This window comes from Equus asinus, chromosome 29 (genome assembly GCF_041296235.1).
Source record: "Equus asinus isolate D_3611 breed Donkey chromosome 29, EquAss-T2T_v2, whole genome shotgun sequence".
Lineage (NCBI taxonomy): Eukaryota > Metazoa > Chordata > Mammalia > Perissodactyla > Equidae > Equus > Equus asinus.
In genome coordinates, this window is record NC_091818.1 from 28,493,750 (window position 1) to 29,611,255 (window position 1,117,506).

The window sequence follows — 1,117,506 nt, forward strand, 5'->3', positions numbered from 1 at the left end:
TTTTTAATTTATTTTCTCTCTGTATGATCTTCTTCTTCTGGAATTCTAATAATGCATAGACTGCTTCTTTGAATGGTGCCCCATAAGTCTTAAAGACTTCTTCATTCCTTTTCTTTCTTTTGTCTTTTTGCTCCTCAGATATGATAATTTCAAATAATCTCTCTTTCAGTTCACTGATTCTTTCTTCTGCTTAGTGCTGTCTGTTGTTGAAGCTCTCTATTGAATTCTTCAGTTCATTCATTGTATTCTTCAGCTCAAGAATTTCTGCTTTGTTGTTTTTAATGTTTTCTATGTCTTTGTTGAACTTCTCATTTTGTTCTTGTATTGTTTCCTGAACTCATTAAATTTTTTATCTGTATTCTCTTGTAGCTCTCTGAGCATCTTTAGCACAATTATTTTGAATTCTTTGTCAAGTAATCTGTGTATCTCCATTTGTTTGGGGTCAGTTACTGAAAGTTTACTATATTCATTTGGTCTGTCATGTTTCCCTGATTCTTTGTGATCTCTCTAGGCTTGCATAGGTATCTGCACATTTGAAGAAATATCCACCTCTTCCAGAATTTGTGAACTCACTTAGGTAGGGAAAAATCTTCACTCGTGGCTCAAGGCATGTTGGAGCATGCTGTGACCATCACTTTAGTGATGTATGACACCAAATGCAGGGGCATGTGGTGGCTCTGGGTCCAAGGGTGAGTATGTGATGTCTTTTTCGATCAGATCACTGTGGTCCATTGTGCTGACAACTGCATGATCCTTGGCAAGAGCTGAGGGGGTCCACATTGTCTGCAAGGGCTATTGGAGTCCTCAGCAGCACCTCCAGTTGCAGCAGCTAGAGACAAGGGCAGCCAGCAGTAGTGGCTGGAGCTGGTGGTGTGCACATGATTTTCCATGGGCACCAGCAGTAGGGGATGGCTGCAAGTGCCTATGTAGTGGCAAGGGCTGGCTGCAGACACACACCTAGTGGTGAGAGTCAGGGCCAACAGCAGGGGCCAGGGTCAACTTCGGGTGCACTGGCAGCTATGGGTTTCCCTGGCTATCACTGTGCACTCTTGTGGCTGTAGGGTCTTGCCATGGATGTGCACATAGCAGTGGAAGCCAGTGAGGGGTGTCAGCCCTGCAGGGTGTATATGCACAGCTGCAAAGGCTAGTAGTAGGTGAGCTCAACAGTTCAGGCCAGTGGAAGGAATCAGGGCTGAATCTGGGTTCATAAGCAGCTGTGGGGACCCTGGTTGTCCGTATGCATGTCTGTGGTTGTTGGGGCCCAACTCAGGCATACACATGAAAGTGGAGGCCTATGACAGGAGTCAGGCCACAAGGATGCAGATGTACAGCTGCAGAGGCTAGCTGCAGGCAAGCCTAGCAGTGCAGGCCAGTGACAGAAGTCAGGGCCAGATCCAAGTCCACAGGCAAATGCGGGGGCTCTGGCTGTCAGCATGTGCTTGTGTGGCTGTAGGGGCATTCCAGGGGCATGTGCCTGGCAGTGGAGGCTGATAGCTGATGATGGGAGTCAGTCTTGTGGCGTGCATGTATACAGCTTCAGAGGCTAGCCACAAGCATGTGCACAGTGTTGGGGGTCAGCTGTAGGATCTAGGCTGGCATCTTGTACATGCACAGCCACAGAGGCCAATGCTGGCTGCAGGTATGGATCCTGGCCTCCAGCAAAGGGGAGGTGCTAGAATGGGGAAGGACTCAGGTGTCAGGTATCTGTAAATGTGAAAACCTGTGGGGAGTGAAAGCTGCTGGAGTTCTCTGAGAGCAGTCTGCTGGGGTCTGCGATATGGTCATCAGTGATGACTGCTAGCGGGGTCTGCATTGCCTGCAAGGGCTTTGAATTCTCCACCAGTGAAGGCTGCTAAGGTCCTCTGCAGAACAGACCACTGGGACCCAGGTTTGCTCCTGCTGTGTGTCTGATACTGGTAGCCCCTGCCCTTCTTCCTCGTTCCTAGCCATCTCTAGATGCCTTAGCTTTGCTGGTCTCTGGGTGGGGTGAAAGTAAAGCAGGTCCATTGTGCAGTGCCCTAAAAGCCTGGGGAAGCTGGTACTTACCCTGCTCTCCCTTTTCTAGCGAATGGAATTGTTTCTAACTGGGGAGTTCCCTCTCAGCACTAATCAGTGCCAGCCTGTGGGATGGGATGATGCAGGCAAAATGAAGCTGGTCTTCCTTTCCTTTTTTGTATAGTTCTTCCTCAGGCTCTTTGTTCCACTGTGTTGGTAAATCTTCTTAAATGGGCTCCAGAGCTCTCTCAGAGCTATTTTCTTTTGCAGATAGCTGTCTAATTATTGATATTTGTGGGGGGATGGAGGCTGGGGTCTCCTACTCTGCCATGTTGGTGACATCGCTTTACCTTTTTCCTTTTTTAATGTAGGCATTTATAGCTATAATTTTCTCTCTGAAACTTAGGGATTCGAAATTTAATTCCTAAATTAGCTACTTAGGAATGTGTTGTTTAATTTCCAGATACTTGTGAATTTCCCAAATGTTCTTCTGTTATTTATTTCTAACTTCATTCCATTGTGGTCAGGGAACATACTTTGTATGATATTAATCCTTTTAAATTTATCGAGACTTGTTTTATTGCCTAATATATGGTCTATCCTGGAGAATGTTCAATGTGCATCTGAGAAGAACGTGTATTCTGCTGTCATTCTACAGATGTTCCACAGATGTCTATGTATGTAGAGTGCTCTGCAGATATCTGTTAGGTCTGGTTTATAGATTAGACATTTTATAGTGTTGTTAGACAGTTTATGGTTTTGTTCAAGTCTTCTATATCATTGTTGATCTTCTTTCTAGTTGTTCTATCTACTATTAAATGTGAGATAGTGAAGTCTCTGAATACTATTGTTGAATTTTCTATTTATCCTTCGATTCTACCAGTTTGTTCTTTATGTATGTTGTGCTCTGTTGTTAGGTCCGTATATGTTTATAATTGTGTAATGTGTTATGGATTCTTGGTGGCTTTACTCATTTATCGTTATAAAATATTCTTTTATCTCTAGCTTTATTCATTTATCATTTAAAAATTTCTTTTGTTGGATATTATGATAGCCTCTCCATATCTCTTGGTTGCTGTGTATATACTGTACCTTTTCTCATTCTTTTACTTTCAATTTACTTGTGTCATTGAATCTAAATTCTGTCTCTTACAGTCAGCATATAGATGAACCATGTTTTTAAAAATTTATTCTGCTAACTTCTGCCTTTTAATTGGAGAATGTAACTCATTTATATTTAAGGTAATTACTGATAAGGTAGGATTTCACATTGCCCTGTTGCTATTTGTTTTCTATGTCTTTTTGTTCCTCTATTTTTCTATTACTATCTTTTGTTTTTAACAGATATATTTTCTAGTGTACCATGTTAATTGTTGTATTTTCTTTTACTTTATATTTCAAGTTGTTTTCCTCCTGTTTTCCCTGGTAATTATAATTAATACTTTAATATATAACAATCTAATGATTAATACCAAATTAATTTCAATAGCATACGAAAACTTTGCTCCTAGATAGCTTTGTTACCCACCATGCTGTTATTGTCATAAATTAAATCTTTATTCATTGTGAACCCATCAACATAGATTTATAATTATTGCTTTAGGTATTTGTCTTTTAAATAAGATAGGAGAAAAACAGTACAAACAAAAATGCATTTATACCATCTTTTATATTTAACTGTGGTGGCCTTTACTGGTACTCTTTTTAAATTCAAGTGGATTAGAGTTACCATCTAGGATCCTTTCATTTCAGGCTGAAGAACTCCCTTTAGTATTTCCTGTAGGGCAACTCATCTAGTAATGAACTCCGCCAGTTCTTGTTTATCTGGAAATGTCTTAATTTCTCCTTCATCTTTGAAGGACAATTTTGTCTTATATAGAATTCTTGAGTGACAGGGTTGTTTTCTTTTTCGTTCAGCACTTTTAATATACCACGATATGATGATGGTGCTCTTGCTGCTCTCAAGATTCCTTGTTTTTGCCCTTCAACAGTTTGATTATGATGTGTCTAGGTGTGGTGCTCATGAATTTATCAAACTGTGAGTTCACTGAGTTTCTTAGGTGTATAAAGTAATGTTTTTCATCAAATTTGGGAAATTTTTATCTACCATTTCTTTGATATTTTCTGCCCCTTTCTCTCTGTACTCTCCTTCTGGAATGATATTGTGCATACAATGGTGCACTTGATGTTGTCCCACAGCTTCCTGAGATCTGTTCATTTTTCTTCAATCTTTCTTCTCCATGTCCCTCAGACAGGTTTACTTTCAATTGACCTATCTTTAAGTCACTGATTCTTTCTTCTGACTGCTCAAATATGCTGTTGAACTCCTCTAGTGAATTTTTTACTTCAGTTATTGTACTTTTCAAATCCAAAATTTCTATTTGGTTCCTTTTTTCTACTTTCTATCTCCTTACTGATATTCTCTCTGGTGAAACATCATTCTCTTACTTTTTTTTTTGGTACTTATTTTGACATGATTTCTTTTAGCTCTTTGAACATATTTAAATAACTGATCTAAAGTTTTCACCTAGTAAGACAAACATCTGAGCTTCCTGAGAAATTGTTTATATTGATTGGTTTTTCCCTATGCACGGACTATGCTTTCTTGATTCTTTGCGTGTCTCATAATTTTTTGTTGCAAACTGAACATTTTAAATAATATAATGTGACAACTCTGTAAGTCAAATTACCTCCCCTCCCCAGGATTTGTTGTTGCTGCTGTTTTCTATAGCCATTGATTTTTGTTTAGTGACTTTCCTGAATTAATTCCATAAAATCTTTGCTGTTTGTCATGTGTAGCCATTTAAGTTTCTATTGTTTACCCTAGTGGTTGCTAATAATTGGACAGAGATTTCTTTAAGTGATTGTAACCAAAAATTCTCTGTCTTTGCCAATGGGCTCTCTGCACATGTTGTATGCCTTCAGAACTTAGCCAGGCAGTTGACAACTCCACCATAAGTCGTCACTTCCTGCTGTGCATGGCCTTATGGTCAGCCAAAGTGCGCCGTTATAGCCTTCTAAGGTCTTTTCTCAGTAGGCACACAGCTCTAGACATGCATGTGGGTTTCTAGATTCCTAGGAATGTGCTGGAGCTTTTCAAAGCCATATTAACATATCATTCTCCAGTTTCTCCTTTTCAGATTTTTGGTTAGTCTATTGTTTGCACCAATAGTTATCAATCTCCCCAGACAGCTGCAATGATAAAACATTTACTTGTAATTGTTCTCAACAGATGCCCCCTCACCCACCCTCCATCTCGCCATAAAGGAGAAGGCTTTTAGTGTTGGGAGTGTTCCAAGTTAGCCTTGTAAGTGGGTCTTCTAGGGACCCTTCAGACAGATAAGTTAATGACAGTTCTTTGGAAATGAAGCTTTTAGAGATATCCAGCTCTGTTTGCTCACTCCAGTAGCTGCCATATTGAACCAGGAATGCAGACTGTTATTTTTCATGGCTACCACTGAGCTTGTGAACAGTGGATGAAACTTGAGCATGATAAAATGCCAAAAAATCTCAATGTTCTTGTTGAGAGTCACCCATTATTCTTGAATAAACACTCCCAGGGTTGCTGCAATCCTTTGGTTAATTTCCAGAATTCTGAAAAGATTCTTCTGATGATTTTATCAGTTGCTATTATGGAGGAGCAAATTTTTGGAGGTCCTTACTCTACTATTTTTGCTGCGCTTTTTTAAACAGTCTGAAAACTTTTGGGATTAAGGAGGGCTATAAATAAATAAATCTGAAAGAATTAGTTTAAAGTATGACAGGAAGAATAATATTATGTAAAGTTTAAAATACCTGATTAAACTTTAAAGTAAGTTAATTCTTTCAAAATGTGGGAGAAGAAAATAGCATTGCATTTATATATTCTTTTTATTTAAAGAAATTTATTAAGAGATTTACAAAATACACTGGCTCTCTCTTACCTTTAATACACTTTGCTTTTACAAATTTAATATATGTCCTAGCACAAAATGTACATATCTTTAAACTCATTAACCTCATGGAGCCTGCTCTCACACAATGCAGCTTTGCCATCTACTGCTCAATGCTCTCTTGAATAATTTTTAATTAGTTATTCACTTTTAATCTTTAAAACAGAAATAAACTCCATATATGGATATTGACTTCCGTGTTATTTGAAATATCAGCATATAATTCAACTAAATTTGTAAATTTTCTTTTCTCATGTGACTTCTTCTGAAGGTATCTTTGTAAACAAATAAAAATCTGTTATTAATCAGTCCGGTTTCAACAAGTAAACAGATAAAGAACACAATACAGTAATCTGAACATTTCTTAAAAGAGATAAAAGTTTCCTTTTATGCAAATGTTTACTAAAATGGTTCATTAACTTGATCAATTTTATTAGTCATTTTATAATGCTATTTGATGTTGACCTCAGCCCATTCTTCTTTTCTTCTCCAAACCCTTTTCTAGTTGGACTTCATCATGTCCCAGAAGTGGCTCTAAGATCCCAAATGGACTCAAGATGTTTCCAGTTCTTTACTTCTTCTTTTTTTTTTAAAACTCTGATAAAATATGTATAACATAAAATTGTCCCTCTTAACCATGTTTAAGTGTACAAAGCAGTGGCATTCAGTGCATTCATACTGTTGTGCAGCTAACACTATTATCCATTTCCAGAATTTTTCATCATCCCAAACTGGAACTCTGTCTCTATTAAACAATAATTTCCCCAGTCCTCCTTTTCCACAGCCCCTAATGACCACTATTATACTTTCTGTCTTTATGAACTTGACTATTCTAGGTACCTCACTTAAGTGGAATCATACAATATTTGTCCCTTTGCATCTGGCTTATTTCAATTATCATTATGTCTTCAAGGTTCATCCATGTTGTAGCATACATCAGAATTGCACTGTTTTTTAAAACTGCATAATATTATTAATATAATAATAGTCTATTCTATGTATATAACACATTTTGATTATCCATTCATTGCTGAAAGATATTTGAGACTCTTTCAACAAGAACAATGGCATTTAATAAGTCCATATGCATAACCAAGAACTCAGTTGGAAAAAGGAAAATCACATGAACAAGTGAAATAAAGATCACACTAACTTTAAATCCTTTAGGACACATGCATGTCTTATGATGCCAAAACTACGTGGCTAGTACGTAGGTAAAATCGAAGTTTTCATCTATTAACTTGGACACAGACCCAGTACTGATTACTAGCTGATTTTAACCTTTCCTTAATTTTTTGTTTCATGTTAATACACTCTGTAAAAATCTCTAATTATTCTCAACATTAAGATTCATTAAAACGTAAACACACCACAAGTCTTAAGAACTACTTCGTAATATATCCTGTATGGCAGTGATTTTGCAATAAGCATGTTTTGTTTTGTAATTTGTTAGTCTGGTTTTATCCTTTATTCTAACCTAGGCTTCCACTGTCACTTGTTTCAGAATTTCCCTGGCAATCTGGTTTCCCCTGAAGCTCTGCTTTACTTCCTTAAATATTACTACTATATTTTTCCTACTAGAGATTGTATTTCCCTTTCTGGTTTCTCTTTTCTCTTATTCGCCAATAAGAAAATATCATAGAGTGGATTTACTACAAATATGATATTACTGCTCTGAAGAAAAATTAGACTCAACACAATTACAATGCACTATTTAAATTTGAGAAATGTTAATAGGTTATCACAACTACAGCAACTTTTGTTGAGGAATGAAGACCAGACCTCACAGGAGACATGGATGATTAAAATCAACATATGCAAGAGGCAGGATTGCTCATGCAATGTGATGTAAAAGCTTGAGAAGTCAAGAAAGGGTGTGGTGAAAACTGTCTCAGCTGTACACTCAGTCAACTGAAACTTGATGGCTCCAGCAAGTTTCTACACACCCACATAAACAGGCTAATGTCAACCAGTCATTCAAGGTTTCTTAACTGTGCCCCGTTTTTTGCTCAGAAAGAAAAGATAAACCCAAAATTTTATGAGATCATGCCCACTTCACATGTAATCCTCAGGATATCTAAGCTAATATTTCTAAAATTAAATCCAATATTTCTGTTCTCTAAATAAATACTAGATACATTCTATTTATAGAAGAGGATTAGTAGAGAGATATATAGGAAATTAGTTCAGAGTAGTCTAATGGGCAGTCTCATTTAAGGGAAAAGAACTTGAAAATAGCTTTCAAATAGAGTTGATGGAGATGGTATGATCGTATGGTCAAGTTGGGTACAAGACTCCTTTTGCAATGTTTTAAAACCAGGTAGATATAGCCAGCATCTTTCAAGAGAGGAAGATGTAAAATCATGGTCGAAAGGCATTCTGTTCTAAAGGTCCAAGTCTGTCATTTTTCATTTTTAACTTAGAAAAAATATTCCTAGAGCATATATATTGTGATGTATGCTATGAGGTATGTTAATACCATAGTAAGTTGCCAGGACAGTCTAAAATACCTTTTTAGTTCATAATACTACTGAAATTGTATTCATTTTGAAAGAAAAATTGTCAAAAGAAAAGCATACAATCATTAGTATTATATATTGAATGCATATAAAAAATATCCTATTAATTAACTAGAAACAGAAAAGGATGAAGGATATTTCAGAGAGCTGCATGGGATAGGAGTACAGTGATCTAATAAATAATATTATACAGTAGACCATGAGAGCAACAAAAGTAACCTTCAAGTAATATATTATCATTCATTTGAGTTTTCCTACAGATTCCTGTTGAGTTTTTCAGGGAAAGGTACTTTCAATATATAGAATTTTGTTGCCGCTGTGCTTTTGTGGTAGACCATCAATAGTATTTAATTGTGGCTGATTCACTGAAATACGCAGTTATTTATCGAAATTCTGCAAAAACTGAGGGAACATTTAAACTCAGGTATTCTATGACCTACTTGACATGACAGAGAAATCGCAGTATAATTTGTGTATTCAAAGGGAACTGAAAGCTTTAGAATCTCTTATGGCATCAAATTTTTTAAAATGAATGCTAATGTGCTATTGCTAATGAATGTCTTTTGCACATAACTGGAAAAGTCTATTAGTTTCTTTTAATACTTAAAGGATTCCATTTATTATTAATGAATCCAATAACCTTTTTTTTTCTAGCTTTACAGAATTTGGTCTGACATATTTTACTACCTGTGTGCCTCCTCTCCTTCTGATTTAATTCTAGTTGTTCTGATTAAATCATCCATCATTTTTAGGAAGAGTTTTCTCCTTATTGGTTTTTTGGTACTGCCTCACTAGTTTTAGCTATTTCCTACTTTCTCTTCCTGATATGTCACTTTGAAAATATTTCAGTGACTTTCTTACATTAAATTTCCTAATAACATTGCAGTTTCAGTTCATTTTTCTATTTCTTATATTTCATGCTTTTTATATCTTTTTGGTGTTGAAATTTGAGATTTCTATATTATTTGGAGCCTTCAGTAAAACAAGCAGCTCCCTCAAATAAGAAATGTTACCCCTATATTGTCAATATATAGTTTGTAAATATTGCATAACCCCTAAATCCTGTGACACCTAGGAATAAGAGCTTTCTGGCGTATTGCATTTAGTTGATTATATTAGCTACTTACATTTTCTTGTTTTATGGACTAAGAAGTCTTTTATATTAACCCCAAAAAGACCATTTAAACTGTTTGTTTTGTGCAGCATGGAAAGTAAAGGGATATACTTTATAGGGATTGAGGATTAACTTTTGAACTTACCTGATGAAGGTCAATGAAGATCAAAGTCCATACAAGAAATGTTTGCAGTAGAGAACAGAGGACATCCATGACAGTTACCGTGACAGTATCTGAATAGGAAAGTAGAGAATGGGTGGAGGCAGGAGGAGCAAAGGACCTCCATGCTTGAGTCGGGGGAAAACTCAAAAAATCTTTGAGAAGCTGTGAGGATGGAGCACTGTCCAGATAGAGATGTATATTAGCAAATGATGACCATGGCTAACTGGCATGTGCAATAGTATATAGAATTTCTGGAGACAGTGCCAAAGAATGATTCCAGATAGAGGACAGAGAAATACAAAGAGCAAGCATCATCAAAGGACCGTCATGGAGTTCCGAATGCATCACGATCTCTTTCTCCCTTACAAGTGATACCCCAGAGTCCTAGCATCATCAGTGAACTTATGACTTGCGGAGTTAATCTTGTAAACTGTAAATCTGGGCCCAAGATTAATAATGGCAACTTGAATCAACATCTGAATTTTCATTCTAAGCATGATAGTACTTATATAAATGTGATTCTCAGCAAGATGAGCTTATTATTATTTCTTCCAGGGCTGAGGAATATTTGGGGAATGGAAGCTGTGTAGACAGAAAAAAGTTAACGTTCTAATTTTGTGTTTGAGAAGCAAAGAAAATCTACTTTATGAAATATGAACTACAAAAAATAACATCTTCTCAGCTAATGGGAATATGAAAAAATGATAATCCTGAACAGGGGTTGGGGTGCAGCTGGCACACACTGGCAAGGGTCACACCAGAATCTTCGTGAAAAGGGAGTAATGTTTTCATGTTTATCAAAGGAGGACATGAAGTAACGCAGAAAATAATACCAGTATTGTACTATGACCAGCTCAGTATTGTCACTCAAGTGTCTGTACCAGTCAACATTTGAGTAGCTTTGAATGGCCTATGATGAAAGCAGAAATTGGGCTAATTTAGTGATTTTAAAAATCCATAATTATTGCCATCATTATGGGCAGTTCCACAAATTATTAATCATCAATTTAAAAATAAGCCCTCACAAAATATACTATAGATACACATCTGGCATTATATAAAAGTATGCTTTAAAAAGGATCTATGGAACATAACTTCAAAAAATGTGACATCAGCCCCTAAGGCAGCATTGCTTTGAGATCACTCTGTCAGCTATCTCCATCAGAATCGCCAAGCATGCTTGTTTTGTATGCATATTTCTGATCCACACCCCTGCCTGGTGATTTGATTCAATGAGTCTGAGTTGGGGTGGAACGTGGGAAAATAATTCTTTAACAAGCTCTTCAGGTGGTTAAATGATGCGAGTCATCCTAACACCACACTTGGAGAACACAGTCCTAGAGTAAAGCCATGACACTAAAGACCATTTTCATCATACCTATGTGTATAAATGCATTTGTTACTCTCTCTCAATTGTTCATGGTGAATGACAGTAAGGTTAAAAGAAAAGAAAATGTATCTTTATAAGATAATAATACACGACATTTTAAAAAAAGAAACCTCTAGCAACTAAATTTCAGAAGCCAATTTTATTAGTCAGATTAGAAAGTAAGCATAAATTAAAAATTAAATATAAAGCACATTCCTCTAAGATTAAATCCATTTATATAATGAGGTGTTGTAACTCAGAATTGAGAAAGTAATAGCGAAGTTGAGGACAAGCCCATCTCATTAATCAGCTCTTCCTTCGTTATGAGTTTACGACATCAGTCAGAGCTTAAATCCTTTTGATTCTAAAACAATAGTTTCACTTTTAGGGCTTTTTAGAGATGTTTATGGACACTTTTCTCCCTCCTTGTTTCCTTGATGAGAATAAGTAAAAAATATCTATATGAGGCAGTCCATTATTCATATGTTCATATTTAAAGAGGGATATAATTTCTATCTAGGAAAAAGACTAGCCATTTAATTACAAATACAATCTCTCATTGTGTGTGTGTATAATATATAGACAGATATCTACTATTTAATTATTATTCATCTTCATTCTTCAGAAAATTCTTATTTGTTAAATACGTAAACCACATTATTTATAGCTTTATCTGAGAGGGTGGTACTTACTAGTTATCTTGTGAAATGTAAGAAATAAAATATTTTGTGTTTTGCACAAATAGTCGTTTTTTTGCCTTACAGTAGTAGGCTTTTGCTTACTTAAGGTTTTTTTTTAGGAATTAATTCAAAATGTGTACCATTTCAATGGTAGTAATTCATATCTTGTGGTTCTTACATTAATTATATTAACTAAAAACTTAACTGTTAGAATATATAGATTGACCAGGGTAAAAGAATTGTTCTTCCAAAGGAATCAAAATGATCATGTCAATAAAGACAGATAATGTCGTATATACAGTTTGGATTGTAAAGACTATTATAAAATTACAGACCATGAGGAAATCTTATATTTGAGACATTTTTATTTGGTGAGTCCATAAGTCAAACTTCTAGTTTTGCGATATCCTACAATAGGAATGAATCTTCATCCTCATAATTGAGTCGTGTTCTTCTTAAGTAGAAGGTTAGTCTAAATTATGACCAAGCTTGACAAAGGCATCTATTCTCAAACTAGATTGTAAAGTAGCCGCTGGACACCCTAATAAAACAGTAGAGTTACAGTAAAGGAAACAATATCCTTTTCTTCCCAGTTCAGAACACAGGCCAATCTGATTAATTTGGGAACAGTGACAAAATTAGTAACTGCTTGTAAGTGCGTAATTTGAAGATTTCATACGTTTAACTTATATCTTAATGCTTTGGATGTGAGATAAAATAAACAGAGAAAATCAAATGCACATCTAGAAAAAAATAGCTACAATTCGTTCATTATTCATTTTAGCCTTTTTCTTTCTTACTCTTCTTTCTCTTAATGCTTATATTTGCCTTTACCTTTCTATGAAGATTCATATTTTTGAATCTAAAAGCGTTATTGTTATAAGAAAGCTAGAATTTGTAACCTTGGTTATGTTTCTTCGAGTTTGTTTTTTTTTAAGATCAAAAGAAAAAGCCGGTGCTTGCTTTGTCAATATGCATACTAAAATTGGAATAGCACAGAGAAGATTAACACAGCCCATGTACAAGGACGGTTCACACATCTGTGAATCGTTCCCTATTTGTCAGTCTTTGCCTTGGAAGAGATGGGGTAAGGAAGCAGGATGGCAAAGGAGATTGAAGGGTGCTTAACTTCTACCCCTTGTATTTTATTTATCGTATTATATAAAACATTAGTGTTAATGAAAGTTAATCTTGGTGTGTAAATATAATTTGTTGTACAATTCTCTCTTCTTTCTCTGTATTTTAAAATACAAAAACCAGTCATTCTATTTCCAAAACCTAAGAAAATAAGCAGAACTACATGCCAAGATTTATTCATAAGGATATTCATTTCAGCATTATTTATAATAGGGAAAAGTTGGAAACAATCTAATATTTGAACAACACAAGAATGATTAAGCAAATTATCAGATTTTCATATTTTTAATCATAGAGTCATATGATTATTATGCATTTATGTGGAAATCTTATCTTCTGTATTAGTTTCCTGTTGTTGCTGTAAGAAATTACCACAGACTTACTGGCTTAAAACAACACAAATTTATTACTTTACAATTCTGGGGGTCAGAAATCTCAGATGGATGTTGCTGGGAAAAATCAAGATGTCGGTAGCATCGTGCTCCTTCTGGGGAGAGTCCTTTTCCTTGCCTCTTTTGGCTTTTGGAGGCTGCTGCATTTGTTGGCTCTTGGCCCTTTCCTCGAATCACTCCAACCTTTCACTTCCATCCTCACATCTCCTACCACTGACTCTGACTTTCCCACTTCCCTATTTTAGCGACCCTTGTGACTACATTGTGCCCACCAGAATAATCCAAGAGAATCTCTCTATCTCCAGATACTTAAAATAATCACATCTGCAAAGTCCCTTTTACCACGCAGTTTTTCAGAGGTTCTGAGGATTAGGCTGTGGACGTCTTTGGGGAGCCATTATTCAGCCAACCATATTTTATAAGCAAATAAGGGCATGCGAATATTTAAAGTACTTAAAAGAGTGCCTGACACAAAACACCCTCAGTTGTGATTTGTAAAATGAATGAGCGGACGAGTGAACTTCTGACTGCTTTCACAGCCTGATCTAAGCCACTATCAGCTCTTGCCTGGAAAATTCCAACAGTCTCCTCAAGGCCCCTGCTTCTATCCTTGCCTTCATCTATTCTCAGCACAACAGCTAGAGTGATCGGTTTACAGCATAAACCAGATTATGTTTCTTCTGTTTAAAATCCTACACCATCTTGTCTCCCATTTTTCACTCAGAGTAAGACTCAAACTCTTTGGGTGGCCTTGACAGCCCTACTCTCTGTGCTCCCTCTAATATGACAAACCATTTCAATAAACCTCCTACACTTCTACTCTGCCCAGGCTACACCAGCCCTTACTGTTCCTCCAAAACACTAGTGTTGTTCCCTCCGTAGGACCTTTTCACTTGTGGCTTCCTCTGCATGGAATACTCTTCTCTCAGATATTCATGTGGCTCATGCCCCGATTTCTGTAAGTTTTTGCTCACATGTCACCTCCTTGAGGCCTACCTGGCCACTCCATTTAAACTCTCCCTTTAAAACCCCATCATTTCTATGCTCCCAATGCTTTTTATCCAGCTTTGTTATTTTCCGTAGCATATCTCATTTTAGCATTCTAAATACTTATTTATTGTGCTTATATTTTCTCACCCCCTACTGAAATATAAATTCCAAGGGACAAGGAATGTTACACGTTTTGTTCAATGACATATTTTCGTTTCCTCTAATAGTGCCTGACATAGTAAACCCTTAATAAATAGCTGTTGAATGAGTGAATAATAAGATCCTATTATATGTCAGCTTCTGTCATAGGTACTGAGGCCACATCAGCAAACTTGATGGAGAATTTCTCCCCTTTTGGAGCTTGCTTTGAAGTTCTCTAGTCTACCAAAATCCACTCCCCTTGAGTCCTCAGGTTGACTGAGATAGAAGAAAACACTTGATGAGAAGTAGTAAGACTGGAAATCATTAATTAGCCTTGCTTTCCTTACACACCACCCCACCCTGACCACTCCTATACTTTCGTCCCAATTACAGGATATTGTTTCACTGATGTTTAGGAGATTAATTCAAATGGATGTAGTTATTAGTTGAGAGTGCTGTGAAAAACAAATAAGAAAACAACATGGCAATCTGTCCAAGGGGCACAGAATAAACCGGTGGGAAACTAGGATGTCACCTTAAACATTATGCCATTTCACACGCAAATATATAAGATACATGCACATATTTGGGTAGAATTGCCTATAAAGTAAATGAGCCCTTTTCAAAAATTAGTTTTTTATTGACTATCATTTTAAAACTGCATAAGTCTAAACCTGTTGGAAATGCATCCTTCAGTATGTTATGTGAAGTTCTGACAGTTACCAGGTGACTTCAGGCTGGGATTATTCGATTTGTTTTGCTAGACACCACACATATGGTTGTCTTTAGAAATTAAGCAAAGCAGAGAAATCATTTATTCGTGAAGTCAAGGTTTTAATGTGGCTGATTTATACTTTGCCATTTCCTTCCTGTATATCAAATACTCTTAAATTTTGAAAGAAACACGCTGTTGCTGCATCATTCCAAACTGTTTTAATCAGAGAGTGCAGAACCAGAACACACCAAATGGTTGACATGCAGTTTCCAACTTTCTGATCTCAACTACCAGGCTTCCCACAGATGAGATTAACAAGAGTGGAGAAGTTAATGTACTATTCTACTTGATTTTAGTTTTTTCTATTACAACGAATATTTTATTGAAATTGCCAAGTGTAAGTCTTTAAGAACACTACATTTTAAAGCTTCATTAAAAAACAAAACTTAGAGAAATTCAACTACATGGGTATCATGACCAATCATGTCCACTTGGTGGTTTAAAACACTCGCAGACACTTGTTCTTCCCATTTTGTGATAAAATATACGGAATCCAAATTTCTCCTCAAATACTAATCAAACATTTGGAAATAATGTAATCTTTCAAAAGGCATCCATTGTTTTATATATTTTTTTGTTCTGTGACAATCTGTTAATCATTTTTCTTCATTATTTGGAGGACTTTTTAAAAGTAAGATTTGAGAAGGCATCTATGTTTTTGAAATGTTGGTAAATGCTGGCTAATTCCATCATCAACCACAAGTTTAGTATTTTCAGATATAGATAATTTCTGAGTATAGTCCTAAAACAATAACGTGAATTATTGAAGTACAGTTAACTACTCATCAAATAAATTAAAATTACTTTTTTACTTAGAAATATTTTATAGTTTCATGGAAATTGTGTCTTGCTTGAAGCCAGAAATGTTAGACTCCACATTTTTTTAATACCAAATCATTGATATTGCTAAATAACTGATAGTGATTATTTATTTGTTTGTTTCTTACATTTCTAGTTTCAATCAAAAGACCTGAGACCTAAGTGTAACTTATTAGCTATGTGTTCTAGAGCAAGCCACCTAGGACTTCTGAATATCACTTTTCTCATCTGTGTAACGCAGACAATTCCTGCCTTATATCACAGGGAGGCTGTGAAAATAAAATAATATAGAGACGCATTGTAAACTCTGAAGCCACTAGAGATAGAATATTGTTTTCTAATGGAGACATTAAGTGCTTAGACAAGCATTCTCAGCTTAAGTGTAACTAAAATGTTCTCCCCCCACTTTTTTTTCTTTTTTCTTTCATATTACCTTTCCTTAGTAAATAGGGGCTGTGAGACACAGAAAGATAAATATTACATGATTCCACTTATATGAAGTATCTAAAATCACCAAATTCATATAAAATCAAAGACTGGAGTGGTGGTTCCCAGGGGTTAGGGGAAGGGGGAAATGGGGAGTTATGAACCAGCAGGCATAAAGTTTCAGTTAAATAAGATCAATAACTCTAGAGGTCTGCTGTGCCACACTGTACCTATAGTCAATGATAACATATTGTACATTTAAAATTTATTAAGATAAATCTCATGTTAAGTGCTCTTATCACAACAAAAATTTTTTAAAACCCTATTATGTGATTGTATGATTCCACTGATATAGAATAAGCAAATCTGTAGAAGCAAAAAGTAGATTAGAGTTATTAGAGGCTGGGAAGCGGGGAAGATAGGAAGGTAATTAGTACAGAGTTTCTATCTGGGGTGATGAAAACGTTCTGCAAATAGTGGTGATGGTTGCACAACTCTGTGAATGTAATTAATGCCAATGAATTGTGCATTTAAAAATGGTTAAATGGTAAATTTTATGTTATGTATATTTCACCTCAATAAAAAAAGAAAATGGGGCCATGAAATTCCTTTTTTCCCCTGTAGATCAATAATTAGACCTTAAAAAAATTCATGAAGCATGCATGCATTCAATCAACAAATATACATTGAGAGTCGATCTTGAGCTGGCCTTATTTTAAGGATATCTTAAAGGGTTATTGTCTTCCTGTGTGGGGAATACAGATGTTTTAAGTTAGAAGATATTCATAGATCCTTCTAACTCTTGCGTAAAATTCAGAACTTCCTAGTTTGATGTTGCCCGTGTACTTTTAATGATTTTTGAGGATAGAGATCTATGCCCCCACTTATTTTTTGCCTCACTGTTGCCTTTCCTGTGATTTTCACAGTGGAGAAAAACGTACTGACTCTAGCCACAAAGCTCATCTTCACCACATAGGAAACAGAGAATATGTTTATATCCTCTTTTTGCCATAAGTCTCCTAAGACCTACGTCCCAACTGGTTATTTTGTTGACATCTCAACATCAATATGACTCACACTTAACTTATCTTTTCCCTTTCCCACCCCTAAGTTCCTCCTTCTGACGTTACTATTTCTATCAATGCCAATACCATTCCTTAAGGGCCCCTATTTGAGAAATGTTTATGTCTGTGACCTCGTATTTTTTTATTTCATCTTCTTTCTATTCTACCACTAACGTTGTTCCTCACTTTGCAAATTTCATATTTCAGGCACTTTAAATCTTGGGTCTGGATTGTTTATAACTATTAGTAAATTCCACTTCTGCCTATGATTCTTCTCCACTCTGTTGCCAGAAAACTTTCTTGGAGCTCTTATGCTCTTTCCCTTCTCAGAAACCTTCACTAGAGTTCACCCTCCTTAGACTGTCATTCAAAGCTATCCTCAGTATTGTCTACCATTCTAGCCTCCTCTTTCAGTAGCCCTGAAACTCGATGACTTGATCTTCATGCCAAAACCAGTGTTTTTTCTATCTTTGTTTATTTCCTCATGCCATTAACTTTACCCAAAATGTACAGCCAATCCCTTGTTGCAGCTTCACTTCTTATCCTATTACTCCAGATCTAACCTCTTGCCTTAAGAGAGAAACCCTTGTCCAGAATGTGATCTTTCCTCTATGTGCCCATTGCTTTTTAAAAGACCAACAGTGTGCATGGTCATGATTGGCTCTTCAGGGCTCATATTTTATCTGTTTAAAATGTTGGTACTAAGCTCAGGATGCTCTTGAATTGTCTTTCTATCTTATAGTGCAGAATCGAGACAGACTACAAATGAAAAGCATCATGAGAGATAATGAAATGAAAGAGTGGAGAGAAGAGTTTTGAGATCTTGGGAAAAAGAAGTCACTATCCAGGACAGAGGAGGAAAAAATAGTTTTGGGAGAAGAAAAAGAAATATGTTAAGGAAACCAATAAGTGTATTAAAGACGCGAAATGATTCACATTCTTCCCTTGGCTGCTGGTCTGTCTTAGTTTTAATGGCTACTCTTTGTGCTCCTTGTATTTAAAGGCCTTTACAGGGCTAAATAAGTGAAAGAAGTAGACATTCAATACTGATTCTTGCTTAATTTTCTGATATAAATTCTTTGAATTCCACTCTTTCTGGAGAGTTTTCTTGTTTCCCTAAGTAAGGATATGAGAATGGTCATGATTCAGTACAATTTTGGTATCTCTGTGTTACAGGAAAATCTATAAACGTCTTGTTTTCTTATTTCTAAGAAAGGTATCTGCTTTAACAATTAATTTATTTATCGTCTTAATTATTTTAGTATTTGGCACTGGTTCCTAAGACTCCACTGTTGAACATTTAGGAGTTGATTGACACTTTCTTAAGGATCAGATAAGAATACAGACAGGCAGTCAATTTTGCTTTTGATATTTAAGGTATTTTGAAGGAAGAACCTTTAATTTCATTAAATTGTATTCATGTTTTAAACATAATAGTAATTTACTCCAATATAATAGAAAAAATAAGCAGTATACTTAGCATCATGACAATAATAATAATACTTATTGAATGTCTACTCTACTCCAGATGCTTCATATACATATATGCCTAATCTTCACAATAATATCAAGTTACCAGTATTTTAATACACATTTTATCAATAAGGAAAGTGACTTTCTAAGTGGAGTAACTAATTCAAGGTTATGTGGCTGATCAATGACAAAGCCGAGTTTTTAATCCAATGCAAGCACACATACTCATTCTCCATTATGTCATGCTGTGCTGGTCAAGCATTTCTAACGGTAACAAATCTCCTTAAACTCTCTGGAGCATTTTAAAAAATGAGAGAAAAAGCAAACAGGTTCCAGAACCTCTGAATATTTAAAATTCGTAGTAGAGGGCAACCCACTTCGGATTCTCTAGCTCTTGAGGTGTGCAAGGCCTGTGGGTACTTTTAGGTCTCACACGTAGGCCTAACGTATAAGCAGAGAAAATGCACGGGGGAGCAATAAAGGTGACAGAAGAAGAAAAACAAAGGAAAGGGAGAAATAAAAGGCAGGGATGCATTTGGTGAGGAGTGAGAATACTGCCACCACTGGCTACCAGGTGTCACTATTTGTGGGTCTGTACTTTCATACTTAGTGCGTTTCTGAAAACGTGTGTGAAAGTCTCATGCACAGTAGTCATATAATAGTCAAATATAGGAAGATTTTCTCCTCCCAGATTCTTTAAAAAAAAAAGCTATCTCTTTTTTGTTAAACCTAATCTTCAATAATAAAATTAAAAATTCCATACATGTTCTTAAATTTGTTTTTTTCTTTTAATTTGACAATCAAATGCACAGTAGACTTGCTGAAATCTAATGGGAATCTGGTTATGATTTGATTTTTTAAAACTTTAAAAATTTTCCACTGTTATCTAAAATGTATTAGGTTTATGAGAGTCATACTTCTTGTCAACTGAGTCAGTGTGTTTTGTTTTCCAGTTTTCCTATTTTTCATAAAGTGATAAGGCCAAAATGCAGTAACATATTAAAATAATTACAAAAACCGGTACACATAAATGGTGGTATTACTGAAAATGAACTAGAGCCTGGGAAGAGTTCCTTTTGTGACAGCTTGAAATGTTTGTCAGCTGATTATGAAGGTCTGAATTCAGAGTCCTGAATGTTGTTTAGCTATACTGATGTATAATTTGTGAAAATAAAATGTCTGAGGAAGACGAACTCATAAAAAAACAGAAACCACCTATCACCTACCTTTTGTCTCCTTGGCTCAATCTCTCTGAGGCCACCTAGTGTTCCTTTAATTATGTAGTTAATCAAGGAAAGCGCTGCTTTTTCAAACCTGAACATGTCAAAAGTTCTTTCTTTCTTCCTTTCCTTCTCTTTCTTTCCTGCATTCAGTAATGTTTTTTCCTTAAAGTAACAACAGAGTAAATGCCCTCTTTTAGGCACCATGGAAGAACATATGAATGAATCAGGCAGCGTCTTCCCTCGAGGGACTGCAAACTCTGAATTCCATGAGAACGCAAGGACTTGGCTGTTCCCTGCTTGTTCTTTCCTTGTTCACTGCTAAATCCCACTAAACACAACAACGGCTGGTACTTTATCAGCGGGCATTCAAGAAATATTTGTTTCATGGATGAATGTATCTAAAAATGGGAAAGTGTGCTCAAAGATACAGAAAAGAAGGGAGAGAGGGAGGGAAGGATCGGGGAGGGAGGACGGAAAGGAGTGAAGGAAGAAAAGGAAGATAGGAAGGAAGGGAGGAAACAAACTAAAGGATTTATAGCCAGGGGGAACCTTATCAGTTTAGTCTATGAAAAACCAGCCAGGGTATTCCATGTAATAAGTGATAGAGTTGTGAATAATATTTTCATTTATAATTCCCATACAGTGTTTTCTCGACATTATAGTAAAACAAACAAATATGCATTAAATACTTAGGATGCACCCAGCTAGGATTGGGCTTTATAAAGGATATAGGAAAAATAAGATATTAAATATCTTTCAATCTTTGCACAGCACTGTGTTTGCACAATAAATGGTATCTATTATTATATTATTATTAAGTAGTTTATATCTAGAATTCTGAGGATGGCTCATATTAATAAAACTATAGCTAAAAATACCTTTCAAGAAGTAACTATGAAAATAAAAGATAAAGGAATCATCAAAGTGAATTTAAAATAGCACCATAACATTACTAAATTTTGCAATGCTTAATATGATATTAGTCTTGGTTCTTATAAATACACAGCTTACTGGACATCTCTCAATGTCATGAGGCATTTATTCTCTAAGATAAACTAAGGCCAGTAAATGTTTCCCTTTCTAATTCACTTATACCTTATCTCTAAAGTTCTTTGGTGGCCTTAAAGTTTTTCCTGCTTTGATTTCCTAATGGTGCGTTTCCCTGAGGCTGTTATCCTGTGAAAAGGCAGATTAATCTGCTTATATCAAGTATGCTACACATTTTCTCTAAAGTCAGCTAAGCAGCATCTCTAAGGTAGGCCAAGCACTGTCCCATACCCGGAGAGCACTGGCAGGTACCCTCGGAAACTAGCTTCAGAGAATGGTGGTTTTCCTTGTTAATTATTTGTTTTGTTGGTTTTTTCTTAGTTCTTTTGTTACATTTGGTTTCGATTTGCTTTTGGAGTAAACAAGGACAAAGATGTGAATCAGGACGGAGAAACTTTTTGCTGTAAAAACAAGCAACGACTTGAATTTGTCTATATAAAACCTGCATGGGAGGCCATGTTTATATAGTATAGTACAGTATACTAGCTGCATGAAGTGGGGGGATTTATATAGTAGTAACTCTTATCTAATTTATGTATCTTTGTTAGTAATTACCAAAGTCTGGGTTAGAATGTAGATAGCTATGCTTATTTTTCCATTCCCATTTCTGAACTGTAAGCTCCTTGAGGTCATATTGAGTGCCTGAGTTGTTTGATAGCTGACATTCCTAGTCCATATCTTACATATTGTAAATGCTGCTGCAAAATATTAGGAGACTCTAATTATTAAACATTATTTAATGTTGCCACTAAAATAAACCTTTTTAACATTCAAAAGCAATCCATATTTGTTAAAGAATATTCAGAATATTTAAAATATAGTGTAAGCCATAATAAATAAGAACTTCTCATAGCCTCAAAAATAAGAGGTGTATTTGTTCATTCAACAATAGTATGCACTACTAGACATTAGGCAGGTCCTATTCCAGGTGTGGGTGAAATGGATGAAGAGTCCTGATGAGGCCCTGCCTTCATGAAGCCTGTGTTTCATTAGTGGGAGAGAAACAGCAAAAAAAATAAATAAACAAACAAAACTCAAAACACTTGAAAGGAGCATGTTCTGTCATAGATGTCCTGAAGTGGAAAGAACTTGACACGTATGAAGCTTTTGTGGCTGGAAAATGTGAGCAGAGGGTGAGAGTGGTATATGTAGATGCTCATGCAGGCCACTGTTAAGAAGTTGAGTTTTTATGTTATGTACAATAAAAAGCCACTGAAAGCTTTCAGGTAAGGAGCTGATGTGACTTTATGGAAAAAAAAAAAAACAACCCAGCAAGGAAAAACTACATCGGACTGCACTGGCATGCTGGATGCTATAAGAAGGTTAGGTCAAAACTGGAAGAAAAGAGACCCGATAAGGAGGCCATTGCAATAATACATCTACCCAAGAGATGACAATGGCTTATATTAAGGGGACAACAGAGGAGAAACAGAGAAGATGACAGATTCAAGGTGTGCTCTGGAACGAAAACTAAGAGGACTTGCTGATAGATGGGATGTGGGAAGGAATCAAGAATGACCTAAGATTTTTACTTGAATCAATAGGTAGACAACAGGTCTGTTTACTGAGATGGCAAGGAATGAAGGAGAAATAGTGTGGAAGAGACCTCTACTTGCCACACAGTGCCAATTCTCTCCTTCTTTGGTAACAGAATTCAGATTTTATTAAAGATGGAAGGGGTCCTGCTAAAATCCATTTTTGTCTTCCTTTCCTTGTAGCTAGGTGTGTGCCCATTGGGTGGGATCTGACCAATGAGATATAATTGGAAATGTTGTGTAAGACCTCTGGAAGTTTGTTTCAAGCTCAGTGATGTGTCCTTTTCACCCTTCTATCTTTCCCCTGTCTTCCTCTTTGAAACCTGGACGTGATACCTGGTATACCAAGACCACCATGGATATCAAAGTGATTCGAAAGGTGGAAGCACCTGCCAAGATGATGAATCAGAAACGTAAAAAGAAATCTGACAACCAAGGAGTCTTCGTAGCAGATCTGAATGCAGATTTTCAGTCCTCTTTTGTGTAAGAGGGAGATAAAGTCGATATTTTTATTTAAAGAAAAAAAATTTTTTTTTGGTTTGGTCATGTAAAATTTTTTTATTGAGTTCATAATAGTTTACATCAGTGTGAAATTTCAGTTGTGCGTATTTCTTGTCTGTCACCACACAAGTGCTCCCCTTCACCCCCTGTGCCCTCCCCCTACCCACTCCCCCTGAACTGTTTTCTTTGTTCATGTGCTTGTTTATATTCCACATATGAGTGAAATCAGATGGTGTTTGTCTGTCTTAGTCTGGCTTATTTTGCTTAGTATACTACCCTCCAGATCCATACATGTTGTTGCAAATGGCATGATTTTGTCATTTTTTATGGCTGAGTAGTATTCCATTATATATATATACCACATTTCTTTATCCACTCATCGGATGATGGGCACTTGGATTGTTTTCATGTCTTGGCTATTGTGAATAGTGCTGCAATGAACATATGGGTACATATGTTACTTTGGATTGTTGGTTTCAAGTTGTTTGGATAGATACCCAGTAGTGGGATAGCTGGGTCATATGGTATTTCTATTTTTAGTTTTTTGAGGAATCTCCATACTGTTTACCATAGTGGCTGCACCAGTTTGCATTCCCACCAGCAGTGTATGAGTGTTTCCTTTTCTCCACATTCTCTCCAACATTCGTTATTTTTTTGTCTTAGTAATTATAGCCATTCTGACTGGTGTAAGGTGATATCTCATTGTAGTTTTGATTTACATTTCCCTAATAATTAGTGATGTTGAGCATCTTTTCAAGTGTCTGTTAGCCATCTGTATATCTTCCTTGAAAAATATCTGTTCATATTTTCTGCCCATTTTTGGATTGAGTGGTTTTTTATTGTTGTTGAGTTTTGTGAGTTCATTATATACTTTAGAGCTCAACCCCTTGACTGATCCATAATTTGCAAATATTTTCTCTCAGTTAATGAGTTGTCTTTCTGTTTTGTTGATGGTTTCCTTTGCTTTGGAGAAGTTTTTTAGTCTGATGTAGTCCCATTTGTTAACTTTTTCTTTTGTTCCCCTTACCCTAGTAAACATGGTATTCGAAAAGATGGGGCTAAGACCAATGTTGAAGAGTGTACTGGCTATATTTTCTTCTAGGAGTTTTATGGTTGTGGGTCTTACATTCAAATCTTTAATCCATTTTGAGTTAATTTTTGTGTATGGTGTAAGATAATGGTCTACTTTCATTCTTTTGCATGTGGCTGTCCAGTTTTCCCAACACCATTTATTGAAGAGACTTTCCTTTCTCCACTGTATGTTCTTGTCAAAGATTAACTGTTCATAGATGTCTGGTTTTATTTCTGGGCTTTCTTTTCTGTTCCATTGATCTGTGTGTCTGTTTCTGTGCTAGTACCATGCTGTTTTGATTACTATAGCTTTGTAGTGTGTTTTGAAGTCAGGGATTGTGATGCCTCCAGCTTTGCTTTTTTTCCTCAGGATTTCTTTGGCTATTAGCTGTCTTTTGTTGTTCCACATAAATTTTTGGATACTTTGTTCTATTTCTGTGAAGAATGTCATTGGGATTTTGATTGGGATTGCATTGAATCTGTAAATTGCTTTAGGTAGTATGGAAATTTTAGCTATGTTTATTCTTCTGGCCCATGAACAAGGAATATCTTTTCATTTCTTTATATCTTCAATTCCTTTCAATTATGTCTTATAGTTTTCAGTGTACAGGTCTTTCGCCTCTGTTTAAGTTTTCCTAGGTATTTTATTCTTTTTGTTGTATTGTAAATGGGATTGTATTCTTGGTTTCTTTTTCTGCTAGTTTATTGTTAGTGCATAGGAATGCAACTGATTTTTTTAAGTTGATTTTGTACCCAGCAAAAGTTTATATTTTTAAACCACTATCTTTTATTTGCTGCTAAATTAAATCTCCACTGATGCCAACTGGCTTCAGGAGGTGGGTGGAAAATCAAGAACTATGTTTTGAAATGCTAATTTGAGATACTTATTAGATATCCAAATGAGAGTGTCAAGTAAACAATTGGATATAGAAATCTACTCCTAAAATGGGAGACCTAGGCAGAAGATATACATTTGAGAGATAAGGGGTGAGTTAAAGCTATGGACTGATAAGATCATGTGGGAAGAATATGCAGGTAGTAAAGAGAAAAGGGCCCAGAGCTGAGCCCTAGGGCCCCCAACAATTAGATATCAGCACAAGAGAAGGAGCCAGAGAATGAGGCTGAGAAAAGGAGTCCAGTGAGGTAGTGAGAGAATTCAAAGATTGTGGCTTCATAGCAGCAAAGAAAGAAAAATATACGAAGATATATGGAGTTGTCAACTGTACTGAATGGACTGAGCAGAGAACTGAATTGAATGAACTGAATAAGGAAAGTGTCTGTAGGACTGGCTAACACGGAAAACATTTTATCTTTGACAAGAACAGTTTCAGTGGCACGGGAGAGGGAGACTGGAACCTGGCTTGGGGAGGGATAGAAGGAGTGAATGGGAGGCTTTAGTTCCCTGCAATGTGGAGAATGCATATCCTGGAGAGCCTCACAACAGAAAACTTACAAATGCTAGGCAAAGTATAACAAACACCTTCTTAAACGTATAGCTAAGCTATAAGAAACTAAGGAGAATCCTAAGGAGTAGAAAATGAATAGGGGTGAAGAGGGACTTAGAAACCAGAGGGATAAGCTGAAACTAAAACTGTACAGTTATCCTTGTATAATTTGCCAATCACCCTTTAAATTTTTTTCCTCAAACATTGAACAGATACAAAAATATTTATTATTTGTAATGTATGAAAATAATCATAATAAAATGAGCACTTATAAGTGCCTTTAAAGACTCCTCTGTGTCCCTTATAATTCTTCCATTTCCTGAATATTTTACTACTACCCTAATGTTCTCTATGGTTTCATCAAAACTGTGACCCCAAACAAGTAACTGTTTATATCTTGTTCATAGCAAGTTTCACTCTATATTTAAATAAATTCACAGTCTTTATGCAACTTGGCTTTTTTGGCTTAATAGTATTTTCCTGATGTTTATCAAAATTGTTGCATGAAGGTATAATTCAATAAGTGACGATGAATGTAATACTGCAGAGCTGTGGGGAAAAGATGGTTTTGTCAACAAACGTGTAGGCCAATTGGAAAATAAAACTTAGCCCCTACCTCACTCAACTCACAACAAATAGAATGGCGGGTTCAATAGCTAAATGTAAAAGGTACAACAATCAAGGATCTAGAAGATAACACAGGAGAAAATCTTCACGAGATCAGGGTACAGATATATTTCTGAAATTCGGTGCAAAAATCACTAGCCATAAAGGGCAAGATTGATAAAGAGGATTATATTAAAATTAGAAATTTTTGTTCATCAAAAGACGAGTAAGAGTAAGAGAGTAGAAAAACTATTTGCAACACATATATCCAACAGTGAGTTTGTAATGAAGACTTGTCAAAGTATTTTTACAAATCAATAAGAGAGTCTGACAACCTGATAGAAAAACTAGCAAGAAATCTGATCAAGAGCTTCATAAGATAAGGTCTTGACCTCACTAATCATCAAGAAAATGCAAATTAAAACCATATGAAGTACACAACAGAATGGCTGCAATTTAAAATAACAATTCCAAGTGTTGGAGAGGATGGGAGCAACAGAAACTGTCATCCTGGTGTGATAACAAATTGATACAGAAACTTCAAAATGCTCATTGGTAGTTCGCATTAAAGCTAAGCATACATTTATCCTCATATGTAATGTTTCCATCCTTAAGTACATTCCTAGCAAAACTTCATATATATGTTTACCAAGAGGATGTCCAAGAATGTTCATAGCAGCATGATTCATATAACCCTAAACTATCCCAACCAGAAAGAGATCAAAATGTCCATGAACAGTAGGATGGATAAATAATTTTTGGTATATCCACATAATCAATACTTTACGACAATGAAAACTGCTGCAAAATGCAACAAAATGGTGAATTCACAAATATAATGTTGAACAAAAAACAAGACACAAAAGAATACATACTTATGATTCCATTTATTTAAAAAAGTACAATAACACACATATGGTGTGACGAGTCAAAAGAGTAGTTACCTTCAGGAAGAAGGCAGGGGTAATGAGTGGGAGAAACCACAAGGCAGGTTTCTGAGAGGCTAGTGATGTTCCATATCTTGATCTGAGTGCTCTTTATATGAGTTGTCTCACTCATTTCTGCAACCCTAGGAACTAAGCGTAGGTTTGAATATTATAGGTGTTAATTAAATATGTTTGTTAAACGAGTTTTGTTGAATTTAAAGTGAGAAGCCCCATCAATGAGGTCACAGCTGTTGCGTTATTTCAGCACTCCATAATATATACCCTCTATTAAAACCAAGAAACCAAAAGTGGTTTTGTATATCTTTTTTAAAGCAAGAAAATGTCTGTCAATCACATATATTTTCAAATTTTAAATATTTAAATTAGTAAATTCATAATTTCTCAAAAATTTCTTATTCTGATTATTTTTTCCCTGACAATTCCAGACAAATTAGGTAGCGGGAGTGAAAACATACACATTTGGTCACTAAATTGGTTTCTAGCAGGGATAACAAAGACATAAATGGTTTTTATGGAATTTCAGGAATGCAATGTTAATATTAACTCTGAAAGTTGTAGAAGGTGCCAGGAGAGAAAAATAGGAACACTTAAAAAGGTCCCTAAAATAATAAGGCTTCCCACTTCACACTAGTAGGTTCTAAAAGAATAAATTGGAATGCTGAGGAAGTGTTACAACATAAATGAGAGTTAAAGTATTTCCTTCTTCTAAATGCTCTCAGAAAAACAAACAAACAGAAAAGATAAACACTTCCTAAGAACTACTAAGCCATAAAAATTCAGAACATTTCAAATTTATGAAATATTAAAGCCAGGAAGTATTGCACATGAAAGAAAAGTTTTCTAATAAACTTTCATCTCCATAGTAAAAGAGGAAGATGGATTTCAAAGGGAAGGGGAAAAAACAAGTTTGCACTTTTATGCTCTCCTTTCTATAATTAAATTTTAGGTTTTCTATTGCAGGTAAACAGTGGATTCTCTTCTGTATGATAAGGTTGAGGAAGAAGGAAATCACCTGAACCTTCAATTATGCTTTGAAGTAGATTCAGATTGTAATAGTACTCTATAAACATTCAAACATCTAAAAAGGCTATTAATAACTTCCTGAGATTTAACAAAAAAACTTAATGCTCTATAGCTATAGACCACTCTTCCAGCTTCAGGCAGCCACCTCCATGTGGGCGTTCCTATTCAGAGGAACCAGGGTTGAGAGTGTAAGTGATCTGGTTCTGCGCAGTCGTTAAGCTCATTGAAAAATAACTCAGAGCACATGTCTTATCAATGGTATCTATATTATAATTTATTATTGTTAGTATTACTATAGAATGCACATGGTGAGAGGCAGCTAAGCCTTGTACAATTTCTAGAGTGTGAATCTTGCCTCCACCAATTATTAGCTGTGACTTTGGGCAGGTTGTTCAACTACTCTGGACCTCAAAGCCATTAACTATGAAAAGGTAATAAGAACGTATCTACCTCATAGATGTATGCAGATTGTGATGGTTAATTTTATGTGTCAACTTGACTTGCCACAGAGTGCCAAGGTTAAATTTTATTTCTGAGTGTGCCTGTGAGGATATTTCTGGATGAGATTAGCATTTGAATTGGTAAACTCAGTAAAGTAGACTGTCCTCCCCAGTGTAGGTAGGCATCATCCAACTCATTACAGGCCTGAATAGAAGAGAAGGCAGAGGAAGGGGGAATTTATTCCTTTTTCCCCCCTGCCTTACTGCTTTAGCTGGCACATCTCATCTCCTCTTCCCCTGCCCTGGGACTAGTTTTACATCATTAGCTTTCCTATTTCTCAGGCCTTTGGACTTGAACCAAATTACATCACTTTTTCTTAGTTTTTAGCTTGCAGACAGCAAATCATGGAAATTCTCAGCCTCCGTACTGAATGATCCAATTTCTCATAATATATATATTATGAAACAGAACCAATAGGAGATATATACCTGGAGAACCCTTACTAATATAGGGGTTAATGAGTTAATACATGTAAAATGAAATGCTTAGCATTTAGCACCTAGCAAGTCCTCAGTAAATGTTAATTACCATCATTATTTTATTACTATTACTGTGTAATTTAGAAAGTAGGAACAGCTCAAAGACTTACAAACTTTGCCCTAAGAAAGAACAGACAAATTATAACTAACTGGATTCAAGAAATCAAAACATCCTGGAAACTAGGGCTGCTGTGGAGGTTGAGTGTGGAAGAAAGAGTCAGTATCCAGAAAGGCTTTCTCCATCACTTGCTATTCTTTATGGGAGATAGTCTACTAGCTTGGAGGCAATCCGAACTCTTTCTTGTGCATAGTGAGAAGTCTCTACCTATGAGGCTGAGAGGTAATGCCTTGAGGCCAGGTGGCATGAGAGATGCTCAAAGATGATGAGTGAGCTATGGGGCAGAGGACGGAGGTGAGACCAGTGGGGAAAAATGGGGCCACATGTTCTGAGTCGGGCATCCCCCTAACAACTTTAAGGAGTTTTAACAACATTTTGTCAAACTTACACAATCTCCTCTCCGCCTTGTCCCCCATCCCGCATCCCCAGGTGAGGGCAGATGCTTCAAGCGTTTCATTGGTAGGGTAGCTATGGGATTTAAAGCCAACATCCGTATCTGCTTGAGTTCCTGACTCTACTATGCAACTTTCCCCAAAGACTTCAGGTTAAGGACTTATGACAGGAAAAAACGCCTCATCAGGAGGAAAGCTACAAAGTGTGTTGACTTAATGAAGTTGGACTTTCACTAAAAGTAGTGGCACACGGGGAATGTGTGCAATTTGTTTTTGAGCACTTGGGACACAATATCTTCCTTGGTTATATATTACTGAAAGGACTTACAACCAGTGGAGGGCGAAGAGCAGGTGTGAGGGTAGAGGTCCCGGCGCTGGCCCAGCGTCTGCTAAAGGTCTCCCTTTTTGGTTCAAAATGTCAGAACATTTTGTGAATGTTTAAAATCAAACACCTCTTTTGGATACAGATTCAAATAAACGACCTTATTGCAGAGCAGTGAGTTCTTCTTTGCCAGTATTCCCTCCCGTTCTCCCTGCTTCCCATACACTTCCAGGTTCTTTTGTACGCATTGATCTGTGCCCCAGTTTCAATAGAGTATAGCTATAAATATAGTATTTTTCTGGCGGGGTGGGTTGAGGAGGGAGGCATGAGGTAAAAATATGCCTTTTATCTTTTATAAAAAATTGTAAATTAACCCACTTTTCTAGGCTCCCTCTCTCCTTTCCTATGTGTATTGACATAGAACTTGTTTTGTCAAATGAGTCGGTTGTGGTGAGACTGTTAAACTATATGAATAGAGTGTTGCCAAACAGCCTTTGAAAAAACAAGTATTTGTTCACCACATGAAAGCACATTTTCACAAACATCTATCAAATCACTGAGCAAATTCTTAAAGTCTATAGTGAGATGTATGTTTTACATTAAGTTTACAACAAAACAACAATAAAAAAGCCCAAATGTATTATACACAAGACACCACGTTTAGTGTGGATGAGACACAAAGACAGGCAAAGTCCTGTACTCCAGGCATGCAGTAATGCAGTGGCCAAACTAGGGGACAAGAGATGTTTTCATGACTGCTATTTAAAGACGTCAACTTGGGCCATTTGCTTAATCCCTCTGGGTGGGCTTCCTTTTCATACAACAGAGTTGAATTGACTCACCTCTCTGGTTGTTTCTATACTTTAAATCAATCTAACCAGAATGGTCAAATGTATGCACAGGAAATTTAGCCAATAATGTCAAAATCCAAAGAACGTCAAGTGTGTGATGAGTATTATCGCCTCTATGAGAGGTCAGAGGAAAGAGTTCGCTGGAGGGAAGGCTTCTTGGAGCAGGGAGGACTTCAGCTGGATCTTGAAGACAGAGTAGGAATTGGATGACCAGTAAAGACAGGATAGAGAGTTGTAATCAATAAACATGGTGGTGCGATTGTGGGTGATAAAGACTGGATGCAATAACATGAAAAGAAAGTTTTGCAGATAGCACAAGATAAGTTTGGGGAAATATACCGCAGTTTGGCTATGATTCATCCATTCCTCACTTTTCTTTTCTGTGAAAAATCTCAAACTAAGGAGCATGTAGTGCCCTGTGGAGCAGATTCATTCTGACAATGGTGTTAATTGGTTATTTTTGTAATTTTCTAATTGTATTACGTATTTAATACAATATGAAACTGAAAAATCAGCTTTTATAATATTTTCTATTTTGGATTATTTTCATACAGTAAATAAGTGTTAACTTTGTATTAATAAACCCCCTTAAAGTACTGGTAATATTAAATGTCAAGTGAAAATAACTAATAATTATTTTGTAATATATCATTCATCTGTCAATCAACAAATATTCATTTAGCACCTACTGTGAGCCAGACTCTGTGGTAGGTGCTGGGGCAGATAAAAATAATAAATGCTCTCTGAGTAGGGTAAGAAATGCTGGTTTTGGAACCAAGAATAAGTCAGTCAATAAAAAACATATAAATAGGTCTTTCTAATAACTGAAGAGTGTTGCAACTTATAAGCCCTATATCCCAAAGAAAACTGAAAAATATTTTTTACCTTGAATTATTAACATTGACTCTGTCTTGATATATAATTGTTAATTTCATTCAACAAATACATTTTTATAATTGTCAATACAGAATACTTAAATTATCTTGATTATTCCTAGCTTATACAGGTGACCAAGCTTATCATAAAACTATTTCAAAATATCCATTTATTAAAAGGAAAGAAGTAAAAACTTTGGAAGTCTCATAAATGTCTATGAATGTCTTTTTCCTTATCTACAAAATAAAAAGGTGGTGATAGAATTATGAACTTACTTCCAGTGAAAAAATTTTATATGGTGAATTTCACAGGGCATAAATTCAATCCCATCAATTTTCAGAGGGCTTTTGGATTTTCCTTGTAGAAACAAAAACGACAGCAGCCCGCACACCTAAGGCTAGCTGCAGTAGTTTCTTCTCAGCAAAGAATCTCTTAAAGGTGATAGACTCTAACGAAGACATGGTCCTTGCACTTGGTCCCTACAATCCTTTCCTCCTCCACTTCTCAAGGACTTTGCTTCTGGAATTAATTTCTTTCAATCAACGAAAGTGTCCATCAGTTTTCTCCTGTAAGTGATAAAATGTTCAAATTCTAATTATTTAACCAATGTGTTTAATGTTAGCATTAATAATGGCGGCGACTTGCGGGGCGGGGGGTGGGGGGTAGGCAGAAGAGACCTGGAAGATGAGAGAAAGGGGTGCAGACTCGGCAGCTAGGAAACAGAGATGGAAGGGAGACTTCACTACGTGTCTTTTGATGCATTTTGGTGTTGGAAGCACATAATTGTAGCCCCTTAACAAATAAATAAATATCTAACAACATCAACAGTAACATAACTGGAAAGAACAAAATTGCTGCTTCAATCTCTATAGGATAATTAGGGTGGAGTTATGTAAGAGTTGTAACACGGGGCAAAAGTTGCTGGTTATGTATACATAAATTAAACGAGATATTTCAATTGCGGTCTTTTCCATAAAATGTTTAGCTTACGCATTTTTAAAATTTCTGCTTATCATGTTTTTAAATGTTTACTTATTTGCCATATCAGCACGAGCCATCTTTCCTCACGCCAAATGCCTCAGACTATATGGCTGTCATTCTTTATATTTATAGGAGAAGCACCAACCCACTTCTCCTGGCTTGAATTAAGGGTATAGACTGCAGTGCATACTTAACTGCTGTCTGCACACTGGTTGGGGCGCTGATCAGGCTCCTGGGATCATGGGCATCAGGCCCTGAGGACATGGGGTTCCCTCATGTGACTACTGCCACCTCCCTGGCACAGGAACCCTGGGCACCGAGCATAAGAGCTGTCTGGAGAGGTGGCTTTCCACATCCAACACCAGCTACAGGGAACTGTGCCTCACAGAGGTGCAGTGGAGAAGCGGTCCGGCCCCTCAGACACTGGCTGAAGGACCCAGGGCCTCACACAGAGAAGCGGAAGTTGTGCTGCGCAGCACCAGGTGTGCTTCCGGTTCATCATGCCACTGGCTGCCATCTTGGAAGGCTGTACCTGCGCAGGCCCCGAGGCTACGTCTGGCTCCACAGTCACTTGAGGCCGCGGAACTTATGGCCTTCAACGTCATCCTTTTCAGCATCTGCGACCTCTGGACGCTGGTCTCCTCCCACTGTCACTTCCGCCTGTGCTCCGAGTGGAGAGGGACCAACCAGAAAGTGCCCTCAAAGAGCAGGAACGCAGTGGCTCTGAGGGCACCCAGCACACCCTGCTGGTGGCTGGCCTCCTGAAGGAGGTGGCAGAGGAGACGCCCGGGTGAAGGCCGGGCTGGTGGGGCCAGAGGCAGCTGGTGATGCCCCGGCGTTTGGCAGGACCCAACCTGCCCGACCCTTTCTGCACGGCAGAAATGCTTCTCAGGCCAACAGACGTCAAGCAGGGCCTGTTCTGTGATCCCGTGTGAAGATGTTTTCAGATTTTCTTTGCACACTCTGGGACATGAGGAGGACAGATGGACCTGGTTCTGAGCTTTGGACGGAGTGAGCACTTTGATCTCATTCTGAGGTCCATTTGGCCCTTTCTCGGCCAGCAGCCGGGGCCATAGATGAGTGGAGGGCGCTCATTGGGCTGGGAGGCTGCGCAAGCCTCCGGCACTTCTCCGCACATGGCAGGCTGGCTTTCCTGGCACCCTTCACTTTCTAGGTTACACCGCAAAACCCACTCCAAATGAATAAAAAGATCTCTTTCTGGACAAAAAAAGTGTTCAAAGTGAAGGGCGCCCGTACGTCACTCAATATGATTTTACACGTGATAATTCACAAAGGAAACGTTTTTCAAGTGTTTTCTATTTAAAAAGAAGGTCTTTTTCAGTGCTTTCTTAAAGAAGGAAGGAGTCCTTCTCATCGTCTTGTTACATATTCTCTTTCTAGTAAAGAAAACATTTTAAGAACTTTTGCCATTCCTGGGTTCAAAGGAATGTGGGAGATAAAAATCACTGGGTTTTTGTGGTTAATATAGTATCTTACATCTCTAGAAAGTCTTCTGTAGGAACCTTCGGCTATATTGCATTTATAGTACTGTAGTACTATCCTTATTTTATGAATAAGAAAACAAAGGCTGACGGTTAAGGGGTCATCTACGATCACAGAGTTGATAGGGAAATGAATATTCAAGAGTGGGCCTTCACTCAGGCACATTGCTGATGACATCTAACCGCAGGGTAGAGAGAATGGTTTATGCATATGTGAAAATGAGTTCATCTACAAAGGGTTAAGCAGTGATCTTATTAATTGAGTGGCTTTCCTACTGAAATGTACATCGTCTCAGAGCTACTCTATTCAAGCTGAATCCTGTGGCTGGGACGCCTTCTCTCTGGTCAGGATTTTCCATTAGGTTCTGCAGGAACAGTGCTTAGAGACTATGAGTTTTCCAAGAGTCTAAGAAAACGTCAGACAGTGGGGGAAAATACTGTGCTAATTATATGGAAAAAAAGTCACAAAATTGAAGTAATAAACATTTAATTCAGTCTGGAAAAATGTAGCATTACAGCATCTTGTCAGATACAATCCAACTTATATAATTATGTATAAATTATAAAGTACACTTTAATGTCTGATATGGGCACGTTTTAAACATGTTTGATGTGGCACTGAATGCTTCAAAGAGGGTCTAGAGCTTACGAGGGACCTCTTCCCCAGGCCTGTCTGGAGACTGCTATTCATCTGTCCAATGCCAGCTCAAGTGCCACTTCCTCTGAGAGGCTGTTTATTATTCTGCATTTCTACTTCCTCTAGGTTAAAGAGGTAAGCACTTATTTCTCTGTGTCCTGATGATAATTCATTCATGTTACTATTTCAGTAGTTTCTTAGAGTTTTTCACGGTTGGTTGGTTGGTATACTTTAACATGCTACCTGTATTCTTAGTTTATCAAGGGCAGGGACCACGTATTACTCATCTCTGTATCCTAAGTATTGAGAAGAGTGCAGGTAATATGGTAGGTGCCCCACCATTGTTTACGGATTTAAATTCCTTTTCTGTGCAGACACCAGAGCATCTGAAATTCTACCAGTACCATTATACTTTTTTGAGGGTCCATGTATGCTTACTATAAAATGTATGTAATCTTGGGACTTAGATTGGAGTGTTCTCCTTGGTTCTTTTTGCATACATAATAGTGTTTCCTATGACTGGGCAGAAACAGAATGTTAGAATTATATTTGATCATTTAACTCTTCCTCAAAGGATGGCGACTAGCCTGAAACTTCCCCCAAGCGCCTATCTCCTCCATTCTCTTTTTCTGTTTCTTCTCTCCATCATAGGATATTTTCTTTCTTTTTACTCCTTCCATTTTTGAACCTGTCAATAAAGGTTTTACCGGGAATCAATTTTCTTGAGGGTTATTTATATAAAACTCCAAGGACTCAAGATTTTCTTTCATATAACCCTTTTCGTAATTCACTCATCTTTCCAGGATGTTTGTTTTCTCTTTTAGTGGAAGGGAAAAAAAACGAGAGAGAGAGAGCATGCTTATCCTCATACTTAGTGTTTTTACACTTACCCATTCTTGATTAATTACAATGACATGCTGCAGATGTCCAGCATAGACTGGGTCATTTAATGTGTAATTATACCTTTTAGATGAATCCCAGATCTATTGCTGTTATTTTCCATGGACTGAAGCAGTTACGTGCCTGAACAGAAATAAGTTTCCATCATCCTGTGCCATGGGATATTATCTCAGGGAAGATGAGAGTGAAATAGAAACGAGCTTGAGGAGAAATTGTTCTTATAATACCGAAAGTAGCACTTTGGGAATGCTTTGAGGTTCCTGAAAAACAGGAAACTCCCAAATGCCACTATTAACTCAAGTAAAAAAATAAACTCCAGGGGCCGGCCCGGTGATGCAGCAGTTAAGTTCTCAAGTTCTGCTTCTTGGTGGCCCCAGGTTCACTGGTTTGGATCCCGGGTGCGGACATGGCACCGCTTGGCAAAAACCATGCTGTGGTAGGCGTCCCACGTATAAAGTAGAAGAAGATGGGCATCGATATAAGCTCAGGGCCAGTCTTCCTCAGCAAAACAGGGAGAATTGGCAGTAGTTAACTCAGGGGTAATCTTCCTCAAAAAAAAAAAAAGAAAGAAACTTCATTTTACAGATGGTGAAACTGACGGTTCACATGATAGTAATATTGCCACAAGAGAAGTAGGTTTTCAAGAAATATTATATCATAGATGTGGTACCAAAATACTATTCATACCCTTCAACTTTCTTCATATAACAAGAATACTTATCTTTTAAACCCAAGACAAAAGTTTTAGTGTTGAAGGGATAAAAAGATAAAAAAAAAAAAAGTAAATACCATATTTTTTTGCTTCATTTTAAGCTTCATATTGGTATAGAGCTAACAAGATGTGTGTTTTTCTATAAGAGTAACATTATTGATGACAGCACTGAGTATATGCGGCTGAATTTTTAGAGATAAATGTAAGCTTTTAAAAATTTGATTGGTTTAATGGTTGTAACAGCATCAGAATTTCAACACTAACTGAAAAAATCAGTATCACCTATAGTATCTTCAAATTGTTTAATTGAATTTTGCGCTTAGTACCTTAATTTGGTTGTAGGTTTTGAACTTTTGTCTCTCTCGGAGATTTTTTTTAATGGGATGATAAACTACTCAGGTACTTTCAAGGTTAAAAAGATTGTACATCAGAGCTGCCTTCCAAATACGGTATTTCATAGAGCTGTTTTATTGAGGTCCACGGTAAGTTCCAGAACAGGAGGATGGATGTCGAGCCCACTGAGTGGCAGAATTGGTATAGCAGAGCTGGACAGTAAGAGTCAGAGCCGGACTTGCAAGATCAGTTTCATAACTATCCTTCTGACTGACCTTAGGCAGGCAAGTCATAAGCTTTATAAAATTGGGATGATAATACCTGTTTCAAAGAACGACTTTATGAATTTGATAAAATGATATGTGGGATTGCACTTTGAAAAGTGCAAAATTACTCAAATCTGAAACTCTCTTTGGGTTTTCTCCTGCTCTGCTACCCAAAGTATCAAACTTGCCCTGAAGTTGAAGTATTTTGTTAACCCACAAAAATGTACCTTGAAGCACTTCTTCAGCCTTAACTTCAAATACAGTATATACTCTCTCTGTATGATTGAATTCATTTATAGTAATCCAGATAATTCCAAAAATAAATAGCAACATAGCTATCATTTATTGAAGCACTATGTGTATGTCATTTAATTCCACACTAAAAACTCTATGATGTATCTAATATTATCTGCACTTTAAAAATGAAATTAAAATAACTTGTTCAAGAAAACCAGTATGTACATTTTGTTTTCACCTTCACATTGGTTTGGAGCTGCACACCCATATTACTTACTATTTATTAGAATCTTTATTGGGATAGATACATTACTCAAATTTAACATGTTTAAATCTAAACTCATTATTTTCCTCTCAGATAAGTTTCTCTCTCTTGCATCCCTAATTTAGTTAATTATATCAATATCTACTTAGTTTCCCAAGCCAGAAACCTAGGGTCATTTTACACTCCTTTTTCCCTAACCCGCTATAGCCTAATAGTCAAGAAATTGCCAATTATACCATAAAAGTGGGTCTCAAAATCTTTCTATGCAAATCCAAATAATTGTTGGTCCGTATGATAGCCTTTACATTGGTCTCACTGCCACCAGTTATTCCCTATCCAAAACCATCTATCACATTGAAACCAGAGTTATTTTCCTAAAATAATAATGATAACAATAAAGTGTGGTCATGCCATTTACTTGCTAAAATAACCACCATGGGTTTTCTGGCTAGAATCCAAACTCCTTGTCAAGACACAATGTCGTTTATTAATTTGCCTTAACTTATATTTCTGGTCTTATTTCCTACCTCCATATCTTGTATCTCATGCCTCACACTCATTAAACTCTTCTAGAAATTGTCCAGTGTTTCTTTATTTCTGTGTTTTTCTTGTTACTTTTACCTCACTGGACTTTCCCAATATTTCTTGCCTTAAAAACTCTCATTCCAGGGGCTGGCCTGGTGGCACAGCAGTTGAGCTCGCACACTCCACTTCAGCGGTCTGGGGTTTGCTGGTTTGGATCCTGGGTATGGATGTGGGTACAGGGCATATAGATGCATTTAATAAGTTTTGCTAAATAAATGATTGAATTAATAGTCTGTTTCTGAATACACTGGAAATTCAAAGGACTATCAAAAGCATAGCTTGTTTTAATAAAGTCTGGGCATGTTTGTACTCAGTATTATTGTTTAGATATAGAAAGCTTAGGATAATTTTGTTATTTTCTTTTCTCAAATTCTACCTCCTAAACTGCACATGTTGTAGTTTTACCATCTACACAGTTGGAGAGTTAGACAATTGCTACTGAATATGAAAAATGAAAGCAAACTACAGCTTAGGATATAGAAAATCTCAAGGAAATGTCACTCTCAAGCTAATAATGAGACAACCTATAAAGTTGTAATTTTTTTAAGCCTATTAGAGAGCTGAGGCTGCAAGGTAAACCAAGTCAACTGAAGTCCTTAGTTGTCTCTCGAAGGACAAAGAGGACACAAAAACTGACCCACCATGATTGAATACAGGAGAAAGAGGTGGCCACCATACAAACAGGTAAGAGGACATCAGGTGATAGACATCGAATGATAGGCTAAGAAGCTGTGCTTCCCAGATTTTTAGTGAAACTGGCAAAAATTATTTAAAAAAAAACAACCCCAATAGCAACTACTTAAAACTTCTAGAAATGGTCCCAGGGTCAAAAAGCAAATGAAGAAACATCTATGAAATTTCAGTGATAAAGGTGAGAGTTGATAGTGTTCAAACCAAGACCACTGCCTTCCTTCCCTCTCCCACTGCCTTCCTCAGTGAGGCAGAGACTATTGTACACTACTGCCCCCAAGAACACAAGGCTCCCTCCCCCCTCAGCTCCCAGAGGGAGGGCTCTATTCCTAGGGGGGGCAGGGCATCAGCATCTCCCATTTTTGCCCTCAGCTACCTATTACTGAAGCTAAGTCCTGCAGTAGTGCAGTTGAGAGCTGGGGACTCCCTTCTTCTACTCAGCCTCCATTCGTGGAACAGAGACTAGTTTGGCAGCAGCACACTAAAATACTGGGCCCTGATCACTCTTGCCCCAACTGGTGAGGTGGTGGTTTCATACTAGGAGAGTCAAGCCAACAAGACCCCTAGGCTCCTGCCCACACTCACTGTGTCACTCACAGAAAAAATTGCCATCGTCTCCACCCCTAAATTCAGAATACTGGCTCAGAGATTTTGCCTGGGAGGAGAAACAGGTCAAAAAACAGATTGCTATTAATTTCCTTCTGAGAAACTGACTTAATTTGCAACAGAGTGAAGAAATTCCAGCCTTAAGGAATTCTCAAAAATAGTGGTTTTGGTGAAGGCAATTTGGAAGAGATTCAAGCCAACAGGCTAAACTGTATGTCAGCTAGTTTGAAGAAGAGAACTAGAGAATAATACAGCTGGAAAGAGTCCTCCTGGAATCAGAACAGAAATCAAAAGCTTATTTCAGAAACTATTCCTTCAAAGGAGTCACATTTCTTTGGATTAGTTTGTAGAACAATATATGCCCAGGACCATTATTAAAAACAATAGAGCGATCAGTTAGTAATTGGTGGGTAATCAGGGAAAAGAGATGAAAAGAGTCCTACTGGTATCACTATCATCCTAATGTGACGGTGGGCATACCCAAAGTTGTACCGACTGGAAGAACAGCATCAGAAGCTGACACTGAGGGCGGGGAAATGGACTTCACTAAAACAATCCAGTCAGTCACTAGACAGATAAACAAGCGCTTCGAGTTGCTACAATATAAAATGGACATTATATAAAAATGTCCAGTTTCCAACAAATAAATTATGAGCTATGTAAAAAACAGGAAAGTATGACCCATACACTGGAAAAAAAAATTAAGCAACAGCCTGTGAGGGAGACCAGATGTCAAATATATTGGAAAAAGACCTTAAAGTCACCATTATAAACATATTCGTAGAACTAAATGTAACTATGATTAAAGAATTAAAACAAGGTATGAAGAGACTGTTACATCAAACAGAAAATAGCAATAAAGAGGTAGAAATTATTTTTTAATGGAAATTATGGAGTTGAAAAGTACAACTAAAATAAGACATTCACTAGAGGAGCTCAATGTTAGATTTGAACCAGCAGAAAAAAGAATGAGGAAACTAGAAGATAGATGAATAGAAATTATGCAAGCTGAAGAACAGAAAGAAATGAAGAATGAAGAAAAATGATGAGAACTTGAGAGAAATGTGGTAGAACATTAAGTATACCAACATACATGTAATGGGAGTCAGTCCCAAAAGAAGAAGAGAGAGAGAAAGGAGCAGAAAAAAAAAAAAAAGCAAAATAAATAAATAAATAAATACATAAAAATAATGGATGAAAACTTCTCAAATGTATCTAAAGACAATATTATACACAATCAGGAAGCTCAGTGAACTCCAAGAAGATAAACTCAGAGCCACAAACAGACATGTCGTAATAAAAATGCCAAAAGTTGAAGACCAGGAGAAAATCTTGAAAGTAGCAAGAGAAAAACTACTCATTACTTAAAAAGGAACCTCAAAGAGATTAAAAAGAGACTTCTTGGCAGAAACAATGGAGACCAGAGTGTAGTGAAACGCTATATTCAAAGTGCTCAAAGAAAAAACCATCAACCAAGAATGCTATATCCAGAAATGCTGTCTTTCAAAAATGAAGTTCAAATAAAGACTTTTCCAAAGAAACAGAAATAGAGAAATTTGTTTTTGACAAGTCTACCTTCTATGAAACACTAAAGGTAGTTCTGCAAGCTAAAATCCAGTGATGCCAGATGGTAATTTGAATAGATGTGAAAAAACAGAGTATCAGTGAAGTATCAGATTATATGACTAATTATGTAGTTATAATAGATATACGTATTTTTTCTCCTTTCTTATATTAAGTGATTTAAAAAGCAGTTGTATAAAATAATATTTATATAATATATTATTGAGCTTATACATATATATAAATGTGCCAATAACAGGACAGAAGAGGTGGGTGGGAGTAAAGATGTGTTGGGATAAGAAAATGACTAGATTGTAAAGCAATAATTATAGCAATGTATTGTTGGGTCTGTAATACTAATGGATGCAATATTCATAAAAATAATACCACCAAAAGGGGAAAGAGAACAGAACTATGAAGAAATATTTCCATAAATTGCTAGAAATAATCTAGTATAAATCAGAAGCTAATTTAAGATACATGTGGTAGATCCTAGAGCAACTAAAAAAGGTAATACAAAAAATGTAGTGAAAAATCATTAAAGAAATTAAAATATTGCATTAGGAAATATTCACTTAATGCAAAAGAAAGCAGTAAAAGAGGAATAAAAGAGGAAAAATAGATATGTGATAGAAAAATAGAAAAAAGAGAAAAATGGCAGATGTAAATCTATCCTGATAATCAGCAATTACATTAAATATAAATTAATTAAACTCTCCAATTAAAAGGTAGAGATTGTCAGATTGGATTTAGAAATCTGATCCAACTATATACCATCTATAGGAGACACATTTTAGATTCAAAGATCCAAACAAATTGAAAGTAAAAGGACGGAAAGAGAGATATCAAACAAACAGCAACCACAAGAAAGGTAGAGTGGCTATACCAATATCAAACATAATAGATTTTAAACAAAAACATGTTACTAGAGATAAAGAGGGACATTTTACACTAATAAAAGGGTTGACCCATCAGGAGGATATAATGATATTAAACATTTATGCACTCAATAACAAAGTACTAAAATACATAAAGCAAAAACTGAGAGAAATTCAGATAGAAATAGACAATTCAATAATAATAATCAAAGATTTGAATCTTGCATCTTCAGTAATGGATAGAAAAACTAGATGGATCAGCAAATAAACAGAAGACTTGAACCACACTATAAACCATCTAGACCTAACAGGCACTTATAGAACACTCTACCTAAACAAAAATAAAATACACATTCTTCTCGAGTGTACATAGAACATTCACTAGGGTATTCTACCTGCTAGGCCATAAAACAAATCTCAGTATCTTTAAGAGGATAGAAATAGTGCAAAGTATGTTCTCTGACTACAATGGAGTGAAATTAGAAACCAACCACAGGAAAAATTTTGGAGCCCATAAATGTGGAAATTAAACAGCACACTCCTAAATAACCAATGGGTCAAGGAAGAAATCAAAAGGGAAATAAGAAAATACTTTGAGATAAATAAAATGGAGAAAATGTACTAAAACTTATTGGATGAGACTAAAACAGTGCTCAGAGGTAAGTTTGTAGTAGAAAATGCCTATACTACAAAGAAAGAAAGGTTGCAAATCAATGACCTAAAACTTTCCCCTTTAGACACTGAAAGAGAAAAGCCAACTAAACCTCAAGCAAACAGAAATAATAAAATAAATATTAGAGCATCAATTAATGAACTAGAGAATAGACAAACAGTAGAGAAAAATCAATGAAACCAAAAAGCTGGTTCTTTGACATGATAAAATTGATAAATCTTTATCTAGATTGACCCAGAAGAAAAGAGACAAGACTCAAATTGCTAGAATCAGAAATGGAAGAGGGGACACTACTGCTGACCCTACAGAAGTAAAAAAGATCTTAGAAGAGTAATATATATATATATATACTTGTATGCTAACAAATTAGACAATTTAGATGAAAAGGAAAAATTCCTAGAAATGCACAAACTACTGAAACTGACTCCAGAGAAAAATAAGCAATCTGACTGGACCTGTAACACACAAAGAGCTTGATGAAGTAATTTTCTTAAAAAATCCACAAAAAAAGCCAATATGGCTTTTTCACTGAATTGTACCAAGCATTTAAAAAAGAATTAAAACCAATTATTCAGAATCTCTTCTAAAAATTAGAATAGGAGGGAATACTCTTGAACTCTTTCTGTGAGGTTAGTATTACTCTGATATCAAAATCAGACTAATACATCATAAGAAAAGAAAAATACAGACCAATATCTCTTATGAATATAGACATAAATACCCTCAATAAAATACTAGCAAGACAAATCCATCAATATATAAAAGAATATACACCAAGACCAAATGGGATTTACCAGGCATGCAGGGTGGTTTCAATGTTTGAAAATCAATGAATGTAATACATTACATCAATACAATAAAAAAACAAAATCACATGGTCATCTCGATAGATGCATAAAAGGCATTTGACAGAATCCAATACCTTTTGATCATAAAAGCACTCAACAAACTAGGAATAGAAAGGATCATCTTCAACTTGACAAAGGGCATCTCTTGATAAGCCACCCTGAATGTCACACTTATTGATGAAAAACTGGATGATTTTCCTCTAAGATCAGAAAAACAGTGGGCCGACCCCGTGGCTGAGTGGTTAAGTTCATATGCTCTGCTTTGGTGGCCTAGGGTTTTTCCGGTTCAGGTCCTGGGCATAGACTTGGCAGTACTCATCAAGCCATGCTCAGGCAGCATCCCACATAGCAAAACTAGAAGGACCTACAACTATAATATACAACTATATATTGGGGGGCTTTGGGGAGAAGAAGAAAAAAAAGAAAAGAAAAACATAAGAATGTCCTCTCTCATCGCTTCTGTTCAACATTTTACTGGAGGTTTTGTTCAGGGCAATCAGGCAAGCAAAAGAAATAAAAGGCATGGAGATTGGAAAGGAAGAAGTAAATCATCTCTTTTTGCAGATGATGTCATCTTGTGTATAGAAAATCCTAAAGATTTCACTAAAAAGAATTATAGTGAATAAATAACAAGACAAACAATTGAACTAAACAACACAATTAGAACTAATAAACAGCTTTAGTTAAGTTTGCAGGATACATGATCAATATACAAACATCAATTGTATTTCTATCTACTTACAATGAATAACCCAAAAATGAAATTTAAAAAAATTTCATTTATGTTAGCATCAGAAACAATAACATGCTTAGCAATGGGTTTAACAAAAGAAGTACTAAACTTATATTCTGAAAAATACAAGAAAAAGTATAAGAAATTAAAGAAGATGTAATAATTGGAAAATTTCATTTTCATGGGTTGAAATATTTAATATTTTTGTGATGGCAGTACTCCCCAAACTGACCTACAGATGCAATGCAATCCACATCAAAATTTCAGCTGAGTCTTTTTTATAGAAATTAATGAGCTGATTCTAAAATTTATATGGAATTTCAAGGCATCAAGAATGGCCACAATAATTTTGAAATTAACAAAGTTAGAGGACTCACACTTCCCTATTTCAAAAGTTACTACAAAGCTTGAGTAACCAAGACAGTGTGGTACTGGCACAAGGATAGATATATAGATCAGTGGAATATAATTCAGAGTCCAAGTATAAACTTGCACATCTATGGTCAACTGCTTTTCAACAAGGATGCCAAGACCATTCAATGAAAAAACAATCATCTTTTCAACAAAAATGGCTGAGACAGCCAGATATCCATATGCAAAAGAATGAATTTGGTTCCCTTCCTCTCACCATATACTCAAAGCCTAATTGTCAGAGCTTAAGCTATAAAACCCTGAGAAGAAATTATAGAGGTAAATCTTCATGACCTTGTATTTAGCAATGGATTCTTAGATACAACCCAAAAGCAGGAGTAACAAAACAAGAAATAAAGAAATTGAACTTCATCAACATTAAAAACTTTTGTGCTTCTAAGGACACCATCTGGAAAGGGAAAAGACAACCCCTAGCATGGCTGAAAATATTCACAAATCATGCAGATGTTGCAGAACATGAGGGTGAAGCAGGAATACTGAGAATAAAACCTCTGGTACCTCAGGCCTCATTCTAAACACAAGGTAATGATAGCCAATTGCTCTAGGTATTTGAAGTCTGTGGCTAACAGAAGATTATGAGAGTAGCAACAAAACCCCAAACAAGCCAAACTCAGGATTAGAATAACAACCCCACACACTAGAAGCATGACTAAAGAAAAGGTTGCTCATGTTCAGGCATAAATATCATTTACCTCAGTCTCTACTGTTTGACATATGACAGTCAGCATTCCATAAAAATTGTCAGACAAGAAAAGCAAGAAAAACCACTCATAACTAAGAGATAAAGTAATCAAAAGATCCAGTTTCAAAATGACCCAGATGTTGAGGTGATCTTATACAGAATTTAAAATAATTATAGTTAATAAGAATCTTGTGGAGGGGCTGGCCCCGTGGCCGAGTGGTTAAGTTCGCGCGCTCCGCTGCAGGCGGCCCAGTGTTTCGTCAGTTCGAATCCTGGGCGCGGACATGGCACTGCTCATCAGACCACGCTGAGGCAGCGTCCCACATGCCACAACTAGAAGAACCCACAACGAAGAATACACAACTATGTACCGGGGGGCTTTGGGGAGAAAAAGGAAAAAATAAAATCTTTAAAAAAAAAAAAAAAAAAAAAAGAATCTTGTGGAAAAAGTGGACAACATGTATGAGTAGATGGGGCATTTCAGCAGACTGGAAGAAACTATCGTTAAATATCAAATGAGAACACTAGAAAATAAAACATACAGCATCAAGGTGAAGAATTCCTCCAACGGGCTCATCAGCAGACCAAGTGCAGCTGAGGAAAAATATTTAAATTTGCAGGTAAATCAATAGAAAATATCCAAACAGAAACTCAAGATAAAAACTATGAGGATTAGGGCTGGCCCAGCGGCGCAGTGGTTAGGCGTGCACATTCCTCTTTGGTGACCCAGAGTAAGCCAGTTTGGATCCTGGGTCCGGACATGGCACTGCTTGGCAAGCCATGCTGTGGCAGGCATCCCATGTATAAAGTAGAGGAAGATGGGCATGACTGTTAGCTCAGGGCCAGTCTTCCTCAGCAAAAAGAGGAGGATTGGCAGTAGATGTTAGGTCAGGACTAGTTTTCCTCAAAAAAAATCTAAAAACAATGGGGATGAAAATAACCCATAACAGAACAGAGTACCCAAGAGCTTCAGGACGGTATCAAATGGCCTAACATACATGAAATTGGAGTCTCAAAAGAAGAAGAGCGAATGAGACAGAATCAGAACATGAAGAGATAATGGTCCCAGATTTTTCCAAAATTTATGAAATAACAGCCACAGATCCATGAATGCCAAAGAATGTTAAACATGATTAATTTCCTAAAACATACTCATACTCATCATAGTCAGTTAAAACTCAGTGATAAAAAGAAAAATTTGGAAAGAAAACAGAAAAAACAAATTACATAGAAAGGAACAAAGATAATTTCACCAGACTTCTCATTAGAAATTATACAACCCAGAAAAAAATGGAGTGACATCTTTAAAGTAATGAAAGAAAAATCTTTCAACACAGACTTTGATACTCAGCAAAAATATCTTTAAAAATGAATGCAAAATACTTTTTTCAGGCAAAGAAAAGCTGAGAGAATTTATTGCCTCAGACCTTTGCTAAAACAAATGTTAAAGAAAAGTTCTTTGGAGGAATATGATCTCAGATGATTGAAATTGAGACTTACCCAAAGAAATAATGTCATACAAAGGGTAAAAATAATGTTAAATATGATAGACGTTTTTCATAATTTTAATTCCTTTAAAAGATAATGCAGAAGTAGTAAAAATACACTGGAGTTTTGACATATATAAGTGTAAAAGTATACAAAAACAGCATATAGGATTAAAAGGGAGGAAATGGAAGAATGTAATTGTAGGGTTCTTACACTATACTTGAAACGATATTTGAAGGTTGATTGTGATAAGTTAATGAAGCATATTGTAAGCTCTACAGCAATCACTTACAAAAATAACATATAATATAGGAAATCTTTAGAATAAAAAGTGCTTTAACAACATATTTTTAATTAATAAAGACCTGATGCTCTCTTCTTATAGAACATTTGTTATAAATTGAAAATTCAAATATGTCTTAATGTAAGTCTTTAACCCTAAAACCAGTAAACTTTATCTTTTTTCATGCTGCATTCTTTGTGCAAATTCAAGCATAAAATAACTAGGTTTAACATAGTAAAGAATCTAGTGGAAAAGGTTGACAATATTTTGTTCTACTGTTTATGCTCACAGCATTATCAAACATAATAATGGAAATTTACAAGTACTTCATTCGAAACAGTAAGCAATAAGATGAGGTCCTCTACTTCCCATTCCTTACTATGGTAGGAAAAACAATAAACATGTATTATAGAATCACCTTCCAGGGCATCAAAATATACCACCAAAAATCTATAGTGTGAAGAGCCCCAGGCAATAAGAGGAATTTTAAATGTAGAGCCTTTTTAATGGGAAGAAAGAACACTGTTTATTTGTTCTGAATGTGTTTTACTTCATTTTTGCTTAGACTGATATTTTGGATCCAAAAGACAGGGAAAATACAATATTTGTCTTTTCACTTGCTATAAAACACATTTAGTTCTAATAAAACATAAAAAGGAAGTTGAGCTTTTAATCCTAAAACAAGCTTTCCTATTTTTTTCAACTTTCAAATTATAGTTATTGCTGTATATGATTCATAGAAACACATCAAACACTGGCCATTTTCTTGCATTAACTGAACTACATTCATTCTAATCTTTGGCTTGGTGATGGTTTTCTGTTCTGCATGGGAATGAGCAGCCACTAGGCTGGTTTTCTGAAATCTCTTTCCATCCCCCTTCCTTTCTTTTCAGTTCTGCCTCTAGATGCTGCAGTAGATCAAAGCTTTTCAAAAGCAGCAACATGCTCATTGTCTTTCGAGTCATGGTGTGATAGAGAGTGACGAAGAGGAACAAGAATGTTTGGAACAGCTACAATAGTATCTATTATGCATCAATCATAGAAGGACGAGCTGAATTGTGTGGAATTGATATGTGCCTATTGTCAAAGGTTTTTCTGTAACATCAGATAGAAATAATCATTCTGAGGCAGGCTTTCCTGGGAAAGATCACCTCTCTCTTTTGGACATGCATTTTCAGTGTCGTAGGTGGTTCTGCAGTTAATGTAAGGCACATCAAATGAGTGATTCAATTTCAAAGAATTGATTGTAATTACTGTGGCGATACTAAATGATCAAGCATTGAAAAGAATAATACCAATCACCGAACTGGCGTTTCTTTGAATTAGAAATTGTCTATTTTCATATTTATATCTGGCAAGCAGCTTAAGTGTGCAGAAATGCAAATGCTTCGGGGAACTGCAAATGAGAGTCTGCCAAATAGCTATCCATTAAGAGCAAAATGTCTAGTGCTCTTGAGAATCTTGAAATTCGTTTTCAGAAATCTCTAGGCCATGAAAATCCTACTTGGCACACACATCATTTGTCTTGTTTCCATATATAGGGCTCAGGCTACTTTGCACCATTTTCTTCTGCTAGCATTTATAATTTTAAATGAAAATGTTAAATAATTTCCTCTAAATTCATAGTACAATATGTCTGATTATGATGTCCTTCTTCAAATTTCCTTCAAAAACTGAAATCCAGGGTCTTTTTCTATCACAAAGGTTGGGGGATTCATTTTGTAGGAAGATGTAAAAGTTTATTAAAAACAAGGGGGATTTTTGTAGCTTTTAGGCACTACAAAAACATATATTTTCTAATAGGCATGTTATTAAGAATGTAAATTGACCAATTTTAGACTAAAAAGAAAAAAATCTGTGAGAAGTTGCTCTCTGGTTTCTCTATAAGTTCCTTAATATTTTTTAGACGTAGGGGAAATATCTGCCCTCTAGACTGTCACGGTGGATCTTCTCAAACAGCAGAGCTCCCCGAACCCAAGAACCATGCAGACCTGGAGGAGGCGACCTAAGAATTTGACCACTAGGAGCACTCCCTGTCTTAGCACAGCTGCGCAGGTGTGGGGAGGTGACTTCTTTCCATGACGGCCATGGTAAAGCTGTCTTCATTAGACTTGGATAGACTAAAGAGAGGGTAGGAAAAGAAAGCATTTAGCCTCAATATTATGATTTGACACAAACCAGAATGATATGATCTCTTTCTCTTTCTCTCTGTCTCTGTCTGTATCTATCTGTCTATCTCTATATATACATACATACATCTATATACACCCATCTATATCGGTATCTATATCTATACCTATATTTACCGACATCTACATCTCGGTCTATATTGTTCTTGAGAGCCCTAGTTTCCATAAATAGTTCCATCACTGCAAAGCTCTCTACTGAACTGCACATTGTCTGGACATAAGGACTTTCCCTTTCTCTCCCTGCAATGTAACATATGTGACACGGGATAGAATTATTCACAGGCTTGAGTATGCTACTTACCTACAGGGACAGAATTAATGTCATTTAAATGAATACATTTCCTACTTACTACAGCTGGAAAATCATTACTAATTTGCAGGCACACTGACATAAATTATTATCATTCTTCATATTAATGTGTTATAATGTCGAGTTCTATCATAAGTCTGCTTTAATTTGGCATTAATACCTGCCACTTCATGAAAATTGCTGCTTTGTTCAGATTAATAAGGAATAGTATTGAGATCTTTATTTTATTTGTTTCCACATTTAAAACAGTTCAGTACTTTGCATATTTGCATCTGAAACAAAAGTAAGGCCCTGTTAGTTGATTTCTGGAGAAATAACATATCTGCAAATCTTCGCCACAGAATGTTTATTAAGAAAGTCAGAGTTTAGTGGAATTGTGTTCTTTGGGAACAAACTTCATTTGGCAAAGTTAAGTGGCATTGTGTTCTACTAGATCGAATCTATGTAAAATTTGGCAAATAAATACTTATTGTGATTCTTCATGCTTTATTTCAAAAGAAGTTTTAATAACTTCAACCCTCTGTTGGTTAACCTTCTGTGAGTTTTCATTTTTAATGTAGGTTCTAAAGAAAGTTGCTTTTATCCATCCTGCTCTTGTAGTTTGTTCTTATATCACAGAATGCTTTCTGACAATCTATAAAAATAATGAGATTTTCATGTTACTTTAATGATTTTTTTTAAAAAATTAACTTTTAATTGATATGATTAATTCCTAATAATGGACAAGATGCAGAATATATCTGTAAAGAAGAGTGAAGGAGTTATTAGAACGCTGAAGGGAGAAATTTCCTAATCTATTCTTGGCCTACCATCACAGGTCACTGTCTAAATCAAGATCTGAAGTTCACATTCTTATTCTATTATATTCTCAGCCAATTCTTAATATGTTTCCCAACCCTATTATCTATGAACTAACAACGTCACAAAAAACCATTGCAGCTGCCATGTAACAGCACTGTTATGGGCTGAATATTTGTATCCTCCAAAATTCACATGTTGAAGCACTAACCTAATATGATGGTATTTGGAAATTGGACTTTGGGATGTAATTGTATTTACATGAGTTTGTGAGGGTGGGGCCCTCATGATGGGATTAGTGCCTTTAATAGAAGAGATTCCAGAGAGCTTACTTCTGCTGCTCTCTCCCCTCACACAAGGCAGAGGTTACATGAACACAGAAGGAGAAGTCAGCTGCCTATAAGCCAAGAGAAGAGACCTCAGAATGAAACATACCTTGCCAACACCTTGACCTTGGACTTTACATCCAGAACTGTAAGAAATAAATTTCTGTTGTTTAAGTCATCTAATCTAAGATGTTTTTGTCATGGCAGCTTGAACTGACAAAGGGAAGCCCCTATTCATGCTTCAGTTAGTATTCTTTGGTTGTTGGCAACAGAAACTGACCCTGACCAGCTTAAGCAAGATAGAGGGATGTATTGGAAGGATACCAGGGGGCTCTCAAAATTAAAGACAAAGCAGAACAATCAGAATGTGTGAAGGATTTGAAGAGTTGCTTTGCATACTGTAGTAGCAGGAGTAAGGTCACCATCTTGCCAAACATTGCCATCAGGTGCTTCAGCTTCTATTGCCTTCAGTCTAACCATCTTCCACTCTCAGGTGTCTTTGCTTAAGGTGCAAATTACCATCATAGAGAACTTAGTTGGCCTGCTGGGAGTTGGTAAAACGTAAAATCCAGGATTTTTGTATCAATTTTTATAAGTAACATGAGTCGAAATTATATTTTTCTTTGCTATCTTCTAGTTTTGTTAACAGCATAATGCAGGTATTATAATTGAAAAGGGGAATGATGGCTCAGAATAGTTTAAATAGCATAGAAATCTGTTCCCAGAAGATTTGAAATAATTTCCTTTGAAGTCATTTTTGCCTTCTCAATTGCTCTATGATTATTACTCCATGTTTTCTATCATCTCTTGAATCAATTTTTGTAATTGGAATTTCCCTAGAAAATCAGTAATTTTACCAGATTTTCAAATTTGTTAGCATTCAGTAATACAAGTTATTATTTTTTATAGTGAAGGAATTATACTTTTTTGTTTTATTGAAATATAATTGATAATACTGTGTTAGTTTAAAGTGTATAATATAATAACTTGCTATATGTATGTATTGTGAAATGATCACCACAATAAGTTAACACCTATCATATGATGTAGTTACAATTTTTCTCTTGTGATGAGAACTTTTAAAATTTTCTCTCTTAGCAACTTTCAAATACACAGTACAGTATTATAGACTATAGTCCCCATGTTGTACATTACATCCCAAGAATGAACTTATTTTCAACTGCAAGTTTGTAATTTTTGACCACACTTATCTGTTTCCCCTTCCCTCTACCACCCACCTCTGGCAGCTACCAGTCTGTTCTCTTTTTCTCTGAGGCCGGTTGTTTTAGATTCCACATATGAGATCATTCAGTATTTATTTTTCTCTGTCTGACTTATTTCACTCAGCATAATGCCCTCAAGGTCTATCTGTACTGTCACAAATGGCAGGATTTTGTCTTTTTTATGGCTGGCTAGTATGCTACACTGGGGGCTGGCCCTGAAGTGATTTTAAATATGTTCAAAGAGCTAAAAGAAACTATGTGTATAAACTAAAGGAAAGTGTGAGAGTGATGTCTCATGAGATAGAGACTATCAGTAAAGAGATAAGCAGCCGGCCCTGTGGCTGAGTGATTATGTTTGCGCCCTCCGCTTCAGTGACCAGTGGTTTCGCTGGTTCAGATCCTGGGCGGGGACCTACACACCACTCCTCAACCACACCGAGGCAGCATCCCACAGAGCACAACCAGAGGCACTCACAACTAGAATATACAACTAGGTACTGGGGGGCTTTGGGGAGAAGAAGAAGAAGAAAAAAGAAGATAGGCAGTAGATGTTAGCTCAGGGTTGTTAATCTTTCCCTGAAAAAAAAAAAGTTAAACGTAGTTACAAATGATCCAGCAATATCACTCTTTGATATACACACAAGAGAACTGAAAGCATGTGTTCACACAAAAACTTGTACATGAATGTTTATAGCAGTTCTATTCGTAGCAGTCAAAGAGTGAAAACAATCCTAATATCTATCAACAGATGAATGGATAAACAAATGTGATATATCCATACAATGGAATATTATTCAACAATGAAAAGTAATGAAGTACTGATACGTATGACATGATGGATAATTTTGAAAACATTATCCTAAGTAAAAGGAGCCAGACATAAATAGTCACATATTGTATGATTCCACTTGTATGAAGTGTGCAGAATAAGCAAATCTATAGAGCTGGAAAGTAGATTGGTGATTTCCAGGGGATGCGGTAAGAGGGGAATTGAGAATGATTGCTAACAAGAAAAGTATGAGATTTCCTTTGGGGCTTAGAGAGATATCCTGGGACTAGATAGTGGTAATGGATGCATAGCATTTGAATATGCTAGAAACCTTTGAATTTTACAATTTAAAATATTGAATTTTATGGTATATGAATTGTATCTAAATTAAAAACATTTAAAAGTGGATAGTTCATGAATTATCACAAAGATCATACTTGTGTAACCTAAGTCAAAAAAAGGAGGGCATTGTCAATATTGTATATCTCCTTTCATAGTTTTACCATCTGGACTTGCGTAATTAATAATAATTCCTAATATATATGATATTTTTGCATCTACCCTCTTTTAGTCCACATTACCCTTGTGTGATTCATCATTGTTGTTGCAGGTAGCTGTAGCTATTTCACTTTCATTGCTATATATTTTTCTATTTTATTACTATGATACATGTTATTATATATATATATATACACACACACGACAGATATTTGGAATTTTTTCTATTACAAGTAATGCAGCAATCATAATTCTTGCGTATGTTTCTCAGTGCACATATGTATGCAACTTTGTTGACTGCACATTTTATTGAATGCATATGTTTATCGGATGCATGTCTGTATGCAATTCCTGAAGGGGGTGAATTGCTGGGTTATGGGGTATGCATATGCTCAGCTTTAGTAGATAATGACAGACAAATTTACAGCATCACCAGCAAGTGTGGAGGGTCCAGTTGCTTCATTTCCTTGGTATATGCACTTTGCATATGCAGCATCCATGCTGTTTGTTCCTGTCGTGGTCAGCTCCAGCAGCCATAACAAAACACCACGGACTGGGGGGCTTAAACAACAGAAATTTATTTCTTAGAGTTCTGGAGGCTGGGAAGTCCAAATCCAGGTGCCCGCAAGGTAGATTTCATACTGAGCCCTCTTCTCTCGGCTTGTAGGCAGCTGGCATCTCGCTGTATTCTCTCATGACTCTTCTTTGTGTGCTTATGAGAGGAGAGAGAGTGCAAGCTCTTCCTGTAAGGGCACTGATCCCACCAGGAAGGCCCCATACTTATGACCTCATATGGAATGATCTTCTGAAGGCCTCATCTCCAAATAACATCACATTGAGGATTAGAGTTTCAACATATGCATTGTGAGGGGAGGGCCACAAACATTCAGTCCGTATCAGCAACATTTGGTATTGTCAGTCTTTTTTAAATTTTAGCCATTGTGTCTGGCATAGCAGTAGTAAAAATTAGTAGTATATTTTAACTTATTATCTAGTGATATCTACTGGTCATTTAATCTGTATTTGCCTGATGACTTATAACGTTGAAGATTTATTCATATGTTTATTGACTCATTTTCTTTTGTGAATTTCATGTTCAAGTGGCTTGCCAATTTTTCTGTGGCTTTTTTCTCATTGATTTGCAGGGTTTTAAAATATATTTAATGTGTAAGTACTTTGTTGGGTTTGTGTGTTGCAAATAACTTCTCCACTCTGTGCTTTATTCTTTACTGTCTTTTAATGGTATATTTGTTGAACGGAAGTTTCTACATTTAATGTCCAATCTTTTCTTTTGGGATTACTTTTTTGATTGTTTAAGAAGTCTTTCCCTTCATACAGATAATAATCACATTTTTCTATATATTCTAGTTTGGTCTCGGAGGTGTATTAATGTGCCTTTCACCTTCACATATACAACAAAATTCACCTAGAATTGATTTTCATGTAAAGTATGTAGTGGGAATTATGTTTCACTTATTTTTCTAAATGGAAACAAAATTTTCAGCCCATCATTGAAAGTGCACTACTTTTTGCGCTGTTGCACAGTGCCACGTGGGTAAATCAGGTACCAATATATATGTATATCCTTTTCTGGAATCTCTATTCTGTCTTATTGGCCTATTTGTCTTTCTTGATGCCAACACAACAATGCACTAACTATTCTAACTTTATATATGATATCCAGTAAAGAAGACCTCATGCCATATTCTTTCAGGGTTTCTTGGCTAAATTTGGCCTACTGCATTTCCATAAAAATGTTAGAATCAGCTCTCACATCTTAAACATCTGGCAGGAATTTGATAGGATTTGACTTTACAGATCAATTTGGGAAAAACTGATCTGTATGTCTATTTTAATCTCTCTCAATATTTTAGGTGTATATATTGTAAGATGTATTCCAATGTATTAATTTTTTAATTTATTATAAATAGTTTCATTTAAAACATTTTCTCTTTGTTCAAGATATATAGATACTCAGTTGAGTATTATATATTATTCTTGTTATCTAAAGAACTTGTTAAAGTCAATACTTAATTTTAATAATTAACCTGGAGCATATTCTAAATTTTCTATTACATAATTATACTATCTGTAAACAATCATAATATTATTTTTTTCTTTTCCAATATTTACATTTTTTGTTTCTTTTTTCATGTCTTATTTTCCCACTAGGAGCACCAGTAAACAGTTCAAATATTTTGAAAGAAGTGGTAATCGTACCTATTTGTAGCTCATTCCTAATATCAAATTGAAATCAATATTCCACCATTAAGAATGGTTGTGAGTTTTTTGTAGCTGCCTTTTATCACATTAAGAAAGTTCTCTTCTCAGTTTTCTAAGATTTTCATTTTTGAACAAAACTTTTATTTTGTGTGCTGTCCTGGTCAGTCCACAGCCACAGTTCAGTGGAACCAGAAATAATTGGAAGGAAGGCTGGAGAGGGAAGCATCCGCCTTGAAGCAGGAGGAACAGAGAAGGGTTGGGGGCAGGAGCGAGGCGAGGCTGAGGAGGGACCCAGCTGGCTGGGTGTCTGCCCGTCTAGAGAAAAAACACATCTCTGCCCGTCAGTCCACCCTAAACTGGGGGCTTCAGTCCACAGCTCAGACCAGGCTGGTTCGGGGCCCCCGTGGCCATCCCTGGCCTGGGCAACCCCACCCCCATCCAGGCAGAGAGGCTTCCCTGGGGGCTTAATGCTCATGCCGGGACTGGAAGAGTCTTTTTCACTAAGATATTTCAATAAGATATTTTTATTATAAACAGATTTTGTATTTACCAAATGCTTTTAATGCATCTATTAAAATGATCATGTGCTTTTTTCTTATTCTGTTAATGATTTTAATTTATTTATATTTATTTTTTTAATAAATTTTTTTTGTTTTTAAAGATTGGCCCTGAGCTAACATCCGCTGCCAATCTTTTTGTTTTTTACTTCTTCTCCCCAAAGCGCCCCAGGACTTGGTTGTATATTCTAGTTGTAGGTCCTTCTGGTTGTGCTGTGTGGGACGCTGCCTCAGCGTGGCTGGGCCACCGAATTGGAGCTTGTGAACTTAACCACTCGGCCATAGGGCTGGCCTCAATTTATTTTTAAAATTAAAGGAAACTTACAACATGGAATAAATATGAAAACAGTAATATAGTATATTTGTAGTATATTATATATATTTAGTACTTCACATCTGTGTTTATGAGTAACATTGACCTAAATTTTTGCTTTATTGTGATGTCTTTGTCAGGGTTTGTGTCAAAATTCTGCTATACTCACAAAATGTGTTAGGAAGTATTACCTCTTTTCTTATTCTCTTGAAGTGTTTGTGTAAGTTTGACATTATTCATTTTTTAAATGTATTATAATATCTACTAGTGAATCTCATGAATCTAGAATTTTGTTTGAAGGAACATTATTAAGTATGGATGAATTACTTTAATTATTATAGGACTACTTAGGTCTTCTGTTTCTTCTCATATTTGTTTTAGAAAATTGTATTTCCCAAGAATTTATTTCCTCTGAAATTTGATATTTTGGTGATAAAACTTTTTGTTTTTGTTTTTTATAATATCTTCACTATCTTCTTGTGGTTCCTAGGCTCTTTGGTGATTATATGGTTTCCATTTCTGACATTGGCCATTTGTGTATTATTTTTTTTCTTTGATTTGTTTCTTTAGTGTTTATTTTAATTTTGTGATTTATTTCACCAAAGGTTTATATTTTTTGTTTCATCAGGTGTCTGTTACTCTTTTTAAAAGAACCAACATTTAGGTTTATTGATCCACTTCATTTTATAAACATTTTCTATTTTATTAATTTCTGACTTTATATACTTGAAGAAACTGGAATGCTAATAAGTAGAGAACGTTTTGAGGTCCGCATCCAGGGGCGGGTGAGGCCTCATGATCTGCAGTTGTTACTCAGCTCTCCTCTCACTATCCCATTGCCTGTCTCACTGCTTCCACTGAAAATGTTGCTTCAGAAATATTTGTTGAACAAATTAATGGCAAGTGTAATTATCCCACAGTGACTAATTTTTTCTTTAATCATTAGTTTATGGTTAGTAACAGATTAAATGGTTACCTCATATCTGTTGTCAAAAATAAAACTGGATAGAGAAACTGGTTTTTGATTCCTGATCCCTTGTGTTAGCATTTCTTTTATTGGCCCCAAATTATATTATACTCACTGCAAATAATTATGCTAATTTCCTGAGCTTCTTTCTTTCTTTCTTTTTTTTTTTTTTTGTGAGGAAGATTGGTCCTGAGCTAATATCTGTTGCAAATCTTCCTCTTTGTTTTTTTTCCTCTCCAAAGTCCCAGGACATAGTTGCACATCTTAGTTGTAGGTCATTCTAGTTCTTCTATGTGAGATGCCACCACAGCATGGCCTGAGGTGCGATGCATAGGTCTGCACCCAGGATCGGAACTGGCAAACCCCAAGCCACCGAAGCAGAGTGTGTGAACTTAACCACTTGGCCATGGGGATGCCCCCCCGCTTCTTTTTTTTGTGAGGAAGATTGCCCCTGAGCTAAGATCTGTTGCCAATCTTCCTCATTTTGCTTGAGGAAGACTGTCACTGAGCTAACATCTGTGCCAATCTTCTATTTAATGTGGGATGCTGCCACAGCATGGCCTGACAAGTGGTGCCAGGTCTGCACCTGGATTTGAACCTGTGAACCCTGGGCCACTGAAGCAGAACGCATGAACTTAACCACTATACCACTGGGCTGGTCTCCTCCTGAGCTGATTTCTTAGTAACACAACTCTGGACAAAAATATAAAACGCCAAGGAAATTGTCTCAATAGGGGCCAGAACCAGGCCTACATAAATAAAATGTTAAAAAAATTGTAAAAATAGAAAGCTCTTTATTGTTGCTTCCACATTCTGGAGAAGAAAATGTGCTCTTTAGAGCACTTCACTCCCTCAGAATGTTTAATGACATGTATTAGTCTGAATTTTTAAGTGGATCCTTAAGTATTATAAGCATTTATTTATTTATTTATTTTCATGCATACTTTGATTCATAGTTATAGAGTTTTTAATTCAAGATATGGTATGTCCCCAGTTTCACTGAAATTTCACAAAATGCGTGCTTGTAGAAAGTGGTGCCTTTCCACTTGTAATTATTTAAAGAGCAAGTTCTTGAGTTTGATGATTACTTATTTTAGATATTAACCCTTGCGTTGGTTTGCTAGACACGTTAGAATGAAATGCAAAGTGTTTTGCAAGTTGATACACAGAAAAGCATAGTAACGTTAAGATTCACAAAGCTGTCATTGGTCTGATAGTGAAAGATATACTTGAAATCTTATTTTTTAAATGACTTTTTGGAAAAAAACCTCATAGTCCTTTTATGGATTTTCTCTAGTTTTTATTTTTAAGAATGAAGTTTAAGACTACTTATTGCAAAAGACATTGCCATGAATATAGTAGTTGGTTTATCTAAAGTACATGCCATTAAGTGCTAAACACAGACAGTCATTATTTAAAGGATTCGCAAATCATTAATTTTTGGTGTGAAAAATGATTGACGGTCAAGAAGGTGAAAAGGAAAAAGTGAATTCTTATACAAGTTTTTCAAGATTCCATCTAAATGTAGAATAAGGAATAGGCAAAGATGATATGGGTATAATAGAAGGATATATGACATTTATATGCCAAGAAATCACTGTTAAAATGTACTTCTTTATCACATATATTTGCTAGTCTGTCTCACTTGTAATTATTATTATGCTAAAATTAGCTGATTCTATTTAAAATACACATACTGGGCAATATTTTTAGTGGTTATTAGATTTATAGAGATTACTGCTGTGCTATTTATAGCAAAATATTTCAACATTGTTCTAAGCCAGTGCGTCCGAGAGAACTTTATGTGATAATGGAAATGCTCTCTGTGTTGTCCAGTACAGTGGCCACTAGCCACAGGTGGCTATTGAGCACTTAGAATGTGACTAGTGCAACTGAAGAAACGCATTTTTTATTGTATTTAATTTCAATTAAATTTCGCATTAAACATCCACACGTGGCTGACTGTCATATATGGCATGCTATTTACATTTACCTGAGTTAAAACATGTAAAATATTTAGAACAGTATATTTGGCAGATAATCAGTAATTATTAGCATTTGTTGTTGCTGTTGTTATTAATATTATTACACGCTTAAAGCATATTTTGGGAAATAAGATGTTGGTCACATGAATCCAGTTAACAAATATAGTCTTAAAGATTTGTGCAGTAAAAGCCCTGAGAATCTGTCAGCAATACTCCTTGGGATCCATTCTCCTGACATCCACCAGCTTAAAAACAAAAATTCAATGGATTTCCAGTCCAGTGTGAAATTTGAGATGTTTTCCTGACTTAAAACTGAGTTATATAATTTATGAACTTGGTGTACTTCTTCTTGTCCCGTCTGCCTCTATTTTTCTTCTTCCTTTGCCTATTTTAAAAATCATAATTGTGTGAATTTGAACTTATATCAAAAAGTTTTCAGAGGAAGAAAGATACACATAAAAATTAGTTTTTCATTTCTGAATCTCACATTAAGTTATGAAAACAACATAAGCACATTCCTCTTCTACTTATTGGATAAGAAAAATCTATTTCATTCTTTTAGTTTCACAGAATTGCCATATGTGTTGATGAGACCTCACAAAATGTTTGATTTAAACATTTTAGGAGGCATGTAACTTAAGTTGCACCTCAAAAACATTTTAAATACTCTTAAGAGTACTCTAATTTCTAGTTTCTATTGATTTTCTATCATTACTTGCAATCTGGAGCTACCTATATGTCATGAATTCCCTCAATATTCCTATGAAAAAAGCCAATTTAAGCTGGAGAATCATTTTTATTATCTCTTTTGGAAGAAATTACACTTTTCCCACATTTTTCATGTAGTAGCTTCAAGGTCTTTACTAAGACCATATCTAAATTTTAACTCACTGCTTCTTTAACAATCCTGTAAGCTTAGGCAAAGATCCTGAATATATTTGGATGATAGTTTTAAGCTAAAATAAATGCAACTGCAAAAATGCATATGTCCCACAGTGTTAGCAGCCAGACTTAAACAACAACAACCGATCCTCTCTCATCTGAATTTTTCTAGGATCAGAAATTTTGGTGTCAATAGGAAAGCAGCTATTAAAAAAAGATAGTTGTAGAGAGCAAAATTAGAATGCAGTTCACGGGGTTCAAGAAATTAACTCGGCTAAAATTTGAGATTAATTTATTGCAAGGTTAATGAAAAATAATATTTTTCTCCAGTCTGTACTCTCACAAAAGGCACTAATATATTGCTAGCGAAACTTACCCTGTGTACAACTGACCTTACATTGAGCTCAGAAACGTCCCAAAGGATCTTATGATAGTGACTCCTAAAGTTTTTCTTCCTCTCTCCAAACTCTTGAGAACAGAGGCTGGGATAGACTCACTAATCACATTCTATCTGATCTATTGGGTTCCAGGGAACATTATCACAGGAGACAGGAGCATTTCCTTATTATTATTTAGAGCAGATGCTGACTTGCTTATCTAATAGCTATGTTCCCCTTCTTGTTCCTAACTGACTCCAACTTCCTTTGAGTAGTTACCCTTATCTACTTGACGATAAGCTTCATAGGTCTATTCTTAGCCCCGGGGTATAGTGAAGGGTGTCAGCCAATCATGGTGGTCTTATCACCTTTACAGGGTTGCCTTGACATGGGCTCTTTGTCTAGGAAGAAGGGTTTTCTTGCTGGTAAAAAGTGACACAAGGAGAAATGGGCCCTTCTCTGCCTCTGAACTTTACTGTGAACCAGATAATGCTGCACCTTGTGTAGCCATCATCTAACCTGTAGGGGAGCTAGCCTGAGGACAGAGCCTAGGAACTGAAACTTGTAAGAAACCAGAGTCCTGGCTAAAGACATGGAGCCGTTACAATAACCAAAGTGGTGCCCTATTTCTCAATTTCCTGATTTGTGGGATAATAATTGACACATTAAACCATCTGAGTAGGGAATTTTCAGTTGCCTGCATGCCAAAACTTCTTAATTCATATATTTTAGCATTATTTTTATATCTATATAAGGTGGGTGTTAAAGGCTTATTTGAATGAAAGCAAGTTTAGGATGATAATTTATCAAACTTTTTTCCAAAATTCAGAAATACCTTTTAACTCATGGTTATGTTGATTAGGATTACTATGATTTGTCCATTCCTGCTAGTTTGTATATTGTCAGTTCACCTTTGTTTCTAAGCTCTAAGGCATACAAGTAAGTATTTTAAAACTTCTTTATATTTAGGATATGAAACAATTTGATTCACCACTAAAAAATAATCATGATAAAATCAAAGGAAAATAAGAAAGTTAAGTGGAACACTTCATTAAAATATTCAGATATACAATGAAGATAAGGTTCTGATTCAGATTACATGAAAATATTCAATATATCAGTACAAAAATTTATTCATAAATGTAATAATTACATTAATGTTCTGAATCCCTTCTAGTTTTACTATTACATGAGTTTCTATCAGATTTCACAGACTAGAATTTTCTATAAACTACACATACTGGATCACACTTGATCTTGAGGGTACTATTTGAGATGATTAGATATGGTCTCCAGCCTTCCTGATGTTGTGCCATATGACGGATTTGAGAAGGAGTATACAGAACTCTAAAGAAAAACACATTGAAAAGGTTAGGATTTTAGGCATTAAAATAAGATACTTCTTTCCAGATCATGCAGAATGCAGAAAGGTTTTTAATGGATTTCCATCAGAGTAATAACTGGAGCATCCCCAACTCTCTCCAACACCTCTAGTCTACACTGCCTGAACCGCTAACACAGGGCTAGTTGCAGTGTGTGCCCAAGGTCCTCTGGGCATAGGAGCCACTGCCTCATCCTCATCTCTGGTGGGATGAGGGAATGCAGTGGCCAGTATCTTGACTCTCTTTCTATGGGCTGGTTTCTCTAAGCCTACTGCATTGATTATAGGTAGGTTAAACAAAACAAAACAAAAAACATTAAAAAGAAACCAATAGCCTTCACTTGGGAGAATTATATTTTGTAGAGTATATTAGAAAATCTAAAATGTGGAAGTTCTAAAGGACAAACCATCTGATTTCTTCAACAAATAAATTGCAAGGAAAAGATAACAGAAAATGGAACCTAGAGATTAAAAGAGACTTAAGAGATACGTCTACCAATTTGGGTGCATGTACCTTATATGGATCCTGATTTTAAAAATACAGCGACAACAACATCCTCAACGAAAAATATAAAACCACCTACTTATTCATAAGATAATTGGGGTTGGTTGAACACTGACTGAATATTTGATTGGTATCAAGGAATTATTATTAAATATTTAGGTGTGATACTGTGGTTATATTTTTAAGAAGTTGTTATCTCTTAATGATACAACTGAAGTTTTACAGGTGAAATTAAATGATACCTGAGATTTGCTTTAAAAAGTCTGTTTGACACGAAGATTGAATCCTACTGTAAACTACGGACTCTGGGTGATAAAGATGTGTCAATGTAGGTTGAAACAAATGTACCACTTTGGTGTAGGATGTTGATAATGGGAGAGGCTATGCATGTATGGGAGCGGGGGACATATGGAAACTCTCTGTACTTTCTGTTCAATTTTGCCATGATCGTAAAACTGCTCTAAAGAAAATAAAGTCTAAAAAAACACCACCACCACTCTGGTGGGTGTAAGGAATGGGTGACAGTAGAGGTGAAACAAGAATGACCCTGGTTAATAATTGTTGAAGTTGGCTGGTGGGTACATGGTGGTTCATTATACTATTTTCGCAATTTCTATGTCAGAATATGAGAATTTTCGCTAAGAGTGTTTAGAAGAGTATTTTAGAAAGTCTATTTGTCTGTTACAATGCCAGGGAAGGTGCACTTAATTTAATTAATACATTTGTCTCTAACACAATAGAAATCAAAATAGCAACAAAAGTCAAGAGCTATGACAAGATTTCTTACATAGCCATTCTTAGTGGAGGGAAAATAGAATGTGAAAGAGGGATAATTTTTTTAATTAGAATAGAAAATAAGAAGAAAGTGCTTCGAAGGTTCTTGAGTGATCAGTTGCACTGCTGTATGCACACATAATAGAAAGTGTCTTGAAAGCACGTTGTAAGGTGGGGTTTCAATATGGTCCTCCTCCTGTGCACCAGAGAAACCATTTTCTCCATAGAAAGTAAAAGATGCACAACACCTTCCTAGCAACATTTTAATTACTACTGGCTTATGTGATATTAATACAAAAATGTCAATTTTAAAACATTATATTTTAACTCCTTACATCATTTGTATCTTTCAGACACTAAAGTTAAACTAAGCTAAAGATAAAAAGATTAAATTTTCTTTTCTTTAGTAAAAATGAAAATTAGTTTATATTACACCTTCCTACTTTGCCAAAAAGACACATTACACTTACGTCCCTTAAATATGCATCTGCTTATTTATTATCCATTAAGTAGGGCTACATTTTTGTTTTTACTCTAGGTCTTGATTGACTTGACAAATCATCTAAATTAATTCTTTCTGTACTCTGGGAAATATCTTACTTCTTGCTTTTATTCCTACTAAAACAATATGAAAAGTTCGTATGACATCATTATTAAAGAAAACACACAGGCTGGCCCCGTGGTGCAGTGGTTAAGTTTGCACATTCTGCTTCGGTGGCCCAGGGTTCGCTGGTTCCGATACCGGGTGCGGACATGGCACTGCTTGTCAAGCCATGCTGTGGAAGGCGTCCCACATAAAGTAGAGGAAGATGGGCATAGATATTAGCTCAGGGCCAGTCTTCCTCAGCAAAAAGAGGAAGATTGGTGGCAGATGTTAGCTCAGGGCTAATCTTCCTCAAAAAAAAAAGGTAAAAAAGGAAAAGAAAACAGAGAAATAGAAAAGTTAAGCATTGTGTTAGACTTCTATCACATCACCAAGCTTCTAAAATGACTAGAAATCATCTGATTTGACACCTTGTTACTACTAATTTTCAATAACAGTAACAACTGTTTATGGCCTATTTTCATTAAAAAAATAATCCGGGAAAAGTAAAACTTTAGCTTTCTATGTGCTCACTTTGACAAGGGAATGAATCTGATATAATATTTCTAAAATCAGATGGAAGGAAGCTTTCATAGACAGGAAGTGATGTGTCACGGCTAATCCTATTTACACCCAAACGAATGCTCATATTACCTACTTAAGAAAGGAATGAGAGAAATTTTACCTGCCATTCTCTCTCTAGCCTACTGCTTTTACACAAATAAAGAGTAGCCCTATGGCCAAGAAAGATATAATGCACTTTAATTTCTCCTTTCTTCTTCTGAGTTATCAGGTAATGGCCCTCACTGCCACACTTAAATTTAAAGAGAACACCGAATGCGATCCTCCTTTTTGTCTTTTAGAATAAAATATGAAGAAGAGTCAATGAATAGTTACTGTGGGTAGCTGACTAATGGGTTAAACTGATGCTTTCCAGATTTGTCAGCTCTCTCTGAGTGTGAACAACTATCACAAAGCCATTTAACAGTGAACTGATTTTACAAGCAGATTGAAACTGTCCTGGAATGGAAAATTCTCATCACACATTTAGAGAGAGTGAAACTCCTTTCCTCCCTCAGATGGAATAACTCCAGTAAAACATTCCTCTTAGCCAAGATGTGGAAACATGTCCAGACAACACTGTGGTTGGTTGCGTGCGTTTCTGCTTCTGAAACAACATGGTTCACCATTACCACTTACCTCTGTTTTCTCTGGGTTGCTCCAATTCGCATAAACTGGATTAACAAATGCAGAGTTGACACTTCCTTTAGTTTTCCTTAAATCACAAAGGGCCACAGGAAAAAAAAAAAAACAGTAAGTATTGAAATGTACCACAGTACATTTTCATGTTATTTTCTGGTAGAAATCTTTGAGAGACACATTGTCTAGCCAGCATACTTATTTCTATGAATGTACGACCGTAAGTAAAGACTTTCTTGTAGGACACCAAAGCAACCAAATTCTCGAAAGTAAATGTAATTTTACCTCTGAATATTTAGATTCAAATAAACCCAGGCAAATAAAAAAGTGGCATAAATTGGCCTTAAAATTTATTTCTTAAAATATTAAATAATACAAAGGGTACAGTGTTAGTAAGAACAATGTAATATAAGGCTGAACTGGTCACAAGGAAAGGCCACCTTGAAGTCCCTTAGATTTGAAAAGTGCCAAATTACCACATCCTAAAGAGCATTTGTCATGACAGTGTCTGTCATATAGATCTACAGCACATGAGTCTTACTCATTAACATTTTAAACAGCAAATTTAAATAAGAGTGCTTTGAAGAGTTTTTTATGTTAGTGTTTCCTTTCATGAATCATAAAGAGACGTGTCTTTGGTAATCTCACATATTGGTCTAGATCTGCATAATTTACTCTGATTAACTGGGCCCCTAATTGATGATTTTCTTTTTATGCTTTAATTACTTAAGAGTCAATAGACTAATTAGAAGACAACTAGCCCTAGAGTAGGTGATCACAACTGATGAAGAAAAATGCCCATCACAGGAATGAAAATAATATGACCGGACAAATAAATACAGCCTTTTAAGATATAAGGAAGGATCCCATCCATGCACACACACACACACACACACACACACACACACACACGATGAAGATTCTCCATCACGGAAGGATGATTGCCAATGTCTTGAGGGCAACCAAGAGGAAAAAATATATAATGCGAGAATATTTTTGCCTAATCAGAGTTTAATGACAATATGCTTATCAATACTATTTCCTTAAATCTTAAAAGAAAAGGTAGTAAAGAGGAAGCTCTTATTGATTTGCTTTTTGAAAAGAAATTGTCAGAGGTATGACCTCTTATTTCATCTACCAAACCACATGGTTCTCTTCCAAAACTTAGCATTATTAGTGAGCCCAGCAGCATAATCTGGGTAATTGTGTTTGGCTGGCAATACATCCTCCCTGTGGATTCAGCATCTTCTAAAATTTCTGACCTCTGCTGTTTCTTTGCAATTGGCTTAAACACTCAGTAGCTTAACCAGTTCACCCTCACTGACTGTATTTTGTTTATCAATGAAGAGGGCTATAGTAACTATTTTTGTGGGTTATTTTTTGGGGAAAACCCCCATAAATATACTCTCAAATGATGAGGCAACAAGTATCTGTTAATTCCTTAACCACTAATTGAATGCTTATGAGTTGTTCCAATTAAATTGAATATGTGATGTTTGACTCTTTGCCTTTTCTTCCTCCAAGACCAGTCAATGTTAAGTTCCCAGAGGAGTAAGCTCAGTAAATGGTATAGTTGGGCATGAGCCTAGGCAGGGCTGCTACTGGTTGATACTGGATAGGGAGTGAAGGGCAGTTTTAAAAGGTGTCAACGTGTCAAAGGTAAGGTTGGTACAGGAGAGACTGAACATGGAGTAGGGAGTATCAAAACAAAATGGAAATTAGGAACTAGGTAAAGATGGGACAGCCACAGACACCGATAGCTCAGAAAAATTAATCTCGGCTGAAATCAGGCATGAAATCAAGAAGCAGGAGGAAACCCAACCGCAGGACTAGACAGGACAGATGGTCCAAAGGCTGGGCAGGCAGCCAGGACCTGAAGGGACAGGCTTGGCAGTCAGTGGGATAGAAGTGAGGCACAAGCAACACAAAAGATCTTGCTATGAGGCAGTTGTTTTTGGCTTTCGACTCGTAGGACCCCAGATGACTTAGACCAAGATTGGCAGGACGAAGTCAGGCAAATTGATCAATTTTCCAGTCCTGTTAATTCATACATTGAAGCTACTTCTCCTCTGAAAGGATTTTAAGTCTTCAATAATTTTCTATTAAAATGAAAAGAAATTGTAGGTGGCCTGCCTTTGGGGGTTGGGTGACTATAAATAGGGAAGGGTGTTACTTAAGGGTAAGAATGTGGATTTGTAATAAAAGAGGAAAGGGCCACAGCATGAGTAGTGGAAGGTGAGCAATGGTAAATCTTTCCTACTTCAAATTGTTTATTAGCAATCCCAAACTACTTTTATTTTTCCCAGATCAAAGGCATCTCTCCCAATATTGGAAATCTCTGAATTGCTAGGCTTAGTTCTTAATGTCTTTCCCATTTATAGGATAAAATATTACACACCATCCATAGATACTTCCATTAAGTAAATTTCTAGTGTCTACTCCATTCATTTACTATTTCAAGTTCTATGATATAATTTTCCATCTTCATCAATTATGTAAGTTTGACATTCAAACATAAACAGTTTACTTAAAATGATGGATCCTGATACGACAAAAACAAAATGTTTGCTTGATTAGAAAGTTTTCTGCCAGTTCTAACACTGCATGGTGCAAGATAAGTCTGCATTAGGCTAAAAAATGATATGTTTAACTTACGGTATTTGTCAATAGACAGATGGCTCTTAAAGAGCTGAGGTTTCAAATAATCTAACCATCTCTAGTAATCAGCAAGGAATTGACTTGGAAGTTTGGAGTTAGAGGAAAAAAAGCTGCATGGATCACATGAGTTTTCCACCCATAACTTATCATGCACTCATTTATATTATTATTAAATTCCTGCTACATCCCATTTGTGCAGGATATGGGAATTTCCAATTTAAGTTTAATGAGCATATGCATACCTCTAAAAGAATTCCCTTCATGACTTATTAACTAATGAAATTGTTGTAGTGTTGACCAAAAACACAGAAGTGTTTATAACAGATATCTGAAATTACTGTAAATGGGCAATGAAGAAAAACAAAAAGCATAAAACAAAACTCATCTATGTTGCATCCAGTAAACATGAATTTGAGGTAAATGTTTGTTTTATCTTATGTACATTTTAACAGCTTTTTTGAATTATAATTCATACCATGCAATCCACCCATGTAAAGATATAATTCAGTGCTTTTGCAGTATTAACTTTATTAATTTAATTATTAATTTCAAAAATTGTTGTAAAATGTATATAACATAAAATTGTCATTTTAACCACTTTTTACTGTACAAGTCAGTGGCATTCATTGCATTCACAGTGTTGTGCAACTGTCATCACTATTTCCAAGCTGTTTTCACCGCCAGAAATGGAAACTCTGTAGCCATTAAAAAATACCTCCCCATTCTTCCCTTCCTCTGGCCCCTGGTAACCTCTAATTTACTTTCAGTCTCTACGAATTTACCTCTTCTAGATAATGTGTATGGGTGGAATCCTACAATATTTATCTTTTTGTGTCTGGCATATTTTACTTTGCTTAATGTTTTCAAGGTTCATCCATACTGTAGCATGTATAAGAACTTCAGTCATTTTTATGGATGAATAATATTCCGTTGTATGCATATGCTACATTTTGTTTATTCCTTCATCTGATGATGGACTGGACGCTTGAGTTGTTTCCACCTTTTTGGCTCACTGCTGTGAACACTGACATATAAGTATCTATCTGAGTTCTCATTTTAATTCCTTTGTATATAAGTAGGAATGGAATTGCTGGGTCATATGGTAATTCTATTTTAGCTTTTAGAGAAAACAGCAAACTGTTTTCCATAGCAGCTGCACCATCTTACATTCCTACCAATAACATGTGAGTGTTTGTTTCTATTTCTCCGCATCCTCACCAACGCTGGTTATTTTCTGTTTTATTCCTATTATTATTGCCATCCTAATAGGTGTGAAGTAGTATCAATTGTAGTTTTGATTTGTATTTCCCTAATGACTAATGATGTTGGGCATCTTTTCATGTGCTTATTGGCCATTTGTGTATCTTCTTTGAGGAAATGTCTATTCAAGTCTGCTTATTTTTTTAATTGGGTTGCTTGTCATTGAATTGTAGGAGTCTTTATACATTTTTCATATTAAGCTCTTATCAGGTATATGATTTCAAATATTTTCTCTCATTCTGTGGGTTATCTTTTCACTTTCTTGATAATGTCCTTTGATGTGGGACAGTTTTTGATGAAGTCCAATTTATCTATTTTTTCTTTTATTTTTTGTTCTTTTGGCAGCCTATCTAAGAATGCATTGCCAAATCCTAGGTCATGAAGATTTTACTCCTGTTTTCTTCTAAATTTTTTATGGCTTTAGCTCTTATATTTAGGTCTTTGATCCATCTTGAGTTAATTTTTGTGACTGGTGTGTAACTTCATTCTTTTGCATATGGAATTCTAGTTGTTCCAGCACCATCTATGGAAGAGACTGTTATTTTCCCATTGAGTGGACTTGGTACTCTTGTCAAAATTCAACTAGTCATAAATGTATGGGTTTATGTTTGGATTCTCAATTCTAGTCCATCGATCTATATGTACATTCATATGCCAATACCATACTGTTTTGTTTGCTGTAGCTTTGTGGTTATGTTTTGAAATCAGGAAGTGTGAGTTCTCCAACTTTGCCCTTTATCAAGATTGTTTTGGCTCTTTGATGCCCCTGCAATTCCATATGAATTTGAGTATCAGTTTCCCATTTCTACAAAAAAGGCTGTTGGAGTTTTAATTGGAATTGCATTGAGATTCTGTAGATCTGTTTGGGTGGTATTGATTGACACGTTGACAACATTGTCTTCCTATCTATGAAGTCAAGATGTCTTCCTATTTATTTAGGTTTTATTTAATTTCTTTCAGTAATGATTTGTAATTTAAAGTGTTGAAATCTGTCACATCCCCAGTTAAACTTATTCCCAGGTATTTTATTCCTTTAGATGCTACTGTTAATGTGATTGCTTTCTTAATTTCTTTTTCTGATTATTCATTGCCGGTATGTAGGAACACAACTGATTTTTTTGTGTTGATCTTGTATCATGCAACTTTGCTAAATTCATTTATTAGCTCTAATAGTTTTCTTGTATTCTTTGGGATTTTCTCTCTCTATATATATATACACATGATTACGTCATTTGAAAATACAGATAGTTTTACTTTTTCCTTTCCAATTTGGATGGCTTTTATTTCTTTTTGTTGTCTAATTGCTCTGGTTGAGGTTTCTTATTGATAAACACATTTATCTGCAGCTTATTAGGGCTACAAAACCTTCTCTAGTTTAAAACTAAATTGTAATACTAGTGTATGGGGAAAACAATTACGGCAATGTTTGGACAGTTTTAGGATAGAGTTTGATTGCCACTTAATATGAACATCTTTAGACTAGATAAGTGATTAAAACTTTGCCTAGGTTGAAAGAAAAACAAGGTGACAGTGAGCATAGGTATCACTTTGAGTATTAAATGGCTATCGGGAGGGTGACAAGGAAAGAATGACAGGACAATGCCTAAGTTGCTTCTATTGACAACTCTATACTACAAAATAAGTATCTATTTACACACATTGTTTATTAATAATTTTAATCCATTTTTATAATTTCTTTTACTGAGTGTATCCTATTAATTGATTTACTAAATTAATTGCTGTTTTGGTTATCAATAGGTAATTTAATTTCTTTTTGTTAACAACAGACATATTTTTCTCTAATTTACTAGTATTTCATTTTGTGTGTCTGAGGAACTGCTCAGCCTTCTTAGTCAAATTCACCAAACACCCATTCCCCCTCCCATCTCATGGGAGTAAAGCTGCCACAGTGTGTTCACATTTAAAGATAGCCTTGGAAAATGCTCAGAGAAAAACGAGTTCAAAACTTTACTACAAATGACAAAAGTAAGAGGGAATACCATTTGAGAGAGCCATGCATGATGGTTCCTCTTACATCTAGGTGGATTGTATTATAAAACTCTACTGTAAAAACTGTCTACTAAAAAGAATGGAGAGCTACAGTTGCTGAATTTGGGATAACCATAATGCAGCTATCAACGTGATCTGAAGGGATAAACATGATAACTTATTTACCAAAAGATATTTGCTGTGCATGTACACGTGGAGGAATTTGCTCTCATGCTTCCACTAATGAAATGATTTCTATGTTTGTTTCTAAATGCTAAGGAATATTCTAAGATCCAAGAAATGACTGTTCTGAATTAAGTAGCCTGAAGGAAAAAGATGCTCTACAATGTAGTGACTCACTCCTTAAGAATGATAGAATGTTGGTTAAGTTATTCATCATCTTTCATATTTATTTATTTAAATTCATCCAACTTTTCTAGGACGCATACTAAGTACTAAACACTATGTTAGACCCTGTGCTTAAAAAGTTGATCAGCATATGGCTCCTGCCTCTGGAACTTCTTTTGGAGGGTGGCAGCTGTTGGATTTCTGTCTCTTAGATGAAATTACATCTTTATAAAGTGCCTCCCATAAGTAGATGCCCACTAATAGTTGAGTGCTATTCTCTTTATCTTCTTTTCTTATTCTTTCCTCCTTTTTCCGTTTGTAGCTTCTTTTAAACTTCCCACTTCTTTCTCCTGACCCCAAAGCCTGGGATCAATGAGGGATGTTGGGATAAAGAAAAAGAATAAGGAAGTGTCAAAATTAGTAATAATAACAATCACTGTAGTACGTTCTGTCTGTTAAAACAGCTTTGTTAATTTAGAGCTAGCAAGGACGTTTGTAATCATCTTGTTCATGGCTTTTTTACAAATGAGGCAACTTAGATTCTTCCCGCTCTAGAGTGAAAGTGCTCTGGAGGATAAGGACATCGTCTGGTTTAATCTTCTATCACAGCACCTACTACGGTATCTGGTGCAGTAAGAATCAACTGAGCATTTATAGAAAGAATAACTTGATGAATGTGTGTAGTCCGAAGGCTTAATGATGGAGCAGAATCCACTACAACAAAGGAACCCACTCCGTACTCTGTTCCCCCACACCCACTCCCAGCAGTAAACTTCAACAATACCCAGAACAGACATTCATTTTTACTACTGCTATGACGGAGTCACATTTGTGTTTAGCCTTCTGTTCCACTTAGCCCAAGACTTTAAGTGGGCCAGGAGCCTACTTTTGCCTTCTGTCTCTTTCCATCCTCTTTTTCAATTGGTTAAGTGCCAACCCAGAGGACTAGCTTGGGGGCTTCCCTGAAGATGAGCAGAGTAGAACAGAATTGGCATGGTCCTTCATCTCTTTCTATTACACAAAACCTGAAAAAGTCGTATGACTGGAGAAAAATTAATTTGGCCCAAATAACTCATTTTACAATATTTGAAAATTAAAGGTCTGTATTCCCCATATCTCATGTGCATCTCTGAAAAATGTAAGGTATGAAACATCCATGTACAAACATCAGGGTCTTGAAGTGAATTTTCAGGCTATGACGTATTTTATTTGTTACAACTGCGGAAAAACATTTTCTAGCCATTAAAGTACATGTGATATATATATTTTTAAAAGGATCCATCTAAATTATGAAATACAATCCTTTCACTGTAAATAGAATTCATTTATTCTGGGAGTCACGCCTTTTATATAAATTTTGCTTAGTCTGATTAATGTGAGTCTGGGGTGTCCTAGAGAAGTAAATCTCGATTCTACTCCCCCCATTTCCACCTCTGTCGTTTTAAACTCTCCAATTAGGTTTTCCCAAATGTTTTCAGTCTTCAGACTTTGAATGAAGCCTTTCTGAGTGTGCTAATCTTTCAAATAAAAGAAAAATACACTGCAAAATCCTAATAAAAATATTTCTGGGTTTCCACTTTTACTCATATCTGTTTTTCATATTTATTAAACATACCTATCTCTGTGAAGAAGAGATCTTTTAAGAAATGTCTGCTTTTTAAAAAAAAATAGAGTAGTTATAATTTTTTCAGCCTCATTATAAAAATTAATAAGTGATGCTCTCTTTTTTCTTTTTTTGCTTCCTGATTTTAGAAACTAGGGAAATGAGTTTTTCTGTTTGTTCTTTTGGTTTTTTTTTTTTTTTTTTGAGGAAGATTAGCCCTGAGCTAACATCTGCCACCAATCCTCCCCTTTTTGCTGAGGAAGCTTGGCCCTGAGCTAACGTCTGTGCCCCTCTTCTACTTTATATGTGGGGCTCCCACCACAACATGGCTTGATAAGTCTGCACCCGGGATCTGACCTGGCAAACCCCGGGCCAACGAAGAGGAACATGCAAATTTAACCTCTACGCCTCCTGGCTGGCCCCCGTTTGCTCATTTTTAACTTGTAGTAACAGGAAGAGATCGGTGCACTGTTTCCTATGCAATTTTCAATGCCACATGATTCACATATATCATCTTTCCTTTCTCAAAACCTTAGGTAAGTTTTATTTTACACCTGTCTCTGATCATTTCCAATCCAAATTTTAGCCTGTTTGAATAGACTATTTTTAAGGAGAGTTATCACAAATTTTTAAATTTAGACACTCTTTTGTCTTTTTTGTAATAAGGACAGATTTATGGCAGTTTGCAAGGATAAGCACAATAGAAGAACATAAAACAAATAAGAAGTAGATAGGAAGTTGGAGAAAGGGATTCGGAAAACTGGAAAATAGAGTTGAGCCAGAGGTCACGAGATGGACAGGACATAAAATGGGTATCATGAGAGTCTATATATTTATTAAATGTAGGATACAACCTAGACTTTAAGATTCTCGAATTCAAATTTAAGCAGGACAATCAGCTACATTTGTTACACTTTCAAAAAGAAACAAACCGGGTGCTTAGAAACATATCATCTCCAACTCAGCAGAGAAGACATACATTGTGTGCATCCTGCTACCCAAAGTAACAAGTCCCCACAACATTATTTTAGGAAAAGCCACAATGAGTTTCACTAGGTTGTTTCAACTAGTATCTTTCAAAATATCAGACTGAAACTGTGCCAAAGAGTGCTTCAGGACGAACTACCCAGGAGAAGGTGGCAGCAAGGAAAGAGATGGATTTTATGGAAGCCTTAAAGCACAACAGTGCCTCAGAGAATTTGATTTGGGGGGTATTTGCATATGTTTGTGTTTATCATAAAAAATGTCAACACCAAGATTACAATTTGTAGTGCATAGTTATGGTGTGACACTTTAAATTTGTTATAAGAATCTATAGGTAGAATTAAATAACACTATGAGGCATTATAAGAAAGAATAAATTGGATCTATTAAATCAACCTTTTCTCATTGAACGCACTCTCCTGTAAAATGCTATATAATCTGACTACTGCTAAAGAAAAAAGGGAAGAAATCTTAAGAAGTAGTCAATGGAAATACAATGGTCTCTACTTCTGGCAAGATGATGACTTTTTTTTTTTTTTTTTTTTTTAAAGAAGTAAAACAAACAATCTGGAGAAAAAGGAAGGAAAGAAAAGAAGCATGCCAATTTGAAAAAGCAGGGGTAAATTTGGGGCGGGGGGAGTGTCCAAGAGCTCAAGTTTTCATTTCCAAGTCCTTAAGGGACAAGCTGAACCAAATGTTTGGGTGAAAAAGTTCAGAGAGAATTGGGTTTGCAAACATAACAAGAAATACCACAAAAGGGAGAGGAAAGGATTAATCATCCTGGGTCACAAAACCAAACAACTGGGACACCAAATTTTGCTAAACTCATTCACATGATACAGCAGCTGCCATATTTTTCTCGTGCTCTTTTCAGGCAGGAAATAAATATCGCTGACCACAAAACCTGTCAGTGTTTAATGTGATCTTACTGTGGCAGAGTGCTTAAATGGGAACATGCCCAGGAATATGGATGCAATTAGTGTGAATAAAGGCAACCCAGGTTCCTGTAGCTTAACCTTAAGGAGACCCCATGCTGCCAATGGGAGCACAGTCTCCTCTCAGCTTCTCCTCCTCTGAGTGCAGTGTTAGCACATTCACGACTGCCTAATGTGGACCAGATGCAGAGCCAGAGAGTCCTTTGGAAATACATTTGACAGCACACTTTGAAATTTTTCTTGACCTAGTAAAATTACTAGGCATCAATCTTTAGGAAACAATTAGAGAGGAAGACAAAGATTTATGTAGAAAGAAGCTCATCACAAATTATTAATAATAATGAAAAATTAGATACAACCTACTGTCTAATAATAGAATGATCAAGTGATGATGCATATACTTGAAAAAGAGCATTGAATAGCCATTTCGAGTAATGCTTTAAAGAATATTTAGTGGTGTAAGGGCAGCATTTCCAAAGTGTGGTCTGTGGACTGCTGGAGGTCCTAAGACCTCTTCAGGGGCTGTAGAAATTCAAAACTATTTTCATCATAATAGTAAGACCCATGGGTAAAAGATTCCTTCAAAGTGCAAGCTAGATCAGTTAATTTTTATTATAACAGACTTCTTCACTGTGTTGATATTTGCAGCACTGGTGCAAATGCAATGGTGGGTAAAAACTGCTGGTCCTTTAGCAGGAATCAAGACAATGCTATCGAGTTGTATGTTGTATTTGTCACCACCATGTGCTTGCAGGAAATTTTTTAGCAAGTCAGTTGCATTTAAAAATGACCTCGAGGAGGCAGTAAAAATTATTAATTAACTCTCAACTCTTCGGTACAAGTCTTTTTAATTTTCTGGGAAGTATGCATAAAGCACTTTTGTCCCATATGGAAGTATGTGTTGTCTTGTGGAAAAGCACTATGAGACTGAGTTGCATGCTAAACTAACCACTTTTTCATTGACCAACATTTTTATTTGAAAGAATAAAAGGCACACTATGGTTATTCAGACTAGGGGATTTGGCAGACATTTTCTTACAAATGAATGAAGCAAGGCTCTTAACATCAAAGAACACACCTGACAGCGTCTCTTCCCAATGGTCAAATTCACACTTTCAAACAGAAATTAGAATTTTGTAAAACTTTGGTCCACAACATCTTCCCAATTCTTTAAAAACTTGTCTGATGAAATACTTTTTGTTATATTGCATATTGAAATGTTTCAACACTTGACAAGCTGCATCACTCACCAAATCAATATTTTCTAATTGAAAAATTCATGATAATACAATCACACATGGGTAAATGACCCATTCAAAGTGCAAGATAGACCAATGAATTTTTAATATAACAATATAGAAATTTTACTGATACAGTTTCCAATTCCACATTACAGCTACACTTTAAGAAACTACCACAATATCAAGTTTTGGTGTAGTATAAAAATATCCATAAGTACCTAAAAATCTATGAAAATATACCTCCCTTTTCAAAATATATATCTGTGTGAGATTGAATTTTCTTTATTATACTTCAGTCAAAGCAATATAGCAAAGGTTTTAATGCAAAGTACGTATGATTATCTCGTGCCAGCCCTCACTAAAATTTTGTTTCAGTGTATCTCTGTACTACCCAGCATTGCAGCATCAAATATGAGTAACTACTCATTTATCTGGCAAACATATACTTTTTAATAATTTTTTTCTAGCTACCTCTTCTGAATTTCCTTTCTTTTCTTTTCCCCTATGAATGTGATACCTCAAAATTCTACAGTTGGTAAAGGTCATTTTTCATAAAATGTTACCCATATTTTATATATGTTTATATTATGTATTTATATATATAAAATATATTTTCATAATATGTTATGTTTGTTAACATGTAGTGGATTTATTATTATTTTTAAATGAACTATTTTTAAATGAACTGTACTAATAGTATAATTTAAAATATTTCTTAGTTTTAACTTTTAATATGATAAATTTTGATAGTTCCAACCACATTAAAAAAAGCTCTTTGGGGTCCTCAATAATTTTTGAAGGTAGAAAGTATCTTGAGAGCAAAACTTTGAGAATGATCAGTATAGGGAAATAAGGAGAAAAAAACTTCATAGGTAACAATTCAAATTTCAAGATGAAAAGGCTGTGTTTCTGTGTGCATGTTGATAAAAGTTTGGAATTTGATACATCAAAATGGTAACAGTATACATCTCTTGGTTGTGACATTAAATATAATTTTAAATTCTTTCTGGCACTGTGTTGCATTTCCCAAATTCTATTCATTAGGTGGTTGTATATCAGAATCCTAGGGTGGGGTGATGGTTTTACAGTTTGGAAAAGATCACAAGGGATTTCTCTGCTTGAGCTCCTCACCTCCATCCTGTCCCAGCTCCTTGTAAATCATTTGCCTAAAAGATAAGATCCACATCCCTCATGATCTTCATTTTTTCCATCTTTCCTGACTCCCTTCTTTTAGCATCTCTTCCCAAGGTCTATCTGCCAGTCCTGCTGCTCTACTTCCAGTTTGTGGATGGGACATATTTTTCCATAACTCCTGCTTCCACTCTCAAATGCCCACCTCATTGGCCAGGACCTTTGTTAGCTCTGGAGCCAGATAAAGCACTTCTCTTCTTTGTACTCCACTGTGTATTATGCATCTTCCTATCAGAACATGTAATACTTTTGTTAATTGGAATGAAATACTTTTCCATGTAAATTGCTCCATATGAAAACTCACTCTAAATTCCTTATTGAATTCTCTTATACACATAATCTCTTTGGTTAAAAACTGATTGCAATATTGAAGTTAATTATCAGTCGTCATGATTTCCCATAGCAATCACCTAGCAACTTGCTGCTTTTTAAACCTTTTGACAATTTGAAGTTGACAACCCTATGTAAGAATCTGTCTAGAAAAATGGACTTAGTTGCATCTATTTATTTACATTCATGTCTCTCCCACGTGAATGTTAACTTCTTATTGCCAGAGCTAAAGTCTTTATTTTATAATTTATTCAGGAAACATTACTTCAGTCCCAAGTATGTGCCATGTACGCTATTACAGAGCTACTCAGAGTGTGATGTATGATGGTTCTGCTCTTCTGTTTATCGTCCCATGGTGAGATAAATACAAGAACTGAGAATAAGTGTCTAGAAACATCTGTAGCAATTTGACAGAGTAAGCTTATGCCTGTTAATGCTAAGAAGAAGAAATTTGGACTAGTATTTTATGTGTCTTTTAGTTTCATTTTCCCAATAATTCTTACAAACGCATTGGTATGTGATAGATTGAAAACAAAAGAAAACAGAGCCGGTCCTTGGCCACACATAGTTTGAATGACTGTGCTACTAACACTGAGTGTTCAAATATGAGTAAATACTCATTTGCCTGGCTGACTTCTGCTTTTCATTCCATAACTTTTTCTAGCTACCTCTTGAAAATATTCTTTCTCTCCTTTTCTCCTTAGAAATGTGATACCTCAAAGTCTCACAATTGGAAAGGGCCAAGTACTGTATAACTTTCTCCTATCAGAATGAAATATTTTTTCACATAAATTGCTGTATATGAAAACTCATTCTAATTTGCTTACTGAATTCTCTTAGACACATAATCTGTTTGATTGAAACTGATTGCAGTGTTGAAGTTAATTATCAGTTTTCATGATTTCCCTTAACAATCGCCTAGCAACTTGCTTCTATCTAAATCTTTTTAGACAATTTAAAGTTGACAACACTATATGAGAATCTGTCTAGAAAAATAGACTTAATTCATTATGACACGAATATTCACAAATTCATTTAAATATACCGTATTTTGGATTTATTAATATATTTAGCTAGAGCTCTCTTGGATCTATGAATAAGTTCATCTTATAATGGTTAAAAAATTTAAAAAAATCAATAAAACATTTTCTTGTAGTTATTTTAAGACAACCTATTTTAAAAATGTAATTAGAAATTGTAAGCACATACAAGCACATAATTAGAATTCTATCTATCTAGATATCTTAAAAATAATCGTTCCCTGTTGACCCTCAGTAAATTTCCCCCCATTTTTTCTTACCTGGCCTATGTTTTATTCACACTAAGCCTGCTGTCTCTGTCACAGCTTGTGCCTTTACACACGTTGTTGCATCTCCCTGGGATGCTCTTCCTCCTTTTCATCTGGTGGATTTCAATCCATGAATTCAGACTTGAGGGAGGTGGCACATCCTCACTAAATCCTCCTTCTGCCTCCCTGCCATATTCTTCTCCCTCTGAAGCAAAGTCTGCTTCTCCTTTACCAGTGTTTTTCTCCAGTGCTTTGTAGGAAGCGACTGTAACGTGCTTAACATATGCTTGTTGAAGAATTGCTATTATTTGCTTTTCTATTTGCCTTCTCCACCCAAGTGTAAATTGTTACTTGTTTTTGTATTTCCAGTCCCTAGCACAGTGCCTAGCACATAATATGTACTTAATAAACGTTTGTCAGCAAATACATGAATGAATCACTAAGAGTTTCTGTTTATGTGTTTCTTTTTGACAAAGATGAAAATAAGCTTATGAAAATAAGGTCTTTTAGATTCTGTTGTCATTTTGTTCTTTGATTCATTAATAAACTAGAAATTCCAACAAACAGACTGTGATACTTGTAAGAGTGTCTTTAAGGATACTGTTAAGGAGAAATTGTATGAAAGATGACTTGAAAGCAGAAAAGAGTGTATCAGGAGGATGACAAAGCAGTTATTGAAGAAAAATTATCAAGCTGCTCTTATCCTCTTTCCTTCCAAATTCCCGACCCTTTAGTAACATGAATAAGACAACATTTAGAATTCTGATTCTCCAGTCAAAGGTGCTGAATGTGTTTGCTGCATGCCTTGGCAGAGCTACGCGATTCACTAAGAATCCACACCTCACTTGCCTTTACTGCCTTAACATCCTTCCTCATTTAAACAGGTTACTGCTTTCAAGGAGCTACTCTGATTTCCCTCCAACACTTTCATCTACTCTGATTGCCTGGATACAAGGAAACAAATGCAGCATAGAAATATGCCAGAGACTGAAATGCTGTCTTCTTGCTGTGTAAGAATTATAGTGAGCAGAGACAAGATGCTGAAAAGCACCTTGAATCCTGCCCTGGGGACTATTTCTGCCAAACAGTCACCTGGATTAATATGGTGAAATGGCTATCAAATAATTAGATCAAATAATTAGAACATGAGGCTATATACAGTAAAGTGCTCTTTACAATTTTTACACAGATTTTATTTCTTAGACTATTTGAAGTCCGAGTCCAATGACAACAGATTTGAAACAACGTGGGATAGTCAGCAACAACAATATACACACGTACGCACCAATGAAACTTGCATTATTCAAGACAGATTCCTGACACATTGCCTGTAAACTGATTTTGGATTGTCAAATAGTATCTTAAATGATCAGGGAATTGGCTATTTAAAGAACCACTAGATATTTACTAAAAAAAGCAAATCATTTTGAAGTTCATGTGAAATTTCTAATTTTGTTCTTTTGATAAATATAAATATCACTTTCTTGAAAAGAATTCATCTATACACTCATATGGAAATGACTTCTCTAAGAAAAATAAAATGAAAGTAATAATACCCTTTTAAATAAAATTGGTAATTAGATTACCAATCAGGTTGATTAGATTAAGTTGTCAGATGCCAGGTGCTGTTTTCGGAAACTTCAGAGCAAAATCTGTCACACATATAGATACCCAAATTAAATGGTTTAGTGTGAGGACAATATCGGGGAGAGTGAACATAGTCACTCTTTTAACAAAATTCAATTTCCTGGCTCCCAGGTTTTTTGATGCTCATTTTTTTCCATGGATTATGAATGCTTATACTTGCAGGTGTTTGGTACGCTTTAATATCCTTTGTTAATATTCTAGGATTTAAGCTTCTGATTATGTGCTGATTTTGCAGCCCATCATCGACCCCAATAATGACTCTGCCAAGGGTCGTATTTGTAGGCATCATTTGGGATTCCTTTATTTGCTTTCAGCTTCCATATATGAAATGAAGGTCATTCAAGTCGGATGGAAGTTCTTCAAGAATACCCAACAAGGATATCCCAACTTTCAGAGTCATCTGCAAGGATTCTAGCATGAACAAATTCTAGAGAATTAAAGCCAAGTAAAATACTGCTCTGGAATATAAAATGTTCATTTGGGCTCCAACATCCTATTGTAGACAGGCTGAGAAATTCAATTTAACAAATATTTACTGAGATGAACTCCTCACTGCTATCTGTTGAACTCAGGGATATAAATATGAATAGGACAAGGATCCTGCCATCATGAGCTCACAAACCGGGAGACATTAAACTGAAAGGCAATGTGATGAGTGAAAAGCAAGGCTGAGAAAAAAGTGCTTTGGAAGCTCAGAGGTATAGGAGTGGTTACTTCTGTCCAAGGTGACCTGGGAAGATTTCCAGAGGGCACCACCTTTGTGGTTAGCCTTTGTGAAAGTCTTCCCTTTTTTTATTTTTGATAGTGAAGGAAGAAGTAAATCCAGCATTTCTGGAAATTCGTTTTATCTTCTTTGACCAGTCAGTCCTTCTTGGCCATTATAGTCTGGAAAGATGGCAGTTGGCATAATTCATTCTGTCTTGGGCGTATTCAGCCCATAGAGTCTGAATTCCAAGGCTTTGATGTGTTATTGCAAATCCACAGATCCCAGCCATCTGATTTTCATCTGTCCTACGTTTTATTTATGAAATACATACCATGTGTTAGGCAAGGTGCAGCATAAACAAACAATGCTCTCCCTGCTTCCTGGAGATTTCTCAGTGAATAGAATTACAGCTGAGTCCCAGACATTATTGTTTTTAACCATCAGTAAGTTGTGTGGTCAAGACCACGAGACAAATAGATTTGCCAAGTGTCTGGTCTAATATTGAATTGTAAGTTAGGCACTTGTTTATTTTTTAAGACAAGCATTAACTGTCTCAGGGAATTGTAATGCAAAGATAAAGTTAGGACACCCCTCAGTCAGTTAAAAGGCACCCTCATAACTGAAAGGCTGCAAGCAGTTATATTCCAACCAGGGGAAAACTCAGGGCCCAGAGAAGCAAGCTCGATATTCTATTTGAATCATGCAATTTTGAACCTGGGAGAGAACTTTAAAATAATTAATTTATCAGTTCCCCTTTATGTAGTACATGTCACATTGTTTATAAGAAAGATTAATTTAGGCAACAAACATTTTAATTTTATAGTTACATTTGATATTAAAGGTATAATGAAAATATATAAATGGCACATCAATTCCATGATTTCATGAATATTGCTTAGGAGAAGGCTAGGGGGAAAAAAGTCTTTTTAAAGATAAATAAATAAGAAAAAAGATAATAAACATAATACATAGTTATGCCCGAAATTGTGGGGGGTGGCCTATAAAATGATAGAAGTTTGGGAAAAACTGACTTAGTTCAAGTTCCTCATTTTATATATAAGAGAATGTATAATATCAAAATAGATTTTTCTCCCTATTTCCCAAACCTGTCTTTCTTCCTGGGTTTTAGTATCTCTGTTAGTGGTGCCATCAACGGTGCAGTCACCTGAGTACCATACCCTCGGATCAGCTTTGACACTCACTTCCCCTCATGTCCTGTATTAAAGTCAGTCACCACTGCTCAGGTCCGAGTGCTCCTCCTCTCTCATCTAAACCTCTTGAACAGGCTTATGTTCTCTAGACAGGCCAATCTCTTAATCTTTTCTAATCTAGTCTCATGCTATGCATTCTTTTTTAAAATACAGACATGATCTTATCTTTCTTCTGCTTAAAATACTGTCCTGGCTTGTATCAGTTAATGCCCTAGCAGTCAAATTTGGAAATTTGAGGAGTATTTGATAAAGTGACAATTTACAAAGAAATGGCCAGAATGTAGAGAAACCACAAGGGTGGTGCAGTCGGCTGGGCCAATGATATCAGGCCTATTACCACCCTAGGCTGGAAGGAGGAAGAAGGAGGGGTATGGGAGAAGGGAGCTGTAGTGACCGTAGGGGCTCCCAACAGACTTCTAGCAGCCAGCTGGAACTTCACTGAAGGGAGGAGCCAGGGTTATAAATACCCGGCCACCCTCTCTTTCCTCCCTCAAGATGACCCACTTTGGCCAAAGGTAACATAAATTCAGATGACAAGGGAGCCTGTTAATGCAATCCATAAACGTCAAGTCTCCGCATCCATCTCCCACCCTTCTCCATCTTGTTTGGTGGAGAAGGGTGGAGGGTGGATCTTGGAGAAAGACAGAAGATAGCTAGCACTCAGCCCTATATTTTGTAATGAGTTGAAATTTCCTTAGTAGGCATTCAAAACCCTTAACCACCTCTCTACAACATACTTTTCTAAGTGTAATTTATTGCTTTTCCTCCCATATTCCATAGCGATGTGAGTCATTTTTGAAACCATAAGTTTCCACATGCTCTGTTATTTTCCTCAGCCCCCTTTCCTCATCTCTGCCTGGTTTCTTCATTTTTTAAGTCTCAACACAGATACTACCTGCCCTTTGCAGCCCTCTTACTCCATCCAAATTGCTTGCTCCCCAGAATATATTGCCTGCATGTGATATATCAAGATCTGCCTGTGCATCACTCGCTCCACTCTGACTAAGAGGAGCTCTGACTTCATGAAGTCCCTGGTCACAGGGTAGGGAGTGGGACTCTTCTGAGAGAAGTGGAAATGTGGCTGGTTTGGGACAAATGCTCCTTTTCCTTTGAGTCCTCTCTTACGGGCCTTTTCTACCATTTCAGGACAAGAACACACAGGTGAGAATTAAAGGAAAAGTATCAGGGAACAGGCTGCATAGACTTCTCTTTAAAACAGAGAAAAAGCAAAAGGAGGAGGAGAAGGAGGAATCATCACACGTGTTCTAATCCCACTTTGAAACCCTGTTTTAAATTTCCCTTTTCTAGCTTGAATGAACATTCAGCAGGATTGGCAGAGCATGGCCATTATATGACAGGGGACTGACACTGCAGAGTTAGGTTCATGGATCCTAACAGCTGTACTTTTTGTGGGCAAATGCACAAGTGGAGAGAGCAAAGGTTTGCAAGTATTATGAGGCGAACTTGGTCATCGCCGCTAATGGAATTCCAGTTTGCTGAGGCTCAGTATTCATTTCTGGGACCAGGGCAGGCTCACTAGTGACACTCTAGCTGAAAATGCAGCTGAATGCCTTGAGGCAGAGAGTAAGTGAGGTTTTGATTTTTGCTAAGGATAAATATTCATTGCTGGGCCCAGGTTAGGCCTATCCAGAGATTTCAAACTAGAAATACGGCTGAACTTCTGCCTCCAAAGCTCCACATTATTATACAAGGGTCTGGTAGAGAGAATGTGATATTATTGGGATAGATATTTTATTTGGGAACAGGGCCACTCATTCAAGAATCTCAAACAACAAGAACATCTGTACCTCCCTTGGGGTTATAGGCTGCTGGTCCGGCTTTTGAGATTCTAATTGCGGTCTTCCTTATCACAAATATAAACAAAAATCATTCTTTCCTTCCATTTTACCCCCAAAGTATTTTGGTTTACATTTCTCCCCTTACCCTCATCATAGTCAAACATATTATAATTGAGTACAGGTCTGAAAGAAGGGGTATCATCTTATATATCTTTGAGATCTCTCAAGACTACTACATAGAAAGTGGTAAGAAATATTCGCAGACTCGAATCATGGGTGATTCCCAAGATCACACTCAGGCCTTATAGTTTCTTACTCAGCAGTCTTTCCAGTGGTGCACCCACTTACTTACAATCCTATGAAAGTGGAAAATTTTGGGAGCTAAATTAAAAAAAACAAATATTTGCATAGACATATCTTATTTCTCAGCATAACTAAATGAAATATGTTTGCTTATTTTTAACTTTTGTTAGTATATTTATTAAACTAACACAATCCTTCAAGAGCAAGTGCCATAGTGGTGTGTAATAAACAGCGATTTATTGCCAATTTTCCCCAGGCAAAGAAGATATAATCTAAAATGGAAAGCAGTGGGTTTTATGTGGCTTTAGGCAAGGTAAGAATAAATAGTTTACTATTTATTTGTATCCTTTCATCTTGATTTCTAGGTATAAGTTTGATTATCACCTCTACTTTCTAGTGCTATAAACAACTCTAGAAGGCTGCCATATTTATTATTTCCTCTAAAGTGTCGAGTGAAGATATGATGGGTTTTGGAACATGGGTTCAGGTGTAGTGGATACCTTCCAGACACTTTTTATGATGACCCCCATGCCCACCACTACAGTGCCTTGTATGGGGTCCCTACAGCCATGTTTGTACTATTGACCCTGCCCCATATCTCACCCACAGTTAATTTGACCAGAAAAGGGATCGTGACCCTTTTCGTGGGCTAATCAGAAGGTCTTCCTTTGGAATATGGAACAGGGACAAAAAGACAAAGAAGATGTCTCTTCACATTTCTGGAGACATAATGAGTAACTACCATCCGTCCTTTAGGCAACACCATTTTTAGACAGGGAGCAGAGGAAATATGTCCTCAGAGAGAATCACCAAGCAGAGAAGCAAAAAGAAGCAGAGACAAGAGGCAGAGGAAGAATACTGCTGGGTCCAGGCCTTCCTGAGGCCCAACCTCATTTGTTCTTACCCTTGAGCTCTGAGAAATGTGCATTTTTACACTGAATTCCTTATTTTGATTAAGCCAGTTTGAGATGCTTTCTTCCCCTGCAATCAAAGTGTCCTCACTAATACATTAGGTGGCAAGTAGCTAACAGAAGGGTCAGAGAATGTATGATAAAATCCAGGAACCAAATCTCTAAAAACAACTTTAAGAGGCTCATTGCTGTGGTTAGTATTGTCTGAGCATGCAGTGCACCATCCTGTTTTTTTAAAAAATTAATAAAAAAAGTTTCTTTCAAGTCGCTGAAGGGCCTCTTATGCTACAGATTCTTTTTATAAAATCTAATGAGAAATCTTAAGGTTAAGGTTTATTTAGAGAGGGTGATGAATTTCCTGCTTACATTAATTCCTGTGTATCTCAAAGTTTTGGTATTATTTTCAAGGTGAGTCACTGTTATTTCATTTAACCGTCTCTTGGCCCAACATTATAACTTGTTTTAGGGCTTAAATGATTTCATGCAAAAAGACTTTTTAAAAAATTTGACATGCAATGTTTTCATTTAAATGTAATCAGTAGACATAAGCAATGTTTTTGGTGATGCTCAGAAGTATTGATAATATTCAATAAAGTATAGATAGTCTTTTGTAGTCATGCATTGGGGACCAATTATGCATTGAACTAGGGATGTTAAGATACTGGAGATGTAAGGAAAAGGACTGGTTAATATGGAAATAGTTAAGTAATAACACTACGTAATAGCTCTATAACTGTCTCTTGAGGACAACATTCTGACAACTCAGTGACTAACCCTGAAGGGATGCCAGGAAATTTTTGCCTGGTATCAAAAATATATGCCAGGCAGAGTGTGTGAAAAGCCATGTGTTTTGGGGGAATGGTGAGATTTTTCCCAAGGGTAGGGTGTGGAAATTAAACTCGGTGCGGTGGTCTTTAAACACTGCCACTTGAATTTTTCCTAAAATACTTTAGAAACACTATGCATCTCCTTTTACATTTTCAAGTTAATATCTAAAGTTTTTGTTTTAAGTTTAGTGGTTTCAAAGGATAACATTTTTGAAATTTTTTTATATCTAACTCCTTAAAATTATGGAATTTGTCTCACATCTAACCTAAATAAGAAAGCTAGTCGTGCTATCTATGCAATCAGCCTAATCAAACTTAATTTTCAGAAAATGACTCACTTCATTGTTCAACTCTAATTGATATGTTGAAACGTGTCCCAAGGCAATCATCTCAATTAATTGTGATTTCAAATTCTAAGTGGGAAAGGAGAGAGAAAGGGAGAGAGGGGGAGAGAGAGAGTCAGAGAGAGAGAGAGGGAGACGGGAGAAGAAGAGAAGGAGTAGGGAGGAGAGGGGGCAGGGAGAGAGAGAGAAACCTGGCAAAGATTTATCTCTAGTTTCCTTTTCAATATTGCTTATCCCAAATCTCTTCTTCTGCTACATGAGTCTCTTTTTTGGGGGGCTGCATTCTCAGATTATCCCTCTATTTGGCCTCCCCAAGGGGATTTCCCTGCCCTCTCCCTTGTAATGTATTTTGGTAAGATTCAGGATAGGTGTGAGGTAAAGAGGACATCTGTGAAAGGAGAAATGAGAAAGGAGAAGCAGCAGGCCAAACATTCTCAATCAGAAGAGAATGTAAGAGATTTGAGCATCTGTAAAAGGATCCTTTGAGGCTCTTTGTGCAATACACCCTTGAGAAGTCTCTGAGGCCTCAGGGTAAGCATCTTCCGTCTGAAGACCCCTAGTAGAGGGAAAGGTGGTAGCTCTGGGTTTGGCCTGCCCCAAATTTGGGCTGAGGCTGGTCTGGTTCCTTTGAGGGACACCTCTTGTCAGCCCTGCTAGTGGGAACTTCATCACTGTGGCCTCTGGGCAGGGTGTGCAATGAGCGATTCAGGACATCACTAACAGAATTGAGAGTATAGTCTTGAGTGATATTTGTTTGGGGCAGTAATAGGGAATTAAAACCTTTTGTTTTGAGATTTTAGAAATCATAAGAGAAGGCACCAGGGAGAGGGAGGAGGACAGGGAGGGGAATCAGAGGGTCAGAGACAGAGATGCCATCTTGGATCTCGTGCATTGGACCTCACTTGTCTCTGCTGGGGAGCGGAGACTAAGACTTGGGTAACTGACGGACTGAGGCATCCCAAGAAGGTGGTTGCTTTTTTCTTACAATCATTTATTTATACCATGTTCTATCAACCTTCCTTCCTTCCTGGTCCAGTTCACATATCTTGGGCAAATTTCATAAGTGTATGGTCACTTTTAATGATTAAAAGTTCGTTTTTAATGGTTAAAACTTAGTCCAATCCACTCTAAAGCTGCCAGGTAATATCAGATTCTAACCGTATTTGTCTCCCGCTTTTTCCCCATTTCAGACTTGATATTTGATCATGGCTGCTGCTTGGAGTAGAGTGGAGGATGAAGGCTATGGTCTGCCTCTGAAACACCTCCACCCCAACCCTCTTCAAGGCTTAACTTTGAGGTGTGGATACAGAAAAGGGGAAATGGAAGGCTGGAAGCTTCTTATGTAACTAGTCACCTGTCCTTAGTAGGGAGGCACCCCCCCATTGCCCAAGGGGTAGTGTAGTTCAGACCTTAGTGGACTTTTCATTTGGTTGTGGCCTCCATGGTGATAGTGTAGGGATTTCTTGTATGTAAGTGGTGTGTATATGTGCGTGTGTGTGTGTGTGTGTGTGTGTACATCAACTTCATTTGGGCCGCCTCTATCACTGAATACATTTTAAAAGAAAGGCAATGTCAACCTTCAGCTCAGCCCTGCCTCCAGTGCCCTTTCCAGGAGGGGCATCACTTCACCTGAACTGGCAGCTGCCTGTACAACTCTGTGACTGCAGTTTATCTCTATTCTCTGTGCTTCTTCATACGGACTGAAGAAGGAAACCCCAGGTTCTCTTCCACGCCTTCAGAGGGTCATGCATGACTGGAATAATTCCCACTCTACCTCCCGCCCTCCTGTTGTTTCCAGGTACATTGTACCATAGTCCTTTTAAGCCCAGCTGATACAGGATGCTCCTATGGCCATCCACTTTCAGAACACTAATGAAAAATGGTCTTTATGTCTATCTGCTAAGGGTACATGTGTGCCAAATACTTCTAAGAACATTTTCTACATGCTGCTCTCAGGCAGCCCAGGAAACAGATTTTGCCCCTTTCTCCTAGGCATCACCAATCTTAACTACTGATTCTCTTGGGGCCCTTCTATCATTTGACTTTTGATAGTGCTGGTGGTGGTATCTTCCTCTCTTTCACTGGGAAAAGTAAAAAATTCTCACCAGAAATACTGTATTACCCTAAAGACAATGACTTCAAGAACGCTTTCTCCTCTTTTCTCTCTGGTTCTCTCCTTATATAGACTGGAGAGATGAAAGATTGGGTGATGGCAAGAGAGACGACTCTGCTTCCTTTGGCAAGCCTCAGGGGGTTGTGTCTGACCCCAATTATTGGTGGTCTCTGGCAGTTCATTAAAATGTGTGGTTCTTGGAGATTCTTATTTGAGGAATGTAGTCAATTTCACTCAATTTCTTGTGAATCTTGTGTAAGAGGGGTTTTTATTGTCAAATTAGAGTTCTGGTTGTTCTAGTAGGAAGATAAAAGCAGCTATATCTAAGCTTTCCATCTCAAATAATGAAGTTACCCTTTATTCCTGAGACTTCAAAGGTAGGTTCCAGGATACGGAAATGAAGGGCACAAATATCTCATGTGTTAAAGTCAATGTATCTAGGTAAAATTCTATGGAGAATTCTAGCAAATGGTTGAAAGAATGGAATGGATCTGGAGATTAGAAAAGAATTTCAGTAAGAGAGAGAGATGATCTGAAGCCACCAACATATGGATGGCACTTGAGACCATGGAAATGAATGGCATGTCCCATGGAGAATGTGGGGAGTGGGAAGGGAAGCAGACACAGAGGCAAAGCTGGGGAATATCAGTAAGGGATGGGAAGAAGGAGAGAAGAATACACTAAATTTTTTTTAAAAAGGGAGAGAGACAGAAGGAAGATTCAGAGAAGATGGACAAAGAACTCAGGAGAGGGAAAACAGAAATAGAGTTTAGCAAAGAAAGAAGTTGAACAGTGGAGAGGAAGGGAAAGTGTAAAATTGAAGAAGAATGATAGAACTGGAAGACAGAAAGGAGAGGTGGCTTGTTAGTTTGTGACAGAACGCCATCAACATTTGCCTGAGAGGTCTCACACCAGCCCCAATGGTGTAGTCTGTCCAATACGAATTTGGAGAAGGTGTGGAATTCAGAGTCTTTCTGAGTACTCTTGCTGGTTGTGTTAATATGACAACGTGTTCATATGTTGTGATGATTAATTTTATGTGTCAACTTGGCTAGGCTAAGCTGCTCAGTGGTTTGCTCAAACACCAGTCTAGACGTTGCTGTGAAGGTATTTATAGATGTGATTAGTATTTACAATCAGCCAACTTTGAGCAAAGCAGATTACCCTCCATAATGTGGGTGGGCTCATTCAGTCATTCAAAGGCCTTTACAAGTCAAGACTGAGGTTTCTGGAATAAGAAAGAATGCTGCCTAAAGACTGTAACATAGAAACCCTATCTGTGTTTCCAGCTGATAGCTTCCCTGGTGGAGTTTGGACTCAAGACTGCACCATCAGCTCTTACCTGAATTTCCAGCCTGCCAGCCTGCACCACAAGTTTCAAGCTCACTAGCTCTCACAATTGCATGAGCCAATTCCTTAAAATAAATCTCTCTCTTTCTCTTTATTAATATATTATACTAATATTATAAATAATATTATTAACATAAAGTAGTAATTATTTCATTAATGTTAATAGATATAATTTGTATAATTAATATTATATAATATATTAATATAGAGTATTAATATATCTTATTATTTATACATAGAGATCTATATGTTAAGCTTAAGATTTCTTTTCTTTTTTTCTTTTTTTTGGTGAAGAAGATTGGCCCTGAGCTAACATCTCTTGCCAATCTTCTTCCTTTTGCTTGAGGAAGATTGTCACTGAGATAGCATCTACGCCAATCTTCCTCTATTTTATCTGGGATGCTGCCACAGCATGGCTTGACGAGTGGCATGTAGGTCCACACCCAGGATCCAAACCAGTGAACCCCGGGCCACCAAAGCAGATGAAAGGAAAATATAGAAAATGAACTGTTTCAGAAAATTGGTCTGCCACAGTATATTTTATTCAGCGATCAAAGGTATCACTTACCTTCCTGGCACTTTTCTGTTTGCAAGAAAACACAAGACCGAGACTGTAATATGAGCCATCAGGAAAGCTAACCCAATCCCCAGGAGAGTCCATATATCTGGAATTTCAAACCAAGGAAAAAGATAAATATGCAGTGAAAAATGTTAAAGACTCAAAAATCAAACAGTTTGTTTAGTTACAATGTCACCTACCATTCTGAGCGTACGGAAAACCTGCAGTAGGAGGGTTAACCTTGATGTGGCATCTATTTCCTTTCCATCCTTGTCCACATCTGGAAATGAGATAAAATGTGATAGTTGAAAAAAAAAGGAAGTGGAAACATATTTTAGCAGTATTGTCATGGAATAAAATGATGAAGGCCAACAAACAATGAGATACCAGGAATGTATCTCATTCCTGGTAACTTTGATAAGAAACCAAAAATGTTAAACCAAACAAAAACAAAATTAAATTTTATTATTTTCACATTATTGTGTAAGATGATATTTTTCCAATATTTATCCTCTTCTTGACTTTATCTGTAAAGTGGGAACTTAAGCTCCTTTATTGATTTCAAAAATTGAGCTGCTTTTCACCAGTGTCCAATATTACTTCAATTATTCATCATTAGTCTCAAACGCAGAGCTGGCACATTTTTTTTTTCATTGAGTTAACAACAAACACCTAGATACAGAGAACAGGTTGGTGGTTACCAGAGAGGAAGGAGGGGCTAGCACATTTTTAAATGTGAATGGATTTAAGTTCTTTCAGATACCAATGGAGAGTATTTAAATTATAGATTAACAGAAACATAAATCAGAGAGCATATTTATTTCTTACTACAAAGGTATCATCCTTCAAGTGCATAGATTTGGAATCAGATTAATAATCTCATTGGATACACCCGCACTCCTACTAGGATTTCATTAGCTTTGCTTTATTTAAGACCATACATGATGAAGCTTGTAACACTGGGAGCATCCCCTTTGATATGGATGGCCTTCAGAAAGATCAGAAATGGGGACCATCTTGTGCCTTAAAGGGACATGAGGCTTATTTCTAAGCAGTAATGTGTCAGAATTTTTGTGGTTTAGTATGTGTTTGCATATGGGCGTGAAAGCTTATAGACAGGTTCTTGTTTACCGGAAATAACAGGATACACATTAAGAAGGATTTGGTTGAATTTCCTGTCAAGTTCATGGTACATGCTACAAAGTAGGATTAGAAACTAGCTTTTGAATATGCGTCTTTAAAAGCCGTGTGTGAGAACCAATGCTTCTCCAGCACATGGTTATTGTATTTTTCCTCAATGTCTTGAATTTGAAAATTTCAGTGCTCAGTAGCAATTCCTTCACAAAAGCAATGGCCTCTTTAAAGATAAAAAGTTTTGAGGTTCAAGGAGGTCCATAAGGATGCCTTCTTTCCTAAATAAATATTCTTTAAAAAGTGGAAATTTAAGACAGTTTGATTTTTTTGATGTCTGAAATAAAAGTTAAAATAAATTAAATTGTTGAAGATTAGGGTATTTGTTTTTTATTCTCACAGCTCTTAGTCTTTGTCAGTCCTCGGTTGGCAGTGTGCTACATGTCATTCTTTCACATGTGCACACACTGGTGTGGCCTAGAGAGAGGGGACACTTTTTTCATTCTGGGTAATTTGGCTCCTTGAGATTTTGAAAGTGCCACCTCACGGGATCAGGATGGCAGTAATCTTCACCTTAGGTAAATTGTAAGGATTTGAATGTGCCTGTTAAGATAAATTCCAGTGGGAAGTATCTTGGAATGTCAGTTAAAAAAATAACGGAGGAAAACCCAAACCAAATGGTGAAACAGTATGAATGCCATCTATCTATCTATCTTTCTATCTAGCAGCTATCTACCTATCTTCTATTTGTCTGTGTGCACGTGTTTATTTATATATCTAAAACATAGTGATGAACAAATAGAGTTTTGACAGTTCTTTGGGGAATTCAACTATACTGAAAAAGTTTTTAATGTTAATTTTACAGAAAATAGGTATAGAGCCTATGGATAAAAGGAAAAGTAAAGACAGGCAATTTGTTTAGTTGATAAAAGTTTACCCGTAAAAATAAAAATAATAGGAAATAACCTTCCTTCCAATAGGTACATATATACATATCACTCAATTTTTATTTATTTATTATTTTACCCAAGAACAATTATGTTAAATAGATCAAAGTGATATAATCCTATCAGCTAACATGACAAAAGTAATATGAAGGAATGCAAAGAAAAGGCTAGTCATTTTCTTTATTATTTTTCATATGCAATCTGAGTAGGAAAGCTTAGATATCTCATTCAACTATTCATTTCTTATTAGCAAATTAGCAACATTAGCATAACAAATAAAAAATAAGAGAATATCTAATCCTGAAGAGATAATGCAAAGATTGTCATTTTTAGTAGTAGTGTATTGGCTGTTTTCATAGTTGTTGGGGGTGAAGGGTTAAGGGTTAAGGCTCTCGTGGGGAGAAATAGAATAGGGAAAGTGGATGAGATACTGGGAGGAATTCAGTGTGCTTTGGTGAGGTGGAGGCCAACCAGAAGCCAGTCCAGGGGAGGTGTTCTAGGCACAGCTACATTCTAGGGGAGCTGGCTGGTGGTTAGAGTGGGGTGGGTGTGGGGAGTGCTGATAGTTATCTGGTGCCAAGAATGAGATTCCTAAAAGAACGGGGCCATGAGACTCACCTTATTTGCTTGACAATTAAGTAAGGACTAAAACTGCCCTTTCTAGGTAATCTCTTAGTTCTTTTATGACTAAACAGGCTGACTGCAATTGCAATTTTACCTCTTGTATAATCCAAAAGGATCCATAAAGACGGTAAACATTATATAATACTTGTGCTAAGTCTAAAATACATCATCTAAATTAAAATGGTTGGCTTTTTTGTTTTAATGTCAAGAAGACGGAAAATAAATATTTGATGTGATGTCACTATTTTGGAGTTCTGATATTTTCATAGTGAGTCATTAGCAGCAGTTTAACCAATAAAATTAACTGTTAAGCTTAACAAAAGGGAAGAAAATCTCTTGTTTTTATTCAAAAAGCACCCATAAGCAAAAAGCAAACGAGGAAAATCTGATTATTTTAAGCTAATATGGGGCTGAGTGTTTTATCCTATACCTAGTGAGTACAACTCTAACATTGGAGCATTTCAGCCTTATTTTTGGAACTACAGAAGTTCCAACTACTACCCGATTATGGCGCATGTTCGGATTGCCTCCTCCAAATTCATTTAACCACCCATGCTCCTTCCCTTCCCTCCACCAAATCGTAAACATTTCTATGGTTTGGTTGGGAATGAACCCCAACCTGACCTTTAGGATTATCTCATTCCCCTGCTGTGGCATTTTGCCTCAGGACCCTGTCCATCACCACATGGCATTCTTAATCAACAAGCATTGATTCATAGATTGACATGGACATAGGTTTTTCCAGTAAGAATTTCATTACCAAGGGATACATTTTGACGGATATTTGTGGTAAGAGACATCCTCTCTCCAACTCTAATGTGAAAGAGGAAGCATGCAGCCCTGTTAAATTCAGGTCAGTCCTCTTGCTGCCATTTTGCTACAAAAGCTAGCTTGAGGATAAAATAAACTAATAGGAAGACAGAGCCTAGGAAATCATTGGGAAATGGAGGAACAACCTTAATGGCATTGCAAAGTTCTCAGTCAGTTCATGTTCCAAGCCTGCTCTGCATTTAGACTTTTTAGTTACACGGATCAATAAATTCCTTTATCAATTGAGCCAGTTTGGGTTGAGTCTTCTGTTACCAGCATGCACAAAAAAACTAGTTTTTCTACTCTTCCATTTAGATTCCTGAAGTTCTCTTCATTAAATAAATAATGCTTTGTTCATAAAATATTTATTGAATATCTACTATGTACAAGGTACTCTGTTAGATATACAAAGGATGGACAAGACAACTCTGAGAATTTTTAGGAGCAAAAACTTAAAGAAGAAATAAAAAGCACACTCAAAAATCACTAAGATACAGGGGCTGGCCCCGTGGCCGTGTGGTTGAGTTCGCGCGCTCTGCTGCAGGCGGCCCAGTGTTTCGTTGGTTCGAATCCTGGGCGCGGACATGGCACTGCTCATCAAACCACGCTGAGGCAGCGTCCCACATACCACAACTAGAAGGACCCACAACGAAGAATATACAACTATGTACCAGGGGGTGTTGGGGAGAAAAAGGAAATAATAAAATCTTTAAAAAAAAAAATCACTAAGATACAAAATAGAAAATAAAATATATGAAGTATGAGAAAGATTTAAAAAAGTGTCAAAAGAGAGGATGAAAGAATTGCTTCAAGAATTTTTATTTTTCAAGATCCAGAAAGTGAAAAATGTACAATCTCAACTAGACATGTATGGAACAGGTGACATATTAAATTATGTTTATTCCAGAGAATGAAATGTTTATATCTTTGTATTATATGACAATGTTTCAGAAATCATGTATACCTGATGGAATCTGGAGAGAGACATTCAAATTATGTTCAAATTGTTAATGGGATCCTAAACTAACCTCTAGATTTCCCAGTTCTTTACTGCAGTATATTTTTTCTGCCATACTTACTCTAATCTTTTAGTGGTTTTTTTTTTTTCTTTTGGTGAGGATGATTCACCCTAAGCTAACATCTGTTGCCAATCTTCCTCTTTTTTTGCTTGAGGAAGATTCACTCTGAGCTAACATCTGTGCCAGTCTTCCTCTATTTTGTATGTGGGATGCCTCCACAGCATGGCTGATGAGTGGAGTAGGTCCACACCCAGGATCTGAACCTGTGAACCAGGGTCACTGAAGTAGAGTTCATGGACTTTAACCACTCGACCATGGGGCTGGCCCCTAATCATATACTTTTTAAGGACCTAGAAGGAAAACAACAGAAGCAGCATACATTTTTAATATATTCCAGATTAGATTTATAATTTAGCATTATAGAAGTAGACCTTTTTTTTTTTTTGGTGAGGAAGATTGGCCCTGAGCTAATGTCTGTGCCAATCTCCCTCTATTTTGTATGTGGGATGCCGCCACAGCATGACTTGATAAGTGGTATGTAGGTCTGTGCCTGGGATCTGAACCTGTGTGTGAACCCTGGGCCAGCAAAGCAGAGTGCATGAACTCAACCACTATGCCACAGCGCTGTCCCCAGCAGTAGACTTATTTTTCTTTTTATTAGGCATTTTCACAGGTACATGTTGTGATTATTAAAATCATGTATACTTTTTTGTTTGTAGGAGTCAGTATCATTCTACGTTTACATTCCATGCTTTGGAAAACTACAATATATTAAACCCAATGGGAATTAGGACTGAACACTTGCTATGTGCTAAACAGTATTCTAAATGCTTTAATATATCATTTATAACACAATAATGTTACAAGATAGGAATCATTTCCCCATTTTATAGTTGAGGAAATAACGGTTCGGAGAGGTCCAGCAGTGAGTCACGGGAGGACATTCTGAATGAGATGTTAGCCTCTGTCTCTTTGGCTCCTCAGGCGACACCTGTTCACTAAATGGTTTGATTTCCTGTAGTCTTCCTAAAGTGGAATACGGTTGTTTATAAAGGTAGTTAGCTTTACCATTTTGTCTGTTAGGAGAGAAACACTAGGAGAAACTTCTGGTCTTACTGGTCTGAAAACGTCCGTTTATCACATTAAGCTTCGCCCTGGAAACGTCTCTAGGGGTAGAGGAGGCAGAGGGGGTGCTGGGAAAAGACTAAGTAATACAGTCAGGACGCCTGCATTTCAGGCTAGACTCTGCCTCTTTCTACCTAGGTGGCTTTGGGAGGGGCAAATCACTTTTGTTTCCTATTTGTAAACAGTAATAATTACAACTCACCCCCCAGAATGTCTATGAGAATTAAATGAAACAAAGCACATGAAAGCACATTGTTAACTGTGGAGTGTTATCTCTGCCAAGCTGTTTAATACCCAGTCTTTTGCTTTCTAATATAAAGCCTGATCGCGATGTTCCCTGCTGGCCTTATGCCCCCAGGCCCTAACAGACTGGCCCTCCAGGGAGCTGGCATCCCATCCTTGCCTGAGCATCACTTAAGACTTCTGCAGCAGCGAAGAGGCATTGCCACAGCTTCTATTTTCACGGCTTATTAATTATTCCATTTAAAAAAGGTCTTTACATATGAACATGCCTGGAGGTCCCTGATCCAGTTACACAGGTAGGGAAGAAAGAGCAGGTGTTGAAGATGCCCACTGCCTGCGATGAACGTTGCTCTCTCCTGCATCCCCTGCAGTTTGTCCCCACAGGAAGTGCTCCAAGGGCGAGAAAGTAGTGCTGTCTCGACTTAGCATGAAAGCATTATCTGAGACCAAGTGTTTTCCGGACCCTGGGCTGAGCTTGTGCCAGTGGAAGGGGAGGAGGATGACTGAGGTAAGCCCTTAACGAGCCAACCTTATTGTCATGGGTGAATTCACTTTAACAGAAAACGCGAAAGGAGGAGAAGCCACTAAATAATCTCTGAGCCACAAAGCACTGAAATTCCACATTGAGTACCAGTGATTAATTTGCTTGGACTAATTTCCTCCTTGACTAATTAGCTACAGCATATTTTATAACGTTGAGAAGTATTAGAGAGAGCCCACCTGAAAGAGAAAGATAAACGTCCCACTCCATCCATGCATAAGGACCTATTTTCTTAACACAAACAGGAGAAAGGGAGGAATAAAATATAATTAGACTCTTTCGGCCAGAGTGTACACCCTAACCTTTCCTAAATTTGAACAGGTCTTCTGCTATTAGTAGGTCATACTGGAGGAGTTAGGAAATAACTGATTTCTGGGTGCGTTTGGTAACACCCATCCATTACTCAGGAACACCTGGAACAAAAGGCCTCCCGTCCTTATTGTCATCTGTGTGCAGGCTCCGGCTCCTTTGTCTCATTGCCAGGAAAAACAAATGAGGAGCCACACATTTTCTAAGCATATGTTCGTGGATTAATTTGGTGGAAACCGGCAGAGGGTTTACTCTGCTTTTTAAAACTACTTGAATTGTTCAAATAAGTCTAAAGTAGAAAAAGACAAATTAAGTGCGTATGCAGAGGCATGGTTATTTCATAAAAATGTTGGTATTTGCATATTCAAATTTAGAAGATATTATAAATGTAAATTAGCTGACCCGATCCAGTACTTTTCACCGATTCAGGATAATAGAGAGAATACATTTGATTGCATTTTTCCTAACAATTATGAAACTAAAGGGAATCTTAATCCTATGTTGAAATACGACATTCCAAGTATCAGAAAGGGAAAAGAATTTTATGTTAAAAAAAGACGTATAGGCTAAAAACAATTTCTGAATTTTCATATCCATTCCTCTACTTCATCATCTCAATCACCAAAGTTCCGTCACTTTTCCTCCTAAACATCTCTAACATACTTCCTTCTGCCCCATCCTGCTTCGGCCATGTGACAAAAGGCCCTCGTCTCTCTAGTACTGTAACAGGCTCCTAAGTGGATTTCCTTCCTCCAGGCTGATGTCACATTGTATAACTTCCCCGATTCAAACCCTTTACTACCTTCTCACAGCTTTCAGAATCCTGTCCAGATGAAGTGGTGTTACACAGAAGCTGTTTTCTGATATGGCGTCTTGATGGCACACCTGGTTTGATCTCTATTCTCCTTTTGCTCACAAACTCTTTACTCATACTTGAAGCCACTTCACTTGAGAGAGAGAGATTCTTTCACACTTCTAGAACTTTCCACGTCTATTTCCATTGGTTGGAAGATGGCTTCTCTCTCTATCAAGCTGGCTAACTCATATTTACCCTTAACGACACAGACCAAGTAACATTCACCCCTGGAAACCTTCATTTGTGCCTCTGCCTGACTTAAATATACCATCTTTGGTCCCATGGTACCCTGCAAATTCCTTTGACAGCACTTAGCACACAGTTACTGCAATTGTCGATTTCCTTACAAATCTTTCTAGACTATAAATTGTTGAAGGGAAGGGCTTTCCATGTTACACTCTTGTATACTCCAATTAGCACAACCTTGCTCATAGATATTTCCTGAAAATATTCATTATCATCACAATAACGGTAATTAACATATGGATAATGTGTTAGAATTATCAAAGCACTTTTATTTTGCAAATATATTATCTCATTTAATCATTAGAACAGTTATTTACAATTTTAGCATGTATCAGAATCACCTGGAAGGTTTGTTTAAGCACAGATTGTCGGGCCCTTCTCCAGATTTTCTGAATCAGTAGGTATGGGGCGACCCAAGAATTTCATTTGTACCAGTTTCTCAGGTGATGCTGACTTTGCTGGTCTGGGGTCACACTTTGAGAACCCCTGCCTTTAGAACATCCTGAGAGGTGAAGTGTTATTATTACCAATTCACAGAGAGGAAATTGAAGCTCAGAGAGCAATGGCCTGGTAAGTGGTGAATTCAGGTTTCTGAACTGCTTAGCTTGTGTTCTTATTGTACCATCTGAATATTTGTGAAATGTTATATTCCCTTCCTCACAGAAAGCAGTGTATATCTTATGAGATTCTGTCTTTAGAGGATGGTCATTTCATTTAAAAATGCAAATCCCAGGACCCTGGGTTGCTTTTATTGCAATTTCTGCTTGAATTGGTAGTCAAGTTGCACAGAATTACAAACGTAGGAGGAAGCACGTTCCATTATTTCAAAAACTATTACAGCACCGTAGAAACAACTTTAATTACTTCAGAGTGGAAACAAAGCAGATAAAATTGTTCCTCTGCTTCCCTATTGTTCAGACAGGTTGGTGTGGTGGTGTGGCTGATGTTGTACTAAAAAAATTAAAAAGAAAATTCCTGAAGTTGATGTTTTGAGCTTTCCACTTCTTTTTCAGCTGTTATGAAGTGATATTTCCCTGGAGTTGGGTGGGAAAAAAACGGAAGAAGAAATAGCAAAAAAAAACCAAATAATTCACAAACTGGGCAGTTGAAAATGGGCTGCAAGTCAATAGAAACGAGGCTTGTTCTAAGATGAAGAAGGCAAAGGCATTAAATTTTTGCTGTGCAGTGTAGTACCAGCAAGAAATAGGCTTTTGAAATTTTTCTTCTGTCATCATAGGAAGTATGAAAGAATTTTCCTTTAAAACATAGATTTTGACCTCTTAGTTCTAGGAAGACCTTATTCATTCATGCGTTCTCTCCTTCACATTAAAATACACACAAAAACACACTTGTAAGCACAAAATGATAAGGCTGAAAATTAGAAAGAATAAGCAAAGAACCTCTGGGTTCTGGAAGGAACGTCCACTAAGCACAGGACCCACAAAGGCCAGGGTGAGAATCCAGGGGTGTCTAAGACTCAAGTTGACCTTTTGGGAAAGTAACAAGGCTCTTTACTTGCTCAGTACAAAACAGGGAATCTTCTACTAACTTTCCTCAAACTGAGAAAAAAATCTGAACTCTGCACTCTTTGTCCATGAGTATTTATTGAGCACGTTCTATTCGCTAGGCCTTGTTCTAGGTTTGCCTAAGTCTATTAGGCTATATGCTGTCTGTAAATTCACTTACTCACAATTTGATAAAATATGGTAATACTCTTATTTAAACACACTAAGCTTGTTCTTGCCTCAGAGACTTCATGTCTTCTGCCTTTTTTGACAGTGAAGCAGTTTGCCCAAATCTTGGAATAGCTTGCACTTTCATGGAATTGTGATCTTGGCTCAAACTACACCCTCTCAGAGACGCCTTAGTCAACAAGTCTGTCTAAAATGTATCACTGCCGTTGTCTCTTCCCCATCCCTTTCTAGCAATCTGCTTACCCTAATTATTTTTCTTCATTGCATTCGTTTCTACCCCCATTGTATGTACACATGCATATGCATCTTTATGAATATATACAAAATAAATCTGTATATATATTGTAAAATATATATACATTACATATGTATATATTTAAAATACATTTGTAAGTGTAAACATTAATTTGTAAATATCTATAGATTACATATAAAGTACACAAAATAAATTTGTGATAGAGTGCACTTACACAAGCTTAGTTGGAGTAACCTACTACGCATTTCAGCTGTATGGCACTAATCTAATGGGACCGCCATGGTATATGTGCCCTGTCATTGACTGAAACATCATTATGTGGCACACGACCATAATATAAGCACATATTGGTGCAAAATAATGAAATACATGTTTTTATTTGATTCACATCATATGTTTATATAAAAAAAATCAAAGGTTTTTTAAAACATAGGTTTAAAAAATTTATTCAAGTAATTGTTGCACTGTATGTTCCATACTGTGAACCATACATTATGTACTAAAGCATCTTTTAAAAATCATTGTGTTGTCTTGAAATAAAGATTATATACTTGATTCATTTATTTAAAAATATTTATCGAGGGCCAAGTGCTAAGTCCTAGGTGTTGGGATGGCAGCACAACAAAGTCCTGCCCTCATGGAGTGTACATTTTATTGAGGAGGGGGAGGTCATGGAGAAAGACAATAAGCAAATATATAAGCAACTATGTTTATGGTGGAATCAGAGAGGTTGCAGCGCCAATAAAGGACCAGGTTGGAGATAGTGAGTGTGGACAACTCTTTTGAGAAGTTTTATTATGAAGTGGAGAAGGTGAATTTGTTGGGAGCTAGAATAGAAAGGGAACAAGTGAGAGTTATCTTGCCATCTGTTTTAAAGGTATAGCTACAAGAGCATGGTTGTTGACAATTCAGTAGATAAGGAGAGGTGGGTGTCTGATAAAGACAGAGGGAGTGAGGGAGGAGAAATTCTTGGGATGAGGAGAACAAATGGGTTCCACAACCCATGGGGGACCAGGATCTCTTCTGAGAGAAGACAGGGAACATGAGAATGGGTCATTTGCTGATGGAATGACTCGGGAGTTCTCTGATAATGAACCTCTTAAAAAAATTTGAGGGGAAGCAATTGGCAGAGATGGTGCTGTGGCATGAGGGGCTTGAGGAAGAAGCATAAAACTGGAGTAATTTCTTACTCTCAGAAAGCACTCAATCTAGAAATATATAATGGCATTTTCACACAGTGCTGAATTGTCCGTTTGATGCCATAAATGTGTATGCCTCTCTGTGTGTGTATGCATGTGTATGTGGATGTGTGTGTCAACAGGGGACGTTTTGCTATATTTATATTTTCATTAAAATATCACATGCATATTGTTCAAAAACTCAAGTTGCACTAGAAGTCTTAAGTTCCTAAGACAAATTCTATCAATTTCCTTAATTGTTTCCTCTAGTGTGAACCTCCATTTTTATTAATAATATACATATGTGGTGTTTTTGGTTTATCTACTTTATTGTTATAGCTACAAATTTCGCTGCACCCCATAACCAACAGCTCCTTACTCACTGTCTCTTAGAGGCCTCCCTCCACCACTCAATGTAATTAAATCCATATTCAGAGTTTATCATATTATCACTACATAAATATTACTGAGCCAATGCTACACAAAGATCAACCATCAGTTACATTGTTTTTGCTTTTTTTCTGGAGTTAATTATCAATTTGTCTTAATTTGCTAAATTTTTTATGCTTTGTGGCTAAATCTTAAACTCTCCAACAACTTCTCAATACAATTTTCCACCTGATTAAAATATCAAATAAACTATTAGTAGTCTTTCTCTTTTTGAGACTTCCCAAGGTCCCCTGTCCCTTTGCGCCAACCTGGACTTCTCGTTCCCCAGGCCTGCTCTCTGAGAACTTCAGCATGTGTCCTGGAGCCCATTTTATCCTCTTCTTCAGTTTCCTCCCTCATTTTGCTACATTGTGTATGAGAGGTTAATTTTGTGAGATCTTTTGTTTGAAATACTACACTCATATTCAATTTGAGTTTGGTTGGCTTTGGAACTCAGGTTTGAAAATCACATGGTCTAATATACCAGTAGATTTATTATCTTCTAGCCAGCTCCGTTATCTCCTAGCTTCTAGCATTTCTCTGATTATTCCTCATTCTTTGTGTGTGAACTGTTACATTCATGGTTAGTGTCGTCATCCCAGGTTTTCTGAAATTTACCCTTGGGGAGTATTTGTATGGTTCTTTTTTCATTCACTCTCCTTGACACTCCATCAATCTGGGGAAGTTTTTTGCATTATTCATTTGACAGTTCTCTCCCTGCTCTATTTTATCTGTTCATTCTTTCTGGAACTCTTACTATTTGGATATTGAACCTCCTGAATTGATCCTTTTATTATTTTTATCACATATTTTCCTTGTCTTTATATTCTTTTTTTTTTTGACAGCATGATCTGATTTTATTTTCCACCATTTTTTATTAATGTTTAAAAATTTTGAGAGCTATATATTAAATTTCCTAAAGCTCTTTTCTCTCTAATTATTTCTTTTTCATAGATGCCAGGTGTAATATATTTCCTAACTCTATCGGCACATTAAATAGAATTAAAATTTTTCTTTAGCTCTCTACATTGTTTCTGTTTCATATGAGTTCTATTTCTCTATTTGAATTTGATGATTTATTAGTTTTATCTGTCCTTCATTTTAGTGTCTTTCCTCCATAGTTGTTTATTCTTAGCTTTTTAGGTGTATTTAAGAGTAAAGCCCCACAAAGATCATCACATGGGGACTGGTTGTCAGATGAGCTACATTTTAAGGCAACACGCCTCCTTTTCTTGGTCCTGCCCATTCATAGAATTTGTAGGTCTTTATTCTGTCATTCAGCCTCTCCATTGAAGGGGACCTCAATCTCTCCCTTTGTGGTTGGAGTGGGAGTTTGGCATGGGGAAGATATAACACTAACTGCTGGCGTTCTGGGAGCTGTGAAGCCAAAGGAAAAGGAAGCTAGGGTTTTCACCATTAAACATGCAAACAGGCAGTTCTTGGAGCAGCACCTCATGGCTGCCCTCTGCTAACCTGTTCTTCCTGTGTCCAGAGTCTTCAGCACGATTTCACTGGAGAATAGATCTCCCGAATGGGTGGGTGCAGTTAAGTTTGGAGATCTAAGACGTCCTTACAGGTTTCAGCAAATTATTTTCCAGCCTAGTGCTCCATTCCGCCATTGTAGGTCTCAGGACCTCTAACTATTGGGCCTTCCAGGGTGGCTGTAGGGTGAATGCTCTTCTGCCTCACTGGAAGCCCCTTCTGCAGGTGCTTGGTTTTAGCTTGTTCCACTCAGATAAGTCACCCTCCACTTGTATCTTATCTTCTAAAACGTCATCAGCTTCTCCTGTCTTCTGTTGTCTATTTTTCATTGCCTTACCCTTGTAGATTTAAATGGCTTTTATTCTTTGTTGTTGATATTTTAGAGGGTCTGGAAGGGAGATGGGGTAAATGTATATGCTCAACCTATCAACTTTTATAAATTCCTTCATCTACATTTAGCTGCTCTGGTGTATTCACAGAAAAGACAGGTAATTGGGTTCATTCAGAAGTGGATGTTTTCCCAATAAATGATTCAGAGATAAATGTGAAAGGGAGTTGATAATATCACCCAGAAAATATTTGTGATAAAGACCACAGAATTTAAGTTTGGTAAGAATGGAAGCAAAACCATGAGGAAGATGATGAAGAATGTAAAAACTAGTTTGGGGTCAAGGATCTGGGAATCTAAATAAGAAGAGAGAATATCACAGTGAATATACTAGCTAGATTACGTGATCTGGAAGCATAGGGCATGGCACTCAGAAAGTGTCATTTGAAATCTAAATAACGTAGCTGTAGGTGGTGACAATGTTCAGAATGTGACCATGAGAATGAATAGAATCTGGAAGTGTAGAAGGAAAGCTAACCAGGGAGAAGTCAGAGAATTGAAAGGGCCAAGAGAATTTTGATGAAACACTCATTGACCCTTAGGTCACTAAGAATGATTACAGGAATGGAAATGAATACAGCTGCAAACCAAAACCAATGAATGCAGGAAGACAGATGCCAGGAACAGTGAAGAGTGGCAAACGGTGTGGCCAAATAGTACAGTTCGCAAGGGACAGCCTGCTTTCTGTTATGGCAAGGAGGTAAAGGAAACCATTCTAGAAGATGTTGAGGCTATTGGAAGCTTGTTGACCACACATCTGGAGATCAGGGGACAGAAGGAAAGAGTCTGGGAAAATGGACAGAAGTGGGGGATTGATTTAGGTTAGCAAATCTATTTTACAAAATGGGATTGAAAATCCTTGGTCATAATAGATGGCCTAGAAACGAAAATGTAGAAAAGTTAAAGTTTGAGCGAAGGCCCTGAATGCCTAAGTTTTGGTAGAGTTCAGGGCAGCTGCTACATTCAGTAGTGGATGTCTTGGGGGAGGAAGGGAATTAATATAATCAATCCTAAATAGGTGACTGTTTATCTACCAAGACTCTCAGTAATAGCCTTTGGATTAAATCTAAATGCTTGATGATATGTCAATAATTAATATTATTTAAAAATAATTTTTGCAATGAAATGCAAAAGTGAAAAGTCCAAAAGAAGCATTCTGATAGTACACGGTACGATCTTAATTTTAAAAGTAAAGATACAGCAACATATTAATTTTGATCATTTCTGAGGTTTTTCTCTTTGATGCATTTCTGAATTTTAAAATTTTCTATAAAAAATATGTTAAAATATTACTTTTTTATAAGGAAGAAACAACAAAACTCTTTAAAAATATACCATGATACCATGATTTGAATCTTTTCTTTTACTTAGATGTGGGCTTAATTTTCCAAGAGGCGGTTACTGTATGACACCTTCAGATTAATAAACCAGTTCACTCTGAGGTACACAAAGGCCAGGACACTTTAATCCTAAAACTGAATTAACACTTTAAGCCAATGATTTCCAAACCGGACTTCTTATCAGCATCACTAAGAAAGCTATTTAACAAAAGAAAAATAACAAAAAGAGAGAGATCTTGTGGCCCCACCTGAGAATTCCTGGAATGAGGGATCTTTCTGATGATTAGACAGCATTTTGCAACCGCTGTCATAAAATAATATAAAATGAAAATTATATTAGATCTAATTAATTAAATTAAGAATCTAATTAGCAGCTAAACTGAACTACTGACTATGTTTTTCCTTTTTTTAACTTTAAAATTAAAGTCTCGGATGGAGTAAAGTCATTCCATTTTACTCCTCCAGCTAATAATAAGAAAAAAGCCTGGACAAAATATGGAAGTCACCTTCTAGAAGATTCTGAAGGAAGAGAAAAGAAGCCTGACTGGCTAGGGACCTCAGGAATGGAGGAACCCCCTGGGGGTGAGTTCCCTGTTGCTTTTGTTTGTTTTTTCCTTGCCTTTCATATTTCCCAGCCTGGGCAGTAGAAAAAGCTGCAACTCACAAACACCCATAGGTATAGTCAACAAACGCTCCTGCAAAACCTACCCTCTCCATCCACACAACTGGTCAAAGGTGGCCCAGAAGCAAAACAAACCTTTCAACCATACAGACCTATTGTCCAAACCAATACCAGGGAAGAAACTGTGCCATTTCCCCATCCTAAAGGGTGAATTTTTCCAAGAGAATCTGAAGGCAGTTCATCCTTCTCTCAGATTGAGAGTCTGAGGGCCGGTGTCTCTCTGAGGGTTGGGGAGCTTTACGGGGGTTGCGTGTAATCCTTACTTGTGGAACCGGGGTTCTGCTCTCTCTTTTGAGATCCCATTAAATATCCTGCTCTGGAGCCCACTGAGCCCAGCCGTGATCATACAGCTCTTTGGTGGGCAAACATCCCATGGCAGATAAATAAAGGACTCTTCGTTTGAGGGTTTTCACCTTGACTTTTTCTAGAACAACCCAGTCACCTCTTGAACCTACTGATCTGCAAATTAAAGAGCTCTCTGGATAATTTTGACCCACTTCCTTTACCTTCCTGCTTTTGCGATGGAGGTGACTTGAGTGACAGGCAAAGCCTCACTGGATAAACCATAAACAGGAATCAAGTTTTACTAAGTTATACACATAACTGCCCAAAATAGTGCTAAAACAAGAGCAGTTGGAAATTTAAAAACTTGACTTTTCTCTTTCCTTGGATAACTGGGTGACCTTGAGGAAATCATTTAAACTCTCAATATCTCTGTCTGCAAATATTCACAGTATACTCTGTAAGTCTCAGAAATACTATGAATATATAATTGTTTAAAGTGTGGGAAAATATTTTGAATTCATCAAAAAGAATGATAATATATAAACACAACAATAATGTTTGATTTTGTTCAATGACAAGTGACGAATAAAAGGATTATTTCTCTCTTTGTTTTGTTGCTTCTGGAACCTGCTAGTCTGAAATGTACCTGGTGTGCCTTGTCATTCTCTTTCAAAGAGCAGGTTAGGTAGAGACCAATTAATACTTTCCTCTTAAAGGTCCTTTAATTTCCATTCAAGCCTCCATGTCACTGTATGCTCTTTGCTTCAAATAGTAAGTTCATCTACATGTATTCAATTATAAACACAACATAATGCTGATATTGAATAGTACCTGATCAATAGCAAAAATATACAATAAAGCCTTGTCCACCTAATTTTTTTTCTTCTTAGGGTAGAAGTGTATGTTCTAATTACATTCTTTCATATTAAAGTAATCTGTGATTGTATTAACAGATGCTACATTTTTTGGATACATTAAAATAAAGGAAAGAATGAAGGAATGACTGTTACATTGAACCCATTTGTGTGTTGGAAAGTTAATTCAAAACCTCAAATTTTCCATCTGAAGCACCTATTTTGTCCATCTTGGTGCCAACCATGGTGTTTATTAATATGTGCATAATCATTTCTTACAGTAGCAAGTGAGGCTGTTTTCCTTGGTTTACTGTCCGTGATTATATTGTTGCTGATATTAACTTGTTATTTGTTTTCCGATTTACCAAAGAAAAATTGTCAAGTGTGTTAGGAATGATGACACCGGAATGTAACAGAAGTATCTACCAGCTTCTCCCACATGGAAACAAAAGAACCTGGCGAACAATAGTTTAACAAGAAAGTCCAATTGTAAAACACTTCTTTAAAGAACCACGATCACTGTAGCTAATTAGGTTTCTCTTTTGTGAAAATGTAAGGAAGTAGAAAAACCTTCTAGAATTAATGCCGCTATTTTGACAGCACGCTATTTTGTTTGATTGGATGCTTATGGGAGAAAATATTCGATAATTTCAAGTGATTACAATTGCCGTGGACTCTCAAAAGCAAAGCAAATCAAAAAAAGAAGAAGAAAGAAAACCAGAGCTGTTTTTTTTCACATGGAGAAAGGTGAAGGTAGCTGATAAAATAATTTAGGCCTTTTGAAATGATACCCGACTACTGTAAATATGCCTAGTATCCTGTTCTTCTATTTTCATACACTCATCATGCATGTATATAATCACTTGTTAAGAGTGATTTCCCTCCTAACCTCTGAGGCCCATGAAGGCAGCAGCAATGTCTGTCTCATTCAGTGCTTTTTCTCAGCCTGGGACAAGAGGCCCTTCTTGGTCCTTCAGTATACACGTTTTGAATTAAACTGTGCTGAGTGCTTATAACTTCTTGTATGGATAGCTCTGATGACCCAGAAGAAGAAGAAAACTCAGAAAGCCAAAACTAAGATTGATGTGCCACCCGTTGCCAGAGACTGGGAGAAATTTCCTCAAATAACAAATCAGGCAGATTAAGACAAACATACCCGAGCTTCAACATCTTGTATAAGCAGAATTTGATTTTTAAGTTCAGAGTCTGTGCCTGGCAGAGAACAAAGAGTCATTTTGCTACTGCCAAGGTGTGCTTTTCTGTATACGTCTTTTCAGTGGGGGAAACCCCTGGAGCCAAGGATATTGATCAGGACACATTATGTTCTGTGAGATAGAGTTCCCACAGCTCAAGTCACTGAAGGTGGGGATGGAGTTAGGGAGAAAGTCCGCAATAGAGCTCAAGCTGTTCATTGTATCTTACACAATTGAGTGTCTGTTATTCATCAATTCTGTGGCTCCAAGGGCCAATTAACAGGGATAGGAGATTCTCCACCTTAGCACCACAGGGTGGAGCTGAAAATGGGACTGCTTGTGCCCATCAACATACTCCCCATTCCATTTGAGATGGACTTCAGATCACCCGGGCATACGTAGAGGAAAGACATGGGCACATTATATACTCTCTTTATTGGCCTCAATCCACAAGGAAAAAGAAATATGCCATCTTAAAAATTATGTTAGGAAGAGCTGAAAAGAACTTTATCCTAAAGACCCAGAGAATGATCTACCGTAAGAAGAAATAATTTCTATGAAGCAGACAAAAGATGAAGAGAGAGAAAATGAAATAAATACGAACAGGAGTAAGATAAGGAAGATTATGTGGAAATTTAAAACAACAGAGTTAAGAAATTAAAATATATATTGGATGTAGTGAATATAGAAATAAGCATTTCAAAAATAGTTTATTGCTGAAGAGAATAAACTTGAGAGTCTCAGCCAATACGTAGAAGATAAAGGTAATTATTCAATCTATTTGTGCTTTGGTTTTGTCATCTGTAAAATACATAAACATTAGAACATCTATCTCTTAGGGCTTAACTTACTTAATATACGTCAAAGTGCTCTTAATTGTACCTGCTACATATTAAGCATTCTACGAATATTAGCTATTGTTAGCATACAGTGCTAATTATTAGAAATGTAAAGGCTTAAGCAACTGACATATTGATAAAAAGTTAATGAAATGACCAGCAGAATAAATGCCAGGTGAAATAGATAGGAAAGAGCTCCCATCCTAAAATAACATGGATGGCTAAAGAGCCAAAAGTAGGAAAATACGTAGATGAGTCATTTTTATGGTCAGTTCAGCAAATGGGCAGTTTTCTACTTTGCCAATTAAAACACTTACAAGATATCACACCATTTGTCTTCCAAAGTAAACCTTTGGCTCAAGTGATTTTGCATTTCTTCTTTTAAAAAATCATGATTGTTTTCAATGGCATCCGTTTAACAAAATCAGTGCAGCAATATGATTACTTTCAGAGGTAAACCACCAAGAGAGACCCAGAGTGTTTTTCCACTGTGGCCAACATCACAGTGAAAAATAAATGGCATGAAATTAGAGACTATGCCAAGCATCATGGTAGGTAAATAGAAAAGAGTGGTAAAAATTCACACTGAAAGGGCCCTTGTTGCTCTTCTGGTCCACGTCCCTGTCCCTAACCCCATACAAGAAATTGGAGATCAGAGAAGTTAATTCACCAGACATAAATGACCCAGTGTGTGACTGAGCAGCCATCAGAGCCCTTAACTCTTCAGAATCAGGATCTCTCTGATATGCCAAAATGCTGTGTGTTTTAATTGTCCTGTCTGAAAATGGACTACAAAAAGAAGAAAGTTTCAGTGACTCCTTCTAACACTCATTGCAGTTCATTAGACTTTTACCTCTCAGAATTAACAGTACCTGTGATGTTTGTACTCTCAAATTTTGTTGTGAACTGGCAAAAATGTCAATCATGTATATAAAGATCCCTGAAAACTTGCCATACACATATAAGCTGGTAGTATTATTTGGATTATGCATACGACTGTCAAATCTATTTTGATCTTTAATAAAAAATGTAATATCCCATACTTTACCTGAGGATCAAAATATAGCACTCACACCCTGAGTGTGAGCTTTGTTGTCAGTGCATTGAGTGGATTTGGCGCCTAAAGACCCTGTGGAACCCTGCCCCGTCTTTCTGTGCCATCCTCTCACCTTCCAGTGCTGTATCAGACAATGCTCTCTGCTATTCAGAGGATTTTCATGGCCAGTTTTTCCAGAAGTAGGTGGCTAGGGCCTTCTTGCTAGTCTGTCTTACTCTGGAAGCTCCACTGAAACCTGTCCACCATGGGTGACCTTGCTGGTGTTTGAAATACCAGTGGCATGGTTTTCAGCATCACAACACACACAGCCACCAACCACAATATGACACCTGATGGACGGGTGGTGTGGTTCCCTGACTGGGAAGTGAACCCAGGCCATGGAGGTGAGAGTGCTGAACCTTAACCACTAGACCACCAAGTGTGATTTCAGTCAACAGATATTAGCTGAGCACCATGAGAGGTGCAGAACAGATACCAAAAATGATAAGAAATGGACTCTTCTCTTTCAAAACCTACCATCTATTTGATGCCTTATATCTAACAATAGAGTTTTCAAAGAACTTCTATACGCGTCATCTTATTCAGTTCTCCGAATTGCCCTATGAAGCAGCCAAAGCAAGCACCGTCATCCCATTTTAAAGATGGAAGAATCATTGTTTATAGAAGTCTCACGAGCAGTAATAACAGAAGACAGGAAGTGTCACCTAAGTTCTTAGTGAGGAGATCATGGAGGTTTTTAATGATTCACGACTTGTACATTTTGAAATTAGTGATATCCTTAACCAATTATTGAATAAATGTGTATATGATCTGTAATATCTGATTCTTCTTTCTTAATTCCTTTATTTCTAAAGTAAAAAAAAATAACTATACTTTACTGTCCTTGCAATTGTTTCTTGGTTCCTAGGCAGGGCTCCTCCTCAACTAGGTTTGCCAGACCACCAGATACAGTGGCCCCTAATGTGGACACAGGAACATGCTTTCACTGGGTTCTTCTGGGGAAGCTGCTCTGAACTCTGCACTCTTAAGAAAGAGAAAAGCAAAGGCCTGAGGACTGCATGAGAGAATGCACATTGTAAGAATGTGGAAGAAGGAAATTAATCCAATGAAGAATATAAATCCAATTAGTGTAAAGGCAAAAATCAGTCCACAAAGCAGAAGCTGAAGGCAGGTCACAGAGAAAAAGGATTGGATTAGATGATTGAGATGAAATCCTGTGACAGTACACCAAGATAGAAAGGGTCAAGGAATGAAAAAATTGTGAGAGAACGAGGATGGCAGGTTTAATCTACAAATGGAAATTTGTTGATGGAAGGTAGTCAGTGTTCAAAAACATCACTAACCATTTTGGCCAAGCTTTGTTTGACCCATGTCTATATTGGTTTAATTATATTGATTTGGCAGCAACTCTTCTCTTAGATCCTATAAATTAAAAAAACATTGGGAGAGATATTTCACAATAGAATAGAACTGTTTGTAAGAAGAGTGAAGAAAGCCAATTGAGGGAAAAAGATTGAGGATGTCATAAAGAGAAGAGTCCCAAAGGAAAATGTTTCATGAGCACAAGGTCAAAAGCAGTACTGGGCAATTTGATGGAGAATCCTAATGAACAACTTGTGGTCTGCTGTAAAATCATCATGCTACTCATAAAGCAGGTATACAGTTTGCAATCATTTCCTAGGATACCAATTTTCTATCTATTTGGGAAGTTTTTATAAGATTACATGGAAGCTACAGATAAACAAATGCATAGAGCTGAAGGTTAGTTTGGGTCAAACCTAAAAAGCAAAGTTCACTATGTGAAATATTGCTGGAGTTTTCTGGACCACAATAGCAAAAAGAATACTGAGAATAAATGGTGGCAATTCAGGAAGAAGTAATTGGCCCTTAATATCACTTTAAATTCTATTTAATAAAGGAAAACTTTTATTTATAGAATTAGAAACTCAAAAGTTTAGGTGAATATATCTGATCATTGTTTTCACAAAACATTAATTATAACAACAATATATTGGAAATGGTGAACAATATCAAATAAAGCACTTTAAGATAATTATTCTTTTATAGATATTTTCATATATGAGGTTACAAATGGTTAGTGTAATTAAACACAATAATGAACTGGAACCCTTAGACACCCCAAGATGAATTAGGTCTAATATATCTGTGTCAAGACATCAGATACTCTGCTTTTTGATAAGCTCTGTAAAATGGTGGAGCATTTTCTTAGTGCCGACTGACTAAAATAATTATAATAGCTGCAAGAATTGAGTGCTTGCTATGTACTTGGCACTGTTTTAGGTGTTTTACCCATATTAACCCATTTAATCTCCACCCCCACACCACGAGGTGGCTTCTATTACAATCTACAATTTACATATGAGAATATTGAAGAGAGTGTAACTGACTTGCCCAGGCTCATGCAGTCAATTAGCATCAGAACCAGGATATCAACTCAGACACCTTGAAGCCCAAATTCTATATAGTTAGTCATGACACTACTGTCTCAAATCAAAATCATACATGATTAAGGTAAGTGTGTGGCCCTCTAGTGGAGCAGAGATATGTGGAAACTGTGAGAAGGTAAATCAGAGATGTGGTAATAGGTCTTCCTATTAGAGTCACTCCTTCCTTAAAAACTAAAAACTAAGTCTTCAGTTTTAACCTTAAAAACTAAGTCTTCATCCTACTGGTATTCTTTTCAGCAATGGGTTTGTCATATGTCTAGAAATATCTCACATACCAATCATTCTATCTCAGTTAGGTACAGTGGGAATAATTTTGGATAATACTGTTGTTTTATCTCCACAAATATTCATGACTTCCTAGGATCTATGGCTTCTCTGATATCACTTGTATCTTCAAACCATCAAAGTTATATTGAAGAAGTCAGGATCAGAGTGCTAAATAATATGGAGATATTGGGGCCAGAAATTGTCTACGAAATCACTTCTCTCTTCCTGAGTACAAAAGAGAAAACTCCTAGAAACAGACCATTCTCTCAATCTTACTGTAGAAATTTAAAAACTCTTCAATTTGCATTTCACTTTTAAAATTAATTTGACCACAGACTGTGGGAAAACAACGACAACAAAAACGCAACTGATACCTACTTTCTTTTTGATCTCAAATGCACTTTCTATAACTTTTGCACCTTTATTCTGTCTAAAAATTTCCACTATCTGTGGTTTTTATCCCATAGAATAGGACCAAGTATTGACCAATTGCATTGTTTCCTGCTCTCTAAAATGAGTCTTTAGTTTCACATAAAGTGTGATTAATTTAAAGTTATTATCAGAGGAAAGAAACTGATTCCTTTCTGTTAAATAAACAGGAAAATTTGGAAGTTCTTTACTCTCTACTGAATCCAAATACCTCAAATCTTCATAAGACTTTTATGTAGCAGGTGGGGTGGGAAGCTGAAACAGTCCATAAATATTCAAGGCCTCAGCCTCAGCACACACTGCTGTGTCTGTCTCTTACATTTCTGTCTTGTGTCTAATTCTCTTGATAGTCACTTCCTCATTTCCCCTCCATATGTGGATATTTTCAGCTCCAATTTTCATTCTCTCTCATTTTCTATTTTACTGTATGCAACGACAAAGGTAGTTTCTTTTGGGAACTTGGTTCCTTAACTTCTTTTTACTTTAAGAACGCTGAAGTTTAGATTCAACCAAAAGTTATTTGTTTGCAATCAAGAGTAAGTGAAAGCAAAGAAATGCAGCCATTTGTTACAGCAAAGGTTTCCTTTTGAAAATATAGTGAGAACAAGAAACTGCACTATTCAATATGACTCTCCTTTTGCATTCTTCTATGTAGAGAGACGGATAATGATCATTTGTCCCAGCCAAAGACAGCCTTTATATCTGTTTTCACTGGTTCTTACCTTATAAATCAGCAAAGCATTGATAAAATTAAATGGGCCTTTGCTTAAGGGCTTGTATGATGACTGTGTTTCGTGAAACGTGTTATGCTACACATCTTGTTAATAAGATGCATTGAAAAACCAAATTTTTTTAATAAAATGTTTTCTTTCCCTTCTCTTAATCTTTGTTTAGTCTTTTATCCATCAGAATTGTTTGTTTTCACGGAGGGAGCCTGCCAGGGGAAACTTTACTCCTGCCAGGTGGATGCAGTGCATATGGGAGGTGATAAATCATTTTGTTATTTCAAGAAAATCACAAATTCATCTGTTCCCACAGAAGACAATATTACGCTATAAAATCTATGTTTGCCTATTCTTAATGCTATACATGTCAGGCTGCCACTCAGTCTATCAATGATCACCCTGCTCATTGTTAACAAAGGGCTTAATTAAACTGCTAACATGTAATTTAGTTTCACTTGGATTTACCCATCTGGGTGACTGCGAGAATCTAGGATCCTTTCTCAGCAGCAAAGGAGTGCTCAACTCATGGCTCCATCAAGGGTTCAAAAAAGTAGAGGAAGGGGGAAAGACCTAAGTGATATTTAAGTTTCCTTCCTATAACCCATAGAAGGCTTTCTTGTTCCACGCATTATAAAGTTAATTAGTCAATTAATTGGTTAATTCAACCTTGGAATAAGTGTGAGAGCTGTAATGGTGAAAAAGAAGCAATGCTTATCCTCATGGTTAGGTGGTACTTCAGTGAATCAAGAGGTACATGGGTTTAAGGGACGGATGCACATAATTTGTGGAATAGCCAAAAAGAGTCACAGCAAAATAGACTGAAGTCTTTAGACAACTGAAAACTTTATCTTGCATAAACTTCCATACACATATTCACAATGACAATTAGGAGCCACAAGCAACAGCGTGGAATTCAAAAAATTTTATTAATAATGAAAAAACTATATTAAAATGGACCACCTAAGAATAACTGAGAGGTTATTCTGAAATTTAGATAGATTATTCAGACGTTGCCTTTGAATTGTCTGCGTAGAAGTAAAGAAGAGCAAAGTCCCTGAAAAGTACAAAGAAAAAATTAGAAATAAACAAGGAAAACTTGAATAGAAGAGGGCAAATGAACTTTAGTCTCTCTCTCAAGAATTCCTTTCCGCTACTTTTTTTTTTTTTGCTTCTAAAATACGGAAAATGTAACCTTGATCTGAGGAAAAAATTATATTTGGTGATTGTTTAGATTTAGTCTTGCTAGGGATCCAGAGATTCTTTGCATTTTTAAACTGAAAATAATTTTCATGACTCCCATTTTTAAGAAACAGCACTAGCTTCTAATATTTACCCCATACTTTTTATTTTTGAAACACTTACTGTATCTATAGCCCATGTTCCTTCCCCATGCACTGAGACTGCTCTAATTAAGGTTGCTGACAGCATTCCAGTTGTTCACACGTGGACGTTTTCCATGCCTGACCTTCCTGGGCTCCTCTCCTGACAGTGCAGACAACCCTGGTTAAAGTTTTCTAGGATTCTCCGGTTGAATCTTCCCTAGGATTTCATGACACTAACTCTCAGTTACCTTTCTTGCTCAGATTCTTCTTTATATCCCTTTCTGCACTCTGCTCATTCCTTGCATTTATATACTGATGACTCCAGAATTAAAACGTCTACTTCTACATGTTAAGAGCTACCTGCTTAGGCAATATACATTGTGACTGATAAACATTATCTAGCTCTTTATATATGTATGAACCCTAGAGGTAGAAGTTATTCCCATTTTATAGTGGAAAAACTGAGGTTCAGAGAGTTTAGTTAACTTGCCTAGATTATACAGCTTGGAAGTAGTAGAGTGGTGACTCAAATCAAAGACAGTCCGACCAAAAGCTTCAGCCCCTGCCACCACACTACACTGCTTCCAATCAACAATCTTATATAAATGCCAGACACTCACATTGAGCTCTCCAAAGGATATCTCCGTGTGGATGTTCTACAGGTGCTTTGGGGTCCCGATATTCAAGGTTGAATTCAACAACATCCTGCAAAACCTTCTAACACATCTGCCTCTCATTTCAGAGACCAGCAACCTCATTGTACAAATCAGCAACATGAGTGCAACCTTAAGCCATTCATTTTCACTCACCCCTATATCTGATCAGTTTTCAAGTTTTGCTGATTCCTCTTTTACGTATTTTTATTTTTGGATCTTCTTTGTTCCCACAGCCATAGCCTTCATCCCAGATCTCATCTTTCCTCATCTTAATTTGATTCAGTAGCTTCCTAACTGATCCTTCTTGCTTCATTGTAGTACTGCCCCACACCCCATTCCCAGAGCATCCTCCATTGTGCACAATGATTTTTATAACATTCTGACCCAAGAATGCCCCTCCCCATTTCTTCCGGGATAAGGTTTGCTTTCTTTATTGTGGCATACATGAACTTTGATGATTGGATACTGTCTGCCCTCCATGCCTCTCTCACATGGGTCACATACTTGAGCAGCTCATTTAAGGAATATGTCTTTGCACATTTGGTTCTTTCTTCTTAGAATATTTAACTCTTTGCCCATTTAGTAAACATCTATTTATTTTTCAGGATTCGGTCAAGCCCACATCCCACTATAGAAATGGAGCACTCTAGACACTTGCTTTTCCAGTTTCCATGGCAGCTAAGATGTGAGCATATGACTTAGGCTCTGCCCAGGAGAGGCTGTCACCATAGATTATGAATTTGGAGCTTGTGATGCATCATGGGCCTCCTCACTGGTAGTGTTGGCAGTTTCACCATTTCTCAGTTTCTGGGACAATACTGTGGTATAGTGCTACGAACTTAGCGCTAGTGTTCTGTGGCAGCCACAGTCATGCTCCTTCACCATCAGTTCTGGGACATGAATTTGGTCACTGTTCCTGGCTTCATAGCCCCTGAGCATTTTTCTCCAGCCCTCTAGGTGTTTCTGTGGATTATGCAATATTTAAAAAATAAATTTCTTTTTACTTAAATCCACCAGTCATTTCTGTTGCTTGCAACTAAGAGCATTGATTGTCATGCCAAGGCAAGATTAAGTGAGCCCTACTCTCTGATCTCATAGCATCCTTTTTGCGGGGCTGTTGTGCACATCTCTCATTATATTGTAGCTCTATTGCCCATCTATCTTTCCCACTATGTTAATCATTCTGAAGCTAGGATAATTGTCTTCTTTGTGTTTCTGTCCACATCCTATCACAGGTCTTGACACATAACAGTGCTCAGTAAGTATTTGTTTGTTTGTTTTGAATGAGGAAACTATTTAATGAATAACTAAATAACTGTGATTCTTAAGTAGTCTGCTTTTCCACATTATGCTTTTTCTCCTTCAAATAATGACCCGTTTTTAAAAAATTTAACAATGAAGCCTAAATAGGCTCAATTTGCCTACATTGAATCTGATGATTTAAAGTATTTTCTAAAGACACATAGTTGAGACATGAAACTATACTCTTGTGCTTATCTGGTAAAAATTGTTTCTGAAGTTAAGAAAGATATAGGTCACCACAGGACATCCCAAAATATTCAGGGATGTCCTAGTCCCAATCAATTTTACTAAATAACCTTCAGTTAAGTAGAAACATCAATTTCCTGACTATGATCATTAACTAAAAAATTACTCTAACTAAAACAATACCTAAATTCTTTGGGCTTGTGACCATTTAATTCACCCAATATATTCCATTTGGGCCAAGAACAGAGATTATCCTTTGATATGGACTATGGGTTCCAGAGGGGATGGGGAGATTGGTTTTCTACTGACCACTCAGTACACTTCAAAACAGCACCAGTGCATGCTGACTTTCAGTACACTCTCCCACTGTCAGGGTAGACCGTCAGGCTGAACTGACACCAATTCTCATTCTCAGTAGGAACTGCTGCTGCAGATTTAACCTAATGGGAGACACAGGAGGCAGCTCTTGGAGGCCCAGCGGAGGCCCAGCTGACTTAAAAGATGCACACAAATTGGTTAGATATCTGGAATGTTAAGAAATACTAAAAGGCTATTATAGAGACATTAGTTAAGGCTGCAATATAATTTTATTGATCATGCAACCATGTATTACAATAATAAATTTACGTGTCTATCTCCACCACAGTTTCCCTTGAGGATAAGAACTTTGTTGGACTTCTTTATTATTCATCTTCATGCCTCTAAGAACAAGCCCTGTGCTTGGCACATTTTTAAAAGTAAATAAGTCATGACAGGATAAAGCCCATAAGCCAATTCCCCTCTAAAACAGTTTAAAAGCTGCTTTCTGCAAGTCAACTCAAATTTTTCTATGACCCATGTGATGGTTTAAAGAGACTATTCAGGAATATCCACTTAATCCTTTCCAATGATTTCTATATTGTTTTAGTCAGTTTCTCTTCTTTATTTCTTCTAAGAAATGCTAAACGATACTCTGCTTTGGTTTTGTAGCATGTTTAAAATTTAACAGTACCATGATCATAGTTGATGACAATAATAAACACATGTAAACTTAAAATTTTAATTAATGCTAATAGATGTGATAATATCATTACTTATTAAACATAATAAACATCTAAAATATTTAATTGATTTTCCAAACTGTCTTCCTCAGATTCAAATACCATACAGGGCTAACCAGATGAAAAGCAAAGAATCCAAAGAATGAAATGTTCAAAAACTCCATTTTTGTAAGAAATCTGTATCACAAGGTTTTTGAAGTAAAAATAGACAATACTAAATGGCCCTTGTGAATCTTGAGCCTAAATTGGGTCAGAATCCTGGCGTTGCTTGCTGCTAATATTGTGACTCGAGATAAATGATTTCACTTCTTTAAGTTTCAATTTTCTCATCCATAAAATGAGGATATCTATAGCATTGTTTCATAGGTTCATAGAGTAGTTTTGAGGATTAAGATAATGCCTAAAAAGTGCCCAGCAAATTGCCTGGCACTGAAAAACTCTAAAAAAATTATACCATCTAAACCATATAGATAACCTCCATGGAAACAAAAATGGGTCCACACTTTGAGGTCAAGATAAAAACCTATATTATCAGAATGGTATTTTATAAAAATTCATGTAGAAAGGATTTTTTATCACTCTTAATAGAACATTCATAATAATAGTGAGAGTGCTTACCCTAAATGGAAAACTTACTATTTAGGAAGAGCTATGACCAAATTCCTGTTGGCAATAAAGTGCCAAAATATAACTAAGAATATACAGATATTCACCATCTACTTATATTGTTCATTTTTTTAAAATAGAAAAGCAAATTAAACCTTTACTTTAGTAGCTTGGCTAGAGGTTTACTGGTTTTATTGATCTTTGCAAGAACCAGGTTTTGGTTTCATTGATTTCCTGTTTTCAAATTCATTGATTTCTGCTCTAATCCTTATTATTTCTTTTCTTCTACTTACTTTGAATTTAATTTGCTCTTCTTTTTCTAGTTTCCTAACATGAGAACTTATATTATTGTTTTCATATCTTCCTTCTTTTCTGATATATTCATTCAGTGCCAGAATTTCCCTCTCAGCACTGCTGGCATTGCATCCCACAGATCTTGATGTTATTTTTTCATTTAGTTCAAAATATTTTTCAATTTGTCTTGAGATTCCTTCTTTGACCCATGTATTATTTAGAAGCATGTTATTTAATCTTCATGTATTCAGGGATTTTCCCGTTATCTTTCTGTTATTGATTTCTGGTTTAATTCCATTGTGGTCTGAGAGCAGACATTGTATGATTTCCATTCTTTTCAATTCATTAAGTTGTGTTTTATGGCCCAGAATGTGGTCTGTCTTGGTGAATGTTCCATGTGAGCTTGAAAGAGTATGTATTCTGCTGTTGTTGGATGAAGTAGTCTATACATGTCAATTATATCCAGTTGATTAATGGTGTTGTTGAGTTTGACTCTGTCCTTCTGATTTTCTTCCTGCTGGGTCTGTCCATTTCTGATAGAGGTACTGAAGTCTCCACCTATAACAGTGGATTCACCTGTTTCTCCTTGCAGCTCAATCAGTTTTTGCCTCACATATATTTTGACATTCTGGTGTTAAGTGCATACTACAGTAAGGATTTTGATGTCTTCTTGGAGAATTCAACGCTTTATCAATATATAATTCCTTTCTTTATCCCTGATAACTCTCCTTGCTCTGAATGAAGTCTTCTGTGTCAGAAATTAATATAGCTGCTCCGGCTTTCTTTTGAATGGTGTTAGCATGGTATGTTATTCTCCATCCATTTACTTTTAATCTATATGTGTCTTTATATTTAAAGCGGGTTTCTTGTAGACAATATATAGCTAGGTCTTGTTTCTTTTTGAGGAAGATTAGCCGTGAGCTAACTGCTGCCAATCCTCCTCTTTTTGCTGAGGAAGACTGGCCCAGAGCTAACATCCATGCCCATCTTCCTCTCCTTTATGTGTGGGACGCCTACCACAGCATGACTTGCCAAGCGGTGTCATGTCCGCAGTGGGATCCGAACCAGCGAACCCCAGGCCGCTGAAGCAGAATGTGTGAACTTAACTGCTGCGCCCCATGCCGGCCCCAGGTCTTGTTTGTTGATCCACTCTGACAATCTCTTTCTTTTAATCATTGCATTTAGATCATTGACATTCAAAGTAATTATTGACATGGAATAATATCTACCATATTTGTTACTGTTTTCTACTGTTGCCCTTAATTTGTTCCCCTATTTTTGTCTTCTATACTTTTCTTGCCTTTTTTAGTTGAGCATTTAAAGGATTCCGTCTTCTCTCCTGTCTTACTATATTGGTTATACCTCTTTTTATATTTCTTTTAGCGTTTGTCCTAGAGTTTGCAGCGTACATGTACAGCTAATCCAAGTTCACTTTAAAATAACACTATACTACTTCACTGGTAGTGTGAGTACTTTATAATAACAAAATAATTCTAATTCTTGCCTCCTGTCCCTTGTATCATTACTGTTCTTTATTTCACTTACACATGTGTATATATATATAAACAGTCATGTGTCGCTTCACGATGGGGATACATCCTGAGAATTGCATCATTAGGTGATTTCCTCCTTGTGCAAACATCATAGAGTGTACTTACACAAAGCAAAATGGTACAGCCTGCTACATACCAAGGCTATATGGTACTAATTTTATGGGACCACCATTATATATGCAGTCTATCATTGACTGAAACATCACTATGCAGCACATGACTATATATATATATATATATATTGGAATACATTGTTGCTATTATTGTTTTGAACAAAATTTTATCTGTTAGATCAAGTGAGAACAAGAAGAAAGTTTTTATTTTAGCTTAATTTATTCCTTTCTTGATGCTCTTCCTTGCTTTGTGTAGATCCTACCTTCTGACCTATATTATTTTCCTTCTCTCTAAAGACCTTTAACTTTTCAGACAAATCATGTCTACTGGCAACAAATTCCCACAATTTTTGTTTGTTTGAGAAAGTTTTTATTTCTCCTTCACTTTTGAATAATTTCACAGGGTACAGAATTCTAGTTGGTGGGGTTTTTTCTCTCAACACTAAATATTTCACTCCACTCTCTTCTTGTTTGCATAGTTTCTGGGAAGAGTCAGATGTAATTCTTATCTTTGTTCTTCCATAGGTAAGATATTTTTTTCCCTCTGGCTTCTTTCAGGATTCTTGCTTGATCTTTGATTTTCTATAGTTTGAAAGTCATATGCCTAGGTGTAGGGTTTTTTTGGCATTTATTTTGCTTGAGGTTTTCTGAGCTTGCTGGATCTATGGTCTAGTGTTTGATATTAACTTGGGGAAATTCTCAGCCATTATTTTTTCAAATATTTTTTCTGTTCCTTTCTCTCTTTCTTCTCCTTCAAATTATGTGTATGTTACAGCTTTAGTTGTCATCCCACAGTCCTTGGATATTCTGCTTTGTTTTCTTGAATCTTCGTTCTCTTTGTTTTTCAGTTTTGGACGTTTCTATTGATTATCCTTTAGCTCACAGATTTTTTCCAGTCTACTAATGAGCCTATCAAAGGCATTTTTCATCTCTGTTACATTATTTTTTTTTTTATTTCTAGCGCTTCATTTTGGTTCTTCAGATTTCCATCTCTCTGCTTACATTGCCCATCTGTTCTTGCATATTGTCTACCTTATTCATTAGAGCCCTTAGCATATTAATCAGAATAGTTTTAAATTCCTGGTCTGATAATTCCAACATCCCTGCCATGTCTGGTTCTGATGCTTGCCTTGTCTCTTCAAATTTCTTTTTTTGCCTTGTTTTGGTATGGCTTGTAATTTTTTCTTGACAGCCAGACATGATCTACTGGGTAAAAGGAATTGCTATAAATAGGCCTTTAGTAATGTGCTAGTGAGGTGTCGGGGCATGGGAAACCCCTATGATTATGTTTCAGTCTTTTAGTGAGCCTGTACCTCTGGACTGTGAACTTCACAAGTGTTTCTGGTTTTTTTTTCTCCCCTAGGTGGAATAGGATGGCTAGAATGAGCCAGAGTTAGATATTTCCCTTCCCTCAGTTCAGTTAGATGCTAGTTAACTAGTTTCTCCTGAGGGCAGGCCTTCTTACGAAGAACAGAGCACTCGAGAGTATTTCAAGAGTTCCTTTGCTCCTCCCCCTGCTGGAAGCAGGAGGGACTTTTCTGCCAGTATTTATGGTGGGAACCTTGTTGAGCTCCTGGAGGTAAATCTGACAATATTGTGGGTGCCCCCTATGACTGGATCCCTTTGCAGTTTTCAACTCTCAGACTTGTTCACACTGAGCCTCCAGCAATTTGTCAATTAAAGTTTTCCTCCTCCAGGACTTGTTCCTGCAGTGGTTTCTGCTCACGAGTCTCTACTTCCTGTATTTGCCTCTCTCTCCAACCTTGGGAGCAACAGTTTGCCCTGTGTCCTCCCCACTCTCACAGCTCCAAGAAGAGTTGTTGATTTTTCCACCTGTGTAGCATTTTACTTGTTGTTCTAACCTATTCCATCTCAAATCTTTAACTTAGTCTAGGTTCCAAATATGTGTTCTGCAGTTGTTGGGTATAGTGTTCTATAAAAATCATTTAGGTCAAGTTGATTGATAGTGTTACTCAGATAATCTTTATACTTACTAAACTTTGTCTACTTTTTCTATCATTTACTGAGTGGTGCTTAAAATCTTCAACTATGATTGTGAATTTGTCTATTTCTCCCTTTAGTTTAGCTACTCTTTGCTTTATGAATTCTGAAGATTTGATATCAGTTGCATACATATTTAGATCAATGGGTCTTCTTACTTAATTACCCCTTTTATCATTACAAATATTCCTCTTTATTTCTTACAGTACTTTTTGTCTTGAAGTCTACTTTATCTGATATTAATAGAGCCTTGCCAGCTTTCTCATTCTTAGAGTCTGCATAGTATATCCCTTCCTATTCTGTTATTTTCAACCTATTTGTGTCTTTAAAACTAGTGAGTATCTCTTGTAGACATGATACAGTTAGGCCATGCTTTTTATCCAGCATGAGAATCTTTGTTCTAATTTGAATGTTTAGTCCATTTACATTTAATATAATTTAATGCAATTAAACTTCTGATTTCCAACTTTGCAAATGTAATAAATTCACAACAGTGTAGGTCCAGTTACCCATCTCAAGTGGTCCTTCTACCGTTATTCCTCTCACTCTACATATTTCTTATTTCCTACCTTACAATCTTACTGTTTTGCTTTAAAGAGTCAGTTGACTTTTAAGGAAAAATGAGAAAAAAACATTGTTTTTTGTATTTACTATCTATTTGCCATTTCTGATGCTCTTATTTTTTGCCTATAGATGCAAATTTCCATCTCATATAATTTCTCTTCAGCCTGAATTATATTATTTCGCATTTTTTATAGTACATGGCTGCTGGTGACAAATTTTCTTAGTTTTTGTTTATCTGAAAGTGTATTGTATTTCACCTTTGCTTTGAACGACATTTTTACTGAACAGTGTCTTTTTCCTTATTCACTTTATATTTTGGTCCACTGTCTTTTTTGCTTCTATTGCTTCTGATAGGAAGTCAGCCTTCATTTGTATTACTGTTTCTCTGTATATTATTGTCTTTTTTTTCTCTAGCAGCTTTTAAGATTCTTTTCTTTTCCCTTTAAGTTTGGTTTTCAGCAGTTTTACTCTGATGTATCTAGATGTGTTTTTCTTCATATTTATTTTACTTGGGATTTGCTGAGTTCCCTGAGTCTATGAATTGATGTTTTTCACTAAATTTGGTAATTTTTTGGTTTTATGTCCTTGAATAATTTTCTGGTCAATACTGATTCTCTTCTCCTGGGACCCTTATTACAGAAATATTAAACCATCTTGTATGTCATACTATCTAACAAGCCACTAAGGCTGTGTTTATTCTGTTTGTCCATCTTTTTTCCTCCATTATTTTCAGATAGGCTCATTTCTATCCTCATGGTCACTGAATCTTTCTTCTGCCACCTTTAATCTTCTCTTAATCCTATCCAGGAAATTTTCATTCCAATTATTGGACTTTTCAGTTTTAGAATTTTCATTTTGTTCTTTTTTTATAGTTTCCATTTCTCTATTGAGATGCTGTGTCTGTTTACAAATTAAGATCATATTTTCCTTTAGTTCCTTGAACATATTATAACTATATTAAAGTTTTAGTTAAATGCAACAACTGGAGTATTTGGGTGTTGGTTTCTATTGATTGCCTTTTCCCTTGACTACGGGTTACCTTTTTCTTCATCTTTGCATATCTGCATACTGGATGTTGTTGTTTATATATTACAGAGACTCTGGTCACCTTCCTCTGAAGAGTATTGATTTTTTTTCTGGAAGATGACTCAATTATTGGTTGATTACCTTGAAACTTGTGAAGTTTAGGTTTAAGCTGTGTTAGGGCTTATCTGTAGGAAGCTTAAGGAGTTCCCCAAACTCCTCTAACTTCACATGACTCACCTTTCAAACTTTCTCTCCTTGGCACACTTGTCAAGGTTTAGTTTTACGTTTTGTTAGGATGGTCTAGATTAGGCATTATTCTGGGATGTAGTCCTTAATCCTAAATTGAGGCTTTATCTCATGTCTGATTTTACGTGTCTCAAATAAATGCGAGTGGTGCCAACAAGGTGTTAATGAGGTCTTTCCACTGTGGGTGATGTGGACTCCTAACCATCCCCTGCTCCCAGCACCACTTGACCTCTAGAATGTCTCTTCCATTTTTGGCCCCATAACCATTGTTCTCTGGTAATCCTTGAGTAGTTTCACACTGTGCCTGTAGAGCCTAATCTCCACAGACTTCTGGACCTCTCCTCTTCATAGCCTCCTCCTATCTGGTGCCCTGCTTTGAAACTTCCAATACCTTCAGGTGCCCTAGTCATCATGCACTGCTTGGACACCTGCTTTCTGTGCCACACTTGGGCATTATGTCCAGGCAGACAGTTTATAAAATCATGGGGTTTACCTCACAAGTTTCCCTTCTCTCAGGGATTGCAGACTTCTGCTGCCTGTTGGTTCAATGTTTGAAAATACTTAATTATATATTTTTCCCAGTTTTATCATTGATTTGAATGGGGTGGCTATTCTGGTATCAGTTACTCCAGAAAAGCTAAAAGCAAAAGTCCTACTATTTTGCATTGTTGATTAAAATATTCCATTTAGTCTACTTCCTGCCAGTCTTTTGGATACACAGATGTCTATATCCCAAGCTAAATCCTTCTTAATTCACCAGTTCCACAACTTACTTAGAATTTGCATATATAAATTAGATTACTGTAAAAAATACATGTTTTCTCTTTGTCCCCATTTCCTGATACCTTTGGAATTTCCTGACTAATAGGGTTTAAGGGGTATCTTTTGGTATGCATAACAAGCCCCTTTCAATTATATTTGAGTTTATGCTAATGAGGTGACTCTTGGTGGGGCCCTAGATAGCTTCAGCATGGTAAATGGTTGCCAAAGGAACCAACCACGTGATTAGAGACTTGGAACTTTCAGCCCTATTCCTGGACTTCAGGGGAGGGGAGAAGGACTGGAGATTGAGGCCAAATGCCAAAGGCCAATGATTTCATTAATAATGCCTATGTAATACAACCTTGATAAAAGTTCCTAAATGATGGGGTTTGGAGAGCTTCTGAGTTGGTGAACACATGGAGATGCTGGAAAGGTGGCAATCCCACAGAGAACACGGAAGCCACATGACCCTCTCCCATTCCTTGTCCAATGCATATCTTCTATTCTCCTGTTCCTGAGTTGCATCCTTTATAATAAATGGATTACAGTAAGCAAAGTGCTTTCCTGAGTTCTGTGAGTTGTTCTAGCAAATTACTGAACCTGAGGAGGGGGTTGTGGGGAGCCTCAATTTATAGCCAGTTGGTCAGATGCATAGGAAGTCCAGCACTCGTGATTGGTACCTGAGGTGGGGGCAGTCTTGTGGGACTCACCCCTTTAACTTATGGGATCTGATGCTAATGCCAGGTAGATAGTGTTAGAATTGAACTGAATTATTGGAAACCTAGTCAGTGTTCTGAGAGTTGGAGAATTAGTTGGTGTGATGAAAATACCCACACAGTTGGTGTCAGAAGTGTTGTGAGTACAAGCAGTTCAGACCTGGTTTACTTGAGACAGTCTTGGCTAATTTGTCCTGCCGAAATTGTGCCCCCTTTCACATTCAAACATGTTCCACTTATGAGAATAAATTATATGGTCATTTTACTTACCTATTACCCCTGCTCTGGAGCAGCCCATCCATAATAGTGACTTCTGTATGGAAAGCTTAATTGCCATGTAGGCCCAGGGAAACTGAGCATGTGAAACTCCTTTAGGTAGGTTTCATTCAAACAGGTTGACATAAAAGTAGAAGGCTAAGGAGTATGCAAAACATGATAGAATTGTCATACCTAATTTTGGGGCATCTGTTATACTTAAGGAGTTTTGAAAACCATTATTATGTAGAGACAAATACAGATACAACACGGTATACATTGCAAAGTTTGCTAACTTTTTTAAGATAAAGTACAAAACTATCAGGAAATGTTGCACTGCTGTTAACTGCTTCAAGCTGCCCTCTGTACTTCTCCAGAGATAAGCATTTGTTTCTTTCTGCTACCAGGGCTCTTTTGGTGAACAGCAGTTTGAGGAACACTTACTTCTAGGTCACCTGAGGACATTTGTCACATTGTATCCAGCTTTTAAAAGTTTTCTCTGTCTCTTTCCTCTGTTTGCCTGATCACCTCTCATAGGTCTTTTTTCAGTGAGTGCCCCGCACAGCTGTGACAACTTTTTTGTTAAGGACTGCATATATAGAGAGAGCACATTTTATGTCTTAAACTACAAAGCAATGCATACTTCTGTCCCTTTTACTCCTGAACCAGGAAAAGTGAAAGGCTGTACATAGGTCGTCTCATTCAACACACAAAGCAACTTTATTAAAAAAAGTATCATTATTATTTGCTGTGTTATTTTTTTTAAAGTACATATGTGTCAACCAGTGTCCTGAGTCCCAGAGACACAGACGTAAACAGCACTCAGCTGTGTAACTGAGAAACTAACAGGTGAAGCTTTAAAACCTACTTTAAACCTAAAATATTTTATATTCTACAAATATTTTGGGTCACTGGTTAACCAAAAGTTGGAAGCAATCTAGTAGATGAGACAGTGGAATGAGTTTTCCTATTAATAATTCCAGCCAGCAGCCACATGCCAGTCCCCTCCCTAATGAACTGCTGAAAAAGGAAATTGTAACCTTTGGATGTATCTCAGAGAAAACAAACAAAAGGGGAAACAATTCCATTTTAAAAAGAAAAGAAAAGAAAATTGTGGGGAAACTGGATCCACATTTAACATAGCAAAACTGTGCTTTTCCTTATCTACATGAGCTATAAAACTTGCATTTAGTCAACAAAGAAAATGCAAATGTAGGAAAACCAAAATTTGTTTCTGTGGGACAAAAGATATGCTTTGTTTAACATACTATTTGGGAATTAAGAAAATAATTTGATTCCTACGCATTTCTCATGTATGGAATTCAAAGATCATTGTCTGAGATTTCACAAGATATAGTGACACTATTAAACAAACAAAAAAAGAAAATTATCTGATAATGTCCTTCAATTAGAATTAATACATAGTTTATTCCAAGTTCTAATCAGTACCAGATAATTGTTTATATACCACCATCAAAATATAACTAATTTTCATGAGATCTGTTACTTACCCCAAATGCACAATGAATAGCTTTATGAACTCTTGCTTTTTACATATAACCGAGAGGCTAATTATGAGGGCTAATAGTTAAAAGAATATTATTTATAGTCAGACAGACTGGGTTTATCTTCCAATTTTGCTGCTTATTAGCTGCATGACTTTGGGAAAGATACTAAATATATTTGATCCTTAGGTTCATCATCTGAAAACAACACCTTCATGGATTTTTTTTTCTTAAAATTGAATGAAACAGTAGTAGCTGACCTATGGTGTTAAAAAATGATGGCCGTTGATATTATTAGATGATACACTGCCTACTACCACAATTGTTTTGATCTCATCACGGGATCTTGTTATGAGATAAGATCTTCTTGGAAAATGGTAATCTTTAAGATGATCCTCAGGTAAATACTCCATTTTATTGCTTAGAGACAGCTGCTGTCTCGCATGTGCACATAAAGTCATATAGGCATATATTTACACCAGCATAAGTGACTCCCCATCACTGCACGTGATCCAATGGAATGAACTGCTTCTCCTTGTCCATCTCCGATGTCCACAAGCAAAGCATTTGGAAGTACAAACGCCTTTCAACCAAGCAGAGTGATAGGGCGGTTGTGGTGAGCATCTGCTGGACCTTCTTGATACAAACTTCAATATTTCTTTCAAATTCATAATGATGGCGTTTCTTTACCTGATCAGGTACCTAAAATGAGTTCAGGAGTATCTCACAGTAGCCCTGGTTCCTGTACTTTGGGGATCCAGAAGCCTACACAACATTCCTTTAAGTTTTCTCCCTTCTTAAAATCAAGAGTTTGGAGGGGAAGTGTTCATTTAGGGTTCCGGCAGAAGCTAGTCAATTTGGTTTATTGAGGAGGGTTCATTAAATGGAATTTTTACAAAAATGAAGGCAAGGCTTAGGCAAAGCAATAAGGGATGGAGCAGTATGTCTGGGTAAGTAACAGTAGGAAGTTGAAGGGGCAAGAGGAGAGAGCTCTTTCCTGAGCTCAGAAATAGATCAGTAGAGGAAGAGGAGGCCCCCTGTTAGAAGCTCGGTCTTAGAAGGATACAGTCAGCCTGCAATGGCCCAGGAGGGAAGGGGCCCGGGAAAATACTCTCATTCTCCTTCTACCCTCTGATCTCTAGAGTGCATCCCACTGGCTGAATTCAATTAGAAGCCAAAGGGCAAGGGAGCCTGTTGATGCAGTCCAGGAAGGTCAGCATCCCAGGCGCAGGCCGTGGGAACAGAGGGTGGAGAATAGATACGGGAGCAAGCGGAATATATGCTGCGAGGAGGGACAGAATCTGCAGTATTCCTGCTGTTCACACTGCATACTAATAATTACGCTTCTTTTAAGAAAATCCTAAGGTCAAACATTGAATTCAATCTGCTAGTGGAATCAGGGGCTAAAACTAGAAGAAAGGGCACTGATTTTTTCCCCTCTATCGTCAGAATTAATATAAACTTCCATTATAAAAACATATTAAAGTTACTGGACATTTTACTTAAGTACAATTCTGGTTAACTGAAGAAATAGTAGCACAGTTTTAATTGTGTATGCTTAAACAATGCTTATTTTGCCCAGAATTTATTGTACTAGTTGGCATACAAATTTTTCCTACAATGGGGAAAATATACAGAGGAAATGCAAAGGCAAGCTGAACTTGATCATTATCCACAAGAGGGTGATAAGGCAGCTATGTTCAAACTAACTATAAAATTACTACAGCTACGAAGTCATAATATGAATCAAGTTCAATGAGAGCCTGAAGTAGAGGGAGCTTTCTGGAGCCAATGGGAATACCCTGGTTTGCGCATCTGTCTGAGACCACGCCCTGAAACCAATCAGAAACATTTTCTCTCATGGCCTCCCTCCAGACTCACAGCCTCATCCCCTCTCTTAGTAATACATGGATGCCAGTAATCTTTGATTCTTTCACTCTAGCTCTCAAACTTGAGGTATCTAACCTCGACCTTCACATTTTAAAAGATCCCTCTCTTCTCATAGGAATGTTACCTAAACTGAACTTGACAGTTTCTTTGCAGATTGTATTTTTGTTCTTAGATCTTTCTAAATTATCCAGAGTATTGCTCCTAGTCTTAGGAATAGGTTTGTCCAGTTGAAAGATCTATGTATTTACAGTGCTGATGATTTTGATCGTTTTTCCCCTACCAGTCTAGTCAATTATTTTTAGCTTGTTTTTATATTATTTATTTTACTTTTTAAAAATGTCTTTTACTGAGGAATGGGAAGTAACAGTGTAAGTGAGTCAACTATGCAGGTAGGCTGAGTTTTAAATAAAAAAACTCGATATTCTTGGTTGGTTAGGTTAGCATTTCATAAGTACTTTCTGTACCTCTAAACGGATTTTGTTTTTTTTTTTTGAGGAAGATTAACCCTGAGCTAACATCTGCTGCCAATCCTCCTCTTTTTTTGCTGAGGAAGACTGGCCCTGAGCTAACATCCATGCCCATCTTCCTCTACTTTATATGTGGGACACCTACCACAGCATGGGGTGCCAAGCAGTGCCATGTCCACACCCAAGATCCAAACCAGTGAACCCCAGGCCACCAAGAAGCAGAACATGCACACTTAACCGCTGCACCACCTGGCTGGCCCCATCTAAATGGATTTTAAAAATAGGGGCACAGAGTCCCAGTCAAAAATTTACCCCTCATTTTGCTGACTATAGAGATCGCAGAGTCTAATACACCTTCACAGAAGAGAGAAAAGATTAACCACTAAGACAATTCAATAAATTTTTCTGGAATTGTCTGTTCTGTTTCCACAATGATTCATGCCAATATAATGAGTTGTATAAACAAACAAAAAATGGTTTTGCTGACATAATCCTTAAAAACAAAATATGTTGTGAATTTTTGATAAATTTAGTTTGGGGGTGAGTTTGAAATATATCATTTGAAGACACTTTTTAAAAGTACTACGCAAATGACCAAGATTAGCTTTAATTTTGAGGAAAGTGTGTGTTAATCTTTATTTCACTCTAAAATAATCTCTAATTCCTACCATTACAAGCCACTTGTTATTACCAATAATAAAACAGGGTTTAGATTCATGGATTATAACACAATTTAGGCCATTTAACATATATGAGCGTTGAATTTACAGTTTAACTCTGGGGAAGTCATGTCTAGCAGTTGGGAAATATTTTTTAAAGCACACTTGTAATTAGGGGCTGTCTCCGTGGCCGAGTGGTTAAGTTCACGCGCTTCGCTGAGGCGGCCCAGGGTTCGGATCCTGGGCGCGGACATGGCACCGTTCATCAGGCCACGTTGAGGCGGCATCCCATATCCCACAACTAGAGGGACCTGCAACTAAGATATACAACTGTGTACAGGGGAGGTTTGGGGAAAAAAAGCAGAAAAAAAAAAAGATTGGCAACAGTTGTTAGCCCAGGTGCCAATCTTTAAAAAAAAAAAAAAAAGCACACTTGTAATTAAATTTAGACTGCTTATACCAGCCATTAAAAATCAGCTAATAAGCTTGCATAAGAGATAGGCAAACTCACATTAGATTGTAAATAGAGGAACATGGCTGCAATGCTAATTCTCTCCTAACAAAGGCTTTTCTCTCCAAGAATGTAGCAAATGGTTTCTATCATTCCTTGAAGGTCTTACTTTTTTCATAATTTGTTGGATCTTATAATCTGTAATGGAGAACCAGAACACCATAAACAAAAAGTTCTAAACAAGGTCTGACATTGTACTGGGGAAAAAACATTTGTTCAACAAAATTATTAATCTGCCTCAAGTTGATGTATTTTGCTTGCAAGAATCATACTCTCTTATAAAGTATTATCCACTACCATTTCCCAGAATGCACCTTTTCCTTTTGCATGTAAAGCCTTTGTCTGATAATCAAAAGGCAATGAGTACACACATAATTATTGCTTGGTACTCTGATATGTATAGATTATTTATAATATCTTTAGTGCTATTCATTATTCACTTAAACCATTTTATCTAACAATAAGATTTTGAATGTTAATTCTAGAATGTCATTGTGTATTATTTGCTGTTTATCAGATTCATAATACTGTATATGCTGTCACATAAAAACATAACCCACCATCATAGAGCCTATGTTACATTAAACATACCTTTTGGATGTTTAAATCTGATAATCTTAGGCTTTTTCTCTCATTTGAGCCTATTTTTTCTTCCATGGGACCATTAATAAAAATGAATATCCAAGATAAATAAATACAGATAGCATTAAGATAATAATATGAGTAGAAAGCAATTTCTAGATGAGTTTTAATGGGATATGAAAAATGTGTAGCACTAAAGTTTTTTCAAAGACAAAACTCTATTATTCTGACAAATTCCCTCTCTGCTCCTTTTCTTTTCATTTGAAAAACAAAAAATGATTATATAATTTCCACATCTCAGCTATCTTGCTGTGTAATACCATGAGTACAGTTATTTCTGGATTGTGTAGAAAGGGGAAGGGAGGAAACTAGATAAGTTGAAGAAATGAAATGAAAGGAACTTTTTAACCACAGTGACCCAGAGAGATACAAATTAGAATTAGATGCTATTGGACACCACATTTTCCAAAATAGTCTAGTGCTGTGAGACTCCACAAAATATTTGATACAGAATATAGTTAGGGTATAAAGGAACACTAATAAAATGTTCAGTGTTCAATTTTAATTGCATTTCTTGAAAGACCCTGTAGACATGTATTTATTTAAAAAAAATTAAAACATTTTCTTTTCCTCCTCCTTCTGCCTTTTCAGGATTGGAGACACTCTTGGACACTGCAATGGGAGCGCAGGGAATAGCAATGAGGCAGTACCCCCTGGTGGGCATCATATTCAACGGGGAGTCACTGCAATACTTATTCGTGCGGGGGAAGGGGGGTGACTTGAACTAATTTCAATTTAATTTGCCCAGCTTTGCTGTGGAAATCACTTCCATCTCCATTACCACCACTCCTGAAAAAATCCCATATATTCTGACATATGTGATATATAGACATAAAACCACACATCGACTCTTTAGGGCAATAGCAACTCTGAAGTTTAGTTGATGGAAACTCAAACTACATCCTGTCTTGTTGAGTTCAGAACATTCAAATTATCTGTATGCTGAAAATGATACAGTGGTTAGCTTCTGGCCAGAGGTGTATACATTGCAAATATGACTAGAGAAAATACTAATGTTCAATTCTTATTCATTCATACTCTTTTATTTAACTCCCTCTGCCAATAAAATAATTTGTATCTGTCATTTTTTTTTTTTTGAGGAAGATTAGCCCTGAGCTGACTACCGCCAATCCTCCTCTTTTTGCTGAGGAAGACTGGCCCTGAGCTAACATCCGTGCCCATCTTCCTCTACTTTATACATGGGACACCTACCACAGCAGGGCTTTGCCAAGCGGTGCCATGTCCGCACCCAGGATCTGAACTGGCAAACCCCGGGCCGCTGAGAAGCGGAATGTGCAAACTTAACTGCTGCAACACTGGGCCCACCCCCATATTTGTCATTTCTTACCCTGATTTTATGGTGGAAGACTAGAGAGGTACGCTAAAGTTCCTGTGCACTAAAAGAATGGAAAACTGAGATTCAAATGACTCCTTCAGGGATTCTGTGGAGAGCCAAACTCTGTGAAACTCTGAGATATATACATAAGTTTTTGTATTTCCCAAAATGTGTAGTGTGAGCTGGGAAAAACTTGCTTTAAAGGATATGGGAACCTGCATGTGTGGTGGCCAGAGAGTTATTTTACAGGATTCTTGTGGGGATCAAAGAGATGTGCCTGTTGAATTTGAACTCCTTCATTTCAGCCGTTTGCTTAATCAAGACCGTTTAGAGACTGACTGTATCTTGCCGGTGTTCTAGACTCAGATAAGCAAATGAATTTCGTCCATCCACCTACACAGTTGAACCCTACTTGGTGGCGCAATGGATTCTTTTTAGAAGTACAAGCACATTATCAAGACTAAACTTTTTTCTTTGCTATATAATTTTTGTTTTGGAGGATAAAAATGTTACACATTTTATATCATCACTATCTGTCTCTTTATTTGAACTTCTGGACCATTCCTCACTTACATGTCCTCACTTTTACTTTCTGTTTAGTTCTATGTCTTATGGAGCTCTGAGCTCTTTCTTTTTTTTCTTTTTGGATAAAGCAAAATTTAAGAATTTCATTTTCATGAGGCTTTAATTAAAAAGAAAATAAAACCTAGCCTTCCTTTTACTCCAGTCACCCACATGACAAAAAGGAAGTTAAGCTGTTTGCTGACATGTCTCTTATGGTTTGAGTCTGGGCTTCCTTCACTAGGAGTCTTGCCAAACACTCAGCTTCCACAGACAATCTTTTGTGGGAGGTGACCTCATTGGAATCTGAGAGCAAAGGCTAAAAAAAATGCCATAATAATTGCAAACAAACCCCGGGTCTGGTGAAGGATGGGTTGGTTCACATTCCTGAAGTAGCTGGAAATATACTTGCTGGATAGTTTAATAGAATACTGGGTCTCTTCTCTTGAAAACAACTCTTCTTCCAGACATTCAAGTTCCTGCCTACCTGGACCACCATTTTCCAAGCTCTTAAAAAAGCCTGGAGTAATCTCTGATTCTTCCTTCTTCTTTATCATCCCTCATTCATATGTAATTAATTATTAAGTTCCAAAATCTCTTTTCCAAAATTAATTTTCTGCTACTCTCTTAATGCAGTATCACTTTAATTGTTGACTTTCGTTGTGCCTGTAACTTTTATGATTAATTTCAGTCTCTCTAAGCCGTCTCCCCCAATTTGCTTTATCCTGTGCCTTTAACACAGTTGACGTGTTTTCACAATCCACAAAGAGAAACCAATAAGGAAAAAAAAAACGTCCTTTGGCATGTGACCTTATTCACTGCTTTTGTTTAAATACCTATGTCATATATCCTTGGCATTCCTTTTGTTGATCTGTTAGGTCTAAAACGTTTGCTATCTCTCCTGAATCCTTTGATGTGTTGTGTGATGCTCTCTTTCTAAGTACCAAGTGGTTCCTTTCTGGGAAAGTGATCTCAAACTTGTTTTGGAGACCGCATCTAGTTCCAGGCGTACCAGTACTGTGACTTAACCCCACGTGCCCACCCGGTCATGTGGCTGGTATGTGTGCTGATTCATTTCTTATTTCTGTAAAGGGAAGGGGACCTTAACGTTCTAAAAACAGAAGTTTGACCATATGACTGATGTGGTTATACATCATTGACATTCCAGACTCTCATTCTGGAATCAGGTAGCTCTGGTATCTGGGTTTGTCACTCACTAGCACTGGGCAAGCTGCTGAACCTCTCTATGACTAAGTTACTTTATCTGATAATTGATAAATTCAGTTCGTGAATATTTTAATTTGATTTTTCCCTTTGTATTTAGAAGTAAAATTGGCCTAAACTTCCTTTATTCTCTCCTTATCCATTGTTGGTGTCAACATTATCCTAAATATGATAAAATGAGTAGGATGGTTTTCCCACTTCTTTTCTTTGTTCCCTTTTCTGAAATAGTTGGTACAAAATAGGGATTATTGTTCTAGGAAGATTTGGTAAAATTCATGTTTAAAACCATGAGATATAGGAGTCCAGTTTGAAATTATTGGTTATATTAATTTATGTGTTTTCTTCAGTTTTCCAAATGTATATTTCATATTAAAAGATGAAAGAAGGGGCCAATCACATGATGTCGTGGTTAAGTCTGGCACACTTTGCTTCAGCGGCCTCGGTTCACAGGTTCAGATGCTGGGCACAGAGCTACACACTGTCAAGCCCTGCTGTTGTGGCAATCCACATATAGAGTAGAGGAAGATTGGGACAGATGTTAGCACAGGGTTAATCTTCCTCCAGCAAAAAAAAAAAGAGGAAGATTATGTTAACTTCATGGGTATAGAATCTTGCTTGCACACTTCGTTTCATGTATTCTTCCTCTAAGCTGGAAGTACTTCTGGTAGTGATTTTTCTATAGGAGTCAAATGTCTGGCCAATTTTGCCTTCTTTTTTTTAAAGATTGGCACCTGAGCTAACATTTGTTGCCTATATATTTTTTTCTTCTTCCTCTCCCCAAAGTCCCCCAGTACTTTGTTGTATATTCTAGTTGTAGGTCCTTCTAGTTGTGCTAAGAGGGATGCTGCCTCAGCATGGCTTGATGAGCAGTGCTAGGTCTGCAGCCAGGATCTGAACCAGTGAAACCCTGGGCCACTGAAGCAGAGTGTGTGAAATTAACCACTCAGTCATGAGGTTGGCTCCCCAATTTTGCCTTTTGTATAGTTCTGGAATGAAATAAGTTTCTAGTATCAAACTCTTCTAAGTTTTTATAGCTTACTTACTTTTTATAGTATATTATTTTTTATAGCTGTGCAGTCATATTTGAGGACCCCTGGTCTAGCTCATCCTGCTCACTTTGCAGATGAGTTCTGTGGAATAGACTTCTAGGGAAGTAGCCCATATCCCTTCTCTCCTCCTTCCTTACCAAAAGAACCCTGAAAAATGCCCAGATGAAAGACTATTAAACCTGTACACTGCAAAGCATAACTCTTGGCATCCAATAAAAATAAAGTCCATTTTGTTTTCCATGGTCTTTAAATCTGCTATACCTAAATGAAATTCCAGGAGAGCTCATGACTTTCCTGCTCACTTTAGGTAAATAAATAATGTGATGGTCACTTAAGTCAAAATCAGCTTCATTTTGGTGATTTGAATGCTCAATCTTATGTAAAAATAAAACCCCCAAACTTTAGGTTGCATTTCTTCCACTCCCTTAGCAGGAGGCAGATTTAGGAGGGCTGACCACAGTCTGAATATAGGTGAGTTGGCATTTTTCTTTTTCCCTCAGCTATTCCTCTCCCAAATGCTTTTAGTCCATCTGGAATTGTTGTCTAAGGAAGGCAAGGGGAAAGTGGATAAAGAACATGCTTACTTGAGTTGTGCTTCTAGTTCTCTGGGCCCTGGAAGTGTTTAAAGGAGAATCTATGGATTTTTCAGAAGGCGTTTTTAGGGTCCTTTTGCTTTAGGGTCCACCCAATTTCAGGGAAAATCATTTTGGGCAAAACTCTTATAAAAACGACCAAGCTGACATTACTAATATGAATAGAACATTCTGTCTCCAGGACGTGTATACTTTCGACCTACTTCTAAGGGGAGGCATGCAGTTGTTTTCCAGTGCCCCAGCTACTGTCTCACTCTGCCTTGCCACTGTAGGCCAATAGCCACAGCCAATCACCTTCAGATATGTCACATGCAGGGCAAACACTAGTCCGACCAGCTCTTACAAGTGTAAGAAACATACCAGTGCTCTTTGAGACATCTCATTGAGGCCAATTTCACTGTTTTCCCTTGAGGAGAAGAGTGGGACTCAGCGTGGCCAAGAAATCTTCATAAATCCACTCCCTCAAAATTGCTCTCTCAACACCTTTTAATATCCTCAATGTTGCACAAGAGGTCTACAAACCACGATCTCTTATAACTTGATAATCTTATTGATCATTACACCTTAATCTAAATGTCCACTGAATATCTCATCACAGTACATTTCTTAGGAAAACAAGATACATGTGGAAATTGTTGGGTGAGACTTCTGGTTAAGCTCCTTTTTTCCTTTGGCCCTAGCTTTTTTTGAGTTGTCTGGAGAAAGGAATATGATATAGTACCGGGCCAAGAATATAATTTCAGGAGAATGACAAATTTGGTCTTGGCATCCTTGAACAAGAAAAACAATGCTGGTAATCATTTATCTCTAGAATTTTTATTATAAGAAAAAGAATTTTTCCTTAAGTTTTTAAGTCAGTGTGGCTGGATGGGCTTTTAATTGATACATATACTAAAATAGAGAGAGGTTAAGAGACTTACCAAGATCACTCTGAAGGCCTGGAACCCCTTCTATGTCCTGTGCTGTGACCTGGGCAAAAAACTGCTATGGATTATATCCTTATCTATGTTCTTTTGTTGGTTTTCTGTTGGATTTAGCCAATGGGAGACAGAAGCTGGAGTTTGGAGGATGGGAGGAGAGAGAATTTGGATGTGTTTTGTCTGTCTCCTCCAGTTTCTCTACCACGGCAGCAGCTGCATGCCTCCCCAACTACCGTTTCTGCCATGAGGCCCTTCCCCACTGTTCCAGCTCTCACTGGGAACTGGTTATCCACCATCTACCTCTTGTCCTTCCAATTTAGGCTTTCTACTCTTGCTCGTCTCTTAGAGTCTCAACGTTCCTTCTTGTTCGTTAACCTTGCTGATACCTTCCTTAAAGTAAGTAGTCACTTCTTGGGAGTTTTGTTTCTTGAGCCCTCTTGGGTGAATTTTCTGCTTGGTCCCTGACTGATACTGCTACTTAATTGTTAAGTATAGTCAAACAGATCTTCTAATTCCAAGCCCAGACTTCCGTCCCTTGCACCTCACAGTATTTCATATACTTGATATTCAATGAATGACTAATTAAATTTTACATATTGTGATGTTTTACCATAAAAACAAAGAAACGTAGGCAAAATACTTGTCAATATGGAATATATTTGTTCACTAGGGTGACTTATCCTAGTGAACAATAGACTATAAAAAGAATATATTATACACCATTTATCAACCTCTATCTTTTCATGTATATAATTTGCATTCCCTCAACATCATTAAAACAATAATCACAAGAAAAGGACAATGCATTATAATTTACATTGCTACAGAGAATATTCTTATAAATCATTTTTAATTCCAACAAAATGGAAAAGAATATATGTAAAGCCTTACTTCCTTTATGAAAGGCTTTATTTAAACTAAACACATTCTCATTCTGACACTCTAACAAGAAAACAATGTTTTTCAGTTTTTATCTACAAAATAAAAAACATAATTATTAGAAACTATTTTTATTCCAAATTTAGAATTCTCCAGATATATTCAGAAAGCATGCCATGTTAGTCTTCAACATCGTTAGATGGTGGTGACACTAAAATGAAAAGATTTGCTGTGAAGTGATCTTACATGCCTTCATCCTGGATCCCCAAGTCATAAATTCAGAAGGGATGCATTTCTCTTTACTTAATACCAAAATGCATCTTCTCTCCTTTTGTCTTTCTTCTTGCTGCTGCTGTGCTATTTGCTCCAAGGCATTTGTGTGGTCAGTCGTTGCCCCACACATAGGGAATGAAAACACAAGTACTTCCATCAACACTGTCACCATAATTCCGAGAAAATTATGTTTCTGTATTGTGTTACATTTTCTAGTTTTCCGTGTGTGACTCTCACAATTCTTTATTTTTCACTACACAGTAAACAGAAGGATAATACAGACCTAGAGACTTATAGATTATATAAAATCTAGCCACTGATCATTAATAGTCATAATTTATTCTTAAACTTGGAGACAAACAATTTCCATTACCTCCTTCTTCCTCCTGGTAAAAATAAGGAAAATAAACTAAGTCTTTCTATGAAGGATACAAAGGGATGCCCTCCATCTCAGAGTTACAGATGGAGAGCAGATTAAGGCAATGGCAAACATCAACTGGGGCTTTCAGAGGATAAGAAAAGTCCCACGGGGGTTTCAAAATTAAAATGCATTGAACTACTTAGATCTGTCAACATTTCACTAGTAAGAGGGATAAGTTCAAAAAGTTCTACCTCATTTGCTAGATTTTGCTTCTGTAAGGCAAAGATCAGCCACCTAGCAACAGCACAAAAGATTCTACTCTGACATAGTTAAACTCATGCTGACTGAGCAGGAAGAAAAGCTATGTAGGATCAGGGCAGAGCTGGATGGCCTGCCGTTCCAGCGCCACTAGGGAGCCTGGTTTGGGAAATTGTGAAACTCAGTCTGAGGACTGACTTTTTGTCAGCATTCTTCGAAGCTCAGGTCTCCGAGCGCCTCCACTGGGCTGTGTCTCTCCCAGTCAGTAGAGTGCAGTGGACACACACACACATCATGCACGGCAAAGGAAGAAGAGATGTCATTTCCAGTCAACTGCTACCCCGTTAAAGTTCGGTCGCGCACATGCTAGGAAAACTGATAAAGTAAAAACCGTGTAGATTAAGGAGAAACATTTTCCTATGTAGCTATTTTAGGATCAGTGAAGTAGCGAGATTTTTCAAGCTCCTGCTCCTTCTAATATCGACAGCTATCTCTTGTTCTCTCTTTTAAAGCAAGTCCTTTGGCATTAGGTACTGCCCCAGAAATAACCCACCACTTTTCTTCCAGGAGGAGAGAAATATCTACTTAATAGTCAGGTCATACTACAGACTTTGGAAAATAATCTGGATCACAAATCCCTGTCAGCAATGACTAGGGAACGAAATCTGGGCCATGGCCTTCCTCAGAGAATGCCCTCCCTGGAGGAGTCAACAGGTCATTCAAGAGGCACTTCCATCAAATGGGCAAAGCGATGCAGTTTTCAGAGGTGAAAGCTTACGGCTGGCATGGAAAGTCTCAGAGCAATTTTACAGCTAAGTGTACAAACCCATCACGAGGCTTTCTTTCTGGGAAAGGGGCAGAGAAGGGGAATGAGGTATTACCGTGCTTTTCATTTTCATGACTCTTTTGGCATACGTGCTGGGAGAAGAATCCAGCTTGGGGAGGGAGGCAGGGCGGGAGGCTTGGGGAGAGGGGTTGTTTGCTTCATCTTCAATCACATTCCTGGTCTGTCTGGCTTGTTTGGCTCTGCACGAGGCAGAAAGTGTGTAATGCTTCCTGACAACAGGGGAGGAAAAGCGAGGGACAGGCACGTTCATCTTGGAGACACTGTTAAAAGCCGTCAGTGGCTCTGCCTTGTACTGTAAGGGACGTTATTATTTTTTAAATATTATAAATGTTTTAAGATCTTTTTAAAAATATGCTTTTCTAAGTTACAAAAGCAGTTACTGTTAAAACAAAAATGCAGAAACTAAAATATGGAATTTCCCCTCCCCCAAAGCCAATCTCCTAGAGAGAGCACATAGAATTCTTAATACTTTATGTAGACTTGTTTTTCATTTTTACATACACACATTTATACACTTCCTCCCTCTGCATAAGATTTTAATATGCCACCTAACAATACTTTTCTGTCAGGATTTATAGCTTCCATTTTAAAAATTATACTATTTTGCACATTGTTTGTTTGCAAAATAGGATTACAAAATCAACACATTTATCCATTTATTTTTTGTGAACATGTCAGTAGGCTAGATTCCTAGGATTGACATTGCTGTGTTAAAGAGCGTGACTATTAAAAGCTTAAACGGATGTTGCCACTTTGTCTTTCCTAAAAGTTTCTCCTAGATGTTGTATATTTAGTTTTCTGAACATATAAGTTATATTCCCATAACTTGCGTATAAAAGGGCTAGTCTTCTACATTCTCACAAATAGTGGACATTACTAGTTTTTTCTTTTTCACTTTGATAGGCAAACCAGGATTTCAGTGGTTCACTTTGCACTTTTAATTAATGAAGTTGATATGTTTCAGATATGTATTGACCACTTGGATCCATTTTTCTGTGAATAATCTTTGTCTAGTTATCTATTGCATAATTTTTATTGCTTTGAGGAAACGTTATATATATTATAGCTAATCCCCGTCTATAGTATGTACTGTCTATCTTTCCTGTGACCTGCTTTTTTAAAAAAATTTTGTTTGTGGTATCTTTCACCATACGGCAATTTTAAGTCTGTTTCAGAACCATCCGTGTGTTCAAATCTGTTGACTTTTCATTTATGGCTGCTAGTAAGCTTATAAATGACTTCCATACTTTAAGATTTTAAAATATTCCCTTAGTTTATATTTTCTTTAAGAATTTTTTTTAGTTTTTTCCTTGTTTCTACCTTTAATAAATCTGGAATTAGTTCCTTGTATATAATGCCAATAATAATTTACATTTTAAATAAATGGCCAATTTTTGTCCTAATACCAATTATTAAATAAAGCAACCCATGTATTCTTAACTTGAAATGCCACCTATCTTATACTAATTTTACATAGCTACATTAACCTATTTGTAGATTCTTTATTGTCTTCCAATACTCTATTTGTCTATTACTGTTCCAGTTCCACAATATTTATTAACATGACTTTATAGCAAGTTTTAATATTTTTTTTTTAAAGATTTTATTTTTCCTTTTTCTCCCAAAGCCCCCTGGTACATAGTTGTGTATTTTTAGTTGTGGGTCCTTCTAGTTGTGGCACGTGGGATGCCACCTTAGCATGGCTTGATGAACGGTGCCCTGTCCACGCCCAGGATTCGAACTGGTGAAACCCTGGGCCGCGGAAGCAGAGCACGCGAACTTAACCACTTGGCCACGGGGCAGCCCTAGCAAGTTTTAATTTTAAATACAGCAATACCAATTCCTAATTTTATCTTTAAATCTTCTATTTATTTTTCCAGGTGAATATTAAATTCCATTTGTCTATTTCAAAAACAAACAAAAATCTAGAAGCCTAAAAGCTTTTTTGGGTAATTATCATTTGTTCAATATTGAATATTGCTAATTCTAGAAAGTAAGTTCATCCATTTTTTTTCTATCCATGTAATCAGATCTTTGAGCATCCTTCATTTGAGCTTTTTAGTTTCCTTTATGTGGGTCTTAAACATTTACTAAGTGTAGGCCTCTCTATTTTATAATAATTGCCGCTATTTCAGAACGGAGCTCTTTTCCTATTATCTTGTTCAATTATTGTTCCTACTGGTGGTAAGGAAATTTATCTAGCCTTGCATACTTATCTTGTATCCATCTACCTTGCTGAGCCCTTTTTATCATTCTAATAGTGTCACAGTTAATTAGCTTGAATTTCCTAGGCTGTGAATATCTGCAATAATATTTGTCTTCCTCCTTTTTCAATATGTTTAACTCTTACCTCTTTTTCACTTGTTCCTTTGGCTAAAACCTCTTGAGCAAATAGAATAACCCCAGTTCTAGCAGACGTTTCTTTTTCTTATTCCTGACTTTAAGGGAAAATGCTTTTAGTTTTTAAAACAGATACACACATTTAAAGTTTTGGAAGGGAGGGACTACATCTTTGACTTTTAAAATTTCTATGGGCCTGCCTGGTGGTGCAGTGGTTAAGTGTGCACGTTCCACTTTGGTGGCTTGGGGTTCGCTGGTTCGGATCCCTGATGCGGCGTGGCACCGCTTAGCAAGCCATGCTGCGGTAGGCGTCCCACATATAAAGTGGAGGAAGATGGGCATGGATGTTAGCTCAGGGCCAGGATTCCTCAGCAAAAAGAGGACTGGCAGCAGATGTTAGCTCAGGGCTAATCTTTCTCAATAAATAAATAAATTAAATTAAATAAAATAAACTTTCTACTATGTCATTCAACCTACTCAACTTTAATACCACTTCCTGGGCCATTATTGGTAATTTATATCTTCCTATAAAATGGTGTCTTCCAGGTGTTAGATTTGAAAAAAATACACCTGCATTGCCTCTCAAGTTTACTGCATAAAAGATATCTAAATCTCCTCCTCTTTAAATTGGCATTCTGAAACTTTAATGATTTTCAGTCACAAAACATTCAAGTGTTACTATGAACATGTTTGTTAGTCCTTTGCACTTGAACATTACCCTTGAAAAAATAACAACAGAGGCCATGATCTTAAATTTTGATGATTCGTTCTGTATTCCGTCTAGTGAAGAACTATTGTTGGTTGCTATGGAGATGATTTCAATGATGCTAAACAAGAAATTGGCAAACAGAGGACTAGTGCTTCCCACTTAAATACAACATTTTAAAAATGTTCCTAAGTAGATAAAACAATTACAAATTATGCATTTCAGCAATACAGAACCTCTTTTCAATTCATAGCTCCATCACGGCAGAGAATGTTGGTTTCTTAGCGAACGTCCATATTCTTCCTCTTCCTTAAAAAGAGTTTAGGTAATTTTTTCCAAGTCATGGAGTTAGTAAGCGGTGGATGATGCTCATATCCAAACTCAGGTTTACCTGTTTTTAGAGTCTTATCCTTGTCCTCTTTTGTACATTGCATACGGATTCAACTCATAGGCATGTGGGTTCAAGGAAAGTTCTAGAGAGGATTTTACATGACTTGGGGCATAAAAGATGAATCCAGAGCTTTGCAGGCAGTCAAGGTGGAAAAGTATAAAATGGGCAAAAAGGAACAACAGGAACATTCATCAGAATAACAGTGTGTGAGCAGCAAACAGCCAAATGTAAATAAAGCTTAGTTCTAGATTTTCTTCAGGCATTTGATTCAAATCTATATTTATAGAATCAAGCAATCTTAGAAGCATGAGCCACCTAGCCAAATCTCCCAAGAGCCAACATACCACAGTGATTGATAATCTAAAAGTATAGTCTCTGGTCAAAAGATTCAGGTTTGAATCTGGATTCCACCACTTTCTTGCTCTTTGTCTCTGGGAAAATCACTTAATTTCACTAAGTCTCATCTCCTTACCTGGCAAATCATACACTATCATTTGTCCTATAGGGTTATGTGAAGGCCAAAGGCATGTCACACACTTAAGAGGTGACTGACGTTATTATTAACAACACTCTTCAGATTTTTAACATTTGAGTCAGATGGAAGAAAAGCTACAGAACAGTTCTAGTGACTATAACTTTGTTTTTTCATTTTCCTTTAGCCTGCACCTACCCATGGCCAAGAGACCCTCCTTAACCGCTCCACATTCCAGTTGTCCTCCATTTGTGTGCATGTACCATAGCTCATCTCAACCACTCTCCCACAGGTTGTTTCCAATATTTTGAAATTGCAAAAACGCTGCAGTGAGTAACCTTGTGGATATGTATTCTACATAGTGTTGGAGTTGCGTCAACAATATAAGTTATAGAAATGGAACTGTTATGTCAAAAGGTAAATGAATATGCAGTTTTGTTAGACACTGCTAAATCCACCTCCATAAAAATTATACCAATTTGCATTTCCACCAGCAAAATGCTTGTTTCTTCATATCCTTATCAATAGAATATGTTGCTCTCTGCAGAGGTGGGAAATAGCATCTTAGTCTGGTTTTAATTTGCCTTTCTGTTATGAATGAAATTGAAGTTTTTTTCAAATGTTTAAGCATCATTTTAAATTTTTGAAAATTAGTCATTGTCCATTTTAAATATGATGTTTAGGCTTTCTCCATATTTTAAAATAGTTAAGTATTACGGATATTTGTTCTTTTATGAGATAAATGAGATAAATTTGTTATTTTATGAGATATGATATAAGCATTTTCTCTCAAATTGCCATTTCTCTTTTGATACTGCTTATGGTGTTTTTGTGCCATGCAAAACATTCCTTTTAAACCAAATTTTATGTAGTCAAATTTATCAGTATTGTCTTTGATTGCATTTGGATTTGAGTCATTGAAAAAAAGCTTTTTCCTACATCCAGATTATAGAGAAATTCACCATGTATTTCTCTAGCATGTGTATGGTTTCACTTTGAATTCTGAACCACCTGAGTTAATTTTTGTGTGTGTATCATATGAGGTATGGTTCTAGTTTTATCTGTTTTCCAAATAGCTAACTAGTTGCCCCAGTAGTTCTTTTTAAAAAGTCCATCCTTGGGTCTGGCCCCATGGCCTAGTGGTTAAGTTTGGTGGCTCTGCTTTGGCAGCCCAAGTTTGTGGGTTCAGATCCTAGGCGCAGACCTACACCACTCATCAGCCATGCTGTAGCAGCAACCCACATATATGGTAGAAGAAGATTGGCACAGATGTTAGCTAAGGCCTAACCTTCCTGAAGCCAAAAAAAAGAGGAAGATGGGCAGCAGACATTAACTCAGCGCTAATCTTCCTCAGCTAAAAAAAAAGGCCATCCTTGTCCAGTGAGTTGAGACGCCATATTTATCATTTACTAAATTTTCATATGCACTTGGATATATTTCTAGACTTTCCACTCTACTCCACTGGTCTGAAATGTCAATACTCGATGTGAGGGTGATCTGGCTGTGACATCTGTCACCCCATTGATCATCAAGTTTGAAATGTCAATACTGTCTATTCAAGTACCTATAACACATTGTTTTAATAATAAGGGCTTTATTCTTTTTATGCTAGTAGGGCTATTCAGCTTCTTATAGCTTGTCTTTTTCAATGTTTAACTGGCTAGTTCCATGTTTATTTCTCCATATGTACTTTAATATCAAATTGTTCACCCCCACAAAAAGCTTCTGGGTATTTTTATTGGGATTATATTAAATTTATAGACTAACCTATGAAGAACTAAGATCTTTATGATGTTGAGCCATCTGTCCAGAAAGGGAAATGTCTCTCTACTTATTCAAATCTTTTGGGACTGTTTTTATCATATGAGTTTGCTTTTATTTTATTAAATTTACTCCTAAATATTTTACCTTTTTGTTTTTATTGTGAATCGAGTTTCTCTTTCTCCTCTAATTTTGTTGGTGTATACAGACTATTGATTTCTGAATGCTAATTTTATATCCTCCACTCTTACAGAATTTTTAATTTTTGAGTTAATTTTTATAATTAATTTTCTAGCGTTTTCCAGGTAAACTGTCATGATAATTAACTTCTTTTCTAATCACGTGCTTCTGTTTTTTTGGTCAAATTGCATTGCCTGCTCTCTCCCATATGATATTGAATATCAGTGAAGATAGTGTTCACATGTGTCTTATTTCTAATCTTAATGGAAATGCCTTTTGTAATTTCTATTAAGATGCTGAATTTAGGAATAAGAAATTTATATTTTATCATATTAAGGAAGAATCAATTGGATATTCATATTTTCTTTAGTGCTTTATTTGTTTTTTACTCTGGAATGGATATTGAATTTTGTCAAAGACTGGTTTACAATTCTAAAGACAATCACAATAGGTTTCTCCGTTTCTTTGCTTTCAGAATCTAATGCTAGAGTAACCCCTTGTCCTTATCATTTGGTCTTTTCCCCTAGAGGCCATGAGGATATTTTTATTTATTTATTTATTTATTTTTTTTTTAAAGATTTTATTTTTTCCTTTTTCTCCCCAAAGCCCCCCGGTACATAGTTGTGTATTCTTCGTTGTGGGTCCTTCCAGTTGTGGCATGTGGGACGCTGCCTCAGCGTGGTCCGATGAGCAGTGCCATGTCTGCGCCCAGGATTCGAACCAACGAAACACTGGGCCGCCTGCAGCGGAGTGCGCGAACTTAACCACTCGGCCACGGGGCCAGCCCCGATATTTTTATTTATTTTAAAGTCTAATATTTTTACTTGGAGTTGCTGGTTTTGTGTCACACTTCCTTGGTAACTGTTGGCCATTTCATTACGTAAATTCAGGTCTTCTTTCATTTCTGACAGTTTTCTTGGATTATAGTTTTAAATATTAGTTCTGTTCCATTGTTTTGTTTTCCTCTTTAGGGAGTTAAATTATATACATGTTCTTTATCTTCGACTTCAACTGCTTTCTCTTTGACTCTTTTTACTTTATCTAATTTTCATTCCTTTGGTTATTTTCCCACCTTTGTTCAAAATTCCTTAATAAATTTAATTTGAATCTATCCTCCCTTGGAAGAATTATATCTTAGTCTTTCTTTTTTATTTCATTTCTTTCCTGGGTTCAATCAATTCTTATTTGAGTCTTACCATTTTCTTATCCATTTGTACTTAGACTTTCAATATCTCAATTAAGATTTTTTTCCATATCCCTAAACATTTTTTCTGACAATATTTAATTTAGTTTGGGTTGAATTTTGAAAATGCTTGGAGTATTTTCTTTTTTGCTCCATTTTTTTTTTGGTGGGGGGTAGGAGAGTTTTTAAAAGTTGAATTTTATTTTAAACAATGGCTTTGTATATATGCAAATTGCATTTACCTCTTCATTTCAGGGCTAGGTTTGGGGATTTGGAGTAGCTTACAAGATTCCTAGTTTAAGAGCAAATTCTTCTGTCATTTTAGCAAAGTAGAGTTTCTTTAATGGATATTTTTCTTTTTCAGTAGCCATTCTATCCTACAAACTGGAGAGTAATTTCTTTTTAGTATAATGAGCACACCATGTGCTCATTCAATATACATCTTGATGCCTACATAGAAAGTACTCAAAAGTTCCTTTGTGATTGGTAGTTTGGATTATGGTGAGAACATTTTCTCGTATCTCAATACATATAAGAAAATATTTAAAAGTACTGATATTTTCCTTGAAATTTTAGGACTTTCCATTTATATTCATTCACTCATTCTTCATTCAGTATATTATTCAAATAGGTCTTACAGTGTCAGGTATGTCTTAGGTACTAGTTATGAAAAGGTATGGAAAACATGACCTTTATTTTCTAAGACAATGATCTTCAAAATTTTTGCCTCCACATTCTCCAAAAGAGTTTTTGAAAAACTTTGCAGTCCCTTGAAGTTTAAGTCAAATTGAAAATGTTTCACTTTAACATTAAGCAATTGTGAAGGGTACGCTCTCCAGGCTACTGTAAACGAAACTCTTACACCACTGTTTTAAATGTAGACATTGAAATGTAAATACTATAGTGATAGGATACACATCATCTTCCAACAAAAAATATGTGAAGCAGTTCATCTTTAATAGTTAGAAATGTTAACGGTTCCTTTTCCTCCTTAAACTAATCTTTTGATTTCTTTTTCCAACAAATTTTTATCCTAATTTAATATCTTTTATACTTTAAAGCCTTTGATTATGCTTTCAAACTTTTCCGCAACAAAATACGAACATAGTTTATTTCTAAATTTTCAATGACCATAATTATCCATGAGTTATCCTTACAAATAAAACTAGTAAAAATTGGGAAAAACAAATTTTGATAGCCACAAAGAATAAAATTTTATTGGAAATGTATTTCTTAATAGGATAAATAGGGCAGGTTTTCAATAGGTAGCTAGTGAAACAACTACTTATGAAATAACATGATGAGGGAAGCAACAGAGGAGCTGGAAAGGAGGAATGAGTCATTCTCCTTGGTTGATCTAGGAAAGTTTTTGCAGAGAAAATGCCGTTTATAGTAGATCTAAAGGATTAAAAGGCATCCTTTGGGCAAACAAGGTAGAAAAAGAAAACTGCAAGCAGGACAATGAGCGTACAGCTTGGAGAAAGAGAAAAACATGGCCGGTCCAGGCAACAGGTTCTTTTGGACATGTTAAATCTGTGATGCCTATTAGATATTCAAATGAAATCTGGGCGAAATCTGGTATCTTGTTGGCAATTGAATTTAAGAATGTGGAGATTAGCGGAATGGGTTCGGGCCACTGTAAGTTATTCAAACTCTCTAAGTTAACCCAGGCTTAGATGAAATCATGTAGTAAGAGAGGGTAGGCAGAAAACAGAAGCATTTCAAGCACTGAGCACTGGTGCACTAAGTATGTAGTCATCAGGGGGAAGAGAAAGAACTAGTAAAGGAAAGTGAAAGGGATGGCCAGTGACACCCCAGACACCAGGTAAAGAGCAAGACTGATACCCTCTTAAACACTGTCATGTTGAGAAGCTGAGAGATGAGGAATTAACATTTTTATTGCCTTTTAAATTCCACATTAAAGTGCCCTTCTAATGTAAGGGCTTCCTAGAAATGGTATTTAAAATTTCCAAAAGGTATTTTTTTCTTTTGTCATCACTCTATTTTTGATTTCTCATTTTATTGGATTAGTTAGATAAATTGACTGAGCAAAAACTTCTAGGATTTTATTAGGGTTTTCCTTTTAGTTAAATACCTGATTACTTTGTCAATGTGTTCTATGGATATAAGAAAATAACATATATTCTTTGTTTTATACAAAGGATGCGAATATATATACACTTTTTTATATAAATAACATTGTATATGCTACATATATAAAATAACATATTATCTAAAATAACATATACTTTGTTATTTTTAACAAAGTGATATGAATATATATATGCACATATTTTTAGTTTTGTTTTGTTTTGAGTTTTTTTAAATTAAATACTCTTAGAATATCTAGGAATTTTTCCCTTGTGTATTTTGTCACTATATTGTTTGATACACAGAGATTTTCCCTGTTGTAACTTTCTAGAGTATATTATTTTAATTTAACAACATAGCCTTTTAAAAATGTGCTTATACTATAATTTTGTGCTTTTTTGATATTAATGTCACCACTCTTTATTTTTATTTTTATTTGCCAAATCTATTTGTTCTTACCTTTTGTTTCAGGTCTTCTTCTAGACATATTTCTTGTTTATAATTAAGTATATATGAAATAAATTATATTAAATTATTTATATAAGCATACATGTATATAATTATATATGCATTTTAATTTGATGCTACTTCCTATTTCTCTCCTTTAGCCTTGCTCACTTGATTTTCTTTTCTTTCTTGTAACCTCTTTCCTGTCCTCCATATTAATTTGGAATTTATATTACATAGCTCAGTCTATTTTTCTAACAAACATATTGATATATCAAAATAACACAATAATCCAGCTTCCTTGGGTGAGGGACAACTTTCCTCTTTTGGCTCACGGTTTGCTTCTTCAGCCCTTAAACTTGCCAAGCTGTTGGTGTTTCTTAAGTAATGGAAAACCATGGTTCACTTAGCAGTTTCTACTCTTGTGGATAATTATAAACTCCCAGCAACCCAAATGACCTTCTTATAAAGTCTCTCTTCTCTGGGATCATAGGTGGAAGCGGGCTTTGGTTTTCTCACCTTACTTCCTTGGGTGACAAAGACAAAGAATCTCCGCTCCTGGGAATGAGAGAGTAGGCTTTGACATAAAGCCAACAACTTCCCCCAGTGCCCTATAGTTACTCTACAACTCTTTTCTAAAGCCATCTTCATTTAACCTTGAATCCAAAAATGAATACCTATATGTAACAAATGAACTGGACACTAAATTTAATTGGAAATGAATTTGACACTAAGTGCAACTAGAAATCATTTACATTGTTATTTGGCATTTCAGTAAGACAAGTTATGCTTCAAATAAGGAATTGTGCAAGGATAAGTCAAAGGATGGCTAGTGCAAGATTGTTTGTGAAAGCAAATATTTAAGAACTAAATAACTATTGGTAGCATTAACAAAGTTAATTAAATGATGACACACCCATTCATTAAATATTGTATACGATACAGTACAAAAAAGAATGATATAATAATATGATGGCTAGCATTCCTATAATGTCTTTTTTGTGTCAGGCATTGTACATTGTCTTACATATATTTAGCCCTTTAAATCTCACAACAACCCCATGAGGTAGGTACTGTTACTTTCTCCATTTTACGAAAGAAGAAGCTGAAACACAGGCAGATTGAGGGACTCACCCAACACTACATATCCAATAAGTGGTGGACCTAGAGTCACATGTACTGACGTGGGAGGACAGCATGATATTTCATGAAGAGGAAAAAAAAAAAAACAAGGTACAAAGTATATGTGTAAAGTATAACTCACATTTCTGTAAGGAACAAATATGGGCTTGTGTGTACATGTATTTGTGAAAGAAAAACCATCTCTAAATGGATATAAACCAAGCTACCAAAGAGGAGGATTTAGCTGTTGGGATTTCTAACATTTTGCCTGATACAGTACTGTATGTTTTTAAAAAAATTATTACAATACACATATATTACTTTTGCAGTTCACAACTTTAAAGAAATAAAAATTTGAATGGAGAAACTAATATGAAAAATATTTCAAATGTCATTTTTTCACACCAATATTGAAGATAGCACTAATTTCAAACATTTATGTATAGTGATGGTAAGTACAGTTATTTAGCTATTTGAAAAGTATTATTTACTATCAAAAATAATATATTAAAATATGTGATTGACTTTCCAGTTAATGAATTCCTCTCTACATTTTGCTATGTTGATTTCCTGTCTTGAGTGCATTCCCTCTCGATCCTCTGGTTGCATCTTCTCCCTCAGATTAGAGTTTCCTCATTTGACAGAAACAAATTTTGGATGTCACCATCTGGATTTCAATTTTTAAAGTTTTTTTTTTTTTTTTTAAAGATTTTATTTTTTCCTTTTTCTCCCCATAGCCCCCCGGTACATAGTTGTATATTCTTCGTTGTGGGTCCTTCTAGTTGTGGCATGTGGGACGCTGCCTCAGCGTGGTCTGATGAGCAGTGCCATGTCCGCGCCCGGGATTCGAACCAACGAAACACTGGGCCGCCTGCAGCGGAGCGCGCGAACTTAACCACTCAGCCATGGGGCCAGCCCCCAATTTTTAAAGTTTTTAAGAACATGAGGATGTTGCCAAGAAGGCAAAACTCTTTGCTTGCTCAGCTGAGACTAGCCACAGGCAGAGAGCTTTCTTGTCTAACCATCAGGGCTAGAGAAGACAAAAATTCAAACCTTCCTGTAAGCAGTTGACACTGAATCACATTACCCACTCAGCCGACATTCAACAAACTATTTATGGCATCATTCTCAATTTCTTTCAGATTTTAGAAATTAATATTATGTATCTCATCTTTCCATTGAGTTATAGTTTGTGATAAATTAATTTGCATGGAAACTGATACAAGAAAAAATATGATTTTGTTGAAATTCTGTGAAATAAATTATGTAATGAATTTGAGAGACAAAACACTTTGAGAATTAATAATTCAGTTTCAAGGTTAAAACGGTGTCTCAATATATCTCATCATAAACATTTTTGTTGTTATAATTGGTAGAGGTTTCTGCTCTTTGTAGGGATAAATAATTTTTCTTAAAATATGAGTGTTGACTCAGAAGGATACAAGGATTTAAACAACTATTAATCAGTGTTTTCCAGAGACGTCTATGTTTTTTTGTTAAGACTTGGCTATCAACATGCAATCAGTTGTCTAATAAGCAAAGTAATATATCCATTGGTCTGCTAGATTAAAAAGTCACAGACACAAATATAATGAAATATGCATCATTTCCTTTGGAATTTATGAAACTGTTTTGCACAATTCCCTAAAGGGTAAGAGAAAAAAATCAAGCAATCTTTGATATGCAATATAAATAATTCCCAAAAGAAATCACAAGGACTGTTTTTGTTTATTTCTGCTGTAAGTTTGCAAATGTATTCCTTATCTGTACTTTAACTTTAGCTACTCATAAACATCGACTGCATGAACCAGAAAAAGGTCTTATTTATGAATTAATTTTATTCTTTGTTGTTAGAAAAAAGAAATACAGAATTTGAAATAAAAAGGGAGAAAGGATATACAGATACTAAGTTCATCTGAAATAGGATGACACCCTTATAAAAAATCTTTTCATAACCTGATATAAATATTAAAAACAAGGAATAATGAGTATTATTAACACTATATATCCCATATAATATAAAATGTTGAAAGACATAAAATCATGTTAAATAATTGATATTTTTGTAAAATACACTCACATCTTCCTTTCTCTTATTCAGATGGATAAATGTATATAGTGTCATTATCCACTATTTTTACCTTAATAATCACATGTTCGTTCATGGTGTATTATATCAGCCTCAAGAAAAATAAGTAAGCCAACTGCCATAAATATTAAAAAGATAGACAATGCTCCTTACCGACACATAGGACCATTTTTCTTCACTACACAAGCCCCACCATTTCTGCAGTAATTTATTGGACACTCTAAAAAGAAGTAACACAAAAACCACAGTTAATTACAAATATTATTAGAAAGAAGGAGGACATACTACTGTTAGTCACTGCATTAAATCTAATCACTGAGAGTAAATTGCTTCCTAGTTGCTAAAAGCACAAGAATTCTCCCAGGCTACTTTCCTGTGCCCCACACATTTGTTCAGTGTCTCCTGCTGCCCTGGATGTGTTCATTCTCTTCACAGGCCGGAGTGGTTGACCACAAGAGAAGACTTTTTTCTCCCCTGGATTAGGTACAATCTATTTATTTAGAATGTGTCTACACGACATATTTGTGATCATACTGAAATTTTTTCTTTAGTGAAACATTCCTTCAGTTCCACACAGTAGTCACTACATCATGGCAGACCAATGCTTTGCATGAGTGGCCTTGTCTTTTTGATAAAATGCCGCTCATGTGCATGCGCATGTCCTACCTCTGTGTTGGTGACAGATGTCAGCATAGCTCAAATCTGCCCTGGTGCTGCTTTTTTGCTGCTCGCATCATTCCCTAGCTCTGGGTTAGCATGACATTTATTTTCATAGGTAGTTTGTTTAGAGGTTAAAAAGAAGCGTAATATTTTCATGTAGTTATGACTGTGGAAGTGGTTATTGCTTTCAGCTCTTCATGGTGCTTTCCTTGTGTCCCCATTAAACAATCCTGATCCATTAAGGCCTGTCACCTAATCCCCAACTTGGTCTTCTTGGTTTTTATAACACCTCCTGTCTTATGGGCTACCATTCTTCCCTGGTTGGCTGTCATAACTCCAATACTTGATAGAAATCTCCACTGCCTTTAATTAGTAATTCAACACATCTATTCTGAGTACTTATGCAATGTCTAGCACTGGGCAAGGCACTGGATATGTAATGGGAAATAATACAGGAAGTTTACATAGTTGTTAAGGCCATGGGCACCAGAGCTAGACCACTCTGGAACCTCAATTCAACTTATTGGCTGTGTAATATAGGGTAAGGTGGTTAATCTCTTTGTGCCTCAGATTCCTCTCTGTCAAGTAGGGTTGAAAACAGTACCTATCTCCTAGGATTGTTGAGAATGTTAGAACATCCAGCTCATAGTATGTGTTTAAGAAATGTTGGCTGTGTACAGTGATGGATGGTAATTTGTCTTTGGGTCATGAACATGATGCAGTCCATACAGAAATTGAAATATATTGATGTAAACCTGGAATTTACATAATGTTATAAATCTTACCTCAATTAAAAAAAAAGAAATGTTGTTTTAAAAAAGATACAGGCGCAGTCTCTGCTCTCATTGACCTTCCAGCCTCATGAAGCATGCAAAAAAGTGACCAGGGCATTAAAATATGGTATTAAAAGTCATCTAATTTGGGATGGGTGTAATAAGGGTGATGGAAGCACCAAGGAGACCAGCCAAGTGAAATTTAGGGAATAAGCAAAAACTTTCCAGAAGAAATTCAGTAGCCACTTATTTAGGCAGTATTGTGCGTGTCTGTGTCTGTGTGTGTGTGTGTGTGTGTGTGTGTGTGTGTCTGTAAAGGTCAGCGTAAAGACCCAGAGGCCCAAGAAGAGAGTGGGGGGTATTTGAGGAACTGAAAGAAATTCAGCCTGGGTGGATTGTTGATAATATGAAGAAAATGTGAGAGGAGGTCATAGACATGCAGGGGCCGAATCCTATAGGCTCAAGTGAGGTTTAAAGTTTAACCTAGGAGAGCAGGATTTTAAGAAGGGAAGTGATATGCTTTGTGCTTGAGAAAGATAATCCTGCATCCAGTGTAGAAAGTCAACAGAAGGGCCAATACTAAAATTTGGGAGCACAGTTAAGAATCTTTTGTAATAATCCAGGAAGAAACTATGGTTGCCTGAATGAAAGGGGCGGAGTGGGAAGTTGAGAGTTGTAGGAATTTATGAGATATTTAAATGTTGGCATTGAAACATCTTCATGATTATTTGGAAGAGTCGAGGACGAAGTTCAAATTTCTGGCTGGGCCACTGACCAGTTGGGGTTTCATTTACTGAGCTGCGGTATTTATGGGAAAGGAAGATTTTAAAGGGAAAGATGGTAGCGTGTTTTAGATGCTAAGGAACATCCAAGTAGAAGGGTTTGGTGGTCAGGATTAGCAGGTCTGAAGCCCAGATGAAATACAGCCTAGATATATGGATTTCAGGAATCAGGTACCTTCCTCTGCCTTATACATATCATCACTTTCTAGGCTTGCACCTCAAATCATTTTGAGATCCTTGTGTTAGGTGCTACGAGTCACAGAGGTACAGTCCCTATCTTTGAGGAGCAGACTGATCTTAGCAGAGAGAAATGATTCACTTGGGCACAGAAAAGATGTTGATGATGTAGGAGAGTAGAAAAGTAAAGAAGAGAAGCAGAAACTTTATGTAGGCAACATTCACTGAAGGAAAACTTTGAAGGAAAAGGCAGCTAGAGAGAGATTGTCAAGTCAGTCATTGAACATTCAGAGGGGGATGGAAGAGGCACCGTGAAGGAGGAGAGTTGCCATGTGGGAACAAACCTGAAATATACTACATGTCTGGTATGCTTTTCCTTTTTAAAAGTTTTCGGTGATCTGCTGTCCTAGAAGTATCTTTCCCATCTTGCCTTCCCTTACTCCTCCCTATTTAACTAATCACAACGGGGGAGTAGGGTCCCGAAGATGAGAGTAGAGAGCGACACTCCTCAGGCACTGGGGGCATGCTCAGCTGAACAGAACAGATGTAAAATTTCCTTTATAAATAAGAAATTAGTTTGTTTGACTAGAAATAGCCCACCAATATGATAAAGCATAAATAGACACAAATCTTGTTAGATAAACAGTTTTAAGGTTATTTTTTGGTCTTATGTACAATTTTAGACTTCCTCAAATAAAAGTTTTGTTTTGGGAGAAAACCCAGCAGAGAGTCTGATACTGCAGAGCATCAAAATCCACACAGCTGCACACTTTTTTCTGGGGTCATTAATATTTACTTTGATTGTCGAGAGTAAAACATAGGCTTGTTTCACATCAGAATGATTTCGTGGGAATCTAAATATATATTTTCTTGCAATGGATAGTGCAGCACAGTGGAAAGTACACAGGCATTGGCAGGAACAAAGAGGGAATGCTGGTGTTTTGGAAGACAGATTTGTGGACTATTTCTAAGAGAAGTTTTTCTAAGTTTCTGTCTTAGACCCAGGTTCTTTACCTAGAAAATAGAAAGACACAGTACAAAGTGTTTTCATCTTTAATTTACTAGGGACAATTTAGAGCTGAGAGCAGATGAAATGGGAAAGAGGATGGATACCACTAGTTAGTAATGAAGAGACTACATATTTCCAGTAGATAAGATAAGTAGAAAGTTCCCTAGATGGGAACTAGGAGTCCAAGGGGGTGACGTTAGAATTAGCGCAGATTCCCAGGCTCTTTAACCACATTAACGTCTCTCTGCCTTGTACCCTCTTGTGCTTGTTATTGTGACCTCATGTCTGGAGGCCAACACAACTCACAACTGACTATGAAGAAATATCATTCTGGAAAGAACCCACAATCAATTCCACTCCAGTGTTTCATTTTGGACAAGCAGAACACACATATAAGATGGACAAGTGATCAATATAAAAACAGAAGTAACTTTTAGGTTTAATTCTAAATAATTTGCAACTAGGCAACTATCTTCTTTTTCCCTCTCTCTCTCTCTATGTATATAGAGACTTGAGAAGTGACAGCTATTACACGGTGGATTGTTGGGAAGAATGATAATCACACGAGTCCTGGTTTTCCCTCCATGATACCTGGCTTAATTAATGAGTTGTGTGTCTTTGGGCTAGGTAGGTTAAGGACAGAGTTCTTCAGGTTTAAAGTAAGGATTGTATCACCTTCCTTATAGGGCTGCTGGGAGAATACAATTAAATTTATAACATTTCTACATAGTAAATGGCAGGCATAAAGTATTAAATAATTGTCCTCATCCATCTCTGTATATGTGGGGGTTCTTTGAATTTCCCCTGAAACTAATTTCCATTACCATTGCTCTCTCCAATTTCTCCTCTTTCTTTTCTTTTTCTCCTCTAGCATCGTGATCACCATCACCACTACCATTTACTGAAGACGTGTTCTACGTCAGCGACTGTCCTAAGAGTTCTAGCAGTGTCACCTCATTTAATCCTTATAACCTTATGTGCTATATCCCATACTTATCTTCATTTGACAGAGGAGGAAACTCGTTAATATAATTTGCTCTAGTTAATAGCAAGGAAGCAGCAGAGATTAACTAAATCCTGGTACTCTATCTCCAAAGCCTGTTAGTCTAAAAATGTCACATGATCTGCTATTCAGTTCAGATTTCTAAAGTCTCCAGGAGTTCTTGATATTATGGGATCATGAACCCCTTTGAATCATGTGGTATTTATGCACTGTCATGGATTATATATGCATATACACAATAAACCGCACGTAATTTCAGGAGCCGATGGCTTCTAAGAATCCACCAGAAAGCTTGTGCGGCAAACCACGTTCCCACTGGGCAGTGATTCTTCTTTTTATCTTGAAATCCCAGCACAAGGACTGCAGGAGAGATTAACACAGCTTGGAAACTTGAAATAGCTCTACAGTAATTGCATGGAAAGTTTTTGTGGTCTGTTTTGTTTGGTTTTTAAAACCTTCTGAAACTTTATGAAGCTATATATTATTGTTATTATACCTGTATTAAATTATATTCATAATATCCCAACCTATGATATTATATTTTTAGTGCCTTTTTCTAATTCTCCTTCAAATGGATGATTATCAGAATCATAGTATCACCTTAATATAACCGTTATTAACCTCTATTACTGCAAGATGATGGGCAAAAAAGTTCAGTTTACATTAAGCCAGACAAATTCTGTTCAATAATTTTCTGTTGCACAAGTGACCAAAATTTGAAAATAACATGGCTTTCTAACATAACTTGGGAATGGCTAGGACTCGCTGAAATATGCTTAATCCACAACACTTCTGCTGTGCCTCAGCTTGATGTTCTTGTTGATGACTTGAACCTCGAAGTGAGAGAAGACCAGATGCTCACCATCTGTTGTGTGACCACTGGGAGAATTACTGGATGCTGTAAGGATTGGGCTCATAAAAGTCTGTGAAATGCTGACCTTAAAGGAATATGGTGTTCGGAAAGAAAAAAGAAGGTACAACGTGCATTGACAGATCTTAACATGGATTAGGCTTAAAGGCATTCTTGAAAACAGAAGCACTGACTTTATCATATTTGATTGGCATACTAAAAAGCATATAAAATATAAATGGAGAACACATAGCATAATGTGGATTTTATTTCTGAAAACTGTTTCGCTACTTCTTTATTTTACTTTAACCCGAGAGCTGTGGCAGTATGACCTATACTTTGTAAATGAACTGTAAATGAATTGGTGAGTGACTAAAATAAATAGGGCAACAAAAATATGCTCTGTATTATTACCTACAGGTTGTCTATCACTCAGTATGAATGGCAGGTCTTCTGTTTTCCTGGCCATATCTTTAAAGGTAGAACATGTCAAAGCAGGCAATAAAACATAACATGTTATAACATATTTATTCTCATATAGAACTATTCTGAAGAAAACCTCACCTTTGTGTAAATAAATTTGGGTACTGGACATAAGTGCTGTGTCTTAATAGTTTTAAAGAACAGAACTATCTCATTATTATCTTTCTTACTCTCCGGAAATAGAGTAAGAGTATTTCCTTTTGGGTATCTAATCTGATGTATAGGCATTCCTAGTTGACAAATAACGTGAAACAGCATTAATCTTTGCGTATTTTATGGGGCTAGATTTGCTCACTTCTTGATTTCCTTGTGTACTCATAAAAGTCAGTGCCGTGTGAGTATTCATTTTCAGCAGCATAAAAGATATTTTACATAACTACGATTTCATTATAATTATCATGATTTTGTCACTTATAATGTTCTCTCTTAAAAGATGCAGAGGATGTATTCTTACCTAGTTTTGATTGAAACATATCCAATGTATTTGGAAAATCTAACATTAAATCTATCTTTCATCACCAATTTATGTTATCTTTTAGTTGTGACAAATTTATATTGCCCTCAACTATCTATTATTTTATACATCTCCTGCATGAAACAAAAATTCAGTTACCTAGGAGAGATGTTAAAAATGGACTGTAACAAATTAGAGAATTTTCGAGTAGTTCTGGTAAAAGTATAATCATAAATATACATTATCAGCACTTATAGATGTTCCAGGGCAAGAAGAAAGAAAAATGTTCAAAAGTCAATCAAAGTTCAACAAATTGACTTTTAAACATGGCTAGATCATGCCAATAGGGAGCTTTTATAAAGAAATGGGAAAAAATGACAATTTTTAAAAAATTAAAAACATAGATTGTGTAGGGTTTCCTTATAGAAACCAAGAGCCTAATAATCTTAAATTATATTGCAATAAATTAAAATTAAGTGCTTGATTTCTCTTTATTTCACAAACATTGTCCATACAGAATAAGCAGGAGTTTCATTACATTATATATTTGTAAGCTTTTTATAAATTTAGCAGTTAATGTTAACATTTTTCCTGACCCCAAACCAATAATAGAAATTCAATTATTCCCTGTTTGCCGTTATTTAGAATTTCAAGTTTTAATATTTGTATTGCCTGCAGGTTAAGTCACTGGCTTATATTACAAAGAATATTTGAATGGAAATGCAGTACCTGAGCAGCTGGACTCATCAAGTTGGAAATCCATGCAGTCAGCAAAACCATCACAACGCCAGTGAGCTGGGATACAGCTATTGGAAGAGGGGCACATCAAAGCTCCATTAGAACAGCTCTCATTGGCTGGAAAAAAGAATAATGGTCATAATTACAAGCATGTCTTTTTTTTAGTGAGTTTCTTCTAATAAAATAATGACAGTCTATTGTATTTCCCCTCATTTTTCTAGGTGTGCATTATGTAGTATCATTTCCCAGGTGTGCATTATGTAGTATTATACATGTAATGAAATCCATTCTATGTTAGGAATTGATTTTAGATTAGGGATCAAGTTTTACTTCAAGGCAGATGTCTGTGCTTCTGTTGCTCCCCTAATGTCCCTGATATTATGTGCAGCTGAACTGACAGGGATTATAACTTGTTTGAATGTTCATCAATTTCCAACTGGGTTTTAAGTCACGGGTAGTCACTGGGTTCCTGTTGGATCTGGGTGATGATGTAGATCATTGCAGCTCAATGTACTATGACTATGTGCCTTTATAGCATCGTGTTAATGCCTGATGTAGGTATTTTACTAATTCTAGAGATTCTTGTTGACCTGACTTCAAGGCACAAGCATAAGTCTTGCTCATAAGACTTTGGTGGTTTCATAAAAATGTCTTTATTAATGACCATTAAGAGTACTGACAGTTCCATGGCAGTCTAGTGCTGCGATGTACTTGACCTCCCTCAGATGGTACTCTTAGTCTTGAAACCATATTCCTGTGTTCTCCCATCTCACTTCCTAGTCTCTTTAAGATTACAACTTCCTATAAAGCAGTAAGCTATGTTTCAGATTCTTTTTACAATTTAGGAATGAACCAGAACCCTTCATTCCATGCTGCCGTCATGTTTTCCTATTCTCCTGATTGCTTGAGAACCTGGAAACCAGCCAGCCTGGGTTTCAGGCTTGATCTCTATTCTCTGCTTCTACTCTATGTTTTTTTTTCATGCCAATATTTATCATGTCTCTGAGCCATTTTATGTGATAGCTCTTCTATCTAGCATTGCTATGTGTTTGGAGTAAAGGAAAAGTGTCAAAGCATGAACCCACTGCACAGCCTGTCAGGAATTCTGGACAGAGTTTAAAAGCACTAAATCATAATGATATTGGTCCATACTGCTTCTCTAACCCTGTTCCTTTGAGGCCTAGGGTTCTGCAGAGATTTGACGAAGCAGCAGTGAACAACCAGGGCTTTCAGGTGCTTCACCTAAGTTCAACGAGAAGAATAGTTCTGCTTCTTTCTCATTTACTTAATTGTGTCATATACAATATCTTATCTGAACATTTAAACCAAACCTGCAGCTAAAAATTTACAAAGGATTGATCTGGGAAGTTACTTCTACTAGAATAAAGACAAGTTCAAACTCCTCAAGATAAATGGATAATTTAGAAGACCCTGGAATAAAGGTCCCTATATATGAGTCTTGTACAGATGTTGTCAGTTATGTCACAAATTCTTCTTTTCTTTAAGTATATTTATGGGCTGGAAGGAATTGTTTATTTCAGTTATCATAGGTTATTGACATAATTTAGTTTGAGTACTGCCTATCAAAATCTATTTTCAAATTGGACATAAAAATAATGTTTTTAAGAGTATATGTTTCCATTGACTAAAAATGCTCTCTCTGACTAATTAAAATGATACTCTTCATTCAGCAATCCTTCCTAAGGTGCTAGAACATCAATTCACACCAATAAGTATTATTGGGATGCCACTACAAGTAAGACACTGTGCTTAGCACTTCAACTGGAGAGCACAGGAGAGAAATTTAAAAAAACAATGGCCAGAACATACACAGCAACAAAAAGAAGGGAGCAATACAAGAGTGATTAACAGTTCAAAATAATAATAAAAGAAATGCCATATGGCCAGACTTAGTTGGCAAAGCATTGGTATAGATAGATACTATACAAACAAGAGATTCCTTTAGTGTAGGGAGGTCTATAAAGGCTGAAAGTAAGAGTAGATTCTTGAAATATGTTTTAAATTTTAGTTTTTCCAGAGAAAAGCCATTTAGCAGAGTAGGAATAAAATCTATAGATGGGGAATCAATATGTTTGATATCAGAACAGTGAGTAAAACAGTTTGTCTTTGGGGATTTTGTGTAAGCAGGTAGTGCAGATAAACCTGTACAACAAGGCTGAAAGCAGATAGGAATGGCTTGGGTCCCAGGAGAAGAGATGATCTTTAAGCTTTTCCAAAGAATTAAATAATTTTAGGATATACATTGACAAGATAAATCAGATTGTAACTAAGTGAACTAGGAAATAGAATAATATTCCAACTTTCATAAGCTGAAAGACGTTTGTAAAAAATGACTAAGTATGTATATATCTGTATATACATGCATCTATATATCCATGTGTATATGTGTGTGTGTATGTGTTATACACATATTTTTTTGTCATCATTGTTCTTCATTGCAAGGGGCTGAGAGATCATATAAGATGATGGTTTAAGGTTTTAAATAATATAATATGTTGAAATACAAATATGATACAAATATGATAGATATTATCCATCTACTTGCAAAGCGTTATTTTTTTAACCCTTCTTCTCTTGGAAATATGAGTTCATCCATGTTCTTTCACCCATTTTCCAGTGTGACTGATAGTTTATTTTCAAGTTGACTGTACCATGAAGAGCTCTAACTTGTAAGGGATATAAATCCTCAACTTTGGTCCAACTAGCGTTGAAGCACATAGAAGATATATAAGAAAATAAATTGTTTCAATTTGTTAAAAGTTTTACTTTCTATAGAAAGTTAACAGTTTAGACTGTTAGAAATTGGCCTTTTGCAAACCCTCATACACTGCTGGTGGGAATGCAAACTGGTGCAGCCACTATGGAAAACAGTACGGAGATTCCTCAAAAAATTAAAAATAGAACTACCATACGATCCAGCCACCCCACTACTGGGTATTTATCCAAAGAGCTTGAAGTCAGCAATCCCAAAAGTCCTATGCATCCCAATGTTCATTGCAGCATTATTTACAATAGCCAAGACATGGAAGCAACCTAAGTGCCCATCAACAGACGAATGGATAAAGAAGATGTGGTACATATATATAATGGAATACTACTCAGCTGCAAAACAGAACAAAATCATTCCATTTGCAATAACATGGATGGACCTTGAGGGAATTATGTTAAGTGAAATAAGCCAGCTAGAGACGGATAATCTGCATGTGACTCCACTCATATGAGGAATTTAAAATTATGGACTAAGAACAGTTTAGTGGATACCAGGGGAAAGGAGGGGTGGGGGGTGGGCACAAAGGGTGAAGTGGTGCACCTACAACATGACTGACAAACGTTAATGTACAAGTGAAATTTCACAAGATTGTAACCTATCATTAACCCAATAAAAAAAAAAAAGAAATTGGCCTTTTGCTTGATGAAATTTGAAACTAAAATCTTAGTTCCTGTGGCATTTTAAATAGTCTAACATTAAAGTTAATGGATATTTATCAACCTCCTTTTAAAATTAGGTGGCAAATAAATTATGAATGCAATTAACATTTACTGACACCCATAGAACAAAGGACTTGTACTGAATGAGAACAAAGGACTTGTACTGCATGTAGCAAAACAAATTGAATCATTACTTTCTTTTCCTCACCCATTACTAATACATATACAACAAAGAAAAATTCCTAAATTAGTCCAAATAAGCTATGCGTATATAAAATTTATATGAAACTCAGATTTGAAAATATTTCCTGAGACAATATGTACTTTTGCCACATTCTCATTCAAATGCTATGGTTTAATGTCTAAAAAAATATTTATCTCAAATTCATCATCATCCTAGGGGTTGATACTCTTTCTTACCAAAATAAGCTAAGTAACACAGAGCATTTTGTGGCTTTTAGCACATTCAGTCAGATAGATGATATGTTAAAGATAAACAATTCATGAATTTTTCATTGGAATTACTTCTCTAAAGCAAAATTCTTTTTATAGATTATGGTTGCTGCATAAGAAATATACACAAAACTAAAACATGTATAATGATGGATATGTATCCATTTACTATTAAAATGAAAACTCACGTATGCTGGGGATCAACATTTCTAACAGAGTAACGGTAGTCTTCTGCCATGAGAATAAAGGCTACAAGCCCTTAAAAGCATACACGCATCTAGCATTGAGCAGGATGGATATTTACTCTATGCTTGAACTAAATCCAATCATTACTCTTATTGAAATATCTTAGTTTAAATAATTTTGAGTAAAACCATAAAAATAATTTAATGGGGAAAGGATAGTCATTTATTATGTATGTACTATGCACTTTACCATATTAACTCATTTAATCCTCCAATGCCTCTGTAAAATAGACTTAATCAACACAGTTTTAATGTCAAATAAACTGAGGAACACTTTTGCTATAAAAGGAGCTGTCAAATGCACAGGGATAATGTTTACACTATCATTGAAAAGCACATAGGACTCTGAGATCATAGCTGACACATTTCAAGGCCAATAGTAAAAACGTTGATGATAAAGGTTGATCCACAAATCCGTGGAGATGACCCATTCTAAATCTTCAGCAGTGGCACTGAACATCATAGGATCCAGTGAATACTACTGGAAGAAGTTAAAGTTAGTGGTTAAACGATCCACTTCTCTATCTGTTTTGCACAGTTGTATCTACCATTGGTGGAGAGCTTCCATGTGCATGTGCTGATCCAGCCTCTACCTTCTCTACTGCTCTGGGCCCCAGGAGGCTGAACTGGAAGGCAACATCAATATGCTTCTTTGCCTTCTAGTTTATGGTTGGCTTTGGCTGATGGGGAGCATCAGCAGGAGATTCATGCAGAGAGAAGAGGCTGTAAGATCACCATGGGCTAGCTGCTCCCCTTAACTAAATGTTCCCCTTTTATCAAGTAGCCCTCTTTGACTCCAGGTTCAGGCAACTATTCCCTCCACTCAGTCCTTTGAACTAAGGGTGAAAAAAGCCCCCACTCTAACTTTCCTTTGTGGTTTCCCTATGCATACTATTTCCCTAATAGATAATCCCTTTATTAAAGCATTCTCAAATTATGCGATATCAATGTACCATCTATTTCTTGCCAGGACATTGACTAGTACAACATCTGATGAAATCTTGAAATCTCCTTGGTGAATAGATTGCTATCAGAGGAATATCAATGAGAATAATATTCCCAGCTTTCTGCTATTTTCACATACAGTTAAACCATAATTATTTTTTCCCTTTTTAGGGAAAGGGAATAGTTTTGATAACACAAGTATCATTTCAGTTTATTTAAAAAAAAACACTTCCAATGGAAATATAATGTTAAATATGAATTATTTTTAAATGTTGAACTCATCAAAGGTTTGTCTAAACAGTCTGGTCACCAGAACATTCATTTTTGCAAGAATAAAAGGGCTTCAAATCTCAATTGCTATTGATTTCTCTGCCTAAAATTGTAAACATCTCGGAACCCTTATTCCTACAATATTTAAACATGTGCAAGCCTCTCAAACCAAACGAAATAAAGGATCCTCTTATTTTGTCCTACATCCCACTCTAAATGCCAACTTTTTGAAAGTTGTCTACAATTGATTTCTCTCTTCGCCATTTTCCATTGTCTCTACAAAAGACTGACTTCAGCATTCTGACCTTCCACTCCACAGCAAGTTCTCTTGCCAAGATCACCAAAAGCATTTTCGCTTTTCCCCAACTGTATTTTTTAGGCCTAATCTTACACGATCTCTCAGAAATATTCCAACCTGTGAACACTCTCCGATACTTAAGGCTTTCTACTTTTGATTTAAGATCATCACTCTCATTGTTGTCCTCCTTTGACCACATCTCAGTGTCTTTCAATGTTTAGCTTTTCTTAACTGTCCTTTAGATGTGCCCTAGGATTCTGTCTGTACTTTATCTTTTTCCTCTCTGTATTATCTCATCTACACCCACAGCTTCAGTCATCGGGTGCTGATGGCCACGTATCTTTATATGCCTTGCTTTACCTCTCCCCTGAGCTCCAGTTCTATTTCTAAACACATTCTGAACATTTCCATGTGGCTGATTCACAGATAGCACAAATACAACAGGTCTAAAAATGAAGCCACAATCTTCCCCTAAAAGAGCCTTCTCCTCCTGTTTTCCCTAGCCCAGGAAATGGCACCTTAGCTGTCCTATTGCCCAAATCAGAAACTTGGAAATTATTCTTGATTACTTTCTCTTCTTGTTCATTTAAATATTTCTTAAATCTATTTATAGTCTTTGCCTCACATCATTATCTAATCAATCCCTTTATATTTCAACTGCAACTTCTCCTAACCAGCCCCCCTTCCTCACTCCAATCCGTTCCACGTACTACTTAAACAGTTGTGTAGCACTGGCAGGATGATAGGTGAGGATTCTCCAAGATCTAGTCCCTGTTTATCTCTCCAGGCTTATTTCTACATTTCTCACCACGAACTCCACTCTAGTTATACAAAATATGCTTCAGTTAAACAACTTTTCATCTATTCTTGGAACATTCTTCACTAGAATCAAATATCTCTACTTTACTTGCCTAATGACTACTTGTCTTTCCAAATTTGGCTCTGCAATCACTTTTCTTACTAAAATTTCAGACTCCCTGGCACCATAGTTAGGGAGTACCCTATGGATTTAATAACACTGTGTTTATCTCTGTCACAGAGCTTATCACACGGTGTTCCTACCTATCACTTACTAATCTCCTTCAGTAATACATAATGCATCTACAACCTGAGCTGATGCAACTCCATATCTTCAACAGGTGAGCCCAGAAAAAAACTATCATGCCTTCATTTGTTCAGTAAACTGTTATCATTGGATGCCCTTATTCTATAATTTTGCTCTAACATTTTGTCCATAGTTTATTTTCACACAATTTTCCCTAGAGAGTCATAACTCAATTAAATATCTTAGAGATGGATAGAAGCAATTCTTTCACGATACCAGCCTATTCCTAATGTGGGCTTATTTTCCTTTGGGAGCAGAACTTCATATATTACTGACTCATCAAATACCAATTTTCTAACAAGCATCTAAAAGTATAAGATACAGTACTTTCCTAAGCTTCTCTTTAAATAGCATCGTTATTTGAAGTCAAACATCATATGACTACATTGAACTTAATATGATTTCTATCAGCCAAATTACATTAGAGCTCCGATGGGAAAAGGGATAAGTAATTTGGCAGGCTTTCTCTTCTTCATTCACTTCCATTTGTTTACCTTGTCTCTTAGAAAATATTATAAGACCTGACAAGTTCACTTTATTATAGAAAGAATATACAGGTAAGAAATAATAGGGAGATAAAAAGCCAATCGCTAAGCCTAAACCAGGAAGAGAAGTTCACTGATTTGAGGCTAAACCTTTAAACATCCAAAAACTGTCTTCCTTTTTCTTCACTCATCTTCACTCCTTTTCCAATAGTTATCATAATTCCAGACGCCCACGCCAAACAGCACACTGAAATAGCCTTATATTTCTTTCAACGTTTCCTTCTTACAGTTACATTCCAAACTCCTCCAAAAAAATGTGGTCATTAACATATGGCTTATGGAGCCCCGTTAACATAAAACCAAGCAAATAAACAATTAAAAAAATGTCAGTGGTACTTTGACTCCACCATGATTATGTGCTCACCTTAAAGATCTATCTAATTGCTTCCTAACTAACACTCTTCCTTCCCTTATCTGACATAAACTAATCATAATAAAAATAGAAGGTATGGAATGCAGGGTTGGGATGTTACATGTATTCTCTCAAACTCTCTCAGCCCTGTAAGGTAGGTTTTACACAGATGATGAGACTGACTCCAATAACTTTCCCAAGACTGCATAGGTAGCAAGTGACAAGGATGAGATTCAAACCCATGTCCCTAGGATTTACCATTCCATGTACTCTTAATGACATAACATCTACGCAGGTAGTTGTCCAGAGCCAAACTCTAATACATCTATTCACTAAAATGGATATTTGCCCATAGCACTTTTCTTGAGCCATCTTCATAAACATCTATGGTGGAAAGAAAGTAAAATTACGTATCTTCAATCCATTTCCACAAATATTTGTTAAAAAAGATAACAAATACATAGGAGCCTCCCCCATATGAAGGATCCAGCTACAAATAAAAAGAAAATCAGTAAGTTTAATAGAGATTAGTATGACTACAAATAGAATGTTCCCAGAAATGTTAAGCAAGGGCTACATGCTTTGTTTAGTAACAAAACACGAACAACTGTGTTATTGATGATACAATCATGGTAAGACTCCAGAGAACTTTGTTTTATCTGTCAAGCTCTCTCTATCATTTCCAAGTGGTGTTTCTTCCCTGGCACACTGAGTTAGTGAAAATAACTCACAGCAGCTGGATTCATCTTCATTAAAGTGACAGTCAGGCACTCCATCACATAGCAGGAGGGATGGGATACACTCGTTGGTAGAGCACTGGAATTCCATTTTCCCACAGAGCTGAGATGGGGGGCTGAGAGAACAATCCATCTCATCAGATCCATCTATGCAATCTTCCTGTCCATTACATTTCCTGGAGAGAGGGACACACTGGAGTGTGTAGACACAAGAAAATTGATCAGCTTCACAAGGTGACGGCTGTGTGGTGACAGGACCTAAAAAGAAAGCAAGTCAAGTCATTGTGGCATTAGGAGAGTTCTCTTTCTGTCCAGTGTTGAAATATAACAGGAGACATTTATTTTGGATAAGCATGAAATATTTCGGTAATTTAAGTAAATTAATTTCCAATTACCAATAATATAAACTCTATAAAACATACAAACATGATTAGAGAATATGCCCTATCTTCTTAACCTCAGAAACAACATTCTTAGAAAGGGCATCATTGTCATGAAAAATGATACTTTCAAATTAGAGAAGAAATTTTGATTCATGTGTCTTAAATTTGACCACTAAATCAAATTTTCCTTGAGAGTAAAGATACTTTTACATGGTAAGTTAGGTACTTTGGAAAGCTGCACTAACAATTTTAGAATTCAAGGGAATCGTCATTATGTCAGTATACAGTTTATTAACTGCCTCTTAATGGCCTCCGCTTAGAGAATTTGGCTCCTGAGACTCTGGTCAAGGTTGAGTCGCAGAAGCAGAGGTCTGCTATGGTTTTGTTGCCCCGCACTTTGCCTTTGGGTCTTGATTACAGCTCAAAGGCCATGTGCTCTCATATCTGAAGTGCAGATAAAATCATAGTTTAAGCCAGAACATTGGACTAGCAGAAATCTTGAATAAAATGTTATTCAAACCCAACCAACTCATTTTACAAATGAAGATCCTGAGCTCCATACATTTTAAGTGTCCAAAGATACAATGCTAGTTTAAATAAACTTTTGTCACATGAAACTACTCTTCAGCAGTGAGTTAAGTCAACTTGAAGTCAAAACTTCCAGCATGAGCAAAGAGTGTTGACTAGCTGCTGTTTGTAGAGGTCAGAGAATATATGTGAATACACAAGGTTGCACTAATTTGCTGGAATATTAGTGGAACTGTTTGTATACTCTATATTGTCTGTCTCTGTGACAGTTGTTGATGAGCTCATCAAAATATTAAGGGAAAAAAATAGTAGTTGGAACCAGTTGAGGAATAGTTTGTTTTTCATTCTTTACATTTTTAAACTACTTTTATTTATGGATTATATGAGAATGATTTTATACATAAAGATGGTGTTGTGAATTCATTTTAAAAAAGAAATTTGAAAGTTCCTTTCCCTCCCTAGTGCTGATATATCTAGAATAGATTTAGACTCAAACTCTACGATCAAAGCCATGTATCTGAGATATATGTGGTGGTGCTTAGAGAATATTTGTTCATGGAAACCAGTATATTTAACTGGGGGAGGGTAAACACTTTGAGGTATTAGTACCATGTTCTTATCTAAGTCCCTAAGATCATAGGAGAAAACACAGCTGCAGTGTTCCAACGTAAACATTCTAACTTCAAACTAAGAAAGTAAAGTGGATTTAAATTTATATATATATATGTAAATAAATATATATATTTTTTCGATGTTTAACCATGGTCAAATAAATAGTTTCTCTTCATTCTTTTCATCAGATTAATCTCACATTTAAGGAAGGTTAGAGATGCTTAATTTTATTTTTTTCTAAAATATTTTATGCACTAAACTTTTATCTTATGAAATCACCAAAGGTAGCAAAGGTTGAATAAACTTTTTGCATGTGATTAAAATCTAGAACCTTTCATTAACCATTTCGTTAGTAATACACCTATTACTTAGCTATGTTATTAACCTTTTCCTATAAACGAGGGAAATAATTTTCTCTATTCCAAACAGCACAAATTCCTCATGTTTCTGACTTTATTCAAAATGGTGTGTGTGTGTGTGTTTGTTCCTTTATATTTTTTTCTCATATTAGATATGCAAAAATAAAATTCTCTCTTTTATTTGGAGGTAGGAATTCCATTAAATTCCACGATCATTTATATCAAAAGGTATTCAGAACTCACATGTTCCTGGCCCTTCTTTACAAGGAAGCTGGTGGGCTTGTACTGCCTGTAGTGGATTCTGTCTTGTGCTGCCCAAATTCTTCTATCAAGATTAGGAGGTTCATTCTGCCAGCTGCTGGGAGGTTACCTGAAGACAGCTTACAGCTGAGTCTGGCTCCAGGAATTTCCCTTTAAAGTTGCATACCTCTCTAGGAACAGCTCCATTCATTGACTGGTGAACTGGAGACAAGATGGCCCAGTCTCCGTGCTTCAATTTGGGACGTCTATGAAAGGGCCAGTACAGCTCCAGAACTCCCCATGGCATCAGCTGAGGCCCCCTATTGCATCTGCATCACAGCTCAGCCCTCCCCCTGCCCAATCCTGCTTCCTTCACTTCGCAGGGTGTGTTCTGGGGAGAATTTTCGATACATCTGGTACATGGGAATCTGTGCCACAGAGTCCACTTCCCTGGGAACCCGACCTAAGATACTATCCAACTATAAAAATGTATCCTGTTTTAATTCAATTCCCCCAGAATCACTTCTCAAATTTTCCACCGAAATATTTCTCATGTAAGAGGAACATGAACTTGCACCCCCAGGGAGAGTCTAAGTTGCCCCTTAGCCAGAAGCAGAGCTCCATAAGTTCAACATTTCTTTTAAGTGTCTTGTTTTATCTAATTAAAATTCCGTATTCTACTACATAATGCATGCAAGCTTTTTAATATAAAAGACTTCCTCCAGGTATTCAAATAAAATGGATACTCCTAGAAGATGTGAAGATGCACTATGTTTATCTTCTGAATTGAATGCATTCTGCTGCGTGTCCTCTTTGAGAAGTTAAGAAAGTTTTCCTAAAAATTGAATATCAATGTATTTACTCTTGGGTGTCATCCATGGAGTTACCTTATTATTACAGATAATGTCCTTATCATATAATTCTATAAAAAATGAACAATATTAATTATTCTTTTTTATAACCTAAAAAATCTTAACACTACCTTAAATGCATATTACTAACTGAAAAAAGTCAATCTTAAAAGGCTACATATTGTCTGATTCCAACTACATGATACTCTGGAAAAGAAAAAACTATAGATACAGTAAAAAGATCAGTGGTTGCCAGGGACTGGGGGAAGAAAGAGATGAACAGGTGGAACATGGGATTTTTAGAGCAGTGAAACTATTCCATATGACACTGTAATGGTGTATACATGCCATGCCACAGACTGAATGTTTTTCCACTCCCAAATTTCATAGTTGAAACCTAATTCCCAGTGTGGTGATATTTGGAGGTGGGGCCTTTGGGAGGTGATTAGATCAAGAGGGTGGAGCCCTCAAGAATGGGATTAAAAAAAAAGTGGCTGGAGAAAGTTCCCTTGCCCCTTCCACCTTGAAAGGCCACAGCAAGAAGGCACCATCTATGAGAAAGCAGTTTCTCACCAGACACCAAATCTGCCAGTGCCTCGATCTTAGACCTCCTTGCCTCCAAAAATGTGAGAAATAATGGTTGTGGTTTGTAAGTTACTCAGTCTATGATTTTCTGTTATAGCAGCCCAAACAGATTAAGACACACCACTATACATTTGTTAAAACTCATAGAACTTATAACACCAAGAGTGAACCCTAATGAAAACTACGGACTTTGAGAGATAGTCATGTGTCAATGTTGGATCATCGATTGTAACAAATGTACCATCTGATGCTGAAACATTCATCATGGGGGAGGCTATGGGTGTGGAGGGAGATGGGTGTACAGGAACTATCTGTAATTTCCACCTAATTTTGCTGTAAACCTAATACTGTTCTAAAAAATACAGTATATATGTGTGTGTGTGTATATATATGTATGTATTTCTGTAAATCTAAGCACCAATATCCCTGAGAACCTATATTCTATCTTGTACCTCATATTTGATGCTTTTCTTTTGAAATTTCTGTTCTAGCTTCTCCAAATCCTTTTTAAATTCCAATATTTAAAATACACAATGTTTTAATAAATGGAGTTTATATTGGTCAGGTATGTTTCTCACCATGCTGAATGAGCTGCTTAGTTAGGTTGTTTAAAACCAATGGAATTGATGTGCAAGGGCAGTGAATGAGGAAGGAAAACGGCCTGAGGCCAGTCCTAACCATAGTTAGCTTCCTTGGATATACACGTTGTTGCTCATTTATACGAGAGAGTTACTCTACGAGACAATGCAGCATGATCACTGCAAAAGTAAAACCTACCTCGGAAAAGCCAACTGAAATAGCACAGTCAGCGTTGGTAGTGTCGTCTTCATATACCCTAAAGAGCACAGTTAGAAGAGAAAGGATGAAAGAAAGAAAGAAAGAGAGATTGAGGGACACTCAAAAATGGTGACTGCAACATAGGAAGAGAGAGAAGGAGGAAAGAAAGACACACCAGGAAAATGCAGATTCATTTTGACAATACGAGTCATTATATAACTTAAAGGTGTTTTCTTGTTGTTCTTAAGTCAATATTTCTTAGACTGTATCTGATCAGGGGTACCGTGTAGAGCTGATACTGGGGGCAGGAAGAAGAAAGAGACTGCTATGAAAACTTAGTACACTTACACACACACACACTAATACATTATATCATATTAGCTTTAGGGGAATGTTTCTCAAATGGATCACAAGTCTCAAGTGTGTTGGAATCAACAATACTGTGTATCTTATACTATAAATTTGCAGTTGATTTACTCTTTGTATGCTGGAGCTGATTCAAGGCTGTACCAACAATAAAGTTAGGCTGACTCATTTGTATCCTACTAAACGTGCTTCCTCCAGTAGCTATCATCTGGAAATTGTACATCCATCACTGCTCTCTTGTCTATATTGCATAAGTCATATGACGAGCGCATGAGTGTTACCTCTCACGTGTTTCAACAGAAAATAGGTTAAGAAATGCTGCTTTAGAGTATAGCGGATTTGTATGCAAGTTAGTTTTGGGAAAAGTTACTCAATCAAAGCTATACTAGTGCCATCAAGAAACTGCAGCTGCATCATGGCAACAGAGTCTTTGCCAGGTCTTTACCCATTTTTTTCTCAGAGCTGTGATCTCACATTAAGTTTGGACTTTCCAAGTCAGAGCTGGAGAAGTTTTAACTTCCCTTTGAGAATACAGTGACATCTTAACACCCAGCAGAGTTAATGGCACAAGGTGGGTGTTCAATAAATATTTCTTAAATTGATGGATAATTAATCAATGGTTTAAATAGTACTTTTACTTTCCCTGATAATTAATATGTGGTTAAATAACCAAAATGAATAAAATAAAGAATGTATTGAGTAATTCACTATTTCCATTGATTTAACAAACCTCCAAAGTAATAGGGCAGATCAGAAAAGTAGAAACTGTAAAGCTCTTTTAAAAAGTAATTTTCTGATGTATTTGAATATTAATCTATAATTTAGTATCTAAAGTTATCATTCTTTCATATCAATACTGTGGGATTTTACCAACTGTTTCAGAAGTTTGATGGAATTTTACATGAAGGACCTTTGCAAACAAAGCCGTATATAAATGTATAAGAATAAATTTGCCGTTTTTGTTTTATAAAAAATCTTAGGGAAGGGAAAAGGAAAATAGTTTAGAAAAAACTCCAGCAGGGATAAAAGGTTTAGGAATTGGCATTGTTAACTCACTAATTTTCTCCTTCCCAGTAACCAAGACATTCCTCTGATCACCACATTCTACTTCATTTTGTACTACGTCCACTGTTATGATTTCTGACATTATGGGTGTTTCTTTGTCCTCCTACAAGAAGTTGAGTTTCATTGTTCACTTAGTTTGGGCAGCAGTTGAAATATCTTTCTTATAGCAACAAAAATTATTTCATACAGATAATTTACAGTGAAATGCAATGAAACATTCTCATGAATTTCATATAAGTTCAATAAAAGCCTAAAGTGTCCAAGGACAATCTGATGGATTTTTATCTTTATGATTAATATGTTTAGTGAAAGCAAAATTGATTGCCTTTTTTCAAAGGAAAAAAGTATGTGCAAGGAACTTCAGTTTTAAAGAGCGGGAGTTAAGCTCTTGCCAAATATTGCCATACTCAATGAAGTATATGATAAAATGCTCATTGTAAAATATAATGCATCAGCTATAAATAAGTAATTGTCTCTGGCAGGTATTTCATCAAAAACATTTAAAAATATCACAAAAAGCTATGGGGAGGGAGAAGATTATCATTTTTCAACTTTGATTCCTAAGAACTCTTGGTTTGAGGTTATTTTGTATTATAATTTTTTCTTTATATTTTCTTAAGTCCCTTCATAAAGTATAAAAATATTCCTTTTCAAATGTAAAAATTAGTCATTTCTAATGTGGAGTTATAAGAGACTCATTCTGATCTTCTTATTTAATTTCAAAATCTAATAGATTAAATATTCCTGGAAAGATGGAATGTGACCTTGTTTGGACAAACAGCAATAGAAGAGTCCGGTATACATAGAGAAGTGTGGGGAGTAGATGATGAATCAGGAGGGCTTGTGTGTCTTGTCAGAGGGGCTCTGCAAAAGAGAAAAGTCGAAAGTCTGATAGAAGGGATCAAAGTAAAGGAAATGTAAAAGCTTCCAGAAGTTGAATCCAGTGAGGAAGCTGATAAATATCTGAGAACAGAGGCCAAATAGAAAGTGATAATGATTTTCAAAGTGAATAGCTGCAGCTAGCCAAGGCTAAAGCTAAAATAAATGTAGGAGAGAGCTGAGAGAAAAACAAAATTCATGTAGACATATACATAGGCATCTATATACGTACATATATGTACAGGTACACACAGGGAGCTTATTCACTAGCAATAGAAAGGTTGGAGGCTGGACAGTGGACATTGGGCAACATAAGTGGGAGAAAAACATGAGACTGTGGTGGAGGGATGTATGAGTTCTTTCTCCCCTGGCACAAATGGAGGCTGCAGACTTGAAAGAAAATCAAGAATATATTTACTGTATCGGGGAAAATTAAGAGCTGAAGAAACAGAATTGTGGTAAGAGGCCCCCAAAGAGTTATCACTTTTATTCAACATCGATATTTGCGATGATGACAGGAATTCCTTCCCAACTAAAAATAGTGATACCACTGCAAATGGCTGAAATTGCATAAATGAAGAATTTTCTACCTTCGTATAACTCAAAGTAATCTAAAACTTCAGTGAATGTGGAAACATATATAAAAGTATGAAATATTAGAGTGGTTGCTGGTCATTTCTTTCTTGTCATGAGGCCTAGAACTCAGAGAGACCTCAGTGGATTACAGATTCATTCCTGTTTTATCATTTCCAGCTGTGGCTATGCGGTTCCTGGTCTGACATATCTATGCTGGTGTGGCCTCTAGTATATGCAATGTTGGACCAGGTTATGTACTTGGCCTAATTTAATGCTATTGTTCACTGATAGCCCTATTCCATATTAACTGCAACTTTATTTAATACTTAAAAGAATTTCTTAAATGCTGAATTCTTGATTTCTAACTTTGGGGACAACATTATTAAGTACATTCTTCTTTTTATTTATGCTTTGCACTGCTTCCAGTATACATTTCCCAAAAGAAGACTACCGCTCAAAAATAATTCTCCTGTAAGGCTACAGGATTAAGTCCCTTGTCCTCACAGGATCACGTGCCATTGTCCTGTTGGTATTCTGTGACCTGATACCTGATTCAGCTTCACCTAATATTCTCCCCAGAAAACCTAAAACTGAAGAGGAAATAATGAATATTTCACATATGATGGTATTATACACTTTGCTGGCTGGGATGGGGCCAGGAAAAAGAACATCATTGTCAATCCTATGGGTGGGAAGCTTGTACTCACAGAAATTATGAGTGGGTGTTTTGGCGCCAACTAGTAGATCTTTGTCTTACTGCAGAAGGCTCGAGAATAAAGAGTGGGAAGCAATATCTCCATCACACACTGTGAATACATACATTTGGAGGAAATCTAAAGAGTTTAGGCAATCTGTCTGTGAGGGAATATTATTCAATTTTATGCACACTTTGGGAACATCCATTCTACGTGTCTCAGGAAGGTCAAAGAAGAGATACATGATTTACTGAGGCAAGAAGTAGAGAAGACCACACAACAGTCAAATATAATTCTATGGTGGTCTTTCAGAGACATCTCAGATGTAATGTCTTGACTACCTCTAAGCTCCAACCAAACAGAGAAAGTATCTGTGATACCATAACTTTCATTTAACAGAGCACTGGCACTAAACATAAGGACAAATATAGCTACATTTAATAGAATCAATATTACTTTTGGGGAATATGAAGAAGTAGCTTTACCCAAAGTTTGGAGTGTTGCATATGATTGTATCATTATTATTTTTAAAACCACGTAGCTTTTAGGACTGATTTCTGCCTTTCTTATAAAATAATTAAAAGTGGTTATTTTAGCGTTTGGGTTAACTTGACCCATATGGAATCCTATAGGAGCCATGCCTAACTAATACCTAACTAACATTACATTAATTATATTACAATCAGAAAGAGCAGGAAGAGCAAAAAGCAAGGTCTAGATATTTTGGAACTTGGACGACCTCCTAACTGATCGATCATGTCTCCAGCCAGCAGAGATGACCCAGCCATGGGGTCATTCCTTTGGACTCCTTTTCAGCAAAACCTGGTTATTTCTCTAACCCTGTGTTTTCTATTTTGAGCAAGTTAATATTAGTGAAAATGATAACTCATACATATAAACCCATTTACTTTTTGTCAAGCCAAGCAAGCTGCTTTTTATTTTCTATTTTCCCATTTCCAACTATTTCCACAAAAAGCAACCAGTCTTCTCTGGGTCAAATGTTCTCATATGTCAATAAGATGCTATTAGGAAAACTGGTTATTCTGTTGAAGTCTTTTTCAATTAAAAAATTATTTTCTTAAAACAGATTTTTTTTAGTGAAGCACTGTCACTTTCTCATTCTATTTCTTAGGCAACAAACAAACAAGGTTATTTTCATAAAGTCTGGATGTTTCCCAGATAATAACATGTTCCAAGGAATCAGGAAACCCATAATAAAAGTACACTCTAATCACCCAGGAGAACAAAACAGGGCCAGATTGACCTTGGCTATGAAAGCTCCCAGAATCTCTCAGGCACACTTGGCCCGGTGAAACATTTGGCCTGCTGAGTATTTCTAAGCAAAAAGAAAAGAGTCAGAAAAGGTGATGATAACTTCCAAAACTGACTAGGAATTTAGGAATTGATTATTGTTTCCACATGGTAGGGAAATTCTAAGTCACCATCCCGTGTTTTATTTTACATATATACTACATTACATATAAAGTATATATTAAATATATATTTACGTGCTATATATACATAAATATGTATGTTTATATGGTAAATATTGTTCGCATAATAGCATTCACCTTTCAGACAGAGTGTTGGGAAAATGATTTGTGGTTTATTTTCAGGTCCAGTATGAGGCACTTGTCTAATCTAGGCTAATGGAGTATAGTTCATACTGGGACTGTTTTTTCCATGGCTGTCATTTGGATTTATCCCCCCCAATTCAACAAAATTCTTTCCAGCCTGATGAAAAGAAGCAAGTAAGAACCGCCTCACAGCGCTACAGTTAAGCTTCTCTAGAGGTAATCAGAGGGAATCCAGGTCTTGCTATCATAAGCCTGCTTGGTAATAGTTTTTAATGCCATTTTCTGGTTCTTCTGTTTTTTCCTTCAAATTTAATATTCCTTCCAGGAGTAAAGAGGAATTGTCCCATCCTTTGACAAACTGTGAGGACTTCATGACCTGCAATAATAGATTTAAAACCTAATAATATTCTATAAGCCAATAAGTAAATCAAGATTGACTGGTAATCATTTTCTTTCGTCTTTTGGACATTCATCACTATTCATTTTAATATGAGGCCCATGAATCACTAACTGAATCCAAAGTATCAAAATGACCCATGCATTAAAACTACGTTTTAAATAATATATCTACAATTGCTATAATGTTACTTCTAGTATAAAATGGATATCTACTCTGTATCATATACGGACTTGAAATTTATTTTAAAATTTTTCTCAATCAACCTAAAAGTTAAAGATCATTCATTCCCACTAAAATTCTTTTAAAAAACAGAATAATGACAGTTGGAATTTTTCAGTCTAGGGGAACTAAAAATGACAGAAAGCAAGCTCCACATATCACAAAATACCGTGGAAGATATGTTACAGGAGAGCTGCAAACTTAAGGCTAAGAGAATCTGGAACAGAGCCTGGCTTCCTGTGGAGAGGATTAAGAATAAATTCTTGAAGAAGGCGGCTTTTGCTCTGCCCTTGAAAGTGGAGAAGGATTTACACAAGAGGAGATAAAGGGCAGGGCGTTCCCAGCCGGAGAAGCTTTAGAACTAAAGTGATGGAGATGAGAGAATATGGGTGTGACTGGAGAAAGGCAAGAGGTTCTATCTTAAGGGATCATTTCACAGACAGAGACAGATAGGAGTTGTACTGGAGTGTAAGAAACTTATTTAGTAGGCAATTGAGAGCCTCTAAGCATTTTTCTTCTTCTTTATAACTTGTGTGAATTTGTGTATTTTGATTAGTTTCTCTTTTATTGGCTCTCACCAGTAGAGTAGAGATAGAGAATTTATTTTTCTGGTCAACTTTATAATTTGGTCCATATATTGCAGACTATTCAAACTTGATTATGATAAAAAAGAGAAGAAGAGTAATGGCCATTACCCAGAGATGGATAATGTGGAAACTAGATATGAAAAAGTAACTAAGGAGACTTTGAAATGTGAATGTATGACTGGAGCCTGGTCAATGGTATACTTCCAACTAGCACTTTTAATTTTGAGAGAGTGACACAGGGATAATTAGAGGTTGTTCATAGTGATGGCAGGGGAGTAGATAGCCCAGCTTCTAAAGCAAGTATTCAAAGGCAGTGGAATTATCAAGTTTTACCTTCTGATTTAGTCAGTCTTACTTGCTGCTCACTCATTCTTCTGTCTTTGATTCTCAGTTTTCCATTTGATTTTCAGAGCTATCCAATATTTTTTCAGTAAACTTATTTTCTGCTTAAGGTGGCCCATATCAGATTCTTTTGCTTGCAATAAAAAATTATTTTTGTTATTGTGGGAATGAGATGCAAGGTCTACTATTCTGGAACTTATGCTATAATAGGGCCTAGAACATTAATTTTGCTGTTATATATATGTCAGCAAATTAGGTAAATGAATTAGGCAGCCATTATAGAGATTTCTATAAGTAATAAGAAGGGCTTGAACCAGAATTTGAGCAGTAAAATGGAATTGGGGGGCAGGCAAAATCTATAGAATTTGCTGCCTTAGGTATGTTTAGAATAAGTAAATGGAGGAGTAAAATAACTGGTTTCAAAGTGGATATTTAATGGATAGATGATCCAAACAGAAGATCATAAGGAAACATTGAACTTAAATGACACATTAGACTAGATGGACTTAGTAGACAGATTCAGAACATTCCATCCAAAACCCACAGAATACACATTCTTTTCAAATGCCCATGGAACATTCTCCAGGATACATCACATATTAGGCCACAAAACAAGTCTCAATAAATTTAAGAAGATTGAAATAATACCAAGCATCTTTTCTGACCACAGCTGTGTGAAACTAGAAATCAACTACAGGAAGAAAATTGGAAAAACCACAAGTATGTGGAGATTAAACAAAATGCTACTGAACAATGATTGGGTCAATGAAGAAATCAAAAAGTACCTGGAGACAGATGAAAATATGACATGCCAAAGTTTAGGGGATATAGCCAAAGCAGTTCTAAGAGGAAAGCTTATAGAAATACAGGCCTACTTCAAAAAACAAGAAAAATCTCAAATAAACAATCTAACAGAGCACTTAAAGGAACTGGAAAAAGAAGAAAAAAGAATAAAACCAGTAGAATGAAGGAAATAATAAAACTCAGAGGAGAAATAAATGAAATAGAGACTAAAAATATAGAAAGAATCAATGAAACAAAGAGCTGGTTCTTTGAAAAGACAAAATTCACAAACCATTAGGTAGACTCACCAAGAAAAAAGAGAGAAGGCTCAAACAAACAAAATCAGAAATGAAAGAGGAGAAATTACAACAGACACCTCAGAAATACATAAGATTATAGGAGAATACTATGAAAAGCTATACATCAACAAATTGGATAATCTAGAAGAAATGGATAAATTCTCAGAATCATGCAATCTTAGAAAACCGAGTCAAGAAGAAATGGGGAATTTGAATAGACCAGTCACCAGTTAGGAGATTGAAAGAGTAACATCAATGCAAAAATCCTCAACAAAATACTAGCAAACTTACTACAACAATACATTACAAAGGTCGTGCACCACAACAGAGTGGTATTTACTGCAGGGCTGCAGGGATGGTTCAACATCCGCAAATCAATCAATGTGACATGCCACATTAACAAAATGAAGAATAAAAATCACATGTCCACCTCAATAGATACAGAGAGAGCATTTGACAAGGTATAGCATCCATTTATGATAAAATTTCTGAGTAAAATGGGTATAGAAGGAGTACCTCAACATAATAAAGACTATATATGACAAACCCACAGCTAATATTCTCAATGGAGAAAAACCTGAAAACTATCCCTCTAAGAACAGGAACCAGACAAGGATGTCCACTTACGCCACTCTTATTTAACATAATATTGGAAGTCCCAGGCAGAGCAATCAAGCAAGAAAAAGAAATAAATGGGATCCAAACTGGAAAGGAAGAAGTGAAACTGTTGCTATTTGTAGACGATGTGATTTTATACATTGAAAACCCTAAAGAATACATCAAAAAACTTAGAAATAATAAAAGAATATGGTAAAGTTGCGGGATACAAAGTCAACATATAAAAATCAGTTGTGTTTCTATACACTAACAATGAGAAATTAAGAATACAATCCCATTTACAATTGCAACAAAAAGAGTCAAATACATAGGAGTAAACTTAACCAAGAAGGTCAAAGAGCTGTACACCGAAAACTATAAAACATTGTTGAAAGAAACAGAAGAAGAAACAAAGAAATGGAAAGATATTCCATGCTCTTGGATTGGAAGAATTAATATGGTTAAAATGTCCATACTTCCTAAAAGAGTCTACAGATTCAATGCAATCCCTATCAAAGTTCCAACGACATTTTTCACAGAAATAGAACAAAGAATCCTGAAATTTATAGGAACAACAAAAGACCTTGGATAGCCAAAGGAATTTCAAGAGAAAAGAACAAAGCTGGAGGTATCACACTCCCTGATTTCAAAATATACTACAAAGCTATAGTAATCAATGCAGCACAGTACTGGCACAAAAACAGACACACAGATCAATGGAACAGAATCAGGAGCCCAGAAATAAACCCATACGTCTATGGACAGCTAATTTTTAACAAGGGAGCCAAGGGCATACAATGGAGAAAGGAAAGTCTTCTCAATAAATGGTGTTGGGAAAACTGGACACCCACCTGCAAAGGAAGGAAAGTAGACCATTATCTTACACCATACACAAAAATTAAGGCAAGATGGATTAAGTAATTGAATGTAAGACCTGAAAACATGAAACTTCTAGGCAGTACACTCTTTGACATCAGTCTTAGCAGCATATTTCAAGTTCTGTGTCTGACCAGACAAGGGAAACAATAGAAAAAATAAACAAATGGGACTACATCAAACTAAAAACCTTCTGCCCAGAAAGGAAACCATCAACAAAATGAAGAGACAACTTAACACATGGGAGAAGATATTCGCATACCATATATCTGGTAAAGGGTTAATATCCAAAATTTACAAAGAATTCATACATCTCAACACAACATAAAAACTAACAATACAATTAAAAAATGGGCAAAAGATCTGAACAGACATTTTTTCAAAGCAGATATAAAGATGGTCAATAGGAACATGAAAAGATGTTAAACATCACTAATTATCAGGGAAATGCAAATCAAAACTACAATGAGATATCACCTCACACTCATAAGAACGGCTATAATTAACAAGACAGGAAATAACAAGTGTTGGAGAGGATGTGGAGAAAAGAGAACCGTCATCCACTGTTGGTGGGAGTGCACACTGGTGCAGCCTTTGTGGAAAACAGTATGGAGGTTCCTCAAAAAATTAAGAATAGAACTGCCATATGATCCAGCTTTTCCATTGCTGAGTATTTATCCAAAGATCATGAAAACACGAATGTGTAAAGATAGATGCTCCTCTATGTTCATCGCAGCATTATTCACAATAGCCAAGACTTGGAAGCAATGTAGGTGCCCATCAAGGGATGAATGGATAAAGAAGATGTGGTATATATAAATAATGGAATACTACTCAGCCATAAAACATGATGAAATCTGGCCATTTGTGACAACATGGATGGACCTTGAGGGTATTATGGTAAGCAAAATAAGTCAGAGGGAGAAAGTCAAGTACTGTGTGATCGCACTCATAAATAGAAGATAAAAACAACAAATAGTCACATAGAGACAGAGACTGGATTGGTGGTTACCAGAGGGGAGGGGTGAGGGAGGAGGGCAAAAGGGGTGATTGGGCACATGTGTATGGTGATGGATGGTAATTAGTCTTCGGGTGGTGAACATGATGTAATCTACAAAGAAAACAAAATATAATGATTTACATCTGAAATTTATATAATGTAAACCAACGTTACCACAGTAAAAAATAAAATTAAAAAATGTGGATATTTAGAAAAAGATACAAAAGAACTAAAAAATTAATGACATTTCCTTATGGTTATTCATAACCAAGAGGTTTTTGAGGTTTCTTTATCAACTTACGCAAAAGGTAAGAATATCCTTATTATGCAATAAGTTTTCATTAGTAATATCCTTATCCATAACCCTGAGTAAATGTGCCCATTCTTTGCCTTGAACCACAGCCTTAGTTTTCATTCCACTGTCCACCTGGGAGGGAGCTGGCACCATTAACACTGAGGCTCAGTTCTCTGTGCACTTCAGCCTGTTGTACTGGTTCACCAGAGCTGACCGAGTGAATCTCTTCCCAACTCCACCTTCAGTGATGTCACACACTGGCAACCTGAACTCAACCATGCTGGGAGTACTTACACCGAGAAAATAAGCAAATGCCACAAATTAGGGCTTCTTTTTTTTGACAGTTAGTTTACCAGCACATAAGGAAAAAGAAAAGAAATTATTTCTGTATACTTGATGCTGCCTTCAAGTCAAATGAAATCTTCTTAGAACCACAGTTCTTAGAGCTGAGAGCAGTTTAGATACACTTTATACTACTTTAAACTTCGAGGTATGCATCACTATCCCAACATTTCCTTAGATTGTAAACTCCTAGAGAACTGGGGATATTATTGTATTCATATCTGTCCTTCTAATCCAAACCCAGGCAGCACACAGTAGATTCTCGACAAATATTGACTGAATGAAGCACAGACTTAGCCAAGTTCACAAATAAACCAAGTAGTGAGAAGTCTTCTGTGTCTAAATGCAATGACATTTCCTCTTTACCTGTGTGCCCCAACCCCTACAACCCTTTTAATTCCTTCGTCCTTCTCTCTGGATTCTCTCCCTTTCTGTGTCATTCTCTATGCCCTCCTTCTGCCTTCTTGATCCTCTTCTACATATCCAGCCCCATATGATCATAAAGTAGCAGAGTTGGAAGGAACTTAAGAGATCATCTATTTAATTTTCCTGATGACAAAACACGGCCTAAGGAATTAATATACACAATCTCAAAATATACATGTATTTAGTGGCACAGACATGATTTAGACTCATGTCTCCAAAATTTTAATCCAGTTGTCATCTTTCTACCACTCAATACAGCCACACGGACCCTGTTGGACAATTCACTAATCTCTCTCTGTCTCTATCTCTGTCTCTCTTTCCCCCCCAAACAAGGGTTTGAGAACAAGACTAAAAGCAGAGTTCATTGGTGGTAGTAAAGGGAGGTACCATATAAATTCAGTGGGTGACAACTTTTACTTATTCATCTATTCACTTAATGTATTTATTTCTCTGTTCATAGGACAAATTCATTGTGTATCTATTCTATAACAAGAATTCTTCCAGGCACGTAGAATACATCATTGAAGATAACATAAATGATGAAGATGATAAAAACAGATAAACATCTCTACCTTTAAATAATTTGCATTCAAGAGAATTCACCTGTCCTGGAAATGTTCCAGAGTAATACTTGCTGTTCAAGTCCAGAGATGTGAAACAAAAATGAGAATCTGTATTCAAGAATGAGGTGAGAGCTATTGTCATATAGCAATAATAATATAAACAAGGAGAACTTGAGGCTGCCTATCCCCCTTGAATTCCTTATGAATATTGTTCTTTATTTTGTTTGGCACCTTGCTAGTTGCTGTCATTTTATATTAATCAAATCAAGATAAAAAGGATGCCCTAGGATATATTTCTTTTCTTTGGAATCTGCATTTACTCCCTGAAGATCTATTTTCTTTCCATTCAACAAAAAGAATCTAGTTAGAAAAATTGTTCATAAAGTTAATCCCTAAAACTGGAGTTTTCTCAGCTTTTGAACACAAGGTAGCATCTCTTGTTATTTACTGTGTATTTATATAATGGAGCATCAGATTCAGTATATTTCAATTAGGAATGTTAATCAGTGGAAGACAAGATGTCTTAATGTACTTAAGAATTATTCTTAGGTTGTTCTCAATGATTCCTCATTTGTTTGAAATAGTTAATGCAACTCTTTTAGGAAAGGTACATTTCCTAAATCTTGACAATAATCATTTCATAGATGAGAAAAATCAAGTCAAATGGGTTGTAAGTGGTTTAAAGAAGATTTGAACCCAGTTCTTGATTATAAATTAGACCTCACTGTTCTCAGTTGCATTAGTTTCCTAGGGCTGCCCTAACAAAGTACCATAAACTGGAGAGCTTAAAATAACAGGCATTTATTCTTTCATAGTTCTGCAGGCCAGAAATCTGAATTCAAGGTGTTGATATGGCCATGCTCTCTTTGAAGTCTCTAGGGCAGAACACAGTCCATTCTTTTCTCTTAACTTCTGGTTTTGCTGGCAATCTTTGTCATTCCTTAGCTTGTAGATGCACCACTTCAATCTCTGTGTCCCTCATCACTTGGTGTTCTCCCTGTGTGTCTGTTTCTGTGCCTCTTCTCTTCATATAAGAACACCAGCCTTATTGTATTAAAGGCCAAGCCCACACCACTATGATCTCATTTTAACGTACATCTTAAATACATCTGCAAAGATCTTATTTCCAAATAAGGTCACATTATGAGGTGCTGGAAAGGACACAGATTTTGGGAGGACACTATTCATCCACAACACCAGTAAACTCCTTTGCTGAGATAATTTGCTTCCTACCTATCACTCTCCCTCCAGTTGTGTCTATTGGCATTTGCCCTCTCATTAGACTCCTGACAAAACTATGTAGATACGTTCCATATCTTCAAGCATCTTATAATTTCTCACTCGTTGTTTCAAATATTTTACAACTTCTTAGATAGATTTAAGAGCAGCAGTGTCCTAGCGGCCCTGTAAAATGTTTCTTCACCATAGAGAAAAATGTGATCTTCCTTGTCTCAAATTATAGAAGAAAAATGGAAAACACCTCCACTCTTGGAAATCCACGTAGCTGAAGAAAACAGACTGTTCTAAAATAAATACATTTCTTTGCTGACTCAGAATTGCTGGAAATGCTTTATTGCATTGAGGATGTCTCCATTTAGAAAATGTTGCCTTGGGAAATGTAGGTGGGGGAGGGGCTTCCATGATAGGGCGATCCTCTAAATGGAAAGAAAATTGTAGGTAACGTGTCATGACAAATGCCATGGTTCCATATTCCTTCACATTACGAGAGAGTGTGGTTTTTTGGTGGGGGATGCAGTGGGTGGTTAAAACAACAAACAACTTAATATGAGGTTGAGATGAAGTTTAATTAGCTGTTTTTAATCTTAAGATGTTAATCTGGACATATCAAAAAAATCTAGTCTGCTAAATGTAGAAATCTGGATGTCTTATTATTATGGAGAACATTATCTAGTTAATTTGGCTGCCTTAGTTCATTTGAATCTAGACTGAGTTAACTACGGAAAGATGGAAAAAGCTAGTAGTTTCGATGGTATAGAATTTTTCACATTTTCTGGGGGTTCAAGGAAGAACAACACACATAAATGAACACTTGAAAAATATATTTAAACTTCTTTCTCTTGCTTTCTTCAATAAGCATTCATTGTATCAGGTCCTGTACTGTCAGAATTTTTGCATTTTTTTACAACTATATTTCACCAGAAAATTCTGGGCATTGTCATTCAATAAAAATAGAAAATTTGAAGAGAAATTTATTGAAATTTGATCAATTTTAAATTGTATGTGAAAATAATGCTTCCTTTAACCAGGATTACTAGGAAATGAAGTTTTCCTTGCTGAGTGCAGACATTTAAAAGATGATTTCTACTAAGTGTTTCGGAGGCATAAATATATAATTGCTAATTTTTTCCTCCTTGAAATCTTTAAAAATTCTGCACGAAGAGTGACATCAGAAAGATGTTGGAATAGGAAATCCCCACTTTATATCCTCCCCGCTCCCAAACTATGGTCTGGCAGCCATCCATGGACAAAAGTGCCTTTGAGGGAGCTTTAGGATCCAGGTAGAAGGTTGTGAAAACCTGGGAAGCCCAAGACTAAGAAGAGCTGCTTTGAGAAGGCAGGCCCACGCCCTGGTGGCAGGTTCAGCTACAAAACAAAAGTAGCCCCATCCCTCAATGGACTCTGCTCAGTCCCATCTTCTGAGAGACCTGGGAGGAGCCAGCCAGTCTGTATGCCTAGTAGCAGGCCCACTGACCTTGGATTCAACTGCAGTCCTGGAAGCACCCCTGTAACCCAGCTCCAGCCCTGCTTTACTTCAGTCAGGAGTCAGTCCTGCCCACACAGGGACCAGAAACACCCATCTGTGCCTCTGGAAGGAGGCCCACCAACGTCAGCCCCCTGTGGACCCTGAAGCTGTCCTGTGACTCAGTTTCATCCTTGCTCTGCCACAGTCCAGGGGCCGTCCTGCTCACCTAGAAACCAGCAGGAGTCATGCCTGTCTATGTCCCTGGTCATAGGCCCACTGAGCGCCACCTGACTGTGATCCCTGAGCCATCCCTGTCACCTGGCTTGAGCCCTGCTGTACCATAGTCTGGAGGCAGATCTGCCCCTTCAGGGACCTGGCGAGTGCCACATGTATCAGTGAGCCCAGCAGCAGACTTGTTGGCCTTGGAACTGACTGAAAATCCTGAAGCAGCACTGTGGCCTGGACACAGCCCTACTCTAATGATCCTAGAGGTAGTCCTGCACACCTAGGGGCCCACCCAGAGTTCTGTCAGGAGACAAACCATCCATGCTCCCAGCAACAGGCCCACCAATCTCAGATCCAACTGCAGATCTCGAAGAAGCCCTGTGACCCAGCTATAGCCCTGCTTTACAATGGCCATAGAGGCAGTCCTGCACACTTGCGGACCCACTAGAGATCCAGCAGAAGCCTACTGAGGGACCCAGTGGGAGTCACACATATCTGCATGCCTGGTAACAGGCCTGCCATCTGCAGACTCAATTGTGGATTCAGTAGTGGTTCCATGACTTGGCTCCAGTCCTGCTGGACTGTGGTCCTGAAAGCAGTCTCATATTCCTGGGAATCCAGTGGAATCACACCTACCACACCTCTGGTCATAGGCCTGCTAATAGTTGACCCAACTGTGGACCTGACAGCAGCCATGTGACTCAGCTCCTGCCCTGCTTGATTATGATCCTGAAGGTAGTCCTATTAGTGCAGGGACCCAGCAGGTGAATGCTTTTACCTGCCAAAACTGGTCTGTAAAGCCAGGATGAGATGTTTGCTCCTTAAATGCACAGACATCAACACAAAGCTACATGGATCATGAAGAATCAGGCAAACATGATGTCACAAAAGGAAACTAATAAATCTTAAGTAACTGGCCACAAAGAAGTGGAGATATACAAATTAGCTGACAAAGAATTCAAAATATAGTCATGTGACACATAATGATGTTTTGGTCAATGACAGACCACATATATGACACTGGTCCCATGAGATTATAATAGAGCTGAAAAATTCCTATCACTTAGTAACATTATAGTGTTGTAGCAAGAGAAAAGATAGGAAAAAAGAAAACTGCAGAAGAAAAAGAAGAGAAACCCAAAGAAAATTCACAGGTAAGCGTGTAGCAGAAACTTATAAAGGCTTCAACAAACTCCTTAAAAAGTTTGAAAATATGGATCCTAACACCAAGAGGTTTTCAGTAATAGAGAAGAATGTTCATGGTGCATTATCCACTTACAAGCAAAAATATGATGAAAAAAAGAAACAAACCAAGCAAACCACCATGGACATATTTCTGAAAAGAATGCCACCTCTTCAAGAAGAGCCTCAGGCAGGTCCTTCAGGAGGTGTTCCAGAAGAAGGCATTGTTATCATAGGAGATGACAACTGCATGTGTGTTATTGTCCCTAAAGACCTTCCAGTGGGACAAGAGGCAGAGGTTGAAGAGAGTGATATTGTGTAGGCCTAGGCTAATGGGTATGTTTGTGTCTTAGTTAACAAAAAAGTTTAAAAAGTAAAAAAAACCTAAAAATTTAAAAATAATAAAATGCTTACAGAATAAGGATATAAAGAAACAAAATATTTTCATACAGCTGGACAATGTGTATAAAAAGTTTAAAAAATCAAAAAAAGGTTATAAACTAAAAAAGTTATAATAAGCTAAGGTTCCTCGAAGAAAGAAAAATATGTTTAAATTAAATTTAGTGTAGCCTAAGTGTATAGTGTTTATAAAGTCTACAATAGTGTGTAGTAATGTCCTAGGCCTGCACATTCACTCACCACTCACTCACTGACTCACCTAGAGCAACCTCCAGTCATGAAAGTTCCATCTATGGTAAGTGCCCTATAAAGGTGTACTATTTTTTATCTTTTATACTGTATTTTTACCATACCTATTCTATGTTTAGATGCATAAATACCTACCATTGTGTTACAACTGTCTACTATATCCAGTACAGTAGCATGCTGCACAGGTTTATAACCCAGGAGCAATAAATTATACCATATAGCCTAGATGTGTAGTACACTATACTATCTAGGTTTGTGTAAGTCCACTCTATGATGTTCACACAATGGCGAAATTGCCTAATCCGCATTTCTCAGAATGTATCCCTGTTGTTAAGTGATGCATGACTGAAATTATTTTATGGAAACTCAGTGAGCTAAAAGAGAACACATACAGACAACTCAACAAAATCAGGAAAACAACGCATGAACAAAATGAGAGGTTCAACATAAATTATAAAAAAGAACCAAGAGAAATAAAAAAAGAACCAAATAGAAATTCTGAGGCTGAAGAATATAATAAATGAAATGAAAAATGCGATAGAGAGCTTTGACTACAGATACGATCAATCAGGAGAAAGAATCTGTGAACTTGAAGACAGGTCATTTCAATTATCCAGTAAGAAGAGAGAAAAAAAGAGAATGAAAAAGAGTGAAGAAAGCCTACGGGATTTATGGTATATTATCAAATGAATCAATATCCGCATTATGTGATTCCCAGAAGGAGAAGAGAATGAGAGAAAAGTAGAAAGCTTATTTAAAGAAATAATGGCTGAACACTTCCCAAATCTTGGGAAGGATATAGAAACCCAGGTTGACAAAGTTGAAAAGTCCCCAAACGTGATCAACTCAAAGAAGACTACCCAGAAACACATTATAATTAAATTATCAAAAGGCAAAGGCAAAGAAAGAACTTTGAAAACAGCAAGAGCAAAATGATCTGTCACATACAAAGGAAACTCCATGAGGCTACAGGCAGACTTCTCAGCCAAATCTTTGCAGGTCAGGAGAGTGTGGGATGATATATTCAAAGTGTTGAAAGAAAAAAAAAAACCTGCCGACCAAGAATATTTTACCCAGTAAAGCTGTTATTCAGAAATGAAGAAGAGATGAAAACTTTCTTAAACAAAATCTGAGGGAGTTTTTTCTACCAGTAGACCTGCTTTATAAGAAATGCTAAAGGAGATTTTTCAAGTTGAAACAAAATGATGCTAATTAGTAACATAAAACCATATGAAAATACAAAAATCATTGTTTTATATAGTCAAATTCAGAATAGTCTTATACTGTAATAGTGGTCCATAAATAACCTTTAACACTAGTATAAAAGTTAAAAACTAAAAGTATTAAAAATAACTATAGCCACAATAATTTTTAATGGATACATAATATAAAAGGATTCATCTTGTGACATCAATAACATAAAATGTGTGTGGGAGTAAAGTAATATTGTAGAGTTCTATATACATTTGAAGTTGTTATCAATGTAAAATGGATGATTGTAACAATAAGATGTTTCATGTAAGCCTCACAGTAACCACAATGCAAAAACCTATACAGGCATATCTCATTTTATTGCTTTTCACAGATATTGCATTTTTAAAAAATTGAATAGCAACCCTGCATTGAGCAAGCCTATCAGTGCCATTTTTCCAACAGCATTTGCTTACCTCATGTCTCTATGTCACATTTTGATAATTTTTGCAATATTTCAAACCTTTCCATTATTATTATATTTGTCATGGTTATCTGTGATCAGTGATCTTTGACATTACTATTGTAATTATTTTGGGACACCATGATCCATGCCTATATAAGACGGTGAACTTAATCAGCAAATGTTATGTGTGTTCTGATTGCTCCACCAACCAGTCACTCCCCCATCTCAGTCCCTCTCCTCAAGCTTCCCTATTCTCTGAGACCTAACAATATTGAAATTAGGCCAATGAATAACCCTACAATGGCCTCCAAGTGTTCAAGTGAAAGTAAGAGCCTCACATCTCTCACTTTAAATCAAAAGGTAGAAATGATTAAGCTTAGTGAGGAAGGCATAACTAAAGCTGAGACGGGCTGAAAGCTAGGCCTCCTGTGCCAAACAGTTAGCCAAGTTGTGAATGCAAAGGAAAAGTTCTTGAAGGAAATTAAAAATACTACTCTAATGAACATAGGAATGATAAGAAACTGAAACAGCCTTATTGTTGATGTGGAGAAAGTTTTAGTGGTCTGGATAGAAGATCAAACCAGCCACAACATTCCCTTAAGCCAAAGCCTAATCCAGAATGAGGCCCTAAGTCTCTTCAAGTCTATGAAGCTGAGAGAGGTGAAGAAGCTGCAGAAGAAAAGTTTGAAGGTAGCAGAGGTTGGTTCATGTGGTTTAAGGAAAGAAGCCGTCTCCATAATATAGAAGTGCAAGGTGAAAAAGCAAGTGCTGATGTGGAAGCTGCAGCAAGTTATCCAGAAGACCTAGCTAACATAAGTAATGAAGGTGGCTATGCTAAACAACCAATTTTCAATGTAGACAAAACTGCCTTATACTGGAAGAAGATGCCATCAGGGACTGTCCTAGCTAGAGAGAAGTCAATGCATGACTTCAAAGCTTCAAAGGATAGGCTGACTCTCTTATTAGGGGCGAATGCAGCTGGTGACTTTAAGTTGAAGCCAATGTTCATTTACCATTCTGAAAACCTTAGGGCCCTTAAGAATTATGCTAAATCTGCTTTGCCTGTGCTCTATTAATGGAAAAACAAAGCCTGGATGACAGCACATCTGTTTATAACATGGTTTACTGAATATTTTAAACCCACTGTTGAGACCTACTGCAAAAAACAAACAAACAAATTGATTCCTTTCCAAATACTACTGCTCATTGATAATGTACCTGGCAACCCAAGAGCTCTGATGGAGATGTATGAGATTAATGTTGTTTTCATGCCTGCTAACACAACATCCATTCTGCAGTCCATGGGTCAAGGAGTAATTGACTTTCAAGTGTTATTAAAAAATAGATGTCGTAAGGCTATAGCTGCCATAGATAGTGATTCCTGTAATGGATCTGAGCAAAGTAAATTGAAAACCTTCTGGAAAAGATTCACCATTCTAGATGCCATTAAGAACATTCATGAAATCATGGCAAGAGGTCAAAATATTAACATTAACAGAAGTTTGGAAGAAGTTGATTCCAACACTCAGGGATGATTTTGAGGGCTCAATACTTCTGTGGAGGAAGTAACCGCAGATGTTGTGGAAATAGCAAGAAAGCTAGAATTAGAAGTGGAGCCTGGAAGCGTGCCTAAAATGCTGCAATCCCATGACAAAAACTTTAACGGATGAAGAGTTGCTTCTTATGGATGAGCAAAAAAGAGTGGTTTCTTGAGATGGAAATCTACTCCTGGTGAAGATGCTGTGAAGAGTGTAGAAATGACAACAAAGGATTTAGAATATTACATAAACTTAGTGGATAAAGCAGTGGCAGGGTTTGAGATGACTGATTCCAATTTTCAAAGAACTTCTATTGTGGGTAAAATGCTATCAAACAAGCATCACATGCTACAGAGAAATCATTTGTGAAAGGAAAACAGAACTGATGCAGCAAACTTCACTGGTGTCTTAATTTAAGAAATTGCCACAGCTACCCCAACCTTCAATAAGCACCATCCTGATCAGTCAGCAGCCATCAACATCAAAGCAACACACTCCACCAGGAAAAGATTACAACTTGCTGAAGGCTCAGATGATGGTTAGCGTTTTTTAGCAATAAAGTATTTTTTAATTGAGGTATGTACATTGTTTTTTAGTCATAATACTATTGTACACTTAATACATTGCAGTATAATGTAAACATACTTTTGTATTCACTGGGAAACCAAAAAATTCATGTGACTCGCTTTATTGTGATATTCACTTTATTGTAGTGGTCTGGAACCAAAGTTGCAATATCTCTGAGGTATGTTTGTAGTAGCTACATAAAATATAAAGAGAAAGGAACCAAAGCATACCACTATAAAATAATCACAAAATCATGAAGCAAGACAGTAAGAGAGGAAGAAAGGAAACAAAGGTATTACAAATCAACCAGAAAAAAATTAACAAAATGACAGTAGTAAATCCCTATGTATTGATAATTGCTTTATATGTAAATGGCTTAAATTTTCCAATCAAGTGACATGGATTAGCTGAGTGGATTAAAAAAGAAAAAGCAAGACGTAACAACATGCTACCTACAAGAGCTCACGTTAGCTTTAAGGACACACATAGGCTGAAAGTAAAGAGATGGAAAAAGATATTCCATGTAACTAATAACTAAAAGGGAGAAGAACTGGCTTAATTCATGTTAGGCAAAATAGACTCTAAGACAAAAATTCTCAAAAGAGGAAAAATATGTTATTATATAATGATAAAAGGGTCAATTCAACAGGAAGATATAACAAGAATAAGTATACGTGTACCTAATATAAAACACCTAAATATATCAAGCAAACATTGAAGATCTGAAGGGAGAAATATATATCAATGCAATAATCATAAGAGACTACAATATCCCTATAAAGGATTGATATTCCAGACAGAAAAGCAATAAGGAAATAATGGACTTGAACAACACTAGAGACCAGGTAGACCTAACAGATATATACAGAACTCAAAAGCAGAAGAATACACATTCTTCTCAAGTACACGTGGGACATTCTTCAGGATAGATCATATGTTAGGCCACAGAACAAATTCAAAAGATTGAAATTCTAAGTATTTTTTTCCAAACACAATGGAATGAAACTAGAAATCAATAATCATAAGAAATCAATAATCATAAGAAATCACAAATACTTGGAAATGAAATAATACATTCCTGAACCATTGGATCGAAGAGGAAATCAGGAGGGAATTTAAAAAATATCTTGACACAAACAAAAATGAAAATACAATGTACCAAAAATTACAGGATTGAGCAAAAGCAGTATTAAGAGGGAAGTATAGCAATAAATGCCTACATTAAAGAAGAAGCGCAATCTGAAACCAACACCCTAATTTTAATCCTCAAGGAACTAGAAAAAGAAAACAAGCTAAGCCAAAGTTAGCAGAAGAAAAGAAATAATAAAGATTAGAGCAGAAACAAAATAGAGAACAGAAAAACAATTTTAAAGAATCAACAAAACTAACACTTGGTGTTTAGAAAAATTAAACACAAATGACAATCTTTTAGCTTCACTTAATACGGAAAATAGGAGGAGACTCAAATAAAACCAGAAATGAAAGAGGAGACATTATAGCGGCTGACTCAGATATAAAAGCACCACAAGGGACTATTATGAACAATTATATACCAGCAAACTGTATAATCTAGAAAAAGCGGATGAATTTCTAGAAACATACAACCTACCAAAACTGAATCAAGAAGAAATAGAAAGCCTGAACAGACCAATAACAAAGAAGGAGATTTAATCAGTCATCAAACCCCCCCTCCCCCCCCCAAAAAAGAAAAGTTCAGGACCAGATGGCTTCATAGGTAAATTCTCCAAACTTTCAAAGAAGAACTAATACTAACCCTTTCTACACTCTTTCAAAAAAGAGAAAAGGAAACACTTTCAAACTCATTCTATGAGGCCAGCATAATCCTGTTATCAGAGCCAAAGATACCACAATAAAAGAAAACTATAAGCCCATATCCCTAATCAACATGAACGCAAACATCCTCAATAAATTACTAGAAAACTGACTTCAACAGCACATTAAAAGGGTCACATACTATGATCAAGTTGGATTTATCCCTGGGATGCAAGGATGGTTCAATATACACAAATTTATCAATGTGTTGCATCACACTAACAAAATACATGAAAAAACCCTCACGACCATCTCAACAGATGCAGAAAAATCATTTGACAAAATTTCACATCCATTCATGATTAATACTCTCAACAAAATGGATATAGAAGAAATTTATCTCAACACAATAAAGGCCATGCATGAAAAGCCAACAGTTAAAATCATAATCCATCAGGAAAAGTGGAAAACTTTCCCGCTAAAATCTGGTACAAGGAAAAGATACCCACTCTTATCACTTCTATTCAACAAAGTACTTACTGGAAGTCCTAGGCAGAGCAATCAGACAAGAAAAAGAAGTAAAAGGCATCCAAATTGGTAAGGAAGAAGTAAAATTATGTTATTTGCAGATGACATGATTAGATATATAGAAAACCCTAAAAACCCAACCAAAAAAAACCTGTGAGGAATAATAAATGAATTCAGTAAAGTTGCAGTATACAAAATCGACATACAAAAATCAGTTGCATTTCCATATACCAACAATGAACTATCTGAAAAGGAAATTAGGAAAACAATCCCATTCACAATAGCAACCAAAAGAATGAAATATTTAGGAATAAACTTAACCAAAGAGGTGAAAGACTTGTACACGGAAAACTGTAAAACACTGACGAAGAAAATTAAAGATGATACAATAAATAGAAACATATCTTGTGCTTATGGACTGGAAGAATTAGTATTATTAAAATGTCCATATTAACCAAGGTGATTTACAGATTCAATGTAATCCCTATTAAAATCCCAATGGCATTTTTCACAGAAATGGAAAAAAAATCCTAAAAGTCATATGGAACCACAGAAAAATAGCCAAAGTTATCATGAGCAAGAAGAATAAAGCTGGAGGCATCATGTTCCCTGATTTCAAAAATATATTACAAAGCTACAGTAATTAAAAACAGTATGATAGTGACATAAAAACAGACATGGATCATGGAACAGAATAGAAAACTCTGAAATAAATCCACACACCTACATTCAGTTCGTCTTCAAAAGGCATTCCAAGAACACACAATGGGGAAAGGGCAGTGTCTTCAATAAATGATGGTGGGAAAATTGAATATCCACAAACAAAAGAATGAATTTGAATCCTTATCTTGTCATAACATACACAAAAATCAACTGAAAGTGGATTAAAGAGTCAAATGTAAGACCTGAAACTATAAAACTACTAGAAGAAAACATAGGGAAAAAGCTTTTTGACATTGGTTTAGGCAATGATATTTTGGAAATGACACCAAAAAGGACAGGCAACAAAAGCGAAAATAGACAAGTGGGATTGAATCAAACTAAAAAGCTTCTGCACAACAAAGGAAACAGTCAACAGAATGAAAAGGCAACCTATGGAATGGCAGAAAATATTTGCAAACCATATATCTGTTAAGGAGTTAATATCCAAAATATATAAGGAATTCAAACAAATCAAGAGCAAAAGAACAACCCAATTAAAAAATAGGCTAAGGTCCAGAATATCCATTTCTCAAAAGAAGACATACAAATCGCCAACAGGTACATGAAAAGGAGCTCAACATCACTGATCATCAGGGAAATGCAAATCAAAACCTCAATGAGATATCACCTCATGCCTGTTAGGATGGCTATTATGAAGAGGACAAACGATAATGTTGGCAAGGATCTTGTGAACTTGGCAGACTTAAGCTAAGTGAAATAAGCCAGACACAGAAAGACAAATACTATCCACCCTTACTTCTATGTGGAACCTAAAAAAGTTGAATCTTAAAAGCACAGAGTAAAATGTTGGTTGCCAAGGACTAAGGGATTGAAGAAATGGGGAAATGTTCATCAAAGTTTCTGTTATGCAGGATGAATAAGTTCAGGAGATCTAAAGTACACATGGTGCCTATAGTTAATACTGTGTTGTATATTTGAAATTGGCTGAGAGATTTGATATTAAATTTTCTCACCTCACACACAAAAAAACCATAACTATGTGAGGTGATGGATATGTTAATTAGCTCGATGGTGGTAATCATTTCACAAAGTATATGTATATCAAACCATCATGCTATACAGCTAAAATATAAACAGTTTTCAATTGTCAAGTATATACTTCAATAAAGCTGGAAAAAATTCTACATGAGTTTGTTGGCTGTGTTCTAGAAGCTTAAGGAAACTGGAAGAAAAGCGCTAATGCATCACTAATTCTCATGACTCATTCTCACACAGTATAAAGTTTTTACCGTAGCACAGTTATAGGAAAATCAGATGACTGAACTACTAAAAGACCAGCTCACCCATAAAGGTTAATCTGCCTGATGTTTCCTAACCTTGGCAAGTAAAAAGAGCTAATGTGTAATCCATTTTCACATTTCTAAAAGAGTTTCCAAAACTGGGTTATTTATTTTCATAGCTATTCGAAAAAATGCAGAATTGAAAGTAATAAAAGAAAACAGTCCATGCTATAGCTCCCATATTAATTCCCACAAATCAGTTCAGTTATAGAAAGGTTAAAACAAGTAGTCCAAAAATATTTAGCCTTAATTATACATATCATAACTTTATAACTTTTTTATAAAGTAACATTATTATTTTTCCCAATTACAAACAAACAGTTCTGAGCATTCATGTATAACAACAGAAAAAATACCAAGAAACAAAAGATCATTTATATTTCCATTTCTCAGAGACAGATTATATTTGAATTTTCTTACAACCTTTATAGACAGACAGCATTTTGTTTTTCTTTCTTTTTTTTAAGATTGGCTCCAAGCTAACACGTGTTGCCAATCTTCCTCTTTTTTTTCTTCCTCTTCTCCCCAAGCCCCACTACACAGCTGTGTATCCTAGTTGTAAGTCATTCTAATTTTCTATGTGGGAGGCCGCCACAGCATGGCCTAATGAGCGATGTGTAGGTCTGTGCGCAGGATCCAAACTTGCGCACCCTGGGCTGCCAAAGCAGAGTGCACGAACTTAACCACTTGGCAACCAGGCCGGCCTCTACAAATAGCATTTTTAAAATAGATATCTTATTAAAATTGGTTTCATACTTTTCTGTATCATTTCTCTACATTTAGTAATACATGCTTGTGTGGTTTATGTCTTTTATTGATGATATCTTTTATAGTCACCAATATATTATGAATATTGTCTATTCTATGGCACATTTTTTCAATGGCCAAATCATCTATTCAAAATCCGTCTCCAATTTTTCCATCCTAGTACCACAAAGCACAGAGAAGAGGGCATTAGTACTAGCCCTCATAGATCAAAATTTATCGAAAGCTTTATGCTTATCCTTGGCATTCCAGTCTGTAAGTAGATTTGTGTTTACTCCAAATGTCACATAATACTTTATGTAGCTTTTCTCCCCAAATCTTCAAGTAAATCCAATGACGTTGCATCAGGTTTATCTGGTGGTGTTGCATACTCCCTGGCATATCACTATGAGGGTCTGCATACCCTAGTTTGAGAAACATTGGTTTAATTGATGATTTTCTAAGAGAACCTTGCTAAATCAACAGTGAAGCACTGCTATAAAAACTATGCTAGAGACTCTGGACTGTGGATGGGCGGTTGGTGGAGGCAATTCTATTACGTAAAGTTACAAAGAGAAGACAGTTCATGGTTCAATGTCAAAGGTCTTACTGGTCTTTTGAAACCATCCTCGGCAGTCGATTCTATTCTATAAGATAGTGGGCAAGAACTAGTTTACACTTAGGCAAATGTTAGTATTGCTATTCTTATTATTTTTATCAGTTATAATTGTTATTTGTATTATTCAAAAGAATACTAATTTTTCAGCCCAAATTTCCTAGTCCTTCCATTAGGCTCCGGAGATGAAATAGACAAGCACTTCTTGCTCTTGAGGAGCACAAAATTAGTGGGAAGTTATGTATGTGCGTGTGTGTGTGTGTGTGTGTGTGTGTGACAAGAGCTAAGAATGAGTAGTGAAAGGAAAGAAATTGAAGATAGAGCACAGAGAAGACTTTGATGGAACAATAACTGAGAGAAGTTGAGAAAGGAAATGGGAAATGAGCAAGAACAGACATTTACTTTTGGAAAGAGGTAGGGTTTTTTCTGGAGGCAAATGGTGACAAAAAGTGATCTGTTGCAGGTACAGGCACATTTGGAGAGGGAAAAGAGAAAGTTAAGGGAGTTTGTTCCAAATGGCTCTATTTACTATTCAAATGATAGAAGAACGACGGCTGGGTGAAGAACATTTTAAGGGGCCGCTGGAGGATTTGAGGATTGTTATAGGAAAGCAGTGCCAGGAAACAGAAACACATGTGCCTAGAACCCTTGAGGGCCTAGCTAAGGTGATAAACTAAAATTTTTAGTAGTCCCAATGAGCATGACCAGAAGCAGTTTGGAAAATACAGATGGTTATAGTAACTCAACTTCAAAGATTGATAAAGCCATTATGACTGAACAGTGGATACTCGTATCTATTCTCAGGGATAGTCTGATAAATAAATGTGTTACTACATTCAAAGTACTTAGTAGAGTGCATGGCACATATTTAGGACTCAAATTTATGTTAAAATGAAAAAATAAGACATAATAGAATTCAAAGTGCTGATTGGGAATAAAATTGAGATGTTAGATCATTAAATCTCAGTTTATTAGGAAAAAAGTATTAAAAGCTAGTTGTATGGAAAAAAGCAGGAAGCATTGGGAATCCAGAATTATATTTTATCTTTTTAATTATGTTGGAAAACAGGTTTAGGAGGACTGATCAAGAAGTAGAGGATACAAGTATTAGATGAGATTTTTCTTTCTTTCTTTTCTTTTGTTTTTTTTTTTTTTGGTGAAGAAGATTGGTCCTGAGCAAACATCTGTTGCAAATCTTCCTCTTTTTGCTTGAGGAAGATTGTCACTGAGCTAACATCTGTGCCAATATTCCTCTGTTTTGTATGTGGAATGCCGTCACAGCATGGCTTGATGAGCAGTATGTAGGTCTGTGCCCAGGAGCCGAACCGGCAAATCCCAGGCCACCAAAGCGGAGCAGACGAACTTAACCACTATGCCACAGGTCCGGCCCCTAGATGAGATTTTCAACCCTAAATTTTCAGAGAGGATGATAAGGTCTAGAATGTATTCATGGGAGTTGGTTAAGGAGGAAGCATATTTATGAAGGTCACAACATTGAAGAGGTCAATGTTTGCAAAGGATGAATCACCTGGAAGGTGAGATTGCTCACAGTTTGATCCAGAGGAAAACCATCAGCAGAACAAGAACCCAGGTGTGTGGCCTTAAAAGAGAAGACATTTTTGAATAAGGTTCCTTTTTTATTTTTTGGAGGAAGATTAGCCCTGAGCTAACTACTGCCAGTCCTCCTCTTTTTTGCTGAGTAAGCCTGGCCCTGAGCTAACATCCGTGCCCATCTTCCTCCACTTTATATGTGGGACGCCTACCCCAGCATGGCGTGCGAAGCAGTGCCATGTCTGCACCCAGATCCGAACCGGCACACCCTGGGCCACCGAGAAGCGGAACGTGAGAACTTAACCACTGCGCCACTGGGCCAGCCCCTGAATAAGGTTCTAAGGACAAAATTTTGAAAGACGCATCGAGTAACTAGAAAGACAATGACCCTACTATCTAACATTGAAAATTTGAAAACTTTATAAGGGAATAAGTAGTCACTTAAGTGGAAGCATCTTAGGCTGTAGAAATTCAGATTTCAGTTAAGAGGATGATTTCTTAGAAAAGGAGTTAATGATAAGGCTTTTGTTTTCTTTATGCAATAGAATAAGAATTCTAGATTGTAGAGTAGAAACAGTTAGTAGAAGGGAAATGGCCCAGGGAAGGGGAAAAGCTAACATGGATGGAAAAGACAGTCTGGAAAATGATAGACGACCAGAGGGATCTTTACCTTGTGCAGTTATTGCAAATCTTTGGAAATAAAGTAGACAGTGAAGCTACACTAATGCAACTAAGTTTCCTCTGGGATTTTTAAAGAACTTTAGTCAAAGCTATTTTGTTGCCTAGAGGACATGAAGATTTCATGGTAAAGGTTCACGGGCAGAAAAACTTTACCTCCTCCAACATGTACAGCTCTTTCTTCAATGTATGAGTAGGACTGGACCCGGAAAGAAATGCAATTCCTCACAATTCCAAGTTCCTCTATATTTAGATATTAAAAACAATACTTGAACATCCCATTTTCTGAAGAAATCACTTACCTCCAAATACACATCCTGGGGTAAAAGAGATATCATCAAGGGCAATAAAGATGTCCTCATTTCCGCTCAAATCAGCTTCAAATGCCACCTTAAATGGACTGTTACTGGAGAGAGGTGCATATCCGTACATCCAACCAGTTCTTTTATTGCCAATCACTGACCATTCCAGGATGTTTAGTCCAGATTCCTCAATGATATACACCTAATAATGGGGAAAAGCCAAAACACAGAAAAAAGCAACTCTTTATGGTTTGGATGTTAGAGGTATGTGAGCATCCAGGTTGTTATTGAAAGAATAGAGTCTGGCAGTGTGACAGCTCAAAATCTTGAGTATAATATTTTCTATATGTACAAACTGTGGTTATACAGTGAGCCTGTGGATGTTATGTTTTATTTGGTTAATTAGATCTTTGTTTGGTTTTCTTATATCAATTTCTGTGTATCAAATTGGACATAGTCAAAACTAACTTGTGGGTCCAACCCCGTGGCCAAGTGGTTAAGTTTAGGCGCTCTGCTTCTGTGGCCCAGGGTTTTGCCAGTTTGGATCCTGGGCATGGATCTAGTGCCACTCATCGAGCCACGCTGAGGCAGTGTCCCACATAGCAGAACTAGAAGGACCTACAACTAGAATATACAACTACGTACTGGGGGGCTTTGGGGAGAAGAAGGGAAAAACAAAAAAAGATTGGCAACAGATGTCGGTTCAGGGCCAATCTTTAAAAAAAAATAAAAACTACAACTTTCTTAAGCAACTGAAATGCTGGAGGAGGTAAACAACCAGAATTTTTCATTGCTAAAGAACTTTATCCATGTTTAAATAAGGTCTTACTGGAGAAAAAGAAAATCCTTATAGTAAATGAATAAGAGAGTATAGAAGTCATTTCAGAAAGCAAAGTAATGTGCAAAAAATATTTACCACTTTGACAGAGAGAACATCTTCCTGAATTAAATAACACTAATATTCAGGACTTTTTAAAGTGCAAGGACTAAGAGATTCAACAAACAAGAAGTGAAACAGAAATAAAGTTAGCTTTGAAACCAACCACCATGCCAAGTTCTAACTATTTTTTAAATAATCGAAACAATTCAAACAAAACAAAACTATCATTTCCTAGTGCTCTTCAAAAAATCTGTATTTAAACAACAACAAAAAAGGTAAAGTAGAAAAGATATTTTTCTATATTCTCTTTCTGCACCAAACTTTTACAGTTATCATTGCCCTAGACGCAATATACGTGTATATATATGGCTTACAATATGCTTCAGCAATCACTTATACAACCCTTTTTTCATATGAGAAAAAGAAGACCCGAAAAAAGAAAACACATAGGTACTAATTTTCCTCTATTGTAGTAGTCTTTTTGTCCAACGACATTTCCTTCTACTGAAAAATTTTACTTTCTCACTTTTTTCTTAGTGGCAAAATTTATCTACAGATAATTTATCCCATAAAAACTTATCCAAAATTTACACTATCAGATGGAGAGGATAATACCACTCGTCCTAGTAGATATAATATTATATTGACATTCTAGAAATACTACCAAAAACCACCAAAGAACCCAGACCCAGAAATTAAGTGCGCTGCCAATGTTCACCACTACAAAAAGTCTAAGGTTGAGCCAGAAATCCAACTGTTCACAGAAGATAAACAAAACACCAAAGGCAAATCAAGATGATAGATCAAATAAAAACAGAAAACTTTCCCAGAGTTTGGAAACCTGAAAAGTGAGATTTTAACATCAACATTTGGAAAAACAGGCATTTCCTAAGCAAAAATCACTTTTTATACTGATTTCTCAGTAAATGGAATAAGCTAAGATTCAAGATGCAAGTAATTTGGGTCAGTTGACTGTTTCCAGTTTCACACAGAAGCAAATACTCATCCCAAATAGTCTTCAGCTCCAAGATTTGGTGGATGTGTAGTTCTCAAATTCATGCAAATTTTCCCCATTTAAAAAAAATTAAAAGTAAAAAGGTATGAATCTTCCAATTCAACTTGATAATGGGCCAATGCTACAAAATCAAACTAAATTGAGCTCTCCTTTTTGCACAAGGCCTAGGTTACATCACAAAGATTTAAAAGGGGATAGCTTTCTTGTATTTATTTTGTAATTCTTTTTCTGGCAAAATCGGTTCAGAAAACCAAATTACATGAAAACACATCTCAATATCTCCTGTTTTTCCCCCCTGAAATCCTAGCATATATGTATTTTTTTAATGTATCTATTTTTATTGTTTTTATACTTCATTTTATTCTCTGCTCTCAGTCTTTTTAATCTTTAATCAATTCTACATGCTCTTGCCAAATTCCCTTTCCTTCCAATCTCTTTTTACTCTACTTCTCAAAACTCTATGTGGTCTCCTGCCCATCCCCCCATCGTGAGCATTAACTCTCCAACAGATGTCAATCTATCTTATACCATTGTTTCACACTACTACGATCTAAACGAATTCTGGTCAACCTCCCTAACTCACTACTTAATTTCAATGAAACGTCTTGACAAGCTCACAGGTTGCTTAATAGTAACACGTATTTATAATACCACCAATGTATTAAATTGAACAATTGCTTATTATGTCAAGTGTTTCTATAGTCCCAACAGCTAAAGGAAAAACTAAGAGGCTCATTTAAGGACTCCGTTTAATGCTGGGTTTTATTTATGGCCAATAGGAAACCCACTAGAGGCTACAATTATAGCTTATTATTTGAAATAGCTTTCTAAAAATCAACTGCTAGAAGACTAATTTGGCTATTTCTATTTTAATATTCTAAGTTTTGGTTGAACGCATACCCATTAATTTAATAATTATCAATATTATATATTATAAAACTATTATTTTATCACAAAAACAATATAGATTCAAAGAATATATAAGTAATTATGTATCATAATGAAGTTTATATATTATAATCAGTTATTTTGTATTCAGAGGTGATATTATAATCAAAGCTTATGCTGTAGGGTGGAAAAAACCTGAAGAGAACTTGCTAAGTCAAAACATAGTCAGAATAGAGGCCAGCACCCTGGCCAACTGGTTGAGTTTGCACATTCTGCTTCAGTGGTCTGGGGTTTGCTGGTTAGGATCGTGGGTGTGGACCTAGCACCGCTCATCAAGCCATGCTGTAGAGGCATCCACATGGAAGATCTAGAATGACCTACCATGAGGATATACAACTATGTGCTGGGGATTGGGCAGAAAAAAACCATAGAATAAAATATTATCTAAATATAAATATTATAAATAATATTATCCAGTTAAATCTATGTCAAGTCTTTTGAGGAAGCAACTCTTCAGCATTTATTTAGAATGAACATTCCTTTGGAAGCAAACATTCAACAACAGACATGAAGAGGTAGTTGAAAATATGATTGTTAACGATTAAATCCCAGAATTGGATGAATACTAGAAGCCAGCTAGTTCAATAATATCCGTGTATCTAGGCTGTCCAGGTAAAAAATAGAAAGAACTTGATTAGTAGCTTTTCCTCAAGTTCCTCTTCTGCAGCTGGTCAGAATCTCCAGGTACCCACATCACTGAAGGCAAATGACTAGCACTTATTTAGAGAATCTGAATGGACACTTCTGGATATCAGAAATACTTTACCCACTTCATATGTATCTATCTCATTAAAGTTACTGTGTGAAATGTATCAGTGGGTGGAAACATTGGCTTTACTTTGCCCTCAGATTCTCTAGCCTGTTCTGCTAGGAGTCTGCTCTTTAATCACCCCTGAGAGGGCAAAGCAATGAACTGACCTACAATTAATCCTTACTAAGCACAGGTTTTCATGGTTTCATTTGAAAACACTCAAATTTTATATAAGAAGAAAGAAAAAGTCAAAACTAATGGAAAAGGAAATTTCCCTCAAACAAAAGCTTATAGATTTTAAATTAATTTAACAAAGGATAGACATAGCTACAATGTTGCCCACATTAATAAAAATTTAGCATATTCACATATATTATGTTATATGAACCCTACTCCCTATGTGGGCATAGGGTAAGATTATTGACTGCCCTGTACAGATCTGGAATCAGAGATGTAGAGAGAGATTAAGCAATTCACTACACATATAAAGCACAGACTTTCAGTCTCCACTATGGCATGTAGTGGAGGACCATTTCTGGTCCTCAGGACAGGAAAAAAGCTGAATGAATTGAAAGTCAAGAACTTTTCTTAGATCTATCAGAGAATTGAGGTCATAGGGCAATAATGACAGCAACTTCCAAAATTGGAGAGAGAGATCAGTGGACTCTGAGAACCACAATTTACCAGAGCAGAAGCCCAGTGATAGGAACCCCTGTAGAAACTAGTGGTGAAGTGTAGTTGATGAACCGTTGGAGCCTTATTGTGGACAAGTTTGAAAGTTAAACTTCTTGGGGGGATCCAACACTTTTCTGAGTTTGACTTTCAGGAGCCCAGCAGGTTCTCACAGTGAAAGTAAGAGAAAAATTCTGTCAAATTATTGGCAGGAGGTGAAAAGCAGCTATTTTGAAACATAACCAGAGCATTCTGTTCTTCTTAGCAAGACCTGCCCTCAAGACAAACTATTTAAAGAAAGCCTAATTTACTAGGGTTTACCACAGCCCAATCAAATTGGAGGAAAGAAAGTACCTAACTCCAGTCCCTGATAGCTTTCCAAGTGGGGGAAGGGAAATAACCAATTCCAGCCACCTCTAGCCGTTCTGACTTATCTAAGGAGGGAAAAGAAAAAAGAAACCAAGAGGTAACTGTGAAGGATACAACACAGGGGCATAAATGAATCACTAAAAGACAGAACTAACCATAAGCCTACTGAAAGTTTTCTCTCACCCTACAACTTCCCAACACAAAAATAAGGCTTCTGTGGCATAATAGGGAAATACAACTGAAAGAACAGCATGTTTTAGACCTTATTTAGGAAGAAATTTCTCTGGAAAGACAAAGACAATGGGGAAGATGCACATACAAAAAAGATAACAGAGGAAATTATAGCCTCTGATACCTAGAGTTACAGCAAAGAGTAAATACAGCCTAACCTAAAGCCAGATAAACATAAGACCTCATACTAAAAGCCCAAATCCTTCCAGCTAGTACATCATGTCAGGCTGTGGAAAAAGTTACAAGGCATACTAAAAGACAAAACACACACTTTGAAGAGACAGTGCAAGCATCAGCACCAGATATAGATAAGGTAGAGATGTTGGAATTATCAGACAGTAAATTTAATACAAGTATGATTAACAAGCTAAGGGCTCTAATGGAAAAAGTGGACAACATGTAAGAACAGATGGACAACGTAAACAGAGAGATGGAAACTCTAAAACAGAATCAAAAGGAAATGCTGGAAATGAAAAACACTCTAACGGAAATGAAGCATGCTTTTGATAGGCTCCAACAGATTGCACACAGTAGACAAAAAAATCATTGATCTTGAAGATATGTCCATAGAAATTTTCAAATCTGAAATAAAAAGAAAACAAAAGCTTAACAAAATGGAACAGAATATTCAAGAACTCCAACCTGGAAGTCTGTATCCAGAAAAATTATCGAGAAATAAAGATTTTCTCAGACAAACAAACATTGAAGAAAGTTTTTGTTAGTCGACCTGCCTTGCAAATAAATCGAAAGAAGTTCTTCAGAGAAGATAAATAGTATCAGTCAGAAAATCAAATATACATAATGAAAAGAAGAATGTTGGAGAAGGAATAAATGAAGGTAAATAAAATCCTTCTTTTTTTCTTACTAATAACTGATCTAACAGATAACAGTTTTTTCAAAATAATAATAACATTAACGTATTCAGTGATTTTAGTTTTGGGGTAAGTGAAATGAATGGCAGCCTGTAATAAGAGATGGGAAGGAGGAATTGAGAATACTGTCTTGTAAGTTACTAGCCCTATTCGTGAAGTGGTACAGTGTTACTTGAAAGCGGACTTGGATTATTTATTTGTAAATGCATATTGCAAACTCATGGGTCAACAATAAAAAACGTTTAAAAAGAAGTATAATCGACATGTTAGGAGAGGAGAAAAAAGGAATCATAAAATGTTCGGTTAAAACAAAAAAGGCAAGCCAGCCCTACGGCCTAGTGGTTAAATTTCAGCACTCACCACTTCGGTGGCCTGAGTTTGCCTCCCTGTTGCAGAACCCCACCACCCATCTGTCAGTGGCTGGGCTGTGGTGGCAGCTCACATGGAAGAACTAGAATGACTTACCACTAGGATATACAGCTATATACTGGGGCTTTGGAGAGGAAAGGAAAGGAAAAAAAAGAGAGGAAGATTGGCAACAGATGTTAGCTCAGGGCAAATATTACTGCAAGCAAAACAAAACAAACAAACAAACAAAAAGAACCCAGAAAAGACAAGAAAGAATGGAGAACAAAAAAAAAGAGAAAGAGCAAGGTCAACATATGTAAAACAGTAACAAATATGTTAGATATTGATCCAACTATGAATAATCACTTTAAAAAATGTCAATTTTCTAAATACACGAATTAAAAGACAGAGATTGTCAGAGTGGATTAAAAAACAACACCCAACTATACGTTGTCTAAAACAAACCCACATTAAATGTAAAGGCACAGATAGACTAAAAGTAAAGAGATGGAGAAATATATACCTTGCTAATATTAATGAAAAGAAAGCTGGAAAAGATATATAGTTTTGGACACAGAAGACTTCAGAGAAAGGGAAATTATCAGGGACAAAGAGGGTACTAGATAATGAGAAAGTGCTCAATTGTCTAAGAAGACATAGCAATCCTGAATGTGTACACCTAACAACAGAACATCAAATATTTTGAGGCAAAAATTGGTAGACTTTAGGAGAAATAGATGAATCTACTCTCACAGTTGGAGACTTCAACATCCTTCCATAACTAATTGACAGATCGGGAGGCAGAAAACCAGTAAGGGCATAGCTGAATTAAACAGCATCAATCAACTAGATCTAATTTGCATTTATAGAATGCTTCATCCAGCAACAGCAGAATACACATTCTTCTCAAACTCACAGGGAACATGCAACAAGATTGATGACATTCTGGGCCATAAAATACATTGTAGTGAGTTTAAAAGAATAGAAATCATATAATATATGCTCTCAGATCACAACAGATTTTAAGTGGGAATCAATAACAGCAAAATAGCTGGAAAACCTCAAAATACTTGGAGAGTATACAATATACTACTCAATAACACATGGATTAAAGAAGTCACACGAGAAATTAAAAATATTTCCAACTAGATGAAAATAAAAATACAAATGATCCAAATTTGTGGGATGCAGTGAAGCAGTACTTAGAAATTTTATGAAATTAAGTGCATTTAATAGAAAGCAAGAAAGATCTAAAATAAATAATCTAAGCTGATTCTTTGAAAAAACAATTGCTAAACTTCTAACCAGGTTAGCTAGGGAAAGAAAGAGAGAAGACACAAATGTAAACATCAGAAATGAAAAAGGAGTCATCACTATTGATTACTTGAAAGGATACTAAAGGATTATTATTAACAACTGTATGCCCACAAATTTGACAATCTAGATGAAATTGACCAATTTCTTGAAAGGTACATCTACCAAAACTCACACAAGGAGAAACAGGTAATCTTAATAGGCCTACATGTATCAATGAAATTGAATCAAATATTAATAACCTTCAAAAACAGAAAGAACCAGGCCCAGATGGGTTCACTGGTAAATTCTACCACATATTTGAGGAAGAAATTACACCAATTCTCTACAGTTACATCCAGAAAATTGAAGCAAAGGAAACATTTCCAAATTTTTTCTATAAGGCCAACTTTACCTTAATATCAAAACCAGATAAGACATTTTAGAAAGGATAACTACTGACCAATATCTTGCATGAAGATAGATGCAAAAAATCTCAACAAAATATTAGCAAATTGAATCTAATAATGTATAAAAAGAGTTATACATGGCCACCAGGTGGGATTTATTCCAGGTATGCTACGTTGGCAAACATTGGAAAATCAATTAATGTAATCTTTCATATCAGCAGGATATAGAGGGAAAACCATATAATTTTATTGATAGAGGTGGAAAATCTATATAACAAAATCCAACATTCATTCATTATAACAACTCTTAGGAAACTAGGAATAGGAAGGGAACTGCCTCAACTTGATAAAGAACATTTACAAAGAACCTATAGCTAACCTCATTCTTAATGGTGAGAAACTAGATACTTTCCTGCTAAGATGAGGAACAAGAAGGATGTCTGCTCTCACTGCTTCAATTCAATATTGTACTGGTAGTTGTAGCTAATGCAATAAGAGAAGAAAAGGAAATTAAAAGAATACTGATTGTGAAGAAATAGAAATGTCTTTGCTTGCAAGTGACATGATTGTCTATGTAGAAAATCCCAAAAAATCAACAAAGAAAAGACTTCCAGAAAGTAATAAGTGATTTATAATGAGGACACAGGATAAAAAGTTAATAATATACAAAAGTCAACTATTTTCCTATATTCCGGCAATGAACAATTGGATTTGAAATTAAAAATGGAATATTATTTATATTAGCACTGAAAAAAGAACTATATGTGTATGCATGTAACCAAGAAGTACATGATCTATAGAAAGAACACCACAAAACTGATGGAAAATAATCAAAGATCGACATAAATGCATGATATTCCATGAGGAAGACTCAATATGTTCAAGGTATAAATTCTTCCCAACTTGATGTATAGATTCAATTCAATCCAAGTCAAAATCTCTGCAAGTTATTTCAAGGTTGACAAAATCATTCTAAGATTGATGAGGAAAGACAACAGAGTCAGAATAGGCAACACAATATTGAAGGGGAACAAAGTCAGAGGACCGACACTACCTGACTCTAAGACATTATGTAAGCTACAGTAAACCGAAGGCAGAGCGGTATGGGTGAAAGAATAGACAAATTGATCAATGGAACTGAGTAGAGAGCCTGGAAACAGACTCACATAAATATAGTCAACTGATCTTTGATAAAGGAACAAAGGCAATTTAATGAGGAAGCTTAGTCTTTTTAATAAATGGTACTGGAACAACTAGATCGACATGCAGAAAAAAGATTCTAGACACAGAGCTTTCATGTTTCCCCAAAATTAACTCAAAATGGTTCATAGACCTAAATGTCAGCTGCAAAACTATAAAATTTCTAGAAGATCACACAGGAGAAAATCTAGGTCACTTTGGATTTTGCAGTTACCTTTTTTAGATACAAAACCAAAATCATGAGCCTTGAATGAAAAAATTGTAAGTTGGGCTTCATTGAAATTAAAAATTTCTGCTCCAAGAAAGACAGTGTTATGACAATTAAAAGACAACTCAGAGACTGGAGAAGATATTTTGAAACACTTATCTGATAAAGAACTTGTATCCAAAATATACAAAGAACTTTTAAATCTCAAAAACAAGAAAAGAAGCAACCCAATTAAATAACGGACAAAATATCTGAACAGAGACATTGCCAAAGAAACAATACAGATGGCAAATAAGCATAGGATACAATGCTTAACATCATGTGTCATCGGGGAATGGCTAAAATCCAAATCACTGAAAACACCAAATGCTCGCGAGGAGCAATAGGACCTCTTTATGGTTGCTGGTGGGAACGTGAAATGATACAGCCACTTTAAAAGACAATTTTGCAGTTTCTCACAAAACCAAACATACTCTTACCATATGATCCAGCAATTATGCCCCTTGTTATTTACCTAAAGAAGTCAAAAACTTCTATCTACACAAAAACCTGGACATGAATGTTTATAGCAGCTTTATTTATCGTTGTCAAAACTTGGAAGCAACCAAGAGGTTCTTCAATAGGTGAATGGATAAACAAACTGGTACATCCATACAAGGGAATCTTATTCAGTGATAAAAGAAAAATGAGCTATCAAGCCACAAAAAGACATGAGGAAATTTAAGTGTATATTTCTAAGTGAAAGAAGCCAATCTGAAAATTTCAAGCTATAAGACTATAAAACTTCTAGAAGATGAAAAAGGAGAAAAGCTAGGTGACCTTGAGTTTTGCATTTTTTTAAAATAAGAGATCAGTTAATGGATAACAGTATGTACAGACTGAGAAGATGCCAGGGTTTGTAGTGATGAGCTTCCCAGGAATAGACCAACAGACGGACAGGAGTGGCCCACACAGAGGGACAGGGAAACAAAGGCAAATGGATAAGAGGCCCAGGTCCAGCCTTAGTAGCTCTGTCTGGGCTTCAGATCCAGTTCTGCCCTGGGGACTGGGAGATAAACAAGGCTGGCAGGGGCCTTGGTTCTTGTAGAGGCCCCCTCTTCATTCTTTCTTGTCCCTCATCAGTAGGCTGCGACCTTTTGCAGGTGGTATTTCTGGGGCTAGGGAATGGTTAGTCTGGGAGTGAGCAGAGGGTCAAGGCTCTTGGAGCCTCCCTAGAGAGGTAGGGGCCTGGGTGGTATGGGGTCAGGCACCAGGCATCTGGGTGGGGCCCTGCTGAGCAGGGCAGGCCCCTGACCCTGCTCACCATACCAACATGGTGCAATAAATAAGGTTTCAAGAATGATTCTAACCATATGAATTTCTGGAAAAGGCTAAACTATAGACACACTAAAAAGAATCAGTGGTTGCCTGGGGTATGGGGAGGTAGGCAGGGATGAATAGTTGAGCACAGGGGATTTTTAGGGCAGTGAAGCTATTCTATATGATACTATGGATACGTGTCATTACACGTTTGTGACAACTGATGGAACGTACAACGCAAAGAGGGAACTCTAATGTAAACCATGGAGTTTAGTTAATAATAAAATGTTAATATGAGCTCAATTGCAACAAATGTGCCACAGTAGTGCAAGATATTAATAACAGTGGAAACTTGGAGGGGGAATATGAGGTGCTATATGGGAACTGTCTGTACATTCTGCTCAATTTTTCTGTAAACCTAAAACTGTTCAAAAAAATAAAGTCCACTAATTTAAAAAGTTATTTAAGAAAATCCAAAATATACACAGAACAGAATGATGGAGCTACGATGGAACTTTCCTTCTTTGCTTTGATTTACTCAATTGCCTATTTCGTTGGAAAAACACAAATGTATCATCCATTTCAATGCCAATTAAAACAATTATTCAAATAGTCACTTGGTCCTCTAAACACATTTATTCACTCTCTCTTTCCTCCCTTCCCTCTTTCCATCACACTTTCTATTTCTAATTTGGACATTTAAAAAAGTCAGGTGGCACATCATCTCTAACTTTGCCAATATCAACTACTTTCCCCAACTCCCTCTTAAGAGACCAAGCGTCTTTGCCTGATCAGAGGCAAGAATTATAAAAGTACCAGGTACATTAAGCTATCAAAGGAAACATTTAAGAATTCAGTTAGTAATAGGAATTTTCTAGAATTGGGCTCCACAGCAGAGGTAATAAGAATGTCCTTACAATGGTATAAAAGTTTCTTCAAGATCTCTCTCCTCTCCCCCTTTCCTCCATGTCTTACTATTCTCTCCCTCCCTGTGCTATAACCACAAAGCTCCCTTGCCAATCCTCCTGAACACCAGGGACACCCCCAGCTTGGGGCTTTGCACTGTTTTTTCTCTTATCTGAAATGTTCATTCATCCTGGCCCCAATGGCTCACCACCTCACCTCCTTGAAGTGTTGGCTCAAAGCTTACATTATTAATGGACCTGCTTTGACCACACCCAGCCCCACCAATCCTCTTACTTTGCTCTACTTTGTTACATAATCTTTAAAAAGACTACTCAACTTGCTCATTCACCACATTTCCTGTTTACTGTCTGTTCCCCTATTATAACACAAATTCTGTGAGGGCAGGGAGTTGGTCTTTTTTGTTTACTCATGGATGCCTCTAGGCATCTAACACTGCCAGGTATACAATAGGTACTCAGTTGCTGAAGAATGAAAGAATGGAAAAGTTAAAGATTAGAAACTTTAGCGTTGGAAAGGATCTCGTTAATTTTCTAGTCAAAAACTTGACAGAGGACTAGAGATCAAGTGACTCGCTAGTCAATGATGGAAGCAGAGGAAGAATCTCGTATTTCTCACTGTGCAATTTCTACTTTAGGAAATTCATCATTTTATTTGAAAAAGCAATTTAACTACTTATAAAAGTCAGGATTATTCAGGTCCCAACAAGAGCTAATGCTTTAATCACTATGTTTACAAATAATTGACACAAAAACATTACCACAACTTTCTGGGTTTCCATGTCACCGAGTTAGAAACAAGCTATGGTGTTGTAGGGAGGAGGACTTTTCCTCTACCTAATGTGGGCTCATCTGGCCGGGGAACCAATTAAATTCACATGAGACAGAATAGCAAGAGAAAATTAAACAAAGCTTTATGAGGACCATGGCCTGGGGCCTTTCTTCCCGAAGGAAGAAAGGGCACTGAAGAAGTGGGGTGCACATAGTGGATGTCTTGGGCTAAATTATTTAATCTCTTCTAACTTCAATTTCTCCTCTACTAAATGGAAGACATATTAATACCTACCTGATAGATCTGTTATTAGCTTTAAATGAAAATAATGCATACAAAGTTAGTATCAACACTAAGGACATTTCCTTTTTACTATTATTCATGTGTTTGCTATTTCATATCATACATCATCTATTCTGAAAAAAGAGTTAATGTAATAGGATGAGCCATGTTGATGAGAATAACTGGGCCATTTCATCATGAGTAGCTGACACGCTTTTGTAGGATTTAAAAAATGATTTCAGGGTGCAATTTCAGGTTTTTCAGATTTTTTACAAAAGCAGTGCCAGTGTCCTTGTAAATAAGGAGAATGAGAACCAGAGAGCTTTAGAAACTTCGTAAGTCTCTGGTCACTAGTCACTTAGAAAGCTGGGTCAGGACACAGGTTTCCTGCATACCAGTCAATTGCCTTTCCTGAACATCACTGGGTCTGCAATAAACATCACTGGCTGTACCAGCGGAGGAAGGGCTGAGAAAAAATTACAGCTACTATGCACGTGGAAATTGAAATGGCTGCTTTGTATTTAGCTCTACAACATTAACCTTACATTCTTTGAAAGACATAGACTATTTAGGAGTAATCAGAAATAAAGCACCAACAAAATGTGTCTTAATAGCAGAATGACCTGTGTAGCACTCGATGTTAGCCTGCTAGTTTTTTTCTCCCAACTAATAATATCACCATCCAGACCACCTTCAAAATGCCTCAAAGGGAAGGAAAATTTAGACAGTAAAAGAGGAAATAGAAAAAAAATAGAATCACGAGTTGATTTACTTTTCTTTCAGTGTGTTCTGCAAAATGGTAAATATTTGGAAAAATGGTTTCTGGTTCTAATGGCTTATTGAAAACACATGTTTACCTATACTCCTCAAAAATGTTCCACCTCAAAGACAGGAAAAATACCGAAGTAAATTCACAGAGGCACTGGAAAATCAGGAGCACAGCTACCAACATACAAAAATAGTAAAGACTTCCTGGAAGTTTATAACCAAATGGAAACTGTCTGATGAAAGTACATCAACAAAACTCAGGAACTTGCAAACACCTACAGGTGAAAGAAAAGACCAAGAAAAAAACTGACCATTACCAGCAGAATTCTGGAATAAGTCAAAGAAATGGAAAACACAAAGAAGAAGCAGTACATGTGTCACTAGCTAGTAATTAATTAAAGAATGCCATAAAAAGCCAGGTCAATCCCTTGTGTTAGGAGTTGCTGATTCTAGCATTCATACTTGGGGACACACAGGGTTGAGTAAATATTGCTGAAGTGGGAGATCTGACACCGGAGTTTCCACGAGTGGCACTGAGACGAGAGAAGTGAGGTGGTGTCCCTGGTACCTCTTTCAACAAATAAACAAGCGACCAACACATCATAAGTGTAAGCCCACTAGAAAACACAGCTCCTCCTTTATACCAGAGCAACATAAAACCAGAGACCTTGAATTAGAATTACATTCTCTGTAAAGGGAATGAAATTTCATACTTGGTCAGAGGCAATAACAAAATACATATAGTAATATTATTCCATCTAGACTCATCCACATATAGAAATGGAAAACCAATAGTAAATAACCAGACAGTTGAGGAAAATACTAAAAGAGAGACATTAAATTGAACAGAGTATTGAACACCATGAGGACTATTGCTAATAGAACAAATGGGAAAATAAATAAAGAAATATAATTAATTCCCTTGAGAGACTGGAGGGTCCTTCATTTCTAACAAATAGAATAGACTAATATGGAAAAGAAACATTCAGAGTTCTTGGAAGTTAGCATGATTGTTAAAATAAAACTCCCAGAGATGACCTGAATGGCAGAATCAATACAGATTAAATTCCAGAAAGTGAAGTGTAAAACTGAACCAAGTCGTCCTCCCAAGACCACAGTGTCAGAGAACCAAGAGATAAACATTTTGAGAATATATGTTAGGGGATATTAACGATAGATCCAGAAGCTTCCACAGATGACTAATAGGTTTTTAGAAGGAGATAATCAAACAAATTACAGATGAAAATTTCCCTTAGGTGAAAAATGATGAGGTCTCATCAAATTTCCACAGGAATTTATGAACTCCAGGGATATTTTACCAGGAAAAAGAATATTTTACCCACTTCCCAAGAGAAAAGTACAATATGTAAAAATCCGAAGGAGAAATGATCAGACCGACATCTGTCTTCTACAAGGCTGATAGACAATGGATGTTAGGGTACAGTGCAACAATGCCTTCAATTACTTAAAGAAAAATAATTTTGAACCTAGAAGTTCATACCTAATCAAACTATCTTTCCAGTATGGGTACATGATGTTTGTTTCAGTCAATCAGGAACTCAAACAGCTTACCACATATGCACTATTTCTGAAATGTATATGAGCCAAACATGTTGTTATGGGCTGAATGTGTCTCCATCCCCCAAGTTCACATGTTGGACCCTAAACCCCAGTACTTTAAAATGTGACTATATTTGGAGATAGGGCTTTTACAGAGGTGATTAAATTAAAACAAGGCCCTTATGGTGGGGCCTAATCAATCTTCCTGGTGTCCTCATAAGAAGAGGAAATTTGAACACAGGAAGACATAAGGGGAATGCGTGCACACAGAGGAAAGACTAAGACCACATGAGGACATGGTGAGAAGGCCACCCACTCCAAGCACAGGAGAGAAGACTCAGAAGAAATCAAACCTGCCACCACCTTGATCTAGAGATCCAGAACCGTGAGAAAATAAATTTCTGTTGTTTAAGCTGCCCAGTCTGTGGTATTGTGTTATGGCAGCTCTAGCAGACCAGCACACATATCAAACAGAAAGGATTCAGTGCAGCGGGCTGGATAGGAATTAATAAAGAGCAGTGAGTGAAGGTAACTTTAAAACATACAGTTTTACTTGATAATTATATACTGGGAGGTCTAAGGCATTTTTAAGAATATGATTGCCAAGAAAGTAAATGAATTATTTACACACCAATTCTAACGTTCTAGCCAATTTTAATACGTCATAGAGTTGTTTGAGAGGATGAGTGAAGTCAATAAAATCATGCCAAAGCTCTTCTTTAATTTGAGGGGTGGGTAGGTTAGAAGTATGCAACTAATTTTCAGTGATAATGGATAAAGCGTTTAAATGGATTTACCAAAAATTAAGCATCTACTTAGAAAAAGAGGCATAGCAATTAAAACTTATAAATACTGGGAATAAGCTGGAAGGAAGGATATCCAATCCACCCAAGTAAAGACAGAGGTGAAGGGGAAAAGAACAAAACAGGAAAAAAGACAAATAGAAAACATACAAAAATAGGTCTATATTACGATGAAACAGTAACCACAATACACGTGAAAGGACTGAACTGATTACAGAAGCTCAGATTATGGAGAAAAAATTATCCAGCTGTTTACATAATATGCTGTTTATAACTTGCATAATTAATGCTAAGTATCATGGAATAGTAAAAATAAGGGAACGGGTAAGGTACTAAGGAAAGTGTTTAAAAGATGGTAAGAACGTCCATATTATTAACAGAGAATAGGATCTGAGGAAAAGTATAAAGAGGGATATTTAATATTGATACAAGTTATAATTCCCCCAACAGATATAACTGTCTTGGATCTTTACGCGTTCAACAAGATGGCTTTGAAATATAAAGAGCTGAGATTGATAAAAATAAAAACACAAGCTGAGACTTTTATAATTATGCTGGAGGAATTTAAAATGTCTTTTTTCTAAAATGACTAAGTAGGTAAGAGTGAGTAACGACGTAGAGGATTATGATTTATCTCTGCATTTCTATCATCTCTCTATGCATCTATCCATCTTTGTTTCCAACTGAGAAGCAATCATTCTTTCACACGGCTGTAGAAAATTTGCAAATGCATATACAAATTTAAGTATGACGATGAAAGCATGTCAAATAAACAGCGGGAGGACACAGTATTGAATCAATGGTGTTAGAAGAACTGGCTTGCTACTTGGAAAAAATCATGAGCATCTAACCTCTCACCATATACATGCAAGATAAATTACAAGTGGATTAATTAGTTAAATCTACGAATAAAAATTATATAATAACTGAAACAAATAAGAATATTTTATTTTATGACAGGAAGGGGATTCCTAAGCAAAGCATTTGAGCCAGAATCTACAAGGAAAATAGAGACCGACAGATTTCATGAAATAAAAATGCAGAAGAAAAGTTGCTTTAACTGAATATGTTAAAATTTTTTTTTTTTTCTGAGAAGTCATATTCAGCTTGGGACCCAGACTTCCAAGCAAAGCTGATTTTTGGTTCTTTCTCAAGGTGACTTTGCACCTAGCCCATTTGTAGGCAGGTGTAAGAAATATCTTCTTTTGCAAATTCCCACGTCTCTGTCTTAAAACTGTGACTTGATTTTAATTTTTAGCAGCATAACTGTTCAACTTGAGGTCACTTTTCTTTTCCTGCTTCTATTAGATTCTAAAGGGAAAGTCTATTTTGAAGGTCAAATTAGACTAGCTCCTTCTCTCGATGGTTGACCTTTGCATTTCATGTGGTGTCTTCCCATCCCGCCTAAATTTATCATTGAATAGCAACTTATAGCAGTATTCTTAACATCCTATGGTTCACCCTTCTATTATCTACAATAGAAGATATAGAGCACATCTCAGTATAGTTATTTTCTACCTGCGCTGTCAAAGTATCTCTTTGTTGTCAAGTTCTACACACCCACCTTTGCTAAGCTGTTAACATAAGCCCGTGATGCTTACTATGTGATGATGTTATTTGTGTGTTTGACACACTCTCTGAGGTGCAGCCTGGTGCAGGGTCCTGAGTGTCACGCAAACCGCCTGGCAAAATGCCTGGCACGCCAGATGCAACCTTACCTTTCTCTTTTATTCAATAGGACCTATCAGATTAAAATAGGAGACACTGACGTTATATAGGGAGAAGCTTGAATTTATTCTCAAAAAGGGAAGAAATCACTAAAAAATATTTTGGTTCATTTTAACTATTGTTATCGCATATTACTTGTTGTCACCTCTTAAAATGATTGCAAGGGACCAGTGTGTGACACGTCGAGAACTGCTGCCACAGTACATTGCTTTCCATATTTCTGCTTAAAATAGTATGAAATGCTCAATTTTGAGGATAAACTAGGTCTTCTGCAAGTCTGCTTAGAGGGCAGAAATTTGCTGAGTATGCTCAACAATGCCTACACACATCTCTCTACCTTTTATGCATGGGGATATTTGCATATATTATTGTTTCCTGCCTTAAACACAATCTAGTATTATTCTCAAAAGCTGCCCTTGATAGCAGTGTGCCACCGCTTGTGAAAACAATGACCATGAAGTTCCGCATAAATAGGAATGAAAGAGATCCTGTTAGTTTGGAACAGCAGTTAAAATGTGCTTTTAAAAAAGAAATAAAATTACAGCTGGAACACTGATAGGGCTTCTCAGCCTTCATAATAACATAAGATCGTAAAAGTGCATTTTTAAATTGAGTATTAGTAATAAAGAGAACTGATAAAACAAAATAGTCTGATGTGTAAATTGCCTTAAGGATATGCTGTTCCAACTAGTAGCTATTTAATTTTTGAATACATATTTTTGTAAATATAAGTATATATTAAACTTTTTTGAATATTGTTTTCCCTTTTGAAAGTTAACATTTTCTCTCATTTCTCTTTTTACTCAACGTATGCCTGGAAGAATTTCTGCTGCACAAGTGACAATTACGAAATGGGCCAGGTCCTCATCTAGGTGGTAGCATCTCGTGGTAATAACCAGAGCCTTTTGGGCAAATCATTAATACCGGTTTTCATTTTGTAAGTTATTACTTCATGGCACTAAGTGGTAACCTAGTGCCCTGATTAAGTGTCTATAAATCTAAAATGCATTTCCTCTATTCCAGGGAACTGTTTGTGCACCATATTTCATTGCTTCATGATTCAATCACTCATCATTATCCCATGATTATATGTGGGTGGTGAGGCTAGCTGCTGACTGGTGTATCAAATGTCCTTTCTGGGGTCTCTCAAAGTACCCGGCCATTGCTGAGGCAGTGTGCCTCGGCGCCACGCCCCAGAGGGCCCACGGTCATTCTACATTTAAGAAACAAGGCTGAATTGGGGTGAGGCTCTTTTCCTTCTTTGCTAAACTTCTTATTCTGGAGTTCAGGGGTCTGGGAGCATCACAGGGAATAAACAGAATTTCCTCCTGCATTAGCCTAGAGAGGGCAGCCCCCGAAAGGTCCAACTCTTCTAACAGGACAGCTGTAAGGCTAAAGACAAACGCGAGAGGATTCTAACACTGACCAAGGAGGCCTCAATCAGTTTGAGAAAGATGTAGTCTTGGTGGCTCTTCCCCTTGAACTGCTCGTTCAAAAGTTAGTCATCAAAAGAAGTAGAACAGAAGGACTAAATGCTATGTCATATAGGCAATCACAGGTAAAACAAACACATATAGCATCCCCCACAGCACCTCACACACACTACACATTTGGGGACACATCTGACTAATTAAATAACCATTATACCATTTTTGTTGCTGTTATTTTTTGCAAAATTTGCAATTCAAACCAAATTATATGAAAACTACAATTTGTACAACACAAAATATGCAAAGCATATTTAAAGAACTAGCTTTCAATAACTATTGGTAAAAAAATTTTGAATAATAAAAGTATTGAAAATAAAATATGCCATAAAAATAACCATTTATTTCTGAGAGGCAGGAAAGCACGGCAATTTAAAAGCACAGACTGGAGCCAGTGGATGTGGGGACATCCAGGCCCGCCACCTCTTAGCTCTATGACCTTGGACAAGTTCCTGAAAATTTCTCTGTCTCATTTTCCTCATCTCTTAAAATGTAGATAACGTCAGTACTCGCCTCATTGGACGGTGTGAGGATTAGATCCATCAATATATGCAAAAGACTTGAAAGAGTGTATGGCATACAGTAACCATCTGAAATGATTCTCAGTTGTTTTTTTTCTCTGCTCTTACTATCTTCCTAAATATCACATTAAAACAAAACTCATAAGCACTGGGCCACAATAATGACTTCCTGAATGGAAAGTTTACGTGAAAAATTCCATAGATTTTAGCAGAAATTATTTAGGTCTAAAAACTCCTAACTCTAAGACAGAAACATTTCAACATGGTAGGCCAACTGTTCTGAAATAAGAACAATAGGCTTCTAGAAGCCCATTGAGACATATTAATTCATCTGTTATCACTGAGGGAAGTTGTAAGAAGTAGCTCATTTTTTTTTCATGAGCAATTAGAAATTTCTATAAATTACAAAAAAATGTTATGAAAAGCATTAATTATAAAAGTTAGCTATTCACTTCTTTTGGGTGTCTTTTAAAAAATGAGTCTGGAGTAATAAAAGGATATTGGTCATTTTTAGACAGCCTTGGTGGTCTGGTGGTTAAGATCTGGTGCTCTCAGCACTGGGGCCCAGGTTGGATTCCCAGGCAGGAACCACACTGCCCATCTGCTGGTTGTCAAACTGTGGCAGCTGCGAGTTGCTGTGATGCTGGAAGCTCTGCCACCGGTATTTCCAATACCAGCAGGGGCACCCATGGTGAACAGGTTTCAGCGCAGATTCCAGACACAGAAAGACCAGGAAGAAGGACCTGGCCACCTACTTTTGAAACCATTCAGAAGCCATGAAAAGCCTCTAAATAGCACCAGAGAATCGTCTGATACAGCACTGGAAGATGAGAGGACAGCACCAAAAGACTGGGCTGGGTTACACTCTGCTGTCCACAGGGTTGCTAGAACCCAGACTTGGCTTGACGGCACTAACAACAAAGTCATTTTTACTGAAATTCTCTTGTTCTGTGCTAAACTTTACCTCTTTACATAGACATTAATGAACTCACTTGAGTTAGCATTAAATATTAGAACAAACCAGAAGCTAGAACTACCGGAACTAAATAATTTAATGGGAAATTAATTTGATTCACTAAGGGCTCTTTTGGTAATGTGGATAAAAAAGTGACCAGCACCATTTTGAGGAGCGCTTTTAATTTTATATATGGGTAGATAACAGAAAGACAGAAAGAAACCGACCCAGAAAATAAAGTGTGCATTAGCATTGTTCTATAATTTCCTGAGCCATTGAATCAAAGGATACTGATGCCTATGTGAACATTTTATTATTCTGAATACTATTCATTTACTATCAGGCTTCCCAGGCCCTATAAAACAGTTGCCTTCTTTATGCAGGCGACTTTGTGTACTTCGCAGGCTGGGGTAAATCTAAATTGTTCGGATTTTTAAGATAAAAAGTAATAGGAAAATTACAATTGAATTTTACTTTGATCTCACCAACTGTACAAGTCCTCTTTGACTGCTTTAGCTTTATATGATGCCCTTTGTTAATAGACTGATAAAATTAAAGCATGCTGTATTTAGAAAGTAATCTTACTATCCCAGTGAATATTTAAGTATTGTTCACTATTTGCAGAAATTGCTTTCCAGTTTACCCTTAGTCTCCACTTTTTCTTTTTTCTCCCCAAAGCCCCAGCACATACTTGTATATCCTAATTGTAAGTACTTCTAGTTCTTCTTTGTGGGTTGCCACCACAGCATGGCTTGATGAGCCGTGTGTAGGTCTGTGCCCAGGATTCGAACCAGTGAACCCTGGGCCACCCAAGCAGAGTAAGTGAACTTAACCACTACACCACAAGGCCAGCCCCCCTTAAACTTCACTTTAATCCAAGCCATATCTTCTCTGCTCTGGACTCCTGGAAACCATCTTCTAACTTGTCTCCCTGTTTTACTTCTACTTTTGGCCTCCTCCTACCCACTAGCCCCTATTCCTGTTCCATATAGTAGCCAGAAAGATCTTTTAAATTTTCAGATGAGGTTATGTTATTCCACACTTTAACACTCTCTGCTGTGGACTGAATGTATTCCTCCAAAATTCATATACTAAAGCCCTACCTTTGAGACTTTTCATTAGCTTGTTCCCTCTACTGAGAACTTTCTTACTCCAGATACTCACAAGGCTGGCTCCCTCTTGTTTTTCAAACCCTCTTTCTCAGAGAGTTCTTTACCATTCAATATAAAATAACTCTCAGTGGACTATGAGTAAATTATTCATCACAGAAAACTGTTTTAATTGCTCTAGAGTATTATATCATAAATCGAAGTTTTCATTTTGTGTTTTTTAAAAATTTGTTTGGTCTTTCTTAAGTAGAGGATAAGTTTTTAATAAGTCTATAGAAGGAGGAGAAATTTAAACTGACTGGTGCTCACTCAAAATTTTTTATTGTTTTACAAGTTAACATCTTCAAAAGACTTGTGCTTTTTGGGGTATGAGCACTTATATCAGAGAGGGTCAAGCTAGAAAATACAAATTATTCTAACATATTTCAAAGAGAGAAACTTTTATATAGGGAATTGGTTACAAAGTTTATGGAAGAGAGGAGAAATCACCAAGGAAATGGTGAAGCATCCTACAGATTAGTATGTGCAGGAAGATGTTTTCACCCCTCAAACTAGAGAATCAAACAGAGGTAGTCACAGATGTTGAGTTGCTGGAAGACGGAGTTTGGCAGGCATACTTGGTGGAGGACCCACTTATCTGGGGCATGCTGAGTCACAGATAAGATGCAGTTAGAAGCTCAGTGCAAAAAGAGAGAGAGAGAGAGAGAGAGAGAAGAGGAAGGCTTGTTTCCTTTTCTTGTCCTCAGGTCTTTGGCCAATGCCTTCCATTAGCCAACCCTATCCAGGAAGCCAGAGAGCAATGGAGCCTGGGAAGTGTAGTTCTCTGGGATACAGAACAGAGCACAGAAGGGGAGGGAATGCATAGTACTGAATACAATTTCATAAAATTTGTGCTGACAAGGAAGCATACTACCACAATCTACAATCTGAAATCTCTTTGGAATGCCTTGCTATTTTTAATGCCTTCTAGACCCTCTACTATGAAATTTCGCCTTAGGTACTTTCTTTGCCAAATGCTTTCTAAAGAATTTATGTAATCAATATAAGAAAGAGTTTCAGATTAGCACAATCATAATCTACCGTGTGCTCCAGAACTACATTTGCTGTTTATTAACTCAAGAAATCACTTGTTTATGGCACACCCTAGAGCAGTATCTCTCAACCTGTTCAAATAAGAAGATCCTTTAGAAATACATATTTTTCTTCTTAGAAATGTAATGCATGCTTAATGTAGAAAAATTATGAAATAAATACTAGTAAAAAATAACAAAAAAAAATTTTCATCTCACCATCTGGAGATAATTACTCTAATCATTTTAGTGTGTAGTCATCCACATATTTCTTTTCTCATATATATGAATACATATATACACAGATATAGATATTTATATAGATTAAGAAATAGATATAGGTACATTAATACACACAAAATTGGATATATTTTTAAAATAGCATTCTAAAATACATATTTCTTAATATCTACTTTGGTTATTAATGAATCATAAACACTTCTCTTTATCACTCATTATTCATTCACAGGATTAATTTTTCCATAGTGTTTCATTATAAGAGTGAATGTACTATATTTCACCAATTCCTAACATTTGACATTCAGATGGTTTCAAGTATTTATTATTATAAACAATAATGAGATGAAAAACCTTATAAATAAAACATTGTGCATATCTATCTTTATTTCCTTATATTTCTAGAAGTGGAACGTTTTGGTAAATAATAGAAACATTATAAAGCTTTTAATTGCCAAAATGCTCTGCATAATTGCATATTGATAGCAATGAATATCTAGCTCTTCACACCTATACCACCAGTGGATATTATCATTTATTTTATTCTTTTAAAATCTCTTTTTAATATAAAAATTAACAGATTCTTCCTCACCACAAATCCAGATAATATTAGTTGGACTTTTCATGTCAGTTACTTTAGAAAAAACGTGCACAAATAGGAGTTCTCAGACCTCTCATAGGAGTGGTCTGTCTACCAAACTTGCCCATGTGATAACTATAGACAATCTTTTAAACTGCAACACATCAGTTGGAAATTCTTGCCCTAGAAGATGTTTTAAAATATGGCATTGTTATGCCCAAATTGGAAATTATAAGAAAGAAAAAAGTTGCATGGGAAAGAATAGCATGAAGCTGGAAAGCCTCCATTCAAAGGCTATTTAAAAGCTAGGGAGAATGGGTTTCCACTTCATTGCTTCATTCACATATAAAAATATTGCACACTCAGGAAGCTTTTCAGTCTGGAAATAACTCAAGATTTTCCAGAGCAATAGTTGAGAAAGTGAGACTTGTCCCCGTTACTGTGATCCGTCAGTGACACAGGATACATCATGAAAACAGTTTTCTCCCGAGTTCCTGTAAAAATTAGGACTTTTTCAGTAGCAAATGACAAAAAGAGAATTTTACTGGCTTAGGCAAAGTGGGATCCAGGATTTAAACAGAGCAGGCCCCATTCTGTTTCTTCCTCTTTCTTTAGTTCTGAGGCCCTGTGTGTGTGAGCTTCTTTCTCAGATAATCTCTCTCCCCATGTTGGGAAAGGTGGCCTCCAAAAGCCCCAAATCTAGCTTGCATCCTTACAACTTGTAATACAGAAGAAAGAGAAGTCCTCCCATGGTCGGCATCAAATGCTGGAGAAGACTATGATTGGCTCTGCTTGGGCCACCTGTGGAGGATGTAAAAGAAAGCCATGGTGACAGCCAAACCTACCAAGACAATTTGCAGTAGGGGAGGGCAATTCCTCTACAAAAATATATGTATCAGGTTCAGCACCAACTCCCCTCCACCATTCTTCCCAGTAGACCTCTCTGAAGGCTACCTAGAGTGTAAAAGCATTGCTACACTCGACTGCTCCCCTCTAGTTAGAAAAACCAGTAATCACCAAAAGTAAGGTTATCAGAAATCAAGACTTGAGGCCAATATTTCTGTTTCAAAGGCTGCTTACAGAAACATGGCTAAAAGCAGTGGGCCATTTAACTGGGTAACCAAAGCAGCTGACTGTCTTAGTTAGGATCTAACATACAAATTTGGGGTGACAAAAACATTCAGTCTCTAGCTCTGACTGACCAGCTGGTGAATAGCTAAGGGATATATGGATGTTCTTTTTGAATTAAGAAAGAATCATTTTGTTAGCAAGCGACTGAAATCTGCTTGCGTTCTGTTGAAAGGTCTGTTGGCCTTTCCATTGGTATTTGCTTCCATGAGTAACAAATAACCACTGACTAATGTCCTCTTCAATTGCAGCAATCTACGTTTAAAAACATCAGTAGAAATAATGCGTTGTGGAGTCTTTTTAACGTCAGTGGTTATAAATACCCTGGATAAAAGTTAACGTAAGCAATAGGCTTATCTACTGAATATTCACATACTATATATAAAAACAATGAAAAAAAATCCAAAATTTTCACATGATCTTCATTTACTTACACGTTTCTAATCTATTAATGAGTCTCTTTCTCTGTTGTTTTTACTGGCTTTTCTTTAGGCAAACAGACTTTCATGTAGAATCAGTATAAATTCTCGATTTTCTTTACATATTTATATTTTTACTTGATCAATGGCTAGAATTGATAAGGCCTTTTTCTTTCTCTCCTTTCCCCATGGTTCTCCTTAGGCTTCTTTGGTGAACTGCAGAAAATCTGACAAAGAATGCTGGGTAAAGGATAGGAGATTTTTGAACTCAGATTTTTTGCTAATGGTGTCATCATGGAAATCTTACTAAGCCACTTTGAGTCTCAGTTTCTTTATTGCAAAGTTGAGAAAAATATACTAACCCATCAGGCCATCAGGTAAATGTGAGAATTAAAACTGATAACACATACAAAGTTTATAATCCATGGCTGGAAAGATAAGAATCACTCAATAATAGCTGTTATTGTTTACAAGGGACAATGTTTGAGATAAAGTAAAACATTCTGATTGTATTTGTTCAGACCACAAGTGATTGTACAATTTCAAGGCAATAACATTAGGAGTTGTGTTCTGATATCCAATCCTCTAATTAGAAATCAAGATTTCAAAATGGGTTCATGAAAGTTGAAAAGCTCATTGACCTTTCATACAATGAGAAGTATAAATGCACCAACTTGTTTCTTTAAAGACATTTGGGTTGGTGCAGACTCTTGTCTTAAATTAGTTAAAAATGGAATAGGCATGTTGCTTTTAGAGTGAGCTGATATATACCTACAATCTTAAATTTGCTTTGCCTTCACTTTGGGGAATAAAACTCTCTTCATCATTATGCCTCCCATCACATTTCTTCATTGCCCCATCTAAGTTGTTATTAGAAGGTGCACATGGAATCTGCCCCTACTCTTTTTTCTCTAGATAATCTTTTAAATAGCATGTGCCATAATTGAGTTCAGGTGGCAGGATGAATGAGATAAATGTTGAATGAGATTAAGATGAATGACAGTGCTGCTTGCCAAAGTCCCATTGCCCCAGAAAGGAATGAGAAATTAATGGAATCAGCATTGGTGTTGCGCGACTACCAAAAAAAAAAAAAGTTTAAGCCCATGCTGTGAATATTTCAGTGAAATACAAAGCTGTTTTCCTTTTGTACCTTTAATATCCCCAAACTCCTGGGATCGACCATGTAGAACCAGAAGCGGACAGTACACATTCCAAGGCTTGCTGGGAAGGATTGGGAAGTAGTGACTCTTGCCGTGAATCCTTCTTTGGGGCCAGATGAGTTGACATAGAGGAAATGCCTGCCGCTACCTTGAAACAGATGAATATAACATTTTCAGTGCAATGAAATGTTTTATAGCATGAGGCAGAATGTATTTAAACTATGTAAAAATTTCATTTTTTCCCCCAAACACACACACACAATTAAACACAACTCATTTTCTTTTTTGTGAGTGTATATTAATAAAATTTAATTCTTTTGAACCAAAGAAAAGAGTGTCACTATGATTCTGTGATTCACACGACTCACCTGGGTATGTGAGTTGTGCATAAAGTGATCAAAGTTTTGCGTTGACTCTGAAGGCGTAGTCCTTTTCTCCTAATTTGCTTAAAGCTGTCTGTCAGTTTCAAGTAAATAAAATATTTTGTATGCTGTGTGTAGACCAAGTATGCCGGGTATTGGAGGCTGAATGATATTGTATCTCATTTTTAGTTACTCTGATTCCCACACTGAACAAAGTAGTAGTGAATGGCAATAAGTGCAAAGTGAAATGTAATTCGGAAAGTCACCACATTATTTTTTCCAAGAAATGGATAACTTCTATTCTCCTTAACGGCATTTGTGAAAGATCTCTCCATTTAAACATAATTGCATTTTTTTTCTGCAGACATCATCAAAATTCATCATGGCTACTATTCCCTTCATGGCTTTTACTGAGGGAGAATGAAAAAAAAAAAATATATATATATATATTTGAACACTTTCATGGTTAAATATTTATTTGTAGTTCTAAATTGAAGGTATTAAAATATTTTCTAATTAAAAATATTATTTTTTTCTATGGCCTTGATTATTGTCACTGAGATATATGTTTTTAAATCATTAATTGTGTCAATAGTTCCAGAAGCTTCTTTTATGAAGCCTTCCCTTTCAAGACCTTGTTGTCAGGTAAATTGAGTACCCTCCGATGAATTGGCATATGTGTTAGTTACCTTTATCTCCCCCAGCATTTAATTCTTCAATGCAAGGAAGACTCATGCATTATTCCCTTGGACAGAGTTGAAAGCAGAAGTGGCCAGAGTAAATTGCAAAAGGAAGTTAGGTGATCACATTCACAGCAACAAATGGTGTGGCTTTTTGCCTTTTCATGTTTATAAAGATTATTTCAACAAACGGATTATTGATAAATACAAATGGGTGGCAAATAAAGATATAAATGAATAAAGCCTGGTTGTAGTCCTCATAGATCCTAAATAGAGATGAGATTCTAAGGGATTATTCTAAGGAATTATTTGATCTTGTATCTATTTTAAAAAAATTAATAGACTTCATTTTTTAGACCAGTTTTAAGTTTAAAGGAAGTTGAGAGGGAAGTACACAGAGTTCCATATACCCCCTCACACGCCACACCACACACAATTTGCCTGTTGCTAACACCTTGCATTAGTGTGGTACATTTGTTACAATTAATAAGCCAATATCGATGCAACAATGTAAGCCCATAGTTTACATTAGGGCTCACTCTTTCTCTTGTACATTCTCTGGGTTTTGACAAACGTATAATGACGTGTATCCACCATTATAGTATTGTACAGAACAGCCTCACTGCTCTAAAATGCCCTGTGCTCCACGTCCTCGTCTTTTCCTCCCCATTTCCCACCCTGCCTCAAACTTCTGGCAGCCACTGATCTTTTTACTATCTCCATAGTTTTGCCTTTTCCAGAATGTCATATAGTTGGAATCATATAGTACATAGCCTTTTTATATTAGTTTATTTCACTTTTCACATTTAAGGTTCCTCAATATCTTTTCACGGCTTGATAGCTCATTTCTTTCTATCACTGAATAACATTCCCTTGTGTGGATCCATCATGGTTTGTTAATCCTTTCACCCATGAAGAACACCTTGGTTTTTTCTAAGCATTAGCAATTATGAATAAAGCTCTTATAAGCATCACTGCGCAAGTTTTTGTAGTAGGTTTTCAACTTATTCACGTATACACAAGTAGCACAACCGCTGGATATTATGGTAAGTGTATGTTTAATTTGTAAGAAACTGCCAAACTGTCTTCCAAAGTTGGCTGTACCCTTTTGCATTCCCACCAGCAATGGATGAGAGTTCCCATTCCTCCTCATCCTCATCAGCACTTATTGTCAGTGGTTTGGATTTTTAGCCATTGTAATAGGTATATGGTGGTATCTCATTTACATTTTAATTTGCATTTCTCTGATGACATATGATCTTGAGTATTTTTTCACATACTTTTTTGCCATCTGTATATGTTCTTTGGTAAGTTGTTTGGATCTTTTGTCCATTTTTTAATTGGGTTGTTTGTTTTCTTAGTAAGTTTTAAGCATTCTTTTCATATGTTGGACACTAGTCCTTCACCAGATATGTTTTGCAAAGATTGTCTCCCAGTTTGTGCTACTTTATTTTTATTTTTCTGAACTGTGTCTTATACAGAGCAGAAGTTTTAAAAATTAACTCAAAATAGATCAAAGAACTAAATGTAAAATGTACAACTCTAGAACTCCTAGAAGGCAAAATAGGAGAACATTTAGAGGACTCTGGGTTTGGTGAAAAGTTTTAGATACAACACCAAGATCATGAATCATGAATGAAAAAATCAGTAAATTGGATTTCTTTAAAATTAAAACTTCTGCTCTGTATAAGACATTGTTCAGAAAAATAAAATACCACAAACTGGAAGAAAATCTTTACGAATACGTATCTGATAAAGGACTAGTGTCCAAAATATAAAAAGAATGCTTAAAACTTTATAAGAAAACAACCAATCAAAAAATGGACAAAAGATCTGAACAACTTACCAAAGAACATATACAGGTGGTAAATAAGTATGTGAAAAAATACTCAAGATCATGTCATCGAGAAGTGCAAATTAAAATGTAAATGAGATACCACTACATACCTATTACAATGGCTAAAAATCCAAACCGCTGACAACATGGTAAATGTTTTCATTCATGACTCATGGTCTTGGTGCTGTATCTGAAAACTTTTCATCAAAGCTAAAGTCATCTAAATGTTCTCTTATTTTGTCTTCTTGAAGTTTTATAGTTCTGCATTTTACATTTAGTTCTAGGGTCTATTTTTAGTTAATTTTTATGAAAAGTTTAAGCTCTGGGTCTAGATTTTCTTTTTTTGGCATACGGGTATCCAGTTGTTCCAGTACCATTTGCTGGAAAGACAATCATTTCCCCACTGACTTGCCTTTGTTTCTGTCAAACATCAGTTGATCATATTTATGTCGGTCTATTTCTGGGCTCTCTATACTGCTCCATTGATCTGTCTATTCTTATGCCAGTACCTCACTATCTTGATTACTACAGCCTTATAGTAAGTCTTGAAGTAGGTAGTGTAAATCTTTTGACTTGTTCTTATATTTCATTATTGTGTTGGCTATTCTGGGTATTTTGCCTCTCCCTACAAACTTTAGAATCAGTCTGTTGATATCTACAAAATAACCTTCTGAGATTTTGATTGGAATTGCATTGGACATTAACTTGGGAAGAACTCCCATCTTCAAAATATTGAGTCTTCCTATTCATATACATAGAATATCTTGCTATCTATTTAGATCTCCGTTGATTTCTCTCATCAGAGTTTTGTATTCTTGCTCACATAGATCTTATATGTATTTAGATACCTAAGTATTTCTCTCTTTCTTTCGCACTAATGTAAATGTTATTGTGTTTTAAATTTCAATTCCAATTGTTCATTGCTAGTCTATAATAAAGCGATTGACTTTGTATATTAACCTTGTATTCTGCAACACTGCTCTCGTTGCTTATTAGTTGCAAGAGTTTTTCTTGCATCATTGAGATTTTCTACATAGATAATCATATCATCTGTGAACAAAGACAGTTTTATACCTTCCTTCCAATCCGTATACGTTTTATTTTCCTTACTTGTCTTATTGCATTAGCTGTGACTTCCACAATGATGTTGAATAGGAGTGGTGAGAGCAAACATTCTTGCCTTGTTCCTGATCTTAGCAGGAAAGTTTTTCTCGTTTTTCATCATTAAGAATGATGTTAGCTGTAGATTTTCTTTTTTTCTCAGCTTTACTGAGGCATAATTGACAAATAAAATTGTAATATATTCAAAGTGCACGACATGATGACTTGATATACGTATACATTGTGAAAGGATCCCCACAATCAAGTTAATTAACATATCCATCACCTCACATATTTACTTTTTTTGGTGAGAACACCTAAGATGTACTCTCAAAGCAAATTTCAATTATACAATACAGTATTATCAACTGTAATCACTATAAAAATATAGATTGTTTCATGAATTTGTGTGTCATCCTTGCACAGGGGCCATGCTAGTCTTCTTTATATTGTTCCAATTTTAGTATATGTGCTGCGAAGTGAGCACTGCAGATGTTCTTCATCAAGTTGTGGAAGCCCATCTCAATTCCTAGTTTACAAAGGAATTTTATCCTAAATTGGTGTTGGATTTTGTCAAATGGTTTTTCTGGATCTATTGGTAAGATCATATGATTTTTCTGCTTTATACTGTTGATATGATGGATTGCACTAATTAAATATTGAACCAGTCTAGCATATTTGGAATAAATCTCACTTGGTCATGATGCATAGTTCCTTCTTTTTATTGCTGGTTTGGATTTTCTAATATTTTATTGAGGATTTTTGCATCTATGCTGATGAGAGATATTTGTCTGCAGTTTTCCTTTCTTGTAATGTATTTTTCCGGTTTGATATTAGGATAATGCTGGCCTCATAGAATGAGTTAGGAAGTGTTCAATTTGCTTTTATTTTCCGGAAAATACTACACAGAATTAATATAATTTCTTCTCTAAATATTTGGCAGAATTCAACAGTAAACCCATTTAGGCCTGGTGCTTTCTGTTTTGGAAGGTTTTCAATTATTTATTCAATTTCTTTAATAGACATAGACTTATTCAGGTTATCTGTTTCTCCTTGTGTGAAGTTTTGGTAGACTGAGTCTTTGAAAGAAGTAGTCCATTTTGGTTATCAAATTTATAGGCATATAACTGTTCATAATGTTTCTCTAATTAACTTTTTAGCACCCATGGATCAGTAATGATGGTCCTCTTATTTCTGATATTAGTAATTTGTGTTTTCCCTTTTTTTTGGTGGTTAACCTGGCCAGAAATTTTTCTATTTTATCAATCTTTTGAAAGAACTACCTTTTAGCTTTGTTGATTTTCTCTATTGATTTCCTGATTTCAATTTCATTAATTTTTGCTTTAATTTTTATTATTTGTTTTCTTCTACTTATTTTGAATTTAAATTGGTCTTCATTTTCTAGTTTCCTATACTGAGAATTTATATTGCAGATTTTAGATCTTTCTTCTCTTCTAATATATGCATTCAATGCTAAAAATTTCCCTCCAAGAATTGCTTTCAGTGAATCCCACAAAGTTTTATAAGCTGTATGTTCTTTTCCATTTAGTTTAAAACACTTTAACATTTTTCTTGAGATTTCTTCTTTAACCCATATATTATTTAGCAGTCTGCTGTTTAATATCCCAGGGTTTTGGGCTTTCCAGTTATCTTTCTGTTACTGATTTCTACCTTAATTCCATTCTGGTTTGAGAGCTGATGTTGTATGATTTCTATTCTTTTAAATCTGTTAAGGTGTATTTTATGGCACAAAATATGATCCACTTTGGTGCATGTTTCGTGTGAGCTTGAGAATAATGTGTATTCTTCTGTTGTTGGATGGAGTATTCTGTAGAAGTCAATTAGATTCAATTGACTGATGGTGATTTTCAGTTTAACTGTGTCTTTCCTGGTTTTCTCCTCCCGGATCTATTGTTAATAGAGAGATGTTGAAGTCTCCAACTACAATGGGGGTTCATCTACTTTTCCTTGCAATTTTACTAGGTTTTGCTTTGTGTGTTTTGACGTTCTGATGTTAGGTGCTTAAGTATTAAGGGCTGTTTTGTCTTCTTGGAGTGTTGAACCCTTAATCATTATATAAGTTTCCTTTTTATTTCTGAAATTTTCCTTGCTCTGAAGTCTTCATCTGAAATTAATATAGCTACTCCTACTTTCTTTTGATTAATGTTAACATGGTACATCTTTCTCCTTCTCTTTACTTTCAATCTATCTGTGCATTTATATTAAATGTGGGTTTCTTCCTGACAATATATGGCTGGGTTTTATTTTTTTAATCTGCTCTGTCTTTCAATTGGTGAATTTCACTAACAACTTTCAAAGAGATTATTGAGATAGTTGGGTTAATATCTACCATATTTGTTACTGTTTCCTATTCATTATTCTCTTCTTTGCTTCTTTTGTCTCTGTTACTCATTTTCTGTCATCTCTGTCTTCAACTGAGCATTTGATATAATTACATTTTTTATCCCATCTCAGCAAATTAATTAGACATCTTTTTCTTTTTTACTTTTTCTAGTGGTTGACCTTGAGTTTGCAATATATATTACAACTAACTCAAGTCCTCTTTCAAATATCACTATACCACTTTACAAGTAGTGCAAAAACCATATAACAGAATATTCCTAATTAATCTCTCTCATTGCTTACAACACTGTTGGGCATTTCTTCCCCTAGATTAATTATGTTCTGGTAAAATAATTTCTTTTGAGGGCAGGCTTTGTTAAGAACAATAGAATGCCCTGGAAAAACTTCAAAATGACTATTTTCCCCCCTCTTGCTGAAAGTAGGGAGGAGTTTTCTCTGATTTTCACTGTCAGAAACTGGTAGGGCTTCTGAAGTTAAAAACTCACAAAAGTTTAGGGCCCCACCTAAGACTGAGTTCCCCTGGAGTTTTTATCTCTCAAACTTGTCCACAGTGAGTCTGTGGCAATTCATCAGCTACTGTTTAGGATTTCCTATCCCACTACTGATTCCTGCAGAGTTTTCTGTTCCTGGGCTTCTGCTCCAGTAAGTTGTGATTCTCTGTTTCCGCCTGTTTGTCTCTACAATTTTGGGGCAGTGGTTTGCCTTGTGACTTCAATTTCCTAACAGCTCTAAAAAGGGTTGTTGATTTTCAGTTTGTTCAGCTTTTTTTATTGTTACAAGGAGGGGAATGATGACTTCCAAGTTCCTTACACGCCACACCAGAAACTGGAAGTGACTTGCATCTATTTAAAAAATATCCTTCACTGAAAATGCTTCTCCTCACTTAAAACACTTTATAAAGTCTGGCAAAACAAAAAAAATCTTAATCAAGAAAAGTAACCAAGGAACATGAATGTGAATTACTGCAGCAAGATTTTCCTGAATATAAAAGAGTAGTAGCAGAAACAACTTGAAAAGTTTCTTGCTGTATCAGTGAAGTGTCTTCCATCCTCATTGTCCTATGAAATATCTTGTATGCTAGCAAATATTGGATGAGGAAAATTGTACAAAATGTTTTAATTCAGCCATGGAAAAGTTTTCTAAGTTTTCTTTCACATTTCTTTCCAAGAATGTCACTTGTTTGTTTTCTTATTTGGGAAATAAAGATATATATATGACACACAACCAAGATACACTAGACTCCATCTGTCAAATCTGCTAACAACTGTGGCTTATTCATTAAGAACATGTGTTCTTTAAATCCATGCTTTGATAAAATAAGAACGTCTAGGTTTTCTCTCATCTTCTTGACTTTTACATCCTTGAGGATGTCCAATGAGTTTAGACTAGACTTTATCAGACAAGCTTTAAAACATTATTCTGAATAAGAAATATATAGTATAATCCAATTAGCTATAAAAATAACTTTTCTTATACAGTTAAGACTTAATTGAAAGTATGGAATCTATTAATCCTGTATTGGATGTGAAGAAGTTGTCTTGACTCATTTCCAGATAAGGTAAGTTAACGTTAAGTATATTTGTATAAAACTAGGGGCAGGCCCTGTGGCTAAGTGGTTAAGTTTGCACGCTCCACTTCGGTAGCCCAGGGTTTCACTGGTTCGGATCCCGGGCACGGACATGGCGCCACTCATCAGGCCATGCTGAGGCGGCGTCCCACATAGCACAATCAGAGGCACTCATAACTAGAATCTACAACTATGTACTGGGAGGCTTTGGGGAGAAGAAGAAGAATGAAAAAAGATTGGAAACAGATGTTAGCTCAGGTGCCAATCTTTAAAAAACAACTATTTCATATTTCATAGCTCAGCTCTTAAAAAGCATGACATACATAATGAGAACTAATGTACTTCTATCTCAAGCCAGACTTTAAATAGATCTCTTTCCATGCTTTAGTGCAGACCTGAACTTGACAGTCAAATATTTAGAGCAGTGGGAAAAGAAGTAATTGTGTTCAGAGATACAAATTTAACCCATTTTACAAGGTTAAGAATCCTGATTTAAAATCTTGTATTTTAGTAAATTTATTCCTCTAATGGCATGAATACATTCAAACTTCACTAATGCAGATTTTCTTTTGAATACTTTTAATCATATGATATTTATCTTTAAAAGGTAAGTTCTAAGTTTGCACAGCAACCTGCATTCAGTCTAATCAAGCCCTCTATTCACAGTCATTGCCTGTAGGCTAATGTAACTGAGGTCACAGTGTCCTTAGCGTCCCAGTAACTTTTCACAGCATCCCAGACAGGAAGCAATATTTTAGTTTTATTTACCCAGTACATAAGTCCAAACAACTTAATATGTATTAATACTCTAACAACACTGCAGGCAGTTGAAAAACTAATACATATAATTGAAAAAAATTTTGTCATTCTTGAATAGCCACAATTACTTTCTATGAGGTTATCTGCCCATTGGACACTGCACAATTCTCAATCCTGAAATTGGTTGACCACCACCACTTTCATTTCCTAGTCCACATTTACTTTCCCCAGGACTTACTTTTTTCACAGCAACTGCTGAAAACCAGCTTAGCAAAAATATGACATCACTGAAAAGAATGTAGGACAACCTAATGTTTGCATTTTAGGGCTATATCGTGAAACTCAATGTAAAAAAGATGATAATTCACTGGGGATGGTAACAATCTACCATTTTACGGCAGCATATTTATTTCAGTACAAGACAAACAACGTTATGTAAGGCTCAACCTCAAAGCTAGCAATTCCAATTATTAGGAGACTGGGTGAGTTTTCAAAGAATACCCCACCTAGCCTCTTCTAATTTGCACATTCAATTTATGTGTTATGAAATCCTACAGTCAACCACAGAAAGCAGAAGGGCAATTCCTGGCTGATATATTAAGGCAGGTAAATGTGTGGAAATTTTATCCATTTAAAAATTTAGGAACGCAAAACTATGACTGGGAATTTAGAAGCTACCATTGTTAATTGGGTCTTTGGGAATTTATAAGTCTGGAACTCCAGCAAATCTACATTCGACTTTGTAAGAGGAACAGACTTGTTGCAGTGCCATACTTTTTCTTGAAAATTAGAAAAGTGCAAAGTTGCTTAGCCTCTTGAAATTATTAATAGAAATATATGACTTATCCAGGAACTGTGTACTGTATCACAAATATATAAAACCTTACATTGAATCATGTTTTCAGAAATAGACTCATTCTTTATCTAGCAAGCTCAGACTAGACCCACTTTCAAACATTTATAAACTTTCAGTTGCTTCATTGAGAACTACCTATTTATATCTAGCAAAATCCTTGGGGAAGGTCAATCTAGCCTTCCACACAAAGTTCAGAATTTGTTAAAGCAGATAATAAAGCTTAAAAGTCTCAACTGCCTCAACATATTTACAATTTAATGGTAAATCATTGAACCTGTTCACTTTATTTATATGTGACTCTGTGGGATGATTAACAACATTCATGAGACAGATTTTTATAGAAGAATTTTTTTTGTTTTTTGGTTTGATTTGGACTATTTCATAGCTTTCTATTGGCCATTTTAAAAGTTACTTAAAGCTCATATATTAGAGTAGAATGCCTTCAATTAGGCTTGTAAAATCTATCATACTTTAATTAAATGCAACCAGAAGTAGTACTCTGGAATGTGGGCATTTATTAAATATGTCTGAATTTTGTCTCCCTCCACATTCTCTGATATTTTCTGTATACTTTCTATTTAGTACTTTAATTTTACTTGTACAGGTTTTATGATTACAAGTTCTTAAGGTTCTTGGGCACACATTTTATATTCCACATCTTAATTAAGTCAAAATCAGGCACCGAATAGAAGTTTCTCATTGATGTTCAAGTTTTGAAGAATTGCACACATTTTCAAAAATTGGGGCCACTTAGTGGCAAATAGTATAAAGTCAGCATCAAAGTGAACTTTGTTCAAATCACCATTGTTACTTGACATTAGAGTCCAAAATATATCAGCTACTTTCAGAACCCATCATTGTGATCACAGACATTCTTTCTTGCTTTGGTGTCGGCAGAGAGGAAAGATTCTAATTTGTCTTTTAGATGTTATTAGCTACAATCTTGAGTTTTTGAAAACGTTTCATTGAGTTATTATGCCATAAGGTAAAAATTTTGACATTTCTTTTTTAAAAAGACAGACAATACGTTTAAAAGACAGCAATATTTTTACAGCTTCCTTCGGTTTTCCCAGTTCCCTCAGAAGAATCGTATTCACTTGCACTTGGGTCAAATCATAAAAGACAATTTCCCACTTCAAGTAATCTGAATGCACTCCGTGCTTTAAATTGTGGGCAATTTTAGTCTCTTTTTCTTGTTCATGAAATAAAGCTGCCTAATAGTTTTTTTAAATGTGATGCAATATGCCTTTCTTTCAGAATAGCAAAATGCTCCCTTCTTCAGAGTCAGACTTACTTAGCTTGGCACTACATCTTCTATAATTTCTGCCCGTCCCTCACTCTAAAACAGAAGGGCGCATAATGCCTATCAGTTGAAATGCCCTCAAGCTCTTTTACTTTCATTTTTTCCCCCAGATTTTCAAGGTGCTGGCTATTTGAAACTGCAAGTTTTAAAGACCGTGAAACGTAAACATGTTCAGAGAGAGAACAAAAGTTTCCTCAAATTGTCAAAATGGCAACCACAGATACAGGGCCTCTGAAGTCAGATGAAATTTTCTCATCATATTTGATAGAAAAGTCTGTCATTACATCACTTCTTTTTGCTTTTTGAAGGGCTGCACAATGAATAGATTTGGCACTTCTTTATTTCTATCTTTTTCAACAGTTTATTCTTTAGGCATTATTCTCTTTTGACAATAATTATTACCCATTTAAAAAAACCGCTTTTCAACAGACTGTCTCATTTTAATACTATTTACTATGACCAAATTCAGTGCTATAAAGTTTTCCCCTCAGTATGCCTTGATCTGATCTGACATAAAAATGAAGCTTCTTGCTGTGACATGCCAACACAGAGTAGATTTATCTTATTTTGAAAGCTTCTGATTTGCTCAGCAGCAAGTATATTACAATCACACGGAGATGACATATGAATGGAATGGGTTGGCACTTCCTGTAAGTCTAGGTAGAGACAAAGGATTCTCAATCTCTTAATCCTCATACTGGAAGAACCCTGAAAAAGCTCTTTATGTGTCATTTTTGCGTCAAGATGCCTTTGGAAACACGCATTGGCTTAACAGAGTTTCTGTAACTTGATTTCACTGCCAAATTGAGATTAAAAAAGGGAACTTGTTCCTAGCCATAGAGGAAGAAAGAAATAATCAAATAAATTATAAACCACTTTCTTTAGGTGATAAGAGCTTTGACTTTGTTTACATTTCAGATCTATTTTACCTGAAAGGATGGGGAAAGCAAATAAGAAAAGAATATTTATTGTCATTGAAACAGAAAATGATATTATCAGATTCTTTGAATGAATACATAATGAGCAGAAACTGTGGGCAAGATTGCCCACTGGTTAAGCCTGCAGCCACTGGAGCTATAGGCTCTGATTCAAATCCTGACTCTACCACTTATTAGGTATGTGACCTTGGGCAGCCTATTTAAATTCTCTAGGACTCAGAAGCAATAAGAGATAATTATACTAGGTACTTTAGCCTCATGGGGTTGTGGTAAAGACTAAATGATATACCACATGTAAAGTGCTAAGAACACAGTTGCAAATTAGTGAAACTCTCCTGGGATATTTAGAGAATAGATATAAAAATGAGTCTAGTAGTAGAATTAAGGCAATCAATCGCAAGTTATTGATTGCTCAACTATTATATGAAGGCACCAGGTCTTTCAGTTGGATGTTAGGGAGATGAGCAAGTTATGGCTGAGAAAATATAAAATATAACCAAAAGAATCTAACAATAAAAGCTAACAACATGTACTATTTAGAAGATCAGCCCTGGGTCAGAATATCTGGATTATAATGCAAACTCTGATTCTTGCAAGTTTTGCGACTTTGGGCAAATCACTAAATCCATACTGTGTCTCATGTTCATCTTCTACCAAATGAGGGTGATAATAATAATAATAACAATATACAGCTCATTGGGGTTATGGTGGGCATATAATACCAAATATAATACCAAATATACTGTACATGCTATGTAGTTCCACAGATAAAACATGGATTAAATTTGGTGGATGAAGAAAGTCTTTATAAAAGATGTGTCACTATATTAGGATATTAAAGAATATAGTGCAGATGGTAGCAAACAAAGAAAGTCATATAGGAGTGGAAAAGACCATTCTAAAAAACAAGATGTGAGAGACTTCTGGTTTCCCATCCAACATTTAAGGAGGCATCGGTCTTTTCATAACAACAAAAAATGCTAACAAGCTAAAAATCAAAAACTCTTCTTAAATCCTTTAGAGAAGAGAGGTCACAAGGCAACTGCTGTCTCCAAATTGGAGAGACAGACAGGCAGATACAGAGAGTCACAATTTAGTTGGGAAGAACCCTGGGGGGGAAGGAACTGCTGTTGGAGCCAGTACTGGGTGAGGAAAATGTAACCTGTAATTAACAAATTGCTGGAGGCTCAGCGTGGAAAAGCTTGAGAGATCTGAACTCTGGGGAGATCAGTTTTAGGGGCACCCTAAAGTTTTACCTCCAGGAGCCTCACCAAGTTCTCATTGTGAAGACTGGAGAAAAATCCCCTCTGTTTCTTTCAAGGGGTGGGGAAAAGTAGCCATTTTGAAATGTGCCTATTTTGCTTAACAAGGTCTAGACTTCCTATCTTGCCAAAGGGGGAGGAAGAAGTACTTGTGAGAAATATTGAGAAGTACCTGTGAAGGTCACAGTGAAAGGGCGCAGGCTCACTAAAAGACTGATCAAATCACAAGACAGTGGAATGCTCCTATGCTCCTGACCTTACCACTTAACACCTTTCCAGCTTAGCACCACGTCAATATGGCTTCTGTGTATTAGTGAGGGACGCCACTGAACGAACTCCATCTCTCAGATCTTATTTAAGAAGTCTCTAGGGAAAACAAAATACAGCAAGGGAGACAAAAACAAGGAGACCAGAGGAAATTTTACCTTCTGACACATACACCTACAGAAAACATTGAACACAACCTTACGCCTAGCCACATAAACAAAAAGTTCATGCTAAGGTATGTTTACCTTGGTTTCTTTTAACCAATTCACCATGTTCACTATCAACAAAAAATTACCAGTCATACTAAAACAATGATACGATCATGAGTTGATATTTGTAACACCCAAAGCATATTTGAGGAACAAGAACACAGAGTTTGTAGAAGAATAAGGTAAGAATTGAAATCAGAAAAGCAATTTGGGGAAGACCATAGGAAGCCCTTAATGCCAAATCAAAAGGCAATGAAGAGCCTCTGATGATTTGGAGGACCAGGAGTCACCATTCAGGAATATTAATCCTGCATCAATGAGAAGAGTGGCCTGGTTTAGGGGAATATTTGCACAGAGATGTGCTGCGTTGACATCTGCAATAGCCCAGGAGTAAATTAAGATGACGGAATTGTACATGCAAAGAAAGGAAAACATATAAGTTGAGAATGAAGAGCTGACAGAATTTGAAATTGAGAGAGAATGAATGTGTTAAGGATAATAATGTCAATAACAGAAGTTGTAGGATCAGGAGAAGAGTCTTTCTGAAAGGAAGGTAAGATTGAGTTTGGGTATGGAGATACTGGCAATCACCCAGCTGGCAACTGCAAATATGAGACTGGGATGTGGAAATGAGGACTGAATACATGCAAGAATTAGCAAACATTGAGCACTGAGAGAATAAAACTCTGAGCAAGCAAAACCTGTAGGAAGAGATACAAAAGGGTCAAAGTCAGAATAACGTGTAAGACTCACATTTAGGTCTTAGAAGGAGGCAGAAAAAGCATCAGACAAACATAACATTAGGAAAAACCACAGATGAAAACCTTGAAGAAGGTGTGAATTGATCAGCAGTGTCAAATGCAATGTAATAAGAAGAATCAGGTCATTATGATTATGAAATCAATAGAGTCCTCTAGAGAGCTAGAATATGGGTTCCATGAGAGTAGGGACAGTATTTGATAAACAATTATCTCTACAGCGTCTAGATCACCGACCAAGAGTGGGGACCAGTTATTATTTGCTGAAGCAATAATATTTTTGCAGAAGACAGAGTGTAGGGAACCAAAGAAAGATGTGGGTAGTGAGGGAGAGGATATAAACAATGCATGGGGAATGGCAGTTTGAGATAAAAGAACAAAAAACAATACTTAGAAGGGAAGCAAGATTAAGGTTGGATCTTTCTCTTTTTCTGTCAAAGTAAGAGAGAATTATGATGCTTGAAGGAAAAAAGTATGATATAGTGATAAAGAGGCAGTTTAAGGACACAAAAAAAGATTAAAACAAGGAGGCAAGGTTTTGAGAAGATAGAAAGGGATAGGTTTGATGGTTCAAGACTTTACTGAGAAATAAGATCTGTAAATAACTATGCATTTAGTAAATCCTTTTAGAGAAACTGCATGCCTGGATACCTGTAAAATAATGAAATAATTAACTTGAAAGATTTTCAGATTATTTATTCAAGGTTTAATCTTGTCCTAAGAATTCTAAAAAAAAAATGGTTCATTCGTATGATTTTCACTGAATCCCATGTCTCACAGATAATATCTTTTGGCATTTTGAAAAAAGAAAGCATCTCCTGGGTCCTACTTGAAACAATTATTAAGTGTTCTTGGAAGTAATTTAAACAAACCAAGATAAAGGAAAGAAAAACAGAAATTAAGATTATGTTTCTTCCCAGAGACAGAAGAATATGATATAAATTGGTTGGGGTATTTATTCAAATGACCCATGAGGATGATTAGAAGGGGTTCATGGTTTGAAACTAGCATTGCTTTTTAGCAACAGAATGGAAATCATTGTTTAAACCTGCGAAATTTTGAAGAAATATAGAGGCATAATAGATGAGTTGGGTCTGTTCTTGTTGCCTAAGCATCACCAAAGTCAAGTCAACCTCCTGTCTCAAAGAAAAATAAGGAAAACAGGAACGACCCTGGTCTAAACACTCACTATAATTTCATGAAAAGAAATGATTTTATTCTAATTCTGGTTAACAAACAAGTGATGGTGTCATTTATTGTCTTCTTACAGTGAGAAAACTAAATTTGTAAGACATATTCTGAGCTTTATCAGCCAAAAAGTTCCCTTGGTTTTCTTCCTTGGTATTTTTGTGTATTTGGAGTGGAATATTTTTATTTCTAAAAAGTAACATGAGACAAGGAGAAAATAGAAATAACACTCAACTGTCGGAAGAAAATGGAAATTAAGGTAAATAAGAAAAAACATACTTATTTGTTTTGAGCCATTTGATATTGATAAAACTCCATCTTTTTAATACAACTAAAAAGCGATAGCAATTCCTACATTTTTGTGTTTTAGTAGAGAAACTATAAATTATTCATCATTTATAAGATTATCAAATTTATACATTTCAGGAAGTTTTGAAAAAGTCACATTAAGTTATAGAGAATGACGGTTACTAATATAGGCTTTGGCTTCAGACAGACATGGTCCCAATGCTTAGATTCAGCAAGTATCTTCTGTGTGGCTGGAGTCAAGTTATTTACCCTCTATATATTAACTTCCTCTTCTCTAAAATCCTCAAGATAGCTGTGAGCATTAAACAAGAAAGTTCGCATAAAGCAAAGCTCACAGTGATTGGCACTTAATGAACAGTAGCTACGCAGAGACACATCAGTTTCTGACAATAAGACCTGTTCTGTTTAGTTAGATAGAACAATGATAACATGCTGTTTTTAATAGCATGTTATTCCTTAAAAAAGAAACAAATAATAACTAAAAAACCCTCTTCATTTGTACTGTATAAAAATAGACCATTCAGCAGTCTTTCATTCCAAACTAAAGTATTTACTTAATCACTGAATTAATGGATTTAGAAATATCAGAGCCAAATTACTTTTAAAAGATGATATTAGTTTATCAAAAGATATAATAGTCATAAAAATACTAGTTATGCTATTTGTTATTACTCATTTTATACTAACATTCTATCTCATTCTCCTTGATAAAATCTCCTTTTATCTAATGCTCATGTTTTCATGGTATAATAGAAGAGAGATCAAGGGGACAGAAAAAGAAGGAGGCACAAATAGGAGAAAATGAAAAAAAAAAACCAATATTCATAATGTAGTTACATGCTATGACACATAACTTCACATAGTGAAGAAAAATATTCATAATAAAAGAAAATTAGAATAACCACATAAATATTTTGTAGTTTTGCTAAACATCAAGGGCAAATCAAACAAACGAACAGCTCTAAAAATTAAGTAGAACAGAGAAAGCTTTTAAAGTAATCCGTGATAAATTCACGCGTGGTTACAAAATGAGCTCCTACATCATACTAGCTCAGATTATGGGGATAATGCTGTCTAATTCACCGTTAAAGCAAATTACCCAAAGCAAATCAATGGTCCAGGGGGCAGTGCCAGCTCTGCTGATGGTTATGGTGGGGATGGTGGTGGTGGTGTTGGCGTGCAAGAGTCATGATGCAGTGATTGCCACAAAATCCAACCCAAATATGTAGTAAGGCAAAGTTCTTCCTATTCTAGAAACTTCATAATATGACTGTTTGCTAGTGAAACAACTAAACATTTTATTAAGGAAAGCATCATTCTGCCAATAAGAATTGCAGCAATATGTTACTTATGAAAAATATTTAAGGCCGTTACCTGAAAATGTAGATCCTATAAGAATTAATACAAAATGTATACATATAGATCCAGCGTGGTTTTGTATAATTAATTGTGGAGACGACCTGCTATCATAGATAGGTTATCACACATTTGTAAATATTGTCCAACAGGTCAGAGACTGCAATTTCATAAAAACAATAAAATATCAACCTTGAACTTTAACTATGTATTAGAAAAATAAAAACATATAAAAATAAAGAAAATATAGAAATAAGAATGACATTAGTTCTTCTCTTTGAAAATTATGAAACAAGGTATTATCATATTTGAGCAACAATTCAGAAAGCAGTATTTTTGGACATATAAATTGCTGATATCATAAGAAGACTGTGTGTTAATGTTGAGTCATCAGGTTTACTTTGCTAATATACATAATGTAATATTATAAAGATAATATATCAGATTAGGTTAAATTACTATACCACTTTGCTTGCTTCTTTTTTTTTTTTTTTTTCGCTAAGGAAGATTTGCCCTGAGCTAACATCTGTTCCAATCTTCCTCTATTTTGTATGTGGGTTGCCACCACAGTATGGCTGCGAAGAAGTGGTGTAGGTCCACGCCCAGGAGCCAAACCTGGGCCGCCGAAGCAGAGCATGCTGAACTTAACCACTAGGCCATGTAGCACCCCATTTTGCTTTTTATATATTCTTCTTGTTAAAAGCACTTTCACTTAAAGAGGATTGGAAGTTAAATAGATCACCTATGCAGTTCCTAGCTGTAAGTGTGTGAATTCATAAGCAAGAGATTGTCACCCTCAAAGATACCCAGAGACGGATACTGTTCAGTGTTTCCTTAGTCAATTCCAGTGTTTCATCCACTTCACAGAAAAGAAAGACTTCCCTTTATGTGCAGTGATATAGGATAGGGTTTTCCAACAGAAACATACTGTGAGCCACATTTGTAGTCTTAGAATTTTTAGCAGCCACATTTAAAAGACTAAGAAGAAATATGTTAATTTTTACTAATATATTTTATTTAATCTGATGTATCTATAATGTTACCATTTCAATATATAATCAATATACACATTATTACTGAGATTTTTTTTTTAACATTCTGGGTTTTTTTGTACTACATCTGTGAACTCCAATGTGTATTTCACTCTTATAGCGCATCTCAATTTGGACCCACCACAGTTCAAGGGCTCAGTCCCTGTGGCAAGCGGCTGTCACAGTGGACAGTGCAGGCTACAGAAGAAGGTCTTTCGAGTCAGTTCGATATTCCAGTCCCTCTGCTCAGGCACCCCTGTGAGCTGGTCAAGTGTTTTAACCTTTTTAAGAATTCAGTATCATCTACATCACAATGTTTTAAAAGGATTAAATGACATAACATATGCAAATCTTCTTTTACAATTCCTATCTCTTAGGAAACATTTAACAGATGTTAGTTCTCTTCCTCTAAATCTCTCTGAAATTTCTCCTTATTTTGCTTGGGAAAAATGTCCTTTTGTTTGGATTTCAATGAACAGATAAGAAGGGCAACTATTTAACATCCATCCACAACCCTTTATAAAACTGGACATGGGGGACTGGCCCAGTGGCGCAGTGGTTAAGTTTGTACGTTCCGCTTTGGCAGCCCGGGTTTGCTGGTTTGGATCCTGGGTGTGGACCTACATACCTCTCATCAAGGCCATGCTGTGGTAGGCGTCCCACATATAAAGTAGAGGAAGATGGGCACGGATGGTGGCTCAGGGCCAGCCTTCCTCAGCAAAAAGAGGAGGATTGGCAGCAGATGTAGCTCAGGGCTAATCTTCCTCAACAGAAAAAAAAAACTGGACACAGTAATGCAGGCATCCTCACACTAGTGGCCACACACGAAAATTTCTTTAATTTACAGCCCCTACACCACTCCACAACTCCTAAGCCATGCCCCACTAGTTCCTGGTTCCTGGTTCCTGATTGATCCTCCTTCTACTGCTCCACTTTTCCTTTTTTTCCCATAGCACTTATCAACTTCCAACAAAGTATACAAGTTTTATTTCTAATGCTTGATATTGATTTTCTAGGCTCCTCTGCTACACTGTCAGCCACATGATGGCAGAGGTCCTTCTCTGATTTGTTTTACATGTATTCCAAGTAAGATGGGCTCAACAAATATTTGCTGAATGAATGAATGTGTGAAAACACATCTCTTCACCATGCCAATGTACATCACTTCATTTATATGTCACTCAGCCACAAAAACCCTTCCATTTAGTGACTTTTTTTGGTGAGCAAGATTGGCCCCGAGCTAACATCTGTTGCCAATCTTCCTCCTTTTTTTTTTCTCACCAAAGCCCCAGTAAATAGTTGTATATGCTAGTTGTAGGTTATTCTAGTCTTTCTATGTGGGATGCCACCATGTAGCATCCCACTATGTGGGATCCTGGGTGCGTAGGACCACGCCCAGGATCTGAACTGGTGAACCCTGGGCCACTAAAGTGAGTGCATAAACTTAATCACTCGGGCATGGGGAAGCTCCTAGTGACATATTTTTTAAGTGGTGGCTGAAGCATCACACAAATCACAGTTGTTTCCCTTTGACATTCTTTTCCGACTTTAATGTCATTATTATTATCAGTAGTGGTAATACATTAGTAATGAACTCTCCTTCAAGTATCCAAAAAACATACCATTTTAAACAGAAATCTATTCTGAACTGGTATCACCATAAATTCCAATGTATTATTTAAGGATCAGATAAATAAAAGAAGGATTTATAAATCATATTCTTTGATATGTCTCAGTATCATTTGAAAATCTACTCAAGAGTTTATTTTTTATGACTATTACCGTTTTCACATCTTCACTTCTACCTTGTGTACAACTCCCTTGGTGTTTTCAAAGATCCAGTTTTTATTCCATGCTAGATGTCAAATTGTCAGGAGTTTTTCACTTGATTTAAATCATGTTCATATTTTCTGGGAACTATTTTTTTAAACATCTTTATTTTTGAAAATTTCAAATTTATACCAAAGTAGAAAGAATAGTATAATGAACTCCCTTCTACCCAAAACCCAGCTTCAACAATTTTAGCCTGTGGTCAGTTTTGTTTCCTCTTGTTTCCTCATGCTCTTGCTTGTTTCCCTCCCACGTTCTCAATACCACTAGGCTCTTTGAACATAATCCTGGATATCAAATTATATCACATTTAATACTTCAGTATATATTTCTACAAGATCAGAACTTCTTTTTTCATAACTACTGTATTAGTTAAAAATTAACTGTACTTCTTTATTATAATTAAATATTTAGTCCATAAAAGCATATTTTATATTGTTATATTAATATAGATATAGGTATATTTACTGGAATAGACACATGGGTATACACAGTCATGCATCACTTAACAACAGGGCTATGCTCTGAGAAATGTGTTGTTAGGTGATTCTGTTGCTGTGTGAACATCATAGAGCATCTTTACACAAACCTAGATGGTATAGCCTACTACATACCTAGGCTATATGGTACTAATCCCACGGGACCATCGTGGTATATGCGCTCCACGGTTATGCAGTGCAAGACTGTATATATACAGCAATATATACATTCCCAACTTTTTATGTCATGTTGCACATAAAAATGGTTATGCTCCTATGGCATGCTGGGGTAAATGGAGGGGGATGATTGTGGCTTGGCATCCAAATCAAAGTCTTCCACCTGTGCATCTGATTGGCAGCTTTCCTCCCAAGCAAAGAGAAGTTGGGTGAGATGGGGCTCATAAGGCTCGACAGTAAACAGACACAGCAACAATTTTCTAAAAAGCAAGGAGAAAATATGACAAACATCCACTGCACTAAGTTATGTATTTCCTCCAGGGATAACTGTTCTCTTTTCACATCCTCATCTTTCTCTTTCGTGATACTGATTGTCTTTAATTGCCTGGTGATTCTTAGCTATCCATTGAAACTTTTGAATGAAAGCCCTCGTTGCTGAGTATAGGCAACAGGAAAGAATTTGCACTGCTCTACTGTAGAACTGTTTTCCGGGCCATCCTCTCCTTTGAGAGCATGAAGAGCAGGTACCGTGTCGGTGGGTTAGGCATATAGGCTTCCTTATGGGGCATTTGTTCTCAATCTTGGCTATGCGTTAGAATCTTACGGGGAGTTCTTCAAAAGCTTGATGCCCAGGCCATAATATTGGCCAATTAAATCAGAATCTTTGAGGGTGATTTCCTGATTTTAATAATTTTTTAAACTCCTCAGATGATTCCGATATATAGCCAAGTTTAAGAACCACTCTTCTTGGTTGTTAGGCCAAGGGGTGGGCAGGCAGGCAAACTGCAATGCTCTAAGTCTTTATTCTTGGGTGGATTTGTCTTTCTTTACATCTCCCTGCAAACCTCTGGGGTTAATCCTGTGTAATCCCAAGCACGACTTTGCCTCTTTTTCAGCCTGTGATTATCTCATGATAATCCCTTCCCAGGCAGATGTCCAATTTTCTTTAGACAGCAGTTGTCTGATTTTATCCTGAGAGGAAAGAACCACTTCTGTGAGCAGTTGCGCTTGGGAGCAGCGGTCATGGGAGGGAAACACGAGGGGGGGGGGGGTCAAGTTATCCACGACCCCAGGTGTTGAGTGCTGTTTCTCAGTGAGTTCCTCTGCAGAATTCTTCATAACCTTTCTTGGCATTTGTATTAGGCAGCTTGGGATGCCATAACAAAATGCCACAGGCTGAGTGGCTTAATCCACAGAAAGTTATTTCTCACAGTTCTGGAAGCTGGAAGTCCCAGAGTGAGGTGCTGGCAGGGTTGGGTTCTGTTGAGGCATCTCTCCCTGGTTTGCAGACAGCTTTCCTCTTGCTGTCTAGGAGTCCCTCAGCCACCAATCAGCATAAAGCAGGGCCCCCACCCCTGTCCTTGGAGGCTGTCTGTTTTCCATCAATCCCATTTAGGCCAATCAGGCAGGCACCCCCACAACTTTGTCAATTGCTCCCCATTTTTCAGCCTTTCTTGAGCAAAAAAAAAAAAAAAAAAAAGACTCACATGGCCTTTCCTTTGTGTGTGCACATGCCTGGTGTCTCGTCCCCTTCTTATAAGGACACTCGTCCTATTGGATTGGGGCCCCACCCTTATGACCTCATTTAACCTTAATTACCTCTTTAAAGGCCCTAATTCCAAATGCAGTCACACTGGGGGCTAAGGGCATCAACATCTGAATTTTGGGGGACTCAATTCAGTCCATATGGTATTTCTGACTTTGATCTTAGAATGTCTGTGTAGCTTCCAAGGGAAAATCTACCGTGAATCAACTTTCCCTGGGCTGAGATTTCTGCTGCTTTTACACCATTCATTCTGACCTCACCTGCTTTTTTTTCTCCTTCTGGACTATCTCACAAGTTTCTGGTCCAATGATTGGAATGTTTAAAATGTGTTACAGTACAGTTATTATCTCTTTCTGCATGTGTGTGTGTGTGTGTTCATGACTGTGTGAATGAGATCAGAGTGAGTGGTCTGGTAAACACGTGAGGGAGGGCTGCCTTTTATATATCTAACTCCATATTTCTGCCCAAACCCCAACACTTCCAGGCAAATGAATATATGAGGGTCTCCCTCTATCAGAGACCAGGGTGAGAGGGTGATATAACCTAGAATGAAATAGAGGTGAAATGGTCCTAAATATGCACTTAAGGAGATTCAGGCAGAGTTGTACATGAAGATGGAGCATGCTATAGTGATGCCCTGGAAAAAGGCTTGGATTGGGGTGTATACACCAGGGGTTCAGTTCAGGCTTTTTTACTTACTATATAGGCTTAGAGAAGTCATTTAGCTTCCTTTGTTCCTCATCTCTAACGTAGGAATAATAATACGTGTCCTGTCTGCCCAACGGGAAGTACAGTTATCATCTGCCTAGCCTGTAAGGCTCTGTCAACCAAGTATCAAGCATGTTACATTTGTTGAACACTTAATGCTTTAAACTGCTATTACACACACTAGTGCATTAGAATCCTTCAGATCATCTGGAGGTATTATTTGACCTTGGGTTGTAAATACAGAATTGCACAATCATAAGCATGTGGGTTATATCAGGCAGCATATTCCATTCCAGTTACTTTACAAACATCTAGTTAATTCACACTCTCAGTTCCAAACACATTGCGTGTGGAATTTAAGGCACTCAGGAAATGCTTGTTGCGCTAATTAATCCAAAAGACTTTGCTGTTAGAACACAGAAGGAGACATATCCAAGAGCACAAGACTCCACAAGTATTTATCAAGAACTAGCAATTTTAAATGCTAGAGGGAATATAAAAATAGCAAAAGATGTGACTCCTGCCCTACTGGAGTTTGTAGTGTAATTGTGGAGATGGTCAATGATACCATTAAAAAGCAGATAAAGTTACGAAAAGAGGAGCGGCCTTCTGCATTATACCTTCGTTAATTCATGTCATGCAAACATCACTTTGCCATTAAATCCCATATACACTAAGTCTAAACACCATTCATGTGCAGACTAGAAAGTGGATTAATGTTTGTAGTTTCTCTCTAAAACTTCGCCAATGACTCCAAAAGGACTCATAAATAGGCCTGTGATGGGCATTGAAAATGTCTTCTTTATGTATCTGATTCTTCATCTCGGTAACAAGAAGTGAAAAGAACCATAAATACAACTTTAATTAACAGCGATGTTGTGATGCTTAGAAACAGACCGAAGGCTGTTTGAATCTGTTGGCCTTCTCATAAAGAATTTTGTTTCTCCCAGAGGGTCAAAATTCATTAATGTCCTTACAATTTACTTAGCAGCCCATTGTCTCCGAGATGCTAAACGAGTTCAGTGAGCCATTTCAGTGTATCAAGGATGATATAATCAGGCTGCTTTGAAGACAGCACTCTGTAAAAATATACTGTCTCAAACAGTGATTCACAGGGAAGAGAATAAAGTATCCTGTCAGAATGATTACTTTTCATTATCTTTGGACAACATCACTTGTATACAATATTGCATAAATAACCAGATTGGAAACTGTTCATGTGGTCTTTAATGAACTTACACAAGCTATAAAAGTTCAAAAAAGAAAATAAATACTGTCATTAGTAGTCTTTAATTGTTCCATTAAAAGATGTCAATTGATCACTCCTGTTTGTCTTTTTGAACAATGCCTGGACCTTTCTCATGTCCCTTGAGAAATACTTTTATCTTTTCCTAAACTGAGCCTACAGCACTTTTTGTACCATCAGTAAGACTGTACTAGCAGACCTGCTCTGTGGGTTTCAAATGCCGTCTTAAGATAAGGAAAGATGGCTGCAGGTGTTATCTAAAGAGCTCACAGGCATTTGTATCTAGATGTTACTTCCTGGATCTTAGTAGCAAAAGCAAAAATTGGCTTATTTCTCATAATTTCCCAAGGAAGAAAAACATATATTTATCCTCAGGAATTATCATAAAGGTTAAAAAAAGTTTCATCTAAATGTGTATTCATTGTTGTGATGTTTATTACAGTGAAAGCATTATGAAATAATTCAAGAGTTTGCCATTAGATGATTTTGCAAATTATGATATATCCAAAAAATAGAATACTATGCTCCAATTAAAATTGTGTTGCCAAAAATATTTTGTAACATATAAACTTGTTCACATTATATTTTCTAAATTACTAAATCAAGTAGAAACCCATTTTTATTTGAAAATATTTCTGTTAAAAAAGAATGGCAGAATACACAAATACAGAGCTTATAGATGGTTATATTGCTTGTACTACTCAGACTACTAGAGAAGTTTTTCTTTTTGTTTATCTGTATTTTAAATATTTTAGAAAAAGCGGTAATCCTTAGTAATGTAAAACTGATGAAAAGAAATATTGAAAAAAAAATAAATATTAAAAGAGTGAAAAGGATTAGTTTATACTTTTTAAGTGGTAAAACTTGAAAATATCCACCATATCTTCCACAAACACATAAATGTGCTACCATCACGTATGTTAGATTTTCTTTTGAGGTGCAATTCCTGTTTTTAGTTACTTATTTTCTTTTTCTTTTTCTTTTTGGATTTATTCTCCCTCTCCTCTGCTCTGACCTTATCACCCATCCAAATAATGCATATTAATAAACGAGTATGTATCATTTACATCCTTTCCTCATTCTCATATAGTTCTTCATATACATATCTGCGTACAGATTTATTCATATGCACAAATAAGGGGGCATTAGTCGTTCTTTGTTTTAGAAAAGTTGGATCATACTATATACTCATTTTGCATATTGCTTAACTCCTTGAACAATATCTTTTGGAAATCCCTACAAATCAACTGTATAGCACTAAACTCTCTTTTTCGTGGCTGCATAATATTGCATTACTGTGGATTTAGCAAGTTACAGCGGACTCAAGGCTGTTCTTCTAGGTTCTTAACTATCACTCAGGGGATAGTTGGCAATTTCTAAAGACATTTTAAGCTGTCAAAACTAGGGAGAGGAGTGCTACTGGCATCTAGCAGGATTCTGCCAAACCTCCTACAGTGCACAGGACAACTCCACAGCAATTAATCCACAGCATTTGACACTGGCCGTCCCTCTGGCTGGAACACTCTTTCCTTAGGTAGCCACATGACTCACTCCCTTACCTCCTTCAAGTCTTTTTCGAATGGCATTTTCTCAACAAAGCCTATTTTGATCAACCTATTTAAATTGCAATCCTGCCCCAACTCCAACGTACACACCCATCCATTGGCTTTCCCAATCCTACCTACTCTACTCTTTATTTCCCCTCAACTTCTAATAGGCCATATAACCTATTTACTGATTGTGTTTACTCATGATCTTTCACCTCCTTGTAGAATGTGAACTCCACTGTGGCAACAACTTTTGTCTGTTTCATTCACTGATGTGTTCCCAGGACAAGAACAGTGCCTGGCATTCAGTAAACAAATAAACGAAAGAACAAATAAGTGATTGTATGAATGATGGGCATTCATTTTATTTTCCATTTCTTTCAACTACATAAAATGCTGAAGTAAATATCCTTATACATACTTGCTTATGTGTTGGCCTTTTTATTTCTTATGGCCAGAATGCTTTCCAAAATGGAATATTTCCTATAACCATGGATGAGTATCCTTTCCTGCCTCCTAACTCCATCTCTCAGCCAGGTACAGGTGGCTTTTGAAAATCTATTCCTGTCTTTTTCCTTTTTATATATTAGATCCTCCCAATTACTGACCTCAGGGTCTTGATTTTCTACCCTGTTCTATTAACCCATAATCTAGTGTATACTAACTTCATGTTTTTTAAGGAAAAAAATAACCTGGGGAACAAAAGAGAAAATACAACTTGACTGCTCAAAAAGAATAGAACTGCTTCAATTTGAAGATGAATGAGGGAAAAACTTTAAAATAAGAACCACATCCACTCTGTCATTGAACATCACGACATTTTCAATCTGCCTGGAATATACAAATAATAAAAGTATTGTTTTCTTTTCACTAGTCATCAAATGACTGAGCCAATCTTGTATACTTTTCCTATGAAAAGTCATTTTAATTCCATATAATCTTGTCCTTTTTTCATTGTGCCTATGCTTCCATTGTTTTGAGTAATATTGTAGTAGTTAGGGTTCTCCAGAGAAACAGAACTAATAGGATGTGGATAAATACGGAAAGATATTTATTATAAGGAATTGACTCATGTGATTATGGAGGCTGGCAAGCCCAAATTCTGCTGCGTAGGCTAGCAGGCTGGAAAGCTAGGAGAGCCAATGGTGCAGATGAAGTCTGAAGACAATCTGTTGGGGAATTACCTCCTGCTTTGGAGGTCAGTCTGTTCTGTTCTATTGAAGCCATCAACCGATTGGATGAGGCCCACTCACATTATGGGGGGCAGTCTGCTCAAAGTTCACCAATTTAAATGTTAACCTCATCCAAAAACACCTTCCAACTGGACACATAAAATTAACCATCATGAATATCTTAGATTGTTTTTTATCCCTAGGAAAAGTTTATCCCTAAGAAAAGTTATCTCTAAAACAAGTTATTTTTTTATCCCTAGGAAAACTTAGATTCCTAAGAAAAGAAAAGTGCTGAGTAGGCAAGACTTCAGGGCAAAAGCAAGTAAGATTACAAGCTTACCTATACTCTCACTCTATTAACTGCAAAATCATGAAAGATTATATTAATCTTAAATCACCGGGTAGGAAGCAAAACTTGTCAAGACTTTGTTGATGTTGATTTCCATCACGACTCTCCCTTCCGTCCTTGCCCCTGCACTTCAGAGGGACTGGAATGAAATTGGTGGCCAGCTACTGGCCATTGTGGCATCATGAGAACTCTTATCATTGCTAATAGTATACCTTTGCCTATTGCACACATTAATCTGAATGCCCCCTACTTGATCCTGCCCTGATTGGGGACTTTAAAGACATCTTTAGAGTAGAGGAAATACAATCTGTGAGTCACTTAAAATATGAGTCATGGATTTCCAGATAACAATGTCAGTTCTGGGTCTATGCAATAATTCAGGGGTTAAAACAGAAGGGACTAACTCTCTTTTTTTAAGCCTATTGTGCAGTCCCCACACACAGACATAAGCATGCACTCTGATATTCACTCAAAAAGTTAAAGCATATTTCCAGCACAGTGGATTACCTGGTCTGGGTATCTTTATTAGATTTACCTGGTGTGTGATCAGAGTCTGCACTCAATGCTTCAGTAGGAATTCTGCTGCCAATGGCCCAGTCTAAGTCATCTTGCGAGTCTTGAGTAAGATTACAGGCTGTGGTCCAGTTTCCTGTAGTTGTTTCAAAATTGCAGCTTCCTGTTGTGCTTGTATACTGGCCTAAGGAAACAAAAATATTAATAGAAAGTTCTGGAAATGTATATTGCACTTGATATTACACTTCACGTGTGGTTATTTAAAATTAGTATTTGCATATTCTAATTATTTATTAATAAATTTAAAGAACCAGGACATTTGCACTCATTGGTAATATCACTTGTACGTTGTAGCTTTTTTTATCATAATGTCTAGAAGAAGTGCATAAATATTGTCATTTATACATTAAGGAGTTATATGGATTGACTAATAATATTTATAGGTGATAGATAAAACTATGTCTACACATGAACAATGAATATAACATTATGAATACAGATAATTCACGTCAAATAAGTCAAGAGCTTCAGTTGTCTGGATGTTTAACTCAGTCCCTTTGTTCAGGCTGGTGTTTGAACAGCATAGACCATTAGGGAGGCAAAGTCATTAAAGAAAAGATGCCTTTAGAAGAAGCAAACCATACAGGACACAAACCCTCTCGGCATACACACTAATCACCCATGTGCAACATTTCAGAGCTAGTTGCTAAATAATGAAAGAAGTCTTCTAAAAGTATTGATTGACAACTCATTAGAAATTAAGTTATTTACAATGAGAAACATTACTAGATAATAGCTGAATGTCTACTACCGAGTCATCAGTGAAAACTGCCATCATTACACCCTGATATCTGTTTGCATTTTTCTTTAATTTTTTTTTTGCACAGCAGTTATTATTTTTGAGCATTCACTGTAAAAATTGACTGTGTTGTGCAGACAGAATGAATTATTGGGTGATTTAATCAGTATGAATCAACCAAGATTGTCATTTCTTTCTAGAAAGATAAAGTTTGTGTTGTTTTTAACATTTCTTCTCCAGTTGGTTTCCGGCTCATAACTTTTTCTTAACGTAAAACTAATATTAGCATATAGAAACTTCATCAGAAGAAAAACTTGCTGTTAAAATGGATGCCAAACATAGAGCAAACAAAGCTTTAATATTTTTATAGAAAATTTTCTGGCTCCCTAAGAGTATTTCCATAAAAGATCAACATTTAATTTCTCATGTATGATTGCATCTTATCCCTAAAAACTGTAATCATTTTTAATTATGTACATTTCTTTTATTCATTCTACATGACCTATAATGCATTGATTTTTATATGCTTATTTATGGGCTCTGTACATCCTTTTTTATGCTTATCATGACAGTATTATAGATAGGTTTATATTATGCTGTGCAATATGGATAAAAGTGAAAAATTCAGTTCCCCAGGTGTTCAGTTAAAACAACTGCAAACATGCAGAACCTTCCAGAATACGTTCAAGACAGCCATTATGTGTTCTTTAGAATGACGTCACATCCAGGTTCTGCACTATTCTATTTCCATGTAACTGGCTCCCTGACACACAGGCCCTACAATAATTATTCTACATCCTTTTCCATTCTCTGTGATCACCCTTGTCCCTCTTGTTCCATCTTATTTAACATATGACTTTATCTTTGACAGTAAAGATATCTATACAATCAGGATAAATTCTCTTATATTTCATTCTCTCTACCTCAAATTATGTCCACTGTTCCTTTTCTCTTTTCTAGGGCTAATCTCATTTATGATCTTGACTCCTTATCAAACACTGTTCTTAGATTCCATGCCTTCATTTATTTCAAAGTTACACAACTTTTCCACATTCTTCAATCTCACATTTTCTCCTAACTCCTTTCTTATAACCTGCAGAAATAGCCAGGATGCCCCTCTTGATTTAAAACATAAACATATATTTATTTGCTTAAATTTCTCACTGTATATAATTTCACTCATCCTTTCCATGACCTTTCACACTTTTAAGCAGAAGACCCACAAATCTACAGCCACGATGAAATGCAAGGTTTATCTTCAAATGTTTGCTAAACATTCCACTTGGAATATGCAACCGTCATCTCAAAACAGCATTCCTAGAACAAACTCATCATTCACCTCTCCAAATGTGCTCTTCTCTCGAGATTATTGATTGATTTCATAGCATGAATCTTCTCTTTCTTTTTAAAAATTCAAGCTTTGGTGTTACCTTTGATCCTACATTCTTCATTTCCATATCCAATCTATCACCAATATCTGTAGATTCTCCCTTTGAAAACTTGTTTAATTCACTCCCTTCTTTGCACTTCCATAGCCCCTGTTCCAGATCCATTGGTTCAAGACTCTGGTTTATTTTAAGTCTCTTTTTCAGTGTAGCCTTCATCCTATCAATCTTACAAACCCAAATCACATTAATCATCTTTAAGACTGCCCTTGAATTATTTCTCTTGCTCAAAATATTCAGGTGTGCACATTGTTTGAAAATACTCTCCAAAATCTCTGGACTTGTATACAATACAATTTCCTTTGATGCAAAGTGTTTTTTAGGCTAAAATTGGTCTCACCTTCAAGATTGTCTCTACTCCAACCAAAATTTTTTGGAGAATTATCTGTTGAATAAAAACTGACTTTTTTCAACTTTTATATTTAGGAGTACTTCTCTCTCTTTTCGAATGTTTCTCTAGTGGGTGGATGCTCATTTGTCAGTCATTCCTTCCCTCTCTTGTTTAGGACAGAACTGCAATTTTATCTGAGTATTTACCTTCTTTCACTCAGACGCATATTTCAAGGGTGAAAGAGCCTCCTCCTCAGCTCCAGGGGTGGCTCGTGGTTTATCTAAGCAATTGTGAAGCAATGTTCTCTCTGTTCTTGTCTTGATTAGTTTAGACATAGGTCTTGGGATGCAATTCTAGACAATAAGACTTACTGGGAAAAAGGCACCCAAAAAAAGTTTTCCTTGTTCTTAAAAACAAACCGAAAAGAAGAAAATCTATTTGTACTTTCTCCAGGATATCATTGCAAAGATACGATGTATGGGACTGAAGAAATTATATGAGGAGCTGATTTTATAAGAAAGTCAGTTATCTGAAGACGGCAGAGCATAAAGAAGGAAGGGGTCTATACAGTTCTATACTTTTTATGACAAAAGTTAATAAATTAACCAAGACTAGAGCTCCCTTGCTTTTGGACTTCTTGCTATTTGAGATAATATGTTTTCCTTATTGTCTGTATCTGTTAGAGATGTCTTTGGTTTCAAGTAACTGAAAACCCAAATAATAGTAGCTTAAACAGACAGGAATTAATTTATCTCAATTAACAATGTCAGGAAGTTGTCAGTTTAAGGCTGGCCTTGTGGTTCAACTACAATGTGTGGTTGTGAAGCACATACTGTCCATCTTTCCCTTCTGTTATCTTGTCATCCTCATGCTCATTCACTGTTGCAAGATGACCTCTGTACTTCCCAGTATCACAAATATTCAAGGCATTGAAAGAAATGGGAAGAGGAAAGGAAAAAATAGCTTTTTTTTTTTTATCCTGGTGCGTATTTTTTCTGAAAGAGATACTTTCTCAAAATTTCCACATATACCTCATTGGTCTTTGGTGGCTACAAGGAATTTTGGAGAAGGGAGTATTTGTAGTTGGTCACAATGTTTCCCTAAATAAAACTGGAGATCTGTTTTTAAGGAGCAAAAAAAAAAAAAAAATGGATAGGCAACTAACAATGACTATTATGCTGTCTAAACTGGTCGAGGTTGGAATTTCTGCTACAAGTATCTTAATATAATCTTCTCCATTCTATCTAGCAAATCATACTCTTGTTTGAATGTCCAATTCACGTCCTATCTCTCCCTTTCCAGACCACCTCAGTTCTCAGAGTCTATGTGTCTGTGTATTTTATGGCACTTAACAGCAATTATAGTTGTTACCACTATTTAGAAATATGAAATCCATTCATCTTTAGAAATCCATTACGTCTTTATTTTGCATTGTCATCTTAATTGTTATTTACCATTGAATTACTATAAACATTTTAACATCATCAGGTATTATAACTGAACTGCATTATATATACCATAAGTGGTTCCACACATAATTATTGATTGATGGATGATATGAAGACTTTGTAATATTTCTTGAAGATGAATATGTATCAGTATTTTCAAGACGGTTATTGCTTTAGAAATAATATTTTCCAAATTGTGATCTTTATCATGATCCCTTGAATGGATTTCAAGTATCACTAACACTCTTTTAAACAACTGACATTTTCCCAGTGGTATAACATTCAGTCATGTAGTTGCAGGGTCAGTGTAAATATTGATCAACTAATGTAGTTTTTAAGAGATGGTTCCACAATTAATTATTTATAATTCCTCATATCCACATATCCACCTTATTTTGCCATTCCATAATGCATAACACAGGAGTAGTAAATAGTTTCTCCTCATTGTGAAATGACTTCTTGGAGTGCTGCATTGAAAAGGATTTTGAAGGATCTGGGTAAGTGGAAAAGAATGACATACTGAATGATGTTTGTCACTGGTTGTAAGGGGAGGGAGAGAAAGTACCCACCCAAGTGCTATACATCCCTCGCCTAGAATACAAAGCACACAATATATGTTCTAGGTAATAATTTCCTTCCGTGAAAGAAGAGAGCAGATTTTCTAATTTAACTGTTTCCAAAAGGAATTGATCTCATTTATTATAAACCTTGCATTTTTGCAACAGGAAGCAGAGATGCAAAAGAAAATTTTATCTTTGTTCATCACCTACAGCAAAAATTTAGTCATAAGGAATAGCTGCATTTATTTTCTGATAATATAAAGGACGTGTAAAAAAGACATTCACCATGACTAAAAATTTCAACAAAATATAAAAATACGAAATGGAAGAAACTAACATTATTAATCCCAGAAGACTGAACAAATATAACCTTTACATCGTTTCATTTAATTCTCAAAGCACTCTATAGGATGGGTGTTATTATATCTACTATATAGACGAGGAAAGTGAGTCTCTGAGAAGTTAAATAATTGCCAAACAAGTGAGGGTCAAAGTTAAAATGAAGACTTCATTTTGATAAACCCAAAGGTCAATTCTTTACTTATATTTCTCCAAAGGTCATTTTGAAAAGGTTGCAATTTATTCCGTACCCACAATAGATTATCTGACTGCAGGAATCCAGCCCTGGTGCCTGCAGTGTATCCGAACAACCATCAATAATATTGATGAAGTCAATTCGCAGAATCAACATCACCTGTGTATCTATGTGTGCTGTGCAGTGTTCCTTTCGGATATGAACAAAGTCTATCAAGAAGTTTCAAAAAAAGTGACTATTTCACTTGTCGACATAATGCTTGTATTTTAATAAATTCAAATACTTCTTGCAGTTGTCCATCAAAGTTGTGGGTAACACTGACAGACACGAGTATGTAACTGAATTCAGTTTGTGAAAATCAAAACTGTTTTTGTGTATTTTTACACCAATACCTCAAATAGCTGTGGGAAAAATAAAAATCATATAAGGTGGTCGGAGAAGAAAAATGAGTGAAGCAAAAAGAACACAGGCAGCGTTCACATTTGAAAAACCAAAATGTCTATATATCTTTTAATGTTTCCTAAGCCTATTTTTAAAATGAATATGCAGATGTACACAGAGACACATGTTATGCTTCTTATGATAGCTCTTTGTATATTTTAAAATTAACCAGGAATCTTTTCATTTACTAACGACTATTTAAAAAACCAAAGAATATTATATTTTAATACATTTTTCTCCTTAGTTTTTTTCCACAGTAGAAAGTAAAATTTTAAAGCCTAAGACAATGTCTTGTTCATTTTTATATATCCAATGTTTAGGAAGTTGTTGCTAGCCCATACCAGGAATAGGAATAAATGGAAGAGTACAATTTTGATATAAATATTTTCAATATAGCTACATCTTCAAATGAGAGGAAGATAATTTATTACTGGTAATAACTTGTCTATGTGCATATGACAGTTGTTCTTTCCTCCCACTGGATGATGTATGTCAATATAATCAATTCAAAGTATTTTTCCCTTGGAACCTTCAAAAATTTGGTCAAACTTTTGATGTTTTACCAGAGATTATTAAATGCTGTACTAGTTATGTCTTGAGGGGAAAATGTTGATTTCACAAATGTTTCAGAGCCCTGTTTTAGAACTCCATTGAAATCAGTTCATTACAATCAGTATCAAAGAATAAATTTTTTGGTGCACTTACAAAAAGCTAGAGGTATGAGGTCAGCAACATGGCAGAGTGAGTCGTTCCCTTTGTCTCTCTCCCTTTGAACTACAACTAAGTGGACATTCATTGACCATCAGAGTAAACCCACACAGCACAAAAGGATGCCTGAGAGACCCACACAGCTATCCATCTGAAGGTGGATTTACTGGCCCTCCAGGAAGTCGTAAAGATAGGTGAGGACTCCCCGCCCCTCCCTGGCAGCCCTGTACACATGCACCAATGCTTTACAGCCTGGCATGAGTGCCTATAGTACTGCTGTGCCCTGAAAGTGGGAACACACCCTGGGGTGACTGTAGGAAGAGGTGGTGGCAGCCCTTAGTCCACTCATGATTGCTTTCCCAGCATGGAGGAGCCCACTGTCCCCCTGTGGCCACGAGGAGTGGCCTGGCTCTGTCCCTGTGAGGTAGTGCTACCCACCGAGCACAGCGGCTGGTGGGACTGCAAGAAGGGGCACTGGTAGAGCTACACACTGGGGTGAGTGCACTCCCAGCCCATGCAAGTGACCATAGTACCGCTGAGCCTCGAAAGTGGGAGTGCATCCTGGGGTGATTGTAGGAAGAGGTGGTGGCAGCCTGTGGCCCACTTGTGATCACTTTCCTGAGGGTGGGAGAGCCCACCATGTCCCAGTAGCCCCAAGGAGGGGCCCTGGCTCAGTCTCCATGAGGAAGCCCCACTCAACAAGCACAGTAGCTGTTGGGACCACAAGAAGAGGCAGGGGCAGATCTACATGCTGGGGTGAATGCATTCCCAGCCCAAGCAAGCACCCAAAGTACTGCTGCACCCAGAAAGTGGGAATGCACCCCAGAGCAACAGCAGGTAGAGGCAGTGGCAGTCCTTAGCTTGCTCTTGATCACTTTCCCAGAAGTGAGGGAGTCCACTGTGCTCCTGCAGCCCCAAGTAGTGGCCCTGGCTCAGATCCAGTGAGGAAGCCTGCCCACCAAGCATAGTCTACACACATGCCTGAACACTCTCCAGGCTGGCACAAGCACCCATAGTACCCCCACAACTTCCAGCAGACAGGGTGGGATCAGAAACTCAGCCCTTGATTCCCCCTAGCAGTAGCAGATGGAATCTGTGACCTAATACTACCATAAATGCACCAACAAAAGAGTAGTTCATCAAGCACCATAAGAAATTAGAGCAACAATTCAGACCAGAAGGAAAATGATAATTCTCCAGAAACCAACCCTGAAGGCAATGACAGAGAATTCAAAATAGCTGCATAAAGAAACTTGATGAGTTACAAGAAATATCACAAAGACAGTTCAATGGACTCAGGAATAAAATTAATGAGAGAAAGAATACTTCCCCAAAGAGATTGAAACTATATATATATATTTTTTTTAAAAAAGCAGAAATCCTGGATATGAAAACACAATTTATAAAATAAAAAACAATCTAGAATTCTTAAAAGTTAGAGCTGATGTTATGGAGGAAAGAAATAGTGAGCTACAGGATAGAAATATAGAAATGTTACAGGTAGAGGAGGAGAGAGAGCTAAGATTTTTTAAAAATGAAAGGATGCTTTGAGAAATATCAACATAAGGATTATAGATATTCCAGAGAGAGAAGAGGGGGAGAAAGGAACAGAGAGCTTGTTGAAATAAATAATAGCTGAGAACTACCCAAACCTGGGGAAGGAACTGGATTTACAAATACATGAAGCTAAAAGAATGTCTAATTACATCAGTGCTAAAAGACCTTCTCGAAGGCATGTAAAAATAAAATTGGCAAAAGTCAATGACAAAAAAATATTAAAGGCAGCAACACAGAAGAAAATAACCTACAAAGGAACCCCTATCAGGCTTTCAGAGGAATTCTCAGCAGAAACATTACAGGCTAGGAGAGAATGGAATGATATATTCAAAATACTGAAAGACAAAACTTTCAGCCAAGAAAACTCTATCCAGTGAAATGTTCCTTCAGATATGACAGAGAAATAAAAGCTTTCCCAGACAAAGAAAAGTTGAGGGAGTACATTGCCACCAGACTTCCCTTGTAAGAAATGAATAAAGATGTCCTCATACTAAAAATAAAAAGCAAAGGTCTACAAAGCTTTGAGCAAGAAAATCAGAAAATTGCAGCTCTCTATCAGAATAGGGAAGCAAATACTCAACTATAATTTAAAACATAAAGGGAAGGAAAGCAACAAAAGTAACTATAAACACTTCAACTTAGTCACAAACTCACAACACAAAACAGAATAATTTGTGACAACAATAACTGAGAAGGAGAAGAGGAAAGAGATGGAAACTGCTTAGGTTAATGGAGATAAGAGGCTTTGAGAAAATGGACTATTTCATCTATGAGATCTTGTATACAAACCTCACGGTAACCACTAAACAGAAAATCAGAGTAGCGCCACAATTCATAAAAAGAGAGAAAGCTCCTGAGAAAACCACCAAAATGAAATGGCAGTCAGAAATACAAAGGAAGAGAAACAATGAAAACAGAACAACTGAAAACAAGAGATAAAATGGCAGTAGTAAGCCCTCATATATCAATAATCACTCTAAATGTAAATGGATTGAATTATCCAATCAAAAGATACAGAGCAGCCGGATGGATTAAAAAAAAAAGACATAACAATATGCTGCCTCCAGGAAACACATCTCAGCTCTAAGACAAACAGGCTCAAAGTGAAGGGATGAGAGATGATACTTCAAGCAAATGGCAAACAAAAGAAAGCAGGTATTGCCATACTTATATCAGACAAAGCAGACTTCAAGTTAAAAAAGACAATGAGAGACAAAGAGGGGCAGTATATAATGATAAAAGGGACATTCTACTAAGAGGACATAACACTTATGAATATATATGCACACAACACAGGAGCACCAAAGTACATAAAGTAAGTATTAACAGACCTAAAGAGAGAAATTAACAGCAACACAATAATAGTAGGGAACTTCAACACCTCACTTACATCAATGAACAGATCATCCAGACAGAAAGTCAACAAGGAAATATTGGATTTAAAGGAAACACTTGATCAGATGGATTTAATAGATATATAGAGATCATTCCATACAAAAACAGCAGTCTTCTCAAGTACACACAGATCATTCTCAAAGATAGACCATATGTTGGGAAACAAGGCAAGTCTCAATACATTTAAGAAGACTGAAATCATCTCAAGCATCTTTTCCACCCACAATGCTATGAAACTAGAAATGAACTACAAGAAAAAAACTGGGAAAGTCAAAAATATGTGGAGACTAAACAACATGCTACTGAACAACCACTGGATCAATGAAGAAATCAAAGGAGAAATTAAAAAAATACCCATAGACAAATGAAAATGAAAATACAACATACCAACTCTTATGGGATGAAGCAAAAGTGATCATTGGAGGGAAATTCATAGCAATATAGGCCCACCTCAACAAACAAGAAAAATCTCAAATAAGTATTCTTAAATTGCACTTAAAGGAACTAGAAAAAGAAGAACAAACAAAGCCCAAAGTCAGCCGAAGAAGAGAAATAATAAACATCAGAGCAGAAATAAATGAAATACAGACTGAAAGAACAATAGAAAGGATTAATGAAACTAAGAGCTGGTTCTTTAAGAAGATAAACAAAATAGACAAACCCTTAGCCAGACTCACTAAGAAAAGAAGACAGAAGGCTCAAATAAAAAAAATTGAAATGAAAGAGGACAAATTACAACAGATACCACAGAAATACAAAGGATTATAAAACAATACTATGAAAATCTATATGCCAACAAATTGGATGACATAGAAGAAATGGACAAATTCTTAGACTCATACAATCTCCCAAAACCAAATCAAGAAGAAATAGAGAGGGAGCTGGCCAAGTGGCATAGTTGTTAATTTCACGCACTCTGCTTTGGCGGTTCAAGGTTTGCAGATTTGAATCCTGGACACAGACCTACACACCGTTCATAAAGCCATGTACTAGTGGCATCACACATACAAAAATAGAGGAAGATTGGCACAGATGTTAGCTCAGCAACAATCTTCCTCAAGCAAAAAGAGGAAGATTGGCAACTGATGTTATCTCAGGGCCAATCTTCTTAATCAACCAATCAACCAACCAATAAAAAAAGAAGAAATAGAGAATCTGAATAGACCAGTCACAAGTAAAGAGATTGAAACAGTAATCAAAAACCTCCCCAAAACCAAAAGTCCAGGACCAGATGGTTTCTCTGGAGAATTCTACTAAACATTCAAAGAAGATTTAATACCTATCCTTCTCAAAGTATTCCAAAAAATTGAAGAAGACAGAACACTTCCTAACTCATTCTATGAAGCCAACATCACACTGATAACAAAACCAAACAAGGACAACACAAAGAAGGAAAATTACAGGCCAATATTGCTGATGAACATAGATTTAAAAATCCTCAACAAAATATTGGCAAAGTGGATACAGAAATACATTAAAAGGACCATATACCACGATCAAGTGGGATTTATTCCAGAGACACATGGATGATTCAATATCTGCAAATCAATCAACGTGATAACCACATTAACAAAATGAGGAATAAGAATCACATGATCATCTCAATAAATGCAGAGAAAGCATCTGACAAGATCCAACATCCATTAATGATAAAAATTCTCTATAAAATGGGTATAGAAGGAAATTACCTCAACATAGTAAAGGCCATATATGACAAATCTACAGCCAATATCATACTCAATGGGAAAAAACTGAAAGCCAATTGTCCCGAGAACAGGAACAAGACAAGAGTGCCCACTCTTACCACTCCTATTCAACATAGTACTGGAGGTTTTGGCCAGAGTAATTAGGCAAGTAAAAGAAATAAAAGGAATGCAAATTGGAACAGAAGAAGTGAAACTCTCTCTGTTTGCAGACAACATGATTCTATATATAGAAAACCCTAAAGAATCCATCAGAAAAATATTAAAATAATCAACAACTACAACACAGTTTCAGGGTACAAAATCAGCTTAGAAAAATCAGTTGCATTCTATACACTAAAAATAAACTAGCAGAAAGAGAAGTCAAGGATACAATCCAATTTATAATCGAAACAAAAAAATAAAATATCTAGGAATAAACTTATTCAAAGAGGTGAAAGACCTATACACTGAAAACTATAAGAAATTATTGAAAGAAACTGAAGATGACATAAAGAAATGGAAAGATATTCCATGCTTATGGGTTGGAAGAATAAACATAGTTAAAATGTCTATACTACCTAAAGCAATCTACAGAGTCAATGCAATCCTAATCAGAATCCCAGTGACATACTTCATGGAAACAGAACAAAGAATCCTAAAATTTATATGGAACAACAAAAGACCTTGAATAGCTATAGCAATCCTGAGAAGAAAGAACAAAGCTGGAGGCATCACAATCCCTGACTTCAAAATATACTACAAAGCCATAGTAATCAAAACAGCATGGTACTGGCACAAAGACAGACACACAGATCAACAGAACAGAATCAAAAGCCCACAAATAAAACCACACAACTATGGACAGTTAATCTTTGACAAGGGACCCAAGAATATACACTGGAGAAAGGAAAATCTCTTCAATAAATGGTGCTGGCAAAACTGGACAGCCACATGCAAAAGAATGAACGTAGGCCATTATTTTACACCATACACAAAAATTAATTCAAAATGGATTAAATACTTGAATGTAAGACCCAGAACCATAAAATTCCTAGAAGAAAATATACGCAGTACACTATTTGACATTGGTCTCAGCAACATCTTTTCAAACACCATGTCTCCTAGGGCAAGAGAACAGAAGAAAAAAGTAACAAACAGGACTGCATCAGACTAAAGAGTTTTAATTTTGCAAGATAAAAAAAGTTCTGGGGATGGATGATGGTGATGGCAGCACAACAATGTGAATGTACTTAATGCCACTCAACTGTTCATTTAAAAATGATTGGACCCAGCCCCTGGCCGAGTGGTTAAAGTTCCGTGTCCTCTTGCTTCAGCAGCCTGGGTTGGTGGGTTTGGATCCCAGGCATGGACCTACTCCACTCACCAGCCATGCTTTGGAGGTGTGCCATATACAAAAAAATGGAGGAAGATTGGCACAGACATCAGCTCAGGGCTAATCATCCTCAACAAAAAGAAAATAAAAAAGAGGAGGACTGGCAATGGATGTTAGCTCAGGGTGAATCTTCCTCAGCAAAATAACCAAAAAATTAAAATGGCAAATTTTACAGTCTCTACATATCTACCAGAATTTAAAAAAATATAAACACAAAAAAAGAGAAAATTAACACATCAGAAGCATTGTCACTATAAGATCCTGAGGAATAAAAATGATATTGAGCTAAAAATAAAACCTTAAACATGACTTGTATGGTGTCCCTTCTCTGTGTATGTGCACCATTTTCCCATTGAGAGGTGGAGTCTAGTCACTTTCTCTCTCTGAATCTAGGTTAGACTTTGTTATTTGCATGACCATTAGGAAGAGGCAGGAGTGACATTCTGGAACTTCTGAGGCTCAATCTTACTATTTTTCCTGAGGCTCTTGGAATGCTTGTTCTTGGAGCCTTCACTTGGTAAAAGCCAATCCCCTACGCCAGATGTCTGACTATCCTGTGACAGCCGTGTTATAGAAAGCCCAAGACACATGGATTGCCCTGGAGGATGAGATTCTATGTCAAGCCAGATAGAGAAACCAAAGAGTACCAATGTGCCAAATATGGAGGGGACAAAGCCATCTTGGAAGTGATCCTCCAATTCCAGCTGTACTTGTTTGAGCCACATGGATCAGAGATAAACTGCCTAGCTGATTCCTTTCTGAATTACAGAGCCACAAGATTGGGAGCAAAACAAAACTTGTTTAGGCCACTAACTTTCAGGGTAGTTTGTTATGCAGCAAACGCTAACTGCAACAGGTAGCCTGTATGGTATTAAGATTCCATATGAATGAGCATTCAGTAAGATATATGAGGGCCGGCCCCAGTAACCTAGTGGCTAAGTACAGCATGCTCTGCTTCAGCAGCCTGGGTTCAGTTCTTGAGCACGGACCTACACCATTCATCAGTGGCCATGTTGTGGCAGCAGCCCACATACAAAATAGAGGAAGACTGGCAACAGATGTTAGCTCAGGGTGAATCTTTCCCAGCAAAAAAAAAAAAAAGATACATGAAGAAAAATTCTTTGGATTTAAATATGTGCTTAAAATTACATACTTGGTTTTATGTATGACTTTGAAAAATCACTCGAATGAAAGGTTAAACAAAAAATCAATGTGCCTCATCTAGTCCTCTTTTCCAGTGTAGTGTAATTGATAAGAATTTATCATTAAACTAATATTTATTCAAAACAGTCATATATAGCTTCATCTATAAAATCAACTATTTTTTGGAAAAAGGAATGGAAATAATAATGAAAATCAATGAAGAAACACACACTGCTAGCACAGTTTCTGACAATTTTAATTCTGACTTCACACACAGTTCTATACAATGATATGTTGGAAAATTTTTGTAACATGGTTTGCTGTAGATTTATTGCAGTTTTTAGTATGAGGATAAAAAAGATGAGAGGGATGCCCTTGAATATTTGCACAGAGAAGTTGGAAAATGTTTTGGCTATTCTAAATCTTCTCTAGTGCATGAAAAGAACATTTCTCCTCTGTTATCAATGCTAGTATGTTACTCTCCAATAAAGTGGAAATCTGAGCTCAACTGGCAGGATTAGAACAGACACATATGCTTACCACAGTGAGCTTCATCAGACCTGTCAGAGCAGTCTGGTTTGTAGTCACAGACAAGCTGGGATGCAATGCACTTTTTGTTGTCACACAAGAAATCAGTGGCTTCTGGGCAAATCTCAGAAGTCTCTCCCACTGGAGGAAAAACAAAATAACAAACAAAAGCATTATTTTATAATATTTTCATTAAATTTTAACATTTCTTTTAGTTGTCTTATAGATTATACCCTATTAAATAAGTTAGTGATTTTAATCATTGTCTAAGGCAGATTTCTAGACAACTCTCCTCTCTCAGTCCCACTTCCAATTGTTCAGCAAGTTTTAAAGACTGTACTTTCAAAATATCTTTTAATCAGTGAAGGGCTGACCCTTCTCTATTACCTAAACCCAAATTCCTAATCAAGGCCTTAAAAATCTTTTGTTTTGGTTCCAGCTTAGTTTTCCAGTCTCAGTTTCTGCAACTCTTCTCATAAACACCTGCAGTTAAGCTATATCCTCGGACTGAAGGTTTCACATTTGCTCATCGCTTTTCCATGTGAACATGTAGGCTGCTTCCTTTAACTGCACTGACCGTTCACTCTTACGCTCCTAGTAGTCTGCTTAATCTCAAGACGCAAGGAAATTCTTTCTCTTTCTATTTTTGCCTTGCCTTTCTCTTTGTCATCCAAGCTCCGTGTTGGACCCTCCCTGTTTCATGTCATCTAGGAACCTTTCATTCTCATATTAAACACTTACCACCTCATATAAGACTGTTTACATGTCTGTCCATTCAGACTCTAAGTCTCTTAGAAACAGAAGTTTTTAATGTGTTTTCTTGGGCCTAACACAGTACCTAATATGTAGCTTGTGCTTTGCATATGTTGGTTATAATAAGTGAAGACATAATGATTTCATCTAAAGGGGACTTACAAAAGTGAATTGACATAGAATTTTGAAAGCAATTCACATATCTGAATATCATTTCGGCTGATATGAAGTCTAATGATAACACTTCACAGCTCCAAGGTGATATACATTAGAGACCTAAAATTATCTTTTATCAAGTTCAACAAATTAAATAAAGCTCGGCAATTCCTTTGATACAAAGGTTATTATAGATTCAGGCTGGTGTGCCTGAGTTGGGGGCAAGTTACTCAAGGTTAGGCAGCATTTCTGTGGAGGAAAATAGTAAAACTATAGATTTGAGAAAAGTGCATTTCCATAGCCTTTGAATCATCCCCATAATACAATAGCTAAAACCTGAACAATTTCCAGAAATAATTTATCAGTAAAATATAGTCTAAATATAAGGACTGAAGATACGGCATCTAAGACAACAAATATTTCAACTATGGGCATCAGTAAGATGAAGAATTAAAAGGTCGTGTCCATCGAGTGGTTTAGAATCTTTGCCACATAATTTTAATTGACACTAGTGAGAATTTACAGGTAATCCAGAGCAGTATGTGGACATTATTTAGTATGCAAGACTATGCATTGGAGATTATTTTATTTTTCTATGCCATAGGCTATGGAGCCATATAATTACTCCACAGAGGAAATGTGCTTTGACTTATAATCTAAATAATTGGTTCTTTAGTTTTAAAAAATGTGACTAAAATAGACTACATCTTTAAATGAGGCTTATTTCTTTAACAATAGAGAATAGCAAAGACATGAAGAGAAATCAAGTCAGTGGTTTAACTGCAATAAACTGAACAATGAATAGACTTTCTACGGTATACAGGTTGCACCAAGAAAAAATAAAAAGAGCCTACAATTCTAAGAAAAGTAGATCCTCTTTAAGACAAGAATATAGTGGTCAGACTGTTATCAAAAACTTGGTAAATAGAAAAAGGAGAGTATGTTAGTGAGAATGTCTTGTACTTGTTTAGCCATTTCCAATTTCTTCCTTCAGTCAAAAGGACAAAAGCAGTACCTATTAACCTGGTTGACAAATATATAAGATGAAAGATAATATCACATATTCTATATTTAATGATATAAGAAGGGAAAGAACATTGGTGCTCATAATGGAGAGTTGAAGATAATCTGGCTGACAGAATATGGCATATGAAAAACACGAGATTAAATATTTTAGTTAAAAAAAATGTTGACAGAGGTCTGAAGATCTATAGCTAAAACATGATAAATTGAAAAATCCTAGAAAGAAAAAAAGGCTTGCAAAATAATGTAGCCATAAGAAATGTTAGTCCAATAAAAGCATTTGGTATATATAGGACTAATCTACCACGGATTTGGAACACACTGTCACCAAGTTGAAAGTGATGCCAATTGAAAACCAGCTTTATTCAGCTTTGAAACAAAATTTACAGTAAAGAAGTCCTAGACCCTATACATTTCTATTTGGATTAAAATAGTTTTGCCCACAGGGTTCATTACACAGAACTAGACGTAATCATTCTATAGATTATATTTGCAGGCAAACACTTGTTTTATCAACTTCTTCAAGTGATGATATTTAATATGTGCTGAGATTTCAGGCAGTAAATTTCACATGGGCGCACGTTTTTGAGAACCTTCATTTCTCATACAGAATACCCTAACCACACGAAGGACATAAAAGACATACTGGGCACACTCCCCACCTTGAAGACCAGGTTATTTAGTTGGTAATGTTATGTCTCCTTAGGCTCTTCTTCACTGTGACAGTTTCTCAGAGTTTCTTTGTTTTTTTGGCGGGGGCGAGGGGGGGTTGGTTTGGAGAGGAAGATTGTTGCTGAGCTATCTCTACCAATCTTCCTCTATTTTGTATGTGGACGCCTGCACAGCATGGCTTGATGAGCAGTGTGTAGGTCTGTGCCCAGGATCGGAACCTGTGAATCCCAGGCCTCCAAAGCAGAGTGCACAAACTTAATCGCTATTCCAGCAGGCCGGCCCCAGATTTTCCTTGCTTTTGATGATTTACAACTTAGAGAATCCTGGTCAAGTATTTTGTACTCCGCCTTTCTATTAGAATTTGTCTGATTTTTTTCCCCTCGTGATTAGATAGGATTATGGAATTTGGCGAGGAAGACTACAAAAGTAAAGTGCTATTTCCATCACATCATGACAAAGGTACATGGTATTGATCTGATTCGTCACCGTTCATGTTGACCTTGTTCACCTGGCTGATGTAGTGCTTGTCATGTTTCTCCACAATAAAGTTACTTTTTTCTATCCCTTTCCATACTATATTCTTTTGAAGGAAGTCATGATGTGCAGACCACACCTGTGGAGTGGTGGTCTATGCTCCCCTTCTTGAGGGCAGAGAATCTACATAAATTATTAGGATTTCTTAGGCATGAGAGAGCTATCTTTTCTCTCCCATTTCTTTACCTAGTAATTTATTTATATCAATATGGACTCAAGGATATTTATTTTATAGTTTGAGTCATGATGCCATGCAACTTTATTTTAGTGCTCAACCTGTTCCAGCTTTGGCCAAAGGGAGCTCTTTCAGTTGGCTTCCACGTCCTTTTGACATAACTTCATCAATATGTGCTTTTATTTGGCACCTTATATCACTTAATTTTAGCACCATAAGTTGCGTCAGGTTCATCTCAGATATTTCCTGACCCAGTCCTAGAATCAGCCATCAGCCTATCTCCAATGAGCCTTGGTTCCTTTCACTGGAGAAAGCTATCAGAAACCAAGATCTGAGTACTAGGCTTCTCCTTGCTACTGGGGTGTCATTGTTTCTATGCTATGATAACTTGAAGAGTCATGCCATTTTTCAATTATGGAAAAAATCAATATTCTCTCTTTAAACAATATCTTTCTCTAAGTCTGTGGGCTCTACTTCTTGAAATCCCATTAGAAAAATGTAGGATTTACTCATTCTATCCTCAATGTTTCCTAATCTCCGTTTCACATTTTTCTCTCTTTTCCTTCTGTGTTACATTCTGGTGAATAAGCTCACACTTATCTGATGATTTAGTCTTCAGTTGTGTCTCTAATCTGTTTAACTTTTCACTTATAATTTTATTCATTTCTAGAAGTTAAATTCAATTATTTTTATTTAGTATCCTGTGTATTCTTTCTTGATGCTTTCCTTTCTCTGTATTATGATCACAATAGCATATGGTCCCAACAGCATAAATTTACACTGGCTTCTGCACTGTCCATGAGTTTTAATGGTTCTAGAAATGTTAATATTAATTTGTGGTTTTGGAGTTCTCATTCTCACACCATTTACTATCCTATATGTGGTGTGGCACAAGTTTAGGGTTTGGGTTTCGCATTAGTAGGTCCTGTTGTGTTTATCTGTTTTTCTTTAATTTTTTCCAAATCCTGGACAGACAGCAACTTTCTTTAAGGATTCCCTGGAAAGGACCAGGCTTTATGCAAAGGTTTCATGTCTGGTTCTTCTGTTCTCATATAGGATTAAACAATCCAGTGCCCAGATACCATATTCTATATCCAGGTCCCCAAATCCTTTAGGCTACTTGGAAGTGAGCTTCCACCTATGATCTATGTTTTGATTCTCTTTTTTTGTTTCTGGGACTGGTAGATTTTTCTCTTCCTCTTTAAGTTTCAGTTTAATAAGTGCTTTTTAAAAGTATTTTTATGTTTGTAGTTAAGTGGGAAGCATATCCTATGACATGATTTTATTAATTCTCTTGTAGTTTAGTTTTCAACTTAAATTTAATGTTTAAAAACTGTTAATATCTTACATCATGAATTCTAAAAATAACTTCAAGAAAGCCCTATAAAATAATTTTTTCCAAATAATGCTCCTTATTTAATATAAACTTTAAGCTACTTGCACTTTGTCCAATAGCAGGTCTGTTCTTAAAAACAACCCCTCTGAAATTGGCATACCACTCTTTTTTCCTTTATGTTCATATAAAAGTCAACACATATGAACATCTGAGTGCATTCATTGAAACAGAAACATTGAGATGTACTGGTAGCAGCTAGCAGAGGGAACTTTTCCATAAACATGGTTTCTTTTTACTTGTTAATATATGGATTTTCCTTGTCATTTGTCTGTTTTGATTTGTTGGTAAAATATCTTCTGATAGTTTTTATTGTAGGCATGTTTCAAAAGTTTTACTGTTCTCAGTAAAAGCTTACCTCTAATTAAAGCTGGTGACACTGGAGAGTAAATATGTATTGAGAATGGGAGTTCAAATATGTGAACCAAAATAATGATCTGAACTTCCATTCTTGCAAAAGCACTATAAACCTAGGTAAGCCATTTAACATTGATCTCTAAATGAAAATAATTATAATCGCTCCTCATACAAAGTATATATGTTTACCTCTAGTGACATCATCAATTAAGAATCTTTATTTATCCAACCTAGAAATATATATTCAACAACTGCGACACCATGGTGGATATTGTGACAGTTCTCACCTTCAAAGAATTTACAATCTGGTGGTAAAAACTTATTAGGAAAAGAGTATGTGTAGTGTATAACCAAAGATATTTATGGCTTGCTCTCAGAGGACAATAAAAAGTAGCCCTAGCTTGGACTGGTGTGTTAATATTTAAAGCATTTATTCAGTTGATGGTCTTTCAAAGCACCTATCACCTCAGCTAGTCATTGAGCCAGTTGGAAAGATAGACCAGACCACTCAACTGGGAGGAAGCAGTTCCTTTATGAATTTCCTCATAAAACTACATTCTCCTCAGTTTCCTTATCAAGTAAATTGGGCAACATATTGCAAACATGGAAGATTCAGATTTATTTGGAGGATGAGCAACATTTGGGATAAAAAAAAAAAAGGAAGGAAGCTCAAGAAGTAAGAGTTTGGAAAAGATCCCGCACCCCAAATCTTCCGTCACAGATGAACTGCTTATTTCATTTGAGTGCTGTCTTGTTCGAGAAATACGATCAGGGGCAAGTTTGCAAACAAATGGAAATCTCAATGCTGCTGATGACAATATCATATGACCAGTGTTTTCAAACTCTGAAAGTTCCAGAAAATAACAATATTTTTCATATTTTCTATTCAGCATGAGCCTCTAAAGCTATTTCATGTTAGAAAAATTGCTAGGTTTTAAGAAGGTCAAGGCACATATCAGACAGCTGATAACAACACATCTGAAACTGTAGCCTTAGTGATCTCAGTGACAGCGAAGTTCAGTGTGTGTCAAAATTATCAGAATTGTTATCACAGTCACTGGACCATGCCTTCGTGTACAGCAGGAGCTGAGGGAAATACTAAAATGTGATCCGCTTGTAATACACAGAGGCAAGGCTCACGCTAAATGGAAAATACCCTAAAGATCAACGGCTCATGTTTTTAAACAAAAAGGTGACTTTATAAACTGCATCTATATTTGTTTGAGAGAAAAATTAGATACACAAACCTCTTTTTTCAGACATGAAACATAGATTTTTATCTTTAATTTTTTAAAAATCTGGACATATTTTAAATGTCCTGTTTTCTTTGTGGATTCTCCATGTAAATTAAGGACAATAGATTGCTGAATCTCAGGCTATATATACATCAAATCATTGGACTGAAGGTTTGGACAAAAACATTTTTAGAAGGGCTGGGAAGAAGAAAGAGGAAATAAGAAGACAATAAAACAACAACAACAAAACTCAGAACAGATGTACCTGACAAAGGCATGAAGAGATATTTCTAGTGGTTTAGTGATCCAGAAGTCCTCATCCACTCCTCACTTATTTTCACTTCCTAATACTCCACTAAAAGAACTCTCGCTCAGTTATCTGATAATTTCCTAGCTACAATTTTAGAAGAAATATCAACTCTTTCCATTCTAGACTTTACTGCAGCATCTGACAAGCCAAAAATGCCTTCCTTTGTGTAACCCTCAATTCCTTTAGCTCATTGGCATCATATTCCTACTACCCCACCATCTCTTAACACTTCTCCTCTCTTGGCTCCTTTTCCAGTCCAGGCCACTAAGTGCTAGAGAGCAAATTGTGACCCTGATTCATTTTCCTTTGCTCTTCCTTAGGTGTCATATTTACAGTCATGCTTTTATCTGTCACCTGGGGGCTGATGAACTAACACCTACATCTCAATGTGTACCTTTTCCTGAGTTTAGACACTTATGATACATTTTCAGTTGTATTGCTCTACAACATATCAGACATACTAAACATGACAAAAAATGCACACACTTTCTTCTCTTTTTATCTTTCTTTATTTCTTGCCTCACGGCAAACCTCACAATGCCATCTATGGATGGTCCACAGAAGCATCACATCTTTTCTCACCTATTTTTGCCTTTACTCAAGTTTTTATGTCCTCATTCTTCCTCAGCCATGTGGTGAAGATGGCTGGCCATTTACAACATATTATCGATCTTCTATAGTGTACAGGTTTTGCTGGGTAGTGACTACTCAGATGCTCAGACAGGCCCTTCATTTCTCAACTCCATCTGCAGCTACCTGGGGCCATAAGGGTGTGTTCTGACCAGTGGAACGTGAGTGAAAGTGATATGCACCACTTCCAGGTGAAGCCATACACACTTCCTCACACTGTTCGTCATGCTCTTTTCCTCGCTCAGTTGGAGAGAAAAGTGGTGATCACGAGAGGAAACTTGAAGGCCACAGACTGAAAATCTGCCTGGGTCCCTGAGTAAATGCATGAGAAAAGCCGCCCCACCAATCTGTTCATCTGCCAACTACTGTAAAGTGGATGAGAAATGAACTCAAATTGTGATCCATTTTTGATCAACTTGTCACAGCAGTAGCCTAATATAATGTAACCGAACACAATGATGATGATGATGATGACGATGGTGACTCTGACCCTTATGAAGAATTGCTTACGTCTCATCCAGTTTAAGCACATTACATATATTAACTAGTTTCATTCTAAAGATAGTTCCATAAAGCAGGTAGTGTAACTTGTCTGATTATGTAAATTACTGAAGTTCACACAGCCACTTATAGCAAAGCCAGCATTCAGCTTTGACTACACAGCATTTACTCTTAACCAATAAACCCCATACATCCTCTCATCCTGCTCAAATGTCCAATCATATAAGCCACAAGTTGTGTTATTTCTTCCAAGGCTCATTTATCTATCCAGCTCTCTCGGTGCCCTTGATAATCTCAATTATAGCACATGGCACTGAAAGACAGTACAATGATACATTTTCTGTTGGATTTACCTACTATACAACAGATAAAGTAAACACGCTCCTCCTGAAAAAAAAGCAAGAGTACTTAAAAGAAGGAAGTATGCTATATTTATTGCTACATCCCTAATATACAACACAGAGCCCAGGCATCTTTTGGTGATTAAGTAATATTTCCCGAACTGTGTTTAAATTTGGTAAAACTGCCCAGACTTGACCACTGCAATCAGAACTAGGTGGCTGTTCAAATATGAAATAAATTCTAAACATGCTATGACTACTAAGGACTAAGGACTGCATTTAATGAATTTAAAATACAGTGGGCAAAATCATTCCTACCAAACTTTGCAGTTAAAAGTGGTTATAAGAAAACTGTCAACTATATTGAAAACTGGTCATAGAATAAACAGGCTGTGTGATAATTATTGTCACTGCCGAAGATAATTTCTGAGATGCAACATATTCTGTGAGTTTGATAGTCTCACAGCAAATGATGTAATTTATTGGTTGCTACACAGAGAAGAAGGCCTATGGTGTGAGATGACATGTGGCAGAAAGCAAAGATAATCTAAAGGGAAGTGGGCCAAAGCAACATAGAGTGTTGAGATAATAAATGCTCTTTTTAATGAACACAAGTTTGGTATGAGACATAAAATTGTAAGGAAAGGAAAAAGAAATCACCCGAGGAAATCGTGATCATCATTAACAAGTAGCCTTTCATTAAGGATGCTTGTCTACATGCTAGATTCCAACTCTAACTGTAAGAAGATCCATGATGGATGGGAGATGTCATGTGTTCAGGCCTAATTAAAATTTTCGAATTGCTATATTAAGAGGAGAGCACACACTTGGCTCAAGGTTTATCTACGCTCCACTGGAGGTGAAATTGGCACAGTAAAGCACCAGTGTCATGTCTATCTGATGGGAATGAAAAAAGGAGGCCGATTCAATTGCTTATTTAGCATTTGTCTCAGACTACTATTTCCCTTCCCTTTCTTTTGCTCAGGTAACTTTTGCATAAGGTTTATACTGAATCATTTGCTGACTGGTTCAAAATATTAATACATAGTAGGGATATGTGCTTCCTTAAATATATTATGTAATAAATAATTGATTCATTTTGACCAAATTGAAAACAACTATTTTTATATATCTCACCAACTGAGTTATCAATTATTGTGTTAGTTTATTTCTTTATTTTACAACCACTATGGAGTGATAGAATAATCACTAAACCGAGAACCAATAAGCCTTATTTCTGTTCCCACATTCATAAAACCTCCCAGTAACCTGGATTGAAACCATTCAAACACTCCAGATTGCTAAGGTCTTTCCACTCTAAAATCCCATGGAGGTTGAATATTATTCTAAAGACACTTTCTTAGTTAGTTCTGGTTGCTTTTTAAAAATATAAATGCCGGGGGCCAGCCTGGTGGTGTAGCGGTTAAGTTCACACCTTCTGCTTTGGCAGCCTGGGGTTCACCAGTTTGGATCCCAGGTGCAGGCTTGCACACTGTTTGTCAAGCCATGTGTCCCACATACAAAGTAGAGGAAGATGGGCACAGATATTGGCTCAGGGCCAGTCTTCCTCAGCAAAAAGAGGAGGATTTGTGGTAGATGTTAGCTCAGGGCTAATCTTCCTCAAAATAAATAAATAAATAAATAAATGCAAGTTAAAAAATGCTGTAATAAGTAATCTAAGATTATCATTTTCAGCTATCCAAAACCATATTTCTTTTATGAGGACAAATGTAAGATCAAAATTCTATTAAATTGTTGGGCATTCAAGAGTTAAAAATTACTCTTGCAGTGTCTCAAGGTATAGACACCCCCACTCCAGCACACATACTTGCATTGATGTCATATAAATAAGATGTGAGAATAACTGGAAAAAACAAAATGTTAACATTTTCCAGTACAGAATACACAAAAAAATAATTAGACAAAGAACTTAGGCTAATGAGATGAAGAGTTTGGAAGCGCATAGTGAAATATAGAGACATATTTCTGAAGTGTACACACCCCCAACAGTGGGTCATGAATCTTCTGTGTTTAATGTGTAAGAACATATTACATGGATGAAAAACATGGACAGTTAGAGTCTTCTAAAATAAGTGCTGCTATATGCAGCCTTGACTGGTGTTCAAAATAAACATAAGATGAATGTGTTTCCTGGTTCAAGGTGATTGCTCAGGCTGTGGCTGTGGGTCCACCTCTAACACACATGGTCTGGAGTGGACTGTCTGGTTTGTAGTTACAATCCCATCCTCATCTCCGTAGTCATCTCTTAGCTATACCCGGAGTACAGGGTATGCATACCAGCAGTGCTGCCCATCCATGAGAGGACAGAACTGGGTATGTGGGCTGCAAAGGCCTCTGAAGCCGGCTTGGAGCTGCATAATCAGAGAAATCTGAGATCCCAGACTTAGAACAGGAAGCATGGGCTCGAAGTGGGCATGTCATTTGAGCTCTTAACAGATTCCTTCCCAAGTGGGGAGGGGCATAGCCTGAGGATGGATATAATAGAGCCCTCTAATGCTCATTACCCAGAATCTTAAGGTGGTACTACATGGCTGATTGACTTAAGGATAGACAGGTGATTAAAGATAGGCCAACAGACCTCAATTATTGCATCTAAGATTGAATGTTGTACCAAGACACACAGAAATGGCACATTTTGGGGGCAAGGGTGTCTAAGTGGCACTTCACTGGGGCAAATTTCCATGAGCCTCTGTTGCTCAGGTTCTTGGAGCTTATTCTTCCCAAGCATGGCTCACACGACTGTTTCTTCAATTCTCTGATCCACCCCAGAAGCTTTAGCAAAAATGACCTTGATTTAAGGTTGTTAAAATTGGTTTCCAGTATGTACACAAAAAAGGATATACGCTGCTAATTCCATCTATTATTGCTCTATCTTGGCCCAGCTCTAGAAGTAGAAGGGCTACAACAATAATCAATGATGTGTGTTATAAAAGAAAACAATCCCATGTTCAAGGAAATATATAGCCTTCCTAAGAATGTAAGGTTCTAGAATATCTCTGATGTTGATACCATTAATGGGCTTTAATGAAGAGTAAGAGATTTTGAAACACTGAGCAATTTGATTCAGACTTTTTAATTAGTCCAACTTGTCTATTATTTATGTAGTAAGGTCACACTGCAGGACACTGTTACATAATTTTCAATTTACGTGCAAATTTCAGGGTCAAACAATGATCAAGTTATGTTTTTCTGCATAAAATGAATACAAATAAATCTAATCACAGTATAATATTATCTTTGACCCTTTCCATTGAACTCTTTCATATTTGTGAGACATATAAAAATCTAATCTGTACTGTATTTTTGGTATAGTATTTCATTCAGATCTTCAGAATTTAATAGGTTTACTGTGGACTGAAGATGATTATTGAAACTGGGACTCAAGCTAAATATTTTATGTACTTTATGATTGTTAACAAATAGTTTAGCTACAACAAAGAAAATTTAAAATACTTTTTAACAAAATTTTAAAATCTCTGTGAGTAAAAGTTGTAACAACTGTATGATTTGCTTAAACTAATTAGTCTTTCGAGGTTCAGATTCCTCATCTGACAAATGGAGATACTGAAGTTCCTACATGAATAATAGAATGTATGAACATTAAATGAGATAACCTGTGCAGTTTTCACTACATGCTGACATATTGTAAATGTTCTATTAATGTTAGTTTTCCCAATGTTTTTCTTGATTTTTAACTACCTGCTTTTTCCAAACCTTAGTTTCTTTATTTATAAATTGGTTCTTATAAGATTTAGCTAAGATCAAAGGTAAAAGTCCTTGATTTACAGATGTTCAAAGTCTTAAGCCTTTTTGCATTCATCCTAGGCCAAGCTTTCTCTCTACAACAAAATGTTGCTTTGAGAAAATATTAATAATATTTTATATTATCATTTACTTTCTAAATAGAGTTAGAAAATGATATCAGTATTACTGGATAGTATTAATTGTTGACTTACAACAGGCTGGGTAATGATGTAATCACTTTGCAAGGATTAAATCAACAGATTTTCATAACAATGCAATTGTATAGACAAGGCACAGAATGGTTAAGTAACTTGTCCCAGGTCACACAGCTGAGAGATAGTGGAGTTAAAATTCAAACTGAGATAATAACTCCAAAGATCATCATGTTACATAACCACTAAGATATTGCTTTTCCAACCAACATGATGATGAAAGAATGTAATTAAAGTGTGTATTCTAAACTTTGAAGGAAATTTGAAAAATGGTTAAAAAGATTTAAAAGTAGAGGTTTTCTTGGAATATGAGATAATATTTTTTTAGACTAAAAACACCTGGAAGTTCACTGGATTCACTGTCAAACTCAACATAGTATTTAAATTGCTTAATATGTTGCATGAGTTATTTTAAAGATAAACTCACCACATAGTACATCATATCCTAAAGAATAAAGCAAAATGGACATCTTGAGAAAAGATGTACACTTTAAGAGGCTAAACATTCAAAAAATTATGGTATAATTTTCCTTCATATATATTAAAAAATATTTCAAAATACCTTTATGTTAATAGTGTATTTTACATTTTTAAATATGGGCATAAAACCATTTTTTAACTTTCATTTTTGGCTGTATGAGATTTTAGTCACCCTATTATGGCTGTCTGAGAGTAAATATCTATGATGTATAATAAAATTTTGAAAATATATTTTTAATTGTAAGATGCTTCAAAGCCAGACATGAAATGAATTCCAGCAACTGAAAATTTCTGGTGCAATCTGGAGACAGCTTCATTGGCTCAGGGCCTACCCAGGGCAGGGAATTTATTGGAGGCTCCTACACAAAACTGAAAGCAATAGGCTTAAACCTACTATATTACAGTAAATAAGAAAGAAATCTGCCTCTCAGAAGTGGCGGAGGTATATATGTACATCTCACCTGAATCTAAAATTTAAATGGAATAACAAAAGGATAACCAGAGCCAAGACATTCCTGAGGAAGAAGATCAAGAGACGAAATACTTCATATAGCAAAACTTATTTAAAGATTGTAAAAAATAAGATGATGTAGAATGGCAAAGAGAGAGACTAATAGACCATATGAACACAAGAGCAGATCTACAACTGAGCCCCCTGTGTTTAGAAATTTGATCTTTGGAAGACTAGGCATGCAGATCGGAAGGGAAAGAATGGACCAATCATATTTCAGCAGTCTTCAGGCTATGTTATGGGTATGTCAGAGTATGTTATGGGTATGTCAGAAGCCAGTCACAAAAGGACAAATACTGTATGATTCCACTTACGTGAGGTACCTAGTGTAGCCAAATTCATTGAGACAGAAAGTAGAATGGTGGTTGCCAGGGGTTGGGGGTAGGGAGAAATGAGAACAATTAAGAGAATTCTAATTAACCATTAAGAAATAAACTATTAAAATGAATCCAGAGTGTTCCTCAGTGCAAAGCATAACAGATTAAAAAAGAAAATAAAATGTACCAGCATGCTGTAGAGAAAAAGAAAAAACCCTACAACCTTCTGATGAATTTTTTTGTTTGTTTTGTATTTTTTTTGGGGGGGGGGAGATTAGCCCTGAGCTAACACCTGCTGCCAATCCTCCCCTTTTTGCTGAGGAAGACTGGCCCTGAGCTAACATCCCTGCCCATCTTCCTCTACTTTATATGTGGGACTCCTACCACAGCATGGCTTGCCAAGTTATTCCATGTCCACACCCAGGATCCAAACTGGCGAAACCTGGGCCGCCGAAGTGGAATGTGCGCACTTAACCGCTGCGCGACCAGGCTGGCCCCTGATGAATTTTTTTGGTAGAGGACTTGGGAATAGGAAACAACCAAAAATATAAAGCATAATCAAAGTAGACAAAATCTGTATGGTGATGAGCAAGTATGGTTCAAGGAGATTTAAATATAAGCACTAAAATGTAATGATGGAAAATAGAAAATCATGAAGAATATTTATTTAACCTCAGAGTGTTTCTTAAGCTCAATGAAAAAGGCAAATGTACAAAGTAAAACTCTGATTGAATTAAATTAAATGGATCAGAATGTTCTCACCGAAAGTATTAGAAACAATATGAAAAGATAAAGAAAGCAAGAAAAACATATTTACAACATATCTTATGAAAGAGGGTTTGTATAATTAATCAAAAAAGAAGGAGCACATGCAAATCAATACAACAAAGCAAACAGAGCCACAGAAATTTTTGGCAGGGAAATGAATGCGCAACTGTCAAAGGAAGAAATGTGAATGACCAATAACAAGCATAATGGTTAAAAAAGATTTAACCTCATTACTAACTTCATTATTATAGATGTAATCTAAAACACTATAGTATTCCACCCACAAAATTAGGAAAGTTTCCTTGTAAAAAACTTAATGAGAACCAGTGTTGATGGGGATTTGAAGAAATAGATAAATTAACTTACCTAATCTAAAAAGGGAAAAGGATCTTGCTGGAAGAGGTAGGGGTTTATGATAGGTTTACGGTATTGAATTACAGACACAGGGAAAGATGCCCAAACATTGAGGAGAACAAAGCAATAAGCAAGCTTAACAGACAGGATGTGGAGAAAAAGAGAAAAGGACACTGGATGAAGGGTTTGCCAGTGGAAATTTACATTTTTGTGTTCATTCTTAATTGACAATATACATTAAAGTCATAATTTTGTATACTCTTAGGTTGAGAAATTACCTAATAGAGACTTGTGGTGAGTTATTAGTTCTCTAAACAAATATCCATTCCCTTCCTCTTCCTTAATTTTGAATAAACACATTTCCTAGATTTCTTTATGGTTTGACCATATAACAAAATTTTGACTAATTAGTTATGTCTAATTGATGCACAACAGATTCAAGGAAAGTTTTCTTTTTATTTTTTATATTTTTCTTTGCCGAGGAAGATTTGCCCTGCACTGACATCTGTTGCCAATCTCTCTTTTATTTGCTGAGGAAGATTCACCCTGAGCTAACATCTGTTGCCAATCTTCCTCTTTTTGTATGTGAGCCACCGCCACAGCATGGCCACTGACAAGTGGTGCAGGTCTGTGCCTGGGAACCAAACCCAGGCCACCAAAGCAGAGGTGCCAAACTTAACCACTAGGTCATCAGGGCTGGCTCAAGGAAACCTTTTAAAAGACAGTTGGTATGTGTCTTTGCCTCTTTCCCCACGTTAATTTTTTCCTGCTGGCTGGAAGGTAGACATTGACTGGAGCTAAAGCACTGATCCTGACCTATCAACTCCCCTACAATATTTCATACACCCATCTCTGCCTCTCTTTTCCTACTGCAACACTCTAAGTCAAGTCATTACTCTTTACCTACACCATTAGACTAGCCATCTGTTGGAATAATTAACTCGTCTGTGTAATATCCTTCAACACTTGTTTATGGAGGTACAGTACTAGTATTTGTTGAATGAATATTATTCTAAGAGTATATTTTCAATGACCCAATAGTGGACTTGTTTACTCCTCTCCCTTCATCTGATGACTCCTTCTCATCCATATGGTCACCAAGGCATGTTTGTATAACATGTCCCTGCCATTGGACTACATTTAACTGGTCTGAGGGTGGCCATTTGGTCTAAGATAGGTCAGTTGGCATCCTTTCCCAGACAATTTAGAAATATAACCAAAAGGTTTCTTCAACAATGCGTTAAGAGGCTCTTGAATCCTGTGGTGTAGTCATGTTTTCTGCCTATATTTGGTGAAGCAGAGAAAGCTGGTTCAGAGAGAGGGGACTGAAACAGATGTGCAGAGAGACGCAGACAAAAGAGATAAGAGGCACAGAAAGATCACAGCTCAAGTTCCCTCTTTCAATCCCTGGTTTTAGAACTTTCTTGAAGCTGGACTGTGTTCCTAATCTTGGGTTTCCTGAGATTCCTTGAATCCTTACATAAACTCCCTTTATGTTTGATGCTATTGGCAATTAAACTAGACCTAACTAACCTAGAGATTTCCCAGAAATTACCATAAGAATGGATAAAGACTGAAAGACCAAAAAGTGAACAAGTGGAAAGAGATTCTCCCACACTTGGTTTTTTTTGCTGAGCTCCTTTCTGACCTTTTAATCAACAATTTAAAACTCTATATTTCCCAATTCTTCTGAGGCAGCTTTCTAGACAATTTGTGTGACTCATTTTGCTCAAATCCTTCAAAAACCCATTCTGTACTAAACATTCTCAGTCCTTCTTTAAGGGAGATGACACATGCACTGGGTCTAGTTTGACCTCAGCACTCACTAGGTTTTCAACATATTTTAGTTTCCTTCCACTGTCTTGATTATCAGGTATCCAATGCAGGTTTCTGTAAAACAATGAAGTTTGTATGCAACTGATCAATGAGGCCACTAGGTCAATGCCACACAGAAGGTGTGTTGATTCCTACGTGATTTTTCCCACTACAATAATGTCTTGTGCCACCAAGGCACAGCAGATGACAATGAAGCGCACTAACACGGCTGAGCCCAGAGAGCCATGGAGGCAGGCGAGGCTGCTGAGTCGGTCTCACCGTCTTCTTTGCTCTGTTTCTCCACATGCTCTCTTTTGGGACTGCTTATCTGTCGTATGGTTTTTCCAGTCTTTGGTTCTTTTTCCCTTATCTCCATAATTTAATAGGCTTAAACTTTTTTTATACCACCCTTCCATCAAGATTGCTTGCCTCCCACCCAACTCTCCTTTTTAGGTAACATAACATATTTACTGAAAAGTTCCTCTATTTGATAGGATTTTAAAATGTTTTAAACTGTGCTGGTATTTTTATTATGGCTGCTTTTGTTTATATTAGTGTTGTATAACTTAGTTACCTATGCTTATAGTGGTTTGCTCCAATGGTATTTTCTCATAAGCCCTTTACTTGTGTGATTATTCAAAATATGAGGCTTTTCAGAAATTCATATATGCCTCTGAGTATATGTGTAGGTGTGCGCACGTTCCATCTAATATAATACATAAGAAAATTGGTTTCTGGCCCTAGCTTAATACTTGTGTATGTATAAATACCTGGAGATTTTTATTGAAATCTATTTCTTTATGTTTGATCCAACTGGATATAAATTTCTTGAGTTCCACATCTACTTATGTTAATGACACTTGTAGCTTGTATACCTTATATATATTTGCTTCAGGACTGAATAGTATATCTTTTAACTGTGCAACGGACAATAAAAAACATATATCATGAGTGTAAAATGGAAGTCTTACTGGTTAATATTCACTTTGAATAGAAAAGAATTAGTAAAATATAGTCCAGTAAAAACTGAAATGCAGTATTGTGACAAATTCTCTATGCGACGATCTTACTGACCCAGATATTAAGTGTGGAAATGTTCATTGTAATTTAACCAAATTCTAATTAGAAATAACATGAACTGAGGATAATGTTAGTATGCAGATTTATAGTAGCCTTCATTTAAACCTAAGGCTATTTCAAGTGCTACTTAAGCCTAACAAAAATGTATGCTCAAGTAATTATTTTTTCTTAATATTATGAATGAACCAAGTTATATCATTGTGCTTGTATCATAATCAAGTATAATCACATTAATTATAATATTCAGTTTATCATTATATGATTATAATTACATCTTTAAATGTAGACCATTTTGACACTGAAATGCTAATTTTATTGAAAGATATAAGTAATATCCGACATTTTCTTGGTACGTAATAAATGGTTGATTTAAATACAATGTTAAAGTAATTAGATCCATCTATGGCTTTGATTTTTTAATTTAAAATAGCTGATTAAAGATATAATAAACTCAATTACATAGTCCTACTGTTTAAAATGTGGGCATGGGACCAGGAATAAGAATCTATTCTCTGATTTTACAAGAAGCAAATAACTTGGCCCTAAGGCTTAATGAAGAATAATGTTGTTCATTGACCATGACAATGAGGCCTCTCTCCCGAGGCCTGTCTCAAATCAATTCAGTCAATAAAGCAAAGTGAGGGCTATAGCTGGCAATGACTGGAAGGATAGGATTGATGCCACAAGGACTCTCTCCACCTCTTGATTTTGAATTTCGTTTAGTGTTAACTTTATTCTCCTGAGTACTTGGAGCCAGGGATGTTGGAAGCTCTTTTTCTTTTATTGGGCAACATTGGTTTCTAACAGTACATAAATTTTAGATGTGCATCCTTATATTCTGATTTCTGTATAGACTACATCATGCTCACCACCCAAAGACTAATTACCATCCATCATCATATGTGTGCCCTTTGACTCCCTTCTCCTTCCCCCCTTCCTCTCTGGGAACCACTAATCTATCTCTATATCTATGTGTTTGTTGTTGTTGTTGCCTTTATCTTCCCCACTAGTGAAATCATATGGTATTTGGCTTTCTCCATGTGACTTGAAAGCAAAACTAAAATGAGATATCACCTCATGACTGTCAGAATGGCTATAATTAAAAAGATAAGAAATAACAAGTGCTGGAGCATATCTAGAGAAAAGGGAACGCTCATACACTGCTGCTGGGAATGTAAAATCATGCAGACACTATGGAAAACAGGATGGAGATTCCTCAAAAAATCAAGACTAGAACTATCATATCGTCTAGCTACTCTACTTCTAGGTATTTACCCAAAGGACACGAAAACACTAATTTGAAAAGATATTTCCACTCCTATGTTCATTGCAGCATTATTCACAATAGCCAAGACTTGGAAACAACCTAAGTGCCCAGGAATGGATGAATGGATAAAGAAGATGTGGTACACACACACACACACAATGGAATACTACTCAGCTCTTTCTTAACATATTTAGAGGATTAGAGTCTGAAAAGTAAGTACACTGTTTCACATCTTCAGTTTGAAAAATGCTGCAAAGGACTGATAGCTTGGTTGTGATTTCTTTTTGTTCATTAAATAAGCAACCATAATCTTCACACTGTGACCTAAAACACAACAAATGTATCTGTTTCCAAGGTTACAAAGCTGGACAGCCCAATGTCAAATACAACTCTACATATATACAGTGTGGTTCTATAATAGCTCTAACTAAATAATACTCCTCTATGTAACATAGGAAACGGCATTGCGTTAGGACCGACTAGATAATATAGCAATTAAAAAATAACCCCCAAATATCAACGCTATTTTTTGTCACTCACTATACAAATCTAAAACAAGTCAGCAAAGGGACTTTCCTCCACAAATTTAGGGGACCAGACACATGTAGACACAGAGTCTAGAAAATGAGGCATCCTCTACCACAGCAACAGAAAGGAGACCTGGAGCGTCTCTAGCTTGAAATGCTTCGACCTGGAAGTGACACACGTTACTTCCCCACAGCACATTGGTCAGATTGTTTCTATGCGGATCCACTTACCCAAAAGGGACTCGGACACAAAGGGAAAAAATAGATATCTTGCAAACAGTAAATCTCTCTACCACATACAATGATAGGTTTAAAAAGTTTGTAGTATTTGTTTAAAATCAATGAATTGATATCACTATTCTTCCCTTTTGATGAAGAATCAAAATTTTTGGATCAATAAAAATCCTTTTTTTGAGTGAAAAATCAGAATGACTAATTTTTGTGTCAATATATGGTATATATCAGGGCTGGCCTGGTGGCATAATGGTTAATTTCACACACTCTGCTTTAGTGGCCTGGGGTTCACCAGTTTGGATCCTGGGTGAGGATTTAGCACAGCTTATCAAGCCATGCTGTGGCAGGTATCTCATGTATAAAATAGAGGAAGATGGGCACAGATGTTAGCTCAGGGCCACTCTTCCTCAGCAAAAGGAGAAGGATTGGCAGCAGATGTTAGCTCAGGGCTAATCTTCCTCAAAAAAATATATATATGATATATATTTAGTAAAATGCACATTTATATATTTTATTGATACGTAAGTTAGAAAAGGAAATACAATCAAGATATATATTAATTGGGGACCAGCCCCATGGCAGAGTGGTTAAGTTCGCGTGCTCCACTGCAGCGGCCCAGGGTTTCACTGGTTCAGATCCTGGGCGCGGACATGGCACTGCTCATCGGGTCACGCTGAGGTGGCATCCCACGTGCCACAACTAGAAGGATCTACAACTAAAATATACAACTATGTACTGGGGGGATTTGGGGAGAAAAAACAAAGAAAAAGAAAAGAAAGAAGATTGGCAACAGTTGTTAGCTCAGGTGCCAATCTTTAAAAAAAAAAATATATATATATATATTAATTATAACAAAAAATAAACAAGACAACATTTTTTGTTAATAAAAGATATTTGCAGAAATGTAAAGAGGTTACTACAAATAAGTCTATTTTTTCCCTTGAGAACCATTGGGTTTTTCACCCAGGCAATAGATAAAGTTTAATTTGAAGTAGCAGGTTTAATATAAAGATACGAACTGGCTCTGCATAAAGAGTATATTTAACGAATTACATCAATTCTTGGAAGAAACTTTTAGCTTTAGGTAAAAAAGGTGCCCTGCAATTTATAAGGAACCTAGAATAAAGACAGTCATACAGAATCAGGTAAGGAATCAGCTATGACCTGGATCTGGTTCAAGTTCTGTAACATTTGTACATAAAGTTTCTTTTCTTTCCCACCCTCTCTTTATTGAAAAATTTTCTGAACCTGAAATAAAATAACTCTTGGGGCCGGCCCTGTGGCCGAGTGGTTAAGTCCGTGCGCTCGGCTGTGTTGGCCCAGGGTTTCGCTGGTTCAGATCCTGGGCGTGGACACGGCACCACTCATCGGTGTCCCACGTGCCACAACTAGAAGGACCTGCAACTATGTACCAGGGGGGATTTGTGGGAGATAAAGCAGGAAAAAAAAAGAAAAAGAAAAGATTGGCAACAGTTGTTAGCTCAGGTGCCAATCTTAAACAAAATACAACAACTCTGAAACAATGAGGCTCAATTAAATATTAAAATTTTAAAAACAGGATTTACAATGTTTGAAAATATTCCAACTAGTATTACTAGAATACGCCACTGTTAGGAACACTAGTGATAGGTCTGATATTACCTGTTTTCTTTCAGGAGCATTTGAAACCATCGGTAAACTAGATATGGCAGGTGTTGTGTAACTGCTTTGCCCCCAAAGTATTCATCATGATTTTAATGGTATGCTATGCTGTTATGGCTAAATACAGCTAAGTTTCTGTGCCATTAAGCATCAGTAAGGAAATCAACCTGGCTGACATTATTTAGTGTAACTTCTGAGTGCCTCAACTTTCCAGAGTTGTACCGAGGATTAAATCAAATATGGTTGTGATGATGATGATGATAATCATATCTAACATTTATTAAGTAGTGACCATGAAGAGATGCTGTTCAAAGCTCTTAGCACATATTAACTTGTTAAATCCTCACAATTACCCTCTCAGCTAGGTTCTATTTTTATGGTCATAAGGAAACTGAGGCACAGAGTTGATAAGTACTTATTCAAGGTCACACAGCGAGTAAGTGGCAGAGTCGGGATTTAACCCTGGGAAGTCTGACTCTAGACTTTGCTTGTTTAACCCCTGCGCTGTGAGAAGATCCCCAGTACAGAGCAGGCATTTCTTTTTCTTTTTTTTTTTTTCCTGCTTTTTCTCCCCGAATGCCTTCAGTATATAGTTGTATATTTTAGTTGTGGGTACTTCTAGTCATGGCATGTGGGACGCCGCCTCAGCATGGTCTTGTGAGCGGTGCCATGTCTGCGCCCAGGATCCAAACCCTGGGCCGCCAAAGCAGAGCGCGTGAACTTAACCACTCGGCCACAGGGCTGGCCCCTCTTTTTCTTTCTTTTTTTTTTTTGAAGATTGGCACCTGAGCTAACAACTGTTGCCAATCTTCTTTTTCTTTTTTCTACTTTTTCTTCCCAAGTCCCCCTAGTACATAGTTGTATATTCTAGTTGTGGGTCCTTCTAGTTGTGGCATGTGGGACGCCACCTCAGCACGGCCTGATGAGTGGTGCCATGCCCATGCCCAGGATCCAAACTGGAGAAACCCTGGGCTGCCAACATGAAGTGCGTGAACTTAACCACTCGGCCACAGGGCCAGCCCCAAGAGCAGGCATTTCTGATGACAAAGCTCTACATGATGATGCCCATTGCTGTCTCTCCACTCTTAGTTCCTTCTGGCCCGGCATTGTGCTCCCCTCCTAGTAAATCTGCCTCACTGGTCTGGAAGCCAGGAGTGCTCTTCACTAAGATCTTTGCTTGTAATCTTCCAAGAGACTGTTTCTGACCACTCCAATCAGGGAATAATTCTCCATCATTCCTCCTCACCATATCGCTCATAGCACCTATCCCCATATGACACAGTATTACATCTAAATTGGTTTATTATCTGCATCTGCCACCAGAATTTAGCTCAAGAGAGGCAGGAACTTGTTCTGTTCTGAACTTTCACACACATAACAAGATTTGAATGGTGTATTATATTAATCCATCTGTCTGTCCATCGATCCATTCACCCATCCATATACTCGTTCATCCATTTAGCCACCCTTAAAATATACAGCACTACATATTATCTAGCTATTAGTTATTACAAATAAAAGTCTCTTTTAATTATTTTATTAGGGTGAGATGCTTCATTATTGCTATTTTTCCTACTCACTATCATCTTCTTTTTTTCCACTTTTGACAACATTTACTTTAAGAGAAAACTGTGAGAGATCTAAATGCAACATTTGGAACACACATACCTTGAGCAGGAATACATCTTTTCATCTAAACTAAGTGGAGGAGGCAAGTTTTGAAGTCAAACTCTACAGGGTTCTGTTTATAGATTTATGTATCCGTGAACTTTATATCGAGCAATCACTGCTTTGTGATCTCCCAAGTTCAATGTGAATCCAGAGTGAGGCTGCCCTGAAATTGTTATCATCAAGCCACTATTTTCATTCCAGAACAGTTACTGTTTAAAGGACACTTAGGAGTCATACATACAGTTGTTAAGTGGAAAAAAAAGAAAACTGTGGAAGTGGTTATAACAAAAAAGAAAGTCTTTTCAGGTTATGTGTGAAGACAATGTACTAGACATCTAAAATTATAATGATGTATAAAGATGCCGGCTCCTCTCATTTTATTCCCAAGGTATTTTCTTCCTTTCACATTTAGGATTATTTGGGGAGCATGATGCGTTTTGCTCTGTATGAATTCAGAGAAAGACAGAGCAGCTACTGTGCTACTGTCTACTTAGATGATTTTATTGACTTCTGGAAGCATTTTCCATTCCCTAAATTATTTCTTCCTTTGCCCTGAACTGAAAACTGGTCATCATTCAGTTGGATCTTCTAGATTTTCAGTGGGGAAGGCAACATCTTATATCTTTATTGGCTCCCATCCTAAGGTACCAGGTTTACCTGTGTCTTGGAGACAGTCCACAGAGCGGTCTGGGAAATAGAAGACACAGAGGGGACACATGGGGAGGGAGAAGAAATCCTGGGAGTCAAGAAATGGGGCGCTGAAAGGGGAAATGGAAAATCAATAAAGCCAAATACTGTGTAACACACTCGTTTCAGTCCTGCTCTGAGGAGATGTGCACAGTGTACCGCACAGAGCTTTCCGCAGCCGAGGCGATCAATAAATGTTTGCTGGACAGGTGAACAGAACAGAACCAGATCTTAAGCACTGATCTAAAAAGTGTTGTGCTTAAAGCAATGTCAAGTTTTTGCTGTTGCTGTTCATTTATACTTTTAGCCAACAAATATTCAGTGATTATTATAGTATGCATGCTTCAAAGAAATTTGCATAAAGTGATTTAATCCTCTTAATAGCTCTATGAGATGGAAGCAGTATTACTACCGTTTTATAGCTGAACAAAATGAGACAAAGGGAGATTATGCGACCTGCCTAAAAGCGCAGAGCACATAGCAAATGGGGAAGTTGGGATTTGCACCTAGTGGTCTTATTCCAGAACTGGGCCTCCAACCACTGATATAGATGCTGCTTAGTATTAATAGCAAACTCAGTAAGTATCAGCTGGATGATTGTACTTAATGAATGACTGTACTTAGTAAATAATATTCTGATTGAAAATTGAATAACCATTTAAACTTAGAATTGATACTTTTATACTTACAGCGAAGAACTATTCCCTTCCTTTCTATAGGAATTCTCTTCCTACTTCTCTGTTCTATAGAACGGCTGTTGCATTTTATAAGATTTTTGTACAAACCATTTTTAAATCAACTTGAATTTAAAAAGAAGAGATATAAAATTCATAATCTATCATTTATTTTTCTATGAATAAGCTACTTGCTTCCTTGTTAATTTGCCCAAAGTGGAGATATGCTTCTCTCTCTTTTTCTGGAGATATGCTTCTTAATGTGAGCACAGACTAACCAAAGAACATGTCTATTATTTTGCTTTATTGTTCTTTTTAGAAAAATACAATAAATTTGATAACAAATTGAAGATAGCACCATGATATATCCAGAACGCAAAGAAAAAAAAGAATATATCTAGCTTTATGTTGGCCACGTACTAAACATTATCTAATAAATTGAGTTGTAAGTTTTTGAATGGAAAGTAAAAGAATAAATATGAAGCTCAAATAGCTTTCTTATTTGCAAGTAAAGCAGATAGCCACCAAATATATATATATCTCACATGTATCTTCCACGATCTTCCACTTTCACTCTTAATCAATTTTACACTTTGTTCTCAATTATTCTGAAATTTTAAAAATATGCATAGTTTCCAGAGTTGTCAGATAATCCTAGGAAAATCTCAGAGATTGTCCTTTATTATCCTGTCATTTTGCGAATGAGGAAACTGATATTCTAAAATGACATGACAAAAGTTAGATGATTAGTGTCAAACCCCTGAGAAGGGTTATAAATCCATAGAATCTGTACAAATTTATAAAAGATATTGCTTTTTGAGATTTCCTGGCTGCATTCCCCTCCTCCACTTTGATGTGAGTTTTCTCCTTCCTTCATCTGTCCCCAGTCTACTCAATTTTGATTCCACTCCCAGTGGAGTTTTTGTTAGATCTTTTGGGGTTTTTTTTGTGGTGAGGAAGTTTGGCCCTGAGCTAACATCTGTTGCCAATCTTCCTCTTTTTGCTGAGGAATATTGTCCCTGAGATAACATCCGTGCCAATCTTCCTCTATTTTGTATGTGGGATGCTGCCTCAGCACAGCCTGATGAGTGGTGTGTAGGTCCCCACCTGGGATCCGAACCCATGAACCCTGGGCTGATGAAGCAGAGAGTGTGAACTTAACCACCGTGCCATGGGCCAGCCCCTGTTTTGTTTTTGAATGGAGGCTGCTGTCCTGTGAAGGAGTCCTGGAGGATCCATTTTGAGAGTTCATGGCGTCTAGACAGCTGCAGACCCACAGACCTTACAACCCAGACCCCTTGGACCCACTTAGTCTCAAAGTGAGTAAAACCCCTCCCAGTTTTAGCTGCCATTCTCAAACTGCCTGACTGTATTTTCCAGCCAATATCTGCGGGCTCTTCCATGATTCCCCTGCCTTCTCTTTCACAGACATAAATACCACACAGGTCTTGCGGCTATTGGCAGTTTGTCCCCATTAGCCTGTAGGGGGGACGCATTTTCACTTAATCTTGTTGTACATGTTTTCCATGGCTCATTGACTTTGCTAACTGGGTGCTCTGTTTCGTTGTGAGGACTTATGAAAATCCAAAAGCTATTCTGCCACGACCACCACTATCTTTCTAGAATTCTCCCTCATTTCTTTTTTCTTTTTAACAGCTTTATTGATTTGTAATTTATAATTTACATACCATTAAGTTCACCCATATAAAGTTTACAATTTAGTAGTGTTATATTTATGGAGTTGTGTGACAATCACCAATCAATTTTCATCACCCCATACAGAACCCCCATGTTCGTTAGCCGTCACTCCCCACCCCCAATTCCTTCAGCTGTAAGTAACCACTAATTTACTTTCCATCTCTACACATCTTCCTAATTTGGACATTTCCTATAAATAGTATCATACAATATATGGTCTTTTGTGATCAGCAGGATGTGATAGACAAATAAACATCAGTTTTTAATTTTTACATTTTTTTTGTGAGGAAGATTGGCCCTGAGCTAACATCTGTTGTCAATCTTCCTTTTTTTTTTCCCTCCCCAATGTCCCAGGACATAGTTGTATATCCTAGCTGTAAGTCATTCTAGTTCTTCTATGTGGGGTGCAGCCACAGCATGGCTTGATGAGTGGTGTGTAGGTCCACTTCCAGGATCTGAACCCACAAAACCTGGGCCACTGAAGTGGAGCATGCAAACTTAGCCACTCGGCCACGGGGCTGGCCCCTTAAGTCATTTTTAATTTCTTTATCTCAAATGGGAAACAGCAGCGATTCCTTCACAGATTCTATGGCAACCTCTCTGCACATGGTTTGAAGCTGGTTTCCTCATGCAGGGTAATAAAGCACCATTTGAGAATATGGCATGGTTAATAAGAATGATGATAATTGTAACAATAAAATGTAAAACATAAATTTTACTATGTGCCAAGACTATTCTAAGCATTTCACATATGTTAACATATTTAATATTCACAGAAATCTAGGATGGAAGTACGATTATTATCAACACCATCTTATCAATGAGGAAACTAAAGCAAAGTGAAATAAAAAATCTCACCCAAGCTAGTCAGTGGCAGAGCCAGATTTCATGCCCAGATAGTTTAACCCAAGACTCCTTGTTCTTAATCACTATTCTATAGCAACTCTCTGATTTTTAGGTGTTTTGTCAAATACTATTCTCTTCTTCTAAACTGGTGATAGTAGAAAACAACTGAATGTAACTTACACTCTAAGCTCCTTCTCATCATCCATATTTCGTAGCACTGATATTTTATTAGCATATAACTTAAAACTAAGGGGACCAAAAAAATCATTTTTTTAAATTTCATACATAGTCTTTTAAAATTTCTCCTAATGCTTTTTTTTTTCCTTTCTATCTTAACTAACATATATTTTGAAAATCTTCTTTACTTGTAGCAAGCTGGGCTAACAAAAACCAATGGCAACTTTTTCCTAAAATATAGTTGATACACAATTGACCATTTTCAACTACAATTGACCGCAATTTGCCTCATTTTGATAACAGGAAACAAACTATAAACTTAAAAGTACTTTATGACTAAATATATTAAATTATTATTCAGTAAGCTGAGCGTTGGATTGAGTTGAACAAAAGTAATTATAATCCTGTAAATTCTCACAGGATTTTAAGATACGGAGGGGATAAGCAGTGCCAAGTTCTACAGGAAGCCTGGCAGAGTTAGAATAACTTTCAGTTTTCTTCTCTCCTGAATTATCCCATCTAGGAATCATTCTGCTTCCCTTGAGAAGAAAGGAATCTCTGTTTAATGAAAGCTTCTCTCCTTCTAAAATCTTAGCCAAAGTTTTGAAGAATTTTTCCTTTTTAAGTTGCCAATCATTTCTAGATTGAGTGACTAACTATAATAGAAATTTAGCATACTACAAGAAAAGGTACTAGAAAAGAGTTGAAGAAGCACATTCTCACTTCTGAAATACCTTTTCATGATTTTATGTTCAGAACCCCATTTTCTGTTGTCCAGGCACCCTCTCCCAAACATCCCCAAGCCCAAATACTGCCTCCTGTTTGACGCAGATACCTGGAGCTCTGTGCTCCCTAGACCATCCGGGATGCAAGAAAGCTGACTTTATGTAACATATATAAGGTGGCTGAGTAGCAACCATCTTTCCCGGAAACATTGTGGGGAGAATCAAAATCTAAAGGATTGACTTTTTTTTTTTTTTTTTTTAAAGATTTTATTTTTTCCTTTTTGTCCCCAAAGCCCCCCGGTACATAGTTGCGTATTCTTCGCTGTGGGTTCCTCTAGCTGTGGCATGTGGGACGCTGCCTCAGCGTGGTCTGACGAGCAGTGCCATGTCCGCGCCCAGGATTCAAACCGACGAAACACTGGGCCGCCTGCAGCAGAGCGCGCGAACTTAACCACTCGGCCACGGGGCCAGCCCCTAAAGGATTGACTTTTAAGCAGAATCCTTTGAAGCAGCTGTGGTCATAAAAAGAGCAGATGCTGTAACATCACCAAAAACCAAACTCACATGTTTGAACTGCCTCTGTGAAGTGACATTTTAATATGAGAGCAACAATACAATTAAATAGCATTCAAGTTTAGCTCTCCATCCCAGGGGCTTGCCTCCAAGTGAATCAGTGTAGAAAACCACAGAAGGCATATCTTTCACTGGCAGTATATACTGCTCAGTACCCTTTTGGAAATCAGATGGAATAATTCCTCAGAAAGAACCTTGCCAATTGTGAAATTCTACAAATGTATTTATAATTATTTCTGACATTTTCTGGGTATTTTCGTAAAGAAAATCTAAGTATAGTCAAACTTCATGTTTAGGAGTATGATAAATGATAACAATTTTTTTAAGTTACTGCTCACTTGCTAGAGTAGCATTTTAAATGCCCCAAGCATAGCTCTCAACTCAAGTCCTGCTTCAATTATACCTGGCTGAATTTGTATATTCATTAACTGCCAGCTTTCTATCTCTTTTTTACTGGTTCATATTTATTAATTTATATTAGACAAATGTATATAGCATTAGGCTTATACTTTAAATTGTGTTGAAAAATAAATTCAAAGGAGAACACTTCTACATGTAGAAAGGGGATAGTATGGAAAGAAGAGAGAAATTACTTGTGCCTTTGAAGGATGGAGAAGCTATTATTTCCTTACATAAGGAAAGAGAAAAAGAAAGACAAAAGGAGGAATATGTCTGAGAAATCGCTTATCCCTAATGGATATAATAAAGGATTGTGGAGTAAATTGAGCATGGAGGGAAAGTGATAATTTCGGAATTGTCAACAATTATGAAACTGTCTCTTGCAATTGATTTTTATGTATATACAAAATATATAATGGAACATTTTATAAACTTGAAACAAAGATAAAATGGCTAGATCACAAACGTACTTCCAAATAGAAGGGGTCTCCAGAAACTTACCAGTCTTGCAATTTTTAAATTCAATGTCATCAATTGCAGCTCCTCCTCCTAGATCCCTTGTTCTGATACCTTGAAATATAACTTCAAAATTCCTTAACTTTCCCAGCAGGATGACAGCCTTTTGCCAATGATCACCAGAGGTCTGCTCGCTTTCTTGCCATACTTTTGATAGCCCTTTCTCTGTCTGAAAGCAAAGAAGTTTGCATTAGGGAAATAATTAAACACAACAGAAGAAGAAAAAAAAACCCAATCATTTAGAACAGAAGCATCTGAGCAGTGAAAACTGACTTAAAAAAATTGGAACTCTGAGCATAACCATGTTACAATCAAAACATCAAAACAGAGACATATTATTCTACTAAAGTATTTCCCCAAAGCAATACTAGCAGAAATAAAAATAATCTTGCATTTTTTTTCAGAGGCGCAATTATTAGGAATTGTCCTACTCAGTTGAGTCCGCCTCTCCTTGCATGTACACAAAATTCTCCATATCTGATGGAATCTGAAGTTTACAGAAGCCCAGAGTTTATAGTTCTGAACACCCCTTCCCATCTCCTATTCATATTTTTTAATTATTGAGTTTGTATCTTTCTTCAAAGAGCTGGAATAACTTATGTAAGGAAAGAGAAAAAGAGAGACGAAAGGAGGAATACGTGTGAGAAATTGCTTATCCCTGGTGGATATAATAAAGGATTGTGGAGTGAATTGAGCGTGGAGGGAAAGTGATAATTTCAAAATTGAGTCAGATTTCAAAAATTCTATTCTTCTATTATTTTGACTAATAAAAATTATATTATATGATTATTACATGAGCATCAACTATATTTTTATACTCAATTCTTCCATTTATAAAGGGAAATTTATTTTTTCTAAAGAAACATATAAATATCTCCTCTGAATGTCTGAGGTTGGTCTACCAGTAGTATGGTATTATAATATATGAATATATGTCACGACATATAATCGTAAGGATCAAATAAAAATGATACCTACAGTAACACAGAATAAAAGCCAGTGAGCACAATGACAAGATTAGATTGTACACATTGTTCTTCGTTATTCTAGACCTAGCTTCTCCTGAGAATTAGATGTTTTAATAAATCATGCTGATGGATTCATAGCAAAGAAGGAGAAATAAATAAATACAGCATTATGTTTAGGTTAGCCCCAAATAATTAATATCTCAGGGTCCAATATTGTGTTTTCTTGATGAATTCACGAGAAAAACTTATCTCTGAAGCTTATAATCAAATCAGTGGAATAGAGGTATTGAGTGGAATGGCATCCAGAAAATCAAGCAAGATGTTCCAACAGCTTTAGAGCGTACAACTGTGGAATACCTAATTTACAGATTTTTTTAAAATATAGGCTAAAGAAAAGAAGAGAAATGTTTGAAGAGGAGATGCAAAAGAGCTACACATTCATAGTTTCATGCTTTTCGGGGACTAACATTAACAAATATGGCTGACGCCTTGTTCTGCTGATGGAGACACAGATCGATCAAGTGGTTTTTCCTCTGTTGAATTACAGAGAGAAAGTGGAACTACATATCAGTTAGTCTAAGATTACCTTTACAAAACAACTAACAGTATATAGATAGATCTTTCAACAGCCTTTCCAAAACAACAACAGCAACAAAGCTTTACACTCAGAGAGTCATGTAACTTCTGCATTGAAGAGATGAGAAATTCACACGTAATTAATGGAGTTTCATATCTGTCTGATTGCTAAAGAAGAGAAGCCTTTTTCAAAGTTGGTCTTTGACCCTCAGTGATGTCTTAGTGAATCAAAGGAATGATTAGTTAAATTAAAGATCAAAATAGAGAGAGTCTGTCTGACACGTAGCAATATAACAGGCATGGATATTGATAAAGTCTGTCTTAATTTACAAACCTAATTCACTTTGTTAATTTTTCCTATTAATCTGCCTCTGGAGTTTATAGAGTCACTCATTAACTACGTCAAGCCCCCAAAAAGTTTTCAACAAATACCATCAAAGAAGGTTGTTGATCACTTTAATCAATAAAATGAGAACCATTTCTTAAATTTTACAATTGCCTTCTAATAAAAAACAGATTTAAATAGCATATTCATTGTCATTTTATGTGGTAGGAAAAGAAAATGAGGGTGAATTCTTTTGAAAACCAACCATGGAGCAACCTAATGATGGATTATTGTAGAATATCACTCTAATATACTTGCTCTTATTCCACTTTGCATATAACAGATCAAATATTATCCTCATAATGATCAAAAGTAATCATCTAACTGTGCAATGGAGATTTATTTATTTATTGACTTATCCATCCAGTAATTCATTTATTTTGCAAACATTTGGTGCTCACACAGTGCCACACACTTTGTTAAACACCAGAGATACAGAGGTGAAAATAAAGGTAGCTTATCCTGTGATGGTAATAATTTAATTAAGAGAGAGTCATAAAAGCAAATTCTAATAAAATTACTATAGAAATTTAAAGCAGAGCAACTTTTAAAAAAGAGATTATATATCAATCCCCCAATTTTTGCTCCACATACATTGTTGCTTTATTTAGTTACTTAATATTCTGATTTTGGTTCTTTGTCAATTGAGAAAGAGAAAAACTTCTCACTTCCCACTCATGCCTCTGCCACCAGGGAAGGATATCTCTTGTATTCATGTGGACATTAAATTCAAGAACCCAAGGTAAGAAACATACAAAAAGTGATTGAGCACAGTAATGATAGTAAAAAATAGACATTAATACAATAATGGTTAAATTATAGAAATTGAAAAAATACTCTTTTCTTATAATTTAACCTTTTACCAAATGATGAATTGATTTCCCATGTATTATGCATATTGATCCTCCATTGCATATTTGTTTTGGCTATGTATTTGTCTTCACACTTTATGACAGTCTTTCCCTTGTGGGTCACATAAGGAAAGGCAATAAGAAATACTAAAAAGATAGAACCACTTCAAGTTGTAGACATATATTAATAAGGGATAAACACTTGGAATTTCAGCTCCATGTGTTTGAGGTGAATGTATAAATTTCCCCCAAATTATTAGCCAATTTTTCCAAAATCAATTGATCTCCACCTCTTTTCTCTTTATCATATTTTGAATTTATTTCTGGAGTTTCTGTATCAGTTCTGATCTCTATTTAGTAAGCCACCGTGTTTTCTTTTTGGAGAAGGTTTGAGTGGACATATTTTCCACATTCCTCGTACTGATAACAACTAAAACTCCTGGACATTTTATATAGTTTTATATAAACAAAAGAAGATTTTGAAAAAAGGAGAGAAGAAGGTAGACTAGCCAGGGACCTCAGGACTCAAGGAACCACAGTGGTGAGTTTCCTAAATTTTCTTTTTTTATCGTATTTCCCAAAATGGATATGAAAATCTGGCAACATGGAAATCCAAGGGTGCAGACTGACCTCTCTAGCCAAAGGACAGGAAAGGTGAAATCTAGCAAGAAAGAATACTTAGTTAATAATTGTTCTTCAACAGTCACACATCACAGAAAAGTTACAGTCTGATCCCACCCCCAACAGCAAAGGCTGAGTGGAGAGCCTAGACTTCCGCCCACATCAGGCCCCAACAGCCCAAGACCCATCCTCCTAAGACTTTTTCAAATGAAGGAAAACTAAAAGAATTTGTCACCAGTAAGCCTACCCTAAACGAATGGCTAAAGGAACTTCTTTAAACAGAAATGAAATGATAAAAAAAGGAATCTTGGAACACCAGGAAGGAAAACATGAGTAAATATGATAAATTTTCCTTATCCTCTTTAACTTTCTAAATTATATTTTAGGGTTGAGGAAAAAATTAAAATACAGTCTAATATGGTTCTAAATGTATGTAAAGGAAATAATTAAGGCATAAATATTATCAATGAGGGAGAGTAAAGATCTGTAAAGGGAAGTAAATTTTGTACACTTGAGTTGATGAGGTCTTAATATTGTATTTTAATAGGTCACATTTTCATCCTCAATATTTTTTTGTTCTTTAGGTTTTCTCATACATTCGTTCTTCCAAATGAATCTTAGAATAATTTAATGAATAACTGAAATATTTAAGTACTGAATTATTTTACCCTGAGATATAATTTATCTTTTGATTTGTTCAGGTCTCTTTTTATACCACTTACTAAAATTTTATAGTTTTTTTAAATAAATAAGTTACATTTATTATCAAATTTATTTCTAGATATATTGCAATGCATGTTACAATGGTAAATAAGATACTTCGTTATTCTGTTCTGACTATTAATAATATAAGGAAATAATCAGATTGTCATGATAGCAAAGTAGCAATGGCTAGTGGCTTCCTAACCCAATATAAATCCTGAAAAACTACAGAAACTATTGGGAAGGATGGATTTGGGGAAGAGCAAATGGAAAACAAAGAAAGAAGCAGAAACTGACAAACATCTGGAAGTTTAGGTTGTCTTGAACACCACTTGGGGGCAGGTTGCCCAGTCTGGGGAAGAGAGCAGCTGGAACTAACCACAAGGGTAGGTGGTAGGAGAGCTCCTGTACAGCCATGTCTTTCTTCTCCCTTGCTTGAACAATGATTTCCAGACTCTACAGAAACCAGTAATTAAATTTAGGGTGCAATACCTGTGAGATATGAAGGCAGTTAAAATCCTTGCTCAAGTGAAGAGGTGATAGTCAACGCTTCCTACTCAAGTTCCCTTCAAATTTTCAGGGACATGAATAATAATCTACAGAGTTTGCCGCCTACACTGATGCTTACTAATATTTAAATATTCAAATGAGAACTCAAAAGAGAAGAGACACTGTCTAGCAGCAACTAATGGAAGCGATCAGTAGTTGTTCTGTGGTACTTGGGTCTTTCTGCCACAAGGCTCACCCTTCACATTTCCTTAAACTCACGTGATGGACACAGGCAAAGGGCTGGCCTTCTACTTTTTCCTAAATTACCAGAGAGAGCAACTTATGTTACTATGGACACATGAGTTGACAGGCCAAAGTAACCAGGCTCTAAAAGGCCAAATAACTATTAAAGGATAACATTAAACTGAACAACATGTAACATCAAAAGCAGAATTTTAAAAACAGATGGAATAAGTTTTAAAAGGCTTCAGGCAAACACATAAGAAGACAAGCAAAGATATAGCAGCGTAAAGAAAAAACTAGAAATCATAAAAGTAACTAAGTAGAAATATTAGGTATAAAAAATATAATATGTTGCATAAAGAACAAAATAGGTGTAAAAAAAATCAGGCTGGTTACAAGTAAAGAATGAATTAATGAGTGGAAAGGTCAGATTCGAAAACCCTCAGAAGAGTCAGCAGGAAAAATGAAGAGTAGAAAATATAAAAGAAAATCTAGAAGATATTTTAAGGATATAAATAGAAAGGCTTATATAAATATGAAAGGAATTCTAGAAAGATTAAAAAACAAAAGGAGAAGTGAAAATATTTGAAAAAATGATAAAGATGATGTTTCAGAAGTAAGAAAAGATTGAAAGGGATGACAGAGGACAAATAAGAGAGAAAGACAAATACACTTGTGTACATTATAGTAAAATTTAAGAACATCAAAGAAAAAAATGTTAAAAGCTTCCAGAAAAATAAAAGGTTAAGAACTAGACGGATGTCAGACTTCTTCATAGCAACCCTGGATACAAGAAGACGATAAACTAATACCTTGCATGTGTTAAAGAAGTGAGCTTTGAACCTTGAATTTTATATCCAGTGAAATTTTCATTCAAATGTAAGAGGATAGTAAAATTATTATCAGGTATACAAAACTTCAAATTTTGACATAAAAAAGACCCTATCCCAAATACTGGAGAATGTACTAAAATAAGAAAAGAAACCTAAGAGAATGCTGTAAGAGATACAGAGAGTAAGGGTAGTCTTAAAATATAAAAGCTGAGTAAAAAGAATAAAGTTATAACAAATAATCCAGACCTAAAATTATAGAAAATATTAACATTATCAGTTCTTAGAGTAGTGGAAAGGAGCATAGGAGAAAAGAAAAGAGGGAAATAAAATTGTCATGAGAGCATTATAAATTGCTTCTCTAGTTAAGGAGAAGAAATTAATAGGGGTAAATAAACGTAAGAATCAATTTTAAGTTAAAGGTAAAAACCAGAATAAAAACAAAAATCAAATGTAAAATTTGAAAAAATATGAAACAGAATAGCACTAACAAACCTTACCATAAGCAACAAAAATAGAAATATAAATAGGTCAAAAGCTAATAACTAGAATATAAAATAACTCCCGAAAGTCAATAGAAAAAACAGAAAAAATGAGTAAGAGATATTCACAAACAATTTACACAAGAAACTTAAAAGATCAAAAAGCATGTAAAGAGATGCTCAGACTTGTTGGCAATCGGGCAATGGGAAGATGGACAGGTAAAATGTGATCAGCACACCCCACAGAGCCTTTTTCAGCAGTAGGAAACAATCAACTGGATATATACAACGAAATAAAGATGCATGTTTGAGACATGGATTGGGGAAAAGTAAGGAACAGAATGAAAGTTATGACACACTCAAAACAACAGTACATTTATTTTGAAATACATACATTAAGTAAATTAAAAATAGATAAAACTATCAATTATTATATAATTATATTGTCCTTGGCTAATGTACTGGACTCTAAATAGTTTTACTAATTTTTCAATTTCTGCTACTGGGATTTCTAATTAGACAATCATATTGTCTTCTTATTACATGGGTTTTATTTGTTCCTTGCTAATATTTATCCTTCTCTCTTTTTGTTTTACATTCCCTTGAACTTCCAGAACCATGCTAAACTGTGGACATAATAGTGGTTGTTTCATGTAACTTTTAAAAGAAATAAAAATTACAACAAATATAAACTTAACCTGTGAGCAGGTTACAAGGATAACCTGTGAGAATTCTAGGAAATTTACACCTTGAATACATACTCATGTCTTAATCACTCTCCTGGTTTTCCACTTACATAACTATGAGGATAAACAACCAGTGGATTCCAGGAAAAGAGCAGCCTACCAGTGGAACTTGGATGGGTCCTCCCCATGCTGGAGGCTTTGGGCTCAGGAAAGCATTGGATAGACCCTACAGAAGGAGTTTCTATGAATCATTATTCACACTGTGATGTATGAAGTAGATCTATCCTTCCATATGAGATGGTATGGGTTTGATGAGTACAAGGAAACATCACTCACCTTTCAAGAGGGCTTAGTAGCCTAGATGGACATCAAGGTGAACAATCAAAATAACACCCAGGCAACCTCACAGCCAACAGGATGGCTACTATAAAAAAAATTGTTGAGGAGAATGTGGAGAAGTTGGAACCCCTATGGACTCATGTTGAGATATAAAATGGTATAGACACTGTGGATAACAATATGGTAGCTTCCAAAAAAACTAAAAATATAATTACTATATGAGCCAGAAATTCCACTTCTGAGTATATACCCAAAAGGATTGCAAGCAGAGAGTATAAAAGATATATTTGTACACCCATGTTCATAGCAGCATTATTTGCAATAGCCAGAATGTGGAAGCAACCCAAGTGACTACTGACAGATGAATAGATAAACAAAATGTGGTATATATCTATAATGGAATATTATTCAGCCTTAAAAAGGAAAGACAGAGGCCAGCCCCATGGCCTAGAGGTTAAGTTCCACGCACTCCACTTCGGTGGCCCAAGTTCAGTTCTTGGGTGAAGACCTATGCCACTCATTGGCAGCCATGCTGTGGTGGCAACCCACATACAAAAAGAGGAAGATTGGCACAGATGTTAGCTCAGGGTGAATCTTCCTCAACAACAAAAATAGGTGAACCACCAAAGGACAAATACAAATATGAGACATCTGGAGTAGTCAAATTCATAAAGTCAGAAAGTAGAAAGATGGTTGCCAGGGGCTGGAGGAGGAGGAATGGGGAGTTCTTGTTAATAGGTAGTGAGTTTCAGTTATCCAAGATGAAAAGAATTCTTGGAAGGATGATGCTGATGGTTGCACAGTGATGTGAATGTACCAAATGCCACCAAACTGTACACTTAAAATCATTAAGATGATAAATTTTATGTTCTGTGTTTTTCCTGTATTATTTTTTAAAAAAAATTCACATCAAAGACTCCTGTTGAGCTATATTTAAAAGCAGAGAGAAAAGTGTTCTTAAAAAGAAACTAGCAACGATAAAGGGGTAAATTCTCCAAGGAGGTATACAATTCTTTACATGTACGTGCCTAGCAACAGACCATCAAACCACATGAGGTAAAACCTGATAGAACTGCAAGGAGAAAGAGATGAATTCACCATCATGGTTGGAGACTTCAACACGTCCTCTCAGAGGGACAGCTAGAGCAGGCAGAAAACCAGTAAGGACATAGTTGAGTCAACACCATCAGCCGACTGGGTATAATCAGCATCTATAGAATACTTCATCCAACAACAGCAGAATACACACTCTTCTCAAGCTCACAGGAAACATTCACCGAGATAGACCACATCTTGGGCCATAAAACACACCTTAACAAATAGAAAAGAATAGAAATCATACAATGTCTGCTCTCGGACCACAGTGGAATTAAACTAGAAATCAATAACAGAAAGATAAGTGGAAAATCCCCAAATACATGACGATTAAACAGCATACTTCTTAAACACATACATCAAAGAAGAAATCTCAAGAGAAATTTTAAAATATTTTGAAACTAAATGAAAATGAAAACAAAACTTATCAAAATGTGTACAATACAGTGAAAACAGTTCTTAGAGGGAAATTTATAGCATTGAATGCATATATTACAGAAGAAGAGAGATATAAAATCAATAATCTGTTTCCACCTAGGAAACTCAAACAGAAGAGCAAATTAAGTCCAAAGAAAGCAGCAGGAAAAAAAATAAGAATTAGAGCAGAAATCAGTGACATTGAAAACAGGAAATAGAGAAAATCTCTGAAACCAAAAGACGGTTCTTAAAAAGATCAATAAAATTGATAAGCCCTAGCCATGCTTACTAAGCAAAAAGAGAAAATACACAAATAACCAATATCAGAAATAAAAGAAGGGACATCATTCTAGAGGGCATGCAAGTTAAAAAGATAATAAAGGAATATTCTAGGTCTACAAATTTGATAACCTAGATTAACTGGACCAATTCCTTGAATGACACAATCTGCCAAAATTCATACAAAAAGAAAGAAATGATCTGAATAGGCCTATATGGATTAAAGAAATTGAATCAATAATTAATAACCTTCCAAAATTGAAAGACCAGGCTCAGTTGGGTTCATTGGTGAATTTTACCAAACATTTAAGGAAGAAATTATACCAATTCCCTACAACCTCTTTCAGATGATAGAAGCAAAATGAATAATTCCTAACTCATTCTGTGAGGTCACTATTACTCTAATACCTAAACCAGAAAAAGACATTACAAGAAAAGAAAACTACAGACCAATATCTCTCATAAACATAGATGTAAAAATCCTCAACAAAGTATCAGCAAATGGAATCCAAAAACATAATATAAAAAGAATTATACACCAGAAGCAAGAGGGATTTATCCCAGTATGCAAGGCTGATCCAACATTTGAAAATCACTTAATGTAGTCTGTCACATCAACAAACTAAAAAAAGAAAAATCATATAATCATGTCAATAGATGCAGAAAAAAGCATTTGCAAAAGCCAACATCCATTCATGATAAAAACTCTAGTAAACTAGGAATAGAGGAGAACTTTCTCATATTGGTAAATACTATCAACAACAGAAATCTACAGGTAATATCATGTTTAATGGTGAGAAATTGGAAGCTTTCCCACTAAGATTAAATGTAAGGCAAGGATGTCCCCTCTCACCACTCTTTTCAACATCAGGCTGGAAGTCCTTCTTAACGCAATAAGGAAATTTGGACTAATGAAAGAGGAAATCTCTGTACGTTCCTCTCAGTTTTGCTGTAAACCTAAAACTGCTCTGAAAAAATAAAGTCTTCTAAAACCAAGAAACCACCAAAAATCTTAAGAAAGCTTAAGGAGTAATTGGAATAGGTAACTTGAGAACATGAAGGAATGGAGGATATTTTAAAAAAGACGATTTTAGAAAAAAATTAAAACTGAACTAAATTATAGAACTGAGACTTCTGGAAGCCAAATATGTGACATGAAAGATGAAGTGCAGTAATTTTCTCAAAATGCAGTATGTGCAATATCGATGTGCCTCAGGCTGTAATGTCACACAGCCGGGTCTAAACCTGAGCTCTGCTCCTGTTAGCAGTTATAAAAAGTGGACAGTAAACGTGCTTGTCTCAGAAAGTTGTTAGAGGATTACAAGAAGTAATGTTAAGGGGGCTGGCCTTGTGGTCAAATGGTTAACGTTCCACACACTCCACTTTGTTGGCCAGGGTTTGTGGGCTGGGATCCCGGTCAAGGATCTACTCCACTCATCAGCCATGCTGTGGAGGCATCTCACATACAAAATAGAGGAAGATTGGCTCAGGTGTTAGCTCAGGGCTAATCTTCCTCAAGCGAAAAAAGAGGAGGGTTGGCAATGGATGTTAGCTCAGGGCAAATCTTCCTTACCAAAAAAAAAAAAAACAGAAGCAGAAATAATGCTAACAGAGCACTCACATTAGTTGTTGATATAATAATGTAATAATGTATACTATCATGGGAAATGCAACATTACATTACCTCATAATAACGTTTATTATTAACAAAAGGCAAAAATGCAAAGAACTGGATATTGTGAGTGAAAAGACAACAGATGTGACTAGATTTAGAAAATCCGTATTTAAATATAAGAGTTCCAGAAAGAAGGGAGAAACAGATTGAGGAGGAGTAATAATCAGAAAAAATAATAAAAGAAAATATCTAAAACAAAAGCAACTCAAAATTTTAATATTAAAGCACATCCTGGTGAAATCTCTAAACCCCAAGTTTAACAGAAAATGTCTCACGCTTCCAGAAATAGGAAGTAGTTTACTCATAAAGAATGATATCAGTATCAGGGTCTTCTCGACCAAAACATTAAAGATAGAAAACAGGGGAACAAAATTTTCAGGCTTCTGAGAGAAACAAAGCAAAAGTGAAACAAGACAAAGAACAAACAAATAAAAACGATGATCCTAGGACCTGGACCTAAGCCAATACATCATTTCTAGTTAATTACAAAGATATAAGCACAGTATTGTAGTCTTGTCCTTTTGAGGTGCTTGTCATTTCCTCCTGCCATGGAACTCTGTCTAGGACAAATCACACTCAGTTTGCCAAGATTGAGAGCATCTTCAATGTTTAAAGAATCGCTATATTCACTCCAAAATACTCCTCTAGAATACAATTGTCATGACATTGTGGAAAAGTGAAAGTTACAGAGATGGTAAACAGAACAGTGGCGGCAAGCGGCTCAAGGCTGAGAGAACAGAATTGAATAGATAAAGCACAGGCGATTTTTCAGGGCATTGAAGCTTTTCTGTATAATACCATAATGGTAAATGCAAGACACTGAGCATTTGTGGAACTTTACAGCACAGAGTAACCTTAATGTATGCAATTACAAAAAAAAAAAATTTAGGAGGTTGAAAAATCCCGGGAAGGAATGCAAAATGTGACAAAACAATCTCAAGGTATTACAAATGTATGAAACAATCTTACTTAGGAGGTGGAGGAATAAGGTGCTGATCTAAGTGAATTTGGAAATGAGTGGAGTGTGTAAGACTAAAGGCAAAAGGAGCTTCCTATAAGCACTGTGCTCTAGTTGGTAAAGTTGTTTTCCATGAGCGTACAGGTTAACATTTCTAAACCACTATACGTGTATACTACAATTGAACAATTAGTTAGATGCATAAAGGATGCTGGGAGCCAGGTTTTTCACTGTTGGAATGAGAGGTTACAGATAAGAGGAGAAGGCTAGAATAGCTCATGTGATAATGGATTATGGTAGGGGACAGTATAAACTTGTATTTAGATTAATATAGATAAATATGGTTACATATAGAAATATGTATAGTTATGAGTAGATATATAAGTTAGTATACACACATATATCTCTCAGCTCTGTCAGCTGAGAGACCCTACAAGCAACAAGACCCCATCAGCAAGGAGCACACCTAGTGCCCAGATCTGGTTTCTAATACCATTTCTCAACAAAAGGAACCAGGGATCCTTGGAGAAATGGACAATCTAGGACTGGCTCAGAAAATAGACAACATGAGCCTGGAGCATCTTACAGCATCAGAAAGTGAGAAAGTGTTTAAATAAATAAATACAATAATGGGGGAATGTCAAAGGGACCCAGGAGCTCCCAATACCCAAAGCCAAAACAACTTGTGCAACAAAATATATAAAGCAGTCCTGGATTATAAGCCACAGTATAAAATAAATATCAATGAGTCCATACCGATATAAACAAATGGTTGAATAAATAAATAAATGAGAATAGACAAATCTGTCTGCTGAAGAATTCCTAATGATTAATGTAGCTACTCCACCCTGAGGAAGGGACACCATTACTTCTCACTCCTTCAAGGTGGGCTGCATGTAATGACTTTCTTCCAAAGTTCCCATACGAAAAGGGGGAAAAAGAGTAACTTTACAGTGGAGAAATCTGACAAATCTACCTCAGACAGATGACCAAGAGTAACACCACAGTGATATCTCATTTTGATAGTAGGTACCTTTGATATAATATGATAAGAATGGCATTTTACCTTTGTGGTCTTACTCCCCAAAAAACATTACCCCCAGTCTAATCATGAGAAAAACATAAGGTTAAATACTGACCGATGGGCATTTTACAAAATACCTGACAGATACTCGTCAAAACCATCAAGGTCACAAAAGCAAGGAAAATCTGAGAAACTCACAAACAAGAGGAGGTGAAGAAGGCAGGACAGAACAATGATATTAGGGAACAGAAAACAATAGAAAAATGATATTGGGGAAAACAGAATAAACCTGACTATATATGGACTTCAGTTACTAATAATGTAAAATATTTGATCATTAATTGTGACAAATGTGCCATGCTAATGTAAGATACTAACAGAGGAAACTGAGGCATGGGGTATAGAGGAACTCTCTGTATTATCTTTGCAATAATTACATAAATCTAAAACTATTCTAAAATTAAACAGATTCACACACAATTTAATAAACCCAATTTTAAAAATCTGCTCTCTATTTCATATATAATTATATCTATATGTATTAATATGTATATTATTTTATGTAACTATCTCTCTATACATCACTTTCTTTTATATAATTCCCATGAGTAACTAGAACTTATCAAATCAAATCAGAGAAGGCCAGAAAAAAATAACTATAAAAACGATTTTCTTTACTTACTTTTAAGAAAATAGAGAGAATATAGATTTCAAATATTCCAATTAAATTAAACTTTTTTGTGTGCGTCTGGTATGTCCATGATTTTTTTTGCTGTTATTTTTTTAAAATTTCATCAATTTAAAAAAATTAAAACATTTTTAAATAAACATAATGTTCATAAAACATTGAGCACATAAGTGATACATAAAAAGAAGAAATGCCATACAGAAATCATTTTGAACCTAAACAAAACAACAAAAGAAAAATCACTTAATACACCTAATCACCGGCATAGTAGCCCAGTTTTGTCTTCTGCCTCTGGGCTAGACTAAAACATTGAATATTTGAAGCCACATGGATGATTTTACTGGTATTAAAACCTTCCATCATGGTAGTAAAATATTTTTAAAATATCTCTTAAAGAATGGAAAGGAGTAGCTAGAATTTAGAATAATTTCTGTGGCTAGCAGGTAAATATATATAATTCTATAAATAATCTAAAATATTAAGTATTTAAAAAGTTAAATACTAGAGATTTCTTTAAAACTGCAACCATATTAAAATGTTTATAGTTTATATATGGGTTAAGCCTATTTTGAATTTTCAAAAATAGAATGAAATCAAGTACAGACTACTTTAAATTTGCATAAAATTTCTTCCACAGAAATATCTTGCAAACAGCTATTATACTTGGAGTAAAATCTTTAGTCAATGGCCCTTGTGTTTTTGGGAAGTTTTCTGCTCTGAAAGAATAATTTTGGGGGTTAGATCAATATATACTCATTGAGTAGACATGCGTGGTTTTAGATGTACATTCTGTGAAATCACTTTAAACAGACTAACATTTCTTGCTAGGATAATGTTCCTGTAAATCCAAAACATTTATTTCCTGACAATTTTCTCAAAAAGTTTATGCAGTCAACATGGGCCTCTTAGGTGAAGCAGACAGTTTAACACAAAGTATAGAGATCAAGGAAGCTGAAGTTGTATAATTAATTTCTTATAATTACGTTCATTTTTACCATACCAATCTTTCCATTTTCCAGGTTTTCCAACTATAGAATCATACAATCATTTACATTATATAAGATAGAAAGTTTAGTTTTGCTTTCATTCATGTAAACACATAAATCTGATATAGATAAACCCATATGCATATATATGTGGTTTTGCCACATCACAGCTGGTGAAAGTCCTTCAAGGATCTTCCTTTGGGATTAGGAGCCACATCTTAACATGGTCTAGAGAAGTTCATGCATTGTTTACCTCTGTTTATAGAGTGGTCGCAAAGTTCCCATGCATGACTCTCATTTGAGCCTTTCCATTTTCCACATAAATGTTAATTTTTTCCTCCATGTTCACATGATCATTTTCTTCCACGTTCATGATTGGAAGTCAAAAAGCAACATCTGACCGCTGTCTCTAGATCTTCAAATACAGTTAGCAGAGCTAAAGAATTTCTCCCCCACAATGGCCCAAAGTGAATTGTCATAAGTTGTTGGGTCTGCACATCAAGGGTGCCACAGCATATCTGATCCATGACCATTCTATCATCCACTGCACGTGTCAACAAGATATTCTTTAACCAGGAAAGCACAACGTGCTGGTCCACTGCCTTGTCGGATAGCTGTTGCATGGACAACCCTATGATAATGGTAGAGTAAATTATGTCTGAATAAGCACGTGTGTGCTCAATTAGCAGGATGACTGACATGCTATTAAATAAAATTTGGCCCTATCAAGTGATCTTATGAAATCAATGTCCATATTATGACATAAGGAGGCGGCTACTTCTCAATTAGCAGATAACACAATCTTCTGCGAAAGGGGTTCAGAGGCCCTCTGTCCAACCTCAATTCCACCAAGCTTCTCTTCATTCCTCCTGCTCTAGCTGTGCTCATTCGTTCTTTCAGTCCTCCAGTGGCCCAACCTCCTTCTCATCTCAGCACATTTATAAGAAATGCTCTTGTTATTTCCCCCTTTCAACCTAGTTAATTCCCACTCATGTTTCAGTGGAAGCATCACTTCCTCACACAGCCTTCATTGATCTCAACTAGGTCATACGTCCCTGCCATAGACTCTGAGAGCACCACCTACTGCTTCTTCACAGCTCTTATCACACTTGTAATCATACACAGTCTTCACTAGTGTGATGACTTCATAAATATTTGTCTCTGCCATTAGAAAAATGGAATAAAATGCTGGGCTAAATCTGATAAATAGTGCCTAGCACAGTGCCTTGCATATAGTAAGGTGCTCAATAAGTAATTACAAATGGAAAGCGCATGTCTATGTATACATATTTGTGTGAAGAGGAAATGAAAGTGCATCACATAATTGATATCAAACGTGTACGTACTATAAAGACTGGAACCTTTATTATGTTTATTTATTCATAAAGCACCCAAAATATTTCAATTTCCTTTTCAAACTGTTGGCAGGGGTCAGCATATTGAGAGTTTGGGGGAGAAAGAGAAGACCATATCAGGAACACAATTATTGGAATTATGGAATGAAATATTGAAGGATTATCTTTTTCTCTTCAAATGTCACCTTGGACAAGCTTTCCCAGGACCTTTAGGTTCCATTTCCACTCATGTTGCATCACCCTACTTTAACGTTTATAGCATTTTTCATTTCTCATTTTCCAATATCTTGTGTTTTAATTATTTCAATAATTGTTCTCTGTGTGTCTTCCCCACTACAATTTAAAGTCCTTGAGGATGAAAGCTTTCTCCATCTTATTCATCTCTGGATCTCTCATGCCTAAAACAGAGCTTGGCATAGTATAAGCACTAAAAAAATTTGTTAAACCAATGAATTCATATTTAATTTCAATTTGGTGAATTAAGATGTTGCATGGAATTGTTAGTACTGGCTGAAAATTGGCGCAAAGCTTCCCTAAAAAAATTTCTACTGGATTTCAGATTCTTTCTCTGACATAGGTAAAAACTAATTTTAATGGGTTTAAATTGCATAATTTATTGTAATAAACATTTAAAAACTCATTAAAAGGTGTATTCTCTAAAGATCAAGTTACTACATTCATACAGAGAATTTCCTGAGACATACTATAATTGTTCTAAATCTTAAGTGATACAAAAAGGAGTAAAGATTATCTATAATAAGTAAAGGCTGTGAAGCTGAAGGTTCTGATAAAGTTATATTCAGAATGATTCTCAAATATCTTTACTGTACTCTCTTTATAGAAAAGACTCACTAACCCAATTAAAATTCTCAATCTATGATATTCAAGGTGATTTCCTACTTAGAAGTTGATGGCTGATTTCTTCTGTCTTTCACACTACATTTGGTTCCTAAAGGACAAAAACATTCATATGGTTAAACACAGAAGAACAATGGGAAAAAATAAAAGTGAGAAGTCCATAGGAAGCATCTGACACGAAGAATAATAAGAGGAGGCAGCAAGGTTTGGAGGAAAATGTCAGTCATGAATGATTATATCTGTCCCTTGGCACACTGCTGTTCGTGAGGGCTGATAACCATTCAATGCAAACAGAAGAATAGTGTTTTATGACAAAATTATTGAACATAACTCAGCTCACTCTTCTTTCTCAAGGGTGGGGAATAATGAGAGAGAAAACAAAACAAATATACGTGTGTGAAACAGCAAATGTGTATGAGTGAATAGCAAACTTCAAGCTAAGATCCTTGGACAAATTTTTCTTCCCAAAGGGACACTGGTATACACTGTTTATGAAGCGTGAATAAAAATCTTTCAGTAGAGTATTAAAAGAAATAGTCTCAATACAAAATCCTCTGAAAGCCAATACTGTCTAACAGAAGACGCAAAATGAGATGTATAAAGGTGCTACTACTCAGAAAAGGATAGACTAAGTGTGTATAACGGATGGGAGAATTTTCTTCCTCAAATAAATCATTGGATTCACCAAAATAGAAACACTGTTTGCTGTTTAAGAGACAAGTCAAAAATATGCAAACTTTTACTCTCAAAATATATGAATGAAATAAAAAGATATTTTGAAAAAAGGATTACAAACCTAAAATATGAGCATAAAGAGGAAAAGACAATACTAGCATGAGAAATTAAGTCAACAACAAAAGAGATAAATCTAGCCATCAATTCACACAGGATAGGAATTGAGTAGGATAAACAATGGTTTATTAACTGAAGATGAGAACCCCAACATGACAAAATAAATTTGTTTATTTTTCTACTTACTCGACCCATGTATTGAGCATCAGGTCTAAGTCAGGCACTCTCTACTTGCTGGTAAAATGTTATGATGATGGAAACAAAATTTAAAATTAAGCTTATTTTATATAAATTCAAAGGAGGCATCTTGAACTTGCTCACTACATTTTAATATTCTTTAATGCAGGTAAGGACAAATAAATGAAACCTGAATAGATATGATTCACATGAATGTTGTATTTTAATTTAAATCAATTGTTATTAGGTGTCTTTCTTGTGCCATTAATTGAATTGATGTCAAGAAGGAAAAAATAAGATCACATATAAATGGGAACAAAAGCACCACATAACATTATCCTTGAGTGTGAGCAAATTCCATTATATTATAGAAAAAAGGTGTAGAAATGTGGTGGAGCTGCAGTGAAATGAAGGGCCTGTGAAATTAGGAAGGTGTAATAAAGGGCAGAATATTTGAATTGGGCTTTGAAAACTAAACAGTTTATCACCAACTGCATGAAGTAAATGAGGACATTCCAAGCAAAGAAAATCACACGATTAAAGTCACTGGGGTACGGAAGTGTTTGAATATTTTGGAAGCCCTGAATAGTCTGATGTGGTTAGAATATCAAAAGTGAGTTAAAGACTTTGAGGAGTCAAGACGAGACATACACACCATTGCATACTATAGAAAATGTCTTTCATTCCATTCTGAGGATTTAAAACTAATCCTACAGCTAATAGGAAGCTACTGGCAATTGCTAAGTAAGAGAGTAAATAGACTAGATCTGCTTTACAAAGATCTGATCTTTAATAGAAAGAGGTGAAGATACTAGGCAGGATGGATTCATGGGAATGAGTCCTGGAGGTACGGAGGAAAGAAATGGAAGCAATTATACAGGTAAGTTGGGGTAGGATAGGGGTCTTCAAGTAGGTATGAAATTTAAGGAGCAAAGGCTGAGGGCCTGGGAGTAGACATTGATTTAGAATGAATGGGAGGCTGAGGGGCTCCATTGAAGACCTAGTTGAAATTGGATATCATAAATTCATAATGGAACTGATGAATACAAGTACATGGCTTTCTCAGTAGCCCCAAATAAGAACTAGAAATCAGATAGAGATTGTTGAAAATATGGAGGTAAGATGTGTAGGGCAAAAGTCAGAAAATTTGAGGCTACAGCATTTATCAGAAGTAGTCACACACTTGGAGCCCAGGTTCTGGATACAGAGTGACTCCAGATCATAGTTACATCATCAAGTAGTGGTGACTTTGGGCAAGTCACTCAAATTTATTTTGGTCTCTTTTTCTTTAGCTATAACAGGGAGATGACAACAATACTTATTGACAGTCCTTTATTTCAAACCTTTGTGATCAAATATGTTTTTAATTCAGAATTTTTCAAATTTTAGAAAGATACTATGGTACATATACCATAAATTAGGTGTATACCCAGTAAGTTTGTAGTATTGATTTCATAATAAAATAGGTGGATACTTCTGAAGTAAAATATGCAACTATTTCTGTTCAATGGAGAATATAAAGACTACAAATATCCTCGTGTCAGTTTGTGTCAGGTTTTGAGGTCAAGTGAGTTAAAAAACATTTTTTTTAATTTTCAGGCTTTTTAGATTTTGAATTTAGAGATAGGGCAGTGTATGGACCTGTAGCACCTGCTACATGAGGCCGTGATGATTAAAAGGGGTAACACATGTAAAGGATTTGAAGAGCGTCTGGCGCATGGGAAGCACTGAGTAGTTCTCTCAATAGGGATGATGGTGCTGACCTTGATGGAGAAGAGGAGGCAGAGATTAGAAGAATAACGAGAACTTGAGGTCACCACGAGATAGAAAAGAATGTTTAGTAATTTGAGAAATAAAATGACGGAAGGTAGTATTTAGAGATTAGAATTTCAGAGTGAAAGGAATCAGAATTAGAGCAATTTCAGGTGATGATTTTTGAGCAGTTGCCTAGGTTGCAGTTTGAAGAGTAGGGAAAAGAAGAAGTCAGGTAAACATCCTCTTGTGCTTTATAAAGAAGGAATACCTTCGATGAAATCAGCCAAACATGGAACACGCAGTGAAAGCTGGGTAAAACTTTTAGAGATCGTCCCCCTCACTCCTAATTGCCAGCATTTCATCTCCTAGTTCTCTCTCCCCACTCCAAGAAGATGCGAAGGTAGTAAGGGAAAGCGATATTGAGTCAAACTATTCTTTATTCTGTCCACAAGGTGGGGACGTTGACCTAGAACAATTGATGCTGGTCAGAGCTTCTAGACAGGTGAGGAGAAAGAGGCCAGGTATTCACAGCTCTTGATGGTTCTAGTTTAGGAAATGACTGCATGTAACTTGATATTTGGTCTGCTTGTATATGTATATATGTGTGTGTATATATATTTGCACGTAGTATACACATGTATCTTATTGAGATCAACTCCTCCATGGGAAATTCCATGTCTTATTTCTCTGTGCTCCTCCATCAAAGATGTATAGTACAATATGTCCTATACAGAAGAGGCTCAATAAATTATAAAATAATCGAACCTCTTTTGGATTTCATGTGTGTAAATACTATATACAGATTATAATAATATGAACAATAATAGCTATAAATATACTAGGGTCTTAGATACAATCTATATAATGCTAATAACCCTGAAAAGTACCTACTATTCAAAGATTTTACGAATAAGAAAACTGAGGTTCAGAGCTGTTAGGAAACTTGAAGCTGAGAACACATAGCAAGAAATATAAAAAGAGCAGAGACTGAACCCAGATTTGTCTGACTTTAATGCTCACACTGCCGCCCACTACCCAGAATTGAAGAGTGCGGCTAACAAGAGGCCATATACAAGACAAGGTTTAAGCCTCTGCTAAGCCAAATGTAATATTTCTCTTTAAAAAGGTAATAACAATACTTGCTCTATAATTTATTATCTAGACATTTTAACTGCTGAAACGCCAGGGTAAGAACTGAAAAATGAAAGTTTGATTTGAGTTAGCCTTTCAATTTATTGTGTGTATAAAAAATATGAGAGCCATACTCATTAAGGTTTAATATCACAAAAGAGCAGTGTGCCTTGAAACCTTGGGCAAGAGCACTGAGACCCAAATGCCCATGAGCAGTGGATTAATTACTCAGTGGTAAATGGCAAGAAGTTGACTAAGGACAAGAAAACTATATGGAAGGAATAATTATTACATCTATGCATTCACATCCTTGTTCCAGGACTAAAAATGGAGATGCTAGAGCAGAACAAGATAAATCTAAGTGATAAAACTGCGGTTAAGAGAAAAATCATGTGGTAAAAGGTGAATCCTAGGATTCTGACCTAGATGCCAGCCGTAGGCATTCCTCATAAGCACATTCATTAGTGAAAAGAAGCTGCAAATACACACACGCACACACAATTGAAAAGACAAAGGTAATTAGAAAAATATTAGGAGAACATGTTAAAAAGAATTAAGAGGACTTAAAGTTCTAGCCATAGATTTGAGATGCCAAAGTTTCTTCTCGTTTATCAAAGACTGAAAATTCCAAAAGTGCATGTGGGCTTAGCAGGAGAAAGGGTCGTGACCAGTTAGTGATGTCTTCCGTGAAACTCGGATGGGAGGACAGTGCTGCCTTTTGTGAGTACTTCCCGCCCCTTCAACTACATGGTAAGTGACAAATGAGCTAAAATCTCTCACTATTGTCAAATCCGACTCATATATATTTACTTTATTTTGAGCTCAATGCTGTATAATGGAAATAACCCAGCTCTCTACTAACTAGACATTTTTTTTTTTTAAGATTTTATTTTTTCCTTTTTCTCCCCAAAGCCCCCCGGTACATAGTTGTGTATTCTTCGTTGTGGGTCCTTCTAGTTGTGGCATGTGGGACGCTGCCCCAGCGTGGTTTGATGAGCAGTGCCATGTCCGCGCCCAGGATTCGAACTAACGAAACACTGGGCCGCCTGCAGAGGAGCGCGCGAACTTAACCACTCAGCCACGGGGCCAGCCCCTAACTAGACATGTTTTTTAACCACTATGAGCCTCATTTCCCCCATCTGAAAAATGAAAATTGCATGTTTACCTTGCAGCCTTTTGTGAGGATTAAAGATCAACCATTTAAAGCTTCTAACATGATGCCTGGCACATAGAAGACATTAACTTTTACCAAGACATGAACTTTAATTAAGATTGCTAGCAAATTAAAAATAATTTCTAACATATAAATCATAATGGTTTAAACAACATCATCCCCCATCCTATTTTCTTTCTTTTGGGAGAGAGATGAAGAAAAATAAAAGTAAGGAAAAAACCACTGCATTTCTCAAGGATTAAATTAGTGCCCTGGGATTTGGTGGGGATGGAAGACTAACGAATGTGTTGGTACCCTGTGGCTTGAAGAGGACTCTAAGGGCGAACAGTTAGCTTGCAATCATCCTGCTCCACAATGCCCTGGACCACAGAGGTCTCCACGTTAAATCCAGTTGTCCTGTCAAGAAGTAGAGCCAAATATCTGCTGGGGATCTTTTCCCTCTTACATTCCTCTCCAGTTCTAACCCTCTCAGGAGAATGCATGGAGCTCTTTTTATCCAATAGACAGAATAGGCTCAGGGTCGTTCCCCTTTGCTCCACTCTAGCAGTTCACTACAGCCCACTAAGATCAATTGCATCCTTCCTCCAATTCCACACTTATCAAGCTTCAGTTAAAAAAATACACATGCAGGTATGTATACCGATGCATGTATATCTGTATACATATGTATACAGATATACACCATACTGCATGTATATACACCCACATGTATACATACTACCATACTGGGCATATATACGTACACGTATGTATATCTAACGTAAGCTATTCAATGATACTATTTCTTGACAGTCACCAGAGGCCATTCTCTTTCTGCACAGAAGGGAGTCACTAAGGATTAAGCAAGGAAAGAAGGGAGAAATCACGAACAGCAAAGGAAGACCAAACGGAAGTAAAATCAAACTAAATCGGCAAAACTCTATTATTAAGGCTAAGAGTAAGGAAAAGACTGATTTTTAAAGACTAATAAAAAGGGCTAGGGTTTACTTTACATTGTCATTTAATAGCTGTTTAAGGGCAGATCACCACTGTCTTGGAAAGCCACTCAGCCAGATAAAAAGATAGCAAAGACATGGCCCCCAATCACTTTTTAATGATGTGATTAAATATACAACTACAATATTTAAAAACACAAATCCAAAAACAACTCACGTCAACTGTTAGTACGCTTTTTTGGAGAGGGTATCCTATCCTATCCTCTTCCCTTTTATTGCATTTTTCTCCTTATTTCACTCATTGAATCTCTTGACATTCAGTTTTAAAGAGCCTCCCTTTGGTCTGCTAGAGCCCCAGAATTCTCTGGTAGCTGATATTAATCTCTTGCTGGTATCTTCTGCCAAGCAAACTCAGCTCAGAATTTTATCGCTTTTGGACAAAGGCCATATCAAGACTAAGAGAGCAAGAACTCATGTGGTTTTTAAAGAAAATGTTAATACTTAACACCAAACACAATTGGAGGTGTTTCTGAATACAAAAGTGAGTAGAAGTGAATTGTTCATTTCACAAAACCATTGAATATTTTAATTGTAACATTGAAAATGACTTTAGCTCTGATTTTTGAAATAGTCCATGTAAAGAGACAGATCTCATTATAATATACATTTCTGTGTAGGACCCTCAGTAACATCTCTTTTTGTAGTATTCTTTGCATTGAAATGAGTTAAGATTATGTTAAGGAACAATTGGCATAATTCCAGAAATATGAGCTGGATTTCCAAACTCTTCGTTCTATTCATTGAATTAAATATATATTCTAAACAAATTGTTTTTCTTTTCCTGTTTTATCTTGAAGTGTACACGTTATATCAATCTCTTCTTTGATTGGTTTCATTCATACTTTTACATGTCATCCCTGTTAGATTAATGTCCAACATAAATGATCCATATGACATCACCATCACATTTCATTCTTGTTATATCTGTCAGCCTCTTCCCATGTCACACTGTGTCCATTGTTAGGATGGCTGTCCTTATGCACATTGAAAATAGACTCCTGCTGCATCCTGGCCTTCATGAACAGCAGAAGGAAGTGCTTCAGGGTGATATGAAGCTGCCAAATAAACAAGTCTCTTTTCAGCTTTGTTAATAGGCTCTGGGCACCATGTGGAGAAGGAACACACGACTTCCTCTCAGGGCCTCAGCCCCTTGATTTCTCCTCTCTTCATTCTTGGCAGTAGGATCTGTTGTCTTATCTCTTTATACACATGATTGCCTGCCATTGGGGTCCCTCAATATTCTGATATTCTTCCATGGACACTCAAAGTACCACCTGTACTATGCTTCTGGCAGGCAGGATGACTCATGGCTTAATGCATTTAGTTTAAACTTTGGCATCATCATTTGCATGGGGTACTCCATCATATGGTGGGTGTTTGTTTTTGGTCATTGTTGCATCAAATTAATTTTAAAGCCTGTTATCTGAAAATCATGATCATTTAAGTTAAAATAAACTATCTTAAAGATAGTAGAAACAATTATTACAATATTTGTTCACAGAGTCGTAGTAAATTTCTGTCCCCAAAGAAAAAGATTTAGAGTAAAACTTAGTAAATAGGATTGCATTTTACTATGGAATGGTGAGGGTGTACATTATCTAGATCTGTGCTTTGTTAGAACAATATAAATAACTACAACCTTCCAAAATCTTCTAAGCCAGACTTAGCTGAACCTCATATAGCAATTACTAGGCTTCCGGAAACTTCTTCAATTGGAATGAGCACATTTTTTGGTTGAATCTCTGTCTTTCCGTTCTAAGGGGCTTCTTCAAACCTGACAGCATAACCCAGGCAGCCGCGAGTACAGAGAGCATTGCAGAAGCTTGAGAAGCAAAATGGGGGCTTCTCTGCTTAGAGGAAAATTCCTTATGATCACTACGAGCGAGAGCAGAGTCTGTGTGGAATCACCCTAGTAATGATGGAATTGCCCTGAAGTGGGACAGAGTCCACACCAAAACTGTTTCTCCTGGGGACATAGTTGAAACACAAGAGTGAAGAATGAAAGTGCTATCATTATTCCACACTTTGCACTTCTCATAGACATTTCCAGCCTGATTAGTGAGGCTTCATAAACTTCCCACATTGAAGGCAAAGGAAAACTCAGACGAATAAACTTCAGGAAGGAATTCTAGACAGAAAGTGAAATCTGGCTTAGAAGATTATATAATATAGTAATTATTTTACATTGTTCCAATAAACCAGAGATCCAGGGTATTCTATATCTCATCATTAGGTATAAAAACGCAATTCTAATTTCTTAAACTTCACTCTGTGCCTCTGGAGATAGAAAGCAATTACCACTCAATGCACAAATATTATGGGGTAATAATTATCGTTGTCATTCTTAAATTCTCTCTAGCATATTCTCATAAACCTTCAGGTTTTATTTCATGCCCTCCAAATACCATAGGTCTTCTGGTTTTATTGTATGTGTTGCTATGTTTATTTTCTGGGGATAGCATTTTTAACATCTAAAAGATATTTATCTTGCTAATATTTTTATTCTTTTTTTTTAAATTCATTTCTCATACATTGATTACTACGTTCTGGTACGAGGGTATTTTATTGATCACAAAATTGCAAAGGTATTGCATAGCGGCATTCCATCTCAGGCCTTCACAGTCAATTTTACTAAATATTATTAATGCCAACATGAGGTTAGAAAAGAATAGAAAAGGGGCAGAGCCCACACAGAAGCAGTAAAACTTCTCTAAAGGTTAAAGAAATGGATTTTCCTTTGCAAAATTTCTTCCTGGAAGAAATGCTGTTTTTCTGCACCAGTATCTTTATCTGTCTTCCAGAGGATTTTGTTCATTACTGGCATCATTCACTGTTCTTTGTTGTGTTTTAATTATTTTTTGTTGCATCATCAAAGGCAATTTGCTACAGATGGGTCCAGTCATATGCTCCTTCCATCCTTCTTCTTGGCACAAACACACTAACTTTGGCTCTAGTCTTTGAAATCCCTGTACCTAAGCCAAACTCTCAACGTGTCTTCTAAGTTGAGGGTTTTAACCCTCTCTTGGTCAAAAAAAAAAAAAAAAAAAGATTCAATAACAGTCTATCTTTGAAGACTGGACAGGGACACAATGAGTTATCAAAATCTTCTCTATAGACTAATGACAAACCAACACTCTGATAATGGAAAAAACATAAATGATGTTTTTAACCATATTAATTTGACTGGAATATACAGGATATGTTAACTAGAGCAGCAATTAATTGTTACTGCATTTGGTCAAATTTGGAATAATAAAATACGTTTCTTTCTTATACGCTTCAGTGTATAAGGATTTTAAAAATTCTCTGACCCTAGAGTAATTATCCAGGAACACATTAATTATAGGACTTCGATGTCTGTAATGTCTTGTACTTATTTCACCGTGGCCTCCAACCAAGAATTACAAGTGTCCTCGTTTAAGATTGCCTGTCTTGTTCTACAATGACCCCAGGTGAATTAGGTTATTATTTATTATTCCCTATGTGAGTTAGTGAGTTTCTTTACACATCTCCAAAGCCAGCCTTATAATGTCAGTGTTTAGAACCAGAGTGTGTTAGAGAGCCAGGGTTCAAATCTTGGTTCTCATTAGCAAAGTCTCTGGAACATAGAATGTAACAAATTCTAGTTTTAAAACACACACACACATAACGTGTACGTGCACACACACACACACACACACACAGAGGCATCAGAAACATCTATGGTGACGGGAAAAGATAACAACAGGTATTATTGTTTTGACAGATTTGAAAAGGGAGTCCTTTGAGGCAGTTGACAATAGAGCAAGATCTTTCCCATTAGCTGAGTCTCTGTGCCCCATATATCCTTGGTAAGTTTTATCTTTATGCATTTTTTTTTTTGAGGAAGATTAGCCCTGAGCTAACATCTGCTGCCAATCCTCCTCTTTTTGCTGAGGAAGACTGGCCCTGAGCTAACATCCATGCCCATCTTCCTCTACTTTATATGTGGGACGCCTACCCCAGCATGGCGTGCCAAGTGGTGCCATGTCCACACCCAGGATCCAAACCGGCGAACCCTGGGCCGCTGAGGATCGGACGTGCGTGCTTAACCACTGTGCCACTGGGCCAGCCCCTTATCTTTATTTTTGAGAACCCACAATGGACCAGTGGACAAAGCCATTGTGCAATTATAATAGAGGGTACTCAAGTGAGTTATGTGAACAAAATCAAAATGAATGAAAACTCAAAAAAGAAGAGTAGTCTTGATTTTTTTTGCAAATACAATGTATACATCTGATACCAGTCATAAAGATGACTTCACAGCCCTGAACACTTTGTAGTCACTCAAAGGAGGGATGTTGTGAGCATCTGATGATCTCACCATCTTCTTTGCACTACATTTATTGTTTATATCTCCATCATGAAAATTTCTGCAAGGAAAATGTGTGCTTTTATCTTACAATATTGCTATCTACCAAGGAGGGCAAAGAGAGTAAGTGCAGAGAAGATTCTAAGAGATACAATAACAAGGTATTAAAAACAGCATTCTCCCACTCTAGTTGAAACCTGATTAAATGACTTGTAACCCAGACCATGATTCATGGATGAGCATTAGTTGAATATAGGTAGGACTTTAAGTGTAAACTTATTCCTCTGTTCTTCATATTTGATGGAAGGAACAGTGATTTCACAAATAAGATACCATGGAAACAAATAGGTGATTGCTATTCCTTATGAATATAACTTTTATCTTTTCATTTAATAGAGAGCAGCGAAAGTAACACTTTAGTATAAATCTTCTTTTTATTTTTTCCTTTCCTAATAGCCGTCTTGTATTTCGTCCATCAACCCATTAAATAAATATTTTCATGCCTGACTCTAAGCCTGTGAATAAGGAAAGTTCACTGCCTTCAAGAGCTCAGAGTCTATTGGAAAAGATGGCTATACAATACAATACTATACTACAATTGAAGTGTGAGCAAAATGCAAAGGCTACTTTTTGGGGCTGGAATATTTCAAAGAAGTGGTGGCACTGCATTGGTTTTGAAGACTAAGAGGGATTTTTCCATTTGAAATAAGGAAGATCATTCTAAAAGGACCATGTATAAAACCATGCAAGTATAAAGGAACATGCATTGTTAAGGGAAATGTAAGTATGAATAGACCAGAGTGGCTGGAGTATAGACCATGTGGGAGCCAGGTGGCAGGGGAGGGAGGTGTGAAAAGAAAGTAATTAGCTGAAGGTTGTACACGTTGAAACTGTTTGAGTTCATTCTCTAGGGTTATAGGAATCCACCAAATGATTTTGAATAATGAAATAAAATGATCACGTATGTGTTTCAGAATCCTACTTTTTGTGGCAGTATAGACAGCATAGATTTACAAGATGAAGTAGATATAGAGCGCTGTCCTAGGTTCTAAGAGAGCTGTGAAGACGGAATGTAGGAAGACCAGTCTTAAGGCTGCTGCGTGATGAGGAGCTGAGATAAGATGTTGGCTATAGGAAGGGAGGAAATTATGAAAGGTTTATGGATTAAATTGATAGAAAATCATGATTGATTGACTGTGAAAATTGAAATATACATTTTTTTCTTACATTGGAGGATAAGGAGGTATCTCCTCCATGTGACTCTAAAAGAAACTTTTGATTGAGTTTAATGTATAGAATACGACAAGTTTTCATTTTGTAGTGATTTCAGTAATCAGAAATGTATCTAATGAAGGTCATATGACATTGAAAGTGTAGCTACCATCTTATGGAATTATTCTAAGTCACAGTGAACAACTTGGACATCATGGAGGGCCCTAGAAACAAACATTTGTTACAGTTTGACTACGTATCAGGCATCACAGTGGGTGTTGGAGCTTATTCAAAGATGAACGAAAACTTAACTGTAACCTCCAAAAAGCTTATGCTGAAATTCCAAGGAAAACATAAAACATACCTAAAAAAATAGTGGACTAGGTTGAAAACTGTAATCTTTTAATATTTTTTTAGTTTAGAATCTTCTAAACCATGGTATTAATGTTTGAAAGCGATGAGTCGGGGTAAGGGTGAGGAGGTGGTGTGTATTTTTTCCATCTATCTATATTATCTAGTTTGCTAGGTAGTGGGGTAGTTAGTTAGATATGTCTATATCCTAAGCACAGATATAACGATAACTTATCAGCATAGAGTCATTTATGGAGATCTACCTTATCCTAAGACTTTACATTCTTTGTGATGATAATAATCATATGAGGCCATGAATATAAAGAAAATTGTCAAAACCTTTCTTAGGTGAATCTGTTTGCCTTAAAAGCAATTAATCCTGGGGCTGGCCCCGTGGCTGAGTGGTTAAGTTCGCGAGCTCCGCTGCAGGCGGCCCAGTGTTTCGTTGGTTCGGATCCTGGGCGCGGACATGGCACTGCTCATCAAACCACGCTGAGGCGGCGTCCCACATGCCACAACTAGAAGGACCCACAACAAAGAATATACAGCTATGTACCGGGGGGCTTTGGGGAGAAAAAGGAAAAAAATAAAATCTTTAAAAAAAAAAAAAAAAAGCAATGAATCCAGAGGGCAGGAGTCTGTGTATGTATTGCTACTAGAACATCACTTCCAGGCATATTATAGGTATTCTGTAAACATTTGTTGAAAGACAAGGAAAATATATTTCTACTACATCATATCTTTATATGATGTGAGAGAGATATAGATATATATCTACAGACACTCTGAATTGAGATCTCTACACTCTATATTGTGGTGAATGAATAGGTAAAAATAGCACTCAATAACTGTCTGGGGCATACACAAAAATGAATGATGTTAGGAAAAACATATTTTATTCATTTAAGCACATTCATTAAAGCATATTTTATCCATTTAAAAATGTTAAATATTCTTACTTAAGATACAGTTTTAGAGATTGCTGCTTGTGTAAATCATTATAGTAAGGTTAATTAACAACTTTACTTAGAAGTAAATTTGTTTCACTGCCTGGAGTTAAGACTCCATTTGTTTTACAGAAGTCATTTATCTTGCCATATTGATATATCAATTGAATTCAATCAGTATTAAGCACCAAATAGTTCCCTCTCGTTGTGTTATGCATCATAACAAATATAAACGTGTAAAACGCAGTTTCAAAACTCTAAATATTTACAACCACCCTGGGGAGGTTAAGTCATATACACATGAAGCTATTATAAAGATAAGGAAACTCAGAAGTATGCATCAAAATCAAAATTTAATTCAAATATGTTAAACTTATTCGAAATCCAATGTGTTAGGCCGTTTGAAGTGAAAGAAGGAACAAAATGGTAGACATATAAAGCTATTTGAAAGAACAAGATAACATGAGACACAAAGAGAAAAAATAGGGAGGCAAGGATCCTGCCCTGAGGTAACCAATATTTCACAAGCTGAGCAGAGACAGAAGAGTTGGAAAAGAATATGAGAAAGAAAAGATGGAGAAGTTAGAGGAAAACTATGAAGGTATAGTATCCCATAAGCTAATAAAAGAAAAACAAAGTGTTCCCAAGCAGGAATGGCCACAGATGTCAAGTACTGCTGAGCAGCCAAGCAATTTGGGCACAGAAAAGTGTTAATTGGCTCTTGTGAGATGAAACTGGTAACCTTTCCAAGAGAAGATTCAGTGGAGTTTGGAAGGGTGAATACAAGTTGGTTGAGGAGTGAACACAAGTTGAAGCAGCGAGAGCAAGAATAACAACTGTTTAAGAAGTTTTGTGGTGGCGGGAAGCCAAGTGAAGAGAGGGTAACTGAAGTAGGGAATGAGACAGACAAAAGAGTTTTAAAAGATGTTTGCATGCTGATTTGCTGATGCAGTGAGAGGGTAAAAGTGAAAACACAGGAAAAGGGGCATCATCAAGGAAGCAAGCATAGGAGAGTGAAAGAGGGCTGACCGTCTAGAACATACAGTTGGTAACTGGAGAGGAATCAGATGAGATGAGGATGGAAAAGTTGATTGGTGCCAAACTGTTGAGAGTAGTATGCAAAGATCACAGGTTTGATTTTTTTTCCCCAGCTGGGATGAGGAACTAAATATATATGAGCAAATGCGAACTGTTAGAATTTACATCAATGAAGATTAAACTGGTGGTGGTTTTCAGGATGTTCCCGTGGCAGCTAGCCTCCAAAATGGCCCCTATCTCCATTTACTGAGTATTTACTCCTAGTATTTACTGAGTTCTAGCCTGAGGCATCTTCCTGCAGTCCCTCCTCACAGTGAATAGTGTGACATATATAACAACAGGTAATGGTGGAAATGAGAGTCTGTGACTTCTGAGGCTAGGTTTAACAGACATTGTGACTTCTGCCTTGCTCCCTTGGGCAAATTACTGGACTAACATGTAAGTGTTTCTTACAAACATATAAACAGTTTGGTTGTAGCCTGAAACAAACCACAAAACTTCCCTTACTGAGATTATATTATTTTTCCTTAAAAGCTCATTTCATATAGTAAATAAATATTTGAGTGCCTCTTTTTATCAAGCCGAATTCTTGATGCTTAGAATCCATCTGTCAACAGATAGGCAAAAATCTCTGGGGCCGGCCCTGTGGCACAGCAGTGAAGTTCACACATTCTGCTTTGGTGGCCTGGGATTCACCAGTTCGGATCCCGGGTGCAGACATGGCACCATTTGGCAAGCCATGCGGTGGTAGGCCTCCCACATATAAAGCAGGGGAAGATGGGCATGGATGTTAGCTCAGGGCCAGTCTTCCTCAGCAAAAAGAGGAGGATTGGCAGCAGATGTTAGCTCAGGGCTAATCTTCCTAAAAAAAAAAAAATCTCTGACCACTTCAAAAACAGGTTTATTGACCAGAGATCATAAGACCAGGAGCACACCTTTCCTACTGGCAGTATTGCAAAGCCAGGGTTTTCATTTCTTAAAATTCTTATGTTATCCCTACTAAATATGAAAACTATCTTGGGATCTCTTTAAAAATAATTATCATGTGAAAGTCTGCAGAAATCATCTGTTCTCTCGGATCTATTTCCTAAAAGAGCACGTTCATGATTTTTTTTAAAAAAATCCAACCATTGAAATGGCCTGATAATTTATAAGTCCTATTAAAAATATCCTGCTTTCTTGTCTGGTCTACATGTAGAAATGGCATATTGATTGCCATTTATCATGTTTAAATATGCTAATTAACTTAGCCTGAAGACAGCATAATAATATATTATGTATGAAAATACAAGTCATCTTAACTAACAGAGTCTCACAACTTAGAGGGAATATATCTTTAAATTATTAATTTTGTCTAATAATTCAGAAGTGGGGAACCCCAATGTGATTATTTTTTGAAAAGTTCACATAACCAACCTTCATTTAAATGAATACAAATCTTATACTGATCCAAAGGTATGAACCACCCTTCATGCCCATAATACCTAATTTAGAGCACTTCTTCCCATTCCAATCCTACTTCTTTAGTTTTGAAGATATCTGTTATTTTCGGTAAGGATCCAGAGTACTCCATGACCGGTTCCTTACAGCAGGGTACTAGACTCTCCACAATGTCTTCAGTCTGATGGTTTAGTTTACACCTCTGGAGATTAGAGATTAGATTAAGTGCCAGGAGTCTGAGTTTCTTAGGGAGGGACAAGTGCCGATTGAAGGGGCAGTGACATTGAGATAGGGAAAAGGTAGAACCTAAAGCTCTCTCAAGCAGCAGCAGATGCCTGACCACCCCAGGTAGCCAGTCAGCAGCCTGCTGACGAGCTTGGTGCCTGGCCTGCAGAAGATGACTGCCTGGCCCAGAGACTAACCAGCCCCAGCTGCCCACTTCAACCACCATCAATGAGCCCCCAGATCCCACCGGGGGCTGGTCGGTCGGTTTCCACCTGATCAGCCCAGCCCGCTCTTCTTCTTTAGTTTCTTTCAATCAGCCTGGCTTTCTCTCCATAAACTTGTATAATCTCTCTTGACCCACCTTTGAATTCTTTCCTGAGTGAGGTCAAGAACCCATACTAAGGACCAGGTCGACCCGGGACCCCGGTCCCACCCTGTGTGGTATCTACATCAGTGTGAAGATCTGGGACTTCAAGCTGAGATACAGTATGGGAAAACACTGAGGTCTAGCCAGAGACACAAAGGAAAACAAACAAGTACGTAAAAGAAAAGAGGAGAAGACTGGCAGGTCAGAAAAGATTTCCCCTGAGGGAGAAAACAAAAAAAGCAAAGAAAATATAACAAAGTAAGATAGAGAAAATTATTCCAAGGAAGAAGAAGAAGGAAATTTAACCATAAAAGATTAGGGGGGCAGTCAGAAAAGTTTGGTGTTTTCAAATAAAAACATTTGCTTCAATTACAATCCAAATAAATAAAATGTACCTAAAGTGTGGGTGTGGGCAATATACCAATACCAAAGAAAAAAAGTTAAAAGTGTTGAAATAAAATTAAATAAACAGAAAAGTACAATAAACGTTCAAGGACTTTGAGGTTGCCCATGAATTCACTTTAGTCCCCACATCTCTCCATTTACTTCAACACTCCTCAAATAAATTTAATTTTTCTCGATTGCTAACATTCAAAAGTAAATCTAAAACCCGTTTTACTCAAGACATGTTTTCCATTTGGGTTTAGCTGTCTCTAATTCAACGCATATAGAAGTTATTCTACTGAAGACTATCTTGTCTGTCCTATGTGCTTAATTATATTTTTGGTCTTTAAAAGAAAGAAAAAAGATGGTTTTTATACCTAATATTTTAATTTCAGACGTACAGCTACATTATGGTTTCAATAGGGTTTTATAGAGTAGTTTGTGAAACAAGCCATGATTTACAATATTATTTTTACAGAAAAATGTGTTGCAAGTTCCAACCAGCTGATTTACTGATGATCTTTTGGAAAATAAATCATTCAGACACTTGGGGCTGCCTAGGATCAATATGAGACTTGAAGCATTTGGCTTGTAGTAAAGAGTTTCAGCATACTCAAGATGCTTTCTGCTCTTTTTATATTTGTGTAGAAAGCTATGCCATTTATACATTTTCCAGGAAACTTCATAAATCCCCCAATTGTCCAGAAAATTTCCAGCCTATAGAGTTCTTGGGGCAATAGGTGACTGGGGAGATGCTGATTATCAATAGCTGTCATTAAGACCTCTTTACACTCCTCCTACACACGGAAACTTAATTATTTCATCCTTTTCCACAACTTTAATACACTTCTGAGAGTAATTACCAAATTTTCATCTCCAGCTCCAACATCTTTCTGGCTGCACAATTCAGCTGCACGATTCAAATTACAAGCTGCAGATCACAGAAGCACTAAAACACAACCTAACACTAATTCACCATCTTCCCCAAATTAGGCTGACCATCTTCCCGACTTCCCTATTCTTCCTACATGTCATTTTTGCCCCAGTCACTCCAATTAAAAACTTAGGATTTTTGTACCTCTCTTTACCTGGCTTCTTAATTCCAATCACAAGCCACTTATCTAACAATGTGTTTCTAAAAATTTATCATATATTTTCCATCCTATTTGTGACAACATGGTTTATCAATTCTTACTTTACGACAGTTTTAAATTACCCCTGATGGACTTTATTCTTTCTCTTCCTCTAGTGCATCCCATGTGCTACCATTAGAACCTTCTAGAAAAGGAGTAGAGATTAAGTCTAATTTCCGCACACAGTATGTTACCATATAAAGATCTGTAGGGTCTGGAACTAGAGACCCTTACTGAAAGAACTACTAAATGATGTACGACATTTAAAGGAAATTGAACTCAGAGGGAAGGAGTAAGAAGCAATGATGAAGAAAGACATTGGTAAATACATTATTTAACAAAAAACCTACTGGCTGGCTGGTGGACTAGAAAAACAAGGAGAAACTAGAGAATAATAATCCAGTTGGTAGGTATCGAAGGTTGGGGATATAAATTAATATTTTCTAAAATTTTTACATTTTTCATGATTAAAAAAGAAATAGTCCAACTAAATTGTGCTCACTGAATAAATAGAAATTTAGTATATAATTTTCAAAGAACAGATCAAAAATTGTCCATAAAGAGAATCTCTCAAAATCAGTCTCATCAAAAGCAGGAAATTGGCAAAAGAGGCATAGGGCAAGCATAGTAAATTGAGTATTATTATTGAAGTATTAGCGTGCTTTCTCTGAGTACACATGTCTATCAATGTCTCAGTCCTAAATTTGAAGTAGTGTTGGAAAATGATAAAAAGGTAAAGGCATTTTGCGAAATTCCAATGTAAACTTATTAATAGCTCCCAAATTTCAAGACCATTTCATAGTAGTTCATTGTTATCAAGGGCTAGGAAGTCAGAGAGATTTAAAATCTTTGAGTCTTGGTTCCTCCTTTATAAAATGGCGTAGATAGCTGCTGCCTAACACTTTTAAGGGAATTACAATACATCATGTGTATGGTGTGCATGTACATAGAAGGTACTCCATAACTGGTATTTACTATCACCTTCTTTTCAAAGATTTCAATCCTTGTATATCAAGTCAATTCAAATTGTAAGAATAAAATTATCTTCTAAAATACATCATACAGGAATGAGTCTTTTTTCTTTCACTATAAAATGAAATGTTTGATCTACATAGGAGTAACTTTTAATTTACTCAATGCATTAAGTGTCTACACTTAACATTATTATAAGAGAGAATAGTGATACACAAGTCGTGGAATTCCCTGGATGATGAGTAGGATTTTCATTGAGAAAGATGGCAAGATATAAGCTTGAGCATAGAAATGACATGATCATTCTTTGGCTTTATTGTGGCTGACTCAGCCTCCTGGTGGCTCATTTCCTACATTGGTTTGCCAGTTTTTCACTGTGAATTCATCATTTGCAGGAGGTTGTGTGTTTTAAGTTGTTAATGTGTCCCTTCAGAGCCTCAAGTCCAGCCCTAAAAGTTTCAGTTCTCCTATACTTGTTTGAATGCTAATTTCTTAGCTCAGTATTTCTCCATCATGCAGATAGTATACAGTGGGAATTCTCACTGAAACATGTTACAAATCTGGGTTTTCAAATTATTTCAGAGACTTTTTAGCTCCACACAAGACTCCTGAAAGATGACAATTTCTTTGTTACTTTTCCTTGCTAGTTGGTGAAGTTTATCTAGTACTCTTTTTATTGATTATTGATTGATTCAATTCATTAGAGGTAATTTATGGGAGTCCAAACCCATATGCCCTTCTTTAAAAGAGTAGATTCCATTTTTAAACTATTTAATACGGTCATATATTATGCAATTTACTTACACAATAATCAATGTAAAATAAAGATATTAGAAAACATGTGTGTACATTCAGTTCTCCTATAAAACTCATACTTTCTTTAAAATTCTTTAATATAGTCCTATAATTCAACAGTACGATTTTCTCATACCAAACTCCAAATCGCTGTTATGCTTAAAGAATTCTAGGAAAGGACTTAGTGTCCCTTGGTTGTTTGCCTGCGAGGTGTTCAGTGAAGGCTGTGTGTGGAATTCGTAAACCTCTAAGTCCTACGAGTTGAGACACAGCCTGAAGTGATGGTTTGTACTAACTCCAGCAAGTTGCGGAGTATTCTGTAATGAGGTTATGCCATCTGAATAATGGTACAATAATAATAACACCCTTTTCACAGAGCTATTATAACGATTAAATGTGATCATGTATTTAGTTAAAAGAGTGCTTAGTTAGTAGGAAGAGATGAATAAAACTTAGCTACCATTCATTGTTCCATTTATCAATTGCCTATTTCACGTTAGGTAGTGTTTGCATAATACTGACATTGGAGAGCATGGGGTAAATGCTAGCTACTGCTGCTGCTACTACTAGTTTTTAGAACTAGGTATATCTATTCACAAGACCCTATGTTTTAAATGATGCTCTTCATATCTTTACTTAGCTTAAAAGGGTAAGATGGTCCAGTCTAGACAATATCTTCTTATAAGCCTGCATTTTATACATTCAGGATTGGTCCACACATCATCATAGACAACTGCTACAGTGTACTTTAAAAATGTCTTTCTTCCACTTGCTGTTGCCTAAGAGGGTGGCCCAATATTCAATTTCTTCTTAATCAAAAAACTGTCCAACTTCATATCATACTAAATCACATATTCACAAATAATGCTTTTCTGAAAATGAAATTTTAGCACATTTACCAAAAAAGTCCTATTAAGAGAGAGCTAAAAAACTTAACCTGGAAAAAAGTCATTATGGTCAAGTAAGTTACCAAGAGAGACTATGTTGCTAGGAAGCATTTACACCAAGAAGATTCTTTATATATATATATATCCTTTTACACAAATTCCATTTTGATACAATGCATGTTCAAGTCTGTAAACTTTGAAGTATCCCACAAGCTAAATGAAACTCTTAGAATGTTAAATTAATCATCTATTTGTTGCTACTATGCAGCATTTATTCCCAGTTGTGCCTGGCTTAAAGTAGGTCCTCACTAAACACGGGAGGAAGGGAGGGAGGAAGCAAGGAAGGAAGGAGGAAAGAGAAGGAGGGAGGGAGGGAGGGAAGATGGGCGAGAGGGAAGAAAGGAGAGAGAAGGGAGGGAAAGCAGTTCACTAGCTTCTGTCTTCCTCCATTCTCCCAGCATCTATTGCCTAGGTTATTTCCTGAAGTACACAATGTTCACACTTAGCAGAGAGATTTAATTTAAATTTCCAAAACTCGACAACTAGGCTTATACTATGCAATTCTTTTGATTTGAAATTCTTTTGCTTTGACCACAGCTTCATCCCAAAGTGCAAATTATTTCACCTAAAATTTTAAAGTAGTGAGGAAAGGGTCTGTTTTCTAGACTTGACATTCACGCGGACTGCTTCGAGGTTCATTTAGAGTGATTTTTAATGAGGTAAAAAATATTCTAAACTGATCTCGGGTACAAAATATCAAAAACCATTTACCATACTACCAGCTAAAATCTAAAACTTGACCTGGGATAATACAGACAATATGAAAAGCAGAGTGTGAAAATAATACATTTGGAAATAAGAATTGCTAAAATAAGGGTTTAGTAGACAAGAAACTGGAGGTAGTCAGGGATATTATCTATCTATTAATTACAGGACATGGCTTGTAACAGACACAGAGCAAGCTGGTAATTAATGAAAATCTGGAATATCATAGGCTAAGATTATGATGATGTCTATTTTGTGATAATATCTTGAACTACAGATTCTATAGAGCTAAATATAATGCCATAATTGAGAGGATGGAACTATTTTCAGATTGTAGAACTCTCAGAGAAAGTTTAGCTGTATATAAGATGAAACAAAATCACCATTATGATTTGAATTTAACACAAAATCACTTTTAATTAAACTTATTTTGACACAACTGTAGATTCACATACAGTTTCTTTCTCTTCTTCTTCTCCCCAAAGCCCCCTGGTACATAGTTGTATATTCTAGTTGTAAGTCCCTCTGGTTGTGCTATGTGGGATGTCGCCTCAGCATGGCCTGAGGAGTGGTGCCGTGTCGGTGCCCAGGATCGAACCAGCGAAGCCCTGGGCCACTGAAGTGGAGCATGTGAACCTAATCACTCAGCCACAGAGCCGACCCCTCACATACAGTTTTAAGAAATAATAGAGAGATCTCAAGACACCCTTTATCCAGTTCCCCTAGCGGAAACATCTTGTTAAACTATAGTAGAATCTCATCCCCAGGATATTGACATTGATCCAGAACATTTCTGTCACCACAAGGATCACTCTATCCCTCCAGTTGTCCTTTTATAACTACACCCTTTTCTCCCACCTCCAGGCCCTCCTTAACTCTTAGCAGCCACTAATCTGTTATTCATTTTTTATAATTTTGTCATTTCAAGAATGTTATATAAATGGAATCCTACAGTTTATAAACTTTGGAGACCATCTTCTTTCTCTTAGTGTAAATCTCTGGAGATACATCCAGGCTGTTGCATGCATCAACAATTTGTTCCTTTTAACTGCTGAGTTGGTATCCCACGGTACAGATTTACCACAGTTCATTTAACCATTCATCTACTGAAGGACACAGGGGTTACTTCTAGTTTTTGGCTATTACAAATAATGCTGCTGTAAGCATTTGTGTGTGTGGACGAGTTTTTTGTGTGCACATAAGTTTTCCTTTCTCTGGGATGAACACCTGGCAGTTCAATGACTAGATCATATGGTAGTAGCATGTTAATTTATTTTTATTCTTTGTTGGCCTTTAAGAAATTGTTAAACCGTTTTCCAGAGCGGCTGGACCATTTTACATTCTCTTCAGCAGTGTACAAGTGACCCAGTATCTCTACATCCTTCTCAGCATTTGGTGTCGACATTGTTTATCTATTTTTATTTTAGCCATTCTAATAGATGAATAGTAATATTTCATTATAGGTTTAACTTGTATTTCTCTAATAGCTAATAATGTTTAAAACCCTTTCATGACTTTTTTTGTCATCTCTATATTCTCTTCAGTGAAACGTCTCTTCATGTCTTTTACCCATTATCTAACTGGACAGTTTGTTTAAGTTTTTGTTTGCTAACGCATTTCAGTAGTGTATGATTTTCATTGTTGGAATACAGCACGCATTGTTTAATGGAGTCTACATATGCCTTAGGATAGATTATGTGATTCCTTGAAAAGATTCAAAACTGAAGTGAAGGAGTAAGGCTGGGAACTGGGACATGCTTAAGGCAGGAAGCCACGTGTGAAAGAGAGATTTGTTTTCCTATTGTGCTATGGGAAGAGCCACATTCAGTCATTCCCCTATTGACTGATATTTTGGCTGGTCCTAGCTTAGAGCTTTTACAAACTCTCTGCTTCAATTTTTTTTTCTTTCGTGACTCCTGGACACACAAGCAAGCACTTCTCTAGAAAATATACAAAGGAGAAACACAGCTGGGTAACAGCATATGTGCAGCTTCAATTTCACTTCCTACTGCCAAGCTATCTTCCAAACTCATTATACCAATTTACATTCCCACCAAGAGTGTACAAAATCTTTCATTGCTTACTCTACATTCTTGACAATACTTGGTATTACCTTTTTAATTTTTGCTCAACAGTTGGGTATGGAATAATATCTGCTTGTAGTTTTGATCTGCATTATGCTGATTACTACAGTGGTAGAGCATCTTTGCATATGTTTAGTGGCCATTTGTACTTTCTCTTCGTTGCAATGCCTATTTGCCTCTTTTGCTCATTTGTTTATTCTTTAACATTTTGTAGGAGTTTTTAAATTTATTTATAGAGGAAATATGGTATGGTGGTTAAACGTAAGGATTCTGGAGCTTAACTTTTGCGATTTAATCCAGGCTCACGTGAAGCCAGTTTCTGGGATGGGTGTACAATCTAGCCCAGAGGTGGAGGAATGAGTCTTCATTGGGAAGAGAGGCCTCCTCACTTAAGACAGGAAGCAAAGCTATACACGCATTTGAAGGTGGGAAGTGCACACAAGTGTTATAAGTGGAAAACTAAAAAAAATCATCTAAAGTCATATTAATCACTAGATCATCCTCCTCACATTCACAGCTTTTACAGAAAACTGGCTCTCAGATAAGAAAGTGTGGGCACTGTATTTTTTCTCAGTACAGAGCTACTAAATGAGTTGTCTGTGGCACTATATCACACTAATGCTCTCCTATCTGCGAGATATGGTGATTATTTGAACATTCGTCATATGAGAGAGGGGAAATAACGTGTTTTTTAAATGGAATATGTCGATATATCTCAATGCCCTTCCTTTACTTTAAAAACACACATCTTAGTTTTACCTGGGTATTTATCATGAATAACCCACCTGCTGACAACATTCTGCTTTTCTAACATTATCTCCTAAATGACAGACATCCTTAGCCAGGTTATGGGAAGCAAACAATAACAGCTTGTGCTCTAAGCTTAACGCTTGACAGCATCTCTTCATGGCTCAGCTATCAGTGAACACAGACACAAAGTTCTACGCACACCCATCCAAACAGACAATGTGTGAGAATAAATACAGATAATGAGTTCTGGCATCAAAGAGAAGGATAGTTAAATAGAAACACAAGGAAAACTCCAGTGTAGGAAAGTGATGGATCACGCATTTTTGGATGATACATACATTAATCCAGTTTAATTAATTTTTATTTATTTATTTATTTAGAAAGATTAGCCCTGAGCTAACTACTGCCAGTCCTCCTCTTTTTGCATAGGAAGACTGGCCCTGAGCTAACATCCGTGCCCATCTTCCTCTACTTATATGTGAGACACCTGCCACAGCATGGCTTGACAAGCGGTGCCATGTCCGCACTCGGGATCTGAACCGGCGAACCCCGGGCCACAGAGAAGCAGAATGTGCAAACTTAACTGCTGTGCCACCTGGCCGGCCCCTAATTTATTTTTAACAAAAGAGCAAAAATAAATATTCTGAATTTTACTTTTTCTCCCTTTCCTATGCTCACTTTTCATTAGGAATTAATAGAAAAAATGACCTAAAACATGTTAAATGCTTCATAGTTTCCAAAGCACACTGTCACTCATTACTATAGCATTTGACTGATCATGAAACTATTTTAGCTCATATTATGACCGTCATTTTATAGACAGAGAGAGACAGCGACCGACAGAAGTTAAGTGATTTGCCCAAGATCATGAGTAGTAAGTGGCAGAGCTGGGATTCAAGGCTAAGTCTCCCTCTCTGGCTACATGTCCAGCAACCTTTGTCATATCAAGAAGCCCACTGTGACATTCTGCCAGCTAAATGTCTTACACTTTGGGAAACAAACTGATATAGGCCATGGTGTCTTTTAATTGCTCTGGCAAAAAGGAGGAAAATGCATCCAAAGTCAAGATCAATTGCATGGTTGGGGGGTGGTGTTATCTGAAACTGGAGTCTATATATTGGAAGGATAGATCATGTGACTCCTTGAAAGCCTCAAAGAAAGGTTAAAGGTGAAGCACAGGAGTAAGACTGAGAACTAATTTTGTTTCCCTTCCTATGTTCTAAAATGCTAATTAGATCCAAACCGTCTGTAAATTCTATGACACACTCATAAGCCTTGTATTGGTGGACTTGTTTTGAATTAATGGATGTGTGGGGGACTGGAATTGGCCACCCCAAGATATGCCTCTTTGACATGAGGATTATTTTGGTCTGGTTACTTTTAAAAACTGCAGACAGGAAAGAAACTCTGAAAAGTAGAATTTACTCACCCTTTGTTAAGAGACATTTACATTTGTAAAGGAAATTTCCATCTGTAAAGGTGTCTCCCTCTCTGTACCAGGAAGAAGGGGGATGACCTTATCTCTAGAAACTCTCATCAATGTGGAAGGCAAGGACTCAAGTCTGCATAATAACCTGACTCTTGTTTACTATACTTGTGTGGTAATCCCCCATGATTGACTGCCCCCACCCCCCAACATCCTCTTTTGTCTTTAGCTGAAGATGATATTTAAGGTGGTGGCTTCAGCCATTTTGGTGAGTTGCTCAGTTTGCCTGAGCCTCTCCCATGTATACATGTTATAAAGCTTTGTTTAATTTTCTCTTGTTATTCTGTCTCATGTGAATTTAACTTGTTCTCCAGCCAGAATAACCCAGAGCGGGTACAGGAAATGTCTTCCTCCCCTACAGTTGGAATCAAAGGGGAATATGGTCTTCTTCCTTTGTTGAAAAGAGCGAGGTGATTGTAGCAGAGCATCAAGCCCAGTCTCAAAGTCCAGCAACTAGAACAGACTCATCAATGGCCAAAACTATTGTTGAGACTTGCAGGTAAAACTACGCAATGCAGAGAAGCAGCTTTCTGGTAAACAACTTAGTGGTGGATATAAAAATAATCTCAAAAATACTACAGAACTGTGACTATTCAAAGGGGAAGAGAGGATGGCCTTTCTTGTGGAACATGAATTTCCATAAAGGTAATGATTTTGTTCATATAGCTCCTTCTACATTCCACTAGTAGATCTAAACGTCTTCATCAAAAATAGGATGATGTTTCAAGTATTCTTACCAAATTCAGAAATATTAAGAAAATTAGAGTAATGCGAATATATGCAACAGACCACCAATGCCTCATTTCAAATCTGATTATTTTCACAAATTTTACCTCTCACAGGATTGATTTTTTTTGTTGCCATTATTAAATACGTACTGAATAAAATGCTAATTATCTTCATGAATACATATAGAGATCTTTTATTTAAATGGATATATTCGTAGGAAATTACAAGGAAAAGATTAGTAAGTTTGCTTTCTGTTTTCTGTGCGCAGAATTCTATATATTTTCAGAGTGATTACCATACATGAGAAGGCACAAATGGACTGAGTATTGTGTCTTTTACTGCCCACGGAGGGTCCTCTGCTTGCCACAAGACATGCCAACAGGGAGGAGGCAAGATGGTAGGAGACAAAGGGTTTTTTATTACAGTTTGCCAGAAAGAGAGAAGATGACTGACTAAAGTAAAAAAAAAAAAATCAGCTTACAGAACAAAGACTACAGGCCAGTTATACAGAGGGTTGGTCTCCAGGTCTCTGGGTGGGGCCTCCACCTGATCTCTGGGTGGGAGCAGACATGTGGTCCCAGTTCCTGATAGTCCTTTGTTTTACTGGATATGCTTCAGAGAATGGAGCAAGGCCCTATATCCTGATCTTTCAGTTGTTATTGATGATGGCTATCAGCATAGGCTCTCTGCCCTGGGGTCATCGCATTCCTAGAGAACTCAAAAGAACAAAGTTGTCATCTTAAAGCAGCTGGGAGAGCCCACAAAATCTACAGAGCATGTCTGGCCTAGTTAATCAGGGGTCATTCAAAGTTACAATATGGTTTCTTTTCTATAATATGGCTTCACTTATGTCAACCTTGTATTGAGCCGGTATCATGTCCTGTGTAATAATTCTGATCATAGCAATTTACATTGAAGTGACTCAATATAGCAGAACTTTTATGAAGTGCTTACTTAAAAAAATTAAGTAATTTATATTATGTGTGTGCAAATAAAATATAAGATGGAGCTACCACTTCCCCAGAGATCTAGGAAAACAGAATGAATCTGCGGTAATCTATCAGTCATTCTGAATCATGCACTGCCATTTGTTTGGCTCTAGTTCACTGTCTGTCTATGTTTGCATGCATAAAATTGTCTTAGAAATTTAATAGAGTCTGAGCTACTCAGAAAAAGCTCATATAATGGGCTAGATAATTTGGAGGAAAAAAAAGGAGATTTACAAGAAAGCAGGATATACCTGAAACTTCTTACATGAAACAGAAGGTACTATATCTTAGCTACAGACAAATTACATGGAAAATAAATTTTCTGGAGCTCCAGGTCAACACTATGCCTTTAATTGTTTTGCAAAGTATAAAAACATTTTTCAAGTATGGAGATATCTGTTTAAAAGTATTACATGAGTTTTTCACTGATGTTTATTACTGAGTGGATACAGTAGTAATAAAAAAAAGCATAAACACATTCTAAATTACTACTAACTGTATATCTGTAAAAATAAAACTGTTCACAATCTCTCCACATTTAAGTAAACAAAGCAAATTGCAAAAAATTTCATTTATATGTTCCCATTAAATTTTGTGCTCAAATGTAGAAAGAAAATTCTAAAAACTTTCCTCTACTTTGATTATTTCTTTTTCTTAATTTATCTTCTGTTTAGACATTTTTTTGAAAAAAAGAAAAACCACAAAAGGCACGAAATTGCTTTGCAAAAACTTAACTTGTTTGATACCATTTGAAGTATCATTTTCTTCTTTGCAATTTATGTGTGTTGTGGTATGTGTGTATGTTCTTTTGACTATAAAGAAAAATTAGCTCTAATTCTAATGAAGCTAATAAAGTCATTAATTTCAACACTCTACATTATAATTTAGAGCTTTTCCCAAAAATAATTTAAATGAAAACCCCCCAAAAGTAAGTCTGCCTCCTTTAAAATAACTAATTTTCTCACCATTCTCTCTTCATTCAGAAGCCATACGCACCTCTCACTTTGTTGAGATTTTATTTGCTGAATGACCCCCAGTGAAGTCAAAAAGAGTCAAGATAACTCATTAAAAATATGACCCCTCAAATCCTTAGGGCTTATGAATGCTGATGAAAAGAAATCCATGAATTCACAGAAAATATTATTTTACCCTTCTTTTTAACCTCAAGTCTCTATGTCACTTCAATTGCTAGACCTCAGAATAATGATCCCTCAGCTCATAAAACTGAAGAACTAGTATGTTCTTTTCCTACCAGCCTGTTAGCATAGAAAAGGACAAAGCAATATACAATGATCATCTTCAGGATGTAGAAAATGGCACATCTTGAGTGGAAAATAAAATTTATCAGTATTTGTAACCCATAACAAGGTCTTCAGTGAGTCATTCGTGGAACTTTGAATATTAAAGCCTTGATACGTACGGTCTGATCCATAAAGTAAATCCATAAATAGAGTGTCTAATTCATAACAGAACAATAACTCAGCCTAGTCACACTCTTAATATTTTTCTATTTTTCCATTCTTGAGAGAGTAATATTGACCACAACACGATATAGGGTTTTAAATTAGCACCACAAAAGCAGTGGGACTTTATATTGAATTTGGAATATGTCTAGACTACATAGCTAACTCCATCTTCAGGTCCTACACAAAATTTTTCCCCAAATCTTCTACTTTGTAAATTCTCTTAATTCTATGTTTACACACTTTTCTCCCTGTTTAGGATCCTTGAGATATTGAGAATCTGCCTTATTTTTTATAACAAATATTTTATGTGCCTACAATGAGCCACTCATTACAGAGGAGACAAAAATAAATTGTACCTGTATCCCACTTTCAAGAGGGTGGTAGAAAGTGACAAGTGCCAGAATAATGTAGAAAAAGACTTGGATTTTTAACAGTCATGGATAAGAGCATAGAAGATAAAAGTGCATGGATAACTTGTGATTATATTTGCTTGCTGAGAAATATTTTAAGAGGAAAACGAAGTTGAGCAATGGTGTTAAGCTGGAAAGCTTGCCTTTAGAAAAAAAGAATGTCCCTCACAAGAGAGAAATGATTCCCTGAACACCACAGATGAGAGCTGTAGGAGAGGCAAGTGGGAGGGTTATAACATACATTTTTAATGGGGCCAAAAATCTTAGATATCACAATGGTTTGTGGCCTTCCAAAGTTCAACACCACCCAGAAAAATCTTATTCTTCAATATTTTATTAATCTTGTTGGGTTTTTTTGATATCACATGAAGAGCACTGACATGAAGTGCTTGAAAATTATGTAAAATGTATACAAGATGAATGCTACAAAATGTTGGAGAATAGGTGGCTTTGATTAAAGAAGCTTCTCTTGATTGATTGCTCAATTTTGTTGTTGTTGTTGAGGAAGATGAGACCTGAGTTATTATCTCTTGCCAATCTTCTTTTATTTTTGCTTGAGGAAGATTAGCCCTGAGCTAACATCTGTGCCAATCTTTCTCCACTTCATATGTGGCTCTCTGCCACAGCATGGCTGACAACTGGTGTAGATCTGTGCCCAGGATCTGAACCTGCAAACGTGGGCTGCCCAACCGAAGTGTGCCAAACTTAATCACTAGGCCATGGGGCTGAGCCACTGATTGCTCAATGTTAAAGTCAGATCACAAGAGGCTGCCATCGTGTGCCTATTGGTTGCCATTGACTGTCTTGTCAATGCTGTGTATGCTTGATGCTAAGTGATTTTGTGTATGACTTGGGCTATGAGAACCAAATTAAAAATTTACATTTTTAAATTTAATTCTACAAAAGTTATCCAACCCATCATATCAACTGCAAAAAAGAAAATAATGCCAAAAATGTCTGAATGAATATCTAGCAGCTAAGTGAAAATTTGTTTTCTCATATCAAGCAGAAGTTGTTCACTAAAAATAATCTTTAAGAATTTAATTTTTCTATTATTTTTCTCTTGTGTTTCAAAAAGCAATTTTGAATTATTTTTAAATTTGATTACACTGTTATTACTAGTGTTTACACAAATTACTAATTTGCATGTATAATTTGTATGTTGCAATTTATTTAATGTAAATACAAGTTAATAACGGTGGTTATAAAGTTAAGTTAAAGCTAAAGATAAGTTAGTAAGTCAGAAACAACTGAAATTTATAAAAACAATAAAAGTAAGCAATACTGCATTAAATAACAAAAATAGCTTCACAGAATCAGCCATACAAATGTATGATATAAACTGTAAAGAGTTAAATGAATGCTTACTTTATAATTTTCATTAATATTATATCTTTAATTACTAACTGATAATTAGAATTCAGGGTCCACTGAATACATCTTATGTCTATCTTTAAGAATTCTCTCATTTAAAATATCCTCCCTTCTTTCCTCTATTTATGCAAATTCTTCTTCTCTCTCAAGATCCAGTTGGGATTTCTCTTATTTCTTCTAAACACTTTCGGTCTATAAATATTTTAATAGCTTTTAAATTCCTAGAAAATTAAACGGTTTGTTCAATACAGTTGGCATTTAATTATGTACTGTTTGCACCTCCACTCATTCAGTTCAAATACCTACTCTATGTTATACTACACGCTAGAAAGAGGACAGTAAACAACACAGATGCAGTCTCTCCGTCGAGAATAGAACCATATTCATATGCAGTCATCATGCAGTGCATCAGGGCCATGAGACAAAGACTCAATGGTATGAGAACACAATGCCACTGAATTAGGACCCACCCCATAAATCCCAGAGAGGTTCAGTTCCAGGAATGCAGCACAGGAAGTCATAAGTCACCTTCTCAGAAAGAGGACAACTAAATCTCGAAGAATATTCAGGCTCTAACAGGAGAGCTCTGTTTCTGATAGGAAGATTGAGCACCACACTACTGTTTTTTGCAAGCAGTTAAGTCCACTCTAAACCCACCAGCTCAGTGACAGCAGAGAGTGTATCTAGCAGAAGGTCACTAAAGCTTTCTTTGAATCCATGCATGGAAGCAAGTGTGAAAGGAGTTGGGACTGAGCTAGCAACTCAGTTCTTGCAGAGGAAAGTATACTGTCTATGTATACAGCTCTATTCTCCAATAACTAGGAATTGTTAGTCAGCAATACAGAGTCTTAAGTTAGTGCATAGTATATCCCAAACTGCCCAGCTTTTCTTTCTTTAAATCTTTCATATAATCCCATCCACATTGGTGGAATCAGCAGAATTCGCCAAGGAGCTTTGTTGACACAGTTCATAGATTATTAGAAAATATTCCTGGCTTCTTTAGAAGATGTGGAGAGATGTACTAATCTCAAAAATGCAAATTTAAGCCTAAATATTTCTTCATTGTTAAAAAATAATTTCAAACATTTGTTTTAACTAAAATTCTCCAAAGATTACAAATAAGGTTGTTTCATATATTCATCTCTCACAGACAAAAGAATGTTAATATTATTGCCATTTTAACTGTTTATTTTGATAATACATATGAGGGTGAGTCAGAGGAGTTTTCTCTACTCCAACTCTGTGACCTATAATTAGTAAAAACAGGTCACCAATCTTGCAGCAGCCTCTGAGTCAGGGATGTGAGTCCTTTAAAACAATCAGTCCACAGAGAAGCAATTCTAATCTATTTTGGTAGAGGCATGTGTTGCAAACTTCATAAATAGCTAACAGAGCAAGCGTTAAAAATTAATTGATGACAACTTATGAGTTCCACAGAGAGTTACTATCATGTGCCGAAAAGTATTATAATTTTCAGGCAACGTCCCCCAAAAAAATAAGAAAAGAAGAAAGGAATGTTTTCTCATGAAAAATTTGTCTGAAACACTTAAAATGCAAATATTATCAGAAAATAAGCAAAAGTTGAATGGAAATTAACTGGCACTCAGGATTCCTATATAGGGCAGTTCTATACACAATCATGCGTATGAATTTCCTGTGGGCAAATAATGGTAATCATGTGCAACTACTCGCTAATTATGTCTTAAATGAGGTAAGTTACAATATTGGTTTTCTTCTCTGTCTTATCTCAGATTTTATGAGATAAAAAGTCAACAGCTGTGATTACTTACGACATTTGAAGAGACACTCCTGAATCCAGGTGACAAATCTCTCAATATATTAATCCACTAGCGGCCGGTTTGGAAGTTGCTGACTCTACCTGGCCTCAGGCCTGGTGTCTAGTGGTTGACATAGCTCTTTGCTGTGGCAGCATCTTCACCCATTTACGCTTAGCCTGCCCTGAGCTTGGTGCAGATAGAATGTTATTGTCAGTGCTTTTACGTTTCACTTATTGGGAAGTAGAGGTGCTTTTCCATGCAAAAAATTCTACTCATATAAGGCACATTGATTTTTCTTAATAAACAGATAAATGTAAGAACTGAACATACGAGATAGATATCCTCCTTTTTTTTTTTTTTTTTGAGGAAGGTTAGCCCTGAGCTAACATCTGCCGCCAATCCTCCTCATTTTGCTGAGGAAGACTGGCCCTGAGCTAACATCCGTGCCTAAATTCCTCTACTTTATATGTGAGATGCCTACCACAGCATGGCTTGCCAAGTGGTGCCATGTCTGCACCCGGGATCAGAACTGGTAAACCCCGGGCTACCAAAGTGGAACATGCGTACTTAACTGCTGCACCACCAGGCCGGCCCCGATTTCCTTATATAGAATAGATAACCTTATAAAATTGAAAATACTCAGGGCCCCTCATAGATAGAAGATTGGTTTTCAAGAGGGTTGTAACATAGGACAAATACATCTTTATTTTTACTAACTTCAACTAAAATTGACTATTTTCTTCAATTGTGAACATAGGCAACAAATCAGATATTAGTAGTGCCTGTGACTCTCTCACTAATAACAATAACAGATATTTTCATATCACATTACAGTGCTATGAATATCTCAAAAATATCAGTTACGCTTATCACTCCTTTGAAATAATGGTAGCTATTTCATCTTCCATTAGATTCTGCCATTTAACATGTTTACTAAGTTGCAATTTTGAGTTTTTAAAAATATTTTAATAATTGGTATTAATTTATTTCCTTTGTAATTCTAGTATTTTTTTATACATTTATAACAATATTCTGAGAAGTAATTCAGAGGTTCGTCAGACACTGAAGAGATCTGTGACGCGCATGTAGGCACATCTACCCCAAAAGATTAAGAACCCCCGACCTTGAAGAATTCTCCTTTTACTTTGGAATGTCTCAGTTTCACAGAAGGAGAAATTGTTATTAACCAAGTTTGACCATACTAAAAAGCCGTGAGTGAGAGAGACAGACAGAGAGAAAGAGAGGAAAATTCTGAAAGAACAGATGTTTGTAACAGTTTTAAAGATTTCACATTTGGGTAAAAAGTAATAGAATTAAGAGATTTCGTCTAGCTGGTTTTATTATAAAAATCAAATTATGGGGCCAGCCCTGTGGCTGAGTGGTTAAGTTCGCATGCTCTGCTTCAGTGGCCCAGGGTTTTGCTGGTTCAGTTCTTGGGTGCAGACATGGGACAGCTCACCAGGCCATGCTGAGGCAACGTCCCACATGCCACAACTAGAAGGACTCACAACTAAAATATACAACTACATACTGAGGGAATTTGGGGAGAAAAAGCAGAAAAAAACAAAAAGAAGATTGGCAACATTTATTAGTGCGGGTGCCAATCTAAAAAAATAAATAAATAAAATTATATGGTTTCTAATTCACTTTCCTCACCAATATTAAAATGTAGCTATTAAATATGATTTTGAAATTTTTGAATTATATTAAATATGAGGGAGAGTGATTTAGATAAGTATAATTACTTACTAGATGTTGACAAGAAAAGTTAGAAAATAAACCAAAAAAAACGGAAATTGCTAAACACGAGTAGTCATCTCTTCTCTCTAACATTTGTGGAATAGGCCTGTGGATTTATTAATATATAGAGATGGAAATCTCTAATTTGTATGATTTAAGAGCCATTGGAAAACTGTGATGGACAATAATATCTTTGCTTCCAGGGTATCAGAATGTTTTAAATTCTAATAGCGGAAGTTGAATGCAGTGGTTAGGAGCATGGATTTTGGAGTTAGAATTGGCTTTTAATTCTGATTATACCACTTACTATTTATGTGACCTGGGTCTCAATTTCCCGGACTATGAAATTAGGACAAAATATCTACTTTGAAAATTTATTTTAAAGAGTAAATGAATTAATATACGTAAAAGACTTAGCACATTGTAAGGGAAAAAGGAATCAGTCAAAAATTAGAAGCTGGTCACGGGAGTAGTGGTGTTAGCACCGCCTAAACAGCTAAGATAAACACAACCAATGGATTAACATAGGTTAGCATAAGGGAAGCCATCTCATAGAGGGGAACCATGTTAGGACTATAAATGACTCTGATCCACATGACAGCCCCCCACCACCACCTTGTCAGCAATGCTTTTGTTTGCACGTAGCCTAGATAAGTACACACCTGCTTGGAGAAATATGCATGCTCTGCTATTTTCATAGCCTAGGCTTATACGTAGACCTCCCTATTCCAATAAGGCAATAACTGTGTTCTTTCAGTTTTCCCAGGATGTAAGAACCTTCAGGAAAAAGCTCTCTGCTGGTATCTGTTACCAGTGACAGGAAAAAGCAATGATCTGAAGTCTCAAGGACTACAACAGCAGAAGATCAACATTCCAAGAACCCCCTTACCTTTAGCCCATTTGCTCTATACATCTGCTTCAAAATTTTGTAGTTTTGAGATGATTCTTTAGGACACTAGTCTGTCATCTTCCCCCTTGCTAGCAAACTGTAATAAAAAGACCCTTTGTCACCTACCACCTTGCGTCTTGACTGTGGCTGGGCTTTGCAGTGAGTAGAAGACCTCTTTTGGGAGGTACGGTAGCAGTAGTGGGAGCAGAAATGTGAAAATAGAGGTAAAATAGCAGCAATCACAGTGACAATAACATTGTTTAGAGCCGACCACGTGATTCTTTTGAAAAGGAAAAACTCTTTGGATTAATTAATCTAAATAATGCTTCAGCATTGTTTAGTGTTGTAAGATGCTAACACACATCTTAGAAATCTTTTCTTCATGATGGAAGAGATTCCAGTGGCACTGGGTACTTAGGGCTCTTAGTGGATAGCAGTGGAGGCACCTGAGAGAGGTAAAGGATGTGGGGGAAAACGAGAGAAGTTTAAAAGAAAAATCTCAGTCAAAAATATGCCTGGGACAAATATTGCCATGTTCTCCAAAATGATAAAAAGAAATATTTATTTTAAATAAATCGGAGCATTGTGATCTTGTTGCAACCAATTTAATAAAACTCTGAGTGTGTTGATATCTTGCATGGCTATAGCTTGAAATGCAAAGATCAACTTTTCTCCCTTAATTATGTCAAGGTCAATAATATAATATAGTTAAAACTGTGCAGATTGAATTGTTAAAATGCTGAAACGATTCCTAAAATGCAAAGTTCTGGCACTAAAAGTTTAGTTTAATTGATTGACAGTCCAAAATCCACATGACAATGTTTGAAAAATCAATTTTCTATATCCAGATTCTCCATATCCACTCTCCATATACTCTACAACATTTTCTCTGAAATAATGAATAAAATGCCAATGATGTGACGAAAACAGCATCAGATACTCAATAAGCTGAAGAGATCAAGATACACGTAAATCTGAAAATCTGCCTGACACCCTCTAATATAGGCACTCATAGTGTTAGCAATTAGTTGTAAATCTTCTCCGCTTAGGACTATGGTGAGAGAGTGTGTGGGGGATGGGTGGTGGTGGGTTGGGAAGGATGGAGAATGCTCACTTTTGTCAGTTGACCCTTCCACACTACTGAGCCTCATTGTTCACTAGATTGAGGGTAAAAGCAGACCCAGAACAGCCAGTCTTCTAAGAAGGCAAAGGAATCTGGCCTTTCACTTGTTGATTTGACATTTTTCACTGCCTATTGAACAAAATCTGTATTTCCATGTTGAATATGATCTTTAGATAGAATTTCCAGGAAGTCAAGTATAAGAGTGCTAAATTAGAAGTCAGAAGAATTGGATTCATAGCCTAACTTTTTTCTTAAAATACTATGTGAGCTGGGGCAAGAAATATAACCTCATAATCTTAGTTCCTTCATCTGTGAAATGAATGGCTTAGATTAAACATATTTTGAAGGACCCCACCAGCTCTAAAATTCTCTGAATCACTAAGCAAGATAAAGCAATGAACTAATTTAATTACGGTCTTTCAGCATAACTAGGTTGCTATAATCAGGAGGGCTCTCCTGAAATAAATTATTTTTCTCCACTTCTGCCTTGAATACATTATGTGTTCTATCAATATGGCATAATGGATCGTCCTAAATGCCTTGAGTCAAGCAGACTCAAATTCCCTATAGCATGAAGTCATCTTGATGAAAATATCAACAGTTTATTGCAGATGGACTAGCTCCAAAACACAATCATGCTCTTCAGGTAGCAGGTGTTCCTGCACTTTATTCAAATGGCTAGCTGAAAAGATGAAAAGGTTTTTTGTTTCTTGATGAGGCTAGATAGAATTTTACCTATGAAAACTGTCAAAAGCAAATAAATTTAAAAATTCCCCCCAATCATTTTTAGTGTATTAAAATCTATGTATTACTCATCACTAATTAACCAGTGACTAGAAAAATAAATAAGATTAAATATATTGGTAAAAACAAGTTAGCTTTTATGTTGTAGAACATTTATTCCATCCTTAAACACTTTTTTCATTTTTTGTTTTAAATCTTAGACTGTCTGAAAAGCAACAGATTTAAATTTAATAAGAAATTTAATATCGAATGTAAATGGTTAAAAGGTAGGTCAAAATGATAAATGTTATCAAGAATAACTATACAATTTTAACAATGAATTATTAGTAAATTTGGAAAAAGACACGGCCCATGTATTTTAGATTATCAACATCCAATCTTCCTCTATAGAAAGACGGAAACCAAACAGATTGTGCAACATTCTACTCCTAATTTTTATAATATCTGAGTTCAAGTACGAGTTCATCCACTTACTGATGACTTTGGCTTGGTCCAAGCAGTGAGGGGTAGCATCCTTCTCCTTGGTAAACTTTTCAAACTTATAAAAGAACTAGCTCTATTTTTAAAAGTTGTTATTCTCCTAAAAAGTTTAGCTACTTCATTTTATTGTGTGTTTACATTTCTAAATAAAGGAAACTTCAAAGGAAAGAAAAAAATTAACATTAATTTCTCAAGACATTTTTTCCGTCTTCTCGTAATTCACCCATTACTTTGATTTAAGACACAGAGATTACATGTGTTTCAATTACATCTCTTTAGTGAAAAGTAGTTCTCATGTGACTGAAAGCAAGAAACAGAGAAGAAAAGTACAATATATACAATATGTAAAACAGTACTGCTCTTTACTAAATGTTTCCTAAAGCAATAGCTTTGTTTTGTTGGGGTTACCCCGAATTCATTCCTTTATTACCGGCATAGTTTAAGAATCATATTACCAGAGGGGAAAGGGGTAAGGGAGGGCAGAAGGGATAAAGGGGCACATACGTAAGGTAACGGATGGTAACTAGACATTTGGTGGTGAACAGAACGTAGTCTATATAGAAGCCAAATACAATGATGTACACCCGAAATTTACACAATGCTATAATCCAGTGTGACCTCAATAAAATAATTAAAAGAAAAAAAATAAGAATCACTCAAATCCATTCTAAGAACTATTATTCATTTTGTTTTCCTAAAAAAGAAAATGATTCCATCCAATATATACAGATTCCAGTAAAATAGAATCTTCATTTCATTATTAGAGTGGGACATTCATCTTTATCAGTGAGGAACACTTAGGGATGGGGATAGGGAGTAAATATGTGAGTTTTGGATGCAAACATATCTGGATTCAAATTCCCAGTCTGTCACTGACTGGCTGTGTAGCCATAGGCTGGTTAGGTTATTTCCATGAGACTCCCTTACCTCACCTTTAGTAAAATGGGGCCCACATCATTTAACTCAGAGGGTTGGGCTAGGAATTACAGGAAATAGTATAAGTGTTGATGTTCAATAAATGCTATACAGTTGGTGCTCAATGAATGGTATTTCTTAGTATGTATTATTGTGTTTTTGATCTACAATCAATACCACCCTTTAAAACTACATTGTCATTAAACTATTGTTCAATGGTTGCACGGCTTTTGCATCTGATTTCATGTATATATTTCAGATTTAGATTACAAAGTCTCCAGACTAGTCTAACGTTATGCATGTAATGCATAACAGCCGTTCCTTCACAGGGACAGTCCCAAACAAGCGTTGTCCTGAGCCTGGCAGGGGCCTCTGGGAGGGCACCTCTCCTTTCCTGCAGTCCTTTCATCCAACAGTCCCTTCTCTGAAAAGCTCTGGAGCTGGGAGGGACACTCAGAGAAGGAATAATCATGGTGGGCAAAAGTGGTCAAGGAAAGTTTTGTGAAAGGCTGAATCTACCGGATTGTGTGGGATTCAGTACAGAGGGACATGAGGGAAACACACAAGGAGGCATTCCTGAGAACAGGCAGGCGAGACTGAGCCAGGGGCAGCACATGCGTAAACTGGGACCGTTTTAAAAGAGAGGAGAAAAGAAAGAAAGAAACAGAAGACAGAATCCCTGTTCCTATTGTGTTTGCCATCTGGCTTGGAGCCTTTCAAACGAATGAGCAGGGTAAACTCCAGCATGGTTCCACACAGAGAGAAGCCTAAGAAGTACTTTGTAATCATGATCAAAAATATGTATCATATTAATTACCAAAATAAAATGATTGCCCTAAAATTTACGAATATCAAATCGATATATGTTATGAAAGATTTCTCTCCTTCACAATAAACGTCACTAAATAAGAATAGGCATATACTCTTAAAATGTGGGTTTTAAAAAAATATATGGTAGGATGACAGGTTTTTAAAAATGCTACTAAATGCCCATAGGAATCAACTGGAGGAACCAAAGGAATTCAACATGACTTGGTAGGAAGACTGACATCTCAAAATAATTTAATTTTACATTTTATAGTAATATAAAGTTTGTTACTATAAGAGAGGTGAAATGTAAATATGAATGAAACAAATAATAAAAGCGAAATCCACAGAATAATACCAAACCCTTCACCTGGTACTGACCGTATAATCAAGGATCACATTCAATCAAGTATTAGCGAAATACTCCTGTGAGAAATTTAAGCATTATATTTCAGTAAGTTTCCATATTTAAATTGTCACCGACTAGTTACTCTGAGGAACTCAAATGTGGGTTTGGATATTTTCACTGTTTTTCCAAATTGTTCTTTCTCCTTTTGTCATGTTAAGGAGATGCAATCACCAACCATCCTGAGCCAGACCAAGCCTCACCATGAGAGCTATGCCTGTGACCTTTGCCTTATTTTTACGCTAAGATCTCTCCAGGAGGAGCTTAGGTCTTCCTACCATCACCTGCAGTGTGGGTGGAACATGTTTTCCAGCTGAGCCCGAGCAAGCCAATACCCACCTCTCCCTTTCGAATATTCATACCCCATTCAAAATAAAAATCCCTGCTTCCCTTTTTGGGGACACCGTGACTCCAGAAATGATGCCTCATGGTCTCCTATTCGCTGTACATACACTTTACTTGGTGAGACAACTGCTTCTGGTGGAGAGTCTGATTTAACTCACCAGGAGAGAACCCACTTTGGTTTCAGTAACAAAATATAAGAATAAATCACTGTGGCATTTGCTGCATGTATTTTACTAAGTAGGCTTTTTCTGCATTATTATAGAAGAGTCCTAAATTATAAAGTTAACCGCGGTTTCAGATAAAACATGGCCTAGGCAGCTCTTAGCTCTTCCAGACATAGGAACCGTCTAGTATTCTGGTCAGGCATCCTCCGCCAGTGCTAGGGCACCTCACCAAGCTCCTGTGGGATAAAACAGCAGTGGCCTCCACAGCATGTTTTTAAAGTAAGCTTTCTTAGAATTCTAGCTCGATTCTTGAAATGAATGCACACATACATGCACACACAGCCCACACTCATCTCCTTTTTGCTGCTGTTTTAACTTGTCAAAGAGGAAAGGTATATGAACCAAGTCTCATTAATATTAATACAGACTTTGTTATTTTACTCCCCGAACATTGTCACTTTGTTCAACTAAATTAAAGCCCTGACAGAAACCTCCAATTAATCCTCACTAAGAAAATGCATTACCATGTCACAGTTAATAAGTATTTCAATGTAATCACAACTTGATCACTCTCCTGAGCAGTTCAGTCCCTTGCACAGGGTGCTTAGAACCAGAATGTCAGATATTAGTTCCCTTAATGATTGCTCATATATGAGTTCAAATGGATAGTCGCTCTCGTTTCAGATGTACGAATAATCTTTTTTTTTTTTTTTCTGAGGATAGGGAAGGAAATACCTAAATAGAAAGAAGAAATGTACATGTCTTAGTCTAATTGTTATCATAAAAGGAGTTTCTGGGACTCTGTTACAATCACAGGATGTGATGTTGAGCTCAGAGCTGGATCCAGGCTCCACTTACCAAACCCCAAAGAGCATCTGAACCACAAGCAGCAGCTCCCGCTGATGACAGGAGGCTCCCTCTGGCCCAGTTAGCAGAGTTGTAATGAATTCCCTTTGGCTATGGGCTGCCTGTAGGAAGCTTCACTAAGCTCCAAGGCATCATAGGCGAAGACCTTACCTTAATAAGAATCTGAATGGACCCTGTGGCTTTTGTAGATATGAAATACCAGAAGCTCAAGGTGCAGGCAGCGCTGGATTCTTGCCACACAGCACTCTTGAGGTGTGCTTCTTCACCCCGGAGGCCCACTGGAGTAGCTTCCAGATACAAGAAGTGCCCTAGGAACAAGGATGGGATTCAGAAAGGACAGAAAGAACAAAGAGGGAATTATTTTAGCTTTTCCATTGGTTAGGGTTCTTAATTACATTTCATATGACCTGAGCTGCCAAAGGCATTTCCATTTGAAACAGAAAAGCAATCTAATAGCCTTGCGCTAGCGCACTGACAGAAAAATTTCCAACTGTCCCTGTTTTCAGGAAAGTACTTCACAGTATGCAGATAAACTAATCTGTCACGATACTGATGCCATCAACAAGGTAATTATAGAAATCATCTAATGGACTCCCCAAAGTATCTAGTTATTGTAAAACAATGCAAAGATTACCTATGAAATGCAAATAAGAGAATATGACGAGTTTTCAAAGTTCAGTCACCTGTCGAGTGCGTAAATAAACTATTGAGAATTTTAACATGCAACATGAGGGGAAAGATTGGGTTTCATATTTGTGCATCCAAATATCCAAAACACTTTCTGTCTGTAGAGCTGAATATTTGAATGGGACATAGATTTTCCTTTCTCTGGCATGGTCAGCCTGTCTTGGAGAGCTTTGCTTTTCCATAGGTCTGTGGAATTTCAATATTTAGACACCCTTTTCCTATTCTGTAGCATCCAAGAATTCAAGATCTCTCCTTTTTTTCTGCCAACGTGCTTTGTTCCTTGACCAATGAGTCTGAGACTTGACTTCAGCTACTTACTGCAAAAATGAGCCATGCCACCACCTTTAACACACGTGATCTTATGGTTACGTCTGCACAGCACCCCTACAGGTTTCAAACTGCTGGCCCTTCATACCCATGATCTCATTTGGTCTCTACAATCCCTGTTTAGTATACAGGGCAAATTTTGTTATCTCCATTGGACAGATGAGAAAATCGAGAATCTGAAACGTTAAATAACTTGCAAATGATCAAACAGGTGGCAGAATTCAGGGTTATTGATTGCAAGGGTGTGTGATTTAGGAAAGGTACCTGATGGCAACACACATTATCTATCTACACTTATCGAAGGAATATTAGACTTTGATTCTTCACTTTTATGGGTTGAATTGTGTCCCCCCAAAGATGCTGAAGTTCTAACCCCAGTCCGTGTAAATATGACCTTATTTGGAAACTGGTGTTTGCAAAGGATCAAGTTAAGATGAGGTCACTAGAGGTGGACCCTAATCCAATATGACCTAATAAAAGGGGGAAATTTGGACACAGAAACGGACAAGCCTAGAGGGAAGACAATGTAAAGACACGAGCAGAATGCCATCTACAAGCCAAGGCATATCTGGGGCTACCCGAAGCCAGGAGAGGGGCGCAGGATAGATGATTCTCCTACGCAGCCCTCAAAAGGAACCAGTCCTGCCGACCCACTGATTTTAGACTTCCAGCCTCCAAAACTGAGAGACAATAAATGCCTACTGTTTAAGCCCCTCGGTCTGGGGCACTTTGTTACGGCAGTTCCAGAAGACAAATATACTCATTAAATGTCTGATTTACTTGCTGTGGCATCACGGTGGTCTCTCCGGAGCTCTCCAGTTGCTGTCAGGGAAGACGACGTGATACTCACTGTGAATATGATTAGAGCAACTGTAACAACCTAATAACCTACCATTTTCATTTCCAAGTGTGTGGTCTCTGGGAGGTCTTAGGCTTTGATGCGAGCCAACCCCCAAAACCCAATCAAAGTTTTCAGCCAGGGAGTTTTGCCAGCCACACCAGCCTTTCTCAAATGTGCAGGAGCCACCACATTCGTTTTCATCAGTGTAATCTCCACAGTCATCCACAAAATTACAGCTTTGCTCCTGTTTATAACATTTGCCATTCTGACATTCCCGATAGCCATGCGGGCAGTAAGCTAAAAAACAGAAAACAAACAAAAAAGGATGAGGGAACACTATTAACTCATTAGTGAGGTTAAAAGGCAGTGAGAGGCAATTCACTTGAATGTACTAGAAAGAAGAATGGCATTTTTGGGATTCTGAATCCCTCTCTCTCTCTCCTAATACCCTCTAGAGTTCTGGCCTGTAGATCACTCACAAGGACCATTCAAATGAAAAAAAAATGAAGTATCACTTTATTGATCTAAGAGAGAACCCTAAGTCTCTTCAAATATAGCATTTCTTATAAGCTATGTTCAAGGATATAAATTAGATCTGAGGCTTTCTATTTTTCATCCTGAAACAAAATCTTTAGGGTACTAAGAGCTTATGTATTATGGGGCATTTGGAAGTATACTCCATTAGCATCCATGCACTCCAGTTTTTATCAGAAGCCAAACATATCTATGATACTTCCTCAGAAGCAGGGGCATGAATATATAAGCAATATCCAACTTCCCAATAGATTTTCCTCCAAAATGCATATTTATTTGTCAATCGTTTGGAATTATAGAAGCAATTTCTCTACAAGGCAACGTCAATCATAAAGATTTTTTCACAAGCTTAAAATAAAGAGCAATACTTTTGAAGACCTGAGTTTGAACTCTGATGCTGATACTTATCAGTTAGGTGACTTGGATGAAACCTACACTGGATGAGCTTTAGTTTCCCTACTTAGGAAGAGAAAAAACAATAGTGAAACCTAGACAACTTAAGCTAATTAAAGACACTATTGTTTCTATCACCAGAGCCTAGAACAGTGCCTGGCCCTTAATAGGTGATTAATAAATATTAGTCAAATAAGTGAATGAGGGAAATAAAGTTCTTTGGAAATGATAAAGCAGTTCAATATGCACATCCAAGGTATTATTATTATCTTGCTCCAATATTACAATACAACATACGCACCATGGGTAACCATATTACAGTAGGAAAAGTTGTTCAGAGATCCAACTTGGGACATCACCTCCACCCTTGCTCTGTGACACTATAGTACCAGAAATTTTCTTTCCTCCCATTTTCCCCATCTACCAGGTCAGGAGCTGATAATACCACTCCCTACTTCATTTCTAGATCCAGCTTCCATGGCCTAAGGCAAATTGTCTGGTGGTTGATGATTGGTGAGGATTCGGGGTAGCAGGTGATTCAGGGATTTATTGGAAGATGTTCTGGGACCTAGAAAGTCCTGCTGCTAAAATCTCATACGGAGGCTTTTATGTCCTGCATCACTCTCACAACTTAGAAAATAGATAGTTAAGAGAGAAGAAACAGGAAGAAATGAATGGAATGCCATGTAGAAACCAATGGGGATAAGACTGGTGTTCTGAAGGCTCCAAGCCATTTTGTGTGCTAAACCGTTCCTGGACTGTGTGTTCAAGATTGCCTGATTAAATGGCTTTTATACTTGCAAAGCCTTTGAAAATAAGTTTCAGCCGTGCATTCTGCCTATAACAAAATTTTCTTGTCTGGGTTAATTGCTAACATTTTCTTTTCTTGCAGTGTGAGATGAAACTAATTTTATTTAGGTACCCAGTTCAGTTTTAGTAGATTAGGGATAAGACAAGAGACCTTTAATGTTTCAATTACAGAGTTTGACTTAGAATCATAACATTAAAGCACTTTTGAGCACACAAAAATGGAGATCACTTATAGTAACCCTCTTAGTGATAGAAGAGAAAACTGAAGATTAGAGATATTAAATGACTTGCTTATTTTTTAAGAGCAGAGATGCAGTTTGGACTCAGGTCTGTTGTCTACAGAATTATTATTATTTTTTTTGCTGAGGAAGATTAGCCCTAAGCTAACATCTGTGCCAGTCTTCCTCTCTTTTGTATGTAAGCCATCACCACAGCATGACTTGACAAGTGGTGTACGCCTGTGCCTGGGATCTGAAACCCGTGAACCTGGGCCACCGAAGCAGAGTGCATGAACTTAACCACTCACCCACAGGGCTGGCCCCCAGAATTACGTCTTAAATCCATTGGCTTGAAAAGAAAAGCAGTGATATCAGGTCATCTATCACGAGACAAGACCTCCAGGTACAGAAATGGTGGTGTTGAGTACCAGATACATTATTTCTCATGGGACTATTGAGAACCTGAGAAATTACTGGATCATTTAATTTTATGTAAGTTGACATTTGTGTTGATACTGTTAATTTCAATTTGCTTGGGGAGTAAAAAGAAAACCTGATTCTTAAGATGCTTTTCTCCAAAGTGACTAAATCAAGCTAAAATCTGATTCCTTTAAAACAAACAAGAAAATAATTTGGACATGTTTCTAAATTGAAACACAATATAGTTGCTAATATATTACCCAATCAATATAGATAATATTTTAGAATAATCATAATCACTAAGTTTCACATTGCTAAAACATAAATAGCTGCATAATTTAAAAATACAATAATATTACACGAGATTAATTTTGAAGTGAAAGCTCTTTACATCAATAAAGAAAATTACACTGCTATAATGCATTCTATCTATAAAATAACACACAACAGCATCTTTTGATAAATATCAAGGGAAATTATCAACTAATGTCATTTACCTATTCCAAATTATTTTCCATGCCTGTTGTTTCCTCCAAACAAATCAGCTACCTAAGAGTAGGATGTGTACGTTTAAGTGATCTTGCTATTAAAGCTCTTGTGAAATTGCGTAACTTCGATTTTTACAGAAAAAAATAGTTTAAATTAGGCAGAGACCCTCTTTGTAGGAGGTTTAGTTTTGTAAAAAAAAGAACAAATTATAAAAGTTAAAAACCTCCAATGCAAATCTTAAGAGATATCTGAAACTTAACATCCTTAAATCCAAACTCTGATTCTTTCCCTCCAAACTTTCCCATTGAACAGTCTTCCTCTCTGTGTTTTTTTTTTTAAAGATTTTATTTTTTTCCTTTTTCTCCCCAAAGCCCCCCCAGTACATAGTTGTATATTCTTCGTTGTGGGTCCTTCTAGTTGTGGCATGTGGGACGCTGCCTCAGCCTGGTTTGATGAGCCGTGCTATGTCCGTGCCCAGGATTTGAACCAACGAAACACTGGGCCACCTGCAGCAGAGCACGCGAACTCAACCACTCAGCCACGGGGCCAGCCCCTTCCTCATCTGTGTTAATGGCAACCAGATAACTCTAGTTACTCAGAGCAAATAATGAGAGGACTTTTGCTCCTAGCGCATACACAGTAAGAAAGAGTAAGAAAGCACGAAATTATCCTTCAGCCATAAACAACTAGAAATATGGGCAAAATATATAAAACAAGGTTTTAAGATATTGAACAGGAAGTACATGACCGTGATCCTGTAGAGAAAGGGAAAAAAGGCACATCCTATAATCACCCCAGATTTCTGCTTGGAGGAACTTTCTGGACTGTAGCTCCAAAAGCGTCAGCCCAGCAGAAAGCAAGGTTACATTGAGTTGAGGAGACAGAGTCTGAGACAGCGAGAATTTGCAAGGCAAGGCGGTGGACGAAAGGGAGCTATGTAGAGAAAGAGATCCAGTAATATGCTTAAGTCTTTGGCTGAATTCTAATTTTCACATTTTTAGGGTAAAATATACAAAGAGAGACAGAGAAGAACTTCTAAGAAAACAATAACCAGGAGCAATAAGGTGAAAAATTGCCAAAGTTCCTAGAGGGCCAGATGTCTTTGAGTTTCTATCAGCCAGAGTACAGAGTCCTTGATGAATAAACAGAGCATTCAGTAGGAATTCCAGAAAGAGTATACTTTAGTAATGGGGCAAAGAAACTCTAGAAGGAAGTAGACTCTAGACCATGGATTGGCAAACTACAGTCTCAAGACCAAATCTGGCCTACTACCTGTTTAAGTAAATAATGTTTTATTGGGAGTTAGCCATGCCCACTTATTTATATATTATCTGTGGTTACTTTCACATGAAAATGGCCGTTCTGTAGTTGCAATCAGGACTACATGGCCTGCAAAGCTGAACATATTCACTCTCTGAATATATTCTTCTCTTAATCTCAACTTGTTGTTAAACTAGATTGCTTTGAAAAGAAGACTAAATAAAGTTTCCCCTAAGTTAAAAAACAAATTGCAGAAAAAATTTGCTGATTTCTGTCCTAAACCTGTCTTTAAAAAAAAAGCTTAAAAATAAGCCTCAAAGGAACCTAACAGAACTGTCAGCAACTGAAATGCCTTCCAGAATGAAGTTCAATGCTTTTTAAAGGGATATATCAAACTTCAGCACTCAGTTACAGAGAATTCACAATGTCGAGCATCAAATTAAAAATTACTAGCATGTGAAGAAGCAGGAAAAGGTAATCTACAACCAGGAGAAAAATGAGTCAATAGAAGGAAATAGAGATACAATAGAGGAGACGGAATTATGAGACAAAGAAGTTAAAGCAGCTATCATAAATGTGCTTAATGTGTTCATCTATAATTCTACAAAATCTAGAAAGAGGTACTTGCACTAACAAGTAAGTTTAGCAGGATTATATTACCATCAATATACAAAAATCAATTGCATTTCCATATGCTAGAAATAAACAAACGGAATCTGAAATTTAAAAAAAAAATCCTGTAAAATAGCATTCCAAAACATGAAATTCGAGGGATAAATTTAACAAAATAAATGCTTGGCCTTTGCAATGACAACTATAAAATGTTGATAGGAAAAGAGACCTTAAATAAATGGAGACATATATCAAATTTATGGGTCATAAAACTCGATATTGTTAAGAACTCAATTCTTTCCAAATTTATCTATAATTGCAACATAATCCCAATCAAAATTTCAGTAGGATTTTGTAAATGCATAAACTGCATCTAATTATGAGAACTCAACAAAGACAAGTTAAGAGATATTCTGCAAAATAAAAGGCCTATAATTTTCAAAGATGTCAATGTAGAAAAAGACAAAGAAAGCCTATTTGCTGTACATTAAAGAAATCTAAAGATATATAAAAACTACACGATCCTTGCTTCAATCCTGAACCAGGTCAAAAACAAAAAATTACATAAAGGACATTTTAGGGGCAATTGGTGTAGTTTGAATGAGGCTTATAAATTAGATCATAATATTGTATCAATGTTAAATTTCCTGACTTGGTCATTATACATATAAATGAATGTCCTCTATCTTACAAAACAGATTATGAATTATTTAGAGGTAAAAGGGCATGATGATGTCTGCAACTTACTCTGAAATGATTCAGAAGGAAGTAAGATTATATATAAAACAAATGGGCAAGCAGATAATAATCTGTGTATCTGTATGATGTATAAGTTCTTGAATAGTTCTCGTGATGTTTCTGTGAATTGGAAACTATTAGAAAATTTTTAAAAATTAAAAATTTTGAAAGTTAAAAAAATTAAAATCCTCCAATGGCATCCTATCTCCCTCAGAGTAAAAGCTAAAGTCCCTAAGATGGCCCATAGGTATTCCACAACCTGGTCCCTATTTTCTCTCTTATCCCATAGCCCTCTAGTCAAAGACTACCAGGGACAAATCTGTCTTTGAACAAGTTGGGTTTATTCTTTCTTGAAACGATGGAGAACAAATACCATAGGGAACTCCGTGTGGGGCAGTTCAATAAGAGGGTGTTAGAAATTACTTATTATAGGATTAGAACTTTGGTTAGGTTATTTTGGGAGGGTCCAAGGAAGTGGAGTTTCACTCCAGATTGGGTGCTGTTAGGAGGCAATGATAATTCTATGATTGATTATCTTAATGATTCTTATCTAACAAAGGGAAGACTAGAATAGGCTAAAGTTATAATTGATTAGAAACAGCTTTCACTCATATGAGTCAAGATAGGGAAATGTTTGTCATTCTTTTGGCTTAGACAACATTGGTGTTTTGTCTGGTTCAGGCACAGTTACAAAGTGATCTTATTTTTATCTTGATCCATTGTGGTCCCAGAGGGGCTTTGTCTCACACTGATGCTCTGTGACACTGGTTATGTTCAAAAGGAGAAACGCTAGCTCGTTTAGTAAGATCAAGGCCTAGCTGAGAGTACCAGGCTAGGTCCCAGATGTCAGGGGTTGCTTCTTTTTTTCTCACTTTGTAATTCTATTTATGTGGCAAGAGAGTTCAGTGGAGCACCAACTCTTCTAGGTGATATAAGAATAGAAAATAAAACCCTTCTGGCTATCTTCTTTGCAGTAGGTAAAAAATGGCAGACCAGTTGCTTTGGGAGATCTTGAAACATTCGGAAGTCCTTCATATTTGTTATTTTTCAAACCTCTTGATTTTTCCCTGTAGTAATTTGAAGCGAAAACTTGAAAATATGAAGGTGCTGTGGGATCTACTTTAATGTTAGCATGGAAGGAGATAATATGTGGAAAGAAATTCCATAAAATAGAGGACAGTAGCCTTAAGGAACTGACAAAAAACAGGTGGATGAATTGTGATTTGCATTAAGAAAAAATGGAAAACATGGCAGGAAGTCTAGGCAGAAAAGAAGCTTCTGGGCTTTAAGGAGAAAGGCCAAACAGTGGTTCCAACTGGCTTGTGACAAATATGGCTGAGCCGGTAGTTCAGAGAACAGCATCTTTCCGTGTTTCTATGTTTCCTGGGCAATGCTTACTAGCCCTTGGCTCAGCCCTCAGGTGGGAACAAATTGCAAATTCATTCAAATATTGTTCCTGCAGCCTGCATCATCTTCCTTCCAGAGAGCAGCCGTCCAAATATTCAAAGAGCACTTTCCACCTTCTCGATCAGCATAACAAAATTTATACTAACAAAGTTACCTCTCCTGTTCCTTCAAAAAGATATTTCCAGAAAGAATGGTTTAATCCTCAGTTTTTAAATTACCCATTTTCAATACTTCACATTTAAGAAATACTATGCTAACATTACATGCTAACATTCAACTAATTCTAACTCTATATTGGAAAAGCACTCAAATGAGAAATCCAAAGGTACTCCTAAAAATAGATAAATATGCCTTAATGATTCCAACTTGGAGAAAATTTCTGAAGTCTTGCTGGTGAACAATTTGCATATCTTGAGTTCCTAGTTTATATTATTTAGAAGGTAAGGTAGTGAGGTTGATCATTAAAAATCATTATTTTCTGAAGTCTTAAATTCAACTATCAGGGATAACATGAAGAGAGTGAATTAATTTGATGTCAAGAAATGTAAAACAGAGTACTCTTTCACTGTGTTCCATGGTACCTGATAGAAGCTTTGAGGATTTAAGGAGAATTGGTTTTGTCTCACAAATGGAGCAGCTGCCACGAGACAGAGCAGGAGCTGGAAGTATGATCTAGAGATAAATCTCAAGATCAAAATCACTTTAGGAAAATTATATTTTGTGCTTTTATGGAGTTAAATTTTTCAATCCTTCCTTTTATGGTTTCTGAAATCCAATCTTAAATAAAATTCTCCCATATTTTTTTCTAGTACTGTATGATTTCATCTTTTCTTTTTTAAAGATTTTTAACCTTTGATGCACCTGAAATTTACTTTGGCATATGGAACGAATGATAAGATTTTTAAAGTGAAAAAGAGGAATACACACACGCACAACATACACACATGCTGGTGCATTTATTGACTGTCCCTGGAAACACACAGAAGAAATGAACAATTCCTCTGGAAATAAAAGCATAAAGACAGAAGTCAGAAGAAAATGATTTTTTTTAATCTATGCCCCTTTTTGGTAATACTTCATGTGGGTGTTTCAAATAAATATTTGCTTTATTTTAAAAATAATAATAGGAGGATAGAACAAAGGCCCGCGCATGCCAGGACCTTGTCCTGGAATAAAGAAAGGGTTGAAGTAGTAAAATTATCGTTTGGGAATCCAAGACAGGCTAAAGTTCCGCTGATGGATATTAATCTGGAATGAGTGACGGGAATGTTGACAGTTTTCTGGAGACCACAGTTTATGGGAAGTGGAAGACTGAACATCCTTCACTCCAGATGGCTGTGGGGGAAATGTTGAAATTAAGGGAGAACCCAATTTCAGTTTAGAAAGGAGATATAGGGGATGAAATGCTCTGTGGAAATATCTAAGATCTATACTAAATTTGCGAGTATGAGTTATGAAAGGTAGAGGTAAAAGAGAAAGTGAGTAGTGATAAAAGAGAATTCACGAGAAGTCCACTAGTCATCCTTCATCTCTGTTTCTCCCTCATTTCCCATATTCAATCAATCACTAATACCCTCCCATTTTACTTTCTAAATATCTCTTAAATCATCTGCTTCTCTCAAGAGACACTCATCTTTCCCCTTGGCTAATGAAATAGCTTCCTAATCGATTGCTCTGTATCCACTCTAGTCCTCCTGAAATTCATACCCTACGTTGTAAGCAGAGTGTTTTCAAAATGCAAATTAGATCACCACCCTCTTTGAGAGTCTTTAATGGTCTCCTATTGCAGTTAGGGTAAAGACCAAATTTATTAACGTGATGTAGAATCAACTCAAAGTCTGTGTGCTACTCATTTTCCTAGCCTCATCTCCTATCACGCTCCCCTTCAACTCCCCACCACAAACGTATTGCTTTCTTGCAGCCCCTCTAACAACAGATACTTTACATATGCTGGGCCACCTGCCTCCAGAACTCTGTCTTTGAAACTCTTGCAGATTTCAGGTCAATCTCCAATTCCTGCAAGAAGCCTTGATTGGTCAATTCCGTCTATTATAGCCTCCTGTCATATCAGGCAGCTCTTCTTCACAGCACTTTAATAATAGTATTGTACTTGTCTGCATGGTTATTTGCATAATGACTCTTTCCACCGCTAGTCTGTAGAGTCCGGGGTGGAAGGAAACTGTCACATACTAGAAAGTTATGTTTGCTGGATAGACAAAAGAATGAATGAATAAATGAATGAATGGACTGAATAAAGCAAGGAGAAGGGCACATATGACAGAGGGAGAGCTTTCTAGGAGACGGTTGATGACTGGAAGAGGAGTTGACATTTTGGTTGTTGGGCAAGGATGACAGAGATAGGGCTGTATTTGGATTGACGAACTTTGAGATGCCAAGACTGAGGCTATTAGAGAAGGAGAGTCAGTCACCTCTGCCCTATTTACTGAAATGAAGACAACAAACATTCCTGGATTTCTTTCTTTGGTTTTGGATAGTGACAACAGCTATTCAGTTTGTTCAAAACATACATTTCCAATACTTTAAGCAAAGATTTCCCGTAAATATTAAATCTATAGACAGAATTCTATAGTCACAATCCGAATTCAATACTACCTTTACATAATTTGATCCTATGAAAAAGCAATTCCATTTGTAAATTTTGCTGACTTGGTTAAAACAAATTCCATGTAATAAAATGGAGGCAATTATCGAATTCAAAGGGGAAAATAAAAGAAAACGGACCATCTAAGCAAGATTCTATTAACAGGAAGCAAAACAAATGCATAGTATTTGTATGCCTAAACACAACTCTCATTCATGCAGTATATTATGTTTTAAATTAATTGGAATAAACTATATTTGAATTTGTTTCAATTTACATATTGTTGACTTTGTATATATCATTCATAGCAAATAGAGTGCATCATTTATATTATTATCTAGTATGATACTAATTTGTAACACTAATTATATTACTAGTGTAAAATACTAAAATTAATATATATTAATGATTATTCGTATTAAATGTATAAATACATTTATAGGACTTTAATATGTATTATTATATTGCCCTCATCTCAGTTCCCAGGGAGATGCAGAGATCAGGATCCTTACGTGTAGATGAGAAAACTGAGCTCAAGGGAAGTGTAAATGGCTTCAAAAATATCTATAAATCAGCCAAGACATATTATCACAGCATATCATGCATTGGAAAATATTGACTATGCTGCTGTATTCAACTGTTTTCTCTGGAGAAGAATAATTCTGAATTTTCCTTGAAATTTACTAAGTTACCATATATATGGGGTATTTGTAAAGAGAAGGGGGAATAGTCATGAATTACTTAGGACAAGTTGAGAAGCGGATCGAAAGCTAAAGGAACTGAAGAAATAAATGTAATCAAAGGTAAACACAAATCGTTTCCTCCTGAAGTTTTCTGAAAAAATATGAGAATAAACTTCAGTAAATAACAGACAATTAATGTAAAAAAATCTATTTTTTTCAGGTTGTCTTCTGTATAATCAAAAGGCTAAGTAATTTTGATGAATATATGCAAATGCCAGATAGTTTTAGCACCACAAATTCCACTTTGGGTAAGAGAAGGCTAATCAGATCAAGCAAAATAGCTAAGTAAGTATAGCACCTAAAGTCACCACTTTAAGGTCAATCCACAGACCTTCAGGGATCCAAAGTCTGGTCTTAATCAGTTCCTTTAACTTTTCTGTATAAAAATTTTTCCATTACTAAAATAGTTATTAGATCTGACCTCATTTACGTGGCTATTTTGAAATACAAATAAATGATTATAAGATGTTTTGGAAAAAAAAGTGAATCACTCCTCAAATAACTATATTGAAATAAATTCAGGTGAACATTTGCTTTGGTTAAAAAAATGAAAACATTCATTAATAATTATCACTTTCATTATCATAGCTTTTCATTTCATTTCACATCATGTGAAATCATATCACATTTCATTATCATATCATATCAAATTAATTGAATGCCAACCAAGACTAGGCGTTTTATACAAATTATCTCTAATTCTCATGATATTGAAAAATAAATATTATCTTGATTTTACACCAATATTAGTGAACTTGTGCAAATTCACATTGCTGGCATACGGCAGAGTGGGGATTTAGACCCAAATGGATCAAACACTGAAGTTTGGGTTCTTTTACATTATAGCTCATTGCATAAAATCCTAGGTCAAACATAAAAACTGAGAAACAACAGAAGCAAAAGACTACATCTCTCTCCTAATTGGAGTTTATAAATAACAACCATGTGTACAGTTATACTAAAGTTCACTAATAATACAATTCACTATATGGTGGGAGAACCGAATGACATAAGAACATGCTGTGAAAGATTAGTGACACCAGGAGATGTGGCATTAGGGTCACCAGTGATGGCTCCACAGAGAAGCTGGGTACTAAACTGCCTTAAAAAGAAAAAAAAGAATTCATGGAAGAGATACAGAGAGTAGGAAATGCCTTTGCAGCAATTGAAAAGTGGCATGAAGAATAAGGACAGGCATGAGTCACTGCATGCTCATGGATAAAAATTAAATCCATCTTGTTTGAGATCCAAATTGATATTTTTATAGCACTTGATAATTTACAAAGCACTTTCATATGTGTGTATGTGTGGAAATATACATACATGCATGCATGTATACACACGCACGTGTGTGTATGATCATACTTATTACGCATAAAATTTTAAAAGCAACCATATAGAGAATAAACTAGACAATGTTGGAGCCAGAACTCAAAATTCACATCCTCTCACTCCAAAATTCATGCACAGAATTAGTGGAGAGATGACCTTATAGAATACTCAGCTGTCTGCTTCATGATCAAAACATTTCCTCACTCTCCGTCTTCAATAAGATTTAGTCTAAACTCCTGAGCACATCGTTCAAAGACATTCACAAGCCAGTTCCAGCCCAGCTTTCTGGAGTCATTATTTCAAGTCCTCATTCCATTATCTAACTTTCATTCACACCACACGTCTGCCTATTCCTCTAAACACACATGGACCTTTATGTACCCAAGTCGTTGATCGTGTTCTTCCCAGTTTTAGGTATACATTTCTCTCCCTATTAAAAGGCTGCTATTCCGCCAGATCCAACTAATTAAACTTTACCAGATCCCTCCTTCTTTAAAAAAAAAAGATGAAGAAAGAAACTGGGTGTAGTAGTCTGAATAATGAACCATCAAAAATGTTCCTGCCCAAATCTCTGGAAACTGTGAATATGTTACTTTATGTGGAAAAAAAAAAAAGATGTGATTTTTGGCAAAGGTGATTAAAGGTAAGGATCTTGGGATGGGAATATTATCCTGGATTATCTAAATGGGAATAATATAATCATATTATTCCTTAAAAATGAAAGAGGAAGGCAGAAAACTGAAAAACAGGCAGAAAAGACTCAAGTTATGAGAGGAACTTGACCCATTATTGTCGGCTTTGAAGATGGAGCAAGAGGACCACCAGGCAAGCAATTTGAGCGGCCTCTAAAAGCTGAGTACAGACCTCAGCTGACAGCCAGCAAGGGAATGGGGACCTCAGCCCTTTAACCACAAGGAGCTGAATTCAGCCAAGGACCTGAACGAGCGAAGAAACAGGTTCTCTCCCACAGCCTCTAGAAAGGAACGCATCCTACAGACATTGTGATTTTCAGTGAGACCCCTGTCAGACTTCTGACCTCAGAGCTGTGAGGTAATAAATTTGTGTTCTTTTAAAGCCACTCAATTTGTGGCATTTTGTCTGACAACATATAAAACTAATACGGTGGGGCATGGATGTTATATTTTGGCAAATCTGAGTGTGAATCCCACTTCTCCTTATGTGATTTTGGGTAAGTCATGTTACGTTGAGGTACATCATTTATAAAAAGAAGATGATCTTACACAAAAAAATGCATCTAAAATGCCTGACAGTGCCCTAGTACGCCATACATAGCAAACAGTCAACAAACGATGGCTATTATTATTACTATTACTATTATTTTAATTATTATTTCTTTCTTTCTGGGGGATCCTCATTACACTTACATTTATCACAATACTATAGGACACAGTATGATTTTTTTGGTAATTATTCATTTATAAGGATGCCTCTCCTATTAAACTGTAAGCTTCTTACAGAAAAGCAAGAGGCTATGATATTTATCATTGCGTCACTAGAGCATAGAATATTATCATATATATAGCATCCACTCAATAAACGTATGTTGATTGCAGCAAAGTGGAATGCCCCTCTAAGAATTGTGAACTTTACCTTTTAGCGTAGGAAAGCTATTCAGTAATTCTCAGAAAAGGAGTGACGTCATCAGAGTACTGTTCTAGGAAGTTTAATCTTTTTTAACTGAAAAATGAATGGAAATTGGAAGTGACTGGAGGCAGTGAGACTAGTTAGGTCTTAGCTAGTTTCTTTCATTTGATATCGGACATATTAGGAAACTGACAAAGAGAGGTGAAGTGACTTACTTAAGGCTATATTTTCAACTCTGGGAAATAAAAGGCTAAAACTCATTAAAAAAAAATTCAAGTACAATATTCTTTCCACGATATGTAGCATTGCTACATGTGGTTCAGAGTCAGGTGGTGAACTTAATGTAGAACCCTAAAAGGAAATCTCACCTGCCAGACAGTGCCCACTTTTCAAAGTATAAGGGGAAATTAACTAGGGACAGCCTCCCCTGGTCCAACTTAATTTCCAAGGGAGTACCGATTCAGAGGGCTGAAGCTGGACATAAAATCATGTGAAGCTATTCCTGTGAGTTCATGCCTACACTAGTTTCTGGCTACATTAGGTCTCTTAAGACTCAATAATATTGTGAATAACGAAGAACCACATATAAGAATAACTACTGGGGGCATTAGCTATAAATAGGGATCATTCAGCCTAATAGAATTCTTTGAATCAAGGAGATACACCTCTCAGGAGCCAAGATCAGGTCTGTTCTCTCACTGCATCTGATTGGGACATTCAAACCCTGGGGATCTGTACCAGGACACAGACACTACGAATTCATCATTCATTATCTATGCTCAAACCTGAGTCAACGAGCCATCTAAATATTCTATTTACAATAGGCTGAACTGTTGTGCGGACTTGATGGCTTTTAGAACAACTGAACCAGAACATAAACTAGATTATATGTTTCAAATACATAGAGACAAGATATAAAATAAAAATATTCTTGGGGCCAGCCCGGTGGCGCAGTGGTTAAGTGCACACATTCTGCTTTGGTGACCCGGGGTTCGCTGGTTCAGATGCCAGGTGTGGACATGGTACCACTTGGCACGCCATGCTGTGGTAGGCGTACCACATATAAAGCAGAGGAAGATGGATGCAGATGTTAGCTCAGGGCCAGTCTTCCTCAGTAAAAAGAGGAGGATTGGCAGCAGTTAGCTCAGGGCTAATCTTCCTCAAAAAATAATTAATTAATTAATAAAAATAAACATATTTTTAAAAATCGTAAGATTCAATTTAAATTCAGCTATAATAAATTATAAATTCCTTTAAAGTATATGTCTTGAACTGGGGGACAATTCTTGTAGACCCTGGCATGGAAACCTGTGGAATGTGAGATCTGATCCCTGTTTTCTATGAGCTTAAAATCTTCCTAGTAAAATGAGACATTCACACATGAAACATAAAATAAACAATAAAGACTGTGGTTTGCCATTACTGGTCTCAGGCAAGAGTAATAGTTGTGAGGAGTAGTTATTGGGGCTGGATGGCTGCTGCCACCCAGTGGACACTATCAACCGTCAGTTTGGCTAAGCCATCAATGAACCAAGACCAAGCATCCTGGAGAAATTCCTGGAAGCAGGGTCCCAAGGTCGTCAAGGCTTCCCATTATTTATCAAGGGGGAGGTGAAAGGCTTTAAAGATGTGCCTGTGACTTTTTTGCATAAGGAAGATACAACTGAAAACCAGATTGGCTTTTCTCTTTAATACACCATCTCCATCTAATAAGAGAAGACTGTTGAACCTTTCCAGCTCTGTATTTAGCACCTGAGTGGTCCCCAACCCAAGATGGGAATATCTGGGCACAACGTTATCTGGAAATCCTATGAAAAGTACTTGGTCTCCAAAAGTTCCCAGCAGCAGGTCTGGATCTTTTTCTCAAATGAATATACTAGGTAGACCTATTGGGGAGGCAGGGAGTACAGTGCCTAACGGAAACCTCCAGACAGAAGCTCCTCCCTTTGCCAGAGGCTCCATCAGTGTAGCTACCAGTAATAGATACCTGTAGTTCAGGGAGGGCTTTGGGGAATTTAGGCCCCAAGAGGAATGCTGCTGAGCCAGCCTGTTGCACTGTCTCTAACACAGTGTGCTGTTTAACATGCCAGCTAAATTTGGCACATTTTGTGGTCAACTTGTATGAAATTTCTAGATGAGGCAAATATTGTCTCCAATATCCAAACAGTCTGATTAGGTGCTGGACTTCCTTTTTGGTAGTGAAGGCCATGAGGCAAGTGAACTTTCCTTTTCTGTCTTAGGGATCAATCTTTGAGCCTCAGCCTATAGTGCTCCTCAGAATTTGATGTGGGTCTCAAGAATTGTGAAGGGTCTGAGACTTTACCCTAATGGCAAGCTAGTAAGTTAGCCTGTCATAATTTTATGGATGGTATTAGAAAACACAAGACTCCTGGATCAGAGATGAAGGGTAGTTTATTATTCACAGTAATAGAAGCAGCCAGCCTATCATCACATTTTGTGTGTTAGTTCCCTGAATCTCAGTTCCCACAGGGTGATGTGAAAAAGAGTATATGGTACCTGTACAAGTAGTGGTTTTCACTGCAAGAGAAGAACTCTGAGCGTAAGGAACTCAAATCGTTTTTTTTCTTTTTTTGTGAGGAGATGGTCCCTGAGCTAACATCTGTGCCGTTCTTCCTCTATTTTATATGTGGGACACTGCCACTGCATAGCTTGACAAGCGGTGTGTAGGTCCATGCCCAGGATCTGAACCTGCAAACCTGAGCCACCAAAGCAGAGCATGGGAACTTAACCACTGCGCCACTGGGCTGACCCCTCAAATCTTCTACAATGGGCAGTAAGCATGCTTGCCCTTAGATCTAGAGAGAGAAACTATCTCTACATTCCAAGGCTGTGAGTGAACCTGAACTTTTCTTTGGAGCAAGACAATGTTTGTGTCTTCCAAGGTTGTTTATTGTACAAGCATCCATGAAAAGATACCTCAAAACAAAGAGCAGTGAGTGCCTTGCTTTGGAAAAATGTACAGAAATGCAAGACATCCATGGAGAACTGTCTCCCAACATCGAGCGGTTGGTCTCTAAAAGCTCACCAGGATTAATGAATCATTCCTGAGGTCTTATATGAGTTATTATCAGCTCTAATGCCATTGTCATCAATTCTTTTTGAGTCCTATCAGCATTATATCATCAATGTAGTGGAGCCAGTTAGTATGTAAGGGAGAGGGGTATTCTTTTCTATGTCTCAGTTCATCCATTAGTGACAGAAGAATTCGAACACTCCTGAGTCAGCACAGTAATTGTGTGTTGGAGGCCCAACCAGAAGATAACAAATAGATCTTAATCTGGTGCCAGAGGGATCAAGAAAAGTGCCTTAGCAATGGCCATAGTGGCATAACAGGCACCGTCAGTTCTGCATTTGTTATAGTCACAATGTCTGAAATAGCTGGTGCTACAGGGGCCACACTAAATTCAGCTGGCAAGAGTTAACAGTACACTTTTAACTGGTCACAAAGGGTTGACATATTGAGATCTTGCGTCTTTCAACAAAATAGCTCTGCTGTCTTAAAGTCATTAGTGAAAGCTGTGATCTCCTTCTCTCCTTCTGGAATGCTGCATTATTTTTTATACAACGTGGGAAGTCTATTTGGTGGTGTGTTGGGCACTAGTCCCACTACTGCCTCCCTACAAGATGCTCTTTGCAATCAGCAAAGTCCCATTGGGACTTGATCAGCATTCACAGGACAAGCAGGTAAAACATCAATGCCAATTACACATGCAGCAGCATCCACAGTGGAAAACATGAGTCTAAACTATCTTACCCAAATGGCTGCAGTTACTTCCCTTCATGACTTTACTCCTTTTACAAATCCAGCCAATTGATGCCTGGTTCTTGCCTCTCAAGTGAACTTGATATTCAAAATCATACACGTTTGTATCTATCACTTTTTACCCCTAACCCATTGTACCTTCACTGGGATGTAAGGTCTTCTGTTTCACCTGTTTCACCTAGAGATGGGCAACCTGAGGCCCACTCTTGTTAGGGTCTAGGGTCAGATAGTGGAGGAGCTGAAGGAGTAATTTGTTTTAAGAGCCACACCCTTGGCTTAGTTTCTCCAGCAGAGAAAGATTTATCTCTATGGAATATTTGGTTCTATAGAGGTACCTTCTGTTTCAACCAGTTGCATGACTGCCTGATTGGCTTGGATTGCAGACTTTGCCTGGTTGAGGAAAGAGTCTGTCTTGAACATCTTTTGACTCAAAATGATCTTAGCCTCCTACACAAGGCTTCCTGGTACGAACAAGAAATTTAGTGGAGTCCTCCCTATTGGGGAGTAGGGGTGTGGAGCAGATCTTAAAACTTGGTCTTTCTCTGTATGAAGGACTCATGATCAGGACTGTCATTCTGCCAAATTATATAGCCAGAATGAAGCAGCTTTGACTAGAAGCCTTCATGGGCTTGTATGGAATTTTACTGGCCTTGGAGAAGTAGCCCTATGTTACCTATAATATAGTCATAGAAACAGAACTCCAAAGGAGCAAGCTTTGCTGTGGGCAGACTGTTCCCAAATGAACTGCAGTAGCTTAAAGTATGAGGTTAAGTGTGAGATGGTGTAGATGCGGCCATTCACCCTCTAAGAACTTAACCTTTCTCCCTGCTTCTTCTCACAGAGGCACCAGCCAAGGCTCTAGCAGCTATGCAGTCTACTGTCTACAGTGGTCCTGGATTTCCCTTCTCTTTCTCTAATTATAGACCAGCACTTCAGAATTACAGAAACACGTTGACATCCAGTGATGGATCTACACGTGCCACATCTAAGACACCCAAGACCTAAGGCTCCGCTCTTTTTGTAACAGTCATTTCCTCTCCACCAGGGAAGAACCAGCCATATGATAGTCACTGTCTGGTCACCCCGACCTACCTAATTGCCTTTGTGTTTGGCACATTCAGCAAGGATATGAGTAGGGCTGAAGGGAGATTTCTCTGCCAACAATGGGTTAAAACTGAGGAGTAGTGGTTGAATTATTTGTAGAAATAATGGTAAAATGGAGGCAACTAGTATCATGTGATGCATCCAGTGATAAACTCTACTTTTCTGGATTTTAATGCTATATATTGTAAAAAAGTTGATAAACTTTGAGATATCCAAGTAAAGCCAATACAAATAGACATCTGTACCCTTGGAAAGTCCTATTTTCTTAGTTAATAATAAGTGGATTTAATGGCATTGCTTTTTTTCTTGTTTTGGTGAGGAAGATTCACTCTGAACTAATATCCGTGCTAATCTTCCTATATTTTATACGTGGGATGCCTCCACAGCATGGCTGATGAGTGCAGCAGGTTGGCGCCGGGATCTGAATCCGCAAACCCACCTTGCCAAAGTAGAATGCAGAACTTTAACCACTTTCCACGGGCTGGTGCCTAATGGCACTGCTTTTTAATAAAGAATACAAAGTTAACATAAACATTAAGTTAAGAATATATGAATGTGCTCCCTTGCCTGAGGGGATACCCAATCACTGCGTATGTGAGATGTGCTTATCTGACTCCCCCCTCACTTGAAGTCCACAATGGACTACTACTCAGCCATAAGAAATCCGGTCATTTGTGACAACATGGATGGACCTTGAGGGTATTATGCTGAGTGAAATAAGCCAGAGGGAGAAAGTCAAATACCGTATAATCTCACTCATAAGTAGAATATAAAAACAATGACAAACAAACACATAGCATTGGAGATTGGATTGGTGGTTACCATAGGGGAAGGGGGCAGGGGGAGGGCATAAGAGATGATTAGGCTCACATGTGAATGGATGGAGTATAATTAGTTTTTGGGTGGTGAACATGATGTAATCTACACAGAATTTGAAATGTATTATGATGTACATTTGAAAATAAATTAATTAATTAATTAAAAAAAATGAAGTCCGACCCCAACACCCTTGTTGCCACTAAGAAATATGAAAAATAAAAACCAGAAAGGAACTTCCTTTGTCCCTTTCCCACATTTACCCCATAAGACAACAACGTAAACTTACCCATCATCTAAGCCTCTTGTTCGTATTACCTTAGGCAATACCCTCTGTGCTTCATACATTTACAATGGCACTCTAAATACTTAAGTTGAACTGCAGTCTGGTCCTAAGAACATTCACAGTTTTGATGAGTACTGCTTGTATATGAATAGGTTGGTCTTGGAGCAGTCAGAACGTATATTGAAAATGAATAAAATGAAACACAATAAATACTAGTCAAACTATCACAATTTTTGTGTGTGTGTGTGTGTGAGAAAGATTAGCCCCGAGTTAACATCTGTTGCCAATCTTCCTCTTTTTGCTTAAGGAAGATTGTCGCTGAGCTAACATCTGTGCCAGTCTTCCTCTATTTTGTATGTGGGATGTGGCCACAGCATGTGCTGATGAGCAGTACTAAGTCTGTGCCCAGGATCCGAACTGGCAAACCCTGGGCCACCAAAGTGGAACACACGAACTTAACCACTACACAACTGGGCTGGCCCCCACGAAATATTTTAAGTGGTGCCATAGACACATAGAAATCCACTTTCAGAGCTGTGTGTTTCATTTGATCAGCAAAGACAGCTGGGGAATCTTATGATTTATTTAGATGTGCTTCCAGATCAATTCCCCGAGTGGGTAGGGGCCATGATTCCAGTTGTACTATCCACATAAAGCATGTATTATTTAGAGAGAAGAGAGGGATGGAGGGAAGGAGAGAAAGAGAGAAAGGAGGAGGAATGAGTTTATTTAAAAAACTTATCCTTGCTCTTCATTACTGAAATAAACAATATGAACAACCAAGAATAATGGCAGCGTAACCTGCAACTACACCCTCATCAACTGTAGTCTTTCAGTCCCCTTTTTTCTGTAGCTTTTTCAGTTACAGTTTTGGTGTTTGGTGTGTTTTATGGTTCCTAGCTCTCCAGGCACATGAGGCTTAATGCTATTTTCTGTTATGTACTCACTAAAGGGAAATATTTCTCCTTGACAAACACGCCTGCCCATCATTTAAATGCTCTTTCAGAAAAGGAAATGGATGATGGCGTAACATCAACCAGCTATTTACCTAGAGGCCTATTGACTGGGTTAAGTGTATAAGACAAACTACTCTGTGGTTAGTTTGTAAAAAGAATTCCTGGTGGCTGGCCCCGTGGCCTAGTTCATGCACTCCACTTCAGCAGCTCAGAGTTCACCTGTTTAGATCCTGGGCACAGACCTACACACCCTTCATCAAGCCATGCTGTGGCGGCATCCCACATAGAAGAACTAGAAGGACTTACAACTAGGATATGCAACTATGTATCGGGGCTTTGGGGGAAAAAAAAAAGAGGAAGATTGGCAACAGATGTTAGCTCAGGGCCAATCTTCCTCAAGAACAAAACAAAAAAAGGTATTCCTGAGTGCTCCCCAAATTGCATAAAGTCACAGTGGAGCAATTCATTTAGGGAGACGCTTCCTATGGTATTCTTTTCATGTTAGTGGTTTCTAGGCTGCGCACTCACTGGACCAGACAGCAAAGGAAAGTGCTCACACTCTCAACAATGGATTGTAGAAAGTAGTCAGGAAACTATTTTCACAAGAGATTGGAATTAAGAGAATTTAGGCAAAATTGACAGCTATTTGAAACTGACCAAAAGACGCAAAAGAGCAGCACCTATTGTGATCATTTTGATAGGCTGGATTTTCATTTCAATTCAGTTCAAAATGTTTTTGAGGTTCTCCTGTGACCTCTTCTTTGATAATTGATTTATTTAGAAGAGAGGGACTTAAAATTGCATACCTGGAATATTCCAGATGTGATATTTAATGCCTAATTAAATCTCATTGTGTTTGGAGAACATACTCTGTATGATTTCCATTGAGACTAGTTTTAGGGTTTAGCATCTTGTTGAATATTCTATGTGCACTTGAAATCTGTTTTTGCTATAGCTGCAAATAAGTTTTCTATTATCATGTTACAGATTTCTACAAATTTGGCAGCTTACACAATATCCATTTATTATCTCAATGTTCTGGTTGTTAGTCCAGACAGGCTACACTGGGTTCTTTGCAAAAGGTCTCACAAGGCTGAAATCAAGGTGTCGGTCAGGCTGGACTCTTATCTGGAGACTTTGGGGAAAATATTCTTGGAAGCTGAGTCAGGTTGTTGGCAGAGTCCAATGACTTGAAATTGCAGGTTTGAGGTCCCAGTTGCCTTACTGGTGTCAGCCAGGGACTGCTCTTCTGCTCCCCAAAGCCACCTGCACACCTTCTCAAGTGGTTTCCTTCATTCTCAAAGCCCCAACTTCTGCCCACCAGTTGGAGAAAATGCTCTGCTTTTAAAGCGCTCACCTGAGTCGGGCTCAGGAGGCTAATCTCCTTATCTCAAGGTAAACTGACTTGAGACTTTCATCACTTAGGCAAAACACCTGGATTAGTGTGTGATTGAATAAACATGGAACAGGAACCTTGGTTGGGGGTGTGAGGCCATCATTAGAATTCTGCCAATGACACATTGGGTGAAGTGCCCTAAAAATGTGAATTATAACAAAATGGTTGATGCTTTTCAAGTCTTCTGTATCTTAACTGATTTCTCCCTCTTCTTGTTCTCTCAGTCACCGAGGACAGAACATTAAAGTCTCCTGGTACAATTGTAATTTTTCTATTTCTCCTTTCAGTTCTGTCAGTTTTTCCTTTACATACTTTGAAACTTTGCTGCTGAGTACATACACTTTTAGGAATGTGTGCTTTTTCCATGAGTTGACCCTTTTATGATTATGAAACTTCCCTTTCTATTCCTAGAATATTTCTTGTTTTGAAACATATCTTGTGTGAAATTATTTTAGCCACTTCAGCTTTCTTTTTATTAGTGTTTACATGCTATCTCCTTTTCTATACTTTTTTAAAACGTTTTGTTTCTTTGTTTTTAAAGTAGGTGTCTTGCAGCAGCATGTGGTTGAGCCTTCCTTTTTAATCCAACATCTGCCTTTTGATTCAAGTGTTTAGGGTATATAAAATTATTGATGTTTGTACTTAAACCTCCCTTATTAGTAATTGTTTTCTATTTGCCCTGTGGATTCTTTATTCTCTGTCTTTCCCATACCTTCCTTAGCTTCTATTTTGTACTTTTTACATTATACAGGCATTATTTTGCATTTTATCTTTTGCATTAACTTTCTATTTGTTCTGTCTGCTCTTCACTCCTTTGTCTTTCTTTTTTTTAGCTTTTTTTGAGTATTTTTAAATAAATCACTTTATCACCTTTCTTGGCTTATTTTGTCTACCAAGTTTTTTATTTTGGGGAATTCCTCTTTGACGTAAAACGTGTATCTTTAACTTATAATAGTCTACTCTCAACTAATATTATCTCTGTTCAAATATAAAGTAAGAATCTTACAGAAGTATGCTTCCTTATCCACGCCCTCCCTGTGCTTATGTTGTCATATATTTTGCTACTTTATTGTTGATTTTGTAAATCCCCCAATACATTGTAGATATTATTCCTTTAAACAGCCAATTATCTTTTAAAGGTTTTTTAATGAGAAAAATGTGCTACATTTAGCCATATATTTAGCATTTCTGGTGTTTTTCATTTCTTGTTTACAACTGACTTTCTAGATGATATCACTTCCTTCCACCTGTAGAAATCCCATGAACAATTCCTGTAGTGCATGTAGGGTGATGAAGAATTCTCTCAGCATTTAAAAAAGTTTCATTTTCATTTTGATGGCTGATTTTATAATCATATCTTTATATTGTTTCAGCAATTTGGTTGCTTATGCCTTAGAAAGAAAGGCACTATTTAACCTTCTTGGTATCCACTAAGATTCTTGAATGAGTTGGTATATAGAATTCATCAACTGTGTGGACATTGTAGACCTTTCTTCAAATTATTTTCTACCCTCCCCTTCATTCTAGGACTTACCATACTTGTATTTTAATTCCCTTGATATTGTGTGGTAGATTACTAAAGCTCTGTTTATTTTTTAATCTTTTTCTCTCCTCTACTTTAATTTGGATTATTCTTATTGCTATGCCTTCAAGTTCATGATCTTTTGTTCTGCGGTGTCTAATCTTCTGTTAATCCTACCTGGTGAATTTTTTATTTCATACATTTTTAACTCTATAAATTCCATTTACTTTTTCTATCTATCTCCCATTTTTTTCCTCATTATGTTCATGTTTTTCTTTAAAGCTTTGGTTATATTTATAATTAATGTCAATTTCCTTCTCTATTAATATTTCTATTATTTCTATCTTTTCTGAGTGTTTCTATTGATTGATTTTTCTTATTATTGTTCCTTTTGGGTGGGTTTTTTTTTCCTATATCTAACAAGTTTTGATTGCATCATGGGCATTGAAAATATAATTTTATTGAGTGTTTCATTGTTTCTTCCATTTAAAGAGTCTGGCCTTGAGAGTCACAAGATTGCAACATAGGAAGCCCTAGCCCTTGTCACCTTACAGAAACACCAATTTAACAATGATATGTGGAGGAGAATACTTTTATGAGAAGTCTAGAACCCAGTCATGCAGTTACAGCACTCTAGACAAGCACAAAACTGACAAGGGTCATGCTGAAATGGATAAGAAGAGCAATTTCACTTTACCAGCATCAGCCCCTACCCCAAGCCAGCACAGCTAAGTACCAAGAGAGATTGCGACAGTCTGTGATTTCTTCCTTGAGGTAAAGAGAGAGTGCACAACCTTATGGCTTCTCCCATAGAAGGTAGGGAAAGAGTGGGGTTCATCTCCAATATCCCATCCTTTCAGTGCACTGCCTTAGGGACCAGTTTCTGTCTTGCCTTACCTGGGTGCTGAGGAAATAGGCATTATTTGGATGCCATGGGGCAGCTAAGAAGAAAGTAAAGGGGTAGAAAGTTTACCGCACCCAGATAGCTCTGCAAGATTGGGAGAAGTTGCAAAACCTTGAGGCTTCTACCCTAGGCAGAAGGGAGAGGAGTAGAACATGCCTCCAACACCCCACCCTTTCAGTGCATAGCCCCAAGGACTGGCTTCTATCTCACTTCCCCTGAAATGCTGATGGAACTAGCATGGTTTGGTAGGGGCAGATAAAAACAAAGGAAAAGAGTCAGGCAGCTTATTGCACCCATCACGGCTTTGCAAGATATGGAGAAGGTGCAGAACTCAAGGCTTCCCCACAAGGAAGGAGGGAAAAAAGTGGAGCACACCTCCAATGTTCCAGGACATAGTACAGCAGTAAGACACCAGAAGGAGCAAGAGATTATGGGATCCCAAACAAAAAGAAATTAGTACATGCCTTTATTTAGGAATTTATACTCATAAGTCCAGATAATACAATGCACAGAAAAGATTCGAGAAGCTCCTAGAATCTCTAGCTGGGCTCACTGTTGAAGGTCTTTCTCTGTTGAAGCCAGACTATAAGACTGAGAGAGGTGGTTGTTTCTTCAAATGACACCAATACAAAGCTACAGGAAACATGAAGATTTAAGGAAACATGATACAAACAAAGGAATAAAATAAAGCTTCATTAACTGACCCTAAAGAAATGGAGATCTATGAATTGCCTAACAAAGAATTCAAAATAATTATCTTAAAGAAGTGCAGTGAGTTACAAGAGAACACAGATACACAACCAAATGAAATCAGGAAAATAATACATGAACAAAACGAGAACATCAATAAAGAGATAGAAACTATACAAAGGAACCAAAAATTTCTGGAGCTGAAGAATCAATAATGGACTGGAAAATTCAATAGAGAGCTTCAGCAGCAGACTTGATCAAGGAGAAGAATCAGCAAACTCGGAGAGAGGGCCTTTGAAATTATCCAGTGAGAGGAGCAAAAAGAAAAATAACGAAAAAGAGTGAAGAAAACCTAATGGATATATGGTACAACCAACAAATGAAACAACATATGCATTATGAAAATCCCTCCAGGAGAGCATAGAGAAAAAGGGGCAGAAAGCTTATATAAAGAACTAATGGCAGGGGACAGCCTGGTGGCATAGTGGTTAAGTTCACGGGCTCTGATTCAGTGGCCCAGGGTTTGCAGGTTTGGATCCCCATGCAGACCGAGCACCTCTTGTCAAGCCACACTGCGGCAGCATTCATATATATTTTAGTATGTATCTCTCAAAGATAAGAACATTAAAAATAACTGATACAATTTTTCCATCTAAGAATAAGATTAATATTGCATTACTAGCAAGCAATATTTATCAATGTTTACATTTCCTTGATTGTTCCATTACATTCTTTATCTTTTTTTATTTGCTTCTTTGAACCATGGTATTAATACAGTTTTGCGTTGCAACCAATTGATATTACTCATAAGTATTATTTCAATTTACCATTCCTCCCTCAATCTTTTCTATTGTAATTTCTTTGAGGACACCATGTTAATTTTCCTGTAGGATTTTCCCAGTCTAGATTTATATTTGCGGGTGGTGTCTACATTTTCCTGCCATCTGTTTTCTTCTCTAAACTGATCGGTGGATAGAGAGACTTGGTCAGATTCAGTTTCAATTATTAGCAAGAATATTTTCCAAGTGGTGTGCACTGGCACCCCAGTGCACATAATGTCTAGTTGCCTCTATTTTTATGATGTTAGCTGTTATCGACAATCGTTGTTTAGTTCTATTAAGGGGTTGCACATTCTATCATTTCTCTTCATTTATTAACTATAATACTTTTGTAAAGAGAAACTTTCCCTAATCAACTATTTGATTACTGTGTGGTACAGCTTGCATAGAGAAGATAAACGATTCTTTCTCTTTACTTAGTAGTTTTGAAATAATGAGGTGGTTCTACAGTATCCTCCAGAGGTCTCTCTCTCTCCCTCTCTCTCTTTCACACACACAAACTATTATTGGTATATTAATTACATAAATCAGTAACGATAAATATTAATGTAGTTGAGTACTCTTGGATTTAAAACATTTTATGTTTCAGGCATTGTAGTTATTATATCTACTAATGCTTAAATTTTCTCAACTCTGACTCATGGATCTTTATCAAAGTTTCTCCTGAGTCTTTTTGACATGACTAAAAATCTTTGTTAGGATAATTGTGTAGGATAAACTGTTTAGGCTCCTCTTGTGCTTTTTCTGCTCCATCTCTAGAATCAGCCACTTCCCCAAGAAACCCTGGTTCTTTTTTAGTGGGAAATTGCACTTAGGGCACACAACCTGTGCCCTCGGGATTGGCAAACTTTCCTAATCTCAGAATTTCCCAGCTTCATTCCTGCCCAGCTCTGGTTTCATTGATTAAATGTTCTCTTCAATTTTGCTGAGGACTTGAATCAGAAGATTTACAAAATTATTGTTTCTTTCAAGAATTCTGTTATAAGACAATGTGGTAGTTTGTGTTCTTCCAGAAGGCGACTCAAGGCAAGAATGTGCATTGGAGTAGTTTGAGATAATTATTTGAGAGGTAAAGAAAACACCACTAAGGGAGCAGGGGAGTAAAAAGGGAAGGTAGGCAGCCAATTAAGATGCATAATCAAGCTATTTGCCAGTGTGTGTAATAGGAGGTTATTCCCACTGAAGATTCTGGGGGCAAGTTCAGAGCATACATTTGTCCTCCTCCACTACATGGGGGTGAGAACGCATGGTATTTATACCTGCTCACATCAGGCATGGGTTCAGGCTGCTGGGCAGCCAGGCACTGATTTCCTGGCACTTTCTACCTGACCAAGTCAGCTTCTGTGGCCAGAAGAAGATCACAGGCAAAGCAATGCAGGTTCTGGCATTTGGAAGTCAGGTTTCCGTACACTGAAGTGGAAGGACAAGCGGACATGGATGGGGTCCTGGCAGGGTCTACTCTAGATTCCTTGGTGTTACTGAATTATTCTGAGTAGTGCACTCTTTTTCAAGTCTTTTAATTTTAGCTCTTTCAAGAAGACATTTTAGATCACTGGTTAATGGAAAATGTTTTGTAGGCAGATGGTGTTTTCAGTGCATACCCTGAGTGGTTTAATTCATCTCTCTGAGATTACTGAGCAGTACCTACTTCATGGAGTTGATACTAAGATCAAATGAGAGAATGTTTATTTCAGAGACGGGCACAGAGTAAAGAGTCAACGGGTATTTGGCCATACTGCAGTTCTTGTCGAGGGAAGTATAAGGATGTTCAATACTGGGCGTTGTGATAGATTCTGTCAGAAATTACATACATCCCTGTTTGATGTTTTAATGAAGGATCTAGCAACCATGTCAGCAGGGCTGAGCGGATAGGAAAAAGGGAGAGAGCTGACTTTTGAGCTGGTCAAGCTTAGAGCTTCATCTCTGTGCTGCAGAGGTTTTGTTTGGTTTTGTGCTTGTTGTTTGTTTGGGTCTCCCACTCCCCATGCTTGACATGGGAACAGAAATTACTTGTGGCCCTGTATTTTGGCCCGGCATGATTGTCCAAACTAATCATCAGCCCCGCTGCACAGCCTCTCATGTCTTCATCCATATGTGCCTTCTAAATACCCCTATTGCCTCCTCTGTTTCAGCACCTGCTTCTAGGAATTAGCAGCTGGGAGCGGGTCTCTTTCGGAATCTCCTCCACTGACATCCTAGAGAAGCTGGTGTTGTTTACATGTGGAGAGTATGGAATGAGCTATCCCTTTCTTCAGATGTTCCTCTCTGAAGTACATCCAGGAGAATTTCCTCAGCAAGTCTGGTGTGGACATGCTGCCTGGACCCAGTTCCCAATGCTCATGTAGAATCTTACTCCTCCTGCCACCCATTCATATTATAGCGACCATGGCAAGAGCATCTGAAGTGTCTCTTTGTAATTTTTTAAACCTATTATTTTAAAACATATTAATCAGTGCTATACAATTTTGTACCTAATTCTGCTCCACTTATTGTCATATTTAGGATGTGTCTTTCCAACCTTTTTGCAAGTTATTTGAAGATCAGGGCACACAGTTATTTTCTCTCTATCAAAGTCAAGCATAGAAGTGTTTGTAAAGATAGCTGTCAATGAATATCTCATTGATTATATTATATATTCTTTCTGTCATTGAGGATAAGAGTTCAACTACATTATACCTGAGAAACAATCTGCTCTCTTTGTTTCTCTAGAAAGTATGATCAACGTGTGCCTTATTTACCATTAACCCTACAGTCCCCATAAAGTAGTCCATTTAAATAAAGAAGCTAGAAATTTGTGTGGATCTAGCAATAAATACCTCTCTAAATTGGCTTGTTATTCTGGTACTCATAATAAATAATAGACTGAATATCACTAATTATTTGATTTCAACATCTAGCAGATGCCACGTCAGACTGTTGTACAAACATATTGGACATCAACTTTGCTCAAGACGCTCCACACAATTGTTAGTGAATCACATCCACACTGACAATCGTAAAAATCTCTACTGCACTGATATTTATTTCAGTTGAAAATGGCGATATCGGAAGGTATGCTTTATTTCCTTCCTCCCTTCCTTCCTTCCTTCTGTCCTTCCTGCTTCTCTCCCTCCCTCCCCCCCTTCCAGATTGGATTGAAACCCTGAATTGAACTACCAGTACATCTCTCTTTAAGATAAAAACTATGTTAAGGAATACATGTCAGACACACGTTAAATATGTTAAGCCTTAGATCAGTAGAATTTTCACAAACAAAATAGTCCTAATTAAAAGAGGTGCCAACGGACACAGTTACCACTAAACAGTATTTAAACAAAGGATTGTTCAAAAGTAAAGATTCCACCTGGTGAGGAAAAAAATACATTCTGCTTCATGTCTCTGCATCCTACTTCAGTAGCACCATCATTAGCACAAACTTGAATATTACTTTGGAAGATAATTATGTGTAAAAGAATCCAGTCCATAAAATCCACATGGGTTTTTCTACATATACCAGTGTACTTGAGTTTTCTTAGTTCCCCTTGCACTTTTCAATGAGATTAGCTTATGAAAACTAGAAGCAACTACTTCTATTAAGCACCATGATTCCTGGTAAAGAATCCCCCAAAAGGAACTAACCAGATATTAATTACGTTTTGTCGGGTTTTTCTTCTGCATCTCACTTACTGTGTATTGGTGTCTAAGATCTCCACATATGAGTCAGCTCTTGTTTTTGGACCTAGAACAGAAGGCTTATCTTTACATCTTTATATTCAATGCCCTCAGCATTATTTTGTGCCCATTTTCTTTACTTTCCATTTTCAGATTATGCTATATTTTTATATTGATGCACATTTTTCTGGCAAAGGAATACTTAAATTGTGACAACACTCTCATGTTTATTGAACTTAGTAAGAAGAGGAATCAGACAGTAAGAGTAACTTTATGTGATTGATCTCATTCTATCATTTCTGCAACAAACATCAATTTAGACCTCCTGTTTGTCCAAAGCAATCCTAAGCACAGTGGTTAAAAACAGAGAATACTGTATTTTAAAACTGGATTTCTCCAGTATATTGAGGATTACAGAAAGAATTGTTTTTGTCTACAGCATCTTGTTTACATTCAGCCATAAATATTTCTCATAGTTTTTTTAATCTGTCATGTCTGTTATGAGACTGAAGCATATGACTACATTTGAGTGGTCATGCCACACAGCCCTTTGTGGCTGAAAAATATTTACTTGATGGCCTCACTGAAAGGTTTGGCTCATTGTAAAAAATAAAGAAAACAGCTAGAAAACTTGGCTGCCTCTTGAGTCTCTGGTAATTAAATCCCCATGTGTATGTTTTGTATGGAGTGTTGGCTGTTTTCAGCTTATTCTTGTGGCTTTCATTTCAGGCCTCCATTCAATTTTTTTTCTGTCCTTTCAGCTTGGCATGCCTTCATTAGGCAAATAATCCATGCAAAAACATTGTTTTGTAAGTGTGTTTATGCTTCTGTCATCTGTTAAAGGTCAATGTTTACCAAACTGTTCAATCTTTTTTTTTTTTTTAATTTGTATAACTTCCTATCACATCTGTATGCCTTACGTACAAAGCAAGTCTGTGAGCAAGAAGCCATACGTATACGGCCATCATGAAAGTAGTGGAATTAGAAAAAGTTTTTCTCAGAATATGCTTGGAGTAGAATTGTGGTTTTACATCTGTCTTCCCTCTCTTAATCTGTTTAATACTAAGTACAATGTCTTTGGTAAAGCTGTAACTCACCAGGGTGTTTGTAAGGACGAATCGAGGTAAATTTTCTAGCAATGTTTGTGATGTAGTTACTCATTTTTTTCTCCTCCTTTTCTCCTCACACCATTCTCTTAGGGAGGGCACATGTCTCTTATGATATAACCCAGATTGCTCCAATCTATTTGTCTACAGGGTCAGATTTCTGGGGCCACTATTTCCTCTAGTATTTAGAAAAGAGGATAGATTAAGCATCTATCCCATGTACTATGGAAAATCTAGAACTCTCCTCAAGATTTCTCTGGATTATAAACAGTTGTAATTAATGGGTTCTCTTTCTGCACAAGTTCTACCATAAATTCTCCCCACTGGTAAAATTATAATCCTGACTATTTTGTTTTGTAAGCCAGAAACCCAAGATTTGTCTTGATTATATCCCAAGTTCTACCAATCTCTATGTTCAATTGCTTCTACAATCTAAATATCTCTTTAATCTATTTCTCATCATACTGGGCAATGATCAATACTCTCTGACTATTGTGTTAAGGAAAATTATACAATACTGGGGAATAAAACACAAAAGAGGACAGTACATCCTTTTAGTCTCATAGTGAGGCATTAACAGGTCCATCCAAAGATTATTTGACTTTCTAAGAGAATGTACCACTTTTGGCTTTGCTATTTATTATTAAGTGATAAGACTGGGAAATTACATGGTAACTTGCAGACTTGTGACCAGTTGAGATGCAAATAATTTCAATCAAAAAAATTTAAATAGCTCCAAAGCTTAGAGTATTTGTCCTGTAGGACATTAACCAGATTTGTCTCTAACTTAAAAAGAAAAATAATGACTCTGTCCAGTTCCTCAAATGTTGTCTGAATCCATTTTAAGATCTTGCCGAGTTGCTCATTAAATAACTGGTTAAAAAATTTTGATGTTTATTCCTTCTATATTTCCATGATAGCTACGTTTCTAACTTTTTAAAATTATACCACGAAGACTGTAATAATCTTTTTTGCTCATTTTAATCTGGTTTCCACACTGTTGCTGGAGTGATATATCTAAGAGGCAAATCTCATCATGATGGCTGCTCCTTAAGACATTCCAATGGTCTTCTGTAGTCCTTATGATAATATAACTTACGATTTCGCTTTTGTCCACATTTATTTTGTCTTATTCTACTTTTGTATTCTTGTATTAGCTGGGATTTCCAGTACAATGTTGAAAGGGAGTAGTGAGAAGGGACATCCTTGCCTTGTTCCTGATCTTAGCAGGAAAGCTCCTATTTTCTCATCATTAATTATGATATTAGCTGTAGGTTTTTTGTAGATATTCTTTAATGAGCTGAGGAAGTTCCCTTCTATTCCTAGTTTTGAGAGCTTTTATGACAAACAGGTGTAGGATTTCATCAAATGTTTTTTCTGCATCTATTGACACGATCACGTGACTTTTCTTTTTAGCTTGTAGATGTGATGGATTATATTAATTGATTTTTGAATGTTGAACCAGCCTTGTATACCTGTGATAAATCCTACTTGGTTGTGGTGTATAATTATTTTTATGTATTATTGGATTCTAATATTTGCTAAGGTTTTGTTGAGGACTTTTGCATCTACGTTCATGAGAGATATATGTCTTTGGTTTTCTTTTCTTGTAATGTCTTTGTCTTGTGTTGATATTAGGGCAATGCTGGCTTCATAGAATGAGTTGGAAGTATTCCCTCTACTTCTGTATTCTGGAAGAGATTGCAGAGAATTGGTATAATTTCTTCCTTAGGTGTTTGGTAGAATTCACCGGTGAACCCATCTAGTTCTGGTGCTTTTCATTTTGGAAAGTTATTGATTATTGATTCAATTTCTTTAATAGATATAAGCCTATTCAGATGGTCTGTTTCTTCTTGTGTGAGTTTTGGAAGATTATGTCTTTCAAGGAATTGGTCCATTTTCTCTAAGTGATCAAATTTGTGTGAATAGAGTTGTTCATAATATTCCTTCCTTTTAATGTTCATGGGATCTGTAGTGATGTCCCCTCTTTCATTTCTGATATTAGTAATAGCTATCAAAAGATTTAATAACATGTACTACATCCTATAAACAGGTTTGTTTCTGAAAGGTGGTAAAAATATATTATTGAGGAAATAGTATAAGTTCTTTTCCCTTAACACTGAGTGGTAGAGGATGAAAATCTTCTGCCTGATGGAATTTGTACCATACAAGCCTCTAGACTGTTAGACATTCAAGTGTACTGGAGGCGCCTCCTCCCTGGGCCTTCTGGTCAATTGAGTCTGAGGTTTCCCTGAATTTATAATGACTCCAAGAACAGACCAGGAAAGTTTACGGAAAGCACAAAGTCCATAAAAAGAGCAAAGCTAGGATTAAGACCTTTATCTGAATTAAATAGCAGGTGAAAATCTCAAGTTATTACTTCCTCAGTCTTATGTTATATAAACTCAAACATGACAAGTGAAACTTTCTTATAAAATTCAGAGAGTTATTAAAGTTAAGAGATAAATAAGAAATTACACCACCTAGGTTGCAATCATATAAACCTTAGCAGATAAGACAGGAATAAAACCACTCAGCTATTCTCACTTTATGCCAACACATCTTTTACACTCTCTCCCTTTTTCTTTCTTTCTCTGTCTCTCTCTCTCTTTCTCCCTCTCTCTCAGACAGACAGACACACACACACAAACTTCAATCTGTCAAATAATACCTGATGACACATACATCACACTATTGTACAAGTGATCAGTCCTACTTTGAATGTTAAATTTTATTTTTACAAGTACTTGGGAAAATATATAAAAACAACACATTGTGAAAACTATCTTCAGTTATTTGGATTTTTTTTAATGCAGTACGATCTAAGACTCAAGTTATTTTCCCTAACTTTTAAAGTCAGGAGGCATAGGAGAATAGATAGATTCTTGACATTAAGGGCAGTATCTCTTTTTCTTTTTTTTTTTAAGGAAGACTAGCCCTGAGCTAACATCTGCTGTCAATCCTCCTCTTTTTGCTGAGGAAGACTGGCCCCTGATCTAACACCCATGCCAATCTTCCTCTACTTTATATGTGGGATGCCTGCCACAGCATGGCCCGATAAGCAGTGCATAGGTCTGCACCCAGGATCCAAACTGGCAAACCCTGGGCGGTGGAAGCAGAGCTCAGGAACTGAACTGCAAGCCAGCAGGCCAGAGGGGCAGTATTTGTAAGTGTAGTCATCTATAAGCTATTTCTTAAAAAGTACACACACTTGAATATAAACACATATAAGTTTTCTAGAATCTGTGATAATGTTTTAATTGATACTAGAAAATTCAGTTTAAAACTTCTCTCAAATTGAAAATATCTTTTTTTCCCTGAACTCTTGTATTACTTTTTGTTCCATAACATTAACAATAACCCTATTTTTTAAGTGAGGTAATAATGAAAATTATAGGAAATAAAATACACTATATATCTACATGAAAAGCTAGTTGGAGATAAGACATTTAGCTAATGTGCCTGCAACAGATCTAGTAACAAACTGACTATTGTGAAATGAAATTTATTGCAAAGATTTGTTAAGCGTTCTCTCCTTCTGACTAGGTGCATTCATCTCCTTAAGAAATATGTAAATGATATTTACATATCTTCAATCTTTAATATAATAGTATTAAAGTAACACAGTCATGGCATAATCTACATTATGTTTTTATAAATATTTTATTAAGATAAAATGGCTACAATTCCTAATATGTATCTGATATTATTTCTTTCATTAACTTTGATTTCACTTACATTAGTCCTTGAGATAAAAATGAAAGAGATTTTATACAGGAAAATTTAAACCAAACAAGAAGTGAAGTTGGAGCCATTTCTTCTTTTCTTGGATCATGTGCCTTCTGTTCCCTTAATTCTTTTTCAAATGGTTGACAGTGGAAAAACCACTGGATAAGATTGAGTTTTGGTATTAGAAAACAAGAAATTATAACATTATAATGTACATAATAATACAATTTATATAATAAATAAGTTTATTTACAACTGTCACATATCCTATTTTGCCACTGTACTATAAATTTACATGTGTATTTATTTCTGGGAACATAGTAAATAACAAAGGCCCATTCTCAGTGGACAGGAAAGCCAAAAAAAAAAAAAAAAGCAGAAAAATTCTTCCCAAGTTATTAATAAGAGGGGGGCACCACTGTTGAAAATCCACATCTTTCAAATAAAAATCATGTAATGAGGGTTTTCTTTCCAAGATATATAATGTGAAAGGTATTTTGGGGTTCATGCCCAAACTAATAGATAATACATTTATGAGTCATAGGAATAAATGTGTAGGAACAAGATCATTTGTGCAGTGCATGGAGATTAAGGCATAATGAGTTGTTAGGTTATAAGAAATTTGCTACATTACATTGTACAATATTATATTTTAAGTAGCTGAAATTGTACAGGGCTTGGGCAATGAAAGACACAAAGATTAAGTAATAATATTAGCCAAGGTGTTGCAAGGAAACGATATTGGTGGCAGCTGATTCAGAATTGAATGATATTAGGTACTCATCATAGAGAATCTTTTCCAAAGAACTAGAGAATTCACAAACCAAGAAACTCACAAGAGTCAAGGTAATGATCTTGCTCTCTAAGAAATGAGTGCTATGTACTGACCACAAATGTATAGATGTGTGTGAGGCCATCCTTGGGATGTGGGGCAAGGTGCTTTGGCAAGAGGGAACTGGCCTAGTGCTTGATGGGCAAATTGACTGGAATATGCTAACATTGTAGTAGAATATATCTTTCGGTTATAGAGAATAAGTTTCCCTATGTAAATTCAGGGTCAAAATTTGAAGCAATGTTGCTGGCTATATATGATGATTAAAATAAAGCAAAATGAAACCCAAGTATCACATGGCTTGTGTTTAAGTTCTCCATACTTTCTATAACATTTTGAAACCTCAAAAAATCCCACTGGGATCCCAAACTATGATATCTTTAGTTCTCTTATCTTAATCTAAACTGGCGCCATAAATGAACTTGTGATGCTCATTTCTCACACCTGGTATCAAGTACCATTGATGAGCAGCTGACTCCTTAATCAAAGTCTGCAGCCACCTTGTCTTTCTTGAGCTTTAGACTCCCTATATTTAACTGCTCAACATATTTCTCCACCTGAATGTCTCTTAGATGCTAAAATTCAACACATCTAGAACTCCCCATGTCCCTCAGTAACCAGTTATTAAATTCTACCATGAGGCCAAAGAGAAATCATAGGTTCATCATGGTCAATTCTCTTGTTCATAGCCACCAATCTGTGTTATTTCTATTGAACACTTCTCAAATATGACCCTTCATCCTACTGCACTGTCTCTGTTCAGATATTCATTATCTTTCATCTAGACTACTTCTCTAGCTTTTTCCTTCCCTCTAAATTATCCTACGTTATTACCCACTATTATTATTTTTCTAATTTACAAATAAATTACACCACCCCCAAATGTCTAAAAAGTTTGATTGTACCCAAAGGTTAAAAAACTCCATCGAACCCAAAGATGAATGTTCACACTCTTCACATGTCATTTAAGGCCTGTTACAACTGTATCCAAACTCATTCCCAGGACTCAGAACAAACATGGCAGACTTGCATTATCCAAACACATTCCCTTTCTGCCTCTCATCTCTGAGCATTCCTTGCTTTCACTGTGGTATGGCCTCCTTCATTTTTCCATTCTTCAACTTTCAGTTCAAGTACCACCTCTTCTGTGACACTTTACTGACCACTCAGAGAGAAGCACTTCTTCATTCTCTGTAGTCCATGGTATACTGACCACACAACTTCCGCTTCACTAAAAACATTGAATTTAAATTAATTATTTTAATTACCTTAGTCCCCAACACATTATTTGCACCCAAAATGCTTTTGAATGAATAAGCAAGTGAATGGAAGAGTAAATGAACGAACAGTGTTGCAGTATTGAAGAGAGAATCAGAAGACCTGGATTTCAGTCACAGATTTACTGCTTACTAGACGTGCAGGCTTGGAAAAGTTGTTCGAATGATGTAGGACTGTTTTATTATCTCCTATACACAAGACTTAAGTTACGTAATTTCTTAAGTCACTCGTGACTCAATCAAAATATTATTTTATCCCATATCTTAAATCAGGAGATAATTAATCAGTCATAACCTCATGTCAGTATCTTTCTCGAAGCATATGAGTGACTCACTGTTTTGCTCTATATGAGTTCGAAACCTGTTGGAACAGAGAGAAACATAGTATGGTGGAAGAGAATGTTTTGTTTTGTTTTTTCTTCAGGAAGATTAGCCCTGAGCTAACTACTGCCAATCCTCCTCTTTTTGCTGAGGAAGACTGGCCCTGAGCTAACATCCATGCCCATCTTTCTCCACTTTATACGTGAGATGCCTACTACAGCACGGCTTGCCAAGCAGTGCCATGACCACACCTGGGATCTGAACCGGCGAACCCAGGCCACTGAAGTGGAATGTGCGCACTTAACCACTGCACCACCGGGCTGGCCCCTGGACAAGAATGTTTAATTTTCATTTATCAAGTGTATCTTATTTACTGGGGTTCTATTTCATATAACACCATAGTCTCATGATCAAAATCAGGTTTACAGTATGTTTTAGATATTATTTACATTTCTAGTCTTTTGAAAAAGGACTCATAGATTTTCCTTTTTCAATTTCTTAATAAAGGCTATTCTCCTTAGGCTAAGAATTTAATCTTTTGGAATGATGTTATTTGTACACTGAATAAGAAGCCAGATTAATTTAATTTCAACTCATAGGGATGTGTTTGGCACTTCTCTAGGCATGGGGAGCTTCTTCAGAAGCTCAAGGTAGAATAGAAAAACAGGTAAATATAAATATTAAATTAAAATCTGATTATGAACATGATAACTATTTAGTGCTTGTTAAATCCCAAGCAGAAGACAGATTGGAGAAATACAATATTGAAGAAAGGGGTAGGGGGATTAAGATGCTAAAACTGATTGGATCAAGATAGGTGTTCTAGAGTTCTCCAGAGAAATAGAAACAATAGGATAGATAGATGAATAGATAGATAGATAGATAGACAGAAGAGATTTATTATAGGAACTGGCTCATGTGGTTATGGAGGCTGAGAAGCCTTAAGATCTGCCATCTTCAAGCTGGAGAACCAGGAAAGTCAGTAGCGCAATTCAGTTTGAGTCCAAAGGCTAAGAACCTAGAGGACAAACTTGTTAAGTCCTAGTCAAGGCTGAAGGCCCAAGAACCAGGAGCACTCATGTCCCAGGGCAGGAGAAGATGGATGTCTCAGCTTAAGTAGAAAGAAAATAAATTTGCTCTTCCTCTACTGTTTTGTTCTTTTTGGGCCCTTAAAAGATTGAATGGTGCCCACCCACACTGGGGAGGGCCAGCTGCTTTACTCAGTTCACTCATTCAAATTCAAAAACATCCTCACAGACACATCCAGAAATAACGTTTTGCCAGCTATCTGGGCAGCTGTTAGCCAGGTCAAATTGACACATAAAATTAACCACCGCATTATAGTGTGGTAGAATGGTCCAGAACAAGAGCCCTGGAATGAAAACACCTAGGTTCAGAAATCAACCTGACTGGCCGTATTTTCAAGGCAAAGTTATTTAACCTCTCTGATTTTCAGTTTCCTCAACAGACAATTGGGACTACTGAGAAATCCTACCTGAGAAGGATCTTGCAACGATTAAAGAAGGTTATACAATTCTGCATGCAAAAGTTTAGCACAGTACCTAGCCCATTATAAGTGCTTCAAATTGGCTTTATAGTTATTTACATAATTGCTGTTGATACTGAAAGAGCACAAATTCTACCGTCCTTCAAATAACAGAAGAAAAAATACATAAAAAGAGAAGGCTCACTCTCTAAAAGAGGAAAAAGACAATAAAGATAGCATCATCAGAATCTGTTTTGAAGAACCCCTGAAAGCTCAAAAGCAGATGGGATCTGATGAATAAAGGATCAAACTGAACAAAGAAAATAACTGATGTAGAAAATATCTGATATAGAAATAGGGTGACAGAATGAACACAAGCAGACTGTTCTTAGCTGTGTGCTCATGTTTGAGGTTAAGAATCCCTGTTTGCGTACCTGTGGTTGCAGATTCTGCAGGAATATCTCCCCAGCGATTGTAAGGATGTGTAAGATGTACTGAGTGGTGTACTGGTATTTTACATAAGTGACATAGTTGAGAAATATACAAGTGAGACTTCTATTTCTGGGAAATTTTATAGACCAGATTCTGAAAACCTACTTGCTATATAGTATCTAAAAGTGATCATTAAATATTAAATTTAAAACTAAATAAACTGAAAACGCGCACACACACAGAGACCTATTTTTACAATGAGATGAACCTTTAAAGCATGTAAATGGAACCCACTGAGGTCAGGAAAATAACAGGAAGTAAATCCAGCAGTGAAGCTGTTAAGTACACTGAGGAAATATAGAGAACCCTGTGGACTAAAGCAGACTTTCCCAACTTTTCCATCTCATGACGCATACAAAAATTAACGTTAACTGTTTTCTGCGATAAATAGTTGAGGCTGCTTAATGATGGAAGTGCCCAGCCTGGATGCTCTGGCTCTTCCAGTGTAATGGACTGAATGTTTGTGTCCCCCCCAAAATTCATATGTTGAAGCCCTAATCCCAATGTGATGGTATTTGGGGGTTGGGCCTTTTGGAAGTAATTAGATAGTGAGGGTAGACCCCTCATGAATAAGATTGGACCCCAAAAGAAGAGGCCAGAGTCTCAGCTAGTTCTCAGTCACGTGAGGACACAGCAAGACAATGGCTTTCCGTAAACCAGGAAGAGGGTTCTCACCAGAACTCAACCTGGATTTGGGACTTCCAACCTCCAGAAACATGAGAAATAAATGTTTCTTTTTATTTGAGAATAAATTTTGCTTAAGCCATCCAGTGTACAGGATTTTGTTATAGCTTCCAGAGTTGACTAAGATACCCAGTCCTATTCCGGCTAACTTGAGGGCTCAGGGAATCAATGGTTCAGCATCCTCTGACCTAATCAAAACGCACCCATGTGCCGTGAAGAACCAGTTGGGAAGTTTTAGCCTTGGGCTGTGTAGTGAAGCAGACTATGGTCAATCGTGGATCTTTGAAGTTGCAGGGAGCTATAAAAGAGACAAAAACACATAAAGCTGGGGCCATGCAGAGCTCGACCCCAAAAGAAGAATAAAATACAAATTTTTTTAAAAGTCGGCATAGGAAATCACTATGTGTTTTGGACTTTAATCGAGGTGGGAGTAAAAATAAAATTCCATGAAAATTAATTGACATTAGCTATACATTATACAGGTATTATTGACTATCCCTGTGCTGACACCAGGTGCCTGACTGAAGTAAAATCATATCTGCTTGGAGAAACACACTTAAGTCTCAAAGAAATCACACAAGTGACATTCTAACAAATGATAACTTACAATCAAAATTCACAAAACATATCACAAGCCAGTGTGAGCAGAAACAATCACCAACCATCTGAAACAGGTTCACAAAGACTTCAAGATAAATGTTACCAAAAAGAGACTACAAGAGAAATGCATTAAATATGTTCAAAAATAAGAGAGGAGATTGGAAACATGACACCATCCAAAATGTCCAGGTGGAAAAAATTGTTTAAATAAAATTTATAACATCTGAATTTAAAATTTAATAGACAGTATAATCTAAATATCAGACATAGATAAAATAAAAATTAGAGATAGGACTATAAATCTAAAGAAATTATCTAGAATGAAGCAAGAGACAAGAAAAGGGAAATATGATACACAGTTTAAGAGAGAGTGATGTGAGAGTGAGAAAGCCTGGCAACATTTAATCAAAATTCCAGAAGGAAAGAAGAGCTAAATAAAAATAAATAAGAAGACATTCAGTGTTAAATCCTTATAAAACTGTAGAACTCCCAAAGAGAAGATCTCGAAACAACTGAGAGAAAATATAGATTATTTACTGAGTAATAATAATAGTGAGTGTTCAACAGCAACAACAGAACACTGAAAAGAGTGGAATAACAACTTCAAACACTGAGAGAAAATAATTGTTAATCAGAATTGCATGTCCATTAAACCGCCTTCAAAAATGAGGGCTATTATTAAAGATATTTTCAGCTAAACAAAAATTGTAAGTTTATTACCAAAAGACCCCTATTAAAGAATTGCTAAAAAATATTTCTCAAGAAGAAGTCAAACGATCCTAGAAGGAAAATCTGAGATGTTAAAAGAAATGCAGAATTAAGAAAGTGGTACAGTGAGGGCAAATATTAGAACACCACGACAACAATAAAGTCAAGTTTTGATGTAAAAATATCAAAATAGAGATAAAGCACTTGAAAACAACTACATGTGAGTGGATAGAAGGGAAACTGGAGTTAATGCATTTTAAGTTCTATGTAATATTCAGAAGGATAACAGAGATATCGAATTACGTTAAACCTTATTATATTATGTACGCACGTTAAAATTCTAGGGGAAATAAAAATGTATATTCTCCAAAAGAAGGAGTGATAAAAAGTAGTGTAAAATAAAACAAATCATTTTTAAAGGAAAAAACTAAGCAAAAAGAAACAATTCCTATAACTTCCATAGGTAGAGGAGATGTTTGAATTCCATCCCACGTATGTAGAGAGAATAAGTACAACTTAAGGTGAGAAATACTTCCAAGGATAGAGGGATGTTTTACAACAATGAAAGGTCATTTAATCAAGAAAACATAGCAAACCTAAGTGTATACACAACTAATTGCATAAAGCAAAAACTAACAGAACCAAAAGGAGAAATAGGCACATTTACAATTTTAGTCAAAAATGTCATCACTTCTCTTCCAGTATTGATAGAACAAGTTTAAGGATTTAGAAGACTTGAACTCATCATCAAGCAAGTTGACTTAGTTAACATTCATAGAATACTACACTGAATGAGAAAAACACACATTTTTTTTAAGGGCTCATGGAACTGTCACTAAGATGAACCATATGCAGGGCCATAAAAAATTTAAAGGAATGAAATCACACTGAGTATGCTCTCTTAAATAAATTTGAAAGAATGAAATACAGAGTATGTTCTCTTAGCACAACAGGCTTAAGTTAGAAATCAATAACAAATAGGTATCTGGAAAATCCACCAAATATTTGAAATCAAACATACTTGTAAACAAGCCATGGGTCAAAGAAGAAACACAAAGATAATTAGAATATATTTTGAACTGAGTGAAAATGAAAACAACATATCAAAATTGATGGGATGCCCCTAAAGCAGTGCAGGTAAATATATAGCTTTAAAGGCTTATATTAGAAAATTTTAAAAGGCCTGAAATCAATGGTCTAAGTTTTGACCTTAAGAAGCTACAAAAAGGAAATCAAATCTAACCCAAAGTAAGCAAAAGGAAGGAAATAATAAAGATAAGGGGAGATAGTGAAAGACAAAATAAACAACAGTGAAAGAGATCAGTGAAACTAAAAGCTGTTTCTTTTAAAATATCAGTAAATCACAGATTACGAATATGAGAAATGAAAGAGGGGACACCACTACATGTTGTATAGACCTTAAAAGGATAATAAAGGATGATATGAAAAAGTTTTAACAATAATGACAATTTTGGTGAAATAAACTCCTTCAAGCAAATTACCAAGTCTAATTCAAGATGTAAAAAAAGAAGTGAATAGTCTACATCTATTAAATAAATAGAATTCAAAATTAACAGCCTTCCCATAAAGAAGATTCGAGGATGAAATTTAGCTGGTGAATTCTCCCACAGTTTTAAAGAAGAATATCAATCCAACATACTACACCCTTCCATCAAATAGAGGAAGAGGGGGAAAAATTCCACATGCATTTTATGAAGTCAATATTACTCTAATACCAAAAGCAGAAAAAGACATTACAAGAAAAGAAAACGATAGCTCAATATTGCTCATGAACATAGGAACAATATTCTTTAATAAATCAGCAAATAAAATCCAGTGACATAAAAGATATGATACTTAATGAAAATGGTTATGTCAGGATGCAAGAAGCTTGTCTGAATATCAATTAATATAAATAACCATATAAGCAAAATAAAGGGGAAAAAACACAAAGTCTTCTCAATAGATGCAGGGGGAAAAAATTACCATGTCACATATGTGGCACATAGAAAAGCAATAGCTAGACTGTACATTTTCTGATGACAGGCTTTGTGTTCTTTCAACTCCACCAGAATACCACGGGCCCTCGTTTCTTTTGTTTTTGTGAGGAAGATTGTCCTGAGCCAACATCTTTTGCCAGTCTTGCTCTTTTTTGTGTAGGATGCTGCCATAGCATTATTTGACGAGCAGTGTTAGGTCTGCACCCAGGATCTGAACCTGAGAACCCCAAGGAAGCAGAGCAGGCGAACTTAACCACACCACCACCAGGCCAGCCCCAGCTCTCATTTCTTTCATGCCTTTGCCTGTGCGAATTATTACTCCTTTCCATGGCAGCTATAGTAAGAGTATTTGAATCTGGAAAGCATCTGCTGATAAAGTGGTATAGAGTCTAGAAAGCACATTCAATCAAGCAAATCCACTTTTATCAGTGGATTCCATTTCATCATCATAATTATCATCATAAAGTGCATCTGATAAATTATAATGGAAAAATCTCTTATCTTCAATGAGCTTTTGTGAAATGCAAAACTAATCAATTCTTTCATTAATTCAGCGCATATTATTTAAACTTCGATAAGATTCTAGTTCAAGATACAGAGGCTTCCATACAGCATAAAATCCAGTGCTTGACCTCGAGGAATTTGAAGTTTAGGGTGACAAAAACATGCACATTCAAAAAGCCAAAAAGCTACTATTTTCTATTAACATATGTAGCGCTTGGTAGGGACAGAAAGAGTCAATTAATCCAATTAAGTTGTAAAATCTGTATATCAAGCTTACTTTTGTCATGAAATCCCTGATGATTCTTAGGTTCACAAAATGGGGAAAATTGTGAATTAAATTGTATTGGAATTTTATTGTTGGTAATTATCAAGTGTCACAGAGCTGAGCAAATGACTATGCACAGAGAATTTACAAATCCACTCAAGGGAAATTGCATATCAATATCTACCAACTTTGGGTTTATTCATTTGTCTATAGATTTCTGGCAATACAAAAAAAATATGGAGAAATCATAATCTACTATTTCCTGGAATCATCACATTTAATTATACCTGATATTTTCCTTTAACATATATGCTCATAGTAGCAAATCTGGCCCAAATTCACCAATGGTCAAGTGATGCATGGTGATTCATCAGTTGCATAACAATAACAAAGCAATAATTATGCCTAAAATCTACAAAGAATTAACCAATTGCTAGTCACCTTTATAAATGTTTTACGTATCTTATTCAGTCTTCACAATAACGCTATGGGGTAGATCTGCTTATTAACCCAATTTTACAGGTTAAAAAACTGACGGACAGAGAGTAAAGTACATTGCTAAATGTCACACAGCTAGCAAGGAGCACAGTTGAAATTTGAATCCAGGTAATTTGGTTCCAACATCCATATTTAACCACTATGCATACTGCTGATTGCTTAAGGGCATGAAATGCATTTCAGTAAGAAATTTTTAGTTCGGTAAACATACACTTGTTAATTTTTATTTAATGTAAGAAAAATCATCAGTGTCTTTTAATTTTTTTCCTTATTTGTTTTAAACACAATATCAAATCATCTTTTTTATTTCTGAAATGACCTTAAGATTTCTCTCCATTTTGTAAAAGTTAATGAACAAGTTACGTGGAAATGGCAAAGAAATTAAAGTGCTTGAACAAATTAAAGTGTTTGGGACTCAAACTTTATGCATAGTTTTGTTTATGCCTCAACATGATATTTGACAACAATATGTTGTACTTTGCAATTGACTATTGTGAAGTAACAAAGAATCATGTTCTAAGAATTGTAGAACATAATGTTTTATTTATCTTACCATGGCAATCTTCTCCTTATAACTTAAAATTTGAAAAGAAAGTCCAGCTGCCATTAGTTTTTTCCTGATAAATCAACTTAGTATAAACAGTCTTTTCATAAGAACAAAATGAGTCCCTCCCTTTTAAAATAATAGCACTTGACCAGGATAATAAATCAACCCCTTGGCTTTCAAATGTTTTCATTCTCAATTGTTTGTTCAAATAGTGCCCAACGTCAAATTCCACCAAGCTGCTGAAGGGGAGCAAGGTTGTGGGGTCTGGAGACCTTCTCTTCTGACATTCTTTTGCCTTCCTCAGGTAATTGCTTGCTAAGGAGCACCTCAGCTAAGCAGGAACTCAGTGTATGACAACTTGAAAACCGTTGCAATTACGACACGATCATTAGCCCAGATTAAGTGAAAGTAGAAATCTGGGCAAATGAAGTATGGAACAGTTACAATCTGAAAGAGATGAGGACAAGGAAAGGAAGAGATCTTCTTTAAATGCTTGGTAGAATTTTCCAGTGAAATCATCAGTGCCTGGAGATTTCATTTTAGGGAGCTTTTCACTTATGAAATTCAAGTTCTTTGATGGTTACAGAACTGACCATTCAGGTTTTCCATTTCATCTCAGTTGAGTTTTGGTGGTTTGTGGCTTTCAAGGAATTCGTTTGTGTATCTTCTTATAACATGGAAATGAAACTTCTGACATCTATACCAATGGTTCTCAACCAGGTTATGTATGAAAACAACCAGTGTATCTTTTAAAAAATATAGCTAGGCTGTGCCTGAGGCCTTCTAACACAGTAAGGGGACTCAGGAGTGGGGGCAGTGTGGGCAGGACGTCTGTAATTTTACAAGGCTTTTCAAGTGATTTTGGTATATCACCATGGTTAAGAAATATTCAGGTCCAATATACCTTTCTATGATTACAGTCCTTTCTCCCAACTTTCCCTGCCTCCCTCACCATCACAGGGAAATTCTCTCTCTGAATAAACGTCATACTAGATCAAGCTACACAATCCTCTGTCTGTGTATATTAGCTGCCTTTTTTTTTTGTTCCTCTGGAGTTGCTATTGATGAATTTCACATCGACATACACTGAGAAATGTTATTTAAAAACCTGAAACATTAAAATTATCTATCACATCTATTGTTAGGAATGTTGAAAGTACGCCCATGGCAAACACTATCAGATCCTAAACTAAACTAAGCTGTGTTTCTATTGAACTGGTTAGTGGTTATGGCTATGAATGATATACCTTCTAATTTTCCTTTCCCTTTGGTCAATAAGAAGTTTATAATGGAAGCTTCTGGTCTACCTGTAGAAACTGTACCTGTAGAAACTGTGCGGGGCTATAGGGCGTGAATTTCTCTTTGTGACTCTTACTCCAGAATGTATTATTATTTTACTGTGGCAGGGACTGCTGTTTGTCTCCTGTATCTGTCCTCTGCTTCTGTTTGATAATTTTTAGCTGGATACATGGCTGTCCAGAAAGGAGTTCATTTCCCAGAAACCCTTAGTGTGATCATGTGACTAGGTTCTTACCAATACATGTAACCCCAAGTGTCCTGTGGCAACCTTCAGAAACATTCCTTAAAAAGCAGCAGGCACACACCTAGTAGCCATTTTCTATACCTCTTCATTCATCATTTTACCTCTTCATCCATCTCGCTACCACCATCTTGGATCATGAAGATCGAGACTGTGAAGAGTTGCTTTAAACATAGGTCAGTGAGTTGGAGGAATTTTGAGTCCATAAACCCTTAGTCAAAATCATATATACATATATGCATATGTATGTATATAAGTGTGTGCACATACACTTAAACATATGTTATTTAAATGTTCCCTCAAATCACTTAGGAAATAAGATGTGGCACTAAACAAAACTGCCTCAAAAAATTTGCATAAGCTTTAGAAAACATGCTAATTAGGTTTATGATGGCTTGCAGAAAACAGCCTATAGCATTTGTATTGGTTTTTGCCCTAATCATCAAATCTTTGATGTGAACATTTATCACGAAGATAATGTTTCATTGAAATTTTTAATTTATCTGAAATAGGTTATAATATTAATATAAATTAAAATCTGAACTATATACTCTGGCAAGATTATACAACATAATTTCTAGTATACTAAAATGATCCTCATATTACAAAAAAATGTATTTCTACATCACTACTTTATTGTACCATGCATGCAAGCTAAATAACTGAAGTGTTTAAAAAACAGTAGTGTGTGTTTATATATGCAGTCTAAGTCTTTTTGAAAACATTTAAAAGTAGCTAACGCATGCACATATTTAAATGAACTTTCTTTGGAAAGGCAATAAAGATGCCAAAATTAAAATCCCTTCACAAATAACTTCTCAAACCATTTCCCAGTACAAACAATAATTTATGCTAAGTGAGCAGTAAAGAACTACATTTCATTCAGTTCAATGGCTTTTGCACTATCCAACGTGAGGGAGAAACAAGCTAGTCACAAACTGTTTAGCTCTGATAAATGTGTGTTCCTGTATATTCAGTGCAAATCTAACCAAAAGAAAATTCCAATACTTCAATCTTCACGCTGATCTATATTTTCACTCTGATGTCTGGGTCACAGCCAGAAAACACTGAAAATCACCAAAGCTTCTTGGCTAATTGACCTTTATAATTTTTAGGAATACACTGTGAATAATGTTCAGCCCATAGATCCAAGGGCAATTCAAAGAGAGGAATAGTACAGATAAAAGTGTGAGGGGCCCGCCAGGTGACACAGCAGTTAAGTTCACATGCTCCGCTTCAGCGGCCTGGGGTTCACTGGTCGAATCCCAGGCAGGGACCTAGCATCACTTAGCAAGCCATGCTGTGGCAGCCATTCCATATATAAAGTAGTGAAAGATGGGCACAGATGAGTGGCTCAGGGCCAATCTTCCTCAGCAAAAAGAGGAGGATTGGCGGCGGATGTTAGCTCAGGGTTAATCTTCCTCAAATAAAAAGAGATGTGAGACATTTACTATAAGAAAGAATTTCCTTAAAAAGTTTTATAGAAATCTTTTCCCTCATGCTTTACCTGGTCACTCTGTTTTTCCTCTCTCTTTCTTTTTTTTTTTATTGGTATTTAGTATTTGCTAAAATACAGGAGGACACCTTCTAAAAAAAAATAAGATTAACTTTTATTTTTCTGGTCTGTCTACTGAAACAGTATAAATTTTAGCAATAGCTTAGTTTTTTCCATAAAGTGTAAATTCACATTTTCTAAGAATTTAATGTTTAAAAGCCCACTTGAGAATAATCATTTGGCCATGGGACTGTAATTCACAGGAATATTCATTTTTTCATCATTAATGATTTTGCTGAGATTATTTATGAGGAATATAATGAAAATAAAAAATATATGGCCTGACTGGTAATCCCTGTCTTGAGAAACTCGATATTTTTAAAAACTAGACCAGTCTTATCTATACATTATACATAACCTCTCTTATCTAGATAAATTTTCCTTTAAATTAATTTTCATTTTTATTAAAATAAAACTTGTATGGATTTTTAAAATTTGAATACTACTTCAAGTGGCCCTTGTGTCTCAACCACTAGCTCTATTGCCATATTTTGGATAAATTCATTTTTAACTCATTTAGCTATTTTGCCTGGTATTTTCTGCATGTGTCCAAATAAGATATTTACAATGCTAATTCTTGACTTTTCAATTTTAGGTATGATCTATTGCTTTTGTCTTATGGAAATAAAGACATAAGTCCTATACTACTGCCTTCTCCAACACATGTAATTCTCTCCCCTCACATATCCAAAAGCTGTTATAATTTTTGGTTAAATTCTTATGCAGTGTTCATGTTATTATAACTATATAAATATTATAATTGACTTAACCACAAATATATTTCAGTTTATTATGTTTAAGTTCCTATACAATTATTACTTTTCCTATACTTATTTCCTATATTTCTTTCACGTGATTATATAATTGAGATGTAAAACTCTTCTAAATACAGTCAAATTTATGATGTAATTGTACACTTGTGTGTTTTCTGAAAGATACTGCTTCTATCTCCTTACCCAACCTCAGTTGATTGATTTGTGAACCTCCTGCATACCCATATCTTTGGGAATTCCCTTTGTCTTTCTCATTAATTTTCTTAGGAAATAATTACAGAGCTCCAACTATGTGCCAGGCAGCAAACAAAGCAATTTTAAAAATGTCTTCCACCATGTAACTCAAATTTCTGTGAGAGTACACATAAATATATAAATACATGTGACATATAAACTATGCAAGATGGGACAATTATAAGAAAAATTACAAGGAAAAGCTTACAGAACAAGCTTTTCATTAATACATATGCAAAAATCTTCAACAAAAAGTTTATCAGCTAAAATCTAGCAATATATAGACAGGATAATACATTCTAATCAAGTGGGGTTAATTCCAAGAAGGCAAGGCTTACTCAAGATTTGAAAATCAGTTAAGGTAATACCACAGTTAGACATTAAAGGAGAAATATCATATGATTTTCTTCACAGATTCAGAAAGAGCATTTTACAAAATTTAATATCCAATCATGATTAAATCTCTTAGAAGATGAGGAGTAGAAGGAAACTTCTTCAAATCAATAAAGAACAATACACTAAAAATACACAGCTAACATCACACTTAATGGAGGAAGACAGAATGATTCCCCTGAAAATCAGAAGCTGGGCAAAATGCACCTGCCTACCACGTATTTTTGATATTTTTCTGGATATCCTAGCCTGCAAGAAAAATAAAGCCTTGAAGTTTGGAAAGGAAGAATAACTCTGTTCTTTATCACATGATTTTAAATTCTAAAGAATTTATGAAAAGGTGGCTATTAAAACTAATTTGTGAATTTTGCAAAGCCATAAGATATAAAATTTTTATACAAAGATCAATTGTACTTTTATATACTAGCAATGAACCTCTGTAAAATAAGATAAAACCACTAAAAATAGCACTAAAAAATAAAAAGTTGGAGATAATGTTTTAAAAAATGAACAAGACCTATACAATTAAACTATAAAGCAGTACTGAGAGAAATTAAAAAATACTTGAGTAATTGGAGAACTATGCCATGCCCACGGATAAGAAAATTCAATATCATCCACATAACACTCCTCCCCAAATTGACAGATAACAATGCCATCACTATCAGTATCTCAATAGACTCTAACATTTATATAAAAATATGTAGGATATACAATAAGTAGTGAGATTAGACAAATAGATCAACAGAGGAGAACACTGTACCAGTTTTAGATGTACACTTATATATTAATTTTTTCTTTTTTTTTTTTGAGGGAGATTAGCCATGAGCTAACATCTGCCACCAATCCTCCCCTTTTTGCTGAGGAAGACTGGTCCTGAGCCAACATCCATGCCCCTCTTCCTCTACTTTATATGTGGGACACCTACCACAGCATGGCTTGCCAAACGGTGCCATGTCTGCACCTGGGGTTCCGAACCAGTGAACCCTGGGCTGCCAAAGCAGAACATGTGAACTTAACCGCTGTGCCACCGGGCCAGCCCCTTAGATGATTAATTTTTAACAAAAGCTTCCAGGCATTCAGTAGGTACACAAAAGTCATTTCAACAAAGCATCTTGAAACACCCTACATGATATTAACTCATGATGAATCAGAGACCTAAATATAAAAGCTAAAGCTCTAAAACTTATGAGAAAATATAGCAGAATATGTTTGTGATCTTGAATAAGGAAAGATACCTTAGAGAGGCATAGAAAGCAGCAACCATTATAGAAAAAATTGATAAATTAGACATTTCTCATCATTAGAAGACATCACTAAGAAAAAAGCACATTCACTGAAAACAAATATTTGCAATACATATATATGCTGATACTTGTATTCTGAGTTTGTAACAAATATCTGTAACTCAATATTAAACATGTAAGTGGATAAAAAATGGAAAAAATGCTTCAATGGACACTCTAGGGAGGAATATATACAGACAATCGATAAGCATAAATAAAAACCATCAGGGAAAGGAAACTGAAAACACAAGGAGATGTCATTTCATACCCACTAGAAGTGCTAAGATTGAAAATATGGACAAACAAAACATTGGTGAGGATGAGTGGCAACTGGCAATTTCATTAATTGCTGGCAGGATTATAAAATGATACAATCATTTTTGAAAATCGTTTGGTTGTTTCTTACAGTGACACATACATCTGTCCTATGACCAAGCAATTCCAGACCTAGGTACTTACAAGCAGAAAACATATTTCCACAAAGAGATATGTACACAAATTTTCATAGCAGCTTATTTCATAATACCTAATAATTTGAAACAACTCACATGTTCATCAACAGAATGAAGAAACAAATTGTGATATACTCACGCAACAGAATACTATTCATTGATTAAAAGAAACAAGTTAATGATACACTCAGCAATTTACATAAATTTTTAAAACTTTATGCTGAGCAAAAGGAGCCAGACACACCATTGATGGGAAGCTCATGACAGGCAAATCTGATATATGGTGATAAACATCAGAACATTGGTTGCCTCTGACTGAAGGATGGGGGGGCAGTATCACTGAGAAGGAGAACAGGGAAAATTTCTGGGATGATGGAAGTGTTTCATATTTTGATGTAGTTTGGGTTACAGTAGTGTATGCATTTGTCAAAATTCATTGTATTATATACTGAAAATCCCCACATTTTACTATATATATATTATCCTTCATTTTTAAAAAGGAAATGAAAGGATAAAATGAGAAGATCCAACATAAGTCTTACCTGAGATCCAGTGGAGAGAAAAGAGTCAATGGGGGGAAAGCAATATTCAAAGACATAAGCTTGGAATGTTTAAGAATTCACGAAGCATATCAATTCCCAGATTCAAAAAGTTCATTGAGTCTCAAGCAGGATAAATAAAAAGAAGCCTACCCTAATTCACATGATTTAGTGGAGTAACAGAGAAAAAGAGGAAATCTTAAGAACAGGTGGGAAAAAGGACATTACTTTTGAAGGAATGGTAATTAGATTAAGACCTGATTTCTCCATCACAATAGAAGCCAAGAGATGGTGGAAAAATGTTTGTCAAAAATATCTAACAGAAAAGAATTGACAAACTAAACCTGTATATCCAGTAGAATTATTTTTCAAACATTATATTGAAATTAAAGCATTTAAGTAGAATTTATCATCAAAAGATAGTCATTAAAGGAAGTTCTCATAAATATATTTCAGGAAGCAAGAAAATAAGTCCAGAAGAGAGATCAGAGAAATAAGTAGAAACAAATTAGCAGGAAAACTGAATCTAAAAATTTTAAGCCTTTTCCTTTATTCAAATCTTTTTAGATAAAGACATTTCAAAGAGAGAACGTGCATATTTTGACACAAAATTTTATATCAGCCATTTTAGAATTGTAAATGATATTCTGATTAGATAATTTTATTTTGGTTATTACCCATATGTCTGTCAAAGCAGACAAGGTGCCTTGGAACGACCAAATATCAGTTAACATAAAAGCACACCAACATCCTAAGCCCCAATATTCTTTCCACAAAACAAAAGAAATGGCTCATATGGAAAGAATCATAAATTGAATAAAGGACATTTTCTTGGAACTATGATACAGTTAAAAAATAAAGTATTTTAAACTGCATACCTTCCTGCTGCTATACAAGTAGGGTACAGCCAATTGGCATTTCAAGTGAAACAAATTTTCCAACATATTAAGTTCATTGGGACACAAAATATATTTGGTTTCACACAATCATATTTTTATTCCAAGAGAAATGTAATCTGTGTTGTTTCACTTAAAATCAACCATTCAAAATAGCTTATCATATAACCTTTACTGATTTTTATTTAACCCTAATATATTCTAGGGGCTCAAACAGTAAAAATAGTGTAATTTTAACTTGATAACCAAGATAATGCCAAAATAATGTAATTTGTAACTTTGCTTATAATATAAATATTTCAGTAAGGATCAAGTTTATGAGAAACACAAACACATATATTATTTAAGAGATTAAAAATGTAGTCTTTTGTTTTTCAGAGTTCCTAAGAACCAAATTCTAAATGCGAAAGAACATATTTAAGATACAAAAGTATAGTTTTGAGAATTACGTAATGATATCACTATCACCAATCGTTTAACTGGAAATAAGATAACCATTATAAGCTGGAGTGTCAGGTACAAAATTTAAATCATTTCAGTAGTTATTCAACAAACATAGTGTAAGGTGCTACCTGTGCAAGCTTCACAGAACACTGTCTTTAGTTAATTCTGTTCTTGACTTTCATCATTAGGATTTTAACACTTTATCCCAAAACAAGTGATTTCCAGTTCCCAATCCTTTCTTATTCTCTCATACAGAAAATGTTTTTCCTTCCTTCTCCCATGCTCATTTTTTTTCTTTTTATATTTCTGTGCCCCTTCTTAAGCCTTTCCATCATGCCCTATGATTCTATTTGTAAACAAACTCCTCTATAGTCTCAAGGCTGGTTATCCTCCCAACTACTCTCTATATTCTAGCCAGAGTAATTCTTTCTAAATGGAAGTCAGATCATGTCACTCCTTTTCAAACCATGCAATGGCTGTCCATATTAATGAGGGTAAAAGCCAAAGTTCTTACAATAACCTGCAAAACCTATCTCCCCAATATGTCTCTGATCTCCTAACCCACTACCTTCTTCCACCTTTCATTCCTTTCCAGCTACAATGGCCTCTTTTCATACACGTCTGGTATGCCCTGCCTTGGGTGCACTGACCTTCCTTTACTTGGAGCGCTCCTTGATATCCAATTGGCTAATTTCAAGCCTCTTTCAAGTCTTTGCTCAAATAACCTTATTATGTTAAGTTTTCATTGTCTGTGTTTGTCTGTATTATTTATATGATCTGATTAGACTTGGAAGAAGTGTGGATCTGTTACCATTAGAAGAAAGTTACTAGCAGTGCACAGTACTCAGTTCTAATTTACATATTACCTGTAGTTACCTGGAAAGAAGTATCCATCCATTAAGGGCAAAGCCTCAGAAGAGTGATTGAGTGGTGGTTTCCATGGGACAGCATGAAAGGCAGAAGAAATTCAAGCACTGCAGGAGCAAGTTGGCTGCATTGGATTTTATCAGCAGAGTTTACAAAAAGAAATAATTGGCTCAGAACTTTCCATTTTGGGTTCAAGGCCTGGTCAGAAACTCAAGGTGTTTCTAGACGGCCCTAAAGGAACTTCTTTTCTCTTGTAGGCACAAGGCTGATGTAGGCAAAATTCAGAGACAGAGTTTGACTTACCAGATTGCAGAATGAAAAGAAAGGTTGAAATCAAGCCTGGCAAGCAAGGTGTTTGAAGTGAAATTTGGTGCACTGGTTGGGAAAAAGTTGGCTCTTTAGAACCAGAATGGCACAGACAACTACAAGTGATCCAAAGAATAAAATCGAACTTTTGGTACCAAATGCTGAGATGGTCAGGGTTTAAATGCAGATAACATAAATCACTCTATATACTTTATACAGAATGTGATTTGATAGAGAGAGTTTTGCATATGAAAAATGGTTTAAACGGTTGGAGGAGTGATCTGTAGTGAATTCCCACAGGAATGACTCCCAGAATTGACTTCCCAAGAGACTAACTACCTGTATAGAAACCACAGAACATCTTTCCTGGTGACATCTGGAAAATCAGAGATCCTCTAAGTGTAACCAGGGACAAGCCAACATCCAAATAAACATCATAATTACACAGCATCTAACAACTGAAAATAATAAATTCTTTTATTAAGATATACACTTGGCTGCTATGCCAAACCACAAAATAATAGTGGCTTAAAAGGAGAGATTTTTTTATTACCCTCTCCCTTAACAGAATGAGCCAAGCATCCATGAGCTGATGTCCCAGCTCTCTGGTGTTTGGGACACCAGACGCCTTCTATCTTGTTGCTTGCTAAACGGGCGACTTTTCAACTTCATGAATTAAGATCAGAACTTGAGCTCCTGCCATCACATCCACATTCCAGCCAGTGAGAAGGACAAGAGGGAAATGGAAGGAATGTCTCTTGCCTTTAATAGTATAACCTATAGGTTGCATGGAGTGTCTGTTCACATTCCATTGGCTAATATTTAGTCTCATGGTCCCCATTTGCTGCAAGGGAAACTGAGAAATGTAGTTTTTGGTTTTGTTTTTTCAATTCAAGATGGATTGATAAGGTCAACACATAAAAAGCAATTATATTTCTATATACCAGTAATAAAAACAAACAAATACAATTTTTAAAAGAGACTATTTGAAAACTATCATTTGCCATTATATCTAAAATATTATATAGGATGCTCTTTCTATAAAAACTACAAAATATTTCTGAGAAAAATTAAAGATGACCTAAATAAATGCACCTACCCTTACCATATGCAAGGTTAATATTGAAAAAATCAATTGCTTTTCTATATCCCAGGACAAAAAATAGAAAATGATATTTTGAAAGACACCACTTACAAAAAATTATGATTTCATTAGCTAAGAACATTAAATATCCTTAACATAAAACTACAATACATTATTGAATAATTTAATCTATGGAAATAACATATTTTTCCATTTATTGCATTGGAGAAATGGTTATCTATATGCCTATCTAAATATTGAGAGATTTATTACTACAAGAAGAAGAAAATGCTTATCGCAGAACAAATAGCAGACTACCACAGCTCCAGTCTTGGGTGGTTCAATAAAAAATGACACCCTGTTTACAAAGCAGTGCTTACGTTATATTCTGTGGTTAATGTGTACAATAACTATATTACGGTAAAGCAATATGAAAGAACAAATTTTAAATAAAAAATTCATTGGTTACCTTAACAACTAAAGAGATTTCAAATTGATAACATGCCAATATTAGCTAATACACAATATGCCAATATCCAATATAATTAACATAGCACAACAGTATTACTACTTTCTATTAAAACATTCCATAATTTTAAATAAGATGTAATGATGTCATGTATTTTAAATTATTGCATGGGATAAATAATGGAGAAATTGCTGAGTAAATATTTATAAATGCTTCCTATGTTATGTTATATCCAAAACTAATTTTAAATATTCTAAATGTATTGGCTAGCATTTCCAGAAATGTTCTTTATATGAGTTGTATAGAATTTTATACAATATCTGCTCTATAATATCTGAAATTGGAAGAAGAGAAATTTGTAGAATATAGAGCTATGCAATAGAGCAATAGAGAAATTTGGGACATTAGAAAGAGGAAGCCTGGGCAGATACCCAGCTGCCATAGTAAGGAAATCTTACTTCTCTTTGGAACAAACATATAAAAAAGCAGAAAAATTCCAGAAAAATTGATTGTATTAAAGGAGAAAGGAGAGGCTGTGGAGTTAGTTACACTATTAGTTACTATATCTATGAACAGAAGACAGGTATTTTTTCAATAGACCTAAGTGGCAAAAAAGAAACAGAACTTTCAGACTTTAAAAGGCCCCGTAGATCCCTGGCCATTCAAATCTGAACTATCATAAGTCCAAGTGCTGGCTAACCGTTTCCCCCATCATGTTCCATTGAAAACTGACACTAAGTACAGCCCCTTCCTACATAATGTTAGTAATTTGTTCCTAAAAATCAGACGTTCTGTTTTGAAATGCTATATCCATAGTCAATTTCCCATTATTCAAATGGGAAAATTATAATGCATTACACATTTACACATCTATCTCCAACTAAGTTCTAAATATGCAAATGAGACACAGCAAACCACCAATAAATAAAGGTATTATGTTTATCACTGCATTTGCAAGAGCCATAAATTCTTTTAAGCCAGTGATGTCTATCAGTTTAATTAGCTGTTCCTTCGAGTCTTCGTTGTTGTCTTCCTTGGACTAATATTACATGTTTACACGAACAAACTTAGTAGCAAATCCCTCAATGAGATAATCTAAGAGCTGTTCGACTATTTTTTAATCAATCCCTTCAAAGCCAACGTTCCTTGATCAAAATGTTGCATTCTTTTATCCTCTCTTATATTGTCATTTCTTTTATTCATTTCTTTGTTTTCCTCTCCACAATTTTCTTCGACACTTTCTCCATTTCCAGGGCCATTCGTTGTTCAAATTAGACAAAAACATGACTACATGTGAAAGATGCTGAGGAAACCTATTCAGAACAAATGCATGATAAAATAATGGCTCACGGTGCATTTGCTGCGGTGGCGCCTCTCCTCACCATAGCAACGGCCATGACGAACACCCTCTATTGCCACAGCATGAAATTTTCAAAACATCTTTGCCTACCAAATGTATTTGAAATGGAACTTGAGATTTTTCCTATAAATATATTGCTTAAACAGCATTCTAGTGAGTTGGGAGTGATGCAAATATATTTTCCAACATAAATATTAGCCTCCCCCCCAAAAAAAGAGTAGGAAGAGATATAGGCATTCTATGAATTTGAGTATTAAAAAGCAACAGGTGTTCTACTGGGGGACATTAACTTGGAAAACATTCTGAGGAATACGCCTGTATATTTAAAAGGAATTTCTTTCCTTTTTCTCCATCATACGCGACGAAGTCATCAATTTCTGTGAATTCCAGTACTATTTCTTTCCTTTCCATTGCTTATTATGAATAATAAATGAAAGCAGCATATTTAGCAATTAGATGTTTTGAGGCTTTTGTGAGAGCAATTTCTTTGAAGGGAACAGGGTGGGTGGAAGAGCCTTGACCCTTGCTTTGAGCAATAAATGGAACATGAAGGAAGAAGGCAAGTATGCAACATGATTTTAAGAAATTTCAATTTATGCACAGTTTAATTTCATAATCTCCCCAGCAAGGAAGAGAACTGGCAGAAAAAAAGGGAAATGACATATACGGAACACTGACTATATGCCAAGTAGTGTTTAGAATATACTATATATTATTATTTCAAATCTTTTCATATTGCTCAGAAGAAGATGCCAATAGTTCCATTTTTACAGACAAGAATGATAAGAATTAGAGAAGTTAAGTAGATCAGGTGATATTACATGGGTAGTAAGCAGTGCAAAGATTCAAGTTCATGTCTTTAAACTTCAAATGCATGCACTTTACACTAAACATTGTGTAGGGTTCATTAAATTACAGAGCCGAGTACAACCAGCCCCATTTCCCTAGCCCAGGACACTGACCCAATAGCTATGCCAGCATTTTCATTAGTAGGTAGCAGCCTTTTAAACTACTGCCAAATATTTCAGAGAAATGAGTGACCTCAAAAAGGAGCTAATGCATTTAGCCCCCACTGCCTTCCATACATTTTTTAAAGCAAAAGTTGATTGCTACATTATAGTTTAAAACATATTTGTTGTATAACTTATATTTTGAAATAACTGTGGGGATTTAAAACACACACATACACACACACAAACACACACACACAAGACTGATCCTTGTCTTCATCATACTTAGAGTTTTTATTAAATATCTGCTTATAATATAGAAAATATGATGATCGTCGCTGTATTTGCATATGAACATTTAGAAGAGGAATCTTGGTTGTCTTTTTCTTATTAAAATTCATTAAACAATTATTTTTATCCATCATCATTTGGCAATTAACAAAATTGCCATCAAAATAAGCTCTTAAAATATAACTTCTAGATACTTAATAATTTAATAGTACTTTTGTTAATAAAGCCCTGGGTCTTATTTGACTAATTAGAATCTGTGATTCCAGATTCAATTCAATCGCGTCTTCCTAAATATATGTGTTTTGCCTCCTCTTGTCTTTTCTATTTTAAGCTATCTTTGATGGAGTTGTTAGCCTACACACATGAATATAGATGAAAAGTCTGTGTGAACTAGAGTCATTTCCAAAAGTTTAATGAACTTAGCCACTGCTTGTGGAACACAATGCCGTGTATCCTTCTTCAATCTGTGAAAGTTCCAAGTTAAATGTTTTTGCAGTAATGAGAAATTAAGAATCATTAAACATTTCAAAGATACACACAGACACATTATTCATGACACATCAAGAATATTGCATTATAGAGGTTTTCAATAAATAAGACTGAATGATTATAACACAATGTAAAATAATTATATGCTTGTGATCTCTGCAAGAAAAATAATTTTGCCAAAACAAATGGTAGAAATATGTTCTTAATAAAATGCAAATAACGGAGGCTTACTCTCAAATGTCTGTACCCCCTAAGGAATACTGGTAGAGATGCCCAAAATATAGGATAACGTAAAAGGAGATAATTTTTATTGAATAAATGCCTATCATTTACCAGACTTTAGACTATGCAAATTATATAGGCAATTACGTCTCTTCATTCTTAAGAGCTTATGAACCTAAACAATAGGTTACAGTCTCTCTGCTTTATGGATGAGGAAATTGAGTCTCAGAGAAGTTGTGCAACACACAGCTAATAAGAAGGGAGTCTAATATTAGTACCTAGTGCACCAGAACATGGTACCTGTGCTTTCACATTTGGCCTTGGAATACATTTTTGTGCTTCTATTTAAATAAGAATCTAACTGCAATTCTGGGGAATTCATAGATTTCTCCCTGACTGGTGGAACCCCATTATCAGGCCCAGATCCAAAAGCTCCCTACAGTGTTCATTTCATCTCCTGTGCTTTCTGCTAGGGGAGCCATTGGCCACGAGCGGCCACTGAGCAATTGAAACGTGGCTAATCCAAAGCCAGATGTGCTGTGAGTGTAAAACATACACTGGATTTAAAGACTTAGTATGAAAACAAGAACGTAAAATCTCTTACTAATATTTGTATATTGCTTTTATGTTGAAATGATAACATTTTGGCTACATTGAGTTAAGGAAAACATTAAGTTAATTTCACATTTTTTAATGTAACTACTAGAAAATGTAAAATTACACGTGGCTTACATTTGCGACTTTCATCATACTTCTATTAGATGTCTGTGATATCATTGGACTCTCTTGCACCAACTTTCATGAAGATCAAAGAAAGCAGTTGGGTTTCTATTTGTTCAGAAAATATATATACACATACTCATAAATATGCATATATATACATATACATGCATATATACAGACAAATATATACATGTATACATATATATATATACACATACATACAGCCTTCCTTTAAAATGTCAGAGACTCTGACAGAGTCCTCTGAACTCACAATGAAGTCGTTTTTAAGAATCATTTCACAGTTTGAGTCTAAACAAAGTTTAGCTTTTCATTTTTACCAGGAGAAAAGTGTATACTTTTAGTTTCTGGCGGCAGTTCAAGGTACATCAATTACTTGATAGGAATGCTAACTCCATAGGCATTTATTTTTCATCTGCTGCATTTGAATGTAAGCATCACCTCTGAGATAGCTATGAAAACAAATTCTTTCACTTCAATTTGCAGGATGCTTCTAATGAGATAAATAAAGGCATTTGGAGTTTTTTTTTCTTGGATTCCTTCTACTGCAGCTATTGCATACTTTCAAGGTATGTTCATTTGGGGAACAAATTAAAACAAATTCACATTCAAGGTGGTACCAGTTTCCCCGATACTCACTACACGAGGTGCCTGCTTCAGCCAAATTACCCACGGACAGTCCACCTCTGCCGTCGGCAGGACCCCATCTTGACTCTGTCTCATGCCCTGGGCCTGCCTGCAGTGCTCTCCCCACAACTTTCTTTATCTGGTCCTACCATGCTCACTCTTGGCCCCCCTGTCCTGCAAACTGAAGGGATCTTTCCTTCCTATGAGCTCCAAGTGTGGTTTTAAACTCCTGCACATCCTGTAAAGAAGTCTCAAATTAGATACTCTCAACTGGATGCTCTCTTTATCTCCTCTGCATTCCCATAAAGCTTTGCATATTTCTCCAGATACTTAATTATATCCTACCTGATATTAGAGTTATTTGAGATATTTTTTCTATTCCTCCTCACCATATTGAGATATTCTCAACAACAGGGATTCTCTTATTCTCTAGTAATCCAAAATTTAAATACAATACATTAAATATCATAAGGACAGAACTCTAGCATTATTCATATGTAGCCTTTAATTTGATAATTAATATATTATTTGTACCACTTTGTAGATACTTTTTAATTTTCCCTTGGGAAGTTTTAAAAAATAACTTTGTTCAAGATTTCACAGATTTAGGAACTTAATATCTCCAACAAGATTGGTTTGTTCCTCTTGCATCCCACTTAGTTCAATGAAGTTTGAACTGGTTCAACATAGCGCTCCCTCACTATTTGGATGCTATGGAGTCATTTTTTATTACGATAAAAAAGTTACTATTCAAAAGACCAGACCTATACAAGAGCTAATATAGCTGCCATCCAAATATTCTACACAGAATAGAAGGCAAACCTTTCTCAAGGCAGTAGATTAGTCTGAAGTATCTGAAACACTTTTGCATTAAATGCAAATAAGTATACTTATCCCTCTTCACAGTCTTGAAGCTTTGTTTTCCTCTCTATTATTTCACATAGTGCTAGAAACATGTCAGGCAAAGAGCCCGTTTAGTTGTCAACTGGGAAACATTTATCTAGAAACTTCCTCTTAGCCAAATTAAAATACTCCCTTTGAAATGAATGGGGAAATAAAGGCAGAAATGGCAGTGTTCCCCATTCTACCAACCATGTTAAAAGCCAGAACAAACAAATTAGTTCATCCTTTTTAAAGTACTTTTTTTTCATTAATTGTGAGATATAATTTAGATTCCAAAGGAATGGCACTTTTGTTTTCTACACTAAACTCATCATTTAAAGATTAATATATGCCATATTCTCAATTGACAAAATTTTCTCTTTTGTCATTTTAATAATATATGTTGCATTTATTTTCATCTCATATCTTTAATATATGGATTAATTATCTTGCTATTTGAACTTTTTACAACATTATCACTGTGTGTATTATATTGAACATTTAGCAACTCAACATTTTAATATAATTCTTCAGACAAATTATAAAAACTTTTAGGTGAAAAGAATATATGGACATATTCAATCAGCTACACTATTTAAATTTTTAAACTCAACCATTAAAATTGGAATTCCCAGGGGCTGGCCCCGTGGCCAAGTGGTTAAGTTCGTGCGCTCCGCTGCAGGCGGCCCAGCGTTTCGTTAGTTCGAATCCTGGGCGCGGACATGGCACTGCTCATCAGACCACGCTGAGGCAGCGTCCCACATGCCACAACTAGAAGAACCCACAACGAAGAATACACAACTATGTACCGGGGGGCTTTGGGGAGAAAAAGGAAAAAATAAAATCTTTATAAAAAAAAAGTACTATTCATTAAAAAAAAAAAAATTGGAATTCCCATTGGTCTAAAAAAATAAATAGCATAATCACAGTAACGTTTAATTAAAATTGAATAAGTTTGTTCTTGACGTTCTTATATTTTATTAAGAATGAATTGACATTTGTTGAGGATTGACTTCTGAATCCAGACTACGAACAACCCATATTCTCTTATTTTATTGATCTAGAAAGAAGCTGACTAAACAGAGAACTAAGGAACTGGTAAATATACTGAAGCTTGGAGAAAATTTGAAAGACAGTTTTAGGAGTAAAGGCTTAAAAGATAAATTTGTAGATTCAAAAAGATTTTTCTTTATGAAAACACTTAGTTACTAGGGGTTTATGTCATTTCTTTTCCATTTCCTTCCTTCCTTCCCACCTTCTGCTCTGTAAAAACACCAAACAAACGCAAATTAAAAGGTACCTGTTGGAAGAGGCACTGCCAGTTCTTCTTTCGAGGAGTGATGGGATGGTAGACAACTCTTGGTAAGCACAATGTCATCAAGCGCGATATCCCCATCGTGGCCTTTCCCGACTCTCCCTTCCAATTTGAGTTGGAAGTCCTCATCACTAGACAGTGATACTTCTTTCCGATGCCAGAAATTGCCTTGTTCTACAGTGAGGTTCAGTAGGACCTTCGTTTGGTTTGAGACTGATACCTGGACCAAGGCGAGTGCCCTAGTGCTATTTCCGTACATGTGATAATGAAAAATTATCTGTAACCAAGAAGAGGAATATTATATATAATTAGCACAATGAATTCCATCTTGTTTTCAATTACATCATCTTGTCGTCACCTTTATGTACAGATTCCAGAAGCAAAACTAGATCTGGATGCTCTCTTGCTCTGTGAGTACTCCAACACTGAGTAAAGTTAAGCCAGCCTTAAATCAAATGTTGAAACATATGGAAGATCATAAAACAAGGATCAAACAGAAATTTATTTTAAAAAATGAGCAGAGTTTACTTTCTTTCTTTACTTTCTTTCTGTGACTTTTAAAGGCAGGATTCCTTGAAAAACTCTTAAAGTCTACTGGCAAAGGAATAAAATAGCATTAATAAGCTATTCGTTACATAAAAAGACTTTTCATGATTAAGAAATAGCAGGGACTAAAGATGATCATTTTCAATCTCATGAAACTTAAATCATTTTCTTCAAAATAGCAGAGTACTCTATTGCTTATTCCGTCACATTCTTGCACTTGAAACACATTTCAGTTCTACAAGCTCCTCAGGGCTCCTCTCTATATAGCGAAACCACCAGAACAGCAATTACCCAAATTTTACTTGAAATGCTAGAAACATGCTTTAGAAGAGCAGCTTTGAGAGTTTTTCCTTGAATAAAAATTAATAAAAGCAATTTCAGGGATAAGATGTCAATGTTTCAAGGACGGAGTTTGCCAGATTTTTAGTGATTGTTATGCAGAAGGGGAAAGTCAGGAACATTCTAGGAGAAAGAACAGCACAGGTTAGGAGCAACAGGAATTCAGAGCGTTTTTAAGCTTTTGTCTTGTCATTTGTATGAATGAAGGAAAATAGTAATGGTGGATCTTCACACAGAAAAGACAGCTTGGAAAGCTACCAGTCATAGATATTATACTCTAGAGAAGGAAAAATGAATGTGTTTAAAGGGTAAAGAATGTGATTACCCAATATGTGCAACGCACACTTCAGAGAGTATCAAGAATAGGTAAGCCATGTGAAGCGACACTACTGAAATTTCCTAGCTGATGAAACTTTCAGGTATTATCCTACAATCCAAAATGTTTCTTCTATTGATTAACCAATTAATGTTGGAAAACATGAGCTCCGTGACCACTGTGACTTGTCTGGGGACTGGTGAAACCTGAGTAACTGAGTGGAGTGAGAAAAAAAAAAGGGTCTAGGGCAGCCTCTTGCGCAGCATTGACAGACACAAGAGGAAATGATGCAAGGGGCAGAGCACAAGTCTGTTTGGCTCCCTTGCAGTCACAGACATGGCCTGCTCAGTGTTCTGCCTTGTTTTGTCTTCCTATTTGTGCAAGAAACATGAGGCATATGTTTTACGTCGCCGCAAATACTTCCTTATCTTCTTGAGGCCATTTTCTGAATGACACCAGCAGGTTCACATGCAAACAAACATATAAAAACCCCCACTTATACAAGAACACTTGATGACAACATAACCTTATCACAGGGCAACCTGAGCAAATAAAAATCTACAAAGTACTGAATTCTTCTAAGGAGGCATTTTCACTGGAAACTTCAGAGTTACTCAGAGGTTCAAGGTTTTCCCTCATCAGTCTCTGTCTGCATCCCTCCCACTACTCTACCCCTCAAAAGGAAGAAAAATCTCCAATTTGATTTTTTCTGCTTGAAGGTATTCCACAAGGTCAAGTGACAGAGAGGATTTTCGTGAAAATTTGGGAGGTCACTCTGCTTACCTGATAAACATATTTTCTAGAAGAGAGACCCAATCATTCCCAGCATGACCTTTACTTAGTTCTCCGTATTAAATCTATATCATAAATATTCATAAAATGAACCATTCATCATTAATTTTTTGACATTTCCTCTAGGCATACTTCATTATTCTCACACACATGTTTAAAACAGTGGGGGCTACAGTTTTGGGACCAGGGAAAAATAGAGATGGATGAAATCCTTAGTTACTGCAGGATGAAAAAAAAATCTTTTGAACATTTTCAGAGGAAAGGTCTAAATAGAAAAGCTTAGAAGTCAAACTGGAATTTTATACATTTCATGTTTAATTTTTAATTAGCTTTCTAAGACTAGAACTAATTCACAATTTTCAGAATATCTATGGATGTACAGAGATAGATTTTATATAGATTCAACATATCCAAAGTCTTGTGTGTTTGGGCTTTATTTTTGAGAAACTATCAAGCAATTTGGAAGACAGTAAAAACAGACAAAAATAAATGTGATTGAAGCTCATTTTTTCCCCAAACTAATTAAATAAAGTTTAACATAGCTCTTTATGATTTTTACATCCATTCTAGATTGCTGACTGAGTTCTCTCTCTAAAACTGATCTGACTGTGTCACTTTCTTGCAGAAAATCCTGTCTATCAAATGTGCCTGAAGAGATAAGAGAGATGAGATTAATTCCTGAGAATTCAACTACGACATCTACTTAAGGTGAGACAGAAGAACTCCTCAGAGAAACTAGAGGTTGAACACATATTAAGGCTGTGAGAGTGGTAGGCTGTGAAGGCTGGTCTGTATGAAACAGAGGAACAGGCATCAGTAAGAGATGCAGGTACAAGTGGGGAGCCTTTCAGCAAAAGTTTAAGATGTCTCCTTCCCAGGGTTAAGGCTCTTTCTATTGTGGATACAGGTACACAAGACTATTACAATTTGAAGATAATAAAGATTTAAATCATATTATCATCTCCCAGCCTGATTCTTTGATCAGCTAGTAACTTTCTGGATGTAAGTCACTTTCCGTTCAGTTCTCAAACTTTGGGGGACACACGACTCAGAATTCATGTGTTCAGATCTTATGGAGATTGCATTTCTCACTGTAAATATAAATAAATGGCACATTTATTTGCATATCAATCTCTCTTAAGCAAGATTCTTTTGGGAAGTCATCTCTGAGTGCTGAATTTATATTATACGTAAACCTGAATTTAGTTCCTAGCCTAGCTGACTCAAATCCTTTGTGGAATAAAATAAATAAGGAAATGTTAAATAAAGGAAAGTGGAGGACCCTGCAAATACATAGTTATCATATGAAGCTGTTTGTCCCAAAGATCCTTACAGCCTTATTTAGACTTTTAACACTCTACAAAGGCTTTCTTCAATTTTCCGCAGAATAATGACCAAACCATCACTTCCTCCTGCCTACAGAAATTCTTCTACTTTTTTAGGGCCAAGTTCAGTCTTTCCTTTCCCATGAAAACTTCTTCAACATTTTATTGTGGTTCCCACTATCTCTACCATTAATTCTTGGAAATATTTAACTGTATACTACTTGTTGTTTAATATTTTTTCTGATGGTGGAATTTTCATAATTCCAATATGTACTAAACTTCTTGAGCAGAAGCAAATGGTAGGGCATTTTATTTCTTTCATATTATCCAGTGGTATGGATAATAACCATGAAATTTTCTAATGGTTTCCAAAATTCCAAGATCTGTAGAATCTACCCATAGGATAAATTCTTCCAACAGTTCTAACAATCCTTCTCTTTCATCCTTACTTACTTTCTCCCTCCCCCACATATCCCAAGTTGAATTAATTCAGCTTTATGAATGGTCTGGTCCTGGCCATTCCATTTTCTGCATTTGGCTCTATCCATCAGAAGTTGCTCATAATATATCTGTTTTTTCCATACCTTGCAGTTTTTGCTTCTTCTACTTATAACTGGGCTTGAAATTCTGGCTGTTCTCATGGGCTGCTGAGGGAACAAGCTCTTTATAAAGATGTAATGACCAGACGAATTTCGCAAGGTGTGATCAGCAGCTGGCTCCGTGCCTACAGCAGGGATGCTGCTGGCTTTCAGATTCCAGTCAAAGTCATCATCCTGCTCCTGCTCCCAGGAGCAAAGATCAAATTCAAAATCACAGCGCCCACTGGAGGTACCTGGAAAACATTTCCCAATTTATGGTAGAGTAAAAGAGGAAATTAGCTGACTTTAAGGCATGTAATCCAAAATTACAGTAATCTTGCCACATCACGTAGTATTCAAAACTTTACAATATTATCCTGACAGCAACATTAAAATAGGATATTTTACTTTGTTATACACAGCTATTTCCATGGCTTATGTAAGTTTACTTCTCCACAAATCTGTTCCTGTCTCAAAATCAATGAGAAAATATTTTAGCATCACACACATTTCCTCCTCCAAACGCATATTCGATGAATGTAATCTATTTCTTATCTCTTTTCATCTTTCCTTCCCAGGTCTTGTAGGGAATTTAGAAAGTTTATTATTCTTGGGAAATGCTGCCGAAAGCAAAAATTATTAATCAGTGTAATTATTTTTGAAACACACCCTCACTTTAGAGATAAGAAAATTGTAGAACAAAAGTAAGGTAAAAAGAATAATAATTTGAATTAATTTATTATAGTAAGTTGTAGAAATTAAATATGTTAAGTTGGATTAAATACCAATCATCTCCCAGGTATTTTAAAAATATTTTATTACTAACATTGCTTAAGTTTCTTTTTTCCATTTCCAGGAGAGTAAGAATTATTGAGTTCAATTACATCCTTATTGATTTTCTGCCCACTGGATCTATCCATTTCTGATAGAGGGGTGTGGAAAACTCCAACTGCAAGAGTGGATTCATCTTTCTCCTTCCAATTCTATTAGTTTTTGTTTCATGCAGTTTGACACTCTGTTTAGGCAATAACACATTAGGGCTTGTCATGCCTTCTTAAAGAATGGACCCCTTTATTATTATGCAATGCCCTTATTTATCCCTGACAACTTTCCTTCCTTTGAAGTCTGCTCTGTCTGAATTAATATGGCTACTCTTGCTTTCTTTTGTTTAGCTTAAGCATAGTATATATTTCTCCATGTATTTACTTTTATTTTTTTATATTTATTTATTTATTTAATGATTTTAGTTTTCCTTTTTCTTCCCAAAGCCCCCTGGTACATAGTTGTGCATTTTTAGTTGTGGGTCCTTCCAGTTGTGGCATGTGGGATGCCGTCTCAGCATGGCCTGATGAGAGGTGCCATGCCCACACCCAGGATTTGAACCGGTGAAACCCTGGGCCGTTGAAGCAGAGTGCGAGAATTTAACCACTTGGTCATGGGGCCGGCCCCTCTCCATGTATTTACTTTTAAATGTAAATGCCTTTATATTTAAAATAGGTTTCTTGTAGACAACATACAAGTGGGTCTTGTGTTTGGATTCACTGTGACAAGCTCTGTCTTTCAATTGGTGCATTTAGACCACTGATGTTTAAATTGATTATGGAGATAGCTGGATTAGTATCAACCATGTTTGTTACTGTTTCCTATTTATTGCCCTTGTTCTTTGTTGCTATTTTTGTCTTGTTTTTTCTGCCTTTTGTGGTTTTCATTGAGCATTTTATATGATTCCATTTTCTCTCCTTTCTTAGCATCATTTATACTTCTTTTCTCTTCTTTTTTTAGTGGTTGTCCTAGAGTTTACATTATACATTTACAAATAATCCAAGCTCACTTTCAAGCAAGACTATACCCCTTCACGGGTGTTGTGAGTACCTTATAGCAACAAAATAATACTAATGCCTCCCTCCCACCCCTTGCATCATTGCTGTCATTCATGCCACTTATATATGAACATACACGACTGAATATATTGTTGTTTTTATTTTGAATGAAATGCTGTCAATTAAATAATTAAGAATAAGAACAATAAAAGTCTTCATTTTACCTTCACTTCTTCTTTCTTGAAGTTCTCCTTCCGTGTAGATCTGAGTTTCTGACCTATATTATTTTCCTTCTCTCTAAAAAACTTCTTTTAACATTTCTTGCAAGATAGGACTACTGGCAAAATTTCCCTCAATTTTTGTTTGTCTGAGAAAGTCTTTATTTCTCTTTCACTTTTTTTTTTTGCCTTTTATTTTTGTGAGGAAGATTGACCCTGAGATAATATCCATTGCCAATCTTCCTCTTTTGTGTTTCTGCCTCCCCAAAACCCCAGTACATAGTTGCATATCCCAGTTGTAGGTCACTCTAGTTCTTCCGTGTGGGACGCTGCCACAGCATGGCTTGATGAGCAGTGTGTAGGTCCATGCCCAGGATCCAAACTGGTGAACCCTGGGCCTCCAAAGTGGAGCATGCGAATTTAACCACTTGGCCATGTGGCTGGCCCCCACTTCCTTCACTTTTGAAGGATAATTTTGCAGCGTACAGAATTCCAGTTTGGCGGGGGTTTTCCCCAACACTTTAAATATTCCATTCCATTCTCTTCTTGCTTGCATGGTTTCTGAGGAGAAGTCAGATGTAATTCTTACCTTTGTTTCTCTGTAAGTAAGGTATTTTTTCCTTTGACTTCTTTCAGAATTTTTCTTTACTTTTGGTATTCCCATTACCCAAATGTTATACCTTTAGTAGTTGTCCTAAAGACCTGGGATATTCTGTTCTGTTTTTCTCAGTCATTGTTCTCTTTGCTTTCCAGTTTTTGAGATTTCTATTGATACCTCCTCTAGTGCACATGTCTTTCCTCAGCTCTGTCTAGGCTACTAACAATCCCATCAAAGGCATTCTTCATTTCTGTTGCAGTGTTTTTGATCTCTAGCATTTCTTTTTGGTTTAGGTTTTCCATTTCTCTACTTACATTGCCCATCAGTTTTTGCAAGCTACTTTATCCATTAGAGAGCTTAGAATATTAATCACTGTTGTTCTAAATTCCTCATCTGATAATGCCAACAACCCTGCCATGTCTGGTTCTGACGCTTGCTCTATCTCTTCAAATTGTGTTTTTTGCCTTTCAGGATGCCTTGTAATTTTTTCTTGATAGCTGGACATGATATACCGGGTAAAAGGAACTGCTGTAAATAGGCCGTTAACAATGTAGGGAGAAGGGAAGTATTCTACAGTTCTATGGTTCTCAGTCTTTTCATGAGCCTATGCCTCTGGACTATGAATTTCACACGTGTTTCTCAGTTTTTCTTCTCCCCTCATAGGTGGGACAGGACGGCTAGAGGGAGCTAGCATTCATCATTTCCCTTCCACCAGGTCAGTTAGGCTCTGATGACACCCTCCCAGTTTGGGCTTTGGTTAACTAGCTTCTCCTGAGGTCAGGCCTTGTTAAGAAGAACAGAGTGCTCTGGTATATTTCAAAATGGTTCCTTTCCCCCTCCTCCTGCTGGAAGCAGAAGAGATTTTTCTCCAATATTTACTGTGGGAACCTGGTTGAACTCCTGGAGGTAAATCTCATGATACTGTGGGAGTCTTTCTATGACTGGAGACCCCTGGAGTCTTTAACTCTCAGACATGTCCACACTGAGCCTCCAGCAATTCATCAACTACAGTTCTGGTTTTCCTAATCCAGCACTGGTTCCTGTAGTGGTTTCTGCTTGTGTGTCTCTGCTCTGGTGAGCTGTGGCAACGTGTGTTCACCTGTCTGTCTCTCAGTCTCAAAGGCAGCAGTTTGCTCTGTGTCCTGTCTTTCATGGATCCAAAAAGAGTTGATTTTTCAGTCTGTTCAGCTTTTCACTTGTTAGGACAAGTTGTTGGTGACTCCCAAGCTCCTCACATCCAGAATCGGATAGTAGGAATTAAACATCTTTTTATAATTCTGCTGGCAAATTATACAGCTAACAATGTTAGTGAAGAGGTTATAAAACTGAGCATGTGTTATTAGGTGCTCATATCTTATAAAATTACATGTGTAGGATACTTTCATATTCTTTAAGTAAATATGTATAATGTAGCATAAAACCAATGAGTGATTAATTTGACAAGTAATAAAATGTCCTGTTAGAATGCTCTGACAACAATAATTCCTTATTAAGTCCCCTTTGACTATTACAACTGAAAATGAAAATCTAAAAATCAAAATTATACGCGAGATGTGTCCAAAAACTAAAAATACTTGAGAAGAATCTAAGTTGCAACATGTCAATATGTACTTACAGATTTCTCTCTTAAAGAAAGCTCATATGAATAATGGCTCAAATATCTTTAGGCAATTATATCCAAATGAGAGTCGGAACGATTCTGCCACCAAAACTCTCAGGTACCCACTCCTCAGTGCACAGGCTGAAGGAAGGCAGGTAAATGTCCTAACAGAACCACAGCGATTCCTGGATGAAGAAGCTATTCTGTTCTATTATGTAGGACTCTTTAAGAATTGCCAAATTGTGCTAGGCATCAAAACTGTGTTTTTTCTTTAAGGACATATTCTTACAGTTAGCACAGGTCAGACAAAATTGTCTAAATCACAAAATAAACTCTATGCTATTTGTAGTCAAGCTGGAGAATATGAAAACATATGGATTTCACCACTGTTTCTATACCATTTTTGCAGTGTATAAGCCTACTAAGATGAAAGTTAACTTTATCATAACTTCCAGTGAGGAACTTGCCCAATGATGAACAATGGCTTAAAATAATCATTTCCAGTTTTTGAAATAACTAAAAAATGGTAAGTTTAAGAAAGCATCAGAACTAATATGCTCTTTAAAATTATTTAAGAGTCAGGCTAACACTGACTTCTAATATTTTCAATGATAGAGAAAATTTTTCTGTCATAATTACTGTCACCAAATAAACAGGATGACATTTTCCACCCACTTGCTACTTCAGTTTTGAAATTACATTTGGAACTTATTTTAGTAATTTACTTTTTCTTAGAATAGACTGTAATACTTATAACGTCTTTGAGTTCAGAGTACTATAGCTCACCTATGTACCCTTTCAGAGGACTGGCAGGTAAATCTCACTAAAATAAAAATGAGCCCAAACCAGCATCTTGTTTAGAATCTAAACTGTTGTTTTAGTTAAGAATTATAAAAATGAGGTAACTAATTCAGTTGCCCTTGTGTTGGAAAATTTATCAGCCCAAGAGGCCTAGATTACCATATAGACCAGCATGTATAAAGGCCTTTCATATAATGAAATGATGTGTGCTACTGAAAAACAGATTTGACTTGTTTAAAAATATTATATAGGGCCAGCCCCGTGGCTGAGTGGTTAAGTTCGTGCACTCCACTTTGGCGGCCCAGGGTTCAGATCCTGGCCGTGGACATGGCACCAATCATTAGGCCATGTTGAGGTGGTGTCCCACATGCCACAACAAAAAGGACCCCCAACTAAAATATACAACTATGTACTGTGGGGATTTGGGGAGAAAAAAGCAGGGGAAAAATATCACATAAATACTGCTACATGAATCTCCATAATGTAAGTCATAGTTTGTTCTTGATATTTACTAGAGTTTTGAAGACATGTTGTCTTGGAAAGTTGAATTCTAAAATATCAGCGGGGAAAATACACCAAACAGGCATAAGTTGTTTGAATTTCACATTGCTCTAGTGAGAGGGGAACGACTTATAATTTCATATTCCACTATTTCCCATAGGTGCCAAATGAGAAAAGCAGCAGTCTTCTGGCAGATGCCACTTCCTGGCATTTCAGGGAGCAATTAATGCCAGTGCCAGACAGGTGTGCCATCAGGAAAAAAAGGATCAGCTTTGTCTACAGCTGTATCATCACTCAAGCCATTTGCCACCTTTCTAAATGCTATAATTTTTCCATCAATATATATCTTTATAAGCACAAAATGTTTCATTCTAAAAGGATTTAATTTTGAAAGAACCTATCCTAATTCCTTTTAAGATCTTACCATCAAATTCTTAAAATTAAGATCTCACTGTTCTACTCATTTATTCATTCAGTGTAAATTTCTTGAGCGTATTCTAAAAATAAAGCACATTTAGGAAAAGAGGAAACTGACCAGAAAGGGGGCTACTGTGCACTGAGGATAATATGCGTCAGAGCCTGAGCATTCTCTTTATATATGTTATTTCATTTAATTCCCAAAGCTTCTCTATATAATAGTTATTATTCTTATTTTTGTTGATGAGAAAGCTGATGTTTGGAGTTAAAGCACTTGGCTTACTGTCACATTTTAAATAGCAGAGCTATGAGTTGCAGAATGATGTCACATGGCCTCTGTACCACTACTCCCCTTGATAATGTGGTACATGGTGGTCAGGGGTGGGGGCTGCAATAAAGCAAATCTACAACTACTAGAGGATGAGAAAACGTATGTGTCAATAAGGAAATGCTCTGAGAGCTCTTCCTCTGTGGACAGGCAGCTGCATGAGGATGGCAGCCATCCAGTTTGGCTTGATTCTTCTTGAGATAGCTTGGTGTAGTTCATCACTTGTTTACCTGTTCATCTGAATACAAATATCCTATGGATGTCAACTTGTCATCCAAAGGAGGAAGGTTCTGCAGTCAAACGAATATTCTGAACCTTATAAATTATACCCCTCTTTGGGAGATTTTAAAAAACACACTAACATATTAAGGGCTCACAATTTCCACAATATAGGAACTACTTCTTTATACTATAAAGTATATTCCCAACTTATTTGACTAAGGAACTTATTTATTTACTTACTCATCTAGTAGAACAATGAATATTTTGTAGATTACTACACTAGGGATGCACAGGAGAAGTTTTACAAACCCCGAAATTAAAACAAACAAGCAAAAACCATAATTAGAGGTCAGTTTCCAGTTCTGAGTGGGGTACTTTCTTAGCTGTGTGACTTTAGAGATTTTGTTCATCTCTTAGGGTTGCCATGACAAAGCATGACAAACTGGGTAGCTCTGAACAATAGAAACTTATTTTCTCACAGTTGCTAAGGCCAGAAGTCTGAAATCAAGGTGTTGGCAGCCTCCTGTTCTCCCTGATGTCTCCAGGGGAGAATCCTTCCTTCCGTCTTTGTAACTTCTGGTGTTTACTGGAATCTGAGCATTCCTTGGCTTGTAGACACAGCCCTCCAATCATAGAGCATTCTGCCTGTGTGTCCTCAAATCATCTTCCCTCCGGTTGTCTGTGTCCATATTTCCCTCTTCTTAAAAGGATGCCAGTCATTGGGTTAGGGCCGACCTTAATCCAATGTGATGTCATTTTAACTCATTACATCTGCAATGACCCTGCTTCCAAGTAAGGTCACATTCACAGGTTCTAGGTGGACACGAGTTTTGCGGGGTTCTGGACCAACCCAGTACTGGAATGTTTACTGTTTTCTAAGGTAAATTTCTTGGGCTTTGAGGTATAAAATCATATCATTAGAAAATATTTATAAATTGATGTTATTCTATTTCATTTTATGCCTTACATATTGACCAGAACCATAAAAAGAGTATTAAATAATAATATTAGTAGTAGATATTCTTGACATGATCTCAATTTTAATGGAAATACTTCCATTGTTTCCTTCTTTAATTTGATCGATCATCTTTAACATGTTAAAGTAATACCATTCTATCTATATTAAAAGAAATATTGTTAAATTTAACCAAATATCTTCAGTACCCTGCAGTTTGCTATGATTTTTTCAGTGATATATTTGATTACATTAATAGTTTACTTTAAAACATTATTAAAATGTTGTAAGATCCTCATCTCAAAGCGTATAATATAATTATTATAGTACTGAATTTAGTTTGGTAGCATTTGACATTTTTGTACATTTATATTCACAGGGAGTTTAAACTATAGTTTTCTTACTTTTTTAATTTTTGGAGGTTTCATTATCAGTGATATATTAGCTTCATAAAATAAATTCTATCATTTCCTATAGTTGGAATAGTTTCTTTGGGCATTATCAGTTCATTAAAATTTGATAGAACTCAGCCGTATCTATCCCAAGAGACAAAATTGGAGGACATTTGTTGATAACTTTATTTGATAGTTAATGGTCCATTCGGGGTTTTCTGCTTCATTAGTTAATTTTTGGTCATTTTTCTCCTAGAAAATTAACTATTTCATTGACATTTTCAAATTATCACAGAGTCTCCATATGCTTATTATTTCCCCTTTAGCAAGCTTACATTTATGTATCTTGTGTTTTTCCTTCTTTTTTAAAATTAAAAACTAGTAGAGTTTTTCTTACTTTGTCTACTTTTAAAAATGACACACTCTTGTTTTTATCATTTGGATTTATTTTTGTTTTCCAAATTAGTATTTCTTTCTCTTGATTTTCTTAATATTGCTTTATGTTTTGAAATAATTTCAAACCTATAGAAAAGTTGCAAGAATAGTATATCTCCATCTACTGTTTAAACAAATTCACAAATGTTTGTATTTTCCCCATTTGCTCTATCTATATATGCATATGCGTATCCATATATGCATTTGCAGAAGCTTTTGAAAGTATATTGGAGATAGTGCACCATTTTATTGCCACTTTCACGCTTCTTTCCTGTAAACAAGGATGCTTAACCAAAGCAAAGTCACAAAACCAGAAAACTTGACAATAATGTAATACCAATATCTAATCCACAGTCCATGTTTAAATTTGTCAGTTCTGCTACTTACATGCTTTATAGCTACATTTCCCCAGTGCAGGATGCAATCTATTGTCACATATTGAATTTAATTGTCATGAATCTTTAGTTCCTAATCTTCAAGAGTTCTTCATCCTTTTCTTTTCTTCCTTAGCTTCACTATATTCCAAGAGGACAAGCCAGTTATTTTAGAAAGTACTAGAATTTGAGTTTGTCTGAGGAATGCTTATGATTAGATTCAGGTCATGCATTTTAGCAGGAATACCACAAAAGTAATTGTGGATCCTTCTCAGTACATCATATCAGGAGGCATGATACTAATTTGGCCTAAAATCATTGATGTTTACTTTGAACAACTGGTTAAGGTAGAGTCAGTCACATCTCTCCACTATAATGTAATTATTTTTTCTTAAATGTTCATTTCTATGCAAATATATGTGACTATGAAAACACGCTGCCCTCATCAAACATTCAGCCACTAGTTTTAGCTCCCACTGATGATTTTTTCTTTCCTTCCTTTCTTTCTTCCTTCATGGTAAGATCCCTTAACACGAGATCAACTCTTAGCAAATTTTTAAGAGTGCAATGCAGTATTATTAACTACAGGCACTATGTTGTAAAGCAGATCTCTAGAACTTTTTCATCATGTATAAGTGAAACTTAATAGCCATTGAACAGCAACTCCCAATTTCTCCTTCTCCCTACTTTCTGGCCTCCACCACTCTACTCTTTGCTTCTACGAGTTTGACTATTTTAGATACCTCATAGAAGTGGAATCATACAGTATTTGTCCTTCCGTGACTGGCGTATTTCACTTAGCATATTCCAGCTTCATCCATGTTGTCGCACATGGCAGGATTTCCTTTCGTGGCTGAATAATATTCCATTGCATATCTATACCACCTCTTCTTTATCCATTCATTCATCAATGTACATTTAGGTTGTTTATACACTTTGGCTATTGTGAATAATGCTACAATGTGCATGGGAACGCAGCTATCTCTTCAAGATCCTGATCTCAATTGTTTTGGAAATACACCCAGAAAAGGGATTGCTGGATCATATGGTTCACTGATGATTTTCTAACATCTTCATTCCACACAAGTTGGTTTTCTACTGTAAAGAAGAGCTTTGCCTCTGCCCTATTTGTGTACTTGTTTATTTATTTACATTATTATGGCCTCATAGATTTATATGTCATCTTTATTTTTACTTCTCTGCTGAGATCCTCTATATATGTTTATTCATTACAGCTATAATTCTTAAGTCCTCAAAGACATTTGTAATACCTGCTTTAAATTCCTTGTTTATTAAATCTAAGTTTTCCATTATCATGGGCTCAATTTCTATTGATCATTTTTTTTCTCTCAAATATATGTCAAATTTCCTTATTGTATTGACATGTGCAATTTATTTTACTAGTATGCTGGAATTGTAGATGATCTATTATAGCAAATTTGGGCTATATCATATTCCTTAAAAGTATGTTATATTTTTTTCTAGCAGTTAAGTTCTTGTCAGATCCTTTTGTTCCAATCAAGCTTATTTTATTTGTTAGGGTAGATGTGTTAAAATTTTCAACTTAATCCTACTTTATGCTCCTTATTCATAATTTAGGGTCTGATTGTGTTCTCATTTGAATGCTTGAAGTGTTTAGCATCACCTTTCAACTCTGGATGTGCTGAAACTTTAATGTTCCCCAAATTGCAGGGTTTTGGAATAACTATTCAGTCCTCAGCCCCGCAGCATATCATCTCTCCTTTGGGGGTCTCACTCAGTACACATACAGCCTAACCCTTAGCCAAGGACTTGTGATCAATCCCCACAATATCTTCCAGGCAGCCACTTTGCTCAGTTCCATTATGTCAGATATTCAGCCACTTGAGCAGTCAGAAATTCTAATCCCTCTCTCAGCTAAGTGACACTGCTACTATTTTGGGGCTCTACTTCTGCTCTGTGGTAGAAAAATTTCCGCACACAGAAATCTGTGACAATCCTGGGGCAATCATGGAGTTCACCTTTTGTATTCCTGCTTCTCAAGGATCACAGTCCTATGCTGCCTGTTGTGTAATGCCTGAAAACATTTGCCAGATGCATTATGTCCGATTCTATAGATGTTTTTGACAAAGGATAAGAGGAGTACCAGCTTTTCTGTCATAGATGGAAGCATAAGCCCCTCCAAATACTATTTTATGTTCAAATATCTTATGTTTCCTGATTCATTTAGTATTAATCTGTTTCAATAATACTAAGCATTCCTAATACACACAGACACACACACACACACAAGCATTTGTGAGATACATATAGATATATATCTCTCAGGGCAAAAGTATGCATACATCTCATATGTTGTGATATTTAAACTTTTCATATTTATTTTTTTAATAGTCTCAAATATTTTTTATTGTGGTAAATTTTTATTGATTGATTTATTTAATTTATTTAAATAGTATTTTTAAAAAGAGTATAAAATTATGTTTCTGATTGCCTTGGCATTTTAGCTTAAACTTTTAAATTAATGTTTAGCTTTACTGGCCTATAGAACGTCCGTATGAAATATATTCAATTAATTGTTTCCTAAATTGTGACAAATTTTAAATGTACTAAATATTATCAAAAGAAATATTTCAATTTTTTAAGTTTAAAGTTCTATAAATAGGTATTAATTTAACCCTATTTATCATATTTTTCAAATATTCCATGCCTTTTAAAGTTAATTATAGTTTATTTTTGTTTATCTGATCAAAAAAACTTATAGGGATATTTTGAAATATGATTTAGCAATCGTATTTTCAAATTTTTCTTGTTATACCACTAACAGTTTTGTTTATATTTGGTTATGTTATTTGAGGTAGAAAGCTTCAAAATTATATCTTTATTCTAGATGTCACCTTTTTTTATTTTTGAGGAAGATTAGCCCTGAGCTATCATCTGCTGCCAATCCTCCTCTTTTTGCTGAGGAAGACTGGCCCTGAGCTAACATCCATGCTCATCTTCCTCTACGTTATATGTGGGATGCCTGCCACAGCATGGCTTGCCAAGTGGTGCCTAGGTCTGCACCTGGGATCCAAACTGGCGAACCCTGGGCCACCAAAGCAGAACATGCAAACTTAACCGCTGCGCCACCCAGCCAGCCCTCGATATCATCTTTTAATGCTCAATAATCTTGATTTAGAAATTAATGTTGAATTGACTACTTTTTCATTGCATCATAAATCTTTGTCCATGTTTTTAAGCCATTTACATAAATACCTACACTTATTTAATGTTCACTAACAACATTCCTTTTATGTTACGATTTACTGATTAAGATCTTAATTTTATCTGTTTTAAGTAACTTAAATACTTTTAATTTTATTAAATTATTTTTATATATATTGACATATTTTATGTGTATTGACTGTTACTTATATTACATATGTCCCATTGTCTTATTCACTATCACTAATTATACATAATATTAATTTTCATCTTCCAATATATCTACTACTTCTTCTCAGTCTTTTCATCTCATTGAACATTTCTTCTTTGTCCTGAGAAAGATTTTCAAATTTGTTCTCCTTGGCAACAATTCATTCTTCCATAATGTCATTCCTGCTCATTTTTCATATAGGATTCCAATTGTTTTTCGTAAAATTCTGCCTTGTCTTATTCAATTTCACCTTAATCTTTTTTCTTCTTTTTGAGTTTATTGCCATCTATTCATATTTCACACAATCCTTAACTTTTTATGTGTTTAATATGCATGACATATATTTAATTTATCTGGGTTATTGTAATAAATACATTTCAGAAGAATTAGATCCCCCTGATGTTCCTAATTTTTGTTGTTGCTTCACTAGTTCCCATTTAGATAACATCCCAAAGCTGGTTTTTGTCAACAGATAGAGTATGAGACTTTCCTTTGGCTCATCCAATATTATTTGTTGGTTTGTAGAAGCCTTTTCTCAGAAGTATCCCTGGAGGTGATGAGCTGTTCATATTCCCATTTATAGTACACAGTAGATTGTAATTAGTATAACCCTTTATAATGAGGTAGAACTATTTCTCACCCTACTTCCTTGCCCTATGACTCTTTAATCAAAAAAACATACAACAATCATAACAGCAACAACCCAACAGACCAAAAAACCTACACTTGTCAACTTTTACCAATTCCTAGGATGTTCTTGACTATATGCCTACCCTGCCCCCGCACTTCAACTACCAATGCCAGTCCTTGCTATTCCTGTATGAACCAAAACAGTTCCTTGCTGTTTTTTATATGTTTTACTCCAGGAAAGCAACGTTTTGGAGGATACAGGAAATACCAATAGGTCTTCTTTTGTTAAAATTATAAAAGAAAAACTGACTCTTAAGTTAGATACTAGTTTGTTACTTAAAAAATCTAGTTATCTTTCTATTGACCAATGAAATTCAAAAGCAATGCATAGATACATAATTTCATTTTCACTTTTGCATAGGTAGACAAAGCACATTTGATTTTTTAAAAAATACTTAATCGACGGCAGATATTTGGAGGGTACGTGACCATGTAAATAGACTGTCTTTTTACTCTGATTGTATTAGTTTGGATGGGCTCAATGATTGGTAGAAACTATGATAACCAAAATTTAATATGACTAAGTGGCAAATCCTGCCTTTCAGTAAATGATGAGATAGGTGTCATACTAGGTGACTACAGGTGGGGAATATTAACACCAATACATGTGAAAAGTAATTTCCAAACCTATATTTCCATCACTTTCTGAAAACAACACTTATTGATTACCAATTACCCTCTTGCTATTCTGTTGTTTTTTTCCTTTCCTTCTAGTTAGTCTCTTTCTGTCTCCTTTGCAGACATCTTCCTCTTAAATATTGGTGGCTATTTCTTCTCTTCCTAGTGTATACATCCTTCCTCTATGATCTCACCCACTTAACAGTTTTGATTACCATCATATATTGATGGTTCTCAATTCTATGTCTCCCACAAAAATGCCTGTCCCAAGCTTAAGAGCGATTGGATACATCTCATTTGGAAGACCCACAGATATCTCAAACTCAACAAATCAAGAAATGAAATTACGTCCTTTCAAATTTCTTCATCCTCTTGCTTCATTCATTAACAACAGTGAAGGAAACTGCCAGTTATTCACTTGTCTAACCTAAAAACAGTTAATTAATCATTGAATCTGCAGATGTTTTCTTCCAAATATTTATTCACTTCTTTCCATCTTCACTGAATGCACTTGACACCATTTTCTCCTGAGTGGAATACTGAAATAGCCTCCTAACTGATGCCCCTGCCCCCAAAATTGCTCTCATCTACAGTGCAGAGTGATTTTTCTAAAATCCAAATCTGATTATATTACTCTTCTATTTAAAATCCTAAAAACGTTCTCTGTTACTCCCAGTTAAAGCACACATTTCTTAACATGGGCACCAGATTACCCCTGCCTACCTCTCTGGACTCATTTCTAGCTACTCCCCACTCTCAAAGCAAATGCTTCAGACATGCTAAGCTTTCTGTCCCACAAACTCACCATGATTCCTCTTCCCTCTGGGTCTTTGATACCATCTTTATAATTCCTACCATCTGGAACCTTCTTTGCCTATTCTTTATTCAATGAACTCCCTATTCATTCTTCATAGACAGGGCCAACACAAGACTAAGTAAAAGAACAAAAACAAAACTACTAAAATTCTTAGGCCAAACAAATCTATTATGGGAGGCAAAAAACCAAAACACTGAATATTATGAAGGTCTAATCATAATTAGAGTACTGTGGTATTTTCTAAACATTTTATTCCCAGGCTTAACGGAAAATCAGAAAATTGAAACCATCCAGTAAGAAGAAGAGAGGTATTAATAGGGACCTGGAACCATGATATTAGAAGATTCAAAAATATTTATACTGACAGCACGACCACAAACAGGAGAAAGGGGAAAAGATATGCAGAATCAATGGTACCTGTTTTGAATACTTAAAGTTTTATTATCATGAAGAAGTACAAGTAGTAAGAAATATCATCAAAAATCCATACTGGGCAAATATGGAAACATTGATTCAATATTAGGAAAAGCATGTTCACATCAAGGGTGCCTGACAGCTGAAAAGGCTTTTTAAGTAAGACAGTATATTTTCTATTGTGAAAGTGTTCAAGCAGGAATAAGGAGCTTCTCCCTTCCCACCTCCACTGTCTACCAGGTCAGGGAAGTTGTAGAAAAGATTCCTTTACTGGTTGGTGGTCCCTTTATCAATTCATTCAATAGCAAGTTAGTAGATTTGGGGCTGATTCATCAATAAACGTGTCTTGGTGGAGTTCTCTCACATTTTAACAGAATGTGAAAAGTGCCAGACTGGAGATCAAAATTTTATGATTAGTTGTCATTGACTAAAAGTGAGTCCCTCACAGAAGTCTTAGTGTTGGATCCCTATTTCAAAGAGCTCGGCTAACTTCAATTATCTTCTCCAACTCTATGATGCTTTGATTATATAATCCAATTACTTCAATTTTACATCATATTTTTACAAGTTGTTTATATTTATAAAAGAGAAGCTATAACTATTATTTCTCAATTTTTATTCTTTATTTAATTAATTGGTATTTTCAATAAAAAAATGAATGTTAAAGAAAAGAGAGAGAAGACATTAATTACCTATAGCAGCAATAAAACAGGGGCTATCATAGATCCTGTGGACGTCCAAAGAAGGACATGAGAATACTATGAACAACTCTACTTGTATAAATTCGACAACTTAGATGAAATGGATCTATTCCTTGCAAAGTACAAACTTACCAAATCCAAAATAATTTGAGCAGCTCTATAACTATTACTGAAATGGAACTCATAACTTAAAAATTCCTGAAAAAGAAATCTCCAGGCTCAGAGGGTCTCACTGGAGATTTCTATCAAATCTTTAACGCATACAAATCGGAAAAGAAGACTTAAAATCGTCTCAACTTTCAGATGACATGATTGTCTACAGAGAAAATCTAAGAAATACATTATTAAACTCTGAGAACTAACAGATGAGTCAGCAAATTCTCAGGACACAAGAACCACATACAAAATTAATTTATATATTCCAGAAATGAACATGTAGAAACAAAAATTTTAAATATAATACCATTCACAATCCCTCAAACAATGAAATACTTAGGCATAAATCTTATAAAATATGTACAGGACTTGTATGCTGAAGTCTAAAAAACACTGATGAAAGAAATCAAAGAAAATCTAAATATTGGAGAGATACTGTATCCATGGATTGCAAGACTCAACATATTAAAGATGTTACTTCTCCTAAATAGATGATATACATATTTAATGAAATCCTTATCAAAATTACATGAATTTTTTTATAGATATAGACATAATTTTTCTAAAATTTATATGGAAAGTCAAAGGAACTGGAATAATTAAAAAAATGTTGAAAAAGTATAAATTAGAAGGAACCACCCTATTCAATTTCAAGATGTATTATACAGCTTTAGTTATCCAGACTGTATGGTAATGGTGGAGGAACAGACACTTGGATCAATATAATGCAATAGAGAACACAAAAATAGCTTCACACAAATACAACCAACTAATTTTTGACAAAGGAGCAAAAGCAGTTAAATAAAGGGAGGATAGTCTTGTTGACAGCACTAGTGACATTGGATAGCTATAGGAAAAAAGAAATCTGGGCCTAAACCTCACATATTATACAAAAATTAACAAAATAGATCATAGATTTAAATGTAAAATATAATACTATACAACTTTTATATGTTAAAAAATCGAAGAAATTCTGAGACCTAGGACGTGGTGAAGTGGTCTTAGATGTGATCTTAAAAGTATGATCTCTACAAGGAAAGATCAATAAATTGGACTTCATCAAAATCAAAAATACTTGCTCTTTCCCTGTTAAGAGAATGAAAAGACAATCTAAAGCCTGGGAGAAAATATTTGCCACTCAGATATCTGTCAAAGGATTTATATCCATAATATACAAAGAACTCTTAAAACTCAACAGTTAAAAAAATCTCATTAAAAACTGGACAAAAGACATGAAGAAACCTTTCACCAATGAGGAAGAACAGATGGCAAAGAAATACATGAGACGTTCAACGTCACTAGCTATCAGGGAAATGCAAATTAAGACGATGAGATAATACTCCACACCTACAAGAAGAGCAAAAACAAAAAAATAGTTACAATACCAAATGCTCACAAGGATGTGGAGAAACGGGATCTCTCATACATTGTTGGTGGCAACGTACAATGGCACAGCCATTCTAGAAAATAGTACCAAGGTATGTTACATCCATACTATAGAACATGATTCAGCAATAAAAAGGAACAAATGATTAACGCACAACATCTTGATGGATATCAAGGGGAGGAGGCTGATTGAAAAAAAGTCTCAAAAGGTCACATACCGCATTTTTTCCACTCATAAAACTTTCTCAAAATGACAACTATAGAGATAGAGAACAAAATAGTAATTTCTCAAAGTAAGGGCTGGTGGGAATAAATGTAACTAAAGGAGTGGCTCAAGGGAGATCTTTTGGAGATGGCCTATGTTGATTGAAGTGACGATTACAAGAATTTATACATGTAATAAAATATCATTGAACTATACACATATATTGAACCAATGTCAGTTTTCTGATTTTGATATTATACTGGCATATAATAGTTACGTAAGATGTAACCACTGAGGGAAAGTGCATGCAGAGTACACAAGATTTCTCTGTACTATCTTTGTAACTTCTTACAGATCTATTTTATGTCAGAATTCAAAGTTGACAAAATTAACGTCATTTGCCAATTATTACTTGTTGACATCATTAGGAATTTGTGATAGTGATTTTCTTTGCATTTCCTTATTCCACAAAGTAACAATAATAAATTATGTAAACAACACTTACCAAACTGCTTTATAGAACAATTCCTCTAAAAAGTATATTTTTTCCATACAAAAGGGGTTTTGGGGGGGATTTGGAAAAATCCTATTTACAATACAAACTTTTGGAAAATTCACAAATTGATCCAGAGAAGCCGCTCACATGTAATTTTTTCTCCTCTGATAACTACCTGATTTCATAATTTGGAAAATATTATCCTAACATATATCACTTAAAACACTGAGATAGTGAGAGCAAGGACTGAGAATGACAATTTTGGAAACTCAGTGAAAGCTTTCTGAGCCTGTCACTCAGCTATGTCCTGCAATATTGAATTCCTGAAGCTTAGGACGGCTGATCCTTCACGGAAAGCCTGGTTTATTAACATTATGATACCTGACCTACTTTCTAACACAATCTCCTAAAGAAAACAAAAGCTATTCACAGTCCATGATTAATAAAGTCTCTGAAAACACACTAGTTGTTTTCAAGGTGATGTATTACTTTTATGAAAGCGCATGTCGGGATTCGGATTTGGATATGACTAAATGATCTCCCTCTCACCTGTCCAAAAGTGCTTTGCAGTTATTCTCACTCTCCTTCGCAATGTGAATGTTTGTGTACTTATCTCTTTTTCTAGACTAGGAGCTCCGCAATTATTCAAGTAATATCCTGTTTTTCTTTGTTTTTTGCTCCAGTGCCACTTATACTGAAACTGCCCCACATTTACCAAATAAATAAATGAAAAAGAAATGACAGGTACGCAAGAGTTAACTACAAGATGTTTGGTTAGATTTTATATGATTATTGACTAAGAATGAAGCAATTTGTCTAGGTCATTGGTTCTCAGTGGCCAGGATGATGGATGCTAGGGCATGTGGCCCTCCCACAGGGACACTCTACTCTACCCTCTAAATTCATTGTTGCCTCAACTGAGCCCAAATTCTGATATACTAAAGAGTTTCAGATGGAGCATTGAGTTGGATATGGTCAACAGGTAATATATATATAATAATCTTGTGACTAAAAAGCAACACATATATCATAGCATCATACCATAGCCCCTCTCCCTCAAAATTCATCTGTTTACTTGAAAATGAGAGAATTCTGCTATAACAAATGAGAGAGGACAATCAGGATGTAAAGTCAACTCAAAAAAAGACATAAAAAAGTCTTGAAGGGTGCCAGCCCCAGTGGCACAGCAGTTAAGCTCACATGTTCTGCTTCAGCTGCCTGGGGTTCCCCGGTTTGGATCCTGGTGCAGACCCAAGCATCACTTGTCAGGCCAGGCTGTGGCAGGTGTCCCACATATAAAGTAGAGGAAGAGGGGCATGGATGTTAGCTCAGGGCCAGTCTTCCTTAGCAAAAAAGAGGAGGTTTGGTGGCAGATGTTAGCTCAAGGCTAATCTTCCTCAAAAAAAAAAAGGCATGAAGAATAACTATGTAGGGAAATTATACTTATGCGTTTATAGAAACCAAAGGACATTGTTAGTGACCTGGTGATAATATAGAAAGAACTGTGTTTTAATTATTGCTGACTGTTTTAATATTGCTTTATGGAGTTTTTAAAATTTAGTCAAATATACTAGATATTTGATGCATTATTATTTTTCATTCCTTATTCAAATGTCAATTTTTCAATGAGAAATTCTCTGATGGCACTATTTAATACTCTAACCACTACTCCAAGCATTTTCTTTCCCACTTTCCCTGTCTTAATTATCATTATGAAATATACTGTGTCAGTTTATTTATTTTTGTTTTATGTTTGGGTCCCTGTCCACCACCAGTAACCAGAACAGAAGCCCCATGAGAGCAGGAAATTGGTCTGTATACATCACTGCATTATCCCAGTAACTAGAACAAAGCCTGGCATATAATAGGTGCTCAAGAAACATTTGCTGACTGAACATTCATTTTTAAAAATTTCTTAAAATCTCCAATAAATTATATCAGGCAATCAAATATACATATATCCATTAAACTTTGACTTGAACGTAATTGAATCAATTAAATTCATATTGAAAAATACACAGAATGATTTATTTTGTAAATAAATCCCATTATATAAAGTTATTCTGTACATAAATTTATTCTGTAAGAATTTAAAACACTGATTATTGCCAATGATTAAAATTCTGATATATTTGTATATGTCAATAAGGAAATAAAGAATAAAATAATAGCTCTCCCTTCTCACCAGAAAACTTTTTCAAAATTTTGTATTGTTTAGATTAGTGCTGATCAACTTTTCAAGCACATATGAATTGCTTGAGGGTCTTGTGACAATGCACTTTATGATTCTATAAGTCTTGGGTAGGTCCTGAATCCTAATTAAAAAAACCTGTTTGTCCATGGACCAAGATTTGAATAGACAAGTTTAGATAATTTTTCGGCACTAATAATTGCACAGATATGACATAAAAAATGTTATTGTGACGACCATTTCACTCAGTAAGAAAAAAACATATTTAAAAATATTTGTAATGACTTTAGTAAGGTGATATTAAGTAGTTGAGTATAAGAGTGTGGTTTATTGCTTGTCGAATGTTCTCTCACCAAGAGGGAACCCTAATGTAAACTATCAATGTGGGTAATAATGATGTCTCAATGTAGGTTCACTGACTGTAACAAACCCATCACTCTGGTGGGTGACACTGATAATGGGGGAGGCTGCACGTGTATGGGAGTTCAGTTTTGCTATGAACCTAAAACTGCTCTTAAAAACAAAGTCTGTTAAAAATAAAAAAGGCAACCTACAGAATGAGAAAAATAATTGCAAATCATATATTTGATAAGGGTTTATATATAGATATATATTAGATTTATATAGAGAGATATACAGATTATAAATATATAGATATAGATACAAATATATCTATATATTTATAGACATACATTTATATATAGAAATACATTTATATAATTTATATTTATATATAGATTATAGATGTACATAATATATAGATATTTATATATAGAGAGAGAAGATTTAAATAACTCCTACAAGTCAACAACAACAAAAAGCAAACAATCCTATAAAGAGATGGGCAAAGGACTTCAATCGATATTTCTCCAAAGAAGAAACACCAATGTCCAAGAAGCACAAAAAAAGAAGCTGAACATCATTAGTCATTAGGGAAAGGCAAATCAAAACCACAATGAGATTCCACTTTGCTTGCGCTAGGATGGCATGGCATGGATGGATGGATGGATAGGTAGATAGGTAAATAAATAGATAGACAGATAAATAAATAGATAGATATTCCCAGAGAGCCTTAAAAAATTTGGTTAAATATCTTTCATCTAGGCCTACCCCTATCACGCTCCTTAATATTTCAATTTGCCCTCCTTCTATTTATGATCTCCCTTAGTTAATTCTGTTTTCATAGCACTTAACATCTTTTAACCAACCATGCCATTTCCTACAAATATGTGTGTGTGTGTGTCTGTATGTGAGTGTAAAGAGCAAGTGAGAATATTTTCTGTTTAACTCAAGAGTAGGAGGAATAGGATTTTTGTCTGTTTCTTTTATGTGATTTATACTAGGTATCTTAAACACTGCTTGACACATAACTGCTCGATAAATATGTGTTCAACCAATTTACTATTTCCGTATTCTCTATTTTGCTTGATAATTCTTGACAGGTTTTTGAGAATTTTCTCAGTCTTTTCAAATCCTATCTTACATTTGTGTTCTATTTCATTAATTTTCACTATTAGCTAATTAGTTTTTAATATAAGGATTTAAGTCTATAACTTTTACCCTAAGTACTAGCTTAGCCAAATCCCATAGTTTTTTAATGAATTTTTTTATTTTTAGTTATTGAAAACATTTCCTAATTACCTTATGATTTTTTGGGGGGGGTGGGCAGCTGTTGTTAAAAGTGTCTTTCTCCCAGGCCATAAAGATTTTTTTTAAAGATTTTATTTAGTTTTTACTTTTTATCTTTCCTTCTTCTCCCCAAAGCCTCCCAGGACATAGTTGCATATTTTAGTTGTGGGTCCTTCTAGTTGGGACAATGTGGGAGGCCACCTCAGCATGGCTTGATGAGCAGTGCTAGGTCTGTGCCCACGATCCAAACTGGCGAAACCGTGGTCCTGGGCCACCAGAGCAGAGCGCGTGAACCCAACCACTCGGCCACAGGGCTGGCCCCGCATAAAGATCTTTTAGTTTTTGTTTTATAATTGCTTTCCAGGCTAATTCAAAAGACATAATCTATGTCACTTTAATGCATTTAAAATTATTGAAATTTGCTTAATGTTTAATAATATAATTTCTCTCTTTTTTTGGTAAATGTTCTGTTGTGCTTGAAAAGAATAGATAGCTGCAATTGGTAAATAAAGGCAAAAGTAATCATAAGCCTTTGGAGGGAAGGTTGTACCAGAAGGTGCATTTTTGTGAACTGATTGCCAGATCATTTTGATTTGCCCATTAGGTTCAGATTACTTAATAATTATGTTAATCAAATATCCTGCATCCTTACTAATCACAGGGCAGAATTAAGTTATTTTGAGTATTCCTGAGATACTCTTGCGTATCAACAATGACCATGCCAATTAGAATATATAGGGAAACAAAATATATGGTTGTTTTCCAAAGGAGCCTGTATATCCATGGCAAAGTTACGTTCAAATAAAATTTTAGAGTTCTCAGATACACAAATCATTTTCTTTGACTATATCCTGCATTTTAGGCATGTATTTACATTATAAAACAAAGAATAACATTTAAATTTTTCTGCCAGACTGTGCTTTAAAAGTCTATATTGATCTACAGAAAAGTAAAGTAGACCATACTTCTGTTTTATAAAGATTATTTTGTTCTCCTCCATTAGAAATAGTCTATGCCTTTAAAGAGTTGAAATTTTTCATTCTTTCTGCTATTCCTAGGTGGCCTATTTCTACCTAATGATATTTCAGAAGTTTTCTTAGAGCCGTAATACATGTTTTTACTTGGAATTCTCAAAAAAAGAAAAACCCAAAAAACAAAAAACCCGAAGACGGTAGAACTTTAGCCTAATTCTCAGTTGGTTTTCAGCCAAACTTCTGAAATCAGTTGCCATGGTGATTTTTAAAAATGTTTTCTTTCTATTTTTCTGGGTCTAATTAGAGCATCAAAGTTCACAAAGGATAATAATACCATTCATAATTCATATAGCAGTTTCTAGCCATTCTACAATTAAAATATAACATTTAAGACCAGCAGCATGGGAAGACTGTTGAATTTTTAAAAATACATAATAAAAATAAGCAATGTTATATAAAAAGAAATCACGTCCAGGTAATGAGAACGAATATCAAAATATGGGTTACTTTTAGGGTTTATTCTAACTTTTTGTTTGTTTATTTGTTAAGGAGCTAAAAAAGTTTTCTTCTTCCCATGTAATTTCTGGAACTAATTCAGCCTTCTGCGCCAGTCTTACTGAAATAAGTAAGCCTACTCAAAACTCAAAATGATTTGGCCATCAGTTCACAAAGATGCACCTTCTGGTACAACTTTCCCTCCAAAGGCTTATGATTACTTTTGCCTTTATTTTCCATACAAAAGAACTACCAAGGCAGTAAGTTTTAATACATTTCTGATCCTCTTAGTATATCAGCATCCTTTTCCAAACACAGATAGAGGATTCCTAGAAATATTCACAGTGTTAGAACCTAAATACAAAGAATTCAAGGAAAATTTAGCCAGAAATAAATTGATACTTTAAGTACAGAAAAATTTCATTTGAACTTTGACAAACTCTTAGCTACTCCTGTTGGTAGCTTCATCGGGGAATGCACTAATAACATCTGTCCCACTTACCCCTCGGGGTTTCTGGAAAGATCAAGTGGAGATTAGCAGATAAAAGGGCATTGGAAGTTAAAAGTTCTGTCTAAATGTGAGCTCTTATTATACTGAAGTTCCTCTTGATATTCCACATTTGGTTCCAAGAGGCGAGAAAAAGATCAAACTGTAATAATCTAGCTCAGAAATTATTACTAGTAATAACGGAATAATTTGTCAACTGTCATTTTGACAAGTTGTATTCACCTCATTTCCAATGAAATGAGGCAACAATTGGACTGTGTTGCACAGTTTTACAGACTTGCCCAAATGAGCACATATGGCCCATTTAGCTAAGGATATTTTAATAGGTGCTGTTTATTATAAGTTGATCTCCTGCAAAAATATTACATAGCTGACATGTATCTCCTTTAGGAAATCACTTTGTCTATTTTATACATTATCTGAGCATTGATTTTTTGTTTTTTTTAACAACTTATCACAACTCATAATTTATGCAAAGAAAAGACAACTCTGATTTGCATCAAAGCAGAGGCTTGTCAACCTCGCATGAGTTGGCTTTGATGAATGTTTTGCTTGTATTTTTTCCAAAAATTTCTTTCGTATGGAAAATATTTGTTTCAGTTTTGTTTGCCTTTGAAGACACTTGTTTTCCAATTTATCTGCAATTACTTCACACACACGCAAAGCCATCAACTAGTTTTAAATGAATTACAGTTCTAAATTAAGTATTGAGAGGGAGAAAGGAATGTATTTAAATAGTTAAATCTCCTTATCTGCCTCTGCTCCTGAGCTACGCATACTCTGCATGTTTTAGCAATTCATACAAGAGAGTAAGGTTGTGGAGATCATGGCACAAAGTAAGGAAACAGAACATTTCCACTTACTGCAAATGAAAGTTGACTCATCTGAATTATCAGCACAATCATTCACAAAATCACACAGCTTGTCCTTTGCAATGCAGTGCTTGTTAGCACACGTGAATTCTTGAGCAGTACACTCTCTGTCTGGGCTAAGGAGCGGGGAACAATCTTGAAAGGAAATATCATCCACTGCTACGTCTCCCATGTAACTAATACCGCGTTTTGCCCTGAAGACAATCTAAAAAAAAGAAAAGAAAAGCAATTTCAGTTGAGCTGTCCATCAAGAATTCAAAACCTGGGGCAAACACAAAATATAGGACATCAAGCTTGAAATTGACAAAACGCCTCCATAACAAAACTGACTCAGAAAGCTTGAGGGTTATCTAAGATCCGTACAAATCCTCAACACCTAAGAATGTGGGAGTGGCAACACCATTGCCTCTTGTCTAGGTCTGTAGGATATGTGGTCTAGAAAACTGGAAGGAGTCACGAACCCACCACTGCTGCCTCTGCAGCTCTCAGACCCAAAACAAGACCTGCTCACGGCTCAGAGCTTCATCACACATGGAAGTAGGAGGCCAATCAGGTAACAGAATTCATCAAGAGAAAGAAAAAGCAAGCAATTCTTTCCACTCCTCAGATCTGTCCACTCCAACGATTTGAAAGTGAAAAGGTATAATACCTCAGTACCATGAGTTTTTAAAATTTGCCACATCTTTGGAATTGAAATGATTTTTAAATGCCTTTGATTAAAGAATGTGATGAATAAAATTCTCACTTGTGACATTGTTTGACAGTAAGATCCAGTTATACAGACTCCCATGGAATTCGAAGCAATGAAAAATAATAACAGGGGCCACTAAAGTTTTGGGATATTCCAACTTCAATTTGTAACACGACCACTGATGGGAATAACAATGAACAATGTTTCACAGAACATAAAAAGCCATATATTGTTTAGTTTCAAATTTCTAAGTGAAGCTAATTTAGAGTGTTTCTATCAAATTTCTCTGCAGGCCAAATACGTATTTGTGTGTTAACATTAGAAATGTTCAAATATTTTAAAGTAAATTTAGAACAATTAGAGATGAGTTACCAAGAAATACAGATTTACTTTGGTGATTTATGCAGAATATTTATTATTCAAACTTCCCAACACCTTTTTTGACAAAATCTAAACAATTATTTTTCTTGAAAGAATTACTGTTTTTCCTCGATGTGTTATGTTTTTATACTACTGAGTAAAAACCTAGGTGTTTTCTTTTTAAGATGAGAGGATAGAATAATTGAAAATCATGCCTCTCACATTGTCAAAAAAATACAATTTTGCTGTAAATTCATATATCAGATTCACATAAAAGGAATTAATTGTTTTCCTCATAGCAGATGTGCCAGGAAAGAAAAATAAATCTGTAAGATAGAAAGAGCTTGGAAGTGATTTAGGTGAAACTAGAAAGAATAACAAGGATGACAACTTTTTTTATACGCAAAATTGAGCCCAAGAAAAACATTGATACACAAATTGAAAAAGGTACTCTATTATCAGGATACATCTAAATACATTTAAATATGTGATGCAATGCTCTGTAAATAAGAAACTAGATAACTCAGTGAGTGTTTTATTACCAATCTTTTTATCTGCTATCCAATAGACACAGTCTCAGTTGCCTGCTATGTCCCAATGATTAAATCATCACTTATACTGCAACGCTTCAAACAGTGGAGGTTGAGATTCCATAGACTTTAATATTGAATGTGATTAAACCTTTTTTTGAAGAGCAATTATATATTTTTTCAAGTAGAATAAAAGCAGGGTCAACTATTTTGGAAAATATGGGAAACAATATAGCATAGCAGTTAAATTATGGACTCATAGATGACCTGCATGTGTTTAACACCTGTTTCTGCCATTTTGTAGTACATAACTAGGTCAAGTTACCTAACTTCTAGGTCTTTCTGTATTCTAATCTATAAAATAGAGATAATGATAGTATGTGCCTCATACAGTTATTGTGAAAACTAAAGGAGTAAATATTTTAAATTCATAGAATAGTACTTAGCACTTAGTAAGTGCTATGTATGTGATTGCTCTAGTTACAAAAATTATTATAGGGGCCGGCCCCCTGGCCTAGTGGTTAAGTTCACGCACTTCGCTTCGGCGGCCCAGGGTTTCACTGGTTTGGATTGTGGGCGCAGTCATGGCAACCCTCGTCTAACCATGCTGAGGTGGCGTCCCACACAACACAACCAGAACGACCTGCAACTAGAATACACAACTATGTACTGTAGGGCTTTGGGAAGGAGGAGAAAAAAAAAGATTGGTAACAGATGTTAGCTTAGGTGCCAATCTTTTAAAAAAATTATTATAATTAAATATGCTGTTTAAACTTGGAGGTTCCCAGATAAAACTGTAAAAAATACCCAGTGCTGCTTCAGCACATAATTTCTAAAAGTGTTTTATACTTTACTCAAGGGTTAGAGGCACTCATCTCTCTGAGGCTAAAAATGGAAGCATCATTGACAGTACGCTTGGCTCATGGCTCCATCTCCAGTGCATAGTAATGTGCTCTGCACATAGTAGGTGCTTAATAAATTTCCACTGAAGGAATGAGTGAATCACACTAAACATCAAATATTCATAAGCCATTAATATTCAGTTTTCAGGTCCAAACAACATGGGTATATTTCTCTTCAAACTTCAATATGTGAAAAATTAAATTTCAGAAAGGATAAATTAATAATTGATTCCTCTGGCTTAAATCCCTTTTATTGTTGTTTTGAACATGATTTTACTATACAAATATTTTACTTGCACAAAACTAGTTAAGAATTCATTGCCTGCAGTGGATGCCTATATCTGGCAGCTGTAAAACCTTCTACGTGTTCTCACTGAGGATTCTTCTTGCTTCAGGTAAAAGATCTGAGAGGTTGAACAGGTAGAATCATTTTTATAATAAATTTCATATTGTTCAAGACCATTAAATTGCTGTCTAATATCCAGTTCTTCAGATTGATCTTATTTGAGTTTATTTCTTACCAATTTCCTAAATTATCTACAAATGACCCATAATAAAACTGGATTTCAAAAAGAGCATAAAATATATGGGATTTATTACACATATCATTTCAAGAGATTGGGGATAATTTCATATCTATGCCTTTATACAGATGTGTCTATGCCTGGGCATCTACTGAAGTTGAGAAGGGCTGATCAATCAAACATAGCACATGATTATAGACATAGTTACTGAATATTAACAGCAGAATGGCTACTTCTGCTGCATATACACAGGACTGGATATGTAATAATTAGCAAAGATATTATATCTTCTACTTAGAGTCAAGGGGTTCTAAATTCATGGAATTAGGCCCTATGCAGTTAAGACTAAAAAACCCCCAGATGTTCCCCAACATAAATGGCTCTGGATCCTTATCCTTATCCGTATCTTAACAAGTCTTCTTTCTTCTTATCCAAATCTTAACAAGTCTTAATAGCTAAGCCTCACCTTCCAAGAAAACCCCCTTTCACCAAAAAAAAAAAAAAAAACCAAAAATCCACCACCAACAAAACACACACACACACACACATCCATGGAGCTCTTGTTTTCTTGGTAATCTGTAAAAAATCAAATCCATAGGAAATATCTTGGCACACAATTATTTTCAGTTTAAACGCTTTAATCTATGTACTACTTGCTCTTTTCTTTAACTGTTAGGTATGTACAGGCCTTATTCTCCTATTATTTAATCTACACGAAGACAAATTCAGCATCACATGATTTTGTGCCTCCTCCAAAATATTTTTGAATTAAGTAAATCTATATCTCTTAAGGCTCAACAATACAATGTGCTTTCAAAAGTCCATCTTTTTATTCACATTTGAAATAAATTAATGTATTTACTCTACAGTCTCTAAGAATATATTTGTAAAATAGAGGGAGGTGTTCTTTATATGAAGGAGGCTGATTGGAGTGGAGGATGTTTGTCATTAAAATTAAACGTTCCTAAAAGTGTGATTGTCTAATTGGGAGAAATAAGGACATTCTAGAACTGTAAATTGCCTACAGAAAAGGCTCTATGGAGTGGTAAACATTCATATAACACATCAAAAAGAAAATGGAAGAACGAGAAGACTATGAGTGAAGGAAACAAATTAGGATTAAAGAAAAAAATCAACAAAACTCCTTCATCCCCCAACTACCTGCATTACAAACCTGTATAAATGAATGAACGCCTAAAAACACTTCTACTTTTTTCCACTGTGCACCTTGCTGTCCAGTTTGAGCCCACAATTTAGAAGTAGCATTGTCTTTCTTGCTGAGTACCTGTAGAGATAAATCAAGTAGGAAGCATTCCAATATTTTGTCTTGAAAAATTTTAAACACGTAGAATTTTCCCAGTGATTTTTAAAATTTTAATATCAACATGAAGTCCCTGAGAGAAAAGCTAAGACATTTTTCATTAGATGTCTTTGTTTTCTATAGAGCGCTGAGTCCCCAGGGTAGCTCACAAGCTCTGTGTGCTAAATATGTGCGTGAATATCTGTCAGTCAAGTCTGAAGGTATCTGGGCACGATTTAATTAAGAACTCCTAGCTACAATAGCTTTTTAAAATCTGACAGCAGTAACATTTGGAAGTTTATACATTAAGTAATAGTCATGTAGTTGAGTGAAAAGCACAGAATTACTTACTAAAACACTCTTTTGAGAATGCTTCTTCATCCTCTTGGGTTCAGTGAGGGGCAGTGACATCACAATGGGAGCCCACTCAATTTTAACAGCACATATGGGTGATATGAATGGGTTCCCACTCATGTTGTGCCAGTAAGAGCTCCCTATCCAGCAGCCTTGAAACTAACAAATTCTCGCCAGTACTATATCCTCATTCTAAATGAAAATTCAGATTAGTCTCAGGGGGCATATTATCATGGCTCTTCATTTAGAATGATACAAAATGAGCCATCAAGAGAATAATTGAAGAGAATAGTGAAGAGCAGAACAATTCCACTTTTTAAAATAACTTGCTTAGATGGTTTATTTAATTATTTTGCAACATTACTTTTAAAAATACAATTCGTACAGCCTAAGAATTATTCAGGTAAAGGGTCTGTGAAGGTTTCTTCTTTTGAAAGTGACAGTAACTTTTAATGGTTTCATTATCTGTTTTTTTAAACTAAATTCAAATGGCCATTTTTATAGAATTAGTTTCTAGAGTCATATAAAAAGTAATATGTGGCTTGCAAAAGTATCACCAAATTCTTGGTCTATAAAATTAAGTTAAATCAGCATATTAAAGTCAAGAAAATAAAATCTATAAAAAAAATTGTTTTTGAAGGATACTAAAAAGAATAGGAAATAGATCTTCTTTGTATGAATACCACTCTATATACAAATCACTAAGGAAAAATGTGTTCATGCACTATATTAATACAACATTTAGCTTTATTTTATTTACAAAAATAAGAATCATATGTATTACCATACTAATTATTTGATAATTACTTATAAAATTTTAATACTATTTCATAATTTTTTATCTACTAATACAAAATCTTATTATTAAAAATAATGAAAGCATATTTCAAATAATTAATCAACCACAAAATATGCCAGGTAAACCATTATTATTTTTCTGATGAAAAACCTGCAGTAAGCTGTATTGATTGCTTTGCCTAAAACCATTTTTAAAAAGTCAATGTAAAATAAATCATAAATTTTAACTTCAACCCATAAGACTATTCGGATGCTTTTAGATTATTAAACACACACACACACATATATATAAACAAGTTTAGTTTTAAATTGTTTTTCGTAAGAAGTGACACCTATAAGAAAGAAGACAATTCTTTCAAAATTGATCTATAAATTTAATACATTTCCAATTAAAAACGCTAACAGCATTTTTGAAATAAGGTATGTTTATCTAAAATTTATTTGGAAAAATTAACATTTATTATGGCCAGGAAAATCCTAGAATAAAACAGTAATAAAATGGGGAAAAAACACCTAATATTAAAATTATGATCAAGCTACTGGAAAAGAAGTGATTAAACACTGGTCTATGGTCTCTTTCTCTCTCTTTATTGGGGAAAAAAGAAAGCAGGTGGCCCAAGTGTAATATCCTTGCAAATATGACAAATCTGGACTTCTTGGTAAACAAATTAATGGTCTTTGACTGGAGGAGAGCACTTATCCATGGTTGTTTTAAGCAAGATATCCCTATTCTAAAACTGCTTATAGTAAACAATTCTGGAATTTGGGGATTTATTTTTCAGGCATGCCTTCCTGGAAAACGTTACTTAAGCTATGAAACTGAGTATAAATGGAGATACTTCAAAACTGAGTTGGCTTCTTTTGTGCAGGTGTAATATGTATGTGTCTGTACATACTACTTACAAATCTTATACATTATACAAGGTGTGTCCAGTGTGGGAAAGCAGTATCTAGGGATCTTCATTCAGACTCAGAACCTCTCTCTGTTTTGCCTGTATAACTTGGTCTTCTAGAAGAAACCAGGACCCGCTGGAGAAATAGTTAACTCTAGGGATGGAAATGAGTCTGGAACATCTTCTTGGCCAGGGAGGAAGGAATTTTTTTTTTTTAAAAGATTTTATTTTTTCTTTTCTCCCCAAAGCCCCCCGGCACATAGCTGTATATTCTTCGTTGTGGATCCTTCTAGTTGTGGCATGTGGGACGCTGCCTCAGCGTGGCTTGATGAGCAGTGCCATGTCCACGCCCAGGATTCGAACTGACGAAACACTGGGCCGCCTGCAGCGGAGCGCGTGAAGTTAAGCACTCGGCCATGGGGCCAGCCCCAGGAAGGAAATGTTTAAAGGATGATAGGCTTGTCAAAGAGACATAGAAGTCAGCTTAAAGAGTCTGCTATGACCTAATCTGGGACAATTTAAGAACCAACAATAATAATAGAAATGTATGATAACAAACCGTACACAATAGGAACCCATGAGTCCACACTGATATAAATCAGTAAATGGATCAAAAAAGGAAAGATTTTTTTTGCAATAGAAAACTAACCTACAAATGTAGACAGAATAGTAGTGTTAGAAAATCGCAATGAGGCAATCATCACAGTAAAATTAATTCCAGCAAAAAATACTACAGGAAGCAAAAACTAGTGGATATATTGAGTTGAGATCAGGATTTTCCACACTCTCAAAATGTCTCTTCTCAAAATATTTATTGATAACAAAGGGAGCAAAAGTACTGAGACTGATAGACATTATGTACCAACCAATGGTTAGTGCACAATATGGCGTGATATTACAGGAAATAAAGAATACACTAGTGGTGATATTTCAGAAAAAAAGAACACAATATTGGTGATCTTACAGGGGGAAAGAAAAGCTTAACATTGAGCAAATCCAAACTGAGGGACATTCTACAAAATAATTTAATTATAATCTTTTAAAATATCAAGGTCATAAAAGTGGAGGAAAGATTAAGGAATTGTTCCAGTTTGAAACACACTAGAAAGAAATAACAACTGGGTGCAATATGTTATCCTGCACTGAATTTTTCCTATAAAAGAAGATGCTACTGGGACAACAGGCAAAAAATAGGGTCTCTGGGTAAAGGGTATCTTGGAGTTGTCTGTGAGATTCTTGCAACAGTTTGAAAGAATTTCAACAATAAGTTTGAAACAGTTAAAAGAAATTTTTCTTTTTTACAAAGAAACCATTTTAAAAAAGCTATTGGAGAATGTAGCACCATTACCATCAAGGACAACAAGAAGAATGCACATTCAAATATCACCATAGTGTGTAAAACTCATTTGATTGTGCTATTCTCAGAACATTGACACTGCAACCTACATGAAACATTTCAAGTATAAAACTGTTTTACACAGAAGCCATAACCTCAGAATAAAGACAATAATTATAAATTGAATAGGGAAAAAAGTACCTTATTAGACATTAAGGTCTAATTCTGCTAAAGCTTTTCTTCAATCATACCATTTTGAAACTAGACAAGTGTTGATAATTGTTCGTTTTCATTCATCAGCAGACTATATTTTAACACCAAGTTATACAGTACGAGTTTTTATAGAGAAAAGTCAGAAAATACAATTGTTTAAGCAGTACCTGGAGAGAACCAACTGTGGCACCATTCATATGAACCCAGAATACCAGGGTACATTTTGGTCCCGTGCGTGCAATAACAGGAGTGAGGATGTCAGCTATGTCACCAAATTTTCCATTTGAGCTATCAGCATACAGGTACCAGCCATCTGTAGCATTTCTGGGGAAAGTACAACGTGTTCATTAGATTTTTAAAGAAGAAAATAATTATATAACAGTTTGCCACTGATTATATTGTTCTATAATTTTTCCTAAAAGTACAACAATATTTTGCAGTATAATGATGATTCATAACCTTCAGCAGAAATAATTTTTCTACTATTTTCATTCGGAACCCATGTGCCAGTTGGTACCACCTACACAAATTATGGCAAAGGCTGAAATTACCAGGTCTAATCTGTAATAACTTGGTTGATTTTTTTTTTTTGCAATGATACTGCCCATACCCCGATGAGCTTTGCAGAGCTTATTTTCATGCGCATAAAATGAGACCCTGAAGCAGTGAATACCTTTAGAAAAGGCATAAAAAGAAGAAAAAAATATATAAATAATTAAAGCATGAAAAACAGAAAGGAAAACTGGCCTGAGATTCTACTCATGGGTCTAAAAGGCTTCCAGGTTCAAGTTTGATCTCCCTCTTTAGAGAGATTTAGGTCAGTTTTACCTAAGCAGATTTCAATAAGCTGGTGGATAATTTTTAAAATGTACCTTTAATTCCCTAGTTCCAAACTGAAGAGGAAAAATAATAATGGAAACAATTAAATATTGACGTAATCTTGCCATAAAGGACCAAGTTGATGGTCCCACTTTATCAATTCAAAAAAGAGATAATAAAACATTAAAGGCATGGTAAGTAACACACAGGTTTTTGAAGGATTAAATAAGGAAATGATTCCTCACAATTTGGGCATTCGGGTACTATTTGTTTGGTTAATTAGATTTCTTACTGCTTTCTCACCTAAATAGGATGCTAGATAAACTTACTGCTTATTGAAACCATTTTTATTTCGACAATTTTTTGAGGAAAGAAATGAAAATCATTAATAGCAAATAGAAGGAGAGAAGGACAAAAGTGTTCACTCGTCACTCCATATTTATTGAGTCAATCCAGTCTTGCCAGTGGCTGTCCCAGGCCCTTGGAACATGATTGTGAGCAACAGACATGACAGGGTTTGGCCTCTGGCCTCATCACTTACTGGTTGGGCAATATTAGGCAGGTTATTTAACCTCCCTGAACACATTAGTTTCTCCATCTCTAAAATGGGATAGTTCTGTGTATGGTTTCAATAGGAATTAGAAACAAAATAAGTGAAATATATAACAGTATTTGGCCCATATTACACATTAAATAACTGTTAGTGGTGATTTGTGGTTATGTTTATGTCATTAGTTGCTGCTAAAGGAATAGAGTTTAGTGTCCAGAAAACCACAGAAGGTAGGTATGAGTTGAGATCATCTTTAACAGGCAGGATTGTTATTAATTTGTCTGAATTGTGCCTCAATGAGTAAGCACGTCCAGCTTTGTTCCCTGTGTGCTTAATATGCCAGGATTCCAGAGATACCAAGAATAAAGATGAATACATGGCCACTTATATATTCAGATACATAGAACCAATAATGAGAATAGTTAATAAAAAGATCATGCACATTTTTCTATTCATATGATCTATTTAATTTGCAAAGCTATCCTTAAAGCAATTGTCAGGATTATTGCAATTTTATTATAATTTATCATAAAATTATTTCAATATATCTAAATGTCTTCAATTCAATTGAGTTCTGCTTCTGAGATACAGGTGGAATTGTTGATTCCTCTCCAATTTTAATGCAACCAGCTTAAGTCAAACTCTTGTCATCTCTTGCCTAGCATAACAAGCCTTCTAAATTGTCTTCCCCACTTCTGTTGATTCACTCTATCTATTTTTCACACATCACTTAGAAAAATCTTTTAAAAAATGGAAATTGGATTATTACATCTCCAAATCCACTCCTTAAAACCTGCTAAAGTTTTCCTAATGGACTTAAGAGTATAATAAAAATATTTACTATGTCCTCAAATCTCTACATAACCTCAACCCTGCTTCCCAATGGGAATTGCAGTGGGGAAGAGATGTGCCCAATTTGCTCTTGGGAACCAGGGCAATCTGATTCAGTATACCACTGTGTATATGTGTTGCAAGACTCACTATTACAAAGACATAAATTCTTCACACTTTGATCTATAGATTCATTAAGCTCCAAGACAATTTCAATAGATATCTTTCCCAGAAATTGACAAACTGATTCTAAGTTTCACAGAAAAATCCAAAGGACTAAGAATAGCCAATTTTATTGTGAAAGAGAACAAAGTTGGAGAACTTATTCTATCGGATATCAAGATACACTATAAAGGTAGAATAATCAAGACAGAGTGGTATTGGAATAAAGACAGACAAATGGGCCAGAGAAACAAAAGAAATAGTCCTAAAACAAATCCATATATATTTGGATACCTGATTTATGAAAAATTTAGCTCTTCAGAGCAGTGAAGGAAAGGACATCTTTTTAATAAATTGACTGATTAAATTAGCCACATGGGGAAAAATGAGTCTTGACCCCTATTTCACAGCGTTCAAAAGTAATAAATTGCAGGGGCTGGCCTGGTGGTATAGCAGTTGGCTTTGTGCACTGTTTCCATGGCCCAGGGTTCACAGGTTCAGATCCTGAGTGGGGACCTATACACCACTTATTAAGCCATGCTGTGGCAGGTGTCCCACATATAAAGTGGAGGAGGATTGGCATGGATGTTAGTTTAGGGCCAATCTTCCTCAGCAAAAAAGAGGAGGATTGGCAACAGATGTTAGCTTAGTGCTAATCTCCCTCATCAATCAATAAATAAATAGATAAATTCCAGGTAGATTATACCTGGGATGTGGAAATTAAACTGTCTAAGATAACATAACAGTATTTTCTTTATGTGGGAATGATAACATTTTTTAACAATATATAAAAATTATTGTCCATAGAGGGAAATATTGAAAAATCAGACTGTATTCAAATTAAGGATTTCTGTTTATCATAGATACCAATATCATGATCAAAAGACCAACCAGTGAATGGGAAAAAACATTTGTATCACATTTAATGAGTGTAACACTTATTGAATGTCTACTATATACTATGCACTATACAAGATGTACAATAATGTGTGTGTATATAGTTATACATACATATTATATAAGTACATACATACAAGCAAGAACTGGAGGAAATATCCCAAAATGTTAACATGTTTATATCTCTATTTGGGGCCCATGTCTATTTTGTTTCCTACACATTGCTTGGTTCATTGTTGACCCTCAAAAAAATACTTGATAAATAACATAAACAAATGAGTTTAAAATTAGTAGAGCGCATATGGAAATAAAAAGACCGAAGCCTACCAATGGGCTTCCCTCTGAGATATCTGGCACTGCAACCTACCAGTAGAATCAGTATTAATTCAAATTTGCCAAGCCTCTAATTTCCACTCATTAGCTCAGCTTTGATGAAAATTCTTATAGAATAATATAGGATCAAATTATCTACTTCTCTCTCACTCCTCTTCTTACCCTACCCAAGTCTGCGGTGTGGGGGAAGGGTGAAAATTTCAAACAAAACAGAAGCAAGGCTTTCCTTTAGAATTCCCATCACAAAAGGGGGTTGGGGGTGGGGAGAGATTAGCAAATTAATCCTGATTCTTTCTTGCAGTCAAAATCTAAACCTAACATTCACTTAACAGTAAGCACCAATCCTCAACAACTAATATGTCAAAGGGCTCAGGAAACTAGGAGAAGAATCTAGCAAACATTGTCCCTTTTCATAAATTTATAGGCAGGACCACATCACTTAAGGTCCCAATCCCTTGTCTAGCTAGCTCTCCTCCTGCCCCTGAAACAAGACCAAAGAAGTGACAGAGCTGTGTATTCAGATGAAATTACACATGAAAAGTTGATAATATGCTCCAGGCTGGGGAAAAAAAGCAACCATAAGAAAAGACAGACAAAGTTAATAGATTTGGAGACCAAGGAGACATTAAATGAACACAGGCCACAATTCTGTCAATGTTAAAAGCATCTAACCAAAGGTTCTTTAACTAGAGATCCCCGTATTAATTTCCCAGACACTACACAATGGAAACAAACACAAAACTAATGCTTAATTTCCCCATTCCAATATAAGTCAAGGAAATTCAGTCACAAGGATAAATATAAAATAAATTGTTGAGCTAACTCTTTATAACTATACGTCCCTGAAATATCCTCTTCACCTGCAAGGAAAAGGAAAAAGGAAAATATGTCAGGAGATCAATTTGAAGCATGCAAACAACAAAAGTGCATTTGTGTGTTTACATTGCACTTGAACACAATGCCAGTATAACAGAATATCATTTGGTTACCAATCTCATATGCATTAATTGGGGGCACACGATACATGTACGATTCCTAATGGAAAAATAAAGAATTACACAAACACTGGCCTGTGTCTGGGGTGAGATTATTTAAGCATGTACCTGCAGAGGAAATCAACACCCCTCCTGAAATCAAGACAGCATTAATGATCACACCTAACAATGCTGTCACCCATAAAATATCAGCATCTCTCTACTAGCCTTCAAAGTGTCTTTTCTCATGCAGGGCAGGAAGTAGGGTGTTTTATAGAAACATATCTTTTCTAATAAAACATATCATAAACCACAGTAGTAAAGGTTTAATGAAAGTAGCGTTAAACACCCAGGTGTTGTGAAAGTAAAGATTCCAGGTAATGATGCGAAGTCATTAAAAAAAAGCCATTATCCAAAGTGATCTGATCTATAGTGCATGCTGTTTTAAAGAAAGTTGCCCAGGCCTCATAGGATAATCAGTTTCTAAATCTTACTATTCTACAGATTAAACAATTAAAATATTGACTTTTTTCCAACTTATTTGAGAATCTCCTAGGTATTCACCTAATTAAAATAGTAAGAAAAAAACACTCTTGCATGGACAAATCAAAATATTTTTGAGTTAGGTCAACTGCCGTTTGATACTGTACATTTACAGTGTGAGGGACACATTCTCCAGGCTTATTCTTGGGTTGAGATGTACCCTCTGATTCACTATGACATTATAGGCTGTTTTAACGTACCTGATGGCATATGATCTACTAAATGTTGTCATGAACTTTATTAGCTTTATGGGTAACAGAAGTATAAAGTGTTCAATAGTATAATTCTTCTAATGGTTTTCATAGTATTACCCTAGCATCTGTAGTAAACCATCCTTGTTGTGTGGAAGTGCTCCCCATCCCTCCCACCAACTCCACAGCATGAGAGGAATAAAGTCCCTGATCCACTTCCGTGAGGGAGGGAGCAGCCTTCTTAAACAAATGAGGCTAATCAGAGTTCTCGTGAGAGCTTTTTAGAGTATAAATTAACGGGAAAAGGAACAGTCCTTCTTGGATATCAAATCTCCTTACTAGCTGAATCCCCAAGGTTTGACATCTGCTCTGTCTGACTCCGAATCTCCACACGTGCCCTCTACACTATGCTTTACTATTACAGAAGAGACCCCCCCCGACACACACACAAAGGCTTCTATTTGACCTTATTGGTCCTTTCTAAAATACACATCTGATCCAAAGTGATCGGATCCATATCTGATACAAAGTGAGGACCTTGAACTAAACTATATGTTATTGTACTACAAGTATATAACAAGTTTCTGTAGAATTTACTACACGTAGTGTCCAGATCAGCTGACATTGTTTTTTTCATAGCAAGATTCTCTTTCTCAATTTTTTTTTATTGAGGTAACATTGGTTTATAAATTATATAAATTTCAGGTATAACATCAATATATTTCCATTTCTGTGTAGACTACATCATGTTCACCACCTGAAAACTAATTACCACTTGTCACCATACACATGTGCCCTATTACCCCTTAATAAAGGAAGCAGTGAGTTAATTTGCATTCTGGTGCAAGGTCTTTATCTTGGCAGTGTATTTGCAACCAAAAGTCCACAGAATGGTATTTTATACGGCACTGGTATGTAACTGGGTTCAGAGAATTTTTTCTGTAAAGGCTATATAGTAAATATTTCAGGCTTTGTGGGTCGTACAGACTCATTACAACCATTCAACTCTGTCTTTGTAGCATGGAAGCAGCCATGGACTGCTTAAATGAATAGGTATAGCCATGTTCCAATAAAACCATATTTCAAAAACAGGCATCAGGCCAGTAATGGCCCACAGGCCACAGTTTGATCACCCCTGTTGTATGGATAAAGTCTCAACTTATCAGGATCTGAGGAATGACTTTCTTTACCAATACCTTGATTCACTTTTCATATATTACTTACTCACACACACAGATTTATACCCATTGAATGTGTTTATGCAATGACTTGAGTATATCAAGTACTTTCCTATCTGTGTGTCTCCATTGTATTGATCTTTCTTCTGGGCCCACTTAGAACCTCTGCTCTAAGTCTTCCTCTATACTACTTTGATGTATCATCTACTGCATATCACAAATATGTTTCCAAGCCTTCTTAGATTCCTAGACTCACAATTTCATAGCATTTTATACATAACTTGTTAAATGCAATCTTCATATTAGATTTTCATTCACTGAATACGAAGCTGTATGCCCCATGAGATTACAAAGTTTAAGGCACATAATTTAAATTATTTAATACAATATCTAGAATGCCTTTTAAAGTGACTTAAACCCAATTGGTACTCAATAAATATTCGCTGAATCTGTTGCTAAGCAAAAGTGATAGAGAATTCTTGCTTTACTATACAAAAAAAATCTCCTTCACAAATGCAAGGCATCTCAGTTTTGAAAAAGGACTTACAATTTTGCAGAGTGCTTTGGGAATTTTCATTCTGAGTCTCAAAACATAAAAATGAAGAAACAAACAACATTTGTCGCCATGTTATATAACCACCTGGGGGTTTTACCAACTCAAAATTCAATAACCAAGGTATCAATGTCAAATATTTTAATTAAGAGCACCCACAGTTCCTGTTTCAATATTGTATGACATTCACTGGAGAACAACTCTTTGTGAGGCAAGTAGAAACATATTAAAAAAATAGAAACTATAAATTAAAAAGGCTAAGAAATTACACAATGTAGTTGTATTTATTTGTCTTCTAATTCCAAAACGGGATTTTAAAAGTCTCACTAAAGTAAGTATATTCTTTGTGAAATAGATTTCAGGCCGAAGAAACACTGGCTTCTGAGATGTATAAAATAAAACACTGGAGGTTTTCAGATCAGCCTCTAAATTAGGAAGGCTTCAAATGAGGCAGTATTAAATAATAGTTTGTCATTTAATATTCCCAACAAACTTGAGAGGGTAGGATTATAATCATTACTCCTTCACAGATGAGATAACCAAAATAAAATAATTTGCCAGTGGCAATTCCCTTGGTGAGTATTGAAGGTCTGGACTTTGATCCATCTCCCCATGTTTTACATTCTAAACTAGTTGTCCTCTAAGTGTGGTGTATGAACCGGTAGCATCAGCATCACCTGGAAACTTGCTTAAAATGCTCATTCTTGGGCCATATCTCAGACCTACTGAATCAGGAACTCTGTGGTAGGGCTCAGCCGTCTGTTTAACAAACTCTGTCTATGCTGGTGCATGCTAAAGTTTGAGACCCACTGCTCTAAACTACTTACACTAACAGTTAAAATGGTATTCATAATTCCAAATTGCTAAATCATACTCCAATCCAGGAGCAATATCTAGAAAAGTGGATATTTAAAGTTTATTCTTCTTCCCAAAATAAATAACTATGCAATTAAAAAATTTTAGACTTTAGTTTTAACAACACTTCATCTTCTATTACATGCTGTATAGAAAATAGGTCCTATGTTCCAGCAAAAAAAAAGAAGAAGAAAGCTGATTGGTAGAGGTATGGGTTGGATTTTCTAGTCAAGTGTATTTGAGAAACAATGTACAACTCCAAGGGTACAATTACATGCACACAGAATTAGATATAAATAGTTCTTCTGGAGTTGTGTAACCAACTGTCCATTATACTCTTTTTTTAACTCACACATTCCTAATGTATTTGAACAAAAAAATGTCTGGCACGTGGTAAGCGCTCAATAAATATTTGCCAAGAAAGTGAATGAAAAAAACTAATCACTTGTTTTTGAGAATCACTTGATAAATAATACCTTCTAATAAAAATTTTGACCTAGGTTTCAAAACAAATTGGATTAATTTAAATCTTGCAAAAATTTTAAATAATTAAAAAAAATTTTAAATACTTCATATGTATCAGAAATGACTCATATTAATACAAGAATTTATTCACATGATACTGTGAATCAAACTCTACTTGTTTCAGACAGAACAGACTTTAAAACAAAGTTATCAAGGATAAAGAAGGATATTATGTAATGATACTGTATGTGCACATGATTGGTAAGAACATAGTCAAACTCAACAACATCATCAATCAACTGGATATAATTGACATCTATAGACTACTTCATCCAACAACAGAATACATATTTTTCTCAAGCTCATATGGAACATTCACATCTAATAAGAACTATTAACCAAATATACAAAGAATTCTTAAAACAACAATAAGAAAATAAACAACCCAATTAAGAAACAGGCCAAACACCTGACAGACACCCCACCAAAGAAGATATACAGATGGCAAAGAAGTACATGAAAAAATGCACCAGATGTTATGTCATCAGGGAAATGCAAATTAAAACAACAATGAAACATGACTGCACATCTATTAAAATGGCCAAATCCAGAGCACTAACACCACCAAATGCTGGCTAGGATGTAGAGCAACAGGACCCCTCATTCACTACTGGTAGGAATAAAAAATGGTACAGACACTTTGGAAGACACTTTGGTGGTTTCTTACAAAACTAAACATATTTTACCATAAGATCCAGGAATTGTGCTCCTTGGTATTTACTCAAAGGAGTTGAAAACTTATGTCTACACAAGCACATGGATGCTTGCAGCAGCTTTATTCATGACTGCCAAAACTTGGAAACAATCAAGGTGTCCTTCAGAAGGAGGATGGATAAATAAACTGTGGTACATTCAACAATGGAATATTATTCAGCACTAAAAAGAAATGAGCTATCAAGCCATGAAAAGACATGGAGAAAGCTTAAATGTGTATTACCAAGTGAAAGAAGCCAATTTGAAAAGTCTACATACTGTATGATTCCAACTATATGACATTCTGGAAAAGGCAAAACTACGGAGACAGTTAAAAGTCAGTAGTTGCCAAGGTTTGGATGGGGAGCAGGGAGTGATGAATAGGTAGAACACAGAGCGTTTTTAGAGCAATGAAAATACTCTGCATAATACCATAATGTTTGATATATGTCATTATACCTTTGTCCAAACCCATAGAATGCATAACACCAAGAGTGAACCGTAACGTAAAACATGGACTTTGAATGCTTTGATATGTCACTGTAGGGTCGTCAATTTTAACAAATGTACCAGGATTAATTCTAGAGAGTGAAGCAGGCTTCCTCTAGAAGATAAGGGAAGAATCTATATATAGATACAAAGGTCAATATAAAGCAAGGTTTGATACATCACAGATGCATTATAAATAGAAATGAGGTGAAAGACACAAAAATTCTCGACAAACTTCAATCTGTTACACAAATGATATAGTCATTATTTTATTGATTTCAATGTCAGGCAAAAGTGAGTTAAAAGAGAATTCTTATTATTACCTGAAACAATATGAGCCAGCCATGTTTGTAGAAAATAAGTTTATTTATTAAAACTGACCTGACCTTTAAAAATTGTCTTTTCAGGATTGATCTCAAAGGCTATTTGTTCTAACTTTTACTTGTAACCTAATTGGAATTTTGAAAGTTATATTTAATGCATCTAGCAAATTGGATTCTTCTCATTAGGCTATAGATTCATGATTTTATCTAATTTTATGAAATGAGCTTATAAAATTATATGATTGTGACATTCATAGTAAGTATAAAGTGATTAATGATACAGCTAAAATTTACTTTAATAAGTTACATAGATGAAATCCTTGTAATAGAAAGGATTAAAATGGTTATGCCCACCATCCTCTCAGAGATAATTATAAATATTGTATAAGATATACAAAGTCAACTTCAAAAAAATGCACTGAAAACTTTCCAAAGCGGACAAAAATGAAAGGAAAGCCTAATACACACACATACACACACAAACCTGAAACTTAAAATGATCAGAATGGTGAGTTTGTGACTTTTTGGTCTGACAAAATTGACAATCTCCCTTACCTGTTGTTTATGGTTGCAGAAAATGACACACTAATAGCCCTACTGGCTACAGGTGCCAGAGATCAGAGTTTAGCTGAAAATTTAAAGGAGAAATCCTGGAAGGCATAAGTACAGAAGATGGAATGAGACCAAAATTCAGAGAATGAACTGCTCACATCCCTGACTGACAGCTAAACTACACAGGTTCAGGGAAGACGATAGGAAGCATGCAAAAATGCAGACAAAAACTAGAGAAAAATCTATGCTCAAAGAGCCAAATCTGCAAAGTTGAAGATTTTCTTAACTGAATACATTTCTTCAACCATACATAACTCAACCAGCAGAGGCAGAAAGCTTTAAATCCTTGTGGACTTGAAGTTTCAGAAAACAGAATCTGAAACTCAAAAAGCAGAGATAAATAAAGAAGGAATTCCTAGAAGGAAGGGAACCACAGAGAAGATGAGCTCCAACTCTGTTAAAATCCTTGCCTGATCACCAACTTGCACCAAAAAGCAACAGTGGAATGTCATAAGAACAGAGTAAAGATATTAGCAGATGCATACAGCACAGTAGGAAAAATGTACAGTTTGAATCCAGGCAAATTAATTTCTTACTAGAACAAGAAACAAGAATCTTCAGATGAACATGACAGAATCCAGTCATTAAAATCTATTATCAGCAATATGCATTTCTCAATCAAAAACTGCTAGACATGCAGGAAATGTGCAGTGTGATCAGTATGAAGCAAAAAATAAATAGCCAATAGAAACACACTCCAAGTGGGGCAAGAAGTTGGATGTATCAGACAAAGATTTTATAGCACCTATCAGAGATACATTCAAAGAATTAAAATGTTCAACAAATTGAAAAAAATATGGTATCAATGAATGTAAAGATAATTTCGAGAGTAAAATGGCAACTTTAAAATAACTAATCAAATGGAAATTCAGAGGCTGAAAAATACAATAATTGAAATTGAAAAAATAAAATGTTCTATAAGTAGATTGGATAGATTGCATACAGATTGGATATCATTGAAGAGAAATTGGTGAAGGTGAAAATACATCAGTAGAAATTTATCAACACAAAAAATAGAAAGATAAAAGATTGACGAAAAAAACACCTTCTCAAAGACCTGGTACACAATATGAAACAATCCAATATTGATACAATTGGAATCCAAGAAGAAGAGAAGAGGAGAAAGAAAAAAAAAATTGAAGAATAATGGCAGAAAACTTCCCAAGTTTGGTGGAAAACAATGTACAGACTTGGGAAGCTTAACAATAGAAACATCATAGTCAAACTGTTGTAAGCTAAAGATAGAAAATTTTGTCAGCAAAGAAAAATGACACGTCTGACACAGAGAAACATCAATATGAATAAAAATAGACATCTCATCTGAAAAGATTGAAGTTATCAAAATTGTATGTTCAAAGTGCAGAAGGAAAACAAATAAAAAAGAATTCAATATCTAGTGAAGTTCTCTTTTAAAAGTGAAGTGGGAATAAAGACAGTTTAAGATTGAAAAAAGAGGAAGAATAATTTTCCAGCAAACTTTCACTACAAGAAATGCTAAAGGAAATTCTTCAGGAAAATTGAAGAAATAACACAAGCAAGGAATTCAGATTTACTGAAACGACAAATGTGTCTGAAAATATAAAATTATATGTATATATAATTTTCATATATTTTATTTATATATATTTATATATATGCGCAATGTATATATGTGTGTGCATTCTTTTTTTTCTCTTAATCCTGCTAAAAGACACATGACCGAGCAAAGCAAAATAATAACACTGATTAGATATGTTTACAATTTATATTGGCAGAATATACATGACAATAGTATTAAGAAATAAGTGGGGGTAGGTGGAAATAGTACCAAAGTCTATATTTTATCTTGAATTATTCAATATTATCAATAGGTACACTGGGTAAATCTGCAATGTTTATTGTAATCCCAAAGCAACCATTAAAAATTGGAAAGAGATATAGCTAGAAAGGAAAAGAAACCACCAATCCAATCTCTGTCTCTATGTGATTGTTTGTTGCTGTTCTTACCTTCTATTTATGAGTGAGATCACATGGTATCTGACTTTCTCCCTGTGACTTATTTTGCTTAGCATAATACCCTTGGTGGTTACCAGAGGGGAAGGGGCGAAGGAAGAGGGTGAAAGGGGTTATTAGGCACATGTGTGTGGTGCCACAGGAAGACAGGAAAGATAGAAAGAGGGAATTTTAAAAACCAAGACAAATAAAAGAACAATTAGCCAAATGAAAAGCCTCAGTATAAGCATATCAATAATTACATTAAATGTAAATGGAATAAACACTCCATCAAAAGACAGAGATTTCTGGATAGAATAAAAAAGCAAGAAACAACTACATGTTGTTTAGTTTAAATACAAAGACACATGTAGACTGAAAATAAATAACTGGGAAAGGAATACTGCAACCTATAAGAAAGCTAAACTGATTAAATTAATATCAGATATAATAGATTTCAAGACTGAAGGTGCTACTAAAAATAAAGAGGGATGCTCTATAATTACAAAAATTTGAATACATCAGGAACATGTATTAAATATAAATATTTATTTTATTAACATAGAATTTTAAAATACATGAAAGCAAAACTGACATAAATTAAGGAAGAGACAAGTTCACAGTAACAGGTTTAGATATTAACAATCTTTCTCAGTAACGGCTATAACAAGTAGATATTAAAGTCAGTAAGAACATATAAAATCAAAATTAAACTATCAACCATCTTAAAATTAATTAGATTTATAAAACATTATACCCGAATTCATAATACACATTATTTTGAACAGCACATGGAACATTTACCAACATATGTTGGGCCATAAAAATTCTTCAAAAGACTGAAAAAAGATTTCAAAAGACTGAAATTTTACAAAATGCTATCTTATAACACTTTAAATAAAGAATAAATAGTGAAACTTCTAGACAAACCTAGAAATGTGGAAATTAAACAACTTATTTCTAAAATATCACTGAGTGAAAGAGAAAAATCACAAAGGAAATTATATGATATTTTGAATTAAAGGATAATGAAAAAACACAACAAAGTTTGTAGGATGAAGCTAAAGTAGTAATTAAAGAGAAATTTTTATCATTAAATGCTTTCCCAGAAAACAGCAGGTTGACATTAGTATAATGGTGAGATAGGTAGTTCTGGTCCTTTATCCCTCATGGAGACCCAAAAACCAACCAAAAATCTGTCTAAAAGAAAACTTACTTGAGCTCTGAAACATATTCAAAGGTCTACAGCACCAAACAAATGTGCAGTCAAGAAAAAGCCACGTTCAAAATACTAGCAAATCCTGTGGCATTTTTGCTCACCCTTGCCCAGATTCTAACCTGTTTGGGGTCTACCTGAAGGACCGGTCTCTGTATCACCTAACTCAGTCAGGTTGGAAAAGAGTGATGTAACTGGAATCTGAGGCAGGGAGAAGCAGCAGGTACTGCCTAGGAAAGCTGTAAAGAGACTAAGACCTACAGATACTTGGGACAAAAGATTACAGGTGGAGACAGGCAATAGACCATCTAAGAGCTCAAGGAGAAGCTTGGGTGGGATCATTAAGAAATTAAGGTATTTAAAAAGCATTCATGGAAATGGAGGAATCAAAGAAAATAACACAGAGGGCGCCAGCCCTGTGGCATAGTATTTCAGTTTGCATGCTCCATTTTGGCAGCCCAGGGTTCACCAGTTTGAATCTGGGTGGAGAGCTATGCTCTGCTTATTAAGTAATCCTATGGCAGGTGTCCCACATATAAAATAGAGGAAGATGGGCACAGTTGTTAGCTCAGGGCCAATCTTCCTCAGTAAAAAGAGGAGGATTGGCAGTGGATGTTACCTCAGGGCTAATCTGCCTCAATAAAAAGCCAAAAAACAAAAAAACAAACACAGGCCTAGCCAAGATGTATGTTCAGAAGAGAACTGAAAAAAGCCTTAGGTTTTCTCCTTGGGCTGATCCCACCACTTAGAACATGCCCAACGAACTAGCAAAGGGCTTCCCTGACACAGAGTCAAACTGCAAAGACTAGGAGAGATGGTTGTTTATTCAAATGCCCAATTTTCAACCAAAAATATCACAAAGCATACAAAAACACAGGAAGAGGATTATAAGAGCATATGCCAACACACTGGATAGCCTAGATGAAAAGGAAACCTACGAAGACTGGGTCATGAAGAAATAGAAAATGTGAACAGACTTCGAACTAGTAAGGAGATGAATCAGTAATCAAAAACCTTCCCACAAAGAAAAGCTCAGGACCAGATTTCCCTGGCTAATTTAACCAAACATTTAAAGAAGAACTAATATTAATCCTTCTCAAACTCTTTCAAAAAATTGAAGAGGGGAGAACACCTCCTAACTCACTCTATGAGGCCTGTATTACCCTGATAGCAAAGACAGACAAAGAAACAAGATCCAAAAAAAGTACAGATCAATATTCCTGACGAATTTATCTTTAATGCAAAAATTCTCAACAAAATACTAGCAAGCAGAATAGAGAAGCAAAAAAAAAATACACATACACACACACACACACCATGATCAAGTGGGATTCATTCCTAGAATGGAAGGATGGTTTAACATACAAAAATCAATCATTGTAACCCACCCCATTAACAGAATGAAGGAAAATAACCACACGATCATTTCAATTGATGCAGAAAATGCATCTGACAAAATTCACCACTGGTTCATGATAAAAACAATCAACAAACTAGGAGTAGAAGGAAACTACCTGACATAATAAAGGCCATATATAAAAAGCCCACAGTTAATATCACATTCAAACGGTAAAGGACTGAAAGCTTTGCCTCTAATATCAAGAACAAGAAAAGGGTGATCACTTTCAACACTGCTATTTAATATATTGCTGAAAGTTCCTAACCAGAGAACTTAGGCAAGAAAACGAAATAAAAGACATTTAAATTGCAAAGAAAGTAGTAAAATTATCTGTTTGCAGACAACATGATCTTACATGTAGGAAAGGTTAAAGATTCCACACAAAAAAACCTCTTAGAACTGGTAGACAAATTTGGCAAAGTTGAATACAAAGTCAGCATGCAAAAATCAGTTGTATTTTAACACTAACAATGAACAATCCAAAAAAGAAATTAAGAAAACTATTCCACTTAGAGTCACATCAAAAAGAATAAACTACTTAGGAATAAATCTAATCAAAGAGGCAAAAGACTTGTACACTGAAAACAGCAAAACGTTGAAAAAATTTAAAGAAGACAAATTAATGGAAACAAACCTTGTTCATTTATTGGAAGACAATACAGTTAAGATGTCAACATTACACAAAGCAATCTATAGTGTCAATGCAATCCCTACAAAAACCCCAAGGATGTTTTTTACAGAAATAAATAAATCCATCCTAAAATGCACATGTAATCTCAAGGGACCCCAAATAGCCAAAATGATTCTGAAAAAGAAGAACAAAGTTAGAGGACTCACATTTCTTGATCTCAAAACTTAAAACTAAGCTACAGGAATCAAAACAGTGTAGTACTGTCATGAAGACAGACATATAAACCAATGGCATAGAATAGAGAGCACAGAAATAAACTTTCACATATATGGTCAAAGGATTTTCAACAAGAGTACCAAGACTAGTCAATGGAGAAAGGACAGTCTTTACAACAAATTGTGCTGGGAAAACTGGATATCTACATGGAAAATAATGAAGTTTGACCTTTACCTTGCATCACATACAAATAGTAACTCAACTAAATCAAAGCCTTAAACACAAAAATCTATAAAACTCTCGGAAGAAAACCCTCATGATATTGAATGTGACAACAATTTCTTGGATATGACACCAAACACAAGGCAACAAAAGAAAAAAATAGATAAATTGGAATAAATCAAAAGGAAAGCTTTCATACATCAACGGACACTATCAACAAAGTGAAAAGTCAACCCATGGAATCTGAGAAAATATTTGCAAATCATATTCTAAGAGATTAATATCCAGAATACATAAAGAACTCCTACAACTCAACAACAAAAAACAAAAACCAAATTCAAAGCGGGCAAAGGACTTGAATAGACATACAAATTACCAATAAGCATATAAAAATGGTCAATGTCACTATCATTAGAGAAATACAAATCAGAATCAAAACCGCAATGTGATATCAGTTCACACGCATTAGGATGGCTATTATCAAAAAACAAAAAAACAGAAAATAAGTGTTGTCAGGATGTGGAGAAAAGGAATGCTTGTTATATATGTAAAATTTTATGTTACATATATTTTACCACAATAAAACATTTCAAAAGTGCTTCATTTTGAGGTCGGCCCATTGACATAGTGGTTGAGTTCAAGTGCTCTGCTTCAGCGGCCCAGAGTTTGCGGGTTCTGATCCCAGGTGCGGACCTACACACCTCTGGTCAAGCCATGCTGTGGCGGCATCCCACATGCAAAGTGGAGGAAGACTGGAACTGATGTTAACTCAATGACAGTCTTCCTCAAGCAAAAAGCGGAAGATTGGCAACAGATGTTAGCTCAGGGTCACTATTCCTCACACACACACAAAAGATTAATTTCAATAGGAAGCAAATTCAAGTTCTTACTACATTTTTGAAAAAAAAAATTAGTTCTATTCAAACCCAATCTTTAATATCTTCCAATACTTTGCTTTATTTCTGTTACCATAATTATATAAAGAAAACATGAAGACTTTCATTTTAAATATTTTATATATAAACGCACTCTCAAATCCATCCAATTTACCCAGTTTATCTTATCAATGTTATCATTTCCTATAGGTTCCATGACACGAAAAAGATCAAGAAGCACAGCTATATTCAAGCCTCCTTTCCTATTGATTGGCTAGTTAATTTAGTTGTAGGAATATAGGAACTGAAAGTCAAAGGAGAAATGACAGTGAGCAGAACTGTAGGACTGTCTCAAAAAAGTAGTATCTGTAATGGAGAGACTGCCTGCAGATATCTTCCTGTGAAAAGGAGTTTTGCTTATTGTATAATCTAAAATCAGCATAAGCCTGCTAGTGTAGGAGCTGAAAGAAATGTACAAGGAGTGTATGTTAACAGGTAATTGGCTTGTCAGATGTAAATGACAATCACAAGTATACAAATGAGTCAAGGTTTTCCAGTCAGATTCTCACTCTTTCAATATTACCATGGTCTGAAAAAAATTGAGAAGGTGTCCTATGCTCAAAATTTAAATGATTCCTGTATTTTGAAAATAACTTTCCAGATGTAAAAGGCTATGCTGTCTTGAGATTTCAAGCACTTCTACCTTTAAACCCTTTTTTTTTTGAAGATTGGCACCTGAGCTAACAACTGTTGCCAATCTTTTTTTTTTTCTTTTAATTACTTTTTCTCTCCAAATACCCCCGGTACATAGTTGTATATCTTAGTTGCAGGTCCTTCTAGTTGTGGCACGTGGGACGTCGCCTCACGTGGCCTGATGAGTGGTGCCATGTCTGCACCCAGGATCCAAACCAGCGAAACCCTGGGCCGCCACAGCGGAGTGCGTGAACTTAACCACTTGGCCATGGGGCGGGCCCCCTAAACCATTTTTTAAAGCCACACTGTGCTGAGCTAGAGATTAAATTAGTAATAGCGCACAAGTAAGAGCTATGATGTCTAAAACTATCTACTCTATTGTTATACACAGAAAGCTGACCCTTGGATTTATATACTCGTTGAGAGAGCAAGTAACTTGTTTCTAGTTCTTAACCTCTTCACAATCACATTTACGTGAGGGGATTCACATGGTGCCATTTCTTCCCTGAGCTTTGCCACCAGAGTTCAATATCAGTATTTGAATACCTTGTATACTTTGTTAGGGCTGAACATGAATTATCATTCTTTGACCTTTACCTTATTTTACAGCCTTGCTCATCAGCAATTGCTGTTACTGGTTATTTATAGCATGGTTGGATTGTGATGGAAAGGCCAATCTAAATTCTGAATATATAAAAGATGCAGATCATGTTAGAAGTATTTTAAAATGTAAAAAAATATCACCATATTGTTTTCTGGCCCAATCTCTGTTTTTCTAATATAAGGACAGAATATGACAACTGGAATCTATACTAAGGCAATTCTAGTAATGAAACGGTAATGGTACAAGCTATACCAGTTAAGCACTGCTAAAAGAGAAATCTTTTTTGATTTAAACATGAACGGTGAAGGAGTCTAGTCCAGGAAAATTTAGGAACAGATTTTCTCTTTTCATAAAAAATATATCCAGTCCTTTCATTTTACGCTAGGCTTTGAAATATGCTAATTCAACTGACTGGAACTATTGAGTGTTCATATATATATTTTTTGAAATTTTGTTGACAAAAAATTAAATTATTGAATTTAATTTAAAAATAATTTAACAAATAAAATTTTTAAAAAATCATCTAATTTTTAAAATCTACATTTTCTAATTAACTCACTAAAAGCTTTCCCTGAATACTATTTTGAGTTTGTGACATTCTAGCCAACAGTAGGACTGTGTTTGCTTAGAAAACTTTGTATTTAATTTAAAAGAGACTGAAAAGTAATCCCGGGAAGGAAATTTAGATCTCTACTTTAAAAAGAATACGGGAAAATTTAATTTTAAACCTAGTGATTTCCCCAAAGAAATTCTAGCTCAAGACACTTTTCTATGACTTTCTTCTTTTTTACAAGAAACTTCATACATCTCATGTAAAATATATCCAAAGTTAATAAAGTAATAAATCTGTGCATATGAGTTAAGAACATAATGTATAAGGAAATAATCCACAAAAGCACAAAAATACTATCTATAGCACCTTAGAAAAGAGAACTAATTTTATCCTCAAAATTTTATTATTGCCACAAATCTCCTTTGGCTTTGCCTTCAGCTTCCCTTTATCTTTTAAGGATTCTTCTCTTTTGGTACAAATATTACATGTTTCAACTTTGCTGTCTTTTCATCATTCATAGTGTCCCTCTTTTCTCATAATCACCTGAAATGAGATCAGCACGATTCTAGGTGTTGACTAAAAAAGTCAAATTAGCACCCTTTCCCCTGAGATGCTTACAGTATCATGAAGAAGCCAGATAAGTAAATTAATATTGATGGTATTCTGGGACATGGGCTGTAATACAGATAACATCTAGAGAAGAAGTATTTGAATTAGATTGGAGAAAGGGATCAGGGAATGTTTCCCAGAAGAGCTGACATCCAACTAAGTCTGGAAAGATGGTTAGGAGACTTTTGAATGGGCACCATGGCAAGAAATAGAGTCACATTTGTAGAATAAATATATTTGTTGGACGGATGGGAGAGTGGGTTGATGATGAGGCCAGGGTAAGAAGCCTGAGGCAGACAATAATAGATCTCAATGATGGATATGTTAACTAATCTTATTGTGGTAATCATTTTGCAATATATGCAGATATAGAATCACTACTTTTACACTTTAAGCTTACACAATGTTATATGTCAATTATTTCTCAATAAAGCTGGAAACAAACAAAAAAGATCATAAGACCAAGTTAAGGAGATGAAGGACATCTACTTAGATGTCTGCTAGCACCTTAAACTAAAGAACGAAAAAATAAAATCAGGCATCTTTTTCTGTGTCCACAGAAAGTTCTTAATCGGACTTCTGCTAATCGAGATTTCCAAGTTAAAAACTAATGGTGGTCTTTCCTGGCTGTTTGTCTTTCACCCGGCACTTCCAATTAATCATCAAATTGTATTGCGTTTACACCATACATGTATCACATCAAATCATACAGTCTTTCCTCTCTTGTCCTTCCTAACTCACTCCTTACTCATCACTTAGAAAATTTCAATGAGATAGGTCCATGCACAAGGTGATGCACCACTCCAATCAGTCACTGTTACCAATAACTTCCTTAAAAAAGGAAATCCAAGCACATCTTTCCCTTCATTAACTGCCTCTTTTTTTATCACTCCAATGTTTGCATAATAGTTTCAATTCTGAGGATCTCTATAGAATGCATCACCCAGGTTCCATCAGCTTCTGACTTCCAATTAGATTTGGCTAATGTAAGACGCTAGCAGGAGATTGGAAGGTGGGAGAAAAGAAGGTTTAGGGTATTTACTTCCATAAGCCAGGCCCTTCTCTCTCTGCCTCACCATGGTTCTGGCTGGGAGTTATGCTCTCTTAAGGGCTTTTCTACCTTTGGAGATTGCCTCTGCTATAGCTCCAGCTTTTCCTAGATTCCTATAACCCAGCCTCCTTCCTTTGTCCCTTCAAGTTCAAGGTTAGTAAGGACATCCTTCTGCGGCTAGTCTTTGGGTGTCCCGCCAACCCTGCCCATGATCGGGTTGACATCAGATAGGTGAACAGTATACCTGGCAGTATTAGTCCTGCTGTAATTACTTGCTTAAAAACCACTTTTCCTATTATTCTGTGAGACCATTGAGAGTGGAGGTGTGCCTTTTCTATCTCAAGCATCTCAGGTTTTAGTACAATGTTTGGAACCAAAGAGCTCAGCTAACATAAATTTCCAAATTCAGAGAAAGAGAGAGATGCAATTTAATCTTAAGAAAGGAATTATTTTGCACTAAGAATATGATAAATCAAGGACAGTTGAAGTCAGAAGGCATTGTAAAAGGTTAATATCATATGGAGCAAGACTGGTTGTATTTGTTCTAGAACATTAAAAGAATGATGCTACACTTCGTAATCTGGGTTTTGAGCTTGTGCAAATCAGGATTATGAAAGACGAATTGGAAACTATAGGATTTAAAGTTTTTCTATTATCATAAATCTAAATTTAACAGTTATTATATCATTGTTAAATGAACCAGAATTTCTTTTGATTTTGTTTCCCAACTGGATTTCAGGGGAGGTAGATTCTGACAGAAGAGATGTGTGGGACATAAAATTTTCTTTAGCAAAGAGATGGCAATCAGAGTAGAACTTCAGCTTTGTCCAATGTGGTGACTTTGACTTTTTGATTAGAGTCTTCAAAGACAAGCCTTTGGTATTATCTTACCAAATAATTGATAATCAGAGAAGAAACTGTCAGTATGGTCAGTCACCAATATTTAATGATTTATAATATCTATTATTTTCTATGCTTAATTTTTATAAAAAAAAGAGATGGCATTTTTACCAAAACGTATCTATTTATTTTGGGTCATATTTCTATCTGGTCATATTTATGTCTCAAATTGATTTATCACATGTGGGATTCTCTATAGTATATCCATACTATAGTACTATGGGCCACCATTGTTAAAAGTACTGTGGACCATTATGGTTAAAATCCATGAAAAGTTTCATAGATTCAGCTGTTGAAGCCATTCAGTATATACATAACAATGCTATGAGTCAGGTCCAGTTTATGGAACCACTGAAAGAAGGAGAAGGCAATAAATATAATGACCACATGTTCTTTGCCAAAACTTGTTGGTTGAATAGTGGAAGAGTTCTATAAAGATTTAACGTACTGTTAACCTCAATTCCAGATTTTCTTGAAACAAAAGGAATGCTTACCAAATAATCAATAATCAAAGAAAAAACTGGCAGTATAATCTAGATTTTTTCACCTATACTAATATCATACTGCATATAAACAAGCTAAATTTGAAGCTTCAAGAAATGAAAAAGCTTAGTTGTAACTTTGTGACTAGGTCAGGAAGGTGACAAGTACAACAATTTATGTCGAAATTGAAGCTTTTTATAACAGAAATCAATAATAGGAGTGACATTCCATGTTTTCAACATAAATCAACATGAAGGTTAATTTAAATATAATTTATAGCATTATGTAAATTGTCTACAAATTTACAAGAAATATTTGAAGAATGCTTTGTCGACAATGATGAATTTAGAGTTGCTTTTCAATTTCTGATATATCCATTTAATGATAAGTTGATGAAAGTGTCAGAGGATTTCTTTAACCTGTACAAATGTAGCTTGAAACTGATATACTTTTGCTTTAATATTAACGTGAGTTTTCTAAAAATGATGAGCAAGTTTGTCAATAAGATGTGAATACAAAAAGAAAACAATATTTTTGGTATTGGACCCTTAAGTACATTTGGACCAACTTCGGTATATGAATCTATCAATTTAAATTTTATGAAGTCTAAATAGAGAGCAACTATTTCCAAGGGAAATGTAGTGCTCAAATTGAAAGGTGAAATGTAAAATTAACACTGGATATTGAAGATTGATTAGACAAAAGGAACACAAAATATCTCAGCTTTATATTAAGTACATGTTGAAATGAAAAGTTTGTATATATTGAGCTAAATGAATATATTATTAGAAATATTTCACCTATTTTTCTTTTTGTGTAAAGTGGCTACTAAAAAATTTTAGAATTACACATGTGGCTTGCATTATATTTCTACTGGACAGCACCAGTTCAGAGTTCTAGATATGTGAATTCGTTCATTTGCTAATTATATTGTTAATTATTCTCTATACTTACTGATTTTTGTCTGTTTAATCTGTTTCTGAGAGAGGTGTGTTAAAATCTCCCATTTTAATTGGGGACTTATCTGTGCCTTTCTGGTCATTCTGCAAATTTTTATTTATATATTTAAGGATAAATTATAAGAGATACGCAAACTTAGAACTGTAAGCTATGTTCGGGATAATGAATATTTTATTATCATAAAATGACCTTCTATCTCTAGTCATGTTTTGAACCTAATGTTAGTATTGTTACATCAGCTTTCTTTTTTTGCTTTTGGGATGGGATGAATTTTTTTTTTTACCATCCTATTTTTGACCTTGCTGAATCCTTTTTATTTAATGCGTGTGTCTTGTAAGCACCATACGGTTGGGGTTGTTTTGTTTATGTTGCTTTTTTTATTTGTAAAGATTTTATTTTTTTCCTTCTTCTCCCCAAAGCCCCCTGGTACATAGTTGTATATTCTTAGTTGTGGGACCCTCTAGTTGTGGTATGTGGGACGCTGCCTCAGTGTGGCTCGACAAGCAGTGCCATGTCCACGCCCAGGATTCGAACCAACAAAACACTGAGCCACCTGAAGCAGAGTGCACGAACTTAACCACTCGGCCACGGGGCCAGCCCCCCTGTTTGTGTTACTTTTTATCCCGTCTGACTATCTTTGTCTTTGACTTTAGTATTTAGTTCAAATATATTTAATCTAAATGTTGCTACTTCAGGATGCAATTCTACCTTATCGTTTTAATTTTTTGTATTTTTGAATTTAAAGTGTGTCTCATACACAGCACTTTTTTTATACACAGCATGCATTTTTTAAGTACATTCTTCCAATCTTTGCCTTTTGATTGGTGTGTTTACACAATTACATTTAAAATAATGACTCATAAGATTTATGTCTACACTTCTGCTATTTGTTTTCTATATGCCTTTTTGCTTGTTTTCTAAACTTCCATAACTTCCTTCTTTGTTAGTTATTTTCTAATTTATCAGTTTAATAGCCTTGTTCTTTATTTTACTAAATATCTTTATATTTATGTACTCTTTGCCTAGCAGTTGACTTGGAAATTGCAGTTAACATTAGATCTTAAAGCAATTTCAGTTAAATATCAACTTCATCTCAATTATATACAAAACTTTGTTCCAATAGAGCTCTTCTCCTTCCCACCTTCTATGTACTAATACTGCCATTCATATTGCATCTTTATATATTTTGGCCCATCAACACAATTTTATAATTATTGCTTTATGCACCTCTTTTTCATCAAATAGAAGAAAAAAATTACAAACAAGCATACTTTATACTGTATTTTATACATACCTATGCATTTACCTTTATCTGTGTTCTTTATTTCCTCATATGGATTCGAGTTACTGTCTAGTGTCCTTTTATGCCAGCCTGAAAGTCTTCATTTGGTATTTCGTTCAGAACTGGTCTGCTGGCAATGGAGTCTCTCAGTTTTTGTTTATCTAGGAATGGCATAATTTCTTATTTTTATTGCAGGATGGTTTTGCTTGATATGGAATTCATGGTTTGGAGTCTTTCAGCATTTTGAATATATCATTCCACTGCCTTCTGGCCTCCATGCTTTCTGATAAGAAGTGAGTTGTTAATCTTATTAAGGATCCCTAAACATGATAAGCCACTTTTCTCTTACTGCTTTCAAGATTTTTTTCTTTGCCTTCGGCTTTTAATAGTTTGACTATGATGTTTCTTGGTGGGGAATTTTTTGAGCCTATTTTACTTAAAGTTCTTTGAGTTCCTTGATTTGTAGATCCATATTTCTCATCAATTTGGGAATTTTTCAACAATTGTTTCTTCAAATATTATTTATGCCCCTTCTCCTCTCTCCTCAGCTCTTGGAATCCTATTATGTTTATGTTGGTATTCTTAATTAGGTATCTCACAGGTCTGCCTTCAAGTTTGCTGGCTTTTTCTTTTGCTAGTTTGAATCTGCTGTTGATCCCTTCCAGTGAACTTTTCATTTTAGTTATTGAACTTTTCAACTCCAGAATATCTATTTGGTTCTTTTTCTAATTTCTATTCTAGTGATATTCTATATTTGATAAGACATTTTTCTCTTACTTTAATTCTTTAGACATAGTTTCCTTTAGTTCTTTGAACATATTTATAATAGCTGATTTAAAGTATTTGTCTAGTAAGCTCAATATCTGGTTTCCTAAAGGAAAGTTTCTTTTGACTGCTTTATTTTCATATGTGTGAGCCATACTTTCCTGTTTCTTGTGTTTCTTAATTTTTTTGATTAAAACTGCGCATTTTGAATAATGTGGAAACTCAGGAAATCAGATCTCTTCCCCTACAGTTTGCTGTTGCTTCTGTTTACAGACATTTTGTTGGTATTTGTTTTTAAGTAAGACCATGGAATAATTCTTTAGCATCTTTATTCATTTGTGTGTGCAGCCACTGAAGTCTGCCTGGTTAGCTTTGTGGTCACCTAATGATTGCATAGAGATTTCCTTAAATGTACTGAACCAATACAGCTTCTAGCCTTGCTGAAGGGCTCTGTATATGTTTTGGGGCATGCTTACCATGCTCTCGTAAGCAGTTTATCTGTCTTGGCCTTCACTTCCTCTTTGTACAGGGCCTTCTCAGGTATCTTCTGGGCATGCCCACAGCCTTGTGCATATGCATACCTCGTAGATTCAAAGGAACACTGTAGATCATTCCAAAGTCCCCTATGGTCCTCATTCCCCAGGTTTCCTTTTTGAGTGTTTTGGTCAGCCTCCTGTTTGCCACACTTTGTAATGGTCTCAGGTAATTTCAAATGATTGCAGCCAATTATTTTTAACAACTACCTCGAGAATAATGCTGTCGACACAGAGTAAGCTCTGAGTCAGGTCATATAATGACAAGCCCTGAGAATGGTATTTTTCAGCAAGCTTCCAGTCAAATGGTGATAATTATCTGGGGATTGAACTTTTGAGGAGATCCAAACCCTTTATACCCTTTCAGTGTCTACTAAACTGCTGATTTTTACAGTAACAGAGATTGCAAGGCTGTTGGTTTCCAAGTCAGTTGTGGATCTGAATAGATTAGCATGGGGTTGGGGCAAGTATGAAAGAAAGAGCATTTTTCTTGAACCTCCTTTAGTTAATTTCCAGAGTTCTGAAAAATTTATTTGATATTTTTTATGGAGAAGCATATTTCTAGAGGTACTTAACATGATGTTATGGAAGTGCCCCCTACTCTTGCTTTTTATGTTATTAATTTTGTATATTATTATCTATATATATTAAGGCCATAAACATTATTTTACATAGCTATTATTCAATTAAATTAATTCATACATTTATCTTTCAGCTTTTCATTCACTAATGCATTTCCTTATTTCCATCTAGGACTATTTTCCCTTTGGCTGTAGAATTTCCTTTATTATTTCCTTTAGTGTGACTCTGCTGATGACAAATTCTCTTGGCTTGTCTGCAAATGTTTTTATTTTGTCTTCATTTTTGAACAATATTTTTACTGAGTGTAGAATTCTAGGTTTACCTTGTTTTGTTTTGTTTGTACACACTCCATCGGGAAATAGGCAGAGCATCTGAGGATCTGAAGATATCTTCCCCCAGAGAGGAAAAAATGTTTACTTCTAGCAGGCAAAATGTCTAGCCACAAATCACCTTAGTTCCAATATGGCGTGAACTGTGTCCTAAGGGAAAACCAAAAGCTCTACCCATCTTCTTATCTTCTCAGCCACCCATGTGGCCCTGCATCTCAGCCTTCTTCCAACCCACTGTTCACTTTTCTTTCCCTTTTCTGGTGCTGCTATACTGAAGGAAGATGCTCTTCAAGGTTCTGTAGCCATGCACTTCTCTTACAGCTGAGAGACCGCATTGCCCCTTAGGCATCCATGATTTCCTCTAGCCACAGGGAACACACACACACTCTTGATGGTTTACATTTCTCAATACAATAGAATGTTCCCTCTCAGATATTTTTCTTTCTTGTCTTTCTTATCTGCTGTCTTGCAAATCATCTCCTTCTCAAGAGATCCTCATTTCTGTTTTTGGTACCATCACTCCCCCACTCACCAAGGCACTGAATCTAGGGATCAAACATTTCCCTGCCAACCACTTGCTCCAAGTTATTATTTTTATAGAATAAAACTAATGTTTACCATTCCTCCATGATGGGTATAACTGCCACTTTATCTTTGCTTAGTGAAATTCTGTGCAGCTCTTTAAAGCCAGCTCAAAAACTTTCTTATAACACTTTTTTTCTTTGCGCATTTTCAAGTCTCCCTTGTCTGTGCCCAGATAACACTGTACCTTCTTTATGGTCATTCCACTCTGTTTTAAATGACACCTAATTTTTAAAATCTGTCTTATCTATACTCCTCAATTTTAAAATTCTGCATGCCCTTCTGTTACTTGCAGAAAGTATTTCTCATAACTGGTATGAAATAATCACTCTTAAATCGCATTTTATCATGTCTTCGAAAGTAACCTTTCTTAGGAAATATAAAATGATGTTATGAATATAGTTTATACATTTATGAAGCTGTGTATGTACTCACTACATTCTTATAAAAACTTGACTAGATATATAGAGACGATTCTGAAAAATAGCAATGATGATACAGTTTTTAAAGTCTAGAATCTGAACCCCAAACTTATTATCCCAGAAACCGCATTACTTGTACTGTTATGCCACAGATAAAATACCCATATATTTTTAGTTGCCTAAGGAAAACATCATCTATATAAACTCTCTTTTAATCTTACGATTGTAGAATTTTAAGAACTCTTTTTAATTCTTTTATGCTGAATAATAATAATGAGAAAATTGGAATTACTTCATAAAAATGAAAACAATTATAAGTAAATAATAAGTTATACCAATTACAACAAAGTTCACAGCGCTAGTATATTTCTAAGGAGATCATTAATATTAATTATACTTCCTTAATTTCATTTTTATTATTTTTTAAATTTCACCTTGTTCTCGAAATGTAATGCTATTTACAAAGACACATATGATATAGTATAACATCATAAACTAAAAGACACACACATATTTCTCACAAATGTCTTCATAAAGAAAATAAAATATAAGTTAATTAACAATTACGTCAGTCACAATTTTACAAGAAATAATGAAAGACTTCCAAAGAGCCATTTTATTTAACAAATAGTGGAATATATCAATTCAATAAATCAATACATGGGTAACCAATATGATAATTCACTGCAGCCTTTATATACCAATCCTAACTTATCATGCTGGCTCTTTGCAAATATCAGTAGCCCCGTCTTTATGGTGAGCATATGTTTAAGGCCGATTCCTGTTAATTCTTAAATGCTGAGGAAAAATCTATAAACGTTCCAAATAATCTTAAATTCTTTCTGAAAGATTTCTCCATATTATGATGCAGACCTCCATATTTGTCTCTTTTGGAAAAATCATGCCAAAGACTACTTATCCTTCGCATCAAATACCCAAGTAGGAAAGTCAGACTCTCAATTTGCCGTGTAAAAAACTGTAAAGCATTTCAGAAGAAAAAATAACTTAAAATTTAAAAGGACTGTAAATCTGGAGAGGAAATAGTTACCCTTTGGGAGAAAAGTTATACAAAAGAGTCCAGTCATGTGAATGCACACCCAAGAAGTTGATAACGGGGACAAATTTATCAAAGTAAGAAGCCCATATTTTCAGAGCCATTTGTGTATAAGAATCAAGGCAAGAAATTGTCCCTGGAGCTTGTGTTTTGGGCCTGAATATCAGTATCTTTTATTATATAAGTGTCTGGATATTAGTGCCTCCAGGTAATTTCAATGTGCTGCCAATTTTGAGAACCTGATGGCGGCTCAACAAATGGTCCTCAAAGTATGGTTCCTAGCATCACTGGGAACTTGTTAAAAATGTAAATTCTTAGAGTCCACCCCAGACCTCCTTAATCAGGAGTTCTGGAGTGAGCCCAAGAGTCCTGTGTTTTAACAAGCTCTCCAGGTGATTCGGATGCATGCTTGAGAACCATTGGACTAAAACAGTCCCCAGCAAAGCAGAGTGAGTTTACCTTGACTGGTTTATATCAACAAAATATGAGTTCTGGACATTAAGAAAGAAGGAAGACAAGAATGGGGAGGGGCGTTGGACATTTCTTGGTTACTGTTTTCTCTCCAGGTTGCCATCACTAAAAGCACTTGACTTCTCTTCCTTTTTTGTTCAGAATTATCTATAGAGGACCAGTTTTCTGTCTCCCCATCTCCTGTGGCATAAAACTGCAATCAAGACATGTCATAAATCTTTCAAATGCTTGGCTTTTAAGCAAGAGAGAGTCACAAGAAGATGTAGGAAAGTGTTTAAGAGCACAGACTTTAGCATCTGTGAGATTTGGATTTAAAGGTTCCAGCTCTCAAGCTTACAAAATGGTGGGCTCACAAACAAGCTGGTTAACATTTGTAAACCTTGGTTTGCTCACTTGCAAAACAGGGATAACCGTACCACCCGCAAAAGTTCACTGGGAGGACTGGAAGGCGTCCACACAAAGCCTGTGACATAATAAACACTCAATTGGTATTGCTTTCATTTCTAAGATGCTTCATTACGTGAAAGCCACCACTGTTCATTACCAGATCTCCCTGTTAGTTTTATGTAGCAAGACAGGACACACTGGAGAACACATATCATATATCAGAATTTACTCATAGACTTGGCATTTCCCCCCATTTTCATTAACAGCATTCACTTAACAGTTTAGGTATTATTCTTTGAAATAAGCAAATTAAAGGTAGGTTTTAAGCATGAAAAATATGATTTATTTTTATCCTGTTTAAAATTTCCTACTGATAAATAAATCGCCTGAAGGCTCCAGAGAAAAATGACTTAAAGAAGAAATAATTGAACTAAAATAGTATCCTTCCATTAGCCAATACGTTTAGATTATCTATGAATTGGTTAAGCACATTTGTGTTAATGCCTATAATGTGTAAGACTGTGCACAATTTTTAAATAAGTACATTTAATGTATTTTTATAGATACTTTTAAAAATAAACACTATGGAGTCAATCGATGGAAAGAGGTATTCATTTGTGCATGAAAAAGTAATAGTTATTCTATGTTCTTTATTATGTGAAATACTGATGGCAATCTTCCCTCCTTTGGTTATTTGGCCTTTAAATCAGAACAAAAATATAAACAAACTTCGTTTTTTTTTTAACTTTTTTTTTATTTAGGAAGATTAGCCGAGCTGACATCTACTGACATCTGCCGCCAATCCTCCTCTTTTTTTGCTGAGAAAGATTGGCCCTGAGCTAACATCTGTGCCCATCTTCCTCTACTTTATATGTGGGATGCCTGCCACAGCATGGCTTGATAAGTGGTGCATAGGTCCGCACTTGGGATCCGAATCTGCAAACCCCAGGCCACTGAAGCAGAAAGTGTGAACTTGACCACTGTGCCACTGGGCTGGCCCCAACAAACCTCTCTCTTAATAAAACTTTTTATTAGTTTTATCTGCCCTTATTGATAACTAAGGCAAAACTACCCTTGTTGGATGTCATGAAGAACTTGAAAAACATTAAACAGCAACCAGGAAAAGAAAACCATGAGATCAAGGAACTATATTTTGAATTTCATTATGACTGCAGTTCTAAAAGATAAGCTTTGTAAGATCAATATAAACAGTACTTAGGGGAGAGGATGACTAAATGAAAACTACCTTTACTTCAGTTTGTTAAACCACAAACTTTTGAGTAACATATAAACACTCAGGAATAATTTATGTTCTTAATGTCAGAGATATTTTGACAGCTGCATTAAAGTCATAGCCTCCTGCAAATAAATATCTTTTTAATATGTGAAATACAAGCATCAGGTTTAAGCAAAAAATTTCATGCTATATAAAAAAATGCACAGTCCTTCATTACTCGTATTTCTATGCCTACTGAATGAATACAATGTAGGAGAAAATGTAGGAGATAACACAGCCTTCTTTTCTGCTCTATTAAAGCTCACTGTAGATTTTCTATACTGAGCCTCATGTAGACTTTGTTAACTTCTGTTCAATTTATTCTAGTGTCTCAAAATCCACAGAGAAGTGTAAGTTCAATTTGGTGAACTTATTTTAAATGGATAGAAATTTAAAAATCCACTTTTATGGTAATCCTTGGTGATTGAAAATATTAAAATAAATTATAATGTTTATAATGAAGGTTAAAATGTCAAATTGAAAATACAACTAAATCAAGCAGGTGTGGGTGAAGAAGTGTTTCCATTAGAAGAAAATTATTTAAGAAGTTTGAATGCAGATTATGGTAAAAGATGCATTTACCTAACTAGGAAGACACTTTATATAGTAAACGCAAAAGAAGCATCTTCAAAGCACTGTTCTTAGTGTTGAGATATGGGAAAGACATGAAACAAAAAATATTAAGTCCAATGGTTTCTAATGAGACTTAAGACCTATAAGGAGAAATAAGATAAACCAAGATGGATATATGCAGAAAATTCAGCTGACTGAATTAAGGTTAAACATCTGGAAAGTAAGGGTAGCCACAAAGCATATTAGTGAACGAAATTATAACTCTAAAGTTCGAAAAAGAGTTCTCTCTTTCCATCTCACCCACCCTTTTTTTTACACTTGCAGATTGCTTACTGGACAAACATTCTAAAACCTAAATGACACCATTTCCTTTCTGACATCTTGATCACAGCAAAGTACCTTCTCCTCTATGCCCAGCAACTTCTACTTAAGGTTCTCATCTGACTTAATTCTGATATAAACACTCATTGGTCTTAAACCTTAATATAATGACATTGCTTTGGGGGAATCTATAGTGTTATTTTCTAGACATATTCCACCCATAGTATTTTTTTCACTTGTATTACTTTCCCTAGAGTGATAATTTGTTTTCAGTCTTTTCTAAGTAGCACCTTTTATTTTTGTGAATTTCCCCTATTCCCTTTTAGACACCCATTATCTTTCCATTGTGCTTGATAGCAATTCATAGTGTATTGGGAGTGGAAGTTATGTTACAAACAGAGCAGAAAACTTCTCTAGTACCCTAGAGAGGCAATCGGTCATTATCAATGGTAAACAAAATGGCATTGCCTCTGCTGTCCCGAGCTTGTGGTCCAGGGAAGACACACAAGGTCTTTACTTTCCAGAGATACTGTTTTTCTCTAGTTCATGTCAATAAAATCCCCTTAATAATTTCAACTAATTTTCTTACTTCCAGCTTTCTTTCTTTCTCAGAATTAACTTTAATACACTTCTATTATCTTCTGACTTATTTGCATAAAAAACCTGAAATGACTCCTTTATGCCCCAACCCCGCCCCCAAAGCCCAGCCTATATTAAACTCCTTAGCATAGTACTTCAGGTTCTCTGCACTTTTATCCACTAAATCTTTCCAATCTTATATCACAACACAAGAACTAACATTTAATGTTGTATTATGAGACACGTACTTTGATCATGGCTTTCCCTACATTTTCTTCCCTGTGGCTGACACTAACCATATGAGATGTGTCTCCTTATGCCGTTTTGTTCAGATGAGGACACGAATTCAGAGAGTTTACACCATCGCCTAAATCCACACAGCTAATGCTGCTGGATCTGGGGTTAAACCTAGTGTTATCTGGTTTCATAACTTGGGCACTGTAGGCTAAATAATGGTCCCCAAAGATATCAGGTCCTAATCCCTGGAACCTGTAAAATTTGTTACCTTATATGGCAAAGCCTATGCAGATGTGATTAAATTGACAATCTTGAGATGGGGTGATCATTCTGGATTATCTGGATGGACCCTAAATGCAATCACACATGTCTTTACAAGACTGAGGCAGCCGGAGATTTGACACAGACAGGAGAGGAGAAGGCAATGTGACCACGGAGGCAGAGAGTGGAGTGACGTGGCCGCCAACCAAGGAATGCTGGCAGCCACCAGGAACTGGAAGAGGCAAAGAATAGATTCTCCCCTAGAGCCTCAGAGGGGCAGTGGCCCTGCCAATACTTTGATTTTGGCCCAGTGACACTGACTTCAGACTTTGGGCCTCCAGAATGGGGAGAGAATTAATTTCTGTTGTTTAAAGCCATCAAATTTGTGATAATTTGTTACAGTAGCCATAGGAAACTAATATAGGCACTGGAACCCTGTTCTACTCTGCTTCCCATAGGCAAATTTCCTCGTTCCCAAATCAGAATCTGTTCCAGTAGGAATTAGAGAGTGATGACCATAGGACTGGGTTCAAGGGCATCACTTCCAAGTCTGCAGAGGCCTGGACAGAGAAGTCAAACAACCCAAACTAGAGGAAATGGGGTGCCCAGATGTTGGTTTTCTTCAAAAACAAGGGACTAAGTCAGATTGAGAAAAACATCAAGACTTAGGCTGAGAATAACACTACATACTTATGCAAGCTCCATTCATTTTCACATACTGAAAAAAGTTGGTTCTTGAACTTGGCAGGGCTAATCCTGCAACATGGAGATAACCAGTTGTGCCTGAAGGGAGAGGCACCATGTAAAGCAGACCACTAAGACAAGTTGGATGAGTCTAGTCACATAGATTCACTGCTGGGCGAACAACCGCAAGCAGGTACGTGGTTTAATGAAATAGCAACATAAAAGCAGATCCCTAGCTACAAATGACAGTGACAGAGCTTTGTCTTTGAGTGATTCTACTCAACATGGTCATCAATAAGTGTTAGCAACAGAAAAACACCAGAATCAGGATGGAGGTTTCGTCACCTAGGGCTATACATCTTTCAGTGACAAAGGACAGTTAATTAAACCAGACTGCATCTATGAAAAAGTGTTAAATGATTCATTATTAAGGAAAAAGAGTTTTTTCTCATAACATTTACCAAAATAAATTGCGAGAAGAATTAAAGACGTAATTACAAAACACTGAAACTACTGAAGTACAGTAGAAAATGCAGGTGAATTTTATAGAAATTTGGAGTAGAGAAGGGCTTTCTAAGAGCTACGAAAAGGGAGTGACATCAGCAAGATGGTGGGATAAATCATTCTCGTTCAGTCCCCCTCAGAGAAAGATCAACTAGCAACTACCCATAGACAAGACACTTTTGTGAGAATCCCAGAACCAGAGGTGAAGCTAAAGACCCTCTTGAATCACAAAACCAAGAAAAAAATGCACTTGAAGGGCAAGAGGAGTGGTTTCATTTGACCCAACCACCTCTCTCCAAGGCCAGCACAGCATGGCACCGAGATGGGTCCCCCACTGGGAACCACTGTATGGTTTGGCCAGTGGACAAAAAAGAGCTGAAGGTGAGCATCCAGCTTCCCTGGTGTTACAGGCGCTTCCCAGGAGGCTCACTTTGGTCTCATCTCATGGGGATCACTGGGAGAATAAGTGGGGCTAGACCTCCAGGGATCGGTTAGAGATCGAGAAAGGAAGAGGAACTCACAGCAACCAATGCAGGGATCACTGTGAACTGTGTTCCTGCTGGCAGCAGTGCCTGAGCAGAGATTCCAGCCAGCTGCTCTTTCCATTTGCAGAGCCAAGATACTAACCTCATCTTGGCAGGAAGCTCGACTGGCCAGGTTTGGGTCTGGGACCTAGCCAAAGGGCCCTACCAGTGATAGAGCCTATGTAATGGCCTGCCAGACAGGGAGGCAAGTCAGCATTCCTGCCCAAATGCAGAGCATAGCCTCTGGCCCCACCTGACCAGAGAGCCCAATCAGTGAGCCCTGGGCAGTCCCATAGCCCAGGCTATGACCCTGCTTGGACAGGAAGCCAAGCTGGTCACTCTGCCCAACTATTTAGCATAGCCTCAAGCCCTGCCTGAGCAGGGAGCCTGAATAGTAACCATGAGCAGCTTTAGAGCCCAGTACATGTCTGGACACAGAGGACAGCCTATGGCCCAGCCCAGCAGTGAAGCCCAGCCTATGGCCCTGGCCAACTGCTGTGCACAGCCTGAGGTCCCATCCAATCCCAGATCCTTGATGGTGGCCCAACTTAAATGCTGAGTGAAGCAGTGGCACTATCTCAATGGCAAGCACAACCTGGGGTCTCATCCAACCAGGGCCAATTTCAGAACCAAGCCTACAGCCCTGCCTGACAGCCGAGTTCAACCAGCAGCACTAATCTGACAAGGAATATAGCCTGTGACCCTGGCCAACCAGAGGTGATTGCCGAGCCCAGTTAGTGGTCCCACCTCTCTGTGGAGCCAAACCAGCAGCCCCACCTAACCAAGGAGTCCAGCCAGCAGCCTGTTTGAATACCAAGCCAAGCCAGCAGGCTCATCCAACTACAGAGCTCATCCAGTAGCACCCTCACCTCAGAAAACAGGCAGCAGCCTTACCCAACTAGAGATGCTGACAGCAAGCCCTTCCTGCCTGCAGTCACTCCCATCTGACCCATCCAGAGCCCAAACTCAGCTATTAGCAGCTTATAATAGGATGTTTTAACTATAAGATAGATTATGTAAGCCTCATGGTAACAGCAAAGGAAAAACCTGTAGCAGATAAACAAAACAGAGAGAGATAGGAATCAAAGCACCCCACCACAAAAAGTCATCAAATCACAAAAGAAAGCAGCAAGAAAGAAGACAAGAGAATAAAGGAACAACAAAACAGTCAGAAAACAATTAACACAATGGCAATAGTAAGTTCTTACCTATCAATAATTACTTTAACCATAAATGGATTAAATTCTCCAATCAAAACACATAGAGTGGCTTAACGGTTAAAAACAAGAAAGAAGATCTAATGATATTCTACCTGCAAGAGACTCATCATAGTTTTAAAGACACATATAGGCTGTAAGTGAAGTGGTGGAAAAGATATTCCATACAAATGGTAACCAAAAGAGAGCAGGGGTGGCTATACTTATATTAGACAAAATAGACTTTAAGTTAAAAATAATCACAAGAGACAAAGAAGATCATTGTATAATGATAAAGGGATCACTTCATAAGGAAAATTTAACAATTATAAATATTTACGCACCCAACATCAGAGGATCTACGTATATAAAGGAAATAATAACAGAACTACATGGAGAAATAAACAGCAATACAATAATAGTGAGGGACTTTAATACCCCACTCTCAACAATGGATAGATCACCTAGAGAGAAAATCAATAATGACACAGTGTATGAGAACAATACTATAGATCAAATGAACATAATAGACATATACAGAACATTCCACCCAACAACAAAAGAATACACATTCTTCTCAAGTGCACATGGAACATTCTCCAAGATAGATCATATGTTAGGCTTCAAAATAGTCTTAACAAATTAAAGAAGATTGAAATTATATCATGTATCTTTTCTGACCACAATAATATGAAACTAGATATCAATAACTGGAGGAAAGTTGGGAAATTCACAAATATATGAAAATTAAACACACATTCCTGAACAAATGGATCAAAGAAGAAATCAAAAGAGAAATAAAAAAATATCTTGAGACAAATGAAAATGGAAATGGAACATACCAAAATTTATGGGAAGCATTAGAAAAGCAGTTCTAAGAAGAAAGTTTATAGCCATAAGCCTACTTTTAAAAAAGAGAAGGATCTTAAACAACCTACCTTTACTTCTCAAGGAAATAGGGGAAAAAAAGAACAAACTAGGCTCAATTGATAGCGCAAGATTCCTAAGGATCAGAAGAGACTACTATGAACAATTATATGCCAACAGATTGGATAACCTAGAAGAAATGGATCAATTCCTAGAAACATACTATCTACGAAGACTGAATCTAGCAGAAATAAAATATCTGAACAGACCAATAATGAGTAAAAAGACTGCAATGGAAAAGTCCAGGAACAGAAAGTTTGGTGAATTCTACCAAGTGAATTTAAAGAATTAACACCAATCCTTCTGAACTCCTCCAAAAAAAACTGAAGAGGAAAGAATACTTCCAAACTCATTTTATGAGGCAAGAATTACTCTGATACCAAAGCCAGATAAGGACATTAAAAGAAAAGAAAACTACAGGCCAATATTATTCATGAATATAAATGGAAAAATTCTCAACAAAATACTAACAAATCAAATTAACAGCATATTGAAAGGATCATACATCATGATCAAGTGGGATTTATCCCTGGGATGCAAGGATGGTTCAACATACACAAGTCAATAAATGTGATACATACATTAATATAATGAAGGATAAAAATCATATGATTCTCCCAATAGATGCAGAAAGGCACTTGACAAAATTCAACATCCTTTCATGATAAAAATTATCAACAAATTTGGTGCAGAAGGAACATACCACCACATAATAAAGCCCATATATAATAATACTACAGCTAACATAATATTCCATGCTCATGGGGTTGGAATAATTAATATTGTTAAAATGTCCATACTATCCAAAGCAATCTACAGATTCAATGCAATTCCTATCAAAATTCCAATGGCATTTTTCACATAGATAGTAAAAAACAATCCTAAAATACTATAGAAGAAGAAAGGACACAGAATAGCCAAAGCAGTACTAAGAAAGAACAAAGCTGAAGGCATCCTACTTCCTGATTTCAAACCATATTACAAAGCTATAGTAATCATAACAGCATGATATTGGCATGAACACAGACATATAAATCAATGAAACAGAACAGAGATCCAAGAAATAAACCCATGCATATATAGACAAAGGAGCCAACTATACTCAACAGGAAAACAATAGTCTCTTCAATAATTGGTGTTGGGAAAACTTGATAGTCACATGACAAAGAATGAAGCAGATCTCTATTTTACACAACTCACAAAAATTAACTCAAAATGGATTACACTTGAACCTAACAACTGATTCTATAAAAGAATAGAAGAAGAAAGATGTTTTTTTCTAGATCTTTTTCTAGAAGAAAACATAGGGGGAAAGCTCCTTGATACTGGTCTTGGTAATGGTTTTTTGGCTATGAGACCAAAAGTATAGGCAATGAAAGCAAACATAAACAAGAGAGCCTACACCAAACTAAAAAGCTTCTTCACAGCAAAGAAATTATCAACAAAATGAAAAGGCAACCTAAAGAATGGGAGATAAGGGCTTAATTTACAAAATATATAAGGAACTTCTATAACTCAATACCAAGAAAATAAATAACCCAATTAAAAGATGGGCAATGGACCTGAATGGACATTTTTCCAAAGAAGACATTCAAATGGCCAACAGGTACATGAAATTGTGCTTAACATCACTAATGATTGGGGAAATGCAAATCAAAACCACAATGAGATATCACCTCACATCTGTCAGGATGGCTATCATGAAGAAAAGAAGAGATAGCAAGTGCTGGAGAGGACGGAGAGAAAAGGAAACCACAGTGCACTGTGGGTGGGAATGTGTATTGGTTCAGTCATGAAAACAGTGTGAAGGCCCCTCAAAAAATTAAACATAGAACTGCCATATGATCCAGCAATCTCACTTCTGGGTATATGTCTGAAAGAAATTAAATCAGGATCTCAAAGACATATCTGCACCCCCATGTTCATAGCAGCATTAGTCACAATGGCCAAGACAATGTAAAGAACCTAAGTGTCCATCAACAGATGAATGGATAAAGAAAACATGATAAACATACATAATGGAATATTATTCAGCCATAAAAAGAGGAACCCCTGACATTTGCAACAACATGGATGAATCTTGAGGGCATTATACTAAGTGAAATAAGTTAGACAGAGAAAGACAAATACTGTATGATGTCACTTATATGTGGAATCTATAAAAGCCAAACACAGAAACAGATAGCAGAATGGTGGTTGCCAGGGGCAGGGGGGGGTGGGGAATGGAGGAAATGGTTATAAGATGAATAATTTCTCAGGACATAAAACACAGTATGGTGACTATAGATAACAATAATATGTTGTAAACTTGAAAGTTGCTGAGAGAAAATCATAAAAGGTTCTCACTAAACATAAACAAAAAAGATAATGTGAAGTGATGGATGTGTGTTAACTAACCTTATTTGTATATATATATATACCAAATCATCACATTGTACACCTTAAACTTACATGATGCTATATGTCATTTACATCTCAATAAACCTGGGGAAAAACATCGCCCTGAGGAAAAAAATAACAAAAAGATAAACTATAAAAGATATAGTTGGCAGACATAGCTATGTACAACTTATGAATTTTGAGATGTGAATATATGATAAATGGTAAAACAAAAAAAGGCTGATAAAAATTTGGACAAAGTCTTTGCAACATTCATAACAGATAAGAAAATTAACTCAATGTTTTAAAAGTTCTTATAAATCAATAAACAAAAAAGCACTACAAACTGAAAACCAAGCAAAGAGCACAAACAGAAAACATACACCCCGCCCCCTAACACACACACAGAAATACACCTGGACAAGGCACAAAGGAAAAAACAGGTTACCTTGCTTAGTATTAAGGAAATGAAAAATATGCAATTAGCTGCTACTTTATCCTATCAAATTTGAAAATATGAAAAAATAATTAAATACTCAGTGTTTGGCAAGCATACAGAAAAAGAGACACCGTCACATACTGCTTGCAAAAATGATACATTTTTGGAGAGTAATTCCAAATTATAAATCAAATGTTTTAAAATATAAATAATAATTAATATAGAAATTCTACTTTCTATTTTTTTTTACTCTCAGGATATAACCTGCAATGTGTGCAAAACTGTATACTATTCAGTGCAGACTGATTCAATTTGTGCATAATCAAAAAAACCCATAGATCAAATAGCGAGGAATTGAATTGGCGAATTATGGTGCACCATTTAATGGAAGACTATTGGCCCATTAAAAAGTGTTGGGAAATAGATGCCTACAGAATGTATATAAAATTAAAAGCAGATTATAAAACAATATGGTTAATATGAACCTATTTTTATTAAAAATATATAGGCATATATGCACAATGCTTGTATCACGGTGGTAGGATTATGGTTGATGGTATTCTTTATCTTTCTTATCTATATTTAACTATTTTCTTACAATAAAAATGGATTTCTTCTTTTGTGATAAAAGAAAAGGATTTTTGTAGCAATAAGAAAGTTAAGAAAGTCTTAAAGGAATCAGCATATTGTCTTGAGCCACAGTGTTACTTTAGTTCATTTGTATTATCCAACACAATTCGAAGTTAGAGAAGCCCTTCAGATACACAAAACAGATACACAACCAAGATAGACCTGTAGTCCTGAGAGCTTGTTATCTGAGCCCTCACAGTGGACCCTCCTTTCAGCAAGTAACGCCTTCTACTGGGCATTACACGTCTATTCATGTGTAGGTTGGTTCCGCGTCTGATAAGCTCTCTATTCTCACAGAGGCGGTGCTCAGAAAATACAGGCCTAAGGTAACAACGAATTGTGTGCCTGGTCACAGATATCTCTGAGTCTTCCAGGCCATAAAAATCTTTGATTTGAGTCATTGGTGTAACTGCATAAATAACTATGTCAGAAGATCATACTGACGTTGTAAAAATGAATCGTACGTGATATTGTGTGTTCATATGTTCAAGTCCTTGTCTTAACACAGAAACTAAATCTAATTTATCTTTACTTAGTTTAGGAAACATATTTTTTTCTCAGATTTTGTGTAACTGCAACCATTCTGTGCAGGAGTTGGAATACAAATGTATTTACTTCATGTTATCATGGTTAAAGGGAAAGCATGTTTTAAAATTACATAATAAAAATGAATTTTTAATTTTTGAATGTAATCGTAAACATGATATAAGTTATTATTTTATTATTAAACAGTGATCTTTAGTAACATAGCATAAAATCATATACTGCATTATGAATACATTCTTAAAACTTGACCTCGTACAGCAAACGTACTGCCTAACCACTATATATAAATTATTTTAGGTATGGCTGACAAGTATTATTTTCAACATAGATTTCTCTTAAATTCCATGTTTCCAAGCCACTGTAGTTAATTTTTTTAATTGCTTATCAAACTAAAATACACTAGAATAAAATTAAAATGATTTAATTCACTTAAAATAAATTATTAATATGTATGCAAATATGAAGAATAGATGCTTAACTCAAGAACAAGCTAAAACAGAGCAAATTTTCTTCTGTTTGAGAGGTATAATCATGCTTTGTATTCAGTCCAGTGGCAACACTGCCAGAAATGCTGCTTCTCACAAATATTAAAACACCGAAGAGAAAATTACTACAGTTAATTTAGATTTGACTGCTTGCACTTTTATTTTAATTTTAGCAAAACTGTTTCTAAAGCCTGGTATTTAACCATTATTCTAGATTTATACAACCAGATCTTTTAGAAATTATGTTGGGAGAGTGTTAAGGCATCTAAATAGGCCTATAAAATATTGGCTTATTTTCTTACCAGCAAAGGCTCCACAAAGGCAATAATTCTGCTATTTAATGTCTAAGAGACTAACTCTGAAAATTGTTATTATTGCAGAGCAGAAAACATTAGAATATTTTCAGTTTTACTGAAGCTTTTATCCATATTTATATCCAGCACTTAAATACATTACGATATGTACCGTTATGTCACAGAGATAGTTTGCATTATTTGTGTGGCTTTTAGTTTATAATGATGTCAAGCCTGTACAGATTCATAAAAAAGATAGGAATCTAGGTGCATTTGCCATAGCAAGGACTGTAACTCATTTCCAGCTGAAAGACAATGATCAGTATTATGAAATAAAAAGAAAGATCTAAGAAAAAGTACTTCTACTTTACAAATAAGCAACACACTTAAGAAATTGTGTTCTACCTAATCAGTATTTTGAATGAGATGGTTCCTATTCAACTAGCTTCTCAATTATCTGTAAGCAAACCCTAAAATCCAATATATTTTAAAATATCTGTCTTTTCCAGATGATCATGAGATTGGTACAACTGATTTTGATCCAACAGAAAGCAGTCATTTTGATTAGAGTTAAGAGAAGAGAATGTGTAGGCAAAAAGTCTGAGAAAAAAGCATTGGATACTATACAATGAATAAGGCAATGTAGAAGGTGTCTTGAAATTACATATCTTTTAGACTAACTCAGTAAAGAGTTTTCTTCCAAACTATTTCTTAACTATAATAGTTACTTTACAACACAAATTTTACTTTACCTTTAAATGCAATTACCTTAGAACAATTTTTTGTGTGTGCCTTGGTTTGTCCGGAAAGAGTTTGTACTAATTTTTTTTCATTAGTCACTAGATTTAGAGAAAAACTAATCTACTCTGATCAAAATTGGAATTAGGGAGTGAGAAAGCTACCTTCTGTCTCAGCAATACCCTCCCCATTTCCTGTTGTGGAGGCCCCAAAGGGTGAGGTTCTAGAACTATGTAGGAAATATACTAAAAATACAGATTCCCAGCTCTATTCCCTGAGATTTTGATCCAAGTGTTTCAGATTCTGCATTTAAACATATTGTATATGTATAAATTTTCAGTGGTCTTTGATCCACATTCTGAAAATCTTTCCTAATTCTTCTATGAGCACAGTTAGAAACTACTAATCTAGAATATGCATACAACATTCCATATGAACAATGAAGTGTACAGGACTTAATTTTGCCTAAGGAGATGGTTTCATACTCCTAAGAAATCTTAATATTAAACCTTGTTTAGCCAATAGATGGACGTTTAGTCAAACAAAATGGATTTGAAAGGCGCAGGACTCAAAACTTTGTTCTCCTTGGCTTCCAGCAGTAAAAATGAATAAATTGGGTCAAACAAAGGCTTTTCCTATGAGATAAACATAATCATAAAATTTACGGTACTTAGCTGTAAACCAATTTATGTACTACAGTAAAATCACCAGGGTTAAAAGACTTGGCCAATTAAACTGATTGTGGAGGTCAGAGTACAGGATCTGAGATTTTATAAAATTACAAACCAGAAGTAATCATTACATAACACTTCCAAACCTATGCTATTCTAAATATATTTAAACTTAAATTAGCTACAAGGCTCAGCTGTTAGGTCATCCAGATATCTTGATTCAATGATAAGCAAATAATAATTTTTTAAAGAAAATTCTCAGCTGAGTAAAATTAATGTTTTGGCAAGTTCCCTAAGTAGTTCCTGGAGCATGAATGGGTATTCACTCATTTTTCTCCTACTATTTTTCTAGATTATGGTTCTTTTTCCAAAATTCTAGGAAAATAACTTGTCTACTAAATGTTCCCTCTAACTGCATAAGCTAAAGGAAATGGAAAGTTCATCCAATCCCAGTCTCAAAAGAACAGGCTAATTGCAACTGACAAAAGTTATATGGAATGGATTTTATTTTTCACTGGATAGTTGAGAATATTTATTTCTATATGCCTTGATTTCAATCCTAGGAAAAAAATCATGCCAAGTGCTCTTAGTTGGGCCCTGCTGAGCAGGATGAAGGGAGAATCCACTCACTGGGCCCTGTGCTAACGTCATGGCTGCACAGAAAAAGCCCTAGGGCCAGCCCCAGTAGCCTAGTGGTTAAGTTCAGCATGCTCCACTTTGGTGGTCTGGGCCTGGTTTCTGGGCACCGAGCTACACCACTTGTCTGTCAGTGGCCATGCTGTGGTGGCAGCTCACATACAAAAAGAGGAAAATTGGCAACAGATGTTAGCTCAGGGAGACTCTTCCTCAGCAAAAAAAAAACAAAAAAAAAAAACCCTACAAGGAGAGATTCCTTTTTCAAATTCACATAAAAGTGTTGAATGAACTAGCTGTGAAGAATGGTGTTACCCTCCCACAAACAAACAAGCAAAAAGTAAGATGGAATCCTTATTTTAGACCACAGAGTTCACTTCAGATCGTCAGGTACAAAGATTAGTCCATTAAAGTGTGAACACAGAAGGGTAGAATGTCACTTGGAATAGCTCTTTAGCTATTACCATTCATTTTCATGATGAAAAACACATGTTAAGACCTTATCTAAGATTCAACTACACAAAGAAAACTTCCCTACACATTCTTACTCCGCCATGACTTTTCTAGACTTTTTATTGCTTCAGTAAGTGTATGAAGTGAAAGAACATTTTGAAATATACTAATGTGCTTTTTTTCCTTTGCACTTGCTTATGAATAATCTTCACACACCTGAGCCAGAAGCAATCTTTGCCTTAGGGAGAAGTGAAAGCACGGAATGTGAAGAGAAAGAACGAATCGGCATAGAGCTTTCTGATTTTCAAAATTGGTCTGGGAAACTATTTCAGACATAATGGCCTTAAAAACCTGGCTTTAAATTTCTAGAGCCAGACACCTGAGAGGGAAAAGCATTTTCTAAGTTAGAAAAGCTTACTTTTAAATATACAAAACAAAATCTGGAGAGCTGAACTTGGAGTTTTACTATAAGCCATAGAGTAGGATATACAATGCATAAGAATTCTTTCTTACCACAAAGTAAAAAATGTCAAACATTCCTTGGCTGGGGAAGGAGCTTAGACAGAAGGCGAGAGGAGAGGTAAGCTTAGGGCCTGCTCCTTTCTCCATGATCCCTCGTCATGTAGAGCACATCTCTTAAACACTATCTGAATATTAATTATTACCATCTAAAATATATTTAATTTTGTGCCTTGTAGCTTATAATTATAAAATATAAGTATATTGATACTGATCATCAACTAAGTCATTGAACAAATAATTATTGAGACCTATTATATTTCAGCCACGAAGAAATAATGCAATAAATTGGGAAATCAGAGCCCTCGTGATTCCCCAGGGAATTTCAAGTCTATTGGAGAGACAAACAAGCTAAAGCCAATTCTATTACCTGGCTTATAATATGTTGCTATACTTCTCTTTATACCGTTACCACTTAGAAGTGAGATTCTAGTCTGCCTTTTTCTTTATGGAAATATAGATTATTAGTAAGGTGTGGTCTATTTGTATGAGCCATAGAAGCTTCTGGAAATCATCCTTTCTTTTTTCATGAGTCAGAAACAGCCCAAGGAAAATCTGTATACTGAAATTTCAAAAAGTACTTGCCAACCGTCAAATGTGATCCAAACAAAGCCGTACTAATATCTACTACTCTATAGTTTGGGCAACTTGGCTGCTAACGTCTAAATCAAATGATGGTAAAATTGGAATCATTTTAATAGAAGGAAAATAACAACAAAAGAGAGCTCAGAAAACCAGGGTGAAAAAGTCAGCCTAGGAAAGGAAAATCATTGTACACTGAAGATACTGTGGCTCTCCTTCGGCACTAGGTCACGTTGGCCGAGGCAATGATGAACTGGACAGCGGACACCCCGTTAGTTTTCTTTGAAGCAGCAGCCATAGAAGCTGGGAGTCATGAAGCTTTCACCGTAGAGAGGTATGGAGGCATAAAGGTTTTGAAAAGATTTTCTGTAATATAAACTGGGATTCCTTCGTTGTCTTCAGTAACATTTCTTTGAAATCATTAAAAGAAGGAAGGATGAGATCTTGTAGGACAGTGAGCACTCAATATATTTGTGGACTACAAAACAGGGGAAAGGTATAAATTATTGAACTTTGAAAGAAAAGACCAAAATAAATGACAATAAAGAGCAAAGACTGGAAGAACAGGGAAATGACCAAGAAGGTAGAAAAAGAGCAGGAAAAGGAGAATAAAGGGAGGAGGGGGCTGGGGGGAGGGAGGAATAAATAATTTTAAAATAACATATTAACCGTGCTTTTAAATGTATGGCAATATTAGAAAATATTTTTCTTTACTTATTCATGCTTTTCTCTAGTTTCTATGATTTCCACAAGAGCATTTGCTCTTTTTAAAATTTTTTTCAATTTTATATGAGAGAATGCACTTAGTCCTCTTATTCCGTAATTTAAACATTCATCTTTTCAATAGCACCGGCCTGGGGTAAGGGTGGTGGGGTACGAATTTGGGAATCGTTTAATAAACTCTTAGTTCCTCAGAGGCATGTTCAAAATATGTGGTCACTTACGTTGTATGATCCACGGATGGCCTGTGGCTTTCTTCCCCGTGATGAATACTGGTTCCGTTACCAAGGCCCCACCTGAATGTGTTTGAATCTTGAATTAAATTTTCTGGAATTGGCTGATACCATTTACACAGGCTTCCTTTTTCAAAGCTGCAAACTTCCATAGCTTGAATAGGATGGAACAAAGACAAGATGAGTTAATCACAATAAATGTGTCAATAAATGGTGATTTCTATCTGCAGGAGCACTTTCTTAGTCTTGGGTTTTTTTTTTTAATTATAATCTAAATTTTAAGCACAATTAAAAAAATTAGCCAAGTGGTTTATATAATGACTAAAAGAGTTTTAAAGAAATCTGGGTGTATTATATTCAAATATCTATAGTAACTGAAATATAGGAATAAATGTATAGAATAAAACATCTCTTTTCAAAAGGAGGTAGGATTTTAATTACCTTCTAAAGCAGCAGTTTAAGCACTGCCAGTCTCTCCTGACATAACACTTACATTGCTTGCATGACCCCCAAGTTCTGATGAATCTATCTCTTTTCCACAATAACATTACAAAGCAAAAAAGCTCAGCTCCAAAGGTGTCATTCCACATTCCAAACTACTTAAGTTCAAAGCAATAAGATTGACAATAACTTTTATATTGGATCTTTCCTTGAAAGTTTTCAATGTTCTTGTAATGATTGTATTCTAATATCACACAAAATTACAAGTCCAGTAGTTTTTTAAATACATAGGTTACGTGTGAAAATGCTCTCTCTCTCTCTCTTTCTCCCTGAAAGCGTTCAGGTGTCTGTCTGTCTGTCTTAAATCCTTCACTACTTGAAGAAAAGATCCAATTCAATTAGTTCTTGTGGATACTATAAAAAGCTTGATGCGCATTCCAGCTTTTAAATGGCATAAACAGTGATGGCATACCACTACCACCACTTAGAAATTTGTGTTCATGATTTTTTTTTTTAAGATTTTTTTATGTTTCCTTTTTCTCCCAAAACCCCCTGGTACACAATTGTGTATTTTTAGTTGTGGGTCCTTCTAGTTGTGGCATGTGGGATGCCACCTCAGCATGGCTTGATGAGCGGTGCCATGCCCGCGACCAGGATTCGAACTGGAGAAACCCTGGGCTGCCAAAGCAGAGTGTGTGAACTTTACCACTTGGCCATGGGGCCAGCCCCTGTGTTCATGATTTAATGTAAAATTTGAGATGGAAATACTCTCTGAAAAAAAGTTATTGTAACCATGACATTCAGGTGTGTTATTTAATCTCTGATGTTAATATTGATCACATAATTGTATTTATGTTGTAAAGGCTTTAGGATTCAATAGAATCCTGTTCTTTATTGTTAAAAAAGATAAGAATTGTAAATGAAAAAAAAAAAACAATCAGATGGCATAAAGTTTCAGCTAAGCAAGATGCATAAGCTCTAGAGATCTGCTTTACAATATTGTACCTATAGTAACAATAATGTATGGTACGCTTAAAAATTTTTTAAGAGGGTAGGTATCATGTTACATTCTTACTACAATAAAAAAATTAGAAATTTATATTGTAAGCCTGTAGATGACAGGCAGATTTATCATAATATGTCACCTTACAATGAGATAGAGGAGGCAAGATCACACAATTTGCTCAAATAAAATGGTGGTAATTTAATCCATGGTTTTAAAAAATAAATAAATATATCCATAATTTAAAAATAATAATTTAATAGTAGACACTCATTCAAGACATTTAAAAAACTTAACTTCCCATCTAATCATAAATGACATCACTAAAATGGCCAAGTTGAACTAAAAAGAAAGTCAGTGTTCGTTAAAGACACTCATCAGGTGTAATTAATTAAACTTTGTGCAAACTTTCACAAACACTACAGCTAATGCATGATCATGAGAGGATCTTAGTCTCTTCCAGTGGGAAAGTCTGAATATCCCAACATCTTTCATTATATTATCTTCCATCTGTGATGCACAATATATTTATATCCCTGGCCAACTTGAGTTAATTACTGTCCCATCTCATTCACAGAAGGAGTCAGCTTTGATTTTATGAGTTTTTTGGTCTGGATTAATTAGTTAATATATTTTGTATTTATATATTAAGAGGCATTTTTTATGAGCTAAAAGAATAAATATGAAGCTTGATTTTAAGTTCTAGAATTTCCTGTCAAGGCTGACATAAGACAAATTAGAATTTCACTATACTCTATATTATCTGTATGTTCTAAGCCCTTAATAATATCAAGACACTTGAGAAATATTACAGTACAGTAAATTCACATATTACTCAATAAAGAGCAGAAAAGGGGAAAAATGACAAAATTTTCAGTCCTTCTGATATTGTGCTTTGCCCATTCAGACACAGATTAATTTTTCTCTTCTCAGACTGTATCTTTGGCTGAGGAGTTCACTTTTAAATTAAATAATTTGCCTTTGATCTATTGTGGAAGAGCTGTGGATTGGCAGGTGCCAGTAAATGAAAATCATCTTTCAACAGGACACAGGTGTTGAAGGGCCTATGCGTGTTAGAATTGGTTTTCTTACAAACTGCATATTTGACATCATATTCATTTCAAATGTGCATTTTGGCAATGGCAAAAATTTGAATGAATTCATCTAATTTGAGGGTGTTATTATGCTTCCTCCCTAAACATTTCTATTTCATGAGTGTGAGGAGTAGAACAGAGACAAATGGGGGATTGGAGAGAAGAGCTAGTAAATGACAGCCTTGGAGCCTAATAAAGTCCATGAAAACAACTGTTTTGAATCTGAAACATTAATTTAAAGACGTTTATCTCTTGTAGAACACAATAGAAGAATGCATGCTGACTCCTAGTGTAATTTTCTATACAAATAGCTTTTATATTAAGAAATTTCTCTAGACTAGGTTGAAAATTTCTACCTAGTACCCTAGGCCATGTTAGTTAGATTATGCTGGTATTTTCTTACCTGTTGCATAGCTGTGTTTAATACAAAATTTAGGAATTCACCTACCACAGGATGACTCATCGGATTTGTCAGGGCAGTCATATCTAAAATCACATTTCTGGACTTTTTCAACACAGTGACCACTGGGCCTGCAAACAAATTCATTGTCTGTACAGTTGTGTGGAGGTAATGTTACTGGAACTGAAGTTTCTGATGGAGTTGGGAGGTCCACTGGCAAATTACCTTAATAAGACATAACATACAGGTTTCATTTAGCAGATTTTCCATTTCCTTAAAGATTTCACAAATCAAGAATTTCTAAGTATGATTTATATTCAACATTATAAAGAATACTTAACAGTATTTGCTAATCTGCTGAACTTCTTTACGTAAGCATGTAAGTTGGGATCTCAGTCTTAGCAATGACAAATACTGCTGGGTATCTTTGATTATAAAAATAGGTGAAGGTGCAGATGGAAGTCATTCAAAAATTATTCACAGCTCACTGAATAAATGGGAGGCTCAAAGACAGGACTTGGAAGATCAGCAGGAGCCACGGGAGTTCCAGATGCTGACATTAGGAACCAGAGTCAAGGTCAGGTTAAACCTTCTAGTCCACCAGGTAAATAAACATTGTTCTCCCACTGCTACAATGAATCTAATATCTCCTTATCTGTGTCATATATTCAAAATTCAAGGTTTCACGAGAGACCCACATCATAAGTATTTACCTAGAAGTATTTAAATAATTAAGATAATTTCTGAAATTACAGAGTTTAGAGGGAATTTAGAAACCTAATTTATACAGTAAGTTATTCAATAAAGATGTATTAATAACATCCCTGTGTCATGTACATGGTAGGTGAAATGTATGCAAAGCCAAATATGTCATTACTGCCATAAAATAGTTTACAGACTAGTGGAAAGGCAGTGAGGTAAATCTTTCATCACAGTTTTGGGATAAGTTTATGATAGAGATTATAACTCCATGGAAGCAAAAATGACACCTATCCTTTTACTCCTGTATTCATAGCACAATTCACAGACCATGGCAGGCACACTATCATTGTGAAATGAGTAGATAGATAGACAGATGTATGGAAAGATGGATGGATGGACGGATGGATGGATGGACGGATGGATAGATGGATGGATGGATGGATAACAGAGTGAATGAATGAATGAAGAGATGGACAGATGGAAATTACAGAGTATTAAGAAAACACAGAAAAAGCACATATCAGATGGGAGATGGGGAAGACTTCCTGGAAAGGTGATGTTTAAACTAAGTTTTTATTTCTAAAGGATGATGAATTGCTGGCTAGATGAAGAAAGGTACAAGGTCTTTTTAGGCACTGAGAAAAGGCTTGTGTGAAGGCAGAGAAATATATCGGCCTGTTGTTTCTGGAATACTGTGAGTGTTTGGTACGGAGAATATCTTGTAAGAATGCATGTGATGGAGTCATTAGATGTGGGACTAGAGAGGAGACAGTTACCAGATCATAAAGACCTAAGTGGGATCAACTTAGCTGTTTGAAATAAATACAAAAAGCTGTGGAGAAATGCCAAGATATAAAATTTCCACTTCAAGAAATACTTTTCTGGCATTAGTGTGGAGAATGACTTGCAGGTGGTTCTGACATGGAGCAGAGAGAACAGTTAAGCTTTTACTTTAATTCCAGGCAACTAATAAACCAAAGCAGAGATGGTTTGTAGGGTAGAAAGCAAAGACCTGAGCAATGTCAAACATTCAGTATCTAAAGAACTGGGGATTTGGGTTCTCTTGGGAATTTGAGGAAAGTCCAATAAATAGCACCTTATTTAACTTAGCTCAAGTTTTGAAGCAATTAAGAACTAAAACTGAAGTGTATGGCAGAGAGTAGATCAAAATATCAACTTTTTACAGATGAAGTTGATACTAAAGAAAATGATCTATATCCGTAAACAAGTGGTCTTCTAAATTGTGAAACTCAGAAATAAACACACTCTCTAAGTTATAACCTGTGCTGGAAACTTCCAACCATCCCTGTATGGGAGCCTACCATTGTGAACTACAGCAAGGAGGAGTTGAGTGAATCTCATGCTTCCTTCAGTTAACTAGCTCAAAAAAGAAAAGAGGAAATTTAGGGACCAGGTGTGCATGCTCAGGCTCTCCTTACAAGCTCAATAATCCATTGTTGCTTTCCCATAGTTTACAGCAGGGTTCACTCCTGGTGTTTTCTTTCTATGGGTTTTAACAAATGCATAATGACATGTTTCCGTCATTACAGTATCGTACAGCATAGTTTCACTGCACTAAAAATCCTCTGCGCGCTACCTATCCATCCCTCTCCCTAATCCCTGGCAAACATTGATTCTTTTACTGTCTCCATAGTGTTTCCTTTTCCAGAATGTCATATGGTTGGAATCATGCAGTATGCAGCCTTTTCTGATTGGCTTCTTCCACTTAGTAATATGTATTTGAGTTGACTCTACGTCTTTTCATGGCTTAAAAGCTTGTTTCTTTTCAGCACTAAATAGTATTCATTGTCTGATGTATCATAGTTTATTTATCCGTTCTCCTACTGAAGGCCATCTTGGTTGACTGAGCATCTTTTCACATGCTTATTTTCTGTCTGTTTATCTACTTTGATGAGATGTCTGTTCAGATTTTTGCCCATTTTTTAACCTGGCTGTTCATTTTCTTTTTGTTAAGCTTAAAGAGTTATTTGTATATGTTAGATAACAGTCCTTTATCAGATATCTCTTTTGCAAATATTTTCTCCCAGTCTTTGGTTTGTCTTCTTCTCTTGACAATGTCTTTCACAGAGCAGAAGTTTTTAGTCTTAATGAAAGTTCAATTTATCAATTATTTCTTTCATGGATCATGGCTTTGGTAGAGTATCAAAAAAGTCATCACTATAATCAAGGTCATCTAGATTTTCTTCTATGAAATCTTAGGAATTTTATAGTTTTGCATTTTATATTTAGGCCTACAATCCATGTTGAGTTCATTTTTGTGAAGGGTGTAAAGTGTGTCTAGATTTATTTTTTTACATGTGGATGTCTAATTGTTCCAGCACCATTTTTTGAAAAGATTATCTTTTCTCCATTGTATTGCCTTTATTCTTTTGTCAAACATTAGTTGACTATATTTATCTGGGTCTATTTTTGGCTTTCTATTCTCTTCCAATGATCTATTTCTCTATTCTTTTAGCAATAACACAGTCTTGATTACTGTAGCTTTATAACAAGTCCTGAAGTCAGGTAGTGTCAGTCCTTCAACTTTGTTCTCCTTCAACAATGTGTGGCATATTCTGGGTCTTTTGCCTCTCTATACATACTTCAGAATAGTTGTTCCATATTCACAAAATAACTTGCTGAGATTTTGATTGGGATTGCATTAAATCTATAGGTCAAGTTAGAAAGAACTAACATCTTGACAATAATGTCTTCCCTCATGCATGTTTTTTTTTTTGTTTTTGATGAGGAAAATCGGCCCTGAGCTAACATCTGTTGTCAATCTTTCTCTTTTTGCTTGAGGAAGATTGTCCCTCAGCTAAATCTGTGCCAATCTTCCTCTGTTTTTTATATATGGATGCCACCACAGCATGGCTAGATGAGCGGTGTACAGGTCCGCACCCGGGATCCAAATCTGCAAATCCCAGGCCACGGAAGTGAAGCATGAGAACTTAACCACACTGCCACCAGGCTGGCCCACCTCATGCATGTTTTTGTATCCTTATCTCAAATATATATTTTCTATTTAAGATATACACTATCATTTTGTGACTTAGAAAATTTTATATAAATATTATTTATCATCTTCTTTTGAACTTGCAATTTTTTTCTCAACATATTTTTGAGTTTATCTCTATTGATACATGCAGAATTAATTCAGTCAATTTAACTGCTTGAGGGTATTCAATTAAGTGAATACCCAGAGTTAAAAACTGATTGTATGAATAGTCTGCAGCTGGTGTATTTCTTCTCAAGCGGGACAGTAAGATTTTTTATACATTTTTCTTATTATAAAGTGTGCTACAATGGACATCTTAGCACTTTTCCCTTCCAGAGTATTTTCAAGACAAGGAAGCTTGAAATAAAATTGTAGTTATAGGGTATGTGACCGGTCAACTTAATTGTTTTCAAAAGTGTTTTTGCCCATTTCAACCCAGAAATGTGTGCATTTCTCATATTCTCATATTCCAGCCAATACTTGACATTATCAGATTTTATAAATGTTTGCCTGTGTAATGGGACTGAAATAATAATTCCTTGAAATTTTAACTTGTATTGCCCTAATTATTGAGACATCCTTTTATAATTTTAGGGGCCACTCAGGTATCTTATTCCAGCTTTTGACTAATGTTCACATCCCCTCCTCTTTTTTTCTATTGAATTCATTGTCTTTTTCTTATTAATTTACATGTTTATATCTATATACTCTATACTAATCCTCTGTCATTTGTCTATGTGACAAATATTTTCTCCTAGTCTACGATACATCTTTTCATTTTGTGTGGTCCTTCAAAATAAAAAAATTCTAATTTTAATGTTTTTAATTTATAAGTAATTTCCTTTATGGTTTGTGCTTCAAAGTTTCACTGAAAAAAAAATCCTCCTTGTTCTAATATCATAAATATATTTTCCATAATTTTCATAAATTTTGATAGTTTCACTTTTCCCATTTAGATCTTTACTCCATCTGGACTTTATTGTTATCTATTGTCTGGGATAAGAATCTAAATTCAACTTTTTTCATATGAGTGGCCAATTTCTGATCTATTAATCTATTGAGCAACTCAAACTTTTCTCACTTATTATTTTATATTTTATTATGAAATGTGTTATACACACATAAAATTGGATATAAATATATGCCTGGTTTAAAGAATAATAATAATAAAAAGAATCTCCATAAATCTATCATCTAGCTTATGAAATTAAAATTCACAGAGTTTTGTACCCTCCAATGTTTCCCTGCTGATTTCATGCCCTCATTGCCATCTCTCCAGGTTAGCAGTACACTGAATTTTGTGTTTTTAATTTTTTTGCTTTCATTTGCTTTTACCATTTTTCTCATTTGCATATAGACCAAATAATCTCTTATAGTTTCTATTTATTAGATCATTATGTGATTAAATGAGTTAACATTGTGAAATTATTAGAATGGTGACTGTATACATGGAGCCCCATGTAGGTCTTTTTAAATAAATAAAATGTTATTCAGATTTGAAATTTAGGTTTATGAACTCACTCTCTATATAATCTTCTGCAACTTGATTTTTTTCTGAATGTTGTGCATTCATCCGTCCATGTTAGTGGGTGCTGTAGTAGTTCAGTTATTTTGATGGCTGTATAATATTTCACTCTATGAATATGTTATTTAGCCTTTCTATCATCAATGATCTTTGAGTTGATTCTGTTTGAAGTTTTGTTTGTTTGTTTTGTATACTTCTCCCAATGTATCTAAGAGTAAAATAGTTTGGTCACAGAGAACACACAACTTTAACTTTACTCGATAATGCCAAACTGTTTTCCAAAGTAATTGTATCAATTTTTATACTTTTCAGTAGTATAGAAATACTCTGGTCATATTACATACTCATCATCCATTGGTATATCTACATTCACCCATGTGTTTGCCATTTTCTTTGCTGTCTATCCCTTTTGCCTCTCAGCCCTCGTTTAGCTCATGTGTCTCTTTCTGATGTTCACATTTACATAGTTAATTGGTAAGAGTCTAGCAGAGTAAAATTATTCTTGATTTGTCTGTGGATGTTATCCTCTGAATGCCTTTTTTCACTCTCATTCCTGAAAGAGTTTTGCTTTGCTCTAGACCAAGAGTTATTATTTCTCAGAACTTTGAAAATAGGATTCAACTGTCTTCTGACTTCCATTCTTGCTGTTGTGAAGTCAGCTATCAGTCGAATTATAGTTCTTTTTAATTGTATTTTAATCTCTGGCTGTTTTAAACATAATTTTCTCTTTCCTTTGTTGTTAGTCTAACTCATTTCTGTGAGTCTAGACCTGGATTTATTCTTATTATAATATTTTGGATGAAGTTCACTAGGCTTCTTAAATCTATGCCTAAAATTAATTCTTAGCCAATATATCTTTGAAAATTGCTTCTCCTCCATTTTCGTCATTCTCTCCCTAGAACTCCATTACCTTTTATGATCTCTCCTTCAAGTAAATCTCTCTCTCCCATTTTCCTTCTCTATATCCATATGCTGCACTCCAAAATTTCTTTGTAGCTATTTTCCAGTTAACTAATCACAACATTGATATCTTTCAGCTATTTGATTCATCCACTGAGATTTTTATTTCATTGATTTTATTACTCACTTCAAGAAGGCCAATATTTTTCCAAAGTTTTCTTTCTTTTTTAACCATTTAATCCTATTTTCTTAGGGCTTAGAATCCTTTAACATTTTTAATTATTTGTTTATTAGTTTTCTGTTGGCATAACAAATTTCCATGAGCCTTAGAAGTTTAAACCTATAAACACTTAGTATCTCACAATTTCTGTGAGTGTGAAATGCAGAAGAAGCTTGGCTTGGTAGTTTGATTTAGGGTCTCAGAAGATTGCCATCAAGATGTCAGCAAAGGCTGTAGTCATTAGAAGGCTTGACTGGGGCAGGGGATCTGCTTCTAAGGTGGCTTGCTCACATGCCTGGGCAGTTAGTGCTTCTGCTGGCAGGAATTCTCAGTTCCAGAACTCTCTCCATAGGGCTGCTTGAGTATCCTCTTGACATGGTGTCTGGCCTCCCCCAGAGTAAATGATCCAAGAGAAGACAGTGGAAGTCTAGCTTTGGAAATCACACACAGTCATTGCCACATGGGTCATTAGTTGCACGCATCAGTCCTCAATGTGGGAAGGGCCTGGTACACAGGGCATGAATACCAAAAAGTGGGGATCATTGGGGGTTATTTTGGAGGCTGGCCACTATAATTTTCTGTGCTTGATTTTTCTTTTTGTGAGAATCCTTTATCATCTAGTTTGTAGAAGAGTCCTTCTACGGCAACTTTGAATTGTTCCTTTTAGAACTTGACTGGTACCCCGGGCTAGGGTACCCTAGAGGTATATCCCTCTTGCCCTCCTTTCCCTTTTCCTTCTTCTCATCCATCCCATATTCTGTTACTCCCTAACTCTGGCAGTCACATTATGCTTTCTATTCTATTTTTCCACACTCTCTTTGTTTCTCTCACCTGAGAATTTCTCTTTTTTAAGCTCAGCTTAATGTTTAAATAAATAAACGTCGTATTTGACATTTCTAGGTATACGTAGACTTAGTGTTTTCAGATCATTCGGTCTGCCATATTATCAAAACCAGTAGTCTTAACTGCATCTTTAAGCTTGGTTTCAATTCAAACTAAGAAAGAGTCTCCCTTAAGAAGAAACCATGGACATGAGTGGATGTCTTAGAAAAAGGAAGTTGATGCGCTGATACTCAGGGAAAACAGAGACAATTCATTTTCTATCTCAGAAATGATCCAAGAGTGGTAGGTAAAAGAACCACTACAGTCATTCACTGCATAACGATGTTTTGGTCAACAACAGACTGTGTATACAATGGTGGTCCCATAGATTAATACCATATAGCCTAGGTATGTAGGAGGCTATACCATCTAGGTTTGCATAAGTACTGCAGGGGAAGAAGAAATTTTCCTCTACCCTCTAAGTTCTTATGGATGGTCTAGAAATTAAATCGACATGAGACTGATTAACAGGAGAAAAACAAATAAAAGATTAATAACATGTATACACAGGAAAAATCCAGGAAAACCAAGTAACTCATCAAAATGGCCAAAGCCTTTATTTTTAATACTCTCCTTAGCTAAAGACAAAAGATGATGTTGCAGGTGGGGAAAGTCAGGGACTTCAACGGGAAGGAAGGCAATTCACAGGTAGAGAAAAAGGAGAAAATGTTTGGAAAACTAGTGTTTGGCCACACGGAAACAGAAGAACACAGAGGGAAGCCCAATAAACAGGTTTATCTAGGTTCCTCCCTGTCTACCACCTAGTTCATGTTATGCTAAAGTGATAGCTTGCCTCCTGAGATAGTTTTTTTTTAACCTGAATTCTTTTAGGCAGTTAAGGGGAAGGTAAGAAGAAAACTTTTTGATTCTTTTGTTTCTTAAAAACAATCAGCCTAAAATAATCCTCATGTTAAAGAGACACACTTTTGTGGTGGCAAATTTTGTTCTCTTCAGTACACTCCATGATGTTCACACGACAAAATCACCAAATGATGCATTTCTCAGAATGTATCCCCATCATTAAGTGACACGTGACTGTACTCTAAAAAGAAATCGTAAGATTCTAAAATTATTTGTCCTTTCCCGTTAATCTTTGTTATTTTACCAGAATGAGAAAATCTTAAAAACCAAATAAGTCCAATATGTTTGTATTTTAGAGCATCAAAAGAGCGAATTGATAAAAAGTATTTCTTACTCTGGAGTCAAACTTTGGAAATGGTGGTGTTTGTAACTGGGAAGATGGAATTATACCTGATTCCTTGGGATCTGCCTTGCAGAAGTAAAACAAAGCTCAGGGTGCAAAGATCAGGGTGCTAGCGTGGTTGGGTTCTTAGTGAGGGCCCTCTTCACATGGCCTTCCTTGGTGTGTGCACACAGAAAGAGATCTCATGTCTCTTCCTCTTCTTATATGAGCCCTAATCTCATCATGAGGTTGGCACCTCCATGACCTAATCTAACCCTAATTACCTCCCAAAGATCCCACCTCCAAATGCCATGACATTGGGAATTAGGGCTTCAACACAAGAATATTGGGGGGATACAAACATACAGTCCATAGCAAAGCTTATAATTTTGTGTTTTTTTTGTGTACCATTGCATAGAAAGTCTAGAATTGGTAGCAATGATACAGTTAAGTCTCTTTAAACAAAAAGCACTAAAAGTTTTGTAGCTGAAACAAAACTGCAAAGGTGAAATGCAAATGACTGAAGTTTGCACTCACTAGGAAGCAGAGATTAGTCCGGTTTGATCTGATCTTCTTCCACAGTCCTGAGCCACAGGGAAACCAACCCACCTACACACCTGTCATTCTAAGTAGATGACTCAGGCTCCCGATGGACTCAGTGTTCCAACTCCTTGCTCTGTGATTTCCTTGTCACAGATATGATATAATTCATGCTACACTAATATAATCTTTCTGATAAAAGAGATTTTCCAACTTGTTTTATACCAGACTTCCTTCCCTACACCACTCCCATACTGTCAATTAGGCAAATAAAACCAATATTCTAACATCTCTAGTGTTTGATAAATTATTACCAGCTTTAGACATATCTTAACTGTGGGAATTACCTGATAATATGCACAGTTGTTCTTTATTTATCTCCAGGTAACAATACATATGTTCTTCCTGTGACGTCTGACTTTAAGAAAAAGATTTAATTTAAAAATCTAAAAGTCTACTTGAGGTTTAAACATAATCAATCTTCAGAAAATTGAAAATTTGAAATATCTATAGCTCCAGGGGAAAAGTGTACATTTTTCCTGTTGCACTTAATGCAATAACAGAGTTATACCCACAAGCTAAAACAAGTACATTCAGCTTGATCGTACTGAAGTGTCTGTATTATTTCTACTTTCTAGGAGAGTAGATTTTATTAAAATATTGCTGTTCTTTCGACATAATTTATAACAACTGGACCACAGCTGTTGCCATATATTATATAGTGACTTTTTTTCCCTGTCTCCAATAGCAAGTCAGCTCTTTTTGAAATATTTTTGTTTTAACATACATTCAATGAAATTTTCCAGGTAGCACAAGGTATTTTCCATCTTTACAGACTTCACACTATATTTGAAAGTGACTACAAATAGACAAGTAGCAGCTGGGTAATTTTCAAGCTAACATCTACGTTTTTAAGAGCCTCATACATTTTGACTATTTAGCATTTCCCTCAATTAAAAGATGACAAAATTTAAAAGTTTTAACTTTAAAACAGGTTAAGTTAGTTATTTGTCCAAGTTTATTTTCTAGAAACACAATAAAAATACTAAGTAGGCTGGACATAGGCTTTGGTCAATTTTTTTCCTACGTATATGCGAAGTCACTTTGCAAGACTACAGCAAAGATGCTAAAACCAGAATATTTAAGTTTGCAATCACTGAGTCTCAAATTTCCTGATTTTTGCCTTGAAGACTTCTATTAAATTGGAAATATTTCCAATAATTTTGTATTTTCTTCAGAGTATATATTTCCTTTAGAAAAATAAAGAAGAACCTCTAAACAGAGTGCTTTCATGTACTGTATTATTTATTTTGAGACAAATACAATGGACACACCAAACAGCTTAGTATTATAAGGTGAAAAGCTGCAGGTGATATCTTAAAAGTGAAGACAAAGTACACACTTTTCCCCGGGCCTTTTTATTCACACTGAAACAAACATTACTCTTTGCAGAAAGAAGAGAGACTTGAAAAGCATTTATAAATAAAGCTGGTGAGAAACTAAGGCTAATGAGGAGGGATGCCAAAAACTCAATCAACTCAGTCGGTTTGACAACCACAAAAATCATTCAGCAGGTGGCAGAAGACATCATAAAAATTGTTGCTAAGTATCCTATAAATAATTACCATAGTTTCCCAATTTTAAGCCATCATCAGTTGCAACATACGCCAATGACTTAGTAAACAACTTTCCTGGGAAAAATAAAACACTAATACGCTGGATACTGATATTCATTCTAATAATTAATAACTCTAGTAAATAATAATTCTAATATGCATGCTTAATTCTGAAATTTTACAACAGGATGAAAAGTGCATGAGCAATTTTTTTCAGTTTGCAAACAATATGTCATGATGCCATGTAGTCATGACTTTATTTTTCCAAATAACTCAGCTACCTCACCAAACATCTTTGATGTAAGAAAGAAAACTGTCATATACGTTCTGCTGGAGGTAACATACTTCTTGCTTTTCTCATGTAGGATAGAAAGAGTAATGTGAAACAGATACTTCCTTTGGGACACTTGTCTTTTAATATGAATATCTGGCAACATTCTTTACTTAATCATCTCCTCTGAAGGTCTGATTCAAGGTGAGAGGAAAGCTATTTAACTTTGCCATCATTCTTCATCATTATCTGCTCCGAGAATGGACAATATCATCATACACTGATGCAAAGAATCAAAGGATTCTATTGCATGGTTAAGTTTGCCTACTTTCCCTAAAAATGCAATTAATTTTGCCTAAAATGTCTTTTCTTTCCTAGATTAGGTTTAACTAAGAGTCTATATCATCAAAGGATTAAAACAAAGGAAGCACAATCCAAAATTGAGAACAGATTTGAAAATTGTTAGAAACAACTAGAAGTTAGAAAATGAGAAAGAGTTGACCTGCAAGAGCAAACAATGATGTTTTAGGACAAAGTGAAAAGAAACTAAGTTTATTGCCTAAAAACTATTGGGGAAAAAAAATAAAAGTTTGTGGTCAAAAAGCTTACCTTTCCAGTCAATGCTGTCTTGAACCAGGGTCATGGCAGAGGTAACAGAAAAAACAGAACAGATGTGAGAAGTATTTTGGAGTTGGAGTTAGTAGGATTTGGAGGTGGGCAAGTTTAAGGGGAGAGCCAAGGATGACTGTGGAATTTCAATCCTGGGTTGCTAGAGAATACTAATGTCATCAAGGCAGGCATAGGGGAAAGAAAGGCTGATTTTGAGTTAATAGGTAAAAAGGAAATAATCTACTCCACTTTAGTCACTTTTATAATATAAAATAAAAATTACAGGTAATGTACAAATCCACACTTTGGGGATTAGCTCAGCCTTTTGTGTTTGAGTATATATTTTTTCAGTTTTTATTAGTTTTGTTTTGTTTTATCAGCCAAGGAGGAAATGTGCTGTAGATAAATAATCAGTTTATACTAAAAGCAAATCAATGTCTGTAGGTGAACCAAGGAGCTCTAATCCCACCACAGCGAACATGGTGTCGTGAAAAAAAATTGACTGATAATCATCAAGAGGAATACTGTTATTGAGCCAGTTTTTTATTTTCATTTTCATCTTATGGCAAGATTACATCAAATTCCCTTATGAAACCTATGCCTATAACAGGCTTTGTGGTTTCAACCCAACATTTCTTTTGTTTTGAAGCCAGCATGAAAACCACACAGTTCAGACACTTTTTAGAATTCCATATTTTTCTTCCCAAGCTTCAAGCAGAAAATCAGTACTAATGGTCTGTGACTGATATTCCACATCTCTGCCTTTGTTTCTGGCAGCTCTTCTCCCTCCAACTTGGAAACATCAGCCACAGAATGTATTTAGCTGGATAATTGGTTCAGCAACAGTACAAATGGTGACTTGTGCTGCCTCTCTGGTTTTTCTTTTTTTCGGTCTTCTGTGCCACTTGGGTCACAGTGATTCTCCCTAAGCTCAGAGTGGAAGGCAATTTGGGAGAAGCTCTGACCATTGAAATCAGACACGCTTAGGTAAAAATCCTATTCCTGTCCTCAATTGTGTATTCTCCTCCAGGTCACTTATTCTCCTTAAGTTTAATTTTTCACACTTGCAAAATCGAAATTGGATTCTCTTCCTTGTGAAGTTAGCGTATTTGATGAGCAGCATAACAGTGGTTAACACTATGGGCCCAAGAAGCAGATGTCATATTCTGCCATATGGTTAGGTAGCCTTTGCCAGGTATCTCCTTCTCAGTTTGCTCCATAACATGGGGAAAACAAAGGCATCAATCCTATTCAACATTCAACACCCATTCACCAATGATGGGCCAGGCACTATTCTAGACTCCTAAAAGGTGATAGGATTATATGACATGATATATAGAGCAGTAGATGGTATTATTGTGCCCAGTTATAAGCTACCTCTCATATAAGGATTTTCTGTATTCCCTACTCTTGCCAAGCTCCCTGTCCATGGAGAATAATCCAGGCCTCATTATTAGGCTTAATCACGTGGTTCACTCTGACCGATGGACTTAAGCAGACATGATACATACCATGTCCCAACAGAAGTTTTAAGTGTGCTTTCTTTTTCCAACCCTCTGACTTGAGAACAGACTGAGTCAGATAGACACTTGGTCCTTCAGCCTTGGTCCCAGACAGGACACATGGAACAGAGATACACAGCTTGGGGCTACATGGACTTATAAAGAGCTATGAACAAGAAATACATATTTTTGCTGTTATTGTTATATGCCAACCCACACACTTAAGAGCAAGAAATAAATGCTTATGGTTTCAAGCCACTGAAATTTGGCTTCCAAGAAAAGCTGACCGACACATAACATAGTATCTTGCATAGACATGTACTTAATGTTTTAGCAATACTAATAACTAAAATATATAAGAAAAGTATATAACACACTTAAAAAGATATAGACATCTCTCCATCTCCCCACCCATCCATCCAACAGATGTTTACTTAGTACTCTTAAGTACCACATACTATTTAAGCTGCTGGAGATAAGGCAGTGTGCAGGTAAAATCTCTGCTCTTACGCAGCTAACACTATTGTGGGAAAAACAGAAATTTAACTATATGGGGGATAGGCGTTATGGAGAAAAATAACACAGCAAAAGGAGATAGAAAATATCAGATAAGGAAGAGACTCTGTGTGAGTGTGTGTGTAGTGTTCAGAGAAGGCTTTGCTAAAGAAGAAACTTTTGAGCAGAGGCATAAATGGGTTAGAGAACTCCAGGACTAGCTGAGGGGCCTTGTACTTGAGAGAAGTCAAATAGAGGCACAGGGGTGGGGGCAAAGTCAGAGAGCTACAGGGGGTCAGTTGTTTGCTCCTTGGGAGCAATTGGAAGAAGTTCAACTTTTGCTCTGAATGAGATAAGATGCCATGGGAAGACTGATGATCCGGTGACATAATCTTATCTAAGTCTAAAAAGGATCATTCTGGCTGTTGTTTTGAGAATAGATTATATGGCTCAAGGGTAGAAGCAGAGAGATTATTTAAAAAGCAACTGCAATAATCCATGCAGAGACAATGGTGGCTTGGGGGAGTAGTGAGAGCAATAAGACATAGTGGACTTTGGATATATCTGAAGCTGGTGGCTGACCAGATTTGTTAATGAAGAATAAGCAACTAGAAATAAACTGTCATTTACTAACATATGGAGGCGTGGAAGAATGGCAGGATTGAGGGGCAACTGGTAAGCAAGAATTTACTTTCAGACATTGAGAAGTAAGGGAAACTTGTTCAATTCTGACTTCCTTCTTCCTGGCTTTCCACAGAGGGACTGGCTTTCTGCAGAGTTCCGTGGAAACCAATACACACAGTGATTAAGATAATTAATCCTGCCAGAGTGATGAAGTGGAGGATCAGAGCTGTGTTACCTAACAAGGGAAAGAACTGGAATCCATCCCTCTGATTATATCTGAGAAGAGGCTGGTACTCGTCTGACCAACAACACTATGGTGATAGAACAGGGCTGGAGGTTAAGTTTTCAGCATATGAAAGTGCTCTCTACATGGATCATTGCAATTGCTTTTTAAATTACCCAGTCCCTGATCTCTGATAACTCCAGCAAGGAGACTGTGCTCCCCCTTGTCAAGCAACTTAATAGCCTCCAGCTTCAGTGCCAGAATCATCCTCCAAGAACCTGATATCCAGTCCTACTAGATCACTATGCACTGCCCAGAATGATTTTTCCCTGGGATGTATTTGTTTCAGGTTATTTTCCCTGTTGTCTTTGAGATGCCTATCAGACATCTAAGTTGAGATGCTGAGTAAGTGCTCAGTACGTAAGTTTGGAGTTCAGCCGAATGGTTGAGGAGGGAGAGAGAAATCTGGAAAACATGTATTAGTGTTTTAAAAGAAATCTAAAATATGGAGAGGAAATGGTTGAAAACAATCCTTAGGAATATTTAAAGCACAGCCTAAGAATAAAACTTCACTGAAGGTGATTGAGAGGTTAAAAAAGTCTCCAAAATAACTAATGGTAAGGCAAACAGTTTGGTTATTATAATCTCCCAAATATAATGAAATTACAGTTTAACTTCAGACGTGATTTCCTAATATTTTGCATGTGATGAGACATAAACACAACCGATCCAACCCTCTTTACCATGTTTTCAAAGATTTGAAGACTAATTACCAGCAAAGATTTACAGGAATTGTTTCTAGGGTTAATATATTTGAGAGAATAGAAATGAAGGTATTTTGGAATATTGATTTCTTTGGCAGTTTTTTCAAATAACAAATTTGAAAATACTCATCTATTGAAATATTCTTCCTTACCAGGGTAGAGGGCACAGTTCATAAATGACAAATCATCAATTGCAATGTCTCCAGTGAAGCCATCTCCCACTGAAGCCTCCACCAAAATCTAAGAAAAACAGAAGAAATTTGCTGTCATTGGAGGAAATTAATTTATGGGATCTCATGGTTGTAAAGAAATTCAGAGTTTACTTAAAGAGAACTCTCTTCTGAACCATTAAAAAATACTTTGCAATAATCTCCAAAAGTAGGCACCTCGTCTTGACCTAAATTCTTCTAGTAACAGGAAGCTTCATACTTTATTGGGCCCATTATACCTATGAAGCCCATTCTGTTTACAATGAGTTTTGATTTTCTGAAATTTCAATACATCAGATCAATATCTAATTCCCTATAACTTTCAACCATGAGTTCTAGACTTGCCCTGTTTTCTTCCAATCTTTTAAGCATTTGAAGGCAAATTACTGTTTGCTTTCCCACCTATCCCTTGGTAGTTCATCTGTTTCCAAGCTTAAACCTCTTCATGCCTTAAGAAATCCAATTTGCGGCCAGAGGTGCTTCCTAGAATGTACATTTAAGAGCTTTAAAATTTTTCTCACATCGACCTTCTTCTGTAACACTTTGTGAAAGTGGCTAATAGTTATTAGATCTCCTTCAGAACCACATTAATCACCGTGAACTCTGATGACACCCGTGCTGCTATAGGGGCTGCAATCCACCAAAACTCCAGCAAAAGATGAAATACTGACGAACCACTCTAGGACGTGGCAAACTGTGATTAGGGCTGAGATTTACTATAATGGAATTAATCGTGATGAATCATTTTAATACTTATGCAAATAGGTTGCATACTTACTAGGAATTCCTTACTAGGAATTTAATAATGAAGAATTTTAAGCAAAATCAAACTTAAAAGTCATGTTCCTGTTTTCCACCATTTTATGTAAATATGTTTCAGTTTCATTTTTGCTCGCAAATGCTATATGTGGGAATGGAAATTTTACTTCATTTTTCAAATTCTATCTTCCATTAAAAGTGGTCTTGTACATTATTTATTGATGGGCTAGTTAAAGAGAGAAAGTTTTAAAAGGTCAAATGACTGACCTCAAACCTGTGGACATCTTCCTCCAACTTTCTAGTCTTCCTTGAGGACGACTAGGATTTTCTCCCTGATTTGTCACTGAGGAAATGAATCACCTTGGGAAAGGTTTATTCATCTAACTAATGGGCAAATAGAGCCCATCTAATATGTCCTGAGAAACATTTAATGGTGCCATACAGGAAGGGTTTTGCTGCTTTGCAATGGATCACTCCAAACATAAAATGCATTCTTCTTTTCACCACCAGCGTGATTCAAAGAAATAGTACAGGCAGAGAAAACAAAATGCAGAAAGAACAGTCAGTACAAAATCATACAATTCTTCTAATAAACAAAAGCCAGCAGTCAGAATTTGGCAAAACATACCGTAAGAAAATATGTTTTGTTTTATAGAAAAAAAGACTGAACTTGGATGAACAACAGGAAAAAGGCATAAGCAATGACTAATTAATTACTAATAAATTCCTTAGATCCATATATGTCTACCCCACTGCAATACAACATAGAACATGCTAACAAAAGGCTCAGAAGATGCAAGAAGAAAATGCAGATAAATAAGAATAAGCACTATTGACTTGGCTACATTGCTTATGATTATCTTAGTTTATTAACGAGAAGGGATAGAAAAGTGACATCAGAATCCCAAAGTTAATGGAAAGCATAGTGACTGTACATATAAATATCTGTATGCTAACTTTAGGGATATGTATAGACATACATAGCTCCATTTGAGTGTGTAAACTTAGCTATTCCAAAGTATTTCTTTTGTCGTCTTTACGTAGTCACAAGTTAAAGAATTCACCATTTATGAAAATTAGAAATTTTCTCCTTTGTGGGCCACACCAGGTAAGCAGCATTTCTGAGTGGATGCTGTCTACACAAGGCTTATCTGTACTAGAGTTTACTTCACATTACATGATGAGCATTTTGATATTGCTTCTACAGCACTCAATGCCAACGGGAAGACAGAAATAATCAAGACAGAAGATAGTTGGGTCTTGCTCTAAGGCATAATTTAATCATAATTTTTACCAAGATATCTTCAATTTCTAAACCCTCTAAATTTTAGCATGCTTGAGAAATAATGAACAACAGTTTCAAATTGAGATACTAAAAATGTCTAGTTGTATATATAATTGCAGTCTCAGCCTTGTTTGAATACTTAAGTAAGCCAGTCTTTTTTTAAAAAAAAAACCTACTTGATAACAAACCACATCTTGAGAAAAAGTTATGAATGTTAAGGTTTACTTCTACTTTTGTCCTATATTTAATTTAGTCTTGCAAAAAGCTTTGCAAATTATCCCCTGAAATTAGACCTAAGAAAACAGTCACAAAAAGACCAAACCAAAGTGTCTCTATTCTACAAAATTCACTTTCATTTCCGGTGTTTTTCCAGAATAAATGGAAGGATATTAAAACACAAACATTATTGCATGAAAGGCAGTATTGCCTTTCTGAAAATTAGAGAAGCCAAATTTCACTCCTAAGTTTCATTAGTACTTTTCTGAATGACTTAAAGGGCAATTGAAAATCCAGCTTTGCTCTAAATGACCTGCATTACCTGTAGAGGCCAATTCTACTTACACCAGAAATATCACAGGCTTGGAAATCATGAAGGAATCCAGCTCCTCTATGTTGTTCTTTTCATGGACTCCTGCATGCTTCAAATAAAGATGGAGTGGACTTGTCAACTACATTGGACTTTCAGTTCTAATATAACCAAAGACTCAAATATGAATAAAGCTTTGGAGACTTGCCTGAACTCATTTTTCTGAATATTTAGGAAACTGTGAATTATTGACCAAAATGTCTAAATGATATGGAAACTACTGTCATCATGTATATGCAAGACAATTTAATCATAATTTTTACCAAAATATCTTCAATTTTCTAACATATATATTATAGGTTCTATTAACTCATAAGAAAGAAAAAATGGAATTAATTCAAACTGACACCACTTTTAAGTATCCTGTGTTTGGAAAAGAATAGAAAATTCCAATGTAATATATCAATTTTTAACATAATCCATGTTCAGAAAGACTCAAAAGAAAGGAATTCCTGTTTAAAATATAGAAAAAGCCCATATCCTGTGTGGAGCAACTGGGACTCCAAAGCATTGCTGATGGGAATCCAAAATGGTTCAGCCACTTGGGAAAATGGTTTGGCAGTTTCTTATAAAATTAAACATATATCTCCATATGTAATGTGGCAATCCTACAAGTAGTTATATGTTTACCCAAGAGAAATGAAGACACATCTAAATGAAAACCTGTTTACAAAGTCCACAGAAGCTTTATTTATGACCTCCGACAGCTGGAAATAATCCAAATATCCCTCAACTGGTAAACAGAAAAGCAGCTTGTGGTAGATCTATACAATGAAACAGCACTCAGCAATAAATGGGAACAAATGAATGATATGTGCAACAGTATCTGTGAATCCCCAAAGCATTATACCTTTGAAAGTAAAAGAAGCCAGATGCAAAAGTCTGTGTACTTTATCAATCCATTTATATGGCATTCTAGAAAAGACAGAACTATAGGGAAAGAAATCAGATTAGTGTCGCCAGGGGCTGGGGCAAGAGGGAGGGGATTGAGAACTTAGAGGAAGGGGAATCTGGGGGGATGATGGAAATATATTCTATTTTACTTGTGGAAGTGGTTACACGACTGCATAAGTTTGCTGAAATTCATAGAACCACTCATCTAAACAGGATGAATTTTACTTATATAAATTATACCTCAATAAACAAGTAAAAATATTTATTCTATACTTATTGCCATAAATCATTAGTATCTCAAATATTACTTTACTATTTTTTAAATTGCTAATTTAATGCATCACATTTTATAATTAGCATATAGTAATCCCAAGTATCTCAATGTACTTTTCAATTCAGCTATGAAAACTCTTCTCTTGCTATCCACTAATAATTTTCCAGAGAACAAAGATTTATATTTTCCGTTATACTTCTTAAAGGTATTTACTTATTTCCATTTAGTATTCCCATAATTTAAAATGTAGAAAAAAAAAAAAGAAAGAAATTATAAAAACTCTCTTCTAGCCTGTTTTCACAACTGACTAAAAGCTGAAGTAGTGAAACTCCTATAAACACAGTTGAATAACTATCCATTATTTTATCACATAACCTACAACTTTAGGGGCTCCTAGAAAGCCAACTAGAAATCTCAACCTTTCTAGGGTAATACTTAGGGAAATATTTGCTAGGTTCAACATAAAAAGATTTTAATCATGTTTGGAATTTTTTATATAACCCTGAAAACCATCTCTATGAAATAATACTCAAATTTTTGTCTGAGAAATTTTATGTTTCTAACTCCCTGTCTCTGGCCATATCACATACAAAAAAGCATAGAATAATTAGAGTCTTCCAATTATTACACTACAGTTATGAAAACCATTTATCATTAAACATGGGCCATACAAACTATATCTAAAGTGTGCATGCACTGAGCACAGAAAGGGATAATAAAAATAAAATTGTGGCACTAGCAGAGATGAAAGAAAATGCTAGGACAGATAAGTAGGGCAAGTACTACAAAAGAATTACTTAAAAGAAAAAATCTGATGTCTACCCCATCTGACTGCCTATTTTGGGCAAAAATCATGGCAAAATTTTTGTTGATCTTTTGGTATTATACTGTATTTCTTCTTAGCTAATGTCAGGCTTTATAATGTATGGCTTGCTAAGACTTTTTGATCCTTCAATGAGTGTCTACTTTGCCATTGTGCCAAGTGTTTCCATGGTTACCAAGGAGAAAAAAAAATGTCATCCCTTTCTTCCAGCTTCTCACCATCTAGGACAGAGAGGACTAAATTGTGACAACTTTGCTCCCAGGAGTTTAGTTTAACCCAGTCAGTGCTTTCAAGTAGAACAGGTTGCCAATATTTTAAAAGCAGGATGTTTCAAAAGAAGATATGGTCCCTCAGTTGCCACAGTCCCCGTTACTCCCTATTATACAACTACCTCTAAGGCTGAGTGTCAGTAGCAGTTTACTATTATACACTTGACCTACTTCTCTCAATTCACGTCCCTTGCTGGATCCTCATAAGCATTCGGGTTTGCAATTCCTTGTGCATGTTAGGTTAGAAAGGCTCCGAGACTTTACCCTACTCACAAGATAACAAGTTAGACTGCCACTATTTCACACACACACACACACTGACAGAGAGACAGCAAAAAGCACCAGCCAGAGAAATACCTTCCACTGCTTCCCTAATTCTCACAGGGCAAATGATGAGGGCCAGATGTTTTCCTGCACATGCAGTGGGTTGTGCCATGTGCAAGAAGAGGAACCCCAGCACTGGAGACTCTAGCTGTCATAGGCTGCTGTTTCATCTGCTCATCTTCCCCTCCAGGTGAGAGAGAAAGAAGGCGAGAAGGAGGGAGCGATGGTACTTTTTCTGGAATGTAGGCAGATGTCTCCAGGTAAAGGCTATTGAAATAGACCCTTTGCTTAGAGGCTGAACTATGAAGAAAACAAGAAATCCATGGAGAATTATATCCCAACAGTGTAGCTGGATAGTGCTACATGGCTGATGTATTCAATGTGTGGAATCTCTACGACCCCTTCATGTATGTGTAAATTGAAATGTGTATATCAATTCAGCTTCCTTTCCCCTGCCTAATACTTCATTTTATATATTCTGGACTGAATGATTGCAATTTGTTGGAGTCTTTCAGAGATGGCCACCCACCTGCTGCTAGCCCAGCTCCTTCTCCACCCACAAAAATCTTTTCCCATCAGGGCTTCTGCTCTGTTAACGGTAGAGATTTTTTTGAAAATTGAGTGGGGGATGTGGTTGAATCATTCAAAGTTGTATTCATATTTCTTTATTTATACAGAATTCTTTCTGTTATTCTTCTTGAGACAGAAGCCTAAAAAAAAATCTCTACGTATTCAAGTTGTATGAGATTGATTTGCTTTCCGTGATTTTTAAAGGGTTGAGAAACCACAATGATTATTTCAGCTACATTTCTCTCTATGTCATTTTAGGTGTACGAGAAGGGCCAAATTCAGGGTGAGGTTTTTTTATTTTACCCCTCTAATACATAACAGTGCCTTTCTGGAACTTGCTTAAGTGGATTTTAAAAGGGATAAATGTTGATCAATTTGAAACTAATTTGCTCCTTGAAACTCTGCAAATTCACATGCTATTTTAAAGCATCCTCTGGGGACTCATATATCACGTAACCCATTTCACATCTCATCTGTTATTTGAATGAGAACAAATAGTTCTCAGTTTCTCCAGTCCTAAGAATATATGGAAACGATTTGATTGTAGGTTACAAAGATGCATTTAATTGAAAAAAGCCTGGTCGATATTAGAGAGAGAAAAGTGAAGAAGTTTTAGAACTATTGATTAAAAAGTTCAGAAAATTGTGTTTTTATCATTTAAAAAATGATGCACTGACATATAATAAGATTTTAATAGAATATAAGGTAATAGTGTCCAAGCGATTGGTTCATGTATGCCAACATTAAATTCTCATTTGAGAAGCATAACTCTAAAATTCTTCAATGTTATTCTTTCCCAATCAAATAAGAAGCATAGTTCTAAAATTCTTCAATGTTATGTTTTTTCAATCAACAGACTCACTTTTGTATCCTCCACACCATTAAAGATAATATTTAAAGAAAAGGAAGTAGAACTGTAGTTTATTATTTTAACACACAACAAATCTTCTTACAAAAATAATTATGTGTCCCTCATGCGAGGTGTGAAAAGAGGCTCCAAATACACCCCTACTCCTATGTGGCAACTTAAAGTGATCCAGACCCAAAGCAAAAAAAAATAAACAATAAATGTAAACCCAAACATTAACCCACATTTGTCCTTTGCTCTGGTTCAATATCCCATAATACTCACCCAGTAGTCATTATGAATTAAAAATCCCATTTCAAGTGTCTGTTTAGATGTTACTTCCCCAGAGAAGCCTTCCATGTGCGCTCAAGCTGAAGCTATTTTCCTTTACAAACTTCCCATAATTTTTAATTAGATCAGATTTTGTGCATTTCAATGTTTGTCTGGTTCCTCTAGGAGACCTGAAGGACAATCTCCAGGAGGCTCACTGAGGGACACACAGCACTATACACAGCACCTAGCTCGGTGACAAGCACTTAGCAAGCATATATTAAGGAAAAGTAAAACTTCCAGTTTCAACTGAACTTACTGATGTTACTCTTGATGTCATACCATATTGCCCATGTTTCATCGTGGCATACGATTACCAAATATACAAAAAGGTACAAAACACATTGTGTTGTCACAGTATTTCACCCTACACATCTAAACTGGTGACAAATCCTGCTTCTTTTTTCTTTTACAAATCCCTGTGTAAAAGGGAATGGTGTGTCTTTCTCTTCCTTACACAGCCTCATTTCTGGATTTTAGTTCAATTTCTACCTGTACTTATATGGTTTTGCTATGCTCTTCCTCCTTTTGCTATTGTTAAATTTACTTATTTCTACATTTCCAGATCCTTCCCTTTAATCTCCAGCTATTTCTCAAGCATCACTTCCTATCTAGAATAATTTAAATTTCATTTGTTAGAGGGATTTCTTTTAAATGATCTATATATATTTGATATCTATATCAGTCGTAGGCAGTCTTGCGACATCTTTTTGAAAATCCTTAATTTAAGCACTGAATGGGGTCTTCAAGAGTATTTATAATTCAAAACCTGTATTTTCTATTTGAATAAATGAGACCCAGAAAGTTTAAGTAACTCACCCATAGGTCCATAGATAGACTGTTTTGGTAAAATGACATCGAAAACATTCAAAAAAGAGTCTAGACCATTGATGTCAGCAAAATGGCAGCAAAAGACATTCCTCCTTTTAATCCCTCTTTTTAAATTAATGAATTAAACATCCATACATGAACAAGAGCATCTCTGTGGGGGTTTCTGGACTTTGAACCTTACTCCAAGGGAGCCAGGAGGAATCCTGCTCACCAGCATAGCTGGTAGGAGATAGGACAAGCCTCCATACAGACTACTGAACCAAAGGAACCAGAGAAACTGCCTGGATCCCTCTCACAGTAGTTGAGAAAGGATGCAGTGGGTGCCAAATTGGGGAGGAATTCACCCAAGAGAGAGAATTGGCGGAAGTCCAGCCCCCCCAAAGGGAGAATCCAACACACTATTGGAGAAAAAGAAAAATATAAGTTTGGTTGCAATGGAGGTGAGTTTGGTAGCAGCAGATGTGGTAAGAGAAACTTTCCTGGTACTGCCTCACTCCAAGAAGGTGCTCATCAGGGCTGATTTGTGTGACAGAGGCAACTTCTCCACTGAGGAAAGAGGAGCCAGTGAGAGACAGCCCAGCTAACTCAGCTGGAAAGGATGCAACTGGACAAAGCCATCTCTCTCCACTAGCATCCAAAGTAGCAAAGTACCAAAAGTGGAACTCTGCAACTCAGGGAAGGGGGGGATATTGAGAAAGAGGCAGATAAGAATTTCAAGTGGCCTTGAAGGGCTTGCACTCAGCAAAAAGTCCCATGTGCCTCTGAGAGTGCCACCTATGGGGATTTCCCTACCAGGTCCACAGGTGCTGGACACATCCCTCACCCAACTCTGCTGATGGCTCCTTGCATGCACTCCTGAGAACATCCACGACAGCCAGCTCCAGTCAACAGGTAGCATGCTCAGAAAATAGGGAATGGTTGGTGGGCAGGGGAGAAACCACACGTTTGAGCTATAGTGCCACCTTCTGGAATACAAGAGAAAGGTTTCTAATAGCCAGCCCTAGTGAATTGTTAAGAACCAAAGAAAACATAAAAGCTTAGTTAAGGAGATGTCTGCTATTTCAAACATGAAAGCAGAAGTTCATAGCTACAACGAAGTGAAAAATCAAGGAAATATGATATCATGAAAAGAAAATGACAATTCTCCAGCCACTGAACTCAAAGGAATACTAGGATCTAACTGATAAAGAATTGAAAATAGCTGTTATGAAGAAATTCAATGAGCTACAAGAAAACTCAGATATTTCAATAAAATCAGGAATAAATTTAGTGAACAGAGGGTGTTCTTTACTAATGAGACTGAAATTATAAAGAAAAACCAAACAGAAATTCTGGAGCTGGAGAATTCAATAAATGAGATGAAGAAGGAAATAGCATCTGTAGCAGGGCAGATCAGATAGAATAAAGAATAAGTGACTTGGAGGATAAGAATATAGAAATATAGTCATATGCTGAATAATGACATTTTAGTCAATGACTAACCACATATGACAGTGGTACCATACGATTAATACCATGTAGCCTAGGTGTATAGTAGGCTATACCATCTAGATATGTTAAGTGCTATAGGGGAGGAAGAAATTTTCCTCTACTCTTCTGGATGGCCTAAGAATTAAATTGACAAGAGACAGGTTAACAGGAGATAAACAAACAAAAGTTTAATAACATGTATGTATGGGAGAAACCCAGGAAAACCGAGTAACTTGCCAAATATCCTAAGTACCTTGAACACTCTCCTTAGCTAAAGACAAAAGAAGATGTTGCAAGTGGGGAGAGTCAGCGACTTCAAAGAGAAGGAAGGCAGCTCACAGGTAAGTGAGAAGGAGCAAGTGTTTGGACAACGAGTGTTTGGCCACACCGAAACAGAAGAACAAAGAGGGGAGCCCAATATACAGGTTTTTCTAGCTTTCTCCCTGTCTACCACCTAGTTTATGTTACGCTAAGGTGACAGCTTGCTTCCTGAGACAGGTTTTTTTAATCTGAATTCTTTTAGGTATTTAAGGAGGAGGTAACAAGAAAAACTTTTTGATTCCTTTGTTTCTCAAACATAATCAGCCTAAAATAACCCAAGTGATGAAGAGATACATTTTGGGGTGGCAAATTTTGTTTGCCTTATCCTCTATGATGTTTGCACAATGATGAAATTGCCTAACAATGCATTTCTCATAACCTACCCCTATCATTGAGTGACACATGACTGCAATACAGTTAGTAGTGGAGAGAAAAGCAGGATTTAAAGACAGTGAAGAAATCCTACAAGAGCCATGGGATTCCATCAAAAAAGCAAATATCTGAATAATTGGGGTTCCAGAAGGAGAAGAGAAGAGAACAGAGAGTTTATTTAAAAAATAATAGCTGAGAACTTTCCAAATGTGGAGGAAGAATTGGACATACAAGTCCACAACTCTAATAGAACACCCTATTATCTCAATGCAAAAAGACCTTCTCCAAGACGCATTATAATGAAACTGTCAGAAACCAATGATAAAGAAGGAATCTTAAAGGCAGTCAACGAAAAAAGGAAAATAACCTATAAAGGAACCCCCACTGGGCTATCAGTGGAGTTCTCAGTAGAAACTCTGCAGGCCAGGAGACGGTGGAATGACATATTCAAAATGTCAAAAGATAAACATTGCCAGCCAAGAATACTTAGCCAGCTAAGTTATCCTTTAGATATGAAGGAGAAATAAAGGCTTTCCCAGACAAACAAAAACTGGGTGAGTTCATGGCCACTAGACCTGCCTTCCAGGAAATGCTGAAAGGAATTCTTCAAGCTGAAATGAAAAGATGCTAATCAGTGACACGTTAATATCTAATTGTACCTCAAAGTCTAAACATAGATGAGCATGCCCTATATACTAAATGTTCTCCCAAAATAGACACATTTTTTCCAATTTAGATTTTAAAATATCACTTTAGTTAAAATAATTGCTTTTGAAATCTATGCTTTTAATGACATTCTGTCCTTTAAAAAGTTATAGCATGCCATTTGAAATGTATCTTTTAAGTATCTGCTGCTGTCAGGTACATGCACACTTTGCAATTAATCTTCAAATCTGACTTTCTTGAAATAAAAATATGATTTTAAATTTTTCTTTCTTATTACTTACACGTAGAAATGGAAGTAATCATCTAAACTATTACCGAAGCAGTATTTGAGGGTATTTAGATCATTAACTTCAACATAAAGAGTATTATAATGCAGCTTAGGGGGGAGAAATCTATCTTATCAAAATCCTTAATTTCACAAATATTTGTGCTTAGGATAAGGCTAAAGTATATAACAGACAATCAAACTGCAGAATTGCAAGAACAGCCCACAGGAATATTCATAAATGTTACAGACCCTTTAACATAGCAACTAAATATCCCTCCCTAATGGGTTGGAGAAGTGGGTAATTTTAATTATAGAGATCTAGAGTAAAATTTACATATATTTCATACCCTGGGAAGTCCAAGCAGACCAAGTTACACTTGAATATTTAAAAGACATTTTATTATTAAGTTATACTATGTCTTAATGTAAGAAATATTAAGAGAATAGTTTAACGAAGCTATTAATTTTTGATCATGCTAAGGGTCATTAATTTCTTAGCTTTTTCTTTTTCTTGTTTTGTAACGACATGGTTCAAACTGCTTTTTCATATAAAAGTTCTCTGACTTTCTATGGAAAAATCTTTATTCATCAATTCAATTTGCAGGAAGAACTTTCTGGATCATGAGTTTGTGAGATTGGATGCATCACCTAGACTGGCTGGGAAAATTAAATTTTCTTGAAAAAAAATTTGTATAGATATTTGTTCAACGTTTTGCTAGAAATTGTTCATAAAAGTTTCACCAGGGCTGGCCTGGTGAAGTGCGTACATTCCGCTTTGGCACCCCAGGCTTTGCAGATTCAGATCATGGCACCATTTGGCACGCCATGCTGTGGCAGGGGTCCCACATATAAAGCATAGGAAGATGGGCACGGATGTTAGCTCAGGGCCAGTCTTCCTCAGTGAAAAGAGGAGGACTGGCAGCAGTTAACTCAAGGCTAATCTTCCTCAAAAAAAAAAAAATTCACCAAACAAGGTGGCAGCCCTTCTCAACAGATGTATTTGTGTGATAGGATTCCCAGTGTTGGTCAATATCAAAACAAGAAAAGAAACATCATTGATACAGAGCCACATCTTCATATTAAACTAAGTGATAGAGAACATTTCTTTATTTCTGACTGATGACATTGTTCACTAATATTTTTTTCCAAACATCAAGCATTGCATAAAAATCAAATATCAATTTCTGACAAATTAGCATATTTCTCCCCCTTGACAATGAGAATTAGTTATGAAAGCCTCTCTCACCGCACTCTCTGGTGATTCAGCAGGATAACCTTTTGTTCAAATCAAGATCAGAAGCATGTTTGGTGAGCAGATAAAGTAGAGGGGAATATTCTGGAGAGATTGTACCAGCAAGCTAATATGCTCAGTTGTCCCTCAGATACAAAGGGATAGAGTCCTTTGTATAGAACTAAAAACACAGATAAAATCTTCACCATTAACAAAAGCTTTTATTAGGAGTATAAAACATCATAATTTATTATAATTCAATTATCTTCCATTAACTACATTTAAGCGGTATCTTTTTAATGCAACTTAAAGAGAGACTATGGACAACTTTATGCTATTTAGGAGATAAGCTAGAATGAATAGGCACATTTACAATTCATTTCCAGTATTTTAAAAATAAATTCAGACATTAAATAACTGTGGCACTTAACTTAGACATCATTTAATCTAATATTTCCCAAATTTATCTCACCATCAGAATCACCAAAGGTTTTTACTAAAAATACAGATTATTAGGACTCCCTTCTGGACCTTCTGATATAGTACATGTACAGAATGAGGATCCGGATTTTTCTGAAAGACTCCGGATGCTTCTGATAACTAGGAAAATTTGACAACTACTAATCTCATCCAAATTCTATCTTTCAGAGGGCAAAGTGGATTCCTAGAGAAGTAAAGTCCTTTGCCTGATAACTGAGATATTTTAGACACACATACATACAAAGATAAATGCCCTAGAGATGGAAAGCATTCTGCCTGATAACTAAGATAAGATAGAGGATATGAATGCCTCTTAGACCAGACTTATGTCTATTCAACCATGCGACCAGGAGAATATGTATTATATACCGATTTATTTTATTGCTCAAAAGGAAATTTTTATTGTCTTTTTCCTAAAGTCCGGAGGATCCCTAGTTCTATCTTCTAGCCTTCTGTATACCAACTAAAGCCTTGTGAGAAAACTAGTTTCAATGTTGATGAGCTCCCTGTAAGTTTCTACTTCCTAAGCATCTATTCTGTTTTCTCTAGTTCCCCCCCATTACCTATGCTAAAATAATATTTCATCTCATAGTGAGATCTCAGTATTTAGGCTTATGTGGAATATGAATGAGCCTCCTCTAATGACATTTTGATGTTGAAAGAAAATTAGAACTAGCACAATACAGAAGCCACTTAATATAGAATTTATTTAAACCTGCTTTCACTGCTAGGATTTTAAAAGATATGCATATACAATGCTGCAAGCTCACTGACAGAAGTCAGGAATTACCTTAATGCAATTTAAAGTCAGCTGAGATATCATTCTCACTGCTTCTGTCCTGATTGTCTTGGTTCACTGTTCCCTCTGCGGGAGGTACAGACAGGTGTCCACATGACAGGGACAGCTGTCTTTGCTCTCAATTCACACCCAGGGCCAAATCGTTTTCTTTTCTTTTTTTTTTTTTTTTTGAGGAAGATTAGCCCTGAGCTAACTGCTGCCAATCCTTCTCTTTTTGCTGAGGAAGACAGGCCCTGAGCTAACATCCATGCCCATCTTCCTCTACTTTATATGTGGGATGCCTGCCACAGCATGGCGGGCCAAGCAGTGCCATGTCCGCACCCGGGATCTGAACCGGTGAACCCCAGCCTGCTGAAGCGGAATGTGCGAATTTAATGGCTGCGCCACCAGGCCAGCCCCCAGGTAGTTTTCAAACGTGTTAAAGACCAAGATACAGAAAGATTAGTCTGCATTTTGCCTGGCAGATGAACTCTGCAATAACTAAGTCTCAAAGTAAGTCTAAAATCTAAGTATGCATATAAAACAGCTTGGTTTCTGAGTTGCATATTGACATGTCTGCTGGTTCTACAGAAAATGCAAGTAAGCAATGGGCTTCTAAAAGAAATCAATAGTTTTTGAGCTCTCCTAATTCTGACTCACATGGAAATCAAAGCTTCACCTCTCACTAATCTCTTAAAAATTAATTTTACATAAAGTTATCTAAGCATGCAAGGAAAGGTAAGATCTGAGGAAGAAGTCAGTGGGGGAATAATTGTAAATCATATGTGTGAACAGTATGATTTGATATGGTAAGAAAAAAGAATGTCACCTAACATGTTTTAAAGCATAGATAAAAGGGCTACTTTTAGAAAATTAGATATTAGTTTAGGACACATTTTTAGATAGGAGAATGAACATTCATAATATACAGATTATTAGAAGAGGTTCCGTTGGCTTAATTTAAGCATAGAACATTCACTCCCACACAATCCATAAGAATCTTTGAGTTAAAAGTAAGGTTTCCCTTCTCAAACCCTCACTTTCACATTTTTCTGCATCTCCTTCGTTCTTGTGTTAGTGATCTCTTTCCAACCTATTCTATCAAGCCTCTGAAAACATTTATTTTTTGGTTTCAACCTCATCAGAGAACCATTATTCCACATTTCAGCCTTCTGAATCAGCAGATGACTGGTTCTACTCCAAGCTTGTTCTTAGTATCTCTTCCTAAAACTAGATGATCAGTAAGAATTGATACATTTCCAATATACCTTTCAGCTAATAATCAGTATGTTCTGTCTCCAGGGTAAGAGAGAAAAGCCTGCAAGTTTGATTGTCTAAATTTAAACAAATCACAATGGTTGGAAATTTTCAACAGTTATGTTCAGATTGGTAATTGGTAATGAGGCAAAATCAGAAAAAAAAAAACAAAACAAAGAATCATGTCTAAGGATGACATGTAATTTCTAAGATCACCACCAACAACAAAAATCCTGCTTCTATTATAACACTGAAAACTATGGTGATCCTGTGGAATCCACAGTGGCTGGTTATAAAGATCAAGGGTCAGCAAACTTGTAAATAAAGTTTTGGTTTTTTCTTTAATTGGAAGCCTTATTTAAAAAGTTATTTTTTAAAAAATTGGAACACAGCCATACCAATTTGGTTTCTATTCTCTAAGTTGTTTTCACACTACAATGACTCTGAAGAGTAATTGCAACAGCAAGCCTATGGCCCACGGAGCCTAAAATATTTACTACCCACCTCTGGATAGGAAAGGTTTGCAAATGCTTGGGATAGATTAAAACTGTTTTGACAGTCAGAATCAATAAGACAATTCAAAGCTCCTTCCACAATCTTTAATTTTTTAAGTAAATAACTTAAAAATGTCTTAAAGCAAATCACTTAATGTGAAATAATTGAGACTAACCTGTTTGAAAGCTGCCTTTTTAGGAACCATATTTCCTTTCTATCAAAGTAAAGTTTAAGAGCTTTGCATTCACCTCAATTCTGAAACTGGAAAGAATGTGTTAGGAATGTTTGCAGATCCTTTCAATTTTAAAAGAGTCCTAGCTAAACTCTTGAAAGGCAAAATATATTTTATATAATATACTCAGGTATACTCTTAAGTGAATTCTACTCTCAGGTGAGGCTTATAAAAAAGAAAGATACATCTTCAATAAGAGTTTAAAGTATTTTGGAAAATTACAGCTTTAACTGCAAAGCCAAATTTTCCGTATAGTAATCTTCCTTTTTATGTGCTTTTGGTGGTTGTATACATAGGAGTCTAGGCTTTGGAGACGTAAAGGGAATATTAAAATATTTTCCCTAATGTGAGGCAAAGTCTGAAAGCAGGCATATTATCTGAGAAGTTAACTCAGGAGGCAAGAGTGAAGGCAGAGTGACACAGGGAAGGAAGGAAGGCTGATTATAAGGATAACTTAACTGACTTCACTATCGCTGTGTTGGAACCTAACGGGCCTTCTGAGGAGCCCCATGAAATAATCCAAGAATTGTCAATCTGGAAGGAGTAAAGGGCTTCATCTACGAATGGTCATGAGCGGCCCCACGGCATAAGCTCTGCCAGACTTCTGGGTTGCACCTGCCTGGATAGCCCACCTCCTTACAGGACAGAAGCCATGGGTCGTGTGGCCAGTCCAGGCAAGTGTTGTCCTATCACACCTGGCCAACTGGTCAAAGTTTGAGATTGAAACCCATGCTTGAAGAGCCATCTATTTCTGCTATCCACTCTTTGATCTTCACACTTTAAATATCGCTCCTGCATGATCCAATCCCATATTTTCAACTACCACCAATACGCTGATTATCCCAAATCTCTTTTCACTCCATACTTGTGCCCTAAACTTTAGACTTGTTTTTCCCAACCACTGGTTGGACATTTCCACTTTGATGTCCCACAGAAACCTTAAAGTTTTAAGGTGTCTTAAAATAACTCATCTTTTCCCTTAAAACTCCCTCTCACTTCCCCTCCTCTATTCTATATTTCAACTGATGGCCCCTACTTTTGTTCCCACCAGAATCCTGAATTATCCTTGACTCCTCCCCCTCATTCATGCCATACATGCAAGCCTCAATGACATTACTTTCTAAATACTTCTTGAATCCCTTTCATTCCATCTATACTAGCTTATGTTCCCAATTGAGGCCCTGATTGTCCCTTGCCTGGACTATGATTGTCCCTTACCTGGACTAGATAGATAGATTTTTTGTTTCAGTGGTAGCCCTACTTCAAACATGTCCTTCTTGTAGCCAACAGAGTGGTCTCTCTAAAAGTCTCTTCGGATTGGCTCAATTAACTGATTCAAACCTTCAGTGGTTCCCCAACACCTACAGGTCAATGCATTCACTCTCGACTATGACATCTGAGACTTTCCCTGATCCGGCTTCTGTCTACCTCTCCCTGCCTCAAACTTTATGCACCATGAATTCCAGAACTGCTTAGTGGTTCTTCACATGAGCATGTTGCTTCTCATCTGTGTATATTTGCATAGACGTCCTTGTCTCCTTAATTCTTGATGCCCACCCCCAATATGGCCTATCTCCTACCGATACTTTAAGATGGAAGTCATACAGTACCTTCCTTGATATCACCAAGCTGAGTTAGATGTCACTCCTTTTTTTATTGTGTTTATTTGCTTTTGTGTCTCTGTCTCACTTCAGAACACGTGCTCCCCTTTAGAACATGTGCTCCATGAAGACAATGATCATCTACTATTAGTGTTGGTATCCCCACAAAGTGGTATAGTGCCTGGGCATTGTAGGACCTAATATCAGTGAACAAATGAATATATCAATCGACAAGAACCAGTACTTAAATAAAAAGATTCCCTTTGAACTAAATTAAAATTTACACAAAGATTATACTCAAAAGTTAATTTTCATTGTTTATGTTCCATTTCTTTCAGGCAATTAATTCATTACTTACTTTCAGTATATCAATACTCTTTGCTGATATAAAAAAGATAGAAGTACTAATGGCCATCTCTAAAATATATCACAGTAGAGCTGTCGATATCTTTCAGTAAAATTTGAATCATCAGAAAGGAAATTTAAAACATATATGGATTTAAATATGTTTTAGGGGTTCAAAAATAATTGGAATTCATGGTAGCTTATACTAAAGTTAAGAAGAGCTTTTTTTAAGACATGATAAAGCTGAATTTCAGTTTCTTAAAAAGAAAGGTTTTTGTGACTCTTACAACATAGAAAGAGAAGTGTATAGTTCAATCTATTTAAAAAATGGAATTGGTAGAATCTAAAATCAGAAACAATTTATAGATCATTTCATTATTCTGATGAGGAATTTGATCATTAGAAGATTAAGTAACATCTATAAGGTCACTAAGTCCCTTAATGGAAAAATTAAACTTTAGAATCCAGGTATTCTAAGTCCTGGCTTGATGTCAGTTCCACTGTATCCTGTTTTTTCCCCAGTACTTCTAAAAACAAAAGTTGGGAAATTCCATTTGTTTTACATGTACAGCACCAAAAATCAAACTCAGCATAAAAGCATAACCAACATGTGTCTCTATCAAAAACAAAACAAAAAAATTCCATATTAAAAACATCTCAAAATAATTTAATATAACTAATAGGTTAGTCTAACAGGAAATCTGCTTACAAAGGTATTTCTCCCTGAAAAAAGGAACAAATTGAAAAAAGATAAATTCTTTGTAAACATGATGGAATATAAGCTAATTCATTTTAATCCAATGCTTCGAATTGAAGCAAATTGACTTCAGAGTTATTCTCATTTTTCATTACAATCTTGATTTTCATTCCATTACACTACACTTCCACTAAACATGAAATCAATTTTTCATCTTAACACACACTGGAATTATAAAGGGTCCCATGTCGGAAATCAGTAGAAAGAATATTTGTTTCTAACTAATTTTTTTTAAGCTTCTTGGAAAGCTTTTTAAGTTGAACAGTTTTGTTCGAACACAATGATTCTTCCACATCCTGAGAACTGAGGTCTGTGAGACAAAAGAAGCATCTTAAAGATGACAAAGTGTTAAAGATAAGATGCCATTAACTAAAAGTGTGGGGGAACGAGCTGACTGCCTGAACCATCCTGTTCTCTCTTTGAAACACTGAAAAAGCAAGAGGTAAGGGGGTGGGGGTCACATATTCATTTACTTGAGCATTGTCACCACTATAGTCACTGCAATTCATCCACATGCTTGCATATGTGCTTTTAATTCAAGCTGATAGAGTGAAAATTAAAAGAAATTGGTCCCCATTTTTTTAGGTAGTTATAGTATAAGTGATAATATTAGACTAACAATTTATACAAAACTTATATCCATAACAGAATGTTTCAGGCGACTACTGTCTGGATATACACCCCATTTCACTCTTTGCAAAAAAGCACACACTCATGTCACTTTGCCCTGGTGCAACTCCAAGAGAACTTTTGTTTTAAAGGCAATTTAGGTTAGTAATTAAGTACTTGAAGTCTGGAGCCACACTGCAAATCTTAAAAACCTAGTTCTACTACTCGATGTTTTAAAACAATTTTTATTTTGACCTAATTTTAGACTTACAGAGAAGATGCAAAAATAACACAAAGAGGCCCCTCAGGTTCTTCCCCTTACTTCCCCTAAAGTCAATGTTTTACAGAATGCTGTCCCTCATTTTCTCCAGAGAAGATTAGAACCTTCCTCTTAGTGTTTTGGGGAGATTATAAAAAGATAATGTACAAAATACAGTACCTGGCACATAGAAACTGTTAAATATAGCTGTGGCTAACAGTTTTGTTTTCTGTCTACATGAGTAAAGCTTTAGTAGAAATAGAGGCGACAAAGAAAAACAGAAGATGAAGCTCCACGACCTGCCTTTGGGCTTCTATGACTTATTAGGATTCAGGCCAGAAACTAATGGAAATAGGTCTCAGGTCAGCTTCCCTGTAAAACAGATGTGAGACAGAGATTTGGGTACAGAACTTTTACTGGGTAACTCCTTTGAAATCAACAACTGTAGGGAAGTAAAAGAAATAGGATTGAGTGGAGAGAGCAGATGAGCTGTGATACAGTCAACAAAGGCCTCAACCAATCACACAATGAACTGGATGGTCCTTCAGAGTTTTCCTAAATTGAGGCAAGAATGCCGAGCTTTTCCACCCTGCATTGACTGTTCTTCAGATATGGGCTGTCTCCGAGAGGAGGGCATCACTTTGTCAGGTCAACTCTCTACAGCTGGGAGGCATTAGCTGACAACACTCCTAGCAGAGTACTTTAGAGAGCACTTCCAGAGTCCTCTTAGTGCTTCAGAGTACCTCCCAGAGGAATACTTCAGTCTTAGGGAAGATCTGGGTCACGCACAACAGTATCCACAACAAACTATTCATAAGAAACTTTGTGTGGGCAGAGCTAATTCATGGCCAGTGAATCAAAACTATATAATCTATTCTGTTAGGAGACATAAATTAAAAGATAAATTAAAATCTATATATTAATCCTCAAAGTCTGTTAAAACATTTGTCTCTTGCTATGTTTTGCTTCGCTTTTATTTGTTTAAGAACCTCCAGAAAGCAACAATTACTAAGATAATATGGAGTAGTACAGAGTTAGGGGGACAGAGAAGCTAATTCTCTCCCACTTCCAAGAACTGGGGGCACTAAAGACCCTAAGCATCGTACACTTTGACAGCTACCATAGATGACAACACCTTTGGACTTAGATAGATAGGCTTTCTCTCAACAGCCAATGGCAGTCCTGAGGGCACATCAGGAAACTTTGTGAAAAGAAGGTGTAAAGGTTGGATCTAGATATTTAGAACCAAGTGAATGACATGTGGCGACCACAGACAAAAGCTGGTTTTTTGGTCATGTGAGGACAAAAGAAAAAAAATGGGGATAATAGTGAAGGGGCACAGAAAAAGACCTGCTTTTATGTAGGCTGAAGCTACTGATGCAGAGGATAAAGTTGGATTACACATCATGTGCAAGTCAGGCTAGAGGCATGAAGGGCAAAGATGAAGAGGCATGAAGGCCCTAATTAAAATAGAGATCAGTCAGAAGAACCATGAAAATGCCACTGCCAGAGAGGCTGGGCAGGTCCTGGAGGGAGTCCCATACTCTATCGCCAAAGCTAATTAATGAAACAGAACCCAAGGAAGCAGTGTACTATCAAATATGGGTGGGACACAAGCAAACTTTTAAGTAATTAGATTGATCACTGATAATATATTTTGGTATAAGTATCTCCTCAAAAAATTTCAGAAAAAAATACATAAGGCTATAATCAGTTCCCTTCTAAGAAACATATAACTTTACTATACCAGTTTATTTTTCCTTACCTAACATTTTCTGATATATCATTACACAGGTTAAAGATATTCACTTTGTGCCACTGTGAAGAGCACACTTAATTTAGTCAAATAAAATTCTTTTAGCATGTTTACTTTCTTTTTATTTCAAATCCAATAAAAAATTACATGGTATCAAGAGAATGCTAAAAAAAAGTCAGTAAAAACATTTGAATTCTTCAAATGACACACACAAAAGATATCTTTTACTATAAAAAAATATATATATTTACTATATATATTACTATAAATATGTATATTTATATTTACTATAAAAATATAGTTATATATATTTATGCATATATATATATCTCTATCTTCTTGTATATTTTTTACAGTAAAAGAAAGGTATATGATGGGTATTTAAAAATCATGCTCAGATTGTTAGAAGTGTAAACTAATTTAATGAGAGACTACAATAAAGAAGATAGCTAGAGCTACATAGAGCCTAGGACACTTCTAATTGAAATTTATTGAAGAAGACTCTACCCTTTACTTCAACCCTTCTGAGGTTTGCTACTCAGCAGATTTCTACAGTATAAAAATAATTGCTGCTCTGCAGATTACGTTCACAGACGAGCTAGCTCTAAACAGTTTTATGGACTTAAGTATAATTTACATGCAATAAAATCCACCCATTTTAAGTGTAGAGTTAAGTGGATTATGGCAGATGAATATTATCATGAACCACAGCCATGATCAAGATACGGAAAATTACGTCCTCACAAAACGTTCTCTCCTACTGCTTTGCATTTGATCTAGGAAACCACTAATCTATTTCTGTCACTATAGTTTTGTATCTTCTAGAGTATCCTATTAGTGGAATCATATATTGATCTTTGATGTCTAGCTTCCTTCACTGAGCACAAGGTTTTTGAGATTCATTCATATTGTTATCCTATCAGTAGTTTGTTCCTTTTTATTGCTGAGTAATATTCCATTTATGAACTTACCATGACTGGTTTATCCAGTTGATGGATCTGCTATGAACTTTCTAGTATCAGCCTTTGTGTGGATATGTTTTTAATTCTCTTGGGTAGGAGTGGAGCTGCTTTGCCATAGGGTCAGTTGTATGTATAATGTTATGATAAACTGCCAAACTGTTTTCCAAAGTGGCTGTACCATTCTGAATTTCCACCAGCAATGTGGAAAAGCACTTGCCTCATATCGACATCAACACTTGATATGGTCAGTTCTTTTCATTTCAGCCATTCCAGTGGATATAAAATGGGACCTCAGTGTGGTTTTAATTTGCATTTCCCTGATAATGAGTGATGTCAAGCATCTTTTCATTGCTTATTGGTCACTGTACATCCTTTTTAGAGAAATGTCTGTGCAAATATTTTGCCCATTTTATTAGGTGGTTTGATTTTTCATTATTGAGTTGTTATACTTATTTATATATTCCAGATACAAGTTCTTTTTTAGATATACTTGAAAGTATTTTCTCCTAGTCTACGGTTTGCCTTTTCATTTCTTGATGGTGTTTTTCAAATAAAGATTTGACTTTGATCAAGTTCAACTTATGATTTTTAATCTTTTTTCTTTATTTAGAAAATTGCTGCCTATAGCAAGATCATAAAAAAATCCCATATGTTTTCTTCAATAAGTTTTATACTTTTACATTTACAGTTATGTATATAATATATCCTGAGTTGCTTTGAGGCAATGGCATGAGGTAAGGGCTGAAGTTCATATCTTCCATTTAGTATTCAATTTTAACAGCATCATTTTTTAAGAAACTATTATTTCCCTATTGAATTACAACTGGCTATATAAGGGTGGGTCTCTTTCTAAGCTTTTTATTCTGTTTCATTGATATATGTCTTCTTTATGCCAATAGTATGCTGTATTGCTTAAAGCAGCTTTATAATATGTCTTGAAATCTGGAATGCTAAGTCCTCCAACTTCATTTTTCTTTTAAAAAAAATGCTTTGGCTATTCTAAGACCTCTGCATTCCCATAAAAATTCTAGAATCAGCTTTGCAACCTTTCCAAATAGGCTTGTGGAGCTGATTGGGATTGCATTGAATCTACAGATCAATTTGGAGATAATTGTTATCTAATAAGTATTAAGCATTTATCTGTGAATTTCATATATATATTTCCATTTATTTAGGTTTTCTTTAATTTCACATATCAATGTTTTATAAATTTCAGATCTGCACATCTTTCATTAAATTTATTCCTAAATATTTTCTTAATTTGATGCTATTGTAAGTTAAGTTGTTTATATAATGTAATTTTCAAATTGCCTACTGATTGTATACAGAAATCCACTTAATAGTATTTACTGACCTTTTGTCTTAAAACTTTGCTAAATCCACTTATTAGAGCTTTTCTGCAGATTCCTAGGATTTTCTATGTATACATTCATGCCATCTGAGAATAAATACAGTGTTTTCTTCCTTTCCAAAATGTGTGCCTTTCCTTTCTTTCTGTCCCTCCTTCCTTCTTTCTTTCCCTTTTTTTTTTCTCCCTTTTGCACTAGGTTGGACTCCAGTACAATATTTAAAAGAAGTAGGGAAACGAAGTAGCCTTGCATTCTTCCCAATCTTATGTAGAAAGCACTGTCTTTCACCATGAAGTATGTTAGCTGTAGATTTCTTTTAAATACAGGTAATCAGTTCAAAAATGTTCCCTTCTATGCATAGCTTGCTGAGAATCTTTACTACAAAAGCGCGTTGCATTTGGTAACTACTTTTTACGCATCTATTGAAATGTTTTACAAGATTTGTCCCCTCATTTCTGTTAACATGGTAGATTTTCAGATATTAACCCAAACTTGCATTACTGAGATAAACCCTATTTGGTCATGAATATTATTATTTTTTAATATTGCTGGACACAACTTGATAAACTTGTGTGAAGAATGTTGTATCAAAGTCCACAACAGATGCTGGTCTCTCGTTTTCTTCTCTCGTGATGTCTCTGGGTTTGGTATCAAGATAATACTGGCCTCAGTTGGAATATGTTTCCTCCTCGCTTTTTTTTTTTAAATTTTAATATAATGAATCAGTGAATATATCTAGCCCTGGAGTTTTCCTTATGTGAACTTTTAAATGTGAATTAAATTCCTTTAACTGATACAGAGCTCTTTGAATTTCCTATTTCTTCTTGAGTCAGTTTTGGTAATTTGTGTTCATTTCATCTAAGTAGTCCAACTTATTGGCATAAAGTTCTTCATAATTCTCCTTTATTATCCTTTAAATTTCGGTAGACTCTGTCATTATGACTCTCCATAACTATTATTCAGTTCTATTACTACATTGACCTTTTCTCATTCTATTGCACGATAAGAGAAAGAACAGGCAGGCTGCTCTAGCTACCATGAGGGAAGAAATGCCTTTCCTTCTTTATTTAGAATCATTAGGCATGAAGATAGAGGAAATGCTCTCTCTCCTCAACCATTTAGAAAGGGGACAGAGATCATATAATGTTTATTCTAGTTCAGGTAACAACTTTCAATTTTTATTTTTTAACTTAATAATAATAACTATATATTAACAATTATATTAAATAAACAATAATATTAATAATGAATTAATTAAATTACATTGAATAAATAATAAATATATAATATTGATCATTATATATTTATTATTGTTACTGTTGCTAACATTTGAGTAATTACTGTATGCCTGATTCTTTTCTAAGCATTTTATATACATTAATACACGTAATCATCACAAAAACTATACAAGGCAGGTACTATTATTATATCCACTATTGAAGAAACTGTGGCACAGAGAAGTCACGTAATTTCCCTAAGGATACACAGCTAACAAATGACACAGCCAGGATTTGAACTTAAGCAGTTTTACTCCAAAGTCCATACTGCACCTTGTTCAATAGCTTGAAATTACTCTATAATGCAGTAAAAAGTTAAATTTATTGTACCAAAAGTATGACTTTAACGTGAGCTACGTAAAATGTATAATAAAATGAACTCACATTTTATACCAAATAGTAGTTCCAAGTTGATGTGAAGTTATAATATTGCATAAATTGTGCTAGCAGTATAACATTGTAATTTGTAACGTAAGTACAACACTACAAATTGTAGTCCCAGGATGTGTCAAGTTTACTTAGAAAGAATGACACTCATATAAAACACCCACCTCTATCATTAGCGGTTATTGGAGCAGGGATAATGCCAAGAGTGACAGAGGAAGCTGTCATCACCTATGAGACAGAGAGCAGAGAAGCTGAGAAATAAGCAAGGATGAATCTTCAAATGTAATCAAAATCAAAGATCAGAAAGCCAGGGCCAGCAACGTAGGAGGAGCAATAGAATGCTGGAGGTCAAAACAAGTAGTTACACACTGCATTTGATGGGGAAAAATAAAGCCTTCTCGTCGGAAACAGCCTGGGTGCTCTCTAGCTTCTCTTACACTTTTAGTGGATTTTGAATGCTTTTGACTGTGTTATAATTTAGATGAAGTCACAGCCAGGGACACTGTGGGTGAAGGTCTGCTCTGTACTGATTGAAGCAACGACAGGAGCACTGCAGTTAAAATAATAATTATCCTCCTGATACACACAAAAGAAAATCACAGGAATCATCTAATGACAGAAAATACATTAACATATATGTATGTGCATATATACCTGTGCACATAGGACAGTGAATTTAAAGACACAGAAGTATAGAAATAGCCTATAGCTAATAAAAACAGGCTTATATACAGGGACACACATTCCAGATTTTCCAGAACAGTGCTCATTTCAAATAGCCTAACTAGTTTCTACAAATATCTCAAATATCCTGGAAATTTCAATGGTTCCAAATGCAAATGAAATTTCCATAGATGGCAACTCACACAGAAATTGGGAGGAAAAAAGTCCTCTGTTAGAATTTCAGTGTAAATGGAGACTTTAGGTCCATCATGGAATTCCCTAATAGATCATAAGTTTGGGATTATGGGACTGACTTCTATTTTTCACATATTTTATGACTTTTTTCCATCTTCATTCTCTATCCTTAATTCTCCTGGAGACTGATTCAGGTGTCAATGAACATCTTTAACCTTAAACATTTCAGAATGGCATTCGTGCATAATTTTTTTCTCTCCTGGGCAGAAGGCTTTATATCACAAAATGTAAAGAACATCTTCTATGCAAGGACAAAGCAGGCCTAATAATTTTTAAGTTTAATAAAAACGTTCAAGTCGTTAACAATGAAATATTGTGTTTCCAACACAAATAATGACATAGTAAAGCAAACTAGAATGTGTTTGGGTAAAAAAAAAATTACGTGCAAGATAATATCTGGAATCTCATTTCAAGAAACTCATTTTGAAAAGTTTATAATCACATTTCAGTTTGGCAATAGTTGACAAAGCTGTTTTGAAAATCATTTCAGACTAGCCCCTGAAGCAGTTCCAAATGGTAATCCTGATATAAGTGAGGGCAATTCTGCGAAGACCAAGAATCATGAGCTTCTTTTCAGACCTTAAAATTCTGGAAAACATAGACTAAAAGTCACCTACAATCTTCTTTTATCTGCTAAAGGAATATTTTTATGAAAAATTTTAATATAAAAATTTGGATATAGACCAAAACCATCAATCTGACACGTTTAAGAGAGAAGAAAGCCCTGGGTCCCTAACCCGTAGCGAGTTGATATGTTCCATAAGCAATTCTGGAAGGACACTGTGCTGAGAGCATAAATTAGTATAGATCGCTTCGCTCTCACAGATAGCCACACAGTATGTTCTGCTGAATGAGAAAGCTTAAAGGCATAAATCAAGATAAAGCAATCATCTGACAAAGAATTACAAAGAGATTCTATACCTTTTTCTTAGTGAACACTATGGCACATTGATTTTTCTACTGAAGATAAAAGCCAAAATCATGTGTCATCAATATAAGCAAGCAAAACTATTTGGTTCAATACGTTACAATGTTTAAAAAAAAAAAAACAAAACTCATGCAGAGAAAAGGCAACTCTGAAATGGTTTACATGACTAAAACAAGTTTGGATCTAGAAAGAGAAAGACACATTTGAAAGACATTTCATAGAGTTTATTCCCAGAGGGTGAACAATACATCAGAAATAAACTGCCTCTGTTTGTCTAGCTAGATATACAGATCCTGTCTGAATAAGAAAATTCATACCCCATGTGCTACTTGAAAGTATCATTTTTAGCAAAATGATTCAGCCCTGACAATCTAACGCACTTTTCTTCATACGGCAGCTTCACACAAGTACATTTAAATACTTCCTCGTAAAGAGGGGGCCAGCAGGGCAGCCGTTAGCATATCCAGCACTTTTGTGCAAATTCTAAAATGGCAAATAAACCCCACAATTGAGATTTCATCCCCTCTCAGAGCTCCTCAGCTGGACAACCTTACTGTGGCAAAATTTGCAAAATCAGACATGGCAACCCACCATACTGGGTCTACCTATCCTGACTCCATTCTGCCAAATCTAGCCAGAAGGCAGGGTGAAGGCATGTGGAAGTATCCATGAGTAGAAGAGGCACAGATGGCTCGTATATGCAACACCAGGGACAAAAAGAAAGAAACAAACAAAAACACAGTTACACGAAGTTTCAAAATAGGGTATAGACTGAGAAGGGATAACAGAACACTGCAATTAAAGCATTCAGTCATGTTAGTATTTTTCTAACCCTTTTTACCAACCAATTGGCACTTGTTAAGAAATTCAACCCAACAACCCAAATCTTTCTTTCTCTGTCTCTTTTTCTCTCTCCTTCACTTCTTTCCAACATGGATTATATAAATCTTTGGATACTACCACAGTATATATTAATTTGTATGCTTTTCCAACGCTTAATGACCCATAATAATATTCCATTGTAATTCTGGAGGCTCACAAATATTAGATGCCATTTAGTATTACAGAAGTCATAACAAGTAGAGTAGGATTTAAATAACAGATTTATTAAAAATTAGACTTGTTTTCTGACACATACACTCTTATAGCAACCTCTACCTAACCTTTTCTTCTGTCCTTCTCTAGTCACATGTTCTTCACACTGGAAACTAAACTCATCACTTTGCATCTGGATTTGATGAAAAGTGGACATAATAAGCTGTGGTTATATTTGAATTCAGCTGAAGAAGATAGCCTAAGAGAAACTTAAGATTGTGAAACAAGATTTAGTATACTGTTCAACACGCAACAAATCTATGAATGTTGCTTACACAGGCTTCAAGCCAGCAGACTCCATCCAAAACATTTCAATGCAAATTCTAGCAAACTATACACACTCGGAAAAAAAATGTTATACGAGGTAGTGTCTATAATTTACACTTTCAACATTTCTGCATATAATTTCATGGAAAGTGGGATAAACTTAACATTATTAAATACGGTGCTGTTTTATTTACAACATAACTTTAGAAACATTTTCTTCCTAGAAGTGCTGAAAAATGATGCACCATTTAGAATCTAAAGGCATATTTCATAAATGAAAAAATAAATCACAATTAGGGGTAAGATTTTTAAAAATCTTGCACCAGAAAATCCACCTGGTAAAAACTTCTTTTGCTTTATTACTGAAGGATGTTACCAGAACACAATGGAATTCTTTTAGATTTAGTAAGAAAGTTCTGTGGCATTAAGAGGTCTAGCAGGAGAATCTTTTCTTTGAAGGCCCATGTCCTCCCCAGGGCTACCTCATACACAAATATACACTTCAGAAAAAAGAGGTCATGTTAGGAAGAAGTGAGCTGAAGATTGTAAGTCCTGTTTTCCGTGGTGCTAAAGAATTAATAAGTTGCATAAACTAGATTTTTGTAACCCTTATCAGTGACTACCATTGATACTGAATCCATGCCAAGAAACTCAATCCTACAAGGGAAAAGCATAAGGGAGACAGATTTCAATTTTGTACAACAAAACGTTTGCTGTCAGTATGTCCAAAGGTAGGATGGAAAACCTCATGAAACAATAAGTTCTTAACACTGGACGTACAGAGTACATCTGGGTCAAATAGCCGGTGAGAAAGTTCTTGACCTAATTTTAATGTTAAATAATTCCAAATGTAATATCCTATGATACTGATATAACATCTATGGTGCACAACCAACAAAGACAGCTGCAAACATCACATAAATAGGTGCTTATGTGAAAGTTAGTTTTCATGATGTACCTAGATCCTCATTTAAGGATAAGTAAAAATGTGACATACAGATGAGACTAGACTTGATAAAGAATCCCATTGTGTTTCTTTGTTAGAAATTGTCCTTTCAGAAGGTCTATAGCGTGCTCAGTATTATAACAGTTGAAACCTCTTTAGAAGTTATAGTTTAAAATTTTCTTCAAAACAGTGGTGATAAAATGTCCCTTCTCACTTATTTTCATTCAACAGCCTCTACAATAGAGGCTGACTCAAATATCTTTCCTTGTTGACATTTGAATGTGACCCTCCACATAGGGTGTAAGTTGTGTTGCTACATTGATGTTTCAGGGAAATTTCATGCTGGCAGTATAGACTCAGGAAAAAGAGTGGTATCTCCTATCCAAAAAGCATGCTCGGAAAAGGAATTAGCAGTAAGTTCCAAGAAACCTAAATAACTTAAAAAAAATGAAACATATCTCATTGAACACATTAAAGCTCCCACAAAGGCACTTTTGTCCATAGATGGTTGCCAAATTACTTTTTTTCTGCTTTTTCTCCACAAATCCCCCAGTACACAGTTGTATATTTTAGTTGTGGGTCCGTCTACTTGGGGCATGTGGGTGCCTACCCCAGCACGGCCTGATGAGCAGTGCCATGTCCATGCCCAGGATGCGAACCAAAGAAACCCTGGGCTGTTTCAGGATCTGCTGTCAGACTGAGTTCAGTGGCCTACCTCCAGGGACATGAACAAGACTTCTAGTGGGCACCTGAGCAGGCAGGACTGTTCCTAGCCTGTGGCTGGATCCCAAAGCTCCCCTGGGCCACCGAGGCAGTGCATGTGAACCCAACTACTTGGCCACGGGCCCAGCCCCTCAAATTATTATTACTATTTTTTTGAGGAAGATTAGCCCTGAGCTAACTACTGCCAGTCCTCCTCTTTTTGCTGAGGAAGGCTGGCCCTGAGCTAACATCCATGCCCACCTTCCTCTACTTTATATGTGGGACGCCTATCACATCGTGGTGTGCCAAGCGGTGCCATGTCCACATCCAGGATTCAAACCGGTGAACCCCGGGCCGTCAAGAAGCAGAACACGCGAACTTAACCGCTGCGCCACCGGGCCAGCCCCTCAAATTATTTTTATTGAGAGGGGATATGCAGGGGATCTCCCATTCTGACATCTTATTGACGTCACCTAGAAAATCTAAAACAGTTATTAAAACTGTATTCTGGAGGTCCTAAAACAGAGATATAGGAGACAAAATAAAGGTCCAAGTCATACTTTAGAGATAAAATTTACAATTTAGGAGATGATAAATACACTGGAGGGGATTAATGGATTAGGCATTAAAGAAATAATGATAGATACTATCCAAAATAAAACACAGAGGGAAATGAGAATTAGAAAAAAAAAACGAAAAGAGCAACAGTAAGCTGTGAAAAAACTTCAAGCTGCTTAATTTCACGTAATCAAAATCCCCAAAGGAGGGGAGAGGGAGGGGTGGAAACCTGAGGACTGTGAGTTGGTCAAAGCTTTCTTATATACAACACAGAAGCATGATCTATAAAATAATATATTGATAAGTTGGACTTCATCAAAGTTAAAAAGAATCTGCTCTTCAAAAGAATCTATTAAAAGAATGAAAAGGCAAACTACAGAGTGGGAGAAAATGTTTGTAATTCATACAGCTGATAAAAAGGCCTGCATCCAGAAAATATTAGAAAGTTCAAAACTCAATAGTAAGAAAACAAAAACCACAATTTAAAAATTGGACAAAAGATTTGAACAGACATTTCAAATCAGACATTTATTTGGCAGATAAGCAGATGAAAATATGTTCAGCATAATTAATGCTGAGGCAATGCAAATTAACACCACAATGAGGTACCACTGTATACTCAGAGTGGCTAAAATTAAGAAGACTGACGATAACGAGTACTGGCTAGGATGTGGAGGAACTAGAACTCTCGCATTCTGCCAATGGAAATAAAAGATGATAAACTTCAAAAACAATTTAAGAGTCGCTTAAAAAGTTACACATACTTCTACCATTATGATCCAGCCATTCGCCCCTGAGTATCTACCCAAAAGAAATAAAAGCAAATGATCATATATTTATACACAAATATTCACAACAGACTTATTTATAGCAGCTAAAACTACAAGTAACCCAAATATTGATCAATAGGTAAATGGATAAACTGCTATATCATATAATGGAATAACATATACAATATAATTCAGCATAATTATTTTGAGATTCATTTATGCTGAATGAAAGAAGACAGAAAAAAGTGCATACTATACAGTTTCATTTATATAAAAGTCTGGGAAGTATAAATTAGTGTACACTGAGAGCAGTTCAGTGGTTGTTAAGAGATGCGAGTGAGGGTCCAGAGGGAGGTATTCCAAAGGGACATGATGAAACTTTTAGAAGTATACATGTTTTTTAATTATCTTGATTGTGGTAATGGTTTCAAAACTTTCAATATGTAGTTTATTATATGTCAGTTGTACCTCAATAAAGCTCACAATAAAAATCATTTGGAGGTTAACCTGAAGTTTTAGGTGTGATGATTTGCTGAACCTTTACTGACATTGCCACACATAAGAGCGGTGACTGATTATTTCAAGTGACATTAATAAGCCAAACAGTTCCTATACTTGCACATACAATCTAGTCCTATCCTATCTATTTCATTTGAAATGAATAATCCTGAAAGATCTTTGAATTTTTCTTTTAAACAAACATTTAATGAGTACCTGTCATCTGCTGGGCATGATACTAGGTAATTTCACCTAAAATACCACAGTTAATTAAAATGTTGGTTGTTATTGCTGCTCTTGCTCAGTAGAACAGAAACTATGTACATCCATTATTCAACGAAGAAAAATATCCTGTCGCTTAAATTGGACCCAATTTTTACTATCTTGAATGATTAATCTATGCAGCGTGCAGAATCTTTATTTTATCTTTTCATGCTTGAATTTCATTTAAAAACTAAAAAATCTAAAAGAACCCCTAGGTAAAATCAAACAGAATACTCCATATATAACCAGGATGGGCTTCAAACCTTAATTTTTATGCTTTAGATTCATAACGAAAGGATTTCTTGGTTAGTTCCACATTCATCTGACTGTGAAGCCGCTCTCCTGCCAAGGTGATCTTCTCCTGCAAACTAATTCTTGAGTAAAGATCACAAGGACAGTTTATTCACTAAACTCTAGTTTGGTCCAAATTACAATTGGGCTGATCAGGCATTAAGAATTAATTTGAAGTGGATGCACCATTATTAAATTAAAGTCCAAAAAGCCTCTATTCAACTTCATTTCATATGATCTCACGCATCTTACCATTGCGGCTGAACAGCCAGATATCACTCTACAGAGGGCAGATTAGCTCTCATGCTTTCAGCTTACGTCTATCTGGACAAATCACCAACCCCAATGTGTTCTCTACCGAGCCACGTACAATGTACATCTATGATTGCTGGAAGCTCTCAAAAGGTGGCCTGGATTCTTGGCTACAAAACTGTTAATTCAAGACATTTAGATAGTGGCAATGCTTTAAATCTGGGTAACTGAGACAAATTTAGTACATGCAAAAAAAGGTTTAGTCAGGATAGATAAGAAGTTTCTTCCAGTGTATTATATTTAGATCTAATTGACCTAAGGGAGAAAGAACAAATATTCAACCCTCCTACATGTTACAGGCTGTATGATATATTGGATATGAATATGAATTAATTAGAAACTGTGGGTCCCATCCAAGCCCCAGTTCTGCTGCCCACCAGCTATTTGGTCAAGGATGAACAGCAACCTCTTTGAGTTTTTTTCACCATATCTATAAAATTGGCACAAAGGATCTCTGACTCACCCACTTCAGGGAATTGCTGAGAGAATCAAATAGATAATATACATAAAAGTCCTTTATAAAACTGTAAAAGCCACATAAGCATTTGAACTTGCTCTTGCAAGTTTGACTTTTAGGAGAAGATAGTAAGATTCAGAATAAAGCATATTCCACCAGGAGTAAGGAGGTTAAGACTCAAACTCTAGCTCTGCCCCAAAGTAGCTGTGTGATTTTCCTACAAAGCATACACTTTTCCTGGATTTTGTTTCTTAACCATAAAACGTGAAAAAGTCAAGTGAAATATTCACAATAACAGATTTAAGAATCTGAGCTTTTGTGGAATACCAGAGAGTGTGCCAAAGTCTTTTTCCTTGCAGATTTTTTTTAGTAGAATAAATCAGAAGGACCTGCAGCCGTTTCCAATGTCATGGGTCCATCTTTAGAGATTTGAATCACATATTATTGGGGATAGTCAAGGAGGAAAGCAACTTAACAACCTTTGGTACAACCTTAATTAAGTGATAAATGTGTGTCAAGTAACTTTGATCAAATTCCGCTTACTTTCAATTCAAGAATATCACATTCTTTCATATTTCTTAGACATCCTGATGCATTTCAAATACACATTATGAAACCCATTATCCATACCTGAAAAGGCTGCCTGCTGGAAATGTTGAGGTGTTTCCTTATCCACCTGTTGCCTTGGTTTCCAAATATCTCCCATAGCAGCTGTCCCCTTGTGTTACTCCAGATTCGCTGGTAGATGGCCAGCCTATAAATGCGCTTTCCAAACATGTGGTAATACAAGCGGAAGGTGCAGCCCTCTGTATTCGTGGCATTAAGAATTGGGCTGAGTAAAGCAGCTCTGTTTTGGAAAACCTGTGGCTCCGAAGATTCTATGTAGAGATAGTGTCCTTTAGCTGTGCCCAAAGTATTATCCTTCATTGGCCCTGTATTAAGTGTTGGAGTTGGACCCTGGTACCTGGTCCAATCAAAGTCATCTTCTGTATCTTGCTCCCAATTACAAACTCCATTTTCAAAGTTACATTGTAGTTCATGTACTGCAATTGGCATTAAATAATAGTAAAAGGTAATTAAAGACAAAAATAACTATGATTAAGAATACCAGTAGATATTTTGCTCTTGTCAAGGTAAACCATTTTAATTTTTTAAATGCAACATTAAAGTTTTTAAAAGAGTGAATAAATACTAGATAATATATCAAATAATAATATTTTATGGACTGAAGGTGGACTTGCTTTGGCCATTATTCCCAAATGCTTTTATGCCCAGCCCTTCTCTGTTTCTATTACCATAACTTTAGGCAAATGATCATGACCCCATGGCTGGCTCACTGCAACAAACTTCTGGCTCAGTGGATTTCAACCTTAACCAAATGTTCCAATCACCAGTGAGCATTAAGAAACAAAACGAAACACACCAAAACCCAGAATTCATCTCCAGAGATGTTAACTTGATTGGCCCAAATAGTGTAGCCAAACATCAGGATACTTGATCAGCTCCCTTGATGATTCTAACATGTGAAGCTGAGAACAATCATATTTTAATAGGTCTCAATCTTTCAGAATCACCTGGGCTGCATGGTAAAATTGCTTACACCAAGGTGAAGCCTGCACAAATACGAGTTTGTTAGATATGGGGTCAGGCTCAGGAATCAGTGTTTTTAACAAATACCCAAGACGATTCTGATGCAGGTGTGTTCCAGACCTCACTCTGAAAAGTTCTTGCCTCTGGTTCCATCCTGCTCCATCTCCAAATTCCCCTCCGGACCAGTGCCAGAATGATCATCCTTCAATGTCAGTTTATCATTTTCCATCTTTATTCGAAATCCTTTAATATATACTCATTTAATCTAAACTTAAATCAAAACTCTATCTTTGAAGCTCCACTTTTCTCAAATTAAAATAACTTGTTGTTGATGCCCAACTATCCTTCCCCCAGCATGCACCGTCTTCCCAACGTGTCCTTTTCTCCACCTCTGTCGTGTGCCTTGCCAGTTCTTAGCTGTGTCTCCTCAGTGGAGGGCTGTTCTTCTCACTGGGTTGTAGCTCCTTTAAGCCAGAGCTTTTAAATTTCTAACTCTCTCCAGACACCAGAAGAATTCAAAGCACTTATAAAAAATTGACTAGTTCCTTATCAATTGAAAACTCTACCTAATTATATAGGAACACCATTCATTTTTCAAGATGTGGGGATTTTATCGACACCAAGTATTTGCTTAGAATAAATGGGATAGGATGTACATTTGACATTATTTGGGCAAAAGGGACAGGATTTAGAATTAACGAGTACTCCCATATTTTAGCTTCATTTACATAAGTTAATATTTTTAAAAAATAAATGTCAGCTGTCCTTTAACTATTCATCTTAGTAACTGCACTTGGTGCCAAGATGAACAAATACTATGAAACAATAAATAACAGCACATGTGAATAAATGCAGCCAGGCAAGGACAGATCATCCGTCTCTGAAAACCATAGAACCGGAGCTCAGACCTAATGAAGGGAATCAAGTGAGTAAATGTCAAATGGGAGCTGAGTTTTCATTTGCTATTTCCTCACTTGTGACTAATCAAGCCCAGCCGTGACGTGAACTGGGGACCCACAGTGCACTCTCCAGGTGTCAGTCTTTGGCTGTGGAGAAGGAGAATGTCAAGCTCCTGCGTTTTCTGTCACAAACCTGGCAGTAAAGCCAGCAGATTCTTATATTGCCTGTCTTCATACTGACTGCGTGTTCAACCTTTACTTCAAAAGAGAATACAAGCAACTTTGCCCTTTAATAAAAGACCATGTTCTTAAACACACTTTAGGAATATAGCATAGACTTCTGGATGTTTAATGCATTCTTGCAATAAAGTAATATGTCTAGATGGAAAACTGTGAGAGAAACTGACAGTCTAATGCCACTACTATTTCCTTTCATTAATATTTAGTCACAAAAAGTATTTTGATATTACAGTTATATTGCCCATTACGTTCTAAGTTAATACTGAGAAGTTCAAAGAATGATTTGCTTATTTTTAGCCACAGATCATTTTTTAAGGAGTGGGATTTGGAAACCTTGAAAATGATGAAAACGCTTTCTAAATGTACAAAAATAAATTATCTTTAGGACAAGTAACACTTCTTACAATAGCCATTGTGGAATTCATCAATTTTATTTATATCCACTTGAGGTATTACTTGTGTAATGAGATGCATGGTAATTCTGACTTCAATATGCCTGACTATATCAAAGATCACATATATGCAAAACTCTCTACAATGATTTATATGGAAATTTCTTAATGTAATGTTTCCTATGATGTACCAAGCATTTTGTGGCTTTCTTTGGTTATAATTAGCCTCCCAATTTAGTAGGCACATAGTTTGAATTTTAAGAACTCTTGCTATTTATGGACAAGGAAAGATGCAATTGTTTTTCTGACTGGTTTTCGTCATTAAAAAAAACCAAATAACTGTTAGGTTCTGGTTCATTTTCAGGAGCAAAGGCGTTAAGCAGTATCTTGAGCCAGGTTTATTAAATTGCAAGACACATGCAGTCATCATTTTTGGTAATTTAAACCAGAAACTCAGGACGTATCTTTGACACCTTACTCTCTGCTCCCCACAGCCAAAACATCATCAAAGGCCCCTCCTAAATATTTCCTCAAACTTTAGTCCTTCCATCATCATCACTGTAACACAGGCTGCCAACCCTTTTCCTGTGGACTACTGCAATGGCCTCCTAATGGAAATCCCAAATCCACTCTCCTCCAATCCGTTCCTTACACCACATTCACAGTGACATTTTTAAACATGCTAATTTTATTATATTACCTTCTTTCTTAAAAATCTTCAAGTGAAGAAAAACTTCCTTAATATGGACTACAAAGATCTGCAAATCTGGCCTCCCCTACATCTTCTCCCTTATGTAGCACCCCATTTCTCCTTCATCTCCTTGCTCCAGCCACATTGGCTGTCTTCCATCTGCGATGGAGTCAAATATCAGGGCTTTTACATATATGCTTTGACTTATTCTTTTTCAGATCCCAGCTAAGTCATCACCTCCAGAAAATCCAATGCCATTATTATCACAACACGTCTATTTGTAACTCCTGTTCTCCATTTTATATTTATTTTTTAAATACTTGAATAATATCGATCTCCTCATTTAGACCATAAGCTCCATGAGGTCAGGACTCTGTGCAGTTGTGTTCATCCTTGTATCTCTAGTGATCTAGTTCATAAACCTACATAATCTAGTTCATAAATACTGATGGCTTGCCTAATTAATTAATTAATTAATCACACATAACATTCATCAACTTTGGAACAATGCTTAATGTCTTTGGCTTGATTGGCTAGAAATGGTGAACTAACCAAGATCACCCCTACCAAAATAAGTAAGAAGGACGAAAAAACATGACTTACCACAGTCAACCTCATCAGCACGATCCCCACAATCATCCAGCAGATCACATAACTGAAGCTTTTCTATGCAAGCCTTGGTGTGTGGACACCAGAAATGATCTGGCCCCTCGCAGCTCTCCACAGGGAGGGGAAGAGTACAATTTTCAAATGTGGTATCATCAATAGCTGAGACCCCACCATACATGCCAAGACTGACTTTACTTAGTGAAAAATGGAAGGGCTGAGTAAGGCGCCCAAGCTGAACGGTTGCCTGTGACCATTGGTTTCCCTGGTTATATAATACTCTCCAGAGTACTGTGGATTCATTGGAATTTTCGATGTGTAGCAGTAGCTCAGCTGCTCCCACTGACAGGCCATAGTTATAGAACCTGGAAAAGAGCAAACATAAGATATGGAAATGATTTATGGGACAGACTAAATATTTAACTTTTAGATGCTTCCATTTGGTCAACCATCAATTAATAATTAGCTATCATAATGGGCACCTTTATTTCTTGCAGGAATTGTGGCTGCCCGTTTGCAAGAGCTTATCTGCTGAGGTGCATACTCTGGTTCTCAGGACCCTAGGAACCTTTCCCAAGGAGTTCAGCCCAGAACAGAGGAGGCAGTGTTAATCCACTGTTGGCGGGAAAGAGTTCCTTTCATCTTAAGAAAGAACACAATCAATACCAACAATGTGCTCCTTAGGAAAATGCTAATTGTGTAATCTAATGCAATAGCTATTTTTAAAGTAAAACCAGGGACAAATCATAATGTCTAATAAATGCAGGAATATGCCTGCAACCCACAGGCTGCTGGCATAGTTGACCTTTGTTTTTAATATTTACCAGAAGGAAAAGGTGCATCCAGGACCTGTCTGGCTGAAAGTTGGGCTCTGGAGTTTAGCAATTTGTGACAAGCTGCTGCTTTTCTTCAGAATGAACATAAAATGCCCTATTGGAATAGAAAAACAAATCATAAGTTAACCTACTGGATTCTAAAGCGAGACTTCTCTCTCTTAACCGTGCACTGAGTTCCATGTCCAACTAAAAGTAAGACTCTACAACAATTAAAAATCAATAAAAATGATCGTTAGCCAAATTTGCTCCCATAAATATTAAACTATTATCTACATCTAGTTCAAAATGATGCCAAAAAAGGTAATTTCCACTTAATTCAACCAAAAATATATCTGTACTCCATACCACCACCCATAAATGAGCCGTTCCATGTTGCCAACGTAAGTATAATTGACAATATTCAAGCGTGCTACCATTTGTTGTAGTCACATAGAACCGTAACTGCTTCTCTTTCTCTTCTCAGACCCGACCAAAGGTAAATTTAAGTAGCTACAGAGAGTCTCTGCTTGTTTCCTACCTTGAGCTGTGTTGTGGGTGTGATCCTGAGGTGGGGCCTGCTGCTCAAACTCAGCAGGAAGGTTACTTCTAGAGCTCCACGTCCAGTCAAAGTCGTCACCACTAACTGCTTCAAACCAACCACAGCTATTTGCTTCAAAGTCACATTTGGAAACTGAAAAACAAAAATCTGACTCTTAGGTTGGCTCTCCAAAGTGTGCACATACTTTTAAAAGGGCGGCGCTCAAAAGAAATCACCTTGTTATGCTTCTCTAAGTACATTAAAAGACACATTTGTGGAAAAAAGGATTCTATCTGACCAAAAAACCAAACAAACAAAAACCCAGAGTTGTGCTGTTCATACTGGAAATTGATTGAAAAAGGGAAGAATTATCAATTTAAGAAATTCAATTTTTTTCCAAATATTCTAAGATACAGCATCATGCAGCCATATTGCTCATAGAACTGCCAAGGTCTGCCTCCTTTATTCTGATACTCCTGTTAGTTCCTCTTTGCTGTTACAGCATCTGCAAAGCATAACTGTTCCTACTGACTATTTTACACTAAATCATGAACAGTAGCTACTTCTAAAAAATTTAATATTGAAAAACCCAGATCCACTATATTTAATATAATGTTCACCTCTGATTTTTGTAGAGCTTAATATTTCCCAAAGCATTGTATGTATCACCTAATTTGTGTGGGGCAGAATACTTTGACCCACTTTTCAAGTAAATATGCAGAGAAATAGTTAACTTCCACAAAGACATTCTGGAGGAAGATGAGAAGAAAAGAGGAAGAAGAGAAACACGAAGAATGGCAAGTTATAGTGCTAGTGTCAAATTATGGCTAATATTTAGTGAATACCTTACGAAACAGACTCTGTTCTGAATGCTTTAGATAGATCTAGTTTTCATAATAGCCCTATGGAGAAGGTATTACTACAGTTGTTTCTTTACAGGGGAAGAAAGGAAGGTTTAGGGAAATTATTAACTTAACCAAGGTCATATAGTGAGGAAGTTTCAGAGACATTAAAATCCAAATGTTCTAATTCCTAGTTTAATATTCTTTTTGCAACTGTTGACAATAACTGTTAATTATCATTAGATAGGGAAAAGGATAAACCAAAAAAACATAATCTGCATTTGGTTAGTGTGGACTTTCAACTGTTGCTACAAATCCCAAATCAAAATAAGTTTTGCAAAAATCATTGATGATTATTACACTGGGATCTTCGGCCATTGGTTATTTTCATCCAAGGATATAGTAAGGAATCGCAAAGACACCATTCCCTTGTACAAGAACTTAGGAAATAAGCAATAAGTATGGGGAAAAACGTACAAAGTAAATTACTCAACAAGATTAAAATTTAAAATTATAGAGTCGTTTTAACCTAAAGATAAATCATTTTCAATTTTGAATATGCTACTTTTACATGGAGAGGAATATGAGGTGAGTAGTAATATTATAAACACATTCAATTTTTTTAAAGTTTCTATAAAATATCTGATTTCAAAAAGATATTTACTTTCTCTCAGGTTTCCTGGCCCAAAATATGGCCAACAGAGTACTTTCAAATTTTACCAAAAGTCAATGAGAACATATGAAGACATTTAAAAATCAATACTTTCAAAATGTTGCATCAACTTTAACAAGCAAGGGATAATTATATTTTAGTATACAGAGACAATGAGAAATCAGCAAAATGAAGCAAGTACTGCTATACCTAGAATAAAGATTTCTCAAGTAAACTTTAGAAATCTGTGTGAAGCAAAATTAAATGCTACGCTAAAGTGAAAAATAATACTGATAATTATGACAAGCTAGGGATAAATGCTAAGAATACTTAATTCTTTGTATTTTTAAAGGTCTTCTTGATTTACAAACACATAATGTACAAATAACTCATAAATATACATAGATTCCAGGGATTTCAAAGTATGTAGATGCCATTTTAATCCCTAGGAAAGCAAATCCTTTTGATTCTTATTTCAGATGATCCAAAGAAAAGAATCTAGGAGTTCTTGTCATGCAAATATAAAAAGAAAACAAGTTATTGCTACTCTATAGTATCTATCCCACATAGCTACCGGAGTGGGAACCTTATCAGCCACTATTAAGGGAGATGGAGCTATGGAAAGAAACGAGTACTCAAATAGTAGTAAAATTTAAGAAACCATGGCAGCAATTTTGTAGTTCTCTTACATAAGACCTTTAAAAGACAGTGATTTGTAACAAATGATTATGCTGTTAAAATTCAAATATGCCTTTCTAGCATACTTTGTTCATATATATCTAGATTTCTATACACATTTAAAACCTCACCTCAACTGATCAGACAGATGTAATAATCAGATGAAATTAATCTTCTGGTTAGCCGTTAATCAAATACATACCTCATTAGAACAGTTTTCAAAAATTATGTATTTCTTTTTCTGACTTAGAAATACAATATCCTGGGTATGTTTTAATAATTGAGGTTCAAGGATTTTTCACTGTTTCTGGAGCATGATTATCAACTTTCTCGATTATGATCATCATGAGAATCAACATAATTTGCAATAACAGTTGCAGTTACCATTTACTCAGGGTTTATTGTGTACCAAGCTTTGCACTGGGGCTGTTACATTCATAACAGGATGCATGTTGACGTAGAATTTCTAAAAATTATGCTTGTCTATTCTACGGCCATGGGTAGAAAAGCTAATGACTCTCCAGCGGCTTTTAATTATTTTGTGTAAAGTTACCCTTGTGGCCTGTATTAGTTATGTAAATATAATTACAGTAGCTGCCCCTAGGGAAAGGGTCTTAGGGGAGATTTGGTGGACTGACAAATTGATCCATCACCCTACACTATCACTGTCATTTTTAAAGCTTTTCACTGAGGCAAAAGAAGATGAATTTATGTAGGAGCCAAGGAACTTTGTGAGGGGAAACGAAAGTCCAGAATCAGACTCTGTCTCATTTCAGATTCACTGTCTTGATGGCTTGGGATGGTCACTACAGAGGTTCACGTGTTAGGAATAAACATGAAGTGTGCACAGGGGAACTCTGGGCTGATAATGCGGGTCCCACACAAAGATTTGAAAATTTATAGGAGGGTGCTCCTTGATATTTACCCAAAAGAGTTGAAAACTTAGGTGCACACCAAAACCTGCACCCAGATGTTTCCAGCAGCTTTACTCATAACTGTCCAAACTTGGAAACAACAAAGATGTCCTTCAGTAGATGAATGGATAAATAAACTGTGCTACATCAAGACGGTGGAATATTATTTAGTGCTAAAAGAGGTGAGCTATCAAGCCATGAAAAGACATGGAGGAAGCTTCAAGGCATATTACTAAATCAATTTGAAAGAAGTCAATTTGCAAAGGTTACATACCATATGATTCCAACTATATGACACTCTGGAAAAAGCAAAACTATGAAGACAATAAAAAGATCAGTGGTCATCAGAGGTTGGGGGTGGGAAGAGGGATGAACAGGTGGAGCACAGAGAATTTTTATGACGATGAAAATACTCTGTATGATACCGTGATAGACAGACGCCATTATACATTTGTCGAAACTCACAGAATATACAACACCAAGCATGAACCCTAATGTAAATTACGCATGGACCTTGGGGAATTATGATGCATCAGTGTAGGTTCATCAACTGTAACAGGTGTCTTACTCTGGTGGGGATGTTGGTAACAGAGGAGAGTATGGATGTGTGGGGGTTGGGGTATACGGGAAAAATCCGCATCTTTCCCTCAATTTTTCTGTGAACCTAAAAGTGCTCTGAAGAAAACAAGTCCTAATAGTTAATTAATGTAAGTGCTATAAAGAAAAAAGCAAAAACAAAATTTATAGGAGGAAATATGTCCTGACATATCATATAGCTGAATTTCAAACTCCCTCTGGTTTTAGCCACATAGATAAAAGATGCACTCGTTGAGGGAGAAAAAGAAATGGCTGAACATATAAGTAGTAATTATAAAAAGTTAGAAACCTAGAGCTCTGCTGAGGGCCACCACTGTGGTTTACAGAAAGATCTGAACCACAAAGATATAAACGCAGTGTGGAAGACACCCATTCAATACAAATGTCATCTTATTTGATCCTCACGAAATACAGAAAATATTATCATCCCCATTTTAGAATGAGAAATATGAAGTTGAAAGAGGAGTAATATAATTTCTCAGTGCTCATTATTACTGACAAATTTCAACTTAAACTTGATGTCAATGCCTGTGCTCTTAAAACATTATACTGTTTCTAGTAGTCGAAAAAGTAATAAAAATCATAGCTAACAATTTTTGAACAATAATTATGTGCCAGGCACTGTGCTATGTGTTTGGGGCTTTTTTGTGGAAGATTACTGAGCTAACATCTGCAGCCAATCCTCCTCTTTTTGCTGAGGAAGCCTGGCCCTCAGCTAACATCCGTGTGCATCTTCCTTTATTTTATATATGGGATGCCTGCCACAGCATGGCTTGACAAGCAGTGCATAGGTCTGCACCCGGGATCCAAACCAGCAAACCCTGGGCCACTGAAATGGAGCATGTGAAGCCAACAGCTGCAGCACCAGGCCGGCCCGTGTGCTATGTGTTTTTGATGCAAGATCATACAATATCTAAACATGCATGATCCCAAGACATTCTCTGGAGTGGATTTTAAACTATATAATAATACTAACTATACGTCCACTAGATTGATTTGCCTTGTTTCTTTTAAGCTTTTTTTTTCCTCCAGATTTCATTACCCTCCTGAAAGTTGCATGAAGATGACAAAAGTTAATTAAGTATTCTCACATGTTGGCTTAATTTCATTGAGATTGTACTTTATTTGAGTAAGTAGAGGTTATTACAAACTACAAATGCATTAATACTATGTATCCTGTTGTAGAACATGTTCTCTACTATAGTATTTCTTTGAGTTTCAGGCTTTTCCATGCATTCAAATGGTTATTATGTTTGGAGTCATGATAAGGTTGAAGTAATTGAACTCTAGACTTCATCAATAATTAATATTCATTAGTTAGTTAAAACATAATACATAAAACAAGGGAGTATTTTCAAAAGTACCATGAAATAAAAAAGATGTCTATATAAATAAACAGAAATAATTAAATCTTGTAAAGGAATACCAATGCATAAACAACTAAATAACATTTGGCATTCAAAATTATTGCATTTGAAATAATAATGATTAATTACACTATTTTATGTATGGGTGTAGGGGTCTCCAGTGATATGACCAATGAAGACACTGCCGGGAGTCTATTCTCCATGGGTATCTCACGCTTCTGCAATGTCTTATAAGCTGAGTCATTAATCATTCCTTTGTTTCAGACCATCCTTTCAAGGATGTTTAAACAGCAAACAGCCATAAAAAATAGGGATATTGAGTCAGTCTACAACACAAGTTACAATATAATAAAGATGTCTCCCTTTAACGCAAAGGTCAGACAAGTTTGTTTGAAAGTCATTATAAAATATTTGGGTTCCATAAGCTCAGGCTTTCATAGCTGTGATGCAAATCCGTTTCATATGTATATCCACCTGGGCCCCTCTATGTTGCCCTGGGACTCAGGGGGTAAGAGGAACCAAGGTAAATATGATGCTCATGCTGTTTGTTATGCCATTAGTAACAAGGTCCTTTGTCTCTGACCTATGAGTCTCACCTCTTCTGTCAACATCCATGAAATTATTCAGGCTAACTTGTTAGCTTACAAGTAGGGTAAAGTCTCAGACTCTTCACAGTTCCTGACACACTCTACATTAAATATTATATGTATAGTGCCCACCACTAAGGAGCTTAGAATCTAATGTGGTATGGGAAATTAGAAGCAAATATGCGATCATGCTAAAGTAATAACTACCATGTACTCATTCATTCATTCATTTCACAAACATTTATTGAGTACATGCTGCATGTTTGGCACAGGTACAGGGTCTAAGAACACAACAGTGAAATAAGGGAAGAAGAAAACAGAAAAAAAAGTATTTCTGTCCTCTTGGAGTTTGAATAATGGGAGTGAGGGGGGTATGGACATTAGGGGAGATAGTGAAAAAAACAAGATAAATAAGTAAGATATATAACACATGTAATGATAATAGGGCCAAAAATAAAATAAGGAAGGAAATAGTGTTATAGAGAAGGGTTGAAAATTTATAGAAGGTGATCAAGAAGGGCTTCACAGAAAAGTTGGCAATTAGGTAGCTCCTGAAGGAGATGGGTGAGGAAGCAAGGCATGTGGCTATGTAGGTAAAGAATATTCAACACAGAGGGAATAGCAAGGGCAAGAGCCTTGAGGCAAGAGCATGCCTCTCATGTTCCAGAAATATCAGAGGCCAGGATATCTTCAGCAGAGTGAGTGACGGGCAGTAATAGAGAAATTACTTAAATTTTTTGGCTTTAATTTTGAGTGAGATTGGAAGTAATTGGGACGTTTTAAGCAGAGGAGTGACAAAATCTTACTTAACTAGATTGCTGTGGTTGTTGTACTGAGAAAAGATGGAAGTGGGATGGGGCCAGCAAGAAATGAAGCAGGATTATACCCAAAAATCCAGACAAGAAATGCTAATGGTCTGGGCCAGGGTTGTAGCATTGAAGATAAGGATTCATTCTAGATCTATTTTGAAGGTAGACATGATAGGATTAACTGACATCAGATATGGAGTGTGAGAAAAAGAGATGAATCAATACAATTTCAAAGTCTTTGACCTGAGCATTTGAAACAATAGAGGTACCATTTATGAAATGAAGAAGACTATGAAGAAAGAGGTTTTGGGGGCTGGGGGAACAGGACCTAATTTTTGGACTTGTTATATTTGATATTCCTTTTAGGTATTCTAGTGATCATGTCAAGTAGAGAACTGAATATATCAGTTTGGAGTTTAGATGGAAAGTCCAGACTGGAGATATAAATCAGAAAATAACCAGAGGGACAAGAATAAGGCATGAAAATAGGAGAAAAGTCAAAAGAGTGGTTCCTGGTGTCACGAAAGCCAAGTCAAGTAAGTGTTTTAAGGAGGAGAGTAATACCACCTGTGTCAATGCTCCTCATAGGTCAGGTGAAGATTGAGAATAGACCATGGGATCAAGATCATTGGTGAATTTGATGAGACAGTTTCAGCAACGCCTTGATTGAAGTTGGTTAAAAAGAAATTCAGAAAAGAACATTCAAGACAGTGAAAATCGTTAATTCTTTTAAGAAGTATGCTTTGTAAAGGAAAGAAGAAAAACAGTCTGATAGCTGAGGGAGAATTGGGATCAGGAGAAAATTTGCTTAAGGATGTGAGAAATAAAAACAGGTTTTGATACTGATAGAACTGGTAGAGGGGGAAAATTTCTGGGTCAAAGTTGTGGAGCAGGCAAACAAGGATGGGTTCTACTTAGGAGAGAAAGAGTTGACCATTGTGAGGTGCATAGCACTTTATTCAGGGTAAAGGAGAAAAGATACAGTTTACAGGTGAGTAGAAGGGGTGGTAGAGCTTATGAAAGTCCTTTCCTGGTTGTTTCTATTATCATCGGCTGAGGATAGGGACAGGGAAGCAGAAGATAGATGTTGGAGAAGACAGGAGAAAAATATGTTATTCATTGAGGAGAGCGGGTGAGGGAACAGAGTGGAAAAATATAATGTGATTACTGGGCAGAACAAGAATCCATCTGGGGCAGTGATCATCAATTTAAAGTGAGAACAAGTGACACTGTTTAGTTTTCTTCTCCAGCCACTTTTGGCTATGCAGATTCTGGCTCTGCATAGGTTGAGAGCCACATTTAATCAGTTTATGCTTTAGTGACTATGATGTATCAAAAGACAGCAAGGTAATCGAAGGTCGGTGTAAGGTAGTCATTACAATATTTGACTATGGAACTTAAACCACATAAGAAAGGAAATGAGTACATGAAGGGATGATGGATATTGGAGTCTTGGTTTGATCAATAGATTGTAGGTACTGGTAGCACTGATATATTGTAGGAACTGTGGAATTAGAGGAAGAGAGCTAGAAAAAAAGAAAGTGGTGATTAGACATCCAGATTTTAGAATTGGAGGAGTTCCAGTCATTGCTAAGAACACATACTATCTTTCATGAAAAAGAAAGAATGATTCAAAGGGTGGAACCAAGAGGCCAGATGGCAAAATCAAAAGTCCAGATGGCAGAAGCAAGAACCCAGGTCTTGCAATCTAATCAAGGAATTCCAGCTGGAGTTTGCTTAGCTGAATTTCAAAACTGCTTTGGACCAGTGAGTCGTTTTACCTTTTATTCCCCCTCCTTTTTAACCAAAATGTCAGCTGTTATCTTACGCCTGTCCGATCATTGTATTTTAAGAATTTGGGGGGCAGATAACTTGTCTATTTAATTACACAAGTCAACAGATGGAAGGAATTGTGCCCAGGAGCTGTACCTCATCTAGACCTGATTAGATAATTTAAGTTATTATATTCTAGGCTCCTGAACTGATGAAATTTAGTTGAGCATTTAGACTTTTTATTGTGGCTATAATGGAATGAGATTCTTGGAAACCTTGAAAGAGGGTAAATGTATTTTGCATATGAGAGGAATCATGAAGACCAGAGATGGAAATGTAGTTGACAGAATTCAAACACGGCCCCATGATCTCCAACCCCTGCTGTCATAACTGTGTTATGTTTGTTACATGGCAAAGGGATTTTGTAGATGTAACTAAGGTTACTGATCAGCTGACCTTAAGATATGGAGATACCTGAATAAGCCTCACCTAATCAATAAATCCTTTAGAAGAAGAGATTTTTCTCCAATCATTGCAGAAGAATTCAGGGAGACTGTAAGTGTAAGAAAGACATGACATGCCATTGCTGGTTTAAAGATGGAGGGGGCCACATGAGAAATAAAATAAGCAGACTTATGTTGATGAAAGAGGCCTCTAGCTGACAGCCAGCAATAAAATAAAGACTCAGTCTTGAAGTCACAAGAAACTGAATTCTGTCAAAAACCTGAAGGAGCCAGGAAGCATATTTTTCCCCACAGCCTACAGATAAGAGTCAGCCAGGCCAACACCTTGACTGCAGTCTTGTGAGACCCTAAGCAGAGGGCCAAGTCATGCCATCTTGGACTTCAAGCCTACAGAACTATGAGACAGTAAATGAATGCTGTTTTAAATCACTAAGTTTGCAGTGTTTGTTACATAACCATAGAAAACTAAAGCACCAAATAGAGCTTGGCAGTTATTTTCTCTCAACACTCTACAGATAGCATTTCATTTTCTTCTGTTTTCCATTGTTTCTATGAGAGATGTGTAATAGTCATTCTTTAAGGTGATTTAAACTTTTTTCTAGCTGTTTTTAATATTTTCATTTTGTTACAGACTTCCAGCAGTTTCACTATGATGTACCCACATGGGTTTTATTTTTAGTTTTTCTTTTTGTGCCCATAGAGCTTCTTGAAATATGTCTTTATATCCTTTGCAATTTTGAAAATTTTTAGATGCGTTCTCTAAACATTTTGTCAGCTTCATTTTTTGTTCTCTTTCTGGGACTCAAATCATATAATATTAGAAATTCTCACTGCCTACCCAAGTTTCTTATTCTTTGTTTTTGTAGTTTAACTCATTTTATTTTTCTTTGCTTCACCTTTTTTCCTGATATAAAGTCTAATTCTCCATGCAATCAGCTGAGTATATTATGCTGATAAACCACTGATTGAGTTCTTAATTTTGATTATTATATTTTTGGAATTTAGAAATTTCATTTAGTTCTTTTTTATATTTCCTAACTCGCTGGCTCAGATTCTCAGCTTTTTTCTAAACACTTTGAGAATATAAAGGAAAATAATTTTAAAGTTAATATCTGATAACTCCTTCATCTGGAGGTCTTCTTGTTTGGTTTCAGTTTTTAATTATTGTGCTTTATTTTATTTCCTATGGCCTCATCTCCTTTGTGTCCGGCTAAGTGCTTGACATTGTCTATAACACAAGGTAAAATAATTTGGGATCTACAATGCTGTCTTCCTTCAGTAAGATTTATGTTTGTTTCTATAGGTGTGTAGAGTAAGTAGCATTTGAGGATTACTTCAAACTATCTTCAGGGATTAAGATGATTTGAGGCTGGACTTCAGACGCTGTGAGGGCCATTGCCTCTAGTTCACACATATCTCTTGGAGGCAAACTTTTAGGGCTGCAAACAAAACTCCGTGGTGTTTACCAACCCACATGTATGCTAAGCCTGTACTCCAGCTTGTTCCTTTGCCCTCCAAGGTTCCAAAAGTGCTATGCTCAGCTTCTAAACTACCTTTTCCATATTGGCATATGAAAAGAGGAACTAAATGCCAGGCTCAGACATCAAGGTCTTTATTCTCACTGAACTTGGCCACTTAAATTGTCCCTTCCTTTTACAGCTTCAATATATTTAAGCAGATTTTTTAAAAAGCATTTTGTTTAGATTTTCTAGTTGCTCTCACTTAGAGGCTGTCCTGAATCACTCAATCCACCATTACTGGAAATAGAAGTTCTAGCATATTTAATTTCCATACAGTTTTTTTTGAAATAGTATTTTAGAACAAATCTTATATAATCATTTATTGTTATTGTTGTTTAACAATAAGCCTTGTAAATAGCATATATTAAAATGTTTATAGAGTAATTATGGGTGCATACTGCTCTGATATAATTATATGGTATTTGTGGAATGTGTAAGTTATTTTTCCTGATGTCAAATGGTTTATTATGAAAGAAAGAACAAAGAAAAGTAGACATGTATGTCTATGTATGGACATACAACATACAAATAGCTAATAAAAAATATCTACTTTGTAACTTTTTATTCTCTTTTGTGCATGTTATGCTAATAGTTAAACTTAACACAATTTTTCCATTTGAATAGCTTCTAAAATATTTTATTAACAGGTGTTGTAATGGGTTTGATATATCCAAACTAGTAATTAGTACAAAATATGTTCACAGGATACTAAATCAAAATGTATATGTGGTCAAACTTAATTATGAATGGTCTTTCATTTTTAGTAGGAAAAGAAAAAGAGAGAGGGAAGTTGGAAGAGTCCAAAAATGCTAAATTTGAACACCTCAGGGTTCTCCTAAAATCAGTTAATTATTAATGTCAATATGTTTTACAATCTGAGGTCTCTCCTGAAGCTAAAACCCCAAGAGGTACTAAGTTACTCACCCATGAGGATGAGAAATCCCTAGAAATGCTGTAAGTCCACAGTGAATCCTGACAGGCCAACATTATTCCACCCAATAATCAATATAATTGTAACAAAGACAAAAGATGCAGGCATAAAATAACTTACAACGTGATGCATACATAATCATGTAATAAAAGGAAACATTAAGTAGTACTACAGATATGAGAATATTAATAAAATGGACTTGATTTGAATCTTAAATACAGGTAAGATAATATTATAAGTGTCTCAGATGAGACTAGGGAGCAGGATATCATGGGTAATGAAAGGTCTCTATGAATTTTAACAAAATAACCTGAGTTTCAGCTTATTCCTATTTTGGATCTTTAGATAATTGGGCTCTTACCAAGAAGAGCAAAACATTTGGGATTATTAGCTTAGTTTGAAGAAAGATATATATTAACTAAACAAGGTAGATATGAATACAAATTTAACAGGATAGGAAAAAAGTTAACCACTGGGGCCAGCCCCATGGTCTGCTGGTTAAGTTCCACATGTTCCACTTCAGTGGCCCAGGTTCAGTCCCCCGGCGTGGACATACATCACTCGTCAGTGGCCATTCTGTGGTGTCATCCCACATACAAAATAGAGGAAAATTGACAAAGATGTTAGCTCAGGGCAAATCTTCCTCAGCAAAAAAAAAAAAAAAAAAAAAAGTTAACCCTTAAAGAAATCCATCACTAATTTCTGCCTATTCTCAGGTGAAGAATAGTAAATCCATTTACAAATCACATTTTCTGTTCATCTATATTGTAGCATACACCTAATGTGATTTTATCTCAAGAATTATTCTTCAAAAGTTCAGATTTGTGAAATGAACATAACGAGTTTATTACATGTCCATGCTATGGTTTATTCTTGTTCTGTGGAAGCAGGCACAAAATGACAGATTACTGGACATTTTTCCACATAAACATGATGAAGCAGAATCTCTGTTCTTATTCCACAAAAGGTAGAGAGTTCTCTTTGTTTACATTTCTGAACTGGTAGGGCCTTGTGATGTGGTTGAATTATTTCTTAAGACTGCTAGATTAAGATATTGCTGTCTTAGTCTAAGATACTGTTAATCTTATTCAGGTTTAAAGATAGAATTTAATAATAAGAAAGAATATTTTTCATAAATAACTAAAAATTTCAGTAGCAAATTATATCAAAAAGGAAACATACATGAAAAATATCCAAGGACACAATAGTCTAATGATGGCAATAAGCAAAATAAAAATCTGAAAAATAATGTCATTTCAAAGCTTTCTTCCCTTGCTAAAACATTCTTCTTGAAGAATACTGATGCCTCAAATATCAATAATACAAATATTGTCTTCTAAAACATTTGTGTGTGTGCGGTTAACTGCAAAAAAAAGTGAAGAGAAAAACTTGTAGTTTGTTTTTTCTTTGCAAAACTAAACACTCAGAACTCCTCTTTATAATGGAACTCAAAACGGTCTTTTCGCACAAGAAAGATAAATTTTGATTTCTAAAACATTGTTCCAGAATTCTGCTCTATACATGCACTGCCATGGATATAACAAGAGTTTTGGAAGCAAATAAGCTCAAGGTGGAATTTTGTTCTGCTATTTACTAGATTTGTGATTTTAGTTGTTAGTTCATCTGTCTGAACTTCAATTTCCCCATCTGTAAAATGAAAATAGTATCAATCTTAGATAAAATACAATGATAGATGACAGCATTTAGGGCACTATCTACCATAATAAGTATGTCCAAAAACAATAGATAAGATTATTATTAGGAGTTCTCAAATATTGGCAATAAAAGACCATCTCTTTACTAAATCCTCAAATAAAAAAGACTGTGTGGTTTGAATAAAAGACAGTGGCAGATGGGCGGACGAGGAGGAAGGGATGTGAATACTTCTCAGCCATAAAAAAAGATAAAATCATCTCATTTGCAACAACATTGATGGACCTGAAAGGCATTATGCTAAGCGAAATAAGCCAGACTGAGAAAGACAAATACCATATGATTTCACTCATATGCGGAATAGAAACAAACTCATGGACAAAGGGGAAGGGGGCTGGAGGCTGGGCACAGGGGGTGAAGGGGAGCACTTATGTGGGGACAGAGAAGAAATAACGTACAGCTGAAATTTCACAATGATGTAAACTATTATGAATCTCAATTTAAAAATATATATATAAATTTAACAAAATAAAGTAATATAAAATGAAAAATTTTTAAAAATTAAAAAAAAAAGAAATCTTAAAGAAGCTGAGCCTATTTAATCTCTTACAGAAGTAGTAAATTGAGGCAGGAAAAAATGTAGAAGGAGGTGGAATCATTCAAGGAAGAGCAGAGTGAGCCTAGAAGGGAGCTCCTGATCCCCTGACTACTACTTAATAATCTTGTCTGGCACTCAAGTCATCTCGACCCTCTCAAAATCACTGAGAATTCAGCCATTCTGTTGCTCCCCCAGGGTTTCTGTCTGTTACCATAATAAGCTTCTGATTCACATTTTCTTCTCCATCCGGTTCTCAACTCTACTCTTCTCTACTCAATTCCCAACTAGTAAGCCCTTCTTTGTGTTGCATAGGACAATGTTCACACCAGATTCTTAGGCTTTGTACAGTAATTTTTATTTCACTTATCCTTCTCTTATATATCTCCTTGAGGAAATAGACGCCACATTACTTCATAATTCCAACCTAGTCTAGTGTTGGGAATTTAGTAAGTCCTTGAACAATGTCTGGTGAACAATAGAGCAAACGAAAGAATTGTATGTTGATGACTCACGTCACAGTCACTTACAGCTTCTTATTTTTTTCTCTCTACTCCATCTCCAATGCTTGATGGGTACCCAGAAACCTGAGCACATGAACTCAGACACTAGCATAATAACCATTTACTGAGTATCAACTACATTCTAAGCCCTAATATAGGGCCTGGTGATAAAAAGAACTGTAAGCCATGCCTCTCTCTCCCCTATTGGCTTACAGTCCGGCAGGTCATAGCATTGCTCCCATTCAACGTTTTCCAACTTGATTCTTCATCTCTCTAACAAAACCTTGGTCATCCCACTTCTGCCCTATCTAGTCCGTCTAGGAAGTACAACAGCAACCCATTCCATGTTACCAAAGTACTAACACTCTTTTCATAAGCATAAGCATAGGAATGACTGCTGTTATTAACATATACTCATTAATGAAATTTCACATTTCAAACACAGTTGTGGATGCCCCTTAGAGATACTGATGATTCTATGTGAACTTATATTTATTTCTAAATATAACTACAGCTCAAAGAAAATAAATTTAGGTTCTTGGTAAGTCTGTAAAAATATAAGTACATGTTCAGTTTTCACTTGCCTTTCTGAAATATTTGCAATAGCCTATTAACTAACTCCTTTTTCCTGAAGGACCCTAGTGGTACAGCACTCCAAGTTGGGAATACTAATCCAGTGACTACAACAAAGTGCTCCTCATTTTCACTATCAGAGTTCATAGTACCACCCAAGAAACTCCTATTTCCTTGTTATTCCCACAGTTTCTAAAATAAAATCTCTATAATTATCTCCACCACATCTCCCCAGCTTCTAGCATCTATCCCCATATACTCCACCTTCCCTCTGTTACTATAGATGAACTGCCTGGGCTCTTAGCTGAGCCCATTCTCTCTTTGTGCACTAGATCACCTCCTCTCTTCACTATTCAGTGGTGTCTCTCCATAAAGTCCTCCCCTCTCTTGCATCATACACTGTCCCTCTCTACTGTACCTCCCCCTAAGCCTATATAACAGGTTGTTAAGCTCTCCTGACCCTGTCTCGTATAACAGCTACCACCTCATTTCTCAATTTTCCTTTATAGAGTCTTAGAAAGAACCAGTCAAAAGTTACTCCCTCCTCCAATTTTCTCTTTAGCTCCCTCCAATCAGGCTTTTATCCTTCTTATCAAGGTCGACAGTTATGTTATATTGTTATATCCAAAGTCAATTCCCAGTCCTCATCTTGATCTATCGGCAATATTTGACCTCTTGAAACACTGTATATTTGGCTTCCGAGACAATGAATTCTCTAAGTCTCCCCCTTTTCTTTGTTGCTCCTTCTTCATCATCTCTGCTAATTCTTCCTTTTACCCTGACTTCTGGATCTTTAGATCTTTTATCTTCACTACTTTAGAGAATTCTTCTGGTCTCAGGTTTTAAATGCCATCTCTATGCTGATGTCTCACCAATTTATATCTCTAGCCTGAACCTCTCCCTTGGACTCCAGACTCATCTTCCCCTGGATATCTAATGGTATCTCAAACTTAATTCACCCATAAGTGAAGTCCTGAGATTTTCCTCCAAACATAATTCTTCTTGTAGTTTTCCCAGATCAGAAATGGCAACGTCATCCTTTCAGTATCTATGAGCAAAGACCTTGGACTCCTCTTTAACTCAACTCTTTTTTTCTTCCCCCCCATCCAATCAACACATCCTTTCACTTCTACTGGCTTTCAAAACATATCCAGAATCTCCGCACTTCCCATCACCTCCAATGCTTCACCTTGGTTCAAGTCACCATCATTTCTTCCCTCAATTTTTGGAATATCCCCTAACCGGTGTTCCTTCTTCCAACTTTTCCCTGAGGGCCAGCAGTTGTCAGCTTGCCTGGCACTGTGAGCTAGACCTTGGTGTTGCTGGAAGCTGGCCTGGAAATCACAGCAGGACTGTAATACTCTTCTGTTGAACATAAAGCTTTTCTCATATCACAAACCTCAAACAAGGTCATTCTATAGACTGAGAAAAACCCAGACAAAAAGAGGACCACTCTGTAATCATGTCTGAGCACAGGCAAAAAGATCACTGTGCAAATTCAAAAGTTGCTCAAAGATCCCACTCTCCTGGCTGACATGAGTGACTGTTGCATCTTTACCAATAACAATGTTAGTTCCATTTCTCTCCCACCCCAAATAAAATTTGTTTAGATAGGCAATCACAGAATTATCCTGTTTCTTGAAAATACCCAATCCAGAATGAATTCCTGCTTCCTTGATATTCCTACAAATCATGTAACACAAGCCCAAATCCTAAAACAAGTTCTTCCTAACACTTTCGCGCAAAGATGCCCCACAAGTCCCCTTGGTAAGCTATTTTCCTTATTCGGAAAGTATCAATAAAGCCAACTTTGTTACAGACATTTTATTGATTGCCTTTGACTGATGGGCATTAATACCTTCTGTCTGTTCTCAATATAGAAAGCAAAGTGCTTCTGTTAAGTCAGATCCTATAAGTCCTGTGTTCAAAATGCCCCAATGGCACCCCATTTCACTCGTTTAAAAGCCAGTGTCCTTACAATGACCTTTAAGGCCTTAGCTGAATGGTCCTCAGTCTTGGTTGCATATTAAATCACACGGGGAGCTTAAAAAATTACTAATGCTCGGGTTCCACCCTCAACAATTGTAATTTAATTGGTCATGGTATCCAGATTTTAGAAGCTTTCCAGGTGCTTCTCAAATGCAGCCAAGGTTGAGAACCACAGTGCTAGATGAGCTGCTTATTTCTCTGACCTCATCCATCTCTTGTTACTTTTTCCCATAATCACTCTCTTTCAGCCACCTTAGTCCTCTTGCTATTGCTCAAATTCACCAGGTATCCTCCTGTCTCAATCCCTTAGTTCCTTCAAACTGTGACATCCTCGGGGCCCATTTCCTTACCTTCTCAAGGCTTTGTTTAATCAACTTTTCATTGAGACCTACTAGGACCACCCTGTTTAAAATTGCAAAGTCCTTTCCTCCATCATCCCCTTGTTGGCATCGCCATGCTTTCTTTTTCTCTGTAGCATATATCCCCTTCTAAAACAGTACGCAATTTACTCATTTTAGTTTCAGTCTCTTCCTTACTAGGAAGAAAGCTCCAAAAGGAGAGGAATGTCCATCTGTTTCACTTATTGTGGGATCTTAGATAGTGCCTGACACACAGCAGGCAATCAATATACACTTATTATGAGCATCAGTGACTTTCCTTTCTCCAAAATAAAATTTTCTCATTTCTCATTTTCCCCCAAATTCTTGGTTCTGTTTCAGAGTTAGACCTACTTAGTTGGTACTCCGATACAATCCTACTTCTCAGTCCATCCACCCCTAATTTTTATTGTCTTTTGTCACATTCCCCTAATTTTGAGTTTCTCCTTCAGATTCAGTATTTGACCTTTAAATTTCCATATTTATATTTATATTTAAACTTCTCTCAAATAGGAGGTAATTAAATATGCACATTTCATCTGGAATAGAAAACTTCAAGTGGTGTCACCATGACAGAGTTTTACTTAGAAACACTGGATCTTACTCCACATTCTCTCCCTGGTAAACATCATCTAATATTAAAGCTTCAATTATTTTATTTATATCAATGAACCCAATAATTATTTCTCCAACTCACTGCTCTCTTGTTAGTACCAGAACTGTCCAAACTATAGACAATAATGATCTCCCTCAACCCTGCTTCCTCTCTCACTCACTGTATATTCTGTCAAGAGAAAAACTGAGAAGCATTACTTAAAACATTCCTGTTCTCTTTCTTCCAAAATTCAACCAAGTGTTTCTTTATTCTATCTTATAAATTTTTATGATGTATTTCTACATGTCAGTTCAGTCCATGATAATATCTCATCTTTACTCTTAAATTCTGCTAACTGAAATCATTACTTCCACACTCTCCTCTTCAGTTCATTCTACATACTACTGCCAGAGTATAAAAATTTAACGAACTTAAAAATTTAAATTTGATCGCGCGACTATTTAAAAATCCTTAAATGGCCCCCTACTATTTAGCGCAATGTCCAAAATCCTCAACGTGGTTAAGCTAGTCCCCAAGAATCTCCGTGCTTCTCTCACCTTTATGCTCAAGCTACCTTTATTGTTTCAGTTTCTTTAATAAACCAAGAATACTTTCCTCCTTGCCCATTTAGCTGCCTTACTACAATCTGTTTCTTCTGTTTAGAACCCACCATTTATATTCACCCAGTTATTCAAATTCATTATATCACTTTCCTTTTAAAAGTTAGTATGACCCACATAAATACCTCAGTTGATCTTTGACAAAGGATCAAAGGCAATACAATGGAGAAAAGATAGTCTTTCACTAACTGGTGTTGGAATAATTGGACATCCACATGCCAAAAAAAAATAAATGAATCTAGATACAGACTTTACACCCTTCACAAAAATTAACTCAAAATAAATCACAGATCTAAACATAAAACAGAGAACTATAAAACTGCTAGAAGATAACATAGAAGAAAACCTAGATGACCTTGGATATGGCAATAATGTTTTACACACAACAACAAAGGCACACTCCATGAAAGAAATTCTTGATAAGCGGGACTTCATTAAAATTAAAAATTTCTGCTCTGCAAAAGACAGTATCAAGGGAATAGGACAAGCCACAGAGTGGGAGGAAATATTTATAAAAGACATATTTGATAAAGGACTATTATCCAAAATATATAAAGAACTCTTAAAACCTAACAATAAGGAAGTACTGCCTGATTAAAAAATGGTCCAAAGACCTGAACAGACGCCTCATCAAAGAAGAAATACAGATGGCAAATAAGCATACGAAAAAATGCTCCACATCATATGCCAACAGGGAAATGCAAATTAAAACAAAAATCAGATACCACCACACATCAATTACAATGGCGAAAATCTAGAACACTGACAACACAAATGTTGGCAAGGATGTGGAGCAAGAGGAACTCTCATTCATTGCTGGTAGGAATCTAAAATGGTATAGCCATTTTGGAAGACAGTTTGGAGGTTTCTTACAAAACCAAATATACTCTTACTATATAATCCAGTTATCATGTTCCTTAGTATTTGCCCAAAAGAGCTGAAAACATGTCCACACAAAAACCTGCACACACATGTATATAGCAGTTTTATTCATATGGAATACTGGACAATGGGATATTATTCACTGCTAAAAGGAAGTGCACCATCAAGCCAGCAAAAGACATGGAGGAACCTTAAATGGATATTACTAAGTGAAAGAAGCCAATTTGAAAATGCTATATGCCATGATTCCAAGTATATGACATTCCAGAAAAGGCCATTCTATGTAGACAGTAAGAAGATCAGTGATTGCCAGCAGTTGGGAGCAGAAGAGGGATGAATAGTTAGAGCACAAAGGATTTTTAGGACAGTGAAAATATTCTGTACGATACCATAATGGTGGATACACATCATTACACATTTGTCCAGAACCATCAAATGTGAAACACCAAGAGTGAACCCTAAAGTAAACTATGGACTTTGGGTAACAGTGATGTGTCAACACATGTTCATCAACTGTGACAAATGTACCACTCTGGTGGGGGATGTTGAGAGTGGGGGACGCTATGCAGATGTGGAGGTAGAGGGAATATGAGAACTCTCTGTACCTTCCCCTCAATTTTGCTGTGAACCTAAAACTGCTGTAAAAAAAAATTGTCTTCATAAAACAAAAAAGGTTAATGCATTAAAAAAAATTCCCGATATCTCCACACCCGGGCCAATCATAGAGTCAATCTGTATCACAGGCCACTCTGTAACTCTTACATAACTCTCACCAAAATTAGAAATATGCATATATTAGTGTTATGTAGTTCTTCCCACTAGATTGCAATCTCTATGAAGGCAGGAACCAGATTTGCCTTTTCACTCTGTAAACAGCTGTAGAGCCAAGTATGATGCTTGATATACGTTTATTGAATGAATTAACTAACCCTGACAACTCCTGTTACACAACTCCTGCTTCCTATTACCATCTCTCCGGGCATTCTCCCAAAGCACAGACTCCTCTTCCCCAGTCATACAAAATTAACTCCCCAGGTAAAAACTTTTCTAGCCAACTTGCTTCACTCTCACTTTTAGCAACAACTCAATTCCATAACTGCAAACCATGCTTCTAGCCAGCTTCCCCTGTGCCTTATGGAATTTCCAATTGTGTCAAGAAATGACTTTATTCCCAAACTTCTCATTAAAGCTCCTCCTCATGCTCCTTATCTCAGTCTTATCTATGCCTAACCTAGCTCATCCTTATTGTCATGGAGCAAAACTAGGGTTTTCTATTAGTTACATTTTTTATGTATATTTACTATTTTCTCTTCTAAATTGAAAACTACTACACAGCAGGGCAAATATACTAAACATCTTTGCATACTATACATACTTTTCTTTTAGCAGGTGTTAAATAGTAGTTTATTACTATTATTAACTAAATTTGATTGGCAACAGATTATGTCTACCATACAAACCTAGCAAAATGATGGAAACACTCAAACACTCTTGACATATAGAGTCACTGAAAATGAACAAATACTAGCCTATTTTAAAGCTTTTCTTTTAAATGCCTATGGATGTGAAGAGGTTTACATTATTTGAGATTCTTACAAATTTAATTGCCCTGGAAGCTTAGTAGGAGAAATGAAAATCAACCCTGAGATCCATCTTGCACTCCCACCTCTACCCTGAACTAGGAGGCCATAGGAAGGGTCACAGCACTCATTCTCCTTGTGCCTCACTTTTCTTAGGTATAAATTAGTTAATACATATAAATACATTTCAAACAATGCAGGTACAAAATAAGTAAATACTTAATAAGTATGTGATAGTATTTATATTATTACCATACGATCTCTAAGGTATCTTTAACTCTATACCCCAAAGACAGAGGTTTCTATCAACATTGGAAGGAAGTATAAATTTCATGTCTACAGTGGTGAAGTAGTGCAAGGCAAGGAGACATGAACTGCTAAGCAAACTTGGTGTTGAATAGGGAGGATCATTATACCTCCTTATACTTCTCATCACACACATTGTTACCTGAAAACAGAAAAAAATGGACAAGTTTAATAGATGTGGGAGAAAAGGGAAAGACTGAAGTAGCCTGGGCTTACAAACAAAACATGCCACTGATACTTCTAATTTATAATTTTCAGAATGAAGAAGAACAAATCTTGCGGGAAAGTAGAATCCAAAATGAGCTCAAAGTAATTAACACAGAAAAAAATCTACTCTTTCTACAGACACCATTAATAACATAATTTGTTGGGGCCAGCCTGGTGGCATAGCAGTTAAGTTCGCATGCTCTGCTTTGGCAGCCTGGGGTTTGCTGGTTTGGATCTTGGGCCCAGACCTACACACTGCTTGTCAAGCCATGCTGTGGCAGGCATCCTACGTATAAAGTAGAGGAAGACAGGCACAAATGTTAGCTCAGGGCTAATCTTGCTCAAAAGAAAAAAATATATGTATATATAATTTAGTGACAATCCTGAATAATCATAGAAAAAGACTTTCTTATTAAATACACAGATTTTGTTCTCAGTAGAATTTTTAACGGAGAAAGAAGAATTCTTTGTTTTTTTCTCTATTATCTTTACTATCTACATCATTTTCTCTCTCTACTATCTTCAATTTCTCTGCTCTAACAAAATAATTATCTATAGCAAAGATTAGTCAAAATATCCTGGGTTATTTACCAGGTTTTACTTGTCTACAGAAATATTTTCCATTTTTTCTTGCAGTGATCAATGGCGACATAAAAGAGAACGAACGGACTTTTTCTCCACTTCTTGGTTTTATGTCACAGAAATGATGAGCCTTCACCCAAAATAACTTCTCATTCCAGTCTTTTACAATGGCCTCCGTCTAGGGAAGTTTTTGGGTTTTTTTACTAGAAAATAGTGTCTGTATTGTAATTTAAGGACAGTATGAAGAAGAGAATGAGAATCCAGTGTAATAAGAAAAAATAACTAGATAGCCTTTTTTCCTACGAGGACTTAATTACTGATATGCATTTAATAAAAAGTAAAATGCTCAATAACTAGCAAATTTAGGTTTATTTTGAGATACTTTTTTTCCTTTGTAGTCAAGCCTATAGAAAAGAGCATAAGATAGAAAATAGCAGCTTATTTTCACATCTTTTATTAAAATAAAAAGCAATTTGTGGTAATAAAGGTGCATTTTAGGAAGACTTTAATTTTATAATTAAGTTTAAATATGTCCAATCTCACCAAAAATACCTTCTGAAAAACATTTTGTCAGAAAATATGTGGAAAATACACAGCCCCAATTAGAAGACACACACACACATTCTCAATAAATATAGAGCATAAGAAACATAGCCCCAGGGAATTCAAGCTTCCTCCCAAAGCATTTATGTGATGAAAGAAATTTGTAAATCTCAATGTGGAATACAACAATTATTACTGGAGGGTAATGAATTAGTAAAAATGCATGGAGATGGCTTGCAAAGCATCGACACATATAAAATCATTCAGGCTCTGTTCTACATCTCAGCCATGGAGATACCACTGTCTAATGCACACATTTCTATATTTGGTAACTAGCGCAGTTTGAGGAAAATATATAGCCAGTATTTAAGTTTGAAAAACTAAATCAGAAAAATAATATATCACTTCTCTTCCCTATACTGCTCAACCTGTCTTTGCTTAGGCTTTATTGAATTCAAATACTAGGTATGGATTTATGTGGTTTTTCCCATGAGCAGAGAGAAAAGTAGAAAAATGAGAAATTGTTTAGATCTATTTTTAGAACAAAAGCACATGCATTTCAGGCTAACCTGTTTTTAGACAGAAAGAAATTACAGTGCTCAGAAAATGTTTGGGAATATTAAAATCTCTCTACAACATACAGAGTTGTTTAAAAAAAACTTTGGCTTTCTCATCTACATTACATAGAGTAGATTAAGACAAAATGATTTATATAGATCTTGCTTATCCAATGCGGACATGAGAAAAATGCGTCACGGATAATATTTGACACACGAAATCTTCATTTAGAAGTTACTTTCCGGAACAAAAGCAAGCTCTATGTAAAGTAGCATTACCTATTTTAGTCTTCGAGAAAACTAAATGTTTGTTCACAAAAGTGGGAACTTCTGAATAGTATATTCATGATCATGAGAGAAATGAAAGCAAATTTCAAAACGTACTTCAAGCACAGAGAAACTGGAACCCTTCTCATTGGCTAGTACTTTAAAAAAAAATTTTTTTTTTAAGTTTGGCACCTGAGCTAACAACTGTTGCCAAGCTTTTTTTTTCCCTGCTTTTTTCTCCCCAAGTCCCCCCAGTACATAGTCGTATATTTTAGTTGTGGGTCCTTCTAGTTGTTATACAAATTTTTATTAACATAATAACTTTTAGGCATAAAAAAATAGGCAAAAATGCACTGAGTGTCATTAAATAACCTTTTAAACCAAAACTTCTACTTTTTAGAATCTATCCTAAAGAAATAGTATAAAATTATTTTTTTCTTTGAGGAAGATTAGCCCTGAGCTAACGTCTTCTGCCAATCCTCCTCTTCTTGCTGAGGAAGACAGGCCCTGAGCTAACATTCTTGCCCATCTTCCTCTATTTTATGTGGGATGCCTGCCACAGAATGGCTTGATAAGCGGTGCCATGTCTGCACCCGGAATCCGAACCAGCAAACCCTGGGCTGCCGAAGTGGAACGTGCAAACTTAACCGCTGCACCACTGGGCTGGTCCCACAAATAATTTTAATTGAAGAAAAATAAAGAGACGTCCTTAAAAATGATGGCAGTGGCATACTGATGTCAAATAGCTTGTGCAGGAGAGTTGCACTTTTCAGAACACTGGGATTATTCGAACACACCTGGCCACTCACTCTGCTTCCTGCCTCCCACTCGGGCCCCCAAGCCTGTGAGAGTTTGTTCTACTGATGGGAAGTTGTGCTTGAGAGTGGGGATAATTTTAAACATTCTCTTGAATGGAAACATACAGTCTATTTGTCAAAGTTCTTCATAAATGGCAACATAAGCCCAGGTATAAAATCACTCTGGCATGAACCTTCCTGACACATTGTAATTCTACCATGCCCAGACAACAATCACTTTTAATAGTGCTTTACCCTGGAGCCCACTCCATTACAGACTGAAGGACAAGGGAAGTTCTCCCAAGAGATGCTGTACCTGCCTTGCTATGTAGGTCCTTCAATTCTTCAGGTACCACGAATAAATACTGGAGAAAAATTAACATCCTAGTCAGTGGGTGGTATCTTTAACTGTCAAAAACAGAAAGGAAGGAAGCAAGGAAGTGAGGAGGAGAGAGAGGATAGAGGGAGGGAGGAGGAAGGAAGAGCACTTGAAAACCTGTACACCCGGGTTGCAATGTAAGTAGCTGCAGTTTTCTACTATAACATAAATGAACAAGAAACATTCAATTAAATCATCCAAGGTTATCATAATTCTGAAAAATGTCATAACTACTACACATCCAAAACATCTTTTTTTAAATCCATTTTTTCTCTCTTTTACCAAAATTTATACTTAGTACTTTTTTCTGAAAAGTTTAAAGACGTTCCAGATATGTGGAAAACCTAAATTCAAAGTAAGTATAATATTCTTTTGAGGTAAGTCATAATCAGTCTTATCTACAAGAGAAACAAATCAAATTGAGTTAGAGATGGTTGTGAAAATGAGAAAATTAGAATAAACTGCATTAAAATACTAATATTTGAAATTCTAGGATAGCAATGTTCCTTTTAAGAAGGATCTATGTTTATAAATAGAAATCCTGAGGGTGGTATTGTTTTTTTCTCCTTATAGGAAACCCCTATTTTTTTAAAGCAATTAAGTTCTCTATGGGGAAATTGATATGCTAGCTAGTCCAGTACTAGATTCTCAGGCTAAAATCCTTGTGCTTCCTTCTCTCCTTTTTGCTACAAATTCTTCACTGCACCTTTACTGCATCTCAACTCACTGCCAGAATCGTTAATGCATGGATTCATAAAAATGAGATGAATAATTAGCATTTCTATGAATAAACAGATTCCTGGCATAAAATTAGCTCTCCAAACAAAAAGCAGGCAAAGAAATGAAAATAAAGGCTAACTGGCTTCAAACTTCCTATGGCTCACACCGATCATGAGAGCAACTCTTCATTTCTGGGAAATATCATTCCCAACTTAATGATGACCTCGAAAGGATAGAAAGGCTGTGTAATGTGTGGTTGAGAATGTGAGTTCTGGAGGCAGATTGCCTGGATTTAAAATGGGGTTCCACCAATTATGAACTATACAACATTAAGCAAGTGTGCCAGTTATAAATTTATTGCGTCTCAGCTCTAAATCCACCCTTCTTTGCCTGCTTTGAGATATTGGAGCTGGACTGTGTACACATTTCTCTTTTGAACAGCTCATACAATTTTAGACTTTGTTAGTAGAGCACAGGATGGATGGTTGAATATCACAAAACCTAGTAGAGGAACCAGCTTCTGTTTTTGGTTCCAGTGGACTTTGTTTTTCTCTTGGACCATGACTGCTGGCAATGTAGAGCCATCCAGTTACAGTCATCGTTCAGTGAGTTTTGTACGCATCCTGATGGATAATTTCTTCATTGGCCCACTGGCTGTCAACCAAATCTAGCTCATAGCATCCCAGCAAATTTCTCCACCTTCCGGTGGCTCCCAGTCACACCCTCTCCAACAAAGTCTAAATCTCAGTGTTGGGGGTTGGGGAGGATGCCTTCATCTAAATGTCTTCCTTCCTTGGATTCTCTGTCTCAGCCCTAGAGTTAGCAGCTGTTGCCCACATTTTCTATTCTTTTCTTCTTCGTTGTTCTCATTTACATTTTTGTAGTTAACCACTTCTTTCTAGGCAATAGTTCTTTGTATTTTCTCTGTTCAAATTGCTAGTGTGGTTTCTGTCTCCTGAACGGATGCTCATAAGAAAGTCTGTAAGATGAGGATAATCCTAGCGCCTACCTCTTCGATTTCTTTTGCTGATTAAAAGACTTTACATAAAGTTCTTAAACTGTGTACATTTGGTAACAGTCAATGTAAATCAGAGACAGGCTTAGAACTGTTAATCCCAGGTAGAACATTCAATAGATAACTCTTCTGATATAGTAAGAAGAACAGAAAATATTTTTAAGAAATTCCTGCTTGGGCTCTTGTTCAAGATGGTGATGTAGGAAGATCCTGAACTCACCTCCTTCCACAGACAAACCAAATTTACAGCTACATATGGAACAATTCCCTTGCAAAATACCCTAAAAACTAGCTGAGCAACTCCTACACATTGGGAAAACAAGAAAACACCCATACCGAAGCAGAAAGGAGAGGCTGAGACACAATCTTGCCATAAACCCATCTGCTGGCACAGAAATCCACAATCAGGAAGGAACTCAAACCACAGAGCTTCTCCCTGAGGAGCAAACAGTTGGAACCCCACATCAGGCACCCCAACTTTTAAGACCTGCACTGAGAGGCAAGCCCCCGAAACATCTAGCTTTGAATAACAACAGGAATTGCATCCACAAGACCCACTGGGCTGTAGTGAACTGAGAAAGGGCAGTTAAACGGCTCACACACTCAAACTCACTCATTCAAAGAGCCAAGCGCAGAAGAAGTTAAGAGATGCCCAGACTCGTTGTGCCAGCAGCTTACATGCTTATTTTAAAGCATCAGCCTGAGAGGCACGCATTAGTTTAACACATGTCTGGGGCCTGCTGGGGTACTTTCCAGGAATGGAGGCTGGCAGGTGCCATCTTTGTGCTATCCTTCTGCCTCACTCCAAGTCACTGGTACCTCCTGGAAATAAACGTGTACCCCCCTCTGGGATGCCAATTGTTGTGGCTGCTGCCCAGGGGATACCTCTAGGTTGCCTGGCTCTGGTGGCTCATGGGGCTTATGCTGGTGGGACCCACAAGACTGTGACCAATGGTAAAAGAGTTCTTAATCAGCTACCATGCCCAAGGCACAACAAGAGGCAACTGACTGGGATGCCCAGTCTTTCTGTAAGAAAGGTTTATTAGCTTATCTTTATGGCTGCAGGCTGAGGGGCAGCCTTCTAATTAAACAAACACGTAAGGCCCCCTGTAATTCACTCCAGAGACCTCAAGGGGTGAGCAACATCTTTATGTTTTCCTGCCATGCTCCAGAATGGCAGTATCTCCCAGAGACAAACTTGTATATGTGTCTGGTACCCCAGTTTTTGTGTCTGTCACCCAGGGGATGCCCCTGATTACCTAGCTCTGGTGGCCAGCAGGGCTTGCATTCCTGGGTCCCATTGGACTATAACCAACAGAGAGAGAGTTCTTGGTTGGCTACCAACCCAGGGCACTGCATAGACAGCAGACCAAAACACACTCCCAGTTTCTCTGTGAAAGACACCTATTTGCTTGTCCTGGAGCTTTGTCCTGAAAAGCAGGCTCCTGGTTTGGCACAAATTTAGAGGCCTACCGAGGTGCACTCTTCAGACAGAAGTCAGTAGATGTCATCTTTTCACTTTCCTTCTGAATCACTCCAGGTTGCCAGTATCTCCTTGAAAGGAACTTTACTTTCACCTGGCATCCTGATTTTTGCAACTGCTGCTTAGAGAACACCTCTAGATCACCTGGCTCTGGTAGCCAGCAGGACTTATATTTGCAGTGTACAAAGACTATATATATTTGCATATTTTAAAAGCTGCTGCCTAAGGGTCTGGCTTCCAGTCAGCCTTGAATCTAGGTACTAAAGGGACTTAGGGAAAAACATAAAGTAGACCAACATTTGCACTGTAGAGGTCCCGGAAGGAGAGGAGAGAGAGAAAAGGGCAGAAAACTTATTTGAAGAAATAATAGCTGAAAAATTCCCTAACCTGGGGAGGAAAACAGACATCCAGATCCAAGAAGACCACAGCATCCAAATAAGATAAACCTGAAGAGACCCACACCAAAACCATTATAATCAAAATGTCAAAAGTTAAGGACAAGGAGAGAATCTGAAAAGCAGCAAGAGAAAAACAACTTGTTACATAGAAGAGAACTCCCATAAGACTATCAGCGTATTTTTCAACAGAAATTTTGCAGGCCAGAATGAAGTGGCAAGATGTATTCAAAGTGCTGAAAGAAAAAAACTTCCAACCAAAAATACTCTATCTGGCAAAGTTGTTCTTCAGAATTAAGAGTGACAAAGAGTTTTCCAGACAAGCAAAAGCTAAAGTTCAGCCCCAGTAAACCATCTTTACAAGAAATGTTAGAGACTTCTTTAAGGTGAAAAGAAATGGTGCTAATTAATAACAAGGAAACATATACATATGAAAGTATTAATCTCGCTGATAAAGAAAAATATATAGTAAAATTTGAAATAATTGAATGTGGTAAAGGTGGTGGATTAATCACTTCTAAAGCTAGTATGAACAAAAGTAGTAAAAATAACTATAATGATAACAATTAGTTAAGAGACCCACAAGATAGAAAGATGTAAAATATATCAAAAACATGAAACGTGAGGGTGGGGAAGAGCAAAAATATAGAGCTTTAGAATTCATTCAAACTTAAGTTGCTATCAACTTAAGATAGACTGTTATAAATCCAAGTAGTTAGATGCAGGCCTTATGGTAACCATAAAGCAAAAGACCTATACTAGATACATAAAAGATAAAGAAAAAGAATCTAAGAATACCACTGCAGAAAATCTTCAAATCACAAAGGAGGAGTACAAGAAAAGAAAAAAGAAAATGAGGAACTGCAAAACAGCCAGAAAACAATTAACAAAATGGCAATAAGTACATACTTATCAATAATTACATGTAATTGAACTACATTCTCCAATCAAAAGACACACAGTGGCTGAACAGATTAAAAAAAACAAAACGTACCTATATGCTACCTACAAGAGACTCACTTTAGATGTAAGGACATATACAGACTGAAAGTGAAGACTCAGAAAAAGATATTACATGCAAGTGGAAACCAAAAGAAAGTTGGGGTAGCTATACTTATATCAGACAAAATAGACTTTAAGACAAAAACTGTAATAGGAGACAAAGAAGGACACTGCATAATGATAAAGGGGCCAATCCAACAAGTAGGTATAATATTGTAAATATTTATGCACCGAACCTAGGAGCTCCCAAATATATAAAGTAAATATCAACAGATCTAAAGGGAAAAATAGCAATACAACAATGACAGGGGAATTAATACCCCACTTTCACCAATGAATAGATGATCCAGGCAGAAAATCAAAAAGGAAACATCAGCCTTAAACAACACATTAAACCAGATAGACTTAAAAGATATATACAGAATATTCCATCCAAAAGCAACAGAATACACATTCTTCTCAAGTGTAGATGAAACATTCTCAAAGATAGACCAGTTTTGGGGAAACAAAATAAGTCTCAATAAATTTAAGAAGACTGAAATCATATCATGCATCTTTTTGAACCACAATGGCATGAAACTAGAAATAAACTACAAGAGAAAACTGGAAAATTCACAAATATGTGGATCTTACACAGTGTCCTATTTAACAACCAGAGTCAAAGAAGAAATCAAAAGAGAAATTAAAAAACACCTCAAGACAAATGAGAATGGAAATACAACATGCCAAAACTTGTAGAATGAAGCAAAAACAGTTCCAAGAGGAAAGTTTATAGCAATAAATGCCTACCTCACTTTTATTTAACATAGGATTGGAAGTTCTAGTCAAAGCAATTAAGCAAGAAAAAGAAACAAGACAATCAAATAGGAAAGGAAGAATTAAGACTGTTACTCTTTACAGATGACAAGATATTATATGTAGAAAACCCTAAAGACTCCAACAAAAACTGTTAGAACTAATCAACAAATTAAGTAAAGTTGCAGGATACAAAATCAATATACAAAAATCTGTTGTATTTCTATACATTAATAACAAGCTATCAGAAGGAGAAATTAAGAAAATCCTGTTAATCATTGCATCAAAAAGAATAAAATACCTAGGAATAAATTTAATAAAGGAGGAGAAAGACCTGTACACTGAAAACTGCAAGAAATTGATGAAAAAAATTGAAGACATAAACACATGAAACAATATTCTGTGCTCAGGGATTGAAAGACTTAATGTTATTAAAATGTCCATACTACTTAAAGCAATCTACAGAATCAATGTTATCCCTATCAAAATTCCAATGGCATTTTTCACAGAAACAGAAGAAACAATCCTAAAATTTTTCTGGAACCACAAAGGATCCCAAATGGCCAAAGACATCTTCAGAATGAAGAACAAAGTTAGAAGCATTTCACTTTCTGATTTCAAACTATATTACAAAGCTATGGTAATCCAAACAATATAATATTGACATAAAAACAGACACATAGATCAATGGAACAGAATAGAGAGCCCAGAAGTAAACCCACCCATATATAGTCAGTTAATTTCCTACAAAGGAGCCAATAATATACAATGGGGAAAGGATAGTCTCTTCAATAAATGGTGTTGGAAATACCAGACAGCCACACACAAAAGAATGAAGCTAGACCATTATCTTACACCATACACAAAAGTTAACTCAAAATGTATTAAAGACCTGAACATAAGACCTAAAACCACAAAAATTCTAGAAGAAAATATAGGTAGGAAGCTCCTTGATATTGGTCTTAGAGATGATTTTTTGGATTTGACACCAAAGGCAACAAAAGCAAAGATCAACAAGTGGGACTACATCAAACTAAAAAGCTTTTGCACAGCAAAGAAAACCATAAACAAAATGAAAAGGCAATCTAACGAATAGGAGAATATATGTGCAAGTCATATATCTGATAAGGGGTTAATATACAATATATGGTCATGCATTGCTTAGCTATGGGGATATGTTCTAAGAAATTCGTTGTTAGGTGATTTCATCATTGTGCAAACACCATAGAGTGTACTTACATAAACCTAGATCATATAGCTGCTACACATCTAGGCTATATGGTACTAACCTTATCAGCCCACTGTCATATATGGGGTCTGTCCTTGACTGAAACATTGTCAGGCAGTGCATGACTGTATATAAAGAACTCATACAACTCAATACAATAAAAACACCTCATTAAAAAATGGGCAGAGGATCTGAATAGATAGTTTTCCAAAGAAGACACACAAATGGTCAACAGGTACATGAAAAGGTGCTCAACATCTCAAAGAGATGTCACCTCACACCTGTTAGAATGACCATTATCAAGAATACAAGAAATATCAAGTAATGGCTGGATGCAGAGAAAGGGAACCCTTGTGCACTGTTGGTGGGAATGTAAATTGGTGCAGCCACTAAGAAAAACAGTATGGAGGTTCCTCAAAAAATTAAAAATAGAACTAGCATATCCAGCAATTCCACTTCCTGGTTGTGATGTTATGATTCATAATAAACAATATATATTTGGTCTTTGTCCTCATTTCTGGCACAGAGCTCGGAAAATTCTTGGAATCTCCTAAGTGTTGAGAGTGACGAAGGTGTCTTTTGTTACGTTAATGAAGTGACTTTTGTAAAGCAGTTATGGATAGGGGCTGCTTGCCAATAGAGCTAACCATGTGATTAGAGGACTGGAACTTTCAGTCCCACCCCCTGACCTCCAGGGAGGGGAGAAGGGCTAGTTGTTGAACTGGTTGCCAATGGCTAATGATTTAATCAATCATCCCTGTGTAATGAGGCCTCCATTAAATCCCAAAGGATGGAGTTCTAAGAGCTTCCAGTTGGTGAACACCTGGAGGTGATGGGAGAGTGGCACACCTGGAGAGGACATGGACGCTCCACGCACTTTTCCCATATCTTGCCCTATGCATCTCTTCCATCTAGCTGCTCTTGAGTTATATCCCTTTATAATAAACTGGTGATCTAGTAAGTAAAATGTTTCTCTGAGTTCTGTGAGATGCTCTAGCAAATTAATCAAACCCAAAGAGGGTGTCCTGGGAACCTCTGACTCAGAGCCAGTCAGTCAGAAGCACAGCTAACAACCTGAGCTTGGGACAGGTGTGAAGTGGAGGAGGCAAGGTGGGTAGACTTGTAGGACTGAACCCTTAACCTGTGGAACCTGATGGTATCTCCAGGTAGACAGCGTCAGAATTGAGATGAATTGTAAGGCATTTAGCTGGTGTCCTGAGCATTGCTTGTTGATGTGGGGAACTCCACCTCACCACAGTGGAACTGAGTCCAAGGAACCCAAAAGATAGGTATTTATCTGAAGAAAATGAAACGCTAACTCAAAAAGACATATGCATCTCTACGTTCATTGTAGCATTATTTACAATAGCTAAGATAAGAAAATAAACTAAGTAACTATCAATGGATGAATGGATAAAGAAAATGTGATATATATATGTGTGTGTGTGTTTGTGTATACAGTGGAACATTATTCAGCCATAACAAAAGGAAATCTGGCAATTTGTGACAACTTGGATGGACCTTGAGGGCATTATGCTAAGTGAAGTAAGTCTGACAGAGAAAGACAAATACCATATGATCTCACTGATATGTGGAATCTAAAAAAAAACCAACAACAATAACAAAAACAAAAACCAAGCTCATAGATACAGAGAACAGATTGGCGGCTGCTAGAGGCAGCGGTGAGGGGTGGGCAAAACGGGCGAAGGGGGTCCAAAGGTACAAACTTCCAGTTATAAAATAAATAAGTCATGAGGGTGTAATGTACAGCATGGTGGCTATAGTTTGTAATACTGTACTGCATATTTGAAAGTTGCTAAGAGTAAATCTTAAAAGTTCTCATTGTAAGAAAAAATATTTTGCAACTATCTACGGTGACAGACGCTAACTAGACATTGTTATAATCATTTTGCAATATAAACAAATATCAAATCATTATGTTGTACATCTGAAACTAATATAATGTTATATGTCAATTATACTTCAATAAAAAATAGCAATTTTTAAAAATTTAAAAAAAGAAATATCAATTAGCAATTATACTCCTAAACACTTGAGGATCTATGAAGCATAATCTTCAGAGGGCAGATTTAAAAGGTCATATAAACATTTTTATGAAAATGATAAACAGAACCATCTATATGTAAACACTGCCCAAACATCTATTTAATAATCATAAGCTGGATAAAAACTAGACACATTATTACATCCAACATAAAAAAATCATGCTGACGATTACTATATTATTGCTATATTTGGTCTTGATAAGATATGCTTAGTTAACCATAAGGGAATAATTTAATTTCAGTAAAAACTCTAGTCGGCCTTCTTGGTTGTTGTTGAAGAAAACAATGAGAAATTTAAGAGTATCTCACTACTTTTCTAATGTTCCTGACTTGCTGAAAATAAGCATTAAAGAATGCCTGGCACATAGTAGGCACTTAATAAATACCTGTTGAATAAAAATCAGTCTGTTTCACATGACTAGGGCTGGAGCATCACTTAGAACTCCTCTTGTAACCTTGTGTAGTTTGGCTGAGAGGCTAAGTTGAGCTAGGACTCTCATGACATTTGGGGCTTTACTCAGTTGAGAATAGCAAGTAATAAATCTTTTATTGTTACAGGTCATTGAGAGCTAACTCCAGAAATTTCCATCCAAAAATGATTAGTTTCATATCATAATTTTATAAATGTACAGAGTAAAAATTAGTATACAACAGACTGAGTTCCAAAAAAAATAAATTCTTGCTGAGACATTATCTGCCTTCTATAGAATACATTCTCTAACTCAGAGTCACAATAAGCAATTTGTGTACACCTCTACTCTAGTTATAACTATCAAATCTCCATATCTCTCACCTAACAGACTAAGTTTCTTGAGGGAAATGACCACACTTTACTCTTCACTGAATGTATTGGTATAGACACTCAATAAAGGTTTTTTGTGAGTCACACCATGGCCACCGTGCCAATGTATCAGAGTTCAACAATGTCTCTGATTTTTCTCATCATTCTGATGTGTTTTCTGCATGGATTGCTGGAAGAGTCTCTCCAACTCTGTGCTCCACCACACCTCATGAATATGTCCATGCCCCACCATTGTCTTGACTGAAAACTACCTTGGGTTTCATTTCAGGTACGGGTAGTCAATAAAATGTGAAACTCCCGTAATCTTCCCTTTTGCCTGTCTTCATTGTCTTCAATAGCACTCATATAAATACTTTTATAAAATCTGATCCACCAACACCCTCCTTCTTTTCCTTCTTTATTAATTTTCCAGGGATGCTAGGATAACTTGAGAGTCATACAAGTACAATGCAGAAAGAATGGATGCACTACCTTGGAGAAACTCAAAGGAAATTCTCACAGATATAAAAATATAAAGAACTAACCATGATCTATAATTTTATGACAAAATTATTTGTAGGTGCACTATAGCTTGAAAGAACATTCTTAAGCATTATACAACCCTCTGCCATTAATTGTACTGGAATGGCAAGTGTTTAGAATAACAGCAAGCATTTTCATGATCTCAAAAAGAATTTAACAAAGGAATGTTTCTAATACGTTCTCCTTCTTGTCTTTTGAGTTCTATCATGCATTTATTTCAGATTTTATATGCCAATACACCAAAACTGAAAGTTAAAGAGATGTCGTCATTCATTGCTCTGTTTTAAAGCTGATCTGGTTTGCTTTCATCTGCAAGTCATTTCGGTTGTGTAGAGGTCTCAGTTCTGACTGTCTTCATTAAACAACACTCACTTGAGTAGTAAGCATGTTGCACTCAGAGAGTAAACGTGTACACATAAATCTCAGCCCAGGGAGTCAGTACTTTCACTCACCACAATTGGCTTCCTCCGCTCCCCTTGGGCAGTCAGACGTAAGATCATAGAACTTGCTGGATGAAGAATAGTCTGCATCCTCAAGGGGCACAAATCCAGCTTCGAAATTAAGAGGTGGAGAGGATATAACATCTTCTTGTCCTTCAACAAATAAAGGAAATGCATAATTGTCTAGGAATACTAGTTTTTAAACATGCCGAAGATGACGAAGCTGGATAAAAGGCCAAATCAGAGCACAATTAGCTCTTTTCAATTAGCCTATGGTGCTCCAAATGTAAACACAAAGCTAATGCGTTCAGAATTGCTGTGAAGAGGCTTTAATTCACAGGGGCTCAGCAACTCTCTGGCCATTCGGTCCTACGAATATAATATAATTCGCCATCCGTAGGAAAAGGCACATTTTTTTAACTCTCCTTGCAGTCCTGTCCCTAAATTTCTGCCAGGTAGTAATACTGAATTCCATAAAGGACATCCTGTAATTGCCTATTGGACAAGTTTGCAAACACAGTTAAGAAATTTTTTTTTCTTTGTGTAAAAGCTTTGGCCTTCAGGCATAATTTATAAAATTTTGGCCTAATTGGAATTATGCTCTAACCAACTGAGCTGGTGTTCAGATTGAAGCACATATAAATGAGTTTTGAGTGAATTTATGAAAAGAATTCTCTGTAAGTGAGATCAAGTACTCTCAGACACTTCTGCTGAGGTTAATTTTAGTGATAATTTAAAATCTTTAACCAGACTTTTGCCTCCCATTACATTCTCTTCAGTGTCAACTTTAATGCCTTCCCACTATTCCAATTCTGGTGATGCGGTATTTGATTAGGAGAAGGAAAATGTTTAATCAAATAATAGAAATAAGGTAACGCTGGTTAACCCTCCAAAATTCATTAATCATCAAATATGCTATACTACATTCTTCACAGTCTGTCAGAACCACACACATAGACAGCTTATAAAGACGCACGGCTTAAACTTCTTATAAACTCAGGACGCAGATTCTGAATAATGTAAATACATATTAACACAATATAAAGTTAGCACATAGAATTATGCAACCTCACCAATGAAAGATGTCTTTAATAAAGGACCTGTAATGAAAAGTCCTTTAACTCAAGTCTCAATCCAGAATTGTTTCTCCCATATCATCCTTGATTAGTGTATTTAACTCCTGCAAGAATGCAACTTTTCCTCTAACAAAAATATGTTGTTTAAAGAAATATAACTTCAGAATACGTGATGTGCCTGATTTCCACATGCAAATAACTTTCATGTATAGAGATTAAGAAAAATGAAATGTGACAGTTTCAGGTAACATTTTTAATATTGTCTATTTATTAATTGAGATCTACGGGTAGGAGTTGTCACAGAAAAACACCAATTACTGTTCGAATGACAAAGTAACTGCATGCACAGTGTAGACAGCTCCAATGCAATCTCTGAACCTAAGTAATGGTTAAATTTTCAAAAATGCCTGTTCAACTATTTGGGATCCATTTTTATGACAATCTTCCTGTCCCTTAACTGAAATTCTCTACAAAATATGTAGTCAAAGAATTAGTCAAACTGCATCTGTTTCTTGAAAATATTATGTTGTGAACTTAAACACAGAATTTTAGGTTCAAGTTTGAAATTTTTGGCTGTCCTTAGTCATTTTACTAAACACGATAATTTTTCTTTGAAATCCTCAGTGATTCTGAAACTTGAATGTCATTACATATTCATTTGAAGTGCCCAGGAAAATTAAAATAGAATTGAATTTTTATATAAATGTTTTTAAAACATGCAAAATAATTAAAATTTATAATTTTTATAATTAAAAAATTTGTATGTGACAGTTTTAACCACAAGCATAGAATATTATTGGAAGACAGCCTAAGGCCTAGACTGTGAGATATCATATTTCTACCTTTTTAACAAAATAGTTTTAGTTTTCAAGGACATGTGATATAATCCACATCCTAGTATTAGGTATTAGTCAGTTATATTATTGAAGGATTCTAATATATTTTATATTTTGATATCAAGGAGAAATAATTATTTCAATACTCAAAATTATAATAACCACAAGAAAAAACTTACCTTTGTTTTGTACGCTGGTACCTGGAAGTGACTTATGCGAAATTTCACATTCTTGGGATATACTGATGTCATCTAGAGCGACGGTAGCATTTGATGATAAAACAGTAGCTTCTAAAATTAACTATAATTACAGAAAGATAAAATATCAAAAAAAAAAAACACATAAAAGTGTTGAAATAACTTTCTAGACCCAAGATGGAGCCTCCTCTGCCCCATGTGTTATGTCAGCACACCAAAACTTAGATGATTTTTGTGTCCCTGTAAATGCTCCACTTGACCAGAAACGCTGTATATTCAGTCAGCTAATCCCCAAACACCAAGCCAACTCCGGGCTCTTTACTATTTATTTTTGTTCCTTCTCACCCCAAACAAGGCTGTCTATGTGGCCTCAGTCAATCAGATATTTTCTATTTTTCCCTTCCTTGTTCTTTATTCTTTATGTTTTAAGCTTTCTGTCTTCTGTCCCATTTTACATTTCTCGAAATGGAGAAATGGAGACTGTCCACTTCGTGAAGTGTTAAATAAGGTTTGCTTGTATCACCAAAATTGTCTTCTTTAATCATTTTTTAAGAGAAACAAATGTCTTACATTATTTCTTTGTGTAGAGAAGCTCATTTGCATTTGTCCCACCTTCCAATCTAATTTTAGAAAATTGTTTTGACCAGAAGATTCACATTATAAATGTATAAAGTCATAACTGCTTTGACAGCATCTGCTGTAACCTTAATATCTTAGGTAACCTTGTTTCAATTAAAAGTTGTAACATTCATCACTACTGAAGGGCTGCCTTCCCATTGGAGCCATTAAGAGCTATATGCATTTAAAATGAGCTCTTTGGGGTAATCAACTGTGTACTTTACAACTCAATTTAATTGAGATATGAATTCATTTGTAATGGGTCTGCTGGAGGCAATGATTCATTTCCATATCAGAATATTTAAATACTTGTATATATACAATGTATACATATACGGAAACCTACTTAGTGAGGTAAAGCGTACAATCAATAACCACATATGCTGGTTAATAATACTCATATGCTAAAGCACTTGGAAGTATCTAAGTTTAATTTATTCTAACACTCTGAGTAATGATGGATATAATTTTTCTTTTTTGTTAATCGCTCACCTTATTACGTTGCTACTCCACCATCTTAAAAAAAAACCAAGAAAGAAATTATGTCTGGAGTCTTAAGGATGCATAGCAGGACCAGCAGCCCAGCACACAGTTAGCAGGTGCATTTCCATCTTATCAGGGAGGATCTCTGATCTCAAAGATCTTACAACTTACTCAGTATGATACATTAAGAACTAAACTACACCTTAAGTGCTATACAAGAGATATATATAAGATACTAAGAGAATCAAAAGAAAGCACTTTATTTCTGCCAAGAATATGAGACAGAATTTGAAAAAAGACTTAGTAAAGAGGTAATATTAAGCCTCAGTTATAATTGCAGGCTAGGATTTTGTTACTTTGAGAAACTGGTAACATAACAAGCAAAAGCAAGGAGATGTGAAAGTGTGGGGTATATTTCGAAAACTCTGGGTATCACAGGATGATGGGTTCAAGACACACTAACCCAAAATATGGCACCTTGGCATACTGAATATTTTAAGCTGAAGGAACCTGAGAAATGGCACACGCAGGATGGACATGCCCTTCCCTTAAGGCAGATCATAAAATCCTCATGTGAGAGCTGCCCTCCTTATACCCAGAGGTATCCTTATCTGCAAAGACAAAAGGATACAGAAGAATCTAGACAGGATTCTTGCTAAGTTTCCCCCAGTTTACTACACTAGCTCACGCTCTTTCCCCTATCATATCTTTCCATGACTGTCCACTGATCACCAAACCTAGCAAAAAGACACTCATGTTTAACTGTTTTTGGGGGTCCTCACTTCCTTTTGCAGGCTCCCACGCCAGGGGGAGTTTGTTTAAAACAAACAATTTTATACTCTTTTCTCATCTTAATCTGCTTTGTCAGTTTAATTTTCAGACCCAGCCAGGGACCCAAAGAGGATCAAGGAAAACTTTTTTCTCCCCTACACAGGAGCATAGAATTTAAGATTTTATAAGATTATCAAGGTAATTTGAGAATTTAAATTTCAAATTATATGTAGATGTCTTTCCCCTCCAAAACTCTTTTTCAGGATCATGCTGATTATTGTTTTATTCAACTATATTACATTACTCCCTAAAAGAGCAAAATCATTTCTTGTTTTTGCTTCGGGAACCACAGCAACTTGTAAATATTGTTTACAATCAAGTGATTACTTTTCACATCTGCAAACCCAAGGGAAGGTTTTCCAGAGAAATGCTCAACCAGCATATTTAGATTTTGGTTCTTTGATATTTTGTTTTAAAAAATAACAGAATGAATAAATATGAATCTAAGAAGAAATGTAGAAAGTAGGAAAAGAAGAAGTAAAGAAAAAATGGAATATAGTAATGTTTTAAAAGTTTTTATTGAGTTAATGATAGGTTACAACCTTGTGAAATTTCAGTTGTACATTATTGTTTGTAGGTACACCACTTCACCCTTTGTGCCCACCCCCATCCCCCCCTTTCCCCTGGTAGCCACTAATCTGTTCTCTTTGTCTACATGTTTAACTTCCACATGTGAGTGGAGTCATACAGAGATTGTCTTTCTCTATCTGGTTTATTTCACTTAACATAATACCCTCAAGGTGCATCCATGTTATTGTGAATGGGACGATTTTATTCTTTTTTATGGCTGAGTAGTTGGAATATAGTAACTTTTAAAGAATGATGATGGTATTAATAAGATCAACAGCTAACTTTCATTTAGTGCTTACTACATACAAGAGACATTCACTGGTTTTAACTCTGTGAAGGTGGTGCTATTTTCATCCTTATGTTAAGCAAAGGAAACAGAAGCTTAGAGAGTTGAAGTAAATTGGTTGAAGGTCACATACTGAGTAAGAAAAATATATAACTTGAGCCATTAACAATTATGCTCTACTGTATCAACTATAACGAAATAGATAACTAATCTTTAGCAGATAGATGCTGCAGAACAGAGCTACCTGGCAAAGCAGGATTTAACAAGGCCCTGGATTAAGAAGGCTGAGGACACAGCAATTTTACAGAGACTAGACCAGCTTTTACTTTTGTATTATAAATCTTACCCTTCACTGAATCTTCAAATAATGTCAGGAAATTGTTATTGATTTATATCATTAACTCTGATCATGGTATCAATCATGGCGGGAAATTTCACATAAGGGTCATTTTAAAATGAAATCTAGAATATGACACCATTATGTTTTAATACGAAACTCAAAGAAAGCAGATCAATTGGAAATCAATGAAGAGTACTCAGAAAAAGTGTCACTTCTAGATATGAAAACTAAGAACAGCAGTTAGGAAAAAAAAGTATAAATTAAATAAATAAATTTGTGTAAAAAGCTGAACATATAAAACAAGCGGGCCAAGTTAAAACATATTATAAAGAATACTATTAACTACTTGCCTTACAGTCTCCCAATAAAAGCTGCATAGGAAATGTAGGGAGCATCGAAATGTGGTAATTTGCTGTTCTTACAGAAAAACAGTAAGCCGCATCCTTTTCCACCAGAAAGAATGAAATCCCTCCCCAACTAGGTGTGCCTATTTCCTTATGAACTCAACACAATTGGCACTCCTGTGATGTCCACAGGAGACACCAAAAGGGTCACGCTGAAGCAGGATTTCATGGGGGCAAGGGAACACTGAGGTCATACAATCTGATGCCTTCTTCCTTCCCAATTCTGGACTGAACTGGATTACACTATACAAACATGGCTCAGAGTTTAGTCACATTGAACTGACGGCCAGGCAATGGCTAAGGTCACTCTTAAATGTTTCAGTCTGCTAAATTTAATGTGCCAAAGAAGACTATTTTCAAGAAGATAAACTTTATATATTTGAATATTTAAAAGCTAGATTGGCTGTTTGTAGGTATAACATCTTTTCCATTGCTTGTTGATGAAAGCACGAAGTAGAACCGCACCTCGCTGGAATCCTCATGCGTATTTCCATACTTTTGAAAATACGCTTAGAGAAATCAGGTTAAAATCAAGATTATACAAGCATTTTTTTTTTTCCTGTAGAGGACAAGAAATGGAAAAGAAAGGGGTACAAAGAAGACAAAAGCTACATCTTTATAGGCAAACAGATTAACATTATAAGCAAACAAAATGTTAACATTAGTTAATTCTGGGGTGTGAGTACATGGGTATTTGCCTCTCTCTGCATTTTCTACTTGTTTGAAATATTTAATAATATTCTGAGTAATATTAATGTGTTAACTAATACCGTTTGTATATATCTGTGTGTGACTGTGTGTATTTATGCATCTTGTGTGTGTGTATAAAAAACCTGAACTAATTCACACCAGAACGTTAACACGGGCCCACAATTTCTTATCTAGAGTCTTTGGGTCCAGCTGGGTTTTGAAATGTGAATAGTTCAGAGTTGAGAGTGTTACTCTAACACACATCGTGTATATTACGTGATACCCTCAGGGAGAGGAGGGCAGCACTCTATAATCAAGCCCGTCACTAAATGAACTGCCTAACGACTTCACACCGGTTCAGGCCAGGTTCAATTCTGACGTGAAATTCATTTTTCAAAAGCTTATTGCTTTCCAAATTTTAATTTTCCAAATTGGTGATTAGAGATTGTGGACCTGTAATAAGTAGCCTTTTTAATGGTGGAATTTGAGAGACTATTTCTTATTTTTCTTTTTATTCACCTGTGGTTTCTTAAACAAACCTGTACTACAGCCAAGTAACAGGATTGAATAAGAAGGAACAGAGGCACAGAATAAAACTCTTACCTTCTCAGGAGTGAATTAAACATGGCTGCAGCCTAGCAAGGAGCCAGGACCAGGGGCCGGCACCATGACATAGTGGTTAAGCTCAGTGTGCTCCACTTTGGCGGCCTGGGTTCATGGGTTTGGATCCCAGGCACAGACCTACACCACTCATCAGTCATGCTGTGGCAGCAACTCACATACAAAATAAAGGAAGATTGGCCCAGATGTTAGCTCAGGGCTAATCTGCCTCAAGCAAAACCAAAAAAAAAGGAAGACTGGCAACAGATGTTAGCTTAGGGCAAATCTTCCTCAGCAAAAACAAATTTTAAAAATTAAAAATTAAAGCAAAAAGAAGAACTCAGGACCATTCACTCCCCTCAAAGGACATCATTATTAAGCTGAGGGTGACTGATGCTGCCTGGGAACCCTCAACTGGGGAGACAGAAACACCAACACATGGCACTGAGCCCCCACAGAGGAGAATGAAGAAAGAGAGGAGAGCAGCAGAGCAGGGCTGCTCTAGAAAAATCACAAATCTGCAGCTGTCAAATTATGACATCCTCTCAAATCATTGGTCAATCTACAAACTAGTTCACACACCACAGATAATAAACAGTAGTCTCAGTTTTCACTGCAAAGCAAAACAAAAACTAAAACCCCAAAGGAAGAAATATTAAAGAGAAAAACCTACACTGTGCTGAATGTCTTCAATAATAGTGACAGGTTAATGAGTGCCTCCAGGCCGAAAAAGGAATGGCATGCGTTTTAATTCATAATATTTCTCAAACAGCTACAATTCTAACAAAACACGTTCTGGTTTTTTTGTTTTGTTTTGTTCTTTACTAAGACTTTTAGAGCAGTTTCAGGTTTGCTGCAAAATTGAGGGGAAGATACAGAGTGTCTCCATATACCTCCAGCCCCTACACATCCACAGCCTCCTCGATCATCAATATGGCCCACCAGAGTAGAACAGTTGTTACAATTGATAAACCTACAGTGACACATCTTAATCATCCAAAGTCTATAGTTTACATTAAAGGTCAATCTTGGTGTCGTACGCTTGATGGGTTTGAACAAATGAATAATGACATGTATCCACCATCAGATCATCACACAGAGTATTTTCGCTGTCCTAAAAATCCTCTGTACTCCACCGATTCGTCCCTCCTCTCCCCCTTTCCCTCACCCCCCCAACCACTGATCCTTTTGCTGTCTCCATAGTTTTCCCTTTTCCAGAATATCATACAGTTGGAATCATGTATTATGGAGCCTTTTCACATTGGCTTCTTTCATTCAGTAATATACATTTAAGTTTCCTCCATGGCTTTTCAAGGCTTGATAGCTCATTGTCTTTAGTGCTGAATAATATTCCATTGTCTGGACGTACTACAGTTCACTTATCCACTCACCAACTAAGGACATCTTGGTTTCTTCCAAGTTTTGGCAAATATGAATGAAGGTGTTACACGCAGGTGGTCATGTGCAGGTTTTTGTATGGACAAGGACATTCTGTTTTCTTCCCAATATGTCATTTAACACCACACTCTGAGAGATACTAATAAGCTACAGTCTAACTAAAAGTAAACCTAAAGAAAAGAATTTTATACAGACTATAAATACTTGAGGCAAGGGATCAAATTATTCTGATTTTGTTTGCCCTGTCACATGTAATAGAGATTGACACTAAAATGATTCCATGACTGGTCTTTATGTCAAATGTTTTCCAGCTGTTAAGAGCTACTAGATTCATGATGCTTTTGTCCACTGGGTTTGGGGGTGGAAGCATAAATACGATCCTCGAGAATCAGGGGAGTTTAGAGACCTTCACTGAGAGAAGAAACCTCTAATCATTGAGCCCAGAGTTCTGGTCAAGATGAGACTTTCTTTCAAAATAGTGGACACTAATATTTATTCAGTGTCTACTATTCCCAAACAATATCCAAGTAATAACCACAATAACAATAACAGTTAACTTTTGCGTGTTGACTTCTTGCCATATTATCTTCCATGTGCTTTACATGTATAAACCACTTAGTCCTCATATTTCTACAAAGTAGGTAATACTAATAGGAGTCGATGCTTATTCCCTATTCCTCCTGCTCCCACCTGTAGGAACTTTCTGGAAGTAACACTGCTGTTACTGACCTCTTACTCTTTGCCATGAGAGAAGGATGATTTAACTGATTGGTGATGTTAGAAGAATAAGCTGGGCATGCTTAATTCACTCTCTTCTCTTATTCAATGGCCCCCACCCTGCTTTGGGGAACTAGCCTGTCTTCAGGAGGCATGCATTCCGATGTTATCTCTGGTTAACGGTAAAAGTTTTCCCCAAAGTGTGAGTCCTGTATTCTCTAGCAGAGTTAGTTGTTCTCTGAGTGAATCTGTTTGTCCTGGTGAAGTATTATTTTAAATATATGGCTGCAGATTCTAAAGGAATCTCCTCCAAAATATTTTGCTCTCTATCTGTTGACTTCTATATTTATCTCAGTTGGTTCATAAATGAGTACTAGATGAGGTGTGCTATTTATCAGGGGCTCCTAACACCCCAACAATAATCCTCTTCCCTCCTCATTTACAGAGGAAGAAACAGGCATGGAAGGATTAAGTAACTTGCCTATGATTGTACACTTGGGCTTGAACCTCAGACTCCAGAGACCATGTTCATAGCTACCATTTTAGCTAAATTCTCTCTAATACTCAGATTTCCCTCAAGTATTCCTTTTACTTTCACTGCGGTTTTCACAGACTGGGGAATTTAAAGCTCAAAGACGTGATTTGCAGTCACTCAGCAACCCATGAGCTGAGCAGAGATGGGAACTTAGACCATCTGACTCCAAACGCAGTGTTTTTCCACTATATTCCACCATCGAAACCTAGTTTGTAAAACAGCCCTTTTAAACATCTTCCAGAAGGGAGTCATGCCCAGGAGGGTGGAAGTTGGGGCATCCATTTGATAAGCTACAGTTGCCTTCTTTTATTATTAACCAAGAAAATGACATAAAAGGTTGACAAAATCCTCAATATTAATGGCAGCTGAAGATGAGGAAATAGGATTAAAATATGAGTGCAGCCCAAGTCAGATTTTTTTCACTACCTCATGCAATCCACCTCTTCACTTAAAAAAGCAAATATTTCCTGTTAAATTACTCTTCTCTCTGCTATCCTACTCAATTCTTATCTCCACTTTTGCTATACTTCCACAAATAAGTCTTGAGCACGTAGTCAAGATAACCTCTTTACTCTTCCCCAGTTGTGAATGTGCTTGCTTTATTAATATCAGATAAACTTATGGGATATATACATTACATTGCTGTCTGAAAAGATTAGCATTAAATAAACACCTTCTGCTGAGTTGTATTAATTTCTTATATGCTTACCTGAAAAGGCAGAGTAGATTCCCCAGCCTTCACATAGAGGTCGATTTTTGCTTGTCTCCACTGAGATTCCGAGATTCCAATTAGATCACCTTGCTTTTGCAAATTCCCATCCAGTGATGTTCTTGTAAAAACCGAGAGATGTGAACGCTGAGACAAATGATACCAAAACCTCACCTGGTGGGGAAAGTTTTTGAATAACATCAATATTTCATTTACCTGTCTCCAGTAGCTGTTCTATAATTAAAAATATCCCCAACTACTTTGGCGTTAAATATAATCCTCTCCATTCTCCTTTCCTCCGAATATGCAAGCCCAGAAAATGCAAAGTACATTCTTTGCCAGCCTTTGTGTCTCCACTTAAAAACCCTTAAGGCAGCTGTGCTCACTGGTCTTCCTAACACCTGCCATAGAGATGACTAAAGCAATGGGACACTAGCATACTACCAAGAAAAGTCTGAGGACACTTATACGTCCATACCATCATGGGCAGTACCACTCTGCTGCCATGGAAGTTTCTCAGCTTCTCTCTTGCTTCTTATAAATCCGGGGGGGACACACATTCTGACTCAAAGTTACAAAATCAGGTTTTGCTATACATTCTCCTTGACACCCCAACATCAAACCAAGAAACAGTTTTCTTGAAAAATTGTTCTTGGGTAAAAGAGAATTGCATGAATACTTTTCGTTAGTTCCTTCCTATTGTGTTGTTATCAAAGAACGTGGGAGCTCTTATGATACTGTTAATAGTTTAATCCAAGTGAGAAACATTCTTTTTGAGGCTAGGGTGCCTTGATTATCTCACCTCCTACTCTCTATCAATGAGGACATAATCTAAAGGTTTGACAGGTTAACTAGGTAATGAAGAAAATATAGAGAGATGATTATTTTAAGGGCTGATAGCAGTAGCTATGACATGGAATTCAGGACTGTCATTTCTTCAGCCAATATTTACTGAGCATTTACTAAGTACCAGGCACTGTGTGAGACAAAAATTAATTTGTGAAATGGTTGGATGATTCCCTCTACAAAATATGTCAACAGAAACTCCATAAAAAACAATTAAGACACACAGCAATCAATTTTTTTTCCTTCTCATTATGACATAGAGAGTTTTGAGGCTGCATGTTTCAAAGAAAAAGACAACATTCAGAGATGAGGCCCCTCAGAAATGAAATCCTTCTCGTTGGATTCAAAGTGACTCCTTTGCAGTTTCACTATATTTTACATTCTTGGTTTTTTCCTTCATCATTGTGCTTTTATTCTGTTACATGATCAGATATTAGTGCATATATAGACACCCATTTATTTCACTGCTGGTACTAATTTCAGTGGAGATGAAAGTTGACACAACTTTTTTTTTAATTATTCAGTTTAAAACATCAAGCATTCTCAGTTCCAACGTGGTACACATTTTTCCTCAATGTCTACTTAATTGCCACCACCCAATCAAAAAAATTCTTTCTGCTTGTCCGTTTCATTTTAGATTTCACTACCATACTCACCTAAACTCAGACCTTGACAGGTAAGCGAGAAATATAAAATTATATGGAAGTGTTTAATTAAATTCTGCAAAAAGGGAGGATGTATGTTCCTCATCTACAATTAAATTTTAGATCCCTGCTGTAGTTTCAGCAAATTCCAAGCTCGTAAATATGCAAAACAGAGCTGTAAACCTAGTTGTACAAGAAATATGCATGCCCCGTCAGAATCTTAAGCTGTCGAACTGTCACTCCATACATCACCAGTGCAAAGTCATTTTAATAGTTTATTAAGAGAAAATACCAATGGGATCCATCTTCAATAGCATAAGAGCTTAGAACTTATATTTAATTTACTATTTTAACAGAATTGGCATTGTAGACACTTAAGGAGAGTTCTTTAGTTTATTATAGAAGAGGAAACTTTTCACAGTCTTTTCAAGTCTCATATTGGTAAGGGTAAAATCAATTAACATTATAATTTATTAATACTACTTAATATTAATACAGCTGTGACTTCAGATAGACACTCGTCAAGTGTGCAACCTCTGTGACTCTCAATCTTATATACACTAGTAGTAAAACACTAAGTCATAAACTCAAAATCATGTTACATGTTGTGAATTCCTCACAGACCCTATTATGGAGATTTGTATTTAGTAGGTATTCAGTTAATAGGTATTGAAAACATAAGGAAAGAATAAGTGAGATTATTAGCATCAGTGCTTAAGCAAACGTCTATAAACTTTCACACAGAAAGAGTAAGAGAGAGAACCTGCTCTGTGTCAGCAAACGCACAAGGGATTGGGTGTCCTTAGGGATCTCAGAGTTTTATGGGGAAAAGTGAAAGGAAAAGGAACAATTAAGTATAACGTGGAAAATGACAAAGGTATAAAAATAGTGTGGCTATTTACATGCAAATTGATTAAAATCAAACAAAAGGAAAAATTCAGTTTCTCAGTTATACTCATCATATTTTCAGTGCTCATTAGTTATATGTGGAGCTGACGTCAGCATCATGGTGGAGTGAGTTGTTCCTTTTGTTTCTCCTATCTAAGTTACAACCAGTAGGACATCCATGGACTGACAAAGGATTATCTACCAGCATACCAGAACACCTGAAAGATCTATACATCTGAAGGTGGGCTGACTAGACCTCGTGGAGGCAGTGGAACCAGGGCAGCAGTGGTGGCAGCTGTAAACCCACACAGCTCTGGAGAGCTAAAGTTCAACGAGGGAGCCAAGAACATACAATGGAGAAAGGAAAGTCTCTTCAGTAAATTGTGTTGGGAAAACTGGACAGCCACATGCAAAAGAATGCAAGTAGACCATTATGTTACACTACACACAAAAATTAACTCAAAATTGATTAAAGACTTGAATGTAAGACCTGAACCCATAAACTTCCTAGAAGAAGACATAGGCAGCATGTTCTTTGACTTTGGTCTTAGCATTTTTCTGAATATGTCTCCTCAAGCAAGGGAAACAAAAGACAAAATAAACAAATGGCACTATATCAAACTAAAAAGCTTCTGCATGGCAAAGGAAACCATCAACAAAATGAAAAAAACCACTGCCAATTGGGAGAAGATATTTGCAAATCATATATCCAATAAGGGGTTGATATCTAAAATATACAAAGAGCTCATACAACTCAACAACAGAAAAACAAACAACCCAATTAAAAGATGGGCAGAAGTTCTGAACAGACATTTTTCCAAAGAAGATATACAGATCACCAACAGGCACATGAAATGATGTTCAACATCACCAATTATTAGGTAATTGCAAATCAAAACTACAGTGAAATATTATCTCATGCCTGTCAGAATGGCTATTGAAAAGACAAGAAATAAGTGTTGAAGAGGATATGGAGAAAAGGACACCCTTGTGCACTGCTGGTGGGAATGTAAATTGCTGTGGCCACTATGGAAAACAGTATGGAGATGCCTCAAAAAATTAAAAATACCACAACTAGAAGGACGTGCAACTAAAATATACAACTGTGTGTGGTGGCGGGGGGGGGGGGGGGGGGCGGGTTGGGGGAGATAAAGCAAAAGAAAAAAAAAGATTGGCAACAGTTGTTAGCCCAGGTGCCAATCTTTAAAAAAAAAAAAATTAAAAATAGAACTAACATATGATCCAGCTATTCAACTTCTGAGTATTTATCCAAAGAACATTAAAATGCTAATTTGAAAAGATATATGCACCCCTATGTTCACTGCAGCATTATTTACAATAGCCAAGACATGGAAGCAACCCAAGTGCTCATCAACGGATAAATGTATAAAGAAGATGTGGTATATGTACAGAATAGAATACTACTCAGCCATAAAAAAGATGAAATCTTGCATTTGAGACAATGTGGATGTGCTTTGAGGGTATTGTGCTAAGCAAAATAAGTCAGACAGAGAAAGACAATTACCATATGATTTTACTCCTATGTGGAAGATACACAAACAGACATGCGGATACAGAGAAAAAAATTAGTGTATCCAATTTCCCTAGAGGGTAACAGGATCGGATCAGGGGAGGGCAAAAAGGATAAAGTGGCATATGTGTACGGTGACAAATGGCAACTAGACTTTTGGTGGTGAACATGATGTAGTCTATACAGAAGTTGAAATATAGTGAGGCACACCTGAAATTTATATAATGTTATAAACCAGTGTTAACTCAGTGAAAAAAAATTTTTTAACTATATTATATAAGTAGTTGCTAGTAAAAAGGACATATTAGGGGAAAATTTCCATCATTACAGAAAATTCTATTAAACAGAATTGAAAAACTTGTATGTTAAGATTATACAATCAGTTAAAACTTATTTACTAATTATTTGAAAGGAAATAATTTTCTTGATTCATGCCTGCTTCATTAAAAAGCAGTTAAATAAAATGTTGATATTAAAGGCTTAGTTTTATTTCTCTTAGGTTTTCACTATGGCATGTTTTATATATAGTGTGACTATGCAAGACCCTGAATCATTGTATTCAAGAGAATTTATGTGGTTAAAAAAGCTTCCAATGAAGCAGTTCCTTTAATTGCAAATTGCAGAGGAAAAAAGCCCAAATTATTTTATTTTTTTAAATTGTATTCTCTGAGTTCACATTTCTCATATAGTTTTAAAATACCAGTCATTCATTTTACTATAAAAGGAAAGGACATCTTATCAGGTGACTTACACTAGGAGTTACTGACTATAGGTGTGTGGGGATCTCATCAAGATGGCGGCGTAAGCAGACTCTGAACTCATCTCCTCCCGCGAACACAACCAGGTTACAACTATTTTTGGAAAAAATACCCTGGATAGAGAACTGAAAACTGGATAAAAAGAACCCCCACAACAAGGAACAGTCCTGACAAGGCGGAAGAGGTAGAAATTCCTACTGGAGAGAAAAAAAGCCACTTTTGGGAGCAGCGGAGCTTCTCAGCTGGCCAGGTGGGAGCCACTCTAAGGTATGCAGCCCTCACTGGAGGAGTGAGGTCCAGAGCCGGGGCGATACTGCTATAAGCATCCTTCACACTCAGCCCAACTGAGACGGGGGTCTTACTGTCTGGCTTCACTGGCCATTAACTGCAGCAAGGACACCCCCAGAAAAGCTATCAGCTGAAAGCCAAAAAGACCTGGGTCTTAAAGGGCCCATGCACAAACTCACTCATTGCAGCAACCTAAAATCACCAGAGAGAAGGGTAACAGTCCTTTGGTGAAACGAGACTCACATGGGGGGTTCTGGGGGCATCTTGGTGAGAGGAGGGACCTCTCCGGAGACTGAGACTTTGGTGGGGGCCATTGTTCTGACCTAGTCCAGGCATGCTGACACAGACCCTGGTGGGCACCACTGAGATTCTTCCCTTGGCCTGTTAGCCCAGGGGTCTGCCACACCCACTAGAGTGCAGATTTGATCTAGTTCAGCCAGGGCAGGCAGGCTGCCCTAGGGACGAGACCCACCCAGCAGCAAGCCCTCAGGCTACTTGTTGGCCTGCATTGACGGGGTGCCTTGATCCTCTACAGGCAGGTAAGTATGTCTGCCTCTGTGGGGCAGGGCCTCTGTGAGGACCGGATGAACTGTGGGGGACATTGGTGGAGAGGTGGGGGCCTCTGCAGTGTGGCATCAGGGTGTGCTCCAGGGGGTTGAGAGGTGTGCACAGACCAGGACTGTGTTGACGGTATGTGTGGTCCTGTGGGGGGTGAGGCTTATCAGCGGCAGAAGACCTGTGCTTCACAAATAGCCATAAAAAGGATCAGCCCCACCTTCCAAAGCCTGAAACAATTGAGCGCTCCCATGCCTAGGGCCAGCCCCACTCAGCTGCACCCCTAAGAGAAATGACAACAGCCTTGTAGGCCTGAGGCCTATCGCAACTGTAAGCCCCTGAACCTAGGAACTAGCTACACTGGGTAACAACCCAATTAAGAGGAAAACTGCAATAGGCGTGTACTGATAGACTTTGTAGCCAATGGTGCTGAGGCTCCCCAAACCGGATTTACAAACAGCTGGCCAGGGAAGGAAAGACTAGACTCCCTGGGTAACTGCAGTGGGAGCAACTCTGCCACAGCAGAAAGACACAAGTAGCCCACAAAGGGGTTACTCCTGGATCATTTGGACTGGTGATGAGAGGGAAGCACACTGCTGGGCCTCGTAAGGCATCTCATACTTAAGGCCACTTCTCCAAGATCAGGAGACATAGCCGACTCACCTAATACAGAGAAATAAGCACAGAGAAAGGGGCATAATGAGGAGACAAAGGAATACTTTCCAAGCAAGGGAACAGGACAAAACCCCAGAAAAAGGACTAAATGCAACAGAAACAAGTGACCTACTTGACAAAGAGTTCGAACAAAATAGAAGGATGCTCACAAATATTGGGAGAAGACTGGATGAACACAGTGAGCTCATCAGCAAAGAACTGGAAGATATTAAAAAAAAAAACAATCAGCAATGAAGAATACAACATTGGAAATGAAAAATTCACTAGAGGGACTCAATAGCAGAGTAGAGGATGCAGAAAAACAGATCAGCGAGCTAGACGAAAGACTAGAGGAAATCACCCAAGAAGAACAGAAAAAAGAAAAAAGAATTAGACAGAATGAGAAGAGTCTAGGGAACTCTGAGACAATATCAAGCATGCTAACATTTGGATTAGAGGTGTCCCAGAAGGAAAAGAGAGCGATAAAGGGGCAGAAATTTTATTTGAAGAAATAATAGATGAAAATTTGCCCAACCTAAGGAAGGAAACAGACATCCAAGTACAGGAAGCCCAGAGAGCTCCAAACAAGATAAGCCCAAAGAGGCCCACACCAAGACATATTATAATTAAAATGTCCAAAATTAAAGACAAAGAGAGAATCCTAAAAGCAGCAAGAGAAAGGCCACAATGACATACAAAGGGAAACTCATCAGGCTATCAAGGGACTTCTCAGCCGAGACCCTATAGGCAAGAAAAGAATGGCATGATGTATTTAAAGTGCTAGAAGGAAAAAACCTACAGGCAAGAATACTGTATCCATCAAGGTTGTCATTCAGAATGGAAGGAGAGATAAAGAGCTTCCCAGACAAGCAAAAATGAGAGGAGTTTATCACTAAGAAACCAGTTCTACAAGAAATGCTGAAGGGACTTATTTAAGTGGGAAAGTGATGACCACAAATAGAGATAAAAAATATATATATATCAAAAAACCAAAAGAAAAAAAACAGGCAATAAAATCACTCGTAAAGGTAAAAATATAGAAAAGGTTGCAGGATCAACTACCTGTGAAGCTAATAAGAAGGTTAAAAGACAAATGTACTAAAATCACCTATTTCACTGATAGGAGGGTAATGGATAGACACACACTAAACAAGAGACTACATATGATTACTGAGTATAGGTGAATAACCAGGCTGGAGAGCATGAGGACCTCAGCCCTACCACTCGCGCTTTGGTTTCTACAGGGCCCTTTGACCATCCCTGGGAGAGTGGCCAGTCTAGGAGTACTTAGGCTTTTTGATACTTTATACTCTGATGGACATAGGACATTATTTAGAAGTCTAAAATGATTTCTTCCTTATTTCTCTCTTTTCCGTTTTCATTTGATTTTGATCTGTCTTCAACTGAAACTCTACTCTTGAAATTTTCTGCTTCTTTCCTCAACTTTCCTATGGTCTTTGTTTTGATTGCTTCCCTTTCCAAGAGCTCCTTGGTCAGATCTTCATGTCTTTTCTCAGTTGTATTGCAAACCCCCTGCTACCTCTGCCTTCTCTGCTTCAAGTCGGACCCTGTCTGGTATTTGCTACACCTGTTATTTCTTCAAAATCTAGAATAAGAAGATCTAGAATAATAAAAATAGTAAAAAAAAAAAAAAGGGGGGGGGAAGAAAAGGAAACAAGTTAAGATATCTGTAGTTCCTCAAAATTCAGCTGGGAATAAGTCCATTTGGGGAGAGGGATCATTCTTCACACACACACCCCTCATCACTACCATAGTGAATTTCATGACTCTTAGTCATAACTATATTTTTGCCTGAGTATTCTTTATCTGAACAAGCTTAAGTAGAAGTTTGGAATCTTCAACAAAATATAATCCGTTTTCCTCATTTAAGTGATTAATCTCCATGTGATCTGACCACACACAATTGGAGAGAGTACCTGCTTACCTTTCCCCCATCTAGAATCCATCACGTACTCTAACATCTATTCTTGGATTAAATAAAACAATCAGGAAACAAAGCTTGATTGCACCATTCCAAGCCCCAGTCCATAATCACTTTTTTTCTAAATTTCTCTTTTTTATTCTTTTTACTGAGGTAACATTGGTTTATAACATAGCATAGGTTTCAGGTGTACAATACTGTAATTTGACATCAGTATACACTTTCATCACTCCATCGGGGGAACATTATAAGACATGGCCTTTTGAAAATTGTTAAGAGTTGTTGTATGTAGGTTGTTATTGTTGTGCCGTACTCCCTCTTGCGGCACTTAACACTGAATAGGTGTCAGTATCCCTCATTAAACTCTACATTGTGTTAGGGCGAGCAGGTATTTAATTCGACCCTATTGTATTTCCAGCATTGAGGCTATGATCAGCAGTTGGTGAACAATACATGTGTACTGAATCAGACAAAGAACATTTACATTGGTATCACATGTGCACTCAGGAAAGAAGACACAACTATTTTTGTTTTGTTTTTTTCTTCTTACTTCCTTCAATCTGAACCAAATAATGATTCACATGTCTCTCCATTGGCTGCTGGAAAACTTAGATTCAAATGTGTAGCCTGGGCCTAATAAGCTTTATTTTGGGGACCAACCCATCTCTCACTTCATCCATCTTTGCCCTGATATCTTCATTCACTTTTTTTAATTTATGATTCTTTTAATAAATATTAAAATAAGTACAAAACAAGTTGGGGAATTTAAAAAACTAGACAAACATATAAACTAGCATTGAAAGCAGAAGCTTCATATTATCAATTGTCCTGTATTCAATTGTCAAGTCCTAAAAGGGAGATATTATGTCTTTTGTACAGTAACTCAAATATGAGAACTCGGAAAATATTAACCCACATGAATCCACTCCATATTTGATATTTCCTAGTTAACTGAAGACAGTAACAGCATTTCAATACTAATAAGAAATAGTAGCTTCTGGTTCCCACATGTTCTGTTTGTTCTGCATCCTGATTGCTCCAAGGAAAAATGCCACATTTCCACCAGTGACTGAGGGACTTCTGAAGCTTTTAACTTAAAGTCCGCATCTTGAACAATGATTAGTTGCAGGAACAGTTGTGCATGTTGGTACCATGTGTTGGCTACACATTAAGTACAAGGTAATTCATGAAAAATGACCCTAAAGCTCTGCTGTTAGAAAAGGACCTCAAAAGAAAGCCTTATGTTCCTTTAAAGTCCTTTCAAAAAACTATTCTTAACTGACTAACCTGATATGATTATGTAGCTTAATAAAATCATAGATTTCATAAAATGAAGACTTTAATCATATTAAAGTGCCCAACTTTGGCTATCTGTCTCACTTTACCATTTTAAAATGAAGAGAATCCCCTATTCCGTGAACACAACTATTATCAATATGTTCCATTTAGAAAGATTGGCTGGATTTTCTGACTACTCAAGAAGATAAGAATTTGGTTTGTTCACTTATTCAGTAACTTTTGTGAAAGAAAGTATCACACATTACCACAGACTTACAAAACATAATATTATATTCTTAGAATTCTCCTTTGGGAGAGAACATTAGTTCTGTGTATCTCAGGCTATAAATAACCTTCTCTAACAGTCTAATACTACTCCCTAAACTGGAAAGTATTATAAAGTAATCCACATACCCCTCCCTCTAACTCAAAGATTACAAACATTTAAGCAGATGCAGACAAAAGAGAAAACCAAATACCCCTTCCGGCCGTCTTGCCAAAAATGAAGGCAAAGCACTAAATCAGTATCTGAGGCCTTGGGAGGTTGAGGCCTTAGTTCTGAGAGATAAAACATCAAGTGTCTAAACCGTCCATTGCTTTCACTGAGGCCCAGCCTAAATAACTCCCCATAGCTAAGTTCCAAATTTAAGCAACAATAGAGAAAAACGTGCTCAGGTGGAAACGATCATAAATTAAAACACAGTCCTGATGACCACAAATTAATGGCTACCAGCATACCATAATGAAAAATAAAGATCATCTTTAAAAAGAAAAAGAAATTATGAATTCTCAGTGACTCTTAGGAATTTCTAATAAGCTCATAACGTTTGTTTTCAAACTTCTGTAGAAAAGGCAGAATTAACACCTTCTATTCCTTTATATCCAATGTCTTTTATGTATGTAACAAGAGTGATAGCATTACTTCAGTACATGACCTTGAATTAAAGCTAAGTAAGCTGATAAAGTACTTTTAAAGAACAAGTAAATGCTTCAGAAGTTCTCGAAAAAATTTATATCTATCACATAGGATTTAATTGAAATAAACCAAAGGTGGGAGAGTGTAGAGTGCATTTGGGTGAACTGGAACAGGAGCCCAGGTAGTTGTTTCAATCCTAATTCCCACAGAGAAATGAGCAAGAAAAACCAAGGGAAAAAAAGAGGGGGAGGAAAATCTATTAAGAGTTCCAGGCATTCCCATTCAGACTTATATCAAGCGGAACATATAATTAGATTTATACCTCTGAATGATATGTAATTTATCGCCAGGAATGGCTGAGTAAACTGCTGTAACCCTCCATTTACAGGCGATGAATTTAGCATGAGGCAATATTGATTTCATCACTATTTTCTGATAACTAAACAAAAAAAAACGGGCTGAAATCCTAAGGGCTTAGGGACATGTGAGAACTCTCAAAAGGACTGAAAACAAGGCAAGCTGAATAGAAACATTTAATTTAGGGGTTAGTTTTATGGAAAATAAAGGAATTATGTTTAGTGAATACCTACTATGTGCCAGACACTTTGCAGGTGCCTTACTTAATCACATTTTAATCCTCACAACCATGTGAAAAACGTATGCTAATACTTATGCATCCAGTGTTGAATCTCAAAGAGAATATACAATTCGTGGCAGAACTGAGATTGAGAAAGCGGCAGGACTGAGATTTGAACCAGGTCTGTCTGACTCCAGAGTCTTTTGGCTTTCCTTTCTACTGTGCTGTTGAAATGGACTGCGTTATCTGATCCCTTGGTCTGTGTCTACCTGGCACCAGAAGGACTAATGGAAAAAATAAAATTTCAGAAAATGAGATTATTTTTTCTGCACATATATGTCTCTATTCATCCTTTCATCTTTCTTTCAACAAGCACTGATTTAACTGATTTTATTTTACTCCGTTAACATTGTTGGGCAAAATAACAAGTAGTTTTGGCAACGTGTATCTACAGTTTTAAATCATTGAAAGAACTATGTGGAAAGAATAAAAAATGACAGAAATATTCTTTAATAGGCCCCCAAAAAGAAGGGTGTAAGTTATATGTTGCAAATGGTCTTTTGGAAGGACATCATATTTCATGTTGAAATAGCTCAAATAAATCTCTCAATTCGTCATGAAAATAGTAATGAAACATAGCAGGCATTTACTAGCATGAGTAACCCAAGACGAACAGTTTACAACCACAGAATGGCCAGTGGAAATTCCAATAATTGGTTACCTGACACGGAGTCGAGGCAGTGAGCGATTTTGTAAGAATAGGACTTCCAAGCTTGGCCACGGCAGGTGACTGACATGCCCCAAAATAAATAAACGATCCTGCAAAAATAAATGTAAGGTGATGTGCATACATGTTCTATTGTTGTACACGTCATAGATCTTTGCTCTGGCATCTTATCCTTGCACACATTCAACTATCAGATAAAGAAAATTACATTTTTACTTATTTACCATTAAGCTCTGTAGATAAGCAAAAGCGCTTTCATATGGATAGCATTAAATATCGAAAATAAAATCCAATTGATTAAAAACAAGCTCTTGATCTAAATCCTCTAAACCAATATTTTTATTGGCTTAACTCACGTCATAAATAGAGTTTGGAACCAAATTAAATGAAGCTTCCAAGCTAACAATTAGATATTCAACATGCCCTTATGAAATTCCCATGGGAGCTTTAAGTTTCTTTACAACGTGCTGAAGGATACGAGCCTATGGATTGAGTTTGGTTTCTCCTGGGGCTTATGTGTTTGACCTTGTTGTCTGTGCTAGTGGGGATGAAAGCTTAATTAAAGATCTAATCTGAGCGTTAACAAAATAACTGCTTTTAGATTTTAACGACAGTGGATGTGCTCATAGCAAATGTACAGGGGGATAACATCTCTCAGCAGTTCAAAAGACCACACATTCTCAAACTGCTATGGGGGGTGGCTTCACGGAATACTGAAAATTTACAAAGGTGATGCTGAACAACGTCAAGGTCTGATCCTGCCCTCTGATAATCACAAAGTGATGGGTAACTTGGAAAGCCAACTATTTTGACTGAAAAATACCACATTCAGAAGGTGATTTTCCTAGATACAGGTCAATGCTGACTGCACACCAAGGAAAGGATGTCAGATTTAAATGTATTATGTTATAGATACCACCACATGTTTAACCAAACCACCAAGGTTGCAAGTCAGCAGTGTCATCTCTGATCGGGAAAAACAGAACCCATTTTCCATGGGTTTTAAATCTCAAAACCAACCGGGAAGGATAAAGACTGTTTCCTGATTCCAAACTAAGAGTGATGGAAGCAGTATATATAAGCTCATTAAGTTCTCTATGTTTCACCTATAAAAAAATAGAGTAGGAAAAGATAATTTTAAAAACTATTCTAGCTTACAAATCCTCAGGTTGAAATAAAACTCAACTGAATATTTTTAAAACACTATTCAAACTTTGAAAAATTAACAAATATTCAAAGATTTTACTCCCTCAGCCATTTAAAATCAATATACACAATCTCAAATAAGCAGTTAATGAAGGATGGAACATACAGACACCAAAACTCCAAAGTCTAAAAGAAGTAGAAGGTTTGAATACATTGGTTTTACCACAAAAATAACTGGAAGAGTGACGGAAAAAAATCTACCAGAAATGTACAGTCCCACCCCCGAGTTTTATTTAATATTTAAAGAAGGGATCTCAGGTCTTAGAAAAATATGGAGAGATCCCTGACTCATTGTCTGATGCCAGATATCTCTAATTTAAAAAATTATGGGGGGCAAGCCCAGTGGCACAGTGGTTAAGTTTGTGCACTCTGCATCGGCAGCCCAAGGTTCGCTGGTTCGGATCCCGGGCATGGATGTACACAATGCTTATCAAGCTGTGCTGTGGCAGGTGTCCCACATATAAAGTAGAGGAAGATGGGCACGGATATTAGTTCAGAGCTAATCTTCCTCAGCAAAGAGAGGAGAATTAGTGGCAGATGTTAGCTCAGAGCTAATCTTCCTCAAAAAAAAAAAAGAAAAGAAAGAGAAAATGATGAAAATAGGAAAATAAAAAAGTAAACTAAAGAGACTATCACTCATGATCCTAGATACAAAATTCTAATTAAAATTTTATCAACTACAACTGAAATTCTTATCAAAAAAATAATATATCTTGACCAATGAGAGCTTACCAAGAATGGAGATTTAAACCAAATCTCCATTTAAACAAATTAATGGGTAAAATCATAGACTCATATCAACAAACATTGAAAAGACTGAAAAAACAGCCATTTTAAATAACAAAACTTAATGAAATATTAAAAGAAAACAAATACATAAAGACAAATGATCACCTCCAAAATAAATGGCATCCTAAGTAGCAAACAACAAAATTATTTTAATTAAAGTGACAAACTGACTAGATTTCTGCCATCACTGTTAATTAGAGATAATATTAGACAGCATTAATTATCTTAGACTAATATTATCTTACAGGTCTAGTGAATGTAAAAGTCAAGAAAATAGTACATCTAGTAAACATAATAGAAAAGTAGAGATAGAGTTCTCATGTTTTGCCAATAAAATAATTGTAAAAATAGAAACCCCCGGGGATTCTATTTTTTCAATAATGACAAGTATTAATAAGAGAATTTGGTAAGGTAGGTGGAAACAGAGAAATATATTTAAGTTATTTTTAATAACTTAAGCAATAAGACCTTAGATTTGGAAATGATGAGAAAGATTCTCCTCACAATGGCATTAATAAAAAATATGTAGGAATAAATTTAGCAACAAAGGGACAGAACTTATATGAAGAACATTATTAAACCTTGTGGAAGACTACAAATCCTCTGATTAAATAGAAAGAGTTAACATATTTTTAGATGGAAAGACAATATAAAAATACTACGTTAGTGAAAATGGATTTGGAAGCTAAATGCAATCCTAAGAGAATTTTAACTAAATATTTGGAAAACAAATAATATTGTCTTAAAATGTATATGTGTGGGTAAGGGGTAAAGAGAATCTGAACTCTGAGCCCAGACACAAAGACTTTTAGAAACACGGCTCTGGATTTATCTTCTTACCAGCCTGCTTTGCAGAATTTACTGAGTTAAGAGAACCATGAAATTATAGGACAGAAAGGAGATTGGTCCCGGTAATCTAAATTGTTCATTGTAACCTCTTACAGACCCACACAGCCCAGAAGGGTTACATGACTAGCACAATATAAGAATTAAGGAATGGAGGGGTCAGCCCCCCTGGGTTAAACTGCCCATGCCAGCCTCACCCTCATTTTTGGCAAAGTATGTACCTCCTTTTAATGCAACGGCCCAGAAGTGACTCCTTATATGCTGTGAGAACATTAAAGATCAGACATTATAATAAATATAGATACAAATATCATAAACAAATATTACCATATAAAATAAAGAAATAAATCACAAACATAATAAATATAACTAATCCAATGAGATTTGATGCAGGAATGCAAGGGTGGTCTAATATCTGAAAAATCACTCACCTTATAAACAAACAAAAAAGATAATATGACAATCATATGATTATCACAACAAATGCTGAAAAAAGCATTTGACAAATTTTAACATGCATTCATTACATTTTTACATAAATATATAAACTTACACACTATGAAGAGAAGGAAACATCTTTACCTGATAAAACAAAACAAACTTTCAGCAAATATAGCACTTAAGGCTGAATTATCGACAGCTTTTCCCCTGAGACAGGAAAAAGACAAGTATTGCAGCTATCACCAGTTCTAGTCAACATTTTTCCAGAAGCCCTAGCTACTGCATTGAGACAAAAGAATAAAATAGAAGGCTTAAGATTGAGAAAGAAGGAAATCATATTGTCATTATTTGCAGACAAAATAATTTGAAACTAAAAATTTGAAAAAATATATAAACACAGATATAATAAATAAAAACTAGCAAGGTCACTGTATACGAAATCAATATTTTTAAAAATATAATTGCATTCCTATATACCAACAACAACCAAAAAAATAAAAAGTTTTTAAAAAGTAACATTTAAAATAGCTGCAAAGATAGCAAAAACCTAGGAAAACATTAGGAAAAGATTTTTAAAATCTATACACGGAATGCTTTAAAATATTTAGAAAAATTAAAGAAGATCTAAATAGAGAAATTAGAAACAGTTGAAAAGATAACTTTTCAGTGAAATAGAAATAAAGAGTAATAGTTTCAGTAATAAACTTACATATGAGAAATCATTTTACATCCAAAAATTGGAAAAAAATCGTAAGAGAATACAATGTTTACTGCTGGTAGGAAAACAGAAAAAATACTCCTACTTTGCTACTGGAATTTTGCTACTGGAATTGTAAGTATTAAAATTTGGGGGCAAGTACATATCTTTCTGCAAAACTATAGGAGCCTCATTCCTAGTTATTTACTGCATAGAATTAAAAGCACCCTATACAAGAAAGTATGTACGAGAATGGATTTTGTAGCATTGTTATGATATTGTCAGTCAATAGCAGGATGGCTAGATACATTACGGCATCTCCAAACCAAAGAAATTAAGCAAACAAACAAAAAGAACTAGGTTTCTTCCACTTCCAGGCAAGGATGAGTATCAGGGACCAGATTTAGGCTTCTATTTTAACTAGCAAAAATCAAAACAATACGTATGAAACAATGGTTTTCAAATGTAGGACAATGGGAATGGAGGATCACAGGATAATGATCTCCAAGAGAGGGGAACAAATGAGCTAAGCCATACAATTTTCCCAGCTCACTGCCTAAACAGTTTCCAGATGCCATGTAGAAAGTGGAGGGCCAGGAAGAGTGTGCCGGTCTCATCAAGTTGAAAAGATGGAGCTGGTACTTTGGGGAGATCCCAGTGGCTAGAGTTCATAAGGCAGAGTACCAGGAGGAGAGGGCTGCAACGGGAGAGAGCTCCGGAGATCTGCAGAGAGCACCCCCGCCGAGTCTCCGTCTGTATACCCACCAGTGCAGGAACGTGAGGATACTACATGAGGCTGGAGGGAAAACTTCTCAAAGGGACATCTGGGATATATCCCAAAGGTCACAAAGGGCCAGAAATAACAGGGCTTTCTCACCACCACAGTGAAAAAAAATTAATATATTAGAGATTGGATAGAGTACTCAAGTCAAACGAAAACTTACGTCCAAACAAAAACCTGTATGCAAATTTTATAGACTACTAATAATCATCAACATTTAGAAACAACTCAAATATCCTCCAACTGGTCAGTGGATAAACAAACTGTGGTTGATCCATACACTAGAGTAATATTCACCAGTAAAAAGGGAAGGAACTACCACTGCAATTAACAATATAGGTGAATCTCAAATCCGTTATGCTAACTGAAAGAAGCCAGACTCAAAAGGCTATATACTGTAAGATTCTATTTACAAGACATTCTGGCGAAGGCAAACCATAAGAACAGAAATCAGATCAGTGGGTGCTAGTGGCTGGAGGTGGGAGAGGTGCTGAGTACAAAGTGGCATAGAATTTGGGGGGAGAATAGAACTGTTTTCTATCTTAATTTTTGTGATGGTTACATGGTTGTATGTGTTTGTTCAAACTCAGTGAACTATACACTAAAAAGGTTGACTTTTACTGTATTTAAATTATACTTCAATATCAAAATGAAAAAAAATAGACTATATTTGATGACTTGGAGGAATTGCCATGAGCTATCTTTAGTGAAGAAAACAAGATAGGGACAATAGTTAAAATAGGACCTCATTTTTTTGGTAAAATAAACAATCACAAAAATACTTTCAATTTTGCGTGTGTACATATTTACTATGTGTGCAGAATGACATGAGCATAGATAAAAGCGTGAGATAATTAACATGAGTTGCCTGTCTGGATGCTTAACAGGTAGCTAGGAATTGGAAAGTAGAAAGCAACCAAAAAAGGAAGGTAGGAATATCAAGGATTTATGCTAAAAACAAAAGCTACATAACGTCAACCCATTCATCTTCTATGTAAAATTACATATGGGAGTGTGCATATAGGAGGAAAAATACTGGAGATTAGACAGCTTTTTAAAAGGTTGTACTTCATAAACACAAAGCTCTAAGAACCTAATGGATTGGACTCTATGGTCTTAGATATGGAAACTAAGAAATTAAATCTGCTGCATTCCCCTAGAAACTTCCATTTCACTGGCTCCTTTCTCTTCCTCATACTGTTTTTTCCTCCTCCCATTTGTGATTTAAGACCACCAGTGATTATCTTAAGGTTTGATAACAACAATCATGGGTAAAGAAGTGTTGACTCAATGACTGAGCTATTTCTGCGATTTCTGAGATTTGCCCTTTCTAAAAAGAGAAAGACTACAATTTCTTTGTCCCTTGCACTTTGAATTATAACAGCTGCCCCTAGTTTTATCAGTTTATTATCTTTTAATATTGTTTACATCACAGGAAAAAAAAGTGTCTTTAATATTTAACAAAGGGGTCCTTTTAGAATCTTTTCTTTTTTGGCATAAATCATAATTAAGTGGTAATTATAAGATGGCAAGAGTCTGAAGGTGAATTATAAATGTGCTTTCTAACTGTCATAGCCCTGGAATACTAGGTGGAATACCTGGTGGAATTCCTAGTATTCCTACTAGAGTGGACAACAACATCTATTTACATTTATTGAGCATGTATTATGTGAAAAACCTTAACAGGTATTATTTGATTTAATCCTCGCAATGATTTTACACAGAAGGTACTTTTATTTTCTCTATTTTCTTGCTAAAAAACTGAAGTAAAGAGGTATTTATCAAACTCGGGCAGCATCAACACCCTGACAACTCTGGGCAGCCAACGGTGTTCACTGTCCTGCAATGCTAGATGTCACATAAGGCCACCACACACATGTAAACAGCTTCCTTTTAGGAACCACTGTCCTGTCTTAGGCTTTCATCACCTCTCATTGATATTACTCCAACCCACTCGTGTTTTTCTACCCTACTCTTTTGCCCTCTTCAAAGTCTTCTGCCTTTTAGAACAAATCTGATTGGTCACATATTTTAATATGGCTAATTGGGTCACCATTGTCCTCCAGATAAAATTCAAATTCATAGGCACTGTCTGCAGTCCCCTTCCTTCCTCTCTCGTTTCATTTTTCTATACTCCCTGCCCACACATGCACATCTCTCTCAACCAGAACTACCGTGCCTCCATCTCTCCTATCCTCTTCCTGGATATTTCCTCTGATTACACTACATTCCCCACCGTGTCACCATGGTTCTTCCATCTCTCCTTGATTCCTGACTTCTGCCTTCCTGGGTACTTTTCATTGCTCTTCAGTGCTCAGTTCAGGAGTCACGTCCTTCAGTAAGGCCTCTCAAATCCATTTGAATCACCCTTCACCCTCTATAAAGCATTTATCATATCTTACTGCAAATCCTCACTTATCTGTTTCAGTTACTAGAGCCAGACCACCTCCAAGGCCGGGACCATGGCTTCCATCTGTGCACACCCAGGTCTAGTTTATTGCTCAATAATTGGTTTGAGAAACGAAGAAACAAAACATCTATTATAAGCTTGGAGAAAATGTATTGTTAATATATAGTTCCAATAATTAATAGTCTCCTTTCTCTTTTCAACTTTAAATTTAATCCACTCTGCCACAAAATCTTAAAGAAAAAATATGAGTCATTGGCACAAAAGTAAAAATTAAGGCCTTACTCGACTATCAAATAATGAGCTGGGTTTATAGTTTTAAACCAGAGGCTCCCTCTTCATCTCCTAACAGCTTCTCCCACCACTTTCCAATGCCTATAATTAAAAATACAGCCAATGCTATTAGTTTTGGCATACTTCTTTGGAAATCTCAAGAGAGAAACAAATAGAATAATGTCCGAAGGAGTTATATGAGCTTAAAGAGGATCTCCAGTACAGCTGTGTTACTATAAAGTTTTATGATGCTTATATACCTGAGCAACGGCATCTAAACAAAACAAAAGAGAAAAATAGAACAGAACCCTTCTGTTGTCCTTGGAATTTCACAAACCCTTATTGGAAGGTATGTGTAGTTATGGTTGCTTTATTTTAAGAGGATATGTAAAAATTGTGATGGTGGTTAAAAATACAGATGAGGAAGAGGTAAGATTGTTTGTTACAAAGAATCCTTTAGAGCGATTAAATTGCATTCAAGTATTTGTAGATTTATTTTATAGACAGTGCTAAATCTCTGTTCCCAGAAAGATTCAACTATTTTTCTTTCTGTTTTGCAAAAACTGAATTGCTCTAAAAACAAGGTGAGCCTACTGTACATGATTCCTGGCAACCAGAGAAAATTATCAGAAGACTTATCCCCTTTTCATGCCTTCAATCCAACCTTTTAAGAAAATGAGACAACAAAAATGCTGGTTATTAAAACAATGCTCCTTTCAGGAAACTCAAATAACTAGAAATTATGAAGTTGATTAGGAAAGTTTACAGCAAGACAAACCAAAGCTCCATGTGTATAGTCTATAAATAAAAAAGAAAATACAGTATCAACACTCCTCAAGGTGAAAGAAAGACAACTAAATTTTGTTTTTAAAGAGGAAAATGTCCTACCATGATTTGTGTTTGCTGTGTGGTCAACATCAGGAAGACGGTTCTCTCCACTGGTCAATCCCTTCACGAATTCCCAGCTTGAGTCTCCTGTGAGAAATGGCTCCCAGCCACAGAAACCAGACTCAAAGTCACACAGGAGACGATTTGCTGTAATGCACGGAGAAGCAAACAGGTGAGGAGAAGGGCGGTAGGGGCACACAGTGAAACTTTGACTGTATCCTAGCCAGTGTAGGAGGTCAGAATAATCCCTCCACTGTGTAAAGAATGTTTTCTGATTATCAGAATAGTTTTACTTTTTCCAACCTCACAAAGTTTTCCATGTGCCGGGTGTGGCAACGCCCTCCCACATTCTTCTATTTACGAGGGCACATTTCAGCCCGGTTGGCCATCTCCATTGTATTTAATGATGCAAGCTGAAACTCTGCAGCTTTTCAGGGAGTAACTAATTCACCTGCTGAACAAGCTTCACCTGCTGAGATGGTAGAAAAAAATCTATTTGAAAGGAGGGAATGTAAATTAATTCCGGACACCTGAAGAGCTTGAGGTCAGCACCTTGGTATTCATTTAATTATGCCATTTTAACAATTTCTGAAAAAAAAATTCCTAGCCACTTTGGAATTGCAGGCAGATTAGATATTCTGAACTTTGCTCTTTTCCCCCTCTTAATGTACAAAGTTGGAAAACACTTAAGTTCCTACATTTATCACAAAAGAACCAGTTCTAGAGAAAGTCAGGATTTGGGGTCAGCTTTATAGGTGTCTTTCCCAGATTTTTCACCGAATTAGTGAGAAAAAACAGCAAGTGTCAGAGGACCGGGCAGTAAACTAGAAATTTTAACAACTTAATTTGTGCTTTCAAGAAATTGGTTTTCAAGTGCTTAAATTTCATTTTCCTAAAATAGGAATCATAGTATCAGTCTATCTTCAAAAGTAGTTTGGGGTAAAAATACAATTAATTTTAAACTTATTTCCAAATATTCCTGTTTCTACAGAGGCATTTTTATATCAGTGGAAGGGAGGACAAAATAATTCTTGGTCAGAAAACACCTAAAGTTTTGACAAGCTAAGATCACAATGCTATTATCTTCAGTAACAATAACAAGATACATGTTACCACTGAGCTCCAAGTAAGTGCAAGGTATTTTGAATATATTTCCATTAGTCTTCATAGATACCCTCCACAGTAAGTATAATTATCCCCCAAAGAGAAAACTGGAACTTTAGCACTAAGCAACCTGCCTATGGAAAATTTCAGTAAATGGAACATCCAGGCTTTGAACTGATGCCAAGGCTTATACTTTGAAACTTCCCTAAAGCAGGGACTCTGTTTCATAATTAAAAAGACCATCATCATATGCTTGCTCCTAACCATTATTTTCTATTTTAAATAATACGACCAATTTGACCGTTATATTGAATAAGCTCACTATATCCTAATAATCAAAGGACCTTCCAATTTCTATAAACAGGGATGCCGGTTTCATGACCAGATATTTCATCACTAACATGTCAACTCTTAAAACACTGAAGTGCACTATGCAAATAGCAATACCACTTAAATGTTCTCTATGTGTAAATTAGACGTTTAGATCTCAGAGCTATGCTTGTTTAGACAGTCATATAATGGATATACAATGAAAGATACTTTTTCTTTACAAGCAAATATTATTTTCTCCCTTAAATGAGTTTCCCAAAAAATAAAAACAAGTGAGTTAACTACAGTATAATAATGAAAAAATGCTGCACATTACCCAACGATGAATCAATATGACAAGGAAATGCTGTTCACTCATATACCTAACTGGAAAGCCACTGCTTCTGAATGTGGTTTTGTTTTCTCAGCTCTGGCTACAGAGTTTTTAGGATACTGCTATTGATACAGCAGACTCCTCCTCAAAGGAGTCTCCTCTGGTTTTGACATAGTCTGAAGCACCTATGACCTAGCTGTGACTGTCTCCTCTGGGTATCCAGAAAATCCTCTGGTCTGGTTCCTCGATCCTCTGTGAACTTTGCCACCCATGAGGTCATCTCCCAGCTCTTCTAAGTCAGGTGGTGGAGTATACAAATATGCAAGATTCGAAATACACATTTGACCACTGAAATGTGCTTAGAAGTTCCAAATTGTTGGTTGTGAACTTGGTCAAGGAATCCTTCCACCTCCCCCACAAGGGGACCCCCATTCCTAGAGACACAATTCCCTGGAACACAAAATCTTTCATGGGTAGAGTAACCACACGTCGGGGTTGGCGCAGGATTGCCCTGATTTATGCCTGTTGTCCTGGCATAATAATTAATACCTCTCCTTTCCCCTCTCAAGTGTTCCTGTTTGGGCAATAATTTCAATATTACCCTATCGGGGCAGTAAACTATACATATATTGATACACAAAGAAAGCAAGTCCATATACACGACAACCTTAGTCACTGCAGGTGGCCACTGAAGTAACCATCCTATTCCCCAACTAGGCAGTGGTGTGAAATGATAAGACCAGTGAGTGTGGAAAGGAAAGTACAACCAGACCCAAGCATCGCCAACCCTTTGACAGACTGTTCACAACTGTGCCTGTGTCACTCAACTGCAAAGACATAAAGAAGATTTCAAGACAAAATAACTTTGGATTGTATAAATGTTGAGATTCGGCTTTAGGAGAAAAGTTCAAAGCATTTCTTTCATTATCTGCATGTCTTATCTGTTAAAATGTCGATCATTGCACTTTGCACACAACACTAAACACTGCTGTCCTTTGAAAAATGAGAATTTTTTAAATCCATTACCATAAAGATACGTGAAAGCAAAATGATGCAGTCACCTCTGTAAAAATCTTGGTGAATTGCTCAGCTGTTTTTACCAATGACATTTGTTCGAGCGCACTTCAAAGGACTTGTTTTTAAAGCTAAATATTCTAGAATTTAACTGCGCTATAAAATATGTCAAATTCCAGTCACCGAAGTTGAAGTTCTTGCCTTAATATTTCCCCTACAAAATTCAGGAAGTTTAAGGTGAAGTTATAAATATATGTAGAAACCAGGAGGGCCAAACACATTCTGGCAACTAAGAAATACTTTATGACACTCTATATGTTAAATGTTGAATATTTATAAAATCCAAAAAATCATCTATTCATATTATAAACAAAATGTATTCACTACAAACAGTGGTTTTGATTATTTGGTTGCTTTTATTTAAATTTCTGTGATGATAGAACACACTTCACCATTTCTAATCAGAGCATGAGATATGCCACTGTTCATAATTTTAGTGAAATTTCACTGAGTTCATCAGTTAGAGTAATATTTTTAAATTATGACAAAGCTTTCTCTTGCATATTTAATCACAGTATCATATTGGCAGGAGAAAAAGAATTTCATGTGGCAGCTGAGGAAAATTCTGCAGGATCATGGAAATTAAAATATTTATGAATCCTCCAGTTGAGAAGTAAATCAGTTGTCTATTATCTAAGACAAAAGTCTTTATGGGAATGAATGGAGAATGTTCCATTCAATAACATATATTAGATTTTAATGTGATTATACTATATAAACACTGTTACTATTTATTGAGAAACCACAAGCATCTTTTCTCCACTAAACATACATGTATTTCTTTCTCGCCCTCAGGAAGTATTTTCGTATTCAACAATTTTCTTTCAGAATAGAAAGACATCCAGAGACAGTATCACAGTAAAAATTAGATGCCTTGCACTGGATTCTTGGTTTAAATTTCTTTCATTTGAATATTGTACCAACTTCGTCAAACTGTCACAACTTATATCAGCAATTTTAATGCTCTAAAAAGTCCTACAATTAAACGAACTTTTTCCCACAGAATTTTCTAAACTGTTTCGATTTGAACATAGACCTGTCCATCCTGGCACCCTTTTTGGAATACAACACACACAGTCTTTTTCTACAGGCTATGATTGGAAATTACACACATATCTTTTCAAAATTTTATTGTGGGAAAACATACATAGCATAAAATTAACCTTTTTATCCAGGTTTAAGTGTAGAGTGTCATTAAGTACACTCACACAGCCGTACACCCAGCACCATCACGCACCTCCAGAACTTTCTCATCTTCCCAAAGTAACTCCATACCGATTAAACACTAACTTTCCACGTTTGCCTCCCCCTCTCTCCTGGCAACCACCATTCTGCTTTCTGTTTCTATGAATTTGGCTCCTCTAGGTAGCTTATATAAGTAGAATTACACATATTTGTCCTTTTGTGACTGGCTTATTTCACTTAGCATAACGTCTTCCAGGTTCATCCACGTCGCAGCATGTGTCTGAAAATTAGGTATACTTTATATGTAAATTACTCAGCTCGCCAACGTATGCCTTTAGATATGTTTGGCACATGTTATATTTTAATTATTTATTAGTAATATTTAAAAAATATATTGCATATGTATTTTATTATTAAAAGTCTCTATTTTATACATGCAGTATTTGTCCTTCTGTGACTGTCTTCACTTAGCATAACGATTCCTCCTATATGAAGTATCTAAAATACTCAAATTCACAGAAGCAGAGAACAGAACAGTGGTTACCAGGGGCTTCAGGACAGAGAAATGAGGATAAAATTTCAATGGGTATAAAATTTCAGTTATGCCAGATGAATCAGTTCTAGAAACCCGCTGTACCGCCTAGCGCCTGTAGTCAACAACACTATACTGTGCTTTCTTTTTCAAATGTTTTGCAGTACTTCTACTTAACGGTTTTGTAGAAATACAGCCTTTCGTGAAATATTTTGAGAAGAGAGAGAAAGAAGAAAGAGCATGGGGGAAAGAGCTCACTTGTCTGCTCCACTAGCAACGTGCAGCAGGACCATTTTTTTACATTCCTTTAAGTGATATATTTGAAGCTGAAAGTGCGGTCACAGGCGAGGCGTTTGCCTTGCATCTCACACACAGGTCTTGACGACGGAGCCTTTTAGGGTCGACGTGGCGAAGTTTTACGGGGCAGGTGGAGCTAGTCTGTTTAAAACTAGGACAGGCGCTACCCTCCGCTCAACAAGGTTATAAGACTTCTGGGAAGTTCTGCAAAACCGCTTGAAGTTAACCTCGTTAGTGCCCCGTACCCTCCCCACGTAGGCACTTTCCCATCGGATGCTGCAGTCCTTGCAGCGACGACAACCGCGTTGCTGCTGTAAGAACTGTCCTGGGCCCTGCCCACCTGCGGGGCTGCTCCGGGCTCCCTGGCCCTCCCCCGGGCCACCTCCTCGCCCTTCCACCTGCTGTTCCCAGCGCGCCCGCACCGCAGTCTGGGCCTCGCCTCCTCCTCGGACTGCGGCCCTGGGGGTGCCTTCCCTGCCGACCCCGCTCCGGCCTCGGGGCCTCTGCTCGCCGCCGCGGTCTCGGCCTTTCCAGAAAGGTTGGGGCGCGGCGGCGGCCCCGGGCGACTACCTGGCGACAGCGCGCGGGCGCCGCTCCGGGGCTGCCCTGCGCAGGGGGACGCTGAGCCGCATCCGGGGCCGGGGCTGGCAGGGGGTGGAGTTGCGGGCCCCGCGCAGCACCAAGCGCCGCCCCAGCGAGGACCGCAGCGAAATGTCACGGAGCGGGGTCACCTCTATGGTCACGTCGCGGAGGCTGGGGCTCGCCGCCCTGAGTTGTGCCTGCTGGTAGTAGTCGAAGTACTCAGCAGTCTCCAGCTGCCCATAGCCGGGAAAGAGGAGGAGGCCGGTCCCACCAGGGAAGAGGACCAGGAGGAGGAAACGGAGCCTGAGAGAAGCCCCCGCCCGCGGCGCCCTTGCCCTTGGCAGCCTGCGGGTAGGGGGACCCGTCTGGGTAGGGGGCACACGTCACCCGCCCAGAACCTTTTCCCCCAGGGCAGCCATAAGCGCAGACCCACCAGGTTAAGAGGGTAAATCTCGTGTTGTGTTCTTACTACAAAAAAGGGGAACACAGGAAAACATTTGGAGGTGAAGGATGTGTTGATGGTTTCACAGGTGTATGCAAATGTCCAAACTCATCAAATTGTATCCGTTAATTACATGCAGTTTTTGTATATGAATTATACCTTAATGAAACTGTTAAAAATCTCGTTTGATCTTATAGTAATGCTCGTGGCGATTAGTAAGTAGTGGGAGTTTTTGCTTCTATTCAGAATTCTCTGACGAGTTTGCCTTTTCTTAAGTCGACATTTTTATATGCCATCTGTTTTCTCTCTCAGCTGTCTTTTCATTTCTGAAGTCTGTTTGGAGAACAGTGATTCTCAAACTTTAATATTCAGAGGAATCACCTGCGACATTGTTACACTGCAACTTTTTACAGCCCAGTTCTGTAAGACTGGGCTGTGGCCTGAGGTTCTGCGGCAGAGCGAGGTCCCAGGCAACGCTGATGCTGCTGGTACACAAAGTGCGCTCTAGTAGCAAAACTCTAGCAAAACCCACTTCCCCTTTATAATTAACTGCTTCTGGAAAGGCACTGACCAAGAGACTCAGTCAAATACGTTTGTTAAAATAGTATCCAAAAGCAAGAGGAATTTGCTAACCAAACAACGCCTGAATGAGCGTGTCTTTTGGGAAAAACACATGGACTATGGCATACTAACTGATGATGTTCATGAGTTAGCATTTACTAAGTCTCCAGAATATGGTAAGTACTTCTGGTGCTATTCAAACTGGATATATGATGTAAACCAGTCTAGAGATCCCAAAGTAGGATAAAAAGAAGATATGAAAGCATTTTTCTTGTGCTTCATGAAGCTGGGAATTCGATTTATAAGAAAAGTTGGTATTACAAATTCAAATTTGTAAAATATAAATTTAAAAGTATATGTAAAATCTTTCAACGTGGTTTTAAATTTCAAAGGGAAGCCTCTCTTATTTTGTAATAATGTACATATGGATATATGCATAAATATATTAAATACTTTGGTGCAGAAAATAGTGTAATGGTGCATCAATTCTAATAATTCAATTGCTATATATTTCTGCAAAGCAAAAATGCTTATACAAATATTTATATGAAATATTCATGTTGGACTCAAAATATGTGTATATATATTCATCATAATACATAAGTATTTTGTAATATGTACTATGGCTACATTTTTATGTCGTATATGCTACATCAAGTTGATCTCAATCAAGTGAACATGCTAGGTTTTCTTTGGTCAAGTGAGGTAGCGTTATTTGGAAAACTTAACAGACTAAGAAGTAAACACTATTTGTTGATAAGCACCAACACCTGTGCCTGCATTCACACAAAGGAATGGCAGAATGGTATCAAAATATATTCTACTGAAAAGATGCCATATACGTAATCAACGAAACTTCAATAAAGGAAGGGAAATGGGAAAATATGTCAAAAATCAAATGCTAAAATATCTACTAATACTCCAATTTGATTAAGAAAACCAATTAATAGAAGAACATAGAGAACCCATCACCATAGGAAAAAAGAGAGAAAAGAAGCTGTTTCAATATGAACAATTGAATAGACAGGAAATATATTTACTTTCAGTTATTGAAATTGAGACTAATGCCAATCTTTAGAAAGGTGAATTTCTCCAAAACAAATGAACCAAATGATCTGTAAAAACTTTAAATAGAGCACAGAAAGGAATCTGACACTCATATTAGAGAAAATGTATTGTTCTCAAGTGTTCTTGTTGAAAGAAAAAGGAGAGCTGAAAGAAAAACTCTATCGAAATCATATGGGTAAGTAGATTATTTTGTTTACATCTAATGTTTAAAGGTAGGTGTTTGAGGAATTAATGGAATTGCTATTTACAAACAGATGGAGGATTTCTCTCTTGCTTTCCCATCTCCCCTTTCCTATATCCTTCTCCATTGCTCTTTATAAAATCTTTACTTGCCCGTCAACAGAAGCATATCGTACAAAGAGCTTTTCATTAAAAAGGTGGTATTTATCTTGTTGCAATATTTTTCTCTTGCTCAACAAAATACTTCACTAAAATAAAACACTGCAGCAAAATAAATGTCAAGTTTTTAATAATTTAAAAGAACCACTTGTTTGCACTATAGGAATTGGATTCATTTAGTTGGAATTCATCATTTCTAAAGAGACACTATTTTAGTTGCTAAGTTACCTCATCTGGGAACCATCATGTGGGTTGTAAATTAAATTACATTTCCTCTTAAATATGACTAGGCTGGAATAGTAATGGGATTTCTTGTCATTACTCCTATCAAACACTCTCCATAAAAGGCCTGAAAGGAAGATGTTGGGCCTTTTTTTTACCCAGTCATGAGGACCAACTGTGGCTGACATGCAGCCCTCTGCCTCTTTATCCCTTCCCCACAGCTTCCTACATAACTGGTCAGAATGGAAAAAGCTTTATATTTAATAAAAGTTAGCAATTCATAATGTCTCCAAAGGGAAAAGTACAGAGAAGTTCCCACTCCCACCCATTTTCCTCTTTAAGACGCATGTACACCCACACACACACACTAATCACAATTATGCATTTGTTGAACAAATAGAGAGGTTTTACAGTGTTAGCAACAAGCACTAAAACATTAAATTACCATAGAGATTGCCACAAGGAACAGAGCTAATAGCTTCAGAAAGAGAACGCACATTCATCTTCTTTCATCCGTATTAACTTTACCTTGATCAAAACAAAGACTATTTTCAATCCAACTACAGTCGTGAATGTGAGCATGTGAAAGAGTAAACTATGAACTCACGTACAGCAGGTCACTGGGTCTTCATCACTCTCATCAGAGCAGTCCTGCCGAGAGTCACAGACCGACTCTTGGGCGATGCACTGGCCACTGGCACAAGTGAATTCAGCTGCAGAGCAAAGCTTTCTGGATGGAGCCTGTGCACAGGCATAGACCCAGAGCTGATCGAGCCCAATAAAGCCTTTCTGGCTCAAAAGAGCCCCTTCAAAAATAACCTTTAGGATAAAAAAAGAACAATGTATGAGTTCATAATCTCTTTTAAAATACAAAAAAAGGATAACAGAGATTAAATAATTATTGAGAAAAAAGTCCGTTTAAAGAGCAAGCACAATTGATAAAATGTTCCCATTTGAGAAGCCTGACCCACATGCATAAGACTAATGGGCACGTTAGATCCACTGGGGCCTCTGAGAAACCACCCACGATCAGACGAAATACAGCATCCCACTTAAGCATTGACAATATCCTTGACTGCAAACTTGTTACTTGGTCATCATCTTAACAGCTCTCTTTCTTTAATATTGAAGGAAAAAAATAAGTATTGTCACTACTTGTATAACAAGAGCTAGAAGTGCGTCTGGTTTTTTAATTACTGAAATTAGTAAGGAATGCATGAAAGGAAATATCAGGCAAATAGTAAGGGATAAAATAGAAAATTTAAAAGAATAAATATAAAACTCTATCAATATTCATAAAAGAAGAATTTCTCTAACAATCAAAGAAGTGCTCATTAAAGGAAATAAATCTCGTTTTCTCCAATCAAATTGCTAGCTTTTCTGCAGGTCTACATTTTTAGCAAGTGAAACAATCATACCTTGCAAATCTAAGATAATGTTAAAGTGTTAATATTTCTTGAGGTTCTACCAAGAGTAATGGTAAGTTAACACCAAAAGTGAAGGAAAGGTATAAATATCTGACTATAGTAAAACCTAATTCTCTGCCATCCAATATTATAGTCACTGGCTACATAGGGCTATTTCAACTTAAGTTAATTAAAATAAAATTAAAATTCATTTCCTCAGCCCTACTAGTCACATTTCAAGTGTTCAATAGCCATGTGTGGCTATTGGCTACCATATTGGAGGGCTTAGATACAGAAAATTTCTATTAGCACAGAAAGTTGTATTAAACAGTGGTAAACTAAATGTTGTTAATGTATAAATAAGATAGGAATGAAGACCGACTCCTTTTAGTTTCTTCCAGCTTAAAGTTCCTGAATAGATTTTCTTCTTTGTAAAAACATGAGGGCTATATTTGTTTGTTTGTTAAGAATTACTTAAGATCAAGTGTCAGTTTGCAAATATATTTAACAATTTAGTCCAGAAAATAACAGTAAATTTAAATCATATCTAATACTAAGAAAACTTTGCATGCTCCTCTACACTTTCCCCATAATGAATATTATAGCAAAAGCATGTAAAAATTATTGGATCTACAGCTGTATATTTTCATAACAGCAAGAGATCAGATATGCAGAAATGATACCAGTTTGGGTTTCAGAAACTGAGTTTAAACTTAGATCTCAAAGTCTGCCATTATTGAAAAGCTAATTAATGTGCAATTGGAAACCTAGAATGACTCCCAAATTATTTTCTTTATATTTTACTTTATTTTATCTTTGAGTTAAATAAGAAAACTTTAATATTCAGTTTATGTAAAAAGTACAAAACTCTAATCATTTCGTACCTCTTTCAGAAATTATAAAGAGAAATGTCAGCTTAGAAAAACCAAAATAGTGTCAAAATGTTAACTCAATAGGCTATCACATAAACCTCGACTTTGCTAAAATTGCTACAAAAATACTGTGGTTCAGAAATACCAACCATGACAGTAAATGGGATTCTAAAAGTCTGCATGGTTACAGTTCAGCATCATTTGAGTTCCCTTTTAATACCAAGAAAAATGTATAAATACGGAATTAGCATAAAGGAATGAAATTAGTTTCAAAAGCCACACATATAATGTTTCATTATTTTACTCACACTCCAGTATAAATATATTTATACACTCTATATACAGCACAAAATGAATGGAAACTTAAAATACTTCACTTCAAAATTAAAATTCTAATTAACAATAAATAATACCAGCTATTTAAATATTGATCCCACTGGCATTACTATATCTTTCGATATTGCCATGATATTAGAAAAGAAGGAAGTCATAGGCAAAGATTTAATATGAAATTTAAAAAAATGTTATCAGATACATATTTTCTACACAATCTCAACTCTACATACAACACAAAATAACAAAATCACAAATTAATTTTTTGAAGAGACAGCATGTCCACTGAGCATATGTATGTTTCAGATGTATCTCTGTATAGACAGAGTTATCCATGTGTTATAAAGATGTGAACTATTACATTCAAAATATTTGTGTATACTCTACTGATTTTCAAAACTGCTTTATTATTTATCTGCTTCTCAATGCAATTTGCTTCCCTGGTCACACTGCATGGTGCTGGGGGTGCCAGGCAGGGAGCCCATGGAGAATGAGGAAGCTTTAAACAAGAGTATTCACACTCCAGCGCCTCTGCTCAGGGGAAATTTGGCCTGAGAAGGGCTAGGTATGATGAAAACAAGTCAGTAACTGCTCTCCCTAAATATACAAGTCTACATTCCTAATTTAAATGCTAATTTAAGCTTAGCAACGGGTGATAAATTCACTACTGCAAAGCTAAAAATTAAATTTATGATAAAAAAAATTTGCTTTCCCCTTTTATACCTTAAATGTCTTCAGTCCTTCTGGTATTAGCACATCTGCTTTCACCCATTTTCTGTGAGTTGATGTGTTGTATGTCCAAAATATTTCTTCTTCCTTTGATTCGACGAAAAAGACATTACTGATTCCTCAAATTCTCCTCTCGTACTTACCTACTCTCTTAATTACATTTTAGTAGAGTTTGCCTTACCTATATGATACGAAGTGCTAGGGAATCTAAAGAGTTGGTGAAAACCTATAGAACACTTTTTAAAGGAAAAATAAGGAAATGGGGGCAGGGATGAATAGGTGGCACACAGAGGATTTTTAGCGCAGGGAAAATGCTCTGTATGATACTATGATGGTGAATACATGTCATTATATGTGTCCAAACCAATAGAGTGCACAATACCAAGACGGAACCCTCGTGTAAACTATGGACTTTGGGTGATAATGATGATTCAATGTAGGTTCATTTGTTGTAACAAATGTACCATTCTGGTGGGGGATGTTGACAACGGGGAGGCTGTGCCTGTGTGGGGGCAGGGGGTGTATTGGGAAATCTCTTAATTTTGCTGTGAACCCAAAATTGCTCTATAAATATAAAGTCTTTTTTAAAAAATAAAGAAATAAAGCATGTCTTTGTAGTAAAGCTGCTTATTTTTTGTGATGGACAGTAACAATGGAGCAAAAATTTGAACGGAATCTTAAAGTACTGTACTTCAAAAATAAAATTCTAAATAGCAATTTATAATACCAGCTATTTAAATGTTGATTCCACTGACATTACTACATTTTGGCATATTGCCATGATATTAGAAAAGAAAGAAATGACAGGCAAACGTTTAATACAAAAGTAAAAAGAAAAAAAGTTAGATATATTTTTCTGCACAATCTCAACTTATATATTTTTTCTATGAGAGATTTCATTCCAAGTTCCAAACAACCAAACAATACAGTTATGTTCGAGAGATTATATTTCTTTTTGACTCTCTGGTCATTCTATCAAAGACCTTTTTACATTTACCAGAGCACACCATGTCATGCATCTCTATAATGACCATTTTCCAGGTTGCAAAGTACATGCAAAATTATGTTACTATACCCAGTGAGGTAAGATACTAATAAAGTCTGTAATGCGCTCCAAATTTCTGCCTACCGTATTGGGCTTTATGATTTCTGCCTACGGCTGTATGTTCTGAAATAATCCTATATTTCTTTAGATTTTATCAAACATTCAAGTTAATTTAACATTTACCTGGTAAACATAGACCAGATTGTTCATAGTATTTACCCATAGGATGCATTAATTTATCCTGTATCAACATAGTGAAAACGCAGAGGATGGCATAAATACGTCTCAGGTTGAACTCTGAGACTGTCTCTGTGCCCTCCTTCTACTGCGAGATAGAAACAGCACTGGAAGGTGACATCTAGTTGTAATTCAAATGACACATGACACTCAGACTTTTTCAGACTCTCCTTACTAAGCATTTATTTCCTCACTTAGTTTCACTTTTTTCATTTATGCCAAGATTTTCTAAAAATGAATTTTCAATTTAGTCCGTTAATCTCTGTTTTCTACTCCAAATTACCAAGTCTTAAATATTCAGACGATAGTCTAAATCCATTAAAATGCATTTCTTCTCATTATTTATTCATATCAACTGTTAAGACTTTAGCAAGACACTGAAACATACATGGTAGACATATTTTCAGCTTCCAGGTCACATCAGCATGAACTGGAGTTATAAAAAGTTGAGACAAGCAACTAATTTTTCTTTCAGTAATTTCCTAAGCCACTTGAGTTATTTAGCAACGAAACACTTAGATCCTCCACAGATTCTTTTGGTGACACTGCGTGGCAAGTTGCATTCATCATGTCCTCTCATTTTCATTTTATGAAAATAATTTAGAGCAGTTGTGTTCATTTTTTACAATGACTAATTGATTCCTCTCTGTTCTACCTGAAGAAGAATGCATTTACATTCTTTTGAAAAGTGAGTGGAGTTCTTTCTAAACTTAAATGGCTTTTCATATACTAAGTTAACGGTATATTGTGTATGAAATCCAGATTTTTCTACTACATTTTCCTGTCTGACAATACAAGCAATGAAAAAGAAAACTAATTTATCCCGACTAAATGAAATCAGCTTTTATTTTATTTCTGTCCTTGCTCTCAGACTCTTATCTAGTTACTTTCAGCAGATGTCAATGTAAAAGAGAAACTCTCAGCTCAGAAAAGCCTTTCAAGTGACACTCTATTTTCTATTATCTTAAAATCGATCAATCAATAAACATTCTAAAAATGTCTTTGCTCCCCCAGACCAGGATCAATAATGTCATTTTACCTTTCGAGAAAAATATTTATCACTAGATCTCTTGAACATCTCAGCTTATCTTTCACTTTTCCAGTGAAGAAATGAAAGGTACCAAATTCAAGGTTTTTTGTTTTTTTGTTTTTTTTTTTAACTACTTTAGATTACATGTGGGGATGGGACCATGTACTTTGTTAAAGACCTTCTTTCAAAGAAAGCTTATAGTGGCTTTAAAAACTGTATCATACAAGAAAAGATACTTTCTAAGACATTTTCTTTCCCGCCCCGGTTTGCATTCTTCCTATTTGTTAGCAAGAATTTAGAAAATATGTTAACAGTACCGCAAGCTGGGCACCCCACTGTCCTTGGCTCACTGATACGGAAACTCTCCTCAGGATAAAAGACAGGATTGTTGCTATGATTATTACCTTATAGATGATGGACAGAGATCTAATCTCAAGAGTAGTAAATGGCACAAACTAGAATTGCTACTTTTTATTTAACAACTTGCCTCTCTCCTGTGTTTTCTATTTTCCAAGTTCTAATGTTCTCTGAAAATAAAGAAAATGACCGTTGGTGTTCTCACGAGATACTTCTTGGTTTACCTGCACACATTCTAATGATTATTTTCTTTATCTATTCATGGAAGATGTAAATTATTCTTTTCATCAAGAGCTAATTTTTTAAATGATGAGTCCTTTTCCAGTTTGTGATAAAACATCAATGTGTGACCTGAGTGTACTTTGATGCAGATTTTCTGTTGGTGTTGAACATGTTACAGGTGTAGACGGACATGTTACCTGTATAGCAAACAGAGGATCAGAAGAGATAAGATGCTGACCTACAGAATGCTGGATAAACTGACTCAAACATTAGTTAACACTTTCTAGGACGTACACCCAATTGCTTCTGACTAACACACTAGATCAGTTCTCCATGATTAACTTCTTTTCTTATAATGTGGGAGACGGAATCTTGATATCTCTATTCTTACTATGTGATGTGGTATCTGAAGCCGATTTCTTTCACTCTTATCTTGTACAGTCCCAAAGCCACCATAAAAATGATATTTCTTATTTTTAATAATTCATAATTCCATTCTACATATATTAAAACTTTGAAAATCCATCACTGATGTTCAGGGCAGATTAAATACTGCTCAGGATTAGAAGATATACGATACAAATTTTTACTTAAATTTAGCATAATAACTCATTCAACTTTTAATGAATATTAATAAATTATCTTTCACACAAAACCTACTATCTTAGGATCATATATTTTTAAAGCATCTTTAACTATAATATAAACTCAGTAAAATTTTCCAGAATTTTTTTCACTATGTCTTTGTTGAAGGAAATTGGAAATTATAGAAGGTTGCAAATTGCATGGAGGCTCATTAGGCTTGGTTTACTTGGCACAGGTGACAATAACTGAAAGATTGTTGAAGCATGAACGGTAACATATCTGGATAAAGTTTAACCTAATTTTTTTCTTCTTTGGTAAAATTTCCCCCATATGTCTGGAGTACTGCAGAAAGGGCAGGGAGATGTTTTCACCCATTCACTCACCCCACACCTTACCAAATTGAATGAAATATATCGAAAAGATTCTAGGGCTGTGGGCTGCCAAATACTGCTGCAAAAATATCACAAAAATATAACCTAGTTACAGAATGCTAGAAATTATGTCTCATCCGTGTAGCAAATGTACTAGGCCAACCAATGAGAATTCTTATCCAACTTTATGCCTTAGGACTCTGTGAATGTTCTGGAAAAGAAGTAGCAGAAAGATGATGGACATGATGAAAATAACACAAAAGGAAAAGGGAGAAGGTGTGTGATAGAACTAGGAAGAATCAGAGACAATTTCTCTTGGATTTTCAAATATCTTGGTAATAAGCATTCTGATACTTGAGGATTAATTATGGTGGCACTTCAAACTCGAGAAGGAAACAGAGCACAAGAAAGTGCTATTAACAGGTAGTTAGTGGCACTTGATAAGCACAGGCAATAAACTTTTTTGAAAAATGAATCTGGCTGATGTCATGTGGAAGTTTCAACTGGGCTTATTCAAAGCATCCTGAGCCAAAGGAAACTGATTTGGAGGCATTTACTGTCTTCCTTTTCCCAGTGTCAGAATTCCTGCAATCATTGTCAAATGTTCCCCATTTCTAGAATGCCTGCTGTTTACCCATATGATTTCTTTACTCCGACCTAAAAATAAATTCTTCTTCACAGCAGAAATTCTCAAAGCATCTGAGGTATTTTCCCACTTGCAAAAATCTGTTTTCAGTTAAAGTTAGGTAAAAAAGGCATGGATTTGTTTTATTCACTAGCATTACAACTACAACTTTCACTCTACCCGGTGAGTCATTTTCTTTTTCATTCAAAAGACTCATCTGTCTGTATTTAATCAGGAATTACCAGTCTTTAAATTTGTATCTACTGGTACCAGAACAAGTAATGGACTTCCATCATATTTATAGCCTTAATGATATATAGATCTAAAATTCAAAACACATCACATCAGAACTTCAATACACAGTGAATAATACAGAATCCCAGATATTTCATTTTTTATCAGACCTATAGTTTCTTTAATATATTTCCATGAATTTTAACAACTTTATGAAATAATCCTCTGCAAATTATCACAGTAACTTTTTCACATGACAATATCTTTGAAACTGGCTCCTAAATATTTCCTTTTAAAAAGAATACCAAATAAAGTCAAGTCAAAGAATATCTAAAGCCTACACACAACTGAGAAATAGAAACACAAGTTGCCGAAAACAGAAATTTCATTTATTGAGTGAATTTGAAATAAATGCAAATTTCTTCTCACCTTATTATTATATAGTCCTACTCTCAGAACACTGTCTTCCATGGAGTAATAGAATTGAAGATGGCAGCTCTTGCCCACGCAGTGATACACAGAGCTATTTAGATAAGCCCTGTTGTCTGAGTGGTTAAGAGCAGAAGCATGCTGAGCCCCCACCCATATATAGGAACCTGAAAAACAAAGGAAAAGGAAGCAATTTAGAAAAAAATTAGCTGCTTTCTGTTTGAACAAAATCATTGTATTTCTGGAGTTTTCAAAATTGGGTTTGAACATAAATATTTTATTTAAAAAAATATGGTGTTTTAAAATGATCACATCAACTACAAATTATGGGTTTTCATTTCTGTATGTGATTTCTGAAATGCATCAACATCTCTTCCTAATTCTTGAAATAACACTTTGGTAATACTCCCAATATGAAAATTCATTATTCTTATCAAAAGAAATCTACTGATATAAAAATCTCTATGCCACCAAATTTTTATTTTCTTTTAAATGCCACAATACAATCTTTCTTTAATCATTAATTTCTCATCTTTCTTCCCAAAATTCTTTTCTCTTTTGATTATTTCTTTTACTTTTCACAAAAAACCCTTTATAGCTTAAGGGAATATAATTTAAACTGCCTTTTTTATAACCAAACTACATAGAAGTATCAGATATCTGGGGTCTTATTAAACTACACCTGTGGATTTTGTAATACATATTGTCAATCAATGTTTCCCATCTGATTCTTAAAACCAATTTGATAGTTCTTGAACTCAATGGCATAGACAATGCAGAGCTACAAAGATATTTCTATGATTTTACTACTTCAGTTTTCAAAAATAAAGTCTTTCATATGTTTTATTTCTTTGTAAGATAGTAAATATTCCTGAAGCTTCTAAAAACTTTGAATTTAAATTAAGTGAAATTCTTATTTACTAGAAATGATAGACTTTAATCAAAATAGCACAGTAAGTTAATACTTTGCCTCTGACCTATACTTAAGAAAATGATGAACAAAATGAAAACACATTTTTACAAAAGCAGAGACAGATCAAAAGCAAGATAAAACATCTCAAAAAATGATGATATGCCAAGTAATGAGGAGGGCTGGAACCCACAGAACTTTTGGACTTTAGGACCTAAAGCAGCCTGGGGTAGCTTGAATTTTGACTAATTTAAATGTTGCAAAAAGCTGAAGGAACAGAGTCAAATCTTCTCAATGAAGTCAAAGACTAGGCCTGGGGAACCCTGCTCATAAACTGAGGTAGGAACTATTCCTACCCTCACTGCCTTGGGCTACGGCTAAGTGACAGGGTGTAGAAAACTCCAAGAGTTACCATGAAGTATGAACCCCTAAACTAGTATCATTACTCAGATAAGGTCTTGGGGAGCTAAATAATACTATGACAAAAGCACTGAATGAGGAGGTAGGAACAAAGAAAAAGAGTAGGAAAGAATGGAGGGGAGTGGAGAAAGAAAGCAAACTTCATTGAGGAAGAGCCTGCAAAATTTCTGGTTTCTGGACTAGTATGCAAGGAGCTAGGAAGTTGTTAGTCCTGTGCTCTCAACAAGAAAGCAAATGAACAAACAGAGAATCAATAACGCTTCTTACATCCATGAGAAAAGTGAGATTATGGTGCAAACCACTGCCCCAAGAATTAGTGAGGCAGGCAGATACAGATAATTGCAACTCACCAGAGCAGAAACCCAAGTGCACAAATTTCTATGGTAGCCAGTATTGGGGTAGAAAAACCTAATGAATTGCTGGAGGCACAATGTGGAGAAATTTGAGAGTTGAAAATACCACAGGAGCCCCTTTTAAGGAGGATCCCACACTTTTGTGAGTTTGACTTCCAGGAACCCTACCAGGTTCTCCCAATGAAAATGAGAGAAAAATCTTCTTGTGCCTGCAGCTGAGGGATTGAAAAAAGTCATTTTTAAATATACCAGGATTATTCTGTTATTCTTAACAAGGCTTCCACTCAAGAGAAACTATTTTACTACTGCCTAACTCACTGGCATTTGACCAGAGCCTAACCAACCTGGGAGAAGTGAAATATCACCTCCCAGCAGGACCTAGCCTTCCACATAGGAGGAGGAATATGCCCAGATCTGCCCACTCTAGCCTTCCTGTCTCACCTAAGGTCAGGAGGAAGCACCTGTGAAGGTCGTGGAGCAGAGGTAAAATCTCACTAGAAGACATAAACCTATTCATAGGAGTAGAGAATGCTTCACCTCCCCTCACAAACTCCCATCACACCAAAAGGGGTCCTGTATAATAAACAAAGGAATATTACTGAAAGAACTGCAAGTCACAGATCGTATCTAAGAAGCCATCGCAAGGAAAATCCGAAGACAACAGCTAAGACAAAAACAAGAACACTAGAAGAAATTTTAGCCTTGGATATCTATAGCTAGAGTAAACAGTAAACAGAGTCTAAACTCTAGCTGATAAACATAAAAGCTCATACGATAGACGTTTTTACTTTAATTCCTTTTACATGGTACACCATGCCTGGCATTTAACAAAAAATTACAAGGCATACTGAAAGGCAAAAAAACGTAGTTTGAAGAGAAAGAGCAAACATCACAAGATATGACAAGGATGTTGGAATTATCAGATTGGGAATTGAAAAAATCTATGATTAATAAGAGCTCTAATGGAAAAAGTACAAAACATGCAAAAAAGATAACGTAGGAAGGGATATGGCGATTCTAAAAAAGAGTCAAAAAGAAATGCTAGAGATGAAAAAAGACTGTAATGAAATGAAGATGGCCTTCAATGGGGTCATTAGTAGACTTGACATGGCTGAGGAATGAATCTCTGAGCTTGAGAATACATTGATAGAAACTTCCAAAACTGAAAAGCAAAAAGAAAAAAACAATGAGAAAAAAGGAATAGTATATACCCAAGAACTGTTGGACAGGTACAAAACGTGTAACATATGCGTAATGGGAATGTGAGAAGGAAAAGAAAGAGAAGCAACACTTGAAGCAATAATGACTGAGAATTTTCCCCAAATTAACAACAGACATCAAACCAGAGATCTAGGAAGCTCAGAAAACGCCCGGCAGGATAAATGTCAAAAAAACCCACACCTAAGCATATCATATTCAAACTGAAGGAAATCAAAGACAAAGAGAAAATCTTAAAAGAAGCCAGAGGAAAAAAATTCTACATACACTGAACAATGATAAGAATTAAATCGGACTTCTGTTTAGAAACCATGCATGCAAGAAGACCATGGGGTAACATATTGGAAGACAAAGAAAACACCTAGACATCTGCCTCCAGCAAAATTATCCTTCAAAAATGAAGGAGCAATAAAGACTTTGTCAAATAAAACTTGAGGAAATTAGTTGCCAATAGACCTGCTCTGCAAGTAATGTTAAAAACAATTCTTCAGAGAGAAGAAAAATGATATAGGTTAGAAACTCAGATTCACATAAAGAAAGGAAGAGTATTAGAGAAAGAAAAAATAAAGGTCAAATAAAATCTTTTATTTTTAATATTCTTAATTAATCTAAAAGATAACCGTTTGTTCAAAATAGTAACAGCCGCAATGTATTTGATGATTACAGTTTATGTATAAATGAGATGAATGACAACAATGATACAAGGAAGAGGAGGGTGGAATTAGGAATATTTTATTTTATTTTATTTATTTATTTATTTTTTTATTTCTTGTTTTTAAAGATTGGCACCTGGGCTAACAACTGTTGCCAATCTTTCGGGGTTTTTTTTCTGCTTTATCTCCCCAACCCTGCCCTGTACATAGTTATATATCTTAGTTGCAGGTCCTTCTAGTTGAGGGATGTGGGACGCCACCTCAACGTGGCCTGACGAGCAGCGCCATGTCCGCACCCAGGATCGGAACCCTGGGCCACCACAGCAGAGCGTGCCAACTTAACCACTCAGCCACGGAGCTGGCCCCAAGAATACTTTATTGTTACAAGATACTTGTACTATGTGAAGAAGTATGGAGTTATTTGAAAATGGACTTGGATTAGTTGTAAATGTATTTTGCAAACTCTAGAACAAGCACAAAAAATGTAAAAAAGTAAGTATAATTGATATATTAAGAAAGGAGACAAAAAGGAATCACATAAGATGCTCAATTAAAACTACAAAGGCATTACAGGAGTGGAAGACAAAAAATAGGAACAAAGAACAAGAGTAAGAAATAGAAAACAGTAACACAGGGCTGCCATATATATATATTTAATAGGAACTTGAGAAGACAAGAATAGAGGGACTGAGAGAGAATTACTTGAAAAGATAACACATAATTTTTACCAGTGATGAAATATACACACTCTGAGCATTGAAAAAAATTAGATAAAAATATATTCGCACCTGCACTCATCATAGTGAAATTTTTGAACATTAAAGATAAAGAAACATTTTCAAAATCTGTGTAAAATTGAAAAACAATTAGAAGAGTTCAGGCTTCCCAATGATGACAATAGATATTAGGAAATATAGAAAGGCTGTCACCATGTACTCAGAAATGAAATAAACAGACTTTCATTCTAACATTATATGACCAGATAGAGTATTGTTTTGGAGTGTGGCCAATTTAAAAATATTTTAAGTTTATAAATACTAAGCAAGTTTATCTCCACAGATCTTTTCTAAATAAAAGAACAATTAATTAAAAAGTGAATCTTTGCAAGATGAAAAAGGAATCAAGGGCTTGAAATAAAAGAAATAGTGATGAGTAAAGAAAATGATAGAGATAAAAGATTAAAAACCAAAGACCTTAACAGATGCCTCAGCAAAGAAAATATACAGATGACAGAGAAGCATATGAAAACATGCTCCATAGCATTTGTCATCAGGGAAATGGAAACTAAAGCAACAATGAGATCCCACTATGCACCAGTTAGAATAGCCAAAATCCAGAACACTGACACCACCAAATGCAGCAGAGGAGGTGGAGCAACCAGATCTCTCACTCATCTTTAATGGGAATGCAAAATGGTACAGCCACTTTGGAAGGCAGTTTGGTTTCTTACAAAACTAAACCTATTCTTACTATATGATCCAGCAATCAAGCTCCTTGGTATTTACCCAAAAGAGCTGAAAACTTATGTCCACACAAAAACCCGCACATGGATGTTTATAGCAATTTTATTCATTAACTTGGAAGTAACCAAGATGTCCTTCAGTAGGTGAATAAACTGTATTACATCCAGACAATGGAATAGTATTCAGTGCTAAAAAAAATGAATTGTCAAGCCATGAAAAGACATGGAGAAACCTTAAATGCATATTACTAAGTGAAAGAAGCCAATCTGAAAAGCCTCCATACCACATGATTCCAACTATATGACATTTTGGGAAAGGCAAAACTATGGAGACCATAAAATCTACATGGAAGCAGAAAAAAACAGCTATTAGTTTCTGATGTAATAAAATTTTAAATTACAAATTTAAAAAAAGATTAACAATACTCCCCTCAAAAAAAGAGGAAGAAAAAAGCAATGGAGATAAATGTAAACAGAAAACACAAATTTAATGTCAGAATGAGAGGAGGAAACTCACTGACAATATTGCACTGACAAGGACAGCTAGTAGGCTTGCGAAAAGCCTTTTAATACTTTCCCTTTTTATTCCCACAAAATCTATTATCTCCTGATGATAAGAAAATAATAGCATTTATGAAGTTAAAATAGTTAACCTAGTATAATTCTTCCTTTCCACTGGTAATAACATGCTTTTTTTTTTCACCTTCAATACCTATGGCATAATATAGTTTCAATAAAATATACTTTGTATGTTCATCAAGACCCCTGACTAAATGTCTTCATACTGGTTACAAGAAATCACACTTCTGAAAATGATAGATAAAAAATATTATTGTTTAATTTCCTACCTTCATCATCACCACTTTGATCCTGCTGAGGCATAGATTCTAACAGAGGAACTCCTCTTGCTTTCATGCGCATCCAAGAAATTTGCCCAGCGGATGCTTCTGATGCCCAGTCACACATGTCAAAATCAAATCCACAGGCCTGACACACTAAAGAAAAGAGAAAAAGATCTTGGTGGATTATCACAGTCTACTAGGGTGGCTGCTTAACCGTGGTTATATGTTGTAACCAAGGCTTGAACACACAGACACATATACTAACATGTATCTGGAAATTTTGATTCAATAAACTTACAGTATACCAGCAACTCTATTTTTCAAAAGTTCTTCAGTTGATCCATATGGGCATCCTTCCCAAATAAGAACCATTGTCATAAAAAAAACAAAAAGATGGGGGCCGGCCCTGTGGTGGGTAGCCCAGGGTCATGGATTCAGATCCGGGACATGGACCTACACCACTCATCAGCCATGATGTGCCAGTGATCCACATATAACGTGGAGGAATACTGGCACAGATGTTAGCTCAGGGCTAATCTTCCTTGGGAAAACAAAAGCAAAAGGAGGTTTCCACTTTGTCTTATATCACTACTTCAGTTGTAATTTTTTAAATGGCATAATATCTGACCTTACTTACTTTATGGAATTAAGTTACTTAGTTTAAATCATTTACTATTCATAATCATATTGAAATTTTATATAACATATATGTATATAATTCCAAGATGGTCTTTAATGGAACTACTTTATAAAACATCACTTTAAATTGACATATTTAATATCTTTCACTTTTTGAATAAGTCATAGACTTCTAATGACACTTGAGCTAAAACTAGGACATAAATGTCAACAAAGGTGGCAAGTGAGTATCCCCATGAATGATCTGAGTCTCACGAATGGACTACACACCAACAAGTTGGGCATCTCATTTAACACTCACACCTCAATTCTTCATCTGTAGAATCAAATCTGCAGAGACTTGTATCTGGATGGCATAACTCCTGCTCAGTAGTCGATGCTTCTTGACATGGTAAAATTTCATCTGTTAAATTTAAAGATTGGCAGGAAGTGAGACGCGGATATTTCTTAAAATGTGTTTCTTAAAATGTTAACATTTGTTTTACAAAATACTCTTCACCCAGTTCCTCTCTATGGTGGCATCTCCCCTTAGGCAATCCCATCACATACACACAGAAAGACAGAGACAAAGAGAGAAAATAAAATAACCATTCCAATGCTTCTGGATTTTAACCAGATCTCTATGGTGACCGCCAGGCCTTGTTACCACAGAAGTAAGGAACTAAGAGCCTATTAATAGCAGGATAATTGTACATGTGTCAAATATAATGTATGGTCTCCTCTTTAACTGGAAGCTGGATCTACCCTGGAAACGCTTCCACTATGCCCTCTCAAATGGTGTCCATTTTTCCCCCACAGCCCTTCCAACACAGGACTTGAAGGTGGACTAGGTGTCCTTCCTGCCGCCCTTGCCACTTCCAGATAATTCTCACTCTCACCTTCCCAATACCCGAGCTTTGAATTTCTTGACATGGAACGATACCCTTGCTTTGCCAGTTTGTTGCAGTCACCTATAGACATTGGTGCACTAACCCTCAATCCTTGAAGATTTTAGCTCTTGGTTCACTGTCATTCTCTGTCATTTCAATATTTATTTTCATCTTTCCTCTTAATTTGATTTTCTTTTCTTCTCCATGATTGTGAAGGAGAATCGCTGATGAAGAAACAACCTCCACCACCACCCCTCTGAGAATTATCATTACAAATGATACCGCTTCCTTTATCTTAACTATGAGTGGCCCACTCCCCAGCCACCATCCCTATCTTTCCATTCCAACTATTATGTCAACTTGAACAATTTTTTGATAGCACCAGGCACTATGAGCTAATGGTACTACAGTTTTCCAATTCCTTTCATTCTCTACTTTGTCCTCATGTCCTTTCTTACAGATGTTAGACAAGGAGTCATCCCTGGCCTTTCGCATGCTTGCCTATACTCTCAGGGCAAAAGATCTGGTAAGTACAACCGTCCACGTAGTGTCAGTGGGTGACAATTAGCTTTTTGGATTACAATGTAAGTGCCTGACATTAAAGTTTTTGATTGCCAAGGCATGCATTTCAAAGACATCCATCTCAAATAAACACATAGCAAATTAAACAACTGGATAAAGAGCCAGGCCATGCCACCATGAAGTTCCCCTTTTAGAAAGCTCTGGGTAACCTAGAAAACTGACTGTTTGAGTCACCCTGCTCTTCCCTTTCCATACTTTAACTCCTGTTCTTATGTTTTAAGTTCACCAATAAAGAGTGACTTCCTGAAACCCTAGGCACTCCCCTTTTCAATCCCAATAAAGGCAGAACCCCAAGCCCACACACTCTCTCTCTCTCTCTCCCCATGACACTGCTGTGTGGCCCTCCGGGTGTGCCATATAGCCTCCAGGACCTGTGAGCAATACACCTTGTTTTTCCAAAGTTCCCTGATGGTTGTTACTGAGCTGTGTCTTGCAGTTATAACAAGAACCACAAGGGGCGGACCAGCCACAACATTGGCTCCAGTCAGGGAAATGTCGGTGGGGTCTCCCACAAGTTCAGTCAGGCATGGCTCAGACACAGTGACACATTCTAGGAAATGCGTCCTTAGGCAATTTCGTCTTTGTAAGAACATTGTAGAGTGTATGCACACAAACCTAGATGGTATAGCTTACTACACACCTAGGCTATATGTACTAATCATATGGGACCGTCATCATATATCAGGTTATTATGCAGTGCATTACTATAGTATGGGCCTGATGAGTGCCCAGAGCCTCCTAGCCATAACATCACTATAGATAGGCTCAGACCGATGCAAAACATCTACCTGCTCCAGCCTGCATCTGTGCAGCCAAACATGAGTGAAGAAGAGTCCACCACCACGCTGACAGATAGGACTTTATATTCGTGACTACTCACTTCAACGCATCGTGGCCATCCCACTACATTTTCCTAATTCTTTTGTTTTCCTCCATTCCTAAACAACTATTCAAAGCCCTCTACTGCCTCCTTAAACTTCCCCTCATCCATCCCCATCATCGTTCTCAACTAATCGTCTTGCTTCACATTTCATTGGGAAAAAAGAGCAATCAGAAGGAAACCTCACAAGTCCTGCCACCAGGCTACCCGCGCACCACTGCCCACACGCCTTTCCTCCTGTAACTGTGGGTCAACCAGCCATGCTCCTCTCTGGGCCCACTCATTTCATTTTTTCAGAAAATGCATCTCCTCTTGCCTATTTAAGGAATCATTCCAGCAATTTCCTCCTCTCTTTTACATCAGCATGTTTTCTTTCCCTCTAGTACACAAAGGAGCCAAAATCTCACCCATTTTAAGAAAACCTCCAGACCCTACAACTCATTCCAACTAACTTCTCTAAGTTCTGCCTATTCTCACTGACCCCACACCAATTCTTCTCCCCTCCTTCTCTCTTGAACCTGTTCCAAAGGAGTTTTCCAAATTTTTTTAAGTAAAATTTGCATAACATAAAATTCACCATTTTAAAGTGTACGATTCAATGGCTTTTCTACCTTCACAATGCTGTGCAATTATTACCAGTATTTAATTCCAAAACATTTTCATCACTCCAAAATAAAACCCCATACCCATTAGCAGTCACTCCCCATTCTCTCCTTCCCTCATCCTCCAAGCCCCTGGCAACCATTAATCTGCTTTCAGTCTCAATGGATTTGCCCATTCTGGACATTTCATATAAATGGAATCATAATATATGTGGTCTTTTGTGTTTGACTTCTTCCACTTGGCGTAATGTTTTCAAGTTTCTTTCATGTTGTAGCGTGTATTTTTCTTTTTTTTTTTACTCTTACCACTCCACTGCATATGTCAAAGTTGACCTCTATATTGCTAAATCTAATATTTAATTTTTCCTCTCCAATATACCTGACATATCAGTAGTATTGGACATAGCTGGTCACTCCCTCTTTCTTGAAACATTTTCTTCACTAGATTCTAGTACATAATTTTCTCCTAGTTTTCCTCTTAAATTACTAGCTGTTCATTCTCAGTCTCCTTTGCTGGTTTTCCCTCATCTCCTCAAAGTCACATGAAGTAACAATAGAGTGCCCCGGAGCTCAGTCCTTGCATCACTTCTCTACGCTCAGTCTTGTTAATACCACCTAGTCTCATGCCTTTGAAACACTTCCTAAATGCCAAACACTCATAAAATTATATTTCAGGCCCAGACATTTCACTGAACTCCAATATAGATATCTTATTGCCGACTTGGCCCCTTCACTTGGATAATTAACACACATCTCAATAGAAATATGTCTAAAGCTCAACTTCTGATTTTCTCTGCCCAAACTTTCTCCTCCCATATTCTTTTCATTGCAGTTCATGAGAACTCCATCCTTTCAGATCAGGCAAGAAATTTGGAGTCATCCATGACTCATTTCTCGCTCTCACCAAACATACCATCCATCAGCAATCTTTGCTTTATCTATAAAACACATCCAGAATCTCACTACATCCTACCACCTCCACTACTACCAACTCTGGCTCAAGGGAACATCGTTCTTTCTGGATTATACCAATAACTTCTTATTTTGCCTCCCTGTTGCTGCCCTTGCCCCATTATGGTCTTTAAATACATGAGTCAGATGTCGCCTCTACTCAAACCCTTCCATGGGTTTCCATGGTACATGAAGTAAATAAAAAAGTCCTTACCATGGTCTTCTTCATACAAACCAGGCTTACTCTTGCCTTGGGAACTTTGCATTGACAGTTCCTTCCAATATCCACAAGGTTTGCTCCCTCAACTCCTTGACTTTTTTGCTCAGAAAATATGTTCTCCACGTGACCATGCCTGATTACTGTATCTAAAACTTCACTTCATCCTCACCTGTGGCACTTTTTATCACAGTTTTCTGTCTTATTATTCCCCACAGCACATATCATCACTTTACAGAAAACATATTTTTTATTTATTTCCTTAGTGTCTTTCTCCCGCTAACTAAAATGTAAGTTCCACAAATGAAGGGATTACTGTTTGTTTTTTCACTGCTGTCTCCACAATGTCTAGAAAAATTCTTGGCACAACATAGGTGCTCAATAAACACTTGCTTAATGAATGAATAAATGTCCTAGGAATAATTCAATAGAACCATTTAAAATATCATAGGCTCCATATAAATTGTTTACATTTTTACTTGGAATAAAATTGAAGCAATTGGTTATGAAAATGATTTACGAATAACATTTATAATCTGGTTTCTCATAATAGGAGCTTACAAATGATGAATATGCAAAACCTCTTAAATGTAAGATTCACTGAAAATAAAACTGCATGTGCAATTAAGGGAGGATGGGCAATAAATGAAGCTAAAATTGCACAATAATAATTACCATGAAACAATTAAAACTGTAATTTTTGTAGATTCATATAATAGCTATAAATCTTCTGCCCCCTAGAGCTACACAATTAAATGCTGGCCATAGTTCAATTAAGTCTTGTATATTATCTCCAATTTTTCACTATTTATACAAGACAAAAAAATGCACAAAAGTACTGTAAATAAAAATAGGAAAATAGTCAAGTATAAATTGCATGGAATTAAAAATGTAGCCTATGTCAATTGGTATCAAATATCTTTCACCAATGTCAACCACTTTTACTACATTTGGCCCCAAAACAAATCTGGAACCATAAAAACAGTGGTCTATAGGTATAAGTTGTAAATCAATTAATCTCCTGGTCAGGTCTTTCCATTTTAGTACATTCATTCTAAGAGCTCAGAGGTATTTAAAGATGTCAATTATCTACATTTATATGCATTTTCTCTCTCTCCCATCTTCTCTTTCTCATTCTTACATTGCACCACAATCTGGCTGTAGAAAATTATTTTGGGGGTTTTAAAATCCTCCGTCAATGATACATGATCAGCAGGATGAAGTCTGCCAACCATTTCAAGGTCTCTGTCAATGGGGCCCCATGTCTAGAGCCTGTGATCTTCAAATCTTATCTTGTACAAACAGGTTACATGAAAATGGCCAGATTCTCTCAGATGGTGGAGGTTGAAGTCCAAGTTTCAAGGCCATTACAATAAAAGTTATCATTGACACCCACTTTTGACTCCAGTGGTTTTAGACAATTTCTTTGTCCATTTTCTTAAATTAGTAATGGATTTCAATGAACACTTATTGTATCTTAAAAGGGACCTAGAAGTTAATAGGACAAAAATAATAACTAGATCCTTAGTTATTTAACTGGAAAATATGTATGCATCATTCAGATTCTCATTAAGGGATGATTTGTATATTGGGGCTCTTTATCAACGAGACTAAGCAAAGCCCTGGCAAATCAATCTAAAAATATTCACAGAATATTCGCAATATTCTGATTATGAGTCACAGCATGCAACCTTCATAAAAATTTATAATAAGCAATTTCTTCAAGAATCAGTGATTAAGTACATTCTTATTTAGTCACAGTCACAAACCTTGATTTTTTCTTTTCATACATGCTACTTTAGTAAAGTCTAAGTAGATCCTCCTTTCAATGAACGTTCAGTGAATTTTCTTATCTTGGGAAGGGGCAGTAGTTAGAATGGTACCGTTTGAAGAAGGTGTGGGAATAGTCTGAAAGATTTCTCCAATATTAGAAAAAGAACTTAGTTTTATTGTCCAACTTGCAAAGTGTTCAGAAGCCATGAAAATGCCTATATTTTAAGCATTTTTATAAATAAAGTTGTTTACATTTTTATAGTAAAGAAAAATATATATGTAGTAAAACAGAGTTAGGTATTTTCTCTAAAGATAGTAGTACTTAGTAATCTATGTAGTAGCTTCCTCACCATCAGAATTTTCTCAATTTTCAAGTTACTGTTCCTCTTTAAATTTATTTTTTAATTTACCTAGAGTAAAATTCATACTTTTGAGTATTCAGTTCTGTGAGTTTTGACAAACATAGAGCCACCATCTGCCAATCAATCAATACTCCATTTATTCAGGCATTATACTGGTATCTTTCATGAGTATTTTGTAGTTTTCAGAATGTAAATCCAGCATATATTTTGTTAGATTTATATGCAAGAATTTACTTTGTATTACAAATGGTGCAATTTTTTAAATTTCAATTTTACCTGGTTGTCAATTTTAGGGCTGAAGCAGTCAGTCTTTCATCATTAGGTATAAAGTTAGCTGTTGGGTTTTTGTACATGTCCTTTATTAGGTGAAAGATGTTCATAGTTGCTGAGGTTTTTGTCATGCCTGTATGTTGAATTTTCTCAAGTGCTTTTTCTGCATCTACTGAGATCTCCATGTGCTTTTCTTTTTTAGTCTAACATGGTGAATTACACTGACTACTTTCCAAACACTGAACCAACTCTGCATTTCGTCGATGATGGTGATGTATTATCTTTTTAATACGTCATCATATTACTGAATTCCATTTGCTAATATTTTGTTGAAGACTTTTTGTGATACAAATAGTGGTCTGTAGTTTTCTTTTCTTATAATATTTTTGTCTGGTTTTAGCATTAGGGCAAAGCTGCCTTTATTGAATAAGGTGACAAGTGTTACCTTCACTTATATTTTCTGGACTAAAATGTGTAAAACTGGTGTTATTTCTTCCCTAAATATGTGATATAATTTTCCAGTGAAATCATGGGGTCCTGGAGTTTTCTTTAATGGCAGATTTTCACCATGAGTACTATTCCTTTCATAAATGTAAAACTATTCAAGTTATCACTTTCTTCTTGAGTGGCTTTTGATCGTTTGTGACTTTCAAGAAATTTTTCCATTTCGTATACATTTTTAAATTTATGTGCATAAAGTTATTTGTAGTATTCCCTTATTACTATTATCCGTTTAATATCTGTAGAGTTAGTGTTAGTCCCTATTTCATTATTGATCAGGTAATGTGCGTCTCCTCTTTTTTTCTTCATCAATCCAGCTAGAACTTTATCAATTTTATTTATCTTTCAAAGAACCAGCGTTTGGACTCAATAATTTTCTCTATTATTTTTCCATTTTCAATTCCATTATTTATTATCTGTATATACATATTGTTTTCCTACTGCTTGATCTAGCTTTAACAGGTTCTTCTTTTTCTACTTTCTTTAGATAATTAAATTACTGGTTTGAAATCTTTTTTCTTTCCTAATAAAATTTTTATATCTATCAATTTTCTTCTAAGCACTGTGTTAGCTATATTACACAAATTTTAGTAAATTATATTTTCAGTTTCATTCTGTTCAAAATACTTGACTATTTTGAAGTATCTTTTATTTAAATGTGTGGCACGTAACTTTCCAATAATCATGGCTTTCCCAGATTTGTAGCTTAATTTCATTTTGGTCAGAGGATATATTTTATATGATTTCAATTGTTTTAAAATTCTTAGTGGCCCTAGTAGTACCATGCTAAGCCATATTGGAGCCTGGAAAATTCAGTAAGACTGATCCTGTCTGTCTTTAACATTTTAATGTTTGTTCATCATTGATTTGTTTCGTTAATTTTGATTTTTAATGTATTGCATTAAAATATCTTAGTCTGTTTGAGCTGCCACGACAAAGTACCAGAGACTGGATGTCTTAGACAACAGAAACTTATTTTCTCATGGTTCTTGAGGCTGAAAATCCAAAATCAGGGTGTCACCAACAAACTGCCCTGAGTTGCTTAAAGGAAGTTTCAACAGCATTTAATAGTTCCTCAAAGTAGTTGAGAAGTCCTTAAAACACTTTTTGTTGTGCTTGCTTAAGACTGAACATTGTTGAATAGCCAAACTGCAGAACCAATCAAGACCAGAAAAATCCAAGATGGCAATGGGGTGCTGTGCACAAAAGAGGATGTGTACAAAAGGTGCTGTGTGCAGGAAGGGAAGATCTGTGCATGCCCCAAGACAAACCTTCCTCATGGATATTCATTTCCACTCCAAATAAAAGACATCACTCTCCTTGTTCAGAGAACCATAGCTTTGTGAAATTATTCCCTATGGTCTCCATTTTGTTTGCTGCGTGCCATAAATAAAATTATGCTTTGTGTGACAACTACTTCTGGTGCAGTTTCTTTAACTTGCCAAGAAGTGGACTCACTTTGGTCTGGTAACAAGGGTGCCAGCATGATAGAGTTCTCATAGGGGTTCTCTTCCTGCCTTGCAGATGGTTGCCTTCTCACTGCATCATCACACGACAGAGAGACAGGGAGAGGGAGAGAGAATAGGAGAGAGGAAAAGAGGGATAAGGAGAGGGAGAGATGAAGAAAGATCTCCTCTTCTTATAAGGCCAAAGTCCTGCCAGATTAGGGCCCCACCTTTACAATCTCATTTATTCTTAATTACCTCCTGAGACACTATCTCCAGATATAGTTGCATCGGGGGTTAGAGCTTCAGCATATGAAATTTGGAAGGGCACAATTCAGTCCATTAACATCGAGTTTTTTGTGTCCCCTTAAATTTTTGCATCTGGGTGAGTGTCTCACTTGCTTCTCAGTGTTGCCCCTGGACCCAGGCTATGGTCTATCTTAGTGAATGTTCCATATGCACTTAAAAGAATAAGTATCTTGCTATAGTTTTTTATTGTTTTTCATAAATGTCAATTATATCAAGTTGGTAGATAATTTTGTTCAAGTTGTCTAAATTATTTATTTGTGTAGAAACATAATTGACAGACAACATTAACTTTAAGTTGTATAATGTGTTGATTTGATACATTTATATATTGTAATACGATTACCACCAGAGCATTAGCTAACACCTCTATCGTGTCACATAATTATCATTTCATTTTTGTGGTGAGAACATTTAAGATACAGTCTCTTAGCAATTTTGAAGTGTATAACACAGTATTGTTGACCATAACCACTGTGCTGTGGATTAGATGTACAGAAATTCATTCTCTAATTGCAAGTTTGTATCCTCTGATCAACATCTGCCCAAGTCCCCCACCACCCCTGTTAGCCCCTAGTAACCACCGTTCTATTCTCTGTTTCTATAGTTTGACTATTTTAGATTTCACATGAGTGAGATCATACAGTGTTTGTCTTTCTGTGTCTGACTTATTTTATTTAGCATAACGTCTTCCAGCTTCATCCATATTGTCAAAAATGGCAGGATATCCTTCTTTTTTAAGGCTGAATAATATTCCATTGTATATACCATATACCATTCATCCATTGATGAACACTTAGATTATTTCCATATCTTGGCTATTGTGAATAATGCTTCAATGGCCATGAGAGTGCAGATATCTCTACCAGATCTTTATTTCAATTTCATCAGGTATATATCCAGAAGTTGGATTGCTGGATCATATGGTAGTTATATTTTTAATATTTGGAGAAACCTCCATACTGTTTTCTATAGTGGTTGCACCAATTTACATTCCCACCAGCAGTACACAAGGGTTCCCTTTTCTCCACATCCTTACCAACGCTTGTTATCTGTTGTCTTCTTGATGATAGCCATTCTAACAGGTGTGAGGTGATATCCCTTTATGGTTTTGATTTGCATTTCCCTGATGATTAGTGATGTTGAGCATCTTTTCATGTATCTGTTGAACATCAGTATGTCTGCTTTGGAAAAATGTCTATTCAGATGTCCTGTCCATTTTTAAATTGGATTATTTGGTTTATTTCTTACTGAGTTATATGAATTCTTTATATATTTTGGATATTAACCCCTTATCTGATATACGGTTTGTGAATATTTTCTCCCATTCCATAGATTGTCTTTTCACTTGCTGATTGTTTCTTTTGCTGGGCATAAGCTTTTTAGTTTGATGTAGCCCCACTCATTTTGTTTTCTTGCTTGCTTTTCTTGCTTGTGCTTTTGGTGTCATATCCAAAAACTTGTTTCTAAGACCAATGTCAAAGAGATTTTTTCCCTGTTTCTTCCTAAGATTTTTATGATTTCGGGTCTTATATGTTAAAGTCTTTAATCCGTTTTGAGTTAATTTTTGTTACTGGTATAAGATAGAGATCCAATTTCATTTTTCTGTATGTGGTTATCCAGTTTCCCCATACCATTTATTGAAGAGACAGTCCTTTCCCCATTAAGTAGTCTTGAATCCCTGTCAAATATTAATAGATCTTATATGCAGTGTTTTCTTTCTGGGCTTTCTATTCTGTTCCATTGGTCTATGTGTCCTTTTTTATGCCAGTATCACACTATTTTAATTACTATAAGTTTCTAGTATAGTTTAAAATCAGGAAGCATGATGCCTCCATTTTTGTCTTTGTTCTTTCTCAGGATTGCTTTGGCTGTCAGGGGTCTTTGTGGTTCCATACAATTTTAGGAGTATTTTCCCCTCATAGGTTTCCTAAATTCTTGCTGATGTTTTTTGTGTACTTGTTCTATCAATTACTGAGAGATGTGCACTCAAGTTTCCTGGTGTAATTGTGGATTTGTTTATTTCTTCTTTTCATTCTAACAGTTTCGCTTCATGTATTTTGGAATACTACTGTTAGGCACATACATATTTAGGACTGTTCTGTCTTCTTATTGAAATTACTCTTTTGTCATTACATAATGTCCTTTTTATCCCTATTAATTTTCCTTGTACTGACACACAGGATTTTTTTGTGTTTGGTTTCTGTCGAAGAAACTGGTGAGTTAGGTAAGCAGGCCTGGGATTGGCTAGTTTGAACAATTTCAGTGAGCTCTGGGACAGAGGGGCTGTGTCTAGGTCTCCAGTAGCTGGCTGTTATGTGCTGAATTGCCCCCTCCCATTTGTATGTTGAAGTCCAAACCCTCAGTATCTCAGAATTTGACCATATTTGGAGATAGGCTCTGTAAAGAGGTAATTAAGGTAAAATGAGGTCATATGGGTGGGCCCTAATCCTGGTTGGTGTCTTTATAAGAAGAAGAATTTAGAACACACACAGAGGGAAGACCATGTGAAGACAACGGGAGAAGACGGCCATCCACAAGGCAAGGAGAGAAGACTCAAAAGAAAACTAACTCATTGACACCTTGATTTTGGACTTCTAGCCTCCAGAATCATGAGAAAATAAATTCCTGTTGTTTAAACTGCCCAGTCTGTGATATTTTGTTATGGCAGCCCTAGAAAACTAACGCATTGACTCAGGGGTGACTAGGGCAGGTGCCTGTTGGCCTGGAATGTGAGAGCCTGAAGAGGGGGTTGGAGTGTGGGCTCGGACTGATTGGTTTGCATTTGAAAAGTATGCTGTAGGGTGAGTGGTTTTACTGTCTCTAGGAATTGGCTAACCCTGGAAAGGACAATTTCTCCAGGGTCAGCAAGGCCCCAGATGTCAAAGCATCAGAAAATAGAAGACGTACTTAATTAAATTGCTCCCTAGTTTGAAAAAAAAAAAACAAACAAATTTTTGAAAGCACACTGGTTTGAAGTAAAAAAATAAAGAATCTTGTTAGGAAAGCTAAATAGCTTATACAGAACCATTTCTATAAACCACAATGACCTACCAAAAGATAGATATGTTAGACCATTCATTTCCAAATGCTGGTCATTTCCAAATACCATATTTCTGCTATAAAATGACAAAAATGCTTATGTTTCCACTGAAATATGGCAAATGCTGGGCCCAGATTAATTCTTCTCAGATAAAATTACATTAAACGGCTTGAGGACATATCTTCATTTTTGATATTAAAACAAAAACCTAAAAGCAATATAATAGTCTTAGCATAAATGTAAGTACTGCTAAAAAAAATTCCTATGATATTTTATTTAAATCTGCATTTTATGGAGTGGAGCGCATGTGGCTCAGGGGGAAGAAAAAGAATTCATCTAAATTCCCAAATACTTGATATTTAGGTAATTACACATGTTCAATCGTTTATTCAACACATATTTATTAAGTGCTTGCTCTGTGCTGGAGATCCATGAAGGAGTAAGACACTAGTAACTGTGCCCTCAAGAAACTCAGCGTTTAGTTGCGGACATAAATTAATACTGTGTGTGTGTGTGTGTGTGTGTGTGTTTACAAGGACAGGAAGTGGGAGTGTGGAGGGATTTTCTGTAAGGGAAAGCTTCCCAGAAAAGAGACCTCAACTCAATCTAGAAAGACAAATAGTGGTAGGGCAGGCCAAAAACTAAGCCAGGAAATGGGCAGAGGGAGTAAGGTTTGCAAAAATATACAAAATAAGATGACACTGTTGCTGGACTCAGAGGTAGTTCTTTTTGGCCAGAGTATGGGAGTTCTTGGGGGAATTCTGAAGGAGGAAGTTGGACTGGTATAAAACAGCAGGATCATGGTGAGCTTATGTCATGATAAGAAATTTGAATTCTATCCTGAAGGCATTAAGAGTTATGGTGGATTTAAACAAAGCAGAGATTAATCATATTTGAAGGTTAGAAAGTATAATCTCGTGGCGGTGAATAGTAGAGTTTCTGGAATATATTGAAACTAGAATTTTTCAGAATCCAAGGGAAGAAAAATGTGGGCTTAAACAAAATCAGGATTGGATAAATAATAATAAGTAAGAGAATACAACTTGAGAAACATAGGGACATGCCTTCAATAACATTTTTTAACCAAATTAATATAGGTGTGAGAAAAGGGAAGAAGGATTTAGGAATGACTCCTTTGAGTCATTCTTTGAGTGAGATCAAATAGATGTCAATAATTAAAATAGGGAATATAGGCAAGGGAACAGATTTTGAAAGAAAATTTGAATTTACTCCTAAATGTGCTGCTGATGAGTTTCTGTAGCAGGTAAGTTTGCTCACTCAGTTCATAAACCTGTTCCCCTTGCCCACCTCTATTACAGAGGCTAAATGTAAATACTCAATTTTAATCAGCCTCCCTAACAACTAAGATTATCTGTGTGACAACTGTCTAGCCAACGACATGGCCAAGTTCATTTCTTCCTTCTTGCTGCTCTGAGTGTGAGATGTACAGAGCTTCAACAGTCATTTTTCAACCATAAGGTGACAACCATTAGGCAAATACCAAGGAAACTCCTTATTCCTTGACTTTAACAGTATTGGAGTTGAAGAATCTATTCCATAATTGTCTAGCTCCTCTATTTTCTTAAATCACCTAAGAAAACTTCTGTTTTCTTGCATTGAAATGCATTCCAAACTCTGTCCTCCACTGGAGTAGGATTTTGGAATGAAGATGTCCAGATGATGTTGGCTTGGCTCTGCTTACATGTGTCAGATACTCCCTCCTGACCATCACCACCAGGACTCCTTGAGACTGAAATTACTGATTCTGGAGAGCTGAAACTCTGACCCAGGGCAGTCATTGCCAAGTACAATAATCAACATGAGACCAAGCCTTGTGGTTCCCAAATGCTAGTTCTGTTCTTAAACCTGGGATTGGCTGGCTTCACAAAAATGTCCTGAGAACCTTATTTAAAATGTGGGTCCCATCCTCAGCGATTCCCCTCTAGTAGGACTGGAGTGAAGCCCAGAACCAATCACTCCCCCATGTGATTCTGACGGTTAAGTAGGTTAGTCTATCATGATAGTGCCTGAACTTGACTGAAGAGTCTCATTTGCAAATTTAATGCTGCATAATTTTACCATCTCTCATGTTCCTACCATTTACAAAATGCAACTCCATCCAAGAGCCAATTCTATCCCATAATGCTTTATCCTTTTTCTCCATTATGAATCCTTATGCTGCTGTGTTTTCCTCCCAAAAATTTAAATATGCCCTCAATCCTGACTCTATTGAAAAACGAAAAACAAAACTCTGGGCACCCTCAAAGAACATACCATGTGACCTTACCTGAACACTAGTTTTCTCCATTAAGAGATCACTTCCTTTGTAACTTTCCCAAAGGATGACATCCTTTTCCAATGCCCCATAAAACACAAGGCCTAAAATTCAAGTTGCCACTTTTCTAAATCCCCAGTGTTGCTTTTATACAATGACTTATTCTTCCAAGTGTTAAAACATCTTGGTTCATGACATCCAGCTTATTGCCCTGTATCATCCATGCAGGTCAGATTTCCATTTTCATTTGTGATTTCGGTCTTGAATTTCAACATCTTCTCTAGCCCCAAATCTTGAAATGTTGTATAAATTTAAAATCCACGTGACTAGCCCCAAATCTTGAAGTGTGGTATAAATTTAAAATCCATGTGAAAAGCCTAGCCAATAAGTTAGCTTTGTACTCCTTATTTCCACACTACCTCAAAAACAATACAGTTCTAACATTATCTAGAACTACTCTGTTAGAAAATGTAGGCTCTGATACTTTTCTATTTGACCACAACTTTTCCTTGAATGTCCACATTTCTGATGCTCTCAGTCCCACTATAATTGCTTTTTTACTTCTATGGTGATTTTATAGAGCTCTTTTGAGTGCTTAATAAAAAATTTGGCATTTGTCTTCTGAATATTTATTATGGCCCGTCTACATTGGCCTTTGTTCCAGTGTATGGATCATGGGTAGTTAGGGAAATGGCTTTGATTCCCAGGGCCAAAGATGGAGAGAAAGTTCATGTCTGAAGTGATAACAGAGTCCTATTACAGGCAGTCTCAACTCCCAAGCAGAACCCAAGCGTGCTCGTGCATAAACGTGTAATACAAACAGTTTCAGTGTCAGCAGCCAGTTCCTAACTTCCTGACAGTTCAGAAAGTCAAGCCAATAGCTGATTTCACTGCCTTATTCTCCTTTGAGGGTGATTAGCTAGATTAGTCAGTAAATAGGACTAGTTAGGGATCATTTTGTTTGGCAAACTCCAATTTCTGCAGAAACTATAAAATTGAGCTATATAGAGACACTGCTGAAGTGATCAGGGTCAGGAACTAGATGTCTTATTAAAAATCAAGCATAAGCTGGCTGTGCTCTGGACCCAGGAATACCACACAGGGCGTCAGAAGAGGGAATATTGGAGGAGATCTGAATAGCAGAGTAGTCAGTAGAGTCTATTTACCTGGAATTAACCATGTATTCTATACTGATATATTGCGCCCCTTCTGATAAGACCAATAAATGTTATCTCCTTTTAGTGAACAAGCATTGAAGTTTATACTTCAATTATTTACTTCTAGGAATGGAAGTCTGTTCCCTTAATGTTATCCATTTCAATTTACCTATATTTCCATTTATCATACAGTTATTTCCTACCTAATATATACTGAGAACTGATAATACAAAGATGAAAGAGATTTTTGTTTTCCAGTGTTAGAAGGGGCTGTCATCAGCTCCTATAAAACTCTTTCTTGGTGAGGGTGGTGAGAGATACATATCTGTAAGCTCTTACCACACCAGCAGGAGTGCTGTTTAAAATCCAAGCACAATACAGACACCCTATCTCAAGATTCTTTGGTCTTTCTTAGGTAGACCAATCCATCTCTTCTGCTCTTAAAATATTATTTACTACAACTACCATAGCTTTGTACCAAATTAGAACTTAGAATCCTCTCTGTAAAATAGCTATCTTTATCTTGCTATATCATACTACCATATAATAAAATTTGAAAAGGAAAAAATCTATCAACTACCTGATAGATATATATATATATATATATATATATATATAACTCTTGCTTGATTATTAGACTAAATTAATTTTATCCTGTCCTACTTATAATTTTAACATTGAATCTTTCTATTGAGAACAGTGTAAATGATGAATTGAATACTGTTCAATCAATATAACCAAGGGACAAATATGGATAATTTTTTAGATCTGATATATGTGGTTTATTGATCTAGTTGTTTCAGTCTAAATAGAAAACAGATTATAACTAATATCTCTCTCCATATGTGTGTGTCAGTGGAATAGTCAAATCAATTCTCCAAGAAGACAATTTCAAGTCTATGGATGCCAGTTTTCTCCTAGTCTCCTAGGACGCACAGAGTTCTCTTGGGAAGAATTAGCCAGCCAGCGTAAACATTGTTAGAAAGCTTCAAATCGGAGACTAAATTATCCTCTTCAGCTCTTCATAGCATCAGTCAGTAAAAAATATTCTGTCTTCACTTCTAGCATAGATCTAGTCCCTGTAATACAACGTCTTAGAACAACAGAAAATAGCCCATTCTAAAACATCAGGCAAAAATAAGAGCAGATAAAGGCATTTTAATGTTTAAATTGCACTAAATTTGTTATACTCAGTAAGGAACAAAATGAGAAAGAGTTTTTACCATTTGCAGGCAAGCAGCCTGAACTGAAAGATATGTCATCAATAGCTATGACTCCATCCCGCTCATGAGTTGAAATCATTTCCCCTTGAAAAACAACCTGCACAAGAAAAGCAAAACAAAATAAAAACACAAAGCATGAAACATCAGTGTCTCACAGTCTTATAGCAGAAAGCCTACAAATCAGAAACATGTCACTTCCCAGAAGTACTTGGGTGACCATGCCAATTCCAAGTGGAGAGAGATCCAAGCCTTACTCTCAAGGACAAGAAAATGTAGTCATCTCTGAATCTCAGATGTCTAGCATAGGTTAGTAACATGCTTGTGGAATGATGCAATATTTGCCTGGTTTCTGCCCTATAACCGTCTTCTGTGTTTGGTTCCTATGTGGTCATATGATTTAGTATTTACCAGCTCTTGGACCCAGGCTACATCTTGATCTCTGGTTCTTGGCATTTTGCAACTGTGCCCATTTCCTCCTCTGGTTCCCTAAATTTTACTCACAGTGTTGCCTCGGATGCACTTGTGTTATCCTCTTACACATTTTCTGCCATTTTCTAAACATAGCTTAGGACACCGCCTGAAAATCGTTGTCCAGTGACATATTGTTAAAATGACTGAACGTTATATTGCAATGTAGAGCCCTCCCAAGTCTGCACCAAGAGAAAATACTCCAGTATAATGAATCTGAGAAACTTAGAAAGAAACTACTCTCTGATTTCATTATTACTTAAATCAACAGAAAATTGAAATCGCTGTGTTGGTGGAGAGTATTGCCCCACCCTAAGGAATACCAATGATGTTTGAGGCTTAATTCATGGATGCACTAAACTTGTGTTCATTGGTCATCTTGTTAATGATATAAACATTTTATTATTTCAAGAAGTCAGCACTGCTTTTTAGCTTAACAATTGTTCTGCCAGCAATGAACCCTAGCAGATCATTTTACTGTGCTGCATTCTCTTTTGTTCCTGCACAACATGGGGTACTAATATATTTCCTTTTAAACCAGATGCTATCTACGTGTCTATTAAAAATACAATGAGAGGGGCCGGCTCTGTGGCCGAGTGGTTAAGTTCGCACACTCCGCTGCGGCGGCCCAGGGTTCAGATTCTGGGCACGGACATGGCACCGCTCGTCAGGCCACGTTGAGGCGGCGTCCCACATCCCACACCTAGAAGGACCTGAAACTAAGATATACAACTGTATACGGGGGTCTTAGGGGAGATAAAGCAGAAAAAAAAAATACAATGAGAGACATCCACAACCTATGGAGCAGGTTTGTCAACATGTAACCCTAGGAAAGTCATCTTTGGTCACATAAAACAGAATAACTGTGTGACCACTTAGAAATCAGGGCTGTGTTGGAACAGGGCTATCAAAGATCCTTGTGTAGGGGTGGTTTTATATGAGGGGAGTATAGCATAGTGATTGAAGTGTATATTTGGAACCAGACTACTTGGGTTCAGATCTCAGCCACAACACTTAACACAAGCAGGACCTTGGAGAAATTACTCAACATCTCTGTATCTCAGTTTTCTTCTTTGTAAAAAAGTACTGATGAAAGTAATATAATTGCCTACATGATAAGGCTTATGCAAGGATAAACAAGTTATTACACGTACCACAGCACTTGATATACAGTTGGAACGAAATGTGTTAGCTATTATTATGACATAGAGTTATTAAAATATTTAAGCTATAGTTGTCCCTCAGTATCTACAGGGGATTGGTTCCAGGACTGTTTAGGGATGCCAAAATCTGAGGATGCTCACGTCCCTTAGGATTTGCATCTAAACTATGCATATCTTCCGGTATACTGTGTCATCTCTAGATAACTTATAATATTTAATACAATTTAAATGCTGTGTGAATAGTCGTTATACTGTATTGTTTAGGGAATAATGACAAGAAGAAAGGTCTGTACACATTCAGTACAAACTTGCCCTTCGTAGACCTTTTTGATCTACAGTTGGTTGAATCTGTGGATGCAGAACCTTGGATACAGAGGACCAATTGTATTGTTGAATAATCTATTTATACATTAAAAATTCTATTCTCGGAGCTGGCCTAGTGGCACAGTGGTTAAGTTCGCACATTCCACTTCGGTGGCCGAGTTCCCAGGTTTGGATCCCGGGTGCAGACCTACACACCACTTGTCAAGCCATGCTGTGACAGGCGTCCCACATATAAAGTGGAGGAAGTTGGGCACAGATGTTAGCCCAGGGCCAATCTTCCTCAAAATAAAGAAAAGAAATCTATTCTCTACAGATTAATATTTTATTCTTCTTGAAAGCCTTTCACATAGATGCATTCCTTAGTTCTTGTTGAGTTAAGCATACCCCCATAGCAGCCATATTGAAAGAGAGAAGTAGAAATAACTGTTAACTAATCACGAGTCTCTCCTTTTTTTCTCCACACTCTCCTCTCCCAAAAACCATTCATCCTCAGGATTTCAACGGTCACCCACACTGATGAAACACAAATTTACGTCACATATCTCCACAGCCTGCTGGACATTCTCACTCAAATAACACAAAGTCATTTCTAATTCATAATGTTCTTTCCCCTAAAACTGGACCTCTCATCTGATTCTCATTCTCTGACAATGGGAGCAGAAGACTGCTGCTCTTCAATGCTCAAAAATCCAAAATGACCTTTAGAATCACTTTCTTCTCCAGTCCCACGTCCAATCAGTCAAGATCTAATAAGCCCTCTTTTCTTTCCATTCGTATTTTCACACATGATTTAATGAAGCAGCTTTTAAATTATCTTCTTACCTTCAACTCTCTCTTCATCAGAGTATGCAATCCGTACAATATATTTATTTGATTCAATTAAATGATATGTTAACTTGGTATAACTGAGGAAAAGTTAGAGTGAAAATTGGCTACTGTTCGAGCCCACTTGTCCAGCAAGAAGAAATATTTTTCTTAGGGAAATAACTATTTCTCTAAGCCTAAGTAAGTGTACTAATGGGTCTGTGTTGCTAAGAAACCTCAGGCATAACTAGATAATCTAGTTAAATATATTTAAACAAAAATATTTTCCAAGGATTTTGGTTGGGATCTCGAAACAAGAGATGGGTTGAATTAGCTCAAGAAAGTGGAAACCCAAGATGATTTTTTAAAAAAAGCCAGGTTCTATGGTCAGAGGCTGCATTTGTGTATGGTAGCTGTATTTCTAAGAAAAGTGATGTCTACCATTCCTTGTTTACTCCAAAACTTTGGCAAATAAGTTTTTTACAAACATCCACCTCATTTGAACTGTGTTGGGGAAATAAAGAAAAGAGCAGTAAGGTAGCAAAGTAAGAGCAGATCATAATACAGATAATGGAGTTAGGAATTTGGCAACATCACAGATGCAGGTATAACCTGCACCGATCCAATGTAGACATGAGGCAAATTCCTCTCACCCCAAACATTGTAAGAGAAGACGGCCTCTGAAGGGAGGCAGGGCATCAGCACTCAAGCCACTTAATTTAAATCTTAGATGAAACTTTGACCATAGGTGAATACTAGATATAAACTCACTTAGATTACACGAGTAAATACATAAACAGAAACTCTGCTAGTTATATTTATCGTACTGAGTTTTCTTAGTAGTATACATTCAATATTATTTCTCAAGTAAACATGTGAAACACAAAAAGATGGCAGTAATCTTTTCTCATCATGAGTTCACATAGTAAATATTCTTGAAGTAATGGGTAAAATGGCTCAGATTATGATTTTGAAAGTTTGAAAGTAGAAATTTTTGTTAACAATTCATATTTATTGTTATTAATAACATCTTTCGTCTATTAATAAAGCCTGTTGTTTCTGAATAGGAAGTTGTTGAGAACTCGCTGGCATTTCTAAATGGAATAGGAAAGAAATGACAAGTAGATAATAGTGTATTAAAAATGCTTCAGTATCTTTTTAAAATACAGACGCTGACTTCTCATTTAGTTTAAGAATCCAAACATTCAACTTGAAAACCATAATCAGTGATATGCCTAGTAATATACTATCCATTCCTTCCTACCTATAAAACTAATACATTAGTTCCCTTTGAGGACAAAAAAATGGGGGTGAGGGAAAGTTTCCCTAGAATTTGAGACTAAATTTCTGCCATATGTTTAGCCTAGTTTATTCTTTGCTTTCATGAATATTTTAAGACAATAGTAAAATTAACTGCTTATATCTGCAATTTTGAAAACTGTGATTGCAGTTTATCAGCATCATGCAGTGCATAATAATGTTGCTTTATCCAATACAGCAGACAAAAGAATATTTAATGAGTCACACAACAGATTTGACCAAATCTTGAGGTTGGATTTTTTTCCTTCTATAGCTTATAAATCCTTACGATGCTTTAACATGATGGAAAAATTATCATGGGTCAGTGACTAAATGATTGAGATTTGAAATCGAACTATTCTAGGTTCTAATCCAGGATGGAATTTAGTAGGTTATTCCACTCTCTAAAGCTCGTAATACTCATGTGAACAATGGGGTAAATTATAGTTCTACTTCATAGAACTGCCATGAAGGGTCAATAAGATAATGTAAACAAAGGAAGAAGTGCTCAGTAAATGCTAGATGTTATTATTCCTTAAATATCTTCAGAAACTTTCTGAAATGCTGCCATCTTTGTTGACTAAATGCATAAACACCATTCTTGGTTTATGCAGCAGTATTCCCTCAGAAATTAAACATGCTTCAATTTTATTAAGGGATAGACCTAGTACTTTATAGATGAAGGTTAGGGTTAGGGTTAGGGGGTCTATAAAGCCCCCACATGAGAGGCAGATCCAGAGGCTTTCTCAGAAGCCCATGCTAAGCCAGGGTCCAGCTGGGACTCAAATCTCCTGCTTGGATATTTCTAAAGGAAGTATGAGTGGTTTTAAAACTATCAGAAGGCAGCACGAAGGGGAAATTGCAGATAATAAAATAATTCTCAGAGGTGTGTAAATTGATGAAGCTGCAGATATTGTCTGGAGACAAAATGCCCTCAAATAAGCCTCTTGCTAAAGCTTTTCAGGAATGAGCTACTAGATGGTGGCAGGCAGTATTACAAGCGCAGCACATCTCTGTGGCCCGCTAAACAAAGGCAAATGAACGTCTGCTCACTTGCTGACAGGATAGAACTAAAACGTACCTGCAATCTTAAAGATTGGTGCAGCCGAAGGATCTCAGGAGAGTCATAGGGGTTCCTAATTTTTACAAAGCCCTTAAAGTAGAAGCACTGTTTTCATATCAGCAATGAAGTATTTTAGGAAACAAATTAATACATTGCACATGAATCTGCTTTGGTTGAAGCCACTGTCACATTTTAAAGCACTCAAGTGAATAACCTCGCTGTGTCAGCTACAGCTAAATTGCTCTGGAGATGATATATTTGGGAGTTTTAAGTTTTATATTTAGCTACTACACATACTTAATCATCAACCCCCACAACATGCCAGTTGGGAATGGACAGCTGAGAAAAACAAGGAAATTATTTTGAAGGCTTTAACCTACAAGATCCAGCAGGTCCCAGCTCTGCCCAACATCCAAATCTCTGTTACACTGTGAGTAAAGACCTTGACCTGAAGATGGAGATAGAGATAAGAAGGCAAACTTGACAAAGGTAGTTTAAGACTCTTTTACCATCCGCTCTGTTTCAAAGTTGGAAAAGCTGTGTAAATACTGGTAAAGTTTATTCATAGATGAGATTCCTATCTCAGTCTTTAAATTTTATACAAGCACGCAGACAAAAGGAGCTTCAGCAAGTTCATCCTTCAGCATCTAATCAATGTGAGTCAGTCACCTCAAAAGCACTCTTGGCTTTGTTTTGTTGCTTTTGTTGTTATTGAGAAAAGATAGAGAGACATAGGGGAGTGAGAAGAGAAGTGGAAGACAGAAACTAGAAATTTCTCTAGCGGTTAATGCCACCCAAACATCCACAACAAATTGGTTGCATTATTGGTGCTTGAGGTTCTCATTTTGCACACCACTCCCCACCAAAGCCAGGAACCCATAGCGTCCCATCTGCATGCCTGTCAAAAATCTTCTCTTTGCAAATTATATATCATATTAGGAGTTAATACACAAAATATGTAAGGAACTCATAAACTCAATAGCAAAAACACAAATAAAATAGGCAGAGGACCTGAACAGACATTCTTCCAAAGAAGACATATAAACGGCCAGCAGGTACATGAAAAGGTACTCAACATCAGTGATCATCAGGGAAGTGCAAATCAAAACTACAAAGAGATATATTTCACACCTGTTAGAATGTCTATCATCCAAAACAACAAGAGATAATGCGTTGGTGAGAATGTGGAGAAAAGGGAACCCTTGTGCACTGTTGGTAGAAATGTAAACTGGCATAGCCACTGTGGAAAACAGCATGGTGTTCCTCGAGAAATTAAAATTAGAACTACCATGTGATCCAGCACTCCTACTCCGGGTACACATTCAGTGGAAATTAAATCACTATCTCAAAGAGATATCTGCACTCTCGTATTTATTGCAACATTAATTCACAATAACCAAGACATGGAAACAACCCAATTGTTCATCAATGGATAAATAGGTAAAGAAGACATGGTATATACATAGAAAGGAATAATTAAGCTGAAAAATCCTGCCATTTATGACAACATGGATGGACCTTGAGGGCATTATGCTAAGTGAAATCTCAGACAGAGAAAGACAAATACTATATGATCTCACTTATATGTGGAATCTAAAAAAGACGAACTCATAGAAACAGAGAGTACAATGGTAGCTGACAGGGGCTGGGAAATGGGAAAATTGGGGAAATTTTGGTCAAAGGGTGCAAATTTCTAGCAATAAGATGAATAAATTCTGGGTATCTAACATGCAGCATGGTGAATATAGCTAATAATACTGTATTCCATACTTGGAAGTTGCTAAGAGAGTAGATCTTAAATGTTTTCACTGTATGGAAAAAAATTGTAATTATGTGAGGTTATGGATATGTTAACTAACTTTATTTGTGGTAATCAGTCCACAATATATATGTCTATCAAATCCTCACATTGTACACCTTAAATTTACACAATGTTATGTGTCAATTATATCTCAATAAAGCTGGGGAAAAAATCTCAACATGGTACTGGAACATTCCCTGAATCCCACCTACTACATTCCAAGTGCCCCAAGTAAGTCTTTGTTAAATAAGTGAATCATTCATTCACAAGAAGACTGAAATGCCTGATGTCTTAAGATCCCTCCTCACACACACACCCAATATTTGACTTCAACAGAGTGCAAAGCCTCAAACCACAGAATTGTTTCCAATTATACAGTTCCTCTTCGGTCCTATCATCCAGGTATCATTTAGTCAACTAAGCGATTTTCTTTGATCTTCTTTGATTCTCTGTATAGTTTTAAAAAGCTTGAAAATTCCAAACTATTGTGATTTTATGACAGATCAATTAAGAAAATGTGCCATTCTTATACCTTACAATACAACTTTTATAATAGAGATTCTGGTCATTCTCCCATCCTTCCTTTCAGTTGTTCAAAATAACTGAAGTTAAAATTCAATCCAATTCAATCCCTATATTTAAGCAAGCACTAAATCCATCAAATATCAGATGATTTTCTAGTCTGTATCAAAATTATAAAATTTATTATTATATTATTCTAATAGTATATGATAAAGGAAAACTACTTGGATTAATTGGCCCACAAACCAGGCTTAAAAAGTAAATTCATTTGGAATAAAATGCTTTAGGATTCCATTTTTAACTGGAAAATTTTGCTTGGCTGTCCCAAATTTTAAAATATGTAATACTTTTCCAAGACCTCCTGCAATAATCATTTCATTATAATTTCCACCATATATGTTTTACTAGACTGTATAAATAAGTTTGTCTTTTATAGATTTGCATTGGCTTTAATTCTCAAAATTACTTTGGAAAATAATGGCTGTATTGAATAATTTGAGTTTAACCATGAAATAAATATGACAATGATTCCATTTCAACAGCATCTGGAATTAGTACTTAAATCAAACAGTCTATTTCCTCATACCCAACATAACCCTGTTCTCTCAAAAGCCTGAGAAAAGTCTGGAAGGGAAGTGACCCTTAAGAATAAGAAATGAAAGGAAAGAGGAGGTTGGAATAGTAAGAGAAAGAGAGGAAAATGGAGGGGATTCAAGAAATTCAGAAGAGAATCAGATTATATTTTACTAATATATCTTAATATATATCAACTTTAGTTTTGATATATGAATTTAAAACCTTTTTTAAAAATGCCTTTTTAGGTGACTGGCCATCCCAATCTCCTGGGACTCTTTAGTTTCAGCACTTGAAAATTCTGGTAAATCCCTCAGTCTTCAGCCACTGGGACCGTTATCATCTACTTTTAATTCACCTGGTGTTAAAGATCTGTATCTTATCATTTTTCCTTCAAAGACATAGTTAGAAAATACAACACACCTACCTGAAATCTCTGGGAACTCTGGATTTTGATGACATTTCTCTCCCACTGATTTTGGCTCCCAACTGTGTTTTGCCACAAATGATGAATAGGACCGCCACATGTAGTTTGAAGACCAGCCGTTAATTTGCCACTCCCTTGGCTGGAGAAGTAATAAAATGTAATCTGTGAAAAATAATGTCCAAACAATTATAATAAAGAAGTTCCCAAATGTGAAAAGTATTTAAAGTGCTGTGTGTTTTCAAATACCTGACAAACATGTTGGTTATTTGTTGGAAGAAAAACTCTGCTTCTTAAGTTTGAGAAAGTAGCATTTACTTTGGAGACCAGTGAGAGGAAGTACGCTGTTAGAAACAAGAGTCAGCATGTTAGATTCAAAGCAATCTCTGGTAAACTTATTTACTACACCAGGGAATAATTCAGGCCTATATCTACATTAGGTCAATATATTTTTGTTTAAAGAATGAAACATCTAACCACATCTTTTGCTTTTACAAATGGTCTGACTGATATTTTTACTTCATTATAACCCCCAGTGAAATAACCAGTGGTGCTTATACTTTCTAGAACACCATTATGGGCTGCAGTCCATAAACCAATTTAGCTCATATAACATAGAAGGTTATAACCCTACAAAGATGGTACCCAGGGAAAACATTATAGTGGGACTGTTACTGGGAATGCCCACTAAATAAGCAACTCAATGAAGAATTCAAGAGATCGTTGTTTGCTGTGATTTTCTCCAGAAAAAATTGGATCAAATAGTCCGAACTTTTCCCAGAATTATGGAAAATGATACCGATCCCCACTGCTCTCCTACACACTGCAGTACAGACTATAGCAATGGACTGTTCCTGTGTAGAAGCCTCTAAAATAAATGTGGAACATTCCCTAGGCTTTCCTCTGTTTCCTGCAGTGCTTGACAACGTTACAGTGTATAATCTGGGAACCATTATTTTCTGCTACTCTATTTGATGTGCCACTATTTGTCAAAAGGAATGAAAAAAATGATGTTGATGATGATTATGATTACATATCTATCCAAGTTATTCAGTGGTATTTTAAAGCTGGATTGGAAATCAAATTTAATTGCCACATCATTGAGAAAATCAATAGTAAAATTATGAAACCTAAGAAACCTCTTCTTCTCTACTCTTATTCCAAAATTATACTCTAATTAAGCAGAAAACAGTGACGATAATGATTGCTTATAGTTATAGCCAGAGGCATAATTCAAATCTCTGCAATAACAGAAAATTTTTCTGAGAAGGTACTCCCTGGAATCATTATATAAACATAATTAAGATGAAAAGCTGGTATCACAGTGAGACAAGTGAACTATCATTAGTTTGTTCTTGCTTCTTATTCCACAGGTGAAGCAAATGGCAACCAAGTGAATAATCAAATCAACATAGTGAGCCATATGGATATTTTGTTTTAGGTTTAAATAAGGTTGTATTAGCAATACATAGGGCAATAGTATTCAACAGACCTTAAATTATCGTTTATAAATATTCAGCTTCTACAAGGCATCCATGAGATATACAGAAGAGATTATCTTCACTGTCAAGGAAATTACTTAATCATCCTTATTTTTAAAAGTTTGGTTCAAAATTCAGATTTGACACATTAAGCTATTTAAAAATAGAGTAGCATTTGCAATGAAATTTTTCAACTCTCGCAGATAAATAATTTAAATATTTAAGCAGGGTGTTTTATAAATATAAACTGTGGCATTTGGTATGTGTTATGCCACTGTAAATTATTCCGCATTTTGTCAAAAATTAAATAAAGATTAATCTTCAGGTTATTGTAAAAAAGTAAAGTTTTAAATTCAGAAACAGGTTGAGATCTTTTGACATTTGTTCTAATAATCAAGTTTCTTTTTGTAGGCAAATAAAATGTTCAAAATGCACCCAATAACAATATCTCTTTTCTAGCTTTAATTTCAACTTAGTGACAATAGCAAGCATTTTTTAAAATACACTCTCGATTTTACCTTTCTCCCTATAGTATGAATACAGAATTTCTTTATTTAACAGATAGAGATGTTCCTTAGAGAGGAATACCACCTCATAGAAAGTTCTCTTGCATTCCATAAAACTTTGGTCATCAGTGTCTATGAGTATAAAAGAAAGAAGGATGTCACAACTAGAAGGATCCACAGGTAGAATATACAACTATGTACTGGGAGGGATTTGGGGAGAAAAAGCAGATTCTTGAGCATAACTTTGGCACATACCTATTCTCTCATCTGGCACCCTCTCTTACTACTGGCTCTAACCATTGAGAGGAGATTTATGAAGCTGATAACAAAAAACATATCCGATGTTCTCTTTACACACCCCTCTTACTTTTTGAAGGAGCCTATACATATCACACACACACAAACACCCATACACACATGTCATCATCATCATCATATGTCTCCTATTATTCTCTATACCACATTCACTTCAGTTTATTTATACGATTCATAAATTCTCATTTTATGCTTGTGTCCATAAAAGCAACTGCATAGCATTTCTTTAACACGTATTTAAAATAATCTTCTGAGAAAGTGTTAATAATTCAAATGACAAAATAAGAGTACAAACAGCATGATTTCATTTATAATCTTAAATGTTTATATTAAAGGGCTTTCAAAAATATTTTTTCTTAGTTGCTGGGTAAGCGTTGAAGTAAAATCCAAACATAAATCAAGTATGATGATAAAAAAAAGGAAGTATATAAAATATGAAAGCAAAAAAAACCATGAATCAAGATTTGGAGGGCTAAATCCAATAACTTTAGCTGTGAAATCCACCAACCTTGATCCTCAGCAAAGATCAGGTAGAATTTTCAGTCTCACTTTCCTCAACTATTAACAGGCAGCCTTGGGTTTCTTTCATTCCCCAAGTTCTAAGTGATTAATGGGAATGAATGTGAGCAGGAGAAACATAAATCCTATTGCATGCTACAGAGTATCCAACTGGCTCAAAGGAACTCAAAAAATGGAATATTTTAATAGTGAGATAATATCAGTTCTCAAGAACATTTCCAAAAGAATCAGGCCACAGGAATGGATCATCATGACAAGGTCCAAGGCCTGAAGCAAAGGTTAAAATGTCAAAACTTTTGGAAAGGGAAAAGTGTGTTCATCTATGACAGAAATATGGTCCTGTTCAGATTACAGAGGAAATAATAGTCTTCTATACAAACTCCTTCAACTTGGTAATTTCTATTTATTAAGTTCTGTTTCCATGGAATCCTAAGTTTTGTCACATAGCTGTTCATTAAACTAACAAGATCAAAACAACCATGTAATGTTTGCTACAACTGTATCTCTTAAAGGATACCTTTGAATAGAAATCCCTTATCATTGCTAGCAAGTGTGAATGAATGATGCCATATCAACTTAAGTCAACTTCAGTGCTAAAGAGCTAGGTGAGTCACTTTAATAAATGGTAAAACATACAATAAACATGACGGAGATGTTAATGAAAATGCCAATATAAAGACATCTGAAAATTTTCTCCTCCATAAAAGCAATGAAAAAATTGACAAAAATGGCCATAGCAAGGATTAGGGCAAACTAGAGAGCTTTCACTCAAGAAATGGCTGAATTGTAGTTGCCCACTCTTTAGCTCCACATTAACTTTGAAAAATGGTAGCACACACTCCTGGTACAGCATGGCAGCTGCAAGAATGAGCAGAATAGAGCTAGAGCTCTTTGAAAGCCTCATTATCAAATAATTATCATTATTTGACATGTCTGGTGTTTCTTAAAAGACCCTACTTACAAGTCTGCCTGAAATTGATTGTATTAATACCTTGTCCAGTGCAAAAGCCTTCTTCTCAGCAGGCATTTGTTGAAAACAATTACTGAGAAGTGTTTTAACTTTACAGTTGCCTGAGGCATTGTAAACTCTTGGGGCTAACAACAGACTAACCAAAAAGCTTAAAATAAAATATGAAGAATGAGGTGCCCTATAGGGGCTTTGAAACACTCCAACATATTCCTGTGAATGCCTAGGACTGTGCACATGCTCATGGTTTCTGTTAGCTCTTTGAAATATTTAAAATAGCTGATGTAAAGTCTTGCCTAGGGCTGTGCCTGAGACTGTGCATGCATAGGACTGTGTACATGCTCTGGAAAGACCTGAAAAGGCCCTAAGCTCTCATCTCTGGCTGATTCTGAAGATCTATGGAAGCAGGAAGTGAAAACTAAAACAGAGTTATCAACTGCCTAGGTGAGTGCTAAAGGTGCACCCCAACATGTACATAGAGTCCCCCCAAAGCATAGGAGATTTATTGGTTCCAGGCATTTAAAGAAGTCTCTCTCCAATCGTTAGTTTACCACTAAGCTGACCAAGCAGAGAATTCAGTGGCCATACATGACAAGAATAAAGACTTTAGAGAATTAGTTCAGAAAAGTCACTAGACTAAAAAACAACAACAAATACAACAAACAGCAACAGCAGCAAACCCTGGGAGGAAAGTGATCAGATTTCCAGATTTTAAATGTCCAAGTTTCAAAAGAAATTGTGAGAAATTCAAAGAAACAAGAAAAAGTGGCCCATACAGATGAAAGAATGCAATCAATAGAAAGTGTCTCTGAGGAAGTCCAGACGTTGGACCTACTGGATGAAGACTTTAAATCAGCTATTTTAAATATTTCAAAGAGCTAATGGAAACGATGTTTAAAAAACTATAGAAACCATGAGAATAATGCCTCACAAAGTAGAGAATATCAATAAAGAGACAGAAATTATAAAAATCTATAACTAATTATTATACTCCATTGTTATAGTGGATAAAAATTAGCTTTTACAATTAATAAATATTATAATTCAGTGTTGATGGGCACACAATATATAAAGATGTAATTTGTGGTAGTAACAATATAAAGGTGGGGAGAATGGTGCTGGATAAGATCAAAGTTTTTTATATGCTATTGCAATTAAATTGGTATTAATCTGACCTAGATTGTTGTAAATTAAGATGTTAAATGTGATCCCTAGGGCAGCCACTTATAAAGTAATTCAAAAACACATAGTAGAAAAAATGAATTAATATGATACACTAGAAAATATTTATTTAACACAAAAGAAGACATTAATGGAGGAACACAGTAACAGGAAAGACATAAGACATGCAGAAAACAAGTAGCAGATGGAAAGGCATAAATTCTATTTTATCACTAATTATGATATATGTAAATAGATTAAAATCTCCAATGAAAAGTTCAAGGATGGCATATCGTTATACAAAGACAATCCAATCATAGAATGTGTCTCTCACTAGAGATTCAGCTACACAAACAGCCTGAAAATAAAAGGATACAAAAAGCATACCATACCAACCATAACCAAAAGAAAGCTGGAAATTCAGAAAAAAAAAAAAGATTTTAACACAAAATGGTTGGCATTAGAGATAACAAGGACAAATTATAATGATAAAAGAATGAACCTATCAAGAAAATATAACAATTATAAACATATATGCATCTAAAAACAGAGCCCCAAATTATATGAGGCAGTAGCTAAGAGAATTGAAGTGAAAATAGACAATTCAACAATAATAGTTGGAGACTTCAATACTCCACTTTCAAAAATACATAGGACAATTAGACAGAAGATCAGTAAGGAAACAGAAGACCTGAGCAACACTAAACACCAATTAGACCTGACAGACACATATAGAAAACTCCAACCAACAACAGCAAAACACACATGCTTCTACAGTGCACACAGAATATTCTCCAGGAAAGATCATATTTTAGTCCATAAAACAAGTCTCAATATGTCTAAGAGGATGTGAATCATACAAGTACGTTCTATAGCCATAATGGAGCAATTTGAGTCAATAGCAGAAAGAAATGTGGGAAATTCACAATATGTGGAAATTAAATAACACACTCCTGAATAACCAACGGGGCAAAGGAGAAATTAGAGGAGAAATTAGAAAATACTTGAGATGAATGAAAATGAAAATATAATCTTTCAAAATATATGAGATGCAGGTATATTAGTGCTTAGAAATAAATTTATAGCTGTAAACTAATAATTTTTTTAAAGTTTTAAAAACAACAATCTAACCTTCTACCCCATTAAGCTAGAAGAAGAGCAAACTAAACTCAAAGCAAGCAGAGGAAGAAAATGATAAATATTAGAGCATAAATGAATGAAATAGAGAATAGACAAATGATAGAAAAACAATTAAATAAACCAAAAGTTGGTTCTAAGAAAGATCAACAAAATTGACAAAACTTTCACAAGACTGACCAATAACAACAAAAAATTGAAGACTCAATTTACTAAATGAAGAGTGAAATAGGGTCAGAACTATCATACTTATAGAAATAAAAACAACTATAAGGTAATATTATCAACAATTTCAAGCTAGTAAATTAGATAACCCAGATGATGTGGACAAATTCCTAGAAAAACACAAAACTGACTCAGGACCAAAACTGACTCAAGAAGAAATATAAAAACTGAATAAGCTGTAACAAGTAAAGATAATGAATCAGTAATCAAGAAGCTTTCCACAAAGAAATTCTCAGTCACAGAAGGATCAACTAGTGAATTTTATAAACATTTAAAGAAGAAGTAATAGCAATACTTGACAAGTTCTATTTTTTTTTTTTTGAGGAAGATAAGCCCTGAGCTAACATCTGCTGCCAATCCTCCTCTTTTTGCTGAGGAAGACTGGCCCTGAGTTGACATCCGTTCCCATCTTCCTCCATTTTATATATGGGACACCTAGCACAGCATGACTTGCCAAGCAGTGCTATGTCCACACCCGGGATTGGAGCCTGCGAACCCCAGGCCACTGAAGCAGAACGTGCACACCTAACTGCTGCACCACTGGACCAGCCCCACAAGTTCTTGAACAAATTAGGGGAGCATATAACACTCCCCAACTCATTCTATGAGACCATTATTACCTCGATACCAAAACCAGACAAACATGTCACAAGAAAAGAAAACTACAGATCAATATCCCTAACGAACATAAATGTAAAAACACTAAACAAAATACTAGCAAGCCTCATCAAGCAAGATATGAAAAGGATTATTCATCATGACCAAGTGGAATTTATCGCAGGAATGCAAAGTTGGTTCCACATATGAAAACCAATCACTATAAAACACCATATTGATCAAATAAAGACCAATAATGACATGATCATCTCAATAGATGTAGAAAATATATTTGACAAAGTCTAATACTCTCTCATAAAACACTCAGCATATTAGTAACAGAAAGGAACATGTTACCTGATAAGTGGCATCCACGAAAAACCCTCAGCTAACATCATAACTGACAGTAAAAGACTAAAATTTTGTCCCCTAATAGGAACAAGACAAGGATATCTGCTACTACCACTTCTACTCAACATTGTACTGGAGTTTCTAGCCGGGAAATTAGACCAAAAAATTAAGAAAAGACATCCAGAATGGAAACAAAAAGTAAAACTATCTCTATTCACAGACGACATGCTCTTCCATGTAGAATGCCCTAAGGAAACTCCCCCAACAACAGCAACAAACTATTAGAGCTAATAAATAAGTTAGGTAAGTTTGTAGGATACACGATCAATATACAAAAATCTGTTTCATTTCTATAGACTGGCAATGAAAGATCTGAAAAGCTAAGAAAATCTCATTTATAATAACATCAAAAAGAATAAAATACATAGGAATAAATTTAAAAAAAAACAAATTTTGTATTCTGAAAATTACAAAGCAATGCCAAACGAAATTAGAGGACCTAAATAAATGGAAAGACATCATGTGTACATCGGTAGGAACATTTAATATTATTGATATGGCAATAGTCTCTAATTTTATTAGCAGATTCAATGCAATTTCTCTCAAAAGTTCTAGTACTATTTTTGCAGCAATTAATAAGATGATCCTAAAATTTGTATAGAAATGAAAAAAAAAAAGCACTAAAGTAGCCCAAAAAATCTTAAAAGAGAAGAACAGAATTGGACTAACACTTCCCTATTTTAAAACTCACTGCAAAGCTACAGTAATCAAGACAGCATGGTACTGGCATTAGTATAGACATAGAGGTTGGAAGTCCAGAAATAAATCCGTGCATCTGTGGTCAACCGATTTTTGATCAGAGGCCAAAACAGTTCAATGGAGAAAGAATAGTTTTTCAACATAGAGTACTGAAACAACTGGATAGCCACATGCAAAAGAAAGTGGCTACCTCACACTACATGCAAAAATTAACTCAAGATTGATTAAAAACCTAAATTTAAGATGTAAAACTCTGAGAAGAGATCACAGATGTAAGTCTTTGTGACCTCAGACAAGGCAATGTCTTCTAAGCTATGACTCCTAAAGCCAAAGGAAGCAAGCAAACAAGTAAATGAATGCATTTTACTTCATCAAAATTATACAGGTAAGGGTGGGATGGACTAGAGGCATTAATGGGAGACATCTTGAACTTTGGGAATGCTCTAAAACAAACGAATGAAAATGGTGGCAAGAATGAAAAATTAAACGCATAAGTGAAAAACTGGAGGAATTGAGACCACATAAAAGAGAAAAAGGAAAACCCTGGGATTTGCCCCAAATCATGCTCAAAGGAGTTAATGTCAAAGTTGAATCAAGAATCTAGGCCTCTGGGCTTCAAATTTAGATTTTTTTCCTCTCTACCAAGTAAAAGGAAATTTTACTCATTCCAATTTTTTTTTTTTTTTTAAAGATTGGCACCTGAGCTAACAACTGTTGCCAATCTTTTTTTTTTTTTTTCTGCTTTATCTCCCCAACTCCCCTCCCCCCCGCCCCCCATACACAGTTGTATATCTTAGTTGCAGGTCCTTCTAGTTGTGGCTCATGGGACGCCGTCTCAACGTGGCCTGACGAGCGGTGCCATGTCCGCTCCCAGGATCCGAACCTGGGCCGCCGCAGCGGAGCGCGCGAACTTAACCACTCGGCCACGGAGCCGGCCCCTCCAAAATTTAATTATAAGCATGAATGGACAATCAAGAAATTATAAAACTGTCTTTTCCTAAACACTTCAAAAATTAGTGTATTGATTTTCTGTTGCTGCCATGATAAGTTACCATACCCTTAGTGACATAAAGCAACACAAATGTATTATCTCACAGTTTCTTTTTTTTTTTTAAAGATTGGCACCTGAGCTAACAACTGTTGCCAATCTTCTTTTCTTCTTCTTCTTCTTCTTCTCCTCCCCAAAGCCCCCTAGTACATAGTTGTGTATTCCAGTTGTGAGTGCCTCTAGTCGTGCCATGTAGGACACCACCTCAGCATGGCCTGATGAGCGGTGCCATATCCACATCCAGGATTCAAACCGGTGAAACCTTGGGCCGCTGAAGCAGAGCATGTGAACTTAACCACTCGACCACAGGGCTGGCCCCTCACGGTTTCTATACAGGTCAGAAGTCCAGGTACAGCACGGCTCAGACGCTACTTTGCTTAGAGGTTCAATAGACAAAATGGAGATATTGGCTGGTTGTACCCGTTTCTCAAGGCTCTGGGGGGATGAATCATTTTCAAGCTCATTCAGGTTGTTGGCAAAACTCAATTCCATGCAGTCGTAGAACTGAGGTCCCTTTATCCTTTCTGGGTGTTAACAGGTAATTGTCCTCTGCTTCCAGAGGCCCCTGAATTCCTTGTTTTGTGGCCTCCTTTCTCCATCTGCAAAGCCATCAGCACGGGTGAACTTCTTCTCATACTTCCAAAATCTCTGATCTTCTCTTTTGCCTCATCTCTTCTGCCTTCCTCGTCTACTTCATCTCCCTTCCAACTGACTCTTCTGCCTTCCTCTTTTGCTTTTAAGAGCTCATGTGATTACATTGGGCCCAGTTGAATAATCCAAGACAACCTTCCTACTTTAAGGTCAGCTGATTAGCAATCTTATTTCCATCCACATAGTCCCTTCACAATAGTACCTAGATTAGTGTTTGATTGAATACCCAGCAGATGAGAATCTTGGCAGGACATTTAGAATTCTGCCAACCACAATTAGGTAGACACCAATTTGGTTCTCTTGTTCCATTTGCTACATCTCAAGGTACTGACCAAAGTCTATAAACTCTAAAGTAGTTGAGTCCCTGTAAATTCTTCCCCTGTAAATTCTTCCTTGACTAATTCAATTATAGGACACACTGAATCAATGTTTATACTCATCACAGTTGCCAGACTTCATTTGTAGAGAATTGAAATCTGCTGTATACTGTCCAACCATTTTAATTGGTAAAATTCTCTGCTCACTTTCATTTGGCAGAATCTCAGTCTACTGACCCTTTGTCTGCAGTTCGAAAGATATATTCTTTGAAATTTGTATTATATTTATTTCAATATACTATTATTTAATTTTATGTATTTCTGTTGAGTATAGATTTTTTTTTCACTTGTGGATGAATTAATTTGAAGAATACATACCCATGTAAATTTGGCAAATAAACAAGCCATCTGCCTGTAAAGGTCAAATTCCTGCTAAAAGGAAAGTAAATGATACATAGGAGAAAATGTCTATATTTATACAGAAAACTTATAGAACGTATTAAATTTGTTAGCTCTAATCAGTGGAAGAATTTTATTTAAAACATTTGACAGCTTGGCTACTTATGTTACATGGAGAAATTTCATTGATAGCATATCAGTTAATTCAAATAATCATCTAAGTGGTCAACTATGATTCTCTGACTAATGTATAACTCTGAATTTGAAATAAAAGAAATGGGAAAATAAACAGATATTATATTATCCAATAAAAAACAGGCATGAAGTCTGTTGAGGAAGTATGAAAACCTCACGCAGCTAGCTCATTTAAAACACACACACACATTGGGCCAGTCCCGGTGGCCTAGTGGTTAAGTTTGGCACACTTCACTTTGGCAACCCAGGTTTAGTTCCCAGGCACGGACCTACACAATTCAATCTATCAGTGGCCATGCTGTGACCGCGGCTCACATACAAAATAGAGGTAGATCAGCAACAAATGTTAGCTCAGGGTGAATGTTCCTCTGCAAAAAAAAATAAAAATAAAACACACACAAATGCAGGCACACATCAAGGAGCTTGATAATATTAGCTTGACAACCAAAGAATCTGTGGAAGAAACTAAGGCTCGCTGCAAAATACTACTTGAAGAAGAATGAATCATTAAGTACCAAATGTGTATGCCCTTGAAATTCTTTATACAACTCCTCAGGCACTGCCACACATCCATCAGTGTCTCTCATTTCTGCTGCCTGGTTGAACAGAAGCAGAGATGGGATTGTCAACTGTGAAGGAATTTGGGCAGAGGAGGGAAAAGAGGGAAGGAAATCATACTGATGAGCAAAATCAGTAGCCTTTGGGTGACACTATTTGTGATGTCCCAAATACACTTACAGCCTGATCTTAATTTCCAAAGACAGTACCCTCTAGTCATAGTGGGCTGTTATATCATCATCTGAGCACACCAAATATCTCTATGCGTGGTTCTTTAAATTTAAAATATCATTTATCTCACTTCCCTGTCTGTTGAAATACCACTCATCTTTCAAGTCTTTTCTCAAATGCTCTTCTCCTTTCCAGAGTCAGAATTTGCTTATAGCCACAGAGTAATTTTCTCAGAATGACATTAAAGCACTTATAAAATTTCTTCCTGTATTGTAATTAACTGTGTTATTCTAAATAATGCTTTCCAAAGAGATCATAAACATCTTGATATGCAACCTGTATATTAACAGTCTTTCTAATATTCACTGCACTTATCATAATGATTTAGGCATACTGGCATTAACAAAAGCTTTCAAATTGAAATTAACAATTGCCACAACCATATATAAATATATGGACTTAAATATATAGTAAATTTTTTATTTTTAATCATTTTTTACTCTTAAAATAGTATAACTACAATACTGAAAATGGGACAAGTGGGAAAATATACACTATAATTCCACTTCATTAACACAAATCTTATCTGTATTTTTATTCTAAGAAATAAGCTTACCTACTATAACAAAATCTCCCCCTTAATTGAAAATTTAGGTGAATTTTTAAATAGCATAAGAAATCTGATTCTTTTACAGAATCAGGGTGTACATCAAGGTATGCTTCAGCTTTGTTTGCTATAAAAGTGATCACTGACCACTAAAATCAAGATTATACGGTGCCATATGGCCAAGTGTTTAAGTTCCCACACTCTGCTTCAGCAACCAAGGGTTCACTGTTTTGGATCCTGGGTGCAGACCTACAGACCACTTATCAAGCCATGCTGTGGTGGCAACCCACACAGAAGAACTAGAATGACTTGCAACTAGAATATACAACTATGTACCGGGGTTTGGGGGGAAAAAAACAAAAAAAGGGGAAGATTGGCAACAGATGTTAGCTCAGGGCCAATCTTCTTCACCAAAAAAAAAAAAAATTACAATTTATCTGTGGGTTATTAGAGGAGGAATTTTATCCTTTACTCATGTATCCCCAATATTTCTTATTGTCAGTCGTAAAAATGCTTAATTAATATTTATTGAACATAAGGGACAGTAAACTACAACCTGCAGGCAAATCTCACCTATCATTTGATCTTGTATGGCCTGAGAGCTAAGGGTTTTTGCATGTTTAAATGGTTGAAAAAGTTCAAAAGAGGAATAACATTTTTCTGGCAATGTGAAAATTATATGAATTATAAATTCCAGTGTCCATAAATAAAGTTTTATTATAACACAGTCATGCTTAACCTTTATGCATGGTCTGTGGCTATGTTCATAGTACAATGGCAGAGTTGAGTAGTTGGGACATAGAGCCCAAAATTATTTACTATCAGGCCATTTAAAAGAATATATGCAGATCCCTGGAATATACGAGTTATTCAATTGAAATTTCTTAGGTAAAAGCAACATAGATGTTCCAGAATGACATCTGCAAAACACACACACTCACACATAAGTTATCCTTGTCACATTGTGGGCTTTTCAATGTGTATATGCAGCTATAAGAATGATTGCATGACTTTTTACTCTTAACAAATCAACATAGGTATAAGGTTTATGTCTCCATCACCAGAGCAAGTTCCCTGGGAGTAAGAACTGTGTTCTTATTCACTATTATATCTGCAGGTCCTTGAATAGTATGTGGAGAAATGTAAATGCCCAATAAAAAGTTTTTGAATTAGATACAAAGAAATAAATGAACATTAAATTTTCTCTGATTTGGGGGCTGACCCCGTGGTGCAACGGTTAAGTGTGCATGTTTGCTTTGGCAGCCCAAGGTTCGCTGGCTTGGATCCCGGGTGCGGACATGGCACCACTTGGCAAGCGATGCTGTGGTAGGTGTCCTACATATAAAGTAGAGGAAGATGGGCACAGATGTTAGCTCAGGGCCAGACTTCCCAAGGAAAAAGCAGAGGATTGGCAGCAGTTAGCTCAGGGCTAATCTTCCTCAAAAAAAATATTTTTTTTTCTCTGATTTCAAAATAAATAGATATTAAGACTACACAAGCTGGAAAAATTTGATCTAGAGAGTAAGGATGTGAGATTCTTCTTTCTATTTTTGGTCTTTTGCTGTTTCTTCTCAATGAAATAATCCAACCCACAGTCTCTGTAATGCGGCCTGTCAAGTATTAAGGAATGGATTATGGCTCCTAGGGCCCTTCAGAAAGGGCAGGATGGAGCAGTTTAGGACATGCTAGAGTTAGAAAACTCAGTTAAAAAACCCAGTGATAAATATAATGCTTATATTTAAAAACAAGAGAAACCTGAAAGCTTGGACCTCAGGAGGCTTAAAAGATAAACAAAAAAAGTGCATATTTTTATGGGAATAGAAACTTGGAGAAATGAAGTGATCAGAAGAAGTTAGGTTCCCTCAGGCCTTAGACAGAGGTTAGACTGCAGTTGTAGCCATGTGTGTGGTTGAAACTGATAGAAAGGCTGCTGTCTCCTTGCCCTGAAGAAGCAGAGAAAGGAGCTCAGGACAGCCTGATCCACCATAAATTAAGAGAGGAATTCTAGAATGAAGAAAGCCAGATAGAGGGGTGTCCCATGTTCTATGAATAAAGTCTGCCCCAAACTCTGCTAAAAATGAAATATGCATGTGCAGGGAGGACTTCCAGCAGGTAAACTAAAAGAACTAAATTGATGTCTGAACTGCTGCCCACAACAAACAAAACAAAGTTTTCAATTTGAGTCTAAGAAAGTTAATCACGCACTTAAACAAAACAAATCATCAACACTCTGTTAAGGAATATAACAGAATCCAGATGCTCCACAATGTTAATATTCATGATGTGAGGTATACAATCCAAAATTATTTGACGAAGAATCGGGAAAATATGACTGTATCATGAGAAAAGGCAATAAAGAAAGAGTAATTCTGAGATAACATATACAAGTATTTTAAAACCATCGTTATAACTATGCTCAATGAAGTAAAGGAAAATATGCTCTTAAAGAATGAAAAGATAAGAAATCTCAGTAGTGAAATTAAAAACCATTTAAAAGCAATCAAATGGAAATACTTATACAGTATCTAAAAAAAATTTTTAAATCATTGGAAGGGCTTCTCAGTATGATGAAGATGACAAAGAAAGAATCACAAAACTTAAAGATGTATCAATTGAAATTGCTCAATGTGAAAAACAGAGAAAAGATTATCAAAATATATGATGAGAGCCTCAATAAGAATATTTTAGGCCTGTTGTCTCACATATTGGTGATCGAGGTACAAGAATAGAGAAAATGAGGTAGGAAAAAAAAACTGAATAAGGGCAGAATATTTTCCAAGATTGGCGAAAATACATAATTTCAGATTTACGAAGCTTATTTAACCCAAGAAGGATTTAAAAAATCTTATGCCTAAGCGCATCATAGTAAATCAAATCTTGAAAACATCAAAAAGTTAAGATATTTTTAAATAGAGCAAAATGGATAATTTGAATAATTGTCAATATCACATCAGAAACTAAGGAGGCCAGAAAATAGTGAAATAATAACTTTAAAGCACTAAAAGAACAAATATGTCCATGAAAAATTCTCTATCCAAGGAGAATATATTTCAAGAATGAAGGGAAAATACAGACATTTTCACAAAAGAACAACTGACATAATTTATCATCAGCAGAACTGGGCTATAAGAAATACTAAAGAAAATTCTTCAAGCTAAAGATAAATGATAATACAGACAGACTCAGACAGAGGAATGAAGAGTATTTCAAATAGTAAACAAAATGAAAGAATATTTTCTTCTTAATTTATTTTAATAATGTATAAAGAAAAACTTACAACATTAACTTGTGAGATTTGTAATGTATATAGATTATAGATGTAATACATGTGACCACTATAAAATAAAAGACAACGAGGAAGGGATAAATGGACCTATACTTTTCTAAGTTTGCTACCTTATATGCATAGCTGTACAATATCAACTGTAAGTGGACTGTAAAGAGTGAGGAATACGGGCCGTAGTCAATAGACTAACCAGCAAAATTCAAAGTTAAGATTTGTACCTAAAAAGCCAAGTGAAACAGAATTTTTAAAAAACGTTCAAATAATTCCAAAGAAGGCAAGAAGAGGAACAGAAGGATCAAAAACAAAATGCTCAAACACAAAACAAATAATAAAATGTAGACACAAATCTAGCAATACCAATAATTACATTAAATAAAATGGATTAAACACTCCAGTCAAAAGAATTACCAGAATGGAATCAAAAGCAAGATTCAACTATATACTGTCTATAAGAGACATACTTTAAGTGTAAAGACATAGATAGGTTAAAAACAAATCAAAGGAAAAAGTACACTATGAAAACAGCATAAGAAAGCAAAAGCGGCTAATATCAGATTTGATAGACTTAAAGATAAATTTTATTGCCAGAGATGAAGAAGGACACTTTATCATAACAAAAGGACCAATATACCAGGAAGGCATAAAAAATAATAGGTATTTACATCTAATAGCAAAACTTCAAAATATATAAAACAAAATTGAGTGACATACGGGTCCTGCCCAGTGGCACAGTGGTTAAGTTCGTGTGCTTTGCTCTGGTGGCCTGGGGTCCATGGCTTCAGATCCTGGGTACGGACCTACACAACACTCATCAAGCCATGCTGTGGCAACACCCCGTATACAAAATAAGGGAAGACTGGCACCAATGTTAGCTCAGGGACAGTCTCCCTCACCAAAAAATTTGACCGACAGAAAGGGCAAAACAGACAATTTCACGATCATTTTAAGAGATTTTCAAATGCTTCTCTTGGCAATTGACAGAAGAACTAATCAAGAAATCTGCAAAGACAGATGACTTGAATACTATTTTACAAACTTAATCTAATTGATAGTTATAGACCACTATACCTAATAACTGCAGAATACACATTTTTTTCAAATTCACATATTTTTGCAAAGATAGATCACATGCTGCATCATAAAATAAGTCTCAAAATATTTTAAAAGATTGAAATAAAAGAATGGTCTCCAACCAAAATGTAATTAAACCAGATGTAAACAACAACATGTAGAAAACCTAGATATTTAGAAATTCAACAACACACTTCTAAATAATCCATGGGTCAAAGAATAAATCACAGGGAAAATTAGAAAATGTTTCAACTGAATAATGAATTTACGACTTTTAAAAATTGGTGAACCAAAATTCCACCTTAGGAAACAAGAAAAAAATAAAGAGGGACTGTCCCATGGCCAAGAGGTTAAGCTCACTCACTCCGCTTCTGCGTCCCAGGGTTCGCAGGTTTGGATCCTGAGTGCAGACCTAGCACCACTTGTCAAGCCATGCCCTGGTGGCATCCCACATAAAATAGAGGAAGATTGGTATGAAGGTTAACTCAGTGACAATCTTCCAAAGTAGAAGAGAAGAGAGGCAGAGAAGAGAAGAGAGGAGATAAAGCAGAAATAACCAACAGCATGAATAAGCGAGACTGTTGCTACGTGTTCTACAGACATTGAAAGGATAGGTGAGTATTAAGACAACTTCACATCAGCAGATTTGACACAGTAAAACACAAGAGAAAAAAATGGATTTCATAAAACTTAAAGACTTCTACTGATTAAAAAACATCAATAAGAAGATTAACACACATTCCACAGACTTGGAGAAAATATTTGTAAACATTAATCTTAGAAATTTTGGGAATCCAAGATATATAAAAACTGATACAAGGAACTCTCATTCATTGCTCATGGGAATGCAAAATGGGACAGCCACTTTGGAAGAAAGTATGGCAGTTTCTTACAAAACTAAACATATTTTCACTCTACAATCCAGCAATCATGCTCCTTGGTATTTACACATAGGAGTTGAAAACGTCTGTCCACACAAAATCCTGCAGATGGATGTTTATAGCGGTTTTATTCGTAATTGCCAAAATGTGGAAGCAAGCAAGATGCCCTTCAGTGGTGAGTGGATAAACTCTAGCACATCCAGACAATAGAATATTATTCGGTGCTAAAAAGAAATGAGCTATCAAGCCATGAAAAGCCATGGAGGAATCTTAAGTGCACATTACTATGTGAAAGAAGTCAATGTGAAAATGCTGCATACTGTATGATTCCAACCATATGACATTCTGGAAAAGGCAAATCTAGAGAGGAGCGAAAGAATCAGTAGTTGTCAGGGGTTAGTAAGGAGGAAGGAATGAACAGTCAGAGCACAGAGGATTTTTAGGTCAGAGAAACTATTGTGTATGATAATATAATGGTGGATACATATCATCATACATTTGTAGAATGCACAACACCAAGAGTGAACCCTAATATAAACTGTGGACTTTGGGTGACAATGATGTGTCCATGTAGGTTCATCGATTATAACAAATGTACCACTCTAGTATGGGATTTTCATAGTAGTGGAGTCTGTCTGTCTGCAGGAGCTTGGAGTAAGGATATAAGAAATCTCTGTGACTTCTGCTCAGTTTTTCTGTGAATCTAAAACTATTCTAAAAAATAGAGCTTGTTTTATAAAAGTAAAATTCATTCATAAAAAGACAAGTAGACCAATAAAAAAATAGGCAAAATATGTGATCAGAAAATTCACAAAAGAAGGTATATTATAGCCAATATGCCCATGTAAAAGTGATCCTTATCAATAGCCACCAGGAAAAATCAAATTCAAACCACAATGAAATACCACTATACACCTAGAGGAATGATCATGTGAAAATAGTAAACACCAAATATTGACAAAGGTGTGGAACAATGGGAAGTCTCATAGATTGTTGGTGGGAGCGTGAAATGGTACAATCACCTTAGAAAAAGCTCTGGCACTTCTCATGAAACTAAACATTCATGGACACAATATTTCACTTCTAGGTATTTACCACAGAGAATTAAAAACATATGTTCACAAAGACTTGTACAAAAATACTCATACAGTTTTATTTATAATAGCCCAAAACAGGAAAAAACAGGGGTTCATAAATAGAGAATGGATAAGTAAACTCATATGCTTGCATCCTACTCAGCAACATAAAGGAAAGAACTAATGATGCATGCTATGACATGGATGAATCTGAAAGCGTTATGCTAAGTGAAAAAAATCTTCCACAAAAGTCTATATACTGTATGGCTTAATTTATATGAAGTTCTAGAATAGGCAGAACTAATCTATGAAAAGAAAAATCAAAACAGTGATTGCCTTGGGAGCGGAGGGTGGCAGCAAGGATAGACTAGGAAGGCACATGAGTGAACTTTCTGGCATGACATGTAATGTCCCACACTTTGTTAGGAGTGTGGGTTGCACAGGTGAATGCATTTGTCAGAACTTATCAAAGAGTACCCTTAAGATTGGTGTTTTTATAAAAAGTAAGTAAGTTTTCCCTCTAAAGAAGAAGAACAGTAATGAATACTGTACTCTACCATGGGGGCGGGCAAACTTTTTCTTAAAAGGCCAAATAGTTTAGGCTTTGTGGACCATATGGTCTGTGTCACAACCGCTCAACCCCAAGATAGTAGCACAAAAACAGCCACAGACAATTTGTAAATGAATGAGCATGGCTGTGTTCCAATAAAACTTTATTTACAAAAACAGGAAAATGACCCAGAGGCCATAGTTTGTTGACACCTGCAGCTATTTAATAATACCAAAATAATGTATTTGGGATAAAGTGATTCCAGCAACATTCTCTGAGTGCATTAAAAATATGATGGATTGGGGGCCGACCCTGTTGCCTAGTGGTTAAGTTCAATGTGCTCTACTTTAGCAGCCTGGGTTCGGTTCCTGGGCACTGACCTACACCACTCGTCTGTGGCCATGCTGTGGCAGTGACCCCCATAGAAAATGGAGAAAAATTGGCATAGATGTTAGCTCAGGGTGAATCTTCCTCAGCAAAAAAGGAAAAAATATGATTGATGGATGGGTAGATAAATAGATTCTTGCTAAAACAAACATAGTAATTCTAATTGTACAACCGAAGTGGTGGGTATATACTATTCACAATAATCTTTATCAACTTTTTAATATGCTTGAAAGTTTTTATAATAAACTGTCAGGGGGAACAACTACACAAATGAAAAATAAATGGGCACATAGACACTATTTATAGCTTACTAGGCAAAATAGAGTTAATATGACCATGAATTAAGAAACACAGTGTAGGGGGCCTGCCGGGTGGTGTAGTGGTTTAGTTAACATGTTCCGCTTCAGTGGCCCAGGGTTCTCTGGTTCGGATCCTGGGTGTGGACCTACACACTGCTCCTCAAGCCATGATGTGGCAGCATCCCACATAGAGGAACTAGGATATGCACCTATGTACTGGGGCTTTGGGAAGAAAAACAAAGATACACAGTGTAGGTAGATGAAACTTCCTAAGCTATCATGTGCTGTCCAACAGTCCCACAGACCAAAGAAATGCCCCAGCAAGGAGTCACTGCAGGTGTGGCTACGGAGAATAGCAAAGGGCCTCCAGGCCTAGGCTAAGACCATCACACCGTCCTAGAACAAAATAAAAAGATTGGGTGCTGTTTGATAGTGTGTGTGTTTCAAAATATAACATATAGATTTTAGATTCAATTTAACAGTTGGTCAAAAAAACAAAAATTCTAGTATTCCCACTTAAATCCAATTTTAAATACTCAACAAAAATAATCAGTGACATAAAGAGAAATGTTAACTTTTCAAATACATTATTTTTTATCTTTGATAACCTATACTTTTTAGACTTATAGTGGACTATGCATTTTAAAAGCCTCATGTATCACCTTTAATATCAGCTAAACTCCAGAATTATTTAAAACTCATATTTTTATGAGTTATAATAAAAATTCTTACATTCCATGCTTTTTTAAAAAATAAAGTTTACTGTCATTGCAAAGATGTATTTGAATTATCATAGTCATACCATTTTATCTAAATGTAATGCGATACAATTTTAAAAATCAATACTAAATTTTAATCACTCTGCCCTGAGCTTTAGTAGACTCGAAATATTGACGCAATGATGTGTTTGATGTTCTAATAGATTTTCAAACTTAGCTCTGAAAACTTCTCAAAGCATTGATTACATGATGAAAAATATTATTTTGGAGTACTGACAAATTATTTCAAGAGTAACTTAATCAAAAATTTTATTAATACTCATGAAATAAGGATTTTCGAATGGAGACAATATTCCAACAAGATGATTTTTCCATAAACATTTTCAAATAGCTAATATCTAAAAGCAGAACAATTGCTTATTTAAAATTATCTCTAGGGAAATACTCATATTTTAACGTTTAATTGCAGTTACAAAAGATACCTGACTATTATTAAAATTACCTCCCTTCAGTAACTATGCCAGGCCATATTTTGCCCCCCTTTCCCTATGAGGCTTGTATTATTATTATTCCACTTGACAGATAAGGAAACTGAGACCACACAGCTAACAGCTTGACAGGGCCAGGGTTCAAACCCATCTCGTCTGACTCCAAAGATCTTAAGTCAAACCAAGTGACACAGTTAAAATGGTGTCTGCCTATAAAACATCTCAATTTTGATGTGAATTACCCCCATTTTATCTCATGGCTAGGCTATCAAAAAATTAGCACAGCAAAATGAGAAAAGAGAAGGAAGAAAGGAAAGAAAGAGGGAAGTAAACAAGGGGGAAAGGAAAAACGTACAATGATGGAGATCCTAGTGTTGTCTAAATCTAAGATGAGGAGTAAGCAAGAATAGAGTAAGAGCCACATACAAAAAAAGAGGAAAGGATCAGGTATTCTACCTATGAAAAAGACTAGGGTAAACAAATGTATGCTGTGAAAATTCTTCTTCTTCTAACTAAAAGGAAGGAGCAGTGGCGAGATGCCAAAGGAGAGATATACAGAATCAAACAATTCACAAGGCATTGCAATGGCTAAAAGTTGGGAACGAGAGTCAATATCACCATCTAACATAACTGAATCCACAATTCGAGTTACAAGCATTGCAGTGAGTCATTGGTCCTGTTTGTGAAGCTGGTGCCTTTCTTGTGATAAAGTTGGCTTATTCCTGACAATTATTAAAAATTCTAAAAAAAAAAAGTATTTTGACATCAAAGCCAAACAACATAAGAAACTCCATCTTACTTACATAGAAGTTAAAGTGAGGAACACCAAAATTATTCGGAAATGTACTAAATATATAGCTCTTTTGAACATCAGATATTTTATGACAAGTTTTTACCAACATCTCATTTAGCTCTTAAACCAACTATCCTATGAACTAAGCATCATTATTCGCCCTTTGAAAGTTGAGAAAACCAAGGCTTAAAAAAATTAATTGTTCAAGATACAGCTAGTAAGTGGAGTCAGGATTCTAATCCACATGTGTAGTATTTATGTAAACATTTCCAAATAATCTATTGTTTTATACCTTTATAAAGCCTGAACATTTGCTTTCTTAAATTATCTCTAGGGAAATACTCATATTTAACATTTATTTGTTTTTATTTGAGAGAAGCATCACATTTACAAAAAATCACCAGCCTTCAATTAGTTACGCCATGCAATTTATTACCTCTTTTCATGTCTAAGCCCAATATATGAGAGCTGACATGGAGTTGATTTTTCCTCACTGAAATATCTTAATCACCTGGCACAAAATGGTGAATGTATGAAGTTCATTAGTTAACAAATAAACAAATGAATAAATGTGTGGCTCCAGGGCCACCTCAAAGACTAGTAAGCAGCACCTCAGAGTTTTCTAGTCAGCCTGAGAAAACAAGTGTTACTAGACAGAGCTATCAGTCCAGCCAAAAGCAAAGAAATTTGACCAATTCATCTATATAGTATTATCAGGTTTAAATTTTACAATTTCCATAAAGAGTCAAAATGGCTGGAAAATCCCAAGTATTGTCTAGATAGACTTTGGGATCCCAGAAATCCAATTATGAGAATCCAATGTAATATTTTAGAATCATAAATACCTTGAAAATGATTAAAGAATGCATAAAATTAGATATTATCATTATTACTATCTAAATATCAGCTAAGATTCTACTGGCCTAATTGACCACTTGAGCAAAAAAATTAAAGAAAGAGATTCAAAACATTTACCAGACATATCACCATTGTGATCGTAAAATGGAGCTGACAGACCAGTCATCCCATTTCTCTTGATCCAACCAAGTCTCAGACTCTGATCTTGTGTCATACTGCAGAGCCCATCCTCAAAATCACATCTTTCATAATTTGAGCCTAATGAGAAAAAAAGAAATTAGCTATCAGAATCTCGTTTAGCTTCTTAAGGAATAAGACAATAGAAATAAAAGAAAGCTTAGCAACAAATGACAAACATAGGTTAACATATGATTATTTTTCACATTTTAAATCTACTTTATTCACGCAAAGCTTTTTTTTGCATACAACATGCTAATAAATCACCATACATGAAAACCAACATGGTCAAATAGAAAGAATGCCACAGGAAGTCAGAAAAGTGAGGACCTGATCCTGATTTTTTCTCTTTTTAACTGGGTGCCTTAGCCAAACCGCTCAAGCACGGCAAGCCCTTTTCTTCACTTGTAAGATTAGAATAATGACATCCTGCCCTGTCTCTCTCAAACAATTGCTATGAGAATGACATAATGTATATAAACATACTTTACAACTCTTAGGCACCATAAAACATGAGGAATTACTATTAAGGTTACATCTTTAACTCCCCCTTGATATTCCTGCCATCCAGGCATTTCAGAATTTCAAGTTTGGGCAGACCAAATCACAGAGGCCTCTCTGATTGAAACTCAACCATCCCTGGATGCTGTGATGGACCCCTGCAATTAAACATAGCACCTCCCTGTGGAATCTCAGTGTTTTTGAAATTCTTAGTGCTTTTATCACAACAAAGGCATTTTTTGGCTCTTTTTCTTTTTCTGTGGATGTAACCGATCCAAGAGGCTTGGGAGAAGCAGAAGGATTCAGACGCTTGGTTTTTCACAATAACCACCCAAGCAGGGCTTTATTCCATTCTCTACCCTGTGCAAATGTCACTCTCTAAAAAAGCAGATTATCTCAACCACAAATAGCACCCGTCCAGTTGTAGTCCTCAGCAATGGTGGAGATTTTCCTTTGACAAGTTTGTTCTTGCCCTACTGGTTGCATCAGCTATCGTGGGAGTAAATATGCTGGTTAATAGTTAATGCTTGGCAACCCAATCACAAAAACATAATTTTTACTTAATCACATTTTGGACAAAATATTATTTAATAATAATAATACATCTGTCTGGTACATGTTCTTGAGATCACTCACATGAGTACTGAGAGCTGATTTAGAAATGTCACATTTAAATAACATTAACTAAATCTACTTTATGACTAAAGGTCTATTTTGTTGATTTTACTCTTGGAGGAATTTTACTTCTATTTTGAAAGGTCTCACAGACCAGCTATTATTCTGTAATAATTACAGAGATCTTAATAGCTAGAGTTTATCGAGGTAGTTTGTTCTGTGCTAGGCATTCTTCTTGTAGTAGGTTATTTATTTCTTACAACAACCTTATGAAGCAAGCATTTTCTTCCATTTTAAAAATGAGTAAACTTAGACAATGTGTTAGAGACATTAAGTAATTCGTCCAAGATAAAATAGCTGGTGAGTGCTGGGACCAAGCTTGGAACCCAGGTCTTTCTGACTCCAGAACATGAGCTCTTAAAGCTCTGTTCTAAGGCCTAATTGTTAATTCACTGTCCCATTTTTATCAAAGATCTAGAATTAGAAGTCTATCAGAGCTTCTAGTCAGCCTGAGGAAAGCAGTATTTCCAGACAGAATTGATATAATTCTATCCAAAAGTGAAGAAATTTGATTAGTCTATGAATCATACCATGGCTAAATTTACAATTGCCATAAGACCTTTGAAATATTTAGAATAGCTGGAATACACCAGTTATTACCTCATGGAACCTTAGTAGTCCAGGAAATCTGGTTGAACAAAAAATGAACTAAAGTAAATAGTTATTCGTATATATGTGTGTGTGTGTCATTCAATTAGCTATGCATGCATCTGCATAAATATCTATTTTCAAGTCCCCTTTAGCTCCCAGCAATTTTCACAATCTATTTGTGATTATAAAATATTCTATTTTTATCAGATTTCAGCAATATGTGTATAAAATGTACACACATTCTTGCATAGGTGTAAACTTTTTAAGTACTAAGAAATTGTTTTGCATTACAATTACTCAGTCAACTGTTTACGATGTTCTTTGCTCTTTTTAATACACAAGGACAATGATGATGATTTCTGGAAGTGTTAGAACTAGGAAAATAGCTAAATAAAACATTTTTCCCTCTGAACAGTCTCAACAGGGGTTCTTTTTGTTATAAAATGAATCTAATGAGCATACATTTTCAACTAATTTTTATTAGAAAAGCAATCATGAACTTCAAATAACTGCTGGATATTCAAAAATGCATCTGAAAATTTTCTGGATATTCATTTTTCCCCCCAACAGAGAATTGTATATTTTAAACCATTTAAACAATTTTCCTTGAATTGTGGCTGATTTGCCTTTTAATTCCATATGCCACACAGCTAGATTCAAATCTGAAATGATTTGCTATACTAAAATCTGACTCTATGTAGATTTCTTCCACCACAGCCATCACTAAATTGTGTTGAGTAGTGCCACAGTTGGACAGGATATGGAACAATAAGGAGTGGTATGCAGAAACTTCTCAATCGAATCCATGTTCCTGGGCCTTTTTAACTTGTGGAATTTATCATTTTGTTTTTAATTCTATGATCCCAAAAGTCAGACGTATTGTAGTCTAAGAGTGAGGGTGTCTCTATGTTGCGATTTGAGGTTACTTAGAAGGTCTGATTATCTCCTGAATTGGTTTGCACAGTGCCAGATTCCTTCATTAAAAATTCACTGAAGATGGGGGCTGGCCCCGTGGCCGAGTGGTTGAGTTCTGGTGCTCCGCTGCAGGCGGCCCAGTGTTTCGTTGGTTCGAATCCTGGGCGCGGACATGGCACTGCTCGTCAGACCACGCTGGGGCGGCATCCCACGTGCCACAACTGGAAGGACCCACAACGAAGAATATACAACTATGTGCGGGGGGCTTTGGGGAGAAAAAAGAAAAAAAAAAATTCACTGAAGAGTCCATCATAGATTCAATCATTTACACCATAATGGGAAGAAAAATATTAAATTAAATCCCCAAGTGATAGTTAACTTAGGGCATGCTTCTGAGAAAATGGGAAGGAATAAAATTTTAAAGTGATAATGGTGAAGAAATTGGTGCAGAACTCAGGATTAACTCAGGATTAAAGTATGGCATGTGTAGATCACCACAATATAAATTTCTTAGATGACAGAACATGTAAGAATTAGGAAAAACCTAGAAAGAGAGAGGTAGAGGATATTAAAAGCAAACCCCTTATTTCACAATTTTGCCTGGGTCTGTATGAATAATGCATATCTTTCTTCCTCCTAAAAGTTCTATGAGGCACTGTTGTAGTCTTTACTTAAGGACAAATACTGCTCTTTTTTGAAAAACTGTGGCAAAATATATACGACATAAAATTTATCATTTTAACCATTTTTATGTGTACAGTCCTGAGATATTAATAACATTCGCATTGTTATGCAACCATCACCACCATCCAACTTCAGAATTTTTTCATCTTCCCCAGCTGAAACTCCGTACCCATGAAAGAATAACTCCTCAATCACCCATCCCTCCAGTTCCTGGCAACCACCATTGTACTTTGTGTCTATGAATTTGACTACACTAGATTCCTCATATAAGTAGAATCATACAGTATTTGTGCTTTTGTGACTTGCTTATTTCACTTGGTTTAATGTCCTCAAGGTTCATCCATGTTGCATATGTCAGAGTTTTTATCTTCTTTTTAAGACTAAATGCTGTTTCACTGTATGTATACACCACATTTTGTTTACCTGTTCATCTGCTGATGGACACTTGGGTTGCTTTCACCTTTTGGCTGTTGGGAGTAATGCTGTTATAAAAATGAGTACAAATATCTTTTGGCATCCCTGCTTTCATTTCTTTTGGATATATCTTCAGAAGGAGAATTGCCATATCATATAGTAACTCTATTTTTAACCTTTTGAGGACTTCCCATACCATTTCCACAGAAGCTAAAAGATTTTACATTCCCACCAACAATGCACAAGTGTTCCAATTTCTCAACATCTTTGTCAACACTTGTTATTTTCTGGGGTTTTGTTTGTTTGTTTATAATAGCCATCCTAATGTGTGCAAGGTGGTATCACATTGTGGTTTTGATTTGCATTTCGCGGATGATTACTGATGTTGAATATCTTTTCACATGTTTATTGGGCACTTGTATGTCTTCTTTGGAGAATGTCAATTCAAATCTTTAGTTCATTTTTTTTAAGATTTTATTTTTTTCTTTTTTCTCCCAAAAGCCCCCCAGTACATAGTTGTATATTCTTCGTTGTGGGTCCTTCTAGTTGTGGTATGTGGGATGCTGCCTCAGCGTGGTTTGATGAGCAGTGCCATGTCCGCGCCCAGGATTCGAACCAAGGAAACACTGGGCCGCCTGCAGCGGAACGCGCAAACTTAACCACTCAGCCACGGGGCCAGCCCCCTTTTGTTCATTTTTTAATCAGGTTGTTTGTTTTTTGATCAGTTATAAGAATATTTTTATATACTCTGCATGTCACTCTCTTATCAGATTCATGATTGGCAAATTCTTTTCCATGCATTGACTTTTCATTCTGACAGTGTCCTTTGATGTACAAGTTTTTCATTTGATGAAGTCTTATTCATTTTTTCTTTTGTTGCCTGTGACTCTTGGTGTCATATCCAAGAAATCATCACCAAATCCCATAACACAAAACTTTTCCCCTGAGAGTTTTATTCTAAGAATTTTATAGTTTTACCTCTTACATTTAGGTCTTCAATCCATTTTGAGTTAATTTTGTATATAGCATAAAGATTCAACTTCAATTTTTTAGCATGTGGATATCCAGTTTTCACAACACTATTTGTCAAAAAGACCATTCCTTCGCCATTGTACAGTCTTGGCATCCTTGTAGAAAATCACTTTATCATGTGTGAGAAGCTTATTTCTAGGCTCTCAATTCTATTCCATAGGCCTAGATGTCTGTATTTATGCCAATTCCACACTCTAGTTTTGAAAACAGGAAGTGTGAGCCCTATAATTTTGTTCTTTTTCAAAATTTGTTTTTTTTTTTTTTTGGATACTTTGAGATTCCATATGAGTTTTAGGAAAGATTTTACTCTTTCCACAAAAAACATTCTTGGGATTTTGATAGGGATTACATTGAATCTGTGGATCTCTTTAGGTGATACTGACATCTAAATAATGTAAAGTTTTCCAATCCATGAACACAGAATGTCTTTCCATTTATTTATATCTTCTTTAATTTCTTTCAGCAACGACTTGCAGCTTTCCATGTATATATGCCTTTCTTCTCCTTGGTTAAGTTTATTCCTAAGTATTTTGCTCTGTTTGATGCTATTTTGTTTTCCTAATTTCCTTTTCAGATTGTTCATTGTTAGTGTATAGAAACACAACTGCTTTTTGAGTGTTGATTTTGTATCCTGCAACTTTGCTGAATTTATTTATTTAACAGTTTTATTGGTAGAATATTTAGAGTTTTCTACATTTAAGATCATGTTTTCTGCAACAAAGATAACTTTACTTGCTCGTTTCCAATTGAACGCCTTTTATTTCTTTTTCGTTTCTAATTGCTCTGGCTAGGACTTCCAGTACTACAGTGAGAGATGTAATGAAAGAGAGCATCCTTGTCTTGTTTCTGATCTTAGGAGAAAAGCTCAGTCTTCACTAGAGAGTTACGATGCTGGCTGTGAGTATGATATCAGCTGTGGGTTTTCATATACCTTTATTATGTGGAGGTAGTTCCCTTCTATTCCAAGTTTATTAGATGTTTTTATCTCCTTCGCTTTTTGAGGAAAGCTATGGATTACATCGTCATAAAATTTTGTATACAATTCATTTTACTGTTTAGAAAATGATTTCCTTCATGTAGATAACATATAAAAACGTATTCAAAAAGAATTATCTCCCTTACTTTCATTTAATGAAAAAATTAATGGCCAGTTCCTGCAAAGGATGAAATGAATCCAAAAGATCCCAATTAAATGAAAGCAAACTTTAATTATTAAGAGTAAATTTCAATGAAAGATTGCTATTATTTGGCCTGGCAATTTGAAAGTATTAATTAGTTTTTATCAGAGAAATGTTTGTTATCTTTCACACTGCATTAATTTTAATATTTTCATTGAGAGACAAACAGGAAAAGCTCTAACTCACAAAGGTATGTGATAGCAAATGGAATTAGGACTTCCGTCGCTCACAACAGAAATATCCAATAGTACTTAGGTTAGATTCTTGTCATATAGTTGCCTTTATTCTCAAGTCACTAAGAACACCTTTGAAGGATCATGTCATTGATGTTATCTACATCAATGAGAAAAGGATTTCCAAACCATGTTTTAACTGTAACACTGTTTCAGGATTAATGATTTTCAAAGGAGTTCTCCAGTGTTCCTAAATATCTGGTGATTTCTGGAGAAATATTGACAAGGCATGGCATTCACTCTAGTCTGCAGCAGTATTCTTCGAGTATTATAAATCTTGTATAGCTGTTTACATATAATTCTTTATTCCAGAGTAGCAGCTGGGCCAAAAGATATTATTTCTTTTCCATAGTTTCTAAAATGGTGAATACAAGGCCTTTAAGGAGAGTTAATAGCTCTTGCATGAGAAACTCTCCAGCAAGTAAACTAATTCAAGAACAAATGAACTCCTGTCATTTTCTTCCCAAATAGCTTTACAATTTCTCTCAAAATAAGTAAAAATTTTTCTTTCAAATCCAATCAAGCATTCCAGACCTTATTCACTGGAAAGTCACAATTATTTTTAGGTAATAGAGAACATTTATTCTAATCCTGTTTCTTTGATGGAAATATTTAAAAGCTGTGATTTTTAAGGTCCTTGCCTTCTTAAATTTGATAACTTTGACAACAGAATGCAAGACTGCTCTCTCAGGATTTCTAGTCAAACCTTTAGTGTCAACATGCACACATAGAAATGATATTTATTGATAAACAGAAAAGGTACATGGGATGACAAGTATGGCAGGAGTTCCATCCACGAATAGATATTGGCATCAGGAGACATTTTTCTTGGGAAGAAACAGTTCACCATTTGATGTCACCGGGTGTCTTTGAAATTTTCAAAGCGACCTCACAAACTGAATGTCCTTCTTGGATGATGTCAATTTTCACAGTTGAGCCACAAAACAAGAACGGACTACATTGCAAGATTGAGTAGCTTTATCCAATTCCATGATGAAAGAAATAATGCCGCTGACAAATTCAGCTAGTCAGTAAACCAGTAATCAGTCAGTCTATCTAATATTTATTGACTCTATGTGCCAATCAGTCTTCTAGGAAATGGGGAGAACTAGGTAAATTTCTTGCCCTAATGAAGCTAATATCTAATTTTTCATGACTTCCTGCAAAATATTAAAGATATTGCTGGCAGCTCTGGAAGGATGACATCATTTCATAAAGGCATGCTTAATTCTTTTTGCTTGAAGTCTCACCAAGGTACATGCCTCCACCAAGTTTGCCCTAACTGTTATATGGCTTCTTTTGTTAGAATCATGATAGAAGCCCTGTAGGATGGGCCAAGATACAATTCCAGTAAAGTTTTAGCTTTTCGCTTGTGAGAAAGATTCACTATCCGGCCAATTTTCAGAATGAACTCAGAGTGCTTCTTCAGTTTGTTAGTTTGCTTTTATCTTTTCACAGGCAAGAAGCACTGGTACTTTGTATAAAATGATACTCAGAGATGAAAGGAGAATTCACATGGCATATGGTTCATCTTTTCTTTCACATTTCCACTACCAGTCTGAACAAACACAGTCCACAACTGTGAAACAATTCTGGACACCAAAATCTATTAAGGAAAATGACTTATGTTACACAACTGTGTACAACAGCATCCAGGTCTTCCAGTAACTGCCAAGAGTGAAGAGTTCCTGACAGTGTTATCCGACACGAAAAGCATTTTGTGAAGATCGTTTTCGAAATAGCAGAGGGAATCTAATAGACACACATACAAAAAAAAATGCCTAGTTCAGGGTCTCTTTGAAGTCCACCCTTTGGAGCAAGATTAAGATCAGCTGTCTTGCAAGAAAAATATGTTGGAGAAAAGAAAATGTTAGCGTAAAATAATAAAAGCCCTTGTAAATATGTTTATGTTAACTAAAATAAAACGATAAAACTCTAAACAGAGATGCATGCTATTTTATTATTAGTCAAAGTGGGTACTTCTAATTTCCATTTGCTAGCCCTTGCTCACTGGAAAATTGTCAGACTCTCCATCAGCAAAAGTTTCAATACGGAGTTTGTAAATTCATTTCCTTGGCATGCAAGGATTTGCGATCTTTGTTAAACTCTTCCAAGCCTTCTCGAGTTTGTGACTCCAGCACTCTTGACTCCCCTTTCCCTAAGTCTTATCTTCTACCTCCTCTGGTTTTCCTCCCCTGGTCTTTCTTAGGCGTATCTCATAGGCATCTCATCCTAAACGTTGAAACCAGTGTGCAGCTCTGTGCGCTCTAGTTTTATTCTATCTTGTTGTTGTAAAATCTTATACCGCTCTCTCCATTTTGTCTCGCTCTTCTATTCCATTCCATTCTACACGATATTTTCTGTTTTATTGTCACAGGTATCTCCTTTTCCAATTCACCTCAATAGAAGTATCCTGCAATTTGTGTAAATCATACATAATAGTTCTGAAATTATCTGGATTGACAATAAGATAAAGATAAATAAATAAAATTGCCTATATCCAAATTTAATGAAAGGAAACAGTTTGAAAGAGATTTAGGTACATATCTGACATCAGTAATAAGGGGTAATTTCATTTAGAAGCTTTTAATACATTTTATAATATCCTCTAGAGTTATCCAACGCATAAAAACTAGATTTCATATCACTGTTCTGAGGCCCCAGTTTGAGTCTCAGGTCACCATTAATTAGCAGCATCTCCTTGAGCTATTAACCTCTTGGCTTAGAGCCCCACCTCCTTCACATTTACAAAATGAAGCTTTTGATTTAGAGCAGCTTAAAGACTTTATTTCTCTATGATATAATAGTTCTAAGATTTTGACTACACGCCAGAAAAGACAAAGGATCTACAAAGATATTAACACAAAATGGTACTAATGAGTTTGTCAAATGCAATAAACAAAAAAGAGATTTTGCCATTTTTCATGGAGCAAATGATTCAGTGTACTTAATTTGTTGCATGAAATTAGGGTAAATATCATAGAACTCAAAACCATAGCAGTCATTTAAGCAAAGACTGGAGTCTGTGAAAATTTTAGGTGTTTTTGTGCAAACATTATGAATGTAGAGCCTAGAACCCTCTTTGGTCATTTTAAGGACTGGAATGTTTGAATGAGGAACTGTTCCATTCTAAAACCAAATTAGAATATTTTATGCAACCCAAGAGAAATGGGGATTTCTCTGGGCCTGCCTAGAAATTAAGACCGAAATTCCAAGCTTCAGAATTAAAGAGAGAATTATTCATAATCTCACGGTTTGCAATCCCCAGTGCAGCCACAGAGTTAGGATTCCCATGCTGTGACTTCCCAGTTCAAATACTATGCTGTATATTCTGGTGAACTCCACAGTTATGCCTGTGATGTCCAGAAGATCTTGAAGGTTCAGTTTCTTACCAGAAAAAACAACCAACCTTAGGGGATAGCATGAGTACACGCCACACAAACATCTTTACTTTTCTCATCAGATGACCTTCCAGAACATACAGAGCCCATCTTCAATCAAGGCTTTCTCCCTCTGGTCTCCCTTTCATGCTTCCCCTCGCCCCCCAACATGATTTCACATATGTGTTATGTATACTGACTCCCTCCCTCCAGTGTTCTTGCTCCCTCTGAACAAACTTGTAGGACAGCATCACATTCTAACTACACATCACAAGAGCCTGCTTTGGCACTTTCAGCATCTTCAGGGTAGATTCCTTTGGTGACAAATTTTGAAATCTTAATAACTCTGTTTTTCTTTTCTTCTCTTCCTTGTATGTGACCTCTCTCTGGTCACTGACTCTAAGAAAGTTAGAATGATTATAACTGGAATGCAAAGAGAAACAGACATTCAATTTTGAACAAAAATTGGCTCTTGGTCTGAATGATGCAGGGCATGGACTGAATGCCATAGGATTAGAGTTGAATAAAAACACAGTGAAAGAGCTAGGTCATCCCATCCCTGGAGGGGTTCGGTGAGGGGAAGTTTCCCAAGAAGAGGGAAGGGGAAATGGGTATGATCGTGTAGCAGGTAAGTTTGAGGGGGAAGGAAGAGAGGAAAGACCTCTGGGAACCACATGAAAAGGAACTGTGTTAGCTTTGTGTGATGGCCAAGCACTTTCTGAGTCCAGTGTCAGAAAGCAGCAGAGGAACTGAGTCCAAACCTGCAGACAAGGTATTGCATTCAAAGGGGCACCGGGACACGGGGTCACATGAGCTGTAGACTCTGTACTTATTGATACCCAGGAGGGCAGCTATGATGGAGAAGGAAAAGCACCATCCCCAAATTGGGATAGGACTGGACAATGATAGAATTTACCCTTACCACACATTTTTCTTGCTGATATTGACTGCTTTTGCTACCATAACTTTGACATATTATTTTACTAGCAAATTCTTAATCTCTTCACTCTGGATGACAATATGACATCTGTGACAAAAAGGAAAACAAAACCTCTTTTCACCAGCTTTGAGCAAAAATAGAAAAAGGAAAGAGAGAGAAGGAATTCTGTTCTGCATCACGTGATCTACATGTATAAAATTACCTTGCTCTCATTTCTAAAGTAAACACAATATAGAAGCTAATAGGAAAGCTATTTATTAAAGATATTTTAAAAGACCATTTTATTCTGATTTTTTAAAATACATGCTATTCAAGAAAATTTGAAACACAAAGATGTGCAAAAAAAGAAAAGCCACACATAAGTCCAACACTCAGATATCATTCCATCTACTATTTTATCTGCAAAGCCATACTGTATTTTTATGTGTATGTATTGGTAAGCAATTACAATTTTTCCCTTGACAATATATCCTGAGCTTTTCCCCATTTTTTAAATAGCATGAAAGATTATGACAGATGGCTGCACAGATGTCCAGAGGATAGATGTATCATAATTTATTTCAGCATTAACCTGATATTATAAAACTACCTTATTTCCAATTTCCACCATCTTAAATAACACTGTGATGAGACTTTTTACGTAAGCTCTAATTATTTTCTTGGAATAAATACCTAAAAGTGAAATTATTAGTCCAGGGGGCATGAACATTTTTAAAATCTTTATTCATATTTCAAATATGCTATAAAACATGTAAAAGTTTAGACTCCTGCCTGCAGTATGTGAGTGCTCATTTTCTCATACCCTTCACAGCCATGGACATTCTTTTTTTAAATTTACATCTATTTAATTTTTTAAATATTGGAAGCTTTTTGTTTCCAGTTGTGATTTAGGATTAATGGTGAATTTGATCACTTCATCACAGATGGTTGTTTCTCTTATTTTGTGAGTGACTTGTCTTTTCAGGACTTTTACCCACATTTCTATGATTGAATACATGTTTTCTCTAATTTATTTACCTGGAACAGAATTATTTGTCAGATATACTGAAAACATTTTTCCTCTTTCATTTTACTTATGATGCTTTTGATACATTGAAACTCTTAATTGACATATTCTAATTTATTGATTTTTGTATTTTCTTCTTTTCATTTAACACATGGAAAGGCCTTCCCTATTCCAATATTTGTTTAACATCAATATTCAACAAATATATATTGAGGGTTTATTATACCTTAAAACAAAAGAGAAACTCTCCCTGACTTTTCAAAACTTTTCAGGAAGAACAGTAAAAACTATGGCTTCTTTCTTTACATATAATATTTTAACCCTTAGAAATTTCTGGTGTGTGGAGCAGATAACCACCATTTCATGAAATTGCCTCATCTTCCTTTGTCATGTATAATAAAAACCGTCAGTATTGTATAGTGGTGAGTATCAAAGGTTCTGGAATCAGACAGAATTGGTTGTGAATTCCAGCTCCTCCATTAAATAGCTCTGTGCCCTTTAGCATTTTATTTTACCTAATCTGCCTCTCATTTTTCCCAAGCTGTAAATTGTTCCTGCTATTTTGATGTTTGGTGCAGATTGAAAGAGATACTGTATGGAAATTTCTTAATAGTGCTTGGCGTATAGTAAATACTGTATACTAATTTGGAATGCCACCATTATTTACCAAACATATTACAGATATGCTTACTTTTCTAACAATCATATTCTTTCCTAATTAGAAACTTTTATAATGTTGGACTAATTTACATGATGCACTATTATAAACCTATTAATGAAAGTTATTCCTCATTATTAATCTTTTTCTTTTTCCCCTTTCTAGCTATTCTTACTCATTTTTATAGATGAACTTGAAAGTCGCCTTATCAGGTTCCAAAATTTATACCCATTACCTTTTGTATTAGAATTTAATTAACACGTAGATTGATTTCATGAAAATGTACATATTTGTACTATTGAAGCATACCATTAAGAAAGTCTTGCCGTGAATCTTTCTTCCATATATCTGCAATTTTTTCTAATTTTCTTTAGCTAGGCTCTCCATATTCATTATTAGATTTCTTATATATATAATTCTATTGTGTTATGGACCAAATGCTTGTATGCCTCCAAAATTCATATGTTGAAGCCTTAACCCCCAATGTGATGGTATTTGGAAGTGGGGAGTCTAGGAAGTGGTTGGATCATGAGGGTGGAGCCTTCAAGATGAGATTAGTGCCCTTAAAAGAAGAGACACTAGAGATGACCTTTTTCTTCGCCATGTGAGGGCACAGCAAGAAGATAGCTGTCTGCAAACCAGGAGAAGAGCCTTCATCAGACACCACATCTGCCAGCACCTTATCTTGGATTCCCAGCCTCCAGACTGTGAGAAATAAATGTTTGTTGTTTAAGTCACCCAGTCTATGGCATTTATTATTATAATAGCCCAAACTAAGACATGCCGCTAATGTGAGCAGGATTTTTAAGTATTTTTATTAGCTGTTTTATTACAATATGCATAAAAATTTTGCATACAATGTAGTGCTAAGATAAATACTGCACATGAAGTCTCACATTTCACTCTATTAATGCTTTCGTTTCAAGTACTTCAGTGAGCCAGTTACTTTTAAAAGTAGTTGATATTTACATCATCCTATTGAAGAACAGTGTTTTACTTAACGTCATCTGGTTAAACACTATCACCTCTCAGATTTTGAGAATGTACCACTAAGGTAATTTTCACACATTTCACTTATAAATTTAGATTTATGTGAAGCAAATACATTTTGAAAATTTCTTGTTCCTACATTGAAAGAGTTTGTAAAGGAAATTAGATAAAATCTCAAAACTTTATGATATATTCCATCAAATCAAAGTATAAAAATTGATTCCTATATCCTTATAAAATACTAGACTGAACGGATAAGTTTTTAAGTATGACACGTAGGTCAGGGAAAAGATATCCGATTAACTGAATATATTTTTCTCTTTTGAATCACATGCAGTTTAAAGTAAATTGAGTCCTAAAATGAATATATAACAGCTACTTTTAATACTAACTTCGGGTCTGCAAAAACAATTATCTAAGAATATTTTCTCGCAACACTTCAGCGGCAGAGATTCATTGCAGAAGCTCTATCTCAACACTGCATCAGTAGTACACTTTGTAATCTTTTCTGGTTGATTTGGATTTGAATGGTAGCAACAGAAGTAATACAACTGTCTCTATTGTTAAGAAAAATAAATCAGGGTAAAGCCTTTGTACATCAAATAGTTTTGAGCAATTGCTAGAAGAGAAGCTAGGCTATCTCTGTATGTGGTATAATAACTCTGATATTAAAATAAATAAACAAATAATAGTAAAAAATAATGAAGACGACCAGAAAATGAGGATCAGCATGGAAGCAGACAATGCCAACCCCTGGAACATGATTTTAAAAAAAATACGCAGACCAGTACCCCAACATTTATTTCCTTGACTCAGGACATCAACAAATTCTAATAACGAGGAATTCTTGTCAATACTAGAACCAAACAGTTGTTACACCTAAAAATTATTTTTCCTGCCCACGATATAGTGCCCTATATTATGTGTAAATAGAATAAATTCCATTGTGAAGATTCTCTCTTTCAAAAACTAACATCTTAAAAAATACTGAGTTAAAATAACAGGTTCAAGTATTCTTAAAAAGAGGTCCATCGCGGAAAATAAGAAAATTCTCAAAAATCCATTAATACAATCATTTCTATCTGAAATTTAACTTCAACTATGCCAATTTCATTAAGAAAAGTCAACATATTAATCTATTTCTTTAAAGGTCACACCACTTGGATGTTACAGAGGAGCATAGATTGATTTTTTTCAAAATGTGACTACTTTAACATCATTATAAAGTTAGCTTTTAAAAAAATTTCATCTGTAAGGTTAGCATCACGAATTTTCAAGAGAAAAACTGCTCGCCCATCATTATTCCTTCCCAATATTTTCCCCCTAGCGTGGTGTACAAAAGAAACGCATTCTTGAAAGTGATTTTCAATTTTATCTACAGGTCATGGTCCACATTTTAAATAAAATACTGAAGAGGAAACTTCTCAGAAATGAAAATGAAAAGTGAAAAAGCCAGAAGGTGATCTCCCAATGTAACATTTAAAATGAAATCTGTTTATTCGACAGATCTGTCGCTTTGCTTTCCTATAAGGCTGCAACTTATTAGAATTTTTCATGCGGTCGAGACCTTTCCACTCCGTGGCTTTCTCCTTCTTTCACATTAACCTTTTCCCTGAAGCAGGACCATGCATGTTATCGCAGCAAGCATGCTAAAGGAAGCTTCACAGAGATTAATAATGGAAAGGACTTTGCACTTCTTGTCAAACCAGCCGAGTGGTTCCTCTTTGCTGCTCACCATGGAGCAGTAAGGGCTTTCCCAGTCAGGCCAGAAAAAGGGCAGCACACCCACAGTCAGCCTCTCTAGGGAAATTGGACAAATATAAATGAATCCTTGTCCTTGCTTGTGCTTTGTGCTTAATAGTTACTAGGTACTAACAGCATGATAGCTATCCCAAACTATGGAAGAAAAATCATTTAGCTTGTTTTCTCCTATGGAGAAGAAAGTTTTCAGCAATCATTTTTCTTATCTTAATGTAATCACTGAATATGTAAACAGAAGGCAAACAATAGCAAAATTAAATATGTATAAACATATTAGCAGAAGAAAATGAAGAATTCTGTAAACACTAGTTAATACAGTATCTGAATAAAACACAGAAAATATATTTGAGTAAAGTGCTGTAAAATAATAGAATCCATGCCTCCAGTTGAGTCATAATCACTATGAACCAATAATAAACCCATTTAATTTTATAAAAATGTTTACAAAAGATGATTTTCATAAGAACGACACTAGTCTCCACTGGTGAAATGCAGTGTTCCTTCAGGACATCATATTGCAATAGACACTATAGAAACATGCATGTCTTTATCCAGGTTTTCCCTTGGTGAGTGGTTTCCTTTTTATTAACATTATATCAGTAAGCAAAAGAGCATTCTCCCACCAGTGAGAGGCAGTTTATCTCACTTTATAACCCCAAATAATAAAATGGAGGTTCAAGATCACACAATTATTAGATGGTTTATCCAGGACCCAAATCTAGGTCCTGCACTCTCTGAAGCTTGTGCCCTTTTCTTTGCCCTGGAATCAAAGGATACAAGCCAGAGTTGTGCCCTGTGTGGAAGTGGTACCAACTCACTTGGTAATAGAGTCCTATAAGCAAAAATAAAATCCACTCATCCAATCTAAAATGCATTTCAAATATTTCCATACTGAATCCAAACTTAGGCTCATAATTTCCATCACAGCATTTTAAAGCTGCAGTAATGAGCTTCTTTTGAATTTTACCTCCCTAATATAACATTAAAAGCTATGTTTCTGCATATCACTCCTTCTTTATAATTAGTAAAAACTGACTTAAAATACGTTCCATCCAGTTAGAATCGTAGCAATTTGATATTGTTTAATTAGAGTAATTTTTATATAAGGACCCATCTCTTTATTGAAAAGCACATTTTAGTTTCTGATTTACATCAAAGGCATATAAATGAAATCCATGCAGCGCCAGGTACCTAGCTGAATCTCCCTGGGCTGCTCATTAGCCCCTGGTTTGAAGGTGCATGGTGAATTGAAATCCGAAACAGGAGAGAAATGGCACTTACATTGCTGTTCATCACTCTTGTCCCCACACTGATCTGTGAAGTCACACACATTGTCAGGAGGTAAGGAGACCCCATTGCCACACTGAAAGGCTTCTGCTCCTCGCTGAACCAGTGTAAAGATGAAAACACAGGAAATCCAAATGACGCAAAAAGCTTCCTTCTTCGGGAATGCTAACATTCTGACCAAGCAGAAGAGCATCATTGGAGATGTCAATTAGGGATCAGGCAGTTGTAACAGGTGAGTCCATAACTAGAAACTTTCTTTTTCTTTTCCCTATTCTTCGTTTTCCAGATTTGTCTCATACGGCTGGACACTATTGGTGACTATTTGCAACTCTAAAAATGACTCCCAAGGTAGTTCATCTACTCGTTCAGAGGAGTGTCTTTAGAAAATATTTAACTTGAGAAATTGCATCATTTCTATATCTATCATGGATATTTATTGCCCTACATGTACCATGTTTAAACAACTTAAGCCTTTATGATCATGCTATCTCCTGAAAGAAAATTTTAAAAAACAAAGAGGCGGTACATAAATGGGGGAGGGAGGGACCACAACAAAGTTATAAGTAACATGGGAATGTTCTGTATTAATTCCTATCCTTAGTCACATTCATGTAATGAGGACATTATTGTGGTTACTAAAATTTATTCAAATATTCCAGGTCTGATTATTAGAATTGGTCTGTGAGAATGAAATGCTTGTCCTTTTTATCAAATAGAAACCTCACATTGCTTGTTTAGATAAATTGAAAACAACAGGATTTTAAAAGTTGAAGCATAATGGAGATCTTTATTTTACAAATCACGTAACTTGGACCCAAGAAAATTAAGTGATATTTATGAAGAAATATAGTAACTTGTGTTAGAAACTAGAATTCAAATGTCCTACTGCTTAGCGCAGTGTTCTCTCTTCTATAGCATGCTGATTCCCTTGTCAATTCATCTTAATTTGCTTTTACAAGTGAAACACGTGATTTCAGGATGCATATTCAGAATCAACAGTATCCTGAAGTTCAGAACACATTGACATATTAATAATAAAATTCTATGAAGCTGAATAATAATGAGAGAAATTATATGAAGCTGAATATTCAAAATATTCCTTTATATTTGGTTTCTTAAAGGCATATTAAAGTTCTCTTTCAACTGCTTTCTTTTACTTTCTGCAATATAACTGCAGGAGACAAAGACACCCCATGAGACTAGAAAAAGCAGTTGGAGAATGTAGAGTAAAAAGGGCCATAGCTCAAGGATAGAGAATGCATCTGTGCCTTTGAAGAAAATGTTGGAAGAGGATGATTTTCCCCATATTCTGGAAAAAAAGATCCAATAAAAATATAAAGTTCTAAGGTATGGGCCTTTGGGAATCTAGTAAGAAAATCCATAATTTTGCCCTATCATTGAGCACTCCACATGATCTAGCATTTCATTGCTCTGTGCTTCATTCCAATTTCAGAAATACTCATTCTCCTTACCTTTCTGTTTTACAAATGAATATTAAGTAATGCCTTGCCGACTTCTCTTTCTTTGTGTGTCTCTTAAATGTTGATTATCCTTATAGTTGCATGTTAGTCCTCCTCTCTGTTCAGATTATACTTTTTTCTAGGCTTATCTTTTCATGCTAATAATTTCAAGTATTATCTGTACATTGTTGTCTCCCAAAACTATATCTCAAGTCCTGAAATGATATGCTGCTCAAATCTATGTTTTAAGCCTTCTTCCTGAGTATACACACATACACAGACACAGACACACACACACACACACACACACACACCCCACACACAAAAACAGACAGCCAAATTGACAAGGTCTGCTTGAATCAAAAGCTAAATTCATCCTTCTTTCCCCAACCCAATCAACCAACTAATACTCCCATAATCTGTATTTTAATGAATGGTACCTTCTTCTGCCCAATTTCCCATGCCAGGAACCTCTATATTGGTCCTGGACTACTCTCATCCACTCTACCTATCAATCGTCCAGTCTTGTGCATTCCATATTCCAGGTGAAGACGCCATAAATTCTCATCTCAGCAACACCCCAAACCAAATATTTCTTCAACCTACAACTCGTTTTCCAATCTTCAGGCAAAGTAACCATTCCTAAGCAAAAATCCACTTCTATATATTTCCATGTGAAATCAGTGTAAATGTCATACTCCTAAGCCTGGCTTACAGACACAGCTTATCTTTTGAGGTTTTGATGCTTATTGCACTCTCCCTTATGCTCTCAGCCACAGCCTTACTGAACTATTGCACTGGCAGTTTTCTAAACATGCCATCTCTAGACTTCAAATCTGAGTTCCCTTCTCCACACTACCACCAAGTTAATACTAATTATTCTTTGTTTTCAAGCTTGGGGGACTTTCTGTAAGAGTTCCCAGGCTGAGCTAAATTTCATTCCTGGGTTCTCATTCATCTCAACACCTACAGGCCTGGTATGACCACTGTCCATTTACTTCCAAGATTCCTCCACTATTCTGTAAGAACTAAGCAGAATTGAGAATTTTGCACTATTGTATCCCCAGTTACTAGCACAGTTCCTGGCAGATAGTAGTGGCCCAATAAGTAATTGCCAATTGAATGGAATTAATGGGGGCATACACTCATTTCAACTTTTGCTAGGCGGAGGTAAATAAGTGCAATGAACATGCGAAATTTAAAAATGCCATTACGTAAAAAACATATAATTCTGGTGTTCAGTGTTGCTTTTCCATTTCTACACCTTGCGCCATTTTAAAAGTCTCTTTAGATTTTGAAATTGTAATTTTGTGTTACACCAGCAATGCACTCCACCATCCTCCCAACACTAAATCAGTAAATGATTGTATCGTGTCAAAGCTCATTTTGAGTTTTCCTCTTTAAGAAAGAAAGGAAGGAAGGAAGAGAAGAAGGGAGAGAGAGAGAGGAATAAGGGAAGAAAAGAGAAAAGACAAGAGGGGGAGAAGGAAGAGAAGCAAAAAGGTGTAAAGAGGCATGCAAACAAAAACATTTCAATTTTATATCCCGATTCTGAATTCAGGTCCTGTAACATTTTATATGTTCACTATTTTCCGTTAGGAAAAAAACCACGTATTTTATTGCTGTCATAGCTGTTTATTGACTAGATTCAGTGGGGAAACTCCTTTATTAACTGTTACTGCCTACTAAAAATAACATTACCTTATACTGTTTCAAGCGCCATTCATCATTTAGACAGGAAATGAACTGGAATGGTGGCACCCAAAGTAAATCAGTATAATCCAGTAGTTTAATAATTTATAAGGCAAATTTATATTTTGTTGCCAAAAGATAAAATTTTTTGCAACCGGTAATTTCTCTGTCACTTTTTCTCTGCATGTACCAAAAGGGGAAAGGAATAAACTGATACTGATAGAAATCAGTGTTGTTTTTATGAAGTTTATTGAGGAAGAGAAAAAATCCTTATAGACCCCAGTGCTCTAACGCGGTGCTGGGTGCATCCTACTCATTGTCTCATTCTCTCCAAACACCTTCTTGCATAGTTTTCTGCTTCTACTTTAAAAATTATTTCTCAGTTATCCAAGATCACATGATTATTAAATGAAGGAGCTTGGAGGAGAACCCAAGATAGAAAAAAATGAATACAGAATTTTAATTGAATTATGCTGCCAACAATTTTCATGAGGCAGTATAAAGCCCCTGTGTGGGACCTCCAAAAGGCAAAATATTCAAAAGTGACAGGGCAAACTCATTTAAAGAAAACACAATGTTCTATCTGTTTTAAGAGATTGAGTGCATACTTTATGCTTGACGTGGGTGGGTACAGGAAGACAGGAGAGATACCATGAAGAACAAGACAATGAACCTGACTTAAAAGAATTTACAATCTGGGGAGGGAGTATAAGACATTTATAAGAATTGTACAAACACTGCTTCTAGTTTTGGCTGAAAAATAGTGGATTATATTTCCTATTTAAAAAATAAGCCAACTCTCAAACTACAAAAACATTAGATGTTGGATGGAGTGGAATATGAAATGCTTTTAAATATATAACTGAGTCTTGAGCCTGCAAAACGTAAAGCAGATGCCAAGAGTCAAAAGGGAGATAGAGCCAACACAATAGAGTTTATTACTGAGTGACCATCCTAAAGAATATTTTAAGGAAAATTCCAGAATTAATGAAAATAATCATTGAAAGCAGGTATGACTTGCAAGATGAAGCAGTGAGTAAATACTGAAGCTATATTGCAGATAATAGTAACCCAGAACCCTAACCTTGAAACATAAACAAGGGCAGGTAATAAAAAGATTTGGATTGCATAAGATATGGAAATAGAATTGATATCCTTGCATAAAGCCAGAGAAAGCATATGCTAGGAAAAAAATTCCTGGCACCTTCAATAAAGATTTCCATAGATCATGATCATTCAAACAAGAGTTCACAGTAAAAAATAAACGGGCAAATGACAAACAAGTCTCTATGATTTAGAGCCAGCACAAATAATCAAATAAACAAAGGCACAACTAAATACCCCCAAAATTTCATATATTGGCATTATGTGATAGTGAATATAAAATAATTATGTATCAAATATTAAAAAGATTAAATTTTTAAAATAAGCACAAGGAAGAAGAGAATAGCCATGATTTTATAAAGTTGACCAGGGAAAATATAACCAGTGAAAATGAAAACAAAGTAGACGGTATAAATAGGGAGTAAAAACCAGAAATGAATAAAGAATGTAGAGAATTGGAAGATAGATGTGAAAAAATTATACCAAAATGCAACATAGAGATGTATGCAAATATGAAAAAATATAGATTAAAACTTGAAACATAGAATGATAGGGTCCAACATATGACTAAATGAAACTTACAGGGAGATAGAAAATCGGGATGGCAATATTTGAAGTAAAAATTTTCCAGAAATGAAAAAAGTCATGTAGTCTAAGGATTTGATGATTGCAAGTACCTCTACTCCCTTACTCCTCCTTCACAGCTTCCCTTGATAAAACAAGCAGCCGTTCCAATTATCCCATTCTCTGCTATTTCTTCCAGAAGATTAATGCAGAGGAAACACCTTATAACTCATTCTATGAAGACAGCATTACCCTAATACCAAAACCAGACGAAGATGTTAAAGAAAGGAAAGTTACAAACCAGTATTTCTCGTGAACGTAAATATAAAAATCCTCAACAAACTATTAGCAAACCAAATACAACAATGGATAAAAAGGTTTATGTACCATAACAAGTGAAATTTATTCTGGGTATGTAAAATTAGTTCAACATTCAAAATCAATTAATATAATTCATCACATCAACAGTCTAAAGAAGAAAAATCATATGATCATTTCAATTGATGCAGAAAAAGCATTGGACAAAATCCAAAATCCATTTGTAATAAAAACTCTAAGTAAACTAAAACTAGAGGGAAATAATCAACTTGATAAATAACATCTACCAAAAACCTACAGCTAACATCATACTTAATGGTAATAAACTAGGTGTTTTCCCCCTAAGATCAGAAATAAAGCAAGGATGTCCCCTCTCGTCATTCTCATTCAATGTCATACTAAAAAATCTAGTTAATGGTAAGACAAGAAAAGGAAATAAAAGATATACAGACTGGGAAGGAAGAAATAAAACTGTCTTTGTTCACAGCGACATGATTTTCTATGTAGAAAATCTAAAAATCACATACACAAAAAACCCTGAAACTAATAAGTGATTACAGCAAGGTTTCAGGATACAAAACAAATATATGAAACCAATTGCTTCCCCTCTCTCCCTGAAACTGCTTTCCCTCACTTCCCACCTCTATCACTACCCAGGGACAGAACGATGGAAACAAGTTGAACAAGGTCAGCTCTGTTTGGAATTTGGAAGGTGGTCTCTGCCCCTTTTTCCTTCCTCCATTCTGTCCCCTGCATCCCTGGTCTTATGTCACTGCAGAACCCCACCTCATCTTCCACCCTCTCAACACTCAGCTACCTAATCTCTTCACCCTCGAAAATGTCTTTTTTGACATCCGCTACACACTAAGAGATTCACCCTCTGATTAATCAATTCACGCTGGAAAAAAAATTACTTTCTGGAGAATCTGCATTATTTAATGGAGCTTAATAATAGAATAATGTATTTAAATGTGTTGAATTTCAAACAATAGTGAAAAGGATCAGGATTTCTGGCTCTTAGGGGGAAATAATTCCCACAAGAGGGATTACTCCTAAAACCAGACTTAGTTGATGTTGTAGTAGAGATGAAGAAACTGCTTCTCAATATCAATATCAGTAACGCAAGTTATTTTAGTCCTAGTTCTTTTGGTTACTAGCAACAGCTTTATTCAAATTTCTTCCAAAGCTGGGTGAAGGAGGAGGATTTATTGGAAATATGTATTAAGATAGGAGTTATTCAATTAATCAGCTTTCAATTCATTGCCAAGCACTTTTCTAAGTATTTAAGGACATGGTGGTAAAGAAGTCAGAAAAAATTCATATTTTATGTGCTGATATTTTAATAGAGGAATCATCTAATGAAAAATTAAAGTCAATAATATAGAAAGAAGAAAGAGAGAACAGAAGGAGGGAGAGAGAAGAGGGAAGGGAGAGGAGAGGAGAGGTGAGAAGGAGAGGAGAGGGGAAGAGAGAAGGAGAGGAGAGAATAGAAGAAAAGGAGAGGAGAGGGAAGAATAGGAGAAGAGAGGGGAGGAGGAGAGGAGGGGGAGAAGAGGAGGGAAGAGGGGAGGAAAGGATGGGAGGAGAGGAGAGGGGAACAGAGTAGAGAAATAGAGGAGAGGAGAGGAAGACAGGATAGGAGAGGAGAGGAGAGGAAAATAGGAGAAGAGAGGAGAGAAGAGGAGGAGGAGAGGAGAGGAGAAAAGAGAAGGACATGATGATAGAAAGCAGATGGCGAGGTGATTTTTGAGAAGGTGTCATTTAAGCTGAGGCTTAAATACTGAGTCACCCATGGGAAGATCTGGAAGAAGTATATCTCAATCAAATAGAACAGCAAGTACAAAGGCCCTGGGGTGGAAACAGATGTGAGTTTCCTAGGATATGTAGGAGGAAAAGTGTGGCACATTTGAGGAACAGGCAGCCTGTCAGTGCAGCTGAGCACATGGAAGGAGGGGAAGAAGGGCCAGAGATGAGGTTAGAGAGGTGCGAGGTAGTCAAATTACATATGGGGTTTTGCCTTTAGGGTATAAGCAAAGGAAAGACATTGGGGGATTTTTGTTCAGAAGCATTTCATCATCTGGTCTACATTTTAAAAAGCAGTTTGGGGGCCTGGCCCTATGGCTGAGTGGTTAAGTTCACGTGCTCTGCTTCAGCGGCCCAGTGTTTCGTTGGTTTGAATCCTGGGCGTGGACATGGCACTGCTCATCAAACCACGCTGAGGCGGCGTCCCACATGCCACAACTAGAAGGACCCACAACTAAAGTATACACCTATGTACCGCGGGGCTTTGGGGAGAAAAAGGAAAAAAATAAAATCTTTAAAAAAAAAAAAAAGCAGTTTGAGCTCCAGTTTGGAGAATGGGTGAGAAAGGAATGGGAGTGGAAGCAGAGTCTTCACCTAAAAGGCTGTGGCAGGATGCAGAAGACATGATAGAGGGCAGTCTGGGCTGGAACGGAGGAGATGGATGAGAAATTCAAGATCTGAGATGTCTCTGGAGATGAGTGCCTTCTCCCTTTGTCTTTTTCTCTAGTTCTGACTGCTCCTGTGGACACGTGGATTTTCTCAGCCTGCTTCTTTCTCTTCTCTCCTGGGAGCTTCAGCTGCTTATGTGTAGATTTTGTTTCCTTGACTGTTCACCTGTGGCTTGAAGGTAACCTCTCCTGGGGCCACTCTGGCCCGTCTCTAGATTTCAGGAGCCTTCAGTTTTAGTTTCATCTTTTCGTTCATTCAATCTCTATGTTGATTAATCCATGTTTCTGAAATGGAATGGCTCAGCTCTTCATCTCATGCCAACCCAGTAAGGCATATCAGCAGCCATCCTACTGATGGGTTGATCTGGTCTGAGGGCTCATCCTTGGCCTGATTAGCTGCCTCAAGAGAGAATGATCCTAGGGTCAAAATCATGGGCCCCGGAGGAGCAGAGACTGAGGTCAAGGCAGAAGAGGTCAGAGTGCCCCCTTATTCTCCTCCCCAAGTTCACCAGTCAACTTATTCCTTCCGTTTACCTATTGAAATTTCTGGAAAAAAAGAATTCAAGGGGCTTATGAAGCCAGACACCTTATTAAAAAAAAAAATAGGGCAAATACCCTAACAAAGTAGCTATAACAAATTTGATTATTGAATTAGCTCCAAGTTACTAAGAACAAAAAAGAAGTAATCATGGGGCCAATGTCATAATAATTACTATGAAACTACTCGGGAGTCATTATTGAGGAAAATTAAAGCATTTTAACATTGCAGATGCTGTTTGCCTTGTCTAATATGCCCTTCTAAATCATCTGCTGAACAGCTCCTGCTCATCTCTCAAGACTCAACTTAACCCCAAAATCCTCTGAAAACCATTCCTGACTTCTTCTACCACCTCCTAGTTTGTCTGTTTGTTTCCACGGCAGCCAGCTTGCATTTCTAGAGTGCATGTTATGGACTGTGTTTTGATGGGGAGCTTCAATGTCTGACCCTCTCTGCTAAATGGTGACCTCTTTAGGGCTTTCCGTTCATTCATCTGTTGATCCTTACTGCTCAATACAGCATTCAGATTAGTGCCCAATAAATATTCATTGAATGTATACATGAATGAATAAGCATTGCATTATAAAAATAACTGCCTCTGATTCTCAGTGGGTTTTTTAAATGTTGTTTGTTTATCTGTCCAGCAAACCTTTCGCCCATTTGGTAACATTACATTTTTTTTCTTTGTGAAACCACCCAAACTAATTCTAAGCCCCTCTTAATTCATAGGAGCTGGAAGTGTTGACATAGGACTTAGTCCTGGGCAATCAGACCCACCTACCCAGGATAAACATGTGACCCAACCAAGGCCACGGAGGAGCATTCCCAGACCAGAAACTATCAGAAAAGAGGTGCTCCCTTCTGCTGAGGTGGCTAAGCTGAGTCAACAAAGGCCAGATTTTCTGGTAGCCATCTTAGGCACCATTTGAGGAGAATCTCCCTGAGAATTAAGCCAATAGAGATGTTAGCTGAGCCAAGAGATGAAGATGGATAAATTTCTGTGACTTTGGTTAAGTCCCTAAACATAGCCATGCTGAAAGCTGAATCTATACCTGAGATTCTTAACTTAAATAAGCTAAGAGAATTTTTGGCTTCGTTGAGTTTCTCTCAAAGTCAACCAAAAATGTTTGGACTAATACATACAGTTTTATGTTTTCTTTTATTGTATTTAATATTGATTTTGAACTTAAGGAACAAGATAAAGTATTGATTTCAAATTGAAGGAAAAGAGCATATTTCTAAATAAATCTCTCCTGGTTACTCCCTATTCAATTAGTTTTAAGAAAGCTTTATTGTATAATTGTTAAACCTGAAGGTATATTTTCTAAAAGTTATAAGCAAACCAGAGATTTATCCCATGGTTTTTAATATAAGGCTACTTAAAAGACTGCTTTGTGTAAGATGAGTTTATATTAAGATATAAGAAAGCGAATAGTGCTCTCATGGTCTTGCTGGAAACTCATAGGAAATCGAGTCTTACGGCTGAATAAAATGTTTCTATTGGAGTTAAAAGGGACTCTTTGACAGGGTAAGATGGTAGAAAACCAAAGAAAAATAGTAAATGCAAAATGAAGGAAACAGGGCCCCTTTTCCTGTTAGGGGTGCACTCCATGTAATATTTGGTTTCACTGTGAGCAGAGTGGTCCACACACCATTTAGGCTGAGCACAGCAGGTGCTCGTGGCCCGTAGATCCTAGAAGAGGAGAACTGAGAGTCCTTGAGATCTAGCGTGAACCTAGGGATCCCGTGTTGAAACAGCAAGCAAGCTCGAATAGAAGCCTCTCCACATTTCCCACAATTGAGACAACACGTTCACATAAGGACTAGGAGTTGCTAAGGTGGGGAAATTAGAGAAGTTAACCATCTACAATATTATTTTATCTGAGTTTCCCTCATTGATTTAATTCTGTATCAAACTGTGACTGTATGCAGGGAAAGAACACTCTGTTTTAATATGATAGATAGTCCCAGGTAAAATCCATACCTAAGAAAGCTGGTGGGTGTATGAAATTTTCAAACTTGGCAATACTGAAATTCTGTTTAGGAAAAAGAACCCCATTTAAAATAGAACTCACGTAAGTTTACCAAATCATCACAAAGATACTCTATATGATTTAGAAGAACCTCAATCCACTCTTCTCTCAATTATTTCATTTTGTGCTTAAATTGCACATGTGGGCCTTTAGGACAGTTCCATTCTGCCACTTAAAAATGATTAAATATCTACTATTTGTCAAGTAGTCAGCTTGGCACTGGACGTATGGAGCTAATTACTTCATTGTCCCAATTTCGTGGAAATAACAGTAAATACTCAAGAACCGCATACCAATTCATTTCATAAAGGATGTATTTTAGTGGATTCAATCAATATTCAGAATCCATCTGGAAATCTACTGACGATACAAAGAATACTTCATTTAGAAGGATATCAACAAGACTGTAAATAGCTGTCATCTCTGTAGATGGTATTGCAAGGGTAGATGAGATCCTCATTTCTGTCTTTCAGAAATTCCTCCAAATTGTAGGTTATGGATAATTTTTGCTTGTGTGATTTTTTTTAAGTTCATCAAATAGTAGTAAATATATATTTTAAGTAAAAAGATAGAATGTTCCAAATTTTATATTACATGATACAGTTCAAAGCACAATATAAAATCTAATCTAAAGAAATGACAATCATTGCAACAAGGAAAGTCTGAGTTAGTTCTGAAAATCTGGGTTCTAGCTTGGGGGAAGATACTCACATGGCATTAGATTTATTTTCAAGGGATGAAATATAGTCTCAAAGACTCAAATAGATCACAGGAAGGAAGTTTGACTTCATTACCATCAAGGCTCCAACATAACGCATCTGTTGAAGTCCAGGACTCACTCTGTCTCCTTGATGTGAAAGCTGATATGTTCACTTCTAATAACATGCCCAGAGCAACACTCTCAAGAACTTTTGAATGACTGAACTCCACTGAGTGATGTCAATGGTACCCTGTACACAAAATTCAGCCAGTTACTGAAACCAGGGACTCACCAGACCAAAGGAAAAGAATCATAGAGTTTCCTAAAGTAATGAAGCTTTCAAAATGTTCTGAAATACCGCTTTTGAATACTTCTCTTAAATCCATAAAAGTCTAAGACTTCTTGGGGCCAGCTCCACGGCATAGTGGTTAAGCTCAGTGCACTCCACTTAGGCAGCCCAGGTTTGTGGGTTCAGATCCTGGGTGTGGACCTACACACCGCTCATCAAGCCATGCTGTGGGGGCATCCAACATATAAAGTAGAGGAAGGTTGGCGCAGGAAAGTATTTTAGAATAGTTCAAAGAAAGTATGTGAGCCATTAAGAAAGAAAATACCCTTGATTTCAGCTGGACATTTGATAACACATGATATTATTGGGATTTAGCTGAGAAAAATGTGTTTGATGTTAGTACAGTTATTTGGAGTTCAGTTCTTGTTTTAAAAAGTTCCAAATAATTACAACATACATGATGTCACAGTAAAAGTAAGTAGGCAATTGCACACTCCTCTACTCTGCTTTGACCTCACCAATGGCTTAGATAAGGGACTTCTGAAGACATTCTGTAATAACCAGAAGCTGGGGGAAATAGCTAATAATTTACATGACAGAATCGAGTTCCTAACTTATTGTCTTATACTTAACTGAAAAGATAACATTTTCAATATGTATTAAAACAAATTTAACCCAGCAATTCCACTTCTAAATTTTCTCTAAGGAGAGAGAAAAACTGTTCAAAAAATCTCATCCCAGAGTTTCTTAAAATAGGGAAAAATGTAAACAGTAGAAGAGTTTAACAAGTATAATACATTTATGCAATTTAGTGATTGAAAAATCATTATATAGATCAAGGGCAGGCAAACTACAGGCTAGAGGCCAAATTTGGCCCATGGCCTGTTTTTGTACAGCCTGCGAGCTAAAACAAATATGATTTTTATATATTTTAAATGTAAAACAAAAATCAATAACCACAAAACAAAACAAAGAATATCACGTAGCAGAGACACATGTGTCTCCCAAGACTAAATAAAGTATTTGCTATCTGGTTTATTACAGAAAGAGTTTACTGACCACTGATATAGTCCTGTAAAAAATGGCACAGAAAGATGTTCATACAACAAATAGCACATAAAACAGCATGTGTGGTTTTCCATTTTGTAAAATTTTGCAAATGTGTGTGTCTACACACAGAAATATCTAGAAGATAGTGAGTATAATTCTGATGGGGTAATTTCTGAGTTATGAAACTGTGCTTTTTCTTTGTCCTTTTCACTTATAGGTTGACTTTTAAAGTACTGTATTTATGTATCATTTTCATAATAAAAGGTTATTTTGATTTTGAAAAATAGAGATACCTAAAATATAGTCAATGCTAATACTTATTAGGCTTCTAGTATATGCCGGGAACTGTTGTCAGGCCTTGAAATGCATTTACTCACATGAATCTGCACAATATCCAGTGAAATACATACTTTTCTAAGCCTATTTTCAATTTCAAAGCTAAAAATCAGAGAGTTAGTTAGCTGTCCAAGTTTGCATAACTAGTTAAGGGGTGGAGCTGTGGTTAAAATGCCAATAGTGCCATTCCTAAGACATTGCCTTTAACCACTAAAAAACATTGCCCTACAAAGACGTGGGTCAGATGTGGCCTCACAGCAACACTTGGACAAAATTCCTGGGTCTTTTGTGATATTAACTTTTGTACAGTTTAGTGGGTGATCTAGCATCCAGGAAAAGATAACTCAATCTTCTGTTTTATGAATAGAATCCAGGACTGAAGAAGTTAGAGTTCTGCTCCCTATCTAGACTGTCTGAAGACACTTTGAGAATTGTATTCAGTTCTGAGTATCCTTCTTGGGAAGAAATATTGACAATCTGAATCATTTAAAAGTGGTAGTCAGGATGGTAAAGCAACCCAAATGTTTGTCCTAAGAAGTGAAGAAGAAGAGATAAATTAAGGAAAATCACACAACTTCTTCAATGGTTGAAGGTCACTTATAAAGGAGAGCTAAGCCTCATTCTCTATGGCCCCATGGGGTAGGCATAGGACCATGTGGTACAAGTCATGAAGAAGTAGCTCTCACCCTAAGAAATCTAAGAATGTTTTTTCTTAACACCCATAGCACAAGAAATGTACTATTCACTTTAGTGGTGTGTCCTTCCCCAAAGATTTCACAAGAAAGAAGGCTGGGGCATGACCTGAAAGGAATTGAGTATGTTGACTTCTGGATAGCAGCCACAAGTGATGTAAAATGACAATAGGCTAAAGGGCAAACTTGCTCCACAAACTAGATATAACTTGGTAACATAAAAAGTCAACCACAGAGACCAGCGTTTTCAAACTTCATGCTAGGAAATACCCATCACTGGAGAGAAAATAATCATCTCTCTGTTCACGACGAGGATCTCAGAAAAAGCGCATTTATTTTTAGGAATTTTCATCATTCAAAGATATATATAAGGTAGAAAGTGAGAATGAAAACTGTCCACCCCAACACTCAGCCTTGATGCTGAAATCAACACCACATTTTACCGTCTTCATCAACATGGCTCTGCTGTCTTTTATCATCTTCATTAACATTTCTTTACTCTTCCAGGACTGTTCTTGGGTTTGCCCCCTACGATTCTTTGAATCTCTGCCTCAAAATCCTCACCTTGCTGTTCCCAACAACTCTGAACTCTTGTATCATAATTCTTACCCAATTCTAATCAAGTCCTTATGCTGAAAGACCTGCCTTAAGCCAGATTTCCAGTTCTCTGAGACATTGACTGCCAAAGCTCTTTGAGGCGGTATTCTCCCTTGCTGTGGTAAGCAGTCAACTCAGCTTTGTCTTATCAAAAGGTTCTGCTGTAATGTTTAGGGGCCAACTTTTGACAAAGGCAGCTGCAGAAGACGGACACCAAATAATGATAATTAGAAAGAAGGAATTGGAACTCAATATATTTGGAAGATCAAAGTAGTAAGTATGAACAACTTGGCAACATCATGATGACAATGGACACTCTGATGTTAAGGTGATCAGTTCAGGAAATACACAATTATAAATAAATGAAACAAATTAACTGTGTGTCCATGTGTGTTTGTGTTTAGAAAAAAGTGGAACTTGGATTATGCTGATTTGTCATCTAACAAATGACTGAAACTCTTATCCCTCCACATGACATATGGAAGACCTGGCATTGTAGTCTTGAAGATGGAAGCTAAACAAATAAATCAGACATGGAATATGCCAAAGGTTGTGATGAAACCTTGGTCCTGCACAGTTCCTCGACATTAGCTTTCTTACCCTTTGTTCTTTGGCAAGAGTGCAGAGGGAGGAGTGGGAGGAAGGGAGCCGTAGGAGAGGCTGCTTGTTGTTATTACAAAACGTCATAGAACGGAGCTTCAAAAGCTTGAAAGGGAACAGGAAGGTGTCCAAGTGTATAATAAAGAATGTTTTTGTCTTTTTTTGCTCCTCAATGGTAAACAAAGACACGTCTGGTATTTCTCTATTCACCATTCTATTTTCTCTTGACCTACTTTTAGTTCAACCTTTCAAAGGCCCAGATGTGTTCAGAGTTCTTAGAATTACAGTCGAATAAAACCCAAAGTCAGAGAATATAAGATGTGTATGGTATGGGTTTGCAGGAAGAAAGCATGGGTCGGAGACACTTGTAGCAAGACATTGAAAGATATTTTTAAGGCAGATGATTAACAAAAGCAAGCAGAACTGAGAAACAAACCAGAAAGATTCACTAACTAAGGTAAAGATAAATTCAAATCACCAATAAGACATAGGAATAGCATCTGTATTGAAGGCACTATCTCTATAATTGTTTAACTAGAAAGTAGAAAGTAAAATTAGGAAAGGAAAAGAATGCCATCATTTAATTATTTTTTTACTTTTTTTTTTTTGAGGAAGATTAGCCCTGAGCTAACTACTGCCAATCCTCCTCTTTTTGCTGAGGAAGACTGGCCCTGAGCTAACATCCATTCCCATCTTCCTCTACGTTATACATGGGATGCCTACCACAGCATGGCTTTTGCCAAGCGGTGCCATGTCTGCACCCTGGATCTGAACCGGTGAACCCCAGGCTGCCGAGAAGTGGAACATGCGAACTTAACCGCTGCGCCACCGGGCTGGCCCCCTCCATCATTTATTATGTGTGGCTATGTTGTAGAAAGTGAGAGATTGCTTGTGAAACAATCCAAAGCTGTAAGGTGAGTGTAATTTAACACACTACATAGATACAGAGCATCCAACCTGAAATAAGGTTGTAGAACATGGTTGTTGTGGAAAATTCTGGAATCTAATGAAAAGGTAAATAATATTTTTGTCAAGGATCTGTTTGAAGTATTTTACAGGAAAACATAAATGGTATTCTTTGCTCGCTCTCATTCTTAGAAGAATTGTGAAGGAGTAAAGAAAATTTACGCACCAGAGGATGGGACAGCAAAACTGACTGTGATAGGAAAGCCAAAATGCGGGAAAGAGGAAAGAATTGACCCACCGGATCTCACCTCCAGGCGGTATTAACCCCCAGCTGGGTTGCACAGTGTGGGTGGGCAGCACAAGCAGAAAGATCTCCAGGTGGCATTAATAGGGAAGCCTCTCACAGTGTCTTAGCCCATTTTGGCTGCTGTAACAGAATAACTACAGATTAGGTGGCTTATAAACGACAGAAATTTATTTCTTTGAGTTCTGGAGGCTGGGAAGTCCACGATGAAAGTGCTAGCACATTGAGAGTCTGGTGAGGACTTATTTCTCGTTCATAGACACCCGTCTTCTCCATGTTCTCACATGGGGGAAGGGATGAAGGAGCAACCTGAGGTCTCCTTTATAAAAGCGTTAATTTCATTTGTTATGGCCTAATCACCTCCCAAAGACCCCACCTCCAAATACCATCATCTTGGGCATTAGGTTTCAACATATGAATTTGTGGGGGACACAAACAGTCCATGGCAAGGAGGAGACACAGAACAACAGGTGCAGGGGTGTAGGTTGAAACAATGCAAAGCTGGAACAGAAGAAAGTAAGTCAGAGAAGATCTGAAGTGGTACCCAAGAAAACCTGATACAAGCAGTATTGGAAGCATGATCCAGTATAGAGAGGCCTAAGGCAGTGAAGAGAGAGAGAAACTTTGACCCCTGGGCCACTCTAGTGTTTCGAGGTCAGAAAATTAAGGAACAAACGTGGGAAAGAAGCAACAGCTGGGGAGGTAGGATGAAAGCTAGGGCAGTGTGGTGTTCCAGAAACTAAATCAAGGAAGGAATTCAAGAAGAGACAGTGATCAACTGTCAAATGCAGCTGAGAGATCAACTAAGAAAAGAACAACGTGGATATAGCAACAATGTGAAGGTTATTGGTGACTTTGTCAAAAGAAGCAAATAAGAGCCTCCTTGGAGTTCAAGACCAAATGGGAAGAGAGGAATTCGGGAAAGTGCTTATAGGTAAATCTTTCCAAGAGTTTAGTCACAGTGGGAAAAAGAAGTGGGAGAGCAGCTGAAAAAAGATGTGGGGTCAAAGGAGCATTTTTTAATGAATAAAGAAAGGACAACATGTTTGTATGTTCACGAGAATAACCCAGAAGAAAGGGAAAATTTAATGATGGAAACAAGGAGAAAATTGCTGCTTGATTGTCCTTGAGTGGGTAAAAGGGGATATATTCCAGCGTCCAGGGGTAGGAACTGCAGGCAGTTGATCCATATTCCCTGAAGATGAGAGTACATGTGAACACAGATTCAGGTAAGCGGGTGTTCATAGTGTGGAGCATAAGCAAGTTCTCTCCGGATTTCTTCAATTTTCTTACAGTCATAGAAAGCAAAGTCATGAGCTGAGAATGAACTTAGGAGAGGAAGTATTGGAGGCTCGCGGAGAAAGCAGATGTATAAAATGGTCCTGCAGGAGAGGAGGGGAGAGTAAATGCACCAGGGACAACTGTATGACAGCAGGGCAGCATTCAGAGGCCAATGGGGGATGACGTGGGGTGTATGGGACAGACTCTGGAGCCAGAGAGCCTGACTGAGAACCCAGCCTCCATCAGCTTTAACCTATGAGATCTGGGCAAATTAGTTAACCTCCCGGACCCTCCCTTTCCTGCTCCATAAAATAGGGATATCCTCATAGAATAGAGGATTACGGATAATCATAGAATTATACCTGAAGCAGAGTAAGTTTTATATGTGATAGCTATTATCTATATTGATACTAATGATCATGGATTTAAATTTAAGATAAACACCAAAGATCAACATTTATCAAAGACACTCAACTCCTTTCCCTCTCACTACCTAATACAATAAGTTACCAAGCCCTGTTAATTCTAATTTCAAAAAATTTTTCAAACATCACATTACAGCATATAAAATTGCCAATATACAATTGCTGATCTACTATAAAAAGTACAGGGGCGAGCCCAGTGGTGTAGTGGTTAAGTTCGCACACTCCACTTCAGCAGCCCAGGGTTTGCGGGTTTGGATCCCAGGCACAGACCTACACACTGCTCATCAAACCATGCTTTGGCAGCGTCCCACATACAAAATAGAGGAAGATTAGCACAGATGTTAGCTCAGGGCCAATCTTCCTCGAGCCAGAAGAGAAAAATTGGCAACACATGTTAGTTCAGGGCCAATCTCTTCCTCACCAAAAAAAAAAAAAAAAACCCAAAACAAAAACCTATATACAGTTTGACCTATTATGTTCCTTAATTTGTGTCAGACCAACTTTAGATGAGGGACCCAAGCCCTAACAGACTATGGGATTTTTCTAGTGCTTTATGGCAAGTTCCTTCAACTACTACAGTACATCTGCCTTTGCAACCTTTCTGTATCTTTTTCACTATCTATTCCTATTTTATTCTAGAACCTCATGACATTCACACACACACACACACACACACACACAAATCTTCTAAAAACTTTCTTTAGAGAAAATCACTGGCAAGAAGTTTTTTTCCAAATGGAAGAAAGAGGCATCTGAGTCTGTCAGGAGAAAAATGACTGAGGAGCTCTCGGGAGCTGAAAGGAAAGTGATAGATCCACTGAGTAGAAAGATCAGTTGAGACCTGGAGGGAGAAAAGAGAGCATCCGCAGGTGCCGCCCCCGGGCCCATGCCTGAAACAAAGATTTCCCTGAAAAATATTATAAAGATGAGCGATGAACCGCAGGAGAGGCGAAGCTCAAAAAGCAACCACCACCGCCCAAAAAAATCCTTGAAAAACCATCGACCCTTTAAAAGAAAAAAACCTCAAGTCTGAGACATAAAGATTCCCATTGTTTTTCCTGCAATACACAATGCAATGGCGTCCACTCAGGCAAACCTTGGTTCCATCCTGAAAACTTCCAAAGGATATTGCAGTTCTTCCAATTTCAGCTAAAGGAGTCAGTTACAGAGGAAGCTAACCTCTTCCGAACAGGTTTATATTCTTGTTGGATAATAATTTACCTAAGAAATATGTCATTACCGTTTCTAAAGAGGAAATCTGTCATTGAAATTCAATCTGCAGCTTAGATTGTAAGGGAGCCTGTGTTGCTGTCCCCTCGAGCTGCCTTCCTTTTAACTGGAGAGAACGCCAGACCGACGTGCCGGCTGCGGTCTCCCCGGACCCCGGCTGGAGGACAGCATTTCACAAACAGCGTCAATCTTAAAATATGCACACTTCTGCCTCTGTTTACACAGGGACAATTTTATTTTCTAACTTAAAATGTCAAAAAATAAGTTATATTTCCAGAAGCATTCACTACCCAACTACTTCATTTTGAAGTTGAGGCACCAACATGCATAATGCATATGGGATTTATGTGATTTCTACACATTTTAATTGCCAGATTCAAACTGAATGAAGTATTTTAATGAAAACCCAAGCAGTTGCAGTAACCCTTGGCTTAATCCATATTTAACAAGTATTGACAGGCGTTTTTTTATTATTAGGAAGGCAATAATCACCCACCATCTGCTGCCAGTTAAATGAAACTAATTCAATTGTTAAGTTACGAATAGAAAGAACTGAGTTATAAATACATTTGATTAAAATGGACCCTGAGCAGATTTCTTTGGGTGGCATCTGGTGCAGCCAACTCTCAATCATTTAAGAGTGAATAATTCAGTCCCTTTCCTTCTTTCTCCCTCATGCTTTGCAATTTCAGCGTATGAACGCTTTTGCCAGAGAATGGGCAGAATAGGAAGTGATGCATATGCATACATCCCTGCCAGGTGTGTGACTCCATACGAAAAAGAGTAACACCACATATTGTTTGGACTTGTTTTTAAATGACAAAAAAATGACCAAAAGCACTCACCATCACAAGCTCCCTATATGGTAAGTACAAAACAGCATTTTTCATTGTACCATATAGTTTTCAGATTAGTGAATTTCTAGACTTACAGATATATTTAGTAGATGAAATTGTTATTAATCACTGCTTCTTAATTTACTCTATTCCAAGTCCATTTGTGAAATTTACATCCCCCCTGAGGCAATTTATAAAAATATCGAAGAATTTTAGTTAAACTTAGCAAATAGTCTCTTTGATTCCTAAGCCAACTGATATGAGGATAAAAGACAAAAAGATGCAAATGCAAAAGTACAAAGAGATTAGGAAGGAAGAGAATAACAGAAATAAGATTTCAACAAATTTTGAAAGGTGGAAAGGAGATGGAGAGATTGAAAATAGCTTGGCACAGCAGAGGAGGATAAAGCTGTTTGTCTCACAGAAACCCTGAGCATTTCAGCCATTGGAAGCACCAGTGTCTTGGGAAGCAGAATTGAGTTGCAGGAATAAAAATTAAGACTTCATCAAAAGCCTATATACAAATCTTAGACTCTCAGATCTCTCCCCAACAGCACAGCCAGGCCACTGCCCTTTATTCTAGTCCTTTCTCCCTCCTTTTATTCTATGGAAGACCAAAGATTGGCCTCTAAGAAGCCATAGACTATCCAATTAGATTTAACTGCATCATTCACAAATGAGTACATAGAAAGGGACCACTAACATGTTGAGAAGGCTCAGTGCTAGATACTCTCCATTGGTCTCTCCAGACCCACCCCCTTCCTTCTCTGCCCTGCAGTGTGACCCAGGATGCTGAGCCTTAGAGACTGCATCACCCAGGCTCCTGAGCTCTGCCTCCCAGGTGGATTAGGTGAATGGGAGGCACCAGCCAGAGATGACAGGTGAAGAGTAATTTCTCTCCCTGCTGGGCCATGGTTAACAGTAGCAAGATTCCTCTATTAAACAATAAAATCATGCTTTTTATAAAAAAGTAGCCACTTTCACACAGCCTTCTCCTCCAGCTGCAGCTGTAACTAGTGCTCTCTCCAGGTCCCAGTAATTTCTCCCTCCCCTTGCCCTTCTGGCCTAGGGGCAGTCACAGCTCTTTGCTGTTGCTAACCTCTGGTTTGTCACCATCTCTTGCTCTTTAGCCTTCAATCTACAAACAACCCTTCAAAGACTTTCCCCTCCTTTGCCTAAGTATGCCAACTATTACCTCCCAGGACCTTAAGGAATATAGCCTCTAACTTGAAAGAGACAAACCAAGTCAAACAAGCAGAAAGAGGGACCTTTTTAAAAATAGCTAATAACAGAGTAACAGAAGATATAAAAAATAATATCAGAGAAATAAGAGAAGCTATTAAGACAGTAATCTAATAAACAAGAATAGAATTCTAGAGAAAAGAAACAATCCGAGAACCAGAAAACTCTCTTGGAAATTAAAAATTTAATTAACTGAAATAAAAACATAATTAAGATGATAGAAGATACAACAAAGATAATCTACCAGGAAGTAAAACAAAAAGACCCAAACAGGAAAATGGGAGAGAAAAGATAAAATTTGGGCATCGACCCAGGACATCCGAAATCCCACTAAGAGGTGTTCTAGAAAGAGAGAGGAAAGAAAACAAAGAGAGTGACTTATCAAGAAAATAATATAAGAAGTTTAATCTTAGGCAAAAACATCAACTGAGTAGCACAAGTCTCCAGACCAAAAGGACCCACAGTATCACGAAATCTCAGCACACAGAAATTTCCAGATTAAACGAGATGAAAAATGACACTAAATGCAGCTCACTAAGCAATTAATGCAATGTATGATCCTGGATCAGGAATTGTTGCATCTTTTGATATTAAAAAGGCATCTGCAGATTAGGTAATAGTATTATATCAAAATTAACTTTCTCATTTAGAAAACTCTACTGTGGTAAAAGAAGGTCCTTGCTTTTAGGAAATAAAAACTGAAGTATTTAAGGGAGGAGGGGCATAGTGTCTGCAACTTACTCTCAAATGGTTCAAAATAAATAATAATAAGTACACTGATATAAAGAGAGAGAGAGAATGGCAAAGAAAATATAAAAAATTGGTAAGATTCAGAGATTCTGGGCTAGGGATATACAAGAATTATCTGTACTATTTGTGCAACTTTTTTGTAAGTTTGTAAGCTTAAAATTATTTCATAATGAAAAGTTTCTATATATATGATATATATACATACGTATATGTCATATATAAAAATTTATTTGGCTATATATATTCAAGGAAGAAAAAAACTTTAAATACAAAGGATCAAAATGGCACTGGATTTCTCAGCAGCAACAATGGGGATGCAAAAGCAATGGATAAATAATGGCAAAATTTTGAGGGAAGATTACTGTCAACTTAGAATTTGGAACCCAGTTGAACTGTCAATCAAGTTTTAAGTTTCAAATAAAGGTATCTCAAAACGTGACAAGGATGGAAGAAAATTTATCATCTATGCTCTTTTCATAGGAAGCTACAATAGAATGCATCACAGAAAAATGCTGCAGAAAACCAGGAAAGAAAGACATGAGATTCAAGAGAGAGGATTTCTAACACTGGGGCCAGACAGTGGGAAGTTGGTGGACAAGAGCTGTACAGCACACCCAGAGAGCAGTCAACCCAGCCGGGAGCAGGAAGTAAGGGCTAGAGCAGGAGTTTTCCAGAGAAAACGAAAGGAAACTGTGGGTTAATTGAAGTGTTTGCATATTTGGAAAATCATTGCTCTATTGAATATTTGGTGGAAAAAGGATATGGGTAAAGAGAAACCAAGCAAATGAAAAAAAAATGAGACTGTCATTAACTTCAGAAAAAAACAAAGTCTGTGCCAGAAAGAAAACCATCAACAGCATTCTTATAATAATGATAATGTGGATCACTGACTATTGTGCAAATAAAAACTGTAATACAATTACACCAAGATGATGGAGTGGTGGTAAATGAATGAGGTGGGATAAGAGAGGCATATTATCAATCGCATAAAAGGAAGCAAATAAAGCCTAAAATCGATGATCAAGAATAACATTTACATGTTGTTTAAAAATATGGATGTAAATGCCAGAAGAAAAATCAAGAGAGTTAAAAGTTATGGCCTTTTTAGAAAGAGACTAAGGGTTGAGGGGGTTGAGTGGCAGACCTCTGTTATTTAGGGTAAGCTTGGCATTGTAATATTAAGTGCATATATTACTTTGATTAAAATAAAATTAATTAAAAATCTAATGACCAAGTACTCCCCATATATCCTATCATTTATAGTAAAATAGATTTATATCTTTATTATTTGTGTCTATATCTAAATTTCATTACCTTCAAGGAGTTTTGTGAAATAAATAACCTGTGGAATGGAAATAATGACATACCTTGAAACCAACTAGACCAGTGCTCATCTGTTCATACTTCCTAAGATTTTCCACCATAGTCATAATTCCAAATATTATATCCCACAATCCTAAGTATGCTTATGCTTGTCAGATAATGAACTTTATTTTCTGATTGAAAATTATTGTTACTCTAAGTATATCTTTAACCTATCATTAATTTAACTTAGGCATATCAAAGAACTTAATGCTATCTATTGTGAACCTTTTAGACAAGATATAGAAAATCTACTGCCTGTATCTTCAGTGTGATAAAGGTCACCTTTAGACAAAACAATCATTGCGCTGTTTTAGCCTTGGCATTTAAAGAATTACGGCTACCATTCTAGAAATATAGATCCATTTTGAAATCCCCTGCCACAGTTTGTTTAACCTTTTCAGATAGCTAAATCCTAAGATGTGTTGCAAGTGAAGTGAAGAGCTTTAAAATAGGATAAATAAATGGTAGATGATGAAGCAAGGGGGAAAAAAGAAACAACAACGCTTTCACACGCACCAGTTCACTGAATTGTCTTAACCGAATGAATTGGATTCTCCACACTTTATAGGTGAGGAAACTGAGGTTCAGAGAGCTGTTAACTTGCCAAGGATCATATAGCTATTTAATTGAACAGGAATTATTATTATATTAATATTATAGTATTAATTAATATTTAATTATTAAGCAGCAACTGTGTATCAGATAGTGCACTAGCACACACTAGGAATACGATGGTGACAGTTTCAAGAAGCTTAGAAAGTCAGGGAGAACAGATAGGAAATCACTAATGGACAAATCTGGGACTATGGAAACATTTGGGAGAGGCAGCTGAACCTGGGCTTCCTAGAGAGCTAGCGGCTAAACTGAAACCTGAAAAACGAGAAGGAATTAGCTAGCCAAAATACGTTAGCGTTCATTCAAGTGAGATTCCTTTAGCATTTGTTGATAACTATTTTAGAGGATACCCAATATATCTAACGCATGGTTCCCATCTGTTATGAACTGAATGTATCCCCCCAAAATTCATATGCTGAAGCCCTTACAGCCAATGTAGTGACATTTGGAGATGGGGCCTTTGGGATTTAATTAGGATTAGATGCGATTATGAGGGTGGGGCCCCTATGGTGGGATCAATGTCTTTATAAGAAGAAAGGAGACCAGATCTCTCTCTCTCTCTCTCTCTCTCTCTCTCTCTCTCTCTCTCTCTCTCTCCCTCCACCATATTAGGACAGTAAGAAGGTGGCCTTCTGGAAGCCAGGAAGAGAGTTCTCCCAGGAACCAAATCGGCTGACATCTTGATATTGGACTTCCTGCCTCCAAAACTATGAGAAATAAATTTCTGTTATTTAAGCCAACCAGTCTACGGTATTTTGTTATGGCAGCCTGAGCTAATACATCATCTTTTATAAAACTCAAAATCTACCTTAGAAGGCAAGGTAGATCCACGATACAAATTACTAAGTCAGAAAGAGGCAGAATTCGATAGAGCAAAGAGCACTGGATACTATCAAAATGACCTGGTTTCAAGTCCAAATTCTTCAAGTAACTGAGCCTCTCCAAGACAGAGTTGTCGCATCTCTAAATTAGTAATCATATACACTTCATAGAGTTGTTGTGAGGATTAAATGAACTAATAAAGGTGAATTTCCTGTAGGGGACTGGAGAAATGATAACCATCACGATTATGATAATGAAAGATGTCATGAGACAATACCCAATTACCTGCCAAATAGTATAAAAAACATGCACTTATTTTTTTCTTCAGCATCTTTGCTCTTCTCTCCCTTCCGAACATACACCCACCATCTCTTCCCAGACCCACCCTCTTATCATCTTTCAGATCTGCATTTAATTATCCTTTCCTCTAAGAACTTCCCTGAGTCTAAGGAAGTTAGATTTACCCCTCCTCAGTGACGCCATCTCAGCCCAGTATTCTTCAAGGACTTGTTACCACATGAAATTAGCCATTTTAATTGCTTACTTTTATATCTATCCTCCTACTAGAATGTAAACTTCATGAAGCCAGAGGCATTTTCTTATCCAGTGCCCTATCCCAACACCCAGAAATAGTATCTGGCACACACTAGTGACGCATCAAACATTCTTAAATGAATAAATACTGTTGGATTAAGAAAATATAAATCAGATATAGAGAATCCAGTGGTTTCATGCAGAACTTGGCATCTATGTAGAATCTTTATAGTATCCATGGGTGTCACCACAAGGAGAATAATATTCTGTCCAGGAAGGCAGCGCGCACAATTTCAGTAGCTGTCCCTACAGAGCATTAAAATTTATTTTGATCTTGACATACAGCGTGTTAGTGGGAGAGCTTTACACCTCACCCAGTAGTTCTTTACAAGGGACCGCAGCATCCCCTTAGGCCATATTGTTTTGTTCTCTTTTGTTTTGGCTGTTGGGCATTTTTTGACAAATATATACAATGAACAGTACCTGGAGAGTTCTGCTGGCACCTAAGACCTGAGAATGAAGGATGCAGGATGGCTTGAAATGCACTGGGCAATTCCTCACCATGAAAAATTACCCTGAGAAAAACACCAATAGTGTTCCCCTTAGACACACTGCAGGCCTAACTTCATAACTTCCTCAGCTGCTGAGGCTGAGAACCTGAGAATCTGGGGTTTCTCTTTTCGAACAACTCTACCTACTTGCTGTCTGGCTAGAGATTTCTTTTCCCTCTGCCAATGTGTTTAATGCTTAGCCAAGAAACATTTCCTGAACTGCCTCTTCCAAGAATTCCTCACTTCTGATTAAGGTAAATCTCCCAGTTGTATGTCTCATGCCTTTAAATCTGCAACATTTTAGTAAATACCTGACAAAATTTTTCCCACAATCTGTAGTCTCAAAAAGAATTGAACTAAGAGCATTACGACTTTTAAACAAAATTTTTAAAAGTAAGGTTTTTAAAAAATTAAATATGTTAGATTGGTATTAATCCAATTAATCCATTTATGAGGATTTGGATAGATGCAGATGGCAAGAAGAAGCAATGTTTCATTTATTCAATACATATTTTCTTGAGCCCTTAAGTGTACAGACACTGGACTAGGGACACAGTTGAGATAAACATATGTCAGTCAGTTTGGGGTGCTATAACAAAGATATCATAGACTGGGTGGCTTACAAGATAGACATTTATTTATCACAGTTTGGGAGGCTGGGAGTCAGATATCGGGGTGCTAGTATGGTCAGGTTCTTGGTAAAGGCCCTTTTGTGGTTTGCAGATGGCTGTCTCCTTGCTGGATCCTCACACGGCAAAGAGCAGAGAGAGGAAGCAAGCTGTCATGTCTCTTTTATATGGGCACTAACCCCATTCATGAGGGCTGCACCCTCATTTCTTAATCACCACCCAAACACCCCACCACCCAATGTATCACACTGGGGATTAGGATTTCAACATGTGAATTTTAAGGTGGGGGGGGACACAAATATTCCATCCATAACAACATATGTGGAACTTGGTCCTTGCACTAATGGCAGTAGGAGACAACTCTCCATCAGTCTCTCATGATTCTGTGCATCTTGTGAGCAGAGGCACTAACTGCCTTTTTATTCCAGACTATCTTTTCAAGCTACAATTATCCTGTAGAGTAAACAACCTTGGAAGATAAAGAAAACACCGGGCAGGTTTGCTGACTGCCCAATATAAAAATATAATACCTCCTTCCAGAGCAAAAACCCAGAACACTTATTTGCAGCCCACTATAAATTATTCAAACTTCCTACATTCGGAGTTCTTCAACTGTGATACAAAGCCCCTGCACACATCTAACTGGGCTTCGCTGTGTTACTCCCATGGGACTCAGCGAGCAAGAAGAACCAATAAAACATGAAGCTCATGCTGCGTGCTGTGCCATAAGCATTAAAATCTTTTGTCTCTGAATCAGGAGTCTCATGTCTTCTGCCAGCACACATGAAATGGTGAATTACTAACTTCCTAGCATGCAATTAGTATAAATTCTCAGTCTGTTCATACTACTTGACAATATTAAGTAGCAGTTACAGTTTAAACTAGCATATAGCACAAACCTGGAAAGAATATAATAAAATTATATCAGAGGTGAGAGGAAGGAAAAAAATGTCCTCAGTAGCATTTGAATAAGATCTCAAAAACAAATGTTTAAATGTATTTAAAAAAATATATTTCAAACAAGAATAAATGTCATGTGTAGAAGCACAGAATTGGGAAATACGGTACAAGTTTAGGAACTGACAAATAATTCTTTTGGCTAGACTATAGAGTTGATGAAAATAAAGCTAAATATAAAGGCATTGCTTTCTGGCATGCAATGTTTACTCCAGGGACTTAAATTGGAGAATCAATGATCTATTTCCCTCGGAGGTCTCTGAATAGCCTGGAATTTGTCCCTTCTGCTTTTGGAAATGTTCTAGGCTGGTTCCAAGATAGAGATTAGCTGCGTAATTGACTCTCAGATCACAGCAGTTCTCCTCTGGACGACTGCAACAGCCTCCTACCTGGTTCCGCAAATTCTACATTGTCCTACCCACCACCACAGTATCTTTTCTCCACAAATTGGTCAGAAAAATATTTTTAAATTGTAAATCAGAACCAATCACTCCTGATTCAAACCTTCCAAGAACCTCCAATGATACTTAGAATAAAATCTAAACTCCTACCAATCTGGTCCTGGTCTATCCGTCCCTCATGCATTCCATTTCAGCCACACTGAGCACTCGTACCAGCTTTTCCTTATGCTGTGTAGTCCATTCTCACGATCTTTGCAAAACTACATCCTGGAGTTCTTGAATGCACAACCCGTGCATACATATTCAACATCCCACAATCACCCTCTAGCTCATTTTCTTCCTATGTTTTCTTCATATCACTTATTACAACATGATATTTTCTAGTTTCTATTTTTGATTGCTTATTGTCTGTCTCCCTGTATTGGTCAGGATTCTCCAGAGAAATAGAACCAATAGATAGACAGACAGATAGATAGATAGATAGATAGATACCTATTATGAGGAATTGGTTCATGTGATTATGGAAGCAGAGAAGTCCCATGATCTACTGTCTGCAAGCTGGAGACTCAGGAAAGCTGGTGGTGTAGTGCAGTCTGATCACCAAAGAAGCTGACAGCGTAAGCCCTAGTCCGAGGGCAGGAGAAGGCTAATATTCTAGCCCAAGGACTTTGGCAGAAGGAGAAAATTCTCCTTCCCTCTGCCTTTTGTTCTATTCAGGACCTCAGCGATTAGGTGATGCCCATCAATCTGTTCCACTGAGTCCAACAATTAAAAGGCTAATCTCATCTGGAAATAGCCTCACAGATACACCCAGAAATAATGTTTAGCAAATACCTGGGCACCCCATGATCCAGTCAAGCTGACACATAAAATTAACCAGCACACTCCCCGTACTTGGATATAACCTCATGATACTGTTAATCCTGTCTTTCCCAGGCCCCCATAACATCATGTTATGTATGCCATTTATATTTGTTGGATGAATCAACAAATGTGGCATTGACTGATACTGTTTTTCTCAATCCTATTATTTGGTGTCCATTCACAATGCATCAGACAAAAGTTATTCTTAGTGAGAGGCAAATAGATAATGTGGCAATTGGAAAATATACTAGATAATGAGAACCTTAGTTTGCTACAAGTTTCCTCAGCCAACTGGGAATATTGAGACTTTAAAAGCCATGTGCTGATTCCTAAGTTCACCTATAGTAATAAATTACTAAGGTTCTAAATGATATAAGCAGAAGTATAATCACCTATGTTTCTAATATAATTGAGTAACAGGACTCTAGTAGAAGAAATACGGTATCAGAAAGTTTACTTTAAATTACTATGGGATAATACCTTTGTCAGACTAATCTTCCTGCATATTTTAAACTCTGGATAAAATTTGTATAGATCTATATCTACATATCTATATACATGTACATGTATCTATCTATATCTAGATAGATAGACATATAGATAGATAGATGGATAGATAGATCTGAAGCCACTAGAAAAATCAGCAAGAAACCAGAAAGGAACATGTCCTTAAAAGCTGAATAGAAAAAGTTGAGATTTGTGATTTTGCAGTCTTTTTTCTGAGTGCACTTCTCAGACTGTGTATTGCTCAGATGTCCCACAGACTTATTGGCTTAAGGTGTCAAAGAAAAGAGTTAAGGATGGGCAGAGCAATCATAAAGTTGGGATGGGGATGGAATCCCAAAATAGGAGAGGAGAGAGCCATAGATGTGATGAACCCCAAAGTCTAAAATATATAATTCACCCCCAATCCTGGCTGACCTTTCGATAGGAGGGTGAAGACGGCCCAGGAGACTCAGAAAAAAAAAAGTAGTAGCTGGAAGCTGGAAAGACAGAGCTGAGATTTCATCTGCTTCCCAACACAAAACAGGCAGAATTGGGAGTTGATCCAGCCAAGTGAATTGATTGAAAAAAAATGGTCCAGGAGAAAATAATAGAATCCAGAGTATCTACACTGTATCATTTATAATGTTAAATCCAATTTAAAAATCACTTCACGTGCAAAGAAACAGGCAAATGTACCCATACTCAAGGAAAAAAAGTCAATAGAAAACACCCCAAGCTGAACCAGATATTGTGATTGGAAAAGATTTTAAAACAACTATTTCGAATATATCAAAGGGAGAAATACTCTTAATAAATGAATACATGGGCAATCTCAGCAAAGAAATCAAAACTATAAAACAGATCTAAATAAAAAATTGTAGAACTAGAAAGTATAATAACTGGCATAAAAATTCATTGGATGGGCTATACAGAAAATCAGAGATAGCAGAAGTGTCAGTCAATTTGAGGACAGATCAATAATAACTATCTAATATGCAGAGCAGAAGGAAAAATGATTGGGAAAAAAAAAGATGAACATAGAACTAAGAGATCTGTGGGACAATGTAAGGTGATTTAACATATGTATAACTGGAGTCCTAGAAGGCTAAGAAAGAGAATAGAACAGAAAAAGTATTTGAAAAATATTGGCAGACTTACGCATTCCAGTCTGATGCGTAAGGAGCTTTCAAGTCATCACTCCATCCTAACGAGAAGGTAAAAGGTGAACAAACTGAAAAGTCAAAACTCTTCTGAGATCCATCAGAGAAGTGAGGTCACAGGGCAAACTGCTGCTCCAAAAATTAGAAAGGCAGACCAGCAAATACAGAGAATCACAACTTACCAAAGCAGATATCCACTTCCATGGGAACTATTACTGAGGAAGGAAAACCTGAACTGAAACTGACTAATTGCTGGAGGCTCAGTGTGGGCAAGTCTAAGAGTTAAAAACTCCAGGGGACCCAATCATGAGAGAGCAGGGACACTTATGCTTTTGTGAGTTTTACCTCCAGGAGCTCTGCAGAGTTCTCACAGTTAAGATGGGAGAAAAATCCCCTTAGGCTTCCAGCAAGGGAAGGGGAAAAGCAACCATTTTGAAATATGCCAGAGCATTCTGTTCTTCTTAACAAGTCCTTCCCTCAAGAGAAACTCTTTTATCAGAGCCTAATCTACTAGGGTTTTACCAGAGCTAACCCAACCTGGGGGAAGGCAAATACTCAAATCTACTTCCGTCCAGTCATCCTGTACCACCTAAAAGGGTGAAAAAAAGAGCAACTAAGAAGCACTTATAAAGTTCACAGCCCAGGAGCACAGGGTCATTAGAAGAGGGAGACATAATCATAAGACTATAGGATGCATCCTATCTCCCCACACCTTACCATCACATTACTAACAGGTTATTTACTGCAGTTCCTTTTACCCGGTACATCACATCTGGTTATCAGGAAAAAATTACAAGGCATACTAAAAGGCAAAAAACACAGTTTGAAGAGACTGAGCAAGCTTCAGAATCAGAGTCAGATATGACAGTAATGTTATAATTATCAGGCTATGAATTTAAAATCTGTGATTAGTATGCTAAGTGCTATAATGGAAAAAGTAGACAGCATGCAAGAACAAATGGAAAATGTAAACAGAGTAATGGAGATTCTAAGAAATAATCAAAAAGAAATGTTAGAAATCAAAAACACTGTAACAGAAATAAAGAATGTGTTTAATAGGCTCATTAGTACATGGGACATGGCTGAAAAAAAATTTCTGAGCTTGAGGATATGTCAATAGAAACTTCCAAAACTGAAAAATAAGGGCCAATAATCCCCCAAATTTGATGAAAGATGTCAACTTGTAGATTCGAGAAACTCATCAAGCCCCAAGCAAAATTAACAAAAAGAAAGCACAACTAAACACATCACAGTCAAACAGCTGAAATAAGATAAAGAGAAATTCTTGAAGCAGCATAGAAAAATTATTAAAAAAAATTATGGCTAACTTCTCATTAATAAGATGCTAAAGGACAATAAACAATGTTGTTAAAGTGCCTAAAGAAAAACTGTCAATCCAGAATTCTACATATAGTAAAACTATTCTTCAGAAATAAAGGTGAAACACAGATATTTCAGATTATTAATAAAATATAAAGATTCAGCACTAATAGATCTGCATCACAAGAAATGCTAACAGACGTTCCTTAAGCGGAAGGCAAATGACATGAGGTGATAATTGGTGGGAGAAATGGTAAGACTACAAGTACATTTCCTAAAACAGCCTAACAAACCACCCAAAACTTAGTAGCTTAATATAAAAATGTATTACTCTTTTTCATGGCCCTGTAGGTTAATTAGGATCAGTTGAGCAATACTTACTCGGGATCTTTCGTGTGGTTACAGTCAGATGATGGTTGAGGCTGGAGTCATCTAAAGACACAACTGGCAGGATCGCCAAGATGGCTAACTTCACACCTGGCAGTTGATGTGGTTGCTGGCTAGGAGCTTATTTGAGATTTCTCCATATGGCTTGAGCTTCTCACAGCATGGTGGCTGAGTTACAAGAGGGAATCTTCCAGGAAACTCAAGTGAAAGTTGCAAGGCTTTTTATGAACTAGCATTAGAAGACTAAGAACATTACTTTCACTGTGTTTTATTGGTCAAGCACTAAAGTCAGCCCCAAGTCAAAAGGATTGAAAAAAATAAATATTTGTGGCCACGTTTAATCCATTACAAAATATAAAATGTAACCCATCACTAAATATCTTAATTTCTTTATGTCATGTAATAGTTTAAAACCAAAATTATAATGCCATATTATAGAGTTTGTGTAGTTGTAATTTATATCACACAATGGCACCAGAGACAGAGGAGCAAATAGTATTACACTGGTAGGAGATTCCTATATTTTTTATTCATTAATACAAGATTAACTCTAAACAGATTTGCATTAATTAAAGACATAAATTGCAATTCCTAGAGCACTACTAAAAGGTTTTCAAAGGGGCAGAGCTAAAATATCAATATAAATATCAAAATAGAATATTTTAAAAATATTTGGTTTCCCTACCTAAAGAAAGTAGGAAAAGAGGAGCAATGAAACAAAAAAAGAGATGAGACAAATAGAAAACAATTAATAAAATGGCAGGTTCAAATCCAACCATATCAATAATTACATTAATTTTAAATGAGCTATACTTTCCCAAAAAAAGGCAAAGACTGTCACACTAGATAAAAAAACATGGCCATATAATATGTCCTTAAAAGACATACTTTAATATAAAGACAGAGGTAAAATGAAAGAAAAGGGATGAAAAAAATATACAGTGAAAAAATAATCATGAAAAATCTGGAGTGGCTATATTAACATTGGACAAAATAGACATCAATACAAGAAGTATTACCAAAAGTAAAACGAGACTTTCATCATGAAAAGAGTTAACATGTCATGAAGATATAACACTCATTAATGTGTATGCACCTAACTACAAAGCTTCAAATTATGTGAAGCAAAAACTGACAAAATTAGGGGCCAGCCTGGTGGCTCAGTGGTCAAGTGCACACATTCTGCTTTGCTGGCCCAGTGTTTGCTGGTTTGGATCCCAGGTGTGGACGTGGCACTGCTTGGCACGCCACGCTGTGGTAGGCGTCCCACATATAAAGTAGATGAAGATGGGCATGGATGTTAGCCCAGGGCCAGTCTTTCTCAGCAAAAAGAGGAGGATTGGCAGCAGATGTTAGCTCAGGGCTAATCTTCCTCAAAAAAGAAAAAAACTGACAAAATTAAAAGGCAAACTAGATAAATCTAACATCAGAGCTGGATATTTTTGTATCTCTTCTCAGTAACTGATAGAACTATTAGACTATTAACCAATCTGATCTTATTGACATTTATAGATCCTATATCCTCAAACTGTAGAATATATTTCTTTTCAAATGCATGCAAACATTCAGCAAAATAGACCATATATTGAGCCATAAACTGATACCATTGTAATCCCATCGAGGTATTTTTATAAGAATTGATCAGCTATTTCTAAAATTCATATGGAAGTACAAAAGACATAGAATATTCAAAACAATCTTGCAAAAGAAAAACAAAGTTGGAAAATGTATGCTATCTGACTATAAGATTTACTATAAGGCTACAGTAATTTTTGGACTTGGAATACAAATAAACAAATAGAATATTTGAACACAATAGAGAGTCCAGAAATAGACCTACATTTACATGGTCAATTGATATTTGACAAAGATGTCAAAGCAATCAAGTAGGAAAAGGAAAATCTTTTCCACAAACAGTGCTGGAACAACTAGGTATGCAAATGGTAAGACAAGTAAATAACCTCCACCCCTATTTCATTCAATGTACAAAAATTATTCTAAGATTAAGTAGAGTCCTAAATGAAAAAGATAAAACCTTAATACTTTAAAAAAAAAACTGAAAAAAGTCTTTGCTGACTGAAGTTCAGCAAAGATTTCTTAGACAGAAGGCAGCAATAAATAACCACAAGAGAAAACAATGAAAAATTAGACTTTCTCAAAATTAAAGATTGCTCATCAAGAGACATCATTTAGAAAATTGACAGCAAACTATAGACTGGGAGAAAATATTCACAAAACATGTAACTGACCACAGTCTTGGATTCAGGCTGTGAAAGGGATGCTTACAAAAGACATTTAACAAGTGAACAGCTAGTGAGCACATGAAAAAATGCTCAATATCATTTGACATCAGAAAAGTGCAAATTAAAACTATAAAGCCTCACTAATGGAAATATAAAGTGGTACAACTGCTTTGTAGACAGGTTTGGCATTTATTTTACAGTTAAACATACACCGACATTTTGGCCTAACAATTCAACTCCTAAGCATTTGTCCAAGAAAAGTGAAAACATATGTCAAAAAAAAAAAAAAGTACTATGGAAGAATGTATACGCAGTTTTTGAACAATAGCCAAAACCAAATTCCTTTCAATTGCACATGAAACATTCAGCTAGATAGACTGCATATTGAGCCATAAAACAATGGCAAATGTCCACTATTAGGAAAATGGAATGACAAATTACCATATACTCATATAACGGAATACTAATCAGCATGAAGAGGAACTGATTACTAATACGCGCAAAAATACGAATGAATCTCACAGACATTGTTCTGAGTGAAAGAAAGTGGAAAAAATGAAGAGTCCCGATTGCATGGTTCAATTTATATATGAAGTTCTAGAATAAGTGAAACCAAGGTAAGGTGAAGAAAATCAGAACATCCATTACCTGGGTTGGGAGGGAAGGTGATGGTGTCAAGAGTGTATTTCCTTGGAAGGGACATGAGTGAACTTTCTACGCAGATGGGAATGTTTCATATCATGATAAATATGTGGTTTACCTAGGTTTATACATTTGCCAAAAATTATACACATAAGATGTATGAATTTCAATATGTCTAATTTTACATGAAAAAAATAAGAATTGAGTCCTCACTCAATTGTTACTGAGTAAGGGACAGAGGCTAGATGCTGTAGGAATAGCAGAATGATGATCATTGATGAAGCTGAGTGATTGCTACAAGGGATTTATGATACTATTGTCTTGTTTTGTATGTTTGATACTTATATTAATTTTAAATGATTGTATAATGAATCATTCATCCATTTAACAAGTATTTCTTAGTGATTTCTATGTGTTCAGCGCTCTTCTCAGTTCTGATGCAGAGCAACTAACACAACAAACATCACTACTGTCATGGGGGCCACATTCTACTGAAGGAAGATGCAAAAACAAAAAAATAAATAAACAATAAATAAGTAAAAGATAGAGTATGACAGTTGATCATAAGTGCTCTAAAGGAAAAGAGGACAGAGAGGGGAAACAGCTAGTGACAAGGGCTGGTGAAACAATTTTAAATAGAGTAACAGAAGACTCACTGAGCAGGTGACATTTGAGAACAGCTTGAAGAAGTAAGAAATAGATGACAGGGAACAGAAAAAGCAAATGTCCCAAAGTGGAAGCATACCTGGCATGTTCAAGAGGCAGCAAAGTGGGGAGGGGAGCAAGTCATTAAGGAACCCTGTAGGCCAGTGTAACAATTTTGGCTCTTAAGGGTAATGAGATGTGAAGCCATCGAAGGGTTTTAAACAGAGTAGTGACATGATCTTATTTACATTTTAATAGAAACCTTCTGGCTGCTGTGTTGGAAATAAATTTAAGAAGGCCATGGTGGGAGCAAGGAGAACATCCAGATGAGAGAAAACCTAGATAAGAGAATGTTGATTTGGACCAGTGATGTAGCTATGGAAGTTGTGAGAAATGGCAAGATTTGGGGCATATTCTTAAATTAAAACTGTCAAATTGTGTGAAAGAATTATTTCTGAGATTAAGAATGACTCCCAGATATTTTCCTGGTAACTGTAAAGATGGAGTTACCTTTTAAGGAAATGGGAAAGACTGTAGAAAGAGTAGATTTGGGGATGTGCTCCATTCTATGAGGGCAAGGTGAAATCCTAGGGGTTCTAAACATCTGTCATGGTGGTTCCCCCTAAAGACTCAACATCAGGTCTCACAGGCTTATAGACTTTCCAGTTCTGAAGAGTGGAGCTCTGCAAGGTAAACCAAGTTTTTATTATGTCTTGTCCAAAAGCTCCTCCCCAAAGTGGGTGAAGGTGGGAAATTTAGAACAGAACGAAGGAGAAAGGAAATCCAACTCTGCTCCATGGAAAGCAAAGAAAAAGCATGTGGTTCTCAAATTTCAGACTGCAACTATTCACTGTCCAAAACGTAATTTTAAATTTCTAGTGCATGGGAAGAAGGAAGTTAGATGAAAACAGTATGAAGAGGTGGTGGAAGCAAGAACGTATAATGGAGAGAATTCAGAGGCATAGAAAACCAGGAAGAAAGAAAGGCAAGCAGGCAGACAAGATGACGTAAGCAAACAATGCCTTCATGTCATTTCAAATGCCTTTCAGAAATCAAAAGCTAGAGGACTTCTTCCTAACACCACTTGCAAGTTTGCCTCTGATGGTTGTTGGTTACTTAGCCACAGTCATCTCAATCCTTCTCCTTCTTCCCTTTTGGCTAAAAGTTTTCCCACAGTAGATACTAAAAATATCTTCTCTCTCTCCCTTGTTCTGCTTCTGAATGCTGTTGTGTTGGTACCTGATGAATAAGTTGCTCAGCTATCCAGTGATGTGTAGAGTGATATCCAGGGGTACTAGGAAGACAAAACCAACACAACGTAGATGTCATAGAAGGATGGAAAGAGCCTAGGCCCTTGACGACACTTGTGCCACTGAACCAACTCTGGGACTTTCTATTCTTGGGTTTCTTACTATGAGAGACAATTTCTACTGTTTAAGCCACTTTAGTCAGGTGTTCTATTATTCGTAACATAAAACATCCCACCTGAAGCATTTTTTCTATACCAGTGGTTCCCAAAGTGTAATTCCCATACTAGAATCATTAGTCTCACCTGGAAACATTACAGAACTACAAATTTCCAAGCACTACCCCAGTTTCTGGAGATGGGGACTAAAATCTATTTTAACAAGCCCTCCAGGTGATGCAGATACATCTACAGTTTGAGAATCCCTGCTCTGTATGTTAATGAGCAGGAGCCGATGGAAAGGAAAATTTTCACTAGATTCCCCTAAACTCTGACTTTGAAATGCAGTTTCTATCAGGGCAAGACTGAGAATCTACTTCAACCGAAAGATCTCTGCTTACATCTTGGAAACTGCCAACAATAAGTCTATGGGCATAATCATGAAAAGTTTGAAGCAACTATGGTCTTTGCCATAGTTTTATCTTCCTAAGTACAATTATTCATGAGAGATATTGAAAACTTAGCTACTGGGAGAAGGAGGTATTAAGTCTCACTGCAGGCTTGAGAACAGCCCTACCCCTCAACATGACACATCATGGCCAAAGCTAATTTCACAGCCACTGTTAATACCCTTTCTATATGCATATTTTATCTACTTCACCTGTAATCCCCAAATTTGGTCCCCCCCCACTATTAAATTTATATATCAGCTGCTGGCAGCAGCTGTTTTTAAGCATGGCCAATCATATCCCATACTTCTGAATATAAAACATTTGAAACTAATTTAATGGTTATGTCCAGCACTAGATATTTTAAGTGTAGCAATAAACTCTTATTGCTTTCCTGACTGATGGAACATGTAATACAATTTCCACTGTGCGTTTTGACTGTCAAAATGATTCATTATATCCCATATAAAACTTTTTTTAAAAGAGAGAGCAGGTTATGTCAAATAATTTGAATAAAAGTTTAAACCCAAGGTCATCAAAGTGCTTGACACACCTTTTAGAATTAATTTAAATTCAAGTATATTCTCTCAAATGACTTGAAGTCTATTCCCAAATACACAAGTTGTCTGAAAGCAACAACTTGCCACTGTGCTGAGCTGTTAAGCAATTATCAGTGACAGCTGTAGCTCAGGGATACGCCAAGTAAGACCTGCATGCAGCCAACTTTTTAATTCTTTCAGCTGAGTTACTGGATTCATATTTGACACAGTTCAACCAACTCCAATTTATTTGTAATAATGGGGCCTCACGATGCAAAGTCCACTGAGAGCCCAAGTGCCAAGATTTGTGTGGCACAAATTCATACATATCCCCTCACACACAATTTTCATCACAATTACAGAAGGGAAATCAGGAACTCAGAGCAGATAAAGAGTTTTACTACAACTCTAGGACTAATGTCATTTGAATTCAGATGTGTGTTTCCATCTGCTTCTTCCTTGTATATCGTGTCATTGTTATACATATTGACATAACATGTATAACAATTTGCCTAATTCTTAAAACCATTTTGTGATGTCAGAAGCCTATATGTTAACATGTAAGAAATAGAACATCATCTTCCATGTTTCACTGTAAATTTTATAGAGAGTTTCCAATTGTGAACCAGTCCTCAACTAAACCATAAGTGATTAAATTAATCTCCAGAACCCTCCCACTTCCTTTTGGGGGAGAAAGACAGTACAGAAAGAGTGATGAAGAAGGAAAGCAGGCAACGACCCTGGCACTCACCCAATCCCTACACGTGGTGGCCGGTTCCTGATCTTGCACATGTTAACTCATTTAACATTATTCTCCTCACTACCAGTGAAGTGTATATTTATTCCAATGGTGAAGCTGAGTCTTTAATTGATGAGATAATTTGCCCAGAGATTACAGGACTACTCAGAGCTACAATTGGGATTAAAATTTAGTTCTGCCTGATCCCTTTACCCCATTAAGAAAGATGCTCTCCACTTTCTCTTTCTTCCTGGAATAAAACTCTAGTAATAGAATTTCAGGCAACAGAGCAAGCATCCTATTCCCCACTGTAGACAAATGCCTCCTTTAACCACCTGGCTTTGGTCCTAATTAATACCAAAAAGTACATGACTGCATCACTCAGAAACTTCCTTTTTAGCCAAGCACTTGAACTGCTATTCTTCCTCTGTCTCTGCTGCTGAGCTCTGTAGTTGGGTTTCACCATCTTTGATTTACCCTGGGCATCTTTCTGATCCATTCACTGTGAACTAACTAAGGATTGAAAAGAGGAAAACAGCAACTGAAGAAGTTTATAGTATTGTGATCGGAAAATTAAATTCAAGTCTCTTACAACACACACATTTTATTTGAAATGCAAATATTAATTACAGATTGATTTACTTTCAATACTGCACAGGCATTTTCACCCAGAAACTGCTGGTTTGTAATCCATTCATTCACTTACCAAACAGAGTAGGAAAATTCTCATTGTAATGTTTTCCCTCATTTTTAGTGAGATTCTCAGCAGTTCTCAGTGCTGTATTTATCAATACATATTTATCAAAATAAAAAAAACGTTTAGACCTCCACATACAGTTAATACGCAATGATTGTCAAATGTATTCTAATTGATTTATTACCCATTAAAATTCTATTTTGAAATATAAAACACCCAGACGTGTAATAAATAAGTGATCAGTCATCTAGCACAACCAGAAAAATCACATTGATTATAAATTATTCAGAGTGAAATGGTGTCACAGCAAAGTCTTTAGACCATTTCGATCTGAGAATTAGATGAATAAGGAGGAAGAAAAATCAAGGTTTTAAATACGTTTTCATGGTCAAATTAGTATTATGCTTCAAACACCCATTAATGGTTACTAGACAATAATAGTGAAACAAGCCCAAGTATTTATATTACTTTTGCCATATTCACCTGAAGAAGATAAAATCAAGAATGTTCTATTAAAATTATGAAGATTATTCATTTTCAAGTTATATGTTAGACGAACTAATTTCCAGGAATCTAATATGCTATGAAATGAATCCTGATAAGCCTGAAGATATTTTCAAGAGAACAAGATGAATTTAGTGCTTATGAATAAAATAAAAGGAAGCAGTCATAAAAGCTTAGCAGAGTTTAAGCATTTAACTCTTTGAAACAAACAAATAATATATAGAGATATAAATAGATTATATAGGTATATCTACATATCAGAGAGAGAGAGGAAGGGAGAGACAGAGCATAAGAGCATGAATATGGAAATATATCAAAGATTTGACATGTTTAACCATCTTAAGTGTGATAAGGAACTGATCAGATGATAATGTGCAAAAATGGATTGGATGAACCTAGTGGCCATGTGACATGGGCTATGTTCTTGCCAGATCATAATTTCTTCAATCACTACTTCTCATGGGTTATGCTAAATGCACAGGCAACCAAAAAAAAGCAAGTATATTCCAAGTAAAACAAAACTGTACCTCAAAGCAAATATTATCATTGAATGTAGTGTAGTTCACTTGTCAACAATATTTACATATTATCAATATTATCATATTAACAATATTATCAGAGGGTTGGGAGAGGGAACTGCCTTTTTAAAATTTAATCCTTATAGAGCTACTTGACTTTTAAATTATGTCCAGCTATTTCTTTGCTTAAAAAAAATTAAATTTAAATAAAAGAAAGGCAAACAATTAAAATGCTTAAAGTTCCTTCCAAGATTTTCATTCTGTTTCAAATGAGCTTAATTTCCTGTCTCCAAAATGAGAAGCTGAGCCAAATTATTTGTGTGTTCTCTTCCAATTCTCGTTTATTCTATAAGTCTATGTGTCCATAGATATGATTTAATTCACTCCAGTCGTGAAGAAGAATTATGCATTATGTAAAGAAATAAACCACTGAATTCATTTTTTGAGTTATTTTCCAGAGTTCATGCTTGCTGAGTTAATAGTTGTTTTCAAGACTCATCTAGGCATCATCCTTAGATTATTATTGGTGTAATGCAGCTAATCTTCATCTCGGCACTCCAACCTTTAAGCAGCAGCATATCCTTAAAAGCTGATGAATGCCTGTGAATTTCATGATAGAATGATCTTTTAAGAAGGAGATGGCTCCCTGGGATACCGAGTAGTTCTCATTTTCTGCACTTGCCCATTTTCTCCCTAAATCACTTTTAAGATATATTTTTCTTTTCCTGAATTTATAGTTATATTTTTGAAAATGAATTTTATGCTAAAACTTATGCTATAGAGAGAGCCCTGACTGGTTTACGACAAGGTGAATTCCAAAATCAAGGAAGCACAATTTGCTTTTTCACATTAAAGGTCAGATTTACAAAATGTCTCTCGAAGACACAAATCTGCTTGCCAGCTTTATCAAATAAGATCTGGATGTATTGATTCAATCATTTTGATTGTTAACCCAACTATACAGTAGATACTTTACCAGGAAGATTACCTAATGCTGTACTACATTCTCCTAACAGACGCTAAAGCTGAAAAGCGGAAGTTATTTGCCACAGTGGTACATGAAATCTTTTACAGTACACAAGCTTAAACTTTCTTATATAAAGCACCTTAGAATCCAAGACCAATTATATCCAAACCTCCCCACTGAGACAACTAATGTAATATTACAGACACGATCATGTGAATTTTGCCCACATATTTTATGGCTGAATCAATCAACTTATTTTAACTTATGAAAAGAGATGTCAGCATTTTTCTTCCTTAAAGTAGGAAAGAATTTTTAAAACAGTTGAAATGCATCTGATGTGTATTTGTAGTCAAAAAATTCTACGACAAGGTGAGAAGTACTACATCTTATTTAAAATATTTTCAGCCTTGAACAGAAATTTAAACAACCAAAACAATGTAAACGCTAATATTGAAGCAGTATTTGAGCATCTCCTTGGTAATATTCCATATTTAGTGAGCCTTTATAGGACCAAGGTGAAACTCTCTGCAAGGTCAGAAAGGATTCCTGGTATATTCTTCCTTCAAAAATAAACCACTGCCCACTTGTTTCCATATCATACTAAGCAAGGTAAGATGTGAGATTTGATGCTAGAGTATTCATTGGCTCTGAAATTTAGGACTTGTAATAGTTGGGTATTTGTAGCTATTGACTTTTTTAGTTGTAAGAGTAAAAAACCTGAATAACATTAGTATTTTTTTAAAAAAAGGAATTTATTACTTATACAGCTGAAAAGTCTAATCCAGAGTGTAAAGCACTGTCGCAGGACTCAGTTCCCTTCTCTCAGCTCAGCCTTCCCCTGTGTTGGCTTCATGCTCAGATTTTATCCGTGACTACTAGTAGAGCGAGTTAGGCATCCTTCTTGACGGAAGGGGGCCAAATGGGACAATGCAAGCATATGCTTCCCTCCTCTAATAGTCCCAGCAGACATGTCCTTGGCTCTGATCGGTTTCAAGCTCACCATTTAAACGAATCCCTGTGGCCGGTGATATGTGGTGCTTGGAGGGGCCAAGAGGGAGTTAGAGGTCTACCACCTCGGCATTAGTCTCTGTCCCAGGTTCCTGCTAAGATTTGGTCTTTGCTTCTGTTTCCTGACACAGAACTGTTAGGAATTTTAGAGCTCCTAAAACCCTTGTGATTTCCTGAGTGATAGGACTGTCTGCCACAGAGCTCCTAAATCCCTTGGAATTTCCTTGGTGTTAGAAGCATCTTTTGTTCTAATGAGGTGACTCTCCGTGGGTTCTTGGGTGGGAGCTGGTCATCAGACACCAAGCCATGATTAGAAGCTTGGAACTTTCAGTTCTGACCCTCATTTCCAGAGAGGAGAGAGGGGCAAGAATTGAGCTACTATTGAGTTAATAATTGATTAATAAAATTACCTCAAAATTATTAAAATATTATCAATAAATTGAGTTAATAATTGATTATGCCTACATATTGAAGCCTCCATAAAAATCCCCAAAGTATGGACTTCACAGGGCCACCAGGTTAGTAAACAAATCCACATCCCATAAGGGTGGCACACCCCAATCCATGGGGACAGAGGTCCTGTGCTCAGGACCCTTTCAGACTTTAACTTATGTATGTCTTCATCTGGCTGATCATCTGTATCCTTTATTAAAAGAAACTGATAAGCTTTAAGTAAGTATTTCCCTGATTTCTATGTCCTGCATTAGCAAACTATCAAGCCCAAGGTTCCCAAGATCTCCAATTTATAGCCAGTTGGTCAGAAGTACAGGTGACAACATGAGACCTGCAATTGGTGTCAGAAGTAGGGGTAGTCTTGTGACACTGAGCCATTAACTTATGGGATCTGACACTAACTCCAGTAGATAGTATCAGAACTGAATTGAATTGTAGGACTCCAAGCTGGTACTGGAAAATTGGTTGGTGTGAGAAAAAACCCCACACATTTGTTGACCAGAAGTAACAGTATTGAATGTAAAGGAAAAAACAGTGGGTTTTTTTTCTCTAGACAGGGAGGAATATATGGTTCTCTGGAAGAAAACTGGAGTAATCTTCCCAGCGAAAAATAAATGGATACTGGATACAAAACCAAAAGTCATCAACTAAACTCCCTATCTGCTCTTTCATTTCACTCATGTTTTTGCTAACCATAACTTCCAATTTGCTCCATAAGTCGAGGAAAGATTTTGTTCACCAGTTATGCTTTTGTTTGCCAGTGCCACACCAGAAAGGGCCAACATTTCCTTGATACACTTTCATCTAAAACATCATTTCTGTGCACCATTCCCCTTCCCACGCTATCATAAGCTTAAAAGGCATAGATGAAGTTCTCCATTATGATAATGATGTAGTGATAATTTGGTACATCCTAGTGAGTTAGAATTCCTGAAACAAATAAATGTATTCTAAAGCTCTGATTTTTTAAAACTAAGAACTTAATGTTATAGTATCACAGCTTTAAAGGATACAGTAATTCATTTTTCAAGTCAAATATTAATGATACACTCATTTAAGAGCATACTTCCACTTTTTAAAAAAAGTTAATCAGTAATTTTCTTCTGCTAAGCATCAAAGCACTTTATATTATATCCCTATGTTCTGCAATTATATTTGAAAAAGTAATTGCAAACATTAACTCAAGTTTTACAATGAGGCATACTCAAATTATTTTTAAGATTACGCAGTAATTAAAACATAGGGCAAATGTCCAAGAAAAGAAAAATCTCAACATCACCATCCAGTCAATGCTAATCCAGGGAATAAATATCATGCCATAAATTGCTTCCAGATCCCCAGACGAAGAAGCAGTTTCCAAGTCCTTTTCTAATTTCATGACTCACAGCCTCTCCCTTACGCGTGACTTCCATGCATTACTATTATTCAGCTAAGACGTCAGGCTTTTTCTCCACTTCTTTTGAAATAATCATTGGAAAACAAAAGACCTCACCTGTTGCATCAGACTGGTCAACTCAGTCTACTTTCTGTTTCTCACTATTTCCAAGTGATTTCTTGTGACATGGTCCTCTGAAACAACCACCTTAAAATGTTGTGGATGCATCTTTCAAACACTCTAAGCTTTCTTTTACAAAATACATATATATATAGTTAATTCTCGTTATTCATGGCAGTTATGTTCTATAAAGTCCCTGTGAACACTGAATTAGTGAATATTGAATCATTGGTCCTAAGGGAAATACAGGGTTAGGTTCCTGTGAGTCTCCGGTTACAATATTTTGCTCAACCCATTAACAGATAACCTTGTTCTATGTGTGTTTCTGTTTAAAGATCCCTTATTTGTTGTTGATATATTTTATATATTATTGTTATATATATTGTTGATCCATTAATATCAAACTCATAGCCGACAGCACTAGAACTCATGCCTGAATGAAGCTTATCTAGTGCACATATTTTCTCATAGGACATATTACTGCCTTCTTGCACTTGGGTACACTAGACAGCACTTCAGGACGATGCTTGGGGGCCATTTTAAACCATGAAGCCACCAATAAAAAGCACAAAAGTGTGGAACCTCCGTACTGTTTTCTATAGCAGCTGTACCATTTTGCATTTCTACTGACAATGCACATGGGTCCCAATTTCTCCACATTCTTGCCTACATTTGTTGTCTTTTGTGGTTTTTATAACAGCCATCCCAACAGGTGTGGTTTTGATTTGGATTTCCCTGATGAAGAATGACATTGAACTAAAAACATGGCACTAGATGGACTGTGAAAAAGATATTTGTTTATAGCATGAGAGCTGAAACAAGAAGGCAGAGCATTACCTTGTGTCAGCCTCAATTGCGACCATGAGCTTCAGGTGACTCAAATTTTTCACCCCTCTATGCATGTCCACGAATGACTACCAAGGCATGGTGAGTGTTGATCTTTGAGTTACAAATAAATTTTAGCAAATAGGCGAATTTGTAAATATGGTATCTGTGAATAATGAGGATAGACTGTACCTTGTATCAGTGACTTTTTTGAATCTTTTAATATTTTTAAATGTCCTTGTTTACCAATGTAAGCCAATATTTTATTTGCTGTAAATTTATCTCTCAAAACTTTCATAGTCATCTTTTAGATCTTCCTCTCTGCTATTTTTTTAAGATTTGAACAAAGCACATTTTATTTTTCATTGTTTCATTTTCCAACTCCATTTTGAGGAAACTGGAATGATGTTTATTATCATATTTGTTAATATATGACCTACTGTCTTACTCTAGCTTTTTGGATACCATTTGCTCTGTTTTTGTATTAATAGCTCATTTCATGCTGCAAATTGGACACTGGTGGAAATTTTTGGCTTCTCTAAAGTGGCAGCTTCAGGGTAATTGAGGCTAAAATGAGATTTGCATGACATTGCATGTACAAATTGGAAGCTAAGCTGGAACTGAAAGCTGATTTGTGAGGAGCTTCCACAGTACTGTTTCTTTCTTCTAAACCTAGATTGAAAACAGGGTCAACAGATACTGGAAACTAGAAATACGAAGCCAAAAACCAACTCTGAAGTATTTCAATCCTCTCCATAATAAAGATAATATTTTTTCTTAACTGAATGTTTTAGGACTAAGAAGAGCCACCCAACTATTAAAACCTTGGGTTTTTAAAAATTGGGTATCAAAATCCATTTTAACACCTGCTATAACCCTTTTCCAATTTCTTGTGCCGATTAAGGATACAGGGGAAAAAGGGAGAAAATATTTAATCTCTTAATTCAGTAAAATATACTTTCAAATTTGAAATATTCTACCCTTCCTTTTTACCAAACTATTTATTTGTAAAGGATTAAGATAGTTACTTTGTGTACAATCTAGATTATACTTTGAAATAATAGCAGGAGATATGAAGAAAGATCTTTTGGCTGAAATGGTGTTAACAGACTTTCTTGAATTTTCTTCATAGCTCCTGACATTCATAATAGCTTTTTTTAAATTCTTTCTCCCACCCACTGACACACGCTATTTTTTTGCCTGGTGTCATTTCACTTGCCACTTAGTAAAATTAAATGTCTATCACTGAGGAGGAACAGCATATCAAAGTTCAAATTTATGCTCCTTTATCTTTGTTCCTTCTGTCTGAACTTTGGCCTAATAATCCACGGCACTGACTATCACCGCAGGGAAGACCAAGATGGGGATAAGGGTTGAGTTAGTGCTGTAAAAGATAAAAGAATCGAAAGCAACATTGATAGTGACTTTCGTTTTAAGTTATCAGTCTGTAGGTAGTTCTTATCTAAGTTGCAGTTGACCAGTTATCAAACTTGGAAGTTCTGTTTTTTACATGTTTCACTCTTTGGGGAAAATAATTGCTTACTTTGCTTGCTGTTAAAAATTCAATCTTTGGAATTACTATGAGAATTATTATTTTAGATTTGAATAGTGGTAGTTAGAGAAATCAAATAAATTTTAAATAAGAATGCATGCTGGTCTATGTTATCTATGGCATAAAGGACCTCAAATTTGAGGGTATAATGTCATAAGGACAATATACTGAGAGAGGTCATCCCATTCATCTTTCAACCCTCATTCACATCTGTCCCTCTACTATCACAGGCAGTTACTAACACAGGCAGAGGTGTACTGGGACTGGCTCCAAGAGCTCAAAGGTGCACATCTCTTCCCAAACCCACATTCAGTAAATTCAAATGGTAGCTTGAAATTAGCCACAAGAATTTACCACTCAGATATCAGAAATGCTACAAATCAGGGGAGGCTTTTTTCTTGGAAATTCCGTTGTTAAACGTTTGTCAGCACACCACTGATGTAAATTATTCTAGAATTCTTACAGGCAGAAAATGTCCATCTCCCAGAACAGATGGTTTCAGAAGGGAGTAAGACCATGGCTCAGGAAACGCATTTCCTAGGTGTTAATCCCTACAGCCTACACAATGGAAAAATCACAAATTGCCCCACAGGCTACTGAGAAATTATTTAGTCATCTGTGATCAAAAATTACTAGACACATACTGCTCCTGAGTGATTGAACCAGAGGGCCAGCCTCCTTTATCATGTTGATCACCATGGGGTGGCCTCAATCTCATAGCCCAAGATGGCAACATCCACAGTCCAAGTAGTAGGATGGAGGAAGGAACAAAGAAGAGAAGTAGAAGGGCATGTGCCTGCTGTCTCCTGGAAAGGGTGCCAGAGGATTATAATCTATTATCCAGAACTTGGCCACATCAAACTGCAGAGGGAGCGGTAAAATAATTTTTATCAGCTATTTATTTATATCTATTAAGATTATGTGATTTTTCTCCTCCATATATTAATGTAGAAAACCATATTGACAGATTCTCTAATATTAAAATTAAATTATTCTTGAATTTCCCGGATAATTTTAGTTTATCACCATGTATTTTTCCAGTATATTGCATTATAATACATTGAATTATGTTTGCTAATGTTTTATTTAGGAGTTTTGAGGACTATAATGACAAGGTATGTAAAGCATCTAGAAGAGTGTCAGGCGTATGAAAATATTATGTAACTGTTAGCTGTTATTAATTCATAAGTTAGCTTGTCATTATTTTTTTCAAGATAACAGCCCTTTGTGTTGGTAAGTTTTTCAAACTTCATTTGAAGCAGTTTATATAAGTTTGTAGAAGCATATTATTTATGAATAGATTTCTAAGTATCAATTTAAATTTTACCCAAAAACAGATGTTGGTTTATTCATGGTTTTCTCTTTCTTCTTAAAAAGTTTCAGTAATCCATATTTTTCTAGAAAATTGTGTATTTCATCTGTTTTGAACCTTGTGAGAAAAATCTACTCATGGTGTTTTCCTATGATTTTTGAAATCTCTAAAGTGTCTGTTTTATGAGGCCTTTTTCATTCCTAAAATGATTTACCTGTCACTTCTCTCATTTTCTTGATAAGTTTTGATGGCATTTTCTGTTTTACTAGTATAATTGATTTTATTGCTTTCAGCCATACTGTGTTAAATCTCAATTTCCCACTGGTTTCTGGTCCCTTCATAACTTCCTGATCAGATTACATACCATTTGTTAGTAAACAATCATATTTTGATATTTATTTGTATTTGTCTCACATTTATTTTTTAAATATTTAACCTCAAAATTAGTTATCACTATATGTCTTGTTATTGGGGTAATTCTTATTGCTGTTTGTCATAGACAATGGTTAGATAGAATTACTCAGACACTGACCAGTTCTCTTTACACGTGATTGTCTCCTAAATCACTTCTTGTTTCTGGGTTCAAGGTCCTGCTTATAGAATTGCAGTCTTTAGTAGCACTTTTGGCAATTATCTGAAATTAAAAAAAAACATTCTCAGTTTCTGCTTAATTTATTACTTTTTACTAGACTCTTAAATGATATGTTAGCTGAGTTTTGAGTTTTAGGTTCCAACTTACAAAGATATCATTCCCTTTGAAAGACTCTAGAGAGAGAAGACTGTTATCAGTATAATTGTCTTTCTTTTTAAATAATTGTATTTTCTGTCTTGTTGCCTTAAGCTTTCTCCTGTGCCTAGTGTTCTATGGTTTCCTTATCGTGTGTTGGGGTAGGATCTGTTTTGTTTATCCTATTTAAGAATCAGTAAGTGTCTTCAGTTTACATTCTTGTCTTTCTTTCATTCAAGAACATGTCCATCCATTATCTCTTTGAATACTACCTCTCCCCTAGTCTTGATTTTCTCCTGTAGACTTCTAACTGATTATATTTGGTGATCTATGCATAACATTCACATATTTTAGTCTTCCATATTTTCCATTTCTTCGTCTTTCTGGAGTCTCTTCTGAGTCCTGCAGCTACATCTCCTAGTTTATTAATTCTTTCTGCAGTGTTGCCTAATATTCCCTAGACCAATCAGGCTATTAATTTCAGATTCTATCACATTTTTAATTTCCAAGAATGTATTTTTCATTTCTAGAAGGTCTTTGGTGCTTAAAACAATACTGTCTATTCTTTATTCATAGTGTTCTGTTCTTCATTATAGCTTCAATCTTTTTTATTGCTTGAAGAATTTCAAACATATTATATACTCAGATTTTTATTTCTAATTTTGAGAGTGTCAATTCTCTCATTATTGTATCTGTTGACTTTACCTTCTGACAGTTCCCTTCCTCACGAGGTTTGTAATTTTTTAATTGTGAGATTACCTTTAATACAGGTTGCTTACTGTGGGAGTCAAGTGTGCCTTAGTTCACACATATGTCCACATGTAGTTTGTTTCCCCTTCTTTTTCTTTTTTTGAGGAAGACTGGCCCTGAGCTAACATCTGCTACCAATCCTCCTCTTTTTGCTGAGGAAGACTGGCTCTGAGCTAACATCCATGCCCATCTTCCACTACTTTATATGTGGGACACCTACCACAGCATGGCTTGCCAAGCGGTGCCATGTCCACACCCGGGATCCGAACCAGCGAACCCCGGGCCGCCGAGGTGGAACGAGTGCACTTAACCGCTGCGCTACTGGGCCGGCCCCGCCCTTTCTTTTTGTGAAGATTCAGATATTCCCCACTTCTGAATTAATGTTTATGTTTACAGCTTAGCTTGGATTTTCCACAGTAAATATATTGTGTAAAATCAAACCCTCCTTCCATGTCTTGTTTGATTGCTCTCAGGGAAATTTTGTAAGTTTTTCACCAAGAGTTTGAGATATCACTGATTCTCCATGTTTCTTAGTTTTTCTATTCCACTTCAAAGACTGGGAAGCTCTTCCAAGATCTTGACTTTACACAAAATATTGGTTGCAACTCTCCACTTAGTGCATTACCAAGGCCATAAGCCCTGTTCCCACATTCTGGTTAAAATTAGAGTCTCCTTGGGGGCCGGCCTGGTGGCATAGTAGGTAAGTTCATGCACTCTGCTTTGGTGGCCCGGGGTTCACTGGTTTGGATCCCAGGTGCGAACCTACACACTGCTTATCAAGACATGCTGTGGCAAGTGTCTCACACTTAAAAAATAGAGGAAGATGGGCACAGCTGTTAGCTCAGAAAAGAGAGGAAGATTGGTTGAAGATGTTGGCTCAGGGCTAATCTTCCTCAAAAAAAAAAAAGCAAAGATTAGAGCCTCCTCCCTCAATGGCCTAAATCCATGTCTTATGCCTTATGGATTGTTTTAACACAATTATAATTTACAACCATTCATTTCACTTTTATCTTTTAAATCTAGAAATGTCCCCCATCTGTATTTTTTCTCTTGAGCTTGGTAACATTTAAAAATTGTTTTATTTTAATTTATTTTATTGTATTTTATTTTATCCAGCATCTCTATGTATTTATACCATGAAAATAAGTATACATCAGCTCAGACCATCCCATTTCCTTAACACAGAGTTCTTCTTTTAGAAAAGAATTTTCGGATTCCTCATTCCATAAAACACACATGTAAATCAGTGGAGAGAAATTCAATTGACAGACAACATGTTATATTTGGAATCACCGCACCCCATGACAATTGCTCTAATTTGTAATTGGGTCAAGTGTCTCTGCCTGACTAGCTCTTCCTTTTAGAATAGTTCTTCTTGAGGAAGCATCTCAGTCCCTCAGGCAAGTAGGATCATAACACACATTCCCTGTTAGTTCTCAGACATGTCTGAATGTAGTCTGTAGACCAAGCATAAACTCAGTCTGGGACTTCCTTCTACACATAGAGATCATCTCATAAATAAAGTATTTATGAACAAAGGTAGTAATACAGTTCCTGAATCAAATAGCATACATTGAGGTACAGAGGAAACGAGATAAGACAATGTGAACCATGAAGGAAAAGAAAGAAAAAGAATACTGTTGAAATTATGATTTTAGGGGCTCCGGTTAAATGATCCCACAAAAATTTCCTTAATGAGAAGGAACTAGACACATAGTAAAATCCAATACAGATCTTTTATTTTTCAATCTGATCTTTTTCAGGTTTCCCTGTGAATGACTTTATCAACTTTCCAGTTGTTGCAACCAAAGTCCAACACTGTATTGAATTAATCAATCTTTGGTTATTGGTCATTATCAAACTATGCTTGGCTATACTTTATTTGGTCAATTTAAAAAATATAATGACCAATTTTAATTTACAACTCAAACTGAGAACTAGTAAATCAACAATAACTTATCCCATCTCTCTTTCTCTCCATTCAAATCCTTCCTGGTGATAACAACTAATATCAATTTGTCCTAATAGTTTTCTTTTATATTTGCCAAAACAACATATTGTTTAGTGTTTCCTGGCTTTGAACTTTATATCCAGCACATAGTTTTCTGGGATTTGATTTTTTTCTTTCAAATTGTACAACAAATATTATCTATTCTGTTATTCATACCTGAAGTATTCCATAGTGGGAATATACCACAATTTATTACTATTTGATGGATATTTAGATTTTCTCTAATTTTTTGCTCTTAAGAACAGAACATTAATTTTCATTTCTCCTGGTGCATCTGAGTAAAATTTTTTCTTGAATATATAGCTAGGATTGACGTTATTGCATAATAGGGCAAGTGATTACAATAGCCAATGTTTTAAATAGCTTCACTACCAGCTAATCCATATCTCTAACACTGGAAAATCTCAATTATTGCCAATATGAGTTTCTCCCATGAAACATCTATTCTTATATGTTACTCATTTTTATGTTGTGTTGTATTTTTCTTATTGATTTCTAGCAATTACTTAAATAAACTGGTTGCTAGTACTTTGTTGGTTATTTGTAATATAAATATCTTTTCCTAGATTGTAGTCTCTCTTTTCAGATTCTTCAAGGTGTTTTTGGTAAATAGAGGTTTTTAATTTTAATGTAACAAATGTACCCATCACTTCTCTGCTTGTCAGCTTTTTTATGTCTTAAGAAATCCTTTCCAATCCTAAAGCCAGTAAGGCATTTCCTTATACTTTCTACTAAAAGTTTAAAACTTTGCTTTTGATATTTATGTCTTTAAGCCATTAAGGACTGACTTTTTAGTCTGTTGCAATGTAAGGATCCAATTTTATTTTATGTTTTCATCTGGTTACCAATTTTTCCAGTTTCATTTTCGGAATTGTGTCTCCTTCCCTATGAATCTATTTTCTTGCCTCTGCCAAATATCAGGATCCAAATATCACACTACCTTAATTACTGTAGCTCCATAGGAGTCTTGATGTATGGTAAGGCAAGTACTTCTGCATTCTTTTTTTGCAGTGTTTTGACTTGTCTTGACCCTTTGTTCTCCCTTATAAATGAGAAAATTAGTATGTCAAGCTCCATGAATAACTCTGTTGAGATATTTATTGGCCCTAGATGGACTCTATAAACAGATTGGGAAAAACTGAATTATTAATAATATTAAATCTCCTCATCCATGAATTTGGCATACCTCTGCATTTGCTGAGTCTTCTTCAAGGCCTTTAATAAAGTCTTCTAATTATGTATCTTGCTCAGATTTTGTTAGGTTCATTTACATGTATTTTATAGTTTTTGTTTCTATTATAAATCATGCTTAAAAAAACTTGTTGCTGGGAAATAAAGATGCAATTGATTTGTTTATATTGATTTTATATCCAGTCATCTTGCTAACATTTTTTTTAGATTTAACAATTTGTAATAATTAGTCAGCAGATTATTTAAAATTTTTTTAGGTAGACAATTACATCAAGCAAACCCAATAATAGTCCTATTTCCTCCTTCCTAATCTCTATGCCTTTAATTTATTGTTCTTGACTTTACTGCATAGCCAAAACCTCCAGTAAATTCTTGAATATAAATAATGACAAGGGCAAATCTGGCTTTTTGCTGATTTTTAAAGGAATGCTGCTGATTTCTTCACTTAGAAAAATGATTATTTGTGTCCATATAATAAGTGCTATATATGTATTAGCAATATTTATTGACATTTTATTGTTTGCTACTTTTACTGCTTTGACTTGATTTTTAAAGAATTGTATTCCATTCCTTCAAATTAATAATTTCTATATTTATCACTAGTATTATAGTAAATATTAGTATTAATTGTGTAGTTTAGTAAATACTATATAGTATAGTATTCATATTTATTTTTGCTACTTGTCATCCCTCCTTCCATCTTCTAAAATATAAATACTCTTTTTAACGGAGAACATATTTTAAGTGGTTTATATGGAGGTGAAGTTTCACCTACTCTAACCGCAGACCAGAATAGCCAGTTCTTCCTAGCTGTAGTAATTGCCAGTTGAATAAGAAGCCATCTGAGCTGGAACAACAAAGGAGCAATTAGCTCCTTCTGAGATCATAGGTGCTAAGGATTATGTAAACCTGGGTACAAGGAATCATCTTGCCCCAAATGTGGAGAGAGCCTGCCTGATAATGTGACCAAGTGAAAAGAGAAGCTGGAAAATGGAGACTGACAGTTCCCTGGTCTAATAATGCCTGAAAAATAATCTCCACTTTTCAGTTATATGTGCCAAAAATTCCTACCCACATCTACCATTTTTATCTCCATTATCTTGATTTCCATTTCTTTGCTTACAATCAAAAGAGTCGTAAATATCACACTGTTATTATTTAGTCTCTTTATATCTCAATAGTCCATAAATTACAAAAACAGAAGCCATATCTTTTTCTACTCACTGTTGTACGCATAGCACTCATCATAATGGCTGCACATAGCAGACAGTTCATTTTTTAATACAACAATGAATAGATTAAGTATGTAAAAATTGTATTTACTTTTCTGTATAGAGTGTAAGCTGCCATATTTTGTCATATCAATCTAAATTTCTTTTGAAAACTTAATCTTTAATACAACAACACAGTAAAAAGATCATACATCATGATCAAGTGGGTTTCATTCCAGGGATGCAGGGATGGTTCAACATCCGCAAATCTATCAATGTGATACACCACATTAACAAAATGAAGAATAAAAATCATATGATCATCTCAATAGATGCAGAGAAAGCATTTGACAAGATACAGTATCCACTTATGATAAAAACTCTAAATTAAATGGGTATAGAAGGAAAATACCTCAACATAATAAAGGCCATATATGACAAACCCACAGCAAATACAATTCTCCATGGAGAAAAACTGAAAGTTATCTCTCTAAGAACAGGAACCAGATAAGGATGCCCACTGTCACCACTCTTATTTAACATAGTATTGGAAGTCCTAGCCAGAGCAATCAGGCAAGAAAAAGAAATAAAAGGGATTCATATTGGAAAAGAAGAAGTGAAACAGTCACTCTTTGCAGATGACATTATTTTATATATAGAAAACCCTAAAGAATCCACTAAAAAACTTTTAGAAACAATAAATGAATACAGTCAAGTCACGGCATACAAAATCAACACACAAAAGTCAGTTGTGTTTCTATACACTAACAATGAAGTAGCAGAAAGAGAAATTAAGAATACAATCCCATTTACAATTGCAACAAAAAGAATAAAATACCTGGGAATAAACTTAACCAAAGAGGTGAAAGATCTGTACACCAAAAACTATAAAACATTGTTGAAAGAAATCGAAGAAGGCACAAAGAAATGGAAAGATATTCTGTGCTCTTGGATTGGAAGAATTAGCATCGTTAAAATGTTCATACTTCCTAAAGCAATCTATAGATTCAACACAATCACTATCAAAGTTCCAACAACATTTTTCACAGAAATAGAACAAAGAATCCTAAAATTTATATGGAATAACAAAAGACCCCGTATAGCCAAAGCATTCCTGAGAAAAAAGAACAAAGCTGGAGGTATCACACTCCCTAATTTCAAAACATACTACAAAGCCATAGTAACCAAAACAGCATGGTACTGGCACAAAAACAGGCACACAGATCAATGGAACAGAATCTAGAGCCCAGAAATAAACCCACACATTTATGGACAGCTAATATTTGACAAGGGAGCCAAGAGCATACGATGGAGAAAGGAGAGTCTCTTCAATAAATGGTGTTGGGAAAATTGGACAGCCACATGCAAAAGAATGAAAGTAGACCATTTCCTTACACCATGCACAAAAATCAACTCAAAATGGATTAAAGACTTGAATGTAAGACCCAAAACCATGAAACTTCTAGAAGAAAACATAGGCAGTACGCTCTTTGACATTAGTCTTAGCAGCATATTTTCAAGCCCCATGTCTGACCGGGCAAGGGAAACAAAAGAAAAAATGAACAAATGGGACTACATCCAACTAAAAACCTTCTGCACAGCAAAGGAAACCATCAACAAAACGAAAAGACAACCTAACAATTGGGAGAAGATATTTGCAAACCATACATAAGATAAGGGGTTAATATCAAAAATATACAAAGAACTCATACGTCTCAACAAGAAAACCAACAACCCAATTAAAAAATGGGCAAAAGATCTGAACAGAGATTTCTCCAAAGAAGATATGTGGATGGCCATCAGGCATATGAAAAGATGCTCAACATCATTAGCTATCAGGGAAATGCAAATCAAAACTACAATGAGATATCACCTCACTCCAGTCAGAATGGCTATAATTAACAAGACAGGAAACAACAAGAGTTGGAAAGGATATGGAGTTAAGGAAACCCTCATACACTGCTGGTGGGAGTGCAAACTGGTGCAGCCACTATGGAAAGAAGTATGGAGTATCCTCAGAAAATTAAAAATAGATCTACCATATGATCCAGCTATCCCACTGCTGGGTATTTATCCAAAGAACTTGAAAACGCAAAGGTGTAAAGATACATGCACCCCTATGTTCATTGCAGCATTATACACAATAGCCAAGACTTAGAAGCAACCTAGGTGCCCATCAAGGGACGAATGGATAAAGAAGATGTGGCATATATACACAAAGGAATACTACTCAGCCATAAGAAATGATGAAATCCGGCCATTTGTGACAACATGGATGGTCCTTGAGGGTATTATGCTGAGTGAAATAAGTCAGAGGGAGAGAGTGAAATACCGTATGATCTCACTCATAAGTAGAAGATAAAAACAATGACAAACAAACACATAGCAACAGAGATTGGATTGATGGTTACTATAAGGGAAGTGGGGGGAGGGCAAAAGGCGTGATTTGGCTCACATGTGAGGGGATGGACTATAATTAGTTTTTGGGTGGTGAACATGAGGTAATCTACACAGAATTTGAAATATATTATGATGTACATCTGAAAGCTATATGATGTTATAATCCAATGTTACTGCAATTAAAAAAATAATTAAAAAAGAAATATCTTTAAGCATATAAGCAAAAAAAAAGCTTAATCTTTTATGCGTAACCCAATAACGATAAAGAATAGTTTTTTATTTATCTTTTTCTATTATTTTATAATTGTCACTCCATGGTTCTTCTCTTTCTTTTACTTGAAGGGTGTAAACTCTTACTAATTGTCTTGTTCTTCTCTACTTCAAGCATTCATTCAACAAACATGTACTCTATGCCCATATGATGTCATGTTAGATACTCCAGGGGACTTAAGTTGAATAAGCCATGGTCACTATCTTCAAAAATCATCCCTATGATCTTCCCCATAAATTCCAAATGTCTTCTGTGCACCTCACAGATACCAAGCGCAAGTGGGAATGAGGATCGTGGTTACCAGATGTCTTTCTAGTAATCCAAATAATCAAAGCTTTAGGGAAATGCTGTTGCCTGAGACAAGTGCAAAAGTAAGGAAGGAAAACAATAGCAAGGAAAAAAAAGTAATGTGACTAAGAGGTAAAAATAAAGAGAAATTAAAACTCTCAGAAGCGTGTAATTAGGATAGAAACAGATGCTGAATTACCAGTAGCATCTTTAAAATGACGTTTTACTAACAGCCAATCATTTCTAAAACCTTAATCTATGAGCATCCTTTTTCATACAAATTGTCTGTATTTGGCTGTAGTCACAGGAGTCTGCATTTATGCCAGGAGACTCAAGAAAGCAATGCTCTTACACTGCATTTAATCTGTTGTTCCCATTATTAATTTGGCCATTTATATGGGTGAGGCGAAGTATAACCTGCAAAATATTCAGGTTCAATTTCCTCATCTGTAAATGTAAAACACTAATTTCCACATCCTAACTCACATTGATGTTGGGGAAATTAAATAAAACGATGCATTTAAAAGTACAACATACACACAGTGGACCTGATGCAATTAAACAGTGAAAACAGAGAGGTCGCTACATCAAGAGAAATATTTTTTATTAAAATAAAAGAGGTGTCATAAGTTGTGTGTGCCAAACAAGACTTTTTCAGGTTATTATCAACTCCAGAAGCTGCTCTTTTCTTCTCTAAATCCTATAAACACCTTTCCTGGCACAGCATGGATCAGAGAGTTCACAGAGCAGATGTGCAGACAGAAATCCATAGTGGATGGAAAACCCGTTCCCAGGATAACAGGCTACAGGTACTTCTCAGGGACTTTAATGAAGGAAAAAGAATCTTCTTATGAATCATCTTTGCTTAGGTATTCATAAGTCATCAGAATGAAGGAGATGTGTTTAGCTGACTCTTAGCAACCTTTAGAGACCTCTTCCTTAGATGAGCACTGTATTCCCTGGTGGGGCCATTCCACTATCCTGCTATAGGTGTCCAGACATGTTAAGCTAAAGGTGGGCTTTCCTGTACATGCATTGAGTTGACAAAAATAAGGGACCATATGGTATGATGAAGAGGATCAGAGGATGATGGCACAGGATCCAGACTGCAGAAGTGGGACCAGAGCAGAGGCAACACTGCACTAACCAATGGTTATGAATTTATTAAAATGTCCATAGTACACCCAAAGCCATCTATAGATTCAATGCAATCCCTATGAAAATTCAAGTGGTATCTTTCACAGAAATAGAAAAAACAATCCTAAAATTTTTATGGAACTACAAAAGACTCTGAATAGCCAAAGCTATCGTAAGAAAGAAGAACAAAGCTAGAGGCGTCACACTTTCCGATTTCTAACTATATTACAAAGTTATAGTAATTAAAACAACAAAAATGAACTTGAAATGGATTAAAGACTTAAACATAAGACCTGAAACTGTAAACTCCTAGAAGAAAACATAGGGAAAAAACTCTTTGACATTGATCTTGGCAATGATCTTTTGGATATGACACCAAAACGACAAGCAAGAAAAGCAAAGATAAATAAGTGGGACTACATCAAACTAAAAAGCTTCAGTAGAGCAAAGGAAACAATTAACAAAATGAAATCAGAACCTATGGAATGGGAGAAAGTATTTGCAAATTATTGCAATATACCAGATGAGGGATTAGTATCCAAAATATATAAAGAAATCATAGAACTCAATAACAAAAAACAAACAATCCAATTCAAAACTAGACAGAGGAACTGAATGGGCATTTTTCCAAAAAACAGCTACAAATGGCCATCAGGTACACGAAAAGGTGCTTAACATCACTAATCATCAGGGAAATGCAAATCAAAGCCACAATAAGATGTCACCTTACACCTGTTAGAATGGCTATCATTAAAAATACAAGAGCTAAATATTGGTAAGGACCTAGAGAAAAGGGAATGCTTGTACACTGTTGGTGGAAATGCAACTTGGTACAGCCACTACGGAAAACAATATGAAGGTTCCATAAAAATTGAAAATAGAACTACCATATGATCCAGCAATTCCACTTCTGGGTATACATCCAAAGGAAATGAAAACAGGATATTGAAGAGATATCTGCACTCATCATTATTGCAGCATTATTCACAATAGCCAAGATACAGAAACAACCTACGTGTAATGTCAACAAGTGAATGGATAAAGAAGATGGAATATGATTTAACCATGTGAAATAAGGAAATCTTGCCATTTGTGACAACATGCATGGACTTTGAAGGCATTATGCAAAATGAAATGTCAGACAGAGACAGACAAATACTGTATGATCTCACTTATATGTGGAATCTAAAAGAGCCAAACTAGTAGAAACAGAGAGTAGAATGGTGATTACCAGGCGTTAGGGGGTGGGAGAAATGGGGAGATGTTGATCAAAGAGCACAAACTTCTAGTTAGAAGATGAGTCCATTCTGGGGATCTAAGTGCAGTATGGTGATTATAGTTAACAATACTGTATTATAGAGTGGCAAGTTGCTAAGATAGTAGATGTTAAATGTCCTCATCACAAAAAAAAGTGTTAATTATGTGACATGATGGAGATGTTGGCTAATGTTATGGTGGTAATCATATTGCAATGTATAAGAGTATCAAATCAACACACTATACACCTTAAACTTACACAACATTATACGTCAATTATATCTCAGTAAAGCCAGAGAAAAAAAGATATTTGTTATATATATATGAGTATATGTTTATGTATACATACATATAATATACATGTGCATAATATATATACATGTGTGTATATATATATGAATGCATGTATATATATATATTTATATACATATTCATGTTTTAGCTAATTGATAATAAATAAATAAGCTAGTTAACAAGTAAAAATAAATAGAACTTATTTCATTGAGTAAACTCAGTTATTCAAACTAATTAAAAGGTTGTCTTTCAAATTCCTACATTAAAGAACACCTATATATTTTTTTCTTAACCACATCCTATATGCAGTGCTGAGATTACAAATGGTGTTTAGGCATTATAACCTTTCAGTTGTCAAATCAGGATGGTGAGAATATTCAGGAGAGTCTAGACAGCTCGGAGGGAGAAGGGAGGGGAAGAAAGGATCCTTAGGAGTCTCTGAGAAGCAGCCTTCTTACAACCAGTTCAGAAGTGTTCGAATATTTCAACAACTAGTATGCCTGGGCCAGTATGTACCCTATATGCATCCCCAATGAACAGTTGCAGTTAAGATCATGGAATCCAGAGAAGACAAACCAAATAAGCAACACCCCTTACAGCATGATGACTGAATAAAGCCTAGCCCTGTTTGGGTGAATTATGTTATACAAGAGAGCCTGTTATATGACCCAGTAGGAAAACAATAAAATATTCACTGTAAATACATAACAATACAAACATGTATGTGTTGCCTTAGTGTTCAGAGGAAGAAAAAAAAAGATACAGTTAACCCACCAGGATTAGAAGGTGTGCTTAAACATTTTTCCAACAATGATGATGCCCGGGTGCTTGTTTCCAGACTCCTGCAAATTCCCCTACGGCAATCAGATCTATCCCTCCACAAAGGGACCAAGAAGGGTTCAACATGTCTTGTGTTCCAAGAGAAGCAGACCCTGAGCAAGTGTTCAAGTGCCAGTAGATTGAGAGGCACAGGAAATTCCTGTTAGAGAGTAGGGATGCAACAGCAAAGGGAAGGCAGGCAGAAAATGCTGTGTCACCGAGCCAGCTACCAATGTGGGTGAGAAATGATTGAGAACACGTCTTCAGAGTTATCCTCCAGAGACCAGGATTCAGACACCACCAGGCAGTGGTTGAGAGCTATTGAGAGTGGGAAAACATTGACTAATTTCTTGGCACTTCCCAGACTGCAGACTGAGCCACCTTTGGATGCTTCAAGAAAGCCTCAGATAAGTTACAGATAATGGCAATTGGAACACAACCTTCAGGCAATGAAGTTGTGCCTTAGCCAGCTCAGGCCGCCATAGCAAAACACCATAGACTGGATGGCTAAAAGAATAGAAATTTATTTTCTCACAGTTGTGGAGGCTAAAAGTCCAAGATCAAGGTGCCAGCATGGTCGTTTTCTGGTGAAAACTCTCTTCTTGACTTGTAGATGGCCCCACCTTCCCACTGTGTCCTCACATGGCTAAGAGAGGGGGCAGGATGAGATGGGGCAGGAGTTCACACGAGTACATGAGCACAAGCTCTCTGGTGTCTCTTCTTATAAGGGCACTAATCCTATCACGAGGACCCCACCCTCATGACCTCATCTAAACTTAGTTATCTCTGGAAGGCTTTATGTCCAAACCATCACACTGGGGTTTGGGGCTTCACCATATGAATTTAGGAGGACACAATTCAATCTATAGCATTGGTAAGGCCCTCAAAACATGGGCAGGGTGCAGGCTACAAGCATATTTTCAAATCTAACGTGGCCACATGGTTATGGTTACAGGATCTGATCTTGATCCATTAGCTTTCTGGTCTAACAGCACACAGCCATAAGATACCAACTTTTGTCTCAAGGGCAGACTTGAAAATTAGCCCTCTCTAAAGGGATTACCATCATACTTCCTCAAGAATATTTTACTTACAATTATTCAGAAGTAGAATGAACTGAATTACAATGTCCCCAAATCCCTAAGCAAATGTAAACTTCACAAGAATTAAGTGGAATTTTTAGAAAAATTTTAATTAGCAATGAACATTAACTATTATCCTAAAGAGCATTTCTTTTCACAATAAAACAAAACTACATAAAAATATCAATGAATAGGTTTAAATTGGAAAACCATTCACTGTGTAATAGAAGCCCCAAATGGATTTATAGATGGAAACTAAATGAGCTGGAAATGAAGCAGCAACACACTAGGGATGCTATTCTTTATGTAATACGTTTCTTGTGTCCGATGGCATCTGAATTCATCAGCTCTCCAATATCTCATGAGATGGAAATGACAGCATAGAAGAAAAATGGGAGAACTAAAATTCTTATTGTCCATGGTATTCATTTAACTCACTATATGAAGGCTTAGCGCATCAGTTATCTTTCCATTCACAAGTGTGTTATCGTCTTACAATTAAACTACAAACCAAGCTCCTCGATGATTAAGGCCATATCTCAACAGATCATACCTTCTTTTTTTTAAAACTGCATGACTATTTCGACATTAAAGCAATAAGAATACACAATAAAGACTCATAGTGCAACCAATCTAATATTGTGTACATTTTTTGTCTTCCTTTGAATATTCTCATCCATATTCACAGTTTTATAGTTATCATATCCTACATATAATTTTATATTGCCAGGTTGCTACAGTGTCTTCAAATAGTGCATCAAGTTGATTTAACAATTTATATAACTTTCTCTTTGTCCCTAATTTAGTCTTTTCAAAATGTTTATATTACAAATAATTTTTCAACAAACCACCACGTGTGAATAGATTTAATTTATTTTAAATTATGTTCATAGGATATATTTCTGGAGTGGGATACATTTTCAAAACCAGTATCAGGGTCGGGAACTGCTTTGTACCCAGTAAGCACTCAATAAGTTAAAATACAAAATTGGAACTACTTCAGGAAGAGCAATGAGAGTAGTTACAAATCTATAGGGATCTACTTATCAGAAAAGTTAACAATTAAAAGACTAGAGGGACCATAAGAATCCTACAAAGCCTATCATTTTGAGTCCATTAGATGAAAATAAATATTTTGTATTACCAGAAGGAAGAAAATTTGGCAAAATGAGAAAAATATATTTAGTTTGAAAATCTAAAGATCAAATCCTCGTAACGGTTTTTACAGGACACTAGTGCCGCCTGGATCTGAGACATGTCACTCAGCAGGTCATTGCCCTCTGACCCAACTCCTGGTCCTCTGCTCAGTCATCCTTTAGCTTGTACCCTGAGGGCTCCGCCTCCATCACCCCCTCAGTTGCCCCCCCAGAGTTTCAGGATCACTGGCTGAAAATTCTGTGTTTCAAATATAATTAAAATTCATCCCTTTGGGGGAAGTTCTCTATTCGCCTCCTCCCGTTTCGGGAAGAATTAACCAGCAAGACAAAATAATTTAACAGCATTTTAATATGTCTCCTTCCTCTGCTATTTCAACTCTGTTTTTTTTGGAATTACAGATCAAACAGGATAGAAGGCAACACTTGGACAGGTAAGTAGGGAAAATATGTTTTGATGTGTAAGCAGGACCTCCTTCATGGAACGTTTCCAAATATGACTTATAGACAATTTCAGGGCCCACTTAACTTTGTGTAAAAAACACTTATTTCTATTTGGGGTCTATTTAGTATCTCATAAACAATTCCAAACTAACAGCATAGAAGACAATTAGAAGCCACTTCACGGTATTTCATAGTCATTGTACTTACAGGTAGATTAAGGAGGCAGAATAAGAAACTACCTAGACTAGGGAGAATTCAAGCAGGTCCAGGGACCACTGGACACTCAAGAAAAATGCAACAAGCAAGCATGGAGATTGCTGAGTGGCATGAATTTGTACAGCCCTTTTGAAAGACAACTTAACACTAGCTATCAACAGAGATTTAAATTTTTTTGCTTATCCTTTGATCCACTAAATTCACCTCTAAGAAAAATCCTAATAATCTCCTACGTAAAAAGTGTGATGCCTAAAAACAATCTTCTTAGAAATATTTATGATGTGAAAAATAATTATAAACAGCTTAAATGTCCATTTATAGGGACCTGGGTCTGAATCTTGGTTCTGCCACTTTCTAGCTGTGTAACTGTAGACTGTAGGCAAATTACTTAACATTTCCTGTGTCTCTGTTTCCTTATCTGTAAAATGGGAATAATAATTTTACCTACCTCCTAGCCTCATAGGATTATTGTGAGAATTATATAAGCTAATAAATGTACAAGCAAAGAGGATGTAAAAGATGGCAGATAAGCACATGAAATGATGTCTAACTTCCTTAGCCATTAAGTAAAAGCAAATTACCAGTCCACCCTTATTAGAATAAATAAAATTATATTTAATACTAAATGCTGGCAAGGATGCAGAGCAACTGGAACTCTGAAGCTGTGCTGGTGGGAACGTCAGATGGTACAGCTGCACTAGGAAAGTTTGGAGTTTCTTACAGTATAAATATTCAATTATCATATGACCCAGCAATCCTACTCTTGGAGAAATGAAAACTTACGCTGCAGAAAAACTGTATGTGAATGTTTGTCGAAACTTATTTATAATCCCTTCCCAAACTGGAAACAACCCAATATTCTTCAACTGGTGAATAAGTTTTTTTTAAAAAAAATTGTGGCATAGCCATACAATGGCATATTCCTAACATTAAAAAGGAGTGAACTATTAATACATGCAACAAATTGCACGACTGTTAAAGGCATTAAGATGACTGAAAGAAACCAGTCTCAAAAGATTATGTACTATATAACCCTACACATATGATGTTCTTAAAAAGACAAAACTACAGTGATAGAGAGCAGATCAGTGCTTGCCAGGGGTGAAGGGCAGAAAGGAGGTTTGAATGCAAAGGGATAGCATGAGAGAAGTTTCTTTGGGGGATAATGAAGCTGTTCTAATCCTGATTATAGTGGTAGTTACACGAATCTATACATGTCAACATTCTTAGAACTGTACACCAAAAAAGCCGGTTTTACTACATAAGTTTTTTAATAAAAATATAAAGTGCTTAGAATAGCATCTGACACACAGTAGCTGCTATATGTGTGTTAGATATTTTAGACTATGTATCAAATAGGATATTAAGTTATGTTTACAATGATCACATGATAATATGCAAAAAACTTATGAAATCATGTGGTTTGGAAACATCATTGATCCGCATAGTATAATAGCAACTACAGTGTAAAAACTGTAGGGGTTTCTTTTGTTTTCTTTTTTTCTTAAGATTATTTTTTTTAGATTACTTTTAGGTTCACAGCAAAATCCAGGAGAAGGTAGAGAGATTTCTCATATACCCCTACCCCCCCACACATGCACAGCCTTCCCCATTATCAACATCCTCCAGCAGAGTGGGACATTTATTATAACTGATGAACCTACATTGACACATCATAATCACCCAGAGTCCATTGTTTACATTATGGGTCATTCTTGGTGTTGTACATTCTGTGGGTTTGGTCAGACAATGTATTATGACAGGTATCCATCTTTAAAACACCATACAGAGTACTTTCACTGCCCTAAAAATCCTCTGTGCTCCACCTATCCATGCCCCCGCCAACCCCGATCCTTTTTATTCTCCACAGTTTTGGCTTTTCAAGAATGTCATACAGTTGGAATCATACATTATGCAACCTTTCCTTACACTTAGTAACATGCATTTAAGTTTCCTCCTTGTCTTTTTGTGGCTTGATAGTTCATTTCTTTTTATTGCTGCATAATATTCCATTGTCTGGAGGTACCGGAGTTTATTTATCCATCCACTTAATGAAAGGTTTCTTAGTCACTTCCAAATTTTGGCAATTATGAATAAAGCTGTTATAAACATCAGTGTGCAGGTTTTGTGTGGACATAAGTTTTCAACTCCTTTGGGTAAACACCAAGAAGATTAAAAAACTGTTTTTAAAAAAAATACTAGCAGGGAAAGATATAAAATGTTAACAGAGTTAGTGCTTGGATGATGACTCAGCATGGTATGGAAAGAGTTCTTCCGGGAAATAACATCAAGGGACATCAATAACAATACAGACTGCAATGACTTGAATATTGGTTCCTCCTACAAGCAAACAGAAATGTGGATAAATTACAAGAGTTATGTTTTTTTAAAGAAAAACTAACCAAAAAAATACTACTGAAGCTCAAATTATGGAAACTCCCAAGATTATATCAAATCAATTTCATTGAATTTACACTATCTTATGAGATCTGTTATTATTATCATCCCCATTTTATATATGAATAAGTTGAGGCTCAGAAAAGTTGGATAAATATTCCAAGGTTGCCTTAGTGGGTCTAGCGGTTGTCGGAGCTGGGATTTGAACCCCAGCACTTTCTCTCAAAAGACCACATTCAAATACTACAGAGTAGACCTCTTTATCACTAATTGGTAAATCTATTCACAAAATAAAATCACCACAATGAGCAATGAGATACCACTTCACATTTATTGGGATGCATAGTAGCCTAAAATGAAAATAAAAAGTGCTGGTGGGTTGGCTAGGATGTGGAGAAAATCAGAACCCTTTGTGCATTGCTGGTGGGAATACAAAATGATGAACCTGCTGTGGAAAACAATTTGGCAGTTCCTCGAAAAGTTAAACATAGAATTACGATATGATCCAGCAATTCCATTTTTGGGTACAGGCTCAAAAGAATTGAAAGTAAGTACTCAAACACGTACTTGTATATCAATGTTCACAGTAACATAATAGCCAAAATGTGGAAACAACCCAAATATCCATTGATGGATGAATGGGTAAACAAAATGTGTCATACATATACAATGAAATATTACTTAATGTTAAAAAGGAATTCAATTATGATAAATGCTACCCCATGGATGAACCTTGAAGATACTATGCTAAGTAAAATTGTTATAGGCTTTTAATTGATGCTGGCCCTGATATCACTTCCCCTACATTAAACCCAGCACATACGGGGTTAAAACCAAAAGCACTCTTCCCCTTCCCCTGCTTCTCTAAACTACATTCATATGTAAATATCAGCTTTTTAAACCTTTGTATCCCTGAACTTCACAATGCAAATAGAAGTTACAAATTGTTAGAGCCCAGGTGGTCTCATGCTAACATTTTGGCTAGTTTCAGGTCCTTTGAAGTTTTATTACAGAGAAACTGCTATCCAGAGAATATCAAGAAGCTGAAGCTTCCCAGACTCCATTTCCTCAGCTTCCTGCACCAGAATCACCATCCACCACGGAGGCAGACAACCAAGGACAGCCATCTGCAGATTCCCTTGTCTCACCATTCTCCTCCTTGCAAGCAGCCTCACAAGCCCAAAGGTAGGCTGGTGGAAAAGTGCCTACCAGCAAGGCCATAGGTGTCCCCTCCCTACAAGCAGCCACATTCCTCATAACTTCTAAAACCCCTTACCCACTTCCTAACACGGAGCCAGCAGTTCCTAAGGGGCCAGCCAGCTGCTGCTCTCTTTGCCTGGCAAAGAAAAGAAAAACTTTTTTTCCTTTTCGCCCAAAACTCTGTTCATGTTTCCTTTTCACCCAAAACTCTGTTCATGTTATTTGGATTGGCGCCGAGTTCAGAGACTCAACTTTTGGTAACCAAATAAGTCAGATATCAAAGGACAAATATGATCCTACTCAGATGAGGCACCTAGCACAGGCAAATTCATGGAGACAGAAAGTGGAACAGAAGTTACCAGACATGGGGAAGAAGGAATCAGGAGGCATTGTTTAAGGAGTACAGAGTTTCTATTTGGAATGATGAAAAAGTTCTTGGATAGATAGTGGTGATCTTTGCACAACATCGAGAACAGACTTATTGCTGCTGAATTATACACTTAAAATGGTTAAAATGGTAAATTTTATGTTATATGTATTTTCCCACAATGAAAAAATCTCAAAAATAAGTAAATAAAATCACATCAGTCTTGAATAATTAACAAAATTACTGCTCTGTTCTTGGAGAACACAGATAACTCATCTTGGTCAATATATTAAATTAAAAATGAGATTATTCTGGGGCCAGTCTGTTGGCATAACCGTTAAGTTCATGCACTCTACTTCAGCAGCCCTGGGTTCATGAGTTTGGATCCCAGGCACAGGCCTGGCACCACTCATCAAGCCATGCTGTGGCAGCCTCCCACATAAAGTAGAGGAGGATTGGCACAGATGTTGGCTCGGCAACAGTGTTCCTCAAGCAAAAAAGAGGAGGGTTGGCAATGGATGTTAGTTCAGAGCCAACCTTCCTCACCAAAAAAAAAAGAGGTTATTCTAAAATATGTATTGTTTCAGTGAAGATGGGGATTTTTTAATTATAAGGTTTTTTTCTAATATTACATCTTTGCCTGTTTGATAACGGACATTTGAAGGGAGGGGGAGAGAAGGAGATAGAGACAGAGACAGAGAGATCTCCAGTGTAAATGGGGATAAGAGCTTAGAGTCTTAGATAAATAGTAAAAACAACCAACTCAATCTGGCATAAGCAGTAAAAGCCACTTATTTTCCCAGGTAACTGGAAAGAGCAGAGGCGGGCAGAAGTCAAGTTCAGCTCAGCGGTCAGTTCAGCCTGGTTCTACTTCTGGGAATCCCTCGGCCTCCCTCTCAGTGTGTTTTAGCCTTGGCCTCACATCTGTATTCCATAATAGACAGAGAAATAGGAAGATTCTCTCCTTGAAGTCTCTAGGAAATCTATCTTTGAAGCTTCTTGTGTCAGATTAGATCACAAACCGACTCCAATCCCCGGCCAAGAAAGTGTCATAAACTAACTAGCTGAAACTTTCCAGGTCTGAACCCATCTCTATGGCAAAAGTGATCAAATTACCCTATGGCCATAGATTAATAAGTACCTCCCATCTTGAAGTTGGAGTCCATGCTCAAGGGATCACCATCACATCACCTGACTATCATATCAAGGGAGAAGGATAGAATGGATGCTGAGAAACGACCACAGTGATACAGGAAGGTCTTCCTTTCATACCTTGGTGAAAGAACACAGTCACTCCAGTCTAGAATCTCTGCTTTAACATAGACATTTATGAAATAACTACTATGTTCTCTTCTAGGCATTGGGGATATACATGAACAAGATGGACACAGGGCAGGCCAATGGAAGAATGAGAAATTAAACCTAATTATACCAGTAAATAATTGATTCAATTTAGGTAAATGCTAAAGAGGAGAATCAGGATAGTGTGAAAGCTTATAAGTGAGGGAATTTACATGTTATTCATGTCTTCATGTTCTGGATGACAACAATTTTAAGCTGACTTCTGCAGGATAATAGATCAAATAGCCTGTGTGAAGAGTTAGAGAACCATAGGCCTACTTCAGTACCAAAGAATGACCACTATGTAGATGGTGAGCGAAAGTACACCTGTAACTTACCATCTAAGCACTTAACAGTTTTTCTTTAATTATAGTCTGTTACTATTCATTGATTTGTATGATTGTCTTTAATATGTGTATTTCTCATTAGATGAATTCTTGAAGGCAAGAACTCTTTCTATATTGCTCATCACCAAATATTAGCGTGTAGTCTGACCCAAATTGGGTGTTCTACAAATATTCATGGAAGGAGGAAAGGAAAAGAGGGAAGTAGCCTGAAAGCACTGGGATTTGAGGTTTGGACATGTGACATACAAATTTCAACACAATAGCCACTGCACACAATGGCAAAAAAAAAAAAAAAAGATACAGAATCAGGCAAAAGCATCAACTGGGAAACTACGAAAACTTAACCAGAACCCATGCAGTTATTGACACAATATCTTTGCCTCAAAAACAAAAGAGCTCATGAAGGGCATACACTCCCAACAGGATCCAGTGCTCCTTGTCCAGCTTAGAGTCTTGAGTCCTGTGGCAGAAATGGACCAGATAGAAAATCAGAAAATAATACCAATTTTCATTTTTTAGACTTTAAAAAACGGGCATCTCAGGAAAGAAAATAGTATCCAACCAATTAAACAAATAATGAGTCAAGTGCCAAGAAGTGTACCTCATAATGTGAGCATAAAGCTCCTAAGATGAGTTAGAAAAGCATTAAATTACACTTAAGGAAGTTAGTGGAAGGTGTTTTAGCTAGAAGATATCTGTGGCTGGTATGCCATCAGACCAACAGAACTGAGGGTTCCTCCAGTTTTTTGTTCCTAATTCTACTTGGATTCCAGTTCAATTCATCACTATTTAAAAATCACATTAGGTTTTAGATTTTTTATATCAAATGGAATTCTCAGTGGAATTTGTCTAAAACTATGCCAAAAAAGTCCATCCTACAATATTTACGATAGTTATTCTCGTGGTACTTAAAGGGAAAAATTCATTCTGAAAGTTTGTATCATTTTCATTTCAGTAGAGCCATGAGCAGCTCACAGTAGATGATTTCTTACTTTTCATTTTTAGATATAATCTCTTAATCCTTGCCTCTATCCCAGCCCCGAAGGTTAGCTGGCTCAATGGTTTAAAAAGAAAATCAATAAACTCATGTGCCCAGGGGTCCTCAAAGAGTTGATGCATTTCTGAGGAAAACAAGAATCCATGCTCAAGGGTAGCAAGAGCTGGACCTTGGTTTAATATAAGAAATGTTCCAAGAAGTGAAATAAAATTAACTAGTTGGCAGCTGTCATAAGAAATCTGGTGGAGGTCAGCATATACTGGGAAACTGTGGAGTGGGGATATGGGGCTAGACCTGGAAACTTCATTCTGACCATAAGAAATATTTAATAAATTGGTGGATGACGACAACATTAGAAATCAGGGGAAAGATGATTCATGAGTAAATTGCCCATGAGCGGTTCTGTTGATGGAGCGAAGGCAGGAGGGAGAGACTTGTAATATTGGCAGTAGGCCAAAGGCCAGAGGGGAAAATCTGGGAGTATTTCAAGGTAACGATAAGAAATTTGGAAAGCTGAGACAGAAAGGATTCACACCGAGAAAGTGGAGATGATTCATGGCTGTGAGGTTAGGAAACCCGGAGGGCCAGGGGTTACTGCCAAGAGCAAGAATATTTTAACTCAGGTGCAGCAACAATAAGAGGGTGAAAGTTTGTCATCCAGATTTAGGAGCAGAGGAATAAGTTGAAGCTATCATGGTTTGTAAAGGACATTTTCTCTTCCTTTGGTTTGCTCTCTAATTCTGTCTTTTTTTCCTCTCCCTATGCTTTGTTTTGTTTTGTTTTTCTCTCTTCTTACAACTTTGGAACACTAGTTCATATCCGTGTTATTATTCAGTGTATTTGTTGATTAAACAACACATCATTAAATTTAAATAGTAATTGTAGTTTGAATGTTACGTATATCACTCTATTTTTTAAAAATTCTTTTGCTAGTATAGGACAGGACCTGATCTTTTATTTTTATTCTTTGGATAAGTGATTCTCAAGAGATGTATTTTCTACCGTTCTTCTAGGCATCTATAGTGAACTTACTAATTTATAATAATTTTTCTGATCACATTTTCTTACAGCCAAAAGGAAGACCTTCTGAATTAGTATAAAATAGACAGAACGATAATATTTCTAAGAAGGATATAAAACTCTAAAAATATCTCTTAAAATAATTTATCATTTTGTATTAATACATTCCTGAGAGTATTTGACTCTAAGCATTAATTAAAGACAATATAACCCTTTAAAATCTTTCTTATGCCAACACTCACCTAAATTCAATTATTGTGAACACTTTAAATGTGTAAAAGTTAAAAAAATGTGCAAAAACATGTCATCTTAAAATCAGTAATATTAGGTAAATTCTGAAGCCCATCCAGACTGCCAAAATCCCAATTTAGAAGAAAGTTTAAAAACTATGAAAGTATTACAATTTTCCAAATGCAGATTTTTTACTGGATATTTGTCAGATATTAGCTAGTCACAATCATTCCATCTTCTTTGATAATAACAACCTGACTTCCTTTTAAGAAATGACTCCTTCCCTCTTATGATACAGTCAAGAAGAAATTTTAATCAAGGTAAAACAGGTTAAAGCATATTCTTCCCAGCCATGGTGACCAGAGGAGAATGTTCCTACCTTGTTTAATGCATAGTTGCTGCTACCAGAACTCAACAGTTCTAGTCTCCATCCATTTCCAGACCCAGCTCTCTAAACTTGCCTTCAATCTGGGAGTCCATGATATCCTTTATCCTTCTCATAAATTCCTTTCTTTTTTTTTTTTAGGTGTGTCAGGTTGGTTTTTGTTGCTTGCAATTGAAACAGACCTGTCTGAATCAGCACTTGAAAACACATATTTCTATGAATTCTAACATTGATGATAATGAAAGCATCATTTACCAACAGGAAACACAGAAATTACTCAGAAAATTCTAACATCCCCACCATGAACAAAGTATGATATTGATTAGGCAACCCAGAATTATTACAGAAGGTGGAAGCAGCCTATAAAAGAAAGAAGAACAACCCCGCGATAACTAGAAGGACGTGTCTCAAGTCATAGGTTGCAGGGTGAAGAAGACCAGGCAGCCATAGGAAATCAGCTGGACCCAAGGAAATATAAATTGCCTGTGAGAGAAATATCATTTCTAAATTCACACCTACCTAAAGGGTAGTTAAAAGAGATTCACTCAAAATCTAATGTCAATATTGTTTTACTTTTCAATTTTAGAATTTGTCAGAATATCCTATACATTTCATAAAAGTAGCAAATGTAATTACGATTCCATTGTAAGGAAAAATAGAAATATACATATGCCAAATTCATCCTTATCATAACACATTAGCTCTTCAGGTCACTGTCAGAAACTTATTGATAACTCTTGATGACCTTCACATTTGCAATAGCATAGAAAAACACAGTAATCTATTTCAATCCTCTCTTCTTCCAAGAGTTAACACAAAAAGGCAGAAATTAATGTGATTTCATTTTCTCTATTTTTAATAATCAACCTTTACTAAAGGGACCAATAGACATGCAAGAGAAGAACAATGAACTGGGAGGAGCATGAAAATTCACAAACTATACAATCATCTACTGCAAATTGAAAGTTGCCTATAAAATGGCACTCATTTGTTCAGGAAGAAAAATTGAACAGAAAAGCGAATTTGCAAACAATCATGCAGCTTCTATAAACACATAGCATTGTCTCCTACTAATATGGAAGTTTCCCTGGAAAAAATAACACCACTGAATATTTAGCCCTAGTTAAAGATCAACTCCTTAATATGGCCTAATAGAGATACTGAGATTTTCTTTTTGGCTTTACGAGTCTGAGTTTGTGAAGTTAAAGATTCTGAAAACTATTCTTAGTATTTTACAGGCACAGTTTAGCTAAAACACAAATGCAATCATTATACTACCTCAATCTTACAGTTCTATAAGATAATTTCTTCAACAATACCAAGTCAGACCTTTCAGGAATGAAAATCTATTCTCTTATGAAACAACAGAATATTGAAAAGGTAATAAGAATGCAATTCTACCTAAGTCAAAGAAAAAAGTGAAGGGGCTGGTCCAGTGGTGTAGTGGTTAAGTCCAGCACACTCTGCTGAACCCAGCAGCCCGGGTTCACGGGTTCAGATCCTGGGTGTGGACCTACACCACTCATCAGCCTTGCTTTGGTGGCAACCCACATAGAAAATAGAGGAAGACTGGCACAGACATTAGCTCAGGGCAAATCTTCCTCAGAAAAAAAGAAAGAAAGAAAGAAAATAGTAAAAACTATTTGCTTCCTATGTCTACATGGATGACATCTACATAGTGTGTTATAAAATAATTGCAAAAAAATGGAAGAGATTCTAGGCCTAGAATCTTCCCCTCCAAAATTGTCAGGAGCAGGAGATGAGATAGGAAAATCTAAGGTAACTCGAAGAGTTCAAAGATAGTGATATATAACCAAACCCCGAAATGTCTAGATGATGAGTTCCATCTATTTTTTCATCTTTTTTAAAAATAAATTCCTTGAAGTAGCAGGACCGAGTCTAACAGTCAAGGAAGTACTTAAGAGGGTGTGCTTGAAACTCAGAAAAACTTTTATGAATATTGTAACTATTTAAAGCCTTTCACACGTAAGATTTACTAACATTCGGCAATAGTGTGCCAGGTCACGGTCATGCTCTCATTCTTGCCATTCTTTCTCAATTAATGAAAATGTAAAGCTATTTGATTATTTAAAATATAATTTTAGTGCCATTGCTAAATACTAATGTAAGCGAATCGTTTATAAATAGCTATATGCTTAAGTAAACAAAGTACAGGATTTTTCTGTCAGATTTTTGTCATCAACACTATGTAAAGATCAGGAGTAAATGACAAAGAGATTGAACATTCAAAAGAGCTAAAACTACAACGTACCTGGATGTTTTCATTCAGAAAGCTATCAAAATGCCTGTCCTTTTGGTCACATTTTCAATTCAGCATCTCCAAGTATAATAATCACCAAAGTGTGCGAAATGGTTTCTATTAAAATTTCCTATTTTCACCAGCATATAACTCCCTTGAATAATCTCTGCTGGTTTTACACTTTGGCTTTCCTGGTTATAGATGAACAACAAATCTGAGATATGTGGTCAAAATCCTTTTAGCTATATTAGTTTTACTTATTAGATCTACTATCAAATTAACAGACTCAATAGGAGACTTTTCTTTTCCCATTTTTTTTTTCAAATTTCTTGGCATCAGTAACAGAATAAGGCATTGATAATTTGAGGAAGAAAAATTAAGTAGGGAAGACAATGAGAATATATCAGGTATAAACAGAGGTACCAATAATGTTTAAAGTTGGTAACATGTATTATATGACTTTCCAACTGGAGTCAATAACACCAGAAAAATCTATGCCATTCATTCTTCATACAAATGAGTACACACTACTTGCAGAGCGCTATGCCAGGTGTCAGTAATTGATATGCAAAGACTGATAAAAACCCAGTAGGGTTTTTTAATAGGACAAGTTACATCCTGACGGAATGATTGAAATGTAAAATCACTTTAAAAGTCATGTTGTCCCACCTTCTCAAAAGAAAACAACAATGCCCTCAGAGTTTAAGCCACTTTCCCAAGACATATTATCTGTTTAATAGATGTGAACATTTAGGGACATCAAGAACGAAAGTTACCTATTGCTTTCAAATAATTTACCCCACCCACACAACCCTCACCTTGAAATCATTGTTTTAGCTTTTTTTTTTTTTGCATCAGGCTTAGTCAAAAGGAAGTAAAATAACTAGTTGGGGTTTCAAAAGAAAAGAGTTAAAAATACATGAGATATAGAATGAACAAAATATGTTGCATTATCATCATTTTAAAATAGATTTATCACAGGAAATCAAAGAACTGGCCACACTGCAAATAAAGAACAAGTCTTCACTTCCAACAGAGGGGAAAGAAAGCTGCCGAGTTTCTTCATTTCTTGTCAAAGACCACCAACAGAAAAAACAGGAAATATCTATCTTTGCAAGTTTTAAACTATGTTTTTATGTTTTCATGGTTTACTGCAGCATATAGATTGATTAGTCAATAGAAAAGGGGCCTTTATAAAGACTTGAAAGTTTTCTCATTGCATAAACATGTCTTTATAAATGTCACCAGTCTCCTTGCAATTTCACTATTTTCCCCTTGCTTTACCATGACCAAAGCTCTGATCATTTTTCACTATCTGTTTTCTGGACAACAGCTTGTCTCCCTTATCAGTAGGTGAATGAAACCCTGCCCCATTATTCACCCTTTATCTCCGGTGCTGAACTTTTCAGATAAATCAGGTCAAAAGTAAATGCTAAGGGCTTGGATGTCATTAGGCCTTTTTCCCCTAGGGCCTACTTATACACCTAACACTCATTTCCACACCTATGTCTTTTCTTCAGCTGTGTCTTCCGGAACTCTCTACTTACTGTCTAGCCTAATACATCTTATCTTTCAGTTGAACACCATGGTTCCTAATTATATCTGCCCCATACTCCCTAAATACACATTATTTTGTAATTTAATATAATTTCTTATTTTCACAATTACATTATTCATCTTATTTTATATTTCTGAGTGTCTAATATGGCAGCAAACAATTAAGAAATACGATTTGATTGGTTTGATCTCAAGGTAATTCTCCATGGCTGCCATTTTGTTTCTTCCATGCATTTCCAGACCATGCAATGGTGGATGCCTTATTTTATTAAACATGGGGAGTCAAATTGTCTCCTTCTTTCTAATAAATATAAATTTCAAATCTTTATTTTAACATGATTTTAAATAAATTGCCGTTCTACTTCTCTTCAGAATTATTTGAAATCCTCCTGCTATTTTTATTCATAGAAAGGGCAAGTCTGATAAAGCTGACTTTTTTGTTTTTTCCTCTTCACTTCACCATCACTATTACTCTCTTTCTCCTGTAGGTGTAAGTGTGGGCTGGCTGACAAGACAGCTCAAGTGATGTGTGTACGTGTGTGTGTGTGTATGTATATGCTATTTGGGAAGGGAATACGTAAAGTATAATTCTACATTAGCCTTAAGTTATCCTTTTTTACTTGAGTAAATTCCACATAGATGCAGAATACGAATGACACATAGACATTTAGATAGGGATGGCCTTTTTATTTTTCTAAATGTCTACAAAGACATTTAGAGTATAGGCATTGAATGATTTATTTTGAATTGATTTTATTGGAGGAAGAAATTCTTCCTATGCCTAGACTTAGATATATATTTCCTTATGTTATTTGTTTCTTGTTTATGAATAAAGAATGTGCAAATTTGTTAGAAATATTTTCTGGGAGTGTCTCTGGGTACTACCTCAAATGATTCTAATAAATCTGAAAATTTTGAAAAACTATGTTATAAATAGTAGAAAATTACAACTTTTAATATCATAGAAAACTATACTAATTTCAATTAATATTGTTACAGGCAGTTGAGCAGAGCAAAATTATAAGCTTCACAATGCCCTTGCCCACATTTGACAAACAAAAAAGTAAGACACATAGCAGATTATTACTTAGAAGGATACTGAAGCTTGAAACACATGTATTAAATCTGGGCAGTCTTGGTGAAAATGAGAACTAGTTTCCTCATTATACAATCTGACATCCTTCATCTAAAACCAAATAAGATAATCAAGTAAGAGACACGAGATATATTTTCTGCACAAAGAACCATATAATCCCTTACTTCATTTAAGTAATAGATTCATAATTTTAGTGCAACTAAACTATCTGTGAAATATTAACATGCTTGATAATGCTACATGCTCAAAATATATTTGATATTTCTGTATTAATATTATGTGCACAAGTACTCACATGTTTTGATTTGGGTCCAGTCATTTTTATGGAGTTTTTCATGTGCCATAATATTATAAACCTTAAGAACATAAAGAGATAATTTTTCAAAAATAGGCTGACGAACTGTTTTCAATATAAAACTGAGAGTCAAAGAGATCAAACTGACAATATTTAATACTCCTATGAAAATGTTAAAATAACTAAAGTATACCATTCCTAGAAGATCTCATTTAAAAATAAGATTTTTAATTCCTGGAGATTGAATCAACTTTAAAGAATCAACTCAAATTTGTAAAGATTTCATATAAACAGGCAATGTAATTGTACACTAAAAAGTTACTTATTTTGCTTTACTCTTGTTTTTAAAATCTTTTCCAAATTCAGAATCAAAGTGGGTGATAGGCACATGATGTTCATCATATTACCCTCTACACTTTTCTGTGGCTTGAAATCTTTCTTTATGTAAAAATATTTTTAAAATACTTTTTAATATAAGTACCAACAAGATCCCAAACTTAGAATTTCACAAATGATTATACCTTTACTTTCAAATATTTAAATGTAAATATAAATTTCATGTAAAATAGTATATTATGCCTAGCAACATCCCAAACCCATCAATCTTACCAGTTCTCCCTAAAATTCTTAGAAACAAATAAGAAGTATAAAAATTAATCAGTTTTCTAAGGTTTCTGAGTGAAAAGTCTCTTAAAATTTAGTTAGCTAGTTTCCCCTCCTTTACAAACCCTTTATGAAGTCACAAAACATAAATTCCTTAATTCGGTTCAGCAAACAACACTGAATAAAGATGAGGACCTTCTTTCTAAGAATTCAAAAGTTAGTGGGGCCATCATACTATTCTATCAGCAGATACGCATGGAAGTGTTTTCATTAACTAGATTTTATACTCAATAACTCATATTAAATAGAGTTCACTTTTATTGACCTACATACTCTAATAAGTTTTAAAAGAAAAAATATCTCTCTCTAAATCCAAAATAAAGAGGATCATGGTACCCCAGCAGCTTTGGAGTCCTCAATCTCAAGAGCTATAGTTGCCAAGTAGGGATCGTGGGCTCCAGCAGAAGGACAGTAACACTTACCATCCTCTTTCTTCTTCCAACTTGCTCAGCACCATTGTAATGATCTCTACGCTGAATCCCTCTCCACTCAAAATTCCTAGAGTGGTGTCTTTTCTCTGACTGGACACTACTGACTGATAATACTAATATGAAATACATCCAACTGCTTTATTTTCAGTTTAGATGGGTAGCTGGTGAATGTGAAAGAACATAGAAAAATATCACTAGCATTACAATTATAGATTATTCTTATTGCCATTATTTTATAGAAGTTATATAAATATGAATGGAAGAAGGTAAAGTGGAAAAAAGAGTAAAGTCTGGGATAAACAGCAATTGCACAATACACTATATTCCAAACAATTTATCTTCATATAAAAAAGACACCACTGGGGGTGTCTTTTTCTAAAATGAGTCTTAGGTGGGTATCTACTCACTGACAAGCAGCCCTTCAAACAAAATCCTTGTCAATCAAAATAATTGCAAAACACTCAGCTCTGCAACACACTGCATAGTAGCTGCTAGGAAATGGCAAATCTAACGAAGTTAATATAGGTGAAATAAAATTCTATGATAAAAGTAAGCGGGAAATCAACATATTTAGGTAGGTCACTGAAAGTTAATGTTATAGTTGAAAATCCTGTTGGATTGTGCAAACATGGAATGTATTGTTATTATTCTATGAATTTTTCTGATTTTTCATTAGCTAAAAGTATTGAGACCACATTTATTATTTTAATAACCCTAACATTCATTTTCATTGATTTAATACAACATTTACTGATTTCCTACTGTAAGCTAGGAATTCCAAATATAAAGCTAACCAGAATAGTATCACCTTAAGAATCTCAAAGCCTAATCATTTTTCCCTGTAAACAATGGTCTCCAGAGCTATGTTTGAGTTTAAATTTTGAAAATGTGACACTTATTTTTGAAGCAGAAGATCTTAGTTTGTTTTCAAAATTTAATATTTTACTTAATTTGAAGAATAAAGTTCTTACCTGACAAATTATTATACTTTAAAATAAAGAGGAAATTTATCTAACATTGAAGTGTTCATAGTAAAACGCATGCCATTACAATAATGTGTAAAGTGATAGAAACGATGAAAATCCAATGATCTAAATCATTCTTCAATTCTTGAAAAAGATATTTGTAGTAAAAAGCACTATTTGGAGAGATCTGGTCAAGATGGCGCTGTGAGCAGACGTTGAACTCGTCTCCTCCCACAAACACAACCAGGTTACAACAATTTTTGGAAGAACTACCCTGGATTGAAAACTGAAAACTGGATAAGAAGAACCCCACGACAAAGGACAGTTCTGACGAAGGCAGAAGAGGCAGTAATTCCAGCTGGAGAGGAACAAAGCCACCTTTGCGAGCAGCAGAGCGTCTCAGCTGGCCAGGCAGGAGCCACCCTACGGTACGCAGCCCTCCCTGGAGGAGTGAGGTCCAGAGTCGGGGCGATACTGCTATAAGCATCCTTCGGACTCAGCCCAACTGAGACAGGGGTCTTACTGTCTGGCTTTTCTGGCTATTGACTGCAGCAGGGACACCGCCAGAAAAGCTAGCAGCCAAAAGCCAAAAAGACCCAGGTCTTAAAGGGCCCATGCACAAACTCACTCATTGCAGCAACGGAAAATCACCAGAGAGAAAGCTGACTGTCCTTTGGTGAAACGAGATTCACCTGGTGGGCTCTGGGGGCGTCTTGGTGAGAGGAGGGACCTCTCTGGAGACTGAGACGTTGGTGGGGGCCACGGTTCTCAGCTGGTCCGGGCGTGCTGAGACGGACACTGGTGGGGGCCATTGAGGTTCATCCCTTGGCCTGTTAGCCCAGGGGTCTGCCACACCCACTAGAGCACAGATTTAATCCAGTTCAGCCAGGACAGGCAACCCGCCCTAGGGACTGGCCCCACTTAACAGCAAGCCCTCAGGCTACTTTTCAGCCTGCATTGACTGGGTGCCTTGATCCTCTACAGGCAGGCAAGGGTGTCTGCCTCTGTGGGGCAAGGCCTGCGTGAGGACCAGGTGAACTGTGGGGGGCATTGGAGGAGAGGTGAGGGCCTCTGCAGTGCCGTGTTGGGGTACGCTCCAGGGGGTTGAGAAGAGTGCACGGACCAGGACTGTGTTGACAGTGTATGTGGTTCAGTGGGGGGTGAGGTTTCTCAGCAGCAGAAGACTTGTGCTTCACAAATAGCCATAAAAAGCATCGGCCCCACCTTCCAAAGCCTGAAACAATTGAGTGTTCACATGCCTAGGGCCAGCCCCACTCAGCTGCACTCCTAAGAGAACTGACAACAGCCTTGTTGGCCTGAGGCCTGTCACAACTGTACCTACACTGGGTACCAACCCAACTAAGAGGAAAACGGCAATAAGAGAGTGCTGATAGTCTTTGTAGCCAACAGTGCTGAGGCTCCCCAAACCGGATTTACAAACAGCTGGCCAGGGAAGGAAAGATCAGACTCCCTCAAAAAAACAAACAGTCTGATTAAAAAATGGGCAGAGCATCTGAGTAGCTATTTTTCCAAAGAAGACATACAGATGGCCAACAGGCACATGAAAAAGTGCTCAAGGTCACTAATAATTAGGGAAATTGCAAATCAACACCACAATGAGATATCGCCTCACAGCTGCTAGAATGGCTGTTATCAAGAAGATAGGAGATAACAAGTGTTGGAGAGGATGTGAAGAAAAGGGAACCCTTGAGCAGGATTTATCTCTCTGTGTGTCTGGCTTATTTCACTTAGCATAATGTCCTCTAGGTTCATCCATGTTGTCAAAAATAGCAGGATTTCCTTTCTGTTTAAGTCTGAATTGTATTCCATTGTATATATATACCGCATTTTCTTTATCCGTTGATGGACACTTGGATTGTTTCCATATTTTGGCTATTGTAAATAATGCTGCAGTGAACATAGAGGTGCAGATATCTTTTCGAGTTACTTTTTTCATTTCCTTTTAATAAATACCCAGAAGTGGGATTGCTGGGTGACATGGTAGTTCTGGTTTTAATTTTTTGAGGAACCACCATATTGTTTTCCATAATACAATCTTACCAAAAGCATACAAGGATTCCCTTTTCTCCAAAATCCTCAATAAAATACTAGCAAACAGTACATTAAAAGAATCACATACTATAATCAAATGGGATTCATTCCTGGAATGCAGGGATGGTTCAACATACACAAATCAATAAAGTAACACACCACCTTAACAGAATGAAGTATAAAATCATATGATCATCTCAATAGATGCAGAAAAAGTATTTGACAAAATTCAACATCTTTTCATGATAAAAACTCTCAACACATTAGTTATAGAAGGAGTGTACCTCAAGATAAAAAATGACATATATGACCAACCCACAGTGAACATCATCAGATTCAATGCTAAGAAGCTGAAAGCTTCTCCTCTAAGATCAGGAATAAGACAAGAATGTCCACTCTTGCCACTTCTATTCAACATAGTACTGGGAGTCCTAGCCAATTAGGCAAGAAAAAGATATAAAAGATATCCAAATCAGAAAGTGTCAATAATGTTTGAAGTATTTAAAGAATACAAAGTGTGTTCTCTGAACACAATTGAATTAAATTAACAGTCAATAACAGAAAGAAATATGAGAAACCCCCTCAGCTATTTGAAAATTAAACAGTACATCTTTAAATAACACATGAGCCAAAGAAATCACGATGGAAATTAGAAAATTTCTTGAACTGAGTGAAAAACAATCACAACATATTAACATTCTAGTAATGCACTCAAAGCAGTGTGACCTGGCCCTGGTTGCATTACCCTGTAGGAATTGGGGCTCAGAGAACCTGGGCCAGAAAATTATGAAACAATGGCTACTGCTATTGTTGTGAGTAATAAACTGTCCTTTGCCTCTGACCCAGGAGACTTATATCTTCTTCCAGCATATATAAAGCTGTGGCAGGCTAACTCATTAACTTAGATGTATGGTGAAATCTCAAAACCTTCACAGTTCATGACAGAGAACTGTAAAATATAATCCAGAAGCAGATCTGTATTTGAGAAGTTACTATTTGACAAAGCAGGAACTTTAATTCAGGGGAAAATTGTGACGTTTAACAAATGGTATTGGAACAACTGGAAGAAAATTAAAGCAGACACATTCTTTCATCAAATATGTAAATAAATTTCAGAAGGACAAAATACTTAAATGTAAAACATAAAACAATAAATTCCTGCACAATATACAATCTAAGAAAGTTTTCTTTACCATAGATAGAAACCCAGTAGCTATAAAAGAAGAGATAAACTTATTTGAACTATAAAAATATAAAAATTTTTGTGATAGAAGATAACATAACCTAACAGATGAATAGGAGATTTTGAAAATATCACAATGCAAAAGATTAACAAAGTATAATATAACATAATATAATATAGTATAATAATATACTATGATTTCTTACAAATGGCCAAGGAAGAGAGAAACTACCTTGTAGAAAATGTGCTAAGGATATGGAAAGGCAATTCACAGATCTCATCCAAATGATGTAAAATATATTAGAAAAAGATGTCCAACTATAGTAGTGGTAAGAGAAGTGTAAATTAAAGTTACTGTGAGATATCATCTTATTCCCATAAGATTGGCAAAAGTTAAAAATTATCTTATCATCTCTTACAGGTAGAGTATAAAGGAAGGGGTTCTCTCATACCCTTTTTGTGGAAATCTGGCTTCTTAAAACCCTATGGAAAACCCTTTGAAAAAGCAATCTATCTGCAACTATTAAAAGTAAGAAAAATGTCCCCTTCAACACAGCAATCACATAAAGACATATGCATAATAATGTTAATTGCAACACTCTTGATTACAGCTAAAATTGCAAACAAACTGAAATGCCCATCACGGAGAGAATACTGGACAGCTCATAGTATGTCAAACCACGATATAATATGTAGCCAATAAAAAGAATGGATGAGAACTAAGTCTTTGAATTTGGAGAGATTTCCATATTACATTGTTAAGTGAGAAAAGCAAAATTCAGAAAACTGTGTATAATATCATGTAATTATTATTCATGTCCATGTATATGTATATTTCATATGATTGTTTAAGCATGAAGAAAATAGCAAGAACATGTTATTAGCATTGGATACCTGCGGTGGCGGTGGAGTGTCAGGGTGACGATGGGAGAGGAAAGAAAAGGGGAGAAGCAGCTCAGCAAAAAATAGAGGGAGATGCATAACATGATACCATGAATTTATGGAACTCATGCATGTGTGTGTATGCACATGTATGTGAGAAATTTAACCATCAAACAACAGAGGACTGTGACTAAATTATCAGAAAATAATAGACTCTGTAAATCATTGTAGTAAAGGAGAAAATTTATTCATTTCAAGTAAGTGATCTAGCTTCGAATTTTGCCTCTGCCTGTGACCAGCTATGCCACTTTGGACAAGGCAGGTTCCCTCCTAGAGCCTCAGTTTCTTCATTTATAAATTTAATTAGAAACACAATCCATTGTCTACTTTCCAGGGTTGTTATGAAGGCTTAATTCTACAGGGCACACACAATTTTAATACATTTTAAAATTGGTGCTGCATGACTGTTATTACCGTTTTAGAATTATATAAATTACAGATTTCATCCTGACACTTTCATAAGCCACTAAAACCATCACTAAACAGAAATTATCCAGTCTTACTTCCAAAGTAAAGTAATGATGTCACCAAAATGGAAAAGAATGATAATAATCATAAACATATAACCAGACAGTACTGTACTATGAGCTTCTCCTACAAACACCACCATTGCCATTACTACTCACTCTCCCAAATTTTAGGTTAAATGTGGGGCAGGCTGAATTTCTCCCTACAGAAATGTTAGTCATGCACAATTTGTATTTGACCTTGTTCATAAGAAAATGAAATACTTAATTGATATTATTTTTCTGATTCTACATTACTGCACCTGAAGGGCAGTCACTGGGGAGGGAGGCAGCACACGTAGGCACAAGTTTTCCCCCAGCAGCCACGGGCGCCAATGGCTATGCTCAGCAGCCTCATGGGCAGCCAGCATCAGTGAGGTAGGGCTGGAATAGTAATGAAGAAGAGAATGACTACTGCAGAGGAGTGGGAAAGCCTTGCACTGGGGACACTTCAAGGGACTTGCTAAAGTAATGAGGGCAGGGGTCCTGAGGTTTCGTGTGAGCAAGTTATGTTAAGAGTCAGCAAATAAAGGGTGGTTGTTTTTGAAGAAATCCTATTGGAGCCCTATGCTACCTCATGTACGCTTGTGTGACTTGGAGGAATACAGGTTACACTATGCAATATTTCTACATTTTTTCTTCTAAGACAGAATCTAAATGTGGTTAAGCCATTATTTCTTAGAAACGTCTAAATTTTTAGGACAAAAGAGTCTCTATGTATTCGATGTATTTGTCCACTTGGAAGCACAAATATAATAGGTTGACTTACATTGTGCTAGAGGTAATATTTATAGCTAATGAAAGAATCTACTTTCGATTTCTAAAACTATTTTCCAAGATGACAAAAATTGATTGCTCATAGGCTATCTTGCTTTAGACTCCATTTTTTCTCATCAGTGACAATGAATGCATACTGTTTTTTAATATGGAACAGGTTTTAAAAGATTTTTTCCATATTCTTAATTGAATTTGGTGATTACATAATCATCATTGGTCTCTAAGGGAGACCAATGGCACTGTATTTCTTTTTCCCCACTCTGTGAGCTAAACTCCTACAATCAAACAAGGAGGAGGCAGGGCAAAAAAGTACATTCATTTATAAGTAAAATACATTGAACTTTGACTTATTAGGAAATGCAATTTCAGAACAGAAAAATTATTTTCTTCATAAGATGGCTTGGCATTTCTCATCCTTGCATAAATCTGTTCCTTTTAAACTCTTAGCTTTTAGGCTTTGGCTGTTCTCATTATAGTTAGGAAAATTGTCTTCAATTACATGACCCTAAACAAGGCCCTGGGCTCTTTATAAATCCATTTCTAATGTTTTGATCTTTATGCTGCACCTTAAGGACTCTTATATCTAAGATTGAATGGAACTGCATAATGGCAAAGAATTATTATTCGCAGCATCTTAGACACCGAATGAATATTGAAACAAAACAGAATCCTCATGCTATTTAAAAATAGAGAAGCTAAAACACAAGATTTTCTAGATCTCAAATATCAGCCCAGTTTCTCCTATCACATAATTGCCATTACAAGGGATTTATAGTGTGCGTTGCAAACAAATTCTTGAAATTTTTCAACAACAATTTGCTAAACACCTACTATGTTCATATACAAGGCTAGAACATGAACAAGATATATGGAATTGTTAATGATTATATCAGCCTCAATGTCACTTTTAATTGATTCTATTTTTATCTGTAGATCCCAGAAGAAAATAATCACATACGCTAATTTTTAAAGTTTTTTTAAATGACACTAGACACTAGTTATTATGACATCAACAACACTCTAAAAAGGAAAGAATAAATATAGAATAAAGGACAATATTCACCTCACTTTATGTGCTGTTCAATTCCTTAGCTTCTACTTCTTCTAATTGGACCCCACTTTAAACTACGGAGAGGGACAAAAAAGAAATGAGAGCAGTGTGCCCATCGCCTTTTCCTGATTCAATAGTAAGTCAAAATGCCAAGTTGTGGGCACAAAAATATTGCTTACAAAGGCAGAAAGCAGCAAATTGAGAGAAGCATCCTTCTTCTTAGATTTATGTAAAAATTAATTTACTATACACACTTCTTTTCCTTTCAATGAAAAATAAAATTCTAGATTTTCTTGGAATGTATTCCTATTGAAAAATTAAATATGGGCATAAATATATGTGTAAAAAGTAATGTTTGTAACAGCGAAAACTATGAGCACCCCCAATGTCCATAATGAGGGACATATTAATACATTTTGGGACAATCGTATTGTAAAATACGATACAGAATTAAAACCATACTGCACTTGAATTGTGATAGGTTGTATTAATGACCTCAACTTTTTACATTTCCCTGTACTCATAGCCTTATTAGTATATTCCCACATTGATGTTGGACTTGGCCTCAAGATATGCTTCCATCAATAGGACAGTAGCAAATTTGATGCAAACAGAAGCTTGACAGAACTCTTGTATGTTTCTTCATCAACTCTTGGATCCCTGCCTCCATGATTATAACATGCATGAGCTAGCTTCTTAAGACATGGGAGAGATACATGGAGAAAAGCCAAATTTTCCAGCTGAGGTCATTATAGACCAACCAGCTCCTAACACATGCATGAAAAAACCAAACCAAGATCAGCCTCGATTGGGAGAACTATGCAGCTAAATGATGGACTCCGAAGAAATAATAAATGTCTGCTGTTTTAAGTCTTTATATTCTGGGCGGGGGGGGGGGGGAGCGGTTGTTACACAGCATTATTGTGGCAATAAGTGAGATGTACTAACATGCAACAATCTCAAAGATATATCATTGAGTCATAAAAGCAAGTCACAGGAGAATGATTATAGAATGATTGCGTTATGTAAAACTAAATCTGATTCATATTTTGAAAATAAAATGTAGTCTAGAAGGATATACCTTAACATTTATAATATTGTCTCTAAGGAGAGTAGCAGATTGAATATAAAGGATAAGGCAAAGAGATATAGAGGAGAGAAATAAGTTTTTCTTGATCCTCTTAGAGTCCCTGACCAGCTCTGATAGTTAAACTGACAAAGACAGATTAACATGAGAAAAGCATACATATTTATTGAATATAAGTTTTACATGACGTGGAAGCCTTCATAAGGAAATAAAAACCTGAAGAAACAGACCAGAGTATTTTATGCTAGGAGTGGACAATCATGGAGGAACATCATAGGTCACAGAGAATGAGTTAAGTGCAATAAACTGGGAGAAATTTAGGAAGTCCTGCTTGTTTGGAATCTTCTAGGTGTCCCTTTGTCTTCAGAGGTAAGGATGCTCCTTTCCTCTGAGTATAAGGAGGGCACTACTCACCTGAGGGTTTTAGGATCTGTTTCAGGGGAAATGGAAGGGAGGAAGGTCTGCTTCTGCTGTTTTCTCAGACTCCTTCAGCTGAAAATATTCCATATGCCAAGAAGCCATATTTTGGTGCAGTGTATCCCGAAACCCTCAGACACATTGCTCCACCATATAAATAAATGAAATCGTATTATTTAAACACCTTTGGAATCTGCCAATAAGGCACGTGAGCAAACAATAATGTGTGTGATAACATTTCAAGAAAATTAGGTATTATTTTTCTACCCCTAAATATCATTTCTTCTCACTTATTCTGGATCATTGAAATTTTTCATAAGAGAATCATTTAGTTGGTTTGAGGAATGTTCCTTTTAAAAATCTAAATCCTTAAGGGGAAGGGAGTAAAACCTTAACATAGGAATAATGAATCTGTCCTTTGTTAGTTGTATAATGATGACTACAATAAACTACTTATTTTGCGGATTTGTGGGAATAAATTAAGATACAGACTATGGTAACGCCTAGCACAAAGCCTGGCTGATAGTAAGAGAGCAATAAACATCCTGTTGGTCATTCTGACAAGTCTAGTCATCTTACAGCAGATTCTTAAAGTCTTTATAATGACTCTGACAAAAGCAGCTCAATAAGCTATCTATATCTAAAACATTACTACCAGACAGAGCTGTTAGACAAACTCTTGTTGAGGCCTTGCCATCCATCATGTACCATAATACTCCCTAACAATCCAAAGTCAAATAAAATAAAAATGTTTCTCCCAAAAATTCACTATTTAGGTTAGAAAAAAAGCTTTTAAAAAGTCATTAAATAATGTATTAAATGCAATCACACAGTTATGTCCAGGGTGCTATGAACTTACCCAACACAACAAAGCCAGATTGCTAGGCCAGTGCTATCTCATAGGGTAGCTACAAGACACATGAGTCTAGTATGACTAAAGAACTGAATTTTTCATTTTATTTCATTTTTATCAACTTTTTTGTGTGTATATGAGGAAGATTGGGCCTGAGCTAACATCTGTGTCAATCATCTTCTATTTTTATGTGGGACGCCACCATGGCTTGGCTTGACAAGCAGTGTGTAGGTCCACACTCAGGATCTGAACCTGCAAACCCTGAGCCACCACCAAAGCAGAGCACACAAACTTAACCACTACACCACCAGGCTGGCCCCTCAATTTAAATTTAAATAGCCACATGAGGCTAGTAGTTACCCTACTGAAGAGTAAAAATTTAAACATGTCCATCACTACAGAAATTTCTATCGGACAGTGCTGCTCCAGACTATCGGCTAGCAAACTTTATTTGTAAAAAGGCCAAAGAGTAAATATTTCAGGCTTTGTGAGTCCTACAGTCTCTGTCACAACTATACTCTGCCACTATAGTTCATAAGCAGCCACAGATAATGCATAAACAAATAAGTATAGCTATGTTCCCATAAAACTTTATTTATGAATCTGAAATTTGATTTTCATATAATTTTTACATGTCACAATATTATTCTTCTTTGGATTTTTTTCCAATCATTCAAAAATGTAAAAATCATCCCCAGCATTAGGCCATACAGCAAACAGAAAGTAGGCCTGATTTGTCCCACAGGTCATCCAATGCCTGCTCTAGACACTCAAAGAATGCGTCTCAGAGGGGTTTTATTTAGTTGAAATATGAAGAATTGGACGTCACCAGGATAATAACATTCTGGAAAGAAAGGAGAATAAAAAAGAAAAAGGAAGAGAAGGAGGAGGAAGAAACACATAAAGATATAAGGATAAAGGAGTATAACACATTCAGAGAACTACAGATAAAACTGGGCATATAGGACACTAGTTTGAGAGTGGCTGGAGGTAAATGTGGGAAACAGGGACAGAAACTGATGTATCATTGTAATGGCCCCTCTTGCCGATCTTTGAGTTTAGCTGAACAGGCAAGCCACAGGAATATAACAGACTACACTTGGCATAAGATTAACATAGAAGGAAATGGACATGCCAGCAGGGCAGCATCAGGCATGTTCCCTCAGAAGTCCTCACAGCAGTACAGAGTTTCGTCTTCTTCGGTCCCACCTCAACCAGCACTCAGGTGCTAGGGAATGAGATCTTATTGGTGGATTGATAGACACATCAATTTCGTAGCCACGTGACCCACATAGAAACCAATATCTCTTGTAAAGTCCTATAGACATAGCTTCCAAGGATCCAAAGAGACATGTGCTGGTACAAGCATCACCATACTCAAGGAACCCAAAGCTGTGGTTTCCCACACATAATTCTCCTAGACTGGATGCACTATAGCAATGACAGCCCATTTTGCCATTAGAAGTATTGCCCAGAAACATAGCTGGCATTCCACTTTTATCAGGTTTTCAGAGGGAAAGAAGCACCTAATTCAAGATAAATTTCTCATGTAGAAGGAAAAAGATTTTTATTTACCCTTTACTCAAAGCCATGCTAATGAGCTTGGTCTTTGCTCAACAGGCAACAGAAATCAATAAAACCAAACTTGAATTTTAGTAACAACATTCTGGTAGTAATGTGGAGAGCAGACTGAAGAGGAAGGGGAGGCCTGGATTTTAAGAAACCAATAAAGAAGTTGTTGCAATAATCCATGAGATCATAAACTAAGGCAAAAATAACAGAGAAAATTGGAAGGATTTGATGACTAATTCAATATGGAAAGTGAAAAAGAGGGATACGTCAAAAGTAATTCTCACGTTTCTGGCTTACATGGCTAAGAATTTAGTGACTTCAGTCACTGAAATACAAAATATGGTTAAAGGAACACTGCCAAAAGTTGTATTAACCTTACAAGAGAAAATAAATAGCAATTCAGCACCATTTACTAGAAAAAAGTACAAAGTAATCCTGATTTATGTATATTATTTGGTATCTTGACCCAGAAAGGATGCTTAGTTTATATCTTAGAGCTGTCTAAATATGGAGAGTGGTGCTATAAAATACATTCACCTAAATCAGAGCATTTTATGTTAGAACTAAGGAAAGATGATATTTTTTCTATTCAACTGATCACCTACAGAAAGATCTCCATAAATCTAACTTATTTCAAGTAGTAGGATAGAGGCCCCTCTCCTTAATAAGAAAGCCAATGATGGATCTGAAGGGAAGATCATTCCTGATGCTTAATTCATGTGCTTGTACACATCCCAAATCTGGGTGTTTTTCCTCTCAAATGATACATATGCTTTTCCCTTGAAAATGCTCTTATTATAAGGGATAAGCATGGATATTGTTTTCGAAGGCAATGGAAAAGTACAAATCTAAAAAACAGTATCCTTCTTCTAGAACACAGTTACTTAGATTAGTAGTTTCCATTCATTTTCCCAACATGGAACCCATATAACATAGTCACGTTTGCAAGGAATACTGAAGTCAATGGAAAAGGCCATTCCGTTTATAGTCTGGCAACCCTACAATCCACTGTTTTGGGAGCTCTGCATTAAATTACATAGGTAATTTTCACTTTCTAGTGTCTCCCTAGCTTCCATTTCATTTCAGACTGAAAGCCAACGTCACAATCCATTTGAGGAAGGATTGTTCAAGACCTGACATGCCTGGGTTCTGAGAAATATCCCTGGACAATCACTAAATCCATACCTTTTCTGTTACTGCTCCATTTGTAATACATTTCTATGCCCTGAACATCAGAAGGGCAGGAGAGTAGAGTTGACTCAAAAAAAGAAAAGTCTTCTTTTAATTAATCCTTCACTTGTATTAATTAATCCTTCATGGATTCTAGAAGGATGAACAGAACAATTCTTTCTTTCAGGCAAGTCATCTGTTGTTACCCACATAGAATCCACCTGGACTGGGTTCTCTACACTGTTCAACTTGCCCCACCAGAAACTTAAAAATCAAGGAAGAATTCCATCCTGTTTCTCAAGGCCACCCAGAAAAATGGCATCTTTGCCAAACATTTAATATTAGAATGAAAGGAAGGGACCACCCTTAACTTCTCCCAAATTTCCACTTACAGCTAACATATTATAATATTTGGGTCTGCACAGATGTGTAGAGCAATCTTTCACTGCAGGTTCATGCCCCACTGAAATCCATAAATCCCACCTATCTGCTTCTTACAAACCTGGTAGGCCTTCATTTTAAACTGTAAATGTTTCCAAATTTTCTCTTCCCTCCATTCTCTATTGAAAGAACATTTCTATCTCCTACAAGCAGTTGTTCACTGAGCTTCTTCTCCTCCCTTGACAGGAAAGATAATCTGTCTCTATCAAACTTGCTTTATTTATTTATTTATTTATTTTTGGTTATGGTTGCAACACTCTAAAGAATGCAGAGAATGAGAGTCAAGGAAGTAGGAAGAAGACTGGAAAAACTCAGAAAAGAAACTAATTTCAATATATCATGATATTAATTTTTTTAATCTGGGAGAGAAGAATGGTGATTGAGACAAGGATCTACATTGGGGTTCCTGGCACACGTCATTCCTGGGGACCTGTTGACGGGGGTGCATATTGGCAACATCACAGTCCTGCTCACACACCTCAAGATTTTCTGAGGGTTTAATCTACTTCCCCTTTGATATTTCCATTTGTATCTTACAATGGGATGTGTGCCCATGGTAACAACTCTTACTGCTGAGTAGCAACATTCATGAGCTGTTTCTCTTTGCTGCTATTGATGTAAACAAAGGACTTCTTCACGTCAGGTGAGAGTCTGTAGACCACCAGGGAATAAATGGGCCCTGTCAGAACGCTTCTGCACAAATCTGCCAGAGCAGGTAAATTAGAAGGCTGATGATAAACTTAGACCTCATGAAATCTCCTTTCTCTAATGGAAGCGAGTTGGGCTAATACTATTATCCATGTTCCTAGCTTCTGTAAACTTGATGCTTTATCTGCCCTACATGCATATGCTGGAGATGCCTTGTTCTGGAGAACCTGATAATATGCCTGAGTCACCTTCCCTTGGCCTCCTGCCTCCCACAGCATCCTCTCCCCATGGAAGGAGTCCTCTTCCCAGGAGGTGAACTTTTCAAATACAAGCAGCCAATTCAGAGTCCACACCCCAACCACCTTCCATATTGGGCTTTCACACTCCAGGCCACTATATACCTGCCTTAATCACTCCAGGGCCAGTTATCAGTCCCATAGAGATAGTCCTTATGTCCCAGAGCCAGCTGAAATTATTCACACTAGCTGAAGCCTACCTACTTGCCTCACCCAGTCCTCCCTGCAGAAACCACCATAAAGGCTCATGGCCACAGTTTTCCCCTCCCTCTGCCTCGTGACCCACACCAATGCTTCCCCATGTGGCTGCCGTGGTGTGGCATGTCCCCCCTTCTTTGGAATTATCTTTTCTGTGTGTGTATGAGGAAGACTGGCCCTGAACTAACATCTGTTGCCAATCTTCCTTTTTTAGCTTGAGGAAGATTTGCCCTGAGCTGACATCTGTGCCAATCTTCCTCTGTTTTGTATGTGGGATGCCACCACAGCATGGCTTGATGAGTGGGGTGTAGGTCCACACCCAGGATCCAAACCAGTGAACCCCAGGCCTCCAAAACGGAGTGCACGAACTCAACCACTGTGCCACCAGGCTAGCCTCAATAAACTATCTTTTTATTGATAATTGTTTCCTGATCCATTAGCCTTATTATACCTCTAATTTTCTATTAATACAGCATATTTTGGAAAAGCTGCTGATTCTCACTATAATATAGCCCTGAGGAGAGAGTAATTGCAGTGACCAGAAGGAGAATGTATAAACCAGGCACTAAAGCTAAGATGTCACTCCCTAGTAACCATCATTTAGAAGGGGAGGCTGGTAGGGAGCACCCTGTCTCCCAGGTGGCCTCCTGATATGAAGCGTCACCTCTTCTTTCAGAAGGACAGAAGAGTGTATCCAGAGTCCAAGAAGTCAAGTCTCAGAAGCCCAGACTGTCTCCTCTGCTTCCCTACCTTCTCTGACCATCAGTCTCCTTGACTAAGATATGAATAAGATAGCGGTTCCAAACTCACGGCATGTGTAAGAATTAAAGAAGTAACTTCTCAGGGGCCAGCCCTGTGGCTGAGTGGTTAAGTTCGCACACACCGCTTCAGCTGCCCAGGGTTTCACTGGTTCGGATCCTGGTTGTGGACACGACACTGCTCATCAGGTCATATTGAGGTGGCATCCCATATAGCACAACCAGAGGCACTCACAACTAGAATATACAACTATGTACTGGAGGGCTTTGGGGAGAAGAAGGAGAAAAAAAAAAGATTAGCAACAGATGTTAGTGCAAGTGCCAATCTTTCAAAAAAAAAGAGAAGAACTTCTGTGAAGTTTCTGTTACAGTGCTTAGCACACAGTAGGTACTCAACACATGGTAAATATTATTATTGGTTTTAATACCATCATAATTATTCTTTTTAAATTTGTATTTAATGTCTCACTTACTGCCAAAATGGTAGTTAAGATGCAACCAGGCCCCAAATTTCTGAATTATTCCAAAAAATTTTTAAAAATGAATGAGTTTTTCATCAATGAAAAAATGCAAGACTTGTCACTTCATCATTCACAAATATTCTGGTTTGTTTTCACAATAACCAGCCAGTTTGTCATGTTACAGGCAATGTAACTTGTAAAGTATTCACTCTGAAACAGAGATAAGTCATAATGATTGTGACAAGGCAAGGAACCATCAAGTATTTAGTAATAAAAAGGCATGAACATAAATATGGAATCTTCTAATAAAACATTTAAACATCAATAAGTCTCAGTCAAAAATATCGCAGAATATAGAATCTAGGTATGCGTAATACTCGTGTGATGTCTGATGGTTTCCATGCTGTGCTGGTTAATTTTACATGTCAACTTGACTGGACCATGGGGCACTCAGATATTTCATAAAATATTATTCTAGGGGTTTCTGTGAAGGTATTTTTGGATGAGATTAACACAAATCAATAAACTGAGTAGATCAGATGGCCCCCCCTAATGTGGGTAGGCCTTTATCCAATCAGCTGAAGGCTGAACAGAACAAAAATAGAATAATAGGCCTGCCCCCACTCCAAGCAGGAGAGAATTCTTCCTGCCTGATGGCTTTCAAATGGGACATCAGCTTTTTCCTGCCTTGAACTCAAACTGAAACATCAGGTCTCCTGAGTCTCCAGCTAGAGGATTCACTCTGCAGATCTTGTGACTTTTCAGCCTCCGTAATTGTGTGAGTCAACTCCCGTCAATAAATCTTATTGGTTCTGTTTCACCAGAAAACCCTGACTAATACACATGCCCAACAGCATGTACTAATAAGGAGAAGAAATAATCATAGAATATTTACCATATGAAAAACACTGCTGTAAGCCTTTTACAGGAATTTCCTCATTCTTTACAGACAATCCTATGAGGCAGGTACTATCAATATTTACAGTAGAAAAAACAGACGAATAAAGAGAGAGAATAACTCATATCAGCTATAAAACCAGAATTTGAACCTATGCACTGTGGCTCCAGAATTTGTGCTTCTAATCACGATGGTGTCCTCCATCTTATACTGAGAAAAAAAATACTTGGACCATCATTGGAAACCCACGTCTACTATGAACAATTCTGTGTGACTTCAGCCCCATATTCTTGTCTTTTAAAATATGACTCAGAAATTTTGTAAGAATTAAATACTCAATTCAAATATGAATGCCTATCATATTTTCCTAACACATGATTATTACTTCCTCTTCCCACTGCAAACAAAGAAATCTTCTTGATTCTATTTTCATAAACATAGACTATATTAACCTATGAGTATTTCTCCTCACCAGAAAGCAATACACTGCTATGTTCTTTCATACTTTGCTCTTTTGATGATATATCTCCCACGCACTTTCAAAATTAGCAATAAACATAAAAGCAACTCAATTTTAATACTCACATTTCTATCAAGTTACACCATGCCTGCCATGTTGTAAAACAAATTTTCATAATTTCATTATCATGATAAAATGAGAAAGAATCTACCTCCTGACATTAAAATAATATATCTTCTCTAAGGGCTGTAACTCCAGCTCCACAAATGTGACAGATTATTTTTTTATTCTATTCAGACTTTATGTGGAAAATTTACTTGCCAAACTATATACAAATTGCATTGTTCATTATTCCCTATAAGACAGAAACTACAGGAGCTCGTAATTTTTATAACATTTGAATTGATATCAGTAGCAGTAATGTTTTGCATACTTTGCATCTCTTTACATAAAAGTGACTGTATTAATATCATTAGTACATTTTCATCCAGAGAGCAGTCAAGGACACATCCACAGGCTCACTTGTCCACAGTTAAGAAAATGCTAGTGTTTTTATTCACCTTTTATTTGCTTGGCTTAAACTTGAATCTGGATACATGAGCAAATGTAATTCTTTCATTTTTAACAACTTTATTGAGATATAATTGATGTACAATTAACTGGACATATTTCACTATGTAATTTAATATGCTTTGACATATGTGTACACTCGTGAAACAATCACCACAACCTTCATTAATACAATAAAAATAATGAACATTTCCATCACCTCCAAAACTTTCCTTCTGCTCCTTTGTAAATCTATTCCCCTTTTGGCAATCCTCCCATCCCCAAGTGTGGTGGACAGTCTCTAAGGTGGCCTCCTACTGTTCATGCACTTGTATGATCCCTTCCCCTTGAGTGTGGGCTGGACCTGTGACTTGTTTCTAACCAATAGAATATGACAAAGTTCATGGGATGTACGAGATTACGAGTGCATGATAATGTAGGTGGATTGAAATGTCCATGCAACGTCTCCCTTGCTAGCATTAAGGAAGCAAGCTGCCAATATGCATACTGCAATATGGAGAGGGCCATGAGGCAAAGAACTGATGGCAGCCTCCAACTCAAAATCAGAGAGAAACGGATGCTTTCAGTCCAGCTGCCTGCAAGGAATTGAATGCTACCAACAACTACACGGGCTTGGAAGTGGATCCTTCCCCAGTCTAGCCTCAAAGAGAACCCACTCCCGGCTGAGACCTTGATTGCAGCCTTATAGAGGACCCAGAAAAACTGTGCCCAGAATCTTAACCCACAGAAAGTCTGAGATAATAAATGCATGCTGTTTTAAGCTGCTAAATTTTTGGTACTATTGTTACACAGCAATAGATAATTAATATTCCAGGCAACCACTAATCTGCTTTCTGTCACTGTAGATTAGTTTGCATTTTCTATAATTTTATGTAAAAGGAAATATAGAGTATGAACGCTTTTTTGTCTAGCTTCTTTCTCTCAACATAATTATTTGAGATTTATCCATGTTGTGGGATATATCAATAGTCCACTCCTTTTTACTGCCGAGTGGTATTCTACCATATGGACACACCACAATTTGTTTGTCTATTCACTTGATGATAGGCATCTGGGTTGTTTCCAGTTTGGGGTTGTTACAAATAAAGTGCCCTGAATGTTAGTGTGCAAGTCTTTGTATGTACATACACTTCAAATTCTCTTGGGTAAACACCTAGGAGTGGAATGGCTAGGATCATATGGGAGGTGGCACTATTTTACATTCCCACCAGCAGTGGATGAGAATCCCAGTTCTTTCACGTCCTCACCAGCACTTGATATGCTCAATCTTTTTAAGAGATGTGTAGTAGTATCCATTGTAGTTTTAATTTACATTTCCCCAAAGACTAAGGATGTTGAATATCTTTTCAAGTGCTTATTTTCTATCTGTATGTCTTTTGTTTAAATCATTGATCCATTTTTTAAATTGAGTTGTTTGCTTTCTTACTGAGTTTTGATACTTCTTTATATATTCTGGATAGAGGGTCTTTATTAGACATGTTATTTACAAATGTCTCCTCTCAGTATCTTTTTCATTCTCTTAATAGTGCCTTGCAAAAGCAAACATTTTTAACTTTGATGTTCAATTTATTAACTTGTTATTTTATGGATCATGTGTTTGGCACTGTATTTAAGAAATCTTTGTCTAACTTATTCACAAGGATTTTTTTCTTATGCTTTCTTCTTCTATAAGTGTTATAGTTTGTGGATTTACATTTAGTTCAATGACAAATTTTGAGTTAATTTTTGTACATGGTGTGTGGTATCGATGGCATATGAATATCCAGTTTTCAGCACCATTTGTCAAAAGCACTATCCTCTCTCCATAGAATGACTTTTGCATCTTTGTAGAAATCAGTTGTCCATATATGTGTGGTTTTACTGCTTGACTCTCTATTTAATTATATTAATCTATTTGTTTAACTTGGACTAATTCTTTTTAATACAAACAGATGCTTATTCTCAATAACATAAACTCCACCTACCTCTTCAAACCTATCTCTCATTATACCCATGCCAAACCCTCTGGTCCCATCAAACCAGAATACTCGTCTCCAAATAAGTCACAATTCCAAGGGTTTTAACTAACCAGTGTATCTTTCTACTTATATAAACCATGCCATTAATCAAGTTCCAACTCTACCTGAGACCTAACCACATCAATCTTCATTAGTGATGACTTACTCTGAATCTATGAAGCTTATTGGCTGTGTTTTCCATTTGTACTTCACATATGGAATCAAGTACAGTGATTACCTTATCAATTCTTCCGTGAAAGCAGTGACCATGTCTGCTCCTGGTAGCTATTATTTCATAAGGACCTAAGGTAATGCCTGGCAAATAATAAGAGAGTGATAAACATTTGTTGTCCAGAATATAACCTTCTTTGCATTTCTAATGCTTTATGCTAGGTAGGGACCAAGCAATGTCAGTTGTATATGATGATGAGTAGTAATATAGAAGAAAAATCAGAGAAGAAAGGGAGAGATATAGAAAAAGAAAAGAATAGGATTGGTGGGAAAATGCAATGACAGCCTTTTTTTCTGACAACTTAATGTACATTTTTTCCTTTTATTTAATGACCATTGTAATCATTTGATATTTAATTAAGCCCCATTTTATAACAGAAAATACTAGGTGATTTCTCCATATTGTTGAACAAAATATTTAGGCTCCCTTCTATTTAAATTTAGATCTTCATATCAAAGAGGCACAGGACCTAAATTGTTAAAAATCCCTAAAAAGTTAACATATCAAAACTGCAGTGTGTGCTCCCCATTAGGTCACATAAATATACATCTATTGAGTGCCCACTATATGACAGTCATGTTTAGGTAGAAGATGAATATGAATGGTCATTGTCCTTGAGGAAATTTTATTTATACTCTTGACTTAGAAATGTAAGTAGACAATTGCAATACAACATATTAAAGTACAGTGAAATAGAACAACTTCAAGAACTTAAAGCCCACATAATAGGCAAGTGACTGTGTAGATAGATTGTTTTCCAGGTTTTAGCAGAAGTATTTGCATATGATTTTGGTATTAGAAATCTATCATCCTGCAGAATAAGCCCAAATTCAAAATATATAAACTACAAGATAAAGGAATTTGAGAACAAAGTTGGGGGGAAAAATCAACATAATTCTGTTGTCACCATTTTCACAGAGTCCTATTGATACCAGCCCTGATATCAGTTCCCCTACATTAAACTCAGCACACTAGGGGTTAAAATCAAAGCACTCATCCCCTTTCCCTGTTTACTCCTCAGCTTCCTGACACCAGAATCCACCACCCACCACAAACACAGACAATCAAGGACATCCACCTTCAGATTCCCTTATCTCGCCATCCTCCTCTCTGCAAACAGCCTGACAAGGCCAAACGCAGGATAAAAAGTGTCAACCAGCAAGGCCACAAGCACCCCCTCACTACAAGCAGCTGAATTCCTTGCAACATTTAAAACCCCTTACCCACCTTTTGATGGGGAGCCAGAAGCTCCTAAGGTGCTAGCCTGCTGCTGCTCCCTTTGCCTGGCAAAGAAAATAAAGCTTTCTTTCCTTTTCACCAGAAACTCTGTTCTTGTTATTTGGATTGACACCAGGTTGAGAGACCAAACTTTCAGTAACACTATCTCTACTCAATGTAAAAGGTCCATACATTCTTTGAATGGCTAATGATATTGAACAGAGGCACAGAAAAAACCTTCAGATTGTCTAATTAGATTTCTTAGAAGTTCAATACTATAAGTTAAAAAACATATACATGGAAATTTTGCTCCCTGTAGTGTCACACGAAACTCCCCTGCAGAGAAAAATTAGAAGGCTGCATAAAAGTTTTTTAAATATCTGGAATTGGCAACAAATGCCTAAGGAGGAAGAAAAAACTTGCATGGCCAAGACCTCGATAAATAGAAATATCCAAAGAAGTGAATCAAGCATTTGAGGCTATTTTTTAATTCCAGAAGAGGCAGATAAGAGGTGGAGTAGCTGAGCAGGGCTTTACAAAGATTCATGGAGCCAAGAGATCAAAAATGGGAGATCAAGATCAACTGAGAAGGGAGACCAACCAGAGTGCTTTTCCATGGTCTTTCCACCTGACTTGAGCCTGTCACATCATGTTAATTGAATTCCAAGGGGAAGTATCTCAAAGATAAACATGGCAAGAGTCCCAGGTGGAAGGTGAGAAGTTTCTTATGATTTTGCCTCAATAGTCACATGGCTTTATTTTTGCCATATTCTACAGGTAAGAACTGAGTCACAGTGTCAGCCAAGACTCAAGGGTAGGGGAATACATAGTGCTGTGAATACTGAGGGTCATGATTCATGGAGAAGGGCATCTTCTATTTACTATAGAAGAAGCTTTAGACTATTTACTATAGAAGAACCTTGGGTCACGGGAAAATACTTTAATTGATTGACAATCCCAGCTGATCTACCAACTAACAGCCAGCATCAACTGCCAACCATATGAATGAGCCATCAAGAACACTCTGCCCAGTTTAACCTTCAGATGATTCTAGCCCTAGTCATCGTCTGATTAGAACCATATAAGAGGGCTGGCCCGGTGGCACAGTGGTTTAGTTTGCACGTTCCGCTTCTTGGCAGCCCGGAGTTTACTGGTTCGGATCCTGGGTGTGGACATGGCACCACTTGGCACGCCATGCTGTGGTAGGCATCCCACATACAAAGTAGAGGAAGATGGGCACAGATGTTAGCTCAGGGCCAGGCTTCCTCGGCAAAAAAGAGGAGGACTGGCAGTAGTTAGCTCAGGGCTAATCTTCCTCAAAAAATAAAAAAAAAAAAAAGAACCATATAAGAGAACCCAAGTGAAAATTCTCCAAATAAGCCCAGGCACCACAAAAACATGAGGAATGATAATAAATTGTTGGTTTCAGGCACTAAGTTTCATGATGGTTTGTTATGCAAAATTAGAAGGCACAAACACCTTTTGTTGCCCAGGCAAAAAGAGTCAGATAATAGTATATGCTATAATATCCAGAGTAACAACTAAAAGAATAGAGAAATGACTATATAAGCAAAAAGCCAATAAAGAGGGATAATAAAAATAACCAGTCCAGACAAACTTGAGTTTATAGGTTATTTCACAGCAGGCCAATGTTCCTGCAGCAAGAACTAGGAAAAAATAAATTTTTCAAATCATAGATTTAAAGATATTAGGAATCTGTGGAAGCAAACAGTTAGATGAAATAAAATTCTAAGGAGACCTCTAAGGAGAAGTATCTAAGAGAAATTTTCTCAGGGGAGCTAATAACATCTAATTATTTTCCCATGGAACATGAGGTAATTTCAGTTGTAGACTAAAGATCTAGCTTGCCAAAGCTTGAGGTTTGCCTAAGCACAGAGCCTCTAACGGGGAAATGTAAACTTGAAAAGCTCTGAGTGATCACAGAAGAAATAGTATGGCAAATTGAAAACCTGAGACACTAAAACAACAGCTGATGTATTCACAGGATATTTTCTTCATTCTCAGGCTGTAAAGGTATAAGGGGGAGCTATATCAAAATCTCCTAGAGGCAGACTGAAATTCCCTCCATTCTCAATGCTTAGGAAACAAAAACTTGCTGCAAGCACATTGTTAAGTTTTTCTTTAGATATTTGCCAAGTTTTGAAAATATGCAGGGTATGAGCCTGGAGATTTGGCTCTAAGCATAGAAGTGCAACTACTACAATATTTCACACATGAGAAAAATAAGACCATCCAGGCTCTAAACCAGAGGTCTGGGAGAGCCATATCCTAGAAAAAAATATGAGCCAGAGGTCGACTGTGTTACTAAAACTCAAACTCAGCTTCAATGCAATTCAATTTTGAATTGTATTGACATAAGAAGACTCTCACTCTATCTGCTCAATAGAGGAAAGAGAGAATCCTCTCTGGTGGAAGTTTAGAACATCAGGAATCTCTATGATGCTTGATATGTCCAACATATACAAATATTCAACATATAATAAAAAATTACTAGAACTGCAAAGAAGTAATAAAATGCTACCAATTAAAAAAGGAAATGGCAGACTATAGAAAAGAGCATACAGATAATCAAAATAGAAAGTCAGCAAAGACTTTAAAATAACTGTAATATGTTAAAGAAATGAAGAAGGTATGGATCAAATAGACAAAAGAATAGAGAGATTGGAGGCCGGCCTCGTGGCCCAGTGGCTAAGTTCACTCACTCTGCTTTGGTGGCCCAGGGTTTTGCCGGTTCAGATCCTGGGTGTGGACATGGTATCACTCATCAGGCCATGCTGAGGCGGTGTCCCACACAGCACAATCAGAGGCTCTCACAGCTAGAATATGCAACTCTGTACTGGGGAGATTTGGGGAGAAGCAGAAGAAGATAAAACAACAACAAAAAAAGAATAGAGAGATTTAAAGGAAAATTGGAATCCATAAAAGAGAATCAAATGGACATTCTAGAATTGAAAATTGAAAAACAAAATATATAAAATAAAGAACTCAATTGATAGGTATCATAACAGATTGAACACAGCAGAACACAAGAATAGTACATTGTAAAGCAAGTCAATAAAAATAACTAGATGAAGGAAGAGAAAGAAATGAAAAAAAACAGAACAGAGTATAACAGGCAAATGGGAAATGCTCAAAAAATCTATCACATTTATAACTGGCATCCCAAAATGAGAGGAAAGAATGAGGCAGAAAAAAAATATTTGAATAGATAATACATGAGCTAATTGCAAAACTAATCTGAGATGTCAAACCACAGATTGAAGAAGCCCTGTGAATCCTAAGCAGGATAAATCAAAAATAAAGAATAAAGCTTAAAATTCAACAAAATGGGAAAATATACCTTCAAAGGAACGATAATAATGCCAGAATACTTTGCAACAACAATAATGAAAATAAAGAAGGAAATGGAAAGGCAACTCCAGACAGCTAAGACAAAATAACCGCCAGCCTAGAATTCTATAACCAGTGAAAACAATTTTTAAAAATAAAGGTTAACATAAACAAATGTGCAAATGATGACCGAACTTATTTATTTTGAGCAACCACAAATGAAGCAAAAACTAATGAGGGTTCTTCTGGCAGAAGATAAATTATCCCAGAAGGAAATATGGGAATACAAGAGGAAATGAAGATCACTAGTAAGAATAAACATAAATGAATATTGAGTATATGTGAATGTATAAATAAATTTGAACACTATATGAGTAATATATATATGAATAACAAATATGGATAAGCACAACAGAATATTGACTATAGAAAGCAATATTGCAATATTTTGTGAATATTTAATTACATGTGGAAAAAATGCAAGGGAATGGTAATATAAAGGTAGGAAGTAGGTAAAAAATTATTTAGAGATGCTTTGATCCTACCAGTATTAGGAAAATAGTAAAATTAATACTTTGTATTAGTTGATAAGGAAATGATGCGTATTACCATTTCTATAATAATCAATAAAAGGAATATTAAAAGAATGTATTACTAATTAGTAGTAAAGGGAAAATGTTATAAAAAATTTAATTAATAAGAGAAGGAAAGTAAGGAACATAAAAGAATATTAAAAATATGGATCAAATAGAAAATTAACAATATAACTCTAAATCTAAGTATATCAGTAATTAAATGTAAATGGACCAAATAATCTATGGAAAAGACCAATATTGTCAAACTAGATTTTAAAGCTACAATAACAATTTTATGTTGCTTACAAGAGATTGACTTTAAATATAAGGACCCAGGAAATGATGGACAAAGGTATACCAAGCAAACACCAGACAAAAGAAATCTTATCTTATACAAGAAAAAGTAGACTTTAGGGCAAGAAATATTACTAGAAATAAAGAGAATTGTTTCATAAAGATAACGTGTTCAAAGTGAAGATATCACAAAATTAGATCAGTACACATTCAATAAAATATATGACTCAAAATATATGAATCAAAGAGGGAAGCTAGACAAATCCACAATCAGAGTGGGAGATTTTAACATAAATCTCTCAACAGTGGATAAAACAAGCAACAAATACCCAGGAAATATAGAGAGAATTTAAAGTACATGTCTAATAAATTGGAACATATGGATATAAACGGAAGAGTGGACTCAAACCTGAAGAATGCTCATTTTCCTCAAGTTTACATGAATTATTTGCAAAGATTGATGATATTTTAGACCACAACATAAATCTCAAACATATTTCAAATGATTGAAAGAGTACTGAGTATATTCTCCAGCCACAGTACAATTAATATAGAAATTAATAACAAAAAAGGATGACTGGAAAATCTCACAAAAGTATGCAAATTAAGCAAAACAATTTTAAACCAGCTGTGGATCATATAAGAAATCAAATGGAATTTAGAAAGTGCTTTACCAGACTGACAAAGAAAATACAAAATGTCAAAATTTGTGCAATGCTGCTAAAGGCTTGCTTAGAACAAATGTATAGGCTGAAATTCACATTTTAGAAAGAAGAAAGTGTGAAAGTCAATTAAGTAAACACCGTTCTCACAAAGTTAGACAACTAAGAGAAAATCAAATCCAAGGAAGAAGGTGGGAAAACTAGAAAACTAAAATTAGTGAAATAAAAACCAAACATACAGTAAAGACCACAAACAAATCTCAAAATCACTTCTAGGAAAAGACAAAATAACATTGATACACAGCTGGCAAGAACAATTGAGAAAAAGAGCAAGAAGGTTCAAATAAACATTTGACAACGGGCCTTGCTAGAGACCCAACCAGCATATAAAAAGATCATAAGAGAATTTTATGAACAAGGCTATACCAATCAATATGAAATTTTCAATGAAGTGGACAAAAGCCTTGAAAAATTAACCTAACAAAACTGACATAAGAAGAAATATTAAATCTGACTGAGCTTATACAAATTGGAAGTAAAAGAATCCATTAAGCTGCCTACACAGAAAACTCCAGTTCCTGATGGCTTCACCAGAAAATTCTACCAAACATTTAGGAAATGTATACCGATCTTATATTTACACTTGCAGAGAATTGGGTGGGGTGGTGGGGGTAGGGGGGGGTGGATGGTGAGTGGAGGAAAGAAAGATTCTCCCACATTGTATTATGAAATTGGCATAACTTCAAAACAAAAACATCATATGGGCATCACAATACTGGAAAATTATTGGTCAATCTCACTAATAAAAATAAATATAAAAATTACTAAACAAAATATACATAATCTGAATCCAGTTGCACATAAAATGGATAATATAACACAACCAAATGAGTTTATTTCAGTAATGCAAGGTTGGCTTAAACATCAAAAATCAATGAGATGTACTTACTATATTAACGAACAAAGAAGAAAAGTATTTGATTGTCTCAATAGATACAAAAAAAGAATTTGACAAAAATCGACATGCGTTTATCACTTAAAAAATGCTTAGCAAATATAAAACAGAAAGCAACTTCTTTAAACTGAAAGAGTCTTTACCTAAAAAAAATCCCAAACAGGGGCCAGCCAGGTGGCACGGTTGTTAAGTTCGAACGTGCCGCTTCAGTGGTCTGGGGTTCACCAGTTCGGATCGCCAGTGTGGACCTATGCACCACTTGTCAAGTCATGCTGTGGCAGACGTCCCACATATAAAGTAGAGGAAGATGGGCATGGATGTTAGCTCAGGGACAGTCTTCCTCAGCAAAAAAGAGGAGGACAGGCAGCAGATGTTAGCTCAAGGCTAATCTTCCTCAAAAAAAAAAAAAAACCCCAAACATTGTACTTAAATATGATATACACAGATTTCCCTCTGAGATTATGAGCAAGAAACGAATGTCCAAATTACTATTACAAGTTAACATTTCACTAGAAGTTCTAGAGAGTGTAATAAGGCAAGAAAAATAATGATTTAAAAGTAAAAAAAGTTTCTTATTCAGAAATAACTTTATTGGATATTTAGAAAATCCAAAGAAATCTACAGTTTAGTCATTAGAGTTATTTGCTGGATACAAGGCTAACATTAAAAAGTATTTCCATGTGATAGCAACAAAAAATAAGAAAATGAAAGTTAAAAAAATTCATTTACAAGGGTAACCAAAAATATCAGAAATTCATAAATAAATCTAATAGAATATGTGTAAGACTGCATAGAAAACTGTAAAACATTAGTGGGAGAAATTTTACAAGATCAAAATAATGGAAAGAGCTATTGTGTTCATAGACTGGAAGATTCAATATTAAAAGATACAATTTTTCCTAAATGAATCTATAGACTAAATGTGGTCATCAAAAAAGCTCCAACACTTTTCTTGTGGAAATAAATAAATTGATTCTAAACATTTTTTTTAATCAAAGCAAAGAGCCAAGGATAGCCAAAATGTCCTTAAAGAAAAAGAACAAGTTGAGAAGACTCACAATGCCAATATTAAAATTTATTGTAAAGTTAAAGCAATTAAAGCATGGTGGGATTGGCACAAGGACACATAAACCAATGGAACAAAAGAAAGAATCCTATAACAGACTCATCTTTATACAAACACTTGATATGTGACAGATGACACTATAAATTAGTGAGGAAAGGATAGTCCTTTCAATAACTGGAGCAAGGGCAAATGAATATCCATTTGGGGGAGAAAAATAAAACTCAACATAGAAAACAATTCCAAGTGGATTGCGGATCTAAATGTAAAATATAAAAGACTTCTAGAAGATAATAAAGGAAAATATTTTCATGATCTTGAAATATGAAGATATTTCTTAAACAGGACAAAATCGTTAACCAAAATGGAAAAGATGGCTAAATTGAACCACATTAAAATTAAGAACATCCTTATATCAAAAGACAGCACTAAGAGAATGAGAAGCCAAGTCACAGAATGGGCTAAAAGCTTTGCAATAGACACAGCAAGACAAATAGCTTGAATCCGGATATAAAGGCATTCTGTAAATTCAGACAACTCACTTTAAAAATGGGCAAAAACTAGAGCAGGCACTTCACAAAAGAAGATATCCAAATGAACAAGAAACATGGGAAAACTTACTTAACATCATTCTTCCTGCCATTTGTCATCAGGGATATTAACATTAAAACCACACTGAAATACCACTCTTAACCAGAATGGCTAAATTTTAAAATGCTGATAGCAACTGATTTTGTTGATGTAAAAAAATGGGAACTCTCATCCAGTGCTGGGAAAGTGTAAATTGGTAAAGCCACTATGGAAAACTGTGTGGCATTGCTCACTAAATTTGAACATACATTCTACTTAAGATCTAGCAGTTCCTTTCCTAGGTATATATCCGACGGAACTGCATATGTATGTGTACCAGGAGACGTGTACAAAATGTTCATATTGGCATTATTATAATAGCAAAATATTGGAAACAGCCCAAATATCCCCCCAAAAAGTAGAATAGATGATAACATAATCATATAACAGGATATATGAAATGAATTAAACTATAGCTAGTCACAAAAATTTGGATGAATCACGTCAGTGTATTAATCAACAAAAACCAGACCAACATAATACACAACAAACATAAAACTCCATTGATATAAATATACCAAAGTTTATAAAGGTGAAACTAAACTATAGTGTTAAAGTCAAGACTGTGGTCATTTTTAGAGAGAAAACAGGAAGATTGAGAGGGAGCATTAAAGGGTCTTGTGTGGGGGCTGGCCCAGTAGCGCAGCAGTTAAGTTTGCAGTTCTGCATCTCAGCAGCCTGGGGTTGGCTGGACATGGCACCGCTTGGCAAGCCATGCTGTGGTAGGTGTCCCTCATGTAAAGTAGAGGAAGATGGGCACAGATGTTAGCTCAGGGCCAGGCTTCCTCAGCAAAAAAGAGGAGGACTGGCAGTAGTTAGCTCAGGGCTAATCTTCCTCAAAAAAGAGAGAAAGGGTCTTGCGTGATGTTGGCAATAATCAATTTTTTACCTAGATGGTGGTTATACTACACTTTGTGGTAATTCATTAAGCTGAGCACTTATAATTGGTTGGGTGTTTTGGGGATGGGTATGTTGATAGAGAAATCTCAAAAGCCACAGAGATAGATTTATTTTTAAAAGATAATATTTCTGATTTTAATAGATGCGCTGAAATATTAAGCAAAGATTTATGAAATAATTCTTGAAGCAGACATCTTTTGGCAGACAATATAAAGGCAACAAGACAACGTGGGTTGTAGAGACAAAGGATGAAAGAAGCACAGTTCCAAAGGAAGACAGCCAGGAGTGGAAGACGTTTATTAAGTGAAGCAACTTTTTATGAAATTGTGTCTGTATCAAATTACAATATAAAACCATGAAAACAGAAGTTTTTAAGTAATCACTTAAGAAAAATGTGTTTATGAGTTGCTTTTCTCATCTACAGAAATTCATTTAACTAAGCCAGGTGACATAAATAAATAGGCAGTTGGCATCCAGTACACAATCATAAAATTGGGGGCTGAAAATTGTCTACTTATTTGATCATCACAAAAAGATTTGGAAAGTAATATAACATATTACATTCATATAATTTTGATAATGTCAAATATCTAATTTTCTATTAGATTTATTATTTGAACAACTGTATAGGAATTTTGCTTAATGAATGCTAAAAAGATAGAAGAGAAAGAGAAGCTTCATAATTACTCAGTTAAAACGTTGTATAATTCCTTAGTGGAAATCCTGATTACACAAATCAGGATTCCAGAATTCTAGGTCTTCAGATCTCCAAATCGAATATGTCAGGTAAAGTTTCTTCATTTGCCAAAATAGCAATAATAATAACATTTAATTTCCTGGCACTATGCTGAAGAAGGGACACAAAATGAAATATATTTCAACATTATAAAGTGTACTATGCTTAAACGGAGCTCCTATCATCTAATTCTTCTCAGGAAAAACAAATCTGTGATATTCAAGGAAATATATGCAAAAGCACTCACTATGGTTAAAATTTTAATTTAAAACAAAATATTTTAATCTTATTTTAGAGACTTCCTTCTCTCCTAATCATTCTTCTACATGCATAAAAAATAACTTGCATTTATGAAACATTGTATAACTTCTACATGATAGGTTCAATAGAGTTCACTGTTATTTATACCCTTCCTACTTTGCATTTGTATCCTGTTTTTTAAAGAATTTTCGTTTTTTATCATTAGAAGCTAGTTTGTTACCAGCAAACAGAATGTCTTTTATAGATTACATTTACTCAGACTACAAAAATATAAGGTTCTTGGGCACTAAGACCAACAAAAAAAAATGTGTGAAGACTCAATTTGTAGATTTTAAATCTTACTAAAACTCATCAAAGGAAAACTACGTAAAGCAAATCAGTACACTATTATTTTAATCAATAAAAGATCAGTAGCCACAATATATAAAGAATTCCTACAAATCAATTAGAAAAAGACACATGAGTCAAAAGAAATATAAACAAAAAACAAATACAGGAATTTCATAGAAAAGTAAATTAGAGACCAATGAAAGATCTTGACTTAATTAGTAATCATATAAATGTAAATTAAAACTAAATGAAGATATTTTATACTCACTAGGGCAAAAAATAAATCTAGCAATGCTGTTTTGGCAACAGTGTAAAGTCATTGGGATTCTTAAACATTACTGATGGGATGTAAATTGGTACAACAGCTTTACAAAGCAAGTCAGCAATTTCTTATAAAGTTGAAAATGTGCATACCTTATCATCATGCAATTCTACACCTAGGTACGTGATCCACAGAAATTCTTGCACATGTGTATCTAGATAGCATTATGGACCAAGAAATACTGCTCGTAATAACAAAAAAATAACTGCAGGCAGTCCAAGTGTCCCACACAGAAAAATGGAAACTTATGGAATATTCATACAAAAAAAAATATTTCATAGCAGTGAAAATCATTGACCTACTCAATACCATGAGTTAACAGTATTTAATCTCACAAACATTATTTGAGTTTTTTCTTTAAAAAGGCATTTAAGAAAGCTTGCACAAAAGCGAAATAAATTAATGTAACTTTTAAAAGGAATGGTAAACTTCAAAATCAGAATAATAGTTACTACTCAGAGCAAAGGTGCAAAGGGTAATGAGGAACTGTTACTGATGCTACAGTGCAACAGTCAACAAGCTATAGCCTTAGGTCAAATCGACCAGCCACTTGTTCTGTAAAGTATTACAGGAACCCACTCACTTACACAGGACTGCGTAACGACTTTCCTGCAACAAAAACAGAATTGAATAGTTGCAACAAAGAATGTATGGCCCACAAAACCTAAGCATTTCTTATCTGGTCCTCTAAAGAAAATATTTGCCAACCTCTGTTCTAGTTCATAAATTCAGTGACAGTTTCTTGGCTTATTATGCTTCATAAATTATGGAAATGTTACTTTTTATACCTATCATTACATAATTTGTTTGATTTAATGTTCTTATAGAAATATACTTTTAGATTAGATTGCTTGAATTGACATGGCTTTATATGAATGTGGCTGAGAGGGAACTTCATCACGCCAGTACTCCTTTTTAAGGTTATTGCTCACTTTTCATTAGAACAACCATGCAAATTACCTGATCCTGATCGTGGAGAGTGGCAGCAAACTAGGCCTAACATAAATTAGAAAGAAAGTGAGAACTACAATAACACTGATGCTAAAAATAGCTGGTGTATTAGTTTCCTAGGGCTGTCATAACAACCTACTATAAACTGGGTGGCCTTAAACAAGAGAAATTTATTCTTGAACTTCTGGAAGCCAGAAGTCTGAAATCAAGGTGTTGGCAGGGTTGGTTCCTCCTGGAGTTTCTGAGGGAGAATCTGTTCCATGCCTCTCTCTCAGTTTCTGGGGGTTGCTGGCAATCTGGTGTTTCTTGGCCTATAGACACATCACTCTGATCTCTCCCTCTGTCATCACAGGGCCTTTTATAAGGACAGCAGTCATTGGGTTTGAGACCCTCCCGAATACAGTATGACCTCAGCCTAACTAATTACATCTGCAAAGATCCTATTTCCAAATAAGGTCACATTCTGGGGTTCCAAGTAGACATGAGTTTTTGTGGAAAACTACTCAACCCAGGACAGCCGGTGTGCCCCAAAGGAAGGGACTGTAATTCTATACTAGGGTATAGAAAATCCTTAAAATCATCATTATATTACTGGTAAGCACATTGTTCAGGGCAGAAATCAAACGTGATGATAAGGTCACCCAGACATTAGCACCAAAGGAAGCCATTCCCACTTCTAGACTGGAGATACAAGGGAAGAGATGTTATCAGAGTCCAGGGATCAGAATCACCCAGAAGTGGCAGGAGTGACAGTGAACCTGCCAGGCAGAAAGGGGGGCTTTGAAGGGACAGAGCAAGCTGGGGTCCCCTGGATTCTTCCCAGTGCTCTCTAATTTCTCACCCAGCCTCCCATTTGCCAGGCCCAGCTGGAAGCCAACATCACCTGGACAAAGTAGCCGGAGATGTTGACCCCTACTGCCACGCAAGAGCCAGGACAGAGAAGGGCTCCAAATGGGTCAGAGGGCAAACGTGAAGAAAAGTAAAAGCCAATTCCCCAGATGCTACTAATTTGGACAGAAGATTAAAATTAAGCATTTTAAGAAAGTAGGCATGGCCTCAAATGCTTGAAATCTGTTCAATCTTCTCACCAATAAGAAATGTCTATTATTAATTCTTAGAACACTGACAATTTAATAAAACATTTAATGGACTTAAGAAAATCCTCAAAAGAGCAGAGTAGATTTTTTTTTAAATGTTGACTACTGTGTGCAGCTTAATATGAAAAATATGATATCGATCTATAATTCTAAATGCCTGTTTTCTAATATTACCTCTTCTTCGACCTTGTTTTGAACTTATATAAAAGCACTTTCTGTAGGAGCAGCCACATTAATAAAGTAAATAACTAATAAAGTCTCGTTTTGCCTTCCTCTTTCCTCCTCATTAGAATTAATAAAGTAAGGAGAGTAAAAGGACAGTCTCCCTCAGAATCCCTGACCATTTAAAACAATCGTTGATACTTGGATAGCTCTGATGCAGACCCATGCCCAGAATGATGGCACAGCAAATGGTTAGGACTGTAGCGATTTCAATGGATTTTAGCGAGGGCAGTTTATCACGTGCAGAAAAGCTGAACACAATGAGATGGCTAAGATATGGACTTTGTTGGAGAATTTACGACCTAGAACATAATCAACAACATTCTTGGTAGACACAACAGAATTGTCCAATCATCTTTGGGAAACAGCAAGGGATTTATTTAAAGCTGTCTTTCAGATCTTAAAGGCTTTGTGGAACCTGTGAGCAGCAACTCACAGGTGTGGGGTCCTTCATTAGCTAAGCTTTTGCTGGTCATTTGCCTGAATCTCAGCAAAAGTGCAAACAAATGGCCGTGCAAATGTCCCATATATTGTTTCATGATGACATTTATGAAGTTTCGATGAAACGATCTTTTCATAAAAATTGTCCAGGAAAAATGTCATTTAGACAAATTCTCTATCAAGTATTCTCGAGGACTTTCTTAAAGTTTAAATAAACTATGTAATTTTGTGCTTTCAGACCATAAAAGAGACGTCTTTGAATACAGCCGTGTGGTATCCAAAGGTATAATTGAAGCACAAATTAATGGACTTTTAAGCCCAGTAAAGTGCTTTCTTTCCTTTTTATTTGTGAAAAGATATTGCAATCACATTCTCTTTTACAAAAAGAAAAGAATTCTGAGAGGGAGGAGAGCCAACTAATGACCCATTTTGTTACTGGACCTGATGTGGGTCCCTTCTTAGGAGTTAAATCAAACCGTACCACAAGTAGTTGTTTCACAAAGCAGAATTTTTATTTTCAGCACGCAGCAAGGAAAAATGGAGGCCATAGAGAATTATTTTACAAAGCTATGGCCCCCCAAGCACGTGGATGTGGGTATCTTTATTTGGGGTAGGGGATACATATTCCAAGCAGACTTTTCACCATCGCGTGTAGACGTGGGCGTAAGCTTGCATACTCTTGGTTTGAAATCATGCTTCTACATACATTGCATGACCTAAAAATGGCTGCTTTGCCCTTCCCAGAGGAGGGGAATTTACAATGTTGATGAGGGCAGGTTACTTTAGTCCAACTCTCTGCCTGTCTGTGTAGGTGTTAGTCTTGTGGTTGTGGTCTGGACCAGTCTGGTCCAGTTCAGAGCAGCTGGGTCCAGGGCAGTTGTCACTTACAGGTTCTTCCCGGAACATAGCTGAAAACCACATAAGCTCAAGGCCCCGAGGTCTTAGATAGGAACACCTTTTAAGAAGACAGGAGAAGTGGGTCAAACACAAAGGTTAGAGTTTAGGCAGGACAAATTGGTGACAACTTGAAATGTAATTATAATTTGTCGATCAAACAGAAAATTTTACTATGCATTTAAGCATCTGGTTATAGAACAACTAAGCATAACTGAATTATGCCTTTGCTTTGAAATTGTAGTTGTTTTAAGGGGTGGCTTATCTAGCCAGGTACAGGCTCTGTAGAGGTTAGGAATCCAAGCTTTGGAGTCAAGAACTTCTGGATTAAAAACTGCATTCTACCCTTTGCTACACGTGTGACCTTGGGAAGGTACTTCACTACAAATCAGTTTCGTTATCTTTTAAATGGGATCATAATTGTATCTCATGCCTTTCTGCTAAGAAGTAAATGACACAGTGTATAGAAAGGGCTCAGAGCCTAGTACTGAGTAATTGCTCAGTAAATGGTTTTGTTATTGTACTATATTGCTATTGAGGCATGAATTTGTAAAACTGCTCATTGCATGGTTTTCTCAAACTGTGGCTAAAACATGTGACTTCAAATGTCAATCAGGTCAGTTGAGTTGAAAAGTATGCCCTTAAAATATCTGAAATATCTCTTTTATGAAAGGAGAAAACTCAACCAATATTATTCTGAAAATTGTTTGCTGTTCCAATCCTCAGAAGGTTCAGAGAAACAGGTTGGGTTAACCATGGGGCAGGGCAGGGCACCAGAAGTAAGGTGTCAGCTCAGCAGCTGTGGAGTGGAGAATGTGACTTTAGTAAGACGGGTGGGGAGAAATATCTGAGGGCCAAGGCCTTATAAAGGTCACATTGAAAACCGATTTGTTCTTTAGGGTCTTTTCTGTATATAACTACCATGACAAAAAAATCATTACTTCACAACTACTGCATTTACACTAGAGAATGAACTACAAGTGTAGTTAATGTAACTTTAAATACACCGCAGTAAGATCTAACTACACTGTGGTTATAATTATTAGGGCTAACGTAAGAAAAGGTGGAATCAGAGAGAACAGTCAGGAAATGAATTGTGAGAAAAACAGTTGCAGCAGAATATTTAAGACTCAGAGGAAGGTGAAAGGGGAGCTGTAAGGTGAGAGAATAATTCCTTCATGAGGTTAAGGGTGAAGCCCTTAACTAGGAATGGCTAGGATGTACCCATTCTGGTCATTATCTAGTTAGTTTCATTTATCTGGTCAGATTAAGAGCGTAGACTCTAGAGTCAAATGTAAGGGTTTGAAGACCTTGGGCTAACCTTTGAAGCCTCGGTTTTCAAATTTGCAGAGTGTGAAGAAAAATACCTGTCTCACAGGACTGCTTTGAGGATTAAAGAAGATAACGTATGAAAACCCAAGTACAAATCAGTAGTCACTCAAGTGATCACTATTATTTCATTCTGTGTCAGCCATTGATGTTCTTCTATAATTCATGTCGAACTTCTCACATTTGCATTTGAAAGAAATAATAAAAGACTCTCCGCCTCTTGAATTTCCTACATTCTCAAGGATAATGCAAGAGCTATTAGGAACAAAAGTAACTGGAAGCGATCCATTCATTTCTCTTCTAGTAATAATTCCTGGGGGAATCATTTTAAATATTAGCAAAGGTTTATGTACAAAGACATGAGTGTGCTTAAAAGTTATGCTTACCAGGAGTTTCATGCCACAGGAAAATTCTAATATTGCCTGAGAAGAATAAGACGAAATTTTATCTGCAGTCTCAACTCAGCTATTTTAAAACACATAGAGAAAAAGACAGGATGGAAAGAAAAATGTGCTTTGAAACTGGCCTCTAACTTCTGTACAATTCCTTCTACCACAGGCTTTCTTCTGTATGTGGGAGTTTTTAGACCTTCCTAGATTTAGGCAGGGACAGTGTATCTTCCCAGCTAAATGTTGCCTAAAAGACTCTCTTGCATTATTCAGAATCTCACTGCTTTATGATTATTTCTTATCATTAGCAATTACACATGGTCCAGCAATTACACATAGCCCAGCTCTAATGGCTGATATTAAAAGCTATGTTGATGCTACAATGGTGCGTTGCAACATATAAACTGCATTTATTTCATGCAGCAGAATTATTTCTTCATTCTTTGGAATTCTCAAAACAACAACAAAAACCAATGTTTCTCTCGATTCCTTCTGTTTCCACTATTTCAAGAATGTCTCGCACACAGACTATTGAAATAGCTTCAGCACCAGCACTCCTGCTAATAGACTCCATCTCCTTCAACCATTGTGCAACTAGAAAGAAATAAAATGTCCTAGACCAAGATTTTAATTATTTTATTCTCACAACAGATGCTTATTTCCTAATTAACAAAACCTATACTTCGTGCAATTTTCCCTTAGATTATAGTCTCAATTTTTCAGCTATCCCTCTCCCCAGAACACAAGATCTTTGATCAATCTGAATTCCTCTCCATTCCCCACTCATAAGTATCTCTTTATTGCCTCTAATTTTGCTCAAACCATTCCTTCATGTTAAAACACCCCTTCCATCTTTCCTCTCAGTCTTAAATAGTCTGCTCAGACTTGTTCTCACAATTAGCTTTCTAACTATTCTCCCTGCTTCCAGTTTTGACCACATGCCCACTATTCTCCACACTGTGGCCAAACTGACCTTTAGCAATTAGCTCATCTCACTGCCAATGACTTTTGATGGCCTCAGAATAAAATCTAGAGGATTTGTGAATTATCAACAATCCAGCCCACATCTCTCTCCAAACCCCCCTCACTGTCCTCAACATCTCCCTTCTCATTCCCTCCCTCTGCCATCCCTCCAGCAGTTCAAGATCACTCCCACCTCCGAGCCTGTACACATGCTTTGTCCTCCACCAGAAACTTTCTTCTCCCTCTTCCACTTACCTCCCAAACTTCCCAGGGTTTTCTCCTTCACACGATGTAACTTTCTGCTCAAATACGCCTTTTCTCAGAGAAGTCTTCTCTAACCACCCTGTCTAAAACAAGGTCCTTCCCACCTCTTGGTCACACTGTATTCCTTTCCCTGATTTTTCATTTTTGTAGCATTTATTTGTATTAGTTAGAGCATTTGTTTACTTGTTGAGAGACTAAATATACAAACAGACAGTGACTGGATCACATGTAAAAACAGAACACTGACCGACAATTGTAGCAATCAGCCCAGGAAGCCAACCTATTATCTTCAAATCAGACTTGTAGGAAGTTAGACTACTATCTCTAACAACTATTGCAGGAAGCCAAACAATAACCCCTGTGACAAGTTGGCCCAAAATGGCCAGAATTTGATGAATAACTGATGGCTTCCCTAATTTTTGACCCTGCTTCCAACTTGGGGCCAGTGGAGAAAGCCAAATATGCACCCCTAACCAATCACATAGGGTATCCACTTTATTGGCCTGCCTACAGTCTCCCCATGACACAGCTCCCAGCCAGGGCATACCTGAAGCCTTCCTTTTTTCCCTATTATAAAACTTTCTCACTCCTCTTTGAGGCCTGTCTTTGAGCCTCTGCCAAATGAAAACCACAATGGTTGCTGACTCCCTAGTTAGAACAAACTCTGGATAAGCCGCTTTTGTTTATTCTCATTATTTTCATTGATCTTCATAGATTCTTCATTGTTAACAGTCTATCTCAATCAGGACATAAATTTCACGAGGACAAACCATGTCTACCTTGTACACCACTGATTCTCCAACATTTAGAATGGTGCTTGAAACATATGCTAGATAAAAGTGTGTCAAGCGATCATTTTTGTTTTAACTTAAACTCAACCAGAAAGCACAACCTTGATTTTGCTCAAGAAGGACTATCAATAGGACCTAAAATGGGGAGTGACATTGGCATCATTGTGGAGCAAGCTTTCCCAGTAATCTCTCCCCTCCAACATACAACAAAAAGGTCAATCATATTCCAACAGAGGACATCCAAACAAAATACAAAACATGTCGGAGAGACTCATGCAGCCATATGACGGAGGGCAGAGGGGCTGGAGCTCCCCTCAGAGGAGGTGGAACAGAGTAAGAGAAAATTTCGCTCCCCAATCCCAAAGACTGCGATCCAGGAGCACAGGAGGCCTCTGAGAGGGAAGGAACAGGGGAGAGGACGTTAGTTCATGGGAACATCAAGTATTCCTGAGGGCCCTTGCAGCCTAGAGGGAAGCCCTCTACCAAGGCGAAAGCTTTCATGGGGGGGTGACTTCGTCAAGCCAACACCTAGGAGAGCAGAGAGTGAGAGCAGAGGGAGAAAAACCTGAAAGCACACAGGAGAAAGCACCCCTCCCTGCACCCACCCAGCAACAGCTCCAGCATCTGGGATCTCAGAGGAAGGCAGAGGGCTCAGAATACACAGCTCTTGACCCCCACCCAGTAGCGATAGGTGGTAACTGCGACCAAATAACACCAGGATGTGAAAAAACAGAGCCACTGCCTCTAGCAATATCAAACATTATATTAGATCTCCAGACCAGAGAGAAAATGACAAGTACCCAGTAATCAGTCCTGAGGACACAGAAATATGTAACCTAAATGAGAAAGAATTCAAAATATCTATCATCAAAAAACTCAATGAGTTAACAGAGAATGTAGAGAAACAATTCAACAAGTTCAGGAGCTACTTCACAAAAGAGATTGAAAGTATAAATAAGAACCAATCAGAAATATCAGAAATGAAAGACACAATGGAAGAAATAAAACAAAACATGGATTCCCTGAATGCTTGAGTGGACACCATAGAGGAGTGTATCATTATAATCGAAGACAGACATGTTGAAACCCTCCAGATAGAGGAGGAGAGAGAACTAAGACTAAAAAGAAATGAAGAAAGTCTCTGAGAAATAGCCAACTCAATTAGGAGATGCAACATACTAATCATGGGTATTCAAGAAGGAGAAGAAAAGGAGAATGGAGCAGAAAGCTTGTTCAAAGAAATAATAGCAGACAACTTCCCAAACATAGGTAAGGAGATGGAAATCCATGTGGAAAAGGCCACCAGATCTCTTAAATATGTCTATGTAAAAAGACTTACTGCAAGGCATATAGTAGTGAGACTGGCAAAAGTGAATGACAAAGAAAGAATACTAAGGACAGCAAGGCAGAGGAAAATAACCTAGAAAGGAATCTCTATTAGGCTTTCAGTGGATTTCTCCACAGAAACCTTACAGACTAGGAGAGACTGGAATTATATATTCAAATCTTTGAAGGACAAAAACTTTCAGCCAAGAATACTGTATCCAGCAAAAACATCCTTCAGATATGATGGGGAAATAAAAACTTTCCCAGACAAACATAAGCTAAGCGAGTTCATAGCCATGAGACCCTCCTACAAGAAATCCTCAAGAAGCCCTCATACCAGAAAAAAAAGGGAGAAAGGGGTTACAAGGCATGGAGTAAGGAGATAAATAGGTAGACAGAATCAGAGCAGGATAGCAAATACTCAAATAGAGCATTAAAGACAAAAAGAAGGAAAACACCAAAAACAAAGATAATCTTGTCATTTTAACCACAAACTCATAACAAGATGGAATAAGATCTGAGAAAAACAACTTAGGAGGGGAAGAGGAAAGAGGCTGAACCAGTTTAGTCTAAGGAAATAAGAGGCCATCAGAAAAGGGATTACCTTACCCGTGAGATTTTGAATACAAACCTCATGGTAACCACTAAGCAAAAAAGCAGAACAGAGACACAAATAATAAATAGGGAGAAAACAAAGAAACACAACATAAAAAACTACATAGCTCGACTGGCAAACCAAAATACTCAGGACGAGAAAGAAATGAAATGCAGGAGAACCAGAAAATGAGTGATAAAATGGCAGCATTAAGCCCTTGTATATCAATAATCACCCTAAACTTAAATGGATTGAATTCTCCAATAAAAAGACACAGAGTGGGGAGATGGGTTAAAGAACAAGACCCAACAATATGCTGCCTCCAGGAAACACATCTCAGCTCCAATGACAAACAGGCTCAGAGTGAAGGGATGGAAGACCATACTCCAAGCTAATGGCAAACAAAAGAAAGCAGATGTTGCCATACTTGTATCAGACAAAGTAGACTTCAAAATAAGGCAGGTAAAGAGAGACAAAGAGGGGCAGTATAAAATGATCAAAGGGACATTCCATCAAGAAGAAATAACACTTAAAAATATCTATGCACCCAACACAGGAGCACCAAAGTACATAAAGCAACTATTAACAAACCTAAAAGAAGATGTTAATAACAACACTATAGTAGGGGACCTCAACACTCCACTCACATCAATGGATAGATCACCCAGACAGAAAATCAACAAGGAAACAGTGGAATTAAAAGAAAAGCTGCACCAGTTGGACTTCATAGGCATGTATAGGACACTCCATCCAAAAACAGCAGAAGACACATTCTTCTCAAGTGCACATGGACCGTTCTGAAGGATAGACCATATGTTGGGAAACAAGGCAAGCCTCAATAAATTTAAGAAGATTGAAATAAATAACAAGCAACTTTTCCAATCACAATGCTATAAAGATAGAAATTAACTACAAGAAAAAAGCCAAGAAAGGGACAAAGATGTGGAGATTAAACAACATGCTATTGAACAAGCAATGGATCATTGAAGAAACTAAAGGAGAAATCAAAAAATATCTAAAGACAAAGGAAAATGAAAACATGTCATACCAACTCATAGGGGATGCAGCAAAAGCCATATTGAGGGAAATTCATCACAACACAGGCTCACCTTAACAAACAAGAAAAATCCCACATAAGCAGTCTCAAACTACACCTAATTGAATTAGAAAAAGAACAAACAAAGCCCAAAGACAGTAGAAGGAGAGAAATAATAAAAATCAGAGCAGAAATAAATGTTATTGAAACAAAAAAGGCAGTAGGAAGGATCAATGAAACAAAGAGCTGGTTCTTTGAGAAGATAAATAAAATAGACAAACTCCTAGCCAGACTTGAAAAGAAAAAAAGAGAGAAAGCTCAGATAAATAAAATCAAAAATGAAAGAGGAGAAATAACAATAGATGCCACAGAAATACAATGGATTATAAGAGAATACTACAAAAAAGTATTTGCCAACAAAATGGACAATCTAGACGAAATGGATAAATTCTTAGACTCTTACAACCTCCTAAAGCTGAATCAAGAAGAAATAGAATCTGAATGGACCAATCACAAGTAAAGAGATTGAAACAGCAATCAAAAGCATCCCAAAGAATAAAACCCCAGGACCAGAAGGCTTCCTGGGAAATTCTACCAAACTTTCAGAGAGGATTTAATATCTATCCTCCTCAAGCTATTCCAAAAACTTAGAGAAGACACATTTTACGAGGCCAACATCACTCTGATACCAAAGCCTAACAAGGACAACACAAAAAAAGGAAAACTACAGGCCAATATTGCTGATGAACATAGATGCAAAAATCCTCAAGCTGAATTCAGCAATACATCAAAAAGATCATATGTCACGATCAATTGGGATTTATGCCAGGGACACAGGGATGGTTCAACATCCACAAATCAAGCAGTGTGATACACCACATTAACAAACGGAGGAATAAAAACCACATGATCATCTCAATAGATGCAGAGAAAGTATTTGACAAGATTCAACAGCCGTTTATGATAAAAACTCTTAACAAAATGCAAATCGAAGGAAATTACCTCAACATAATAAAGGCCATATATGACAAACCCACAGCCAACATCGCACTCAGTGAGGAAAAACTGAACGCCATCCCTCTGAGAACAGGAATAAGACAAGGATGCCCACTATCATCACTCTTATTCAACATAGTACTGGAGGTTTTGGCCAGAGCAATTTTTGTTTTGATCCTAGTTTCCTTCGCCTTACAGAAGCTCTTTAGTCTGGTGAACTCCCACTTGTTTATTTTTTCTTTTGTTTCCCTTGTCTGAGAAGACATGGTATTCTAAAATATCCTTTTAAGTTCAATGTCAAAGAGTGTACTACCTATATTATCTTCCAGGAGTTTTATGTTTTTAGGACTTATCTTCAAGTCTTTGATCCATTTTGAGTTTATTTTTGTATATGGTGTGAGATAATGGTCCACTTTCATTCTTTTGCATGTGGCTGTCCAGTTTTCCCAACACCATTTATTGAAGAGACTGTCTTTTCTCCATTACATGTTTGTGGCACCTTTGTCAGATCATATCATATATCCGATAAGGAGTTAATCTTATTGGATTAATTAATCTGATTAATTAATATTATATATCTGATATGTCATATATCCGATAAGGAGTTAATTTCCATAATATATAAGGAAATTACACAACTGAACTACAAAAAAGCAAATAGCCCAATCAAAAAATGGGCAGAGGATATGAACAGACATTTTTCCAAAGATATACAGATGGCCAATAAACACATGAAAAGATGTTCAACGTCACCAATCATCAGGGAAATGCAAATCAAAACTACACTAAGATATCACCTTATGCCGTTAAAATGGTGATAATCACTAAGACTAAAAGTAATAAATGTTGGAGAGGGTGTAAAGAGAAGGGAATCCTCATACACTGCTGGTAGGAATGCAAACTGGTGCAGCCACTATGGAAAACAGTATGGAGATTCCTCAAAACACTAAAAATAGACATACCATATGACCCAGCTATCTGACTACTGTGTCTCTACTCAAACAACTTGAAATCAACAATCTAAAGTAACATATGTACCCCTATGTTCATTGCAGCACTATTCACAATAGCCAAGACATGGAAGCAACCAAAGTGCCCATCGACCAATGGTTGGATAAAGAAGATGTGGTATACATATACAAAGGAATGCTACTCAGCCAGAAAAAAGACAAAATCATCCCATTTGCAATAACATGGAAAGACCTGGAGGGAATTATGCTAAGTGAAATAAGCCAGACTGCGAAAGACAAATACCAGGTGATTTCACTCATATGTGGAATATAAACAAACACCTGGATAAAGAAAACAGTTCAGTGGTTACCAGGGGAAAGGTGGTGGGGGATGGGCCCAGGGAGTGATGGGGAGCACTTATGTGGTGACAGACAAGAAATAATGTACAAGTGAAATTTCGCAGTGATGTGAACTATTATGAACTCAAATTAAAAAATTAACAAAAAATGTGCCAAATGAATAAATGGATGAACAGCCTTCCTGAATACAACAGCCAGAATGTGTATCTTATTCCTCTGTAGTCCCATACAGTCTAGCCTGTATCACCAGTGCAGACCCCATCAGACTGCTTTGTAGAATAATGCCTTGGCCCCCTGTATTATCTTCTCCTCACTATAAATTACTTAAATACAGAGAATGGTGTATGTAGCTTTGTTTCCTGGTAATAAGCTCATGCTATCCTCTAATCCTGTCTCTGATTGTTTTGTGCATGTCAGGCTCATCTCTAAAGAGGACTGTTCTCTTTTCTGTTCTCCCTTAACTTAGGGTGTGGCCTCGGGTGGGTCAGAGCTTCTCTGAACTGTAGCCTGCTTGTTCGTAAAAGGAGATGGTTGAACCACACGATCACCAAAGCCATTCTAACTCCAACAGGCTGTGATTATCTTAAAGTCTGAAAGCAAAAGACCAACAAGGCAAAAAGGGTCCAGGTTTCCAAATGACTTTCAGTTTAGTTGTTCCATTGATATGCAAGTTATAAAGTCAGTTGTTATGCCCTGCAGGTAAAATTTATTTATATTCAGAGCATTAGGGAAGTTTCCATGTAAAACACAAGAAATGTCTAGCATGCCAATGAAGTTTCTGTCCTTTGAGGACAATCCAACTTGAAAAACAGGACAACAAAACCAAAGAATTACTAGAGGTAAAATGTGTCAATCTTGTATGTCTCAGGGCAAAGATACTAAGGGGCTTCCCATCAAACGTCAATAAAGTAATTAATGCCGATAGTGTTTTACAGTACCCACAAATTACACAGCACAAAGACCAAAGGAAAATGCATTCAAATTAGAGGTAGAATTGTCAAGATTTTCGTGTTTAGATTTTTCTTTAAAAATCTACCTAACGTAAATTCATTATGTCTTTAATATATATTTGCTGACTATCTACTGTATTCAGCTCTGGGCTCTGCATTACTAGCTATGTGAATTTGAGCAAGTTCCTTAACTTACTTGTGCCTTAGTCTCCTCATCAGTCGAATGGGGATAATGATGGTACCCAATTCATGGAGTTGTTGTGTGGATTAAACGAGTTAATGTGTACAAACCCTAGAAAAGGAACTAGCACATAGCGAACAATATCTAAGTGATTTATATTATTATTGATGTTGTTGTTCGGTTATTGTTATTTTTCCATGCAAGAAACTCAGCTAACTGTGTTAGAGAATTAAAAAAGAGATCATAAGGAGAGGGGAGGGATGAATAGGCAGAGCACAGAGGAATTTTAGGGCAGTAAAACTACTCTATATGATACTATAATGGTAGATACATGTCATTATACATTTGCCCAAACTCAAAGAAAGTACAACACAAAGAGTGAACTCTAATGTAAACTATAGACTTAGGGTGATAAAGACGTGTCGACATAGGTTTATCAATGGTAACAAATGTACTACTCTGGTGGAGATGATAATGGGGAGGCTGTGCATGTGTCGGGGCAGAGAATATATGGGATATCTCTACCTTCCCCTCAATTTTGTTGTCTTCCTAAAACTGCTCTAAAAAGATTGTCTTAAAAAAATGCTATCACAAAACATAACAGCCATGTCTTGCCTCTCAAAAACTTTGAAGTCATAGGAGAGAGAAAAGACTGTGCTAAAAGGTGAAAGTAGTAATGCCATATGAGAGATAAAGATAAAATGCTATAAAATTAGGAGAAAGAAAGGATTGCTTGCATAAGTTTTCATTATAGTCCTTACCACACCAGGTGCTTTTTTTACATAGTTTCTGTCCCTCCTTCCCACCTCCATTGGATTAAATATCACCTGGAAAGTAAGTACCATGGCTAACTCATCTTTGACTCACTTTGCCTTGCACAGGATGCAATAGAAAGGAATACTTCAATAAGTCTTGGTTTAATGAGAGTAAGTGCAGCTAAGCTCAGGTTCAGATAGACGGCACTTGACTGTAAACTGGGCAACCACACAGAAATGTCTAACAAGGACTTAGAAATAGCAATTAATTAGAGCTTCTTGAATGAAGGAAAGGCCACATACTGAGATTTGAGCTTCAAGAAAATATTCTGATAGTTGTCTGTATGATGAATCAGAAAGAAAAAAATGTCAGGATGCCATTTAAAATTTCTAGTATAGAGAAGTTTAACTGAAGACATTTTCAATTTTCTCTGAATTTTACATCTCTAATAAGATTTATAGGAAACACGTCAATTCCATCTTTGGAGTGGTATTACTTGGTTCATTATTAAAATAAAATGAGAACATTCTAAATGGGAGGACGTTCAGCAGATACTGAATTACACCAGTTCTAAGATAACATTCATGTTGTAGATAATGTCAGAAAGAAGGACCTTAGAACAGAGACTTAGCTAAGAAAACATTATTAGAGATTTTACCATTGAGAATTTCTGTATATCTGGTCCCCTCTGTGAGGATTTGACTATAATCTATAGCCTTTAAAAAGAAATTTAGGACAATAGCTTCATAGTCACACAGAGAATAGAATTAATAAATCAGCCTCTTCTGTCCCGCAGGCATTGCAGAAGCTGTCGTTAAAGTAAGATGTCCTCTCTTAGTGATATCCATCTGCACCGCCTCCCATAATTCAGAGATGTTTGCAACGTACCTTCCCACACTGCAAAGCAATTATTTATTTCCTTTATTTCCTTCTTCCCTGGGAGCTCAGAGTAATTGAAATGTTGGCTCCTTATATTTCTGAAAAGATGATGAGACGTTTGTTTCTGGCCATTTGGGAATACTCTGAACCCACTACTCCAACCTACTGCATAAAAAAAAAAAAAAGATATTGGATAAATTACAAAAATCATACTTTTCAAATGCATTGTTAAACTAAGAGGAAAGTCTGGAAAAATTCTCCAAAGGCAAGAAATAATGATAATAATAATAAAAAGCTAGAAGTAGAGTGATAAAGAAAATGCGAAGCTGAAAATCTTCTGGGGACAAATGCCAATAACAGGAGTGTAGGGCTTTGGGGATGGAAGTCTCACCATGCTGGTGACTGAGGATGGAACTCTGGACCTTCACCAGATGGAGACTGCTGGATACGAGCCCCCACACAAAGAAACAGCTCCACTGGGATGAAGGGATGACCAGGCAACTCAGCCTTGGAGCAAAGGGAGCTAAGAAGGAAATCTGTCTGTCCCAGCCCTGGTTCCAGGGGGAGAAAATAAAGAAGAAGAAGAAAAAAGGTTTCTTATAAAAAATTTCAGCCATAGATCTGACACCACATGTGTCTTGGCCTTGATTTCACATTACATGTATGATTTGGGAAAGTAGAAGCCAAGATATTAATTAAAGTGGACCCAGGATGGTCACACAAATCCTCTCTAGAGGAAAGTACCCTCCACTTAGCCCCTACAGGATTTTCCCACAGTCAAAGATTAGTCCAAAATAATTACCAAAAACTTAAGAAAACAAGTCATCTTGAGTGAGAGCCAGTAGAAACAAAAACAACAGTTTTAGACCCCAAGGATTCTAATACGAGAATACACAGAATATAAAATAATCAAGGAATAAAACGCCTAAAGAATAAAGAATCGAACCATAGCCAAGGATCAAGAAGATATTAAAAATGACCAAGGCAATTTGACAAAGAACCAAGTGAAAGGTCTAAAAATAAAAAATGTAATCACTGCAGTTCAAGACTCAAGGGAAGAGTTCAACAGCACATGAAACAAAGCCAAAGAGAAAATGAATAAACCAGAGGATAAATCTGAAGAAATTATCCAAAGCTAGCACGAATAAACAAGAGAATTTACAAAGTACAGAGAATAGAATGGGAAGATTTAACATATATCTAATCACTGTTCCAGACAAAAAGTATAAAGAGTTTGGGCTAAAAAACCATCTAAAGAATGATGTCTAAGAATTTTCTAGAAATGATAAAACATAGAAATACTCGAGCAGGACTTAAAAAAAAATAGAAAATCACAGCCTAGATACATCATATTAAAAATGTAGAAAACCAAAGACAGAGAAAAGATCCTTTAAGAAGTCATGAAGAAAACAAAAGAATAAAACAAAGTAAAACAAAGAGAATCAATAGCAGAACCAAACAAAATAGAAACCAAAAAAGAAATACAAATATTTTCAATTTATCCCTGTCACACCAATGAGGATGTGGCTCCCCATTGGGGCCTCTGGAATGGAAACCCCAAAACCAACCCTCATATACATCGAAACATGATACATGACAGAGAAGGCATTGCCAATCAGAAGGGACGATCTGGAGCTTAAATGACGCTGCTGAAAAAGGGATTAATAAACCAGTGATGCTAGAATAATTGACTAAAGACATAAAAAAGCAGAAACAGGAGCTCCATCTCACACCATACAGAAAAATCAATTCTAGGAGATCAAAGATGTAAATGTGAAAATAATTTTTTATAATTTAAAAAAAGATACAAGTGAATATCTTCAGGACTCTGCAGTAAGGATGACTTCCTCAAACAAGATACAAAAGCATAAATCATGACTGAAAAATACATAAACTTGACCCATCAAATCTAAGATACCTTTTCATCAAAAGATATTTTAAAAGAAAATCTAAAATCTGATATTAAACCTGGATGATACTTTTGCAATTCATAGAGTGTAAGTCAGAATACATAAACAATTCTTACAAATCAAAAAGGAAAAGATAAACAACCAACTGAAAAAAATGGGCAAAAGGAGAAATATAAATGCCTAATAGGTGAAAATATGCCCAATGTCATTTTTTTTATTTTTTATTGAGTTAATGATAGGTTACAATCTTGTGAAATTTCAGTTGTACATTAATGTTTGTCAGTCATGTTGTAGGTGCACCACTTCACCCTTTGTGCCCACCCTCCACCCCACCTTTCCCCTGGTAGCCACTAAACTGTTCTCTTAGTCCACATTTTTAAATCCCTCATAAGAGTGGAGTCATACACAGATTATCCTTCTCTAGCTGGCTTATTTCACTTAACATAATTCCCTCAAGGTCCATCCATGTTATTGCAAATGGAATGATTTTGTTCTGTTTTGCAGCTGAGTAGTATTCCATTGTATATGTGTACCACATCTTCTTTATCCATTCGTCTGTTGATGGGCACTTAGGTTGCTTCCACGTCTTGGCTATTGTAAATAATGCTGCAATGAACATTAGGGTACATAGGACTTTGGGGATTGCTGACTTCAAGCTCTTTGGATAAATACCCAGTAGTGGGATGGCTGGATCGTATGGTAGTCCTATTTTTAATTTTTTGAGGAATCTCCGTACTGTTTTCCATAGTGGCTGCACCAATGTGCATTCCCAACAGCAGTGTATGAGGGTTCCTTTTTCTCCACAACCTCTCCAACATTTGTTACTATTAGTTTTAGATATTTTTGTCATTCTAATGGGTGTAAGGTGATATCTTAGTGTAGTTTTGATTTGCATTTCCCTGATGATCAGCGATGATGAGCATCTTTTCACGTGCCTATTGGCCATCCATATATCTTCTTCGGAGAAATGTCTGTTCATGTCTCCAGCCCATTTTTTGATCAGGTTGTTTGATTTTTTGTTGTTGAGTTGTGAGAGTTCTTTATATATTATGGATATTAAGCCTTTGTCAGGTATATGACTTGCAAATATTTTTTCCCAGTTAGTGGGTTATTTTTTTGTTTCAATCCTGTTTTCATTTGCCTTGAAGAAGATCTTTAGTGATGAAGTCCCGTTTGTTTATTCTTTCTATTGTTTCCCTTCTCTGAGAAGACATGGTGTCCAAAAAGATCCTTTTAATACCGATGTCAAAGAGTGTACTGCCTACTTTTCTTCTAGAAGCCTTATGGTTTCAGGTCTCACCTTTAGGTCTTTGATCCATTTTGAGTTTATTTTGGTGAATGGTGAAAAAGAATGGTCAATTTTCATTCTTTTACATATGGCTTTCCAGTTTTCCCAGCACCATTTGTTGAAAAGACTTTCTTTTCTCCATTGTATGCCCTCAGCTGCCTTGTCGAAGATAAGCTGTCCATAGATGTGTGGTTTTATTTCTGGGCTTTCAGTTCTGTTCCACTGATCTGTGCACCTGTTTTTGTAGCAGTACCATGCTGTTTTGATTACTGTAGCTTTGTAGCATGTTTTGAAGTCAGGGATTGTGATGCCTCCCGTTTTGTTCTTTTTTCTCAGGATTGCTTTAGCAATTCGGGGTCTTTTGTTGCCCCGTATGAATTTTAGGATTCTTTGTTCTAATTCTGTAAAGAATGTCATTGGGATTCTGATTGGGATGACGTTGAATCTGTAGATTGCTTTAGGTAGAACTGACATTTTAACTATGTTTATTCTTCCAATCCATGTACATGGAATGTCTTTCCATCTCCTTATGTCGTCATCCAATTCTCTCAGAAACGCCTTGTAATTTTCATTATATACGTCCCTCACTTCCTGAGTTAAATTTACCCTGAGGTATTTTAGTCTTTTTGTGGCGATTGTGAATGGTATTGTGTTCTTGAGTTCTTTTTCTGTCAGTTCGTTATTAGAATATAGAAATGCTACTGATTTATGCAAATTGATTTTGTACCCTGCAACTTTGCTGTAGTTGTTGATTACTTCTAAGAGTTTTCCAATGGATTCTTTGGGGTTTTCTATATATAAGATCATGTCGTCTGCAAACAGCGAGAGTTTCACTTCTTCCCTCCCTATTTGGATTCCTTTTATTCCTTTTTCTTGCCTGATTGCTCTGGCCAGGACCTCCAGTACTATGTTAAATAAGAGTGCTGATAGAGGGCATCCTTGTGTCATTCCTGTTTTCAGGGGGATGGCACTCAGTTTTTGCCCATTGAGTATGATGTTGGCTGTGGGTTTGTCATATATGGCCTTTATTATGTTGAGATTGTTCCCTTCTATGCCCATTTTGTTCAGAGCTTTTATCATAAATGGCTGTTGGATCTTGTTAAATGCTTTCTCTGCATCTATTGAGAAGATCATGTGGTTTTTATTCCTCAGTTTGTTGATGTGGTGTATCACGTTGATTGATTTGCAGATGTTGAACCATCCCTGTGTCCCTGGTATGAATCGCACCTGATTGTCCAATTGTTTTAGTTTTTCATTTAGCTCCACTATTTCCTTGTTGATTTTCTGTCTGGATGATCTGTCCATTGATGTGAGTGGGGGTGTTGAGGTCACCTACTATTATTGTGTTGTTTTTAACATCTTCCTTTAGGTCTGTTAATAGTTGCTTTATGAATCTTGGTGTTCCTGTGTTGGGTGCATAGATATTTATAAGCATTATTTCTTCTTGATGAAGTGTCCCTTTGATCATTATATATTGTTCTTCTGTGTCTCTCTTTACCTGTCTTATTTTGAAATCCACTTGGTCTGATATGAGAATTGCAACACCTGCCTTTTTTTGCTTGCTATTAGCTTGAAGTATTGTCCTCCACCCCTTCACTCTGAGCCTGTGTTTGTCCTTGGGGCTGAGGTGTGTTTCCTGGAGGCAACAAATTGTTGGATCTTGTTCTTTAATCCATTTTGCCACTCTGTGTCTTTTTATTGGAGAGTTCAATCCGTTTTCATTGAGAGTGATTATTGATGCATGTGGACTTAATGCTGTCAATCTGTCGCTCATTATCTTGTTTTCCTGCATTTCTTTTCCTGTGTGCTTTAGCCTATCCATTTAAAACTGCAATTTCTTATGATGGGTTTCTTAGATTTTTCCTTATTTATGTTTTGTGGCTCTGTTCTGTTTTTCAGTTTAGTGGCTACCCTGAAGTTTGTATTTGGAATCTTCTGTATAATATAGTCTATTCTCTGGTGGTCTCTTACTTACTTGGCCTAGACTGATTTAGACCCTTTGCTCTTCCCCTCCTAAATAATGATTTGCATTTCTTATTCCAACTCGTGTTATGAATTTGTAGTTAGAGTGATAAGCTTGTCCTTGCTTTGGTAGTTTCCTTACCTTTACCCTAATGCTATAGTTGAATATTTGCTATCCTGTTCTGGTTCTATCCATCGGTCTCCCTAGTCTGTGGCTTGTGTCCCCTTTCTCCCTTTTTTCTTTTTTCAAGTATGAGAGCCTTCTTGAGGATTTCTTGCAGTGGAGGACTTTTAGTTACAAATTCCCTTAACTTTTGTTTGTCTGGAAAAGATTTAATTTCTCCCTCATATCTGAAGGATATTCTTGCCGGATAGAGTATTCTTGGCTGAAGATTTTTATCTTTTAAAGCTTTGAATATGTCACTCCATTCTCTCCTAGCTTGTAAGGTTTCTGTAGAGAAATCTGCTGACAGTCTGATAGGGGCTCCTTTATAGGTTATTCTCTTTTCTTTTCTTACTTCCCTGAGTATTCTTTCCTTATCTTTCCTTTTTGCCAACTTTACTACTATGTGCCTTGCAGTAGGTCTTTTTACATTGACAAATCTAGGAGATCTAAAACCCTCCTCTACACACATTTCTCCGTCGATCCCTAGATTTGGGAAGTTCCCTTCTATAATTTCATTAAGTACACTTTCTGCTCCATTTTCCTTTTCCACATTCTCAGGAATTCCTATGATCCTTATGTTCTTACTCCTCATTGAATCCATTATCTCTCGGAGATTTTCCTCATTTTTTTTAATTCTTAGTTCTCTTTCTTCCTCTGTCTGGAGCCATTCAGCCTGTCTATCTTCAATTATGTTAATTTGCTCTTTTATGGTGTCTACACAGGCATTCAGGGAATCCGTATTCTGTTTTATCTGGTCCATTGTGTTTTTCATCTCAAGTAATTCTGTTTGATTCTTCTTTATAATTTTAATGTCTTTTGTGAAGTAACTCCAGAACTCGGCTTGTTTCTCTATCTTTCTACCTCACTGAGTTTTTTTATTATAGCTGCTCTGAATTCATTATCACTTAGTTTACCTAATTCCAAGTCCTCAGGACTTAATTCTATGTTTTTATTGTTTTCCTTCTGGTCTGGGGCTTTTATAAATTGCTGCATGGTACAGGAACGGTTTTTTCGCAAGATGGTAGAATTCGGTTGCTGTTACAGCCTGTCGCCACTAGATGGGGGTCGAGAGCGGCGTGTTAGCTCTCCGCCTTGGGGCAAGATGGCTGCGCCCACTGGCTTTGCTGGGGGTGAGGGGCTGTTACTCTCACGTGCTGGTCTGGGTTAAGATCAGTTCTGTTCTCTGGTCTCCCGAGGCCCTTGGTTTATAGGATCCCCGCGGATGGAAGCTTTCCCCCCCATCAGTGGCTTTCCACTGAACCAGCAGCAGGAGTCCTGGATGATCCCCCGGTCGCACAGCCCCTCCCCCGCTCCTTCCCAACCCGCACAGCAGCGAGTGCAGACTCTAGGGGAGGGAGGGATGTTCTCTCCTACCGTTCCAGCGCCTCCAAGGCTGTAAGTAGGTTTTATGATCTCTGCCTTCTTGGTATTGTAGGTCTCTAACATGTTGGCATTATGTTTATTCTCTGAAATTCAGTTTTTCCAATCCTTTGTTGTATTTTGGAGGGGAGAGAATCCTGGGTCACCTCACCCTGCCATTTTTTCACCAATCCTCCTCTTTTTGCTGAGGAAGACTGGCCCTGAGCTAACATCCATGCTCATCTTCCTCTACTTTATATGTAGGACACCTGCCACAGCATGGCCTGCCAAGCGGTGCAGGTGTCTGCACCTGGGATCCGAGCCAGCAAAACCCTGGCCGCCAAAGCACAACGTGTGCACTTAGCCACTGTGCCACCTGGCTGGCCCCAGCAAATAGGATATTTAGATAGACTCACAGTATCTCCCCCTAAATAGCTAGTAATTTCAAAGGGAAAATAGTTACTTTTCCAGGAGAAAATCCTGACAACCACCTTTACCAAGTGATCAAAGGTAACATCATTAGTCATATATATTGACATTATGGACCCCTGAAATTATGTTCTTGTACCTCTATGGTAGCCTTCCCAATTATGCATAATCTCATTCTAATCATGTAGATTCATCAGCTACACCCAGATTGAGGGACATTCTACAAAATCACTGACAAGTACTCATCAAAAGCATCAAACTTAGAAAAGACAAAGAAAAACCGAGGAGCTGGCACAGATTGGAGGAACTTAAAGAAAACAGAAGAACTAAATGAGATGCGGGAGCCAGGACTGGATTGCCTAACCAGAAAACTGGGGAAATCCAGACAAGTTATGTATGTTAGTTAATATTAGTTAGTTAATATTGTACCCAGGTCATTTTCTTCATTTCGATCATTGCTCTGTGGTTACACACGATGCTGACATAAGGGGAAGCTGAGTGAAGGCCATCCGAGACCTCTCTGTTCCATTTCTGCAACTCTTCTGTGGTCTAAAATTATCTCAAAATAAAGAATTAAATATTAATTCTTAATGAAGTCATGCCCCAAACCTCAACAAAATAGAAAATTATTTTAAACATATAGCTGTGCCCGTAATGGAACTTGCAACCCTCGAAGTCTTTTTTTTTTCGTTTTTAAATTAATGATAACCTAACATATACATCAGATGTTTGCTTTCTTGGCTTTTCAACCCATATTTTGCAGCAATTCAAAACCAAAATAAGTCCTAAGGGTAAATATAATAAAGGTTTTGTGTTACCAACATATTGAAAGTAAAACTCTAGAAAACGTGAAATAACAGTATAGGGGAGGCAGCCTTTGTCATTCTTGTCCCCATCCCCACTTACCTGCTTCTTTTCTGAGAACTTTCCCCTTGCACCCTCTAGCCATGGCTGGTTGGGCCTGGGGTAGACAGTGAGCCCAAAGAAGGCAATCTATTGACCTGACTGAATAACTCAGACTTTCTCTCCAGTGATTTAGAATTCAGACACCAGACACTCTAGTAATCATAATTTCATTGATGCCAAAAGGCACCGTTTTGCATATTTTATCATTTTTAAAATCACAAAGCATTTTACAATAGCTTGAGCATCATATTTAATAGACAGTATTTTTTTCTTAGAATACATAAAGTAATGGTGCATCTTAAAGCATTCGGGATATATAGTACAATACAGTATGTGTCTCTTGAACACTTGGGTGGGAGACCACATAGGTCTGCTGCTGCTTTGAAGAAAAAGGAAAGAATGAGGCAAACATATAGAGCAAATACAGAGATGAGAGACCTTGTGGCCCCAGAGAGATAAAGGAATTTTTATGTGAGATAGCAAGAATTGCTGCCTTGGCTCCCGACAATATTCCATTTTGCTTATCTAATCTTTTATGTGGTCCAATGGCACTTTCATCATTAGCTTCTGCAAGTTACTTTCATATCCTTATAATAAACTTTTTTCATCAAAAAATACACACTAAAACATGTAGGTTATTCAAGGACACCAAAAAGATTAGTAAATCAGCCAAATTTTCCAGAATTTCAGGAAGAAATTTGTCATATGCATTGAATGTGTTTAGTGTGAAAGGTGCTGTGGTTTGCTGTACATTCATCTTAATGAAGTGGTTATTACCAGGACAAAGCTGGACGAAGACCACAGAAGCCTGTTTAAAGATGAAGCTAAATCTCATTAAGAAAGGGCAAAGACAAAAATAAGGAGGAAATTAGGAAGAAAATGCAAGAACATAACTGTGTTATACATAAATTCAATTAAGCTGCTAAAATGAAGAGTCCAAGCGTTGTGTGTTCTCCATTTTAAAAACATCTCTGGGGTAGTGGATTCTTTGTTTCCCATATTTCCATCTTTTTTAATATCATTGATGTTTCTAACTAATTTTATGATTTTAGTTTTTAATTCTATAAGCATGAAAAGTCAATTCCACATGAAGCTTACATATTTGGTAGCACTGTTTTTATGGGTTGACATGTTCTTGAATTTAGAATTGGGCAAATGAAAAAGATTCATAGGGCAGAAGTCACTGACACTTGAGCATTATTTTTTTATTATATACTCACATACTTACTTATAAATACCTACATGACATCATTACCATGGAGATTGGGCAGAATGTTGTGCAGCACACTTTTTGCATACAATGTATCTTGCATAACAAAATAAAAAGAGCAGCATCTCAAAGACAGTGATGGAGAGCCAATGAACAACTAAGGTTCTCAGTGTTCGGGAATATTTCAGAACCTGAGCCTTCCTGCCTCTATCCTTCTTTCTGATCTCTTGCCTCTAGTTCGCCCAAAAGACAGAGTCTGAGACAAGAATTTGCTTGCAAATAGTTTATTTTGGAAGGTGATCATAAGAAACAGAAATGGGAGACTGGGAAGACTAAAACAAAGTATAATAAATACGTGTTTAATCTTTGTCCCCCATTCTTGACACAGAGCTTCTAAAACCCTTGAGAAGTTCCTGAGTGATGAGCACGATAGGAGCATCTTCGATTATTCGCAACAAGCCCCTTTCAACCATACCTGGGTTTATGCTAATAAGGTAACTCTAGGTAGGTTCCTGGATAGCTTTAGGATGGCGTCTGGTTGCCAGAGGAACCAACCAAGTGATTAGAGGGTTGGAACTTTCAGTTCTACCCCTGGACCTCTGGGGAGGGGAGAGAGACTGGAGAGTGAGTTCAAATCACCAATGGCTAATGATTTGATCAACCATCAAATCTCCATGAAAACCTCTAAACAATGGGCTTCAGAGACCTTCGGGGTTGGTGAACATACTGAGGTGCAGCGAGGGTGGCACACCCAGAGAGACATGGAAGCTCTGCGCACCCCTCTCCACTTGCCCTATGCATCTCTTCCATTTGGCTGTTCCTGAGTTGTATCCTTTATAATATATCAGTAAATGTAAGTTAAGCGTTACCCTGAGTTTTCCCTGAGCCATCCTAGCAAATTATCAAACATAAGGAGGAGGTTGCGGGAAGTTTTTAGAGCTAGGTGGTCAGAAGCACAGATGGCCCGGACTTGCAATTGCATCTAAAGTGGGGGCACTCTTGTAGGACTGAGCCCAAATCTGTGGCACCTGTGAAAATTCTGAGTAGTCAGTGTCAGAACTGAATTGAATTGTAGGACACCCAGTTGGTGTGGGAGAATAAGTTGATACGGGGAAATAAACCCCACACATTTGGCGTCAGAAGTGATGTGAGAGTAAAAACACACAGACGGAGGAAAAGTCCAACTAAATGTGCATTATTGAGCTGATCACCACTGTGGTCAACTGGAACTCAATCTTGCTGCCCTTGTTGAATGCATTGCAGAATTATTTACACGAAGGACAGAAGAGGGAAGTATTCATGTATAGGTTTTTGCCCACTGGTGAAATACTACCCCATGAAGTGTTAATTTTCTCACGCTTTCAATGGATCAGTATTTCTCTACATTTGTTCTGTTAGTATAAATGATACTCCTAAACTTAACATGTACCACAAGGAAGTGGTTTTATGCCGATAATGAAGAGCAAGGAGAGCCATAGAAAAGCAAAATGGACTGCTTTATGGAATAGAAAGCTCCATATTCATTTAGTGAATTATGGCATCCTGGTATATCAAGTGAGGAAATGCACACATAACCAAATAAACAGTAATAGACTTGAAAATGCCATCTCAGGTGAGTGTTGTCAGGAGAGCAGAGAGGGGTGTAAAGGAATTAAATATGCCAGAGGAATTCAGGAAACCTTCATGAAAGGGGACCAGGATACAAGCTACTCTCACATGGCCATCTCTTTCCTCCTCAGGACTCCTGAAAGAAGATGGACCAGAAAAGATGCCTTTGCAATTATAAGACTCTGTGGCTTTAGCTTTGACTATTATTTTCAGTGCCCAATATTAACTCAATCTCCTCCTTTTTGATTCCTATTTTCTCCCACACAAAAAACTACTTCAATTTTATATAGTTTCACATCAGGTTTATGCATCTTCCAACCTTAGCTGTTGTAAAGCTGTATTTGTGCTAAAGCTTCTGAAATTGTACTTCAGGGAATGTTTTAAAGGACTTGTGGCCATTCTGTTGACTCAGTTTCTCCCACCCTACTTCACTATCCTAGAGCTACTTAAAAACCCTGCTACCCACTCATACCTGATGTTTGCAAAGCCCACTCTACACATTGTGTGGAGCGTTTTCTCTACCTTGATTGTGACTCCTGCCCTTTCGTGTTGAGGATGCTGATCAGTGACACTGATTAGAATGGTGAGAATGTGCTTGCACATAGCACATTTACATTGCATTTCTCAAAGACTGACTGCTAGTTCTGCTCTAGGCTGTCCTTTCGAAGACACATTGACGTCACATAGAACGAGAATTCCTCAGTAGTGGGTTTTATGTTTCTTAATTCAAGTTGTATTGCCTATTTTTATGAGAGTCTTAACTACTTTTGGAGATAGGTGACAACAAATAGATGGCATTTTACCTCTGTTTTATAGGCCTTTGTCCATTTGATTCATTAGAAATTCTTACATGAATGTATGAAGTAAACAATGACTCTCATGGTGAGGGAAGATGTAGAATATCATTGGCAATTCATTTTTTAAGGGAAAAAACAGACATCAATCAAACACTGGTAATGCGATTTACAATGATGCATGATATATTGCCAGTAGTTGAGGAACCATCTATAGGATGTTGTGGTTTTAAAACATGGCCTTCAAATTTTTTTACACATTTCCCATTGAAAGGTGGTGTCCATCTTCCCACTCCTTGAATTGGGGCTCTGTGAAAACTTGAAAAATAGAATGTAGCTGAAGTAACACTGTGTCTGTTTCATAGAGCCCAGGCTTTATGAAACTGGCAGCTTTCACTTCCTGTGTCTTGGGATGCTTGCTCTTGGAACCCAGCCACCATGGTCTGAGGAACTCCAAACAGCCCGTGGAGAGGTTCAGGTGAAGAGGAACCAGATCCCCAGCCCACAGAACTGAGTTCCCAGACAAGGGCCTGTACCAACTCGCTAGCCATGTGAGAGAGCCATCTTGAAAATGGATCTGCTAGCCTATGTCCAAGCAGCCTCAGCTAATGATGTCCAATAGAGAGGAGCTGCCCCTGTCAAGCTCTGCCGAAATTGCAGATCCATAAGAAGAAAAAAAAAGGAGTGGCTTGTTTCAAGCCACTGTGTTTTGGAGTGATTTGTTAAATGCCAATAGAAACTAGAACATAGAATTTTATAATATACCTTTAAAACTCTGAAATACCACACAAAGTTTAAAAGGAATAAAATTAACAAGTAATAAATGCATATACATTTTATAACCGTATATCAGATATATTTTATATACCTATATCAGTTTTAGAGATGTGCATGTGTTACCCTTATAAATGAGAAGATGGTCACCAAAAGGTTAAGAGATTTGCCCCAAATTAAGAATTTAATGAGCAGAGTCATCAGGATTAAAATGCAACCCTCCAGCCTCCTACTTTGATGTTTTGACAATACGCTGTGCCCCTTTGCACACAGCCTATGTCTGAAAGGCATTTGTTTTCTTTGGCAGGTCTGCACTTAATTGGCATTCTTTAAAAGAAAACTCCAGCACTAATCATGGCAAAGGAAACTCACATTACATTGGAAGTCAAACGCATGTCCCAGACATAAACATTTATTTTAGGATCAAAGTTCCTTCCCTAAGCCTTGAGTAGTAATATTTATCAATTATTGGCAATAGGACTCTATCCAAACATCTGGGCAGTGCAATCAATTATACCATTAAGGAAGGAAAACAGAGCAGCATAAACTCCAGCAATAATAAAAACAATGGCCAACGAAATTAAAATTTTAAAGGTTAGCCAAATAAATATGTCAGAAGACTGGCTCCGATTATATGCAATTTGAGAATCTACTGACCCATCACTGAAAAGAAATTTGAAATAGATCCACCTGCCATCCCAGAAAATATTACTTGATGTTTCCATCTCTATGATAAATTTACCGAGAAGAGACTCTATGTAACTGGTATTTCCTCCAGTGCTTGCGTTTCGTTAACACCCAGTAAATAGATAACAAAAAAATCAAAGAATAAAATAAGTGGAAGAGGTTAGACAAACCTGATGAAGCCAAATACACAAAGGAGAAAGTGTGAGTAGATTATAAATCTTGTTTGTGTACTCAACTGAAATACCTGGAGCCCTGCTCAGGACTCCCTTCCACACCGCAGGAAACTTTCTGTCCTTCCAACCAGCAAAATAAAATAAATATTTTCCTCTCCTGTCACAATGTTTTGGCGTATATGAATCAAATGAATATATAAATCTAAATCATAGTTCGTGTTTACAGGCTATTCTAGCCAAAAAAATCTCAGCAGCCAATAGACAATGTCCAGGCCTGGATGGATGACAATTTCTTATTTATATCAAATTTCTCCCTAAAAACAACTTCTCTAACAGAATGACAGATGTCTGTTTTCTGGGGCTGTTCTCTGCTTTGATTTCTCTGCCCTTCACAACCATGTCTTGTCTGTCTCCAAAGAGTGGTTCAGAATACATTTTAGGTATCTCTTGACCAAGCTTCTCCCATAAATTCTGACTACTAGATGTAAAACACCTGTTGCTAAGATTATACCGGATACTTCACGGATTTGTAATGATATAGTGGTTAAGAATTCAGGATTGGGAGCCATATAGACGTTGGTTTGAATCCTGACTCTGTCTTCCATTAGCACTATGACATTGGGCAAGACAATAAACCTCTCCAATCTGATCTGTTTTTCTGGGGATTAAATTGGTTTAAATAAGAAAACAATTCTGAAGACTTTTTTATTTGCCCATGGATGAAGAAACAGCCCAATTAGCAGTAAGACTCAATCTTGTCTGTCTCCAAAGCCCTGATTTTACCTATTGCACAATACCATTTCTAAAAACATTCACTGAATTGCATGGCACAGAGTTATTATTCTATGCACAGACTGTTTTTTGTCAGCATTTAAATATGTTGTTGTTGTAAAACTTTTTGAAAATTATCACATTTTCTGCAAAATATAGCATCACTCTAAGTGCTTCTCACGAGAAAACATCCACTCATAACAATTGTTGGAAGACAATTCTCCGTGGGTCCCTCACACCTCTGAATGCCTTGCAAGTGAGGCACTGACTGCCCTTTGTTCTGAACTATCCTTCCAAGGATGTTCGTATAAAAAAATAGCCTTGAGGGGCCGGCCAGTAGGGTAGTGGTTAAGTTCGTGAAGAATGCATTTCAGGGCTGCCTGGTGGTGTAGTGGTTAAGTTCGTGCTCCACTTCGGCAGCCGAGGGTTCGCAGGTTCGGATCCCAGGTACAGACCTAGCACCACACATCAAGCCATGCTGTGGTGGCATTCCACATAAAATAGAGGAAGACTGGCACTGACATCAGCTCAGTGACAACCTTCCTCAAGAAAAAAGAGGAAGATTGGCACAGATGTTAGCTTAGTGACAATGTTCCTCAAACAAAAAGAGGAAGATTGGCAGCAGATGTTAGCTCAAAGCCAATCTTCCTCACAAAAAAAAAAAAAAAAAAACCTTGGAAGACAAAGATAATTTCTCCCTCAGTAGCAAAGAAAAGGTTTGCTACCTTGGCAAATAGAGATAGTATCTCCCTTCAGAGCAAAGGGAAGACATGCTTATTGCCCATTATAAAATCTTCAGGTTCCCCAAACTCAGGGTTCTTCTCCTATAATGCAACCCATTGTGTTTGCAGGTGTCATCTGACTCTCTTTTCTTTATGCGGCAGGAACTGGGGCTCAGGAAACTGACACAAAAATGTTGATACTCTGGCTACTGCTATTGCTCTGAGTAATAAACAGTCCTTCATCTCTAACCCAGGATGCGTGTTTATTCTACCAGCAGTCGTGACAGGCTAACTTGTCAGTCTGCACATAGGGCAAACTCCCAGACCATTCACAGTTCTTGACAATTTGTAATATGTATTTTTTCATAGTATATATATTATTGTTTATTATACTTCTGGCCTCTGGAACTCCAAAACTGTAGCAGCAATCTGCTAAAGAAGTAGGTACATTCAAAGCTCAAAAGATTTCAGAGTGGTAGGTCAATGGGAGCAGGAGGGAACATTCTGAATGTGTGTGATCACTAATCTCACTGCCAGTCCTTAGAAAGGGTACTGGTAAAATAAAAGAGAATACTAAAAATTCTTCTTATTATTGTCAATCTGGAAATAAATCTGTCAGGGGAGAGAGATGGAAGTCCAAGAAGAAATTTTTTAAAAAACTTAGGAGAAAAAGATACTATGACCACCATCAGATACTCAGGTCTGCAGTGAACACTGGCAGGACTTATCACTTCCATGACTGTTATGGGTTGAATTGTGTTCCCGAAAAAGGTATGTTAACATATTTGCCCCAATACTTCAGAATGTGACTTTCTTTGGAAATAGGGTGGTTTCAGAGGTGACTAGTTAGGATGAGGTCACACTGGGGTAGGGTGGGCTCCTAATCCAATATGACGACTGTCTTTATAAGAAGAGGAGAAGGGGCTGGCCCTGTGGCTGAGTGGTTAAGTTCACACACTACACTTCAGCGGCCTGGGGTTTCTGGTTCGGATCCTGGGCACGGACATGGCACCACTTATCAGGCCATGCTGAGGCAGCATCCCACACAGCACAACTATAAGGACCTACAACGAGAATATAGAACTATGTACTGGGGGGCTTTGGGGAGAAGAAGAAAAAAAACAAGAAGACTGGTAACAGATACTAGCTCAGGTGCCAATCTTTAAGAAAAAGGAAAAAACAGAAGAGGAAAAGACACAGACACACAGAAAGACAGCCATGCGACAATGGCCTCAGGCAGAGATTGGAGTGGTAGATCTATAAGGCAAGGAACACCAAGGATTACTGGCCATCACCAGAAGGCAGGAAGAGTCAAGGAAGGGTTCTACCCAAAGTCTCAGAGGAGCATGACCTGCTGACACTGATTTTAGACTTTGGGCGTCCAGAACCGTGAGAGGACAAACTTCTGTTGTTTTAAGGCACTGAGTTAGTAGCAGTTTGTTATGGCAATACTAGGAAACTAATGCAATGGTGAAGGAACAACCTAAACCTTGGGGGTCACACTCTTGAGAGCAGCACATACATAAGGTACATAAAGCCCAAGTTGAACTCTCCTCAACAGTCTCCCACCTACCATGCCCCCCACTCCATCCCACCACCACCCCAACGAGACACAAAGGGAGTAGGACAAAATGTGCTGCTCTTCCTCTGAAAATCAGAGAAGACAGGTCTTAGGTTGCTCTCTTTTTGTCACTCCTCACATCCAATCCATCATCAAATCCTAGCCATCCGAATGCATTCCGAACTCTTCCACCCTCACTGACTCCACCCCAATCACCTCCCCAACTTCCAGCATTGTCTCGACTGAATTCTTGAGCAGCTTTTTAACTGATTGCTCTCACAACCTCATGCGCCTGTATACTCTATTTCCACACTGCAATAAGAGCAATCCTATTAAATATAAGTCAGATCATGTCGCTCTGCTCAAAATCCTTCAGTGGAGCCAGCCCTGATGGCCTAGAGGTTAAAGTTTGGTGGTCTGGAGTTCAGTTCCTGGGAGTGGAACCACGCCACTCGTCTGTCAGTAGCCATGCTGTGGCAGCAGCTCACATAAAGGAATTAGAAGGACTTACAACTAGAATATACAACTATGTACTGGGGCTTTGAGAAGGGAAAAAAAAAAAAAAGAGGAAGATTGGCAAGAGATGTTAGCTCGGGGCCAATCTTTCCCAGCCAAAAAAAAAAAAAAAAAAATAGAAAGATTAAAAAAAAATCCTTCAATGGCTTCCCATCTTTCTCAGTATAAAAATCTAAGTCCTTACCAGAACCACAGGGCCCAGCATAATCAGGCCATCTGTTACTCTCTGACCCCCCATCCTGCTGTTTTGCCTCTACGCAGGCTTCCTCGATGACCCTCAAACATACCAAGCTCACTCCCATGTCATGGCGTGTTCCTCTTTCTAGAACACGTTCTCCCTCCAAACAGATAACTACATGGTTTGTTCCCTCACATTCTGCAGATCTCTGATCAAAAGATGCATTATCAGAATCACCTCCCTTAACCACTCAAAAATGGTAACCCTTTCTTCCCTGGGGCCAGTCTGGTGGCATAGTGATGAAGTTTGCACAATCCACTTTGTGGTTCACAGGTTCGGATCCCAGGCATGGACCTAGCAGCGCTCATCAAGCCACGCTGTGGCAGCATCCCACATAAAATACAGGAAGATTGGCAACAGGTGTTAACTCAGGGCCAACCTTCCTCACAAAAAAGAAAAAGATAACTCTCTCTTCCCTGCACATCCTTACTCAACTCTGTTTTCCTGATATGTGTTTATCTATATCTACCTAAGCTAGAGATAACTGGGTTATTGATATGTTGACGTAAGATGATTGGTTTATTGTCTGGTGGCTTCTACTAGATGGTAAGCCCCTTGAGGTCAGGGACTTTGCCTGCTTTGTTCACTATTATACCCCCAATGCCTAGAATGAGCCTGGAACAAAACACCCACTGAACAAATATTTGTTGTTAAATAGGTCAAGATGAGTTTCACATACCATCTAACAGATATCTTTGTAAAAGTAACTGGAAGGTCTGGACAGAGATGTCTGACAGGGGCTAAGTTGATATGCTCTGTGGTTAAAGAATAATAGTAAAAATAAAAGAAGAATGGAATATAACCTATAGTTCTCAGAAGAGGGACGGCAAAAGACAGAGAGCATGTTTTATTTATCTTTATTGCTCAATATACATTCATTTAACTAATTTTGTTCTATGAATATCACACATTTTTTTCTTTTCATTAAAGCAATAGCCAGGTCAAAGTGGCAGTTTACATTTTCCCTTCCTATAGTCTATAATATAACTTTTTTCTCCCTGAGGAAACAACCAACATTTGAAATAATTTATTCAGTCATAATCCCATCCAGTTAGTGCCCAATATGGAAGAATTCATCCTCTATAAAAATTGATGGTATAGGACAATGTCACAAAAACAGTTTCAATATCTAAAATGAATGCAAATTCAGCAAGTAGCTCTCTTTCAAATTTGATTTTTAACCCAAACATAAAGTATATTGTATATTTTCATGGTAATTATTTATTAAAATGGCTAGTGTGTTAATTAACCCTCACCAACAATATAATTTTTTTCTCAGAGTCAAATCTTTCTTAACTTTCATGCTCTTTAATAACTACGCATACAGTAAAACAAATGTTAATATTTTACATTTCCTTTGCATTTTTGTTAGTCACATAGGGACATATGATACCCCTCAAAAAGAATTTTAAGAGGCATACTAGTTTGGGAGTAGAATTTGCAGTTATGTTTTTCAAATTACATTCTGAAAGTTTTTGAAAAGAGTAAACTATTCTTCAAAGCAATGATTTCAAACCTTGAAATTATGCAAACTAAGATAGAATTCAAATATGTGGCTAGCAAACACATGGCCAATGGCTATGTTCCCCATGGTGCAGAATTCCTATTGCACAACGTTAATGTATAAACTTGTCAAATATAGTAATGAGCCAGACACAACATATACATCACAAACCTAGCAAGGCATTCACAAGTATATAAACTCTTGGGATAAATTATTTCCTTGACTTCTTGGATTACAATGTTATTGGAACTTGGCATTTGGGGGAATTGGAACTTAATGAACTTTAGATGAACTGGGACATGAGCGGTTGCCTCGAATGAATCATTGTGACAGGGGCTTCTTTCCTTCTTTCTCTTTTTTCTAATAGGAAAGTGAGCTCAGAGAGTTACAGTTTATTTCCATCAAAAGCTCAATGAGAATTTGCAAGGTGAGTAAGAGTCTGAGACTTGGGATGAAAGACTAAAAGGGCTCGTTTGCTGAATGCTAGATATCCAGCAGTTTGCCAAGCATCTGGAAAATAGAGCCTTCCATAGTGTTTCACAAAATAAACTTGGAAGCAATTTAGAGTACAACATTTCTCCAAAACAGTTCATCAGTCAAAAGCAACCTAACATCCCATGGGGCACATTCTCAGCACCGACCGAGGCAACTGCCTTTCGGTTCTCAGGCGTGAATAGAAGGTTTTGCTGGCATTTCTAAGAAAGGAGTTTCGAGACAAAATAAGAATGGAGCAATTGCACAATTCTGGACCTCAAATCAAGAGATACAAATTCTGACATCAACTGACCCCTCTAAGAAGGATTTCATCTATAAGTGATAATTTTCACATACCCAGTGTCTGACTCAGAATATTGTGATTCTTAACAAAGGAGAAAAATTGTGCTCTACACCTACTCATTTCATTTCCCCTGCTTCCTTTCCTCCTTTTCCTCTTCCTACCAGCCTTATGGCTATCAGTTTGCATCCCTATCCATTTCCCTTTGAATTGCAGGGTAACAAAGCTGCCATTTTAGTCCATAGAGCAGGCACAGAAACCACCGCGAACCACATAAGCAATTCATCTGAGTGTATGTCACATAATATCCGAATATCTGTGGGGAACCAGAAAAACAAATCAAGGAGCACGTCTTCTTCCTGATGCAATTTTTTCTCCTTTTCTCTACTCCAGATAAAAGGCCAGTGCTTATTAATAACTGAGATAGTAATTTAAAGTAACATGATGATCCCGTGGACATGCTCCAGATACAGCCCAGCTCATCTGAATTCAGCGTGGCTGAAACAACAAGGTCTAGCTGGCAGTTAAAAAGCCTCCAGTTTTATTCCCCTGAAAGGCTTTTCAGAGGCTGACCCTGCCAACTTATACTAATGTGTTCAATCCTACACATCATTCAGGTAGCAGCCTCTTAAACACAAGCAGGCTAGAGTCTGTCATTAACTTCCAAATTCTCTCTACTTCCATCTTGACTTGGCCACACAGACTACAGGAGAGGTAGATCCAGAGAGACACTGTTCTAGAGGATGTTGATGCTCTCACACAAATATCTGCCCTTCTTGGAGGATGATACATCTGGAGATGGAGATCAAAAAGATAGCTGAGGCGGTGCCACCTGGCCGGTGAGGCTATGTCCTTTATCACATCACAAATCATCCCAAATTATTTACCAGTTGCTTTTCCTACCAGACTGCACCAGTTCTGGAGCCAGACCCTCTGGGTTAGAGTCCGGCTTCATCACTCTTGGGCAAGTCACTTATCCTCTCTCTAACTCAGTTTCCACATCTGTAACATGAACACAATGCTCGCCTCCTGGGGTTGTTGTAACGATTAACTGAACCAATTCTTATAGAACAAAGTCTATCAAATACTTGGGGATGATGGTGGTGGTGTTGAAAGGGATCAGATCTTTGTGTCTGTACTCCCAATGACTCACCAAGTGCTTAACCCACAGGAGAGACTTGAAAACCATGCTAATTTTGTAGCCTTGGGCAAGGCATTTAAACTCTCTGAGCAGAAAAGAAACTTGTGGTGGGGATGCGTAGGAGAGAGAGAGCACACACAGATGAAACAAGATCGGCAAATATCAGCAATTCTTGAGTCTGGGTTTCATGGGGTTTCATTACACTATTTTCTCAATTCTTATGTATGTTTAAATATCCAACAGTAAAATTTAAGTGAAAACAATTATCCAAGCCTCAGTTCTTTCACCTGTAAAATAATGATAATAACAGCCTTCTTGCAAAGCTGTGGAAAGGATTAGAAATATGTGCAGCACGGGCTGTGGCACATGGTAAGGGCTGGACAAATGGTAACTACTATTTTTATTTCTCTTACTAACTGATAAACTAAACTGCTATACCAGTAAGAACCAGTAATACCTAAATGCAGGCATCTTGTTCCACAGTGTATGGCTCAGTTTTTGGAAGGTCTAGAAACTCTATTTTATCAATGCACCAAAAAGAGCTTCTAAAAACCTGATTGAAATTAACTAAACATGTAAAAGTTAATAACTAAACGTTACACAGGAGCTGCGGGGGAGACTCAATTAGTGGTTAGAGAAGCCAAAACGCAGGAACACTCTGATCCCGACAGCATTTTTTTCTTCCAGGGAATGCACAATAAACGGGGATTCCCTCTAACTTCGGTGTCTGTCTGTCTGTCCATCTGTCCCTCCCTCTCTCTAACTGCAGGATAAAAGCTGCCAGACTCTTCGTTTCAAACATGCTTTTTCCCAGGCTGCAGATCTTTCTGCAGACGTATTAATGCTAGCAATTAAGCTATGCTTTGTGTCTCATTGCTCCATCTCTCCTGGAGTAAAAACAGGAAACAAATTAAAATCTCATCTCAACTCCCTTCCCTTTCTACATACTGTCCTCTACTCTCTCAAGCTTCCCCTTCGTGGCATCACTTCTTAAGAAAACGTCCTGCATGTGTCTCCATTCCCTCACCTCCCACTCCTCTACACATTCTGATTTGGCTTCTACAACTCAGAATCAAAACTGCTCTCCCTGTCAGCTCACCCATGAACTCTCCGCCTATTAAATGTCAATAATAGAATAATCCATTCTTAGAGTTTTATTATCATATCTCGGATATCCACAACATTTGACACTGATGATCCTTCTTTCCTTTCTAAATCCATCCTTTCCCCGACATCACACTATCTGGTTATTTCTTCACCTTCTGGCTTCACCTCTGCTGGCTCATCCACTCCTCATCGCCTTTAGATGGTATAGTTTGGCTAGGCTCAGTTCTACCCCTTTCTTTCACCATTAGATGCTCTCCTCTTAGATTTACCAGTATTTCCTAAATTGACATTGTTCACCCAAAACTCTTCTGTGCCTACTTGACATCTCCTCTAAGACGTCACAAAGTTACTTTGCAACATATACAAAATTGAATTCCTCATCTTGCCTCAACCCAACTTGCCTCCTGTGTTCCCCACAAGACATCGAGTTCCACATGTGAAAAAAATAGCAGTTTCCCTGACATCTCCTTTTCATTGATTTCTTCATTTCATATATGTATATGAATTACATATCTATGTGTGTGTGAGTGAGCCTCCTAGGAGCATTGCTGAGTAGGTTTGATTGCTTGTTTGAGGTTGATGATAATTAATTTAAAGTGAAATTGCTGGCATAGTGATTAAGTTTGCACGCTCCACTTCGGTGGCCTGGAGTTCACTGGTTCGGATCCTGGGCATAAACCTACACACCACTTGTCAAGCCATGCTGTGGCAGGCATCCCACATATAAAGTAGAGGAAGGTGAGCACAGATGTTAGCTCAGGGCCACTCTTCCTCAGCAAAAAAAAAAAAAAAGAGGAGGATTGGCAGTGGATGTTAGCTCAGGGCTAATCTTCCTCCAAAAGTAAGTAAAGTGAAATCAAGCAATAGAGCATGCAATTTGCTCTGGGAACATTCAGCTGCTCAGAGCAGGCTACAGAGGTTGAAGAGTTGAGTTTAATTGGGGTCAGGTTTTGCAAGGTGAGTATAATGGAAGAAGAGGAGGGCAAGGGATTGGAGAATTGCAAGAGAGTGATTACAATGATAGACTGTGACATCTATGTTGAGTAGTAGAGAAGTTAATATAAAAGAGAATGATGATTGATAGAAATAATGGCGAGATTAGCAGATCAGAGGTCTCCATGGGGTCAAAGGAAATGAATGGAACAGACTGGAGATCATGAACAGAATGCTTAAAATCGAGGAATTGAGAGCAAGTTTTGAGGAAGTGAAAGATGTTAAAGTCATCGTTAATCACAGTAGGGGAAAGAGACATCGCCAGATCAAATCCATTCATTTGATTTCATCACTGAACTCCTAGCAAATGCTACCATGTATGGAAATGTCCAATAATACTCCAGTTTAATACAACACATATAATAATGTTTATATTTATCTCTAAGGGCAGGACTAGAGTTATTTCTGAGTTACCTAAACAGTATTTTTCTTAAAAAGAAATAGAGAACCACACAACAACAAAAATATAAGTATATTTACTGAGGATAATATCAATGTTTACTGGAATCATATGAAAAATAAATAAAATCAAAATGCATATTTCAGAGAAAACATAGATATAATATGCCCATTAGTAAAATTCTGCACATGAAAAAGTCTGGGAGAAATGACTAAAAATCTAAATTTAAAAATTATATTTCTGTAGTAATTGTTTAAAAGGCAAATGTGGATAAGCAATACAAATCTCAATAGATTTTTTTCTTCAGAAATACTTTCCATGTGGCATTGTAAAAGAATGATACCTCCTCTGAGGTTAAAAAAAAAAAAAAAAAAAGAAGAAGAAGCAAGAATTTGCCTTCCTAGTAAATAGCGTGCTCTGGCACTGGAGATGTGTCAGTGCCGCTCACAATGCAATAGAAACAATTATGCTTACATTTTGTTTCTTTTGTAACTAAAAATATCTGAGTTGGCAAATTAGTGAATTATGTGGTAGAAACTCTATCATGAAATTGGCCAAGACATTCTGATACATTGTGAAGATATTCTAAGTGCTCATAATTGTATTATTTCTGGTAAAGTATGCAATTATACTTTTATTTTTTAAAAAAGAACATTTTGAAATAAATGTTTTGTTTTATGTAATGAACAACAACATTTCAAAACAATTTTTAAAAACCACAATACTTCCCCATCACCTCTAAAATGAATTTAGCTCTAATATGAATACAATATACAACTCAGTCATGTTAAGGTATTTCATAGACTCGTCAAAATTCTCTAAATTCGTGTTATTAGACTGAGTGTCAGCACTATTGTCTAAATTACCCAACATAGCACATACCAAAAGCAGCAGAATAAATGTAAATAAACATCTTTAATTAATGATGATATGAAAATTTAAGCCTACGACTTGCAGACAGAATTATTACTTTTGAATGTCTACAAAAATGCTTCTAAAGAAGAGGAATTATTTGCTTACCCTACACACATATCCTTTTATGTAAAATAATCTTTTTAAATTGCCAGACTTGGACAATAATATATGTCACGCCAAATCCCACCTATACAGATAAACTCTTCAAAATATAGGTTCTGCACTGCTTAAGAAATTTTTATTTCAATGCAACTATAACAGGCCAAACCCAAAGACGTGAGCACCATATCTCATCGTTGCTTCCCCTGAAGTTGAATCACAGAAACGGCACTGAGAGCACACAGATTGATCTTTCCTATCTTTGAGACTACATGAGAAAAAGGCATTTTTCTAAGGTAACTAAAGTCCAGTCATAACATTTTTTCATTTAAACTCAGCCTCTCGAATTGCAACATGGAGGTGAATCACAAAATTGCTATAATGCCTTTAAGCCTCATATTTCTCAAGGAGATGGGCCAAAATGTCCAATTTAAAGAGTGGTATTTCACAGATGCCATGAGGTCCTTACTTAAACAGAAAGGAGAACCTTAAAATGTAAATGATACTTTGTGAGATTTTTTCCAGCACTAAAAAGGGGATTGGGGGAGGAAATTACAGAGATTATAGAAATAAAAAAAATAATCACAGTGGTTTCTCTTCAGGTGTCAGGTGTTGCTAGTGCTACTGAAGATATAGTATCAATCATTCAAAAAATTCTTCTTAAAAATATATTCTAAATTTTTAAACATAAACCTTAGAGAAAATAGCATGTCAAAACGGAAACCATATTTTCCCTCCTCATCCATCATTTCACTACCCATTAGCAGAGAACAGAGAAAGGAAAATTAGATCTCAAACCAGAGAAGTTTGGCTACTTATCCCTAGTTCCCAAAAATGTTTTGGTGGCTGTGCCAGGTGTGTTGTGGGGGGCGTGATTTATGGCAGGAAAGTAACTAAATGAAAGTAAAGAGTCACTTACGATTCTGGCCCACACTTTGGGGTCCTTGTACCATAGAAATATTGTCTTGGATTCTGCTCAATTGATATGCAAGGAATGAAAGAGTAGATGTCCTAACCAGATAGCACACATATTGTGGGACTAGTAGGTTCTAACCACCGGGCCTTACCGTTGTGTAACTATCACCGAGTATTGTAATAAAAGGCTTTGGCTAATTAATAATTTTAATTAAATTCGAATTTATTTAATTTTGTTATTTGTACACATTCCAGCTAATTCCTCTAAAATAAAATACGGAAGTAGAGAAGAAACTAGATATGGATAAAGCCTTCAAACACACTTGATTCACACTTGAGTGACATCCCACACTAATTCTCTGAGAACGGATTCTCTTGACTCACTGCCTTTTAAATTTTTTTTAAAGTGTGTAGTCTCCATTTATTTCTAATTGTATATATGACTGCGATGGGACATTAAAACTGATGTTTCAGCTGAGACGCAAAAGCAGTGTTTCTCAGTGGTGATACTACTGACATTTGAAGTAGAACAATTCTTCAAACCTGGTCCACCAAATCCAGGCTTGACATCTCTGAACCAGAGCAGAGGCCACAGGGATGGAAGAGCAGAGGGCTGGGCTTTGAAGGAAAATGTATTTGAACAACACATCACTTCCTGCTCTATCTCATTCCTCCAAGCCCTCTACCATACCCTCAGGCAGCTACTGATCTACTTTCTGTTACTATAGGTTAGTTTGAATTTTTAAGAATTTGATATAAATGAAATCATATAGTACATAATATGTTCTATCTGGCTTCTTTCACTCCACATACTTATTTTGAGATGAATCGACATTGCAGTATGTAACAACAATCCATTCTATTTTATCGCTGAGTAGCATTCCGTTGTATAGTTATACCATAAGTTGCTTATCCCTTCATAAGCTGATGGACATTTGAGTTTCTTTCCAGTTTTTGATTACAAATAAAGCTTCTATGAACATTCACTTACAAGTTTTTGTATAGATATATGCTTTCTTTTCTCTTGGGTAAATAGCTAGGAACAGATTGTCTAGGTTGTATAGTAGGTATGTTTTCACTTTGTAAGAATCTGCCAGTTTTCCAAAGTAGTTGTAATATTTTGCATCCCATCAGCAGTCTATGAGAGTTCCACTTCCTTCACATTCTGCTAACATTTGCCGTGGTCAGTCATTTTCATTTTCTCCAATCTATTGGATATATAATAGTATCTAATTGAGACTTTATTTTCATTGCTCTAAGCACTAACTACGTTAAGTATTTTTTAATGTGTTTGTATGCCAGTTGTATCTCTTTTTTGGTTAATGTCTGGTCAAATCTTTTTCCCATTCTTAATCAGGACATCTGCTTTTCTTTTTTCTTTTTGTTTGGTGAAGAAGATGGGTTCTCAGCTAACGTCTATTGCAAATCTCCCTCTTCTTGTTTGAGGAAGATTTTCCCTGAGTTAACATCTGTGCCAATCTTCCTCTATTTTGTATGTAGGACGTCACCACAGCATGGCTTGATGAGCAGCATGTAGGTCCACGCCTGGGATCTGAACCCACGAACCCCAGGCCACCAAAGTGGAGCACACTAACTTAACCACTATGCCACCAGGCCAGTCCCAGGATATCTGCTTTTCTATTGAGATTTGAGAGTTCTTCACACACTCTAGAAACAAATCCTTCATTAAATATATGATCACAAACATTTTCTCTTACTCTATTTTCTTATCTTCTCATTTTCTTCACAGCAATTTATTAAACATAGAGGATTTTAATTTTCTATGAAGTTCAATTTATCAATATTTTCTTTTATAGATCACATTTTTAATCTCATATCTAAGAAATTTTTGCCTAACCTGAGGAAAAAATATTTTCTCTTACATTTTCTTTTAGAATATTTATAAATTTAGGGTAACATTTACATCTGTAATCCATTTTAAATTGATTTTTGTATATCTTACAAGGAATGGATTGAACTTCTTTCTTTTCCTTTTGCATATGTATATCCAATTTTACAGCACAATTTGTAGAAAAGATGATCCTTTTCCCACCATTCTGCATTTTCATGTTTGTCAAAAAACGCTGTTGAGCTCTAGTTTCTGGTCCAGAATGAAAGGAGTTTAGGAGTTGTCATTCCCATCTCACAACAAGAAAAAAGCTGAACAAACAAAAAGCAACAACTCTTCTTAGATCCGTCAGAGAACTGAACTCACAGGGTGAACTGCCATCCCAGATGCTACAGAGACAGACAGGCAGATACAGACTCACGCCTGGAGCAGAAGCCCAGGAACGGAAAACTCCACAGGAACCAGTCCCCGGATAGGAAAACCTAACTGTAATTGACAATATCTGGAGGCTCAGTGTGGACAAGTCTGAGAGCTAAAAGCTCCAGGGGAGGCCCAGCCTTCACCAGGAACCCACACCTTTGTGAGTTTTACCATCAGGAGCCCTACCAGGCTCTCACAGTGAAGATGAGAGAAAAATAGTCTCACACGTCCAGCAGGGGGAGAGGAAAAGTAGCCATTTTGAAACATACCCACAGCATTCTGTTTTTCTCAGGGTGACCTGCCCTCAAAAGAAACTACTTTACCAGAGCCTAGCTGACACCAGAGATGGGAAATACCCAACTGCTCCCCACCGTAGCCTTCCTGTCTCACTTAAGGAGGAAAAAATACAAATTTTTTTTTGAGAAAAGCTTGTGAAGTTCACAGCCCAGGGTGACAGGCTCATAAAAAAATCAAATCGTAGGACTACAGAACACTTCCTCTCCCCTCACACCTTGCCACCACGTCAATAGGGTTTCTGTAGAACAGCACAACTAAAAGAAGTGCATGTCTCAGACATTATTTAAAATGAAGTATTTAGGGAAACCCAAAGATAATCAGGGAGAACAAACCAATGTCATCAGAGGAATTTCAGCCCTTGACGCCTACATTTACAATAATGGAAAACACAGCCTAACCCATAGTCAAATAAAGCTAGAACCTGACACTAAAGGCCTATTGACCTCAGTTCCTTTCGCCTATACATCATGTTTGGCTGTCAACAGAAATTGTAAAACATACTAAAAGACAAAAAGAATAATTTGAAAAGATGGAGCAAACATCAAATTTAGACTCAGATATGGCAGAGATGCTAGAATTATCAGATACAGAATTTAAAACAACGATCATTAATACGCTCAGGACTTTAATGGAAAAAATGTACAACATGCAAGAACAGATGAATAATGTAAGCAGAGAGGTGGAAACTCTAAGAAGGAATCTAAAGGAAATGCTAGATATCAAAAATTCTATAACAGAAATGAAGAATGCTCTTGATGGGCTCTTCAAAAGAGTAGATATGGCCAAGGAAAGACTTAGTGAGCCCGAGGAAATGACAATAGAAACCTGTAAAGCTGAAATGCAAAAAGAAGAAAGAAGAAAAAAGACAGAACAGAATATCTAAGAACTAAGGGACAATTACAAAAGGTATAATATATGTACAATGGGATATCAGAAGGATAAGAAGGAAGGAAAGAAAGAAAAATATTTGAACAATGACTGAGCATTTCACAAAATTAATGATAGAACAAAATCTCAGATCTAGCAAACAGCAAGCATGATAGCTTCCAAAAAACCTACATGTAGGCATATCCTATTCCAACTGCAGAAAATAAAAGAAAAAATCTTGAAAGAAGCAAGAAGTGGGGAAAACATATTACCTATAGAGGAGCAAAGATAAGAATTACATCAGAATTCTCTTCAGAAACCAAGCAAGAAAAAAGAGAGTGGAATGAAAAGTTTAAAATGCTGAGAAAAAAGAACCACCAATATCGAATTCTATATCCAGTGAAATTATCTTTCAAAAGTGAACGAAAAATAAAGACTTTCTCAGACCAAAAAATAAAGAATGAATATTTCACCAGTAGACCTACCTGCCTTGCAAGTAATAGTGTCTTCGTCCATTTGGGCTGCTACAATAAAAATGCTACAGACTGGGGGCTTATAAACAACAAACATTTGTTTCTCACAGTTCTGGAGCCTGGACGTCTGAGATCAGGGTGCCTGCATGGTCGGGTGAGGGCCCTCTTCTGGGTTGCAGACTTCTTGTATAAAATTTGATATGTTGTGATTTCATTTTTATTTAGTTCAAAATATTTTTAAATTTTTCCCTTGATTAGTTCTTTGACTCATGGGTTATTTAGAATTGTGTTATTTAGTTTCCAAATTATTTGAGTATTTTTCAGGGATCTTCCTGTTAGATTTCTAGTTTAATTCTCCATGGTCAGACAAGATACTTTGTGTGACTTGAATCCATTTAAATTTATTTAAACTTGTATTGTGACCCAGGATATAGTAAATCTTGGCAAATGTTCCATGTGACTTGAAAAGAATGTGTATTCAACCCTTGTTGTGTGGATTGTTCTAGAAGTGTTAACTAGATCACGTTGGTTGAGAATGTTTTTCAAGTCTACATAAATATCTTCATTGATCTTCTGTACAATTGTTCCATCAATTATCCAGAGAGAGCTACCAGAATTTCCACTTTCAATTATGGATTTGTTTATTTCTCCCCGCAGTTCTATGTGTTTTTGCTTCATGTATTTTAATGCTCTGTTACTTGGTAAACAAACATTTCAGATTGGCATGTCCTTCTTACAAAGCTGACCCTTCATCATTATGAAGTGACTTGATTTATCCTTGGTAATATTATTTCACCTGAAATTTATTTTGTCTAATATTAATACTCTATTTTGACTAGTGTTAACATCGTATATCTTTTGCAATCTTTACTTTTAATCCATTTGTGTGTTTATGTTTAAAGTGGATTTCTAGGAGGCAAAATATAATTTGGGTCTCGCTTTTTTATCCAATCTTACAACCCCAATCTTTTATTGGGGTATTCATACCGTTTCCATTTAATGTGGCTATTGGTATGATTAAGTCTATCATCATGCTGTTTGTTTGCTATTTGCCTCATCTGGTTTTTTGTTTCCTGTTTCTTATTTTCCTACTTTCTTTTAGATTGAGTATTTTTATGAATTCATTTTATCTTCTGGCTTCAGTTATAACTTTTTGTTTTGATATTTTGACAGTTGTTTTAGGGTTTTTAGTCTACGTCTTTAACTTATCACAATCCACTTTCAAATATACCATGATATATATAACATAGTACAACAACTTTACAATAGCATACTTTAATTTCTCCCCTCCAGGCATTTATCCTATTTTTGTTACATTTTTATTTATATGTATGTTACAAACCCCACAGTACATTATTATCTTTCTTTAACAGTCAATTACATCTTTAGAATACTTAAATAAAGAAAAGATGTCGTGCATTGACGCATGTAGTTACCATTTTCAGGGCTCTTTATTCCTTTGCTTGGGATTCATAGAATTTCCTAGCTCTGTAAATCTACAGTTTTCATCAAATTTGGAAGAGTTTCAGCCATTATGTTTTTAAGTATTTTTCTACCCACCTCACCTTTGGGAACCACAATTACATGTATATTAGGTTACTTGAAGTTGTCCCTGGCTCAACGATTTTTTTAAATTCCTTTTTCTCTCTTTGTGTTTCATTTTGGATTGTCTATTACTATGCCTTCAAGTTCACTAATCTTTTCTTTTGTGATATCAAATCTTCCATTCATCCAAGCGAGTGTATTTTTTATCTTACATATTGCAGTCTTCACCTCTAGAAGTTTGATTCCAGTCTTTTCTATATCTTCCATGTCTCTACCTACTTTTTAGAATATTTGAAACAGTGTTTACTTTAGGGCTAATTATTCTATACTACTGAGGCAAGACTTTCTGAGTCTTCCAGCCAGTGCCCCACAGTTGTGAAGTTTTTCAGTCTGGCTGATGGAACAGGTACTATTCTGACATTGACTGATTGCCATGTACTGCCCATGGTAATCCTTTCAGATGGCTCCTTCCCTGGACTCAGGTCCACTGTTTTCCCACATGCTGATCAATACTCTGCTAAATACTCAAGAGAGTCCTTTCAGATCTCAAGGGTTCTTTCTTTGTGCAACTCTCTCTTTTCCAGGACTCTGTCCTGTGGACTGTAGCTGATTTGGTCACCTTGAACTCTCAGCTCTATTTCTTCAATTCAGGGCATCTGCTGGGTTCCACCTGAGTCCCCCCAGCCTTCACTACAGCCTGGAAATTCTTTCAAGGCTACTCTACCAACCATAGGGCTCATCTCATTTGCTTTCTGTCTCTCAGTCATCATTGATGTCCAATGCTTTCAAAATTGTTGTTTCATATATTTTTGTCCAGTTTTTTTGTTTGTTTCAGGAGGGAGAGTAAATCCAGTAGGGATAAGACACTTTTAATTTAGGAAATGAAATTCTGTCCATGACTTCAGTGATGGTAGGACTATTTCTCAAGAGAAATCAGATAAAGGCTCCCAGAGTTTTCAGTCGGGGTGGAGGACATATGAGACCCACCAAACAAATGTAGGGAGAATATCAAGGAAAAAATGAAATTACCTTTTCATTACACCCCAAAAGTTGTTCTTCTTTGTTGTACCAGTTTCTCAACTACTGGAAAAACTCTGATGTCCCTCAGTATGGGACTAGCTCATTCACGCCATCCCTTATGCTATTAGTGTAATGGCAACCTCCTTCTATTCAAGGATAATTGTAAAACTTTCTCACAGAATGAGGCATTTACTTTCTCTTTGTAAAGTTCTCTGGTCAACATTTTCTGCCCATCAGCTGTCACTGGAACTTAAAGGAAACCCGCTAGACCCTGGTCATATTTACTGCTCACACAAAAGGATTCGATAATGGGATCAGGCTTTGCCCTGCGAGTTGTTTCTGCAGGGTCACAGATAAGGGAATCTTTACAATATTGCCAAATTGGATTTTAGTGCTCCACACACTGTATTTGATATTCCTCTAACATAAACCTATCTGCTCTGTGTCTTTGACTATATGGAACCCCTGAATAAAAGGTTTCAGTCAAGAACTTTTTTTGTACTGCAGCAATAAAAGTATTTTTAAAGGCAAGAAAAACATTTATTGGTAGGCTCATTATTCTACAAAAAGCGACCTTTTCCTTCTTTTTAGATTTTTCAGAATTTTTATTGCAGTTAAAGCAGCCTAGAAATGTTTAAACATTTGATGCTTCAGTTAAATATCTATTAAGTACCTATTTAGTGATGGGCACTATACTGTGCACTGAAAATAGAGAATAAAAGTAAATCAGTTCTTCCTTTAAGATGCTTATAGTCGAGAGTGGGTCTCAGAGTTATTTAGGCAAATAAGTATGCAATTATAAAGATTTGTTTCCATAAAAGGTCAAACCCAAGATAAGTTATTATAGAATTTAAAAATTCTATAATAATCAAGTTGAAAAATCACAGAGAGCTCACTTATTATCATCTCTCTTAAACTCTACAAAGCAGATTTTCAAATCTTCCACGGGAAAGTGATATCGGATCAGAGGGCTGGCAAACTATGGTCCAAGCATCAAATCCCACCTGCCTCCTGTTTTTTATAAATAAAGATTTATTGGAACACAGCCATGCTCACTCATTTCCATATTGCTGAAGGCTCCTTCATCCTACCACGTCAGAGCTGAGTAGCTGCAACAGAGACCACCTGGGCTCGAAGCTGAACATATTTACTATCTGAACCTTTATAGAAAAAGTTTGCTAATTCCTACATCAGATGATTAACTGTCAGTCCGCTATCAAAACAGAGTTCTACCTAAACATCTTAGTTTAGTTAGTTTAATCTTAGTTTGATACTTGGCTGCTTTGAAATCTGCAGTAAAGGAAATTAAACAACCCATTACCAATTTTATGGTCAACAGTTTGACAGTCGCTTTCTTTACACATAGCCCAGGTTTTCTTTTGCTCTTTTTTGTTTGCCCCTGTAATGCCGATTGCCCTTATCCTACTAATGAGCGGTGCCATGTCCGCGTCCAGGATCTGAACCAGCAAAAGCCTGGGCCACTGAAGCAGAGCACGGGAGCTTAACCACTCGGCCAAGAGGGCTGGCCCCATTAAACTCTTCTTTAAAGTCCTCCATACATTTTTGTCAGCCCTCCCCTCAAAATCAAAATGTTTTAGGGTTCTTCGAGCCATCATAATGCAAATGGCTCACTGAAAATCTTGACTCCCCTTCCACATGCCCCTATGTCTCCCCAAATACATGATTCCTGGTAAATCTTTTTCTTGCATTACTCTGATTTGGTAAATGTCATCAGAAAGTTTCAAGTATTTCTAGTACTATTTTCTTGAGAGGTTTTCTTGCACTCTTTTTATGAGAAGAGAATTATTACCTCAATATCAATTTCTCATATTCTGCTTTTCTAAATCCACCTTTTGCCAATAAGACAGGTGTTCTCATTTATTTACAAATACTTCTTTGAGATACCTAACAAGTTAGCCATGACACAGCAGTTTTCTTAATGCCATTCAATTTGGAATTGCTTGCATGAGGTAGAGCAGCATTAAAATGTTATCGATTACTCCCAAATAGATTATTAGGCAACCGAACAAGCTGTACTAACTTAAAGTATCAAAACATCTAAAGAAGAGAAGTTTAAAAGGAAATAGTTTAGAACTATAAATAAACTTCTTTCAAAATAATGTCATTAATGTTAACGTAAGTGTTTCTCATAAAAGTGTAGTGGAGAAAATGTTTTTCTATATTTATGTTTGGATAGATGCAAATTGGTAAGTTGTTTTAGCCAGTATGGGCTGCTGTAACAGAAGACCAGAGACTGAGGGACTTAAACAATAAACTCATTTCTCACAGTTCTGGAGGCTGGAGGTCCAAGATCAGGGTGCCAGCAGGGTCGGATTTTCTTGGTAAGGGCCCCCCTCCTGGTTGCATCCTCACACGGCCTTCCTTGATGCATGCGGATAGAGAAAGCTCATACCTCTTCCTCTTTGCATAAGGACATTAATCCACATGAGGGCTCCATCCTCACGACCTAATTACCTCCCAAAGGCCCCATCTCCAAATACCATCATGTTGGGGATTAGAGTTTCAACATATGAATTTTGGGAGAACATAAACATTCAGTGCATAGCAGTAGTAATTAGCTGCTAAGATGGAAACACATTTAGATAGGAAATGTCCCTCTCTACAGACCCCATATTTAAGGTGAGCTTTATTTCAACTTCACCTAAGTTACTCCCTCCTCAAGTCACTTCTGGAGTCTCCAGGTCTACTTTCAAAAATGTGATTGCCTCCAGGGTCCTCAGCTGAAGTAACTAGACAGAAAGAGTTCAGATTGTGATTTATCAGTTTGGGTCAGTTAGTGAGTAAGCTGACTTGCCTCGTGGCTTATTTCCCAGGCTCAGCCACCATAGTCTTTAAATGTAATTAGAGACATTAAACACCTTTGTGAGTTTTCAGAGGGTTTCAGGCGGTTGCTCTTGCGATATTGTACTTTAAACATTTTCAACTGTGCTATGTCCAGTCACTGAATTATTCATGCTACTTAGAAAAGTCGAAAATACGCTCTGAAGTTTCCAAAATAAAAAGGCAGAGCTAGTTTTCTGGCTTGTGTTATTTCCTTACTTCAAGACCAAGGTAATAGGATGCAGTCCGATGAGATTTTTTTTTTGGTTACTTTTACATTTTCACATAGCAACATTTACATCCATTATATGTAATAATAAAATGAACACCATTACTCCAACTGCTGTCTTAATTTTTTAAAAATTAATTCCTCCATGGTTTTACCCATAAAATACATTCTGCTTATTTGCCAATTAGTTTACTTTCTATAACTATTTCTCTTTTGAACTCCTATTTTAAGTAAATATTTAGCTTTTTCAGTTTAAGTACTATTAAAACTACCTGTAAAAATCCATCACTTTATTTTCTTGACTTGGCCCTCTGATGAGAGCAGCTTCAGAATAATCAAGGGAAAACAAGCAGCATTGGCTGCATTCTAATTTTATATGTAAGGACATGGTATCCACAGCAAAGAAATTATAATATAAACTACTAAACTGCTGTCTCCAGTCCCTCGCTCTGAATACTGACCACTTCAGAAATATCAAGACCTCTGTATAAATGCCTTTTGACATTGATTATTGCCCTCAGATGGACTTTTTTTAATGTCGAGCAAATCCACTAATATTGTATTCATATTCCAAAAGATGTCACCAAAAAGTTTTATTGGAAATAGTAGCAAAATACATCCATATAGTAAAATATAAGTCCTTTTGTTTCTAGTAGTATTTACTTGTGCAACTCCAGAATCATAGCGTCTGCTTTGGAAATTATTGTTATATCTAGAAAGGATGGAATTTAAGAATAATAATAATAATGACAACAATAATAATGACCATCATTTAATAAGCACTAAAATGTGTCAAACTTGTACTAGGTATATTACTATATAATATGTATTATATGTTACTATAAACATAAATACATTATATAGAACATATAATCTATTTTTAATCCCCACAGTAATCCTAGTAATAGTTCCTTTTGACACATAAAGAAATTGACAACCAAAGAGATTAAATAAAATGACCAAAGGCAGGTAGCTGATAAGCCACTGAGCTAGAATACACATCAATGCCTGAGTCCCAAACCTACGTCAGCCTCTACACAACACTGTCTCTCATTAAAAATGGCTGCACTTAGTTTTAGACTTCTAGTGGTTTCTCTACTAACGCCAAAAGAATAGGCTAAACATTTCAGGGTAACCCCTCATAACTTCTCTAAATTAAAACAGCATGGACTAGTTTAGGAAATGCAAATGGCAAGTTTATCTTCAGAGCAACTACTGTGAACATCCTTCACTTAGTCTACCATACGGAACGTAAAAATTTAGAGTCTCTTATTTGGAGTTTTAGAAATTTTTGTAAACCGTTCAACATTTAGCAGGCCCTCCTGAGAGATCTGCTGCCCCTTGGCTATTTTCCTTAGCTTCCCTCTCACCTCTCTGTAAAGGCAGCTTCCAGATCATCTCTACTGAATTCTAGAAGGCAGCATTATAAATGGTCTGTGGATCCACACAGCACTAAACATTGAAGGTAAGCAGAATAAATAACATGTTTCACACATGTATTTGTTATTATATTTCAAATATACATAGATTTTAGTGATTAATAAGTTACAAATTATTTGAAAGTATTCTTAAATTCATAGAATTTTTGTCATGTCAACAACCATAAAAATTGTAACATAACATGAATGTTTCTATTAATTTCTTTATTACTTTAAAAAGAATTCCTGCGGGCTGGCCTGGTGGCATAGTGGTTAAGTTCATGCCCTCCACTTCTGCGGCCTGGGGTTCATAGGTTTGAGTCCCTGGCATAGACCTAGCACCACTCATCAAGCCACGCTGTGGCAGCATCCCACATAAACTAGAGGAAGATTGGCAAAAGATGTTTGCTCAGGGCCAATCTTCCTCACAAAAATTTTAAAAAAAAGAATTCCTCATAGTGAAAAAGTTGGAAACCACTACACTAGTCTTTGAACAGTAAAATTTCCATTCTATTAGGTCTATCGTGATTTGAACAGTAAAAGTAGTCTAATATCTACTCCATAGTTGTGCAAGACGAGAGCATTAGACAAAAGAAAAAAACGCACAAGCAAAAAATGAAAAGTCCCCCAAATATAATACCTCATCAACTGCACCCAAAAATTAATGCAAGAACTTGAAAGAATAAAACCCTCTAATACTGACTCCTAGGATAGCCCTCTGTCGTCTCTCCCAGCACAAATATTATTCATTGTTGTAGCCCCTTCATACAAAGAACCGCAAAGAAATGTAGTCTGGTCTGTGTTTCTTCCCAGCTATCAGCATGTGTTATTTAAAGGACTTCCCAGCATTAAAGTGAGGCATGGATATTTTAGGCAAAATATTCAAGAGCCACTCTTTAATTAACTTCACCAAAGACACTCAACATTATACACCAGTAATTAGAATGTGGAGCTATTTGCTCTGTAATATTAAAGAATGTCGAGGCTTCCATTATTTATAAAGCTGTATTTTTTCAGCTTTTCATTTCGCTTGCTCAAATTGGTTCTGAAAATATGTAAAAGTATCTAGAACCACCATTATGCAAAATTGTTTCGAATTTCCAGTATGGGTCACTGCTAGCAATGGTCGCCTAAATAGATACTTCATAGTCACAAGTGATTAACCTTGATGAACGCCGAGCAATGTCCCTCCACAGTCATTGGAGAAACAGAATGCTGGCTGTTGGCTGACCTTTGATCCACATAAGTTCCCTTAGTCTTTTATCCTAAACCAGTAGAAAAGTTAACTTCAGGGCTAGACCAGTGTGCCAGTCCCAGCCTCCATTGCCTACCATTCTCTCATTTAAAGCAAATTGTCCAACTTCTTTGAACTCTCCCAACAAAATTTACTTAATTGTCTAATGAGAATGACAAGAAATAGTCTCTTTACACACAACTAACATACGGTAGGACTTAAGCCAACATTGCTTTATTCTCTCAAGTCACCCACCCACACACCCACTCTCCTAAACGCTTTTTATTCACATCTCTTCCTCAGTTCTGAGCACTTTGCTCAGTCTATACTGCCCAGTGGCTTTGATCTTGCCCACAAAATATGGAGACTGGCTAGTATTAGGTAGAAGGAGGAAGAGCCAACAAATCATTATCTTGGATCTTGCCAGTCCGGTTTGTAGCCGTTTCTCTTTATTTGTGTAATTCATCCTCGATGGAGTGTGTTTATTTGCAAGAAACATCTAAGTAGGTGCTAGTGACAACCTGACAAGATGAAATTTACAGTTGTTTCAAATCCAAAGAGGTAAAACATAGTTTTTCATTCATAATAACATAGGTTAGAGCCAGCCCTGATGGCCTAGTGGTTAAAGTTTGTTGCGCTCCACTTCAGCAACACGGGTGTGGTTCCCGGGCACAGAACAATACCACTCATCTGTCAGTAGCCATGCTGTGGCAGTGGCTCACAGAAGAACTAGAAGAACTTAGAACTGTACACAATTATGTACTGGGGCTTTGAGGGGGCAAAAGGAAGACATGAAGGAAGATTGGCAACAGATATTAGCTTAGGGCAAAACTTCCCCTGAAAATAATAATAATAATAATAACATAAGTTAAATTACAAATAAAATTCTTGCCACAAATAAGTGTTTCTGGAGTTCCTGAAAGCTAAAAGCTGAATGTTTATACGCTGTGAGTCAGATATGCAATAATCATTCACAACCTCCTATTTGTTTAAACCACTATTAGCTGAGTTTTCTGCTACTTATAATTGAACTTTATCCCAGCTGATCCAGCCAAAATGGAGAAGAGAAGTAAGTTTAACAGAAAAGAATGGGAGAGAACTCCAGGTAGGAAAAATATCAGGAAACATGACCATATCCAAGAATGAATGGTGGAGTCAGGATTTAAACCCAGGCAGTGTGCAATCAATATACATACCCCTATTCCTTACACCAAATAAGAAAAAGCAATTTCTTTCTATAGCCCATATGATGGCTTAAAGTTTTAAATCTTAAAATCTTAAAGCTTAAAGACCTTAAGATTTAAATGACATTGGCTTGAACCTCCACTGTATTATCTGTGGAAAGGCTAATGTCCTCCCCAGGATTTCTACACAGGGTCTTACAAGCAGACACCCTGACTCGAAGCTCTGGCCTTCACTGAATTAGTTCAGTTGAGGGACCATCATGGCTACTGCCTTGCACTTGCCCACGTTTCGTTCTTTGTTGATCCATGAGACAACCATATATGGTAATCAGCCACTTGCCACTATTCAAAAAAAGAAAAAACTGAACAAGTTAAAGTAGGTTTAACAGGGTAGTTAAATTTCTTTGTAGCAAACTTCTTTACTGATTTCTTGCATGAGACAGAGAATTTATTATTTTTTTAATTACAGCAAGACAAACAACTTAAATTGAACAATGATGCCCTTTCATTAAAATTTCCCCAGGTACTTACTGTGCCAGTTGCTCAGCCATTTCTTCTTATTATCTCTCTCCCTTCCACTCTCTCCTTCTACCTTATCCAGTCTTTGCTTTCTCCTCACCCCTGGATTTCCCCTCATCTCTAAAGCAAAGATGTTTAGCAAGCTCATTGATTGCCTCAGGTGCAGTCTTTCACTAAGACCTGTTTTCAGGTGCTCACATTTCATCATAAGTGGCTTACTGAGTATTTTCTTAAGCAAAGGTAGTGCTTTCTCTGAGTGGTATCTTGTCGTGCTTGTTTTTCACCTTTACATTCCCTCTCTTTGCCAGAGACTGGACTATGTCAACCAGTTATACAAAACAAGTTTGAGATATGTCCCTAATCAAAGAATTGAGAATTTAGATGATAAGGCAAGACATGTGTAAGACAATTTGATGTGGACGTAACATATAAATAAGTGCTCTAGGGTATACATCCTTGGAAATTCAGATTAAGAGAAAAAATAAACCAGAGATGTAGAAGAGAATTTTACAGACAAGAAAACACTTTGGTTAAGTAGGATTCAGAAGATCAGAGATACGAAGTGGGAAGACCCCTGTGTCCCAGGCCAGATCAATTCAGTCAGAATCTTTGTGGATGGGACTTAGAGTATAACGCATTTTTAAATCTCCCCAAGTGATTCTAATAGAGCCTTGGCTGACCATCACTCTTCTATTTAGTGCCTCATGCCTTGACTAGCTAGGGAGATCTCAAGCAAAGTAATAAAATGCACATTTATCACATGAGGTAATTTCCCAAACTTTCTAATTGACCTTTACATTATACACACAATAGGCTTGAGATATTGCATTTTATGTGCTTTACTAAAGATCCAGTATATTCTACATTATAATCAGAATATGGGTGAAAGGAAATCTCCTGAATTCTCATCATCTAATCTTAGGATTTCTCTCTCTTCTAGTTATTACAACAACAGCTACAGCAGCATTTGGAAGTGGGTACCTGTCAATCAACTGTCACATGGACGAAGCTTTCCACTTGAGAGAAATATTGAGGAAGGCACTGCATTATCTCAGCTTTCATGGATTGTGAATTAATATTGGTAGGAGAGGGCCAACAGCAAAACCAATGCAGTTCCAGAACAGTGATGGAATTTGTTTCCAGAACAAAATTAATGGGCTTTCCAAGAAAGCCTCCATGAAAGACTTCTACTTACAGCTTCAAGGACTAGCTGGTGTCAGACCATTCGCTGCTGGAAACAACTAGAAAACCTGGGTAGAATATTAGAAACAAAAAACAAAAAAAACTGAAGGCAATGTGCAATCGAGGCAGCAAGGACTTGAGGGACCAATGTCGCCCACAAAAGGGAAATACGAAGAGGTAAGCCCCAAATTCATCGTTATATTTTCTCTTCAGTCATTGGCTTTTTTAAAGTGGTGGCCAGGAGGCTGAAAAGCTAAACAGGAAGCAGCAACTCAGAAGCTGAAACCCTGAGCAGAGGTCAACAGAAGAGTTTCATGGTCTCACGAGACTGAGAAAATAAAAAATTGGAGCTGAGGGCCTGCCGAGGGGAAGAGCCAAGTAACCACTCCTAGCTTTCCCTTAGGACTCAGGAGGGGCTATGCCATCAGAGTAAGGGCAATTGGAAATAGGAAGGCTTTCTCAAAGGTTTAAATATAGCTGCAAATCAACTCGATCCCAGATGAGACTGAGGTATTCCTCCCCTAAACTTCCCGCATGCCAGAAGCAAAGATAAAATCTCTCTGCAGGAAACTGACATGCAGAGCCTCAAAATCACTCAACAATTGTCCACACACAACAACTACAAGAAATAGTCGTTTCTGTAACAAAATGTACCCTGTTCTCTAGTTATGAAGATTGTAGAAAAAGTCTGTAAATTACTTGGCACACAAATGACAAGCCTAATAGTGGACATTGAGACAGTAGGTATAAAGCATTTAGACAGTAGGTAATACTAAAAAAAATGCTCCCCTGGGCTGGCCCCGTGGTGTAATGGTTAAGTTTCTGCACTCAGCTTTGGTGGACCTCGTTCGCAAGTTCAGATCCCAGGCACAGACCTATACACTACTCATCAGCCATGCTGTTATGGCATCCCACATACAAAATAGAAGAAGATTGGCACAAACATTAGCTCAGGCACAATCGTCCTCACCAAAAAAAAGAAAAGAAAATGCTCCCTCTTATTCCTTCTACCAGAAACATTGAGGAGTTGATTAATAACTTTATCTCTGCTCTATAAGAGAAAAAGAAGTGCTGGCTTGATGATTAGATTAACATTAGAATGGGAAACTAGAGAAGGACAGTTTCCCCTGTCAGTTCCTCAGCAAACAACCAGAAGTCAGCAAAAACGACAGACCTACATTAATAAAACAAGCACAACTTGAAAAGCACTTAAACCTCACCTTTCTAGCCACTGTCACCATGTCAAATCACAGACTGCTTTATTTATAATTAGACAAAATTTCTGCATACAGCATCGCAGCCTAATGTTTCATAATCAAGGGAAAATAATTGCCTTTCACAATGGGTGTTCCTTAATGACTGAAAATGGAAATGCATTATCCATGCTTTCACAGCCTCGATATCGTACTGCACTTAGAACGTCAGACTGTAGCGCTGATATTAGGAATTAAATGCACTTCAAATTGACAAAGTGTTTCACGAACATCTGAGTTCTTATTTTTATACCCTGAAGTAAGGATTGCGTTCTGATATTTATACACTGAAAGCTTCTTAAGAATATTTGGCATATGAAAACTAAATGCCAATAACAGCCCAAGTAATACTAAATTTGGGTGAAATTATGGATAAATTTGACAGAAATGGTGATTTCAATTTTACCTGTGCCACTTAGTCGTCAGGTTTTTAAGGTGACTTTAGATTTGAAATATCCAAATGATACTTTGAATAACTGTGCCCAAGATTTTGGATATATATACCAAGGCCTGGAAAGTGTATTCATAGCACATACAAAGTTCAAAAAGAAAAAAAAATTGAGATTAAAAAGTTTTTTTGACTTCCTCCCACCACTGGGCTCCTTCCGCATTCCTACCTCACTGCGGACACAGCAGGGCAAGTCACTATGACCTGCCGCCCAGTTCCACCCTCACACCAGCATCCTGCTTCTCTGCTTCCACATCACCAGCCCATACAGCTTTGACGACATCTTCAACCGGTGGTACCCAGAGGTGTATCATTTCTGCAAGGAGGTGACAATCATCGTCATGGCCTGCAAGAGACCTGCATGAGAACAAGTGGCTGGTGAAGAAGTTGAGGAAAAATGAGTTGGAGTCTGTGACCTACCCCAGGGCCCAGGAGATGGCTAGAGCAGTGGGCGCAGTGGCCTACCTGGAGTGCTTGGCCCGGCTCCATGAAAACGTCCACACTGTCTTCCAGGAGGCGGCCCACAGCAGCAGCAGTAGCAACTTCCGGCAGTGGATGACATGGAGTTTCTGTGTGGCGACCTAAGAGCCTGGGGCCCTCCCTCCGTGCCCACCCCAGCAGCAAGGTAAGGAGCTGGGCGCTGACCTTCTGCCAGCTGGCTGGGCTGGACCCAGTCTCCATGCTGTGACGGCAGAACTGCATCTCAAATAGATGGGCACCACCGAGGCTGAGCCCTGGGCTCCAGGGCTGGCCTCCTTGGACGGGAGTGAAACCCCTCTGAAGCTTCAGGAAGGGAGTTCCCGGGCCCACTAACCCTATGGAGCGGTAGTCCTGGAGTCCCCTGGAATCACTGACAGACTCCCAGCTCTCAGCTGCGGACCACCCATGCTAGAGTGGCCTGTGCAGCCTGGCGCCACCTCGTGGCTGTTCCCAGGGCTGCACCCTCTGCCCCTGGCGTTCCCAGGACTTTCGGGCTAGAATCCACACCTGGCGCTTCCCCCTCGCACTGCCCATCTCAATGATAACTCTAACCACTACAATGACATCACTTGTCCAAAAAACTTTTTTTCATCAAATAAGCAATCACATAGTTCACAAAATAAACTGTTGATAAGCACTATGCCGCAAACCCTACATTGGTAGCGATGCAGTTGAAAGAGGACGCTGTAAAAAGGCTGGAAGAATTGTGATTATCAGAGTGATACACAGCGTTCTGTAGTTCTCATTCTTGAGCTACAAGAACACATTTCCAGAAGCAAGGTGTCCTTAAAATTATTGTACTCCCACGCGATGAGTTTCTCTTTCCCCAGGGAAAAATAAAGACCAAGAAAATAAAGGTGGAGAAAATAAAGATAAAAATGGAGAGATGCAAGGAAGGTCCATGACCTCTTCTGAGTGCCAATAAACAGACAAGATCTGAAATACACAACAAGGAGATATAATTAAAAGCAAATGACAATTACATACATTGGCAGCTTTAAGTGATATTTGTCATATCAGGCCAAATTTTCTGATGACAGGAAAATGAAGTGTTGGATCCTTGATTTTTAAACAGTTTCAAAAAGGCCCTTACATTTTAAAATATATTCTGAGACTTGCAGACCACCATATGATATGATATGATGGTAGTTGAATAATTTAGCAAGTGGACAATTTTTGGCTGAAGTACTATTTTTCACTTTAAGAAAAGTCCAGTTTAATAGCAATGAAGACTAAAATGCCTATGAATTAATATGAGAATTACTGTATAAGAGATATATAAAGGAAGCTATAAAATTTAAACTTTATTCATGGATACAAAATGAGATCTGAATACAAAGAGAATCACACCATGTTCTGGATTAAAGGTAAAAAAATTGAAAGCCCGTCAACCTTCCTCAAATAAATAGATAAAAATCAAGGCGATCTTAATCAAATTCAAACAGAAATTTCATGAAACTTTACAAAGTGATTCTAGAATTCAATTGAAAAAGTAAATGAGCAAAATAAGCAATAAAATCTTAAAGAAATTTAAAAAAAGAATAGTGGAAGAGTGATACACTTGACAACCCAAATATCAAAATATAGTGAAAAGTTTCAGTACCTAAAAAGGAGTCTAATTGTCCCAGGAGTGGTGAAGTAGATAAATGGAACCAAAGACTGCCATACAGACGTACAAATATAAGAAGAATTAATATATGATAGTGGTGAGATTTCAGATAATTCAGAAAATTGGCATTAAGATAATTGGCTATCTAGGGGCCGGCCCCCTGGTCTAGTGGTTTAGTTCGTGCGCTCTGCTGTGGTGGCCCAGGGTTTCTCTAGTTCGGATCCTGGGTGTGGACATGGCACCACTCATTAGGCCACAATGAGGCGGTATCCCATGTGCCATAACTAGAAGGACCCACAACTAGAATATACACCTATGTACTGGGGGGATTTGGGGAGAAAAAGCAGAAAGGAAAAAAAAAAAAGATTGGCCAGAGTTGTTAGCTCAGGTGCCAATCTTTAAAAAAAAAAATAATAGTAATTGGCTATCTGCTTGAAAAACTGGAGATAGATTGCTATATCACACATTTACAAAAATAAATTCCTCTCGTACTAAACATTACAAACTTTTACAAGAAAATATAGGAAATCATATTATTTTTTCATAGAGGAAAGCTTCTTAAAACTAAAACACAGAAGGCATAAAAGAAAATGTTATAACTTAAGAAAGTAACCAAATTTTAAATAACGAAAATCTCTTGAAAAAGTAAAAATAAGAGAATGAGAATTCTATTGTATAAATGATTTCTACAATTTTTTTTAAATAGAAATGTCTTTAGGAGATATGAATAAGCGATTCACAGAAGAATAAATACAAATTTCAAATAAACATATAAAATGATCAAATCATTAGGAACTGGGGGAATTTAAGTTTACCATCAACTTGGCATAAATTTTAAAAACTAATAAATACATTACATTCTTGGTAAGATACAAAATTTCACAACCATTTTGAAGGACATTTGACAAGACAATCAAAATTTAAAATGGGCACAAATATAGAGCCAGGTACTTCAGTTTTTCAGATTTATCCCTGAGAAATCCTTGAACAAATGCACAAGGAAATGTGTACAAAAGCATTCCTTAGAGCATCGCTTATAAAAAAATTGAAACAACTTAAATGTCTATCAATTAAACAATTTTTATCTATCACGATAATCCACCCTATGGAATTATACGTAGAGGTTAAAAAGAAAAAGGCAGAACTACGTATTCTAACATAGAAAATTCTCCCAAAATGTAAGTAAAATAGTTGAGGTAACACACAATATGTACATTAAAATACAATTTATGTTAAAAAAAATACAGACATATGCACACATATGCAAATTAATAGAAAACTATATGAAAATATAATACCAAATAATAACAGTGGTTAATCTTAGCAAGAGCTAAATGACTAAAATAATCTAATTTAAACTATGCATAGACTAAGTGGTAAAAAGTTATATCCAAACTACTTTATAACTTTGTAATATGCACCTAGCAAATCTTATACTGTCAATAAAATTATTATTTGAATCATAATACACTTGCAACTGACCAGGTATATTGACTTTTTTATTAACACAGAAGAAAAGCAATACTAACATGCATCCACAAAAACATAATCAATAAGCCTACTTTCTTTGAATTTTCATTTAAATTCCCTGTTTTTAGAAATATATCTGTGACCGTCGTTTCCACGTGGATAAATAGCTATTTATGGAATCAAAAGGAAACTAAGCTTAAAATTTGTCATCATCTTTATCAATTTTATAATACACAGGCCCAAAATTAATCTTACAAAAGGTAAAGAGCCAGCCTATATTTATCCTAAAAATGGTTATTTTGCTTTTGTAGTTTACAAACTTTCATAAGGTAAACAAATAATAACCATAGTTTTGCAGAATTATTTGTTTTAACCAATATTTCAAAGCATTTCAAAAATTTGCATTGCAAGTGTCTGCCACAGAAGTTTGTGGGAAAGGTAAAAACAAAGCATTCAATTAATTTATCCTACTGAAGCCTCACAGAATTATTCATGGAAACTGAGGAATAAGCAAAAAAAGTAAATATCACCATTCACTGGGCCCATCAGACTAAAATATGCATTCAGGTGTGATCAGAGATGATCTATCATTTCTCCGAAACAGCCCCTCAAACATCCCGGTGGCAGAATTTTCACAAGGAATCTCAAGATATTACGTCTCTAGATATTACGTCTATATCCCCTTTTCCAAACACTCCCATTGGGAAAAATAATATAGAAGAAGTGCAAATTGCCTTAAGGATAACTGGGCAAATGTCAAATTGCTTCCTGGGGCAGCCAAATCAAGGCATTTTCACAGTCTAATTGGAAAGGAATAAAGGTTTGAGTTTCACAGTGAAAGGCCTGTTATTGCCAGTTCGTCAGCAAAGACAGCTATGCGAGGAGCCTTTAGTACTCTCCTTGGAGTTTATTTATTTTCCTGTTGGCAAGTGGAATGATTTGACTAAGTGACCTCTAAGGCCATTTCAACTCTAACATTCATTGAGTTCATGGGCCAAGTCTCCAAGCTTGAGAGCACCAGGAAAGGGCATTGCAGTTGTGGGTTGCTTAAAGATGGGAATATTTTCTCTGAAATGTGTTGTTGGACAATTTTGTTGTTGTGCAAACATCACAGAGTGTACTTACACAAACCTAGATGGTAAAGCCTACTACGCACCTAGACTATATATTACTAACCTTACGAGACCACCATCATATATGTGGCCCATCCTTGACTGAGACATCGTTATGCAGTAAAGGACTATGCTGAGAAAGCTGAAGGTAGAACTTGGGTTTGAGGTGGTGGAAATGGACTTAGTTATCAGCTAATTTCAGTTAGTATTAGTTTACCCCGCATATCAAACCACCCGAAAACTTAAAGGCTTAAAATAACAAACATTTATTATTCCTCATGATTTTGTGAGTTGTCTATGTGGTTCTTCTGGTCTGGGCCAGCTTACCTGGGATTGAATGGTCTACAGCAAGAGTCAACAAACCCTTTCTGTGAAAGACTTTATAGACCATGTGGTCTCTGTTGCAGCTACTCAACCCTGCTCTTGTAGCACAAAAGCAGTCATAGATAATATGTAAATGAGTGGGCATGACTGTGTTCCAATAAAACTTTATTTACAAAAGCAGATGGTAGACTGGATTGACCCATAGACCATAGTTTTCCAATCCCTGGTCTACATGGTCTAACACACATCTGGCTGGTTAGCTCAAAATCAGCTGGGGCACTTCAGCTCTCTTCCTCATAGCCTCTCATTCTCCACCAGCCTAGCCTGTGTTCATTCACACGGTGTACTTGGAGTTCCAGAAGCAGCAAGATGGCAAGCTCTATTGCATAGCATTTTTCCAGCTCTGCCTGATGTATTTTCTCCATTGGCCAAAGCAAGTCACATGGCCAAGCTCTAAGTCAAGAAATAAAGAAATAGACACCAACCCTCGATGGCACCAATGGGCAAAGTCAAAATATAAAGTGGTGTGCATACAGGGACGGAAGAAATCTGTTCCCATTTTTATTATATGCCCCTGGGAACCCTATAGAAATATGTCTGCAATGAATCCAAACTTCTAATCATTTAGATTTAACTCACTCTGAGCCAATTGAATGATAATGTTTTGAGATGACATGAAATATACTTTATTTCTCCTAAAAATAATTTTAATCCTGCGATTATTTCAGACTTCTCCATATGGAAAGAAACATTATCACCTGAGGACTTCCAGAGTTCCTCTGACAATATAAACTATAATTTCTAAAGTTTGCAGAGATTAGACCCTTAAAGAGCAGATTAATAAAATCCTTTTAAGTTGGATTTTTTTTTTTTTTTGCCCATCTTTATATGAAAAGCCGTGTCTATAGCCTACAGCAATAAGAAAAGAGTACATTTATCACTTGAGACTAAAGACACACTTCACTCCATCATTTTCATTCCAGTTTGATATCTGTCCTCTAGGCAATGGAGGCCTGAAATGATAGAGGCAGCAAGCACTACAGAAATCAACTGGTGTTATTTTATAGCAGAAAAGTATTGGAGAGAGTGGTCTAACAAAATAGAGATGCAACTTTTGAAAGCCAAAGGTGGAATTGCCTCTAAATATTTTGTCAAAAATATAAAATGAAAGTAAGGATGTTTAGTTATTTGATATGGCTTTCAAAATAATAGATGGAATATTATGGTAGCCATGACTGAATCTGGTACTAATATGCATTTATTTTTAAAAATAATTCTGTTTATATTAAAATGGATCATTAATTTGTCAGCAATAGAGGAGCATAAAAATATGCAAAATAGAGAAGCATTTGAAACAAAATCGAAAGTTTCCTGTACATGAAAGAAATGCCCTCTATGTTTGGCATGATTTTATTTGTCGTTCTCAAGATTAGCTTGTGAGAAAACCACCCCCTGCCTTCTAATTCTCAGGAGGGGAAAAAATAAATCTTTAGGTAACTCTTTCAGAGAAAAAGCAATCAACATTCTTAGGCGTGAAAAGAACAATGTAAATTATTTTGTAGATTATCAGTTGGGGGGAGGTCAGAGAAGGGAGTGAACTCACTTAAGAACAGTGGTTCTTCAAGTGTGCTCCTTTATCAACAGCATCAGCTTCAACTGACGCTGTATTTGTTAGAATGCAAGTTATCTGGCCCCACATCTACTCAGTGAATCAGAAACTCTAGAGGCGGGGCCCAGAAATCTCTGTTTTAACAAGCCCTCCAGTTGACTGAGATGCATGCTAAAGTGGAGAACTACAGCATCAGAAAATAACCCAATGTGATGATTACATTAAGAGGGACCACTAGAAGCCTATTATGTCTGATGATTTTAAGCTATTTGCTTTCAGTAATCTTCATTGCCCATTCACTTTTTTTTTAATTAGATATTCAATCAAGAATTTCTAGTTACAGGAACATAAGTTGACTACTGACAATAGCCTTGATTGGCAAATCACCATGCTGTGAATGCCTACTCTCATTTCTTACTCAAGTTAGGTGAGATCAGTGTAGTTGAGGAAGCGTTAGTTAAATCAACAAAGTTGGGAACATGGAAATGAGATAAAATTCCATTTCGTTTTCTATAATCCTTTTCAAGAAGTCTGCACTCCCTATGACTCCAGAGCATCAATTGGATGATAAGCAGATGACAAAAACTTGTCATTCTGCCTTTAGAGCATTGAAATCACATAGCATGAGCCCAGCATAAATATCTATCCACAAAAAAATGATTTTCTCACTTATCCTAAGAAGCATGATTGGTATATTTTTTCTTTTAAAGAAAAAGCTAAAAGAAAACTCACACTTGAAAATGTTAGAGAGAGAAAGATGGAAAGAAAGACAAACTAAATGAAAAAGCAAGTTGGCAAAATTTAGGGCAAAATGATGGATGGAGGGTAAACTGGACATAATATGGAATATGAAAGAACTCCAGAAGTTCAGGATTTTTTTTTTTTACTTCTGTGGTGGGTTCCCATGAATTTACAATTGTATTTAGTTTTCCTGTTTTCTACTTTCATGGAAGAAGTTGTAAATATCTAGGACATTAAAGATATAGATAATCTGCTCTTTTCCAACTTGTTTTCCAACTCCAGCCACGTTCTACATTCTATTTTTACTCTTGAACTTGGTATTTTGGTAGAAATGCATATTTCATAGGACTTCCCAATAGAGTTACTTAATTGTAATCACTTTCCAAATAGTTCTTTACCTAGTGAAGTATGTGGGTCATTTCCAAGTGCATTTACCAGCCTATGAAAAATCTTAAGCTCAAATAATGTAGAGGTTGATGGAGTTCAGGAAACCAAAATATGGGGTTCACTTCCCCAAAATATGGCACCTTGACATATTGAATATTTTAAGCTAAAGGAGTTTGAGAAAAAGACAAAAGAAGGAAAATCATTCTGGCCTTCCACCCACGTCTCTCCCCTGAAACAGGTCATAAAACCCTCATGTGAGAGATGCCCTCCTTGTACCCAAAGGAAAAAGGCATCCTTGTTTCAAAGGTAAAAGGGCTCCAAGGATAATCTTAGCAACCAAGCCTTGCCGAGTGTTCTCCAGTTGACTAAGTTTAACTTCATACTCCTTAATCTATCATATTTCTACACAGCAGTCCACTTCATCAAACCTCACATAAAAATACACAGCTCCAACTGTGTCTTCAGGTCTTCATTTCCTTATGAAGGCTTTCATGTCATGGAAAATTTATATTCAATTTGTTTGTATACTTTTCTCTTGTCAATCTGTTTTTGCCAGTTATATTCTCAGACCCAGCCAGGGACCCTAGGAGGATCAAGGAAAACTTTTTCCTCCCCAACAAGGTCATAGAAATTCATGAGGGAAAAGGTCATGTAAAAGGCAAAAAACTGGTTTTTCATGTGTGCATCTTTTACACAATTGATTGTCTTGAGCCATAACTTATCAATGTAGTTCCACAGGTGACTATTGCTGGGATTTATGGCTTCCTGGAATAAAAGTGGGAATGAGGGGTCTTTACTTATTTAGATTACTACAAACCTGCAGCAAAGCAACACTAACTAGTTCTAGTTTCAAATATTCAAAACCAAAATTTCTCTTTCCAAAGTAAGTTTCAAACTTGGAAACCATATTTTATGTAGAATTATTAAAGGTAATGACCTAATATTATGTGCTCCTTTTATATTGCACGAAAGACTGGTTTTCACATCTTTAAAAAAATAAAGAAACTTGGGGCCAGCCCCATGGCCTAGTGGTTAAATTCAGTACACTCCACTTTGGCGGCCTGGGTTCAGTTCTCCAGGTACAAACCTACACCACTCATCAGAAGCCATGCTGTGGTGGTGACCCACAGACAAAATAGAGGAAGACTGGCACAGACGTTAGCACAGGGCAAATCTTCCTCAGCAAAAACTAACAAACAAACAAAGAAGCTATAAAACATTTACACTAATGAGAAAGATAGGATACTGCCTAATGCATTATAATGTATGACTAGCTTATTACAAAATTATTTGTTGATTTTTAAAGCTTTGTACCTGGATTTCAATAATCTACCAACTGTACAGACATTAAAAGTATTATTTCCAAAAAACCAATCTGAGAATGAGAATCAAAATCATTGCCTGAGATCTCAAGCTTAGTCCAGTAGTATCTGTTTAAAAATTAAAAAACATAGGCATAATTTTAAGCTCAAACTATGGGCATGATCAACCACTTACAAGTCTTACTGAACTTATTAAAATGAAAAATTTCTCTATTGATCAGGCTTCTTGTCTTTTTACAATTTGTATCCACAACTAAAATCTAAGTTACATGTGCTTTTAATGGGGAAGAAAAGGGAATTTGAGGTTGATAAAAATCCAAAAGATCAAATTATGTAGGATGTAGTGAAAGTAATGCATAGAGAGAAGTTTATATCATTGAATGCATATATCAGAAAAGAAGAGAGATCTGAAATCAGTAATATAAGCTTCCACCCTAGGAAACTAGAAAAAAGAAGGATAAATTAAATGCAAAGTAAGCAGAAGAAAAGAAATAATAAAAATTAGAGTCGATATCAATGACATTGGAAACAGAGATCAAGGAGATCAAAAACTGGTTCTTTGAAAAAATCAAGAAAATTAATAAAGCTCTAGCCAGGCTAACTAAGAAAAAAAGAGATGACGCAAATTATTAATATCAGAAATGAAAGAGGAGTGATTACTATTGATCCATGTACATTCAAACAATAATAATATTTTAAATTTTTCATAATATTGCTTGCAATATTTTTAAAATTTGCACTCCTGTGGTTCATAAATCTGAAATTGTTGACAACTCTATCTCTTCTTGATCAACTACAATATTTTAAATTTAGAAAACAGTCTCTCTATAGCTTCTGAGAAATCTGTTAAGCGCAAACCCACTTCTACCAAATGTGGACATTTCCCTTTTAATATTTACTCAAAATGTGTACATATCTCATCCCAAATATTTTCACAAATATTATCCTTTTGCCACCAAAGTATCTTTCTTAAATAAATTTTGCAAGATAAAACATAAGTACATTGCCTTTATTTAGAATTGTTTTGAATATTTAATCAACTTTAAATGCCACAAATTATTGGATTTCAGAAACTCATTTCGTTCCAAGAAAGAATATGAATGTGCTCAATTAAAATCGTAACTCCATCAAAAGATTTTTTTACACCAGTCAAGACATTTCAAAGTGCAATTAGAGTTTTAAAATTAAATTGTATACCATTCACACTCTTAGTCTTGTATTCGATCAGTATTCTACTGTTGCAGGAACTTATTTCAAAGTCTTTTTTTTTGCAAGCTTTGTATTCAATAAACACTATTTGATAAAAGCTGTTTGACCAAAATCCAGAACAATGGCTATCAAAGATTAGACACTCAAAAAAATATTTGTTGGTTGGATTAATAAATAGATCTATCAGAGTCTGAGTAAGGTGTGCTAAGGTCTGTGGCTATAACTGTGGATTTGGCCTTTTTTTCTTGCAGTTCTGTCTGCCTCTGTTATGTATTTTCTGAGGCCATGCAGTTACATAAGTGTAGTTTACAGCATATCTTCTTGGCAGATTGTTCCTTTTATCAATATGAAATTTCCATCTTAATATTCATTGGTTTTTGCTTTGAATACTTTTTTGTCTTATATTGCTATCCCAACTTTTTTGTTATAATTTTCCATCCTTTCCATACCATTTGCTTTTTCAAATATATCTCTTAGAAAAAGTTTCTTATTATTTCATTTAATCTAAGACCTTCACTGACTGTATATGAACCATTGTGTTAGTTACCCCTGTGAAAGAAAAACCTCTGCCAATTAATGTATAAATATATAAATATGTATATAATAATAAATACAATGTATATTGCAAATAAATATAATGTTTAAAAACAAATAATGTATTTCTTACTTAGAACTATAATTTTGTACTCATTGAAATAACTCTTACAAATACAATATTTAGAAATTTTTAGTTAATTTATATCAACCATACACACGCCTAAATAAAAAGAAAATATAAGCAAAATAAGATGGTAAAGGTATTCCTAAAACAAAATTTCTTCACATTCAGAATCCCATGCTCCTAAATCGCTTTTTACATAGAGTTGGTTTTTTGTTTGTTGGTTTTTATTGAGGTGTAATTGACATGTTATATTAGTTTCAGGTGTTTAACATAAGGACTGAATATTTGTATACATTGTGAAATGATCACCACGATAAGTATAGTTACCATCCATCATCTACAAGGTTAACTTTAGGATTTACTCTCTTGGCAACTTTCAAGTAGGGTCTACCATATTATTGACTAGCTGTACTCTACAGCCCCATGAGTTACCTATTGTGTAACTGAAAGTTTGTATCTCTTGAGCCCAGTTTAGAGTTGTTGATATTCATGTTTTTCTATACAATATTGTCCTTTGTGCTATCAAGAGGATTGGTGAGACAACATTTATTAAAGAGTTTTGGGGCCAGCCCCGTGGCCGAGTGGTTAAGTTCGCGGGCTCCCCTTCGGCAGCCCAGGGTTTCACTGGTTGAATCTGGGCGCGGACATGGCACCGCTCATTAGGCCACGTTGAGGCAGCGTCCCACATTCCACAACTAAAGTATACAACTATGTACTGGGGGGATTTGGGGAGAAAAAGCAGGAAAAAAAAAGAGAAGAAGATTGGCAACAGTTGTTAGCTCAGCTGCCAATCTTTAAAAAAAAAAAGTTTCATTCTTGTCTCCAGGATTTCGTTGCAAACTCTTGACACTCATTCAGCAAAGTTTGACGTCAGTGCTTTCTTAATCTTATCTGAAGATGTCAACAGAAGATTTTCAAACACGGCAGACTTAGATTTCTTTCAAATGATCCTTAATGATTTGTTGACTGGAATATCAAAGGGTTGTTATTGCCCAGTCATGGCACCAGGAATACCAAGTGAGTTGCACAGCCAACCGATAACTACATCACAAATGTTGCCTAGACACCTTACAAGATATTTTGCATTTCAGAGCTGTGAAATATGAAAATAACATGCCTCTTAGAATCAGTGACATATAATATTTTGTTTTATTTTCTTTAATGAATCTGAGAGATTGTGTTAATGGACTTAAACTCATTTCTATCTATAACTATTACTGATATATGTGACACATGTCTGCCACCCTATTTTGTGTGTGTTTAAAACAGTAACAGGCAGTTTTAGCGTCTATGCAAACCAATATCTCAAACAAGAATTTTCTAAAATCTGCTCCTTTTTAAAAGAATTCCTAATGTATTATAGAAAAAAATCAAGATATCCTTTAATTATTTGTTGTACCATAATAGCACATTTCCTAATGAAATCTAAATTTATGCTTTAATTAGTGATGTAAATTAAAATCATCAAATAATTATTGTTTGATGATGCAGATGTTAAATACGTAGATGGAGGGAACCCACACTATTCCTGCTTTCAATGTAGCCTCTGTACCTCATAAAACTAAAAGGTGAATTTTTCTGAATTGTAAAGTGTCTGTATTTAATATTTCATCTCAAATGGATTTCACTATCTTTTCTGGCATTTTTACTTTTTGAATAATACTCACAAAATGCCAAGATTTCAAAAACATTATAAAATTTTAAATCCAAAAATGAAACTTCATTTGGGCGCAGCTTGGAGAGTAAATGCTCCCTACTGGCAGGAGTTATTAGAGTGACTGTTGTCACTATTTACTTTAAACTACAACAATGTTTTTCAGGAAACTTTGGGGCGGGAAAAAATAAGTCATTTTCTTTGAGAAAAAGGTAGTTTTATTCCAATGATTTTCAAACCCAATCTTTCATCAAAGGAAAAACTTTCCGTTTTTAAGTACAATTTATGATTGTTCCCCCAAAAATACAAAGAATGATGGTGAAACAAGCAAGGATTATTATTTCTACTTTGACTATTATTCTCTCTGCTTATGCCACTAAATGTGTGAGGCAATGAAGAACTTTAAGGAGCTGTCATTAAACAAGAACAGAGAATGAACAGCCTATAAAGAAAAATAATACCCATATGGCAATTTTTTTTTTTCAGAATCGTGGTCTCATTCAATGCTGTCTGACTTTAACAAGTTTGGTAAATTGAAAAACATCTTTTCTGTTATCTTCTTATATACCAAATATTCTTTATACACTATAGATTCACTAAAGACCAAAAAAGGCATAGAATGTCCTGAGATAAACAGACAAAATCTTAGAGAAAGACCATTGTCTATTTTTCCCTACAACTATTTCAAGCATAGGAAATGAAAGAGTATTAGGCTACCCTTTCTTTAACTTTATTTTGGATTGTAGAAAATAAGTGGGGGGCCGGCTCCGTGGCCGAGTGGTTAAGTTCGCACGCTCCGCTGCGGCGGCCCACGGTTCGGATCCTGGGCACGGACATGGCACTGCTCGTCAGGCCACGCTGAGGCGGCGTCCCACATCCCACAACTAGAAGGACCTGCAACTAAGATATACAACTATGTACTGGGGGGTTTGGGGAGATAAAGCAGGAAAAAAAAAAAAAAAAGATTGTCAACAGTTGTTAGCTCAGGTGCCAATCTTAAAAAAAAAAAAAAGAAAGAAAAGAAAAGAAGTGGACTGCCTATTTTAGCCTTCAGTGGCATGACCTAAATTATCTTTTCAGGTTTGGACTGAAAGGGAGGAATAAGGACAAACATTGTTTAACCTCACACACAACCCAGACATTAAGGATGATATTAAATAGCCCAAGTAAGACACAGACCCTTATTTTAACTCATTTTCAAAGTTCCAGAGTGGTCTTATTCTAAGTTGCTAAGATATCCATGATCTGTTCCATTACATATGAGAGACAGTTCACCAAAACAACAACAAAGAAAGATCATACAACTATCTCCTTCAAAGGAAGGTTTTGCTTTATCTTTCAATGTATCCGCACTGTCTTGCACAGAGTTGAGTTGCATCATTAGTAAATATTTCATGTCTGTTGTTTGTTTAAGGTATTTTTAACTTAGCTGACCCAACTACATAGGAAAATGGGGACTTGCCTTCTCTCCCCAATTTCTATCTCTTTCACACACACACACAGGCACACACAAACAAACACACACTCCAAGGAAGTTAGCAATAATCATTTTATGTTGCTAATTCTCTCTTCCTTTAATAGAGCATCTGTATTTCCATTTGTCCTCACACGCAGTTTTCTACACTTTTCTAATTATACTTCCAGAGAGTCAAGGGGAAAGAGATTTTGGTTGAGGAGCATGTCTCTTTGAATTGCGCTGTAAATTGCCTCTGACAATGACATTCATACTCGCCAGAAATTCAGTTGGGCAATATGATAACTGTGGCAGTGTAAATTTATGCAAGCTTATATAATTGCTGATTGTGGGAGAAAGATAATTGAGCTTAATATTTGATGAGAAAGACAGAAAAATTACGATCCCTTCTAGTGCCCAATATGCTCAGTTCCCAATTATTAGGATTTGAAGCTGAGTGCCACAATAAAATGAAAAAAATAGCAACAGTGGTGAGCCTCATCAAGAATTATAACCTAGCCAGGGGGAGAGATTAAGGCCTGCTAAAGGTGGGTAAAGAATTGATCCAGGGGATTCATCCTAGGTCGAAATCAGAATAAAAGACAAGACTGAGGCTGTGGGGCAGAGAGGGTGAAAGGATAGGGTAATAACAGGAGCAGCCAGCATGTCAGAACAGCACAGAGCAGGCAATTTTGAGCCAATGGAGCATGGAAGGTTTTTCATTTCCTTTTAAATTGACCACTGGCCAGTGGTCCCAGTCCTATATGTGCAACAGAACCCAGGATTGGCACCTGGCTCCCGGACTTCAGATGTGACAAAACCAGCTTGGTAGACCCATGGAGGGTTGTTCTGGGCATGAGGATATCAGACTATCCTTGACGTCAATGCACTTGGACTGATTCCTCCTTGTTGCTAATTCAGCTAAGGGATAGCCTTTAGTATTAGTGAAGTCTCAGCTCCAAAAATAAATATCATTTTATGCACTCATCCATTTAGTTGAGCCTCACTAGGCCTTTCAAATTTTGAAATGAAGATTTTACTATTACTCGATGGTGCCCGTCAGAGGCGGGAGCTTTGTGATACGCATGAGAGTTTATAAATAAGTAAAATCTAAACATCGTTAAATAGCTACAAATCTAGAGATATTTTTTCAGAGCCAAATGACATTCCAGCATACTCATATTTAACACTACAAATTTAAATATGTCCACATTTGGTTTTATACCAGAAAAATTCCTGCTGAAAGATAATAAGATGTTTTGTCTTTTTACTGTTATCCTTTCAGTCTTTACCTATTGGATTTTTGATTATTTGTTTCCCCTACAGTGATCTAAAAGTTAATAATGACAATGTCATAGGTCAAACAATGTGTTGGAAAGCACATTGATAGATGACAGATAGATAGATAGATAGACAGATAGAAAGAAAAGGATATTTAGTTTATATCCATCTGATCCCAGTTGATTCTGATCTTATATTCAAGTCAGATTCCCCCCATGAGACGAATAACATATATCCTGATTAACAACAAGCTTCCATTTTGATTTTGCTATCCCTCGACCATGGGGTCAGAGTTGTATCAAATTTGAGGGAACTTCTCAGGAAAATTGGCTAACAAGAAAATACATCAGCGTCATAATCGCTACGCCCTCCTCTTTCACCTTAAGCTCATCCACAACTGTTCCTGTTATGGGATCCAAGACCTGCTGTCTCATGTATCCTTCTTCCTGTAACTGGCCTCCTGGAGAATCCTGAACTAACACAGCCAAGGTGGATGGCAGTCTTCATTCTGAATCTTAAGATCTGTTGATCTTCCAGATTTACGGACGCAAGAAATAAGCAATTTCAAGTATAGGTCAATGATGTAAAATTTGAAAGTTTGACCATTCTTCTCTTTACTCACTGTATTAGTTTCCTATGGCTGCTACAAGAAATCACCACAAGCTCGGTAGCTTAAAAAAACAGAAATGTATTCTGTCACAGTTCTGGAGGCCAGAAGTCCAAAATCAGTATCACTGGACCAAAATCACAGTAGGAGCAGGGTCACACTCCTTCCAAAGACTCTAGAGGAGATTCATTCTTGCTGCTTCCAGCTTCTGGTGACTGCCAGAATTTCTTGGTGTGATGGTTAATTTTATGTGTCAACTTGATGAGGTTAAAGGATGCTCAGATACTTGGTTAAACATCTGTGTCTGTGCGAGTACCTCCAGATGAGATTACATTGGAATTAGACTGAGTAAAGAAGATTGCTCTCACCAGTGTGAGCGGGCATCATCCAGTCTATTGAGGGCTTGAATAGAATAAAAAGGCAGAGGAAGGGTGAATTCACTCTCTGCCTGGGCTGAGACATCCATCTTCTCCTGCCCTCAGACATCAGGGCTCCTGGTTCCTGGGTTTTCAGACCGGGACTCACACCATCAGCCCCCTGGATTCTCGGGCCTTGAACGTCGACTGAATTACATCACTGGCTTTCCTAGTTCCCCAGATTGCAGCCAGCAGATCATGGGACTTCTCTGCCTCCATAACCACCTGGGTCAAGCCCTATAATGAATCTCTACGGGTTCTGTTTCTCTAGAGAACTCTGATTAATACACTTAGCTTGTTGACACCTCACTCCAGTCTCTGCCTTCTCCTCTTCTTCTGTATACAATCTTCCTCTGCCTATTTCTTACAAGAACATTTGTGATTGTAATTAACTCGACCCAGATAATCCTGGATAATTTCTCCATCTCAAGATCCTCAACTTAATCACATCTGCACAAACCCTTTTTCTATATACAATAACATTTCCAGGTTCCAAGGATTAGTACCTAATATCTTTTGGGGCCATTATCCAGCATATTATATTCACATTGCATAATCTTTCAAAATTCCCCTCAAATTCAACCCTTCCCATTAACCCAAGAGCCCACATCCCATAATAAGAGGTAAGAATATTGTCGAGAGAAGTGAGATGAGTAATCTCTGCTCCCGTTTCAGAGATGTTTGTCCTCAGGGAATCCATCTAATGTTTTTGCCTTTCTCATATAGACTCTATGTTTCTTCCAACACACAGCTACAGCCCACTAGTTCTGAAAGAACTAATTCTGTATTTTAGGCACTTTGACATCATCAGACATCACTGAGTCCATCAAAGTCAGATCAAATTGGTTAAAGGTGAAGATCTCTTCCCCACTCCCCAACTAATGCTAATTATCCAATCAGCAATTCCAAAGGGTTCACCATGGATTGATTTTGCCCTAAAATATTAGCAGATGTTAATGGGGGAAAATATGCCTCATGATCAAATTGGCTTGGAAAAATCCAACATTAAAAAATGCTAAGGGGCTGGCCTGTTGGCATAGTGGTTAAGTTCACACACCAGTTCGGCAGCCCAGGGCTTACGGGTTTGGATCCTGGGCACAGAACTACACACCACTCACCAAGCCATGCTGTGGCAGCATCCCACATACAAACTAGAGGAATATCAGCACAGATGTTAGCTCAGGGCCAATCTTCTTCACCAAAAAAAGAAGAAAGAAAGAAAATGTTAAGCATTCATTTTACTATGAGCCTACTGAGACCCTTCGATGGGCTGATGTATGTTGGGATTCTCCTAGAATGGGTTGGTGTATGCAGCATTTTCCAGTCATGGAACCCTTTTTATGAGGGATGAACTTCAGGAAACAGTGAGGATGTGTAGATAACCATCTATGAAACACTAATCCAGAGTGCACAAACATTACAAAACAAACACAGGGTGATTGTAGCTATAAGGTAATGCATCACTGCCATGTTCGTTGCAACATTATTTACAATAGTCATGACACAGATGCAACTTAAGTGTCCACCAATGGATGAATGGATAAACTGTGCTGTACATATACAATGGAAAATTATTCAGCCATAAAAAAAGAAAGAAATCCTTCTATTTGCGACAATGTGGATGGACCTTAAGGGCATCGTGCTAAGAGAAGTAAGTCAGACAGAGAAAGACAAATACTGCATAATCTGACTTATATATGGAATCTAAACACAAACAAACCCAACACATAGATGCAGAGAACAGATTGGTAGTTACGAGAGGCAGGGGCTGGGGGTGGGCAAAATGGGTAAAGGGGGTCAAAGGGCACAAACTTCCAGTTATGAAATAAATAAGTCCTGGGGATGTGATGTACAGCATGGTGACTACAGTTAATAGTACTGTATTGTATATTTGAAAGTTGCTAAGAGAATAAATCCTAAACGTTCTCATCACAAGAAGAAAAGACTTTTGGAACTATGTGTGGTGATGGATGTTAACTGGACATTGTGGTGATCATTTCGCAATATATACAAATACTGAACCATTGCATTGTACATCCGAAATTAATATAATGTTATAGGTTAATTATACCTCAATAAAGAAGAAATGCGAAAGGTTAGAGAGCTGTAGGTATCCTCTCCTAGGAGCTTCAGAGGAGGAGAACAGGGTCTGTGGTCAAGTTTGAAATATTGCCCCTCTAGCCCTTCACCTCTTTACGCTAGGTATGCTCAGTATATCTACCCAATTTTGCTTGACACCTATTTTAACTTGATATGTGTGGTGTTGTCCCCCTGTAAACAATGAGAGTAATCAAACTCTACTAATTACAAAAATTTGCCCTATGGTTTATCAATATGCAGGCCTAGATAATATCTGGAAATAAGTATTTTCTGAGAGCTGTGTAGGGTTGCATGACAGTTTTTCACTTTATGGGGCCAGAAAGGAGAAAAACGTTCAGTGATCTTCTGTACCTGGAGACATGATTCATCCTGGAACTTTTCCACTCTGCTCAGGGAAGTAGTCCAATCAAAAAACTGTAGGGAAACCAACGGGCACCCTTTCCGACATCCTCTAGAGGTCAGTGGATAAGTCTTTGTGACTATCAGATGATATTGCTAATCAACACAGACAATAGCAAAAGTACGTACAAGGATATTACAAACATCACAAAAATCTCTCAGGTGATGGTGCCTTGGATTACCTGGAAAAAAAAAAATCCAATAGACTCATTTGTTCAGACATTAATACCTGGAGTACTTAGGACAATGACCTTTGTAAGAAAGTGTCATTGGAACCCTTGTGCCTTAGGAGTGGATCTGACCAGTGAAAAACCCCATAAAAGCACTCAGTTGCGTAGGGGAAAAAAACAAGGAAAATATGATGTTATTTTCATTCTATCCACTCATTTCAAAAGAAAACAACCTGCTAGCAAAGGTGAGATGAGGAAAATCACTGTAACAGACAGGGCCAGCTACATAATTTTCAAGGCCTTGTGCAAAATGAAAATGCAAGACCTCCAGTTCACAAAGCTGGCAAAAAGCTTTCTCTTTACTTTTGCCATCTGTCTCTTGACCTGCCATGGTATTTTTAATTTGCTATTTAATGTTGCACTCTCTTGGCAGAGTGAAGACCTCATAACCGCACCCAACCACTGGGCACATGGGATGCCTCCCAATGCCAACCATCCCAGCACCCACACCAAGGCCCCCACTGGAGGTCGAGGCAGCAAGGTGGTTGCTGGGAGGAGCAGGGAGCAGGTGCCTGAGCATCTGTCCTGGGGAGACACTGAGGCAGGAGGAGGCAGAACCCCACCTGAACCAAGGCTCCCAGCCACTGGCCATACTCCATTGCTCCATCACACTTCAGTTACATAGCACAAGTTCAAAGATTAAATTGTTAAGAATTTCAAGATGGCAATTACAGAGCATTAAACCCCAAGTGCCGGCACTGGTCGCACATACATGAAGCAGGTCCTGGTAATAGAAGATGGTCCAAGCCGAGGGCATATGGACTAATTAGATGATGACAAATGAGAGCCAACCGATCCAATGGAAATAGCTACTCTGGCACAGGAAATCCTCTGTCCAGATCATTCTCTGCGCTGGTGAGCTGCCAGAGAAAAACAAATGAGATTTAACCAAATCTGTGATGAATGTGAGACTTCTGGGAAATGCTTCAAGTTGGTTCTTTTTTCCTTATTATTATCGGTGACACATTTAATAAATATCTTTCCTTTACAGGATGACTATAACAATGTTTAGGAAGTAAATCTATTCTTTTTACCTCTTTCTATCTCTTCCTCAAGCCACATTTTTTTGTTCACTGTAGTGCCAAAGAGATCCACAAATTTTAATCTAATTTTGATTGAATTTAATTCCCTCACTATTTGGAAGTGAACAGATAAAAAGAATGTACAATTGTGTATTTGGTATATGCTAGTGAGCTCAAACAATTTTGCCTGGTTATTTCATATATCTGCTAGGGCGATCTAGCAAAATCTGTTTATTTGGCTAAATGTTTTTCATCTGCTTGGTAAAAATTCACAGTACAGGAATTGAGACCCATGCATTTCACAAAGAGGGCAGTTAGTGAGTTTTTTTAAATGCAACTTCTTTGCCAGACTCAGAGAATGTAGAACACATTAAATAAATCATCAAAAAGATTAAGTCCCCAAAGTTAGAGGAGACGGTTAGTAACCAAGGGCTGCTAACAAGAATAGCAAAGTTTTATTACAACTTCCTACAGTTCTTTCAAAATTATGAAATGATTTATAAAGTTTGGACGGGGGAGGAATATAGCATCAAATGCAGTCTTATTAACTATAAAGCATCTAATTCTTCAACAGATGCTCTGTCCCTATTCAACCACGTCCAGGGGCTAATTCAACACCACAGGGTTTAATTTGAGGGAAAAAGACAGTACTTTTTTGTTCTTAATAATATCATAGTTTCATCCTGCTCTGCTGCAGTGTTAGCAAAAGGACACAGAAAAAGAGCCCTGTTTGAGACCCAGCAGCAAAAACACCTGAAGGGATGAATCCTTCCCAGGGCTTTTGTCTATTATTATTTTCAACTCAACTGTAGAGATCTGGAAAGATCAACGTATGGTCTAAAGTGGATAAAAGGCGTAGTGAAACTGAGTTTCTGAAGGGGCAGACAGTCAGCAGGAGACAGGATTCACCATCTTTGCAGAGCCAGCTGATAACAAAAGATTCCTGGACAGAAAAATAGGAATTGTAGCCTTTAGAATGAGCTCTTCAAAGCAGTCTTAAATTGTTTCCTTTTCATTTTAAGCAGAACAAAGAGTAAATAGAATTGTTGACATCTTTGGAAGATTAACACACGCATAAGGAGAAAGAAAGGTGAATTTCAGCTGTTCACTACATGTGCTTCAGAGGAAATGTACATTTGTTTAACAGCTGTGTCTCCTTAATCAACATCATTAAAGGAAACATTAGGCGGCCCTAATTATAAAACATGATTCTAAATTCTAATCTTTTCTGCAGTGTTTCACATCCCCAACTCTGACATGGAGCCCTTTATTAACTGCTTTTTACCCTGTGGGACATATTACTACGTTGACTGTAGGAATATTCTAGAGGAGATTATCCCCTGTGTTGTAGAGAGTTCTCTTCATGAAGACCCTTAAGATAAAGTTCCCTCAGGTCCATGCACACAGCAGAAATATGCATATATGATATTAAGCAAATTCTATGATCATTCAAGAACAGGTAACCATCATTAGTCATCAGGGAAATGCAAATCAAAATCACAACGAGATACCACTTCACACCGTCTGGAATGGCTAGAATCAAAATACCAGATAATGAGTGTTGGCAAGTATATGGAGAAATGGGAACCCTAATATACTGGTGGTAGGAATGTAAAATGGGGCAACCACTTTGGAAAACAGTGTGGCAGTTCCTCAAATGACCAAACATAGAGTTACCATATGATCTAATAATTCCATTCTTGGGCATATACTCAATAGAAATGAACCATATGCCACATAGAAACTTGCACACAAATGTTTATGACAGCATTATTAATAATAGCCAAAAGATGGAAACACCCAAAATGTCCATCAGTGGATGAATGAAAAAGGAATGGAATAGTGATAACACACTTCTATATAGATGAATCTTGAAAATGTTATGCTAAGTGAGGGAAGCCAGTCATAAAAAAACACATACTATATGACTTCATTTATATAAAAGTCCCGAATAAGGAAATCTATAGAGATAGAAAATAGATCAGTGGTTTCTGATGGCTGAAGGGTAAAGGGCACACTTAAGGAGGGAGAGATGAAAGCTAAAGCATACGGGATTTATTTTTGAGGTGATAAAAATGTTCTAAAATTGACTGAGGTGACGGGCTCACATATTTGTGAATACACTAAAAACCATTGAATTGTACACTTTCAGTGTGTGAACTGAATTGTTATATCTCAATAGACCTGTTAAATTTTTTAACTAAAACAAAAGAAAATCTTGTAACCTATTTTATTTCTTACTACAAAGAAGTCAGGGTCAAATTTCTACACAACTTCAGCGAATGTATAAACCTTATAGATTATATTTTAAAACACTAATTTCACCCTCACTTTATTTTCCATTTTTTTACCCTTGTCTTTTCATCTGTCCTACCACCAACCCTCTAAGCTTGTTCACTTATTTTTTTCATCTATTTATTCTCTAGGTAAACTTGTACACTTCATGATTTTCTGTCTTGAATGATTACATTATTAATTATTAAACTATTATTATTAATTTAATCTAACCTTGTTCTTTTAACTAGTTGGTTTTGGGAAACCTAATCTTATAATAACAAGATACATCAGATTCGCAATTTCTTTTTAAAGGAGACGAAATTAAAATTCATACAAAAATTTAATTTGTTGAGTTTCTATTTGAAACTATTTGAAAATTTCATCTTCATTTAATTACAAGGTAATAGTTTCCCTTTGTGGCTAATATTTTAAGAACACTGGCTAGGTCAGTACTGTCTCAGGGAATTCTGTATATTTGAAACAGAATGACCAGAAGAACTGTCAGAAACATTTATCTTGACACAACTATTAACTCGAAGAATAAATCGCTAAACCACTGCTATTTTTACTGTTCTTTGATTCTTCAGTTTTGGCAGGTAACGCAAAGTGAGCACAGCCCTCTCTAAAATCAGTTTGCTTTTGTTAGAAAAGTATTGTGTAAAGTTAAACATAACTTTCAAGTAAAAGTATAGTATATAAAACTTCAGTGGAAGACAAATTGACGCAATTCAGCTTTTTTTCTTAGGAAAAAAAGTTGTCCAAGAATAATATTTTGTCAAAAATGTAGACATCTACCCGACCACACTTCAGTTCTTGAAAATCAGACTTCTCCTCCTACATCCAAGCGGAAAATGAGAAAAGAAGGCCATGGACTTCACAACAGTAAACATGAGAAAAACAGCACATGTTACCACATTTTCTTCAGTTTGCCAATTTCAGCCTCGTGTCTAATTTCATACAGCATGATGTGGAGATTCTCCAGAAAGGATGTAAGTCATCCTATATACCAAAGTAGACGGCACTTTTATAATTTTGATTTTTCACCCTATTATAGTAAAGCTTTTCATATTACTCAGCCATTTGTAAGTGTGAGAAATGTTAAAATTGAAATTATTGAAAACTGAATAATATTGAAAATCCAGTTAACGTACTCCCTCTGCTGGTTAATACGTGTCTTCCTCAAGCATAAGGACCTTCGAGTTCATCATCTCTTCCTCACAGACGTGATCCCTTTACACATCAGATGTTCTATTTTATACTTCCTTATAAAGAACCAAGTTGCCTAAGCAAGCTGTCAACAAACAAGTAAATGTAAGCTTAAAACCATAAGCTTTTATTGAATTCTATATGCTAAACCTTCCTTCTTGCCAAATTCCAACCACTTTGAAGAATGTGGTAACGCTATCATATTTTTATCCTCCTCTCTTTCATCTCCTACAGATGAATCTGGTGAAAAATACTATTTTTTCTTCCTTTACCATAGCCACTTCTAAAAGCTTTTACTAGACTCTTCCTGCTTCTAAGATAACTAACTTTGTAGCCTCTGGTATCATAGAATATACTTCCTAAAATATCTGGAACATTAAATATAAAAATTAAAATGCACACAGAAAATCATTCACTACATACCATCTATTAGAAAACTCGTCTTCAGATAATTAATGAGCAATATCTTCCCTCGATAGCTTTACTCTCATCCCTACAGCTGCCTTCCTAGTACAGGTGGTCTTCATTTCATATTTACATTCCTGGCTCCAATCATTCTAGTTACACTGCTACCAGGAAAATTTCCCCAAGCCGGGAAAAGGTCTCTAAACCCAATGTAATAATTTCACTCCTCTGCTCATAAATTGGTAGTCATTTTGAAACAAAACACCTATGTATTATTTTCTCCATTAGCCTTTAAGGAAGTTGTAAATCTCTAAAATTAAATGCAAAATTTTGTATTTGTCTACGTATGTATTGTTCTGGAGAAAGGGTGGCGCATCTTTCATTAGCTTATCAAAAGGATTCATGACACCCCCTCCAAAATGTAAGAACTCACTTTTTCTATGTGTTTGCATACACCCTGCCCCTCTACACATATATTAATGTATATATCACATTGGCCCTCTGACCGGCTGGGTGTCACACCGAGAAGGGTCTCCTTTTCCACATGCATCTATCCAAGTTCTGTCCTTCCTCCAGGACACAGGGCAAAGTACCACCACCTATATAAAGCTATTCCAACCGCTATCTCAATTCCTATTACCCTTTGAAAAACAACACTCTATTAAGCACTTAATTACACTCTAATAATTTTCCAATTATGATCAAATAATAATTTCCTAATATTTGTGTGATGCATATTGGTTTTATTTTCCCAACACATTTCTCTCTTATCACTTCATACGTCTTTTTCATCCATTCTATTGTGAACTCCCTGAGGGCAGAAAGCACATTATTTGTACATCCATCCCAATGTCCAGTTTGCATCCAGTGTAGAGATTCCCTAAATGTTTGATGAGTAGAATTATTAATGCTCTGGAGGAAACAAAACATCTCATTATTTCACATCCTTCAATTATAGAGGTGCTCCAAAATATGCTTATCTAAAAAAGTTTTTGTGAAAATATCCACAATCTGACCTTTTCCTTACTTGGAAAATAAAGAAAGAATAAAAGATTTTCACTTTAGATGTGTTGTCGCATGTCCTGGAAGTTATAAAGCCTAAATACTTCAGTCTGTTAGGAAGATGCACAATTCACTACAAAACATTTAGAATTATTCCAAAAAATGGACAGCAAGAGATAATCCATGGAGACTATGTCCATCCTTCTCATGGATGTCAGAGCTTGGTGGGAAGTGCTCGGATTACAAGGTACAAAGCAATGTCTTATCACATTGTTTTCCATGGCCTCCACGGAACAATTTGCCGTCTCATTAAAGGCTATTTTATTTAATATAAATTTTTGCATTAAAAAGATGGGAGAAACAATAACTGAAAAAGGCAGAATCCAAAAGATCTCAGTCCTAGTTTAAAAACTTGAATACCTTAATGACAAACATAAATTAACTCTTCTTAACCCTGAACGCCATTAGAATCAACTGGAAAGCTTTCAGATGAATACAAGTACCAGCGCTACACCCCAGATTTTATTACTCTATGGGGGAGTCTGGGCATTTTTTTTTAAGCTCCCCAGGTAATTCTAATGTGAGGTTGGATTTGAGAAGCTCTGCCTTAAACTTAAAATTATACTTAAATGATGTTCTCTGAGACAAATTATACAATTCAGTAAACTAAGTTCTACAATGTGCATTCTGGGCATGAATGAGAAAAGGGGAGGAAAGGAGTTAGGAAGGAAAACAGGGAAAGAAACTAGACGTGTCACAAAGGAAGAGGTAGGCACTAGAGAAGATGCTATATGGTAAAATTTGCTTCAGCCATCTTCAGACCAACGATTAGAAAAAATATTGCTCTAGAATTCTCCAGCTTCCCAGGTGTTAGCTTGAGGTCTACTAGCCCTTCAAAAGATTATTCTAGGGGCCGGCTCCGTGGCCGAGTGGTTGGGTTCGCGCACTCTGCTGCGGCGGCCCAGGGTTCAGATCCTGGGCGCGGACATGGCACTGCTCGTCAGGCCACGTTGAGGCAGCATCACACATCCCACAACTAGAAGGACGTGCAACTAAGATATACAAATGTGTACGGGGGTGGGGGGGGTGGGGGGGTGGGGGCGGAGATAAAAGCAGGGAAAAAAAAAGATTGGCAACAGTTGTTAGCCCAGGTGCCAATCTTTGGGGAAAAAAAAGATTATTCTATTAAATTGTCTTACAAATTCTTTCTTCCAAAGTACCTTAAAATTTAGATGAGCAGTTCTCAAATCTAGCTGAATCACCAGAAAAGGCATTCAGTTTTTTCTTTTAAATGCAGATTTCTTGTCCTGCCTCCAAAAACATCTGATTTAGTAAAACTGCAGTGAGGCTCAAGAGTTTATATCATTCGTTTTTTCCCAGGCAAGTCCCAGTCAGGATTAAGAGATACTAATCTAGATTCCTAGCTAATAAGCTGCTTCAAGGCAAGAGTACGCCCATTTCAGGAGTTCTCAAGTTGACTTTTTCGAAATACACACATTCAGATTCAACCCAAGAAATACCCATTCAGCAAGCAAAGAGTTCGGGCTGAAGCATTTGTGTTTTTTAAAGCACTGTAAGTAATACTAACGTACCCAAAGTTGAGAACCTTGAGGATAACACACAAAATTTCAATGAATAGTTGTTGAATACATCGAAGAATGATTGAATAAGGCTTTTGTCTCCTTTTAGTCTTACAACTCGCCTTGTTTTTGACTTGTAATAGTTTTTTTGTATCTATTTCTCGTTTTGGGTACAGGATGCTCCTTTACAAGTATTGGCCTCTTAATACCTAGGAAGACTTGATGCAAACAAAGACCAATCTGAGTTGCCCAGATATTTTCTTCATGAAGCCAGGATTGCAAGTGGCGGTGGATAATTTCATGCCACAATCCTGTCGGAAAGGTATGTTTCATTCAGTGAAAGTGTTGAAGAATCTCAACTTTAGTAGCTATGATGGAAACAAAAGTATGACTTGGTCATCCCTCAACTCCAACATCAATAAGACAGCTGAATATTTAAATAATATGCACTCTTATATCATCCACTTGCCAAATCAGAATCTTGGGACCGGGGGAAGGTATCCTGGGATTGTGTATTTTTAACAAGCACTCGCAGATGATTCTATGATTAGGCAATATTTGGAAATATTGAACAAGAGGAAAAATGAAAATCAGCCAAGACATGAAGGGAATGTAGAATAAATAACCAGCGCTTAATCCAAGATGTAAGGAAAGGCAGCTGGTAATCACATTACTTAACATAGATTGCAAGGCATTAAAATTGCATCTTAGATGTAAAGAATAAGGAAGACAGTATTTCACCAGAGCATCTGGAATAATAAAGAAGCACAGCTTTTAAAAGTAACATCATTCTCCTTATGTCTACTCATTCTTTCTACTTCAAGAAATGATTTGGACTGGCTAACAATAAAACCACCAATACATGGATATTGACTAAAATAAAAATGACAATTTATAAAGATGGAGGTTAGCAATTAATATCCATAAAACTCTGACTGATGAAAGATATAATAACTGAACTCAAAGGTTTGCCCCAAGATTCCTAGCAGTAAATAATCAGGAAATTTTGAAATGTTATATAGCTCTCTTTGTCATCTAGAAGAAAGCACATCCGTTCATCAGGAGAAGCAAACTTTTCTGAAATCTGAGTGTTTAGAAAAATTTGTCCCAAGCGTCTTTATGTAAGGAACATTGAGAATGTAATGGGCCATGAATTCTAAAGCAGTAAAGAAGAAGGAATGTCATTCAACATACGGCTATTTTTAATATCAAAGCCTCAGTGAAAGCAAAGGGCATAGTGCTAATGATTTTGTAAAGGTACTCGGGCTTCTGGTAACTTCTTCCAGAGGGAGTGTGATTAATATCACATTATGCTAAGAAAATCTTGAGAAATTAGCAAATCCATTAAGCCTGTGTTTCCCTAAGTTAATCATATATAAGAATCATATAAGAGCTCCGAAAAAATGTAAATTCCTATACTGCTCCCTAGGACTTCTGAGTTGGGACCAAGAATCTACACATAAAACAAGTTATTCTCAGTTGACTGTGGAGAACCACCTCCTAGAACTGCCACTTTCAAAAACCAGTTGTCACGCCTGGAGTTGTTCTCATTCAAGACAGAAGAACCTAGCGAATGTCTGGCAGGTGCACTGGTTGAAATTAAGAGGAACCACAGTCTCTAAGATCAGTTTGTCCCAGTGAGGCCCATTCCTCCTGGTAGCTTGCTAAAAATACATGTTCCTAGGACCCGCTCCAAAGCCAGAGAGTCCTTCTCTTAGTGGTGGAATGCAGGAATCTGCATTTTAGCTAATATTCTAGGTGATTCTTTGCCCAAGACAGTTTGAAAATCTTCGTTCTAGCTATTAGACATATAAATGAGGGAGAAAGGATAACAAGATACTTTATTATGAGAAGTAAAGTTCCTGACTTGAAATATGGCCACAGGGGAAGTCTGCTAGAGGAGTTCTCACAAGTCAGGCCAAGATTTCTTAGAGAGCAATTTCAGTTCTGTTCCAGGGCTCAAACTGGACACCAACTAAATGTTGCATCATCCTTGGTGAGTAATTAATCTAAAGTTTCCAGCAACACTTAGCCCTACGAAATGTCCCAAGATAGCATGAGTTGGCATCGCAGACCTATGCTTCCAAATATATTCATCCTTCCTCTGAAATCTTTCTTAAATAACACCAGAGCCAGAGAGACGTTCCAGTTCATCTAATTAAATTCTTTCAATTTGCAGATTGAAAAAGCTGAAGATCAGAGGTCACGTCCAAGGTGACATGGCTAATTGTGGCACATACAGCTCAAACTTCTGGGCCCCTGCTAGTACCACAACCCCATTCCTTCTATTACAGACTTGCTAATGTAAACCAAGGTTGTTACCGGTTTTTTATTTTTTTAAAAAGAAAGGCTTACTTTAGGAGTTATGAAAGCAAGAGCATAATTCTTTTAATATTCTATTTTTGATATACTAAGAAGATACTGGCCTATCCTCAGTAAATGCTGATATTTTTTTAAGGAGGGGCGGGGATTTGCCTTGGTTTTGGTTGGGGTTTTCGTGTGCCGTTTGTTGTGTGTTGTTTTGGTTTGAGAGAGAACGCTTTTGTTGATCTAGCTACTATCTTTACCCAGACCCCACATGTATAAGCTTTGCACACTGAGTAGGGGTGAAACCTGGGCTATTGAACACACTGACCCCAATGGTCTGCTTGTTGATGCTGAGTAAGGCTTTGACCTTTGTGTTATGATGTTTTAAAGCCAGAGTGGCTCCAGGTCAACCAGGGACCTCCCCCTTCATGAAAATAGCTCCTTCCTGACATTTTCTAATAATACTGTTCGGCTTTCTTGATGGTAATTAATCCTGGCTGTAAACAAGTTTAGCCCAAAAAACCCAAATATAGCTCTAACCCTGACATTACACATTCTGACTTCACATTCAAAAAGAACTCAGGAAGAAATGATGCTTTTTCTCTAGAGTTTTTATCTGCCACTGTGTTATCTATAAGTCTTCCTAATGATCTACAAATCTGTTTTTTAAAAATGTCTTCAAAGGGAAAAACTCAAAGTAAACACTAATTATTTTCCTGAAACTCTTTACAGAGTTTGGGCAAATATGTATATACTTTTCCTCTTGCCTTTTGCCTTCATCTGAGCAAGGCCTTAAGAGTTTGATTAGAGGGATCCTAAAAGCCTGTTCATGGCAGCTCTGAGGAAGAGAAGGCATTAGCACACGTTTGAGGAAGACAGACTTATAAATAAGCCCCTGCACTTAACTCAGGATGAGAAGCTCTCAAACAGGAAGTGCAGTCTCACCTGAGACTGTATTCAAGGGCAGGACGTTTTTACTAAAACTTAAGGAATAGATGTTGTAAACAGGAATCCCTTTTTTAGATTCATGGAATTTAAGGAAACGCATCAAAGGGGACAATCATAATGAACAAATCTTGCCCACCAAACTGGTGAAATTTGGTGTGATTTCTGTAGTCTTGCTGAACAATTTGTCAAGTAAGATAGGTGGAAAAGGAATTTATTTTTTAAAATTTTGATTCATTATGTTTAGATATTTAAAAACCCACTTACATTTCAGGAGATATAGCTAAAATAGCTTTCACCCAATATATACTTCATTGATTATTTACTAGTTGCTATGCACCATTTACCACACACCAATTGGAAAGAGTCTTTTATATTCATCCAACAAATATTTCCTGTAAATTTTCTTTGTTTCTAGGACTAGGATTACGGAGAAAAATAAAATCTGAGTTCTTCCTGCCAAGAGTGTGCTGCCATGTAAGAAAACAATTACAATTTCTTGTGGTAAGTGCAAGATGTTTAGACGCTAAGTCAGTCCTTGAAACTCCTTTTCTGGGACGAAAACAGAGAGTTATTTCAAAGCTCTCTCCAAACTGTTTTATAGCATAAGGAGTTGATTAGGATATGTACAAATCCTAGAAGGCTTTCCCAGAGAAGAAAAAAGTAGGACTACGTATCAAAGGCAGTGTCATCAACAGGCTGAGCATATTCAGAAGACGATTAATATCTTGATGTGTGTGTCTATGTTGAGGAAGGAGGTGGTAGGAATGGAAGGAGATTAGGGCAGAAGAGCAGGCAAATCCCAAATTATAAAGGGCTTTATATGCTCAGTATTCTAGGTAATGATTTTTTAAAAAACTTTATTCCATAAGCGTTGGAGATCAAAGAGAACCTAAACTAAAAAAGTAGCGGAGATAAAGAAGATGGAAAACATGTACAAGGTATTTATATATCTTGTTGTAATATACGATAAACTATTTAGTTTAACAACAAATATGACTGAGTTTCTAAAATTAATACTTCTGTGAACAAAGGTAAATTTAGGCAACGCTTCACTTTTCCCCTCAGTGGTGGATTTAATTTAAAACTATAAGTTTTGGGACGTTTTGGGGACAGCAAATGATAGCTATCATGTCTTGAAACTAATAGTTATGCACTCACTGAACTTCGGTGCTTCTATTCTTTCATGCCTGTAGTCTATCTCAGTTCCACACTTTTCTCATTTTATACGCTAGCTTCCACCAGTATCCTACTGCAGTGCAGCTTGAATGAGTCCTGAATCATTGCTCTTCCTTAGCATCATCTAGAGACTTCCTCTGTAAGGCAGTTCAGGTGAATGTCAACTGAACACTCATCCGAAAATAAAATAAAAATACATAAATATGTATTGAGAGCCTTAAAAATTGAACTGTAAACACCCAATGCTAAAACAGAACAGAAACAGAAAAATACAATTTTGTAAGGGCTTTCCAAGGTCTTAGAGAAGTGATTCATATAGAGTACAGATTGATAAAAATATTGACTTCCAATCCAGGCTCTTCCAGGGCTATTTTAAGTTTCATCCTCTCAATAGATAATGGATCAGTTGCAGATATCAATTGCTCCCCTACTTTATCACCCATCACACACACACACACACACACACACACACACACGTGCATGCACATGTGTGCACAGTTAACAGGAAGTTATCAGGGCTGTTCAAAATTGTAATGTGAGGTTTTGTCTTTTGCTACTCCATTGATTCCTCAACACTTTTCTCTTTCACTCACGTCTTCTCAATCCAAAACCGCCAAATCATCTCTTCCTCTCCCATTTCCAGTCACATTTGCTGGCATCTCCTACTGGATCTACTTTCAGAATATATCTAAAATCTGACCTCTTGTCACCACTTCCATTCGTACCTCGTTTTTCAGAATTTTGTAATAAGGAATCGGGAGAACAATAAAGAGAGGGTTGGGAAAAAAGGAAGTTTTATGATGTGCGTATAGTTGGTGGAAAGAAGGCAGCAGAAAGGAGAAAAAACTCTTGGAGGTGGGGAAATATTAGATGAAAAAAGATTTAAAGAGTTTACTGTGTACTGTTTATCTCCGCAGTATTTGAGCAACTCAAGTAGATATTTTAATTACTTTGATTCAGACTTGGTAGACTTTTTGCTTTTGGATGACGACTCTGCTTCACGTCTAGTCTACATGACTTGTTGCTTAGCAGAATTTCTGTAGTCTCCCTTGGTTGTTTTCAATCATTCCCATAGCTTCTCTATTCTTTTTATGTAGATGACTATATTTATGACTCTAGTCCTGCTTTCTGTCCTTAGCACTAATCTTGCATTATAACTACTTCTCCTCAAATATCCTTAAAATTTATTTGCCAATGTTCCTTCTAAAACTTCCCGTGATCTTCTTGTCTCTGTGAAGAGCCTCCATTCATCTAGTTAAACAGCATCCATTTTTCCTCCTCTCTTCTCTACCTCTGACATTCAGTCAATTGCCAAGTCCTATCATTTCTGGCTTTGCATCATCATATAAATAGTGCATTGATTAGGCCCTGGCAGGAAGTAGATGATACACTGAAATTGGGCAGTTTGAGGAAAGTTTAATAGAAGTACTGATACAATAATGTGGAAGTGGGGGGGACCTATTACTACCCCTAGGACTGAAGGCCCAACAAAGGGAGGAAATGTTATTGGAAAGAGGAAACCACAAGGAGAAGGCTTCTTAACACGGGCTACAGCTTTGGGTCACAGCAAGGTCATGACAATCTCTTACAGAAGGAACTGGTGGATGGGGGGTTAAGTGGGGTTATAAATACCCTGACCTCACGCTCTTTCGTCCCTCTGATGTCCAGCCAGAGCACATCATTGTCTGATTTTAACTGAAAGCCAGAGAATAAAAACACCCATTGATATAGTCCAAACTGTTCAGCTTCTGGACACTAACACTCTGTGGAACAGGCCATAGGGGAACAAATGGAAGGTATTCAGCACAGTTAGCATCCTCTTTATCTCCCTTGTCACTCTACTAATTCAAGACCCTGTGTCCTCTTCCCTGATCTGTTGTTTTCTAAGGATCTGCCACCACACTCCTAGTACACCAAACAATCCTGCCTTCTAATCCAGAAGACACTATCTCTTTCTTCCATGGGTGTTCACTCTGCAAACAGCCTTTAAAACAGTCCAGAGAAGTCCAGGTTCTCTCAACAACCATGAATCAGAAGTCTGGTCCCTGGTCCAATATGGCACACAAAAGTCCAAATCATCTCCTTTCTGGATTTCCATGGTCGGCTCTATCTCATGTCAACTTTTGAAGCTATCAAAGGAAGAGACCACCACTTGGTATCTGAAACTAATAACTAAATTTATTGTTTACCTAAGCACGGAAGGGCTATGCTGCCCGGGTACAGTCTTTTGGGCAAAGGAAATTGCTGATTTTACATAAGATTTTGAGGAGGCATTCTTTTTGCAGTTGTGTCGGTTATGTTAGCAAGAATGAGTTGAGGTAAACCTGTTTTTTATAAGTTAAGAGATGGAACTGGATTAACATCTGCCTTAGAAGCAGGCCCATTGGAATGAATCCACCGTCAATTGTCTGACTTTCAAAGTGTGAAGCTGTCATTTACGCCTGGCTTTTAGTTGTGTGTTTAACCGAAGTGGTTTGTCATTAGTCAACTTAAGAGGTTTAAAACCAAGTCTGTTGGTTACTTTTTACCATGGCTATAGGACTGTCACTGACTGATTAAACAAGTTTAAAACCAATTTGTCAGTTTACTAGTTACTTTGAGTATAGAACCATCAGCCTTTTCCTTAAGTTTGTCTAAGGAGAAACTCTATTCTTACAAAACTTTTGGCTCCATGACTTCCCAGATCACATCACCGTGGGCTAAGGGCTCATAATCTTATCTCGTATCTGAGATATCCATTTCCAAGTCTCAGATATGACTGTACTTCTTTCCTGTCATACAACTGATCAGAGAGAATGAGTTAACTTCAAATGAAAGAAACGGCTCTAATTTAACCCAAAGTACCAGAAAGACTATTGTGCCATCCACTTGCCCCTGGTACAAATCAGAGCCTACGCCAGAGGATATTCCTTTTCATGGCATCTCTTGGTTCCTAACCTCAATATAGCACATCGTCTGCCACTATTCTGTTCACCTCAACCAGGCTCAGTCCTGAGAGAGCTAAAGTCTCTGACAATAAGATAAATGGACCATTTTTCAGCAAGCCTGGAGGAGGCACGGTACCACAGTAGATAGGTCTCCCAAAAGAAAGGAGGCCATAAATCAGAGAGCAATTCTGGAGTGACTTTCATCTCAGAACATCTGTTCTTTGAGCCCTGATGAAGTACAAACATTTAACTAGCCTGGAGAATCCATTGTGTTCTGCCTAAGCTTCCCTTCCATCCCCCCTCCACTCCCTTGCACATTCATCCTACGTTCCATCAGAACTTCTAAGTCTGGGCCTACTAGGAGTCCCATTTATAGTTACAATTCATTCATAGAAATTTCATTATAGAGTACTGAAAATCTTAATAAGGCTATAAGTCATAAAATAAGTTTTAGAGAATTTTAGGATTTCGGATTCTACCCCTCTATCACTTTCTTTCCATTCTTAGAAGTTTAGCAAGAATAAATTCAGTTCTGTAAATCTTCATAAGCTGTTACTAGTTTATCTTGCCAATTCGTAATCACTAAGTGTTCTTGTATACTTAATAGCACAGGAAACACTAATGTTATTAGTGGACATAATGCATCATTTTGCCAAATAAATGCATGGCTCATCAGTCAATTGAATTCTCCACTGTAGGTCAGTGTCCCAATCCACTGACCTCACACTCCTTGAAACAGCTTTGTGCAGGTGATACAGAGACCTCAGCTAAACCCTGGAGGTGAGTGATATGAAAGCAGCATTATAAAGCAATTCTAGAAATGGGACCCTAAGTTCAATTACTCTTCAGTCCATTGTGTTCCATTAAGTCATTTGCAGAAGCCCGAGCATAGCTATGAGCATACGTATGCTCCGTGGAGTTATTCAAGTGAAATAGGAAGCACATTTTCTGCCCTAAAGCAGTATATAATTTAAGGGTGAACTGTGAATAAACAAATAAGAAACTAACTAATGTGTGGAAAGGAAAGCCTAAGTACAGCTAAATACAATTACCTATTCTTCAGTTCTCAAGTCAATTGCCAGTTCTTCAGATTTTCTTGACCACAATCCATTTGGTTTTGCTCTCAGAGCACTGCTATAATTTCCTTCATTTGATGCAGCCAGCTGTTAACTTTTTGGTACGTGTGTGATGACTTATTGAACGTCTGTCTCCTGTGCTGGCCTGTAATCTCCATGTAGGTGGAACCCATACCCTCTTTTTACTCACCATCGAACCCTACAAACCTCATCTACTGCCTGGAACCTAGTAGTACTACTCAATAAATAGTTCTGAATGAATGATTGAGTGTAAAATGTCTCCATTATATTTTTATCACTGCTTATATCTTTGAAAGAGTATCCAGTGGTGAAAATAGTTCATTAATGTACTGACACTAACTTATTAGGAAACTCTGAAAATGTCACTTCTCTCTCTTTGCCACTATTTCCTCAGCACTAAAATGGGGATTAAAAACATCTGACTAAGCCACCTTTCCTTATATGATTGCTGTTCTAGTTACTATTGCTACATAACAAACCACCCAAAACTTAGAGGCATATAACAATGATTTTATTGTACTCACAGATTCTGAAGGTCAGGAATTCAAACAGAGCAGAGTGGATTTTGTTGATTCTGCTCTAAGATGTTTGCAACCTCAGCTGTGAAAGCTCAAGGACTGGTGATGACACAACAGCCGGGAGCTGGAATTTTCTGGAAGCATCGCCACCCAAATAATTGTCAACCAATGCTAGCTGTTGACTAGGAGCTCAACTGGCTGTTGGCTGGAAAACCTACGAGCTGCCTCTCCAAGTGGGCTAGTTTGGACTTCCTTGAATCTAAGTAGCTGACTTCCAAGAGTGAGCATCAAAAGAGAACCAGGAAGGAGCTGTAGCATCTTTTATGATCTAACTTCAAAACTCATATAGCTTTACTTGCACTTGTACAGTCCCAAGTCTATCAGGTTCAAGAGTTTATTGATGCAAACAGTCAATGGAAGGAGTGTCAAATTCACATTGTAGGAAGAGCATGTAGATTGGAAATACTGTTGTGGCATTTTTGGAATATAAAATCTGCCACAGTTCCTTTGATGATCAAAGAGGGTACCAGGAGAGATGCCAAACTGCATCTTTAAGAGTTAATTTTGGGGGCTGGCCCAGTGATGCAGCAGTTAAATGTGCATGTTCTGCTTTGGCAGCCCAGGGTTTGTCTGTTCGGATCCCGGGTACAGACATGGCACCACTTGGCAAGCCATGCTGTGGTAGGTGTCCCACATATAAAGTAGAGGAAGATGGGCACAGATGTTAGCTCAGGGCAAGTCTTCCTAAAAAGAAAAGAGTTAATTTTTGTCCCAATCTTGACCCTTTGTTAATTTAATAAAACGTTTGGATTATGTATTTCTGAGGCTCCCTCCCGGTCCCTATTGGCATCTCTGTGCTGTTATATTGGCTCCTGATGGACATTCTATGTGGACATTCCTGATGGACATTACCTATTCTTCAGTTCTCAAGTCAATTGCCAGTTCTAATCCTAAGAAAAAACTGAAACTCTAATTTAAAAGATGGACAGACATAAATCACCAATTGGAAGTGAAAAAAATGGTTAATAACATGAGAAAATTATTAACTAACATATGCAAATAAAACAATAAGATGATTTTTATCTCCCAAATTAACTTAAAAATGTCAGTGTCAGCAAGTACTCTCAATCTTTGGTAGGACTGAGCATTATTTATCTATTGATGTGTAACAAATTAAACTAAAATGTAGCAAATAAAACAACAAATATTTATCATCTTACACAGTTTCTGAGGGTCAAGAATGCGGTAGTGATTTAGGTGGGTGGTTCTGGCTCAGGAGTTCTCATGAGTTGGTCAGGATGTGCTGGCCAGGGCTGTAGTCATCTGAAGGCTGGACTAGGGCTGCATAATGCTTGCAAGATGGCTCAGTCATATGGCTGTTGACTGGAGGACTCAGGTCCTTGCCGGCTCTTGGAAGGAGGCCTTAGTTGCTTGCTATGTGTACCACTCCTTGGGCTTCTTAAATGTTCTCATGATACGGCACCTGGCTTCCCCCAGAGCATGAGATCCAAGAGAGAACAAGTCAGATGCCACAATGTCCTTTATGACCAGCCTTCATTTCCGTAATATCATATTGGTTTACACAGGGTGACCCTATTCATTATGGAAGAGACTACACAAAGGCATAAATACCAGAGGTAAATATTGGCATAATCATCAATAAATTGGTATGACCACTCTGGATAGCAATTTTACAGTATGTATTGAAAGCCTTTAAAATTTTTCATAGCACAAAGTTGGCTTTCAAAGGATGTCTGTTTCAGAATTGACTAAATAAACAACCCGGTAGTTCCAATTCTAGGAATCACTCTAAGAAAATAATGAGGTGGAGATGACAAAGACTTATATATCAAGATGTTAATTATGCATTAATTGTAACAGGGATGAAGTGGAAATAAACTATATGTCCAAATAACAGACATTAAATAAATTATAACACAGTGTCCCTTGATTGTTTTGTAGTTATTAAAAATCAAATTTTCAAAGAAGTTTAATGAGATTTTCCCACTATAATATTAAGTGAAATGAATGCAGAATAAAAAACAATAATTAACTATGGTCCCAATCAGTTGCATTCATATGTGAAAATAAAGAATACTGGAAGGAAATACAAGAGGGAGTTAACAATAGTTATTTCCAGGTTGTGTGTTATAGTTTTTCTCTCTTCCTTCTACTTCTCTGTACTTTCAAATTGTCTATATTGTAAATACATTATTTTTATAATCATAAATATTATTTATTTAAGTGTAGATTTATTACTCTTCCTTCTCACGGACTTTCTTCTCACCAGCTCCTGCAGCCCTACACAACATTGACAATAAGCTCCAAGCTAAACTTTTGCACTTTTCTGTTACGTTAATATTTTAATATTATGTACCTGGAGAAATTAACTATATTCCTTACCTTAAGATCTAAAATCACTAGAATAAACCATAAATACATCAATAAACACAACTTATCAGACTCTATCTTTGCTATTATAAATCTGGGTTGGTTTTTATTTGCATGTCACAAAATGACCTATTCTGGAAAATATTGGTATTTAAATAGTAGAAATTACTGTGTAAGTAAATATACAATGAATACCAATTGGAGACAAACAGATTTGGGGGTTGTTTTTTCTTTCTTTTCCCTTCTCTAGATAATTCTAGTGACTTGAGACGCTACAAATAATCAGTCTGGCGTTTTACGTCCCAGCAACTCTGAAGTTCACTTTGCTTATTCTCTGTCGCCATGTTATAGAGACACTAAAGTCTTTCACCCAGAAACTCTAAGTCTTTTTACGAACGGCTTATTAAGCCACATACCCTGTGGGGAAATGAAATAATTTGACTACATAAGGTAATACAAGCAAAAGTTAAGTGAGCAACAGAACTTCCAAAGCAAATTTTGATAAGCCCTGGAAAGAGGAGGTGGTTTTCTGAAAGACCAGCCTTTTTCATCAAGATTCTTTAATATTCTTGTCCTCCTTTGCAAATAGCCACAAATATAAAAGAGAACCGCTGCACTAGAATATCCAAAACACCTCAACACAAAAAACGAAAGATTCCGTTTTCTTAAAAATAAGAGCTATCATCGTTCATTAAACACTAATAAGACCATTTTCTGTTCTTTACAAGTTAATTAAAGTCAACCCATTCTTGTTGAAATAAATAAATCCATCTTTGTTGTATCCTCCTTGTTTGAAATAAAATATGCTTCAAACTAAGAACCAAATTAAAGGAAATTATAACTGGGACCAGACCAAGGTGAAATGTTTTCATACATTCATTGTGAGGTCTTTAATATTTTCTCTCCTATCATTAAGCTCAGAACAACAAGTCCAGGCAAATATGACACTAATTTAAATGCTCTACACGTCTATCAGTGTTGATTAGTTATTAGTATAAAACTGTTAGTATTTTCATAAAACAACTTAAAAATTTACCCCCAAAGGAGATGGAAACCACATATTTAATAACAGACGCCAAGTGTGAGATTGTCTTCTTTTTGAAGCATAGTTCACCACTTAAATAAAGAGTAAGAACTGGAAAAGTGATAAAAAATACTTTTCTCTATTGGCCTTTTTGTGTTTTCAAACATCAGCACTGAGGACTCTTATTACAGCAAAGCTTAAAACAGGATATTTATTGGCACATTAGTAAGTTACCCAAAAGCTTTGTGATAAATTGCCCACCTTACAAAGGAAAATGTGTGGGTTTTGCTACAAAACCTTAATCAGCTAACTTAATGTGCACAGAAGTCCTCATCTGAGCTCTGTGTATAGTATGAATCAGTCAGCTACATTTTCAATTGCAAATCACATTTCTGTTAAATCAACACCTCAAAATGTAAAATTTATATCTGGAAAATATAAATGCCTAGCATTTTAGAGTCATTTGAATAAATAGATTTAGGTCATCTCTGCTCTTTTAAAAGTAAATCAGAGAAAGAGATTCCTAAATTTATCTCCCATCATTGTATTTTAAAAGTGTATTATCTATCCTTAACTCAAACAATATACTATGTTGAATAAACAATTAAAAACTATCCAAGGGATAGAGATGATATTGCCTGTCTTCACATGCAATATAGAATTTCCAAATACTAAGCAAATTTCTTCATCAGCACTCCTTTTACCCATCCCAGAGGCAATGGGATTTAGCAGTTAAGGGCACAGACTGTATAGTCGTGTTGTCTGGTGGGATGCTGGCTCTACAACTTAATAGCTACGTGCCAAGGAGAAGTTACACAATCTGTCATTGCCTCAGTTTCTTATCTTTAAAATGTGGATGATTATAATAGGACATACCACATAAGAGAGTTTTTGCAAGGAGTAAATAAGTTATATAACAAAGGACTTATTAACGTGTCTGCCACATCCTAAGTGCTATGTGTTAGCTATTATTATTTTTTATGATCATTTCTGTTCTCGTTGCCACAACTTTAATCCAAGAATACTTCTGTTGCCCCAAGATTACTGCACCAGCCTCCCAACTGGTACTCCGACTTCTCTCTTCTCTACAGCTAATAAACAAGAAATTAACAAATAAATTTACCTATTCACAAGTCCCCTGCTCAAATAACTTTCTCAACTTCCAATTTTCTCCAGAATAAAGAGCAAATATCTCATTTAAATGGCTTCCCACAGTTTGTCTATAACGTGATGTTCCAGCATTATCTTTCCCTGTCTGCCATACACGTTGGTTCTACAAGGTTGCCTCCGTGTCTTCCTTCAGCCTCCCAAGACTCTGCTCTGCTATTTCTCCTTTTGGAATGTCCTCCCATTACCACTCTGTCTACCTGACTCTTATTCATCCTTCAAAACCACTGAAGTCCCAATTCATCACAAAAACTCCTTGTGTTACTATGAGCCCACACAGATGTGTCCTGCTACCCACACATAAATACTAAAGTTCCTTATCCAGGATGCTCATTTGGATCCTTTGTCACATATTGTCCTGAATTTCAGTATTTCAGGGTATAATTCCTATGTAAATGTAAGACAACATGATACCTAATTTTTAGCATTTCTCCCAAACAAGTAGCCTGCTTCTCTGAGGATGAGGACTGCGTTTTACTCATCTTTTATTAAAGCTACAGCCGGGCGCATTATAAGGACTACATGGAATTGATTTAAATATTTATGATCCCTGTCGAGGCCAACATCATCATATTAGCATATTAGCATCTTGTAACTGACAGAAAAGAAGGGGGAACCTCTGCTAGGAAAGCTCACGAAAAAGTGCACAAAATTTGCTGGTTGATTACCCGAGGTTTGTATCCAGGGCAGGAGGGACATGTTAGAGAGCAAATGCATCACCTGTGAGCCCTAGCAGCTGTCCTGGTGTCCCATAGGGAATTCCTAATGCTCTGGATTTCACCCAGTCATATTACACTAATCCCTGTCAGAGGTATGAGGCTGTGACTCCAGGGGCAGCGCTGTGACTATTTTAACTATTGCTGTCAAATGACTAGACTGTCTGATTTTTTTTTTCTTTTTATTAATTGAGTTACGTTTAGTCAAATGGATTAGTAGTTTGGATATCATGAAGCCAGCACCTTCGGGTCTGTCAGTGCCCTGTCCCCAGACCCTGCAGAACATTAGGAGGAAACTTGCACCTCCAGCACTCCTGGCTGGCCACCCAAAGGATGACAGGCCTTCTGTCTAATCTGCAGCCTCAGGGATGGAGATGCAACACTTCCTCCTCTAAGTCCCTTCCGAGGTCATCCCACATCATGCTCTTAGCAGCTCTTTCCCAGGAAAACCCTAATTTGTTAGAATGTTCAGATTGTGCCAAAAAGGTAAATGGCAGGTAGAGCTAAGATTATTTTTATAATTGAAGGATCTTATGGTGGAGTGTTTGTGTAAAGGATTAATAGATATGGAATCTTTTTAAAACCATTATTTAAAAATTAATATTCTTAAGCCATAGTTGCTATCTACCTGTCCAGACAACCATTGTATCTGTATCTCTTCCTAGAAGACTTTGGAGCCACCATTTTGATCATATATATGTCAATAACATATATCAGGACTATACCACTTTACTATTTTTAGCATTTGTTGTCTCTTCTTCGCTACTGTTTTCTGTTTTATTTTCCTACTGGCCATCTATATTCCCTTTATGTCCTCAAGTCTCTTTAAAGTCTTAAACTATAACTTATTTCTGAAACGATCTCTTTCCATCTAAGTGAAGACCCAGATAGAAGTGGAGGGACAGGACAGCACCTGCCCACTGGCCATTATGTGGGAATAAGAAGGACACTCAACCTAAGATGAGGCAAAAGGAGGCCCGCAGGAGGTGATTGCAGAGCTGTGAGTCCTGGGGGCAGGCTTAGCAAGCCACATCAGGTATGAAGATGCCATCTAGGCCAGATGTTGAAAGTCTGAGGTACAGACCACCAAGTGAGGCAGAGGCCAAGAGAGTCATAATGATAAGTCTGATCACTCCAGAGATTCACATAAGGTGATCAAGGATAGAATAACAACCACTTTCTGGAAGTCGAACTGGACAGGAAACACCCAACTCTGCCACCTTCCAAGACATCAGGTTGAATTCCCAAAGGATGCTCGTGCCCTGGAGATGGGGAAGAGGAAGCATCCATCCTTTCATAGACTAGGACCAGGCAGGCACCTGGGCACCAATAGCAGAAATTTAAGGCGAACTGCCTGAGTGATGTCCATCGTCAAGCAACAACACTGAATTGCCTTGTGCCTTTGCCCTGTGCTTTTGAGTAAGCTGTCTCCTGTGCCTAGAATTTCAAACTCCACTCCTTACATTGGGAAAACTGCATTTACTCAAGTGTAACCTTCTCCCCCCACCTCACAGATAAGGTGTCCTTCCTCTGTGCTCTGGGCATCATCATGTTGTAATAGAGTTATATATTTGTTTGTCACCTCGATAGACTGAATGTTCCTTGAGGTCAGAAATTATATTTTTTTCATCTCTATATTCCCAGAAATGCCTTACACATTGTGCTCCATACATGTTACGAGCAAATGAGTAAATCAATGAATAACGATATTCAATCATTCAATCAATGAATAATAGTCAATGAATAAAAGAATGAAAGGATGAATGCATTCTTGAGCATTTGTGGTTTTGACAGAGAGACAACAGTTACTGAACCCTGCTGGGTGGGACTGAGGGCTTTGTGAGTGGGATGAACCAATGATATGGAATGCTGCCCTCTCACTGAACCTGAGCAAGGAGCAGCGCTGCCTACAGACACCAGGGTGAACGTCAGAAGCAGAGATGACGCTTGGACAGATGCAAGTGCTTTCTCTCCTTCTAATAACAATAAGACTTGTCAGGAAACTGAAATCTCCTTTTCTTCCTGCCTCCAACCAAAGTTAAGGAACAAGTAACTACACACCGCAATATTTCTCATTTGGGGTATTTTGCAGTGCAATGGACTTTCCTGCTTAGGAAATAAGCTCTTTGGGAAGTCACTGCAACCATATTCTAAGCAGCAGAAAGTGTGTTCTCACCATGGAGCTAACAGTAGTGCCACCTCTAAGGCCAGTGCTAAAAAGTTGGCTTAAATGTCTCTGAGAGAACTGAGATTAAAGACAAGAATAATTACAAACTTCGGGGGCCAGTTTGTTCCATAACTTTGAATAAGGGAAAGAGAAAGATCTCAAGTAAGCCTCCACAGTCAATGATTTCAAGTGAAGCAATGGTGGTGTGTCCTCATCAATGAGTTTATTCTTACACAATACTCTGCGTTACATAAAAATGGTTGTGCTTTATTTATAATGAGGAGAAGGGAAGATTGCTACCAAAAAGCACAGATCTGATTCTTTCTCACCTACTAGTTTGCCCAATGTTTCTTAGAAATCATGTTTAGGAATGTCTCATTTAACTCCCCCACCTCAGAAAGTACCACCCACTTCTGTGCTTTCCACCGTCAGTCATCAGACCACATCAGAGAAATGAATACGTCCAGTAATACTGTCAAGCCTAAATCATAGAAATGAATTAATGGTATTATTAGACCTTGCCTTTTGCATATATTTCTTCGTTTTTCCATAAATGAAGAAATTAAGTTTTAAAACGTTTAATATTATCACTTAGAACATAAAGAACCAACAGCAAAGTCTAAATACAATCCAGATTCTTCATCTCCATTCTAAAACACTCCCTAAGTGAAAGAAACATATATGTGTCCTTTGATTATAACAAAAGTAATTCTGGTGTTGTTACTCTGCCTTACAGTTTAGAAAGCTTGAGCTCAGATTCATGAAGCAAGATGTCCAATGCTATACAGTTCACGTGCAGTAGAACTTAGATTTGAACTTTTGTCCTTTGACTTAGTGAAACGCAAGTGAATAGGGAGTTCTGGTAGATGGATAAACCAACTTTTATTTGACTACAGACATTATTCAAATTCTCTAGGGTTTCTTCCTTCAAAATAAATAAGAACGTGATTCATCATAAAGTTAAAAATGATACAAACACAGTTCCCCAAATGATGTGAAAAAGCAAACAGGTTCAAAGAAAGTCTTTGCAACAATAACAAAAATTGGTATATCCCTTTGGCAGTATTTTCTAAACCGTGCTCTGCAGAACAATCCTTTTGCAGGATATTAAGAGATATTATATGGGGAAAAAAAGGATTCAACAAAAATCAGCTTCATTTCTATACACTAACAATGAACAATCCAAAAAGAAAATTAAAACAATAATTCCTATTTAAAATAGCATCAAATTGTATTATCTAACTATATTGTGGTAATCATTTCACAGTATATATAAGTATCAAATCATCACTTTCTACACTAAACTTACACAATGTTATATGTCAATTATATCTCAATAAATTTTGAAAAAATTTAAAAATAAAAATAATAATATAGCTTCAAAAGGAATAAAATACTTAGCAATAAACTGAACAAAGGAAGCAAACACTTGTACACTGAAAACTACAAAACGTGGCTGAAAGAGGTTAAAGAAGATATTTATAAGTGGAACGACATCCTGTGTTCATGGATTGGAAAACTTAATATCGTTAAGATGTCCATACCACCCAAAGCAACCACAGATGTAGTGCAATCTCTACCAAAATTCCAACGACTATTTTTTCTGAAGAAATGGAAAAATCCATCCTAAAATTCCTAGAATCTCAAGGGACTCAGAATAGCGAAATCAATTTTGACAAAGAAGAACAAATTTGGAGGTCTCATACCTTCTGATTTCAAAACTTACTACAAAGCTACAGCGATCAAAACAGTGTAGCACTGGCATAAAGACAGATGTATATTCCAATGGAATAGAAGAGAGAGCCCAGAAATAAACCCTCATGTGTGTGGCTCAATGATTCTGACAAGGGTTCCAAGACCATTCAATGGGAAAAAGGCAGTCTTTTCAATAAGTAGGCCTGTGAAAGCTAAATATCTACATGCAAAAGAATAAAGTTGTACCCTTACCTTACATCATATTTAAAAATTTACTCAAGGTGGATCAAAGAGCTGCTTCTCACACACTCTTTTGTATCTCAATAAATGGCTCTCTCATCTTACCAGTTGCTCAAGCCAGAAGAATCAATCATCCTTGTCATCTCCCTTAATGCCACACTACACATTCAATGCATCAGAAGACCTAAATAAACAAATCCTGAATCTCACCGCTTCCACTGCCTCAAAGCTATAGTTACCTCTCCTCTGTTCAGAACCTCTATCTGCTTTCCCTTTTGTCCTTCTCCACTTCGTATAGTCTATTTCCCACACTGCAGGGTCATTCCTTTAAGACAAACCAGAGCATGTCCCTCCGCTAGTCAAAACCCTGTAAGGGATTCTTATCTCACCCTAAGTAAAAGCCAAAGTCATTACGGTGAGCTAAAAGTCCAGCACCATCTACACCCCACTTCCAACCTTCTTGACTCATTTTGTGCCGCTCCTGACCTCACTCACTCTGCCCCAGCACATCTGCTTCATTGCTTTGCCTGCACAATACCAGAATGATTCCACAACCCCTGGGCACCTGCCATTCTCTCACTTGGAAGTTCTTCCACACACCTGCAGGCTTGTTCCCTCCTCCCCTTCACGTCTTGATTCTAATATCTCAGACGTGGAAAGATCTTTGATAAATAAATGGCCAAGCAATAGAATATATTGGAGTACATGAGGAAGCTGTTTGGTGTAAACCTAACTCAGCCTGACCTTGTTTTTCCAAAAGGGTCTGCCGTGGCCATTGAGCATGCCTTGCATACCTGCTTTAAGCATGTGCTGTGTGCCAAAGACAAGAACAAATGGCCTTAAGATAGAGATGCAACTTCCCCCACATTGGCATTTCCTTAAGGATAAGCATCTCTCCCTAGGCGAGCAATTGATTGCAGTGCCCACCCTGTTGTGTCCATTGAGACAGCAGACCTACTACCTGCTGTGTGAATCACTGTGCCGGCTAGGCAGTCTCATGACTGTTGGAACAGGGACATTCCTATCATAGGTGATGTATGCTCTTTTTCCAAGACCATACAACCCTCTGCACACTCCACTTCTTTGGTGCCCTTCCTTCCTTGAAGAAGGCAGGCCCTAGCCTAGGCTAGTCCTCAGATCTGGCTCATAGTAAACTCACCCCAATTTTGAGTTATAGATTGGTTATGGATTATTTTCATCAACACTTTCTGTGATCACCTTATATAAAACAAGTCTGCCTACAGTGTTTTTAGCTTGCTTCTTTTTTTTTAAGTGTGCATACCAAAATTTGAAATTTTGTCTATGTATTTGTTTAGTTGTTTAACGTTTATCTTGCTCCACTAGAACGTAAGATCCATGGGAGCAGGGCCTTTGTTTTGTTCTCCCCTCTATCCCCTGGCATAGAATCTACCATATACAAAAACTCAACAAATATTCTTACATGAGTGAATGAATGAGTGAATATAATCACTGCTATATTTATACACATAATTTACAACTCCTGCAATTTACAATTTACTTCATTGCTCTAACTAAAACCTTAAAGTTGAGTATTATCATTTTGGTCATCAATGGCTGTAACTCAACTTAGTAAAGAAGAAATAGCTGTTAAATTACAATGCAGCCCATTAATGGAAAAAGAAACCATCTCCTCGCTCCTTGTCTACTGCCTTACAATTTGGATGAAACCTTGCTCCAGGGATGTCTTCGTCATTTGGACCATGGAAGAATCTAGAAAAAAACAGGTCAGTTTTCAAAATCTTTCCAGTCGTTGGTGTTTTCTTCATGGTTTAGTGACAAACAAGTATGACTCTGACTTTACTGACTTGGAACCATTTTTACGACAGTCATGCTCCCGTGTTGTGTTAAATTTCTGGTCAAGTAAATTTATTATTTTTCTACCAACACTGGGTACACACTGTGAATCAGTAACATTTCCTCAAGCTTCCTCCAACCCAAAAATACAAAAAAAAAAATACTCGTAGTTGTTTCTTTTTATTTGTAGTTTCTTTCTGTGTCTGTATTAAGCCAAACTCTATACAAATTGTACAATTTTTATGCTTCAGCCCAATAATATATTTTATACTGCAAATGAGGTATCTTCTCTGACTCTTTGGGGTGTCCACTCTCACACAAGAGCCTGTCTTCAGTGTCAACCTAGCAGAGCTGGTCTCCCAGGGTGACCTAAGTTTCAAACACTATGTTCATGTATTCTCCACTCAAAATGTGGTTCTCATATTTTTGGCTAGAACTAATATGCTAACTGATTCAGGCCAAGGTATAATGATGAATAATAACTTTACATGGAAATTTTGAAATGAGAAATGTTTTTCAGCATTACTCCAATCACACCCCATAGGGAGTTATTTATTATAACTCAATATTATAAGTGCCTTCTCAGGAAGCAAGCAGAATGTGACTGAGACCAGCATGAGAAAGCAGTTAGGCAAATTGCAGCCATCTACTGAATGGAATATCATAATCCTTAAAAATGATATTCATAATGATTGTATAGCAAGATATGAAAATATATACGGTTTTAAGTGAAAATCATAGGTACAAAATTGCATGCAACTTATGATTATGGCTGTTAAAAATAGGTATGGATTCAGATAAGGACTGGGAAAAATGCAACTTATGTATCAGAATGTTCTGATTTCTTCCTTTTACATTCTTCATTAATTTCCTAGCTATTTTAAGTGAAAAATATTATAATTTTATAGAATGTCTTTAACAGTGTTAAATAACATGTTCTGTCTTCTAGATTTCCTTTTGTAATTACTCCTTATATTCTGCAAAATTAAAAGTCTCATATGATGATATTTTGGTTATTCTAACCTAATATAGTTTATGATATATCACAAAAAGTCTAACAAAAACATTGTCTACTAAAAGTGGAAGATTTTTAATGAACAAAATAGTAAACACCACTCATTTTTACATTAACATTGTAATTTACGAAGCCCACTTGGAGAATTTTAATCATTTTCCAGTTGTAATATTTATTCCATTATGACTTTGTTGTCATTAACTTTAATGGCATCTTTTACTGAAAACAATTCTGATCCCACATAATCTTTGAAGTTATTTATTTACTTTGACTGAGGTATTGACTGCTAGAGAAGAACATATCTGTATCAAACATTAAAAATTATCTGTAATTTTTCCATCCTCAGGATTTATTTGACGTGGCAGATTTAATTTAATTTCTGTCAAACTGTACCTTGAAGAGATACATATCACAAAAATCCTATGAAATCTTGAATTTCTAGCAGTAAAATGTATGCCTTTGCCTGACATTTTATTTTGGCTGCAAGTGACTTTGATAAGCACTAAATATCCAGTAAAAATATTGACTCCAAAGTCAGATTTAGACAATTAGGCCACAGAGGAAATAGTTCTCATGCATCCTTGTTTTAGAGGAGTTTAAACTCCTTCCCCCAGCATACTCCCGTAAAATAACAAAGTAACGATTCTACAAAACTAGGTTCCGGAAAATAATTAGATGGAGTTGAAAATAAATCTTTCTCTTGTGCGGAAGTGACCAAAGGGTACTGATCTTGTTCAATCCTGGATCCATCATTGTGGAGGAGACAGCTTCCCTGGTGTTGCTGCAGAGAAACTTTGCCAGCAATCGTGTTTCTCAGCCGCGGTGGGTTAGTTTTCCAGTAGAACTCCAAGCAGGAAGAGACTTTTCTAGCAAAAAGCATTTAGAATGATCTTTCCATTATTACCCTGCATGGGCTCAGCAGAGGAGCAGAGAATTCTCAGGGTAAAGAGTCATGGAGGTGATTGATCATATAGCCACAACCACGTTTTATAGACTATAAGTAGGAAAAGCAGACACTTCCAACCAATACACTAGAAACCATTTACTATATCTTCCATTCATGCATTGAAAAAACATTTATTGAGCACCTGCTATAGGTCAGGCGCTCTTCCAAGATTCGGACTATAACTGCAAAAACTAAGACAAAACCCCTGCAATTCGGGATTAGCCTAGTTCTACTGGAGAAAGGCAACAATCAATCAACGGAATCAATACGTAATTAATACTGATACGTGCTCTAAGGAAAATAAAGGTGAGTCAGAGGATAGAGTAACTCAAAGGCTTGCAGAGCTGTGTTTGATGGAGATTCAGGGACGTGTTCTCAGATTAGGTGATACGACATTGTATAGAAAAGCTGAACGAAATGAGAGCGCGAGCTACTAGGCTATCTGATGGAAGTGCTCCAGGCAGAAGCAGCTCCATGGGCCAAGGCCTCAGCAGACTTCACATGATTGAGGACGCCACAGGAGGCAAGCTTTGCTGAACTAAATTGAGGCAGAGATTGGTAAGAGATGCAGATAAAGAAATAGCTAAAGGCTACTTCATAGAGTACATTATTTGCCATGAGAAGCACTTGGGGGATTTCATTCTGAATGGAATTATTAAGCCATTATTGGGATGGGGGTAAGGGACGATCACAGAGCAAGAGGGGCAGCTGGGAGGCACATTAGAAACCTACTTCAATAGACCAAGTGAGAGAAGATAGTGGTTTAAACTAAAAGTATTTAATTGACAGCTCAAAATTAGGATATAATTTGAAGGTAGAACTGACAGGATTTCCTGATATTTTGAGACATGAGGTTTAAGGGAAAGATAGATAACTTTTTGAGAGTCACATCTCTGGGTCAAGATGAGATAACCCAAGTGAGTGAATACAGACAGAGAAGATCAGAGATCCAAAGACTATACTCTGAAAGATTCCAGTATTTAAGGTAACAAAGCTGAGGAGGATTCAGCAAAGATAACAGAGAAACAGCAGTTCAGTGAGGCAACGACGCAAAAAAAGGTGGCAACAATGTTCTGATGACCGAGTGCAGACGTAGTGTCAAAGAGGAAGGAGCCACAATGATGTCAAATGCTACTGTTCAGTCAGTAAGACAAGGACCGGAAATTGACTACTGGGTTTAGCAACATGGAGGACACGGATAAGAAATAGGTGTAAAGGGGCTGCCCTTTGGCCAATGGTCAAGTTCCCACACTGTGCTTCAGCGGCCCAGGGTTTCGCCAGTTCAGATCCTGGGCACAGACATGGCACTGCTTGTCAGGCCACACTGAGGTGGCGTTCCACATAGCACAACCAGAAGGACCTACAACTAGAATATACAACTATGTACTGGGGGGCTTTGGGGAGGAAAGGAAAAAAAAAAGAAGACTGGTAACAGATGTTAGCTCAGGTGCCAACCTTAACAAAAGAAAAAGAAAAAGAAATAGGTGTAGAGTAATGTAGTGAGGTTGGAGTGGGTTCTGTAGAAAATGAGACGACAAAATGTATGAACAGCTATTTCAAACAAGTTTACTAATGAGGGAGGCAAAGAAACCAGACAGGAGGTGGTGGAAGATGAGGGGTCAAGAGTAGATTTTTGAACAGGCAGTATTTCAAACAGCTTTTACACTTTCAAAAATGTAAAAAAAAATCCATCCTTATGTTATCCCTTGGCAAATATCAGAGTTATGTAGCATCATTATAAAGTCAATATTCAGCTTCATTATAAAATCATTATAAAGTCAAAGCAAAAAAGCCAAATAGGTGTTTTCCTCAGTCCTACAATTTCCATGGCAATCTTTAAAGCATGCTTTCTAATGAATCTTTAAGGTATACTTCCTTCATAAAAATGCCAGTCTTTTGAAGAAAATACATTTTTTAAATTCTTGATATAAGAACAGCTAAACATAAAATTTAACACTTGGCTTCCCAGAAAAATAATAAAATTATTCATGAAATGGGAAGTAGAGAAAGAAAATGCTTGTTACCTACTGTGCTGTTCATTTTCAAGAGAAAGTTTTCTGCCAGTAGCTTTACTAAGAATATTTAACAACATGTTAAATGTTAAATGTACGTATCCTCAATAACAATTTATTCTATCTGGCTTTTTTGATAATCTTCTAAAAACAAAATAGCTTAGGACATCTGTTGTAATTCTTTGAGTGAATTTCTACAGCAAATCAATGTCATATAAATTGTCAATCTAACTCTCTGGTGATCTTATGCTGGAAAATCCAGAACATGAATGATTAATTTAGCTCTAGGAGAAGTGCTTCTCAGACTCCTTCAGACCTACACGTGTCCCTCCGAGGGACCTTGAACAAGTCTACCTACAACTGGAGAAGACCCGTTACTTGGTATCTCCCCAGACCCTCAACCCACCTGTGGCAACAGCAGTTGAGAAGAGCCTTAAATTCAAACTCTCAAACATGAATTGTCTTAATCTGTCTTTTGAAAGAAAAGTGCAGTAAAATCCAGACCAGACTTTCTGACAAATGCCTAAAATATAGAATGAAGAGATCGCATTTGTTTTAAGTACCTTACATGCCAGGGACAAAGTTGAATTGTCGCTGTAAGATTTTGGAAACCTGCCTGAAATTCTTCTGTAGAAGGGAAACTCCAAAACCATCTGTGGCCAGGAAAATCTTGTCCTCTCGTGGCAGCTTCCGATTGACTGAAGTGCTGAGATTAAGGGAATCGGCAAGAGGATCTAGCAGGATTACAGAAAAGAATATTATAGCTTCTGTTCACACTTACTGTTGTTACTTCATCACTTTAATATTTCTATTTTGAGTATGTTTCATAATAATCACAATATTTAGTAGAGTTGTACATTTATATAATCTATCAATACATAAATCCATATATTATAGAAAAGGTACTCAAAAAAATGTCATAACACAGTATTCAATCAAAAAGTTGAGGGGCAGGCCCCATGGCCAAATGGTTAAGTTTGCATGCTCCCCTTTGGCAGCCTAGGGTTCATGGGTTCAGATCCAGGGTTCAGACCTACAGGCCACTCATCAAGCCATGCTGAGGCAGCGTCCCACATAGAAGAGCTAGAATGAACTACAACTAGGATATACAACTATGGACTGGGGCTTTGGGGAGAAAAAAAAAGGAGGAAGTTTGGCAACAGATGTTAGCTCAGGGCCAATCTTTCTCACCAAAAAGCATTAAAAAAAAAAAGTTCAGAGATGACAGCATGGATGTAGCCCTAAAATCACTCTGGCGTGGGAATGTATGAAGGCTCGTGTCATCCGGATATCTACCACTTTGGCTGAAAATAGTCTGCATGGGCACTCTAAAACGTTGCATTTTTGAGAAGTATCAGAGTGAAAAAAGTAATAAAATTAAATAAATATTTCTTCAAAAAAATAAAAGATTCCAGTACATCCGCCTTCGGAGAGGTGCCGATGGTTTAATGGCTTACAAATTGCAATAGGGAGAAGTCTAATAATTCCTATTATATTCCAACTGTTTTATTCATGTACTGCTATATTCCATCCTATTTCCAGTGCTTAGAACAGTGCCTGGCTCAAAGTAAGTGCTCAATAAATATCACTTCCAAAATTATTCACTCAATGAATATTTCATTGAGCGCTGACTACATGCCAGACGATGTTCTAACATAGCAGTTCATGGATAGAACGCTTAGGATGAGTTGCATATTATGGAAATCACATACTGACAAATTCTACCAAAACATTTTTTTTGCCTTAATTGGATGTTGAAATACTCTCTGGGAACACTTAGTCTACAGAAGCACTTGTTTTTTAAAAAATGCTCTTTCAGATTTATTTGCTTCACCTCTCTTCAATCACCATAACAGCCTTAAAAAAAAGCCAAATTCATAGAAACAGAGAGTAGAAAAGTGGTTACCAGAGGCTGGAGGTGGAGGAAATAGGGAGAGGTTGGTAAAAGGGCACAAACTTTCATCTATACGATGAATAAGTCCTGAGGATCTAATGTAAAATATGGTGACTATAGTTGACAACACTGTACTGTACAATTGAAATTTCCTAAGAGAGTAGAACTTAATTGTTCCCATCGAGTAAAAGATAAATAGAGCCAGGCTCCGTGGCTGAGTAGTTAAAGTTCCACGCATTCCACTTCAGTGGCCTGGGTTTGCAGGTTTGGATCCCAGGCACAGACCTACTCCACTCACCAGCCACGCTGTGGTGGTGACCCACATACAAAACAGAGGAAGACTGGCATGGATGTTAGCTCAGGGTTAATCTTCCTCAAGCAGAAAAAAAAGAGAATTGGCAATGGATGTTAGTGCAGAGCAAATCTTTCTCAGCAAAAAAAAAATATATGAAGTGATGGATGTGTTAATTAACTAGATGAGAGGCATCCTTTCAAAACATATACATACATTAAATCACCACAATAGACACTTTAAATATCTTACCATTTTATATGTCAATGATACTTCAATAAAGCTGAGGGGTTTTTGTTTTTGTTTTTGTTTGGGTTTTTTTGATTGGCTTTTTGGTGAGGAAGATTGTTGCTGAGCTAACATCTGTTGCCAATCTTTCTCTATTTTGTATGTGGGTCACTGCCATGGTGTAGCTGAAGAGTGGCATATGTCTGCGCCCGGGATCCAAACCCATGAACCCAGGCCACCCAAGCAGAGCACGCCAGACTTAACTACTGTGCAACAGGGCTGGCCCAAAGCTGAGATTTTTTGAGAAAACAGCCTGATTCTTGGTCCCATAGCCACTGGGACTTAGCAACCTTCTGTGTGGTCATCTGCTCCCCCTTCCATACCAACGATTGCTGCTTATGATGCTACCACTCTTGCTGGAAATATCAAAAAGCCTCTCAAAACAAAATATAAAACTATAGCATGTTCTCCAAAATGAGCAACTACTAGACAAGTTCATTTTGCTATGCAGAGTATTTGTCATTTGTTGAGAATCTAAAATAATGGAAGCGTGCCTTGTACATTCTCCTATTTCTTCAGAAGGCTTATAACAATGGGAAAAATCTTTTGCTTGACTTTTTAGGACCATATCATTTTCTTCCAAATAAAACCAGAAGTGAGCACCCAATAGACACAAAGTCTTTTCAATTTAATGGTTAAACAAGAATGAATCTAAAAGAGAAACATCTGCAGCTGTGTAGTATGCAATGATGAAGACAGCTAAAGTCAGGATTCCAGAAAAAGTTGCTTATGTCAGAGTACCCAGCTAGTTCTGGGAAAGCTAGAGGAAGAACGAAAGCTGATCTGGAAGCTGAGAAAGGATTCTGTAGCTGAAATATAAAGGATGTGAAGGATATGAGAAGACTGTTATTTACACTCCTAAAACAAGGCGATTTCTAAGCCCAGTGAAGCTAAGAACACCCACAAAAATGAAATACCACCAATGCCCAGAATTTAGTCCAGTATATTTTATCAAGTTCCATGACGCAGTGTGAAATGAACTCACAGAGGGATTACAATCCAGGCTCAGAGGCTTTAGATCACCAATATCCCCAGTGTTTCAGGTTGGAGGGTTTTTCACATGTCCAGTTCCCTAGTGAGCTTGGGCTTTTACATTTCTTCACTGTAAATATACATACACGTCAAACAGAGAAAACTCATTAACAAGAAACAACAGCTATCATTTTAAAAACAAAGCAAGGTTGTTTCGGATTTTGTACCATCTAGAGGGATAAACGTACTCATGTCAGTAAGAAACTGATGGATGGTCTTCTTTCTTGGCTACTCACTTGGTTGCAGCCGAGATGCTCACCAGTCCTGTACCTGTCTCAGGACAAAGCACACACATATACAGGAGTCTCTCTTATTCGCGGTTTCACTTTCTGCCATTTCAGTTATCTGCAGTAAACCCCAGTCCAAAATATTAAATAAGAAATTCCAGAAATAAACAGTTTATAAGTTTCAAATTGCTCCCACCATTCTGAGCAGCGTGATGAAATCTCTGGCCATCCCACTCCAACCTGCGTGGGACATGAATCATCCCTTTTCTGGAGTATCCACTCTGTACTTGCGACCTGGTTAGTCACTTAGTAGCTGTCTTCGTTAACAGATCAACTTTCATGATATAGAAGTGCTTGTGTTCGAGTAACCCTTATTTTACTTAAAATGGCCCCAAAGCCCAAGTATAGTGATGGTGGCAATTTGAATATGCCAGAGGGAAGCTCTAAAGTGTTTTTTTAAGTAAAAAGGTGAAAATTCTCGACTTAAGGAAAGAAATAAATTGTATGCTGAGGTTGCTAAGATCTGTGGTAACTTTTATTACAGTATATTGTTACAATTGTTCTATTTTTACTACCAGTTATTCTTTCTAATTTCTTAGCGTGCATAACTGACAAATTAAACTTCCTCATAGGTACGTATGCATAGGAAAAAACATAGTACGGATAGAGTTCAGTACCAGCCTCGGCTTCAGGCATCCGTGAGGGTCTTGGAACGCATCCCCCATGGATAAGGGGCAACTACTGTACACACACAACTTAGTAAATTAACATCACGTGCTAAACTTCAAAATACAAAGCATTCAGGGACAAGAAAAACAGGAAGATATTCTTTTGGAAGTGATTCCATTCAGATTTGGAAGGTTAATGTAAGCACAAATGGTTTACTGACAGAGAAGCAATCCTATTACAAGTATTACTTGCAAGGTCCACAAGTTTTTATTATCCCTTTATCATGGGGATGCTTGTAATGGGCCGAGGCAATGATAGAGAGGCACAGTGACGCCAATGCTTTTGTCTAAGTGTTTGTTAGTCATATTTGTACGCCTGGTAGCACTTTATAAAGTGAATGTCATGAATATTCAATAAATACATTTTAAATTGCATGCAATAAAGTCAGTAATGACATAAATCACCTACAGATCATGGTGTTCATTTGTGAAAGGCCAAATAGGCCCAGTGAATCAAGGATCAAATTCAAAACCAAACAATTTGTCGACACTTAGTAATGTAATTGCCCATGTCTTCTCTAGCTCAAAAAATAATGTCTTCATGAGAAGATGCTTGAGATTCAGGCTTTAAGGACTTTGCCACAATGGCCATGGAAGCCATTAGAAACAGTTTTCACATGGATGGGGATGTAGAGTGTTTAGCTTAAGCCAAAGCCAGTGTTCATAATAGTCTCTAGGTTCTAAAGGGTTATCCACATTGGGGCAGAATTCTCTCCCCTGACGTTTAGAGACAGGCAAGCAATTTAGATGATGTCTTTGTGGCTGAGTAGATTTGTCCATATGGGCCCTGGTTGAATATCTGAGAGCAGGTGTTGAGCTTCTCTGTCATGGAGTGTCACAATAGCCTCTTGCTAAGCTCCCCCGCACTTGCCCTTCAGCCTGCTTACACACTTCCCCAAGTTTCTCTTTCATACTTGCACACCAGGACTCATCATACACACTTCTACCAAACCCCTCAGATTCCTCAGCTGGTTCCCAAATGTCACCATACTCCTGCTTCCGAGCCTTTCTTTGTGCTATTTTTATTCCTAGAATGCCCCACTTAAAACCTGAAAACTCCTATTCATTCTTCAATACCCAGGTCTACCATTGTCCTCATTATGAAACCTCTGGGTTTCCAGGCAAAATAAATCAGTCTTTTCTTTGTTTCCATAAGACTAGGTCTCTGTGTCTTGTAGTGAGAAATTATAGTTGTCTGTCTTCCTAGCTTTATTTTAAAGTCCTTGGGAATAAAGAATTCATTCATTCAACAAATCACTATTATTGTTATTATTATTATTATATTTATTGTAGTTATTATTCAGTACCTTCTAAAAACTTGGCACTACTCCTGGGACTGAGGGTACTGCAGTGAACACAACAAACAAGATCCCTACTCTGTTGGAGCTTACCTCCTAGTCTGAAGAGAGAGACAATAAACAAAATAAATAAATGGTATGATAGAAGGTGATAGGGGCTAGAAAAAAAATTAAGCAGAGAAGGAGGATAAGGAGTACCAGGGTTGATGGTTACAATGCTAATTTGGGTGAGCAGGAATGGACTAACCAAGAGAGCAATATTTGAGCCAAGATACAAAGAACATGAGGCAGAAAGCCATGCAGATATCTGGAGGAAAAATATTGCAAGCAGACGAAACAGCAAGTGCAAAGGCCCTGAGGTGGGAATGTACCTGGTACATTCAAGGACCATCAAAAAAGTCAGTGTGACTGGAGAGGAGTGAACACAGGGAAGAGAAGTAGGAAATAAAGTGAGAGAGGTCATGGAAGCCAGATACTTTAGGGCCCCTTAACCCATCATATGGAGTTAGCTTTTTTCTGAGTGAGAAGTTAGGCCATTGGAAAGTTGTGAGCAATAAAGACATTTGATGCTTGCATTTTAGCAGTGTCACCATGACTGCTATGTATTCACTAAGTAATTGTATTTCCTCCCTGTGTCCACAGCTCCATGCAATTTCCCAGCTTCCCTTGCAGCTACCTAGGACCATGTGACTGACTTGTAGCCAATAAGAATCAGTCAGAAGTGATGTATGCCACATCTAGTCCTGGCCCATAAGAAAACTCACACACTGTCCACATTCTCTGCCTCATGCAGAGACTCCAATAGATAATTCCACATGCTGGGGAAAGACAGATCCCCAAGATGAGAGAATCCTGGCTTCCTGAATGACCACGTGGATCTGAACCCCTTCACCACTCACAGTCATGTGAGCAAATAATCAACATTTATTGCATTAAGCTACTGAGACTTTGAAGCTGTTACAGCAATTAATGTCATGGCTGACACAAGGGACTATTGCAATAATCCAAGTAAAATATGACGATGGCTTGGATCAGAGTGGTAACAGTGGTAGAAGCAGTCAGAACCTTGAGATAGCTTGAAAATGACCCAATAGAATTTGCTGATAGATTGTATGTGGGATGTAAGATTGACAGGAATCAAAAGTGACCCCCAGATTTTTGGCCTGAGCAACTGGAAGGATGGAGCTGCATCTCCCCAAGATGGCGAAGACTCTGAGAGCACCGGGCTGTGGGGAAAATCAGCAGTTCGGTTTAAGAAATGTAAAGTTTGAGATCCAAGTACAAATGTCATGTAGGCAGGTAGACACAGAAGACTGTGTTCTAGGGTCAAGGTCTGGGCTAGACATATAAACTTTGGGGTTTTCAGCATAATAGTTAAACCACAAGACTGTATGAGATCTCTGAAGTGCTGGTGTAGATGGAGAAAAGGACCAAGGACTGAGCCCTGGTGCGTTCCAATTTTCAAAGTTCAGGGAGATAAGAAATACCACGTGGGTAAATGGGAAGGGCAAACCAGTGAGGTAGGAGGAAATTAAGGCAGAATGGAAACCAAATCAAGAAAGGGTTTCAAAGACGACAGAGTAATTAACCACATCAAGAGCTGACGACAGATCACCTAAAACTATTATTGTCCTTTGACTTTTCAGCATATTACCTGATACACAATAAAAATGAATAAATATTAATAAATTTGGGGGGAGTTTAAATAACAACTATAAATTTGCTTCAAGCAGTTGGAGAACGGAAAAATGGCACAAGGGACACATTCGTCAAGAATTATGCTTAGGGGAAGTGATGAGGTGAAAGTCACTGAAAAAGCGATTTTTTAATTAAGTGCTATTTTCACCAACCCCCAGCAGCAAGACGTATTTCTGTTATCTGAATGGTAAAAGGGATTACTTATCTATGGGGAGTGAAGTGTGCAAAATTCACCAAGTACTCAATTTTAAGCAATGTGATTTATAATCTCAGAAATATTCTTTTTTGTGATGTATAGTATTTTTATTTTGAAAAAAAAATATATGCCTGCTGTTTCTTAAAAGGCTGGCTATTTAAAACTATAAGAAAAAGTTTGAATTTGTGTGTGTGTGAGATGAAGATTGGCCCTGAGATAACATCTGTTACCAATCTTCCTCTTTTTGCTAAGGAAGATTAGCCATGAGCTAACGTCTGTGCCCATCTTCCTCTATTTTGTATATGGGACGACGTGGCAGCATGGCTTGATGAGCAGTGCATAGGTCCACGCCAGGAATCCAAACCCGTGAACCCCAGGACACCAAAGTGGAGTGTGTGAGCATAACCGCTACGCCACCAGGCCAGCCCCAGGGCTAGTTTGAATTTTATGTGAATGGGTAATTATTTCTTCTCTGATAGCTACTATTATTAAGATTTCCAATCAGGGGCTGGCACGGTGGCATAGTGGTTAAGTGTGCACGTTCTGCTTTGGCAGCCTGGGGTTTGCCGGTTCGGATCCTGGGTGCAGACATGGCACTGCTTGGCACACCATGCTGTGGTAAGCATCCCACATATGAAGTAGAGGAAGATGGGCATGGATGTTAGCTCAGGGCCAGTCTTCCTCAGCAAAAAGAGGAGGATTGGCAGTAGTTAGCTCAGGGCTAATCGTCCTCCAAAAAAAAAAAAAAAAGATTTCCAATCGTTGCATACTTCCAATTTCCATTTCTACTTAATTCTCTCTAATATATTGAAAACCTAACACTGAATTTTAAACTGAACAATTCCTTTCCTAGGGAATTAATACAAGAGTGAACTAGCATTTCAATATGTCGAAATAAAATATGTTGATAATAAAATAAATGTTGTTTAGAGGAATTATCTATTTACATATACACCAAGGCACAAATGATATGAAGAACTGACAAATACTGAGAAACTGACAAAATTAACTTAATTCAACAAAATAAACAAGTAAATACAAAACAAGGTCAGAAAACTATAGATACACCTGAACTATAAGACTAAGCATTAGTATCTAGTTACCGATGCTATGGGTAATAAAATTATAAAAATGGTCCCATAAATTAACCCTGGAGCATCCTGATGGCCAACAGTCCCTCCGGAAGAATAATGCTTAAGTCTGTAATTCCCCAGAAGTGCCATGGATCTTTCTTCATACAAGGGCCCCTGAGTGGTGTGGTAGATGACATCTTCCACTGCTTCCTAGCTGCTTACAATAAATGCAAAAATATATGCATCCTACAGTGTAATTAATTAAAGGGCATATGCAAAAGAAATTTTGTGAGAAAACCAAAAGGTATGGACCACTGCACGGCTCTTTGATGCTCTGATTTAGTTCACAGAAAAGAATGGGCTGCCTCAAACAATCCTCCATAGAAATCCTTTGTCTCATGGGGGCTTAGAAAAGTACTAAAAATAACTTCTTGAATTCATTGTTCATGTGCTGCCTTCATTTAACATCTGTCCTAACTGCCCTGTCTGTGATTGCCAATTTCTTGAAGATGAGAACTCTACCATTTTAATAGAATTATGTACAGTGCCTAGCATGGCATCTTGCAGAAGCAGAGGTTTTCAAAATACAAAAACAGAAGATTTCATTCATCTAAAAACTTTCTCTGAGGGGCTGGCCCATGGCATAGTGGCTAAGTCCAGCAACCTCTGCTTCAGCAGCCTGGGTTCTTGGGTTCGGATCCCAGGCACAGACCTACACCACTTATCAAGCCATGCTGTGGCAGCAACCCACATACAAAATAGAGGAAGACTGGCACAGACGTTAGCTCAGTGCTAATCTTCCTCAGCAAAAAAACAAAAATGAAGAAAAACCTTTTCTCTGACAAAAGAGTGATAGAGTACCTCCTTCTCAGCTGTTCACAACTGGCTGGATCTTACGACACTCCTCGATTGTCAAACAGTGGGAGCAATTGGAATGGAGAGAGATATCCTGAAATTAGAATTCCCACTTTGGCCCCTTAGGAAACTACCACTAAGGGCTCTAACCATAAGTCATTTCTACATCTTTAAGCCTGTGTTGCAGGGTCCTTTAGTTCTTGCCCACAAATTAAATAAACTTGAGCTGAGGTACAGAGTTGACCCAAAAATAGAAAAGCTAATTTTTTAAGTACCTATGTAACAGCACACAAATTTTACTTAATTGATACACATAATCACCCTGTTTGATAGGTAATGTTCAACTCATTTTAGATTTGAGCTATTTAAAATTTGTAGAGAGACAATTTTTTTTCTTGTGCTACTTCTCTGTTAAGCAGTAGAGCCAGACTTAATCCTCAAAATGTATGCTCATTCTACAATATCCAATCTGACTCTCAGTCTTCCATGTTATTTTCTGTTCAGAAATTTCAGTAATGTTTATCAAAATAGTTTATCCGAAATAGATCCTGATATAAAATTATCATGCATCTAAAATATGAATGCACAACCAAGGAACTTTAAAGTGCATTTCAAGAGGTGACAACATGGAAATTTTTTTCAGAAAAAGTCAGAGTTTCATCCAGAATGATACATAATAAGATATAAATTCAAAATCTTCCTCTTTGTTAACAAATATTGAACAACCAACATATTTAGGGCATTGGTTACAGTAACAAAAGTAACACAGACATATAAATTAGTTTATTACAAATGCTTGTGTAAATATTTCAGAGCTAAAAAGAAACAGTGCATATTTCATTGATATATGTGTTTGTGTGTGTATCTGTGTGATCAATTTTATAAGCTAGGAGTATGGTCATTTACCTGAGAAATCTGGAAAACAGCTAAAATTGACATATATGAGCAGAAGACAGGATATTGGCCAATGCACATTAGGAATGCTGGTGCTCAAACTTGGTTAACACCACACAAGATCTGAAATTCAAATGTTCTATAAAATAAAGTAAAATGATTATGAAGTCAAACTAGGTATCAAATTCAAAATATTGAGAATAACTTGGCTATTGAATACAGGCTTAAAATCAGCAAGAGCTGAATAATAATAAAGTTAAAACGTTCTATCTGTAAGATAGATCTGTCATTTCTGAAATATTATTTCACCAACCTAGACAAAAGAAATGAATTGCTCCTTTTTCTTCTAATATCGCAACTGTCTCAAAAGATTTTCTTCACAGCCACCAAATTTTGCTTCCCGTAATTTTAAGATCATTTTGAAATATAGATACAGTTTCTACTAAGAACTGTTAAGAAACAATGTCTCTTTGCAACCTAATCTCCTGTTCAACTTAAAAGTCTTTCTTTTCATCGCAAGTGAACCACACATTATTCAGTACCAACAAAACAAAATCCAGGATTTTCTGATGCGTCTTGTGCTTATAAACTCTTTTTCAGCTTTTAAACACAGCTTTAGACCCTGAGTTAGATAGTCATTAAGGGATAATTGTTAAAGGAAGAATTTAAATATTAATGTAAATATCATAATGCAACTTTTTAATGGAGTCATCTGTGCCATGCTGTTCCATATTTTGACAATACAGCCTGGGTTCCATAACTGATCCTCCAACTAAAAACAAGTTAAAATGCTAAGTAAGGTATATTATTAAATCTTTTCAAATATCTATATGTAGCAAGAAAGTAAGCAATATTCAGATGCCAAAAATTGAGAGCAGAAACCCAGAAAGGTAAATAGAGAATTTAAAATAGATTATTCCTTGAAAGAAGCCAATTTCTGAGTTTAGGAATTTTAAGCATTGGTTTTCATGGCTTTAAAGGTGCAGGAAGAAAAAACAATGCCGAAGGCACGCACAAATAAAGGATTTTTTTTTTTTTTTTTGAGAAACATTAGCCCTGAGCTAATTGCTGCCAATCCTCCTCTTTTTGCTGAGGACGACTGGCCCTGAGCTAACATCCGTGCCCATCTTCCTCTACTTTATATGTGGGATGCCTACCACAGTATGGCTTGCCAAGCAGTGCCATGTCCACACCCAGGATCTGAACCAGTGAACCCCAGGCCACCAAAGTGGAATGTGCGCCCTTAACTGCTGCACACTGGGCTAGCCCAACAAATAAAGGAATTTAAAAGGAGAGGTGAAAGAGAATGCAATATAAGAGATAGTTGAAGAAATAATGACTTCAACTTTCTAAAACTTGTGGTAGGTCCCTCTTGATGGATTCAGGAAGCCTCACAAATAACAAGAAGGATAAAGAAAGAGAAATCCATGTCACAGTGAAAGTTCCCAAACCAAAGGAAAAGAAAAGTCCTAAATATTAACAGAAGGAAAAAAAGACCCTTAAAGGAAGGATAATTACATTAACAGCTGATTATCATTTGTAACAATGGAAACCAGGAGACGGTGGAATGTTATGTATGCTGAGAGAAATTAGCTGTTAGAATTCTAAACACAGTGAAAAACATTTAAAAAAATTTAATGATATATAATACATTTAAAATGAACTGCAGGCATTGAATGTTACAATTCTGTGGGTTTCTATACATTAGTACAACTGTGTAACCACTGCCACAACCAAAGTACAAAATATCTCTATCACCCCAAATGTTTCCTTAAGCCCCTTTGCAGCACATCCCACACTCTACCACTGACACCAGACAACCACTGACATATATTTTTGCTAGTATAGTATTTTCTGTTCTTTTCTAACATGAATGGCATCATACAATATGGGTATTTTTGTGCCTGGATCCTTTCACATAGCATAATGATTTCAAGGTTGATGTTGTGTTATAAATCAATATTTTATTCTTTTTTATTTCTGAGTAGTAATCAGTTATATAGATGCACCATATTTTTTTAATTCACTGACAGACATTTAAGTTGTTTCCACTTTTTGTCTATTGTAAATAAAGCTGTTATAAACATTCATCTTTGTGTGGACACGTTTTCATTTCATACCTAGAGTGAAAAGCCTGGATCATATGGTAGGCATATGTTTACTCATTAAAGTAAATGATGGTTTTCCAAAGGGGTTGTAAGCATATGAGAGTTCCAGTTGCTTTGTATCCTCACTAATACTTGTATTCTTGGCAATTTTATTGTCAATGTTATAATGATGTGTAGCTGTATCTCATTGTGGTTTCGATTTGCATTTTCCTATTATTGTGGAGCATCTTTTCAGGTTTTACTGACCACTGTTTTCTAAAGTATCTGTTGAAATTTTTTGTCCATTTTTAAATTGAGTAGTTTGTGTTTTTATTTCCTAATTAAGAGAGTTTTTATATATATTCTGGATATTAGTCCTTTGTCAGAAATACGTATTGCAAATAATTTATCCAATTCTATGACTCGCCTTTCATTGCTTTTAGTGGTGTTTTTTGATAAGTAAAACTTTGTAATTTTGATAAGGTCCAATTTATCAATCTTTTTCTTTTGTGATTCATGCTTTTTGTGTAGTATATAAGAAAAATTTCCTACTCAAAGTTGCGAAAAAATTTTATCCTATGTGTTGTTCTAGAAGGTTTTTACTTTTAACTTTTTCATTTAAGTCTATAGTCTACTTAAACTGTTTGTATAGAGCGAGGTAAAGATTGATGTTCGCTTTTTCTCATATGGATATCCTTCAGTTCTAGCACTATTTGTTGAAAAGATTTTCTCCATTAAATTGCCTTAGCACCATTGTTGAAAACAATTTATCATATACATGTGAGTCTATTTCTAGACTCCTAATTCTGTTTCATTGGTGTATATATCTAACCCTTCATTAAAATCGTACTGTGGGTTAGACACACTGAAATCACAAAATAAAATAATAGAGATTATTCCACATATATTAATAACTAAAAATTATATGAACTAAATGTTCCAATTTGAGAAAGAAGAAAATTGTAAACTATTTTTTAATTCAGCTATATCTTGTTTATAGGCAATATATCAAAAACACAAACATATGGAAGGTATTATGAAAAACAGAAATTTTTAGAAAATTTAAATTTTTAGAAAAATAGAAATTTATACGTTAAGCAAACACTAACCAAAGGAAAGTTTACATAATTCCATTAACACCAAACAATGTTTTTATAAACTAAGAGCATTCCTAGAAACAGGTCAATTCATGAGAAAGGTTCAAAACACTGGGAAGAGTATCAGTTCTAAAACTGTATGCTACTAAGAACGTAAGTTCAACAATAGAAAGCAAAAAACGATGTAAACACAATGAGAAATTTTTAAAATCTACCAACCTAGTAGCATGTTTTTAATACACTTCTCCCATTAATGAATAGCTAAATCAGGTAACTTGTAACAATCCAGCCCAAATGAAAGTGCAAAAAGTGTTCTAAAACCCATAGGATCAAAAGAAACCCCTCAAAAAAATTCCCACCAAAAATGCCACGTCCAAAAATATCTGAAGCCCTCCACCCTCGTGGATTTATCTCGCATTATCCTCTTATCGAAAATTCCAACCTTTTAATATCTGTGAACAGGCAAGGAAATATGTTTTTGTTCGGATTAGGATAAGTAACGCAAAGTTCTATAACAAACCAACCTAATAAATCTCAGTTGGTTTAACAAAATCAAAGTTTATTTTTAATTCGTGTCACAGTCCAATTGAAGCGTTCCTTCCATGTGGTCATTTAGGGACCCGGGCTACTTCCACCTGGTGGTTCCACCATCCCATTGGACTTTAAATCTGTTGCTGTATCTCCTGCATCCATCCAGAATTTCAGGAAAGAGAAGGATGGAGGATTGTAAGAGGTTTTTATGGGCCATGCAATCTTGGAAGTGGCATGTAAACTTCTACAGGATGTTATCACATGGCCTGACATAACTGCAAGGGAGGCTGGAAATTATCATCTGATGGTGTTCCCAGGAGGTAGATAAAATGGTTTTAGGAAACACACAGTGGTGTCTGCCACAATACCCTGCCATCCTACCTAACCATAGAGCCAACAATTCTTTCCCACTCTCTACAAATGTTTTCCACTGTATTATCATTTGTATGATATGATTGCATGATTCCTTTCTGAACCTCTTAAACTCTTCTCCACTCTACGTCACTGATGCTTTCAGAACTCCTTCATAAAGAAAGTGAGATAGAGCAAAGAAACAACAAAGTAAAAACTACTTTTTTTTAATTTAACATGTAATCTCCATACAGTTAAACCACCTTTTTTAGTAAACAAAACTGTATGAGTTTTGAAGTACATGTAGTTGTCCAGCCTGCACCACAATCAAGATACAGAGCAGTTACATTACCCCCAAAAAGATTCCCCTTTCCCCTTTACAGTCAATTCTTCCCCCACCCCCAGCCTGTGGTAACTACCGATATTTTCTATTACTTAATCTTGTCTTTTCCAAAATGTCAAATAAGTGGAATCACACAGTATGTAGCCTCTCAAGTCTGGATTCTTTCTCTTTATTTAGTGTATAAAGACTTAGCCACATTTTTGCATGTTTCAGTGGCTTGTTGTTGAATTATACTCCATTATATGGGACACCTAAATTCCAATTAATAAAGGAAAAATTTGATGAATTGGACTCCAAAATTAAGAACTTCTGCTCTTTGAAAGACACTGTTAAGATATTAAAAAGATAAGCCATAGACAAGGAGAAAATATTTGCAAATAACATATCTGATAAAGTACTTGTAACCAGAATATACAGAGAGCTCTTAAAACACAATAATATTTTTAAACTATTTAATGGACAAAAGATTTGAACAAGCACTGCACCGAAGAAGATATATGAATGGCAACAAGCACATGAGAAGATGCTCTACATCATTAGAGTCAGGGAAATGAAAATTAAAACCATAATGTGATATCACTACATACCTATAGAAGGGCTATGATTTTTTTTATTGACAATACTGACTAATTCAAAGCATGAAGAGCATTTGGACTCCCCTCAGTTCTTAACGGGGATACAAAATGTACACCCTCCCAATTTGGAAAACATTTTGGAAGTTTCTATAAAGTTAGACACACATTTACCGTACAACCCAGCAAATCTATTCCTAGGTATCTATTCGAGTGAAACAAAACAAGTTCACATAACAACCAGGATACAAATATTTCTAGCAGCTTTATTCATAATTACCAAAAATGGAAACAACCCAAATGTCCTTGTACTGAGGAGTAGATAAACAGAAACTATTATTTTTCGATGCTAAATTAGGCCATTTATGGGCATATAACAAGAGTTCCAAAGTTTGGCATGTGGGCAAGTTATCTCATACTAGGCTATAATCTTAGTTCTACACTAGTGTTTTAGAAAGAAATTTTCCTATTTTGTTTTTGTTTTCTCATTTCAATGTACTATCAGACCTCTTCAAGGAAGCAGTGGAAAGAGGAGAGAGCCATCTATTTGGCAAATGTGTGAGACTGAAATATCTATTAGGCCAAAACAGATTGTAAGAAAGATTACTCCAGATGAGACAGTCAGTCATTGGCAGTGAGCAATTTCAACTGTGTGTCCTAGATTCCAAAAGCAAATTCAATACTGAGCACAGTGCTTCTTTAAAAGCCCACGAAGGTCTTATTGACATCTGGGCTCTCACAATGAATATCCATTTCCCAATCATTAGGCAAAAGCTGCATCAAATACATTCTTAGTAAAATAGGCCAATTTTAAAGACAATATTGTATGTGAGCCATTCAGACTTTCCACATGCCTAGGCATAAACCTGAAACGGCTTGGTTTTAAAGAAATGCTTGTTAAATGTTATCTTTGTAAGCCTTAAGCTCATTTTATTTTTTTCTTGAGATATAATTGACATATAACATTGTATTAGCTTCAAGTATACAACATAATGATTCAATATTTGTATATATTGTGAAATGATCACCACAATAAGTCTAGCAACACCCATCTCACATAGTTACAAATTTGTGTGTGTGAGATGAGAACGTTGAAGATCTATTCTCTTAGCAACTGTCAAATATACAAGACAGTATTGTTAACTATAGTCATCCCGCTGTACCCACCTCCCCAGGACTCAATTATCTTATAACCAGAAGTTGGTAAAGCACCCTTAATTTTAAATGTTATATTTTGATTCATTTCCTACTTTTTTGTTTTGTGTGTGATTTTCCTATGATTATTATGGAATATTCCTAATTTAATTCTCCACAACAAACTTGCAGAAGTCTACATCATACATTAGTAAGTGAAAAGCTTGTCACTCACATGTTCTAAAAGCTTTGGCAAGACCTACGTCTAATCCGTTGACAGAATCCTAGGGAGGTGGTTGGTCAGAAATATAAAGAAAAAAAGAAGAGAAGAAGTGGCGCTGATGCAAGATGGAAGGTTCTCCACCATATTTGAGGACTATCAAAGAGTTCAAGGACACATGCCGATACTGGGTGATCAGTTTTACATACTAAAATGAGTTCCCACTGGGGCTGGCCCCGTGGCCGAGTGGTTAAGTTCGCGCGCTCCGCTGCAGGCGGCCCAGTGTTTCGTTGGTTCGAATCCTGGGTGCGGACGTGGCACTGCTCATCGGACCACGCTGGGGCAGCGTCCCACATGCCACAACTGGAAGAACCCACAACAAAGAATGTACAACTATGTACTGGGGGGCTTTGGGGAGAAAAAGGAAAAAAATAAAATCTTTAAAAAAAAAAAAAATGAGTTCCCACAGCAGAATGAGAGTGTGAAAGGATACAGGCCTTCATCCCCTGATGCAGGAAACTGAAGTGGAGCCATCTCAGTGGCTGGTCTCAGGCACCCATATGGAGGCATCTGGCCCAGGTAACATCAGCAACTGGGCTGTGGAGAAATGCTTATCGCGATCACCAGAGCAACATTAGTGGAGCAGTGACATTAGTTCCAGGATTCAGATTCTCAGGGGGCCCCTCAGGGGAACACTTCAGAAGTGTGGCAGTCCTGACATCAATTGGAACCAAGAAGATACTTGGCAGTTTGTATAACATCTCAAGGACCACCAATCCCACCCTAGACAGAGGAAGACCTTTACACAGAGGCTAGGTTCCAGCGACCCCTGGAGGACGGCGACTGAACTGCAGGGTGCCAGATAAGGCTCATCCTTATCTGATTAAGCGTCTCAAAATCTTGTGGCCAGGAGAAACAGCTGTTAAAATAGGAATATTTTATTGATATCTAGTATTCAGCAAAAAGCATACAGTTCATTCAAGTATTTACTTCAACTATATACATGGTAAATAGCTCTCAGAAAATGTCGCCTAAGGCAATCTTGGGCATTTCCTCACGACTAAGAGAAGTCTAGATTCACAAAGAGAGGGCACCCGGTGTTAATTCCCCCGTCACTTCTTATATTCTTATTTTAACTTCTATAACATAATTGGAAACTAATTGCATTTTAATGGTAGAAAAATTGAGTCGCAAGTAATCGATTCTATTTTGTCAAGTTGAAAACATATTTGTTGAGGGCACCAGATGAACAGTAAAGGTTAACACACTAATTTGATTTCTTTTAAAAATCAACTACACTGACTTAGGGTTTCTCCACAGATAAAACAGCAGCTGTTTTTCTACCAAGGTTAACATTCTTTTAGAATTTGTTTCGTAAGATCATGTGAGAAACATAAGCAGAATTCTCTGGATGGACCAATCTTTTAGAAATAGAAATAGATTGTCTCACGTTGCTAGAGGAATTAGAAATTAATTCTAAATTGCATCCATGTTCTAAAAAATAGTATGTGGAAACATGAATTGATTGAATGACTTTTTTTCCTTGGATAAAACCATCAGAAAAGCAACATTTTGAGGAGGTAACATACCACGCCAGTTAGGGCTCATTCAATTTGTGTTGAAATCCCACCTCTTAATAGCACCTCACATTACATATGTCTTCTTTAGCAATTTACTTCTGTTCTCTAAGCTTCACTTTCCCACCAACAGGAAGATGGTATTAATATTCACCTCACAACTGAGCAAATCAACCAATCTTTGTGAACTGTGGTTCCTCCAGCTGTGAAAGTGAGCTGTTAATACTGGCTCAGAGACCTTGTTAGAACTAAGTAAAACTTGCTAAAAAAACATTAAATGTAAAGAACTATATAAATATCATAATTGATTGCTTCATATTATTTGTGGAATATGGTGGTATATAAATTAGTAAGTAATTAAATATTGTTAAAATTAAATACAAGGGCTGGCCCCATGGCCTAGTAGTTAAGTTAGGAGCAATTCACTTCAGCAGCCTGGGTTCAAAGGTTTAGATCCCAAGTGTGGACCTACACCACTCATCAGCCATGCTGTGGTGGCAACCCACACATAAAGTGGAGGAAGATTGGCACAGATGTTAGCTCAGAGCTAATCTTCCTCAGCAAAAAAAAAAAAAAAATTAAATACAAAATGGACACCAGGCTTGAAAATTCTCTACACAGACAAAACCATTCTTTTTAGCAGGGAGGTGGAATACTTTGAGGCAATGTAAATATTCTACTTCTAATTAAACTTTTACCAACTAGTTTTAACACTCATTGATGATTAATACCTGAAACTATTATTAATGTGGTAGTTACCAAATATTGATTTTCAAAAGCAATTTTTTTTAAAGATTGGCACCTGAGCTGACATCTTTTGCCAATCTTCTTTTTTTTCTTATTCTTCTTCTCCCCAATGCCCCACAGTACATAGTTGTATATTCTAGCTGCAGGTCCTTCTGGTTGTGCTATGTGGGATGCCGCCTCAGCATGGCTTGATGAGTGGTGTAGGTCCACACATGTCCGCACCCAGGATCCAAACCAGTGAAACCTTTGGCCACTGAAGAGGAGCACATGAGCTTAACCACTCGGCCACAGGGCCGGCCCCTGATTTTCAACAATTTTTATCAGTTCTTCTATAGCAATTAATTTGCAATATATGTAAATCTGATTGGTTTTTTTAAAGGTATCACAATGGGTTTTTGATTTTTTTAAAGACAAGTTATATTTTATTTTATTTTATTTTTATAGACATACAATTGACATAACATTGTGTTAGTTTTAGGTGTACAACATAGTGATTCCATAATTGTATATTGCAAAATGACCACCACAATAAGTCTAGTTAACATCTGTCACCATACATAGTTATAAATTTTTTTTCTTATGATGACAACTTTCAAGATCTAGTCTCTTAGCAACTTTCAAATATTCAATACGGTATTATTAACTGTAGTCACCATGGTGTACATTACATTCCCATGACATTTTATAACTGGATATTTGTACATTTTGACCCCCTTTACCCATTTCACCCCCTGCCTCTGTCAACCACCAGACAAAACCATTTAAGGCACATAAGCAAAACTAAATCTAGTTTATTTCAATAACATAAGCAAAACAGGTTATTTCTTATAAATGCCTCTGATAATCACAGAAGAAACTTAAGTCATCTTCCTAAAAAATGGTATAAGATAATCACTTTGAACCAATCCCTTGCCATCTGGAAACTCCCATTGTAATAACCAATCATTGTGAAGTTTAAACAGCTTCCTCATTTTCCCTTTACAAGCCATCCTGTGACTCCACACCCCTGAGCTTCATATCAGTTTTGAATTTGAAAGCTCCCAGTTTGAAAACTGTTCCTATACGCACAGTAAACTCTTACTAAATGCTATTTTATTGATCTGGTGGTTTGAATTTTGCTATTTCTGGATTTTTGCCAATACACATAATTATTCTCATAATTAGTAGAATTATCTAGTCAACTGTCAGGGTCTGAGGCTGTTATGCAAATTAGAAAACATGATTTACATTTGGGAATGACCTAATTTATGCTTCCCTTGCCTTTCTCTCTTTGAGTGGGTTTGTCATGGAGATAATAATGTCCACCAGGCCTAAAGAGACAAACCTATTTTACCTCCTGACTCGGGCAAATCTGAATGCAGGTGGGCATGAGAGGTGAAAACACTGCTGATCCTTGGCCCCACTCTTACTTCATCGGTTTTCAGCTCAGGTTTCTTCCAAAAGAAAGCTTATTTTTTTATTGCTTCATCTCTGCTGCTCAAACCCTAGAGTATAACATTTCTAGAGATTTCTACGCAGCAATGAAGCCTTTTTCCACACAGAAACAATGTCTCAGATCTTTGTTGCTGTTCTGACATATTCCTTATATCTTTTTCTCCTCCAGATACCAACACTAAACTCCAGAGTGGTTTATTTTAAACATTTTTTTTCATATCATACGTTCATACAGAACACTTTAATACAATTATAATATTTCTGAAATCTCCATTTTTATCATCCCCATGTGATAGCATTCACTATTATTGCTTTTATTACCATTGTTAAGGATGGAAGTTATTCTTAAACAGGACTGTAAGGTACTAACTAGTAATCTTACTATAGACCTCAGAATTCACTGTGCTCAGGAGCTGGCAGATTCCTGAGATTTAAGTGTTTCTGCCTGAGCACACTGTCAACTTTGAGACTTGCATAAGACAGGTATAATAACATACGTAAAGATAGAACACTATTAATTTTTATAATGAAATATTTAATACATATATTATATGTACAGTATAAAGAATAATACTAAAATAGGCACAATATAACCACCACTCTATTGATACAAAAATATCAACATCTTCATACTTTCCTCTTTGCCCCCTTCATTTATCAATTGCATATTCCCTCCTCCCTCAACAAAGCTTTTGAATTTTGTGAATTGTTATATTTATATTTAAAACGACGTACTGGTAAGCAAGCCACCCAGCCCCCTGGGAAGACAGTCGCCCTTTGGTGGGAGGTCACAGCCCTGATTCCTTCGTCCCCACCCTGCCCCCCTCCAGGTTTTGGGGCTGCCTCATCCTTTGATCACTGAAGCCCCCTTGACCCTGAAGCGTGCTGGTGCGTGTGTGTGCACAGGGCAGGGCTCCCTGCCCAACCTCAGGGGTCCCTCTGCTTTCTCTCTCCAGGCGCTCAAGGTCCCGATCCCAGAGCCCCCATCACCAGCATTAGACAGAAGCGCGGGCGCCGGGGGCTGAGGGGTGGGGCGAGGGCTCAAGTGTGAGGCTGCTGGTTCTCTCATGAAATAAAATCACATATTTAATGCCCTTAAAAAGTAAAATAATAAAATAAAAATAAAAAATAAAATAAAACGACATACTATTAACTTATCATTGAAAAACATGAAATACCCATGGGAAAAAGAACACAATGTCAAAACTAACATGTAAAAGTTGCTACTTCTTCAAATGTAATTTTATATTTAAATCCAGTTTTAATATTATAAATGACATGCAGAAAATTTGGAAGGCAGGCAAAGTTATTTACAAGATAAACCAAAATTTGCAGTCAAATATATTTCTCAAAGGTAATTAGTTTTTTGCCCTGCCTTACTGAGTTAAGGTTAACAAATCAAAATTGTATATATTTAAGGTGTACCACGTGATATTTTGGTGTACATATACTTTGTGAGATGATTACTACAAACAAGCTAGCTAACACCTTTATCATCTCACAGTTACCTCTTTATATGTGTTATGAAGGCACTTGAGATTTACTCTCTTAGCAAATTTCAAGTGTACATTATTATTAATTATCGTCACCATGCTGTACACTAGATCTCCCAAATTTATTCATCTTATAACTGGATATTTGTACCCTTTGATCAGGACCTCCCCATTTCCCCCATCCCTCAACCTCTGAGAACCACCGTTCTACTCTCTGTTACCATGGATTCAACTTTTTAGATTCCACATATAAGTGAGATCATACTGTATTTGTCTTTCTCTGCCTGGCTTATTTCACTTAGCATAAGGTACTCCAGGTTCATCCATGTGGTTGCAAATGGCAGGATTTCCTTGCTTTCTAAGGCTGCCTAGATTTCCACTGCATATATGTACCACATTTTCTTTACCCATCAATAGACATTTAGGTTGTTTCCATACTTCAGCTACTGTGAATAATGCTGTAATAGTTCTTTTTTATGCACCTTATTAGCATCCAGTCTAAATTATCCAGTGCCGCCTTTTTAACAAAACTCTAGTTGTGTTGGTCAGCAACATACTCTGAAGCTTAAATGCTACTTTTAAGCATTTAAGAATTAATGCTTAATTAATCACAGGTCTGGCATTTAAAACTTATGCCAGAACAACGTGGTACAAGAATAAGAAGCACAAGATCTGAGTTCTAGTCTTAGCAATCAATAAGTTCTACAAGCTTCAGTTTCCTCATCTATAAATGGATTTTTATCAAGATCTAATATATATACTATATATTATATATGTTACATCTAATATATATGACATGTTATATATAGAGAACGTAAATGTACCTTTATGTACAAAGGTAAGATTAAAAGAGGTTTGGTTATCTCTAAAATTTCCAAATTGTTCTTGAAATATCACAAATTATTCCCCAAATTACTTCTTAAATAGGTTATAGTAATAAATGCAAAAGAAAAGCCACTCAGAACCATCAGAACTCATTTTTTTCCTGCCAATTATGGGACATGCTCTGTCCTAGGCTCAGGAAATGCCAAGAGGAATTGGACATCCTCCTGTCTTCAAGCATCTCACAAACATTCTCCCTGTTATTACCATAGGTTTGCAAGGATTGCAAACGAACCATTCATTTCTTGGGGAAGCAAGATGAGCCAAACCAAAAGACCTAACAATGTCTAGGAAGTTCACAATATTTTTGCTTGATTTCTCTATCACTGACCACCACACGTCGATTTGGAGAGGATCGTCCCATGAGCTACTTGGCACACCTTTTTCCACTCTCCTGACTGATAAACAGCCCCCTACAGGTGTTTTGTAGCAGTTCGAGAGTTGGAGGGACTAATCTGCCCTGTGGGGTAGAAGCCTGACAGCTGACCTTGGAGGGCAAGAACTAGAGAAGGGGCCTGTGACCCTCACCGTTCAGTATGAGGTCTCTCAGTTAATCTTTTTTTCTATCTGCCACCATTTCTACCCTGTGCAGCTGTCTGTGCTCCTGACGCCCTCATCACCTGTGGAGTCAGGAAAGGTATGGCTATGGACTGAATTGTGTCCCCCCAAAATTCGTATGTTGGAGTCCTAACCCCCAATGTGGCTTTATTTGAAGATGGGGCCTTTAAAGAGGTGACTAAGATGAAATGAGGTCATAAGAGTGGGGCCCTAATCCAAGCTGACTGGTGTCCTTATAAGAAGGGGAAGAGACATTAGGTGCCTGCTCACCAAGAAAAGGCCATGTGAGGACACAATGAGAAGGTGGCCATCCACAAGCCAAGGAGAGAGGCCTCAAAAGAAACCAAACCTGCTGGCACCTTGATCTTGGACTTCCAGCCTCCAGAACTGTAAGAAAATTAATTTCTGTTGTTTAAGCCAAACAGTCTGTGGTACTTTGTTATGCGAGCCCTAGAAAACTAATACAAGAGTTCACCAGGTTTTGAAGTCAGAGCGCTGTTTGAACAGTCCCCTAGTTTGAGCCCCATGCCTTACCCCACCCCCATAGAACCAGATGCCTTCAATTCCTCCAGATTCTGCAGAGTGAGTGAGCAAAATTCTCATCATTGTCACCATCTGGCAGGCAATTAGGTTTCACTCTTTTACTCTCTGCCAAGTCAATTTCTGTCTTCATTTATTGTGACTGGGGGCTAAGGTTACCTTTAGTGCTTCAAAGATGAAATTCCAGTTTGTTTCTTGCTCTTCTTGTTTGAGAGGTAACTTCCTAGAGGAGAAGGGGGAATGACAGTTTACAATCTGATTCCTTAAGACCAGTTCTCCTCAGCCCCTTTCTCACAGATTGTTGTAATTTAAATTTATTCGATTCTTTGTTACGTTAGGCTTATTAATATTTAAGTAGTTGTTTCATTTTTTTTAATGAATGAACTTTACTTTTTAGAGAAGTTTTAGGTTCACAGCAAAATTGAGTGGGAGAGAAAGTTCCCGTGTATCCCTTGTCCCCACACATGCACAGCCTCCCCCAATATCAACATCCTGTGCCAAAGTGATGAATTTGTTACAACCGAAGTACCTACCGGGAGACATCATTATCCCTCAAAGTCCGTAGTTTGCACTAGAGTTCGCTCTTCGTGATATACATTCAATGGGTTTGTACAAATGTATAACGGCACGTATCCACCATTGTAGTATCATAAAGAATAGTTTCATTGCCCTAAAAATCCTCTGTTTTCCAATTATTCATCCCTTCCTCTCCCATAACCCTTCAGCAGCCACTGATCTTTTTACTGTCTCCATAGTTTTGTTTCCAGAATGTCATACAGTCCAAATTATATAGTCTGTAGGCTTTTCAGACTGGTATCTTTCATTTAGGAATATGTATTTAAGGTTCTTTTATGCCTTTTCATGACTTTGTAGCTCATTTCTTTTTCACACTGAATAATATTCCATTGTCTGAATGTACCACAGTTTATTTATCCATTCATCTCCTGAAGGACATCTTGGTTGTTTCCAAGAATTGGCAATTATGGATAAAACTTCTATAAACATGTGTGTAGGTTTTGTGTGGCTGTAAGTTTGCAACTTTTTTTATTAACTACCAAGGAGCACAATTACTGGATTGTAGGGTAGGCGTATGTTTAGTTTTGTAAGACACTGCCAAATTGTCTTCCAAAGTGATGGCACCATTTTGCAATCCCACCGGCAATGAAGGAGAATTCCTGTTGTTCCACATTCCCATTAGCATTTGGTGGTGTCAGTGTTTTGGATTTTGGCCATTCTAATAAGTGCATAGTGGTATCTCATTGTTGTTTTCATTTGTAATTGCTTAATGATGTATGATGTTGAGCACCTTTGCATATGTTTACTGGTCATCTGTACATCTTCTTTGGTAAGGTGTGTGTTTGGGTCTTTTTCCCATTTGTTAGTTGGGTCGCTTTTCTTATTACTGAGTTTTATGAGTTTCTTATATATTTTGGATAACAATCTTTTATCAGATAAGTTTCTTGCAAATATTCTCTCCCAGTCTGTGCCTTGTCTTCTCATTCTCTTGACATTGTCTTTTGCAGAGCATAAGTTTTTAATTGTAATGAAGTCCAGCTTATAAATTATTTCTTCAGTGGATCATGTCTTTGGTGTTGTATCTAAAAAATCATTACCATACCCAAGGTCATGAAGATTTTCTCATATGTTATCTTCTAAGAGTTTTATAGTTTTGTGTTTTACATTTAGGTCTATGATCCAATTTAAGTTAATTTTTGTGAAAGGTGTCAGGTCTGTGTCTAGATTCATTTCTTTGCGTATGGATGTTCAGTTGTTCAGCACCATTTGTTGAAAAGACTATCTTTGCTCCATTACATTGTCTTTGCTTCTTTGTCAAACATCAGTTGAGAGTATTTGTGTGGGTCCATTTCTGGGCTCTCTATTCTGTTCCATTGATCTGTCTATTATTTTGCCAATACCACACTGTCTTTACTGTAGCTTCATAGTTAGTCTTGAAGTCAGATAATGTCAATCCTCTGACTTTGTTGTTATCCTTCAATACTGAGTTTGCCAGTCTGGGTCTTTTGTCTCTGCAAATACTTTAGAATCAGTTTGTTAATATCCACAAAATAACTTGCTGAGATTTTCATTGGGATTGCACTGAATCTATATATCAAGGTGGGAAGAACTGACATCTTAACAATATTGAGTCTTCCTATCTATATGTACATGGAATATCTCTCCATTTATTTAGTTCTTCTTTGATTTCATTCATCGGGTTTTGTAGTTTTCCTCAGATAGGTCTTGGACATATTTTGTTAAATTTATACTTTAGGATTTCATTCTTGGAAGTATTAATAAAAATGATAATGTGTTTTTAATTTAAAATTCTGCTTGTTAATTGATAGTATACAGGAAAGTAATCGATTTTTGTATATTAACCTTGCATCCTGCAACCTTGCTATAATTGCTTATTAGTTCCAGGAATTTTTTTGTCAGTTCTTTCAGATTTTCTACATAGACAATTATATCGTCTGCAAAAGCAGTTTCATTTCTTCCTTCTCAATATGTATACCTCTTATTTCTTTAGTCTTATTGCACTAGCTAGGACTTCCAGTATGATGATGAAAATCAGTGGTGAGAGGGGCATCCTTGACTTGTTCCTGATCTTAGCAGGAAAACTCTGAGTTTCTCATAAACAAGTATGATGTCAACTGTAGATTTTTTGTAGATGTTCTTTATCATGTTGAGGAAATTTCCCTCCATTCCTAGTTTGCTAAGAGTTTTTATCATAAATAAGTGTTGGATTTTGTCAAATGTTTTTTCTGCCTCTATTGATGTGATCACTTGAGTTTCTTCTTTAACGTCTTGGTGTGGTGGATTACATTAACTGATATTTGAATGTTGAACCAGGCTTGTATACCTGGGATAAATCCCACTTGGTCATGGGACTTTTATATGTGCTTGCATTAGATTTGCTAATATTTTGTTGAGGATTTTTCCATCTATGTTCATGAGAGATAATGGTCTGTAGTTTTCTTTTCTTGTAACACCTTTATCTGGTTTTGGTATGAAGGTAATGTGGACTTCATAGAATGAGTTAGGAGTGTTCCCTGTGCTTCTATTTTCTGGAAGAGATTGCAGAGAATTGGTATAATTTCTTTCTTAAATGTTTGGTAGAATTCACCAGTAAACCCATTTAGGCCTGATGCCTTCTGTTTTGGAAGATTATTAAGTATTGATTCAATTTATATAATAGATATAGGCCTTTTCAGGTTGTCTGTTTGGTCTCTTTTTTTGCTTTTTATTTGTTCATTATTAGAAATTTGGCGTTTTCTTTTCAATTTGCAGAAGGTCTGTATCTCTTTCTTTTCATAACTTCTGTGCTCTGGGCCATTCAAAGCATTGATTTTCATGCATACAGAACTTAACTAGCAGCTCATTAACTCTAAATTTTCACATTTTTATTCTCTAGATATCTTAACATTCAAGTTAGAATGTACCATACCAACTGGCTGATCCACTTCCTTCAGGTTCCAGGTGAGAAGAGGTCATAAGACCGAGCCAAGGGAAAAATATGAAAGAAAGAAAACTAACATTTGATGAATACTATAAGGGACAAAATTGTCATTTGCTTATTCCAAAAATATTTACTGGATGTCTACTACATGCCAGGCTCTGTGTTAGAAGCCAGGGATTCAGGCTTTTTCACTGCCTGACCACCACCATTACGGGTCACAAACATGCCACAAGGAAGGGCCTATCCCAGGTGATTCTGCCCCTATTGCCACAGAGTCCCCACCTGGCTGGAGTTGACATCGGATGATGTGAAGGAACAAATCTACAAACTGGCCAAGAAGTGCCTGACTTCCTCACAAGTCAGTGTGATCCTGAGGGATCCACAGGGTATTGCACAAGGATGTTGTGACAGGCAATGAAATCTTGAGACCCCTTAAGTCCCAAGGATTTGCTCCTGATCTACCTGAGGATCTCTGTCATTCTTAATTAAGAATGCTGTTGCCATTCAAAAGCATCTTGAGAAGGACAGAAAGGACAGGGATGTTAAATTGCATCTGATTCTGATTGAGAGCCGTATTTACTGATTGGCTTGACATCATAAGACCAAGTGATCCCTCCCCCCAATTGGAAATACGAATTATCCACAGCCTCTATGCTGGTGGCATAACTTTGTCTATGTACTCAAGCAATAAAAATCATTGTTTAACTAGAAAAAGAAATCCAGAGATTCAGACAGGCTCCTAAGATGTTATATGTTTGTGGACATGACAAACAATACACGTATAAACACATAGTGTAATATAATAATTTTAGTTTTTGATATGTGCCCTGAAGGAGACTAAAGAGATAATGAGAGATTGGAGAAGAAAGATGGTATTTTAGTTAGGTGTCAAGCTGGGCCATTCTAAGCTGATGACATTGAAGTAGAGATTTATATGAAGTGAAGGAACAAGACATCTCATTTCAACGTAAAAGAAATAGCAAGTGACAAAGCAAAATCTCTGACCCAGGAATGAGCTAGTGAGCTTGGGGACAGCTAGAAGGCCAGGGAGACTACAATGGAATTAAAGAGAACAGTGGGAGGAGAGAGGTAAAAAGGGACCAGAGTGTTTAAGTCACTATAGGCCATGGTAAAGAGTTTAGACTGTATTCTTGGGGTAGGGACAAGTAGAGATGTACCATGATTCAATTTTATCCTTTAATTGGATAGTGGACTGCTGTGAAGGAGCAAAGGAGTAGGAATGGAAACAGGTGGACCTGGCAAGAGTTTGCAACAGTTCATGCAAGTGACTATGGTGACTGGGACTAGGGTGGAAGTAGAAGGGATGGTGAACCTGTAAGATTCAGTACAAATTGTAAAGATAGGGCTAGTAAGATTAGCTGAAAGATCATATTTCGAGAATGAGGAAAAGAATGGTATAAGAATGACTCTTCCTCCCCATCATCATTATCATCATCATCATCATCACTAACCTTATGTATTTCTTATGTGTTGAGCAGTATGCTAAGTCTAGTCCTTTATGTGCATTTTCTCACAAAAACCCTTTAAATTAAGTATTATTATGATATCTATTTTACAGATGAGGAAGCAGAGGCTCAGAGAAGCTAAGTAGCCAGCTAATTAATAGAAAAGTCAAGGTTCTGATATCAAACCTGAACTGAGTTCACTCATCTGTTGCACAGCAAGCCAATCTCTGACACCAGGTGTAGTGGAAGAAAGTAGGAATTTTATTATTGCACAGCGCTGAGCAAGGAGAAAGGGCAGCTAATGCTGAAATCCCCAACTCCCCAAAAACCTAAAAGGAAGGGTTTTTACTTGGGTTTTTACATAGGGGTGGGGGAACACATGGTTTTGCTGGTCAGAGCTTTCCCACCAGCCTGTGTTTGGCCTTGAGACTACTTGCAGAGAGAAGGGAGCCCATGACCTTCCTAGTGAGCAGCTTTCCCACCAGCCTGTAGTTGTTTGCGGAGAGAAGGAGGAGATAATGAATCCAGATGGTTGTCCTTGGCCATTTATCTCCATGACAGACAGTGGATTCTGGAGCCAGGAAGCCAGGGAGTAAGCAGGTAATGAGTGCTTTGGTTTTAAGCCCATATATGCTGGGTTTAAGGTAGGGAAACTGATATCAGGGCTGGTATCAATTCAAATTGAGTCCTGCCATTACAGTAAGTTCCTCCCTCTATATTTCTGACTCCAATGCCATTACCATTCCTGTAATATCATGTGCTTATCCTTCACGTGAGTAGTACATACTCAGTCTTTCCTGTTATGCTGAGTAATCACAAGTAATCATTTTGTCTTTTTATAATAGAGTTTTTAAAGAGAAGTCAACTTATGCAAAAGTCTTGTGATGTAGTTTGGCATTGCAGTTTTCATTTCAATTTCTTGTTTCTTTATCTTGTTTAGCAAGTAAGGCTTTTATTCATACTTGTTAAGTAGCACCTATTTGGGAAAACTGAGCCCTTAACCTGTGGGATCTGATGCCATCTCCACATAGATAGCGTCAGAATTAAGTTAAATTTGTAGGACATCAGTTGATGTCCAACGAGAATTGGAGAGTTGCTTCATGATGTCGGCAAACTAGACTCTTGGTGGTGAAAACAATGCAGTCTATACAGAAGCAGAAACATAGTAATGTACACATGAAATTTACCCAATGTTATAAACAAATATTGTTACCACTGAAGTGGGGGTCATCTGCCTGCTGCAAGATATGCCAATAGCTGAGAGGCAAGGTGGTAGGAGAGAAAGGGTTTTACTCCAGCTTGCTAACAAGGGGGAAGATGGCTAACTCATGTCTGAAAGAACCATCTTACAGAACAAAGACTACAGGCCAGTTGTACAGGGGGCTGGTCTCCAGGCAGGGTAGGCAGCTGGTCTTAGTTCTTGATAGTCCTTTGTTTTACTAGATGTGCATCAGAGACCAGAGCAACACCCTATACCCTCATCTTTCAGTTGTCATTGATGATGGCTGTCAGCATAGACTCTCTGCCCAGGGGTCATCACATTCCTAAGGAACTCAAAAGAACAAAGTTATCAACTTATAGCAGCTGGGAGAGGCCATAAAATCTACAGATCATGTCCAGGTTAGTTAATCAGAGGTCATTCAAAGTTACAATATGGTTTCTTTTCTACAATATGGCTTCCCTTATGTCAAATCTGTCTTGAACTGGCATCAATGTGACCTCAATAAAATAATTTTAAAAAGAACGTTCCAGACAGTCCTAACAGACTAATACAATACCCAATCATAGATGTATCTACCTCTATTCATCACCCCCTCTTCGGGAGAACATCCAATCTAGAGCAAAGCTCTGCTTCCTTAAACCATCCCCAAAATCCTGAGCACAGGCCCACATACTATAAATCTTTTCTTACTACTTCTTAACACCCTGCTGTCCCCAAGGTATGTGTCCCTGGCTGCATCTATAGGTGTATTCTTGGTGGGCTTTGGCTGGAAGGCATGGACAGTGTCTTGAGTTCATTGAGAGATTTCCTTTGTTAAGTACTCTTGAAAGCTTATATTCATCAGTTTTACTGAATCACAAAATATTTTCCCACCCAAGTAGTTCCAGTGAAAATCTAGGGGACTTATGGTTTAAAGAACCACCCCACCATCTCCCACCCCATCCCACAATAGACAGCCCGAGGAGGGTTATGTCATGAAAATAACCTCAACACTCTTTGTCAATTCCACTATCAAGAAAGATGCCAGGTGCTTTACATAACTTATATCAGTGAAGAAATGCTTTCAGCAACCCTGTGAACCAGACATTAGCTTCCTCAACTTTAAGTGAAGGCTACACCAGCAAAATAAATGCTAAGACAGAACGTCAACTCAGTTCTGTCAAACTCCAAAGCCCATTAGGGATCACCATAAGACTTTGTTAACATAAAATATCCATTCCAAAGGACACTCCTAAATTTATGGAAATTGCTCTCTTGTTGTTGGGGGTAATTTTCATTCTCAAGTAAGTCCAGACCGCACTGAAGAGGTAACAAAGGGAATGGAAAACACACTGGGGTCACAGGTAACAAGCAAACAAAAAGATAGCCAGCGGTTCCTTAGGTTCTTCTTTTCCCCTGTGGTTGTATGCACTACTTAAAAAGGCACTATAGCATGGGAGAAAATAAGACACGAAACCTTGATATGTAAACTGCTTTTACAGGTTAGACATTTTATAGACTAGATTAGCTATTAGAAGCTTTCATAAAAGGAGCATTCAGGAAAGATTTTTTGGAAAAATGAATAAACAGTTTTACATTTTCACGCTTTATCCTCACAAAAATCCTCTGAGACGAGGAAAGAGAAAGTGGCCTCCAGGAGTGATTCTGATCAAGAGATGTCATCTTTCAATTTACTAAGGGTAAGGGAATCATTTCTAAAATTTTTGCTTCGAAGGCAAAGGCCTTTATTTTTTCCCACTGCTTACAGCATAGCTTCTTTCATATCAAACAGACATAAAATTTATCATTTTATAGTGTAGTGCTCTTTTCTTTGATCAGCTTCCTTCTCCACTGCTCAGAAAGGAATAATAGAATGACACTTAGAATATAACAAATAGCATCAAGTTTTTATTCAACAGAATTTCAGTATGCACGCTCACATGTTTATGAAGTACAAAATCATGGTGGTGTAATAATCACTTTGTAAAATTACTGAGTTTTTCATTTGAAATTCTTCGATATTAAACCAGTGTATAAATATTAGTCTGTGTGAAAGACGATGTAAGTGGAGCCATATTAAAGTAGAGCCAGAGCAGCCATTTCAGAAGAGTTGCCCTGCATGTCTTGTTTGCTTCATCTTCCAAATTGGACCAAACCGCCAACATTCCAAGAGCTCAGTAAGGACGAGAATATCCTATCTGTAAGGACTGATGAAACTGGACTTTGCTGATGCCTGAATCACTATCCAATTGACGGAGTGCAAGTCTGGCCTTTTGCCTGATAATGGAATCTCAAGCCAGTCTATGAAGTATAAACCCAGCCTTACCTTACCTGGCACCAGTGAACTCTTCTTTAATACATCTCACCTCATCCTCCCTTTTTCACATAAAAGCTCTAAGCCCCTCTCCTGTAACCAAAGCACAATTCAACAGTTAACTTGAATCTGTGCTTCCCGGGCTGCAGTCCTAACAAATTCCCAATAAGCTGCTTTTTTGTTTACGTTTACCAGAGTCTACTTCATAACTGGTTGACATCTCACTACTATTCTGTCTCCTCAGGGTACATCATATCCTGCAAATGCTTAGAGAGGGGTGGGTGCTACAACCAGACCCCTCTCCTACGTGGTTTATTCAAGACTCCTGGTCAACATTCTCACAATGCAAGGAGCATCCACTTATTTTCAAGAACATCCAAATATTTTGTCTGCCTGACTCCAAAGACCATCATTAAAATTTCAGATTTAAGGGGAACAGCGAATAGGTCCATGAAGTTCGCTCAGGTATTTTTCAGGCACAACTTCAGCCATCATCAGGTTCCCTCCCAGAGTAAGAAAATCTGGACTCTGACATCCACCAAAACACTAGTTTATCAAACGCTCACATCATAGTGGCCTGAAAGAGTCACTTCAGCTTCCAAGTATAAGTAAATTACTCCCAGTCTTCACACTGCAAAAATGATAATTGATAGGATTTCATATCTTGAGATCTTTTAAGTCAAGGTTTTTATTTTTATGTAGAATTTTAATACTTCTGAATGTATTCTGAATCACCCTTAATATTTCTTTTCTTGAATTTGCTACTTTAAATTTAGTCAGGTTCAATAGAGACCTGAGTCACTAGATAGCTAGCTTCTGTCCCACTTTGATCCACCTGACTGTGGAGGTAAGGAGTCCCTATATCAAACTGTATATAAATCTAGTCACATTGAGAATGGTATTAGAAAAACAATCTCTAGTTTGACAAAGATCCCCTAAATCTATCGGAAGCATCGTAACTGATAACATGATTTCGTGAGATTATTGACTTTGTAATGTATAAATAAATTAGCAAAGGCTTTCTAGGATTAAAATGTTCTACGAAGGTAAGACTATGACTAAGGATGCCATATTTTAACCTGAAATTTTCATTTTAAAAATACATAAAGGAGCTGGAGCTTTCTGATACAATAATTATTTGGCAAGTGCAAAATAGGCCTTTACATTCTAGAATTCTGGGGTGAGGGGTAGGCAAAAGGGGTGAAGATGGTCAAAGGTACAAACTTCCAGTTATAAAATAGATGGGTCACGGAGATGTAATGTACAGCATGGTGACTAGGGTTAACAATACTGTGTTGTGTATTTGAAAGTTGCTAAGAGAGTAGATCTTAAAAGTTGTCATCACAAGAAAAAGAAATGTGTAACTATGTGTCATAGTGGATGTTAACTAGACTTATTGTGGTGATCATTTCACAATATATACAAATATTGGATAGTGTTGTATACCTGAAACTAATATAATGTTATATCTTCATTATATCTCAAAAAGAAATTCTAGAATTCTGAAAACGACTTTCTCATGGATGGCACATGTACTCTGGAGCACGCATGTACACCTCTCTCTCTCTCTCCTTGACTCCCAGAGAAAAGAAGTATAGTTAATAAGCAATAGGTTCGATGTCTGCTCAAATTTACAGTTTGTTAGGAAGTGAGTAATCGGGATTATTCTCACATTGACCGTACATGATCTAAAGAAGAACAGCAAAATTTCTCAAAGTAAATACTGGAAAATAGGAAAGGGAAGTTCTTGGAAGTCAGATTATATAGCTTCGTGCAGACCTTTCTAAACTTCTCACTTCTAAATGCTCTCTGGGTTCTGTGAGGCAGAAGTAGCTAAAGTGAAGCAGAGAATGACATGATGATGCAGACACTTGAGACTAAGAAGGTGACAAAATCTTGATGCCTAAAGTTTAGCAAAAGCCAAGTGGAGATTGAGTCACAGAGCACAGTAAAGCCTAGCTGTGGATTCATTGAGCCAGGAGGCAGAGCCCCGGAGGACAGTGGGGACAGATCTGCCACTGACGGACACTCTCAAGGCTGGCTAGAATGGAGGGCATTTGAGTGACAGTTGGCTTCTGGGTGTAAGAACTTTTTTATCAGATTATAACATGGAGTGAACACCCCAAGAGATCTTCCGGAGAGTGTCTGCAATGCACGTTTGAAGGGGTGTTCGAGTGGGTACGTTCCAGCCCCTCTGCAATGAGGAATGTCGAGGAAACTAAAAGAGATACCCTAAAGTGAAACCGTTGGGAGAAAACAATACTATCGAGGATTTTCAGCTTCTGCTGGCTCAGATGAATGGAATCAGTTCTCTTTTTTCCTGTTTTTACTAGGTCGTTTTGTTTGATATAAACTCGTTGCTTTATAGATCTTTAAAATTCCCACAAGGTAAGAAAATTTCTCTAAACATCCAAACTGACCCACAGGTTACATAGCTCTCAGAAAAGAAAAAGTGTGCATTTCTTATCTACTACTGAATTGAGTGTGCTGTGTTCCCATCTTATCTTTCCAGGGTAAATAAGGGATAACATCAAGTTATATTTCTGAATCTGATTTTCCTAGTCTCTAGGCAGTTCCCTGGGAGAAAAGGCATGGACTCTTTCAGACCTACATGGCAGCACCAATTTAAAAGCCTCCCTAATCATTTTTTAAATTAACACATCCTCTGCAAATACTAAAAACACTAACCAAATTTAAGGAGCCACAAAAGTATCTTGATACTCTTGATGTTAGGCTAGAACAATTTGTTCTACTCAATAAATTAAAGCTTTTGAGCCCAAAGCTCCAGGACAATAAGCACATGATGTTTTATAAAGAATTTTCAATAAACACTTATGAGTTTTCACAAAATAGTATTTCACGAAAAAGCGTTGTTCGATCATTCTAAACTGCAACAATAACTGAAGTAAGAGGCCGCCCGAACCATTTATTACCAAACTATTGTGTACCCACCATAAAATGCAGATTCATGATGTTTTTGTGCTTACAGTGAATGTTTCATCTGACTTTTTTCTGAACAAGAGTAAGAATTAAAATATTTTTCCCGTGCTTACAGCGGCATGAAAGAACATGGAGAAATTACATTTTCAAATATACTTCCATCTCACTTTCAGCTTCTGATAGTAACATCTGCCCACAAAGATGACATTTTGTCTGTGTTTCTTTAAATTGTTTGCCATTACAATGTCTATCAAAACCAAATTTACACCCCAGACAGATGCAAAGCGTAGCTTTTTCTATAGTATTTTCCAGAATGAGTCATTTGTCTATCAGGCAAAAGCTATACAGTCTTATTCATGCTGCAACAGCAACTCTCTTTTCAGAGTTACTGACAGCCGTAGTTACTTTCAGTGTAGCAGGATCGTTCCCTCCTAGACTGCCATTCACAAATTTACGAAGCCATAGAAAGGCTTTAGTACCAATTTTGCCCCTTGGTGGATCCAAAACGATTGTCACTATCTGAGCAAAAGTGGGAGAGTTTTCTCATAAAAAGTGTAGCCTTGGCAAAGCCGTCCCACAGAGTATCCTGCCCTTTTTAAAAATCTCAGATCCCTTTAAGAATCCAAGAAAAAGTTATGAATAATTTCCCTAGAAATAAATACACATAGGGAAGACTCACAAACACGTGTGTGGTTTCAGCAGTTCGCTGATTCCGGAACTTCGCTCAGGGACCCAGGTTAAAACTTTCGCCCACACCTTTTGAAATGGGTTCAGTTGCCCAGCGAGGTTATCGTTTGTCCATTTTGTGCTACCAATATCTGCACAGTGACTTAAAAATGTGACCAATGGACAGAAGACATTGGACTCTATTAATTGATATTCAAAATGGCTGGAGTTTCATTTCCCTACAATCAGTTCTCAACACTGTATTCCATTTCTCCCCCTTAGTTATCGTTAAGGACAACACTTGAGATAGCCCTTTTCTCCTTCTACATACAACCCTTATGTTCAGAAACTTTTTCTCCCTTTGGGGAGACCCTTAGTATCGATTTTAGCTGTGTTCTACCCACTAGACTACACACAGAGAGACTCCTCCACGCCTCTGTGCATCGCTCTCTCACTGCATCCTCAACTTTTTCTTTGGTGGATAATTTCCCCTTGCTCAATATTAACTGCGGGCTAGATACACAGATTGGCTGTCTCACTATGTGCCTCCCATTCCTCAGTTTTCCTGGTACATCTAGAAAGCACCAAAGAGTCACTGCCAGACTCTCTGTCGACGTCCTTTCAGGTCACAGGCTTGTCTCTAGACCTTGACAATGAGAATAAGAATTCTCTTGGCTAATCTATATACCATGTCTCTCCTCCGACCTCTGTTGAACTCCTCTCAGCCCTCTTTTTCATTGGTATTGCATAGTATTTAAATTAGTAATTTGTACTGTCTGATTGACTAATCTGAAGAAATCATATTCTTAATAAACCAGTACCATTTTTTTCTAGACACAAAGATCTGCTCCTACTAAGTCAAAGACCAGAGGAACCTGCTCTCCTGGGAGTTGATAATGGCAATTGCCAAATTCTCTGTGTATACAACGTAGTTGAAACACACCTACTTTCCTACTGTGCAGTCTCTGTGGGTTGTCCACTAACCAACCAAGGAAAGAAGAAACAATTTATCCATTTACTCATTCAAGAAATATTTACATAGCTCCAGACTGTTATCAGTCTGGAAGCATGGGAGGGAGAAGGAGAGACAGACAATATCGTCCATCCTCCCCTCTCCCCACCTGCCCCCACCACTACTGGCCCCATGGAGATTACATTCTTGTGGAGGGATGACAAAAAACAAACAGAGGATTGAATAAGATCATTTCAGATAGTGAAAAATAGGGTTAAAAAAATCAAATGATGTGATGTTAAGATCATTTCAGATAGTGAAAAATAGGGTTAAAAAAATCAAATGATGTGATGTTGACTGAGATCAAAGTTACGCTTAGGTTTGGAGAGCAAGGAAGACCTTACTGCCGAGATGACAATTGAGCAGAACCTGATTAAACAGCCAGTCATGCAAAAATCAGGGAGGCAGAACTTTCTACACAGAATGACAAAAGTCTAAGGTAGGAATGAAGTGGGCCATTTATCCAGGAGTGGATAATTTGTCTGTGTGACTGGAACAGAGTGAGCAAATGGGAAAGTGGCATGACATGAGATTGGCGAGAAAGAGTTCATGCTTTTCAGCTTCATAGCAAGAGTAAGGGAGTTTGGATTTTAAATACTAGAAGGAAAACCAATGGAAAGTTACAGCAGAGGGGCCGGCCCCGTGGCCGAGTGGTTAAGTTCACACGCTCTGCTTCAGCAGCCCAGGGTTTCACTGGTTCGGATCCTGGGCGTGGACATGGTACCGCTCATCAGGCCACGCTGAGGCGGTGTCCTACATGCCACAATGAGAAGGACCCACAACTAAAATATACAGCTATGTACTGGGGGGACTTGGGGAGAAAAAAGCAGGAAAAAAGAAAGAAGATTGGCCAGAGTTGTTAGCTCAGGTGCCAATCGTTAAAAGAAGAAAAAGAAAGTTACAGCAGAGGGTGACATAATCCTATTCACATTGCTGGAAGATTATTCTAGCTGTAATATGCAAGTAGACTGTAATGGGATAAGAGCAGATGCAGGAAATGAGAGAAAACTAAACCTAAGTACTCCATACTACGGAGAAACGATTATTCTTCACCCACTTTTGAAAAGTGATTTTTTTTTTGGCCTCCTAAAAATACAAATTCTTACAACAAAAACGATCACTACCAAATCAAAACATTATGAAGATAAAAACTCAAGTTGGCACCTTTGTCTCATGAAATGCTTTTGAAGATCAAATCAAAACAGAGAAGCCTTTTGGCGTGACCTTGTCAGCTAAAGATTCTTTGTAGTTCTTTGAGCATTTAACTCTCAGAGGCAGATGGTTACCTAAAGTTAACGGCTGCTTCGAAGGTTTTATCAGTTGATTCACTTGAAATAAAACATACAAAATATGACATTCTAGTTGTGTTTTGACTACCGCTTTAAAGCTTTGAATCACAGTAGATTGCTTGTAATGTTACGTAATTGGATATAAACTTGTAGGAATCACGTGGACAGGGGTCTGTGTCTGGGTGAGATGGCTTCTACAGCTGTCATTATGCTTCAATCATATTTTTTTTTCTTAAAGATTGGCACCTGAGCTAACAACGGTTGCCAGTCTTCTTTTTTTTTCTGCTTTTTTCTCCCCAAATCCCTCCAGCACATAGTTGTGTATTTTCAGTTGTAGATCCTTCTAGCTGTGGCACATGGGACGCCGCCTCAAGGTGGCCTGACGAGTGTTGCCGTGTCCTCACCCAGGATCTGAACCAGCGAAACCATGGGCCGTGGGAAGCAGAGCGCACGAACTTAACCCCTAGGCCATGGGGCCAGCCCCAGCTTCAATCATATTAACTGCATTAAAATAAAAGAAACAGCAGATATAGCTAGTCATAAAAAAAAACAAGAAAAGAAAAAATACAAGGATGTGTTGCTATGATACAAAGACCTATTTTTCATACATCACCCTTGAATATCTGAGTCTTCTAGATTCACAGTTTAAGCTCTTCCTCTAGAATGTTCGGTATGTTTATTTTTGCCTCTCCTTCCATGTTCAGCACAACTATTCCCACCTTTTTAATCATCGTCTACTGCCCAGTGCACCCTCATTTACTTTAGTGGATTTTTCTCACTGCCAGGAGTGAAGCAGTTAATCTAGAATTTTGATGGTTATTGATGTTTAAGATATTTCTCTGTCCTGATAACAGGGACATTTAGAAACTCAAATTACCATGCAAAGATATAAATGTCGTTCTAATGGGAGAAACTGCAGACATCACTGAATGCTCCAGAAGCATAGCGATGCAGGCAGGCCCCCAGGCGCTGCACAGATGCTACCACTAAGCCCTATTCATGTTCCACGTGGAAAGTTACCTCTATCGTTCCCATTGCCATCACCATCATTCCCATACATGAAAGATGCTCAATATTCGACCATGGACCAGCTAGAGGAGAATCAAGCATGTAGCAAATACCACCAGATTTTTCTTCCCTAAAATTCAATCTTCCCGAAAAATACTATCTTTGTAACTTTACTGACTTCTTTCTTTTATTCAGTCCTTTTCCACAGATCTCCTTTCTAAAATCTCAAATCTTCCTATGCCAAATAACAAAAGACACAAATTCAGCACCATAAATATTTTAGCTAATTTTCTAGCTATTGTCATCATTCAAATTTGACAAGCCCAAATAAAATAATTAAGTTTCTGTCTCTGGTGACATACAAGAAAAGCCAAAATATGGTGAAATGGTGGCTTTGTCAATGCTTTATGAATACCACATAAAGGGAATATTGTGATTTTTTTTCTGAAATCAGTGGGCACACTCTTCATTTTTATATTAATACATTCTGCCTTTAGACCAAGAATCACAGATCAAGCTTTCAAGTCTCTGTACTCATTTCCCAACCTGCTTTATTTGGTGATGTGTTTTCTGTAGACATTGAGCAATTGTCAGTCATCCTCGCATTTCATCAGCTCCCTACAAATATATTAGTGCTGACATGCTGATCTATTAAGTAATGTATGAAGCAAACCACAAGCTTGTGTTTCGATGAGTCATGAGAAGCTTGAGAAAAATCCAACAAAGGGTGGGGAGCAAAGGAAAACTTGATTAGTTCAAGTGAAACTGACTCAGAGAAATAGATTAATTCGCTGGCTCCACCAGTATCTGGTTTTCTTAAGAGAAGACTTCTGCGGCTGTTTCAACTATGCTCACTTTTGCCTTTTAAGCTACGTTTGTGACAATAGACTGTCACTGGCGTAGACCGTCGGAGCAAGGCGTGGTTTTGGTGATAGAGAAGAGCATCCAGGTAGGAAAACCAGACCTGGCTCTAAAGGGGCTGTTCTCACAGTGAAGCTAAAGGGCTCCTACCTGGAGGAGGAGAATGTCACCTACTACCCCAGGAGCCACTGAGAAGACAAAGCCAGCAGGTGGCAGAATTGGTCCTGATCGGGATGTCGAAGTGCAGGTCCCGGCTAGTTGGTGAAACAAAAAGAGGGGTCAATGTGGGGCAGCTTGCGTCCATCTTAAACCCTGCTTGGGATGAAAGGTTTTCTTCTGCCCACACTGGGGTGACTTCAGGAACCACTGGTCAAGTGAGAATCATATTTTGGTCTGAAGGAAGTCCTCCCCACTGCCTCTGAAGCAGCACCTGCCTTGATGGGTGAAAGTGTTGTGGACAGGCTAACAGGAGAAAACCTGAGGATCCAGATATAAAATATAACCAACATTTGCCTCAGAAGTCTTCAGGGGAAAGACACGTTCCCAAGGTGGTTTTAAGTCCTTAAGACTGAATCCCAAGATGGCTGTGTGGGCCTCTCTGGAGTCCTGTCTGTTGAAATACGCCTCTTCAAATTAACAAGTTGCTCCTCTCCTCCTTTCCCTTTCCTGGGGAGGGATCAGCACTGAAGCCATTGGGGGAGGAGGAAGAGGTGAAGATGGGGTGAACTGAGATGACAGCGGTGTGGTCAGAAGAAGGGGTCGAGCAAACAGGTCAATATATTGGGTTAAGGGAAGCCAGGTTTCCCACGGGCGGATGGGAATTTACTGACGCAGAAAGTTGGAAGGCCACAATGAGCTCAGGCGTTGAATTGGAATGGGTGTTGTTGGAGTAAACTCATGACTTTTAATATGTACATATATATGAGAAGAGATATAGAAATAGACATTTCTGCATTTGTGTATGTGTGCATATGTATGTATACACACATATATATATACATATACATATATGTACGTATGTATTTTCTAGCCGATTCTAATTGTGGGGCAGGGAAAACACAAGATGGGCATCTTTTGGACTAGAAAGTAAGGACATACTCAAGATAAGTTTAAAAACAAAACAGCATGGGGACATGTGAAAGGGATATAGGAGCCAACCTGAAAGAGCTCTCAATACCCAAAGCTGAAACAATTTGAGCAATGAAACAGAGTAATGGATAATAACTCAAAGAATAAAATAAATATCCATGATATAATTAAATGATTGAATACACAAGTAAATGAGGACAAAGGGACAAATCTTCTTTTACGGAAGAATTCCAAATAATAAATGTAGAAGTAATGAGAGAAATAGAAAGCTATCATCAGAATTTCATAGTAATCATTGCTGTAGGTTAATTCCACTGATAGATGCTAAAATTAGTGGTTAAAACTTTAAGGAGAAAAACAATATTAGCATAGCCTCAGAGTATCACCCCATAATATTTATTAATTATCATGGTGCCTATTAATTACTGCGATTCCAGGAGGCAGAGCTTAACTACCCTTCTTTGAGTGTGGTCTGGATTTAGTGACTAGTTTCTAAAGAACAGAACATGCAATGGGAAAACAGCAACTTTGCACGAGAGAAACCTGTCAGACACCACCCTAACTGAGTGACCAAGGTTAACATCACCATGTGAGTCATGTTGATGTCATGTACCCACTAATATGTCGAGATGAGAAGAACATGTGAGCTCCATGGTATTCTTCCCAAATGTCCATAACCCCAGTCTAATTAATCATGAGATGTCATCAGACAGACACAAATTGAGAGATATTCTACAAAATACCTGACTGGTACTCTTCCAAAGTGTCAAAGTTGTGAAAAACAAGGAAGGACAGAGAAACCACAAAAGACTAAAGGATGCTAAGGAGACATAACAACTAAATGCAGTGTGATATTCTAGACTGGATCCTGGAACAGAAGAAGGACGTTAGTAGAAAACCTGGTCAAATCCTAACCATCTGTAGCTTGGCTGAGAGTGTTATTCCAATGCTAATTTCTTAGTTTTGATCATGTATCATGGTTATGTAAGATATTAACATTAAGGGAAGCTGGGTGTAGGGCAAACAGGAACTCTGTACTCACTTTGCAATTCTTCAGTACATCTAAAATATTTCAAAATTAAAATGTTTTGGGGTCAGCCGTGTGGCCGAGTGGTTAAGTTCACGTGCTTTGCTTTGGCAGCCCAGGGTTTCACTGGTTCAAATCCTGGGCGTGGACGTTGGCACTGCTAGTCAAGCCATGCTGAGGTGGCATCCCACATGCCACAACTAGAAGGACCCACAACTAAAAATGCACAACTATGTACCAGGGGGCTTTGGGGGGTGAAAAGGAAAAATAAAATCTTTGAAAATAAATAAATAAATAAAATGTTTTTTTAAAAGACTAGATAGATAATCAAGCCACTTAGTATTTTACAGTGAAACATACACACACACACACACACACACACACATACAATCTTCTTTGGCTCCTCAAATGCTATTTCTTATCACACTTTTAAATTTCTAATTTGAAATGTTTTCTAATTTTAAATATTTTTTAATTTAAAAGATTGACCTTGGTCAAGAGAATGAGAAAACAAGCCACAGACTGAGAGAAAATATTTGCAAAAGACATATCTGATAAGAGATTATTATCCAAAATATACAAAGAACCCTTAAAACTCAACAATAAGAAAATAAACAAACCAATTAAAAAGTGAATAAAGAACTGAACAGACACCTCATCGAAGAAGATATACAGATCACAGATAATCCTATGAAAGGGCACTCAACACCACACATCATCTAGGGAAGTGCAAGTTAAACAACATATCTTTCAGAATGGCCAAAATCCAAAACACTGACATAACTAAATGCTGGTGGTGATCTGGAGGAATAGGACTTCTCATTCAAAGCTGGTGGGATTGCAAAAATGGTACAGCCATTTTGGAAGATAGTTGAGCAGTTTCTTACAGAACTAAACACACTCTTCCCATGCAACACAGCAATTGCGCTCCTTGGTATTTACCCAAATGAGTTGAAAACTTCTGTCCACACAAAAAAACTGCATGTGGATGTTTATAGCAGCTTTATTCATGATTGCCAAAACTTGGAAGCAACCAAGACGTCCTTCAGTGAGTGAAAGGATCAATAAACTGTGGAACATCCAGACAATGGAATATAATATTCACTGCTAAAAAGAAACGAGCTATCAAGCCAAGAAAAGACATAGAGGAATCTTAAATGCATATTACTAAGTGGAAGAGGGTAATCTGAAAAGGCTCCATACTTGGACTGTGTGAATCCAATTATATGACATTCTGGAAAAGGCAAAACTATGGAGACAGTAAAAAGATCACCGGTTTCCAGGGAGTAGGAGGAAGGGATGAAAAGGTACAGCACAGATGATTTTTTTAATAGACTTTATTTTTTCGAGCAGTTTTAGGTTCACAGCAAAATTGAGAGGAAGATACACAGATTTCCTGTATACCCGCTGCCAGGGCACATGCACAGCTTCCCCCACTGTTAGCATCTCCCACTACAGTGGTACATTTGTTACAATTGATGAACCTACATTGACACATCATTATCACCCAAAGTCCAGAGTTTACATTAGAGTTCACTTTTTGTTATACATTCTAAGGGTTTGAATGAATGTATAAAGACATGTATTCACCATTATAGTATCCTACTGACTACATTTACTGGAACACAAAGCTTACAATGTGTCAGACATATCCAAAAAGCTTTGTATCCATAACCTACTTAATAATCACATTTCTATGCATAGCCACTTTTATAATTACTCCTTTCCAGAGAAGGAAACACACTCGGGAGCTTGAGTAACTTGCTGAGAAACCAGAAAAGCAGGAGACAGGTAAAGCCTGGTTCATACTTTGCAGGAAAACAAAAGAATACTCCTTAAAAAATTACCTTTTTTAGCTTAAGAGTTGTTAAAGATAACCTGAGGCACATTAAAATTTCCAAGCGTTTATTGGAGGGCTAAGTGGAAAGTGGATAGGAGGCTCCGCCCAACAGAAGCCAGGGAAAAAGCTTTTACAGAGAAGATGCGGAAGCAAAGCAAGGAAATTATTTGATTGGCTCTCGCTTAAGCTGTTGCCTTACTTGGGAAAGCTTCATTGGCTGTTTGTGATTAGCTGTTCTTCAATTTCCTTTTCTCAAGTTCAAGCTAACTGACTCTGGCTTAGGTTTTGGTTTGTTTCCATAGGCTCCAAAGGCATTAGAGCCACCTGGGTCTAATGGTTGGCTTGTTTAATTACTTTAACACAGTATAGCTGAATTTGGAGGCATTCGAGTCCTACTCGTAACAAGCACCTTGAAATTTTACATTTCTTATACCAAACTACAATACTGACTGAGGAATCAAATTTACAAGCAAGTTCAGTAGTCTCCACAGAAAAATCACATTGTTTTTTGTGGATTCAGAATGGAATTTTTTTCCATATATAGTTACCTTCAACTTGTGCTTATTATAGATTTGTAATGCAAGTACTCAAAAAGGGGGCACTGTTTCAAAAGAATGCCTATTTTATGCTAATGAAAGCAAACAGCCACTAACTAGTTTGTACTATCAATGTTTGGCCCAAGGCAAATTTGATCTACAATGTTTTTATTCAAAACTAATCACTGAAGAATCTCAAGTCGTTAGAATATATATTATAAAGAATGTTGTCTTTGCATCTCTCATTTAGAGTATGTAAATGTAACTAAGACCACAGGGAGAGTAAATAACCTTAACAGAGGACACAGTACTTACTGCCTGTCCAGAGGGGGTTACAGCAGGAATAATGTAAGGCAAAAGGAAAGGCTAGGTAGGGTTGGCCAACTGTTTTTATGAAAGGTGACCCTTTAATCAGTGATAAAGATAAAGAAGGAACAGGAGAGGGAACATAACAGAAGGAAAGAAACAATGACAATTTTGTCCCTTCTGGTTCTTAACTCTTGATGGCTTCTCATTATCAGTAAAATAAATTCCAAAGTCCTTAGCATGTCGTGCCAGTTCTCTGTGAATCCATGATTCCTAGGCTGCATTGCCAGGCATGATTCCACAGGTTCCAATTTCACAGAATTACTCAAATTCACCAGACTCAGTCTTTGCTTTCCAGCCTCAGTGCCTTTACTCATGTACTCCCTCATCTTAAAATGTCCTCATTCAAGATTTAATGCAAAGGCGACTCTGGCTGAAAAGCTTTCCCAGATCATATTTTATTTTCCAGTTGAAATTTATCTTTCTTCCCTCTTCCTGTATCACCAATGTATTTTACACAGATGTAAGAGCACTTATCACATCCTGCCTAGTGCAGCCCTTAGCTGAAACTGTCCTATTTCCTTTGAAGGGCTGTAATCTGAGCGCAGACAACACATCTTTGTCATCTTGTACTCCCCAACACACCTATTCCAACGCCCAACACATAAAATGATCCTAGAATCTTCAGCTCAGAGTTGAAAGGAAACTTAAAGATCAAATAGTAAATGTCATAAGGTGTCAAGAAATGCTTGATGCAAGAATGATGGAGGAAAGATTGAGGCAAAAGGCTACAAAAAGAAAATTATAAAAGGCAATGGTAATAACAAACATTTATTAAGTACTTATCATGTGCCACACAACCCCAAGCCCATTATGTATATCATCTCATTTAATGTTCATAACAATTTAACAAGGTAGGTATTGTTATCACTCTCATTTTAACAGAGAAGCAAACCAAGATACAGAGAGGTTAAATAATTTGCCCAAAGTTGAACAGTTAAGGAAGGATGGAGCCAGAATTCAAACTTTGGTGATTTGACTCTCATGTCTACACTTGTCGTAAAATTCAGTTCAGTCAGTAGAGGGGCATTTCACACACACCTGAGAAGGAAGCTTCAGGAACCAGTGAATGAAATGTACTTTCCATCCTGCTACCCTTTAAACGCCCACACAAGGACACCAGGTGTCATTATCTTGAAGTTAAAATGCTTACCTGAAATGGCCAACATTCGCATAATGTTCTAAAACATTCATATAATGTTGCATTTTCAGAAAGCACATTTCTATGATTTTTAATGCACAAATCCCCATGAAAGCAACACTTTTGATAACCAGCCCAGCATTGTAGGCACAATAGAGGAAATACAGTGAATTTAATCAAAAATATGTACCCAGCCATTGGGGCCCCTTGGGGAACACTTGCTAGAAAAACCACATGTAGCTTTCATTTTCTATCATCCGGCCCTAACATGGCCCTTGTTTTTTCTGCTTAGTAATAATTCAAAGCAGGTTGCCTGTAAGAACAATATTTTAAAGACTAATTTTTTATTACTTTGATGCTAAGCAAATTTTCCAAATTTTCCCATTCCAATCAAAGCCCAATAAGATATTTATAAACTACTGAGGCTGATAGTTTATTATTTTTCATTTTTTAACCAGAATGGAATAACACCAGGTATAGTTGTCATATACATTCTCTGTGGTCACAACATGGACAAGGTGTAACGTCTCTTTGACTTTAGGGGATGTGTGGGTCAGTTCAGGTTTCAGAAATCTCCTTAAACTCAGCCCAGTGTTGAGGCCGGCCTGGTGGCATGGTGGTGAAGTTCACATGCTCCTCTTCAGCAGCCTGGGGTTCGCCGGTTTGGATCCCAGGCATGGACCTACACACCGCTGGTCAAGGCATGCTGTGGCGGTGTCCCACATACAAAATAGAGGAAGATTGGCACAGATGTTAGCTCAGTGGCAATCTTCCTCAAGCAAAAAGAGCAAGATTGGCAATGGATTTTAATTCAGGGCCTGTCTTCCTCACCAAAGAAAAAAATAAACAAAAAACCCCAAAACTCAGCCCAATGTAATAGTAGGGCAAATTTTAAAGTTGAGCATGGAAAAACCTTGGAAACTGCTATAAGGAGTATTCAATAAAAAGCAAAGTATGTCCCTGAACAGACATTTCTCAAAAGAAGATATGAATATGGCCAATAGACACATGAAAAGATGTTCATCATCGCTAATCATCAGGGAAATGCAAATCAAAACTACACTAAGATATCACCTTGCACCCGTTAGATTGGCAAAAACATCCAAAACCAAGAGCGACAAATGTTGGAGAGGTTGTGGAGAAAAAGGAACCCTCATACACTGTTGGTGGGAATGCAAACTGGTACAGCCACTATGGAAAACAGTATGGAGATTTCTCAAAAAGTTAAAAATAGAAATACCCTATGACCCAGCCATCCCATTACTGGGTATCTATCCTAAGAACCTGATATCAGAAATCTCAAGAGTCCGTTGCACCCCTATGTTCATCACAGCATTATTTACAATAGCCAAGACGTGGAACCAGCCTACATGCCCAGAAACTGATGATTGGATAAAGAAGATGTGGTATATATACACAATGGGATACTACTCAGCCATAAAAAAAGACAAAATTGGCCCATTCACAACAACGTGGATGGACCTCGAGGGTATTATGTTAAGCGAAATAAGCCAGTCAGAGAAAGACGAACTCTATATGACTCCACTCATAGGTGGAAGTTAGTATATTGATAAGGAGATCAGATCGGTGGTTACCAGGGAAAAGGGGGGGTGGGGGGAGGGCACAAAGGGGGAAGTGGTGTACCCACAACATGACTAACAAAAATGTACAACTGAAATCTCACAAGGTTGTAATCTATCATAACATTAATAAAAAAAAAAAAAAAGCAAAGTATGTCCCCACTTCATCTTCAATTAAACACAGCCACACCTACACACAATTTGCCTTGGCTCCCTGCCTACCAGCGTGTTGAGCCCTTCCAGGAGCACCACTCACACTATAGTCTAAGTAAATGCTCCTACCCTGTGTTCCTCCCTCTCTTTCTTGCTTACAGACCATCAAGTGGCCTCACCATGCCCTGATTTCCGGGGAAAACCAGATCTCTTGCCTTTCATTCATTTTATACAAATACCATGACTGATTTAGACCTGAAAGAGCTACCCTTTCTACATTTTAACAGGAGGAAAAAAAAAAAAACCTCTGACCGGATTAGAGCCTAATGCTGAAGGCTTTGGAATTTCAGGCATCAGTCAGCAGATAGCAAAATATATCGGTAGATCCAAGCATCTCATCTTTGATAATAAATTAGATAGATGAGTGCCAGCCCTCTTACATTAAGCCAGCCCTGCTTCCTCTTTTTCATGTAACTTCAGGGTCCTTCACCCCCGGTGTTTCTGTCGGTGAACCGGGAATGTAGTGTAGCAAAAGAGAGGTGGGTGGAGAACCAGAAGACTAAGGCTAATGGCCAGTGTCACTGCTTATCAGTAGCTCCAGCCTCAGTTTCCCCATCCTGGGGCACTTGGGTGGTTGATTTTTTCATTCAACCCACGTTTATAAAGCTCTCACTGTAAAATGAGAATGATAATAATACCATCCCCTGGGGCTGGGGCCGTGGGGCGTTTTCAGTGAGTGCGCACGTGTGAACCTTTGGCACAATCCCTGTGCCACTCAATAAATGCTAACTAGTATTGTTGAATATCTATAAAGTTACGTGGAATTCGATCTCGAAAGAAATTGCCCTGCAACTTACGTCTTGTTTACAAAAGCTCACATTTACTCTTCCCCAGGTTTTCATTACTCTCTCTCCTACTAAGATGACAGGACTCCAGATGTTGTTTCTCCTTTCTCAAATTACATCACACCTTCGATGCCTCACTCTCAATCAGGATTAATAGACTCTAATTGCAGACATTATTGATGCGAACGGCGCTACTTCCTGATAAATGAGCTGCCGGCGCACGGTGTCCCATCACGACATGTAGATGAGCACAGGGAAAGCAGTGTCATTCCACACATCACTCTTGGCTCCCAGGACTCGGTTGATGGCACCTAGCAGTCTCCTTGTTTCAGGGCACGTAGCTTTGCCAGCCACTGATTGTCATCAAACAATACCTTCTCATATTTTTCTATGGTTTGCTTTTGCAAAGAGATCCTTTCTCAAATAGTCCAATTGATTCATTTCCAAGCCACTGGAAAACATAATCACATGGTACAGACAGAGCAATAGAACGTTTTGGTAGCTCTCACATTTTCTCGGAGGAAATGAGAAAAAAATAAAAGACTGTGTTTAGACTGAAGTTTGAGAATGAGAGTTTCCAGGCTCAGAGGGCAGCACACACATGGCTTTGTGGTGACATTTTTTACAAGGATTTTAGGCAAATCCTTTGATTAACATTCATACTGGAAATGAAACATCATCTTTGCCATAGAATTTATTCTGCAACTGTTGAAGGCTTGAGCGTTTAACCTCTCAACTTTCCCAACATGTTAACATGTCACAGATGATTCTAAATAAATAGAATGGCCAGGATTGTACTTGGCTTGCCAAGTACAGTAAGCTCAACCATCAGGGAAACTCGAAAGAAAAATGAAAATAATGCATTTGATCAGGTTCATTCTACAGAACATGGACAATAATGAAGAGAGTAGCCAGAATCAGAAAGGAAAAAATTCAAGGCCCACCTGGTCGTGTAGTGGTTAAGTTCATGTGCTCTGCTTCAGCAGCCTGGGGTTCGCAGGTTTGGATCCTGGGTGCAAACCTACACACTGCTCATCAAGCCTTGCTGTAGTGGTGTCCCACATACAAAATAGAGGAAGATTGGTACAGATGTTAGCTCAGGGCCAATCTTCCTTGCCAAAAAATAAAATAAAATAATGCTGAAAATAAGAAAGGAAAGAATTCTATTATTCTTCACGTTGAATTTCGAAATCTCTAGACAGGGACTCTATTATTTTTCTGCCAAGCTCCTCTGACCACGATAAGATGCTGTTGTCAGAGTAAGGCGCTGAGAAGGTGGAGGAAGATCCACCTGCCTCCAGCCATACTGGTCTTATTTCAGGTCCTCCAACTCATTCGTTTTTTCCTCACCTCAGAGCCTTCACATTTGCCCTTCTCTCAATCTAGAACATTCTACATGCCCTCCCCCACCTAGCTAACTCCTACATATTCTTTAATTTCAACATAAACACCACTCTCTCATAGTGATCATTGCAGACACAGTGTCCCGCTGACCCAGGTTTCCTTCCCTCACACCCTTAAACTGTCACTGTCGCCCCCTGCCTCCTCTGTAATGCTCTTCACACTTGTAACGATTTGTCAGCGTGGCTCTTCTCCATGGCCTGTTTAGTCCATGAGGAGGAGGACCAGGTCTTTATCTCTGTGTCCCTAACACTTCACATAGAGCCTTTCACATTTTAGGCACTCAATAAATATTTGTTGAGTTAGTTTCTTAACATATGAATGAATGAATTCAGGCATTTTGATGCATTTTTATGGGGTGGGCATGAAGTGATGCCAGGAGACTTGCATTTATTTATTTATTTATTTATTTAATTTATTTCTTTTTTATTGCAGTAACAGTGGTTATAACGTTATATAAATTTCAGGTGTACATCATTGTATATTTCGATTTCTGTGTAGATTACAACATGTTCACCACCCGAAGACTAACTACAATCCATCACTACACACAGGTGCCAAAGAGACTTGCTTTTAGAAACATGGCGTCATAGGGCTTTCACAGTCTCCTCCAGAGAGTATTCCATGTCTAAACGCCCCGGTGTCTAAGTGAGGCCTAAAAGATAAAAGTGAAATCAAAAAGCCCACCTTTCCTACTGGGCTATTTCCTCACCAATCAAGACAAAGAAGCAAGTTAAAGCAAGCTTCTTCATTAAAGCACGTCGTTCTTTATCAAAGCATATTCTCCTGCCATTTGTCATCTTCTAAAGAGCTGAAGGAATCCAAGAATTTAGCTATATCTACAAGCACACAAAAGGGAAAATGAAAAGATGCAAAGAACCTGCTCTACAAATTGGACTAGTGATGTTGGCTCCATAGATACAGACCAGTCAGAATACTCAAAAACTGTTATTCCAATGGACACACTGCTCTTTGCATTGTGACTGTCACTGGATACGGTAGCCGGGATATGAAAGGCTACCCTATGGTGACAAATAAAACTTGAAATCTGTATGGCTTAATACAAGCCTGTTTCTCCCTCTTCTCACATGCCTCTTCCATCTTGGGGTCTCACCATCTTCCGGCTTCAAGTTTAGCCAGAGTATTCGGGAAAGAAATCACCCAGAAGTGAAACAGTTTACTTACACTTATATTCCACTGGACAGAATTAGCCATGGGGTGAATCTAATTGTAAGAGAAGATGAGAAATGAAAAGGAGCACATGGATATGAGGGAGAATTAACAGTCTCTACCACAGTATATTTTAGTCTTATTAAGCAGCCTGGTTTTTGTTGAGTGGCCTTGATGATTTAGCTAAAAGGACTTTTATGTTACTATAATTGGATTTAGCCCAAACACTTTTTAATATACTCTCAGAAACCCATCGCTTTGCATTTATATTCTTTGGCATTGGGCTCTAGGATATACTTAAGGTATTGAATTACTTATTTATTCCTATATAACAAATTACCTCAAATCTTAGCAGCGTGAGACAGCAAACATTTATTATCTCACAGTTTCTGTGGATTAGGAATTCGGTGGTTTAGCTGTGTACCTCCGGCTCAAGGTCTCTCATGAGCTTGCAGTCACACTGTTGGCTGGGGTGAAGACACATCTGAATGTTTGACTGGGGGAGGATCTGCTTCTCAGCTTGCTCACATGGTTATGGGCAAGATTCAGTTCCTCACAGGTTGTTGGACTGAGGGTCTGAGTTCCTCACAGACTACGACTGGAAGCCTCTCTCACTTCCTCGCACAAGTGCTTCTCTACAGGACAGCTTACAACGTGGCGGCTGGCTTTCTTCAGAGCAAGTGAGCAAGAAAGTAAGAAAGAACAATTAAAGATGGAAGCCACAGTCTTTGGTAAACCAATCTAGGAGTAGCAGTCCTATTTGTCATATTCTGTTCATTACAAGTGAATCTCTAGGTCCAGCCCACATTCAAGGGGAAGGGATGACACTAGGGCGTGAATCCTAGGAGGCAGGGATTACTGGGGGCCATCTTAGAGGCTATTTACCCTTGATGTACCTCCTGGCTACCGTATTTTTGTTTATCCTATTTCAGCTCTTTTTATTTTGTTTCTTATTCTCTTTTCAAGTTTAGGCCAAAAGGGTCACTTTAGTGCTGTGAATCAGATAAGTTTTAGAACCTTGGGTTTGGCATTTTTCTCAGGCTCTGATATTGAACATGGCCTATAGATGATGGAAATAGTGAAGAATCAATATATGAAACCTGTAGTAGATCCAAGTGGTACAGTCGTCTAAAAAGTAAGTATAGCCTTTCTTCAGTTATCTAGTGCTCTGCTTTGTTGTATATACCTTCCTAGTGAATCTCTTATAGGACTTGCTGGTTTTTAAAATTCCATCTGATACAGCTCTGTCAATTAAAGTGTCTTTGGATAAGTGAAGTGGCCCATTAGTGAAATTGAATGAAAGTATTACAGTTTATTAGCAATAACATTTAAATGATAATTCTACTCATAGAGAACTTTGTGACCTGTATCAGGAGGTAGGTTATATGGAGTAACAAACAATCCCAAATTATAAATGGCATGAATCTACCAAGATTCATTTCCTGCTCCTGCTACTCATCTTTCAGAGCTGAGATGGAGGGTACGGAGCGGGAGAGAATTTGGTCTTTGTTATCACTGTGAAACTCAGGCTGACTGGGAAACACCACCGCGAATGTAGTCACCATGCCAGAGGAAAAAGAGACCTCTGGGAAGTCTTTCACCAGCAGTGAAAGATGTGGCCCAGAAATGACAGGCATCATTTCCAGTCTCAGTTCATTGGCCAGAATTATTTACTTGGCTTCCCAACCACAAGGACTCAGGAAGTTCAATGTTTTCATGTGCCCAGGATGAGGAAGAACCAGAAATGTGTGCAAACAACACTAACGACAACAGACCCCACCCCCACCCCATCACCTCATCACATATTGCTATGAGGAAATCTTTTATCTTTATTTCCAACTTGGAGGTCAAACAATTCTATTAACATATTCAAATTTAGGTTTTGTAATAATAAAAATTAATATTCTTTCTTAACACCTTATATATTCTTGGAACTGCCATCCATACTGCTTGGACCTTCAGGTCTCCAGATGCAGGTTTTGATGAAGACTAGACATATTTGCTTTTGTCACTAGTAATCTTGAACTGAGCATCATGGGTGTTTGTGCAGAGTCTGATAAATGGGACCTTGGTGTTTCTTTTATGTCTCTTAAGACCTAAATTAAGAAATCATTGGATTTTATATGTTCTCTAAATTCTAAAATATCATATGATATTATAGACATTTGAGATATATCAAACACAAGACAAGGGCTATCTAGCTTAGAATTTCTTTAAAAGTGCAAGATTTTAATCTCTGAGGATTTTGACAATAATATATATAGTTGTATATAAAATAGACAACTTTATAATAATTTGTAAGACTCTTTACAATAAAGTTTTATTATCTGGTCTCCATGCTTATTCTAGTTTTCTCCCTTGCCTATACTCTATCAGGGTGAATATTTTGAACAAATTCAGATTTTACTGTAACCATCACAGACCAATTCATCTGGCCCTTTTGTGTTTTATTGTATCAATAACAAAATGTCAATCAAAATTGTTTTGCGGGGGCAATGAGCAAAAATTGCAAGTTATGCAGCTGGAGCATGCTCAGAAGATGGAAACCTTGTTCTCAGACAACCTCAAGCTGCCCAGGAACCAAAAGTTCCCTAACTACAGAACTCAATATGAAGAGAAAGCAGAATGGGGAATCTAATAAGAAGCAAGGAGTCCCTTGATTTGTAGTGCTCCAGACTTACCAAACTGTTACACTCTCACCCTCCAATCAGAATCTGCCAAGTTAGCATTTTTGTATAACCACCTCACTCCCAACTCCTTAAAAGTCTGCCCCGTTTCAGGTGAGGGAGACAGATTTGAGTTTTGCCTCCTATCTCCTTGCTGGTTGGCCACACAATAAAGCTCTTTCTTCTCTTAAAAGCCAGCGCTGTAGTTTTGGCTTCTATGTGAATCGGGTGGTGAGCCCTTGCTCTGTAACAGTATCATTCCCGTGTTCAGAGCCTTCCAGTATCTCCCACAAGATCTGGGATAAAATCCAAAGTCCTTACCATGGTTTCATATCTAGCTACATCTCTACTTTGTTATTGTATCACTTCCCCATTGGGGGCTCACTGGAACTGAATCACGTAGTCCCCTCAATGGTCATTGTGCCCACCAAGCACGAGTGTCACGACTTTTGCCCTTGCATGAGCCTCATGATCTTTGCCCTTGTTGCCCCTCTGCACTCTTCCCACAGGTCTTCACATTTGTCTCTCCTTCACTTCATCTTAGGGGGAGCTACTCTAATCCTGTACTCTAAAAGCCACATTGTTGAATTCCTTTGAAGAAATGAAGTTGAAATCCCTCTGCTGTCACAGCCAGAACCCAGAGCAGAAGGCAAATTCCTGGTGTATGTGCCCCTCCTCCCTGCTCTTCCACCATGACAGAAAATGCTCATCAATCATCAATTCATGAATCTCCCTCTGAACCCAGACTTGGCCTCAGGATCCTCAGCAAGGCTCTCTTGGAAGCCATAACTGTCAGTACTCTAGACAACATTTATTTGTCATTGTTGCTTGCATTAGTCAGTCTTAGGCAAAATTATGAGAGACTAAGAAAGCACAAATTATTACTTTATTCTGCTACCTAAAACAAAAAACAGAGAATTCAGACCTCAAGATAGGTAAACCTACAGTCCAGAAATCAATCTTTATTACTTTGTCTCTGTATTAGTAGATAAAGAGTGATCTTCATTTTGGGAAACATGAGATCCAAGATTTTTGTGGGGGAAAGATGATCGCTCTTAAAAAGAAAGATTAGGGGCGGGCCCCATGGCATAGTTGTTGAGTTTGGCATGCTCCACTTCGGAGGCCCAGGTTTGCAGGTTCGGGTCCTGGGTGCAGACCTAAACCACTTGTCAGTCATGATGTGGTGGTGACCCACATACAAAAGAAAGGAAGATTGGCACGGATGTAAGCTTAAGGAGATTCTTCCTCAGCAAAAAAAAGAAGAAGAAGAAGAAAGAAAGATTGAACTTCACATTCTTTTTTTTAGATTGGCACCTGAGCTAACATCTGGAGCCAATCTCTTTTTTTTTCCTTCTTCTCCCCAAAGCCCTCCCAGCACATTATTGTATATTCAAGTTGTGAGTGCGTCTGGTTGTGCTATGTAGGATGCTGCTCCAGCATGGCCTGACAAGCCATGCCATGTCTGAGCCCAGGATCTGAACAGGTGAAACCCTGGACCACTGAAACACAGCCTGCAAACTTAATCACTTGGCCATGAGGCCGGCCCCTGAACTTCAACTCTTGAGCACACCTCTTTAGATGTTTTAAATCAAAGTTGTGTATGTGACCTATATTCAAGTCCATTCAAACTCATAAGTAAGCAGTGAATGTCTGCTATATGGAAAATGTATTCCCTGGTAGAAATAGGTTATTAAGAGATGAAAGAAAACTTATAGACCCCCAATGGCAGGTGCATTCAGGGACAACATTTCATAATATAAGGGGCCTGATAGAAACCTCATCCTTTGGATGTGACCAACCCAAAATTCCTAATAGCCTAACAGTCAGTTCTATTCTAAAGTTTATTTTTGAAATTTATTTGGGAAAAAATATGTCAGTAAGCAAATTAGCAACATAAAGGCAAATGTAAATAGCATTTTTAACTTACATAAGAAAATAATTTTCAAGGACTCCGGTAACATTCATTAAGTAGCAACAATAAATGTCAATTAACAACAAGTCTTATCTATCCATTAAAGCTGCTCCAGCAGAATCTACATTTTTGGCAATATAATTAGCAGTTTATTCAAGATAATACATCAACTTGAGAACATCAAATTTTTTGGATTTTTGAAAAATTCGCTGTTCAGATTTTCTCCTAATGCACCTTGACTCTCCTTCCTGTGACTTTGATTGATGAGGTGTTATCTGTCCAGAAGAAATTTTTAAACATATATTGGGTCTTTTAGTTATCAAATCACTAAGAATTTTCTGCAATAGGAAATTGTCACTTAAATAGCCAAGAGGATTCCACAGTGCAAAATGAAGTCCTGTTCTGCCATCTAGAGGACTCATATTAACATCCTAGAAAATATTTTAACTCTTAATGGTCCCCATAAAATAAAGAGATATTCAGTTAGAAAGTAGGGGGGAGGAGGTTGTGAGAGAACCTGTATATTTTCCTCTATGACACTATCAGATTTCACCACACACAGAGAAGAAATTTATTTGAAAAAAGCACTTTTTAGAAAACTGTGGGTTAGATATGTACCAAGTTGGGCTTTTACACCTTGCCAAATTTGCTTGGCCCCATCTGGCCTCCAAGGCCTTGGCCACTTGCAAATGCAGAGCCAAGGCCACAGCTGCATCTCCTAAGAACACTGTCTTGGCCACTGCAGGGCATCAGCATGGCCTTCGTTGTGCCTGCCGTGGGGTAATGGTAGTTATTTTGGGCACCCAGGTTTGACCTCGCTAGACTTAGTCTGTCAATCTTTCAAATACTTCTGATGATGTTCTAACTTGACTCTCCCCAAATAACTCATGCCAGAATTACTCATATTTTGAGAGATAAGCTCTCTCAGCATTTGTCTGTGTTCCTCTCCCGATACCCACATTTAAACTCATCTAGAGTTCTTTGCTAAATGTCAAATGACAAAACAGAAGAAAAGAGGAGGAGAGAAGAAGAAGGATGAGGAGGAGGAGGAGAGGGAGAGGAGGAGAAGGAGAAGAAGAGCAATAACAATAAGAAAGAATATGAAGAACAAAAAGAAGAAAGAAATCCCTCAACTTATTCTGTGACTTGGGTTGACTGACTCTCAGCGTTCCCTAGTGCATAGCAAGAGGGAGGAGGGGGCAGGACAGAGAAAGAGAAAGACAAGAAGGAAGAAGAGAAAGAAGAGAAGCAGAAGGAAGAAGGGAAGAGGAAGAGTAAAGAGAAGGATGGGAAAAGAGAAGGAGAAAGAAGAGGTTGAGAAAGAAGTGAAGAAAAAAAGAAAAGAACTCCTAGAGCCTCTCCTTTGCTGACTACATATTGTACTGTTAATGCTTCAGCTTAAACTCTCTTTCTGTGATTGTTTTCCTTGTAATTTTTCAGTTCTATGTTTTAAGACTTTCAAAACTACCTTATCGAATACACACCCAGTATTAAACAGCATTGTAAACTGCAACGTGGCATTTTACATGTACAGTGAGCTCAGTCCTGCTCTCAACCTTTCCTGTAGAAATAACAAATGACAGTCTCACTTTGTTGAAGGAAGAAGCCATCAGTCAACAGGTGAACAGATATTTCTTCGAAAGCCAGGAAGAGTTGGATTTGTAAGTCAGTGGTTCTCAAACTTTAACACGCCTCAGAATCACCTGGAGATCCTGTTGAAACACGAATTGCTGGGCCCTCACCTCCAGAATGTCTAACTTGGTAGGTCTGGGGTGGAGCCTGAGAATTTGCATTTCTAACAAGTTCCTAGGCAATGCTGATATCACACGTTGTGAATCACTCTTGTAAGCGTTAGTCTCTACAAACAAAGCAAGAAGTGATCTTTTATACAGTTTTGGATGGAATTCAAGGATTGGGAGAGTTTCAGACTCTTCATCAAATCCTCCCAAAGTGGAAGCATGGTCACCATGTTATTGATTGGGGCTTTCTGAAGCATGGAACCATCACTGACTGACTGTCAAAGGCATATGGCTGATGTGAGGCTGTCATTGATTGATTGGGATTGGTTTCAGTCTTTTTTTTAAAGGTATGCTTTTTTTTTGGTGAGGAAGATTGGCCCTGAGCTAACATCTGTTGCCAAGCATTTTCTTTCTTTTTTTTGGTCTCCCCAAAGCCCCAGTACATAGTTGTATATCCTAGTTGCAAGTCCGTCTATTTCTTCTATGTGGGATGCCACCACAGCATGGCTTGATGATCTGTGTGTAGGTCCACACCCAGGATCCGAACCTGCAAACCCCAGGCTGCTGACGCAGAGAATGCCAACTTAACTGCTATGCCACCAGGGTGGCCCCTGGTTTTACCTGTGGGTATTATAGCAAAAGGACAGTCTTCTTTTCTTGAATCTGGAGCATAAAACCCTTTTATTCTCATCTTCATGGGCACATATTCAGATTGCTTCTCTCCCTTCAAAAGCAGGGGTATCCTGTTTCTCCCATTAGACAGTGCATTAAAATTTGTCTCTTAGTGGAAGACATCACCAAAGGAGTCTCACTAGAAATGCAGGGCCTATCTGCAGATGTGGACCCACTGGGGTTGTTGGAAATCATAACTCATTGGCATGAACGTCCACTGCTACTGAGGATTTCACCAGTCAGTAATAATCAGTGCTGAATTGTTTTGATTCTCTTTGTTTTCTTTTTTTTTTTAAGATTTTTTTTTATTTTTCCTTTTTCTTCCAAAGCCCCCTGGTACATAGTTGTGTATTTTTAGTTGTGGGTCCTTCTAGTTGTGGCATGTGAGATGCCACCTCAGCATGGCCTGATGAGTGGTGTCATGTCTACACCCAGGATTCGAACCAGTGAAACCCTGGGCTGCCAAAGCAGAGCGTGTGAACCTAACTACTCGGCCACCGGGCCGGACCCCTCTTTGTTTTTCCTTATTAGCTCAGATCTGAGCAATCTCTATGCCACAGGGTCCAGGAAATGGATGGGAGATCAAAGCCTTTTGCTGTTGGATTTCTCCTGTTCGTATTAATGTGTGTACCCATCACTGGGGAGTTCTGTGGGTTTTGGGGGGAAGGATCAGCTGCAACCCTAACCCACCCTGAGAAACCTTTGGAGATGGAAGGTGGTCTTAAATACCTCGAATGCGAGTTGTAGCCATGACCATATGAAGGTGGTCATTTCCAGGGAGGAAGGAATATGAGTGGACCAGGAGAACACTGACAGGTGCTGGGTACACATGTTCACTTTGTTTTTTAAATTGTATGATTGTTTTATGCACTTTATGCAAGTTATGAATCACAAAAATGGAAATTATAACAGTGAAGAGGAAGCAACAAAGAGAATGGTTTCAAGAGGAGCTGCTGGTTTTGCTCTTTGTTTTGTTTTTAAGCAGGGGAATTCAGAGTCCCTATTTTGCTCAGTCAGGCATATAGCTAAGAATTCCCCCGGAATGTGAAATCCTTCTCCAAGCTTCTTCTGAGCACAGGGTCTCTGTTCTGAATCGAATTCTCTCTGCTAGCCAAGGGAGTTCCATTATGCCCACGCATCCTCTACTCTGTTTTGGGCAAAGTCTATCTGCAGGGAATTCTTTCTCTTTCATTCTGTTAATAGGAGGAAATGGAGCCAGAGCTCAAGTTCCTAGAAACTTCTCCGTGGTTGTAGCTTTAGAAGCACATGTGTCTGTTTTGAATCCTGGCTCTGCTGCTTCCTTGTGACTTTGGGCAGGTCACTCTACCTTTCTGAAACTCTTCCCTCACTGAAAAACAGGAATACACACATTTACTTTCATGAGGCAGTTGCAGAAGAACAAGTTAGCATAATAGAGTGGTTAGCATTGGGCCGCACGTGTGTGGAATGGTCAGAATGATGGATGTTATTATTAGCTTAGGACAATTAGTTTACTGATCCTTTCAAACACATTCTTGAATACTGTGGCTTGCATCTCATCTATCAAGCAATTCCCCAGAACTGTCTATATGTGGCTTCCCATCTCCTGTTGGCCCAGCAACTGGATCCAGTGCCAGAAATGATCCCATTCCTTCGATAGGCAGAATTCAATCAGCTGTAATTTAAATAGAATATGAAAATAATTCAGAATAGAATCAAGCAACAGAGATTAGATGATTCCTGCCAAGTAGGAAGCATCCTAACTTTGAGTAAGCACAATGTCATCTACCAAAATAAGGTGATTAACTTGAAAGAAGTGATAAAATAACCCACCCCATTTGGAAGGCATGGATTCTCTATTGTTATAGAACTCAGCTTGTATTTGTTTCCGTTGCAGAAGAATCCTCTTGGATGACAACAGCACCAAGTCTGGAAATCCCCCTAAAAATCTCAGGTCAAAAATCTCAGTTGACTAAGATGGGAAGTCAACTTTGTTTAGGATTATACAATTGTATTCTCAGTGGGAAGGGACTTTTTAAACAAAGAAGGGTCTTTTAAACCAAGAATCAACATATGAAGGATGAAGTAAACCAAACCCATAGTATAATGCTTTTGTGTCAGGATTAAGAATAACCTACACCTGTTCTGGATGTAGACTATGTCATAGATTTGTCATATTAAAGAAGCGAATATACTAATTTATGATTCCCACTTAAAATGCATAAATGTATAACTTATTTTAAATTTGTTGGTTTTGAATTAAAAGAAAATTTGCTAAGTGTGAATATTTAAGAAAATGAGGATCTATTACATTAAATAAATGTTAGATTTTCTAAAATTGTCTAAATACCTGGGAAGGTTTAGTCAGAAAGTATTTAAAATATTCACATATATTTTTAAATACACTTCAAAATTGTTTAAGACAATTTAATTAACTATGTTTAATTATGGACTAATAAGCTCCTTAAAAACAACTGTTAAAGTGGACTAAATTATTTACCTCTTAATAAATTTACCTCTTTTTTTTTTTTAAAGATTGGCACCTGGGCTAACAACTGTTGCCAATCTTTTTTTTTTTTTTTCTGCTTTATCTCCCCAACCTCCCCTGTACACAGTTGTATATCTTAGTTGCAGGTCCTTCTAGTTGTGAGATGTGGGACGCCGCCTCAACGTGGCCTGACGAGCAGTGCCATGTTCGTGCCCAGGATCCGAACCTTGGGCCACCGCAGCGGAGCACACGAACTTAACCACTCGGCCACGGAGCCGGCCCCTAAATTTACCTCTTAATAAATAATTAGTCCACTTTAGCAGCTATTTATAAGTGGAACTTAAAAATGTAAGGCAAAATTAGGTTTTAAGATTTATAAAATTCAATGAATACCGAAATCGCTTTTTCTGGGTGTAAGAGCCATGGAAACCACAAAGTGACTGCTTCTCCGAAGTAAAATCTCTGCTAGCCCTTCTCTAGGTCACTTATCTGTAATCATCTGGGAAACGAATGTGGTCCTCCATGAGTTTCCTCCGCTGCTCTGACAAGTTACCACAAAGTTAGTGACTCAAAACAACAAAAATGCCTTCCAGAACCATAGTCTAGAATAAAGGTGCCAGCAGGGCTCCATGCTCTGGAGGGCTCAGGGGACAATCTGATTCCTTGCCTTTCACAGCTTCCAGAGGCCTCCAGCATTCCTGGACTCCCGGCCCCTTCCTCATCTCCCTCCTCTTGCTTTTGTCCTCACCTCTCCTGCTCCTGATGCTGATCCTCCTGTGCCTCCCTCTTATAAGGACCCTTGGGATTACACTTAGCCTGACCTGGATCATCCAGCACAATCTCCCGGTCTCAAGATCCTTTTGAATCAGCTTTGTAGCCTGCTGGTGCCTTAATGAGTGACTTAAATAAATCTTTGACGAGTATGCACTATATAATTATATGAGTTGTTCTTAACTTTCTAAAATTATACTTTGACATCAGGTTTCTCTGTTAAGGAAAAACAAACAAAAAATTCCGCTCCTATGAAGCATATTCCAAGCAAGGTTGGGTTAGTGATCAGAAAACTACATGGATATTAAGAGCAGTACACATCAATTATATATGGAGGATCTCTGGGTTTCTGCTAAGTAAATTTAACTATGTGATTAGCCAAAACTCACTCACTGATGCCCCTGTATTCGGCCATCTATAAATTAAAAAGTGCATTAAAAACAGACAGAATCTTCTAAAAAGACATTGTTAAGAGAATGAAAAGGCAAGCCAGACTGGGAGATAACTGCAAATAACATATCTGATACATAGCTTATATGCAGAATAAACAACTCTTGAAACTCAATCATAAGAAAACCCAATTAAAAATGAGCAAAAGATTTGACGAAACACTTTGCCAAGATATAAGGATGGCAAACAGGCACCCAAAAAGACGCTTATCATCATGTCATTAGGGAAATGCAAATTAAACCCACAATGAGACACCTATTACAATATCTAAAATCAAAGAGTGACTAGCCCAATTGTTGGCAAGATTGTGGAGCAACACCATTGTACATCAATAGTAGGAATGTGAAATGGTACAACCACTGTGAACGTCTGCCAGTTTCTTAAAAACTTCAATCTACACTTACCATACGTCCCAGCTATTCCAATCCTTGGTTTTCTTGGTTTACCCAAGAGAAATGAAAACAAATATTTCCACAAACACTTACATGTGAATGTTCTAGCAGCTTCATTTGTAATAACTAAAAACTGACAACAACCCAAATGTCCACTAACAGAATGGATAAACACACAGTGACACAACTACACAGTGGAATACTATTCAGCAATAAAAAGGTCTGAACGATTGATACACACAATGAAATGTCATAAAATAATTGTGCCAAGTAACTGTATAAAATCCTATGAAAGCAAAATATAGCAACAGAAAGCAACTCAGTGGTTATCTGGAGTTGGGGAGTGGAACAGAAGGCAAGAATTACAAAGGACACTAGGAAAACTGGAGTGACGGCCATGTTCATTTCTTGATTGTGCTCATGGCTCCATGAGTATATACACATCAAAGCTGTTCAAATTGTACACTTTAAACATGTACAGTTTATATGTTAATTATACTTACATAAAGCTGTTAGAAAATACGCAGGATGAAAGCTTATTGGGTTTGGATGTTTATTAGAAGAAACTGGAATGTTCAGCTATGAAGTTCTGCAGTGTAGCAGAACTTTTAAATTGAGGGACCTGAAATTTCTAACCTTCTATATGAAATTTCTAACTTTGTACATGTGTAATTTTTCAACATAGATATCTTCCCTCACATTCTCAGAGAGGCTTTGAGAAAAGAGGGGGAATTTAAAAATCACTACTTTCGAGGAATCTAATTAATGACTATAATGGAAATTTGTTGTCCTACACAATCTTAGATTCAATCTCAACTTTTTTTATAAGAACACAACTTAAGTACACACAATGTATGGAGGATCCCAATTATCTCACAACGGAGTACACATTCCAAAGTTTTTTTCCAACACCACCAAGCCAATTCTCCAATTCTCAGTAGACACTGGCTGAGTATCCTACAATTTAACTCTATTCTGACACTATCTACTTGGAGACAGCATCAGATCCCACAGGCTCAGTAACAAAACTGCCCTCCCCCTACTTTAGACGTCAATGGAAGGTCCAGATCATCATCTGTGCTTCTGACTGGCTACAGATGGAAGCTTCCCACAATACCCTCCTTGGGTTCCATTAATTCGCTAGAGTGGCTCACAGAACTCAGAGAAACACTGACTTACATTTACCAGTTTATTATAAAGGATACAGAAGAGGAGCCAGATGAAGAGGTACATAGGGCAAAGTCTGGAGGGTTCACATGGAACAAGGGTGCACCACCCTACAGGCACATGGATGTGTTCACCAACCTGGAAACATTGATCTTGTTGGTCAAGAGTTTTCATAGAGCTTAATCAGCAGCACCCCACGCCCACCCCACCCCTTCCCCTTCCAAGGTGCGTGGGGCTGAAAGTAGCAACCCCTCTAATCACTTGGTCTTCCTGGTGACCAGACTCATTCTAAGGGTAGTCACTTAGTCCCACTCTAAGTCACTTCGTTAGCATAAACTCCATAGAGGCTTCTTACGAATGACAAAAGACACTTCTATCATTCAGGAAATTCCAAGGGCGTAAGGAGCTTTGTACCACGACCAGGGGACAAAGATCAAATATATTTCCATTATACCACACACACACTTGGATTCCCCTTCTCTGATAAATGTACCTTCTGCTAGGCCACAGTTATTTGGACCAGAGAGAGTATGGACCAGAGAGAGTAACTGACCCAATGCAGGGAAGTGAACAATTTCCCTGGGGAATACCAACCTGTAACTAAGAACCTATTGATAATCTGACTCTCCCTTGTACAAAGATAAAACTACAGGAGCTAGTAGATTTGGTCATTATTATCTGCCATGTGGACTAGGAAACAGAAAAATCCAGCCTAGTGAAAGATTGAGAAGAGATGGGTAGGAGAAAGATAACTTCCTGGTTTCTCCTCAGTGTTCCTGGGTCTCTGGTCCCAGGCTATTCCAGAAATCCAGTTGTACCCTTGACCTTGGGGTTCCATGAGCACCCGCCAACTAACCACATCCTCATGATAAAATTCCTCTCTCTCGGTTAGGTGGATTTCTATCACTTGCAACAAAGAGACTGTTAAAACAGATTTTTATCTTTAAAAGAAAACACTGGGCTCACGTCATATTGGAAAAGTAATTATTTATTATGACAAAAATAAAACTTGTTGACTGAAAACAAATGAACATTACACTGTATTGCACCATGATTGCAAATGAGCCAAAATCTGTCTAAAAGATGAACATTCCAGAGCAAACAGCATCCTTTTACTTGGGTAAGTAGGCATGCAAGCAACTCATTATAACATAATTGTAGAAATAAAAAAACATGATTACCAGCAATCTAACCTTAACATATAAAGGAAGCATTTTATGACAGCAACGAAGCTATTAAAAATTTTTAAACATGTTTTTAAACCACCCCACCATTAGGAGAACATGCTTTGAACCATTTTCAAGAAGTGATGGTGTGAACGCACATCAATTTATTTGCTGTTTTAATTTTATTAATGCTTATATATTGGCCCAATAGCACACATTTCAGCTGCTTGGGTGGGGTTAAAAAGCACAGTTTGTGGTGTGAAAAACATTTTTTTCTCTGTACAACACCAGGGGGCTCACAGAGAGATCCAATTCATAATTTTCACCTTATTAACTCCATCTTCGATTTGACCAAGCTGATTAGCTAAGATACTGGTACAGCTTTGCAGAAAGCCTGAAGCTTGATGGAGAACAGTCTGTGTTTAAACCTTAAGAAATGAACATAAATATAAATACAGACACTTTAAAGTAGTTTTACATTCTGAGGCAAGAAGTGTTTTATACAGGGCCTGCTGTTTCCTCTTTAATGCTCTAAAGCACCAATTTCTGTTAAGATGGCAATGTGTGATTATAATATCATATTTCGATTAGAATAAATGAAAGAGCAAGGCTGTCACTGCTTTCAGGTTTTTGTTTTTTTTAAACCATGCTCTGTGCAATAGATGACTAGGATAAAATTTATAACTATTATATAATTGGAAAAAATCATAACCGTCATTTCACGCTTTTAATGAAATAACAGCTAATTCTTTTTTTAAATCAAAACTAAAAGTTTTCATAACTACACTGAACGGTTTACTCCAAGAGAACAAAATAGTCCCTGAATTTCCTGAGGGAAATGTAAGAAGACTAACATGATTATAGTCTCTTATGAATAGAGCTAAAATATGCAAATAAATTAGACATGGCCAAGATCAACTGATAGTCATTTGACATCTTACCAACACTGATGGACATATATTCACAGTATAACATAATCAGTCAAATTTTAGGGTTTTCCTTTCCCTTATTTGATTTTAATTAAACTAATTAAATACTGACTGAGCCCTTGCCCACGTGTTTCAATGAAGACAATATGTGGATTGCTACACCACGTTAGCCCTGCTGGTGTTAAGTAAGAATAAAACAAATCAGAATCCCCAACGAATGCTCTCCCTTAGCTGTGAATTGTGCATATTTCAACTGCAGTTTGGGTGAAGGGCGTACTTATGGGATGGGGCAACATCCCACAGACTTCAGCAAAGCACCTTATGGATTGAAAAATGAGGTAATTTTAAAAAATTTTACAAGTTTGTGAAAGAGAACATTTCCATTCTTCTAGAACTGTTTTCTACTCCAAAAAATATGCACGGCACATTTTACTACTTCTCCATTTCTAGGAGAAAATGTAGATTATAGGTTTAAAAAAATATAAAAGATGCCTCTATGTGACTACACATCTAATTCTAAAAACCTGATCAGTCTTCAGTCCTTTGGCCACATTAAAAATAATACAGGCCATCTGGTTGTACAGTAAAAGATTGTACTTTCTAGGAATTTTAAGTGCCTTAAATGGTAGAAATTCACTGTTTTCATTCAAATTTTCTCTTAATATCTTTTTGAAGATTTTTCTATCCCACGTTTATTATCAAGTGTTTTGACTTCTGTTTCTAGTTATGCCTCTATACCTCCAAATTAACATTTCCCAAATATTTTACCAAACCATATACATTTATAGATGGGTTAGGTTTGTTGAACACATTGTTTTCTACTTTAAATTTAAAACGGAGGAGTTGAAAATATTTTCTTTTACTGGCCTTCTCTATTTAGCCTTGGCCACCTGGAACTCTTAAAAAATACTTCTGGGGAACCTGACTTTTGGATTTCAGTCCTCGCAGGAATGTTAAATGAATAAGGATGAGACAGTACCAAAAAAATTAACCTTGAATATGAACTACTCTCAGCTTTATAGAGACATTTGTAAAATATTGACTCCTGGCTGTACTATCGCTTCAACACTGGAAAGTCAAACACAACTGGAGTTCAGGGTGCCATCTGAAGCCAATAAACTCTGAACAAACTAACCACTTCTAGCTAGTAAAAGCCAGGAAAATGAGCAACGTATTCTCTAGAAGAGAGTATTTCCAACACACGCTGGTGTTATATAAGTAGCTCAATATATTTTCTTAGCAATACGGCTTATTTTCTCTTTTGCAGTGCCATTAGCTATTAGTTCAATTTAAGCTGAGTAGCAGTCACTAGCTGATATTTTGTTTCATTTGATTGTATTCATGTAAATGAAATGATAATCAGGTGAGAATCAAAGAGATAAAAATGAATTTAATATTACGTGTTTGCTAGTATTTTTTTGGTTTTTCAATTTTAACATAGTGTATAAGGACTCAGAATTTTAAAACCAAAAGACAGGTTAGAATTCTAGTTTGCTTAAGTTCCTCATTTGGGAAAAAACAGGAAGGCCATGGACAGTAATTATCTAAAGTCAACTAGACAAATAGCCAAATTAAGATTCAAATGCACTTCTTCAGACAGTCACCACAATATCCTACCAGACACAAGTTACCAGCTGTATGTCGAAGTGACTGTACCCTGGCAAAACAGAAAAGATCCTTCAGAACTGAACTGGATGTGAAATGTTGGCTCTAAAGCCATAAATGAAAAATTAGATTCACAATGTTGATCTTAAAAGAGAAAGGTCAATGGAATTTGTCCATCTATAGGCAGAATAACAGTGCATTTTTTTCTAACGATATGGTTTTAGATAGTTAAGAATTAAATGAGTGCTAGTCAGAAACAATTCTGTTTATAATTCGTCCTAAGATACTACACCAAAAAGATTTCTTTTAAAAAATAAAGCTTTCACTGTTTTCTTTAAAATTTTCTTTGCTTTGTGATTCCCCATAACTCTTCAGAGAATGCTGCTTAGAGCACTGCCTATATCACTCATTGTTTCCACAGGAAAATAATTATTTTCTCTTTATGCTATAGATAATGAAAACTAATTTATTATTAATCAAAATGGCTATCACTATAGGGGCGGCACCCATTTAAAAATTATTTTTAACAATGAAACTCTAATTTATTATTTTACTTCTAATGAATATAGAATAAAGTTATACCTTTAAGCATACTAACACAGAACCTAAAAGCAAAAATTATATATTTAATCATCAGTTTTTCAATAGATTATGTACATGCTATGTCAGATTTTGAGGAATTAGATTACACTAACAGTACAAAAGATGCAGTATGTTCCCATACAAAAGAGGCCGTTAATTCTAAAAGAGTTCTCGAATGGGCTTCAAGAACAATGGGTTTAAATATGAAGAATGTAACATGTTCAAAATTAAGAAAAATGTCATATTTGAACTTACAAGAGTAGAGATTACATTTCAGTTATAATAACATATTGAAAAGATTTGTTAAAATTTCGTTTCCTCATCCTCAAATTAAAACAAAATGTAGAATAATTTCCTGAAAGCAATGTGAGTGAGTCCCTTGCTTTTCACTACTTACTAGAAACTTTGCTAGGCAACTGAAGGGCTGACGGAGAGGGTGAAACTGGAATTATGTCCTTGTTAAATTAATTGGCCGCTAATCTGATTTCTAAAGAACAGGTATAGTACAAAATTGAGAACTCATTCAAAACATGAATAAAGGCACTAATCACAAATTTACATTTTTCTATCAGACAGTATCTTATTACAATGAATGTCAGAATTGATGCTTTAGTATTAGATACCTGCTTGGGTCAAAACATTCTCTTGGAGTAAAGGATAATCAGTTTTTACACTACTGTAACAGGAAATATCTAATGAGAACCTATAAAATACTTTTAAAAATTCTTACATGAATTTCCTAATTGAACCTTTCTCAATTGTTGGCACAAAATCTAGCTGAATGCCAATTTCATCTTCAACACACAGCTTACATAAATCATTTCTAACCGAAAACTAACAAAATGTGTTTAAAAAAGGATTTAGAAAATAAAATAAATTGTTTTAAAAATTAAATAGAAAACTTGAGTCCATACTAGTTGTTTGACAAAATACAATCAACTATTAAAAACACTTTTAATATAATGCTGATGTGGTAATATAAAAAATAACCATATAATTTGATAGAAGAAAATTGAGCCAGCCCATCTTACTAGATACAAGATACAAATTTCATAATAAGAACGAATACAGGAGTATCCAATACACTTTTTCTCAGGACAGAGTTAAGCAAATTACCCTCAGTATTTATAGCTAAACTATAAAACCAAGATAGAAATTCCAGCAAAGTGTGCTTTAGGTAAATGATATTTTCCTAATTCCTCCCACCTCCCCGACCCCACGACCACCACATACACACCACAAAGCATCCATATTGGTTTATGTCTGCTTTTCTCTCATGTCCTTGATTATGGGTTAAATAAAAACAAAATTTATCCTCTACCTGGTACAGAATCACTAAGAAAAAGGTTCAAAACAAGGTTAATAAACAACTAGTTCCCCAAATCCAGAAAGCTTTCCTCTGGCTATTTCTCAGTTCTAGGATGTCTACCACTAAAGAGAAATCAGAAAAGTGTTACCACGCTCAACTAAATTAATGAGACTAAATATAATAAATCAACTATACCTGAAAACAGAGCAAAATTTAAACCAACTTACAATAAAAAAATATTAAAATTAAAATTCCATTTTTGAACAGATGTTTTGATGTTCTTATGAACACTGAATCCTATTTTTGACCCAAATGAAAACAAATACTACAAAAAATGAAGTATTATTCTCTAAGTAAGCATTTTATCCCTTTCATTATAGCAAAATCACACATTTGAAACAAAGAGGATCAAAATTACAATACTTGTCCTCCCTCTTAAGGTGTTCACTGTTAATTTTCATATTAGACAATGCCTTGAAAACTTTTTAGTGCTACCTAATAAATAAACTCTTGATAGATTATGACTTTTTCTTCCTACTTTTTAAGTTGTTAGTGTATTAACTTTGAGTCTTACAGTAATATTCTAAATGGTAGGATCAAATTCAGTAGTTTCCTATAATCCAGCGAAAGATTTTAGAACAAGAGGCATAACCACAAAGATGGCAATTGTTTCAAGCCTATTACACTACAACCTCAGACAGATTCAAGGAAAGCCACGTGGTTTTTTAAGTAACATACTGCTGGTGGTAGAAATACTATTATAGACACAATTTCCAATTTTAAGAAATAAAATGAACTGTTTACACTTCTGCATTAGCTATTGCCCAAAACTTTAGATGCAATGTCCTTGCAAATGGAATACTTGAATACTTTGCTGATAAAGATGTCTGAAACTGATAGTAAAATATATTCCAAGTGTCTTGTTTTAGTATTAGTGCGGGTATGCTTCAGTAACTTCGAAAGTTATTATATGCATTGAATAATGTGACATTCTTAAAATACCAGATTTATCCAAAATATTTACTATCAAAGTGGGGCTTTCAAATCAATATTTCACCTTGATTAGTTTTTAACCAAAACTAATCCCAAGTTGTAGGCAGAAAAGTGAATTTAATTCTTTTAGATAAATAGCCTACTTGATTTCTGTGCTAATAGTAACTTAAAATTACTCCATGACTTGCAACAATGGGGGAAGTTAACTCACTTACAGGCAGTTCTCATGATGTTAGTCTTCCTTACATATATCTTCTAGGCAGATTTCTTTATAATAAGTTCTGTCCAAAAGATATGTGGTTTCTACGGGAAGCAAATCTTTAGTGCTGGTTAAGTTTGCAAGCAGTACCTGATGATCACTACTACATTGTCAAACCAGTTAATTATCCGGTGGGAGAAGGAGATGATCAAGAAGTGAAAGAAATTGGTCATTAAAGTTGTTACAATACTTCAGCAAACATTAAACATATGACAAACATTTCTTCCAAGGCAGTCACTGAATAATTAAAGAAGCAGTCAGAAGAATTCTGGTGCTGAAAACAATTATACATAATGTTCATCCAACTGAAGATTAGTGCATTAAAAAAAGTTAAGAAAAAATCTTTTATGTTCCAGTTCAGCTGCACTTGATTCAAGTGTTGCTTATAGAGGTTTGTGTTGTTATAAATTAAACATGCTGCTGCCTTAGCAGCCAAAGGTATTAGGAAAAACTGTTCATGTCACAGAATAAATAGAGGAGTCTCTTTCGAGTAAAAGAGTTATCTCACACCAATCCGGGAGGTCATCCACTCTAGACCTTGGCATAACCTGCAACAAAAGACAGAAGTATTTTCAAAAGGAAAAACTTTACACTCAAAAATTGAAAGCATACTTACTCTTTTTAAGTCTTATCCAAAGGTTGATAACTACAATAATTCTTTATACACTTAAGTGACAATAAGCAGGTGATGCTACAGTAAGTGGAATTTTTAAGAGGGAGATTCACTTAAAATGATCTTAATCAGTTGAGTAATGTGGGAAATTGCGTCAGTCTCATCTTGAAGATACAGCTTTGGTGGTTTTGCCATCAAGACTGCAAATACTTCCCACCTTTGAAGATTAACTAGAACTGAAACCACTAGAGAAAGACAACAGGAACTTCACCTTACCCTGCTCAATTCTAAAGCACGAATGCTCATGGCCCAGTCTTAAAAGTACAGGTCAAAAAAGTCTACATACAGTTATTATGTTATACAAGCTATTTCCAGTATGAGAAAAACTAGAAGGTCAGGTTGACTTGAGGATAAACAAGTTCCTGGAAATAAACTGGGTAATCCATGTATAAACCTCTGGGTTCTCCTTGGCCTACTACATCCAAACTCAAGTTCTCAGCAAAGGAAGACACTATAATGGTGTTTGTCTCAAATGTTGATTGTCTAGAAGTAGGCGTCCCAAAAAGACTCCTGATAATACAGGAGACATACTCTAGTGGCAGGCTGGGAGCTTGGGCTTAACGAAGCCCTCACAGAAAACGTGAAATTCCTTTGAAGCTTCCTCTTTAATTCAGGCGACATTACAGTTTTTTCCCAGTTAGTAAATGATGAACGCAAGAAATGAATAAAAACTAAAAATCTGGATTGTGAAAACTTGATTCAAAAGTTTGTTACTGTCTTTTTTTGGCAAAACATTCTGTTTATACTAAAGGTTACAAAAAATTTGTCAGTAACAAACTGTAATTTAACAATAGTAATTGACTAACATTACTTCAACCCTGTAAGCCTGAGACACAATATAAAAACTATCTTTAATTATGAACAAAAAAGGAATATGATCAAAGAGAAAAAACAAGTTGGCTTAAAAAAGTTGAAAGAAATTTGAAAGAAGTCATACCTGCCCCCCATACTGATGAGCACTTACCCTTCCCCTGTTAAGGCACAGCAAGACTGAATGTGCCACGGATGATCCTTAATCGAACTAAGGGTGAGGTATTTGGAGATTTCAGCTGCTGTCATACACCCTTTCATATCCTGTTTATTTGCAAAGATAAGAACTCCGGCCTTCCGTAAATCCTGCAATCAATAAGAAGTATTTCTAATACATGAAATACCACAATTCAATTAAGTTAATGCAGCAGGAAGATGAAATATGCCCTACTGGACGGTTATAATAAAATTCCTCTACTTTAAAACAATGAGGTACTAATATTTAATTTCAGAATTTTATTGAAATAAAAATAAATTTTCTAAATAACCATGATTCAATGATTCACTCTAACAGAGGCAGATTAATTAACATAAGCTGGATAATTAAGTTATTTTTCTATCATTGGCCAAAGGGATCAAATTAAAAGTAAAATAAACCTGAATCTTAAATATGGACTTATAATTGTATAAGCAATATTCTAATGGGCAAATATGGCAATCTGTTGCTACATACTACAGAGTTTCTCCAAAATTTAAAGGACAGTACTGAGGGTGAGGGCTGGGCAATACTTATTAGTCTTTGTATAAACTAAGCTCATTCATTCATGCTCACTCTAGCATTGTTTATACTATCAAGATATCAGGAACAGCCTAAATGTTCATTAAGAGAAGAGCAGATCAACTGTAGTAAAGTCATATAGTGGAACACTATGTAGTTGTTAAAAGGAATGAACCAGTAAAGTTGTATGTACTAACATGAAGAAATCATAATGGTATGCAAAAAAAAACCCCAATACCAAGTTACAGAAAGATATATATATGATACCATTATATAAAATTTTATGAACATGGAATATAATATTCTGTACAACTGGCAGATGCATAAACATGTAGAAAAAGTACAAAAATATGCATAGGAATGACAATCATTACTTTTAGGACAGTGGAATTCTTTTAGGATTCTCTGAGAGAGAAAAGAAGGAAATCCGATTCTCCAGTCTGGTCTCATAAGATATTTAATATCTTATGTTGAATGATAAGTGCATGAATGTGTTTTATTACTTAGTCTTTTGTACATCTGAAATATTTTGAATTAAGTGATCTCAAATTATTCAGTAAAGAATTTTCAGTTCTTATAAACTCTTGGGGAAAAAACAAGTTTTCCTCTTTCTGGCCTCAATTTTTCAGACTTTTTAAAGAATGAATAAATAGTTTTAACTTGGAAAAATCTTTTCAATAAGAGTAGTAGTCTACACATTAATATGTTGGGTTTGTTTTTAAGTTTGAAAAAGTAATGAAAATTTGTGATTTCAAGACTTCATCAATTTAATACCACATAAAACTCTGTTAAGAAATAACAGCAGAGCACATTAATCTTTGTAAAAAAGCAAAACCAGTATACAGATGCCTTATTCCAGTGTTTATGTTTACTTTCAAAATTTACCTCATGAGCCAACATTCTGTATAATTCTTCTTTCGTAATAGCTAGTCGTTCCCTGTCAATGCTATCAACAACCAGAATGATGAACTAGAAGACAATTAAAAAGAAAGAAAACGGAATGAGATGTTGAAGTTTTCTGCAAAATTACTCTCAAGTGATAGACCAGAAGTACTTTCTTCACATGGCATCGTCAGGACTATAACAGTCTACTGCTTTTTCATCATAAAGAGTTTATATTACACTGAATCGCATCAAGCAGTAAAGCCCAAATGTAAGAAAATAACTCCTAACTTCAACAAATAAACAAATAAAACTTGAACAAATAAAAACATCCCCAAGTTTATGAAAAAAAATGACATCTGAATACATAATACTTTGTAATACTAAGATTTATTTTAAAATGCAGGTAATAAAAATGGAATTTTTAAAAAGAAAGTCACAGTAATTTAAATAACTTACTAAAACTTTATTTATTTATTGCTGGGAAAGATTTGCCCTGAGCTAACATTTGTTGCCAGTCTTCCTCTCTCTTTTTTTCCCTCCCCAAAGAGTCAGTACATAGTTGTAAGTTCTAGTTGTGGGTCCTTCTAGTTCTTCTATGTGAGCCACTGCCACAGCATGGCTACTGACAGACAGGCGGTATGGTTCTGCGCCTGGAAACCAACCCCGGGCCGCCAAAGCAGAGCATCCCAAACTTTAACCACTAGACCATTAGGGCTGGCTCATTAAAACTTTAAAGTACCCTATAATCATTCATTTAAGCAATCAATAATTAAGTATGTTTAAGATAGTCTCCTGACTATTAGAAAGAAGTACATAACTAGTTTGAAAGAAAAAGAGAAACACATTTTTTAAGAAACTAATAAAGAATAAGACATTGTTATATAACAATATTAACAATAAAAGCACAAGGAAAAATGTGCTAAATAGAAACATATATGCTTATAATATGCTAAAGATGATGCAGATGAAACTGAAGGAGAGAAGAACAAAGAGAACTGGGGACAGCTGTTGGTAATGGTGAAAAAAGGTGGGTCCTACTCATAAAAAACAAAAGCATCTTTGGTAAGAAAAATAAGAAGATACAGTAGGAAAGGGCCCTTAAATTGAACATCTTATGCAGAAGGAAAAGTTAAGAAATGAGATTAAATGGTGTTAAGGGTTACAGGAGTGATGTAAAATAGAGCCAAGGTAGGGTAGAATCAGATTATTCACATGACCTTAAAGTCAGGCAAAGAGACAACTACAGTAATTTGAATATAAACTGAGATGGCCTTGGAAAGAAAACAGAAGGGATAAATGTAAGAAACACAACAAAGTTAGAATGCACAGAACATGAGGAAGTAACTCTGGAAGTTAATGAGAGGAAGGTGTAAGGAATTAGTTAACAGTTGGAACTCCTCGTATTTTAATGGAGACATTTCAGCTTTGGGATGACTCCTCAATGGAAAGAATTTAAGAAGCAACACAAGTGTGAACAAAGTAGTCAGGGAAACACTACATAGCTAAGATCCCTCCCTGGAATCTACAATTGCAAATACGACGTGCTGTATATACTGGTGTGCCGTAACAAAGCCCAAAGGTTCTTTGTAGTCACTTTGAAATTCATACAGATATAGTTTATTAAAGAACATTTCATGCAAATCAGGTTAGTAATAATGTATTTCTTTCTGGACCATGCTAAGTCTTCTAGAGTTTAAGTAATTTCAAAAACTACCCCTTTGTAATGCTATAAATACACAGGGATCAGCTAGAATCAACTCTGACCTAGTCATCAAAGAGAGCTGCTCTTTCACACTAGAGTTTATTATGAGCTTTGAAAAAGTATTAACAGCTAAGCTGTTTAAATAGTCACATGCTAACATGTTCTTCCCCTACTGTCCAACCTAGTTTCAGAATGTTATTTTACTGTAGAAATCTATATTAAGCTAACCTATAACCATAACATTTGCTTACCAACCTATTTTCCCCTGCAAATAAAAAAGATTAAGTATTACCACACTGCTAAATATCTACAACCTATCATGCCATCCTGATTTGACTAGTCATACATTGCACTAGAATATATACACATACACGTATGCCATTACAATACGAACCGAGAGGAATATGTATTTTTTTAATTTATAAAGGCAACTTATTCACCAAAAATTCCTTGCATCCCACCCCCACCTCCTCCACACTCATCTCTCAACAAAAACCACTCAAGTTTTAAGAGGCTTCATTTTAGAAAAAATAATTGGTTAGGTGTACTTCTTTGTGAAGAAAAAATATGGATGCAATTTTACATTAGTGTTCTGAAAGAAAACCTCTCAATAGCACTGCATGGTTTAAAAAAAAAAGTCTGCCTCTAAGAAGAAATGAAAACAGAGATAGAAGATATTTCAGACTGTTTCCCAGGTTGGCTCTGAACTAGTAAAATAATGAAGTCAGTGACAGAGACTTCTAGGGGGTGGCCTGCAAATCCATTTTTTTTGTTGTTGTTGAGGAAGATTCGCCCTGAGCTAACATCTGTTGCCAATCTTCGTCTTTTTGTATATGAGCCGCTGCCACAGCACGGCCAGTGACAGACAAGTGGTGTAGGTGTGCACCCGGAAAGCGAACCCAGGCCAGAGCGTGCTGAACTTAACCACTAGGCCACCAGGGCTGGCCCTTCCATTTGTTTTTTATTTAAAATATTATCTCACCAAAATTTGGAATGTTCAATTTATGTTATTTGAAAATCATGTACTAAATTATGCTTAAAATACTTTATTCCTCCCCTAACCAAGGCCTCTTATAAAGCTGAGAAAGGTTATGTAATTTATCATAGTGTCTGATATCTCCAACAATGGTGACACTACAGAATTATGGTGAGGATGACCTGAGACAGCCTGCACAACAATAAGCACTCTAATAATAGCTTCCATTACTCTTTCTACTGCTTCTTCTCATTCATTTGAAAACCTCAAATTCCTTAGAAAAAAGGATCTTATTAAAATGCAACTGTCAATATGCCTTAAATACAGCCTATCTATTTTCTGGGTTTACTCTTTGGTTCTTTTCATTAAAATTCAGAAGTAATTTTAGTATACCTCCGTGTTTGAGTAATACGTGTTCCAGGATGACCGCAGTGACTCTTGACCACCAATATCCCACATAAGAAAATGAGTGTTCTTCACAACTATTTCTTCCACATTGCTTCCTATGGTTGGAGATGTATGAACCACTTCATTCATTAAGCTGTTGAAAGACAGACACCATAAAAACTCGGTTGTAAGTCTTAAGAACCTGAAGCAAGTTTTATCTGTATTTTTTATCTGTATTTTTAATATGAATCAAGCTTCCTTATCTGTGTCAATGATAGTAATCGTTAGTATCAAAGATAGAACCTTGGAAAACATTTGTGCAAACAAATATCTAGACAAAGAACAACTCCTGAAGGAAGACTGTTTTCTGGTTTTTGAATGGAATAAACTACAAGTTTGATCTGGATAAAAGGGAACCGTGTGGTGTGAGTTTGCAATTCTGTGGCCAAAATTCCAATACCACCATGCCCTGTTATCAGAGCAGAAGCGATGCCCCATCCTGAAAGAGCAAGTTTCTAGGGGACTGTGACATTATAGCAGGCTATCTACAATTTTGAAGACTGTGAGAAAACTAAGACTTGGTTCAGTCATAAAAATTGGTTCAGACTCAAACTACAGTCTTTAAAAGACAGGCTACAGGCAAATGAAAATTGTAATGAAAATTAACTATACAAATATTTAGAACACAGATGCTCATACCACATTTATTACCATCATCATGGGTTAAGCCACATTCATTCATTCAGGAAATATGTATTTGCCTATAACATGCCAGTACTGTGTTGAAGGAAGCTTGCAACTCTCTCTTTGGTTTTATATATATATTTTTAAGCTATATGCAAAGTTGTTTCAACAACCATGACAGGTTTCTGAAAAGTTTATATTTGGTGTTTAAAAGCCAAATCATACTAAACTACATAATGACCAATGAATGACGTTTTAAAGAAAAACAAGTAGTTATTCAACTCTGAAATAACAAGCCATAAATTAGTAGTTTTTTAGCAAAGTACCTGAAGAATAGATTAAGCACCTCTTAAGTGCAGTATTTCTGGAGAGCTGCTGGCTGAAAACACTTGAGGTGGGAAGAGATAAGAACCACACAATGGTGCACTGTACTTTGTAACTATTGGTTAAAATGCTTGGGACAGAGACTGTTTCCATTGCTTAACAAGGATCATTTCACTGGCACTGAAAGGATAATGGGTGGTTCTTTGACAAGTAGATTGATGGGCTGTTAAAATTTCCTTCAAGTATTAATGTATTTCTCTGAAAGTCTGAAGCCTCTCCCTGTTGCAAGCTACTAATGCAATATTTTCAGGGGTCATCTTCACCTCTTCTGATTTGACAAGTCTGGTTCAATAGCAGCGGACCTATTAGTAGCAACTGCTTCCTAAGAACATCAGTCTATTCACATGAACCTCAGTGTGGGAAGAACTAAGCAAAATGCACTTTATCATCTCACTCCAGCATTATAACTTGTGCTTGGTTTATTCTAGTTTAACATTAATTCTTTCTTTCAAGGCCAGAAAATGACACGTCTTTGGCGAGGCCTTAGCAAACAGAACAGTTTGTCTTATTCACTTTATAAATTTCGTATTTGGTAAAATACAAAACCATACGTTTAAGTTTTTCCATTATATTGTAATGGTATCTCATTCTTACTAATTATACAAAATTACTTCCAATAACTAAAATAATGAAAACTGTTTAAACAAACACCCATACTTACAACTGATAAAGAATGGTGGTCTTCCCTGCATTATCCAGCCCCACTATAATGACTTTGTGTTCTACAAAAAGAAAGCAAACCGTAAACATTTAACACTGCTGCGCACTACAAGTACATGCTTTCCACAATGATTATTAGTTAGCTCTCTACTGAGAAGCATTCACTGGATATTTATTACTGGATTGTTAAAATACAGAAAAAAAGAGAACTCTATGATGCCAAGACTATCTGCTTTAAGTGAGGCAACCCATTATGATATTCTCTATCTAGCTCACTTACAAAAGAATGTGGGAGATAAGGAAGCACAAGAGAACTTTGTCCTTACACTGAGTTTGGGGGGGGGGGGGGACCCAAAGACTAATCTTGGCGAAACATGATGACTTACAATGTAAGTTTTAAAAAAAGTGTTCTACACACCTGCTTGCCATCTCTACTAATCAAATTAGCTTTTTATCAAGTTGTTTCTACACCTGGATGTACCATTCTACATGTATCAAGATCTTTTCTTCCTTTCACTTAAAAATCCAATTTAAAAGATAAAACTGAAAAGTTTTCCTGTTGCTAATAAGACACATATTTTCAACCGGTTTTTCACTCTTTCCATTAATTTACAGATAAATAAGCAACTACTTAGTCTTTAACGCTTTTTCAATGTGGACTTTACAACTCTTTTAAGCAGATACTGTTTCTGCTCTTTGTGCAACAAAACCTTTGCAGTCCCCTCCTGACTTCTGGTGCCGTGCAGTGAACAGTCACTTCTTTCATAAGCAGTTTTTAAGACCTGTCTAATTTTTCTGTTACATGGTCGATGTTCTGAAACCTCCTTTGAACACAGAAAACGCTCCAGATTATCATCTTCTCTAGATTTTAACCTATATAGAATATATTAAAGATTCCTCTCTTTCAGAGCACAACACTTAAAAAGCTACTAGTGAACCTGAACAGGGTATGTTAGGTAGCTGCCATACGAACACCACAATCAACTGATTTGTAGCCAACGACACGACACATTTTGTATCAGAACCCTGCTCCCCTTGTTAATCTCCAATGAATGTCAAAATTCTGATTACATATCTAATCAAATATCAGGTCAGTCCTCCTACTCTCAAGTGTTAATACTGCATTGTCAAAAAGAGGGGCCATAATTCGCAGACAAGATCTTAGGTGACAAACCAGCTTCGTATCTTCTAATGACCTGTATGCTGCAGGTACTGTCTATAATACTGCAAGACAAATGACATGGTCTTCTGGAAGGCCTATTTGCACTGTGGCAGAAGCTGCTTTATAACAAACAAAACAAAACAAAACTTGTTTGCTTATTATAACTGACTATAATTCTCCTTTTTTGACCCTTTTGGTTTGTATCCCCTAATTTCTAATAGCACCCCTCTTGAAGCGTTGCCCTGGTTTTCTCCCTTACAGTGTGAGAACAAGAGCGCTCTCTTATCAGCAGAGGAACAAGCATTCTCAATTTTGGTGACAGCTGGAAAGCACCTGGCCAGCATCTGGAGATCACAGGACCACTGCAGGCATAAGGAAGCCACCAGTCTAGAACTAAGTTAAACGTGGGTACGCACACTTCTCTGGTAGAATGGAATGGAAGGAATGTACTAGATGGTTCACCTGGTTCTACTGTTCGTTGTTGAGGCAACTCAACGAACACTCAGGGCCATTTTTAAACAGTCCTGCTCCTTGCTTCACATTTTTTATGATGATGATGATCAAGGTATTGAAGACCTGTGACGGTAAAACTCATAAATAATGCATCATTTTGAAAGACTGGTCCCCAATTTGAACTAAGTCAAGGATGACTCAAGTAGAAATTTCATGAAAGTTGCATAAAGTTTCAACTGTTTGATTAACTTAAGGTCTTTTCACATTCCTTTTTTCCCTCACTGATAGACAATTCTAGCAATTAAGACAAAATGCAATTTCAACTGCATCTTATGATGAAGGCACATACATCTATCCTTTGGGTAAACCAAGGCCTAGCTCCTGATGTTAAAATTACCATAAAAAATCTAAGTACGTAACCAAACATTATCAACAGAAAAGAAACAGCAAACTGTTTTAAGCAGGAAAACAACCAAGAGTTTATTTTAAATCTTTTCTTTGAGAAATCTCTTTAACATCAACTGTACTAAAGTAAAATCAAATTCAAAGGGCATTTACTAAAAAACCAAGTACAAAATAAAGGCTGTTTGTACTCTGTTGTGTAACAAATTCTTCCTTCTTCCTTCAAATGCCTTCATTGTACTTAGCTGCTACTTGGGTATGTCAATGACCAAAGACCTCGGTTCACAAATGCTAGTGAGGAAAGGTTTTACCTATTCAAGCAACAAGGAGAAAAATAGGTAAAGCGACATATACTCTCCCTATCGTAGGGAGAAAACTGAATTAATATGTTGCTTTAAATGTGCACAAGTGGTGTCTGGATTAATAAAGTATAAAGTTACTTGAAGGTACTGTTGAATCACAGTGGTCTATCAAATTTTCACAACAATAACATAGCAGAAGCATACTATCATGTAGTGGTAATGATATTGCCTGATGTTAAAAAGGCACTTTCATGGTGGAAAATATGAAAAATATGACTCATGCTTATTCTGCACTGCCGTCCTTTTGGTTGGGCATAATCAATAGGCCATTTACAGATCCTATTTGTATACTTGAAACAGAAAAAAATCAACTGAACTCTGTAACCGTGGAGCAGTTTCCCACAGAGCAGCCTTGATACCATCTCCTTTACCTGTCATAGTTAACTAAAGCAGATACGGAAAGATGCTTATAAATTTGTGCTATTTGTATCACCCAGCTATAATTTTCATTATTTGTTTAGCTAATAGGTTAAAAAAAGAACTTTCAAAATACATCAGTTATGGTTCAAGTCAGTGTCAACTAAGGTGAATTTTGAATTGCTGTCAATCAGATGAACACTGGACAGTTAACATCATTTTTACTTACAGAGCATTCAAATGTTTAAAGTTGTGAAGACAAAATTATACAACTGTATACTTTTATAACTGATCTTCAACACGTATGTGTAAGCCGTATATTTTTAATTTCTAACACCTCAAACTACTCTCCATGAAAATGAGATATTTCGTTGATAGACTGAAACAGTCAATTCTCAGTTAACCTTAAACGGGCAAACTATAACATGGCTTATATTAAATTCTTTATTTAGAATGGATTTTGCAAATATAATTATAGAAAATTTACCTTCTTTATTGTTTTTCAGTAGCATTATTAAAATCAGTATGTTGTCAGAGAGTATAAGCTGTCCATGTTCAGGACAGGAATGTGTGTCAGTTAGGGGTGGAGAGAGTACAATTTAAAAGCTTTTGTGAACAGTCAATAATTTTGGGTTAAGACATTGCCATAAAGGATCAGAGTTATAATGAATCAGAATGTTTTTACAATATGCTGCACACTACGAGAATAGGTACACTGGCCATCCTATTTCACTGGGAATCTCTTCTGGGAGACCAAGTAGCAACTCCCCGCATCCCTGTCAGCCCAACAAAGGTCTGAGAGAGAAGAGTACTTCCAGCATTACTAATCTATGCAGCTCCAGAGGCCACCACAAAGAATGCTTCCTTATACCAAATGAAGAAAAAGGTCCAACCATGGTTTTAGTTTAATTTTGATCAAGTGTTTGCACAGAAGTTTCTCTGTGGTCTTGGCTATGGTGTTTGTTCTCTTGGATCTCCTTAAAAGCTGGTTTGCATTTTTCTGTAAGCAGGGCATAAAGACATAAGATTGGGCCGGCCCTGGTGGCCTAGTGGTTAAGTTCGCCAGACTTCACTTTGGCAGTCTGGGTTCAGTTGCCAGACACAGACCACTTGTCTGCTAGTGGCCATGCTGTGGCAGCGGCTCATATTCAAAAGGAGAAAGATTGGCACTGAATGTCAGTTCAGGGTGAATCTTCCTCAGCAAAAAAAAAAAAAAAGAGAGAGACAGACAGACTATACAGTATGAGGCTTCAAAATAAAATTAGTAAGAGCACTTGCCTGTAGACAAATACAGGTAAAATATGGCTAACAAGAAAAATGATGAAGAAAGGAGCTTCAAAAAGATAAGCGGAAGAAAAATCAAAGAAAATATTTTCTCCCTTTACTCAAGTTTAAAAATTTTTAGTTTTAGTATAGACACCAAACGAAAAGAATTCATAGTTTTAGTATAGAAGACCAAATGATGCAAACAGGCTAACACCAAAGAAAAGTATTAGAGAAGCACTAAATATTAGAAGCGTTGTTAAATTGTGAAATATTGTCAACATTTATCATGTTAAAATTGGATATTGTTAAAATATGTAATAAAATGATTAACTTTTAATTTTAAGACATAAGGAAGACCAAAAGATATCATGAAACAGGGATTGCTATCTTCTAGATAGTATATAGTATCTGTACTAACACTGTCATGTAACAAGTCTTATATGAACATAGTGTACGTAAACAAATTTTTAACTAAACAAAAAAAATGCTACGCCAAATTTGCTGACTTAGCAAATCTGGGATATTGCATATACAGAAAATAAGTCTGAATTATTACAAAGGGTAGGTAGTAAAAGTCAGAGGATGTAATATCACCATCTGAGACCTGAAGGCCAGGACAGCAAGGATGAGCACCCAAGGAAGAGTGGCTCTTGAAACAAAAAAGAAAAGCCAACTCTATCCTACATTATACCAATTACAGGATCATTATAGCTTAGAACAGACTGCAGAACTTGACATCTATTCCTTCTCTCCCACCTCTTCATCATCAAACGTGCCACCTATAAGGTATTGTTTTGAGGAACTCAAAAACACACAGAACTACTGGCCTGGGCCACCTTGCTTAAATTCATAAAGAAATTGAGGTCTTAGGAAGTTAAGTAATTTGTTCTGGTAAACACAGGTAAAAGCTACCATTTATTTCCCTGTTCTTTTTGCGATAAAATACTGACTCCCCTCTCCATTCTTCAGGTTCTCTCCACTCCCACCACAGTACCCATATTCCTGGATGCCTAAATTTTGTTAAGACCAGTTAAATAAATCTTATGACTCAAGATTTATTGAGTTCATGATACGCCTGACTGTAATTTTGCGGTTAAGACTAACAAGGCAAGGTCTCTACCCTCAAAAATCTTAAAATCAGGTATGTGAAGAAGAACTTACAATATAGCATCATTACTACAAAGCAACACATACAGAGGTATCACACGGTAATATTCTTCAGGTTAAGTGAGATCTAGAATCCAACTCTTAGCTAAGGAAATGAAAGGTCAATAATAAAAAGGGATATTCTAGAGTGTCAGTCTATGTGTTTTACATGCATTATGCAAGTTAATCTTCATAATCATTCTATGAGGAAGTGATATTATTTTGCATTTTACTGATGAAGAGACTGAATCTCAGGTCAAATAACTTGCCTAAGGTTATAGTGCTGGGAAGTCTGGATAATGGTCTGCCAGCATGACGCCTCCCCACCTTTGTGACAAAATTGAGTCTTACAATAATAAATAAGAATAGCTCATTGGATAGAAGAAAACCTTCTGGAAAACAGGGAATTAAACACAGATAAAGAAGGAAGATCAGAGTCTCAGTAGGTAGAGCATCTAAGATCACGGGCCATGCAGAAGCACCCAAGGAAAGATAAAAGATGCTCCGCTTTCTCCAACTCACCGAACAAAAGCAATGAGAAGAGAGGCTTCAAGGAAGAAATACTGGGATTGATCTAACATAGGCAGCTCTCTGGAGAATTCAAATGCTGCCCAGTGGAAGGTTACAATCTGGAAGGCAAGTGTTAAGGAGCACAGACAATCCAATCCATGGTTTGCAAATCTGTTAGATGACGACCACCGTTAAGAAATATATTTTGCTGGATGGTAATTAGTCTTCGGGTGGTGAACATGATGTAATCTACACAGAATTCAGCATATATTACAATGTACGCTGGAAAGTTATATAATGTTATAAACCAATGTTACTGCAATAAAAAATAAACAAATTAAAAAATACACATATATTTTACATCATGACCCAGAACACAGAAAACAGAAACAAAAGTTTCAGAAAACAGTACCTTTACTGAGCTACATTCTGATAGTTTCTACGTTAGAATGTTCATACCTTTTAAAAATGCTGGTCCTCACTAAACTGACTTTATAATTTACTAATGGGTTATGCTAGGCAATTTAGGAAAAAAATTACTTGTATTTGAAAAATACAAGTGAATTGAGTGAGTACAAAAATATGAAAAATTTACAAATTTAAGAAGCTCAACAAACTCTAGAAAGGATAAATACAAAGAAAAGCAAAGCTAAGAACGTCATGGTCAATCTGCTGCTGACCAAAGATAAAGGGAAAATCTTGATGGCAGCAAGGGAAAAATGAAAGGCTGCATAAAGGGAAGTAAAGATATGAATATTAGCTGACTTTTCACCAGGAAAAAAATGGAGGCCAGAAGCCAGTGGAATGACAACTTTAAAGCACTAAAAGAAAAAAGAAACAACCTAAGAGGCTATATGCAGCAAAAATAGACTTCAAGAATAAAGGCAAAATAAAGATATTTTCAGATAAAAGAAAATGAAGAGGACTCATTACCAGCAGAGCCACACCCCAACAATGCTAGAGTTCTTCGGCTTAAAGGGAAATTATACCAGATAAATTGAAAACATCAAAAACAGTAATGTGTATGGAAGAGAAAATTTTACCCTCTTAAAACTTTAAAGTACATGTGACTGTTTATAGCCAAAATTATAATGTTGTACTGTGCAGTTTACAACATATGTAGATACAATACATGTGACTTATAACCTTTAGGGTTATGAAGAACCAGGAGAGGGAAGAGTACAACCATACAGTCTTGAGGTTCTTATACTTTACAAGTGCTACATTATTAACTCTAAGTAGACTGCAAAAATGTAAGAATGTACGTTGCAATCTCTAAAAGGACTATAAAAATAATGTGAAAAGGACTCGCTAAAAAAGACAAAAAATAAATTAAAATGTAACTCGAAAAAAAAATTTTTAAAAACCAGTTAATCCAAAAGAAAGTGGAAAGGAGAAAAATAGATGGGACAAACAGAAAATGGTACAATATAGCATACCTTAATATCGAACCATATTGTAAATCCAACCACATCAATAAATTGGACTAAATATTCCAATTAAAACTGGGCTAAGCATTTCAATAAAAATAGATAAAAAAGCAAGATCCTACTATATGCTCTCTAGAAGAGATATACATTAGGGGCTGGCTTGGTGGCGCAGCAGTTAAGCACCCACGTTCTGCTTTAGCGGCCCAGGGTTTGCCAGTTCAGATCCCGGGTGCGGACATGGCACTGCTTGTCAAGCCATGCTGTGGTAGGTGTCCCACAAATAAAGTAGAGGAAGATGGGCACAGATGTTAACTCAGTGCCAGTCTTCCTCAGCAAAAAGAGGAGGACTGGCAGCAGATGTTAGCTCAGGGCTAGTCTTCCTCAAAAAAAGGACATATACACTAAGATACAGAACATCTGAACAAGACTAACAACCACCTTAACCAAATAAGCATTTATAGAACACTGCACACAACTGGAGAATACACATTCTTTTCAAGTGTGGACAGTACATACACCAAAACAGACTATATAGAGAAGAATTATAAAAAAAGTCTCAATAACTTTGAAAAAAGATACATCTTAAAGAGTATGTTTCTGACCACAATGGAATTAAATTAAGAATCAATAATAAGCTGTCTAGAAAAACAACAAATATTTGGAAACTATAATACATAAATAATCCATAGGTCAAAGAAGAAATCACATACAAAAAAAAATTTCAAACTGTATAATGAAATACAACACATTAAAATTTGTGGAATGAAGCTACAGCAGTACTTAAGAGGGACATTTATAGCTTTAAAATGTTTATATATGAAAGGAAAAAGAGAGAAAAACAATAACACACACCCCACCCTTAAGAAGGTGGGGGGTGGGGTGTGGGGAGGTAAAGCAAACTTAAAGTAAGCAGAAGGAAGGAAATAACAGCAGGAATTAGTAAAACAGAAAACAAAGAAACAACAGAGAAAATTTAAATCTCTTTGAAAAGATGAACAAAACAAAGTTGGAGGAATGACACCTCTGCACTTCAAAATTTACTGTGTACTAGCACAGTAATCAATTTGGTGTACTATGGCACAGGGATTAGACACACAGATCGACGCAAGAGAAGAGAGTCCAGACATAAGACTTAGATTTCTATGATCACTTGAGTTTCAACAAAGGCTCCAAAGCAATCCATTGGGAAAAAAGTCTTAGTAAACTACGCTGGAACAAGCAGATGCCCATAGAAAAGAATAACGAATCCCAATCCCTACTCACATCATAACTCCAAAATAATGCGAGGGGGCTCACAGACCTAAGTACAAAGCCAAAACCTCTAGATGACAGGAACAGGATACAGAAAGCAACAGACAGAACTAAGACTTCACCAAAACTAAAAATTTCCACTCAGCAAAAATCCCCATTAAGGCAATGGATAGGGAAGTCACAGACTGACAGAAAATATTTGCAAAACATACATCCAACAAAGGACTCAATTCCCAAATATATAAATACTTACGTATAGTAATTATTTTAGACAATAAAGAAATTGTTTTAGATAGGCAAGGTAGGGGCCAGCCCGTGACCAAGTGGTTAAGTTTGCACACTCCACTTCAGCCGCCCAGGGTTTCACTGGTTCGGATCCCGGGCACAGACATGGCACCGCTCATCAGGCCATACTGAGGTGGCATCCCACATAGGTCACCACATAGAAAGGTCTACAACTAGAATATACAACTTTGTACTGGGGGGCTTTGGGGAGAAGAAGAAGAGAAAGAAAAAAAAAAGGACTGGCAACAGACGTTAGCTCAGGTGCCAATCTTAACTAAAAAAAATAAACAAATCAGCAAAGTATCTGAACATTCCAGAAAAGAAGATCTACAAATGGCCAATAAGCACATGAAAAAGTGCTTAACACCCAACAGTCATAAGAGAAATGTAAATTAAAACCACAATGAGATACGACTACACACCTAACAGAATAGCTAAAATTAAAGACTGGCAACACCAAATGTTGGTAAGGATGTGGAACAAGTAGAAGTCTGAGACATTGCTGGTGAGAGGATAAAATGGCATAACCACTTTGGAAAACAATCTAACAGTTTCTTATGAAACAAATCCTATATCTACCTCATAACCTAAAAGTTGGACTCCTAGATATTCACCTGAGAGAAACGAGAACGTGTCTACGAAAAGTCTTAAGGATATTCATAGTATTACAACCTGTCAAGATGTGAATAAACAAACTGTGGTATATCATGCAATGGAATTACTTTCAACAGAGCTATCTATGGGGAAAGCTTCTAATGTGAAAAGCTAATACAAAAATAAATAGAAACAAAAAATTAGAGCAGAAAATTTCAAAGAAACTTAGAAGACATACAGTGTGAAACACTGTTACAAGAACAATAAAAACCCCTAAAATTTAGCAAATAAAGAAAAAGTTTTTATGAACTAAAAATATGACAGCTGAGGGGCCAGCCCTGTGGCTGAGTGATTAAGTCTGCGGGCTCCACTTCGGCGGCCCGTGGTTTTGCCAGTTCGGATCCTGGGCGCAGATCTAGCACTGCTCATCAAGCCATGCTGAGGTGGCATCCCACATAGCAGAACCAGAAGGACCTACAACTAGAATACACAACTATGTACTAGGAGGCTTTGGGGAGAAGAAAAAATAAATAAATAAAGATTGGCAACTGGCTAGATCAGGTGCCAATCTTTAAAAATAAATAAATAAATAAAAATAAAAAATCTAAAAAAAAAATATGATAGCTGAACCAAAATATTCAATAGGATTGGAAGACAAAGGAAATATCATAGAAAGTAGAACTCAAAAAAAAAAGAAGTAGAATGGAAAGAATATTTGATAATCAGTTTAGCACAACAGGACCAATAAGATTTCCAAAAAAGCAGAGAAACAACTCTTAAGAGAAATTAAAAAAAAAAAAAGATTTCCTAGAAGCGAAAAAGAGCAACTTTATGTTGAAAAGGCCAGAGGGCCTAGTACGATGAACCATAAAAACATATAACAAGGCACACAACTTTCAAATTCAGGGGTAAACAAAAAATTTTAAAATCTACAAGAAAGAAAGAGAAAAAATTGTAATTAGAACGATACTGGTCTTCTCAACAATAGTAGTAGCTGGAGGACAATAACAATACCTTCAAAATTCTGAAAGAAATGTTTCCTAATTCAGAATTCTATATCCAGTGCAATTTTAAACAAAAAATGAGGACAGACCAATACATTTTCAGGCAATTGGAATTGCAAAAAAAGATGACTCTTCACCTTTGCAGGAAATTTCTGAAAGCTGTGCTTCATCAGAGTAAGAGCAAAGCAAGAAAGACAAAAATTCTAATAAAATAGAAAAGCAAAGGAAACTCCCAGATTGACAGCAAAGACAAGTCAAGAACAAGGTGCAGCAGGCACAGAGAGAATCAAGTCCAGCTTGGAGCAGGATGGAAGGAATACTGAGGGAGTGCGGGGAGGACAAGTCATTTGAGAGATGTGAAGTGGAGAAACCTGGACAGAGAGCCTGTGGAGAGGACGAAATGAGTCAAATGTACAAAGAAACTAAGGCAATGAGATGTTGTAATTATTTATTCTGGGGGTGGGGGGATGTGGAGTTATAGAAAAAAGGGAAACATAATTACAGCACACTGTGGCTCAGCAGTAACAAACTTTACAGTCACAATAACGAAAAGAAAAGCATTTGGGGGCTGCCCCGTAGCAGACAATAACAAAAGGACAAGCATTTGCGGGCTGCTCCATGGTGAAGTGGTCAAAGTTCTGTGCCATCCACTCTGGCAGCCCAGGGTTCACACGTTCAGATCCTGGGCGCAGACTCACTCCACTCATCAGCCATGCTGTGAGGCATCCCACATACAAAGTAGAGGAAGACTGGCACAGATGTTAGCTCAGGGCCAATCTTCCTCACACACACACACACAAAAGATAAGTGTGTGGATGAAACCAAAAAACTATACTGGGATGATGAGGGAAAAGGGCATGAAAGTACCAATTTCTCTTCTACCATAATAAGACAAATGATTAGTACACCTGAAACTAATATAACGTTATATATCAATTATATCTCAATTAAAAAAATGATAATGTTTAAAATTTCTATATACGCATATTATGTAGAAACATGGAAGTATATTCTGGGAAAAAAGTTAAGACATTAAAGATATTTGACTAATATATATCATTTTAAGACTTTTGCATTATATAACTTTTCTAAAAGAATGTGTGTTACTTCAATAGAAAATTTTATGTTTGAAAAAACAAAAAATTCAATGAAAAACTTTTTGTATTGGGAATACAATAGTGAGTAAGACAAAGTTCATGCCTCAAGGAGTTTATTTCTACTGAAAGAAACAGACAACAAACAAGTAAACAAATAAACATAATATGATTACAGGTAGTGATAAATGTTACTCAGAAAAACAGAGGAGGGTAGAGACACAGAGAATGAGTGTTGCGGTGGGAAGTGGTCAGGGGCAGCCTCTCTGAGGAGTGACATTTGATCAGAAATCTGAACCATCTGAAGGTATGGAGAGAGTGTGCCAGAAAACAGGGAGCAGAAAGATGGCAAGTTTAAGTTTGGTGTGTTTGAAACCAGCAAGAAGTCCAGAATCAAGAGCAGAATAAGCTAATGGGAGAAATGTGAGACACTAGATGCGACCCAACAGAAGTGAAGAACAGTAACAATGCCTTAAAGAGTTGGCTGTCAGTGCTCAAAACAATAACATGAAATTCACCAATGAGAAAGAAATGATTAGACCATGAAATTAAAATGTCATTGTTATTTGGGTCTGAAAATGAGCTACAATTAAAATTATATTCCATTCGTCCTAAATTCTGGGTAAAACGAGAAATAACTGATGACTAGCTGTACAGTGATAACAGAGAGAGAAAAAGACCAAGGTCTACGAAAGGTACAAAGGAAATGTTTTTAAAAAAGGAATGCTCAACTTGTGAGGTGAGTTTAAGGACATCATAGACACATACATATATATTTTATACACAGATACACAACCACACAGATACATAAAATAATGTTTGTAAAGAGAATTAGATTTTGAAATTCTTTCCTTCATTGATAAGTAAATCAGTCTTCTAGCTTAAAATTAAGCAACATAAAATTGCAAAGATTAGTTATGTACTTTGTAATACTTTTACTTAGACAACACATGCTTTAAGACACTTAATCCCAGAAAGGTATCCAATTTATAAGATGTTTGGTGCTCTAAAACGCTACAAGAAAAAAAGGTAGGTGTGAGGCAAATATTGGAAGAAAGATAAGGGAAATGAGTGTTTAAGGTAAGTTAAGTAGTTCTCAACTTTGGCTGTACATTTGAATCATCTTGGCACTGACACCAGGCCACCCCACCCCACTCTGATTTCACTGGTCTGAGGTGGGGCCTAGGGTGTATTATTTTAATACGCAACCAAGAGCGGATGATTGGAATATCTCTGACGTGTCATCGTGGTGAAAATGGAAAATGAAAATGTAAATGGACAATGGAAAATGCTGAGATTGTCAGTTGAGTTTGTCGATAGAGAAATAAAAACACAGGACTAAAGTACCAATCCGATCACATTATTCCCCTGCCTTAGAAATAACAGACAATGACCAAACTCTCAATAGCTCCCAAGGCTTGCTCTATAGTTTAATGTCTTAGTCCACATACAAAGCCCTCTGTGATCTGGGTCCCTCTCCAACCTCACCTCCTCTACCTCTCCACAGGCAAACTAAGGTAACAGCCAAACTAAAGTGTTTTCAGCTTCCTTCAACGTGCCAAACTATTTCACTCCTCTCCTATTTGCATAATATTAGTCCTTCTGCCTAAAATAAATGGCCCTTTTACCCACTCTGCCTAGCAGGCCCTGTAAACTACTTATCATTAAAGTCCAAGTGTACCTTTTTCTGTAAAGTCTTTCAGGAGCCACCTGACAAAAATTAATTACTGCCTTCTTGGTGATCATTACTACACTTTTATACATATCTGTTAAATAATTTACCACACTGCATTTTTTTCTGTCTGTCTTATTTACTGATCTTTGAGTACTTTGAAAGCAAGTAACTATATTTTTGTATCTCCCATGTCTAACTCTGAAGACTGGCTTATGGCCTATGCCTAAATGTTGGCTGCATGAATGAATGGGAATAAAATGACAATAATCACTAGTTCTAAATTCTCAACAGGAAAGTTAAAGGAAAAGAAAAATAAAAATTGTAAATAGTAACAGGGATTTCGGAGGACTGAACAATTATGTGACCATAAAGGCAGCCCATGAATGGCTTTCATTATCTCCCGAATTTTCCCTCTACATCCTTCATTCCCTTCTAGTCTGGTTAAGAAAGCCTCAAAAAAATGATAAACAGCAGTAATAAAACAGAGGGGAGAAAGGAGAATGGGTTACACAGAGAGAACCAATGACTTTGGTAGTGTTTTATTTCTTAAACTACGGGAAAAGACAAGCAGCTGATCATTGTATTAAGCTTTACACCACTTAGCATGTCTTAAAACACTGCTTTACATAGCAGTGAATTTACGTAACAAGAATTAGAAAAAACAAACTGCTGAAAAAATAATGCATTATATACAGAAGGAGTTAAACTCTGGCCACTCGGAAATCACCTGAAAAGCGGTATCTGTGGTACCTGCATATATAAACACACATATGTCTATGCGTATGTATATACTTTACTGATAACCTTGAAAAAGACTATCTTAGCATTCTTATCAATCTACACAAGTGAACTAAAGCCACTTTCATTCTCTCCATGACTTTTTAAATCCAGAAAAAAGATCCCACATTAACAGTAATAAATTGGCATCATCATAAAACACTGGTTTCTATTATGTCCAGGTATTAAACGCAAAATGAAATTAGCTCAATTTAAAAACCAGTTTCAATTACTAAGAAAACATTGTTAAAAGAATGCCTGAAACTTCACCTATCATTGGCCCCTTTTGTCCGGGTAATTTCTCTCTTTAGGAGACATCACATCTCATTCTCTGACTCAGAACAGGCTTTACAACTTCCTGGCCCTTTGGACTTGCAACTTCTACATGTCTCAAACCCAGTTCTAGACTGACTACGGACACGAGATATCCTACACAGAACCAAAAACATTTGGTTTTCTAACACCTAAGAAAAGAATAAAGCGTCTAGGATGAAGATTTCCAGAAACCTGTGTATGTCAATAGGACAAGGCATTCCCAAGTCCTAGAGAGCAGGCGAATCAGAGGGACCGTGAAGGCACATTGACTTAAAGAGCAGGGCGGAAAACAAAGCAGCAATAGAAATTAAAAGAAAAAAAAAGTTGATAGGTTTCTGGATGGACACTTAGACTAGGGCAAGACACAGGATGATCAGAGCTGGAAAAGGCCCTCGAAACGCCTCCAGGTATCGTTAGGTGCTTTCCGCTTGGGTCCGCTAAAATCCAAAGATTCTTAGCTTTCATCCTGGGACACCAAATGCCTCCTCCAATGACTCCCCTTTTCCCCCACACATCCCCTCTCTCCTGCACCTTCTCTCAGTCTAAAGTGCTCAGTTTCTACCCGCCCCCTGTACTTCTCTGCGTTTCTCAACGTTCGTGTCCACCAGGAGCCCTGCCTCCGGCTGTCCCCTCCGTGCCCAGACCCTCCACCCCGGATTCCAGCCGTGTCCACCGGGAGCCCTGCCTCCAGGTGTCCCCTCCGTGCCCAGACCCTCCACCCCGGATCGAGCCGTGTCCACCGGGAGCCCTGTCTCCGGCTGCCACCTGCGTGCCCAGACCCTCCACCCCGGATTCCAGCCGTGTCCACCCGGTGGCCTGCCTCCGGCTGTCCCCTCCGTGCCCAGATCCTCCACCCCGGATTCCAGCCGTGTCCACCGGGTGGCCTGCCTCCGGCTGTCCCCTCCGTGCCCAGACCCTCCACCCCGGATTCCAGCCGTGTCCACCGGGAGCCCTGCCTCCAGGTGTCCCCTGCCTGCCCAGACCCTCCACCCCGGATTCCAGCCGTGTCCACCGGGTGGCCTGCCTCCAGGTGTCCCCTGCCTGCCCAGACCCTCCACCCCGGATTCCAGCCGTGTCCACCGGGTGGCCTGCCTCCGGTTGCCCCCTCCGTGCCCAGACCCTCCACCCCGGATCGAGCCGTGTCCACCGGGAGCCCTGCCTCCCGCTGCCCCCTCCGTGCCCAGACCCTCCACCCCGGATTCCAGCCGTGTCCACCGGGAGCCCTGCCTCCCGCTGCCCCCTCCGTGCCCAGACCCTCCACTCCGGATTCCAACCGTGTCCACCGGGACTCCGGCTGTCCCCTCCCTGCCCAAACTCTCTACTCCGGATTCGAGCCGTGGCGCAGCTCCTTCCTTCTCACCTTGGTTACAGAAGAGGCTCCATAGTTTAGCGAAGATGAGCCCCATCATGAGCACCTGGCGGGCGCGGGGTCCCTCGGCAGCAGGTGCCGCTGGGCCGGGCCCCCACCGCGGCGCTGGCTGCGGGGAACCGAGAAGCCGCCTGAGACCGCGCGGCGGAGGCACTGGGTGGCCGAGAAGCCTCGAACTACCCGTCAACTGAGAAGCTCAGCTACCCGTCAGCAGACGCCGCGCCGAGGCCCTACCGGACCGTCCTTTGTTCGAGCCCACTGAGCCCAACGCCGACCCGTAGTCCCCCTGGTCTGAACCCAGCTACCCACCAGAGCCTCCACCATACCCAGGCCCCGCCTCCGCTCCGCCTCCCGTCTAGCTCCCAGGACCACCCATCGCCGGAAGGACGGCGACTGACGTCGGCGCGCTTACGTCACCCACGCCTTCGACGTGGCGTTTCCTTCAGTTTCACTTCCGGTGGGCGGGCTCCTTGCTGCCCCGTGTGTGTGGGAGGTTGGGGTGAGCGTGGGAGTCGGGGAGTTTCCCCTCCTGAGGGCTTCCTGTCCTCCCGGTTTCCAAGCGTTTGCAGGTTTCCTTTCCCGAGTCTCTGCGGGCTGGCCGGCGTCTGCCCGGCCTCTAAAGGGGGCACTTTCTCTCAGCGTGCAGCCGCCGAGAGTATTTCTCACCCCTGACCTTCTTCTGTCACATTTTAATAGAGAGTTTTGATGTACAGTATGTTTAACTTTTTACAAATCCCAAAGTCTGACGACAAAAAGATTCTTTGTTTTTATTTTAGAAAACACGCTACTTAACTTCAACCCTTATCTTCTCGGTTACAGCTCCTCTGAGTCATCTCACCAGTGCCTTGCATTCACCGAAAGCACGTCTGTTTGTGTCAGTGCATCGGTGTCCCCAAACCAACATCGGGATGTCGTTCCTGAGCGAGGACTCCCGCAGTGAGGTCGGAGCTTGTCACCCGGTTGGGAGAAAGCCTGTTGGATTTAGTTCGTTGTAGACATGTTCAAAATATCTTTCTATGTTTAGGCATTTGGAGCAAGGCGATTTCTGTCTTCAGTTTAATCTCCTTTATGATTAAAGATGCCTAATTCTGGCTTGATTGTACACAGAGAAAAGTTACTTTGATTCTTTAACATTTAGTTGATAAAACATTTTCGTGTGGCAGTCTATTTGGTATTCACTTCCTGGATTACTGCTCCGAGTGATACTCTTTTGTGGTTCTCCCACAGCAGCCGTGACCCCACGGTTCGCTTTTCATAATTGCCTCCCACGTCTCAGGGCCGATAGAGAAGTAACAAGTTATCGTCTACTGCTTTGTAGGAGCTGTTACTGTCATTGAGCAATTAGAATATAGGAATCTGAAAGTGAAATCTGAATCTGAAAGTCTGAGCTATGAAACTCTGCTTTGAGTATTCAGAGCATTATAAAATCAGTGTTGCCTTGGATGTAGGGAATTCCCGGCCCAGGATCCTTTGTGTTTACACGGTTCACTAATAAGGTAGTTGCTTGTAGCTCAGAATAACATTTTTCATAGATAACGTAATCTGTAGGTAACTTTCGCAAAAGCCTTTTAAAATAGCTTATGTTCTTAGTCCTGATATCAGGGGCTATGGCAAAGGACAGTAGAAGAAAAGTTTTTAAAAAGTTTCCTTGGGGGGGAAGTGGGGTCAGTCTTAGGATAAAATTTTAATTAGACGAAAAGTTAGCCTCTGTTATTCTTATGCTGTCCATTTATACTATCCACCCAGTTCCTATTGCCTCTTTCTGTAGGCAGTCCAGTGTCCTTCTGCTGTGGTGACACCCTTCTCCCAAATTATAGTCCAAGAGAGCTTTCCTAATGAAAACACTATATGTGTCAAAATTGCTACGCGCAGCAAAATTATGTTCATTTTAGAAATTTTGAAAAATATTATGTAGGTGGAAGAAATAAAATTCACCTGTGATCCTGCTCCCCGGGGATAAAGCTGTTAACCTTTTGTATTTATATTTCATCTCTTTTTTTCTCTTGTACTTTTGTATTTTCTAGTAATTGGGTCATGCTGTATATGCTGATTTAGATAGTGCTTTGTTCATTTAATAGTCTTATGAACTTATACATTGTCTATATTTCTAAGTGTTCCTTGTATGATGTTCCATTGTTGGATATTGTTTCCAATTTTTTTTCCTATAAACAGCACCGTTTTTACTATCTGCGTTGCTAAATCTTTGTTTCATCAAGTGAAATTGCTAGGTCAGTAGTGAAGCAAAATTTTGGGGCTTGAAAAGTAGCTAAATTCTAGAAGCCAGTGTTGAGCTGAAGAGTAGTGGTCTCGGGGCTGGCCCAGTGGCTAAGTGGTTGAGTTCGTGTGCTCCCCTTCAGTGGCCCAGGGTTTCCCTGGTTTGGATCCTGGGCACGGGCATGGCACCGCTGGTCAGGCCACGTTGAGGCGGCATCCCACATGCCACAACTAGAAGGACCTGCAACTAAGATATACAACTATGTACTGGAGGGATTTGGGGAGATAAGGCAGAAAAAAAAAGAGATTGGCAACAGTTGTTAGCTCAGGTGCCAATCTTTGGGGAAAAATAAAAAGGGACTAGTGGTGTCAAACACAGAATTGGTGTTCTTAACCTCTGATGTACCCTCAACCCTCATTAGTCCTATTGTTTGTCTTCAGTGAGTGCTCCTTATTGCTTCACAAACATTTCATGCTCCTTAAGCATCCTACCTCATCTCTACTCTCATCTCCTTTGCTATGATATGGTGACTTTGCTTTCATCAAGTCCTGCTCATTGAAACATTCACTCCACAATGCAAGCAAAAAGTCTTCCTTTCAGCTTCCTTCAAGCCACTGACTTCTTTTCCCTTTGCTTTCAGACTTTTTGAAAAAGTACTCTGAACTTATAACTGTACTTACAAAACTTTTATTCACATGACATCCCATTGTAGTTTGGCTACTACTTTTACCATTTTACAGACTTCTTTTGCTATATTTTGTTGATTTTCTCAGTACTAAATATAGCCCTTTTTAAAAATTCTCATCTTCTTCAACTTTTCCTTAGCATTTGATCTTGCTGAACATCCACTTCTTTCAAAATACTCTCTTAAATTGAGTGATGTTATATCGATGACGATTTTTTTCTCTTTCTGTTTTGCTGGCCTTTTTTATTGCCAACTCCTTAAATATTGGGTGTGCTGTGCATTTATCTGTAATCTAATTTTCATGATGCACTGTCTCCCAGATTATGTGACCCATTTTCATATCTTCACTTAAGATGTATGTATTTCTATATTCTGATATCTCCCAAATATATCTTCAACCCTAAAGTCTCTCTAAAGTTTTAAAGTAATTTATTTAGTAGCTTGTTAAAATACTCCTCTAGATAGGCTCCAGGGACCTCAACAATAAGATGTCCAAAACTGAGCTACTTCCCCAAATTCAAGTATATTTGATCTTATAGTAATGTTTCAGCCCCTCTTTGTCAATCTGGATCCAACCAGGAGAAAGAAATCACATAGTCATTTGAATAGTGAAAATTTAATATAAAAAATTAGTATCTTTTTCTTTGTTTAATATTTGAAAAAGCTTATTTTTATAGGGGCTTGGAATAAGTGGGGATTGGCTAGTAATAAGTAAACTCTAAAATTTATATAAGATTAGCAGATTTAAGGAGCAGCTAATCCTCCTCGGACTGAGATAGAACATCCCAGGAAGTCTTCTCCACTCTCAGGCTGAGGTCCTGACTTTGCTGGTGAGGGCGTGGCCTTGGCTCACTGAATGGCAGAGAAGTCATTGGGGCCACACCAGCTGAACTGGATGGAAATCTGCCCCCTAGGGTACCAGGGAAAGCTATTCATGGGCATGTGTCTCCCTGGAAAAACTGGTACAAAACTGCCTGGTGAAGGAGTGGTGCCACGGGAAGCTGCTGGGTACTGCCGGCCACTGTGCATTGCAGGAGCCAGGCTTTGGAGAAGCTGCACAAGCTGCAGGAGCCAGATGCTGGAGAAACCCTGGGTGCTGCAGACAGGAGCCTGCACACTAGAAACAGGAACAAAAACCTCTTTTCTCCAATAATGTCTCTCTGGTGTCCTCTACTGACAAAGTTTAACAGTATGCCAGCTGGCAAAGGAATAATATGTAAAGGGCCCGCATCCAAGTTCATAGCAACAAAAAGGATGAAGAGGAGCTGAGAGGCAACAATTGACAACCAGCACCTCCATCTGGAGCCCTTCTCCTCAGTCTCTCTGCTGGTTTCTTCAAATGTCTGCTCTCTGTAATTTGTTCTTTCCATCCTTCTTAGGGCTTAGTTCAATCTCATAACATTTTTCTCTTGTTCCGTCAGCCTTCTCTCATCCACTTTGTCTATTTTCTTCCTATAAAACAAAACTAATCATATTAGCTCTAGAATTAAATTCAAACAAGGTTCTTCACAATTTTGCCTAGCCCATCTCTCTAGTCCCCTCTTCCTCACTAAACTTTTTACATCTCACACATTCCAGGTCTTTTAAGATTTTTTTTTTTTTCTTTTTCTTCCAAAGCCCCCTGGTACATAGTTGTGTATTTCTTTAGTTGTGGGTCCTTCTAGTTGTGGCATGTGGGATGCCGTCTCAGCATGGCTTGATGAGTGGTGCCATGTCTGCACCCAGGATTTGAACTGGCAAAACCCTGGGCTGTTGAAGCGGACCCTGCAAACTTAACCACTTGGCCATGGGGCCGGCCCCCATTCTAGGTCTTTTAATGACTTTTTATGTGCTCCTCCCCAAGGCTTCCTCCCCCTGCATTTTGCTAATCAGATGTTACCCCAGTGAAGTCTCATCCTACTTAGGAAATTAGTTGCTTTGTGTTCTCTCCCCCTTTGCTTTTATATCTCTGTAAGAGCAGTTACCGTGTTGTATGATAATCACCATGCTTATATGTACCTTATTTCTCTATATGTTCCTAGGAACTGACACCAATAAGGAAGGGGAATAATTCTCTTTCTTAGTTAAGAATCTGGCATTTACGTTTTGAAGTCTATGTATTGTAAACAGACTTTTTGGTTTCCCATTTTAAAAGATAACTTTTAACAAGTAGCTCTTGAATATTGTAGTCCTTCTGTTTCCATTATAATAATATGTTTTATATCATATAGTTCTTAGTAGTCTAAAACACACTTAAGTTTTTTATTTCATCATGCCTTTAACTATCTTACTATATATGTTAGGATGAGTAGATGAACAAGGCAAGATCTCTTCTGTTGATCCATACTATCTCGTGAAATAGGCAGGCATATTTCAGTCATTTTACTAATGAGGAAATAGACTCTAAGAATATGAATCACTTGTCACAAAGCTAATAAGTGACAAACTCCTGAATGTCAATCCAGAGCTATATAATCCATGGATCTAACTTTATGTCAGTCATAAGAAGTCGATACATTACTTGTTCTGTTTATTTTTGCTCTCCTTACTTGACATTTTAGCTGTTGAGGGTTTGTAATTGTTGCTGATCTTTAGTGTCTTCCTGTCAGCTCTTGTTGACAAAAAAATAAATCAACCTTACCCAATTTTAGTTACTTTAGAACTATTTTAAGGTGAGTGCATTTTCTTGTCTGGTTTTTATACATTTTTGACTTTGTTCAATTTCCCACCTTATTAGAAATTAGAGATGGGTAACTATGAATCTCTCAGTTCAAAGAAGGATCTCAGCAATGAGGCCCGAGGAGGGAGATGTCCTGTGGTGACGGAGCACACCCTTTCTGTATCAAATGGGCTTCTGTCTATGGGCATTAGGGACTGGAGGAAGCTTTAAAGCTCCATGGACTGGTGATACCATTGGGAATATGATTTTTTCACCTTTGTCAAACTTCACTTGACTGACCTCAGTAAAACTAGAACTAGAAAACTCCGTAAAACTAGAAATATAAAAATATTTGCACCAACTTATTTTTTAAATATTAGAAAGAAAATCAATACATTTTTTAGCTTTTCAAAATCCATATTGTTTCAACTGATGAGTACTCTTTAAGTTAAATATCTCGATCATACTGCTTACTTGGTTGACTTAATCTTTTACAGCCTGTGCTGGATTAGGGACCTTGGATTATCTGAATTTAAAAATTGAACAGATCAGTAGCTAGTCTACTTGCTGGATTTTGTAAAGGCAAATACGTTTATTCCCATTAGCATACATCTCAGGTCCTTCTTTGAAAATAAATATGATGAGTTGATATATTTTTTGCTCCAATTAAAATGTCATTTTAATACTATTAATAATTCTAATAGGTACTATTTATTAACATTTACTGTGGGCCAGCTTCTTTCCTGAGTTGTCTTTCTTTCTTCCTTTCTTTTTCTTTCTTTCTTTCTTTCTTTCTTTTATTATTGGAATACAAAATTTCTTATTGAAATAATTTTAGATTTACATAAAAGTTGCAAAGTTAGTACAGGGAGTTCCTATATACTCTTCATCTGGCTTCACCTAATGTTCACTGCTTACAGACCATGGTATATTTGTTAAAACTAAGAAATCAATGTTGCTACAGTATTTTAAACTACAGGCTTTATTTAGGTTTTACAAAGTAAAATTTAATTTCACTAAATCCCTTGTTTTTCCACTAGGGTCCGTTTTCTCTTCTAGGATCTAATACAGCAAGAGAACATAGCATTCAGAATAGGGAGTGTTGTGAGGGTTTTATTTTTTTAATTTTATTTTAGGTGACAAACATTTTTTGGATTCCAGGGGACATACTAATCTCTGAGAATACATTGAAGAAACAGTCATGGTCCCTTGTTTTGTAGAATATATATATATATATTCTTATTTGGGTCTTGTAACAATCTGTATTATAATAAATGGGCAGTTTGTTTGAAAGGGATGTCAGCTTCATGAGTTTCTTTTTGGACAATGCTTTTCTTTTTTCTTTTTTCGTTCTTTCTCTCTCTCTCTCTCTATCTTTTTTTCCCCCTTTGGATTGACCATGAGAAAATTTACTTTTCTCAATTTCTCTCCAGGTTACTTAGATATATTCAATACTTTCCATTCCTCTTGCTTGTATAGACAACATTGAGGAACTCTTAAAAGCAGTTGTTCAGATCTTCAGTACTGGCCAGGTAAGAAGCAACAAATCTATTTATTCTGAAAAAAAAAATGGATTTACTTAATATAGTCTGATTTGTCTTTCTTAATGATATTAATGATTATAAATATTCATTTGTAGCTCATGGAAGAACTTATAGAGTATTTAGAATCAACTGGCTTGGGTATGTGTGTGTCATCTTTAATCTGGAAAATGAAAAATAGGAGCTAAATTTTGAATGTGAGTGATAAGTTCCTTAGAGTTTGATTTACTGCAGCACTCATCTGCATCTGCTTTGGAATAATTAACTAAGAATGTTTGTTTATTTCCCCTTATTTTCAAAATCTCATTGTATTGACAGAAAAAATATAAAAATGATTAAGAAGTCAGGGCAACAGCAAAGGGGTTTCATCAATGGATCAGAAATTTGTGGACTTTCTATAAGTTATGAAGTAGGTGACATCAAATTGATAGCAAAATCAAATATACATTTATTCATATTTATTTAATGCCAGGCACTAGTGATAGGTATTACATGATAGTGATATTATAAAAGAAAAAGACAGATGTCACCTCCCTTCATGGGACTTAGAGTAGAGTGACATGAAAGAGATAAGTACTGCTGTTTCCGGTAGACGTCAGCAAAACCCCAAGTCCCAAGTCAATAATAGTGGGCTCTGGGGTGGTTGATGTGGTAAACAGTTGAAAGAGCTCCAAAAGTGGGCCAATCACAGAACAGCTATGGCTTGTAACTATTAGGCTACAGTTAGCAAAAATCACCTTTGTAATAAGGCTTGTGTGTGTTGAGGGGTCTGTCTTTGAAGACTCTTGGTTTGAACACTGATGGCAAAGAGAGAAACAAGACACTACCCCAACTTACTTTGGACTTGACTCACACACTGAAGGTCTCCTGCTCATTCATGTTTTGTAGTCTAAACACATTTACCACCTTGGTAATTTAGAGGAAACCCATCTACAGTCAGTACTGATCACTGTGTTCTTCTTTACAAATATAAATAGATTAGCAAGAATCTCCACATATTTGAGGAAAACTGGTAGTGTGAAAGAGAAGCACCACGCTGAACAAAGAAACCAGTAATTCTCTGAAGAAAAAGTTAAGGCAGAAGACAGAAGAATACTTAAGAAGGATGATATATTTTCAGGTATTCATGGAAGACATAAAAACTGATCATGTAATAGACTATGAAGAATATCTTAATAAATTTTCAAAAACCAGTAACTAAGAGGTCAGCTTCTGTGATCACACAATGAAACCAGAATCAAATAAAAGGATAGCTAAATAAAATACTTAAATACGTGGAAATTTGAGATACTTTTCTAAATGTTGTGTGGCTGACGGGAGATCAAAACTGAAATTACAGACAATTAGTGATAAACGACAATGAAAATCTGCATATCAAAATCTTTGGATTGAGGACAGAGTGATGCGTAGGGCAGTGTATAATTTCTTAGAAAATAAGAAAGGTGGGAAATAAATTGATTAAATATTCACTTTGAGAATGTTTTTTAACGAATGGGAGAAATTAACATGAATAAAACAGACATAAGGGCCAGCCTGGTGGTGTAGTGGTTCGCATGCTCCGCTTCGGTGGCCCAGCGTTCGCAGGTTTGGATCCTGGGTGTGGGCCTGGCACCAATCGTCAAGCCATGCTCTGGTGGCATCCCACATAAGATAGAAGAAGATTGGCACAGATGTTAGCTCAGCAACAGTTTTCCTCAAGCAAAAAGAGGAAGATTGGCAACAGATGTTAGCTCAGGGCCAATCTTCCTGACACACACTTACACAAAAGAAAAACAGACATTAAAGGAATATAAGATCAAGAAACAGTTTTACTGTTAAAGCAAGAACAAGTTTAACTTGAAAAAAAATAAAATAGAACAACGTAACAAGTCTGATTATGAAACAACGAGAAAATACACTGTTGGAATTGAAAAGTAGGAACTGCTACAGATAATGAAGATTTTAAAATTACAAGATGGTATGCATAATTTTATATTGTAAGTAAAAATGTGTTGAAACAGATGATGATCCAAGCTATAAATTAGCAAAATTGACCCAAGAAGAGATGAGACAGTAACCATAAAATTTGAAACATCATATTTTTCTAATATAATCCATTTGCCCCAGAGGTACTAGGCCCATATGGTTTTATGGCTGTGTTCTGTTTTCCAAGATCAGAAATTTCCTGTTATTTAAAACTTTTTCAATAAAGAAAAAGATAGAATAGGTTTCTCTGTTTATTCCATGAGATTACTGATACCAAAATATTATCACAAAAAAGAATACATCAATTTCACTTAATAATATACATACAGAAATCCTAAATAAAATCTGAAAAAGCAAGTATAGAAATGTGCTAAAAAAATATGATTAAGGAATATAGGAGTGATTTATCATTAGGAAGCATATTAATTTATCATGTCAATTGATTAGAGAAGAAAAACAATATTGTTTCAGTGCATGACAAAAAGGCATGTGGTATATTTTAATTGCTATGCTTCCTAAAAAACTCTTAACCAGAATAGAAGGAAACTTAATTTCTTAAGAATATCTATTATGATCTCATTAATATGAGAAAAAGGTGTTTGGTATCCTGTTTTTGTTTAGCACTAATTTGGAGATTCTGAACAATGCGATTTTAAAAAAGGACTTATATATAAAGGAAGGAAAGGGAGAAATTATAATTAGCAGGTAATAAGATTGTTTACCAGGAAATTCAAGAAAATTAACTCAAAGTCTGCTCAAGTGTTAAAAGTTCATTCCATTGGTACCATATAAGATAAATGCAAAAAAACCAATAGCTTTCTTATATTGTAGCAATAGGTTTTATTTACAATTTCTTCAAAACCCATTAAATCTTTTATCTTGACAAGAAATCTGCAGCATAATATATACACACATGTCTGTGTATGTGTGCATGAAACTTTACTGAAGGAAATAAAAGAAGAACTGAGTAAAATAAAATGAGAGAATACCATAATACTCTTTGGAAGGACTCAGTATTACAACAGTGTCAATTTCTGACCAAATTTATTAATTCAGTGCAACTCCAATCAAAACCCCAAAGACTTGTTATAGAAATCGAGAAGTTGATTTTAAAGTCAGGTGTAAAAAGAGAATCAGATTCTTTTCATAACATCTTTTAAAAAAAAAAGTTCCAAATAGGTAAAGGTCTGAAAACAAAAAAGCATTGGAGAAAGTGGGTAGACTATCTTTAAAATCTTAGTTTGGGGATGGGACTCTAATCAAAACACAACGTACAAAACACTAAAGATTAAAAGATAAGGCTGTATTAACCTTATAAATTACTGTATCACATAATTAAAAAACACACACATATTAAAATAATGTTTGAGGGGCCAGCCTGGTGCCTAGTGATCAAGTTCATGAGCTCCGCTTTGGTGGCCCAGGGTTCACAGGTTGGGATCCTGGGCATGGACCTGTGCACCGCTCATCATGCCATGCTGTGGTGGCATCCCACATACAAAATACAGGGAGACTGGCACAGATGTTAGCTCAGTGACAGTCTTCCTCAAGAAAAAAGGAGGAATATTGACAACAGATGTTAGCTCAGGGCCAATCTTCCTCCAATAAATAAATAAATAAATAAATCTTTGAAAAATAAATAACTAAAGGTTAGTGTGCAAGACATCTATATTTTACAAATGAAAATGAAAAAATAGGCAAAGGTCATAAGTATTCAATTCTGTAAAGAAAAATATTCAATAGAAATAAAAAATTTTTTCAAAATTTTCCCTTACTTCTAATCTGAAATGCATATTAGAACAAGGTCCCAATTTTGCCCATCATATTTGTACAAATTAAAAATATTTATGTTTATTTTATCTAGTGTTGGCAAAGGTACAGAGAAAAGGACACTGGTATTCATTGGTGGGTGTATAAATTGATAGACTTTTAGAGGGTAATTTCTCAGTGTTAAACAGTTTAAACCTCACAGTTTCACTTTTAGGAATTTAGTTTACATGTGCTGAAAGACGATATATACAAGAATGTTTACTGCAGTATTATTTTTAGCAATAAAAAACAGAAAATAACTAATGTCTGTAGTAGAGAAGTAGTTGAATAAATTGCTGTGCTCTGATAAACTGGAAAACTATGAACAGCCATTAAACTGAATGCACTATCTGACCTGTTCTGGAAAATGGCCATGATATGTTGTTAAGTGAAGGAAGACAATTGCAAAACGTCATGTACTATTTTTCTAGAAAGAGCATGTGTCTCAATACGTAGAAGTGTAGTCACAGAATGGTTAACAGTGGTTACTTCTGGGAAGTGGGTTTGGCGTTTGAGGAATTAGGAGACTTTGACTTTGACTTGATACTCATCTATGGTTTCTTTTTTAAAAAATTACCAAGAAAATATAAAGTTATTCGTATAGGTTCAATCCATTTTAATGACAAGCATGTTGAAGTGTCAGGCAAAGAAGTGTGTTCAAAAATAAGATAAAGTAGAATGTACGAGTATGGTGTCAGAGTTTTGAATCTTAGGCATTTTTCTTTTCTTCTAAAATTTACAATGAGAAGTAAATGTGACAGTGTTTTATTCGGTTTTCATACAGACTCGGGGTTTTAAAACTTTGAAATTAAGGACAGAACGTCTGCAGTCCACCTCAAAAGATTAGCAGAAACACAGCATATAGCACCATTATTTGTAAAGGTAATTACACTTTTTTTTGTGTTCAAAAAAACAGTAACTTTCAAGTTATGAAAATGAGAATCTTCAATATCTGTTTTCTTTTGTGGGCTGATTGGTTTTCTCTCCTTTCTACTTATGAAAAAGAATGAATAACCTGTGTGATCATTACACCTACAACTCTTCTGGGTGTCAAGCTTTTCTCTCCATTTGCCTGTTAGACATCCCCTCTGATTATTTTTCCTGCTGACCTACACCTGAATCTGTGTGCTCTGTGTTAACGAGTAGCATCCTCCCAAGCCAGAAACCAGGTGACCAGCCTTGACTTGTCCATCGTCTCCCACCTCCTACATCCATTAATTGCTAAAGTCCTGTTGATCCAGCCTCTTAAATAGTTCTTGAATCTCACCCTCTTCATCCCCAGTTTCACTGCATAGATATTCTTGCCTGGATTACTCTGATAAACACTCATTTAGTCTGCTTGCTTTTAGTTTTGCTACCTTCAGTCCAGCCTCCAGACTGCTACCCACCAGTCTGTCTAAAATGTATTAATGTAATAATTATATTCCTCTGCTTTGTTGTCAGATCCCTGCTATGGTACACAGGCCATTTCATCACTTGGCCCTTGCCTGCCATTTTTCTGGGAACCGAACCTTGGCTGCTGAAGCGGAGCAAGCCAAGCTTAAGCACTAGGCTACCAGGGCTGGCCTGGTTTCCTAGATTTTTAGAAAATGATACTTAAGAAGTTGTCTAGTGTCTCTTTCTACTTACTCTCTCTTCCCACCCCAGGGATAATCATTGTTCTGTCTGATACCATATATTAGTTTGGCCTGGTTTTGAATTTTATATAAGTGTAATACACAATACATGTAGAATGTTTGGCTTCTATCACCCAGCATTATGTTTGTGAGATCCATCCAAGTTGTTACAAGGAATTGTAGTTCATTCATCCTCATTATATAGTGTTCTGGTCTACAAGTACCACAATACTGTATATTTATTCTGCATTGGGTGGACATTTGGTTGTTTCTGTTCTCATCTTTCAACATGCCACCCTCTCTGTACCCTTTCCCTCCTCCTTTTAGTATTTTAAAGTCCTGTCCTACAAGATTGCTTGCAGTTCTTGAACATTGAAAGCTGCTGTTTCATGCCTCTGTCAAATGGTTTGTGCTGTTTGTTCCTTGTGGTTTAGATATTCCATTCTCTTTAAGGCCTTTCCTGACTTCATTAGGTAGCATTCATTTTACCACCATACCTAGTATTTCTAACATATCAGAATGATTTCCAAATCTTATTTATGTATCTCATTGTTTATTTATCTACATCTTCAGAACTGACACAGGACCAAGTATATGAAATGTGCTCAGTAGACATTTAATATATTAATGATGTTTTTCCTCTAGCAGAGATAAAGGAGTGTGAGCATCAAGCCATTAGAACCCTAGGTCGCTGTGAGACCTATTAACTGTTTTCAGTATAGTGTTCTTCAGAGAGTTTCTTTATATTAAATGATTGATGCAGGTATAGGGTTGTTTCTAGTTTCAAATAGTGATGCAGTGAATGTTCTTGTACATGTCTCTTGGTGAGCATGTGTACACATTTCTCCTGGGCCTAGGAGAGAACAAAGCTTTGCTTTTAACCATTAACTTTGTAAACATTTTAGTAAATTTTTAATAATTTCATCAGAATAACCTTAAAGACCATTTCAAGCCTAACAAAAACCCTGCTTACTCTTCAGCAATTATGTATTTCCTGGAAATAATAGTCCTGGGAAGTTGTCTAGAAATGTAAGATAGTCATGAGTTTAATTTTAGATGTTCAAAATGCCCTTTGGCCTAGAGATATGTGTCATGTTTCAGTACTCTCCTTCCCACGTGTAGTATCTTTTTAACCCTGCCCAATGTTCTCGAGGTTTTTTCTCTTTTTTTTTTTTTCCTTACTGAGAGCTATTTAAAGCTGTCTAACGTGATGTTCCAAATTGACTGCCAGTGAGCTAAAGTACATTAGCAAATGTATTATTTGGCCAGTGTAATTTCAAATAAATGTAAGTACACACACAAATGTATTTTTAGTTTAAATTGGTAGCCAACATTTTTAAATTGGAAGACTGCATCCACAGAAAGATTTCTGGTTTTTTATTCCTTGGAAAAGTCTGGAGCACTAGAATCTGTATTCCTGGGCAGAGCCAAGTTGTGGTTGTTGCCCTTTTGGAGGGTCTATGGCTTTCAGTTCAGCTTATTGCCACCACCATTGTTTTACTGTTTTACACCTGGCCTTCTACGCACATTTTTGGCTTCATTCTGGCCCTAGGTGTTTGCATTTGTGGCTTCTAGTTGTATGCAAACTAGGCAAATTGCTCACCATTTCTGATAGGCGGCTTTCTTCATCTTGTATCAGAGTTTTTAAAATTGAGCTAACGTTCTACTGGCCATCTTTCTTGGCCAGATTGGGCTAGGGATCACAATTCTACAAAATTTTATATTTTGGGATTAACTTTTCTAAATTTTTTTGCCATAACCATTTATAAAACAATATCGGTACACCATAGCTTAATTTTTTTTTTTTAAGATTTTATTTTTTCCTTTTTCTCCCCAAAGCCCCCCAGTACATAGTTGTATATTCTTCGTTGTGGGTCCTTCTAGTTGTGGCATGTGGGACGCTGCCTCAGCGTGGTTTAGATGAGCAGTGCCATGTCCGCGCCCAGGATTCGAACCAACGAAACACTGGGCCGCCTGCAGCGGAGCGAGCAAACTTAACCACTTGGCCACGGGGCCAGCCCCATCACCATAGCTTAATTTTATTCATTGTCCTTTGGCATCTGTTAGGAACCGAATCATTTATAATCCAGTAATCCTTGCAATGAGAACAACCTCATGATTAATCGCAAATTAATGTTATAACTTAAACACAGACTCTTTTATCGTTAATAAATAGGAAGTCCACGTAATTTGTCCTTGAAACTTATAACCAGGTCCAAAAAGTTCTAGATTTGAAATTTGCTAGGTGACTCTTTTTGTTTATATCAAATGCCATTGACACATTTAACTAGAATTTTTAATGTAACAGTCCTTGTTAACTGGAGGAAGTCGTATTTCTTGAAAATGTAAGAAGTTAAAAATGTTTTTTGCTGGGATATGTAAGATTTTGCATAATTGAAAATAAGAGTTAGGGGAAAATCCTTTGTGTGCATGTTTTGTATACTTCTTTCACTGAAATAAAGAGAAAACCAAGTTAATTTCCAATTAAATTTAGGATTTTCAAAGAGGATGCCTTGATAATCTAATCAATATTTAAAATTGTTGAGTAAATGGTGTCATTTTAGGTGGAGGAAGCTAAACAAGAATTACACGAAGTTGTTAAATTCTTAAAAAATCCACAAAACTTTACTGTGCTTGGAGGTAAACTTCCAAAAGGTAAGATATCTTCCCTTTACCGTGACTTGACATGAAAAAATACTGAAATATATTACTAATTTAATTTTGATTAGATTTAACTGATTAAAGATTAGTTGTTAATTCTTATTTTACAAGTAAGTGCTTATTCTGACCATACCATTCTATAACCTTTTTTTTTTTTTGGTAATTTAAAATTTTGATATAATTTCAAACTTTAAGTTGCAAGAATAGTACAGAGAACTCTCCATTCAGTTAACCTAGACTCAACAATTTAACATTTTGTCTCATTTGTTCATTCACTTTCTTTGCATACATGTACTTTTTAACTGTTTGAGAGTAAGTTGTAGATATCACGCTCCCTTACCCCTGAATACCTTATTGTGTAATTCCTAAGAATAAGGATAGTCTCTTTGTGTAATTCCAGTACAATTATTAAAACCAGACAATGTAACATGGATCCAAAACTGTTATCAAATTCACAGTCATATTCAAATACAATAGTCTCCCCTTATGCTTGGTTTTGCTTCCTTTGGTTTCAGTTACCCATAGTCGACCACAGTCTGAAAATATTAAATGGAAAATTCCAGAAATAATTCATAAGTTTTAAATGGGTTGCCACTCTGAGTAGCTTGATGAAATCTCGTACTGTCCTGCTCCATCCTGCCCAGAACATGAATCATCCCTTTGTCCAGCATACCCACGCTGCAAATGCTACCTGCCCGTTAGTCAGAGACCTAGTATCAGTGTCTGTTAGGTTATCAGATCTACTATCGTGGTATTGCAGTGCTTATGTTTAAATAACCTTTATTTTACTTACTAATGGCCCCAAAGCACAAGAGTAGTGATGCTGGCAATTCAGATATGCCACAGATTAGACGTAAAGCGCTTCCTTTAAGTGAAAACGTGAAAGTTCTCAACTTAATAAAGAAAGAAAAGATAGTATGTTGAGGTTGCTAAGATCTATAGTAAGAACAAATTTTCCATCTATGAAATTGTAAAGAAGTAAAAAGAAATTCATGCTAGTTTTGCTGTTGCACCTCAGACTACAAAAGTTTGTCACAGGGCATAATAAGTGCATAGTATAGAAAAAAACATAGTATATATAGGGTTTGGTACTATCCATGGTTTCAAACATCCACTGGGGGGCTTGGAATGTATCCCAGCCAGCACCTCCCCCCACCACCCCTGAGGATAAAGGAAGACTACAGTATCAGCAGTTGTCCCAGTAATATTCCATATAGTTAGTTCCCCCCATCTCCCACACCCACCCCAGGTTCAGGACCCAATCTGGGTTCATGCATTATGTTCTTCTTTAATCTGAAAAAATTCCTGAGCCCTTTTTTTAGGGGGTAGATCTTTTATGATCTTAACAATTGTGTATACAGTATTTATAGAATGTTCCTCAATTTGGCTTTGTCTGATTTCTCACAGTTACTCAATATGATTTTTAATGACTGATGTTGTGATTTATAATAAGAAATATACATTTGGTCTTTGTCCCTGTTTCTGCACAGAGCTCCTAAAACTCTTGGAATTTCATCCATGATGGGAGCAATAAAGGTGTTTTTTGGTTATATTAATGAGGTGACTTTTGGAACACACTAAAGATGGGGGCTGATTGCCAGGGGAAGCACCCATGCGAGTAGAGGGTTGGAACTTTCAGTCCCACCCAGGGGAGAGAAGGTGGAGATTGAGCTTAATCCCTAATGGCCAATGATTTAATCAGTCATGCCTGAGTGATGAATCTATGGAAATTGATATAATGATGATTTAAAACACTTAGGAATCACAATATTGTGGCAATGCTAGGATAGTCTTAAGAATATTTTTCAGCTTTCCTTAAGAAGAATTTTCTCACTTTAAAATGCAGTATTAATACAGTTTTGTTTTTAAATGTCTGAAAAATGAAAAAGTTCTATGTAAATCAGGGAATTCTATTATTCCAATTTATGAAAAACTTACCATTACCAGGAAATTTTTCAAACATATGAAAAGTTAGAAAATGGTAAATAACCACTTTACATCTAAATACTTTGTGTCACCTAAGAATAAGGCATTGCCCTAAATAAACACAATACTTTATCCCACCAAATTAAATTAAACACTATTTCCTTAATATCATACACTCTCCAGCCTTTTTTCAACTTTTCACCTAATGTCTCTAGAATTTTCTTTTAATATTATTTTTATGGAAGAGCATCAGGACAAGGTTCGTGCATTACATTTGGTTGTTTAGTCTCAATTTGTTTTTATGTGAATTTTATCTTACTTGTTTAGTGATAAATGTTTATATTCCTTTTCCTCAATTTTCCATCTTGTCTGTGGTTGATATATAAACTAAATGATACAGGAAATTAGTTATGGAGAAGATCCTGAAGTCAATCATTAATAGAGACAAATAAGTGCGTTATGCTGTGTTTCACAATATCGGTCATGATGTGTCTTCAAACTCAAAACTATATAAATTAACAATTATTTGTCTCATAGGTTCATATCAGGGTTTTTGTTTTTGTTTTCTTGATTTGAATCATTCTTTACATTTTCTCTTAGGAATTCTTTTGGTTGGACCACCAGGGATAGAAAAGACTCTTCTTGCCCAAGCTGTGGCCGGAGAAGCCGATGTTCCTTTTTATTATGCTTCTGGCTCAGAATTTGATGAGATGTCTGTGGGTGTGGGAGCCAGCCATATAAGAAATCTTTTTAGTACGTTTTAATGTATCTTTCATGCAATACGAACTTTTAGGGAAACAGGGTGTCTTACTCTTTTTTTGCTACTTGAATATGATTGATAGCTGAAATAGCCATTTTGGGGTTCTGGTTTCAGTTAGCTTAGTATGTGAGCTAAAACAGAACTGTACCTTTTTTCCCAAATAGTCAGAAGAACTAGCAAAAGTGCTCTTAGATGAGGTTTAGGGCTGCTGAAAGCTCTTTTTCATTTATCCATCAGTTCTATAGTATGTAATTAAAGAGTAATTAGCCTCAAACCTGATTGTATCTGATATTCGTATAGCTAGGAAGAATAAATACTCAACTGTTTTTATTTTATATCATTCTGTATGGTGTAGTTTTTCCTTTTGGGGCTACTGTTCTTAAAAAAAAAAAGAACTTTTGTGTATTTTCTCCCTAATGAATGTCTTTTGTTGGCTTTTGACAATCTTAAAGGTTTGTCACATTTGTGGTTTTGTTCAAAAAGGGTTGATCTCATTAAGCTTATTTGAATGTTTTTGTAGCGGAAGTAAAAGCTCCCTGTGTTATATTTATTGATGAATTAGATTCTGTTGGTGGGAAGTGCAGTGAATCTCCAATGCATCCATAGTCAAGGCAGACTATAAATCAACTTCTTGCTGAAATGGATAGGTAATTGAATCTTCCTCTGTCTGTGGAATATGGTCATATTTTTGGTAACATTCTAGATGAGAAAAATATATTTAAAGGCGGCAGAATAGTCCCTCATGAAAGAAGTCAAGACACGCTTTTCTCAGTATGGTAGTATTTCCATTACTGATGGGATAAAGATGTGTCAGCTCCTCTTAATTGGTAACATTTACATCTTTTTTCATTTATTGTATCTTACTTATGACAGGAAAGCAATGATTCCAGCTGAGACGAGTGGTCCATTTGGAGTGTAGAGGGGAGAGTATGCTGCTTCCCACAAATCTGTGACTAGCTTTAAGTGTTGTGGGAGATTAAAAAGCTTGCATCCGTTTTCATAATATAACAAGCAAGAGGTGGGGTTGCTTTGAAAGAAGGAAAAACATTTCTTAAAAGTCATACAGGACATTCTGGAACCAAATAGAAAGTCTAGAAGCAAATAATTTGAATTGGTAAACTTGAATATAATTTTTCAAAAATTAGTCAGGTAACCGAGCTTTCTGTGAAAAGTCATCTCATCCTAAGTAGAATAAATATCATGAAGGTATGTAATCACAGATGGTTTGGGGATTTATTGTTAGCAGTTTTATTGAAATGCACAAGCCAAACATTTGTTCCTTTTAAAAAACAATTAGAGATGTCTTATTATTTTGGCCATAAAAAGGATCAATCTCTTTTGTTTGCTGTTATTAAGATTAATGATAAGGAATTTTGTGCAGAGCATTTCTGTATGTGTGCTGTTTTAATTTTAACTTTTTTTAAAAAATAGGTTTAAACCCAGTGAAGCAGTTATCATCATAAAAGGCACAAACTTCCCAGAAGCATTAGATAAGTAAGTATTAAAAGAAAATTTTGTGAAGTACTGATACATGCTAGAACATGGGTGAACTTTAAAAGCATTATGCTAAAAGAAAAGTCCATCACAAAACATCACATATTATGTTATTCCGTTTATATGGAATATTGAGAATAAGCAAATCCATAGCGACAGAAAGTAGATTAGTGACTGCTGGAGCCTGGGGAAAACGGAGAGTGACTGCAAGTGGACATGGGGTTTCTTTTTCGGGTTTCTAGATGAAAATATTCTAAAATTAGATTGTGGTGATGGTTGCACGATTCAGTGGTTTTTAACATGTTTTAATATTTTTAATATTTTAATAATTTAATATTTTAATAATTTATAAATATATATATAAAAATATATAAAAACCACTGAACTGCCCACTTTTAATTCTGTGATCTGTCAATAAAGCTGTTAAAAGAATCTTCTGACAATTTATATCACAAAAATTTTGGGTGTAGAGAGCATTTTTAAAATAAAATTTACTATAGTATTAAAATTTTGTTGATTTTATTATAGAAGTTATTCATCTTTTCATTTGATCTAATAATTTGTCTTTGCCTAAGACTCTAACATTCTATATCTCAGCAGTTAAGATGGGTGTGTAGCTCTCATAATAGACTGCTACCGGATTGTTTGTTCCTTGCCTGATTGACTTGTGTGTGTTTGTTTCTCTAGAGGCAGACATAAGTCTATGTGAACCTTTGTTCTGCCTTCTGGTTATTGAACCTGTTATTTCAGCCGTGTTTTACAAGGAACTATCTGATCATTTATGTTCAAAACTCCATCTAACCTCTAGTTACCATTCTCTTTTGTGTGTCAGTCCTGTTTAACTTGACCTTCAACATAGTCAGTTTATTAATTTAGTAGTGTTAGTCTTCCAATTTTCAATTTTCTTCTTTAGGGCTATTTTTAGATTCTAGATCCTTTGTATTTCCACATGAATTTTAGAATAAGCTAATCAATTTCTTTAAAAAAAAAGAAAAGCATATACTGTTGTGGAAATTAGATTTGGATTGTGTTGAATCTGTGGATTAATTTGGGGAAAATTGACTTCTTAACAATACTGAATTTTCAACCCCTGAACAGAGTAGATCTCTCCATTTATATAGTTTTCCTTTAATTTTCTCAATAATATTTTGTAGTTTTTACTATATAGGTCTTTCCATCTTTTATGAAATTACCTGTTTCTTATTTTTCAATGTAGTTGTAAATAATATATTTTAAATTTTAATTTCTAATTATTCACTGCTATATATAGAAATACAGTTGATTTTTGTATATTGATTCTGTATCTTTGAATATTGCTAAACTCATTTATTAGTTCTAGTATCATTTTTGTAGATTCCATCAGATTTTCTTTACAACCAAAGATTGTCAAACTTTTTCTTTCTTAAACTACTATCTTATTAAAGATAGTAAATATTTAAGACTTGTAGTCAGTACATTCTTTGGCACACATAATCCACTCTGCCAGTGTCCTATGAGAGTAGCCACAGACAATACATAAATTAATGGACATGGCTGTATTTCAGTAAAACTTTATTTACCAAAACCTGGCCCACAAGTTGGAGTTTGCTGACTCCTATTGTGTCATCATCTTCTCTGCTAGTCAAGACAATTTTACTTCTTCCTTTCCCATCTGTTTCTTATCTTGCCTGCTTACACTGGTTAGAACCTCTAATATAGTGCTGAATAGAAGGAGTGAAAGAAGTCGTTCCTGTCTTGTTCCTGATCTTCTGGGGAAAGCATCCATTACATAGGATGTTACCTGTAGAGTTGTCATAGATCTTCTTTATCATATTGAAGACGTTCCCTTGTGTTCCTAGTGTGCTGAAAGTTTTTATCAAGAATAGATGTTGATACTACCTAAAGCAATATACAGATTCAATGCTATCCCAATCAGAATCCCAAGAACATTCTTCACAGAAATTGAACAAACAATCCTAAAATTCATATGGGGCAACAAAAGACCGCGAATTGCTAAAGCAATTCTGAGCAAGAAAAACCAAGCCGGCGGAATCACAATCCCCGATTTCAAAACATACTACAAAGCTACAGTGATCAAAACAGCATGGTACTGGTACAAAAACAGGTCCACAGATCAATGGAACAGAATTGAAAGCCCAGAGATAAAACCACACATCTATGGACAGCTAATCTTCGACAAAGGAGCAGAGGGCCTACAATGGAGAAAAGAAAGTCTCTTCAACAAATGGTGCTGGGAAAACTGGTCAGCCACATGCAAAAGATTGAAAATCGACCATTCTTTTTCACCACACACCAAAATAAACTCAAAATGGATCAAAGACCTAAAGATTAGGCCTGAGACAATAAGTCTTTTGGAAGAGAATATAGGCAGTACACTCTTTGACATCAGTTTCAAAAGAATCTTTTCGGACACTGTAACTCCTCAGTGGAGGGAAACAATAGAAAGAATAAACAAATGGGACTTCATCAGACTAAAGAGCTTCTTCAAGGCAAGGGAAAACAGAATTGAAACAAAAAAACAGCTCACTAATTGGGAAAAAATATTTACAAGCCACTTATCCGACAAAGGGTTAATCTCCATAATATACAAAGAACTCACACTGCTTAACAACAAAAAAACAAACAACCCGATCAAAAAATGGGCAGAGGACATGAACAGACATTTCTCAAAAGAAGATATGAATATGGCCAATAGACACATGAAAAGATGTTCATCATCGCTAATCATCAGGGAAATGCAAATCAAAACTACACTAAGATATCACCTTACCCCCGTTAGATTGGCAAAAACATCCAAAACCAAGAACGACAAATGTTGGAGAGGTTGTGGAGAAAGAGGAATCCTCATACACTGTTGGTGGGAATGCAAACTGGTACAGCCACTATGGAAAACAGTATGGAGATTTCTCAAAAAGTTAAAAATAGAAATACCCTATGACCCAGCCATCCCATTACTGGGTATCTATCCTAAGAACCTGATATCAGATATCTCAAGAGTCTGTTGCACCCCTATGTTCATCGCAGCATTATTTACAATAGCCAAGACGTGGAACCAGCCTACATGCCCAGAAACTGATGATTGGATAAAGAAGATGTGGTATATATACACAATGGAATACTACTCAGCCATAAAAAAAGACAAAATTGGCCCATTCACAACAACGTGGATGGACCTCGAGGGCATTATGTTAAGCGAAATAAGTCAGTCAGAGAAAGACGAACTCTATATGACTCCACTCATAGGTGGAAATTAGTATATTGAGAAGGAGATCTGATCGGTGGTTACCAGGGAAAAGGGGGGGTGGGGGGAGGGTACGGAGGGGGAAGTGGTGTACCCACAATATGACTAACAAAAATGTACAACTGAAATCTCAAAAGGTTGTAATCTATCATAACATTAATAAAAAAAAAAAAAAAGAATAGATGTTGAATTTTGTCCACTGCCTTTTTTTTATCTGCTGCTGTGATCACATGGTTTTTCTTTTTCAGTTTGTTAATATGGTGAATGACATTCATTGATTTTTGAATGTTAAACCAACCCTGCATTCCTGGGATAAACCCCCATTTGGTCATGATGAATTATCCTTTTAATGTATAGGTGAATTTGATTTGTTAATGTTTTGTTTAGAATTTTTACCTTCATTCTCATGATATAGTTTTCTTTCCTGTAATATCTTTGTCCGGTTTTGGTTTCAGGGTAATACTAGCCTTATAGAATGAGTTGGGACATATTCTCTTCACTTTTAGGGGAGAGTTTGTAAAATTGGTATTATTTCTTCCTAAATGTTCGGTAGAATTCACCAGTGTAGCCATTTGGGCCTGGAATTTTCTTTGTGGGGAGGTCTTTAGGGCTTCAGTTTCTTTTGTAGACATAGGGCTATTTATGTTCTCTGTTCTTTCTTGATTGAGCTTTGGTAAATTCTTTCAAGGAATTTAACCACTTCTTCAGAGTTGTCAAATTTATTTACATAAAGTTTGTAATATTACTCTGTTATTCTTTTAATATCTGTAGCATCTGTAGTAATGTCACATTACTCAATTCTGATATTGATAATTTTTGCCTTCTCTCTTTTTTTCTTATCAACCTGGCTAGAGGTTTAGCACTTTTATTGATCTCCTGAAAGCATTTTGTTTCATTGATTTTTCTCTATTGTTTTTCTGTTTTCTGTCACATTGATTTGTGTTTGATGTTATTTCCTTTTTCTTCTTGCTTTGGGTTTAATTTGCTCTTCTTTCTATAGTTTCTTAAGGTGAAAGCCACGGTCATTGATATGAGACCTTTCCTCTTTTCTAATGCAGACATTCAGTGCTATAAGTTTCCACGTCAGCACTACTGTAGCAGCATTCCACAAATTGTAATATGTTGTATTTTCATTTTCATTCAGTTCAAAATACTTTCTAATTTCTCTTTTCATTACCTCTTTCACCAAGGGGTTATTTAGATGTGTGTTATTTAGTTTCCAAATATTTGAATATTTTCCAGAGATATATTTGTTCTTGATTTCCAATTTGATTGCTGTGTGCTCAGTAAACATACTTTGCATGACTTAAATCTTTTACTCCTTTTATTAAGATTTATGACACAGAATGTAGTCTTTTTTGCTAAGTGTTCCATGGATACTTGAGAAGATGGTGGTGTTCAAGTGTACTATATCCTTGATGATTTCCCTCCTACTTGCTCTATCGCTTATTGAGTGAACAGTATTGAAATTTCAGACTATAATTGTGAATTTGTCTATTTTTCTTTGCAGTTCTATCAGTTTTTGCTTCATATATTTTGAAGCTGTTATTAGGTGCATAAACATTTAGGGTTGTTATGCTGCTTATTAATTGACCCTTTTATCATTATGAAATGACCTTGTTTGTAGCTGGTAATATTTTTTGCTCTGAAATCTACTTTGGTATTAATGTAGTCCCTCCAGCTCAACCACCTTTTGTCAAATGTTAGAGTGGTGTATCTGATTTCCATCCTTTTAACAAATGTGTGTCTTTATATTTAAAGTGTGTTTACTGTAGGTGGCATATAGTTGGGTCTTCATTTTTCATCTGATAGTCTGACTTTTTTCTTTTTCTCCTCGAAGCCCCAGTATATAGTTGTATATCCTAGTTGTAAGTCATTCTAGTTCTTCTATGTGGGATGCCACCACAGCATGGCTTGATGAGCGGTGCATAGGTCCACACCTGGGATCCAAACTGGCGAACCCTAGGCTGCTGAAGTGGACTGTGTGGACTTAACTACTTGGCCACAGGGCTGGCTCCTGATAGTTTGGCTTTAAATTGAGATTTTTTAGACCATTTTCATTTAATGTGATTATTGATATAGTAGATTTGAATCTGTCAAGCTGTCATTGTGCTATTTGATTTCTATTTGTCCCATCTGCTCTTTGTCCCCTTTTTCTTCTTTTTCTGAGTTCTTTTAGAGTAATCAAGTATTTTTATGATTTTGTTTTCTTTCTTTTTTGGCTTATTAGCTATAACTCTTCTGTTTTGCTATTTTAGTGGTTGCTTTAGGGTTTATAGAATATGACTTGACAGTCCAGCTTCAATTAATATTACACCACATCATAGACAGTATAAGAAAATTACAATAGTTTCCTTCCATGTCTTCTCTCCTAGCCAGATCCTTCCTGGATCTGTGGGATTATAGTTTTCAGTAAGTTTAGAAAGTTTCTGGCCATTTTTTCTTCAAATATTTTTTTCTGTCCCTTTCCGTCTCCTCTTTGGGGAATTGTATATTAGCCTTTTGAAGTTTTCTCATAGTTCACTGATGTCAAACTTACTTTTTATTTTGTGATAACTAATATGTGTTTATTCCACTCCAGTGTATTTTTCATTATAATATGCATGTCTATAACTGCTATTTGGTTTTTTAAAAATAGCTTCCATGCCTCTATATATCTCTCTGAGCTTTGTTTGGAGATACGGTTAAGTTATTTATAACAATTTGATCCTTCCTGGTCTTGCTCTTATGATTTTTTAGGTGTCTCCAGAGCAGTGCTCTGCCTAGGGCTAATTATTCCCCACTACTGAAGCATGACCTGTCTGACTATTCTAGTCACTGTCCTGTGAATTATGAGTTTTTTCCAGCCTGGCTAATGGGAATAGACATCATTCCTGGGGCTGTGTGAGCACCAGGCACTGTTTCCTTTACCCTTTTCAGATGGATTTTCCCCTGGTCCCAGGGGGCTTCCTCACCTGTATGTACTGTGCACTACTCTGCTGAACACCCAGGGGGCCCTCTGCAGATCTCCAGGGTTCTTCCTCTGTTCTGCTCTCTACTCTCCAGTGTCCTGACCTGGGTGAACACCCCGGGGGGCCCCTCAGCAGATCTCCAGTGTTCTTCTTCTGTTCACTCTCTACTCTCCAGTGTCCTGACTTGTGATCTCCACCTGCCTTGGTTTCCTGAGACTCTGAGCTTCATCACCTCCACTCAGGGAGTCTCGTGGGCTCTACCTCAGTTCCTTCTCCCTGTGTCGTGGCCTGGACATTCTCTCAAGGCAGTGAGCTGGGCATTCGTCAGGCTAACTTCATTTGTTTTGGGGGATTATTGTCCTTCATTGCCTGAAGTCCTTTGCCTTGAAAATCACTTTTAAATATATTTTGCCTGTTTTGTTTTTGCTTCATCAGGTAGGAAGGTAAATCAGTACCTGCTACTCCGTCTTGGCTAGAAGCAGACTGTAATATAACTTCAGAACATACCGTAGACTGTGTAGAATGCTCTTCTTCCTCCTTTGCTGAATAGCTTCCTGTTCTTCCTTCATTTCTCAGTGGAACCATCTCTTCCTCAGGGAAGTCTTCCCTGGGCCCAATTTAGATCAAGTTCTGTTATGTTATGATTGACCATCACCCTTGTGAAGTTATGTATATGCAGTGGACCAATACTAATTGTACTTTTTATCAGATTAATCTAAATAGCATTACATATATATGTTCTCTATTGTCTAAAATTACAGTAGGTTGGAATTTATTTTATTTATATGATTATTTTTCTATTTAAGCAATTCCCAAGTTAGGTCTAGTCTCTTAAAGTATTATTCAAAGGCCACATTTCAGAAGCTATATATCAGTCCTATGGTAATGTCTCTTGCTTAACTTAAACATTATAAATAATCTTCAATTTATTTCAGATGCAGTAGGAGTTGGAAAAAAGTATAACTGAAGAACTAGAAGACGGTATGTTGTCAAAATTCATGAACTAAATTTAGATATCAATGATTTATGAAATCAATTGTAAATAGTAAATGGTATCCCTTTCCATTGTTTGGATAATTGATACTATGTTAAATATTTTTTCTTATACATTGCTAGTGAAAAATGTGAAAGCATAAAAATTCATAATAAAGAATATACTTATTCTTCATTTATTCATCTTGTTCCATAGCTTTTTAAAAATCTCAAAAGTCGATGTATCCTTTTTCTTTCTGGCTATCCCCTTCCTTCACTTCTGCCGTCCCTATGGAACTGTCAACCTGCACACTGAAACTATTCTCAGAAAACATGGGCTTCATCAACTTCTCACATTTCTGGTAGTGATATAAGGCCGAAAAACCAGACTCATCTAGTAATACTTAAGTCACACAATGACAGTTCATATAACTGTCACTTGACGGGTGACGTTTAAGCTTCAGTCATTGACTGTGTCATTGGTTTACCTTTTGCCCTCAGGAAAAATTCCAAATCTCTCAGCATGGAATAAAAACACCCAAACCACTTTGGTTCTTGCCAAATTATTCAGCTTTATCTCTTGCTGCTTACCCTCCTCTGCCCCTTTGCTCTAGCATCTCATCAAACTAGACGACTTATACTTCCAGTGTTCTTCCTCCCCTCCAGTCTCTGCATGTGCTTCCTCCCACTATCTGACACACTTTTTCCTTGTCGTTCCGGTATCAACTTACACATCACCTCACCAAAAAGCCAAGAACACTGACACAGAACTGGGATGTCTCTTCTGTGCATTCCAATAGTGCCCTGTTGTCATGGGATACTCATATATCCCATCTGTGTGGCAACTGCCTGTTCATCCGTGTTTTCAGTTTATAGTATATGATTGTTGAGAGATGGACTATGTCATCTTCACTTTGAAATTCCACTGCTTGGGTTACAGTACCTTAGCACATGTTTGTTGAATAAAGAAGTGAAGAATGAGAAAACTGGAAGCTCTGATACTTGGCCACAATAGGAATTAATTCAGCGTGCACCTATGAGCAAATTATATTTAACAGTAATCTTGTAGTTTGTGTTGTAGTCATATGTAAATATTTTTCATTCTTCTCAACACTTATAAAGGTCTCAACTTTTTTTACTAACTCAGACTTAGTTAACTAGGAAGTATGTTAAAGACTGTAATTCTTTCTTTTTCTTTTCAGCTGCTGCTGAATTTGAATCTGGATCCTGCAGAGCCTTTCCTCCAGGATCTACTGATGTGTCATGTCTAAATCAAGATCTAGTTTTGAAAATGTCACAAGAATACGTCCAGCCTTTGAAGAAAAGTTATATGACCTGAAAAATAAACAGCATAAATTTATTTACTAGGCAGCTTCCATAACATTTAAATTATTTCCCATTAAACATATGACATATGAAAATCTTAAAGGAAAATATTTTTGTATCATATGTGCATGATCTGTGTCCTCAGCACTGTTCCCATGTGCTGAACTAGTGAACGAATTTCCGGCAAATACTTGCTTTATCAGCATTCTCTCCCTAGTTCACACAGATCTCCACCTATCTATTCATCTAGTCATTCAGCATGGTGGTGCCTATTATGTGTTAGGCACTGGGTGTGCAGTGGCGAGATAAAAGTCGGTACCCGCTGAGTTTACAGTCCAGTTCAGCTTTGTTCCTTCCTCTCCCTTATCTCCTAAATACACAATCCAACCATTATTGGTGCAACGGTCACCACAATGTGGAGGCTGCAAAGTTTCCTTTGGAAATGCCGGGTCTAGACATTTCTTCCTAATCGCTTTCAGATGATTTAGCCACAGGAGAATCCCGTGAACTCATTGAAGAAATACGCCATGATGGAAAGAATAGGTATTGGCTTTAGAAGCCAGGTGGTCTGGTCTTTATCCTGAGTTTGTCACTAATTGTGAGGCCATGGAGAGTTATTTCAGCTCTGGGAGCATTGTTTTACTCATCTAAAAAAGATAATGGTAACCACCTTGCAGGGCTGTTGTGTGGCATAACGGTATAAATTAAAATATCATGTACAGAACCTGGTAGGTGTATCATAGAAAGTGGCTGTTAGACTTTCTAAAACATCTCTGTGTGAGAATTAGAGAGAAAAAGACTTAAGAAAAAAACCCTTTCCTACAGTTATGTGTTAATAACCACGGTGTGCTGCAAAAAACACTAAGTCAAGGAGACAGGAGAATTATTTTTAGTTTCCTAGTCAATCATAAGATGGCTCAGTGACTTTCCTTAGGTACCTTCTCCCTTTGAATCTTTTTCCTCACGTGTGACGCACAAAGATGACGCCAAGGGTCTCCTGAGCTTTAAAGTATAAATCAACTATGATACAGGTAAACTTTTAGCCTTATTCAACTAACTGGAAATACTATCCGTGGGTTTTTACGTTGAACCTGAGCGTTCTTGGATATAGTAACACACCATCAACCCAGCTTTCGAAAATTTGAGTAAGTTCATTCACAACTGAAGTCAGATCTGTATGCCTAAGTTGGGGTAAGTAATTTCATGAAAGCAAAGGGTGACTGATCGGTTCAAATAAACTCAGGCTCCACCAGAGGTCACGTGGCAGGTAACGAATCGGACCCCTCAACCTTATTTAAGCCGGGAAAGTTCCGCTCAACAACCCCCCGCCCCGCGCCCGGGAGCTTGGTCTCTCCGCTCACCGGGCAGCCGCCCTACCCTCCTCAAAGCCCCCGGGAGCCCTCGCCAGCGGACGCGCCCCCCGAGCGACTCGGAAACTCCGCGGAAGCCGTGACGTGGCGACAGTTTGCGGCTGCGGATTGGGAATCGGGGACGGAGCGGGTGGGTGGCGTCGCCGGAAGTGACGCAAGCCGGAAGCGGCTTTCCGCGGAGAAATCGGGGGCGCGGTTTTGGAAATTGGGCCTTGAGGTGGCGTGCGACCGAGTCGGTGCCAGCTTGGTCTTCAGGTCTACGTCCCGGTCACAGCGGACTCGCTCGGCACGCCTTTGGTTTGGTTTGTTCTCTGCAGCGTGAGTGGCCTTCCTTCCAGTGACTTGCGGGAGCGTCCCTCCAGAAGGACCGGGGACCGGGGTGCAGGGAGCACGCCGCTCCGAGGGGGCTGCGCCGACGGAGCCTGGATGAGCCGCCGCGGTTCCGATGAGTTCGGCTGAGGGCGCGAGTTTCCTGGGCACCCGGGGTTCCGCACCTGTGGTGGGCGGTTACTGCATCGCCAAGACGCCCCCTGTAATTCGGAAGGAGACAACCCACCGTTTTCCAGCGTTTCCCTTGGAGGAGAACTAAGCAATAGGCAAAATGTCTGTTTTCCCTAAAATATCTTTGAGACTTGAGGTTGAAAACTATCTTAAAGCGGGTTTTATGAATAAGGAGGTAGGTTGCACACTAGAGAAGTAGAAAAAAGTGTAAGAGGAAACCTGATCTTTGCGGCTGTTGGTTCTTACTCGTCTTGCCGAAAGTAAAAGATGCTAGGATCTTTCCGCGGGTATTTAATGAATGCTTTCCGAGATAAGAGGGGAATGAGGTCTGTGTGTTAACACTTAGGAATGGGAAAAAAGGAGGAAAAAGTGGTCATGAGCCTGGTAGTAGGCCTGGCACTGATGGGCTTACAAGGATGAGCAAGAAAAGACCGCTGTCCTGGAAAATGTAAGTCCTTTAGAGAAGAGACACCTGTGCTCTGGGAGCGCTTGAGGTGGGAGGGAAGCTCTAATTTGTTGAGTGTCTCTTAAATGCCACCAGTAGTGCAGGGTGATTTGCGCACGTTTACGTCTTAATCTGCGCAATCCTTTTTGGTAGAGATTTCCTCCCCATTTTAATAGGTGAGAGAACTGAGGGTCCAAAGAGTCATGTAACTGATCCAAATTGACACCGCTCTCAAGTTAACAGTACTGAAATCTGACGCTAAAGAGCTCAGGTACAATGAAAAAGGTACGGGTTTGGAATTGCAAGCCCATGATTTGCCTCCCAGTGCTTTGACTAAATTACTTCGCATCCGTTAACCCTTGATTTCCTTTTCTGTAAAATTGAGGGTGGTTAAAAAGACTTACCTTACAAGGTTGTTTTAGGGTATTAATCTTAAGTGAAAGCATCTGGCATCGTTCTGGCGCATAGTAAGTCCTCAGCAAGTGTCCGTTCCGTGTGCTCCTGGCAGCGCCCAGCCTGGAAGTCCTCAGTGGATGTTGATTGTCTCTGATCATCTCTGATCGCCACGCCTGGGCTCGTTCCACTTCACCGTCCTACCTCCTGGCACCTGTGTATTTTCCAAATGTTTGGTTTTCTATTCAAAGTAAAGCCACTTACGTGTTACTTGTTTTTGAAGATGTTACTGAAACCATGACTTTTTGATTTGATTTCTGTATTTTACTTCCAAAGGTTGTGTTAAGGGACTAGACAGTGTGGAAAGACGAACTATCTTCTCTTGATTTCAAAGAACTTAAAATTTAAGGAGCATATTCAGAGAAATAGAGGCCTTCAGCACTTTTTAAAATGGTGAACATTGTTTTATGAAAGAAGACCCAAGTATCTTTCTTTGACACCCCCTCTACCTCAAACCCACTAATGATATGATTTTACCCAAAGAAAAGCCATGTCTTTGTAAAAAGTATCAAAGCTAAGGGAATATTCAGTTAAAGAAACCAAACTAAACCATGAGGAAGTACTAATATTTTAATGCTGGTGGACTGTTAGGCTGGCTAGTGGTTTGTGAAGATTCTGTGGGGTTTAGTCAAAGATAACAAAAAAATGAGGAAACAAATGTCTCAAAAAGCTTCAGTTAATTGCAGGGGAACTTGGTTGGTTGAGTCTAACTTCATTTCTGACAGGTGTCTGCTACCCGCCTTCTTTTGGACAATATCTATTTGTTACATTTAATAATACATTATTAAAAAGCTAATGTAAAAAAGGGATCTTTGGATTGACGGTATGAATGTTACTTATTCAAATATCGGTATTTGAAAGGCTACTAACAAATTTGCTCTAGGATAGGAGTTTAGCAAGTAAATAGTTCTACAGTAATGACATAACAGTTAACACATGATAAATGAATAGAATGAAATCCTGAATTTATTTGAATAAACATAGCAGATATTGATATGTTCAAAATGTTAGTGCTTTGAAGTTGAGGCAGTGTTTTTCTAAGCCCTTTATGTCGGGTGTTTTGTTAGATGTTTATTGCCACAATTAAACCCTAGAACCCTGTGAAGTGTTACCATTCCCTAGTGTTATTAACACATAATACAGCAAAATGAAACAGAACTGAACAATTGCTGAAAGGTGTTTCATTGGCTGAAACAAATGTCTGTGCATATTCTGCTGAATATTTTAATTCATATAGTGAAACTGAAGCATTAACTTGTTCTTTTCTGCTTTTCAGATTGTATCTGCTTTAGGTAAAGAAGCAGCAGAAAGGAAGTTTGAAACTCTTTTAAATCACTTGTCACACCCTCCATCATTCACAACTGTCAGAGTAAATACACATCTAGCCTCGGTACAACATGTGAAAAATCTGTTACTTGATGAACTTCAGAAGGTTTGTGCAAATTTTTTACGTCATTATGTACATAAATACATTTCTACAATCTATGTCATGTTGCTTCTCACTAAAATCCTATGAATGAGATAATGCTATTCCAATTCTACACATAAGGAAACTGAGGATCATGAATGTTAAAGTTCAAGGTTACATAGTGAGTGGTAATGCTAGAACTTGAACCTAGCATTTCTGATTCTGAATTTATTGTTTGTAGTGACTGGATAGGTCACTCAACCCTTCTGGGCCTCAGTTGTTTCATCATTAAAATACATGTGAAGAGGTCCATTCTAACCCTAAAAGTCTGTGATTTTGTAACTAGTGACATATAACAACCAAGAGGGCGGATTGTATAGCTGAGGCGAGCTATACAGTATGGAGAGGTATTTACTGATTACCTGTAGGATTATATTTTTAATTGACATAAAAAAGTAGATAGAGGAGCCCAGCCCAGTGGTGTAGTGGTTAAGTTCATGTGCTCTGCTTGGGCAGTCCAGGGCTCATGGGTTTGGATCCTGGGTGTAGACCTATACCCACTCATCAAGCCATGCTGTGGCAGCATCCCACATACAAAATAGAGGAAGATGGGAACAGATGTTAGCTCTGGGCCAATCTTCCTCAAGCAAAAAAGAGAAAGATTGGCAACAGATGTTAGCTCAGTGTTAATCTTTCTCACCAAAAAAAAAAAAAAAAATGGAGAAGTACCTTATTGCTAATAAAAGCAGGAAATTAAAACAATATAAAGAAAAAAAATATATATATATATTTTTCTTGCAGGGGAAGATTTGCCCTAAGCTAACATTTGTTGTCAATCTTCCTCCTCTTTTCCCTGCCCCCAGAGCCCCTACATAGGTGTGTATAGTTGTGAGTTCTTTTGGTTCTTCTATGTGAGCTGCCACCACAGCATGGCTACTGACGGACGAGTGGTGTAGTTCCACGCCTGGGAACCAAACCTGGGTGCCCAACTTTAACCACTAGACAATTAGGGCTCGCTCAAGAATATATTTTTTAAATAAATTATTTTTTGTTTGACCAATAAAATAGTTTTGGCATAATACTCATTTTCTGTAAGTGAAAACAGTATTAGAAAATGGCATTTTATAAATTCTAAGCAGAAAAATCATAATTGAAGTTTCTTGTTTGTATTGTCTTAATTCTTTACTTTCAAATGCTATGCATTCTGTGTGTCATACACTGTGCACTGAAATTTGCCTCCAAAGAAATGTGAGATGGAGGAAAACAGATGCCTGAGGGGGTCCTTCAAACTGCATTTTGTAGTTAGTAAATCTCATACAACAAGTAACTGGCAGGTGCCGGCAGACCTGTTTCTACCTAATTACTATCTAAATTAAAAGCAAGAGGCAAGCATGGTTAAAGGACTTCCATTTGTATAGCATAGACTGTGTTATCAGTATACTCCAAATATAACATGCAGAGATTTTCAGAAAATTATCACTGGTATTGATTAGTTGATTTTTTCCTTTAATCTCATTACATTTATGGAATGTTTGTCATATCTTTAAGAAAAATTCTATAAATTTCAAGTTGTGAGTAGGTGACTGTGTTACAAGAAGAACCAGCTGTGGTATCTGACTATATGAGACCAAAACTCAGTATAATAATTAAATAAGACTTGGAGAAAAGTTAATCTGATTGTTAATTATTGATATTGATAATTTTATTCCTAGTAATGACATTAGGCATAAAATATAAGTAGTTCCTCCAAGCAACTAAAATTATTGCTTTTGTATAGTCATGCATATGCTTTCAGCGAGTGGGAAAGAAACTGTTCTGTGGCTCACCAGAGCTGTCCATCGCTCAGGCAGATCCAGATTGTTCTCTTTTCTGGCAAATGATTTCCAGAGCCTAGATATTCTAGAATTGTAGTAGGATAGGTGTACGAGATCTCAGGGCCGGCCTGGTATCTAAGATGAGGCAGACAGAATCACTCTGGGCTTTGAGTCCAGGTGAGACAGGGTTAGGATTAGATAGGGATGGTTGGGTCATACACCCTAGATGGGAAACCAGTGCAGAGCAGTACCTATTCCTAGCAGGAAAGGGGACTGGAAGGAGGCCTCAGACTATAAACATTCTTTCTCCTGTCCCAGAGCTCACATATGTCCTAAAGACATGTCCCAAATGGTATGATATGAGTCAGTGCTTTGCCCCCAAATTTCTCTGGGCCACATATTGAAATTTAATAATTTACAATTTCATTTGACTGGTGAGGATGTGGAGAAACTGGAACCTTCATACACTGCAGGTGGGAACGTGAAATGGTTTGACATCTTTGGAAAACAATTGGGTAGTCCTGTAAGAAGTTAGGGGCTGGCCCCCTGGCTGAGTGGTTAAGTTCACGTGCGCCACTTTGGCAGTCTGGGGTTCACCGGTTCAGATCCTGGGCGTGGACCTACACACTGCTCATCAAGCCATGCTGTGGCCGCATCCCACATAGAGGAACTAGAATGACTTACAGCTAGGATACACAGCTATGCACTTGGGTCTTTGGGGAGAAAAAACAAAATAGAGAAAGATACCTGCCCAAGAGGAATGAAAACATATGTCCATACCAGTGCTTGAACATGAAAATATATAGCAACATTGTTCTTAAGAGCCAAAAGGGAGGGACTCTCCAGATGTCTTTCACCTGGTGAACAGGTGAACACAGTGTGGTCTATTCACACAGTGGTATCCTGTTCAATGAGAGGAATGAACTACTGATCCATGCTCCGACATGGACGAACCTCAAAATATTTTAAGTGAAGAAGGCAGACACAAGACACCATATATGGTGTGATTCTATTTATTTGAAATGTCTAGAAAAGGCAAGTTTATAGAGAAAGTAGATTAGCGGTTTCCTGGGGGTGGAGCTGGGGACAGGGATTGACTGCAAATGGGCATGAAGAATGCAGTGATGGAAATAATCGAAAACTGGATTGCGGTGATGGTTGCACAGTTCTTTAAGTTCACTGAAAATCATTTTACATTTAAAATGGGTGCATTTTGTGGTGCGTAAATTATAACTCAATAAGGCTATTTTAAAATGTTCATGGGGCAGAAACAAACAAGAAGCAGATGATGTGCTTAGTTTAAAAAAAAGGTATATTTGTGTTATTATGAAAGTTATGCATGTGTGGTTCTATGAAAGTTTTATTTCTGTGTCATCTTAACATCTCCTAATAGAAAAGGAGAGAAGGAAACCTTTGGCTTAGGAAGGATTGATCTCTATGTAAAATATTTCTATAGTATAAAGCACATAGTACTTCAAAAAGCAAAACAAATGACAAAATTCCTTGTCTGTCTTCTCCTTGGAAAGATCAGTTTACCATAGTCTAGATATTATAAGGCGTCAGGCAGTGAGAGAGCACGAGGGAGAGGGAAAGAGAAAGGAGAGCTGTTCGATGGAATGAGAAGGAGTTTTCCCTTCAGATTCTTAGTAGCTCTCTGTTGGATATGGTTAGTCTGAAATATCCTTTGCCTGGAAGAAGCAGAAGTCAGGAGAACTGTTGAGATGGTAGAAATGTAGTTAGGTTTCTAAAATTTGAACAATTTTTTTCTCTTATGAACTTAGAAAAAATTTCTCAAATCAGCTTACTTCTAAGTAGTGTATGGCTACTCAGGGCATTGCAAATATCTATTATTGTTACTGCTCTTTCATGTAGTATGTGAAAATTAATGAGTTGATAATTCCTAGCCTTCATGGCAGAGACTTGTTCGCAAATATTTGCGTGTTTCCCTCTAATAGAGTACACAGGCCTTTCTCTCCAGTTCACTCTTCTGCTCTTTATTCTGCTGTGTGGAGTGCCCAGTCATCTTCTGCCTGCAACGGTGGTGTGCTGGTACATAGTGAACAACTCACTTTCTGGGAAGAATAACCCTGGTTTGTGGTGGTTGCTGATTTCTATGGTGTGAATACTCCCACTGTGGTCGATTTTAAGCTGCCAGCGAGCGTGACCTGCAGTTGGGAAAAGATGCAAACAATTGGCTTTCAGGAGACTGTGTGAACTGGCCCCAGCACTGTACCACTGGCCCTGCATCTGTTTCCACTCTGAAGGCCAAGGATGATAGAGGATACTGAAAATTCTGGATCTTTGCCAGAAACGCATCCATTTCCCTCATCAGAACTGACATGGCATCATTGTTGATAGTGTACAATGAATAGTATTTAATAATCTCAATATTTAATGTCTTATTCAGAAGCTTTTCTTAAAAGAGTACTACATGCAGTTCTGTATGGAATATATGTTTTCAAAGTAAGCCACTTGAGATAAACATGGTGTGTATTTATAAAGCCAAACAGTAAGCAAAATTGAGCCTTATAAAGAAGTCAGGATACTTCAGAACCAAATTATAGACAAAACATAGTTGTTTTGAAGTCGTTGATTTTTATACTATCCCATGGAATAAAGTGAAAATATCTCAAACCAAGCTTCATGCTCTGCTAGGTAATGATACTGAAAAGCTTCATAAAGTGAAATTTGTCAAATGTGTTGATTGCTTCATAATTGTGTGTGTTTATTTTTAACAGCAGTTTAATGGATTAAGTGTCCCTGTTCTTCAGCATCCAGAGCTTCAGGATGTCTTACTTATTCCTGTTATTGGACCTAGGTTTGTAACTATTTCATTTTCAAATTATCTTCTTCTAAATAGAAATTTGTTGCAGGTTCTTGTTTACTATTGGTGATAATACTAAGTTTCTCCATTATTAGCAACTTTAGTTAGATAGGTAGGCGTTAACCAAATTCATAAATGCCCACTTCATACTCTCTCATGGAAAATGTTACAAAGGAAGACTAAGAAGGGGCCCAAATACCTTGAGAGAAATGCATTTTAGGTCCATTTAGTACAGTAGTTGATTTTTTCCACCTTCTAAGAAACTTCATTTCGTTTGTTTACTTGTATATCTTATGATAATCCAGTGCTAAATTAAAACGCTTTTTTTGAGCTACAACAAAACTACAAAGCGGCATATTTCCTACTTTCATAACTGATGTATTTGTAAAATTTTATTCATTAATTCACACTTATGTTAAGTTACTACGTATGTTCTGCTGAACAGGCATTATTCTACTCATTTATGTATTTCGAAGGCATATGTTTGAAAATTGAAAAAATAGGCTTTCATATTTAATGGGAGTTCTCTTCCCAAGGAGGATTTTAAAATCCCTAATTATGGTATAATTGTTGTATACCTCTAAGAGTTATAATAAATATAAAAATGTTGTTTTTGTTAAAGCTTTAAAGTAATTTAGTGGTTAACAGTAGAGCAATGGTTCAATACATTATGGTTTATCCATGTAATGAGATGTTATATGGCCTTTAATGTGGGAGAATTGTATATACCAATGGAGAGGATGTTCACAATTAATTATCAAAATCATGTTGCTGTGCATAAGATAATTACATTTCTTTTGCAATTAAAAAAATACACATGACTACACATCTGTATATACCATATATTGAAAAACTCTGGAGGGTATAGCATACCCAACTATTAACAGAGGTTAACTCTAAAGAAGTTGGATTGGGAGAAAGGGGGTAAGAGATTTTTACTTGTAACATATCTGTTTTATTTTTTTTTTTTTACTGTAACCAGGTACTACTTTTGTAATAAATAAATAGATTTTGTAAGCTCCTTATTCTACTTATTTTTTAAGGTGAAATTTACATACAGTGAAATGGAGAGATCTTAATTAAGAGTACCATTTGCTGAGTTTTGCCAAATTTATATAACTGTGTAGCCCAGATCCACCCCAGTCAAGATATAGACCATTTCTATTACCCCAGAAAATTCTCACCAGGAAACCACTGTTCTGATTTCTGTTATTTTGTATTTTGTTTTAAACCAGTCCGTTACTACAGTTGATCACAATCACGGGTCTTTTGAGATTCTGCTTCTTGATTCATTTCAGAGTATATTTTGAACATCTTTCCGTGATGTCCATAATTTTCCCTGATTTTATATGATGCTGTCTCATTTTTTAATAGCCATATAGATAGTATATTTTATCATTGCGCTCAGCTTTTTCAGTCCTCTATTGATAGACATTTAGTTTTTTCCTGTTTTTCATTATTACCAATAGTGAGTATTCGTAAGATATTTCTTTATGGACTTGAGTAGGCATGTCTACAGGATAAATTGGTACAACATGGAATTATTGGTTCAGTGGTCTGTGTATTTCAGTTTGAGACATACTGCCCTCTAAAAAGTCTTACCAGTTGATATTTCTAACAGTATATGACAGAGTCTGATTCTTCAATTCTTGCCAGTACTGGCTCTGTTAGTTGTTTTAAAATGTTTAGATGATTTAACTTTATTTTCTGTGCTTCTCCCTTTACCTGACCTTGATAATCCTTTCATCCTATTCTTGGTCGTCATCTAGTCTACTCATCACAATGTTAGCGAACTGAACGCAAATGGTGAGTTACTACAGGAAAGTATTCACGCATCATTTAGGGTTGTAGTTTCACATACCTACCTTTCATTTCTAAAAGGAGAAAGTCAATTCATTTTTGTTTTTTAAACTCATCATCACTATTATCTTTTGACTTTCCACTATGAAAACTTGGGAAGTTCCTACACTTAAATTTCTCCGAAAACCTCCACCAGCCAATTTTTGTTTACTATGTTAGTTTTTTAACGCTGTAAAGTTTTGTAACATTTTTATTCCATAAGCACAATTCAAATGGAGGCAACACTTGCTTTGAGTCCTACTGGCATCGTTGGCTTCTGAGGGCTTTATCTTGATTCACCTCTTGGTTGGTGAGTGTAGTCAGTTGTCAGGTCTGTAAGCAGCTGCTTCCCGTCTCCCAAGTATGTCTCTTAAGTGCTCTCTTCACTTTTTTGCTTGAGAATTGCCTGGTGCCTTTATGTTAAACAACAACTTGGCTGATTATAGTAGTTTCAGGTCACATGTCATTTCCCTTAGCGCTTTGTAGACATTGCTTTTGTAATCTTATGACATCAAGTGTAGCTATGAAGAAATCTGAGGCTATAAGAAATTTTCCCCCTGCAACGGTGTCTTGGTTTTCATTCAGAGATCTATGGGATTCCTAGTCATTGAACTTTAGAAACTTGACTAGGATAGAACTTGATTTTTACTATTCTCTCTTAGTTTTTAGTGAAACACAGTGGAACTTTTTAGTTACAAGTCTTCCAGTAGTTCTTTAGTGTTTTTCTGTTACATTTGTCTGTATTTTCTATTATAATAAGGACGCTAGGACTCTGTGTGTTGGATTTCCAGTGCAGATGCTCCGTGTGTTGGGGCACCCCAGGACAACCTTTAGGTTCAGTGATTGGCTAGAAGGACTCACAGGACTCAGCATATAGTCATGCTCATAGGCAAGATTTATTACACGAAAGGGTACAAACACAACATCTGCAGAAGGAAAAGGTGCATGGGGCAAAGTCTGGAGGAAGCCAGGCACAAGCTTGCAAGAGTCCTCTCCCCATGGAATTACTAGGACGTGCTTAATTCCTCCAGCAACCAGCGTGACCTGTGTAAAATAGTTGTCTAGTAGGGAAGCTCGTTAGAGACTGAGTGGCCAAGATTTTTATGGGGCACTGGGTGTGTAGGCATCCTCTGCTTAGCATGTACCCAAATTCCAGGTTCCCAAAGGGAAAGCAGATGTTCAGAATAAATCACATTTCTTGTACAAACAGTTCAGGAACAATAATCCCGTCTATCATTAGAGAAGGTTTTCTATCACTGTTGGGAACTGTTTCGCAGTCAAATTTCCAGATGCCGGCCAGGGACCAACCTTGCAAGCAGGCCTTTCAGAGAAGAGCAGTCTCACATGCCTTGTGTTAGCTCTTGATTTCAGAGGATTTACTGTCCTTTATTTCCTGAGCTCTGCTACCTCGCTTTTCTTCTTTGTCTTTTTAGCCTGTTGTTGGTTGTTCTTATATCCCTTTCCTAAGGTTTTTTCCTTTTAGTTTGTTTGAAAATATAGAAAGGTATTTGAAATTTCTTCCTTGTGTTTTTGTTGTTGTGGTACATTTTTTATCTGCCTTTTGCTTATTATGCCTCTTTTTTTTTTTTTCTACTCCCTATGCATAGATCCTATGTTGAATGAATCCTTTCTGCTTTTCACTCATTAAATGGAAACAGTTATGTTCACATAGATTCACCGAGTTTGCAGTTTGCTCAAGAATGGTACAGAATGGGGTCTGTGTGCCTAGACAACTCATCAGATGTGTTTTCCAGAAATGCTTTCACCAGGTCTTCCCTGGTGGCACGTCTCTCGTCCTGGTGAGCAGAGCTGGTAAAGACGGAGGCTCTCTGTGAAGGCTTCTAGCTCGCAGCTTTTTTGTTTGGGGTTTGAAGTTTTGTTGATGCTCAGTTAACTCAGGGGAGGAACAACCAAGTTGGTTGCTATTTCCCTTCTCCTCTCGTAGCTGCCTCTCGGCGGTTTACTGAGGTGTATTAGAGAAAACACAGATTTTCTGCTTGTGCCAATTCAGACAGTCCACTTCCTCTTTCAGCTTTATCTGCTGTGAATGGGACACTGACAAGACATTCCCGGATTCTCCTTTTTTCTCCCGGAACTTCCAGTCCTGGTTTTAAGTAATAAATATTTGATTAGGCCCCCAGAAGCCTTTCCTTTTCAGAGACATTCTTACCCTGTTGAGGAACTAGGCTTGATCTGAATTTCACTGTCAGCTAATTCTTCTTCACCATTGGGATTATAGCTGTTTCTTAGTTTTATTGCAAATGGAGTTTTCTTCTCATTTTTTTCCTCCATTTCTCTGGGCTTCAGAAAAAAAAAAAGAGTAACACTCTCACTCTTTTACTGATCTTCTACTACAACCTCATATCACACAGTTATTTAAAATATCAAAACATAGGTTAAATTTTATTTATAATAGTAAACAATTTTAAAAGTAATTTCTCACCATAAATTCAGGTTCCCTCAGTTTATTTAGCATGATATTTAATATACTGATCAAATTTATTTTAATGTTGGGAAGGTTTTATCATTGATAATTTAATGAGATTGAACATAAGGTTGTAATGCTGAATGTGATGGTATCAGTGTCAACTTTATTGAAAAACTTGGGAGAAAATGGAATGCCAGGCTTCTCTCCATATGGGAATGTTTTTAACATCATACCCCATTGAGCGTTTTCTAAAGACTGCATCTAGATCAGTAGAATTTTTTCGGCCAGTATTCAATTTGTAATTTTTAAGCATCTCTACATTTTCTCTATTCATGCTCCTCCCTTTTTGATAAAAATCTCAACAAAATATTTCTAGCAGGTTAGGAAATCAGCTTTCTTCCTTTCCTTTGCACTTGAATACGTGGTTCAATAGCCTCAATTCTTGAGATCCAGATGAGGCTGGATCTGCCCTTCTCTCTCAGCTGCTTGCTTTCTGTCTGTCGTCATTGCCTCGTCCCTAGAAAATCAGCACTTTAAGCTTTCAGATACTGTTTGTATATGTGAAATGAGAGCGTGAATGCAATAGAATATTCGAGTAATTGCACGAAGACTGATGATGAAATGCAGATGGCAGTCCTGCTCAAAAGATATATTTGGTTGGCATGCAACAATATCATGTGATATTTCAGGGTTTTTTTGTTATCTCCAATTTGGTGTAGAGTTGCTAATATGTGCAGTTTAAAAAGTGCCAAAAAGGTAAAAGTTTATATTTTTATATACTCTTTAGTGGGACATTCCTATAATCTCTGTCTTTAATTCCTATTCACCTCATTCTTAGCTATTTTAAAAGTTTTCTTTTAATCTAAGTATCTTCATATTATTTTTCCTCCAGTTTGTATGACTATACTATTAGAAAATCATTTTTCTTAATGTTGCTGATTCACTCTTTTATTTAGAAACATTTCAGTAAAATCAAGCTTTTAGCATGTTTTATGGCCCTGCATCAACTTTTACATTTCCTCTTTTATATTTCCTGGCTAAAACTCTTGCCCTTTAGCAAAGCTGACTTACACCTCGATACTTGCATATGACATATTATGTTTTATACAGTTCGTGAGGGTTTAGCATATAGTCGTCCTCATGACTGTGATTTATTCTAGTGAAAGAATCTGAAGCCAAGTCAGCAGAAGGAAAAGGTGCATGGGTTGAAGTCTGTGAAAACCATTTGCAAGCTTCTAGTCCTTTCCAGTAGAATCACACCCTGCACACTCAACTCCCCCAGGAATGAGTTTGACAACATGTGAGATGTTGCCATCCCAGGAAGCTCCTTAGAGACTCAGCATCCAGGATTTTTATGCAGAGCTGGTAATATAGGCACCCCCTGCCTGGTACATAGCCAAATTCCAGCTTCCCCGAAAGAAAGTTGGTGTTCACCATAGACCATATTGTTTGTGCAAACAAATTAGGCACAGTGAGCTGCCCTTACCAGTTCATAGTGGGAACCTTCCTGAAATCTAAGTTCCCAGGTGCCAGCCAAGGAGTGGCCTTGTAACCAGGCCTTCCAAAGGAAAGAGCAGTTCAGGCCTGCTCCCTTAACTCTTTTCTCCAGTCTTTAATTTTCTCTTCACCGTGAAATGATTATTCTCATAGAAACTTTTTGAGTGACTCTACAAGGTTCCGTTTCACAAAACATCTGTTGAATTGGTGCTATGTGTCTGACCCAAAGAGGTTAACAAAGGTGAATGAAACATAGTTGTTTAGTCTAAAAGCAGGGAACTTTGGTGCAAGTCAGGCTGTGATGAATGCCACAGTAGAGGTCTAAGTACCCTCAGCATAGAATAGGAAGGACTAGGGGCAAGGAAATTGGTAAAGATTTTCTCCAAGTAGATCCTTTCAGTTGATCCTTGAAGGCGAGAAGCAGTTAGACTGATGAGGAGATAAAGTGGGCTAGTGTGCTAGGTAGTGAGAAGGCATCTGCAAAGGTAAGGAGGCATGAAAATGTGTGGTGGTTTGTGACAAAAGTGATCAAGTTTGGCTACTCAGTCGGGTTTCAGAGAGGTAGGTGAAAGATGAGCTTGAAGAAGTTGGGAGAGGCAGGCTGTGAAGTGTAAAGGACTTTTTTTTTAAGGAATGTTTTCTTTTTTGCATAGATTATAGGAGCCAAAGAATTTTTATTAAAGTCATAATTAGGTCTGTATTTTAGAAACCTAATACTGGTAGTAACATAAAGCTACTTGTTTTCCAAACTGCATGTAGATCATAATGCACTAGTAGGTTGTAAAATCAATTTACTGGGTTTTTTATTAGCATTTTTAAAAGAAATGGGATATTTTATATCACATTGTATTGCTTATAGTAAAGATATTGTTTCATGAAATGTTTATTATAAGTGTGTGTATGTATATATATGATGAATTGTAAGCCTGGAGACAAGTCATTTCCAACAATATGGTAAAGTAGATAACCTGAAAATGTATCTGCTATATACTCCTAGGAATATGAAATAAAAAATAGGCCATAAAATGCACAGCTAGTGATTAAGAATGTAACTGAAATGTTCAGGGATTAAAGTGAAGAGTAACTGAAAACAGAGCAGTAAGCATGTGAGCTAATCTTTGGGGGCTGGGGGATATGGGAGAGGGGGCGATTGGTTTCCTAAATTTAGGGGCTTTGGTTTTAACAACAGGGTGTTAACACTAGGAGGTGAGAAATACCCAGAATCAGTGCAAGGCAGTAAATTAGGAACTGGATCTCTCTTGCCTCAGTGTCTGAGTTGGCGAAAAATCTTCCGAGAATGCAGAAGTGTGCTTCCATACCTCGTAAAGGTTCGGAGTTCAAATTCATACTACCCAAGTGCTCTTGAAACCCAGAGTCTGGGAAATTAACATAAAAATTTGATCTCAAGCCAATTCCTGAAATGCTTAGCAAAAACCAGGCAAAACTACTCTAGTGTGGCTGACATTCAATCCAGGCCACACACGTTTCTCATGGTAAAAGCTACACCAGGAATCACACCACCATGAGTGAGAATCAGCATATACTACAAGCTGAAGGGTTAGATTTTCCCCAAAAGTTTAGCAAATATAGCTATCTGGTAGAGACTATGAAATCAGTTTTCTTAAAATGGCTTAAACCAAAAATAGGAATCTAAAACATAAAAGACCCCAAGAGGAGAAAAAAGGTAAAGTAGAAAAAGAATTTCTAGAAACAAAAATATCATCATTAAAATGAAAAACTCATTCAATGAGTGAAACGGTAAATTAGACCCAATTCATGGAGAATTATTGAAGTAGATGACTCAGGAAATGATCTAGAATGCAGCAGAGATAGATGAAGACATTGAAAATGTGAAGTTGAGTCATGGAAAACAGAATGAAAAGACACTTCATATTTCTAATGAGTCCTAGATGAAGAGAATAGAAATAATGGACAAAAGGGGCTGGCCCCGTGGCCGAGTGGTTAAGTTCGCGCGCTCCGCTGCAGGCGGCCCAGTGTTTCGTTAGTTCGAATCCTGGGCGCGGACATGGCACTGCTCATCAGACCACGCTGAGGCAGCGTTCCACATGCCACAACTAGAAGAACCCACAACGAAGAATGCACAACTATGTACTGGGGGGCTTTGGGGAGAAAAAGGAAAAAATAAAATCTTAAAAAAAAAAAAAAAAAAAAATGGACAAAAGACAAGATTCAAAATGTAATGACTAAGAACTTTCCAGAATTGATGAAAGACAGATTTAAGAAGTACGATGAGTCTGAAGCCAAAAGTAAAAATAAATCTATGTATAGACACTTCAGAATGAAAGTGCAGAACACCAAAGACACAAAGAAGATCTGAAAACAATCAAAGGAAAAGGCAGGAAGCTATTCAGTGATTAAGCTAAGAGATGAAGTATGTCTGATGTCAGGGGATGGGCCCAGAAGACCTGTTGGAGAACTAGGGGTGGCATGCTTTTGTAACTCGGTGAATGTCGAGTTAGAAGGTTTAAGAAGAAGGGATGTAAGGTGATGCTGAGGTTTCTAGTTTGGTTATCTAGGCAGATAATGACTTTGTTGAAGACTGGAGACATAGGAGGATGAAAAGATTTGGGGTGTTTGCCGAGGATTTGAGGAGTGGATCAGAGAAAAATAACACTGTTTAGGGCTTGTTGAGTTGAATTAGCTGTGGGACACCTAGATATAGCTACCTGCAGTTAATTAGAAATAGCAATTTGGAGTCTAGAAAAGCTAACCATTATAAGACATGATTATTGTTGTAAGTGATTATTGTAATCATGAGATTGCCAAGAAATAGGGTGTAAAGTGAGAAGAGACAGTGGCATGTTTTGGAACTTGGGAGAGTAAACCTCTTTAGGGAGTAGGTAGAGAATGAGCAATGAGAATGTATGGAACTCAGAAGGAGTAGATAAAACTAAGTTTAGTGAGATTTGATAATCTACACATCATGGAAAGAAGATGGGACCCACTTAATTCCCCACTAAGGAGTTGTGAAAACACATGTGAAATGTTGCCAACTGGGGAAGCTCATTAGAGACTCAATGCTCAAGATTTTTATTTGGGGCTGATCACGTTGGCTCCCCGACCTTTGAAAAAGTCTAAATGTTAGAAATGATATTCAGATTTTAGTGATCGAAGGAATGAATTGAAGGTGAGAAATTGGAAAACATTCAAAATGTTGGGCAGCAAAGGAAGAAAAAAGGCCTTATCTTTGTCTGTCTAGTTTAAAATATTAATAATATACCATGCAACAATCTACCAATTTAGAAATGTTTTGAATTCCTTGTCTATTGTCTGTGAAGGTAGGGACTTTATTTCTCTTCTTTTCTAATGCTGTTTTGAAAACAACAGTACTTGTTAAAGGATTAAGCAATTTTTGGTGCCACTTTATTGTCTTCCATCAGGTAGACCTCTTTATTTTTTCTTAAGTGCCTATCTCATTGTTTATTTGTTTTTTGTTTTTTTAAAACTATTTTCTCTGTATCCTTTTTTATCAGCTTTTTCTTTCTCATGTATTCATTAATGGCATTATCTTGGGACAGTCAAGACTAAAGAGGTTATTTAGGGTTTACGCTGAAACGTTGAAAACATAGTTAGGTGTTGGAAGTATATTGCTGTGTTAAATTTCTCATTTTACGTCCCTAGGAAGAATATAAGAAAACAACAGTGTGAAGCCATCGTTGGAGCCCAATGTGGCAATGCAGTGTTGAGAGGAGCCCATGTCTATGTTGCGGGAATTGTGTCAGCTTCAAAATGTAAGTATGATGTTTAGGTTTCTCTGTAAAATAAAGATTCTCCTAAAATTTATATGCATTTTCACGTATAAAGGTTATTAAATTATCACTCAGATGTATTTCAAATTTGCTTTTATCAAATATTTTCCAAGTTTTGCATTTAGTATAGCCAGTGAGGGATTTATCTCTGTGGACTAACAAATCAGGCATCCATAGAAAGTTGTCTGCCAATATTTTTCTTCCCATATAAGGATGCGTGTAATGTTTATTTAGAGTCATTATTGACTAATAAAGTGTAAGATGTCAGTGAAATTTCGTTTTGTATTCTTAACTCTATTGCCCTAAAACCTCAGGCTGCTGTCGTCATTTGTGAGGGGACCATTCAGAACCTGGAATCTTAATATTGGCATGAAACTCAATATTCTTGATTTACTCACTCAACTGATGACATACTGCATTTGCTTAGTAAGCTAGTCACTGGTTCAGTGATAATTTATTGGACCTGAAATCAAGAAACATAAGGTTTGATCTATTGGGAAGTTATTCAATCTCTGGGCTTCAATTATCTTGTCTGTGAAATAAATAATTTGACCAGAGTTTTGCAAACTATTGCCTGCTGACCAAGTCTGGCCCACATCTGTTTTTGTATGGCCCACAAGGTAAGAATGGTTTTTCCATTTTTAAAAGGTTGTTAAGAAAAAAATACAAAGAAGAATATGCCAAGAGACCTTATGTGGCTCACAAACCCTAAAATATTTACTTCCCCTTTGCAGAAGAATTCACTGACCCCTCCGCTCTGTAATTTGCACAGTCCTTGTAGATCTAGCCGATTGCTGTTCACTACTGTTGTCAGGTTAATGGGCTCGATGAATTTATAACAGGGTTAGGTCTTAAAACATTTTTTGCAAGTGGAATCCAATTTCCTATTATTAATGTCACTGGGATTTGTTACTCAAAGTAATTTAATGGCAGCTAGATTTAATCAGCCTTCGTATATAAATGGGCTCTGTACACTGTACAGTTTCAAGGTGTTCTAAGTATGTGCACACATATACATATATGTATACATATACACACATGCACACACATATATGATTGAATGTATGTGCTATCATTAAAATCTCTGTCTTCAGGCTGTAACAGGAAAACTGAGGAAATAGCAACAGGGTTATAGGATTTAGGATGATTTCTTTGGGGAATTTTAGCGTATGTTTTTGAGGAATCCTTTTGAAGGAAACATAGAACTTTGAGGATTGAGCCAAAGATATCAAGATTGATTGATTTAATTTTTTTTGCTGAGGAAGGTTTGCCCTGAGGTAACACCTGTTGCCAATCTTCCTTTTTTTTGCTTGAGGAAGATTTGCCCTGAGCTAACATCTATGCCAATCTTCCTCTGCTTTATATGTGGGTTGCCACCTCAGCATGGCTGACAAGTGGTGTAGGTCTGCACCCAGGATCCAAACCCATGAACCTGGGCCACCTAAGTGGAGTGCACTGAACTTAACTGCTACACCACAGGGCTGGCCCTGATATCAAGATTTATATGAAGTCTTTTAGGGAATGTTAGGTTTGAGGAAAATAATTTAAATAAAAGAGATCCTTCCTGTTTTGCTCAGCCAAAGATTTCCACTTGAGGTAGGATGTTTTGAAGACTTCTCTGTTTCTTTATTTTCCTAGGAAAATTTGAAAGTAAAAAGTCATATTTTCTATTAGAGATTATATTGAGATAATGAGACAGTTTCGACTGCTTCATGCCCACTGTTGATGTTCCTAGAGCTCTTACTGTTCTATCAGAGTATAGATGAGTATAATATGATTTTCTTTTTTCTCTAGTTATGAAAGCTGGAGATGTTATTTCTGTATACTCTGATATTAAAGGCAAATGTAAAAGAGGAGCCAAGGAATTTGATGGAACAAAAGTATTTCTTGGAAATGGAATTTCTGAATTAAGCCGCAAAGAAATCTTCAGCGGGCTACATGAACTGAAGTATGTCATCAAGTGTTGTTTGGGGGAAATAAGCATCTTTTTTTGGTTCAAGGAAAATTAAAAACAATGTACAAAATATATCTAGTTGCATTATGTGAATGATTTTTTTGGTATACATTCAACTGGAAAATAACCCATATTTCTATGTTTTTTGGGAAAAATGCTTTTAGGTAGAAGAGTAAATGCTCAGATTAAAGAGCCTAAGTAAGCAACTAGTCACACTGTAACTGTCAAATAATTTTATTTTGAATTTTATTAATTTCAAAATTTTTGCATCTTTGGAGAGCAATAGTTACCTTGATAAAGGATGGATTAGGTGAACCTATCCATATCTTTTTTTAATATTCTGATTTTCTGAAGGGAAATGCTTATGATTTTAATATGAATTAAAAAGAAAGCAATTTTTTAATTAAAAATAAATTTATCAGAAAGCCAGCATTCTCTGGGTTTGAATATTTGTGGTCAAAAGTTAATGTTTGGATTTACTAAAACTAAATTAAACTATAGTTAGTTTTAAATCATCTCTGGTTGCTACTGGCTCTAAATAAATTAAATCCATGGATAATCCAGTTTCTTATTTTGCTTAGTATTTTCAGCCTGTTTGAGTTCTGTAGACAGCACCATTACTCCAAAGTTGAAAACTGATATAGACATGCTGAAAGCTGTGAATTTCTCCATCTGGAACTGTACTGCATCCCTGGTTCCTGGAACAGTTTTCGTGTTGAAAAATGATAATTTGGGTTTATGGTTCATATTAATTCTCCTGAAGAATCAGATTATTGGATTCCCTAGTTCTGGATAGCAGTACTTTCCAAATGGCCAAGAACAAAGATGTTATTCTCCTTAGAAGCCTTTCTGAATATGAAGATAAAGCATATTTCTGCTGTGTTTATCTTTGGGTCTGTGATAGGGAATTGATTTTTTTTTTATGAGGAAGATTGGCCCTGAGCTAACATCTGTTGCCAATCTTCTTTTTCTTTTATTTTATTCCCAAAGCCCCAGTACATACTTGTATATCCTAGTTGTAAGTCGTTCTAGTTCTTCTATGTGGGATGTCACCACAGCATGGCTTGATGAGTGGTTTGTAGGGTTCACACTGGCAAACCCCGGGCCACTGAAGCGGAGTGTGTGAACTTAACCACTCAGCCATGGGCCGGCATCGGGAATTGATATTTTGACTGCCTCCTTTAGTTCGTTATTCATGGTACACTCTTCATCCTCTTATCTTATTTGATGTGGTAGTTCCAGTAACTGTGCCAACAGACTTTTCTGAGTAATGTTTTCCTGGTTGGTGGGAGTAAGAGGCAGCCATCTTTCAGAAAACTGCTGATTTTTGAACTCAGTTTTTAAACTCAACATTCAGTTATGCTTTTATGATTTCTTTCTCTGCCTTTGTGAGAAAAAGCACACTTACATAGCAAAGGAATGGTACATGTACACCTTGTTTCTTATTTATATTCTTTTAAAATTTTAGAGCAGACTCTTCTGTTGGTATGTTATTCAGGTAGTAAATTTGCACCCTTTGGTGTCGTGAATTCCAGCTGAGTTGAATCATGCATGGACTCATAGAGGTAGATTAAGTTACTAACAGTGTTTATCCTGTGAGATTTTGTACTTTGTATTATTATATGGCTATTTATATTACAAAAATAGTTTTACAAGAAACATGTAATACTGTTACCCCACAAAGAGGGGGTTCTCTGCCAGTGTGTATAAAAAAACCTGATTATTACGGCATCGACTTTTGAGAAAAGAAAAGGCTTTATTGTGAGGTCGACCAGCAAGGAAACAGGAGGCGACATTCTTAAATCTGTCTCCCTGATCCAGAGCCTGGGGCAGAATTTATGGTATGAAGGGCAGACTGGTCTGAAGTGTGGAGATAGATGATTGGAGCTAAGGAGAAGTGAGTAGTTGATGATCTGCACAAGTGTATTCAAGCTTCATGGCTCTTTGTAGGACGCACGTTCACAAAATGGTGGCATTAGCATGATCCGAGAGTGGAGTTTTCTGCCCCCTGATGTCAGAAGAGTCACCGATGGGTCGTCTGCCCAGGCCCAGTTGATGGGGGCTGGGGTAGGAGAGGAGGAACTATTCCTCTCCCCTCTGGGTCCCTCTGGCTGGTGTAAGAGTTAAACTGACGTGAGACAGAGTAACAGGAGGAAATCAAACAAAGTTTCATAACCTGTACATGGGAGAACCGCAGGCAATCTGAGTAACTCGCCAAAATGGCAGAAGCCACTACCTTAAATACCATCTTCAGCTAAGGACAAAGGAGGATGTTGGGGGCAGTGGTTTGAGACTTCAAAGGGGAGGAAGGCAATTTACATGGAGCTAGAAACGCAAATGTTTGATAAACAAATGTTCACCATGCCTTGCAAAGACGATGAGACATGGAGCGGACTTTGATTATAAAGCCCTTGTTAATGTTAGGTTCCTCCCTATCACACCTAGTTTATATTATACTGTAGTTATCTTAGGGTATTAGTTCCTGCCTGAACAACAGGCCTTCTATCTGAAATTCTTTTAGGCGGTTAGGGGAAAGGTCAAAGTTTGTTTCAGAGTCTTTTGTTCTTAAAAATAATCAAGCCAAAGAGACACATTTTGGAGTGGCCAATTCTGATACCCCACAGCGGTCTCAACCGGCCTGAACTAGACAAGGAGCCAACTGTCAGTTCCTGAAAAACAACTCTTAATTACTCTGTTGATAAGAGAGGATCAGTTTCAATTGGTCCCAGTGGGGCCATGGTTACAGTAGCGTACCTGAACAATAATTGGCTTAAATTATTCTTTGTCACATTGTTTTAAGTTAAATACTGTCCAGATGGACACACTTGTGCTGGTGGGCATGGTGGGAAGGATAGTCAGAGGGGCACCAGAACTTGCAGCACTAGGTGGGAACTGGCTTAGGAGGCAGGTATATAAATGTTAGTTTCAGTATTTTTCAGAGAACTAGAATTCTCCAAGTCAGGATTCCAGAAATCAGAAAGTCATTTAAATTATGACAGAGTGATCAGGTCGTGGAATTCAAGGCGTTCAGTGATGGCTCTAGACTCTGGATGGGGGGTGAGGTGTTGATCAAGGTAAGAACACCAGTTGTCTGAACAAATGACTGACTTTTGAATGTGAGGCAGTGACGTTTCAGAAGTTTTCTTTGTGTATTTCCTGCTCAGGGGCAGGAACTCTTTGCCTAGGAAGTGGTTTGATTTGATCCTGCCTGGACAAAGGAGCCAGTCTTAACTCTGATCAAAAGTGTAGATTCAGAGATATCACGTGGTTAACAAATGAGTGAGGCTGAAAGGGATGGGAAGAAAAAAGGAGTGAACATTTATCGTATGCTGAAGGATGTTAGAGCTGAGGGAAGTTCACAGTCGTACCCGCTGTGGTGGCAGGCCACAGATGCTATAGAAATTATTTCACTCTAAAAGGCAGCATAAGCTTACCCTGCTGTGGCATAATAAGAAAGAAAGAATTTGATCTTTGTCCTGGGTTCCTGGCACTCAGTTCCTAAAACTTGGAGCTTGGAATCCCCGGAGTGGTGTGTCTTTTGTATGCTCCTGAGATGACTGGGGGCCCCTAGATAGCTTCTGGTTGGGGTCTGGTTGCCAGAGGAACCAACTTCGTGATTAGAGGTTTGGAACTTTCAGCCCCATCCCCAGACTTCTGGGGAGAGGTGAGGGGTTGGACTTTGAGTTTATCACCAATGACCAAGATTTAATCAATCATGCCTGTGTAATGAAACCTCCGTTAAAAACCCCTAGACAATGTTGGAGAGCTTGTGGGTTCGTGAACACCTCTGGGTGCTGGGAGTGTGGTGCACTGGAGGAGGGCGTGCAAGCTCGGTGCCCTTCTCCCATTCCTTGTCCTGTGCCTCTTTTCCATTTGGCTGCTCCTGAGTCATCCTTCATAATAAACTGGTAACAGTATGTAAAGTGTTTTCCTGAGTTCTGTAAGTTGTTCTAGCAAATTATCAAACCTGAAGAGGGAGTTATCAGAATCCCCAAATTTATAGCCAGTCGGTCAGAAGTACAGGTGGCAACCGGGGATGAGCAGCTGGCATCTGGAGTGGAGCCAGTCCACTGTTACACTGAGCCCTTGAACCTGTGTCGTCTAAGGAGAACTCTGGGTAGTGTCAGAATTGAATTGGTGGACATTCAGTTGGTGTCTGGAGAGTTGGAGAATTGGTTGATGTGAGGAAAAACCCCAGACATTCGGTGTCAGAGTGTTGTGAGTAACATTAGCCCGCCTGCCTACCTCAAACAGGGTACAAACCGTCTGTGTAGATGCTTCTCTGCCAAGATCGGTTCATAAGCTATGAACTTGTCTAGCGTACTGTATCTGAGGACTCCTTGTTCTTCCTCCTCAGCCTCTCTTCTTTGCTTGTACCCTTCCAGCTGGTTTAAATCCTGATTCTTATCCTTGCCTTTATGATTAGACTGCTGTTTTCTCTGTGTTCCTCTAATCTCCAGAACACTGTTGATTTCTCCTTTTTTCCTGCTCCCTCTGGTGTGGCCTGATACACCAGGCTGTCTCTTACAGTATTTGAGTGCTTTCTCTCCCCTTTGACAGCCTCTCTCAGATTTCAGTGTTTATTTTTGTGAATCACTGTCCACCTGGGTCCTGGCCCTTGCTGCTCCGATCAGTTCCACTGCCACTCATAAAAAGGGACAAAGGTGGAAAAGGTCATCTTGAGGATTCTGTCGGTAATGGGCGATTATTCTCTAAAAAGATGAGAGGAGAGCAGTGTGGCATGTTTGTCATTGCTTAGCATCAGCATGATTCTTAAGTATATTTTTATTTTTCCCGTAAGTACCTAGCTTAGTACCTTGCAGACTGGATTGTTTGTTGAATTGAAAGGCTAGTAACGATGATCATAAATCTATTACCAGAAAGACGAGGATGAATCAATAAAGACTCAGATGTCCTTTGCTTGTTAAGTTTGTTCAAATCTTTTAACAAACTCATTTGTGCCTAAATGAAAAATTTATGTAACTTTATTCTTTTTAGTTCTCCTGTTGGCCTCCTACGGCAGGTAAAAATTCAGAAGCAATTCACAGGAACGTTCTGCGTATTTTGGTGTATAGTAAAAAAGGTTTTAAAAAGGCAGAGCATCTTATATTTGACCTGTTACTTGGGTATGTTCCTAGAAATGTGGTTTGTGTGGATGATGTAATTTATACTGACTAATGTTAGATTTCCTGCTTTTCAGAGGTGTAGGCATAAGAATGACAGAACCAGTATATCTCAGCCCTTCATTTGACAAGGTCCTGCCCAGCTACATATTTTTACAGGTAAGTATTTGTAAAAGTACACTGTTTAGTGACATTGGAACATACTTCAGTGAATTATTTGAAATCTAAGGACTTTATATTGACTTGTAACACTGTAAATTTCAGGTGTACATTATTGTATGTCAGTTTCTGTATAGAATACATTGTGTTCACCACCAATAGTCTAGTTTCCATCTGTCACCCTACATATATGCCCCTTTACCCCTTTTGCCCTCCTCACACCCCCTTCCCCTCTGGTAATCACTAATTAAAGATTTTTTTTTCACTTCTGTTAACATAATTTTTTGTCATCTGTTTAAATATTTTCTGATCTACCTTTGTTTACAGTTTGAAAAAAGTTTGTGAACACTTTTCTTTTTCTCAGTTGGTTTTTAACTACTTTTTCTATCCTCCTTTGCCCAAGGGTGCTTTACTATAAAGCTTCTTCTAATTATTCCTTTCCATCTCAGAATATTAATCCCTAAATAATGCATGCTTTTGCTATGCGTGTAAGTATTCTATTTGTAACTTTGAGTAAGGTTCAAATGGTTTACTACTAACAGATTTTATAAGGTGGTTATCAATTGCTGTGATATAATGAGTAATTTGTTTTGCCTTGTCTAGTTTATTAAGTACTTTCATGTACGTTAACTCATTTGATTTGTTACAATCTGCCGGTTAGGTATTATTATTATTATTATTGTTATTGTTCCCAACGTAAGATGAAGATACTGAAGATCAGATCTGTTAGGTTCTTGAACAAAGTCATACCAGCAGTGACGAGGAGTGTCTGAACTGGAAGCTAAGTGCAGATGCCGTTTGCTTTCTCTGTATTTAGCCAAAAGAAATTTTATAAATCCACAGATTATTTCTGGTGTGAATAAATAGAAAATCAGATTTATGTTTCTCATCATCTAATAAAACCTAATATTTAATCATACAGATTCTTCTTCAGTATCTATGCCAGCCTTTTTTTTTTAAATTTGACGTTGTGCTAGATGCTTAAAATATATGTTCACAAGCTTGCACTGGCATATAACTTAAGAAAACTGATACTGTTTCCTGAATAATGTTTAGTAACGGGTTAACTTGTGCAGATGAGGTAGTGCATAGGGTGGCTGGCTAAACAACTTATACCTTGAAGAAATATTTAGTAAGCACAAGAGTTTGACAACTAGTAGCTTTTGTCCATTCTGTGTAATTGCTGAAGTTACTTTACAGAATACGTGGAATTATGTACTTTTTGTTGGGAAAATCCCTGGGGCAATTTGTGTTCTCTTTTTTGCTTCCTCTTGCCTTGCCTTCTCTGGACAATCATCATCCCCAAATCCGTTCTCTTTGTTGCTTCCAACAGCTAACACGGAAGCTTTGCATTGTGGGGTTTTTTTAAGGAGAGGGTTGTAAGAGGCTAGTGATAACTGAATATTTTTCATTTTAGCACCTGAAGTTACACAAGGATATACTTTATAAAGTTAATGGGAGTGTTGTAGGCAATCATTAAAATGGCAACTGTGCAATATACCATTTGTTTTTTCAAACGAAAGGAAACTTTAGAATTGCTTAAACAATCCACAGAATTATAAAATAATCTTAGATGCCATTCACAATTGAAAAAATTGTCAGGGGTTTAACACTTAAATAAACAACTGCTCCCAGTTATATTCTAGGTTAACTGGAATCAAAAATGGTGCCTAGAGCTTGAGTTTCTCATTGCATGGTTTCTTGTAAATAAAGGATTTAGGAGCCAGATGAGGTTGGACAGTCTAGGGAGCTTTAAACACTGCTGCCTCGGCCCTACCACCTGAATTCGTTTTTGTTGGTCTGGCTGGGGTGGGGGCTGGGTTGGGATGGTTAAATCACCCCAGGTGATTCTAACATGCAGTACGGTTGAGAATCACTGTAGCATAGCAGTGGTGCACATCTAGCTGCATGTTAGAATCACCTGGGGAGAATTTTAAAACCCTGATAAATAGGCCCTATTGCCAGAAATTTTGACTTAACTATTCTAGATGAGTACTGGACATTTTTTTTTAGATGATTATTAAAGGAGATTTCTGTTTGAACTGATGTTAGTATTTGGTAACATAACAGAATGTATCATCAGAGATTCAATTGAAGCAGGAAAAGCACAAAAAAGAAGACCTATTTGAAAAGCAAGTTATAATTTATCAGCATCTTCTCTTCCTTTACCTATTTTTTTTCCTCTATTCAAATTCTTTGCCCACTTTAGTTTTTTTTTTTTAGATACTTTTTGGTGAGGAAGTTTGGCACTGTCACATCTGTTGCCAGTCTTCCTCTTGTTTTGATTTTTCCCCAAAGCCCCAGCACATAATTGTATATCCTATTTGTAAGTCCTTCTAGTTCTTCTGTGTGAGATGCTGCCACAGCCTGGCTTGATGAGCAGTGTGTAGGTCTGCGCCCAGGATCTGAACCAGTGAACCCCTGGCCGCCAAAGTGTGGAGTGTTGGAGTGCGCGAACTTAAACACCCAGCCACAGGCCAGCCCCTTTTGCCTATTTCTTTAAAAGTTTTTTACCTTTTGACCCCCTTCACACTCATTTCTCCCACCCCTAAACCCCCATCTCTGGCAACCACCAGTCTGTTCTCTGTATCTATGAGCTTATTTTTTTCTTACATTCCAGATATAAGAGAGATCATACAGTATTTCTCTTTCTGTCTGACTTATTTCACTTAGCATAATGCCCTCAAGTTCCATCCATGTTGTCACAAATGGCAATATTTCATTCTTTTTTATGGCTGAATAGTATTCCATATATATAAAATTACAATTTCTTTATCCATTCGTCTCTTGGTGGACACTTAGGTTGTTTCCATATCTTGGCTATTGTAAATAGTGCTGCAGTGAACATAGGTGTGTATGTATCTTTTAGAGTTACTGTTTTTGTTTTCAGATAAATACCCAGAAGTGAAATTGCTGGATTATATGCTAGTTCTATTTTTAATTTTTTGAGGAAACTCCATACTGTTTTCCATAGTCTGCACCAATTTACATTCCCACCAACAATACACAGGGTTCCCTTTTCTCCGTATCCTTGCCAACACTTGTTATTTCTTCTCTTTTTGGTAATGGCCATTCTAATGGGTGTGAGGTGATATCTTATTGTGGTTTTGATTTGCATTTCCCTGATGATTGATGATATTGAGCATCTTTTCATGTACCTGTTGGCTATCTATGTCTTCTTTGGAGAAATGTCTCTTCAGGTCCTCTGTCCGTATTATAATCGGATTGTGTTTTTTTTGCTACTGAGCTATATGAGTTCTTTTATATTTTGGATATTAGCCCCTTATCAGATTTGTGATTTGCAGATATTTTCTCCCATTTAGTAGGTTGCCTTTTCATTTTGTTGATGGTTTCCTTTGCTGTGCAGAAACTTTTTAGTTTGATGTAGTCCCATTTGTTTATTTTTGCTTTTGATGCTTTTACTTTTGGTGTCAAATTCAAAAAACATCACAAAGACCTATGTCAAGTAGCTTACTGCCTATGTTTTCTTCTAGGGGTTTTATGGTTTCAGGTCTTATGTTCAAGTCTTTAATCCATTTTAAGTTGATTTTTGTCTATGGAGTAAGATAGTGGTCCAATTTCATTATTTTGCATGTGGTTGTCCAGTTTTCCCAGCACCATTTATTGAAAAGACTGCCCTTTTCCCGTTGCGTATTCTTGGCTCCTTTGTCGTAAAGTAGTTGACCATATATGTGTGGGTTTATATCTGGGTTGTCTCTTCTGTTCCGTTGATGTCTGTGTCTGTTTTTATGCCAATACCATACTGTTGTAGTTACTATAGCTTTGTAATAGAGCTTGAAATCAGGGAGTGTGATGTGTCCAGCTTTATTCTTCTTTCTCAAGATTGCTTTAGCTATTTGGGGTCTTCTATGGTTCCATACAAATTTTACGATTGTTTGTTCTATTTCTCTGAAAAATACTCTTGGAATTTTGTTTGGAATTGCATTGAATCTGTAGATTGCTTTGGATAGTTTGGAGATTCTAACAAAATGAACTCTTCCAATCCATGAGCGTGGAATATCTTTCCATTTATTTGTATTTTCTTCAGTTTCTCTCTTTAATGTCCTGTATTTTTCAGTATATAGGTCTTTCACTTCCTTGGTTAAATTTCTTTCTAGGTATTTTATTCTTTTTGGTGCAATTGTAAATGGAATTGTTTCTTCTTTTTTTTTTTCCAATAGTTTGTTATTAGTGTATAGAAATACAGATTTTGGTGTTAATTTTTGTATCTTGGAACATTACTGTATTTGTTTATTAGCTCTAGCAGTTTTTGATGGCATCTTTAGGGTTTTCTATATATAAATAATGTGATGTCATAGGCAAATAGTGACAGTTTGACTTCTTCCTTTCCAATTTTGGTGGCTTTTAGTTCTTTTTCTTGCCTACTTGTTTGAGTAGGATTTCTAATACTATGTTGAATAAAAGTGGTGAGAATGGGCATCCTGTTGTTCCTGATCTTAGAGGAAAAGCTTTTGGCTTTTCACCACTGAGTATGATGTTAGCTGTGGGATTGTCATTTATGGCCTTTATTATGTTGAGAGATGTTCCCTCTATACTTGCTTTGTTGAGAGTTTTTATCATAAATGGATGTTCAGTTTTTTCAGAGGCTTTTTCTGCATCTATTGAGATGGTCATATGATTTTTATCCTTCATTTTGTTAATGTGGTATATCACATTGATTGATTTGTGGATGTTGAACCATCCTTGCATCCCTGAAGTAAATTCTGCTTAATCGTGGTGTATGATCCTTTTAACGTATTGTTGAATTTGGATTGCGAATATTTTGTTGGGGATTTTTGCATCCATGTTCATGAGGGATATTTTCCTGTAATTTTCTTTTCATGTGGTGTCCTTGTCTGGTTTTGGTATCAGGGTAATGGTGGCCATGTAAAATGAGTTTGGAAGTGTTTCTTCCTCTTCTATTTCTGTAATAGTTTGAGAAGGATTGGTATTAATTCTTCCTTGAATGTTTGGTAGAATTTACTAGTGAAGCTGTCTGGTCCTGGGCTCTTATTTGTTGGGAGGTTTTTGATACGAACTCCTTAATGGTAATTGGTCTGTATATATTTTCTATTTCTTCGTGATTATGTCTTGGAAGCTTGTATGTTTGTAGGAATTTACCCATTTCTTCTAGGTTGTCTAGTTTGTTGGCATGTAATTGTTCACAATAGTCTGTTATGATCCTTTGTATTTCTGTTGTATCAGTTGGAATGTCTCCTCTTTCATTTCTGATTTTATTTGAGTCCTCTCTCTTTTTATCTTGGTGAATCTGGGTAAAGGTTTGTCAGTTTTGTTTATCTTTTCTAAGAACGAGCTCTTGGTTTCATTGAACTTTTCTGTTGTCTTTTTTTGTCTCTATTTCATTTATTTCTGCTCTGATCTTTATTATTTCCTCCACTCTACAAATTTTGTGCTCTGTTTGTTTTTCTTTTTCTAGTTCCTTGAGGTGTACGTTTAGGTTGTTTATTTGAGATTTTTTTCTTATTTCTTGAGGTAGGCATTTATTGCTATGAACTTCCATCTTAGAACTGATTTTGCTGCATCCCATGAGTTTTGGTTTGTTGTGTTTCTATTTTCATATGTCTCAAGATATTTTTTCTTTTGATTTCTTTGTTAACTCATTGGTTATTCAGTAGCATGTTGTTTAATCTCCATATGTTTATAAATTTTTCAGTTTTCTTCGTATAATTGATTTTTAGTTTCATACCATTGTGGTCAGAAAAGATGCTTGATGTGATTTCAGTCTTCTTAAATTTGTTAAGTCTTGTTTTGCGACTTAACATATGATCTATCCTGGAGAATGTTCATGTGAACTTGAGAAGAATGTGTATTCTGCTGCTTTTGGATGAAATGTTGTGTGTATATATGTTAAGTCTCTCTGGTCAAAGATTATTTTGTTCGCCAGAATTCTCGTATACTTTTTAGAGAAAATTAGGAAAATGTCAAGGCAATAAAAATTCACTCCTTTTTTTGAACATGTTTTTGCTTAGTGTCTGTTTTGTTTAAAATGCAGCATTGCCCAGTTAAAGGCCAAGATGGTGCTGGATACAAGGTTTCTTTTCTGAAAGCCTTAGCGTCTCTAATCAGGGAACTTGTGTCTATACTGGACCAAAACAACGTAGCGAATGCAGTTGAATGCAGTTGAAAACTTTGGATTCCTGTGTGGCTGGGTTCAGACATCCTTATTCACTCTCTTCTGCTATTGGTTGGCTGCATTTTTTGTGTAGTTGTTGCCTCCCACTCCTGAATAACAACTTTACATTGCCCTTCTTCTCTTTGCTTATCTGTTCTACTTCACCCACTTAGCTGTCCCAGTTCTTAGCTGGTTTTCTCTAAATTATACTGGTTCTGTTTTTCTTAAAGTACACAAATTAAAAAAAAAAAAAAGTGTGGTGTTGTAGAGTCATAGCAACAGGGACCGGGCACATCATTCCTTGAAGGACCTCAGTCCATGAAATGCAGCTCAGAAACATCCAGAACCTCTAACATAGAATGTTTTTACATATTGCCATCAAGTTTATGCTCAGAACTTTTATTCCATGGCCAGGATAGGAATGAAAGAATTAAGAGGAACCAATAGTGGTATTCTTTCCAAACTGCTTTGTATTTAAACTATTATAAAAATGTCTATTTTATACTTATTTAGAAAATTATACACTTTGAAGAATTTTCAAAGAAGCATTCTAAACAAATACAAGAAAAGCATTTACAGAATACAGGCTGACAAAACACAGGGAGACACATTATATTTTGCTTTAATTCTGTAATCTTCACTTCGTTTTAGCTAAGTCCACACAGTTCTAGTGATCAAAAGTTATGCAAGTTTGTGTGTGTTTATTTGGTTATTGTTTATTTCACACTGAGTGCTTTATTTTTCTTAAACAGCAAACACGCAGCAGAGTATCTCCAGGAACACTGGGAATAAATTAATGCAGAGAGTGGTGGGTAGCAAGTTCTGAACATGAGATCCTGTCAGATTGTTCACTCTCTAGAAACTTTACAACCTTTGTTGCTACCCTTACTTCAGTGTTGTAAGACTTTCCAAAGTAAAGCTTTGTCACTGACTGGCCCTATGCTTGAGAGGGCAGAACAGGGTTCTGAGGAGTAGACACTGAAGGAAGGCAGAAAGCAGCTTAATGGATGAAGAATTTTCTGATAATTTCAGATGCTGTTACTGGGTTGCATTTTTAGATGCCAAGTTATCATTTGAACGTCTACAATTATTAAAAGATAAACTGAGGCATATTAAAATTTTCAAGAGTTTATTTGAGCAAACATCCATTCTAATCAGGCAGCACCAAACCAGAAGTGGTTAGGAGCGCCATGCACCAGGAGCTGGGGGAAAGGGTTTTATAGAGCAGACCTGGAAACAAAGCAAGGAAATTACTTGATTGGCTACAGCTTGAGCGGTTGCCTTATTTGGAAAGCGTAGTTGGCTGGTTGTGATTGATTGTTCTTAAATTTTGTTTTCTGGGATACTATGTATTTATAGGAATTGACTCTGGCTTAGGTTCCGGTTTGCTTATGAAGGCTACCACAGCATTAGAGCCACCTGGGTCTAAAAGCCTCCTTGTTTAATTGCTTTGACAGTTGTAATTACTGCAGAGGCATTTCAAACATCTGCTCAAGAATCTTCAGTCAAGTCAGGATATTTCCAACTTTCCTATGGCCTTTGTGAGTCAAAGTTGCAGAGAAAGTAGCTGGCTGTTGGGAGTGGTTGTAAGAAGTATCAACTTTGATTTACTTGGGCATATTTGTGGCAGTAAAAAGATATGACTTAGCTTGGTAAACAGACATATTTTCAAATATTATTAGATGGTAATAATTAATAATTCCCTTAATATATTGAGTACTTATTACATAGAAGCTACTATGCTTAAATATATCTCATTTCGTCCCCAGAAAAACCCTATGGTCATGTGTCTATACTTGAGGATCCAGGATTCAAACCTAGGTCTTATTTGACTACAAGAGCATGTGGTCTCTCATAGCCACTGTACTGTCATCAAGAAAGACCACAGCCTTTTTTGTAACACTTTCATTTATTTCTACTCATTCTCTAAGTTTTCACAATTGCTTTTGCATGTCGTAATATCCTATGGAAATATTTTAAAGTTACGTATTGCATAACTTCTCATAAAGTTTCATGTTTATAGTTCTTGAAATAATTTAAATTCACTCTTCTTTGATTATAGCTTTTTCCTTTTATATTTCCCAGTTGAAATTGTTACAGAAAATATACCCAAGTTAGTTTTCGTTTTAAAAAAATTAACTGCAAAATTAGAAAATTTAGAAAATCAGTAAAGCAAAGATACATCATCTATAATTCCACTGTCTAGATAACATTTTAGAGATTATACACATGCTTTTTTAAAAAACAGAAATAGTATCATATTTAACATACAATTTAATAATGAGTTTATTTCATCTAAAAAGCTGTTGTCTTTCAGTGTCATTTTTAATGGCTATACAGATCTGTATCCACTGAATAGATAATGTGGATTATTTAACCAATTAGATAACTTCTCAGTTCCCCAGAAAGCAGGAGCTGAGGCAAAGAGTTTCTAAGGGAGTGCGATTCCAGAGAAGAGAAGTGAGGGACGAAAGTAAAGCAAAGGAGAAAATGAAACACTGTGAGGACCCGTTGTTGACTTGGCTGCCACTAGGTATGATTGTTTGCTTAATCCTTCTCTGCTATTCTTCAGACACCACGTAAACCCTGTCTCAGGACAGTCTGTTAGGGGAGGGTGCTACTTAGCATCTTCACTTACCCACTGGTCAAAGGTGTGTCCCCTTGGGTGTGACTCCCCTGTGCTTCCGTGCAGTTAAGCATGAGCAGGGTCCTGCATCAGAACACGTCCCCATCTCAGGGAAGACCTGGAGTGGGGAGTGAAGTGAACATGAGGCGAGGTGGAGAAAGAGCCCATGCGGAGGGAGCGCCACAGGGATGGGTGGAACCAGAGGCAGGTGAGGCTGACAGCATCTCAAGGGTGCATAAGAGGTGTCTACACTATGATTAGGCAATTGTTTTACTATTTAAAAGACATATTACTCAGTTTGGGCTAGTAAAACAAAGTACCACAAACTTGGTAGCTTATAAACAACAGAAGTTTATTTCTCATGGTACTGGAAGCTGGAAGTCCAAGATAAGGGTGTCAGCATGATAGGGTTCTGGAGAGGGCCCTTCTCTGACAGCAGACTGCTGTCTTCTCATGTGCTGGAAAGAGGGCAAGACAGCTCTCTAGGGTCCCTTTTATAAGGTCACTAATCCCACTCATGAGGGCTCCACTCTCACGACCTTATTACCTCCGAAAGGCCCTACTTTCTAATATCCTCACACTGGGGCGGTTAGGATTTTTACATGTGAATTTAAGTGGGATACATTCAGTCAATTTCATACGTCTAAATCATTTCATTCTTATTTCCTTTGATAAATTCTTAAATCAAAAGGCATTTATATCTGGGGCCAGCCCCATGGCCAAGTGGCTAAGTTTGCGCATTCTGCTTTGGTGGCCCAGGGTTTCGTGGTTTGGATCCTGGGTGGGGGCCTAGCACCACTCATCAGGCTGTGCTGAGGTGGCATCCCACATAGCACAACTAGAAGGATCTACAACTAGAATATACAGCTGTGTACTGGGGGGCTTTGGGGAGAAGAAGAAGAAAAAAAGAAGATTGGCAGGGCTGGACCCATGGCACAGTGGTTAAGTTGGTATGTTCCACTTCGGTGGCCTGGGGTTCGCCACTTTGGGTCCTGGGTGTGGACCTACGCACCTTTTGTCCAGCCATGCTGTGGCAGGCATCCCACATATAAAGTAGAGGAAGATGGGCATGGATGTTAGCTCAGGGCCAGTCTTCCTCAGCAAAAAAAGAGGAGGATTGGGTGCAGATGTTAGCTCAGGGCTAATCTTCCTCAAAAAAAAAGATTGGCAACAGATGTTAGCTCAGGTGCCAATCTTTAAAAAAGCAAAAATGTTTATTTCAAAGATTTGGTATATATTACCAAATTTCCCTCTCAAAAGATGTGTTAATTCTCCTGCCCATCAACTGGGGATAAAATTATCTGTTTTCTCCTAGCCCTGACTATAGATCCTAGCTCTGGGAGACAAGATGATAGACTGGAAATATAACAGTTCTGAATTCTGTTTTCTGCAGTTGGACTAGTTACACTTGATAGAATTACCTCAGGAACCAAAGAATTTTCTCTTTAATTCATCAAGTATATTTACTGGGTTCGTCTATGTGCAGGGTTCCCTCTTTATGGGAACACAGAACCTGACAAGAGAGATGTAGTTTTTCCTCTGTAAGTTGACGCTCTGGCAGGAGACAAACACTGAAGTAATAACACTGTCATTGTACCCATGCTAAGTTTTACAAAGGAGGTGCATTATATGCGATGGTACTTTCCATAGTTAGCGCTTAAACTGAAGGACTTGCCTTATTCTCGAGGGTCACGGAGAACCAGTATTTTAATAACCAGGTTGGTAACCAAAAAAGAAAAAAATCACACATCTCTAATATTTCAAAAACAAATTAAAAAAGGGAATTGCGATCCTCAAATAATTTGAATAATTTTTAAAAAATCAAATATATACAGACTTATCCAAGTTAGTGTTGGCCCCTCCAAGAAAGTATCCTTGGAAAAAATGTATATTTATTCCAGGGTTTCTTCTACTCTCTCAAAATTATTTAAAATTCATTTTTGAAAGTGTAACAAAATCAAAAGTGTAATATTTTGAATGCCCTTAATATTGATAACTCATTTTCCTTGAAGACAAGTTAGTTTTTCTGAAACAGCCCAGAGTCATTCAAAGCCATGTTTAGTGGAGAATGGTCAACCTGGGAGGTAAACTTCTTAAATTAAAACCCTTGCCTGACTCTAAAAGTAATGCCCTGTCTTCCCTGTCTACTTCATGCACTGCCTCAGAGGACAGTCATGACAATCCGTCAACACCTTTGGAGAGAAAGTCAGTCCTCACCATGGGTCCCCAAAGGTTTCTTAATTTTTTATGGTTCCCATAAGCCACCTTCTTGGAATTTTTATTAAGAACTCCAGGTATGCTTGCAGAAATTTCTCAGCATGGATCTGTCAAGAGATGGGATCATAGGCTCTGTCATTTTTTTGTATTTACTCTTGGCAGAAAAAATCAGGGAAAGGGTTTCAGAAGTATCTGTTTATCTGTGTATCTATTTATAATATATATCCTACAAAATCAAATCTTTCTCCTTTAAAAGGAATTGCTAAATATTAACCACAGTTTTAAGCACCCAAGTACTCATAGGTTTATAGGATATTTTTCCTCTCCAATATGTAGAATTTGGGAGAAATAGTGAGAAAGATATTATCTACTATTTACTTTTTTTCCATTGCATATCTTGCTCGTTTTATTTAAAGTCAGGTACATGCTAGGTTTCCCATAATTGTTTAGACTGATAAGTAATTTGTAGTCCATCCACGGAGAGAAAAGCCTTAAAGAGAGTTTTTTGCTAAATGACTCTTGATGGTTGGGCCCAGCATGAGCTCCAGGATAGCTATTGATAATCCTAGAGGGAGCTTTTAATCTGGACCTTTCTGCAGACAGCAAAAGAATTAAGGAAAATGAAACCCCCATTATAGAATGAAAAATGTGTCCAACATACCTTCTTGCAACATAAACTTAATTATACGTAAGTAAATTATAAATGGTATATAGCCAAGTTTTATATTAATTGCCACTTATTGCTTCTATGGTTGAGTGGCTCAGAAATCCTTCATCCTGATCCAATATTGCTTCCTTTTCTTACGGGTCTGGGCTCAGCTGGTATGTTTCTCCCAGGATGGTAGCTTTTGTCTGTCTATGAGGTCACTTATTGCTAATGGCAGACTGTTTGCAGTTGCCTGAAGTTCAATATAAATATACACTTTATCAAATTTATACAACAAAGGTGTTTCTTTCTAGTGTTCTCTCTCTAAAAAACAAGAAGACCTGATATCAGTTACAGTCATGTGTCACATAATGATGGGGATACGTTCTGAGAAGTGAGTTGTTTGGCAATTTCATTGTTTTAGGAACATCGTACTTAGACAAATTTAGATGGTATAGACTACTACACACCTAGGCTGTACGGTACTAATGTATGGAACGACCGTCATATATATGGTCCATCATTGACTAAAACATTGTTATGTGGCGCCTGATCGTACTCAGAAACTAAGAACATCTTTTCTTTCTGTTGTGTGCCCCTTTAGCTTTCTGCCTCCTGCTCTGTGTTCTTCCCATGCTCCATGGTGTGCCTCAAGTTTAGAAGTAGCCAGATTTGTACCCCCACTCCGCTCCTCTTGGTGGAAAGAGAAGCTTCCCAGCTCCGTCATGCATGGATACAAACATGAGGATCCCCTCACCATAGCTGGGGTCCCCACTAGCATCCTCTGTAACAGCATAGGGAAATTTACTGCTTGTACATTTCATTCTCATTATCAAGTAGCTGCACAAACATGCCACATATTTTTCACTGTATACATTTTAAATATCTTTAACAAGTTCTAGAGAACATCACAATTGGAAACTGCCCTAAAGGAAAATTAAAATTGCAAAATCCATAAGAATTCTGAGCTGTGGTAAATCAAAGTCAGGGCTCTGCCCAGTGATTGTGTGCGAAGGTGGAACAGGATGCAGTCATTGTGTTACTGAGAAGGCCTGGGTGAGTCCAACCTTGGCCATGAACCAGCTGTGTGACCCAGTGCATGGAAACCTTTCCAAGTTGTGAATCTGAAGTGAGCTGAAACATACAAAACTCTCAGCACAGTGCCTGGCACACGGACACTCAAAAAAATGGTACCTGTCAAAATATGAAGTGTCAGAGGATGTTTCCTCACCAGCCTTGAGTTCTGATACTCTAGTACTAGTGGATAAAGAATGAATTTGCTTATTTGCGGGGTGCGGGGGAAGGAATGAGGGCAAGTATCAGTAAGATGCCTCTTGATCCAGAGATCAGTTAGTACAGCCATTCTGATAGAAAGTTGTACATGGCTGAGCATGCACCCCAGCATTTTGTAGGCACCACCAGGCTAATGAAGCCAACATTGAGTTTGATCCTTCAGAAGGCAAGCTGGTTGCCTTCATGGCTACAGGCTCATCTACCCAGGCCTCCTGGGACTATGAGCTCTTACTAAGAGGCACGGATTAGGAAAACAGTTGGTGAGCCGGCATCCTCACCTTCCTGCAGCCTAACAATTCACACTGATGGTCTAATGGCCCCTTAGTTCACGAGCCTGACTAAGCACCTGGACTGCTGCCAGAAAGTGACTCCAGAACTGGAGTCCACAGTCCTGAAAGGCACCCTGCCTCTGTCCCTCGCTTCCTTGAATGTGAGACAGCAGGTCTGCAGGTGCCCTTCACTTCTAATGTGTGATGATCCTGTGAGCTGTGGCAGTGGTCAGATCTGCAGTGTTCCCCAATCCACCGGGAAAGCTCCTTGCTACCAAAAAGTCTCGTTATGTATTTTTAAATGGCCCATTTTCTGTGTGAGAAATTTCAGTGAAATACCTTGAAAAGTAATATTTCATCATCTTGACAGTTAGAATTAAAAGAGCCCTTCGTGATCAAATCCAACTCTCTCATTTTATTTTATTTATTTATTATTATTATTTTTTTATTGAGTTATTGATAGGTTACAATCTTGTGAAATTTCAATTGTACATTAATGTTTGTCAGTCATGTTGTAGGTGCACCACTTCACCCTTTGTGCCCACCCCCCACCCCACCTTTCCCCTGGTATCCACTAAACTGTTCTTGGTCCATAGTTTTAAATTCCTCATATGAGTGGATTCATACACAGATTATCTTTCTCTCGCTGGCTTATTTCACTTAACATAATTCTCTCAAGTTCCATCCATGTTATTGGAAATGGAATGATTTTGTTCTGTTTTGCAGCTGAGTAGTATTCCATTGTATATATGTACCACATCTTCTTTATCCATTCGTCTGTTGATGGGCACTTAGGTTGCTTCCACGTCTTGGCTATTGTAAACAGTGCTGCAATAAACATTGGGGTGCACAGGACTTTTGGGATTGCTGACTTCAGGCTCTTTGGATAAATACCCAGTAGTCGGATGGCTGGATCCTATGGTAGTTCTACTTTTAATTTTTTGAGGAATCTCCATACTGTTTTCCATAGTGGCTGCACCAGTTTGCATTCCCACCAGCAGTGTATGAGGGTTCCTTTTTCTCTGCAACCTCTCCAACATTTGTTGCTATTAGTTTTAGATATTTTTGTCATTCTAATGGGTGTAAGGTGATATCTTAGTGTAGTTTTGATTTGCATTTCCCTGATGATCAGCGATGATGAGCATCTTTTCATGTGCCTATTGGTCATCCGTATATCTTCTTTGGAGAAATGTCTGTTCATGTCTCCAGCCCATTATTTGATTGGGTTGTTTGATGTTTTGTGGTTGAGTTGCAAGAGTTCTTTATATATTAAGGATATTAAGCCTTTGTCAGATATATGACTTGCAAATATTTTTTCCCAGTTAGTGGGTTGTTTTTTTGTTTCAATCCTGTTTTCATTTGCCTTGAAGAAGCTCTTTAATCTGATGAAGTCCCATTTGTTTATTCTTTCTATTGTTTCCCTTCTCTGAGAAGGCATGGTGTCCGAAAAGATCCTTTTAATACTCATGTCAAAGAGTGTACTGCCTACGTTTTCTTCCAGAAAGAAGCCTTATGGTTTCAGGTCTCACCTTTAGGTCTTTAATCCATTTTGAGTTTATTTTGGTGAATGGCGAAAAAGAATGGTCAATTTTCATTCTTTTACATGTGGCTTTCCAGTTTTCCCAGCACCATTTGTTGAAAAGACTTTCTTTTCTCCATTGTATGCCCTCAGCTCCTTTGTCAAAGATAAGCTGTCCATAGATGTGTGGTTTTATTTCTGGGCTTTCAATTCTGTTCCATTGATCTGTGCACCTGTTTTTGTACCAGTACCATGCTGTTTTGATTACTGTAGCTTTGTAGTATGTTTTGAAGTCAGGGATTGTGATGCCTCCCGTTTTGTTCTTTTTTCTCAGGATTGCTTTAGCAATTCGGGGTCTTTTGTTGCCCCATATGAATTTTAGGATTCTTTGTTCTAATTCTGTAAAGAATGTCATTGGCATTCTGATTGGGATGGCGTTGAATCTGTAGATTGCTTTAGGTAGAATGGACATTTTAACTATGTTTATTCTTCCAATCCATGTACATGGAATGTCTTTCCATCTCCTTATGTCGTCATCCAATTCTCTCAGAAAGGCCTTGTAATTTTCATTATATAGGTCCTTCACTTCCTTAGTTAAATTTACCCCAAGGTATTTTATTCTTTTTGTGGCGATTGTGAATGGTATTGTATTCTTGAGTTCTTTTTCTGTTGGTTCATTACTGGAGTATAGAAATGCTACTGATTTATGCAAATTTATTTTATACCCTGCAACTTTGCTGTAGTTGTTGATTACTTCTAAGAGTTTTCCAATGGATTCTTTGGGGTTTTCTATATATAAGATCATGTCGTCTGCAAACAGCGAGAGTTTCACTTCTTCCCTCCCTATTTGGATTCCTTTTATTCCTTTTTCTTGCCTGATTGTTCTGGCCAGGACCTCCAGTACTATGTTAAATAAGAGTGGTGATAGAGGGCATCCTTGTCTTGTTCCTGTTTTCAGGGGGATGGGGTTCAGTTTTTGCCCATTGAGTATGATGTTGGCTATGGGTTTGTCGTATATGGCCCTTATTATGTTGAGGTAGTTTCCTTCTATGCCCATTTTGTTCAGAGTTTTTATCATAAATGGCTGTTGGATCTTGTCAAATGCCTTCTCTGCATCTATTGAGATGATCATGTGGTTTTTATTCCTCAGTTTGTTGATGTGGTGTATCACGTTGATTGATTTGCTGATGTTGAACCATCCCTGTGTCCCTGGTATGAATCCCACCTGATCATGATGTATGATTCTTTTGATGAATTGCTGAATTCTGGTTGCCAAAATTTTGTTTAGAATTTTTGCATCTATGTTCATCAGTGATATTGGCCTGTAGTTCTCTTTTTTCATGGTGTCCTTGTCAGGTTTTGGTATCAGCGTGATGTTGGCCTCATAGAATGTGTTAGGAAGTGTTCCATCTTCCCTAATTTTTTGGAATAGCTTGAAAAGGATGGGTATTAAATCCTCTCTGAAAGTTTGGTAGAATTCCCCAGGAAAGCCATCTGGTCCTGGGGTTTTATTCTTTGGGATGTTTTTGATTGCTGTTTCAATCTCTTTCCTTGTGATTGGTCTGTTCAAATTGTCTTCCTCTTCTTGAGTGAGCTTTGGGAGACTGTAGGAGTCCAAGAATTTATCCATTTCCTCTAGGTTATCCATTCTGTTGGCATATAGTTTTTTGTAGTATTCTCTTATAATCTGTTGTATTTCTGCAGAGTCTGTTGTTATTTCTCCTTGCTCATTTCTGATTTTGTTTATTTGAGCTTTCTCCCTTTTTTTCTTTGTAAGTCTGGCTAGTGGTTTATCAATTTTATTTATCTTCTCAAAAAACCAGCTCTTTGTCTCATTGATCCTTTCTATAGCCTTTTTCATTTCAATAGTATTTATTTCTGCTCTGATTTTTATTATTTCTCTCCTTCTGCTGACTTTGGGCTTCATTTGTTCTTTTTTCTCTAGTTCAGTTAGGTGTGCTTTAAGGTTGCTTATTTGGGGTTTTTCTTGTTTGTTAAGATGTGCCTGTATTGCGATGAATTCTCCTCTTAATACAGCTTTTGCTGTATCCCATATGAGTTGGTATGGCATGCTATCATTTTCATTTGTTTCCAGGTATTTTTTTATTTCTTCTTTAATTTCTTCAATGATCCATTGCTTGTTCAGTAGTGTGTTGTTTAGTCTCCACATCTTTGTGCCTTTCTCAACTTTTTTCTTGTAATTAATTTCTAGCCTTATAGCACTATGATCTGAGAAGATGCTTGTTATTATTTCAATTTTTTTAAATTTGTAGAGGCTTGCCTTGTTTCCCAACATATGGTCTATCCTAGAGAATGTTCCATGTGCACTTGAGAAGAATGTGTATTCAGCTCCTTCAGGGTGGAGTGATCTATATATGTCTATTAAGTCCAATTGTTTTAGTTGTTCATTCAGCTCCACTATTTCCTTGTTGATTTTCTGTCTGGATGATCTGTCCATTGATGTGAGTGGGGTGTTGGGGTCCCCTACTATTATTGTGTTGTTTTTAACATCTTCCTTTAGGTCTGTTAATAGTTGTTTTATGAATCTTGGTGCTCCTGTGTTGGGTGCATAGATATTTATAAGCGTTATTTCTTCTTGATGAAGTGTCCCTTTGATCATTATATATTGTCCCTCTGTGTCTCTCTTTACCTGTCTTATTTTGAAATCCACTTGGTCTGATATGAGAATTGCAACACCTGCCTTTTTTTCCTTGCTATTTGCTTGAAGTATTGTCCTCTACCCCTTCACCCTGAGTCTGTGTTTGTCCTTGGGGCTGAGGTGTGTTTCCTGGAGGCAACAAATTGTTGGATCTTGTTCTTTAATCCATTTTGCCACTCTGTGTCTTTTTATTGGAGAGTTCAATCCATTCACATTGAGAGTGATTATTCATGCATGTGGACTTAATGCTGTCAATCTGTCACTCATTATCTTCTTTTCCTGTGTGCTTTAGACTATCCATTTAATACTGCAATTTCTTATGCTGGGTTTCTTAGATTTTTCCTTATTTATGATTTGTGACTCTGTTCTGTACTTTATTTTAGTGTCTACCTTGAAGTTTGTATTTAGAATCTCGTGTATATTATAGTCTATTCTCTGGTGGTCTCTTACTTACTCAACCAATACTGATTTAGACCCTTTGCTCATCCCCTCCTAAATAATTATTTTCATTTTTTATTCCAACTCGTCTTATTAATTTGTAGTTAGAGTGCTAAGATCGTCCTTGCTTTGGTAGTTTCCTTACCTTTACCCTAATGCTATAATTGAATATTTGCTATCCTGTTCTGGTTCTATCCATCGGTCTCCCTAGTCTGTGGCTTGTGTCCCCTTTCTCCCTTTTTTCTTTTTTTCAAGTATGAGAGCCTTCTTGAGGATTTCTTGTAATGGAGGGCTTTTAGTTACAAATTCCCTTCACTTTTGTTTGTCTGGAAAAGATTTAATTTCTCCCTCATATCTGAAGGAAATTCTTGCTGGATAGAGTATTCTTGGCTGAAGGTTTTTATCCTTTAAAGCTTTGAATATATCACTCCATTCTCTCCTAGCTTGTAGGGTTTCTGTAGAGAAATCCGCTGACAGTCTGATAGGGGCTCCTTTATAGGTTATTCTCTTTTTTTTTTCTTACTTCCCTGAGTATTCTTTCCTTATCATTCCTATTTGCCAACTTTACTATTATGTGCCTTGCGGTGGGTCTTTTTACATTGACAAATCTAGGAGATCTAAAACCCTCCTCTACACACATTTCTCTGTTGATCCCTAGATTTGGGAAGTTCTCTTCAATAATTTCGTTAAGCACACTTTCTGCTCCATTTTCCTTTTCCATATTCTCGGGAGTTCCTATGATCCTTATGTTCTTACTCCTCATTGAATCCATTATCTGTCGGAGATTTTCCTCATTTTTTTTAATTCTTAGTTCTCTTTCTTCCTCTGTCTGGCGCCATTCAGCCTGTCTGTCTTCAGTTATGCTGATTTGCTCCTCTAGGTTGTCTACAGGGGCATTCAGGGAATCCGTATTCTGTTTTATCTGGTCCATTGTGTTTTTCATCTCAAGTAATTCTGTTTGATTCTTCTTTATGATTTCAATCTCTTTTGTGAAGTAACTCCAGAACTCGGCTTGTTTCTCTATCTTTCTCTCTACCTCATTGAGTTTTTTGATTATAGCTGCTCTGAATTCATTATCACTTAGTTTACCTAATTCCAAGTCCTCAGGACTTAATTCTGTGTTTTTATTGTTTTCCTTCTGGTCTGGGGCTTTTATAAATTGCTGGATGGTAGAGGAGCGGTTTTTTCTCATGGTGGTAGAATTCAGTTGCGGTTACAGCCTGTCGCCACTAGATGGGGGTCGAGAGCGGCATGTTAGCTCTTCGCCTTGGGGCAAGATGGCTGCGCCCACTGGCTTTGCTGGGGGGGAGGGGCTGTTACTCAGACGTGCCGGTCTGGGTTCAGATCAGTTCTGTTCTCTGGTCTCCCAAGGCCCTTGATTTATGGGGTCCCCGCGTATGGAAGCTTTCCCCCCGTCAGCGGGTCTCCACTGAACCAGCGGCAGGAGTTCTGGATGATCCCTCGGTCGCGCGGCCCCTCCCTCGCTCCTTCCCGACCCGTGCCGCAGCGATCGCAGACTCTAGGGGAGGGAGCGATGTTCTCTCCTACCGTTCCAGCACCTCCAAAGGGGTAAAGCTAGGTTTATGATCTCCGCCTTCTTGGTATTGTAGGTCTCTAACGAGCTGGCATTATGTTTATTCTCTGAAATTCAGTTCTTCCAATCTTTTGTTGTATTTTGGAGGGGAGAGAATCCCGGGTCAGCTCACCCCGCCATTTTGCTCCGCCCCTCCAACTCTCATTTTGAAAGTGAAAAGATGAATCCCAGCAATTTTGGGTCTTGGTCAAGGTCACGGACATTGCTTGGCAGGGAGCTGCATCTGGGGCTCTGAGCCCCTTGTCCAGTGACACCCTGGCCCTATTTCTGAGACATGGAAGACACAATTGAAACCTCAGGAAATCATTTTTCACGTTACATGGTAGTTTCCTATTGCTGTTTTAGAGCCAGAAGAGATAAGTATTTTTAAGAAGCAAGAACAACTGAAAAGTCAGTCTCCTTCTCCATGTTGGCTATTTGAAGCAAGTTGGGTTAGTTCTATGTGACTGTGTGACTGAGAGGAGGAGGCGCACGTCTCTGGCTTCACTTCCTAACAGACCAGTGCACCAGGTGAGGATTGACTGATGTCTTCAGACACTGATAAGTCCAGAGTCTGTTCCTAGGAAAATGCTTTACACGAGTCATTAAGGCTATTTCTGGGCTTGCTGTCTTGTATTGAATATAAACCAGCACTGCTTATTCTGAATTTAAATGTGATTTCATTGCGGAAAGGAGAGAGCATAACATTATTTTCAGGGCTTGGTGGGGGAAATATTAAAAAAAAGACTAGGGGTAAATCAATAGACTTTATAAGATATTACTTTTATAAGTCCTTTGAATAACAACTCTGATAATACCTTTATACTTTTTAACACATTAACTTAAATTGAAATACTCTTATCCAAAGCATGCACTTATTTCCGTTGCAGATGTGTCATGCCATTGTGTACCAAATAGAATCACCTGTGACGCTTTTGAAAAAATAAGGGTACTTGGCCACACCTGAAAAGTACTACACTGAATTGTCAGTGAGTGGAGCCATAGCATAAATACGTTTTACTGATGACCTTTAAAAGCACTATAGTTGACTCTCAGGCATGTTCACGATTAAGAACCACTGATACCACAAACAGCAATGCAGATTCTGCTGCACCGCTGGAACGTCTGCTCATGCTCAGCAATGGGAATCTCCATGTGAAGAGAGAATGTATTCTGTGGCAGTGATGCTCAAACTTTGTTTCCCATCAGATTCAGCTTCTGGGGGTGGGGCTTGTCAAAAATACAAATGGCAAGGCTCACCCCTAACCTAAAAACCTGAAATTATGCAGAAAGGTGGGCTTAGGTAGCTGTATTTTTAACAAAGCTATACAGAATACTCAGAGGCACCCAGAGTTTGGGAACTAAAACTTTCTGGGAGGTTTCTTAAAGACCACTTGTTTTCTAAAAAATTGAACTGAAAACAGGAAACCAAGGCTATTAAGGACATGTCGCTGTATCAGACACAATTTTAAACCAGACCTCATTTAAACTGAGGTCACTAAAGCTCTTCTGTCTATTTTCCCCACTCTGTGTTGACATTAAGTTAAGGAGGTGGCTTATATCATGGAACCCAGGTAGGCAGGTAGAGTGTCCAAATATTGAGACTTCTTATTCAAAAATGGTTCATCAGCTTGTCAATCTTGGGTTTAAGAAGATAGAAGAAGTGAGACCAGCAAGGTATCTTCCACCAAAAGCAAATAAAGGAAAGTAAAACTCTAAGGTGCAGCGGAGATCAAAGAGCAGATGGAGTAGGAATAATGGTTGTGAAGGAGCCAAACAGAGAGATGACTGTAGTTAAACAGGGAGATACTGGAGTTTAATGTTTTTGTAGTGGGACGTATTTGTTACTTTATGTGTACTTATTCTAAAAGCAGTTAAGAAGAAAACTGTGTGGTGGTGTTATGTTGGATAGTTGGTGCATATTTGTATAGGGACTTACAACTCAAGACATCTTTACAGACGTTTCATCATTCACTACATACATCTCTCTACCTAGCCAGTTCTTCCTTACCTCAATTGTAAACTGAAAATTTCAAGATCCCTTCTGAGTCAGAATGTGAAATGCTTTCAGTAGGTAAATTAGGTTTTGTGATTCCCATTTTGCATATGAAGAAAATTAGATGGCAGATCCCAAACCACATGGCTATTTGTGGTAGAGGTTGGACTTTGACCTGTAATTTCAATTCTACTACATTGTAATTTCTGCTCCAGTTTAGGCTTCTGCCAACTTGTGCTCCATAGGAAGTGCATTAAGGGCAATTTAACAAAGACCAGTGGCAGCAGGATAATGCTATCTTGGAGGTAATTATACTAATAAGAATGAATTGTTAAGATGTTAAAATAAATATTTTAATGACATTTTGTGAGGAAAAAGGTAGTTCTTTTTTATCATGTGCCAATAATTTAATGTTTTCCATAAACAGTAATTTGATAAAATTTCCAGTCCTTACATTTAACCATGCTACATGTGTGAGACTTGAAATGGCATTCATCATAGCATTAAACCTATTTGGAACCAGGAGAATGGAAACTTGCATGCTTGGCTCTTACATTCATATGCTTCCCAACTTGCATGTCTGTCTCCTTGACCAGACTGAGTTGTTTTAATGACAAATGGTGTTTTCTTTATCATTTTATTCTGCATTTATTGCTGTGAACTTCCCTCTTAGAACTGCTTTTGCTGTATCCCATTTTACTGCAGCCCCCCAGTTTTTGCAACTGCCTCTCGGGACACCTCCTGATCGCCTGGCTCTGGTGGCCAGTGATGCTTATGCTTATGGTCCCACAGGATTGTGAATCTTTTCATACTTTTAAAAGCTGCTGCCTGATCGTCTGGATTTCAGTCACCCTGGTATCTAGGTGCTTATGGAGATTCTCCCCTTTGGGACACTGATATCCCTTGAGAGTTGGGACCTTTAACTACTGGGAGCTATTAAAAATATAATAGGCTGTTTGGATAAGCACAAAGGTTTGAGAGATGTCAAAGAGCCGGGGCATGGTTGAATGACATGGTTCATCTCCTACACGAGGCCATTCCTTCATGACTGGAAGAAGTGGTTGTTTGCTCTACTGCATAGAAACCAACACAGAGAATCAAGCAAAATACCCAAATGAAAAAACAAGATAAAACTTCAGAAAAAATCTTTAATGATACAGAGGTAAGTAATTTAGCTGGTAAAGAGTTCAGAGTAATGGTCATAAAGATGCTTACCAAATTGGGGAGAAGAATGGATGAACACAGTGACAACTTCAACAAAGGGATGGAAAGATATCAGAAAGTACCAAATAGGACTCACAGAACTGAAAAATACAGTAATTGAACTGAAAAATACACTAGAAGGCTTCAACATCAGAGTAGATGAAACAGAAATAAGTATCAATGAACTTGAAGACAAGGCAGTGGAACTCGTCCAGTCAGAGCAACAAATAGAAAAAAGAATGAATAGAAGTAAAAATAGCTTAAGGGACTTATGGGCCAACATCAAATGGACTAACATTCATGTTGTTGGGCTCCCAAAAGGAGAAGACAGAGACAAAGGGGTACATGTCTTATTTGAAGGAAAAGTGGTGAAAACTTCCCTAACCTGAGGAAAGAAGCAGACATCCAGCTCCAGGAATCCCAGAGAGCTCCATATAAGATGAATCCAGAAGGACCCACTCCAAGACACTTTATAAGTAAAATGCCAAAAGTTAAAGACAAGGAGAGAATCTTAAAAGCAGCAAGAGAAAAACAGCTTGTTATGTACAAGGGAATCCCCTAAGACTATCACTAGATTTGTCAACAGACACTTGGCAGGCCAGTATATTCAAACTGCTGGGGGAAAAAAGAAAAGAACCAAAAACCTTCAACCAAAGATACTCTGCCTGGCAAAGTTATCATTTAGAATTGAAGGAGATATAAAGATCTTTCTAGACAAGCAAAAGCCTAAAGGAGTTCATCACCATTAGACCAACCTTACAAGAAATGTTGAAAGGATTTCCTTAAGTAGAAAAGAAAGGGCACTAACCAGTAACAGGGAAACGTATGAAAGTATAAATCTCACTGGAAAAGTAAATATTTAATAAAGATAGTGGATCAATCACTTATAAAGCTAGTATGCAGATTAAAGGACAAATGTAAAAATAACTATAACTACAATAATTGGGTAAGGAATACAAAAGATGTAAAATGTGGCACCAGAAACATAAAACGGAGGAGGTGGGGCGAGTATAAAAATATTGAGCTTTAGAATATGACAACAACTTAAGTTGTTGTCAACTTAAAATAGACTGTTATAAGTTGTTCTGTGTAAGCCTTATGGTAAACACAAAGCAAAAACCTGTAGTAAACACACAAAAGATAAAACATAGCACTAAAGAAAATCATCAAAACCACAAAGGAAGAGAGCAAGAGAAGAAGAAAGGAACAGAGGAGAGGTGTAAAATAGCCAGAAAACAATTAACCAAATGGCAATAAGTACAAATCTATGAATAATTAGTTTAAATGTAAGAGGACTGGACATTTTTAAAAACTCACTAGGTGATTCTTCTGTGTAGCCTGGATTGAGAAATACTGTAGAGAAAGATAGTAGACTAAATTGTTTTAAGAAAACTTTGTCGTCATTTAAATGGTTAATGAAGCCTCTTCACTTGTACCATTTCATAGTTTAACTTAGTGTGTAACCAGAAGGTTCTTAGTGTATTACTTACGTTTGATTGGAAAATTTCTGTCATCTTTGACCAATACATAATGCTACGTTATTAGGAGTGAAGCACAATCAACTGTCTCTGGATAAGAATCACCAAGTCGCCGGTAGCCACATACGTGTTTTAGTGTTTTCATATTGGAGTTCAGTTTTTAAATATTTCTGAAATAAATTAGACCATTGAGAGAAACTATCTGTAACAAGTCAAGCTGTTTTTAGTGTTTAGTGTGGAGGGACTGCTCTTCAGGTGCCTAAATTATTTGCGTTGATTTTAACGCTTCATATATGCACAGAGAGGGGGTTGGTGTCTCCTTTCTCACCAGTGATTTTCTGTCTGAAGTAGTGATCTTGGAGTCACTTGAGAGTGTTATAACCTTCTCACAGTTCTCGAGGACGTACTAGTAAGTGTCAGTGTTTTGGTGTGAGAATGAATTGAAACCTTTAAACTTTAAAAATAAATAGCCCTATGCTTGTTAGCATCTATTGTTTTTCTTGCCAAGTAATTTTAAAAATGAACTAGTTTGTGATACTGTTCTATCTTATTTAAGGCTGACTCATCCTGTTGTAGCAGTCCTTATATAATTAATACTAATAAGCAGTTAATGATGTAATATAACTTACTGCTGTAAATGGAGGCTATATTTGGGTTATAAAATGTGGTAGTATATTTCTAGGTGCCAATCAGAAATAGCTAAGACTTTTTTACATTTTACTTTTCTCCTACTGAAATGTGGTATTGGTGGGGAGATAGGAACGCAAACATGCCTTTGAGCAGCATTAGCAGCATAAAACTAGGATTCTTATATGGGAGTTAGATGGTGAAGCACCTGAAATTGCAAAGTTGTGTACATTTTCTGGGAAAAAGATCTAGAGCTTTCTCATAATTCTAAGAGGTCTCTGGCCTCCCAAATATTGAGAACCATTGAGTTGAGAAAGGACCTTATGCTTTTTTTTTGCTGGATTGCTTGGGGAAATGTGTTGTATGTGTCTGTGAATGTCCTGTGAGATCATAGGATTCTCTAGGAAATTTCGAATTTCCTGACACCAGTATGTTTACAAAAAATGTATTCTTGGCCCAGGATGCTGTACTGGATTACCTCCTGAGGTTTCTTTATGTTCTCTGATTCTGAAATTTAAAATGATTTAGAATTATTGATAATTTATTTCTTTTCCTTATAGAATTTGCCTTCTGCTCTAGCAACTCATGTTCTGGATCCTCAGCCTGGAGAGAAGATTCTAGATTTGTGTGCAGCACCTGGAGGCAAAACAACACACATTGCAGCACTAATGCATGATCAGGTGAGACTGTCTTCACTGCAGAACTATTCTCACCATATTACATCTTTCAGTGATGAAGGTGGAACTACGTGAACTTATGAAACATTATACTGATATTCATAACCTGATTTATTTCAGATTCAGCCAAAGTGAAGACCATTAGTGATGTAAATCATCACATATTAAATTTAGTAGACACTTGTCATTTGTGAAGACTATCTCAAGACCTTGAATCCCACATTTGCTAATACATTTATAAAATAGAATTTTTCCCTCATAAAATTGTTTAAATGAAACATTTAAGACATCTTTTCATGTTCGTAATTATAAGACTTGACACTTTTTAAACTGGTAAAATAGATTCTGCCACTAAAAATTGACAGTATACTATTGAAGTGTCAAAATATATATTGTTGATATATATACACATACATGTGTGATACGTATATATGTACACACACATATTGAACGTGTGTGTGTATTTTCTTCATGGGGTTCATAAAAACCTAGTGATCTTGCTTAATTATAAAGCCTGCTTCATTGTCACAAAATGTAAGTCTGTCCTTGGATAACTTTAGCTCAGGTTTTACTGCTTTTTCTTATGTGTGCGTGTTTGCCAATGTGTGTTCTTTCTTTATGGCCTATTTTTATCTGTGTTCAAAACTCACTGTGGCCTCGCAACCATTCTGAACTTCAACTGAGATTCTTCAAGTCAAGAAGGATATGGCCAGTTGTCCCTATCTTTCCTGTTTGTTTCAAATTCCGTAAAACTAAATGGCTCCTAAAATACTTACCCATGCTGGTATCTTCACAGTAGCTTCCTTTATCTGGAATCATACTTTGGTTGATTGATTGATTAAACAAATATTTAATTAGTACTTACTGTGTGCCAAGTACTGGTGATACAGCAATAAACCACAGTGACCAAAATTTCTTTCCTCATGGAGCTTACATTCCAGTAAGAGGAGACAGATAATAAACAGGTGAATAAAAGATATGGCATATGTGGTTGTGATAAGGGCTATGGTGAAAAATGAAGGAGGGTTAGGAGAATTGGAAATCCTGAGGAGCGGGAGAGGGAGTTTGCAGTTTTAAATAGGGTGGGGAGGGAGATCCACACTCTGAAGGTGGTTTTTGGGGAAAGACTTAAAGGTGATGAGCAATATGGAGATCTGTGGAAAGAAAGTTCTAGCTAGAGGGAACACTAAGTGTGACTGCTCTGAGGCTGGAGGGAACCTGATTTGTTTGAGGAACCTCCGTGGTTTTGCTGAAGTAGACTAAGTGAGGAGGCGAGTGGGAGGAAGTGAGATCAGACAGGTAGGACCTGGAGGGGAGGGCCAGGGAGGACATTTGGGTAGAGCAGTTGTGCATGGACCAACAGGACTTGAGTTTTACTCAAGTGATGGCAAGTCATTGGAGGTTTTGAGCAGAAGAGTGACATAAGCCTACTTAGTATTTAAAAGTATCATTCTGGCTACTCCATTGAAAACATGCTGTAAGAGGGCAAGGGCAGAAGCAGAGAATAATTCAGGGAAAAGTTGTGGAGGTGGTAAAAAGTGGTCAGATTCTGGAAATGTTTTCCAGGTGGGGCTGTTTAGGAGTTGTTAATAGATTGGATGTGGGTTGTGAAAGTGAGAGAGTAGTCAAAGGTGACTACTGAGGGTTTTGGCTTAAGGAACTGGACAGATAGAGTTGCTGGATGTGGATGACTATGGGGAGGAGCAAGTATTGCATGGAAAAATCAGAAATTTTGTTTTAGATATATTAAAGTGAAGTGTCTATTAGACATCAAAGAGATGATGTTGAGCAGGCAACTGGATAGTTGAGTCTAGAGGACAGGAGAGAGGTCTGGATTGGAAATATAAATTTGGAAGTCATCAACTTACAGATGACAATGTCGAGCCATAAACTGATATGATTGGCAATAGAAGGTAGAAGAGGACAGAAGATTGAGCCTCCTGGGTACAGGATGCCAACACTCAGAGGTTGGAGAAGTGAGAAGGAATGGCCAGTGATGCGGGAGAAAGACCTGAGGAGTGCGATACCCTGGAAGCCATGTGAAGAAAAAAGTTGAAAGGCGTTGGTGAGATTCGCTGTCAAATGTCGTTGCTGGGCCATATAAGATGAGGACTGAACGCCCAGTGGATTCAGCACCATGTAGGTGTGGGGGGACTGGAATTGGCCACCCCAAGATATGTTTCTTTGGCATGAGGAATATTTTGGGCTGGTTACTTTTAAAAAAACTGCAGACAGGAAAGAAACTCTGAAAAGTAGAATTTACTTACCATTTGTTAAGAGACATTTACATTTGTAAAGGGAATCTCCATCTGTAAAGGTGTCTCCCTCTCTGTACCAGGAAGGAGGGGGTATGACCTTATCTCTAGAAACTCTTAAACAAGGTGGAGGGCAAGGACTTAAATCTGCATAATAATCTTACTCTTGTTTACTGTACTTGTCTGGTAACCTCCTGTAAGTGACTCCCCCCACCCCCAACATCCTCCTTTGTCTTTAGCTGAAGATAATATTTAAGGTGTTGGCTTCAGTCATTTTGGTGAGTTACTTAGCTTGCCTGAACCTCTCCCATGTATACATGTTATAAAGCTTTGTTTAATTTTCTCCTGTTATTCTGTCTCATGTGAATTTAATTCGTTCTCTGGCCAGAAGGACCCAGAGCAGGTAGAGGAAATGTCTTCCTCCCCTACACAGGTGATTGGTGACCTTGTTGTGAGCAGTTTTGGTGAGTGGAAATGCTTGCTTGGATTGAGAATAAGAGGAATCAAAGAAAATGAATGAAGACTCCTTTTTTGGGGGGGCAGGGGTTGTTTGTACAGGAGAGCAGAGAAATGGGGCAGTAGTTGGAGGTGAACTCAGGGAGGTCTTTTTTTAAGATGAGAGAAATAACAATGTTTGTATGCTAATGAGAAAGATGTGTTGAAAGGGAAAATTGGTGACACCAGAGGGAAAAGGGAAAATTGCTGGAACAGTATCTTTGAGTAGGTGAATTGGGTTGAGATTTGATGCACAGGTGACTTTAGATGGTAGCATGAGACAGTTTATCTATGGAAATAGGAAAGACTGAGTACATGGGTGCACATATTAGTGGACTAGTAGATATGGTAAGAGATGAGAAATTCTCTTCTGGTTGTTCCAGTTTTCTTAGTGAAATAGGAAGCAAGGTTATCAGATGAGAATGGGGATGGGGAAGCAGGTGGTAAGAGTTTTGAGAAGATACAAGATATTAATAGAGGAAAATGGGAATGAGAATGGGCTATGGACACGTCTGCATCAAGGGCTGTGAATCTGGTGGTCATGAATTTAAAGTAAGGTGAGTTGGGACAGTGATGTGCTTTTTAGCTGCAAGGCGTAGACATGAAGTTGGTGAAGGATTGGATTTAATCCCAGCTACGTTTTTGTCATGTATATATCCAGGACACAGACGCATGGGAGTTGAGCATGGATCTAAGGGAATGATTATGATGAGCCATGGACTGTAAGCTGGGTAAAGAGCATAGCAAGGACAGTAAAAAAGTGGGAGCAGTGGGTTTGTTTTTTTCTAAATTGTCAGATTTATACAGTCGTAGGAATTCCTATGTGCTTAGGAAACTCAGGAATTTTCTGTATGATACTAATTTATAAATAAGAAAAAATTACCTACTTGAGATGTAAGAGTTTCTGGCCTAGAAATACACCTCCAGAAGGCTAGCAAAGCCCTTCTGCTCTAGCTAATTTACTTGGTGGAAGATAGACTGTCTGCGCTCCCACTCCCAAAATTGCCAGATGATGAACTTTATCAGGTGATCCATTTTTTATCTATATTTGATGATTCTTAAGACAGTCAAGTGATTTACAAGCAATCTTGCACAGAAAATAGTAGGAACTTTTACAGTGTTAAGATGAAATTGTAGGGGCCCGCCCCGTGGCCGAGTGGTTAAGTTTGCATTCTCCACTTTGGCGGCCCAGGGTTTCGCCGGTTCGGATCCTGGATGTGGACATGGCACCGCTCATCAGGCCACGGTGAGGCGGCGTCCCACATGCCACAACTAGAAGGACCCACAACTAAAATATACAACTATATTCTGGGAGGATCTGGGGAGTAAAAAAGCTGGAAAAAAAAAAAAGATTGGCAACAGTTGTTAGCTCAGGTGCCAATCTTTAAAAAAAAAAAAAAAAGATGAAATTGTAGCTTTTCCATTTCATTACTGCAAGTCATTTTAATTATTCAAAGACTTCCAATGAAAATTCACATTACTTACACATTAGTATTTCACTTTAACACTATTAGAATTTCTGAAACATTCACAATGTCACAAGCAGGGGGATAAAACATAAATTAAACCTACTATCTCTGCACTATATATATATGTGTGTGTGTGTATACACTATATAAATACATATGCAGCATATAATGTACTCTGTGTGTGTGTATATATATATGCACTCTCTATATGCGCCACACACATACACACACTCTTGCGTAGCTCTAGTATAACCTCAGTGAGTAGCCTGAAGTAACTAGGAAATAGGAAAGATCTCCAATAGGAAAAGATTTGTTGTTTAAATTTTGGGGAATCAATACTCTTGGTTCGTTAGAGGAGATATACTTGGCTGTTTACTTATACTGTTCCTTGTCCAAAAAGAATTTAAGGTGGTAACAGTAAAAACTCTTTAGGTAAAAATGCATGAAATACCACCAGTGCATAAAATGAAGAACACAAAATAGAAGGGTTCATTTTATGGAGTTGTGGTGTTTAATGCAAACTATTATTTCACTTTACCTGAAAGCTTAAATGTAAAGGTTTGTTTTGAGGAAGTGATAATAATCTTTCCTTAACTTACGGTCTGATATTTATTGTTTTGCTTAGAGTTATTTATTCATAGATATATTATTCTCTCTAGTAAGAAGTCTTTCCAAAGAAAGTCGGGATAGTGTAGTTGTATCCCTTTTCTGTTGGTTTTATAGTGCTGTGTAAATATGACCACAAAACCTTGGTGGCATACAACTAAACATTTATTCTGCTCAGGGGTCTGGGATTCAGCTGGTCCCTGCTAGGCTTGCTTGTGCACCTGATCAGCTGCGGGCTAGCTAGGGGTTTTGATGATCTCGGGTGGGCTCCTTCACTTGGCTTTGGCTGGTGTTGGCTTATCTAAGGTGACCTCAGCTGAGACCACTAGGGTGCCCTGCCTGCAGTCTATGTGTCTCTTCTCCTCCTGTTAGGACCAGGGGGCTAGCTCAGCAGAAGGCTATCACTGAGTGTTGGCAATGGCAGAGGGCAAAGCAGAGCAAGGCCTCCTGTTCAAGTGTCTTTCACGTCTCTGTTTGTATCACATTTACTTTCATCCCATTGGCCAAGAAATTGCATGACTGAGCCTGAGTCGGAATGGCAGGGTACTGCAAGGAAAATGGCAAAGGGTGAGCAACTCCAGTTGGAGTTAGGCAATTTCCCCCAGTGGACCAGCAATGTAGAAATGAACAGCCTGAATAGAGGTATCTGAGCCAGAATGAATTCTAGTTTTTGTTGCTGTTTTCAGTTTGTTGGTGGTGATTTGTTTTTGATAGTCAAGCAAGTTTTGTGTAAGTGTAGCCTCTTCTCTGTGTTTTTGGAAAGATAACCTTCAGCCAGTGGAGTTACTCCTTCACTGTAGTACATTTAAACCTTATGCTGATTGTATTTGCCTACTTTTCCAATTCAACTCACTTGAAATGGTTTTCCTGTTTGTGAAAGTATTACTTAGAAGCATGTCTACCACTAAACCTGGTGTCATATTTGGGAACATTATCAGCAAATTTCTAGTATTTTATAGTCTGTAACTGATGTATATATCATACAAGGACAGTGTATATAAAAGGAGCAAAAGCAAGAAAATATATGGAAGGGTTAATTTCACCATCCCTGCAATATCGTTTCATAGTATGTTTTAAAATATCATAGGAATGTCACATTGCATTCCTAAAAACGTGGCCTCTTGTCTTCATTGACTTCCATATAAAAATATTTTTGAACTACTTTTTATACCAGTCCAGAACATTTTGTTGGATATACTGGTGTATCACCTGAATTTTGTTAGGTGTATAGCTCAGAAGATATTGAGATGAAGATTGATTTTACAGGTAACATTGATCTGTGTCTCAAAGCACTAGAAGGCACAAGTCTCAGAACATTACTTCATACTCTTCCAGAAGTGAGCAAGGCACATCAAATTGGTGATTTTGAATATGTACCTCCAATGGATATTTTTAAGTTTCTTTAGAAGATTGCAAACAGTATTTTTGGTTTTGAGTTTTGTTGATTAAAAGTAGCAGGGCATTGTGAGAAAATTAATTATCTGACAAGAACGTGTTTTTTCAAAGGAAAGAAGTATTTGATGTACATTTGATATATATTTGGTTAATGAATTCAGCTTTAAAACTAGGGGTAGAAGGAAAGTGGGGAAGACCATAATTTTTAATGTTTTTTTCTCTTTATTAATAATTTTCATGATTGCTTTGGATTTACACTTTTATGGCTTTTTTTTTAGGGAGAAGTAATAGCACTGGATAAAATATCCAACAAAGTAGAAAAAATAAAGCAGAATGCTTTATTGTTAGGGTTGAATTCTATTAGGGCATTTTGCTTTGATGGAACGAAGGCACTTAAACTCGATATGGTTAAGAACACAGAAGGTGAGTTTAATTTTATCTTTTAAAGATTTTTATAACTGGCTTTTACAAACAAATATATTTTGTTATCATTCTCAGCATATTCATGGGGCCTTGAAACTTTGGCATGAATCTAAGATGTTTTTCCATAATAGGTGTCTTTTTCCTTTTCATCTCATGTCTGAGTATCAAGTTTTTAATAATATAGGTCAAACCTCCAAGACTTGGTCAAACTCTTTGTTCTTAATATATTTATTTTAATTTCTTATTACATCTCAGAAAACTTCTGAACTTTGCAATTTTATGATTCCTGAACTATTTTTTCTTCGTTTTTCTTGAGGAATGGAGCTCTGGAGCTAAGAAGCGAGGACAAATTGCCATGTATCTTGTTTTGGAATAAGATGTTGGATTTATTGAGTGACTTTATCTCTATTTCTCTCTCTCTGTCTCTTTGTTTAGATTTGATTTTATGAAATACCTGAGAGACTTACATATTTTAATGAATTAATTGGCATGTTTTCCCAGTACATTTATTGATTAAAGATGCTATTTGATTAAAGAGGACCTTTAAAAAGCTGGGGGCATGGTGTTGATTCCCCACCCCTTGTAGATCATCTAGATTGCCATAGAGAAAGATACTCTTTCTAACCCTGTAGTTTGCACATGTGTAAACTGTTGTTCATAAAAATGACTAGTAGACAGTAGACAGCTCAATTATAATCCATTACTATTGCTTCACTAAAATTGTTGGTAAGTCACCAGTTTTTACATGTCTTTGAATTAAAGAGATCATATTCACATTCACAATACTTTGGGATTAGGGTAAGAACAATCATATTGGGGTAGCTCTCTTAGAGATCAGTCTTCAGTGCTATAAGGAGATAATCCATTAACTAACTTGGGAGATTCAGTGATTTTTCACTCCTCCATATCACTTTATTAACTGATGGTCCTGGGCCATCACCTTTAGCTCTTTATTCATCAAGGCTTGTTTCAGCACATTCTCTGGTAGTTTGATTTGGGGTGTTAAACTTAGAATGTCAGGCAGTAGACCCAATGGGTTTGATGGCTAATGTATCGGTAGTGATGTGAAAATCACTATCTTTGAGACTCGTGGGAAGTGAGAAATTATTTTATAACATCTGCCTAAAAGGGTAGTAAGCCACATAGGATTAAAAAAGCAGACAAACAAATGGAACCCATGGAATGCTTCCTAGAAAAATAGGGATTGTTCTGAGCAACAATATCTGGACTATTATTTGTCTTCTTACAGAAGTGGGAATAGGTCACATTGAATTGCCTAATTACATGAGAACATCGTTTCGTGGTCAATTGATTGTCAACCCTAAATAGTTAGCCAGGACTTTGCAGGAGATTTATATTAATGTATAGGCTAACGGGCTGTGCCAGAGAGACCCAAAATACAGTGGCTTAGAAAAGATAGAACTGATTTTTGTTTGTTTGTTTTTGTTGTTTATTTTTGTCTCACCTAACAGAAGTGGTTATCCAATGCTGGTATTTTCATTCTGGGTCCAAGACAGCTGTTCCAGTTCTTTCTAGGGGCAAGGAAAAGAAACAAGGAGACTGCACTGCCAGTCCTTTTAAGGGCAAGACCTGGAAGTGGGATTGTGATACATATATTTATAAGAAATATGTATTTGGTCTTTGGTTTCTGGCATAGAGCTCCTAAAGCCCTTGGAATTTCCAAAATGATGGGAACTGTAAAGGTGGCTTTTGTTATGTTTATCAGTTGACCTTTGGATAGGACCTCAGAATGGGAAGTGGTCACTAGAGGAACCAACTGTGTGATTAGAGGGTTGGAACTTTCAGTCCCACCCCCAGACCTCAGGGGAAGGGAGAGGGCTGGAGGTCAAATCCATCACCAATGGCCAATGATTTAATCAGTCAATGCTATGTAATGAAACCTCCATAAAAACCCAAAAGGATGGGGTACAGAGAGCATCTGGGCTGGGAACACGTGGGGATTTGGGGAGAGTGGTGTGCCTGGAGAGGACATGGAAGCTCTGCGCCCTTTCCCTATGCCTTGCTTGCCCTGTGCATCTCTTCCATCCCTCTCTTCCTGAGTTATATCCTGGAAATCAACCAGCTTTGTATCAAAGCAGTCAGCAGCAATATGTTGCTTGCAGTTACATAGCATAAATACATAAATATATATACTATATATAAATATATTAGCAGACCGTTTGGTTTCATAACACTAAATAGATTAGAAGTTGGAATGGAGAAAATTATTCAAGTGAATGCAAAGGGAAACCTGTGAAAGATTGGATCCAGGGGGATTATTGACTCATCCTAGAGCACAGCCTTGCTGATGGCCACAGGAACAAAGAGACTGAGGAACCACAGAACCAGTAGATGTGACTAGAACCTAATAGGTGCCCTCTTTTTCTGGGGCTGTCTTCAGTAGGGATTACGAAGAGAAGTGTCAGCTCTCAGAATGACCAGAATTAATTCCAGGTCCCAGCTCTGATGAACTGTAACTTCTGACACTGAGGATACAAGGTCTAGTTTGATTAGGCCTTGTTTGCACCACATCAACAGAATAACCCTCAACTATAATAATCACATTTTTAACCCTGTACAAAGTCAGATCTATATGAAGTATAAATCAGAATTAGTTTCACCAGCTACTTGATTGAAGGGAGAAATTGTTTTTCTTTACTTTCTCTTCCAGATTATGATTTTAAATTTTTGATCATTGCTTTTATCTCAGGAGTTTTCTGTTCTAGACCAATAGGGCAGATAGCCAATATGTTTATAATTCTCTTTATAGGAGAACCTCCATTCTTACCAGAATCTTTTGACCGAATTCTCCTTGACGCACCCTGCAGTGGAATGGGACAGAGACCAAACATGGCTTGTTCTTGGACTTTAAAGGAAGTGACATCATACCAACCTTTACAGCGAAAACTCTTTACTGTGGTATGTGATGCTACTTTGCTGTGAAAGAAAGTTGACCTTCGCTAGTTAGATGTTTAAAAGAGTGGAGCAGTGTTCACAGCAGTAATATTCACAATAACCAGAATGCGGAAATGACCCAAGTTTCCATCAGCAGATGAATGGATAAGCAAAATGTGGTATATACATACAATGGAATATTATTCAGCCTTACACATGAAGTTCTGACACATGCTACAGCATGGATGAACCTTGAAAACATTATGCTAAGTGATATAAGCCAGACACAAAAAGACAAATATTGTATGATTCCATTTATATGCGATAACTAGATAGGCAGATTCATAGAGGCAGAAAGTAGGATAGAGGGTACCAGGGACTGGAGAGACAGAATGGGGAGTTATTGTTTAATGGGTGCAGAGCTGCAGTTTGCAATGATGAAAAAGCTCTGGAGAGGGAGAATGGTGATGGCTGCACAACAACGTGAATGTATTTAATGCCACTGAATTGTACACTTAAAAGTGGGCAAAGTGGTAAATTTATGTTATGTATATGTTACCACGCAAAAAAGACAGAGACGACCTAGTTTTAAATATAAGAAGCTTTTCTTTATGTTGACTCACTCTTTTATTACACGCAATAGTAAAACTTCTTCACTGAGACATTTAAAGAATTTCAGACATTCTGCTTTATCTTTAAAAAGTCACTGGGTTGTTAACATATAGTTACTACTTGATGTAAAGAATTGGGTAGAAAGTAAATTAGTGTTTTTTAATAGAGTTCCTGGATCATGTTATATTGCAGATTAAAAGTGGGAAGTCTTGGGGGCCAGCCCGGTGGCCGAGTGGTTAAGTTCGCGAGCTCTGCTTTGGAGGCCCTGGGTTTCACTGGTTCGAATCCTGGGTGTGGACGTGGCACCGCTCATCAAGCCATGCTGAGGCAGCATCCCACATGCCACAACTAGAAGGACCCAAAACTAAAAATACACAACTATGTACCAGGGGACTTTGGGAGGAAAAATAAAAAATAAAATTTAATAAAAAAAAAGTGGGAAGTCTAATAGAAGTAAACACATTAATAAAAATGAGAAATGACAGTGTCCAGTGTAGGATATAAAAGAAACATAAAAACTTTGCAAATTTAACTGGGCTCCAGTAGTTTCAGAAGAAGTCCAGATAGAATACTTGAGGATTTCTCTCAGTCTTGCAAAAATAGTTCAATGGATTTCACAGAATATAGATAGCATTTGATCAAAGATTACTTCATTGCGTCCTCTCAGACTTCCACTTATAAATACATAGGCTGCAGCGATAATGGATACACTGTAGTTATTCAGTCTCTGAAGTTGCCTTTGAGGACATTTCTGTTCCTCTCTCTGGTGTCTCCTTTTGTACACAAAGGTGGCACTGGTAGTGGGTTATTTAACTTTTTCTTCTTTGACCCAGTCTTCAAAGATACATCCTGGAAGTTAAAACAGCAAGCAGCGAAAAAGCAGCCTTACCTTTAGCTGAAACCCACTCGGACTTGAGGGTAAAATAAGGACACTGTTTTAAGACACTTGGCTTTTTGTTCTTTAAGGTCATAGCAAAAAGAAAATTCAGAAGCCTTTTAGGAGTAGATGCATTGATCTCAATGCAAAGGAACAGTTGACAGTATGTGAAAGAGCGTTGAGAATATAGCAGGCATGCCATTCGCAGAGAGAGAAACTGATGGAGGACGTGGACTTCAGAATCAGACACATCTTGATTTGAGCCATGGGTCCTCCAGATACGTGACTTTCGATACACTGGTTTCTATATCTGAGAAATGGGGAGAGTAACTCTACCTAATAGGGCTACCTCAGGGGAGATAATAACCACACCTCATGGTTGTTAAAAGGATTTATTGAGAAAATCTGCACAAAGTGCTGAAAACAATAGCTGGCTCACAGTAAGAAAGTTTAAATTTTGATCAGCTTACTCTGGTTAAAAAAGCACAAGTATATACTATATATATATATATATATATATATATATATATGTATCTTTTTTAAGATTTTCGTTAAAATTTTAAAAATAAAGTGGGAGTTTGCGAAGATAAACTTTAGTTACTTGGGACAAATTCGTTTTTGTCTAGCACCTTATTTCTTGGTTCATTTATTTACTGGACAGATAGTCATTCAGCACCTACTGTATGTAATACACTATTCTGGGTGCTGACAACACAGTAGTGAAAAAGTAACCAACTACTGCCCTATTCATGAGATTGGTCTTCTTCTTGAGAGGAAAGTAAACAAATGGGTGAAGTTATTTAGTATATTCAAGGCACTAATCCTGTGGAGCTACGTAAAGAAAGGAAGGGGGGACAGGAGCGCTGGATTGGAAAGGTTGCAAGTTTTACATCGGGTGCTCACGAGGGCATTGCTGGAAAGTGACATAGAAGCAAAGATAAGAAAACTGAAGGAGCAAGCAATGCAGAGAATTATAAGAACTTTCCAAGCTGCTGCAAAGATACCGAGGGTGGGAGTGTGCCATGCATGTTCTGGAACAGCAGAGGCCGGTGTTGCTCAAGCAGAGTGAGCACAGTGTGCGAGGTGAGGTCAGAAAGGCAGCCCAGAGCCTGCTTTGTGTAGGGCCTTGAAAGCCACTGGAAGGACTTGGGCTTTGATGCCAAGTGATTAGGGAGGGTGCTGGAAGGGTTTTGAGCTGCAAACTGACATGTTTTAAAAGTACAGCTCTGGCTGCTATACTGAGATGACATGGTGGGAGGGCAGCGGGGAAAGCAGGTAGACTAAGTAGGAGGTGGTTCCAATAATTCGGGCAAAAGATAAAGAGGCTTTGACCAGAAGGTAGCAGTGGAAGTGATGAGAAGTTCTGAATACCAGATATAATTTGAAGGTAAAGTCAAGAGGATTTGCTGATGGATGGGGATTTGAGAGAGGCATAAAGGATAATCTAAGGTTTGCGGCCTGAGCATCTGGAAGGACGGACATACGTCTCCAGTAGGTTTCAGAGGGAAGACAGGAGGAGTTCAGTTTGAGATGTGTCAAATTTGGTAGTAGAAACTTTGAGAAGGCAAATGAATATATGAGTATGGAATTCAGAAAAGAGTCTGGCCTAAAAATGTAGAGTTGTCAGTTTTTGGCATAAAAACTGGTATCTAGGGGCTGGCCCCGTGGCCGAGTGGTTAAGTTCGCGCGCTCCGCTGCAGGCGGCCCAGGGTTTCGTTAGTTCGAATCCTGGGCGTGGACATGGCACTGCTCATCAAACCACGCTGAGGCAGCGTCCCACATGCCACAACTAGAAGAACCCACAACGAAGAATACACAACTATGTACCGGGGGGCTTTGGGGAGAAAAGGGAAAAAATAAAATCTTTAAAAAAAAAAAAACTGGTATCTCAAGCTGGGAAACTGAATGATCGTATTTGGAAAAGTCTTTGTTCAAATGAACTTCAACAGCTCCAAGATAATGAAATGCGTCCAGGCTGGAACTCTAATTAGATAAAGAATTCTGGTCATACTGAACATCATTTTATTTATCCCAAACACTTGAAAGGTATCCTAGATATAAAATCCCTCAAAATGTTTATTTGGGCTTGTGAGATGCCGACTGATCACATTATTTTCTAGGCCGTGAAGCTGCTGAAGCCGGGGGGCGTGCTGGTTTATAGTACGTGCACCATCACACTGGCGGAGAACGAAGAGCAGGTCGCCTGGGCCCTCGCGACATTTCCTGACCTTCAGCTTCAGCCACAGGTAAGAATACTTTCAGCTTTCTCTGTGGAATCTGATACATCACAGAAACTTAAACAGGGTGTTATACGAAGAAATATATCAAGTAAAACTTCTGAAACAAATACTGTAATGAACACGAATGTTTTTCTAATTAGACCCATTTGTGACTGCCCATAGAGAATTTTCATGTCCCGACAGTTTTTCCATGTGATCATTCCTTGCCACTGTGCTAAAATGCCACAGAGCTCACGTGTATGTTTGTTACATTTCTTTCACTTGTGGCTCTTGTTCTTGTTGCTCAGAACTTTGTTTCCAAAATGGTTTCCCCCCCGGCCCTGAGTCCTGTATTTTTCTGATATGGGAAATGTTGAGCCTTTTTTCTCAAGTCACATTAAAGCCCAAACAGGCTTTAATAACTGGGATATCAAAAGACTAGCCATAGGAAACAAAATGGTTCAGGATTATTGCTTCTTTATGATCTCTTATATAAAATCTGTAACATTTAAAAAGCTTTGTTGTCCTTACCTAGTGCTGTCTTTCTCTTATGGTTTTTATTAAAACCATATTTATGACTGCAGTTTTAGCCCATGATGAAGCCTAAATCTGTAATAGTGCTCACTTTCATTCAGATACATTGAACATCTAACTTCAGTACCTTCCTGTACAGAATTCTAGTAGGTAATTGGAATATGTAAATAAAAAGCAATCTGGAGGTGGTTTCTAGGCTCAGAAGTTAAGATAATTACATTGTAGATGAAAGGAGACTTCAGAGCTCACTTGAATTTTATATGTGTGTGTGTATACACATACACTCAATATAGACCTAAAAGAGATGGAATGTTTGTTCCTCGTGGGTTAATAAATTATAGGTTTTCAGACATAGACCTAAGAAGATATATCTTCAGTAATACACGAACATTTGTCTGTGAAATGATGACAAGTTAGGATCATGGATCTTTTGCAGTAGTGGCTCGCAAGTATTTACTGAAGTCCTTATGATTCTGTGTTCCTCTAAATGAATTGATGCAGCCTTGTTTCTAATATTCTAGTACATTTAAAAACAACAAGAAAAGAACTTTAATCATCCAATTGGTATGGGTCAGACAGAGGCATCTTTAGATGCCTAAGGAACTCTATCAGTTTTGAGGAGTCTGATAAAATAAAGGTGAGTTTTAATCTCTTGCTGTTATTGACAATAATGTTCCGCTTATTGAGTGCCCACTATATTGCCAGGCATGATACCACCTTATTTATTTAAGCCTGAGTATTTTATCTGTTTTGTCGATGGGGAGACAGAGTAGGTAAAGTTACTTGAGGTTGTCACACAGCTAACATGTGGCACAGCTGCGATTAGAATGCATGTGTTTCTAACTGAAGCTCAGGCCTTTTGCAATGTCGGGGTACTTGATAAGCATCTGGGCCATAATAGGTACTCCTTCATCAGGTGACCAAGTGTTAACTGCTTTCTCGCTTTTCCACCTGGAAAAAGAGCATGTATATTCCTCAAAAATAAAAGCTATTGACTCATTTTTCTATTTTGGGAATTTGTGGCAGTTACAACTGTTTGTCTTCTAAGTTAAATTGTACACAGTCACACTTTACTAATTATAGGATGTTTGTCCATATGTATTTGTTTTCTCCAAATAGGAGCCACGGATTGGAGGAGAAGGGATGATGGGCGCTGGCCTGTCATTGGAACAACTGAAACAGCTGCAGCGATTTGACCCCTCTGCTGTGCCCTTACAGGACACCGACATGGATTCTCTCAGAGATGCCAGAATAGAAGACATGGTTCGGCTGGCAAATAACGATTGTATAGGTTTTTTTATTGCAAAATTTGTAAAATGCAAAAGCACCTAACAGAAAGATCCTTAGAAAGGAAATTCTGAACATTTGCTGTGTGGTGTTTTTTTTTTAAACCAAACTGTTGTCAGGCCAAGTGACTGATGGCATTGTTGCTAAGGAAACAGAAAAGGCTGCCAGCTGTTTCACCAGGATCGAGAGACTTGATCAAGAGGCTCCACTCCATCATGGAAGTAGTCAGGGTGGTATGAGATTATATTTTGTTTTTTTTAAGTAATTACTTTTTCTTTATGGATTTAGCAGAGTATAAAGAAAAGGAGATGCTTGTAGATGTTTGGAACATATTTTCACTTGGGGCTTTTGTGTTTTAATTTGTAAAGAATGCAAGTCATTTTTAATGTTAAAATCAGTGAATCAGGGGGCTGGCACAGTGGCAGAGTGGTTGGCTTCGTGGGTTTGGATCCTGGGCATGGACCTATACACCACTCGTCAAGCCATGCTGTGGCAGCGTCCTACATAAAAATGAAGGAAGATTGGCACAGATGTTAGCTCATTGACAATCTTCCTTGCCAAAACATAAGTAAATTGGTGAATCTAACACAAAGAATAAAATTAGCAGTATTTAATTTGGTTATAAAAAACATTTTCTGCTCCTGAGTTCCTAAGTAGTAGTTCCTTAAGGATTCAGGGCATGGGAAGTATCACATTTACCACATGCCAGTAACTAAGCTGAGTGTTTACTTGACTTTTTCTGCTTACTATTTGGTAAATCACCCTCTTTGAAATAAGTCTGGACCTCTTTTAAATGAGAGTCTGCCTTCATAATGTTTATTTTTTTTTCATGATTTTAAACTAAAAGCTAAAATGAGTATTTTCTTCACTTGGTAGATTAAAAATATGAGTGTATTCCACAATTTCGGTACCCTTTGTCATCTATTGGAATATGTATTATACAAGTTATTAGAGATGTGACTGGTGAGCAAGAGAAAACCAGCTTCTGACAGCTGGGAACTGGCCGGGCACTCACAGCTCGGCCTTGGTGTTCTCCTGTTGGACACAAACAACTTCATAGAACACCAACATCAGACAAAGCAACTGTCGTGATGATGGGTCAAGACAAAAGAAATCCACTTCTTCGTAATCAAATCTGAAATCAGACAAAAACGAGAACATCACCCAAACCGCAGAGGTGAGCATACATCTCCCTATAGTGGCCAATGTAAGTGGCTGCTTTTTGTTTTAATTAATTATAACTTCAGGCTTGCTTCATCCTACCTGCTTTTCAGGTAAGATACATTAAAATATCCAATGCCCAGCCACAGTTTAAAGGCTGTCTTGTGTAGTGTTAAATATCTCTCTTTTGTTAACTTTCATTCAAATTACCCAAAAATTCCTCAGCCTTGGGTGTATAAAATGGATAACTGGAAACAGTTGCCTAATAGTTTCTTCCTGTTCTTTCCTCATTGATTTCCGTTTGGAATTTCTCGTAACTATTCATTGTATTCCTCAAGATTGCAAGTACTGTTGGGTCAAGTCAGATCAGAAGGCCGCCTCTTTGAGGAAGCCTTTCTTGAACGTCCTTCCCTGAGGTTGGTTAGGCATTTCCCTCCCTCTGCGGACCCCTGGTGCTCAGATCCACTGCTGTCAAGGTGCTCACATACCCACTCTAGTGTACCAGGCACGCCCTAACCCCGACCCCAGATTGGGAGAACCCTGAAGGCAGAGAGAGACCTGTCTTGTGTCACTGCTTCAGAGCAGATCGCAAGCATGCTTACTGAGTGAGGGAAAAAATAGTGCCAGCTCCAGAAGCTTCAAACAGGCGACCGACTTCATGTCCCTTGTCCTGCCTTATATCCAGGAGATGTCATTTGACTAAAGAGAAACACTGTTGACCTGTGGCACTTTTTGTTTCTAGGGCTCAACATACTTTCCCAAACTTTAAATGTGTTTCAAAACATCCATTTCTTCTCATGCTCTCTACAAAGCCTTATATGCTAAACTAGGATGAAAATGGTAGAGAATGAACCTAGCAGCAAACGTAAATTTTTCATTAATACCACAAATTCAAAATACAATCAATGCAGGCAAAACGGAAGAAAACTATTTGCATATTGAAAACAGTAAGGACAAATAAAGAATATTGTTAAAAACTTTTCCTTTAACATATATTTTCAGTGAGTTTCTTTCCTTCAAAAAAGAGCAAATTGGAAAATAAAACAAACACATGCAATCTTGAGACAGAAATTTAAGAAAAAAATGCAATAAAAAGGGAGAAAATCAGAGTACTGTGAAGGAAAATTAATATATTATCTTTTCACATATTTAGTGTTTGGATATTTCTGTGAAACCAAAAAAGCATTAATTCAACAGTAAGTACATTTTACTTCAAAACCCTGTATCACATTTTAGTTAAGTACAAATAGTTAAAAATATAATCAAACCAAAATTAAACTGACCCAGAATCACCTAGTTAGTTACTTGTTTTCTCAAACAGTGTGACTCTGACGTATTAATAAGATTTGAGTCCCCGAGACTAGCAGCAGTACATTGCTGAGCAAAGGGACAGGGTGAGGAATTCAATGTCATCAAGATGAATCTTCATTTTAAAAAGGAAGAAAATTCAAAATCGGAATCAGTTGCTGCACATGTAGAATTAGGTGGGAGGATTACTCTGCTGTGCTCATATTTAAAAGACCCTTACCAAGCACAAGCTATCATTTTATGACGCTAAGTAACATCAGTGAATGGTATTGCCCCTAAGAAAGAGGTGAAGTGGTGTTGAACATTTCACATATTCTCAACTGTAAGAATCATTCCTAAAATGGCAATTAATACTACTAATAATAAACAGTGCAGAAACCAGCTCTTTATTTGTTTTATATGAATGACTTTAAACCAGGTTTGTTGAACAGTTCCGTGTAGCTGACAGTGAATGCAGAGCAGACCATGTTAAAAATGTGGCATTGTCCCAAAGTACAACATGACCAGGACATCCTACATTTAGCAGCACCTTTTTGTAACAGTAACTCAAAGGAGCAGTAGAGAAAGAGCATAGGAAGAACTGAAATAGGTTTGATAAGAAAACAGAACTACTAAGAACATTTCCAGCATTTTCTAGATTGACTACAAAAATCATGACTCTTCAACTGGGTAGGTTAAGATGAAGCCTTTGCTGTGTGAAAAGACTATAATTTTACATTCCACGAGTCAGTAAATATCCCATTGTCCTTGGGATTTCTTCAGTTACAAATTTAGTACAGTTCATACATATGCCCGCTATACAGTTCTCACTTATAGATGCTATGTCAAATCCTGTAATAATATTTTTTAAGGAATACTCTGATTTGGACTAACATATTCACAGTAAAGTGAGAAACTAAGAATCCGGGTACAGAATTTTAAAGATGGAATTCATTAGCACAACTCTTTGAAAGGGATTAATGGTAGCAGCAAGTACGATAAATACCAGTTAAACTTCAAGAATTTAAATATGCCAGAGACATTAATTGGGATGAAATTTCATGTGGGAAAGGATGGGGCAGCATTTTACCGTGATGGAAAGTTTATCGGAAATATTTTATAAAAGTAACTTTAATTGAAATATGGTTTCCCAATGTGAATATTTGACATAAAAAATGTATATATTCTAACTACTGGTTTTATATTCAATAAATAAACATGTCAAAAGTACAGAGCTAATTGACAAATAGATGGATTCTGAGGGAAATACTTCCTATATCAGCTGACAAAACACTATATATGTAACTAACTCATTTTTAAAACTCTTTGAGTTTTCTTGGGGAGAGGGGGAGGAAGGAGTTAAATATGAAACAGTTTTACTGATAAAGGTCCAAGAATATTTGGCAAGAACCTGGAATAATCAAAGAAGCAAAACAAAAAAATAGATTTATGTAACAAAATAATCATATAATGTACAGATCTGAAGTTAGGCAATTATACAGAGGCATTTTCCAGGGACAAACTTCAAGTGCTAGGTACTTGCACACCTAAGACTGTCTTACCTGTCCAGTCTTGACTGGACAAAAGGTACGCCTAAGAGACACGGAGAAGGTTTGAGCCTTAGCGTCATAACCACATTGTGAGCTTTCTCAGCGGCATCATTGAGGCATGGAGCTATCATCTTCCGGGTTCTCCTTCACAGTAGATGTCTGATGTACGAAAATGTTCTTAACATCTTGTTCACTTCAAGTCACCCCATTTTGCCCTGATTTCTTCTGAAGAGCAGAAACTTTGGTTATAAGAAGCACTTCTAGGTTCTGATGGACAGTGAAACTGTTGGAGTTGGTGGGGGGCGGAATGGAATGACAGGTAAACTGGGAGATAAACAACAGGAACGATAGGCAAGTTTAGAAAAGGAAGTGGGAGAAGTTAGAAAAATTTATTTTCCCACGAAACAATTCTACAAGCTGTGTAAACGTTTCTTACTAAAACAAATACTCGAACACACAAAGATTGTACATTTCCAGTGAAACTCTCACAGTTAAAAGTTGCCTGTATTTTTACTCTCTAGGAGCAAAAACAGGGAGCCAGCAGATGAATGCTTTCGTAGTCACCTTTGGCAGCAAGTTTCTTCACACACCCTGACTGCTCAACGAATCATTAAAGCAACATGTAGCACGATTCAGTACAAAGCCAGGTGGGTAGAATTCTGGATATCAGTCTCTAGTTTCTTGACAAGTCTTCAGCATTCAGATTCATCTCAACCAGTCACTCACGCACACGCTTACACACAGACGCGCACGCACACAGAGTTCCGGCTCGTATATTCCAGTGCAGTGACCTAAGACACTAGCTACTAAGAATGTGTTTGTCACAATCAGTGTGAACTGCATGGATTAGAACAACCTTTGGAGTTTGGTTATATTTACCATAATTTATGGTCAAAATTATAAACTT

The 1,117,506-nt window shown here is 36.6% G+C and overlaps 3 protein-coding genes, 1 long non-coding RNA gene, 2 other non-coding genes and 2 pseudogenes across 10 annotated transcripts; 5 read left to right on the forward strand and 3 right to left on the reverse strand.

Annotated features, from left to right (window-relative positions):
* The first annotated feature begins 12,729 nt into the window (after positions 1-12,729).
* Positions 12,730-12,834, forward strand: LOC123282167 (U6 spliceosomal RNA). The gene has a single exon (XR_006522176.1). It is a non-coding gene; the product is annotated as a U6 spliceosomal RNA (small nuclear RNA).
* Positions 12,835-23,149: 10,315 nt separating this feature from the next.
* LOC139042478 (E3 ubiquitin-protein ligase MARCHF2 pseudogene) lies at positions 23,150-33,701 on the forward strand (annotated as a pseudogene).
* A 24,981-nt stretch (positions 33,702-58,682) lies between these two features.
* On the reverse strand, positions 58,683-709,349 carry MALRD1 (MAM and LDL receptor class A domain containing 1). The gene is made up of 41 exons (XM_070500958.1): positions 709,016-709,349; positions 692,717-692,857; positions 670,477-670,571; positions 670,231-670,392; positions 661,787-661,883; positions 645,632-645,733; positions 644,698-644,844; positions 638,834-639,000; positions 633,693-633,785; positions 630,970-631,177; positions 622,310-622,456; positions 613,976-614,073; positions 602,378-602,551; positions 594,179-594,299; positions 592,100-592,240; positions 557,481-557,633; positions 556,952-557,057; positions 556,125-556,492; positions 552,340-552,752; positions 518,983-519,070; positions 503,825-504,001; positions 500,830-500,992; positions 455,285-455,441; positions 451,398-451,508; positions 447,208-447,421; positions 423,013-423,260; positions 419,096-419,387; positions 357,287-357,532; positions 355,531-355,688; positions 298,443-298,626; positions 269,453-269,581; positions 255,495-255,656; positions 227,749-227,906; positions 201,761-201,962; positions 168,817-169,080; positions 160,414-160,539; positions 153,647-153,713; positions 90,878-90,957; positions 90,687-90,783; positions 65,081-65,156; positions 58,683-61,984 (listed from the first exon to the last, which is right to left on the reverse strand). The coding sequence occupies exons 1-41, from the start codon at positions 709,215-709,217 to the stop codon at positions 61,904-61,906; spliced, it is 6,615 nt and encodes a 2,204-aa protein (XP_070357059.1). The 5' UTR covers positions 709,218-709,349; the 3' UTR covers positions 58,683-61,903.
* LOC123282086 (uncharacterized) lies at positions 139,173-160,494 on the forward strand. 3 transcript variants are annotated; one of them, XR_011499238.1, is made up of 4 exons: positions 139,186-140,738; positions 157,766-157,974; positions 158,704-158,871; positions 160,363-160,494. It is a non-coding gene; the product is annotated as an uncharacterized lncRNA (long non-coding RNA). The 3 variants fall into 3 exon arrangements; XR_006522027.2 differs by having other exon boundaries at positions 139,173-140,738; positions 157,766-158,871; XR_011499237.1 differs by having other exon boundaries at positions 139,173-140,630; positions 157,766-158,871.
* Positions 232,120-232,225, reverse strand: LOC123282174 (U6 spliceosomal RNA). The gene has a single exon (XR_006522181.1). It is a non-coding gene; the product is annotated as a U6 spliceosomal RNA (small nuclear RNA).
* Positions 709,350-952,537: 243,188 nt separating the features above from the next.
* On the forward strand, positions 952,538-953,146 carry LOC139042479 (small ribosomal subunit protein uS15-like; annotated as a pseudogene).
* A 36,445-nt stretch (positions 953,147-989,591) lies between these two features.
* Positions 989,592-1,019,152, reverse strand: ARL5B (ARF like GTPase 5B). Of its 2 annotated transcripts, XM_014846021.3 has the most exons (6): positions 1,018,787-1,019,152; positions 1,003,345-1,003,405; positions 1,001,622-1,001,769; positions 998,551-998,634; positions 997,102-997,253; positions 989,592-996,012 (listed from the first exon to the last, which is right to left on the reverse strand). In XM_014846021.3, exons 1-6 carry the CDS (start codon positions 1,018,833-1,018,835, stop codon positions 995,964-995,966), a joined length of 543 nt encoding a protein of 180 aa, XP_014701507.1. In that variant the 5' UTR covers positions 1,018,836-1,019,152; the 3' UTR covers positions 989,592-995,963. The 2 variants fall into 2 exon arrangements, with proteins under 2 accessions (XP_014701507.1, XP_070356990.1); XM_070500889.1 differs by lacking the exon at positions 1,003,345-1,003,405 and having other exon boundaries at positions 994,746-996,012; positions 1,018,787-1,018,926.
* Positions 1,019,153-1,048,098: 28,946 nt separating this feature from the next.
* On the forward strand, positions 1,048,099-1,112,669 carry NSUN6 (NOP2/Sun RNA methyltransferase 6). Of its 2 annotated transcripts, XR_011499205.1 has the most exons (12): positions 1,048,099-1,048,641; positions 1,050,641-1,050,796; positions 1,055,325-1,055,404; positions 1,064,817-1,064,926; positions 1,066,739-1,066,892; positions 1,072,099-1,072,180; positions 1,097,418-1,097,537; positions 1,104,033-1,104,177; positions 1,106,948-1,107,096; positions 1,110,682-1,110,807; positions 1,111,836-1,111,951; positions 1,112,434-1,112,669. XR_011499205.1 is itself a non-coding variant. In XM_070500815.1 (11 exons), exons 1-11 carry the CDS (start codon positions 1,048,567-1,048,569, stop codon positions 1,112,644-1,112,646), a joined length of 1,410 nt encoding a protein of 469 aa, XP_070356916.1. In that variant the 5' UTR covers positions 1,048,101-1,048,566; the 3' UTR covers positions 1,112,647-1,112,669. The 2 variants fall into 2 exon arrangements, 1 of the variants encoding a protein (XP_070356916.1); XM_070500815.1 differs by lacking the exon at positions 1,111,836-1,111,951 and having other exon boundaries at positions 1,048,101-1,048,641.
* The last annotated feature ends 4,837 nt before the right edge of the window (positions 1,112,670-1,117,506 follow it).

Excerpts from the sequence above, each read along its gene's own strand:
- ARL5B (XM_014846021.3), bottom strand. The coding sequence starts at position 1,018,835 with ATGATGGGGCTCATCTTCGCTAAACTATGGAGCCTCTTCTGTAACCAA. Across the intron at positions 998,635-1,001,621 it reads CGTATTACTCAAACACGGAG|TTCATCATTCTGGTTGTTGA; the intron begins GTATACTAAAAT and ends ATTGTCTTCTAG. Across the intron at positions 997,254-998,550 it reads ACAGAATGTTGGCTCATGAG|GATTTACGGAAGGCCGGAGT; the intron begins GTAAATTTTGAA and ends TATTGATTGCAG.
- NSUN6 (XM_070500815.1), top strand. The coding sequence starts at position 1,048,567 with ATGTCTGTTTTCCCTAAAATATCTTTGAGACTTGAGGTTGAAAACTAT. Across the intron at positions 1,048,642-1,050,640 it reads CGGGTTTTATGAATAAGGAG|ATTGTATCTGCTTTAGGTAA; the intron begins GTAGGTTGCACA and ends TCTGCTTTTCAG. Across the intron at positions 1,066,893-1,072,098 it reads AGCGGGCTACATGAACTGAA|AGGTGTAGGCATAAGAATGA; the intron begins GTATGTCATCAA and ends CCTGCTTTTCAG.
- MALRD1 (XM_070500958.1), bottom strand. The coding sequence starts at position 709,217 with ATGATGCTCTTCTGCTTGGTCAGAATGTTAGCATTCCCGAAGAAGGAA. Across the intron at positions 644,845-645,631 it reads TACAGATGAAGAATTGAGGT|TGTGTCAGGCCTGTGGATTT; the intron begins GTGAGTGTTAAA and ends TCTTTTCTTTAG. Across the intron at positions 90,784-90,877 it reads TTTTCCGTACGCTCAGAATG|ATATATGGACTCTCCTGGGG; the intron begins GTAGGTGACATT and ends TTGAAATTCCAG.